This window comes from Lissotriton vulgaris, chromosome 6 (assembly GCF_964263255.1).
Source record: "Lissotriton vulgaris chromosome 6, aLisVul1.2, whole genome shotgun sequence".
NCBI lineage: Eukaryota > Metazoa > Chordata > Amphibia > Caudata > Salamandridae > Lissotriton > Lissotriton vulgaris.
The window spans coordinates 727,362,398-728,381,619 of record NC_141694.1 but is presented as its reverse complement, the minus strand read 5'-3'; the positions used below and the strand labels follow the sequence as shown (position 1 = coordinate 728,381,619).

The 1,019,222-nt window shown below is 45.0% G+C and overlaps 1 protein-coding gene and 1 pseudogene across 2 annotated transcripts; one reads left to right on the top strand and one right to left on the bottom strand.

Annotated features, from left to right (window-relative positions):
* Nucleotides 1-410,077: 410,077 nt before the first annotated feature.
* On the top strand, nt 410,078-947,679 carry PKIB (cAMP-dependent protein kinase inhibitor beta). Of its 2 annotated transcripts, XM_086926717.1 has the most exons (5): nt 410,261-410,296; nt 469,163-469,260; nt 640,523-640,645; nt 850,809-850,983; nt 946,963-947,679. In XM_086926717.1, the coding sequence occupies exons 4-5, from the start codon at nt 850,836-850,838 to the stop codon at nt 947,031-947,033; spliced, it is 219 nt and encodes a 72-aa protein (XP_086782843.1). In that variant the 5' UTR covers nt 410,261-410,296; nt 469,163-469,260; nt 640,523-640,645; nt 850,809-850,835; the 3' UTR covers nt 947,034-947,679. The 2 variants fall into 2 exon arrangements, with proteins under 2 accessions (XP_086782842.1, XP_086782843.1); XM_086926716.1 differs by lacking the exon at nt 469,163-469,260 and having other exon boundaries at nt 410,078-410,296.
* On the bottom strand, nt 468,591-470,353 carry LOC147707914 (nucleolar and spindle-associated protein 1-like; annotated as a pseudogene).
* Nucleotides 947,680-1,019,222: the final 71,543 nt, after the last annotated feature.

Genomic DNA, 1,019,222 nt, shown 5'->3' with positions numbered 1-1,019,222 from the left:
AAACATGTTCTTAGAAATATTTGTGATTCTATTACAGGACCGGAGGATTCAGATTATGCTTCTCAATCTTCACTGCATAAAACACAGCAGCCAATGAAAATGAATATTTTCACAAAAAACAGTAAATGAACTTCATTTCCCATGAACACACATGAATATAGGCACGCCCCCATAGTCCATAAGAACCCCTCGCGTGCTCTCATCATCCTCTTTCTTTGCTGCTCACAAGTCAGAGTTAAGTGCACCTCCCCTCGGGTCCCCTCAACCTGCTTGTGGTTTGGGATACTGTTTGGGGTTTATATTGCTATGATTTGATGTTATTGCGGGACCTTCCGCCTATACTTGGGGCTAATTGTGTTGCCATTTATTATTGCTGTTAATGTATTTTGTTCTTGATTATCGCACTCTCTGACTTTAGCTCATTTATAATCTCGCTTTGGGGCCTTCAGCTTCCGCTGTTATTTTCCGCTGTAGAGCGTTCGCTTCAGGCGCTTATTCCAACGGTCTTTGACCAGCAAGGGGCCGTCGCGCTTTCAGTGGAGCCCGGTACCGGCTGCCCTAGGGCGCGCATGGGCTCCCCTGATACGCCCTGACGTTTAGACCGGGTGGCTCTTGCTCGACGCGCGCGTCCGAATAGCTGACCAAATTGGGCTGCTTTTGGTAGATTTTGGTCGCTTTTTGGGCTGTGCGCCTCAACGCGATACCCTGGCTTACAGGAACGCACGTGCTCACACGTTCCACACACCGACGTGCTCCTTGTTCGATCGCCAGAGACTTGGTTGTAAAATAGTAGAGGCCCAGGGTGTGCACACGCTCAGGAGATTTAAGGGCCGAGGTCACTGACCTACTGGACTACAGCTTTGCTGCTTTGCTGAGGGGGTTTGGGTAACGTTGCCGGATTGTTTCGTATTAGTGTGCTTGGGCTGACCCCCCCCATTACCCTCCCAGTGTGAGACATTCCAGAGTGTTCTCCCGCGTACCGCAAGGTGTTTTTTCCGCACCATGGAAGATTGGGTACAGTATCCGGACGAAGAAAATGCCGGTGGGGAGGAGATGGTTGAAGGACAGCAGGGCGCTGTCTTGGAGGACAATATTGTGGAAGCGTTGGATGCCTCGGTCCAAGCTTCAGTGAATCGAGCTATGGAGGCGGAGGTCCCTCAGACAGTGCAACAGGCACTCGCAGTGGCCCTGCGCCCTCTACGGAAACAGCTAGAGGGCTTCGCGAAATGCCATGGATACGCCAAAAAGAGAAAAGGGAAGCAGGTGGCATCCTATTCCGCCGCCGCGGGTTCAGCCGACCAGCAATGGCCACATTCTCAGTCTTTGGCTTCCCTGCCGGCGAAGGGGACATCGGACCACCCCCAGGCGTGTGGTAAAGCGAGATTCAAAAGATCGGCACCAATGGACACCGATACCACCACCACCAATACCGATACTGATACGGACACCGACACTTCGGTGGAACAACCTCCCCCTCCCAAAAAGGCCAAGGTTGTCCCCAAAACGACGGAGGACAAGGTCGCCAAAACCTTCAACTTTGATCCTTCGGATATCGTACATCCGCGGTCCTCAGACTGGGTCCCGCCGCAAGAAGTTTCTGATTATCTCCATGAGAACCTCAGGAAGAGCTTCGATAGGGAAGTCCGTAACAGGTTGCGGTCGGAGTGTCCTCGCCCAGATATCCCGGATGGGGTGGCTGACACTCCAGAGATAGACGCCAGTATGCTAACCTTCTTAAAGAGGTTTTCGAAGGACCCCAAAAGGGGGTTGGATCGGGCTTGGCGGGGATGCCAAGATAAGCTGCTCGATGTTGTAGGGCCTCTGGCAAAAATCTTGGAGATGGCCCTGGTGGCCAAAGAAGGGGCGTCTTCGGTGGATCCGGACATATTGGCAGGCTGGGCTCAGCGCGCTATTTGCTTAATAGACAATGCGAACTGCGCTATCTCTTCTGAGAGGCGCAAGTCCTTACTCCTACGGATGGATAGCAATCTGAATGAACTTGCCGAAGCTGAGCCAGGTCCTCTGGCAGGGGGTTTTCTATTCGGAGACCGCTTCGTCAAGGACGTCACTAAATACGTGGGGACCTTCACTGCCTTAGATAAGGCACAAAGCGGGATAAAGCAAGCCCTAAATCAAGGGGTTTTCAACAGGGCCGGGCGAGGCGGGGGTCGCTCGTCAGGCCGAGGTTTTCAGCAAGGCTCCCAAAGAGGAGACTTTGGCCGCGGTCGTGGAGAGTGGGACTCCACCCGTGGTGGCACCTTTTACCCATCCAGACGAAGGTTCAACAAAGGTCGTTTCCAGTCGGGAAACAACAGAGCGAGCTTCAAGTCAAGCCAGAATACCGGTGAGTGTAACAGATATTTCTCTACTTCCATTGGGGGGGCGCCCGCTGCATTGTCTGCCGCAGTGGCAAGCTTTGACTCAAGATGCTTGGGTGCTGCAGACCATTCAAGGGTTTCAGCTGGAGTTCTACTCTCGCCCAACGCAAGCGTTTTCCCCTCCACCTCTCCATTTTTTCCAACTAGATCACAATTTCATAAACAAAGAGGTGGCGGACCTGCTGAAGAACGACGCGATTGCTCAGTGTCAGACGGGCCATCGCGGTTTCTTCAGCAATGTCTTTCTTGTTCAGAAGAAAGGGGGTGGCAACAGGCTAGTGCTCAACCTCAAAGAGTTCAATCAATACCTGACGTACAACCAATTCAAAATGGAAGGTAGTCATTTGTAAGCAGATTTATTACAAGAAAACGATTGGTTGGTCAGTCTGGACCTCAAAGATGCATATCTTTCTGTACCGATTTTTCCTCCACATCGCAGGTTCCTGCAGTTTCTCTGGAACGGCTGTTGCTACGAATATTTGGCCCTTCCTTTCGGTCTCTCCTCAGCTCCCTGTTGCTTCACCAAGGCGATGAAGCCGGTGGTAGCCTATCTCAGAGAAAGGGGAGTGCGACTGATCATTTATCTGGACGATATTCTGATCATGGCGCAGGATCAGTCCGTCCTTCAGCAGCAGTTGCTCATGACTACTACGCTGCTACAGGCCTTAGGGTTCGTGGTAAATCTGAAGAAGTTGGTGATGGTACCGACATAGGTGATAGAATTCCTTGGATTCACAATCAATTCTCAGACAGCGCAACTATGTCTGCCCCAAGCGAAATTGAGGGATTTGAAGAAGGAGATTGTGAGACTACTGGACAAACGAATGGTCACGCTAAGAGCGCTGGCCAGAGTAGTGGGGATATTGGCATCGTCTATTCAAGCGATATTCCCGGGGCCTCTGCATTACAGGGCCCTTCAACGCCTAAAGATCAGGCACCTTCAGAGGGGACTCTCATATACGGACTCGGTCCCTCTTTCGGAGGAAGTCCGAACCGAGCTCCAGTGGGGGCTAGGCCACGTGGACACCTGGAACGGCAGGGCGATCTTCGGATCACAATCAGAGGTAGTAATAGAGTCAGACGCCAGCAGGTAGGGCTGGGGCGCGCGCTGTGGGGAGGTTTCCACAGGCGGCAGATGGTCGACGCAAGAGCTAGACCTTCACATAAATTGTTTGGAACTACTAGCGGGGTCGTTTGCGATTTGCACGTTGTCCCCGAAGAAGACATCTTGTTGCATTCTCCTACGCCTGGACAATGTGTCCGCGGTGAGGTATATCAACAAGTTGGGCGGCACAAGGTTGTCTCTTCTTGTCCAAATAGCCAAGGACTTCTGGCACTATTGCCTCCAGAATCAGATTTAGTAATAGCAGAATACATCCCAGGTCAGGCCAATCAGGTGGCGGACTGTAATTCCAGACATTTGAGGGATTACAGCGACTGGAAGCTGCTTCCCCAGGTTTTTCACTGGCTACAAGCGGTTTGGGGTCCTTTTCAGACGGACCTATTTGCCTCCATATAGACTTATCAACTTCCCCGGTTCTTCAGCTGGAGACCGGACCCGATGGCGGCGGCGACCGATGCCTTTCTGCAGGATTGGTCTCAAGGAATTCAATATGCCTTTCCCCCATTTTTGTTGATTCCCAGAGTGATGACTCAAGTGATCAGACAACGGGCGGAAATAGTCATGGTGACTCCGTGGTGGACGTCACAAGCGTGGTTTCCCACACTGTTACAGTGGAGTCGCGATCGTCCACGGTTACTACCGGACTCGAAGTGGTTGCTGCAGGGCCCTCGTCAGGAGCAACATCCGTTGCTGTTGGAGGGCAGGCTGTCGCTGATGGCATGGAGGCTTTCCGGGAATAGTGGCATTTGCCGGGAGTTTCGAGCAAAACTGCTGAATTCATCAGGCAGGCATGGGCACCTTCCACCAGAAAACGTTACTCCGCAGCCTGGAAGAACTGGGTGGATTGGTGCGTGGGACGACACGTGGATCCTTTCGGGGCAGAATTGCCCCACGTTTTAAACTTTCTGTCGGAGAAAGCTGCAGACGATCTAGCATACCGTTCGGTCAATAATTTTCGTTCCGCTATCTCGGCGAGGCATGCTCAGGTAGACGGGAAACCGGTAGGCATGCACCTGGTGGTTTGCAAGTTATTGAAGGGAATCAGGGTGGCTAACCCTCCTAAACCCAAGTATACTGGTTTATGGGACGTTTCTTTAGTGGTCTCGTTATTTAACAAATGGCCGAGCAATGCGCTTCTGTCTAGGAAGCAATTGTCAGCGAAGTTGGCCATGTTACTTTGCTTATCGTCTTGCAGAAGATCTTCGGACGTGAGAGCAATTGACGTAACAGGTAGAGTGTTTACCCCGGAAGGGGTTTCTTTCCATATTACAGGTCGCACTAAAACATTGTCTCGACATATTACTTACAATTCTTTCCCTGATAATGAAAAATTATGTGTGGTCCAATGTTTGAAGGCTTACGAAGAATGTACCAAGGCCTTGCTGCCGCAGGGCTGTACTCAGTTATTGATTGCGATTCAAAAGCCCTTTAAGCCAGTGGTAGCTGCCACTATTGCCAGATGGCTTCGCTTCGTTATGAAAGAAGCCGGTGTTGATATACAGATCTTTGGGGCTCATTCAGTAAGAGGCGCTATGGCGTCGAAATCGTATGGTTTGGGTTCTACCATCCAAGATATAATGCGTTGTGCAGATTGGTCTTCTGAATCAACGTTTAAAACGTTTTATTATAAGCCGGTGGGAGATTTTACTTCAGTGGTATTTAATCAGCGTTAAACTAGCATAATCTGAAGCCTCCAGTCCTGTAATAGAATCAAAAATTTGCTAGCATTCGCGACAAGAATTTTCAATTCTATTAAGGACACGGAGGCGAGGATTATCCCACCCGGCTTAATGTACAGTATGTAATAAGCTTGCCCACCCTATTATCCAGTGATTACGGTGGTGTTATTTATTTCTTTCAGGATCTGATAAGAAGTCGAATTGAACGACCTCCGATGTCAGGATGCTAATCTACAGATGTTCTTCCACGTTGGAGGAGTTGTGGTTGTTCAAGTTCGTTGGACTTGTTTCACCTCAAAGAAAGAGGATGGTGAGAGCACGCGAGGGGTTCTTATGGACTATGGGGGCGTGCCTATATTCATGTGTGTTCATGGGAAATTAAGTTTATTTACTGTTTTTTGTGAAAATATTCATTTTCATTGGCTGCTGTGTTTTATGCAGTAAAGATTGAGAAGCATAATCCTCGCCTCCGTGTCCTTAATAGAATTGAAAATTCTTGTCGCGAATGCGAGCAAATGTTTGATCCCCCGTCCTGTCAAGTTTCCAAGGTCCATGCGTAATGTGCATACATGCCAACATTTTAGAATAGTAAATGGGGAGAAATTAAAACAAGCATTAAAAATGCAATAGGTCTCGCCTTTGATTAAGTTAAAGCCATTTGCTTTGCTAATTGTTGTGATGTACACGATAATTAAATGAAGGAAAACTGAAATGTGTTTCAAGTATTTTCAGACTAACGAGCTTGTGGGAGAAGGGGAGGGGCAGCTGTCAAGAGGAGATGCAGAAGGAAGAGTGAACGTCAGCTGGGTGTTGACGTCAAATAAATAGGGTTACAACATTCCAATGCCCATCATGTGAATAAACCAATAATAATGAAGCAAGGTATGACAATAGGAAAAACTAGACCTGCTACATCTCCCGTTTAAAAAAAAAAATAGATATAAGGTTAATGCAATTCATAATCCCTAAATACCTCAGGTAACTTGGATATTCTGCCATATCTGGTGCAGGTCCCTTCCCAACCTCCATGACACTCTGTGACATTACTACTTTCTGTATTTGGTATGGAGATATTTTGTCTAAATTCAATATCAGCGTTCTCTTGTTCACCATCTACATTGTCATTACAAAACTCTCTCTCTGTGTCAGTTAAAGTATCTCTGCCTGACCTTTTTGTCTCACTGTCAGTGCTACATTCAAATGGAGGGTCACATACATTTTCATTATGTACAGTTAATTCAAGATCTCCTTCACCTGAATATGTATCTAGCCATGAAAATTCATTTTCAACTTGACTTCTCTTCAATTTTATGGCATCACTCTTGTTGCGCCACCCAAGATATCTAAGACAAATGGCTCTATCAGAAACTTCAACAATTTCTTCTTGGTTAAAATATTTAGACTCTCCTTTTAACTGACCATTAGATTTTTTGATAAGACCCCACTCTCCCCTGCAGAATTCTTTGTTAACAGCCCTACGTACCTTGTTATGATATCTTTTTGCTTTTAAATGGGAATCAACTATATTCTTCCTGACCTGAAGTTGATCATCATTAATAGTCACCGTAGTAGGTAAGCATTTCTCAAAACAAGTAATCTTTGGAACAATCTCATTATCACATTGATAGAGCGCGCAGGTCACCCGACCAACCTTGTTACCAAATATGCACACCAGGGCCCATAAAAATATTTTTCGTAATACTTTAATCCGGTAACCCACACTCTACTATCAGCAGTTCGGTTCCTTTCTATTTATTTCCGTGTACCTGTTTTACCAATCCTCGTTTCAGGTACCTGAGATCACAATGGATCGAGGAGCTAGCTGTGGAGAAAGTAGACAATACATATACCATATACCATTTCAATTTCCTTGTTCTCTTTATATAACCACAAACGCAGGAAGTTTCAAAAACCTTTATCTAGTTATCGTTTTCTTCAGTTTCCATGAGCCACAGGTTAATACAAACCAAACTATCTATCACTAAGATTAAGAAAATTGTATAACAATGAATTAAAGTAAGAAACATTTAGAATTTGGAAATAAAGGGAAGGGGAAAAATAAGGAACACACTAGATTTAGATCAACAGACTTTCATAACTTCACTAAAGGCGGGGAAAAAAGGGAACATACTAGTCAGAGCCAACTTTCAGTTATCACCAATGGTCTATAAGAAACGAAACGTATGCAATTTGACTTATCCAGATGTGCTTATTCTCTAAAGGGAGAGTAAGAATGGGACAAACTATATATGCATATGATTCTGTATTCGACTAAGGGTACGGAGAGAATGGAACATGCTGATACACCAGTTTATGCGAGAAACTTATTTGTAGAGAAAACAGGGTAAAGGACAAATAGGTAATTTGCTTTATTCGGAAAAGGGAAGAGAAGCTTAGATAGACAAACACCCACGCAACTTCTATTTACCTAGGACAGAATGAAGAACAACCCTGGCCACGGGTCGGTTTGAAAAGGCGGGAAAGGTCCCTCAAGGACTCAGGCTGCCAGTAGGCGAGCAGGTACAGCTCATGGACAGTCAGGACAGGATAACCTCAGGATTAGGATCAGGACTGGGCTCATCAAAGGGTACGACCAACACCTGCAGCTTCGGATGCAATGCCTGCGCTACCCCCTCTCTGCAAGGAATCTGCCAATAACCCCGATTGGGTTCTCGAATCTCCTAGCAAAGTGCTTCGCCAGCACTTAAGGTTTCCCAAACTCCGACTGAGTCTGAGCAAATTACGGACAGAGTGCTCCGCAGCTCTCTGTATCAATCACCTATAGAGTTCTTTGGGTCAGTGACAGGTCAGCTATTCGGACAAGTCGGACAAATTCTCTAGCTAAACCTAGGCAAATTATACTGTTTTCGGGACAATGTACCACCCACAAATGTTGCAAGTGAAAGGTTCCCTAATTTCTGATTGGGCAAGAGAGGAGGTTAGGTCATGGTACCTCCTAAAATTTAGACTTTCTCAGACTTAATATTCATTTTCGAACCCACCCCTTACATTCCAGTTCCCATGACAAGAGAGGTTTCAGCAGACAATGGGGTATACAAAATCTAATACATTTGTTGCCACTGCAGGTACAAATCGGCTTCTTTAGCTGGGCTAGAGAGCAGGTTCCCAGGAGCATCTTGGCTTCTGCTGCCAGCTGACTGGGTTCCACTGTTGCATGACTTTCTTTTCCCCCGTCACATGACTGGTCCCATTCAGGCTTCAAGATGGAGTAGCGGTGCTTCCCAGACCCCCCCCCCCGAGGATGGTACATGAAAAGTAAGCGAAAACAATTTAGAAACACAGAAAAAAATGAATACACTGTATACCGTGAATGGCTATACTACATCCCTTACTTTATAATAACTATGGCATTAGGAGTTAAGCAGAATAAACGGCTTCGCCAAAGCAGCAGTGCAAGCACGGAGCATGTGAAAAACAAAGCGGCCATATTCAGCAATACTGCGCATGAGCGACAAGTTCCCTCCAGAACTGCGAGTGCGTCACATCACATGGGTATGACCGACGCATGCGCAGATTAGATTCCTACAAAGCAGCAACCATATTATTAGCAAGCTTCATTATTATGAGTAGACACATAGGCAAGCGTCACTGGGACACCCCCGTGTAGTGTAAAAATGCAATATTAGAAAGACAAAACATATTGAATTAGTTTTATTAATGTTATTCGAGGTTCATGATACAAGCAAGTCGGGTCACATGCGAATACTTGCTCCATCAATCCCCTCTTTGATGATATTTACTATCATCACTATAAATGGAACCAGATGCCAACTTGTCACATGTCTTGCATCTCAATCTCCTCAATCATTCGATTCATTTTCTCTTTCGTTTCTTTATTAGGGTGAGAATTTTTCATCTTTTTATAAATGTGGTTATTCAGTTCCTCCAGTTCCAATTCATCCACATTCCTCTTCACTCATCTCTTATTCACAGTGTACTTTTTCTGATGTTTGCAACATTTACAACAAATGAATATAAGAAACACTACTATACTAATGCCCATGATTGGCAATAATATTTTACTCAACAAACTTTTCCCTAGGTTAGTAAACCAATGACCTACAGAGGAAAGCCCATCTGTTAGTCTCTTCCAGGCACTGTCAACTTCCAGTGGTTTGAGCTCTTTTTCCAAATTTGTAATATTCCTCACATACCTTTTGATCTCCACACTTTTATCAGGCATGTAGGTGCAACAATGTTGCACTTTCAACATTCTACAGACTCCGCCCTCTTTTGCTAATAAGGTGTCAAGAGCAAGCCTGTTTTGTAAAACCATAGATCTGATCGCAACCATTTCGGTATTGACCATCAAGAAACCTCCAGCAGTGTCAGTAGATAACCGATCCACTACTGTTGACAATTTGCAAATTCTGTGTGTATTCAGAGTCACTCCCACTGCAGGTATCAATGCACTAAAAATATCTCCCACTATTTCTCCAGCACTCTCTCTCTTTGTGCGCGCTAATTTGTTGGTCTTTTCAATGCTTCCAGTGTTTTTCCCCACATGGTATATCTTCGGAAAGACAATACCAAAGTAACAACTTCCGTACCAATGGTCCGGTAATTTGAAGGAAGCCTTGTTTCCGCATATAAAATAAATTCCAGGAAACACGGGCTCTGATCCATCTATGAATCCCCAACCCCCAATTACCTTGTAATTATGTTCGCACTCACTGGAACCAATGAACATGTTATTATAATAACTAGTCATTTCTCAATGAAGACAAAGCTTCCCCTTCTTTTCGAAATCCAGCAACAAGGCAGCATTTTCTCTACCATTTGAGGTACTTTCTATATTTTCTGCCCATTTAGGAACTTTCTGCGTTTTATCTTTGGCCTTCCTTTGGAAGCTTTCTCTTCTTTTTTCTACCATATCTAAAAATTCTTTCTCCTTTTCATGTAGAGAACAAGTCAGGTTATTCTTGTGTGTGTCATCTATGTTAATTTTTCCTACAGTTAGAAAATAATCACCCATATATTTAGCTACATCTCTAGTCGTATGTACAGGATTCAGAGTCCTTCTAACAGGAAGTTCAGAAAAAGTCACGTCAAAGTTTGAGTAGTAATACTGTAACGGTCCTCGTCTGTAAAATAGGCTAGTCAATATACTACAGGAAATTCCATAGGTCAAGGGTAAGTGGTGATAAGTCACACCTTCAGCTACTGAAGTAGGTAGCTTCACACAGACATAACAGTCATCTATCTCCATTGTCTCTACATAATGTACTAATAGATTGGCAAAAACATTTGAATGGGTTTTGTTCCGGATTTTATTGAAGTGTAAGTCTTCCTCATCTGATGCTTCTAAGTCTAGTTGTGTCTGTTTCAAGCTAAGTGGTCTGTCTAATGCATCTATACTTTGTGGAGTCTTTCTATTATGTGATTGTACAGTGTCGTCCGGTAAATTATTATTGGGGTACAGACTTGGGTTTTCGCTCATCATAGAGGGAATGGTTATGGTCAGTCCTATCCAAAGTATTATAATTAGTGCTACACTACATACACATATTTGACAACACGTTTTACGCCAATTTCGCCTAGGTCTTCCATTTACACTGGAATCAGACATCTTGGGCTTAAGAGAAGTTTTTCAACCCCTCTTTGTAACTTTATACAGAATTTCTTACACCGAGCAACTTCAGGTTGGTTCTTCTTCTTCTGTGCTCTGAAGAGCAATTACCTCTTTGTCACTTTCGTCACTTATATCAAGATCTTCGAACTCCTCCAATACCAGAAAAGTCCATTCAGGATCCTGATATTTACTGTTTTGTCTCCTTAGTTGGGCACTTTTTCTCTTAGGCTTAGTTCCAGATTTCTCCTTTTCTCTAGCAGCCTGTTTCCTTTCCTCAAGCTTTTCCTCTACAGTTTTTAGTCTTAGTCCCAGTCTTTTGATGAACCTTGGTTCACTTTTCTTTTTCTTGAATCTTTTAACTGGCACTGTTACTGGGCTTTCATCTAGTGATCTTTTATTTTCATTCAGTTGTGGTACATCTGCTTCGATTGTTTCTTGTTCCCTACCTATCTGACTAGTTCCAGGTCTTTGGTCAACTTCTTCTGCCTGGTCACTAAGCTGGCCTTGTTCAGGTGTATGCCGATTTCGGCTTTGTTTTGTTTCAATTTTTTCTTCCTGAACACTTTTATCTATTTCTATCTGATCCTGTTCAAGCACTTCGAACCCTTGATTTTCTTCCGCTTGAACTTTTGCTCTATTCCCTAATTGTCCCTTTTCAATCTCAGTAGTTCTTGGAGGTGTGTCGATAGCCTGTTCTGTCCCTGTCTGTTCTTCTTCGTTGTCTGATCTGACATGGATCTCGATAATCTGGTTATCCTTTTCTATTCCTGTCTCATCCTCACTATTCCACTCTCTATCTAAATAGGTGTATCTTCTGGTTCTTATGGGATCAAATGTCAGGTCGATTACTGGGACCCACTCATCTTGACTGGTGCTCGGTTGCTCGTCATCAGCTACTTCAGGACCAACGTCAGGAGACCCCTCAGCTGCACAACCTTCAGCCTCAGTTTCTTCGTTTTCAGTCACTCTTTTTGTATGACTGGCGTGGATCCACTTTGCCACACCTGCACACTTCACCGCTGTCGTGGTAACAAGAATCACTTGTCTTGGTTTTCCCCACTTCGGTGCAAGACAACTTGATCTGGTGTGTTTCTTTAGCACAACCCAATCCCCTGGGTTCAGATTATGGGCTGGAGTTGTTGGCCTGGCGACGGCGTCTTCCCCAATCTGGTGAGAGATAGAACGCACTTGGTCACCCAGTTGCTTGCAGTACTCTAGCACCAAATCATCAGAAATGCTTAGCAGTTTGTGTTCTGGCACCCATGCTTGTCGCATTACTCTTCCCATCAGTATCTCATGGGGGCTCAGGCCTGTCTTCCGATCTGGAATACTTCTGATTCCCATCAGGACAAGGGGCAAGGCGTCTATCCAATTAATTCCAGTAGAATCACACATTTTTCCTAATCTTGACTTGATAGTGCCATTCAGTTGTTCTACCACTCCAGAAGCCTCTGGGCGATATGCACAGTGCAATTTATGGGTAATTTTGAATGTTTCACAAAGCTGTTCTATTATCTCATTGTGAAAATGCCCACCTCTGTCTGATTCAATTGTAACTGGAAAACCGAACCTAGGTATCAGCTCCCTCAGTAACAACTTGGCTACAGTGATGCCATCATTTCTCTTGGCCGGATAAGCTTCTACCCATTTTGAAAATAAGCAGACAATGACAAGGACGTACTTCATTCCTTTACAGAGGGGCAATTGTATAAAGTCAATTTGTAATCTGACAAAGGGACCTTCAGCTTTCCCGATCGTACCTGCTGTAACTACTGTTTTCTTTCCCGGATTAAACTGCTGACAAGTTAAGCACCTCTGGCAAAGTGCCTCTGCAATGTTCCTGAATTTCGAATTGTACCATGTCTGTTTAAAGACACGAACCATAGCATCCCTGCCTATATGTCCATCTCCATTTATTAGCCGGGCCATAGGAGCAAGCAAGCTGTCAGGCAATACAGGCATACCATCAGTGTAAACCATAACACCATCCTCACTCCTTTCCTGACAACCAGTCTTTCTCCACCTTTTCTTTTCTCTTGGTCCTGCTGCGCTTTGCAAATCTTTCAGTTCTTCCCATGATTGCACATCTTCAAACACCATAAGTTGGCAGCTGTTTCCATGTCCCCCCAACTTGATGTTGACTGACATTCGATAACGTGCACAATGTTGGGCTAGTTGGTCAGCATATCGATTACCTGCTGTCACATCGTCATTTCCAGATTTGTGAGCAGCACACTTGACCACTGCCAGTTCTTTTGGTAACTGGATTGCCTCCAGTAACTCTTTTACAACCTTCCCATTCCTGATAGGAGTACCTGAAGAGGTCAGGAACTCTCTTTGCAGCCACAATTGGCCAAAATCATGCACAACCCCATAGCCGTACTGGCTGTCCGTATATATGGTTGTTCTCTTATTTTTCCCAGCTTTACAGGCTCTGGTTAATGCAATTAATTCGGCCACTTGTGCAGACTTGACTCCAAACAAATAGGATGCTTCTACTGCATGTTCTAATGTGCACACTGCATAAGCAGCACTTAAGCCTCCATCTTCATGTCTTAGACACGAGCCATCCTGTGGCTGTTCCCATGAGCTTCTCCCCCTCTCTTTCCATCAGTACCTGTTCAGCGCTGGGACGCTTATGGGCAGCTATGCGCTCTAGAAATCCGATAACATTAACATTAACATCCACAAACAGTTCGTAATCTTCAACAGGCAAAGGCATTTCCTTAATGTCTGGGCGTGGTTTTGTACTGATCTCAGTTAGGTCTATGCAATCATGCTCAACCTCTCCCTTCGCTTCTGCAATGAGGGAATCAGGTAATAGGGTAGCTGGATTCAATAAGTTACATCGAGTAATGGTTACATTTGCTGCACCCACCAGAATTCTTTCATACTTAGTCATCCGACTAGGCGTGAGATACTGGGTTTTAGTTCGGGTCAGTAAGATTACAACTGCATGTGGAACATAGTTACAGGATGTCCCATGACGATGGATTCACTCTGCTCAAGACTCATTCAAGTTGCAGCTACTGCTTTCAGACATCCAGGTAATCCAGCAGCCACTGGATCCAAAGTGGCAGAAAAATATGCCACAGGACGTCTAGTCAAACCATGCGCTTGGGTCAGAACTGACAATGCACAATTGTCACGTGTGTCACAAAACAGTGCAAACTCTTTCGAGTAATCAGGCATTCCCAATGCAGGAGCAGTACACAGACAGTCTCGCAATTTTGTAAAAGCTGACATGCTCTCTTCATCCCACTCCACTAGGTCCTTTGCTCCTTTCTTGGTCATTTTTATCAATAGTTTTGCTAGAACTGCAAATCCCACAATCCACTGTCTACAGTATCCTACCACCCCAAGGAACATTCTGATCTCTTTCTGAGTACGGGGTAGATGCATGTTTTTAATTATCCTGATTCTTTCTGTTGTTACTTTCCTGATACCTTTCTCTATCTGGTGCCCCAGATATTTTACTGAAGAGGTACAGAACTGTAATTTGTCTGGTGATACTTTATGCCCTCCTTCCCCTAAATGGTTCAGCAAGGCAATGGTGTCAACAACACAGTCATTCCGACTTCTAGACGCCACCAAGAGGTCATCTATGTATTGCACCAGCACCGATTCTCTAGGTAGGACCAGAGATTCAAGACACTTTTTCAAAATCTGATTAAAGATTGAAGGACTCTCTGTGTACCCCTGAGGGACACAATTCCAGACATAGACATGACTGTCGAATTCAAATGAGAAAAGGAATTTGCTGTCTGGGTGCAATGGGATGGAAAAGAATGCATGGCATAAGTCAATGACAGTGAACCATTCAGCATTCCATGGAATTTGGTACAAGATCACGGCAGGATTTGGTACAATAGGACAGCAAGGGACCACAATTTTGTTTACCTTGCGCAGGTCCTGCACTACCCTGTACTTACCACTCGGTTTCTTGATTCCAATTATAGGTGAATTACAAGGACTGCTCATTACCTTCTGTATGATGTTTGCTTCCAATAATAATTTTAATTCGATGGCAACCCCTGCCTTTACTTCTGCACTCATTTTGTAAGGTTTGGTATTCGGGTAGACTGCATCTTCTCTTATGGCTATTTTAATTGGGTCAACATTTGCCATTAATCCTACATCATTTCCAGTAAAATCCCACACCTCGGGTTTCACTGGTTGTTGGAGTTCTTCAGGTAAGTCTTGTATCGTCAGTCTTTTAATTTCTGAGTCAGGCCTGATTAACATTAGTTTGTAAATTCCATCTTCATCTGGGGTCTGAATTTCAACGCCTTTTGGTGTGCAAAAGATGGTGCAATTCATTTTGCACAGCAAATCACGTCCTAACAGGTTCACAGGACTGGAGTCACAGACGACAAATCTGTGCATCTCTTTGAAGTTCCCTATTGTGATTTCCATGGGCTCAGTTACTGGGGTACTAATTAACTGATTAGAAACACACACTACTTGGATTGCTTCTCCCGAGAGGGGTAGGTTTGGGACATCTGCCGTTCTTTTTTTTTTTTTTTTTTTTTGGAAAACCTTTATTTTCAAATTAGTGCACACAGCTATTTAGCCTTACATCCCGGAGGCTAGGCAGCGTATCATCAGTCAATCGGCTGGTGTACAAGGAGCATATTACCAAATGGTACAAAGGTTTTTTTTTTTTAAAACTTTTTGAAAAAATAACTAAGATGAAAAAAGGGGGGAAAGCACCAAACTAGTGCTAAGGAACAAGGCAATTAAACATTTGTGTAACTGAGCCCGATCATAGTAAAGGCTAGGCCCAATAGCATAAAAACAATGTGATCAGCACCAGTTGCAAAACCAAGGAGGGGGGGAGGAAACAGGAGACATCAGCTAATAGGACGTATGTTGGAGCCATAGGCTATGGGGACATTCGTTCCTCCATGGGGCGGTGTCAGGCGGCAGGCAAATATCGCCCCTATACTCGTTCCAGGCCCCCCATATCTTCTGCCACTTTTTGGGTTTACCCCTGGCCATGTACACCGTCTTTTCTCGGAACATGCACCAATCCATGTTGGCCTTCCACTGTACCACCTTTGGGGCTGTAGCAGCACCCCACATTTGAGCAATGTCTCGTTTCGCGACCATGTTCCCCAAGGTGACCCATTGTGTTTGTGCATTATTATAATCAGTAGGACCCCACACATTTAGGAGACAGCGCCGGGCCTCTGCCGTCACGTCAACCCCAGTCACCTCACTCATGATCATATGTACACGCCTCCAGTAGGTGGCAACAAAGTGACACTCCCAGATAATATGCATAAAGGTGGCCAATGCACCACATCCTCGCCTGCAGAGGCCGTCCACTGAATGACCCATGTGTCTCAGCCTGGGACCCGTCACATACACTCTATGGAGAATTTTTAATTGAACCAGCCGCAACCTGGCCGGGATCGCCACCTCCTTGGGGGAGGACACTGCATATTGCCAGTCTTCATCGTCCAGCTAAATCCCATCCCGCACCCACTGGTCTCTCACCCCAAGGAGGAGGTCAGTACGGACATTGATGAGTTTTTTGTATATTAAGGAAATGGCACTGTCCGGCATGTGGCCGTCAGGCACCCTGTCCTCCAACGGAGAAGACTCAGGGATCTTCTCGCCCGCCGGCATCACTGCCAGAATAGCATGACGCAATTGGGCGTACCGGAAATATTCCGTATCACCCAACTGGAACTCTGTCTGTAGAAGAGTAAAGGACTTTATCTCCCCTTTCACAATCATGTCTTCCATCTTGGATATGCCTATCATGTCCCATCTGTCGAATCCCTTTGTGTGCCATAATTTGCCCAGTATTTCAGATTCAAAAAGAGGAGTTGCCATCGTAAGCCTACCCTTCCACACTTGTGATTTTGTGATTGCCCGCCATATGTGTACAGCCGTCTTCGTCGGCCCTGACATCCTACCATCCAGAGATCTCGAGTATAACGCTCTATAATACTTCCCGTCGTCCAGGAGCCACCGATCCATGGCATAACCTGGGCTTACTGCTGGACCATAGAGGCCGTGATTAAGGGCCGCCAGCTGAGAGGCCCAGTAGTATCTCCGGATGTCAGGCAACGCTATGCCTCCGTCATACCATGGGAGCGTAAGTTTTGTAATAGCGATGCGTGGCCTGCCATCCCAGAGAAGGGCCCGCTGTAAACCCTCGACCTCCCTAAAGTAGCTGGATGGGACCGGATCCTGGGTATTTTGGAGAGCATACAGGAATCTGGGCAGGGACATCATTTTAAATAGCGCCGCACGCCCAGGCAGGGAAAGCGGAAGCTTCCGCCATCCCTCTACGTCACGTCGGAGACGTGCGAGAGGGGGGAGCAAGTTATTTGTGTAGCGTACTTTGGGATCCGTTGAAATATAGATCCCCAAGTATTTGAATCCCTGCCGCGCGACCTGTATGTTACATTCCCTCGGAAGCCAAGGCGTCCCACCTCTCAGCACGTATAGGTGTGACTTTGACCAATTAATAACCAGGCCAGAGTGCCGACCAAAAGACGTAGCACATCACACACAACGATGAGTGACTTACAAGGAGAGGTGAGATATAGCAGGATGTCGTCTGCATACAGCGACACACGGTCCTCAAATCCAGGGGACCAGCGTATTCCGTTTATATCCGGGTGGAATCGCAGCCACGCCGCCAGCGGTTCAAGTGCCAATGCAAACAACAGGGGCGACAGGGGGCAGCCCTGCCTAGTACCTCTGCGGAGAGCAAAGGACGCAGATACGCGACCATTAACCGTTACGTTGGCAAGGGGGCTAGCGTAAAGGAGCTTGACCCACCCTATGAATTCCGGACCAAATCCGAACTTCGCCAACACTGCCCACAGATAGTTCCACTCAAGGGAGTCAAACGCCATCGTAGCATCCAAAGACGCCAAAACGGCAGGTTCCCTGAGCGTGTGAACCCTCGCGAGGGCCCCATGTAGTCTCCTAAGGTTAAGGGCAGTGTTGCGGTGTGGAATAAAGCCCGACTGGTCTGGATGAACCAAGTTGCTAATCGCACCAACCAAACGGTTGGCAAGCAATTCAAGCCAAAATCTTGGGTTCAGCATTCAGCATTCAAGAGAGAGATGGGACGATACGATCGACACAGGCCTCTGGGTTTCCCTTCCTTATGAATGACCACAATGGTGGCCAGTCTCTGGTCCAAGGGAAGCATGCCCGTCTCTCGTGCCTCCAAGAACATGTTCCACAAGTGCGGAGAGATGACATCAGGCTTAATCTTATAAAGCTCCACTGGTATTCCGTTAGGGCCGGGCGCTTTGCCGGACCTCAGGGAACGTATTGCGAGGGCAATCTCATCTGCGGTAATATCTCTATCCATATCCACCCGCTCCGCCTCCGACAGGCACGGGAGCTCCGCTTCTGCCAGGAGTTCTTCAGAGTCAGTCTCGGACATGTCGGAGACCGAGGAGTAAACGGTCTCGAAATAGTCTGCAAATGCCATGACTATGGCACTCGGGTCGGTGACTGTCACGCCATCCTCCCCAAGCATCTCCGGGACCACCCGGCTTGCTCTCTCTTTCTTATCCAGCCAAGCGATGAGTTTGCCCGCCTTGTCCCCGACATCATAGATCTTACCCTGTTGCTCTCTTCCCATGACCTTAGCAGCATCGGTAACAGTAGCCCGGTATTCTGACTGTTTAAGTGAGAGAACATGGAGTAGGTCCGGTGTCGGGTCGATTTCCAATTGGGAGTCCAGGTCTTCAATTTCAGATTCAATCCGCACCACGTCTGCATCTCTACGTCTCCGAGCCTCAGCTATAAGGGAGAACGCCTCACCCCTCAAGACCGTCTTGAAGGCCTCCCATAGGGAGATAGCCGATATAACTGACCCCGAGTTTTCAGAGAAGTAAAGCTCAATAGCCTTAGCCATGAGTCCACGAGTCTTGGGGTTGCGGAAGTACCACGGATTAACTGATACCACCCTCTTGGTCGCCACGATGTCAAAGTCAAAGGACACCCAGACCGGGGAATGGTCTGAGATGCCCCTCGCCAGTAGTCGGGCCTCAGAGACTGCCGACGCGTGGGCCGCTAGAGCCAGATCATAATCAATTCTGGAGAGGCTTCCGTGTGCCCCTGAGTGGAAAGAGTATTGACGCTGGGTAGGGTGTCTAAGCCGCCAGCAGTCAACGAGTCCCATGGTGTCCAGGAAGTCGGGAAGCCAGGACTGCAAACCTCGGAGATCTCTGGAAGGATGTCTGTCTAGGGTCCCCGAACAAACTGCGTTGAAATCCCTGCCTATAATAAGCAGACCCTCGGGGAGACCCAAGATGGCGCCCCCAATGTCCTGAAACGTGTTGTTTTGCAACCCAGGGGGAACATAAACCGAAACCAAAACCAGGGACCGTCCCTCCCATCTCCCTGAGACGGCGACGTACCGCCCCCTCTCATCGGCAACACTGGAGTCAATCTCAAATGGGAGAGACGCGCGCACCATAATTCCCACCCCCCTGGATCCCGAAGAGAACCCCGAGTGCGCCACCATCTTAAAACCTTTCCTGTTAAGAGCTTGGCACGTGTTCCCCACCAAGTGTGTCTCTTGTAGCAAAATAACGTCGGGCATACATCTTTTAAACAGTTGCAAAACCACGCCTCTCTTTATGCGATCCCCCAGCCCATTGACATTCCAACACAATACTTTTAGGTTCCTACCCCCCATCGTCGAATTGTGGGCCTTCGCCAGTCCCGTCCGGCATCATAGTTACAGAACCAGAAGAATTACAGTTTTTACATTGCCTTAGAGGAGAAAAAGGGGAAAAGAGAAAAAACATACAACCAACAACCAAACCACCCCCCACCCTGCACCCCTGCATCAGACTAAGTAGCCCCCCCAACTAGCAGTGTGCCTGTCGCCCCAGAAAACTACGCTACAGAAAGACCCTAGAGGAGAATGGAGATGACGCAGACCCCCCCGCCACCCTCCATAACCAAGTAAAGGCTATTCATTATAAAGTGCAAGAAAGTGATACCGGTCGTCACCAGCAGTCCCATTGTCTGACAATGTTCCAAAGAGAAAGTCTACTCCTGTTGCTCAGGGCCTCCCGAGGCGCCCTCCGAATGTTCCTCACGTTCCTCATGTCTCTGTGGCAACGTGTCCAACCACTCGCTCACCACTTCAGGCAAATCAAAGAATATGGCACGGCCATCATGTTCAATTCGCAGTTTCGCGGGGAACATCATCGAGTACCTCATCCCCAGTTCTCTGAGTCGCATCTTCACCCCCGTGAAGCTTTGCCGCCGTCGCTGTACCGACCGGGTGAAGTCCGGATAGAAGTTTATGTCCGCATTTTGGAACTTGAGCGGCCCGTGTCTTCTTGAAGCCTACAGGATAGCATCCCGATCCCTGAAATTAAACAGCCGTGCTATAATGGGCCTCTGCGGGGCACCCAGCTTCGGGCGTCCCCCCGGCAGTCTATGAGCTCGTTCAACTGAGAAGAAACGGCTGAGGCCAGCAGGGGCCAGATGAGTTTGTATCAGGTCTTCCACGAAAAGATCGGTGGCTGAGTCCTCGGCCCCTTCTGGCACGCCGATGATTCCGACGTTCTGTCGCCTGGCACGTCCTTCAAAATCATCCAGCTGTCTCGCGAAAAAATCGTTGGCCGATCTCAAGTCTCGGACCTCTGTTTGTAGGTCCGATACATCGGTTGTGAGGCTCGCGGTTTTAATGTCCAACGATTTGACCCTATCGTTGGTCTTGCCCAGATCGGCTCTAATCAAGTTGATCTCAATCGCCAGGGTGTCGACTTTATGTGTCAGGACCTCATGTTGTTTATGCATCTCCGTTTTGATGCCAGGATGGCGCCCATGACGTCCCGGAGTGTCGGGTCCGAAGTGTCTGGCGACCCGTCCCGATTTGAGTCTTTAGGCTGGGTGGCTGAACCTGGCGAGCTCTTCTGCTGGGCATAGCGATCCATATTGTTCGATTGGGAATACGTAGTCTTCCTACTCCCACGAACCCTCGTCTTGTCCGGCTCGCCTCTGGCCGCCATGATGGTTTTGGGGACAGCACAATGGATTACACCCCGGGGTCACTCCGGCTCTTTGATGCGACTATCGGGCTCTGCGAACACCACTTGCTGATCAGTGCCGTCCCACTCCGCAACTCCGCGTGCTTCGTTGTGCCAGCGGAGTAGACACTCTCACACCACACCGTTTCCGTGCGGCAATGTCGTCGTCGTCACCCACAGCGCGGACAGCAGCCCGTCCCTGGCACGGATCTTCTACACGGTGTAGCTCCACCTAGGAGTGTCGGATTTTGAATCGGACAACGAGTCCTGCCTCAGCAACCGTTCACCCACAATATTCCACTATCGTGGATCAGGATTCTCGTCAGGATTTATGTGGAGGGTCGGAGGGTCTCCGGAGCTCCGAGCTTATGCGGCCATCTTGCTTGCCCGCGAAGCTCCTCCCCCGACATCTGCTGTTCTTACAGTAGAACGGGTAGCACCAGTGTCCAACAGAGAGGTGACGTCATTTCCTTCAACCTTTCCTTCAATGTATGGCCCTGACTGGTCTACCGGCAAGGAGGCGCCAAGCACGCACTCCTCGTCCTCCCCCCTCAGGCACCGTCAGTAAGGTTCACCACAGAGGAATGTATCATTCAACAGGAATTGCGAAGTTGCTGCATTTCTATCCTCCCTTCCTTCCCAAACCTCTGCTTCCTCACTCTGTTGTGCTCTATTCCTATAGTTTGGCCTAGGTGCGCGAGGCAGCTGTGGCTGCTTTACCTGTTGCTGAGTCTTTTGTGGCCCCTCTTTCTGCACCTGTGGATTCAAATCATTATTGGGCATGTTACCATTCTGTATCGCTGGACACTGGTCTCTCCAGTGCCCTATCTGTCCGCACCCGTGACAGGGGAACTTCTTGGCTTCCTCTCGGCTCATTTTAACTCTGGGCTTCACTCCACCCCCAGGGCTTTGATTCTGGGTATTATTATTCATTTTACTTAACTACTTTTCTTGTTGCTCTGCCAGTTTCACTTGTGCCCACATGACTTTCTCTTTCAATGCTTTCCTTTTATTTTCCATCTCATCTTCGCAATACTTGGCGTATTTCAAGACCTCATCTATAGGCTTAGCTTGCCAACAGATTTTATTGTCTTTAATCCACTGTGAAATTTCAGGTCTTAACCCTACCAATAATCGATAAATGAAATGGGTCATGTCCTTCGTCTCAATGTTATCTAGTCCACTGTACGTTTTGAACACCTGTAACAGTCGTTCATAATATGAATGTACAGTTTCATCACGATTTTGGGTAGTTCTATCTATACGGGTCCAATCAGTTTCTTTAGCGGGCACCTTTCCTTTTAAGTACAGTATTACTTGGTCATACTTTCTCATCACCTCTGCTGAGGGGGCTCCTGTCCTAGTGTCTCTGGCATACTCCTCACTGGGCGAATCAACAGCAATTTTGCATTCTGTCCACAAATCTACGGGAACTACAATGTCAAAGAACCCATCTAGATCTTTCAGGAGGCATTTTTGAACCTTAATAAACCTCTCAACCTGCCTGTACCATTCTACAGGTTTTTCTCGTAATTTTGGGAAATCATTTGTGAATGACACAATATCCTGTCGGGACCATGGAACATGTACATATTTCCCACCTGGCACTTCTCTCATGGGATACAATGGTTCAGCTTTATCTGTTTCTTTTAGGACATATTCAGTGGACACGTGTCGGGACCTACTGTCTTCCTTTTTCTTTGCCCACCTCGCTTTCCATTTTTCTAGGTCTCCCCATTTCTGTAACAGGTGTAACAATTCTCTTATCTGCACCTTTTTTCCCGACACATTCATGTTTTCCAAATATTTGTCAGAAAATTCTGCTCTGTATGGTTTCTGCAATACTTTAGATCTGCTGACATCTATTCCCATATTAGCTGCGGTGTCCATTAGTTTCTCATGGAACACTGGTATTTCTGGTAATGCTTTTACATATGAACAGTAGCTCTTCCTCATTAAGAGTGTTAGCCTGTCTAGTCCCATGTTCCCAGCCATCAGTTCTTCCAAATCTATTCTTAATTTGTAAATATCTAATGGTTTTGGCTGAGGAGTTACCTTTTCTAATTCTCGAGTCCATCGATCTATTTCTTCCGGAGTCACTACCGTGGCACTTCGAGTACCTGAAGCTGTTTCTATCAGGACTTCTCGTGTACTAGTCTGAGTGTTCTTTCTTGGTGCGCTAACTTCTGGTTCTCTTATGGGCAAGTCCATTAAGGAAATGATAGACTCACATTCACTTGTCTGGTCATCAACTATTAAGGGCTCTTTTCTTGGCGGCGCTACAACTGGAGAAATAACTGGAGTTTTCGGATTAGCCAGGGCCGGACTGGGAACCACAACCGGCCCGGCAAAGTGCTCGGCCGGCCCCCCTTCCCCACTCGGGGGGTGTTGGAGGGGCCGTAGAGGACTTTGCCGGGGCCGGTTTTCGGCCGATTTTGGTACAGGGCCTATTTTGCAGCTATGCTGCAAAAGCGGCCCTGTAACAAAAACGGCCGCTAAGGCCCCAAAACCGGCCCCCACCCATGCGGCGCACCGGGGGATTGCCCGGTACCCGCTATGGCCAGTCCGGCCCTGGGATTAGCCTGTCGATCCCCGTAAAGAGGAACAACTGGTCCAATAGTTACTGGGATTGTCAAAGCTTCGGGACTTGAATTCAACTGGGATATTTTCTGTATCAATTCAGTTCTCTGTTTAATTAAGGCCTCTCTCTCTCTGTCCTGTAGGACCTTTTCTGTGGAGGTGTCATGTACTATTTGTGGAATTAATGGAGGGTAAAGATTCGGGGCAGTTGGAATGGTCGTACTTGGTCCCTCACCACAGGACGGTCTATAACATGGTACAGTTGTATCGGGCATGCTAAATCCTTCTTTACTACTAGGCCTATAACCTGAACCTGCTGTATCAGTTGCACAGGCCCTCCTATTACTGGGTGGCCTAATGAGTGGATTCTTTGAGCTCAAGGACCTAGACTCCTCATCATATGGAGGCGGATTTTTCATTAATAAATCCTCCAAATATTCGTCTTCCGAATCCCCTGCAGTCATTAAGTGTCAGGTTTTCTCTGTCCTTTTCCCTCCCATGGGTTCATCTACGCCTCGTACTGGGAATAGTCCTTCTACCATCATATTCTGTCTCCATTGCTTCAATTTTTTCTCTCGGGTCTCTCTCTGATTTTTCGGATAAAATTGTGCTAACCCTTTACCCATTCTTGGTTTGTCTCTCTCAAAGGCCTCAATATCCCATTCCTCTAGGGCCTCATATTGCGTCAGTCTTGGTCTGGGATGTAAATCATTCATTCGGGTTCTCAAATTAAACAAAATTCTACCATTAAAGGTACCATCTAAAGGAAAAGCTAAAACTCCATCCTCCTTAGTATATTCCACCCAATTTTCCAACCATACACAGGTATGATACCCTTTGTCAAACATCATAAACGATGCAGGAGTATTAGGTGGTGGAATGATTACACCTTCTCTAGTTTTTATGGGCTTATCCTTCTTGAAATAATTCTTGACCTTGTCTGCGAAAGTCATTTTCCTCTTACTCCCGTACATTCCGTTAATTTTACGACCCTTCCACTGATCTTTCGCAAACCCTAAGAACCTAGGATCAGGTCGAGTCTCGGGATTAAACGAATACCACATATACCTCGTAAACCTAACTCAGGCTTAAAGTACGTACTTTTGTTTACAAATTTTCCTCCAATGCTAGCGCGTCTTGTAAATTTCAACAACCAATCAACACTGTGATTGCAAACAACTTCAACCAATGGGTGCGCGGCCTTTTCGTGAGACGCGGTCTCACGCTCTGGCACTCGCCCCTCCTTTACAATTCCAGCTCCGCTACACACCCGCGGTTTCGACCAATACCAGCGCGGCACAGAGTGACGTTAGCGCAGTCCCGCAACTGACTCCCTCCTTCACAAGGTAACGGAAACTTGATTTCTTTCTTAAAGTGCAAGTGCTCTATTTAGTTTACAATGTATAACATTCGCCACTGTACTCGAGTGTTTAGACAGAAAGATTAGTTTCACTGCAAGTAAACTTCTTCTGTCTACTTTTCATACACTACGGATAGACCCTCCTACCTACCCTTCACACAAACATTAGAGAACCTGCTACTTCTTTGACTCATCCACTCTTTCCGGGATATATACTAAGTCCAACGTTTCACTAGCGAACTCCTTTGCTCTCACTCAAGCTCCGATGAACCTACTACTCCTTACTCGTGTGACCCTTACTAGGTAATATCACAACTGAAGTTTCAATAGCGAACTCGTTGCTATCATTTATTCAACTACTCATTCAGAAAACCCTAATTAGCGCTTCCAGTTCTACCTAACCATGCATTAATTTTCCTCGAGCCACTGACCTCACTGCAAGGTGGATTCTCCTCACCACCCTCTATTCTGCCCCCGGGGATTCCAGACAACATATAACAATCACTAACAATTTGTTAATACTTTAAATCATATAGCAACATTTTATCACATCCTAAAAAGAAACATTTCATAGCATTTCAAACAATATTTTTACAGTCGATCGATCGATTCTCAAAAAAAAATATTTTTAGCAGCACATTTAAATTTTTTCACGGTTTATCAACAAATAACCTATCTACCTGTCTCAACTAGTCCAAACCATCCTACTGCTTACCAGAAAAACTACTGATAGAGCGCGCAGGTCACCCGACCAACCTTGTTACCAAATATGCACACCAGGGCCCATAAAAATATTTTTCGTAATACTTTAATCAGGTAACCCACACTCTACTATCAGCAGTTCGGTTCCTTTCTATTTATTTCCGTGTACCTGACATACCAATCCTCGTTTCAGGTACCTAAGATCACAATGGATCGAGGAGCTAGCTGTGGAGAAAGTAGACAATACATATACCATATACCATTTCAATTTCTTTGTTCACTTTATAATAACCACAAACGCAGGAAGTTTCAAAAACCTTTATCTAGTTATCGTTTTCTTCAGTGTCCATGAGCCACAGGTTAATACAAACCAAACTATCTATCACTAAGATTAAGAAAATTTTATAACAATGAATTAAAGTAAGAAACATTTAGAATTTGGAAATAAAGGGAAGGGGAAAAATAAGGAACACACTAGATTTAGATCAACAGACTTTCATAACTTCACTAAAGGCGGGGAAAAAAGGGAACATACTAGTCAGAGCCAACTTTCAGTTATCACCAACGGTCTATAAGAAACGAAACTTATGCCATTTGACTTATCCAGATGTGCTTATTCTCTAAAGGGAGAGTAAGAATGGGACAAACTATATATGCATATGATTCTGTATTCGACTAAGGGTAGGGAGAGAATGAAACATGCTAATACACCAGTTTATGCGAGAAACTTATTTGTAGAGAAAACAGGGTAAAGGACAAATAGGTAATTTGCTTTATTCGGAAAAGGGAAGAGAAGCTTAGATAGACAAACACCTACGCAACTTATATTTACCTAGGACAGAATGAAGACCAACCCTGGCCACGGGTCGGTTGGAAAAGGCGGGAAAGGACCCTCAAGGACTTAGGCTGCCAGTAGGTGAGCAGGTACAGCTCATGGACAGTCAGGACAGGATAACCTCAGGATTAGGATCAGGACTGGGCTCATCAAAGGGTATGACCAACACCTGCAGCTTCGGATGCAACGCCTGCGCTACCCCCTCTCTGCAAGGAATCTGCCAATAACCCCGATTGGGTTCTCGAATCTCCTAGCAAAGTGCTTCGCCAGCACTTAAGGTTTCCGAAACTCCGACTGAGTCTGAGGAAATTACGGACAGAGTGCTCCTCAGCTCTCTGTATCAATCACCTATAGAGTTCGTTGGGTCAGTGACAGGTCAGGCCAGCTATTCGCACAAGTCGGACAAATTCTCTAGCTAAACCTAGGCAAATTATACTGTTTTCGGGACAATGTACCACCCACAAATGTTGCAAGTGAAAGGTTCCCTAATTTCTGATTGAGCACGAGAGGAGGTTAGGTCATGGTACCTCCTAAAATTTAGACTTTCTCAGACTTAATATTCATGTTCGAACCCACCCCTTACATTCCAGTTCCCATGACAAGAGAGGTTTCAGCAGACAATGGGGTACACAAAATCTAATACATTTGTTGCCACTGCAGGTACAAATCGGCTTCTTTAGCTGGGTTAGAGAGCAGGTTCCCAGGAGCATCTTGGCTTCTGCTGCCAGCTGGCTGGGTTCCACTGTTGCATGACTTTCTTTTCCCCCGTCACATGACTGGTCCCATTCAGGCTTCAAGATGGAGTAGCGGTGCTTCCCAGACCCCCCCGAGGATGGTACATGAAAAGTAAGCGAAAACAATTTAGAAACACAGAAAAAATGAATACACTGTATACCGTGAATGGCTATACTACATCCCTTACTTTATAATAACTATGGCATTAGGAGTTAAGCAGAATAAACGGCTTCGCCAAAGCAGCAGTGCAAGCACGGAGCATGTGAAAAACAAAGCGGCCATATTTAGCAGTACTGCGCATGATCGACAAGTTCCCTCCAGAACTACGAGTGCGTCACATCAAATGGGTATGACCGACGCATGCGCAGACTAGATTCCCGCAAAGCAGCAACCATATTATTAGCAAGCTTCATTATTATGAGTAGACACATAGGCAAGCGTCACTGGGACACCCCCGTGTAGTGTAAAAATGCAATATTAGAAAGACAAAACATATTGAATTAGTTTTATTCATGTTATTCGGGGTTCTTGATACAAGCAAGTCGCGTCACATGCAAATACTTGCTCCATCAACATCTTCTCCCTCTCATTAAGAAAAAAGGAGAAAAACCAGTAAAACTGTTGGGAGTTGTGTTGTACGCAAATACTCTTTCTTGAATTAATTTATTCACTGGAAGTCTTGAAGCCAAAGCTAACTGGACACCGTCCTTAAGGAAGCGATTTACTCTTTCAATTTGACCATTTGACTTAGGCGAGTACAATGGAGTCTTCTCCTGACGAATGCCATGTCGGTTTAAAAAGTCAGTCATTTTGTTAGAAGTTAGTTGCATTATCAGATGCAAGGAGTTAAGTCAAGTCAAGTTTATGGTATTTGATTTGGTTCTCCACTGAGAACCACAAATATTTTATACACAATATTCCAATTTAAACTATTTTGTTAAAAAGTTTCATTCTAGTACAAAGTTAAAAATGGTCTTGAAAATGTATAAAAATTGTAGCAAACAAGTTCGTTGGGCGGCGCTTTACATATAATAATCAATTCCTGTACTGTATTAATTCCACATTTGGTATAAACTGGTCGTAAAAACCTTTTTCTTGCCTTTACCACTGTCGCATTTGGGCAGGTAAACAACAAATGCTCCAAGTCCTGCTCTCCACCATTACAAAGGTTACAAATAGTACTTTCTTTTGGGTGCCACCTAGATGTAACGGTTTTAACAGGAAGAATCCCAAATCGGAGCAGGACAATCGATCTCCTGACCCCATGCTTAGGATTAAAATTGATATACTGTTGGGGTTTCTTAAAAGCAATAGATTCTGTAACATTTTTATATAAAGGCAATTTAAGACAGTGCTGAGAGTCAAGGTCAAAACTAAGTCTTGGAGTAAAGTGCTTTAAAAAGAGTTTCAGCTGTGCAGGTGTCCAAGATAGTAGCATGTTGATGTTAACCTCTAATAACTTGAAAGCAATTAAAGCATTCCTTGAAAATGCATGTTTCGATGATTCATATTTAAATGTTTCTATTTTAAGCAGAGATCGGAGCTTTCCTTCTTTCGCATGGAGGAGATTATATGCCCACCTGATGATATTGCCAATTCCTCGGGCATAGGAGCTGGTTAATGAGCACTCAAGGCGAAGAGCTTGTACTGGTACCGCCTGGGACAACTTTGTTAATTTCAGTAGGATCTTTCCTTCTTTTAGGTCTAAAAAGCTCCATTGGCTTATTGGTATGTATTCGAGTGCGTATGACAATACTGGTGGAATCTTGGCACTGTATACCTTAAGCAGAGAGGAAAAATGCCTTTGTCCAGATGCAGCGTATAGCCGTGACAGTGTTCCCACATGCACATCAGATTTCCGGGTCAAGTTCAGAGTATGGGGCCTATTTTGTAAAGACTTGGTGAAGATTCGTCCCAAATATGTATATTCATTTACTACTTCCACCATTTTTCCCCCTAGGGACCAGTTGAATTTGGTGCTCTTTTTCCTTCCTGAGAATGGAACTATTTTTGTTTTCGCAATGTTTGGTATCAAATAATTTTCCTCCGTATAGTTGTGAAGTGCCTAGAGGCTTCTTTGCAGACCAAATGGAGTTAGATCTAGTATAATTACGTCGTCTGCATACAGCAGGGTATGTATTCTGTGGTTGGCAATTTTTGGTGGAAAGTTACATATATGCTGAAAACATTCGGGCATATCACTGAGATAAAGGGAAAAAAGTAGGGGAGCAAGAAGGCATCCTTGCCTGAGGCCATTTAAAGTCGGAATAGGACTAGTTAGACCCTTTTCCCTCCCCATTTAAACCTGACACCAGGTATCTGTATGTTGTGATGTTAATATATGGAGGGGTTTGTCCGGGATACCCATTTTCTTGAGTTTTCTCCAGAGTGTTCCTCTGTCCACTCTATCGAATGCGGTGGTAAAATTGATAAAAGCAGCATACACAACCTGGGTTTTTACTGTCACGTATTTATCTAAGATGGTTTGTAACACAGCAATATTGTCAGTGACCGAATGCTTTGGCCTAAATACGGTCTGATATAAAGGAATTAGTCCAGAAGAGAAGGCCCAGTCTTTAAGATGGTCTAAAACTGTTGCTGTAAAGATCTTTCCTGTTGCATCCAAAAGGGCTATCTGCCTATAGTTACCAGGATGCAGCCTTGAACCCTTTTTGTGTAAGGGTATTACAATGCTCCCCTTCCAAGATTTGGGGATTTTCCCCGTAGTGAAAATATGGTTGAAAAGGAGATAACATCTTACTTCATTCTTTAGGGTTGCATTGTAGGACCTTAATCGGAATTTGGTCAGGACCCGTTGCTCCTGTCGTTCTCGCCTTTTTTATATGTAGCTCAATTGAAAAAGGACTAGTTGCTCCGGTATTTAAGGGTTTTAATTCTAGGCTCCTAACAAAATTATAGCTCATTTCTGAGTTAGTATTTCGTTTATATAAATTGGCAAGGTAGAGTTCCCATTCTGTTGGAGGCACCGGGATAGCTTATAATGCTTTTTTTGTACCTGTTTCTTTAGCGATTATGTTCCAATAGGCACGTTGATTATTTTGTTTTGCTGCTAGCTGCAAGTCTACCCAGTTTTTTTTATCTTGGGTTATTCTCTTGTTTTTTTCCTTTTCTCTCCTACATTGCTTTTTCAGTTTATTGATTTCTAACTGTTTGGATGCATTTTTCTCTGGAAACTGTGCTCTTATCAGTTTATTTAGTTGTTTTGTATCAATAGTTAGCTTTGATGTTTTGTTTTGATTCTTTGTTGTTCTCGATTGCATCAGCTTTTCCTGTAATTGTTGTGTTAGCTTTTTGATAATCATTTCAAAATTTGTTATCGGATTTGTAGAATGAATTACTTGCAAGAGTAGCGTGGAATCAATTATGGTAACTATTTTATTGAGTGTAGCTGAATTTCAATGAATCCGTCTTTGGACTGGCTTTACAGGACTGTGCTTTGGCTATACATAATTTGATTTGAGAAGGAAGGTTGTATTTTCCATTCTGTACTTGCTCGCAATATAGCATGATCACTACCATGAACAAAATCAATTTTCAGTTGTGAGACTGTTCCAAAAAGATCGTAACTACTGATCATGTAGTCCAAGAGTGAGGAACTACAATTTCCTTGTCTTGTATTTGAGGCGGGAATATCTCCTTCTACATTGCCATTTAATATTATTCCATTTAACATGGGGAGTGATGCTATTAGGATCTTTCCTCTTTTATCCGCCTTATTTTCTTTAGGATTCCCAGGACCTCTTCTTTGTGCCAGTTTGCCTACTTCAGTAATACGTCATTAGATATTTTCCCATTGAAATCACCCATAATGAAAAGCGATGGATAGCCTTGCTTTTCTAATGTTTGTTCGATGTCTTCTAAGATTTCAATAGCGAGTTTATCCATTTTTTCTCCAGGGGGGATATAGAAATTGTAGATTAGTAGATCTGTTAAGGTATCTAGAGGATTTATCCCGAACTTGATCTTAATACATTGGTGATTCTTTGAGTTGGTTGGAATTATTTCTTGGGCCCATTTGTAGTCTTCATTTAACAAAATGGCTATTCCACCTTTCGCATGTCCCCGATCAACCTGCTCTGCAGGAATATCAAATACAAAATATTTCTCTTGATTAAAATTTTGTGTGGACCATGTTTCTTGAAGGGCCACCATAGCTGGAGAATTTTTTGTTATTTCATCCATTTTTTCTTTAGTTTTCCCTGCAATGTTCCAAGAGGAGATTGTCAAACCTTTGCTAAACAGACAAATTGTTGTCTTTAATTTGTTTATTGCTGTTCAGGGTCTCCGAGATCCAGGCCCATGAATTATCCGTCTTTGTTGTTTCCTTACTAAGGGTATTTTTGCTCCAGATTTCTCTTTCGCCATTCTTTATGGAAACAATTATATTTTTCTGCAATGTAGTCTAGGGGATTTTTCATATTGTTACAAGAATGCTTCGATCGCTGCGTTTTAAGGTCTTCTTCTATGATTTGTTTCTTTTGAACATCGTGCTTTAGTACTGGGGCCAGATCATAACCATATTTGTGGAGAACATCACTCTCTTTCAATATAATTCCTGAAATTACTGGAGACCAGAATTCTACAATCGCTATTGTTGTTTTATTTTTTTCCGGGAACCTGACTAATTTTATTTTGTTTCGCGCTTGGGACTGTAACGGCTGAATCTTTCGTAGCAGACTGATAATGCGATCGCGATTAAGTGGAGCTTCACCTGAAGGGAATAATTCTGTGATTTCCAGATAATTAGGCCTGATGTCCTCTACTTGTAAATCCTTTTTCTGAGTAGAGAAAGTTCTTTTTGGGATCTCTCTTGCTAAAGGGCTTTTGAGTCGGTATCCTACTGGTAAGAAATGTGTTGCCTGTGGGTTTAGTTTGCTAAGTTGGTTAGAGTTATCTCTTTGGATTTTCACCGGCGATTTTTGCTCCCTTATCTTCGGGGTCTTGGGCCTTTCTGCTCTTTCTTCTTTATCTAGTATTCCCATTGGTAAAAGGGGATTGTTCTGGAATCTTATTTTTCGGGCATTCTTTTTCTCGCTTCTTCTTAATACCTTTCTCCTTTTCAGTTTAGTCATCTTTTGTTTTCTTTTGCTTTTTGTACTTTCTGTACCCTGTGTATCATCTTTCGATAGCTCGGTCTCAGCAGTTGTTTTGAGATGAGATAATACAGGACTGTTTAAAATGGATGTGGATTTACTTTTTGTATAAATCGGATAATAGGCTACAGACTGATGGTGCGTCTCTAATTTGGTTTCCTCCTTAAAACGTTTTTAAAGAGAATATATCTGGTTATAATCCTGCTTACCCTTAGATTCCTTAGATAATTTCCTACCAGTTTGGGTTGCAATTTCTTTTGTTGGGGGGGAAAGGCGTTTTTATTATTTCATCTTTTGAATTTTGAGGGTTTTCCCCTTTACATTTACCACCGACTCCCGTTGTCAGTGTTGGGTTTGTTTGCTCTTTCTTCCATTTTTCCTCTACTAGATAATTTAGCATTCCAAGTTGGGTATCAAGCATTGGTCAGAATTTTCCAATATGTTCCCTAGATGAGTAAGAACCGATTCCAGGATATTTTGTAGAGTAAACAGAGATTTGGATACCGGGTTGTAATTGTTAGAGAGGCCTGTATTTTTGAGAAGAGAGAGATCTGGTGATTTTTCAAGGAATCCCTCTAGGTCTGATGGTTTTTGTGGAGTACTCTTCTGGATGTTTCTGGTCTCCTTTAGGGGTTCCATGTGAAATATCAGGTCTTTGATGTTAATATCTGGACAGGTAATGTTATATTCTTGAGATAATTGTATTTTAGATCATTCCTGTATTATTGATCCTGTTACAATAGAATTCAGTATTAACTCCTCCAGATCAATTAAGATGCTTTTTTTTGTGGAACCTCTGGTATACTTTGATTTTGATTTTGAGTTTGATGTATTTCGTCCTTTCCAACCTCTTTATTCCCTTTTTCTACCTGGATTATCTCATGATATTTTGGTGATTGCCCCTGATCATCTAGGTTTAATTTGACAAAATACTTTTTAATCCCGGGATTTACTACAGACTTTCCAGGTCTTATCGTCTTGCTAGTACTCTTTCGAATTGCCTCTTCCGTTCCCGTCCTCTTCATGAAGATGGTTCTTGATCTTATTTTTTTTATAAGCCATTACGATATAGAAGATCTACTAGCCCCTGCTGTCTCCTATTTTTGATCCAATGTTAGTGCAGATACTCTTGCCTACTTCCAGTATACACAGTCAGAGAGGTTAGGCTCCAAAGTGCCTGAAAACCGGTGCGCCGCTCATGCAACACCGAAACTGGCACCCTGTTCCTGCTCCCTAACTCTGTTTCTTATGTAGTTACAGATTTACCGCGGGCTTCAGACATTAGTTACAGATCATTCGTTACTTGGTAATTAGTGCTGCTGGTTACTCCTACTGCTAGGCGACCCTGTTAACTTAAGGCCAGCTTTACACTGAAGTTTTTAATACATAACCTGAGCCTTAGTAAGCAGTATAGTGAGTACGAGTGGTTACTTAGGTGAAATTGTGTAGTGAGTACACGTAGTCGCTTAAAGGAGATTAAAAGGTTGCTCCTTACAATATTTGCACAGAGTCCTTGCTCAACTGCATTCAAAGGAGGGAATTGCAGCTCCACAAGGACAATAACAATCAGATTTGCTTAATAACATCTTACAGAGTAAGTACTGTCTCTTATAGCCCTTCCCGTAGACAGGATCTCATGCCGCAATTTGGGGTCCCATGCTGGTTCACCAGGCTTCACCCAGGCCTATTCTCAGCCCGCTTTATGTACGTGTAATCCTCACAGCTTCAGTCACGTACCTGGCACCTCTTGTGGGTCCTGCTGCGTTCTAGGGACCTTTGCAGCTTCGGCCGTACCTGGCCGCACCCGAGATACAGCTCGCAGCTACTGCTGCACCCAGGGAGCCCTCGCGGCTTTGCCGCACCCGGAACACCACTCGTGGCTCCTACCGCGTCCAGGGGGCTCTCGCAGCTCCGGCCGCACTAGGTGCACAGCTCGTGGCTCCTACCGCGACTGGGGGGGACTCTCGAGTTTCGGCCGCACCTGGGGCACCCAGATATTACACGCAGCTATTATACGCAGCTCCTGCTGTGCCCGGGGAGCCCTCGCTGCTTTTAGCCGGACCCGGGTCTGCACTCGTGGCTTCTACCGCGTCTGAGGGGCTCTCGCAGGGGCTCTCACGGTTCCAGCCTCTCGCGGCTCTCGCCGCTCTCATGGTTTCCGGCCACACCCGGGACAGAGCTCGCGGCTCCTACCTCGTCCAGGGAGGGGGGCCCTCGTGGCTTTGGTCACACCCGGGGCACCACTCGCGGTTCCTGCCGAGTGCTAGTCGGTGACTTCTTCGATCCTTACTCGATCTTCGTTTGCTCGTTTGAGCCTCTTGCAGCCTCTCGCAGTCTGGGCGGGTCCGGCGGTTCTAGCTCCACCTCGGCACCCCCTCAGTGCTTCCCACCTTGCCCCCTGGCCGTGACTCCGCCTTGGTGCATCTCGCCGCGGGGCCGCGCGGTACGGTGACTCAGCGGTGAATCGGCATGAAAGGCTTGGAAGGTCTCGTAGTCTCCGATCTCTGGTCGCAGCGTGCAGCTCTTGGCTTTCCCCCACGGTCTTCCTGGGCTCCCGTGCACCGACCGCAGTCTGCCGTCACCCTCGCGTCAGAGGGGGCAAGGGGAAGAGAGGAAAGTCTTCGCGTGGGGCGGAGAGAGCTGCGTGCGTGGCTCCTACGCGGCGCTGCTCTCACTGAGTCACAAACTCAAACTCAAGGACAAAAGAGAAACAAGCCAGTAGGAGAAAGGACCCAAGCCAGTAGGAGAAAGGATGCAAGGATGCGTGGGCTTCCTTCAATGGTAAAGAACATGTCCAAAAAGTCAATGACAGAGTCTGAGTCAATTGTATGTACACATTTATGATATATCCACTTGCTGTAGTAGTCACTGACAACAATTAAGAATTTAGCATCCTGCTCCAAAATCTGAAAAGGGCCGGCCATGTCAATGGCAATCTTGAACCAGGACGAATTGGGAATGGATACCAATTGCATCTCCTGCACCCTCGGTTTCCAGTGTTTATCTGATCTAATACAGATTTCACATTTGTCAACATACAAATTTACATCAAGATTCATTTGGGGCCACCAATATTGTTCCTTCAATCTTTTCTTTGTCATGGTGGACCCTAAATGAGAATTGTTTACAGTAGCAATTAACTGATTCCTTAGCTTAGATGGGGGAACAAGTAAATCTCCTCTCATAAGGAACCCTTTAACAATGCTTAATTCATCAGACACTTGTAAAAATACTTTAAGGTCAGAAGATAGGTTGCAAACAGGAGGCCAATTAGTAGACATATTTCTTTTAACCTTAGTCAAAACAGGATCTGTTTCCATGGCCTTCATCCAATCGTTTTCTAAAGTTAAATTGCATGAACCCTGCAAATTTTCTATAACGGACACCACACATTCTGTTTCATCCTCACTCAGAGATTCTGAATTTTCAGTGGGCAACCTGGAAAGAAAATCGGCTCTGATATTGTCCTTACCTGAAATATGTCTGATAGAGAAATTGTATTCTTGCAACTTAGCAAGTAACCTCACTAACCTGGCTGAAGCTTTCCCATTTCCTCTACCATACCCATCAAACATGAACGTGAGAGGTTTATGATCGGTAATTAGTTCGAAATTCTTTCCCCATAAATACATCTTAAGTTTATCCACTGCCCAAACACATGCGAGGGCTTCCCTCTCGATAGTGCTGTAATTTTTTTCAGCGTTGGTCAACCTACGTGAAATGAAAGCCACAGTATGCATATACTTATCGACCTATGCCCACCGAGCTGGCATCAACCAGAATTATGTTGGAACCTTTAGTGTCAAAAGGCTTTAAAGTGGGCGCATTCAAAATAGACTTTTTGATTTCTGAAAAAGAATGGTCATGTTGAACATCCCATACAAACTGTTGTCCTTTGTGTAATAGTGCTCTTAAAGGTTCAAACAAATTGGAATAGTTTTCTATAAATCTAGAGTAATACTCGCTGAGTCCTAAAAACAATCTCAAAGAATCTTTTTCGTCTGGTTTAGGAGCATCAGAGATTGCCTTCACTAAATTCAACTTAGGTTTGATACCCTCATGACTAAAAACATGACCCAAATATTCTAATTCGGTTTTAAGAAATTCACACTTGTCCTTAGAAACAGTCATGACTTTCTTCTGCAACTTACCAAGTACAGAATCCAAAATAGCATTGTGTTCAACAATAGTATTTGTATGAATGAGGATGTCATCCTGAAATTTCAGGACACCGACCATACCACCAAACATGTTTTCCATAAGCTTTTGGAAAACACTAGCAGAAGATGCTAGGCCAAAAGGTAAACGTATGTACCTGAAAGCACCTATAGGAGTGATAAAAGTGGTTAATTCCTTTGATTCATCATCCAGCTTGACCTGGTGGTACGCTGACTTGAGATCGATGAGAGAAAAATATTTAGAACCTGCTGTGGCAGCCAAAATTTCTTGAATCTTGGGCAGTGGGAAACAATCCACTAATATATTTTTGTTCAACGATCTCAGGTCAGCACACAAGGGGAATTCACCATTTTTCTTTTTAATTAATACAATACCCGAAATCCATTCAGCAGAATCAGCTGGTTCTATTACCTCTTCCTTGGCAAGTTTGTCCAATAGTATTTTCAATTCATGTTTGACAGATAAAGGTAGGGATCTGACTTTATGTCTAACTGGCACGGCATCTTTTTTGAGTATTATTTTATGGACGAAGCCCTTGACACATCCTATAGATCCTCAAATAGAGACTCGAACTTACTTAAAATAGAAGAAATTTCTTCATTGTCGGATGTAATCGAAGAAATATAAATACTTGATACAAAACCTTCATCAAGTATAATAGGGTCGTCTGCCCCAGGCTTTAATATTATTTTTAACTTGGCTAGATCTCTCCACCCAACAATGTCCCTACCACGTTCAGCTACATACATTTTGGTCTTCACACATCTTCCCTTGATGTTTAAAATATCTTCAAAGAACCCAAACATGTTGATGTCAAATTCCCCGAAAGCCTTGGGTTTAATATCAGATGATAATAAATCAACATGTGGCCAATGTTGTAAATATTTTTTGTCAGAAATTATAGTTATTGGCGAACCAGAGTCAGCCATTATGTGAATTTGAACCTCACCAACGTAAGCCATCCCTAAAGGACCTATGACATTCTTATATTCATCTTCAATAGTTAACACTATGTTCGAACACATGTTCTCATCAAATTCTTCAACATTACTCACTTTGGTAGGTATGAAATGTTTCTGGCCAAAAGTACCGCAAACACCCGCAAAATGCCCTGCCTTCTGGCATCTTGTGCATCTCTTTCCAATTGCTGGACAACTCAAAGAATCAGCCTTGTGATTACGAGAACCACATCTAAAACATACAAATTGAGATGTATTAACATTTAAATTTGCTTTAAACTTGTTGCTGGAAAAAGTTTCTTTTTTCTTTTTATCATTTACTAAACACACATTGGAACTTGAACCCGAAGCCTTTGATAATTCTTTGGAACCCTCTAATGACCGCTCTATACCTTTGGCGATATCAATTGCTTCAGAAAGAGTAGGTCTTTTGCACACTAACAAACGTTCTTGAATTTTACGTTCATAACAGTGGAAGACAAATTTATCACGTATATACTCATCAACCCTATCTTGGTAATCACATTTAGTAGCCAATACTCTTAAACTGGCTATGTACTCCTCAACATTCTCATTTTCGGTTTGCTTCCTCATAACAAACCGGTGTCTGCCAACCATAATATTTTCCTCCTCATCGAATTCCTTCTCTAGTCTTTTGACCGCTTCTTGAAACTCATCTAGACAAATAAATTGGCCGGGGGTCGGTTCATATTCAGGCAAACTGTTGAAAATTTCCTGGCCAGCATCACCTAAAAGTCCAAATAGAATAGCTTTTTTTCGCTCGGGTTCAAATTTCTTACCATTTATAGCAACTAAGTAATTTTCAAATGCTCTGTACCAATTACGCTACTTCATGACTGGTTTACCAGGTTCATTGAGGAATGCAGCTGGTGCATTGAAATTGGATTCACTGGCCATCACTTCTTGTTTGAAATCTGAAGTCTATTTCTTAATATAATACTCAATGATGAATCACCTGAATAAACTGTGCTTATTTTGAATTTGAAGTACATAAACTGCAATATATCTCAATACTTGCAATTATTTGCAAATAAGTGTGTACTTTTGCTGTGTTGTTCTTACCAATGTACTAAAATTCCCAAATGACAAAAATATAATGTTGAATAATATTAATACAATGTTACAATGTTCCTAGTAACAAAACTTGACAAAATCATTAGAGTTTGTAATTACCAAGCTAATACGTGTATGTTAGCCAGTAATAGAAATATTTGTTTGCCAATACAAAACTTTACATGAATTCGTTTGAAGGTAATTAAAATTGTCAATTTCCCTTAAAAGCAAAACGGAACGAAGAGCTCCGTAAATTCCACTTATGCGATTTAATGTTTTACGATTTCCGATTGAAAAACAAATCAGATTTGGAAATACCTTGTCGCTTTTAAACACAAACTAGTACGGCTGAGCTGTTCCCATACTTTACCACTGAAACAAAAAAACAAAATGGCGTCGCGTAACCTACGTCGACGACGCTATGACGTATGTGCGACCAATCACTGGTTGCTGCACAGCTGAGAAGAGTGAAGAATGACAGTTAAACTGGTGTAACTGGCAACGGCAACTGTAGAACTGTAACTGCTCTCCCTCACTGAAATCCAGTCACGCACTGTGAAAATATACGTATATGAAAACTTTACGATGGTGTCAGACTCTGCCAAGATTGAAAAGTATTCATAACTTGCCTGTAAACTCTCTTGACTGAATTTGACACGTAAGCTCGCTGCTCTCAGTACACTTCATCCGTATACCAAAGCACGGCGTAAGAAGAAAATTTTCGGACAAAAATTCATCAGCTCCCAGAAATAATGGAGAATTAAATTAATAATAGGCAATATTACTTATAGAAAAATGAAATATAAGCACTTGCCTTGAAGACTTGAATAAGCTGCTCCAATTTCTATCTCTTCCACAAGCCTGTCACAGAAAAGTCGAATCCCGAACTCGTCGCCAAGTTTGTTGTGATGTACACAATAATTAAATGAAGGAAAACAGAAATGTGTTTCAAGTATTTATTTCAGACTAACGAGCTTGTGGGAGAAGGGGAGGGGCAGCTGTCAAGAGGAGATACAGAAGGAAGAGTATATAAATAGGGTTAGAACATTCCAATGTGCATCATGTGAATAAACCAATAATAATGAAGCAAGGTATGACAATAGGAAAAACTAGACCTGCAACACTAATGGTATTGTAAAGCAAAGCAAATGGCTTTAACTTAATATAAGGCGAGACCTATTGCATTTTTAATGCTTGTTTTACTCTGTATAGGACTGTGGTAAAAAATGACTGGGGTAAAAAATTAAATGGCTGACAGTTCCTCGGAAAGTGCACCTCTGCTCAGGGCTCCCAACTCCCCTATGGGTGACCCTATATGCTGCATGATAGGGGTCTACGGTTGACCTACAACCTTAATAAGATAAGTGTTGCATCACCTGACCACGCCACCGCGGGTATAAGAGTCCTCACATTATTCTACTATACCGTGATTGTGATGTGATGTGATGTGATTTACGGCATTTCCAGTCGCCACATGGCTTATACTTCCAGTGGGGGTGTTGATACACACAGCTCTCTAGTGTCACTGCCTTTCGTGATTGTATTTCAGCGCACCTTGAATCTTTTGTGTGTGTGTGTGTGTGTGTGTAGGGGGGATATGCATAGTGGTGAGCACAAACTGGAAGACAAATACACAAAGCTGTATTTAGCAAGGCTTAAGGCGGTAACATTTTGTGTACTGGTGAATGTTTACCTCTCAGAGCATGCATCAGCAGTATCTGTGCATGCCTGGGCGTTAATGGCTGCAAACCGCATTCAAACCGTTCAGTGTCCTCTTCTTATTGCACAAGGATAGCAATGAATTCATTCCTAAGCGTAAACGCTTCACATCTGCACTGCCCTCGGGGTGCCCCTCCCCCAATCATGCCCACCCCTCGTTCAAACAAGAACCGTCCACAATCCCATAAAAGGCAGACACCGGGGTTCTTGTTGACTGCAGTTAGTTTATATTTCATGAGTTGATCTATCTGGGAGGTCCCAAATTAAGAGTCATTCTCTGGACTCTAGCAAGTTCCAACGCCAGGCCAACTGTCATTCATTTGTATTGATAGGTACCCTCCACGGTGATGAATGTGTAATTATGTTTATTATGTTTATTAAAACTTTTATAGCGCGCTCTATTACCACGGGGTATCCTGGCGCGGTGAGTAATTAGACATCAAGAGTGCTGGATCAGAACCTAAAAGAACTATTAAAGAGGAGCATTGAACAGATAAATCTTGAGTTCCTTCTTAAAAACAGTAATGGTCGGCGAGGCTCTAAGGAACAGGGGGAGAGCATTCCAAGCAGAAGCTGCCTTAACTGAAATAGATTGGCCTCCCAGACGGGCGTATTTGTATTTGGGGGTGGCCAGTAGGCATTGATTGGCCGATCTTAGGGCACGGTTAGGAGTATAGAATGAAAACCGTTTCTGCAAATACGTCGGTCCCTGGCCATGGACTGCTCTGAATGCCAACACAAGAATTTTAAACATGATTCGATGTGGAACTGGTAACCAGTGCAAACTTCGTAGGTGACTCCGCACGCTCGACCTCCTAGGGAGAGAGAAAAGCAAACGTACTGCGGCGTTTTGTATCACCTGTAGGCGATGAACCATATACGCAGGAAGGCAGCTAAATAAAGCATTGGCGTAATCGAGCCGAGATAAAATCAGGGCTCGAAGAACAGACTCCTTGGCTACCCTGGGCAAAAGAGGGAAAAATTTCCTCAAGGCTCGCAAGGTGCCAAAGCAGATGCCGGTCAGTTTTTTTATGTGATCCGCAAACTTCAGATCCTGACCGAACCAGACCCCCAAGTTCTTAGCTGGGCCTCCCGTCGCACTGGGACAGGGCAGGTCCGGGGGCCAAATCTAAACCTTGAAGTTGTCAGGAAAAGAGCTGAAGAATAGAACCTCGGACTTGTCTTCGTTGCACTTAAGTTGAACTTCTGCAAGCCACCTGAATACTTCCGACAGACAATGCTGGACTGCTGATGGATCAGACACACCCTTAGGCCAGGTGAATAACAGCTGTGTGTCGTCTGCATAAGCTATTATCTTGGCTCCCAGCTGTTCCGCCAGATATAGTAAAGGGGTCATATAGACGTTAAACAATAAAGGGCTTAACGTAGAACCCTGCGGAACTCCAGTTGACAGTCTCTTCGGGGCCGAAGAGTAGGGGGGCATCCAGACCTGCTGAGTTCTATCGCTCAAAAACGATGACAGCCAGTCAAGGGCCAACCCTGAGATGCCAACGGCTCGCAGTCTAGCAATAAGCAAGGCATGAGGCACCGTATCGAAGGCGGCAGAGAGGTCCAATAGAATCAGGACCGCTCTGCCACCCCCGTCCAAGCAGTCTCGAACTGTCTCCGAGACCTCGACTAGTGCTGTCTCGGTACTATAGGCCGCTCTGAACCCTGACTGAGCAGGGTGTAGGGCGTGGGAGGACTCAATGAAGCTATCCAGCTGTTTGAAAGCCACCTTCTCACACACCTTCGCCAGAGCTGGCAACAGTGAGATGGGCCGATAACTCGATGGCATTGCTGGGTCTAGACCAGCCTTTTTAACAGAGGGAGCAGCTTTGCCTCCTTCCAACTTCTCGGAATCAAGGTCTTGGAAAGGGAAAGGTTAATGATATGCGTCACCTCTTGATTAATAGTATCCGCTATCCCTCCCAAAACCCTGGCTGGGCAGGGGTCTGCAGGAGATCCAGACTTTAACACTGCCAGGATTTGCCGTATGTCCGATTCCGAGGCCGGGAGGAAGGCAACAAACTGATCCTTTGGACATTGTCTATCCGATACTAAAAGGGCAGGTGGGGTCATAGAGGACTTTTGTGCCACTTCTAAGTCCAATTGAATTTTTGCAATTTTGTCAGTGAAATAACAAGACAGTTCTTCACACCATTGAGCGGAAGAAGGGAGCCGGGGTTGGGCCGCACATGGAGATAAAAAATTTTGGACGATTGAGAAGATCTCTTTACTGTTGTTTTCCGCCTTCTCGATTCTGTCCGAATAGTACCTGCTTTTAGCTGTCTTAATCGCAGCGTAATAGTCCTTTTTGGCTGCACGTAAGGATTTCTTTTCGGCTGGCAGGTAAGCTTGTCTCCAGGCTCGCTCTAGTTTCTTACAGACCAGCTTCTGTTCGCGCAGAGCATGCGTGAACCATGGTTGGGAGGGTCTCGATCGCATCCGATGAACGCCCCCCACATTAGTGGAGGTAGCGACACCATTACCTATCCAAAGATTGAATGCGTCAACAGTCGCTTCCAGCTCCATCTTTGGAGCCGGACGGGTGTCGGAAAGGGACTCAGATAGGGACATCAAATTAATCCTGCAATTAATGCTGCGAGACTATTGATATAGTTCAATTTGATAGTCGCTGCAGACATATCCAAAGAAGTAAAAATTGACTCTCCCTTTAATGTATCTAACGTTTCAGAAATGTTTGGAAGTAGTCACAAATCAACCCAGAAGTTTTGGTTGAAGTTGCATTTGTAGGCTGACACACAATCTCAACAAATCTTTGGGCATGGCGATGGGCACCAAGCACTCTGAGCCTTCAATTTATGCGATTATTCCAATCTTCCTCAATTTCTTCAGCTCATTTTTTCAGCTGCACAAACCTAAAAGTACTATGTCAATCTTGTGCACACAGGGTTTGGTGTCATCCTTCAAGGTAAGCTTGTAGAACTCTATCGACTTCCTAATTTCACCCTACACACTCTTCAGAATTTCCTCAACCATTTCACTTTAGCATCCTTCCCTTCATTGACACTCAAACTTTGTCTTAACAACTTAGATTTCAACAAATCTTCATATGGTTGATTGGGATCAAGTATCATGTTCAGTTCACCTCTCCCTTCATAGTCTATGGCCCTTTTTGTGCCAATGAGCACCTCATTTATCATAACATTTTAGATGACAAAGGTGAATGAGTTAACAAATATTCCACCATGTTAATTGCACTCCTCAAATCTCTCATCTAACTTTTCCAAGGCTTCCTTTACTGTCTCATTTATAATGGATACAGAATCAGGGGCACCAAATTGTCCCAGTTATGATTTAAATAGGCACACTCACTTGGAAGAGCATACATTAAAAAGTTGGGCAAATGCATGTACCTCACATAAAAGTATACACTTTGGAATTATCAAACAGAATGATGGTGTGATTATATGGCCAAACCTCAAGGAGATGTATTATTCAATTTCTATCTGCTCTCTCTGCTCCTTTCCTGCTGTGTATTGTCCTTTCTTGTACTAGACAGCATCACTAGCAATGATAATTTAAATCATGGCTTGGCTATGTGTGTCTCCATAATTAGTCAGATACAATACTACTACAACTGGCTCTTGGGGTAGCACTATGAGTGTTAGTATTCTCCTACACAGCTCATCTCACAGTGCCCCTATGTAGTGGTATTTGGCATGAACTTTAATTTAGCCTTTGCTAACTCCATGAATTTGCCTTCTGACATTGTATGTATGTGCTGAGCTTTTATTAGTTGGAGAATTAGGGTTTCTGGGTACAAAGTAAGACAACAGAAGTCAGCACCACCGTGTTGCTATTTGAATTATTAAAGAACAGAAAATAAGCAAATTGTTATGCAGGTAAGTCAAATTACACTGAAGCCCTAACCATACTTGTGACTTCCCAGGTCCATGCATGACTAGCTGCTCTAGTCTCAATAAATGAATCCCTTGCTCAACCATTGGTAGCTAGCAACAAGCAGGGAGGCTTAGCTTAGAAGACAGGTATGTAAAACATTTAAAAACACCAATACACAAAATAAGTAAGACACAACACACAATAAAAATCAAAAACCAATTTATAAAAATAGATTATACTTTTATCTTTATAATGACACCAAAAGGACAAAACTCCAATGTAGGAAACCGGAGATATTACATTTTAAAGATTAAATACTTTCTAGTGCTGAAAAACCTACAGCGGCACTTTGGGACATCTAATCGTCGTGCTTGATCTGGACAAAGTCAAAGTTTGAGGCTGACTGCAATGGAGCCCTGGTCGGATATACTAAGCGGATGGCCACAGTCAAAAATGTACCTTCACACTTAATTGTTTTTCTGGAGCTTTTTCTCTCGTCGTCAAATGAGGCTCCCCTTCAGGCTGGGATTGGATCGACATTTGCCAGCATGACTTTCAGCGAGGCCCGGTCAAATCCTCGAAATCTGGAGCTCCGAGCTTTCAGCGGTACGAACCGGAAATCCAGGCTGGGTCGCGGTTGAGGATCGTTGGCTTGACTCTCGATATCGAGTCGATCATCTTATGGAGTTTTCCAAAGGTTGCCACAAACCTCTCCAAACCTGTGGAACCTCTCCCTGAAGTTTCTCTTCAGGGTTCAAATTGTCCGAAAAACAAATACAAGGGTCTAGAAGCTCTGACATAGTCCTTGGAAGTTTGGAACTACAATTACCACAATACACCTAGCCAAATTCTTAACATTCTACTGGGTGGACTCCAGGATGGGGACTTCTTGGTGGAGATGATGCAGGTGGGCTTGTAGGAAGCTGGCTCTGCGTATACTATACCAAAGTGAGGTATAGTGTGCACAGAGTCTAATGGAACTCAAAAGGTAGGAAGAGGTAAAGTAGATTGGACCTCACTCTATTTGTGGTAGTGTGGTCGAGCAGTAAGGCTTTATCAGAGGACAGTGTTAAGCATTTGTTGTACATAGTCAGCAAATGAATTCGCACACTCAAAGCCTGAACTTCAGACCAATTGTTTTTGTATTAAAATATTCTTTTAGTTATTTTATTTTCTAGAACTAAGCAAACCTGGCACAGGTAAGTGATAAATACTTTGCAGTAAATATACAGTTTGTGAACAGTTTGAAATGCAATTGTAAATGTACTTTGATTTGATTTACAGTATTGTTACTGAGAAATGCAATGCTTTGTGTATACAGTACATCTACTTTGAATGGGCTTTTTAGTAAAATGACCAGTACATTACTTTCAGATTACTTTTCTTACACAGTGTAGTATACCTGGATACTACACTGGGACATTTCTTGTAAACAGATAAGTAACAGCGTTTTTGTTAGTTAGTACAATTTTAAAGAATTTCTTTAGGTTTTCCAACTCCACACTTAAAAACTTTTCATAGAAAAACAGTAAATGTTATCCTATGGAGGAAAATAGTGTTATCTGTTTAAAGGTAAGTACTTTGTTGTGTTAGTGGGTGTGCTGGGGTTAGACCCAGGGTTCCTGCAGGGTCAAGGGTGCACTCTTGTTGCACCCTCAGTGGCACTAGTACGGCCGGGTGCAGAGTGCTGAGGTCCAATGTTATCCAATGGGGGATAGGGGGCCTCCGGTTGGTGGCTGCTAACAAGCAGGCCACTGGGTTGTGGGAGCAAAGCTCCTGGACTCAAGCTCAGGGCCAATGGGGGTTTAGGCTAGCACAAAAAATGCACCTTCAGCAGCACTGGGGTGGCCGGGTACAGAGTTCTGTTTTAGCGTTGGAACCCCTGTAGCTTTCAATGGGTAGTCTCCAGTTTGCAAAAGCACTGCAGGCTCAGTGACGAAGGTCTTCTGGGTGCGACCACTACTTGGAGACGGTGCCTAACCAACCCCCAAGTTAGGATCTTGGGGGTTGGTTAGGCACCGTCGGTTGGGCCACCCAAGGCTGTGGGGCATTCGGTGGATGGGTGCCTTTTAGGGTCAGATCTTCTTACCAGCTCCTGGTCGCGGTTGTGGGGACCTTCCAGTTTGAGGCTGTAAACATTGGCTGGAGGCTTGAGGCAGGTCAGGGGTCATGGGTCTTGGGTCTGTATCACCAGGGGGACATCCTCTTGGTGTTGGGCCACCCGAACTCGGCCATGGGCATCGGGTACACAGTCGTGTCCTGACCCGCGGATCCTTGCGGAACTGGAGTCTGTTGTTTGAATAAATCCGGTGTTCAGTTGAAACAGAGTTTTTGGGATTGAAGGCAGGCAGGTCCTCCGGGTTTGTTGAGGTTGCTGGCTGCAGGACACATCAGGATTTTGCTGGAGCAGGTTCGAGGTGGGCATAGGCCGGTAGGGCTGGGGCCAAGTCAGTGGGCGTCCTCCTCTTGTTAGCTTAGGCACGGCTGTTCAGTCCTTCTTCTTTTCTTCTTGCAGGTTTTGTCCGAGGAAGCAAGTTTCAGGGGTGCCCCTAAATACTAGATTATGGGGAGTTAGAGGTAGGTAAAAAGGTTGGGACCAATGGGTTCCTTTCCTGGGGTGGGTACACCCCTATTATGCCACCCTCCAGTAGGAGGGGGCATACGCCTTTCTCTGGTTGGCTGAGTCCCCCATCTGCAAGATGAGGGGACTGAGAGTTGTGCTTCACCTCGCCTCGCCCACCTGAGGGGTGGAGTTGGCAGAGGTGGGCACACCACGCTTCCTCACTTGTTTTTCCCGCCAGTTCTCCCACCCAAAGTGGAGGTCAGAGCCAGTGGGGACCAGTTGCTGAAAACAGCAGGTGGCCTGGGGAAGCTCTCATATGCGGCAAGCCTTTGAAGCTCCCCCTTCGTGGACCCTTCCCATCCTGGGGGAGGAGGCTTGGCACCTTGTCCTAGGATGTGCATTGTTTCAGGCACCCAAGAGCAGCAGGCTCTCGACCCAGAGGTCCAGAAACATGTCTGGTGGTGGCAGCTGAAAGCAGCCACTCTGCCTGGACACTAGTGGTAGGTCGTTTTCCAGGGGGCATCTCTAAGATGCCCTCAGTGTGCATTTTTCATTAAGTTCCACACTGGCGCCGCTGGTTGCACGTATTCGTCAACACCATACTGATAAAGGGATTGCTTTAGCGCTCGTAGTCTGTTGATCTCGCTCTATGCGGATGACAAAACATTATACATTGTTAACCCTGGGCGCAATCTGTATGTCGTGTTGCTTGAGTTCATCAAATTTGGCGGGTTATCGGGGGTAAATATAAATTGAGCAAAATCAGTGATATTCCCCTTAACTGACAATACCAAGGCGTTGGCTTCGGAATTCCTGTTGAAATGGGAACAGGACCAAGTGCAGTACTTGGGCGTCTGGATTAGCCGAAACATACAGGAACTTTGGGCTTTGAACTATGGGAGGGCTGTGTCCTGGCTGGAGGACAAGGTCGCTCTATGGTCTAAACTCCCATTGTCGCTTGCAGGTAAAATTGCACTTGTTAAAATGATTATCTTTCCTAATTTTTTTAATCTTTTTGTGAACCTGCCACTAATACTCACTGGCCACTTTTTTAAGTCATTACAATCCCAATTAGTCTCTCTGGTCTGGGTGAATGGCCAAGCTCGGGAGTCCTGGGCCCTTTTGTCGCTACCGACTGCTCAGGGTGGGCTGGGTGCGCCCGATATGAAATTGTACGCATTGTGTGCGCAGGCGCAGTTCCTGCATTATTGGGTGCACCCAGCCTCATGTAGCTGTTGAGGCGGAGGCAGTGGCGCCTGTTCCTCTTCGGGTTGCGCTATACCAATCATATAGGAGGCCTGGGAAGGACATTGACACATCTGAAACCCTGCGGTGGGTATGGGATGGATTGCGGAGAAGGGCTGGAGCGAGGGTGCCATATGCCCCTTCTATTCCTCTTGCACATAATCCTATGTTGCCCAATGTTACAGATGAACTGGGTGGTAAGATGGCACAGAAACTGTCTTTGCACACCTTTGCTGGCTTATATCCTGAGGGGCAGTTTCGAGACCCCCCTGTTGCAGAAGCCGGTCAAACAGTGCCTTTTAGTGAGGTTTTTTATATCACAAGCTTCGAGCTGCATGTAAGGCACTGCATAGTGAATTCCCCTCCCAGCCAACCCCGCTAAGCGCCTTGGGAAACCTCTTGCGGACTCCGTCCTTGCGGCGGCTCATTACCAGACTGTATACGTCAATAAAGAAAGAGGCCCCTGTGAATGCCTCTCATGCTCGCCACAAATGGTCTGCCGAGTTGCCCTCCCTTTTTTCTGACGACCAGTAGTTGTACTGCTGTGCTCAGATGTCCGACCTGTCACCCAACCATAAACTTAGATTAATTCATTTCAAATTTCTACACCATTACTACAGGACACCTATTAGATTACATAGGATGGGATTGAGAGAGGATGACTTTTGCTTGCGCTGTGGGGCAACCACCGCCAATTTTTTACACATGGCGTGGGATTGTCTGCTCATTTTTGACTATTTTTCTGTGACATTTGAGGCTATCAACCAGATATTGGAGATGGCACTGTCCCCATCCCCACTAGTAGCTCTGCTAGGATATGTGAAGGACACACAAGTCAAGAGACGCAAATTGCACGCACTACTGCTACTCTTTGCCAAGCGCCAAATAGCCCGGCTGTGGGGTAGGAAGAGGAAGCCCACAATTGAGAATTGGATACAAGATGTCACATATGGCCAGACACAATTGGCCACTTTCTGGGCACTCATGCCGCCTGCTTCTAGGCCTAAAGAAATATGGGGGCCCTTTGTAGACCGGGCTCGGGAGCGGACTGGGTATTCTGCAGGGGCTCATGATGCTGGCTCAAACTGAAAATGCCACATTTGCGGGATTTAATGTAAATGATATTGTGCCATGTACTGATATTCTGTAAATGCTTTGTGCTGGCTCTTGCCTGCTGATTTGATTTGATTTGTAGTTTTTTAAGCGCATATGCCCGTGGGCGTCTTAGCGCTAATCAGAGGACACGGGAGCAGTGCTAATGGAAGCATGGATTATTGTAAGTTAAAAAGCCAGGTTTTTGTCAGTTTTCTAAAAGACAGCAAGGAGGTACAACTTTTAATGATCTGGGGGAGTCGATTCAAGTTCTTAGCAGCATGCAGTAAAAAGCTTCTGCCACCCCACCTCACTTGTTTGAAGCGGGGGACCTGAATTAATTTGGCTTGGGATGAGTGCAATTCTCTTGTTGGAACATACGGTTTCAGGTGTGTTCTGAGAAAGAGAGATCCAGAGCCTTGTAGCGCCTTATATGTTAGGCACAATGATTTAAATTTTATCCTTTTCGCTATGGGGAGCCAGTGTAAAGATTTCAGATGATGAGACATGCGTTCAGATCTAGGGATGTTTAGTAGCAGCCTAGCTGCTGAATTTTGCAGGCGTTGCAGTTTCGCTAAATGCTGGGTCTGCATACCGGCAAACAAGGCATTCCCATAGTCAAGTCTCGATAAGGCTAATGTGGTAACCACTGTTTTCCTTGAATCCAATGGGATATAGGGTATTAGTTTCCTAATCATTTTCAGTGTAAACCACAACGTTGATGATAATTTATTGACTTGGGCTTCGAAAGTAAGTTTATTGTCTATCAACATCCCCAGATTTTTTACTTTCTCGACATTCGAGGGGCAATTACTAAGGTTGGAGGGCCACCAATTCGGAGACCAAATTTCAGTGTTACTCCCTAGTATCATGACTTCACTTTTGTCTCCGTTAAGTTTTAGACAGTTTCTTTCCATCCAGAAGCTAACCTGCTTCATACAGTTTCTGAACCTATCAGCCGTGCCTAAAGTGTCTTTGGAAATTGTGACCACGATTTGCCTGTCATTAGCATATGATACTGGAAGGAAACCACATTCCCTAATAACTTCAGCTAGTGGTGAGACATATAAGTTAAATAATGTCAGGCTCAGTGAGGACCCCTGCGGGACCCCACACGGGGAGTTGAAAGGTTTGGATTTAGCGTTCCCAGTCTCCACCGTGAAGGACCGGTCTCTAAGAAATGACGCCAACAAAGTTCTTGCATCTCTATGGACCCCCACTGCTGTCAGCCGGTCCAGGAGTGTGCCATGGTTTACCGTATCGAAGGCCGCCGAAAGATCCAACAGGATCAAGGCGGCCTTCCTGCCGGCATCCAGCACACTCCTGAGTTCTTCCACCGCCATCACCAGTGCGGTCTCTGTGCCATGTCCCTCTCGGAACCCCTACTGAGATGGGTCCAGGATGTCTGCCTCCTTAACAAACTGCGCCAGTTGTTTATTCAGTAGTTTTTCAAGAACCTTTGCGCCACACAGGATCCTGGCTATAGGTCTATAGCTTCCCGGATCTAGTGGATCTAAACTGGTTTTTTTTAGTAGTGGAAGGACCTGATCCAGCGGGCCAAGAGAAATTCGGTCTCATATGAACAACTCTACAGTCTACACCATGATACTCACCATATTTCATAAATCTAATACTAGGCCCATTAATGACAAAAACATGAATTGACCAACTGAATCATATAGGCAATGGACTAACTAATGGTAACTCAAAGAAACAAACAAGACCAGCTTGTCATTTCAAAATCTATTTTATTAACTTTATTTGTCAAATAATGAGCATTAAGAATGTTATTTCTTTAATAGCCTTTATTAAGTAGCATTATTTAATTAGAAAGGCACATTAGATTGTCAGCTCAAATCAAAATCAGCATCAGAAGTGCTCAAACATTAAGGAAGATTCCTAAACCCTATTTCCCTAACTTAAACTAAGAAGGCTTAAAGGGATAAAGTAAAGTTTCAATTGGATCTTACGTGAAACGAAAGTCCGACAGCATCTCTGGAGCACAGGAACGAGCCAAGAGTGCTCTTTCAAAGGGGGCACTTTTTATACCTTTTTCTTATCTAAAACGAACTAAAAGAATACAAGTATTCGAGCAACACGAAGTATGATTGGACGAAAAATGTCATCCGATGAAGTCATTTGCCTTTCGCATAGCAAAAACCACGTTTTTTCATGAGCGGCATTGTTCATTGACTGAGAGTGTCACAGGCTTATTTGTGACTTGCAACATTAGGTAAAGTCAACCATTTGCTTTCTCCGTCCAAGCTTTTCCGCCACTGCACATCCTGTTCTTGACCATGAAAGCTGAATCAAATGTTTATCAAACGCTTCCACACAGCCTTGCTTTTCACGAGCGACTTTCAAAGCATTATTGTAGAAAATATTTTTCCTTTTCCAAACGCTGCTGTGCAAGGCCCAACTTTGACAGGACTTCGGACATCCATTTTCGAAATAGGCCACAGGCCTCTTTTAACATGACTCTAGTATACAAGGAAACACAAGACAATAATTAATTCAGGAAATGATAATTATTCTGTTACCCACCCCCTTTGCTAATGTTAACCCATTAGTCTAAGCCACCTAGCTTTGCATCCAAAAGACAAACATAACATAGTCACATGAGAAGACACAACATAAACAAGAGCACATTTAAAAGAATGCACATGCTATTATTTAAATCAGGCGCAAATTAATATTTGACAAAACGAAAGACAAAGTAAATGTATTATTTAAAACAGAATGACAAACATGACAAGAGCACATATAATTAAACCCGCGTGTTCGTGTAGGTGCACATTATTCTAGGTTGAATCAGTATACAAAAACATGCAACACTCATTAGTAGATTAAGATTATGGGAGTTTTAATTTAGCGTGCTTTATTTCTAAACTAATTCTGAAAGTCCGCTTCATCAGACCGAAGTAGATTTCCATGGGGTTGGGTAGACCCCAGAGGTAATTATATGCTCTGTGAGTTTAGTCAACTGCTCACTGAGCAGCTCAGGAAAAAGATGCAGGATTTTCGGTGGACAGGAATACCCGAGGGCCCCCGATTTTGTAGGCAGGACTGCCTGAAAGACCTGTTCTAGTCCTAGGGGGTGGAACTTGAACCCTGATTCTGGTGATTCATCAGCAGGAGATGTGTTCCTAGGAGGGATATTCTCTGAAGTCGCTAATTGGAAAATGTTTGAAGTGAACGACTCGTATACAGATGTCACTTTGTCGGTAAAGAATTGACCAAGGGAAATACAGAAATCCGTACTACTGGTTATATTGTTGTTAGTAGTTATCTTGGATAACTTTTTTACTGTCAAGAAGAGCTCTCTACTACAATTTTTTGACTCCTCTATCCTCTCGATAAAGAATTGTCTCTTAGCCGAAAAAAAATAATTTTTTATAGGAGTTTAGGGCTTTTTTGTATTCCCTTTTACTGTCAAAGTCATAGCTGACCCTCCACAGCCTTTCAAGCTTCCTACAAATTCTCTTTGTCTCCCTAAGACACTCGGAGAACCACGGTTGTGACGCCTGTTTTTTTCTGAGACTAGATCTTTTCCTCAGTGGTGCAGTAGTTCTTATAGCCCCTGCTATCCAATTGCAGATTTGGTCGGTGGCCGTATTGCTGTCCGGCACTAACCTAGGTATCGTCAATGCCAAATGATCTTTTAATTTTTGTAGGTCTAATCTAGACCAGTCAACAAAAGATGTAGAAGTATCCGCAATATGAGATAATGCTGCCCCTTCAACATTATCTGATGTAATTGAGAAGATTACGGCCATATGGTCTGACCAGGTAAAAGGAAGGCAGTCCAACATTCCAATGTGTTTATTGGACGTGAAAATGCCGTCCAGTGTGTGCCCTGCTTTATGGGTGTCTGTAAGCACAATCTGTTCCATGGACAGGTTCATAAAGGTATCTATCAATACTGCCGTATCTGCCTTATCTCTTTTCTCCAGATGGACATTGAAATCACCCAGAATGGTGAAATCCGGGTGTTTCACACTGGCCTCTAGGAAGGGATCAAGTGACAGCGTCAGCAGGGTTTTTGCTTTTGGTGGCCTGTATAACAGGAGCCCATTGAAGGTGTAGTTATCAGTCAACTTAATGTTAAATGATAAGGTTTCACAATCTGGGGTACTACCCAGACTACATCCCTTCACCTTTAGTTTGTTGCTGATGATAATAGCTAGGCCCCCTCTGTAGGTTCCTTGATGGTGTTGGCCTTGCTTCTATCTGTCAATGCATGTATTTTTTTTTTACAGTGATTTAAGTTGTGCTTTGGTGGGATTATTGCTGGATCCTGCAAGCGCACTGTTTCTTTTTTTGTATCATTGGGGATATGGACAATGCAAAGATTTTTTTTTCTTTTCCTTTTTCTTTCCTTTCCATGTCTTCTTCCTTTGGGTATCTCGTTTTGTGTTCTGTTGTATTATTTTGAAAATTAATAAATAAATAAAAAAGTCCCACACTGGCATCAGTGTGGGTTCAATGTGCTGAGAAGTTTGATACCAAACTTCTCAGTTTTCAGTGTAGTCATTATGATGCTGTGGAGTTCGTGATGACAAACTCCCAGCACCATTTACTCCTAATGGCAGCACTGCACTTACAATGTCTGAGAATTGACTTAGACACTGTAGGGGTACAGGGCTCATGAACCAGTACCCTCTCCACTGGTATAGTGCACCCAGCTAGAGGGGTGACAGATCTATGCCAGGGCAGTGGGCTGTAGGCATGGCAAGCAGGGATGTGTGTCATGTCGACTCTTAACTTTGTTCTGCACCAAAACACTCAGCCTGCAAAGGTAGTGTGTGAGTTTAGTGGTACAGGCCCTCTAAGGGTGCCACAATAAGTGCTGCAGCCCTTATGGGTCTTCTCTGGTCAGAGTGACCTGGGTACAGGTGGTACCATTTACCACAGACTGACCTGTGGCCAGAAATGCCAATTGGGTTTTGTTTTCAATGCAGTTTTAGGGAAAGAACAAAGGCCCTGGGTACCTGATTGGTAGGAGCCCAGGGCACACTCAGTCAAAGCACAGCAGCAGTTTAGCAAAAAGTGGGGGCTACCGTGCAGAAAGAGTGCGCTTTCTCACAGGGCTTAGTTAACATATAGCTTCAGGGAATTCACTCCGTAATCCTTTGTGAAGCAAGGCAAAGTCCTTAGGCCTGTAGTCTCAGAATGTGCAGCAGGTGCAGTCTTTCTGAGTGCAGACCTTTGGGGTGAAGATCAGGTTTCCAGCAGGGCAGTTCTTCTTCCCCTTGTAGTTTCAGGCAGCAGATCTGAGGAGCTATGCAGCTCTTCCATATTTATACAGTGTTCCTGAGCGTCAAGCAGGGGGGCACCCCTGATGAGTGGAATGTTGGGTGCCACTCAGGTGTATGATCACTTTCTCCAAAGTGTGCATATTCTTCTCCCAGAAAGCACTATTCTCTCAAAATCCAAAATGGAGAAAGTCTCTCTTTTGAATTTAGATCAGGCTAAGATAGCCCACTTGTATGGCTAAAATTCAATATCACTCCCCTTCAAACTGCCTGACTAATCTAATTACTGAGACTCCAATGTGGCTGGGGTGGTAGGATGCGGGGTGAGTCTGTGCTGTCCTAAACTGTCATTCTCCCTTTGAAAACCACTTTGGCTACCTCTAACCCTCATCCTGTCATCTTCTCCTGCAGCTGCAATCCTCCACTCACAGGAAATCATTAGCTCTCTGACAGGACCTTTCACACCTCATTCAGAGCAGATCTGGTTCAGCCTGGGAAGTCTGGCCAATCCGGAGAGTACAGTGGGAATGCTGGATTTTGGCACACTGAAAAGAAAGTTTAATAACTTATTTTCTGTAATAGTTATTATAAATCTGACAGTGGCAAGTTGTTGGATGTATCATAAATATTCATTTGATACCTTGAAGTATATTTTGATTTTGCTCTTGTCAATATTTATATTTAAATAAAATATTTCAATGTTTGCCTGTGGAGCCATTTGCTAAAATGGGGAAAACAAAATTGGCAAGTTTTCCCTCACCATGGCTTATAAACCATCCTCTATAATAACACTACTTATAGTTACAAGATACCATACCCATAAGCCACAGAGGGGAGACATTAGGGTTGACTTATATGTAAAAATAAGGTACATTAATACTTTGGAAGTACCTTTAATTCCAAAGTCGAATTCCATATAAAATGTAACTTTAAAGACTGTCTGCAAAACAGGGCTGGCTTTAAAATGACAGCAGGCAAAACAGCAGCGCACACTCCATTGCAGGACCTCTACTGGGCCTCTAAAGCTCCCAACACTATTATTTACTAGGGGCTTATAGGTAGGTTGCATCCCCTACGCTTTATTTTTTATTAGGGATTTACAGGGGTGTATCATTGCCAATTGTAATTATACCATGCACCTTTAGAGCAGATCACTGGCCCTGGGTCTGATAAGGAGAGCCGAATGCACAGTCAAAGTAAGTTACACGAGTACCAAGCAAAAAATGGGGGTGATCAGGGCAAAAACGATGAATTTCGCACACTTAGTAGAGTGTGTTGGTTTATGTGACTAGGCAAAATAAAGCAGTGAATCCCTATACCAAGAAGACATCCCTTTAGCCACTCAAATTCCCTTTACTTGGTAGAGATCAATATATCGTATTGAATTGGTATTTATATACCATAAACCTAGCTAGGAAGTAACAGAGCACTTATAAGTATATAACATACATTAAACGAGTGGTTGGGAGACCATCTACAAATAAAGAGGGAATTACACAAATACATTTCACATATTACATTTTTTAGGCATAGGGATGTTAAGTTATTTGCTCAGAATCACACATGATTGAACAAAGCTGTCCAGAGGCTGGGATTCGAAAGGGTCACCAGGTTACAAAGTCGGCAACTCTAGCCACCATGCCACATCTCCTTTCAAAGTACCTCAAAAATTCACCTAGACCATATTTCAGAGTCAAATTTCACATGCCGAATTGGACCCTGTCCATATTGACTCTAGTGCTCTAGTGCAGCCATGGCATTACATTGCAATCCGTTATATTATACTTACTGTACATATTTATTAAAAAGCTAATATATATCTGATCTGACTATATGCATTGTGAGTGATGCTTGTCTGTGACACTGTTAAAAGCAAATAAACAAATCTTGGATAAAAAAGCTAATATAAGTGACTGACGCAAGCCCAGATTTCACACCTTCCACTACACCTCTCTTGGTGCCAAGTCTTGTGGAGATAGCCTGTGAGCTTGCAGGGCAAAGAGAACAGAAAGGCAACTCAATCAGCTATTTATTAGGATGGGTCAGTAGGGAGACTGCACAGAACTGCCAGAATTTCTAGCAGGATTATTTTAAATGGGCTCCCACTGTGCTTCTGAGAAGTCAAAGAGCACAAGAACGCGGTATCAACAAATCTTTTTATTTACCACTCCAGAGTAGCAAACATTGCTAACAATAATTTCAATAGTAAGAGCATTAGCAACGGTGAATAACAAAGAAAACTCAAAGAATATCTAACATTTTATAAAAAGTGACCGACAGATTCCTGTCTTAGTTTCTTCTTATGTTTTACAATCTCCCACACACACCTTTCCAGTGGTGTCTGCTGTGAGCACAGCTTCGCCTTGGCAGAGGTCTCTACCTCACTCTCAATCTTCTCAATATCCCCCCTAAAACAGCGATTCTCCTATATGACCCGCAGATACAACGTGGGCTTTTTGTTTCTCAAGATGTGTGAGAATTGTACACATCTGAGGCACAATGTCATACGCAATGGAAGTTTGATTTCCCCTTGCAAAATGGCCATCAGATGTTCCTGATAAATGTAGACTTTTCCACTAATGTGAAGGCAATTATATGCTTGGTGCGATTGGCCCACCTATCATACATATAGAGAGATAATATAGAATTCTACGACAAGACAAAAATTAAAGAAGCGTGCAAGTTCGCTGACTTTACCTGCACAGGTGCAACTCAATACAAGTTAACGCTGTGCATGCCGGTCTTTATGATAGGTAGTAAAGTTGAGTTTTTTTGGGTCCCATTGTGTCACGCTAGTATTTGCACAAATATTTAATCAACAGGGCCCATCCTAAAACACAAATCACTTGACCTAACTTTTATGAGACCAGATAGAATGAAAAAATGATTTATTTGTTTCTTTTTCAAAACATTTACTTTTGATTTTACAGTAGTATAACCATATCATCTAAACTAAAGATCTGCAGAAATGAGAATGTAGGTAAAACCCAATAAATCACTTCCAAGAACAACAGTTGATATCATCTTAAGTTGCACAGAAAAGATCCATATAAAATGCACTTCACAGCCAAGTCTAAGAGATCAATCCAAGACGTTTAATATTTCTCGGTTAACCCTGGACCAGGACTCGCACTTCTTGTCGGCTAGTGTCGTTGAACAGTTTCAATAATTCAGACTACTGGGTGGTACTTTTAGTCAACAGTTATTTATGTAGAGTACCCAATATATCTTGTGATCTAGATGCTGGAGGCTACCATATTTCAGCCTTTCCATTACAATAGATATGATCCAGAAGATAATCTTAAGTCCTTGGAGTCTAATAGATCCTTCAGCTATATTGACCTGGGTGGGGAAGAAGTGTATAATTTATAATTCTCATCAAATCATCCCATCACCGTAAAAGGTATATTCACTGGTGTCGGATGCAGGATGGAGGGAGAAGGCAATGGGGCCAGTCAAAATTAGAATTGTCCAACAATGTGACAGTGGTTGACAAGGCTATCGCTAAATGCAGAGGCAACATAAAAATGGGATAGTAAGTGGTAAATGAACCCCTTGTGGTAGGCTGGGGTTTGCGTGGCAGGCACAGATGCCGCATAGGGGGTGTACCTCACCCGCCCCAAGGAGACATCAATGGCTGCTACTGCCTGTGGCTCCTTTTTTCCAGGAAACAGCTTTTACCACAAGGTATTTACCACATTGTGCATTTACTTCGCATTTTTTAACAAACAAGTTTTCACAATGTTTATGTCTTTACAACGCATGCCTTTACCATGCATTTAAGGTAAGTTCCAGGGTGTGGGCGTCCCCCCCACAAATATATTGTTTATGTATATAAATATATATATGAACAATGCGTGGTAAAGACATACGTTGTAAAAGCTTATGCATTCTAAAATAATGCTGGTTTGGAAATGAGATGTAAAGGCATCCATGCGTTGTTCCATCATACAACCGTTTTTTCTGATTTTTTTCTCTCGCCTTATGGATTCGCTCCTGGGTCTTTTTGAGCTGTGGGGCTCCGTGCACAGGGTGGCAAGGTCGGTGGAACCAGCTGGTTTCCATAAGCTGAGATCGAATCCTGGAGAATTGACGAGGAGCGCTGATGCTGAAGATCCTGGTGTATGGAGCCATATTCAATATAGTGGAAGCCTCTCTGATAATGTACCTGTGAGTCAGATGTATATCAGGAGCAGAATTCACTCCTACTGGCTCGGCACATAAGGGTTGCAACCAATCCAAGGAGGTTGGAGTGTCCAAACAGTAGAACACATTGGATCTCACATAACCAAATGCCAATGTGCAAATATGAACCTTATGTAGCTCGGTGGTGTGAAGAAAGTGTGGACTTTGGATTTACCTCCAGGATGGAGCGGTTTATTTAATCAATCTTAGTTGATTTTGTTGACAGGGGCATAAGCAAACAGATAAAATCATCTATATTGCTGCCTGTCTAATTTTCCTCCAAAGGGTCCTTGACAAGTGCAGATGCTTGCGGCTGTCAATAGAGTTTGAAAAAGGAAATCCATATATTCACCTTTATGACTTTAATACAATCAGGAATGTCCTTAATGATCACTAGGGTTATGTGGTGGCATCTTTTTTGTGACACAGTAACCAAGTCAGGCATGATTACCACTCGATTCTGCTGGTCAAACACAAAAAGTGGACATGTGTGTCTCTATCTACTCAAGATTATTACTTAAATGGTTTATGAAAGTGAAACATTTGATCGTTACATTTTTGAAATGTCAACTTACCGGAGAATTTAGACCTGTTTTGTGTCGAGGAGTGAGCAAGGAACTCGAACCACTAAATTATTTCTTTTCTCATTAACGACAAATAAAACAAGAATTGGAAATGAAAGCGAGAGAACAGCCAGGAGCCCTCTTTCATCCCTGACCTCGCTGTGTATCCCGGGAAGCAATCAATACTACTTTAGAAGGGGAAAGAAAACACAGGCTTTTAAGCAGCATCCCTGCTTCCTCTACGGATGCAACGATAGGTCAGAAGGGTGGCCTAGGCCCTCTTGCAGGATTTGGCGGGAAAGTGATCCTGTTTGGGCATAGGACTTGTGGAGGGCACGGGGTATAGTATCCCCCACAGATTTTGGAGTGAGGGTGACATGGAGGGCAAAATCAGAGCTTAATTTGTTTTAAAATAAAAAAAAGAAAAAAGTTCCAGGGACCTTGTTAGCAGATCACTGCAACGTGCACTACCCATTGCCCCTGCCAGCGATGCCAACGTCATACCACCCCAACTACTGACCATCACACTCCTCACTCATCACACTGAGGCAATTTATACTAGTCCTTCCCCCAAAACTGTAAGCAGGGTTTGAGGAGCAGGTATTAGACATTTTAATGCATATTTATTAAATAAACTATTATTGTTGGGCTCATCTCTAACGTACACAGACAAAACCACCTTGTGGCAGACTTTCAAAAGGGCCGGTGCCGAGCACTGGAAGCCACCAGCTCAAATTAAGCACTGGGGCAAATTGAGGAGGGGGTAAAAAAATATCTTACGCACCGCCATGGGTAACAAAGCCATTTCTTTTGTCTCTTTCCTGATATTTCACTGCAGGGACTGAAGGCAATTGTTTTACAGTTGTTTCATAGACTCCCCTGCTGTGCTTCAGTGTATCAGTAAAGCACAAAGAGGCAAATCAGCATCTGGTAAGGAAGACCCTCAGCTGATGCCCAAGCACACGAGAGTTCCCCTTAGATTCAAAACTAACCTTTGAGAAGAAGGATAGGGACTATTTAATGAAAACACGTTTGCACTCTTCTCATTTGAGTTGTAACAGAATTTGGCAAAATGTTGATGCTAAATAAGGTTAAAAAAATATGAATGTTTCCTTTTTCGCTCCATATAGTAGAAAAGCCATTTTTTATGGATCCTTGTGCCTCTCTCCAACACCTTCTGTTGTCTCAGATGTATTGGTTTCACATTCCCTTCTGTCTTGTAGGCACATATATACACTTATTATGTTCTAGTTTTATCATTTGCTTTCAGCAGCTTTCATTTTTGTTTTTCCTTTTTGTAACTGAAAAACTCCCACAGTGCAACCAAACTGTATGTAAAGTTGGGCGTGCCACTGAAAGCTGGAACCAGATGCTTGGCTCTTCGCTTAACTTGGGGCCCTCTTGGAACCTCGATCCCAAAATTATTCAAACGATCACAGGAGACCACGTGGCCTCATGGCTACTGCTGCCAACAATTCAACATGGGGAACCGGGTTCGAATTCTGGCCTGCGCCCTGCATCCAGTTAAACCTGGCAAATCTCACTGTGCCGAAATCTTTTTTTTTTGCAGTCTGTCTCCTTTGCCTATGTATCTATGTCCTTGGATAAATTCATGCTATATAAAACTGTCAAAAATAAAATGGGCGTTCTTCTGGTCACTGGCGCTCTCACCTCATCCTCTAAGAATTACGGACAAAGCATTAACCATTGATGTTAGAAAGAGACATCTATATAGTGGCTGAATTGCACGGGGAACAGCGTTTACAGCGCAACTTTTACCACGCACTACCTTTACCGCGCAACTTTTACAACGCAAGTCGTTACAACGACTTGCGCTGGGTGGTGCTGTAGGATAGGGAATGGTTTAATTTACTATCCAAAACCTTCCCTACTATCCTCGGGGACTGGAGTTGGAATAGTAAATTAAACTATTCACTATCCAGCGCCCCCCAACGCAAGTCGTTGTAACGACTTGCGTTGTAAAAGTTGCCTGGTAAAGGCATGCGTTGTAAAAGCATGCGTAGTAACGACATACATCCGAATTGCACAGTGTTAAATTGAAAAATCTGGAATCAAAACCAGCTTCCCTGATTGACCTAGCTGTCAGATACTAGGCACATACTTTAGTTCACCACAACTTCTTTCTGTTCATTATGCCCCTTAGTTGATGCAAAATTGTAGTCCTATGTCTTTGTGTGTTAAGTGCTCCAGCTTTTAGTTTTCAAAATGTGGTCACCCTAACCTCTGATGGCCCTATTTTTGACCTCCTGACCTGCCCTTAGCTCTTGTTACCAATCTGTGTGTCACACATTGAGGCAACCGTCACAAACGTCACCCACACCTTAAGCCCTCTGCTCTTATATTTAGGCTCTGTGTCTTTGCCCATTCTTTATGTGTTCACCCTCTTGCACGCCCATAGCTTCAAAGTGTGCTGTGCCACTGAAGAGAAAATAAAAGGAGAAAGCTGTTTGCCGCCTGCTGTTTACTGCCAGCAGCCTGCCCCAGAGGAGAACATGTCCCTCCACACACCACCCACTGGCTGGCAGGCCCAAGCTCAGAGTCATCTAGTGCCCCAGCCGTCCTCAGAAACAGCCCTGCTATGTTTGCCAGGTCCATGATTTATGTGCTTCTCCAGCCCAGGTTTTTATCTTTAACACCTTAACGCGGAGCGGGGCATTCCATTGAGTGGGCGGGGCCGCGTCAGCCAACGGACGTGCACGTGCGCAGCACTACGGAGGCAGTGCTCACGACGGCCGTTGGCCTACAGAAGCAGCAAAGGGGTTAAATTGTGAACTTGTAGTCTTTTCATTCCATTATAAAACCAAGACTACAAGCAGCTGCAGCCCGTACAGCTAAGAGCAGTGGGGCTGGGTTGGGGGGGATTCGACAGACGACCACAAGGGAAAATTACATAAATAATTAATTTTCCCTCATCGTCGTCACTCCCACCCACCCAGCCCCACCGCCCCACAGCTCATACCAGCAGTGGCTGCGGCTGACTACAAAGGCCCAGAATTCAGAGAAGAAAAAAAACCTCTACTGAAGCAGCTGATCATGCATAGACCTGGGAGCATCCCTACTCCGCTTGCTGTATAACAGCCAAGCTTCATGCTGAAAAAAATACGGTCAAAGTGCTGCCCAGTTCAACACCTGCAAGTATATTCTGATTCAAATATCATGGAGCTCAAGCCAAAAAAACATAAAACTGAAATCCTTAAATTAATCATGTTCATTCCTGATCAGTATTCAGCATTGCTCTTTTCAAGAAGCTGCTACGAGAGCCTCCTAAGCAAAATCCTTGATATTAGTGTGATTTAATCATGTGCCAGAACCACACTGCCAGAGGTGGAGTGGGTTGTGTAAATGTATCCTCTCCCTGAAACACAACACGTTTGAATGCCAGGGCTTCTGTCTTGAAGCTTTACCATTATGTTACCTTTTGCCAGCTGTTTTTCCTGTTTTACATGTTTTACATTTACTGTTCAAAGATGTCATTTGCTGCTTTAGTAATTCATAATGTGTGATAAATAAAATATTACCCTGTCGGAATTTCTATTCTTGAACAATGGGTCATGCATATAATGAGAGGCAGAGTCCGTGGTGTCCGATTCAAAAGGGCTTTAATTCAGTAACTCGAGTTAAAGGAGAATCGGGTTCCATCACCACTCAGGTTCAGGAAGGGTCTTCTGAACTTTATTCACAGAGTACAATATTTATACATGGAATATACATTACATTGCATAGAGAAGGAGGAGCGCTCCAGGCAGAGCAAGAGAAAGAGAGAGATAAGAGCATATGGGCGTGCAAGAGGCGTGTAAGAAGGCGTACATGTGGGCGTTCACTTGAGGAGTCATAGGTGGGTGGATACATGGAGGGGGTCTGCATGGTCAGCTGGAACCTTTACCCTACTTGTGTGCGCAACTTGGTCATGACGTACAATTAACGTGTAACTGAGGGAAGCCAGGGGGAGCTGACTTTCGATCTAGTAGAGAAGCCTTCAGTGTCCGGACGACCTGTACGTCTGGTATTATCTGATATCTTTAAGTTTGGAGGATGTATTATCTGAAGTAAAGGTCGCTCGAGCAAAGGTTGCTCATCACCAAGAGCTAGTGTGTGCATATATTTCTTCGTGCACTGCGTGGGGGCCATGGGCTTTCTATGGATGCGAGCTGTGCAAATCACTTAAACGGAGACAGAAAAGCTAGGCCCTATCTCTGCAGTCGGGTTCTGTTTACCTTCTTCACTAGGCAGGAATGTGTGTCGTTGGAGCAAGCAGATAACTGTGTGCAAAATACTGTCTTGGCAGGCCGGGCTGGGCCCCTCTCGGCTGAGCAGGAAGTATGTGAGAGGTCAGGGATACGTAGCTAAGCTGCAGTTTTCAGAGTGTCTGGAGGCATGGAGCCTGAATTCGGGTCCTGGCTCAGGCTGAGCCACAAACGGGTTCATCTCGACTTTTAAACGTGTACCATGCAATTACATTGGCAACATAGGCCTCAGTGCAGAATTAACGTTTCTTTCATGGAAGACTTGGTAACTGACATTCTAATGTGGGACGGAAATACAGAGGCATTATTATTACAGGCATGAGAGGGAAAATGCATGGATGACATGCACATACACTAAACGTGGGGTACACGCAGGGGACACATTTGCCACGTAAAATTTCTATTTCCTCATTCCCTCCTTGTCCCCTACTGTGCCCTTCAGGACACATCTATATTCATGAGACCGTATATCTGATCATACAGCATCATTTGTTCATCTTTTTTCTTTTGTATACGTGGATGAGGAATACAGGCAGTGGCACACAAGCCGCAAATCGCCGGGCCACATTGCAGACAGAGACAGCAGCTGAATATCATTAGCAGTATCATTCCTAGGAACGACAACACTTTCCATCCCCATGCTGATATTACACCCCAGAGCCAACTGGACCAAGTCCATGTGCCTGGGTCTTGATGTATCTCATGAACAATCTTGTGGAGTCTTGTTATTGCTGCGTACACGGATGGCGCGTTATTAGGAATAAACGCAACAACTGGAGCCGATCACTCTACAAGCCCCGCCCCTATCTGCCAGGATGACGTCAAGAACAAGGCGGTTCTGAAGAACAACAAGTCGCATGGCAGACTGCTCCTGGGTCAAGTTCGCCAGGGCAGCTGTAGTCTCATTCACTACTGCTTCTAGAGTTCTTGTTAACCTGCGTATGAGTTTACTGTTTTGGACAGGACCTATGAAGAAAAAGAATCCTCTATTGAAATCTGTATACTGCTCCCAAGCTGTCTCAGTCTGATCAACTACTGGGGAATCGGTCTCCCTCCTGTGTCTAACATGCACTAGTCGTGAATCTCAATGATAATGGGATGGGGCTAGAAAGACAGGGGGCAGAAGGAACGATATATAGCATGTTCCACCCCAGTCTAAGGGCAGATGTGTATAGGCTGTCTGTCCGCAAATAAAATAGGAATGGCGAGATGTGTTGAAGGAAGACTTTCCTTGATCATTGAACTCGACTACAGTATTGCATTCACTGTGTCCCAAATGTACCGATCCTTTCTTTCTGACGCACAAATCACCTTTTACTGGTAGGACTCTATTAAACGGTGGACCTATATTTTGCTTGGGCTGAACATTTAAGATCATAAAGTTAAGGGAAGCATTTCCTTCCTCATACTCTTCAGTTTCTAGATCGGTCCCCTTCCTTTGGGGAAGTCCGTCTTCATCTGGAAAACATGCCTCATTCATTACTTTATTCAAATCTCCCCATATCCAATCATCCTTGGAAACTGTGGACTTTATGTCTAGTGATGTCATTAAAGCAAACCATGCTCTGCACGAACCATTGTGGGAGAACGGAAAAGGGAAGAAGGGCAGTACTCCCTTCGTCTTTTGAAAAGGTGGAAGTTGGCCACATACCCAGCAATCTGTCGCATTGCTGGTCTGATGAGAACGGTGCAACATCCGAATAAAAGTGTTGTTGCGCAGTGCTAGTCGATATGACAATTCATGGAGCGGCAGATCACTAAATGTATGCTCTGCAGTGTTGTTAATGGAGAAGTGTATACGTGAAGAAAGAGGAGGAAAAAAAACATGTAGCGCCAAGCTGATACATATGATAGTGATGCACAGAAAAGACATAAAAATCAGAGTTACTATACATCTACTGCGTAATATCTTGCAGTATTTCTCTCTCATCTTGCTCTTTTTACTATTCTGGTCTACGATCTTATACATGTCAGGAACCTGTCTAACCGATTCACCACCTAGTGGACTTAAACAATTAAACGCTGTCTGACTTACTAGATCGTAACTTGGACCTATATTCTTGTTGCGGAGTCTTTTCTAGCAAAGGGGGCTTAGAGTCTGTACTATCGGTACTTTCCGTACTGTCCTTTGTCTCTATCAAAGTTCCAGGATCTCCAAAGAATTTCTTGCAGTGTTGAGCGTGAAGCCAGCCTTTACGTCCCTCGACCTTGACGGCAATCCTCGTGGTGAGCAGTACTAATTTCGGTGTCTTCCAGCGTGGCTCAAGGGGGCTTTATCGATCAAAGTTCCGTATATAGACATAATTGCCAGGGACGATGGCGTGTTCCTTGACTTGAGTGTTGTCAGGGAAGGCGGCGGCAACCTGTGAACGACAAGAGAGTAGTGCAGACATCAAGGAAGCCAGGTAATCTGTCAGCATGTTACTGTCAACATCAGTTATTTTCTTAGGCATAGGCGTACCCCACATATTCGGTGGTCTACCAAAAACCACTTCATAAGGAGATAGGCCTGTTCTGGAATGAGCTACCATACGCATGTAAAAGAGGGCAACCGGCAAGGCTACCATCCAATCCACGCCTTTTTCTGCACAGACTTTTGCTAATTTCGTCTTAAGTGTCTGATTATGGCGCTCGACAAGTCCAGCTGCTTCAGGGTGTCGTACACAATGAAACTTCCATTGATATCCTAACAGAAGGGACACTTGTTTCATTAATTCAGAAGAAAAGGGCTGTCCATTATCTGAGTTCACGACACGGAGCAATCCATATCTAGGAAAAAACTCACGCACCAATTGCCTGGCGGTGGTCACAGCAGTATAATCTGGGACTGGGTACGCTTCTGTCCATCTAGATAGTGCACACACAACTACCAGGACATACTTGTAACCTCTACATCTGTCCATTTGGATATAATCCATCTGGAGGACTTCAAAAGGATGGTCAGGAGGATGAAATCCGCCTTGTTCCACCGGAATGCCTTTGCCTGGATTGAACTGGCAACAGATCATACAGGTACGTACTTTCTGTTTCGCTGCTGCACGCAGGTGCTTGTTAAACCAGATATTCTGTAAGCTGTCTAGCATTGCCTTTTCTCCTAAGTGTGCTGGACTATGTGCTGTGTTTATGATCACTTGTACCATGGAGTCTGGGAGAAACCATGTAGCTTTGCCTTTAGTCATCCAACCTTGGTCAGTCTGGACCCCTCCTTGTCCAGTCCATTTCTTTATTTCGTCTGGAGTAGCATGTGTCTGTATGTCGAGTACATCTTGTGAAGGATCCCTTACTGTCATATGTTTTGTCAGTATTGCTACCTCTGTCTTTGTCGTGTCTACCGGTGTCTGGGCTGTAAGTTTAGCTGTTCGATCTGCCAGGTCATTACCCTGGGAAATGGTGTCTGTAACTTTGGTGTGTGCTTTGCATTTCAGGATAGCTATGGCTGTAGGCAAATGTATTGCTTCTAACAGAGCCTGAATGAGCGGGCTGTGCTGAATTTTAGCCCCATGAGAAGTTAAGAAACCTCTCTCCCTCCATAACACTCCGAAATCATGAACAACACCGAATGCATACTGTGAATCTGTATATATGTTCACTTTCAAGTTCTTGGCTCTTATGCAGGCTTGTGTCAGAGCGATGAGCTCTGCTGCTTGTGCTGACAGTGTGTCTATTCTCTGTGTCTCTATGACTTCAGTATCAGTGGTCACGGCATATGCGGCCACTAACTCTCCTGTGCTTGTTCTCATGCATGAACCATCAACATAAAGTGTCAGGTCAGGGTCTGGCAGTGCAATGTCTGTCAGGTCTTGTCTTGGTTTCGTCACTGTATTCATTACTTCCACACAGTCATGTGGTGCAGTGTCTACTGTGCTTGAGGGCAAAAGTGTAGCAGGGTTGAGAATATTACATTGTCTGATCTCTATGTGTGGCTGAAATAACGTCAGTTCATATCCTGTCAGTCTCGCTACAGTCAAGTGCTGTGTCTGTGTCCTGTTCAAGAGAACTTCCACTGCATGTGGTACTTGTACTGTCAGGGGGTGTCCCAGCACTATCAAGTCACTCTGTCTTATGGCTCGAGCTGTTGCTGCAACTGATTTCAGGCACGCAGGCAGAGCCTGGGCCACTGGATCCAGTGTACTAGAAAAATAAGCATAAGGCTTGTGTTTTCCTGCCTGATCCTGTGTAAGAACAGATAAGGCTGTTCCATCTAGCTCAGTGACAAAAAGCATAAAAGGTTTGCTGTAACAAGGAGTCGCTAAAACTGGTGCTTGACATAAGGCTCTTTTTAATTCTTCAAATGCCAAAGTATGTTCTTGTGTCCAAGGGAGGACAGTCGAAGACGCTGCCTCCTGTGTTGTCAACTGTATGAGTGGTTTGGCTAGATAGGCATATTGGGGAATCCATTGTCTACAGTATGAAGTGAGGCCAATGAAGGCCTGAACTTCCTTTTGTGTCCTGGGCTGTGAAAGGTTAGCAATTAACTGAATGCGTTCTTGTGTCAGCTGTCTACCCCTCTTGGACAGCAAGTGTCCAAGGTATACCACTTGCTGTGCATAGAATTGTAACTTTGAAGGGGACACTTTGTGCCCCTTGTCTGCCAGAAAGTGTAGAACTGTCAGTGATGCCTTTTCGCAGTCTGGTTCAGATCGTGCTGTAATTAGGATGTCGTCTACATACTGGAGCAGTGCAGTGTTGGTAGGCATATGAATACTGTCCAGCTGTCTTTTTAAGGCTTGGCTGTAAATACTAGGACTCTCTGTAAAACCTTGAGGAGCTCTCGAAAATTTAAAGCTGCGTCCATTTAAACTGAATCCGAAGAGATACTGACTATCTGGATGAATTGGAACACTAAAGAAGGCGTTCTTCAAGTCAATGACAGTAAAGAACATTGCCTCAGAATCAATAGCAGTCAGTAATGAAGAAATGTCTGGGACCACTGGGTATTGAGGGACTATACATTTGTTCAATTCTCGAAGGTCAATAACTAGTCTGTAAACAGGTGGTGCATTAAGGTCTGTTCGTTTAAGAATAGGGATGACAGGTGAATTACATACATTCGAGTCAGTCTCTACTACCACCCCTTGTGCAATGAGTTCATCAACAATTTTCAGTAAGGCTACTACGGCATCAGGTGGTAACTTGTATTGCCGGATACGTGGTAGTACTACTCCTGTTTTGAGAGTGACACGGTGTGGTGTAATGTGCATGTATCCTACGTCAGTCGGACCTTGTGCCCATAGGTGCTGTGGTACATTCTGGAGTCTGTGGTCAAAATCCTTCAACACATAATGTCCCTTAAAATCACGTAAGAACAGTCGTACTCCTTCCGGAGAACAACATATAACTGCTCCTAGTTCTTTTAATGTCTTTATACCAAGCAAGTTTTCTGGACATGACTTAGTAAGTAGCAAGTCTGTGGTACGTGACAATGGACCTACTCTTAGGGAAACTGGTTTCGATACTTCGTTAACAATAGGCTTTCCTGAAAATCCCAGGGAAACATTCTGTGAGCCTGAAAGGGGTGCCCCTGGAACCTCGTCATGACTGATGGTAGTTCTGCTCGCCCCTGTGTCAATCAGAAATTTTCTGTCCTTTCCCAATACACGACTATGTACATAGGGACCCTCTTGATCTACAGGAACCTCAATAAGGGGCAAGCCAACTTCCCTCTCTAGGCTGTTTCATGAGAACTGTTGGTATTCTGGATAGTCCGACTGTGTGTACTGGTACATTTGTTGTGTGGCATGTTGTGTGGCAGGTGGTGGTGGGGGTGGAAAATTCGCTACTGTCTGTTGTGTGTTCTGTGGGGTGCTATTCTGCCTAGGAGGATGCGGTCGTTCTTTTGTCTTGCCTGTAGCTATATTGTGTTTCAGGACAGCACAATCTTTTACAAAGTGACCTGGCTGTTTGCAATAATTACAGTTCCCATTAACAGGTGTCGTGCCCTTTTTGTTCGCATTGGCTGGTACCGTTTGGGCAACCAGCACTTTCATTTTCGTATCTTTCATGCGTCTCTTTTCATGATCCTGTTCCTCTCTAATTCTGTTCTGGTGATATTGTAACATTTGCAACATTTGGGAAGGGCTATTAGCTTGCCAAGTACTCTCAACCTTCAGTACTCTATTCTTGATCTGGGGTAAGGAATTCACTACTAATTTGCTCACGAAAAGATGAGGATATGACTCGCTACTGGTCTTAAGGCCACTATTAATAGTAAAACATTTCTCGAATCTGGAATAGAAATCGCTTGTGTCCTCGTCTTGTTTCTGTTTACAGGCTGAAATAGCATCCCAGTCTTCCTTTTTAGTAATCAATAGTCTCGGCAAAACCTGTATCAGGAGTTCAGGTAGTGCTTTAGCTTTGTCCCCAAGACCAACACCAGGGTGCCGGTCTTTATCCTCTGCTTCCAATTCTGCCCAACTTAACTTTTTCTCTCCCACCTCCCAGTCTTTTTCCTTAAGCTTTTCATAAATACCAGTAGGCAACAGTACTTTCAATAATTTTATAATGTCAGCGTACGTGTAATCCCCTATGCGGAGAATGTCCTTTAATTCACGGTGAAACCCCCCCGGGTCTTTATCATGGCAGGGCAGCATCTTTTTCATTTCCAGTATTTCTAATTTCGTCAAGGGTGTGTAAACATACACTCGCTGAAGCTCACCTGCTGCATTTTTGACGGGATGTACCTCTCGCAGGGGGTTCTGTCTGTCTATGTATATGTTCTTTCTGTCGTGGTGTGGGGCGGGAAGCATGCATGTGGTCAGAGAAGTTAAGTACTTATGTCGTTGATCCAGAATGACATTAATTAAATCAGTACCTAAGCCTGTCCATCTTTCTAGAACTATGTCGTCCAGTAATTTATACAATGGACCGGGATCGGAATATTGACTCTCATACAACGTTATCAAATGTTGAACCATGTAAATACCGGCCAAACGCTGTTCGTTTGGCGGAAGGCTCAAGAAAGTCTGAGCCACTATATCATTACTATATATGTTAGAATTGGACACCCATTGGACAGCTGACCGGACCAATTCCTTTTCGTGTCGGGTGTGGGATCGCTCGTTCTCTACCCGTCGTTTCAGGGCTTTTTCAGTGGCTTGGAATAAATTCTCAAGGGAATATCTTTCTTTTATAGCCTGTCCCTGTTTGCGGTAGTCGAGGCACTTGGGCCTGTCAAACTGTCGTGCTTTGCCTACGTAATTCATTTTGTCCTTTTCCTCGGTTTCTGGCTCAAGATCTTCCGATGATGACTCATACTTTCCGTCAGACTCTTCACGGTGTATTTCTAAGATCTCCTTTCGTATTTTCTTGTACATACTTTCTGTCTGTCCCTGTCTATCATGCCGACCGGCAGCTATGTTGTCACTCCAATCCTTCAGACCTTTCTTTACTTCTTTGTCTGGTTGGTCTTGTTCCCTGATCAGACAGTTAATCATAAATCGTAGAATGATGTTCTTAACCTCCACCTTTCTGTGTTCCATGGCCTTTTCTATACTCTCGGGTCCCTCCCCCGTTCTAATGAAACGGTATATGTTATCTAGGTGTTCCTTCATGTCTGGTAATGTGATCAAATAGTCGACGGCATGTCTTAATCTAAGTGAAAACACGAGCATTGAACCCTCTCCTGGTACTGGATCGTATATACAACGTGGGATCGTTACACCTACAGAATACTTAAAAGGTGTTGATGTCAATTGTGGCGTTCGTGGTGGCCCTAGTCCTAGCGGTGTTCGTGTCGCTGGTGGTGTTCGTGGCGTTGGCGGTGGCCCTAGCCCTCCCACTGCCCCGGGCCCTACGTCGTCTTTCACGACCTGCTAGAGCGGAAGCTGTATGAGCTGATCCTGTGGTGGGGGCGGAGGGAAATCTGCGTTCACATAGTCCGGTGCGGGCTCCTCTAGATAGGAGGAAATAAAAGCCTCAGATGCTGTCGGCTTCGTTCTACGTACTCTAAAGGGTACTGGTGGTGGTGACGACCTACGGGGTATTTCTGAGGGGGTCACTCTGGCTAGTTCTTCTGAGAGGACGGGATAAATACCAGCAACGAGGGCATTTCTTTCCCTTTCAGCCTGTTCTGCCTTGACCCGTTCCCCTTCCTCCCGCAGTTCTTTTTCTCTGGCTTTTTCCGCTGCTTGTTTACTTCTCTCTGCTTGGTGGAATTCTTTCTCTGCTCTCCTATGCGCTTCTTTACGCCATAACTCAATGGCATCTTTCTGAGACGGTCTTACTTTCCTTTTCCACAGCGCTTCCTCTACTTTCATAATGCATTCTGAATCCCATGTTCCTGAGGCAGGCCATCTGTACTTCTCCTCTAAATCCTTCGTGTAATCTACCCATAAGTCTAAAAACAATATGGCATCTAGCCAGTGCTTGTTGTACATGAAATGACCAGGTGTGTCTCTAGGCGGAACGGGAACTGACTCTTCGAGTATTCCTTTCCTGGTCCCTATCTGACGTAGTTTCGAAAACAGTGGCATGTTGAAACTACCTTAACGAAAACACAATATACGCCAAAATAGACTGACTGAAACAATCATTCACACTACAACACTAAAACAGATACATTCTAACTAATACATGGGAAAAAACATGAACTTGAAAACAGTTAACTTTATGCACTGGAATACAGTACAGTCATACCGGTCTCGTAAAGAGACACGTCTTTACCGCGCCCGTATGAACGGACACGTCTTTACCGAGCTCAAATAAATGAACCCGTCTTGAACTTTATGCATTCCCTATAACGGTACTCACCGGGAAGCAGAACTTGAAGGCCTCGGAAACTCGATACTGCGTGAACTCGATACTGCGCATGCGCCTCGGAACAGGTGGGCCTCTGGAAACCTCGGACCTTGCTCTCTCACGGCTTGGGCTCTGGTCGGGATGATCCGCAATCCTCACCGCCTCGTGTGGATGCCTGGTCGCAGTCCGTCCTCCTCGTGGGCCTGAGGGAGTAAGCAGGAAGTCCCGCTGGCGTGTGCACTTTGAAGTCCGTCACGGCTGTAGAAGGGGGCAAGGGCTGGACCTACATCACCGGTGCGTGGGGAAGGGGACTAGTCCCTATTCGGGCGCCAGATTATGTGGTAAATAAAATATTACCCTGTCGGAATTTCTATTCTTGAACAATGGGTCATGCATATAATGAGAGGCAGAGTCCGTGGTGTCCGATTCAAAAGGGCTTTAATTCAGTAACTCGAGTTAAAGGAGAATCGGGTTCCATCACCACTCAGGTTCAGGAAGGGTCTTCTGAACTTTATTCACAGAGTACAATATTTATACATGGAATATAAATTACATTGCATAGAGAAGGAGGAGCGCTCCAGGCAGAGCAAGAGAAAGAGAGAGATAAGAGCATATGGGCGTGCAAGAGGCGTGTAAGAAGGCGTACATGTGGGCGTTCACTTGAGGAGTCATAGGTGGGTGGATACATGGAGGGGGTCTGCATGGTCAGCTGGAACCTTTACCCTACTTGTGTGCGCAACTTGGTCATGACGTACAATTAACGTGTAACTGGGGGAAGCCAGGGGGAGCTGACTTTCGATCTAGTAGAGAAACCTTCAGTGTCAGGACGACCTGTACGTCTGGTATTATCTGATATCTTTAAGTTTGGAGGATGTATTATCTGAAGTAAAGGTCGCTCGAGCAAAGGTTGCTCATCACCAAGAGCTAGTGTGTGCATATATTTCTTCGTGCGTTGCGTGGGGGCCATGGGCTTTCTATGGATGCGAGCTCTGCAAATCACTTAAACAGAGACAGAAAAGCTAGGCCCTATCTCTGCAGTCGGGTTCTGTTTACCTTCTTCACTAGGCAGGAATGTGTGTCGTTGGAGCAAGCAGATAACTGTGTGCAAAATACTGTCTTGGCAGGCCGGGCTGGGCCCCTCTCGGCTGAGCAGGAAGTATGTGAGAGGTCAGGGATACGTAGCTAAGCTGCAGTTTTCAGAGTGTCTGGAGGCATGGAGCCTGAATTCGGGTCCTGGCTCAGGCTGAGCCACAAACGGGTTCATCTCGACTTTTAAACGTGTACCATGCAATTACATAGGCAACATAGGCCTCAGTGCAGAATTAACGTTTCTTTCATGGAAGACTTGGTAACTGACATTCTAATGTGGGACGGAAATACAGAGGCATTATTATTACAGGTATGAGAGGGAAAATGCATGCATGACATGCACATACACTAAACGTGGGGTACACGCAGGGGCAGTGGCGGTGCGTCCATTGGGGGCGTTGGGGCGTTGCCCCACTAGCCATGGACGACCGCACTGGCAGTGGCAATGAAGAATGACTTTTAAAAAGTAAATATGTGATTTAAAGAAATTTAATCTGACCCGAGCGCACTGCGCGCTACCTGTCCCAGGAAAAGCCCGACCGAATCGGGCATCTATAATGAAGTGGGCGGTGGGGGGCGGGGCTGCGGCAGAGTGGCAGGCAGGCAGCGCACACAGACAGGCAGCGGGGTGCTGACTGCGCTTGCTAAATCCCGGAGTACTACATTTTTTGACTGGCTCGCGCATGCTTATAAGTGTAGACCTTCCCTCCCCCCTCCCCCCTAGCACTCCGATACATAGACAGGGACCCGGGGCCCCGGTCACATCTAGGGCAGATAGGAGCCTGCTCGTGGGCCAATCCTGGCGCAGTGGCAGTGTTCACGCTGCGCCAGGATTGGCTGCTGCAGCAGGATGGTGCCGTGATTGGGTGTTGGCTGCTCGCACAGTAATGGCCAATCACATATGGCTATATCCAGCCATGTAGTCGGTGATTGGCCATTTCCCTACGCTCTTGGACAGTCAGGACGTCACAGCACGCACGTAGCACACCAGTGCTGCCAGTGCCACCGTCAACACCAAGAGACTGAGTAGTAAGTGTGAAACTGAAAGTAGAACAAACTTTCTAGAAGTATAGTGAAGTCGAGGTCCGAGCCGAGATTGAGTTCTAGTGTGTGGGAGAGTAGAGAGAGAGTCAGTCTTAAGGTAGAACATTCATGTTCTTAACACCCCTCATGAATCTGATCCCAACAAGGCAGACTCGAGTCGACATCATTCTGAGGTGGGAAAACTGCGCAGCATGAATTGCCCGGCAGTGACTATCATCTGTTATGTATAGCAGCACTTAGAAACAGCAGAAGCACAATATTTAGCACTATATAAAAAGGTTTTCTCTTAGGTTATTCAGTAAGCATTATATAACACTGCAAGAGTTCAGTTTGGCGTTTCATGTTCGAGGTTTGAGTCTATTTATAAAACTATCATAATTTTACTGATGGTGCCGTTGAGACAACGCAATATTGTATGTTAAAAATAATGAATGATGTTATAAAGATGGTATGGCTTTGGCGGAACTTACGGTGAACATACTACTTTAATTGGTGCATTTCCTGTCATTTGTTGATTTGTGTTCTGTGTACTATTAACCTCCCATCAACGTTAATTTATAATCTCAAATGTTTTCCTACGAATTCCTCTATATTACTTTTAAAAACTACACTTTCAGTGTCTTAGTTATAGCTACAATGTAAAGTCTAAAACTCGCTGGCAATCCCTAGTTATGGTAAGCTGACCACAACATAATTCATGCCCCGGCGCTGCTCATGAACTCACAGACACAGTATTGATGATATCTCAATGACATCGTGCTTGGGTTGGAAGCCACAGTCTGGGATTTAGCCATTTGGACTCTCAAATGGACATCACTGACGTTCGTTAATGGATTGAGATCCAAATGCTGGCTCTCGACTAGGCGCTTTGCCAAGCCTACATACCCACAGTGCTCACAGTGCACAGCTGTTAGCTAGAACCACCAGTCACAGTGCGCGTGACACTGGTGCCTACTCATCTTCTCCGACCTCGTTGTGACCAGTGTTTGAATCGTGTTGTATGTGCAGCCTAGGACCGCCTGCTTGGACCTGCTTTGTTTGCTGGACTGACATACAAGTTACTGCGTAAGTGTTGACCAATCCAACACTGCTGTAATAATATACTAGTGCAGCATTGGCATTGCGCGCCCCCCCTTCAAAGTGAATTATTTCCACCCACTGTGAATGTGTTGAACGTCACGTCAGCATTGCAATTTCCTATGCTCTGAATCTGTCTGTGCTGTCTCGCACGCACTCACCCTCATCATTGATGAGAGCGTCACTTTATTATCAGATTCATCTTGCATTTGCAAATTAATGTAAGTAACCGTTCTCATGTATTTTTTTATATATTACTTGTTGTATTTCATATCAGGATGCAGAGCTCAGAGGCTATTATACTGTACACACACAGCTAACACTGTCTTCGCGTGGAGTATGTCGTATTTCCTGTTTTGGGCCATCTGACCTTTGGCTGTGTGGGCTGGATAGAGCAGGGCTACTCCGACTTGACGGCTCCTCTCTTACGGCAGACCCAATATATTCTGGGCGATTTATTTTCAGGTTATTGCCTTTGAAAAGCATCCAGAGCTCGGACAGCCCCTGAAAGGCTGGTCGGGCTGGGAAAGCGCCATTTCCAACATGGCTGTGACAGTGGGACATTTTGGGGTCAGTGCTTGCAGTGATTATTGTAAAGGGCACATGGGGGCGAAGGATGGATTAGTGCTGCACCAGTGGCGGTGCGTCCATTGGGGGCGTTGGGGCGTTGCCCCACTAGCCATGGACGACCGCACTGGCAGTGGCAATGAAGAATGACTTTTAAAAAGTAAATATGTGATTTAAAGAAATTTAATCTGACCCGAGCGCACTGCGCGCTACCTGTCCCAGGAAAAGCCCGACCGAATCGGGCATCTATAATGAAGTGGGCGGTGGGGGGCGGGGCTGCGGCAGAGTGGCAGGCAGGCAGCGCACACAGACAGGCAGCGGGGTGCTGACTGCGCTTGCTAAATCCCGGAGTACTACATTTTTTGACTGGCTCGCGCATGCTTATAAGTGTAGACCTTCCCTCCCCCCTCCCCCCTAGCACTCCGATACATAGACAGGGACCCGGGGCCCCGGTCACATCTAGGGCAGATAGGAGCCTGCTCGTGGGCCAATCCTGGCGCAGTGGCAGTGTTCACGCTGCGCCAGGATTGGCTGCTGCAGCAGGATGGTGCCGTGATTGGGTGTTGGCTGCTCGCACAGTAATGGCCAATCACATATGGCTATATCCAGCCATGTAGTCGGTGATTGGCCATTTCCCTACGCTCTTGGACAGTCAGGACGTCACAGCACGCACGTAGCACACCAGTGCTGCCAGTGCCACCGTCAACACCAAGAGACTGAGTAGTAAGTGTGAAACTGAAAGTAGAACAAACTTTCTAGAAGTATAGTGAAGTCGAGGTCCGAGCCGAGATTGAGTTCTAGTGTGTGGGAGAGTAGAGAGAGAGTCAGTCTTAAGGTAGAACATTCATGTTCTTAACACCCCTCATGAATCTGATCCCAACAAGGCAGACTCGAGTCGACATCATTCTGAGGTGGGAAAACTGCGCAGCATGAATTGCCCGGCAGTGACTATCATCTGTTATGTATAGCAGCACTTAGAAACAGCAGAAGCACAATATTTAGCACTATATAAAAAGGTTTTCTCTTAGGTTATTCAGTAAGCATTATATAACACTGCAAGAGTTCAGTTTGGCGTTTCATGTTCGAGGTTTGAGTCTATTTATAAAACTATCATAATTTTACTGATGGTGCCGTTGAGACAACGCAATATTGTATGTTAAAAATAATGAATGATGTTATAAAGATGGTATGGCTTTGGCGGAACTTACGGTGAACATACTACTTTAATTGGTGCATTTCCTGTCATTTGTTGATTTGTGTTCTGTGTACTATTAACCTCCCATCAACGTTAATTTATAATCTCAAATGTTTTCCTACGAATTCCTCTATATTACTTTTAAAAACTACACTTTCAGTGTCTTAGTTATAGCTACAATGTAAAGTCTAAAACTCGCTGGCAATCCCTAGTTATGGTAAGCTGACCACAACATAATTCATGCCCCGGCGCTGCTCATGAACTCACAGACACAGTATTGATGATATCTCAATGACATCGTGCTTGGGTTGGAAGCCACAGTCTGGGATTTAGCCATTTGGACTCTCAAATGGACATCACTGACGTTCGTTAATGGATTGAGATCCAAATGCTGGCTCTCGACTAGGCGCTTTGCCAAGCCTACATACCCACAGTGCTCACAGTGCACAGCTGTTAGCTAGAACCACCAGTCACAGTGCGCGTGACACTGGTGCCTACTCATCTTCTCCGACCTCGTTGTGACCAGTGTTTGAATCGTGTTGTATGTGCAGCCTAGGACCGCCTGCTTGGACCTGCTTTGTTTGCTGGACTGACATACTAGTTACTGCGTAAGTGTTGACCAATCCAACACTGCTGTAATAATATACTAGTGCAGCATTGGCATTGCGCGCCCCCCCTTCAAAGTGAATTATTTCCACCCACTGTGAATGTGTTGAACGTCACGTCAGCATTGCAATTTCCTATGCTCTGAATCTGTCTGTGCTGTCTCGCACGCACTCACCCTCATCATTGATGAGAGCGTCACTTTATTATCAGATTCATCTTGCATTTGCAAATTAATGTAAGTAACCGTTCTCATGTATTTTTTTATATATTACTTGTTGTATTTCATATCAGGATGCAGAGCTCAGAGGCTATTATACTGTACACACACAGCTAACACTGTCTTCGCGTGGAGTATGTCGTATTTCCTGTTTTGGGCCATCTGACCTTTGGCTGTGTGGGCTGGATAGAGCAGGGCTACTCCGACTTGACGGCTCCTCTCTTACGGCAGACCCAATATATTCTGGGCGATTTATTTTCAGGTTATTGCCTTTGAAAAGCATCCAGAGCTCGGACAGCCCCTGAAAGGCTGGTCGGGCTGGGAAAGCGCCATTTCCAACATGGCTGTGACAGTGGGACATTTTGGGGTCAGTGCTTGCAGTGATTATTGTAAAGGGCACATGGGGGCGAAGGATGGATTAGTGCTGCACTAAGGCCAAGAAATAACCTGTTCTGTAAACTGCCACTGCTTCCTCAACAATACCTGTTTTCGCCACTTTTTCATTTACATCCAATATTGACACTAGTCCTCCTTACAGTAAATGCGAAGTTTTGTAGTGGTGAAAAGTCAACTCATGTCAGTAGACCATCATGTGTGTCGGGGACTCCTCAGGCTGTGGTTATAATCCTGCGCCAGGGTTCCCTCGGGAAGGGTTTGTAACATTCCTAAGCCAGTGCTCCCGCAGGACATTTTTTATAATACTCCCATGCCAGGTCTCCATCAGGACACCTTCAAAACATTCCCACGCCAAGGCACCCTCGAGAGGGGTTTGCAATATTCCCATGCCTGGGTCCCCGAGGATATGTTTATAATATTCCCATGCCAGAGCTCCCTCAAGAAGGGTTTATAACATTCCCATGCCAGGGCTCCCTCGGTATACGTTCATAATCTTCCTGTGCGCAGACAGGCTGACGTGGTGCTTCTGTTGGGTTTCATGACTTCCATGTATGTGACTCGCTGCTTCCTTTGTAAAGCTCTCTAACGCTTTCGTGCAGTGCAGGCGCTTTATAAAATTGCATCAATAATAGAGAACATGTACAATAAAAGCACGCCATTCGTATCGCCACGGGAGACAGCTGCTACTCATCCCTAACTTGCTCTTTGATCCCCTGCCCGGCCCTTGGCATTCCTGGGCTGTCGTTTTATTAGACACATGGTGACCTCAGAATAGCACCTGGAAGCTTTGAGAACTTGTTTGCACACTCACTGTGTGATAATAGCTCCTACTCCTCACCCTGTGAAGGGACCTTTTATCCTGTGGTACACGTACACGTAAGGTCTGAAGGGGCGGAGGGAGAAGGCACCAAGGATATTGTTAATGTTTTTCCTAGAGAGAGATCAGAGTTTTGTCTAATGGAAGTTTTGACTCATGGAAATGTAGCACAGAAGGTTAATGTGCCTGCTGCAAAGAACATGTACCTGATGAAGTCTGTTATGAAGCTCTGTGGTTATACTGAATAAGCGGCTACCAAGGTTATATGACAGCTCTTTATTAATGTAATACCTGCACTTTCACAATTGCTTTATTAACCTTCCTGCTTTCTCAAATTTGCTTGAAAATGCACAATTTTTCCACTATTTTTTCAAAATTTTGGAAAAAAACCCTCCCTAGGGGGTTCGGGCTCGCACACTACGCTCGCTCGCTACGGTGCAGTTTGATTATCAGTTTCCGCCCCACCACTTTCAAATGTCACCAGCCGCCACTGCGCAGGGGACACATTTGCCACGTAAAATTTCTATTTTCTCATTATATATTTATATATAAATATCATGGAGCTCAAGCCAAAAAAACATAAAACTGAAATCCTTAAATTAATCATGTTCATTCCTGATCAGTATTCAGCATTGCTCTTTTCAAGAAGCTGCTACGAGAGCCTCCTAAGCAAAATCCTTGATATTAGTGTGATTTAATCATGTGCCAGAACCACACTGCCAGAGGTGGAGTGGGTTGTGTAAATGTATCCTCTCCCTGAAACACAACACGTTTGAATGCCAGGGCTTCTGTCTTGAAGCTTTACCATTATGTTACCTTTTGCCAGCTGTTTTTCCTGTTTTACATGTTTTACATTTACTGTTCAAAGATGTCATTTGCTGCTTTAGGAATTCATAATGGATCCGCTGATGTGACTGCATTTCACATCAGACTGCTGAGCCCAGGCAGTCTTGAAAAGTGCTATCATACTGTGTTGTGCTAATCTTTTGTACACGTGTGCTTGGGCCACCTTGTGACTGTTACTAATACCCCATCAAGCAATTCACCATTAGCAGCGCCTCTTGAATAATGCAATTTTGCGGCTGCTGCATTTTCTGCATTATTATGGCTTTGCCGCATTTTTCACATAAACCATATTCTGCTACATAATCGTCATAATTTAAAAAAAATTAGCTTCTAGCTCAAATGGATCAAAAGTTACTTAAACTGCAGAGGCAAGAGACACTGCACAGTGGAAAGCCATTTGCAAGGTGGCCTGTCAACTTTTCAATTGCTTATATCTGAATTTGGCTGTTAAACTGGTACAAATTGTGAGAAGTTGGCCTGGCATATGATGCCCACTATTCTAGTGGGCACCTTGCACTAGTTCAAATGACCCTTATTGATGGTAGGTTTAGACAACCTTTATAGAAAGCTATCCTAGTGGTAGCCGTGGAGAGCAGCCTTCGGGCTAAGTCTTGAAGGAATGTAAAGCAGCTTGTTTTACCAGTCTTTAATCTCTTGAATGACCAAATGAAAGTACACCACACAAGGTATATATCAAATATATATGTATGTATTCTAAACACAACCCCCCTAGTCTCTTTATGAGGCTAGATGCAAAAGTACAATACAAGGACTTTAATTAGAAAACAGTAAATAGCACAGTATGTGTTATGCTCTAGGGGCCTCACAAACCATATACTAAAATAGTGGTATAAGAACCACATGAGAGATAGAAGCTAGGCCTAAGGCCTGTAGAACCACTGGGGCACCCAGGAACCACCCAAGGTAGGGACGCAGGAGGCCCACGGAGGACGCCTGCAGTGTCTAAACACAGCCTCGGGTTTCCTATTGACTTCTATGGAGGAAATACAAATCATGTTTTTAAAGATTAAGGACACTTAGGGACGAATTACAATGGAACCCTTTTAGACTTAGACACTTTGAGAGTCAAGACCCACGGGAGCATAGGTGTCTTTTGGTGTCTGGTTTCGTCGTCGATTCCAATGGAGAGCTGCGAAGAAGTGCTGCAGGCGACCAGAGGAAAAGTGTCCAGGTGGATCCAAGGGTGGATCGGAGATCTGAAGAACCTGAAAGAAGAGGGGACAGAGTCTGGGCCAATAGCCAGTGACCAGGATGGGGACAGGAAGATGCCAGCCAATGTCGGGTGTTTTCAGGTGAAGTAGGTGAAGCTTGACTCTTCAGCCACGAGGACCAGGAGGTGTAGACAATGACCAGGAGCTGGATTCAAGCTGTCCCATAAAGGATGTCGAGTGCTGCAGCGCCAGAATCCGGATTGGACCCAACAAGCCTTGGCAACAGTAACCCACGCAAGATTACAAGATTGGCTTTGGTGCAGACCAGCAAGGTCTGAGGGACTCTACCTTTGGAGGGGAGTCAGGGCACGTCTGGAGCAACCAGGAAAGCCCAAGAAACAAAGGATTGTCCTTCGTGGGGACCCACTAGCCAACGGACTAGAGATCGCTAAGGAGCCTCAAGCTTTGGTGAAGAAAGGGGACTCACAGGACACTCGTGGAGTGCTGGGCTCTCAGCTTCGTTGCAAAAGGTGCTCGGGGCAAGGGCAACAAATAGCCCAATGCACAACTTCGGGAAACTTCGGGAAGTAGGTGCAGGTGCAAAATTGCAGGGTGTTCAGGAGTTCCGGACCCACGTCTCTCGTGTCGGCTGCGGGTCTCAGGTTTGCTGGGATCTCGTGTTGGCCTCAGAGATGTCTGGAAGTCCATGTCCTGTGTCCCAGATTCTTCGGGATCCGGTGGGATCCTCGAAAATGCAGACCGGCAAGATGCTTTAGGTGCCTGTTTGAACAGGGCGGTCCCTCCTTGACCCCAAGGGAGATTTTTTCTGTCTTCCAGTCGATATGGAATGTCCAAGATCCAAGATATTTGTTGCAGAATTTCGTCCAGGGTAATCTAAAGTCCTAGGGACTGGGTTCCTATACTTATACTAAGTTTAGGGGATGGACTAACTCTGAGGTCCCATCTATGGGAGGACCTGAGGAGGGGGTGGTTACACCCCTTCCCCTTTGTCCAGTTTCATGCCAGAGCTGGGGCTGAGTGCCCCAGCAACCGGTTTGAACTGAGAAATGCCCCAGGCAGTGTCTGAAAAGCATTCACAGAATGCAACCCACCCTGCCCCAATACACTAAAGCCTGTCTGAGGAGGTGTTGGAACCTCCCTGGACAGGAAACCTATTGTCCAGGCCTCCCCTGCCAGAGTTTCATCCAGCAGCAGGAGGTCAGACTCGTGTCTGTGGCAGAAACATCCATTTTGTGATGCTGAGGCTCTGTTTAACTTTAACCGGGTATACCAGTGTGTACATGCCTTCTCCCTATAGAAGGGTGGAATGCTACCCCCACCACCAGAACTGGTGGGGGGGGGGGGCTAGTATTCCAAAGTGTTTGACACCAAGCATGACATGTTTTGATAAAGCCAAACCAAAGATAGCATTAACCGCTAGGATTATAATGCACTTAAGAGTATATGGTATGGCTGTTTCATAGAACAGCTATAATGAAGGATTTACGAAAGCTGCAGAGGGGCTCAGCTCATGCTAGGGCACCATCTCACACAAAACCAAGCACTCTGCCTTCAGGATTGTCAAGGCCTGCCATAGGAGTGACTTATAGGTTAATATGTGTCTATATGTATAGGTAGATATAGGTATACTATACCTAAGTAAGGAGGGCTTACACCACCTTACCCAAGCTGCAAGTGCAGACCTGTGGTGCCATTTTGGAAGGCTTCCCAGGGGTGGCATAATACATGCTTCAGCCCCTGGTAGGCCTCTGGAGTACCTATGCCCTTGGCACCTAAGGTACCATATACTAGGGGCTCACAAGGTAACTCAGTAACCAATTTAGTATGTACCTAAAGCACATGGTATCAATTTAGAGAGAGAAGAGCTAGGCTGTAGTCCTGAGTAGCAGGTCCACAGCCAGACTAAAGTCGAAAAACCAGTGAAACACAGCAAAAAGTGGGGGTAACCATAGGAAGCAGACCCTACTCTCCTACACAAATGAGGTGAAACCTTTGCCCGGTGCTAAGATTTGTAAACATGTCAAAATAATGAGGTAATACCATCACAAAATGTCCCAGATTATGTGGCATATTTTGCTTATTACTGATGCATAATTTAGTCAAGCCCCTGTGTTTGAGGGAGTGCCCCCCTTCCAAACTAGAAGTAGGGAGCCTTGGAGTCATTCTAGATAAAGGCCAGGGTTTCCCAGGCAAAGATAGTTGCAGTCACCTGCTTTCGCCTCCTGAGGTCTCTTAGGAAGACACTTAAATGGTTTAAATGTCAGAGGACGGTAGTTCAAGGTCTGATACTCTCCTGTCTCGACTAAAGCAATTCTATCTATCTGGGCAGCACTTCATATGTCATCAGAAAGCTTCAGGTTACTCAGAGTGCTGCAGCCAGAGCACTGTTGGGCCTGACCAAAATGCAATATTCACAGTAAGTACTTCCTCAGCTTCATTGGTTACCTATAAATAAAAGAATAGAATACAAGGCTCTATGCATCGCCCAGAGGATAAACATTCCCCTGACCCACATATCCTTCAGCATCTCATCACTCCATACAGTGCCCCCAGAGAACCGAGATCAAACAACCTCTTCCTTCTGCCTGTTCCTAGAGTCAAGAGAGCAAGAGGTGGGGTCGTTCTGCTATCTGGTCCCCATTGTCATGCTTCGGTTACCGGCAATCACTGTCTGCCGTCGGAGTACGGGAACGGGCTGAACTACGTTTCCCAGACTCCTTGTGGAGCACGCAGCACGTGAGCAGCGTCATCTCCGCGGCCGCAATATCATGGCGGCAACCGAGGAGAAGAGTGCCGATAATTATCTGAAACCGGTGTTGCTGGCGGACTCTGGCCAGCGGCTCTACCATAGAAGCACGGTGAAGCGGTAAGGGTGCACCTGCACCAACCCTGTTGATCGCTTCCTATCGGGTGACAACACTCGGTATTTCCTGGACCGCTCGGTGTAGTCCGAGTGCGGTGTTATTCAACTTTGGCTATTTCCGAGCCCAGACCTCTTCCTCTGTTGGAGGAGACCGTGATTTTCAACGGTCTCATGCAGAGATGAACTGGGTCTGGGACTCTGTTCATGAAGCAGACTCCTCTGTTGGATGAGACCCGAAACTCGGTCTCGTGCAGAGAAGTCGATTTAAATAGCAAAGAGGTATTTGCTACAAAGGCTTTTCTGGTGAAATCGTTACTGGAATAAAGCCATAACTTTTGGTTTTCCTTTTCTTTGATTACGAACTGTGTCAACACAAGAACACGGTTATGCTTGTCTATGTGATTGCAACTGGATGTGCACTTGTGATGGAACTTCTTTCTTCGTGTTGACTTTTGAGTTCTTGGAATACAGGACAACAACAGTTTTTCTTGTTTATATATTACAGGAGAGAGTAAGGGGGGGCCAGTGCTCGTGAGCGATAAGATTAAGCATCACACCACTGTTGCTATGGTATGCGCACCCTCCTTATGATAATCGTGAAGCATGATGCATGTAAAAGTTAGCTGAGAGTAACATTGTTCCTTGTCTTTTGTGTTGCCTCCTTAGTGCGTGTAGCGGCCTTATACTGCCCTCTTCTCTCTTCTATGGTTAAAGCACAACGTATTTTGCTTTTCAGGTGAGGGGAAGGAATTGTTTTATTCTTTTGTCTCCCACAAGATCTCCCTCCCCTCTGTCCCCTTCCCTCCCCGCGCCCCTCGCTTGATTCCCTCTAAGTCTGTGTTGGTTCACGAGCCAGATTTGGGGCAATCTAGAGGTGGGCTTCTAAAACTACATCTGCACCCTCCTGAGGATCGAACGGTGGAGCCTGACAGAATTATCGGCCCACGAAACGTATTTCCTCCCGGTGGTGGTGATAGTTGAAGATGGCTACCCTAGATGATGTGTTAGCAGCTTTAGTATTGGTACAGACTGAGTTAGCAGCCTCCCGCCAGGAAACCGCAGTTCTGCAGACAAGAGTAGATTTGATGCAACGCAACCCTTTTGATGCGGGTCCTCCCCCTCCCCCGGCATCAGTGGTTGTGGAAATGCCTGTCCAAGTGCCTCTAGCCCCTCCAGAACGGTTTTACGGGGATAAGAAGAAAGTTCAGGTGTTTATGACTCAAGTCATGCTTCACTTTGCGTGTAAACCCAAACTCTTTCTAACCAACCAGGCCCGAGTGGCCTTCCTTATTTCCTATCTGGGTGGTGAGGCAGCGCAATGGGCAGTTCCTATTGTTCGGGGAGAGGACGCCATGCTCTTTGACTGGGATACCTTTCGTGCTGCCTTTGAGAAGACTTTTGATCGTTGGGCCGAAACCTTCTCCGCTAAAAAGGTCTGTTAAAACTCAGACAGGGTTCTAATGACTTGGTAACCTACCTGAACCATTTCCGGAGGTTAGTTACCGAAACAGATTGGCCTGAAGCTAAACAATCAGTGATGTTTTATCAGGGTCTTACGGAAGACATGAAAGATGTCCTGGCGCAAGGAGACCCTCAGCCACAGACATGTGCGGCCCTTATTGACCTCGCTCTCTGTCTGGATCATCGCCTCAGGGAAAGGAAAGGTGATCATAAAAGAAACTAGCCCTCCTCTATTGATAAGGGACATGTAACAGAGAAATCGGATGGGAGATCCGAACCCATGGAGGTAGGAACGGTCGGGCTTCTCTCACGTTAAGCGAAAGAGACCACCGAAGAAAACAGGGGTTATGCTTATACTGTGGAAAAAAGGGCCATTTTCTCAGGGAATGCCCAGTGAACCCCAAAACTGGACGATTCCGTCCCGGCCAGATGGCGGTAGTCGAGAAGGGGCGGAAAACTCCAACGCTTGAGTGGGACTGAAGGGATCAGCTCAAGCACTTGCATCATCCCTTCTGTAGACACCAAAGACTTCCAGGACCCTGATCATTTCTTCATCACTATGGAGATCTGTATCAACCATGAAACTAAGACTCTCCGAGCCATGGTGGATTCAGGGGCTACGGGCTGTTTTATGGACAATAAAGAAGCTTTACGTTTGGTGGTACGTTTGCTGAGTAAAGTAACACCTGAACAGGTGTTTGCTGTCGATGGGCATGAGTTAGAATCTGGTCCCATCCGTCAACATACCCAAGAGTGCGAGCTGACTTATGAAGGATACCACCGAGAAATGCTCTCGTTTAACATCATCCAAGCCCCTCTATATGGAGTCATATTAGGACTGCCTTGGCTGAAACCGGAGACCAACTGGACTGATCACTCTCTGCAATTACAGTTGAGCTATTGCCAGTCACATTGTAATACGGAAACCATACAACCATTGGTAGTGTTAGCTACGAGATTGCACATAGCCAAGGCCGCAGAAAAGGAGGTAGAACTTCCGGCTCACTACCACAGCTTCGAGAATGTGTTCAACGAAACCCAGGCTGAGGTGCTTCCGCCTCATAGAGAAAATGACTGCCGCATTGACCTGGTCCCGGGAGCTGTGGTACCCTGCGGAAGGATCTACGTTTTGACCCAACCAGAGAATCAACATCTCCGTATCTACTTAGACAAGCTCCTGGAGTTGGGGTTCATACGCCCGTCAAGGTCTCCCGCAGCATCGCCCCTCTTTTTCATCCCAAAGGCTAACGGTGAATTAAGGTGTTGCATCGACTTTAGAGCGTTGAACACAATAACGATCAAGAACCAATACCCGCTCCCCTTAATTCCTGTGTTACTGGAACAAGTACGGCACTCATGCATATACACCAAACTTGACCTCCGAGGGGCCTACCACCTCGTCCACATGCGAAAGGGGGATGAATGGAAGACGGCCTTCAAGACGCGGTACGGGCTGTTTGAATATCTAGTGATGCCTTTTGGGCTGTGTAACGCCCCGGCCGCTTTTCAATTCTTTCTTAATGAAGTGCTGCGTGACTTCCTGGACATCTTCGTAGTCGTATATATAGACGACATTCTTATCTACTCGAACCCCTTAGAAGACCATATTCCGCATGTACGAAGAGTTCTGCAGGCCTTGCAAGAACACCACCTATTCTGCAAGCTCACAAAGTGTGAGTTCCATGTCCAAACGATAGAGATCTTAGGAGTGATGCTCACCCCCACAGGTCAAGTCATGGCCGAGAGGAAGGTGCAAGCTATCTTGGACTGGCCTCGTCCCACCACGGTTAAGGACATCCAAAGCCTGTTGGGCTTTGCCAATTTCTACCGACGGTTTATAGGACATTTCTCCAACCTAGTAGCTCCTCTCACTCGGTTGACCAGAAAAAACACTCCTTTTGTATGGACATCGGAAGTGCAGGATGCTTTTGAACAGCTAAAAGAAGCCTTCACCACGGCACCTGTCCTGGTACATGTCAATCCTGAGTTGCCATTCATTGTGGAAGCGGATGCCTCCGACATCGCAATAGGGGCGGTACTTTCCCAACGTCATGCTACCACAGGATATCTACATCCTATCGCTTTTATGTCCCGGAAGTTGAACACATCAGAACAATTATACCATAGCTGAAAAGGAGCTATTGGCGATCAGGGATTCCTTCCTGGAATGGAGACATTGGCTGATGGGGGCATCGCACCCAGTCACAGTTTATACGGACCACCGTAATCTTCAATATATGAGAGCAGCTCGACACCTAACCCCAAGGCAGCTACGCTGGATGTTGTTCTTCGCGGAATGCCGCTTTGTTATTACCTTTCGTCCGGGAACGGATAACAAAAAAGAGGACGCACTTACGCGCCAAGAGCAGGGGGCTTCTGGCGGACTACCTACAGAGAGAGCCATCATTGAAGCCAGCAAAGTGCTAGGAGTGGTCCAAACCGATGACTTTCTTTGGAAAGTACAGAAAGGGATACAAACCTTCCAGTGGAGACAATGGTTCAAGAGACATCCAGAGTGGCGCATACATCGGGGCATTCCCACGAAAGGCAAACAGGTGCTTCTTGCCAATAACGCCTTAAGGAAACAAGCTTTCACCTGGTGTCATGCACTTCCGTGTGCAGGTCATATGGGAACTGCAAAGACACTGGAAACCATGCTGAGACAGTTCTGGTGGCCATCTATACGTTTGGACATTTCCACTTGGGTAAAAGACTGCAACACCTGCATGCAGATGAAAACAGACCATAGACTGCCACAAGGACTGCTACAAACCATGCCTACACCTGATTTGCCGTGGATTTTGTTGTAGGACTTCCTAAGGATCATTGAAAGACCGCTATCGTAGTGGTCATAGACTATCTGATTAAGATGGGCCATTTCATTGCGTGTAAACAGGCCCCTTCCTCTGTCCAGTTAGCACACATACTACTGACCCATGTTGTTTGGCTCCATGGCCTCCCTAAAGTCATCGTTTCAGATAGGGGCCTCAGTTTACTGCAGGGTTTTGGAGGGCTTGGTGCACTAAACTGCAGATCACTTCTTCCCTCTCTACAAGCTTCCATCCGCAAACTGATGGTCAGACCGAGAGGTTGAACCAAACTCTCAAACAATACTTGAGATGTTTTGTGGACACCACCACTGATGCCTGGGTTGATTGGTTATGGACAGTTGAGATAGCCTACAACAACGCAATCCATACATCTACTAAACTCACGGCCTTTTTTTGCACTTATGGTTTCCACCCGCGTTTTCTTCCTTTCCTTCTATCTTCCTCAGTGTCCAGGCTTCCAGAATTGCGCAACAGGTTGCTGTTGATGCACAAAACCTTTACTGAGGCTCGCAAGAATCTGGAAAAGGCGAAGGCAGGTTACAAGGCACAGGCCAACAAACATCGTAGGCCTGGGGAAGGATACCAACAGGGGGATTGGGTATGGTTGTCCACGAGAAACATTAAGTTTAAGAAACACAGTGTGTTCAACCCCAAATACATTGGCCCCTACAGAGTGTTAAAACAGGTTAACCCCGTCTCAGGCAAATTACGATTGCCTGCCCATTTCCGTATACATCCTGTGTTCCAAGTTTCGCTGCTGAAACCTTCTACTCGTCCTGTGAAGAAGGTCCCTGTCCCTATCTGGGTGCAGCAGGAAAGGGAATACGAGGTGAAGGGGATCCTGGATTCCAAACGGATGAGAGGGAAGGTTTGGTACCTGGTGTCTTGGAAGGGCTACGGCCCGGAGGAGGACTCATGGGAGCCCCGGGCTGCTATTTACGCTCCCCGTTTTCTGGCTAGATTCCATCGCTTGCACCTTGACAAGCCTTCTGGCAGACAGTGAATATCGGAAGAGGGATGTTCTGTCATGCTTCGGTTACCGGCAATCACTGTCTGCCGTCGGAGTACGGGAACGGGCTGAACTACGTTTCCCAGACTCCTTGTGGAGCACGCAGCACGTGAGCAGCGTCATCTCCGTGACCGCAATATCATGGCGGCGACCGAGGAGAAGAGTGCCGATAATTCTCTGAAACCGGTGTTGCTGGCGGACTCTGGCCAGCAGCTCTACCATAGAACCACGGTGAAGCGGTAAGGGTGCACCTGCACCAACCCTGTTGATCGCTTCTTATCGGGTAACAACACTCGGTATTTTCTGGACCGCTCGGTGTAGTCCGAGTGCGGTGTTATTCAACTTTGGCTATTTCCGAGTCCAGACCTCTTCCTCTGTTGGAGGAGACAGTGATTTCCAACGGTCTCATGCAGAGATGAACTGGGTCTGGGACTGTTCATGAAGCAGACTCCTCTGTTGGATGAGACCCGAAACTCGGTCTCGTGCAGAGAAGTCGATTTAAAGAGCAAAGAGGTATTTGCTACAAAGGCTTTTCCGATGAAATCGTTACTGGAATAAAGCCATAACTTTTGGTTTTCCTTTTCTTTGATTACGAACTGTGTCAACACAAGAACACGGTTATGCTTGTCTATGTGATTGCAACTGGATGTGCACTTGTGATGGAACTTCTTTCTTCGGGTTGACTTTTGAGTTCTTGGAATACAGGACAACAACAGTTTTTCTTATTTATATATTACAGGAGAGAGTAAGGGGGGGCCAGTGCTCGTAAGCGATAAGGTTAAGCATCACACCACTGTTGCTATGGTATGCGCACCCTCCTTATGACAATCGTGAAGCATGATGCATGTACAAGTTAGCTGAGGGCAACATTGTTCCTTGTCTTTTGTGTTGCCTTCTTAGTGCGTGTAGCGGCCTTATACTGCCCTCTTCTCTCTTCTATGGTTAAAGCACAATGTATTTTGCTTTTCAGGTGAGGGGAAGGAATAATCGTAGGAACGCTGTCACTGTTTATGTTGTGCATAATAGAGTGATATTTATGATTGTTTTATTCTTTTGTCTCCCACAAGATCTCCCTCCCCGCTGTCCCCTTCCCTCCCCGCGCCCCTCGCTTGATTCCCTCTAAGTCTGTGTTGGTTCACAAGCCAGATTTGGGGCAATCTAGAGGTGGGCTTCTTAAACTACATCTGCACCATCCTGAGGATCGAACGGTGGAGCCTGACACCCATACTCTGGAATCCCTTCCTACCCATTTTAGATCAAACAAACATTTACTTAGTTTTAGGAGACCGCCATCAACCAGGTAATACATTTAGAAGTTTCACAACCGATTCTTTGCACCTTCATAAAGTTTAAAGCTAAAGACTGATACTGTATAAGAAACGTTATGGTCCTGATGAGAACCCGATAAACGGCTGGGTTTGAAACGCGTCGACCTTGTCTGTTTTTCAACTTGTCAAAACAAATTATGCAATGCAATTGACTAAACATTGGATTGACTTACGTGTCTGATGTAGGAAATAGTGATGTCTTAGAATCATTCCTACATTTTGATAGGATTTATTTCGCCTGACGTTGGGATTGAGATTTTTTTGTTCACCAGTTTTTTATTAGCACTGGTATGTTTTTGGATGCTGTGAGTGATTGCGAGTTGTGTTTGGTGAAATCCGTGTGATGTGTGTACGAATGTGAGTATTGATTGCATGTTGGTGTCGCACTTGAGTGTAATCTGTTGTACAAAGTGTTTTTTTCCCCAAATTTTTCCTTTTGTTTTGTATTCAATTTTTGATACACATGCAAAAAAAGCTTTTTTGATAAAATGATTTCTATGTGAAAGATCAAATAAATGAACTGATGTTGCAATTTCTAAGTGGATGTATATGTTTTATTCATATAGTCAGATAAAATAAATCTTTAGGAGTGTTGCTCAGTACTGGCAGGATTTAATTTGCAACAGAAATCGGATTTTGCATTTGAAAGGTGCCTAATGTAACGCAAAACAGAGCTACGTGCTACTTTGCGTCAAGGGGTGTTCAATGGGTTCCCATGCAACCACCCACGATTTTCGATGCAAAGCACTATTGGCTATAAAAAAGTAGACAGGACTTTGTGCCAAAAAGGTATGCTTGCTTGCGGCAGCCGTATAGTTTGAGAAAGCTTTTCTGTTCTCTCAGCTTTTCAAACTTTGCATGCGTCCTGCATTTTACAGCATACACATAAAGAGGCAAACGTGTTAAAGGGTACCCTTCCTCAACAAAACCTATGCTTGACATCACATGTCCACTTTTGCATTATTGCAGAATTTGAATAACATTAAAGCATTTTTGCAAACTGTGACTACATGCATGCCCTTCTATTTCACTTCAGAACTATGTGACTGTTTACGTTCATTGGAGTCTGTGGCTCGCAGACGACGAGCACTTTCTATAGGGTCATTGGAAAGTCCCTAAGCCTGTCCCTGTCCACTCTAGAAATTTAGTGTCTCCTATGGTTCTGTGAAAACAATGGGAATAGGACAAGCATGTTTTCGGAAATGTGTTGTTGCAGCCTTGAAACAGTTACAGTGTGGAGAAATGAATGTTCATTTCTAGAACATTGTCGCTTATGGCCCATTCAATAGTAACTGGTGACAGAACTGAAGCCCCTGATATCAGAAACAGAAAAGGCCCATCCTTGAAGAAGAGAAGGATAACATGCATTGATTAGGCCAATAGGTCTCACTTTTTGTAAGATAATACATTTCTTTATTTATGGATGAATATAGATGAATGTGTGTGGGCATGAATGAAAGATGGTGTCAGAATGGATGGTTGTATGATTGCAAGTGAGGATGGATGCATGGATAAGAGAGCAGGAAAGGATGGGTGAAAATGTGAACAAGTTACAGAGATGGATAAATGAGAGCATGAGGATGGCAGGAAGGATGAGTGGATGAAAGAGAATAGATGCACGAATTAATGAGTGAATGACTGAGCATATGATTAGATGTGAATATATGAATGAGGGTGTGAGGATGGATGGCATGATTGAGAGTACAAAAATGGATAGGTGAATATGAAAGAGTGAACATGAACGTGTGGAAGGATGATGATTTAGTGTTGGAGTAGACAGATGAATGCATTAATGTACATAGATTAATGGGTGTTTGTCAATGGAATTGTTAGAAATGGGATATCTAGTTGGCAGTAGAGTCCACCCTGTCCAGGTAGAGACCCTCACTCTAGTCAGGATGAGTAAGTTACACACTTAAGATAACCCTGCTCACTCCCTTGGTAGCTTGGCACAGAGCAGTTAGGCTTATCTCAGAGGCAATGTGTAAAGTATTTGTGCACATACAGTAACACAGTGAAAACACCACAAAAGGATTCCACACCAGTTTAGAATACCCAATATGTATCTGAATAGAACAAGACCAAAATAACAAAAATCCAACATACACAAGTCAAGATATGAATTTTCAAAGATTAAATCCAAGGATAGCTCTTAGAAACCACAAGTGCGCTTGATCACGACAAAGTATCTTAGATGTGTCAAAAATCAAAGAAGATCTGTGGTGCAGGGGAGGTGAGGCATTGAAAAAGCAGGTGATGCATTGGTTCCTTACGCCTACGCAGAGGTGGTGATGCATCGTTATAGACAGTGATCCATCAGTTCCATAAGGCGGTGCAGAGTCGTTGAGTCGCTAACACCTGGTTATGATGTGTGGCGCAGGGGAGGTGATGCGTCGTTTGTGGGCACGACACCTCTGTTCCTTACTGTGGTGCGGGGTGAATGAAGAAAATGGTCCCAGGGCTGATCCGTCGATGATGCGTCGAAAGTCAAGTCAAGCTGCTTCGATTCCACAGCGCTGAAGCAGGCCTGCATTGGAGTCGGAGTGGTGCGTCACACACTACAGTGATGCGTTGCTCAATCCTCATGCAGTGGCAGTTCTTCAGAAGCACTGCGTCGAAAAGCTGGAGCCTGCATTGTAAGTTGTGGTTGTTGAATCGGGGGGGAATCATGCTTCGGTGCAGGCAGCAGCGATGTGTTGAGTTTTGCAGAGATGCGCTGGTTACGATTGACGCTTATAGTCGATGCATGGATTTTCTTCTTTTTTACAGCAAAACTCACTTCCAAGGGCCCAGGAACTGGATTTGGCACCACTTGGCAGAGTAGAACTCACAGCAGCAGTGACATCTTTGATGGCCCTGAGACTTACAACAGGAGACAAGTTCAACTCCAGGCCTTGGAGAACCTTGGAAAGCAGTAGGTAGAAAGCAAAGTCCAGCCATTTCACTCCCAGGACAGAAGCAGCAAGCAGCAGGCCAGCACAGCAGAGCAACAGGAAAAGTGGCAGTCCCTCCTGGCAGCAACACAGCTCTTCTTTCTGGCAGAATGTCCTCAGTCCAGAAGTGTTCTGGGTATATGGTGTCAGAGGTCCAGTACTTATTCCCAATCCTGCTTTTGAAGTAGGCAAACTTCAAAGGAAAGTCTTGGTGGTGCGCAAGACCCTGCCCTGACTCCAGACACACTACAGGGGGTGTTGAATTATTTGTGTGGGGATAGGCACTGCTCTATTCAGGAGTAAGTGTCAAATCCTCTCACCGCTCTATCTCAGGAAGGCCCATTAGCATTAGTGATGGGCCTTCAGGATATGTGGGGCTCCCTTTGTGTGACTGTCTAGAGTGAATGGACAAGAGCCCAGTTGTCACGCTGACCTGGATGTGTATTCAGAGACAGGTAGAGGCACAGAATAGTTAAAGTAAGAACATGCAAACTTTCTAATAGTAGCATTTTTAGACTTACAATCTAAAAAACAACTTTATCAAAGATGTATTTTTAAATTGTGAGTCCAGAGACACCAAACTCAACATTTCTGCCTGCTCCCAATTGGAAATTACACTTAAAAGATATTTCGAGGCAATCCCCATGTTAATCTATGGTGAGATGGGCCTTGAAATTGCGAAAAAACTATTTTGCAGATTTTCACTATCATGTAAAACACAACAATGCGTGTCTTACCTTTGAAATACACGGCACCCTGCCCACGGGGCTGCCTTAGGCCTACCTTGGGGTGAATTATATGTAATAAAAGGGAAGGTTTGGGCCTGGCAAGTGGGTACATTTGCCAGGTTGAAATGGCAGTTTAAAAACTGCAAACATAGACACTGCACTGGCATGTTTTAGAGGCTACTGAGTGAGTAGCACAATCAGTGCTGCAGAGCCGCTAGTATTTAATTTACAGGCCCTCAGCTCATATAATGCAGTTTACTAGGGACCTACAGGTAATTATATATTTGAATCATGGAGAACAAATTACCTTTACAAGTTTAGACAGGGAGCACTTGCACTGTAGCACTGGTAAGCAGGGGTAAACTACCCAGAGACCTAACACCAGCAAAAAAGATGTCCAGCATAGAGTCAAAAGCAGGAGGCCAGAAGCAAAAAAGACAGTGGAAACTATATCAAGAGCTGCCAGGTCTAAAAGGATGGATAATAAATAGAGTAAGGATGGGTGTGCAAATATATGACTAAATAAATAGCAGTGCGAATGGAAGGATGAGTGCATCTGACGTGAGGGTGGGTGACTAAATCTGCGGTATGGGAGAATGTATGCATCAATGAGAGTGAGATGATGGATGGATCAAATGCGTTGATGGGTGAATGAGCGTCATAGGATAGGTGAATGAATGATTTTGATAATGGGTTTCTAGTTGAAGGGATACATGTGAGGAAGGATGAACAAAAGAATGAAGGACTAAGAGTCAAAATGGAAATTACCTGTGAAAGGATGAATGAACGAGAGTGTAAGGATGGATGGATCAATAAAAGAATAATAGAGTCAGGTTATGTCAAGACCCACTGCACAGTCAGATCGAGTAGGTATCTGGTGGAGCTTCCACACTGTGTGAATGGGTGATGGAGGTGATGATGATGATGGAGCATGGCAGTATTACTAATGGGAGAGAGTGACACCTGTGGATGCTGGGTAGGGCATGGCGTATGGGCTCACTTTGGTTTGGTGAGCCTTCTACCCTCCAAGATGGAAGTTGTCCTCTTCTGCCTTCTCCCTTGCTATGAACTGTTTTGCTCTTCAGGTAGACAACTTGGCTACAGAGAACTGTGCTGGTGGGTTGTTTCCAATTCACCGAGCTGGGATCGAAAAATACCTTTGTGAGCACTGTATTTACCCCTGCTTTCCCAGGGTGTCCGTTTGTAAACACTGGTCAGAAGTATTGGGAATGCATTATGACTAATGGTTAGTTTTCTGACATTTTGCCAGGCCACCACATTGTCCTTGCCATTAGTCCTTTTGCAGTCCCGACCCAGGTGGTGAAATCTTTATAGGAAAGATAAAGATGACACAGGCAGAAACGGCCAACCTGCATATTCACACTAAGCAGAATAAAAGCAGCCCTCTGCTTAGCACTTCACAGAGCAATCCTTTTGATCTTGTTATTTCAAGTCGACAACCAGAATAGTCTATACCGATGCTGCAAATGTCTTTCGTGGGGTTTAAAAATAAATCACTCCACACAAAAAGAAAATATGGAGTTGCTGACCCTACACACAGGAATCAAGAGTCCGGGCCTGATTTGGAATTTGGCGCATGGGTACTCTGTCACAAACATGATGGTTCGCTAGTCCACCTTGCAAATTGTGTAGACCAGCGAGGGGCATATTCTCAAGGAGCTATTGCCGAGTTAACAGCACTTTATCGCAGCCAAAGTCACAATAAAGTTATCACCCCATTCACAAGCTGGTGCCAACAGCTCATAGCACCAGTTTACTTGAGATAGCAGCCGCAAAAAACATCGCCAGAGATGACCCCCGCAACTATCACTAATGAGATGCAAAGCAGCCGTTCCCGTGCCAAAAGCCGCAACAACACCACTCCGCAACATTCTCAACAGCCAGATAGGCGAAAAGACCACCAAACATGCGATAAGGCGCGTTAGCAGCAGGAAACTAACACCTGCTCTAACCTGGTGTACAGTCGGACCACAGCCTGCACCAGAAAAGGGAGCTAAGGCCAGAGCCACACCTGAAGGGCAACAGATGCCATGGAGTCACTGATCATGCAGCTCGATGCCCCAACAGGGCCACAACACCTACCGCCACCCCCACCCCCCAGCAGCCCCCGACCCCCCACCCCGGACCAACATTGAGGCAGCGTAGACAAAGACAGCGACCCCAGAAAATGCACCAACATCACAGAAACAACAACTGAGAATGTCATTGCCCACTACAGGCTCAAAGGGACAACCCACCTCCACATCCTGACCACCATTGGCCACCGGCTGACGGTACCAACACAGCGGACAACCAACATCCCACCTCAGACAAAGCTGCTGGCCGTGTTGCATCTGTTGGCCTCTGGTACCCACCAACCAACAACCGACCAAGTCGGCGGAGTCACACAGCCAAGTCAATCCAAGTCCCTCACAACGGACAAGGATGACACCATCAGCTTGGCACACCACTATCAATACTTCCCACGCACTGCGCAGGAACAGCCAGAGACCAAGCAAGGCTTCAACACAACAGCTGGCTTCCCGCACGTGTCAGGGGGCAATTGACTGCACATGCATCTCACTTGTGCCCCCTGGCAATACTGCACACAATAGTGAAACAGAAAGCGCACGTATCCCACCAATGTGCAGGCACTAGAGGACCACTGGGGAATCTCCGCCAACGTCGCCGCCAACCACCCAGACAGTGTACATGATTCCTACACCTCTGACTGTCCATCATCAACCTGCACTACCAGGATGGCACCCATGGAAATGCACTGCTCGTTGGCCAATACCAAATGCACACACCACACACCTCAACTCCACAATCGTGCAACTCACAACACAGGAAATGCACACCTCACTAGCTCAGGTACAACATGCACACCCACCAGACACGACAGCACAACTTGCTGTTGGAACCTGGGCCACCCATGTACATTAGTCATCAACGTCATGGCACCTCAGCCACATAATAGAAGAATGTCAAAAGAGGAGGGAACCAGGCCTGTGCGAAGGAGGCAAGTGATCCATGAGTGAGAATGTACACAATGCCAAGTGTGGCATGGATGTGATGGCCAGACTGCGGTATGCAAACCACAGATATATCCATGTTGACACACACTGCTGGTGTTTGGAGTGTAGTGGACAGTGGACGCAACCATGTCACCCCAGCCAGTGAGGAAGATCGCGGAACTGTAGCTTGTTATTTCCCCCCTGTAAGCGTGAGCGGAGTGGACTGGCCCATCGTATGCCAGGCCAGGGTAGGGGTTGAATAAAATGCACATAACTCTGGGCGTGGTCCTCTTCCGGAATGCCCAATGTCTCTGCCAGGGCGGCGCCTCTCACCCCGCCATGAGGCCATCGCCGTCGCTGTGAGCGGAGTTGCCTGCGATCCTGTGCACCTGCTGCACCCCGGGACACTGGTCCCCGAACCTGTCTCACCCGCCGCTGTGCACCCAGGCCTCAATGCCCACCTGTCGACACCGGCGTGTGTTGAAGAGAGCCCACTATGTGCTGGTGCTTGCTCCAAGCCCGATGCCCCCGACCCTGGCAACCTGCTATGACCATCACGGCCTCTGCGAGCAAGGCGCGCAGAACTCCATTCACGGGAACGAACTCCACCGGCATACACAGCGCACTAGTAGGTCACACATTTGGAACTGAGTCTTGATTACACCATGGCAGAGCACATTAATTATGGCTGAGTGTATGTCTCTATACACCCTTCGACGTGGTGCCACCAGGACTTAGTCGAACAATACAACCGGAAGATTCTGTGGGCCCACGCGGACTACTGCCCACGGCCTACGCTGCGCTCGAGTAGGTCACAGAATTGGAACTGGACATCGATTATTCAAAGGAAGAGTACATATCAGTGCACGCAAGGAGAGGCGGACGAGGATGATGCGTTGCATATGGGAGGAAAAAAGGATCATCGTTATGAGGTGATCGAACACTACCGACAACTGCCCTGGTGTCACTAACTCTGTGTATCGCAAGCTGACGACACGTGGCTCTGGGCCACTGCTGACAGCTGCCTCTGGCCTACAGTGGAGAAGTGTGGCTCAATGGTTAGAGCGGCAGACCCTGATGCAGAGATCTGGTCGGGACCAGGGTTCAATTCCCGCCTCGGCGGGTCTTGGGCTCAATTTCCCCGGACCTGACAATTCTCGCCTCAGTGCCTATTCTAATCATAGGTCCCACTCTGCAACTCTGGGCACTAGCTTGCTTAATCTCCACAATGGCCCCAACAGTGCTAGGATGGCTGGCTTCACCTTGGGGGTGCCCAGGAGTGTTTTTCTGGGATTTTTGCCTCTGTGCTGTGAAATCTGCTCCCTGCCCATCTCTGCTTTGGGGCACACAGGCAGCGTGAGGAGTTTGGGGCACACAGGCACTGTGAGGAGTTTGGGCACATGGACAGTTAGCGTGAGGAGCTTGGGGCACACAGGCAGCGTCAGGAGTTTGGGGAACGCAGGCACTGTGAGGAGTTTGGGGTACACAGGCACTGTGCGGAGTTCGGGACACATAGGCACTGTTAGGAGTTTAGGACACACAGCCAGCGTGAGGAGTTTGGGACACACAGGCACTGTGAGGAGTTTGGGCACATGGACAGTCAGCTTGAGGAGCTTGGGGCACACAGGCACTGTGAGGAGTTTGGGTGTCGAAGCTCAATGTTTAACTGCAAGAATAAAAGATCAATGACAACAGTAAAATAAACAATTCGCTCTCAGCATGTTTGAGTATGCAAGATTTATTGGGAACCCAATTAGAAAGAAATCACAATGTTATATACGTGCACATGGAGACCTCAGCAAAGCTCACTGAGTGCCCAATTGGTATGACAGTGCAGAGACATTGTATAGGTATAAGCCCCCACAGGATGGGCATCATAGCATACGTAATCTGGATCAGGCTATGACCTGCTAGACCAATCAGTGAAGTGCACATATGGTGTGATACCCTTTTAAGGCTCGAAGTGTGCCTACATTACCCACGTGTCATCTACGAGAGCAGAATTGGGTTTTTCCATAAAGGTGAAATCTGCGTTTCTAGTGTACATGGGTTTTGCACGTATTTGACCAGCTAGGGCAGGTCATGTCGACATCTTTTACTGGAGATATGAGGTTTGGCAATAGCAAGCTAAAAGCTGAAAGCTGGCATGTCATTTCTCGGAAGCCTTGCGTTTGCTCTGCACGTTGCAGCTGACTGGGACTGGCTTGACACACAGAATGGAGCGTGCGACCATTCTGTGGATTTCTGCTGGTGTCTTTCTTTAGTAGTTCAAAGAAGACTATAGGCCTGAAAACATATGTATTTGGTATCATATAAATGTCTGCTTCGTCATGGGCACATGGACAGTAAGCGTGAGGAGCTTGGGGCACACAGGTAGCATGAGGAGTTTGGGGCACACAGGCACTGTGAGGAGTCTGGGACACACAGGCACTGTGAGGAGTTTGGGGCACACAGGCACTGTGAGGAGTTTGGGACACACAGGCACTGTGAAGAGTTTGGGACACACAGGCAATGTGAGGAGTTTGGGACACACAGGCACTGTGAGGAGTTCGGGCACATGGACAGTCAGCTTGAGGAGCTTGGGGCACAGGCACTGTGAGGAGTTTGGGCACATGGACAGTTAGTGTGAGCAGCTTGGGGCACACAGGCAGCGTGAGGAGTTTGGGGCACACAGGCACTGTGAGGAGTTTGGGGCACACAGGCACTGTGAGGAGTTTGGGATACACAGGCACTGTGACGAGTTTGGACACTCAGGCACTGCAAGGAGTTTGGGACACACAGGCACTGTGAGGAGTTTGGGACACACAGGCACTGAGAGGAGTTTGGGACACACAGGCACTGTGAGGAGTTTGGGACACACAGGCACTATGAGGAGTTTGGGACACACAGGCACTGAGAGGAGTTTGGGACACACAGGCACTGAGAGGAGTTTGGGACACACAGGCACTGTGAAGAGTTTGGGACACATAGGCACTGAGAGGAGTTTGGGACACACAGGCACTGTGAGGAGTTTGGGACACACAGGCACTGTGAGGAGGTTGGGACACACAGGCACTGTGAGGAGTTTGGGACACACAGGCACCGAGATGAGTTTGGGACACACAGGCACTGTGAGGAGTTTGTGACACACAGGTACTGTGATGAGTTTGGGCACATGGACAGTCAGCGTGAGGAGCTTGGGGCACACAGGCACTGTGAGGAGTTTGGGACACACAGGCAGCGTGAGGAGTTTGGGGCACAAAGGCAGCATGAGGTCAGGCTTACATCCCGCGCACCAGTAAAAAATGCCAATTAGGTCAAGGGAGCCATGGGCCAAAATAGTTTGGGAACCACTGGCCTAGGGGGTAGTTTTCATACTCATGTAGCTGATACCGAATTGGTGGTGGCAATGAGGCTGCCGCTTTCCACTCCCCCATTTGCTATTTCCGGATAAGATCAGACCTCTGCATCATGCCCTGGAGGACACCTTCCACTGTCCCCCGCAACCCTCCGCCACATTCCCCTTGGACCTCAACGAGGACCCACTCAGTCCATGTGGCTCAGTGGACCGCAAGTCACAGTCCCATGGCGGGGTGCCTGTGCCGGCCGTTGTGCATACGGGGCCACTAACTCTGTGCTGGTCAGGTCCGGGACCCCTCTTCTGAGATATTAGATGGCCTCCGAGGCCGTGGTCCAGGGGTCATCAACGCCATCTGTTTGAGGTGCCGCGCTGTCCTTGCCTCCAGCCACAAATGCGGCCCACCAGGGTTCACACATCAAATTGAGTCCAGACCGGCCCGGACGTCGCATCACCGCAGGAGGCACACACCACCATCGCCAGGACCACCTCCAACCGCCATCTGCCAGTCGAAACAGTGGTACTGGCAGACTGACGGAGTAGCTCACACCTGTCGTGGATGCCATCATCTGCCTGATCCCCTGCTCAGCACTCCAGGTGCCACTGACTCAGTGCACCGCAACCCATGAACTGTTGCTGATTGAGTTTTGTGCTGTGGAGAGGTTGCACATTATTACACAAGACAGTGGTCCCTAGGCTAGTGGAGAATATGTTAACAATAAATGTAGCCTCAGTTAGTACTATATTGTAGCCGATATCCAGCCGGACAAAGGCAATTTTAATATGCAAAATAGTTTAATAAAATGAGAATGCGAGTTACATAACAGTGGGATACAAGCCTGTATCCGTGAACCCACATATCAAACAAACAAACAAACAAAGTAAAAGGCTCAGGCAGTTTGCATTTGTTTCCATAAGGTAATACGCAATAGAGAAAACAACAATTATGTAAGGGTCACCTTTACACAAATTACATTTAAGAATCTCTGTGTATAAGGTTGCCAACTATGTCGACGGTGTTTCGATCCTTAACTAAAATATAGGATCATCATCGGGACTTTTAGATACAGTGCCTGTAAACAATTGCTTGTAATTTACTGTATATTAACATGGAAAATACAGAAGAAAAAAGGGGGGGGAGAAACATATAAATAAAGAGGTCAGTCAGGGTTTAATTGTTGGTTGCGCGGCAATGTCACCTCAGGCAGTGTGGGAGACCCGGGACTTTGATGAGGAAGATGATGCTGGTCTACCGTCTAACACACCCCACTGCATCAGCATCAGGGATCTCCCGAATGGACACAATCCTAGTCATTTTCATCACAGGAGCGCACTCAGCTCTAGTGCCCCAACTTCAGTGCACTGCAATTCACTGACACTTCTGTTTGCATGTTGGGTGCCCTCTGTACTTGCTCCGGCTCCCTCCATGTTGCTCAGCAGTTGCCTCTGTTATGCTGGTGTTTTCAGTTTCCATTTTAATGGTGTTCACTGTTCAAGTTGTTGCCAGCACCATGCACTCCGTGCGGGCTGGCTTACACTCTCCCCACACACATCCAACACAGGCGTCATTGTGCATGTGGCCCTGCCAATAAAGGGGCCGGGCACACATTCCGTAGCCCATTCAACATGATATCTGCGTGTGTCGGGCGTGGCTTGGGAGCCGATGGTGGAAGCCATTAGACCGATGAGCTCCGTGCATAAACCCGCAGTTATCCTGAATTCCTGAGGGATCGCCCCCCCCCGGCGCCGCCAAAGCCTGGGGGAACATAGTGGGCCTGCCCGGGTGAGAGGGGGGCTCCGAGGATGGCACCGTAATTCTGCTTTTTCGCTTGAAGGCTCGGAGAGGACAATGACCGAGGGCGGGCGCAAGATGGCGGCTGCTGCCCCGAATCGAAACTCAGGAGAGCGGAGCTTGCGGTGAGAGCCGCCTTTGATCCCGGCGCAGGAGCGGAGGAAGCTGGTGAGACTGTCGGCGGTAATTGGGGCCCCCCGGCGGTCTGAGGAAGTCGGTAGAGAGGAGCTGAGTGACCCCCTGAGTCGAGCACACTGGGCCTGGGCCGGGAGCTACTTGCACTGCGATTGAGAGAGGGGGCGGAGCTGCGGCGGAGGAGCCTGAGGTGCAGCCGGGAGAGTGGAGCTCTTCCCGTTGACAAAGGTGAACGGAATCGGCTCCCCGGGTTGAAGGGAGGGGCCTGGACTGATACCGGTGGGCAGGGAGCGGCGAAGCCGGGATCAGTGAGCTGGAGAAGAGGATATGGAAAACCAGGACCGTCGCAGTTAGTGTTGCAGTGCCTGCGGAGACGAGGAGCACTGGTAGTGGCTCGGTGAGCCCAGGAGGAGGTCCAGAAGTGGCGATTGGGAGGTGAATAGGGAGCTTATGCCTGGAGGCTCTTCCTGTTTCCCGAGCCTCATCTTTGCCGCTTGAGCTGCCGGTGCATCCCGGAGACAGAGATATTTGGCCGACGAGCCCGAGTGCGTGCTGGCTCTGGCAGGGGCTCGTGAATCCCGGGAGGTGAGAGACGGTGCGGTGTAGTGGCAGAATATACAGCCCACATTGAAGAACCGGGTTTAGGACCCAGCGGCGCCAGGGGCACTCCCAAAGTCTTCTGGTTCACCTGTCTTAGAATACAGAGACACAAGATACTTCTCGGTGGCGTCAAAGATCAAATTTATTTGCTATAACCAGGAACAGAAGTCTAAAAAGTACGACACAAGTAGGTTCGTCAGAATCTGCTCAATTTTCGTATTGCGAGACATCATCTTTTATGCCAAAAATCCCATTCCTGACAAACACCCATTATTTACGAATTGTCCAATAAAAAGCAACTTTGCAAAAGGTATCGCATATCGGTAAACCCACTTTTCAGTTGTCCAGCCCACCATCAATTATACAAGAAAGCCCAACATTCTTGCTCGAACAGGCCGGACAAACCCATAATAAAAGACCACAACCCATATCATAAATAGACCATAAAAGAGGGAACAGAAACAGATGAGAAGCAAGATAGAAGGGTGTGTGCGTGTGCAATAAACTCAACAATGTCCTGTTCTTTGATCTTAATCTCGATCAACTACCGGATGAGAAACTAGCTTAGCAAGGTTAGCTTCAGGCAACAGGGTCAGTTCGCTCAGGTCACCTAGGAGTCAGCTAACGTGTACTTGTATCAAAAGACTCTTTCGGCCATAGTCATCTGCCTATGTGAGGGCAACCACAAAATGGCTGCCGTACACAAAATGGAACCCACGGGTTCAGAACAGAATCCTCAAATACACAGTGAAGCCATCGGTTTAACATGGCGAAATCACTCGTACATGCCGCACTTACTAGTTACGGTTCGCTACTATCAAATTTGTAACGAAACCATGACCTTTATAACACAGGTTCAGAATTCACGGAACCTCAGACCCTCCTTTTGCCCTTACATAGGCAATAACCTAAACTCACGTCAATCTGAATCCAGGTCTATATTCATCAGATAATCAAGATGTTGCTCGAGCATGATCCTAGTACTTAGTACCTCTCTTGATACAGGTCTCCTTACACACGTGGTAGCACAACAGCCACATATAGCAGGAGCACACTGTACACAAAGACAGAACAGGAAAAGAATCGCTAGAACCATCCCAATGATCATCAGAATCTTCCATCCCCAGGAGGATAACAATTCCCAAAACCATCCCATCAACGGCCAATCTCCTTCGTCCACATTTACAGACTGGGAGATCTTATGTAGCTTAGAAATGGCATGCTACACTGTCGGAGCATTGTCTAGAATGAAAATGCAGCAACTCGATTGGATCAATTTACATACCCCTCCTCTATCTGCAAGTATGACATCTAACGCAACACGATTCTGCAACGTCATAAGACGATTCGCTTGAAGCTCAGCAGTCACATTACTAAGGGCACCAGCAGTTTCATTTATGGTGGACTCAACCACTCTCGTCAATTGCCGTATGTTCCTACTATTAGCCATAGGTCCCCAAAACGGTAGGAAACCCTTGAGAAAATCTCCCAATTCTTGTCCTACAGTATCTTCCTTACTGAAGACACCTCTAACAACTCTCGTTCTATTGTAATCTGCGGCTGCAGTATACGTAGGGGGCAACAAAAACGAAACATAACATGTTCCTGAAAAATCAGGGGGCAACCATGTATATGCTCTATCATAGCAGACAAAATACGTACCCTTAGCTGCTAAAAACGGTGGGGAAGTCTGGGACGCAAAAACATACGTCTCAGTGCAAACACTCTTCCCTAACTGAGCTCTCGGATTCTTGCCATTACCTTGCAGACAAAAATGACCATGATGGGGTATGATCCAAATCGGGGATGACCTTTTCCCTCGCTGCTTTTCACTCAGACTAACACCATATCCAGTCATGTTCCATCCAATATATGCTTGCGTCTCATCTCCAGGAATAGTCTCATAGGAATTAATTCCTCTAATCATATCTACTATTCCCTTCACTAGAGCACTAATACCTGGATTATCTTTCATGGAACGCAGAGGATAAACTTCATGGGCATAAATTAACATCGTCCTATACGCCCACACAGATCCATCATAGCTGAATGGCAGAACCAGATAGGGAATACCTTTATCTGTAGTATGAGGCATAAGCCCACACACCCAACAATTAGTGGTGTTCACTACTAACTGATGCTGATGCAAAAGTTGTACAAAGGAGTTATTAGCGAATTCCAATCTTCTAATGGACTCATGTTCAGGCAAAGGATGAAAAGAATGCGAAGAAATAGTAGGAAAAGACATAGGTTGTGTAGTGGGTGCAAACGTCACTTGAAAAGAGAAAACAACATATCCCACCAAAAACATCGTCATACTAAGTAGCATTAAAAGACACGTTATCAAAAAACATTTCCTATTCATTAAGTTACACAGTTTTCTCTTAAAGTTAATTTCCTCAACAACTCTCTCAGACTCAACAAACTCCATCCTCTAACCGTGCTGTTCGCGGCAGCTGATTCTCTTCTGCTCAGATGTATGTCTGAATGTCCCAGGGAACGCCCTGGTACAAACCAGAACCGCCGACCTTATGTCTACCGGCTGTACACTCCAAGTCTTTATACCGCGACCCTACAGCTGAACCCGGATGGCGGTTCGAAAAAGAAAAATAGGTCAAAACAGCTTTTTGGATGAGAGAGCGTAGTTTCAAAAGCAAAAAGAAAATTATTTGTTTATTTGTCCATCGACTCTTGGTCGTAAATTATAACAGCCTTTACCAGGCAATGTCTGATCACAAAACAACAACTCAGGCTCAGAAGTATCCAGTCTCAAAGGAGGAGACACAGCTGCTTGTAAAATATCGTCGTCCTCTCGCTCAGAGCTTGTCCCAACTAAACGCGCATCACTGAATGGAGCAAAACGTGGCACAGTCTCAGTCTCTGAATCACCAACACCCTCCTGGACCCACTGGTCATACGGCAGAGGCAGAGAAACCCTCTTACAATGTACGCCGTGGATCCAGTTCTTCTTCCCGTGGACTCTCACTGCAGTACGCGTCGACAACAAAACTTGATAGGGGCCAATCCAGCAGGGCTGATCGTTCTTTGTCCGCTGAAAATTTCGTATCAATACCCATGAACCAGGATCATTAGCGTGTCCTGGATCTTCAGATGCTTGTGGAACTATATCATGAACCTGTTGGTGTAAGACACGCAATTTAGCCGTCAAATCATACAAATAGTCAATCAGCACAGGATGTTCAATTTCACTAAACTTTGTCGGCCTCGGCACTCCCCATAACACTTGCCACAACCAAACACAATCTCATAGGGGCTAAGGCCCACTCGAGAATGCACTGTAGTTCTGGTTGACAAAAGTGCCAATGGCAAGGCATCGGGCCATTGGAGACCAGAGCTCGCCTGAATCTTGGCTAACTTCAGTTTTAATGTGCCATGATAGCATTCAACTAAACCATCTGATTGGGGATGATTTGCAGCGTGAAACTTCTGTCGTATTCCTAAACCCTCGCACACTCTCTTCATGACTTGACCCACAAATTCACTTCCATTATCACTCCACACCATTCTTGGCAAACCATACCTAGGGAAGAATTCCTTGAGTAGGACTTTAGCTGTGGACAAGGCAGTATTATCTTTCAGGGGGTATGCTTCTACCCATCTCGAAAAGGCACAAACAACCACAAGGACGTACTTTAAGTTATTGCATCTCTCCATATGGATAAAATCCAATTGCAACACCTCCAACGGGTACGTGGGAGGCGCAAAATGACCTGCTGGAGTTGGAGTTCCCTTACCAGGATTATACATCAGACAAACCATACAATTCTTAACCAAATTCTCCGCACATTTCGGAATTCCAGCATTCTGCCATACTGGAGCCAACAACTTACAAATCCCTTTCGCACTAATGTGAGCCATTCCATGCGCCATTGTAACCACTGCAAGCACATACGCATCAGGTAACAACCATCGCTGATGTTCCGACAACTCAATCCAACAACCAGTCGAATCCAATTTTCCCGTACTCTCTCTCCATACGCTCAATTCTCTCTCAGTAGCTTCAGCCTGAATTGATTTCACACTCTCTATCGTATCTTCACACATTCCTCTATCCGGAACCCATCTTGCTGGACCCGCAACATACATTCGACTCATCACATCTTTCGCCGTCTCTTTCGCAACTTCATCCGCAAACGCATTACCACGACCAACGTCATCGGTAACCTTCTTATGTGCACTGCATTTCACGATCGTAACTTGCATCAGTAACGTAAGTGACTCAAGAAGTTCACTCACCAACTGCCCATGCTGAATCTTAATACCATGCGATGTTAAGAACCCACGTTCTTTCCACAAACGCCCAAATCTATGGGCAACTCCAAACGCATACTGGCTATCAGTATACACAGTCACTCTCTTTTCTTTCGACAACACACACGCTCTCGTAAGTGCAATCAACTCTGCTGTTTGAGCTGAATTTTGTGGAATACGTACAGCTTCAACAATCATATGCAAAGTCGTAACCGCATATGCTGCAGTCGTATCACCATTCGGAAGCTTAAAACATGAACCATCTACCCATAAGGTACCATCAGACTTCACAAGAGGAGTATCTTTTAAGTCGATTCTACCCTTTGTTTCTTCCTCTGTCCTAAGGAAACAATCATGCTGTTCCTGAACATCCATCTCTACAGAAATCGGCAACAGCGTAGCTGGATTCAACGTGGTGCATCGCTTTATATGCACATGACTCGCCAAAAGCGTCAACTCGTAACCTGACAATCGAGCACTAGTCAAGTGCTGTGTCTTAGTCCTGTTTAACAAAGTATCCACTGCATGTGGAACCATCACAATCAGCATATTATTCATTACCAAACCAGCAGACTGTCGAATAGCAACAGCTGCTGCCGCTGTAGCTCTCAAACAACTCGGCAACGCTCTAGCTACCGGATCTAACGTCGACGAGAAATACGCACATGGACGCTGTTTATCGCCAAACTGCTGAGTCAAAACTGACAATGCACATCCCTCTCTCTCGTGGACATAGAGTGTAAAAGGCTTACTGTAGTCGGGAGTACCTAACACAGGAACCGAACACAATGCATCACGCAATTCAGAAAAACTCTTCTGACATTCGGCAGACCAAGGAAGAGGATTCGGAGTATCCTTAAGACTAAGTGCTAACAAAGGCTTCGCAAGCAACGAAAAATTCGGAATCCACTGTCTACAGTACGAATTAATACCCAAGAAAGCACGCACTTCTCTCTGTGTATTTGGCACATTCATTTTCGCAATTGCTTGAATTCGTTCTGGGGTCAACCTTCTTCCTTCCTTCGATAAGAGATGACCTAAGTATGTCACTTCTTGTCGGTAATAGTGCAACTTCGAAAGTGACACTTTATGATGGAAGTCAGACAAATGTCGCAACAAAGAAAGAGTACCTTCTTTACAAGTTTCCTCATCATCAGCAGAAACTAACAAATCGTCGACATACTGAATAAGAGCAGCACCCTCAGGCAAGACAATCGTATCAAGCTGTGTTTTCAAAGCCTGACTATAGATAGAGGGACTTTCACAATAACCTTGAGGCGCGCGCTTGAACCGGAAACTTCGACCTCCTAAAGAGAAGCCAAAAATATCTCTACTCTCCTCGGCTATCGGGATGCTGAAGAAAGCATTCTTCAGATCAATCACCGAAAACCAGGTAGCTGAAGCAGGAATCATAGTCAGTAAAGCAGTGATATCCGGAACAACAGGAAATTGTGGAACAACAATCTTGTTTACTTCGCGAAGATCGATCACAAACCTGTACACAGGCGGTTGTGAAGAATCAGTACATTTCAGGACAGGCAAAACCGGACTATTACACACATTACCTCTCGTTTCTTCAATCACACCTTTCTCAATCAAATCATAGATAATCGCTAAAAGCGCTCTTTCACCATCACTAGAAATCCTGTATTGGGGAATACGTGGCAATTGAACATTAAGCGTCACAACATAAGGTGGAATTTTCAGAAGACCTACATCATTATGACCAGTAGCCCAAAGAGTATCAGGGAGAGAACACAATTCCGGTGGAAGCCGATCTTTAGACAAATACATCGGAGAAATCACTTTCTTACCCAACGTAAGCTATACTACCGAAGGAGAACAATGCAATGTTGCATGTAACCTCTTCAACAAATCCAAACCCAGCAAACTCTCACCACAACCTGTCGTCAAAATGAGGGGTGCTTCTAATTCACAAGGTCCAACCGAAAGAGACAAAGGACTAGAAACTGGATTACGAACTGGGGCGCCAGAAAAACCTACCGAAACATTCATCAAGCCAGACAAAGGTGCGCCAGGGAGTTTAGAGTGCATGATAGAACTCTTTGCAGCACCAGTATCCAACAGAAAAGGCTCTGACACACCTGATGTAATCATTTCAACATAAGGTCCACTCTGATCTACTGGAACTGAAACAACTCCCTCTCTTTGTCTATGGCTGTCCTAGCAATCATTGCCATCGACATTGTCACTCTCAACATAATAGTCATCTGCATAGTACTGAGTCGATCTACCAGACGCAACATTTTGCTGATCAAAGCAATTCATCCTATTCTGTGGAGGAAAGGAACATGCATTCTGGGGGAACACACCACGTCTTCTACCTCTAGGAGCTTGCTGAACACCTCGACCTCTCACACCAGAAGCACCATTCGTACGCTGTAACAGAACCGGACAACTACTCTTAAAGTGACCTTCTTCTCTACAATACGCACACTGATTAGGGCCTACAGGAATACGCTGCTGAAAAGACTCAGATCTTTGAGATCCTCTCTGAAACTGCTGAGGTTGCTGAAACTCACGCTGATTATAACGAGGCGGATACGCCTGTTGAAAAAGAACCTTCGTCTTTAAATCTTTAGTCTTTCTCTCTACCTTCTCTTTCTCATCCTTATCCCTATTCTCATAATATTGTGCAGTAGCCAATATCTGTGCAGATGAAGAAACAGCCCATGAGCTCTCAGAATCCTTCAGCTTATTACACAACTCTGGAAGCAAGTTATTAACAAACTTATCTACGAGCAACCGTTGGCCACCTTCCATACTCATGACTATGATCTATAAACGTCTCTTCAAACCTAGTGAAGAAATCAGACACACTTTCATCTTTCTTCTGCTTACATGCAGACAATTTATCCCAATTCACTCGCATAGCAGGCATCATATTTTTCATCAAATTAATAATTCTACCAGGTAATTCTGCAACTAAAGGTTCAGGTTTGGCACCTCCTACCTGCCGACCATCTGCAGCAACAACATTAGCCCACGTGTCTCCTAATTCTTGCGCATAATTCTCATGACGAATCTTCGCCCATAAGGGTTGAGGAACTACATTACCAAACAACATGTCTATATCGGCTAAATTCATAATGCACGCATCAGCGGTCTGTGACAACTCTTTATAATACCCTGCAGGATTCTTTCGAGGATCAGGTAGAGTTTGCTTAAGAGCCAAAACTTTAGCTCTCTTCCACGGACAATGTACCCAAACAAGCTGAAAATAATGTAAAACAGGTGGAATAACGTTTGCGTCCCCTTCTCTCCAAACTGGTGGAACCTCTCTCATTGGATACTGTCGCGCTTTCCTCCTAACAGAAGAATCAGGCTCATATAACGACTGATAAGGACGCTCACTCCTAAAGGAAAGCAACGTCGCAACTGCTCTCTCAACGTTGAAACCCACTATCGTTCCCTTTGCAAACTCAGACTGTACACGAAACAACTCTGATGGAGTCTGACCCAACTCACCATCTTCCCATTCCTCGCGGAGGAAAGAACACATGATGTCGAAGACATACCTCTGCTTTGATGCTGGCCATTGACGGAAGACATCCATAACTGATTCTAAATCATATCTCGAAGAATTAGTAACCCATTTACGAGCCAAATGGTCCAACACTGCCCGCTCTTCGGGACCTGGCAACTGGCTACGCAACTGTTTACGCGCAAAAACAGGGATCACACTCAATGACCCAAAGAAAGGAGACAAAAGACCAGTAACAGTATCAGTCATTATCTGTCGAACAGAAGGAGAAGTTGACATAAGGACAGGAGACACAACAGGCTGAGACAAAGCATATGTAGGAGAAGTAACAGAAGAAGTAGCAAGTACAGGAGAAAAAGTCGTAGGAGTTTGAGGCGGAACTGTTAGCAAAATCGGCGGCCCTAGAGAAGGCTGCGCCGTAGGAGAAGGAACCAGCTGAAGAGGAGCTGGCAGCTGTACAACAACAGGAGGCACAACAACTGGAGGTTGCGCAACTAAAGGTTGCGGAGGTGCCGTAGCACTCTGCACATAAGGGGTTGGCGATCTCAACAAATGTGACATCAAAGGATCCTTTTCAGGGTCCTCCGTTGCACCTTGCAAAAGAGGTGACAAAGCTGGATAACATTTATCGATAGCCATTTTATGTTGCCTATGCAACTGCTCACTCGCTTGTTCTTCTTCATTATCTTTAAACTGCATAGCAGCCTGCATTATCGATATACCCTTCTCTCTTTTATTCCTCTTCGCTTCTTTAATCGCTTTCTGTTTGGCTTCCTTACTCCAGAGGCAGAAAGAGTCAAACATCGCCGGCCGGGCTTTCTTCTTAAATAGTTTAACTTCTAAATTATCTAAAATCTCTGTGTCATAACTACCATGCTGGGGCCATTTTAGAACACCGTCTTTCCTAGTGTATCGGACCCATACTTCATTAAACATAATAGGACCCACACCATGTTTAGAATAGAGCTCATAAGTCGGAGTTCCAACCAGAGGTATCGGACACGAATCCTCCAATCGGGAATCCCTGTTACAACTACAACAACAAAATATCTTTCCAAATCTGCTAAAACCAGGCATCTTCGCTCACTAGTCTAGCTTCAAACTTCAAGGGATTATCAAACACGATAGTCTCATAAATATACGAGTCCCTCGGCTTTGGTACTTGCAAGTATCAAATCAAAGATCCCGAAGGAAACCAAAAACTAAGGACTGAGAGCGACCCACTTATACTTAACTGAGGTATCAGTCACGTCACCAGAAGACCCGTCTATCGTCTCGCTCTACAAAGCATCACAAAAGGGTCCAAGACAGGGCGACAGTCAGGGCAGCAGTCCTTCGTAGCCGTCGGAAAGTGGGAAGCCTCGCAGCTAAAACCTTCGGACCACTTCGACATACAGGGGTCGATGAAGTGGTTGGCCTTCCTCCAGAATTTCTCACAAAGCTCCTCACAATCTTCAGGCTTGGACCGGTACCACTGAAGTCGCCCCACGCTGGGCGCCAACTGAAGAACCGGGTTTTAGAACCCAGCGGCGCCAGGGGCACGCCCAAAGTCTTCGGGTTCACCTGTCTTAGAATACAGAGACACGGGATACTTCTCGGTGGCTCCAAAGATCAAATTTATTGGCTGCAACCAGGAACAGAAGTCTACGAAGTACGACGCAAGTAGGCTCGTCAGAATCTGCTCAATTTTCGTATTGCGAGATATCGTCTTTTATGCCAAAAATCACATTCCTGACAAACACCCATTATTTACGAATTGTCCAATCAAAAGCAACTTTGCAAAAGGTATCGCATATCGGCAAACCCACTTTTCAGTTGTCCAGCCCACCATCAATTATACAAGAAAGCCCAACATTCTTGCTCGAACAGGCCGCACTAACCCATAATAAAAGACCACAACCCATATCATAAATAGACCATAAAAGAGGGAACAGAAACAGATGAGAAGCAAGATAGAAGGGTGTGTGCGTGTGCAATAAACTCAACAATGTCCTGTTCTTTGATCTTAATCTCGATCAACTACCGGACGAGAAACTAGCTTAGCAAGGTTAGCATCAGGCAACGGGGTTAGTTCGCTCAGGTCACCTAGGAGTCAGCTAACGTGTACGTGTACCAAAAGACTTGTTCGGCCATAGTCATCGGTCTATGTGAGGGCAACCCCAAAATGGCTGCCGTACACAAAATGGAACCCACGGGTTCAGAACAGAATCCTCAAATACACAGTGAAGCCATCGGTTTAACATGGCGAAATCACTCGTACATGCCGCACTCACTAGTTACGATTCGCTACTATCAAATTCGTAACGAAACCATGACCTTTATAACACAGGTTCAGAATTCACGGAACCTCAACATGCTGGAACTGGCGTTGGTGCAGCGAAAGGACGCTCACTGTCGACGAGAAGTAGGAGAGAGCGCTGGGAAGTGGCCTGCTTGATTTGGGAGAGCTGCGTGGGGGTAGCTGAAACTGTCGCTGAAGCGCCTACCCCCCACCATGGTGAAGCCGAAAGGCAGGAAGGATGGAGCCCAACAGTCATCCGATAACGAGTCCCCTGGTCGGACGGCCCACGACAGGCCTGGTGCGCAGAGGGACCTGGGCCTACAGCAACAGCTCGACAAAATCCTATCAGCGATTGCGGACACCCACTCCGCGCTCCAACATGACATAGTGCAGGTCGCCACGGGGTTTGGACTACTTTGGGCGGACCACGCCAAATTGGCGGACAGAGTGAAATCGGTGGAGGGGGCGGGGGCGGTCATCGAGCCGGTGCAGAAGGACCTGAAGGCTGAGGTGGCTCATGCTTTGGATCGTATTGGTCTGCTGGAGAAGCGGGCTGAGGATGCCGAAGGGAGGAACCGCCGGAACAACGTCCGCATCGTAGGCCTTCCGGAAAAAGTGGAGGGACCGGACATTGTACGATATCTTGAGTCCTGGCTGACGACGGAGGTGGCGCCAGAGGGTTTATCCTCTTTTTACACTCTTAAACGAGCGCACAGGGTACCGGCCAGACCGCCACCACAGGGACGCCCCCCCCCAGGCCGGTGGTTGGCAGACTGCTGCATTTTCGGGACAGGGATCTGCTGCTCCAGAAGGCCCGAACGGAGGGTCCTTATCATGTCGGGAATAGTAAGGTCAATCTATTTCCGGACTATACCTTTGAGACCCAGCGACGCCGGTCATCATTCCTGGCCATTAAGCAGGAACTGAGGGAAGAGGGACTTCAATACTCTCTGTTTTTCCCCGGCCCGGCTAAGAATAATAGTGGATGGCAAGACATGTTTCCATGACACTCCGGATGAGGCCTGTGCTTGGTTAGAATCCTACAGAGCTGGGAAGGATGGCCAAGACCAAGGATTGCGAACTGTCCCTGAGGGCTTGCCGCAGCGTAAATCGCAGAGACTCCGACAGAGACGACGAGGCCTGCAGAGACTGTCGGTTCAGCAAGCGGAGGCGGAGCGGCAAGGGGTGCTGGAGGAGATATCGGCGTTGTCGGGAGAGCGGGAGACAAGATCCCCAGAAGGGACTGACTCGGAGAAGGACAAGGAACAGTCAGACACCGAAACCTATGAAGCAGATGATGTGCGTCTGCCGCAGGTCACTCCAGCGACAGCAGATGGAATACTGGATGAAGGGTAAGGCTTCGGGAGAGGAGAGCGAGTTGTGGCTGAGAAGGACTGAGGATTCTGCGGACCGTGGGTCGGACAGCCCAGGGAAACTGAAGGGGCAATGGGGGGCGGGGGTGGCGGGACTTTTATCCTTGCAAGGAGCTGTATTTTGGGTGTGTTGGTTCCTACGATGCTCTTGAGAGGGGTTTGGTGACGCTTGGGGAGTAGTTCATTGAAGTTTTTAGTTATTTGGGGCTGTATTAGGGTGGACGAAAGACAGAGGTTGGGTAGCAGCCCATCGGCACAGGGTCCACCTCATTGCCCATGAGGCATTCCCTCAGCGACTGCTGGAGGGTTTAGGTGTGTGTTGGTTCTGTCATTGGTTTGGATGGGGACTAGCTGTTTGGCTCTAGAACCTGTTCTTGGGGGGAGGGTAATGATGCTTTGTTGGGGAGGGGTTTGGGGTTTGGGATACACCGGTGCGATCTCTGGGGAACGAAATGTGAGACTGGAGCTGCCTGTTGACAATGGGGGATACATTGATTTAAGATGCATCACCTGGAATGTGAGGGGGCTTCACACGATGGTAAGGCGCCACAAGATTCACGCATACCTAGTTCACAGAGGGGTTCACATAGCATTTCTCCAGGAAACTCATCTCACAAAGGCAGAAGCTCTAGCTCTGCAAAGGTGGTAGAGAGGGCAAGTATTTAACACTACATACTCAGCTTTTGCGTGAGGGGTCCTAATTTGGATTAGAGCTGGAGTTCCTTTTCAGGTCACAAAACAGACAATAGACCCAGAAGGCAGGTTTGTGGCTATAGAGGGTAGGCTATGTGGCAGGGAAATAGCGCTCTGTAGCATCAACACGCCTAATGTTGAGCAACCGCGTTTCTTGGAACGATTGTCGGGGTCGCTAGCTCATTGCTTGGCGGGTCCGGTGGTGATGGGGGGGATTTTAATTCTGTGACGGATGTATTGTTGGACAGATCGCATCCCCCCCTGGCAGAATCCTCGGTACACAGGTTGACTAAAAGCAGGCTGGAATGGCAGATCAGATGGGACCTGGTGGATGTGTGGCGCATGCACCACCCGCTAGACAGGGACTACTCATATTTTTTGGGGATGCATGGCCTGCATGTCCATTTGGACGCGGTGTTGTGCTCGCCGTTGGTGGTGCCTGAGGTGGTACACACGGAGTACCTAGCGAGAACGATCTCGGATCATAATCCGGCAATTTTCACTATGCATTGGATGACCGGGGTATCGTCCATCCCCACTTGGAGGTTAGCGCCTGAGACATTGGAGGACCCGATCTTCCAGAGGGAGGTGGGGGACGAGATAACCCACTATTTTACGGAGAATGCGGGATCGGCCTCCACGAGAGTGCCTTTAAGGTGGTAACCATGGGGTTCTGCATAGGGAAACATGTAGGGGTGCGGAAGATGCTGCTGCAGGAGGTAAACCGAGCTGAAGGCAAATTGCGCGAGGTTGAATTAGCGCGACCTGGCCATCCTGAAATTTAAGCGGAGGTAGGGACGGCGAAGGAAGAGGTAGCAGCGGCGGTGGAGAAATTGCACTGTTTTGACCACAAAAATTATACTGCGAAGACACATGCAGAGGGGGATAGGCCCGGAACGCTGCTGGCTTGGCTGGCTAATCCTGCGACGAGAGGCTCTTCCATTCCCGCCCTGGAAGATAGAGAGGGAGTGGAGGTGTACACCCAGAACGAGATTTTGCACTATTTTTTACAGTATTACGAAGACCTATACGAAAGCTCGTTGGTGGCGGCAGACTCCGACATTGATACCTTCCTAGATGGGATTACACTTCCTCATCTGGAGGACGACCATGCAAAATGCCTGGGTCGAAACATAGAGGTGGGGGAGGTCAGATGCGCCAGGAGTAGATGGCCTGCCGATAGAGTTCTATGGGAAGTATGTGGACGCACTGGCGCCGAGGCTAGTAGAGGTATACAGGGAAGCAAAAGAGTTAGGTTGACTGCCTTCTTCTATGCACGAGGCTTTGGTGATCCCACTCCAGAAGCGTGGCCGGGATGGGAAGAGCACGGCCTCCTACTGACCATTATCAATGTTAACCACCGACTATAAGATATTGAGCAGAATTCTGGCGACCCGCCTTCTAGAGCATATGACGATGCTAATACACGTTGATCAAGCTAGGTTCATCCCAACTAGGAACACATCCATAAGTGTTAGGAGACTGGTGCAGATAATGGAGGAGGAGGAGCAGCCGAGAGCGCACCATCCAATGGTGCTGTCTGTAGATATTGAGAAAGCTTTTGATAGCCTGGAATGGATGTATTTATATAAGACGATGGAACGCTTCGGCCTAGGGTTTGACTTTGTGCTGTGGACGAAGGTGTTGTATGCATTGGCTGTGGTCAGGGTGCAGGTGGGCTCGCTGTTCTCGCCTCAGTATCAGGTAGCGCGAGGAACGCGGCAGGGGTGTTCGCTATTCCCCTTGTTGTTTGCATTGGCTGTGGAGCTGCTAGCGGCGAGGGCTAGAGCGGGCGAGTACTATGACGGATTGTGGTGCAGGGGAGACCAGCAATATATTTCATTATATGCTGATGACTTCTTGTTGTTTCTCGAGAATGCAGGGGGAGCGTTGGAGGGCGCTGCGGAGTTCGGCGACATATCAGGGCTGAGAGTTAACTGGACGAAAACATGCCTTTTCCCAATGCGGGCTGGGGAGATCCAGCCAATTACGAGTAGGGAGGTAAGGTGGGAACCAAATTGTTTGGTGTACCTAGGGGTGCAGATCTACCATGGAGCCGCTGATATGCTGGAGGGCAATGTGGGACGATGCATCAGAGCATTGAAGGGCAGCATGTCATTCTGAGTGGCCCTCCCGCTGTCGGTAACGGGCCGCATAGCCCTTCTGAAAATGAAAGCGCTCCCTCGGCTGCTCTACTTTTTTAGAACGTTGCCGCTATGGATCCCGTGCTCGGTGTTTAAGACACTAAGGTCTCTAGTGGTGGGGTTCATTTGGGGCTCTGATAGGCGGAGAGTGGCACAGACAACATTAATTAGGCCCAAGGTAGAGGGGGACTGGCGGTCCCGATTTCGAGCTGTACTATTTAGCGGCCCAATTACAAGTACTGACGCAGGCTGTGACTAGGGAGTTTAGGGGACCAGAGCCACGGAATGGTACTGGAATCCCACGCCACATTTTGTCTTTCATAGCTATGCAGCAAAAGCTAGACCTTAAAGAGGTTTCTATGGAAGAGAAAACGCTGAGACTGTGCTGGAATAGGTCACAACGCAGAGCAGAGCAGGAGTCTTGCACCATTATGCACCTGAGATTCCACTGGGAATGGTGACGGCGAAGCCTCACGGCGGCGACTGGGCATCCTTGGAAGAATGGGAGACTGCAGGACTCCAAGTGATTGGGGATCTGTATGAAGATGGAGTATTGTTGCCCTATCAGACCCTGCAGGACCGATATGACCTTCCTAGGGGAGGATTTCTGGTACATTCGGCACTAATACAGGCCTTACAGGCGCACTGGCGAAGCGGTCTGGCGGAACCTAGGACAACATCGGTGTGTCAGTATGCCATGATGGCAGCGGGGACCTTTAAGGCGGTCACCTGCCTCTATGCTAGGATGCTATCTGAGGGCCTGGCTCCACTAGATACCCTGAGAGAAAGTGGGAGGTGGACATAGGGAAACCTATTCTCGAGGCTGCATGGGCACAAATAGTGCGCAGAGCATGGAAGAGCACGAAGAATGCGAGATTCCAACTGGTGCATTTCTATATCCTTCACAGGGTGTATCTGACACCAGAGAGAATTAGGAAGTACTTTGGGGTAGAAGAGGCGGCGTGCCCCAGATGCGCGCAGGTGGGAGTAGAATTGGAGCACATGCTATGGTCCTGCCCAGAGATCGGAAGTTATTAGGAGGAGGTGGGTGCTATTCTGAATGCCACCACGGAGCGGCAGCTGCATTTTGATATGGCCACAAGTGTTTTGCACTGGTTTCCTCACACATCTAAAACCAAGGTTACTAGCAAGTTTGTGGATATGGGATTGATACAAGCAAAAAGAGAGATAACAAGGCATTGGAAGGAGAGAGAGAGCCCTAGTAGCAGGCGGTGAAAGGCGGAGTTTTTAAAGTGGGCCAGTGGCGAGAGTACAGTTAGGTATCGGCAGGCAAGACGGCTTGGTAATGAAAAGGCACTGGAGGCAGCAGCAGCGTGGGAGGCTTTACTGCAGGCGTTACAGGACTACCAGACAGATGGGGTGCGAGAGGTGGATTAGCGTAGTAATGTGGGGGTGCCCGAGCGAGTACAGGTGCTTAGGATGGTGGGTGTTGGCTGTCACAGACATTTAGCATATGGCGACCATTGTGATACAGGGATACGTACCGGTGAGGGGGGGGGTCGCTAGTAGGGAATGATATGCATCATGTATGACTGGTAGTTTTATGTCATTGTTCTTTAGTTACCAGATTTTGCAATTAAGAGCGAGGTAGTCGGCGATGATAGCGGGGATACGGGGAAGACTGTTGCAGAGATTAACCTACATTGCTGGTTGTCTTTACTGTGATTGTGTATTATGACTGTATAAAACCAATAAAATTTGTTTAAAAAAAAATGATATCTGCGTGTGTCCCTGTGGTCTTGTTGTATGCATGAGGGCCCTGGGCGCTACGACATTAGATTGAGCTGTGTACAGCGGGTGCAGACATGTCTCCGCAGGCAGCAGTTATGACCTTGGACATGTAGTTTTGTCATCACCCACTCAATTCGTAAGGGGAGTGGCCTGGGCCATCGTACATGGAGCCAACGCGGTGTGTGACTGATATTTGCGTGCCCCTGGGCATGGTTCTGTACTGGAAATGTGCATCTGCCTGTGTCTCTATGGCAGTGTGGGTCTCCTTTGTGGGGTGTAGGTGGTCCCTGAAGGGTATTAGACACCCATGTATGTGATCTAATTCGCCTTCCATGGGTTCGGACCCCACCCGCACCTGTTTGGCCACCTCCTTTTGGCATTCTGACACCTGCCATTGGGGTGCCATGTGTGGGTCGGTGAAGTGTTGTGAGCCAGCTGTGCTTGCGGGTCCTTCCTGCTATGTGGTCTGTTGCAGGGTCTGTGTCCACCTTTAAGTAGCTTGGTGGTGGGTTGCGTGGGATGTCCATGGGCTGTTGTAGGGCGTTGGTGTCGAAGGTGTGGTAGACCTCTCCAGTATCAATGATGTGTGGTCTTCTGTGCTCTGCTGGGGGTGTTGTGTGTCCCTCTGCAATGGGAAGGGGAGATGCATGTTGACATTGTGTTGACATGTATATTGGCGCATTGTTCTTGTTTACATGCAGACTGTATGCCAAAGTACAATTGACTGTTTGGGTGGTGCAGGATTTGGATGCTGGACCGTGTACATTTGGCCTACATGACGGATCTGAGGTTGTATGCATACATTTCCATTTCATAGGTTACAGATCTGTCAGATGTAGTGGGCCTGTTTCTGCGCATTTGCGGAGCCTGTTGTGTCCTCTGTTCTGCAGTGTCGAGTTTGCGCATTGTACCAAATTGTCATCAATGAGTGTGCGCTGTTCTTGCAATGTGTGTGTGCTGGAGTGTGCCAAGGGGATCAGGGACATGATCCAGGGTCATTGTGGGTGTGCAGTGTGCTACATATCGTTGTGCATGTGTGCCATTGTGCACATCCCCCCTCGTCCCCCCAGTCCCTGGTCGTTACTCACTCTGTTGATGTTGTGTCAGGTCCTCTCGAGCTGTGTCTGTACTACCTACTCCTTGCACTGTCTCCACACTGTTGACTGTGGCCACCATTTCTTCCAGCTCCTCCGGTGACGCAGGACTCCCACCTCCTGTTGCCGGTGCTGCCTTCCTGTTGGCAGCGGGTTTGTGCCAGGCTTAGTTTCTCACTTCATGCCAGTGCCTCTTGGCCTCTTACATTGGCCTCCTCGACTCTTCTACTGCATTCCCGGTGGTCTACTTGTGGGTCAGTTGATGGGGGTGTTCTATCACCTCCATTACGCAGATCTGGTTTTGGTGCAGACTGCACCCCGTCTTCCGCTCCCTCTTTTCCCTGGCCTTCCCCGACCCCGTTGTTCCTTGCTGGTGGTCTGTGGGGTTGTGAGGTTCACGTTGGCGTCTGTGCTCGGTCAGGGTGCATCCATGTTGCTACGCGCTTTGGATTGTTTCTGGTGTGTTGTTTCTTTAGCTTTTATAGTGCACTTTCTCAGAAGACGTGTGGGATTTGCAGGCCTGTCACTGGTTTTCGCTGCTTTTTTTTACCGCGATTGGCCTCATCGCAAGATTTCTTGCGTTCACATTTTTGCAGCGTGGAGTTGGTTTTAACGCTGACATTTGATGCATTATCTGGAGACTATTGCATGGTACCACCGTGTTGAGAATGCTTGGTTAACACAGCGTAATTGTCCCACGATAGACTGCGATGTTGGAAGTTGAGTTAAGTTACTTTTGCGATGGTTATCACACATTCTTGAGAATATGCCCTTTAGTGTAATATTCTGCTGCACTTGTAGTAAGGCCAATGGGCTATCCACCCTGTTTGTGATGCTGTGCCAGTACGCCTAACTCTAATTCAGGCCTTTGGTTTCCTATTGTTGTGGGAAAGACTAGATGACGCCAGATAGTATATGTTAAGCTTATTTATTATATGAATAGTAAGGGCCCACAGGGAGCCAGAAGATAACAAAGCACTCTCGGAAAGAGCTAACAGGATCTAACAGATAGAACCCAGTGACGTCACATATGTAATCACCGAACATTCGGAGATGACGATAATGTGACGTGCTAATGATGAACATATGAAACGTATTCAGCATGCATTTATGGAAATACTATTACATTCCCAACATCTCCCTTTTCCCCAACAAAACACATGAAAGCAACATTGCCATTTGAAACAAATCATTCAATTACATATTCCTCAAAACGTTTAGGCATTCTGATTTCTCTCCCTGATCTAGTTTTGACAAACAGGGTATCAGTGTGGCTGCTTCTGAGATGCTGACCACTCATGGATTCTTCCACCTCACTAGGACCCGCAGGGATAACAACGCAAAAGTCTTTCTCTATATCGGATTCCTCCATTACACCTCTTTTAGACCCAACGCCCTTGCCTGTGGACATGCTGTGGCTATCATCTAAGACTGGATGACTTTGATTTTCAGGTACATTTTCCCATTCCAGTATGCTATTGTGAAGACTTCTCTCTTGCTCATCCTTTCCTCTCATTATAATCTTTTCTTGACCCATTTTCAATTTGATTACATCGTCCTTGCTCCTCCATCCTTTTCCTTCCATACATACAGCTCCCCTGGGTGCTCCACACACCCTAACTGGGTTGCTATATACTGACTCTCCCTTTGATACCCTAAAAGGTTTCTTGACCAGTACCCAGTCTCCTTGTTCTATTTCTTTTGCTTTTACCTTGTTGGACATGTCAGAATATCTCTTTGTTCTTTCTTGCTTGTCAACAATACGCTCTTTGACCCTGAGTACATTGTCATTTATCACATTTTGCGTGACCTCATCTTTAAACCAATTATTAAATTTAGGAGTAAGCATGCTGTTACACTTCCTTCCCCTCATAAGGAAAAATGGTGTATGTTTTGTTATTTCAGTTGGTGTGTTGTTGTATGTGTCTATTTTCTCAAGAATAACATCTTTTACATTTAGCTTTGATGCTAAAGCTAACTAAATGCCTTCTTTTATGAACTTGTTCACCCTCTGCACCTGTCCATTACTCTTAGGACTGTATAAAGGAGTCTTTTCTTGTCTTACCCCAACACGTTGCAAAAATTCACTCATTTGTCTGGACACTAATTGGGTTCCATTGTCAGAGACAATGATTTTTGGCTGTCCTTCCACAGCAAACATTTTTTTCAAGAATTTTATCACAACATCAGTTGTCACAGTATTTACAAACTTATATTGTACCCACTTTGAATAGTAATCGGTTAGTACAATTATATTTCTACATCCATCCTATTATACATTAAATGCCCCTGCAAAGTCTATTGCAATTTTAGTAAAAGGTCCATTTGGAATCTCTACCATTTGTAGCTCTCCCTTGCAAATTTTCCGATGTTTATCCGCTTTTAAACATTGTTTGCATCTGTCAATATAATTCTTCACCTCAGAGTCCATTGCTGGCCACCAGTAGTGTGTTCTCAAAATGTTCCTTGTTGCACTACTACCTGGGTGTCCCTTGTGAGCCAGCTGTATTATTTTCCTTCTCAACCCGTCAGGTGGAATGAATAGTTCACCTCTTTTTAAAAATCCACTTTCTGTGGTCAGTTCATCGTCTAACTGTTGGTAACTCTTTAGCTCACTCTCCAAATTTCTTATGGGAGGCCATTTTGTTCTTACATGGTTCATTACTTTTCCCATCACTTTGTCATCCTCCTGGTTTTTTAACCATTCTTCTTCCGGTATTGACCCGCTACACATTATAGTGGCGTCAACCCAAGGAACTACACATTCCGTGTCATCAAGCGTGCACTGAGGCTGTTTGTTCACAGGCAGGCGAGATAGACAGTCAGCCCTGCATTTTTTACCACCTTTTATGTGTTGTATGCTAAATGTATACTCCTGCCGTTTTGAAAGCAGTCTTATCAATCGGGAGATGGCCTTGCCATTTCCTCGCCCTTCAGCATCCATCATATAGACTAATGGTTTGTGATCTGTAATTATAGTGAATTTTTTGCCCCACAAGTAATCCTTCAACTTTTGCACCGCCCAAACACATGCGAGCATTTCGCGTTCAATTGTGCTATAGTTTTTCTCAGTTTCACTTAGCCTCCTGGATATGAACGCAATGGTATTTTCTTCTTTGCCCTGAACTTGGCAGAATACTGCACCGATCATTTTGGCGTTAGCATCTACTGTGATGATGTTTTCTAGTTCTGGGTTATAAGGCTTCAATGCAGGTGCGTTGGCGATTTCATTTTTTATCACTTCAAAGGCTTGCTCTTGTTTGCTAGTCCACTTGTAACTTACATTTTTCCTTAGCAATTTCCTTAAAGGCTCAATATTGCCTGCATACCCCTGTATGAATTTGGAATAATACTCACTTAGACCTAGGAACGATTTTAAGGTCTCTTTATCCTTGGGTTCAGGAGCTTCCCTTATGGCTTCTACCAGATCGTCTTTTGGTGTTATTCCATCAGGGGTTAATACTTGTCCTAGATATTCAATTTTGCTCTTCATGAATTTGCACTTTTCTTTTGATACAGTCATCCCTCTACACTCTAGTATACTTAATACTTTGTCAAGGATTTCCAGATGTTCCTGTTCTGTTTTCGAATGTATGAGAATGTCGTCCTGGAATGCCTCAACTCCCTTTAATTCTCTGAATAAGATGTCCATTAGTTTTTGGAATATACCAGATGATGAGGCCAGACTAAAAGGTAATCTGATGTACCTGTACGCTCCATAAGGTGTTATAAATGTTGCCAACTTTTTTGACTTCTCTGTTGACCACACCTGGTGGTAGGCAGCTTTTAGATCTATGAGGGTGAAATACCTTGAACCCGTGACAGACTGTAGGATCTGTTGAATCCTTGGGAGTGGGTGACAATTTATCAGTATGTTTTTATTCAGCGACCTGAGGTCCACACACAATCTTATCTCTCCTGACCTCTTCTTCTTGGAAACTACAATAGCCGACACCCATTCAGACGCATCGGTTTCCTCAATTACCCCTTTTTTGCTCAACTTATCAAGGATTTTATTTTAAATCTCCTTTGATAGACAATGGTACACTTCTTACCTTATGTTTCGTGGGCATTGCTCCTTCCTTTAACTTTATTTTGTGCATAAAACCTTTTACGCATCCAATTTCATTTCTGAATACTATTTCGTACTTTTCCAACATTTGCTCCATACTTTTATTACTGTCCTCCATACATATACTGCTTATTAGATCCTCTTTTAGGATTATGGGATCCTTTGCTCCTGGTTGCAAAATTACTCCTAATTTGGCCAGATCTTTCCATCCTATTAATATTCTACCTCTCTTTGCAACGTAAATTTTAGTTGTTATCATTCTCCCTTTGAATGTAACAGTGTCTTAAAAATATCCGACCATGTCTGTATCCTGTTCCCCATAAGCCTTTGGGTTTATGTCTGTCTCATTTAGATCCACATTCTGCCATTTCTCATCAAATAGTTTGTCAGATATAATAGTGATTGGGGATCCTGAATCTGCTGTGAATTGCAATTCTACATCACCTATTTTCACTTCACCTACCGGACCTTTTACTTTACCATTCTCCATTTCTACATACAATATTATGTTTGCACACATCTCTTCGTCATATTCGCCAACAGCATTTATTTTTACATTTTCAGGCATTCTCTTTGTTTTGCATAGAGCAGTGTAGTGGCCCAATTTTTTGCACCCTAAGCACTTCTTACTGAGGGCTGGGCATGTTCTACAATCCGCCAGATGTTCCAGTGATCCACATCTGAAACAGTTTAAATTTCTTATTCTTACCTTTTTGTCGCTCCAATTCTTCTCACGACCTTTATTATCTCCTTTTCTCTTTTCCTGTAAATAAAATACGTTTTCATTACTACTTGTGCTGGATAACTCTTTTGTCGACATTAAAGATCTTTCTATCCTTTTCGCGATATCCACAACTTCCTGCAGTGTGGGCGTCCTACATGCTAGTAATCTTTCCTGCACCTTTTTAGAGTAACAGTAAAATACTACTTGATCCCTGATGTAGGTGTCGGTCATATCCTCAAATTCCCACTCCTTAGCTAGTACTCTTAAGCATGCTATATATTCCTCCGCAGTCTCTCCCTCTTCTTGCTTTCTCAACGCAAATTTATGCCTACCCACCATTATGTTGCTTTCTTCCGCGAACTGCTTTTCGAGCCTTTTTATTGCCTCTTAGTATTCATTTAACGGTATGAAAACCCCTGGTGGGCTTTCATACTCTGGCAAACTGTCAAACACTTCTTGTCCAGCTTTTCCTAGTAGACCAAACAAAAGTGAAGTTTTCCTTTCCACGTTATATCCTTTGCCATCTATGGACACTAAATAATTTTCGAATGCTCTTAACCAATTCTTCCACTTCATGACAGGCTTTCCTGGCTCCTCTAGAAAAAGTGGTTGCACACATATATTATTATTATTATTATTATTTCTGTGCCATGTTTCAGTTGTTTATTACACTGTAATGCACCTGTTCACTGTTGCATTAATCAAAGGCATGTTTATGTCCCTTTTTAATCCTTGCCTATTTTCACAGCCTTTATTATTCTTCATGCGCCGATGTATGTCACTGTCTGCTTGCTCTGCCCTTTCAATCTCTTCAAACTCTTTTAGCGCTGTTTATATTCCTTTTCTACTCAATTTTCCTATGCATTTCCTCCGTGCATGTGCGTAGCGTGGTGCATGCGCTCATGTCTTACTTCAATTTCACCAGCGCAGCTGTCAGTCCACTCGCGTTAATGCTTTATTTTATTTACAGCTGTTTAGTCAGGATATGTTTTCCTTTTCAATATGGTCGCGCGTTCACTGTGCCTGATGACGTATGTTGCTCTGCACCAATAGCTATTCTTTTCCTGAGCCTACGTCATCACCCAGCATGCCTCACTCGTTTTAGCTGACAGGAATCCCTCACGCAGCTATGCAGCTGATATACGGCACATATTGTAAGTATTTTAACTTACTTCGCTTCAACTAAATCTCCTGCAATCGCCGGTGTGTCCGCAGCGCCTTCCTTTGGAACTTCTGCTTCTTATTTTCTGATACTTTTATACAAGCCTGTGAGCCCTCGTAGTCCTTGATCCTCGTCGCCAATTGTTGTGGGAAAGACTAGATGACGCCAGATAGTCTATGTTAAGCTTATTTATTATATGAATAGTAAGGGCCCACAGGGAGCCAGAAGATAACAAAGCACTCTCTGAAAGAGATAACAGGATCTAACAGATAGAACCCAGTGACGTCACATATGTAATCACCGAACATTCGGAGATGACAATAATGTGACGTGCTAATGATGAACATAGAAAACGTATTCAGCATGCATTTATGGAAATACTATTACATTCTCAACACCTATGTAACTAATTTTCAATGTTTGACTTTGGAAGCTGCTTTGACTGATGAATCAGAATTCGCCACGTTTTACCAGAGTCTTAGGGGAGCCCTAAAAGATGATGCTTCTTTGGTAGTCAACACAACTATTAATACATAGGGAAAAAAGCTAGGGGCAGTATCTGCTTTGAAGTAGGTAATCTCACAATCACAGGCCAAATACACTACAGCTAGACAAATCCTGCGGTATCAAAAAACAATTCTACTGCTTAGTTATATAAACCTTTGTAGATCAGAAATGTTTCATCTCATCCCTTGCTCAATCCTCTGACAATAATCGTTTTAATATCACAGAAAACTTTATTAGTATAGATGATGAAATGGCTCCATGTCACAAAACCATAAAATAAGTGCCACAGAGGTAAACATATGTTGCTCAAATGTGAATTTTCCTTGAAAAAACAAAATACAGAGCTTTGGTAAAACATGAACAGTGGGTTTAATAAACGCTAAGGCCGGGAGACATTTGCAGAGTTGGGGTCTGAGGACTGCCTCAAAGTACATTGGTGCTGAGCATCATTATATACACTCCACGGCGCATCATAAAACAATTTAGATTATTTTTAGGGAAAGGAATTTGGGTCTAGTCTTGGAGTTGTAAAAGTAGCCACCTGATAAATGCAGGTGGGTCTCGACTGTGCGTGGACACAATGTGGGCCAGTGGATAAAGTGTCCAGATGTCCGGCATGTGGAGCGTGTGATCAATGCGTGTACTGTGTGTGCTGTGTTCTGATTGGCTGAGTGTTCCTTACTTCATGTGGCATCTTACTTTATTATGTTTTGGGAACACGGACACCCCTCAGGCCATACGTTTTTTTATTGGGGCCAATCTCCCTTGGTGTCAGGGCTCTGAAATCAAGAACCCGTAGGCCATTCTGCACCACTGTAACTCCAGGTAGGCAGACTCCAAAAAGCTTACCGATTATGCAAGAGATTTAAGGTGCTAGTCATGCGAAGCAGAGTGTTCGGAAGAGCACGTCTAAATGGCGGAACGTCAACCAAGTTGTTGGTCTAGTCTAGTTTGCGTGTTATACTTGGAATGACCGCGCCACGAGGGAGACTTTATATTACAGGGGCATATCATAGCCCTAGTTTCTGTGACTACTAAAACTATAAAACAACCAGTGGATTTATACAAAAATACGTGACGTGGTCTTCTGTTCTGACAAAGAGCTATAATATATTTAGGAACAGACGATTCCCCAATTCAAGAATTGGACATTTCTATACAACTTTTTGTTGCCTACTTTATCAATGATCGAAGCCTCGAAAAAGTTTCTATGAAATGAAACACACGTCGGCTGCCGGTTCAACGCTTAAAAGGAGAATTGTTACATCAATGTCTACTCCTGGATTATAACGTCATTTTTTTTAATTTGTGATTCAAGACTCTGTTATATATTCATATTAAATTGATACGGCAAGATCTAAATGTATGTCCTGCTGGTACTTTAAATTGACTTGTTTAAACAACTTGGTAATTAATATTAAATTGAACAAGAGTGCCGAGGTTTATATATCTGTTTAACGTTTTTACTGGGTCCAATTGGGGCTCGGTGATTTGGCACCTTGGGTAGTGGGGTGCAGTCTTCTTAACCTCGAGGGGCACCAATACTTGGATACTTACATTTAATGCACAAAGAGAATAGATGTGCTACCAATTAGACCACCACTGCCATCTGTTAATATTGTCTTCTACCTCAAACGCAGGCTCAACTACAAGTCTGGGGTCCACCACTCAAGTAGTGCACTCTTTAGCTCCCGATCCCATCATACCATTAGCCCCCCCAGAGAGATTCGGTGGGGATCCTCAGAAGACCCAAAACGTTTAACAAAATGCTCATTACATTTCATGTGTCGTCCTACCGTTCTTCTCGAATAGCATTTATCCTTTTGTATCTGAATGGAGACGCCGCCTCCTGGTCTATGCCCTTGGTCTCACAAGACTCACCAATTTTGTATGATTTTGAGGAATTTAAAAAGGAGTTCTTGTGCATATTCGACCAAATGAGGGTAACACAAGCAATAGATAATGAACTACTAGAACTAAGACAAGGGAATTGGGAATTAGTAACTTATCTTGCACAATTCAACAACTTGTAGTGGAAACTGAATGGCCTTAGAGCAAGAGATTCGCCCTGTTTTATCGAGGGTTGAAAGATGACCTGCAAGATGCTTTAGCGCGAATCCCTAATCGTTCAACCGAGGTGTCAGCTCTAATTGATCTGACCGTAGAAATTGATTACAGACAAACTGAGAGAATAGGCAAGAAAAGTAGGGAATTTCGACCCAGTGTTTCTAGATTCGCTCGAGTGAGAACAGATATTGCAAAATCAGCAGAGAAAGAACAAGACATAGAACCTATGCAAATTGGTACTATATGAGGACCACTCACTAAGGAAGAAAAAGATAAACGAATATTAAATAATCTCTGACTCTACTGTGGAACCAATGGACATTTCGTGAGAGGGTGTCCCAAAAAATGCAAGTCCTTCAAAAAGGAAAACTTGCAGCACCACCAGTAGGAGGAGTTGGACTGGTGGATGCTAATGTTGAAACAACTCCAACAAGTCACCAAGTAGCAAACACGTTACAATCTTTGGCTCCGGATCTTATCATGGTCATGGCTCTAGAATTCCGTGAACACACTCACCAAAGACTAGCAGTAATGTTGAACTCAGGTGCCACAGGGAATTTTTGTGACTTAAAGTTTGCCTCCAAGGTGGGTTACAGGCAATTCCCAAGGCCAAATGTGAAGCTGTAAGGACAGTGGATGGAACAAACCTATCCTCTGGCCCCATCGTAAGTCATACAGAAGTAGTGGAGCTAATTTCTACAGAAGGGCAGAAGATTAAGTTTAATCTTATCAATGCTCCTCAATTCCAGATAATATTGGGACTTCCGTGGCTAACGGAGTATAACCCAACCATAAATTGGAGTGAAAGAACCGTGGAGTTAAATTCCAGCTACTGTTTGGAACATTGGTTTCATGAGAATTTGGAAGTTGAACAAAGAGGACCAGCGACCTTGCTATCTGAGAACAAGTTGATGGTGTGTGCAGTGCGAACCGAGATTCTTCCAAAAGAATACCAAGTGTTTTCAGAAGTATTCAGTGAGTCGGAATCTAAGAAACTCCCTCCCCATCGATCTTACAATTGCAAACTAGATCTGGAGCCGGGGGCAAACCTTCCCTGCAGTCGAATTTATGTGCTAACCAAAGCTGAAAATCAACATCTCAAGGATTATCTTCAAAAGTACTTGGATAGCGGGTTCATACGAACCTCTCAATCTCTGGTCTCATCACCACTCTTTTTGGTCCCTAAACGAGATGGTGATTTGAGAGAATGTGTATTGATTACCGCGCACTGAATAAGATAACTATTAAGAACTGTTATCCATTGCCATTGATCTCCGTTTGCTTGACCAGTTAAAAGGTGCCAGGATCTTCACAAAGTTGGATTTGCAGGGTGCGTAGCATCCCATCAGGGTACGAAAAGTAGATGAGTGGAAGAAGGCCTTCAGAACAAAGTATGTATTATACAAATATCAAGTTATGCCATACGAACTTAGCTACGTCCCTGCAGCATTCCAATATTTTATTAATGATTTGTTGAAGGAATTCATTGACCAGTGTGCAATTGTGTACATTGATGATATTTTGATCTACTCATCCAATGAGGAAGATCACCAGCAACAGGTTAAAAGAGTTCTGCAATGTTTGAAAGAAAATAGCCTGTATGTTAAATTAAAGAAATGCGCCTTCGGAGTCAAGTCCGTAGATTTTTTAGGGTTCATCATCGCTCCTGAGGGTCTCACTATGGACGTGAAGAAAATCGAAGCAGTACTAAATTGACCCCCTCCAACTTGAGTTAAGGAGATACAGAGCTTCATTGGGTTTGCACATTTTTATTGTAGATTCATCAAGGATTTCTCTCAGAAAGTCGTGCCCATTACCAGACTTTTGAGGAAGGGAGTACCGTTCCAATGGACTACAGAAGCCAAGGAGGCATTTCAATTTTTAAAAAAGTTTTACCTCTGCACCCATTTTGCTTCTCGCAGACCCTACACACCCTTTTACTTAGAAATCGATGCTTCAGAACAAGCCATTGGAGGTGTGCTTTCGCAGGGACACAAAGAAACTGGGCAGCTGCATCCAGTTGCTAACCACTCAAGAAAATTGCAACCAGCAGAGATACATTACACCATTTCGGATAAGGATCTATTGTAGGAGAGTAGGGTCTGCTTCCTATGGTTACCCCCACTTTTTGTTGTGATTCACTGGTTTTTCGACTTTAGTATGGCTGAGGTCCTGCTAATCAGACCCACAGCCAAAGGTTGCCCTCGTGGAGTCGCCGCACATGGAAGGTTGACAACACAAAACGCCACATGCCACATGCATGCTACAAGGACCTTTTCCCCAAACGGGATGAACATTTTAAGATGGTGAAATGTGCAGCGCACTTGCCTTTACGAACTATTGAGTCCTCAGACATATCAGGACTACATCTACCAGCATGCCTGTGGGAATGCTCACATGGGCGGGACTCCTTAATTAAATAAATCAGTTGTTAATAATGTACCGGCTCACTTCTCATCATTCTGCCAGTGATCAAGAGCTCTTCAGCTCGAAAGGCGTATGGCTATTGTAAAGGGATGTGACATGCTATCTGTCGACTACCTGTGGCGTCGTGTGCGGTAACCCTTCCTTGAGTGGCGGCTCCACAAGGGCAACCCTTCGTGGATGGAATATATAGTCCCTTTTCAATGTTTAAAGCTACGTTTACCTTTAAATACTAAAACGAACCCATCCCCTGCAATGCTGCATATGATTAAGCCTCGTGGAGGCGAAACGCGTAATGCTTTGCTCTGCTGTCACCATTAAAAGAAACTGAAACAGCACGCTTGAAGTGGCCGTTCGTGAGTTACTTACTGTAGCTTATGGTGGGTGAATTTTGTAAGGTGTCTGACACACCTTGGTTGAACGGCTCTGACTCGTTTGGTGGAGGCGCTTTGTTGTCAGGATATGAAACGTTGGAGAGTATCCAGTTTAAAAAGCGCCCGCCGGCTGTGAAGAAGTGAAAATCTACTACAGGGGAATGGAAGTGGCCTCACTGAGGGGCCCACCTCGACTGGAGAGACGGACACGGTCACAGCCAGGGTTGGCAAAGGAGACTGTCTCCGAGCCCATCGTGCTGAGCAATGCTCTTTGGATGACGAAAATGAAAACAACTAAATATGGATGGTAGCGAAATGAACTTTGGTAAACGCCGCCGCCGGGAAATACAAGCCACACATGGAATCTTTCCTATTAAAGGCATGATGTACAAGGCTGTCGGCTGATCTGAAGTGTTAATTTTGCCAAGGACTACATTAAAGGACTACACCGACAAAGAGTCACAGCAAGGGTGTATTCTGGATACTGTGGTTCAATCAACACAGAGTAAATCATTATTAGAGATTTGCACAATGTCGGAACACAGGTATTATGGAAATACTTTATTTTCATGGAACTGTCCTGATGTAACTACTACTACTACTGGTACTTACTGACATTGTGATGCACAACGAATCATGAAAACCTTGTTGTCCCCTTAAAATTCGAACTGTTGGACACTAGTCCCTTTTCAATGTTTAAAGCTACGTTTACCTTTAAATACTAAAACGAACCCATCCCCTGCAATGCTGCATATGATTAAGCCTCGTGGAGGCGAAACGCGTAATGCTTTGCTCTGCTGTCACCATTAAAAGAAACTGAAACAGCACGCTTGAAGTGGCCGTTCGTGAGTTACTTACTGTAGCTTATGGTGGGTGAATATATATATATATATATATATATACATATTAGCCTATAAGTCACTCCTATGGCAGGCCGTGACAATCCTGGAGGCAGAGTGCTTGGTTTTTTGTGAGAGAGTGCCCTAGCATGAGCTGAGCCCCTCTACAGCTTTCAGAACCATCTCCTTATAGCTGTTCTATGATATAATCATACCATATACTCTTAAATGCATTATAATCCTCGCGGTTAATGCTAAGTTTGGTTTGGCTTTATCAAAACATGTTGTGTAAGATGTCAAACACTTTGGAATACTCCCCCCCCCCCAACCAGGGGAGGTAGCATTCTAGAGGAAGAAGACATGTAGCTACTGTTAAACCCGGTTAAAGTTAAACAGAGCCCCAGCATCACATAATGGATGCTGCTGCCACAGACACTAGTCTAGCACCTCCTCAGACAGGCTTTAGTGTATTGGGACAGGGTGGGCTGCATTCAGTGAATGCTTTTCAGACACTTCCTGGGGCACACAAGGTGCTCCATGCATTTCCCAGTCCAAACCGGTTGCTGGGACATTCAGCCCCAGCTCTGGCGTGAAACTGGACAAAGGGGAAGAGGTGTAAGCACCCCGACCCAGGTTCACCCATAGGAGGGACCTTAGAGTTAGCCCAACCCCTAATCTTGCTATAAGAATAGGATACCAGGCCCTAGGACTTTAGATTACCCTGGACGAAACTCTGCAACATATATCTTCGACATTCCATAGCGACTAGAAGATGGAAGAAATCTCCCTTGTGGTCAAGGAGTGACCACCCTGTTCAAACAGGCACCAACTGCATCTTTGCCGGTCTGCATTTTCGAGGCTCCCGCCGGATTCCGAAGAATCTGCGACACAGGACATGGACTTGTAGACAACTCTGACACTGACCTGCACTCCCAGCAAGCTGAGACCTGTAGCGGACACGAGAGACGTGGGACTGGAACTCCTGGACATCCTGCATTTTGCAAACTGCACCTACTTCCCAAGGTATCCAGAAGTTGTGCATTGGGGTGCTTTAAGCCCAAGCCCCGAGCACCTTTTGCACAGAAGCTCAGAGACCCACACTACATGAGTGTCCCGTGGGCCCGCTTTGTGCATTTCAGCTCAATGCGTCTTCGTGGTTCCTAGTCTGTTGGCTAGTGGGCCCCCACGAAGACCAATCCTTGATTTACTTTGCTTTCCTGATTACTCCAGGCTTGCTCCTACTCCTCTCCATATAGTTGTATCTATTCTTATGCTATCCTTTTAAATTACAGAAACTCTGAGAGCTTCAATAAATTGGCTCCCTAAAAACATTGAATATCAATTGGCCTCAATATTGAAGGGAAGGACCAATAGACAACTAACTAAAGTAAGCCTGTTAGTTTTCAAAATGACCATTCCTTTAAATTTAGACACGACCTGAACACAACCCGCTTTACTACACGTTTTCAATAGTCAGTGTAAACTAATTATTTGCATTCATTTTGTAGAAAGAAGACCATACCTGTTTTTAACTCGTCCGTCCTGAGGAAGGTGTCATAATACTACAAAAGCACCGAAACGCGTCGACAAAGGACTTTTTTATGTATCACGTTTTTAATTTATTTAATTTATTATTGTTTAGCTATTTGTGGTCAACGTTGAGTCTTATTTAAATCATTAAGATCAGTGTTCTCTGAGATAGCAACCGTAATTGGAATTGTTAGATAGATTGATTTTGTATGTACCAGAGCACATGATCTTGATCACTATACATAATGAATGCTTAACCAGTCTATGTTTTTAATTGAAAATAAATTGATGTTTTTAAAGGCAAATAAAACTTGAGAAGTAAATAGAAATTACTAGTGTCGTGTAGTATTAATTGTCTAGGGTTGTGCAGAATCTATTACCTGTGTCACAATTTGGATATTAAGTAAATCATGGTTCATGAGTAGGCCTTTTGGTCACCAATCAGAAGTCTAACAACACAGAAAGGAAATTTTCTTGCCTATAGAATTTTCAACTACATCATTCCCCCATATGTGGGAAACCACACAAAAACAATACAAGAGAATGAGAACTGGTAGCAATGACTGGTAGCAATGACATACACAATCTAGTCACCCACTTGGGGAGCAAGGTGAACCAACTAATATACCAGGCCTGCTATGGGAAACCTCCCTCCTTCTTCATGTCAGCTTGTAAACGAAACAGTGCTTGGATGGCAAGAGTCAGCGTCCCATTAGCCATATCATTGCTCGGGATAAATGTACAGCAGGATGCACCGATCTTGGCACACACCCCACCCTCTATCAGGGTTATCAAGTCCAACACATATCGATGTTGCACCACCAAGAGGTGGATGGCTCTTAGTTCTTCCTTGATAGCATTTAGGCAGAGCTCAGTATTGTTAATCATTTTTAACATTTCCCACCTAGTTATCTGCAACCAGTGGGTGCTTGCTTTCATCTGCACGGGGAAGAAGGGTATGGACCCTCCTGCTTTTCAAACAGTCTAAATTCTTCCTAAATGCCCTTGTACCGAGCCAAGCCAAAATGATCAGCAGTTCTTTTTTTCCGAGCCTGATGCAATAGAGTTGTCTTCTTCTTTAGAGGATGTTGGAATGACGCATACAGACCTTATCCACGAATGACTGGGGTCGGGTGTGTATGGTCACAAGGGTGCAGAGGCCCTGCCATCTGCATAGGCAAATTCATCACACTGGGAGTAGATATTCATCAGCGCGGAGGTGCCCCATTGCATGTCTGATATGTGCAGTATTGCTCCACAATTTTCATTTGTACTGGATGGAATCATTTCTATGTATCTGTAACACAGGAGATACAGTGTAAATTTCTGTACAATTAGGGTTTGGCCCTTCCCTTCTAACCATGTGTACCAATCTATCTCCGTATCCCACATTTCCTGACATAGGGTATCAATGTTGGTATTCAACCTTCCCCTACGAGACTCATTTGCCTGTGTATCATTGAGGTGGATGACCCTTATCTGGAACTCCATGTCTGGGTCCATTTGTTATTAAACAAGACTGGACCAGACAGGTTAAGGACCACTCTGGGCCCACAAACTGAGGCGTCAGTGGACGTGGTGTGCACTTGTGCTGTGGTTTTGCAACCTACAAGAACATCTTTTCTGGAAATCTCAGGGCCAAACAGTATCCCCCCTACAGTGCCCTGCCTTCGCATCCTGTCTAGCTCGGTTTGAATATCTTCAGGCTGGGTGAAGAGGTACAGTCTTGTCGGATTGGTCTCATATCAGGTTATGTTTGCTACTACTACTCTATGGGGTTCTACTCTGTTAAGTTGTATCTTGGCCCTAACCCTACATAGGTACAGGTGGATAAGACATTTTGCTCTTTTGGGGCTATCTATTCAGATAAATAAAGCTGTGTTCACCTACTGGATGTGGGTTTCAGTGAACAGATGTAACATCACCTAGCTGATGTCGGGGCACCCACAGCAGTCATGTACTGATACTAAGGGTTGTGTAAGAGTCCGCTGTGTAATATGTGTGGAATACTTTTGTGGGGTTCAGTGTAATTATAAGAAATGTGAGAGAGGTCCCTGCGCAAGCGCTGTAGAACTGTCGAGGTGGGCTCCATTTGACTAGGCAGATTTTTGTTTATGAATGGATGTGACCACACCCATAGTAAACAGAGGGCAATCAATGGTACAATAATACATAATTTTTGAAACATTGCAGGTCCTGGGATGACTTCCAGTCTGTAATATTTTTATGATCAGGGGTTTCTTTACTTTGGTAAAGTGTGAAAGAGTTTATTTGCAAAGCTCGTAAAAACAGTCTGTGGTCTTTGACTTGCACACTTGGGCCTTGTTGGAGATATGGCAGTTGTCACTGAAGAGATGGTGGGCATTCTGTAATGGTGGAGCACTGGTCTCTCTATTGCAGACTTCTTGGTTAAGAGGTTGGTTTGTTGGTTAATTCAGAAAAACGTGTCATCGTTATTCACTCTTGTGAGATTCCTGTGCCTTTCTTTTAGGGATGTGTTCTGTACATTTGTTGCCCGACTTTTTGTGGGGTACCGGAAGGTGGTCCCAATCAATGTGGATACTTAAAAGACCGGTGGGTGCCCAGTTGCAGTCAGAGAAGAGCACAGGACGGATGTGGACAACAGGCCTGAAGGTGCCTCAAGCTGAATGGGAAGGGAGGGGGTCTTCTGTACAGTGAAGACAACGGAGAGGCAGAAACAAGCCTTCCCGCTCAGGGCGGGTGCCGCTCGTAGTTGCGAGGCAGCTGGACTTTGGATTGACTTGTCCCCCATTTGTGGAAGGAGGCAGCGGGGTTTGAAAGGGCGGAGATATCACCACCGGCGCAGCAGCGGGACTGCGAGTCCCAGGATCCGAAGCGGCTGCTGACACGCCGCACCTGGAGACTCTTCCCGGCTGGCCGCGCCTCCCCGCCCTGAGCGGCTAAAACCGCGACTCGCGGCCCCCGCTTTGCGGGAGCCGCTCGTAGTTGCGAGGCAGCTGGACTTTGGATTGACTTGTCTCCCATTTGTGGAAGGAGGCAGCGGGGTTTGAAAGGGAGGAGATATCACCACCGGCGCAGCAGCGGGACTGCGAGTCCCAGGATCCGAAGCGGCTGCTGACACGCCGCACCTGGAGACTCTTCCGGGCTGGCCGCGCCTCCCCGCTCTGAGCGGCTATAAAACTACGCCCTTAGATGCGCATCGCGGGACGCGCGCGGGCGGCCGCTGGGCTAAGCCTGGGCAAAGGGCGGGTCGTTTGAGGCCGTTAGAGGACGGTAGAGACCGGACCGGGCCACCCCTCTGACGCCTCGCCCTTTCCGTCTTCTATTACTGTTTGGTTGCTGTCCTGAAGGCGGTTGTTACATAATGGCCAGTAGAGAATCTAGAAGCAAGGCTGCTCATGTGGTCTCAGGTACTATGGACAAATTTCTCTCTAAGGCAAATTCTGTGGTCAATAAGGGTCTTAATGTATTAGAAAAACAAACTGAGGAGGGTGTAGATAACTTGTCCTTGGCTTCTCCGGGCTTATCAATTAACGCCAGCACACCTCTATTGATTGATGCTACCCATCTGTCACTTATGGATAGCATCGACCAGACCATAGAGTCAGTCCTACAACAACTAAGGACACCATCGACTTCGCACAGGGACAGAGACTCAACACGCTTGTCTGGGGATGCAGAGCTCTCTCCCGACGCTGAGTTGGTACAGTCTGAGGCCCAGGAGGAGGGTCCCGTAGTAGTAATAACAGAACATAAGAGTAGTAGAGGGGATCTTGCGTCCAAAAGGAAGAGGTCAAGGATGCCCAAAGGCGCTAAAAGGGCTAAAGTTGATCCCATAATGCCCACTCATGTAGATAATGTAGACAATGTGGGCTCTCCTGGTGTATCACTCACGAGAAATGAGATGGAAACCTTACCTGTGCATACTGGGCCTTTCATCTTTGGCGGGGTCCCCTCTAACACCGCAGAGCTCCTTATCAGCTCACTCACAGATATCTTTAAAAGTTTCTTGAATCCCCTGTCCATCAAACTGGACTCAATAGAGGCCAGATTGATAGCCATAGAAAAACTGAGTATTAATAATGGTGTTGAATCTGGGTCAGGAGTAAATCTACAAGGGGCTCATGGGTCTAGAGCTGGGATCATTCATTCATCTACTGCCATAACCACTCTGGCTCCAAATCCACCACTAGCCCAGTCAGGGGAACTTACCAACAATAGCGCAGTACCTGTCCCCCAATCTGCACCATTAGCATCCCAAATGATGAGGCCCCCGGTACCAGCTCCTAGGAGGTCAAAACAATCTGCTCCACCAAATCTACCTAGTCAGGAGAGATCAACCAATGGGGCATCTAACGGTCCTAACCAGCCGATTAGCCCTAACACCAGGCGTAAGGCAGTAAATTTGCCCCCTGAGGTGGCAGCCTATACCGTGATCCTAATGGGGGTACCAGAGCTTTCCGGTGGCGTAATGGAACCGCAGGATTCCTTACGTAACAAGGTAATCAGCTGGCTAAATATTCATAGGCCACTCCCACTTAACCTAAAAGGAGATGTTCTTATGGTTAGAAGGGTCCCATGGGTTGGGTTCACCTCTAAGAAATGTGTGGGGGACTGTATAATTGTTAGCTTCAAGAGCCCACAGGTTGCCCCCTACATTTGTAACTGGCTTGGCAGCTCAGGCAATACCTCTATCGAATTGGTCCCTCTCTCATACTTTTATCCAAATGCACGTAATTCAACTTCGAGGAGGGACGATGGCTGGACTAGAGTGGGCTTTGCAGTGGATGGGTCACGATACAGGCCCAAGCATAATGTTTTCCCTGCTTATGGTAACTATATGCATCCAAACAGATTTTCCTGCCTCGATCATGTTGATTGACCACAAAAGGGTGCGTCCCCACAGGTAAATCAAAATATTGATAGTGAATGTGTAAGCCAGGGGACGGTGAGAGGTGTTTGTGAGATTACCACCCGAAAACTGGAACCCCTTCTAAGGAGTAGTCCAATTCCTGATAGCCTCAGGGGCCAAGTAGCTACTTTACCCCAGAGTACACCGGGTACTAATTTAATATCTGTAGCAGTGTGTGCTCCGATTCCAACATTAGCTGCCCTAACTGTCCTGGAAACTGCTGATCCACCCATGGACAGTGCATCAGAAACATCTGATGGGGCAGGATTAAGGGCTCGTATTCAATGTTTGAAGGTTCTCTCATGGAACGTGGCAGGGATTGTAAATAAGGTACATACAACTGACTGGGATCTCCTAGTAGGTAGCAGTGATGTCTGTCTCTTCCAGGAGACGTGGGCTAGGGAACCCCTGAGTAGAACGGGTTATGACATTTTTGAAATCCCGGCCAGGTGGAGTGGCAAGGGGAGGCCTTTGGGTGGTTTGGCGATTTGGGTAGCTAGTCACATTGGATGCTATGCGGAAAATATACCTACGTTTTCACAGGACATCCAGTGTGTGCTGCTCAGGTGACCAGGTCCATCAACTCTGGCAATTATTCATGTATATTCTCGCCCAGTTAGTGTGGCCATGGAATCATCCACTCTTGAAGACCTATCATCCTTCTTGGGCCAATTGTCAGGTGATTATAAGATAGTGATGGGAGGAGATTTTAACTGCCACTTCGAACCCCTAGAAGGATTAAAGGAGGGCGCCCTCACTACTGAGGATGACTTTTGGGGAGTTCCACCATGCTCATCCCCTCACCTTAAATCCTGGTCCCCGCTCGCAGTGCAAATCATGTCCCTTACTTTAAATTTCGCAATAAGGGCCTGTAATGGACGCACTCCGTCCGACAGCCCCTCATTGTGTACCTTCAATAGGAAGGACCATGAGTCGAGGCTGGATTATATTTTTATAGATATTGGCCTGTGGTCCAAAGTCCAGGACTTCAGGGTGGTACCTAGAACGGATAGTGACCACAATGCGCTCCTATTGGAGATGCAACATCCTGCACCTGTCGCCGGGTCATCAGCTTCTAACTCTAGTGATGACCCCGGGAACTTGGTTCTCACCTCAAATAGGCGCAGAGTAAAATGGGGGAAGCTGTTAAATGCAGAAGGTAGCATAAACAAAATCTATGAAATAGCACTCCCCAGGTTTAAAGAAGTGGATGAACTAATCGAACAACCTAGACCCCCAGACTATAACAAGAAATTAGCTCAAATCCATACTGAACTAGTGGGAGGTCTTGCTGAGGTCTTCTATCCAGTGGCAGCAACACGTAGAAAAAAGACTCGAACCCCATCCTGGTACAACTCCTCATGTAAGAAGATTAAGACCGAGCTAATTGCCACAATTAAAGCAGGTTCAAACAAGGTTAAGGTCGCTGGACTTAGGCGGGACTATAAGGCGGCCATGGCAACGGCAAGGTCGGAGTGGTATGGAACCAATGGCACGACCTCTCTAATGCGTTAGAAGTAAAAGACTCTAGAAAATGTTGGTCCCTGGTAAATACTGGTACAGGAGAAGCCAAAGCAGCAGTGGAGCCCAATATTGCCTCCTCTGTTTGGGAGGCCCACTTTGGCAAACTGTATCAAGATACCACCCCATTAGCTAACGATGCGGCCCTTGAGGCCTCACCGACCCCTGTAGCCGGCCTGGAATTTACCCTTGGCGAGGTGGTCAGCGCAATAGACAGATTGGCGATGGGGAAGGCCCCGGGTCTAGACAGACTACCTGGTGATCTTTTTAGGTATCACCCCGAGATCTGGGGCCCGTACCTCCTTATTCTTTTCAATGCCATTATAGGAGGTATGGAGATCCCCTGTACTTGGCTTGGGGCGGAGATCGTGCCCATTTATAAGAAGGGTTCTCCTCTGCTCCCAGCCAACTACAGGCCGATCAGTCTTATAGATGTCCCCCAAAAGTTATTCGCTCGCCTTCTCCTGGACCACCTTTTAGATTGGATAGAGGCTTACGAAATTCTGAGTCGCCTCCAGGCTGGCTTCAGGAAAAACACGTCCACCATGGACCAGATTTTCCGCCTCGTCCTGCTGTACCGGAAAACGGTGAGGATTGAGGGGAGGAGGCTGTACATGGTGTTCGTGGACCTGAAGTCAGCCTTCGACCTGGTCCCACGTAAGAAACTGTGGGAGGTCCTGAAGAAGTTGGGGGTACCCGCCCAATTATTAAATGCCATAATCAGGCTCCACGACAATAATTATGCGCAGGCCAGGTGCGGGAGGGATGGTGCCCTGTCATCAAGGTTCCCTGTTCACAGGGGGGTGAGGCAGGGTTGCGTCTTGGCGCCAACCCTGTTTTGCCTCTTTATCAACAGTGTCATATCCCATCTTGACAATGTTAGGGACAATGACACTCCATGTCTGGCAGGCAGGAGGGTGCCGGCTATCATGTTTGCCGACGACACCCTCCTGCTTTCCAAATCCCCGATGGGGATTCAACGGATTTTATATGGATTTGGTCTTTTCTGTAGACAACATGGTCTAGAGATCAATACAGAAAAGACCAAATTCATGATATTTAATCCATCCACTAAAGCCAGACCTAACCCTACATTGGGTTCAGCCAGCCTTGAGAGGGTAACAACTTTTCTGTACTTGGGGGTAACGCTACATGAAAATTTATCTTGGGACCCCCAGATAGTAAGATCCCGGCTTAAGTTGTCCCAGCTGTCGGGCGCAATTTTGAAGGTTGTAAACACCTCAACCTTTAAGCCCATTAGCCCGGCAGTTGAAACGTATAAAACCCAAGCTAAGGCGGCTGCAACCTATGGGAGCGAACTATGGGGGTACAAAGCAGGGCAAGAACTTGCAAGAATGGAAAATAATTTCCTCAGACGCCTCCTGGCCTTCCCTCGAGGCACACCGCTCCTGCCCTTAAGATTAGACATGGGCCCCCCTCTATTGCTGAGGAGCTTGAGTCAAAGCCATTGAGGTTCTGGCATAGGCTTTGGTCTACCAGTGAACTCGTTCACTACAGGCAAGACCTTATTCATGTCATTAACCTGAACCAACGCGATAGAATCCCCTGGCTTACTTTTGTAAAAAAAGAACGGTACTCCTTGAATTTGTCCGAGTTATGGGAGGATCCTGAACAAGGCTGCCGAAGGGTTTCCCGCAAAAGACTGGTACAAACCCATAAGGAAAAAAGATTAGCACTGCTGATGTCTGCACGAAACAGCGGCACTCTAACTGACCGTTTCCTGGAATCCAAAAATTCCTATGTATTTGAAAGTTTTATGGATTTTATCTTTCCCATTTTAGCGAGAAAATTGTTTATACAATGGAGGTTAGGCACTCTGCCCATCAAAACCTTCACTTGTAAATGGCTAAAGGGTAATGACAAAACTTGTCCATGCTGTAACATTCCTGAGGAAGAGGAAATTCACCTCATGTTTTTCTGCCCTGCTTACAATAGACCCAGAAAATATTGGCTGGTGCCGCTTTGCAGAAATTTGGGATTTAGGAGCCATATGCATGCGTATAGAATACTGAAAACCAGTACTCTGTCCCATATTGTGTTTGCAGTTGCTAAATTCTTAATGGCTATGTGGCAGATAAGAAAAAAAAAATCCTTTAATGTGTGGACAATGCTATGAACTGTTTTTAAACCCCTTTTATGCCTTGATTATTATGGGAAGTAATTGTATGAATTGTATGAAATGTGTTTTATAACAGTTAAGCTTTTTATTGTGTCTTTGTACTACATCTTTTATGGTCTAAATGACCGAAATAAAGAATTTTTGGATTGGATTGGATTGGAAAAGACCGGTGGGTGATTAGTCTTGGGTCATCTGGATTTTTATTTTATGGGTCATTGGTCCGCCCCCTCACCTAGACAGAAGAGGATATTTTATGGGGTGATCTACGTGGGTCTGTGGATGATTCCATTTATCTATTTATTGTTTCATGGGTGTCATCAGTCTTCTAGTACCGTACTTTCCCTAGCTTGTGTGTACGTGGGTACTTTATCGATGCGGGCAGCACCTTTTGATCTACACGGGCGCAGGCGATGTGAAAGAAGGGGAAGTGTCACAATTGGGGGTTGTTAGTGATCTTAACGTGCTCCGAGAAACATGTACATTCCCCTCTAGTTCCGGCATGCAGCGTGCAGTGTGAATCTCCCTAATGGCACCAGATGTCTTTGACCACACCCTTTTCTGGTCCTCGTTTTGGGCTTGTCTTGGGCTTTTTTGCGGATCGTTAGGCGCCTCCTGAGACCGTCATGTGATGCTGTCTCTATAGTTGCATACCGGAGTTGGTCAGAGAGCTGCCTGGCAGACCCGTGTGTATCTAATGTGGCGGTGTGTAATGTTGGACCTATTGTTTTCCCCAGACATTATGCGCATAAAGCCTTGCGATCTAGTTGATAGGTCGTATACGGCACTGAGCATATCTCTGCACCTTGCATGGTGCTGTGATGGACTTTTGCAGACTCTCCCCTATGGCACCCCCCTCTCCCTCAAATACAGGATATTTTAAGCCTGCCATCCTTGGCTGTGGCCAGGGACTGCTAACTGTCAGCATGCTACTCTCGTTGTCGTCGAGAGACATGACCCAGTGAGCAGGCTTTGGAAAACAGAGGGGGCAGAGTATTTTCTACAATAGAGTCCGCTGCAAGGCCAAAATCCATCGAAATGTACCCGATACGGGTAATGAATTTGGACGGCTGATTGCCCTGGTGAATTTCCCTACTGACCTGGTGCTATGCGCAGCTTCAAAAATTTCAGATTTGTGAATGGGGCATGGTGGTTATGGGGTCATCTTTATCCCAAGTGCGCGGGTAACCTGACTCCTGGTACTGGAACATCACCTCATTTTGGAACTGAAAGGGGGGGCCTCCCTTGGCCTGGAGGCTGCTGGCTTTTTGGAGGCTCGGCTATTGGGACCACGTGACATGACAAAATGTGCATCCTGGGTTGAGTGCCCGAGAATGGGGTACTTTTGATCTAATAATCGGGACCAATCCCAATTGGACCTGGGTGCTTGCTTTTAGGTGCTGGTCAAGGGCCACCCTTCCCCCTCATCAGACTGCCCTCCCCCAGGGCATGGCCAGCCAACCCTTCCGGATAAGCAGCAGAGTGGGCTTAGTCCCCGGCAGGCACCCGAATGCCGGACTGTAGCGTGGATTCCTGATCAACAAAGCGTACAACAGCCCTGAGCAAATAATAAGTGTGCATGAAGTGGATGTTTCCTATTAGGAGTATGAACTTACTGTACATTTAGTTTTTGCGGTTGTGTAAAGGCATTGCCTCCCCAGACAGTCACCACTCCCTGCCGAGGTTGTGGCCCCGGTGCTTGTTGGGCAGTGTTCCCTGTCTGCTGCTGCTGTTGCTATGTGTTCGGCCAACCATCTGGTCCCTGTCGTGGTAGTGCAGTTAATGACTAATTTCCCTGTGGCTGAATGTGAGGTGCATTCAGGTTAATCTGGGCTTGGTTGTGTGAATGGGGATTTTGCGGGGTCTGGTCCAGGCTTATCAATCTTTGCTCATGATACACCTTTAAGTGGCATTGGCTGGCCATGTGGCCCATTCTGAGGCAGTAGAAACATTTTCTAGAGTCTGGCGGTGACGGTAGAGGCCGAGCTTGGTAATCTTGGGGGGTCATGTGGGCTGACTGCCACCACCATTGCACCTATGCACCTTGGCCCGGCTCCTCGGGAACTCAGTAGGCATGTGCATTTTGTGGCCCTGGATCTCTTCCTCCTTGCATAACCTACTGACTATCAGGGTTCTCGTCTTTTTGGTGGGATAAACTGAGAGGTGGTGTAAGCAACATCGCCACTGCCAAGGTAATTCACACAGCTCAAAGAAATTCCCTGTATACATTAGCACTGCCTCAGCCAAGGTGGTCTGTTTGGCTGGTGCTACCCTGGCCAGTGTGCATGCTGTGCCGGAGTGTTTTGTTGGTCTGTACTCCAGGGTAGAGCAGGCTATAGTCCCATTGTCGGCAAACTGGATGGACATTTTTAGCTTGGTCATAAGGTCTTGTCTTAATATATTAGTCAGGGATGATGGAAAATTCAGTAACTGTTCCCTCACCCTGTTCTCCCCATCGACAGCTCAAGGGGTTCTGTGAAGGGGATTCCGGCCACCGTACCCGAGACTCCTTGAGGGATTGAAGGTTTTTTAATAAGGGGACTGGTCCTTCCCTTAGACATGACCTTGTTCCTCCCGGGTCTATTAGAAAGTTGTAGAGTGCCTTGTTTACCAGCACCGTGACCACGGGGCCTTCCTCCGTTCGGCCTGGGGTTCGATAGTAGGATGATTTGATATTTTCTGGCATAGGTTCCCTATTTCTCCCTTTGGTTTGTGGGACCCATCCTGTAATCTCACCCTCGCTGTCAGATCCCAGGGGATAGAGCCCTCTTTCTCTCTATTGCTAGTCATATCATTGTCCGGACTCCCTATGAGTCTCCCTGCCTCCCGTATGGGCTCAACCGGATGAGTGGGAGTGCATGTCTGTTTGATGGACTGAACGTGACGGGCAGGGTGGGTCGAGCTTCAGGGCACTCTAGCACCGAACTGGGGTAATGCAGGAATCACGTGGTCGTGCCAGTCTGGTAAACTCCCAGATATGGATCTAGCGACACGCTGCCAGGTGGGGAACCCTCTGGCTCCCATAACAGGCGGACGATGGGATGGCAGGCATCGGGGAGGGCACCTCCATTCCTGCATATGCTGGGGGAGGTGTGGATGCTTTGCTTGCAGGTTCTGGGACAGGATTGGTGGTTTGGGCCACCTCAAAGATGGCCCACAGTTCTAGCAGTGCCACTCTTCTAGCCTTGTTTTGTTTGATGCATTTGGTCCAAATGCGTGTCCTTTTGTGTTCTAAATTGCTTTGACAGCTCGTTAAGACTCTGCTAACCTGAACCCATGAGTCATGACAGGCAAATGCGTTCTAAAAGGACAAGCACAAGTCCCAAGCACCTGAAAGATGGGCATGAACTACATTACAAATCCTAAAATGCATGAATGACACGACAGGAACGTAACTTTGCCGGTATGTGTCAATATAATGGATGGTTTTTAAGACATAGATTACAATTCTTGTAACCATGGTTTAAATAATCTATTTGATCAGATGGATTGGATTCTATATCTATGGTTTTAAGCCACGCACTTCACTTGTTGAAACGGATAGTCCTTGTACATTAGCATTTTCAACATTGGGAGAGCATGGCTTACAAAGGGATTTAATTGAGGTTCATGGAGGAGGGAGACCTGGGAAAAGTGCCTCACTCGGGTGGCTGGAGCTCTCCGAACTGCTGATATTCGGAGCGTTCGTGTTGTGGGCCACTAGTCCCACATGCTAGCAAAGGACTACACAGACACAGTAGTATAGTACCGGAACTGGCCACGAGCACGTGCACCCTGGCCCTTTTATTAACAGAGTCACGTCACTCATGACGTCTGTGATGGATAGGTGTCCAGCCCTCGAGGGAGTGGCTGGAAATACCATTGCCTGCTGAGACACTAGAACGTGTCCAGCAGGACACTACATTCCTCCCAAATTTTAATAAAGACAAAACAAACACTAGTCCAACCTGTAGGGGTAAACAACAATTTACTAGACACAACAGGGTCCATCAGCCTCACGAGTCGGGAAGCAGGAAGACAGCAGACATGAGGCTGGTAACTGACTGCTGCAGGACAATCTTCTCTGGCACTCATAATTTAACCTGCGTGGTTCAGGACACGAATGCTGGCTTGAAAACGTCATCTGCACTCTCGTACCAGGCCAGTGGAAACATGTCTTTTGGTCTGAAGTGGCTCCCCGTCGCTGACGTTGAGGATGGTCTGTGGTGTGTTCTAACAGTTCATCATAAAGGGTGCATCAAGAGCATGGTGGGAGTCCAAGGTGAATGTTCACAAAGGTGTTGCTTGATCGACTGAAGTCTCTGTTAGACTGCTTTGCTGTATCCTGTAACCAGACGGTGGGACAATATCAAGTCCCAATTCTACTGCCTGGAAGGTCCTTTGTTGGGGTTGCTACAGGACTGCTTGTGGGCTGTGCTGCGGCTGTGTGTGTGCCGACTGGGGGAAGCTGCAAGACCACCGAAGAGCCAGTACCTAGTCACTCGCACAACCCTCAGCGGTGGATGAGTCATGGTCAAGATATGCTCTCGCTGCCACAGTTCAGGTGTAAGCCAGGTTAGCAGGTAGCCTCTGGTACTGCGTGTTGGCTGGTTTAGCAATGGTGTAGGACTCCAGTCCAGCAGAACTCTTGAGAAAGTAGTGTTTGACGCATTTGACGAGGACTGGCGTTATGACATTGCCAGCCTTGTGGTTAATCAGGACAACAGTTGGTGATAACTTGCCATGATGGTTCCAGGCCTTCGTTCTTGAGTTGATCACCGAGAGTGGGGGTGGCCAGGCACTTTCATTTCCTTTGGGGAGTCAGTTACATCCGTGCACTTGGACTTCTTGGGCTACTAGAACTTTGGTGACAGTAGTGTGATGGACACGCTGAGAATTGTGAGGCATGAGACTCTGTTTCACGCATGCTTGCAGCTTACTCTCGATCTTCGCTGGGCGGTTGCCAGGTCATTCTCTGGTTGTCACCCCCTTCACTTGCTGTTGATGCCTCGGGATGCGCACCTTTAGCCGCTCGAGTTCTCTTCAACGTCCGGTCCGGCCACTCTCGACTGCCGCTCCTGAACCTGGTTGGTTGTCCGATTCTCAGTGTAGACCCTCCGGTCAAACTTCCACATTTCCTGCTGAGTGCGGTGTTATGCACATGGCAATGATGATGTGGTTAACAGTTGAAAATGTGCATGTGTTTTTCGTGCACGCCAGTCGCACTGCTCAATGCGCGAATTGTTCTTCGCCCTACACTTGTAAATATCCAAAGTGTTTTGAAACTCCACGAAATCAACCAGAGTTTTTACCAATGTTTTCATTTTTCAGTACTTATACCAATTTGAATCCAAAAGATCACAGTCACGACGAAGACAGCTGAATTCCATGATTTGCTTTTATTTCATAATTTTCAAATGTTGCTGTATGCCCATCCGGGCTTCAACATGGACACGTCAAATAAAGCAGTTCATTTAAGCGGCCTCATAAGGTATTTCCCAATGCATTTCGAACTGTTAAGTTCTTCGTCAGGGGTAACTGTAAAAAGACATAATAACAGAAAATCTAGACCTTCTGCTTAATGTAAATAATATTCAATAGTGCCAGTGAAACAACGACTGAACCCTACTGTAGATTGCAAACCCATGCCACTCCACACTCACTACAAACATACCTCAATCTATATGAAAAGCATATCCAGTCATCCACAATTTAAGAACTAGACCATAAACACGATGTGCATAACACCCCACTCATTAATGAACATGAAATTCCTTAACACTCAACCCATCCAAAATCCCTCCCCGTTTCCACTAAGCTATCTATCTCGTGCCTACATCTTTTAAATCCCTTAACAAACTCGTATTTTACCTTCAAAATTGCGGCCAGCAGCCTAAATGCTCCATATTCTTTCCAACGGCCAAAATTACAAGCTCTTTCTTCTGCGCATGCTTATCTAGCCCCTTTCCGCCTGAATATCGTAATGTTTGAACCAATAACAAAGCAACTAAAATGACCTCATTACCCAACGTTCATTAACCCCGAAACCTTAAAGTGATAAAACACTTTACCGTGACAATACACTCTAAATAAAATGCCATTTAACTAAAGAAATACACCCCAACCCATATAACTGCACATTCGTAAGCACTTCACCAACATTTTGCCTCCCGGTTGTCAAACCCCAGCATAGCGCCAACGTCCTATACACTCTTGGTAACTGAATGTGATACATATGCGGTCAAATCAAACATTAAATGAATGTTAAATAAATAATATCAACATCACACAAACACAAAAAGTAAGCACAAGGTTTTGTTTTCCATCAGCATTAATAATCTCATGTCCTTTTACTGCTGTATTCGAAGTAACATTATTTCCGCTCCTGTTCTCCAGACATTACCAGATAAACTACTAGTAATGATGATGTGGTTGCCATTGGACCTGGATGACAGGTGGTGATGATCTTCTAGGAGAGGAGGTTTCTGGAGACACTTTGCAGCCATATGTCTCTGCCTTGCTGAGGCTGTTCCTTCATCTCTGGCATCTGCAGGCAAGAGCAGGGATGTCGTCCGACTTAGACTGCCAACACTCGGGGATGGACGGTCGCACTGGGAAGCGTTGGGAGAGACGCAGTTCGCGATTGCTGCGGCTTACGTTTGGTTCTCCCATGGGGCTGTCTCCAGGGACGTCGGTCCGCCTTGGTGGCTGTCTAGTGTCTCTGAGTGTGCTCTTGGCTTGTGGTGCTACGCGTCCTCATGCTTCTCCTCTTGTTCTACCTAGCTCACCTGTTTTTGTCCGGTTCTAAGGCCAGTCTTTCCTTTGCTGCTGACCTGTCGCAGGTCTGTCCTGTTGTTAGGACATGCTTCTTCTCTTTGAGAACCTCTTGCAGGTCCTTTCTCCTCCTCCGGGGTTTTCGTGGTGCTCTTCTGCCTGGACAGCAGGTTACCTCCCTGTTGAAGGGCGTCGTGCTTGGGCCTAGGCATGCGCCGTCATAGCGCTTGATCCTGCCTCCGTTCGGGCATGCTTGGCAGAGTTGGACACTTCGTGTGACGTGCTCTTTCCTGCAGTGCAAATGTGGAGACTGCCACGTGTCGCCTGTCAGAGCACATGTTGCGGTGACAGCTTGCCTCTTGCCTGTCTGGGGCCACTGGTGGCTCTGTCTTGAGGCAGTGTGAGGGGGGACACTCTGTGCTGTCTTTTGGCCCACTGCAGGACTTCACTGGTGCAGTGGAGATGTAGAGGATCTCCCTGCTGCCTTCAGCGTTGCTTCTCCTCTTTGGAAAGGTCTTTCTCTCCTGGGCATTTGCTCGAGTTGACAATCTTTGGGGAGCCTGCGTTGTGCATCCCGGACTTTGTGCTGTTGGACCTTTAGGGGGCCCTCTCTCATGCTTGGCGTGCTTGCTCTTCTGGCTTGAAGTGGTGGCTACTCACCACTGGTGTTTGCACGTTCAGCGCGTGTATCTCTCGCGTCTTCACAGGGCTTGGCTGCCCTCGGTCATATTGCCTTCTCTGGGCCTTGCTTGATCACTTGATGGTTCTCTTTGCCGGGGCAACTGTGAGTGTCTTGTACTTCCTTGGGGGGTTTACCTGGTCTTCCCCTTCTTGCAGCGAGCAATAGGAAGCCACTATGAGGCATGTGGTGCTCCCTTAACTAAGTTCGATTCCCTTGGTATGGCATCAAGGGATACTGTCCTGGTGCGTGCTGACATTGCAGGCTATGCTGCTCCTTTTCTTATTCTTGGGTGCTGCCTTCACGGGGCACAGGGTGCAGTCCATTCCTGTTTTGGCTATGTCTCAAAGCTTCAGTGTCTCTCTAGAGCTAAGGATGTTTAGAGTTGTAGAATTGCCCGGTTTGTGGCTGGCAAATTTATGTGGGGTAGTGCATTATTTCTGAAGGCATGGTCACGGGGCACTGCTGGCCTTCTTGACGTCGTGTTCGTACATTGATCAAATACTAGTGCTCTGGCAACTGTCCTCCGGGCTGAATGCAGTGCAACCTATCAGCACCAGGTGGCGCCCTAACACTTCACAAGGCCATGACAGCTTTTCATGGTGCTGTGGGCCTCACAATTGTTCGAATGCTTTTTAGTGACGACTTCTGTACAGTATCGCACATGGCCACTAGGTGGCACTGCAGCACTTCTGTTTGGCAGGTCCTGGTAGTCATTCTTTGAACTGTGGGCCTTGCAGCTCTTCCCTGCAATGTGGGGCGGCTACCCCTGCTGCTGCCGGTATTCTGTAGAGCACAGCTTTCCAAACTTTCCACGTCGGTGACTTGTGACACGGTAATGCGAGCGAGCACAGCGAGCGAGCCGAACCTCCTACAGGGGGTCCTGGGGGTTACTCTTGCAAGAAAATTTTGAAAAAATAGTGGGCCAATGGTGCAGTTTCAAGCAAATTTGAGAAAGCAGGAAGGTTCTAACAAAGACAGTGACTAGCAAAACTGGGTGTAAGCAAGGTTAGGTGTGTGCCTGAAACAAGAATATAACCATGCACACATTGACACATGCCCCATTGATTTACAGCACAAAAAGGGGGGGTGCACGCACTGCCAACCCTTCCAAACATGCACAAAGTCCACCTGATGCCTTGCTGAATATGAGTTATACAAAAATCCGTTCAGGACCCATCATGCAACTTATCAGCCGGTCTCTGCGCATTAAACTCAGGTTAAACTGCTTTACTCAGCGCAGCACCCCAAAAAGCACATCATCCTTACTTCACCGTGCCTTGCTATCCATCTCTCTCCCATCTCTTCCTCTCCCATCTCTCTCTCCTCTCCCTCCTCTCCCTTGCCCTCTCTCCCTCCTCTTCCTCTCTCTCCTCTCAGTCTTCCTCTCACTCCTCTTCCTCTCCCTCCTCTTCCTCTGTCTCCTCTCCCTCCTCTCCCTTCTCTACCTCTCTCCCTTCCTCTCCCTTCCTCTCCCTCCTCTCCTTCTCTCTCCTCTCTGTCTCCCTCTCACTCCTCTCCCTCCTCTCCCTCTCTCTCCTCTCTGTCTCCCTCTGACTCCTCTCTGTCTCCCTCTGACTCCTCTCCCTCTCCCTCCTCTCCCTCTCGCTCCCTCCTCCTTCTCTCCCTCCTCCCCCTCCTCTCCCTCTCTCTCTTCCTCTCCCTCTCCCTCCTCTCCCTCTCCCTCCTCTCTGTCTCCCTCCTCTCCGTCTCCCTCCTCTCCCTCTCCCTCCTCTCCCTCCCTCTCTCCCTCCTCTCCCTCTCTCCCCCTCTCACTCGCTCCCCCTCTCCCTCCTCTCCCTTCTCTCCCTCCCTCTCTCCCTCCTCTCCCTCTCTCCCTCCTCTCTGTCTCCCTCCTCTTCCTCTCCCTCCTCTCCTTTTCTCTCCCTCCTCCCTCCTCTCTCCTTTCCTCTCCCTCTCTCTTCCTCTCCCTCTCTCGCCCTCCTCTCCCTCTCCCTCCTCTCCCTCTCCCTCCTCTCCCTCTCCCTCCTCTCCGTCCTCCTCCTCTCCCTCTCCCTCCTCTCCCTCCCTCTCTCCCTCCTCTCCCTCTCTCCCCCTCTCCCTCCTCTCCCTCTCTCTCCCTCTCCCTCCTCTATCCCACCTCTCCCTCTCTCTCCCTCCTCTCCCTCTCGCTCCCTCCTCTCTGTCTCCCTCCTCTTCCTCTCCCTCCTCTCCTTTTCTCTCCCTCTCCCTCCTCTCTCCTTTCCTCTTTCTCTCTCCCTCCTCTCCGTCTCGCTCCTCTCCCTCTCCCTCCTCTCTCTCTCTCCCTCCTCTCCCTCTCTCTCTCCCTCCTCTCCCTCTTTCACTCCCTCCTCTCCCCCTCTCCCTCGTCCCCTCTCCCTCTCCCCCTCTCCCTCTCTCCCCCTCTCCCTCTCTCCCTCCTCTTCCTCTCCCCCCTCTCCCTCTCTCCCCTCTCCCTCTTTCTCCTCTCCTTCCCTCTCCCTCCTCTCCATCTCCCTCTCACTCCTCTCCCTCTCTCCCTCCTCTCCCCCTCTCCCTCCTCTCCCCCTCTCTCCCTCCTCTCCCTCTCCCTGCAGTCTCTCTCCCCCCTCTCTCTCTCTTTCTCTCTCTGGCTCTCTCCCTCAGTATTTCTCTCGCCCTCTCTCTCCATCCTTCAGTATCTCTCTCTCCGCTCTATCCCCCCTCTCTATCCCTCCTCTCTCGTTATCTCTCTCTCTCCATCCTTCAGTATCTCTCTCTCTCTCTCTCTGTCTCTCCCCTCTCTCTCGCTCGCTCTCTCCCTCTCTATCACTCCCTTTATCCCTGCCCCCCCCTATATCTCTGTGGCACCCTTTTGCCATTACCCTTTTCTCAGGAATTCTCGCGTGAGCCGCCCTTGGAAAAGCATTTCCTATGCTGTTTGTGCATTAAAAGGAGCCGTTGGTTCTGATATAATTATTAAATGCAACTACTCGGAAATAAATTCAACAAAATAGACAAATACAATTATGTAATGTTTCGTAAATAAATGCGGAGGTCATAAGATAAAAATGCCATGGACCTGAGGCTGGACAGAGTCCCCACCTCTCTGCTAACGCCTGAGTTTTGTAAGTAATAAGATGCAGCGCCTAGAACCAGTGCGCCAAGCAGAGACTCCTTCCGAAACTGCTCGGAAGCTGCCACTGCCAAGTGTCTGACAAGGTCAAGGAGCAGGAATCATGTTTGCAGCAGCCGGAGCCCCTGGCTAATTTCGGGGGAGGGGGGGAGGGGGCTGAAACATTAAGCAGTAGGAGGTAGAATGACGCTGCAGGGGCTCTTAGAAATGGTGAAACATCAACAAAGCCTCTTTAACATGCACACGGTCTTTTGAAGATCTGTGAAGTGCTGGGGTTCGGCAGTGAGCAGGCCGGGGAGCTGTCTGAGCCCGGGCTGCCACACACGAGGGGGGGTCATTGTCACGCGACACACCCACAGAGTGGAGGCGACACAGTACTGTGTCGCGCCACACACTTTGGAAAGCTCTGCTGTAGAGGTAGTTGGGACGTTCTACTGGCCTGACCGCAGGGCTCTCTTGTCCACTGCCCACAGGTGTCACTTAATTGAAGAAAAAACAGCCGGCACGTGAGGCCTCTCTTTGGACACTTAGGGCCGATTGCGGTGCAAACATGCAACTTCTTGGTGGCAATACAGGCCCGCCCTTCGTTGGCCGCAGGGACAAGTAGCATGAACAGAGGAGGGCCCACGTGTGCAGGTCGGGGGAGAACACTCGGTGTCGCTGAGAACTGAAGTTGCACTGCAGATCGTCCTTTTGTTTTTTTCTTCCTCTGGGGGCAATTTGGTGGCTCCAGGTCTTCACTGCTGGTGCAGGCTCTCGATGCCGCACTGGTGCAGCAGACCAGCTTGCTTGGCGGGGGTGCATGTCCACTGTTGGTGCAGCAGGGAGGACCAACTTCACCTCAGGGCTCATGGGGGTGTGGCTGTGTGATGCGCAGCTCCCTTGCTGGGTAGGTTCAGTCCTACCTCTGGTGACGTATGCACTTTCCAGTGCCAGTGACCCCCCGCATTCTCTGGGGACAGGGCTGCCGAGGCCTGCGCTGTTTTGGGGTCCCCTCTTCATACGCTGGTGCTGCAGGAGATGGACCAGGGAGCATGGTCAGCCGGCGTGGTACCGGGTCGCTTTGCTCAGCTGCTGACACCTCAGGTTCACTAGGTAAGAGAGAGTGAGGCTGGGACTTCACTCAGTAGGCTGCTTAAAGTCCAGCTTAGGTGTAGTAATGTGTTGCTGTGTGCCATACACCGCGTGATGTTTCACGCGGTGTAGGCCCATGCTGTTACTCGTGCTGTTGCACGTGAATAAACATGTTGTATATTGAATGTATTATTTCTCGCGCATGGATGTCTGTTCCGCGGTTGGCCATTGTCACCGTTGGCTTGCCGCTGGTCAGACGCTCCATGATCGGGTGGAGTTACTCTTTTCAATAAACTTCATCTTCTTTATCAACAAAAGTTTACCAACTCATCCATCACATTTTGGCAACAATTGGGGAACATAACTCCACCCCCATACCCACGCAGGAATTTAATTTCAACTTACTTCAGGAATTCTCCATTCGACTCTGCTTATCATTCCGGTATTATCGTCTATGGAAATATTTCTGATTGTCACGAAGCAAGACCTCATTGGTAAGACACAAATTTCCATTGGCTATCTGGGATTTTAGAGGCGTGTCTACTTGTTTACTGGATAAAATTTCGATCTTCGTTAAAAACAGCCTCGCCATTGGTTGGTGTCAATCAGCTGAATGAAACCCTAAATGTCATTGGTTGTGTCTATTTCACCGCACAAAGGGTTGGTCGACGGCTTGAAGATTTTTAAAGACTCGGTGTAATAGACGTTTCACCAAGGAAGTTAAAGGTATCGTAAATTCAAGTGGTTTTCAATCTCGAAGGCTTGTTGTTACAACGATACGCACGTTTGCTGAAAACATTGTTTGACTGAATTAGTTAAAAGAATTTTTAAAGCGTATCATTTCAGCGATACGCACGCTTGTAACCAGAACCAGTGTAATTTTGAAAGCGTATTTCTTCAGCGATACGCACGCTTGTCCTGAACAGTGTAATTTTGAAAGCGTATTTCTTCAGCGATACGCACGCTTGTTCAGAACAATGTAATTTTGAAAGCGTATTACTTCAGCGATACGCACGCTTGTCCAAAACACAGCTTCTACTTAATTTAAAACGTATTGCCTCAACGATATACACACTTGTCCAGAGCACAGTGTATTTGCATTTAAAAAAAAAAAACGTATTGATACAACAATACATATTCTTGTTCATAAAGTGATTCCATTGTTTTATGTATGTTTGTTATAACATTTAAAAAAAAAAACAATTTTACTGCAATTCATATTATAATGTTTAACTTTATGTTGATGTTCACATTTTAATGATTTTTTATTAATACCATTCAACTAGTGTTATTTCTAAAACCTCATTTATTTATTTTGTTGTTTTATCTTACTTTTTAATATGTCAAACAATCAATGGCATCAAATTACGCAACCACCTCCATTTTTGAGTAAACCAGGATCTCCTGACATTATATGGACTGAATGGTTTGGTTTATTCGAAAATCATTTGATTGCTATTGATGCTTCTGAGTATTCCTCTCAACGTAAATTCGCAATTCTTTTTGGATGCTTAGGTCAAGCTGGTCAGTGAATTTTTAAAAGTATTACTCCTACAGCTCCTCCTGTTTCTCAAGATGAAAGTGGAGATAACCCTTGTAATATTTATATTGAAGCCATTGCTAGACTTAAAAAACAGTTCTGTGATGAACCTAATATTATGCTCGAACGCAACAATTTTTATTCCAGGAAACAGAAAGAGGAAGAGAAAGTAGAGGAATACATTTCCGCTCTTAGAGTCCTGGCTATCACATGTAACTTTGAACCTTCACCAGATAATTTTATAGGAGATCAATTTGTATTCATTGCGCTTCTAGGAAAATTAAACAAAGGATCCTTGGATGTAAAAACCCATCATTAAGCGAGGTTATTGACCTAGCTTTAAGTATTGAACAGTCTACTTTGACTAGTAAGGTTGTTATGGAACCAGCCAAACAAGGGATTAACGCAGTGGACTATTCTGATTCTGACCAAGAAGGAGCTGTTTGTGCAATCAGTTCTAAAAACAAAACTCATTTTAGCTATAAACCTTTCCAAAAGAAAAAGGCTATTTTCTGTTATAGATGTGGTTCAAAAGACCACATAGGCAATGCTCCAACCTGTCCTGCACTTAAGAAACGTTGTTCTATTTGCAACAAAATTGGCCATTTTCAAGGAGTTTGCAGGTTTGCTAAGAAACCACCAAATGTAAATTTCATTGAGTATGATGAGGATTCTTGTTCTAATTCCTTAAAGAACATTGTTGTGACTTTGGATTATAATGGCGATGTGGATTCTATCAAAGGTCTTTTATGTTCCGCTATCATAGATAACGTTCCTTTACAGGTTATGGCGGATTCGGGCTTGCCATTTACAATCCTCAGAGACTCAACTTTTTATGAAAAATGGGATAGAAGAGCTGAATTATCTAAATCTGATGTAAATCCCAAGGCATTTAGTGAGAAGGATATTAACATGATTGGTTATTTTGAAGGGTTGGTCCAATGTCTTGGGAGGGAAACAGTAACAAAGATTTATGTTGCCGAAAAAGGTAAGAACATTGTAGGGTGGAAAGATCTTGCTAGAATGGGGCTATATCTGGTCCCTGGAGATGATAACCCTATCAAGGTGGGGGAATTACCTAAGCCTAAATCTGTTTCCAGCGATTTTCCTGTTTCCATTGGTAAATGTACGTATACAAATGTTCAAGATATTATTTCTGAATTCAAACCCGTGTTTAAGGAAGTGGTTGGGAGTGTGAAAGGTTTCGAACGCAAGATCAGATTGATACCTGGGGCTCAGCCTGTTGCACATAAAGTTAGAGCGTTTCCATTAAGCGTGAGATCAGAATTGAAGAAAATGTTGAATGATTTATGTGATCAAGGAATTATAACACCTATTAATTCTTCGCAATGGGTGGCCCCGATTGTGGTTGCCCGCAATAAGACAGGAGAAATTAGGCTATGTGCGGATTTACGCTCCTTGAATAAGAATATTGTCGTAGACTGTCATCCTCTTCCTAGGATTCATGAGTTTCTGGCGAACATTGGGGAGGCCAGGTGGTTTTCGCTGATCGATCTTAGATCAGCGTACCATCAAGTTTCATTATCTAAGGAATCTCAAGAACTTACATCGTTTATCACCCCCTTTGGGGCTTTTAAATTTCTACGTCTCCCTTTTGGATTAGCGTCAGCCGGTAGCGTTTTTCAGAAGTTCATGGATTTGTTATTTCAGGGAGTTGCAGGAGTACAGGCATATCTTGATGATATTTTGATTTTTGCTAAAACTCTAGATGAGCATAATAGGATTCTAAGACATGTACTTACAATTTTAATGTCCAGAAACATGACAGTCCGTAGCGATAAGTGTAAATTTGCTGTGAACAAAATTGATTATTTGGGTCATACTGTCTCTGACCAAGGCATAACTCCTAAGTTCTCAGTTATCAGGGCTATTGAGGATGCAAAACCCCCTTCAGATAAGGATGCTTTACGATCTTTCCTCGGCTTAGCTGAGTATTATGCTAGGTTTGTGCAATCTTATTCTCAATTGGTCGAGCCCTTAAGACATCTACTTCGGAAGGGCTCCAGTTTTGTATGGACTGATGAGTTAAACAGAGTTTTCAGTAAAGTTAAGAAGATGATTGTTTCAGCTAAGGCCATACACGCTTTCAGGGAGGATGCTGTTTGTGTTATCACAGTAGACGCAAGTATCTCTGGTCTGGGTGCGGTCCTCACTCAGAAAGTTAACGGTCAGGAGCAGACTGTCGCATTTGCTTCTAGAGCTCTTAAAGGTTTTGAACAAAGATACAGTACGATAGAGAGAGAAGCTCTAGCTTGTGCCTGGGCGGTCCACAAACTTAAGATGTATATTTGGGGGAGAAAATTCGAGTTAGTTACTGACCACAAACCTCTAATTTATATATTCAATAAGTCTAACTCTGCTTCCATGTCAGCAAGACTTATGAGATTAGTTTCGAAATTAAAAGAGTTTAATTTTACAGTTAAACATATCTTGGGGGGCAAGAATTTTCGTGCTGATTGCTTATCCAGGATGGAGATGACCAAGGATGATGAAGAAGACTTTCTGGTGGAAGATGTAGAGTGTGTTACTCTGGTGGACGCTGTAAATGAAATGAGTGATGTTATTTCTGAGAGCGATTGGAAGGAGGCTGCCGCAGTTGACAATGTTTTGTTGAAAGTTATTGACTTTGCTACCCATTGTTGGCCAGAGCCTAGGGGTTTGAGCGGTGATATACGTAAATTTGCTCAAGTTGCGGAGGAACTCTCAGTGGAGAATGGTATCATTCGGAGAGGAGAGAAATTTGTTCCTCCTTTCAGACTTCGTGAATCCATCATCAATAAGGCACACCAAGGTCATTTAGGGGTGACTAAGACAGCTATGCGTATTAAACAACATTATTGGTGGCCTTCAATGGATGTTCAAGTCAGGAATTTGATTGACTCTTGTCCTGAGTGTTTGTTGTCTGACAAACATTGGCGCACTTTAAAGGTACCTTTACATCCTACTGAGTTTCCTGACTCACCTTGGGAAAAAGTTGATATCGATTTTTCAGGGCCGTATTCCATTTTGCAGCAAGAAGATAAGTATGTAATTTTATTAGTCGATTATTTTTCAAAATGGATGTATTTTGATTTTGTAAAATCTCCAGATTCGGATTCTACCATAGCTTTTCTCAAAAAGATTTTTGATTTGGAAGGGTCCCCTAAGTCGATTGTCACGACAATGGGACACATTTTATTTCAGATAAAATGTGTACATTTTTGAAAGAGTTGGATATCAAGCAGTTGAAGGTGGCATTATATTCTCCAGCTTCCAACGGTCTAGTTGAGAGGGGGAATAAGGTAATTAAGGAGGGTATTCAGACCGCAGTGTCATGTGGCTACAAGGTGGGGGAGTTTGTCAAACAAAAAGTCTGGCATTATAATACGTCCCCTCATTGTGTTACGGGAGTGTCTCCTTTTTCTCTTCTAAGAGGGAGAGAGAATCGTTCTATTTTGTTTCCTTCATGGTTGTGCCAAAGTGCTGTTGTGAAGGCAAATGATTTAGATTCGGTTAGGAAGGCAGTGAGAGATAAACAAAATCAAATGAAATTGCATTTTGATGGTGGATCGGATGGTAAAGTTGTGGATGTACTGGCAGGTGACTAGGTGTTGATTAAGAATCCTGGGAGAGTTATCAAAGGTCGTTCGAAGTTTTTTGCACCAGTTCAGGTTTTGAAAGTTAGCAGGGGAGCTGCATTCCTTGGTAAAAAAGGTTGGTGGAATAAGCACCAGTTAGTAAAAGTGACAGATCAACAAGCTGAGATCATTAAAGGTAAACTTAAAGAAAATAGTTCAGATAATTTGGATTGGAGTTTTTGGCTGAGTGGGCCTAATGTTTCAAATGGACCCACTGATTCTGATATTTCGCCTAGCCAATCTAGTAACCAGCCTTCTGGTTCTGTCAGGAATGTTGCAAATTCACGTAATGTTGCAAATAATCAAACTTTTTCTTCATTTGGCAGACCCATCAGGGTACCAGAGAGGTATAATGAATTTATTAGATTCTGAGTGTTTATTTAGTTGTTTATTGTTCGCTGTTGTAAGGGGGAAGGTGGTGTAATGTAATGTGTTGCTGTGTGTCATACACCGCGTGATGTTTCACACGGTGTAGGACCATGCTGTTACTCGTGCTGTTGCACGTGAATAAACATGTTGTGTATTGAATGTATTATTACTCGCGCACAGTGCTTAATTTGTAAAAAATGAAGTCCAGGTGCTCAAATGTTTGTCGGAGGCCACACCCACTCACCCTTGGCTCCGCCCACTTCCTCCACTGGCTCCACCCACTAATTATTGTCCCCACCCACATCCTCAACTGGCACTGCTGAAAGTCAGATGTAATACCCGATCTGAATTTCAGTAAGGTTTTGATAGGAGGTTCCCCTGCCATGTGAACATTTTGAAAAGATTAAATGAAAAGTGCATTTAAAGCACAATTTTGAAATAAATTAGCTACAATGACTAATGCATTGAAAAGGGACCTGTGAAAAAATCTAGTGCTCCGTGCCGATTGAGGTAAAGGACAATACTGGGGTATGCCATTTTTAACAGAGTATAATTGTGTGTCATGAGTTCTACGAAACAACTTTTACATATCTTATGTGACAAAATACACCAAAACATTCCAAAAACACTCTAAACTGAAAAATTTAATAAAATCATGCAAACAGGGCCAGACTGGGAACCCATAATAGCCCTGGCAAGTTTTGTTAGACCAGCCCCCATACGGTGCGGAGCGAGAACAGCAAGCCTAACGACTGCTAAAGGGGTTTGGGTTGGATTCTCCCCTCAAGAAAAATGTATAAAAAGAAAGACCAAAATGGTGCACAACACATTTTTCATTACATATTTAACTGTATTAACTTTCAGAGCATAGTAAATCTTAAATAATGACCTGACATAAGCACCCAGGCCAGAAAGCATGGATATGTCACATATAATCAATCACACATGCTATAATCTGTGGAAATGTCACACTTAAGCACCTACACCAGAAAGCATGGAAATGTCCCACATATGCATCCAGGCCATAAATTGTGGAAATGTCACACATAGGCATCCAGGCCATAAACCGTGGAAATGTCACACAGGCATCCAGGGCATAAACTGTGGAAATGTCACATATAGGCACCCAGGCCATAAACTGTGGAAATGTCACCTATTGGCACCCAGGCCATAAACAGTGGAAATGCAGTGGAAATGTCACACAAGGCCTCAGGCCAAAAAGCATGGAAATTTCACATATAAGCGCACATGCCATAATCCATGGAAATGTCGCACATAAGCACCTAGCCCAGAAAACATGGGAATGTCACACATAAGCACCCATGCCACAAACCATGGAATGTCACACAGGCATCCAGGCCATAAACAGTGGAAAAGGCTTTGGAAATGTCACACTTAAGGCTTAAGGCCAAAAAGCATGGAAATGTCACAGATAAGCACCTGTGCCATAAACCATGGTAATATCACACATAGGCATGCAGACCATATAGCATGGGCTGAGATGAATCGTGACAAAAAGAGACCAGGAGGACAGATATGTACAGGATTTTATTAAGTCTTTGACCACTCTCGCTATTGTATAGAGGTATTGTTTTATTTGTGAGAAGTATAAAGTGGTTTTGCGCCTGTGTGAGGGAACGCAACTATAATTACTAAAGGAAGCATGTAAACACTGCTTAAAAAAGTAAGACGTGAGGACGATAGGCTAAGAGGGCATGTTTAAAAATTCTAAAGTATTTATTAAAAATTTTAGGCTGGGGTTCATGGATGAAAAATCTGAAATTAAACAAGAGGGCCACCAAACACCAGCATTACGCAGCCTAGTCTAGAATGAGAGCTGTTTCCTACAACAATAGCAAAGAAATGGGACATTTTGTATAAGGACTCTAGAAGGATCAAACATAAAATCTCGAAAATGTCCTCCACTGGGGATGAGAATTGCAGGTGCTGCAGGCGAGGGATTGGTTAACTCTTATGAACTGTAGAGTTTTTTCGCACACACTGCCTAAATCAAGGTTTGATGGCAACTGAAATGCTCCCTGTAAGACAGATTGTTCTTGATTTAAGAGAGCAGGAAAGGGAAGCGCAGGAGGAAATAACGTCCTTGATGAATAAAAATCCGTACGCAAGGTAATGCCTCAATGGCATCAAAGTAGGGAGTGTTGATGGAAAATGACAGAGTAAGTTACAGAAGGGTAGATAGAGCGGGTCAGACGGGGGTGCTACGTGCATTAAATGGGTAAGTGAAAAGAGACAGCCCAGATGAGGACAGGACAGCGTTTGCATTCATGCCACCTGCGGGAAGCTGAACAAACAAATGCAATTGTTGCCTGACAGTAGTTAGTACTCAGAAAACAAACCATGAAAACAGTGGTCAGGTGGAAACGTATTCCTTAGAGACTTACTGAAGCTCTGATGGTGACACATCCAGGGTGCTTCATTTGACAATAAACTTGATGCCTTATTTGGTAACCTATATTACCAACAAGATTGCCTCATATCATTTGGCTTATTGCTGTCCATGGTGTGTGTGATCAATGCCTGCTCCTTTCGTGATGCAAGGGTGCAGACTTCAATAAATTGTTGCCGTGGACTGCCGCTATTGGCTGTGTATTAGTCACGTGGAGTCTGATATTGTATACATAGGCAAAGTGTTTGGTCATCAGAGGAGGATCTCACATTTTTTCTGGGAATCCCCTTGCAGAGCTCCTTAAGCAACTGCTGTTTGCTCTGTAGAACAAACTCTTTATGCAGGTACCGGAGGCTCCTGAAATCTGTTCAGAATGAGCCTGGCTTTGTTTATCGACAGTGCTCCTTCAGATTGATTATAGCCCACTTTCTCAAGCCATTTCAGACCATTTTCTGAAGTGAACTGTATGCAAAGGCACCCTCTGACTACTAAAAGTATGGTGATGCCATGCAGACTTCCTGCCAGTCATTATTCACAGTTTGCAGCAAGGTGGTGGGACAGTTCAACTCACCCGGGTAATCACGGCTGCCTGCCCGTGGATATTTTGCTGCTCCACGAGGCTTGCTGGTTTTCTCCAGGATGAAGGTACCTCTTCTCTTTGGTCCTCCACCCTCGCCGAGGCACCAGCTCATCGAATGTACTCCAACCTTTCACACAACTAGGTCACTGCCTCTGTGATGGGGGGGGGGCAGTTTCCCACACCCGGTGTGGTTTTCATGTTCAGTCAGTGCAGTGCGAGACTGGCAGAGATGTTCAATCTGGCTTTTACTGTGTTACGTAGTTCTCTTCAGCCCTTTTTCCATATCCCTGTAGGTCTTCCCCGTTAACGATCTTGCCTCACACCTGTTGTGTTTCAGGCAGTAGGTCATCCCAAGTACCCTTCCCCCTGCAGGGCTTTTCTGTGGTTAACCCCCACTATCCCCCCCCTAAAAAGTCCCGCCCCCCGAAAGTCCCGACCCGTGATATAGGGACACGGGTAGATAATAAACAGGCTCGAAGGCGTGTGTCTGATTGAGCAGCAACAAAGAATGTGTGTGGTGTATTATTTGGTACGGCACGAGATCGTACAAGGCCAGCAGCCAGATTACACACACACACAACACTGACGACGAGCGTGGCTCTTACCCACCTACTGCCTCAGCGGCCTGCTGTTTTCCGACGCTGTGCTGGGCAGTGCAGTATACACTTCTCCTTGGGCACACGCCTTCTTTCCCTTCAGAATAGCGCTGGGATGCACTCTACCGCCCTGTCCACTTAAATCAGATTATGACGGCAATCGAGAGGGCATTTACATAAAGACATCGCGCACTCCCGCAGTAAATGAGGTACCCTTTTCCGGGCACGTACGTCCTCAGCCAATAAAGAAACATACTTGCTTCAACTCACTCATACTACAGTACTACTAGCGCATGCTAAAATGAAAAAATTACTTACTTTACCTTTTGGATTTAATGAGAGGCCTGCTGCTGCTCGAGTCATCGGGACACACTCTGTTTGCTTTTTGAAATGGCTCAAACCCATTCGACTGACTAGCGCCGCTGCAGCTGCGCAGTACGGTATGGCGGGCAAAAAGTGGAAACACTGTTCAAATCTGCATTTGTCCGGCTGGAGAGGAAACTGATGATTCAGCGGCGCCAAGGAGGAACAGACGCGGCTGGGTTAATCCTGTAATTGATACCGCACTTACACTTCTAATATTGCTGTTTGTTAGACTTGAGGCAGGGACCTCACCCGGCAGTTAAAGGCAGGTTGTTGCGGCTCTGAATTGAAATATTTTACAAGCAAATCCAAATCTGTGTAGACCCGGCCCTAAGAAATAAGTGCCGGTGCTAAGCACCGGAAAGCACCGGCACAAATTAAGCACTGCTCGCGCATGGACGTCTGTTCCGCGGTTGGCCATTGTCACCGTTGGCTTGCCGCTGGTCAGACGCACCGTGATCGGGTGGAGTTACTCTTTTCAATAAACTTCATCTTCTTTATCAACAAAAGTTTACCGACTCATCCATCACATCAGGGGAGGCGGGACAACTTCACCTGTCGCCTCACAGTGAGGGTCACAGGGCCTTATGATTGCGGAAGTGACCACCTGAGCGCCGCAGTGGGCTCATTGCTGGCACAGCAGGGGGAACGTCTAGCTCTTCGCGGAATGAGATTATTGCTGCGTCATGGTTGATACCTCACGGGGAGTGCTTTTCCCTCCTATTTCTGCCAGATTTGAAGGTTTAGGAGTTGGCCAGTCTCCGTTCTTCCCTTTTTGAAGGCAGAGGGCCACGTCGGGTGCATAGTCTGGTCTTCTCAGCAACTGCGGGTGTCCGGAGGCAGCAAGGTGGGGGATGTCGCATCCTCTAGCTAACTCGAACAAATGACTCTGTATCGCCCCTCCAATTGATTCTACTGGCTCAAATCGAGCGATTGTTAAACTCTGCATTATCACCTCTGGTCGCAAAAATCAACGATCTGGGGGACAGGTTGACCAGTATTGAAAAAACAGTAAAAAGGATTTATCCATTAGCTGAAAATACTGCTATACCCATATGTTCTACTCTCACTACCAACCATGAAAAGCATAAGTCCATTGCACCCAGGAAAGTTCAAACTTTTGATTCCCCTCTTACCACACCCATTCCTAGTGGCCGCAATGTTACTTTTAATCACATGTCGCTCACATAGCTCCTAGGATTTTTCAAGAAAGAAGGCATCGAATTAATCTACCCCCTGAAGCCGCCCCATACGTCACCGTTCTCTCTGGGGTCCCTGCACTTAGTCAGGGCAAACTTGAATCACCCCAGGACCTGCTGAATAAAGCCATCTTTTGGCTCAAAAACAACAGACCGTTACCACCCGCTCTAGATGGCGGAATCCTGAGCGGCAGGAGGGTGGGGTGGCTAGGTATGTTGCCCAAAGACATTCCGGGGGACTTGATATTAATTAAATTTAAACACAGGAACACTGTCCCCTATCTACGATCTACCCAGCCCAAAGTTGGAGATGGTCCCATTTGTATCTGGGACCTGTATGACTTTTATCCTGGCCCCCGAGCACCAAATTATAATACCTGGTGAAAAGGGGACTCTGTGTACGTTGTGTTATTACTTTGATTAGTTGATTTGCTAAATTGATTTTAGTTTGTTTTAAATAGTTGGTTTTCTTTTAACCTTGCAATGAATTGTCGAGTTATTTATGCATGTATGTATTTCTTTCTGTTGCTTTTATGGTTTTAAACTTAAAAACCGAATAAAGCTTATTTTGATTTGATTTGATTTTGAACACCAACCACATGAACCGCATTGAAAGTCAAGCGGCAACCTGACGATTTCGGAGATGGAGCCAAAAGCCTTTAGAAGTACGGAGTGTCAACTTAAACGAAGATCAGTTCCGTATGCTCTTCGTGGGCCCTGCAATCGCCTGTCAATCGTTGTCATACAAAGTTAGAGAAAAAGTCGAAGGAGACGAGCGGATGAATTGTCAGGTAAGCTTTATTCCAGACAGGGACTGCGCAGCAGCCGGCACCGGGGAACCACAAGACACAACTGCCAAACATGCAATCCCCAAATTTCTAAGTTCTATTGTGGAATGCCCACACAAAGTATCTACGTGGGGTGAGCATTCCATACAGAGGGAAGCACAAGGAGAGACTACTACAAACTCCTTATGATTTTTATCTGTTTTCTCCTTCTCTTCCTGGTCATGATGCTCATAGTATTGAGCCATTTTCAAAATAACAGAGGCGGAAGAGGTGGACCAGGCACTCTCAGACGCCTGTAAATGAGTCACAATTTCAGGAAGCAGGTTAGAAATGAATCTGTCAACATACAACCGAACTCCTCCCTTGATAGACTTAACCTGCCCAATATAATCCAAAAACGTATCGTCAAACCGAGTAAAGAAATCAGACACACTTTCATACTTCTTCTGTCGACAAGCCACCAACTTATCCCAGCTGACCTTCTTGGGCATAATAAGAGAGTACAAACATGTGATAATGTGGCCTGGCAAAGCAAGTATCTCAGCTCGGGGCTTATCGCCTGGCTTCCTTTCCTGATCCCATCCCTTAATCTGCTCCCATGTGCCATCCAACTCCGCTACATGATCTTGAGTATGAACCTGCCATTACAGTGGAAGAAGCATCCTCGGTCAACTCTTTATAATAGGCAGTGGATTTTTTTTAGGATCAGGTAAATGAGTCTTAAGGGATAGAACCTCACTTCTTTTCCATGGAGTATAAACCCATTGTTCCTGAAAACGGGTAGCTAGAGTCCTTCTAGTAACTTTACAGCGCTGGTTTATCTCAGGTAATTCTGGTTGATGTATGGGATGGACCTCCTGCCTCAGAAACTGGGATACCTGAGTAGGGCTCCTCTCATGCAATCTACCCCTGTAAGCAACTAATGTTATAACATTCCCAAAGACTTGGTCTGGCTCCAAGTCACTAGCGTACACACGATCTCTCATATCAAATAAAATTTGAGGTGCATATGTCCCTATTTGTTCTTTCCAAAGACTAATCAATGTAGCAGACATATGCTTAAGGGCATGTTGTTGTATAAAAGGCTCAAAATCCTGCATAACTTCTCAGACATCCTCCCACTATAAGTGGCATTACAAGTCCATTGTGCATTCTGGTCAGCTATTACCTTTTTCTCTTCATCCCCCACCCCAGATTGTACTAACAGGCCCATGCGCTCCTTAAATTTCGTCCAATCCCTATCCTCAAATCCATGTGCTGGTGTCTCCACACTCAAAGATGTTGGGGGATGAAAAACCATGGAAGGAGAAGCAACAGAAGTAACAGGTACAATCGTCGCTCGTGCTTGTACCGGAGGAGAAAGAACCGAGGATACAGGAGTCGAGACAGTAGGTGTGATAATAGTCACAGTTGCCAAAGATCGCAAAGACAAAGAAGGAGCAGGGGGTGCCATGGCCAAAGCCATTGAAACAACAGTTGTAGATACGGTAATAGTTGGAACAGATGCAACAGGCTGTTGTGAGAGTAAGGGAATAACAGGATATATTCTCTAAGGAGCATATGGGGGTGGGGTTCAAGTATCTAGCAATTTCACCACAAAAGTATCATTTTCCTCTAGGGCCAAATAATATTTGTCCATATGAAACCAAACCCTCCTATCTTCACATTCAACTCCTGTCTCCTGCTTTTCTCTATCATAGGCTATATCTTTCTGGGTCAATGTTTGCATTCTTCCCATGCATGCATCTTTTTCCATCTTCAATCGTCTCCGTCTAGCCGCATTCTGCCACGTTAGAAGAGAATCAAACATTGACTGCTTACTTTGTTTTTTAAACAACTGTTCCTGTAAAAACCCAATCTTTTGTTCATCAAAAGTGCCCATCAATGGCCACTGTAACTCGGCATTGTCCCTCGTATATTTGTGCCATAATGTACTAAACATATAGGGCCAAGACCATGTTTCACATACATATCAAAATTAGGGGTGCCTTTTGGAGGCGCCATCTGAGCTACTTCCAATCGAGCAGCTGCAGAACAACAACGACAACAGAATGACAAGAACTTATTAAAACCAGGCATTTTCAAAAGAAAACAAATTTGTTATGTTTGCCTGGCAAAGCAATTGCAAATGCTTTTATCAAAAACGGTCCTCGGACCGCACCAAACTCACACCACGCTGGTACCATATCCACAAAGGACCAAAACAAACTCACCTGAAATTAGTAGCACAAATGAACCAATTCTCCACTGCCGACACTTCAGACCAAACGTTCAGATCCAAGGAATTCGCCGTTTAGGACTCCAGTCGGGATGACCACTGGGAGAGGCACCATCAGGCAGGACTGAAGGGGCAGCTGTGAGCAATTGATACTTCTTGTGCAGGGATCCCTGAACCGTCCGTCAGACCCGATGACGACCTCGACCTCCCCCGTACGTGGAATGGGATGGATCAATCACCCAAAGGAGTCCTGTTCAGGCACCAACTGAAGGAAGTTGACCGATTTGGATCAGTGTCAAAAAGAAATTCCCTTTTGGGTGCAAACTCAATTCACAGAGACAATCTCTTATCACAACTATTCATTCAAACTGGAGCGAACAAGGAACATTTAGTTAAAAAAACTTTTGACAATTTATTCAATTTGTTAAAAACATTATAAGACATCAAACATAATAAAAAGCTGCACAGGTTATACAGATAAAATTCTCATTACATAGACAATCACATTTTCATAAGTGGGAAACAGGACCAAAGAAAATGATGAATTCTATTGGTTTGAGGTCAGTATAGTAGCCAAAAAAGGTAATCACACTTCGATACACAGTTGATTCTTTCACTCAAAGATATTGTCACCAAGGCTTTATATACTTCTACTCAAAAAGGGGCATCGACACGTTTTGGTGGGCACAGTATTTAGAAGCCAACACCATCTTCAGGATAATTTTGATAGAGTCCCACACAAATATAAAAAATCTTTATTTCGAAGCTGCTCGCATTCTCACGTTGCTCAGGCTTAAAATGTTAACGCCATCAACATGGCTGTCTTTAAAATTGATGCAGTCTGAATCTCTTATTCTTAAAAACTGCTCTTATATCCAACGGTGCTGTGATCAGATCTTCCTGATTTTAAGTCACGGATCCGCTATGTTTATTCAATTTGGCATAGATACGGGTGAGTGGTCACACCGCGTGGTTTCGAGATGCCGTGTAATAACAATCTCGGCTTGCAGCGATCTGATACTAGTTATGGGTTACGCTCCGCCATGGTACATGTCGGGTGAAAAATCACTCCGCGTGATGTCAAGGTTGCTGTGTACTCCCAATTTCAACTGCCAGCAGTCTGAAAAATAGTCTGGACTCTACTTTGTTAAGGCACACGTCTTGTTGGTCCCCTGGTCACCCTGGTCACTAATGACCACCTCTCGGCCTTCCATACCAAATGAAGAGTCAGTCAGACAGAAGAGACTACAAACCAATAACGGTTTATTGTATACACTCAGAGCAGAGCCCAGTCTGCCCAGTTGCTAGGAGTGCTGCAGGGGGATTGAAATCAACAAGCATAAAGATATATTATGTGTGTTTCTTTACTGGGCTAAAACACACCCATAGTAGAATTTTCCAGGCAGGTGCCGCTAAGCAATGAAATGCAAAAAAAACTATCTCAGCACTCATATCTTACACAAAGTTGCAAAGTCCAAGGTTGTTCCAGTCGGGCCCGTCACCAGTCTAGTGGGAGAGGGCCTCTATCTAGTAAGAAAGGTATGCACTAATAAGGACGGTCTATTCATTAGTGAAGCAAAATCCAACACTGTGAAAACGAAACATAACTGAGGCCTTTTCTCTGAAACAGCAAAGGATTCGTTTCGATAATGATTCAAAATGACGCCTGAATAGAAAATGGTGCAGCAAATGCTAACTTACATAGAGCAATGTGCGAACATAAATATTTCTATTCTAAAACCCACTGGACCACACTGGTCAGTCAGTAGCCTACCAAATGGTCCCTTTATCATGGTCATCCTTTTTATGTGCAATGGAAGGCGCAAGCAATGCCACCAGGGCCTGTATGTTGCTTATAGTTACTACTGCAATGATGTAGACCGCTGAGTAGCTGTAGCTCAATGGTAAGGAGTCAGAGCAATTAAAACAGGAATATCATCTCCAGAATGAAATAATGCCTCTAGATCCGTATGAATACCTAATTTACACTGATGGATCTCCTCAGCCGGCCATTGGAATTAAGCAACAATACAGTGCTGCATGTGCAATTGTAAAACGTTGTATGTAGGATGGAAAGTTCCATCCAAGCTGTACCAAAACACAGTCTCTAGGAGACTGCATGGCCCAGCTGGCAGAAATAAAAGCTTTCTTACTAGTACTAATAAATACGGATCAAGAATTCCCCACACTAATTGTGTGTGATTCCTTATACTGCGTACAGTCATACAATGAAGATCTACATTGCTGGGGTCAGACTGAGTTTAAGGACTCAAAAGGTGACACATGTAAGCACGAAATGTTATGGGAACAGGTAGCTGAGTTGAAAAACGAACTACCAAGAGCTCACATGATATACCTGGTGTCATCGTGGGTAGAACTTTGGATTATCACCAGTATATTGTTCTTTCTTTTCTGGATAGGCTTAGTAACTGTTTTCTGCTTACTTATTAACTGAACTTATCTGTGCCAAAGTTCTGCAGCATCAAAAGTGAACTTGATCCTGAAACCTCATGTTTCATCACATTGTGAACAAAGAGGCTTGTCATCAGTGAACATTACAGCAGTTCCTATACCTGATAGTATAGTATAGGACAAGGTTGATTATGATTAAGGCTCCCTGTTTTCCCTTTTTACTGCTTTTTGCAGATAAATACAGACAGAAAACATTAATTTCCTTGTCTATATTTAATTTTAAATGTGGATAAAAACTGAAATGAAGTCGCTTTTTGAGTAATTCTAAATACTGTCTGCCATGAATGTCAGGCCAATAGATGCGTGGTTTGGTAGAAAAGGGGCTTATAAAAGAAGGAATTTTAGTAAAGAGGCTTTAACAGCAGTAGATACGCACAAGGTTGATACTGAAATTTGCATAATTTCATATAAGTGCACTGATTTATCTTCTGCAGGTGTTCACAGCACTGAAATCTGGCAGACATTGAAGCATGAGTGCCTATTTATCAGTTACATAAATGTGGAAATATCCTAATTTCAGCTTTATTTTTCCACGGATCCCAAAATAAAATATGGATAAATACAGATAAAATTAGCAAAAAATAAATATCGATAAATACAGACGGAATTGGCAAAAAAATAAATACCATAAAACCGGGAGCCCTAATAATGATATATTTGGTCCGACCGAACTTTTAAAAATACCTAATTTATCTAAAATGTCCTTAAATAAAATCATTACCTCCAGTACATTTTACGATGATTGGGATTTTGAAACTGTAAATATTATGTTGTCTGATTTAGAACAATCAGCCGCATTTTCTAGCGATGAAATGTTAGAAGACACATCAGCTTGTAACACCATGTATTGTTATCAACATGATGGTCATCACTTCCTACACAAATCCAGTAACCCCAGGAATGTTTTCACATATCACCAACGGGAACATTGCCCTACACCATCGAAAAATAGTTCGAAAACGTTTGCACAAAAACGTTCATATTTTTCAGGGTTTAACATTTCAAACCCGATCTCATATTACTATCGGGTTCCACTAATATCCTCACAGAAAAATATACTGGCTAACACCAAAGAAATTTACTCGACTTATGGCAAGACACTATAGACTTAAAATCAGTCTGGGGTTCTAGGGACTGGTAAGTCCAGGGAACAGAAGCGCTATTTAGAGCATGCCTCATTCCTCAGCAGATCATATTTTGAAACAATACTGAGCAACAGACTTACTGTCTTGGAATAGCCCAGAATAAGGATTTGAACTCACCTCGGATTCCAACACCATCACATACCGAGGGAAACTTTACATCACGAGAAAGGATTACTTTAGATGACATTTTTCAATACAATAGATCAGACCCTAATTGAAAGGGATGGTTGGTTTGGTCCACAGACACTAATAGATGTCAGGAAAGAATCAGGGGTACCACCAAAGGGTTCAGTATCCAGTAGGCCAGACCCACTCTATATACAAAGAGAACATCCAGGGGTGGTGACATCATACAGTGTTGGGAGGTTATGCCTTGATTGGCTAAAAACCTCAACACTACAACAGGTGAAACAACTCTTACTTACTTACAGTGGATGTGGACCTACAGGATTTTCTACTAGATCACAGAAAGCCATGTCAAAAATGTTTCTATTATCGCTGTCTATAACAAAATTTGGAAAATCTCCCAACAAGAAGCAGCGGAGACACTATGAGAAATAGATAGTATCAATTTAGAAAAGGTGGTAGCCATAGTTGACAATGGCATGACTACGTTAGCTTCCAGGATTTATTCACTGGGTAACATTGTATCTTCTGCTATTGATGTACTAGAACAAGATTTATCTATACTACAGCATGGGCAATCACAATCACGTTCTATTATGTTATTGAGCTGGATGTTGCAATCATTGCGCGCAGGTTGCATTTTATCAACAGTACATCATTGTTTTCTGCATACAATCTAACAGAAAAACAGATGAAAATGGCACAGAGGGGAGCAAAATATACAATGCTGTGCATTGAAAAACTGGACAAACTACTTTTTCCTGTGGCAGAATCACCGTCCACAGAATGGTTGATCCATGGCCATAGAACATTACCAGTCACAGTGTTCCAGTTTCAGTATTGCCTAGAGCAACAACAGGCAGGCAGATATGAAGAAATGGGTAGGGAATTCATCAAGGAATCTTGGGAATTACTGTACAGATTTTGATGCAGGAGTGGGGAACTGGAAGTGTTTCTAAGTGGTACAAACTGCAAGAACGCTTTGAGTGGATCTTGCATATACCATTATATTATGCTGCACGGAGCCTGCAATGGTTCAGTAGTGTACCTATCCTGTCACTTGAGGGGTAACTCGGCAGACGTGATTACCCCGATAATTAAGCCACTTTCAAATGGGAGTTACTTGATTCTGAACAATCAAGGTTGTTGCGGGATGATTCCGGGCCTCACATATCCAGTCACCGTGAGCTCCAGGGTTACTTGCTATATGCAAGTATTGTTTCCACCGACCCACACAGTCAGGGAGGCACCGATATGGCCTTCGTTGAATGTTTCCTTTATACAGTTTGATACTCTGAGCAGAATGAAAGTCACGCTTCCACAGAAAACCGTTCCCTTAACCTCTGCCTGAGAGACTTTTGATCTCCAGATCGCAAGGTCCTCAGCTGAGACACAGGCACTCATACTAACGAACTGCCCTTTCTATTTCACAGAAATGGTCAATCATATCTTTAACATGTCTTATACAACGGGTATAGTCTACCTATTTCAGTCCATAGGTTTGGGACTGTTAAGCACCTTTCAGATGGTCCTCCGAGTTATTCCAAACTTTATACACTCCATATTCGGAAGCATTTTTGGAAGACTTGCGCTTATCCTGCTTATAATAGCAGGTATCCTGATTGTAGTTTTTCAATTACGCAATAGATGTCCCAGTCACCAAGGAGATGGAAAAAGCACCCCTGGAGTGTAAATACCGTGACCGCATGGTACAACATCTGGGCACACCTCGCCTACCGGAACTAAGCGCCTCTTGGTTCCTGTCATTTGACGCTGAGGTTCCTGCATGCAGATACTCCAGCTCGCAGTGGTCTAACATCCTTTGCGGGGTGTTCAACTCGAGACCAAGTCCAGGTCCCACAGTCTCTTACTTCAGGTTATGAGATTGACTTTATCCTAGAGCTACATATATGCTAGGTACACTTAGGTACATCTAGTTAGGATAGCATCGTAGGAGTACAGATTTTTATTGTCATGTATTTTATATACTTGCCTGTATTCATGGTTATAGCAAAATGGTAGAAATCTACCATACTTTTACTTTCTTTGTGCTTCTTATCATTTATATCTGTTACTGTCTAATGGTTGTTTCAGCACACCTATTTTACACCAGAATAACAACTGTTCAATAAATGCTTATTGAAAAAGGTCCATACCATTTATTCTGGGTATCTCTCTGAGACTAAGGGAGCATGAGTGACTGAGATAAAAGAATTACACTGTTTCCATGGTCCTCAGGGATCAGGGTTGTCATGTTTGATAGTTGCCAAGAACTATTCTCTCTCTGATGAGGAGTTTCTAGTGGCACTGTGAGCTAGCTGGTACACAGGCCAACATAACCAGTGGGGGTGTTTAGAATCAGTCTGACACCAATCCTACAGTGTAAGCTGTCTAAACGCGCAGATACTATATAGTTTTTATAGGAACTACACGACACGGCGACGCCAACTTTGGTTGGGCTTATTTAACAGTAAAATCCGAGTAGTTCAGTTGTGCTATTCTCAGAGACCCCTACTCACATTATACCAGAGACGTCTGAAGTGGGAGGGTACAAACTCCGCCACAGCTGAGTAGGAAAAAATCCTATTTATTGGCTGTTGGTTAATCAAGCTTGAAAGGCACATTGTTCCTATTTGTGCATAACACCTTATCTTGGTTCCCTTGGAAAACACTTCTTACTTAAACAATGACTGAGCAAGTGGCTAATGCTGTACATGAGCTGAATCTCTCAACCAAAGAAGAAGATGCAGATGCAATACAAATTACAGAAAATGTTAGAAATGCCATCACCCTAAAACTAGCTGCATATGGGTTAACAGCTAGGGGTGGGCCAGTTACTTTTGTGATAGAGGCACTCGAATCATTCAGAACAGAGGTATTCTATTCATGGGTTACATTCTCACAGACAAATGCACTAACAAAGACATTTCATTACTACACAGAAGATGACATACCGAGTGAGTATTGTTGGTACGAGGACATTGAAGTTCCGCTCACTTGCCAGGAGCATTTATACTGGTTTAAAGGCGCCTCACCCCATACAAGAAATAAAGTAAGACTTTGTCCACTCGGAAGAGATGGAGCAACATGGCCAGTACTAGCGGCCTATACACCACATCCTGACATTGAAACGATGCCAGCAGGACACCTACTTAAACTTCATAAACAACTAATAAAACTTTACAGAACATGACACAGTTCGTGATAAGGACACTCACAGTTCAACCAGCAACGGCTCCACCAACAGGTCCGACTCAAACATCTAGAACTAAAATCACACCACAAACATTACACGCAGTAATGGGTAAAATGGCCACTAAACATGTAAAAAATGCCATTCTGGGTGGCTAAAAAAAATAACATAGCTCGAGGTGGTATTTCCAAACACCAGCCCACATGAAAACACAGAATGTTAACAATTTGCTTGCCAATGGGGATAACACCCCAGATAGAGGATTGTACCACTTGGGGTACAGTTTTGACTGCCATATATACCAGGCCTCATGGTATGCCATCATTAGCAGTAATACCAGATGTATTAAGACAAATACAGAACGAGTATGGAGTAGAACCTACTCTGAACTTAGGGATGAAGTTACCAGGTATCAGCTATAATATCAGCGAATATTAAAGGGGAGGCAGCAGCGGTGGTAATACGCCAACAACAAAGAGAGTTCCCTCCTCTACAACAGGAACATGAATTACCTAAAATAATTGAAACTGCTTATGCAGAATTAGGTAGAGACAGTTTGGGAGCTAGAGCAGTGAAACCACAATAGATGGGTAGTCCCGAAAAGGATACCTTTAAGCAAGCACCTGCTTCTTCAAAGAAGAAATGGTATAATAACAAACAACAAAAGAATAAAGACAATAGATCTCAATCCAGAGGTAGAGCTCCTCAACTGGAACCCTCCAAACAGAGGTATAAGCTTAGGAATAGTGACAACATTAGAAAACCTGACAGGTATCAGAACACTGATACACGTTCTTCTCGATCCTTTCAGGGTTCATTGAAAAAATGCAGGATGGAAGGACAGTCAGAACTCAGACAAGAAGAGCATACAAAGTCTAGAGATGCACAACGCACCTCAGACTACACTTCCAGAAAACAAGAAAAGCCTAAATCAAAACCTCAATTCAAAAATAATAAAGTAGCAGGTCTTAAGATCAGACATGCCCAGAATTCTGAGGACTCAACTACTGAATGGGAAATGGGCTCTGACGATGCTAGACAGTGCAGCAGAAGTAACAATGCTCACCAGAACCTGATGGAATTTCTGGTGGCAGCAGGGTAAACGCCCAAAATATCGAATTCGAAATATCGACAGGGCAGAATATCGAATACAAAATATAGAGCGGACAGAATATCGAATTTAAAATATCGTTTTCCATGATATCGATTTTTTTTAGTGTTATGTATGGTAGTATATGTGTTAAAATTATATATTATTTTTGTAATGTATGTTTAATTTTTTTAAAGTAATGAATGTTATGTAATTACATTTTTGCGTAATTTAATTTCGTAGCGGGTTGTGGGTTTATAGGGGAATAGGGTGGGGAGTAATTTAATTATAGTAAATTAAATATCAATTTGAATGAATTATTAAAAAAATTTAATGTAATTTTGCGTTTTAGTTCTGTACCGGGTTGTGGGTTTATAGGGGAAAGGGTGGGAAGTAATTTAATTGCAATAAAGTAAATATTTTTATTTATTTATATGTATTGATAATTAATTGATTGATAATTAATTATTAATTGGTAATTACTTTTTATTAATTGATAATTATGTTAATTGTATTAATGTATTATTTGGAGCGGGTTGTGGGTTTATAGGGGAATAGGGTGGGAAGTAATTTAATTGTAATTAAGTAAATATTTATTTTTATTTCTATTTATTGATAATTAATTTATTGCTAATTAAATATTAATTGGTAATTAATTTGTATTAATTGGTTAAACATTTTAATTAATTTTTTATTGATATTGATAATTAATGTATTATTATTTTAATATTAAATCATTACTTTCCCTACTGTTGCACTCTCTGGAGTGGGAATAGTAATTTTTACCCCTATGCTATCCAACGCATTCCCTACTGTTGCACTCTCTGGAGTGGGAATAGTAATTTTTACCCGTACGCTATCCAACGCTTTCCCTAATGTTGCACTCACTGGAGTGGGAATAGTAATTTTTACCCCTATGCTATCCAACACTTTCCCTACTGTTGCACTCACTGGAGAGGGAATAGTCATTTTTACCCCTATGCTATCCAACGCTTTCCCTACTGTTACACTCATTGAAGTGGGAATAGTAATGTTTACTCTCCCACTATCCAACACTTTCCCTACTGTTGCACTCACTAGAGTGGGAATAGTAATTTTTACCCACCCGCTATCCAACGCTTTCCCTACTGTTGCACTGACTGGAGTGGGAATAGTAATTTTTACCCTCCAACTACCCCACGCTTTCCCTACTGTTGCACTCACTGGAGTGGGAATAGTATTTGTTAGCCACTCGCTATCCAACGCTTTCCCTACTGTTGCACTCACTGGAGTGGGAATAGTAATTTTTACCCTCCCGCTATCCAACGCTTTCCCTACTGTTGCACTCACTGGAGTGGGAATAGGAATTTTTACCCAACCGCTATCCAATGCTTTCCCTACTGTTGCACTCTTTGGAGTGGGAATAGTAATTTTTACCCCTGCGCTATCCAACGCTTTCCCTACTGTTGCACTCACTGGAGTGGGAACAGTAATTTTTACCCTCTCACTATCCAACAAATTCTCTATTTTTGCATTTGTTGGAGTGGATATACTAATGTTATTTCCTTAGCTATGTAATGTTTTTTATTTTGTTATATTTAATGTAGTGTGAATTATTACTTAATATAAAAAGTATTACTTTAATTATTTAAATTATTATATATTATTTATTTTTATATACATATAATAGGTTTAGTTATATATATATATGTAAATATATTTTTACAAATGTTTTAAATAATTTATAATTAAGATTAATAATTATTGTATAATATTATTAAGTAAATATATATGTTTAACAAAATTATGTTTTTTTTTACATTACATTTATTATGTTTACATTTTAAGCTGTTTTACATTATTTTAAGTGTGTTTTATTTAATTGTGTTTAATATTTATTCACCTTTATATTATTTTTAATACATTTAAAAAAAGGTGGTATTTTAGTTAACTATATTTTAACTATCGATATTTTGTACTCGATATTTTAGTACTTACCTGTTTGTAGATAGGGATTCTATATTCTGTACATTGATATTTTGGAGTCGATATTTTGGGCATTCTATATTATGTCCCTCGATATTTAGTCACTGAACCGACAGCAGAGCTGAGTGAACATATCACGGTGGATACGCCTGATACTAGGGTAAGTGTCCCACATAGGTTATATAAAATAACACTCCAAATGGAGGGGGACAAGTCCAGAAAATTAAAGGTCTCTTTTGGGAAAACCTGACTTTTGGCTGTGCAATTCTTTTAGCTGAAAAAGAATGCCCGCCCGCTAATGTTATGAATTGCACAAAGGGAGAAAGGGTCATCTTTCCAGCTTTTTCAGACCTTGTTCCTAACAACTTAAAACACACATACGCGCAGGAGTGGGCGGTAGCCCTTGCTCCTGCTTTATACCACAACCATGTTGGATGGGATGGGGATTCAACTCACCCCCATCATACCATTAAAATCTACTCCGACTCCACAGAAGCACTATCCAATTAAGCAAGATGCTAAAAAAACAGGTCAGGGAGATCTTGGATCAACTTCATACCAGGGGGTGATTGAAACTTGCACCTCTTCAATGAATAATCCTTTATTTCCTGTAATGAAACCTGACAACTCATATCGTCTAGTTTCAGATTACAGACATCTAAACTCGTGCACAAAAACATTTGCAGTACAAAACGCACACAGTGCCGCATTAAGGAACAACATTGCGTGGAAAAAATACAAAACAACATTAGATATCTCAAATGGATTCTTCTGCCAGAATATAGTGCTGTGATGGAGGTGTCCCTCTTCCAAGACAGGTAGAATGATATTGCTTATCGGCTGTTAAACTATCACCTAAGCTATCAAACCTTTACGGGGCGAACAATCCTCCCTTGCTGCAACAGCTCAGAGCAGATCTGGCCAGGTGAAGAACTTCCTATACTTTCTGGATAATGGATTAATGCCATTAAAATGAACGTGCTTCCCAGGTTACTTTACCTCTTTCAGGGTCTGCCGATACCGGTGGAAAGGGCACTCTTTGTAGACCTATTTGGCAGGGGCAGAAGGCACGTCTATCCTATTGCCTGCTAATGAGGGCAAGAGGGGAGGGGGGATTGACACTCCCAGTCTTCTTGGGCTAATATAGGGCGGCACAACTTTGGGTGGTTACATATTGGTCCCTACGTGAATCTTAAAAACTCTGCTACATATGGACCGACAAATAGTGGGTAGGACGATCTGGGATCTCCTCTGGAAACCAAAACAGAATTGGCCACTAAATGCATACATTAGCACCCGCAAGGCCACCATTCTACAGGTGTGGGGTGACCTTAACAGATCACTGCCACTGACTACCTTCTCTTCTCCCTAGACCCCCATTCACTTCAATCGCGAGTTTCCACCGGCACACCAAGAGAGGCCATTTGAAGCCGGGAGGGAGGGGGGTTGCCTAATGATTTCAAATCTTTTTAAAAAGGGGAGGTTGTTGACCTTTGAGGAATGTACCAAAGCATATAAGCTCCATTCTTCTGAAAAATTCCATGTATTCAACTCAAACACTGGGTACAACAACCTCGGATCCGGTAAGCCGCAACCAGTAACTTTCTCCCAATTGAAAAATAGGCTCAATCGGGTCATCCTCAAGGGGGAACAACTCTTTCCTTTACTCACACATAAGATCTCTGAATCCTCGCTCTATCCCAAGACACCAAAGATTTTGGGATACTCTACTTGCCGAGCCGCTGGGGGAAAAACAATGGGGTTCCTTGTATAGGGACGTCTCCAAATATAATCGCTCAATGTTCTTAAGAGAGGCTCACTATAAAATAATTTATGAGTGGTACTTGCACCCCCAGAAGTTGAGCAAAATATTCCCTAACACCTACGATCGATGTTGGAGGGGTTACGGGGATTTGGGGGATTTCAAGCATATCTGGTGGGATTGCCCCTCAATACAGCTCTTTTGGAAAGAAATCCTATTCCAAATTAAAAAGATCCTAGGCTATCCAATTCCCACTACAGTGTAACAAACTCTCTTGGGGATTCAGGACCCTAGCTTGAAACGCCAAACCCAGGGGAACTGCTCTGTAATGTGGTTGTGCTTAAGGGCTGCCAAAATGGCAATAGCTGCAGCGTGGAAGGAGGAAGAGGCCCCCTCCCTTACACAATGGCATGCCAGGCTATGGTGAGCACTGGCTTTGGAAAGATTGGTGGACATAGTAGAAAACTCAAGAACAGGGTTTGACTACAGCTGGGCCCCCTTGGTTGAATTTTTGTCCGCAGGTTTGCCCCTATTCGCTTGCGGCCCCAGGTTGAGGGCTCTCCATCTCTTTCATATCTAATTATCTGGATGACTGTGATGCTTGAGCTGAGAGGGTCCTGCCGGCGGTGGCCTACTCGCCCATGACCAACTGTGACCATATGCTGCGATGATACTATAGTTTGTATTGTATTGTTTTTAAGTTCTGTGAGAAAAAGTGGATATTAGTGGAAATCGCTTTTTTCCAAAACAAAAAGAGAAAACAAAATATGATGCCTTATTTGTCAATTCCAGCTACATCCAGTTGAAATACATAAAAATTGCTGTTGTCACAGGTCGAGTCCTAGTACACAAGATGAAAATGTAATTTAAGCTTCCTGTATATCTTGATCTGTAAGACATGATATGGCCTCCCACCGCTGTTTGTTTTTGTATGTGTTAATTTTCAAAAAATTAAAACCAATAAAAACATTTTGAAATAAATAAATTAAAAAAACTCTTACCTGCTGCTGCGCTGCCGGCCGCCGTCTCGAGATTCTTCTTCCCCTCGGCCCTGCACACTGCGCAGGCTCCTAAATGCCAATCAAATGCGGTGATTGGCCTGAGTGGGCTTGTTTAACGCTTGCTCAGGGCCTAGGAGCCTGTGCCTCTACTCCACCCAGCTATGTAACACAGCTCGGGTGGAGAGAGATCGAAGTGCGCATGACGGTTTGGACGCCATTAAACAGTCGGACACACCCTCATGCGCACTTTACAGTGTGCACTACTCCCCCTGAACTCTTCATGGCCCGTGCCCAGGCTTGGCTGCCTGCAGTAGAAAGAAAGTTGTAACAATAATAGAATGGTTTTATTATCATTTTATTTTTCCCGTTTCTGTCTGCTGCCTGGCACTCAAGCGGGATGGGGTGGGTGCGACGCCCCTCTACCATAGCGGAGGAGCCGTCGCTGCTTGGGAATGATGCTCCTACGAGTATCTCAACTTCAAACGTGTCTTCTCAGCCTCAGGCGTCCTTTGCCTGCTGTGAAGCGAGGAATATCCCAGTCTTACTGAAGCTTTCTCAGAGACAAAAAAATTAATAAAAAATGAATGTGTTAAACTTAGGAACAAAAAGAGACAATTTAGGAGTTCCTTCTCCGATGTCTTCACCAGCGACGGCCCGTGGAGGGAGTTACGGTGGGGCAGGAGGGCGGGGAGGGGGAGGGGCAGGGCGGAGGTTGCTAAAAACCGGCATATGGATAATTGCAGGTAAGTAAACAATTTAATTAATAAAACGAATTTCGTAGCTCGCACTGCATTGCATTTTGCGATGCAAGGCGCACTACGAAATTCGTTTTATTAATTAAATTGTTTACTTACCTGCAATTATCCATATGCCGGTTTTTAGCAACCTCCACCCTGCCCCTCCCCCTCCCCACCCTCCTGCCCCACCGTAACTCCCTCCACGAGCCGTCGCTGGTCTTCACTCAGCTTTACTAACATTTCCTCCACATTTCTCAAGCTCCAAATTTCAGGCTTTAAAAATCTCATAATTCTCATTTTTAAGAGCTTCGTGTCTTTCCTACTCCTGGTGATCCATTGATCCAGCAGAGGTGATTGTGGCTTCCTTTGTGACCTCTTCTCGAATTTCTCTCAAATGCGTGAACTGAAGAGTGTGGGTTAGTACAAGATTTCCTGCCACAAGTTCTTTCAGTGGAGGCAGAATTCCACAGAGAGCTTTATCCAGCTAAACTCAGAGGGGCAGATTTACAAGCACCTTGCGCCACATTGGCGCCACTTTTCCCATGTGTAAATTGCTTTCCACTGCTTTCAATCTCTCTATACAGTCAATTCCTTTTCTATAGATTGCTGACATAATTATGGTAATATATAATATACACTAAATGTTTGTTGCTGCTAAAATAGGCAGATATTAAAGGGCTCAACACACAGATCATGAGTAAAAAGAGTTTTAATAATACTTAATCGCCTAAAGATTTTACAGCTGTTACCATAATGGAGGTTACACCCTCATTAGATGACTCAGTTACTGCGGCGCTGTCGCCTTTTCTTAAGGTTGGCAGAGCAGGACCGAGGGATAGATTGCGTCTAATGAAGCGTTGCCTTCCTCCGCACGGCTCCCCTCATCCCGGGAGCTTTGGTACGTAGAATTGCGCAGCGAAGCATGGAGGGAGGCTTCCACGTGACACGCCTTAGGACGTCACACAAAGCGGCGTTATGCCTCTGTCTAATCTATTTTCTGCTCAGTCTATTTTTAGTGTGCTGACTCGAGGCCGCTGGGCGCTGTGCTATGCAGAATCACAATATGTTAGCACAAAGGCAAGTCGCAGGCGGCCATTGACAGAGCGCGGGGCGGCCAGCAGCATGGCGCAGCTTGAATTAATGGATTGGAAATTATTTTTTCCAGTTGTAAACATTCCATTTTTTCCTGTAAACCATTTTCTAATAATGAAAGCCGGGCTACTTTTATACTCTGCGCATATTGCTTTAGCTGTAGGTTGGCTTTATCCACCACTCTGACCCCCTTCCTCCCAAAATTATGCTGCCTCTTGACAGGGCATGCAATATTGTCTCTTGTGACACCTGAAGTTGTGTGTAGTCTTCCATACCTCTATTTTCCATCACATTCAGTGTGAATATATTACGTGTCACGTTGAGCTAATTGGCCACTTTTCCTCTATGCGCCATCCAACAAACCGCCATTTTGTGTCTGACAGGGTTGGGAATAAGACAGACAATTGTGCAATTGTTTGCTTTTCCCTTATCGCTGTCTGTTGCAGTCTAACAACTGGAGTCTGTGTGCATGCCAGCACATCCCTTCTATTGTAGACACATTACATAATTCCCTGAATCTGTGGTTAATATTTGCAGCCGTTTGCATTGCATGTCCTGTTCGTTGGCAGCACCAGGAGGAGCAGGGATTTGTAATTTGTGTATTTTAGAAATTCTCTATGGAATTCTACCTATTGGCATGGAATGGAGAAAGAGGAGTGAACTCGTCAAACACAATGGAGCAAAGCTTGCTCAACGTAGCTAGTTTGGCATTTTTTCAGCGGAGATTATTGGTTGAAGTTCCATTTAAGGGCATATTTACGAGCCTCTTGCACTGCGGGAGCTTCACTTTTTGTGATGCTCCGGAGGCGCAAATTACAAAATCATATCTCTGAGGCCACTCAAAGCCACTATGCGTGACTTTATAGATATGGAGTAAGTCAAGGCAGTGCAAATTGCTGCATTGCCTTACTCTGCGCTCAGGATGCATTCCATGGGCGTTGCAGTGCGTTTTCCAATGCAAAACCCATGAATTTTGACATTTCCCCAGATTTACAAGAGCATGTTAACCTGGGGAAAATGGCAAAACATTATGCCTCCCAAGGTGAGGCGCAATGAGGAGAAAAAACTTTATTTCTCCTTGTTTTTTCATCTTTCTATTTGTGCTGCATTATTAACAGATACCCCTTCCTGCATAAAAACAATCCTGCCGACAACACCGGCCCCCTTGCGCTAGGCTGTCGAAGCGGCACCAGCGCCGGAGCAAAGGACAAGGATGCACTGTATTGCATAAATATGGTTCATTCCTGCTCTTTCACTTTGGCGTAGGGCAGCGCAGTGGTGCTGGCTTGCAGACAATTCCACTGGTGTTGCTGGACCTTGAGCTCAGTTGGTTTTGAAATAATTACAAAGGCATTACAAGGGTAATGTCCACGCAAAGGAGGTAATGTCTGATTGTTTATTCCAGCAAAATCAGGTCCACTTACAAGTGAGTCCCATATAAGGAACCCACCAAAACCAATGTTCACGCAAGCTCAGCCGCAGCCCAACCTCATCTGAGCTTGGGTATTTTTTAGGATTTTCTTTCCTAGATTTCTATTGAAACTGTAACCATTGAGGACAGAAGTGAGCTACTACTGTCTCCATAACTGGTGTTTACTCTATTGTGGGGTCTTTATGTTTAAATCTTTTTAGGTCGAGACTATTATATCCCGCAATGGGATAAATAGACGAGAGTATAGTGGGCAAACCAAGGTCTTAAACCATTGCAGATTTCGAACAGTTCGTGTGGTGCACTCGTGCGGAAAGCGCGTCCACATCAAAGCCATCAGCCTCCCTCCCACAGGCATCTGTTGCTTCCCCAGCGTGCGCAGTGCGCGCTTGGCCTCACTTCTCCTCCCCCCTAATTACATCCCGCTTTCACTTTCACAGCCGCAAGGCCGTGAGCTTCACTTCAGAGGGGCCGCCAATGCTTTCAGCACTCCGCTTCCCAGCAACCAGCATTCAACCCCCCACCTTTTAGTAAAAAAAAACAATTGCAGCTTAGACCAGCTCTCTACTATTTCCAATGTTCCAGGTTTTACAAGTTTTGCCTCTTTTCACTTGCCGCTTTTCTCTGGATCACACATTGGTTTACTGGTTTCCCTGGCCTCCTTAGTGCCGGTCCGCCAGCTCCCACGTCTGCCTCTACCTCATCCTGCGCCGCCCCGGAATATTCTGCTTCCCCTTCCACGTCCAGAGCCTGCTCCGCCACTGTGTTCCGCTCCAACTCTCTGCTTTGCCCTGCCGTTTCACCGTACTGCACTGCCGTGTCACCGCTTCACCATCCCCCGGTAGGTTCGTTTCACTATACTTCAGTTTTATTCTTCTACTGCTTTGTGCAGCTTTTAGGAAAAAAAGCCTCTCTTTTGCTTTTGGAACTTCCTGCTGTCTGCGACTTAAATGTGCACCATGCTAATTTTTTGACAGTGTGCGATGCTTTGCACAATAGTGTTTCATTTTATTTAGAGGCTATTTGCGGGACAGAGCAGTACAAGTTTTGAAAAAGAGGAAGAAAAGGATTTACTATTTAAACATTTACGTTAAAATCTGTGCTTAGCATAGTGTGCTGCAGACTGGTATTTTGCTGCTTATGTCTTTACATCCAGATATACAATACAACAACTAACATCACACCTATTTATTTTATTTTATTTAATGCGATTTTATATAGCGCGAACATTACCCGAGAATGAACAAGGACTCTTGGCTTTGTCAATGGTTGTTAGTTGCGCCGTGCACTACTCTCGGGCTCACCTCCTGCTCCCACTTTCACAATGCGCGTGCACAATCACCCCTCCCATTTGTTCTCTATTCGCCTCCCGCACCCATGCGGTCTCTTGGGCTGCTGCGGGCACAGCCATGTTTTTCAGTAATTGAAAAGAACACTTTTTGTAGCCACAGTAGGTATAGCCGTGGCACAGAGCAGCATACTGTGTCGCGGGATTAAGACATTGCAGACATAACTTAACGTTTGCTTTTGTAATTTCTTCACTTGTAATTTTCTCCTCATGTATTAGTTATGTTCCTATTGTGAAACGCTCTGACACCTTCGCGTAAAGTCCGCGCTATATAAAACGCATAAAATAAATAAATAAATAAAATCAGTAAAGAGCCACTGTTTTATGTTTCTTTTAAAAACATCACACATCTCCACTAGAAGTGCTTCAACAGTCAGGCACTTACGGCACAATCACTCAGCACCACCACAGCATGACTCAGCACCACCACAGCACCACTCAGCACCACCACGGCACCCCTCAGGACCACCACAGCACCACTCAGCACCACCACAGCATCACTCAGCACCACCACAGCACCACTCAGCACCACCACAGCATCACTCAGCACCACCACAGCACCACTCAGCACCACCACAGCATCACTCAGCACCACCACAGCACCACTCAGCAACATCACAGCATCACTCAGCACCACCACGGCATCACTCAGCACCACCACAGCACCACTCAGCACCACCACAGCACCACTCAGCACCACAACAGCACCACTCAGCACCAGCACTCTGCACCACCACAGCACCACTCAGCACCACCACAGCACCACTCAGCACCACCACAGCATCACTCAGCACCACCACAGCATCACTAAGCACCACCACAGCACCACTCAGCACCACCACAGCATCACTCAGCACAGCATCACTCAGTACCACCACAGCATCACTCAGCACCACCACAGCACCACTCAGCACCACCACAGCACCACTCAGCACCACCACAGCATCACTCAGCACCACAACAGCACCACTCAGCACCACCACAGCATCACTCAGCACACCACAGCACCACTCAGCACCACAACAGCACCACTCAGCACCACCACATTATCACTCAGCACCATCACAGCACCAATCAGCACCACCACAGCATCACTCAGCACCACCACAGCATCACTCAGCACCACCACAGCATCACTCAGCACCACCACAGCACCCCTCAGCACCACCACAGCACCACTCAGCACCACCACATTATCACTCAGCACTACCACATTATCGCTCAGCACCATCACATTATCACTCAGCACCACCACAGCACCACTCAGCACCACCACAGCATCACTTAGCACCACCGCAGCATCACTCAGCACCCCCACAGCATCACTCAGCACCACCCCAGCGCCACTCAGCATCCCCACATCATTACTCAGCGCTACTCCAGCATCACTCAGCACCACCGCATTATCAATCAGCACCACCACATTATCACTCAGCACCACCACAGCACCACTCAGCACCACCACAGCATCACTCAGCACCACCACAGCATCACTCAGCACCACCACAGCACCACTCAGTGCCACCACAGCACCCCTCAGCACCACCACATTATCACTCAGCACCACCACATTATCACTCAGCACCACCACAGCATGCATCACTCAGCACCACCACAGCATCACTCAGTACCACCACAGCATCATTCAGCACCACCACAGCACCACTCCTCACCACCACAGCATCACTCAGCACCACCACATCATCACTCAGCACCACCACAGCACCACTCAGCACCACCACAGCACCACTCAGCACATTATCACTCAGCACCACCACAGCACCACTCAGCACCACCACAGCATGCATCACTCAGCACCACCACAGCATCACTCAGTACCACCACAGCATCATTCAGCACCACCACAGCACCACTCCTCACCACCACAGCATCACTCAGCACCACCACATCATCACTCAGCACCACCACAGCACCACTCAGCACCACCACAGCATCACTCAGCACAACCCCAGCATCACTCAGCACCACCACAGCATCACTCAGCGCCACCACAACATCACTCCGCGCCATCACAGCATCAATCTGTGCAACCATTCAACAACAACTGGTTCAAATATGTTCTCTCAATGTTTCAAGCTTTATTACAAATGTCACAAAAAGATGTTAATATTTCACTTCTGTTCTTGCATTTTCATCACAATAAAATACACTGAACATAATCTTCACAAAAGTTATTTACAAAAGTTTAAGCTATTGCCATTATAAATTACAATCACTTTTATTTAAGTATTAATTATTTAAAAAAATTAAAAGCCATTGTTATTTGCAATATCAATACATCTAAGTCACGTAAATACAAAACATGTTGCATTACAAATGCTATAGGTGTCACATTTGCGAAAGTTATAACTATTTGCGTTGTAAATGACAAAGCTATTAATTTAGCTATTTTCAAAACGAACACATAAATAAAAAAATTGTCATTTAGAAGACCAATAGCTCAAACTTTCATAAAGCGAGACCTATTGCATTGCAAATGCTTGTTTATTATTATCATCAATGGTAGTGTGATACATCAATTTTCTTCAATAAAGTCTAAATTGCTTTACATACAACGTATTTCTCGAAAGATGCAATGTTCAAGTTACATTCTCAATACAGTTTTCATACATTTGATCCTTTCTCAATATATATCTTTTCGCTAGTGCTAATGCAGAGGAATACGAGTTTCAGGATGAGGAATAGGTTGAAAGAACTTTGTATTTCTCTTTGGATAATCCTAAACCTATTCAAAAGGCATTGTATTAGAAAGTGAAATCTGTGGTTTCGTATTTTGGTACCTCTATAGTCAGAGTGATATCTCTGAGATGTACCCCTCCTGCTGGTAGTAGCAGGTCATGCATGTTTCACAAGATTGCACACTCCTCTTGTCAAACAAATATCTGTTATTAAGGAGTTGCAAACCTCTAAAATAGGTAAATGTTCATCTAAATTAAAAATGTGGTTCCTTTTCAATCTTCTGCAATGGATTTTTGTAACATTTATAATAGTGACTGACCGTTTAGAACCGCATAAAGAGATTGACTCAGTTAAATTTAGACCCCTCCAGCCTTGAGTTAGAAAATAAGGCAAAAAACATTCTAATAAGGATCTAAAGAGGCCACAAACAATGATGGCGATTATGTTTATGGTGATACCACTGATTCATAAAATGACTTGATGAATGATTCCAATTAAGTGGTAACTGACAGCACTGGGCAAATATATAGTTGTGGTTGGGCTACTGACAAAGATACTAGGCATGACAGAAAAAAGCCAAAGAGACAGGTAATCTGATTGACCCTTATGTTTTATTTAATGGGCTAACATGGCATTTTTCTTTCTCTGTAGAACCAGTATGACTATCTCTATATTATAAGGAACCTTTAGTTCCTCTGGATCTTGGTCTCCCCACATTGCACAAAATAGGATAAAGTTCCCAAGAGCATTTTACTCACTTCTTAGTCTACCGTAATTTAAGGGGAGCGGGGGAGCCTTACACCACTGCTACAGATATATTCTGCCGAGTGTGCACCTATAGCGTCTTATGGGGAGGAAATATGGAGCTCAGCAGACCAGACAAACCTTCAGAGGGAAGAAAATCGTTTTAGCAGGAGATTATTGGAAGCTCCTGCATCAACCTTTAATTTCATCTGTCACTATGAGCTGGGCCTAGATTTCTTGAGAGACCACATTTGTAGTTGATGTATTTTATTGTGGTTTTAAAAATTTTTGTTCTATGTAACGCTTTTAAAGATATCTTTTATCGAAATAAAGCCGATTGACTAACTGACTGGTACATTTGTAGTGACCCTTTTCTTTTATGGCTTTTCTATCTTGAGTTCGGAAGAAGCTAAATTAACAAAGGATATCATTTTTGACTTCTTGGCATGGGACGCAGGCCTTTCCATTCCCTGGATAGCCTATGTTAAAAAAATCTCTGGAATCAATTGGTTTAGCTGATATCTTTACAGATGGAGTGCCGCGGGCAGCTCCTGGCAGGAAGCAAGTACAAGCTCTTTTGATAGATCATGCTAAAGAAGAAAGACTGTGGGTGAAAGATCAAAAAGAAAGTTTTATTAATTATATGCACCTCAACTCTGGGCACATTACCACACATTACCTGTGGAAACCTAGTAAGAGCTGGGACAGATTTTTACTGTTCAGCTTTCAGGCTGGTAAAGTGAAATATTCCCTTTGTGTTCTGCATAGACATCAGTATAAGCTTGAGTCCAGGTTTTACTGATGCAAATCAAAATGCGATACATTTCCTCCTTTTCTGCAAATATTATATAAAATGTACACAAAAGAATACTTGTACCCTTTTTGAAGCTTAGAAATGTGGAGCTCTGCCTACAGGCCCGGTGGCGTAGCTAGCTCATGTGCCGCCAGTGGCGGTCACTGCTTTTGTCGCCTACAGCGGCCACGTGAAAGAGTGGGGGGTGGAGGTCGCCGCCCCCAAAACCTGTGACGCCCGGCATTATCTGATGATGAAACGTGTGGTTGTGTATTCCTATTTCTTCAAGCAGCAGTCAGCTCTATAAGGTTGATACTTTCAGACTAATTTATTCGTTGTTTTTAGTGGATTGACAATTTAGTATATGGCTTCCTGCATTATTTTGATCGATATCCATTTTTTGTTAATTTTTTAAAAATTATTTTTATATACTGTATACAATCACAAATAATGTTGCAGGATGAGCCACAGCTGGCATATAGCGATTAGTACATTGTCGTATACGTGGTTACCCTCTTGCTGGTTAGATTTTGATTGAGAAGGAGATGTAAGGAGGAAAGAACAGAAAAGTTAGGAATGAGAGAGAGAAAGGGGACAGATCAGGCAAGTAGAAAGGTATACATTCTTGGCTTAACATTAGCAACTGGTATATCAACTGCATTTCGTTTATATCAACTCGAGGTTATTGAGTTCCACTTCGAGAAACCCCAGAATCATAGTTGTGCTGTGGCTTGTGCCTTTGGTCGGTACAGTCGAAGTTAGGGTCTGTTGGCTATGGAGGCTCATAGGGGTCTAGGGACCTGTCCAGGGCTTCCCACAGCCCTCTTGATGACGCTTTCTAGGGCAAGTATTGCTGCGCCATGCGGTTTGCTCCTCTGAGGTGGGTGACCCAGTTGATCCATCCTTTATAGCTAGTTTTGCTTGTGTTTTTCCAGTTGGTTAGCACTAGTTTAACCGCCGCTGTCAGAACAAAATGATGATCTTATGTATTTTTAAGTTGTATGGTACGACATGTATTTGAAACTGCCAACTTTGCACATAATTTGTATACTTTTATGTCTATTCGCAGCCGAAAAATATGATTCTGATTATCTCTTTGTAGAGACGTAAAGGGTTTGTAGAGACATAAAGGGTCATTAACCCAAATTTACCCTAAATTAGATGAGCTGGCAAGCTCAGACACTGGCCCAGCTATGCAAGGTTTTCTCTAGTGAACACATTATTAGAAAGATGGGAAAGTATGTCTACACCTTTTCTTCACTGAGTAGAGCACGGTACAGTTATTTGGCGGAGATGTTTTTGCCAAAGTCTTTGGGCTCAGGAACTCATCTATTGGCTGATATATCAGTGACAACAGGTTCCTGCGGAATGGCTAATTCCTTATAACCCAACCCCCCACATTTTTCTCACAGATATGGAAAGGAGATTGATTTCCAATTAATAGAAGGCAAAGAAAAAATGTTATCAACCAAGGTGAGTGATTTCCCTTTTTGCACTCTTGTAAATCATGACTGAATAGCTTCTTTTCTTTACAAATGGCATGGGATTTCAGAGGATTCCTGGGTTCTTCAAACCGTGAAGGGGGTTCAAATATAATTTTTCCTTCTCTGATTCAGCCATCTATGCAGAACCCAATTGATTTACAGTATTGGAGTCGGACTTCATAATACAAAGTTGACATAATTTCTATTCAAAGGTGATATTGGGAAGTGTGCACTGTGGATCTGTCAGCAATATATTTTTTGATCAAAAAAAAATCAAGAAGTATGGTACTGGTATAATTTGAAAGGATTTCAAATGAATTTGTTATTTACCATCATTTCAAAATGGAAATGATTATACATCTCAGGAATGTCTTTCTACTGGGAGAATGGATGATGACACGGACATGAAATTTGCTTATCTCTCAGTTCTAATTTTTCATGATTATAGGAATTGCTTCAATTCCTTCTGCAGAATCAGGTATAGTTCTCTTTGCCTTTGCTTGGTCTAGCAATCAAAGGTGCTTATCCAAACTTTTGAAGCTGTTGGTAGCAGGTCTTTGTGCACAAGGTATTGACATGTTGATTTATCTAGATGCCATGCAGTTTCTTATCCAGATTGCATATTGATAGGGAAAGAACTTTAGTTTGCTACCCAATTTATTAAGAATTTGGGGCTTGTGGTCCTCTCAACAGACGAAGTTTATGGGTTTCTTTGTGGATTCCAATTTTTACAACTTCTAGAATTCAAGATAAACTGCTTCAAGAAGATATTGAGGCAGGAGAGGCTTCTGTCAATCATATCTCTCTGTCAGTTGACCAGATTAGTAGGTCTATTGGTTTCTTCCATCCAGGCAATATTTTCAGGTCCTCATTATTATCCTGTGCTCCATCTTAAAAAATCATGCCTCTGAGGGAGTATCCCTCTTAAGCATACCTAATTCCTTAGATGATGATACTTAAGGAGAGATTCACATGGTGTTAGATCATCTGGACACATTTATGTATTAATATTGTTTTACAGCACTCCTGCAACCAGATTGTATTAGGGTGCTTTACAAAGAATCAACTGATACATATGCAGGCGTAATTAAACAGAATACAGAAGGATGGGGAAAAGGTGTATGACAGGAGGAAGGACATCTGCAGCTTGGAGGAGGGAAGAGGTGTAAGGGTAGGGGAAAGTAAGGGAAGACAGGTAATGATTACATTCAAATCATAAAAATTAATACACAATGCAGCAGGCACTGCGCATACATGCATTTTTAGCATTGTGGCGGGCAGTGCTGAGAGCACCGCCCACCACAATGTTAAAAATGCATGTATGCGCCCGCCACTGTGGCGGGCGCACCCTAATACCCCCCACGGGACCCCCGCCCTTATGGCTCGGGTTTCCAGATGACTTACGACTGGCTCGGAGAGCCCGTCTGCCGTCTGGAAATCCTTCAGTACTCCCCCGGTCGCCTCTTTACGACCAAGGGAGTACGATGGCAGTTTTTCACTGCCTTTTCGTGCCGGTTTTTCCGGGACTAAAAGGCAGTCGGAAACTGTCTCTGGGGGCACCCAGCAGGGCAACCATGGGTGTGAGGCCGCCGAATGGCACCTATGGTTGATCCATGCACCCGGTGGCAGGCACCTTGGGGTGCCAGCCACAGGGTGCAGGGATGAACTGCACCCCTGCATTTCACAATGGAGGCATGCATTCCGCTCGGAATGCATGCTCCCATTGTGAAGGATACGAGTGCGACCGAACAGGGTTCGGTCGCATCGTACTTGCAGGGCTGTAACCATCCACAGAAGGTTGGTTGGTTACAGCTCATGACAGACATCGGAATTGGCCCCCTTGTGATACAAAAATATTGTGTTGAGAATATTGCAAAATCATAAATATTGTCAACAGGAATATCAAAGGAAAAAACGTTGTTTTTCGTGTTGGTTTCAATATTGTTGTAAAAAATTGTAATCTACCAAATATCATTGTATGCAATATTGTTTAAAAGTGTTAATTAGTTTGTAATTTATTGTAGTGTGTTTGAATGTATATGTATGCATATTTCTTTTGTTTGTCTTTAATTAGATCATTTTTTAGTCATAAAGCTTTTGAAATGTGGCTTTTTAGTTGTATTAATGTATAAAATCCATTGTTGAATACTTTTTTTAGTAGCAGGATATTGAGTTTTTAGGAGATAAGGGTGGGGCAACTAAAAAAATTTAAATTTCAAACAAATACTTTTTAAGATATGCAACTGAATGAGTTAGAATTTTTAATTTTATTTTGTGTTACTAATATTTTTTATTTATTTTATTTTGATGTTAATTAAAATGCATATTAATTGTAATAAATATATATTTTTTGTTAAGATTATACATTTAAAAAACATACATTTTAAAAATAAAGTAGACTATTTAGAAAATATTTATGCTAAAATTTGAAATTATATTTTTTTAAATTATTAAAATGGTAAACAAGTTTTTAAAAATTAGATTTTAAAATGTTATTTTAATTAAAACATTTTTTAACATTTTTTTAATTATTGAATTTATTTAAATATATTTAAATATTTGATTGGTAATTTTGTATTATGATTTTATATTTGGTTTATTCTTTGTAGTTTATGAATGATGGTAAATATTTTCAACAACATATTAATTTTTAATAGTCTTCAAAATATAAATGCCGCCCTTTTAGTGTTCGACGCCTTTCCCAAATTGGTCTTGATTGGAGTGGGAACAGTAAATGTCACCCCTTTAGTGTCCAATGCCTTCCAAAAATTGGTTTAGATTGGAGTGGGAATAGTAAATGTCACCCGTTTAGTATTCAACACCTTTCACCAATATGGTTTGATTGGAGATGGAATAGTAAATGTCACCTCTTTAATGTCTTTGAATTTTTAAAAAAGATTTACGTTAGAGTGTGCTAAATTAATTTTATTCCAAAAACATTTATTTTACTTTTGTTTGTCTGTAGTCGCAATGCTTTTTGGCATTTTATTAATATTGTTGGTGATTAGCAATATAAGAAATAGTTGTATGTTTGTAACCAATAATATTAATTACATTTTACTGTAAAAAAAGATGTTAAACAATTTTTTAGTATTATTTATGTTTTCAATTTTCATTTATTGCATATTTTTAAATGTGTATTCATTTATACTTCAAGTAAAAAACAATTATATAAAGTTAAGCAAATTAAACGTTTGTTCATTATTTTAATCAATACCAAAAGAAAACATGTAAATCATGTTTATATGCATTTGAATGTTGCACATTGTCTACCTTTATTTTCCATTGTTTAACACTTGTTTTGCATTTTGTAACTTTTTATATACATATTTTCAACATTATTTTTGATATTTTATTAATAGAAATTAAATACATTTGTATGTATTTGATAGCATTATTTAATTTATAATTTACAATTTCTTCATTTTTTTTTATACCTTTGTTTGACAGGTTTTACTATTGAAAGATTACGGATTTTTTAAAGAAGGCATCTCACCGTTCAGGGTTTCATTAGGCGGGGTTTACCTCCCACTAAAGAGCAGCCCATTACAGTGACAGTGGTATTTTCACCCAAGTATTCTATTGCTGCTATTGCGTGTTATGAATTGCGATCAATTATGGCATATTTAACCTGTGGTTATGATTATATAAAACCAATATTCCTAAAATGCTAATTTTTTCGGCATTGAGAAAATGTATTATTGTCAAGATTAAATAATATAAATACATCCTTAAATGATGTAATGATAGCAAACCTCTACGGGGGGGAAGGCTTCATATTCCAATGTATAACCTTAAAATCACTGGACATTACTTTGCATTCCTTTCCCCACAAGTGGCAGTTGTTTGACTGAAACCATACTAAGAGAACTGAAACAAACAAAAAATACATGCCAGTAATGGAATCCTTTGATCAACCTACAGCTGTGAAAGGTGGTTTGTAGTAACTTGCATCCACTGCACTATGTTAGCAGATTAACTCCTGCACTCACCATCGCTTGGTCTTGTCTATCTAACTTCTCTTTGGAATCATGGCAACAGTTGCTAAATATCCACATCAATTATGACACTTTCACACAGTTAATTCTTTCAAGCATGCTGAGAATTCTAGGCCTAAAGTTTCGATGTTGAAGTAAAACATGCCCAGCATGCACAGTGCATGCATAGTGCTCTTGGCTAAGACGTTATGGCTTGCAGACAGCCCCACACATGACAGGAGGACAGCTACTGCTATTTGCATTTGCTGCAGCACATAGATGAAGCAGTAGTGCTTTTGCAGCATGTACACTTATTGGTAAGAAATAAGCACACTCAGGAAGGGGATTCACAGTGATATTTATATGGTTTGTCAAATTCAGCACCATAGAAATATCTGCTTTTGGTCCTGCATATCTCATTACAGGAAGGGATCTGAAGCTAGATAAATGATTTAGCTGATCTTAACCCTGTTGCTGCTAGGCCTTTAACCCCCCCCCCCCCCCCCCACACCCCATTCTAAGTCCTTTTTTGGCTATTTGGGGTAGTTCGAGCTTAGGCCCCGGTAACTTTTTGATCACATAAGGTATCCATGCCAAATGTGCGTCCTTTTTTTCCAACATCATGGGGATTTGACAGGTACCCAGGGTTGAGGAGACCCAGAAATTAGCCAAAATACTGCAACATTTTGTTTTTGGGGGGAAAAAGGGCTACAGATTAAAGCGTCTGTTTTTTTTCTCTGCAAATGGTATCAAAAAAGGGATTGTGGTGCTGAAATGACCATTGTTGCAGCTTTCAGGGACAAGCAGACTTTTGTCAGAAAACCAACATTTTTTGCACAATTTTGACATTTTTCTGGGACATAGCCTATTTTTGCTATTTTTTGTGCTGTGCTTTCAACCTCCTTCCAGTTAATGGCAGAAATGGGTATAAAAGCAATAATAGATCCTGGAAAGCTATATATTTTAAAAAAGTAAATACAATTCTGAATTCAGAAAAAGGTCATTTGTGTAGATATTGCAAGGTTTCTTTATAGGAACTGACAGTTAAATATAGGAAAAACTGAAATTTAGTTGAAAAAAACAGCCATTTGTGTCAACATTTTCACCTGTAACTACTTCTAACTATGACAGCTGTTTGAAAGCAATATACCGTTACATACACTTGACGTTTCTAGTTGTGGGGATATATAGGACTTGTAAGTTCACCAAAAACCCGACGAACCCAGAGGCAATAACTGAGCAGCATCTTGCATTGGTTTTTTATTATGTACCGGGTATATAGCAATTATTCTGTGAAAAAGTATATATGGAAAAATCGGTATGAAAGACACCTATGTATTTCTGAAATGGGAACAAAATATAGAGTTTAGAAACAGAAGATATTTGCACGTTTCTGAAATTGGGAATACCCATACTAGCATGAGAATTATAGGTCATTTTTCAAAATGACTTCTTTATTACACATTGTCTTTCATTTGGAAGGCAGAAATGCAGTGTTTTAGGTTTGCAAGGGATTCTGGATAACAGACCCTGGTGAAAGCAGTCAAGTCACCCCATCCTGGAATACCCTGGGTGTCTAGTTTAAAAAAATGTATAGGTTTGCTAGGCGCCCTAGGTGCCGGCAGAGCTAGGGTTAAAAAACTACAGCTAGGCACTTTGCCAAAAAGGGTAATTTTTCACTGTGAGAATGTGGGGTGTCCATTTTGTGTTTCGCGCTGCTTCCTGGTCTCCCGGTAAAAATATACCTCACTCATGTGGGTGGGTCAAGTACCCGTGACAGGCAAGGGCCCAAAACATTTTCACAATACAACCTGGTTTTGCAAGGGGGGTCACCTGGGTTTTGGGCAGCGCGCTCGGTGGCCATCTTGGAAAACTACCAAACCCACACATTTTTGAAAACTAGTCACCTGGGGGAGTCAAAGGAGGTATGACTTGCGTGGATCCCCCAACGTTTTCCTACCCATAATGCCCTGCAAACCTCAAATGTAGATGAAAAAAACACATTTTCCTCATTTTTTTCGGCGGAATCACCGTGCTGGCACAAATGTCCTACCCCACAGCATTCCCCTCAGTCTCCTGAGTAAAATGATACCTCACTTGCGTCGGTGGGGCACGGGCATGTGACTGGGAAGAGCCCAAAACATAGGGAATAAGGGAATAGCACTGAGAATTCTAAGCACTACATTGTTTTAAAAATTAGTTTTTAGCCAATTCTGCATTGGACACCCACACAAGTGAGGTATCATTTTAATCGGGACACTAAGGAGAACGCTGTGGGGTAGGACATTTGTGCCGCCATGGTTATTCCACACAACAATATGTGGATAATGTGTTATTTTCAGCTAAGTTTGAGGTTTGCAGGGGATTCTGGGTAGGGAAACATTGGGGGAGCCACGTAAGCCAAACCTCATTGAACTCCCCAGGGTGTCTAGTTTTCAGGAATGTGTGGGTTTGGTAGGCTTTCCTAGATGGCGGCGAGCCCGGGGGGCCAAAGCCCCTGATGCCCCCCCCCCCAATCCAGGTAGTCTTGTTATAGGTAATTTTGAAGTCTCCACAGTACGATTTGGGCCATTTCCTGTTGCAGCCACTATGCCTACCCACACAAGTGAGGTATCATTTTTTTCGGAAGACTTGGGCAATGTAGGCTAGGTGGAATTTTGTGGATACACACAGATTCCAGAACTTTCCACCATAGAAATGTGAGGAAAATGTGTTTTTGTTTTACAAATGTTGAGGTTTGCAAGGGATTTGGGGTAACAGAACTTGGTGAGAGCCAAGTTACCCCATTCTTGATTCCCTGGGTGTCTAGTTTTAAAACATTAATAGATTTGCTAGGTTTCCCTAGGTGCCGGCAGAGCTAGGGTTCAAAATCTACTAGGCCTACTCACACAAGTGAGGTACCATTTTTCTCGGAAGACTTTAGGGAAAGTGGGGTGCGTGGAATTTTGTGGATCCAGGCAGATTCCTGAACTTTCCACAACAGAAATGTGAAGAAAATTTGGTTTTTGGACAAATTTTGAGGTTTGCAAGGGATGCTGGGTAACAGAACCCAGTGCGAGCCAGTCAAGTCACCCCATCCTGGATTTCCCTGGATGTCTAATTTTCAAAAATGTATAGGTTTGCTAGGTTTCCCTAGGTGCAGGCAGAGTTAGGGTTCAAAATCTACAGCTAGGCACTTTGGAAAAAAAGGGTCAGTTTTCACTTGGAAAATGTGGTGTGTCCACATTGTGTTTGGGGCCATTTCCTGTCCCAGGCACTAGGCCTACCCACACAAGTGAGGTACCATTTTTTTTGGAAGACTTTGGGTGATGCAGGGTGGGTAGAATTTTGTGAATCCACGCAGATTCCAGAACTTTCCATCCCAGAAATGTGAGGAAAATTTGGTTTTTGAGACACATTTTTAGGTTTGCAAGGAATTCTGGGTAACAGAACCTGGTGAGAGCCAGTCAAGTCACCCCAGCCTGGATTGTCCTTTGTGTCTACTTTTCAAAAATGTATAGGTTTGCTAGGTTTCCCTAGGTACTGGCAGAGTTAGGGTTCAAAATCTAGAGCTAGGCACATTGCTAAACAAAGTTGGTGCCTAGTGGGCTTTCTGCCGCCCTGGGGTGGAATCGGGGGAGGGGGTGGGGGGTTGCCCCATTATGCCCTCAAGTGGGGCAGAAAGACTGTGGCTATTTTTTGGGGGGGCATTGGTATACCCATTCTGGCAGCCCCCACCCCCACGCATAATACAAGCTAGCATAATCTCTGGCGCCTTGTGGGCTTTCTGCCGCCCCCCCCCCAGGGGCACTGCCCCATCTGCCCTCGGGGGAAAGAAAGACTGGAATTTCTCTGGGGGGGTGGGTCGGGGTATTTTCATGCCCATTTTTGGCAGCCCCCACTCCGACACGAATAAAAAAAAATCCCTGGCTTCTAGTGGCTTTCTGACCCCCGGGGGCAGATTGGGGGCAACCACCCCCATCTGCTCCCCAGGGGGGCAGAAGGACTGTAATTGTTGCTGGCAAAAAAAAATCCCTGGCATCTCGTAGGCCCCCAGAAAGGCTGTAATTGTGGTGGGGGGAGGGGGCATTGGGATGCCCGTTCTGGCAGCCACCACCCTAATTAAATTGCCCCAAAAAAATCCCTAGCATCTCGTGGGCTTTTTGCATCGGGGGGGGGGGGGCGATTGGGAGCTACTGACCCCATCTGCCCCAGAAAGGCTGTAATTGTGGGGGGGGGGGCATTGGGATGCCCATTCAGGGCAGCCCCCAATCTAATTAAATTGTCCCAAAAAAATCCCTGGCATCTAGTGGGGTGGCAGAAAGACTGAATATGGCCAAAATATATGGGGCAGCAAAGGCACTTGCCCAAGGGGCCGATCCCCCCTCCCTGGTGTCTAGTGGGTGGATCCTTGCTTGGGGATCGCCCTCTTGGGGTGATCCCCAAACAGCAATCCACTGGCGAGGGGTACCATTGGAAAGCGGTGATTCTCCCCTTTCCAATGATACCTCTTCCGTCTTTCTACATGCTCAGGGGGCTGAGATAGCCCCTGAGCACGTAGAAAGTGAAACTGAAATGAGCCTAAAGGGTCATTTCAGTTTCGGTTTCTATGAAATGACATCAGCGCAATGTGCGCACTGATCGTCATTTCATAGAAACCGGGTGGGGGGCCTCAGGAGCTGTGGAAGCGCTTCCCCAGCTCCCGAGGCTTTGGGGAAGTAAAAGAAATCGGTCTTGTGCCCGCACCAGAGGGATTTCTTCTGCAATGGCGTCGGACGCGTGAGAGCCGTCCGACGAACAGGAGAACTTATGCGTCGGACGGCTCCCGTGCATCCGACGCATGGAAGGGGTTAAAGAAAAACATCTCTGCTGTAGAATCTTTGAATCTGCCAAGTGACAGTTTTTGTTTCAGTGCACATGTCCGAATGTTCCTACATATAGGGGCTCATTACAATGTCGGGCGGAATTGACTCTGAGCGACAGCGTCTCTGACTCAGAACCGACCAACACGTACTTGGTGGATCTAACCGCTGGATTACAATGCGACCGAACACTGTTCGGTCGGAGTCCCATTGTTCTCTATGAGAGCTTGTGTTCCACCTGACAACCGGCCATAACACAGGCTTCTATGGGAAAATGGGGTGTGTGCAGAAAACCTTCCACCCTGTCGCAGGCACCCCTCATGCCTGCCGCACAGTGCAGGGTTTTACAGGGGTGTCCTTTAGATACCCCCTCAGCCATCAACTGTAGGCTGCTTGGGCTTTAAGGCCCTGCCAGAAGCCCCCAAAGTCACTTTCCGACAGTCTTTCCATGTTGGACAGGCCAACGGGGAAAGGCTGTTGGAAATCGGCATTGTAGTCTATTGGGGTGTATGATGTGGTTCTGACTGAGACATATACTCCGCAAGTTGGTCGGAACGGAGTCGGAATGACTGGTCGGTTTACTTTCCCACCTCGAACATCGTAATCGGGCAGTCGGACTGTAAACTGACTGAGTCGGTAGGAAGGGCACCGACGTGGTCGGAAAGCTTCCAAATGTTAGGGGGAGGCTTTCCGCCTAACATCGTAATGAGCCCCATGGTGTTTATCTGTGTAAAATGTGGTAAACATTGGATTAAAATTTAAAACTGGAGCATTTCTCTATCCTTCTTGATTCTTATTACACATCTTAACATGGCATGTGGGCCAGTGCAGAAATTGCAGATTCACCTAGATAATTATAAAGGAGACTCCTGATATTATTAAAGACAAAGAAGGCAAATATTATGCAGCCACTCTTCTTGCTTTATTTTGTACAGCACTTACAAACACTCCCAAAATCCTGCTTTTCTGGGCAAACAGTTATTAGGACAAGCAAAGAACATCCCTACCTATAAATAGCAGTAGCTCGTCCACCATTTCCTATTTATTTGATGAGTCAGCATGCAGTCAATAAAAATAAATTATACATTTCAAACAGTAACTGAAAACCAAGAAGCAGCCAAATAACTTCTTTCCATTGATCACCCTCTTCCCAGGAAAAATGATGAACTTGTGTTGCATGATATTGTTCAGCCAGAATATAGCTGAATGTTTAACCTTGTTGATGCAGCCAGGGCTGTGTATCTCTAGACACTTGTTTCAGGATAGTTGTCCTTCTTCAGCAGAGAACAACACAAACTATCCTGAAACACGTGTCTAGAGATACACAGCACTGGCTGCACCAACAAGGTTAAATAAAGAGGCCATATCCAGTCTCTTGGGAAAAGGATTTCCCATAAATATATAATAGTCTCTCTTTTGAAATGATGCTACAGAATGAATTGTTTGAGCTCCCTTAAATGTATTTATGGACGGCATTTTTTGTTCTTCTTCTGCATTATGAAGGTGTTGCTGTCAAACCTCTTGGGGTGTGAGCAACAAAGTCTTACATAGACCCCTCTGCAACAACTCCTGTACCTCTATGGTGTCCAGATCCCAAATTTCCTGAGAAAAATGTATTGATGTAGGCCACCATGTCTTTATTGGTGTTGCACATAATTATATTTGAAACCATATCACTGTCTTTAAGACCCATAGGTCTTTTGATAATAAATCCCACTGCTGGACAAAAAGGGCCAACTTGCCTTTGACTGTCACAAGATGAGAGGACCCTGCACTTACTTTGAATTGCTCTTCCCTTTGCTTGGCTTCTGCTGAAGACAAAACAAACTCCCCTTCCTTGTGGGGAGAATACTGGCCTTGAGTATCCATAATGCTGGTGGTAAAAATGTGTACAGAAGGTTCCCCAGTTGTTGAAACAACCCAAATATACACCAGCCCTGCCAGAAATCTGTACAAAACATTGGCCAAATATGATTGTGCCTTGTCCAGAGAGGCAAAAGTTTGAACATATGGGCCAGCTAAATGTAATACATTTGTGCCAGTCAGCCAAATGGTGGCAATGTTCGTCTAATTTAGAGATGAGCACAACAACAGTTGTTTATTAATTCAATTTACATAACAATGAATAATACCTACCACCTAAGTTATTCTTATATCTTCGGTGCAGGGAATAGCCTGAATTGTCACTCTTGTAGATGAGTGATGGTTATTAGTTGTGTTGGTACTGTCACTGGTGCCACTGGCAAATAGCAATAGGTGGTGCAAGCTGCAGTGGTCTTCTGGTGAGGGCCCTGGCACTTAATTTCTTTCCTACTAACTACACACTGCCAATCCCAGAGTTATGGCTGCTTTTGCAGACATTATTGCCTATGGGCACTTTGCCCTCGTTCTAGACCTAACACTCCTGTCCTCTAAACTTTTTACTTTAGACCTAATGTATTCATCAATAAACGACAGAGAAGCCCACTTCGCTGAATTTTAATGGGAGTACTTCCCGCTTCCAAACTAACAATATGCAGTTTATCCCGCTTTTCATCTTCTTCAGGACATTAGTACAGTAATCATGATTATGGTATTTGTCATTGTCATAGCATTCATCGAAATTTGGTGAACCTAAATAAACATAGTGTCTTTTAATGGGGTCTGCCATATTACCCACAATAGAGTTTTGACAAATTGACATCAAGTCATTATTTCCCTGCAGAATTAAATGACTACCTCCAAGTTTATCTTCCATGAGGGAGATCTAATTTTTTCTTTCATTGTTCTTTTACCGCCAAGCCTATATAATTCTCCTTGCCCTGAATGTAACGTGCCATATGCTCGTAATAGCATCTGTCACGGACTATCCTATACCAGTGGCCACATTTCTAAGCGATGAAGTGACTGTTTTATGAATAGAATTATAAACTGAGCTGTCCTAAACTTTACAACTTAAAAACCTTATCTTCCTCATTATTAACACTATAGTCAACCATTTTAGTCAACAACCAAAAGGGAATTGAACACCCACAACATTTTCTTTCAACAAGTTGTATTAAAATAAAACACACAGAAAAAGGTTGTGCCTCTAAATGGCATTCACAAAAATCAAGGCAGCTGCTTGAATAAACACTTCCCCAGGAAAGCGTCTGCCTCGCAATAAATAATACAATGTATCTGACCATGTACGAAATTTAAGCAAAAACTCTACAGCATCCTTGCACTGCTACAATGTAATTTTCATATTTGAGCCTTGAAAATAGGCTAAATTGGCCTTAAATAAACAAACCAGCCACAGCACTCTGAAAAAAAGTAACAGTTTCACACACCAACCTTAACAATAATCCCCTGTGTGACTTTGAATCAAAACAAAAGGGCTGATTACGACTTTGGCAGTCAGTGGATCATGGCAGCGGTAACACCGCCGCTGAGTTGGCGTTGGGACTGCCCAATTACGATGTATACGGTACCATAGAAGAAAGATCACCGCCGCACCACCAGGAATTTCCGTCCGCAAATGGCAGTTTAGTAGGCCAAGGCGGCTGTTGGAGAGCAGACATCCAGTTTACCATCCTGGCAGAAAGGGAAGAATATAAGACATAAGCTCACCTGTACTGACCTCTGCACACTCAACACGACCCGTAGCGCCCTCTTAATGTCCTCCCGCTGATGATCCTGATTGAAGCCCACCGACACCGTCATCGCCACAACTGGCGGTATGCCATATGCCTACCGTCACCATTGACTCCACAACAAATAAACGGCCCGGCATGGATTTGTCAAGGTATTTTTTAGCCCGGGTCCAAACATGTCATGTGTGCTCTTGCCCTCAATGAATAGGGAAGTATGTGCCAAGCACTGCTCCATCATGCCCCCTATGGCCAGGTCATGTACACTGCACAGGCACATCTCACTATATTTAACATGTGTACAAAACTCAGAATCATGGATCATGTAGTGTGCATTGATTGATGGAACAGAAAAGCAACACCCCACCAGTACCCTACATATTATTTTCTGTTACATCCTCACAGGGAAGATAGTAAACAGTCGAGTGCCCTGGCTTTATTAGATCTGTCAGCGGCATTCGACACGGTCAGCCATAACATACTGCTGAACCATCTTTCGAACCTGGGTATAAAGGGGAAAGTATATCAATGGCTAAGATCTTTTCGGTCGGATCGTACTCAGAGAGTTCATTTGGGTGAGCAGCTGTCGGATCTGGGCTCCCTGACCTGCGGAGTACCTCAGGGCTCTGCATTATCTCCGCTCCTTTTTAACATTTATTTGCAACCCTTGGTGGAGGCCTTGACCCTTATGGATTGTCAGGTCTGTAATTATGCCGATGACACTCAACTACTTGTCCGGCTTAATAACTCCTGTCAGGCTCAGGAGTCAGTAAAAAATCTGCTCAGGTTAACTGTAAATTGGATGGCAGCCAATTCTTTGTAAATAAACCCGGATAAAACTGAGGTGCCTATTATTCCAACAAATAATAGCCCTTGGTGGGACCTCTTCTGGCCCTCAGAATTGGGAGTGGTCCCAGTGCCAGTCCCAGTGGTAAAAAGCTTAGGGCTGAAAATTGATTCGGAATTGTCTATGTCTTGTCAGGTCTCCTCTGTTGTGGAGATCTGTACGTGTGTACTCAGGAAGCTACGGAAACTTGTTCCTCTCCTCTCCACATCTGCGCTGCGATCAATTGTGTTCACCATTGTCATCTCGCGGCTGGACTATGGGAATGCCCTCTACCTCGGCCTTCCTCAGGAGCCCCTCGGGAGACTGCAAGTTGTACAAAATGATGCGGCTAAGCTCATTTTTGGTCTCCCTTGGAGGACACAAGCCACCCCTTTACTACATAAATTGCACTGGTTGCCCATTAAACAGCGAGTGCAGTTTAAGGGTCTTTGCATCGCCCACAAGGCAATTTATGGTGAGGCACATAAATATATAAAAGATCTCCTGATGAAGTATGTTCCCGGCCGGGCTCTACGATCATCTATGGCTTGTAGGCTAGTTTCACCTAGGAATAGCTTTAATTCCAAAGAGGGTAGAGCATTCTCTGTCCTCCTCCCACAGGTCTGGAATGATCTGCCGGAGTACTTGCGAAAGGAACCGGTTTTGCTCATCTTTAGGAGCTCTTAAAGACCTACCTTTTCAGAGAGGCAGTAACAACTGCGTAATTTCTGCATCCACTGCTGCCAGTTATTTCTGCTTTAAGTGACTTGCTCACTTTCTCTAGAAGCGCTTAGAGACCGGTTGGTGATTTGTGCTATATAAAAATAATATAACATAACATAACATTTCACACTTGCTAGGTCGTGTTGTCACATCAAAGAGAATGTTGAAGGTATGTGTCATAAAACTGAAATGAACCCTCCTGCAAAATATATGTAATAGACCCCACACATCACCCACAGTAAAAGGTCATGGCAGCTACATGGGTTAGCTATCAATCAATGTGAGAACCGTACAAAGGTCAAATTGTAAACTCTCCCTGCTGAAAAGGCTTGACTCAACAAAGGGGAGGGGTGCTGAAAGGCTGTGTCCCTGGCCCACATAACACCTTGCACATGCCTCAAAACCTATATGTGTCCTGTACCTGGGGCATTACGTATATCAGGAACAACCAATACCATCACCAAGTGCCATGCATTTGTTGTCAATGTGGAAGTGCAAGTCTGAAAGGCAAACACATCAGCAACAGGATTTGCCTCACATATATATCAAGTATGCATAAGCTAATCACACTAAAAAGGACACATCTCCATAAAACGTGTACAAACACCCTCCATGAGTGAATTTAACAAATAACTACCTTGCACATATCAAACACACATCCAACCTACATCATAGGGAGAAGAGCAATCTAAATGATGGACCGATTACCCAAAACAAGTTGCAATACTTACCATATGATAACCACATGCCCTCTTTGAATGCATCCCACATATGCATCCATTGAACAGTTACCCTTATCCTGTGTAATTTCAGCTCTGGTTCCCAGCTCAGATTACACAAAACCCTTCAAATGGATCACCAATCAGGATGAAACAGACAGAACTGCTGTCACATCTCCCAAAGTATACAATGACATATATAATAGAAAAGTAATGACAGGGCCATTGTGTACAAAACCATACAAAGGATTGTATTCATCCAAGAAAGGAATATTCTAACAAAGCCCAATGGCCAGTCCAAAGACTCCTGGTTGTGGTCCAGCTAAATGCTGAGCCAACAAACCTGCCCTTATGACACTGTTCCTCCTCATAAAGGGGTATCTATAGGACCTGCTAGGCGCCTCGATCTTAAGATTTGGAAGGGGAATGGTTGGGTTTGGTAAGGGGGTACTTCTTGTGGGGGTTTTGGGCGAGAAAGAGGATGGCCTACATTTAGGATGGGTGGTTTGGGAGGTGGAAGGGGTGGAGCAATGCTTGGAAGCGGTAGGCTTGAAAGTGGAAGGGGTGAATGGGCCAGGAATAGGGGTGGATTCTGAGGTGGCAAGGGTGAACTTGGCTGTGCAAGGGGGAGGAACTGTCTTGGAAGGTATAGCATCAGGTTGGAGAGGGACGATGGCAACGACAAAGGAAGGGTCTTCTGCAGGGAACTCTGGAGGGGGTGTGGGAAGGAGTGGGGACTGGGAGGTAGAGGGACTATGGGTGGCTGTTGACTCTGGGAATGCTGTGGGTGGAGGTGCATGGGGTTAGGTGTATGTGGTGCAAGTGTGGGGGTGTCTTGTGACACTGATGGCTGTTAGGTGCCTAGTTGGTTATGAGTTTCTTAGGAGCGTAGGCACTTGCAGGTAGTTCTGGGGATGTTGCTGCAATGGAATGCTGGGTATGGGTGTGGTGATTGCTGATGTGATGGTGACTGTGGGTGTGTCTATGGATGTGGTGGTGCATGTGGGTTTGGGTGTCTCTGTTGTCTGGAGTTGAGATGGTGGGTGTCTGTTGTGTGCATGTGAGTGGGCTCCCCTGCGCTATGTGGGGATGTGACGAGTGAGTGGTGGGTGTGAGGGTCTCACTAGTTGGTGCAATGGGACTGGGCGTGGATGTGAGTGTGGTGGTGTCTGTGGTGCCTGCACGTTTGGATGTGTGATTGCCCTTTTTGTGGTCATAGGACTTGTGTGTGGATGTGCTGCATGGGTCTGTATGAGCTTGTGTGTGCAAATGGGTGTATGTGTATGGGACAGTTTTGGAGATAGGAACACAAGGTGGTCAATTGGAGCCTGCGGTTTGTGAAGAGGCCAGAGCCTGAAAAGATCTCTGTAAGCCGCATGGCACGTGAATACGCTTCAGATAAGCCACCATTTGCACAGATTGGCAGGCTTGCCCCTGGATGGAATTCAATAGAGCATTCTGACTCACAGAGATCTGTCTCAGGAGGTCAATAGCCTCCCCACTGAACGCAGCGGGGAAGACAGGGGCAGGGGCTGAAATGTCTGGAGCGAAGGAGACAGGCCGCCTCATAGGAGACCTGGCCAGCCAACTAGGTGGGGAGCAACAGAGGGAGAGAAGCTGGAACTTTGGGCTGTGCCGCCACCACTCTGGAGTGTCCACTGGATGCTGACTCTTATGATGATGGAGAACAAGAGCTTGCCTCCTCTGTGACACTCCTGCCACCCTCTTGGCCGCTGGGTTCCTCTGTGTGGTAGTGTCGTGCCCAGAACCACTGTGGCCAGCTCTGTCCCCAATGATGTTGGACTCTCCTCCTCTGCTTGCCTGAGATGATGCTGCAGTTAGAAATGAAATCAGATTGTTGCATATGCGGCAATAAACCTTACCATGTGATATACACAATATACATATCAAAGGTGCATTGAGTGCACCAGTCCTATGTCAAATACAATTGGCTTCAACGTGAGCCTGAACACATCAATGGATGGTACATAACCTGTCACCAGTTGCTCACAGTGATGTCATCACTGGAGTTCTGGACTTTTTGGTTCCGTCCAGAGGTGTCAGGGAACAACACCCAAAGACCCCGGAGTTCCACCTGCCTTGGTGCACAAATGAACAGAAACACGGGCTTCTCGATGGTGGCGTCAAAGACCAAAGGTTTATTACTGCAGGGACACAGAAGTCACAGAAACTACGCATGGGCAGTAACTAGGAGCCTGTTCGAATTGTACAAAGAGGGTTGCTCCTTATATACTAAATTTTGGCCTTCAGGCGAATTCTTTACATGCTGGTACATTCCCAAACCTTTGTGTCATAAACAATAAATATTTATCGTACACAGGAATCGTCGACAAAATCTGATGTCAAAACATTACGAACGATGGGTTCCCACTTTTCCATCATAATCCCATGTCAACTTTTCATTCAAGACCCGGACCGCCTCATCGTAAATTTCGTTACCTCCCCCTAATAAAGGCCCAGAAGGAAAGGAGCAGAGCCAGGTGCAGAAGATAGAAAAGCAGGATAAGGGATGTTTGTGGGTTGTAAATGGGCAAGGCTACCGGCTTCGGCCGCCTAATCGTGATCAGGACAATGGACACGAAGACCAGTTTAGCTGGACTGGCCTCGGGCAGAGGAGGCAGCCTTTGTCGAGTCATGCAGCTACAGCGTGATCTGGTTTAAGGTGCACGTGTCATGAAAGAGGTGAATCTCCGGCTAAGGCTACGTGTCCTTAATCGAAATGAAGTGATCAGAGGCTATTGCGTATGTGAGGGCAAGAAACACAAAATGGCGGCCATGATCTAAGATGGATGCCGTGGGTAGATCAGAAATGTGTTTATAAAAGGAGTGCTCTTGTTCGTAGCGTAGCGAAAACACCAGGATATACTAAATGAATCATTTGCGGTTCGCTGATACCGATATTATGTATTTCCGACAATATTGAAAACACGGGTTCAAATCGTCACGGAACCTCAGACCCTCCTTTTGCCCTTACATAGGCAATTACTCAGTCTATGTCAGAGTCTAATTCTATGCTCATCAGGTCAGTGACATGCTGTTGTATCATCATCCTTTCTCGTGCCTTTTCTCCAAACGCAGGTGGTTTTCTAAAACAGGTTGTAGCACAAAGACTACACAGAGCAGGACCACACTGGATAATCAGGCAACATGAGAACAGGAATACTAAGATGACACCAATGACCATTAGAACCTTCCATCCCCACGCTGAGATCAGAGTCCAAAACCACTCCATGAAGGACCAGTTTCCCTTGTCTACATGAATAGAGTCGGAAATCTTGTGTAGCTTAGAGATCGCCTCATAGACTGTTGGAGCATTATTAGGGATAAAGACACAGCAGCTCGATTGGATCATTCTACATACCCCACCTCGATCTGCAAGTATAACGTCTAGAACCATACGGTTCTGCAACGTCATGAGTCTATCCGCCTGAAGCTCAGCTGTCAAATTGCTAAGGGCACCAGCAGTTTCGGTAATAGTAGATTCAACTACCCGTGTTAGCTGACGTATGTTTCTACTATTGGCCATAGGCCCCCAGAACGGAAGGAAGCCTTTGAAAAAGTCTCCAGCTTCCTGACCAGCAGTATCTTCCTTGCTGAAGACACCTCTCGCTACTCTGGTTCTGTGGTAATCAGATGAAGCAGTGTATGTCGGAGGCAACAATCGAGCAATATAGCATGATCCTGAGAAGTCGGCAGGCAACCATGTATAAGCTCTATCTCGACAGATGAAGTAGGTACCCCTAGCAGTAAGAAAGGCAGGGGAAGAGTTAGCCGGAAACACATAAGTCTCTACGCACTCACTCCTCCCTAGCTGAGCTCTCGGATTCCTCCCATTCCCTTGCAAACAGACCTGACCTCGGTGAGGTACGACCCAGATTGGAGTTGAGCTTTTACGCTTGCTCTCTTCTAAACTAAGGCGATACTCGGAAGTATTCCAACTTAAATATACTCGCAATTCGTCTCTAGGGTATGATGGAGTATTATTGACGTCCTTGATCATGTCAATAATTCCCTGGACTAAAGCTTTGTTGGCAGAGTTATATTTAGTGGAACGTGGTGGACGTGGAGGATAGGTCTCAAGGGCATAAGCAAAGATGGTTTGAAGGGCCTGAAATGATCCATTGTAGCTGAAAGGCAAAACCAGATAAGGAATACCTTTATCCATAGTGTGGGGTATCAAGCCACACACCCAGCAGTCTGTAGTGTTAACTACCAGTTGGTGTTGGTGCAAGAGCTGTACAAAAGTGTTGTTAATGAACTCTGAGCGTCGGGCTTGCTCATGTTCGGGAAACGAATGAAAAGAGTGTATAGAAGAAACAGTAGAAGTAGCAGGATCAAGGGGAGGTACTGTAGTTACTGGCACAAAAATCAAATTTATACTGAAGACGATTCCACCCACCAACGTTATCAAAATAATCAAGAATGTAATGGCACATTGCATCAAAAAGCATTTGCTATGAAGAATTCTATAAAGTCTGTTTCTGCGAACATAAATCACATTTTCTCGTTGCAGCGCAGGAAGCTCCATCTTCTACAATCCGCTCGCGACCACTGATGATGTGTACGTAGATGAAAATGCCTCTATCAGCCCCAGGAGTTCCCAGAACCAACAGAAAGATCGACCTTGTGTCAGACCCCTGCAGATTCAACTAGGCACACAGCCACGACCCTACGGCTACCCAGACGGCAAGGCAATTTAAAAAAAAAAAACAACAAAACAATAGCAAACTTCCTGGCTGAAGGCAAAAGTTCAAAATTTCAATATATTGCAATAGGCAGTTGCCTGCTTTATTTGTCCATTTTACGGTTTCGTAAGTTATATTTCTGCTTCGCAGGTACTGTCTGATCAGCAAATAACGTTTCACTGGTAGCTGTTGCAGTGTTCAAGTTCGCAGATGACAGAGTTCTTTCTGATGCAGGGGACAAATGTTCAGTGTTCGAAAGAGTCTTTTCTGGAGGAGAGTCAGAGCTTGGAGTGTCAGTGATCAATTCGGCATCGCTGAAAGGGATGAATTTTGGCGTGCTTTCAAATTCGGAGGAACCAATTCCCTTCTTCACCCAGTCGTCGTAAGGAAGTGGCAAAGGCACACGCTTTACATGGGATGCATGCACCCAGTGCTTGCGTCCAGCCACACGAACCGCTGTCCTCGTTGCCAGTAGGATTTGGAAGGGGCCGACAAATCTCGGCTGAAGGTTCTTCGTCCTCGCAAAGTTTCTGATGACAACAAACTCGCCTGGTTTCAGCTGATGCCCTGGACTCTCCGGAGGCTTTGGCAAAGCATCGAAAACCTGTTGGTGAATAAGACTCAATTTAGCAGTCAAGTCGTAAAGGTAGTCTATCAACATAGGATATTCTAGGGAACAAAACTTTTTAGGCCTCGGCACACCCCAAACATTCGCCGGGCGGCCAAACACGATTTCGTAAGGGCTAAGCCCCACTCTAGAATGTACAGTTGCTCTCGTGGATAACAAAGCCAAAGGAAGTGCGTCTGGCCAGGGTAAACCTGTGGATGCTTGTATTTTAGCTAATTTTAGCTTGAGGGTGCCATTATAACCCTCCACTAAACCAGCAGACTGGGGATGGTTCGCACTATGGAATTTTTGTTTCAGCCCTAGACCAGCACACACACTCTGCATAACTTTCCCTATAAACTCACTTCCGTTATCTGACCATACAATCCGTGGCATTCCATATCTAGGGAAATATTCTTTGAGAAGAATCTTGGCAGTTGATAGGGCAGTATTGTCCTTTAGTGGATATGCTTCTATCCACCTGGAGAAAGCACAAACTACCACTAGGACATATTTTAAATTATTACAGCGCTCCATGTGAATGAAGTCTAACTGAATCACTTCAAAGGGGCAGGAAGGAGGAGCGAAATGACCAGCTGGAGTTGGAGTTCCCTTGCCAGGATTATGCATCAGGCATACCATACAATTTTTCACCACTCTCTCTGCACACTTACTGATCCCATCATTCTTCCAGACTGGAGCCAACATCTTACAAATTCCTTTAGAACTTATGTGCGCTACTCCATGCGCCATTGTCACCACTGCAAGCACATACGCGTCAGGCAACATCCAACGCTGCTGTTCTGTCAAATCAATCCAACATCCATTCGAATCCAACTTGCCCATACTTTCTCTCCATACACGTTTTTCTTCCTCAGTTGCTTCTTTCTGAATCTCTTTCACACTTTCCATAGTATCCTCACACATTCCAGAGTCAGCAATCCATTTTGCAGACGTAGCAACATACATTCTGCTCATCGTGTCTCTAGCTGTCTGTTTAGCAATTTCATCAGCAAAAGCATTCCCACGACCAACATCATCCGTGATTGCTTTATGAGCACTGTACTTTACAATCGCAACTTCAGTCGGCAAGGTTAGAGATTCCAACAAGTCGTTAACTAGCTGACCATGTTGGATCTTAGTCCCATGGGACGTAATGAAACCTCTTTCTCTCCACAAGCGGCCAAAACTATGGGCCACGCCAAATGCGTACTGACTATCTGTAAAGACATTCACTCTCTTTCCCTTAGCTAAAACACACGCTCTTGTTAGAGCTATTAATTCTGCAGCTTGGGCAGAATTCTGACTCACTCTTGCAGTCTCCACAATCGTCTTCAAAGTCGTTACTGCATAAGCAGCAGTCACATCACCATTCTCCAATTTAAAACATGACCCGTCCACATACAGCGTACCATCTGGATCGGATAACGGAGTATCCTTTAAGTCGATGCGTCCTTTTGTCTCTTCCTCCGTTTTAAAACAACAATCATGTGGCTCGGAATCACTCAACTCTTGATCAGTCGGCAACAGCGTTGCTGGATTCAATACATTACATCTTTTGATCTGAATATGACTCGCTAGTAATGTCAGCTCGTAACCAGATAGTCTCGCACTGGTAAGGTGTTGTGTCTTCGTTCGATTCATGAGTGTATCCACTGCATGAGGAACCATGACCACTAGCATGTTGTTCATCACCAAACCAGCAGATTGTCGAATGGAAGCCGCAGCTGCCGCTGTAGCTCTCAAACAACTAGGCAACGCTCTAGCTACCGGATCTAATGTTGATGAAAAATACGCACAAGGGCGTTGTTTATCACCAAACTTCTGTGTCAAAACACTCAACGCGCAACCTTCCCTCTCATGAACATAGAGCGTGAATGGCTTGCTGTAATCGGGTGTACCCAATACAGGAGCTGAACACAAGGCTTTTCGTAATTCAGTAAAACTTTCTTGACATTCATCAGACCATGGCACCGGACTCGGAACATTTTTCCCAGTCAAAGCTACCAACGGTTTTCCTAAAAGAGAAAAATTTGGGATCCACTGTCTACAGTAAGAGGTAATACCTAGGAAGGCACGTACTTCTCTCTGTGTGCGAGGAACACTCATCTGCGTAATTGCTTTTATTCTCTCTGGGGTCAACTTCCTTCCCTCCTTTGACAAGAGATGACCTAGGTAGGTCACTTCTTGGCAGCAGTATTGCATTTTCGAAGGTGACACCTTGTGATTCAAATTAGACAAATGATGCAATAACAAAATCGTAGCTGCTTTGCAAGTTTCCTTGTCATCGGCAGCCACTAGAAGATCGTCTACATACTGTACTAGAGCAGAACCTGGAGGAAGGACAAAGGAATCTAACTGGCTTTTTAATGCTTGACTGTAAATGGATGGGCTCTCACAATAGCCTTGTGGAGCGTGTTTAAATCTGAAACTGCGACCTCCTAGACAGAAGCCGAAAATATCTCTGCTTTCTTCGGCTATCGGAATGCTGAAAAAGGCATTCTTCAAGTCGATGACTGAGAACCAAGTAGCTGTAGCAGGAATCAGTGTTAACAAGGCAGTAATGTCTGGGACTACAGGAAACTGCGGGACTACAATCTTATTAACCTCTCTAAGGTCGATAACAAACCTATAAACTGGAGGCTTTGCAGGATCAGTTTGTTTCAAAATCGGTAGTACAGGACTGTTACAGACATTTCCTCTCGTTTCTTCAACCACACCTTTTTTAATCAAATCTTGCACAATCAATAAAAGTGCACGCTCACCTTCACTAGATATTTTATATTGAGGAATTCTTGGAAATTTTACATTCGCTTTTAAAGTTACTACATATGGTGGTATTTCTAAAAGGCCTACATCATTAGGACCAGTCGCCCAAAGAGAATCAGGGAGTGAGCGTAGCTCTGGCGGGAGTGCATCCATTGACAAGTACATCGGAGAAGTGATATTTTTACCCAACGTAAGCTGTACTCCCTCCGGAGAACAGTACAACGTCGCATATAGTCGTTTTAACAAATCTAAACCAAGCAGATTTTCATTACAACCTGTTGTCAAAATCAGAGGTGCTTTCAAGTGACATGGTCCAACAGAAATAGACAAAGGACCAGATATCGGGTTGTAAACAGGGGCGCCTGAAAAACCTACAGAAACATTTGTTGAGCCGGACAAAGGTGCGCCAGGGAGTTTCGCATAAATGATAGAACTTTTTGCGGCACCAGTATCCAACAGAAACGGTTCGACTACACCTGATGTTGCTACTGCGACATAAGGCCCACTCTGATCCACTGGAACTGATACTACTCCCTCTCTTTGTCTATGGCTGTCCTAGTACCCATTTTGCTGAAATCCCTCATCCACTTCACAATAGTCTTCAACAAGATATTGTTGAGATCTATTTTGCTGAGTAGACTGTCCATTTCGTTGATCAAAGTGATTTGAAGGACGATCATTCGTTTGTGGAGGCATAGCACCTCGCCCTCGACCTCTAGAATTTTGCACAAAACCACCACGACCTCTCTGAGCTGCTGCTGCATTATTTTGCGCTAAGATCGGACATTCATTTTTGTAGTGACCCTCTTTCTTACAGTACGCACATTGGTTCCACTGATATTGAGGTCTCGATGTACTATAATCTGTTCTTTGATACGAACCCTGTTGTATATTAGTCTGATTCGTGCGAGGCGGATACGCCTGCTGTAAAAGAACTTTAGTCTTTAAATCCTTCGTTTTCTTCTCTGATTTCTCCTTTTCCTCTTTATCCCTGTTTTCGTAGTACTGTGCAGTCGCAAGTATTTGCGCTGTTGTGGACACAGCCCACGCACTCTCTGAATCTTTCAGTTTATTGCATAATTCAGGTAACAAATTATGCACAAATTTATCGACAAACAGTCTTTGCCCTCCTTCTGTGCTCATGTCCTGACCACTATGATCTACAAAAGTCTCTTCAAACCTCGTGAAGAAGTCGGAGACACTTTCGTCTTTCTTCTGCCTGCATGCTGATAACTTGTCCCAATTAACACGCAATGCGGGCATCAGAGTCTTCATTAGATCAATTATTCTACCTGGAAGATTAGCAATTAGGGGTTCGGGTTTTGCACCACCTACTTGCTGACCATCCGCTGCAGTGATAGCTGCCCAGTCACCGCCTAAGGCAACTTGATGATCCTCTCTACGAATTTTAGCCCACACTGGTTGCGGAACTACGTTGCCAAATAACATATCGATGTCTGCTAAGTTCATTATACAAGCCTCAACTGTCTGTGTTAATTCCTTATAATATCCAGCAGGATTCTTACGCGGATCTGGCAAGGCCTGCTTCACTGCTAGCACTTCAGCTCGCTTCCACGGAATGTGTATCCACACTCTTTGGAATTGGGCCGGAGCGGCTGCAATACCACGGACTGCATCAGCTTGCACAGCATCGCGCCAAATTGGAGGAACCTCCCTCATTGGATATTGGCGACTTAGCTTCGTCTTGCTTTTCTCTAAATCTCTTGGTGAACGAAGTGATGGATCATTCCTATAACTTAAAATCAGTTCCATCGCTTCTTCTATATTATCACCCACTATCATTCCTGCAGCAAACTCTTTCTGAACCTTAATCAAATCTTCTAGATTTGATTCAACATCATCTTCTTCTATCTCCTCACGTAACAATGAGCACATCTCGTCAAAGACATACCGTTGCGTTGGTTCTTTCCACTGCATAAACGTATCTAGCACATCTCTCGTACTATATCTCCTACTCTTCGAAATCCATCTGAGAGCCGTGGAATCTAAAATTCCCCGTTCCTCAGTACTCGGAAGCTGACTATGTCTCTGAACAGAGTCGGAAGTAGGAGTCTTGATTAAAGTTTTATAGAAAGGAGACAGCATATTAGACACAGAATCAGTGATTCTCCGACGAACAGAAAGTGGAGTCAACACACTCGCAGATGCAGAAAACACAGTAGAGGTAGGAACAGATAACGGATTAGTAGAAGTATCAAGGAAGATAGTTTGCGGAACAGTAGGTGTAAGCGAGACAGATACAGGTATAGAAGTCGGCAATCCAGGAGGAGGAGGAGGAGCCGTAGGAACATTTACATTGACCACAGGAGGTACAGGGACCTGATTCTGAGGGACAGGAGCAGGAACACCAGGTTGTCCAGCAACTGGCAATTGAACATTCGGTAAAGGTGGAGCCGTAGCACCTTGTGCATACGGTGGAGGTGACCGTAACAAATAAGATAGCAGAGGGTCGTTTTCGGAATCCTCCAGTATCTTAGCTGTTTTCGATGGCAAGGCAGGATAGCACTTGTCAATCGCTAAATTGTGCTCTCTAATGGCCACCTCAATGGCTTTCTCACACTCGTTAGCCTGCAACTGCTTAGTTGCTTGCTCCAGAGTTAACTCTTCTTGCTCTTTTTGTTCTTTCTTTAACCTTTTCATTTCTCTCTGTTTGGATTCTTTTCGCCAGTAACGGAAAGAATCAAACATTGCCGGCCGGGCTTTCTTCCTAAACAATTTCGCTTCTAAATTGTCGAGAATTTCGGGTTCAAAACTACCATGTAGTGGTCAACTAAGGACACCATCCTTTTTAGTGTAACGGACCCACACCTCATTATAAGATATAGGACCCACACCAAATTTACAATACAAGTCATACAGGGGAGTCCCAATCGGAGGAACCAGACATGAGTCCTCCAATCGTGAGTCACTGTTGCAACCAAAACAGGACAACATACAGTTTTTCCGACTTACCATTTTCAGTCCGGAACACAAAACAAACAAAACACGAAACAAATATGTGCACTCGAACCAAGAACTTAGGCCTACCAAAACGAACTGATGTATTGATACCCAAACTAAACCAAATAGATTATCGTAACTAGAACAACCAGTGATAATCTTACAAAACTAAACCAAACCAAGAACCGATCGAGGATTTTAGCAACCCTCACAAAGTAACCAGCTAGCTATCACTAAATACTTAACTGAGGCACTGAAGACGTCACCAAGGAGAAACCCGTCACGTTTCGCTGTACTAAGGACTGCACCTCGGGTCCAAGACAGGGCGACGGTCAAGGCAACGGCCCACTGCAGCCGTCCTGAACGGGAACCCTCGTGGAAGAGAACGTCGGGCCACTTTTGCGATATGCCGGGATCGATGAAGTGGGGCGCCTCCCTCAGGAATCTTCACACGAAGCTTCTCGAGCTCTTCAGGCTTTTGGACCGGTACCGAATGACGTCGCCCCACGTTGGGCGCCAATTGGAGTTCTGGACTTTTTGGTTCCGTCCAGAGGTGTCAGGGAACAACACCCAAAGACCCCGGAGTTCCACCTGCCTTGGTGCACAAATGAACAGAAACACGGGCTTCTCGATGGTGGCGTCAAAGACCAAAGGTTTATTACTGCAGGGACACAGAAGTCACAGAAACTACGCATGGGCAGTAACTAGGAGCCTGTTCGAATTGTACAAAGAGGGTTGCTCCTTATATACTAAATTTTGGCCTTCAGGCGAATTCTTTACATGCTGGTACATTCCCAAACCTTTGTGTCATAAACAATAAATATTTATCGTACACAGGAATCGTCGACAAAATCTGATGTCAAAACATTACGAACGAGGGGTTCCCACTTTTCCATCATAATCCCATGTCAACTTTTCATTCAAGACCCGGACCGCCTCATCGTAAATTTCGTTACCTCCCCCTAATAAAGGCCCAGAAGGAAAGGAGCAGAGCCAGGTGCAGAAGATAGAAAAGCAGGATAAGGGATGTTTGTGGGTTGTAAATGGGCAAGGCTACCGGCTTCGGCCGCCTAATCGTGATCAGGACAATGGACACGAAGTCCAGTTTAGCTGGACTGGCCTCGGGCAGAGGAGGCAGCCTTTGTCGAGTCATGCAGCTACAGCGTGATCTGGTTTAAGGTGCACGTGTCATGAAAGAGGTGAATCTCCGGCTAAGGCTACGTGTCCTTAATCGAAATGAAGTGATCAGAGGCTATTGCGTATGTGAGGGCAAGAAACACAAAATGGCGGCCATGATCTAAGATGGATGCCGTGGGTAGATCAGAAATGTGTTTATAAAAGGAGTGCTCTTGTTCGTAGCATAGCGAAAACACCAGGATATACTAAATGAATCATTTGCGGTTCGCTGATACCGATATTATGTATTTCCGACAATATTGAAAACACGGGTTCAAATCGTCACGGAACCTCATCACCCAATACAGCCACAAGACCATGAGCGAAGCATACTTCATGTCATCCAGATGTATCTACTGCCACTGGTCATTTGCCATTTAGCCCACCAGAGATGACATCTCTCCACAAATGGTAAGTGGCCACAACATACTTATGGCCAGTGTACACACAAGAACCTAAAAACACCAAATGTGCCTATCAAATGACACATCATCATGTACTGCATGTCAAGTTGGGCAGCTATGCTGCATCACTTTCTGCAGTTGTAGAAACATAGCCACTTTCTACTTAGTAATTCACACTGCTGGGACAACACATACCTAGAGTCATTGTGTATACACTGTCACATTAGTCCAATCAAAGGTGATATGCATTAGCTTTGCAAGGTTTCCCATGTTTCATTGGCCTAATATGTGGGTGATCAGTGTACAATAGTACAAAGCAGATGATGTCACATTGCCTTAAAGACATTCCCAGTCCCACTCTGCACAGACTGACCACCCCATACATACTTACCCTTCCCTAACATCTAGTGACTATTCGAGGCTCATGTGTCACTGTGGCTATCAGTGACATTAACTGTTTCTTGAAGTTTGTTCCTAGGGTGTTTGTCTATCACAGTTTCAGTGCTTAATTTGAGCTGGTGGCTTCCGGTGCTCAGCACCGAAACTAAATTGCGGGCTCTGACAATTAATTGCCAGAACCTGCACTTATGACAGCTGCCACATGGTGGCACTGTTTGTGTAATTTAAATGAGCAAAAAAACGTTGTTTGTTAATTCAATGTACATTAAAAACAACGAATACCTGCCACCGAGCCATTCTTAAAGCTATGGTGGCTTCAAACAGTCAATTGTTACACTTGTGGCAGTCTGATGGTTATTAGTTGTGTAAGTGCAGTGGCAATGTGTGGTGCAAAGTGCAGTGGTGCAAAGTGCAGTGGTCCCCTGACGAAGGCCGGTACTTATTTTTTTACATATTAATCACTGATTAAGTGATGTTGTCCAAAAAAAAAATGGTTGAAGGTGTCACACGCAACACCAGTTGGCAGCTATGAAAGGAATTCAAAAACAGAACAAGATGAAATCCTAATTGAATTAACAAGATCATTAATTCAAGTGAAAGCCTGTAAAATGGCTGTCCCCGTTTAGTCTGCTGTATGCAGTTCTGCAGGTGTTCTTTGCACCTAAGGCATCCAGTTTGCAGTTGAGTGATTCTGCGTGAAAAAAGCTTCACATGCGTGCACGTGCACAGAGAACAGTAAAACCCTCTTCACTTGCTCTACGCCCCTCCATTCCGCCCCAGTCATTACTTTTGAAGTGGTCTCCCCACAGAAAAAAGAAACAAGAAGTGAGATAGGTCCCACCCACCCCTGGTTGCTACAAGGTTTACTTACCCTTACATTTTCCCCTGCGCTGTGGCCCTTGTGTCCGCTTCAAAAGCGATGACGTGAGATAGAAACTCCTCTTTCCACGTTTTGATGGAATAGATAGATCACCTTTGCATTGTAGAAATTTAGGAAGTGGGTCAAATTAAAAGGTGAATGACCGACTGCAAGTAATATGTAAAAACAATTGAGAATTGCAACAGATGTAAAAGGTGCGGAAATAAATCCGAATAGTAATAATAATAATAACAGTATTATATAACCACCACAAATGTGTAACAGGAATAAGTTCTAGAACATAAATACTGCTTATAAGTCTGAGGTATCGTATCCCTGAGGCATATTGCGACATTGGCATTGACAATATCACAATATGTGCGCCCATCACGGCAGATTGATTAGAATGAAAATGCACATCAGAGAGTGCACATTTTAAATGGTTGTTGCTGAATAATAACTCTGTGCAAGTACTATTGATGTTGCACGTTAACATGAGGTACAAAGGAGTTACCGTTCACAATTCATACGTGTACATCTTGCTCATCTGAACTGAGTGTGTGCACAATGTTATTGTTTTATTTAAGCAACTATCTAAGTCTAGTGTAACCAATGGCTGAATCCACCACGAAATAGCTTCGAGAAACATATCAATACAATAGCCTGACAGCAGGTGGCGCTGTAGGTGTGGCACAGTTGCTAAGGCGAAGAGTAATATGGGATAATAACTGCACAATAATATGTAAGGAGTCAAACGAGACGTCTAGTGAGGATTCCGAGCTACTTTAATAATGTTTCCTGTTTTGGAAAGCAGTCATAGTGATGGTGGTCCACTTTTTCTAGTCGACCATCATCCCTGTGATTTTAGCCATTCACAGGCATTCTCAAATTCAGATTGCATTTGCAAAAAGTCGATGCGCAATTTGCAACCACTTTTTGAGAATGTAACCTTTGAACATCAGGGGCGTTGCAATAGCGACTCGCAATTTGCGAATCACAAATTGCTATGTACAACAGTGTCTGCGAAACTGATTGCCTCATGCATATTAATGAAGCACTCACAATTTGCGACCCCATTGTGAATGGCTGGCCCTTCCAGGTATGGTGGCCTGCTGGGCTCAGCAGACCTCCATGTCTGGGACTGCTTTTAAATAAAGCAGTGGTTTTTTTTTACATACAGCCCGTTTTCCTTAAAGAAAAACGGGATGCATTTAAAAAAACGTTTTAGTTTTATTTTCTAAGGGCAGGTAGTGATCCCTGGGACCACTGCCTGCCCCTAAAAAATATTTTCCCCTGCATTTGCAAAGGGGAAGGGGTCTGTGACTGCATTACCATCCTCTTGAAGAGGGCATTTGTGATTGCATTACCATTCTCTTGAAGAGGGCAGTAAATTGCAGGTGTTTTGCAACCACAATTTCTGTTGCAAAACATTCATACATAGGGCAGCGAGTCGCAATTAGGAAGGGACGCCCTAGGAACGCCCCTCCAAAATTGCAAGTCGCTAAACATTATTTTGCGAGTCGCAATTGTTCGCACTCGCAAAATAATGTTAGTACATGGCCTATCAGATTTTGCATGCGTGAACGGGTCGCAAACCAGTTTACGCATGAGTTACCTGATCAGTTAACCTGTGCATTGATCCCCTGCCATCTACTCGGACAAGTACACATTTTAGAATGTTCAGACTCATAGTTGGCACATACCAGTGTCTAATGAGAGAAGGGTAAGAACGGTAGTGACCATAACAAAGCAAAATAAACAGTTGTAAACAGTAATTATAATGTATTTATATAGCGTTTACTACCCCTGACAAGGCGTCGAAGGTCTTTGCATCGAGTATCACAATACTCCAAAATGCAAAATTATTATTATTATTAGATTTTATTATTATTAGATTTTATAAAGCGCGTAGTTACCCGTAAGTATCCCAGCGCTAAGATCCAAACATCTGAGGGTAACCGGGGGGGGGGGGGGGGGGGGGGGGGGCGAAGGGGAAAGGCAGATCAGGGGAAAAGGTGCGTTTTCAGCCGCTTCCTGAATCGGAGATAGTCTGGTTCCGTCCTAAGGTCACAGGGGAGGGAATTCCAAAGGCGGGCTGTGTTAACAGAAAAGCGCCGTCCACCCATGCGCACCTTCTTCCCTCTGGGGATGGTGATAAGGTATTCCTGATCAGATCAGAGGGATCTTGAGGCTTTGTAGGGCCTGATGAATTTTCTTAAAATGGGGGGGCCTTTATCCTGTAGGAGTCTGTGAGACAGACAGAGAGCTTTGAACTTCACTCGCTCTCTCACTGGAAGCCAGTGGAGGAGTTTCAGGGCTGGTTTGGCCGAAGATCTGGCCGGGGTATTGGTAAGGATCCGAGCCGCAGCGTTCTGGATCCTTTGTAATTTGTTAAGGGTTGCCTCGGGAGCGCCTAGGTAGATGGTGTTGCTGTAATCCAGCCTTGATAAGATAAGGCCTTGGATTAACAGTTTCTGGGAGGCAGGAGGAAGTAGGGGCAGAATCTTCCTGATCGATTTGAGGAGCCCAAAACAAGTCCCCGCGATTTTTTTGGCTTGCGTCTTGAAAGACAGGTCTTTTTCAAACCAAATTCCCAGGCTCTTGATCTCAGACAGCAGGCAAATGACCTGAGAGAAAAGTTGAAACAGCGAGAGTACCCCATCAGAATCATTGATAAAGCAATGAAGAGGGCTAAGAACAATAACAGAGAGGCACTACTGGAGGAGCGAAGCACAGAACCAAAGGAGAGCAAACGACCTATATGTGTGACGACATTCAACACAATGTCCAACGAGGTATCCAAAATCGTTAATAAACATTGGAGGATACTAACTTGTGGCAAACTGAACTTTGAAAAACCTTTATTTGCTCACCGCAGAGGACGGAATCTCAGAGATATGCTGGTACACACCAGACCAAGATCAACAACCATTGCCTCACAACCATCTATAGGCATCCAGGGTCACTTCCCATGCGGGAATTGCAGCAGCTGCCACTTGACAGAAAAAAGCACTCAACTCACCTTCCGCAATGGGATCAAAGAAGATTTACCAATTGCAACTCAAAAAATGTGGTCTACCTCATAAGGTGCCCCTACAACCTTGAGTATGTAGGCATGACTACACGTGCAATGAAAACGAGGATGAATGAGCACAAGAGCAATGTGCGCTGCAAAAAAAGCACAACAAAAATGGCCACACATTTTCTGACTGCACAACATTGCGTTAATGACCTCAAGTGGACCATTATAGAACAACTACCCACAGATGCTGGTCTTTTTCAAAAGGAACAAAGATGGGTGTTCAGACTTGGGACCCACTTAACAGGGCTTAATGATGATGTACCCTGGAGCCAACTGTCCAACTAAAAGGTGATCATTACAAATACAAGACACACTGTTGTAATGTCTTCATGGACTTCAGGACCGTTTAGGGTTTGCCCGCTAAAAAACCAACTTCTGTTGTTGTGCCCAGATGAAACTAACACGCGTGCGCTACACTCATACATTAGCGTCACGCAACAAGCACCTTGGCCTACAACGCATGCGCGGAAGAAAAGACAGATATCCACGCGCATGCGCAACATTCGTCTAGCTAAACGCTGATCCCGTGAGAACCCACGTTTGACATACGAGGATTATGTATGGTGGAAGAGCGGATACTCCATACATGGGCACATACTTAAACACCGGAACATCCCTATATGGTCACTTAGATGCTTCCGCCCAGTGGTCCCTCAGGGTATAAATAGTATTAACTAGACTACCTCCTCATATCAGCGGAGCAGCGCTAGGGGTAAGACGGTGATCAAAGCGTCCCGATCATGTGAGTATCATGCAGAAAAACAACTGAAAAACCACCATCAGATTTCTCCCGCCTAAGTAAGTGAGAATGATTTATTAAAACCTGCATCATTCCTCACTACAGATTGCATATCAAGCAACACCCCTGACGTCCTTTTTCTGCTCATGAAGCCCACAAGCAAGCTTCACAAGTATGACTACAACCAAGTATAACTCCTAGTATCTTTTGTGTTTTATGTTGTTTGTGTTGTGAGTACTTTTCCTTTTTAACAGGCTTAATACAAGCATATGGTGAGGTTCCAGGTGACTGCACCTGCTTGAACTACCCGCTACATGGGTAACCATTAGTTGTTCTTTTTGTCTTTCTGCAGGTCATTGTACTTGTAGCAGACCGCTGTAGGCACACTTAGCCTAAAAATTGTCACTTTTTTGTAAATACACTATTTTTTATTAAAACAAGACGTGAGTAAGGTGGGGAGGTTGTGCCCCCGTCCTGAAGAAGGAGCCTGTCTCCGAAACATGTCGACAACGCACACCAGAGGTCCTGTTCCTTAATTCAACAGGTTCGACCTCATACTGCACTTCTTTTAATAGTACCAGCCAGAGTTCAGAATAAAACATTTTTCTTTAACACTCATGTGCCAGGTACTTTTTAATCTTTCACCACATCCCACCACTCACTTATGACAACATACCCCACACACCGCACACCACACATAGTCATTCCTATAAGTGCTCCCGCGTAGCCGCAGGTCGTAGCACGCCGCATCCCGATAGAGGGGTGCGAGGACCCCGATGATGAAGCATGACACCAAGGGGCCTTTTGGTGTGTGAGGGGTATTCTACAGAACACTGAGTGCTTCAACATTTGCTGATCACTCCCCCCCCCTTCCTTCGAGTTGGATTCTTTATGTTTATTTAAGTATTATTGTGGAGCAAGAATCCAACCCTTCGCTCTACCTCCCTCTTGTGTTTTTTGACGTAAACTGTATGAATGTCTGTAACAGTCTGCCTGATGTTGTATAAGCTGCTGCATGGGTTGGTCAGCAGTTACATGAGTGTCTATATGGTTTATTGATTGGTTGCCAGAGTACTTGTATGGGTGCCTGAGTGTGTGTGTGTGTGGGTGCGTGGAATGTGTGTGACTCTGTATATAGATGTTTGTGTGGTTGATTCACTGGGTGTGTGGGTTCAAGAGTGCATGTGGAAACAGCTGTGAGCTGTGTGGGTGGGAGAGTGAGTGTGTGTATGGGTGTGTAGGTGAGTGAATGGATGTCTCAGTGGTACATGTCCAAGTAACTACATATGTAAATGGCAGTGTATGTGAGAGTTGGAGTATACAAATGACTATATGTGAGAGTAAGTGATTGTGAGAGTGGCTGTATGGATGAGTGTGTACTTGTATAAGTGAAGTGTTGTGTGTATAACTGTATAGGTCAGCAAATGGAAGTGTGATTGATTCTTTGCATGACTGACTAGGTATGTGAGTAACTCTGGATGAGTGCTGGTGTGTGAGTGTCTGTGTAGGTGTATGAGTGCATATGATAGTGTTGTATTTATGAGTGACTGCATGTATGAGTGATTGTATGGGTGAGTGAGTGGATGTGTGTAGACCTAAGAACCAGTGAGTGGCTATGTAGTAACTGGTATTGGTGTGTCTATGGTTTCGAAAATGGTATTCTGTATTTTGGAGTGGAAGTATCAAAGGTTATATTAGGGTGTGAGGAGGTGCATCAGATTTTCACGTGGATGTTGTCATCAGTGATGTTATCAGTGATGTCATTTGAGATGTCATCAGTGATGTCATCAGTGATGTCACTAACCATGTCATGAATGATGTCATACCTGACGTCATGAGCAGTGCAATGCGGGTGCGTGAGTTATAGTTAGCTGAACTAACTATAACGGTGGAATTTCTAGAGTTTGATAAGAGTGAAATGTCCTACTAACTATAACGTCCCTAAAACCTCTGTTTTTTTCAGTGAATTTCAATGGTTTGCTTTAATGCTAATTTCGAACTATGACATTCCTATTAAGTCCCCTTGAATCCTGAAGGTCCCAGGTGGCCAAGTAGCCCACCAGGTACATACAGTAAGCACCCCAGAGAGGTGTTTTGAGGCCACGTCCCTTTTTACACCACGCTGCAAACGCACATTCTGGCGCACTGCTGCTCAGAGGATGACATCCACTTGTGTCTTGAGGGCCTCAGGACACAAGAGGACCTCATCGCCCTAAAAGCAGTGCACCAGAAGCTGCGTTTGCGGAGTGGTGTAAAAAAGGGCGTGGCCTCTAGCACCTCTCTGCAAAGCAGCCCTGTGGCGTTTACAAGAGGTACCTGGTGGATTAGTTGGCCCCCAGCGACCCTCATGATTAAAGGGGAATTAATCCTCCAACTTAAAACCCGCCACAGGGCGCATATGCACTGTGGTGCAGGGAGGGGGTGGGGCCTGATGTGACAAGTGTGCAAATGCACCCTGTGGAGCATTTTAAGTTCGAGGATTAAGTCCCCTTCAATCCTAAGGGTCTGTGGGGGCCAACTAGCCCACCAGCTACCTCCAATGAGGGCCACAGACCTGCGTTGCAGAGTGGTATAAAAATGGGGCGTGGCCTTGGACCACCACTCTGCAATGCAGCTCCCTGTCGTGTATTGGAGGTAGCTGGTGGGCTATTTGGCCCCCAAGGGCCCCTAGGATTAAAGGGGACTAAATTCTCCCACTTAAAATGCACCACAGGGCGCATTTGCACACTTGTCAAATCAGGCCCGCCCCCTCCCTGCACCACTGTGCAAACGTGCCCCCTGGTGCGTTGTAAATTGGGAGATTAAATTCCCTTGAGTCCTGAGTGTCCCTGGGGTCCAACTAGCCCACCAGGTACATCCAGTATTCGCCACAGAGCTGCACTGCAGAGAGGTGTAAAAAGGGGTGTGGCCTCGGACCACCTCTCTGCAAGGCAGCCCTGTGGCGCATCCCTGCTCTTGCTTCCAAAATCCCAAGCAAGTTTGTTATGACAGGGTGGGAACCGCACGGCTCCCATTATGCCATAGCAAACAGCAGTGTCCCGGGGGTGGGCACACCGGGACACTGCAGGAACCGGCCCTGGGGGGGGGGGGGGTGGTCCCCAGGGCCATGGAGGGCTCCAGGAGGGGGGCCGCGTGGCCCACCTCCCAATGTGTTTGAAGCCCCGGGGAGGTGGTGGTGACCCCCGTATTAGCATTATTAGTGCCCCTGGGAGGTGGCGGTCCCCTGGGCCTCGAGCCCCCCACACCATTTTGTTTTTTTAAGCCCCGGGGGTGGATGTACCTAGGGCAGCAGGGTGGGCCTTGTGCCCCAACAAATAAATAATAAAAGCCCCGGGCATGGTGGTCCCCTGGGCGTTGGGGGCCTTGGAGGCCCCCACATATTAAAAAAGAAGTCCCGAGGGGCTGGTGGTCCCCGTTGCTGCGCGAGGGCTGAGTGCCCTCCCGCACATAATTTTAAGCAAGCCCAGGGGGGTGGCGGTCCCCCTTCCGCATATTTGAAACATAGCTCCGGGGAGGTGGCGGTCCCCGGGGCATATATTTGTTGGTAATGCCCCCGGGACCTGGCCCACCCGGGGGCCTCAATTAAATGAAGCTTTGGTGCCTGTGCTTCATTAAAAAAAAAAAATCAGGATTCACGACCCAGCGCAAATTTTGCCGAAATTTAAAAAAATGCTTTTTTTGGTCCTGGGGGTCCATGTGGAACCCCCTGAGCAGGCCTAGGGGGTCAAGTGTTTCTACCCTGCCCCCTTTTCTGTTTTTACACCTTTGTTTTACTGTTTTCTTGTGACTCGGTTGCTGATACAATAATCTGTCAGTCATAATGCAATCTTCTACTCTAGACGTATTTGTCTGTGTTCCTTATGGTGTTCATTGACCAATCCGTTCTAATGCATGATGAAGGAGATTGCGGAAAATATTTCTACAAAAAAAGAGAACAGAAAGAAGGGTAACTAGGTGCCAACTTATTCCGTAATTTATACCTATCATATGAGAGGTTAAACATAATGGCAATATTAAAAGCAAACACTATAAGGAATACGTTGAATAGTTGGGAACCTCTGAAAGAACCCACTTGACCCCTGACAAACAATGGAACGGAGGGTAAAAGACCTTACCTCCCGTACCCCGACAGAACTCTAATATCCGATCTCCTCTACTTTGTCTCCGACTCTAAGCGACCAACTTCAACATGAGAAGGGATCATCACAGGGCTGGTTGTCAACCGACAGACTAAGGGAGTACTATTAAAGTAATTTGGATTATGCTCCACTGTCATCTCTGCAAAAGGTTATTACAAAATACCACACCCCCAAAAGACAGTCCACCCATCATCATAGATGCCGCTACCTCAGCGACACCGGAAGAAAAGCGGTGTGGTCCGGACGAGACCGGGTTGTGCTCTGGAAAATATAGCCCAGCCGTATGGGAGCTGGTGCTAAAGGTTAAGTGTTAGCGCCAAAGCTGTCGGTTTGAGCGGTGACCATCTAATGACGACTTTGGGAAGTTCATATGCTGGGTAATTCAGACACTGTACCACACCAATTTCTTTTCGCCTACCACAGTTAGGTCCTCCTGTCTCTGATTCAAGTTATGGACACCGAGTCACAGAAGTAAAAGTAGTGGAACCGGTGTAGTGAGTGAGTGGTGCAAACCATATTGGGACAAGGGCTGGGCGCCTTCTTCAGTTGGCAGTGCGTGAAAGCTTGTTGTGCTGAATTGTCGCAAGCCATGCGAGCCCTACACGTGCACATCGCCTGTCCAGGCGCGTGCACATCTCCTATCCCCCTTCGCCTTCGGAAGCTAAATCGACAACAATAGATCTCACCAAAGCGAGCAGCGCATGCGCTGCATTGCTAGACGAGACCTAAAAACCAGCCTTGTTGTCATCAGCCCTCAGGCGAGGTGTCAGATGGAATAAATCAGCAGCCGGCCCTGCTCCCTTCATTAAAGAGCCCAACACCATTGACCAATAGCAATAGCGTGGCTTCAGTAACATGGTTAGAGGTAGAATGGGTTTTTACATTCTATGTTTTTAGGATTCGCCTGGGGCACGGAGCTCCTAGCTCCGCCCCCAGGAGAAATCTTATGTCTCTACAGTGTACTGCTTAGTCCAGCCCTCTGTTCCATTGGCTAGCTCCATAAATGGAGGCTAGCCATTGGAACAGAGATCTGTCCGTCATGGCCGGACCAGATTTGAGGGTGTTCCTGCATTTTTTTCCCTCTCCACCCTTTTCGCATCGTCATCAAGGCCGTGGGCGGGGTTTATTTTTTTTTGTCCGTTTCGTTTGGTCATTCTGCGGCCGACCTCCGCTAGAGGAAGTCCAGGTCCAGGTGAGTGCTGGCCGTTCCCGTCCCCCCTCCCACTGTCAGTGTGCCTCCCCACCCCCCTCCCGCTGCCCGTGTGCTTCCCCCCCGCTGTCCGTGTCTTCCCCGCCCCCCTCCCGCTGTCCGTGTCTTCCCCGCCCCCCTCCCGCTGTCCGTGTGCTTTCCCGCCCCCCCTCCCGCTGTCCGTGCCTTTCCTTGTTGTTTCTCTGGTGTGAAAGTCACCAATGACCAGGTGGGAAAGCGGAGAGGGGCGTTACTGAGCTTCAAGAGAATTCGGAGAGGAATTCAAGGGGCTGAGCAACAATACAGGTGAGAAAACACCGGAGGAGGGTCGTTTTGACAGGCGGCAGCCGAGGTTGTGGGCGAGCTTGAGAGGTAAGAGACAGCGCAAGAAGGGCTGTAAAATGGCGTAGGATGGGCAGGTATGCAGGCGTATGTAAAACGGATAGTGAATCCTGTTTCATGGAGGGATACAAGACAGGGGAGAAGAAAACGGGGTGATGCTGACACAGGGATGTAAGAAGGGTGTGGTAGTGAAGGGAAGTGAGGGGAATTTAGGGGATGACGTATTGATGTGCGGTGGAAGGAAGTGAAACAAGCGGGTGTCCAGAGGGTAACCATTTGATAGGCGAATACTTGGCCAAAGGGGGTTTACCTAATTTTTCTAATTCGCATTTCGTGAACCCCAAATATCTGGACGTCATTTGGAGTTATTACTGTATTAGGCAGAAAGCCATGGAGTTCAATGTGCAATGTTTGTTTGTGCTAAGCTTTGCTTCCTGATTTGCGGGTTTGAGGAGTACAGGTGGTAAACTATTTTTCGTACATATTTTGTGCTAACATTTTGTTCGCTGCCAACCTATAGCTTTTGATACATTTAAATCCAGATGAAAAATTGAGCGCTGTGTGCTCTTTATTCTCTGGAAGTGCACGTGTAAAAAGAATGCAGAAAATGTGGTTACTTTCCTTGTACTTTAAATGAGTCGCTGGAGGGCGAGGTTGCAAGGAGTAAAAAGGCTGTTCTTTGACATGGTCTAAAGGTGTATTTTAGAACACGTCTGTCAATTTTTTTAAGGTGCGTAACAAATCGCCTTCATAGAGCTGATTTTGTGAAGATGTTAGACTTTTAAAATTTTCATATTTCTAACAGCATCCTGTATTGGCCCATAGACTGAACCGGGTAGGATGTGACTGTCGCCAGAGATGTCATGTTGAATGTGTTGGAAGATCTGTTGTAACCGTGAGGAGGGGTTTTGATGTAGCCTTGGCCTCTTTGGTGGTGGCTGTTCTGATAACAAATACTGTTATTCGTAGTACTTAAGGTATATTTAAGGTATGATCTTGACTAATTCGCCTGAAGCAAGGATGGTTACGGTACAAAGGGGAACTATTTGTTGGTAAATCGATTATATTAAACTGTTTAAAAAGAAGTATCAAGCCTTTACAAACCTAAACATTGTAGTTTGTGATTCAGCCCCTTTGCATGTGCTTTGTCTTGAAGAATAACGAAGTGGATTCATTTTTAAATTCATAACGTAAATGAATGTGAATAAAGTGGGGGAGGGTGTCCTATTGACGGAGTAACAAAATTCCTGGTCTAAATTCGCACTCCCGAATTGTGTTGTCCTGGACAAATGTTAGCAATGTGTCCTATGCAGGAACACGGAGTGAATAATCTCTTAAACAAGCAGAAGATTCACATACTGGTGCAAGAACGGGGCCTACCGACGTATATCAGTAGTGGTTGGTGTGCGATTGTCCAGCTGCAATAATTTCTAGTTCTCAAGTCAAGACTTGACTTGACTAGTTCTGAAATACCTAGTGTCTGTTTTGTGTTCTTTTTTTATGTTTAATGTTAGTAATGAGATGATTTATAATTATGCTTGCGGTGGGGCTACAATAAAAATGAAGGCATAATGTTCTTACCTGTTAGTAATAGTTACTGTGGATTAATTGTTCTGAGAACATTTACTAGTAAGTGTTTGTTGTTTATGTTCGACTGAGACATATAGTTGCAAAATCTTTCATATGAACATGTGGCGTCTCAAGAGGGAAGACCGTATCATGCTGCAGTTGTTATTTTAATCCAAATCACAAGCATTAGTAGAGGTGATAAACCCATCCACAGTATTTATTGGCAGATTTGAGTAGTCCATTTGTGCCCTGCTGCTTAGATTCGGCTGGTATTTTACTTTACATGTCACTTTAATATATTCTGGCCAATGTGCTTAATATTAAGTATTGACTGGTCTCTCTCTAACCAAAAAAGTTTTTTTTTTAAAACACTGTTAACTGGTGTTTTGATTTCAGAGTGTGCACTTTAGAGAGTCCAGGGGTTCAAATGTCCCTTTAACATCTTGTTTTTAGTACGTAAGCATAAAATCACGTTTTAAGTCTCTGCACATTGTAAAGTGTTTTTTAAACTGACGGCGGAAATATAGGATCGTGTTATGCTTTTATCAGTAAAGCATTTGGATGAGACATTTTCCTTCCCTCTCATTAATTCTGCTTTCTTGTTATCTCTTACTTGCCTTCTTATCTCTTCACTGTCTTCAAGTCTCTCTCTCTCTCTCTCTCCCTCCCGTGCAGGAATGACTTTCTAAATAGTTCCAGACCAAAGTCTGATTTGGCTTATCAGGATATGAAATTAGTAGTGGGAGTTGGTATGTTCCTGTTAGGAGAATATGCAAATGCGTTAATATTTTGTGAATTAAAATTAATCTTCTTTGACGGTTGTGACAAGGGATCTGTACTGTATACGTGTGTGTTCCAGGATGGTAGGTGTGCCTATTGCCAAGCACAAAGTAAATGCTGGTGGTATGAAGTATTGTTGAATTTGACTATATCGAGTTGGGGCTGGTTGAATAGTGCATGGCGTGTCCTGTACAGTGCAGATTCAAATAAACTCAGTAATTCACACCTTTATGTCTTATCTGAACTGTGCTGGGTTTATGACCTGTGTTCCGGCTTGTGTGTCTTATGTATAGTTTTGAAACACAACAAGATGATGGGCGGAGTGCTGCAACTTTTCAACCTCTCCTCCCCAGGGCTGTGAGAGCTGTGTGGGCTGTGAGAGCTGTGAGAGCTGTGAGAGCTGTGTGGGCTGTGAGAGCTGTGTGGGCTGTGAGAGCTGTGTGGGCTGAGAGAGCTGTTGGCAATGTAAATAACAATGCCATTTATTTATAAGTAAAAAAAAAGAAATGTCATGAGCAATGCTAATAGCTCTAACTTTTCCAAAGGCGAAACCATTGCATTGTAAATGCTTGTTGTGTTAAGTCAACATAAACACAAACAAGCATATCTGTTTTATTTACGCTTAGATTATTATAATTTTTTTGTGTGCAGATTTATATAGTGCAAACTAGATCCGAAGCTATTGGAGCTCTTTACATGAGCACCAGTTACTTTACACTAGGACACATTAATTTTTTTTATTCACCCTAGTGAATGAAGGCTTGCATGTTAAATAGCTAACAGTGGTTGCCATCTTCCTTTGTGACATGAAAATGTTATTTCTAGGTGAATGCTGAAGCCATAATTAACAAATGCGATGTTCTTTTGCTTTATTTCCCATGAGAATAATGTTTTCTTTCCACTGTGATAATCACAGAATGTTATGATCAGCAGCCTACTCATGCAAACACCTGCAGAGTACAGGCCAGTCCCTGTATCTCATCTTGCTACAGATAGTGTAATTTTGAAGAACAGAAATAAGCTGTATTGCGTGAGATCCTGAGAAACTAACAAGCATACAATTGCATCACCTCGCTTTAATATGAAAAGATCTAGTGCAGGGTAGATTGGAGACAGTATCAGTTAGAATGCAGAATGAATGCTTACTGATACAGATTCAAAGGAGTGCACAGTAGGAGATTAAGGGCCAGATGTAGGTCACCAAATGCCGGTCTGTAACAGCCGATTTCGGCCGTTACTGACCGGTATTTGGTGTCTGAGATGTAGGGGGCCTTAAAATTACCGATTCTGTAAATTTACCGATTCGGTACCGAATTGGTAAATATACAGAATCGGTAAATCTAGATGTAGGTGGCACTGAAAACAGTGCCACAGGCCCTTAAGAATTCGTTATTTACCATCAAATACTATTTCATGGTAAATAACGAATTCCTGTGTACATGCACATCTGTGCATGTTCACCTGTGCCATGTGGCACACATACATGCCCTAAGGGCATGTATGTGTGTCACATGGCACACAAGCCTGAATCAGGGGTGCAACAGGGTGTCAAAGTGACACCCTGTCCCCCTTGTCAATTCTGTAATTTTACCAAATCGCATTGGTTCCTATGGGCCTCAAGGCCCATAGGAATCAATGGCAATTACCAATTCGGTAAATACTGATTCGGTAATTACTGAATTTTAAAGATTCGGTAAATAATTCGGTAAAAATACCTACATTGCATTTACCGATTTGTAAATACTGAATCGGTAAAATTTGGTATTTATGAATCGGTAAATGCCATTTACCTACATCTAGCCCTTTGAGTCCTTTTTAGGTCTCGCACCTGCGAACGGATGGCGAAGCGATCGTCGCTGCAAGACTCTATTGCAATCATTTCTGCTTACAAGGAGTCAAGGGAGACAGGAGACAAGTGATGTGCACGCGCAACCTTGCGGAATCGGAGCAGGTCGCGCGCGTGTTCACCATCTCCTGTGTCCCATGGCTCCTTGTAAAACAGACACACATGCACGCACACACACACACATAGAAAACCCCCCCTCCCCCTCCCAGCCGTCGCTGCGCGCACACACACACACGCTCACATACGCACACACATACACATACATAGAGAAACCCCCCCGCCGCTGCCACTGCAGCTGCGCGCACACACATCCCCTCCCTCTACCCCCCCACTCTCCCCTCACTCACCGGACTCTTCTCGCATGTCCCTCTCCCTCGGCAGCAGGTCACTCTCGGCGGCAGCAGGCTTCTCTGCGATCCACAGCTTGCGCTGGGACAGCCAACGTGCACGTGCACGGCGACGGCGTCTCGTGCGCTCCCACTGCGGTTTCGGTTTTGGGCCCAAGCAGTGCTTGTTCTGTTCTGAGTCATCAGCCGTGTGGGATTGGTTACCTCATATCTGGGTGATAAACCCTTTGAATACTTGTTTCTCTGTGGTGTGATTTCATCAGCGTGCATTTTGCTTGGACTGGCTAAGACTTCCATGTATATCTTTCGCAAATGTGCGACATTCTTTAGCTGTGTGCATTTCATATCTGAGTGAGCATCAACGTCTGCAAACCAGATGCACCAGGATTTAGAAGGTTTGAGTATTTTTACTCAAAGAGATGCTCTTTGATATGCTCATCCGCATTTGGTTGACGCCAGAAGAAGGAGACCCCGTCCTGTCTGGACAGCTTTTGGAGGAGTTGCGCTTTGTGGCTCTGCGTTAGCGAAGGGTCCCCACCTTCATCGGATTTACCCACTTGTGGCGAACATGGCCGGAGTGGAGGGGCACGTGGCCCCAGGACCCACGAGAACGCAGGCCTGGGGAGGTGAAAGGTCATCCGTGGACCATGGGAGCTGAGCAGGTGAAATGGTGAGTGGACCCGAGCATGGAGGGCACGCTGAGCTAGTCCGGGGTGTGCCTAGGATCCAAAGCACCCTGGTCTGTTTCTGGTAAAAGCACTGTAGGAATTATGTCATCTGATGCGTTGTATTACTGTGTTATCTGTCATGTGTTGCATGTTGTGTGCTATTATGTTTCGTTATTTGTGGCTTTGTTGTGATATTCTATGCTATGTCCTTTATGTTGATACTGATATAGCATTCATGAAGCCTCACAGTTGCTTCAAGGGTCTTGCTGCTGTGGCAGTGTCTGAAAAAGTGTAATCCGAAGGCCCTCATAGACCAGACCCGGAAGAAGAAGAGCAAATACAATAATCAACCAAGATGGTGCACTGGTTTATACTATTTAAACTGATTTATGTGTAGCATTTGTTTATTAACTGTAAGCTGGGGCCAAAACGCAGCTACTTCAACAGCTAGAGAAGACAGTGAATCATCATGAAATACTAAATCTTGTGTGAAGTTATGTATCAATTAGTGGGAACAATCTCTGCCGAACCCACTAAGCTATCTCAGCCACTTAAACTTGTTAATATTATTAAGCGAGGTATAAATTCAAGTGAAGTGCCAAAAACCTGAATTTCGCAGGTTTGATTTTAATGAGGACTGACTCTGTGTTTCATCCTTCTAGTGTCTATGGAATCAGCGTTATTGATTCACAGACAATACTTTCTGTCGGTAATATGGGATTATTATCATTATTAACAACAGAGTAATAATGCCTCTTTATACAGTTCCTAATACAGCCGAGTTGCTGTCTCTGAGCGCCGCAAATAACAGTCTGTGCTATCTATTGTAGACGATAATAATTACTGTGACGTAGGAACAGGCCAAGGGTCAGCCAAGTGGAGGGTCAGTGGTCTGAATATAGCACGTGGGCAGCCCTTCAATACCGAATGTAGCATGCAGGTGTAGGAATAGTGCAGCTGGTGACACCCGAAAACTACGTGTGATCCTCGCCACCAAGTGCCAAACTCTACAGCTGTGTACAAGGGCTGGTGATCAGTGGAAGAGATGTTGATCTCTCACTGGCAGCGTTTTCATGATAAAAACAGAAGCCCGGCTTTGCTTTAAACGGGTTTGCTTTTTAAATGGCAAGTGGGCCGTGTCTGCTCTCCGTCTGTGAGTAATGCGGCCACGTAACCCGATCAGCTGCTTCATATGCATTTCAAAGAGCTTGCAGATAATTGTGTCTATGTGCGTTGGTGAGCAGGGTTGCGTCTGTCTTGTTGCGTGGGTGACTGATTTTATATATCTGGCTACGTTCCTCAGTGTCTGTGTGTTGTTGAGCAGGCTTGTCTGTGTGGTCATTTACACTATTTGCACAGCGTCCTTTGCACTATTTGCACATCATCATTTACACTATTTGTACAGCATCATTTGCACTATTTGTACAGCGTTCTTAGCACTATTTACAAAGCCTCATTTACATCGCATTATTTACATTATTTACACAGCATCCTTTACACTAATTGGAAACTTTACCCGCAGGTATCACAGCGCTTTAAATCAGCATGCTTCTAACAAGCAAGACTAGCACTCTATATTACTGCCAACTTTGCTTAGCATAAGCAACAGCTAACAATTCACAAATAATGTTTATATACCAATTGCAAATAGAGAAAATTAATGCAAAGCAGTGTCATTTACAATGCCAGTAACTCAAACTTTAATGCTGCAAGACCTATTGCATTGTAAATGCTTGTTTACCCTTACCTTTGAGGCGGCTCCATGTTAGTTCATCCTCTTATATGACTTTGATTTCATGTGCATATGAATTTATACATTCATATATTGATGAATGATTGATACTAACTCAATGGTGTTGCCTTCTAGAAACTTTAGCCTTTAATAAGTCATTATGATTTAAAAATATACCCATTCTCTGTCATTCTTGTGGACCCTAATGTGATTCGCATTTAGTAAATGGATGAATTTGTTGACCAGCCTCATTCTCGAACTTCGCTTAATCTGATAGCCCTTTATGGGGCCACAAAATTTTCACAATAAAAATGCTAACAGGGAGGCCACGAACCCCTCATTTTCTCTTCTTGAGCAGGTATTAAGTTGCCACTGGGTAGCTCTATGTCACATATACCATCTGAATTGTTGTTTATGGCACCTATGACTTTGATTGGAGACACTGGTCTCCAAACAGAAGCTCATAAATACCAATGATGGGGGATATTATGGTCTAGCAGTTTGGTGGAAGGGTGCACATGGAACAACAGAACACGATTTACACAATTTCATGAAGGCTGGTACAAACCTATTTAGAATGTCACTATTTTTAAACAAATTCTTTAAGAATTGTGTATAGTCAAAATATCGAGTTTTTATTATCGACTAGACATAATATCGAGTAAAAAATACAGAATAGACATAATATCGACTAGACAGAATATAGACTACCAAAATATCGACTAGAAAATTTTAATATCTAATTTAAGGTAAGTTAATATTTATGTTTTATTTTTGTGTAATATAATTCTGTAGCGGGTTGTGGGTTTATAGGGTAATAGGGTGGGAAGTAATTTAATTATAATTAATTAAATATGTTATTTTATTTATTGGTATTTTTTGGAAATAATTGTGAATTAATTATTACTTTGTAAATAATTAAAATATAATTGGTAATTAATTTTTATTGATTAATTGATAAATATGTTAATTTTAGTATTTTATTTTGTGTAGCGGGTTGTGGGTTTATAGGGGAATAGGGTGGGAAATAATTTAATTATAATTAATTAAATATGTTTTTTATTTATTGTTATTTATTTAGAATTAATCGTTAATTAATTATTAATTGGTAATTAATTAAAATATAATTTGTAATTTATTGTAATTGTATAATTGATAAATATGTTACTTTTATTACATTATTTTCTGTAATGGGTTGTGTGTTTATAGGGGAATAGTTGGGAAGTAATTTAATTGTAAGTAATTACATTTTTTAAATATTATTTTGTGTCTAATTTTTAATTATTTTTATATTGTAAATTAATTTATTGGTAATTGGTAAATAACTAGTATTAGTAGGTAATTTTGATTATTAGTTAATTTTTATTTGTAATTGAAATTGATTAAATAATATATTTTATAAAATTGGAAAATATTTTCATTATTTTGTAATTGGTATTAACATTTATGTTATTTATATTTATATATGAAGTATTTACTTTCCCTACTATTGCACTCACTGGAGTGGGAATAGTATTTTTTAACCCTACGCTATCCAACGCTTTCCCTACTGTTGCACTCTCTGGGGTAGGAATAGTAATTTTTACCCCTACGCTATCCAACGCTTTCCCTAATGTTGCACTCACTGGAGTAGGAATAGTAATTTTTACCCCTACGCTATCCAACGCTTTCCCTACTGTTGCACTCTCTGGAGTTGGAATAGCAATTTTTACCCCTACGCTATCCAACGCTTTCCCTACTGTTGCACTCACTGGAGTGGGAATAGTCATTTTTATCCCTACGCTATCCAACACTTTCCCTACTGTTGCACTCTCTGGAGTAGGAATAGTAATTGTTATCCCTACGCTACCCAACGCTTTCCCTACTGTTGCACTCACTGGAGTGGGAATAGTAATTTTTACCCTTACGCTATCCAACACTTTCACTACTGTTGCACTCACTGGAGTGGGAATAGTAATTTTTACCCCTACACTATCCAACGCTTTCCCTACTGATGCACTCTCTGGAGTTGGAATAGTAATTTTTACCCCTACGCTATCCAACGCTTTCCCTACTGTTGCACTCTCTGGAGTAGGAATAGTAATTTTTATCCCTACGCTATCCAATGCTTTCCCTACTGTTGCGCTCTCTGGAGTGGGAATAGTAATTTTTATCCCTAAGCTATCCAACGATTTCCCTACTGTTGCTCTCTCTGAAGTGGTAATAGTAATTTTTACCCTCTCACTAACCAACGCTTGCCCTACTGTTGCACTCTCTGGAGTTGGAATAGTAATTTTTACCCCTACGCTATCCAACGCTTTCCCTACTGTTGCGCTCACTGGAGTGGGAATAGTAATTTTTACCCCTATGCTATCCAACGCTTTCCCTACTGTTGCACTCTCTGGAGTAGGAATAGTAATTTTTATCCCTACGCTATCCAATGCTTTCCCTACTGTTGCACTCTCTGGAGTGGGAATAGTAATTTTTACCCCTAAGCTATCCAACGATTTCCCTACTGTTGCTCTCTCTGAAGTGGTAATAGTAATTTTTACCCTCTCACTAACCAACGCTTGCCCTACTGTTGCACTCTCTGGAGTTGGAATAGTAATTTTTACCCCTACGCTATCCAACGCTTTCCCTACTGTTGCGCTCTCTGGAGTGGGAATAGTAATTTTTACCCCTAAGCTATCCAACGATTTCCCTACTGTTGCTCTCTCTGAAGTGGTAATAGTAATTTTTACCCTCTCACTAACCAACGCTTGCCCTACTGTTGCACTCTCTGGAGTTGGAATAGTAATTTTTACCCCTACGCTATCCAACGCTTTCCCTAATGTTGCACTCACTGGAGTAGGAATAGTAATTTTTACCCCTACGCTATCCAACGCTTTCCCTACTGTTGCACTCTCTGGAGTTGGAATAGCAATTTTTACCCCTACGCTATCCAACGCTTTCCCTACTGTTGCACTCACTGGAGTGGGAATAGTCATTTTTATCCCTACGCTATCCAACACTTTCCCTACTGTTGCACTCTCTGGAGTAGGAATAGTAATTGTTATCCCTACGCTACCCAACGCTTTCCCTACTGTTGCACTCACTGGAGTGGGAATAGTAATTTTTACCCTTACGCTATCCAACACTTTCACTACTGTTGCACTCACTGGAGTGGGAATAGTAATTTTTACCCCTACACTATCCAACGCTTTCCCTACTGATGCACTCTCTGGAGTTGGAATAGTAATTTTTACCCCTACGCTATCCAACGCTTTCCCTACTGTTGCACTCTCTGGAGTAGGAATAGTAATTTTTATCCCTACGCTATCCAATGCTTTCCCTACTGTTGCGCTCTCTGGAGTGGGAATAGTAATTTTTACCCCTAAGCTATCCAACGATTTCCCTACTGTTGCTCTCTCTGAAGTGGTAATAGTAATTTTTACCCTCTCACTAACCAACGCTTGCCGTACTGTTGCACTCTCTGGAGTTGGAATAGTAATTTTTACCCCTACGCTATCCAACGCTTTCCCTACTGTTGCACTCACTGGAGTGGGAATAGTAATTTTTACCCCTACGCTATCCAACGCTTTCCCTACTGTTGCGCTCACTGGAGTGGGAATAGTAATTTTTACCCCTATGCTATCCAACGCTTTCCCTACTGTTGCGCTCTCTGGAGTGGGAATAGTAATTTTTACCCCTACGCTATCCAACGCTTTTCCTACTGTTGCACTCTCTGGAGTGGGAATAGTAAATTTAGCCCTCTCGCTATCCTACGGAAAAAATATTGTATATGTTTTGTTAATAATATGTATGTATATATATATATATATATATATATATATATGTTTTAAAATTATTATTATTTTTTTAAAGTTACATTAATTATTTATTAATTTTAAGTTTATTTCAGTATTTTAAGTATGTTTAAGATAATTATATGTATTATTATATAGTTTTAAATTACTTTTAAGATATTTGAAAAATTCGATATTTTGACTGTCTATATTTTTTCCTATCGATATTTTGGAGTCGATATTTTTGTACTTACCTGTTTGTAGATAGGAAGTCGATATTCTGGCATTCGATATTTTTACCTCGATATTTTGGCAAACCAACATTTTGACTGTCGATATTTTGTCAGTGATCCAAGAACTGAGGTGTAGAATGCACCATTTGGCTACATTGTTTGCAGAACAACCTTCAAATGAAAGCCAGGCTCCATTCCTTCCTGCCTCGTTCTGTGGTTTGCAGGATATAGTTCAGCCAGGGTTATTTAAATGTTCTCGCAACTCTCCTGAACATGGCTGCATTGCTGTGTTACCACTGTGTTAAGGCAGCGATACCCTTGTCAGTGGCAGACACACTACTTTCCCATTACTAGTTTAGGTACACACCTGGACAGGAAACCAAAACCAGCCCTGGCAAAAATGTTTAAACCAGCCCCACTGGTCGGAGCCTGCGACTAGAATGGCATAATGACACTTGAACAAAATCGGTTAACTCAATATTCTCTCAGGCAATGGGTAAATAATGAGAACAAGAAACTCTTGAAATAATTATTTTGAATACATTTTTGTTACAACTTTTAGATTGGTTACTCAGGATCCATTCAAGCAACTCAATTGATGAATATCATTTATGTTGAAAGAATCTTTTGAGGCCACTGAAAAAAGATAGGTAAGAATTCTGTGCTACCATATGTTTATAAAGGAACTCCTGGATGCTAAATACGTATAAGCACTAAAGAAATCTTGGGAGAAAGTATACATGCACACACACACAAAAAGAAAGGTTTCTTGAGTGATGTAATATGTGGAGTAAATAGCAGTGCATCGCTATGGCAGGAGTTATAGGTACCTTAGGGCAGGAGTTATAGTTACTTGAGATAACTATAACTAGTTAATTTCTGTGTTATTTTTTAGATTTAAACGCTACATTGTTACTGAACATTTCACTTAACTATAATATTACTTTAATCTTTGTTTTTTCAGTGAATTTCCAGGGTTTTTAACGTAAAGTAATTTTTTTATGCCATATGTAAAGCCAACCCCCTGTTGAGTATGGACAAAGACAAGTGCCCCCCCCTCCCTGAGCCTCCTTAGTCCAAAAGACCCCGTTCCATGGGGCACAGTTGGGTGCCATGGTACCCACCTGGGGCACCCACAAACAACATGCTGGGGGCATCAGGGGAGCACCAGGGTACCCGCGGCCACAGTCGGCTACCCACATAGTGCAGGAGCCCGCATTGCTCCCACCCAGAGGGATCGCCTACCTATGCTTGCTCCCACCGGGCGGGAGCAATATGTGTTCTGTTTCTCTGCCCATAGGAGTGCGGGAAGGGAAGCAGAACAGAAGTCTGTTTCAGCCATGTTTAAATCTCCAGCTGGGTGGAACCAGACTTGCATGTTTGCTCCCTTCTGGCGGGAGATTGAAAAATGCTCCCATTGACAGGAGCAAGCATATGTTTCAGGAAACTACTATGTCCCAATAACACTTTTGAGTTAATTATGGCCCTGAAGGGGAGCTCCCGGGAGCCATTGTAAGGCTCAGGAAGGGGAGGGGGGCATGGCTTGCTCCCCTTTATTGATTTCAGCCCCAGGGGTTAGGGTCTCTGGGGCCAATTCAGGCTCAGGGAAGGAAAACCACGAGGCTCCCCCTCCCTTTAAAAAAAAAGAAATCAACCTTTGGGGGGTTGGGGTCCCTGGGGCTTAAAATGGGTTCAGGGAGGGAAGCACTATGCACACCCCCTCCCTATATATGTTTAGTAAAAAATGGCAGCCACCATTTTCTGTTTTGCCTTTATCCAGTAGGAATACTGCTGGATCATTGCAAAAATTACATATTTTTTTATTTTGGCCCCACGGGTGGTCACGCTGGGTCCCTCCCACAAGGCCTAGGACACAGGATATCCTTACCCATCCCCGTTATATTATTTCTTTTCTAAACTTCAGGACAAGGAACTAAATACCCGATCAGTAATGGCTGCCATCAAAATCTTTCTCATGTTGCTGGCAGCTAATCAGAGCACTCACTCCCACGAGAGTCCAACTTCCATAGAAGCAAATTGGCCAAAGGGACAAAAAGCTCCCCTGGCCAATAAGAACACTTTATATTTGAATTGACGCTCCCCACAAGAGTCTCAAGACTGTCGCAGACCCAACCGTCCAGATATATAATATTATTTTTTAACCTCAATTTATCAAAAACTACTGAAATGATTTACATCAAATCATTAAAATCATATTCTGCAGGCCAAGATCTAGCTTCCGCCAAATTTGGTGTCAATCTTGGCAGTAGTTTTTGCAGTAGCGCTACCTAAAGAAGTATATGGAAAATACATAGGCAAATTTGCTTTTAGGACCCCCATTTTTCTTTGCCCCCACTATCTTTCCAGGAAGGAGCAGAGGTACATTTGCTTTTTTTGGGAAAACTTTGTGAAGGTGAAATGAAATGAAATGAAATGAAAGGAGTCTTGTCGTGCGCAAACTTAGCCCAGTGGGCGTCAAGGCGCCTAATTCAAAAAACCAGCTCATAACAAAGACCAAGCAGTTCATCCTGAATAGGCTCTTGAAAAGCACCACGTTTTTAAGGCCTTTTTGAACAAGTCTAGAGAAGGTAGAGTTTTAATCTGCATAGGCACGGTGTTCAAGAGCTGAGGGGCAGCGACGGAAAAGGCCCTGGCTCCCCATCTGGTAAGCCTGAAGCGAGGGACAGCAAGCTGGAGTAGTCCCGCAGAGCGAAGGCACCTTGTGGGATGGTAGCGGGTAAGTAGGGAGCTGATAGCGCCTTTAGATCCATCCTCGAGAGCTCTGTACGTCAAGCACAGAATTTTAAAATAGATTCTGTGCTAGACAGGCAACCAGTGGAGGTCTCTCCTCGCGGTGGTGGCAGATGATGTCTTAGGAAGGTCTAGGACAAAACGTGCAGCAGCATTCTGCACGGTTTGCAGCCGATGTATGAGGCCCTTGTTGGACTCCATGTATAGAGAGTTGCAGTAATCTAAACTGGAGCCAACAAGGGCGACTGCAATCTGCTTACGTGCATGAAGGGACAGATATCTACGAATTCTGTTGAGTATCCTGATCATGACCCAACCGGTTGCTACAGTCCGATTCACCTGAAGAGACATAGAGAGTGAAGTATCAAACACCACACCGAGATTTCTGGCCGATTGAGAGGGAGTGGGGCAGGTGACGAGAGATGAAGGCCACCACTCACTCGACCAGACATCTTGGTCCTTCCCAAAGACCGACACCTCTGTCTTGTCGCCGTTCAGCTTCAGGGAGTTGATGACCATCCAGTCTGCTACATGTTGCATACATGACCTGAAGCTGAAGGCAGATATAGTGACAGAGGAATGAGTGAATGACACCATGATCTGGGTGTCATCGGCGTATGATACCACCTCCATCCCCTGCGATCTTACCAGCCTAGCAAGGGGGGCCACATAGATGTTGAACAGGGTCAGACTTAGTGCCGACCCCTGTGGCACCCCACATTGCAAAGACTTGTCTGGGGAGAGGTGGTTTCCGAGCATCACTCTCTGTTCCCTATCAAGGAGAAAGGAACTGAGGAGGCTCAGGGCCGACCCAGTGACACCTGCCTCCCTAAGCCGAGATGTTAAGATGGCGGGAGACAGGGTATCAAATGCGGCCGTGAGGTCCAGTAGCACTAGAATAGTAGTTTGACCAGCGTCAACTTTGCGTCGGATGTTGTCCACTACAAAACTGAGAGCAGATTCTGTGCTGTGATGTTTTCGAAATCCATGTTGGGTGCTGTCAAGATACTCGGAGGCATGGAGAAAGGAAGACAAATGGAAATTCAAATGTGCCTCTAGTATTTTTGCAGGTGCAGGGAGGAGGGAAATGGGCCTAAAATTTTTAAGGAGGCCGGGGTCAAGTGAAGGTTTCTTTAGAAGAGGCTTCACAATTGCCTTCTTCCATACTGATGGAAAAGAACCTTGGGCAATCGCCTTATTCATCACCTCCAACAAGGAGGGAAGAAGACTGCTTCTACACTCTTTCAGCTTTTTAAGAGGTAGTGGGTCCAATGGGGAGGAGGATTTCGTCCTGTCAAGTAGAAGATTCAATCCTTCTAGAGACAGGGATGGAAATTCCGTAAGATAGCTAGAAGGGGCGGTATCCAAATACTCAAAAGAGCTTATGCCAGGAGGAATATTCTCATCCAGAGAATGACGTTGTGCTTCTAATGATGTATGGATATCGAGGATTTTGTTGTGAAAGAAGTCTGCAATGTCATTACATAGATCTTGAGAGCTGACTACGGGATCAGGGAGTTGAAGGGAGCATAGCGAGTCAGCGATTTTGAAAAGCTCCCTAGAGGAAGTGAGTGAGCTAGTAAGATTGGAAAAGTATTCCTGCTTCTCCATTATCACTTTCTGCTTGTACTCCCGCAGAGCAGACTTATAGGCCTCCCGGTCCTTAGGATCCCAGGATTTCCTCCATCTCCTCTCACTGCTTCTGCAGCCCTGTCTTAATGATCTAAGGTGGTCAGAAAACCATGGAGCTGATGGCTTACGTCGGGCTACATATCGCAGGGATGCTGGGGCGAGCTTTTCCACGGCATTAATGATGGAATCCTTCAGATCTTGGGCTGCCTCATCCACGTCTTTAGAGGAGAGAACCTCAGGAGAAGGAACTAGAGAGGCGAGAGCCTCATCCGTGAGGTTTCTAAGATTTCTTCTGAGAACGAGAGAAGTAGTCACCTTCTTAGTGGGATAGGAAGTAGGAAGAGCAAGATGTAAAGGTACTGCAAGATGGTCAGTGCAGACCAACGGCAAAGGTGAGCCGCTGGAAAGTCTCGAATCATTGGAGAATACCCCGTCGAGGATGTGACCTGCCTTGTGAGTGGGACTGGTAACAAGCTGAACAAGGTCACAGGCTCCGAGAGACTCAACCAATGATAGGGTGTCCTTAGAATCGGCCTCATCGAGATGGAAATTGAGGTCGCCCAGGATGGTGAGACAGGGCTTTCCAAAGTAGGGTTCGAGAATTCTCAGTATATCAGAGTCAAAGTTAGCTCTGTAGCCAGGCGGCCTGTAGATCAGTATCCCCGTGAAAGAGACCGATGGAGCACATGTAATACAAAAGTATAGAGCTTCAAAACGATCTTGAGGCGAGGATAGCGGTTTAACCGTACAGGAAAGGGAGGATTTAAAAAGAATGGCGATTCCTCCTCCTCTACGTATAGGTCTATCCAGCCTATGTAGGGAGTAGCCCCCTGGGATGGCTAAAAGAAGGTCATGGCCGGAGGAGTCAGTAGCCCAGGTCTCCGTAATGAAGACCCAGTCTGGCTGTCTTTCATCCACGAAGTCATGGAAGGCTAAGTTATGTTTAATTAGCGAGCGCGCATTGATAAGAAAACCAGTTCTGAGAGAGGTGGTAGACATTGAGGAGGGAGGGCAAGAACTAGTAGGGCAGAAAACGGGAGGATGAAATGAGGATGAGCAAGTCATACAGCGGCGGGACTGTAGTATCCCTAATGGAGTGAAGCGATGTAGACAAGGGCGTGCCGGAGGCCTAAGAGCCAATAGCACCGATGGAGCATATCGCCTAATTACCTTTACTGATGAAGGAGGTGTAGGATCTAGGTCCAGCCCGACCTGCAGCCCGTCCTCAGCGCGGACGGGTGCAGACGGGCTGAACTCTGGCGTAACTCCGGCGGAAGTCCGGCGATCCCGCTGCGCGATGACGCTGCGCGTATGCATGACTGGAATTTATGTAGGTCGAGCCTCCTAAATGAGGACTAGACCGCGGAATGGATCACTCCTCACTTAAGATGGCCGCCACCGAGACAAGGGCGAGGGACCCGCGAAATGCGGTGAAATATTCCAATTAATGTGCAAGTTAGGAGGACAGCAGTGCAGGTAAGCGTGGCCAACTATCTAAAAACAGGGGAGAATGTCAGAACTAAAATAAACCAATAGACAAAAAACGGGGCTTTAAAAGCATCAATAGCTGCATAATGGTCGAGCGCTGCACGGAAATGCGCCGAGGCTGGTGTAGGGGCGCGCCTTGTATTTACCTGGAATTTATGCAGGTCGAGCCTCCTAAATGAGGACTAGACCGCGGGATGGATCACTCCTCACTTAAGATGGCCGCCACCGAGACAAGGGCGAGGGACCCGCGAAATGCTGTGAGATATTCCAATTAATGTGCAAGTTAGGAGGACAGCAGTGCAGGTAAGCGTGGCCAACTATCTAAAAACAGGGGAGAATGTCAGAACTAAAATAAACCAATAGACAAAAAACGGGGCTTTAAAAGCATCAATAGCTGCACAATGGTCGAGCGCTGCACGGAAATGCGCCGAGGCTGGTGTAGGTCTGTCAAACAGCGTCAAAGTTATTAGCAAACCAAAAACCGTCTTGTCGATGGAAAAGCAATCCTTACTATAACTATATATACACACATAAGGCCTGGGCATGGAGCGTAACGAAGTAACAAAGTGTGTATTTACTATTCGAAACCCCACAATCTCCTTGATACTGGGTTAGGACCAACGCAATTTAACTTTGCTTTTAGGTTTTTTGATTCGCTCACTCAAAAGTACATAAAAATGGTCCTCACAGAGATGGTTCTTGTCTGGAGTGGGACAGAGCAGTGGACAAATACGTGCCCCTTGAAATGAGTTTGACTATAGGGACGTGCTCCCACTTGTCTTAGTAGGGTATTTTCCAATACTATTAAGGGCATTAATATTTGCCCACCATAAGAAATAGGCAAGTAGACCTATGTTTGTATTTAATATTATATTATCATCCTACCAAAATTCTGACATAAATGGACATAACTATAAGAAAACATAACTAACCTTACAAGCACTGGGGGGAGGAGCTACGTCAGCAAGCAAGATGGCTGCTTAGGCTCCCGGCTCCGCCGACCTCCAGAACCCGCCACGATATCCTGTACGTTATCCTGACTTTACGCCTAGTCTCTGTGTGCATGAACTGTTCCGCACTCCGATGGTGAAATCCGGAAACTTTTATCGGCTTGTTTGACGAAGTTCCATTGAGTTGAAGTTTGCGGCCTACTCCAGCGGTGAAGCCGGGGCCTGGAGTACTTTCACAGCCGGGCTGTAGTGCAACAACATTGGCCAGTTCGGAAGGGCCAAGGCTAAGATCAACTGGGTCGGGAAGGGTTGGCGTGGCTTTCATAAGTGTTGGACCAGCAACTGTTTGCTCTAAGAGGCTGGGCGGTGTCTCACGGTACCCTCTATTTCTTCTATATTGTTGTCTTAAACTTGTCTTTTAGTGATAGGGGGTGGCTGTTTCAGGCGGGGGGTCTAAAGGGGGTGGGAGCCCACATGGATATGTCCTCCTCCGTTCTTTCTCCTACCTTTGGGGTTTTAGTTATTAGGGGCGACAGGCACGCTGCTAGTGGGGTTAGGCTGTAGCCATTTACAGGGGTGCAGGGTGGGGGGCTGGAGGTCTTTTTTTTATTTTGTCTTTTTTATTTTCTATGGCCTTTCTTTCTTTCTCTCTCTTTCTTAAAGGATCAGTATAGCTACCAATCATTCGGATTCTTATCGTGTGCTTGTATTTCGTGCTTATGCTCTTATGATATCCTGATTCCTGGGGGGGCAGGCTCCGAGTACTGGCGCAACATGGAATGTATATTGTGTGTTCTTTTGTACCGATCTATATGCTCTGGCGCCAATTCTCCACTATAGTGGTTATTACATGCATATCCTGGTCTTACCCTGTCCTCCGCATTCTGTTTGATTGTATGGCACCTGATCCTCTCTCATAAAATATAAAATGAAACCTCTGTCTCATCCTGGAACCCAGTTGTGCATTCTAATACAAGTTTTATCCTGAATCGCTGCCGGACCTCTGGGTTGTCGGCTGATGAGCTGTGTCATACTGTGATATTGGAGATTTTACTTTGTCTAGCGGCCGGCCCCCGCGGTTGTAGGCCCATACTTGTATTTTTATTGAATGCTACAATAAAGGTTTTTAAAAAAAAACAAAAAAAAACCTTACAAGCCCTGAACCCTTAGTTGCCTAACCTTGAGGGCTGAAACTTATTGACTAAAACTAGAATGTAAGGACACTTTATTCTCTGCAAGCATCCACAGACGAAGATTTTAACCATACCAAAGGTACGAAAACAAAAAGGATACTGGGGTAGCCTTTAGGTACATTTATTTTTATTCTTTCCCCAGAACACCCCATTTGAAATAAATATCCAAATTGCCCCCGACCCAACGATGAAGCATAAAATCAATAGGGTGTGTGAGGGACAAAGAAAAACACTTCAGGATTGTTGGCTGATACTGGAATTCAGCCAGTTGGTAACTAGAGAAATCTGGTTACAGGATACCCTTTGGGACACGTTTGTCTGGTTTTGTCAAAGCTTGCCCACACTGGCTGGACCGATGCAGTACCCACAGTGGGGGTTAAACATGTCCCCCAAAGGCATGAGTGTGCACACACATACACACACTCTCTTTATTTCTCTTGTTCTCTCTCTGTTGAGGTGGGAGCATTTCAACCACAGAGGGAACAGAATGCATTGAACAAATCATAAGGTAATTGTAAAATGGAAAAGGAGCTTATATTATTTTCCTGCAGATAGGCAGCAAAAACTACAAACATTTTGCAAAAGTTGCTTTTTAGCTCACACCTCTGTACATGCTGACACTTTTAAATCTTGATTTAAAATGAGAAACATAACCAGCAATAAACAGAAAATAATGAAATGTGAGCTAAATGGATAGAGCTGGTTAAACTCCTCAGGTCTGACATGGTTTCACTTGAGAACCATAATTATGATTGCTGCATGAGGAAAGAGGTGTACCACACATGGTGCGAAAGTATGCAAAAAAGTGATAGAAGGAGTGCTTGAAATAATCTCAATCATTGTTACTTACTTGGGTTGTAGCCCAATCCATTGTTATTTTGCACACCAGTTTGGACCCAGCCATATGCAAATCTGTCCTGACCCTGCTCCAATGGGAACAGTCCAGTCCATACTGCAAGGCCAGGTGCTCCCTCAACCGGAGCACAGGCAACCCAAGACCAGTTTTGCCATAGTTAGGGCTCATCACGCAGGTATAGCTTGGCTCTAGTGACATAGTACACATGAGATTAATGTATTAAACTTTCCTAGGCAATCTACAATATGTAAAAGTATATAGACAACCAAGCTATAGGTCAGACAGCATTAAAACATATTATCTATAACGAATAACAATTAATGAAAAATGAAAAGTAGAATGTCAGAATGAATTGTTTTATTATTATAAAAAATTGATTAAAAAATCCTCACTTCAGGATTAAAAACAAGACATACATAAACTCAATATATATATCCTAATACTGAACAAAATAATACTTCGGGTTATAAAATCAATTTGTGGCAGAAATTATTCTTTTCGACGCGCGTTTCGGCGTAGTGGAGACGCCTTCTTCAGGAAGCCACGATTTTAAAATCTTTTTATTTTAAGCAATGATGTATATTTCTTATATAGTTATACTCTGTTCATAGTATCAATATACGATCCTTCTTGATAGGAGAGTACTTGAAAACTGTTGTGATTCACCTTTTGTACAGATATTAATATCCTCCTCCTCGTCTGTCTCTATGTAGTTAGGACGGAAAGATTTTCATTTGGGGATAAAATTGTCCTGCATAAGTCTTCGTCGGCCAAACAAGGACTGTTAGTTAATGAGAATGTTTGAGGGAAAGTATCGGCGGAGATAAGAACCCGTAAATATACTTTTACATATTGTAGATTGCCTAGGAAAGTTTAATACATTAATTAAATTTTCCCTGTCCTAGGAATCAACCTATAAGTGGTTCAGGGGGTCCTTGTTACTTTCTAAATAGTACACATGAGACCCACGTCTGGCTTGGCAGGTCGGGCAGAACTGTTCCCACTGGAACAGGGTGAAGACTGATTTGCATATAGCTGAGTTCAAACTGAGGTGGCCTGGTGTGTAAAAGAATGATGGATTGAGATGTGGCCCTGAGTAATTACCAATGGCAGAGATTAATTTAAACATTTCATCCATCACTTTTTTGTGTACTTTAGTGTGCTGCCCTAAGTGAACAGGTATTTTCAGACGTGTAGCTCCACATGCAGCTTGTTTGATAGCACCGAAATATCATAATTGCACACATTACGGAGACCCACCGACATCTGACATTGTGGTCCGCCTGCCACATTATGATGTGGCGGGAAGAGGCTTCTGGCCGAGGGAGCATCCGTGGCGCTTCTGATGGGCTCAAGGTGCCTACCTGTGCGTCAGAAATACCATAATCCCTTGAATGATGGAGGAGCCAGGCCCGGCTCCACTGTTGGGAATATGATGGCACGTTCCGACAGCCTCTTCAAGTTGGACTTTCTGATTTGAAATGGCTGTTGAAAGTGCCTTTGGGGGCCCCTAGCAGGGCCCCCTTCAGTCTAGCCCTCTGCTATGGGGCGGGAGGGTAGCTATGGTGCCCCTCTAAACATCCCTGCACCATGATATGCCTGCCACACGGTGCAGGTATGTTTACATACCTCCATTTGTCAATGGAAACTTGTGCTGCTGGCCTTTTCTGCCCACCGCACAAGCTTCCATTGACAAATGCATGTTGTAATCCTATAGTCGAAACAAGCGACCTCTGGTCAGGTCAAACTGCAACGGTGTCAGAAGGAAGTAAGTCCATCCGACATCGTAATTAGGCCCATAGTTATAGGAGGGTCAGATGTGTGCCTGATTTTAGCATAGCTGTTGACTACACAACTGCAAATTGTTCCACACAACTGCAAATTGATTTTATGTGAAATCTGTCATAAATCCAGCCCTCCTGGGCCTACTTAAGACACTTCTGGATTACAAAGATGTGTTTATGCTATACAAATAGTTCATAGTTTTGAAGAGTGTAAATGCTATCCAAAGGGTGTCCTGTCTCTGAGTGGATGTGAGAAAGCAACATGTCCACCCACAAAAATGCCTTTATTGAAAGAGCAGGCCTTCAGTGCCTTCCTGAAACATAGGTGATTGGAGATTAGTCTAAGGTGAAGAGGCAAGGCACACTACATTCCTTACCTGCGTTTATGGGTAAAAGTGCCCTCCGCCAGCTAATTCTATTTTACAAGGAGGAATAATCAATCTGGCAGAGGAAGCAGAATAAAGTAGCCTAGTGGTGTGGTAGTGTTTAAATTTGGCATTGGGATAACTCGAACCAAGCTGAACACACAGATGATTAAGAAAGAACATTGACTAGAACACATCTTTCTATGGGAAGCTGGATTCTGAATGGAGAAATGTGTGCACATCTCTGAACGTGTAAAACAATGAGAGCAGCATAATTCTCAGGCAGCTGATATCTAGTTATCAAATACTGTCAACATTCTAAAGGTAAGAATGACATATTTTCTTCAGTATTTTAAGAAAAGGAAACAGGAAGACTAAACACTGTTGACCTGAGATCTGAGTGATAAAGAATTGTCAAGACATTAAGCCAGGTACCTCACTTTAGCACGCAGACTGGGCCATGGATCAAGATCTACGGGTCACCAGGAATCAGGCCAGGTTTCTATCCTCAGAGCCACCAAAGATAAGGACCTCAGCTGTATCAGTGCAACCTTTTAATGCACTGCCTCTCATCTATAAGGCTAAAGTTGAGAGACAGCTTTTACATGTTCTCTGTTCTGACCCAACGGATCCAAATTGTACATATAATGGACACACTGGATCCAAGTAGATGATCAGCTGTGTGTTGTACAGGTTGAAAAAGGTCTATAGCCAAGTATTCAAATCTCATAAAAGCAATATGATATTTCTTATGGTAAATTTCCAGTGTTTAAGTGAAAGAGTCACCCAACAGAACCAATTTGGAAACAGATATTTCATTTATTTATTGTTGAAATTAGTTTCAGAAATATATATATCTTTATTTGTAATGTTTTTGTTATTTATATAAAAAAAAATTCCTTATATTTGTATAACAGTTAATTATATCATTGATAAATCATATACATTCATTCTTCAAATAGTTATAAGCAGACAGTGAATGGAAAGAGACAAAAGATGTTAGCAATACGGCAAGGTGGATCACGACACGCGTTTCGGCCAATATAGCCTTCCTCAGGTGGCCGTGTATTGCTCTGAAATTTTAGAAAAATATTACACGTAAGACTCCGACACTATAATACACTGGACAATATAATACATACAACTATTTACATTATCTCATTAATACCACACAATTTATGTACAATTTTTTAAAAACAGATACAAATATACAGTTATATATTATCCACAATAAGTGCATTTCATCATTACATCATAACATCGTATGTACAAGTAAAGTTATTGTATTCATATTCAGGGGCATATATTCGACAGTACCATCCCAGATAACATTGCAGAATATTTTTATATAACTTCATTTTGGCATAACAATTCTATGTGTCACTACATTATCCTCTATGTCGAGATGTGTTAATTTGACATGGGTTTTCTCTTTACCATCTTTCACGCTTTATAGTAAGACAGATACAGTGGTTGGTCTTTTTAATGGTGGAGGTGATTGTGTTTACTTAACCAAAGTGATCCAGATCTGGGTACTTACACTGTGATGGATTGTAAATGTATACAGGAATCACTTACTTGGAGGCTATTTTTAGAGATCTTCAAATAGCCACACTTTGCTAATAGTCGCGTTTTCTAGGTTTCTGTCTTAGATTATATACCTATTAATGAGAGAATAAAAAGTTGCCATGTAATAACTGGATGTTGAACAATGTCAATTACAAAGGAGATGAACCGCTGGCCGTAAGGGATCTACCTATGATGTCACGAATCTGCCAGATTATATGAAAATTAGCCGTCCCGAAAGTGAGTGTCCGGATGGAGTGCTGTGAATAAATATAAAGAAAGGGTATTTAAAATGTAAATCTGATGAGGATTACTTCACATAATTGAATAATATTGGTCACTAGTTTATACCTGTTTTATATTGTGTACGCTTTCTGGAGTATCTTTTATTGTGGATGGCTTCTCTTTGTGGATAATTTTTTCGCTGAGATAACTTTCTTTGACAGCATGAAGATAGTTTGTTCGTTGAGATTACTTTCTTTAACAACGGTACTCTAGATGTAATACCAGATAGGAAGCGTTAGGAGTTCACTGGGTAATTTGTAATACAATATAGATACGACATGGCCAGACTAACCTAGTTTGTTGTTGTTACCTAAAAACCATGGATATTCTCTAGGTTTCTAGATAGAGTCAGAGCGAGAATTCTAAAGGTAATATACGATCTATTACCTAGTTCTATGATAGGTATTTCACAGTATAGCGTTATCAAATGTTTAACGTAGTGAAAGGAGAAAAAAAGCAAACGGTGCGGTCCTACCGGCTATCCGGTTCTATTTAAAAATCGGCAACACTAAGCGCTATATGGCGTGCGACCAGATGGAAGGTCGAGGCTTATTATATTTACCTAGACAGTCAGTAGTTCGGTCGGACAAGAGGCTCGGTTCTATCATAAAGGGTCCGTTTCTTAGACTACGAAGAAAAAATAATATATGAAGGGGTGCGTTAATAATAGGTCAACAATTATTTAACAAACACACGCGATCGCGGAGTGACGGTCTTACCGTTTCGTAGTGTTGGTAAATGACGGGAGCTTCTTGAATTTAAAGCCGCATCTCGGCGGGTCCGGCGTGATGTGTGGCTGCTCGCTGGATGTAAACAATTGTCTTTCCAGCGGCGCCTAGTATATATAGGCCGTTCTGATTGGGTCATGCATAGGTGTAGCGCCAGACATAAAGAATGGACTAGAGTCGCGTCTGTGTGACGTGGCTTAGAAGTGCTCACTTCGGTGATAGATAACGGACTACCAAATGGTCTATTAGGTCAAAACTTGACGCGCCTGATCTATGGAAATAGAAGGCGGGCTAAAAAACTGTTTTTATTACAAGATAAAGACCCTGAGGCTCTTTCTTTGTAACTTGGGCTTAAAGTCTTTAAATGACAGATAGTATATATAAGATGTAAATTTTAGTTGTACATAATTGAAATTAGTAACGCTGAAAGCTAAGCGTCTTGTATTTCATTTTAAATCAAAACTATTTCTTTTTGGGTCAAAAAGCCAAATCGATCATGGGACATTACGATTGAAGAAGTACCATTTACTTTAAATTGTGTAGCATAAATACCCGACTAATAAGATGGGGTAAAGGTCAGGGCGCATAATTGCTTTAATGCTATATCTGTGTTACTATTTGCATAAAACGTGAAAGAGTGGTATTTACATGGGTAGTATACATGAGCTCAATTAAATATGTCATCATTAATGTGCATCTGTGTGTTGCACAGCTGTGTGTTGTATACATAGATCATGAAGTAAAGCTATGTGACCTGATCAAAAGAGCTGAGGTATTGAATAAGGTATAGCTAAATGCAGTGCTTAATTTGAACCGGTGGTTGCAGGTGGGGCCCATCAGTACTTATTTGTGGGGATCAGCACTTATTTTTCCTCATCAAAAATTTACAGAGAGCAAGAGAGAGAATAACACAAAAAGGGGAAAGACAGAAGAAGAGAAAAAAGGAAACCCGTAACAAAGGGAGAAAACAGTATCCTGGCAGAGTGAAGAAAAGGAATAGGGAGTGTCTGGTAGTGGGTTAAAGAGGCATGAGGTGTATTCAACACTAGACAGCCTTAGTATTTGGCTCACTGACATTTAGTGGCACCAGCCACTTACTTCAGAGCAGATCTTTTGGCACCAGCACTCATTCTTTTTAATAACAAATTTGTATTTGTTTTGAAACCACTAAACAAAGTACAGTTACAGTAGCATTTCACTTTCACAATGTAACAAGCTATGAACTAATCACACCCCCTGTCCATAATATGCCACCCACATCCCCCATAACTTGTCATGCTTCATTCTTCTGACAAATTAAGCACTAGATAAATGATTAACCTTTTGATACTGTGTGCGACAATAATTTGAGAGAAAATTTAAGCAAAGATCTTCAGTACTTGAGTTGTGTCCTGGAAATAGGGAACACTGCAGTCAAGGGCGGAGTCAGAAATTCCAATCTCATGAAGATGAACTAGTGGAATGGCATGGGAGATGGTGTCAAAGATGGCAGAGAGGCCTAGATTTATCAAGGCTGCTCTGCCCCCCCTCGTCAAGCAGCCAGCACCGGTCAACTTCAACAGCCTTCACAGCTTATTATGAAGAATGCAGTGATCTAAAAATAGATTGGTTATTGTGGTCTGGCTTTGCTTCGCACCCCTATGCTAAAGATTGACATCCTTTGATATTGACCCTATTCAGAGATATCGAAGCAAATCAAGTGAAAATAAGTTCACATTCACCTGCTGATCCTGCCTTGATTATGGGGTGAAAGACCATGACAGGCAGCTGGAAGCGAACAGGATACCAACAAAACACATGCAAGATAATAAAATCTTTAATTGTTTTGCATTCCCTTGTTAGGTTTCTTGTTCTATGCTTGTGAAATCTCTTGTATTATAATACACTTCTTAAAAGGGGTTTAGAACCCACCTATCACTTACCTTTAATTACCACTGACTGGTTCCCACATGGCTCCCACGTCACTTTACTTACCATTGGCTGGCTCCCATGCGGCTCCTATTCAACTTTGCTTATCATTGGCTGGCTCCCACTAGGCTCTCATGTCACTCTTGTTTCCTTGCTGGTCAGCCCCAACTCACCTCCATAGTCATGCTGTAGAGACTGGACCAAGTACTGCTTACAGTAGCCTGTGTCCTTCCACCGGCTGCATGCTACTGGAGGTACTTTTTATTAATTATAGACAACGGGAGCGCTCCCTTCCATCAAGTGTAGCTCTTGTTGAGTGACATCAAATGTCTCGAGTGTTGTGTCTGTTGGTACGCTTAAGTAAACCTTTGGTGAACGATCTTGGTTGGGCTTTCTCTTTTGATTGCTGCTCTCAGCAAGATAACTGCTCTCACTCCGGTATCTTACCAATGCCCAACAAGCCTCCTCATTAACTCTCTGAGTCTCTTCTTCAGTGAATTCTTAATACTCTCTTTCTCTTGATATTCAGTTGTTTATCTGCGCATTTGTATATTCTCAGTTTGACAATGTCCTTTTTCTTCATGCGTATTTACTTTCGTAAAAATTCTATCTCATTGCCCCACTCTTTTCAATTCTCAAAAGTTCTGCATTTGGGTCTAATTAATTTCACAATTTCCTTTTTCTCAGTGCAGGTTTACTTTTACTTTTAAATGCACGTATACTAGCTTGCACTTTGCCCCCTTTGCTTACGGGCTATCATGGCGTCCTACAGCTCAACTATGCATCTCCTCTCACCTGGCTTGTCCCCTGGCCAGTTAACACCTTGGGAGAGAGGGGTGCAGCACAGACATTGATCTCTTACTTTGTGTGAAGAAGGTGGATCTATTGAAACAGGTTCACATCACAAGAAATTAACCTGGCAACTGCCTTACAAAATTAAAACCTCACTATACATCCATTAAACTACCACTTGACCCCACCTCTATGAACCCACTAAGATGCCCATCCAGCAAGCAACACACTACAAACATTACAATGTATTGCATTCCGGCATTTCCAACTTCTATTATCCTTACTTCGTATGACTGCAAGTATGAAATTGTAAATAACCAAACGTCCTAACCTGAACATTCAACTACCTGCCTAACCTTTTCTTGCACATGGTTCACTAACTGTTAATGCCAACCAAACGTCTGCCAACTCCTGGCAAACTTTGCCTGCCCCATTACACACCTGTACCAAGCGACAACTTACAGCTTAGCTCTGCGCACCTGTCTCAACGAAAACACTCCCATAAGATAAGCTTTGATAACAAACTAACACCCCCCCTGTAACCAACTAACACTCCCCCCCAAAAAGCGAAATTAAAATGACGAGAGGGCGGGAACAAATTTGCTAAACTCTCCCTGCCACCAGCCACCAAACCTAAAATGGTGGCAGGGAGCCTAACCTCAATTTGTTAAGTAGCCCTTGGGCTATATTGGACTGCCCCTTTGAAGCCCAAACACATTCCAAAATGGCAGTCCACTGGACTGCACCACCCCCCAATCCTCTCTATGGTTGGCTGCCCCGAAAGCCCTTCTGGAAGAGAGGGGTGTAGCCAGGACACTGACCATTTACTTTGTGTGAAAAAGGCTGCTTTATTGAAACAGGTGCGCATCATAACAAATTAACCTGGCAACTGACTTACAAAACTAAAACCTCGCTATACATCCATTAAAACTACCATTTGACCCCCTCCCACCTCTACAATCCCCCGCACCATGCCCACCCTGCAATTAACACATTACATTGTATTGCATGCCGACAATTCCAACTTCTATTAACCCTACATCCTATGACTTCAAGTATGAAACTGTAAATAACCAAACAAACGTCCTAAACTGAACCTTGAACTACCTGCCTACCCTTTCCTTGCACATGGTTCACTAACTGTCAACGCCAAACAAACTTCTGCCAACTCCTGGCAAACTTGGCATGCAACCACCACCCAGAATAAGGGGTTGGCCAAACAATCTCTTTCTTCCCCCTCAACCCTCTAGGCTGGTTCCTTTTCCACCATTGACTTACTGTTGTACATTTAACATCCTGGCCAACACCTCTCTAATCTCCAACAAATAGAGCCCAGATAAGTGCACCCAGTCACCCCGAATAAATTCAGCTGTATCAAACCTTATGTACAAATGGCAAATGCTGCAGAAACCAATCCCCCTGCAAAAACAAGCCATCTCGCTGTTCACTTTCATCCAAGCTCTATCTATTGCCTCAGGTTTAAACACTCCTCTCTAAGTTCTCCTAGGCTCCAACTCCGTCCACAAGACAAAACACCCTGACCACCGCTCTTTTACAAGCGTTAAGTCGCTCTTCATACTACGCATCAAAACAACCCCTTTTCCCTAACCAGATTGTTCTCCCCCGTATGCCGAATCAGTAAGTCTGGGCACCTGCCGTCCACCATCATACCATTCGAACCATGAAGCAGTTCTCTCCAGCACATGCTCCCTTTTCCCTTCAAAGTGATTTTAAACAGGCATTCATTAAACCCAGATTCTGACCAAAATTACTTTACCTCGCCTGAAACTGCTCCCATTTCATTAACGAGTGGCCCACCACCCATATGGCCAACTCCTCTGCCTCTGGGCCTGCCACTGAACCGGAAAGAAACAAACAAGCAGTACATTTTTACATAGGCGCCTCCACCGCATGATGATCTCCCAAGTCCCACATGTAGGGCCTATAACACTGCAAAGACTAAAGGCTCAGCCGCATGATTTTGTCTTGCGCTCAGCCCCTGCATCCTGCTTCTGATGCTGCGCCAATATGAAAAGAGTGTGTAGTATAACCCTCCGCCGATACCCCCAAGCACCATAGAGCTTTCCTCAAGAGCGCTAATAGCTGATGCACTGTAACAGGTTCGCCTAATCCGTGATGAAAAAACGCCCCAACTGCGATGCCCACCAAACCATACAGTGGCCTGGCCCTGCACTGCCTGTAATATGACATGTCTGCCCTTACCCAGCTGATCTGTTTTTGATCGACTAAGCCATATTTCCAGCCTACCCTCCCACCTGACTACAACCTCCATGCATACCCCCTAATTCCCAGCAATTCTGACACCCAAAATGCCCCGAAAAACATCCACAACATCAACGTGGAATAAAGTCATGCTTCTCCTTCGTCCCTGCACACCTCTGGCAACTTTGCACATTTGATGCCATGATAGTGGCTTCCATGTCCGCCCCAACGGATCCTGTTCCGGCGCCCAACCTTCCAGGATCCTATGTCCTAATTCACCCACCGATGGTGCATAACCCATAAAGATTTGCCCATGAAAGCAATTCCAGCCAATTTCCCAGCTTTGGTCACCCTCGAAAGTCCTCTCTCAATCATGCCTAAAATATATTGTATGACATTCTCTGTCCGCAACCACATTTCATCCCAACGCTGAGCCCCAGAGTGCAAAAACTCTTGCCAGGAAAGAAAATACGTGACCCGTGTGGATTCAGTAATGGAGCCTACCGCCAGTTGTATCATCCGGCATTGCCTACGCACCATAAATGCTGAGGCACAGGTGTCGGGTCCTGTCAGCATCTTTGGTCAACCCACCAAATCTCCCCCACTGCGAACGAGACAAAGCATCTGCAATGTCATTGTCCACGCCCGGCACATGTAGTCATAGCGCAAGCATCCCACCACAAATACTCTCATCAGTTTTAATACCTGCGCATCCTTGGCTGACTGTCAATTCACTATCACCACAATGGCCAAATTTTCCACCACAAGTGTCACCGCCATCACAAGGGGAAACCGTTCCGGAAAAGCTATGCTCCTGCCACCTTTTAGCCATTCTATGGGCCACTGCTCCTCATATAACCTGCCTTGCCAATAGATTCCAAACCCAGGCTACCCACCGCATCAGAAAAAATTTGCACGTCCCCCTCCATGTCCTCTTGGTGCACCAGCGGGATACCATTGAAGGACTGCAGAAATACACCCCACATCCGCAAGTATTCTTTGACCCCGGCTGATAGCTGTATGTGATAATGGGGCAAGTGTTTACCCATCAAAACTCGCCCAACCTCCTGCGGAAAGTCCTTCCTGCACAGACTACTCTACAAGCAAAATTAAGATGCCCTAACAGGATCTGGACTTCTTTGAATTTCACCTTCTCTCAAGACAGCATGTCATCCAATACAGCCAACATCTTGTCTTTTTTGTCTTTTTTGTCCCTTGGTCGGCACGCCTCAATTGTTACTGAATTAATTTCAATTTACAGAAATGACAGCTCCCTGCTGGGGCCCACCGTCTTTTAATGCGCCAATGGTACCCCCTGATCCTCCATCAGCTCTTGGAAACCTGCAGCACAACCTGGCAGCCCTCAGAGCTGGGTAGACCCACAAAAAAGAAGTCACGTCAGTTGTGTGTGACCAACTGCTGCCCTGTGTGCCATTTGAATATCAACTGCAAAAAGGAGCTGAAGCATTCAAACAACACGCAATACATAGAGCAACCCATTTGGAAAGGCTTTGTTCACGTACCTCTGTCCCTCGAAGTGGATGCCCAAGAGTTGAAAGTCCTCTTGATGGTCTGGGAGCACCCGAAAAGTTTATTTCACTTCACACTTTTTTTATCAGTGACCCTTGGCCCGCCGTTACTACCAGTGACATGGCCATATTAACCGAGGAGTATGACACTTGACCCACTTTCAGGCCAGGGCAAATGCTGGATCAGTCTAATTGCCCCTTCACTTTTTTGGGGACTACTCCAATTCGAGACACAATTAAGTGCTCCATGGGCCAATCGGAAAAGGGGCTCGCCATCCTACCCTTCCGCACCTCCATCTCCAATTTTTCATACCCTGCCTGTTTGAGTTATTTGGCTGAGTGCATATTATCCACACACCTCCTGACCTTGAGGCCCGTGTACCCCAACCGAAACCCCTCCAGAAACCCTTCCAACAAGACCCCTGCTTCCTCTTGACGCTTCTAGCACCCCAGCTAGTACTCCAACCTGTCCAGTTTAACCAGATTACAAGCCCTGTGGAAAGACCCCTGTGATCCCCTGCTGCCCCATGTGCCTGTGAACTGCTGCTGTTGATTCCCTGAATTCCCTCCGGGCTGCTGACAATGGTTTCCTCCCTGGTTGTGATAGCCACCACCGCCCCAAAACAGCTGACCGGGAGGGTGCCGCCCCCCACATTTGGAACACTCACGACAGAACTTGCAGTATTTGCGTGTGCAAAGTCCTTTATTGAAATCCCAGTGAGTTCCCCAGCCCCCAGTTGGCCCTTAACTGTGTTACCGACCCCTTCCCGGGTGGGATGCCCCTGAAAGGGACAATAACCTATGGGCAATCCACCAGCAGTGAATATCGTCTTACCCCCTTTTGCTGCCCCCAACGTATTCTGCCATAGGTCACTGTCCAATTCCCCCCATTTTGCCTCTGGATCCCACGCCAAGCATGACCTGAATACCTCATCATACTGGGCGATGCATACCCTCCCCCTGTTATTTGTGCCTTACAGATGACGCCCATGTATTTAAACATGGCAACCCAAAGCACTAGGTACTTTTCGTAATAGACACTTGCATAAATGAGGAAGGCCGCCATCCAATTCTCAATAGTAAGTGAAATCTTTGGCCGCTTGCCCAGCTCGTACTCTTCTACTTTAGACTCTTCTTTGGACTTCACCTCCCTATGCAAGAATTTGAGCATCTCCACATACTCCCCTTTCCATGTGTGTTCTTTCGTGGCCAGCATAATAAGATGTGCCCCCAACGGCTTTGTCAACCCCATGTAACGCAACCTCTTAATCTTTAGTTCCTTGCTCTCAATCCCCTCCTTCTGATCCCCTTTTCCAACCACCTCTTCTTTCTCCTTCCCCATTACTGTACTACTCTCCTCTTTACTTACCAGAGGATCTCTGACTCAGTGGTACCTGCCCCTACATCCATCACATATTTTCCCTTCTGCAAGCACCGCATACGCAGCTCCTGCGCGTCCGCACCAATGGAATCCCTAGCAAGCTTCCCCGTCATGCACATAGCCTTATCTGGCTCCAAGGACGGTGCCTGTGTAGTTGCAGTTCGCCTCGCATGGGGCCTTAATTCCTCTGATGCTCCAGCTGGCCTTGCCACAGGCCACAATGCCTTTGCCGACCTCTCTGCAAATCCCTGCAACATACTGGACACAACATTAGTGCTCGCCCTTGCTCCCACCTAGTGTCTTCTTCCCCCCTCAGTTCGCATTCTTCCAGGCTATCCTCATCATAATCTAATACCTCAGAGTCATGTGAATACCCCACTTACGACCATCTCAATAGCTCTTCCAGCCTCTTCCTACCCCTCTTCCTTCTCCCCACCTACCTACCCCCTCTTCCACTACCTCAATAACCTGCCCTGCTTCCTTCTCCCCGCCATCCTCCTCCCCGCTCCAATTCCACATTGCTATGATAAATGCAGAAGCGGGCCCTTGAATCAATGCTTACGGTTCACTTACCAGCCTGTCCTGACTTTGACCAATGTGACCCACCCCTTTCCTCCTATCCGGGGCAGAGGCCCTCGTGTCCAACTGCAGGGACCCCCCTTTTCGCCAGGTAGGTGTCCAACTGGGCTATCCTGTCCCCACCTCAGACCTCCTCCCCCAGGAGCTGAATATGTCCAGACCCTCTCATGCCCCGGGATCCCAGCCCAGTCCCTGGTCTTCAGGCTCCTCCTCCTCTTCTCCTGTGCACTCCCCCCACCCTTGCCCCTCTACATCTCCATAACCTGCTCCCAACTGCAAATCAACCATCACCCCCAAGCCTCCAGTCTCCTGATCCCCACATGCCTCCTTTTCCATCTCCAGATACCCTTCTTTGCCCAACACCCAACTCTCCCACTCACCTAACTGCCCTTCCGCCTTGCCTGCCAACTCCTCAAGCAGCCCGGACACCACTCTCATTCCATATTCACCCCCACCGCCCCCTTCTCAGCGTACTCTCTATACACACTTTCTTCGGCCCTGGCAAGCTGCTCACACGATGCAGCCCATCGAGCTTGGACCTACCCAGAGTGGATCAGCGCTACAGCCGACGCCGGTCTGGACAAACCTCGCCTCCCTCGTGTGGCCCCTATACGTGGATGCCGCGTGCTGGGGCAAAGCTCTTTACTCCCATCTGTGAGGCCACAAGGGGCTGCACATGCTTCCTTACATGCTGCAACCATGCCCCCAGCTCCCACACCCGGGGCTGGAGCCGCAGAGAGCGACTCTGCACCCGCCAATCACAGCGTGTTACATGCGAAATAAGAACAAGCATTGGCTAAGACAATAGGTTTGACGCAAGCTGTAGTGGAGCATGACAAACATTTTTTTTTTACTTTAAGCGCTGCTGCAAACATGTCCAAAACACATTGACAAAACCAATAGATTTCTCAGAGGCGAAACAATTGGCTTTGCCAATGCATGTTTTTTAAATCACCTGCAAGTAGGTAAATATGCTGACATATCATTCAGCTCACCCAGAAAACTGAATAGTCAGTAAGTGGTCAATGAATAAGTGTCAAGTTTGCTCAGCAGTATACTTGTCGACTTCAGAAAGATGAAAAACTGCGAGGAGTTGAACACGCGGCATGCAGCCCCCTAACTTATTTCACTAAAACCAACGCCTTTACTCTATTACACTGCTACCATCAAGATGTGAAGCGCATGGAACCTTTGTCTAAATTAGTTCTGATAAAATACTTCTTACTTTGGAGAAATCCGTACAGCATGGCCTGCAAATTAGTACATTTTGTGACACACAGAGTTGTCAACATGATTACTATGAATCAGTGAGTAATTATGTGAGATTCAGTAGTCTACTTACAGTTAATTGACGCTCTTTGTTGGAGCCTGCTCTGTTGAGCAATGGAAAAACTGACATGCTCGATTGTTTCCATCAATTTTCTCTCACTTTAAAAGACTTACAGCAACTAGGCTTCAGCTATTTAAAGTAAAGTGCAATGGGAATAAATTTGGGGAATGCATTTTTGCCACTCTGAAACTCTCGTACTGCCCATTATTTGTAACTGCGGGATCATGAAATATAAAAAAGGCTTTTAAACTGGCAAAGGTGAAAAAATGAATGCAAAAATGCTGTACGAAATGAATACAAAGATAAAGCCATTAAAAAGATGACTGCATTTCTCAGACAGATTGCTTATTTTCCATAACCTGATTCCACTAGTTTCTTTTTTTAATGTACTCCCCAAAGGAGAAGAACCTTAATCCTAATTTGTAGCTTTCCCCCTACATTCCAGAAGCAGTCATTGTGTACATCTAAGGGGTCAAAGTGGTTTTCGTACTGTCAGGTAGGAGACCAGAAACTCAGAACAGCATCAGTTCCTGAAAGGGTCATGATATTTTTTGGTATAGAGCCATTATCTTTCATGCCTCATAGAGGACAGCGAAACATCCATGGTTCAAGGTTCAAAAACGTTATTGCGTAGTTAAAAGCACCCCAAAAGTCTAGTAGCATGAGGGAAAGTAACACATTGGTAAAGCCATTGGTTCTGATGATTGCTGTCAGCCTTTTGGCTCGTGTTTTGTCATGTTTTGTCTTGAGGGAGCTGTTGGGTCCTGAACAATATAAATAAATGTGTCTAAAAGCATAAAAGGTTTTTGGTTCTCAAAAAGCACGCATTAGTCGCTTGCACTGAACATAAATACTTTCTGTGCTGATAGAGTCCTTGTGAAAAAGCAGAATGCTATCACTCACAGTGCAGTTTGCCAATGGCTTAGGTGGGCTGATTTACCCTCCCATGCGCTATACTGTACTGGGTGGAAATGTTTTTGAATGACACAATAACAGACCAATGGATGACAAGGATTGGCTGAAAGCCCCTATATTTAAGGATATTGTATAACAAATTAAATGAAAAAAACATATATCGCACTCTAAACCCAGAGGTATCAAGGTGCTGAGAATAAAGTACTCCAAACCACCATCAGGAAAGGCCCATCCTTTGAAAAAAGAGCAGCATCACAGCCAAGAGAAAGGGAAGACAGAGGAGGGCCTCTCATCAGAAGGACCTGGAGATAACTGATCTAAGAAGTAAAGAGCCGAGGATTTTAGTGTTTCTGGAAGAGGCGAAGGAGTTGATCTCTGCGATGTGGATTGGCAATGTGTTCCATAGCTTAATTTATGCAAGGTTCTAGACATTCCAAATTTCAGAACAGTGACTTTCCTACTTGAAGCTGATCTTAAGTACTTGGCTGGTCTGTACCAATGATAGGATGACCTAATGGCTAGTGAGTTCTTATGGTGTAGAGCTAGATGGACTGTGCTAAGTGCCTTAAACTGCATCTCTTTCCTGAATGGAAACCAGTGAAGATTACCAAGGCCTTCTCTCACTGAAAGAAATTTCAGGATTTTCAGTATGAACCGCGCAGCTGCGTTTTGAACATCTGTAATTTGTTCAGGGAAGTGTACACATCATTTTTGTAAAATCAAAAGGTCTCGAGTGAGGTCAGAATAAAAAAGAAGGTATATAAGATAATAAGATGTGGGGTGCTGATTTTATGTTTGTTTGACAGAGTCTACTGTACTCCCCCTTAACTAACAAAGTAACACAATAACATCTGGACTCTCACGAAATTATGAAAAAGAGTATGCGAATAATTCTCTGACTTAAAGCCCTGTTCAGAGACTCTTTGAAGTAACCTTCTTACCCTAGGATTTCCAAATGATGACAACAGATAGTAAGCAACCTTCATTTCTTCAAAGGACGATCCACTAATGTGGATATGATTATTAACTGGTTTGGAAGAATAGTTTGTTAACTGTATGCTTGCATGTTCCCGGATTCTTTCTGCATGCTTTTGGAACCTCTAAATGATCTGATGCTGACTTAAGATATTTACCTTTTAAGAACTGAAACTGCTGAATCACCTTTCACCCCTACAACCTACCAACACTACCAAATATCAATGCTTTGGAAAAACTAATCAACAACTGGACCTCATGAGAGTTAGCCTTGTTACCGTCTGTCCTCATGTCAGTGTCTGGGTCTCCACCATCCAACCACAAGGATGCAGTCAATGGACATCTGTCTAGGTAAGCTGCATCCACCCTCTATCTTGTGCCATGAAAAACTATGGCCATCTAAAATGGATCTCACTGGTCCCAGTACTCAGACTCACATCACACACAAAGTCCCTCTGTCCTACACATTCTACAGATTCACTGCACGTACATGCACTCAACACATATGGAATGCAAGTGCAAAGTTCTGGGATTCACATGCCATCAGAACTGCGCATAAAATAGGTAGACTTTCTTCTCCCTGACACAAAGCAAAAGGTCTGAACACATTACCGATTCAGCAAAGCATGGTACCATGCCACCACCATATTATATGATTAACCCAGGGAATAGACTGTAGTTCTACACCCTTTATGAGGGAACCAGTGTGTATCTCTCCGGGCCACAAAACAGGTTCTGGACCTTGCATTACCAGGGGCAGGTCTGGGCCTCTCTGCACATGCTAGATTAGTGTGTTGCCAGGGCCAGCCCTAAGTCAGGATACCAGTTTCACATACAAGAGTAGACATCTGTTAATCATGCAGGGGACACTCCCATCCCAACACCAACCCACTGTCACCCATTACAAGTGTTCCTGGAATCAGTTTCTGGAATATGTACAGATATGGACATATACTCACATGTGTCTGATGTGGTGAAGGGGAGCATTGAAGGGAAGGTCACCCTCTCCATATGACGTTCTACTGTTTCCCCATCTTCTTTAATCATTGCACATTGGCTAAATTCTCACCATGTCCAGGTTGAGCCATTCAGTGTGTTCTAAACTTCCCACCACATTATATCTGGCAATACCACATGCACCTATACAGTCAAATGGTAATAAACTGTGTTGCACCACTGTGAGCAATAGTGTGTACATGTGTTACATGTATGTACTGACGTTTACATGTGTGTGAACTGTTTGTGAAATGGGTGTTTGCAAGTGTTGTTTAAATGCATATGTGTGCAACTGTTTTCAACTGTGAAGGTAAATGTGTTCACAGGTGAGTGTAATTTTATCAGAATGTGTTTGTGGAAATGTTCATGAAAGCATGCATGTATGTGTGAAAAAGTGTGTGCAAGTGGTTCTGCAAAGGTGTGTGCACATGTATGAATAGCTGTGCTTACAGGTGTTTACAACTGTGTGAGTGTGTTTGTGAAAGTGCTTAAACATGCATTTGAGCACATGCGTGTTTGTATGCGTTTTTGTTAACCTTTTTAATAGTCTATCGTTTGTCCCAATCCCGCAACTTGGTCCACGAGCAAAATAGTGCCTATTTATAAAAAGGGCGAAAGATCTGATCCCGTAAATTATAGGCCTATTTCGCTCCTGGACAATACTTTAAAGATCTTGGGCAGGGTACTCTATAATAGAGTTAACGACTGGGCTGAGGAAGTTGGGGTACTTGACCGTTGTCAAATGGGCTTTAGACGCAAGGTTGGAACCATCGAACAATGCCTAAATTTAAATCTTTTAATTAGCAAATATAATATTGCCAAGGCATCACCCATTTACCTCGCGTTCATGGATTTATCGTCCGCATTTGACCTGGTAAACAGGTCAAAATTGTGGTCGATTCTTCTGTCGTACGGCTTGGATCCCCCCCTGGTACATTTCCTCGCCTATTTGTACAAAGACACAAAGGCACAAGTACGGATTGACATGGAGGGTACAGTTTCTGGGCCAATTAATGTAGAAAGAGGGGTGAGACAGGGGTGCGTTTTAGCACCCCTGTTATTCATTATCTACATAAATGGCCTGAGCAACTCCCTCAAAAAGGCCACCCTAGATGTTCCTAAGATCAAAAGATGCCAACTGCCGTGTCTTCTGTACGCGGATGACGCTGTGCTTATGGGATTAACACCTAATGCCCTACGTGCACTAGTCAGGGATTTCTCATTGTACATGGGGAATTTGGATCTAAAAGTAAATTTAAAAAAATCATTCATTATGTCCTGTGGGGCGGGTGCTAAGCAATTAAATTCCATTATGATTGGAACTGATAAGTTGCTCTCAACTAAAACTTTCCCATATTTAGGTATAGTCTTTGCTGCGAACGGCCTGTGGAGTGGGCATATTGCCCACGCCACAGGCAAGTTCTCAAAGGCTATAAACTCAATCTTATCTCTTCCTAGACCGAGGAAAGTCGGAGCAACTAAAGCAATTCTAAAGATATATAGACTCCAATGCATTCCAGTGGCAACCTACGGTGCCGAAATTTGGGGGACAGTAAAAACCCCCTTAATACAAAGAGAAGAGAATCGGCTCTATAGGAAACTACTGGGGGCTCCCATTTCATCATCAGGGTTTATTTGCCACTCGGAGCTGAATGCACCTCATATTAGTGATTTTATAGCTGCCAGGCCTGCATTATTTTGGTTGGCTATCTGGGTAAATGAATATGCTAGCCTAACACATGATATTTTGAGGGAATGTTTAGCTTGAGACAAATGGATTAAGATCCCATGGCTTCGTGGTATACAAGAGAGTCTGTCTAGTATAGATAGGGGCAACCTCTTTGAAAATCCATCTCAGATAAAGAGGACTGACAAAAAAGAAGTCCAACTTGAACTGTATGCCACTTACAGGGAAAAAAGACTGTCAGAAGAGATGAGGAAACAAACTGTTGTGTCCTATATTAACAATGGTTTATTAACTCAGCAACTTCCGCTGTATTTGATATTACCAATGTGTTACTGGGAAAGATCCCTATTATTCAGAATGAGAGCAGGAACGATAAAGTTTTTACTTTGTTTTCCTCTGGGACACAGCTTAGATGATAAGATTCCTTGTCCTTGTGACGGAACCAGCAAACAAAATGATTTACATTTCTTCTTCATGTGTAAGTTTTATATGAAATATATTAAATGGTTTCTGGCACCATATTTTAAAAAACATAGACCCCTCTCCTTGAACCAGTCTTATTTGATGCTCTTAAAATTAGAGGATGACGAACTCATATTTCGCACAAGCTGTTTTTTAAAAGTTATTTTTAATGTACGTAGAAGTATGGAATGCCCTTGATTTATTTGCACTATCAATGACTATTGAACCCCTTTGCACTTTAGAAACGTGTGACTTAGTAGATGTACTGATAATGTATTTTATAGTGTCTACTGCACCTATTGTAATTGTAATTGTAAATGTTGAATTGTATTTTAAACTGTGCTTTTATGGATTTTTTGTAATCCGAATAAAGATTTTTGAATTGAATTGAATGTGGGTTTGTGTGAAGAAATGTGTACATCTAAACTTACTTTGGAGTTTGTAGGACATGCAGGTAAATATGTGGGGATGGACTATTTAGATATTGGTGTCAGGTTCATCAATGTGAACAAGAAGCTTGTAATGGGCATCTTCATGATGGGTGGAGGGATTCTGTCAAAAGAGTGTACCAATAGGATCTACAAGTTCCATGTACTGTTTGGAACATGTTAGCCATGGTTTTAGATATGCATTCATTGGGTATACCCTTGTTCTGGATGTAGAACACTTGGGGATATCGGGCTGGATATGTCAAGATTGGGCCAACAGAGCTGTGGCCCCAAAGCTCATATTCTATATTCTGGTGTTCATCTATGTGAAAATGGCACTGTTTATTCAGAGTGGATACCTACATGAGTGAGCAGCAGAGAGATTTTTTATGACGTGTATAGAGGTCGAAGTGATGCGGTGTAGATGTATGAGTGCTTACAAAGTACAGTAACCTGTGGAAATAGACATGTACAAACAACTATTACAATTGTTATATCAATCAACCACAAACCATTGGCTTCATCTAGACATTACAAATTCTTACCACGGAACACTCTCTAAAATTGCTAAAATTGCTCTGATCCTCAATACCCTGTCTCAAAAGACCCCACTGGATTTCCCATAATCCACTGCATAGTTGGGCCAGAATTCAGTCTTTACCTACACATTGTTTAAAGGCCAAACCATTAAAGCTACACCATATTGGTGCAGCCCCCAGTAAGAAGTATAAACATTCACTGTGGTTCACCCATCTCAGGTCATATCACTCCAGCCACAAATTGATGTTTCACACTGCTGCAGATCTTAGATGTGGGCGCTTCAATCACTACTATAAGAGATTGTAGTGCCTCATTCACACCACTACACAAGTTGTACGTGGAAACGCTTATTAACATCTTATCTTAAACAGCACCAGGAGGCAACTGCCGTCCTGGCAAGGTTACATTTTATGACAAAACATGGAACACAGAACATCATGTATTCCACCTCTGCCTTACATCACATTATAGATTACCACAACATCTCCCTTTTTCCCACAATAAATAACAAAAGTCAAACTATAACTTTAGGAATATAAAATAATATGACTAATCAAAATACACAAAAAACCGATGACTGATTTAGATAACAGAAACATATACACATAAGGCTTTTCGTGTAAATACATTGACATGCAAATGCAGAGCTAATCCAAAATATTCTTAACAATACCTTAACGGATTTCTGATGACTCTGTTGTGTCGCACACCTTTCTCTGGAGACAGAAGATTATTTTGATCCAAACCCTGCTCTTCTCGTGCCTCCACAACATCTCTGTCTCTTACCTTCACAACCCTTGAACAATTCCACCACTGATTTCTTTTCACCATGACAGAATAGCCACTAATGTATTCAACTTGTACAGTTCCGGTTCCTGAACATAGACTGACATTTCAACATATGGGATGGTTATTTTATACGGACCCAATCTCCTTTCATGAGGACATTTCCATGTTTGTTCCAACCATGCTTTACATCAAAACTCTGTTTTGTTTTTCTCTGTGCCTCTTCCATGAAAGCATGGATAAATGTATCTATATCACAAACATGAGAAGAACCAGACCTGCTCGGTTTCAGCCATGCTGGGAAAAATATTACAGGTAACTGTGAAGGAGCAAGGTTTCGCGCATAAAGCGCCTTGCATGGGCTCAGCCCTCTCGAAATAAACTGTAATACACTAATAAACATGTTTTGTCTTATTAACAAAGTAAAACACAACATTTCTAGTATCTAGGGGAAGCTTTTCTATGTGGTTTTACTAACCGTAACTCAAATGTATTAAAACGGCCGCCGCAACGCAGGATTTTTTCTGTGCATGCGTCTGTCACACTCATGTGACATGACATATTCTCTCTGCTTGGTGGGAAATTCTTGCTTCTGCGCACTAGAACTAAGATGGCTACTCTGTGTGTTAACGTGCTAAAGCTTGCAATGCTGCTTTTACTAAGTTGTTCGTTCTGCTTAATCCTTAATGCTATAGTTAAAATAAAATAATGGGAATAGAGTAGCGATAAGTGGTGTACAGTGCATTCATTTATTCTATGTTCTAAAACTGTTTTTCTTTCACTTTGTTATTAGCTCATGTTTGTCCATTCAAAATACATTGTTTCTCCATTTTGGGTCCCGCAACTGCACATGCTCTACATTTCCAAGAGTCCACAAGCCATGGCATTGAATAAGTGCCAGTGACAGCCTGACAGGAAGATGCGCCTGGGAAAATGAACTTTTACCCTCTGAGGAAGACAACTTACCAATATTCGTATACATTGTATTTGTTATTGAAACAACCATTGTTGGGTGGAATAAAAGGGCATGGGGAAATAAAAATCATGGGAGGTAACATCAATTTTAATAATTTAACGAAATGACCTCATAACTGGTATGATGTGATGACCTCTCCTCGTCTTTTGACCAATCAAATTCAGGTAATACACACATTTGCAACATTGGGGGGTGGTACACTGCCCTGGAAAATGGTATAACTAAGGTAGGTTTAGCTAGTTAGATTGTCCGACTTGTCCGAATAGCTGACCTGTCACTGACCCAACGCACTCAATAGGCGATCAAGAGCAGAGGTGCTGGCGGAGCACTCTGTCAGAAGATTCAGGAGCAAAGGTGCTGGCGGAGCACTCTGTCAGAAGATTCGATAACCCAATCGGGGTTCCTGAGGGAGAAGATTCACTAACCCAATCGGCATCCAACTGTTAGCTGTAGGGAGGGGTGTGACTGGTGTTGCACTTTAGCTGTGGGTGCCGGTCCTGGCCTGCAGTGGCCGTATCCTGATCCAATTTGGTCCGTACTTATCCTGATTTTGGTCTGCACAATTACAATTTCCCAATTATCATTCTGCCAAACCTGCCCTTAAATCACTATACTGGCTGCCAGTTCAAGAGAGAGTTAAGTTCAAAGCATTGTGTATCGTTCATAAGTCTTTGCTTAAAACTGGGCTCTCCATTCTTCAGGATATCATCCAGCCTTACAAGCCCAATAGATCCCTTCGCTCCAAAACTAAGAACCTGGCCTCTATCCCTAGGATTAGGAAGGCCAGAAGCGGAGGCCGATCTTTTTCATTTAACGCTGCCAGACTCTGGAATTCCCTTCCTCCCCACCTTCGTACAGAATCCAACCACCTTTCCTTTCGTAGATCCCTGAAAACATTTCTCTTTCCAAACTGAGTAACACTGCCCCGCTGCTACTGTAAGGGCTGGGATGGCTCCGGGTAGCCATGCACTATATAATTTTTTTTACAATTACAATTACCTGTCCTATCCTGTTGGCACCTGCACTATAGGGGGGTCCTGTCCATTATCCCAACCCGTGGCCAGGGTTGGTCTTCACACCATTCTAGGTAAATATAAATATAAGTCATTGTGCTGTTATTGTGCTGTTTCCCTCTTAACGCTTAACGAAAGTCACATAATATTTTTGCATCATCTTGCTTTGACTTTATTCTTTCTAATTGATCAAGATCTTATTAATTTAGTATGGACATTGACATTTTAAGAAAATATTTAAATAACGCGTTTAAATCTTTCCCAAGTCTGTGGTTATTTTATGAGTGCAAATGTCTATTTACTACCAATTTTCTTGCTAACTTCCTTGATCCCTTAGGACTCTAGGTACCGGTGACAAGGATTGGTAAGTCAAAGGTATAGGTCCTAAAAAAGGTTAAAATTAAATCACTGGTATAGCGTAGGCTTACCTGTTCAAAGTGTATATGTTTTTAGGCCCAGGTGAGTATGGTAAAATTCTGGGCAGGTGAACCCATGCTCTATCAACCGTCCTCTCATAATTTCGAAAAGGTGTTTTACTCGAGACTGCATTGTGACCAGTGCAATGGGCAAATAGCATATTCTCCACCACCATGCTCACATCAACACCATTCTGAACAGTCCACTAGATACAGTCTACTAAAGTTCTGATCATTTTTTTCCACCAAAACATTTGCTTGTGGATGATACAAAGCCACTCTTTTATGTTTGATTCCTGATTTGCTCAGAAACTCTGTCATCTCTCTTGATACAAACTGTACACCATTGTCAGAGACCAGAAATTTGGATAAACCTTCTCTCCCAAAAATCATGTTGAAAAATGAAATGACCACACTGGTGTTCGGCTCTTGGACACATTCCACCTCCCACCACTTGCTGTAACAGTCCACCAAAATAATGGCATCATTGCACGTGATTGGAAAAATGCTGAAAGGTCCTATGAAATCCACAGCCAGTTGAGACCATGCTCTTCCTGGATGTTCAACAGGGTGTAACAGTCTAATGACAGTCTTCAGTACCTTATCACTAGTAGAACAAATAACACAATCCCTGACTGTTTCAGCAATTTATCTGTCCCTACCTGGCCACCACTACACAGCATGTATCCTTCTCTGGGTGACAGTTTGCCCCATTTGACCTTTGTGACCAGCCTGAATTATTCACCTACGGAGTGATATTGGTGGAATAAACTTGTCACCCCTCATGATAAGATCTTCATCCTCTAACGTTAGCTCTCCTGAGATCTTAAAATATACGTGGACACTGGGATGTAAACAAGACTCTTTTGGCCAACCACTGACCACACACTCCCTAACTTTTCTCAAAACTTCATCTTTGTCCATTCCCTCCATCCAATCATCTCTGCCAAAAGAGCTCTCCAAGCATACATCAATTGCTGCTATAAGGATTTTTTGATCCTCCTCCTCCTCAGGTCCTTCTTCACGAACACTTAATAGGCAATCTGCCGTTATATTCTTCTCTCAAGGGATGTGCTTTACCTCTAAGGTGAATTGTAGAGGTTTAGCACTCAGTCCTGCGATTCAAGGAGTCAAATCTCTATGACATCCGCACTCAAAAAATTTCAACAAGGGACTTGTGATCTGTAAACATTTTGAACAATCTTCCCTACATAAAACACTTGAATCGGTCCACTGCCTTTCTTTTTCTATCACAGAATGTTTTTTTCATTCTCACGCAGAGCTCTCAAGGCAAAACCAACTGTGCGTTCATTTGAACCCACAATTAGAGAAAGGGTAGTCCCCAGACCCCAGACCATGGTTGCTGGCATCAGCCATGAGGATGCACTGATTGCCGGTGCCAAGTTTTTCGCAGATCCTACCACAGCCTTCAACTGCTCGAACTCTTTCTGACAGCCATCATCCCACTTGAAAGTAGTAATTATTTTGTGCAGATTCCTGTCTTGCTGGCGAAATTCTTTATGAACTTCATTTAAAAATCATAGACCCTCCAAGAATGATGACACCTGATCCTTATTGTTGGCTGCAGGACCTTTTACAATAGCCTTCACTAACCCAGGACGAGGTTCTACACTATGGCATGAATGTACATGATGCAGATATTCAATTCATGACTTGGCAAACTCATATTTCTTTACATTTGCCACAACGCTTTTGTTCCGGCCTTTCCAACATACTGTGCATTATTTTTTCATATTTCTGGTTATCCCGATTAGGAACCAGAATATCATCTTGAAACACAACTAAATTGTTGATGCCCTTAAGTATAGATTCCATGATATTTTGGAAAACTGAAGCAGCAGATGTCAACCTGAACTGCATCCTCTTGAACTGGGATCAAAGCAGTCAGATGCCTGTATGATTTATCCAGTTCCACTTGATGGTAAGCAGATGCTAAATCAATCTTGCTAAACACTGATGCACCTGTGGTGCAGCTCTAATCTAGCTTTCTTGCACCTGCAAAACTATAAACTATGTCATCAATTTGTGGTAGTGGATGAGAGTCGACCCATATAACCTTGTTCAAGCTGCGCAAGTCAATGCAAACTTTTAGATCCCCCTTTTGTTTCCTTGAAATAACCAACAGGGAAAGCAATAAAGAAGATTCTATGGGTACAATCACACCTTGGATGCACATCCTTTCCAGAATGTTAGCTAACTCTTCTCTGATGCTAAAAGGCACCATCTTAAATGTGTGTTTACCAGGTACCACATTGTCCTGGACCCTTATCTTATGTCTAAGTCCATAAATCTTTCTCAAATTTTCGTCTAACTTTAGAGAACTTTCCCATCCATGAATTGCCTGGGTCCACAAAGCCCTCCTTGACCAAAGACATCTGTACTCCATTTCCCGGTCTCTAAGTTAAACCAGACAATCCTTGGTAATACCAACCGAAGATGTTAAGTCCCTTTTTTGTAATGTACACCTTTCCTCGAATGACTCTCCCTTCGAATTAAAGAGTGATTTCAAAATAGCCAACCAATTCAAATATTTTTCATTCCATTTTTTCCAACATATGTGACCAGACACCTATCTAGAGACAACAACCGCTTGTTGTCCCATGTGCTCCTGAATAACTCTTCCTTTATTATGGTCATTTTTGCCCCAGAATCCACTAATAGTCCCAACATCTTGCCATCCACACAGAAATTGGAATATGGGTCTCTACACTCATGTTCACTCTCATCATGTAAAACTAAAACTAGATCTCTTGTACCATCCATCTAATCAGTAATTTCATCTCATGAATCACCTTCCAACAACAAATTCACTTTGTTTCTTTTTGACTGGTACACCTTAGAAAAATGACCAAATCTCCCACAGTTTTTGCATGTAGCATTTTTGGCAGAGCATAAGCGCCTGAGGGGAGATGTTGAGGGTATCCACATCAGAAAAATACATGTTATTGCTCAGAAAATTGATTCTTGTCACCCCTATTGGTTTCAAATTTCTTCACTTGGAAATAAAACTTACTAGTCATATCCTTAACAGAACCATGTTCTTACTTTGCCCAGACAATATCCTTATTGATCAAATCTCTCAAACTTGTTTGAGATATTTCAATACTTTTGATGATATTAACGGTCTCATTTAGAGAAGGATTTGTGTATGTAAGACGTTTTTGCTGTACCTTTTTGTCATGGCACCTGGCCACTATTTGGTCCCTGATTAAATGGTTCATGAAATCTTCAAATTCACAATCAGCGGTTGCCAAATATGAAACTATTGACTCCTCCTGGTGCTGTTCTCTTGTGAGGAATTTATGCCTGTTTGCAATTTGACTTAGCATTTCATCAGATTGCTTCTCTAGCTTCTGAACTGCTTCCTGAATTTCATCCAATTCATCTTCATCATCTGATGCCTGTTGTATCAGAGAAAGATGGTCAAATATAGTTTGTCCCTCAAACCCTAAATTTTGCTCAAGGAGAAACCTTTTTCTCCCTGGGCAGTATCAATTTCCCCCAATGGCTCTTAAATACTTTGTAAATGCCAGAAACCAGATCCTCCATTTAATTGGTGGTTCACCTAGTGAGTGTAATAAAAATGGGGGTGATGGGTTTACAGACTGCATTTCTCCAAACAATTACCAAAATAAAATATAAATCACTATCACCAATGTAAATACAAAATCTAATGTTGATTCCTGTCCTCCCAGTGCAAATTGGCGAAAATGTAACTTTATAGTTTCGTGACATTCCGCATTTGAGCGTGTCACTGTTTAGCTAGCCAAAAATGTATGTTTTTGCCAGAAATGACCAAGAACCAACTAAAATTCTTAAGATGTGATTTAACAGTGTGCGTGTCACTGGTGAATGAATTATGCCCTTGACACGCTGTACTCTTTAATTTCATAAAGATCATACAGTGTACGTGTCACTAACGAACAACAAGCTCCCAGAACAAAACTCGTCTCAATGCCGGCTGATTCTAAAGGCTGGGACACAACGTAATCAAATGAGTGTGTCACTGCTGGCTTTTTCTGTACCCAGGACACTACATAAGCCAAGTGTGCGTGTCACTGCCGACTACAAAAACGCAATTTTGAACTCTTCACCAATCACAGCGGTGAACTTGAGTGTGCATGTCACTGCCGGCTGTTTCTGCAGCGTGGACACGCTGGCTAATACAATATCGCGCTGTAAAGCCTCTTCTAATCACAGCGACGTACTTGATATGACGTCAAAAAAGGGGTCTTCCTCAAAGAGGTGAATCCAGTAACTAATCCTCAGTGATGTGTAACAAGCATGCTAGTGACAATTATGAAGCTCATAAGCGGTGAGTGAGCTTGTGCTGTGCAACTCACTACTGTCATGCTATTTTTAAAGTTGGCCACTCAAACTTTCCCAATTTAATAAGTCAATGATCCACACTAATCTGGCCTTTCGATATCTGTTAGCTGCTTCAAAAGCAATGCCGGGCTGTGCTGTCACCTCGAAAACATCTCCAGTTGGTGCATGTACAGTAGTACCTGGACAGCCTTACCCACAAACCTCACTGGTGATCCTGGCAGACTACCAAAGGTGTTCTTTCCGTTTGTCGCCAAATTGCAGTGCCTTATTCACACCACTACACGCTTTGTATGTGGAAATGTTTATGAACATCTCATCTCAAACAGCACCAGGAGGCAACTGCAGTCTTAGCAAGGCTACATTCTACGGCAAATCATGGAGCACAGAATATCATGTGTTCCAACTCTGCTTTAACCTCACATAATAGGAAACCACAGAGCCCAATACTAAAACAACTGTTAGAAATTGTCAGCTGGTTAGAGGGTCTGCACACACCAGCCTAGAAAGAAGTTGGTAAAAAGATACGCGTTTGTCTACGAATCTCCTTCCGCAGATTGCAGTTAAGGTTGAATGAGTTAGGTGTGTAGATAGAAACATGTGGTTCCTGATCCCTACCATTTGATATGGGTTTGAGAGAGTACATGCAAACTAGCCAGGAACACACCATTTTAGGTTCATGTACAGTTCTAAAATGCTGGAAAGTCTTTCATGATTTACCACATCAAAAGCTGCTGATAAGTCCAACAGAGATGCAGCCAAAATTAAAAACATTTACTATCACGATCATCAACCTCCTCAGAAAATGCTTTAAAACAGAATGTCCATACATTTTTTTCACTAAATGCTAATAAGACAGAGTTTCTACTTGCTCTCCTTCACAAAAAAGCAGGTGAGAGAACAATCTTCATGAATAGCTAAAACTTGATGGCTTCCCTCCCACACTTAAGCCAAACATGAAATCTCTTGCTCTGACAACAAATTCTTCATTGCCTTTTATTCCCCACATCAATAATATGGCCAAAAGCATCGAATTCTTCCATTGCACCATCAAAAATGTAAGACACATCATACCTAAAGATAATTTGAAAACTGTAGTCCATGCTTTAGGGAGCTCTTGTCTCACTTTGGCAACTCTACTCTAACTGAGGCTCTCCAATAGAACCTACCTCTCCTAAAAGTCATACTGTACAGCCAGGCTATTGTCTTCGTCAAGGAAATTTGGCCAAATTTTCCCATCCTGTGCAAATTACATTGACTATCGCTAAGGTTATTAGAATGTTCAAACTGTGCTTGTGACATGCTAGACCTTACATACCAACATTGCCCAACTCTGGAAGTCAAAGAAATATTTGAAGTTGTGTTAATATTGATAAATACGATGTTTATGTACACCATGATATATGTACGTATATAATGAACTCTCATCTCTGCTGTTGAATTTACCCAATATGACCTCCCCCTCAACCCTGAGTCAGAAATAAGTGGTCAGGCAGGCCCTGTGACCTAGGCCTGGAGCAACTGACTGACAGATCACAGGTGACCCTTAGACAAACGCATGAACAAGAAACCCAGATCAATCCCACAGATAGGCAGCGACATCACAATGGTCTCAGGAGATTGGCCCAAATAAAACACGTTTGGGCGGAGGGGCGCATGTTCCCAAAAACACCATAAAGTTAGATGCTTCACTAAGTTACGAACACACAGCCAATCAAAACACAGCATGGTCACTACACACAGTGATAACATGCTCCCCATGCAGGACATCTGCATACATACCCACTAGCCCACATTGTGTCCACGCGAGGTCAAGGCCCACCTGCATTTTTTTTCAAAAGACCAGATTTATGGCCCCTTGACTAGGCCTGGATTTCTGTCTCCAATGGAATGTACAACATTTTTATGACACCTCATATAATGTATAAAATGACGGCCGAAACCAATGTGCTTTGGGGCAGTCTTCAGATCCTAACTCAGTTGCTTGTTCTCCTGAGCGCTGCATTTAATTAAACCAGTGTTCTTTTTGTTGTCAAAAGCCTCTTGTCTTTAATTTTTTCAAGGTAAATTCATATTCAAACAACATTTTGGAGAGCCTGATAGGAGAGATAGGTTCTTTGAGCCCGACTGCAGCCAATGGAAATTGACCCGGCCCATACGGGTTCACATATATGCAACAAGAACGGTGAGCAGAGGCCACAATTGATTGAAAGTTCTGCTGAATCCGCAGGGCGGAAGTCCATCCTGAGGCCGCCATCAGAGACTACATCTGACCCTTAGTCTCAGCATTTGGAGTATGGCAAATAAGGAACCTCTAGGGACCGCTGGGCAAAACACAGAGGGTATGCTTTATTCCTAGGTGTGGTACAGGGGTGGGGCCGCACCGATTGAACAGCAGGGCATAACATAGTGGTTACACTTGTCTCTGGGTTTGATACAGGGGACCGCTGTGCGAGACATAGAGGGTATGCATATGCTCTGGGTATGATATAGAGCCAGCAGCTCAATCTTACTTTTTGGTCTTTTGGGGTTTTCTCAGTATCACTGGTCTCTTAAACACTGGTGGTGTCTGAAAGAAGTGAGATGTGTTATTTGTTTGGACCACTGGCCGTGACACAGAAGATATGCTAAGCTCCTGGGGGTGAAACAGGGTGCAAATAGGAGTTAGGGAAAAATTTGGACCTTGAAGAGTAAGGTGCGGCTTGTGATTGCCAAGGAGGGCCTATAGTTGTCAAATTGCTTGTTCTTTTCTGTGTAAATTGTTGCCATCTTTGTCCCTGAGCTGATAATGACAGACTATTGGGTCACTTAGTTCTGTGTACTGCTCAGAGCTTACCCTCGTCATTGAGCGGCGTGCGTTAGGAGTGGGATTAGGTTTTTTGGACAGTCATCATTTTTTTTTCTCTGTCACTTTTTCTCCTCTATTTTCATTGTTGGTTTCAATTAGTGCCTTTTTTCTTGATGTTGTGGTGCTGATAAAATTATTCCAGCTGTGTTCCATACTAAATGTTATGTTCTTTAACGATCCTACATGCGTATGAAAAAGTCATAATTTGTTTACATTTTGCTTTTCTGCTGCTAAAAGTACAGTTCATAATATTTTTGATTTAACCAATGCACTTTCTTACAGGCTGTTATTTTGCATATGTGTTGTTTTATGTATTGTGAAAGTTTGCTTGCTGCACCTCTGCCCTAAGTTGAGCTCATAGTAAAAGTAGTTATTGCCAATACAATCCCTTGTATTTTCCCCACGATCAGAGTAGTATTTAAGTTTGTTTAAAAGACTTGTTACGTTAGAAGGGTACAAGCCTTTAAAAATGCCCCAACCCATCATGGAGTCGCCGTTAAACCATATGCAAACTAGGTTACCCACGCGCGCTAAAAAGCTACATAAAGTTTGCCATGAATGGCATGGACACACTAAGACGCATGCGTTCCGCTGGCCAGAGGGGGGAACCTTTGGCACCAGCATAATAGAACACACAAGGATACACATTCAGACCAAAAATGTAGGGCTGAAAAAGGCTAAAAGAGAGGCACTGTTCGAACTGTGGGCCATCTTCGAGGTGGCCCCGACCTACAATTCTGCCCCAGAATCCGCAAGCAAGCATCCTCACCTCCCCCACCATCCACAGTCACAGAGGAGCTCTCACTGATGCTTGCCATTCCTGCCGCTCCTTCACTGGGTTACACCACTCTGCCAGTTGAGGGGGCCCAAGGGTCTCCCAGCAGGGATCAAACCATCCACTAGATCTAGGGGTTAGGAGATTGCCAGATCAGCAATCCCAGACAAATGCAGCCTAATCCCAGTTCAGTGCAGTGATTCTACAAAGTTCGACCCCCCCCCATCCATCGTATGCAACCCACCAACTCTCAGCGGTGTGGGGCGCCTGCACTGCAACCCATCTGGTAGAGCGCTTTAAGGTAACTGGGAGGTTTGTAGCTATACTGGATAGTGATACTACTAGTGGGGAGGAGGAAAGAGGTCCTAGCCCACCAGGGTCCGACACTGAGGGAGTGCCACAGGATATACTCCCCCAGGGTACGCACAGGCAACAGAAGAGATGACAGGAAGTGAGCAGGAGGACAAGTTCCTACCAAGGAGAACAGTGCGCAGCCTCAAGCAAATGAGGCAACCTAGGTGGGAGTTAGCGGAGAGGCACAGGTTGAGAATTGAGAAAGAGATAGCTCCTACCTTGGAGGTTCAAAGGGAGAACAGAAATACGCACCCTCCCCCAGAGGACAGCGGCGCTAGGCTCTAGGCCCCACATGGAGAGGAGCCTGAGATGAACAACCCTGAAGGGAGGCCCCCTATTGGAATATGAACGCCATCAGATTGGTAGCATAGGAGAAGAAATAAGAGATTAGGGTAGCCTAGCACAAACTCAATTAAGACAGAGGAGAAGCAGAATGGCACCTCTGTGCAGGTGACAGGAGAGCAGTGATGAGGACATCTGTCACTCCCCCGAACACGCCGGTCAAACAAGCTGACCCCTAGAAAGACAGTGTCGCGAGAAGAAGCCGAGGAGCAAAAAGGAGGGCCAGTACGATAGACCCTGGCTGGAGGAGGGATCCTTCGTACTGGAGGACATGGCCATCGTGGAATACTACATCCAGGGTACATCCCAGAAGGAACTTCCCCTACATGCAGAAATGCCTGAGAATATGGCAGTGTGATTTTGGAAAAAAGCCAGCGGAGTGGCTCCAAGACTAACCCTGGGCATAGCAGGCATAGTGCCTCTATGCGTGTTTCAACGAAGTTTGAAACAACTCAGTGGAAATACGCTACGCTCCCTCCCCCTTCCAAATTCTTTACAAGTTAAAAAAGAAGCCACTTACCTGTGTGTCTGCCCCCTCCCCTGCCTGGCAATTCTCCTTCCTGCTCCCCGCGTCCTTCTAGAATTAAATACTACGTTGTAAGTCTTCCGCGTGCGCATGCGCAAGACGTACAACGTAGTGTTTTTTTTATTACAGAAGAACGCGAGAAGCAGACACACAGGTAAGTGGCTTTTTTTTTAATTTTTAAAGAATTTGGGAGGAGGAGGGAGCGACTAACTCCGCTCCGCTTTGGAGGCAGAGTTTGCCTACCTCAGCGTTCTCAACGGAGCGCGGAGTAGGCAAATCTCCGCAAACTCCGCTGACAGAGCGGAGTTACCCGCCCAGGGTTATCCAAGATAAAATATGCTGGTTGTTACATATAGGCACGTCAGAGATCATGTATGTGCCACGGGCCAAGATGGACAAAGAAGGGCTCAGGACCAAATTGCACCCTATGATGGATGGGGTGGAAAAATGGATCTCCTGTTTAGAGAAAAAAACTGTGGGGATAAACCTAGCAATAGGCTATGTCAAGAGTCTGCTCAGCAGCTTCATTGGAGAACAGGCCAACAAGGAATTTTCCAGAGCCCACTTCCCGGCTGACCAACATCGAGCATGACGGGCCGCAGTCAATTCATACAGACACCATATATGGACGGCCCTGAGGGAAATGTTCTCTGACAGCCCAGACGTATTGATGGCAGAAAGCATGAAACCTGGGGAAACTGTGACCGACTTCTTAGACAGAATGAGGGAACAATGGGACCAGGAGACAGGACAGCCATAGATGACACAGGCCCCAGGTTGCATCCTTATACAACATCCTCAAAAAGGGACTGCCCACTGTAATGCAAAGTGGGCTGGACAGTGTGGTAGGATTAGACACCAAACCGTGGCGGGAAATACAGGCCCACATATTAAATTACTTCACGAAGAAACAGATTAAGGACAGGGAAAAACAGGAGCAAGCCCAAAGAGACACCACTAAGCTGGTCCATCAGAAGTTAAAAAAGACCGCCCTTGAAGAGGCCACGTTGGGCCCCAAACGGGCAAATAGCACCAGTCTTGAAGGGAGCATTGCGGCCAAACCCCAGAGAATTTCTACCCAGTCCAAGAAGCAGAGTTCAGGGAGGCTGGCAGCAGCCAGAACTCTGAGGGTGCTACTACTGTCACCGAATGGGCCACATGGCCATGGATGCTGCCAGAAATCTTATCATGAGCAAAGATCGATAGGTCTGCAAAATCCCGATCCACAAAACCAAGCCCAGATCAACCCAAGCATAGAGCACATTAAGTCACAAGTAAATCAGTCTCGTTTCCCCGAGCAGCATGGGTTATACCTGGGAGAGGTACTACGGAACATACTAGAAGAGCAATAGTGCTATTTGATGCCCATGATGCCACGGGGGGAGATGGCCATGATCCTCCTCGACGCTGAGAAAGCCTTCGACCGAGTGGTATGGGACTTTCTCTGGGGCATTTTGGTCGGTAGAGGCTTTGGTAATAACTTTCTGAGGGCAATTAAGGCTATGTACCTTGACCCGGTGGCTCGTGTTATGGTCATGGGGGAAAGGTCGGATAAAATAGTGATTAAGAGAGGGACACGCCAGGGTTGCCCTTGCTCCCCGATCCAATTTTCCCTATATATAGATCCTTTTATACAAAAAAATTTAGTCTCTCGCCAAATTAGTCTGTAGTGTTTAATGGCTTCACTACAAAATTGCTTGCCTATGCTGAGGACCTGGCGATAACTACGTCTGACCCACACCAAGCAATGCCAGCATTGGTACAACTGGCCAACGAATTTGGGCTTCATTCAGGCTATCGGTTAAATGAGGGGAAAACGCAGATTATATGTACTAAAAATATTGTGAAGACTGATTATAGATTTGTAAACTCAGCCGTATATCTTGGGGTCAGAATTAATGCAGCAGTTGAGAAGATGGTTGGAGAGAATTATCTTCCCCTTATTAATGCAATCGAAAAAGATTTGAAAAGAATTGACGTGTTACACTTATCTTTGATTGGTAGAGTGAATGTCTTAAAAATGACGATGTTCCCCAAAGTTTTATATCTGTTTAGGGCTATCCCTCTGTTGCTAGAGGAAAGTGCGTTGAGGAAAATCGAATCCACATTTGTTAGGTTTATTTGGCAGTATGGTAAAGTTAGACGCTCAATTAATTACATGTCACTACCTTGGGACAGGGGAGGCCTGGCTATGCTGAACCTTAGATTATATCATCTGGTATGCCTCCTTACACAGCTGAACATACGGATTCAACCAGACCCCCTACCATCTGAAGATCAAACTGAGAGTCAGGACCCTCCCTCTATCTTCGAGCTGTTATTGGGGAGGAAGGCCTATGGGAGGCCTATGGGTTACTGCAGTGCGAGTTAGATCGAAGATATTATAGGAAGGCAAGGTATAAGATCATCAAAGGGGTCTGGGGAACATGGAAAGCTATCAGCAAAATTATGAAGATCCCCAAAATAAACACCAATATAAATCTCTGGAAATCTAACCTATTTCCACATTTGGGCCAAAGCCCGTATTGTACTGTATGGAGAGAGCATGGGATAAGATCTCTGGGTGATATCATAAAGGTGGTGCTATCCTTAGCTTTGACGAGATACAGAAGAAGTATGGGATCCCCGGTAGCCACTGGATTTTATATGAACACATTGCTCAAACATTATCAGCATACTGACCAAAGATTCTGTTACCCCCAGATAGCCAATATCTAAAAAAAGGGCAAATAAGATAGGTACATCCTACAATCTCTCGCTGCCTGGCCTCACAGATGATCTGGAAAAAACAGAAGCCACATGGGCACAAAAATTGGGGGATCCGGATGGTGATATAGACCTAGCCCTAATTTTAAGTAAGAAAGTATTTCGAGCATCAAATTTAAAGTCTCAACATTATAAGACGTTGTTTAACCTCTACTATACCCCTGCGAAATTGTATGGGTGGGGACTTCAAGAAGATGATAAATGCCCCAAATGCAATTCAGGTCCGGCAGACCTACTGCACATGTTTTATTACTGTCCCAATCTGGTTTTAATACGCAGTGAGATAACTCTGTTTTTGGAGGGGCTGCTAGGCATTAACATCAACCTATCCCCTACCCTGGTTCTCACATGGACAGACAATAAACATAATGTTGGGAGAAATACCCAAGCGTTATTGTTCATCGCAGTAGCGGTATTACGAATTCTTATCTCGGCTGGGTGGGAGGATACCGTCGCTCCTACATTTCAAATGTGGCTGTCCAGATTGTCAGGTATGCATAATTTAGAGGCATGTCTATACGAATTTAAGGGGAGGACAGCGCGAGAATTTCGTAGAAATATTTGGGAGCCTCTGAAGAAATGGAGGAATTAACAGAAGACAAATTTTATGAATGCATTATTTATGAATGTTTTAAGCTGATTAATGTGTTTATAATAGAAATATGAGTTCTCCATGAGTTATGAATGTATTTATACTATTTTCGAATTATGCTGACTAATTTATTGCACACTCTGAATTTTATATCTGTATAATGTATCAATTGAATATGTATTGGATCTTAACGGAATTACACCTTATTTCTAAAAAAAAACAAAAAAAAAACACTACAGCAACAAGGACCAGGTGGTTAGCCAAACACACGGCAAATGCAGCAGGTAGGGAACCCAGCCCAGAAAGCACTGGGGCCACATCCACAGCCGGGAGGGGTGACCACCTGGGGAGGCAAAGCCTTCATGCAATCGCCCAATCCAAATACACAGTAAATGCGAACCCCCAAAATGATGCACCCACTTCAGAAAACTTACCACAGCAATAAAGACTAGTGACACAACATTAGGAGAAAAATCAAGCCTTTACTTACATTCAGGAAAAACTCAGGGCTGCACTATGTTTGGTTGTTCATAAATCCACGCTAAATCCACCCTCTTGGGTGCCTGCAGGGACCTAGACCCCACTCTGCTGCGAGGGTTGGTGAGGTTGGCTGGCCACACCCCAAGGGGAAGGCAGTCTGATGAGGGGACAGGTCAGCCCGACCAGTTCATAAGAGCAGGCACCTAGGTCCCTTCACCCCAAGCCATAAGGTGTGCCCCAGATCAAAAGGATCCCATTCTCCAACATTTGTAGGCCTTCAGCTAGTGGAGGCCCCCCTTAAATTCCAATACAAAGAGGCACTCCAGTTCAGCACATGTGGGATAACGGTATCCCCCATAGAACTCCATAGTCCATGCACCATTTTGGCACCAAGTAATTAGGGAAATCCACAATGGCAGTCAGTCATCTCAGTTCTCTGCTCGCAGTACGACAAGTCCAAGCCGCGCATCTGATTCCCGTCGCAAGCAGGACATTGTGCTTCCTCCTCTCCCCTAATGCATCCAAACATCCATAGTCCGCCCATCGGATCATGTCCCTCCAAAACAGCAGGAGTAGCGTGTCATAGGGTAGGAAGTTCCTGATTTCGTCTGAGGGTAGTAGACCCAAAGCATCCTGGATCCGAGGTCAAGGGGGAGCCCGCACAAGGTGCACGGATATGCTCACTATCACACCCAGAATGTTGAATAAGATACACAGGGCCTTACAAACATCATCCAAGCAAGCTCCAGGCCTGATCCCAGTCATTGCCACATTCAAATCACACAGGGGCCACGGAGTAGCCTCTCAACCCCCACCAGTATGCCACAATTTAACCCACACTACATAAGACTTCAGGAAGGCACCCAATGGCCTACAAAAAGCAGCCCATAAGCAGCCGTAAGCAAACCTTCCAGAAAAAGGGAATAGTCAAATTCCCAACTCCATTAGAGAAAACCTCATTGCACACCACTTTCAGGGGCCTGAGGGGCATACACGTGTCATCAGGATATGCTGAAATTACCCACAACCTCCAAATTGCTACAAACCCCCTTCCTTTCACTGCGCATTGCTCGTGTAGGTCACAAGGTACCATCTGCATTGTTAAAGATACACACACACACACGTTAGGAAAAGTAGGGTATTGAAAGGCCGACAAAGCCCATAAAACAATAGTTAGATAAAAAGAGTCATCCACACACTCACAAAGCTCACCCTGCTAAAACGCTGACCTCTGTCCCGATGAGGGGGGAAGACCTAACGATCCACAAAACAAACGTCAGGAAACTCATTACCAAAACACTCCTATTCAAAAAAAATTACACCCAAACTGGGACCCTCATCCAGTACTTTGCTAAAGATTGCGCAAAATGGATGCCCAGAAATGCCAAAGGGGACGGCACAGAAATTTCCGAGAACGAATAATGATGCATGTTGTTATAAAAGCTAACCTACAGTCCACAGCTCATATCCAACAAGGTCTGCAATCAAGCCTTACGTGCATCACCTTTACTGTGGCCTGCCACCTCTGCAGTAGCAACCTCCAAAGCTCCAATGAAGCCCAAGGGTTTAATCCAAAAAGACTATTTTTTACAGAAAAGTTTTGGACAATAGACTCATAACACTGTGCCAAGCAAAGACTCCCCCCGGACGCCAGAAATCAGCAGACGACCCCTCCAGACACCACATAAAGACCTGCAATATTCCAAAAGTTATGTATTATTGCACCCTTGTAGTTCTTCTGCTTAGCATGGGTGTGTCTGCAATCTGCCTAGCCACATGGAGCCTACCTCAACATTTCTAACGCGCTTGCGTGAGATCTCTCCCACCTCACTTACACTTACACTGAACCAAACGCTAATATTCTACATGCAGTACACAGTGCACTCTTGCACAACACATGCTATCAACACATGACTAGCGTGGGCGCCCAGACATCAGCTAGGTAATGCTATGTCTGCTCTCTGATACCCCACGCCTTGGGAACAGACAGACTTTACCTATCACGAGAAATAGCCCCAGATAAAGCAAAATGTCTCATCTACCTGTACCTATTTAAGATTAGTGCCAAGATACAACCCAGTATAGTAGTACACCACCGAGTAGTGGTAAACATCACCCGGTATGAAACCAACCCCACAACGTTACATCTTTTACATCTTTTCCCTGAGTTTGGCGATATTCAAACTGAGCTGGAATGCGCAGGTGCGGCAACATAGGGGAAGACACTGTTTGGCCCCGAGATCTTCCAGAGAAGAGGTTCTTGGAGGTAGCAAGACCACTGCATCAGAGCACAAACATATTCTCTTTCGCCTCTGTCTGTGGTTCTAGGGTGGCCCTTAGCGTATCTGGGTCAGTATTCTTTAATAGCAAGTGGACCTCAGACATGGAGTTCCAGGATAGGGCCATTCACCTCGATGAAACAAGGGGAAATGAATCTAGAAGGGAAGGGTTGAATGCCAGCATTGATATCCCATGACAGGAATTCTGGGACACTGAGCTAGATATGTACAAGAGGCTAGATGGGAAGGGGCAACCCCTAATTGTACAGAAACTTACACTCTATTCTTTGCGTTTCAGAGGCAAAGGAATGATCCACTGCGGTACATACAAGAATTGTGAAGCAATACTGCACGTACCAGATATGCAATGGGGTACTTCCGTTTTGATCTACACTTACAGTCAGTGTGGCGAGTTTGTCTTCACCCAGCTCATCCCCAGATGGCGGGGCCACTGCAACCTCATACCCATACACACCCTGAACCTGGTCATCCCTGGAGAAGATCTGTCCGAGTTGCTCCAGCATCCGCTACAGATGAAAACACCTCTCTTGCATCAGGCTTGAGAATAACGAACCGTTGATTACTTTGGCTGGGCTCAGTACAGGGAAATTCCAGAAGCATGAGGACTGTTTTACTGACACTGAAGTAAACGTAGGAGGATCATACCATTCTTCAGCTTGCAAACAAAGGCAAACGCCCAGGGGAAAAATGCTGAAGCTGATCAATGATACTGAGCTTGGCCTAAACGATATCAAGGAAGAACTAAGAGCCATCCGACTTATGGTGATACAACATTGGTATGTATTGAACTTGATGCCCACAATGCAAGGTGGGGTGTGTGCCAAGATTGGTGTGTCTTGTGTACTTTTATCCCTTGAAACGACATGGATAAAGGGATATTGGATCTTACCAATTAAGCATTGCATCGTCTACAAGCTGACATAACGAAGGAGGGAGGTACCCCTGAGCAGAACTAATTAATAGACTTATTTTCCTGTTTCCCCCATTGGGTGACCAACCAGTGCCTGTCATTGCTTCCCATTTCTCTTTGTCTGCTGTTTTTATGTGGTTTCCTACAAGTGGGGGTTTCCTGCTGTAAAAAAGCAGTCCTCAGGTTACGTAGAATGCAAGTAACTAGAGAATTAGAAATAGACACAACAGATACACAGCAAACCTTGAATAATGTGACTGTCATGAAGTATGGGGTCAATTAAGTAGTTGAAAATTCAACTTGGGGAATGTTAATATTGATAAATATGATGTTGATATACAGCATGATATATTTATATATAATACCGAACGTGCATCTGCGTTGTTGAATTCACCCGATAAGATCTCCCTCTTAACCCCGAGTCAGAAATATGTGGTAAGACATGCCCTGCGACCTAGGCTGAAGCAACGGATTGACATATCCCAGTTGGGGGGACACGTAACTCTTAGACAAACTTGGGACCAAGAAACCCAGATCGATCACACAGATAGACAGCGACATTACAAGGGTCTCAGGAGATTGGCTCCAATAAAACACGTATTGCCAGAGGTGCTTGTGTTCACAGAAACACCATAAAGTCAGATGCGACACTAAGGTGCTCATTAGGATGGCGGACGGACCTGCATCCGTCCTCCACCCCAGAGGAGGAGGGACCGTCCGCAGGGGCAGCAGCGGTCCCTCCAGTGCAATTAGGATGTGACCGCCAACCTGGCGGTCACATCCTCAATATTTAACATTGCGGCGGGTGCTGCTTGAAGCAGCACCTGCCGCAAGACTAAATATGCATGCTTCGCATTTGAATGCACAAAGCGGCAGGTACCGCGCGGTGCCTGCCGCTTCATGCACGCAAATTCAGGGGGGTACCATGGGTACCCCCCATGTGCACCCCCCACCCCCGTCACCCTGGGGGCCCGCAATGGGCCCCCAAAGAAATCACCGTATGCCTTTCCACAGCGGAGAAGCCGCCATGGAAAGGCATCTGTTTACCCCCATCCTAATATACCCATCCTAATATGGCTGGCGGTGTCTGTTAGACACCGCCTCCATATCAGAGCTTTTCCGCCGCGGTCGTAAGTCTCCCTGACCCCCCAGCCATCCTAATCTGGCGGGGGGTCTTTGAAGCCTCCGCAGCGGTTTTTCCGCATCCTCCGGGTTGGCGGACACTTCCGCCGGCCCAGAGGATGCGAGAAAACAGCAATCCTAATGACCCCCTAAGTTAGGAACACACAGCCAATCAGAACACAGCATGCACATTACACAGAGTGCTCACACACTCCCCATGCCGGATATGTGAAGACGTTCCCACTGACCCTGCATTATGTCAGCGCAAGGTTGAGGCCCACCTGCGCTTCTATTCAAAAGACCAGATTTAGGCCCACTGAATAGGCCCGGATTTATGTCTCCAAAGGAATGTACAACTTTTTTATGACACCTCATGTAGAGCCAGATGCACGAAGGTGCCTTTTTGCATTTCCTAAATAGCCATTTTCAAGAAATCGCTATTTAGGAAATGCAAATTGGCATGTACATACCTTGCGATTCCCTAATAGCAATTCCTACAGAGTAGGAATCACTATTAGGAAATCTTCATTAAGAAATCTTAAGCCATTCATTTCTATGGGCCTGAAGGCCCTTAGGTATGAATGGTTTTGCATTTTTCTAAATTGCGATTTCCAAATAGGAAACAACAATTTAGGAATCCGACCCCCAGAGTGCCTCTGGCCTTAAGGCCCTGTAGAGGCACCCTGAAATTTGTAGTGCACATGTAAGTGCACATATGCCCTGCCGGCATATGTGAGCTTCATGTCACATTACAAAATGCATTTTTTAATGCATTTTTTTATTTTGCATATGGGTACCATTAACCTTGAGAGGAAGATAATAGCATTTCTTAAATGACCAATTCGCATTTTGAAAATGCTTTGCACATGTGCTTTAAGAATTGCAAATAGGTAATCCCTATTTGTGATTCCTAAATTGCAGTCATTATTTGGGATTTCTAACAGGTAGAAATCACAAATTGAGAACGATTTCGGGGCTTTGCACATATGAAAAGGCCATTTAGCATTTCGTAACGGGACGAAATTCATATTCAAGCAATAGCTGAAATGAACTCAGAATTGACGTTCCAAAATTCAAGTTCTCCTTTTTGTAGAATGGACTCTTCTTTAGCGTTGCAACATCTTCTTGGAACTCACTTCCAAAAAACATCAGAACTCAACCTACCCTCCTTGCATTCATGAAACATCTAAAAACACATATATTTCCACTCTTTCTTGATTGAGTCTGTAGTTTAATGAAACCCATGCTGCACTTTAGAATAAGTTTAACTGCATCTGCTGAAACGGCTTGTTGCACAAGGCACTTTATTTGGCGTTTTCTATTTTTATTAGCTGCATCTGTGAAAACCGGTCCCAGGATGCTTGTTTCCGGTACAGGGAGGACCTGGCTTGGAATGTATGACGTTACAATACATACATTTACAATGCATGCCTTTACAACGCAGTTTTTACATTGCAACATCCTTTACAACACATACATTTACATTGCACACCACTACAATAATTTTTTTTAAACCACTTACAACGCATCCCATAACATCCCATTATACCTTTACAACGCATACCATTACAACGCATACCATTAAATTGCATTTAAGGTAAGTGTTGGATAGTCTGGGGTAAAAATTACTATTCTATCTCCAGGGGGTGCAACAGTAGGGTAAGTGTTGGATAGTGTAGGGGTAAAAATTACTATTCTAACTCCTGGGGGTGTAACATTAGGGTAAGTGTTGGATAGTGTAGGGGTACTATGCATTGTAATGGTATGCGTTGTAATGACATGTGATGTAATGCCTGCGTTGTAGTGACATGCAATGTAGTGTCATGCGTTGTAGTGACAAGCAATGTAATGGATGCGTTGTAGTAACATGCGTTGTAAAGGATGTTGCGATGTAATGCCTGCTTTGTAAATGTAGTGCGATTTAATGGTTGCGTTGTAAAGGTTTCTTCCCCCTGGCTTGGCAGTTCGGGCTGGACTGTTCTCATGAGGCACAGGGTCAAGACTGATTTGCATATAGCCTGGTCTGAACTGGGGTGACGAAGTGAGTTAAAGAACGATGATGGATTTCACCGAGATCTGTGACTGGGGTGAGTGTCTGAAAAGTTTCAGCACTCCGTCCATCATCTTGTGTTTGCTTTGTTCGCCCTAAGGTGGCACGGTATGCTCAAGTGTGGGTCCCTTGCTCACTTTGCCACTGGATTCAAGCAAGCCTAGCTGGTGAGGGCTGTTACCCCAAAATAGGTCCCGGGATGCATGTTTCCATTCCAGGGAGGACCTGGTTTGGCATTTCTGGCTGGACTATTCCGATGAGGCACAGGGTCAAGACTGATTTGCATATAGTTGGGTCTGATCTAGGGTGGCAAAGTGAGCTAAGGAACTATGATGGATTTAACCCAGATCAGTGACTGGGGGTGAGTGTCTGAAACATTTGAGCACTCTGTCCATCATCTTCTTGTGTTTGCTTTGTTCGCCCTAAGTTGGCAGGGTATGCCCAGACGTGGGTCCCTTGCTCACTTTGCCATTGGATTCAAGCTAGCCTGACTGATGACTGGTGTTACCCCAAAACCGGTCCCAGGATGCTTGTTTCCGGTCAAGGGAGGACCTAGCTTGGCAATTCGGACTGGACTGTTCCCATGAGGCACAGGGTCAAGCCTGATTTGCATATAGCTGGGTCTGCACTGGGGTGGCGAAGTACACTAAAGAACGATGATGGATTCAACCCAGAGCTGTGACTGGGGTTAGTGTTTGAAAAGTTTCAGCGCTCCGTCCGTCATCTCCTTGTGTTTGTTCCCTACTTTCTGAGGCCTACAGACACTTTCTGATTGGCTGGGAGAGCCAATCAGAAATTAGGTGGGCATAGCCTGTTAGAGCTCATAGCCCTTATATGTGGGGAGCAGAGCAAACACGTGCAGCAAACGCACTACCGAAATGTCGAAGGCATGCCACAGGCAAGGCCATCTGCACCCGGCCGTGTCCATATCACACCTTGTGTCAGCCCCCCTGTCCGTGGTACCCCAGGTAAAGCCCATTCATTTACTGTGGCCACCTTTGGGCCTTTCTCGCATTGAGGGCCCACTATCTTGCATTATGTGCAAAGGCGAAGTTTGGTCTGTTAGTAGAGCCATCCTTTGCCACTACGAATGCCCACATCCACAATACTAAGTTGTTAGTAGGTGGGCTCTTTAATGCCTGCTCTTTGAGCAAACATGCACTGGAGGTGCACGACTTGATCGAAGACCTCTGCTTAGATTTTCTTTTTATTATAAAATCATAGCTCAAAGAATAGTGTAGCCCGGATTTTGCTTAAACTCTTCCCTGAGGATATATTATACAATAGAGAGGAACTTCACAGCTGTGAGCTTGCCATCATTTTCAGCGACCCGCTAAAATGCTGCATTTTTTAGTTAAAATTCCTTGAAAGCAGCACAAAACCTAGGCCTCTTTTTTAAGGTTATCTCCAACCAATAGTTTGCAGGTGCCCTCATTTACTGTCCGCCAGCCACAAGATCTACTTTTTTGGCTTCCTTGGGAGAAGCACTGGCGCCCTTTCTACTTCAATAGGTTTAATATTATTTGTATCCAAGAAACTTGGGAGTTAGATCCCACTAATTTTAATTTGGTCCGGTACAAGTCCTTTGGTATCCCAGCAGTTAGCTCCCCGGCTGGAAGAGCCAGTGGCGGCCTCCTAATTTGGGTCCAGTTAAGTCTTGATGGAGTCTGGACAGATCTGAAATGGAATTCAGACTGCATGATGGCGGTACATTTTAAGAGTAAGGAATTTAGCTTAATATTGGTAAACTTTTACAATGCAGGAGGACGTAAAGCAGGCGAGTTGGAGGAAAAACTCGGGTCACAAAGAGTAGCAAAAAAGGACGCAATAACCCCACGGTTTTTAATAGTAGGGGATTCTAGTTGCCACCTATGTCCAAAACTGTTACTGTTGACAGAAGAAGGGACAACATGTAACTTGTAACTTGGAAGAAGGGGCTCATTTTGAACACACCCAGAAGGGAGGGGTTTAAGCAGGGTGATGAAGGGCCATAGCATTGAGCACTCAATGGATCTGCTAAATATTAAACAAAATGAGCAGGCTAACCCAACATATTAAGGAAGAGGATGTAGTTCCTTCATTGATTTTATACTCCTATCAGATTTGTTAAAACAAAGAATAGTGAACTTCTCGATTGATTGTAGTGGGTTTAGTGATCACAATCCACTAGTACTTCAGTGGCTGTCTGAAAGACCAGAAAGGCTAAAAGGAGGGGGGCGGTGGATGTTAGGGAGACAGTTATAGCTCAAGGACGGCGACTTAAATGGGTTAAACTAAATGGCGAGAGCTTCTATAAATCTTTGTTGAAAAAGGGGAAAGATCAGATAGAGACATGTTTGGATCTCTTGGTAACTGGCCCTCCATTGATGAAGGCCTTTGAAGAGGTAGGAAGATTAGTAGATGCTCTAATGCGCCACACAGGAAAGGGTAGGATACAAACAGGCCCACAGATCGCGTCTGATGTACTCCGGAGCAGTGGGTGGAACATTTTAGAGTTCTGTATAACAGAGGAACCACTGCTGCCGAAGAGCACATGGCATACGGGGGGGCGACAGAGAGGCCCTAGTATTCACACTGAAGGAGATAGTAGAGGGTATAAAGGGTTTGACTCGCAATAAGGTGCCAGGGCCAGACGGGATTCCGCCGGATCTCTTCCTAAGTGAGGTAGATCTGTGCGGTCCTATCCTAACAAGAGTAATAAACGAGGCCATAGTCACAGGGTTACCACGCTCCTAGTCGACGGCCATAATAGTGCCAATTTTAAAAAGGGGAGCAGGTATAACCCCCAGTGCTACCGCCCCATTTCCCTCATAGATGTATCAGGGAAGGTCTTGGGAAGAGTCATCCTGAACCGCCTGATGAGGTGGGAAGAGGAAAATCATATTCTCTCGGATGTGCAGTATGGATTTCGGGCATGTAGATCCACCACTGACCAATGCCTGAATTTATATTTGTTGGTAACAAAATATACAGTGGCCAGTAAGGGAAAGGTCTATTTAGCATTTATGGACCTAGCTGCCGCTTTCGATTGCGTAAATAGGGGGAAGTTATGGATCATAATGTCAAAATTGGGGGTAGATAATGACCTGATTAATATACTGAGATCCCTACATCACAATACATCTGCAAGAGTGAGGTACAATTTAGAGGGAAAAAACACCGAACCCTTCAATTGTTCCAGTGGGGTCAGACAGGGATGTATCCTTGACCCTTTTTTATTTTCGTTGTACATTAATGGTCTTGAACAATCCCTCATGGAATTAAAAGTGGATTCACCAAGAATAGAAAAAAGTTTTTTGCAGACGATGCAGTCCTTCTAGCACGTACACCACTAGGACTGCAGCGATTGATAGATCTAAACCTTTCATGAAGTTCACAAACCTGTCTAACTGAAAATTTGTCTAAATCGTATGTCATGTAGGTGGGCCCAAGAAGTGTGGGGAAAAAGTTCAATTATAAAATAGGTACTTTTAGCTTGACAATGGTTCAGTCCTTTTCGTACCTGGGAATTTTAATTCATCAGGGTCTCAATTTTAAACCTTTAATTGCGGAACGCTGCAACAAATTATTAGCCAGCTCAGGGGCCATAATGAATTTTGGCCGCAGACTTGGGCGAAGGTCTCCTGAGCAGATGATGGTCTTTTACAATTCTATTTGTTACACAAAAGTGGCATATGGGGCGGAACTATGGGGAATGGTGGTTGCAACTAAATTGCAAATTGAGGAGAATAAATATCTCAGAAGGCTCCTCAAAATCCCCCAGGGAGTTCCCTCCCACATTATACATGAAGAATTGGGCTGTGACTTCTTAGTTGATAGGGTGAGGTGCAGGCCACTGATTGCATGGCTAAAGATTTGGATCAACCCAGAAGCAAGTCTATCAAGACAGATTATTATGGACTACCTGGGGAGGGAGAAGGGAACTGTTATTCCCTGGCTTAAGTATGTCAAGGGCGAATTGGAAAGCATTGGGTGTGAAAGCCTCTTCCTGACACCCTCCGGTATTACAAAAGAGGACCAGGCAAGAGTTAAAAAGATGTTTTTTGAACATAAGGCCAAGACACAAGAAGCCAAGGATAGCCTTAAACAATCAGTTAAGGCATACACCCAGATAAGGTCATGTGTAGGAATGGAGCCCTATCTAGCACTAATACACAATGCCCATGATAGATTATTAATAATGTTTAAGGCTCAACCTTTTACACCACCTGCTTGCTGAGCCAGCAGGTTTTACAAATTCTGTTGAGTCAAAGGGTGCCTGTGGCTGTGATCAACGATCTCCACAGGATACCCTACATTTTGTATTTTTATACCCTTTTTATTCAATGCCCAGGCGTCTTTTTTAAATAAGTTTGTTAAAAAAGGCTAATTTTATACATGTGTCTGAAGCCCCCATACACTTACAAATAGCCCAAGACCATCTCACCATATTTGCGATTACAATTTTTTTATGATCAGCTGTCAAACTTAGGGATACTAGAGGTACCAGTTAAATATGTGTTGATGGGAGAAGGTTTTTTTCAAATGAAATATGTTATTATGAATAGTACTTTGTTCCCGATGTGTCCTCTAATATGACCCTTTTCTTTTTTTGTTTCGTATAAATTTAAAAGTTTTTTATTGTACTTTTATGGCTTTTAATGAAAATTCCGAAAAAATATATTATCTATCTATCTATCTACTTCAATATGCTTGTTTTACCATTCTTGGATACTTTAATTAGCATCCAGAGATCAGCAATAGTGCTGATTAATCCAATTTTCTTGATACCTAAGTATCATTGGTCTCAGCCAGCTTGTAACTTCCCCTATGGCTATCGCAGGACACACCCTGAATGGGGTTTGTTCAAACAACCCCAATCTGGTAGTAGAAGCGCCTATTCACCAGGCCAGGTCAGACTACAATTTAATTCCCCTCAGTATCTTATCCAACTCATACGTTCCTCCCCAACCCACCACAACCTCGCGCCCTAACAACCTACGTAAATGGGGTAAGATGATTACTAACCCCAACTTAACCCCACGTCTGTCTTCCTCCACTCTGACCCTTACGGGGATCTTAATAACTGGATTATTCATACAGCTAATGAAGGACTGGAGTTATCTCCTGTTACCTCTAGTAAGAAACATAGACATTCAACAGGGCTTTCCAACCTTCACTCCTCTCTCAGACTGCAATCTACTAGATGTCCCCTCAAAGGTAGAGACGGCAACTTTGACAGGCTTTCAAAAGATCTCATTTCACAGTCACGTCTGGCCATCCTTTCATGTAAATCGCGTTCTCCCAATGACCCCTTTACTTTTGCCATTCTTCATAAGGTCATAGATATTCTAAACCTGTTTATCAATAACATTCTCAATTCCTCCTTATCCACGGCTGATGTCCCCTCAGATTGGAAATTGGCTGTGGTGAAACCCTATAAAAAAGAATCTTTTGGCCATCCTGCCACACTGTCTAATCTCCATCCCATCTCACTGCTCTCGGCACCAACGAAAATACAGGAAAAATGAATCAACAACCAACTAACTTCATTTTTGGAGAATGCTAATGTACTCCATCCCCAACAATTTGGTTTCCACCCGAACCATTCAATAAAATTTGCTCTGTTGGAAGTTTCTGACAATATAAAACTTACCCTGGACATGGAAAACAATGCGGTTTTGATCCTTTTGCATCTCTCCGCCGCGTTCCATACCATCTCACACTACATAGTCATCTAAAAAATCAAGGAATGTGGAATCTTCCATAATGCACTAGCCTTGATTAAATCCTTTACAACAGATAGGAGACAAGCAGGGCTCATCCATCAGCCTAGCGTTATTCAAACTATATATGGCCCCCCTAATCTCACTGATAGCGTCTTTTGGAATTGCTACAACATCATATGTAGATGACATGCAGCTGATTCTCTCAATGGACAGAGGGTCCTTTTGTAGAGAACTTGATTTCTGAAACTGTCTGGCTGAAGTGTCTTGTGAATGCAATGAAACGACTTAAAATGCAACACAGACAAAACAAAGATCTTGCTATTCGGCAAGTCCAATGGCTTCTCTCTACTTCAATGGTCGCCAAACTCGGTACACCCCCCCCCCCCCGCCACAGTGGAAGTAGCTAGAAATCTAGGAGTAAAATTTGACACTTCTCTCTCTTACCGCTCCCAAGCTCTTGCCATGCCTGGGACATGTTTAAACTTAATCAAATCCCTAAGAATATTTTGGGATTTTCTACCATTAGCCACCAGAAAACAGTTGCTCTTGCTCTTATTACATCCAGACTCAGTTACTGTAAGTCACTACACAGGATCCTCCAACTTTATACTCCACAAACTGCAGATGGTGCAACATGCGGCAGCCACACTCGTGCTAAAATTCACCAGACGAAGTTCAGCTTCCACTGCTCTAAAGACTTTGCATTGGCTACCGGTACATAAAAGAATATTCTTTAAGATCCTTTTACTGGTCTTTAGAGCATTCTAAGCCCTGGTCCTAAATACTTGACAACCAGATTCACACACTATGCAACTCAAAGAACCTTGAGATCCTCAAACATGAATCTACTTACGCCCCGCTCATTCAGACTTAAAACCTGAGGTGGCAAATCCTTCTCGCTACTAGGACCCAAGGCATGGAATCAGCTCCCCAACCCTTTGTGGCCCATTCAATCGGAAGCCCTCTTTGAAAAGCATTTAAAAGCCTGGCTTTCTCTTGCTCCGGATGCACTCTGTCCCTCCCTCGTCTAGTTAGCCTCATCTTCTCTCTTTTCTTCATCCCTTCTTCTGGCTTTTGTCAGAATTGTGCAGCGGCAGGATGCTCCCTGTGAGTGGCAGTGCGCTCTATAAGTGCATAATTAGTTCATTCATTCAGAACCTCTGACCTGCCTCTCCGGAGCTGAAACAGCAGTATGAATCCCTAATTTGGAGATGCAATGACAGACCGAATTCCTACCTTCTTTTGTAACAAACTAATTTCCTTCCTGATCCTCTCATTTCTTCTCTTTTGAATGTATTACTTTTGGAAGGGCTTTTCACTTCTTTTTACTCTACTCCCCTCACAGTTTAAATGTTACCTTTGTTGACTTGCCATTAATCGGTCTTTTTCTCTCTTCTGCGATTTTAGTTCGTCATTGTGCTGCCATGTTCATTGCACCCCATTGAATGTAAAGTACCTAATTGCCCTCAGGTGCTACTGCGCTCTATAAGTAAACTAAATAAATGTATAAGCAGCACAGTACTCCTCATGGGAAATAGAAAAATATGAACATCCGGCCAAAATCACACCAACAGCAATCTAAAACACATAAATAACCCTGCTATCTTCCCTTTTACCTCCTGCAATTTTGTCCCAGGAAGCATGTAGATCACTTGGCATGAAGACCCTCCAGCTCAACTAATCTGAGGAGAAGTCAGACATCTTGGTAAACTATGTTGATCACTGTGGAGAATCATATGGCCGGACTTCACAGCACTGAGTGGAGTAGAGAATCAGGCAGGCCTGTGGCCTGAAGTCACCAGTAGGGTGAATGCCACAGAGGTGGAGGGATGCTGCATGAGGAGATTAAAAAGACATATATGGATGAGAGGAGATGTGTGAAAGGTAGGTTTGCCAGGATACAGAAAGCAGATACCATCTCTGGTTGTGGACCCAAAGTTACACCACAGACTTTCCCACATTTAATAAGCTATCTTTGGCACCAGCTGCAGGACCTGCCAGTCCCAGAAATAACAATCCTGAGGTCACCCAGGGTTACCTCATTTGTCCATCTGCAAACATACCTCATCCTCTGAAGCATTCACAGTGGCCACAAACAGCATTCACGCCAATCAAACACCCAGGTCAATATGCAGCACATAAAACAAAACAGACACACCGAAACAAAAATAACTTGTAATGCCATATGTGCACTTAGCGGTACCAATTGATAATTTTCACCAATCATCTTTATTCAATTTCCCAGACCCAATTTGAGCACCGCATGAAGGACCAACACCAGCAAAAGGCTTTGATGTGGCAAGGGCTCACCAGGACTGGCACCACTGCACATCGCCATCGTACAGTCAAGTTACTGTACAAGTAGTGTTAATCCTGAAACACACACTGATGATACATGTCAAAAAATATATTTCCAGGCCAACAGCACCTGTACATATATGCCCTGTAACTGCTCTGACTTACTAATGCCCCTGTTTACTGCTCACAGCATATGGTGTCTTAAATGGCAAAGAGTTTGCAAATGCATGCCTGGTTACCTTAACATTGTAGGGCCTGTTTTGCCATTCTCTCTGCCATCTACCACTAGCTCCACTGATGTGGCCCAGGGGTGTAGGAGACACTAAAATTCTGGGGGGGACAGGGACAACCTTGTGGACTTTCCAGTGACCCTATACAAATCACCGCCCGTTAAACAAATACAATCGCATACTTTCGAAATGAAATATTGAGAAAAGCAGGCATGTTGTCACAGTTTTCATGTATGCTTTATTGATATTTACATTCATATAGTAATCAGACCAAATGTTAAAGAACCACGTATATGAATCTTGCTGCACCAAGCAAACATAGGTCGCTGACTTAGGGTGGGGGCGTCGTGTTTGCAAGTGCATTATGATTTGAAAAGTACCTGCTGCTGCATTCCTGATCTCCAGCAATTTTCAGGCAACAATAAAAATGTGAAGATAACTATGGTGATTAATGTTCTTTATTGAGAGAGATCAGAGGTTTGTCTAGTGGAAGTTTTGACTCTGGGTAAGGTAGACACAGTGGGTTAATATGCCTGCTGCAAAGAATGTGTAGCACACAGATCAGAAAATGCATATCATGTAAATTGGTCAGTGAGTTACTGCTTTTGTCTGAGAGATTATTTTGGTATTTGCAGTTTATAAGTTAAAATCCTAACATTGAACAGTGAGCTATTAACCATCATCAAAGAGCTGCATGAAAACTTCAAGGTATAGATTAGAACATTATGATTTTTCCCCAGTGTTTCCTTATCCTAAAGTTGGAAAATGGGTTAATTATGATAGAAATCAATTCTGATTATTAAAGAGAGCCCTCCAACCATGGTGTTATGTTTTAAATTCTGAGTTTGTGCTTCTTTAGTGTTGCAAAGCCATCCTCTGCCCTGGGCACTCCCCAACGTTTTGCTGACTGGTACTGGTGGTATTTGACTCTGACTGACCCTGGCCTCTGAACAGGCACAGGCCAGTGCTATTCTGAAAGAGACACTTAAAGATACTGTGAAACACCTACATACACTAGGGTGCACTATGGATTAGGGTACCCCTATGATTGGCATGACCTCTCCTATAAGGCCCTAGTTCATAATAGGGCAGGGAGATTAGAACTACCTTTAAGTCCCTAGAATATAATAGGGCATGGCAGTTTAGAGGCCAGCAGCCCTTCCTGCGTTTGCATGTGTGCACTGCTGAAGCCTGAGGTCAGTTTAAAAGTACCCCTGTGTTGTAGGACTGCTGTTAAAATGCAAATTGTGCCCAAACTCGACTTTTGGGTTCATGGAACTTATAAATTGATCAACTACAATGCTGGGGAAAAATTAAGTTAAGTGCAAAAATGTTTTCCACTTAACTATGGCTGTATCATATGTGCAATAATATACACGAAGCGTACAAGCAGTGACACAGTTGTGTATTATGAAAAACTGCCCTCACTCACACACTAAGGGGCCGATTATGATCGCGGACGGGATCATTGAGGAGGAGGGGACGTCCGCATGGGCTGCGGAGTCCCCTCCTGTGCGATTAGGATGTGACCGCCAGGGTGGCGGTCACATCCTCTATTTTTAACATTGCGGCGGGTGCGGCTTCAAGCTGCACCTGCGGCAATGTTAAAAATGCACGCATTGCATTTGCATGCAGAAAGAGGCAGGCACCGCGCGGTGCCTGCCGCTTTCTGCATACAAATGCAGGGGGGTACCATAGGTACCCCAAATGTGCACCCCCCACCCCCCCTTCACCTAGGGGGCCCGCAACGGGCCCCCGCAGTGAAGTTACACATGCTTTTCCACGGCAGAAAAGCCGCCGCGGAAAAGCATGTTTGCAGGCACATACTAATCTGGCGGACGGTGTCTGAGAGACACCGTCACCAGATTAGTGCTTTTCCTCCGCGGTTGTAAGCCAACCGCGGAGGAAAAGCTGCGGACGGAAACCAGGACCCACCAGCCATCCTAATGTGGCGGTGGGTCTTTGGTGGGTCCGCTGCGGATTTTCTGCATCCTCCGGGCCGGCAGTGGCTTCCGCCGGCCCGGAGGATGCGGAAAATCCGCAATCATAATGAGCCCCAATGTGTGTGACATGCTTCATCATCGGGTCTGCTGCAACCCCCAGGCGTAGCCACGCTCAGGGCGAAGCATAGGGAGGGGAAACATAAAATACTAGGACAAAGTGCAACACAAAACTGAAAGTGACAACAATGTTCACAACAGGAAAAGACAATCCAGGACGGGGTACTGTGACAGAACAAAAAGTGCAGTCAAAAATAGTGAAGTTAAAACTGGCTCCTGGATACCCAATTTAACTTTATTGGTAGGTTCCAAGGAAAGGATTAAAACTGATTTACCGGTGGTGGTGTTAAAGTAGGAAATTAGGAACCCCTAACACCCCTCCTTTACTGCTAATGTCAACATGTTTCAACCTAAGCGTGCCCTCAAAGTGCCCTCAAATGGTCGGTCACATCGGTCTTCTTCAGGACGTCTGGCTGTCCCAGTTTCATATAGTAACCCCCTTACCTTAGTCTGGTGCTATAGAGGTACTAGTAGATTTCTCAATCAATTAGGTCCATGTGGAGGGAATTCTGCCAACACGGATGACATGTACTGCATGGAAATAAATAGCATTCACAACTGTCAACAAGGCCAAATGTTGCCTATACTGCAGTGTTTCAAAACAACGTATTCCCTCGTCTTGCATAATGCCCCTCCATCTTAAATATATTTCTTTATTTCAAACACACAGGCAACTGCTAGCCAGTCAGTTGACCCTACCTTAAACCAATTGTTACAAAAATTGATAAAAAAGAGTGTCCCACTAATCTTTTAAAATACCAAACATATTGTAAATGGCTCTCACAGGAAGATTATAATCTCCACTGGGTGACTTCATGATCTTTTCGTAATCCATGATATGTGCCCATATATATGTGTATGGATGTATCCTCCTCGTTCATTAAAAATAGTACCAACTCACCGAGTTTATTAGGAGATTAAACTCGACCTGACGTCTGGGGGGAGGAGTTCCAAAGAACACAACCTATGTCATAAAACAAACGGAGATTCACAAATGCAGAAATGCCAGAATCACGACATGTATCCATGTCTACATAGCTATGCGCCCCTCTAGACAGGTATAAATAGGTTGTTTTGAAACACTGCCGTATAGGCAACATTTGGCCTTGTTGACAGTTGTGAATGCTATTTAGTTCCATGATGAAGCATGTCACACACATTGTGTGTGAGTGAGGGCAGTTTTTCATAATACACAACCGTGTCACTACTTGTACGCTTTGTTATATGTTTTTCTTTCCTCTCCACCCCTCTTTGTGTATATTATATTTACTTTAGGGGGTTCGGGTGGTAGAGTTGTGTGTAGACCCTCTCCCCTCCCATGTGTGAGAGAATGTATCATATTTGCCACATAATACATCATCTCCTGCATAATCTAACAATTTGACCTAAAACAATTTTGTAGCTCAAACGGATCAAAAATTACTAAAATATATGTGACTTATGTTCTGTGAAGTGAAGGGCCCTTTGCAAAGGTTGACTGGTCACCCTTTCCTCTGCTGCATTTGTATGTTACACAGGTACTAATGAGGCAAAAGCTTTTCAGAGGCTGTTAGTATATATATATATATATTAAAATAATACAGTATCATAAAATGCACTACATCACACTGCAGCCTTTTTATTGTTGCATCATTTAGTCAATACTGCAACATAATTTTGACCTCCATTGCTGCATAACTCCAGTGGCCCGAAAGAAGGCTGCACATGTTAAAAGTGTTTGTGCATGAAGCAGAGACCATGAAGTTTGCAAACTTAGGGGCTGATTACGAAGGCAGGCGGACTTCAGTCCGTCCTCCATCGAATTGGGCAATGGGACCACTGGCCTTCAAGGTGGCAGCCCCACGATAGGCATTACAATGCGACCGCCACTATGGCGTTCGCCGTGCCTATCTTTTACATTGCAGCAGGTGCTGCTGGCTGCATCATCTGCCGCAATGTAAAAACTTTGTGTAAAGAAGGGGTTTGGCCCAAAAGAGTGAGGGAGGGCAGGTAGGGCCTATTAACAAAATAACTAAATATTTACCTTAACCTCCAATTATTTGAAAGTGTAACTAATGTAGAACAATAAACGAAAATGAATGCGTTTATCCTGGCCATCAATGTTGCCTGGTTGAATTTAATTATTCTTCATGCTACATTAAATTCAAAAAAGAACACATAATCTACTAAACAGAAAGTCTCATTATATCCAATCTCATTAACAATACATACAATGATACATTTAAACTCAACAAGAAATTATCAAAAAATATATACACGTTAATGACAAATACACAAATATAATGACATGTAAAAACTGACATGTTACATATATCACTGCACTACGTGGCAGGCACAATGCGGTGCCTGCCACATGGTGCAATGATATGTAGGGGGGCTTATTAGATGCCCCCCAGGTCCCATGTCTGGGGCCGGGGGAAAAGGGGCCTGCTATGGCCATCCAATGTCCCTTTCCATCAAAATGTCATGGTGGGTGAACTGCCATGGATAGGCTGGCGGGTAAGGGGTATCGTAATCCTTACTGTGGTGCCTGGAAGGTACCACCAGCATTGTAGGAACGACGAACCCCTCCGCCGCACTGGCAGGCTCAAGGAGCCAGTCAGGTGCGTGGCGGTTGGTCTTTCCAACCACCAGGGAACCACCTGCCATTGTAATATGGTTGGCGTAGATGCAGTCACAGATGGCGGTGGGACCGCCACTGACGGGGTGATGTGGCGATTCCACCTCCATTATAAACACCCCCTAAGTTTGGTGTGCATGCAAATCCTACATTGCCAACCCCTGGTAAGTTGCACCTCTACTGCTGAAAAAGGCCAATGGAGATACTAATGGATGCGGTGGACTGGCCTCAAGGATCTTGTGACCTCAGTGACAGTCACTGTCAATCTAGGGTGTGCTTCTTCGTATGCCTGCTCGCAAGACTGGAGGTGAACTGCAGTATGGATTGTGGTGGACAAGCCTTCAAGGTTAACTCACACTTGCCACCGTTAGGGTCCACCTGCGGGTGCTAAGACACCAGGGCTTCTAAGGTCTAACGGTCCTCCTAAGGTGTAGCATCGGAATGAGCTCGGTCAGGAGTGCGGTCTGGTGGACTGGTCATGAAGGCTGAATATGGTGCGCCAGTTCCAAATTCAGCAGCTCTGGCCAGAGTGCCACATCCTCTCCCACACTGAACACCATAGTGCCCCACTGAGAGAAACTTGCACTGCCTTCAGCTACAACTCAATTGTGCTGCAACGAAATTCAAATTATGCACTAGACAACAGTAAAATACTGCCTGAAAAAAATGAAGAACACCCTGAAAAAAGCAAACACTCATAAGGAATGCAAGAATAAGCAAATCATGTGAAATGTATTCAGGAACAACATGGTTACCTTAACAGTTTTAAACTCATTAATCAGAAATCAGTAAGTGATTTTTCCTGAAAAATTCAGGACATGGCTACAGTACCAGGAAGGGACCCGTTTCAATGTCCATTGCTTATATCCTTTCAAAATGTAAGCAGTTTAGTTTTAAAAAAAAATCACATCCCCGAACACAGAGCCGCTGTACACATTTTATAAGCTAAAATAATTAAAACAGTTGAAAACGATTGTATTAAACATTTCCACTTCACCCATCAACCAGGTATTGCAGTCCCTTTAGGAATAGTGCACTTCCCCACCCTGGGAAAACAATGTTGTTCAAAGAAAGAAGAAAAAAAGAAAGTGCTTTCACTGGCAAACTCTGTACAGTGGTTTTAATATGTGTGGATGTAAATACCAATCTGGCCTGTCTGCTGATCACTCTGTATTGCCTAATTTAGGTATTTTATTTTTTTTCTCTCTGTCCCGAGGTTTTTCTTTGGGATTATAAAACGGTCAGTAAATGAGGAAATATCTAGCCAAAGTGTCCGCCTATTTTGGATCCATTTCGCAGAGAAACAAATTAAGAACAGGAGATGCAAGCGAGAGTACATGAGAGCTCTTGAAATCAGAACTTAAGGAGGAGCGAGACAGAGACAGAAATGGGTATGAAGGAAAAGAGACAGTTTTTTCCCCTTCTCTGCCCTTCCCAGGACAAGCCTTCCTGCAGCATAACAAAGGGCAGAGGGCGGGGGGCCTCTTTGACTCCAGGCAGGTCAAGTGCAGGGCCATTAGGTAGCGCTTTCACGCGCTAATGGCACTGCCACAGACAGGAGAGAGAGGGGAAATTCTTTTGTCCCCTCGTCTCCCCCACCCTTGTCCCCCGTGTCCCCCCCACTCCAAAATCTGGGGGGGGGTATATCCCCCGCATCCCCCACACTTCCTACGCCCATGATGTGGCCCTTTCTGCAACGCCATCTGAATTTTCCACTCACAATGAATGGATGACGGAGCCTAGTATGAATTGGGTACACAGTGTTTAACCCCATGATCTTTACCCCTCAGGCCATTACTACGTTTGCCTTTAACATGAGGGTAAGTAGCATGCAGGCCTTTTTTTGGTTCTTTACCAGGTTGTACTTTACCATTCAGGTATGTTTTGTAAATGACACCATTATTACGTCATTTTAAAAAGGAGGATTTACCATCTTTTTTAACGCTCTCCAAGTTGGAGCTCTGTGCTTTTCAGCTGGAGTGCAGGGATCCCATGTGGTTGGTTCTATGGTTGCACATTGTGGACTGAATAGTGTTAAAGAAAGATGTTCATGGTTGTTTTGATAAAAATGAATGGATTGAATATATTTTACAGCAGTTATTATGTATTGCTGTGTGTGTATTTATAAGGAATGCATTGGAATATGGTTATTGATAAATAAATAATTGTGGTCAATTTTCCCAAAGGCGATAAGTATGCTTTTATATATGTTTATGTGCTGATCCCCTCATACAACCAGTAGCCCTGCCTTTTATAGTTTGTACTACTGACCCTTTGACTTATTACTAAACGTTACAAAAACCTCAGAAATTCACAGTAAAAAACAAATTTTAAAGTGCCTCTATAGCCTGGTCTGGTAATAAGATTTTTCTTTACATTTCTAAAAACACTCAGGAATTCACTGAAAAAAACAAAGGTTAAAGGGATTTTATATTAGGTGAAATGTAAGCTTGTAAACTCAAACAACAACGGAAATGTACCAGTTACAGTTAACTGAAGTAACTATAACTCGCACCCTAGCAATGCTCTGCTTATGACCTCACATATTTCATCACTGATGACATGTCCTACGACATCATTGATAACATTACTGATGACATCTAAATGACATTTATGAAAACACTGTGCATGACTGGGTGCAAGTTATAGTTACTTCAGTTAACTAACTGGTAAATTTCAGTGGTTTGTAGAGCTTAAAACATTATGTTTCACCTAACTATACCATCACTTTAACCACTGGTTTTGTCACATGGCCCGTGGGGATATTGTTGTCTTCCCTATGTTAGCATGAGCATGCTGCAGACTGTCCACTGCCTTGCGCACGTTAGTACATGAGTTTATTTTGCATGTGCCATTCTGTCACTTTCACATAGAACCTACAGTTGTTTTCACGCATTGCAGGTTCCTGGGATTTAGTCTGAGCATTGTGAACAAGGTTGAACAATAATGTCCCTTGTTACTCTGCTCTGGTCAGGTCCTAGCACCTAGACAAAACATGCAGATGCAGCTGGTGTTTGGGAACATATACTTCGGTCTCACTGGAATACATGGATAGGTAGCAAACACTTGGAGAGGGACCTTTCCAGGGAGAAGAGAGTGACAGCACTTATGATGTAGATCTACCATCTATAGACTGAGGTACGGGGTCTGCTGATAACTCCCAGAGATCTTCTAATATATAATCATCTTGCTTCTATACAAGAGAAGGGAGGTTATGTTATGATGTCATTCACCATAACAGCTCCTTTTATGATTCAGGGACTACTTGCTATGCTGAAAGCATTATGTTATGCATTTTTCTGCTGATTGTGGCACCTACAAGAGTGTGAGCGAAGGGGTCTGTCATTTAATCGTGTTCTGGGGTGTCTAATGACTTGTTCCTCTGTGAGTGAGTAGGAGGGCAAGTGAGACACTATAGCTAGTCGGTCCCGGTCTCATCGGTTCAAAGGTGGTAGGATAACTCTGTCCCTAAATACTAAGGTCCCATAATCCCACGCATAGGTCTGTGTTGGCACAGAATATCTGCAACAGTTTCTTCCAGTGAGATGTGTATATATATATATATATACTAGCAGCCCGTCCCGACCTTGTCCGGGAGCAATCAGGCTTTCCCGCCCCCCGCCCGCCCCGACATTGTCCAGAAGCCCGGGCCACCGCCCGGCCCGTCCCCCGCCTGCCCCAACCCCCGCCTTTTCCGACAGTGTCTGTGGGTCCCCTTACCTCAGCCGGTGCTTCTCCCCCGCGCGCGTCAGTTTGTCGCGCTGCCGCTCCTCGCTCCTCACCGCCGCTGGTCACACCTCCGCCCGCCTGTCCGCTGGTCATCACCTCACCGCTCCTCCCGCCTGTCCGCTGCTTGTCACCTCACCGCCGCTGGTCACCGCTCCTCCGGCCTGTCCGCTGCTCCTCACATCACCGCTCCTCCCCCATGCCATGTCCGCCGCTCCTCCTCGCGCTCCTGGACGCCGCTCCTCCCCGCGCTCCTGACGTGAGCACGCACGTCGTGGCCGGCGCTACTTCGGAGGGACTACATTTTTTTAATGTACATTTTTTAAATACCGTTTTAATTTTTTTTTTATATAGCCTATAACCATCTGCACACCCTGACGATTACAACGGTGTATCGGATGTGTGGATTAGCGCTGTGGTTCCCGAGTTTACCCGCCTCAAAGCCTCAAAGTTCTTCCTTTATTATAGTAGTATAGATATGTGTGTGTGTGTGTGTATATATATATATATATATTCACAGAAAAAACCATAGGTTATAGTGGATATATAGTTAGGAATTTGCATTTACAAAACCTTGAAAATTCAATGAAAAAACCATTAGTTTTAGGCCATATATAGTTAGGGATTTGCATTTACAAAACCTTATTTTACTCGCATAAAACCATTGAAATTCCATATATAGTTATAAGCGCTAACTATATATCGCGCACCCGCAATCCACTGCTGATGATGTCACATATTACATCATTCATGACATGGTTAGTGACATCACTGATGACATCACTGATGACATCTCAAATGACATCACTGATGACATCACTGATGACAACATCCAGTGACTGTATGTTTCTGTAAAGTTAAAATATCTCTTACATATTGAAGAATGAGTGGATATATAAGTGTCTGGATGAAGGATTTAGTAGGTGCATGACTGACTGTATGAGTGAGTGATTAAATGTGTCTCACTGAGTGCATGGGTTAGTGACTAAACTGTCTTAATTTGTGCATCATTATGTCTGTTGTTCTGTAAACTGTTGCATGTGTTGATAAGTAGCTATATGAAAACTATATGGGTTATTGATTGGTTGCCCAAGTATTTGTATGGGATACTGAGTGTGTGTGTGGGTGGCTGGGAGGTGTGTGACTCTGTGCATAGATGTGTGAGCAGTTGATTCACTAGATGTATGGTTTCAAAAGTGCATGTGGAAACAGCTGTATGGGCGATTGACTGTGTGCATGAGTGTATTGGTGAGTGAATGGATATCTCAGTGCTACATGTCAAAGTAAGTACATATGTAAAACACAGTACATGTGAGAGTTGACATATATAAATAACTGTGCATAAGAGCCAGTGAATGTGTGAGTGGCTGTATGGATCATTGTGAACTTGTATCAGGGATTGTATAATAGAGTAAATATGTGTTAGTATATGTTTGAATAAGTAAAGTTTGTATAACTGTATAGTTGAGGAAATGGAGGTGTGATTGATTCTTTGCATGACTGACTAGGTGTGTGAGTAACTCCATGGATGAGTGACAGTCTGTGAGTGTCTGTTTACACTGATTGTATCTAAGGTTATATTAGAGTCTGAAGAGGTTCATCGTATTATCACATGAATGATATCATCAGTGATGTTATCAGTCATGTCAAATGAGATGTTTTCAGTGATGTCATCAGTGATGTCATTTGAGATGTCATCAGTGATGTCATCAGTGATGTCACTAACCATGTCATGAATGATGTAATATGTGACATCATCAGCAGTGGATTGCGGGTGCGCGATATATAGTTAGCGCTTATAACTATATATGGAATTTCAATGGTTTTATGCGAGTAAAATAAGGTTTTGTAAATGCAAATCCCTAACTATATATGGCCTAAAACTAATGGTTTTTTCATTGAATTTTCAAGGTTTTGTAAATGCAAATTCCTAACTATATATCCACTATAACCTATGGTTTTTTCTGTGAATTTCATTGGTTTTTTAATAGCAAATATGAAAAGCTTTAAAATGTCAAGTACGTGATAGATAAAAACATTTTCGTATTTATGCACGCTGATGTGCTTTGAACGCTGGACCCCCCCCCCTCCCCTCTTTTGTCTTAGTAGTACTCTCTCTTTGCAGATACTGAAGGGTAGTTAACACAGGCCTTTACCCCCGTTGTAATCCGTCGTGCCTGCTTGTCTCTCCATTTGATTGATTGTTTTCCAAGCATTTACTGTTTTAGAATTGGTTCTCTTTGGATCATTCTCTATTTACAAACAAGCACAAAGTCGCAATACTCTGTTTAGTCTTTGCAGATAGTGAAAAATCGTGTAAAAAAATAAAAGTAATCGAGCAAAATCAGTAGGCCACTAATTGGATCTCTTTTTGACCTCGCTAAAATAGAAATATTAGGAACAACCCTTCATGAGAAATACGAAAATAGTGAGATGAACTGAGCTCCACACCATGAGGGCTGCAAGACAGCTCGGCTCCATCACCCATCCCGCACAAAATAACGACAAACCCTATGCAAATATTAAAAATATAGACAACACACCAGCAAAGAAACAGGGTAAAACATTTCATTAAAAAACTATTTACATAACGTTGGTTTATAAGATGATGTCAGTAGTGGACCGATGTGTGAATAGGTCGAAAGCAGCACAAGGCTCCAAGATCCGGATGGCAACCTCCTGGATGTTGGGTGCCATAGTTCAGAGTTCTGAGTTTGAGCCTTTTTCAATGCCTGTGCTTTGTTGAATCAAAATGGCGGCTTGACACAAAGCTGACTCAAGCGTTGCTACTGATGCTATGCAGACCAAAACTGGTTTTCAGTTTGTACATTTTTCTAGATTTTTCAATCCAAGTTTGGTTGACTTTGTAGAACGATGGCTTCAAATTTTCAACATACGGTGTGGTGGCGCTGACTGGGAGGGGGCGCTTCGCTCCTGCCCCCTCCCCAAGTAAGATTTTCATACGTGAAAGTACGTTAATGGTTTTGGTCCCTGAGTTGCTTCGATGTCCCTGCCATTCTCAAATGGCATAAGTTCTGGATGTTGGGTGCCATAGTTAAGAGTTCTGAGCAGTGCTTGTAACACTGTCTGAAGCTTATTTCCACCTACTGCAGCTTCACTATTCTCAAAGTAAGTGAGTGTCGTTTGTGGACCTGACTGCATTAGAAAACAATGTGATATGTTACCTTCCTAAACAGCTTGATGGAGGCCCCTGAGGGGCGGTGTGATGGCCATGGACTCGGAGAAGACGCTTGGCTCCGACACCCTCCCCAAGTCTTATAGCACTGGTGTAGCCTGAGATCGCCCCCGACATAGGCGGCCGGCTCCCGGGGTCCGGCAGAACTTTTTGCCTTTTGATGACTCTTCAATTCTGAACCTTGTCCCACAATCCGTTTGACCTGAAGACACGCTGTAGTGGGGCGCCCCTTTACCGTTTCAGTTGCCATTCCGCCCGCTTTTGCTACACTGTGCCTCTTCCGCCATTCAGCTGTTTACCGCCCGCTCTTGCGACTACAGCGTCTCACTCATCATGTAGTTGAGTTGCTCCCGCTCTTGCGGTGCAGCGATAGGCGGCTGCCACAGGACTCTCAAAATGGCGGCCGGCTCTTCGGTTTTGGGCCTGGTCCACTAAAATGGCCCTGGGACACCTTTGAACTCGGACGCTTCCCTGATAGGGCTTGGGTCCCATTCTCGAAAAGCGTCCCCTCAGCCGTGAAGATTCTACAAAAGTCTTGGGGGCCTCCGACTCCCGCAGGCTTCTGGTGGGGAGCGGCTGCCATGATTGCTCGCGGAATGGCCACGACGGAGCTACGAGATGGTAGTGGTCTCATGCTGACGCCAGCTTTAGTCTGAAACATCCAGAAACACTGTAGACTACCAATTCGATCAGTTCCGGTAGCGCCCCAACATGACCCGGAAGAGAAGAACTTGCCCTCCCCTCTTTGACTGATGGTTCTTGTTGCCTGTCCCCTCTGTTGTCATTTAACAGAACTTTTTGGACTGCTGAAAGGGGTTGTGTTCCGAACGCTGGTTGGTGGAGACATTTTGACTATATTCTTGACCTACGTTGTCGCGTAATGCGTTATATGACACGCCGTGTTAGCGCACCCGGAAGTGATCCGAGGCGCGGCGCGCAGCGCGTAAGGTAAGCATAACAGGTCATGTGACTTGTTAATAAAACTTTTCATTGGTTCATTTTACTTTTGTTAATTTAATGATGAAAAGCTTGATCATATGACCTAAAAATTACGCTTTTTATTGTTTTCGAACAATATTTTTTTTTCAAACATATGTTATAATATTCCAGGCTAATGTACTTTCCCGGAAAATTTACAACTGTCTTGCAAGTAAAATATATTCCTTTTTCGAGAAAAAGGGCGTTTCTTCCTACCATGACGGAGCCGTTGAGTAAAAGAGATTCGGCCTGCTGTCTTAGTCGCCGATACGCCTGATTATCAGATTCTTATCGATCACTTTATGTTGCAGACATGAAAAACACAACTGCCCTTGACCATTTATCTTTACTGCGTTCCTACATATTATACCTTTTATCCGTCATGTAATTGGACTGCTTTATTTCACTTGCCTTTTACTGATTCGAAAACAGTGACTAAAAGTAAAAACTTTACCAATGTAAATACTACTACCGTGTTTTGTTTTAAAAACCTTTATTGTGAAAATGTCAGTATACAAATACGGGCCTATAACCACGTGGGCCGGCCACGGAGCAAACTGAAATCGTATATGATGAGGAGACATTTACACTGTAGAAGAACGTAACGAGCGGGCCATTAGGTTGCAAGAACAAAGGTGTCTAACAGTTGCGGAATCGGTGGACGTACATTTTGTAATTAAAATACGACAGGGCCACTTACAATAACATTTTCTGGATATACATTTGCGGGCAAGGAGTTACGAGTCCCATTTATACCGGCGCCATTTTGGGCGAGGCCGGGCAGGTCCAAGATATAGTCAAAATGTCTCCACCAACCATCGGCCAGACCAGAACCCCTTTCGGCCCTTTATGCTACAAGATGGTGTCTTCCATTCAGAAAATATTGTTGGCAGCATTTTGAAAGGAAACAGAAACAGCCGTTCTCCTAGTGAGTTTCACATTGTTACATTTAGGAAGAATGTTGAAGAGTAGTATGTGGAAAATCTGAAGCCATTTTTCTACAAACTCTCAATCAGACTTGGATGGAAAAAAAAAACCTGAAGAATGTACAAACTGAAAACCAATTTTTGTCTGTATAGCATCAACAGTAACGCTTGAGTCAGCTTTGTGTCAAGCCGCCATTTTCATTCAATCAATAGCGTCCCCCTGCACACATTCAGGGACCTGGTCGTGTCTTCAGATGAAACGGATTGTAGGAAAAGAAGCAGAAAGGAAAAGGAAAAAAGTTCCGCCGGACCTCGGGAGCCGGCCACCTATGTCATGTGCGACCTTTGGCCACACCAGGGCAATAGTGAAGCTGCAGCAGGTGCAAATAAGCTTCAGACAGTCTTACAAGCACTGCTCAGAACTCTCAACTGAGGCACTCAACATCCAGGACTTGCCATTCGGATCTTGGCGCCTTGTGCTGGTTCCGACCTATTCACACATCGGTCCACTACTGACATCACCTCATAAGCCAACGGGGCACCCCACGCCGACTTTCGGCGCAGCATTGTAGGATGGCCACACCAGTGCGGCAACTTGCTGGACACAACATCGGGGCCATCCAGATCTCGGCGCGTTCGACTCACTGTACCGCAAGAGTGACCGCAACTCAGCTGGACACGCCATCTTTCGGCGCAGCATTGTAGGATGGCCACACCAGTGCGGCAATTTGCTGGACACCACCTCGGTGCCATCCGGATCTCGGCGCGTTCGAGTCACTGTACCGCAACAGTGACCGCAACTCAGCTGGACACGCCGTCTTTCGGCGCAGCATTGTAGGATGGCCACACCAGTGCGGCAATTTGCTGGACACCACCTCGGTGCCATCCGGATCTCGGCGCGTTCGAGTCACTGTACCGCAACAGTGACCGCAACTCAGCTGGACACGCCGTCTTTCGGCGCAGCATTGTAGGATGGCCACACCAGTGCGGCAATTTGCTGGACACCACCTCGGTGCCATCCGGATCTCGGCGCGTTGTGCTGCCTTCGGCCTATTCGCACATCGGTCCGCTACTGACGCCGCCTCACGTGCCAACGGATTTTCTACGCTTTTTGTAGCCCTATGCCGCATAACAGGTCATGTGACTTGTTTATAAAACTTTTCATTGGTTCATTTTACTTTTGGTTTCCTAAAGATGGAAGTCTTGGTCATATGACCTAAAAATAACACTTTTCATTGGTTTAGAACATTTTTTTTTCCCAAACGATGAAAGCCCCACCTTGTTTCTGGATCATTCAGACTGAAGCTGGCGTCAGCATGAGAGCACCACCATCTCGTGGCTCCGTCGTGGTCATTCCGCGAGCAATCATGGCAGCCGCTCCCCACCGGAAGCCTGCGGGAGTCGGGGGCCCCCAAGACTTTTGTAGAATCTTCACGGCTGAGGGGACGCTTTTCGAGAATGGAGCCCAAGCCCTAGCAGGCAAGCGTCCGAGTTCCAATGTGTCCCAGGGCCATTTCAGTGGACCAGGCCCAAAACCGAGGAGCCGTCCGCCATTTTAAGAGCCATGTGGCAGCCGCCTATCGCTGCACTGCAAGAGTGGGAGCAACTCAACAACATGGTGAGCGAGACGCTGTAGCCGCAAGAGCGGGCGCAACTCAGCTAGATGGCCGCCACCTGGGGAGGCCCGTTCACGCCGCCACCCCCACGCCCCCCCGGGCCGCCGCACGCCAATTTTCGGAGCAGCATTGTAGGATACCAAAACCAGTGCGGCAGTTTATTGGACATCACCTGGGTGCCTGTCGTACATGTTGTGTCAGCCATGGGACACTGGACACAGTCCCATCAACATCTCAACGCGTTCTGCTGCCTTGGGACTATTCGCACAACAGACCGCTACTGACGAGGCCTCCCCCCGCACCACCCGGGACGCCCCACGCTGTTTTTCTGTGCTGCATTGTAGGATCCCAAAACCAGTGCGGCACCCAGGCGACATCACCTGGGTGCCGTCCAGAACTCTGCACGTTGTGCTGCCTTGGGACTATTCGCACAAAAGACAGCTTCTAACCATTGTTGCTTTTTGAGTTGAAAAATGATTAAATGTTTTTAGTTTTTGTTCCGTTCATTATAGTTAAAAGTTAATAAAGTTTTATAATCTTACTTTGTTGGAGTGTTATCTATTTTTTTTAAAACGGGTGAATAGGGCCTTGAATCGGGTTATTGTCATGTGTGGGCTTTGGAAGTGTGCTGCTGCAGGATCGGACATTTCAAACTCAAATGCACGTTCTTTTTCTTACCTTTCCGAAGCATGGAGCGCAATAGCAGGCAGAGAAAGGGTGATGCACGTGTTGAACACTACCTGACCTGGCAAGTTGCTGGCAGTGCCCCCCCGCCCGCTCCTGAAAGAGGGCACACACACACCGCCGCCCCGAGTACTTCACAAATCTTTAAAAGACCATGCGCTTGTTCATGAGGCTTAAATGGTTTATCACCTCTTCTAGAACCCCTGCATCGACCCTCTGACGTTTCCTGGAAAAATTACCATGTAACACAATACCAAGCCCTGTCAGCTGAAACCCCCAAGGAATCGTGGGGCATATTATCAAGGGGGTTTATCTCCGCTTTTTTGGCTTTAAAAGCCATGAAAGCGGAGATAAAATTATCTCCCTATTACCAAGCTGTCGCTAACACCAGTTAGTGACAGCTAAAAGGAGATAGCGACCATCTTGGGCCCCGCTTTGCATGTCAGTGATACTTATCACTAATAACATGCAAAGTGGCGTGCCAAGATGTTAGCGACTGGAAACAGTCCCTAACATCGCTTTCTCCTATTACCAACTTTTGGAGATATTCGCGCTAAGCGCGAATATCTCCAAAATCTAACACCTGCCCTGAGCAGTTCTTAGCCATGTTATCCAATGGGAGGTGGATAACATGGCTAAGAGCATTTGCTCGATAATACATGAATATCGCGGACTTTTCTGCGATAATAGCAAGGTTTATCTGCGATAAAAATCGCCGATGTGCGGCGATAATTTTTGTCTCTAAACAAGTTAGAGACAAAAATTATCGCTAGTTGTTCGTAATATGCCCCCGGGTTTTTGCTTGCAGAAATCGGGAGGCGGGAGACTAGCACTGAAATCAGTAGTCACACGCCTGAATCGGGAGGGTTGGCATGTCTGAATTCTCTACAGCTGGGGCCATAAACTACATCCGCAGGGGTAGGTGATAGCCTGGGACCAGCCTGGCATCTAAAATGGCTGCCGTGCACGACAAAATTGTGGCATTGGAAAAAAGGCAAGATGGCGCAGCCGCTGGAAGAGATGTATCAACATATATCAGCCTCCTCAGCCACCCTCAGGAAACATAGGGGATTAGGATACGTCTCCCGCACCCCCTTATACCTAGTAATTTAATTAACGAAGCACAAAATGGCGAATTCCCGTTTCGCTACCAGTTTGCGGCCCAGTTCGCGGCCCGTGAAGCGCTTCTACCGTGAAAAATCATTTTTTTTTTCTTTTCCCCACGGGACCCTTTAATAACCCCAACAACATTCCTAGGGGGTCAAGAGGGGGATACCTTGCCCCCTTTCATTAAATTCCCCCTTCGTTTTTCACCTCTTCTTCTCTCTCGATCCTACCGAGAGACAAGATGGCGGCCGCTCCGGACTGTCACGCAGCAAAAAAAAAAAAAGCTCACGCACAGCCGCTGGAAGAGATGTATCAACATATATCAGCCTCCTCAGCCACCCTCAGGAAACATAGGGGATTAGGATACGTCTCCCGCACCCCCTTATACCTAGTAATTTAATTAACGAAGCACAAAATGGCGAATTCCCGTTTCGCTACCAGTTTGCGGCCCAGTTCGCGGCCCGTGAAGCGCTTCTACCGTGAAAAATCATTTTTTTTTTTTTTTCCCCACGGGACCCTTTAATAACCCCAACAACATTCCTAGGGGGTCAAGAGGGGGATACCTTGCCCCCTTTCATTAAATTCCCCCTTCGTTTTTCACCTCTTCTTCTCTCTCGATCCTACCGAGAGACAAGATGGCGGCCGCTCCGGACTGTTTAGAATGTTGACAGACACCGGAGAGCCAATCAGCTTTCTGCGCGCAAAGTTCCGAAACGCGAAAAGTACGCGGACCGGATCGCTGCCCGGAGCGCTGTTACAGATATATATCTTGATTTAAACGTTAATTTCTCAAAATCCACTGAAGCACATATATTGAGACCTAGCAAAGGCACATCGGGCTAACAGTCCCTACAATTTTGCCAAGTTTCGTGCAAATCCATTCAGCCGTTCGAGCTAAAAGTGAGTCCAACCGCCCTATGGAAAACTCAATGTAAAAAACGCGTTTTGGGACCCCCCTTTTTTCTCAGCCCCCCCTTGACGAAACCCCACCAAATTTTCAGGGGCTGCTCAGAAACAAAATGTGCCATTTTCCTGAAAATTTCAGCCGATTTCGTACACAAACGCCAAAGTTATTAGACATAGAATTTTCAAAAATCCCATAGGGAAAAAATCCTAACTATATATACCTACTGGCGATAGCCAGTAGGTAATATATATATATATATATACATATATATACATATACATACACACATACAAAAATATATTATATATATACAAACATACATATTTATATATTTTATATATATAGTTATACGTACACACACTGTAGCAGACATGTTGTGCATTATGTTTTGACATCAGAGACAATGCATGAATATCAGTTTGATAGCATACATGCTTTTACCACACATGCCTTTACCCCATGGCCTGTTAAAATGAATTTTACCACCCAATTGCAATGATAGTGACTTATATCCGTCATCCATTGTAATACCAAAGTGGGAGTTTGTTTCTAAAAATAAAACTGATGACCCTTACACCATGGGAGTTTTTGCACAGGGTGTGGGGTCATTATTTTTTTCCTGTTCCTCATCACCAGGTTTTTTCTGATTATTACAGACATTTGAAAAAAATACATTACATTGTCAACCCTAAATAGGCCGGGCGGTGTAATGTCCTTCCTCTGATGAAGCCTACTAAATTTGACTGTCAGAGGAAGAAAACTCCAAATGAGGCAGGTGAACCAAGGGTTTGGGCAGGTAGGGCACTAGAATAGAGTTTGCAACGAGTGCCCTGACACCAAACTCTAAATCAAGCCCTAATTTTTTTACTTCAATCATGTACCCAACTATTCTCCATAATAATCTTTGTATTAAACCTAAAGGTTTTTCCCCTTCTCATGCGCGAAGGTTTCTTTCCTACATGTAAAGGTTTCCTTTCAGCTTGCAGAGGTTTTTCTCCCACATGCGGAGTCTCTCCCGCATATGTTGGGACAAGATTTCTGCCTGCAGGTGGAGGTTCAGAAGTCAGAGAGCATTGCATCAAACACGGAATTATCACAACAACATCCTCCTCCATCCTGTTGCTCCTTTACAAATTCAGATCCCCAGCATAGTGAAGGATCAGATGAGAGGGCTCTCAGCTTCACTGATGAAGAACTGAAAGTCATTTGTGATGAGGTCCTCCATAATTACCCTTATATTTATGGGGACCAGAATGTCAGCTGAGCAATGCACCGCAGGTCCAAATTTGAAGGGAGTTGTCACACCCTGAGTGAGAAGGTGTGCCTCAAGTGCTGGGAGGACCTCCCTCATTGGGCCAGGATTACGACCCAGGACATGCTTTTAGTATGTGCTCCTGGCCACCTACTGGCACAGGATGGTCCTGAGAGCAGCCTGGCTGACCCTGCAAACTCAACTGGAAGAGTTTGAGCACAAGAGCAAATAAGTTGTGAAGTTTTGTCCAGTTATGTGTCCAGGCTGATGCTTACTCTAACAATCCATAAGACTTATTTAGAGTTTGGCCCCATGTCGCCTCAGCTTCTTTCATTTATGTGTGTGAATGACATGAATAGTTTTTTTTACCAATATGTTTGTAACTTTAGATTTTTTTGTATTAATTATTCATCTAAAAATGACATTACAGAAAAGCTTTTCTAAAATCAATTTTAATTTCAGCACATTTCAGCATATTTCTGTCACAAATTTAACATTTGGTGTTTGTGACATTATCATTTTGTCGATGTATGTTAAAGTATGCCTGACATTGGGTAAAATTAAATTTCCTTAAACAAATATGTGCCAGTTTGTATGTGATAGTCCAAAAACGCAGTTTTGAACAGTGGGGCAAAGGTTTGATTATTATCATATTAACCATTGTCCTCTTTACCCGATGTTCGATTTTCCCTTTAGATGAATGCCACTGCTGGATGGCAGGAGACGACTAGTTTAAGTACAGGAGAGGGTGGGGGGGCGATGGGAGGGCGTAGGGCTGTTTGATTGGTAATATGGTATTTCCTTACGATGTAGATATTGAGAAACTATGCGACAACATTTGGGTAACATTATACTGTACTCCACGGATGACAATGTTGTACGATAAGGAGGTACGCATAGGGGTGAAAATACAAAAACCGGCTGTCGCATTGTCAATTTTATTGTAATGGTTACCTGCAGAACTACAGCTGAGAATAAAGTTCTTTAAAAAAAAAGAATTGTCCTCTTTAAGAATGATTATAAAACAAAATCACTCCTTTACTAGAAATTCAGATTGGTAAAGATTGCTTTAATATTTATTTGTTTGTTTACATTTTTGAACATCAATTCATGCTTCTTTGAAAACAAATTGTCCTGCATTGAAAATCTGATGTGATCTAATAATAATAATTTTAGACTAGTTTGAAAGATTGCTTTTTAGTACATTTGGTATGAACAAATTAGCATTTTTAAAGATAGCTAAAGTATACACAAAGTCGATTTCTTGCATTTAGGGATAAAATATCCCTTTAAAATAGAATTTTGAGTAGATTTGAAATAAGGGACATATGTACTTTTAATTTTATTTGTACACATTTATTTTCAGCGAACAGAGCTGACCAAGAAGCATTGTAGCAGAACCTTGGGCGCACATCAAGATCATTGGCTGCAAGGCAAATATGAGAGCTATCCACCACCAGTGAGAAGGATGTACTTAATACCAGCAGGGAAGTGTGCCGGCCTAGAGACAAACACACTCCTTGACCAAAAGACTCCAGACAGAGGCTGCAGAACGAACTGTGGAAGCGGAAGATTTGGAAACTATCAGTCAGGAGGAGGCAGATATCGGGGCCCCTCCAGGCTTTGAGGAAGAACAGCCAGTTGTGTCCAAAGTGCACACCCTACTGCTATGTGGGCCTGTCTCTGCCCCTCCTTAACTCCAGAGGCTTCCATACCATTTGTACCCCCTGCTCCACATCCCTCTTCACCTACAAATGCTACCCAGACCAAGACCAGTAGCCGAGGAACACTTTTGCCCTTGACATCCCGGAGCCCTTAATTGTGGGCCACTCCCTCCCCCTAGATTATTTCTCATGGGCTGCTCTTAAGGAAGTCTTGAGGCCAATTGGAGGGGCTCTAGAATCTATCTTGTAGATATCCAGGAATTAGTAGGAGAGGTTAAGACACTTCAAAAGTCAGTAACTGAACAGCTTTGAACTTTATGTACCCTCCTGACCTCCTTGACCAACATAGCAATAACATCTTGCCTGCCTCCCCAACTCACACCACCTATTGCTGTACCATATCCCACATCATCTGTATTCCCCCCCCCCCTTATTCCTATGAATAGAATTTTCCATGGGATGTCTGGTCCTCATAAGAGGAGGACACAAGCATTGTTGTAGTGAAAAGTGAGCCAAATGATACCCTGGAATGTCCTCTCCCAAGCCAGGAACATGATTCCGCCACTGCGTCTGACTTAGGAAAATTGTTTTATTATTATTTAGGACATTGGGCTTCTGTTGCAGAGTTTGACTATTATTTGGACCTTTTACTATAATTTATGGATTTCTTATCCTGAACATTGTTTTATTGTTCATAATTTTTTTATGTATTCCCCTTTGTATATAGACTTGGTCCCTAACATTTTCCAACAATATTTTGTATTTGCTCACCCCTTTTCTATTTCCCTCTGAACGAAGACTTTGAATTTTTCCTTTTGCCCAATCCCAAGAAGTTGTTTAACCTTTAGATAAGCTTCAAAACAATATAGATTCCAAATAATGATGTTTCAAATTTTATTGAAAAATCATATTAATTATTTTTCTGCCATGAAAATGACAAGTTTAAGTATGTAGGTGATGGATAAAATTGCATTAACAAATCTTTCAACCATAATACTTAGAATGTCAACAATGAATAGATAATAATTACACTTTACTGTGTACTTAGGTTAAAGTACAAAAAAGGTCGTAGATGACATTTACACAAAGGTATTTTTAAAATCGGTACAGACATTATTGAACAAATATGTAGTTTTCAAACAGTGAGTTGGGGCAATAGTACTGAATATTTTCATACATTCTTTTAGTTTGGGGGTTTTGCCCTGCGACTCCACCCATCCAATGGTGGTGAAGGGTGTTGTAGCGAGTCTGATTGCCTTGGTGGTGGTTGAGTTGGTGCTAGAAGAGGTGTGGTTAAGTAAGTGAGGTGGAGCAGTTGCCTTTTTTTTGGGGCGCTGTTGGTTGATTTACGGGTGTTGCAAGAGTACTGACAACTGAGTTAGTAGGGGGTGTGTTCCTCATAGGTTGACATGCTTCATTCACGATTCTAAGGAAAATAATTTGTAATCCGAGATACCAGCCCTAAATCCGAGAAACTCATAATCATTCCACAGGACCAGCTACCCAAAGAAGATTCATCAAACAAATAAGTCAAATAAGTCAAGATAAACAAACATTACATTTTTGGTCATTTGGGGGCTACTACCTCTTACGATGGATGTCGGTGTATCTAATGCTGCATTGTTTAAGAAATTCTAGTGGTTCACTCTTGAAAACTAATTCTGGGGTGTATCCGACCTTGGTGACTTCTTCCACGCCATTTATTTCTAATTAATTTTGACTGGATGTGTGTGTATATTGCTGAATATATTTCAGCAAGGTTCTCATAAATGTTTCATTATTGCTGATTAGCAGATTAGGAAATTAAAACAGCACCAGTGCCAATGTGCTTGTGAAATGGGGATTTTGCCTGCTCTTCTTCTCTGAACTCTCGTCTAATCCTATTGATGCTTACTTCTCCTCTTATGTCCTAGCAGCTAACCTTGGACATTACACTTCAGAGGCAGAAGGCATACTGGTTTGCTCTTAGTACAAAGGCCACTTATCACAGGAAGCCTATAGTGATGCAACACAATGCACAGGTTGCTTACAAGCCAATTAATTTTAGATTTACACTTTACACCACAGGAGGTCAATTAAGAATTAGAACAGCCTTGGTAGGGGTTATTCTGTTTTCACGTAATCAATATTGCCATTGCTGTTTGCACTCAGAAAATTCATGTGAATCTGAAAGAAATTGCAGATGACAGCGTATTGCAACCTGGGTCGAGTTAGACTAGGCATTTTACTTGTCTTTATTTGCTTAGAGTTTGATTGTGTTCTTAGATATCTTCTAGCTATTCATGAATGCAAATACTTGCACTCCTTACAAAATAATAATGATATTTGATATGTCCCCTGTTCTTCCATGTGGCTCCACTGTGTTCTACATGAAGTCCCATTGTTAAATGCATTTGCTCTGTACACTACATGTGTAACAAGCATAAGCATGAGCAATTGGCTTTGCCAATTTCTTTTAGTCACACTTTACAGCAGTGTGGCCACTTTTCAGCATTGCTAAAAGGTAATGGTGTGGAGTAGAGTAGCATAGAGCAGAGTGGCACAGCCGAGAGTAGAGTTGCATTGAGTGGAATGGAGTAGCGTAGAGAGGAGTGGAGTAGAGTAGACTGTATAAAGTGGAGCGGCATAGAGTGGCATCGAGTGCAGTGGAGTAGCATAGAGAACTATAGAGTAGAGTGGTATAGAGTAAAGTGGTGTAGAGTTGAGTGGTGTAGAGTAGATTGGGGTGGCTGAGAGTGGAGTGGTGTTGTGTGGACTGAAGTGGCGTTGAGTGGAGTGGTGTGGCGTACAGTGGAGTAGTGTAGAGTAGAGTGGCGCAGAGTGGCACTGTGTGGAATGAAGTGGCATAGAGTGCTGTAGAGTGGCATAGAGTACAGTGGAGTGGCATGGAGTAGAGTGGTGTACAGTGGAGTGGCATTGAGTAGAGTGGTGTACAGTGGAGTGGCATAGAGTAGAGTGATGTGGAGTGGCATAGAGTGGCGTGGAGTGGGATAGCGTGACCTAGCACAGAGTGGAGTGGCGTAGAGTGAAGTGGCATGAAGTGGAGTAGCGTAGTGTGGCATAGAGTAGGGCAGTTGTGGGTGGAAGTAACTTAAACAAGGAACCAAACTTAAAATCAATGCAAAGGTATGGGGCATAAAGGGGATTAATGTCTGAAAGGCAATGACATTTGGCATGTGGTGGTAAGCATTGCAAAGGTGTAAATGTGTGGTTAATGTGACATTTATACATTATAACTGCCTAATCAAACACACGTAAAGTGTCATTTCATTTTAGTTGCATGAGTAAGACAAAAGATGTTGGGGTAGATAAACATAGTCCAAAAGGCCATTTGAAAACAGAACTAATGAAGAAAGCAGCACAAGAACTGGAAACATAGCAAGTGTCCAGAAACACGTACCTCAATCACAGCGTGGTCAGCAGACAGACACTAATTAAGTTGAATTAGTCTGTGTTTAGTCCATGCTCCACAGTAAGAAACGGAAGTGGCGCCCGGCATGCACCTGCCACACAAATTTACAGTTTTCATCAATACCATCCAAATAAATCAAGTATTATTCTTGGTCAAAAAAACTCTCTTACAGAGAATTTCTGGTGACCCCACACACAAAATGGAGCCATGGCTCAATATAGCAAAAGAGGCATCAGTTTCCATACCAGATTATAGCAAAGAAAACATGTGTATGTATAGCGCCTACAGACCGGAAAAAAAATAGTCTCCATTTTAATAAGTGAAATGTTATCACTGATGCTCTCAAGCACAAACTGTTAATATGTGACAAAACACGAAACTGGAACATGCCCACTGACGACGAATTCTTCATCCCGCACTACATTTTTAAGCAACCATATCTATAAAAAAAGGAAAACAACACAAAATATGAAAATTTATTAACAGTATCAGTGAGTGAATCTACATTTTGAATATGAGATTTAGTGTTTTCATTTGGTTGTTTTTTCAAAACATTGACAGAGGAATCACAAGAGCATGTAAATTCAAAGGAAGCGAGGAAGGTCCTTGTGTTTTTCAGATTAAAGTAATCAAACTGTTCTCACACCATCAATCAATGGATGAGTTAGGGAGTTCATTTAGAGAAAATGGCGGGAGGTAGACATCTCATGTAAGGCAAACAGTACATCAAATAATGGAAGAGACTATCCCGCCTGAATAGGAGAGGTGCGTGCTGGGGTTCCGGAATTACCAAGTCAATTACACCCTAGTACAGTGCAATTATCAGCTTGAGTCCCCAGAACGGGGAGTGACAACGATGATCTCGATTTATCCGGTCCTTTTCTGGATGGCTGTCCCCGATTACAGAAATCTTTTTGCTCTGATTTACTATCTGCTCTAAACAGGTGATAAAAGTGAGCAGAGGAGTCTTTGCTGGTCACCGGGCAGAAGGTGGGAATCTGGAGATTATTAGGGGGCTGGGAAGGGTCCACCGAAGGGACTGCTCCATGTCCCCCCCCACAGCGATGGTGGGGGTCGAGTGGGGGGTCAGGTTTTGCCTAGGCTAGTAACCCCTTAACCCAGACTTACATGCAAGTTTCTCAGCTGTGTTTCTGCCTTTTAGAATTCCACCTGGTATTATTCCGCTCCAGCTAGTCCTGGTTGCTGACAATATTTGAACATTCTGCTCGCCTATTCCAGATATTGCACAGTTTTTGAGGGTAGGTTAACGTTATTTTACTCAGTATTACTTCCCCTATAGTGTGAAATCAACCTCTGACCTGAAGAAGGGTCCCCGTGCCCTGTCCTTGATAAGAAAGAACCACCAGAACTTGTGCAACAGGGTCAAGGAAGTGCTCCTGCTTGATAAGTGGTAGTTCGGGCCAATCAGTATCCATGCTAGAATTGATCAATCTCTAAAGTGTACCCCTACCTCACTCCAGGGAAGCCAGAATAAGCAATTTCAGTACTTGTCTATCAATTAAAGGACATACCCAACACCATGGGTTTCCATATATGTTATTTAAAAGAAGCACCAACCTCACTCAGTCTGGGAAAGGTAAGAAGTATTGCAATACTTATCTCCGCACAGATATAAGTATTACTGTTTCAAGGCAGAACTAGCCAGACAGAAACCCATGAAGAGTAGTCAATAGTCTTAACGTTCACGTGTGGGTATGTAATGTCTAGAGTGTTGCAAGAACAGAGGAAAGCAAGATTCTCTCTAACTGGTAGAACCAGACAAAAATGGATCATGTCACAGCAGGACAATACAATAGCGATCAGCTTTCGGGAAGAAAAGTCACTCCTTCTCACTCAGTCAGAACTTCAAGTGCGAGACTTCCTTCCATTTCCATCTTCGGAGAAAGCCTGCCCTACTCTCCCTTCCGCCTCAGGAGAGGGTCAAGCTCCCTCTCTCGCACTGAGCACAGATCCAAATCCTTCCAGCCAGGAATGGCAGGCACGCTGACCAGTCACTCATCAAATCACCTCGAGCACCCACAGAATCTTCAGTAACTCACACGAGCAGTAAGGATGAAAAACACTTCTGGCTTATAACCACTCCTTTGACATTTAAACCACACTTGACACCACTTTCCATGAAACGAGGTAATCTTCCCCGAGAGACAATATGCATGGATAAGCAGGAGTAATGTTAGTTGCTCAAGTAAAAAATCACATGGGTTTAGGGACCATGCTCTTTGATACTTTATCGAAAACATTTCAACCGTGGAAATCTAACAAACTCTTACAGGTAGAAGGTACAAGACTCATAGTACCTCAAAGGAAAAAAATACCAAGTATTAGCAAAGCTAATCTGTCTTGCTGAGCCACTGCTTGTTGGTTGACACTTTTTGCTTTGTCGATGCTCAAGATTTGCTCTGGCATTTTACAAAGCCAATAGAAGTGGAATGATATTTTGTACAAATTTCAAGATGGCTGTTGTCTGCATATAGTCGTATAGTGCATGCATAGGTAATGTAGCAGCTATTTTGGAAGTATGGAAAAGAATGTTTTTTTAGCTTGGAATATTATTTTCTACAGTTTTAAGACGGCCACCACATTGACTCACGACACATAAGTTACAGTGTTCTCTTTGAACGGAAGAAAGTATAAGTAATGCCCTTCTTTCATATCTTGCATTTATGGATGTGAGTACGCCGGATTCTTATCTCCTTTTTATCCGATCTTACCATTTATAAGAATCCTCGGCCGACTGGATCTTTTTATCTGCTGAGAAGTGTAAAGGGGAGAAAATCAAAACGTTCACCACCATCAGTAGATACTAATCAATTTAGACTCGGAAAGGATTACTGACTCCGACTTATAATTTAGGTTTTTTATTACAAAGCCAGAAATAACTGAACAAACAAAGTTACCTCATAACGAGGTTGAAAAAAATACATGGGCACTAATACAAAATTTATTCTACGGACTAACCTAATTAGGTGCAACGTGAAAAGAATAAGTAATTCTATGAAAATGTAACAAGCAACAATTGCTCCAATATCCAAATTAGTCTTCATCAGTTTTACAGAAAAGAAAAATAATTGGTTAATTCTGTCCCTACTCTAGCACTAAGATGACATCCCTACATAACATCCCCCAGGCAAGATCGAGAAAAGGTGTCAGCTCATGAAGAATTCCTAAGAAGTACACTCACGTTGGAAAGGGTCAGAAGCCAAAGCTAAGTCTTCATTCTAAGAATCGATCCCTTCTCTTACCCTCCTAATGGCTCTCTGCCCTCGTCTGCTCTCATCTGCCCTTCCCTCCCCGGGGTACTGTCCCTAATACAAAATGATCAACTCAAAGAACACGCCCTGAAACACCTCCTTTGGCTGAATATCTTACGCAGGTAATTTTCCGCAAACTTGAACTTCTTACAAGAACGATTGAGTTGTCCTTGAGTCTCAGGCTTCTCCAGTGAGTTCCCAATTATCAGCATTCCAATGAAACACTGTAACAGGTCTCCTCCATACCTAACTCCTTAAACAAAGCATCAGTCTTACTAACAAGAGAAGTGTCCTTGCACCTGCAACGGAAAGCATGTGAACAAATTAGCTTTGCATGTACAAATCTGCTGACTGCCTTCTACTGAGAGCCTTCCCAAGGAAAATAGATTTCAGGCCTACTCGATTTAGCTAACATAAGAAACCACGAACAGGCCTCTCATAGCAAAATGTGAACATTCATTTAGGCCTTTACACCTAAACTACACGCATTAATAACATTACTCTTATAAGCATTACATTTCTTCACCTTAGGGCACATCAGGGGCCAGATGTAGGTAAATCTCATTTACCGATTCTTAAATACCGAATTTTACCGATTCGGTATTAATGAATCGGTAAATGAAATGTAGATAAAAAAATCGGTATTTTGTAACGAATCGGTAAAATTTCGGAATCTGACTTTCGGAATTTACTGAATCGGTATTTACCGATTCGGTAAATACCGATTCGGTAAATACCGAATCGGTAAATTCCGAAACGGAAAGCAAGCAAAAGTGAAACTTAAGTAAACAGACAATCAGGTGCTACCACCCTCCCCCTCCCTACCAGGAAGTGGCTACCCAGGCAGCTGCAACTAATTAGAAGGTTCTGGAGAGGCAGTCAGAGCTGAGCAGAGTCACAGAGCAGCAGGGAGAGTTTTTTGAAACTTTATCAACTGAAGAATGGCAAGCAGCAGTGAAAGCCAGAAGGCAGAAAGAAAGAGGAAAATAAAGTTCAGCAGCATGGAGCTGCAGGTACTTGTGGAGGAGGTAGTGAGGGTGCACAACAAACTTTTTGGCAGGCACTCCCTCACTGTTCCAGAGTCTGCACAAATAAAATTTCTGGCTGGCAATTGCTGAAAAAGTGAATGCAATGGGAGTCACAACCAGGAATACAGAGGATCGCAAAAAAAGATTCTATGACCTCAGGAGCCTCACCAAGAAAAAAATGGCTGATATCCACAAGCAGGCAGGCCTAACCGGTGGAGGTAGGAACACAGCGCCCCCCCTGACTGACCTGGAGGATTTGGTGGCCTCAACCATTGAGGGAGACAGCGTCTGCGGACTGGGAGATGTGGACAGCTCAGCCAGAGCTGCAACAAAAAAAGGTAAGACGCATGCGCTGCATAACACCCCATACCAACCTGCTTCCCTATACCCTTTGTGGACAAGCAAACCCCAGTCCAGTACTGCTATCACTATACAGGAGCAATGCATTATGGGAAATGTAGTCAGCAAATGTAAGACCATGTGCAACAGCTTAGACATCAGCAAGTTAGTGAACTGAATGCAGATAAAAGAAAGTGAAATGTGTAAAGCATTTATTATAGTGACGGTGACACAGTAGGACTCAGTTGATATACGCTTATTTATACCTAGGGGCCAAATCAGGCAGTCGACCCACTGACACAGAAGGGACTGCACCAGCGAGGGAGGAGAGTGAGGAAGCAGGTCCAAGCCAAGTGCAAGCCTCGCAGGAGGAAGGTGACACGACTGGCATCTCCCATTAAGATGAGACTGTACAGACCCCAGAGTTGCTGCACTCCCCACAGCTTTCCCAATCCCCTCCCTTGGTATTTTCTCCTGAAAATTCTCCATCACATCTCCAGTCCACTCCTGCAAGCCCACCAGCCAGGAGGCATGTCGTGACCCCACTACCATTAATGGGGCCAGCAGAGGGTGAGGGTGAGGCTCAAGTCACCGTAGATGTGAGGTCAGCAGCACTGCAGTCCATAAATGAGACAGTCACTGCTCGCAGAAGACAACGCAGACCCAGCAGTGCAGGTGGACGTGGTGAGGGCACTGTGTTCCGTGGGCTGGAGGGGAGCATGGTGCGCATTCAACGGATGCAGGGCCAATCCATCCAAGCCTGCCAACGCCAACTCCTAGCCCTGAATGTGCAAATAGGAGACATGGGGAAGGGCATGAGAGACATTGTGGAGAGAAATAAAGAGGTTGCAAAAACAAATACGGACATTGCAGCAGGGATGCAGCAGATGAGCAACTCAATTACGCAGCTATGCACCAAACTTGAAAGTCTGTCACACACAATGCGCAGGGATGCCCGTGCCCACAATTCGGCCATCAATAGCTTGGCCACTGCCACATCCCTGCTATGCAGGAGGGGCATAAATATGCAGGAGGCTTTGACACAGAATACAGTTGAGGTCACCAGGGGCATGGTCAGAATGACGAGTGCACTAGAGGCAATGTTGATTTCCCAAACAGCACAGAATCCTGCCCTGGACGTGGCAGAGGCTGAAGACACTAGTAGCCGGAGCAGCATGGCTAGCACTATTGTGGAGACACGGAGGAGTACCAGGCACCAGGCTGAGGCTGCACCAAGCGAAAAACACCCTAGTGGCTCAGGAAGTGCAGGCGCAAGTGACATTACCGGTCATGGGTGAAGTAACCGGGACATACAGTCCCCACGTGTATGATGTTTATTTTGTTGCACTGAAGTGCTTGAACGTTGTGGCAACATTAAAATACGTTGGTCCCATACGCAACCTGTCTGTGTCTCATTACATACTCAGAAATAGTTGCGTGTAATCTCCTCATGTCTGTATCTGCTATGACTTGGTGTTGACACTCCAGCAGGTTGTGTTTCAGGCACAGCAGTCTCGTCGTCATGATCCTCAAAGTATGACAACTCCACCTCTGTGCCCTTCTTCACAGCAAGGTTGTGCAACATAGCACAGGCAGCAATGATTTTGCAGCAGGTCAGGGGGGTATACTGCCGGGCACCTCCACTCTTGTGCAGGCACCTGAACCTGCTTTTCCAAATGCCAAAGGTACGCTCCACAACATTTCTTGTGCTCTTGTGGACCCTGTTATATCTCCTTTGGCTGGGTGTTGAGGGGTTGAGGTAGGGGGTGAGGATGAAGGAGCGTAGGGCATATGCACTGTCCCCTAAAAGGAAATGGGAATACATTAGTCACATGCATACATGTACTTCTTACTGCAATAGGTGTTAATGGGGTCGGACAATGTGTCTTACCTAGGAGGTATCCTTTACCAAATTCCCCTGCTGTCAGCCGTGCATAGATGCCGCTGTTTTGGAATATGAAGGAGTCATGGGTACTCCCAGGAAATTTTGCCACAAGGTCAGTGATGACGCACTTGGCATTGCAGATCACCTGCACATTGATGGTGTGGGTGGACTTACGATTCCGATATATCTATTCGGTGGCAGCAGGGGGACAAATGGGAATGTGGGTGCCATCAATGCAGCCAATGATATTGGGGAAATGCGCCATCTGGTAAAAGTCAATTTTTGTTTGGAGCAGTTCGCCATGGGTTGCAGGGAAAGATATATAATGGTCCATCCTCTGCAACATGGCGTCAAGGAATTTGTGGAAAAAGCGGGACAGGCTGCTCTGGGTCACCCCACCTACCGCAGCAAGCACACTCTGGTAGCTCCCTGATGCAAGCAGGCGTAGGCTGCACAGCACCTGCAGGTGAGGTGGATTGGCATGTGCCGTTGGGGTAGTGTGCTCCAACAGTGGTTGGAGGTCCCTGATGAGGTCCAAGATGGTGTCTGGCTCCAACCTGTACCTCTGGAGAATCTCTGCCTCTGTGAGCATGATCAAGGTGATCCTCTGCCTGTAGACCTGCTCCTGTCTCTGTCATTCCCTCTCTCCTTCCTCCTGTAGCTGTAGCCGTCTCGCAATGACATAGAATGCCGCCATTGTGCAAACAGTATTGCTTTTTTATAGTCTGCACCTGGTTACCACCTGATTTCAATCCATGGTAAATACCGACTCCTAAATACCGAATTTCAAGCAAATTCGGTATTTAAGAGCTTACCTACATCTCAATTTTCAATTTTGCCACTTCTTATTTACCGATTCGGTATTTTACCGAATCAGTAAATTTACCGATTTGGTAAATTTACTGATTCAGTAATTTTACCGAATCGCAAACCGTTGCAATTCGGTAAACTTACCGATTCGGTAAATATACCGATTCGGAATGTTTACCGATTCGGTAACTTTACCGATTCGGTATATTTACCGATTTGGACGATTTTCTGTCCCCTACATCTCAAATACCGGTCGGTAACGGCCAAAAATACCGATTTTCGGCCGTTACCGACCGGTATTTGGTTACCTACATCTGACCCTTAGTCTTCTCTACACGTGCAGACTTTTATAGTGCATGTTAAAGTCTAATGCATTATATTACACATGAACTAATCCATTAAGCATTTGCAGCAAGCAGTTACATTTAAATGTGTTTTTTTCTTTCAATTAACACAAGCCAAATTCCTAACACTACACATACATTGTTCATTATTACATCCACAATTTCTAATAATTAATACCTAATTCAACACAGGATTATATGTGGGTGAGGACTACCGGTGATTATGATGCATCCCTACAATTTCCAAAATACTTTGACGCTTTATCAGTTCCCCCCTTTGATGACTAGTGTTATCACCAAAATCACAATTCCCTGGAGAAAGAACCGACCTAAACAGAGCTTCTAGCCACTCTTCCCTGTCGGAACTTCTATAGGTTCTATATATTCTGATAGTGACTGTCCTGCAGTCTAGCCAGCCTCATCTCTTGCTCTCTAAGGGATCTTTCAACTTGGTTCGCACTGTACCACTGGTAAGCTCTAGCAGATCCCCACAAACAAACCACAATGATAATGATAGGCTTCAGAATATATCCAATGATACTCTTCCCTAGATCGCAAACCAGCTTCCCACCTTTCCAAACCCTTTTCCCAAACTCCCTCCTCAGTCAGATCCTTAATCTCATGATGGATCACAGTGATGTTACTTATATATTTCTCCAGCTCCTTGCTGTTATCTGGTATATAACTACAGCACTCTTGAACCTTCATTTTACAGACACTGCCTTCTTTTGCCAATAAGACATCTAAAGCAAGACGGTTCTGCATCACCATCATCCTTATCGATAACATCTCTCCATCAACGAGTATCAATGACTTAGCTGTATTCATCAACAATTGATCCACAAGTCGCCAACTTTCTTATCTTCACATCATTCAAAATCACTCCTAACCCTGTTATTACCGCTCCAAAAATGTCTCCAATCACGGCTCCTGCACTTCCATCTCTCCTTGCTGCAGAATGCTTTTCATCTTCCAGCAGTTCCAAATCATCTGCGTGGTAGATTTAAGAAAAATCATACCCAACTAGCATGCACAATACCAATTAACAGGCAATCTTACATAAGCATCCTTCCACACACATAATATACTGTTGGCACCACTTGCACCAAACCTTGCAGAAAGTCCTTTGCGGACGCTTACATAGTGAAAACATGATCACACAAACTTTGTCCTACATAGACCTTATTATAATAGGTCTGCACAAGTTTCAAACACAACTTCCCCTTTTGCACTAGATCCAATTGTAGCGATTACCCATAGCTATAGAGGAAGAGTAGGCTGCAGCACTACATCTCCCAGAAAGCTTAGGGGCATGACAAAACGGAACACGACCACTAGGCGGCTATAAATCACTCCCTTCCCATTTTCCCGGTGCTTGTCAATCCTTCCTGGTAATCACCGCGTTGGACCCGAGCTGCATTTTGTATTTGTCCCTGAGGAGCTGCGAGACGTTGTTGGGCGGACGCTTTCTTTCCCGCTGGAGGAGCCGCGAGACGCTGTTGGGCGGACGCTTTCTTTCCCGCTGGAGGAGCCGCTGATTCCCGTTTTCTGCTTCCTCGAGTTCGAGGTAGGACCGCTAGTTTAGAGCACGGCCGTGCTGCCATATTATTTAGTACTTTGTAGTACGCGTGATATTGACTTGGCCACACGTTGTACTAACTGTGCAGTGAGATTTGCCGCTAGCAGTGTTGATAACTGCTTTGGGCGAGACTATTGTGGCCAGAACTATTGCGGATCCAGGCTGTGAGGCAACAGCCTCTAGAACCCTTCTCAACTGTTACCGAGTTTTTCTCCGAATTCCCGCTTCCCCAAGAGAAGGCTTTCAGTACGTATACACTGTATTCAGTGTTTATGAGACATACCTCCTCCCGCATATCCTTATCCTAATAGAGTGTTATTGTGTTTCTAGAGTTACTTCCGTATTGAAGACATCCCAATCCTCTGACCAGACCACGAAGGGTGTCTACACTACCTCCCCGATCCAAACCTCCTTTCCCCTGCCCAAAGGGCTACCTGTCCCTTGTGTGTGTATCATGCGGGGAGGGTCAGCGCTATAGGGTATAGGGAAGATTACCTTCAAGCTGTGGTCCCTGCTGGCTAGATACCTCAGGTTAGTGGCATTACAACTGTTATTCTTGTTTGGGTTCTTTGTCTGCCGCTGCCGTGACAGATTGACAAGCCCAAGGAAGAAGACCAGCCTGGACCATGGATACGAATGCGTCTTTGGCTTCGTTGCTTGAAGGGTTTAGCTTACTGCAGCAAGAAGTGCAGGCTTCCCGAGTGGAAAACCAAGAACTCAGGAAAGAGATGAATACCATGCGGAGAGAAGTAGCTGGCATGTCAAGAAGGTCTCCAGGGGCAGGTTCTTACATAAGAGAAGCCACACTTCCCCCTCCATCACAGGTCTTATCCCAGCCTCCTACTCCTATGGCAAGCGGGGGTGGGTTCTTCTCGCCTACCGCCATACCTTCGTCCTCCACAGATCATTCCCCGACGGTGCACGTAATACAGAGCACTGGTCTCCCTCTGGCTCCCCCTGAGAGGTTCTATGGGGACCCCAAGAAGTTTGAGACATTCCTGAACCAGTGTCGACTTCACTTTTTGTGTAAACCATCTGTGTTCCAGGACGACGCGTCAAAAACCGCGTTCATGATGTCGTACATGGGTGGCAACGCGGCAAGCTGGACAATTCCTTTAATGGAGAAGAATGACCCCGTTCTGCACCAGTTCTCCGGATTCTGCTCCGCTTTACGAAAACTGTTTGACAGAAAAACCCATATGTTGTCTCTGGACAAGGAGCTCCTGACGCTACGCCAAGGGTCACAGGATCTTTTGTCATACATCACGTCCTTCAACCGACTCATAGCTGAAACCGACTGGCCGCCAGAAAAAAGAACATCTCTGTTCTATCAAGGTTTAAGAAGCGAGCTGAAGGACGTCTTGTCACAGGTAGTTCAAATGCCTGCGACTTGTGAGGAACTCATCGACCTCACAGTACAATTAGATCATCGGCTGTTGGAGAGAAGAGGTGATCGGAGCAGGAGTGACGGACGTGGATGGTACCCAAAACCAAAATACCCTCCGGAAGAGAGCGCCAAAACTACGGATGGTGCCGAGCCCATGCAGATTGGGGGTATCCGAGGTCCCCTGTCCACGGAGGAACGTGAGCGACGGCGAAAAATGAAATTATGTTTGTACTGTGGCAAAGGAGGGCACTTCATCAGAGAGTGCAGGGCAAGAGCTCAACAACCAGAGAGGAATCTGGTTCCCCGAAAATCTACAAGTAGCGGAACAAGAGAGACGTCGGAAAACTAGAACGTCCAAACCAGGTTGAGATCACTGGAATGGACATGAGACAAACTACGATCTCCTCACTCCTCGCAAACACTATGATGCCCGCTGTGGCACATATGAATTTACCAGTGTCCCTTTGGACCATGGGGGACCAAGTCACGCAAATGGATGCTCTTTTAGACTCCGGCGCCACCGGTAATTACATGGACATTGACTTCGCAACCTCCCTTGGAATAGACTGGGAGAACAAAGAAAAACCTGAACACGTGAAGGCCGTGGATGGGTCCGTATTGTCTTCTGGGCCGGTGACAAAACACACGCTCCCTCTGCTTATGCAGCACGGTAAACACACAGAACTTATATAGTTTGACTTAATTGCTGCACCACAGTTTCGCCTTATCTTAGGCATGCCTTGGCTCACGCTACATGATCCAGTGGTGAGTTGGTCTGCACGAACCATCAAATTAAACTCCTCCTATTGTATGGAACATTGTCATAGCCATTCTCCCTTGCTAACCGGAGAGGAAGATCGTCCTAGTATACGTCATCTGGCCGTGGCTTGTGCAGACAAACACATATGCGGTGTTTCCAGTTTACCTGACATCTATGAGGAATTCCGTTCCTTGTTTGATAAACAGAAGGCTACCAGTTTACCCCCGCATAGGGTTTACGACTGCTGCATTGAACTCCTCCCAGGAGCGGCTATTCCTTGTAGTCGTGTGTATGCCTTAACAGAACACGAAAACGCATATTTACAGAATTACATAGAGGAAAACCTAGCTACAGGATTCATTAGTCATTCTACATCGCCTGCTTCTTCTCCCCTGTTTTTCATCCCGAAGAAGGACTGTGCAGAACTAAGACCGTGCATCGACTACAGGGCATTGAACAACATTACGGTCAAGAACAGATACCCCCTGCCCTTGATACCTGTGCTGATGGACCAGATAAAGGGAGCTCGCTACTTCACTAAGTTAGATCTGCGAGGGGCCTATCATCTGGTTCGGGTGAAGCAAGGCGACGAGTGGAAAACGGCATTCCGAACTAAATTCGGCTTATTTGAGTACAACGTAATGCCGTTTGGACTATGCAATGCCCCTGCGGCATTCCAATTTTTCATGGATGAAGTGCTCAGGGGCCTTTTAGATTCCATATGTATGGTATACATTGATGACATCCTTGTTTATTCCAGTACTCTTCCCGAGCATGAACAGCATGTCAAGGCAGTCCTCCGTCGTCTTCAGCAACACAATCTGTTTGCCAAATTAGAGAAGTGCCTATTTCACGCCACTGAAGTCTCCTTTCTGGGGTATGTGATAAACGCCAATGGGTTCCAGATGGAAAGTGGGAAGGTTGAGGCCATCACGAATTGGAAAACACCTCAAGACGTCAAATCTGTACAGAGTTTTCTCGGTTTCGCTAACTATTACCGACGCTTCATCAAGGACTTCTCCAAGATCATTCACCCCATATCCTCTCTGTTAAGGAAAAACGTTACGTTTGAATGGGGAGAGGAGGCTGAAAGGGCCTTTCGGATACTGAAAGAGAAATTCACGCAAGCCCCAATCCTGAGACATCCGGATACTCAACTTCCGTTTATTCTGGAAACCGATGCCTCTCAGTTCGCATTAGGCGGGGTGCTTTCGCAACGCCACCCTACCACAGGACAAATCCATCCAGTGGCGTTTTACTCTAAAAAACTCAGTCCCTGTGAAATCAATTACTCTATCACCGACAAGGAGTTGCTGGCCATAAAACGAGGGTGTGAGGAATGGAGACACTACCTGCTAGGAGCACGTCATACCATAGAAATCTTCACAGACCATCGGAACTTGTTGTTCTTAAAAACAGCCAAAGCTCTCACACCACGACAATTGAGATGGACTCTTTTCTTCTCAGACTATGATTTTGTTATTAAGTACCGTCCAGGCCCTCAGAACGGAAAGGCTGATGCCCTATCCCGGAATCAAGACACCCAAAACACCACGTCGATAGTTCCGGAGGAACCCACGTCTATCCTGCCTGCCAAATCCTTTCCAGAAAGCACCATAGCCTTACTCACCTCCAGTGATTTTATCGAGGACATCCGAGTGGCTTTAACGGAGGTTGATGCACAGTCTTGGCTGCAGGAAGAACCCCATTGGCGGTCGCAAACGGATGATCTCCTGTACTATCGACACGCCTTGTACGTGCCTGACCCTGGGTTGCAAATGCAGGTGCTCTCCTGGGCACATGATTCGGTGTTAGGAGGACATTGGGGGGTGTACAAAACAATAGCCACCATCGAACGATCGTTTTGGTGGCCTAATTTAAGGAACGACGTCAAGAAATACGTAAGAAACTGTTCTGTGTGCACCCAGAGCAAAGCCAAACACACCCGACCTACGGGGCTGTTACGTCAGATTCCTATTCCCCCTGCACCGTGGCATACCGTCTCTATGGACTTCATAGTGGAGATGCCCTTATGTCAAGGAAAGACTACTATACTGGTGCTTATAGATCATTTGACCAAAATGGGTCATTTTGTGCCTTTGGAGGGCCTACCCACATCCGCTGAACTGGCCATGGTGATTTTGCAGCATCTTATCAGAGCCCATGGCATTCCGAGGGTCTTCATCACAGACAGGGGTACTCAGTTCACATCCCGCTTTTGGAGAGCCTTGTGTGAGTCGTTAGCTATCGACGTCAGGCTCTCTACGAGCTATCACCCACAGACGGATGGCAAAACGGAGAGGCTCAACCAGACCATAGAACAGTATCTGCGGTGCTTCACCCTGCAGAATTCAACGGATTGGGTCACCCTCTTATGGTTGGCGGAATTCACGTATAACAACACCGAACACTCCACATTGGGTTGTTCCCCTTTCTTTTGTCTTCTTGGGTATCACCCGAACATCCTCCCCTTTGACTGGCCATTGTCATCCAACCTTCCCAGCATTCAGGAACATCACGCTCATCTCCAGGCGGTTCGAATAGATGCGAAACACCACTTGGCAGACGCTCAAGCATCGCAGAAACGCAACGCTGACAAGAAACGCTCTCCTGAACCGTGCTATAAAGTGGGGGACAAGGTATGGCTTTCTTCAAAAAACATTCACCTTCGGGGTATTAACAAACTAAAACCGAGGTATATTGGTCCTTATAGTGTCGAGGAAGTTATCAACCCTGTGGCGATGAAACTGTCTATTCCCCGTACCTGGCGGATCCATCCTGTTTTTCATGTGTCCCTCCTTCTTCCTTGCCCTGTGGACACTAGGTTACCCCTGCATCCTTCCCCTGTGTTGGTGGACGGGTTGGAGGAATATGAGGTAGAGGAGTTGTTGGATTCCAGGCTCCACCGAGGTAGAGTGCAATACCTGGTTAGTTGGAAGGGTTTTGGGGCAGAAGAAAGGACATGGGAACCTGTGCAGAATCTCCACTGCCCTGACCTAGTGGTGCAGTTTCATAGGCAGCATCCTGGAAAGCCTGGTCGACCGCCGGGTCGGCGTTCCTCGAGAGGGGGTTCTGTAGCGATTACCCATAGCTATAGAGGAAGAGTAGGCTGCAGCACTACATCTCCCAGAAAGCTTAGGGGCATGACAAAACGGAACACGACCACTAGGCGGCTATAAATCACTCCCTTCCCATTTTCCCGGTGCTTGTCAATCCTTCCTGGTAATCACCGCGTTGGACCCGAGCTGCATTTTGTATTTGTCCCTGAGGAGCTGCGAGACGTTGTTGGGCGGACGCTTTCTTTCCCGCTGGAGGAGCCGCGAGACGCTGTTGGGCGGAAGCTTTCTTTCCCGCTGGAGGAGCCGCTGATTCCCGTTTTCTGCTTCCTCGAGTTCGAGGTAGGACCGCTAGTTTAGAGCACGGCCGTGCTGCCATATTATTTAGTACTTTGTAGTACGCGTGATATTGACTTGGCCACACGTTGTACTAACTGTGCAGTGAGATTTGCCGCTAGCAGTGTTGATAACTGCTTTGGGCGAGACTATTGTGGCCAGAACTATTGCGGATCCAGGCTGTGAGGCAACAGCCTCTAGAACCCTTCTCAACTGTTACCGAGTTTTTCTCCGAATTCCCGCTTCCCCAAGAGAAGGCTTTCAGTACGTATACACTGTATTCAGTGTTTATGAGACATACCTCCTCCCGCATATCCTTATCCTAATAGAGTGTTATTGTGTTTCTAGAGTTACTTCCGTATTGAAGACATCCCAATCCTCTGACCAGACCACGAAGGGTGTCTACACTACCTCCCCGATCCAAACCTCCTTTCCCCTGCCCAAAGGGCTACCTGTCCCTTGTGTGTGTATCATGCGGGGAGGGTCAGCGCTATAGGGTATAGGGAAGATTACCTTCAAGCTGTGGTCCCTGCTGGCTAGATACCTCAGGTTAGTGGCATTACAACTGTTATTCTTGTTTGGGTTCTTTGTCTGCCGCTGCCGTGACACCAATGCTATAGGGCCATAGCTTCCCTTCACTCTGTGAGCTCTCTCCACATCTGTCCAATCTACTGGACTATCTCCAGTGTGACGTGTTTGTGTTAGCTATCTATATCTATCTTCTATTTGATCTACAAATTTCTTTTCTACATCTGTTAGTGTACAAGTCAGATTATGTCTATGGCATAAGAGGTATCCAGCATTGTAGCTGATATGAAGTACTTCCCAACCCCATCTTCCTGCATATAATAATCGTACTTATTCAGATGCTTATAAGCTGGTACCTCCGAAAGCACTGCATCATAATTCGAAAAGAAATACTCATAATGGCCTCTCCCATAGAATATGCTAAGGAACAAACTACATGTGATTCCATAAGTCAGTGGAAGATGGTGATACTTAATACCCTCATTCCATGAGGCAGGCAACTGCATACATACATAACAATCTTTCGCATCCATCCCCTCAACATACTCATATAGAAGCTTGGCATTCACATCAAGCTTAAAATAACCTTCAGACAAATTTACATGCAACCTATGACTATTTTGATCTAGCAAAGCCTTTTCAACTCCTATGATGCCCTCTTTCTTGGTTGAAGTGCTAGGTGTAGGCGTTCCCTTCCCTCTCCTTCTTCTACCTCATGAGAAATAACAACTGAGACTATGATAACTACGATTATTGAAATTATCACTCCTACTATGAGTGTGCCTATCATGCATTTGGACCTACGGTTCGGATGTCCAGCCTCCATTCTCGTTGTCAGATTTGATTTTTACCAATGAACACTTTGAAATTCTGTCTCCATTACAAGTTGCGGCTTAACCAGTCCAAATGTTGCTTCTTGATGAGCTGGGAATCCCCTTTACAGCACTTTTGTTCCTTATTTACACAGTTCATAGAAAACTTCCTTAACCCTCTTTCTTCTTCTACGGAAAGTCCCTAAGTTTATTCTTCTTCCACTCGGCCCTAGGTTATCTTCTTTGAAACACCTATTTACATAACACAGTTCATTAACAATCTACAATGAGTGCAGATCCTATTGCAGCTAAAACATGTTGTAAAATTTCAAGACAAACATTTAACAGTTCATGAGTCGATGCTTCAAACCCTAAATCGGGAAAACTTTCGGGACATTGACTCTTCCTCAGAGTCAATGTCCAGGCTATGGATAGCGTAACCCTCCTCAGCTTGGCCTGTTGAACAGCTAGCTTTGTCAGCAACCCTCACAGCTTGGCTTGTCCTCTCTCAAGGCCCTGCCGCCACAGTTGGATTTTCATTCGTGAGAGGAGCTGTTTCTTCCAATGGTGCTGAAACTCTGCGGGTGTGAGAAGCCTGCACCGTTTGGCAATCCTCCACACTTCACTGCTGTGTTTGTTACCAGTATCACCTGATAAGGGCCTCACCACCGAGCGTCTAGGCAACTCTTCCTCACGTACTTGCATACAAGCAACCAATCCCATGAGCACAAGTTGTGGCAAAGGTCACTTGAAGCCGGACAGTGGCAGCCTGCACCTACCGAAATACAGAACAGACCACATCAGCTAGTCCTTTGCAGTAGTCAAGAATTAAGTCATCAGTGATGTTTATCAACGCTGTGGCTGGCACCGCTGGCAACCGCATTGACGTCCCCATTAAGATCTCATGCAGGGAAAGGCCAGTCCTCTTATCTGGATCGCTGTGAACACTCATCAACACTAAGGGCAACGCATCAGGACACTTCAGGGATGTAGACGAACACACTTTTGCCATATGTGCCTTCAAAGTTCCATTAATCTGCTCCACTATCCCAGAAGCCTCTGGTTGATAGCTACAATGAAGTCTCTGATCAACGTTTAACGCAGTGCAAACCAACTTCATGATCTCACTGTGGAAGTTTGTTCCTCTATACGACGCCAAAGAAGTTGGAAAACTGAACCTAGAAATCAGCTCTCTAAATAACAGTTTTGCTACGGTGAGGGTGTCACATCTTCGTGTTGGATAAGCCTCCACCCACCGTGAAAACACACACACCACCACTAAAATGTACCTCAATCTGTTACACTTAGCCATCTCAATGAAATCCAACTGCATCCTATTGAAGAGTCCTCCTGACCTCCCAATGTGACTCAAGGTAACTAGTCTTCTTTCTAGCATTCATTTGTTGACAAGTAACATATCTCTGACACACCGCTTCAGGAACAGCATGAAATCATGGATTGTACCACGTTTGTCTGACCACTCGCACCATCGCATCTCTTCCAAATTGTACAGAACCTTGAATCTGCCTTGCCATCGGGCTCAAAAGGTCATCTGGTAACACTGCTCGACCATCATTTTAAACCCAAATGTCAACATCCCCTTTCTCACATCCTGACTTGATCCACACATCCTTTTCCTGCTCTGAGACCTCGTCCTGCAGGCGCTTGAGCTCATCCCAAGTGTCTGCCATGGCTAACATCATGTTGAGTTTGGTTTTTTCTTGGCTCTCTCCTGTGTAATCTCCAGTGAATATACACCCTTGCTCAGCACAAAAGCGTGCAACCTCATCGGCGTACTTATTGCAGAGAGAAACAAAATCTGTTCCCCTCCCATGTGCTGCACATTTCACAACCGCAATTTCTTTGGGACATTGCAAAGCCTCCAACAGTTGCCTAACATATTCTCCATTCCTGATGGGAGAACCAGATGATGTCCTATAACTCCTTTGAGGCCGTTGCTGTCCGAAATCATGAACCACATCGAACCCGTACTTGCTGTCGATGTAGACGGTGATTCGGATCTGTTCAGCTGCCTGACAGGAGCGAGTCAAGGCAATGATTTCAGCCACCTGTGCGGAGTATACTCCTTCCAAACAAGCAGCTTCAACCATTCCTGTGATGGTACATACATCAAACGCTGCTCTCAGCTGGCCAACATTGTCTCTTAAGCATGAACGATCGACAAAGAAAATTTCATCAGGGTCTGGCAGAGGTTCATCAACAATGTCAGGTCTCGGTTTGGTGCAGAGTTCAGTCACATCGAGACAGTCATGGTCTTCACAATCTTCATCTTCAGCATTTGGCAAGGGCATCAGTGTAGCGGGATTTTAAACAGAACACCTTCTCAGAGTCACATTCTCCGCAACATGTATGACCTGCTCGTACTGTGTGAATCTGTTGTTGATCAGGTGCTGCGTTTTAGTCCTCGTCATCAACAGTTCAACAGAATGCGGAACATACACAATCAAAGGGTGGCCCTTAAAAATGCTTTCACATCTCTCAATGCTGACACCGGTTGCAGCAACGGATTTGAGACATCCGGGCAACGCTGAAGCTGCTGGATCTAAAGTATCTGTGAAGTAGGCAAATGGTCTACGGACACCTCCATAATTCTGAGTTAGAACTGACAATGCGCAACCTTCTCGTTCACAGCAGAACAGTGAAAAAAACTTGTTGTAGTCAGGCATTCCCAGCGCCGGAGCACGACACAGACCCTCTCTCAGGTCTAAGAATGCCATTAAACAGTTGTTGTCTCGTGGCACCGGATCAATCACATCCTTGTGCGTCAGCCTCTGCAAAGGCTTCACCTTCAGGGAGAAATTAGGAATCCATTGGGGACAGTAGCTAACCATCCCTAGGAACATTCTTACTTGCGTCTGAGTGATAGGTACAACCATATTCATGACTGCCTCAATTCGATCTGGTGACACCTTTCCCTTGCCTTCCTCTATTCCACGACCCAAGTATTGTACCTCACTCAAACAGCACTGCAACTTATTTGAGGACACCTTGTGTCCTTTTTCTGCCAAATGATTCAATAAAGCAATGGTATTGATCCTGCAAGTATCCTCCATTTTTGATGCAACCATGAGATTGTCAATGTATTGCACAAGAACAGAGTTCTGCAGCAACACTAGACTATCGAGGTTCTTTTTCAAGATCTGATTAAAGATCAATGGGCTCTGTATACCCTTGAGGGATACGACACCATGTTAACACACAGTCTTCCAGCTGGAAAGCAAATAAAAATTGGCTCTCTTTATGGAGGGGTATCGAAAAGAATGCTTGACACAGATCAATCACTATAAACTACTCTGCTTTGCATGGAATCTGAAATAGCATCACTGATAGATTCAATACCACTGGACAACATGGGACCACAATCGTGTTGACCTTTCACAGGTTTTGCATAATTCTGAATTTCCCACTCGGTTTCTGTAATCCCCTAATGGGTGAGTTACATGAACTGCCCATTATCTCCTTCAGGATTTCCTGCCTAATCATGGAATCGATTACAGGTTTGATCCCTGCGATCGTCTCTTGTCACAAATTGTACTGGGGTGTTCTCAACGTTTGGCTTAATCTGGATCTTAACTGGCTCAACATCCTTGATCAGTCCAATCTCTTCTCCTGTAAAATCCCACAAATCAAAAGAGACAGAGTCTGTCAAGTCAAGTGGAAGCTCTCCCACAGTCAACACAGGATACATCTCTATGCACAAATGCTGATTTGCAACCTTAAAGGTGGCATCATCATCGTTGTTCTGCAATTCCACTCCCCAGGGGATGCAATATATGGTGCAATTGAGCTTACATAAGAGATCTTGTTCTAACAGGCAGACTGGACTTGAGTCGCACACCACAAACTGGTGTCGATCTCGGAAAGTCCCTATTCTCACAGGAAACGGCTCGGTGAATGGATTAGTCATTTTCCTATTTGCTACTCCTACGACTTGGATTGATAGCCCCTAGAGGGGTAGGTTGGGAACTACTGCAGAACGGGTAGCAATCAATCAATCAATCAAGAACATTTATAGAGCACGCTACGCACCCGTGAGGGTCTGAAGGCGCGGAGGGGTGCTGCTACTGCTCGAATAACGATTCAGAAAAGGGGGTGGTGATGAACAGAGTGTCTGAATTAAGCAGACCACTCTTACCCAGTCCAAAGATCAGGGCTTGATCCATCACCGTTATTTATCTCACTGCCCCATCCCAGCTCAGAACCTGGCTATATGCAAATCAGTCTGTCCCTGGCCCAGTGCATCATGGGAACAGGGCAGACTAAACTACCAAGCCAATTCTTCACCAGAAAGGAGACAAGCTACCGGGGACCGGTTTCTGGCATTTCAGCCGTCCTCGGCCCGGCCTGCTTGAATCCTGATGGAGCAGTGAGAAAGGGACTCATGTCTGAGCATACCCTGCCACACCTATAGTGGCCAAAAACGATTCAGAAAAGGGGGTGGTGATGAACAGAGTGTCTGAATTAAGCAGACCACTCTTACCCAGTCCAAAGATCAGGGCTTGATCCATCACCGTTATTTATCTCACTGCCCCATCCCAGCTCAGAACCTGGCTATATGCAAATCAGTCTGTCCCTGGCCCAGTGCATCATGGGAACAGGGCAGACTAAACTACCAAGCCAATTCTTCACCAGAAAGGAGACAAGCTACCGGGGGACCGGTTTCTGGCATTTCAGCCGTCCTCGGCCCGGCCTGCTTGAATCCTGATGGAGCAGTGAGAAAGGGACTCATGTCTGAGCATACCCTGCCACACCTATAGTGGCCAAAAACGATTCAGAAAAGGGGGTGGTGATGAACAGAGTGTCTGAATTAAGCAGACCACTCTTACCCAGTCCAAAGATCAGGGCTTGATCCATCACCGTTATTTATCTCACTGCCCCATCCCAGCTCAGAACCTGGCTATATGCAAATCAGTCTGTCCCTGGCCCAGTGCATCATGGGAACAGGGCAGACTAAACTACCAAGCCAATTCTTCACCAGAAAGGAGACAAGCTACCGGGGACCGGTTTCTGGCATTTCAGCCGTCCTCGGCCCGGCCTGCTTGAATCCTGATGGAGCAGTGAGAAAGGGACTCATGTCTGAGCATACCCTGCCACACCTATAGTGGCCAAAAACGATTCAGAAAAGGGGGTGGTGATGAACAGAGTGTCTGAATTAAGCAGACCACTCTTACCCAGTCCAAAGATCAGGGCTTGATCCATCACCGTTATTTATCTCACTGCCCCATCCCAGCTCAGAACCTGGCTATATGCAAATCAGTCTGTCCCTGGCCCAGTGCATCATGGGAACAGGGCAGACTAAACTACCAAGCCAATTCTTCACCAGAAAGGAGACAAGCTACCGGGGACCGGTTTCTGGCATTTCAGCCGTCCTCGGCCCGGCCTGCTTGAATCCTGATGGAGCAGTGAGAAAGGGACTCATGTCGGAGCATACCCTGCCACACCTATAGTGGCCAAAAACGATTCAGAAAAGGGGGTGGTGATGAACAGAGTGTCTGAATTAAGCAGACCACTCTTACCCAGTCCAAAGATCAGGGCTTGATCCATCACCGTTATTTATCTCACTGCCCCATCCCAGCTCAGAACCTGGCTATATGCAAATCAGTCTGTCCCTGGCCCAGTGCATCATGGGAACAGGGCAGACTAAACTACCAAGCCAATTCTTCACCAGAAAGGAGACAAGCTACCGGGGACCGGTTTCTGGCATTTCAGCCGTCCTCGGCCCGGCCTGCTTGAATCCTGATGGAGCAGTGAGAAAGGGACTCATGTCTGAGCATACCCTGCCACACCTATAGTGGCCAAAAACGATTCAGAAAAGGGGGTGGTGATGAACAGAGTGTCTGAATTAAGCAGACCACTCTTACCCAGTCCAAAGATCAGGGCTTGATCCATCACCGTTATTTATCTCACTGCCCCATCCCAGCTCAGAACCTGGCTATATGCAAATCAGTCTGTCCCTGGCCCAGTGCATCATGGGAACAGGACAGACTAAACTACCAAGCCAATTCTTCACCAGAAAGGAGACAAGCTACCGGGGACCGGTTTCTGGCATTTCAGCCGTCCTCGGCCCGGCCTGCTTGAATCCTGATGGAGCAGTGAGAAAGGGACTCATGTCTGAGCATACCCTGGCACACCTATAGTGGCCAAAAACGATTCAGAAAAGGGGGTGGTGATGAACAGAGTGTCTGAATTAAGCAGACCACTCTTACCCAGTCCAAAGATCAGGGCTTGATCCATCACCGTTATTTATCTCACTGCCCCACCCCAGCTCAGAACCTGGCTATATGCAAATCAGTCTGTCCCTGGCCCAGTGCATCATGGGAACAGGGCAGACTAAACTACCAAGCCAAGCTACTGCTCGAATAGCCAGGTCTTGAGTTGTTTCCTGAAGGAGAGATGGTCCTGGGTCAGACGTAGGTGGGTGGGGAGGGAGTTCCACGTCTTGGCAGCCAGGTAGGAGAAGGATCTTCCTCCGGTGGTGGTTCTGCGGATCCGCAGGACGGTGGCGAGGGCGAGGCTGGCGGAGCGGAGCTGGCGGGTGGGTGTGTAGAACTTGAGGCGGTTGTTGAGGTATTCGGGGCCCATGTTGTGGAGAGCTTTGTGTGCGTGGGTCAGGAGCCTGAACTTGAACTTGATCCTCTTGTTGACGGGGAGCCAGTGTAGGTCTGTCAGGTGGGTGGAGATGTGGCTATGTCAGGGGATGTCCAGGATGAGTCGTGCTGATGCGTTCTGTATGCGCTGAAGTCTTTTCTTTAGTTTGGCTGTGGTACCAGCGTAGAGGGCGTTCCCGTAGTCCAGACGGCTGGTGACGAGGGCCTGGGTGACCGCCTTCCTGGTTCTGGTGGGGATCTAGCGGAAGATCTTATAGAGCATGCGAAGGGTGTTGAAGCAGGAAGAAGTAACGGCGTTGACTTGCTTGGTCATCGTGAGGGAGGAGTCTAGGATGAATCCCAGGTTGCGTGCGTGGTCTGTGGGCTTGGGGGCGGTGCCCAGAGCCGGGGGCCACCAGGAGTCGTCCCAGGCGGAGGGGGATTGCCAGAGGATGAGGACCTCTGTCTTGTCTGAGTTCAGTTTCAGACGGCTGAGCTTCATCCATTCCGCGACGTCCTTCATTCCTTCCTAGAGGCTGGCTGTGGCGGGGTCGTTGGTGAGGGAGAGGATAAGCTGGGTGTCGTCTGCGTAGGAGATGATGTTGAAGCCGTGTTTGCGTGCGATGGCCGCGAGGGGACTCATGTAGACATTGAAGAGGGTAGGGCTGAGCGAGGAGCCTTGGGGTACGCCGCAGATGATCTTGGTGGCCGCGGCGCAAAAGGGCGGGAGGCGGACTCTCTGAGTTCTGTCGGAGAGGATGGAGGTGATCCAGTCCAGGGCCTTTTCTTGGATCCCGGCGTGGTGGAGGCGGGTCGTTAGGGTGCGGTGGCAGACTGTATCGAATGCGACCGATAGGTCGAGGAGGATGAGGGCAGCAGTTTCCCCGTTGTCAAGCATGGTCCTGATGTCATCGGTTGCTGCGATGAGGGCAGTTTCGGTGCTGTGGTTCGCTCGGAAGCTGGACTGCGATGAGTAGAGGGAGCCGTTCTTTTTGAGGAAAGTGGTCAGCTGTATGTTGACGGTCTTCTCGATGACTTTTGCGGGGAAGGGGAGGAGCGAGATGGGGTGGAAGTTCTTGAGGTCCGTGGGGTCGGCGGTGGGTTTCTTCAGGAGAGTGCTGATCTCTGCATCCTTCCAGCTCTCCGGAAAGGTGGCGGACGCGAGGGAGTTGTTAATGATGTTCCAAAGGTGGGGTGCGATGATGGAGTCGGCCTTGTTGAAGATGTGGTGTGGGCAGGGGTCGACTGGGGAGCCGGAGTGGATGGTGTTCATCACGTGGGTGGTGTCTTCGGTGCTGACGGGGGTCCAGGTGCGTAGGGTGGTGGTGGGGGGCATTGGTTCGATGTTTGGGTGCGTGGTCTGGGCGCCGAAGCTGTCGTGTATGTCGACGATCTTGCGGTGGAAGAACGTGGCGAGTAAGTCGCAGAGGTCTTGCGAAGGCGTGATGTTGTTGTTGCTGTCGCTGGGGCTGGAGCGCTCTTTGACGATGCTGAAGAGTTCCTTGCTGTTGTGGGTGTGGTTGTCCAGTCGTTCTCTGAAAGATGTTCTTTTGGTGGTGCGGATCAGCTGGTGGTGTTTCCGGGTGGCGTTCTTGAGGGCGTTCATTGCACCAGTATCAACCAAAAAGGTGGTAGCATAACCGTCAACATCCGCCTCCACAAATGATCCCCTCTGGTCTACCTCTAAGACTGCCCCAAGAGTGCAGTCTTCCTCCCCTCTCAGACACAGTCATTGTAACAGGTCTGAGTTGTACTCATCGAAATCCTCAAAAAGGAGCATTTGCTGGAACGTTCTAACTCCATGTGGAATTCTCTGAGGTTGTGGAACTTGCACCTGCGGTGCCAATGCCCCCCCTTGCATAGGCCTTAATCTTGTCACAGTATTCAAAACCTCAGGTACCTGCACCGTCTCCTCCTCCTGTTGGACCTGATTGGCTGAATTCAACCTACACTTGCATTTCGAATGCATGATTTTGTGACAAAGATGACACGCATTAGTCTTTTTCAGCATCACCACATCCATCCCTGTCTTGGGGCCTACAGGCTTTCCCTTTCCCTGGCCTTGAGCAGTCTGAGTTCCTCACTGATTGTTTCCCTGTCTTCTTCCTAATGTCCCTCCACTTGGCTATGTCTGGAGCTCCCTATCAGGGGTTTGCATTTGGACTAGCATTTGCTTTTCTTTAAGCTTTCTGTGTTTCGAGTCCACCTCATCACTGCAGTATCTAGCATATCGCAGTATTTCGTCACTGACTTGTTCTGCCAGCAGATCAAATGCTGCTGAATTATGAAGCTAATTTCTGGACTCAGACCCAAGACGAACTTGGAAACAAACTGTCCCATATCTTTGGGGTCTAAGGTGTCTAGCTCACTGTACTGCTTAAAGGCTTGTAAGAGCCTCTCGTAATATTCATGTACAGATTCCTTCGGTTCCTGAATGGTTCGATCTATCTAAACTCAATCAATATCCTATGGTGATATCTTGGATTTCAGCCATGTGATTACCTGCTCAAACCTTTTCATGACAATAGGTGACCACCTACTGCTGTACCATCTCCCACATAATCTGTATTGTCCCCCCCCTTTATTCCTATGTATAGAATTTTCCATGGGGGGGGGTCTGGTCCTCATCAGAGGAGGACACAAGCATTGTTGTGGTGAAAAGTGAGTCAAAGGATGCCCTGGAACTTCCTCCCCCAAGCCAGGAACCTGATTCCGCCACCCCGTCTGACTTGGGAAAATGGTTTTATTACTATTTAGGACACTGGGCTTCTGTTGCAGATTTGACTATTATTTGGACCTTTGACTATGATTCATGGATTGCTTATCTTGGACATTCTTTTATTGTACATCATTTTTTAATTTATTCCCCTTTGTATATAGACTTGGTCCCTAAAATTTTCCAACATTATTTCGTATTTGCTCACCCCTTTTCTATTTCCCTCTGAAAAGAAGACTTTGAATGTTTTTCTTTTGCCCAATCCCAAGAAGTTTTTAATTTTTTAGATAAGGTTCCAAACATTATAGATTCCAAAAAATGTTGTTTCGTATTTTATTGAAAAATCATATTAATTATTTTTCTGCCATGAAAATTAAAAGTTTAAGTATGTAGGTAATGGATAAAATTGCATTACCAAATCTTTCAACCATAATACTTAGAATGTCAACAATGAACAGAGCATAAATTACACTTTACTGTGTACTTAGGTTGAAGTACAATAAAGGTCGTAGATGACATTTACACACAGGTATTTTCAAAATTGGTACAAACATTATTTAACAAATATGTAGTTTTCCAAGAGTGAGTTGGGGTAATAGTACTGAATATTTTCATATATTTATTTAGTTTGGGGTGTTTGCCCTGCGACTCCGCCTATGCAATGCTGGTGAAGAGTGTTGTTGTGAGTCTGATTGTCTTGGTGGTCAGTGATTTGGTGGTGGTTGAGTTGGTGCTAGTAGAGGTGTGGTTAAGTTAGTGGAGGTGGAGCACTTGCCTTTTTTCGGGGCGCTGTTTGTTGATTTGCGGGAATTGCAAGAGTACTGACAACTGAGTTTGTAGGGGCTGTGTTCCCCATAGGTTGACATGCTTCTGAAGAATCTGGTACATGTCTAGGCCATGAAAATTGACTTTAGTATTTGTTTTTTATTGCCTCTATCATCCTCATGGTCATGGAATGTTGCCTTGCACCCTCTTCCCTCAAAGTATGAAGATGTTCCTCTTTCCCTTGTTTTAGTAACCATTTCACATAGTTATGCAAGGCAAAGTCTGCTTCTCAATGATCTAAGGGAGTCATTTATCTCACAGAGAGTTGCCCCATTGCATGATTAGCCCTATGCACAGTGACCCTCCTGTTTAAAAAAAATGATCCTCCAGGGTAAAGGACTACACCATACTGTGCCACACTTATGCATGGGAATCTGTCAAGGCGCACAGATTTACCATCACAAACATAGTTAACATCTGGGAGGTTTTATGGAGGAGAATGATGAAATGAGAGAGCTGAACCTCACCATGGATGTCCTCTCCATAAGATGATTGAGAGAGGACTGGAGATATACCTGCATGGGAGTACTTTGTCTGGAGACTTTAAAGAGGATCTGTAAGATGAGGGTGTGTGGAAGGGAGTCTTCCGTAGGCAGACCAATCATCTGTGGCTGCTTAGCAAGTGTCTGGCACTGGCAATCCTCAGAAGTGGTCTTAGAGGAAGACTTCTACCTAGGCATGATGAGGTTTTGTTTGTTAATATCTCTGTGAGAGGTAACATGTCCTCCTCAGCCTCTTCCTCTTCCTTGACCACCTCTTTCTCCTACTTTTCTTCTTGGGCAGAATTGCGGTTTGGGGGAGGATTGAATTTTCTCTTTGAATTGCCCGCTATTCTTCTCTTTGAGATGGTTCAACATTATTGTCTGGTGCAATGTCTCCTGTACCTACAAACAGAAGACATAAGAAGCTGAAATACATCAAATATATTTTCGTGACAATACTCCTAAAACGTTGGTCATACATTTTTATAAAAAATTACTTCATAAAGTTAGTATGATGTAAACTACAATAAACATATCAGGGTAAAGGTCGTTCCATGCATGGAATTATTACATCTCTACAATGTCAGCTCACCAGCTCAGCCACGGATATTCCCTTTCTGAATCACTCTCTTGATGTCAGCTGCTGAGCCAGTTTCCTCGTAATTAATGCTGAAACAGTATCTCCTCATCCAGAAACTAGGGAAAGAATAATATTGAAAATGATCAGTAAATTATTAATGTTAAATTATATAAAGTATCTTTACCACAAATGCTGACAAATTATAGGTAAATGCATGGAAGGAACACAATAAAAGACAACAAAAACACTTTGAATGTGTTTAATTCTAAATGGGTTAATGATGTGATATAGAAGTTAAGATCAAATGTTCTAAGACTTACTTGACCGACAGATGGTAGAGGGCCTTGATGCTGCTGCCAGGTTGTCCTATGTGTAATATATTTGGAAAGAGAAGGGGCCCCTGTATATATGGATAAAACCCTCACAGGGAAAACACTGTATTAGAAAAGAAGGTTTGCACCGGATTCAGTTCACTTATAAAACATGTGTAATAAACAGATTTTTTCATTCAGATTGCTTTTCCATCATCTTTATTCATAAAGTGCTCAAATATTACGAAAAAACAAGATGACGTGTCCAAGATGAAAACAGCCTACACGTTTCGTCCCTATTCACATGGGGCTTCTTCAGGGCTGTTGAACATAAAAACATACATACAGACAATACATTAGGAAAACAATCAAACAAAAACCACTTAACATAAACATAATTCAACCTGAAAGGAGTTGTTACTCCATTCCATAATTTGTATTCCATTGGTTAAATAATGGTCACTCCTTCAGATAATACATAGAAAAACTGACATACATACACTATGTACAACAAGCAATTTAATTTTTAATAAATACAAAACTTATTTGCAATGCACAATTAACCTTACAAAAATACAAACTATATATGCATATGAATTTTGATTGCTCTAGAGCTCACATTTTCCTTACACCCCATGCCACAGTACACAGGTGCAGCTGAAATGTCCCTTTACCTTCAACATTACCCATAGTCATGATCCTCCTTTCATTCCTGTTCTTACGCTAGACATCTCCCTTAGCTTTAGCTTCATTCCTTTTTGACCTGATCCATTGTTTTGCTGTCATTTGGTCCAATAATCACAAGGAGTAGTGACATCATGGCATTATTTCATGTCTCACCATGAGTGATTCTTTAAATCACACCTTTGCTCTATAGGCTTGATCCTGGTAGTACCAAAATGTAAACTCGAATTTTTATAGTAGTACCTTCGTCAAGATTTGAACAGATAACAACTTACCGAAGCTCAATATTGCGGAAAGTATTATCTTCAAACACCAGATGTATATGCAGCACCCTTTGTCAGCTGGTATATCCTGAGAGTGAAACCAAAAGAAGTATTCTCATATTCTGTTAAAAAATCCAGTCAAGTATAACTATAGTCTTATACACCATATATCGCCACCATGAAAACTCTTACCTCATATATTCCCTCTATAAGTTCAATGCCTATTTAACCTTCCAGCAACGAACTAAATTTCATTCGCGGTGTCCAGTTCCCTCCCGCGCTGTCAACAAAACACAACCATATTAGCCTCATATCTCTCACATACATGTTGACATGACCTTATTTTACCCAAAGATGAACAATGTCTAATTGCTCACCTCTCTTTATACTCCAATAGTCAGGAATTTCAGAAAAAGTGTTTTGATATATAGAAGTCCTCTTTCATCAGGGCTTAATTCGATCTGCCCTTCCTGCGCATATCTTTGCCCAGAGAAGCATGTAGTGCCTCCTTAGGAACAACAAAGTCTTGTACCACTTACCTAATTGATCTAAGTGGACACACTTTTCATTTAGTATTTTTTACTCATTTTTTTCTTTTTTCACAGAATTCATTCATATATGTCTAGAGAACGATACTATTTCAGTAGCAAAAATTCACATAAAATTACACTTTTCACAACATAAATTTGACAATCACTGTAAATGAAACATATTTACATTTACACAATATATACAAAAAACACAGACAAAAATGTCTATTATCAATCAATGTTTGAGGCACCAGTCCTGATATGCAACCGACAGACAAACAAGAGGCACTGAGTAGTTTTGCTAGCCTGCTTGCTTGTTTATACTGGAACTTTGGCAAGTACTAGGGTAAAAAAACAGGTAGAATTGTATCCACAGTTAAAGTCCTGACATCCGCATCCTGAATCTTGTTCCAGTAACGTGTCAACGCGTTTCGAACCCACGTGTTAGTGAGGGGTTCTCCTCAGGACCTGGACTGGAGACTGTCCTGTACTGTAAAGTGTAATAGAAAAAGTAAGAAATGGTGTAAGAGCAGCTGATCCTTTCTATACTTTAAATTAACTCAATCCGATCTGGGGATACCTGAAAGGTCGCTTTTGCAGGGCAACAATGTTCTTTTCCGAGGGCACTGTGATACTGTATATCTGCGGGTGTACAAAATAGTGTATCAGAACCACCTAAATTCGCTACAATCTTTTCTAGTGAATTACTGCTCGTGTTTGGCATTCCTACCTCAAGGTGGGATTCTTTACAAATGGTTCCTTGCTTGTAATAGAGGTGCCCGGCACTGTTTGCTGTGGGAGGAGTAAAACGTAGTTTGAGTTGTCTGTTTGCAGTGTCTGGCTCATGCACACCTTAACTCGGACAACCTTTGCACGTACCTCATGGACGGGGGGAAGGGACGCGATTATTTCACACTTGGCAGTGTTGCGTTCTAATCTAGGACGCTGATCTATACTGTGACCTTATGCCCCTATACGGCTATAATCCCCTTGTACCCCTATATTGGCATAACCGATCAAATGCAATATTCAGAAACTCGTCTCTGGCCTCACACGAACAGAGCCACATTTCAGAATCGCTTCCTCTGCAACTTCCTTTGCAGCTCATTAGTGCAAATGACACAGCAGAGACACTATCTAAGATTCCTAGATTAACACTCCGAGTTCTTCAACAAGATAAAAACTCAGCAATCTGGGAAAGCCCCGCTTGCTATGTTTTGATTAGTAATAGAACTCTAATGAGCACTGATAGACGATCACTTCCTAGTGACATCTTTATTGACGCCTTATGTCCAAAATCGTACGTCAAACAAGGCACCATTCAGGTATAAATATTACCAACGATGCCTTAAGCAAAAGCTGAAACTGCTGCTGATGATTCCATCGCTGATGCTACTATCCCTACTGCTATCGCTGCTAACGAGCGAACGATGGTGTGGTGAACTTAGGAGCTGAACAGCTGTCCCCCTGCAAGAGCCCAGCAGATGCAAGCTGCCCGCGGACGCAGCCCCTCCTCTTCCTCGACGCGCTGAGAGAGACGCTGTCTTTTCTCCTGCCGAGAAATCCAGCTACGGCGTTTCCAGCCTACTCTTGCGAGTGACTGGGATATCGAGTCCCTGGAAGGAGATACCAGAACTCCAACATTCTATTTCAGAGGTATGGTGTTGACTAAACCCTTAGAGAGAATTCTTGAAGCAAACCTTGGCAAAACCAACTTAACTTAAAGCTACTTACTTACTCCCCTTCCAAGTATTAGGCTTAGGTCAGGTACACTGGGGTAGGCGTAGTTAGAAGCACCAGTTGAGTACGTTAGTCAAATGTATATATGAATGTATATATGTTTTATTCATTTTAAACCATTATATGGCTAAGAAACCATATCAATGCTGTTACAGTATTATTTCGCAATACTCATTTTACTGTATGTACTCTTTAAAATAACAAGTCTTGCAATTGTGGCAATTCATTTCTCTTGTATGAGAAGAAAGACTGTTCAATAAATGTTACCTTTTATTGAAAACGCCCTTCTCTCTATTCTCTACATATTGTGAAAGTAATCTGCACAACAACTGACTGAGTAAAATAACTGTCTATTGTTTCACACGACCCTAGAGATTGACTCTTATCTGAGGAGCAAACTTGTCATGTTGCACGGTTGTTGGAAAACTGAATCCCTTCTTGGCTGTGCCAGGGAAGCTGATCACTTCCTATTCAGTCAAGAAAGTTTCCAGTGACCTCTGAGCTAGTTGGTAACACACCCAATTAAGTTTAGCATAGTCAGTAGAGGCCTGGAAGATCCGCACTTCTACGTTGATACTACTGTTTATGTTATTCCAATGCGCAGGGCCTATTCGGAAAATAGGAACTACACTACATGGCGCCCAAACGTTTGGTAAGGCGATAAACTAACGCAAGACGTTAGAGTAACTCAGTCGTGCATTTTTCACACAGACCCCTTTCTCCCGTAAATACTCCAATAGACGTCTGGAGTGGGTGAAAGGTTAAAATCCGCCCGACCTTAGTAGGAAGAGATTCCTATGTAAAGCTCTGGTTTATTTAACGTTGAAGCATACAGTGTTCCAAAATATTGTGCACCTAATCTTTGTCTCCTTGGAGACCTGCTCTGCAAAACCTGCATTTATAAAATGTCAGTGTTAGAAAACGGGACAGTTGAAACCGCAGTTAATGCAAATCAACGGGACGCCGGTACTACTGAACCGGGTGCGATAATCATCCCGGCACATTTAAGAAAATCTATAATGTCAAAACTTATAGACAATGGACTGACCACCCAAGGTGGCACAGTCGTCTTCGTGATAGAGGCACACGAATATCGGCAGACAGAGGTATTCTATTCATGGATAAAATTTCCAGCAGCAAACGCTGCAACACACGAGTTCCACTATTATAAAATAGAGGATCCACCGGGAGAGTACGCTCCTTTTGAGGAGATTGAAATCCCATTAAAATTCCAAGAGCACCTGCTCTGGTTTAATGGCGCCCTAAAACACAATGATCATATTACCAGGCTCGGTCCACTAGGTAGACCAGGAGCAACGTGGCCGGGTCTAGCCAGCTACACACCACATCCGGACATTGATAAAATGTCAAAAGAAGAGCTGTTAGTACAGCTAAAAACATTAATTAAAATACATAGGCAATTAGTCCAATATGTAATGCGGACTACTACAGTCCAAACAGCTGTTAATGTACCACAGCTGACCCCTCATCAGGGGAACACTAATAAAATTACACCACAGAACATACAGTTGTGTCTTGGTAAAACACCCATAAAACGGGAACAAATTCCTTTCTGGTTAGCTCAGAAAATCACTCAAATAGAGGCAGTATTTCTGAATACTACCCCTATTGAGAAACACAGGATCTTGACCATCTGCCTTCCAATGGGGGTCGCACCACACGTGGAGGACTTTGACACTTGGGGTACAGTCTTTGCTTCCATTTACACAAAAACACATGGTGTTCCGTCTATGGCGGTAATACCAGAAGTGCTAAAACAGATTCAGAATGAATACGGTCCAGAACCTGCTTTAACTCTTGGTATGAAATTACTGAAAGACTTCAAGCAGGTCTCGGCTATATTATTAGCCAACATAAAAGGAGAAGCAGCATCTGTGGCGATCCGCCAGAAGTTGAAGGAAACAGATATAACAGATCAACCAATTGAGCTTGCCAGAATCATAGAGAAATGCTATGAAGAACTAGGTAGAGACAGCTTGGGTGGAAAACCAGTAAAGCCCCAACTGCTCGAAAATCCTGAAAAATTATTTATTAAAAATAATTCAAACACTCCTAAAAAGAGTTGGGATGGAAATAAACAATCCACTCCCAAAGAAAAAGTTTTCCAGTCCAGAGGAAGGTCTCCTCGACGGAGGGAAAGAACTCCGACTCGAGGACACCAGTCTCCCCAGAGGGAGCCATCTGAGAAAAGAAATAACCTTAGAAATAGGGATAATTTGAAGAAGCCTGATAGATATCAAAGTATTGATACACGTCCCTCTCGATCTTTTTCGCAGAAATCAGAAAGAAGAGGACGGTCAGACCCAGGAGAGCACACCAAGTCCAAAGACAAGGAACCTGCTCAGAGTAAAAAATCTCAATTTCCAAAAAAGAAGGTAGCCAGTATTAGAGTAATCAACCATGCAGAGAATACTGAGGACACAGTTGAAAAACGGGGAGTGGGCACAGACAATGCTAGACAGTGCAGCAGAAATCAGTATAGCCCGCAAGATCTTAATGAGTCATCTGGAGACAGTGGACACAAATGAATACATTCAGGTTGAAGCTGCCGACACCAGACTTAGCGAGCCCCAAAAGATATACGAAATAACACTGCGTATAGAGTGTGATAAGACTAGGAAAATAAGGGGTCTAGTTTGGGATAAACTCTCAAAAGGCTACGATATTCTGTTAGCTGAAAAGGATTGGCCCCCAGAGTTTGTCAGGGAGTGCCCTCGTGGCAAAGAAATTATTTTGTCTGCCTTCTCGAATCACATTCCGATTCACAAAAAATATACTTATGCAAGGAAATGGGCAGTAGCCCAGGCACCAGCATTATATAAAAATCATGTAGGATGGGATGAGGACTCTCCTCCTCACAAAATCCAGTTAAAAAGTCATTATTGGAAAAATAACATTGAAACAAAAACCATCTGGGGTACAAAAGAGTGGCAGGTACAAGGCCTAGAAGCATTATTCAGAACCTGCATGATACCAGAACAAATGATGTTTTTAAATGACACAATTCACCAAACATCCTGTCTTGGCCTAGCTAAGATTAAAGACCTTAACAAATCGTCTATTCCAAAGCCAATACCTGAGAATACAACAACAGATATTGAGATAGACGTAACTAAAATTTTACATTTAAACAGAACACATCCTGATAGGAAAAAGTGGTTAATCTGACCTACTGACACAAACAACTGTCAAGATAGATTCCTGAACAAAACACAGGGGTTAAAAATGTCCAGACAAGACCCTAGATACTCCCAGAGACAACATCTAGGGATAGTAACAACATACAGTGTAGGGAAGCTGTGCCTTGAATGGATAGGATCATCCATACTGGCTGAAATTAAGCAACACTTGTCTTTACTTAAAGATGGTGCTGATTTGCGCGATTTTATTATGGGACCACGCAAACAGCGTCAAAAGCGTTTCATAGCGACCAGTATCTATGCAGTATACAACGAGGCTTGGAAAGTCACACAAATTGAAACAGCAGAAAAAATACGAGAAATTGATCGTATTAATTTGGAAAAATCACTTTCTGTAGTGGACAATGGGTTAATGACTCTGTCCTCCAGAATATATTCGTTGGACAATATTGTGTCATCTGCCTTTGATATAATAGACAGAGACTTGCTAATGTTACAGCATGGCCAGTCGCAATTGCATTCTATTGTACAATTAGGCTGGACGCTGCAAAATCTTCGTTCAGGCTATGTGCCTTGGCGTTTAATCAACACAACGTCATTGTTTTCCATCTTTAACCTTACTGATAAACAAATCAGCTTGGCACAGAAAGGAGCAGACTATACAATCCTGAGCATCGAAAAACTTGAGAGATTACCTTTGACAATGTCAGAAAGTCCTGTCATTGAATGGATAATACACGGGATTATCACAATTCCGATAACAACTTTCCGATTTAAAAATTGCCTTGAATACATACCTACTGGCCAGTATGGACGATTGGGTAAAGGATATGTTAAGTCGACATGGAAATTACCATACACACATTCATGCTATAGTGACAGCAACAAAAATGTATTTCTTAGTGGTGAAAACTGTAAACGTTCACTAAGCGGTATACTTTTGTGCCAGGGTATTAATTTACACTGAGCCTGTGAAGGTAATTCTAACAACCTTTCATGCCACCAGCATGTCACACCTGCAACGCAGATAGAGCCTTTCTTTATGCAACTCGCGAATGGGAGTTACATTCTAAGAACGGATCACAGATGTTGTGGCCTTTTGCCAGGGAAAGCCTATCTCGTAAGCGTAACTTCCATGGTCAAATGCTGTATGCAAGCATTTGAGCGGCCCATCACGTAGAGACTCCCATCTGGCCTCGTCTGAATTTCTCTTCTATATGAATTGATACTTTAAGCAAAATGAAGTCTGTGCTTCTGCAGACAACAGTGCCCATCACGTCATCAAAAGAGACGTATGATCTCCTAGTTGCAAGGACAGCTACGGAGTTTCATGACCTTTTATCAACAAATTGCCCCGTGCATTTCGTAGAAATGCTTAGCCAAATTCTTAACATGTCTAGTGCCATAGGCATCCCATGCATATTTAAGACGATTTTTACGGGACTGCTAACACCATTCAAAGCAATTCTGGGAATCATTCCTAATTTTGTCCATTCAGTCTTTGGCGGCATTCCCCTATTTTTGGGACTTGTAGCAGGCATTTTATTTTTGACCCTCCTGCTCCGATATGGCAAGCCAAAGCTCAGACATGACTCCTACGAGGATGGAAGAAACAATCCTAGCAATCCGCTACCGGGACAGAATAACTAGAGTCCTTGGATTGGCCAGGCTGAGAGTTCTAAACATGACCTGCTTCCTTTCATTCAGACCGATATGGTAATCTTGCATCCTACCTGTGCTATGATGTATGCTATGCGGAGATGAGTGCGTGTTGGACATCTGTCTTGCACTTCCATCAGCAGTACCAATGGATATCGATACTTTGCTCAGTCCGATAACGGCTCACGCATTGTGTTGTCCCCAGCGGCTACCAATCCTGATGACGGCATTCGTTGAGACTCCTGTACTACGACTAGGTGGTAACAGTGGAGCGAGTGACAAAAGCAACATCACCCGGGTACGACCTTCTGTGAGCATTGCTGATCCAGACTTTGATGACAGCTATCATTCTCACACCTGCCAAGTTACAGCACTATCGAATTTGGTCGAACTGTCACCTGACCTTGTGAAAAAACACCCTCGCACCCCCCATTTATATTTCCTACCCAAAGTCCATAAGGATGCCACGACACCACCTGGCCGACCAATCGTTTCTGGTTGTGATTCGATTCTCGAACCAGTATCCAAATTTGTGGATGTTTTCTTAAAACCATGTATATCGGAGGTCCCAGCACATCTACGGGACACAATGGAATTTCTAAACCTGGTGGAAGGGTTTCCATTTGATCCAACAACGCAAATCCTAGCAACAATGGATGTTTCGTCCCTGTATACACAGATTCCGCAACAAGACGGATTAGATGCCATGGAGGTGTACCTCGAGAGGAGACCACGTCCACATCGAGTTCCAACCGATTTGATTCTACGCTTTGCCGCCTTGGCACTAAAAAGAAATTTTTTTCAATTTGAGGACGATATGTTTTTACAGATCAAAGGAAATGTGATGGGGTGACCTTTTGAGCCAGAAATGGCGATTCTGTATATGGCGCAATATGAGGACAAGTTTGTATATAACAACAACCCTTACCAGCAACATATAAAACAATGGCTGCGATATATCGACGACGTATGGTGTGTCTGGGAAGGCACACCTACGTCATTGGAAAACTTTCACCAGTGGCTTAGTGATCGAAGCCCTGACATTAAATTCAGCCTCACTTATGACTGTAAATCCCTACCATTTCTGGATGTTGAAATCAAGTACACCCCGGAAGGACTCATGTCCTCTCTGTATCTGAAAAAAACAGACAAGAACAACGCTTTGCATTTCCGCAGCTACCACCCAAGAAATCTTAAAAACAACCTTCCCTATGGATAATTCCTTAGGGTGAGACGGAATTGTTCTAGGGTGGAAGAATTTGAATTACACGGCTAAGCGTTGTGCCAGAAACTTCAAGAAAGAGGGTACCCGCGGAAATTGGTCAAACACTCGATGAAGAGGGCCCGTTGGACACCTAGGGACCATCTACTCCAAAAGAGAAACAAACCGCCTACAGAACGTATGGTTTGTGTGTCAACTTTTGGGCCGCACACACAATCTGTCCAGAAAATTATTCGAAACCATTGGCACTTGGTGGAGGATGTCATCCCCCAAGTGGGAAAACCGCTTTTTGCGCTGAAGAAAAATCGCAGCATTGGACAACAAATAGTGTCAACCCGCCCATTGGTAAAAAAGACAGTCCAGAGTACAATCCCAGGGGCAAGTCCAGTCAAGGGACATCACAAGTGTGGCACCTGTTCGGTATGTGACACCACCGAAGAGGGTACACTGTTCTGTATTGGCAAAACATTTTGGCGACACTGGGGCAGCCGTGCGCTATACAAGAAAGTATAACACATAACATGTGTTTACAAACTGCAAATCCAAATATGTTATATATGTCATTAAATTTCCGTGCCAGTTAATTTATATCAGCAAAACCACACAGGAAGTGCGACAAAGGATCATCCAACATCGATCCAGAATAAAGAATAAGATTCTATCTGCCCCTCCTGTACCACACTTTTTGGAACAGAAGCATGGCCCCAATTAATTTAAATGGACTGTTCTGTCATCCATCAAAATCGCCCCTGGATTAGGAGGGGACCCAGACCTTCAACTATCACGCAGGGAGGCGTTTCTAATTCTGAAATTTAACACGACCAATGTTGGCCTAAATGAACTGTCTGAGCTGAGCAATCTTAGCTAATAACGGTGCCCACAACACGCTATACACATCCGTAAACTAGATTGATAAAGACGTTGCGTTTTCTAGAACCTAACAGACTACAATGAACAGTACATTAACCAGATGCCCCGGAAAGAGAAAAAAACGCTACAAGATTCACTCGCGTTGTTGCTTTAAACTCCGCCGAGCCCGGCCTCCAGTGCTGACGTCAGACGCCGAAGTCGGGAGTGGAGAGAGAGACGGAGTGCCGGAATCAAAGCGGATGTAAGTGCCAGACGCACACGAGCAAAAAGTGGGGAGTCGAGATGCTTTATAGCGAGATAGCACTAATGCGCGGTCTATTTCTTACCAACAGCCTCGCAGAAAATCTTTTGCTGCCAAGTGTGAAATAATGGCGTCCCTTCCCCCCCCGTCCATGAGGTACGTGCAAAGGTTGTCCGAGTTAAGGTGTGCATGAGCCAGACACTGCAAACAGACAACTCAAACTACGTTTTACTCCTCCCACAGCAAACAGTGCCGGGCACCTTTATTACAAGCAAGGAACCATTTGTAAAGAATCTCACCTTGAGGTAGGAATGCCAAACACGCGCAGTAATTTACTAGAAAACATTGTAGCGAATTTAGGTGGTTCTGATACACTATTTTGTACACCCGCAGATATACAGTATCACAGTGCCCTCGGAAAAGAACATTGTTGCCGTGCAAAAGCGACATTTCAGGTATCCCCAGATCGGATTGAGTTAATTTAAAGTAAAGAAGGGATCAGCTGCTCTTACACCATTTCTTACTTTTTCTATTACACTTTACAGTACAGGACAGTCTCCAGTCAAGGCCCTGAGGAGAACCCCTCACTAACATGTGGGTTCGAAACGCGTTGACACGTTACTGGAACAAGATTCAGGAAGGGCATGTCAGGACTTTAACTGTGGATACAATTCTACCTGTTTTTTGACCCTAGTACTTGCCAAAGTTCCAGTATAAACAAGCAAGCAGGCTAGCAAAACTACTCAGTGCCTCTTGTTTGTCTGTAGGTTGCATATCAGGACTGGCGCCTCAAACATTGATTGATATTAGACATTTTTGTCTGTGTTTTTTGTATATATTGTGTAAATGTAAATATGTTTCATTCACAGTGATTGTCCAATTTATGTTGTAAAAAGTGTCATTTTATGTGAATTTTTGCTACTGAAATAGTATCGTTCTCTAGACATATATGAATGAATTCTGTGAAAAAAGAAAAAAATTAGTAAAAAATACTAAATGAAAAGTGTGTCCGATTAGATCAATTGGGTAAGTGGTACAAGACTTTGTTGTTATAATCAATCTACCTGCACAATATTTTTGTTGTTTCAATTTGAGTGGTCTAGGCCAGATAGTATACAGACCCAAGCCTTCTTTGTTTTCCTCCTTAGACTTGGACTTGAGCTATCATGTAGATAATCATGACTTCGGCATGCTTTCTTCCTTAGGAGGCCCTACACGCTTCTCTGTGCGCAGATATGCGAAGGAAGGGCCGATCGAATTGAGGCCTGATGAAAGAAGACTTCTATATATAAAAAACTTTATCTGAATTACCTGACTATTGGAGAATAAAGAGAGGTGGGCAATTACAAATTGTTCATCTTTGGTTAAAATAAGCTAATGTCAACATGTATGTGAGAGATATGAGGCTAATATGGTTGTGTTTTGTTGACAGCACAGGATGGAACAGGAAACTGCAAATGAAATTTATTGCGTTGCTGGCAGGTTAAATAGGCATTGAATTTATAGAGGAAATATATGAGGTAAGTGTTTTCACGGTGGCGATATATGGTGTGTATAAGACTGTAGTTATGGTTGACTGGATTTTTGAATAGAATATGAGAATACTTCCTTTGTTTTCACTCTCAGGATATAACAGCAGACAAAGAGTGTTGAATAAACATCTGGTGTTTGAAGATAACACTTCCCGCAATATTGAGCGTTGGTAAGTTGTTATCTGTTCCAATCTTGAGGAAGGTACTACTATAAAAATTCGAGTTTACATTTTGGTACTACCAGCATCAAGCTTATAGAGCAAAGTAGTGATGTATAGAATCACTCATGATGAGACATGAAATAATGTCATGATGTCACTACTCCTTGTGATTATTGGACCAAATGACAGCAAAACAATGGTTCAGGTCAAATAAGAATGAATTTAAAGCTACGATAGATGTCAAATGTAAGAATAGGGATGAAAGGAAGATCATGACTTTTGGTAATGCTGAAGGTACAGGATAATTTAATCTGTACCTGTGTACTATGGCAAGGGGTGTAGGGAAAATGTGAGCTCTAGTGCAATCAGAATTCATATACATATGTAGTTTGGATTTTTTGAACGGTAATTGTGCAATGCAAATAAGTTTTGGATTTATTAAAAATTAAATAGTTTGTTGTACATAGAGAATTTATGTCAGACTTTTTATGTATTATCTGAAGGTGTGACCATTATTTAACCAATGGAATACAAATGATGGGATGTAATAACAACTCCTTTCAGGTTGAATTATGTTTATGTTAAGTGGTTTTTGTTTGATTGTTTTTCTAATCTATTGTCTTTATGTATGTTTTTATGTTCAACAGCCCTGAAGAAATTCCATGTGAATAGGGACGAAACGAGTAGGCTGTTTTTACCTTGGACATGTCATCTTGTTTTATCGTAATATTTGAGCACTATATGAATAAAGATGATGGAAAAACAATCTGAATGGAAAAATCTGTTTATTACACGATTGATAGAATTTGTTTGCTGTTATATGTTCTATTACAAATAATATATAAACTTTGTGAGTTTTGAAAAAAAAAGCCTTAGACTTTCTCAATTGTTGTGCTCCTCAATTTGTGTATTTGATTGTATAGACTTGTTTTTTGTGATTGATGCACAATTAAAACATTTGGGACAGACGGTGTGCAGGTGAAATTTAGGCCATAACCGTTATTCTGTTGTTATAACATACAATAATGTACTGCTGTAGGATAATCTTAGGGGACGTCAAGTAACCTTTGACTCAGTACTCCCCAGCTAAAGTTCCCAGTATTCTGGAGACCTGATCGGAATTAGGGGCAGTTAACTATCCCAGCTGGCCGATGACAGTGTGAGCTGGCACCACATGTTTTTATAACTCCTGATCTTCGGACTGAGCATAGTACACAGGCCAATTCCAGCCACTGCCATTGTCCTAGGTTCTCCTACAAACCAGCTCCTGGGGCTCGAGCTACTTTTGGTTTGTGGAGTTTGTTTTATGCCAGTCTGGGATGCACTGTGTTCTTCTCAACTTAAGACAGTGCAATCAAGAAAGAAGGGAGTCAGTCAATTATGGTTTGCACTGGGTCTGGAAATACTGAGTGTAACACTGCATATATTGCTATAGTCAGTACAAACATGCCTCGCAAGCACAACTCTTAAAATGACAAACGTGAACTGGACGCACTAGAGTCAAAAGTGTTCGAACAAGGACATAAGAGTATGATTTTAGTCTAGTGCCATGCAGACATATTTTTGTCAAGAATTAATTGGATTGGCAATGAAGATAGAGGCATAAAAATGGCAGATATGCGCTGATGTCAGCTATCCAGAGATTCAGATTGGAGATAAACAGCATGTCTAATGGCGGTGGCATTTGGTGCAAAGCATCATGATGGTTATATTTCTAGGCATGTTGCAAGATACTGAGTTCCAAAATAGCTACACACTGGCTCATGTTTAGGTTTGCCTTGATAGAGTAACTATCTTCCATAGATTTTGTCACTACTTTTGTCATTAAAAATATCATTCTGTCTCCAAGGCAGACCTTCTTTTGAAATGTAAGCTGTGCATTGTTCTCAGCCTGTGGCAGGAACTTTTTGGTACCCCAGAATCTATCCTGAAAACAAGACTCGCACTGTAAGATTAAAATGGTTGACCTTTTAAGGCAATGCTTACTTGAAGAACGATAAACATAATTAAATATGAACATTCTGAAAATCTTTTTAGCATGGAAAAAATATGGAAAACATACATATAAATAAATACTTTAAAACAAATAACACCTAAGAAATATTTTCCTGCAATTCTATGCTTTTCATACTGAGGTGTGCCACGTGCTTCATTCCTGAGGCTCAGTGAGCGAGTTTCCTTTCATTTTGAGCTTTCATCTCACTAAGACCATGGGCTAGGATGCTCAATCTTTTGCTGCTGTTGCTGCTTGTATGTGCCACAGCAGTACTGCTTCTATGTTGCGGGTTGCATTTATTATCGTGCACCTTCTACAATGTCACTGTTTTGTGCGTTACTGTAGCAGTTCTTCTATGTTACTTGTTCCATTGTGATCCTTCTTATATATAGCACTTTTAGAGAAACTATTGATTCTGTGCAACTGCCTCATAAATTATGCATTTTCGAGATTATATCAGTTACTCCGCACTGCAAGTGTAATAACTGCAGCTATTCTCTTTAGGTCAAGCCCACCAGGCAGAGCAGCTGTCTGGTTGGAAAAGACCTATTGTCAGCTTACCAGGGATTCACAATGGGCTTAAAGCCTGACCATTGTTTACTATTGGTTGACTCTGTCATTCTTATTTGCCTGCTTCTTTTTGATGGCTTGCCTTGTTCATCATTTGTTTGTCCAGTCCATGGAGCATAGCATCTGTACTTAGGTCCTTCCACTGCTCATTTTTAAGGAACTACTTTTTCCTTTTTGCTTAAGCCCTCCATGCTGACTTTTAGTGAACAATTGTTTTCTTTTTGCCTAAGCACTCCATGAGTGCATATTTTCAGTTGTCTTCCTCATGTGCTTCTCTCTCTGCGCTCTGTGTTGTACTCTCTCATCTGAGTGCTGCTCTCCTTCCCCAGCACTCTGTGTTGCTGTCTGTCACTTGTGTGCTTCTCCCCTGCCGCCCTTGTTCTTCCCTCTTATGTTCTGTTTTTCCATCTCACCAACTCCCCATTTCTTTCTGCACCCACCCACTCCTCCATTACCCAATCCTTCCAAATATAAACTTTTAATTCATTTTTTAAAATCATTCAAAAGGGAATGTTTGTGATACTTCTTTTTCATTTATTTACTGATTCAATTTAGCTGAGTAAATAAAATAATTTAAAAAGAGGCATCCGTGTCATTTGGAAAGAGTGTATGTCTGCACATACATCATCACACAGGCACATGCATACTGAATGATGCAGCCATGTCTTTGTGGCTTTTGTTCTACTGTTCATGCTGTACAACGTTAAGCATAAACAAAAGGCATTGGCAGAGCCACTCTGACTCAAAGAAGAGACCCACTGGCTTTGCCAATGCTTATTTAATCCTGGATCACCTGGAAATAGAATGTGGTACTGTTTGTGCTGCCCACTCAGGACATGCAGTAACAGCCTGTGGTACACCTGTCATTAACCTGTACTACTACAGTTGTGTGCTGCTCACTCAGCTTTTGCAAAGCCATTAGGGGCTTCAAAGCGCTAGTACGTGCAAACATAGCACTTGTACACTCCTTTGCCTGCTTTCATTAGCACATTAAAACCAGACCTAGTGGTTTTGCCAATGTTTGTAGTTTCTTGTGAGATCAGATAGGGCCTGGTAGGAAGTGTTGAAAGGCAAGGCACCAATTAGGTGGTAAAAGAGCTCAGATCTGAGCATGCTATTATCCCCCAATAGGGAAGAAACGTGAATTTGGATGTGGTATTCCCGGGTCTGTGTGTTATTCCCCATTCTGGGAGAAATAATTTGTAATCCGAGATACCAGCCCTATATTCATGGAACTCATAATGATTCCACAGGAAAAGCTACCCACATTTTTGGTCATTTGGGGGCTACTACCTCTCACGATGGATGTTGGTTTATCTAATGCTGCATTATTTAAGTAATTATAACGCTTCACTTTTGATACAATGTGAATAATGTACGAAAACTAATTCTGGAGTGTATCGAACCTTGGTGACTTCTTCCACGCCATTTATTTCTAATTATTTTGACTGGATGTGTGTGCATTTTGCTGATTATTTTCTGCAAGGTTTTCATAAATGTTTCATTATTGCTCATTAGCAGATTAGGAAATTAAAAACAGCACCAGTGTCAATGTCCTTGTGAAATGGGGATTTTGCCTGTTCTTCTCCTCTGAACTCTCGTCAAATCCTATTCATGCTTACTACTCCTCTTATTTCCTAGCAGCTAACCTTGGACAGTACACTTCAGAGGCAGAAGGCATACTGGTTTGCTCTTAGTACACAGGCCACTTATCACAGGAACCCCACAGTGATATAGCACAATGCACAAGTTGCTTACAAGCCAATTAATTTTAGATTTGCACTTTACACCACCGGAGGCCAATTTAGAATTAGAACAGCCTTGGTAGGGGTTATTCTGTTTCCACGTAATCAATATTGCCATTGTTTGCACTCAGCAAATTCATGTGAATCTGAAAGAAATTGCAGATGACAGAGTATTGCAACCTAGGTCGAGTTAGACTAGGCATTTTCCTTGTCTTTATTTGTCTAGGGTTTGAGTTTGTCCTTAGATATATTCTAGCTATACATGAATGCAAAAGCTTTCACTCTTTACAAATTAATTTATCCCAAAATGATATTTGATATGTCCCCTGTTCTTCCATGGTGTTCCCCTGGTCCACATGAAGCTCCATTGTTAGATATATTTTTTTCTTTGTACACTACATTTTTAACAAGCATATGCAGGAGCTATTGGCTTTGCTAATGTCTTTTAGTCACACTGTATAACAGTGTGGCTACTTTTCAGCGTTGCTAAAAGTGAATGGTGTGGAGTAGAGTGGCATAGAGCAGAGTGGCATAGACGGGAGTAGAGTTGCATAGAGTGGAATGGAGTAGCATAGAGAGGAGTGGAGTAGAGTGTATAAAGTGGAGCGCGGAGAGTGGTATCGAGTGCAGTGGAGTAGCATAGAGAATTGTAGAGTAGAGTGGTATAGATTAAAGTGGTGTACAGTTGCGTGGTGTAGCGTAGTGGGGAGTGGCAGAGAGTGGAATGGTGGTGCGTGGAGTGGCGTAGAGTAAAGTGACATAGGGTGGAGTGGTGTGGAGCAGAGTGGAGTGACAGAGAGTGGAGTGTTGCAGCCTGGAGTGGCGTAAAGTAAAGTGACGTAAGGTGGAGTGGTGTGGCGTGGAGTGGTGTAGGGCAGAGTGGGGTGTCATAGAGTGGAGTGGCGTAGAGTAGAGAAGAGTGATGTGGAGTGACGCAGAGTGGATTGGCGAGGAGAGACATAGAGTGGTGTGGAAGGGCATAGAGTGGAGTGGCATAGAGTGGCGTGGAGTGAGATAGCGTGACCTGGCATAGAGTGGAGTGGCGTAGAGTGGAGTGGCATGAAGTGGAGTAGCATAGAGTAGCGTAGAGTAGTGTAGCGTGGCATAGAGTAGACAGTTGTGGGTGTAAGTAACTTAAACACGGTACCAAACTTAAATTCACCGCAGAGGTATGGGGCATAAAGGGGATTAATGTCTGAAAGGCAACAACATTTGGCATGTGGTGGTAAGCATTGAGAAGGTGTAAATGTGCTGTTAAAGTGACATTTATACATTTTAACTGTTTAATCAGGGGGCGTGGCTTGTCCGGCAATGGAGTTGGACGTGTAGCCTCGGAGCTCCGTCTGTGGCTCCCCTTCCTGGCCGCAATACAACATCAGCAACTGAGCTGCTGAGGCCGCTGCCAGCCGCGGCTTCTCTTGAAGTGATTCCAATGCCCCGCTGAGCGCATTGTCCAGCGGAGGTACCTCAAGTATTTTGTTTGCTCACAATTATCACTATTACCTTTACTACCTCATGTATTTTTGGTTGCTCACAATTTTTACTACCTCAAGTATTTTGTTTGCTCACAATTGTCACCTTTACCTTTACTACCTCATGTATTTTTGGTTGCTCACAATTTTGACTACCTCATGTATTTTGTTTGCTCACAATTGTCACTATTACCTTATGTAAGTAATGTATGCTTTTGTAATCTGCTCTTTTGTAATGTTTCTCATTATGTTTCATTTCTGTTCCTAATGTGAAGCGCTCTGACGCCTTCGGGTAAAGTCCGCGCTATATAAAAATGCATAAATAAAAATAAAAATAAAATAAAATAAAGTACTGGGCCCCCTGCCCTCTCTATGGCTGTGAGCAGCTCCAGGGTGCGGGCCGGGGACTGACCCCGCCCCCCCCCCCTACGCCCTGAACGGCGCGGCGGCCGGACTTGATTCCGTGGACCTTCCGCTGCTGCGGCAACCCTGGTAACACTTTGTATGACACCGAGTGGAAGCGCAGTGTGCCCCTCTATAACTTTTTGGACTGTTTTCTTGTTTCTGGGCCCCCCATGCGCTGAGTGCTGCAGCCGGTGAGGACCGTGAGGTTTCCTCACGAGAGACCGAGGATTAACCAGGCCCATCAGGCCTCCTCAGGTGAAGCAGTGCCGCGCTGGGTGGAGAAACACCCTGCTGTGCAGACCATGTGCTCGGAGTTACAGCGGAAGTGTGCACAAGCGATGGGGCGGCCCGACTTGATTCCTGGACTTTCCGCTGCTGCGGCAACCCTGGTAGCACTTTGTATGACACCGAGTGGAAGCGCAGGGTGCCCCTGCATAACATTTTGGACTGTTTTCTTGTTTCTGGGCCCCCCAGACCATGTGCTCGGAGTTGCAGCGGATGTGTGCACAAGCGGTGGGGAGGCTGCTACACGGTCCCTGAACTACCCCCCTTCAAGGTTGCTGCGTGGGGTTCAACAGCACTGCAAACTTCGCAGTGTGTGCGTGCTTGGTGACTGCCCCACCCTCTGAGTCTGGGCGAGGGCATTGGAGCTTCCTTTGTCCTGGTCCTCCTCAGGCCTGCAAAACACCACTTTATAAAAGAAAAAAAAATCTGTGTGGAACTGGTGCGCCATCGGCCCAAGGTGGCACCTGTGACATGAGCAGTTGGGCGACATCTCTGCGGCCTACTGGGATTCCTCCCTCCCTGGCCTGCCGGCGCCACGAAGAGACATCATAAGAGCCCCTGGAGGTATTGAGTAGGGCGCCCCTCCCTCCTGTATGGTCTGTTTGAGGGGGGAAACATTTGTGGTGTTGGGTGCCTGGCCCGCCTCCACCATACTGAGCTGGATTGGCATATCTGCTGCTGCAGATTTGAACGGAGGCATGGTGGCACGCCCCTTCTAATCACATCAGTCACGTCTCACCCTCCAGGATACTGCTGCTAGAACCAGAGGTGGGGTGACTCGCCTGGCCGCCTTCAGGTAACTGGCCAGCTGCACAGCCACTAGCAATACAGGTGAGGCGCGCCTGTCCCTCTGCCCTGACGGCGTGCTTCACTAGTGGTGGATATCGGATGGGGCACTCGAGCACTGCTGAGGAGTGATACGCTCAAAGTGCATGTCCCCTGCAGCTTCATGTCGCGAGGAAGTAGAACAAAGACGTGCACTGGGGGCGGGTGGTGCCTTCATCCACAGACCCGGGTGCAGGCGGACAAAATGGCGGAGGCGGAGACGACTGACCCTATGATGCATAAGCTAGATGCGGTGCTGGCAGCAGTTGAAAAACTCAGAGAGACAATGAGTCAAATTTGCAACTCCTTAGAAGGTAAAATAGACAAGGTGGCGACTGATCTAACGCTGTCACATACAGACCATCGGGAGCTCACAGATCGTACCGCTGCTACGGAAGTGGACATCACGGAGGTCTCATCACGAGTATCAGCAGCTGAAACGAACATCCGTGATTTGCTCAACCGTGTTGAATTCTTTGAAGACAGGGTGGAAGATGCAGAAGGAAGGGCCTACCGCAATAACGTGCGCGTCGTCAGACTTCTGCAGGGAGTGGAAGGGAAGAACGCAGTAACCTAAGCAGAGGATTGGATCTGTTCGCTGTTACCTGAAGAGGCCCTATCCCCGCACTTTGTTGTTGAGAGGGAACACAGAGTTCCTGCCAAACCCCCACCTCCAGGCTCGAAGACCGTTCTTAATCCGTCTATAAAACTACAGAGACAGGAATGCTGTTCTTCAAGAAACCAGGAAGTTGGAGGATAAACAGGTGAACAATCACAAAGTAATGATCTTCCTGGACTACACCTTTCAAGTTCAGAAGCAGCGACACTCTTACTTAGCGGTGAAGAGACGTCTGCAGCAAAGCGTTCTTAAATATTTGTTGCTGTTTCCTGCAAAACTGGGAGTTGTGGCGAATGGGAAAACTCATTTCTTCACCACTTCGGAAGGCGCAGAGGAATGGCTGGACTCTTTCAATTCATCACAAGCCGGGCGAAGGGAGCAACCACCAGAAACTACAATGCGGCGCTGCAGACGGAGGCGGAGAAGGTCGCAGTCTTCTGCCCACCAGGCAACTTGCCTGACGCCGGAGCTGATATTAAGTGGACAACTTGAGGCGGTGCAGGCAGTGGCAACCATCAACAGGTCTCCGGAGAGGGAATCTGATTCAGACTCTGATCACTGTGGGCCAAACAGTGATGAGGAAGTTTCTGATGTTTTCCCCATTTCTCAGGACTCCTGCAGGCTGCCACATGTCACTCCACAGACCTCCGACAACATTGCCTGAGTGTGGTAATATTCATTGTTTAAATTCACTCTTCTCTGTACCTTGGATAATGCCCGAATCTTCTGGTTACCCAAGTATAAGAAGCGCCCAGTCTGTTGTATTTACTCTGTAAAGATTGTGTTTAATGCTGATGTACCGGTCAGCATTGCGGGGTGGGTCCTGGAATTGATGACATACTCTCTTCAATGGCGTAGTATAAAATGGGAATTTTAGACATAGTAAGCTGGCAGGAGTCCCGCGCAGACAAGAGTCTGGCCGGGAAGGGTTCAGCTATACATGACGGTCCCTCCTCTGTTTTCTTTTATTCCTAGGTTGCTGTGCACAATAGCCTCTCCTGGGCATTAGCTGTGTGCTGTTGCGTTACAAGTTTAGGCAATTGAAAAATTGCTCTCATGGTATTTTTGATAATATGTTGTTTTTATGTTTCCTCAGCCATTCTTTTTAGACGAGAACATAATTGTGGTACAATTGGATTCTGCAATGTCGCGCACATTACGCTGGTCTGTACTTGCCCGCTGCCACCCTCCCCTGTCACTTGGCTGGGTAAACTTGGGTACATCCTAGACATTCACTGGTTATGGCTCCCATTAAAATAGGCACATGGAACGTGTGGGCATTCATAGCCCGGAACACCGTTTCCTCGTATATTCTTATCTGAAACGCCATCACGTCCAAATAGCACTTCTCCAGGAGACACATCTAGTTCAAACAGAAATCGCAAAGCTCCATAGACGATGGAGGGGGCAATTATATGCGACAGGATATTCTGCATATGCGCAGGGAGTCCTAGTGTGGGTGAGGCCGGGGACTCCATTTAAAGTAATGGACGCTCTGATAGACGGGTAGGGCAGATATGTTATAGTAAAAGAGGTACTCGAAGGAAAACCAGTAGTAGTGGCATCCCTCTATGCGCCCAATACTGAGCAAGCAGCCTTCTTAAATCATGTAGCGCAAAAGCTGTCCGTATGGCAAAATCTTCCGGTGATTCTGGGGGGAGATCATAATTGTGTACTGCATGTCTCCCTGGACCGGTCCTTCATACCCTTGGGTGACACAGCCACACACACAGCTGCAAAAGCGCTAGAACATTGGATGCTAAAGTGGCGCTCCTCTGATGTATGGCGCCACAGAAACCCACTGGACAGGGTATATTCCTACTACTCTGGGGCGCACAGGTTACACGTACGGCTGGATCGTTTCATGGTGTCTAACGATCGCCTACCATGTATCTCAGAATCCTCATATATGGGGGGTACACACTCTGACCACAATCCACATTTCATGGAGCTTCAGTGGGAGGATGACTTGCCACCAATCCCTATCTGGCGCCTTCAGCCAGATGCTCTTCTGGATGTGCCCTTTCGGGATTTGCTTGCCACCACTGTGGCACAGTATTTTGAAGAAAATGCGGGTACAGCCACGTCGCCATTGGTGGAGTGGGATGCCCTTAAGGTAGTTGTTAGGGGACATTGTTTGGGGGCACAAGCAGGTATGCGCAAACAGCAGGAGAAGGAACTCATGGTTTTAGAGTGCAGGCTGGCCGACGCAGAGCAGGTGAGTACAGACGACATGAGGAATCAATGGGAGAGCAAGGGTATGAGGGGCGCGTCCTGTTCCCCAGTTGCGTAAAATGTTTAAACAATGTGGACTAGCCCACTATGTGTATGTAATTATTTTAGTCACGGTTTTTGTGCTCTGAGTTAGGACCCATTAGGTGCTATTAAAAGACCCCTCACACACCAACCTGGTTGGTGTCATGCTTCATCATCGGGGTCCCAACCAGGCGGCCAAGTGCCACCTGGCTGTGCTACGACACCTGATTACAGTGGAGCGGGTGTGGGTGCAACAATCTGATGTGATGTGAATATAATACAGTTAAAAATACCTCTGGGAATCCTTACCTTTGTATTTTAATGTTGACGGCCCAGGGTATCGTTTAAAAATATGTGTGGTGCAACTACTAAAGGAGTAATTTTCCTATGAGTTGACTTATGTGTGGCGTCGTAGCACAACCAGGTGGCACTCGGCCGCCTGCTTGGGACCGCGATGATGAAGCATGACACCAACCAGGTTGGTGTGTGAGGGGTTTTTAATAGCACCTAATGGGTCCTAACTCAGGCCACAAAAACAGTGACTAAAATAATTACATACACATAGTGGGCCAGTCCACATTGTTTAAACAGAGTACAGACGATACCCAGGGACAACTAGGCCCCCTTCAGGAGGAACACGCACACCTGATAGATCAACTGAGATGCCTCAAATACGCTGCACACTCGTCGAGGACCCACCATATAGGCGACAAAGCGGGAAAGCTGCTCTCATGGCTCATCTGTCAGAATGAGTCGTCGACACCCATAGTGTCGGTAAGGCAGGAGACAGGGGAAATTGCATTTACGCAGTGAGACTTTCACAGCGCGTTTGTGACACATTATCGGGACCTGTGTAAATTGCGCATACAAGTCACGCCCCTAGAGATACAGACATACCAGGACGGACTAGACTTGCTGCGGTTGACACGTGCACAAAGTGAAGAACTAAATACCCCTCTACATTCTGAGGAGATCTGAAATAGTGTTTTTTCCTTGTCCAATGGGAAGCCGCCAGGGCCAGACGGACTGCTGACTGAATTCTACAAGGCATATACACACATCTTAGTACCACAACTGTTAAAAGTGTATGAAACAGCGCTTGACGACACTACTTTTACTCATACGCAAAACAAGGCTTTGCTGGTTTCTATTCTCAAACCTGACAAGGATCCTGACCTCTTGGGATCCTATCGTCCACTTGCGCTCCTTAACACGGATTATAAAAATGTTGCTTCGCTCTTAGCTAACCAGATTTTGCCCCTTGTTAAAACATTGGTGCACCCTGATCAGAATGGCTTTGTGCCAGCGAGCTGTACTTCCCTAACATACAGAGATTTTTTAGAGTGCAACAGTACGCCACGCATGCCTGGCCCCGGTCGGGCTGTCTTGTACTAGATTTAGAGATGGCCTTCGATTCCTTGGCATGGCCCTATCTTGCGTCTGTACTGGGAAAATACGAACTGGGGGAATATTATTTAGACATGGTTCGTCTTTTATACCAGCGGAAGGCTGCGTATCGCGCTATGGAAAATGTATGCTCCCATTAGCCAGGGCGGACTGTCGGTCCTTAATATGGAACTGTACTATCTGGCTGCCCAGCTTCAATGGGCAACAAAGTGGCTGAATGATGAGTGCCTGGAAAACACAGCAACCATGCACCAGCCCTGGACCCATTCTCAAATTTGCCACCTGTTCCACCCCATCGCTAAACTCACTCGGCCACCACAGTTATACTTGGGTTTAGCCTATAAATTCTACAAAAGGAGCTTATATCTCACCCGTACAATATCACCTTTATGCTCCGATTCTGCCATTGCTGAGGACGCTAAGGGGCAGGTTGGGTACCCCAGAGGCGGCCCTGACGACCTCAAACGCAGTAGAGCTTGACACATTAGGTGACCTAAACAGGGACGGTGCGCTAATACCATTCGAGACGCTAGTCAAGGAAAGTGATTTGCCAGCGGGTCAATTCCTGCTATTCAATTCCCTTCTGAAGGCTTTGTCAGCTGCATGATGAGATCTGACAGTTGAACAGCCGACACATTTGTTAATACAATACTCACATGTAATGGGCGCAGGGTCACATGTGGTACATTGACTGGTGAAGGCGCTTCTCACACACACGCTGAGGCTGATGCAACAACTTAGAATCAGGTGGGATGAAGGCAGAAGCCAGCCTTGCACAGACACGGAATGGGATGCCATATTAGCAGGGGCTGGGCATATACCCAGGAACTCGAGATTTAAACTCATTCAAACATATATCACACAAAGGGCATATCTCTCACCAGACAAGATAAATAGATACTTCCAGATTGTTACCTCTGCATGTCCACGCTGTCAGCACCATGACGCAGACCTGTTGCACATGTTGTGCAACTGTGTATCCCTTCAGAGTTATTGGCGAGAAGTAGTCACAACACTATCTACATGCACAAATACGGAGATGCCAGTGTCATGGGAGGTCTGCCTGCTAGGGCTTTACACCAGATCCAAGAAGTCTAGGGTCACCTCTAGGTTCCGAGACCTGGGCCTCATTACAGCAAAATGTCTCATAACTAAAAAATGGAAGAATGCTGCCCCACCGGAGATACTTAGTTGAAAGCGCTCATTCGCAATATGGGCACAGGCGGAAAGTAAGGCACTAAACAGGGAGGAGACAGCAGGGCTACATAAATTCTCCATTGCACAAAGCTGGGATACGTTGTTGGTTACCTTGCAGGCTGGCTACCCAAAAGTGGCCGACGCTGCCTTACCAGTAAATTAGTGATGTGTCAACCGGCCACACGTCTCTTGGCCAGGGAGAGCTGACACGTCCCTATAATTGTGACTGGGCAATTGTGGTTCCCCCTACCCTGATATAGATAGCCACTTGCACCTCACCCGCTCCCCGCCATGATAATCCTAGATGTTGACAAACTAATATACCCTGCTTGCTGCATTATTTCACTCACTCACGAGACTTGAGGCTAAGCGGACATGTACCAATATTATTGCTAATTGTAATGTACTGATGCGTTAGAAATATTGTTTGAATTTAATGGATGGCAGGTATTCTTTATAAGTTCTAAGTTTCAGTTTATATTGAATGTTTTTGGAAAATTAGATTTGTTGGTATCCATAGGAGATCATTATTTGTATCGTCACATAAATCCTCTCTCCCATCAAGCAGGGAATAGACGTTACGATCCGACTGTCACAGTTTTGTAAGCATACAGTGCAAATGCGTGAAATCCTGTCAGGACTGCTCAGACGAGCAGTACCTAGCGTAAGAAGTGAACAACAACGACACTACTTTATAACAACATGTTGCAGCTACGCTGTGAGCAACTGCATGCAGAAACATTAACGCATATTCACGTGAAAGATGTAACTGTTTGCACTGGTGTACAGCTTACTGTGTTGATCATATATTACTGTGCGGCATAATGCTATTCTGACCATGTGTCTGTATCTCCGAAGTCAGTTTTCAAACATATCTGTGCGAATCAATGATGACAGTCATGTTAAATGTAAAATACCAATAAAGATATTTAAACAAAAAAATAACTGTTTAATCAAACCCACGTAAAGTGTCACCTCATTTTAGTTGTACGAGGAAGACAAAAGATTTAGGCATAGTTAAGCAGTGTCCAAAAAGCAGTTTGAAAACAGAACGACTGAAAAAAGGAGCACATGAATTAGAAACATAGGAAGTGTCCGGTAACACGTATCTCAATCACTGTGTGGTCATCGGACAGACACTAATTAAGTTTCATTAGTCTGTGTTTAGTCCATGCTCCACAGAAAGAAAAGGAAGTGGGGCCCGGCATGCACCGGCCAAACAAATTTACAGTTTTCATTAAAACCATCAATAGAAATCAGGTATTTTCATCTACGAAACTCCCCCGATCGCGGCTGTTTCGCCAAAGGACTAAAGACTTGGCTCTTTGCAAATTAACTGCGTCCCTTTAAGTCAGAGACTGCTGCAAACGCCATGAGACTGCTTAGGATGTGATTTGCGCGCTATGCAAATATCCTTGACTTGACTTAAGTTGAGGTATTAAACTTGGTAAAAAAAAAACTCTTACGGGCAATTTCTAGTGACCCCACTCACAAAGATGGCCCCATGGTTCAACATAGCAGACGAGGCATCAGTTTCCATATCAGAATATAGCTAAAAAAAGTGTATGTGCAGAGCCTTACAGAACGGAAACAAAAACTGTTTCCATTTTAAAAAGTAAAATGTAAACACTGAAGTTCTCAAGGACCAACTGGTAATTTGTGACAAAACACGAAACTGGAACATGCACACTGACGAGTTTTTCCATTCCCCAATACATTTTTTTAAGCAACCATATCTATAAGAAAGTGAAGCGAAACAAAGCATGGATATTTAATAATAGTATCAGTAAGTGAATCTAAATTTTGAATACAGGACAGATTTTGTGTTTTCATTTGGTTGTTTTCTCAAAAACATTGACAGAGGAATCACAAGAGAATGTAAATAAATTCGAAGGAAGTGAGGAAGGTCCTTCGTGTTTTTCAGAGCAAAGTTATAAAACTGTTCTCACGCCATCAATAAATGGATGAATTAGCTGTAATGAGGTTAGTTTACCCCCCAGAGAAGGAGAACAATGTAGGATTGGTTATTAGGTTGTATTGTCTTTCTCTGCAGGAGAGGACCGGGAACGTCCGTAGCTCTCAGGATCTGGCGCTCGAGTGGCGCCCAAAATGATGGCGGCCCCGCTCTACGTCATCACGCGGTTGCGTGAAGACTAGAGCGCGACACTACATATCTCCTTTCTTTATATACATCAACAAAAATATACTAAGTCTCTGAGTCCTTGTGGAGGCAGGTTACTTCACCTCTCCCAGTTCATAGTCTCTGTATTTGGCAGGCCTTACCACTGTTCTCCCCGCTCGCGTACGCCTTACCGGAGTAGAGGTGGACGTCTCCATTTACTTCTCTTGGGGCTCTCTCTGGCAAGAGTCTCCTCATTACTACCCGGATTTTCCACTGCACTTGGAAGGTCTTCTCCTTCATTCTCTACTCCTCTTCCATCTGATCCCGAGTCCATTTCTTCTTCACGTGATGCGCCGCTACTCGTGTTTGAACTCTGATCCTCTTGTGTCCTCGATTCTTCCTCTCTAACCTATCGCAGTATCTTATTGCACTTGGACATGGGATCTTGCGACCAGATGTTTCCGTCGCTAAGCAAGGCTGCTCTATCATACACTTCTTTCACTTGCAGGGATGCACTCATTTACACTCTCAATCAGGAACTGTGACAATTTACTGGGCTTTAGAAGGGCCTTGAAAACATGGCTCTTCGGGCAACCCTGTTAACCTGGCTCCCCGCATTAGCATTTATACGATTAGCGCCATGAAGTCTTTGGTGACCGTGCGCTTGACAAATTCCTATTAACATAACATAACACTGTATTTACTGTCCCCTTTCCTTCTTAGTTGAGCAAGTTTGACTCTGACCCATTCCCCTCTTTCCAACAGTGTCTCCTTCACGTTGTGTCTCTTGTTGTAGTGCTCAGTATATATTTTCTGTGCTTTCTCTAAGTTGTGGTGCACTATAGCTGGAGACCACTTACTTGTGACAGTTCTCTCCTTCCGTGCCAAATTGTCCTTGGTGAATGGGTCACGACCTCTCAAGATTTGGAATGGGCTGTATCCTGTGCCTGTGGGTGTGATTCGGTAGGCCCACAGCGTACTCAGTACTTCTCTTTCCCAGTCTTTCCCCACTCCGATGGTTGATTGTATGGAGCCCTTGATAACTCTGTTAAACCTCTCGGCTAGCCCACTGCCGGCCAAGTGGTATACAGAAGTGTGTTTGACTTTGATGCTGTTTCGCTCCATATATTTGTTCCATTTTTCTGAGATAAATTGAGTTCCGTTGACCCTCAGAATGGAGCGAGGAATCCCTTCTCTAAGGAACGTGACCGTGAGGAATTTGAGAACTGTGTCCGTGTCTCCTTCTGTATGTCTATTTCGGGCTATTTCAAATATCGATCTATGAGAACTACCACGTATTTCTGGGTTCCCTGTGAATCTAGCACTGGACCAAGGATGTCGATCGACACTTCGTCCCACGGGTTGGCAGGGTTGGCGAATTTTCCTAATGACGGGCGTAGTAAGGATTGTGATTTGTCTGCTCTTTGGCACTGGTCCATTCCCGCACATGTCTCTCAATTTGGCTATCCATCGCCGGCCATCAGTACATCTGCTTGGCTCTCATCTTTGTCTTCACTATACCCAAGTGCCCTTCATGCAGCACAGATAGTAAGTGAGGTGTTAACCACGCTGGGGGGACAACTTTATCCCCTCTGAATTGGAATGTCCCTTGGTTTCCTACGGAAAATTCTTCGTGCACTTCGAAGAACCTTCGGAGCTCTGCTTTCAGGAGTCTTTTCTCCGGCCACCCTTGCAATGCGCAGCACTTGACTTCTTTATTCACAGGGTCCTCATCATATGCTTGTTTCCACTCTTGACTGCTTATCACTCTCTCATGATCTTCGGTGAATGCCACCTGGACTTCATCTTCATCCGCCTGTGTCGGGGCTTCGTCCATAACTGAAGCTCGGCTGAGATAATCCACTATCTTATTCTTGGCTCCCAGAATATACTCAACGTCATAACGGTATTCTATCAATTTAAGAGTAATTTTTGCAATGCGTGGGGTAGCGCTCGCATGGCCACAGGACGTGAGCACTTTGACTAGCGGTTTGTGGTCAGTCTTTAGCTGAAACCTCATGCCCCATAAGAATTGTCGGAATTTCCCCATGAGCCATACTACAGCCAGCATCTCTTTTTCTATCACACTAAATTTCTGTTCCGTGGGTGATAAAGACCTGGACGCAAAGCTGATTGTTGCCATCTCTTCATTCCTCCTTTCCTGCATAAGGACTGCTCCTAGTCCTTTCTCGCTCGCATCTGTTGTCAAAATGGATTTTACCTGTGGATCGTAACCTTGCAGGGGAACTGCTTCACTTATGTCCTCTTTGATTTTTCTGAAATTCCTTTTGTGCTTTTTCTGTCCACTCGAAGACTGACTTGTCTCTTACTTGTAATCGCAGATGATGGGTCTTAGTGGCGAAATGTTGCACAAACTTGCAGTAATATTCAGCCATCCCTAAGAAGGATCTCACTTCCACCTTGCTCTTCGGTGCAGGTGCCTCGAATATCGTTTTCGCATTGGCATGTTTGGGCGTGATGCCTTGATCACTAATCTCATGGCCTAAGTAGGTGACTGATGTCATGCCGAATCTGCATTTCTCCCATTCAGCTGTCAGACCATTCCTTTCTAGCACATGTAAGACGGTGGCTATCTTTCTGTCGTGCTTGGCCCGGTCCTTGCCCATCACCAAGATGTCGTCCTGGAAGTATTGTACTCCTTCTACATCCTTGAACAGTTTGTACATCAGCTTTTGGAATACCGCTGCTGCTGATGCTAGTCCAAATGGCATCCGGCTGAACTGATAGCATCCGAAGAGTGTTATGAAGGATGTCAGCTTGCGGCTTTTGTGATGCAGGGCTATCTGATGGTAGGCTGAGGCGAGATCAATGGTGGAAAACCATTTTAGTCCCTTGCTGATGCTAGTCCAAATGGCATCCGGCGGAACAGATAGCATCCGAAGGGTGTTATGAAGGATGTCAGCTTGTGTGATGCAGGGCTATCTGATGATAGGCCGAGGCGAGATCAATGGTGGAAAACCATTTTATTCCCTTGGTTTTTGCTAGCATCTCGTCTATCCTCTGCAATGGGAATTTCTCCGCTATTATGCATTTATTCAGTTCCCTCAGGTCCACACACAAACGAACCTTGCCGTTGGGTTTCTTCGCCACCACCAATGGGGCTAGCCACTCTGAGCTGTTTATCGGTTCTATTATCCCATTGTCCTGTAATCTCTGCAGCTCTTGCTGTACTGCTTCTCTGATCTTAGTCAAAAAAAGGATTCCCTTTGGACACCTTCTACTTGAAATAACAATTCTCTCACTCACATAAAACAAATATTAAAAAACATATACTAAATTATAGAAGCAATGCAACCAATATAACTGCGTCTCTGATCGCCAGTGGTATGTTTCTCACTTTGTGGGACACCGGCCTGCCATCGTCCTTAAGGTCAATCCTGTGTGTGAACTTTGTGAGCTTTCCCACTCTTCCCCCAAACACTAGGGAGAATTCTTCTTTCATTCTGGCAAAGTCTGGCTGACGTTCTGTGCTGGTCATCAGGACTTGTGTGTCTCCACCTGGGTTCAGTTGTATGCCCAAGTCGCCTTGGTCCATCCATCCTAGGACAGAGGGCCCCTTTTCTGCTACATACAGTTTGCACACCGCACTGCGATCTTTGAATTCGAATTTCAAGACACGGAATCCTACCATTGGAATGGGGTCTCCCGTGAATGTGACTGGGCGTATGTCTGGAGGTTCCAGGTGTGATCCCTGGCTAGGTCTGGAGCATTCATGCCAGACTGAACGCTGTATGATGGTGTACGGGGATCCAGAGTCAGCAACCATCTTGATCGGTACTCCTCCTACTACCATGTCGCATTGTGGTTTCTTGGAGCGTTTGCAGTCAATGCCTAGCACCTGTTCTTCGATACACAGAACGTTGTATTCCTCTCCTCCGTCACCTTCTTCTTCCCCTCCTATCTCTTGTGCTATGTACTTGACCGTTGGCTTCTTCAGTTTGCGACGGCACACTTTTTCGAAGTGTCCCACAATCCCGCAGTACATATATTTGGCTCAGAAAGCTGGGCAACGTTTGTAATACGCTGCGTGATACGGGCTGCCGCACCTGTAGCACATATTTGTGCCTTCCTTGTTCGATTTCTTTGCCTGTGCCGGTCGTGGTACCCATTTGTTTTGCACCTTCCCTTCCGTTGCCGTTGTTTTGCCCCTCTCTGGCGGTTCCGCTTTGGAGACTCTGTTAACCATGGGCCTTGCTGTAGCTTCTCTCTTCGCCACGTATGCACATCTCTTGTATAGTTCTGCCTTTTTTACCATGGCTATAACTTCTTTCATGGTAGCCTCCCCATTTACCCATAGTTTGGCCTGGATCGCTGTGTTGGTAGTATACATGACTATTTGTTCTTTAATGAATTCATCATGCAAGGCGCCAAATTTGCATGTGATCGCCAATTTCTTCAATGCCGCGACATAGTCGTCTATGGACTCGCCCGCTGCTTGCTGGAAGTTGTACGTGTCTATGGACGTGCACACCACTGGTCTATAATGGTTGTTTAAGTCCTCTATCGCAAGTCGGAACACGTCGTCATCGGCGGCTGGGCGTTGCGCGGGAACCAAGTTTTGGAAGACCCTAATTCCTTCAGGACCTAAGTTGTGCAGTAATATTCTCTTCCTCCTCTTGCTGGGGAACTCTTCCCCGCTTTCATCCTCCAGAGCTTCCAAGTAATTCATGAAATATTCTCTCCAATCCTCCCATTTCATCAAAGACTCACCCAGTTTGGGCAGGAATGGATTTGGTGTCGTGAGCGACGACGCCTGCGCACTCATTTCAGCGCGTCTTTCCTCTATTGCTTCTGTGTCTCTGAGACTGCCTGGTTCACTTGCGCCTCTGTGGAGCGTTTGGTCTTGTTGAGACTCCAAGGCGTCTCCTACGCTGTGCCACGCCTGTTCTGCCAGGGCCCTGGCTGCCCTGTGGAATGCCTCTAGTTGGGTAATGTCCACTAGGGAGACGTTAGATCCCTCAGCCTTTCTTCCCCTTTCTGTGGCTGTAGGTTCTCACCTTGGGTTGTCGCCTCTCTTGGGTTGTTCTCTCTGCCCTGGGACGTGCCTGTTTTCCGTCTCTCGCCTGAAGTTTGCTTGCCTCGCTATCTGCCGCTTTTCTCAGCTGTTTGCGCCCCCTTTGTATGGCTGCTGACCTCTGTGGGTGCTCGCCTGGTCTAGCGCTGTCCTCTGCCATGCGCTCCGGCAGCCTTAGAACACAGTGGTTTAGCACTCCCATACAGTACACAGTAACAATCAAAAAATTATGATTTAAGAGATCAGTTCAGTAGGACTCAAAATTTTCTTTTTCTTTTAATCAAAATCTTCATACAAAACGTAGCGCTCCTGCAGCCTGTCTGATTTGGGCCTGTGTTTGTTATGGCCCCTTGCCTGCTCTCCTGTCGGTGGGTCCACGTGTTGTACTTTTTTTTCCCCGGGTCCCAGCCTCGTCGCCACTGTAATGAGGTTAGTTTACCCCCCAGAGAAGGAGAACAATGTAGGATTGGTTGTTAGGTTTTATTGTCTTTCTCTGCAGAAGAGAGCTGGGAACGTCCGTAGCTCTCAGGATCTGGCGCTCGAGTGGCGCCCAAAATGGCGGCCACGCTCTACGTCATCACGCGGTTGCATGAAGACTAGAGCGCAACACTACATTAGCGAGTTCATTTAGAGAAAAATGGAGGGAGGAAGACATCTTCTCATTTAAGGCAAGCAGTACATCCAATAATTGCTGAGACTACTCCCCCTGAATAGGAGAGGTGCGTGCAGGGGTTCCCAAGGCGATTACACCCTAGGCCTAGTACAGTGCAATTATCAGCTTGAGTCCCCAGAATGGGGAATAACAATAAGGATCTCAATTTATCCTATCCTTTTCTGCATGGCTGTCCCTGATTACAGAGATGTTTCTGCTCCGATTTACTGTCTGCTCTGAGCAGATGATAAAAGTGGGTTGAGGAGTCTATGCTGGTCACCGAGCAAAAAGTGGGGATCTGGAAATGATTAGGGGGCTGGGAAGGGTCTACTGAAGGGACTGTTCTATGCCCCCCTCCACCCCCTAACAGCGACGTTGGGGGTTATGCGGGGGGTTGGTTTTGACTTGGCTAGTGGGCCTTAACCCAGACTCACATGCAAGTTTATCAGGTGAGTTTCTGCCTTTTAGAATTGCACCTGGTATTATTCCTGCTCCAGCTAGTCCTGGTTGTTGTCAATAATTGAACATTCTGCGTGCCTGTTCCAGATATTACACAGTTTTTGAGGATAGGTTAACGTTATTTTACTAAGTATTATTCCCTTTATAGTGTGAAATCAACCTCTGACCTGAAGAAGGGTCCCTGTGTCCTGTCCTTCATAAGGAAGAACCACCAGAACATTTGCAACAGGGTCAAGGAAGCGCTCCTGCTTGTCAAGTGGTACTTCCGGCCAATCAGTACCCATACTAGAATTTATCAAACTCTAAAGTGCCTCTAGCTCACTCCAGGGAAACCAGAATAAGCCATTTTAGTAACGGAGTATTAATTAAAGGACATACACAACACAATGAGTTCCCATATATGTTATTTAAAAGAAGCATCAACCTCACTCTGTCTGGGAAAGGCAAGTACTATTGCAATACTTATCTCAGCACAGATGTTAAAGTGCTATCCCTTCTATTAGACCTGTTTCAAGGCAGCACTAGCCAGACGGAAACACATGAAGAGCAGTTAACAGTCTTAGCGTTCAGGCGTGGGTAGATAATGCCTGGAGTGTTGCAAGAACAGAGGAAAGCAAGATTCTCTCAAACTGGTAGAACCAGACAAAAATGGATCATGTCACAGCAGGACAATGCAATAGTGATCAAATTTCGGGAAAAGACTCTTCTTCTCACTCAGTCAGAACTTCAAGTGCGAGATCGCCTTCCATTTCCATCTAGCAATAAATTCTGCCCTAGCTTCCCTTCCACCTCAGGAGAGGGTCAAGTTCTATCTCTGGCACTGAGCACTGATACAAATCCTACAAGCTAGGAATGGCAGGCACACGGACCAGTCACTCATCAAATCACCTCAAACACTCACAGAATCCTCAGCAACTCACATGAACAGTAAGGTTGAAACACACTTCCGGCTTATAACCACTCCTTTGACATTCAAACCACACTTGACACCACTTTCCATGAAACCAGGTCATCTTCCCTGAGAGACAATATGCATGGATAAGCAGGAGTAATGTTTGTTGCTCAAGTGAAGAATCCCATGGGTTTAGGGACCATGCTCTTTGATACTTTATCAAAATCATTTCGACCGTGGAATTCTAAGAAAGCCTTACAGGTAGATGGCACAACACTGATAGCACCTCAAAGGAAAAAAAATTCCAAGCATTAGCAAAACTAATCAGTCTTGCTGTGCCACTGCTTGTTGGTTGCCGCTTTTTGCTTTGTCGATGCTTATGAAATTGCACTGGCATTTTACAAGTAACATACAACAGTGTCTCATACCAGGGTATTATTCAACGTACAAGTACATGTGGGACAGTTAATTGCCATGGATTAAATCCGAAGGAGGAGAAAACCAGGGAGACATTTTTCTTATGACAGTGATTTGTATTTCAATCACAGAACATGACTGATGCCGGCTACAGCGCCCCGCCCCTGACTGCCAATTCATTGAGCAGCACTTTGGAGCTCTTTGTCTATCCGATTGACTCATCTCTGCTTACCTGACTCGCCCAGCCGTTCGCTTGGGGCATCGGGTGCCCACCGTATTGAGCCTAACCTTGAATGTTTACACTGCATATCGAATACCACGTAACCTGGTCCTGATGATGGTCTAACACATCTACAGGTCGAAACGCCGTCAACTCCCGCAGCGTAAAACTTGGCGCTTCCAAACAAACGAATACCCTATCCAAATCAGTATAACTTTGTAACATTTATTGTCTTGGGTATTCTATATGTAAAGAAATTGTTTTAACTCAACATGCCTTGTTGCGTCCACCGCAATCGCTGTATATACCACATCACGTGTCACTTGCGTTGTCACTCAAACCTCACAAGCACTTGTGCACAGTATCTTTATGGTTATTAATAATAATAATAATAATAATAATAATAAAGGGATTTATAAAGCGCCTGGTGACGCCCTCACGGCGTGTCCCCACGCTGCGGAGAGAGAGAGAAACAGAAAGGTGGGCAGGGGTCCAACGATCAGCAGGAGGATTAGTTATTATACAGGTGGGTCTTAAGGAGTTTTCTGAATTTCATTTCAGATCCCTCTAGTCTTAGGCTGATTGCGAGTTTGTTCCAGTTGCTGGCTGCCAGCAGTCTGAAAGAACGTCCACCCATTTTCGCTTTTTTGACAAGGGGAATTTTTAATAGCCCAGCTCCGACTGAGCGTAATGCTCTAGTAGGTTCATAGGTCTGAACCAGGTCAGAGAGATAGGATGGGGCTTTATTCCAAACTATCCTGTGGCAGATTAAGAGTGCTTTAAACAGCACTCTCTTCCTAACTGGAAGCCAGTGTAGGGATGCCAGGGCCGGTCTGGAAGCTGCTCTTTTGGGGAGTCTCAACACTAACCGGGCCGCAGTATTCTGGAGGACTTGCATACGTCTTAGGTTTTTTTCTGTGGTACCTAAGAGCAGCACATTGCCGTAATCCATGCGGGACGTCACTAGGGCTTGGGCCATGGTTCGCCGGGCCTCCAGTGGGAGCAAATCCTGAGTGCGGTTGAGGGTTTTCAGTATCCCAAAACATTTTCCCACTAAGCGATTCACATGGCTCTCATAGGACAGATTGGGATCAACCCATATTCCCAAGTTCTTTGCCTCTCTGCTGGGATTGGGCGTGGGGCCCAAGCATGTTGGCCACCAGTCCCCTGTCCATCTGGAGTTGCTGCCACCAATCACCACGACCTCCGTTTTAGAGCCATTGAGCTTTAAACAGTGTGAGTTCATCCAACCTGCTAACGCCTGCATACAGGCTTTGAAATTGGATGCAGCTGTGTCGGGGGCTTGGGACAGAGAGATCAGCAGTTGGGGGTCGTCAGCGTAAGAAACTAACTCCACTCCAAACGCTTGCACCACTTCTGCCAAGGGGGCCATATAAAGATTGAACAAGCTAGGGCTCATTTAATGTAAGGCAGTGCTATCTCCACATGTGCCTGTGCATATGAATATCAATATGTCCAACATGTTCTGTGATTGAAATACAAAGCACCTTCATATGAAAAATGTCTCCCTGGTTTTCTCCTCCTTCGGATTTAATCTAATGCAATTAACTGTTCCACATGTACTTAGACGTTTAATGTGACTCTGGTTCGAGACACTGTTGTATGTTACTAATGATTGCCCCAGTCTCCCCGTGGTTTACGGGCTACCTCCTGTAGTCTGATACTGCTGGCATTTTACAAAGCCAATAGATGTCGCTGGCCGGATTGGAATGGTATTTTGTACAAATTTCAATATGGCTGTTGTCTGCATATAGTCGTATAGCGCATGCAGAGGTAATGTGGCAGCTATTTTGTAAGTAATGAAAATAATGTATTTTATTTTTTGAAAACAGATTTTATTCATCAAATGACACATATAGAGCAGGGCCCTGTAACCCAGAGACATCTGCACAATTAGTACAAAGCATCATGACTTTGACTTTTCAATTAAGAATCAAGGATACAGAAAGATCGATACAGATTAAAAAAAACCTTAGAAAAACCCCACCCAACTACCCCCCTCCCCCCAGTCGCACTAACAGCCTCCTTGACACAGCTTAGACATGGCCTTGCTCCACAACCACACGCACCGATACACATATATAAGCAATAGATTACCATTGGCACCAGCAGGGTTACATTATTTTGGATTAAGGGGCCCCCTACAGCAACCGGCTCCAGGGTATGCAACGCTTACAACGCGCGCGTTACCGCGACCTACCATTACAACGCGGTCGTAACAACGAAAGATGTTACCACGCATTGCGCTGGGGGGCGCTCAAGGATAGGAAATGATTTAATTTACTATCCCAACACCTTCCCTACTATCCACGGGGACTGGTGTTGGAATAGTAAATTAAATTATTTAATTTTGCGCCCCCCCAGCGCAATGCGTGGTAACAACTTTCGTTGTTACGACCGCGTTGTAATGGTAGGTCGTGGTAACGCGCGCGTTCTAACGTCATACATTCGGCTCCAGCAGCAACCCTCGATAATCTGCCCACTGCTTCCAAATTTTAAAATGCTTCTGCGGGCACCCTCTTGCCGTGAAAATAGGAAGCTCCAAGCCTATACAGAAGTCCAGGCCCCTCTTCCATACTGACACCAAGGGTGGCGTGTGCGCCTTCAATGCCTTGGTAATGCCTCTCTTCGCCAACATGAACCCCAACAACATTAGATGGCGTTTATAAATATTGCCTCCAAACTCTTCCATGACATGTAGTAGCACTAACTTCGGGGACTGGGGCAGATCCCAGCCCGGCACTTCTGAGAAGCATGACACCACCCATCTCCAGAACCGTGCCAAGGAAGGACAGTGCCAGACCGTGTGTATCAGGATCCCTTCCTCCTGTTCACATCTAAGGCATGCCAGGGAAGCCACCAGACCTGCTCTCCACAACCGGACTCGCGTAAAACAAACCCAATGAACATGGCCATCCCCCCCCACCCCACCCCCCCCCCACCCCCCCCACAGGTAGGCCAGAGCCTCCGTCCAGTCCTCCTCATCAAGTGAGCCAACATCCCCCTCCCATACCTCTCTAAGCTTCTGCAATGTGGGGGAGCTGTGAGTTACCAGGGACTGATAAATCTTAGATATTTTGTGATCCTGAAGATCCCCCATAAATACCTTGCCTTCCACAGGGCTGAACTCTGCCAGTGACTCTAGGCCCACCAGACATGGGGAGAGGGCATGTTGAAACTGGAGGTATTTGCAGAATTGGGATTTAGGCATTTGAAATTTGTTTTGTAGGTCTTTAAAAGATTTCAGGATTAGCCCCCTCATGAAATCCCCAAGGGTAGAGACAACAACATTGTCCCTGCTGCGAAATCCTGATAGAGCAGCTAGTTGTGGCAAGCAGCCATTATTCCACAGGGGGGTTTCCCGGGTTAGCATGTTCCACCACCCCATCCGCCCGAAGGCCTGTCGCCAAATTTGGAAGACCACCTGAGTCGCTGAAAGCAGGGATCTACGTACCGGTGCCAAGTATAGAATCATGTGAAGGCGCCACTCAACAGCATAGACGGAGTCTTCTCTACCCCCATACCACCACTCATTAAGACAAGGAGATGTGAGGCCATGTGGTAGGATAAAATATCGGAAGTCGCCAAGCCCCTGCAATACGTATAGAGGAAGCATGTCTGTGAAGCGACTCTTACTACACCTCCCATCCATAAAAATTGGCCCAAGGCTGCATTAACCTGCCTATACCATCTAGGAGGAATCGGGTAGGGATGATTCTGCAACTGGTACTGTAAGCGGGGGAGCGCGACCATCTTGAAGATGGCCGATCGGCCATAAATAGACAACAGCATGCAAAACCATATTTTTAGATCCTCCCGAACATGTTCCCAGACCGGAGCCAGATTCCTTCCCTAAGCCACCGCCGATGAGTCCGATAGGAATACGCCAAGCTACTTCATTCCACCAGTAACAACCGGAACCTACGCAGCCCAAGCGCCCACACCCGATGTGCCCCCCAGAAGCCACAACGTAGATTTGCTTGGATTCAGATAGAGGCCAGATGATTCCCCAAAGATCTGCATAATACGAAGCAGCCGCTGGCCAGTCCTATCAACGTCTGTGAGAAAAAACAACACATCGTCGGCATATAATGCAATACGATCTGACAATCCGTGCACCCACTCGAAGCCTGTCACCTGGGCATCTATGTGCACCCAGGCAGACAATGGTTCAACCACCAATGGAAACAAGTATGGAGGCAGCGGGCAGCCCTGCCGGGTACCCCGCCCAAGGGAGAAGGTGGAGGAAGTACAGCCAGCGACCCATACCGACGCAGTGAGATCAGTGTAAAGCAGGGACAGGTAGGACAAAAAGCGCAGTCTGAGATTCAATCTACGTAGCAGTGCGAAGAGATACACCCAACTAAGGGAATCAAATGCCCAGTCCATATCCACCAGTATAAGCGCCGTCCGGTCACTACCCCCCCCCGAATGGCCGCGATAGCCACTTGTGTGCGGCGTATATTATGCTGGGTCGCCCTCTGGGGCATGAACACAGATTGATCGGAGTGCACCAGGGTGGTAATGTGGGCCTGCAAGCGGTTGGCCAGGGCCTTGGCCAATATTTTGGCTTCTACATTTAGAAGCGAGATGGGATGGTACGAAGCATGCCGATCCAGGAGTCTGCCCGGTTAATGGAATACCACACCCTTCGCATGTCTCCAATCCCGAGGGAGACAACCCTGCTCATGGGACTCCTCCACTACGTTAAGGTAATTGGGTCCTAGTTGCAGAAAGAATTTCTTAAAGAACTCACAAGGGAAAACATTGGGCCCGGCGCCGTACCCGAGTTGAGGTCTCCCAGGGCAGAACCCAATTCCTTCTCTGTGAGCTGGAGGTCTAGCTCTGCACTCGCCTCATCAGACAGAGCCCAAAGAGGGAGGTTGTCCAGGAACCGGCATATCTCATCTTCACGAAGACATTCTTTGGGGGCGTATAACTCCGCAAAATATGTAGAAAAACTTTCAGCAATATCTAAGGAGTCTGTGAGAGGCCGTCCATCCGGGCCCACTATCCCGGGGAGGGACTGGGATGAAACAACCCCTGGCAGAGCCTGTGAAGCATCTTACCAAAATCATTACCGGCTTCAGAAGGGGTCACGCTGCTCTGTGACCAGAGGCCGTGCAGCACCAACTCACCGCGCCGCTGGGTCCCTGACGTTGTGGTCGCCCCCGCTGCCGTGCAGCACCATCACACGGCCGCGGAGAGGAGCGGACCACAACTCCCAGCTTGCCCGGTGCACTTCACCGCCCACTTCCTGCTGACAGCGCCAGGAGGCGCACAAAAGGAGACGGCTTCCTCCGCGCTGCGGACGCGCGCATGCGGCGCCGGGCGGAGCCCGGGCAGAGGGCGGGCCGTCTAAGGCCGTCCAAGGACGACCAGGGACGGGACGGGCCACATCCCTTTCATCATGGGTAAGCGCAAACTTGCTACATCGGCGGCAGGCGAAGCTAAAGCTAAAGTTCCAAAGTACACGACTAGCATTATCACGTACTTAACAACAAAGGTGGGTGAGCTATCAACGCAGATTGCAGAGTCAGAGCGTGAGTTGGGCCTTGCAACCAGCCCTGGGGCTGTTAACACATCCAATGCTTCTGCTATAAACTGTATCCCGCTGGAACCTAGGGTCATCATTGAGTCTTGTAGACCCATCCTGCCACAATCCACAGTTCTTCCATTCCCGGTTTTGCCTGAAACAGTGATACCATCATTCCCTATGACCCCGGGGGATGCAGGAAGGTCTGCATTTAACCAGCCTGGGTCTCAACGGCCAATTTACGTAACTGAGGAGGGCATCTCGTCTTTACTGGAAAAACTGTTTACAGAAAGACTGGAAACCGCATTAATCCAGATTGCTTCCGACATTACTGAGACTCTGAAGGATTGTGTCAAGAGCCTTGTGGCAAAATGTGAGCGCATCAATGATGCCCTTAATACCTGGGCCCCCTCTTCTTTTACACCTATGGCGCCATGTCCGACAGTTGTGCAGGTTTCTGCCCCTAAGGTTGGTGGTCCTTCTACAAATAGATCGACTGTCACTTCTAAAGTGGCCACCGATAACCCTGTCCAAAAAAAAGGGAAAGTGGATAAGGGGATATATATTCCCACGACGGAGGCTGCTCCCAGTGTAAATACCTCAGTAAGGCCTAGAGGCCCGCAGGGGGTTGTGGCAAGAAGGGCACCCCCAGTAAATCTACCTCCGGATGCAACACCTTTTGTAGCAATTTTGGTTAACGTGCCTAAACTTGCAGATGGGGTGGTGGAACATCATGACACTCTTCTTAAACATGTTAAAAAATGGTGTAATGCTAACTGCACGGGAGAAAGTAACATCGCAGACAATATTGTAACAAGTAGAAGGGTCAACTGGGTGGGCACTAGCAAGAAAGAGGTAGCTGGAGATTGTGTAATTGTTAATTTTAAATCTAGAAATGTCGCCAGCCGCCTCTTCTGGGATGGCTCCCCTTTGGACCCTGTAGGAAAAGGTGTTCAAGCGATGCCCCTTGGCTTTTTTTACCCTCAAGCCTATAGGCCAGGTGATGGTGAGAACAACAAGTCACAATTTATCGAAAATGCTTGGGCTAAGGACAAACTTATTTCGCCTATGTTTGTTAATGATTGGGTGACAAAGCCACCTAAGGGCAGTGGCCTAGCTAATTCTGTAAGGAACATTCCTTCAAATGATTTATTATTGTCAAATAGGTTCACGGCTCTAGCCGATCGTATAGATATTGAATGACTAGAGCCTGAGCATGATAACCTGACTGTCCCATGCCTAGATAATGCAGTGGTTACCACATTAGACGACACTGTTAATACTGCTATAAATGATCCTTTAGAACTGGGCAGGGGGCATATCAGGGTATTATCATGGAACATCGCGGGCTTACGGGCTAAACAGGAGGACCCAATTTGGCTACAACAATTGAAGGAACACGATATAGTTGCCTTACAAGAAACCTGGTCAAAAGAAAAGGGATTCTGGGTAGATGGCTATATTTCATTCTTTGTCAATGCGCAGAGTTCCACGGCTGGAAGGGATAGAGGGGGTCTGCTACTTCTAGTTTCAGTTAAAATAGCAGGGACTGTCAAAGAAATCCCCAGTTCCTCACACTTTTTCCAGCTGGTGGAAATTCTTTTGGCAGACAAGAACAAGATTGTGTTTATAAATTGTTACAACTCCATGCAGGGGGGGCCCCCTAATTTTGTTCTAGAAGGTTTATCCTCTTTTTTAATTAATTACATGTCAAAACAAACCACTTTTGTTCAGTTAATTATGATGGGAGATTTTAATGTTCATTTGTGTGAGTTACACTGCCAGATTGTAGATGATACCGGTCCAGATCACACTTCGTTGCCACATTTTGAACATAGCCCTAAGGGTGTGGCAATGGAAAATCTGTTATCATCTAATGATTTATATGAACCAGGGTTCTTAGACTCAACAAACCGTGTGGTCACGTATAATGCAAGGGGAAGCGAATCGATTATCGATGACTTTTTTATGTCCCCGGGGCTCTTACGCCATGTATTGTTCTATAATGCAATTGTAAGCGGGTTCAGTGACCACAACCCGGTGCTGCTAGTTTTGGACGCTCTTTCCGGCTTGAGCAAAGGGGATTTGAGGGCCACCTCTGCAAAGGATGTAAGGAGTAGAGACCAGGGAAGGCGCCTTAAATGGTGTAAAGTTTGCCCTGAGGACTTTCATGGTCTTATTGAGCAAAACATGGCAGTAGAAATTGAGAAATGTAGGGACGGAGAGAGGAGGGGGAAGGAGGTAGTTAGTGCCTTTGAAGCTATTTGTGCCAGAGTAGAAAAAGAGCTTACAGCTAAACCAAGGTGGGGTCCTGCTCCAGCCTTTGGGTGGTTCGATCGCACCTGCTCCAAGGCACACTCGGCTTTGCTGAAAGCCCTTAAACAATCCCCTAGAGATAGGTCATTGGTGGCACAGTTGAGAAAAGAATATGCTTTGGCGGTTAAGTCGCGAAAAAAGGCCATCAAAGATAAAGCATGGGATTCTTTAACGGATTCTACAATCCTCAAACAAAGTTCCAAATTCTGGTCCATAATTAATAATCCTTTATTTGCTCAAACAAATAACATGGATCTTGAAATTAACATCCCTGAAGCAGAATGGATTAAACATTTTTCTAATATATACGGCTCAAATGAAATAGTTGAGGCATTTGTAATGCCCTGCTCCCCAACTTCTCCTATCAAGTTAAACTTTAGTAAATCTGAAGTAGAGCTGGCAATTTTAGGCTCTGCTGCTAATAAAGCTCCCGGCCCAGACGGGGTCCCTTTGGATCTCTATAAACTTAACCCTGAGATGTGGGCTGAGATCTTAGCTAATGTTTTCAACTGTGTGTATGAGGGGGGTTTGCCAAAAACTTGGGCTTGTTCAATCATAGTACCCATTTTTAAAAAGGGCCAAAGAAACGACCCCAAGTGCTTTCGACCAATTTCTTTATTGGATTGTTCTATGAAGATCCTGGGCAAAGTTTTGCTAGCAAGAATTAACAGTTGGTCTCTAGACAATGATATTTTAACAGATGCCCAGTATGGGTTTCGTTCAGGCAGAGGAACAGAGGACCAATGCTTAAATCTTCATTTGATAATTTCGAAATACACTACTGCAAAAAAGGGGTCAATTTTTGTTGCATTTATGGACCTGTCCACGGCCTTTGATTTGGTTAATAGAGCCCGGCTGTGGACCATGTTGTTAAAATTGGGACTTGATCCTCCCCTTGTATACTTTTTGGCAGAACTTCACAAGGATTTAAAAGCTTCTATTAGAATGGACCAAGAAGGAAATCGTACAGCTTGGTTCAAATCAAGTAGGGGCGTGCGGCAGGGCTGCATTCTTGCTCCCATGCTGTTCACTCTTTATATAAATTCATTAGAGAAGACTCTTTTAACTGCTACCTTGGACACTCCGCGTGCAGGGGATACTCGCATCCCTGTTCTCCTGTACGCAGATGACGCAGCTCTGATAGCTCGGACTCATTTAGGTTTGCAAAGACTCTTAAATGCTTTTAATGATTTTATGTCTTCACTTGACTTAGTGATAAACAATTCCAAATCTCACGTCATGGCTTTTGGGGCTGTTAAAAATAATACCAAACAGTTCTATTGCAATGGTGACGTGATCACTAATGTCAAAATTTTTACTTACCTGGGTGTAATCTTTGATACCAAGGGAAGCTGGGCTCCCCAAATTACAGCTAAAACTAAAGCAGTTAGGAGCTCGGCCAATGCTGTTTTAAGTTTTTCTAGGAGACTGGGTGGGAAGCCAACTGGTGCTTTATTAAACCTATATAGGGCAAAATCTGTGGCAATAGCCAGGTATGGCTCAGGTCTGTGGGGCTATGTGAATGGAGAATCTATTAAAAGGGAAGAAAACAAGTTCCTTCGATCCATATTAGGGCTCCCCCAATCAACAGCCACGTTTTCAGTTCACCAGGAACTTGGTTTAGGGTATATCACTGACACCCTTTTAATGGCACCTATTTTGTTATGGATTAGGACCTGGACCAATAACAATCTAGGTTTGAATCATAAAATACTGGCGGACTGTTTAAAATTGGATAATTCTAAAAATATTGCTTGGCTATCATACATTTATAAGTGTTCTTTGGACCTTGGTCGTCCTGAGATTTTTTCTGCCCCTCAAGGTCTAAAGAAATATGATTTAGATTGGGTCAAGCTCAACCTTCCCAAATTGAAAATTGTGGAGAGGGAGGAACGCCAACTTACTAAACCCACGGTCAGAGCCCATTTTCTGACCATTTCCTGCCTTACTATACAACCGTATCTGGCCATTGTTAACATCCCTTTTCACAGGTGGCTTCTGGTTAAATTTCGGTTTAACCAGATTTACACGGTCCTCTGTGATAGCCAAGGTTGGTATAAGGAGGAGGATGCTCCAGTCTGTAACTGCGACAACTTCTCAACGCAAGATAATATGCACCTTATGCTGTTCTGTCATTTCTTTATTGTGCCCAGACAGAAATACCTGGTACCTTTATTGAAGGACAAAGCCTTCCATCAGGCAAAACCTGCCCTCCTGTATCTCCAATTGTTGGATTCAGCTTTGGTTATGTTTAGCGTGGCCAATTATCGTGTTGCTGCTGTTAGGATCAGAAGGAAACGACTTAAAATGTAACATAAGGGTTTTGCACAGAAGGATGAAACGGAAAATGCTTTTGTACCTGTAATTTTTTTGCTAAATATTTATTCCTTTTTTAGCTGTTTTTAAATTGTGAATATATAAATTACTATTGATGTATGTAATTTCTCATGAATTTGTATTGTCCTTTTTCCTTCGATTGTAGAATGCTTTTATGATTTTTAACTAAATCGAATAAAGTGGTTTTTGACTTGACTTGACTAGATTTATCCCCCCACTAATAGACCATGCTGCGTGTTGCCAGCCAGGCAAGGTGGGCCTCATCAATAAGGAGGGCTGCATAGTTCTGTTGCTCCAGCCGCAAATGCAACTGTATTTGATGCCCCCCACGCCATGACTACGATGCTCGGGGTACACAATATTAGTCTCTGCCTGGAGAAGAGCCTCACTCCGAGTCCTACGGGCTGCCGCGCAAAAGGAAATGTCTACACCCCGCAGGGTGGGCTTCATTGCAAAATAATGTTTTTTTAGCTTGGAACATTATCTTCTGTAGTTAAGAATAGCCACCACATTGACTCGTGACACATAAGTTACATTCTTCTCTTTGAATGGAATGAAGTATCAGTAATGACCTTCTCTAATATCTTGCACTTATGGATGTTCTGTGTCACCTGTGTTCTACTCAATTATTGACAAAACAGCAGCAAAAGCTTTTTGGCAAAAATTATTGTCAAAGACAACAGGATTGTGGTACATAGCTCAAAAATAAACTATTACTGGTGTAACAAATCTGTCATTACATTTGGAATGATTGGTCTGAATCCCGAAACTGTAGCTGGGTCTCTGCTCTGGTTCATATTGTGGGTCTAGGAAAGAGTTTACTATCTCGTCTGCCTAGGTGCCATAAGAGGCCATTATCGGTGAGACACTCTGTTGCACTGCGAAGAGCAATTGATTTGATTTTACTTGCACCAGATGAACCCTCCTCCAGTTCTTACTGGGGCAGAATACATACAGACATTTTTTGGGCAGTTTATCTGTCTTAAAAGGTAAGTATGCCCTTCCTACTCAAATATATTTTGTGGTAGCCAAGAAAAAAGTCTGTGTATGCGAAGCAAGGGTTTGGGCCTGTTTTAGATGTTACTTGCAAAAAAATGTAAGTGCAGGAGTCCAGATCTGACGTATTACATGGTGCCAAATACAAAAGTTCACTAATCTTATCTCTTTCACCACCCTGCACTTCTTGTCTCTTTATTTTAGTCTTGCAAATCCCTTTTAATCCTTGCTTCTTCTGTTTGCCAGTGTTTTCCTATCTTTCTCTTCTTCCTTTATTAACCCTTTTCTACTGCTATTTATCTTCCTCCAGGTTAAAGTCAATAATGGAAATCAATCCCCGGTCCCCAAAAATGAGTGACAGTGCCCACCACAAGAAGCTACTAGCAGAGGTTAAGAGCTTGTTAGGCCCACCTCTTTTGCTACCCAACATTTTATTTGTGTATACTCCACCAGGATGAGTGGAGCAACGGGTTGGGCATAGACATCTGAAGGAAAAAGTGACAAGTTTTTGGACATTAGGCGCTACTTTGGAGGAAATTAAAGACAATTAGGAACGGTTAGGGGCATGTTTGGGAAAGAGGAAAGATTCAGTGGAAAGACATTGGCTGGCCTCTCTCGGTCATCGATCTCAGCGGTGGACCCACAGAAGATGATGATGATTTTTTCATATTTAAATGTTTTATATTCATGTCGACATTAACATGTAACACGCAAATGTACTGAGTGTGTATTTTCACGTTTAGATTGACCAAAGCTAATGTACGCAGGCCCTGAATTTAAAATGGTTAGTGTCTGTTTGCCATCTTGTTCTATGTCATGTATCTTTCTTAATTCTAGGAGAAGCTGACCCAGCAATCTCAAATGATGTATCTTTGGTTTCTGTTCCCATGTAAAATGTTTTCTTTTATGCAATGCTTGTAGAGTGTACTAATGAGCCTTTGCGGAGCACCTGCAGAATACAGCATGGACCAATATCAATAGTTTTGATGCCGATAACTGCAAGTTTGAAAGATGTTTTTTCAGTTGGCTCATTGTATAGTCGCTTGAAAAAATAACGAGTTTACATTATAACCTGATTGGTGAGAACCTTGTGTAGGTGTATCAAATGTTACATTTATGTGATTTATAGTAATACAAAATAAGCAAGAGTTCAGATGCCTTTTTCTGATGTTTTTTAGAACTCTTTCCTGACTTGATTGTGAACCCTTTTCCTGATTTAACAGAATAGGGTACTCTCTTTATTGGTGAACTGATCTTACTTAACCTTTCAGTTAGATTTGACATCCTCACTGTGGTTTCCTCTGGCTTTTTGCCTCTTCGTCGTTTTTGACTGTGTGCTGGACTTTGTTTTTTGCTGGTTTATGTACTCTGGGCACTTTATCACAACTACCAAACACCAGACTTTTATAAGTGCGACCATTCAGTGTATTTTGGGCCCCCAAAAGCTATAAGACTGCCTTAGGTGGCAGGTATTAGTCAATAATAATATATATTACATTAATAAACATGTGTTGTTGTGGGGGGGCGTGGCCACGGCGGCGAACGAAATGGCCGCACTGCCGTGAAGCTCCTCCGGGCGGGCTCCCAGCGACGGCGAAAAAGATATGACTCGCGACTGATTTCCCCACCGGCAGCGCGGAGCCGTCCCCTGATGACCTCAGGAACACCTGGGCGAGGTTTCCATGCCGCGGGAGCAACCGGACACTAAGCACACGGCGGAGGGGAACTGAGGCCTCCGGACCTCGGCGCCATCTTCCCTTCTGCGCTGGAGCGCCGGGTGAGTGCTGCTCGGCCCTAGCGGTTGTGCGTCCCCTATTCCTGCTGTCTCCCCTGCCGGGCTCGAGTGGGCAGCGCCCTCCCTGCGCGGCTCCCGTTTTTCTGGGCTACCTGGTTCCCGGCGCGGGGCAGAGGCCTTAGGCCCGGGTGAGCGCCGGGACCTGGATTGCGGGCCCGTGCGGGCTTGCGGGTGGTGGCTGTGGGGCCTGGCGGGTGGCGGTGGGGGTGGGGTGCACGGCTGCGGGGGGTCCCGGCGGCGGTCTCAGGTGCCATACAGCGGCCCCGCCGTGCTATATCCGACACAGAGTCTGTGCCTATCCGCTTCCATACAGCCCTGACTCCTCTAAGGGGTTGCTCCCCAGCCATTAACGTCTGCAGGGGCGAGGGCCCATACACGTGAAGGGCCTGCCCTGGGATCACTGTACTGGCTGTGCCTGATCGCTATCTACCGGACTTTGCTCATGGGGCCTGGGTCCTGCTTGCAGTGCTAGTACCCCGCCAAGTCTGCACACGCTTTGGTGGCTTCGGAGGTGGGCCTCACGTCTGGTCATTTGCTTACTGTCGCTAGCTATTGGCGCTGTTTCTGCGACTGCTTCCCGCGATCTCGACGATGGGAAAAAGGGAACCCTCTCAGAGGAAGCTCAGCTTCGATAAAACATCTCTCCTCACCACTGATCCCCCGCCTGGTGCGGCCTCTGGCGCTTCTGGGATACCGGACGGTGGCGATGCAGCATCCATGATGGCCGCCATGATGGGGGAAATGCGTGCTGGTTTCAAGGCGCTTGACACGCGCTTCGACAGCTTGGAGAAGAAGCTGTTTGATATTGGCTCCACAGTGCAGGCCCACGACCGTCGCCTCGACTTAGCTGAGTCCAGAATATCAGATGTGGAGGACGGGTCCTCTAAGGCGCTGAAGCGACTGGAATGCGTTGAGAGAATCCTTAAGGACGTTGCCATCAAGAATGAGGATTTGGAAGCGCGGAGCCGGAGAAATAACATTTGCATTCTTGGTGTTGCGGAGACAACTGCCACAGGCCGGTTTGACACTTTTGTAGAACGTCTCCTCATTGAACTGTTCGGTAAAGACACCTTTACGGCCGGCTTTGTGGTGGAGAGGGCCCACAGGTCATTGGGGCCTAAACCGCGCATGGGGCAATTGCCTCGACCAATTATTGCCAGGATTATGAACTTTCGTGACCGTGACGCCGCACTCCGAGCTCCATGTGAGATGGGAGAAGTGCAGTGGCAGGGAAGCAAATTGTCCTTCTTTCCGGACTATACTCTTATGGTACAAGAGGCACGACGGAAATTCACTAGCGTCAAGGCGGCTCTTCGAAATCTTGGCCTAAAATTCAGTATGCTCTACCCGGCGCGGCTGAAAGTGGATGTGAATGGCCGATTCCGCATCTTTGAATCCCCGGCCGAGGCCCAAGACTTCTGTCATGCCTACAAAAAGGGTCCGGGCTCGGCTGCCGGCTCCAGGCCTAACTCTCCACCTCAATCTGACTCGCAGGCCAGTGCTGACTTGTTCGCTGCAACTGGACTAGGCTGATCATCCGATGATGCTTGGGGCATGGCTCCTTCTCTATGTTGGGTGACGGTCCGACTCTGCTGGACTGCTTTACATACCAATATCTTGTATGTCGCGCAGCTGGGTTGCCCGCCTCGGGGGTAGCGTTGCTTCCCCCTATGGCGTATGCCTGTTTATTTCGTTCTTCCTGGGGTTTGTTATTTTTAAGTTTGCAGATATGTTCTATTTGTATGTGTAATCGGCTGTTGGTATTCTGCACTGCTGTTCAGAGATTGTCTGGGATCTGCCTCTCCTGGGGTGCTGGGAGGCTGGGTGGTGGGTGGGGGATGGGGTGTGCGCTTTTTCTGTGGCTCTTTTTCTTTTTTTTGTTTGATTGCAAGACTTGTGGTATCGGCTTGCTGGATGACCACCCATTGCTTACGTTCCTTGATCTGACATTATGGCCGGATTAGGTCTGCAGTCTGGGCCTTCCAGGCTAACATTGATGAAATGGAATGTTCGTGGCTTGAACACCACTCGCAAGCGTAAACAAGTTTTACAGTATGCCGACCGGCATAAAGTAGATGTCCTCTTCCTGCAGGAGACACACCTGATGCAGGCTGACACGGCTTCCGTGGCGAAGCTTTGGGGTACCCATAGGGTGTTTGCTAACTACAGTAGGTACGCCCGTGGGGTTGCGATTTTGATACATAAAAGGATACCCTTTGTGTTCGCTGAGAGTAAGGTGGATGTCGATGGCAGGTATGCGATACTCTCTGGTGTGCTGTATGGTTACAAGATAGCCTTTGTGGGGGTCTATGGTCCCAATACTGACTCCCCGGCCTGTTTTCACGACCTATACCTATCACTGCTCTGCACAAACATTGAGCTGCTGGCGATGGGGGGCGATTTCAATCTATTGATGGACCCGTGCAGGAATAGCACGTCTCCCTCCCCAGATCGCAAACCACTTGCCCGTGCGGCCGTTGCGGCTATTTGTTCACACTTTTCATTGCTGGACGTAGAGGCTAGACGGCACGCTGATACCCCAGCTTTTACTCACCACTCCAGCTATCACAACACGAGCACCAGACTTGACTACTGGCTACTCTCACCGGGCTTAGCGGGTTGGATGACTGATCTACGCACGCTTCCGTGCACTCTTTCTGACCACTCCCCTGTGGTATTGACACTATAGATCCGTAGGCTGGGTGGCTATGAACGACAATGGCGTTTCCCAGGGAGAGCCTTAGCAGACCCGATCTTTACTGAGGAGGTCCGTACTGCCATTGAGGACTATTTTGACATCAACACTGGCTCTGTGACCACTTGGGCCACGTTGTGGGAGGGGTTTAAGGCCACAATAAGGGGGGTTTGCATCACCAAACATGTTGGAGCGCTGCAAGAGATCCGTGCTACTCTGAACCGCCTTGAGGCTGAGCTGTTAACGGCTGAAAGTGAGGTCCTCGCGGACCCTTCGCCGAACCCCGAGACTCGACGTCTCGAGTTGCTACTGGAGTTCAGGGACACCGTGGACAGGGAGATGGGGTTTAAAGGCAAATACCACACGTCGCGCCGATATGGTGAGGGAGATCGGCCTGGCAGACTACTGGCTCAACTGCTACGCCCGCCACAGCAGGCCACATACATCACTGACATTACAGACGCACACGACAGGCACCACTTTTCTACCCCTGATATTTGCAATACCTTTTTAACCTACTACCGACATCTTTACACATCTGCCCTTCCGGACGATTGCCGCGACCCCGGGTTGTATATTAATGAAATTGCCATGGTTTACTTGGAGAAGTATATGCAAGAATTTCTGGCTCATCCCATCACACCGGAATTGATCGCTGAGGCAATTGACTCCTTGAGGGAGTCCGCGGCGCCAGGTCTGGATGGTTTCACGGCCGATTTTTCCCAGGAATACAAAGAGGAGCTCGTTCCCAGGCTTGTTGAAGTATATGCAGAGGCTCTGGAGTCTGGAGTTCTTCCCCCCACGCTCCGGGAAGCGGTCATCGTTTTGCTGCCCAAGCCGGGACGCGACCCCACGGTCTGCAGCTCCTACCGTCCGCTGTCGCTCCTTAATCTTGATTACAAGATTTTGGCCAAGGTCCTGGCGATGCGGCTAGCACTGCTGGTGGATTCCATTGTTTCGCCGGCACAGTCTGGCTTCATCCCCCAGAGATCAACCTCCTTGAATCTTCGTACACTTTTCTCGGTCCTCCATAGGATCGAACCCTCCACTCCGGCGGCAGCGGTATTTTTAGATGCCGAAAAGGCGTTCGACACTTTAGAGTGGCCTTTTTTCCTGGAAGTGATGCGGAGGATGGGCATGCCCGAAATGTTTGTAGCGACAGTGGAATTGCTGTACACTGCACCCTCGGCTCGCATTCGCCTCAATGGCACCATCACTGACAGGTTCACCCTCTCCAGGGGCACCCGACAAGGATGCCCCTTATCCCCTCTCCTTTTCATTTTGGAGATGGACCCTCTGGTTTGGCACTTCCAGGAGAAGCACCTCCACAGGGGGCTCCAATTCCGCACTGGCCATCTATTGGTCTCGCTTTATGCAGACGATATGGTCTTATATGTCCGCACCCCGGAGGCAAACCTGCAGCCACTACTGTCGAAGATTGCCCGATTTGGTGAGTACTCCGGCCTCAAGGTTAATTGGCACAAATCACAGCTGTTTCCGCTCACCCCCGCCACCACACGGTGGCCGTGCTCCCTCCCATTGGAGTGGTGCGAGGACTCTATCAAATACCTTGGGATCCACGTACATCTTGACACTGTGTCCATCATTCGCCTGAACTATGGACAAGCCTTGGATTTCTTGGAAGATAACACGGACAGATGGCTTCGGCTCCCGCTGTCAATGGCTGGCAGGATCGCCATTGTTAAAATGGTAATTCTCCCCCGTTTTTTGTACCTTTTCAATAACATCCCAATCCCTCTAACCAAGGTCTTTTTCACACAGCTACGCTCTGCCCTGCTGCGGTTGGTGTGGGGGGGTAGACACCCCCGCGTAGCCTGGCGCACACTGACACTGCCATACGAAAGGGGTGGCTTTGGGGTCCCGGACTTTTACCTCTACTACCTGGTAGCCCAATGTTCATACGCCCACACTTGGTACCATCCAGATGCCAGAACTCCACATTTGAAACCGGAGGCTGATGCGGCGCTCCCGCGGTCACTTAATGCAGTCCTCCCCAAGGGTCTCCCTCGAGACCTGCACGATATACACCCACTCACCACGACGGCCTGGGCTTGGGACAAGATCAGGCGCTTACTCCACATAGACACAATGTACTCCCCTGCCCTTCCTTTACCCAACCCACACTGGCTCCCCATTACGGGCGAATCTACGGTTCGTCGCACGCTATCCAAATCCCAGCTCCGCACGATTGGTGACTTGTTCCCCGACGGCCACGCTTTCTCTTTGACAGAAGACCCCCGCTTCACCGACCGAACATTTATGGATGCTTTCATCCTCACGAGACTGCGTGCGATGTTACGGGCTGCATTTCCCACATTCCCCCTTCCGCCTGATGACAATCCTGCGCTTACATTCATTATACAAAACGACCCAGGGGCTCACGTGGTGTCCAAACTCTATAAGTTGTGCTTGTCCTCTCTTCCATCGTCAGATGGGGTGGTACGCGCTGCATGGGAACATGATCTGGGCATGCAAATTTCTGACGACCAGTGGGAAGCATGTTGTGCTATGACCAGGGAGGTCTCCATGAACAGTAGACACAAACTCATACACTTTAAATTCCTGCGAAGGATGTATCACACACCAGTGCTTGCTCACAGGATAGATGCCAATAGACCCCATGTATGCCCCAAGTGTAATGCCCCGCAGGCGGACTTCGCACACCTCTCCTGGACTTGCCTGAGACTCCACACTTACTGGGTAGAGGTACACAAGATTTTGGGTGCCATATTGGGTTTGCCGTTAACTGTCACACCGGAAATCGCACTCCTAGGCTATGTGACAAATTTCCCCCGCAAACTTCGTAAATTGGCGTCCATTTGCTTCCTACTGGCCAAGAGGGAAGTTGCTCTGCTCTGGTGTTCAAGACGCGCCCCGACGATCGCCTCTTGGCTTCGGAGTGTGGCATACTGCAATGTGAATTGTGTGGAATATTCGGAACAACTCCCAACTTCTTCCCGCCCAAAGGACATCTGGGGTCCATACCGCGACTACATTGCGAGACTGACCCAGGAAACACCATCTCAGCCACTTCATCCCAACACGCCAACAGGGGTGGGCTAGTGCACTGGGAAACCCTCCGCTGTACCCCGGACAAGTATAGACGCCAATGTGAATCCCAAGTGCCCTATGCACAGTTCTAATAGTCTGGTGACATGTTGCCCTCGTGGTCCCTAGGTAGTCATGCCTGATATGCATGGAGACTGTATTGTGCTGGGTCGGTCCTCCGGCCCTGATTGTTACCCCCCAGGTGTGTGGGCTGCACCATGCCGCCCGGGACCGGATTGAGTGGTATGGGATGTGGGCTGCTGTGTCTGGGTTGGGGGTGCTGTTTGATGGGATGGTTGACGCATCGCGAGCTGACTTGCTATATTGGTCTTGCAATCTTGTAGATATGATTTTTGTTTCTTTTATCTTGCTTTCCTTTGTTGTGTTATCCATTATGTTCTTGGTAAATTTCTGTTGCCTTATTAGAAAATACACGCCTTGTATCATTATCTGTGGTCAAATACGCAATCCTACTGAGTACACCACTGTTTTTCCTTGCAATATTCTGTATGGTACACAATGTCATTTCGTACTTGATATGTGATTGGTTCATACAAATGTGGATTGCCTCAGTTGCTTAATAAAGTGTTAAAAAAAAACATGTGTTGTTGTGCTCATTTATAAATTAGACAGACAGTGCCAACATGAGGCAGACTGTCATAAGTGCCAGTGTTGACTATTAAGTACCGGTGCTGAGCACCCAAAACCACCTGCTCAAATTAAGCACTGACGGATCTTCCTGAGCTGGAGTGGTAGGAGGAGTTGTCACTGACACCTAAATAGGGCTGTGTCTGCCTTTCACAATGCTGTCTCTACCCCCTGTAGTGTGCCTTGGCCAGGTAGGACAAAACTGGTTCTAGTAAGCAAGAGAGACTTTCTTTGAAACCTGCACATTTCAAACACTGAAAGTAGTATAAGTAGTTGGACCGTGACCGCAGAACTTTAGAAAACTCATGGACCAAGAAAAACCTCTGCCAAGGAGAAGAGCTGGGAGGAAAAGTACTGCCCCTTTGCTGTGTGTCGCTTTGCTGGGTTGGCCTGCAGTTGCTGCTTCTGCTTAGGAGGGCTTGATGTAGAGCTTGCCTTCTATTAAGAAGTCTCAGAGACTCAAAGACTTCACTTGCAGCATCCCTGAATTTCAGTGCTGGGAGTTCTGACATGCCTTGTGGTGCCAACTCCAGTTTTGGGTCAGCGGAGGTTGTTTTGCTACTCTTGTTGCAGAAAATCCATGCATCTCCCTTTCAGTGCCGGTTTTCTTGCCGCAAGCTGCTGTGCGTATGAAAAACACATGCACCGTGCGCCGAAAATAGTGCATATCGGCAGTTGAAGAAACTGCCACAGCCCGAGCACCGAGTCTCCGAAGTGCGAAACTCCTGATCCGACTGCAATACAAGCCCTGTGGTGTACCTGAAAAAATAGACACATCACCTGTCTATGGCTGCAGAAATCATCGCATCACCTGGATCACCGCTGCATCGACCTGTAGCACCTGAATTTTCTCACGCATCACCTGTGTGCCAAATTCTCATCGACGCTGGGCTTTCAGTAGGAAACCGACGCATCACCTGCCCTCGCACTAAGAAACAGACGCATCATCTTCTCTCCAGTAGGGAACCAGAGCACCACCTCCCCCATGTGACAATAAGGAACCGATGCATCACCTTCCCTACGCCTATTTTCGGCTGTAATCTTGGCACATCCAAAGTACTTTGTGCTAAAAGTGACACATCCATAGTTTTCTACGGATAGAACTGTTTTTACCTTTTAAAAGTCATATTTTGTGTTGTGTAGGTTGGATTTTGTCGTTTTGGTCTTGTTTGGTTTAAATAAAGATAATTTCACTTTCTAAACTGGTGTGGTGTCCATTTGTAGTGTTTTCACTGTGTTATTGTGTTTGCTATGTACAAATACTTTACAGATAGCCTCTGAGACAGACCTAACTGCTCGTGTCAAGCTATCAAGGGGGTGAGCAGGGGTTATCTTGGTTGGGTAATCCCCTTATCCTGACTAAAAAGAAAGGTCCCTACTTGGACAGGGTGTATACCACTGCCAACTAAAGACCCCCATTTCTAACACATTCCTTTGAGACAGCTTTATAATAGTTCGCCTTTGCTTATATGACTTCTGAATTCCCTTAAATAATTGACAAACACATTGATGTGTTGGTTAATGATTATGACTAAAGTGATGATTTGAGTTTATAAGGTTCATAATCCTTTAATAAAACTTCACAGTTTTGAAATCCAACCACTCCTTGTATTCCTTGTGGAGCCTAATATTCTTCACATTACTGAAATGTATTGAATTTTGTAGTTAGTCTCAGTCAGAACTAAGGACACATCGGGTAAGTGTTTTAGATGAAGCAAAGAGTTCTATCACAGACAGACCAGACCGTAAGCAGTGGTCATAGGCCCCAGGGACCCCTTAAAATATGCCTGTGTACAGGGCCGGCTTTAGCGCTGGTGGCGCCCAGTGGGACAATGTTTTTCGGCTCCCCCCATGACCACCTCCACCACGGATTCCCTCCCCACCACTGTTTAACGATCTCCATAAGCACTCTCTCTCAAATGCATTTTATTAATTTTATAGCGTCACTCATAAAGGTGTAGGGTGTCAGAGCACTTTACAAAACACACACATTACACAGAGACTATTAATCATAGGTGTGTAGATCAATGTATAGGACTTGTTACATAAGACAGAGTACAACAAGGGGTGGATTCATATAATATCCATACATGTAGACTGTGTAGCTGAAGAGTACTTGGTCTGGAGAAGCACAAACTCTGAATTTAAAATGTAACACAATGGATTGGGGCTTTCTTTAATAACAAGAACTGATTTGGACCCAAATGAACTCTTTTTGCAACAATAGATTGATTAAAGTCTGGAGAAAAAATCCATACACTATAATCTATACCTTGAAGTCTGCACCCAGTTCTTTGACAGTTAATAGCTCACTGTAAACTGCAATTGACAAAAGGAAGTCACTGACAAAAGCAGTAAAATAGTGACCTGTTAACATTACATTCAGTTTGTGATCTGCATGGTACATGTTCTTTGCAGCAGACATAGTACCTCTCTGTGCAACCTTACCATTAATCAAAACTTCCACGAGACAAAACTTCTACAAGACAAAACTCTGATCTTGCCTGAGAGAACATTAGGTAGGCTGCAGCAGGTGCTTTTAGGCACAATATAAACAAGCAAAAAGGCGCTTCCATGCGAAGCCAGCACACGGTGCGGTGGCACCGATCGCACCGCCCTAAAGCCAACCCTGCCTGTGTACATTTTCGGATTTCACATTACCGTAATTACATGAAATTCCTGAAACTACTCTATTACCCCATTGCATAAATATGCAGTTATTTGCAGTAAAAAGATAGCACAGGAACCAGGGGAGTAACCAGAAATGTTAAATACCCCCCATTTGAACCTCAGCTCTGATGGCACCAAGCAAGTGAAGCATGTGATCCCAAACCTCCCAAGAAGAGCTCCTGTGCCTCTTCCATTCAAGCACCTAGTCATTCATTCTTCCACCCTTCAATTTACTGATGTCCACCATTTCACCTTTACATTTGTCATCCATTAATTCTTTCATCCAACATTCAATTCATCCATCCCTTGGTCATTCTATCCATCTATACATCCATCCAGTCATCATCTAGTCATGCATCCATCAGCCTATACATCCATCGTTTGAGTTTCTTGTTTACCAATAAAGCCTATCATGCATCAATTGATAATGTTGTCCATCTATTCATCCATCATCTATCATCCTCTCAGAGTTCCATTCACTTTTCTATCCATCCTTCCTCTGATATATCCACTTACTATGCCATTCATTTATCCTATAAGATTTTCTATTTACTCTGCTGCCCTTTCACCCACCCACCCTTCCATCCTCTCCGATTTCCATTTACTCTGCTATCCTTTCACCCACATCTTTATCCATCCTCAGATTTCCATTTACTCTGAGACCTTTTCACTCACCCATCCCGTCTTCCATCCATCCTCTCACATTTCCTTTACTCTGCCATTCTTTCACCCACACATCCATCCTCTCCAATTTCCATAACATCTGCCATCCATTTTTCTACTCGTACTCTCACCCACCCACTCATCCCTATCCCTTTACCTACTCATCCTGCCACCCTCTTTTTTTACCCACCCACTCATCTATTCAGGCTTTCACTCATCCACTACATCCTTTCACCTACTCATGCATCCACTTGCCCATTTTTCTGTCCACTCCCTTTCCTATCAATCCATTATTCTTTCTTCCCTTAAGCGTTAATTATTATCAGCTTTTAGCAGCCAAGTCGCAGATAAAAAAAAAGGCCCATAAAGAACCTCACTCTCCCTGTAGCTGCTAAAGCAAGGAGTTCCCGACGTCCCTGCCCAGAACAAGGCAAACAACCAAAACACTAAAACTTTTGTTCACAGCGATTGTGTTTTTCACTGTATTTTTTATGTATCCTTGTTTCGAACATTGACAGGTTGCATTTGTGCTAAAATATAGTGCCAAATGACAGACTTTCATTTCGTGTAATTTCACATAATTTTGAATAGTTTTTCTAAAATTTCACAGAAATACTCAAAATAAAATTATGTGAATCTAGCACATCACCTTCCTCTAGAACCGTATACAAATGGCATACAGCACCTAGAGAGGATGTGACTGACACTACGGCTGGGGAACCAGGTTGGAGTCTTGGCATTGGCTCAACATTCTGCGAACATTCTGTGTCCTTGTGTAATGTAACTGGTGCTCATATGAAGCGATAAAACTGCAAACAATACAATGGTGTATTTTCCTGCTCTGGAGCCCAGAGACACGTTAGCCTGTCTGTAAAGGGTCGTCCCAGACCAACGAGAACGCGAGGCAGAGTAGCATTATTAATCCAATGGAGCGGAGCCAGTGAGAAACAAGCTTAAGGCATTTCCCTGAGAATCCCTCGCTCGCCTGTCACAGCCACTGTCCGTGGTGTGACAGACGAAGTCCCGCCTCCTCCCGCCCCCTTTCCGTGTATCCCTCCGCCCCTCCGCCAGGAATCAGCGCACGCCGCGGGTGATGTCATGGGAGCTCTCCAAAAGCAGCCGGGCTGTACAGAGAGCAGGCTGCTCGCCGGCCGCTGCTGCTGCACACGGCGCTCGGCTAACATGACCCACGCGTCTCTCTGCGACAGCTTGGATTTTAAAGGTTGAAAAGGGAGCTTGAAGGCGTCCAGAGGCAAAAAAGGCGGACATCAGCTTTTTTCCAGGCACTCCTGAGGGGTGAGTACACTGCCGGCGGCAGGGACGGGAGTTAAAAGCAGCTGTGCTGTGACACATGCAGGGTTTGACGGAGCAGTCTGTTCAGGATGCAGTCCAGTACAGATGTTAATGGACAACCCAGGGCAGATATTTGTATAATGCATTAATATAAGTGTGGACAAAACAAGTGAAACGCACCGTGTGTGTGGGCAACAACTTAAACACGCATTATTAACTCTCGCAGAAATGCAGCGGGATTCAGGGTCATTTCGAAGGAGACTGGTCGCTTTTAATGAGATTTTACAATAGTGAGGGGGAGACTCGTTCAAATTCAGGAAGACCTGGGCTGTCTCTCCTAACTGTTACCCGAATTGGCACCCCTCATCCCGAGGCGAGCAATCCCGGCAAACGAGGTGTATTTGAACTTCTGCCAAGTGGGTTGACATGTTTCTCCTCTTCTTTCCTCAAAGCTGTGAACGTGCGTTTTTCCCTTCCATTTCGTTCTTTTGTGTCATCTGTTAAAGCCTGCCCGTTGGCATCTCTGCGTTGCATGCGCCGTTGGCTTGCTGGCTGCTGTTTCAGAAGCAGCCCGCGCACCCTGGGGTTCAGAATACTTAAATGGAGCAGTCTCCCCGCACAGTGCATTTTCACAGCGATGTTGGTATGTTTTGCCTCACATAATTATGCGGTACGGAAGAGTAGCGACGCGGGCACGGCGGTTTAGTAAAGGGAGCTTGAATAGGTTTCTAATTGGAGAAAGGGGTAAAAGCTTTTCCTGCTGGGTATAATTGGAGATGTGTGTGCCTGTGACTCCCGGCTAGGGAGTGGATTGAATGAAAGGTGAGAGAAAACTCAGTGACTGACTGTGATTTGTGACAGCTTGAGCCATTTTCATCGTTGCTGTGGAGGTGTCGCATTTGAGGGAAAAAACAACTGTCGGGAGACTGCGGAAAAGGTGTTTGAAGTAGGTCTTGGGCTGCGGATCTGGTAGGCACTTCCTGGCAGAAATGCATAGATCTAGTTTTAATATAGTGCGCTACATTCACCCTCGAGCCGTTTCTAAGCACTGCCAGTTTTGGCGGCTAAAGGGATTTAGACACAGGAAGATTAAGCGATGGCACTAATCGATGAAGTGGGTAATCCAAGATTAGAACTCAGGATTCCTGGTTTTAATGTGGAAAATGCATTTATTAGCCCTGGCGCTGAAAGTGAACCAGTAAGTTAAGGATGTAGGAACCAACACGCACATAAATGTTCCACCATGATAGTCATTGAAATATGTTGCCTAGAAGTTTTTCTCTTTTTCAGTATTGTCGCGTATTACTGTCGTATCTGTCCCTGGGAGTGCCATAATGAGGTGAACGAACTGTGTACACGTGTTCTTTATTTCATGATGCCAAGTTGGGGGGGGATGTCTATTGGGGAGTTGGGGGGAAATAATTGGGGGAGAAAAGTCAAAAGCAGATCAGGACATCCTGCCGTACAGAAGCCTGAAGATATCCTTCCTCAGATTGGATACGATGCCACCTTCTGCCGCCCGGCCTTCGGGATGTGGGCTGATGGGCTGTGTAAAGAATGCTTATAGAACTATTGAGTATAAGGGTCAATAATGGAACTGTCGGCACAATTGAATGTTTACTATATGAATCTGCGACAAAAATAAAGTTAAAAAAAAAAAAGGATGTAGGAACCAGCGCGCCCCATCGATTCGACCCAAGACCTACTGAGAGTTACTTTCCATTAGAAATTGGGGAAAAGTGAGGGGCTGGTAATGCCCATCCATTTACCAGGGACTGCTCAGAAAGAATCACACACATCGGATAGACGAGGAAGCCAGAATTAGAACCCTAGCCCTCTTGTTTTTTCTGCATCAACGCCACGCAGGGCCGGCTTTAGGGCAGTGCAACCGGTGGGGCCGCAGTGGGCGCTGACCAGAGGAAGCCAGAATTAGAACCCTAGCCCTCTTGTTTTTTCTGCATCAACGCCACGCAGGGCCGGCTTTAGGGCAGTGCAACCGGTGGGGCCGCTGTGGGCGCTGACCTGGGGAGGCGGGCACTGACCTACGGGAGGGGCGAGGACGCTGTGCTTAGCAATACCTTATAATTTAAACCTTGTGTGTCCAGTTTTCAGGCATCATTACCATTGCCAAGATAACTCTTGTGATTAATGTTCCTGCTGGGGGGAGAGATCAGAGTTTTTTCGAGTGGCAGTTTTCACTTGCCATAAAGTAGCACAGAGGGTTCATATGCCTACTGCAAAGAACTCGTGCAGATCGTAGATTCTCATTTCGTGTGGATAGCCAAGTGGATTACAGCTTTTGTCACAGATATCCTTGTCACCACAGTTCATAAGAAACAACCCTAATACATAGCAGTGAATGTTACGAACTGTAATCAAAGAGCTGCATGCAAACTATGCCTAATGATGCTAATAGGGTTTGTTCGGGTAGAAATACATTCTCACAAGTAAAGTCAGCCTTTATCAGTGCTTTAAAACAAATTAAATGTATGTGAGAGAGTGTCTATGGAGAGATGGGGGCAGTACGCATAAATACATGCAATTATAATACAATACTAGAGTAAAACTACTTAGGGGGCCTAACCACTAATAGTGCAGCATGTAAGTGGCACCAGGGCAGAGGGATACATTTAGATCAGAATTTCTCTACCAAACTACCAAAGAAGATGGCACCTTTGCTACGCCACTGCATACCTTTTTTTTGTTGTTGCATTTTTTTGTGTAGCGCGAACCCAAAGGTATTGGACGCTTTGCATGAGCACCATTTACAGTACCCACGGTCAAGTCACGTTACATTTTTTTCCTGCATGGGGATATTAAGTGATTTGCCCAGAATCACAGGATGGTGAGTCGGCGCAGAGACTCGAACCTGGTCCCCCAGTACTAAAGTTGACAGCTCTGGCGTAAGGCAATGTTCCACCCTCAGGGTATGTGCCAAGAACTTGTGTCTTCAGCTAGAAAGCTCAGTACTAACAGTGATCTGTCAGCAGATTGGAGGGGTGAGCAGTGAGGGGTCCAGAGCCTACAATGCATTGTTTTCTTTAAATGAGACTCGGTTGTATCTGCTGGCTTGGTTCTCCCGTCTGCCAGCCCTGTGCAGCTGTCTTGTGTGGATTGCTGTGTGATCCAAATGCTCTTGGCAGTGATCAGTGACTAAGCACGTGCAGCCGCGCTGACATAAACCCCTTTAATAATAACACGACTGATTACTGTGCGTGATAGGTCAGAGTGAAGTGGTGCGGATGTTTGCAGTCTAACGCGGCATTGTGGGGTTTACAGGATGAACTGCACTTTAGATATCATGTTTTTAATTTCCTTTTTGTATCTCCTCCTGCCTCAGTCCACCTGCTCTAAAACTCTTCTGCATGTCTAATGAAAAGCACGTTCAATTAAATATGTATCTGGCCTGAACTAAGAAGAAATGTGGGAGGAAAGGAAAATACTGCCAAGAAGACACAATAAAGCACAACATGTGCTGTGATATTCTGTAACTGATGGAGGAGACATTTAACCAAAAATGGGCGTGCATTTTCAGAAGTTTAATGAAAAACTCCAATTTAGGAAAGGAATTAATTTTGCAACGCCTGGCGTATGTGCAAAAAAGCTGCTTTATGTAGGGGAAAGTTAGGATCACGTGTACAGCCGTCTGCTATACTGCACAATCTAATATGCCCTAATAATGAAACACCAGCAATCAATAATTGTCCCTCACATCCTGTAACTAATTCCACCTCTACTTCTACTACCCTTTCTCCTTATTAGCAATATAACTTTTAACCTGCTTTGTTTCACTCTCATCTTATACCCTAACTCCCGCCTCCTGATGCTTCATTTTGTTTGGATAGATCGCCTCCCCAGGCCAAAATGTTGGCTCACCTTTCTTCATCTTTCTTTCTTCCCCTCCTTTCTTCATCTTTATTGCTTCCCCTTCTTCTCCTGCTTCTTCTTTAACTGGTCAGGTCTACTGGTCTCTAAACACTGGTCTTGTCCTTCTCTAGCCCTCTTCCTGACCCCTCCAGATTCTTTCAATGCCAATCGCTACACCTTTCTAATTGACGCAGCTAAAGATTTCTTGGCCAACTGCAGTGCTCGTATATTGAGATTTTCTATGTATCTCATGGCACCGAGGCCTTTGGGTTCAAACCCTGGAACCTCACCCACTGTGAACAAGATAACATGTCAACTTCATCATCAAGTATATGCCTCACCAGAAACAAAATATTCCATTGCAAACACAGCGAAAACATTTCTTTCGAGAAGTGCAGGGGTGTGCGCCCTGTTGCTGCTGCTCTCATGCTCTTACCACATCGAAGTGGGGCCCGACCAGTTCCACCATCCCCAGGTGCCCCCTCAAGTCATTTCCTGACTGACTGACAGAAGTCCTCCGGGTAGTAGGAGGTGTATTCTCTATCATTGATGTCCCAGTGCCTGTCTGGCATCAATGGGGGGCAGTTACCGTATGCCAGTGCAGCCACTGGGACCTATTGGCCCATCTGGACCTACCAGCAGTACTTGCATTGTAGGGGGTGGGTCACTAGCCCTCTAGTATAAGCCTGCCTTGCACCGCTCCTCTCTTTGCAGCAGGAAAATGGTCTGGCAGCACTGTTGTGCATGAAAATACAACAATCTGCACAGCTGCCACGTCATTGTTCCACACCTTTCTTTATTCTCCTCTTCCTCTGGATGGAGAAGGCAATTCGCTCACCTTCAGTGCTCTCAGTTTTGCCGAGAAGTGTGATAGCCCCCTGCAAAGCTATCAGTTTTGTGAATGTGTTCTTTAGCCTGTTCTAATTTTCAGCAAGAACACTATGCAGGTTGTGCCCTGCAGTTTTAATTTTATTCCCACTATACTGTGGGTCTAGAAGTGTTGCTGGATGGAACCCCCTACTAGAAGAATGAAAAACTTTCTTAAGTAAGGAAAGGGGCCAAGTGACAGCTGTGGCCCTTTCTGGAGGCTCTGTCCAGCCTTGTGCTCTATAAGCTTGTGTTCCATGTGTGGAGGTGGGATTTTGAAGTTATTTGAAAAACTTTTTAAGATCAAAAACTGGTTCAGATGGTCAAGGAAAAGAGACTAGAAACCAAATGTATCAGAAGCCTCAGTCACCAATTGTTTTGTAGTTTTGTAGTACATAAATAACTACACAGTGTTGTGTGACTTAGCATGCCTTCACTCTATCTGAAACTCGTATTTATGATCTGCCCTACACCCAGCTAGAGTCCCTTTTGGCTGTCTAATTGGAAAATTAGTATGTGAAACGTATGATAAATTTTGTGGACTTTTTTATTGGACTGGCTTTCCTATATGGGTTTACCGACAATGTTATTTGAAAGACATCGAAGTAAATCTAAGATTTAAAAAAAACTGGAGTAATCCAGAACTTGCCATGTTTCTCAACAAACTGGTTTATGGTTAACGGTTGTGAAACCATAATTTTGTCACTAGTGCCAAAGGGTATCGCCTACCTCCTTACCAAAATCTTTTCTATGCCTTTGACATGGAAGATGTTATATGCTCATTAGGTTGATGTACCTGTATCAGCTTGAGGACGTGGGTCTATGGCTCGTCCTCCTAAGCTTATACTATTGTTTCACCTTTGTGGGTGTAAAATGGACAAACTGGAACACGTACTATTAGCCTGGGTATCTTTGAGTAATCTTTATTTAACTCCCATAGCAGCAGATTATACAGTTGGACATAATTTTCAATGAATACCTACACTTCTAGGATCTTTTGGTCTGTAGTCATTTTTGCAGGTTTTTAAAGTGATATGTTTGCAAGCATAGTTTAGCTCTTGACATGTATAACATGTATATGTGTGTGCATGTATGTGTGTATAAATATATTACCCACTGGCGGTCACCAGTAGGTAGTTATAGTTAGGACCGAGTTTACATAGGAAACTCAGTTTTTGTTTTGCTAATAACTATAGTGCCGTTTGATGATTTTTCCTGAAATGTACAAAATTAGTGTGCAGTCACCTCAACTACTCTCTGGAAAGCTTTGGGGTGATTTGTCAAGCGGGGGAGAGAAAAAAAGAGGGGGGGTGTAACAAAACACGGTTTTCCCCATGCAATTTACCATAGGGATTTTAGGGACAACTACTGCCGAATTGCTGAATGGAATTACACCAAATTTGGCAGAAAGCTATATCTTGGTCCAGAAAGAGTGCTTTTTGTAATTTGGTGTAATTCTGTTCACAAATTTTGGAGTTATTAATGAAAATGTATATATATATATATTTATATCTAGAGACACGGATCCACCTCCGATCTTCTGCGGTGGCTGACCACAACCTGAAAGAAAAGTTGCGTCTGCTATTTTGTGCCGCTCCAAGGGGGGAGGGGGAGAAATCCATACTATCTATACTACTATTATAAAGAGAGAACTGTGTCCTTTGAGCCAGGTAAACTCGAAAAGTACACCACTAATCACAACACCCAATACAGCGTTGGAAAGGGGAGGTCCAGGAGATGGACATAGGCTATAGAAAACCACACCATATACATTAAGGGGAGGGGACGTTAGGGGAAAAGTAGTCCGTATGGGCGTATGGATACAGTGATTGCGTGCGGCGTTCGGTGTCGTCACAACGCTTGCGAGAGGCGCAATGGCGTGTGGGCGTGACGTCACGTCAACGCGACGTTCGCTGTCCGGACCGGAGCGCAGGAAGGAGCAAGGGAACAAAGCACGACATGCGGGGAGGAGCGGTGGCGCAGGACCGACACACAACATTGGAGTGCCCAGCGCGGGGAGGAGCGGCGATGCTGGTGGGAGCGCAGGAAGGAGCAAGGGACACACACCCGACATGCGGGGAGGAGCGGCGGTGCGGGAGCTGGTATGTACGCTCTGCTGCTCCTGCTGATGGCCGCTCTGCTGCACGTCTCCTGCAGCGGTGCGGCCCCCAGCCCCTTCTGCCCCGGACAACGTCGGGGTGGGCTGCTAGTAATATAATAAAGAGAGAGCCCAAACCTTTGGTGCGGGTAATCTCAGGAACCACAGCACCAATCACAACACCCAATACAGCGTTGGAAAGGGCAGTTGCAGCAGAAGGACATAGGCTATGCAGACGCCCACCATATACATTTAAAAGGTAAAAGAACCGTGCCAGCAAAGTAGTCCCTTGAGGGCGTGTCTGCGTTGTGCTGTGGGCGTGTGCTGGGGGCGTGACAAACGCTGGGGGCATGTGGTACGTTCCGCCCTTCATGCCATGTCTCATATCGTGTGCTAATCCCACCCTGCTCCCTTTAAATACCCCTGCACCCCATAATCACAACCCACACTTACTCCTTAAAATACCCCAACACCCTTAAACACTAACACATCTTAACCCTATAAATATACCCTGTACCCCAAAACCCAAACCTATCCCTAAACCCTAAAAATACCCCTGTACCCAAAACCCAAACCTAGCCCTGAACCCTATAAATACCTCTGTACCTCACAACCCAAACCTACCCCTGAACCATAAAAATACCCCTGTACCCCAAAACCCAAACCTAGCCCTGAACCCTAAAAATACCACTGTACCCCAAAACCCAAACCTACCCCTGAACCCTAAAATACCCCTGTACCCCAAAACCCAAACCTAGCCCTGAACCCTTAAAATAACCCTGTACCCCAAAACCCAAACCTACCCCTGAACCCTAAAAATACCCCTGTACCCAAAAACCCAAATCTAGCCCTGAACCCTACAAATAACCCTGTACCTCAAAACCCAAACCTACCCCTGAACCCTAAAATACCCCTGTACCCCAAAACCCAAACCTAGCCCTGAAACCTAAAAATACCCCTGTACCCCAAAACCCAAACCTAGCCCTGAACCCTTAAAATACCCCTCTACCCCAAAACCCAAACCTACCCCTGAACCCTAAAAATACCCCTATACCACAAAACCCAAACCTAGCCCTGAACCCTAAAAATACCCCGTACCCCAAAACCCATACCTATCCCTAAACTCTAAAACTACCCCTGTACCCCATAACCCAAAACTATATCTGAACCCTTAAAATACCCAAACACCCCAAAACATATATCTCAGTACCCCAAAACATGTACCCCTATACCCATACTTACCTTATCCAAACATTAAAAAAAACATGCTTTTACCATTCATGCATTTACAACAAATTTCGTTGTAAATGTATGCGTGGTGAAAGCATATAAAATGTAATGCCATGCATTATAATGGCACTGCAGAGTCATGGTACTTTCGTAATGAAAGTATGCAGAGTGATGGTATGCGGAAAGAAAGTTGCGGAATAATGGGTTTTTACCCTCCCCCGGTAAGTACATTGGTGGCACGGCGGCCCACATCTCCAGCAACATACTCATATTCTTTTATCACCCATTTGAAAAATGGACAGGTCTCTCTCATTGATGGCCAGCACCGACATACACTTTTAGACACACCTCCCGCCACAAGTTCTAGAATTGCGAACTTTAGAGCTGGGGAGCTACGTTCGAATCTCGGCATCAGCTCAACATCCTGTGATTCCAGGCAAATCGCTTTGTCTCCCCATGCCTACCACAAATGAATGTGTTCTTCTGTAATGTAAATTGTGCTCATGCCATGTTGTCGAGTTCGCGCTATATAATATTGCAAGGAAAAATAAAGTAGGGAAACTCAAGTTCACACACTACTGAACCCGCACTCTTAAGTGCATCAGCAGTGCACTGTGAATCGGAGCGTTTCACAGGCCTGTCACACATAAGAAATGCTATCAAAACGAAATCCTACAAAACAATATACTACTGGCCGGCAGCAATTTATACCCGGACAACGTCGGGACGGGCTGCTAGTAAAGTATAAATAGGACATAAGGGGTAAGGGTAAAGGTATCCTGAGCCCAATTGACTGATTCAGGGGCCTATGAGGGTCCACTCATGGGCAAGTATTCGGCATGGAGGATTGCAGATCCACTGTGGTGCTCAGCGATGTCCCCCATGTGAATCTGTGACAGATTTGTGGATCCAGATCCCATTTAAAAAGAAAATACACTCATTGACCCACTCACACACTCACTCACACACCCACTTACATACCCACACAACCACTCACAAACCCACTCAGAGACCAAGAATGCCACTCACACCCCCATACAGCCACTGACACACCAACTCAGAAACCCAGAGAACCACTCAAACATCCACTCACAGGCCCACATAGGCACTCACACACCCATGCACACATGCACACAACCACTCACACACCTACAATACCACTCCCACACAAAGACCCACACAGTCAGGCAAACACAATATCACACACCCACTCACAGACCCACTTACACACCCACACAACCATTCACACACCTATATAGCCACTCACACACCCACTCAGAGAACAAGAAAACCTCTCAGACACCTAGACACTCACACACCCACAGAAGACCCGGAAAACCACTCACACACCCACTTACACACTCATACAGCCACTCACACACCCAGAGAACCACTTACACACCCATTCACAGACCCACTGAGGCACTCACACACCCACATACACGTGCATACTGCCACTCACACAACCACTCAGACCCACACAGCCATTCACAGACTCAGGTTACAGGGATGTTGTAGTTAGGAAATAGCTTTAAAAAGCAAAAGAAATGCACTGAAAAAACCCAAAGGTAACAGGGATGTTATAGTTAGGAAATTGAATTTAAAAACCTTGGAAATTCACTAAAAACAAAAGGTTACAGGGATGTTATAGGTATGTTCAGATTTTACACACACAAAACCATAGAAATTCAGCAGTTATAGTTATCTCAAGTAACTATAACTCGTTCCATAAGGTAACTATAACTTGCACCCAAGCCGCGCACTACTAATTACCCAAAATAATACATCACTCATAACATCTTCTATGACATCATTGATAATATCACTGCAATGAAATTATATATGAGAAAACTGTGCATGGCAGGGGAGCGAGTTACAGTAACCTTAGGGCACAAGTTATAATTACTGAACAAACTGTAACTGCTAAATTTCTAGTGTTTTATGTGTTTAAAATCTGAACCTAACTATAATGTCCTCCATGTTTTATTTTTTCGGTAAATGTATATACATATATATATACATATATCTCCTAACAAAAATGACCCTGAGGCAAGGATACGCCAACTGCAAGCTGGTAACAACCATTTATTTGTGGAAAAACAGACCTCCATAGTCCAATCTCAAATTGCTTCCAAACGTGTTTCAGAGCCATCACAGCTCCTTCTTCAGTGGAAAAGAACTTGCAGCGTACTGGCAACAGCTCCCAGGCACCAATTACTGAATGCGCCCTGCCCACCAATCAGTCCCGCATGGGTTCACAGGTGAGTAAATAATCAGCATGCTTGAAAAGGGGGGGTCCCAAAATGTGTTTTCCCAATGCAACATTCCATACGAAACTTTAGACACAGCTGCAGCCTGAACTGCTGAACAGAATTACACCAAATTTGGCAAAAAGGTAGCCCTTGGTTCAGAAAGCAACCTTTTTGTTAAATGGTGTACATCCGTTCAGTAGTTGCTGAGAAATCCAATGTAAAAATATTGATATCTATGGCCGCGGAGAATCCCCGGACCCTCCCGGCCACGAGCTGTATTCTAATTGGCTGTCAACACGCTAAACCAGGAAGTGTTGGCAGCCATCTTGTACCTCGGTAGAACGGAGGCACAAGAAATCAGGAAAACAAACGCAAAAAAAAGAAAGGGGGGCAGGGTAGAAACACCCTGACCCCCTAGGCCTGTTCAGGGGGTCCCACAAGGACCCCCCCGGGCCCAAAAATATATATATATTTTTTTAAATCTTGGGATGCGCGTAGGATCCACAGATCCAGCTGCGGAAAAAAAAATGCAGCGCGGGCTCCCGCGCAACGTTAATATTTAGCACCCGGGGGTAATATTTGTACTGTAATGGGGGGCCCAAAGGGGCTTTTAAAACATATTTTCGGGGAGGCTCACAGCCCCCCCCCCAGCCCCGGGGACTGCCAACCCCGGGCTTATGAATTGATTGAATGTGTGGGGGGGCTCAAAGACCCCCCCAAGCCCCGGGGACCACCACCCCCGGGGCTTATCTTAAATATTTGCGGGGGCTCACCCAACGGTGGCTGCAAACGCCCCCTGGCGCGTTTGCAGATGGGGAACTAATTCGCTCCACGCCCCTTTTTACACCTCTCTGCAACGCAGCTCTGTGGCGCTTAATGGAGGTACCTGGTGGGCTAGTTGCACCCCCAGGGACCCTCAGGATTCAAGGGGAGTAAATCCCCCAACTTTAAACGCGCCACTGGGCGCGTTTACACAGTGGTGAAGTGAGGGGGCAGGGCCTGAGGTGACATGTGTGCAAACACGCCCCGTGGCGCGTTTTAAGCGGTGAAATTATTACTTCTTCTTCAATCCTGAGGGTTCCCGGGGGGCCAACTAGCCCATTAGGTACCTCCAGTAAGCGTCACGGAGCTGCATTGCAGAGTGTTGTAAAAAGGTGCATGGACTCTGAAACACAGGGTGATTTGCACACGTCACCCCAGGCCCCGTCCCTTCCCTTCACCACTGTGTAAACACGCCCTATGGCTGTTTAAAGTTGGGAGATTAAGTCTCCTTGAATCATGAGGGTCCCTAGGGTCAAACTAGCCCACTAGGTACCTCTAGTAAGCGCCGTTGCAGAGAGGTGTAAAAAGGGGCACGGCCTGGACCACCTCTCTGCAACGCAGCGCAGTGTTGCTTACTGGAAGCACCTGGTGGGCTAGTTGGCACCAGGGGCCCTCAGGATTAAAGGGGAATTAATTCCCCAACTTAAAACACGCCTCAGGGCATGTGTGCACACATCACCTCAGGCCTCATCCTCTCCCTTCACCACTGTGTAAACGCGCCATGTGGTCGTTTTTAGTTGGGCGATTAAGTCCCCTTGAACCCTAAGGGTCCCTAGGGTCAAACTAGCCGATTAGGTACCTCCAGTAAGCACCACAGAGCTGCGTGCAGAGAGGTGTAAAAAGGGCTGAGGCTGGGGTCTCTGAACGCCTGTCTGCAACGCAGCTCTCTGGCGCATACTGGAGACACCTAGTGGGCTAGTTGGCCCTCAGGGACCCTCAGTATTGAAGGAGAATTAGGGGCACATATTTGAGGTCCTGTATCAACCTAGAGTAACCAAAAGTACTGAGGAAATGTTACAGCATTGCTGGTCCACCACAATGGCGGAGAAGAAAGCAGCTGATCAGAATGTGGAATGTGCAAGGCTGGGTAAAACCAAAAGCACTGATGCTTGAAGAAACCATCAAGTCTATTACTCAAGATGGCTGCAAAAAATGGTGGGAAATCAATTGTAGCTCAAGTCACTCATAGAGACAATTAGATAAATGGCTCTTATAGGGTATCTAGGAGTCGTGAAAATTAGAGAGCGTATCAATGATAATCACCTGTTTCGTGACTGAGAACACTGGTTGAGGAGGACATTTCCAGAGGTTGGCTTGCTGTCTAACTTGGCAAGAAGCAGACTACTGCCCCTCCTCACTGAAGAACACAGCTCAAAGCCATGGAAAAAAATTGGTTGAAACTGTTTAACTTCAGATCCCAGTGGTGAGGAAGAAGGCCTCTGGAGATACAGAGGTGTGAATAGTGTATTCAACATCTGGAGAAGCAGTAACTCTAAAACTAGTGAAAATATCATCTACCCACGATCTGCCAAAGTGAAAAAAAGAGAAGGGGTCATTTTTCCACAGGTGTAAAGTCAGCAATACTATACTTTGTCTCAGCTGTACAAAGGTGGGGTCACAGAGCAGTCAGGATTTTCTGCACATCTAGAGCTAGAGCGCCTTTCATTTTATGCTGTGTTGATGTACATTAGTGTCCATTTGGTGGGATTTTCAGAATCCTGCTTCATTAACAATGAGGCATGATTCTATATTACGCTTCCTACTGAATGGCTGAGAATGCAGGGCCGGAGGCCTGAAAAGGAGAGCAGACCTCCGTACGGACATTCACAGTCACAAAAATGCATTTTTTTTGCCGAGTGCAGTCCTTGCTACTTAAAGGAAGGTCCTTAACAGGAGACCTTTAAAGGGACAGCAACATCATTCACAAAAAAAATCAGAACATTTATAGTGACTGTTGGGGGGGAGGCATGCAATAGTCCCTTTGCTCCCTGATGCCTCCTGTTCTACTTCTCGAAGTGGACGCTGCTTGTTATTGACAGCCCCCTCTTTGCAAACATATACTACCCAGGGCTTTAAGTGGCATGAAAAAACTGGAGGGTCTCTCAAAAGAGAGTGGCCAATGTAATTTAGGGCCTGGCTTAAAAACATGTAAACTAAAAATCTGTGCTTAGCATAGTGTGCCGCCCGTCTGGATTTTTGCTATTTCTGTCATTGCATTCAGATAAATAATACAACAAATAACATCATACCTTCAACAAGTCAGGACTATTGGTTTTGTCAATGGTTATTAGCTGCATAAGATAAATAATCGCCAACTATGCCTTCGAAAACGTTGCTGCTCCTGAGTTTCAAAAAGAGAAAGGAAATCCAGAAAGAATGTGACTCTCTTTAAAGGATTTCCCATCCCCTACAACACTCACCTGGCATGACGTCATACTGTAACTTCTCCACTAGTGAGAAGTGAGCAGTGTGAGCACATGCACATCGATGCAGGCGCTGTCACTGCAGCCTGGAAAAGAACAGACCATCTGTGCAAGGGCACAAAACAGAGCTCGAAAGAGACCCGTTTTGCGGCCTATTTTTAAAAACTGCCGGTTCTCAGCACCGGTGAGACCCGGCCCACTTCAAGCCCTGATACTACCTGCTTTAACAGATCAGTATCTTATCAGTGTTGAATCAGTGATACCTGGCATTGCGAATCGGAATGAGGTTGCTGATGCCCCTTTCATGCCACCTCCACATTCTCAACCACAGCGAGTCACAAAGTTTCCTTTGTAAGTCACATAGAAATGTTGACTTGCAATATAGCTTTTATACGTTGCGGCTTCGGATTTTGCAGCTGCAAAGCCTGTGCTTCTACAAATCATAGGCTTTACCACTGCAACATCCTTTTGTACCTCTGGCCCACTTGTTAGATATTTGCCTTCACATGATAATGCAGCGTGGACCTCAAGCCAATGAAGATGTAGAAAGGTCTATGAACTGCTTTTAATACAAAAATCAGAATTAGCCTAGCACAAGACACGTATCTAGAGACAGATCCATTTTAAAGGAACACAGAAAACACACCACATTCCTTGACAACGTGCACTATCCAATGTGCTATGTCCATTCTCTTTACAAAAGTTGGTGCGTTTCTGTGAATTCTTAGTACAGGTAGAAGGAATAAAATAGGTAGATTAATGTTAACATGGGAACAACATCAAGGGGATAACAAAAAGTCTGACTGCTAGTCCTGCAATCTGGTGCTCATGAAGAATCGCCACTGAGAGGTAAGTTCCACCAATTGTATGAGTCTTCCGTCCCCCATCAGGTTGGTGCAAAATCAAGGCGAGATGGTAACTGCTACCTAGAACATAATCTATTGGAAAGTATATATGTTTAAGGAATTCTAATGTACACTCCCAGCTCCGAATTATCAAAACCCTCTCTTTGAACCTTGTGATAGCGATAGGGCCGATTTAGAAGAAAGATTTAGAAGAGCCCAGAAGAGTGTACTCATGAACCCAACTCTAGATTACCTCCCAGTGGGTGGATAGCCAGTCTCTGAGAATATACAGGCAATGAGCCACCAGACCTTGGGATCGCAGTGCCCTCTGCCTTCTCATACTAGTCTCTCAGTAAACTAAGGGGTTACCTTAGTGAGCATGTTTATTTAGTTTTGAAACTGTTACATCTATAGCATATGTTAATAGTTACATCTTTTAAAGGTGGTACAGGACACAAACGTGCGCCCCCCCCCCCCCCCCCCCCCCATGCATCTAGAGCACCATACCATTCAGGCTTGCAAGTTCACATGCTTAACTCCATGCCTGGTTAGTGAGCCCAGTGAATATGAGTGAGCATGCTATACTTATGCTAAACTGCCAAGTCAATCATTGTGCAGAACTCACTGGGTCGCATTGCCTTCGGAATATCAATAAGCAGCAGAGGAGACTGCTCTCCATGAACATAACAATGGTCTGCATCCCTCTTCCGCCTTAATTACCACAGAAAATCTCTTGTTCCGCTTTACGTTGCCACTACGTTTGATTCAGCGCGAGGCTTCTGCTTTGTTGTCCGTGTTTCCCGCGAGAGCGTAAACAGGCGCAGCTGCGTGAGCGTGCCTCCAGTCTGTGCGTGGGAGCGGAAGCAAGAAGAGCAGGGAGCAGGGGAGAGAAACCGAGAGCCCACTCCTCGAGTGCAGAGCCGCCATGTAGGAGCGAGCGTTGCGGAGTGCACGGGTTTTAGAAGCGTGAAGGAGCTGATAATGACATTTGGTTTTTTACCGGCTCCATGCACCAAGGCAGATATAGCCATGGACAAGAGACAGGTTATCAGGGAGCATTTAATAGACGTGCAGATATAATCTGATGTAGATCAAATCTCGAAACACTTGTCGAGTTTTATCTGTCACGTTGGCACGCTTCTGTGCCTTGCTTCCAGCTTGATCCTCGCACAAAAAGAAAACGTCAGGTAAACCTAGCATGATGGCTGTGGTAAGGGAAGGTGGGCCACAGTTGCCAGATTGCAGCTGCAAGTGGGGGTGTCCTCCATGTTATCTAAAAGCAGTACTTAATTTGTAAAAACATAAAGTGCTAGCGTCCTTGTCATAGGGCCACTGCTACTCCCAAACGCCATTGCCCCCACAAGAGCTTCCAATGACAGCCCCATCACAACTAACCATTACACTCATACAAGTGTGACTATTCGAACTTTAAAAATACATTAAAAAAAATACTTACACATGTCAAAGATATTCTTTTGGCTGTGGGCGGCAGGTATTAGTGATTTTAATGTATATTTAATTATTAAACAACTGTTGTTATGCTCCTCACAAAATCCGATAAACAGTGCCACAAAAGTCGGTGTTGACAATAAAGTTCTGGTACAGGGCATCGGAAACCACTGGCTCAAATTAAGCACTGGTTAAAAGTAGTCTGTTCCTGCTGCAGTGGTAACGAAAGGCTTATTGAGATTGACTGTAGGTACCAATGGAAGCATTAGTTGTGATGTGGAGAGCGAGTTGGTAGGATGCAACTGAAGTAAAAAAATGTTGGAATTTATGCCCCCAAATCTAAATGGTCAGCAGTTAATAATGCAATATTGAATTCTGGTGTCAGACGAAGCAAGTAGGTGTTAGTGGCTGAGCGAACAGTTATTCCAGAATTAAGTATCGGTGAGTGCGATGTGAAAAAAAAAGCTGTACAAAGAGAAAATGAGCTAAGCATCGGGTAAGACGAGGATGATTCTGAGGATGGTCTGTTGACTGAAAAGAATGATTGCTACTCATCTCTTTCAGCTTCACTGCCAATCTCCGGCAAAGGCAATGGCATTAAACTGCTTCAAAAAATGTAATGATTGTAGACTTGGTAAATGCCGTCTTCTTGAGTTCATGGAACCTAGAGATGGTGCCCGGTGATGATGAACACAACAAACTATTGGTGCATAGCTCCACGGAGCAGGATCTGCACTAGTTGTGTTGCCTCCTTTGTAGAGGGGTGGGAGAGGCCTGTGGCTCCCACAATTGCAGCCCAGTAGCATGTAACTAGTCTGGATCTTGCAGTCCCAAGCGATGGTGCTAGAGAAATCAGTGCTGTCCCCAGTGATGGTGCTAGAGAAATCAGCACAGCTAAGTCTTTCCACATTGTGAGAGATGATCCATGTGCACTGACGCTTCTGGTCAACTTGGACCCCAGCACACTCTCAAAAGTGCTGCAACGCTTTGCCCTCATTAGGTTTCGCTACAGTTCTCAATGAAAACTGTTGCCCCCATTTTAAGTTTGGGAGTTATATTGTTTTTGTGCTACTTTCCTTCCTTGCCTCCTGCTTGCACACTGCCTTTGGGAACAACTTGAGGCAAAATACCACCATAGTCGACGATGCCAGCTCACTGCAAAATAATAATTTTTTTCATGAGGGAAGCAGAGCTTCCCAGCAATGCCCAATTGTAATAGGGTAGATCGTTATATTGCAACTCGTTGGAAGCTCAATAACTTGGATAAAACGATGACTGATTTGTTTTATGCAGGTTGTGGAAGCTAATAAGTAAGCAGACAGCACTTTTCTGGGTGATTTGCCAAGACAAAACTAGACATCTGCCTTTTACATTTTAAATCATTATATGATCTTCCTTTATAAAATCTAAAATATTAACCCTGACTTTCTCCCAGACAAGTCAAATCCTAGCTTCTTTGGGTGGAACCAGGGCTGCTCTCCTGCTCTCCTATCTTGCGAGGCTTCTACAATGACAGAGACTTGCGATTATGTGGAGACCTAGTTACTAGATACGCTTTGACTTGACCAGATACGGGATATAGGTTGAGTCAGGCGATTCTCTGTGCAGACAGGCCCCCTGCACGCTTAGCCCTTCAGTGTCTCTCTTTCTCAATAACGTGCCAATGCATGCCACATCTAACAGGGTGTTTTTACATGTTCCTGTACTGGATTGTGACTACGCACAGAGAAATGATATTTGCCAGATCTTAAAATAATCATTTTATGGTGACATTTCACTGCTCTATGTTAAGCATACGTGGTACAACAGTCACTGCTTCAAGAAGGTCATGCTGTCTGGTTAGAACTATCTATGGACATATATATATTCACCCTCTTATCTCTTCCCTTCTTGAGCTGGGGGTCTCTGTGTATAACTACGCTGACGACCTCCAGCTCGTCTTTGATCTTTCCTCTTCTTCTCACTCTCTATCCTTTTTTCACTCTACCATGGTCTTCATTTCTGGGTGGATGAGCGCCAACCACCTCAAGCTCAACCCAGATAAGACTGAGCTTGTCCTGATTGGCGGCTCATCCAGTCCCTGGTCCCCTGCTTTCTGGCCTCCCATTCTTGGCCCCCCTCCCACCCCCGTTCCCTCTGTTAAAACTCTGGGCATCAAGGTCAGACAGGACCTGTCCATGCATGGCCAGGTCAGTGCCGTGGTGTCCTCCTGTTTCCTTTCCCTCCGAATGATCCGGAAAATTTCTCGTTTCTTTTCTCTTGATTCCCTTAAAATCATTATTTCTGCCCTTATCACTTCCCGCCTTGATTATGGCAATAGTTTGTTCGCTGGCATCCCTGCCTATGAAACCCGCCGCTTACAGGCTATCCAGAATCAGGCCGCCCGTCTTATCTTTCACTTGCCTAAAACCCATCACATCACTCCCGTCCTCAAATCCCTTCACTGGCTGCCCATTTTGCAGAGATCTCTGTTTAAACTAGGGTGCCTTGTTTATCGGGCCCTTGATCACTCTGCACCGGCTTTCATCAGTTCTTTGATTTCCCGTCACACCCCTGCCCGCACTCTCCGTTCTTCTTCTTCTGCCCTCCTCACTGTTCCCCGCTTTCACAAATCTCGCACTGGTGGAACCCGTTTTTCTGTCCTTGCTCCCCGGTTCTGGAACTCTCTTCCTCTTTCTATGCGTTCGATCCCTATTTTTTCTCATTTCCGTAAAGCGCTGAAAACTTTTCTGTTTGCCCTGGCCTACCCCTGCTAAACCTCCTGGCCCTGTCTGTTCGGTTCTTTAGAGCTCCCAGCGCCAGGAAGCCGTTTGGCCATCGTGCGCTCTACAAATATTTTTCATTCATTCATTCATTCATTCATTCATTCATTCATTCATTCATTCATTCATGCAGATCAATGTCATACATTCACCCCAGTAGAGAGACCTGGGCCTAAATCCATCGTTTTTTTTGCTCACCATGCCATTCCAGTTTGGACCCAGCCATATACAAATCAGTCTTGACCCTGCGCCGAATGGAAACAGTCCAGCCCGAACTGCCGGGCTAGGTCCTCCCTGTACTGGGAACAAGCATCCTAGGACCGGTTTCAGGCTTTCAGCCCTCATCAGCCAGGATAGCTTGACTCCAGTGGCATGGAAAGCAAGGGACCCACGTCTGGCATACCTGTCCCACTCAGGATGATAAATGCAAAAAGAACAATTGATGGACAGAATGCAGATCAATGTCATACATTTACCCCAGTACAGAGATCTGGGCCTAAATCCATCGTTTCTTTTGCTCACCATGCCATTCCAGTTTGGACCCAGCCATATACAAATCAGTCTTGACCCTGTGCCGAATGGAAACAGTCCAGCCCGAACTGCCAGGCTAGGTCCTCCCTGGACTGGGACCAAGCATCCTAGGACCGGTTTCAGGCTTTCAGCCCTCATCAGCCAGGATAGCTTGACTCCAGTGGCATGGAAAGCAAGGGACCCACGTCTGGCATACCCGTCCCACTCAGGATGACAAATGCAAAAAGAACAATTGATGGACAGAATGCAGATCAATGTCATACATTTACCCCAGTACAGAGATCTGAGCCTAAATCCATATTTTTTTTGCTAACCATGCCATTCCAATTTGGACCCAGCCAAATGCAAATCAGTCTTGACTCTGCGCCGAATGGGAACAGTCCAGCCCAAACTGCCAGGCTAGGTCCTCCCTGGACCGGGAACAAGCATCCTAGGACCGGTTTCAGGCTTTCAGCCCTCATCAGCCAGGATAGCTTGACTCCAGTGGCATGGAAAGCAAGGGATCCACGTCTGGCATACCCGTCCCACTCAGGATGACAAATGCAAAAAGAACAATTGATGGACAGAATGCAGATCAATGTCATACATTCACCCCAGTATAGAGATCTGGGCCTAAATCCATAGTTTTTTTGCTCACCACGCCATTCCAGTTTGGACCCAGCCATATGCAAACCAGACTTGACCCGGCGCCCAATGGGAACAGTCCAGCCCGAACTGCCATGCCAGGTCCTCCCTGGACTGGAAACAAGCATCCTAGGACTGGTTTCGGGCTTTCAGCCCTCATCAGCCAGGATAGCTTGACTCCAGTGGCATGGAGAGCATGGGACCCACGTCTGGGCATACCCGTCCCACTCGGGGTGACAAATGCAAAAAGAACAATTGATGGACAGAATGCACATCAATGCCATACATTCACCCCAGTACAGAGATCTGGCCCTAAATCCATTGTTTTTTTGCTCACCATGCCATTCCAGTTTGGACCCAGCCATATGCAAATCAGTCTTGACCCTGCGCCCAATGGGAACAGTCCAGCCCGAACTGCCAGGCCAGGTCCTCCCTGGGCTGGAAATAAGCATCCTAGGATCGGTTTTGGGCTTTCAGCCAGGATAACTTGACTCCAGTGGCATGGAGAGCACGGGACCCACGTCTGGGCATACCTGTCCCACTCGGGGTGACAAATGCAAAAAGAACAATTGATGGACAGAATGCACATCAATGCCATACATTCACCCCAGTAAAGAGATCTGGCCCTAAATCCATCGTTTTTTTTGCTCACCATGCCATTCCAGTTTGGACTCATATATATGCAAATTATTCTTGACCCTGCGCCCAATGGGAACAGTCCAGCCCGAACTGCCAGGCCAGGTCCTCCCTGGACTGGAAATAAGCATCCTAGGATCGTTTTGGGCTTTCAGTCTGGATAACTTGACTCCAGTGACATGTAGAGCACGGGACCCACGTCTGGGCATACCTGTCCCACTTGGGGTGACAAATGCAAAAAGGACAATTGATGGACAGAATGCAGATCAATGTAATACATTCACCCCAGTACAGAGATCTGGCCCTAAATCCATCGTTGTTTTTGCTCACCATGCCATTCCAGATTGGACCCAGCCATATACAAATCAGTCTTGACCCTGCGCCGAATGGAAACAGTCCAGCCCGAACTGCCAGGCTAGGTCCTCCCTGGACTGGGAACAAGCATCCTAGGACCGGTTTCAGGCTTTCAGCCCTCATCAGCCAGGATAGCTTGACTCCAGTGGCATGGAGAGCCCGGGACCCACGTCTGGGCATAACCATCCCACTCGGGTGACAAATGCTAAAAGAACAATTGATGGACAGAATGCAGATCAATGTCATACATTCACCCCAGTACAGAGATCTGACCCTAAATCCTTTGTTTTTTTGCTCACCATGCCATTTCAGTTTAGACCCAGCCATATGCAAAGCAGTCTTGACCCTGCGCCCAATGGGAACAGTCCAGCCCGAACTGCCAGGCCAGGTCCTCCCTGGACTGGAAATAAGCATCCTAGGATCGGTTTTGGGCTTTCAGCCAGGATAACTTGACTCGAGTGGCATGGAGAGAACGAGACCCACGTCTGGGCATACCTGTCCCACTCGGGGTGACAAATGCAAAAAGAACAATTGATGGACAGAATGCAGATCAATGTCATACATTCACCCCAGTACAGAGATCTGACCCTAAATCCATGGTTTGTTTGCTCACCATGCCATTCCAGTTTGGACCCAGCCATATGCAAATCAGTCTTGACCCTGCGCCCAATGGGAACAGTCCAGCCCGAACTGCCAGGCCAAGTCCTCCCTGGACTGGAAACAAGCATCCTAGGACCGGTTTATTATAGTTTTGCTATAGATATAAATTGGACAACAACTAATTATGTGAGTTTACTTTCCTGTGAATACATTTCTGTAAAATAGACATGCTGTGGCATATACATGTCTCTGTGCTCCAAATGGAACTATCTCATTTTATCACAGTTCATTAGAGTTGGGAATTAGGTAAATCGGAAATAGTTAATTTTTGTATGATACTACAGTAGTCAGAAAAAGTAATGTAAAATAGTAAAAATACCTTAACAAATTAGTGCTACAGCAAACTTTTCAGTATTACTGGGAACACCTTGCTACCCTAACAAGTTGGCATACAGTGAAATATATTATACAAGCAAATACCCATATTTGAAATCTAACGTTAACATTTTGACTCATGCCACCTTTGTTTTATTGCAGTAATCATTTAAGAGTTATTTTTGCCTGAGCCTCGAATGTGCTATCTTTCTGCTGTCTGTTAGATGCATATGCTTCAAGGAAGAAGTAGAAATCTCCAATTTGTAGTTTCTATCTTGTAGATGAATTTGCTTGTTTTTATTTATAGAACAAGATGTTTGTCATTTATCGTTTCAACATTTGTGTAGATTGTCTTTTCTGTGGTAATGGTATGGTAAACATTGCAGTCAAATTTAGAAACCATATTTAATCTTACTTTTCACAAAATACCACAATGATTTTTGTTTATTTTTATACATTCCTTGATGGATTAACAAATAGAATTATAATCTGTGAGAAATGAATAGTTTATGGTCCATGTTTGAAATATTTTGGAAGCGTCAGTGAGCAAAATGTTCTCACCAATAATAATGTCTCAGTTTTTTCTATTGAAGCTTACATATAAATATGTTCTAATATTAACAATTGTTCTTTTTAAAAGGGAACAAAGTTTTTTCCTGTTATGTGCATGAACTTCCAAGTTATATGTAAATTACTAGGCATATTCCCTGTCAAAAGAAGTAAAGTAGTACTGAATCCTTCATGGGTTGGACTTCTCTCATGAAGGGTATATGAATGAATGAATGAATACAGCCTTATATAAGCGCAACTTAACCCCGAAGGGCATCAAGGCGCCCAGAGGATGGTATAGTTTGAGGTATGAGCCGATGCCAGATTACAGATAAGCCTTTGCAAAGAGCCAGGTTTTTAAAGATTTCCGGAAGAGCGTGGCAGATGGTTGCCCTTTTAATTCCGGAGGAAGAGTGTTCCACAGTATCGGGGCGAGAGAGGAGAAAGCCCTCCCTCCCCACCTGGCTCTGAAAACCCGGGGGACAGACAGAAGATTTTTGTTGGAGGAGCGAAGGGCTCTGCTAGGGGAACAGGGAGCTAGCAGAGATCTTATGCCTTCAGAGCTTGCTCCATACAGGGCCCCATGAACAAGGCAGAGGATCATAAAAGAGATCCTAGCCTTGATGGGTATCCAGTGCAAGCTCTTCCTGGCTAATGTGGCAGAGGAAAGTCTAGGGCCATCCAAAACAAATCTGGCCGCCGCGTTCTGTTCAATCTGTAGGCGTTGGATGAGCTTTTTGTTTATGCCTGAGTAGAGCGCGTTACAATAATCTAGTCTCGAAGAGACAAGGGCCACCACGATCTGCTTTCGAGCTTCTAGAAAAAGATAATGTGCTATCCTTCTCAGGATCCTGATGACACCACAGCAAGTGGAAACCGTCCTATTGACCTGATGGTCCAGAGAAAGCGTAGTGTCTATCATCATCCCCCAAATTCCGGGCGGATTGAGACGGCAGGGGGCACACTCCGAGGGATGGAGGCCACCAGTCGCTAGACCAAATCTCCTGATCTCCAACGAAGATCAGGACCTCGGTTTTCTCTCCATTCAACTTTAGTGGGTTCAGAATCATCCACTGTGAGACTGCCTCCATGCAGTTCCTAAAATTGAGGGCGGAGGAACTCACAGAGTGGGAGAAGGAAACCATGATTTGGGTGTCGTCAGCGTATGACAACACCTCCAACCCGAAAGATCTTACTAACCGGGCAAGAGGGGCCACATAGATGTTAAAAAAGTGTGGGGCTCAGAGCCGATCCCTGGGGGACCCCACACTGCACAGGTTTGGCATGGGACAGAAACTCTCCCAGCTTGACCCTCTGTTCTCTCTGATTGAGAAAGGAGGTCAGGAGGCCGAGCGCTGGGCCCTCCACCCCCATCTCCCTAAGGCTTGTTACCAGGACTGAGGGAGACAGGGTATCGAAGGCAGCTGTCAGGTCGAGCAGGACCAGAAGGGCGCGGCACATTGTGGGTAAAAAACTCCTGTAAGCGAAAGTTATACCGAAAAATCACACTTATCACATGGGATTCGCTTCTCTCTCAAAAAAATGTGTATCCCCAAATTTTTTTGCAAAAGAATTTGCTTTGTTTTCAAAAGTTGAGAGCTACTTTCTTTGCTTTCAAAAGTTGAGAAACTACTGTCTTTGTAAATTATGAAGTTTGTGAAAACCTCAAAAGTTTGTGGCACACGTAAAGGGACCTAGGGCAGGGCTGACCAACGTTGGCCCAAGAGCATCTGAGCCAGGCTAGGTTTTCTGGGTAACAATTTATGATGTAAATTATTTTCATTTAGATTAACTGTCTTGAAATTATAGCATGGATCTGGCCCTCCTGGACCTATAGTGAACTTTCTTGGTCTATGCTAATATGGAGATTTCAAGCAAAGTTAATGTACTGTAGCCTTCATATCCTTATCTGACGTAGACTGTTGATCTACAGTGTTGGATCAGTATATGGGTGTAGAGTATAATTACCCCTGATTTTATTTGGATTAAGGTACTCTCTGATTTTCTATTTTCAAAGGGCTAATTTTCTTATTGGTTATTTTTAAGACTTGAACGTTAATCGTTTGAATATTTAATTGAAACCCATCTCTAGTTACAAAGTCGTCACTCCATCTGGCTTGTCTTAGAAAACGTCTGCCCCGTATCATTTTTGTAAGTATCTAAGCTCATCTTTATTCTTGGTTGAGTTTCCTTCAGTGATTTACAGTATAATAGGTACAGTATTCAAGGAAAATGATGTAATCTAACACAGCATAGAACTAATGCAATGTTATAGTTCTATACATGTTAAAATAGACTGCCCCTTTCTCTCACATGGTGCATCTCTGTGTTCGATAACACAAGCCCGGTTGGGCTCGCTGTCTGAGTTTGATTGTGTCTCGATTGTGAAACCTGTCTTGTGGCGTGGAAGCGCAGATTGTCTCAAGGGTGTTTATTGCAAGAGATAGACATTGATTGTATTGGATACTAGTAGAATGCAGGCATCTTGTACTTTGACCATAGGACCAAAGAATACAAGCAGTCTCTGATAAAGAAGTCTACAGCCTATATTGCTTTGTTGGTTGAATGCTCCAAATTCAGAAAGCCAGGTGCTTCGTTAGGTTGGGGAGAGGAGTTGGCCTAACGGGTAGGGCGGTCGACCTAGAATCAGGGGAACTGGGTTCGAGTCTCGGTAATGATTCTAAACATCCTGTGATTCTGGGCAAATCACTTAGTCTCCCTGTGCCTAAAAAAGATGAATGTGTCCTCATGTAATGCAAATGGTGCTATGTAAAGCGCTCTGATACCCGATTCGGGTCAAGTTTGCGCCATATAAAACTCTGTAAAAAAAAAGATGCGGCCCTAAATAAATAGTACTTATGAGCCATTAAAAGGTAGTCCACCAGTCTTTCAGTGGATTCTTTTCTGGTCCTGCAGCAAGTGTGAAGACAAACAGAACTTCACCAGGAAGCTGAAGTATCTGGGCTTAAGACTGATGTCATATTACAAATCAAAAATACAATGAAGAAAGTTTCCCTATAAAGACCTCATTCTAAAGATGCTTTGTAAAAATGAGGGTTTCTTAACTGCTTATGCGCAGTGTGCGTTCAATGGTACTGCACAAGAGCTTACTCGAAATACCATTGTTTTGTACACAGTTTAGTGACTATTCAGTAATCTAAGTGGTACACTTATATCACCTCATGTTATAGGATCCTCAAGTACATCTGCACAATGAATTCCAGCTCTGCTAGGCTCCTAGATCACTTCTTTTACCACATGGATACATCTCAGGCTCTGTCTGCTTGTCTGGCGTGTTTGGTCGTCTACTGACATGCACGTCTCCACGTCTCCAGTCAGGCGGTGCTTATTATGTGCTGGTGGTTGCGGGTATCAGCACCATCACTCATTTTTCATCGTCGGACTTTGATCCAAAGCGAAAGAAAGACAGGAAAAAATGAGATAGAGAAGGAGGAACAGAACTATAGGAAAACAGGGACATAGGGAAAAGGCAGGGATGAACCAGCATTGGTAAAACAAATCAATCTCATCTTTTTGCTTTGCCAATGCAGACTGATACATTTATCCAATAGTTTTTACAGATGCTCTTCAGTATCGCCAAACAAGGTGGAAACAAGTCGTTGCTGCTGATGTTGAACACCATCATCAAAAAAATAAGGGTGCTGTGGTCTATAGATATACACATATGCGTAATCAAGCCACTGGTTCACCGATTGATGATGTATATATGTGTATTCAAGCTCATACGTCATGAAGTGTTGGCCATTTTTTTTCTTTTATCCTTCCGAAATTGCAGACACAGGAACAGCAGGGTGGGGATGGGCAGAGGAGAAATTTAAAGCTGAGGAGGGTTATAACAATTTTTAAAAAGCCTGATGAAGAGAGGCAGTGGAAACTATAGAATACTTTTGAGGGAAGATGGAGATGCAAAACAGTGATGAGTACTTGAGGGAGAAAGCAGCACATGAGAGAGAGAGCAAAATAACTCATGCACTCCCAAAGAGTGCTAAAAAGAAAAAACAAAGAAGCATTGGCAAAGGCAATGGGTCTCACATTTGATATCTATTGACTTTGCAAATGATTTTAGCCATGCTGCACAACATCCCTGTTGCTGTGCCTCAACTCTAAAGCATTAAAAATAACTGTTGGCATAGTTTAATGTGTCATTTGGTAGTTACACATACCACGCATGTGCATGCGCATGCCTACAAAATGAAACAAGCATTTTGTTCTCTTTAGTTGAGAGGCAGAAGCAACACGGAGAACGAGGAGAGGAAACAACGTGGGATACGTGGGTGGGGAGGCAAAGCAGGGGTGGGTAGGTGGAAGCAACACATGGGATGTGGGTGGGGGAATCAAGTGAAGGACTGCAAAGGGGAGTTACCTGGGAGAAAACAGATGGGCAGAAAGGCAATGTTGTGAGATTAGAGGAGAGAGGAATATGGAGTGGGGTGAAGAGGGAGAGAAGTACATGAAGGAGACAGCTGTAAATCATATACACTCTCGTAGAGTGTTGAAACTTAAAGAAAAACAAAACACATGAAAATGCAAGCAATAAAAAGGCACAGTTATGCATCCATGCTCCAGGGGATCGACAAACACAGAAAGAGGAAGGAAGGAATATATATATATATATATATATATATATATATATATATATATATATTACAATCCAGCCGGTAACCGTGCCATATATATATATGAAACACAATTGCCAAGAAGTAAATAGAAGTGACTCGGATACAATACCAAGGAACATTGAATTAAATAGGATCAAGCTGTTTCATTAAGAAGCACATAAGCAACCCTGAAGAAGCACAGAACACATTGTTGGCTGTTTAAGAAATGTAATTCCGCGCGTGAATAAAAGAAGCAGTCATACAAGATTCAGCTGTCGGACACTGTTATTTCTTCTCAGTAGTTTGTGTGTGTATTACTGCACTCATGTATCTATTTAACAAATTAAGCACAGCATGCTAGAGTCAATCGTCTAATAGCTGGATGGATTGTACACACCTGCTGTAACATCACTCTGATTTTCATAGACCTTAGACACATGCATAACCTTTGTGTTGGATGTTGCATCAGTAATCCCGACTTGGTTTGGTGAAGCTTGTTACGCTGGGATTTGTAGCCTGTGGCACAGAGAAATGAGGTTAAGGGCATGTCAGGCTTTCCTAGTACTGCCTGAACAATAAAAACAACTGTGCATAATAGCTGTGTGTGTCATTAAAAAGGCCTAGCTTGTTTTCTCAGAAACTGCATTAAAACCAGGATACAAGGAAGCTGCCGCGTTCACTTTAACTCTGTCAATTTGCTCTGATGGGCTTCGAGGACCGATTTAATGAAAGTCTTTCATGAAATGGGGAATTCGAAACTGCCTTGGAAAGCATTACAAAAGATGAACTGCTCCGTGCAGAGCTGTTCTGCGGTGCCATTCCAGATGTACCCACGTGTAATGCATCGGGCACAAACAAGCAGATAGATTACTGTGTAACAGCATCAAAATACCTGTAAATGTTTATAGCTTTAACAAATATGTAAAATAAACATGCAAGGGGGCATTAACCTATCACTGCGTACTAACATTATTTATTTATTTCATTGCACCCTTTTATATAGCAGCACGTGGGGTTTGGAGAGCTTTACCATCCAAATCGGATTTCAAGAACTAATTATAGAGCGCATAATCGCAGCATAAAAACGTACACCATGCTAAAGTTATACAGGTCATGCTCTCAGTTTTGTAGGGCGATCTTAATGTCAGCATTCTTCTGCTGTAAATTCATGGTATGTGTTCTTTTAATTGTTTATGTGGGACTTGTCAGCCGGGTATACACTTAAATGATATTAAATGGAAATTATGAAACCAACAAAACCTAAAATTGAACCAAAAATAAACAAGCCAGAAAGTCATTTGAGTTCAGATGAAATATTAGTAGTCGGGTTTATAGTGAGTTTATTTACCACTACTGAAAAAGCGGACAGGCTTGATACACAGTAAATCCTTTTTTGTCTCTATGGTAACATAGTACATGATGAACAGACTGAATATATGCAGTAATCTTAGCACGCCATTACACCTACACCTGCCCAGCTATTTGCAGAAAGCTGCAAAATGTCCATAATATCAGTGTTTCTTACTAATAGCAAGGCTAGTTTGTATTCACCCTTGAAGTCTTTGAATATACACATATCTGCGTCTGCAGGTGCACTGCAGTAGAAATGGCCATTTTATATGGTTCTGAGCAGTCGTACCATAGTGCTGATTCTATAGGACACAGTATCCCAGTATATTTTTTGACATGAAGTATTCTGAAAATAAAGTAAGATTTTTTTTTTTAAAAGAGAAGCAAGCTTAACTGCAACTCGGAGCTATAATTCCATTCAGTGAACTTCTTCACTCCTAATTCATCCATGAATGAAGACAGGAAAATTGATGACTGAAGATACATTTCTAATCTGGGTGTTGTATCATTTTAAAATACATGCCTTCACCAAATATCTATCTGTTTATCTATTAATTAATATATATATTAATATATATATATATATATATATATATATATATATATATATATATACACACACACACACACATATATAGATAGATAGATAATTTATTATTAAATATAAATATTGGGAACCCCCAAATCCCGATTTATTACATTTCTCCTAACCTCCCTTCACCATTACCTACCACAAGCCCTAAAGTTAACCTTACCACCATTTTCCTTTTCCACTACCCACTCCTAATCCTCAAAGTTACCCTTACCACACTTTACCACTATCCATTCTCAACCCTAAATTACCTTCACGGCTCCAAACCCTAAAATTACACTTACTACACTTTACCACTACCCACCCCTAAACCCTAAAATTACTCTTAACGTCCTTTGCTGCTACCCACCGTAAATCCTATTTATTACCCTTACCACCCTTCACCACACCCTATCCTAAACTATCAAATTACCCTTACCACCCTTTACCACTACCCACCCATAAACCCCCATATTAACCGTACCTCACCTGAACTCTAAATTGCCATTTCCATTACCCACTCCTCAACCCTAAAATTGCCCTTCCCACTCTTTACCACTACCCACCCATAAACCCCCATATTAACCGTACCTCACCTGAACTCTAAATTGCCATTTCCATTACCCACTCCTCAACCCTAAAATTGCCCTTCCCACTCTTTACCACTACCCACCCATAAACCCCCATATTAACCGTACCTCACCTGAACTCTAAATTGCCATTTCCATTACCCACTCCTCAACCCTAAAATTGACCTTCCCACTCTTTACCACTACCCAGCCATAAACTTAAAATTACCCTTTACCACTGCTTCCTTCTAAACCCTGAAGTCACCCGTTCCACACTTTACCACTACCCAGTCGTATAACCTAAAATTACCCTTACAACCCTTCAGCGCTACTCATGCCTAAACCCTAAAATTACCCTAACCACTCTTTAACATCACTCACCTCAAACCCCTTAATTAAGCCTATGTATATGCATTGACACACACATACACATACACACACATTTAAATGTTAAAGGCATCTGCTTGTTAAAGGCTGTTTCCCTGATCTCGATCATTACAGTTCACCCACAGGGCTGCAGGCAATGAGCTAATCCTTTCAAACCATGATATGCCTTATTCAATGTTCACATGCCTAGGCTCCATTAAATACAACAATAAACAAAAATGATATGGAACTGATCTGCGGATAATGCAAAAAATGGTGTGGGACTATATATCAGTTATTACAAAAGTGATTAACTCAATATATTTTCCATAATCACACTGTACATACATTTTTACATATGAATGAGTGTAGCATGAATGAGAATGTGTATTTTAAGAAATATTTTGTTTTTCTATATGTAAAAATGTATATACAGTGTGATTGTGAAAAATATATTGAATTGTCCTGTGTTGGGGGACATGTTCGCACACCATGATACAGACTCACTGTCCAGAACTGTTACGCATGCTCATGAAGCTCTTAACCACACATAGGTAGTGACACATAACAAATGAGACACTCAGTGCCTGACGGGTATTGGAGTATAGACACCTTTGCTGGTGTGAACAGCATTTCTCTTCTCTTCTCTGTCGGCTCGTGCATTAGAGTCAGTGGATGATATGGGCAGGATGAGGACGTGGCTGTGGCCCGGGGGGGTCGCCTTCTCTTACCTGGGGTTTTTAAACTGTTGGTCGTGGAGGGGACAGGTCACAATGTCAAATGTTGTACTCCAGAGCTTGGGGTGCCGTTTTTAACAGGGTCCAATTCCCTGTCCACATAGTAGGGAGGAGTCACCTAATAAAGGAGGTGGGGCAGTCCACCATCTCTTTTTCCTACAGGCTCTCTTGGAAAGGTAAACCTATACATGGAGCTTGATGACTCAATGTGAAGCTGCTTTGTAGATCTGGTGCTTGTCTTTCCAGTGTTCCGATAATGCCTCTTTTAATAGCGCCAAGAGGCATTCCAGAGAGGTGTTTGCTGCTCTTTGAAAGTAGTTTTGCATTGGTTAGAGAGCAGTTGAGAACACATGCCCATTGCTCCTTGTTATTTTTGCATTCTATGGAAAAAAGAAGCATTAGAGGAGCCTGATTCACATAGGTGTTAAAAAAAATCATAACTTATTCAAACCCATGGGCCGCTCCTCCACTATAGCGGAGGAGCATCGCCCCACTGTTTTCAAGCAGTGCAGAAGCAAAAACATAAAATGATAATAACTTTCAGTTATTATCATTTTATGTTTGGCTGCTTTGTGGGCGTGCGGGTGGGTCTGCTCTGCTAGCAGGGCAGTGGAGGAGTAGTCCGCCCACTCCTAAAAGTTCGCAGTGACTGTTTGGTCGGCTCTCTCCGGCCTCTCAAACCAGTCATGCGCACTTTCCCACTTCTCCATGTAGGCTGCATTACAGCCTGCATGGAGCACAGGGCCGCCCCTACAGCCCCTGGCTGAGCGCCGTGACCTGTCACAACTCTGCAACTGCACCGTTGTGATTGGATTAGGGAGGGAGCCTGGCTGCCTGCTTCCTGTTCCTGAAATCGGGAGCAGTGGCGCGGTACCGGTCGGCAGCAAGGTAAGTGATAAAAAAATATCCCTCCCTCTCTCAATCACGACCCCTCTGCGACCCTCCCCCTCGTGACCCAACTACCCACCTACCCGCAAGTCATGCCGGCCTCTGCTACTCAAACTGCTTATACATGTAAATTGACCTTTTTCTACTTCACGCTCATTTTAACTGCCACCCCTTGTAATCAGGAATAACCTGCTCAAGACAAAAATACACAAAGGAAATGTTTGGTATTCAGAAAAAAAAATATATTTGGGGATTGCATCTTTTTCTGTAATTTTAATCAAGTATAATTTATTCTATGTATATTGGCAGGAAGAAGGAGGAACAAAGTACTTGTATTTCTGTTTCATTTTTCTTTCTTCACTAGTATAATTTTTCTTAATGTGCCATGTCTACCTACACACATCTTGAGAATTTCCAATTGGCTGGTGAGCCTCTGCCCATATTTCATCCTACTTACTTGCGCCTGGTCCTTTTAGTTATAAGTTGGGACAGTTGCGGCTGGCATGACTCATGGGTGGGGTAGGGTGGGGAGTCGTGCTGGGAGAGGGGGGTTAATTTAATTTAAAAAAAAGAAATTAAAAAAAGTACCGTCACTTCCGGTCCAGGACTCCCCCATTGCGTCTCATGCTCAGTGCTCACCGGAAGCTGAAGCAGGCAGCCTCCCTCTGCTCCCCTCTAGCCAATCACAACGCTGCAATGGCAGCGTTGTGATTGGCTAGGATGACGTCCGTACAGGCGTCTATGGGGAGCCGTTTTCTCCATGCAGGCTGCACAGCAGCCTTCATGGGGAAAACGGAGAGTGCTATGACTGGTTTAGTCAGCCCTGGGGCCAACCAAACAGTCCGCGTCCATAGCATTGGACTAGCCAGTCCTCCCTGACCCGAACACCCGCCCACCCGCTACTAGGCATACCCTTTTTCTGCTTTCTCGCAGTGCGACGAAGCTCCAATGCTCACATGGAAGAGCCGCCCCTGAGTTGGTAGTTCCCAGAAATATAGCAAGCATGTATCTGTGCTTTTGTTTCTACTTCTTGAACACATACCTAACAATTGCACTGCATGATCTTAACAACTCTCCTTTTGTCATGGTTACTCCCCTTGGAACTTCCACTCCTTGACACTTACATCCTACTCGAGAGTAAGACAGATATCAGTAAGTTAGACTTTTTGAGGTTCGTCAGGTTAACTTAGACATTCCTGGTTTTATGAATTGCGTCTAAGATATTTTCGTGGTGTAAGTGACCCTATGTAAAACGTTTTGTATGTAAGCCTGTGGCTTGCTATGATCCTGGTATGTGAGCAGCACATGCACTGCCATTGTTAGGTTCTCATAGCTTTCTGCTATCTCGCAAATTTTTACATGGGTCTGGCGATTCTTCTCACTGCAGATTGCAGTACCTTTAATACAAGAAATAAAGCACAGCCCTTAACCTCTGTTCCCCACTCACGCCCCAACAACCCCCCTGTTTCTCTTACAGACAAGCTGGTAGGGGCGGAGAGCAACAATGTGCACGGGTGCAATTTTATTTGAGGTATTAAACAGAACATGAGGGAGAGAGCTAGAAAGCACATGCATTCTCTTGAACTGCTCAATAAATAATAAAAAAGTAGTTCCTTACATCAGTGGGAGGATACAAGTCAGCCAATCAATAAGAATGTAAAGAGGATATGCTCCATGGGAGAGACAAATAAAAGAAGAATCCAAGGCATCAAATAGGAAGCAAGAAAAATAGTGACAATAAAGTCAGCTAGTGGTAAGAAATGGATGGATTGTAAGTCCACTGTAAACTCACAATAGGTCTTTCACTACCTGACAACTTGCTCTCTTGGTATGCTTGACCTAAACCCACTCGAAATGGAGCTCTTAGAATCAGACAGTAAAGTAGATGAGCCTGAGGTGTGTTCTCACTTCAAAATTGTAAATAGTTATAGAGGTAGAAATAAGTGTTGGATGGGCTGTAAATGCTGTAGTTGTTTATTTTGTTAAGCAGAAGTACAAGTTGTCTGAACCAATTCTAAGCAAACACAAGGAGATGATGGATGGAGCACTGACACTTTTCAGACACTCCCCCCAGTCACAGCTCTGGGTTGATTCCATCATCGTTCTTTAGCTCACTTCGCCACCCCAGGTCATACATAGCTACATGCAAATCATTCTTGACCCTGTGCCTCACGGGAACAGTCCAGCCCGAACTGCCAAGCCATGTCTTCCCTGGACCGGAAACAAGCATCCCGGGACCGGTTTGGGCTCTGAACCAATTCTAAGCCTATAAGTCCCTAGTGAGAGTATTTCTTTACGAAAACTCTCATAGATAGCCTGCTTTGTTATATTAAACCGCGAAGAGAGCGACCACATACCAGTTTTAAGCCTGGACCTAAACCACCAGATAGCAGACAATGGCCTGGGGCTAGGCTTTCCTATGGGTGCCGAAATAAAGATAATAGTTAGAAGAATGAAGTGGCGACCTTTTCACATGCCTCAGGTGGTCAAATAGCTCGGCGACGGAAGGACCCGCTATAAGAACCAACCTGGGGAACTACTTTTGATAAACTGGGATCCCATGACTAGAGACCTGTTAGAATAAATTAAGGGGTGCAGAGGTCCCCCAACGCACATTCAGCCATCGTAAAGGCATCCAAAGAAACGTCTGTTAAAACGGAAAATTAATATTTCGCGGAAGAAGTTTAGCAGGATAATCCGCTTGTGGGAATGTAATCCAACAATCAGAAATCTAAAGGCTGTAAAAGACACACGGAAAGCCCACAAAAAGCTATCTGGACCCTGAAACTAGTACAAGAGGAGGAGTGGAAAAAAATTATTCGAGATGCCTAAGGAAACATCCCTAGCCCGTTTCAGGAATCATGTGAACAATCTAAAATCCAGCAGGGGAAAAACAGTTCCAGCATCGAAATGGGAGAAATACGTTATGGCCAGTTTCTTGCAAACAAACATCAAGGTGCTCAGCCCGCAGCAAGTGGAGGAACATTAAGAATTAACCTCATCATCTGAAATAGCAAAAATAATAAAGGCCATGAAAGGCGGCGGAGCCCCTGGCCCAAACGGTCTTCCGGCCGGGATCTTTCACTGTGCTTCAGACGATTGGGCACCTCTTCCAACACCGCTTTTCAGTACTCCCTACATATATGGCCAAACTCCCAAACCCTGGTGAGGATCAATATTATGCCCGATTTTCAAAAAAAGCGACCCCTCTATAACCAAGCAATTACCTCCTAATAGCCCTGTTAGACCTGGATGCAAAAGCATACGTCCAAATTCTACTTAAAAATCTGCGAAAGTTGGGTAGAAGAAAATGAGCTGCTTTCTTTTTTTCAAACAGGCTTTCGTGGTGGAGCTGCCACTATTGATAACATCATATCATTATCCGTTCTCTGTTATCAAGCCACTCAGCAGAATGAACCTCCATTTTTCTGCTGTTTCATCGATTTCACTACAGCTTTTGATAAGGTTGACAGACCGATCCTCTGGAAGAAATGAGCAAGCTGGGACATTCCATCTCTCTACCCTGAAACTTGGGTACGAGTGAAAAGAGGCCCAACATCTTTATCGGCTAAAATTCGCATCACTGAGGGTCTGAAAGAAGGCTGCGTGTTGGCACCTCTACTTTTCAGTTTGCACACAGCTGATCTGGGTACAGCCCTGAACACAAGTTGTCTGGTCCTTTCCCGTTTAGGCCATTGTCCCCTTCACATACTGCAATATGCAGACTTTATAGTAATTATGGACCACACCAAAGTGGGACTCCAATGAGCCTTGACAAACTTACATAAATACAGAGTATTGAATTCCTTCACCATCAATCCAGACAAGACCGAAATGTGGCAGTCAGAAGAACAAAAAACAAATCTCATGCACTATGTCCATAACGTCGGCCCCAAAAGATAATTATGGGGGTCTGGTTCACAGAATGCACCCAACTATCTCGATCTGATAAAGAAATCAACTGCAATCACATATGGCTTAATAAAGCTTAACAATAATCTTAAAAAGTACCTCATCAGAGGGAATAAGGAAAGTTATGCAAGCAACCCTTCTTCCAGCACTTTCCTATGGACATCAAGCTTTTTCTGGAGCCTGCTTAGAAATTCTAGAGTGGGCACAGTGTGTGGGCTATAAAAAAATCTTCTGATTACCAAAATACCTTTGAGGGCAAGACTCCGACTGGAATTTAGACTTGAACAAGCCCTATCCCTCGAGGCCAACTTTCTCAAATATATCATCTGCATTTTGAAATCACTGTAAAAATCCTTAAAGGGTTGCCTCAGAAGCACATTTTAAAAAACAGGCTCCCTGTGGAACAACCATCTTAAGAGAGCCTTAGGCACCACAGAAATAAATCAATCAACAATCGCACTGACTACTATCTCTTACACAATCTGGAAAAATACCATTACTAGACACGTGCAATTAGCCTAATTCCAGCAAGACCATGCCTCATTAAAATCAACATCCTTTTGGGTCCCGTTAAACGATTCGTATGTGGTAGCCGAACCCCAGCCTTATCTTTCAGCTTTCCTCAATTCTAAACCTCAGAAAGAGATCATGTGTATGCAACTGCTCGCCTTACCAATAGCGGATTTTAAGCGAGCTTGGGCCAAACAGAAAATTGGAGGATCCTGCCGATTATGGATGTATGCTGTTACAACGCATGCTTTTACAATGCATGCCTTTACGACGCAACTTTTACAACGCAAGTCGTTACAACGACTTGCGTTGGGGGGCGCTGGATAGTGAATAGTTTAATTTACTATTCCAACTCCAGTCCCCGTGGATATTAGGGAAGGTGTTGGATAGTAAATTAAAACTATTCCCTATCCTAGAGCACCCCCTGCGCAAGTCGTTGTAATGACTTGCGTTGTAAAAGTTGCGTTGTAAAGGTACTGCGTTGTAAAAGTTGCGTTGTAAACGCTGTTCCCCGCAGATTATGCAGTTACAACCATGAATAATGCCTGCACCTTTTATGTTGTTGTCCAGCCATAGCCCATGAAAGGAGAGCCTTTCTCATGGAACTTTTTCTGAGGCAAAGAGCAATCACCTGCTTAGAGGCATCGGAGATTTGTCTTTCTCAAACAGAGGCCTCCACCATGGTGCGTTGTGGAAGATTTATACAAATACGCAAGGACGTTCTCCAGCCCGTCCCGATCCCCTTCAACGCCATACAAAGTTCAGAAGTTGATATTGGATTATCTCATACAGAAGCGGGCGATAAACAATCTTCCCCACAGCACTTAAATCTTTAGGTTATGTTTCCTCATCTTTAAAGGCAACCTAGCGGAAGGAGCCTACAACTACCCTATAAGATTAATAATCCTCTTCGAAACAGGAACACCAGCAATTGGATCCTTCAATCATGTTTTATCCATCTCTAAACCTTAAAAACAATAAATTGGCACCAGCACTTCAGTCTACTATGCCTGTTTTGGACTTCATGACTGCACAAAGCATACACAATTTATCAGAGAGTCATGATTGCACAAAGCATACGTACTTTATCATGTAGTCAGGACTTTGGCCCAAATACTCGATGCTAAAGGACAAGGGATGAAGAATGGAGATTTCACAGGACATAAAAGCATAAAGCATATGCACTTTAACAGAGAGTCAGGACCATTGGCCAAATACAAGCTGCCAAAAGGACAGGAATGAAGCATTGAGAATTCACGGGACATAAACTGGTGACATATTCACTGGGTTCGAACTGAAAACAATGGGCAATTTCTTGCATAAAATTTAAGTTGCATCACCACTTATAAACTAATCTAAATGCAAGGATCAATTGTAATATTTTATACAAAAATTTTCTTTTAAATGGTCCCTAAAGCAATTGGTTTATCTGTAATGTAATTGAAGATTTGAGCAAGGGTTTACATTTGTGATTGTTATGCAATGGTTTTAATTAATTTATGAAAATAAACTTCAATTGAATTCGTCATTAGTTAAGTATAGAGTCAGATGTGGGCAACTGAATAAGGGTGGAGAAAAATAGAAGAAAGACTGGCAGTTGTTTGCAGTTCCCAGTTTGAGTAAACAAAAGACACACAATTCATGGACGGAATGCAGAACTAATCAAAACATACACCACCCCAGTCAAGAGATCTGGGTTAAAATCATCATTCTTATGCTCACCATACCACCCAGTTCATACCTGGTCACATGCAAACTGTGTCAAAGGCAAGAACTTGTTAGCCAGTTAGGCAGCTTTCTACAAATATCTATTGTAACCAGCGGTTCATAGGGATGGGTCCCAGCAGGTGCCCCTGTTATATTCACCCCTCTGACGCTCATACACTGGGTACAATTTCGCTCGGCAATAACATGTATTATCGGAGTGGCATTTAAGCTCCTTTAATTTCTGGGTACATGCTACTGGAAATGGGAAACATTGTTTACAACGCAGGGATTACATCGCCATGCTATTACATCGCGGTTTACACAACGCAAGTCGTTACAACGACTTGCGCTGGATCGCGCTCTAGGACAAGGAATAGTATAATTTACTATCCAACACCTTCCCTACTGTACGTAGACTGGAGTTGAAATAGTAAATTATACTATTCCTAAGTCCAGCGCCCTTCAAAGCAAGTCGTTGTAAAGACTTGCGTTGTAAAAAAACGCGATGTAATGTACCGCGATGTAAATGTATGCGTTGTAACGTCATACTTCCACTGGAAACTACAATACGTCTGTGTTGTGCATGCATATGTTGGGTGGGACCTGAAAAAAAATATGTTGAAACAGATGACAGAAAGGCGAGAGAGGTGTACAACCTCCCTTCCTGCATAGTGGCGTCCCCAGTGAGTCTGGTCAGAAAAAGTATTTTGCATATATTACACGGTTACTGAGATCAGATTTTTAAAGTGAGTATGTGTATGATATCTGGTTTTATATCGCATACATTTTTTTACAAACTTTTATTGTGTTTAAGGGGTAGGTTTTATGAACTGAATTGTAATAACTATATTTGTAATGTGCGGAAGACGAAGTTTTGTATTGCTTTTTATGGTTTTTATTAACCGAAATAAAGAACTTTGACTGACTGACTGAGTATGTGTATGTATATACGCAGTGGATGTATTAATACGCACCCAGAAAATGAGGGAACATATTTTGTTTCATGTTGATGTATTGTAATGTGTGGGCAAATATTTTAATTACTTTAAATCAGTACCTAACAGGTGAGCATTCAGTCTTGGCAAAGCATCCGCCACTGCTCAGCACCACATGTGGTGCTTCTGTTCTGGTAACTTGTGATCCAGTCGGTGGAAAACAACATTTCCAAACTGAGCGGCACATGAAGGATTATGTAGCAAGTTCGGTAAATCTATAATTGATCTGGAGGATGGCACACCCATGAAGTCACATAATTCCAGTGTCCCGGCCCTAAATAATACTGTGTGCATAACATCCACTGATTTGTGTTATGTGTTCACATGACTGTGTATAGTGTATTCGACAGTGGTGTCTCTGGATGTTTAGTGTGAACAGAGATAAAATCCACCTTTTATCATTGACTCAACACTGTCCTTTCACTGTGAGTGAGTCATCACCCAGAGAACTGGCTTAGCTGAGGTGGTAAATCACAAGTTGATCGTGCACATGCAGACCTTGACCTTTCTGCAGTTTGCAGGCTTGTGGGGCTGTGTGGGCGGTGTAGTGCCATGTATTGTGTTACTCTTTGGCCTGTTGCAGGCTGAAACTGTGCAATATGCAACAGGAGAGGCAAGTAAAGTGCAATCTACTCCCAATGCAACCAGACATTTAAACCATGACTTGAGGATGCCACATGCCTTCTCCAGGATGCCCTGTGTCAGGGCTCTTTCATACTTTTGTTGAGACACAGTGTTTGGATGCCTGTAGGAGATGAAGAGATGGAGTACACACAATGGAAAAAAGTTAAGGATTCATGGAGTACCATCACAGCTCTTCACATCTCACTCATGTATGCATTGACCACATCCCTCAGGGGTCATTTGGGAAAGTTGTAACGCTAATTGCTGTGAAGTCATGCCCCTCATGCACATGCAGTCCCTGTGTATGATTACCAGACACTATTGTAACAAGCGCTCCTGGTGATCATAGCAAACAGTTGATGAGGCAACTGGTGGAAAATGATGCTGTTATGTGTTGCACTAGGAATGCCAGAGCCTGTGTTAATGAAGCAGCCTCCGGCACCGCCGGCTTGCATATTGAGTGCCAGTAATAATGGTGAGCTGTCTGTCCGTGTAGCTGGAGTGCGACCTGCAGCAAATGGTCCCCCAAATAGGTGAAATGAGCTGTGCCATGGAAGTCCCCATTGTGTGTACTGAATTGACTCTGGAAAGGTGATTGTCTGCTGCACTTAGCTGGTAATGTGATACAAGCTCTGGGATTGGGTTGCCTTTGAGATTATAGCCCTGACCTGCTTGTCTTTTTCAGAATCCAGAGTACAAGAATGAGGGAACAGCCAGCAATTTGATGTTGGAAGGGGTGGTCTGAAGCAGGCTGGTGCTTGCAGAATAGGTGCTTCTACTTCCCTCCAGGATCACACCTGGAGGGAAGTAGCATCTTTCTACTGTCTCTTCCTCATATACACCATGTCCTTTTTGTCTCCTACTTCAACTAGTTATTCCTCAGGATAAGGGGCAGCACAATAAACACTGTCAACAACATTGTGGAAAAAGTTTATATCTGTAGTTGGCTTTCTTATTGTGCTGACTTGCATATGACTGGTGTTTTGAAGAGATACAACAAGTGAGGAGTGTGGGCCAGGTGCTGCCAATCAGCCCTCATGCTTACGAAGTTGTGAAGGTGAATAGACTAATTAAGTTTTACATGTAATGACACTTGCACTATTCAGGTCGAACCTATTACATTCTACGCCTACCCTAAACGGCTTTGGTTCGACCTCATTGAGCCATTGGCTTTTTTGGCTCTGGAGTCTTAAACCGTTGGGTTGACACATAGGTGGTCAAATGTGGATCAGCAAACAGGAATATTTAAATCTTATCTTCTTTCTATTATATTCTGAGTTTATCCTTCTGCCTTCATTGGAGTGCACAAGGGACTATATTACTCCTGAAAGGTATACTCTTTCACCACACATTACATTTTTTTTCTCACCCATGCATTATATAGACAAGTCAATCTGTTTTGTATTAATTGTTTTGCACTGCAGTAAGCATTCTTTATGGCTTTTGACAATGCTTGAGTGCAAGTGTGAAATTTTGTAGCTTGTTTTTGTGTGCATGTGACCAGCTAAGGGGCCGATTCACAAAGGTAAAATGAGACGGAAGTCTGCCTTTATGATCTTTAGTATTCACGTAGGGCATTTACGAGTAGTAAATGCTCTTTGTGAATACCAAAAGTTGGACTTTACGACTTTCGGTATTCACAAAGGGCATTTACGAGTAGTAAATGCTCTTTTTGGATACCCAAAGTCGTAAAGTTAGACTTTCGTCTCACTTTACCTTTGGGAATCGGGCCCTATATGTTTATTTTTAATTGATGATTCTGTGTCACATATTTCCAGTGGCAGTATTTTACAATTTGGGGATTTTGTATCTATTATTTGTTTGATCATCTTGTGTTTGTGGGTGTTATAATGATTGCTGACTGTGCATGTGTGTAAACTGATTTCATTTTTTCCCTCTGTTGTGGTACTGTTATTACTCACTTCCATTATTTCTATGCTATGATGTTGCAATTCCTATGATGGGAATTGATTAAGTGACTTGGTTTGGTGTGTAACGTATTTCAAGGCTAGGTTGGAGTACATTTGAGCCTCAATGGTCTTAAGTACTCTGGGTAGTTCTGTTTTTTTATAATTTGGAATAACATGTACTTTTGTGTGTGTGTTGTGGATTTACATGGCCTTTCTAGGGCTACTCCTTGATTTTTCACCTTGCCCCTCCCATTGTGGAGGATATATTCCCATGCTTGGGTCGCTCTGTTCAACCCCACATTTACATGTACTTTTTGTGTGTGGAGTTTTCCGCCCTTGTGGTAGATTTATCCTTGCACACTATAACACACAAAATAAAGGGGAAAGAGATACCTCTCCTAAACCATCCTCCTAATCATTCAACCTTACACACACAAAAAGGAATAGGAGGAAAAAAAAGCCTTTATGAATTAATGCGGCTCACACAAAACTACAAAATGTGTTAAACGTGTCGTCACCCACTAGTAGTGGCATGCTTCATCATTGGGCTTGCTAACAACATCTCTGGCAGACCAAAGCCTGGATGGACCATAAGGCAAGGGGAGGCAGTACAAACATAAAAGTCTAAGGGATCTTAATGTGCAGAACCTAAACTAAATGTGTTTAAAACTGGCTCAGTAATATCCCCAACAACTTTTATTCATGAATTTCCTGGTCAGGATTAAAAATACTGTACAGCCGGTGATGATAGAGAACATTATTATCCCTGCATCCCTCCTATCCTCAAATTGTCTGCAGTAGTTCCAATTTGAATTTATTGATTCTCTAGAATTGGTGTGCGAGCAGGAGCATCTCCCTGTAATCACACTTTTGTCAATGTTGAGGCGTCGCCTCTGTCAGCCTCTCTATACACCGTGAATCCTCACATGGAAGTCAGGATTCGACTGCTTGTAAGTATCGAAAGGGAATTTGTGAATTCTCATTACATCTACACTGTAGATGTATACTTGGCTTTACTATCCCACTTGTACGCAAATGGCATTTCAAATCAGGCCCATAGAGTAGTGAGTAACCTTACGACTTAGGTATTTGGACTATCTCCTACAATGAGCTGTTTAAAAAAAAGTTGTGTATTATCTTCATACTATGCTATGACATAATCTGGGAAATTTTAAATGAATCGATTGTGGTCGAGAATTCTGCTTGAATCAAGTGAAGCTTAAAGCCAATGCAAGTAGATTATGCTTAAAGTCTGAGGGGGGTTTTTATGAGAGCCGTGCATTACTTTTGCACCATGTCACGTGATACATGCATGACGCAAGCCTGTGAAACTATTTATGAAGCATGAAGCCATGCAAAGCCACCCTGCATGACTTTGAGTGGCCTCAAATCTTGAGTAAGGTGACGCACAGCAAATCACTGTGTCGCCTTACTGCGCTCTCGGGAGGCGTTGCATGGGTGTTTCCACGCAACACCCATGGATTTTGACGCTGCCCTAGATTTACAAAATCATGTAAACCTTGGAAAGCGCTAACTCCTTACGCCTCTGAGGTGAAGCATAACGAGGAGAAATATCTTCATTTTTCCTCATTTCTGCAGTGCACATAGAAAGAGGAAAACACCTCAGAGGATTGTTTCTGTGCAGGAAGGTGTCCCTTCCTGCACAAAAACAATACTGCATGCGACAGAGGCACCCTTGCACTATGGAGCAAGGGTGCCTGTGTTGGCGCAAGACTGCCAAATTGGCACCAGAGCAGGGAGTAAGGACAGGAATGCACCATAATGCATAAATACGGTGCATTCCTGCCCTTTACATTTTGGCGTAGACCAGCACAGCTAGGTGATTTGCTGCACTGCCCTACAACAAAATCCCGTAAATGAGGGCCTAACTGCTGAAAAGAGATATATGGGAAGAAACTGATGCACCTGTCCCTCGTAGATTTTTCGTTACATTGTACTATTAGGTTTACAGTTCTGGATGCAAATTTAACATGCTTGGTTTACCAAGGGTGGATTTTTAAAGCATTGCTTTGAAATTTATAAAATTGTATCCACTGCATTGCATTTGATATATTCAGTTCTAACGTTTTTTTAGTGTTTAGTTTTCTTGTTGTTGTAATTGATGAGTAGGTTTTATGACGGTGATTTTGGCTTAATAAACATTTTTCAAGCATTATGAGTATTAGCTAATAAATCTAGCGACACAGGGTCTGGAAAGGCACCAAGTTGCATCAATGTTCAAAGGTTGCATAATACAGTGTGCCAGCAGGGTATTCAAATCTTCAGGTCGAATATCTCAACCCTTAATTGAATAAGATTTGAAACCGGTATGTTCATGTCAAAGAGGTGTAAACAAGAGTGCATAGTACATTTAGCATGTGCCACTGACCTATTAAAAAGTTTCATGGGGAAACAAGCCCAATTATCTTTCTAAATAACTTGCTTGTGCTTCAGAAGATCGAACTGCGTCCGCCATCATAGAGGCACCTGTAGTGACCTTTCCAGTGTCATTCTTTTTGGAAATGTTGAAGTCCCCATGTTAGACTAACGTTCTGATTTGTTACCTTTGCCTCAAATTGTAAAGCACTCTGATGTCCTTCGGGATCAAGTTTGCGCTATATAAAACTGTATAAATAAAATAAATAAATAAAATAAAAATTAATGTGGCCGCGAGTCAAACTCCAAGCCGTGCCTCTTGGGCAGCAGAAAAGGTTTCTGGGTGAGATTAGTCTCAGTGAGTGATGATTTCCACTTGACCTGGTTGAAACATTGGTAAATTCTTTGAAGATGGTTCTAAGACGGCCGGGCACTCCTGCCTCTCTGTACAGCTATGCTGTGCCTTAGATATCAGTAATTGCTCAGGATTCCTCTGCTGCAATGACTGGATTTGAGTTTCTAGATTTTAAATCTGCAATATACTCTCTACGCTGCCGCCACCCGATGGCTTTTCTTTTGCCTGTTTTGAACATTTTGAAGTGCTATTTTGTTTACAGTACGCGTAAAGCCTGTTTTGGTCTGTTTGGTAAAATAAACATAATTAATGCGAGGGCAATTTACTCCTTCTTAGCACCCTTTTCCCTCGTGCTAATGTATGTACTCAATACTTCTGAATCGTCACATTTAAAAAAAAACATTGGCAAAGCCAATTGATCTTGCTTATGGAATCTATTGACTTTAACAATGAGGTTTGTGGGGGAGAATGAGCTGCAGTTATGACAGAAGAGGCAGCATTTATGCCCTCAAATCAAAATACAGTGAGAGCAAGTGCTCCTGTGTGGGGAAACCCAGAGGGAATCCATCTAAACAGGTGCAGGGAAGTGAAATAGACAAGGAAGACATCCAGTCATGAGTATAGCACTGACCCACAGTCCAGGCGGTGTAGTATATTGGGTTGATACAAGATCTTGACATTGGAGGCGAGACCTAAAGAGGACATAATACTTTATGTGGGTATTTTGTTTACCACTGACAGCCCAGGGCTGTAGCCAAAATTACACGCCAGTTGAATAATCGAGGTAGTCCCTTAGCACACCTAACTCTTCAAATGTCACCAGGTTAAGCAGTCACCGCTTACTCAGAAAGCGGTAGGTGGTTTCTACCAGACACAGTGTGACACAGTAATTACACGCAATATATTTGAAAAATAATGACTTATTCATTCGTTTTCATTCAAGAAAACTTTATTGCGGCTATTATAGCCATAAAAGCACATTAAATTTACATCACTTCCAAATCCATGCTAGATTAAAGTTACAAGATCATAGGATACATTAAAATCTTGGCATAAGTAAAAAAATAGTGCCACTAATTAAAACTATAACATCATCATTATGGGAATTTCATTAATTAAAACCTGCAATGAGAATATAATTTAAATACAAATGTTGATTAAAAAATGCCTGTGATCACATTCCAGCCCAGTAATGTATACTCTTTTGGGTTTGCCTCCGTCAACCTTCTACTGGCAATAAAAATTCCAGGATTTATTCAAAATGGTGGGTGTGGGAAAGGATAAAATGCTACAAATTACTTGTGGTCTGGTCCAATTTTAACAAGTTCCTTCGTGTTGACCACATAGAAAACATACATTTCGAAATTGCGACCACATAAACCGGGTCGGTATCTGATTTTAGGATCCTAAAAAATTCATGATAGTTCCTAATGCCCAGGTTCCTACAAAGTTGGATAATCCATTTCCGCCTAGCCTGTTTATATGCCCCGCAGAAGAGCATTACATGAACTATTGTTTCTTCCTCCACGTGACAACCAGGACAGAGGCAATGGGATACTCCTGCCCACTTATTTGTAATCGCAATTAGCGTTAGTGTTCCATACCTAAATTGCAAAAACAGCTTCTTGGCTAGCATCGGTTGTATAGAATCCAACATCTGCTCAAATTCATAATAACACTTAAAATCCAGAAGCCCATGCATTAAACTCATAGGATTAACTGACTGCAAAATTTTAGTCATTTTGTACGCTTTCAATGCAGTTGCCAGGGTTTTCTTAGAAATGGCTGGGCAGGACACTTCTGGATTAATGCATACGTTCTCCCTACCAATTGCATGGAAAGAGTGCCTTACAAATGATAGTTAGGATATACTACCAGCCCCTAATGATGTAATTACCGCTTTTAGTTCCTCCCTATAGCAGCCCAACTCGGGAGTACCCACAGCCGCCGCCAATAAAGCAATGGTCGTGTCGAGATTAGATCCGCAATTGGGAGGATATTCAAATCCATCCTTAGTGGTACTAATGGTGTATGTTTAGGTAGGGTCAGAATTTGTCTAATAAAATTATTTTAAGTCAATGTGAGGGCATTGGATGGTCTGTGCCCCCAAAGTTCTACCCATATAGGGATGCTGACCTGGCTTGAACTTTATATATTTCAAGTGGTGGACTTATAGTCTTTAAAACACAACTCTTCTGGACTTTTAAAATTCCCCCAGCAGCCTGGGTTAGCTTTAAATTAGCCTTATTTATTTGGGGACCCCACCCCATTTCGTCGTTCAAAGATAAGCATAAATAATAAAATATAGGGACCCTCTCGAGGGGTCTGTCCTCCATCAACGGGTGCTGGCAGTTATTGGAGTTAGCATTAAAGACCATCAGCCTGATTCATGAAGCAAAATTGTGCCCGCAATAGCTGCGAAAATGCTATCGCGGGCGCAATTCCCATAATCGGAATTCACCATCAAAAATGCGAATTCGCAAACACAGATTTGCGAAATCGCAAAAATAATCGCAGAATGCCGGCAGGATACCAATTGCGAATGGGAAATAGCGAGAAAGCACGGATTCTGCGAAAATAATTGTGAAATCGCACATTACTCGCAATCGGTATTCATGAAAAATCGCTATTAGCGAAAAAGCCAAAAATCGCATTTTGCGAGGCGCAATTTAAGGAGAACCCAAAGCAGGTGGTAAACATCAAACCCATAGGAATTTTTTTTGTTGAAAAACCGTTGGCCAATCAGTAACTGGTGCAGGCCTGACCAAACACACTTAAGGGGAAGCAGCAACAGCAGAAGGAGTCTCACAATGCCAGGAATGTACATGGTGGTCAGGCGGCGAAGGCTACAGCGAGCAGCAAGGAAGAGACGCAGAATCCAGGAAAGGATATTCCGCCAGCGGGTCACCCTGCTGGGCCAGACCAGAGAGCAAATATACGCAAAGTACAGGCTGAATGGGGCTATGATCATCAAGCTTATACAGGACCTTGACCCCCTGATGCAGCACCCAACAAGGCGGACCAATGCCGTCCCAACACATGTCCAGGTATTGTGTAGCCTGCACCTCCTGGCCTCTGGGAGCTTCCAGGGGATAGTTGCGGTAGCTGGGGGGATATCCCAGCCCACCATGTCCCGCTGCCTACGTAGTTTCCTTGACGCAATGCTGACCCAGCTACACCACCACATCAAATCTCCCACCAGCCAACAGGAATTGGATGAGACCAAGCTACAATTCTACAATGTTGCCCGTTTCCCACACTTGATAGGATGCATTGACTGTACCCACGTCCACATTTGCCCACCTGCTGGAACGGAGTACATGTACCGCAATCGCAAGTCCTACCACTCCCTCAACATCCAGATGGTCTGCAATGCAAAGACATACATCACGGACAAAGTGGCACAGTACCCGGGGAGTACACATGACTCATTCATATTCCGCCACAGCGGCCTCCACACATGACTGGTCAGGGGAGACTTCGGGGAAGGACACCTACTTGGTAAGTACACTTTGCCCACAATGTCACATTGCGAATGACTAGCTGCGCTGCACAGGCACTCACCCTCTGCTCCTCTCATTCAGGTGACAGTGGCTACGCCCTGCGTGAATACCTCCTTACCCCATACCTCAACCCTGCTACACTACAGCAACGGCGTTACAACGTATCACACATACGCACAAGGAATTGCATAGAGAGAACTTCTGGCCTACTGAAGAGCAGATTCTGCATACTTCAGAAGACAGGTGGGGCCATGTACTACAGTCCTAAAGTGTGCTGCCGCATTGGGGCTGTGTGTGCTATCCTACACAACATTGCTACCAAGCGCCGGATACCTGTAGACATCTCTGGCAGTGAATCGGAAGGGGACGACTGGCCACCTGCACATGCGCGCCATGCACACGGGGAGAACCCAGCTGAAGGTCACAGACGTCGCAACCACATCACACTGAACAGTTTCTAGTGCACCCTCTACCCTCACCCCACAAATCACAAATGCATGCAAAATGTAATAATGACATAACGCCAATGTGTGCTGCAAAATTAAATATTATTGTTTCATTCACAATAATGGTACCACTTTAAATGTTGTCATTGCTAACAGTATTTCAGCATACTGCTGTGTGAAAGGACAGGGCAGGCTTATACTCAGCCTGAGCCTGAAATAGTCCTATGAAGTCAAGTGCGCCTCCTGCGCGTACCACCCAAGGCCTCTGCGGCTCATCCTCATCCAAGGCACGTGTACCTGCAGTGGGCCTGGTGCTGCGCTTGAGTGCCCCTACTTGTGAGGCAGAGTGGCTGCTCACGCTCGATGTCCCCTCACTGACATCATCACCCCCAACAGTGGCAGGTAGAGCAGGGTGTAGTGCTGTCACGGCAGTGGTCAGGTGCTCAAGGACCCTGGCCACATCCTCGCAGCACTGGATGAGCTGCTGCTGCTGCGCAAGGGACCGCCGCGATAACTGTGAGGTCGCATTGCCTATTACATAATTTGACCTGGTGTAGGCCGTCAGCCGGGTCAATAGCTGCCGGTGGCGGCGGCGTGCTGTGTTGCGCTGCGATGTAATTGCAGCAGTGTTGGCCTCCATGGCTGCAGTCATGCGGGCCATTCCCTCCCCCACACCTGCCATGGCTGCCGTCATGCGGTCCATCCGGTCCCCCATTCCGGCCACATTGCGCCCAATGTTGTACAGCTGTAGCTGTATGGCACCTTGGCGGCGTGCCTGCAGCTGATGTATACGGAGCATGCGTCGCTCCACGCTCATTCTCGCCAGCTGCTGTCCATTCCCCCTCCTGCTGATAGGTGCATTGGTCTGATGGCGAGACCTGCCACGCCTGCTCTGCTGCCCTGACACAGTGGGTGGCCGCTGTGTTGCTGCTGTTGTGGGCCCAGATGTTGAAGCACCAGCTGCTGGTGGTGTCACGGTAGGTGTTGCTGGTGCGGCAGGGGCTGGAGGCACACTGGTAGAGGGCCTGGCGGCGGGAGTAGTAGCAGCGGCAGAGGCTGGGGGCACACTAGTAGTGGGCCTGGCTGCGGGAGTAGTAGCAGCGGCAGAGGCAGGGGGCACACTAGTAGTGGGCCTGGCTGCGGGAGTAGTTGCTGCACCAGACGCAGGAGGCACACTGGTGGTAGACCTGGCTGCAGGAGTGGTTGCTGCGGCAGGGGCTGGTGGCTGTGTATGTGGCGGCACCTCATCCTGTGCCTCCTCATCTATTTGCAGCCTCTCGCTGTCGCTGCTGTCTGCGCCACCTGTGAGGGGAAGTGGACGTTCATTAGTTGCATGTATCTGTCGCACATGCAGTTGCTACATGCATGCTGGGTGACATTCCCTGACTGGCTATGGCTTTGCGTACTTTGGAACCTGTCTGGCTGCATTGTGGTACTTCTACATTGTGGCCACACTACATGTCCCACAATGCTTCAGGGCATTACCTGATGTGCAACAATGGCATGACTATGGAACATTATGGGAGGCTATATGGTCATGGACATTCATAGGGGACAGGGTCGCAGTCGCATGCCACTTACCTTGGATGTCTTGGGTGGGGCGGGATGAGTCCAGACGAGTCACTCCAATGCAAGCCTCCCTCTCCAGCGTGTCTTCTACTTGGTCCTCCAAGGCTGTGTTTGGAGGGACTGTAGGTCCTCCCTCTCCAGTGCCCGATGCCTCTCCAAGCCGCTCAGCCACCTTCTCTTTGGCACGACCTCGGAGGTCGTACCAGCGTTTTTTGAGTTCGTCCAGTGACCTATCAGCCACACCCACAGAGTTCACCGTGGACGCTATACCCTGCCAGATCCTGCGTTTTTCCTGCTCCGGCACCCTCCTAGAGTCCTTCCCAAACAGTTTGAAGTGGTTGGCCACCACCCCTTCTATTAAATGCTCCAGCTCCTGCTCGGAGAATTTTAACTTTCTCTTCCGCCCTGTGGTGTTGCTGGGCCCAGGAACTGCATCCTCAGACATTGCAGCACTGTAGTTTCAAAGTAGAAATCCAAACAAAATTGCAGGAGCTCTCCCAGTTGCTGACTCGAGGTCTGCCTCACTGTGGTGAATGGGGGTGGGAACTGGCTGCTTCCTGGTTGTGATGTCATCACTGTGCTCGAAATGCGACTTCCCGTTTTCCCGATCTCGCGATTTTGCAATCTTGCAATTAGCGATATCGCTATTTGCGATATCGCAATCCCGACGGATGTAGCCGGAAATAGCGATTTTTCTGCGATTATCGATAATCGCAAACAGCTTTTGCGGCCACGTGCAATTCGCTTTTTTTTATCGCAAAACATCATGAATTCCGTTCTGCGATTTCTCAATAGCGATTCGCAATTTTTCGCTAATTGAGAATCGCAGATTCCGGTTTTCATGAATCAGGCTGCATGTATTTAGTTTTGTTAATATTGACCGCAAGGTTTCTCTTTTTGCAGAACTGGCTAAATTTGTTTAGCACACGCTGCATTCCCATAGGTGCCTTTGAGAGCAGCAGGGTATCATCCGCAAACATTAATGCAGGAAATCTACGGAGTGCCAATTTTGGGGAGTCTATGTCCTTGATGGCAAGTAAATCTTCGATTAACCCGTTAAGGAAGAGGGAGAAGAGGGTCGGCTCGAGCACGTAACCCTGCCTCACCCCCTTGCCCACAGGAAACAGAGCCGTCAATTGCCCGTTCTTGCAATACCTTACTCTAGCAAAGGTGCCTTCGTGGAGACATTTAGGCTGAAAACAGAGAAATGGTGGAACTCCCATAGCCAGCAGAATACTCCACAGCTGGTTACGATCCACCATATCGAATGCTGATTTCAAGTCCACGAAGGTTAGATATAGACTCCCACCTTCCAGACCTACGTGCTTCCAGTAAATTAACTGGAACCTGAATAACTGATCTATAGTGGAAGTTTTGGCCCTAAAACCTGCTTGCAACGGGGTCAGAATATCATGGTCTCGAATCCATTCCTGTAATCTTTCCAATAACACCCTAGCAAAGATTTTTTGCGATACGTCAATGAGGCTAATTGGCCTGTAGTTGGCTGGTTCGATGGGGGGCCCCGTTTTGTAGATAGGGATAATCTCTGCCCCCGCCCACGTGGGAGGGGCTGGGAGACCATGGAGAATTGCGTTAAAAAGTGATTGAAGATAAGGAGCCCACGCTACCTGTTCGTTTCTGTACAGCTCCCCGGTAATTCTATCTAATCCTGGCGCTTTATTCAGTTGGAGCTTGGCTAAGGCTAATTGAACCTCGGCCAAGGTGCAAGATGGATGGATCGGAGGTTAAACAACAAACTGGAAGCACACTTGGTTCAGTTGGCAGAGTTAAATATAACTCTTTAAAATATAGACGCCAGGCTTCCTCACCAATATTTGGTTCAATAGTGGTTCAATAGTGGTCTTGCCCTCTGTTTTCCCATTGTGGACCAAATTCCAAAAAGCTCTCACGTCTTTTGAGTCTAAGGCAATCTTGATAGCCTGCCATCTATCTGCTTCCCATTCTGATTTTGCTTTAAAAAGGATTTTTTTAAAACAGCCTAGCATCCCTAATACGTAGGCTGTCACCCCCTTAAGGGATAATAAGAGAGTTTGCTTTGCCACCCTACACCCCCTGCTAAACCAGGTGTTTTTATCCCCACAGTGTTTACACTTGGAAGGCTTACTACTATAAAAGAAGTCTCCCAAGGTTGCAACTATTTCCAGTTGGATTTTCCCCAGATCATCATCGTGTCCTGGGTTGGCAGGATTTCCTAGAGCGGAGCTTGCCTTTTCTAGGAGGGGAATAATACTGTTGTACATTCTTGACATTAGTTCTGGGGATTGAATTATTGTGGCCCAGCGAATACGTCTACCTCCATCAACTGCTCTGAGATCGTTTCTAGGGTGGTTTACAGTACCTTGATCTGTTTCAATCATACAAAAATCTAGCAAGATGACAAAAGGATTATCGTCACTTTCAGTGCGCTGATCAATGCTAAAATCTGCCACTTTATGCCAGATTTCAAAATAGTCAATTACTGATGCCTGGCCTAGTCTCTCGAAGGTTGGATGCCCTGGGTTGTCTCTCGGGAATCACCCATTGCAGGCCCTCAGAGAGAAGGTGAGTGTGAGGCAAGTCATTTGAAGGACTAGTGGGGTCCACCCTTTTATTGGATATGTGTCAGGTGATAGGATTGACCAAATTGCCTCCTCATCGCTAGTAATAGGTTTCATAAACCCATTAAGAGGTTCATAGTGGCAATTAAAATCCCCACCAATCAAAAAGGACACATTACCCGAGAGGGAATTAAGAAGGCTTACCAGAGAATCTAAAGTCGAGGATGTCCCACCTAAGCATGGGCGGAAAATCCGTTTCGCTCGCGGATTTTGCGGATTTTCGGTAAATTCGCAATCCGCGAGATTTGCGAATTTCCCGTGAAATCCGCAAATCCGCGAGCAGCGGATTTTATGGCTTGCTCGCACTGTTCGCGTGAGTTCGCGGCTTGCCAGTACAACTTCGCACCCCGCGAGTAAGTGCTAAATTGCAGAAATACGATCTTAGCAAAACTGAAACTACTTACCAGGTTCAAAAGTTCAGGCTCATCATTAGTAGCCATTTCCTGTAGTGCTTCCTGAGGGGCCTCTCCAGAGTTCAGTTGCCAGTTGCAACTATTATGTGACCCTGCTCTGAACCTCAGAATAGTTACACATATGCCACAAAGGTCCTGAATTACAGCTAAGGGAGACAAGCAGGAGCCAGGCTGGAAGTTAAAATCCATTAATCAGCCCCTAATTCATTATTGTCAGTTGGGGCAGGGCAGGTGTTGTAACTAATTTTGCAACAATGAAAGCACTTAGCAAGTGCAAAAGATCACTAATCAGGAAGCACTAAGGAAGCAGGTGCCAGCTAAAAAAATATTCTGTGACACATTAATCAGCCCCAAATTAATTCAGGTCACTTGAGGCAGGGAAGGTGTGCTTTGCTTTGCCGAAAATAATGTACACTGGACAACCAGAGGGTGTGGTGATGAAACAGAGGGTGGCATGGGTGGGCCAGAGGGTGGCATGAGTAGTCAGAGAGTGGCAGTGGTGACAGAGAGTGGCAGTGATGAAGAAGAGTGTCCCAAACAGGCTGGACATGTAGAAACAACAAGTTCGCAAAACTTGCGACCCGACAGGTAAGTTCGCAAATTGCGAAATTGTAAAAACCCTCGCGAACTGGCAGAAACACGCGCGAACACAAAAAAAAAAAAATCCGCAAATTCGCGGGAATTCGCGGATTTTGCGGATTGCGAGTTCGCAAATCCGCAAAATTCGCGAACGCGAGATTCGCAAAATTCGCCCATGCTTAGTCCCACCTTGCTGAACTGGCCGAGAATAAACATTAATAATGGCCAGTTTTGGTAAATTTATGTGGGTCAAAAGGATGCAGGTAATGTCTGGAGAGTGAGTGTCAACTCTTTTCACCAGGCATCCGAGATGAGTTCCTACCCATATACATAAGCCCCCTATGGTCTACCTGTGGGGCCCTTGACAGCTGGCTCACAATATGCCACAAACCCTACTTTATAAATGGGACTTAGGGCCCCGGTTTCTTGAAAGAGGCAGATCCTGTGAGAGTCAATATAATCACTCCAATTTGGCAAGATAAGTTTGGCAGCAAGGCCCACGATTTTCCATGACAACATTCTAAGGCCCCCAGAAGGTCCTTCCGGGCCACTCACTGCGTTTACCTCTGACCCTGCGATGTCCAACAAATCAGGGTGATTAAAACAGGAAAAGGGAGGGACTACTACTTCGGGGGATGATCTGACTTCGCTGCGTGGGATATATGTATCCGTTGGTAGGACAAAGTTCACATCCTCTACATCAGAATCAACTTTAGATGTACTTTCACTATCTGTAAGCCCTGTTACTTCCCTGCTCGAGGGGTCTTGGTTCTTCCCCCCAAGCTTCCTTCCACTGTTTATGTCCCTCTGCCTCTTAAGTATTATTGCTGTGGGGGGGGGAATAGATGGTAGTCAATCCACAAGATCCAATACACTAAATCTATTACATACAGGTACACCTAATAAGTGCAGATTGCTACCCGCCTCTTCTCTAAGACTCTGCCTAACATGTTGACCTTGCCATCCCCCGTTTCTACCATAATAGCCTGAATTCACACCATGGTTGGGGGAGAATAGAAATAATTTGGGTCCAAAGTCTGAATTATGGAATGGAAGTTTTGAGGGGAACCCACACAAACATGCTCCACTGCCCTACTGTCCTTAAAATTAATGACAGTACAAACCCCCTCCATATCTTTGGGTCTGCGTCCCACCCATCCCACTCTTCTGACAAATAAAATTTGACATTGAACATATCTAGGAAGAGGTCTATTATTGTTCAGCCAGTGAAAAGATTAGTTTTTTAGTCCATTATAGGATTCAATTCCACCGTTGCCCAGTTCGGGAACCGCAGCCAAAACAACAACATAGGGTGAGCTTTCAGGGGGTAGGTCGATATGTGGAGGGGTATTCTTCGAATCTTCAGCGTTGGGTTTCCTTTTTGAGATGCCATCTACAATTTTCAACTGGCCCTCTCCCGGCTGTTGTAGGGCTTTGCTTGCTATCGTTTTGAAAGCCATGGTTGAACAATCCTCTGTGTCAACAGTAGTAGTTGGATCGGAAGAAATTACCCTAGTCACAGTGGAATCCAGAGGGTTGAGAGGACGGCCACAAGCCGATGAAGGGTTGGGGGCCAAAGACCCTTCAGACACGTGCTTAACTTGTGTTTGGCCATGGTTCGCCGGTTTATCCTTAATGAATTCCAAGCTAGACCTATAGAGTTCTTCAATTTTTGTTAATCTTTTCTCTATTAACAATAGTCTTCCCTCAAGGGGCTGCAATGATGATAATACAAGAGCACCCACTTTCAACAAAAAAAGACTCTTCTGCCATGGATGGTATATGCGCAGTATTAGCCGCGTGAAGAGCGTTTAATGAAGGTGGGGTCTCCTGCGGGCCTTCGATTACTTTTGGACCCACAGTGGCAGAGTCCTTGATGTTATTAAGCTTTGGTATCTTTGGCTTTCTTCCCCGCTGAACTGCTCCTCCCCGCTTCCCTTTAGGGATAGCCCCCTCGGAGTGCCCCTGTAGCTGTAAAGAAGTACTAGGGGCTTCAGAATTACATATTACTGTACTATCGTTGGAATTTGTCAGTAAATTGTCAGACCTTGCCGCCAGCTGTGGCAACTCTCCTGTCAGAGAAATATTGTCCGAATCTTGGGGTGACTGGGCATCAATCGGACTCGGGGACCCAGCAACAGTGGCCCTTTGCTGACGCCGCTCAGGTGTACGAGCGTTCGACAGAGCACCTAGCGAGGATCTTTTGGTAAAGACTGGGTCCTGAGAGAGCTGACACTCTGTTAAGGCTATCTCATGAGCCAAGACAGACGTGACCCTCGTAATAAATTGATCTAGTGTCCCAGCTACGTAGCCGCCCATCGTCACTTTCTTCCCCCTTCCTTCACGCCCAGCCATTATGTAGACCAAATGCAAATATTTCTATAAGTACTTACAGGACAGTGGACCAGCCTTCAAAATGGTAAATATTAGAGGGAGGGCCCAGTCCGGGCTCGAACGGGCTTATACAGGCCCGCACTTGGCCCGGACTTTGCCCGGTGCGCGTCCGCGCAGCGGAGCTTGGGGGGGCGTTTTATAGTATCTACGTTAGCGCCGATCAAGCAGGCAAAGCAGGCTCAGGTGAGGGCTCTGGCACACGCTTCCTTGGACTTGTAGTCTCACTCCAATTCAGGTCCCGAAATCGGAAAGACGTTATATAGGCGCCGATCAAGCAGGCAAAGCAGGCTCAGGTGAGGGCTCTGGCTCACTCCCCCTGGGACTTGTAGTCTCACTCCAATTCAGGTCCCGAAATCGGCGAAGCGGCTCCCGCGCCAGCGTGAGCGGCGAGGCGTTATATAGGCGCCGATCAAGCAGGCAAAGCAGGCTCGGTGAGGGCTCTGGCACACGCCCCCTGGGACTTGTAGTCTCATTCCAATTCAGGTCCAGAAATCGGCGAATTAATTACTTATTTAAATACGAGAAATGTACTGGAGTTAGAGAGAAGAACTTCAAAGCAAACCAGGAGGTTTCTGTCATCTTCTAAGAGTGAGAAGCAATACAAAATATTTCTAGCGCTTGTATCCAGTTGGACACTATACTCAATGTAACATAAGTGCCAGTGGGCAATACTGTCCTAGAAAGAAAGCATAACGATATATTAGCTCTCTATTCTAAAATCCTTTGGTCCTCAGTCAAAGTAATAAACAGTGCCAGAGATTATTCTACAATTGAGGCTCCTAGTTTTCTATTCCTACTGATTTTTAGACATACACAGATGGAAACATTTTACATTTAAAAATTGGTAAAAAAATACAGAAAGAAGATTTTCTTTTGAGTGTCTTAGGTCACAGTCAGTCAGGGCCACCAAGCCGATAGATAGGTGTTGTGACAACATGGAACATTAATAAAAGAGATATGATTTAATAAGGAAACGTAATATGTTTACAGATGTGCATATATGCTGTGCTAAAATGCTGATGTTTACAGGGTAGTGTTTTGCTTTATTGGGTAGGGGTACAGAAATACACTGAAACCCTAGGCACATCAAAATGTGAGTGTATATTTATAAGTTAAATAAATGTAAACATTTAGCAGTTGTAACCTCATTTTTTTCACTGACAGGGTAGTGTATTGCTTTATTGGTTACGAGTACAGAAGTACACTGAAACTCTAGGCACATCAAAATGTGAGTGTATATGTATACGTTAAATACATGTAAACATATAGCACTTGTAACCTCATTTATTTCACTGATAACAAAATAAATGGGTGTACAGACAGAAATGACCAGAAATAAAATGAAACAGGGAACCCTATGTATAATGCATATCGTATGGTAGCTCTGATTTTCGTCCAATGGTTTCTAAATAGTCTGGGGTGCAAGTGGACAGGGCTCAAGGGGGTTGAGTCTAACCAGGTCTTGGACTTCCATGGTATGAAAAATGGGGTTACTGTCACAGTTCATCAAGATACCTGTTATTGCTTCGACTTGTCTCTAAAGTCAGAGCTGAAATGGAAACTACAGGCACTGTAATGGGTTTGTGCCACACTTTTCTCTTGTGAGTACCAATTTTTAGAGGATTGCATGTCATGAACAGCACAGTCGTAGGGGCATAGGACTCTCAATCTATCTCCTGATTGTAATTTGCAGGTAGAGAACGGTAATGGGGGCAGATTGTCCCATCACTGATTTAACTGTGATATATCAAGGATAGTATGGGCCAGAGGTTGGTTTTATAATCAAAGTGGCCATCCTCTTCCCAGCATGACTTTACTACTACCTGGAGTAAAAGGGAGAAAATGTGCCTATTTCTTTTGGGCTTTAAATCAGGCGTCATACATTCCCACAAATTAATGGATTGAATGGGGAAGGTGTGAATGAAACAAGCTAGCCACACTCGCATTCCCAGAATTTCTCTTATGAGTCCTCAACACTCGTGTTACGCAAATGTCTTCAGTTTGTATCTTTCTAGCTGTACTGCTAGGTCCTCGTGGCCATTGGGTGGCTCACTTCCATGAGTCAATCTTAATTCATGCTGTAGTTTAATGTGCCCTGCTGGTTGTCCTCCTGGACAAGGGTCAGATCCGATCCATACACGGGTCAGTACAAATTCCAAATATTGAGTGTGTCAGAATTCTTTGTATGCCTTACTGCTAATGCGACTTTTTTCTTAACCCCTTAAGCGCTGCGCCCGTCCAGCGGCAGACGGCACCACTACCTCGGGAGTGCTGCCGTCGGCCGTTGGACGTTCCAACTGCACCTGCGCAATGGAACGTTCAGCACTGGAGCTGGATGTTCCAAAGCAGCTAAGGTGTTAAATGCCTTTGGTGTGGCTTGTTACATTGATTTGAAAAGAATCCAAACAGTAAGTATCTTTGAGACAAGGAAATAGGATATGGTTGCAGACTAGGAAAACTGAACTCATCCAATGTATCTGTTTCGCTGTCTACTGAACCTAATGGTCTTTGGTTTCACTTTTGCTTTCGACCTCTGTGTCCTTCTGAGCACATCTTCAGATCAGCTGAGTGCTCTACCACTTCTGCCCAGAGGTCCTTCTAAGCATCTACACACCTAGAGAACAAATGAGCAAAACAGCAGCTTGCATTTATCTATTGGCGATGGTGATGTTTACTGAATTAAGTAGTAGCCACAAGGAGTAGGTTTTATGATTTAAATACGAAAAACTGTTTATTAACAGTATTACAAAACTATAAGATTTCATCTGGTGGGTGACATTACACGCAGGCTCTAGGTAAAAACGACCTGTTGATCCAAGGACGACGTTGTTTTACACTCCAAACTATTTATGGGCAAAAAGTTGTATTCTGTAAATGTTAAGGCTGTAAGGGTTCTTAAAACACATCACTTGTTTAAAATCTACCTGTTTATTCTATGTAGCCGTCAGGTTTAGATATGTATTGTATTAAATGACACAGAGATAATACTCAAAACAAAATATTTACAAGCAATAACAATTAAGGACACAATGTACAAATGATTGGATCACAACAAGATCAAAGTGAAAATGCAGCACAAAACGTTTGGTCATGTTTATCGCTTTACGCGTACCAATCGCTTTATCCTTTTTATCTTTCCTTCCCTTCACATGCTCATTGCACCTTGCCCTCTGGTTTGAAGGCGTGGCTGTTTATAATCCTTTTTAAGTGAGCTGAAGTTGCAGATCATGGATTTAGTCACAGATCTTGAGTTTTCATTGCTATCATTCCCTAGTTTCAATTTCCCTTTGTGTGGTTCATAACTGAGTGGTCGTGCAAGACTTGCTTTAATGTCAAAGACATTTATTCGTACTTGGTGTCTCCGCTTTCTCACCCATGAATTTGAACGGTGTAAAGTCTCCAACTTTACGTTTTTCTAGTACTGGCTCAAGAGTTAAATGCTTCCCAAAACTCTTCCTTATAGGATTGCCCTTCATCTGTTTGTTATTTGGAGTGTCAGTTTCAATATGAACATAAGGAGAGCGCCGTGCCGGTGTCTTAATTAAAGACTGTTTGTGTGCATTGTCTTTTGTAGTCTCTGAGAACTGGACATTCATTTTGGATGATGACAGGACAGAAGATTTGAAAGTGGCTTTCTCAGTTAAGAGGCTCAAATTTGCAAGATTAACTGAGGTGAGTGTAGAGCGTCTTTGGCTGGCTGGTGTCCCAATAATAGAATGTCTTTCCTTGGAGGCACTGTGCTAAAAAGTGTCACACTGTTTCCACTTTTATTTAAATTGCTGACAGATGATTTCTTGCCACCTTGTTTAAGAACAATTTTCTTATCTGCCAACATCTTGACGTCTTGGATGGGAGTTGGTAATGGTTTTAAGACGTTCCTTCTTACGGTCCAAGTACTCATCTATCATGGACATCTTCTCAAAATGATATGCTTCCAATTTCTTTAGATTGATTTCATGTTTTGGCTTCCAATTGAGAATCAGCAGGTTTCGATAGATGCCTCTCATAACGTGGAACATTTTTACTAGGAGACAATTTTACCAAGTTACCGTCTGTTGGCTTTTCGTTTACTGATTGAGTGACTGTGTCTTCAGTGCCTTAGCCAGCTTTAAAATCTTCTGTGCATTTTGGTATTTCAGGTTTGCCAGAATTCTTAATCTTAGCCTCTGGGTTTTTCCTTTCTAGCAGCATGGGTTGACTTTATAACTTGATTTGAATTGCTAAGAGCCTTGAGATGCTTCTTGTTTCTCTCTACAAATGTGTCAATTGATTCCATTGTCTTAAAATGTGCTTCATGCAATTTCTTAAAGTTTGGTGTTGTGGGTTTTGTCCCAGAACTCCCCAATTTCAGGTGACGTCCAACGAGTTTACCTTGTCTTCACAAAAAGCTTTTTGTTGCTCTGCAGAGGGTTTAACTTCATTGGTAATCATTGTGTTAACATTCACTTTCACCTTCAGATGCCTATCGATTTCTTCTGCCTTTCGTCCTCTACGACGTTTTGTGACAGGGGCCACGGTGACATGCTCCTTTACTTGGCTGCTGTTCAACTTGTCCTCATCCATAAGCATAATAGAAGACTGGCTGCTTTCAGCATCCTGCTCAAGCTGTTCTTCCTTTGGTTCATGTAAAAAAATGTTGTTTGAGAGACTTCAGCAGTTTATTAGCCTTGAGATTCGCCTTCAGCCCGACCGTCTTCGCCAGTCTCAGCAAATCCGAATACTTGAGAGAGTCCAGCTCTTGCACCGAGGGTACCTCCATCTCCATATCTTTCGGCAGTTGCAAACCAAATCAGAACAGTGGCGCACAGCCGATATGGCCATATGTATTATTTATTTATTTTTAAAGTTTTGTATAGCGCGAACATGACCCAAGCGGGTATCACAGCGCTTTACATACGGGTTGCGGAAGACATAGGTAGATAGCTGTGAGAGAAAAGTAGAGCAATATACGTCAGGTATAAAATGACATATTAGCTGGTGACACTGAGGCTGTATCAAATGTCTGGTGGCAGATTAGTCGGCTAAACAAGGAAGGGGACTAAAGGAGAAAAGCATCTAGTTCAGTGCAGTGTTCATCAGTAGAGCTTTCATTTCCTTCTTGAAGGCAAATGTTGAGGGGATCAATCTTGTTTCCACAGGTAGAGAGTTCCAGATTCTCAGGGCAATACCAGAGAATGTACGCTTGTAAGTTTTTTTTTTATTTTAGGAGCACCAGCAATGTGCTGGTGCTCCTAGAAGGCCTTGGAGCCACCCAATAGTTTGAGCTTATTTGTTAAGTAAAAAGGAGTGTTGAAGTGCAGTGCACTATGGGTCATACATGCAATTTTTAACTGGATCCTTGATTCAAATGGAAACCAGTTAAGTGATTTGAGGTCCGGAGAGATGTGGTTGGTTTTCTTGTAGCCAGTGATGAGTTCAGAGATGCTCTGAGGGGGGCTAAGCTGAGTTTCGGAAGTCCACATAGCGTAGCACTGCCGTATTCTAGTCTTGAGATGACTAGTGCTTGCACCTAAGATTTAACACCTTGGCTGCTAATGGTTTTCCCCTCCTGTGCTGATATTCTTTGAATACCATTGTTCATGACGAGCTCAGCTCGTCATAAGCACAGCTCAACCGTCCCTCATGACGAGCTCAGCTCGTCATGAGCAGCAAAGGGGTTAAAGTCATCTTGGGGATTGTGATGGATTGTGTGAGGTGCGGCCGCTGTGATGATCGGCGCGGGGCAGCTGCCCCTGTAGAGTTGGACCACCGCCGCGCGTGGAGAGCCTGGCCTGGATGGCGCCTGCTGCGGCATGAGATGCAGGGATCAGAATACTGGCCATAGAATGCCCGGGCCTACCTGAAAAACATACCGGAGGTGGATGGGGATCCAGCGCAGCCACGGGGAGAGGACTTGACCCTCTGATGGTGCCCGGGACCGACTCGGACTAGAGTTTCGTGGGGCCTTAGCCTGGTTGCGAAAGCTTGAGAGGCATATTCCTCCTCTGGAGAGGCTGGGCCACGACTTAGGTTCTGAAGTCTGCCCCCCCTACCCCGTCGGCCGGGAAACTGAAAATTATCCCCGGCACATTGCTATACGGCCCGCGGGGGCCGCGCCCGTGCCCCCCACCCTGCTGTAACAAGCTGGTGCTGGACTCTGGCCCTGCGGAGAAGATGTGGTACACGGGAGCAGCTCAGCGGAAGGGTGGTGGTGAGTGTGGACGATCCCTGGGACCTTTGATCCATTGACTCTTTGCAAACCCTGCCGCCCCCTCCCTCGGTCCCCCCTCCACTGGCGGGACACCATTGTTGTTGAAAGGGGGGCTTGGCCTGTTCGGGGGAGCTGGATTGAGAATGGCCCTGTGGCCTACCCCACCCCCCCTCCATGGTCTGCCTCTACCTTTGAGTGCTCGGGACGGACTATTTACCTGAGCTGACTCAGCTCTTTATTGGACCGATACTACACCTAGCCGAGTACTTGTCCTCATTCTGTGATCTACCCTCCTGGCCGTGGACGAACACTGCTGTGCCCTGCTGTGCTCTGACGCCTCTGTGCGACTTTGGGACCAGGAGGACCGGAACGTCCCTGTCTCATAGCAGACCAGAGGGGCGGCCCTCGGTCGAACCTGAACGATATTACATACCATGGGCAAAAACCGGGCCAAGGGGCAGGAGAGGCAGGCGTAGTGATACCTCTCGAACTGTGCTGGAGGTGCTGGTGTGAGCCCCTTGCCTGAGACCGCCCTGACCGGGCAAGTTGATGACTACCCCCCAGATAAACTAGATCTAATCCTTAAGGAGATACAAGACTCTAGGGCGGCGATGGAACAACAACTGGGTACTCTTACAACGGGCCTGACTCTCCTGAGGGCTGACCACGGCAAATTGACAGACCAAGCCAGAGACCATGGTACAACCTTGACGGATCTCACACCGGCGGTGGCGGAGCATTCCTCCTCCTTGAAGCAGCTCCAGCAGCTGGTGGACACGCTCCTGGACCATGTCGAGGTTGCGGAAGGGAGAAATAGACGCAACAACATCCGCGTCATTGGCCTTCCGGAACGCTGTGAGGGAAATCGGGCGGTGGACTTCATGGAACAATGGTTTAGGGACCATGTAGCGCCCGAAGGACTCTCGCCGTATTTCTGTGTGGAACGGGCACACAGGATCCCGACGGGACAACCTAAGCCCGGTCTGCCGCCTCGCCCACTGATTGTGAAGATTCTTAACTATAGGGACTGGGATACCCTGCTACAGAAGGCTAGGGAGAAAACGCTCATCCAATACGAAAACCACCGGGTCTCCTTGTATTCAGATTACACCATGATGGTCCAAAGACAGCGTTCCTCCTACCAAGCAGTAAAAAAGAAACTGCAGAAAGCCCAACTCAAATATACCCTGCTTGGCTGAAGGTTATTCACGAGAAGAAAACACATTTATTTGAGAGCCCGGCGGACGTTGAGGAATGGATGGAAGTGATGTGCATAGGGTCCAGCCAGGCCAGTGCGGCGGAGGGATCTGCACAGAACTCGATGGGGAAAATGGAGAGAACGGCCCGCCGCTCACCGAGACCCGGCCGAGGAAGCAGAGGAACTGGACCCTCAAAGGAACAACAAAGGAAGGATCAGGAGGGAGCGCTGGAACAAAATTGCGACGGACTCAGATGACAGTACCCTACAGTCAGACTCTGACCACAGTGTTATCCTGTTCCCCACCTTCACGCCCAGAACAGCTGATGTTTTAATCGACAATTGACTGTAGAGCCCAAACTTTTACTCTACAATCTATAATCAGGTGTTTTTCTATTGCTGTTGTTGTATTATTTTAAACTATATCTGTTATCCGAGCTGATATCTGGGCTCTACAGTTTGAATGGGTTCCCTCCATTTTTCCCCTATTGAAGGCTGGACCTCCTGATTAGGGCTTTAGTTCAACTGCAGTATAATCTGAAAGTAACAGAGCCTGTATTGAGATTCGAGAGCTCCCGCTTGCCTGGTATTTGCTGGGGGCTAGGTCCAGTCCACCACTCCCTCTGCTACTACAACATGCACTTTCCCCCGGGATGGCGTTCCGTAGAGCTGCGGGGTAACAAAGACTGGCTGCAGTACGGCCAGGTTTACAACTGGCCACCTCCCTTCTAGTGTATGCACCTTTATTACCGTTATTTGCTTGTTGCAGTATTGTTGGGCTCCGCGTAGTTTTAGCGCTGTGCCGGGTTTAGTTAAAGCTATGGGGGATAGGGATTTCTGGTCACACCTACCCAAACACTTACCACGAGGGGAGATCCTATTTTGTCACTGGGGATATGGCAAGGTTAGTAGAACCTCAGGGGTTCTATAATTTGCTTACCTGGAATGAAAAAGGGTTAGGCTCAATCCAGAAACGCCACCGCATTCCTCAGTCGACACCAAATACATATCGCGTTGCTCCAGGAATCCCACCTTACAGACGCTGAAACTGAAAAAATGCGGAAAAAAATGGAGGGGATGTATTTATTCAACAAATTATTCAGCTTTCGCTAGAGGGGCTGCTATTTGGATACGATGTGGGATCTCATTTGTGGATTATCAAGGGAGATATGTCTTAGTGAAAGGAACTTTAGATGGCTCCCTGCTGGTTTTGGGGAGCATTTATGCCCCAAATTTCGATCAAGACAAATTCCAACAGAGGCTGAGTGTGGCTCTGGCGGACTGGGATGGGATCCCTTGGGTTTTAGGAGGGGATTGTAATGCGATACTGGATATGGGATTGGGTAGATCACACCCCCACTTCAGGCCTCTATCGCGACCAGATTAACCAAGCAGTTTGCCACCTGGACGGATAGCTGGTCTTTATCTGATGCCTGGCGGACACTCCACCACACACATATGGAATACTCCTATTCTTCTATGCACAACCTCCATACCAGGATCGACCGCTTTTTGTGCTCTAGGGCCATTATCACGAACGTAGGTGGGTCGGAATACCTTCTCTGACCATAGGCCCCTAACACTACAGCTACTCTGGGGTAGGGTGCCGACCCGGGTACCCACCTGGACACTGAATCCACGGTTGCTGGAGGACGCTCCCTTCCGCACTTCCTTGTCTACCGCTATTTCTGACTACCTTAGGGAGAATTGGAACACAGCCTCCTCAAATTTGATAGATGGGACGCCTTAAAAGTAGTGATCAGGGGGGCAGCGATAGGACAACTAGTAGGGGCTAGGCAGGAGATACACCAGAAACTGAGGGACATAGAGAACAGACTTCAAATACTGGAGAGGGAAGCGGCCCTCGACCCGAAGAAGAACGGAGAGTTACAAATGGCTCACATTGTCCATGCTGAAACGCTGGAAAGACTCAGGGTAATAGATTATAGGGAATACACGCAACGGAAACAGACTGAGGTGGATAGACCCAGCACACTGCTTGCCCGACTGGTAAGGGACCAGCCTGATCCACCACACACCACTTGCATACGTAATCAGATGGGGGTCATAGTTCACACACAAACAGAAATTAACACTGCATTTCTAAACCATCTTCAAACACTCTATACACTCCCCGAGCCAATAGACGGTGCAAGAATTAGTGCATATCTACAAGACCTGCCATTCCCGACACTGTCAGAAGCTACTAATAAAGATAATTATGGCCCCAATACCCAACCAGAGATCCGCGCAGCGATTAAGAGCCTGAACCACAATAAGACGCCCGGCATGGATGATCTCCCTGTGGAGTTTTACCTAACGTACTCGGACCTTCTAGTCCCGGTACTGGAAACTGTCTTTAAGACAGCATTAAATACAGGTCACTAACCCGAGTCCACCATGCAGCCCTTAATGGCATCAATACCAAAACCTGGGAGGGATGTGTTGGACATGACCAATTATAGACTCCTCTCTTTGCTCTCAACCAAATACAAGATTTTGAGTAAGGCCCTTGCAAACCGGATACAATCGCACCTCCCCACACTTCTTCATCAGAACCAGTGCGGATTCCTTCCGAATTGTAGCACCTCCCTGAACACTCCCCGATTACATTCGATCATGTTGGCTACTACTTGTAAATTTCCTCATGCGGGATGTATAGTGCTGGACCTCAAACAAGCATTTGACTCCCTGTCCTGGGAGTTCATGTTCGAGTCCTTAAAATGTTTTGGGTTTCCAGATAATTTCCTGAAATGGGTCCTCCTACTATATACACATCCCACGGTTAGGGCTCGCACTGGCAGATATATCTCAGATCGTTATGAGGTCCACAGAGGCACGAGACAGGGTTGCCCCTTGTCCCCGTTGTTATTTGTCCTTGCCCTTGAACCCTTGGCACTATCTCTTCGTGGTGCTGCTGATCACATGGGCATCCCTGTCAATGGCATGCACCATCTTATATCCATAAACGCGGATGACATATTGTTATATTTCCGAGACCTCACAGCTAATCATGATCCGATACCTGACATATTCGACACGTTTGAACAATTATCGGGCCTGGCGATAAACCCTGTAAAATCGATAGGTTTTTTCTTCCAAGAGACACAGCACCTCACTCACATACAATTTGGCACCCATAATATGCCGGTAGCCCCTGACCCTTTTAAGTGCCTGGGAATACAGTTGTTGTAGTGCTCAGTGAGGTCGTGAACGTCTGGCATGTTTGCAGGGTGGGCTAGGGCGATACTGCAGTGAGATATGAGTGGTTTTGCTCTTTTGGAGCTCCAGCTTTCTAGGATATGAAAGATTATATGGTGATTGTCTGACCAGTCACAGGGGAGAATAGATTTGAGCCGAATGGAGTTGGGATTGGAGATGATTAGATCAAGGGTTGAGCCAAGGTTGTGAGCAGGACTGTTGCAGAATTGAGTTAGACCGAGGTCCGTTAGGACGTTTTTGAGACTGTTAACCGCCTGGTCATGCGGGTCATTCCAATGGAGATTGAAATCACCAAGGAAGATTTGGGGGCAGTGTCGACCCTGGTTGGAAGAGATAGTTTCCATAGTTTGTTCAGTTAGGGGAAGGTTGTCTCCTGGCGGGTGGTAGAAGATGTGTAGGTTGCATAAGGGTCTATGTTTGCTAGTGATGTCAATGTATAAGTATTCACAAGCAGAGAGATTTGCTGAGGGGACTGTTTAGCTGAGAAAGAATTGAGGTAGATACAGGCTATGCCACCTCCCGTTCTCTTGACTCGATTGAGTCTGATAATGTAGCTTGGAAGGACTAGAATGTCAAGGATGAGACCTGAGGAGTCGGTGAGCCAAGTTTCGGTGAGGATAAGGAGGTCAAGTTCCTGAGCAAGGATGAGGTTGGCCAGGTCCGTGGCATGTTTCACAGCTGCTCTACAGTTGAGTAACATGCATTTCAGGTGTGGTTTGTGGTTGGTGAGAGAGGGTTGTGTAACGGGGATCTGCATGAGGTTATTAGTGTTTACGTCATTGGTGTAGAGTCTGGGAGCTCTATGATCCATGGATTTATCTCCCATCTATAGTTTGGTGATTGCAGATGCCCTGGACTTCAAATACTCAATTTCAGCTTGGTTTGGCTCCTTTAGGAGGACCAGTGGTGGTTAATAAAACGTTCAGAATCGTGGGATGTACTCTGCTGCCACAAACAAAATAGAGCATGCAAGTGAAGCAAGCAAGCTTGGCTTCTCCCTATAGCAACATTTGGAAATATTGGTGAAAATAATGTAGAAAAGCTTAAATGTTCTTACAGATATTTCTGAAGGGCTTCTCAAACATTTTCAGCACTCTTATGGAGCCAAGCAAGCCTGAGCCTCTTAACAAGTGGTTGCAATTGTGCACCTTGTAGCGAACTTTGAAGAAAAAGGGGGCAAACAGTGCAATTTTAATGTCATTTACCCATATATTTGTCTGTTTGGTGGCTGAATAACAGATGTACAATCAGGCAGTGCCGTCTTCACAGATAGGCACGCTGGGCAGTTGCCCAGGGGCCCCACGAGCATAGGGGCCCAATGCAGACCAGTATCTAACACTAAGTTTCCTTTAAACATTTTTATTGCTGCGAGTGGTTGTGTAGGCAGGGCCCAGTGCACTGCTTTGCCCTGGAGCATATGATGCTGTTAAGACGGCCCTGCAATCAGGTGCCTCTACACCTATATAAGGAACAAGTGCTCACCAATATAAATCAGAGTTGGCAATAGTAGGTTGCTCCCTTCCCTTGAACTCGTGGTAGGAAAGCAGGTAGCAGTGACACCAGAAGAGCTGCAGCAAGAGTAGGACAATAATGAGTAAGAAGTCCTTATCGTGTGAGATTAAAACCTGTGAGGAAGTATAAATACGTCATAAAGTGCTTGGAAATGCATAGAAATCCTAGCAGTGAAAGCATAATATGCCTATAAACACACACATGCCCACTACCATCCACATGTCCATACCCAACTTTTTGAGCCAAATCGTGAATACAAAAAAAAACACTAGCATGCACTTTTTGGAAACTGCTCTCTCTTGCCTGAGCCACCCTAAAAATCCTGGGGGCCCTTGGCATCACATGTTTGTAACGACTTTGAATGTATTACCCATGTTCAGCTGTTTCAAACTCACAAGATGCCAACCAATACTAAATTATGTCAACGATTCAGAAATAAGGCCACACAAACAGCTGAAACCTCAATCTGTTCAGTGTACACCAGATAAATAGTGTCAAATAAAGCTTAAACAAGCACTACCAAGGACCCTTTGTATCTAGATTATTTAGACAAAATAAAGCTAACTTAGTGGATGTTCCATGGACTAGTGCATAGTAGTAAAATAAGACTTATGCACATACAGCTTGAAATGAAATTGCAGCTTCAATAAAAAGATAAGCGTAAACATGAAATAAAACCAGATTCACAACTGGCATTCTCTGTTCTGCAGCTGAGCTGTGATTTAGTGGTTGGATATTATGTGATAAAACAAGATGAGATAGGGATGTTGAGATAAAGCTGATTTACATGGAGGTGAGCTACAGAGTGCAGAGGTAGAAAGAGGCAAGGTAGACAGAGAGAGGTGGGAGTATCTTCGAGGGGAAAGGTAGTAGACATAGATATAAGGAGGAATAGGCAAAGTAGAGAGTCAGAATTTATAGGGCAAGAGATAGGTGAGATAGGACAAACATTGGCAAAGCCAATAGATTTCCCCTGTTTGTCTTATCAGCTTTGCCAATGTCTTTTATGGTTTTTCGTGGTGCTGGACAGTTTAAGGGTGGAAGTAAAATGCATTTTCCCTTTGCTGTGCAGCATTAGCAAAATAAAAATAGGTAAAAGGTGGGTACAAATGCGTGTGTGAGGGGAATGACGAAGTCACCTGTTTCTTAAGGACTTCAGGACGTGGAGGTGCCAAGGAAAAGTAGATGGGGAGGGCAGCAGAGAAGGGTAAAAACAGCATGCAAGGAAAAGAAAAACACAGGGGGTGGGGAGGGAGAAATGTGAGGGGGAAAAGAAGTACATGATGAAGAGGGGCTAAGGCAGAAGGACACAGAGTGCAGGGGGAAAACGCGGAAGAGAACATGCATCACACAAGAGTAAAAGTAGTGCAGAAAGCCAATGGAGAAGCACAGGAGGAAGGGAACAACACATAGTGCAGGGGATAGGGGAGAAGTATACAAGAAACACAGAGCACAAGGATGCAGTTAGGGGAGGACACAGGAAAGAGGGAGAGAGCTGAAAAATACATTTACTCTAATGGAGTGCTTAAACAAAAAGAAAAAAATAGTACCTTTAATATGAGCAGTGGAAGAACGCAAGTCAGCCAAATCAAGTGTATTGTTAAGAGGGTATGCTCCAAGGGAGGAAAAAACACAAGATGGAAGAAGATAGAAAATACAAGCGGTTGAATAAGAAGCAAGCAAATGAAAACAACATTAAAGCCATCCAATGCTGAGCAAGGGGTGTCCTTTAAGCCCCTGTAAGTTTTTGGTAAGCTGACAATAGGTCTTTTTCTACCGGACAGGTTGCTCTGACTGGTAGGCTCATCCTAAAAGAACAAGTAGAGAGTTGGGGAGTATAGATGGGTAGAGATAAACAGGTGTGGCGCCAGATGACTGGAGTGAAGTTGAGGGAGAGAATTGGTGGGGGAGCGGGGGGGGGGGGGGGAGATGGGGCCCCTGGGCAGTTTTCTTCCTTGTTCATGCTTGAAAATGTTTCCTGCTCTCTCCCTCCTCTTCGCTTAGGTAAAAATCCCAGACATTGCACTGGAGCCATATGCCACTGTCTTATGGCGAGAAGGAGCATTACAAAACGTACACATTTCCAATATTGACCAGTCTTATCAAGGTGACATTTTTTAACCATGGTGTTGACATCAGTGCAACCGGCTGCCATGATTTATTTTTATACACGTGTTGGCCAGGAGTAGTTTGTGCTGTCTCTATATAACAATCGTACACTGAATTGTGATGTGATTAGAATTCGGTCTAATGAACGAATCACTGGGTAGACTTTATTCATGCATAAAGGTGTGGTATCGAATCAAGCAAAGTGCCAGTGAAAATAATCTCAATAAATTCCTATGGCAGGAACTAGAAACGCAAAAAAAATCGGAGGCCAACAAATTCCTGACCAGTGCACTGGAGTTAACATGCTCTTCCAACCTATGGAATAAAAATTTGTCATTTATTTCATTCAAGCAGGCACTAAATAGAGCCGCCAAACTTCATTCGTTGCTCACAGATAAAGAAATGTTTTCTCATCGCTCCCACTCTTGGACTGTGATCAATAATTATAAAACGCTTATACCGGCGCCCTACTTGGACACAACGTATTCCATTTACATTAAAAAACGATTAATGGCCTTGCGTTTTGGCAAATTTTCAACTTTAGCTGATGAACCATCTTGGAAGCACATTGAATCAACAGATTGCTGTCTCTGCGGAAATACAAAGGAAGACTTAATCCATATAACATGCCATTGTAAGAAGCTGCTCAGGGAGCAAGTATTTTTTTTTGAAGAATGCCTTTCTGGTAAAGAGAATACGTACGTGCAGGACAGCTATTATTGGTGACCTGGATCCAACTGATCCCCAAATGAACTGCGCACTGCGGACTAAGCCTGAAGGAAGTCTCTTATTTTTAAAGTTTTAGGAAAGATATCGTTTGAAAGCAATTTTATTGAAATTTATATTTACTGTTTGCGTTGTTTTTATTCAGGTTGTTTTAATCTAACATTGGTCAAACGCTGTAAAGAAAATTTGTTATGGTTTTAATTAATTAACAATAAAGCAAATTACATATACACTGAATTGTGATGTGGAGACTTAAAAATATTGATTTCAATTCATGTAGGAAGGACCACCTGTTTTCTCTGGACATGCTTTGGCAGACTGCTAATAATATGTAACGTTAAGGATCCCAGTGATAAGAGAAGGAAAAGTACTGCCCGTTGATGGGTTTTATGCTCGTAAAGCCATAAACCCCTCCCACGTTGTCATCAGGTCAGCAGTAAATCTCCCACGGTATTTACTCAATCATTTTTCAAATCGTTATGAACACAAGTACTTGCTAATCTGCAGCAGGAAATCCCTGGAGAAAGCAGTTGTGATTACATCATAAGTGTTAGCTTAAGTGAGACTTCAAGGCAAACATGAATTTAAAGAAGAAAGCTTTGAGACCACCCAACTCACAGAGTTACCCTGACAATGTTTGTGGTTGATTTTCTTGAATGGTCCTTTCTTAGGGAAGGAGGTCATGGCTAGTGCACTTTAGCTCTCTGGGACTATTTTTTTTCTTCAAATGCAGAAAAAAACCAATTCAATATTGTTTATCATTCTCTTTGTGTGGCTGCTCGCGGCTTCCCAAGAGGTCTCTTTGCATTGCTCACTAACAGGTCTCTTGAGGAGGAAGGCCTCTGCTTACCAGTTTTTACCTGTGGGTCAAATAGCTGTTTGTGCCAATTCTGTTTTACTTGTTCAAATATGCATGAAAATGTAGGCTTTCTGTAACAAAGAGCGACTGTAATGAAAATTAAGATTGTATTTTTAACAAAAGGTTCTCCAATATCGGTTATGGATCCATGCCATATTTTCATGATAGCTAAATTTATCTAAATGTGGTTATCCTCCAGGACTGATTTTGGAGAACCCTGTTGTAGCACATCGTTAGGCTGAGAGTGAAATGATGCAGCACAGTGGCGTAACATAAAGTGATGGGGCCCTACTGCAGAATGTGATGAGAGGTCTCCCGGCAGAATGCATGAGGGGCCCTAGATCACAGAGATTTTAATTGGTTTTGGGTTCATTGGGGGCCCCCGGAAGGGTTGGGGGCCCTGTATGCCGAAGGGACTACAGGGGCCTGCGTTATGCCCCTGCCATGGACATTCAGAGCCATGGGATACCCTTCCAACCTCTGAGGCACAGTAGGGGGATGAACCTGCTGGGGGACCCTGGATGAGAAGGACTCCCCTGGGCCTTTGGGGGACTGGGCCTGCAGAGAGTAAACATCATTAGTGGGCAGTTCTCTGATTTCTGCCACCATACAAGTGTCATGCTGGTGGCAAAGGAGGCTGTGGGACCTGAAGATTTAAGACAGGTAGCGGATTCCGCTTTGAGGACTGTGGGGTACTGCTGGAATTGACCCCAGATTAAGGAGAACCCAGGCATGAGGAAGAGGATCTATCCTGAGCATGGAAGAAAAGGGCAGGAGACAAGAGCTGAGCTCTCCTTCTTTGGAGGGGTAAAAGTTAAGAAATAAAGCTCCAGGAAATGTAAAAGTTTTACAGGCATGTCAAAATGAGGAGCAAAAAGAGCCAAAGATCATTACACCAAGCCCAACAGGGCTACAGAAAACAAAGAGCTAAGATTTGCTTCCCCCTGGGGGGTGGACCTGATCAGTGATGTCATTTGAGATGTCATCAGTGATGTCACTGATCAGGTCCATCCCCAGGGATGTCATCAGTGATGAAATATGTGAGGTCATTAAGAGTGCATTGTAGGGGGGGCGCAAGTTATAGTTAGCTCAGCTAACTAAAACCGCTGAATTTCTACGGTTTTGATAGGTGATCTACATAAGGTTATTAATTCTCCAAAGTCGCTAACTCATTTCTTTTCCACTAGTAACTCTGTGCCTCTCGACCCGCCATCACTATCAAAACACAACGGAATCTTTACATGCACTCAGCAGAGCCCAAGGGGGGCCGTTAACGAATGGAAAGCATGCCGAGCACAAACGTACAAGTGGAAAGCCTCCGTGTGACCCATGAACAGCCTATGAATAAGAGGCAAGTCCGCCTGAAGCGCGTCGGGCACCATAAATGAAAGAGGAAAAACAAAAAGCAATTTGTCTCTTACCAAGTCGGATGGCAGTCCAAACGCCGAGTGCACCTTTGAAGCTCAAAGAAAAAATACATATATATATATGTGAACAGGAGATCACTTCAAGGAAGAGACCAGAGGACACAGCGCGTAATTTTGCGACGACCCTTTATTCACTGTTGCAAGGCATAATGCATTTCGGCCTGTGCCTTCCTCAAAAGCCTTTCACACTGGGTAACACTTGCTCCCTCCTTTGAATCTTCAAAGGCCCTCCCAATGGCTGGAGTATAGCTGATTCCGCCCATTATTGAATGCTGCTGCAGCCTGCTGGTAGTGACTGCATGTCCTAGCATACATCTTTTAGGTGAGTGGGGAAAGCATAACCACGTTGTGCTACTGTGAGCGCTGCTGGGCCTGGCAAAGGGGGGGGAGAAGGCTTTAGGACTGCCGAGTGAGTCCCATAATACAATTGTCCATGATCCCCTCAAGTCCCCAACGTCTCAACCCCAAATCCTGGTGACAAACTGGGCCGTGACGCGTAGATGCAGTGATCACGAGTCCCCGTGCAGTCACGGACTGCTGGAGGCAGCGGCCGCATGCTTGGCCTGTATCTGAGGTGGGATTGCAAAATCCAACACCTTGGAGAAATATGCCACAATGCCAATAATTTTTGCAAGCCTCTTTGTAAGACAGGTCCTCTGACACGTGTTACTGGCCAATGCGTGAAAACATGAACAGTAGATCACCTCAAGGAAGAGACCAGAGGACACAGCGAGGGAATTTTGCAGCGACCTTTTATTCTCTGTTGTAAGGCATAATACATTTCGGCGTGTGACTTCCTCAGATGCCTTTCACACTGGGTAACACTCGCTCCCACCTTTGAATCTTCAAAGGCCCTCCCATTGGCTGGAGTATAGCTGATTCCGCCCATTATTGAATGCTGCTGCAGCCTGCTGGTAGTGACTGCATGTCCCAGCATGCATCTTTCCGGTGAGTGGGAAAAGCGGAACCACGTTGTGCTACTGTGAACGCTGTTGTGCCTGGCAAAGGGGGAGAAGGCTTTATGACTGCTGAGTGAGTCCCATAATACAAGTGTCCATGATCGCCTCAAGTCCCCAACGTCTCAACCCCAAATCCAGGTGACAAACTGGGCCGTGACACATAGATGCAGTGATCACGAGTCCCCGTGCAGTCACGGACTGCTGGTAGCAGCGGCCGCATGCTTGGCCTATATCTGAGGTGGTCTTGCAAAATCCATTCCCTTGGAGAAATATGCCACAATGCCAATATTTATCGCAAGCCTCTTTGTAAGACAGGTCCTCTGACACGCGTAACTGGCCAACACGTGAAAACATGAACAGGAGATCACTTCAAGGAATAGACCAGAGGACACAGCGGGGAATTTTGCAGCGACCCTTTATTCACTCTTGCAAGGCATAATGCATTTCGGCGTGTGCCTTCCTCAGATGCCTTTCACACTGGGTAACACTTGCTCCCTCCTTTGAATCTTCAAAGGCCCTCCCATTGGCTGGAGTATAGCTGATTCCGCCCATTATTGAATGCTGCTGCAGCCTGCTGGTAGTGACTGCATGTCCCAGCATACATCTTTCCAGTGTGTGGGGAGAGCAGAACCATGTTGAGCTACAGTGAGCGCTGTTGTGCCTGGCAAAGGGGGAGAAGGCTTTATGACTGCTGAGTGAGTCCCATAATACAAGTGTACATGATCGCCTCAAGTCCCCAACGTCTCAACCCCAAATCCAGGTGACATATATATATATATATACTTTATGTGATCAAGGCGGCTTGACCATTAAAACGCGTCAAGGTCTCTCTGAAGAATACATTTGGTGTTCAAAGCCCAAGGTGTCAGCGCCTGTTTGGATTGAAGGACACAGGATTGGAAGATATATATATATACATATATATAAAATTGATTTTTACGGAGGTTTTCATCCAGCCCTTTTCATATATTGTTCTGTTCTTGAGTCGTTCTCTTTTCTACTTTGCCCACTGCAAAGTGCGGCTCACTGGTTAGACGAGGCAGACCTTGAAGCAGAGGTCAGCCCGGGACCATGGTTCAATTCCCGGCTCAGCGGCTCAGCGGGGTCTTGAGTCCTAAAATGTCCATGGACTCGACAATTCTCGTTCCGGTGCCTACTCGATTCACGGGTTCACACTCTGCGACTCTGGGCAATAGCTTGCTTAATCTCCACAACGGCCCCTCGCAGCGGGATGCCTAGCTTTCACCTTGCGGATACCCTGCCGGGGTTATCTCACAGGGGAATACCAGGACGGGTTCCCTAAGCAAGCACTTAGAAACCGGTTGGTGATTTGCGCTATATAAATTCCTGCACATTTACATTTTACATTTACTGCAGTACGGGGCAGTGGTTCAACCTATCTACACCCAAAGTGGACCTTTTCAGTGCCAGGGCTACTATGACTATGGCAATGTGTGCACTTTGAGATCAAAAAATATTCGATTTTTGCAATTTTTTTTATTTTTATTCTGGCGAGGGCTATCAACAATAACCATTACAAAACAAGCACAGACAAAGCCAAATAACTGACAGACAACACAAGTCCTACCGGCTCCAATTTGCTTGTGTATGTGTATCTCAATTAGTTTTCAACGTACCTTGTTGACTTTGAACACTTAGGGGCCCATTACGATGTCAGGCGGATTGCCTCCGCCAGGCTGGCAGTGGCCACCGCCGGCCTGGCGGAGGCAATCCGCCCGACACCGTATCCCGAATTCCCCCCGCCATATTAGTATGGCGGGGGGGACCGCGGTGGACGGATAGACCATCCGTCGATTTTCCGCCCCGGTCGCCTTGCGACCGCGGCGGAAAGGGGTGGCAGTGTCCAATGGACACCGCCAGCCATATTATGATGTGTGGGCATAGGTGCCTTTCTGCGGCGGCGATGCCGCCACGGAAAGGCAGGCGGTCTTTGCTTTGGGGGCCCCCTGCGGGCCCCCCTGGTGAAGGCCGAGGTGGTGGGTGCAAAAGGGGGGTAGCAGTTGCATACACCAAGCAGCAGGCACTGCGCGGTGCCTGCCGCTTCGTGTATGCAAATGCGTGCATTCATTTTTAAGATTGTGGCGGGCGGTGCAGTGAGCACCGCCCGCCACAATGTTAAATATGAGCAATGCGCCCGACACTGTGGCGGGCGCATCCTAATGCACACATCGGAGACCCCCGCCCTTTAGGCGGGCGGTCCCGTTTACCGCAAGGGTGGCGGGCGGGCTTTGACCCCCCTTAGAGTTTGTGTTATTAGCACAAATACATTTATTGATTTTATATGCCAGCAAGAATTCAACCAACTCCTTCAAGTCCCACAGCCATGACCGATACTTGTTGACTCTCAAAGGCTATCCCTAAGTGCCGGGCTCATCTATGGAATCTCTTGCATATTCCACTGACTCTGTTGATGTTGCAAGAATTCCCACTCCCCTTTAAATGTACAGTATCCATACTTGCCAAATTCTGTAAACAAAAGGAGACAGGAGCTTTCAGGTATGAAAACCACTAATTACATTACAAATGCTATTGCTTAAAATGCCATCACAAGACTTTTCACTCGATTATGAGATCACATTAAATCACATTACATGGCATTGGACCCAGATAAGAAGTTAATGATACTGGTTTTAGAGCCAGATAAGACCATGGAAAAATAATATGTCATAAGCAAGGGCCTTTTGTGCACAGTGCCAGCCATATCATTACAAATACATGTTCACCAGTAAGCATATCAAAACAGTGACATGTAATCAAGTCAGTAACTGCAGTGGCCGCTGGAGGAAAGAGTTTCAATTAGCTAGGCAACTTTTACATAGTTGTTGGTAATTTTCTTCTTGCACTAGGAGATGGCTTTGATCACTTAATAAGAAATGGCTTCAATCTTTTAATAGGAGATTGCTTCGATCTTTTAATAGGAGATGGCTTCGATCTCTTAATAGGAGGTGGCCTTGATTATTTAATAGGAGATGGCTTCGATCATTTAATAGGAGATGGCTTCGATCTCCTAATAGGAGGTGGCCTTGATTATTTAATAGGAGATGGCTTCGATCTCCTAATAGGAGGTGGCCTTGATTATTTAATAGGAGATGGCTTCGATCTTTTAATAGGAGATTGCCTCGATCTTTTATTAGTAGATGGCTTCGATCTCCTAATAGGAGGTGACCTTGTTTATTTAATAGGAGATGGCTTCAATCTTTTAATAGGAGATTGCTTCTATCTTTAAATAGGAGATGTCGTTGATCTTTTAATAGGAGATGGTTTCGATCTCCTAATAGGAGGTGGCCTTGATTATTTAATAGGAGATGGCTTCGATCTTTTAATAGGAGATGGTTTTGATCTCCTAATAGGAGGTGGCCTTGATTATTTAATAGGAGATGGCTTCGGTCTCCTAATAGGAGGTGGCCTTGATTATTTAATAGGAGATGGCTTCGATCTTTTAATAGGAGATTGCCTCGATCTTTTAATAGGAGGTGGCTTCGATCTCCTAATAGGAGGTGACCTTGTTTATTTAATAGGAGATGGCTTTAATCTCCTAATAGGAGATGGCTCCCATCTTTTGACAGGTACAATGTGCAGCTTTTTCTAAAGCACATGGATGTCCCTCTGTATAGGAGGAAGATTAGCTGAAAAAGACTCCTAAATCTATAGGCTTGGCAAGTACGCATTACCTAAAAACATCTCTCAATCCCCACTCAAATGTTATCCCTCTGTTGCTGCTTTTAGCTTTGCCAGTGTAAATAGCAACACTTGTACACAAACATACACAGTGTTGGCTTCATTGTAATTTTTTTGTGCTTCCTCCAAAGAGCTAAGAAGGCTAAAGTGGAGAGAGTGGGCGTTAAAGATAAAGAGCTTCTCTCGCTACTGGAGGAAATACTTCTGGGATGTCACTCAGGTGATACACTGCTCTGAACAGGCTTTCTTAACGCAGTAAAGAAGAAGTGGCAGATGAGAGCCCACGCTTAAGTGTTAGCTTGAGATGACTATTTATTTTCTGGTCGATTTGATGTTAATGATGGCACAAGCTCCAACACAGTTCTTTTAACTGTCCTTAAAAAGCATTTGTAATGCATATGTCTTGTATTTGAGAGAGTTTACGCTATTGGCATTGTAAATGACAATGTCTTTCATTTATGTTTTGATAATTAACACATAAATAAAAGGCATTGTCATTTACAATGCCAATAGCTCAAGCTCTTGCAAATGCGAGACCTATTTCACTTCAAAGAAGCGGCCGCCTCTGTCCCGGGCTCTTCGGAATGTGAAAGTGCGCATTGTGCGCTGAATGTTGCCGGAAAGCATGTCGTGGCTGCAGTAGGTGAAACTCTTTAAAGAAAATAGTGCTTACAGACTATATAAAACATACCGTGTAACATCAGAAGTAAAAAGGCCTGTCCTCATGGGAGGTTACAATGTGAAGACAAGGCGGTACTAAGGAGGGACTAACAAGCCTATTAATGAATCAGAAGCCAGCATTTACAAAGGACAATGACACAAGCCAAGGAAAAATATGAGCGGAGAATGGGCGAAGCTTCATGACCATACTCGAATACATCATGCCTCGTAGAGCAGCGCATGCGCTGCCCAGGCTCGACCTAAACATTTTTATAGCAAGCATCTTCTTGACGTACATGCCAGAGCTACAGGAATTGTAGTGTGTAGCCCTTCTTTTTCAGCACTTGCACATACATTTGCTTGCTTATAGCAGCTTGTCAGCAAGCAGGGTATGGGCAAGTAGGGTTTGGTGTTGGACATAATGACATTTTTAGGGATCTCAGCAATTATTATATATTGAGATCAGTTGAACGTCAGTGAGTACAGTGATTTCTAATGTTTAGGCTACTGGGAAGTCATTAATTGTTAGTTAACAGGCTCTTGAAAGCTTCTGAAGTCGGCCTTTCCATTGTACTCCCTGTGGCCAGACCTGCTTTCTCATTAAGAACCACCAATCCCACCACAGGTTTGGAAGAGCTGGTCATTCATTGGTATAAGCATGGTGTATGCTTGGTTTCATTGAGCTTACTAGTACAGACCAAAGTGCAAAGCGCTACAGCCAACTTTTCAAGGTATTATATACTTCTTGTCTAAGAGTTGGAAAGTATGGGTTTTCCCACATATCAAGAGTAAAACAATTTTAAGAGAAATTTCAAGGATTCATGCAGATTAGTTTGGAAACTTGAAGACTTCTTCTGGCCCCTATAATGCAGTGGCTATTTGTGAAGTGGGTGCACAGTGTTACGGTTTTAGTATATTCCAAATGAACTGAAAGTTAAGAAGAAATGAAAACATAACATTCAAACATAACATGTGACACGCCTCACTAGGCGTACAAGAAGACTGAATTAAGGTTGAAGGATGACACTAAAAGAGGAGAGAATAAAGGCAGTTTCATAGCAGATTGAACATAGAAAAATTAGTAATATGTTTTGAGGAGTTTGTAGGTTGTGAGATGATCAGTGCTACACAGTTATAAGTTGCAGAAAGGATAAAACTCGTGGGAAGGAATTAGTTTAATAAATAACTGAGGAGCATTGTGCTGCATAGATTGTGAGTAGAGTAAGAAGCTAAAGCCTTATGATAAGCAATTATCAAAAAGTGCATTCGTCTTTTAGTGCATATAGTGACATGGGGCCAGATGTACAACCCTTTCCTGCAGCTGCAAACTGGAGATCGGCCTGTTTGCGACTGCAAAAAAGGTTCCAGGCATGTACAGAGGCTATTTTGCGAGTCTCTGACTCGCAAAATAGCATTTGCAACTCTCCCTATTAGGAAGGGGTGTCCCTTCCTAATAGAGAATCACCATTTCTTTTTTTAAACAAACTTTATTGATGTTTGCAGGCCTGAACACATATAGTCTACGAAAGTTTCATAGTAAGATACAGACAGTGGGGTGAGCAACGTCGCCATTGTGAAAGACACAATTATATTAACTAGCCATACAGAATAGTGCCCACCCACACCCATCACCCAAAAACAATCCCATGTTGTGTAAGAATCGTTGGCACTTATTTCAGTCATTTATCTTAAATCAATTCTAGTCCATCGTAACTACCCCTCCACCTAATAGCGAGTTTCCATGCCATGTACTGTTGTTTTGCAACCACATTACCAGTCGCAAAACACTTGCAGTTTACTACCTACTTCAAGTAGGTGGTAAACCACTCGCAAACGGGACCCTTTCCCCTTTGTGAGTGTATGCGTAAATATTTTTTAAGAGGAGGCAGTGGTCCCAGGGACCTGTAAAGTTTCATTTTTGTTTTTTAAATGCATCCCGTTTTCCTATAAGGAAAACGGGCTGCATTTAAAAAGAAAAACTGTTTTATTAAAAAAGCAGTCATATGCATGGCGGTCTGCTGACCCCAGCAGGCCACCATCTTTGAGAGTGCTAGCTATTCCCAATAGGGTCGCAAATTGCGACAGTCTTATTAATATTCATGAGGCATGCAATTTGCGACCCCATTGGGAATCTCAAACAGGGTCTGAGACACTGTTGTACATTAAGTTTAGCAAGTTGCAAATTGCGATTCGCAATTTTGCACAATTTGCGACTTGCTAAACTTAATGGTTGTATATCTGGCCCGTAGTCAGCTAAGTAAAAACAAACGTTAGCAAGACAAATAGGTCCCCTAGGTTGAAAACTTAGGAGACCTGTAGAGGGGCAGGGGGTTTGTTTGCCACTGAAATATAAAAGCTAGTATTGAACAAAGAGCTGGTTGAGAAGAGGACTATTTCTTTTTTTTTTTTGCCTCAGGTGCTGAAATATATGTAGGGCTTTTTGTCTCTGCACTGTTGTGCACCTTTAATAGGGTGCACCAATCGCAGACTAGAACAGTGCACCTTATTACAGTTAATTAATACCCTGTGTTCACAGCAAGGGAACTCGTGCCTGCCCTGGGGTCAGCTTGCTATTGAAATGCTTATCGGCTGTGTGAAGCTGACGGTTTACCTTTCACAGTGCATGTAGTGACCTGAGCTGCTTTTCAAAAGGGGTGGGATAAAGATCCCCTTGCCGGCATGTGCAATGAGTGACTGCACTTGCTTGGAGGGGGATGTCTGGGGTATCTATTGGATGCCCTCCCCCTTTCTAGTGCTGCCTTCAAACACACATTGACAGTGGGCCACCCCTTTGTGGCGCAATGTGTCTAAGTCTCTTGACAGCTTTTTGCCTCTGCGCCCATGTTTGTAATATGGCATAAAGTATTTCATTATTTACTTGTATAACACCCCATGCAAATGGGGTAGCACCTCTTGAACACCCCTTGAATTCATGCTTGTGCACATGTAGAGCTGCCAAGATATGCATTACAGTAGGGGCCGTGCAATCATCTGCTGCCATTGTAAAATACCAACGTATCCTTGGGCACAGAAAGCCGACTCACACATCATTGTGGCCCAGGGAAAGTAGTGTAATACACCCCCAGGCGGGGACAAGTCACTCGGGCATGAAAGATACAGAATCAGCCAGTGATTTGATTTTGGAGAAGGTGGGGGAGGTTGAATTTGTTCTTGTCTTTAAAGAAGTGGTGACTGAAAATAAATTAGTAATTTAGGTTTGAAAGAAGGGCATGTACTGAGCTGCGATGGACTTGATACTAAGAGATGAAGTAGAGAAATGAGGTGCGATTAATGCTGTGAAAGGATGATTAACTGTAACGGTAATAAAAGAATCAAGGAAAAGCATTCAAATAAATACAAAATATTACGAATTTTGAGGAGAATGAGGTGATTTACTGGCAAGTTCTGTGGATATGTTGAACTAAACAAGACAAAATGGTCAATCATTATGTTTTTCTGCAAAGCAATCATTAAAAAGGTTGGCCAAAGCAAAGACCATTTTGGATAGGTTCAAGAGAGTAAGTGCTGTAATTATGTCATTTCAGTTGCTTATGTGCATTGATCAAAGAGGTTTGTGACAGTAGTTGGAGAGAAGAGGCACTGAGTGGTACTTGTCATCTGTTCCTATTAAAGTAAAATTGAGATAGTTTCAAGGGAGAAATTTAGTTAATTTCTCATTAATGTTGTCATCGTTGAAAGCAGAAAGCAAGATGGCATAAGATTAAATTCACAGAGCATATGTTTGATAGAACAATAGTGTTGCAATTTCAAGTTCAGATATGGGTAGTAGAAACTCATCAGAGAGTGCAACATTGGTTGACTGACATTTGGTTATGCATTTTAAAGGGGGATCTCATGAGGTTGAAAATATTTGAGGGCCTTCGTGAGTTAGATATTTTAATACTGGTCACATCTCTCCTTTATTAAAAAAAAACACATGCTGACCCAAACCTTCTCACTCTACAGAACAGTAACAAATCTTCCATGGCTTGGGAAAATCAATTAACTACATGAAACCGCTCAACACAGAATGTCCATATAATATGAAAACCTTTTGTCTACCTGTCAATCTACTACCATCAAAATTGTTCTCATCGTTCACCACATATTGGACCACTGCAAGGCATTCCTTCTTATTTATTTATTTATTTTGAAAGTTTTATATAGCGCGAACAAGATCTTCGCAGATATCAGAGCGCTTTACAGAGGGGGGGAGCATGTATACGCAGATACATCAATCAAGTTAACAGTACATTGAAGTGATATCATAAAACAATCAAGTAAGTCAATTTCAAAGTCAACATAAAGATACAAGGGTTCGAACAAGTAGTACAGATGAGTATCGAGTCCTTGTAGTTTATCGCCAGTAGTGGTTCAAGTGTATTTAGCCATAAGGATTGCTTTTACTTCTCTCTTGAAGAGTATGGTAGAGGTGATGAGCCTTGTTTCAGGGGGGAGCGAGTTCCAAATCCTGGGGGCCATTCCTGAGAAAGAGCGTTTATAGGTTTTTTCCTTGCGGAATCTTTTAGGCTTTAGCAAAAGATTGTCTGTGCCTCTAGTGTTTCTGGAGCCTCCAGAAATCGTCAGCTTCTGAGCGAGGTATCTAGGTGAGCTCAGGTGGACAGCCTTGTGGGTCAAACAAGCGATTTTCAGGTGTATTCTGGCTTCAAACGGCAGCCAGTTCAGTGATTTGAAGTCAGGGGAAATGTGTGAGTGTTTTTTTGATCCAGTGATAAGTCTCGCTGCGGCGTTTAGAGAGGCTCTTATGGGTGCCGTAGTAGCTAGGGGGAGACCGCAGAGGGCGGTGCTGCCGTATTCTATTCGAGGTATGACTAGTGATTGTACCGCAGTTTGGAAGTCTTTGGCTGGAAGGAAAGGTTTAAGTTTCCTAAGGGTGTTGATTTGGTAGTTTGCTCCCTTAGTTGCTTTGTTGATGTGTTCCTGCATGCTGAGATTGGTGTCAAGTGTTATGCCCAAAGATTTCGCTGAGTCCACGATGGTGGGTTGAACATTGAGTGCCGTTAGGTCTTTAAGCCACATTTGTGCGGTAGTGATCTTCGCGGGAGGTGCGATCAGGAGGAACTCTGTTTTAAGGGCATTGAGTTTGAGATGATTAGCGGCCAACCAAGATTGGGTGCTTCTGATCGTTGAGTTCAAGAGCGTGATGTCTTTGGGTGATTGTAGTTTGAGATAGAGTTGGGTGTCATCAGCATACATGTGGAAGTGTACATTGGATTCTTGCAGCAAGGTGGTGAGAGGTTCCATAACTAGGTTGAACAAAGTTGGGGATAGGGAGGATCCTTGTGGTACGCCTAGCGATACAGGTCTTGGTGCGGACATCAAGTTGTTGCTCTTGAATTTCTGCGACCTGTTGTGCAGAAAAGAAGTGAACCATTTGAGCACAGTTCCAGATAGGCCCATTCTTGTGTTTAATAGTTCGAGTAAGTTCTCATGTTTGACGGTGTCAAATGCGGAGGAGAGATCAAGGAGGATGAGGAGGCAGGTATCGTTATGATCTAGGATTTGGAGGGCGTCGTTGATTATGTGAATCATGGCAGTTTCCGTACTGTGATTGGCTCGGAAGCCTGATTGATGAGAGTTGAGGAGATCAAATTGATTAATATGTTTAGTCAATTGTATTTGTGCGCATTTTTCCAGCAGTTTGGCAAGAGTCGGAATGTTGGTAATGGGACGGTAGTTGTTTAGGTCAGAGGGGTCGGCTGTAGGTTTCTTTAGCAAAGGTGTTACTTGTCCAACTTTGAGGGAGTCTGGAATGATCCCTTGTTGAAGTGAGCTGTTAATAATTTTGGTCCAGAGTGGAAGGAGCGACGGGGTAAGGACTTTAACAGCGTTAGCAGGAAGGGGGTCCGTGAGGTGATTGGATGGTTTCAGAGTGTTGAGCAGTTTGCCAATTTCTTCTTCCGTGTAGGTGACAAAGGTTGACCAGGTTGCATTGTTTTTTGGTTTAGTGGGTGTTATGCAGTGGGGTTTGGGATAGAGGCTTGCGTCCATGAGGAGATCATTCTTTATGTTGTCAGTTTTTTGGTTAAAGAAGGAGGCGAAGTCTTCGCAGGAGGGAGCTTTGCACCTAGTGTTGAGAGGTTGGGGTTGTTCTTTGGTTTGTGTTCGGATAAGCTCAAACAGCTTTCTCGGACGATTTTTGGCTTGGTCTAGCTGACGGCTGAAGAAGTCTGATTTTGATCGTTTTATTTTCCTGAAGTAGGCATTTCTCTTTTTCTTCAGGTTTTTTAGGTTCAGTGCAGAGGGAGCTGATCTCCAGGAACGCTCTGCCAATCTCATGGCGCGTCTATCGTCATTGAGACTCCCGTCATACCAGGCACAGTCACATGTGGAGTTCCAATGTATTCTATTTTAGCCCCACACTTAACCCCACCTTGTTCTAGTTATATATGGACCCACTGAGAGCTATGATGAACAAGCCAGGCATGTCCCTTCACCAACATGCCTGGGACATGCCAGGGACATAAATATCAATACTGCCTCCGTTGCTGACATTGTCACCCTCAAATATTCTACCTACCCTTAAAAAATGGGTGTCCTCAAATGTCTTCTAATTAAGACTAGAAAAGACTGAATCCTTTCTTATTACCCATGAAAAACAAAAAAGAAATGGATACTAACTGGCTGAAGGGACTTGAAATAGATGTTGCTAAAGAAGTCAATTCTTTTGATTAATTTAGCAACTCAAAGCTTTCCATGGACACATTGAGCACACAGTGATTTCTGCCCTAAAATGCCTAAAGTGGCTACTTAAACAAACATATTTCGGTGCTGCAAAATCGCCTAGGCAAATGAATGCCTTTCTCATCTGAGAACCCAGAAAACTCAGGCTCATTTACAAGCCCAGTGCGCCGCAGGTGTGTGACTTTTTTTGACTCACCGGCAGCGCAGAGTGCAGACCCATATCTACCAGGCCACGCAAAGCCACTTTGCATGGCTTTTCATCGCCTCATATATATGGAGTCAGGCAAAGCAGTGCAAATCACTGTGTTGCCTTACTCTGCATCAAAGAGACCTTTCATGGGCGTTGCAGTGGTTGTTCCGACGCAACACCCATGGATTTTAAAGCGTTCTCAGATTTACAAGGAAGGGGTCAAAAGCCTACTCATCCCCAGGGGAAGCGTAATGAGGGGAATTCTTTATTTCTCCTTGTTTTTTCCTCCTGCCAAGTGTGCAGCACACATAGAAGGAGGGAGACACCTCCATTGATTGTTTTGTGCCCCTGTGCCCCTTCCTGCAGAAACAGCAATCATTCCTACAACGCAGACTACCATGGTGCAAGGGTGCCTGCATTGGCGCAAGGCAGCCAAAACGGTGCCAGCACAGTGGGATAGTACGGGAATGCACCGTATATCATCAATACAACACATTCCTGCCATTTCTTTTGATTCAGGGCAGGGCCGGACTGGCCATAGCGGCACCGGGCAATCCCCCGGTGCGCCGCACGGGTGGGGGCCGGTTTTGGGCCCCTGGGGGCCGTTTTTGTTACAGGGCCGTTTTTGCAGCATAGCTGCAAAATCGGCCCTGTAGCAAAATCGGGCGAAAACCGGCCCCGGCAAAGAGCTCGGCGGCACCTCCAACACCCCGAGTGGGGAGGGAGGGGCTGGACGATCACTTTGCCAGGGCCGGTTGTGGTTCCCAGTCCGGCCCTGATTCAGGGCAACGCAGCAGAGTGACTTACTGCCCTGCCCTGCATCAAAAACTTGTAATGAGGCTCTCACTTTTTATATAGACATCTACATATAAAGTCACATCTAGTCTAGGACCGGACTGGGGAACAGGGAACACAGGACATTTCCCTTTAGGCTGTTCTGACGTGTTCCCTTTGTGCTTCTGCAGTTGTGTGGTGTCATTGGCCAGCCTTGACAGCGTCAGACTTGCTTGCTCTGTTTGCCTCTTGCAATATGTTGCTGATATTACACACTTGTCAGTGCTGTCCGCATTCCAGTTCTTCCCACCATCTCCCAGTAGACTGTGTCAGATACTTATTATCCAGGATCAATACCTTTCAGCGTTTAATTATGAATGATTTGAAGGCAGGTTCGAAGTTTTAATTACATTGTAATCCGATCTTAATTCATTTAATTTATTCTGAATTGGCGCGTTAACTATTTCCCTCCATTGAATGGCATGCCAAAATGTGCAATCCCTCCCCCTCCCTGCCTGACATGAAACAGCTATAACATTCATTTTGAGTGATATGAAACACTGATTTCTCGTTTACCTCAGTTTCTCTAAATATAGTCAGTCCGATTGCATGACCGCACACAGCACTGCATATAATGTAACCATTCCTCTTATCTCAGTAAGTTCTTGTCATTTGGTGAGGCATATGAAAGCAAAATATTCAGGTGCCATCTGATTTCAGCTGTGTGTGTTGCATTGGTAAAAATAAATTCCTCTTTCTGCAGCCCATAGTTAGCCCGATTTGGATGCAAATTTTAGTTTGCACCTGAATTGTTATTGCAAGTAGTGTAAACATACAGTATTTTTCTCTGCACACATTTAACCAGCTAAAGCCTATCAGAATTTGTGCTCCGGAACAGTGCTGTTCTCTTAAGTTTTCCATCTTGGAATGGGTGTGGGTGAGTGAGGCTGGGGGTGGAGTGCTACAAGGCTGGCTATCCCCTTTCCGAAGTGCAAAACATGGAATTGGGGGGGGGGGGGGGGGGGAGAGAGATATAACACGCAGTAAATACCAGGGCCTATGCTATCAGTATTATTATTGATCGGGACTCGCTCCCCAAATAATAGCCTAGCTGTAATGAGACGCTTACAGTGTTTTTACTCAGGGGTGGCCCCTCCATTGGAACAAAGAATCGTGGCCCTCTTAAAATTCCCCCAAAAATCCTGAAAAATAAAATGGTAATTTATTACAATTTTATTTTTCATCCCTGTCCTGAGCTAAGCATCAGGATGGGGAGGGGCCACTGCTAAGTGACAGCAAGAGGGAGGAGGGTGAGATGTTTAATACACTTGTTTAAAGTGCCCATGTCTTTCTAGCCGGCCGTCTTGCAGCAGCCAGTAACACATGCACACTTTAAACATCTCTAACCTAGCTGTTTTAAGACAGCTGAGTTAGAGCAAGTGCAAGACTCCAGGGCACTGTGGAGTGCCTAAAGAGGCCGATCCCTCCATTCAGGGGACTGATCTCATTCTGCATGAGAGCACTGCCATGATTGGTCAAGCCAGGAGTTGCTGAATCCAGTTCCATTCGTGAGAAGAGGACCGGAGCGGAGGACACCTTGTTTAGGTACATTTTTTATACATTTTTATTTTATTTTGCATGCTCCTGCCTGTCCGCCCCCATAGATGCCAGTCACCTCTGTTTTTACTTGTCTAATGTTCTGTGACATTCGTGATCTATGTATTGAATGTAAAGAAAATCATGTGCTTTGGTTGTTACGATTTTAGCATGTGTTGTGCTTGCCAATATTTCTGATGCTGATTTCATTTGGTCAGCTGTGTATTTAAGGTTTGTGCTTGCATATGCTTTTGAGCATGTGGAGTTTAGCATTATATTAGTGCAACTAATTTGTCACCGAAATTGACAATTCTATTAGAATCGTGTCTATGTTTAGATTCCTGATGGTGCGCTTATTTACCACTTCTTTAATTGCCAGAGTTTATTTGGGGATTTATAGTGTTTTTACTAGACTTCACTTTTATTGATTTTTCAATTTATTTTATTTTGGATGGTGTTGTATACTTTGTGTGTGAAATCCTTGTAAGAACTGGCCTGCCTGCATTTGTAAAGGTCGCACCTTCTATTTTCATCTTGATTTCTATGCGCTAGTCAGTGGGATTTTGCTCAGAATTTAGTTATTATAATTTCCTCGGGGATAAGCCACAATCCTCCCTCACCTTCAGAGTCCTGATTTAAAGACTCAAATCTGATCAGGAGCTTTGCTGTGAGTTTTGAGACTTCATTAGTCTGGTGGGGCTTAATTGCTATTTTTTCGTTTAGGATAGGGCTTGTCTTTTGTCATTCTTCTAGATAGAGACTTTTGCCTGATTCTCAAAACATTTGGCACATCAGGTTCAAAACAGGTATGCAAAAAAAGACATTTGCCAGAGTAAATACCTAATCTTGATTCATAGAACCAGAATTGCAATTTGGTTCCTTTAAAGTGCATTTCCAAACATTGGAAGTTTACAGTAATAGGAGAATTTCTGTAATAATAATTTTAGAGATGGCGGCAGATGTGTGGATGTTCAGGAGTGTAGGAGTGCCTTCAAAGGTAGGTAACCACCAACCTCTAAGTATATGAGTATCCACACACCCCTTGAACATAATTTCCCAGCTTGAAACACAGGCAGTTTACTCTGATCAAAGACTGAATGAGTGGGGTTCTAATGTGGAAATGTAAAAGAAATGGTCTGATATTCAAGCGTTGCCTAGGGAAAGAGAGGCCACAAATAAATTTGCAAATGCACAGTCCCATTAAATGTACACACATGGAATTTTCACCTGAAAGAAATTCCTCATGAGTACCATTGTATATGTGAACATTTTGGGGAATCTAGTGTAGACTCACACCTTCACGTGGTTCTTCATTTTTTTAAGGTCTACCATCTGTTTTGATCAGTGTCCTGGGTAATGAGTCTCTGTATAAAAACTACTTACTTTTAAAGCCTTTTGGTAACTTGGTCTAAAACACCCCACTTATCCCCAAAACCTCTGAAGAAACTCTTTCAATTTCAGGCACAGATCCATTGACTAGGCCACACACATATGAATTCCTTTGTATACAGTTTCAATAATGTAAACCGGGTCTCAACCCCTGGTAACTATAGCACAAAGCAGACAGCCTAATTTAGCAAACGTGTGTTAAGTATTTAGCATTACCAAAACAATTAAAAAGTCAGACTCTCACAACCACTTTCTAAAAATAAATAAAGGAAAATGACACAGAAATTATTAAAACCAATTAAGGGAACCATGAATGTGAATGAAAAGTTTGAAGGCAAAAAGTGTCAAGAAAATGCAAAACGTCAATCAGATGTTTGTAGACCGTATCTTATCAAGTGCTCCCGAAGTCAGATAGCCATTGGATGAAGTCTCACTGAAGCCATTGGTTTTAATGGGAAAAGCTTCATGAGGGAAAATTCAAATTTTGCATCCGTCAACATTCTTTTGTTGGCCGCTTCCTTTTTGAGCCTTCACCTGGCAAAAATTTCAGTGTTGAAATTTAGGGCCTAATTTTGAGTTTGACAGATGGAGTAGTGCCTGTTGGGATGGCGGATGACATTACCTATGCCATTTCAACAGTACTCAGCCCACCAGATTTAGAGATGACCACCAGCCCAGAGGTCAACTGTGTACATTAAAGGGAACTGCCGTTATGGTGATTACTCTGAATGTACCAAATGTTTGGTTAATGGTTGCTGTTGGTTTTGAAGGCCATTCAAAAGAATGTTCCTGAACCATTGCCATTTGCCCTTCCCAACACAGGATGAGTGTCATACCTCACACTGAGGTCTTCTTGGCAAAGGGTCTAAACCATTATCTATGCCCTACGGGCAGTTTTCACACTTCTTCAAGGTAAAGCACTGACGCAGGACTGCTGCAGGCAGGTTAATGCTAATTAGCTTATTGGCAAACAAAACAGGTGATGGACCGAATGTGGATCAATGTCACACATTCATCCCAGTCCAAAGATCTGGGCCCAAATCCATCGTTTTTTTGCACTCCACACCACCCTGGGTTAGACAATGGCGATATGCAAATCAGCTCTGACCCTGTGCCCCATGGGAACAGTCCAGTCCGAACTACAAAAGCCATGTCCTTCCCAGACGGAATCAAGCATCCGAGGACCGGACCGGTTTCGAGGTAACACCTCTCATCAGCCCGGCTAGCTTGACTCCAGTGGTGTGGAGCGCCTGGGACCCACGTCTGAGCATCCTCAGCGCACTTATGGCGGAATTTGCAAACAAAACAGGTGATGGACCGAATGTGGATCAATGTCACACATTCATCCCAGTTCAAAGATCTGGGCCCAAATCCATCGTTTTTTTGCACTCCACACCACCCTGGGTTAGACAATGGCGATATGCAAATCAGCTCTGACCCTGTGCCCCATGGGAACAGTCCAGTCCGAACTACAAAAGCCATGTCCTTCCCAGACGGAATCAAGCATCCGAGGACCGGACCGGTTTCGAGGTAACACCTCTCATCAGCCCGGCTAGCTTGACTCCAGTGGTGTGGAGTGCCTGGGACCCACGTCTGAGCATCCCCAGCGCACTTATGGCGGAATTTGCAAACAAAACAGGTGATGGACCGAATGTGGATCAATGTCACACATTCATCCCAGTCCAAAGATCTGGGCCCAAATCCATCGTTTTTTTGCACTCCACACCACCCTGGGTTAGACAATGGCGATATGCAAATCAGCTCTGACCCTGTGCCCCATGGGAACAGTCCAGTCCGAACTACAAAAGCCATGTCCTTCCCAGACGGAATCTAGCATCCGAGGACCGGACCGGTTTCGAGGTAACACCTCTCATCAGCCCGGCTAGCTTGACTCCAGTGGTGTGGAGTGCCTGGGACCCACGTCTGAGCATCCCCAGCGCACTTATGGCGGAATTTGCAAACAAAACAGGTGATGGACCGAATGTGGATCAATGTCACACATTCATCCCAGTCCAAAGATCTGGGCCCAAATCCATCGTTTTTTTGCACTCCACACCACCCTGGGTTAGACAATGGCGATATGCAAATCAGCTCTGACCCTGTGCCCCATGGGAACAGTCCAGTCCGAACTACAAAAGCCATGTCCTTCCCAGACGGAATCAAGCATCCGAGGACCGGACTGGTTTCGAGGTAACACCTCTCATCAGCCCGGCTAGCTTGACTCCAGTGGTGTGGAGTGCCTGGGACCCACGTCTGAGCATCCCCAGCGCACTTATGGCGGAATTTGCAAACAAAACAGGTGATGGACCGAATGTGGATCAATGTCACAAATTCATCCCAGTCCAAAGATCTGGGCCCAAATCCATCGTTTTTTTGCACTCCACACCACCCTGGGTTAGACAATGGCGATATGCAAATCAGCTCTGACCCTGTGCCCCATGGGAACAGTCCAGTCCGAACTACAAAAGCCATGTCCTTCCCAGACGGAATCAAGCATCCGAGGACAGATCTTTGGACTGGGTTGAGTGTGTGACATTGATCCACATTCGGTCCATCACCTGTTGTGTTTGCATATTCCGCCCTAAGTGCGCTGGGGATGCCCAGACGTGGGTCCCAGGCACTCCACACCACTGGAGTCAAGCTAGCCGGGCTGATGAGAGGTGTTACCTCGAAACCGGTCCGGTCCTCGGATGCTTGATTCCGTTCTGGGAAGGACATGGCTTTTGTAGTTCGGACTGGACTGTTCCCATGGGGCACAGGGTCAGAGTTGATTTGCATATCGCCATTGTCTAACCCAGGGTGGTGTGGAGTGCAAAAAAACGATGGATTTGGGCCCAGATCTTTGGACCTGGTTGAGTGTGTGACATTGATCCACATTCGGTCCATCACCTGTTGTGTTTGCATATTCCGCCCTAAGTGCGCTGGGGATGCCCAGACGTGGGTCCCAGGCACTCCACACCACTGGAGTCAAGCTAGCCGGGCTGATGAGAGGTGTTACCTCGAAACCGGTCCGGTCCTCGGATGCTTGATTCCGTTCTGGGAAGGACATGGCTTTTGTAGTTCGGACTGGACTGTTCCCATGGGGCACAGGGTCAGAGCTGATTTGCATATCGCCATTGTCTAACCCAGGGTGGTGTGGAGTGCAAAAAAACGATGGATTTGGGCCCAGATCTTTGGACTGGGTTGAGTGTGTGACATTGATCCACATTCGGTCCATCACCTGTTGTGTTTGCATAATTAGCTTATTGGGGCACCAGGTAGGAATAGTAGGTGTTCATCATAATATGCTTTATTCAATTTAGTTTAAAATCATAAAAGCAGACTACAATTCAATGTGTATATATATTAAATCCACAGTACAAGTGTATAAACAATACATGCTATAGTACTTCAATGCAAATTTTACATGCAACAACTTCAGCCTTTTGAAGTGTGTGCTTGCCCAGTGACTTGCACTGTGTGCGGCATCAACTTTGGAAGGGAATGTTCTAGCCAGGCTTTGGGAAGGACCCACAGCTGCTGATTGCAATCAGTCATATAGAAAGAAGTGAGAACAGGTCTTTAAGTGGAATGAAAAATGCGGGGGCTCTCTAAAAGGGATCATGTAAAATAAACGTCAGTGATCCCCATCGTGTTCTACCCGAACCTGTATTTTGGTTTCTCTCTGAGATGTAATTGCATCCAGATATATAACACAACAACTGACCTACACCTAAAACCTGTCAGTACGATTGGCATTGTCAGTGGTTGTCAGCTGTTTAAGATAAATGAATGACAACAAGGATTTGTTATAAATAATTAACCTTGAAATAGTTTTAGTTCTGAAATTTCAATAGTATTTAGGCCAGTGGTAGGAGTTTTGGCCTTCAGTTATGTGCTCTTTATGTTAGATTTGTATGTCCTTTTTCTCTGTACATCTCGTCCATCTTCACATCCTCAACCACCTCTCTTTCCTCTTCAGCATCCTCTTTTCGCTCTTCCCCAAATGCACTTCCTCGCATCTCCCTTATTTCACCACTTCCAAACATACACACACTCACTCACATTTAAGCACTTTATTTCCTTTTGCTGTTTGCAATATAAATATTTTGCCATCTGTGCACCTCTTCACACACATTTCCAAAGAATTGCAATTACATGACTATTGTTCAGTGTGCTCTGCAGAGAGGCCAACCCACAGTCAGGCACTTTGCTTTGGCTTCAGTGTCAGAGCTCTCAATCAAAGGCCCTCTAAACACTTGGCATGGCTCAAAGTATGCACGGGGAAAAATATATGGAAACACAACATGATTAAATAGCCAACTCTTGAGGGAGGCAAGGTTAAATAAAACTTGAAATAAGAGAGGAACTATATCGCTGACATGCATTGCCTTAATGTTTTTAACACTCATTGTTCGTGAATCAATCCATGTTTTTGGCATTAATCTTGTTAAGGGCATGAAGATAGGGCCAGTTTTAATGTTTTAAATCAGATAACTGTCTACTGTAAGCACGTATTTCTCGCTTTGCGCTAGACTCGATATTTGGATCCATTTCACAAGGGAACAAGAAACCTGGACTGCTCGTCTTTTGGATCAAGTTCACAGGGGAACAAATACAGCAGCTCCACTTCTAACGGAACCAGCAACCAGCAGCCAGAGCCTAGGGGTGTCATAGTGGGGGAGGTTGGACTGGCGAGGGGTCTCTGCACTATATGCATAACAGAAGATTAGCATTCTAACACTTACCATTACCGAGAACAAGGCTCCAAAAACACACTTGCTTGTATCCACTCCTATGTGTGACTAATCAGAAAGGGTTTGATTTATGCCTGCGAATGATGGGCGGCTGCTCTCATGCAGAGACTAAGACTCCAACACCCACAAACATGACGCTGAAAGCGTCACTGACCTATAGTGGATACTGCTATAGACTACAATGGTAAAGAAGGGCTTTAGAACAAAGTAAGCCATGAGTGTGCATCACAGTTCAGAAAGTTGATTTACTGGCTGACTTCCGTTTCCTGCTTCAGAGTGAGGTGGGACAGGCAGCCTGAGACTGACTGCCCAGACTCAAATACATCAATTTGTTTAGCGATAATATAGTATCTCAGAATAAATTGATCTATTTAATTTTTGTACAGGAATGCATAGGAATTTCAAGTTGGCTCAGCACCAGAGCCCAAATTGAGAAACCGCCCCTACGTTGGTGTACTTTTTAAAGTTACAACAAATATTTTTTTTTACTAAACCCATTTTTATTCTTTGACAAAATTGTTATTGCTCATAAATTTAAACAGTTTAAATTAAATTGTTGGAATTTTTATTGGTCAGTATTTATCAGCCTCATTAACACATGCCATTTGTTCATCATCTCAGATTGAGCAGTCACTTTACATGGACACCAATTCTACAGACCAGTTATTAGCACTTTCCTTGCGTCACCTTACAGTCAAGCAGATTGGAATTTTGAAACCAATCAAATATTTTTCAGAATCGTCCTTATCATTGGTCACAGTAGTTATAGCGCATTCATTCACTTTTTGCTATTCGTTTTTATCCAGCCTGCTCCATGACCACTTGCATTTTCCTATGTAGTCGGTAATTGGGTGACCCAAGTGATGCAAGTCTTATCTCTCACTGCAAGTGGTTATCTGGTTTGTTAGTGAATGCCAACAGTTAGGCACATTTGACACTGTCTTGTTCTCCTAAGTGGTGAAGGAGCTGTTTGTGTCTGCCCGCTTCTTTCATTAAAGCAATATATTCTAGCTTAAAGACCAAACAACTTTTCCAGATAGAAACAACAATGCTTTCCAATTTTTCTTGTCATTTTTAACTAAGACCTATCCTTTATGGTCAAAATCCTGGTGCCTGCATATAAGTTTACTCAAAGAAGTTAAACAGTAAAAGACTATTCATGAAGGTAAAATCGGCTCGCAAAAGGCCAGATTCTGCGAATCTGCCCATTGCAAGCGCTTTTATTGCATTTGGGATTCATCATCCCAAATACAATATTCGCAAAATCTGAAGCCGCTAAATTGCGAAGAATTGCATTTAAGGAATCTCTATTTGAGATTCCTTAATTGCAATTCATGAACCATTTTAGAATTGCGAATTCGCAATTTTTGGCCGCTATTTACCGCAAAGTCTGACTTCGTGGTAAATAGCGAAAACTTAGAAAAATGCACTTTAGTGCATTTTTCTAAGTTGGATGTTACACACACACATGTCCTTTGGACATGTGTGTGCGCAACACCAGTGTAAATCACCATTTCAGGGGTGCTACAGGGTGTCCTTTGGACACCCTGGCACCCTTGAAATCGCTTCCTTATTTGCGATTCGCTAATTGCTAATCGCAAATAAGGATTGACTTACCATTCATTCCTATGGGCCTGCCCATAGGAATGAATGGGGAATCAATCCTTATTTGCGATTAGCAATTAGCAAATCGCAAATAAAGAAGATGTAGAAATCGCTATAAATTTTGCGATTTCTACACGCATCCCGTTTTGCGAGTCTTTAATAGCGATTCCTTAATAATCGCTATTAAGGACTCGCAAAAGAGGAGCATGATGAATCTGGGGGTATGTTAACAAGACAATTTTCAGACTTTAAAGCAGTATCTCGATATTGGCTAGGTGGCTTCTCATTGTCAAAGTGAAATTCCCAGAAAATCTGTAGTATTCAGAACCTGTGTATATACCACATGTTTCCCTTGTGACATTGTGGCAGGCTTCTCCAATGAGTAGCACATGAGCTACTGATAGCTCTTTAGGTACCTGTAAGTAGCTCACCTGTGTTCAGCTCAGACTACCAAATTAGACTCTTTTACTTGGTTGAATTATTATATGTATATTTACAGAACTCCTAAGCTAATATATGGAGTTTCCAAAATATATTTCAGGCTGATATTTGAGTGATAAATCATGTGGCATTGGGAAAACGTTTTACAAACATTATTACCTTGGTGCTTGAAGCATTGCAGCTAAGGCTGTTATGTATTACCCATGTAGAGGTATTCCATATTGACTAAGGTTTTCTAAATTACGGCTTGCAACCATGCCTGATGAGCTGAGGAGATCGCTGGTAGCAACCTCACATAGGGTGCCTAGTAATGTAACCTTGTCTGATGTGGTCAGTATTACAACGCTCTTGATGGGTTTTATTAAACATAAGTACAGACAAGGTTTGAGACACCTGCTTTGTAGCCATCCAAATAATTTAACGAAAATTGCAAACCTCATACTACTCCAAGAATATTTGAAAGTTTGGGTGCAACCCCTGTGGGGAACTATTTAATCCAAATACCCGCTACAATTGTTTCAGGAATGCTGCCAGACTGAAAAGGCTTCAGATTCCCACCCTCCTATGCAAATTTTGCACTTAATCTAAACGGTTGGCCCAGTACATAAAGCAGTGGTTGTCCACTTGGAGGGAGAACTCGAGTGTGCCTGCTCACTGTGTTGACCAGCACATGGAATAGATATAGGTTAAGTGCTTCAAAACAAAATAAGAAAGAAAACAAAAAGCAACCAAAAAAATTGCCAAAAACAACCATGCTAGTGCAACAACAGTAGGTGTTAACCGGGAAAAAATAATTTGTTTCCAAATTTGTGCCATCTAGACTGTGTACAACACTTTTGTGGTGTGTCAGGTGCTTTGCAGTGTTTACAAATTCTACTTTCTGCTAACCTAAACCAGCGTTTTGAGAACAATAATAAGTTCTGTAATTAATAGATACATAAATCATTCTGAAATGGCACAATGCACCTTTTTCGTTGCAAATGAAGACATAGTTGCAAGCCAACAACCACGTAGTCATTTTTATGGAGCTAAGAACTGAAGCCATAATAAGGTTCCCAGTGATGAGTTGAAAATGTAAGCCCTGATTTAGAGCTGAGTGGACCTTCAGTATGTCAGCAGTAGACATTGACCCATCCATTTCCATTTGTCCACCCACAGGAGAAAAAATGGCAAGATTTTACTTTAGCTTACTGCCATCCAAAACGTGGCAGTAAGTGAATGTAAAAACATTTCACTGACCCCATACCCTGGGAGAAAATGCCCATGGTGTCGGGGGTCATTGTTTTTTTTTTTTCAAAAAGAAAATCCCCTTGTTGGGTTATCTTTTTGGAAATGAAAAAAAGAAATTTAAAGTGAGGCATTCAGCTTCATCATGTTGACGATGCCATAAGGCTCACTTTCAAAGCTTTGATAGGAACCACTATGATGGTAGATCCTGCAAATATAAGAGATGTCTGGTGGAGCTGCGGACATGTCCTAAATTTGGATTATGGTTATTCAGTCAGGGCGACAGAGAAGGAGCAACTCAGTAGGGTGACTTGGCAGCCTTGATGAATAACCACACACTAAATCAGGCTCTTAATCAACTCCATTCTTCTAAGTTGTTTTCAGTTCCTCCGTGGAAAGGTTTTGATTAGGCCTGGGTGGTGAACTGCGCTCTTTTCACTTAGTTTGCGGAGTTTCTTGTCCTCCGTACAGCACACAGAGTTGCGATCTCGGAGTGGAGTTTTTTCCTTGCTAAGGAAACATTAAATTGGCAAGCACAATCAAGGAAAATCCCATGCTAGACCACATCCCAGCGAACTTTTTCTACGTGGACGGTCACAGATGGTCGAGGTTGCTCGTTTCGAGAAGCCATCAGCTCGCGTGGAGGAAGCTGCCGCTCGAGTAGACAATCTACTTGAGCGACAGAAAAAAGTAGTGCCTTCTTGCGCATGGTGCAGTCTGCACTGATTTTCCAGCATGGAACAAACACCTGCCGCTAAAAATCTACACAAATTACTCAACCTAACGCACTCCACCGATTGTGGAACTCTGTGTAGCACGGCAGAGATTTTTGGTCACTTCGCGTAGTTCCAAGGTATAGTTTTGAGAACTTGAGTCAAAGACTTTTCAAGATTCATCAGGTACGAAACCACTCAACACTGCGTGATCAATGCATATATTTTACTGACCATACATGCAAACTGTGCATTAAATAGATTTCAACAAGGAGCTAACGTTCCCCCCTGAGCAAAAAAACAACATTGTGTGTATAGGTGACTAATTGGATTGTGCTGTGGTGGGGTGTAAGTCATGAGCTTCTGAGCCGGGCATTTTCACTCTGAGACATATGGTTCTCAAGTCAGGAAGACCAGCCCTGTAGTGTTTAATAGGCCATAGATACACATTGTGAGGAGGGGGTTGTTTGAAAATAGAGACACAATACCCGTTATTTTGAGTGTTTTTCAAAAACATAGCATGACAGGTAGCATGTTTATGATAGATATGTCCTTTGTTGGTACATTAGCAACAGGATTTTATCTGCAGGGTGTGGAGGCAGCAGGACCACTTTACGGTGGTGCGACTGGTGCAGCCGCAACTGGCCCTGACCTGGGTGGGTGGGGGCTGTGTTTAGAAATAACTTATGAGTTTACTAGCACCTGTTGCAGTTTTTCCTGTGTGCCCAGCAGATTTCAGGCAACAATAAAATTGTTCAGATAACTCTGGTAATTAATGTTCCTGCTGGAGAGAGATTGATTTTAGTCTAGTGGCAGTTTGACAAAGTACCAGAGAAAGAGGGTGTACTATGCAGATCACAGACCTGTATTTTATGTGGATAGCTCGTGGGCTACTGCTTGTGCTGCAGATAAACCTTTGTTAGTTGCAGTTCATAAGTTACAATCCCAAGTGACTTATGAGCTGTCATCAAAAGCTGCATAGTATAGGCTAGAACATTATTTTGTTCCTCTGTCTCTTTATTACCTATTCCTAATGTTTGCTGAAAATGTTTTTTTGCGGTAAAAATATATTCTTATTGGTAAAGCCAACCCCAAACAGAGCTTTAAAAAAATGACATGTATGTGGCAACGGTGGAGGGTGGTAACGAGAGAATCTGTGGAGATGGAGGGCATTGAAGGAGCGCTAAAAAAAGTGTAGCACTGGACGCCACCTGCCCTTAAGCGGGCCCTGCGTATGCACTGCATCCAGCAGGATGCAGCACCAGTTCCCTGGCTAGACAACAGTTGCACTGGAGTAGAAGGGGTGGGGGAAGATACGTGGATTTGCCCTCTCCCTTCACTGCCACACCCATGTACATGGGTGTAGAGCACAACACTAAATCACCCCAGAACACTTACAAGCCTTGTACAAATCTGGCAGATAGTTTACGTAGCAGGATGGCGATGTTAAGTCATACACAGCGGTGAAGGTTAACTACGTCATATGTGAAAATATTCAAGCCCTACTTTTTGTGATCTCAGTCTTATTGACGTTACTCACTTATGAAGCTGGTAAGGGCTAATTTGGGAGTGAAGAATCTATTTTGGATTCAGGCACCCTAGGGAGGCTGATAAGTCATTTAGAGTCAATACTGAACTGGCCATATGGGACATAGGGAGAGCCCAGGAGAGGCTGAGCATAAAGGTGGTGGGGTATCTGGCTTTAGGGGTGGGCATATCAAGGGGTTATCAGCTAACTCAATACAATGTGGGGCTGGAATGTACCAGTTTTCCATGGCTGCTTTTAGGTGCTAGTCCAAACTGTTTACACAGCTATTTTGGCCTATGCCCCACACACAGTAATGAGTTTTGCAACAAGTATTAAATTCTAATTTGTTTTTGTTTGCGGTCAATGAAGAACTCTAAAACTGAAAGCAGCCTGATGGGCACATTTATGTCCTTGAAGAGGCAGTGTGACAGATTCTGTGAACAATCCTAGCTTTTTAAAGGATTTCACAGTGTAAGGTCCACAGAGCCCAAGATATATCTAGGACTTTGGCCTCTCTCCCAGATGTTGTGGTCTTTTTGTATATTTCTCAGGGTATTAAAAAAACAAAACGACCACAAACATTTGAAGATCAAGGGATGTCAATGAACTGAGCAGCTCTTCATGGCACACGTTTTGAGCTATTCATAACAAGGGTGGTTATAGCATTGTCCCGGAGGATCATCTATCATTATAACAATTGGTTATAACACTTTATAAATTTAAATGAACAGTAAATTACATAATTTGATTTACAGATATAAATCAACAGCTGTGTTGTTTCATGAAACATGAACTCAAGTAACCCTCTTCACAACCCAAGAGCCCCCATCCAGAACTGTCTGGGATAATGAACATGTAGCTAAAATAATTTCAGATGGGAGTATATTTCTGTATTTATTTGCGAGAATATCTGCCTACCTAATTAATCTGAGACATAACAAGGCCTCTAGTCTTGAAGACCACCTGAAGCCGGAATACAAGCTGCAACTTAAATACATCTACATTCATCCCCTTTTAGAGAAGATCCATACCGTGTGGTACTAAAGAGGCCTGAATGGATTGCTTGGGATCTGTGGAACTGCCCTTTGATTGGCTGTTTGTAACTGTCATATGATCTTCTGGATACATTGACTCCTCCCCCGTGTTGTGCAGCGGGTAATTTACTGTAGAGATTTAGTTTGTACTGAAATAAATTTAGTTTTTGCATCTTGAACACCACAGCGTGACAGGGAGAGTGTTTTGGAGATGTACATTGAGGTGGCATCAAAGTGTTGTTTACACAGGCTATTAGAACTCTTGTTTGACATGATCTGCAGAAACTTTAGAGTTGTGCTTGAGCCTCAGAGAGTTCATTGTGTGGAACATTCTTGAATTTGCACTACCATGTTCTATTGTGCTCAGTCTAGGTACATTAAGGTGTATTGGCTGTGTCTATCAGAGCAGAGAGTATACACGCACCTGGGTCAGTGTTCATGGCCTGTGGAGTACCAGTTGCAATTAACCCGTTCAGTGCGGCGCAAATTCCTGCGCTGTGCTGAACGTTCCATTGGGCCTATGGAACCATGACGGAACGGTTCCGTCATGAGCACAGGCCAACCGACGCTCATGACGGAACCGTTCCGTCATGAGCATGGAAGGGGTTAAGAAAGGAGCCCTAGGAGGCTTAGGAGACCAGTTTTGAGAGCGAGGGTTGAGCCTATAACCTTGCACACAGATGCGCTTACCTGGTGTGGCATAAAATAAGGGGGCAAAATCCTTTCATCCAAGAAGCCCATTTGATCTTATTTTAATTGATTTATTGCTAGAGTGTCTATTTCTCAAAGAACATGTATAAGGAATGATCACATTCAAGGCTTATAAGATGCATAAATGGATAAATGCTTCTTACTAGCAGCCGCGCACTGTCACTGAGTAAATAAAATCTGCTGCTTTATTTATTAAAATGGTAATGGATATGTATGCCACCCTATATTCTTTAACACACAAAACTATTATTTAAAAAAAATATAAATGCAAGCACAATCTTGTGTTTATTCTGTCACAACGATAGGTGCACATTTTAAATGTAATAGTTAAGGTAAGATGCGGATCATTAAGGTCAGGCTGACAGCGCAGCTGTCACCACACAATTATGTGAGAATCGCCAGTAGAGGGACTTTGGCGCCGTCTACATATTGGCAGCAAGGAGTACATGTTTTGATTTGACAGACATTGTGCGTCTACAAAAAAGCTCTTGCGCTGCACACAGCTGTGATCATTTTGTTTATATAACCAGATGCCTGAAGTTGAACTTACACAGGCACACATGTTACAATGTAATGCTATGAAAGCGTCTTAGATAACTAGATACTTTATGGTGGTTTTTTTCTGGCAGCAGCACAGGTCGGAGGAGGACAGTCATTAACATACAAGGATTTTTAGGTCTGGCATCTGACCTTTTAACTTACACCAATATTATTCTACTGTTCTTTGCTTCCACACAAATACATATCCATTCCCATACTATCTACTTGTAATGCTTCACAATACCATACAAAAGTTTTTTAAAGCCCTGCTTGTTGACATTGCCAATGCTTGTTTTGAAATGTTTTTACTTTCAGTGAGTGTTAAGTTCACTTCTTACATGTTAAAGAGATTACACGATTTAGAGTTGCTAAAAATATTATTTGATTTGCTTTAGTATGTGTGTGTTTACGTTTCAGGAAGGGGGATGGGTGATGGGACACATTTCGTTATTTTTGCCTAGAACATCAAAATCTCTAGGGGGTGGTGCTGACTAGAATAATGCATGTAACGCCAACCTCTGGGGTGTAGTTAATAACCAATCTCCAGGAGGGGGTGGATATTACCAAATCAGCAAGTCTGAGGAGGTGGGAGGGGAAAGGCAATCTTCTAGTTAAGTCTCCTTGTTAAGTGTGTTTTTTCTAGTATTAATATGCAGAGGCCTCTGTGAGCTCTCAACCCTCCCTCTACAGTTTATTCACTATCTGCACATTTCCAAAACAAAAACAGGACAATGGTAGGCAGCACCTTCTTTGTTGCAGCAGTCACAGGTGGGCTTAATGAGTGAGGTAAGAGCATGGTAGAAGAAACCATATAAAGACTCAAAGATCCAAGAAGACCTCAACCTGAGCCAGGCATCAGTCTCAAGCCTGGTTTAATGTGGCCCTGTAAGAGGATTTGAGGGTGCCCATAGAGAGGCGGGCGAGCCACTATAGGCTATATAGTGGCGCGCCCGCCTCCTATGAGAACCCACAAATTCTCTTACAGTGGGTTCAAATTATGCCCAGGTTTTGAACATTTGGCAGCCTATTTACGAGGAAGTGACTGAGCAGGGCACTATCCACTGGAGTCAAGCTATCCTGGCTGATGAGGGCTGAAAACCCGAAACCGGTCCTAGGATGCTTGTTTCCAGTCCAGGGAGGACCTGGCCTGGCAGTTCGGGCTGGACTGTTCCCATTGGGCTCAGGGTGAAGACTGATTTTCATATGGCTGGGTCCAAACTGGAATAGAATGGTGAACAAAAAAAACTATGGATTTAGGCCCAGATCTCTGTACTGGGATGAATGTATTACATTGTTCTGCATTCTGTCCATCAATTGTTCTTTTTGCATTTGTCACCCCGAGTGGGACAGGTATGCTCAGATGTGAGTCCTGTGCTCTCCATGACACTGGAGTCAAGCTATCCTGGCTGATTAGGCCTGAACGCCCGAAACCTGTCCTAGGATGCTTATTTCCAGTCCAGGGAGGACCTGGCCTGGCAGTTCGGGCTGGACTGTCCCCATTGGGCACAGGGTCAAGACTGATTTCCATATGGCTGGGTCCAAACTGAAATGGCATGCTGAGCAAAAAAAAACATTGATTTAGGCCCAGATCTCTGTACTGGTGTGAATGTATGACATTGTTCTGCATTCTGTCCATCAATTGTTCTTTTTGTATTTGTCACCCCGAGTGGCACGGGTATGCTCAGACGTGAGTCCTGTGCTCTCTATGCCACTGGAGTCAAGCTATCCTGGCTGATGAGGGCTGAAAGACCAAAACCGGTCCAAGGATGCTTGTTTCCAGCCTTGGGAGGACCTGGCCTGGCAGTTCGGGCTGGACTGTTCCCATTGGCCACAGGGCCAAGACTGATTTGCATATGGCTGGGTCCAAACTGGAATAGCATGGTGAGCAAAAAATCGATGGATTTAGGCCCATATCTCTGTACTGAGGTAAATGTATGACATTGTTATGCATTCTGTATATCAATTGTTCTTTTTGCATTAGCCACCTTGGCTTAAGGCAGCCCTCTGCCACTTCTAAAACGAAGAGCTGCACCGTATTTACAAGGATGTGGTGCAGACCTGCTTTTCCCCCTGCACTGGTGCTAATTTTATCTGCCTAGCGCCAAGACAGACACCCTTGCACCATTGTGCATGGGTGCCTGCGTTGTAGGGGAAGATTGTTTTATGTGCAGGGGGGGTGTCCCTTTCTGCACATAAACAATCTGAAATGGCATTTTGAAACTTCTATAAGTGCTGCTTAATACAGCGCACATAAACAGTCAATGCACTTTTGCTGTTACTATGTGTGCTGCACAACGCAGCACGCATAGAAACAGCAAAAATTAGGAGAAATGAAACATTTCTCCTTGTTGCGCCGGTTTAAAAATCACATTTCGCCAGGGCTTAATCTTGGTGCTGCTCCATATTTACTCTGCCCTTGTAAATATGGGGCAGTGTAAAAATTATTGGTTGTTGCAGGGGAAAGCCCACCGCAACACCCATTGTCCACCCCTTTCACGCTAAGTATTGCGTGAAAGGGGGCCTTATTCACAAGGCTTCAGGTCTAGATAATTGTAGCAGTCTATATGCAGGAACCTCTAAACAAACGCTCAACAAACTACAAGTTGTCCAACACGCAGGAGCCAGACTAGTACTTAAACAATCACATCGATCTTCAGCCTCAGCAGCCATAAAAGCCTTCAACTGGCTGCCTATTCACAAGAGAGTCCTTTTTAAAATCATCCTATTTACCTTTAGAGCCTACAGAGCCGTGAGTCCTAAATATCTCACAGCTAGATTCACCCATTATACGCCTTCTCGGCCCTGAGATCTTCAGCCGTGAATCTCCTTAAACCTATTGAATTCAGGAGCAAGACTAGAGGATGCAGAGTGTAGTAAGGAGGACTACACGATGAGTAGGTTCAAGCAGGTTTATTAGAAGGAAGAACAGCTTAACAACCACAGCAGGAAACAGGTATCCTCATCATCGGTTCAGCAGACCAGTACATCTTCAAGGAGAAACATTCCAAGAAGCAAACACTCTACTGAGTGACATAGGAAAGTTCCAGATGACATAATGTAATGGAATACCACACACCTCCCCCCCCCTTTAAAAAAAAACAAAAAAAAGAAGAAAAAAAAACAACAAAATAAAAAAAAACAAGATAGTGCAAAAAGAATTCAAGTTCTAATAAAATCTTTAAACTTTGAAGGAGCAAACTTAACACGCTCACTACGTCTTAATGAGATATCTTCACACACTACATCTGATTGGTTGTCTATAGCAACATACGGAACAGGTCGAACATCAGAATTGATCACAACATCAGAATTACTTACAATCTCCTTTTCTAAATTGTCATAAACTTCATGCATACCAGAGAAACCATCTGAGCTATGATCTGAGACAGGTTTCTCATGCATACCGGAGGAACCATCTGAAACAAGTTTCTCTGGAAGAGTAGTCTTTTGAGAAGGGGTAACAAAGGGTTTGCATAAGGAAATCCTTCTCAAATTCCATATTTTCCCCCCTTCAACTCTGACAGCTTTGCTAAAAATTTCAATTACTTTGATGGGATCAGACCATCTAGAGACATTCTTGTGAAACAAACCACCCATTTTTACACGAACTCGATCACCCACCTTTACACTGCAAGTGTTATACTTCTTTTTGGCAGAGTGCTGGGTGATACTTTCTTGGTATTTCCCAATTTTATTCCTTAGTGTCTTAAAGTCTACCTCGTAGGGAGTATCACTTTTTAACCACCAGGGAAAGAGCCGAGAACCTGGTTTCCTCCCTCGCAATAATTCAAAAGGGGATAGGCCAGTGACTGAATTGGGAGACAATCGATAAGTTAATAAGGTAGCCTGAAGTGCTTTCTTCCACTTCAAACCACTTTTAATGGCCAATTGGCAAGATTCTTTGATGACTCTGTTGAACCTCTCAACTTGGCCGTTGGCTTGTGGAAAATAATTAGAGGTCCTTTTGTGAATAATACCACAATTTCTGAGAAAACACTCAAACTCGTTGCTGATGAACTGTGGGCCATTGTCTGAAATAAGTTCCTCTGGCAAACCTTCTCTAGCAAAAATCTTGTCAAGGAAATCAATTACATGCTCTGAGGAGATCTTCTCAACAATTTTTAATTCAGGCCACTTAGAGAAGTAGTCAATTAAAACTAATGCAAACATTTCCTTACCGGACTGGTAACTAAAAGGTCCAATAATGTCAATTGCTAACCTTCGCCAAGGACCATTAGCATACTCAATGGGAGTAGTGTCAACAGCCAAACTCTTCACAGATTTGTCACTCAAAGAGCAAGGGGAACAATTCCTGACCCAACTATCTACCATGGCATCAATACCAGGCCACCAGTAGTGTTCCCTGATCCTTCTTTTGGTGGTGGACATTCCCATGTGCCCTTCATGAGCCAATTTGCAAATCTTTTCTCTCAAACTTGTGGGAGGTATAATTTTATCTGATCTGAGGATGATGTCTTGACATAACATTAAATCATCCTTAACTTTGTAAAACGATCCTAACTCACCAGAAAGCTTCCTTTCTTCAGGCCAACCTTTAATCAAATACTGCTTAACTAGATTCAAGACAACGTCATTCTCCATAGCTTCTGACCAATTCTTCTCTGAAAGAATTAAAGAATTTTCTTGATCTGAAATTATATTGACATCCGCAAAAGAGTACGCAACATCACAATCTATGCTGTCACCAACTTCTACACTGGCTGGAAAACGCGACATGCAGTCCGCGTGAACATTTAAACGACCTGGAATATATACAACCTCACAACTGTATTCCTGTAATTTGGCCGCTAGTCTCGCTAAGCGAGCAGTAAGAACTCTTCCACCACCAGCGGCTAACATGGTGATCAGAGGCTTATGATCAGTTCTTAAAGAAAATTTTGTCCCCCACAAAAACTGTCTGAAATGCTGAGAAGCCCAAGTACAAGCAAGTAATTCTCTCTCTATAGTTGAGTAATTCTTCTCGGCAAACATTCCAAGAAGCAAACACTCTACTGAGTGACATAGGAAAGTTCCAGATGACATAATGTAATGGAATACCACACAGAGCTTTCACGTTTCTGGGTGCCAAGGAATGAAACCATCTCCCCACGGAGCTGAGATATATTGTATCAGAACCCCTTTTCCGGAAACAGGCAAAGACATGGCTTTTTACGGCCTCTGATACAGTCTGTCATTCTCTCATCCGAAGAACTCTAAAGGCCTCCTCTCGGATCCAGATTCTTAGACCCCGCCTTATTTGCTAGTATTTCCTCTGACTTTTATACCTCGGAGTGTCAGGATGCTCCCTTGGGAGTAACAGTAGCGCTTTACAAATCCCAAATTCAAATTCAAGTGGCTTAACGCTGCCTTGTGAATAAAGCGAAGCCCCTACCACCACCACAACATCAGAAAAAGTGACGTTGTGGGGCGATAGGGGCTTGTAAATATGCCCCCTGGTCTTTATTACAAACCTAATTGATAGTCAAATGCACTATTTTGCCAAATTCTTTTTAGACTTTTCTGACATGAAGGCCCCATGAACCCTTCTGAAAGGGAGATCACTCGCTTGGCTTTCTCACTTGGCTTGCTTTTTGAAGTTCAACTTTCAGCTTTGTACAGACAGGTAGTGAGTTACAACAGTGTTGTAAGTGGGCAGAGTCAGCATTGTAAGTAGGCAGCACCAGTAGGAGAACTGGGTGTCACTATTGAGGAAGTGAGTGATGGCCTCCTAACAGAAAATTTAGGACACCTGAACCTATTTTCTGAGCATCTTCTCAGGCTTAAGGCACCTCCTCTCAACCATAGTGAGAAAGGCTCCAGTTTCTCTCAGGACAGACACTTTCCTCCCATTAATACTAAGTTTCTTTACAAACAATATTGTGTTTTGAGGAATGTGCTACAGAGCAACTGGGTCTCTCTTTCAGATTTCCCTTGCTACTAGGTTGAGCACAAATGGCCTCTCTGGCGTCCCTCCACTCACGTGTAACATGCTTGCTATCATGGGTGCTGCAGGGTTAAGGTCTTTCACCTGACAATCCCTTTAGAAGTGCCCCCTGGTGGCACTTAAAGCATGTCACCACCTTGGACTTGGAAAAAGATCCCTCTCCTCCCTTCTTATAATGCTCCTTCCCGAACACATCATTACCTTTGTAATTTTGCCTGAGCCCTCCTCGAGTCTCATGGAAATTACCTTGGCTCTTACCTTCCGGTTTGGAACCAGTCTGTGGCGAGTTCCTTCCTCTCCTTTGGCTGAGAGACATGTCGTCCCAGCCCCTTGTGAACCCTGTTAGCTAACCACTTGCCAGCTAACACTAAAGCTTCTTTGGAATCCTCTCTGTCAGATCAAACAGAGATTGCCCAAGGTGAGTAGAGCACTCTTCCATGAGTTACTCTGTAACCATCAACTGGTCAAGGGACTGAAAGTCCTTGGCCTTCATCCCTCTCACCCACTCATTCCAATTATATAATACTCCATGAAGCCAAGTATCAAACGGGTCACCCTCCACACCTTGGCAGTCCCAGAACCTCTGAAGTTAAGATGCTGGCTTCACACCCAGACTGCAAGAGCCTCCTTCATCTGCTCGTACACCATCTAATCTGCCACAGGCATCCTTCCTTTGACGGCTGCCTCTTTCAATGGCATACGTCCCATTAAGGCAGCCACTTTACACAAATCATTCAAGGCCTGTGCTTTACAAGCGACTTCAAAGCTGATAAGCCATTCCAAGATGTCTTGACATCCACATACAGAAGATCTCTTAGAAACTTGGCTACAATCTAGCAGATGTAGTCATGTAGTAAGTACTTTACTCGGTTTAGGTATACGTACTTTATTGACAAGGTACAAGGCAGACTGGATGCGGTCTGTACAGCTACCATCACTGCCATCACTGCCTCTCCACATAACACTCTAGAACCAGAACGCAATACAAATAATAATACAACATAGTGGCACAAGCACAACAGGAGCCACAACACATTTACCTTCCTTAAAACAAAAAAAAACTATCAATTTGATATAACAATGCATTAACATCACTAGACCACCCCCTCTTTAAAATAAAGAGAGATGGCCTGTTAGTATCATATGAAAATAGTAAATTGAATAGTGCTAGTGAAAAAAACGAACTGATAAAAAACAGCTTACAAAAAACGAATTCCTACCCTCATGAATATAATCCTCAAAACAAAGGGGTGGTTTCTTTAACCTACCACGTTCATTCACATCAACACAAAGGGATGCATCCTCCTCACAACCAGATGTAACATCCTCAGGTATTTCCTTGTTATACGTCAAAACATCCTCAGGAGACTCAACCAAGAATTGAATTCCCCCTGACTTGCAAGCTTGAGTACTCATTTCACCCAAGGTGTCATCCTCATCCAAACTTTCAAATGCCTTACTTTTCTGTACTTTTCCAAGTCCTTCCATTCCTTAATGTTACTCAAAGCCACCCTCTTAAGGTTCCAAACTTTGCCATTACTTAACTGTACAGCATTATGCACTACCTCTACCACTGCCTTAGGTTCATAGAATTTACTTTCCCTTTTAGTTACAACACCCGGCTTCCTTATTCAAACCCAGTCCCCCACATGAATAGACACAGCTTTGACACTGTTCTTAGAATCATAGTAAATTGTATTTTTCAAATGGCCATTGTGTCTCCGACATCCTCAACAGACCATGGCTTAACACATGAGTCAAGCAACCAACCAGGGTTGTACTTGGTTCTGGAATCTCTCCCTCTAATTTTAAAAAAAGTGACAACCCAGTAGTTTCATTTTTGGTAACCCTGTAGACCCACACTGCTTTCGTCACTTGTACCTCCCAGGTGTTGTTGTTTACACAAGCTGCCTGAATCACCCCCTTAATGACACAGTTGAATCTCTCAACCATTCCGTTGCTACTCAACAGACCATGGCTTAACACATGAGTCAAGCAACCAACCTGGGTTGTACTTGGTTCTGGAATTTCTCCCTCTAATTTTCAAAAAAGGCGACAACCCAGTAGTTTCATTTTTGGTAACCCTGTAGACCCACACTGCTTTCGTCACTTGTACCTCCCAGGTGTTGTTGTTTACACAAGCTGCCTGAATCACCCCCTTAATGACACAGTTGAATCTCTCAACCATTCCGTTGCTACTCAACAGACCATGGCTTAACACATGAGTCAAGCAACCAACCTGGGTTGTACTTGGTTCTGGAATTTCTCCCTCTAATTATCAAAAAAGTGACAACCCAGTAGTTTCATTTTTGGTAACCCTGTAGACCCATTTAACATAAATTGAAGCACTCCAACTTGTAATAGCCCAAATTTAGCTTAGTCCATACAAAAAGACATCCAAAAAGTTTCCATGAAGATTTTCTTTCTTTATTTCTTTTTTTGTTCAGATCCAATCCCAACCAACGCGTTTCGCCGAGGTCATTAAATACCTCTCGGCTTCGTCAGGGCTGGCAATAAAACAAAATAATATGCTTTTACCATTATGTACATTTCCATAGATTTGAAAGAGGATAGAGCCCCACATGGCCCATTAGAAAACCTGTGTCCATATTTACAACAGGAGTGAGTGCATGCAACTTCAAAATTCAATTTAACAACACATTAATCAACACAAAAACAAATTCCAGTGTGTAAAAATAACACCTGCCTTCACCCTTCTGGTGAACACTGTTCATGCATATTGCAAGTGACAAAGACATCGTGTGAACTTGCTCCCACATTTCCTTATAATTCATTAACTGTCAAATTTATGTACCAATGTTTTACCTTATCTTCAAATTGAACCCGCCTAAAAGGGGAGACAGACCCTTACTCTCAAGTTTTGGCAAGAGGACAGACTTAGATCCATTACAATCCTAATCAATGTATTGTTCATATAGATATATCATATTGCATACCTCCAGTTTTTTCACGCGGGTGCTTTTATGTATTATCTGTTGCAATTTAGCTTGGCGGAGGGAATAATATCCTTATACTCGCAAGTCCTAAAAGAAAATACGTATCCATGTGTAAAAGCAACTCTTAACATCTCTACTGGCTTTTTTACCTCTAAGTCCTGACATCACTAAAAGTTTACAAAGTTTAAAGTCTCACCTGCACTTCTATCTAAAGTCTCCAAATTGATTTCACTTGTATATATGCATGAACAGTGTTCACCAGAAGGGTGAAGGCAGGTGTTATTTTTACACACTGGAATTTGTTTTTGTGTTGATGAATGTGTTGTTAAATTGAATTTTGAAGTTGCATGCACTCACTCCTGTTGTAAATATGGACACAGGTTTTCTAATGGGCCATGTGGGGCTCTATCCTCTTTCAAATCTATGGAAATGTACATAATGGTAAAAGCATATTATTTTGTTTTATTGCCAGCCCTGACGAAGCCGAGAGGTATTTAATGACCTCGGCGAAACGCGTTGGTTGGGATTGGATCTGAACAAAAAAAGAAATAAAGGAAGAAAATCTTCATGGAAACTTTTTGGATGTCTTTTTGTATGGACTAAGCTAAATTTGGGCTATTACAAGTTGGAGTGCTTCAATTTATGTTAAATTTGAATGTGTTTAATCGTCAGATTACACAGTGAGGAGTTGGGTGTTTTCCTCCCCTGAACTTTGAAGCACCCAGTGTTTGCATTTGCGGTCGAGTATTAAAATAGAAGGTGAAATACTTCTAGAGCGCTGGTAATCTCCAACTGCACCCAAAGTTTAATTCATTTGTATTGGAGGGCTGCTCAGAGGGCACCACATAATCAGTAACAACATGAGTGATAACAGTGATAGGGATAAAGTAGCCGCAGAACTGTTTGAAAACCTGTGCATGGGTAGTTCAGTGACTCAAGCAATTAGAAGTGTGACACAACCAAAAGATATAGGGCTACGGGCCAAGTTCATCAAATTAGAAAGATTGAAAAAATCAGAAATGTCTAAATGGTGGGACGGGGCGACCCTCAAGCAATATGCAAAGTTGAATAGAATACCAAGAGGTCTCCGTTCTCAGATTATGCCAACCTTTGATGATCTTGATGACGATCTGTTAGGAGCATGGGAGAAAGAGCTTGTTTCAAGCTCAATGAGACTAATGGATATATTAATTGAGAATTCTGTTAGGAAAGTGGCAAAGCTTCAGGCTGAAATTGCTCAATTAGAGGCAGAAATAATTGATCTCAATCTTCCTGACCCAACCGCCAAAAATTATGAGATTCTTAAAGATGTCTTAAATAACCATCAGAATGATATCAAGCAGAGGAAAGTGCGTAAGCTTAAACGAGATTAGGTAGATTATAATAGTGGAAGAATATTCACATTCTCCAAGAAATATGATCATTTAATGCAGAGTGATAGGAATAAGCAACAACAACAAACTGCATCTTTAAGCTCAAGCAGTACCTCTCTGAGCAGTATCCCTACTAGTGGCAGTGAATATGAGGGAGCCTCGGGATCAGCGGCAGGGCAAGCTCACCCTTTAGGGAACTCGTCCTTCTCTTTAGAAGTAAACAGAATGAAGAGAGGGAATCGAGAACAGATGAGGCGCCCAGGTCCCCAAAAACCAGAAGAGGAGGGAAAGCAGGCAGACGCAGGAGGGCGGGCAGGAATGAAGCTGAGGTCTTGGGACAAGAAAGCACAATAGTGGAAAATAATAATGAGATAGAAGTGGTGAATCTATCTAAGACTCCTTTAACTAAACATATGACTGATTTGCTTACTAAGGGTTTAAGCTTTTGCCCTGTTGAGAAAGGTGATGTTTGTAATGTAAAAATAGATCTATTCAAATACATTAGGAGACTAAAACTGAAAAAGCACTTTGCTATGAATCCAAAGACCAATAAAAATGTGACTATGCAAGCATCTGGCGGTGTGTCTGAATTTTGTACAATTGGGAATATTCAAGACACAGTGTCTCTTTTATCAATCACAGAACTAGAGGAAGATCCTATAACAATGGCTAAGGTTCTTGAGGACCTAGAGATTGGGCCGGATTTATCCATATCAAGTGGCCTTAAGAGCAAATCCAAATGGTCACCTAACCTGGCAAGTGGTAACTGTATTGAGGTATTTCATAAGCTGGTGACCTTAGATTTAGATAAACAAACGAAAAGATCTCTCCCAGGAGGTCATTTGAAAGATAATCTGACAAGATTAGAAAGAGACGCCCCAAATACTCTAATGAATGATACAGAACTAATTATCAGGAAAGCTGATAAAGGAGGAAATATAGTGATTATGAACAAGGAAGATTATGAGTGTGAAATCTTTTCACAGTTAAGTGACAACGTATGTTATGAGAAAGTAGTTCATAACCCTATGTTTTCCCTTACTAGCAAGATAAATAATCATCTGAAACAGTGGCGTGATATGGGTTTATTAGATGAGGATGAATATTTTTTTCTGCAGGTGAATCGTCCTCGATACCCATGTTTGTATACTTTACCAAAAATTCACAAAGGCCTACCCTTTCCACCAGGGAGGCCAATAGTATCAGGCATAGGAGGGCCAACGGAACGACTCTCACAGTTTGTGGATGTCTTCCTTCAACCGATCATGATGAACTTGCCCTCCTTTATTAAGGATACACAGCATATTTTGAATATCCTGGGAGACATCAAATGGGAACCAGGGATGATATTGGTAACTCTAGACGTGATCTCGTTATATACGAGTATTAGAAATGAGTTAGGACTCAAGGCCCTAGACCATTTTTTCTCTAAAAAACCAGCCACTCATTGGCACCATACACAGATGATTTTGGCCATGACGGAATTAATATTGGATAACAATTGCTTTCTGTTTAAAAATGAGTGGTACAAGCAGAAACAAGGGGTGGCTATGGGCTCCAAATTTTCCCCAGCCTATGCCAATATATTCATGGGTTGGTTAGAAGAAAAGGTTGTTTGGGGCCCTGGAGCAAGTAAATGGATTGAATCTATCCTATTTTGGGGTAGGTTCATTGACGATTGTATAATGGTATGGACTGGATCAAAACAGTCCTTGACTGAATTTTATGAGTATTTGAACAATAATGACATGAACATTAGATTCACCACTAATGATAGTGATACTAGTATTGTATTTTTGGATCTGGAACTGTATGTTAAGAATGATTGCATAGAGAGTAGACTGTATCGCAAGCCAACCTCATGCAATGCAATTCTGCATGCGAAGAGTGCTCACCCGCCTCACCAAATAAAAGGAATTCCATTTGGTGAAATGTTAAGAGCTAGGCGGAACTGTAGCGAAAATCAAAATTTTGTTGAATGTATAAGCGATATGGAAAAAAGATTTTTGACAAGAGGTTATGGTAAGAGAAATGTTATAGCAGCTACACGGAGAGTGAAGAATGTAGAAAGAAGTGAGACATTGAAACCCAAATTGAGAGTGAACAAGGAAGACCAACCAGTAAGATTAATTACCAGTTATACTCCATTGAGTAAGGTATTATTGGAGAGCATGATAAGACATTGGAATGTCTTGAGAATGGACAGGATGCTCTGTGATTTCGTGGGAGGGAGACCTCAGATCACCTACAGAAAAGGGAAGACCCTAGGGACAGTATTAAGCCCCAGTTACCCGATAGAAAAGCAACAAGCTACTTGGTTGGATGAGCATTCAAAGGGTTTCTATAAATGCGGACATTGTAGGATGTGCAGACATGCTAAGGACAAGACAAAGGTTTTTCAAGTGCCGAATAGTAAAGACTATGAAATAAGAACCAACATAACCTGTAGCACGAAATTTGTGATTTATGTTATAGAGTGCAAATGTTCAAAAATATATGTGGGCAGCACAATTCGCATGCTAAAAGATAGAGTGAGTGAACACTTGAGAGCGGTGAAAAACAATGACATGAGGTATCCAATAGCAGAACATGTACACACATGTAAAAAGCAGGATCAGAGTAAAAACTTTAAGTTTTATGGAATTGATCATGTGAATGTGGACCCTAGAGGAGGTAACAGAGAACTGAAATTGAGGAGGCAAGAGGCAAGATGGATTATGAAATTGCGGGCCGTGGAGGACGGCTTGAATTATGATCGGGAGCTGGAATTCTTTTTAGGGGATTAGCAGACTTTAGGAACTTAGATGGTTGATATCAATCGTAATCAATTCATCATATTATGGTCACTATGAATAATGAGAGCTGATAATAACACCATTGCTATGTGGCTAATATTAGATTCTTGACATAGAATGTATTTGAAGTATTCTAATGTGGAAGATATTTTGGTTCCGAATTAGAGTGGGATTGTATGAATGGTAATAATAATTGAAGATAGACAGATGCATTGGAGTAATTATTACCACATTTTAAATGTTTGGGCTGAATATGAAAATATGGGGCAGATAAATTTGCAAACTGACTCATGGATTGCATCTTCATAGACACTAAAGAGCATGAATGAGGTTTTAGATCTGTTAACATAACAGAGAAGATACGCTGAGTCGAGTTTATCCCCACTCTAAAAAGGCGCTCAGGTTTTTTACGGAGGTAGTCCTTTCTTGATTTCTAGGGACACCACACAAACGAGCATGAGCCAAGCTGGTGGCGTTACCGGTACATGGGACGCCGGTTCGAGTAGTGAGGTAAGGGCGCTAACGGTTATATTATTTGGTAACCGAATAGAAAATAGACGCCGAGGATAATCTATTCCCACTCTAAGATGGCGCATAGACTTTACAGGGTAGTCCCTCTTTGTTGTCTAGGGACGCCACTTAACGGGCGTGAGATGAGATGATGGCGCTGCCTGTACACGGGACGCCAGTTCGAGGAGAGAGGTAAGGGCGCTAAAGCTGTAATATTTGGACCATGATAGCAAGCGGTCGTAATTTCGGAATACTAATGACGCGCCTTTTGCTTAACAGAGAATGGGTGCAGATTTATGAAGGGCAGCGGAGTGGAAATGTGTTTATATCAGCGCTAAGCAGATAAACGACAGGTATGAGTTTTAATGAACTGACATAAATAGGTTTGCAGCTAATGTAATCAGGTTGTAAGAGTTGGTTATCTGATGATGGCTCTTTACTTTTAGGAAGAGTGGATTGCAGTAATTGAGATAAAAGGCGACATATACAAGTGAAATCAATTTGGAGACTTTAGATAGAAGTGCAGGTGAGACTTTAAACTTTGTAAACTTTTAGTGATGTCAGGACTTAGAGGTAAAAAAGCCAGTAGAGATGTTAAGAGTTGCTTTTACACATGGATACGTATTTTCTTTTAGGACTTGCGAGTATAAGGATATTATTCCCTCCGCCAAGCTAAATTGCAACAGATAATACATAAAAGCACCCGCGTGAAAAAACTGGAGGTATGCAATATGATATATCTATATGAACAATACATTGATTAGGATTGTAATGGATCTAAGTCTGTCCTCTTGCCAAAACTTGAGAGTAAGGGTCTGTCTCCCCTTTTAGGCGGGTTCAATTTGAAGATAAGGTAAAACATTGGTACATAAATTTGACAGTTAATGAATTATAAGGAAATGTGGGAGCAAGTTCACACGATGTCTTTGTCACTTGCAATATGCATGAACAGTGTTCACCAGAAGGGTGAAGGCAGGTGTTATTTTTACACACTGGAATTTGTTTTTGTGTTGATTAATGTGTTGTTAAATTGAATTTTGAAGTTGCATGCACTCACTCCTGTAGTAAATATGGACACAGGTTTTCTAATGGGCCATGTGGGGCTCTATCCTCTTTCAAATCTATGGAAATGTACATAATGGTAAAAGCATATTATTTTGTTTTATTGCCAGCCCTGACGAAGCCGAGAGGTATTTAATGATCTCGGCGAAACGCGTTGGTTGGGATTGGATCTGAACAAAAAAAGAAATAAAGGAAGAAAATCTTCATGGAAACTTTTTGGATGTCTTTTTGTATGGACTAAGCTAAATTTGGGCTGGAGTGCTTCAATTTATGTTAAATTTGAATGTGTTTAATCGTCAGATTACACAGTGAGGAGTTGGGTGTTTTCCTCCCCTGAACTTTATAGCACCCAGTGTTTGCATTTGCGGTCGAGTATTAAAATAGAAGGTGAAATACTTCTAGAGCGCTGGTAATCTCCAACTGCACCCAAAGTTTAACCCTGTAGACCCACACTGCTTTCATCACTTGTACCTCCCAGGCGTTGTTGTTTACACAAGCTGCCTGAATCACCCCCTTAATGACACAGTTGAATCTCTCAACCATTCCATTGCTACTGGGATTATATAGTGAGGTAGTCTTCAGCCTCACTCCACTTTTCTCACAGTACTGTGTAAATGCATGAGATTTAAATTGCCACCATTATCTCTCAACACAGTAAGTGAAATCTCTTCTGAAGAGAAAATTTAATCCATGAAGGTTAAAACTGCACTGTTGTCTGCATTCTGTACCACTTTGACTACTGGCCACCTGGAAAACGAGTCCATAATTTCAATAACATACTTTTACGATGGGCCCACTGGTCACCTAATATCAATAGCAATGGACTCGCATGGATTTTTTGGACCAAAGTGATCGCTCATCTGAAGTTTGAGATTCTGGAAACACTTTTCCGCTCTAGAACATTCCATGCATTCTCTGACCACACTCTCTGTGGAAGTATTAATTCCAGACCACCAGAACAATTACTTCACTGCAGCTTTGGTCTGATTAGTGCCAAAATGCCCCTCTTGACACAAAAGAAGAATTTTCGAGCGAAGGCTATGTGGCTGGGCTATTTTATCCCCCCTCAAAATCAGTCTACTATTCAAGGACAATTCAGACTATACTTCCCAAAAGGGACTAATCACATCGGGTAAATCTCTTTTATTAGGCCACACTCCACTCATAAACTTATCAATCTCATGTAACACCACATCATCCCTGTACTCACACTCCCATTCCTCTATTCTTACTGCTGAAAGACGATTATAGAGCTGAAGAGCCACATGAAACCCATTCCACTTTTTGTCTTCCCATTTCTCTTGCTGCATTGGCATTCTGGGTAAAAAATCTGCCACCACATTGTCTGTTCCTGACATGTATTACATATTACATGGGAATGGAAATTCTAACTGATACACCAACAGTACACTCCATTGTTAGTAATTTCACCCAGGGTTTGTGGTCGCAATGGATAGTAATCGGTCAGCCCCACACAAAGGCCCTGAAACAATTAGAAGAATACCCAAAGATCTGTTACGATTTTGGTCACCTTAGGGAAATATTACATATGAATTTCCTGTCCCATGACAATGGGACCATTGTTTATGCTCCAGCGGCAGTCTTGCACCCCCTGTTTGCACCTAAGGAGCTGCCAAGAACTACCATGTCATAAATAGCTCTAGGCCTGATAAACAACCATCTGCCTGCAGGAAGGAAAAAGATTCCATGCTAATCCAAGCACAGCAAAAACTCCCTGAAACTTTTTATCGACGAGTGTCACCAATGCACATTTTCATTGAGGGAGCCTCTACATTTTATCTTCATCTGCTGCTACCAAAATGTAAACATAACGAGTAGCTCGTGTACTGGTAGCTCTCCAGCTACCTCTAAGTAGCTCTCCAGTGTGCAGCCTACTAAATTAGAAGCTTTTGTTTGGTTGAATTTATATAGCTTTAGCGAAATTAAGAGTGTATATTTAAGATGAATATGTGTTTTTCCAGAACTCATAAGCTGATATATGGAGAACAATGGCTGACTTCTAAAATATAATTGAAGCTGATATATGAGTGGTACATCGTGTAGCATTGGGGAGACATTTTACAAATGTTACTACCTTGGTGCCAGAGGCAGTGCAGCTATGGCTGTTACCTGTCACCCATGTAGAGACATTCCAAATTGACAAAGCTTTTTTTACTTTACTCCAGGCAACAAGATGTATTGTGGATGTCACTGATAATAGTTCTACTGGTAGTAATCTAGCATATGGAAGTCACTAATGTGAAAGTACCGGATGTGCAAATTCTATTACAACACTTACAATATCAGTAGCTCTCAATTAGATTCAGTGAAAATAAGCAACCGAAGTTACAGAAAAGGTTGGAGACCCTTGTTCTACTCACATAACCACCATAAGCCTGTCTGTCATCAAACGAGAGACATATGTGAACACAAGAAAACAGTGAAAGAACATAATTAGTTGAGGGCAGAGATTGTAGTAGTTGGAAATGAGTGAGAGGGCCGTAGTGAGTCCCAAAAAAGAAATAGGAGAGACGACGTGATGAAAAAAACAAGTCAGGAAAGGTTTTTAAACAGAGAAAATAGGCTGCAAGGGGCGAAAAATGGGGAGAGCTTAATTAGGGTCAACATAGAGACAAGTCAGTACAATGATGATAAACAGAATGAGGAGAAAAAAAAGGAATGGAAGAGAAGAAAGCTGAACAGAGAAAGAAATGAAAGACAGCCTTGGATTTAAATGAGAAAGTGCAACCCAAATGTTGTCAGGGACAACGTACTCTGCAGACATGAACACAAAGCACCTTGTAGTTAACATTCAAGGAGAGCTTGCATCTGTCTCTGCTTTTTAAATGCATTAATATTAATTTATAGTTTAGCAAAAACAGTGATGAAAGCCCGACAAGTGTGTTCACGGAAGTTATGCATTTGATGTTTCATCTTCTTGGATTTGTTTGTCGGTTTCTGCTTGCAAATGTGTTATGCAATGAATACAAGTGTGTACTCCCTGTTCCTCTAATGCATGTGCACTGTGTCTTCCCTGTCAGCCTTAAGTAGATATCTTGACATTGGCAGAAAAGGAGTATGCACTCTACATGTTAAGGGCTGCTATTTCTGCATAATGGATCACGAGGCAGTGTTTGAAGTACACTCGCATAAAATAGCACGTTTAAAAGGGATTATGAACATAGAAAGCACACTTGCCCACTCCGTGTCAAATTTATACACAATATACATAGTTTTCTTAGTCAAAGAGTTTAAAGCAATTTAGAAATTAGAGCTGCAATCATATTTGCTAATTCGGGTCGTAAGTAAGCAATTTATTGTTTAGTTAATTAAAACGCACAATATAAAACATAATCGACACATTCAAAATCCGTCCTTTCAATTTGTAAAGCAAGTTATAAATTATACCAGAGTATACAGTCTTTTATGTTGAGTTTGTTGATAATTCAATGTGAGTGAAAGACCTTACCCAGCTCTCAGGTCTGATCTCAAGTTGGAGATTAAAAGTCATTTCAGATTTAACCCCTCCCCTGCTGATGACGGAACCGCTCCGTCATCAGCTACGGTTGGGCTGTGCTGATGACGGAGCGGTTTCGTCATGGCCCGGCCACCGCGCCTGCGCGTCGCTGATTTTGCGCCTGCGCGGCCGTTGTATTGAGAGGGGCGGGTCATGACGGAACCGCTCCGTCACCAGCACAGCTCAACCGGCTGGTGACGGAGCGGTTCTGTCACCAGCATGCGGCCGCCGCGCGGCCGCCCCACCCCTTTAGCTCTGCGGCGGAATAGCCGCCGCAGCGAAAGGGTTAAAGTGCCTGTGCCTCATGATGTAAACGTGGACTGCACTGTTTAGCCAACCAACGCATGACCGTATCGAAAGTGCCAATTAAAGTGACCCAACATTTGAGTTTACGTGATAAATACTGTTTGTTGTTCACTGTTTGCTTTGTGGCTTGCGTTTGAGTTTTTCTTCCACTGTATCAAAGAACTTCGTAAGTTGGCAGTTTAACTGAGTTTTGGCAGGGTTGAAGCATAGCTTTACTGCCTGTCTACAGTCCTGGTGCTGCTCTGTTTGAATATTGCAAAAAACACAGTTGATGGACAGAATGAAGAACAATGTCTTACATTCACCCCAGTACAAAGATCTGGGCCTAAATCCATCGTTTTTTTGCACTCCACACCACCCTAGTTCAGACAATGGCTAAATGCAAATCAGCCTCGACCCTGTGCCTCATGGGAACAGCCCAGCCCGAACTACCAAGCCATGTCTTTCCTAGACCGGAATCAAGCATCCAAGGACCGGTTTCTGGCTATCAGCCTTCTTCAGCCTGGATAGGTTGACTCCAGTGATGTGGAGAGCCTGGGACTCACATCTGAGCATACCCAGCCCACTCAGGGTGAAAATTGGAAAAAACACAGTTGATGGACAGAATGCAGAACAATGTCTTACATTTACCCCAGTACAAAGATCTGGGCCTAAATCCATCGTTTTATTGCACTCCACACCACCGTAGGTCAGACAATGGCTATATGCAAATCAGCCTCGACCCTGTGCCTCATGGGAACAGTCCAGCCCGAACTACCAAGCAATGTCTTTCCCAGACCGGAATCAAGCATCCAAGGACCGGTTTCTGGCTATCAGCCTTCTTCAGCCTGGATAGGTTGACTCCAGTGATGTGGAGAGCCTGGGACTCACATCTGAGCATACCCAGCCCACTCGGGGTGAAAATTGCAAAAAACACAGTTGATGGACAGAATGCAGAACAGTGTCTTATATTCACCCCAGTACAAAGATCTGGGCCTAAATCCATCGTTTTTTTGCACTCCACACCACCCTAGTTCAGACAATGGCTAAATGCAAATCAGCCTCGACCCTGTGCCTCATGGGAACAGTCCAGCCCGAACTACCAAGCCATGTCTTTCCTAGACCGGAATCAAGCATCCAAGGACCGGTTTCTGGCTATCAGCCTTCTTCAGCCTGGATAGGTTGACTCCAGTGATGTGGAGAGCCTGGGACTCACATCTGAGCATACCCAGCCCACTCGGGGTGAAAATTGCAAAAAACACAGTTGATGGACAGAATGCAGAACAATGTCTTACATTCACCCCAGTACAAAGATCTGGGCCTAAATCCATCGTTTTTTTGCACTCCACACCACCGTAGGTCAGACAATGGCTATATGCAAATCAGCCTCGACCCTGTGCCTCATGGGAACAGTCCAGCCCGAACTACCAAGCAATGTCTTTCCCAGACCGGAATCAAGCATCCAAGGACCGGTTTCTGGCTATCAGCCTTCTTCAGCCTGGATAGCTTGACTCCAGTGATGTGGAGAGCCTGGGACTCACGTCTGAGCATACCCAGCCCACTCGGGGTGAAAATTGCCAAAAACACAGTTGATGGACAGAATGCAGAACAATGTCTTACATTCACCCCAGTACAAAGATCTGGGCCTAAATCCATCGTTTTTTGCACTCCACACCACCCTAGGTCAGTCAATGGCTATTTGCAAATCAGCCTCGACCCTGTCCCTCATGGGAACAGTCCAGCCCGAACTACCAACCCATGTCTTTTACCAGACCGGAATCACGCATCCAAGGACTGGTTTCTGGCTATCAGCCTTCTTCAGCCTGGATAGCTTGACTCCAGTGATGTGGAGAGCCTGGGACTCATGTCTGAGCATACCCAGCCCAGGGTGATGGATTAAACCCAGATCTTTTGACTGTGTGTGAGTGTTTGATTGATTCAGATGCTCCGTCCATCACCACCCCCTTTTGTACCCCTTTTGGCCACCATAAGTGTGGCAGGGTATGCTCAGACGTGAGTCCCTTGCTCACTTTGCTACTGGATTCAAGCAAGCCGGGCTGAAGGCGGCTGGAATGCCAGAAACCGGTCCTCGGAAGCTTGTTTCCGGTCCAGGGAAGACATGCCTTGGCAGTTCGGGCCTGGACTGTTCCCATTAGGCACAGGGTCAGACTGATTTGCATATAGCCATGTCTGAACTGGGGTGGCAGAGTGGGCTAAAGAACGTGATGGATTAAACCCAGATCTTTTGACTGTGTTTGAGTGTTTGATTAATTCAGATGCTCCGTCCAGCACCACCCCCTTTTGTACCGCTGTTTGAATATTGGGCAGAGTAAAGTGCACGTTTGTCCTTTAGACTAGGGCAGATACAGATGACGTACACTAGGTCCTCATTTCCTGTTCCACAGAGGCGGGAAGCCTGCTATCCTGGGGTCCTTTTCCAAGGCGGCAGGTTCGGGAGGATTGATAAAATGCCAAGACGTAACCTTAAAAATTTTTCTTTTGTCTTTGTTTTCACTCCTGTTTTTACATAAATTTAAGGTTTGAAAGCTGTGTAGTCATCATGCACTGTCCAGCCATGATAGATGTCATTCTTGTTACTTTTGTTACAACCTTTTTGAAATTCTGGTGAGCCTTAGGGGCAAAACTTAGGTTGGTTAGTCCCAATCTTGGTAGGGAATCGAGGAGATACTCTCTGGCAGGTGATTTTTCGTGACATGACAGTTCTCTCCAAATGAGCGAGTTAAGAGTTTCTGGTTCAGCGCCTCTGATCTTATGACAGCTTTTTATATATGCCCCCCACCTTTCCACTGATTGTTTCTGTAGACCAAATTCTAAGCGTATTTGGGCAAGGGACACGTAGGTCGGTAGAGGAAAAATTGCTCTAAGTGCTGCTGATTGTTTTATCCAGGGCCATCGCATCTCTCCCTCACATTGATTAACTCCCATATGTTAGCATTGGTTGTAGTTTTGCTTGAATGACCTGTGGGAAAGGGTCGAGGGTTAGGTCTGGCAAATTCGGGTCAGAAATTAAAACATTCTCTGCAATTGATTTAACCATTTTTTTAACTTTTAGACCTTGTAGGTTTTGACCACTTCTGTGGCCTCTGGTCTATTAAAAGGTCAAATTCACTGCATGCTGTGTCTGAAGTGGCACCTCCCAGTAAGCACAGTGTAACCACAGCTCCTATTGGACTGACATGCTGTGTCTTAAAAACTACTAAGTTGACATTGGGAGGAATCAGATATTCAGGACTGATATATTGTAAGGTAAATGTAGAAGCACAGGTTGCCCTCTCCAGTTACACCTATATTGTTTTGACATTGTGAAGTATATTTATGACAGGCCAGGAATATGTCTCCATGATCTAGTGTCACATTGCAGACTCTCACCTGCTACTCTCACCCGGCAACACTCATGTAGACATGTTTACATTAAACTCTTAAATAATGACCAGGATTTGCTAACAACAATTAAAATAAAGTTTGAAAGTTGAAGTAATTGTGCTTGAAACTCAAAAAGTACCCGTTATGAGAATAGCCTTGTTTAAAAGTAAATCCTGCAAGACTGTACTGACGTCATCCCACTGGATATGCGTGTAGCTAAAAACCAGTGCCGGCTCCTCTGCTAAGGCGGAGGAGCATAGCCCAACTGCTTTTCGCAGTGTAAAAAAAGGAAAAATAAAATGATAATAACTGGACACATTTTATTTGTTCCTGCTGCAGGGTCTTGACGGGTGGATCTGCTCTGCTGACAGATCAGGAGTGGAGTGGTTTGCACTCCCTAAAGTGTGCATGAATGTTTGGCCGCCGACTCAGGACGGCCAAACATTCATGCGCACTTAGCATGTTCTCCACCCGATCTGCGTGACAGCTTGGGTGGAGAACATGCCCAGGTTCCCATTCCCTGGCTGAGCGCTGAACCGCTGCACTCCGACCAATAAACAACACAGCATTGCAGGGTTGTGATTAGCTCTGGGGAGCCTGAGAGCCAGGGTGCTTTCTGCTTCCTGTTTGCACAGGAGAAGCCAGGAAGAGGACGGAAGGGATGTAGCCGTCCGGCAGGTTAGTGGATTATTATTTTTAAACCGCTCCCCTTCTTCCACCTTTTCCCCCCTCCCCACTCTACTGCTGCTTCCCGGGAGCAGCCGCCAATGCTAGAATACAATATTAGTCCTTCATCAACTTTTACATATATTTTGGATGAATTGCTTTTTTTGGAGAACCGCACAAATAATCAGTATTAAAAGATGTCCTTCCCCATTTATAAAGCTGTCTGTGGTTAGACCATATCAGGCATCTTGGGTGTGTCGACAGTGTTGCTGTCACACTAAGGGCATAGAAGACACCTAACGTTTGATGGGGGGGGGGGTACATGGACAGCTTTTGAGGCAGCCGAGCCAGGGGTGTATCCTGGCTTCTAGAGCCAAATCACGAGCCGAGCCTTCAAAAGATGTAGATCAGGTAAAAATGTCAAGAGAAAATATAAGATAAAGATTTTCATACAAAAGATAAGCATATCAATATTTTTCAGTGTTTCATTTAAGTATATAATGATCTCACTGAATTAGGTAACATTTAGTTACTGATTTTTTTTTTAAAATCAAAGATGCTCTTACGCTGCCAAGAGTTACACAGTTTTTCATATTCTCCATTTGTTTAGCACATATTGTGATTACATTTGAAGCAATATTATTTTATACAAGCCATATATGTTATTTATTTTGTATGACGCTATACTGAATCATTTCAGTGTGCTCTCAAACTGCATGGTTAAAATGGTACATGTTGAAGTAAAGCAATGGGACGTGGATCACTCAATTTGGTTAAGTGGGGAAGCTGGGATTTGAGCCCAGGACTTTATTTTCTGCAGTTCAAAGACTGTAGGGTTACACCCTTCCCTCTTGTGATTAACATCAAAGGTCAGTGGGTTGTGATCAGATATTTTGTTATTGTTATTCAATATGTGTTAGGGTATAAAGTTCAATAAATGCACTTACCACACCTTACATCAAACTAAAACAATAAACAAGCATATACATGTGCATAGTCATTAGATTGCACTTTTCTGTTTGGAATGTGCCCACAGATACTGAAGATCAAACACAGTGACAGAACATGCCAGTCTGAAATCATAGTACACTTCCCCAGCGTCGCTTCGAAGAGCTGTAACCCAAGGAGGACACTCACTGGGGGTTCCGAGACCGCTTCGTTCTTGATCATTATTTAATTGTGGTCCTTGAAGTGGTGAGCCTCTCTTAAAATAATTGTTTTTCTTAATGTCAGCCTTAATATTAACATAAAATAGCATCTCCTGCCTTCCCTTACACTACTGCTTCACATGGCTTGACATATAGGACAATTTTAGAAAAGATTCCTCACCTCAGTGACCACAATTAAATAATTAACAAAGCCTGGAGGTTTTGGAGCCCTCACATCGATTGGATCTTGGGTTACAGCCCTTCAAGGAGATTTAGGCGATGTGCAGCATGCCTTCAGATAGACATGCTCTGTCTGCCACTGTTTAATCTTCAGTTTTCACTTAAAAAAAATCTATTATCACCCCCACCCCAAAATACAGAAGGGATAAATGCCCAGCCGCGGCCCGTGCAGAAAAGAGCAGTGGATTTAGACGGATGAGGAGGGAAAATTAAATGAATATTCAATTTTCCCTTGTCGTCGTCTGTCGAAATCACCCCCACCCATCCCATTCTCTTACCTGCACGGGCCGTGGCTGTAAATGCCCCTTGTTTTCCACGGGTCTTACGTCAATGCACTGTAGTAAATGTTCGAAACACCTCAGTCTGGTTGACTTTATAATACTCATTGGACACTATGTTATGTGAATTTGTAGAGCGTGACTAATTACCCGTGTGGGTATCCAGGCGCTGAGGTTGTGACCCCCAACTAAAGCTGAGGCACAAAATATTAAGGTGTGAAGGGCGTTCAAAACGAGGAAGAGTTTGCCAAATGTATATTTGTATTATAAACTCACATCTTTTCCCATAATGCCCCCTGAAATGTTGTTGAAAAATAATTGTCAGCATGCTACGTTGTCAACGTAACATAAACTCATTCCTTTGCGAACAAATGAAGTGCAAATCTTGATTTACAATTATTTTTGTACTCATTCAAGTGTTTTGTGAAGTGTTGCGTCGTCTGGCTGCTATCTCAGAAGGTTGGGTTACACTTATTTACGCCGCGTGGGTGTACATCGTTTCAAAGCGTTCAATATCAAAGGCCGATCGAGCTCGTATTACAATTGGCCGAGCATTTTTGCCCCACCATTTTCCCTGACTAATTCCCTGATCAATGTAAGAACAACATTGCTGTGACTGAAAACATGCTGAGCCATAGGTGGAATACATGTATTCCAGCCTCTCGTAAAGAGAAGGCCTTGTGTGATATAAAATAATATAATATCAGATTAGCTAAGAACCACTGGAGAAAAGATGTCTTGTACTTTATCACAATTCCTTTCGCATGTTATTCTTTAGGTATTGATAGTATACTTGTAGATAGATTTGAAGGGAAGCGCCGCTTACAGCGGATAAATCGCATCGCGGTGACAGTGCATCGCTGCTGTTACATCGTGCGCGACATCACATCGCATGCCGTCAGGACGCATGCAAGTACATCGCATTTCCTTCTACATCGTTAAACATTACATCGGAAGACACTTTCTTTGTTGAAGACACTTGTTTATAAGACACTTTTCTTTATTTAAGAACAGATCCGCCCATTAAACATTACATCGGAAAACACTTTTGCGAGCAGAATACCACTTTTGCGAGCAGAATACCACTTTTGTTTATTTAAGAACAGATCCGGCCTTTTACATTACATCGGAAGACACTTTTGCGAGCAGAATACCACTTTTGTTTATTTAAGAGACACTTTTGCGAGCAGAATACCACTTTTGTTTATTTAAGAACAGATCCGGCCTTTTACATTACATCGGAAGACACTTTTGCGAGCAGAATACCACTTTTGTTTATTTAAGAGACACTTTTGCGAGCAGAATACCACTTTTGTTTATTTAAGAACAGATCCGGCCTTTTACATTACATCGGAAGACACTTTTGCGAGCAGAATACCACTTTTGTTTATTTAAGAGACACTTTTGCGAGCAGAATACCACTTTTGTTTATTTAAGAACAGATCCGGCCTTTTACATTACATCGGAAGACACTTTTGCGAGCAGAATACATCGGAAGACACTTTTGCCATATACGACCAGTGGTATTGTGCGCATATGCGCAATTGTGTTTATCAACACAAGAGACTTTGGTGCTCTTCTTAAATAAAGCAATTGATTTGGAAAACAAAGAAATGCAACGCAAATCCGGTCATTTCTTTCAAGATACTAACATATGATTCAAGCCGGCACTTAGAATACGTCAATAAATAAAAAAAATAAAATAAAAAAAATATGTGGTCTGACGGATCGGTTGCCAGACTTTGGTGCTGGCAGACAAGGTTCGAGCCTCCACTCATACCAAAATGATATACGACCAGCGGAATTGTGTTTATAAAATGGAAATTGTCTTTATTAAATTACATTTATTTGGAAACAAAGAAATGCATCTTATTTATTCAGGCATCATATTTAATAAACACCTGATGAGTGGATGCATCATATTTAATAAACATCTGATGGGTGTATGGATGTGTGCAGGTGGATTAATGGTTGGATGGGTGGGTGCTGGAGGATGGATGGGCGGGTGGGTTGGATGGGTCCTGGTGGATTGATGTGTGTGGGTGCAATGGGTGGATGGATGTGGGTGGTTGGGATGGGTGATGGTGGATTAATGGATGAGTGGGTGGGTGGGTGGGATGGATGGATGTGGGTGGTTGGGATGGGTGGATGGGTGATGGTGGATTAATGGATGAGTGGGTGAGATGGGTGGATGGATGTGGGTGGGTGGGATGGGTGGATGGATGTGGGTGGGATGGGTGGATGGATGGGTGATGGTGGATTAATGGATGGATGGGTGTGGGATGGGATGGGTGGATGGATGTGGGTGGGTGCAATGGGTGGATGGATGTGGGTGGGTGGGATGGGTGTATGGGTGATGGTGGATTAATGGATGAGTGGGTGGGTGGGTGGGATGGGTGGATGGATGTGGGTGGGTGGGATGGGTGGATGAATGGGTGATGGTGGATTAATGGATGGATGGGTGGTGGGATGGCCAGGAGGTCACACAAAAACGAGGGACACAGGCCAGAAGGCCTCACGAAAACGAGGGAAAACAGTGCTAGAACGGCTGTAACAAACGGGAAACACACGTTACATCGGATAGATCACCATCGTCCAGTTACTACCTCAGCTGCCCCTTACAGATGGCCACCTATATTACTGACCCCCATTTCTTAAATTTCTACTACAAATATATGAATGACCCTTCACCCCCATATAAAGCACTTGGCTTTAAAACCACATTGGATATCTAAAGCAGTGCACGCAAAAACGAGGGGAACGTAGGGCTGGGATGCACGGAAAACGAGGGAAACACGGGAAACACACGTTACATCGGATAGATCACCATCGTCCAGTTACTACCTCAGCTGCCCCTTACAGATGGCCACCTATATTACTGACCCCCATTTCTTAAATTTCTACTACAAATAGATGAATGACCCTTCACCCCCATATAAAGCACTTGGCTTTAAAACCACATTGGATATCTAAAGCAGTGCACGCAAAAACGAGGGGAACGTATGGCTGGGATGCACGGAAAACGAGGGAAACGTATGGCAGGAGGGCACACAAAAACGAGGGACACATAGGCCAGGAGGGCACACAAAAACGAGGGACACATAGGCCAGGATGGCACACAAAAACGAGGGAAACCAGTGCTAGAACGGCTGTAACAAACGGGAAACACACGTTACATCGGATAGATCACCATCGTACAGTTACTACCTCAGCTGCCCCTTACAGATGGCCACCTATATTACTGACCCCCATTTCTTGCACTTCTACTACAAATAGATGAATGCCCCTTCACCCCCATATAAAGCACTTGGCTTTCTTGCAATGCGATTGTTTAAAAACAGGAAAACATAGGTCAGAAGTGCACGCTCAAATGATTGCTTCTGATCAGCTTCTCACAAAGATGCTTTTTGGGGAATATTATTTATAGGCAGGTATGGCACGATGAAAACATAGGGCACAAGGGCACTAAAAAACGAAACGAAGTAGAACGAAATAAAACACAAGCCTACTGGACACTTACCGATTTAAAATGCTGTCCACAGGGTAACGGCACAGCCACAAATGGGTGCAGATACGGTGTGCAACACTATATATACAATCTATACTCCCCACCCCTCCAATGACCCATTGGCTGTGTGAAACATCGCGTTGTCATGTCGCGCGATGTCATGTCGCCGATGTGACAAGCGATCCCAGTCTGAGGCCGCATTTGCGTCGCAACGACGTGCGATGCAAAAATGGCCGATGTAAATGCTTTTGCGATGTATTGGCTGCGATGCGAACGCCCGCGAGGACTTTGCATGCGATGGATTGTCATACAACCAGATTTGAACACTATGAAATCACTTTTCTGTGAAACAGATCCTTATTTGGCATTGCTTAGAAAAGTACAAGCTTCCCACTATAGCTAAACTCTCAACACCAATGAATTGTACAAAAACAAATTACCACAGGGCGCATGCATAGTTGGCAGTTAGGCCCGATTCACAAATAAATGTGTATATCTACACTCACAGGTCTGCACATATAATTGGATGTAGATTTAAATATTTTCTGAATTCTTAATACAGTAATGTCCTGGTGAAGCTCTAGCAATGCCAGCTTTCCAGGAAGTACTCACAAACATAAACCTTCGGCTATTGTATCAAAGTTGATGTTGCCTGTACAGGCAAGAGGCATAATTTATGGGGAACCAAGTCCTTTATATATTTCTTTACACGGTGTGTACATTCTTTCCAGAAGTGCATTCCCATATGTCATGGGGAAACGCCTTCCTCTGTACCACACGTATTTAGGGAAAGTTCCCTCCTCCCTTGCAAAATATATAGGAATTTACTCATGCTCATATCAAGACTATAAAAATTTCAACCATATCCCGGCTCGGAATGGCCAATGGAAATGCGTTTGGATACCCACAAATGTTCACAGAATTTCGAAGAACACCCCTTCTCCGTTCCTTTTAGCGGATTTACCCCACGTGATATTACGTAGGAATAAACAGACTTATTGTCGCAAGTTCATATTTTTGTAAATTTGAGAAGTACCCTGGCACTCATAAATCATTTGTTTTGCACAGGCACGCTAGTGGCTTTCCGAATCGAGCCATGTGGTACTTTAAGGTTAGGCTGATGTCGCCAGCAGACAGACCCATCTTTCTCCTATTCATTCACCATCTTGTAAACTGTCTTATGGTCCCCGAGAAAGATGAAGAGTTTAGTTGCTGCGGAAAGGGTTTCTTTAATTTATACATATACGAGTCAGACATCAGTGTTTTTTTCACCCTAGCAAGATATACTTAGCTAGTAACTGGTCTTGAATGTGCACTGGAGTGATGCAACAAAAACCTCTGAAGCATCACCATGAAATTTGGTGAATTAAGTCTCTAAAACAGTACTTTATCTGATCATAGTGCCTTGTGCCTAGTGGGCGGTCCTAAATATGTTCGACTTGAAGGCTGTAGAGACTATGAGCGATAACATTGATGCTATAAGCAGAGCATCTTACATGAAGGCAACAGTCTGAAAATCAAGGTAGTTCCTGAAAAGGCTACAGACGGATATTCAATAAAACAGCAGTGTCACAACTTTTATTAGAGAAGAACAGAAATGTGTACTAGTACCCATTTCATGTTTGAGCGGTGTTGCCTTTGTCAGTTTAGGATTAGAAGGTAGGTTTCTGCTTTGATCGGCATAGTGTTAGTTAGTATTGAAGATAGGAAGGATATCAGATGATCATGGGATTAAGATATCAAGATCATGTGATATAATTGAGAAATAGTGCCTTCGTCAATTGAAAGTCTGTGGCCTAGATTCTATTGTTTCTGTGTGCAATGATTAGTCCTTTGAGAGAACTGAATTATGTCAGCAATTTGTTTTTTTTTTTGCAAAAGAAACAATTGATGGACGGAATGCTGAACAATGCAAACATTCACCTCCAGTCACAAGGATCTGGGTTTAATCCACCATTCTTTTGCTCACCACACCACCCGGTTTGGGACCCAGCCATATGCAAATCAGTCTTGAACCTGTTCCTTGTGGGAACAGTCCAGCTGAACTGCCAAGCCAGGTCCTCCCTGGACCGTAAACAAGCATCCTTGGACCAGTTTCAGGGCATCACCCTTCATCAGCCAGGCTAGCTTGAATCCAGTGGTGTAGTGAGCATCTACTATTTCAGAAGCCTTCATCCTTGCAGGTCAACCACATTCCGACAGCAGGCCACCTAAAAGATTCACATATCTGGCACCCTGTGCTGCCAGAAGGCTGAAAAAATCCAAGCTGTTCTTACCCAGTGGCTTTGGCAAAACCAGCAGATATGACTTCTACCTGTAAATTCAAGATATAGTGCTTCTTGAATATAACAAACACAACTTAGCCACTTGAGATATGTGAGGGTATGTTTTTAAGGATGGAAAACGTATTCATTTAAAATATTACGTCAGTTATTCAGGGAAGAATGTCTTCAAGCTTGAATGGTAGTGACTTATTCGTGTCAGACTGCCTCCATAGCTTATACACTGTTTGAGTTCCCAAAATTGCTCCAAGTTAAAAAAAACACCGTCTCATTTTTCGATTCCCGTTCCAAATTATTAAACAAAGGCCACTGGGGTAAGTTTCCATGTTTCCTGTTCCTGAACAGAGGTATGTTTTGCTTTGTTTAGTAAATCACGCCAACTCATGCGGCAAGGTTGACTGCTAAGTACTAAGCACATTCAAGACTGGGGGAAACCCTGAAATTGGACAAAGCCCGACTCAGATAAACTTGTGAGGTATTGCTCACGCTTGAGACAAACAACGATTCACAAAATGAACTGCAACTCTCTAGATCAAAGTAGTTTGAATGAGTCATTTAGCGGTAAATGGAACAGCTTTGGGCTGCTTTGCAGCCCCTAGGGCTTTGCTGTTTGTGTTGTTTTACTATAAATCTAGCTAATTATAGCACCTTTTAGGTTTTGCCACTATCTTTTAGCATTCTGAGAGCTGAGGATTGTAATAAAATTCTTTCAAATTGCACACTGACTGGTCTTGGAGGTCAAAGGTCGTGTGATGTCACCTTCTATAATAGTGGTGGTGGTCAAAGTACTTGTGACGTCTTGTGCGCTCCAGCTATGAGAATCCTGTACTATTTATTGACACGAGGTTCTGGGTGACAGACAGAAGCTTGCAGCTGGACTGAGTCTGTTTATAATGGCAGGTGGAGACAGGCAGTGGTGACGCCAGAAACAGGCCTTGCTCATCTGTTCTGCAAGTTTGACTGGTCTACTGTGTATACGGTCAGTCAGCTACCCACTCCCTGTACCTGCCTCAAAGTCAACAAACCTCAGAAAAGGAACGCATTGGGGTCAGCAGAGTGATGTTAAGTATAACATAAGGGCTTCTTGTTTTGAATAAATCAGCGCTATTAAGTCAAACTCCTTTATTGGTGAGGCCTGTGGCTTCCAGGCTCAGGCTTCTCCTTATGAAATGAAGGCTGGCCCTGCTCCCCAGTGGAACTGTGTAAAAGCAGCAAGGAATAGCCCTGGCACTCAGCCCTGGATGCTTCATGTGAAGGATCTATATAGCACCTTGAGATCGGATGTGTGCTACATTACGCCAACACTACTCATCCGCCTATACCGCCACAAAAAGATGGAAGCAGGAGATTGGCCTATGCAGCATATGTTTGCATTGAATATCACTTTCATTCTATGTAGCACTTCATACCCGTTGTGAGGCGCTGGGGCACTTTCATTGACGAGTAGCATACTGATCCGGACATTTTGGTCCATGTGTGAGTGTTTATTAGGATGGATATGGACTTTTATTCTCTACATCAAATCACATTTTTTAAAATGGCATCGTTGCCTCGGGAGAGGCTTCGCAAAAGGCCATTTTGCTTAAAGTGGCATAAATCCTAGAACCCGCTCAGCCAGAATTTGTTGCCCAGGCGGCAAGCGGTAACCTCTCATTGTGATGAGAAAAGCCACATCCACTTTATCGTGTTGTGCATCTTTTTCTGGTAATCACCAGAAAGTGATTGTGCCCTGGTGGTAATGCTGAAAGCCTCCCCGTTAATAGCACACACCTTCCATTGTACATCACAAACATCTGTGGCAGCCTTTTGATGACGTAGGAGATTGGCAACAATGGCATTCAAAAACAATGTGAATGTCATTTAGTCCCCAACATCTACACACAAGCTTCAGATACTGTAGACATGGCCTCCAGTAATACTAATTCACGCATCTCTACAAAATATAAGGCCCTGTCCTAGATTGGCGCTCAAATATGAAAAAAATGACTGCTCCTGAACCCACAAAAAATCTACGCTCCAACCTACCAATTACTATTGCCGCAAAAAAAAAAAGAAAAGTGACACTGTAGACGAAAAATAATGAATATGTTTTCCATGTGTTAGTGCAGCCAAGAAGGAAAGTGGCAGCTCTGTTCTGAGGTGTCACATAATCTTTGGACTCGAGGGAGAAACATGGAAGCGATGTTAATGGAGACAGGGCTTCTATGCTCTCCAGGGGATTAAGAATGCCTTCAGCAAGCGAGTAGATCGGCTGTTGACAGGCTTGCAAGTTACTCTGGCAACCAGGCTTGCAAAAGCATGCTTGATGATAAGCAGTGCTTGCCCCTTGTGGCTTCAGAGCCGTGTGTGGGGACGGCTGGAGGCTCACAATAGCCTTTTCCTGACAGTAGTAATAAAACAAGCATTTGCAATGCAATAGGTCTCGCATTAAAGAGAGCTTGAGCTATTGGCATTGTAAATGGCAACACCTTTTATTTATGTGTTGTTTTTAAAACAGATAAATAAAAGGCATTGTCGTTTACAATGGCAATAGATTAAACTCTCTCAAATGCAAGACCTATTGCATTGCAAATGTGTGCTATAAATTTGTTTAAAAAGCATTAGGAGAGAGCGTGTCCTGCCTGCAATAGCAAGCAGGACAACGCTATTTGAGAAAATAGTGCTTGTGGGCTGTAATTAAAGCCTACTGAGCAACAATGCAAGTAATAGGGGGTGTCGTCATGGGAGGTTACAAAATGAAACAAGGCGGAACTAAGAAGGGATTACTAAGCCTTTTGACCAATGAACAGCCACAGTTTACAGTAGACAATGACGCAAGCCAATGAAAAATGTGGGCAGAGAGTAGGCGTTTTGAAATATTGCAGTGATTGACAGCTTGCCATGGAACAAATCATTTATTTGCTGTTTAAAACTAACGTTTTAGCTGAATTGTTGTAAACTTGCCTATCAACTTGCCATCAAATGTCAATTTGAAATGTGCACCCGCTATTATATTTGACTGTTAATGTGATTACCCGACACTAGTACGCTTTCTCAAAGGGTTTGGCATCCTACGGTGAATATCGGTTTTGAAGTATGCTATCTGTCATTTCTTCTATAGTTGTCATTTCTTTTTAGAAGACACTGGTCTTGCCATTTTACACTGATTAAGTTATTCTCTTTAAATAATAATACTCTGTACCTGTAACTAACCAATGGTTGTAGGCAAGGCTGTATAACCATTGCTGCATCACATTATTCATTCTGTCTTGCATTCCAACATGTACTTAGCATGTAATGGCTCAGTTCACTGGTTGTTTTCTGCCCCCACTCATCCCTGTTGTCTTTGCATGATGACTTGAGACCCACTTTCAAGAGTCTGATCTGCAAATGTATTGTCCAATTTACCAAAGGATGACCAGAACGGCAGCTAATCTTAGCCACATTTAAATGGTTAGTTCTGAAGACTGAAACATAGATTTTCCCTTACTGAATCCAAAGCTCCTATACATAGGGTGACAAATACATGGATAAAGAAACGTGGAAGGAACATGGAAATCACATAATCTCCGCGTCCCCACAGACAGCGCCTGGATACCCTCATGGGTGATAAGCTGCGGTATATAAAGTTGCAAACCAAACCAAACCAAAGTGGAAGGAAATATTAAGTGATTGACTGAGGGGATAGTCAGTTGTTAAGAACACTCGACCATGTGTCACTTAAAGACCGTGATTCTGAGAGAAACAAAAACAAGGGGGACCCTATAAGTGGCTGTGGACCAAGGTTTTGAATCAGTTTCAAAAGGACAATGGTCCAGAGCAATTTCAAAAATATACAGTAAAGATAATAAGACAAGCCGTGATGAGCTGCTTATATTTTTATCCAAGTCCAGCCGGACATGGATTTTATTTTGATAACAATAGTGGAATTATATAATGCATAAAAGACATTTAGAGAGCACAATCCTGTGCTTTTACCACAGAGCAGAGAAGGTGAAAAATAAAGAATAGTTATAAGGAGAGAAAGATAACGCAGGCAAGAGAGGAGTGAGCAATCTGGACACTTTTAGGTTGAAGTTACAAGTGTTTTGCCAGAGTAGTACATACAGGAATTTGATACACAATGGTTTTACTGTGTAACTACTGTAAAAGGTCGACGTTTCGATCCCGCGCTCAAGGGTACAAGGGGTTCATCATCAGGACTGTACAATTTAAGTATGCCTGGTAAAAACAATAATGCGCCTCCTAGATGGGGGGCGGCGTGAGCCGAAGTGGCCGCTGAGTGCTCTAAGCCCCGTCAGCAGTAGGTAAAGCTGGGGTACAGTCAGGATATTTCTGAAGGGGAAAGAAGCATAATAAACATTGGTGTCCGATTAGTGCTAAACGGCGGTGGCGGTCAGTGACGAAGCACGTCGTTACCTTGCAGGGGGTACAAAGTCCGTCCAAGGTGGACGCCGGAGGTTATTTGGCCGTCAATTAATTCGGCATTTCTCGGAGGGAAAATGACCACGGCGATTGTGAGATAAGCAACCCGTGGGGTGGAGCCAGCGGTCCTAGGCGAGGCTCGGATCCGCGACGTGAGGGAGCTTGGTCCTCGTTAACACGGCTGGCTGGTGCGATGACCCGGGTGCAGAAACAAAGCAGACAGCAGCAGTCCCATGGTTAATGAGAAAATCGTAATAACTGACCATGAAGAAAAAAGGGGAAAGGAACCAACAAAGCATTGGTGATGAACTCACCGCTACTCGTGTGAGTTGCAGCCTGCATGGAGAATTATTGAGTGCGCATGACTGGTTTGGGCGGCCCCAGCGGGCCGACCAAACAGTCAGCGCCCTCAGCGGTGGGCACACCACTTCTCGCCTGCCCTAGAGCACACCCGCCCCCAACCAAACCCTTCTGCTTTCTCGCAGTGCGAGAAGCAGAAACATAAAATGGTAGTTATTACCATTTTATGTTTCTGCTTCTCTCACTGTGAGAAAGCGGTGGGGTGACGCTTCTCGGCCCTGGTGGAGGAGCCAACCCTGGTATCAATAGGTTGCATTGCAAATTGTTTGCTTGCAGGAGGTTGCAATATGACCTGCCTAACAAGTTGTAATTAGGCAGGTCGCACCAGTGGCATAATGAAACTTGAGGGCCCCCCCCCTGCAAAATACATAGAGGGGTCCCCCCATGATCTGGGAACAGTCAGGAGCTCTCAGCCCCCAGCTATACACAGTGTGGGAGGAGGCCCCGGGGAGCTCGGGCCCCTCGCACTGCAGGGACTGCGGGGGCTATTGTTACACCACTGGATCGCACCTTACAAAACTCTGTGAATATCAGCCAGTGTCCAGTGATCGGATGGAGGACTGCAAGGGACAGCAGTCCTTGGTCCCTGCATTTCCTTTATTTCAAAATGGGACACCATTTTTTTTTCAAAGCAGTATCTGTAATTTAAAGAAACATGCTGCTTTTGCTGCTTATTAAAAATGTTTCTGGTTTGGGAATGCATCTGAGGTAAAAAGCAGTGGTCTTCTTAACCACAACCTCATTCCTCCCCCACCCGAGGATACTGACATGATTCACAAGTGGAAAGATGTCTTTAGGGTACACTTTCCCCTTTAAGAATCAGTTACCATTTCAACTGAACATTAGTTTGTAACTGCAGTTGCAGTCACAAATCATTGATACATTTCTTTGAAGATCAGAAAATGTGGGGGAGGTGGAGGGGGAACACCTCTTTTACACCTCCTCCTATTTGCAATCCAGAAAGGGTCTCAAAAGACCTTTAACTACTAGTTGTAAAGAATTTTCAGGCTTGCAAAAATACTTTTGTGCTTTAAGAAAAGTCATTTTTTCAGTCTCAAACCCTGAGATTTTTGCAAACTGCTGGGTTTGTGATCCCAAAGGGGCTTTGTATATCTGGCCGTAAATTCTGTTGAAGCCTTCCTACAACAAACATCTCAGCACATAAAAGTAATGTTCTGGGCATTTTCTTGATAGTTTAAAATCCGTTTTAAAAAAAATCTCTAGTTGGATTCCGAGGGCGGACTTGCCCACACTGAATGACCTCTTTAATTCGGGAAAATAAACATTCTGATGTGTTCGTTCGATTTTGTACGGACTGGGTAAACTTGAATTGTGTTTAAAAAAACATACCAGTAACATTTTTAAAAACCTGTACTTATTGCTCATATCTCAGTATCTGTCCAGCCTTCAGTTCAGTTACTGTATTTTTGGGGATAAACAGAGAAGTGTGAAAAACGTTTTGCCAAATTTCGAAATTGTGGTACGCCCACAATTCATAAACATGGAAGAGTCTTACCACTTTCATGAGTCACCAAATGTGCTGTATTGTTTTATTAACTCAATAATTATTAATAAGTCATGACTAGTTACCCACTGTTCACGCTAATGATGTGATGATGTATCTTACATGGTGCTGTATATGCATTTATAGTTAATCCTATTATAAACTAAACTGGGAGAGCATTTTCTAATCCTCTCTCTTCTTTGGTTTATGTAGATTACATTTTGTTGCTTGTGGGGTTGTTTTTCCACAATCATATAGGTGTGTTTCACATTTATATTTAGCTGTGTCTCAGATTCTTGTGAACTTCAGATAAGGAGAACACAACACAATGAAAATCAGTATCCAAATGGCAGTCTGGCGATTTATAATAATAAACTCTCATTAGAGTGTCACACCCCCTACTAAATGAATTCTCAGGTTTGTGGTTGAACCAACTGTCTCCCAAGTAAGGGCGAGACAGTGTCTGTTTCGGGTTTCACTCAGAGTGCAGCGCTCACTGGAACGGTGCAATGTCAATGGTTCCCTGTTCAGTGCTCTTCTGTTTTTTTTTTAAGTATGTGTAATGTAACAATTAACTTTACTTTGTATATTCTAGTAATGTTGCAATACCAAGTTGTTACTCCTCACCTCCTCATCAAATTCTGTTTTATACAAATAGATTTCTATAGGACTTCACTCAAAAAGCGTTTTCTATGTAACTCAAGATAGTCTGACTAACAGAAAACACTCTCTACATCATGCTTTGGTGCTCTTTGCAAATCGTGGGATGCGAAATACGTAATATCAAATCAAATTAAACTTGAGAAGAGAAGAGAGAAAAGTGTACATGTAGGAAATTGGGTTACTTATAGAGGCGGGTGAAACCCTACTCAAGCAGCAACTGATGAAGTCACAAGCAACCCCAGATACACTTATGCTTAACCTCCTGGTAGCTTGGCACACAAAAAGTCAGGCTTCACTGATAGGCAATATGTAAAGTATTCATGCAGCACTTCAAACCGTAAGAAAGTGAAAACAAACCACAAGAAAAATCCTAGAGCAATTTAGCAAAATGGAGTACAATTTAATAAATTATTTGACACCAAAAGAACAAAAATCCAATTAGTAAAACCTGAGATATGCAGTTTTAAAGATTTAGGTAAAAGTAGTGCTTCAAAGCCCAAAGCTCCAACTGTGGGTATATGGTCGCTCCAGACTGCGACAAAGCCACAAGTCTAGGCTGACCGTGATGGAGCATGGGCCGGACACAAGGACCAAGTTAGGTCCACTGAACAAAGTACCTTAAATCCTGGTTGTGGAGCGTTGTGAGGTCCTAAATCAAGGACCCGTTGTGTTGTGACAGTTCCGAAGAGCTGCGTTGTGTGATGCGGAGTCCTTAGTTGAGGATGCATCACGCAGCGGGGGTTCCGAGGAGCTGTGGGTAGCAATGTGAGGCCCTTTATCGAGGATGCAACACGCAATGTGGCTCCAATGAGCTGCAGAGCCCTGCATCGGGGGTGCATCACATTTCGGAGGTTCCGATGAGAGGCGATGCATCACACTGCGTCAGTTCTATTGGGCCACAACTGAGCTGGCAGAGCACCTTCACGCCCACTTGCAAGGGTCCAGGGCAGGGTGGCACCACTTGGGGGGCAACACTCATAGCAGGCAGAGTCCAAGTGCTGAGTTCAAGATGGTTGGATCCTTTTCTGTCCCTGAGGCTCTGATCAGGAGGCCAGCTTACTAGCCCTTGGAGTCAATCATATGGTCATGGGTTCCAGATGCACGTCAAGTCCTTTTCACACAGGCAGCAGGGCAGTAGAGTAGCAGTCCTTCTAGCAGCAGAGCAACATAGCAGTCCTAAGTCTTCCACAGGTCCACGTGTGTACTGAAGAGTTGAGTCTGAGGGTTCAATATTTATACATGAAGCCAGCTTTGAAGTAGAAGGTGCTGAAGGTTTTCACCCCTAGAGGTGTTTGGAATTTCCTGCCTCCCTGCCCAGGTCTCAGTTTGTCTGGGGGCACAAAACACTAGTTTGAAACCATTTGTGAGTGTGCTGAGGCAGAGTCTTTATGATGTGGAAGCATGGTAGGTGACAACTCCACCCCTATCAAAGCAGAGATGGCCCATCTTGCCTACACCTATTCCATGGTTGTCTCACTGGCTGGGAGTAATACACAAAGCCCAACTGTCAGCTGCACCTAGTCATGTGACCCAGAGTACAGGCTTCAGACACCAAAAGGCTCGGACAAGAAAATGACAACGTTCTAAAAGTAAAGAAATGCAGCTGTGATGCACTCAGGAATCTAGTTTAAACAATGTCATCAATTAAACAAATTTAGAAACATAAATTAAAACAAATATGTGTGTGCACCAGGTGAGAGACCCTGCAAGCCATCTGTATCACAATGAAGTCTCTCAATCAAACCAATGTTATTCAAAATGAACAGGAAATTTATGGATAAGTGGCACGCTATTCTGAACAAGTGTTCCTTAGACCTTATCCTTTTAATAGTTGAAGAACTTTCCCAGGTCTTGGTGGGGTTAGAATCTGAAATTTAGGACCTTCAAGCAAATTTAGTGCAACGTATGGAAGCCGACTATTGGACTTCCACTTTAAATGACATTAACACTCGTCTAGACTCATATGCCAAGGATATCCATAAGCGTAAAGTGAGGAAATGTCGTCGAGATACAATAGATTCTAAATTAGATGAGGTGTATTCTTGGGCTGAGGTTTATGCTCAAAAGCGCAGTTGGCAAAAGCAGGGCACCACTTCATCTGAAGAGAGTGTGGCATCAGTCACTGACACACAATTGTCTCGCCCTCCCGTGCCTTCCACTATTTCACCACCTAGCAGTGAAGCAGCCACAGGCAGCTCAAGCACTACTAAGGTTTCTTTTTTGGCGACCAGTCCGGCCACCAATCAGCCTCCCACGCAGCCAGTGGTAGAAGCAGTCAAACACGTAGAGGCCACCGATTCGGGAAAACCCTGCCGCACAAAGAAACACTAGTAGTAAACATCTCATCCAAGACATTAACTGACAATCAGATGTCTGTTTTAAGCAAGGGATGCTTATTTGTACCTACTAATCAACCCAAGAGCCTAGATTCACATATTGACCTTTTCAGATTTACAAGAAAACTCAGGTTGCGGTACGTTTTCTCTACTCTAGTCACTGAACCTGCATCCTCAGATGTTGACGAGTACCTTGAATTTAGACCGAAGAGCACTTTTGTTTCCCCCATTTCCCACAAGACCATTGACCTTTTTGAGACTCTGGTCAAACAAGACATAGCCAAGCTTCCTTCATCACCATCTGCTTCCTCGAACCTTTCTAGAAGAGAAATATTTGCATTGAAATCTTTACAATCTAACACCTCCTTACATTTCACTAAGGCAAACATCTGCTCCTTGGTTTTCTCAGGAGCTCAGATTGCAAAAATCAGACTGCAAAAGGCTGGAGCGACTCTGGAGGCAAAACTATGAACCTTTAAAGAAGACTTGCTACAAGGAAGCATTCTAAAATTGCATAAAGCTATTAGAAAAGCAAAAAAGCAGTTCTATGCAAACTCTATTCAGCAAGCTGAACACTCAAGTAAAGAAACCTTCAAAATAGTACAGTCTTTCTTCAAACCTATGTGTGTCGAGAGGGAAGTTCTCCCGTCGATCTCATTTTGCAACAGCATTTCTGACTTTTTTGACTCAAAAATTAAGAAAGTCTACGAGTCCTTTGTTCCAGAGAAGATCACGGTAAAAACTGATCTAGCTGGTAAAACAGCGAACCGTGCTATCTTGACACAATTTGATCCAATAGACCTAAATACGGTTAAGTTAGAACTCAGTTGATGCAAATCGGGCTCGCCAGACGACCCGTGCCCTTCTAAACTTTTGAGTCGCATAGCTGACTTTGTGGCCCCCACTATTCAGCATATATGGAATCTGTCCATTTCTTCTGGGATGTTTCCGAATATCTGGAAGCATGCTACTCTCCTCCCCTTAAAGAAAAAATCTAACGGGGACCCCATGGACCTCAATAATCTCCGCCCGATCTCTCTCTTGGCAGCACCAGGCAAAATGCTTGAGAAAGTTATCCAGCGCCAATAAAATCAATTTATCGAGCACAACAAAATATTACACGAGACGCAATCAGGCTTTAGACCCGGCTTTAGCACTGAAACAGCACTAATTGAGGTGGCCGAGTCAGTGAGGTGGTCGATGGATTCGGGAGACTCAGCTATGCTGGTGCTCCTGGATCTGTCGGCCGCTTTTGATACGGTCGACCGCGATATACTGCTGTTACGATTGGCGGAGATAGGCATCCAGGGCCAGGCCTTGGAGTGGCTACAATCGTACCTGACCCAAAGGACTCAGAAGGTGGCGCTAAGGGATGTCTCTTCTTCACCTAAAGCCCCTAGCTGTGGTGTCCCCCAGGGCTCGGCCCTGAGCCCACTCTTATTTAATGTTTACCTTGCTCCACTCTTCACGTTGATTGCCAACTGGGGGATCAAGGCAATCTCATACGCCGATGACACCCAGTTGGTGTTCCCATATTCAGAAGTGTCAGAGGCATCCTTTCTGAGCTTTAAGGGGTGCCTACAAGATGTGGCCTGCTGGATGAACACCAATAAACTAAAACTTAATGCTAGCAAGACAGAGGTGATCTTTTTCGGCAAAGGCTCCACCATCTGATCTGTGGTGGCCGGCAGAGATGGGACAAGCCCCCTCGCCCAGCCATTCAGCAAGAAATCTAGGGGTACGGTGGGACGACAAGCTGTCCTTTGTATCACACATTCAGCAAGTGGCTGGTTGTTGCATGAGTAAGTTGAGGAATCTTCATAAGATTCTACAACTTTTACCAGCTAGCTGCCGTAAAACTGTAATCCACGCCACAGTTACATCTAGGCTGGATTACGCTAACGGTTTGTATTTGGGCTTACCAAAGTATCTTATACAACAACTGCAACTGGTCCAAAATGCGGCTGCGAGACTCTTAATGAGGATTCCCTTCAAGCACTCAGTCTCTCCGCACCTCCTCTCCCTTCACTGGTTACCAGTTGCAAGCAGAATAAAATTTAAAGCACTCACCTTGGCCTTTAGATCTCTATTCGGTAACTGTCCAAATTACCTGAAAGCCTGACTACCAAGGTACGCTCAAGCCCGCTCCCTTAGATCCAACAACTGCGTCTGTATTGCAGCCCCCAGAGCGAAAAGAGCCAGGTTAGGTGGACGAACTTTCTCGGCCAATGTGGCGACATTATGGAACTCGCTGCCCCCTGCTATCCAACAGGCCCCATCCGAAGCCTGTTTCAAGCGTTTGCTGAAAACCTGGCTGTTTGCCCAGCCACGCTAGATGTCACCCTCTCCAGCTTTCTCCCCACGGTCACACGGTCACAACATTGTTCCTACAGCCCCGGGACACATCCTCGTGAGGTAGCTGATCGCGCTTTATAAAACGCCGTATTATTATTATTATTATTATTACGGGTGGGGCCCTAGTTGTGATGGATTTAGAAAAATACGAGCACAAGATTGACACCATGTTGCAGGATTCTTCTACATATTTGCCTTTGTCTCAGGATCCCACTAATTAATTTTCTGTCTTACTTGAAAACATTTTGTCACATGCCCTTGAGATGAAATGGATAAACGTTAAAACCAAAGAATTCTTGTTCAGTCTCTTTCCTCGCAGGCCAGGGCTTTACATGTTGCCCAAAATTCATAAAAGTCTAATAGATCCCCCGTTGAGACCAATCGTCTCCGGCTGTGGATCTATTCATGATCCTTTAGGGCACTATTTAGATACCTTTCTTCAACCCATCGTACAAGCTTGTTCTTCTTATGTACAAGACACCACGCACTTTTGAACATTCTCCGGGATATTCGCATCCCTGAGGGTGGTGAAATTTGGTTATGTACAGTTGACGTAGTGTCTTTGTACACTTCAATTCCCCATCTCGAAGGTATCGAAGCGATTGAATGGGCTCTGCTCAGACAAGACACCATTAGAGCCAATTCAGTGTTTCTTTTGGAAATTCTCCATTTCTGTTTATTCCATAGCTATTTTTCATGGAAGGGACAATTCTTGTTGCAATCCAATGGCACATCGATGGGCTTTTCTGGAGCCCCCAGCTATGCCAATATCTATATGCAGAAATGTGAAACTGAGCACATTCTATCGAATCCTCAACTTTGTACCAACCTCATTGCATACCGCCGATATATTGACGATATTTTGATTATCTGGCATGGGTCACGTCGTGACCTTGAGTCTTTAGTTCATGGGCTTAATGATATTAATCCCAGGATTCAATTTACCCACCAACTTGAATCTAAGAGTACTGCTTTTTTGGACATCAGGCTCACTCTATCACAGAACACCATCGAAACTTCAATTTTTAACAAACCCACCGATCGCAACAATGCTCTTCTATATCAAAGCTTCCACCCTTGGCCATTGAAACGTCACTTGCCATTTTCTCAATTCTTGAGAATTAAGCACATTTCTTCTGACCCAGTGGTCGGCATGCAGACGATTGAAAAATCCAAAGAAAAGTTTCTCTGTAGAGTCTATCCTCAGTCGGTTGTCAACCAGGCAGCTTTAAGGTCATTGGCATTACGCCATGACGACTTACTAAAACAGAAAGTCAAACAAACCAACTCGACCAGGGAAGTATTTGTATCCACATATTCTACGCATTCAAACCTAGTGAAAACCAGTATACTTGATAGATGGGCTCTACTCCAATCTGAGCCCGATTTCAAAGGCATGTTCGCTGATCCTCCACTTTTTGCATATAAAAGGTCATGCAATCTTAAAGAAATGTTGAATAAATCCAGGGACAACCCTGATGTTTCCTTTAAAGGGATGTTGAGATGTATGAATTGTTCCCATTGCAACAATGTCATCACAGGCAACTCGCTATCACATCCTCAATCGGGCAAAAAGATTGTTTTACATTTCAATGCCAACTGTAATAGTCACCTTGTCATTTATTTAATTAAATGTCCATGCGATTTGTATTATGTAGGCAAGACGGAGAGAATTCTCCGGACTCGTATTACTGAGCACAAGAGTCGCATCAGAACCAACACTGCTAGTTCGCCTATTGCACAACATTGGCATGTGCCGCAAAACACAGTATAGCGCAGTTAAGATTTGGGGTTCTTGAGCTGTTACAAAATCGACCAGAGACATGTCGAAATTTTTATCACAACGTGAAGCTTATTGGATTTGGTTCATGCAAACTTTGTCTCCCACTGGGCTAAATGATAAATTTAAACTTTCTTGCTTTCTATAATGATTTGACCGTTACTGTGATTGTTGTCATTTTATTGTACGATGTAAACCACTTATTTTAGTTTTCTCTTTAACACTGTTTCATGCAATACATGTTATCATCACAGTTGGATACAGTTTTTTGCTATGCTGTTTGCTATACATGCTGGTATATTTTTTGACTGTTTTTACTGTTATGCCTGGTGGAATCGATTATGTACTACATGCTGATGCAATTGTTATATATCATTCTAATCAAATGTTTTCATTCCAAGTTGTAAAATTTGTCATGCCCATTTCATCTTTATCCTGCGTGCTTGGGTAGTCACTTTTTCCTTTTGATGCCTATTGTCGTTCTCATTGACATTCTTTTTGTTTTTCCTTTTTTTCCTTTGCAATATCGGAGTGATACACTGCACTTTCATTTCACTTAAATGTATTATTGGTGTAAGAGGCTCGTATCTGATAATCTTTTGATTATGTTTTGATTTACTTCACTTTTCGTCTGGGCTTTTTTGCCGATTGAGTAATTTGGCCATTACATGATGGCCGCCGCACTTCTTTACATCTTGTTCCATTTCGATTTCCATGAGGTAGAGTTTTAATAGTACTCATGCCGCGGCGGCTCCTGCTGCTACCAGCGTTCCTCGTTTATGAAGTTGAAGCGCAGATGTATGTCTCCCGGTTAGTGGATTTTTCATTGGTCACACCCTTTCGAGTACGTTTTAACACTTTTTATAATAATTTTTTGTACATTGAGCCTTACCGCAGTTGTTGCCTTGTAGGTTACGTTATTACTTGGATGCTACTGATGTCTCCTGCTTATGACTTTTAAGCGGTTAGACTCACGTCTTTCGGAGAGTTGATCCAGTAGAGTTTGTACACTTTCCGTTGTATGTGTTTACTTTTTGCACACTCAGCCTTATTGCAGCCTCTGTTTCTCAAGTTACACAGTTGCTTTGACGCTTGTTGATCTTGTAACCATCATTTTTGGTCGAGGTAAGAATGGTTGAATCCTCTTGTTTTTTTATGCCGGGTTGCATTTTGTCCGATCAGTCCACATTACGTGTCTTCTTTTTTAGACATTCATTTTGAAGTCGGTTGGTGCTTTGGCCTCTCAGGCGCTTGTAAACCACGTTTGTTGGTATGTTGACAGAAACCATGTTATTTTATTTCATTGACACTCGTGGTGGTGATGGTTATCAACACCCTGACGCGCACCTGGGCTCTCGTATTTTTTATTCCACTTTGTTGGTGCCTTTCACTGGTGTTCTCGAACTCTTCACGTTTTCTCAACCTCCACGCATCCATGTGGCATGACAACCATGAACGTTCGTTCTCGCCTATGTTTTGATTAAGCCTGCTGTACTGTATATAGAGAATTCACTCTTATTATGTTTCAATGCTTTGCAGATTCCCCTGATGAAGGGCTTCTCTTTACAGCCCGAAATGCATTAGGATTTTTAATGACCACTTATGCTGACGTAAAGCATCTTCATTTTGATTTTGTGAAATTCTTTTGCAAAGATCGTGAATAAACCAATTTGCAACATTTTCTTCTCTTGAAGTTTGGAATATTGGATTCATTGGATTCACTGAATAACGAAGAGGACTATGGTTAATAGTTTATATTTTGTGATTTGTAACATCTGGCAAGCTATTGAACAATTCTGTTAAAACGCCTTGAGCGACACCCTTGTAGTGCACTGGGTATCCCGAGATAGTTATCTGGGTTTTTTCTTCAACTTTCTAAAAGTGGCATTTTCAGAAATTCCTATCTGCTCCGAATTGAGGGTTAGCATGTATCAAATGTAATAAGGTAACCCAATGTTATCCTATGGGATAGGTAAGCCTACCAGTAGTGAAAAATTAATGTAAGAGCTTTTCACTACCAGTCATGTAACACTAAAAAATACAGATCTAGCTTTTTAAATACACTGCCCCTGCAGGCTGTTCAGGACCCACACTATGGGTCACTTTTATGTATTAAAAAGGAAGGTTTAGACCTGGCATTTTGCCAAGTAAAAATGGCAGTTTAAAACTGCACACATAGGCTGCAATGACATGCTTGAGATATGTCTGACAGGCTACTGAAGAGGGTGGTACAATTAGTTCTACAGGCCCACTAGCAGCATTTACTTTCCAGGCCCTGGGTACATGTAGCACCACCTTGCTAAGGACTTATATGTGAATTAAATGTGCCAATTAGGTGTAGGCCAATGTTACCGTGTTTTAAGGAGTGAGCACGCACTTTAGCACTGGTTTGCAGTGGTAAGGTGCAAGGGAATCCTAAGATCAACAGCAATGAGATCAGCAAAATCGAGGATTAAGCCAAAATATTTGGGGGAAGACCACCCGAAGGCTGGCAGGTCTAAAGGCACTCAAATGCACGTATTTGTGCTGCACCCAGATTAACCCACCAAACTACCTTACCTACAGTGGAACATGTGACTTGCAGGTTATATTCAGAACACTGTACCAGATACGCAACCGCCTCTCGTTACGACTGGAGTTTCCGATCTGGAGGTGATACATTCCATAGATGTAACACTCCTCCCTTAGTTGGGTCCACTGCGGTAGTGTTAGGAAATGTTAGCCTCATACCCCTGAATCTCACTGACTGAGGTATGCACGTGCCTCTAATTCTTTTTGTTTTCTGTTATCAAGCTGAAATGCTTTACAAATAAGTTGCCAGAAGTTGAGGTGACTGAAATGTTCTTATATTAAGGGAGTGTTTAAGAATGGAAAAAAACTGAAAATCACTGTGGCTCGGCTATGTGGAATCAGTCCTGAAGGAACTTGGCCTCCATCTTCTATTCAAGGAACCCTTAACGTGCAGAAGAGTTTCAAAGAAAAAGATTTCCCGTATTTTTATTGCACAGGCGGACTATAAGAGGAAGGAGCAATACAAAGGAAAAGATGCAGTCGTCACCTAACACCTGAACCCGTCACTGTCAGAGAGAGGGTTTTACTATCTAGTAGATGTCACCATTCCTCAGCACAGATTCATAGTGCTGAGGTTCGGTATAAATGCAATTCCTTTAATGTTAGGATACCCGTAGAAAAAGTATAACCATGCGTAGCTCAGCTTATGTCCATGTGACTCCCTCTCAAGACAAACTGAACTGCATCTGGTATTATTTTGTAGGCTATATAAGAAAGAGAGGGATCACCTTCTTAAGCCCCTTTTAAAGCAGAAGAACTTCAGGCAGTGTCGAGTTGCACTTTTCTTTTTAAAATCATTACCCGACTTTTTAAAATTTTTTTCACTAGCCTCTTTTCTTTGGGCCTGTATGAGAAAAAAGGAAGAGGGGGACGGCTTGTATCTAAGGGCCATGGAAAATGTATCCACTACTGCATCTGAAAGAGTGACTCAGATAAGGTTGATGTTAAATGGGTATCTAAATTATATTATCATCTTTTTATCTTTATTTTATTTTTTATTCTTATACAAGGGACATGAAGTATTTTATTGAAAAGAAATTGTTACTTTGTATTTATTCTGTGCTTTTATGATCTTTTTTAAACTGATCGAATAAAGAAATGAATGAATGAATGGACTGAAATGTTCTCAAAGTAAACTGAACCTAGGTCATGTAAAGTTTAGAAAGATTTAGGGTACCGTACATCGTGGCTGGTAAGCTACAGTTAGGGCAAACAATTCTCTGTTTGGAAACATCTCTTCTTGTGTTAAACAACCTACTCAAATATTTACTTTTTATTTGAGTAACAAATATGTATTAGATGTGCGAGGTAAACGTTCATTTTTTCTGCTTCTCTGGAGATTCTTTATGGAAACTCCTGCTGTTATAGATCCTGGGGACAGTTCATCCCAACCACATTCCTTAAACGCACTGATGTTACCCTTAATACTGTCCGGTTCAGTCTGTCAGGTACCGGATAGGAATCTAAAACCGTACGGCTTCCTGAATGCCATATTTATATGTAAAAGTTGCATTTCCAGCCATTTCAAGAGCCACAGTGTTTGGCCCACGCTGTGGACATGATTCTGGGTCCTCCATCTCTGAGAAGGGAATTGCTCTGCATAGTGAGTCTATTATTTTTTCTATTACTTACCGGTAATTGCATTACTCTGTGTCCTACTCTCGCTTAAGCGAGAGGGAGGACGAGGTAATGATTTATTAATTGATCTCAAATTCAGCTCTTAGAATTTTCTCTCAGCTGCAGTTCAGTTCTCAGAACCAAATCGTTGTGTGGGTATTCAGAAGAGAAAATGATTTTGTTAGCATAAAAAAAGGTATTTGTGAGTTATTTCTAGTAAATCCATACTTAACTTCTCAGTATTTGTTACTTTATATTTTGGCTACGATATTCTGGTAAATCGATATTTCACACTCAATATTCCAGGCTACAACATTCAGGGGCAATACAGGTTGCAGATAGAAGCTACTCTGAATTGGGAAGAAATCGCTTACTTGTGTATAGACAATTAACCATTTTTGACAGCTTGCACAGGATTCAACTCATACCAAGCAAAAGCTTTTTGCCCAAGGGTGGTCAGCTGGAAGAAAGATTATAAACATCTCTGTTTGACATGTACTATTTATAGTTTTAACCACAAAGTATGTCTGAGCTAATTCCAAAGCTGGTTTAACTTAATGATGAAAAGGCATACAAGAACGACAGAGGAAATATCTGTGTTGGAATACAGAGGGACGCTTGTACAAAGGTAGATCACAATTTGCATTTACATTCATAAATACAATCTCATACTTGCCAACGTCCCGAATGAAGAGAGGTAGGATAGTTCAGCTTTCAAAAAGGGTTATTAGCATAATGATGGCCACAGAAACTGCTATCATATGATCTTTCACCTGAGAGTGGTCACAGGAAATCAGTATGTATTTCCCTCAGAATATCGCTGTGGTGGGGAATAAGTTGATGCCCCAAACTTATCCTGCTATCTTAATGTTTATTTATTTATTTAACCGCTTAACCGCGGCACAAATTCTGCCGCGGCGGTTTGATTAAGTGGGCGGAGCCGCGTCGGCCAACGGATGTGCACAGCACTACGGAGGTAGTGCTTGTGATGGCCGTCGGCCGACAGGCGCAACAAAGGGGTTAAGAGTTCATATAGTGCTGGCAAGACCCAAGGGTATCAGAGCGCTTTACATCAGTATTTTTTTGCGTCAAGATAGTGAGTATAGTCATATCAAGTAAGTCAGACCAAGTCAAGTCAGCGGTTGAGCACAGAGTAGGAGAGATAGAGGGGGGGTCCAGGGAGAGCTGGGGGTGGAGATGCTGTCTTGTTGGGCGATTGATGATCCGCTAGTTGGGATGCAGGTTGAGGAGATCCTGTAACTGTCTCTTGAAGCCTAAGAAGGAAGGGTTAGTGATATGTATTGGTATGGAGTTCCAGATGTGCCATAGAAACTTAAATACTGAGGGTAACAATTGAGGGATGCAAGAGAGAGAGGGGAACAAGAAAATAGAGATGGGGAGGGAGAGGGGGAAAGAAAGAACGAGCTAGTAGTACCATCTCCAGTCTCTCCTCCTTGTCTGCCTGTTCCCTCGGTCTCTGCTCTCTCAGAGGTGGTCTGGGAAATGTACAGGCCCCATTCTGAAGCACGCCTGAATAGCCAGGAGTCTATTGTCTATCGTCCTGGATGAGGTAATTGTTTATATTTTTGAATGCACATGTGCCGGATCAGTGACAGAAGAACAAATGAGCAGACTCTCCCTGCTAAAAAAAATCATGTCTCAAATCTAAAATGAGTTGGCTGAGAAGCAGTAGCTTACTTTCTGGCATAACGTAAAATATTGCCCCACCCCACACAGTTTATTTTGCTGGGGAGCCCCGTAACTGTCGTATCTTCCAGATTTTTTATGATTTAGGCTGAGTGGAGGCCATCTGAAGGTTGGGCACAACAGGGGGTGCAACAGTGGAGAAGTGTGGCTCAATGGTTAGAGCGGCAAACCCTGATGCAGAGGTTTAGCCCGGGACCAGGGTTCAATTCCCCGCCTCGGCGGGTCTTGGGCTCAAAATTCCACGCACCTGATAATTCTCGCCTCGGTGCCTATTCCAATCATGGAGTCCCACTCTGCAACTCTGGGCAATAGCTTGCTTAATCTCCACAACGACCCCCACAACGCTAAGGATGCCTGGCCTCCACCTTGGGGGTGCCCAGGAGTGGACGCCTCACAGGGAAAGCCAGGATGGGTTCCACAGCGGTATTCATACAAGCGCCTTGAGACCCTTGCTGGTGAGTGGTGCGCTATACAAGAATCAATTTACATTTACAGCCTGTTGTGTGGCCCTGAGCTTACTAGCTAAATCGGTAAGGATGGCAAGTTGGCAATTCTAAGACAGAGTGATGGACATTTGTAATTTGTAATTGTATTTATATAGCGCGTTATCACCGTAAGAGAGACAATTCTGCATTAGGTCATTGCTCAGCCGCATACAAAAATTTCAATGAGGCTTAAGCCTTCGGAGTCACAGAATAATATTACACGAGGAATGATGCAGTAAAGACACAGTAATGATCATAAGTGTGTAATAGGAGCAGATACCTTAGACATGATGCTAAAAGTGTTCCTTCAGTTTTGTTCTAAGGAACTGAAGAGAAGGGACTAAGGGCCCGATGTAGGTAGGGCTTTACCGATCGGTATTGGCCGAAAATACCGATTTTTGGCCCTTACCGATCGGTAAACAGCCATCGAGATGTAGGGAACCAAAAACAGAACGAATCGGATAGAAAACCGATTCGGAATGAGTACCGAATGGGAAAGAATCCGATACGTACATACCGAAAATCGGATATGTAACGAATCGGAAAAACACCGAATCGGTTACAAAGACCGAATCGGTCCTTGTACCGATTCGTTAGTGACACCGAATCGGAAAATCACCGAATCGGTCCTTGTACCGATTCGTTAGTGACACCGATTCGGAAAATCACCGATTCGGTCCAAGAACCGAATCGTAAGTGACACCGAATCGGAAAATCACCGATTCGGTCCAAGAACCGATTCGTAAGTGACACCGAATCGGAAAATCACCGATTCGGTCCATGTACCGAATCGGAAAAAATACCGATTCGGACATGATCCGAATCGGAAAACATGCCGATTCGTATGAATCTCCGATCGGGAAATTCCCCGATTCCGACAGTTGGGGAGATGTAGGGAGGCACAGAAACACCGAAATCGGCTCAAAATCGGTAGAATTCACTCGGTATTTACCATGGATTGCAATCAGGTGGTAACCAACTCCAACCCATATAAACAGTCCCAAAATGCATTGCAACTTGCAGGATGGCAGCTTTCTATGTCATTGCGAGGCGGCTACGGCTACAGCAGGAAGAACAGAGGGAATGGCTACGAAATGAACAGGTCTACAGACAGAGGATAACCCTGTTCATGCTCACTGAGGCTGAGATCCTACAGAGATACAGGCTGGACTCTGACACCATACTTGAGCTCATCAGGGACCTTAAGCCATACTTGGACCACCACACCCCAAGGGCACACGCCATCCCTGCGCACGTCCAGGTGCTATGCAGCCTACACCTGGTAGCGTCTGGTAGCTATCAAAGTGGAGCAGCAGCAGCAGGAGGGGTGAGCCAGAGCAGCCTGTCAAGGTTCTTCCACATATTCCTTGACGCCATGATAGACAGGATGGAGCAATACATCTCATTCCCTGCAACCCACGCAGAACTGCTACAAACCAAAGCAGACTTCTACCAGATGGCGCAGTTTCCCCAAATCATCGGTTGCATAGATGGCACGCATATTCCGATTTGCCCACCAGCGGACACCGAATACATATACCGCAATCGGAAATCGACACACACCATCAACGTGCAGGTGATCTGCAATGCCAAGTGCACCATCACAGACCTGGTAGCAAAATTTCCAGGGAGTACCCATGACTCCTATATATTCCAACAGAGCGGCATATATGCACGGCTGATGGCTGGCGAATTTGGAGAAGGATACCTCCTAGGTGAGCCACATCATCAGACCCCCATAACACATAGTAGGTAGGTGTAATACATGTATGCATGTGTCTAATGTGACCCCTTTCTCTTCCAGGCGACAGTGCATATGCCCTCCGCTCATTCATACTCACCCCCTACCTCAACCCCTCCACACCCAGCCAAAGGAGGTATAACCGGGCCCACATACGCACCAGGAATGTTGTTGAACGGACCTTTGGCATCTGGAAAAGTAGATTCAGATGCCTGCACAAGAGTGGAGGTGCAAGGCAGTATACCCCCATCACCTGCTGCAAGATCATAGCTGTATGTGCAATGTTACACAACCTTGCGGTCAAGAAGGGCACTGAGGTGGAGTTGTCTGACTACGAGGACTATGACGACGACGAAGCTGTGCCACTGACACAGCCAGCTGGGGTGTGTACGCCATGTGATGGCAGATACAGACGTGAGGAGATCACTGAGAACTATTTCTGACTGAGTACAGATGCAAAGACAGCTAAATGTTGCTTGGAAAATAAAATTTTTAATAGTGATGCACCACAGTTACATCACTGAAGTGCATCAAAAAATGGAGTCTGTAAAAACAAATAAAGTCCAGGGTTCTGGTCTGCTCATCCCCCCTTGCCAGCCTATTTTTTGGCCCGCTTTCCAGACCCACTGGGGTGTCCCTCGGCCCCCTCCGAATGGCCTGCAGCATCAGCGGATCGCCTGGTGCTCCTCCTTGGCTCGGATGCAGCGCTGGCCGGGCTGCTGCGGCTGCTGCTGTCTCCAGCATCACCCAGGTCCAGGGCAGGATTGGAGGCGGCGTTTGATATTAACATGGCCTCCATGGCCGTGGTGATCCTGGCCATCCCCCTGGTCAGCTCAGCCGTATGCTGACTGAGCACCGACTCCTGATTTGAGCTTCGATGGCACAGCTGTGCGGTCGCCGCTGCAAGGCGGGCCATGGCCCGGTTGAGCACCCGGGCATCCCTCCTGCGCGCAACCTCATGCTCCTCCTGCCTGGCAGAGGAGTGGGTGATGGCAGTGGTCAGCCTGCCCAACCCTGCTGCCACCTCCTTGTTGCTGTCCACAACAGCCTGGAAACCCTTCACCAACTCCCCCATCTGCAGGTTGTGCTGCAGGAGCTGGCGTTGGCAGGCCATGGTGGATCTGGCCTGTTGGCGCTGGATTTTGACCATCTGGCCCTCCAGGCCCAGGAACACACTGCCCTCCCGTGCTGGTGCAGCAGTGGTGGTGGTGGTGGTGGTGGTGGCACGGCGTCTGGCACTGCTGCCTCCGGCCTGCTGAGTGGGCAGGGGTGCCACTGGTGGGGGTGTGGTGCTGGCCGGTCCCGGAGCCCCTGCTCCCAGGACAGGTAGGACGGGTGGCAAGGCCACGGTTGTGGCAGGTGCTGTTGTCGGCGGAATGGTCTGCCTTGTAGGGGAGTTATCAGGTGAAAATTGCAAGGGGGGTGTGCTGGCCAGTACAGGGGAGTGCACTGCTTGGTAATCAATCACCAGGACTCCCTCCATTCCAAGCCCTGGGGTGTCTCCTTCCTCATCCTCATCCTCCTCCTCCTGGCCAGGCTGGCTGGTGCTCGGCCCTGCCACTGCAGTATTTGATGTTGAAGCTCCCTCTGCTGCCACAGTGGTGCCGCCTGATGGTGCCCCTAGGTACAAAGAAGCATTTGTAAACTGAGTGCCGATGTATTACAGTCAGTACAATTATGGCATTCCACATGTCCTTGCATCTCCTTACACCGTGTCACACTGTTTCCTGTCTTGTGATTCTGCACTGACATATTTGGCTAACTTCTGCTGACTACATGTACCATGATGCTTGTCTCTTGTATGTTGGTGACAGTACAGTGCTGGTGTTTGCCTATGCATTGTGTCTAATGGGGAGGTGTCTGGTAGGGTGTGTCATGATGCGCATGCTTCTTACCTGTAGCTGTGGCCATCGCAGTGCTGTCCAGGGTCCCGATCCCTACGATGCTCTCCCTCTCGATGGTGCTGGAGACAATTTCCTCCAGCTCGGTGAGGGGTGGCGCCGGGTTCTTGCCTCCTCCGGTGTGTCCAGCCTGCCTTTGGAGGTCGGCCAGCTTCCTCTTGGTGAGGCTGCGGAGGTCGTAAAACCTTTTCTTAAGTTCCTCAATGGACCTGGGGGTGACTCCAGCAGCATTGACCTTCTGGGCGATGTCGGCCCACAATCTCCTCTTGGTGCTGTCTGGCACGTTGAGGGACAGCTTGCCAAAGAGCTGGCGGTGCACCCTCACCACCTCCTCAACCAGCACCTGAAGTTCTGTGGTGGTGAATTTGGGCTTCCTCTTTTGGGAGGACTTCTGGCTTCCTGCCTGATCTGCCATTTTCTCCTGCTCCTGCTCAGTCTGCAACCTCCTTCTCCCACTGCTGCTAACTGTGTGTTGGGCTCAGGCAGGCTTTCCAGAAACTTCTAGAAACTTCTTAATTGGCTGCACCTGCCAGGGTTGCCACTCCCTGTTTGGGTGGGGGAGGGGGAGCCACCTCATTGGCTGAATCGCCTATTGCCGAGTCGGCTTTTACCGAATCGGTAAAATCCGATTCGGTAAAATCCGAATCGGTATTATCCGATTCGGTAAAAGCCGAATCGGTTCATGCAATGCATTCCTATGGGCTTTTTCGCCATGGGTCTATGATTGCCGATTCGGTTTTTACCGAATCGGCTTTTACCGAATCGGTATTCGCCGAATCGGAAATATCCGATTCGGTGGTAGCCGATTCGGTAATTTCCGATTCGGACCGAGCTGAATCGGAACGTACCGAATCTCATTACCGATGCCGACCGATTCGGTTTTCATTCGGTATTTTTTTCCTACATCTCGTTTTCCGATTTCAGAATACCGATTCGGCCCGCCTCGGTATTTTGAAATCGGAAAATCCCGTTTACCTACATCGGGCCCTTGATCATGACAAAGAGAATTCCATATTTTAGGGATGTTGCCTGAGGAGGATTGTATTGTTCCTGTTTCCAGGGTGCAATAATTCGACAACAACATGTCTCTGAAGGTGTGTTTCCTATTAAGTAAAAAGACAAAGGTGACTTTGTGACAGTCAATGGAGAGTAGAGTAGTGACAGCGGAGTGACAGATTTGGCCCACCCATAAGATGGATTTGGAGGTAGTTTTTTAGAAACAGCCAATGGCAGGCATGTGGCAGTATCAGTGGCGCAAAGTAGAGTTGCATTGCTATTAAGGGTGTAATTCGATGGGGAGTGAGCTACACTCTAACGTGAGAAGAAGAATGGGGCAGAAGTAATTACAGACTGGGATATAATAATAATAAGAGGTTCTTTGGAGAACCAAGGCATAGACATTACTGCAAAATGTAGCGTGTCTATCAACTGCATTGTGATACAGTAATGACAGATTTAATTGTAGGGTGTTTAAATAAATTGTTACATTTGTGACTGATGTATTTGCCATAAAGATTACAGGTTTGAAATCCGGTGTTGTGTACAGTGCTTATTAGAATAAGCGCTTAGAGCGGCTAGTGCTTAATTTGTAAAATATAAGTGCCAGGGCTCTGTCTGACGGCCAATTCCGCTTGCACTGCCCATTTCCACTGTCAATTACAGTAATAGCATAACTCATAAGTCACACTCCTACAAGTGTGACAATTCTAACAATTTCTGGACTCCAAAGTTTAGAAGAATGACTTTGGCAGCAGGTATTAGTCATTCTTAATGTATATTCAATTAATAAACAACAGTTGTTGTGCTCATCACTGAAATAAAAAAACAGCACCACCATGTGGCAGACTGTCATAGGTAACGGTGCTGACAATTAAGTTCCGGTGCCGAGCACCGGAAACCACCGACTTAAATTAAGCACTGGTAGAGCCCAATAGGTCTTTCAATATGGGTATCTATATGTGTGTGTATATGTGTGCATAAACGTGTGCATGTATTCTGTGTGCGGATACTATACAAACGCCAAATCTATCAGCTTTGTCAATGCTTTTTTGGAAAAGGAATACAATTGGTGAGGAACTCTAGTTTGCTTTTGGTGCCTGACTTGTGCACGCCTTAGGACGAGTGAGTGTGGAAGACTTTGTGCAATACGCCTCTGGGCCTGATAAAATAAGGCGTGTCATCGGGGAGTAGCAAAAACTGTCCTGTGAAACTCCTTTGCGCTGGCCACCTGTTTTCTCCTGATTAAACAAATCAGTAGCATTGGAGCCTGGTAGTTAGTCCTTGTCAATGTAAACCAGATGCAAAACCTATTTATCTAGGTGTTTGTCATAGCCCTATGAATGCTCGCTATTCTTCCAAACCAGGGGATGACGAGCCACATCTTTATTAGCCTATTGTAATCGCTTGCGTGAAGCCGGTAAGAGCAACTTTCTTTTGGGTCAACTTTCAGGCTGTAGAAAGGCTACACAACTTCAAGTGCAATCTAGATGCTTAAATGTATGTCACTCGTAGTTGTAAAATGGTATTTTGAATGTCCAACAAAGTGTAGGTTGGGCATTTAACATAGGTCTTTGTGTTTGTTGGTGGAAATATTTGCGTAAAGCGACTGGTTGTTATATAAAGAGTGGTATTATATACACGCACACACAGACACACATATGTATCATGTAAAATGCTATTTACTACTATTGTTGAGTGTGGGAAGGGGCGATAACTCACGAGAGGCAAACCCTTGCGTGGGTCATGATGCCATTCACCTTCCATAACAATGTTAACAAATAGCATATTATACTGCATATATGGTTATCCCATCACTTTTTTTCATGCGTATTTGTTTTAACAAATGGTGTTTAACCGAAACAGGATACAAGCAGTTTAATTCGTGCAGCAAAATACAATCAAAGAGATATTGTGACTATTGGTAACTATAACTCGTGCCCTAAATTGATACAACTCGCGCCCCCATGTCATCAACAATGTCACTTCAAATGTTGTAATTATGTTATCAGTGATGTCATAGAACATGTCACAAGTGATGTAATATGTGGGATCATTAGCGGTGCATGATGAGGGTGTAGAGATAACTATAACAGGCGAATTTCTGTGGTTTTTTTTTGTTAAAAATATTACGTTGTCACATAGATTTTCACCTGACTATAATGTCAACTTTAACCTTAGTTTTTTTCAGTGAATTTCTTGGCTTTTGTAATGTGAAACAATATTTTATTACCGTACATAAAGCCACACCCCACCACAGACCTCACAGTACCTCGCTATACTCCGGCAGACTTACAGACTTTGTAAAAGAGTCACACCAACAAAATATAAAAAGTGAGCCTATTATATATATTAAAGATCTATCACCTTTCTCCAAAAATCACCAATATGTCTAATCAACAGGGGCGCTAGAGGGCGCTAGGCAAGATGGCCGCACTTTAGTGCAGCTCTGCCGAGTGGAGTGACCATCCTTTCAATATCCTGCGGATTCAGCCCGCACTCACTACTGAAACACACGGATCTTGCCTGCGCCATCGCATTCACCGTAAATTACCAGTATTTGGGCAGACGCTGACGCTGCAGATTGCGCATCTCTCCGTGGGCCCTGCCTCGCAAGATGGCGGCATAGATATCACTCCGGATCCCTGGACATTCTGTGCGGAGGAGCTGAGTGCTGCGGTCTCTGTGTGGTGCCAGAGGCTGAACACCTGGCCGGTGGACCTCAGTGACTGCGGCGTGCTGGTTAGTGGGAGCTGCATGGGTGTGTGTGGACTGCCTGCTGCTCAGTCTCCCTGCTGCCGCACACGGCTGGCCTCTGCGGCTGCTGGGAGCCCGTAGGCCGCGGGGCGCGCAGCCTTTCTCGGCTCCCCCTGGAGACAGGGCACAGCATCTCCGTGCCCGACAAACTCGCTGCACTGCCCTGCGGCGGCGCCTGAGACCTGGTGCGAGTGCGGACTGCAGACGCGGATGACCATCGGACGGGCCTACGTCTGGGCCCACATTGATCTCCGAGACTGGCCCCTTGAGCGTGTGGCATGAACCAGGGCCTTGGATGTCGCCGGAGCCAGCATGGTGCTGCTTCACTGAATAGCCCGCTCAGCCTGGAGGCTTCTGAATAACCCCTGCATGCGGGGGAAGGTCCGCGACCCCCTGCTAAGAACATAACTCGTGCCTGCATGTTGTGAGGCCTGCCCACTCCTCACTGCCCACTGCAGCATTTTCCATCACTGGGCGTTAGTGGATACTTGATCCCCCCTCCCTGGCCCTGCGGTGAGCCCCCGGTCCAATAGACTGTGTCATCGATATGGGGGTGTACTATCCTGCTGTGAGGCTTGTGTGCTGGTGTACGGCACTACAACTACCCCTGACCTCTGGTAGAACATTGCTGTGGCGCTGCAGTCCCTGATTAGATACCTGGACGTGCCTATATGAACTCGGCCGCATCAGAGCCCTGCTGTTGGTGCGCTTCTGCCTCGGCTACTCCTTTGCTGGGGGACGAGTGGCACAATAACGTTGCAGGTCATGCCCGCTTTTCATTGCTATTGCCCCTCGTGAACACGTTGCATCCCTCCTCCCTCCATATTTGTGCCCAAAGTATATGGACTCCCGGTACACGATGGGCAGGACGGAGCGTGGGCAACCCCGTCTCATGTTTGAACCTCGTCAATCCAGTAAATCTCAGCAACGTGCTACATCTGACTCGGTAATAGACAACCCCATGGACAGCCTATCTGCAATTGAAAAAATGCTGGCTGCAGTCCAGAGCAATCTGCAGAGCATAGATAGCAGAATCGACAATCTCAACCTGAGAATGGACCATATGTCCACTAGATTGGACAAACACGCCCTGCTTCTCGGCGAGGCAGAAACACGCATATTGGACACCGAGGGCGGCTTGCAGCAAGTGGCGGCGAGGGCAGCGACTATGGAGAAGGTGCTTGAGGTTACAGGACTACCGGAATCCACGAACACGGTCGCCTCGAGACGTACATAGAATCCTTTGAGACATACATAGAATCCTTCTTGCAGCCGATTTTTGGCGTGGCGAACCTGTCTCCTGTGTTAATAGCAGAACGCACTCACCGATACCTGGCTGCCAATATGCCACCTGGGGCTCCACCACTCCCCATAGTCGCGCGTCCCCTCAATTATAGAGACCGGGATTCAGTCCTCCGCATGGCCAGCGAGAATGGGAACATTGTTCATGAAGGCAACTCTCTCGCTTTCTATCTGGACTTCACCGCAGCGATGCAAGTCGCACAAAAAGAATTCCAACCGGCAAAGAAAATACTACTGGCAGAAAAAATACCTTATGCAATGCTCTATCCAGCCAAACTACACATTGATCTGAACGGCAAGTCTAGAATATTCACCACGCCGGAATCCGGAATGGATTATGCAAAAACACTAAAGCGCAAAACTAGGGCCTCTTCGCCCCAAGACGACGATGATACTGCTCCAGGCTCGCAGGGCACCACGAACTGACACCTATGCCGGAAGACCATAGCTCTAACTCAGGACGTTGGTGCAGTCCTGCTGCCTGGTGCTTGCTGGGAAGCACACCTGGCCGCGAACGGCGTTCACGGTTCCATTCACTTGTCGGCTTGGGACAGGACCTGGCAGATAAGACTATGTTCTTTATCATAACTGTTCTGAACCTCTTGGTTATTATCTTTGTCATGTAGTGACTCCCAGGTCATTCAGGGCTGTGAAGTGTGAAATATGACTCCGTCACCTCCGCTACATCGGGGAGGGACGTTGCGCTCCTGCGCTTCCCCAGTGGGTGTTCCCCATAGTTGACATGTCCACCATTTTTCTTTTTGGGAAACTGTTTGGGTGGGTTTGGGATGGCTTTGGCAGGTTGGGGTTGCTGAAGTGGGTGGGGGACAGGGGGAACGGGATGTTGTGACAATTTTGTGCATGTTGTGAAATGAGACAATAACTTTGGAATGCGGTGCATATCACCTGTTATGTGTGCATAAATCGGATGTGTGCATAAATCGGATGGCCCATGAGAAAATTGGTTGTTTAACATGGAATGTGAGAGGGCTCAACTCTCCTAAAAAAATTAGACAGACATTAGCCTACCTTGATCGTCACAACAATCCAAATTGCATTTCTACAAGAAACTCAACTCACATGCCACACCACAACACAGATAGGAGCTAAATGGGCTGGCTATCGGCAGGCCTCCTCATACTCGTCACACGCCAGAGGGGTCCTCACCCTCATAAAGAGAAACGTACCTTTCACCATGATCCAAAGCTGCACAGATGTGGTGGGCAGATACGCAATAACTCACTGCAAACTAGCAGGGTTCCTTAATACCTTGCTCAACGTGTATGGTCCCAACCTAGATGACCCTGACATCTATGAGAGCATAATCTCCATACTGCGGGATGGCTGGAGGCCACCATACTGTGGGGCGGAGATCTGAACACTCATTTAGACCCGAGTAAAGACAAGTCAAGTGGGATAGCAGGTCACTCTTCCAAATACACAGGAGTTATTAATGAAGGAATGGCGGAACTAGCACTTTCTGATGTATGGTGCCTGCGCAACCCGATCAGCCTCACAAGTACACATGTGTCCACTGCCCACGCTAGCTGGTCCCGCCTGGATTACTGGCTCATGAGCAACGCCAGTACCACCTGGGTTTCGGATGTGGAAGTGCTTCCCATAACGCAGTCCGACCACAATCCGGTAAGACTTGAACTAAACATTTCCCAAAACTTTGCCTGGCAGTTCACGTGGTAGTTTCGCAGCGACGCACTACTAGACCCTCTCTACACGCATACTATACATGAGGCGATCAATCAATACTTTGCACTCAACATGGGATCAGTATACAGTGCCGCTACTCTGGGAGGCCTTTAAGGCCACGATGCGTGGGGTGAGCATTAGCACAACCGTAGATATTCGTGGCCAATTGACTCAGACTGAATGCACCCTGCAGTGCCTTGAGCGTTTCTGTGATCAATCCCCTTACCTGGCACTTCTTGCCCAAATCCAGGAATCCAGGAATCCATCAGTGAATACAATGAACTAGCCGGTGACGAAATTCGCTATCTTTCCAAGCGCCATGTCACCCGCGCATACAGTGAGGGGGGCAGGCTGGGCCACACACTGGCGATTAAAATCAAAACCAGGGAAAACACACATACCATCACAAGGATTACTGACGACTCTGGGAAAGATCATTATTCTACAAGAGACATAGCCCGACAATTCCAAACAGCATACACTGACATGTATACATCAAAAACTGGGGCACAGTGTGCAGAACTTGACAACTATCTCTCTGACCTTGCACTAGCGTGGCTCTCGGACGGTCACAGAGACTACCTCTGCCAACCTATTACTGAGGACGATATCAAGACTGCGATAAAACCCCTTCCAAATAAAGAAGCCCCGGGCCCCGACGGACTCACTAGTGAGTTCTATAAGGAGTTCGCGGAGGAACTGACACCTTATCTCCTTGAAATGTATGCTGAGGCGTACGAAGTAGGCTCGCTCCCTGCGACGCTCCATGAGGCCCTCATCATCACATTACTTAAAAAGGACAAACCGCCTAATCGATGTGAACACTGGAATAAGAAGCTAGATCCGCCACTTACACTCAACGATTGGGAATGTTGCTGCCAATTAACCAAAGCACTCACATCCAGCAGCAGTCTACATATAATCCATTTCAAGTACTTACCTCAAGTCTACCACACACCATATAAGCTACATAAATATGGTCTCTGAGACCACGACAGATGCAAATGATGTATTGTCCCGGGTGTGGACTTTTGTCACCTAGCGTGGGAATGTAGCACGGTTGCGGACTTCTGGACAGCTGTGATCACCATTTAACATGATATGACTAACCTTACTTTAGAATGCTCCCCACAGGTGTGTTTGCTGGGTCTGGTCCCATCCCTGCGAGGGGTGACGTGCAGATTTATCAAAACAGCGGTATTGCTGGCAAAGCGCAAGGTGCCCATTTAGTGTGAGAGTCGTGTTCGCCCGTCAGCCACACTATGGGTAAAGGTCTCAGTGTATTGTCGCAAGACCTTGGCCTTATACACTGCCGCAGCACCTGCCTCTACGATTTAAATTGGTTGCCTTACAACACCTTACCAACTCATGTAACCGCATTTCACTGTATATTGATTATTCTGCATATGTATGTTACTGCACATTTCTCTGAATGCCACATGTGCGTATGTTTACTTTTTTGTTTCAAGAGATTCATAATGCTATTTATCTACATTGCTCAAATATCAATAAAAAATGTTTTTTAAAAAACGAAAATGTTTCTAATGAACTCTATATTTCAGTAATTCAAATGATGCAATGTGTATTAATATGGCTTATTATAAAAATGCTAAATAAAGTTTAATTCAAAATCATGTCTGTGACTCTTTCTTTTTACATAGTTTTTATTATTACATATTGTGGCTGAAACGTTTAAGCACATTTAGCTTATACTGCATATATGCCGTATATTTAAATTAAGGGAGGAGTGTGCCCTCCCCCTCTCAGAGCCAAGATGTGCCATGGGGATCCATCCCCCTGGCCCTTTAAAAAAAATTGGGGAGGGAGCGCTCAGACCCCCTCATGACTATTGACAGCCCTGAAGACCCCATCCTCCAAGGCCATACATGGGTGGCCTTCATTCCCACATGGAGCATCCACAGCACACTATGCTCAGGGCTGTGAGGGGAGCGCCAAGGCCCACACGGTCCTGCAGGCTCCCTTCATGCACCCATCCTGGTGCCTCTCGGCAGGAGCAGCTGTTTTAGTTCCTCCTGCCGGGAGGAATATGAATTTCCCTCCCCAAAAGTGCGCTGGCAGGGAAACAAAAATATGCTCCTACCTCGTGGGAGCATTTTTAAAGCTCCCGCCAGGTGGAAGTAGACATGACTTCCCTACTTGCGCTCTTGCGGGCAGGGAAACTAGTGTGAATCAGGGTGAGATCCCAGGACACAGTGTTTGAGCCAGCATCGGTGGATGGTGTCAATGGGGTCTTTACCGGTTTGGGGAGGGAAGCATGCCCCCTCCTCTAAAATGTGTAACTGGTCCCGGGAGGTGGGGACCCTGAGGTCATAATCAGCCCATAGGGAGGTGGGCAGTCTGTCCCCTCCCAAACTATTCTATTTTGACCTTATGGAATGGGGTCCCCTGGGCCTCGATGAGGCTCATGGAGAGGGGTCGCCCCCTTTGGTATTCACGGCCTCCATTTAACTTTTCTATATGCCACAATCATGGCTTTTTTTTCTTTTGTGCGGGGGTGGGGGGGTCCCTACAGGACCCTCCCATAAGGCCTTGGGGGGCAGGTAATCCTTGCCCTGCCACCTTACATTTTTTTAATTAATTTAATTCAGGACAGGGGACTAAGTCGCTGAGTCCTGTAATGGTTTCCTGCATCATTTTTCCTCTTGTTGAAGGTCGTCAAACAAAGTGCTCACTCCTGGGGGAGCCTGACTCCCATGAGAGTGAGGTGACCCAAAGAACAAGGCTCCCTGGAAAAAATCAGAAAGCTCTATTTTTTTTATTGAGTTCAAGGAACCCTCGTGAGAGTCCCAGAACCTCTCAAACCCAACCATCCATACATACAAATATTTTTCAACCTTAATATCTCAAAAACTACTGGATAGATTTACGCCAAATCACAAAAAGCACACTTTCAGGATCAGGATCTAGCATCTCTGCCAAATTTGGTGTAATTCCGTTCAGCAGTTTTTGTGGTAGCGCTGTTTAAGTAAGTCTATGGAAAATTCATAGGGATTTTGCATTTTGGGATTCCCCCTCTTTTTCTCAGCCCCTGCTTGACAGATCATCACCCTGAAACTTTCCACGAAAGAACTAGTCAAATGAGAGAAAAAAAATTGAACTTTTCGTGAAAATTTGTCAAATGACACCAAAGCCTACACCATAACAGACACAGGGAGAAAGAAGAAAATATCTAAATTCATTACATGTAGTACGCCCTACGTAGTGTACTTCCTTGTATGCCCATGTAGGCTTCGATGTATAGGCAGCACGGTACATCAGCTAAAAATAAGAATTCTGGAGCATCTGAGGGCAATTGACAAGAACGATCAGGCTTACCCGGTGGCGCGACATTTCGCTGAGAAGCATCGGAGTGATCGAAATAAACTACAATGTTTTGGCTTGGATCATGTTCCCCAAAATCCCAGGGGGGGTGATAGATTGAAGAATTTATGCAGACTTGAATCTTGCTATATAATAGATCTTCTCACAAAATCACCAGGGGGAATGAACAGTGGTGAAGAGTTGGTGGTACACATAGGAACATAAACTTTGAAATTTTGAAATCTTGAAAGTCTGAAATTTTAACCTCTGAAGTATGCTGTAGTATCAAGAAAAGAGTTTTTCATTAGTATATCTCAATCATATTTGTATATGTTTTCCTGCAAAAGTGTTGAAATTGATTTTTCATAGGATAAATGGATGCCTCTTAGATTCTTAAATTATATGTAATGCAATTTGAATTTGGAATTGGGGAGTACTAGTCCTGGAATCTGTATTAATATCTAGGCAGTTTTCTAGGTAAAGATATGAGTATGTTGATTCACGAGCGAATTAAATAACCAGAATACAAAAAAATGAGAGAAAAAAAGAAAAAACAATGAAGAGAAAGTAATTTGACTTAACGTTGGTTATTTTAAACAGGGAGAGGACACAAGCCAATCCACGGCAATATTTAGTGACGAGTGGGAAGTGGACAGGCCGATACACGGCAGTAACATGTGCAATGCAATATAATGTGAAAATTGTTGAAGTCAGGTATACTCTTGATTGGCAAACCATTTCCCATGAAAGGTGCATTTATGCAGATAAGCCTTTATGATGGCTTTGTATAGAATTAGATGTTTATGCATATACGATGCAGAAGAATTTGTACACTCCAAAATGGAGCATTTTATGATGTGTTTGTCCTTCCCTAACCTATTGCTCCACCCCAGGCGTTGGCTGCGCCGGGGTGTATTGTAAGCAGCCCTATGATGAAGCCTTTCACACACCTGTGTGAGTATTAAAATACACAGCACGTGCCTACACTAGCTCACGACACCACGTCTTCTCACCTCCTACTCCTTTTGGTGTGTACTAACATTTCTTAAAACCATAATGCTATATCCCTCACACACCAATCCACCAGTTGTACATCTCTTCTTAAAGTAGTTTTGAACTGTACTTCATTGACTAGCAACCAGTCCTGCTATTGAATGTTGCTGGTTCATAAATAATCATTTAACCAGAGGCTTCCCTGTCTTGACTACAACTCTTGTTTCTTTTTTCCACTACCCTATGTTTTTTGTCTCTTTAACTCACTCGTGTACGTTTTCTCATCCCTTCTTTCTCCCATTATCACTGTTTTCCTGTCTTTCTCTTCTTCATTCTCCCTTTCTCTCTCTTCTTCTTTATCAAAGCCTAAAGACGAAAAATAAGACAGTCACCAGCGTCTGCAAACCCTGGCACAAATTAAGCACCGCATTGAGCTCACACGTGCACAATGGTAGGTCCAATTGTTACATTTCGTGGCGGTTTTATTTTGTCTGTTTAGTTCCTGCATAAACGGGTTGTCGAGTCTATTTCAGTGGCTACCGGATGTACTCTGAGCACCAGCGCGTGAAAGGAACAACGGGTCGCATTGTTAGAAGGAGGACACTTGTGCCTCTGGCAGACTAATAATACAAGGCCAACCCTATTTTTCTATCGAGAAGAATCCAGGTCCCCTGATCTTTCAAGGCTGTGACGTTTCTGCTGCGTGTATTTGTATTTCTCCGGCGTATTTTACAGCATGACAAATTGTCTGTCAAGGGTGTGACATAAGAAGGCAGCGCTACGCTGAAGAAGACATATAAATAAAACACACAAAAAACAAACTGCATGGACCACATTTATATTCATGGCTGTTTGCAGCTAGTTGGAAGTGTGCCTTTTAAAGCGCTTTTGCTTCGTGGCGCATGAAAAAAAAGAGGTCTCACCAGATTTTGGGAGGAATGATGTCAAGATGGGAAAAGTCAAGTCTAGTGAAATACAAGGTAGCTACTTCCATCTAATTTCCTTTAATGCCATATTTAGCGCTGTTTTACATACTGCGGTGGTATGCTCTACTATGCACCCTAATTGTAATTTTAAAAAATCCCGTGCAGGGGCAAGCTCTGAGTTTTGTGCCTATGCTAGATAATTTACATCACCGAATGACTGAGCTCTGTCACATTAGTGTGCATTTGGAAGAGGGGTAGGGGACCACTAAATAGAAGTGCTGTGTCTAACTCCATCGTCCTGCAGGGAGAGTACCTGTGCAGGTCACTTAAACTTTGTTCCCCTTTGCAAAAGGGGGCTTCGGATGCATAAACTTGCACCCTAAATTAGTGCTTCCATTTTGCACGGGGCCAAAACCTCCATGCAAATGAGAGAATGCCCCCTTGATGTACCACAGGCACAGTACCGTGCAAGTATCTGTGTCCCCTTCTGTAATACACAGTTGCCCTGGAGGTGTAAAAGGCAAGCACATATCCGTGCTCGTTGCCCGGAGCTCTTACATAACCTCACTGCAGGTAGACAGAGTGCTGGATGGATAGCAACTCAGCAAAGAGTCACCACTCAGCTGCCTGTACACCAGAGACTTGAGAGAGGATTGGTACTAAGGCTTAAGCAGAACAATGTAATTTGCCATTTTTACGAGGTGCTATTTCGCCAATGCCTAATTGTACGCAGGGCATTAGTATGAATTTGCAAAAGTAGCCCTGATGGGCAATGGCACATTTGTTTTCACGTATTGTTTAATTTTCTATCTATGTTTCCCGCCCGCCCCCCAGTTTAGAAACTCTCTCCGCTGTACCTCTCAATGTTTGAAGTTGTTCTGTTCCCATTTTCACCTTGGAAGGAGATTTATTCTAGTCCTTTGCTCTTGCAAATCGCCAACTATTTCCATGGTGTGAAAACGTGGCAGAGGAGTTTGTGAATATCCACAATCTCACAAGTGTGTAAGCTTTGGCTAACCTTCAAAGAGAACTATGCCTTTATTTGCAACATTCCACCTCTTAAGTGTGGCTGCCAGTGTATAATTGTACGCAGTACTGTTGTTCGAATATGCAATAGTAGTTAATTGAGCGGAATTCAACATGTTCAGCCAGGGTCAAAAAACTTCACCAACCCACAAATTACCGAATTGTCCTGCCTGATAATTAGTTTTCAATCGATGTTGCACTACATTTTGAAGGAGGCATGCACATTTGTCCCAATTTCTACGTGGTGAAGATGGGATTCAGTCTTTCGTTACACCCATTTGTTATGTAAGAAACTGTCACTGGACAACAGTGCTCTTGTGGGCCAAAATCGCAACCATCGTCCCAGGCTCAGCTTTTACTCAGTTGTACAATTCATCTCCAAATGCAGAACAATGCTTTTGCCTTGTGACATTCATACATAAGGATACATTTCAATATCCTAATCAAGATGTAATAATTTATCCTGCATCTTGATTTTTATCAAGGGGTTGCAGAACTTCATGCTCTTTGCAGAACTCTAGCTTTGTAGGCCATGTGGGACCCCTGTCCAACCAGCAATTCCTATTTTGAGGTCATTGGAAGGCTGGGTAGAACTAACAAAAGGGGTGCGAATTTTCAATTGACCAATCCTGGCCTATGCTTCTGAAACACTTAAGAGCACAAGCATCTGGCAGGCTCTGCTTTTTGTATAGTGCATGTGCATTGATACTTACCCAGGATTGCACAATGTGGTCAGGAGTGGCCGAATGTTTGAATCCAGTGGTAAGAGATGAGGGAGGGAAGGCTCATGAGAGTGATATACATACTCCAATCGTTTCCAACACTTGTTTGTTTGCGCCACTATTCCAAAACCTTGTATTCATTTGCTTCCAGCTACTTTACTGTTTGCTTTAAGGTCCTGATCCATAAGTGGTAAACATTGAAAGGATGAGAAATACAGAAATCTGAGGAAGACCATTCTGCATATTTGGACTGTCTCTGGACATAACCTCCAGGGATAACATTCTATAAAACGAATATATAAAGTCAGGTTATTACTAAAATAGGTTGATCTACTCAGCATAAGGAATGGATTTCTCACAACTTTGGAGCAAAACTCTATGAACGGGGTTTAGCTTGTTGGCCACCACAACGTGTTAAAGGAATTCGTACAGGTCATACATGGAGAAACCATGCGGGCAGACTCGCAGTAAGTAGCCTTTATGAGCACGGGTAGTAGTGATGCAGGAGTAATCTTTAAAATACTCTTACATGCCTTTGTGAATCGTCATGAAACGTCCAACTCCTGATTAGTAAAAGGGCAAAGAGAACATTCTGTTTCTACCAGTTGTACATGGATATTCCTTGAATATCCTCATTTTATTCACTTTGTGATGTCTTACAGCCAATTCACAAAGACATATAAGAGTATGTAAAAGAGTACGCCTTTACATTCCCCAAAATGATGTAATGTAAATAAGATTTGTAAAGCGCAAATAATGCCTGAAGACGTCTTGGTGCTGTTAGAGTGGAGGCAAGTATGACAGAGGAGACACTAAAAGATGGACTGAAAGTAGAGGAATAGTTTATAGTTTTTTAATTATTAATTTTGTGTAAATAGCCAGGTTTTTAAGCTTTTTCTAAAACTCAGCAGGGAGGGGTCTGTTTTTAAGGAAATAGATAATTCATTCTAAAGTCGTGCTGTTGATCTAAAGAAACTCTTCCCTCCCCAAGAAGCCTTCTTAAAGGGGGTGACCGCTAGGTTCTTGGCCAAACCTGACCATAGTGTTCCTGTGGAACATACCACTTTAGTTTATTCCTGAATTGTGCTGGCCCCATCCCCTGTAGAGATTTAAAGGCCAGATGGAGTGCCTTAAACTTACATCTCTGTCTTACCGGCAACCAATGCAGATTTTTTATTGCTTCTCTTGCTGAATTGTATTTCGGAATTTTAAAAATGAGGCGAGCAGCCGCATTCTGCAGGGTCTGGAGATTGTTGACCAGCCCTGAGTTGAGGGTGAGGTAAAGACTATTACAATAGTCAATTCGCATTAGGTCCAACGCCATGGTTACTATTTTCAAAAGATCAACAGATATATATTTTTTAATTTTGTTGATTAGTTTTAAGGAACAAAAAGAAGCTGAGGTTATTTTGCTGATTTGATCTTTGAATTTAAGGTCCCTGTCTGGGGTGATACCAAGATCCTTTACTTTGGCGGAAGGTGTGGGTAATGTATCTAGTTCTTGCGGCCACCAATCGGGCATCCAGAGGGAGTTTTTTTTCCCCAAAGATTAAAACCTCAGTTGTAGATGCATTCATTTTCAAGCAGTTTCCGTTCATCCAGTCACTCACCTTCATACAGGCACCAAAGGCCTCACCGGGGTTCGTATCTCTATTAGTTAGGGACACCACGATTTGGGTGTCATCCGCCTGTGATGCTGGGGAGAAGCCAGATTCTTTTATAATAGATGCTAGGGGCGCTACGTATAAGTTAAAAAGCATGTGGCTCAGGGCCGAGCCCAGAGGGACTCCACATGGTAGAGAGAACTGTTTAGACACGGCTGTCCCCATTGCGACATTTTGTTGAAGGTCAGTTAAAAATGATTTTAAAAGCTCAAGCGCTGTGCCTTTTATCCCTGCAGCGAGAAGGCAGTCAGCCAGAATCTCATGGCTGACCGTATAAAAGGCTGCCAAGAGGTCGAGCAGCACCAGAGCTGCCGAACCTCCTCCATCGAGAATTTCATGGATATCTTCCGTTGCAATAATCAGGGCAGATTCCGTGCTGAAATTTTTCCTAAAACCATGTTGTGTTTCATCCAATAGTGAATTTGTTTCAATATGTCCAGTGATTTTTTTATTCATTATTTTCTCTATACATTTGGCAGCAAAAGGAAGTCTTGCAATGGGACGATAGTTGCTGGGTTCGGTACTGTCCAAATTATCTTTTTTCAAGAGTGGAATGATTGAAGTACGTTTCCACTGGACAGGAAAAGTTCCACAGCTAAACACTTTATTAATAATTTGCCCCAGGATTGCCGCTAATTGGTTGGGTATCAAATGCATTATGTTAGGTGGGCATGGATCGCACGGAGCACCTGATTTAATTGACAAATTTAGCTCTTTTAATTGATCCTCCGCGGGGCTCAGAAAGGTGGAGAAGAAGATATTTGGAGCCTTATCTTCTGGTACATGCTTAACCTGGAGATGATTCATGTGTTTAACTGCCAGTCTATCATGAATGCTAGTGACCTTCTCTTGAAAGAAGCCTTCCAATATGTTGCAGAAATCTTGGCTTAGTTCACTATGACTAGCCTTGTTAGGTTTTGCCAACTTATAAATGACCCAAAAAAGGGTTTGTTGGCGTCCCATGCATTTTTAATATGCTCTGTGAAATATGCAGTTTTTGCTTCAGTAATATCTTTCTTATGTTTAGCAAGTTTAGCTTTGTATATGATCTTCTCGTCCTTCTCATAATTTTTCCTCTATTTTTGTTGCTGTCTACGACATTCCTGTCTAGATAATCTCAACTTCTTGCTATACCAGGGTTGGGACATTTTTCTTTTTCCTGTTTTTGTAGAGATGGGTATTACTTTGTCCAGTGGACATTAAGCCAGTGAGAAAAGTTCTCAACATTTTGTTCCACATTATCCCACAATTGACAGGGGGTAGCAGTGACCGCCTCAAGAGGTCATCGGCTAGGACTTTGTGCCAGGTTCTGCCTTTGGTTTGTTGTGAAACTGGTCTTTGCCAAGGGACTATGTCAGTCTTCATTAACCAGTTGACCACCCAGTGATCTGACCAGGTCACTGGGAAGGATGGTTACAGCATGATGTCCTTGCAGTTGGATACTATACCATCCAGCATATGGCCAGCTTTATGTGTTGGACCCTTGGAAACCAGGGGGAGTCCAAAGGCGTCCATAGCATTAATTAATTTTAGTGAGTCTGTGTCGATTGTATTTTCCAAGTGAAAATTAAAATCATCCATCACCGTAAAGTTTTCATTAACTATCAAAGATTCCATCCAAGTACTGAGATTATCAATAAAATGACTGCTGACTCCAGGAGGACGATGAACTAGCACTCCTTTTAAAGCTAATGAGCCTGGAGGCTGGATTGAAAAAGACGTTCAGTAAGTGGTTCAAATATGGTTTGAAAGTTATCGCGATAAAAGATTGCCAGACCCCCTCTTCTTTTTTTTTGCCTGTGTAATCTAAAAGTGGCGTAGCCAGGAGGAGTAGAGGCTCCTATATCAGGACCGGAGCTATCATCCGTCCAAGTTTCTGTTATGAATGCTACGTCTGTATTCAACGTTTGGACAAGATCATAAAACTCTAGCTGGTGTCTCACCAGGGACCTAGCATTTAAAAGTATACAGTGAATATTGTTATTTGTTTTTAGGGTTAGACTCCTAGGATCCGAAAGCTCAGGCGAACCACTATGTACCCGTACATGCTTGTTAAAAAAACAGCTACTTTGGTCATTAAAGTTACCCAGATCAAAAGGTGGTGGGACATGAGTAAGCTTACTTTGTCATAATGTAAGCAGCGTTTCCCGCGAATACCTGATGGGTTCTATTGGCTTTTGTGTCGCTGATGACTTTGTGAATAGACCTCGTGACTCTAAAAATACCCCTTCCCATTGCAACATGATGAATAAAAATCAAATCTATTTTATTATTTGTACTTCAGGTCTTCAGGTGGAGAAGTGTGGCTCACTGGTTAGAAGCGGCAGACCCTGAAGCAGAGGTTGGCCCGTGACCAGAGTTCAATTCCCGACGCGGCAGGGTCTTGGGTCAATGTCCGCGGACTTGATAATTCTCGCCTAGTTGCCTATGCTAACCTTGGGTCCCACTCTGCAACTCTGGGCAATAGCTTGCTTAATCTCCACAACAGCCCTAGCAGCGCCGGGGATGCTTCACCTTAGGGGTGCCCTCTCACAGGAAAAGCCAGGACGGGTTCCCCAGCGGTATACAGCACCAGGATCCCCCGAGTGATGGGGTAACAGTGCGCTTTACAAGTATACATACATTTACATTCACAGAAATTTAGAATCTGACAACAAATAAGAATCACCAGTCACATATGTATCTACCGTGGAAACTCACTCACCAAGGTCTTCACATTTATGCTTGATCTCTCAGTGCTACTGTTCCACTGTACTTTTCATTGACCATTGGCTGCTTTTAATTTCACCACTCCTGTTTTGCATCTTTATAATATTTGAGAAAATAATTGTTTTACTTTTTATATAACTATAATGATATGGGTCCTTCAAGCTAATTAAGTTGAAGAGAAAAAGGGGTATTAACAAAAATCTCAAGTGGTAATTCGAAAATAATTCCACCTGATCGCCAACATTTGAGGATTTTCAGATTAAGCATTGTGGCAAGGAGAAGGGTGATTACAAAGTACACTCCAACATTAACGTGATTGCGATTTTTGTGACCACCAGTTCATTTTCAGAAGTTCTCTGATTGGGCAACAACATCCCACTTGCACACAAACACCCTATTAGCATTAGCATGCGAACAGCCTAATTTGAGTGCTGCATTAATGTGCTCTATATCAATATTTTACTTATTAACATACATTTAGAGCAATGCAGGAACACTGCATGGAATTTTGGATAACAAATACAATTCTGCTCGATTAGACAATTTCCAAACGTGGCTAACTATGTCTGTGTATTTGTGTCTAGGTTTTGTCAGTGCTTTTGGATATCATTAATAAAAATTAAGATCAAGAAATATTGTGATGGAACATTTAAGACTAAACGTGTTTATTTTGGAAGAGTAATGATTATACAAGATATCTGTTAACCCATCCAGCAATGGCCCTTTTCCTTCTAAAGGTGCCTTTAAAATGGGTAAATTAGGGTATTGTTCTCAAAGCCTATGGAATGCTGTATCTATGCAAACTGCCATGTATTAGATGTTTTTGTGGTTTTTTGATGACGTCTGAAAAACAACCCTTTTCCTGTTGGGGTTTGCATAGGGATAGGAAATCCCAAATGCATCTTACAATGCCTCTCTTCTCTTAGTTACTCATTACTCCAGAAAGAGCTTTGAGTCAGGTCAGCACCAGACACGACAACGGTCTGAAATTCGTTAGCACGTTATTTATCAAACATTCTGGATTACCTCATCTTTATGGAGGCGCTGATCAGTGTTTTCCGTTTGACACTCTGCACACTCTACTGCCCACCCAAGGGAGTAGCCCCCCAAAAGAAATACCCCCCCCCACACTTAAACCAGATCCAAAATAGCAATGTGATTGAGGTTAACAAACTCAACAGGTTTTCAAGGACTGCTCCCCCTTGCCTAGCGGTAACACTGAAATATTCCTGCCCCATCCCTCTCCAGTCCATTTTCTCATTTTCTCATTTCCTCACCCCCTCCCTCAATGCTTATTTCTTTTTCCATTTCCTTCTGCCCCCCTTTCACTATCTTTCTTGGTCATTTTTCTATCCATCCATCCCTTATTCTTGCTTCCTTTTGTGCAAACATTGTTCATTCTCTCCATCTCTCTTTATTCTTCATTTCTCCACCCTGCCAGTCTTGCTTCTGCCATAGCTTCTCTCCATCCAACAGCATTCCTTCCTTCTTCAAATCCTTCCACCTCTCAGGCTCTTTATCAATTCATCCTTTTCTACATCCATCCACTCTTTTCTGTTTCCATCTGCTGAGCACCATTCATTATTTTGATCCCTCATCCACCCTTCTTTCCATTCAACCATCTAAGTCTCCATGCATTTACTTCCTTCCTGTTCTGTCCTCCACTGCACAACGCCTTCGTTCTGCTCTCCTACAGTGACATTTATGAGCTTCAGTTAAATGACTAGCAGTTTCTGATCAAGTTAAAATGAGCTAAAAACATAAAAGTTAAACAATTCATGTTAATCAGTACTGCTCAGTGGCACACCCACCCCCGCTCAAGCTGTTAAAGTGGGGGGTTGATGAAGCCCAGCCTATCTCTCTGCATTGGACCCCTTGAATGAGGACTATGCCTGAGCCAAGTAGCTGCACCCCATGTTTCCACTGGTGGTTCAGCACTACCCTTTGAATTATACCTTGGCGGAGAGATTGATCGATGGGTCTCACTCACACTGTTGTGTTTGCCCCTTCCATAGAATTGCATCCATAGAGGCTCCACCTCCCGCCGCATCTTGTTTAATCCACTGTCAGGCAGGGGATAGGCAGCCAGAAATCAGATCCTTTTTTGCTGTTGGTGGAATCAACAGGTCTCTTGAAGTTACAATTTGGTGTATAGGAGCGGGGAAAAGGAAGTAGGAGGGGCGATCCTCCATACACCAGAGGGCGAGGAGACACAAACAACCAGAACATGGTTCCTCACAGCTTTCAGCTGATAGGCAGCTCTGAGCACCATTCATACCAAATGGAGTTGGCTACAAAATATCCTGGACAAATCAAAATATCTGTAATAAGAGATTGGAGTAGAGAATCCCAACAATTGCCTGGAGTTCTGCCTAAAATACTTTCCTGTACTTTTGACTAATCATTTACTAATACTTGCTTAACCTCTGTCTGCCTCCCTTCCCCGGTTTCCAAAAAATCTACTTCAAAAACCTTGGGTTATAGTTATTTGAACCAACTTTTTTTATTGCTTCGACGCATCTTATTTTTGCCTTTGTAATATGATGTTTTATAAAATGGTGGCCCTTTGAGAATCAGCCAATTATATCACTTAATCTGCTGAACCAAAAAGTATTGTGGTCTGTAAGTGGCACATTTAATGTGTAGAGCCTATAACAGCTGAAGATTTCACTTCCTCACTTCCCATGAAACAGATGGTTTCTTCCAGTATCAGAAGTGCAGGCGCTGCTCTTGCAGGTAAGAGCGGTGGCCGGGGTGGGGGGAGGGAATTCAACAGACAACAAAGAGGTAAACGTAATTTAAAAAACAAAGGGGCATATTATCAAGGACCGGTGTTAAAATTATCGCTGTTTTATCGGCAGGAAACTGCCGATAAAATGGTGATAATGGGCTTGATAATACGCCCTTGTTAATTCCTATAGAAGCCCATGTTCTTGTGTTAACGTGGGCTTCTATGGGAATTAACAAGGACGTATTATCAAGCCCATTATCGCCGTTTTATCAGCAGTTTCCTGCAGATAAAACGGCGATAATTTTAACACTGGTCCTTGATAATATGCCCCTAAAACCCCTTAGCTTGTGCTCACCGCATCTCCGACAATGCGGCGAGCGCACGGTAAGTGGTTTTCATTTTTTTAAATTACGTTTACCTCGTCATTGTCTGTTGACTCCCCCACTCCTCCCCCCCAACAACCATCCCACCGCTCTTACCTGCACGGGCCACGCCAGGAGAAGTGCCTTGAAAGCTTCTCAGACTGGTGGCCATATCCCATTAAGTGAGCCATGAACGTGCTCATTTCTCATTTATAACAGTCTATACTCCAGTTTTGGCCTGACTGTTGCCTTAAATATGCTGATAAACTGGAGCTGCACTTTTATTTTACCACTTTAGACAATAGAACATGTTTGCTTGTCACACGATCTTTAATAGAATCTGCTTTCATTAGCTGGAAATGTAGCTGCATTTGTGACACATTAAAAGTAAACAACAGAAGTTAACACAGTAGCATACACAAAGCAACATAACGACATAGTTACACTGGGCACAACAACAGCAAAAACAACTTCAAACCAAAAACCACAGTGCAACACCATGACTTTGCAATAATGCAGCTCAAAACACAGTAGCACACAAAACAACAGACCACATCACAACTTCCACAAAATTTCTCAAACAAATACCAATATACAGTGGTGGAGTGTGGCTCAATGGTTAGAGCGGCAGACCCTGATGCAGAGTTCTGGCCAGGGACCAGGGTTCGATTCCCGCCTCGGTGGGGTCTCTGGCTCAATTTCCTCTGACCTGTTCATTCTCGCCTCGGTGCCTATTCTAATCATGGGCCCCATGCTGCAACTCTGGGCAATAGCTTGCTTAGCCTCCACACCGGCCCCAACAGCGCTAAGGATGCCTGGCTTCACCATGGGGGTGCCCAGGAGTGGACACTTCACAGGGAAAGCCAGGAAGGGTTCCACAGCGGTATGAGTATCAGCGCCAGGAAGCCGAAAAGGTGACCGTCTGGTGACAGTGCGCTCTATAAGTACCATGACCTTTACATACATACTTATCACACATTACCTCCTGTGCTAATATGGTGTAAAAGATGTCACCATGCGCTGTTTCAATTTCCCACCAAGGAGATAAAATAGCACCAGTTAAAATGTCTTATGATTCAGCACTATGGAGTACCTTTAATTACCATCAAGGACATAAAAAGAGCCACTTAGGGCCCGATGTAGGTAGCCCTTTACCGATCCGAATCGGCCGAAAATACCGATTTTCGGCCGTTTCCGATCGGTAAAGGGCTACCGAGATGTAGGGGCACATTTTCGGTAATTTTACCGAATCGGTATCATTACCGAATCGGTATATTTACCGATTCGGTAATATGTACCGAATCGGTAAAATAATTACCGATTCGGTAATATTTACCGATTCGTTAAAATTACCGAAAAAGCAATGTAGGTAGAAAATTTACCTTTGGCACATGGCTTACAGAATCGGTATTTTACCATGGAATACAAATCCATGGTAAAATACCGATTTCTGTGTACATGCACATCTGTGCATGTACACATGTGCCATGTGACAGACAGACGTGCCCTTAGGGCATGTCTGTGTGCCACATTGCACACATGCCCGTTTTGGGGGTGCTAGAGGGTGTCAAAGTGACACCCCCTGCACCCTTGTGAATTCTTTAATTACCGATTCGGTAAATACCGAATCGATAATGCCTAATTATTCCTATGGGCTTCAAAGCCCATAGGAATGAATGGGCATTACCGATTCGGTATTTACCGAATCGGTAATTAAAGAATTGTTAAGGATTCGGTAATGAATCCAGATGTTGGGACCTACATCCCATTTACCGATTTTGAAATACCGAATCGGTAAGATTCGGTATTTCTAAATCGGTAAATGGGATTTACCTACATCGGGCCCCTAAACATTTGTGATCTGACCCCCTCAAGTTTTATCCAACATTGGTAGTGGTTAAAATTGACAAAACATTTTCTCCTTGACTCAGTAGAATATTAAGTGTTTGGAATGGTTGCCTCCATTATCAACGAATGTTTGTATCCCCCTATGGTGGCCTTTCTCTGCCCCCACTGCTTATACTTGGAATATTCTGTAAGCAGCTTTCATCTCCTTAATCACTCTGAATCTCCTTACTCGTCGACATAGGGCTTATTCCTAGCCTATTTAATGCTGACCTATGTGCTCTACCTGGGCGCGGAAACTGTTTTTTTGCGCCCATTTTTCGCAATTGCTTCCTCACGCTAAGTAACGTGAACACTTGCCTTTGCATAATTTTACAGCGGCCAACTCTATGGCTCCGCCTGGCAGCTGGCACAAAGGCCGAGGCCCACACCCATTTTCATTTTCCTGCTCCTTCACATCAACCCAGAGCTTTACAGGCCTAGTAACTGGTTTACCACATCTTATATATTTGATAGTTTTCAATGACTGTTTTTCAGTGTGTCTATTATTCATTTGTCTTCTCACCCACAATTGATGTGGTTCTAAGTTTCTTACAAGGAGTTTTGTGTTGAAGGTTGTCTCAATGACAGTAGCCTTAGACAACATAGCTCAGTTTGTTTCACAAAGAATGGAGATTTTTTGGAATCAAATAATGTTAAATATTACAAATGATGGTAGTCTAAAGCTTTATTTAAAGATTTGAACCAGAAGACTTTCAAACAGCAGTTACATGTGGTAAGGATGTTGTGTATTTTTCTGAGAGATGAAATGTGGAGTCATAACACTCCACATGCCTCCTCTGACAAGAGATTCCATTGGGAAGAGGTGTGGCGTAGCGGCCAGTGCTGCTTGCTCCTGAACATGGGGGCTCACGGATCGATCCCTGGTGCCAGCGGCAGGTCAGCCCAGCACCATGCGACTCTGGGCAATAGCTCACTTAATTTTCCCAATGGCCCTTGACACCTTCGGGTAATTGCTCGCGCTTTACAAATACTGGAGCTAGGGTGCTGTGATAAGGGGAATGTAAGTTGGTTTCTATATGGTTGTTTAAAGTCATATGCAGTGAATATTGAGAGGTTGGAGAAAGCTTTTGGTTTAATCGGTGCAAAACTAAGAAGAATTATGATGGAAAATGTTGGACTATAGATATCAAGGTGAAGATCGAATTCCTACTTAGCAAAAGAGGTTGTAGTAGGCTAAAGATAGGTTTTGTTTAAATAAACCTGTTTTGCTAGTCAAAGTTTCAAGAGGTGCTGTCTTATTGAAAGATGACAGATGGTGGTCAAAACGTAATTTAATTGTGAATAATGAAATCCGACTTGTTTATTTTAGAGATCTGGAGTGTGGTGCTATGCAAATCTTGCAACAAGGTTCCTAGTGGTGTGTTTTGTGGTACATCTGATCAAGCCAGTTGGGCAAGCCAGTTGTTCATTTTGATGTGAGATCAGAATTTGCAGAGCCATTGTAAGGCATGGACAAAGTGGGAAAGTTCCATGGCCCCCACCTTCTAAGGTCCACCGCCAGAGTGATAATAATGTGTGTGAAGAAAGATTCTTTTGGCAGCTGGGCATGCCCGGCCTGTAGAGACTTAAGCCTTATGCTCTGAGGTAGCTGGCTGTAATTGCATTTTACAATAATGAGTCTTTCTCTCTCCACACTTCACTTCAGCTCTTCAATTGCTCGCTGTTTGTTTATCTCTTTCTCTAAATCAGCCTACCCCCCTACATGTCTACGTGTCCATCCCTCACTGTGGCTCAAGTTGTTCTACCTCACCTATGTTTACCTCACTCCTCTCTCAATTTCTAACCCACCTCTCTCGTAAGCCCTCACCTCTCTTTTTACCATCATCCATGCCTCCTTCTACATCTCTTCCTCAACTCTCCCTCCACCTCATGCCTCTCTCTCCACCTCACTGCTGTTTCCTTTTCACCTCTATATATCTCTTCACAATTTACTTCACTTCTCTCAGCCCTCTCTACCTCACCAACCTCTACCTCACCTATTACACTACCTCTTTTCCTCTCAGCCTCACATCCCTCTTGCTACTCGAACTGACATAAAAAGCAACCAGGCAGTGCTCAAAGGGCTGGCCTGACAGGTCAGTGTGTGTGCCGTTTTTTTGGCCATTTGCGGGCCTGTTTTATCCTTTGCTGGACGGGTTTTTACTGGGGATTTCTCTCATATTAAAACAAACATTGCTTGCAGCAAACTCAAATCCATGCAGTCTTCCATATCATGTGAAACACTTATATAGCTTGTCACAACAATTTCCAATCTGTTCCTATGTTCAAAAAAGGGACAGTTCTTGTGCTCTCTGATTTGCTACTGGGTGCCACTTTCATTTAGGTGCCCCTGCCTATTTTATATCCCAGTCTGAACCTGCTTGCTACCTCATCTGTCCCTATCGATGCCCTCTGTCACTCCCTTGACTCTTATTGTACCTGACAAATCCTTTCCTGTCTTACCTCTCCACCTACAATCATTCCCTTTCGACTTCTATACACTCTATGTCAAAACTCTCTCTTTACTAAACTCTCTCTATCTCTGTATCAAACTCACCTCTAAAGGAATATATACAATCAATTTACATTAATATCTAACATAAAATTAGTTATACTTTAAAGCTTAATAAACATTTATAAATGTCTCTCTATTTTACCGTAAGGAGTACTCTGCCCTTGTTTCGGAGCTCAGCATCAAGTGCGCGCGCGCGCACACACACACACACACACACACGCACGCACACACACACACACACACACACACCTGCACCTAATATATATTAGGTCATAACACAGAGTCATAGAACACAGGTACAGCTTAGCAAAGGAAAGTCAAAGAGATGCCTTTGGTTACCGGACGAATACATTATGTACCACTGTGTTTACGTATTCACTTCACATTATCAGGGAGAAAATTGTTCTCTGCAGAATTTCTCATTAAAAAAGACATGTTAAAAGTGTGCAATGGTAGCAAACCACTGCTAGGCAACTGAAGGTAGCAGCTGTGACAAGATTACAAGTGCTCTATTAGTAATTTGCTGGGCGACTTGTTATTCGAATTTCAGCACCATTTTAAGTACAATACTGGGTGACTGTTTTCTTTTCTGTACAATTCTAGTTAGTATTAGCAGAAGTAGAAATAATAATAATAGTAATTGTATGTAGCTTTAATGGGAAGCCTTATCCTGAACAACCAAATCGGAATTTGTGGGCATATTACCAAGCATAAGCGATAATTATCGCTATGCTTGGTTAGCGGCAATAATTTTATCGCTGTGCTTTGCCTATTTTTATCGCTTAGGAGGCTTGCTATTATCAAGGTTTATCTCCTAAGCGATAAAAATCGGCCGAAATGCATGAATATCGCTGAAAAGTTAGCAATATTCATGCATTACCGAGCTAATGCCCTTAGCCATGTTATCCACCTACCATTGGATAACATGGCTAAGAACTGCTCTGGGTAGGCGTTAGCTTTTGGAGATATTCGCGCTTGTCTGGCACTGTCTCCGTAGAGACAGTGCCTGTCTCTACGGACACGCGCAGACAAGAGAAATCAACAGGCACTGACTTGCGCCTCTGACAGAGTCAATGTCAGCACTGTGCTGGCTGTCTGATCCCCATGTGGGAGCACAGAGTGAAGATTTGCTCAGGGAGCAGGTGGGATGCCGCAGGTGGCAGGTTTTTTTCCAGCTTGAGAAAAAGGGAGAGGATGGGGGTATAAGCAGAGGATGGAGCGAGTGTGTGTCAGGAGTCCAGGTATTATTATTTTTTTATTTGGAGATATGGTAAGGGGTTTTCATCACGTGGTGGGAGTGGTTGGCAGGAGTCCACAAATTATTTTTTTTTTTGTTTGTTGCAAGTTGTGGTGGTGTATGTGTCAGGAGACCAGATTTAAAAAAACATTTTTTACATGTTTATATATGACTTTTTGTCGCTGTGTATGTGTTGGAAGCAGAGGTAGATTATTTTGTTAGACCATATACAGTATACAATTATAGATGGGTAAAAATTTAGTAAAGTATTTTTCATTTTAGGGTTCTGAATGACATCATAGACAACTCGAGCTTGGCTGTCGCCGATCTGAAGTCGCTCAGAAGCCCTTGATGAAATACACCCCCATCATTTACAGTTGCCCATCTATATTTCTATATGTTGTGTATAGCTCTCACTGACAGCCTCTATTGTGAATACCAGATTCTAAATCTGGGTACTCACTGCTATGACATAGCAACACTAGTAAAAAAAAAGTTGTTTCCCACTGTTGCTACATCATAAAGAAATTGCAGGCTGGTCTGACAGTGCTGTTCAAGAGCATTTCAGTGCAGCAATGGCACTAACACACCTTTGGGAATGGTTCAGAAGGCACAGAGGGCGTTAGGGGTGGGTGCCAGGTTACCAGGTATGTTTTTACATATATTTTGGAAAGGAAGAAGAGACAATTTTGTTTATAGCCCTTCATTACTTCTGTTCTCCTGCATAGCAGTTAAATGCTGATTAATCTGAAGGCCATACATATCATGAAATTATAGACGGGCAAATATTGAATAATGGGGATGTTTTTCGCCTCAGGGTTTCGAGTGGCATCTTAGAGAGCTCAAGCTTCACTCTTGTTGTCTATTTGATTTCACTCAGACAATTCCGGGAATAATGTCCCTGTTATTGTTACCCATCTATAATTTGATACGTTATATTTGGCTTCTATTGAAACCCTTTAGCATGAATAACTGGTTCAAAATCAGGTTATTCACGTCTGTCACAACAGTGGTAAACCAAACTTGGTAAACCTGTTGTGATATCACTTATGGGAACTGCTTGGGAGAATGCGGTCATTGATCGGTACCGCAACAAACCACCTTCTTCCGTGTCAGAGTGGATCTCTGCAAACCTGTACTGAATGGGTAAATTAAGTTGCACTGACTAGTGGACATCGTAGAGGCACAGTCAGCGTGATGCCAGCTACCCACTGAGAGCGGGGAGTGCAGGTTTTGGCTGGTAAGTGGCGAGAGTCCCCAAAGGGTGGTCGGGTGGCTGGCAGGAGGCCAGGTCTTTTTTTCAGTTTTGGCGCTTGTGCAGAGGGTAGTGGCGGTGGGTGGCAAGAGGCCAGGTATTCAAATTTTACATAGGTGAAAGTATCTCAAGAGTGGAGAGGATGTGGCTTTTCTGAACGCTTTCAATATTTGCAATAGGGGTCACGCTCTGAGGCGCCATATACTCAATTACCAGAGTTGACTCCTTTAGAGGACCGGCTCCTTCTCGATCCCATGTTAGACAAGGCAGTATCATTAACCTACACGAAAGTGCTGAACAATTCTCCTGACCCCCTGCAGAAACTACAGGAAGCATGTCAGGGAGACATCTGACTTATAGAGGAGGAAGGTTGGGCGGAGGCCATACAGAGCCCCAGGGAATTGGCCCTATGGGCCCAGTTCCGACGAATCCAATTGCGATTACTCCATAGATCATACTATTCCAGGACGCTTCTCCATCGCTTCGGGAAGTGTGACACCACCGTATGTACCAGAGGATGTTGTGAGACGGGGTCCTTTTTAGGTCGAGCCTGTAGCAGCACGCATGTGCTGCTTGCTAGACTTCATGTAGGGGCTTCTGAAAGCTGACCACACGCTCGTGCATGTGCTTTTGTTTTTGTCGGCTGCAATTGGATTTTGCGTGTGTCTTTTTTAAAAAGACAGCACGCAATTGGTGAAAGGCAGGTGCATGTCCCAGCTTCCTTTAGAAATGTAACCGCCCATGGACTATTGCTGTCTGTTATGCGCAAGCAGCAGCATCTGGTTTTTATTATAAACATGTGTTTATAATTAGTGTGCGTTCGCTTTGCTGACGCGCTCCCTCGCCCTGCTCCCCTGTGGTGTGCGCGCACCACTGGTTTCAATTCCCGCCCCCGCTCCTCTGTGGTGCGCTCACACCACTGGTTTCAATTCCGTGCTTGTTTCTTCTTGGTGTCCATGGCCGTGCTGCCCATGCATTAGAAATAATATCTGCTCTCCCGGCCGCTTATGAACCTGCGGGTCTGGGGAGGGGAGAAGGATTTTACTCTCCGCTGGCTCCTTGCCCTTGTAGGGAACAGGGAAGGAGGGGGCGCGCGATAAACTTTCCTGTGCACTCCGGCCAGCGCAGACGAGCTCCTGTTGCAGATCCGCGCAGTTAATAAAGGCTGTGGCAGGTGTAGGTCATCAATCCAAGCTCCATTCCTGCTACGTGCACGGGACGCTACGGCAGTTCCTGCAGAATCGTGCCACACAGTTTCCAAATAAATATGGCTGGGGATGCTGCAGACGGCCCTTCAGCTTTGAGGCATGCAGTGCTCAGGTAGGGGTGAGGTGGGCGCTCGCGAGACCACAGCAGCCCCTGCTCGGTCCAGGAAAAGGCTTCAAACCACAGCAGCTGATGCAGTGTCAAGGCAGGCAGGATGGGAAATGCCACAACAGGCAGAGAGTAATGTCAAAGCAGATGCCCCCTGGCACAGCCGTCCCTGCAGCTCTGGCGCATGCAGGGTCCAGGTGGGGGCATGGGGGGCACAGTGTCAAAATGGTTCCTGCTCTGTCGCTCAGGGGGTCACAATTCAGTGGTGGGTACCAGCCCCTGCAGCCTCGGCACATGTGTTGCGCAGTTAAAACACGGGGGACGCGGTACTAAAATAGTTACTGCAGAGTCTAAGCTGGGTGGGGTGGGGGGCGAGGGGGTCACAGTGCAGTGCCCAGGTAGAAGGCATGGCGGTGCTCCAGTACCTGCAGGCTGTGCGTGGCTGTCACTCCGCCCGCTCTCCCACACTCTGGCGACTTGTTGTTTTTAAAGTTCTCCAGGAGGAACTCAGCCCGAGAGTCGTTCCCTTCCCTTCATAACACAGCAGTGGCTCATAACAGGAGGGATCATACATCGCCCTCATCACACCCAGACAGACAGACTGTCTGCCCGGGAAGCGCCACCCCATTGCAACTTATGTGTAACCTCGGTACCACTGGCGTAATGAAAAGTGAGGGAGCCTCCCTGCACGGTACTTAGGGGGGCCCCCTCCGGGCTCAATCAAGAGCTCTTCCGGCCAGAGTTCAGTGCCGAGGGGGCCCCTTGGAGCTAGGGGTCCCCCCGCACCGCATGGGCTGCGGGGGCCTGTGTTACGCCCCTGCTCGGTACGGGAAACACAGGGGACCCCTCACATGCAAAGGGGCGCCCCTTATGTGATTCTGCATTTTTTTACGGGCAGAATTCCCTCAGCAGTGCCAAGAATGGTATGAGGCTTCTGGAAAATCAACGAAGAGCTTTCACGGAGGGCACTGCAGGCATGCTTGAACCTCTCTAGCTCACTATGCATGTCGCTTCCGGATAGGACTTCGCTATTTAACCGGCTGCCGATTAGATGCGTACTGCTGTGAGGAATTACTTTAGGGATCCCCGTGGCTTTGTAGAAAACAGAATCCCCCTTATCCACCCACGCCCCTGTGGCCCGAGGACCCGCGCCCCTCCCAGGTTTTCATTCAGCACCGTCAACAGTTGCGCAATCTGCCCTCCGAATTGTTCCCCCCTCCTCTGGGAAATGCAGATGTGAGTTGGCGCGGCCGAGGGTGTCAGCAGTGTTGGCACGTCCCTTGGCAGCACAGGCACTGCTGGGGCACGGCGCCCCCTCCACACCTCAGGCTGTCAGCCATACTCAGAGATACGCACGAAGCAGAGCTCGCGGGGAGCTGAGCCTCCCTGACACAAAAACTCGAGGGTGGCACACACCCACTCCTGTGTAACGCCAAACTAACTGCGTTGTATTCGTTTTGTTATTTGTCATGTCACCTGCAATTTTTGCCAAAGGTGGCGCGAAGGGGTCGCATCTGCGTGAGTCAAGGATGCTCTCAAGTTTAAGGGGCTGGTGTTGTGCGTCTCACTTCTCAATGTCAAAACGATGTGGCAGAACAAAAGGGAAAGACCAATTTACAGATTGCGCCTAGCTAAACAAGCATTTGCAATGCAATAGGTCTCGCATTTGTGAAAGTTCAAGCTATTGGCATTGTTCATGACAATACCTTTTTTATCTGTTTTGAAAACCAACACATAAATAAATGGAATTATCATTTACAATGCTAATAGCTCAAACTCTTGCAAATGCAAGACCTGTTGCATTGCAAATGCTTGTTCCACATGCTCTGGGAATGTCAAGAAATACAACGCTGCTGGAGGGGTGTGGTACAAATTATGACCAGAGTCACTGACAGCCAAATGCCACCTCTTATGTATAACCGGCGAAGAGCAATGGCCCAATAACTTGAGCCTGGGAGCAAGTGGGTTACCACGAATTGGAGATTGGGAATTCGATTTAGACTGGTGCCAAAGGACTGAGCATGTATTATATCAGAGGTGGGCTGCCCAAAGAAATGGGAGAAAGTCTGGGACAACTGGCGCAGATTCAGGGAATAGTTAGCTCCATCAGCAAAAGGGCGAATAGTACCTTGGGTGCAGAACTTGGGTTACTGACAAGATTATGTACTAATGTATTGATTACTACTGTATGCAAAATTCTTATCCCAATGTATCCTAGTGGTCATGCTAATAGTACTGTAATTTGTTCTTTTACGATGTCTATTCTGCACATGATAAACCATTTATGCTTTATGTACATTGAGGAACTGTTCAATAAAAATAATTTTTTTAAAAGGAGTGGAGAGGATGGGTGGTAGGAGTCCAGGTGTTTCCGACCTTTACTTCTCTGCCCCTACATTCATGTCGGAAGCAGGGGCAGATGGTTTGGCAGGCCAGATACAACAAAACAAAAACAGATGAGCAAAATGAGAATAATCTGGATATTATTTACTTAGGGTACTGGGTGACACCATAGGCTACTTGAGCTTCACTCTTGTTAAATATTTGGTGTCACTAAGAGCATCATAGTGAATACCATCCCCGTTATTCACAGTTACCCATCTATATTTCTATAATACATGGAAGCCTGCAATCCCAGTTGCCTGTCTTTAATTTCTTTATTACAGTTGAGGTGTGATATCTCCAGTTATCTGTAATAACAAAATAATGTAGCTGTTAAACTGTAATAAGTTATTACAGTTGTGTTACATCATCACTTTAGTGCCAGAGCAAGCAGTCGAGGTGAGCAGCAGGTCACAGAGCATAATTACAAAAGTGAGAACTGGCCTCTCATTCTTTAGTATTTTTTTATTCAAAGTGATCAAGGGTCTAGAGGCAAGCTAAATATGTCAATTAGAAGTGTACAAATTCATCATGTTGAAAGGAGCAGCACATGCTCTTTACTACTGGTTAGCAGGAGTAAAGAACACAGAGTTATACAACCAGCAAAATATGGGTAAGGCAAAAATTGGGGGGGGGGGGGGTACTCCACACACAACATGGTAATTTCCTACCCTGCCCCTCTTGGAGGAAATCTTCTCAATTGCTTAAGGGCATTTCTGATGAGTGATCTGTGGGTCTCAAATATTGTTAGACTGGCACTGTTTCCAAAATGACGTGTTGAGATGTGTTGAGAATATGAGGCTTCTCTAACTTGCACTTCACTGACATTTTACTAACTTTATAGACACATTTATATGATTTAAGCCTTGAAGAAGTTGATGGTACTGTATGTCAAGTGAAACGGGTTGCCACGAATTTCTATTTAACATTATGAAAAAAAAACATGAATGTCCTGTATGACTTCTTGTTTTTGAAATATGCTCAATGAAAGACATACAAATATCGAGAGGTATAAAACTTCTTTTTCAACAAGTTGATCACTAATTACTGGTGGGAATGTCACTCCCAGTAAGGTGCCGAGAATTCAAGGCCACTGCCGATACTAATAAGGTGAGCAGTTCTAGAAACATGCCTGAATAAAGACCCACTTCTACCTATCAGTCAGCAAATGTGTGTAGCCTCCTTACATGAAGTAGTGTGCAAGAGGGGAAGTGGTCCAAGAGGCTTCTGGTGAGATCCAGATTCTTGTAAGAACATTATCTCAAGAGGCCCTTAATGGATGCCATGGGGCTAGGACTCCATTTCCCCACAAAGACCCCCCATTAGCTTATTTCATTTCAAACATCAGGCGGGAAACAGATAAAAGAGATAATGGCTCAAACCAGGTGTCAGTAAGCAATCAGAAAGAAAGAAATACTAAATCCAACGCAGAAATGTTTTTTTAGCTTGGCCTTTTAGCTTGGCGCCAAGCTCATTTAGTCATCCTCACGTGTAGTTGGATATCAACTGGTACATTATGCATACCCTCAGGGTAAAGGAAGCCAGGAAGACTGTTAAACTGCAGGGTCCCAGTGAGAAATGTCCCAAGACATATAGCACCTAAAAAAGTTTAAAACTTGACTTCACATATGATTTGTTTGTAATTGATCATAGCTTTCATTTACAAAACTAGGTCTTTTCTCACCAAATCATATCCCGTTGAAACATTAGTTAAATACATCCACCCTTACAGGCTCAGAACCCAAAAGTTGAATACTACCACTCTGTTGCCCGGATATAAGACCACTTCATCCGTGGGGTCTTCAGATACCAATTTGCTGGGAAAGAGCTGGCAATGTAGTCTGGTTTTCTATTAACAATGTTGTTATGCCAAGTGGTCACAAGCCAGTGCTATAAAAAAACTTAGACATAAGGAGAAGTACACTTAAGACCTTAGCTTAAACAAACATTGAGAAAGCCAATAAATCTGGAATTGGCTGCCAGCCTTTTATCTTGTTTTGTTTTGTCATAGGTTTTCAACATTTCAATGTTGGATAAGCTGGCAGGGTCTCTATGAATATAAACAAATGTCTAAAAGCAAAACAATTTTTTGTTCTCAAAAAGAACACTGTGTGTAGATGTGCTCCTTGTGAAAGAGCAGAATATTGTTGCTCATAGTGAATTTAAAGGGGTATGAGTGCCTTCAAGGGAATTCGTTTGAATAGTGTTTGATGATTTTAAATTAATTTGAAGGGAAAGATTAATAATCCCTCTATGTAACTAATACATCACACAACAGAGACTGAAATTTTTGAAAATGACTTAAACAAGGTATTAGCACATAGATAACATATAAACAATAAGCACAAAGGTGTATTTATAAAAATAGACTTTATCAAAACAAATCAAGTGGTAAAAAGTGTCATATACAGATGAAAACCATTTGAATAATTAGGGCTGCAGGTACAAGGAAAAATAAATTTGAGAAGTAACACAGCAGGGCCTAAAAACCAACTATCCCAGGTCAGAAATAATAAGACAAAACAGGGATAAGGTGAATGTCGACGTTTCGGTCTCCTAGAAAACACTTTTCGAGACCATCCTCAGGACTGATGTCAATTACGTACTGTATAGGACCAACTGTAATCTCAATTGGAACGCTGCAAGTTTAAAGATGGAGGGGGCTCAGCCGAACGGTTTTGTGACACAGAGTAATGGAGAAGCTCCTATTTATTGTTCAAAACGTCACTTCAATGTGATGTGGATAGAGGGTTTGTTTTCTGTTATAGCTTGGATCCGATCAAGTTGTGCTATAAATGAAGATGGATTTGCCACTCGTTAGAAAAGGGGGCAATTTAATCACCGAACAGAGATGAAGGTGAGGTCTTCATCCGTTATGAAGCTGGTTTAAGATCGTAATCTCAAGGAACCACCAAATCAATGCAGAGATTTCTGTGTCACTGCAGACAGTCAGAGCGAGTTCTCTAGTGTCTTGGCGTAGAGCGAGATGAAGGCAACGGGCATCACAGCAGACATCAAAAGCCCTCAAGGGTATTTTGGGTCGCTCACTTCCTTCTTATCATAGTGAATTTAGCCAATGGATGCAGTGGGCTTATCATTTGCCCCAAGCTATATGCTGTAATGAGTGGAAAACAAATGTAAATGACACAAAAACAGACCAGTGGATGAAAAGGGCTGGCTAAAATTTCTGGTAATTATATGCAATTTTAATAAATTCAAAAACGTCTTAGCTAATGCCTGAACATTGAATATATGTGTGTGGTGGAGAGAAATAGTGTGGGAAAATTGTGCTCAGGAAGTTTTCATTTATTAGAGCACTAGCAGCCCGTCCCGACGTTGTCCGGGTATGAATTGCTGCCGGCCAGTAGTATATTGTTTTGTAGGATTTCGTTTTGATAGCATTTCTTATCTGTGACAGGCCTGTGAAACGCTCCGATTCACAGTGCACTGCTGATGCACTTAAGAGTGCGCGTTCAGTAGTGTGTGAACTCGAGTTTCCCTACTTTATTTTTCCTTGCAATATTATATAGCGCGAACTCGACAACATGGCATGAGCACAATTTAAATTACAGAAGAACACATTCATTTGTGGTAGGCACGGGGAGACAAAGCGATTTGCCTGGAATCAGTGGATGTTGAGCTGATGCCGAGATTCGAACGTAACTCCCCAGCTCTAAAGTTCGCAATTCTAGAACTTGTGGCGGGAGGTGTGTCTAAAAGTGTATGTCGGTGCTGGCCATCAATGTGAGAGACCTGTGCATTTTTCAAATGGGTGGTGAAAAAATATGAGTATGTTGCTGGAGATGTGGGCCGCCGTGCCAGCAATGTACTTACCGGGGAGGGTAAACACCCATTATTCCGCAACTTTCTTTCCGCATACCATCACTCTGCATACTTTCATTACGAAAGTACCATGACTCCGCAATGCCATTATAACACATGGCATTACATTTTATATGCTTTTACCATGCATACATTTACAACGAAATTCGTTGTATATGCATGAATGGTAAAAGCATGTTTTTTTTTATGTTTGGATAAGGTAAGTGTGGGTATAGAGGTATATGTTTTGAGGTACTGAGGTATATGTTTTGGGGTGTTTGGGTATTTTAAGGGTTCAGATATAGTTTTGGGTTATGGGGTACAGGTGTAGTTTTAGGGTTTAGGGATAGGTATGGGTTTTGGGGTAGAGGGGTATTTTTAGGGTTCAGGGCTAGGTTTGGGTGTTGGGGTATAGGGGTATTTTTAGGGTTCAGGGGTAGGTTTGGGTTTTGAGATACAGGGGTATTTTTAGGGTTCAGGGGTAGGTTTGGGCTTTGGGTACAGTGGTATTTTTAGGGTTCAGGGCTAGGTTTGGGTTTTGGGGTACAGGGGAATTTTTAGGGTTCAGGGGTAGGTTTGGGTTTTGAGGTACAGGGGTATTTATAGGGTTCAGGGCTAGGTTTGGGTTTTGGGTTACAGGGGTATTTTTAGGCTTTAGGGATAGGTTTGGATTTAGGGGTACAGTGTATATTTATAGGGTTAGTGTTTAAGGGTGTTGGGGTATTTTAAGGAGTAAGGGTGGGTTATGATTATGGGGTGCAGGGGTATTTAAAGGGAGCAGGGTGGGATTAGCACACGATATAAGACATGGCATGAAGGGCGGAACGTACCACACGCCCCCAGCGTTTGTCACGCCCACAGCACACGCCCACAGCACAAAGCAGACACGCCTACAAGGGACTACTTTGCTGGCACTGTTCTTTTACCTTTTAAATGTATATGGTGGGCGTCTGCATAGCCTATGTCCTTCTGCTGCAACTGCCCTTTCCAACGCTGTATTGGGTGTTGTGATTGGTGCTATGGTTCCTGAGATTACCCGCCTCAAAGGTTTGGGCTCTCTCTTTATTATATTAGTATGGATATGTGAAGTTTGATCTGAACAGCGTTTGCATAAATCAGTACCTCCTATGCAAAACAGCAGGTGCTTGAGGAACCTTATTTGAGAATGGGCTGCGGATTCCAGAATCGCTCTTGGAAAAGAGATGCTGTGTAATAAACTGAGGGTGCAATCAATCAATCAATCAACTCAGATCTGTAGCACGCAGCTACTCATCTGCGAGAGTATCCAAGCGCTTGGTACATGCTGGAATCATTCGAATAGCCAGGTCTTGAGTCCCTTTCTGAATTCCGGGAGCGAGGATGATATTTGGAGGTGGAGGAGAATTTTGCTCCCCTTAAGTCATTATGCTCCATGGTCTAGCACATTCTTCGTTCACCCAGGTGTATAAATGATCTGTTGGATGTTCAACATTTGATTCAATACCTTTTAGACTCCCCAATTGACTCGTTTCGATTATTGTTTTGGGTAGTGGTTATTATTCCTGTATATGATTATGCCAGCCTTGGACAAAGATGCTTTATTTTAGAGACCTTCATTTATTTGCACCAATGTTGTTGTTAGGCTAGTGTGCTCCCCTTAAGTCATTATGCTCCATCGTCTAGCACATTCTTTGTTCACCCAGGTGCATAAATGATCTGTTAGATGTTCAACATTTGATTCAATGCCTTTTAGACTCCCCATTTGACTCTTGTTCCGATTGTTTTGGGTACTGGTTATTATTCCTGTATATGATTATGGTACGTACTCCCCTTATCTCTCTATGCTCCATCGCATAGCCCATTCCTACTTGTGCACTCAGGTTATATTGAGCTGTTATGTTCGTTCGAGTTCATTCAATGCCCATTAGATTCCCAATGGTAGACTAATGTTCTGATTTGTTACCTTTGTCTCAAATTGTAAAGCGCTCTGATATCCTTCGGGATCAAGTTCGCGCTATATAAAACTTTATAAATAAATAAATAAATAAATAAGGTCGTTCCAGGACTTGGCGACGATGTAGGATTGATTGATAGCTTTATTTCGATATGCGTATATCATAAAAGCATTACACAAAAATATATAAAAAACGACATATCAAGACTCATAGGCTGTACAAACATCATAGTAAAAACAGAATATATAGATAACTTAGTTAAGAAAAGCATTAAATCGATAAGGACAGTCTTTTGAGACGTATCAACCAAGCCCATTTAAAAAATTTAGACACAGCACAAACAATAGGGGGGGCAGTATTAGTCAATAAAATGCGTAGGGCCTCAGAATGCTTGCGAATGCCCATCTCGTTGCAGAGAGGTTTAAGCCAAACAGATCTCGGGCGCGCATAGTCTGGACAATCAAGAAGAAAGTGCGCCACAGTTTCGCAACAGTCAGAGCAAAGCGCACAAAAGCGTGATACCTGATTTTGCAAGTTCCATCTGGAAAGGAGGTCAGCTAAAGGTAGAATTCCTAGTCTGAACTTGATATACAAAGCCCGATCCATTGGGATGGTAATAATGTCCAAAAAGGGTTCAAAGGCAGTGACATCTTTAATCCTTAAATATGCTGCGGTAGAATTGCAGTGGTGATGGTTGCTCATAAGCTTAGTGGACACCCAACCCCAGTATATTTTCTTCAGGATCTCCTTTGGGGGGGCTGACTGAGTAAGCCAACAATTGCCCAGACCTAGTTCCCCAAGCAGGTATTTAATGTCCCTGAGCCACTTGATCTTTGACCACCCAACCGAATGCATTATCTCTGCCAGCCCATCTGCATAGGATTTGAGTTCCGGGACTCTCCAAAGTCGCGCCCACAGTAGAAGGGGCCGCAGACGGGCCAGATCTTTCATTGGTTTACAACCCACATCCATAAGCATCGGTACAGTCGGGGTGCTCATCGGGAGTGCCATCAAATCTTTAATAAATTTGTTCTCTGCTTTGGACAAGGACTCCACGCAGCCCAAACCCCATAGCTCTGCTCCATATAGCGATGCAGGTACCGCTCTAGCCTTGTATATATCAATGATTGGTGATACACAATGTTTCGATGATGTGCTATACTCCTTGAGCAGGGCTCCCCCCACCCTTTTGTGGACCAGTGTCATTTTAGTGATATGGGGTACCCAACTCATACGGTCGCTCAGCCGAATTCCCAAATAGTCAAATTCGGCGACTTTTTCCAGCGGGATCGAATTTAAGATAGGGGGACACCCCAATTTCCTGGGAGGGTTCATTACTAAGTATTTAGTTTTTTGTACATTAATAACGAGACCTCTCATTGAACAGAAGACCTGGAACCGGTTCAGGAGTTTTTGGAGGCCCTGGGGAGTTTTCGATATGAGGAGGGTGTCGTCAGCAAACAACAAAGTTGGAATTTTAACATTACAGAGTGTGGGGGCGTCTGCTGGATCTTCAAGCAAGTAGTCAACCACCCCATTCACATAAAGCGAAAAAAGGGTGGGTGCTAGGACGCAACCCTGCCGTACACCCCTCTCTACCTTGATCTTGTCAGTCTTCTCCCCATTCAAGCCCCATCTGACCTGAGCATAGGTGGCTTTATGCAATTTCATTAGGATGTCCACGATGTATGGGGGCATCCCAAGGCCGTACAGCACCCTCCAGAGTTCCTCCCGGGGGACGAGGTCAAAGGCAGTCTTCAGATCTATAAAGGCCAAATAAAGACTGCCCTTGCCCAGTACCACCACCTTCCAGTACAGTAACAGGAGTCTGAAAACTTGTTCAATGGTTCCTGTGCCAGTACGGAACCCAGCCTGCATCTCGGATAGTATATGGTTTTCGTCTACCCATGAGAGTATCCTACCCAAAATTGCTTTTCCCGCCACCTTCTGGGTTGAGTCAATCAGGCTTATGGGCCTATAGTTTCCAGGTAGATCCCGATTTCCTTTTTTAAATATTGGGACTACCTCGGCCCCTTTCCAAGACTCTGGAACCAACCCTCCCCCCATGATGGCATTGAGGAGAGCGGAGATCAACACCCCCCAGTCACCTGGATGTGCACGAAGAAGATCCCCAGGTAGCCCATCCGGGCCTGCTGCTTTAAGTGGAGTAAGGGTTTTAATTATATTCGTAACCTCTTGGGCTGAGAAAAGAACCATATCTCTATCCATAAGATAGGAGGGGAGAATGAATTGGTCGTTAAGTGGGCCTTCAATAGCACAGTAAAGACCCAAAAAGTGATCAAACCATACCTTGGCAGTAATAGTACACGTCCTCATAGTGTCATCAGGACTCTTCCTACTACCCACCAAATTCCAGAAACTTCTCGCATTTCTCCCGCGGCTGGCCGTCAGGAGTTCCTGCCAGAAGTTGTCTTCCCACTCCTTCTTTGCGGCATTTTGACATAGTAAATATGACCTTCTGGCCTCCCTGGTCCTTTCTTGGGATTTGGATTTAACTGCAGCAACCAGCAGAGTCTTCGCCTCTCTGCAGGCGCGGTTAAACCACCCCTGTCTGGCCCAAGAACCTGGTCTCTTTCCCTTGGTGCTACTTGGGACAGTAAAGAGATCACTAAGCGCCAGGGTTAGGGTACAAAATCTTGCAAGGACATCCCCCACCCCACACCCCCGAGGATCAAGGTTACCCACTGCTGCCGCTAGGCTTTGAGATATAAAAAGTAATTTCTCAGGTGAAAGGGACAACTTGGCCCATTTAAGCCGACGACCACAGTTCGAAACAACTGACATATCTGGGACTGAGGAGCACAGATTGTTCCTACCAGAATCGTCTAGACACCAGTTGGACAAGGTAAGTGAAAGCAGGTTATGGTCACTATCTACAGTAGATATAATGACCATATCCTTAACAAACGTCCACAAATGAACGTGCAGGAGAAGATAATCTATCCTGGAGGAGTGCGCAGGCCTATTGAAGGTATGAGCTCCCTCTTTATCGGAGTTGGTCCTGCCATTAAGTGCCCTCAGGTCAAACTCAGATGTTATAGCAATGACCTGGAGCGCCACTTCCGACCATTTCTTGATTGGACTGAGCTCTAAGGCCGGAATGCCCCACCTATTGTCGACAACCTCTTGATCCTCTAAGACTTCAAGGCCAAGAGGCTCAAAGGTACAATTAAAATCCCCTCCCACCAGGGTACAATGCTTGTATGGCGATGCTCGTAGCAGGGCTTCCAGCCGTGCTATAATGGGGGATTCTCTGCCTCCCTTTACACCTCGGGCATAGATGTTAAATATATTAAGAATGACCTGGCCCTTAGAATTTTTTAGTGTGATATTGAGAAGGTCGGGACATTGGGTATCATGCTCAACCACCCTACAATTGATTGCGGTAGCTACCCATACAAGGAGGCCTCCCGAAGGACGGCCACGACCGCACTCTGTTTGTACCGCCGGTATGTGGTGGGATGAATATCCCGCCTTATGAGAAGGCTCCCTGCACCAGGTTTCCTGGAACAGACATATAGAATAGTCCTCCACCAGGGCGTTCCAGTCAGGCAATGGAAGTTTCCTATCCAGCCCGGCCACATTCCAACTGAGAATCCTAAAAAGTGGATCCGTCACAGTCGGGATGCTACCGGCCTCGATGGTATTATTCAGATCTGTAACTTCCACCAAGGGACAGGTGTTCATAGACTCTGTCGGAATCTGCACTATCTCTAGTTCCCTTGCGCCACCAAGTCCCTTATGCTCCCTAGAAGCGGGCGACGAGATAGATTCAGCAAAAGAATTTAAATTCCCGCAATAAGGGGTACCAATCATTCTATTGGGTGTTGGAGTCCTATTATTAACCTGGCAGTCAAGGGATTGTCACTGCCCCCTCCCTAAATCATTCCACACATCCACAACGGGGGTGGACGGGATGGTAGGGTAAGTAGGGTTCTGTATGGGTTGGCCTGCAATCCCTGGCCACCGGCAATTTCCAGGGTCGTTCGCTTCAGCGATCAGGGAGGTCAAAACACAAGAGGGGCGCGGGTAGAAAAATGTAAGGTCGACTATGCCAATGCCTCCCTTGCCCGTGCACCAGCCCTGTCTCGTAATCCACCCCACCACCCTTGAATCTTGAAAATTGATCAAAATACAGTCCCCCCCCAGGTTTTTAGTGGTAGAGCCTATCCAATCTATTCGCCTCACTCCCAGAATGAGACCATCTACGTCCCCAGGCAGCGGCCGATTCACCCTTAACCAGTACATGGCTTTGTTCTTAAGCGTCTGGAAGGATTCTCTCTGGCCAGATGTCAGTGGTGGGACATTAATCAGGACCGCTGCATAGGGGAAGGAGTCAGGAGTGAGGTTCATAGGGGGTGTCTTATGTGGGGGCTTTTTCAAGGGTGGTGGGGGCGGTCTGGGAACAGGCGGGACAGGGCGGGGTAACGATTTGGTCGTTGTTAACTGATTTACAGTTCCTGGGGCAAATGATACAGCAATACCCTTATTGGTACCCTCCGATCCTCCTCCCTCTACAGTACCCAGCTGAATACTACTAGGCATTGGCTGTTGCAAAACAGACTGGCCCGTTGATGCAATGATGGGTGCATTTGCGACAGTGCCTAGTGGTGCTTGATTAAGCGACTTCGAGGGTCTCTTTGCCAATCCACCACTAGTTATTACAGACAGGGCAGAGTTTGAAGGTTCCCTTTGGCCCTTAGCATGTGATGGGGCTTCAGCAATGATCTTACGCTGTTGTTGCCCTCCTGCCTTAATTGTGTTTTTAATAGTGCCTTAGTCGAAAAGAAATTGTCAAGAGTAGCCTGCTCGAAGTGGTTTAAACGGTCAGCAAGCTTTGTGATGCGTTCTTCTAGTGGAAGCAATAGGGACCGTAATAGCCGTTCTACTTCAGGAAGCAAGCTAGTCAACCACGGCTGTGTGTCAGCTGTTACCATCTCTGTGTCTGTAGAGGTGGGTAGACTAGGATCTATGTTTCCAGAAAGTGTGGTTACCCCCTCTAGCGCGGGTTCCCCCCCGCGACTCTCTACAGTAGCTGTCTTGCTAAGATACATACTTTTGTTAACTTTCCTGAGTTTATAGGGTGGTTTAGGGGGGAAGGCTTTTCCTAGGTGTATGGTTACTTTTCCTTTTAAGACCCGGTTTTAAGTTGGTCAGTGGAACACCTACCACAGATAGGGGGACTGGGGTTGTGATAGGACTTCCACTTGCACGGGAGACGGACGAATCACCCACACTACCCTGGTTGTCCCCATTCGTACTTGCGTCTTGACCCAGATTACAAAAATCAGGTAGTTGGAGTGAGGACAATGGTGTTACTAAAGCGGGATAAATTTGGCCAGAGCGCTTGTCCCCCGAGTTCTTTAACAATTCAATTGATAGTCTGCGCTCTGCGCGCCTCTCAGCCAGCGATAGCTCTTTGTCAATAGGATTGGCGGGGCGATTGAAAAACTTGTCCAAGGGACCAACCACAGATGGGCCAACATCAGCCGTTGGGGACCTCGGGACTGGACCATTGGAGTGGTCCGGCATATTGGGACGTTGAGAGCCCGCTTTACTGTTCACTAGTAGATTTATGCAAAGGTCAGCGGAGTGGCCCAGCCCGGCCTCCAGCGGCCCCGGACGGCCACAGACGGTCCCGCCCTTGTCCCGGGCTTCACCCGGGCACGCTCCCGCGCGCTCCCGCGCAGCGGCCCGTTGATCTCCTTTTAAGGTAGAGAGGGATAGATTATGGGCGGGGGGCGGGGCCAGCAGGGAGAGCAGCCCAGGTGTGGCGAGTGCTCGCAGGGACTCCTGGAAGGTTGAGTCCCTGCTCCCTAGCTCGCAGCCCTGCCGTCAGCTCCACACGCCCCGGGGTCAGAGCTCCTCTCCTGGTGTTACACGCACTTGAAATGCGGCGCTGCGGGACCCGCGAAGCGGGTCCGGCGAGGTTAGTTTCACAGCAGAGTCAGCAGAGTCCCAAGCACAAGGTGAGAGGTCTTTAGGGATTGAAGCAAAAACCGGAGTAAAGGGTCCCACCAGAGCAGGCAGCACACCCGCTTTTCACTCCGAGGGCGGGGGGCGGGGCCAGCAGGGAGAGCAGCCCAGGTGTGGCGAGTGCTCGCAGGGACTCCTGGAAGGTTGAGTCCCTGCTCCCTAGCTCGCAGCCCTGCCGTCAGCTCCACACGCCCCGGGGTCAGAGCTCCTCTCCTGGTGTTACACGCACTTGAAATGCGGCGCTGCGGGACCCGCGAAGCGGGTCCGGCGAGGTTAGTTCCACAGCAGAGTCAGCAGAGTCCCAAGCACAAGGTGAGAGGTCTTTAGGGATTGAAGCAAAAACCGGAGTAAAGGGTCCCACCAGAGCAGGCAGCACACCCGCTTTTCACTCCGAGGGCGGGGGGCGGGGCCAGCAGGGAGAGCAGCCCAGGTGTGGCGAGTGCTCGCAGGGACTCCTGGAAGGTTGAGTCCCTGCTCCCTAGCTCGCAGCCCTGCCGTCAGCTCCACACGCCCCGGGGTCAGAGCTCCTCTCCTGGTGTTACACGCACTTGAAATGCGGCGCTGCGGGACCCGCGAAGCGGGTCCGGCGAGGTTAGTTCCACAGCAGAGTCAGCAGAGTCCCAAGCACAAGGTGAGAGGTCTTTAGGGATTGAAGCAAAAACCGGAGTAAAGGGTCGACGATGTAGGAGAAGGAACGTCCTCCACTGTGGTTTTGTCGGATGCAAGAAGTATGTGCGAGGGCAAGGGAGGCAGAGCGCAGGTGTCTGAGGGTTGGTGGAAATTCAGGCGGTGGTTGATGTATGCTGGTCCTTGGATGTAGAGGGCCTTGTAGGCGTGTGTCAGCATCTTGAATTGGCATCTTTTCTGGATGGGGAGCCAGTGGAGGTTCCTGAGTTGGGGGCTGATGTGAGTCCATTTAGGTAGGTTGAGGATGAGTCTGGCAGCTGAATTCTGTATAGTCAGGAGCAGGGTGGTGATTTATGTGTAATGTGCATTGCAGTAGTCCAGTCTACTGGTGACTAGGGCTTGAGTGACAGTTTTCCTGGTGTTGATGGGGAGCCCTCTGAAGATCTTTAGGAGCATGCACAGAATGTGGAAGCAGGCTGCGGAGACTGCGTTGATTTGGCACTTCATGGCGAGTTTGATGTTCAAGATGATGCTGAGATTTTGGGCATGGTCTGTGGGTCCGAGTTCGGAGGGCCACCAGATGTCGTTCCATGGGGAGGTGTTCCCAAAAATCCGCACTTCCGTCTTGTCCGTGTTTAGTTTCAGGCAGTTGGTCCTTAACCAGTCAGTGACGCTCGTCATGCAGTTGTGGAAGTTGATCTGGCGGTGGTGGGGTCTTCTGAGAGCGAGAGGAGGAGCTGGGTGTCGTCTGCGTAGGATATGACTTTGAGGTCGTGGGTTCTGACGTTGTTGGCCTTGAGTGTCATGTAAGTGTTGAACAGAATGCGGCTGAGGGAGGAACTTTGAGGTATACCACAGGTGATGCTCTTGGCTTCCGAGGTGAATGGTGGTAGGCCGATTCTCTGGGAACATCCTGAGAGGAAGGGGATGATCTATTTGAGGGTGTCTCTCTGGTGAAATCTCTTGATAGGTGTGTAGTGGGAGACGGTGTCGAACTCTGCTGAGCGGTCGAGGAGGATCAGGGACGCTGTTTCCTCCTGGTCGAGGAGGGTTCTAATGTCATTGGTGTCAGCAATCAGTTCAGTCTTGGTGCTGTGGTTGGCCCGGAACTCAGATTGGGATGTGTCCCACAGATTGTTTCTCACCAGGTGTTCAGTGAGTTAGCGGTTGATTGTCTTCTCGAAGACCTTGACTGGTGGGTGAGGTGCGGTGGCGGGGTTGCGAGGCCCAGCAGTTACAGGGATAATAAGAGTTGTTTGCTGGGATTCTTAAAATTATCAACATGTGGTATAATGACATATAGAAAGTGAGAACATCTTTAAATTACCCTTATGGTTTATTAGTCTCTAAGGAGTGTACTTTGGATATTTCTGGTGCTTCATTTATGGACCATAAACCTGCTATATGGGATGCCATGTGAAGAAGTATAATACGGTTTTCTAACACTAGATCAGGGTCATTAATATTGACTTACAGTAATATCACATCCACTTTATGGACCTAAACCTACAGTGTAAGGTAAAGTATACATTTACTATTTTAACACAACTCGTACTTACCTTGGCCATACATGCCAATCCTCCTGATTAAGGTGAGAAACTACCGATTTCAAGTCTTGTCTTCTGCCTCCCGATTCCTCCATGCAAAAATCTGATTCCTCTGGCTTCAGTGGACAGGGACTGGTTTGTGTGACTCAAAGTATGCACTGCCAGTAACCTTCTCTAGCTCCCCAGTGCACAACATTTTTGTCATACTCTCGCCTCCTGTCATAGTGCTTTTTCCATGCTTGTGATAGGTAAGAAAAAAACGTATTTTTGATATCCAATCCTGCAGCAGCACACTTGCAAGTCCCATATATGTCAATAGCCCTGATGCAGGCCTCAATAGAAGTCAATGGGAGAAATACATTCTCTCGATAATCTTTTAAAAATCTCCTGCTTCTCTCTGTTAAAATGTTGGCATGTATTCTTGGCAGCTAAGTGTAAATGGAATTAAAAATAGTGATTATATGCTTGTCTTACAAAGTAGTAGTTGATCGATGAAGTGGATACTATATTATTGTCAGTGCATACATAACCTGATATATATAATGATCTTCTCAGCCTACATCTGCTCGGCAGGCATAGGCGCCAAAAAAGTTACTGTAACACCACACTGCAGTGTTAAATAAGCACGTGTCGGACCTGCTGTGAAGGTGTGTAGACAAACGTGGCGGCCATTTTCTCAAAGATGTCCGACTCATTTATTTATGTCCAGTGTCGTTTGAAATCCAATTTCTCCCTTTCCTCGGGTCCAAGATCGAAGCTGTATAGTTCAGTGATGCGTCTGTTGTCATCTCCGAGTCTTTCACATTTATTTAATATCTAAAACAAATTGCTGCTGGTTCTGTCATACAGACAAATTGGGTCATGTCCCCGTTCTCAAACAGACAGTATTACATCAGCTGTTATACACGGTTTCATTCCTGGCCCGATGCTGCCTTTAATCCCCCGATTCAGGCACGAATGTATCTGACAATTACAGCATCAAAGCCGACTGAATTATTTTTTTATAGGATTTTCTTGAGGATCAGAGGAGCTTGCTGGCACAAGCAAAGGATTTGTAGATGAAATACCTGCTGGGGTGGTAAATATTTTTTTCTAATAGTTTTTTATTTTTGTCACAGCTGATGCCTTGGGGAGACTGCAGCAAATTGCATTTTCAGATTGGGTAAAAGTGTTGCATCTGCGCCGTGGGGACTCGAAGTGTGCGCCGCCCTCTCCTAGACTCATTGTGCAACGGGCTTCCTTTGATGCAGTGCGTAAAAGAAATGATACACTGACTCCTTTCGGAAAGAGATACATCTGCAAGGGACACATCATGGGGGCGCACACAATGGATTTTCTTCGATTGTGCCTTCAGAGGCGAGATTTGTGGAAGTGTACCTCCTTCTAGGGCTAAGAAATTGTAAGGTTTTCTTCCAAAGCTGAGAAGGCTGAAAAACCTATAGACGAGAAGAGAAATCGATAGGCGATGTGGCCTAAAGGGTCAGAGAAGTCGAGGTTGTATCACCGGGAACTAGGTTCGAGTTCGTATCTGGTCAACATCCTACAATTCTGGGCAAGTCAACTAATTCTTGTGCAAAGTTCGTGCTATGCAAAACTGGAAAATAAAAAAAGATGAACTAAAAACTGAAGGGTGGGAAACTGTAATTAGGACTTCGATCAACTTCTTTAAAAAAACCAGCAACCTAGACACTGGTCCAGATCTTGGGCCAGATTTATCAATGCGCCTTACTTAGCAATATATGGTGCATTCCTGCTCTCTGCCTGCGCTGGCTCACAATCTGTTGCCTAATGCCCCTGCAGGCATCCTTGCGTCATGGTGCAAGGCTGCCTGCGTTGCAGGCAGGATTGTTTTTGTCAACGAAGGGACACCTTCCTACACAGACAGACAATGACGAGGGAACATTAATTATTTATTTAATTTTTCCACGTCATCGCCCATTCGAAATCCCCCCCCCCCCTTCCAGCCCCACCGCTCTTACCTGCACAGGCCGCGGCTGCTTTTACAAGAAATGCCGATCCGGCACCTCACATCTAAAATGGACGTCAAGAGGTATTTCACATAAAAATTAGCAGTAAATTACACGTGAAGCAAACAAAAGCCACTCATGTGCGATTTATGCACTTTGTTCGCGTGCTCCAAAATAGAATTTCTACCTAAATGAAATTGGCCTTATGAGACTCCTAATCGAACAGCCAAGTCTTTAGCTTCCTCTGAAAGTCAAGAAAGGATGGGGACGTCCTTATGTGTTGAGGAGGTCGTTCCTGGACTTAGCTGCGATGTAGAAGAAAGACCGTCCACCAGAACAACTTTTGTGGTTGCGGGAAACTCGTGCAAGGGAGAGAGATGCTGAGTCTAGTGGTCTGAAAGGCTGGTAGAAGTGAAGATGGTTGTTGAAGTATGGAGGTTCGGTATCTTTTAGGACCTTGTAGGCATGGACGGCCAGCTTGAAATAGCATTGTTTCTGTGTGGGTAGCCGGTGGAGCTGTCTGGGGTGTGGGGTGATGTGAGCACTGTGGACGATGTCCAGGATGAGTCTGGCAGTGGCTTTCTGTTTTTTTTTTAATGAGTTGGTTGAAGATGCTGGTGTAGCGTGAGTTGCCGTAGTCTGCTGGTTATGAGGGATGGGGTGACTGTTTATCTTGTGTGCATGGTGAGCCACTTGAAGATCTTGCGAAGCATTCTTAGTATGAGGAAATAGGTTGAGGACACAACATTCACCTGGTTGGTCATTTCAAGGTGGTTGTCTAGGATGATTCCACAGTTTTTAGTCTTCAGATGTTGGTCCTAGTTCTGCAGGCCACCAGGAGGAATCCCATGGGGAGCTCTTGTTTCTGCATATTAGAATTTCTGTCTTGTCCATGGCGAGTTTCAGGCAGGTCTCCTTCCTCCTGTTGGCCACGTTGATCTCACCGGTTGTTGAAATTGGTCCTGGTGGTGTGTTGTTTTTGGTGGTGAGGGAGAGGATAGGCTGAGTGTTGTCAGTGTAGGAGACCATGCTCATCTTGTGGGCTCTGATGATGTGTGCCAAAGGCATCATCTAGATGATGAAGAGGCTTGGGCTGAGGGAAGACCCTTGGGGATGAGCTGCTTGGTTTCGGAGGTGTATGGGGGAGTCTGACCCATTGGGTAATGTTGGAGAGGAAGGAAGCGATCAGTCTGAGTGCAGGGGTCTTGGATTCCAGAGTCATGGAGTCTTGAGATGAAGGTGGCATCAGTAATGGTGTTGAGGATCACTGAAATAATATCGAGTACAAAAATGTAGACATACAAAAATATCGAGTATAAAATATCAGCTACAAAAATATCGAATTCCTATCTACAAGCAGGTAAGTACAAAAATATCGAATCAAAAATATCGTTTAGAAATAATATAGTTAGTCAAAATATCGAATTTTTGTAAATGTCTTAAAAGTGATTTAAAATAAATGAAATATTAAAAATAATTAAGTTAAAAATACTTAAATAACCTTAAAATGATTAAATAATGAATTTAAGCTAAAAAAAATACGACTTTATTTTTTAAAACATATATATATATATTCACATGATATTAATAAAAAACATACAATATTTTTACCATAGGATGGCGGGAGGGTAAAATTTACTATTACCACTCCAGGGAGTGAAACAGTAGGGAAAGCATTGGATAGCATAGGGGTAAAAATTACTATTACCACTCCAGTGAGTGCAACAGTAGGGAAAGCGTTGGATAGCGTAGGGGTAAAAATTACTATTCCCACTCCAGTGAGTGCAACAGTAGGGAAAGCGTTGGATAGTCTAGGGGTAAAAATTACTATTCCCACTCCAGTGAGTGCAACAGTAGGGAAAGCGTTGAATAGCGTAGGGGTAAAAATTACTATTCCCACTCCAGAGAGTGCAACAGTAGGGAAAGCGTTGGATAGCGTAGGGGTAAAAATTACTATTCCCACTCCAGAGAATGCAACGGTAGGGAAAGCATTGGATAGCGTAGGGTTAAAAATTACCATTCCCACTCATGTGAGCTCAACCATAGGGAAAGTAAATATTTAATATATTAATAAAAATAAATTAAATACCAATACCAATAAAAAATTCATTAAAAGTAAATACCAATTTAATATAATATAATAATTAATCAATTAAAAAAGCTTTGGATAGCGTAGGGCTAAAAAGTGCTATTCCCACTCCAGTGAGTGCAACAGAAGGGAAAGCGTTGGATAGCGTAGGGGTAACATTTACTATTCCCACTCCAGAGAGTGCAACAGTAGGGAAAGCGTTGGATAGCGTAGGAGTAAAAATTCCTATTCCCACTCCAGTGAGTGCAACAGTAGGGAAAGCGTTGGATAGCGTAGGGGTAAAAATTACTATTCCCACTCCAGTGAGTGCAACAGTAGGGAAAGCGTTGGATAGCGTAGAGGTCAAAATTACTATTCCCACTCCAGAGAGTGCAACAGTAGGGAAAGCGTTGGATAGCGTAGGGGTAAAAATTACTATTCCCACTCCAGAGAATGCAACAGTAGGGAAAGCGTTGGATAGCGTAGGGTTAAAAATTACCATTCCCACTCTAGTGAGCTTAACAGTAGGGAAAGTAAATATTTAATATATTAATACAAATAAATTAAATACCATTACCAATAAAAAATTAATTAAAAGTAAATACCAATTTAATATAATATAATAATTAATCAATTAAAAAAGCGCTGGATAGCGTAGGGCTAAAAATTACTATTCCCACTCCAGTGAGTGCAACAGTAGGGAAAGCGTTGGATAGCGTAGGGGTAACATTTACTATTCCCACTCCAGAGAGTGCAACAGTAGGGAAAGCGTTGGATAGCCTAGGAGTAAAAATTACTATTCCCACCAACAGTAGGGAAAGCGTTGGATAGCGCAGGGGTAAAAATTACTATTCCCACTCCAGTGAGTGCAACAGTAGGGAAAGCGTTGGATAGCGTAGGGGTAAAAATTACTATTCCCTCTCCAGAGAATGCAACAGTAGGGAAAGCGTTGGATAGATTAGGGTTAAAAATTACCATTCCCACTCTAGTGAGCTTAACAGTAGGGAAAGTAAATATTTAATATATTAATAAAAATAAATTAAATACCAATACCAATAAAAAATTAATTAAAAGTAAACTCCAATTTAATATAATATAATAATTAATCAATTCAAAAAATATTAATTATTAAAATTCATTAACTATTAATACAAATTAATTACCAATTTACAATGAATTAACAAATCAAATTTAATTACCAATTAATTCAAAATAAATACCAATAAATAAATAAAAACATTTAATTAATTACAATTAAGTAACTTCCCAACCTATTCCCCTATAAACCCACAACCTGCTACGGAAAATAAGTTAATAAAATTCACATGATTATCAATAAATCAATTTATAAAAATGAATTACCAATTAAAAATTAATTATTTACCAATTAAAAATTAACAATTTATTCAAAATAAATGCCAATATATAAATTAAAATATTTAATTAATTATAATTAAATGACTTCCCACCCTATTCCCCTATAAACCCACAACCCGCTACAGAAAACAAATGAATAAAATTCACATAATTATCAATTAATCAATTAATAAAAATTAATTACCAATTCAAAATTAATTACTTACCAATTTAAAATTAATTAACAATGTATTCACTCGGAGCCCCTGGCCCAAGTCACAGTGAACAACAAAATCTCTGAGGTCTTCCGCTTGGAAAGGGGGACGAGGCAGGGGTGTCCCCTCTCGCCTCTGCTTTTTGCCCTATCTTTGGAACCGCTAGCTGCCTGGATCAGACAAGACCTTTCCCTAAAGGGGCTCAGATGGACAGAAGGATGGGAGGACAGGATATCGCTCTACGCGGATGACATCCTCCTGTACCTCACTAGACCTCGCAAGTCACTTATAGTGGCTATGGACATTTTTGCCAGCTTTGGGAGAAACTCGGTATATAGTATAAACTGGGGTAAATCTGTCATGTATGTCCTCAACGGCGACTCGCCGGTGATCCCCCGATGCTGCCCAATTGAAGTGGCCACAGATGGGTTTAAGTACCTTGGTATTTTTGTTTCTAAAGACGCTGCTACCCGATGCGAGAGGAATCTCGTGCCCCCGTTGCAACGGTTTAAATAGGACTCGGCATTGTGGCAGAAGCTCCCACTGTCCCTGCTAGGCCGGGCGTCGCTCTTTAAAATGATGGCGCTGCCGAGATTCTTGTATGCCCTACAGAACTACCCCGACTTGGTGCCGCAGCCGTACTTTAAATCTCTCTAAACCGCGCTTCGGGAGCTCCTGTGGGCCGGAATGCCTCGCATCTCCCTCCAGAAGCTTACACTAGGCTGGTTCGATGGGGGTATAGCACTCCCGGACATCCGTAAATACTATTGGGCTGCACACCTTGCAGCGATCAATCATGGCACCTACGGTGACGGTAATGACCCGGGGTATGGAATGGACAGGTGGCTTCTGCCGGGAGGGAGCTTCGAGGCGGCGTTATATTCAAGGCCGGAAAGATACCCGCTCACCGGGCCCACCAAACACTCAGTACAAATTTGGCACATAGTGCAACGTAAATTGGACTGGGCGGACACCCTAACTCTCGCGACCCCGCTATGGGCCTCTGAAAAACTGGGTACCTTGGGACGCACCAAGGGGTTCCGCAACTGGGACCTGATAGGGATTTCTCACATTAGAGATCTATGGGGTTCCGGAGGCGTGGTGTCCTTTGCTTCACTCCAGCAGACGTATGAGCTTGCACAAACACTTACGGTACATGCAGGTCCAACACTCCCTCGAATCGAACATCCTGGCAGGGACCTTCCCCCAACCTCATCCCCCTTAGAGGACAGACTACTGGATGGTCACCTTCCCGAACACGCCATCTCCCTCACTTACAAAAAAATCATTAACAACTCCCCAGATCTCCTCCAAACCCTGAAAATTAAGTAGGAGGCTGACAGGCTGGAAATAGATGAGGAGGAGTGGAACAGTGCGCTAATGAGGTGGCCATCTCGGCTCGACTCCGCCTGATCCAACTTAAGATTCTCCACCAGGTCTATATTTCAGGGACTAGATTGCAATTAATGGGCCACAGTGCAGACGGGCTATGTCGGAGGGGGTGTGAAGAGGCAGGGACATTCTTCCACATCATATGGGAGTGCCCAATGCTCCAGGGCTATTGGTGACGGATACACCAATGTATGCAGAAGGTATGGGAGGTTGAGCTCTGGGTTGAGGCAAAAAGATGTCTATTGAATATATGGGAGCCAACGGGTCTGTCACCCCGTGGGAGGATCTGGGCCACACTTGGCTTTGCCATCGCAAAAAGGAATATTGCTAGGCTGTGGGGGGCTGCTGGGCCTCCAAAACTTGGTCTCTGGAAGTCGGACAAGAACTGGTGCATGCTACAGGAGAAGACAGTGTATGTAGCTAGGGGGTGCCCGAAAAAATGGATTGATATCTGGTCTAATTGGAACGAATATAGGGGTCACATCTGCGAACCCCCCCTGATTGCCCGGGCTGACGAACCACTCGCACTTCTAAATGTACATTAAAGAATTGTAAGGAACAATGTTGAAGGTACCAAACCCCTTACCCATAATTGTTTTCCAGGTACGATTATATATCCTGCACTGTATAACTGTGATGTACACCACTGTTTGCTGAAAAGTTAATAAAAATATTTTTTTCAAACAATGTATTCACAATAAATACCAATAAATAAATTAAAATATTTAATTAATTACAATTAAATTACTTCCCACCCTATTCCCCTATAAACCCAGAACCCGCTACATAACTAAAACGCAAAATTAAATTAAAAATAATTAATAATTTCTAAAAATTTATATTTGATTTAATATAATTAAATTACTTCCCACTCTATTCCCCTATAAACTCACAACCCGCTACAGAATTAAATTACGCAAAAGTTAAATAACAAAATTCATTACTTAAAATAAATTACAAAAAAAAATACACTTTTCACACATATACTAACATACAAAACACTTTAAAAAAATTGATATTATAAAAAATTCAATATATTTTAATAACCTATATTGTATACTTCGATATTTTGACTTTCTATATTTATAAAAATCGATATTACATTACTTACCTTAAATTCGATATTTTTGCTGACTATATTCTGTCCATTCGATATTTTGTCCAGTCTATATTTTGAAGTCGATATTTATGTAACTTGATATTTTTTACTCGATATTTTGTCTGTATACTAGTGTTGAATGGTGTTAAGAGGTCGAGGAGGATGAGGGCAGCTGTTTCCCCTCTGCCCATGTTAGTCCTGATGCCGTCAGTAGTAGCAACTATTGAGGTGTAGTATGTTGGATTCTAGTTGTAAGGTAGTAGGATGCTAGATGAGCAGAACTAGGATTCTGTAAGTGTAATAAAGTCAGGGTCAAAATCTTGAATGAGGAAAGATATGGAAGTTGCCTTAGAGACCCTAGGCCTACAGTTAAGGAGGTGTTTCTTATGAAGTTGTTGGACAGATTGATCGTTGTTTGTGTTTCCTTAATCTAGCTCTGGAGATTGTGCTAAAGAGATGTCTTCTGGGATCTGTGACCACAATAATCAGTGTGTGGGGGCTTTAGAGGAACATGCTCCCGAGTAGTGTTGTTGTGCATGTTGGACTCATCAGGAGTAGGAGTGTCAAGTAAACTGTATTGGGGCAGTGGATTAATTAGGAGAGCAGTCCCTGTTAAGAGAATGATTGTGGCAAATTGATGGACAGTGTGATTTGTGGATTCATATCATCTCATACAAGAGATCCAGTTCAGTTTGATGCCAAAACAGGGTTGGGGCAATGTGATCCACTTGTCCCTTTGCCTCTCATAAGTTATGATCCCACTCCACACTCAGCTGTGGCAGCAAATATCATAGAAATAGGCCGAGAAAAAGGGGGCTCACAAAACACCTTTCCCCCATGCAATTTTCCATAGGAAAATTAGGCACAGCTACAGCCAAAACCACTGACCGAAATACCCCAAAATTTTGCTGAGAGCTAAATCTTGGTCCAGAAAGCGTTCTTTTTGTAATTTGTTGTAAATCTGTTCAGTACGTTTTGAGATATTAAGGGTCAAAATTTATAGCTGTATAACGATGTGGAGGATCCACAGAGCCAACAGACCTTGCGATAAAATTAGAATAGCTGCCACCACATCAACGAAGATGTGGGGGCCCCCATTTTAGGACTTGAGAACTAAGTCCTCTAGTTTAGATTTTTTTTTTTAAAAAGCATATAAAGGGGAAGGATAAGGCAAACCGCACCCCCTAAACCTGGGTTTAAATCTGTGGCACCAATAAAGTTAAAAGAAACAGCAGCATCCCACTTTTATCAAAGAAATCCCAGGGTAGGCCAGGCGTGGAGGGCGTGGTGGTGGTGGGGGGGATTTGGACGGGGGGGGGTCAAACAGCTCCGGCTTACAGAAAGCTGGGTTTTCATCTGCTTCCCTGCATGCAAATGTGTGTGCAATGAAACAGATTAAAACATTGCTCTGACAGACAGGGGAGCTGCCTTTCAGCAGCCCCTGTCTGTCAGAGCAGTGCCAGCTCCCACAGGAGGCAGGGAGCCGGCTGGGACTGTGGGGCCTTGAGGCTCCCCCGCCGTCCCAATTGCACACTGGGTGCCCTAGAGGTACCTGGTTGACATGGCAGGGCCCCGGGTGATGGGGTCTCCGTGGCCCAAATCTGCCCAGGGTGGGTGGTGCACAGTCCCCCTCCCCATAATATAATGACCAGGACCCAGGGGATTTTGTCCATGGGGCCGAAACTGGCACAGGGATTCAAGCCATGCGGCCCCCAGAAACATGCAGAAAGTGGCAAAATAAAGGCTAGCTGGGCAGAAAGAGTTTAAAAAAAGGCCAGGAGAAAGAGGCAAAATCAGCAGCGAGCAGAAAGAGACAAAATAGAGATCAGAAATTAGCAGAAACTGGAAAAAAAAGGTCAGGTATGAGCAGAAAGAGGCAAAATAAAGGTGAAAAATGACCATAAGAGGCAAAATAGAGATCCATAACGAGCAGAAAGAGGCAAAATAAATATCAGAAGTGAGCAGAAAGAGGCAAAATAGAGATCAGAAACTAGCACCAAGAGGCAAAATAAAGACCAATCGCAAGTAGAAAGAGGCAAAATAGATATCAGAAATGAGCAGAAACACTAAATAAAAGTCAGCAACAAGCAGAAAGAAGCAAAATAAAAGTCAGAAACGAGCAGAAAGAGACAAAATAAAGATCAAAAGTGAGCAGAAAATGAGCAGCACCCACTCAGCCACTCATGCACCCACTCACAGTCCAATTTGCTCGTGCACGCATTCACAGACAAACTCAGACATACACCTACTCACAGACCCTCATTCACCCACTTACAGAATCACTCAGAGACTTACACACCCACTCACAGTCCCACTCAGGCACTCATATACCCACTTGCAGCCCCACTCATACTCTCTCACACCCACTTACAAACCAACTCAGACACTCATGCACTCACTGAGACACTCATGCACTCACTCACATACTTGATGTCAAAGGTTAGTGGTTACAGCTAGGAAATAAAGTTACAAAAACTTACAAATTCACTTAAAAAACAAAGATTAGGAAATAGAACTAAAAAAAACACAGAAATGTATTGAACAAACCAAAGGTTAAAGGGATGTTATAGTTATAAATAAATAAAAACTTAGAAATGCACTGAAAAATACAAAGGTTACAGGGACGTTATAGTTAGGCTCAGATTTCAATAATACAAAACAAGTGAAGTTAAGCAGTTATAGTTGACTGAGGTAACTATAACTTATGCCACTGCAATGCACTGCCTATGACATGGTCAGTGACATCACTGATGACATCCCAAATGACATCAACGATTACATCATCCATAGAACCACTCACACACCCTCTCATACTTCATACAACCTCTCATACACCCACTCACATACCCATTAACAGACACATACAAGTACTTACACAACCACTCACTTATCCATAGAGTCACTCAGACACCCACTCACTCACTCACTCATAGAGCCTGATCATACAACCAGTCACTCACCCATACAGCCACTCACTCTGCCACACATTCTGCCATACAGCTACTGACACACCCAGTTATTCACCAATACAGCAACTCACACACCCACTCACTCACCCATACAGCCTCTCAATAAAGGCACTCACTCACCCATACAACCACTCACACACAACTACTTACATACCCATTCATGCATTCATACAACCATTCACACAGCCACTCACTCACCCATACAGTTAATCCCACAGACACTCACTCTTCCATACAGCCACTCACACACCAACTCATTTAATGGAACACTCACTCAAACAGCCACTCACTCTCCCATAGAACCACTTACACACCTAGTCACTTACTCATACAGCCATTCAGACACCCACGCACTCACCCATACAGTCACTGATACACCCACTCACCAACCCATACAGCCACTCGCCCACCCACCCATACAACCACTGACACACCCACTCACTCACCAATACAGCCACTCAAACAGCCACTAAGACACCCACACAGCTACTCAGATACCCACTTATACACCCATACAGTCACTCAGACACCCACTCAACACAGATACACACAGTCACACAGCGACTCACATAATCAATGTTAAAAAAAGGAATCACTCAGTAGTACACAAAGTATACAAATTTAACTTTTATGGTACCTTAGTATATACGTTTAACACACAAAACCTTTAGAAAAAACTCAGACCTGCCTCCCAACCGCCGCACCCCCTAGGTTCAGGCCTCTCTGCCTACTGTTCAAGGCTTGGGGTCAGGGCAACCACGGCACGTGTGCCTGACTAGTAGAGCGATTTCTCAGTGGCAGCTCACTATCACCTAGTGAGGGGCCTGCGGGTGCAAAGCTGTGAGGAGGTGGGCCCGCTTCAGTCCCAAACCCGCCAATCCCACCTCAGGACCAGGCCGGAGAATTTACTTGAGCGGGCTTCACTGGGCCGGGGGAGCATAGGCCCACACCAGCCTCAGGCAATTACTTCAGCTCTGGGCCCTGACTCACGGCCTCTCAAAGCCAGGGACGCACTACTTGCTCCACACATTGCCGGGGGAACGGGCCAATCAACACCCGCCCCTAGATGCAATATTCGGCACCATTGCTGCTCCTTCGTCCCGTGGCGTCTCCCAGTCCAGGGAGCTGCAATCCACCTCAACACCAGACCCAGAGTGGCAGCTTCAGGCCCCCACCCTCATCCGGGGTATCAGGCACTCATGGTTCATTGCAGGGAGAGAGGGACACACCACTGCCTCTCCCGGGTCTCAAGTCACGGTGCCCCCAGCCCCGGGGCACAACTCTCAGCCGTGGCCACTCTGAAGGCCGGCACTGCAGTCGCTTCAGATCGCTCTGTAGAGGACTGCTGCTATTTCCATTGCTCCTGCCTGGGACCAGCTCTCCGCCGACCTCGGGCAGCTAGGCAGACGTGCCTCCAGTGCCTCTCGCGCCACTTCTGGACTCCTTGCCTGCACACCCGGCGAAGCTCCGATGGCTGCATCCTACTCCGCCACCATCTTGGACACGCCCCCCGCATGCTGCTTTTTTTGTTCGAACAAGACCCTTCGAGACTGCCAGGCCCTTCGACTCGAGATGTCACTCAGGACCGGCTAAGATACTCCAGACCTCTTCAGTACCCAGGACCTCAAGGGAGAACATCATCCTGGGGCTTCGACCTCTACGTAGGATGCTTTCTCGCCACACGAGAGTTCCAGCTCTGACCTAGAGATCGACAACCTCCCACCAGCTCAACTGGTAGTGAGTACAACTCACCCACCCCCTCGACCCCGCTCTGAGCTTCTATTCCACACGGGGCATTCCGCCTCTGTAGAGTCACAGACACAGGCTTCTGGGCCACCACGGCATTCGGGACATGGCCGGTACGACTATCAACTTCAGACACCATGCCCAGCTTAGGCACGACTCTGAAGAAAGTTCTTAAACCAACATCCTCTGCGCCGACCGCTCCTGAATCAGCACCAATTTGCCCTTTGGGTCCAAATCCGTTGGCCTCAAAGCAAAAGTCGCTGCTGGTGCTACAACATTTGGTTCCGTCTGGAAGACAAGCCCACAAACCAATACCAATACAATTTTATTTGCAGAGTTACTTAAAACCATTGCAATACGCACAAGATAAAACCATATATAAAATATTTGTCCACTGTCATAAAAATGTCATGTTATCAAAAGTATAAAAGGCTTCTGTACCTTTACAGTGTTAAAATACTGGTTTAGCCATGTGGTGGCAATCTTGAAAGTAACGCGTCAGCTGTATCATTTAGTGTCCCCCCTTTTTAGATTAATAGTCCGAATGCCACATTGCCCAACAGTTTTAGTGTCAGTTTTTAATTTTTGCCCTTGCTGCTTCGAGGAATTGGACCAATCTAGTGTTCAGTTGTGGTAATGCGGGGTCGAAGCAGGCCAAAACTGCCTGCCTCCTTGTCCGAATCCCTCTTTGATTAAAGGGAATTTTTATCAGGTGCCTTCTTTCTTGGAGCATCTCCGTGCAGGAGCAGATGGTGTGCATGATATCCCCCTGGCCATTTTTGCATAGTGAGAGTATTCATCCTTTTCCATGGAGGAAGGTGCTGCGTGCATGGTATCACTCCGAGACATAACTTTAAGAATTTTAGTTTCAGTGTTTTTGAGTAGCCCAAGTTAAAATATTGTTGTGGGACTAGGGTCTTATACGAGTTCAGAGTCATCCAAGCGTGCGCTCTGGTGGAAAAAGCAGCTTTATCCTCCACCAGTGACTGTGTTTTCAACGACTTCCACACTGATTTTTTGAAAATTGAGTGGTGGCATGTGTGTCCCATAAGGGCAGCAGGCCTGTGTTTGTCAATGCCTCCTGGAGGTACAGTCTTGCGGGCGAATTCTTCTTCTGTTGTAGATCTTGCCACAGGAGGTGGTTTAGTGTGTTAGGGTTTGATGTACTGATCTTATGCCAGCAATTAATGTATGCTCCATAACTGGCCCAGGTTTGCTTTATTAGACCAAACTCCAGTCGAATTTGCGCCGGTGAAGTATAAGTCGGGAGACTGAACATGGTTCTACATGCTTTTACGAGCGTTTTGTCCAGAAGATTGGTATCTCTCCCGCGCTGTGCTTCGCTTCCATAAGTAATTGAGTGTAGAATTTTGGCCGGTGCTACCGCTAAGAGAGGACTCAGCGTTGGGCCCAGTAGTTTAGCTGATAGACCTTTCATGGTTAAGGCAAGGATCATCCCTTTCCTTTTGATTTCTTCTTTTTGTCGGGTAAATGATCCTTCTTTTTTCTAGGTAGACTCCTAGATACTTGTAAGCTTCCGCTGATTCAATGTGCTTGTCGCCCAGATACCATAGGCAGCTCTTATTTAGTCTGCTGTTAATTGTCATGGTCCTGTTTTTTTTAAAGTTTATTGAAAGGCTATTTTCTTCTGCGTAGACCCGCAGACCGTTAAGAAGATGTTGCAAGCCAACTGCCGTGTGGCTGAGTAGCACTACGTCGTCCGCATATAGTAGATTGGACAGTGAGGTGCCCCCCCCCCCCGTCTGGGCACGTGCGAATTGCAGGTGTTAAGTGACTGTGTTAAGTCTGCCATAAATAGGTTGAATAACATGGGGGCCAATACGCAGCCCTGTTTGAGTCCTTTGGTTGTTGAAACTTTTCTCGATAGATCGGACCCTGAACCTAGTTTTACTTGTACCCAGGTGTCAGTATGTAAAAGCATTATCATCGATAAAAGGTTGTTTGGGATTCCCCAACTGGCTAACTTGGACCACAGTTTAGACCATTATCAATGAAATTGCCATGATGTTAGATATCGTACTGGAGTTTTTTCGGAATCCTGTCTGATTTAGCGGGATTATTTTGTTATTTTCTGCCCAGATTGACAATTGCTCCAGCAGTGTTCCCACAAAATATTTGGCCTCGTTATCGATCAGAGCTACTAACCGGTAATTTCCTGGAGAGACCTTGTTGCCACTTTTATGCATAGGAATGATCGTTGAACTTTTCCATGATTCTGGAATTATACACAGTTGTCTTACTTCCAGAAAGAGTGGATGGGGTATTTCTGCCCAGTCTTCCTGCTTTTCTTTAACCCCTTCGATGCTCATGACGAGCTCAGCTCGTCATGAGGCATGGTTGAGCTGTGCTGATGACGAGCTGAGCTCATCATGAATAGGGGCATCTCTGCAATTCCAGCACTGGGGGGGAAACACCTAGCAGCCAAGGTGTTAAACACTGTTGGTGGGATTCCATTCGGACCCAGCGCTCCCTCCTTTCTTCCCTTCCTAATCTGTCTCCTGATCGTCAAGTGTTTAGTGGCAAGTAAGCTTTCCTCCTTGTGATAGATTGAGCAGGAGGAGATGAGTGTATCAGTTGCTCTTGTGCGGGTTCGGCGGCGGAGCTTTCAGAGAGATGGTTGTTGCCACTTTCCCTTCTCCCTTTGATGGTAGTGTGCCCATCCTTGGCTGCACTGCTGTGTTCCGGTATGTGCTGGATGTTTCTTTGGCTGTTGAAATGGGAGTTTAAGTAGCTTGCCCAGCTTTCCTCTAATATAAATGAAGTCAGTCCCCCGCGATGTGGGTGTATGATGGTGTTTACTGTTTTCCAGAAACGATCACTGGCATTGTGCTTAATGTTGTGCGAGAGTTTTACCCAGAGGTCCTGTTCGTTGTTATTGTTGATGTGCCATTTCAGCCTCTTCAGTTGAGTTCTATGTTGCCGCAGGGATAAAAGGAGTGATGTGTTCCCTGGTGCATGGCGTAGAGATCTTATTGAGCTGTTTATCGATCTCTTAAGAGTTTTTATTTGTGCTCTTTGAACCTTTGTTAACTTTTTATCTTGTGTTTGTGCCGAAGAACTCCTTGTTTTTATGTCTGTTGCCTTTAGGTTGCTGAGGTTGGTTGTGAAACGTTCCCAAGTTTGTATCATGTTCTTTCCGAGCGGTTGAGCGACTAGAAGGTCGATTGCTGTGTCTGTTAGGAACTTTATACTTTCTACAGTAAACTTGATCCTCCTGTAATTCGATGTAAAGCTTGAGCCTAGGTTTAGAGCAGGCTGAATGCTGGTCGAAGCCGCTAGCATGGTCTCTTGTGGACGGTGGCCGCTATCCCCTATGTCGCCCATTCTGAACCCTATTACATATTGAAAGAGCGGAAGGCTGACAAACGTGTAATCTAAAAGCGAGCTGGTATGTTCCGTGTGATAACTTGCCACTGGGGGAGTATCTCCTTCTGTTCTTCCATTGAGGGTCCTCAGGTTTAGATGTTTTAATTCTTCCAGTAGGAGTCTGTTTGCCTTGTTTGGCCTCCCGTGCATAAAGGATCCTTGTGTTGGTAAATTGTAATATAACGATTGGAGGCAGACTTCCTCTGCTTTGGATGATCCCATTAGGTATAAATTCATGTCCACCGAAAGTATGAGATTTGGTACTTCGGTGCAGCCTACGTGAGAAGTTATTTGATCTGTTAATTTTAGAGAATCAATTGCAGTCTATTTTGGGTGGATGTATACGTTGAACAGGGTTACTTCGTTTTGTGCCTCTGCCCAGGAAAGAGTGAGTTTGACTGCTGCAGCTACATCGGTTTCCGGTCCAGTTTTCCCAGCTGTTGATGTGGATGTTGTTGAGATATAGGTTGCCAGCCCTCCTGAGGCATGGCCCGTTTTGCTACCCTTAACGGCCGGGCGAGCAAAGCAGAGGAACCCATGTATGTTTAGTGGTTCCATGACCCATGTTTCCTGTAGCATGAGGATATCAAAGTTATTAAGATATTGCAGAAAGTCTGGGTCTTGAGATTTTGACGCTAAGCCATTTACATTCCACGAGCAGAGACGTATCAGTGGTTCTTTTTGTCTACGGTTGCCATGGTCTGTGTGATTATTATGTCATTGGGTTGCTGTCACAATGGTTATTGTTCTTGTACATTGGTCGGCGAACGAGGAGTTGCGTCTGCATGACAGTTCAGCCCTTAGAGGTCAGTGTTGTGTGGTTTGATTAAAAGCCCTTCTCGGCTCTGAGTGGCCGAGAGCCCCTATTAATACTGAGGTGGAGGGTCTTAAACATTCTTTGGTGCCTGGCCTTGGGCTTGGGTTTTATAGCAGTGCTGGATAAGCTGGAGGTTGGTAGGGGCTGATTTGGATGCACCAATCTTTAAAGGTGAGATGCTCCTTTAATACTCTTTGCGCTGTTGCATCTGATTTCCACAGTGCCCTTGTTATCTCTGGTTTTGCTGGGTTGTCTGACGTGAGAAAATCAATTGCTAGTAAATCTGTAGTGTTGAGGTCTGCCAGGGTGGGTATGGCCCGAAGCTATTTTAAAACGTTACCTCGGTTCAACACATCCTTGTGTCCTTTTGTGATATACTCTGGTTTGAGCAGAATGTATTTCGGGGTCAGTATCGGGTCATTTGGGGGATAGGCTGTGCTTTCGAGTGGCCCAGTCCATTTAGCAGCGGGGTTTTGTTGGGTTAACCGCCGAGGCACATTCTGGTCTTGTTGCACAAATGCACCCGAGGTATTGGAATCTTTTTCCATATTTATTGTTGAAGTTGAGATTCCTAATTGGTTCTGTTTTTTCCAAGGAAGAGAGTCCTGAGATGGTTGGTCCAGGGCTGTCCTCGCTTGGTTCTCCACTATAGGGGATGACACTGTCTGAGTTGTACAGGTCATTCTTTTTGCCGGTTCGACGTTTCCGGCTTGATAGTCTATGTGAGATTGCCCGGTTTCCTGACGGGTATGCTCCTGGTTTGGTTCCTTTATTAGGGCCGTGATTTTATGCTAACCCAACATGGCTGATTAAGTTAGAACTGGTGGTTTGAAGAAGGGGATCCAGACCAGTACTGTCGAAGGCTTTATCTCTTTCCGATCCTGGAACTGTCTCAGCTTGCTTCGATGACCATTCCTCTGTTCCTGATAGAGGTCCTCCAGGGATGTAGAATGCTGCTATGTCTTGAGCCAATTTTTTTTGCGTATCGCCCCCTTTTAAAGCTATTATTGGGTTCGAGCTCTGTTTAGTGAAAATGTAATAAGTCTCTGCTTGTTTAAGAGGGAGTAATTTCTGATTATGGCCTTTTCTTTTTAGCTGGCGCCGCTGCATTCGTTTTTATCACTACTGGTGTATCCAAAGCTGTCTTTGGAAGGTCCCCAGTGTTGCCCACGATGTGCACGCTTTGATGTATATTGGTTTTAATGATGTCGCAGAACTGCTTTGAGCTGTTGTTGGAAGTGCGGAGAAGTCGACGGTGGGACAGCTATCACTAGCGGCGCTGGTTGTTTTTTTCTTCAGCTCGTTGAGCACAGTGGAAAGCATTGTCGGAAGGGTTGCCAGCTTATCCACGATCTGGCTGCACCCTCATTGAAGGTATTTCTCTGTTTGCGCCCTTCTTATTAGTGAGTTAAGTTCCCCCAGTTTTTCATCGATCCCTGAAGTAAACACGGCTAGAGTGTTTAGTAGTGAGAGCTGTATGTCCATCTTATCCGATTGATATTGTAGCGCCTCTACTGACAAATGCATGGTCTTTAAGAGGGAAGCCCAGGCACTTCCATCTTGCGGGTTTGGGTCCCCTCATTCCTTTGATCCCACTTCCCTCTTTCACCACGAGGACTGAGTGTCAGGAGAGAGTGGGTGCGGGTGATTCATCTTCTCCGTGAGAGGACCCAGCTGTTGGTCTGGGGAGTATGCTTTCAGCATGTCCTCCCATTCCTGTGTTCCTAAATAGGATAATACAGCCCTGCCTTCCTCCTGCTTTGGAGATTTTAAATTGGCTTACAGGGGTGTCGACTTGAGGCTCGCTCGGCTGCTGGAACTCAACTCACACCTAGGAGTTTCTGTCATTTCACCTTTGGATATATTTGAATCCTGGGAACCGGTGACAGAACCTTCGGGAACCTGAGGAGAGTTCTGTTTGGTCAGCTTATTTTCTGGGCTGAGTGTAGCTGAACCGGGCTGCTTTCTCCAGTTGGCCTGTTGTTCTTTTTCCTTTGCCGATGATTGGCCTCCTCCTTTTTAGTGCCTGCGCATTGAAAGGGGTTCCTGGTGTTGTGATTGGAGTTATTGCCCTTATTGAGCTAGTTGCTGTTATTGATTTCTTTGCTTCTGCATTTGGAGGTTTCTGAGTTTTCTGAGATCCTAACGACCCTGTTGTTGCAGTAGGGTGAAATTGGGTTGGTCCAGAGGATATCAAATCTCCTGTGAGCTGCGTGTCCTGTGCCTTATGCAGCACCGTGGGGCTAGCTGTTGGACTGGTTGTAGGGGATTCCGTTGTTATGTTGTACTGGGGATTTCTCTGTATTGTTAAGTTTTGTAAGCCTTCGTTTATGCATTCTGTTTTTGGTGATATAGTTATGCATGTAGGTGAAGATGTTGTTAAAGAAATTGTAGAAATCTCCAAGTTTTTTGTCGTGGCTTGATTATGAACTTGTGCTGTAAATTGCTGTTTCCGCTGGGTTTGAGGGATTGACTGGATTGTCTGCCCTAGTGGTGGTGCCAATACTGGTACTTGGTTTGGTAGTAGGGGGGACTGAAGACCTTTCACAGTGGCGTTACTAGAGTACAAGGCGGCTCCAATATCTTTTAAAAAGTTGAATTTTGTGACATTTTTTGGTTGAACTAGAGGTACTTTAAGTTGCTCTCTCGGCGGCCCCCCTACAATTGGGTCGCCGCCTGTCGAAATCAGAGCCAGTTCCTCTCTGTTCTGGGGATTGGAGGGGCATACTTTGCCCTTTCTTCTCCGCCCTAAGGTCTTAGGGTGGCTGAACTCCCGTACTCGTCCTGACCTCATATCATGCAACGGCGGGTAGGGTTGGAAGTGCAGTGGTTACAGACCGTAGCACTGAACTGGTGGGGTTGGTGGACGCTGAGCCCAGCTCCTGGCGCTCCGGGCGTTGTTATGCTGTTGTGAAGCCCCCTCTGCTGTGACTATTGCTTGCTAGGACAGTTTTTGCCCCAATGTTTGCTCCTTGTGTCCAGCCACGGCTGGCAATGGGAGTACCTGCAGGGCGGTGACGTGGGGAGGGGAAGGGCAGGGTGGGGGGTAGTAATGTATGGATTACAGAGTTTTACAGTTAAGTAAACATTTAAATAAATAAAACGAATTTCGTTGCGCGCACTGCATCGCACTTGGGGATGCAGTGCACTCAACGGAATTCGTTTTATTTATTTAAATGTTTACTTACCTGGGAAGCTCCGTAATCCATACATTACTACCCCCCATCCTACCCCTCCCCCTCCCCACATCACCGCCCTGCAGGTACTCCCACTGCCGGCCGTGGCTGCTTGTGTCCTCTGCGCAGAGGCCTTCCCAGCCAGACCAAACACGGCAGCCTGGGCTTGGCTGTCACGGCCCTCGCGCAGGCAAGTTGCCAAATGCGACTCTGTACCCCCCAGGGACTCGCAACTGTGCTGCTCCCCAGTGCCAGGCAGATAACACGGTTCCTGCTGCCATGAGGTGTAGCTTTGTCTAGGCTTTATCTGGCTTTGCGCTTCTGCTTTTGTGCTGGTTCCCCCCGCTGGGGAGGTTACCAGGCTCTAGTTACTTTTTCCTTATTGTTTACGTTGTTGTTTATGCCGGGCTGCTTCTTTGTCCCAGCTTTATTTATTTATTTGGTTGAGTTTTGCTGTTAGCTGTGCTGATATCGTTTGGAGGGCGCAGTGAGTAGTGACAGATAGTAGTGACAGTAGGTAGGCGGAGGTGAGCTGCCGACTCACTGCACTCAGCACTCGGCTCACTGCTGAGCTTCTCTCGCTCACTGCTCGCCTCCGCCTCCTCTCTGGCCGCAAGAGTGCAGTATGGACGGTGCACAGACCAGCGGACCATTAAAGCCGCTAAAGCCTATTGAGCCACACAGGGCAGTCAGCGCAGCTCGGCTCGGCGGTCCACGCTGCGGCTGCGCTCACATGCACTCACTTGCAGGTTTGCGGGTTACAGATGCCGGGGTGAGTTCTCGCTTCTCCACGCTCAGCTCTCTGTTCCCCTGCTTTCCAGCTCACTGGCTGCCAGCTATGGATGTCTGCAGTGTAAGGCGGGCCGTGGGCGTAGCGCTGCGAGCAGGCGAGCCGCTCTCTCCACACACGCCTGCCCGACTCCTCTTCCTTCAACCACTGCTGCCGCACTAGATGCTGGGTCCCGAGTGCCGGGTACCTGGGCGCCGCTACTACTGCTTCACCTAAGCTCCGCACAGGCACAGGCTTCAAGCTCCTTGGGCTCCTCAGGCTGCTCTCTGCTTCACCTCTCCTGCCTTTCCTGACACTCCCCTCACCAATACCGACTGGACAACAAAGCCCACAAACCAGTCAAACCGACCCTTCAGAAGCTGCAGGAGCAGCTTGATTCCCCTCAGAAATAAATTGTCATTTACCCCCAAGTAGATTGGATGCCAACACAGCCTCCTGTGCTAGATCCTCGGCTTCCCACGTGGCAGCTCAGCTTTGAAGAAGCTCTGGAGTCCCCTCTTCATCCAAAGCATTAAAAAAAGCATCCCTCTCATTGAACCCACTACTGCCTTTACCCCCTTCCACTCCAGTCAGACCCCCACCATCACTTTAACCACCTCCCTCTTTGCCTGACCTACTATCTTGCATTCCACAGTGGTCACCACATTTTGCTTCGGGTGAACACCCTAGGGGGAACACTTATGATGTACCACCAGAGGGAGACCCTTGTGACTCATAGGGTGTAGATCCTCCTGCAGATACTGAACCCGACCTCTACCCTGCCCGACCTTCCCCGCCAGATGACACTTCTTCTTATCATGTCAAGGAGGTGTGCGGTGGAATCCTCTATTCCTCTTTCCATCCTGTAAAGAGTCGGATCTTTATTCCAGCCAAGGAGTGGTGGGGAATGGATCACCCCCAGATGTGGTGTGGGGGTCGTGGACGGCTTTCTCCAAAGGAAAACACCTCTTTGGTTCTAGAAAAAATATGTATGTATGTTCAGTGGATACTCCCTCCAACTCAATAACCCCCCCCACCAGTTTGTGGAGTTCTCAGCTGTTTCCTGCAGGAAATGTCACATGACCTTCCCAGGGGGTATACATGCAAACCTGTGCCTGATGCACCTTTCCTTACATTATTACTTGATATGTTGTGAATTCCATAAAGTAGTAAAGCTACACTGTCACTCAAGTGTAAGTCTAGGAGTGCTAATTTACTACTTTTTCTGTGAATCAGGGCTGCATATGCTTATGCTAAGACCACTGTGCTTCCTGCCAGAACCACCACACTCACACCTCATCACAAAGTCCATGTTTGTACTCTGTGCATTGATTTTTTCCTTAACATGGACAGGAAATGCAGACGAGGGCGCACTCCTGCTCCCTGCCTATGTGTCCCAACACCAGCCTCAACACTCCAGGCCTTAAAAGGCGCTGCTTCAAATAAGAGTTGTGTGGGCAGAATACAGGCGACAGGCGGTCTGTGGCCTGGGGGTCAGTAAAGAAACGGCCTTTTAAAGAACAGGTTACCTTTAAACATTGCTTTTCTAACTTTCATATCCGAGTACGGCTTAGCCCTGAATGTCTACAAACTACCACTCAAATGTACCTCGGGTTCTCAGACGAAAAATGTGGCAGTCCTAATATAGACGTCTCCAAAGTCACATTCCGTCTTAGTCTAACCTGAATCCCTCTAAAAGGACATCGAGAGAAGGGAGAAACCCAGCTCTGACTACTCAGCACTGCATCTGTAACAGCCACCAATAGGCCTGCAGGAATCCTGCTTTACTTGATGACTTCGGCTTAGGTTTTGACGTGTATTGTGACGTCAGTCACTCTATGGCCCCTTTTGGCAAGTGTTCAAGCCGCACTTTTTCTTACTCCAGTTTGTCACAAACACCTGGCGCCACTACTAGACAGGTGTGCTTACTCAGGCATTGCACACCACAAAACGTGTCACCTTGATGAGTTTGTTGCTGCTTGAACAGGTGCAGAGCAAAGTCCACGGCATCATGGCGCTGGGTGGTGGGTGGTGGGTGAGACCTGTCGGGATGCCATGGGACATGCTTGGAAGGTTGTGGCACATGGTGATACCACAGTTGTGTCCTAGAGTGCCCATTTTTTCCCTCTTCTATTCCGCCACTATCCTTATCAATCCAAATAACTGACTAATATCCACCACTCAAATTACTTTATGATACTAATTCAACACTAATCCTTTATGGGTTCCGAAGTAGCGTGCTACTTGCCAAAAAACCACTTTAATGCCTCGTCAGGGATAGTAAGTGCTATATAAATGCAATTACAATACAATACAATATTAAAGGTGTGGACATGTAAGTGCAAGCTTATATTTCCCTATAGTGGTTCTTGCCATTAAAGGCTACTATAAGTGATAGCTGGACAATAGGATAATATGGACTGGGACCCAGGCAAACCCGAGGTTGGCAGCTCCATTATGGTACAGCTGAAATATGTCATATTTGGTATCAAACAACATGCCTCCTCATCACTCACACAAATCGTGTGTCGAAGATGATGTTCATGCACCCAGGCGGCTCCCTTACAGTTGCCCACCTGGTTTCCCCAGCCTTTTCTGTGCTCTGGCTGCCAGCATGCAGCGGCTGCCACCAAGACAAGAATCTAACCCCCTGCCAGGAGCTGTGAACTCTCACAGGTGTCAGAAACAAAGGACTGGGCAGGAAGGCGGTCACACCTCCCTCCCTGTCAGGAGGGCTAGTGAAGTGGCACATAATGTGGTGAGCTTCAAAGGATTCACTGCCTGTGATATGCAACAAAGCTGTTTCCCAAAGGATGAAACCGCCTTCCCTCTGTCCCCAGTGGGTGGGTATTCAGGATGTGTACACCCCCAGAAGGCTAGCCACACCTCTGGGGTGAGGGGTACCTGGTCTGCACAGCCAAGGAAGAATTTTTCCATTTTTAAATGTGGTAGAATAGACGGTTTTGTGTAGAAAAGGTGACCCGGACCTTGGCCACTTGCACCCATACCCGAATTGAGGATTTAACCTAAGTTCTGGTCTGACTTGCAACAAAGGAAGAAGAGGTGACCCGTGTCTGCGACAAAAGGATCTGCACAAAGCAAAAGCGTGAGACTCTGCACCTGTGGCAACTCTTCTGGAACTGCACACCTGCAACTCATCCTGGACCAAAGCTCAGTTCCCCAGATAGAGGGACCCCTTTTGAGAGGCAACTCCAGACTCCCCTGGACTATTGGCACTGGTCCCATGCACACCACAGCTTACAACAATGTACCAGAGCAAAGAATAGCTGGCCATAGAGCCATCCGATGGATCAACCAAAAGTAGATGGTCCAATGCATTGTGGTAAACATAGTCCTGACCTGCAACAAGTTTCTGATAGCTACCGTTTTCCCTTGGCCCTCTGGATGTCGAAATAACTTTCTGCTGACCTTACCGCTGCCAAGGTTTGTGGGTCGCAGGTCCAGCAACCACCACCTTTACTCAACGATGCACCTCAAGAGAACTAGGCAAAACCTTCATCTGAGGTAAGCAGTGACTTGGTTGTCAACTTTTTGCATCCAGTTCCCCACCAGCACTGTGTATTCGGTAAAAGCATCTCTCCCGCGGCTCCCACTTCTGCACCAAAGACAGCCAGGACAACTCTGCACACGAGCTTCTTGAGCCAGGTACAATCTAACTGACTGCTGTGGCTTGGTCCTGGGACCCGCATCACCTTTACGCTCCTTGGGTTGCACGTAACTCGACCTGCAAGTGACCTACTGTCACTAGTGCCTTTTTACCATTGCCCACAGCGATAAAGTTTTGCAGTACTGTTTTGCACCGATTTGATATTTCTTCTAAAATCCATAACTCCGGTTATGTTTATCTGATTTACTTTGTTTTGGTGTTTAAATTTATGTAAAAATCTGCTTTATTTTGATAAATTGTTGTCTGATTTTTTTTAAGTTGTGTCAATTACTTATCGTCCATGTTGGTACTCTGAAATGCTTAACAAGTTCCTCTAGTAAATATTTCTTTAGTAAAGCCCGACTGCTCTTTGCCACTCTACCAGGAATGAGCTATGGATTTATTATTGTGAATCCAACGACCATCTTTGGGGAATTTTGAGAGTATTGCATTGTGAAGCCTATCCAACATCACCACATTAAACTCCCTCTTCACACACACACATGTGTGTGTTTGTGTGTGTGGTTGTGTGTGTCTGTGTGGGCATATGAAGGTGTGATTGCCTGCTACGTTTTTGCAGCCATGCTATAAAGCATTGGTAAACAGTGGCTCTTTGGGTGGATTATAGTTGTTGTGTTGGTGTATGATAGGATGCGAGTTGTAATATTATGGTTGTTGTAAATCTACTATTTTGTCTGTTTGAATGTATAAAGTTAGGTCTCTTGGAATATAATGGGCGTGTGTGTGTAATAGTTGGTGGCAAATTGTGTAGATCCACATACTTCATCTCACTAAGCTATCAGGAATCCTTCTCTGCATGCACTCCTTGATTCATAGAAGCACTTTAAGTTCTTATAGAGGAGATACCATAATTTGCTCATTTAAGATGAAGTATCCAATGAAACCCTTGGATATTTGAAAATGTTAAAACAGGTAATGATAATATAATATTAGAAATAGAACTGAATTTGAAGGCATATATGCAACTACAAACTTTCCTATCACACACTGGACTCAAGCTTTGAGCCCTGAAGAAGCAGTTGTAAACCACGAAACACCTGTTGGCTCCTTGTATTCGTTTAGAACTGATCCGTAGCAACAAGCACGCCACTGCGTATTTTGATGGAGCTGAACGGACAAAGATTTATCTTATCTGAATTTTCAAACAGAAAATGCAAAAAGTGTATATGATATAGGAACAATATGGCTTTAAACCTATGAATTCCAATTAAAATTAGTATATATTTAGTCATTCTTTTGATATTCGTCCTCTGCAGCCCTCTGTGTCCCTTGTTGTACTTTGATGCTCTCCCCATCCTCCTCTATGTGCCACAGGCCCCCCACATCCACTCTGTATCCCTGCCACTCACACCAGAAGGGGAGTTATATTAGATGCCCGTCCCACATTACAAACTTTTTTAATCTCTCCTGAAGTTCAGGCACATGGGGAGAGGTTTAAAAAGAAAGCAAGGTGAGTGGAGGAGGGTTTACATTAAATCCTCCAGAGGGGCACTGAAGGTATTTAACCCTCTGGCCTTGCTCAAGTGGGGTGGGTTATGCTTAAAATTCTACCTGAGCTTTTCCACGGGTGGGCTATTATTGCCAACCTTCTAATCTTGCCCATGGCTGAGGGGGACTTTAAAAAGTATAAGACTGGCTTGAGCTGTCCTCTAACTCTGTGCCCTTTTCACGCTTGAGGAACAGGTCAAGTGGGTGCATACAGGTGCCCTGCTCATCTGTAGCCTGCAGAATGCAGCGCGCCACAGAGCAGTGGGCCTCCTGTTACGCAGGAGACAGTGGCAGGTGATGTTTTTCTCCCTGGCCCACAAAATGCAGTAGATGAAATTACACCTGCTCCTTCTTACTTTGGAATTAGGCGCCGGAACTGATACTCCCTCCTCGTTTTTTTGTTTGTCTCGCTTGACCTTGGGCAAGGCATAAAGGAGAGGCAAATTTCCCAACTCATACTTGAGCAAGGTGGGGGGGGGTGAAAATACAGCCCGGCACTAAATCAGTGACAGACAGATGAGGGGCCTTGAGCAAGATGAGGGTGGAGGAAGCAGGTGTCCCTTCTGCCCTAAGCCATTGTCTGGAGGGGGAGGCAATTTTTTGCCTTTGCCCTGGATCAAGATTTACTCTTCTCACACTTCAGCGGTGCTGGAGAGTGGTGACAGGACACACACTAATGTACCTGATTTAATTTTGCATTGCCCTCCTGCTTGTGAGCAAGGTGAGAGGGCATGGGCGTCATCCTATTCCCCGGTCTTAAGGCAAGGCCATGGATGGAGTAAATTTGCTCCCTGTGCAAATGGGCAAGGCATGAGTGGGAAGTGGGTAATGTACCCTCCAGGTCCTGACCTGAATATGGGGATTGTAAGCACAGTCCTTCTTTTTGTCACCTCCTCGCCTGTCAAACAGGACAGGGGGAGCGAATGATGAGTGGGTGGCTTTACCTGCCCAGTTATGCATATGTCAGCATTGGTTCTTCCACTTTTTTCGCTTTTTTACATGTTTTCCTCCTATTGTTTGTAAACAGTATGAGGAAAGCACTCTTGAAGGTCTAGTGTGCACGCACAGAGTTTGGGGCATGCACACTATTTGTGATCACTGAGCCCGCAGACAATTGTTAAAATATTCATACTTTGGCAATGGGTCTAAACAGTCACATTTTGCTTTGTCTCCAAAAGCAGCTGCTTGGATTTTCACCTAACCAAGAAAAGTCAGCAAGTGACTGAAATGCTACCGTGATATAACATTTGGTGGCCATTCCTTCAGAGGTTTCTAAGTTGTGCAAGGAAAAATTTCTCCTATGGAAAGTTTCTTTTTGATGAGTGAAAATGATTCTGGGACCTCCTTAGACATTTTAAACCACTTCCCCCTTGTCTGCTAAAATATTCACACTGTAAGATAGCCTCCTAAGCATGTTGTTCGCAAAGTGTGGTGCATGTTAGTCTTTGGGGGAAAAGCTTGTCAGATCATAAAAATCAGATTTTGCATAGAGTGAGCCGCCAACCTTAACCAGGTAAGCGCAACTGTTCCTTTGCGCATATGTGTCAATGCAGTTTTTTAACATTGTTGAGTGTGGTATGAAGTTTAGTACCGTGGTTGAGGGGGCATGATTCAAAACGCCCCTCCCTCCCCTCAGCCATTTTAATAAATAGCATATTACACTCACTGGATCTGCATGTATGGTTTATGCCATGTTTTTTTAATGTGAAATAGTTATAAATAAATGTGTTTAATGATAACCCGAGCAGCTAGCAAGGCCATACAAAATAATTACACTGTTTGTTGCTAAATCATTGCCACATGGTAACTATGCTTCGTGAGAAAAACATTCCCACTTAAAGGGGTTGGAATCTTAAAGGAGTTGGAAACAATGAGTGAAAAAGTCTGTTTAATTTGGACTTGTGAAAATCTTGGTGATTTGGCCACTGAGACCTGAGGTCGGAAATTCGCTGCTTCCCTTTGACTCCATCCAACGTCCCTTTCGTTTATTTTCAGAGTAGGCAGTTAAATCAAAATGCATGTTAAGTACTCTTCATTTTAAATGGATTGGTAACCAATCAGAGCAATATAAGAAGGCAGACCTGACATCTTATAAATGTATTTCACCGTGTGAGGAGGGGGCGGGGTGTCAGAGAGGGTGGGGCCTCATGCAAAGAGTTACCTAAGGGGCATGCTGCCACTCACCTAACCGCCAAAAAACAAAGGCTCACCGATGATGCTGCTGCCAATGTCTGCATTGTTCTCACACCACTTAACCCCTTCGCTGCGGCGGCTATTCCGCTGCAGCGCTAAAGGGGAGGCGGGGCCGCGCGGCGCTCCCGTGCTCGTGACAGAACCGCTCCGTCGCGGCCCGCGGGTGAGCTGTGCTTGTGACGGAACAGTTCCGTCACGGCCCCGCCCGCTCTTTAGAACATCAGCGCAGGCGCGGAATTCGCGCCGCGCAGGTGCGGAATTCGCACCGCGCAGGCGCGGCGATCGGGCCGTGACGGAACCGTTCCATCACCAGCACAGCCCACCCGAGGCTCGTGACGGAACGGTTCCGTCACGAGCATGGGAGGGGTTAATGGACAACGGCTGCTCAGAGCTTCCAAAGATGAGCTGGAAAGCCATTTGTGTAGTGGTTTCTAACATGTTTTCTCTGCCACCGTGTTACTTTGGCTCCTCACCGGGTGACCGTATGAAGGGACCCAAAATTGTGTGGCACACCGTGGGGCCGTTTGAGGTGGCAGGTCTGTTAGGGCCTGGTTCTGGTGGTAGCTGTAGAAAGAAGCCTTTGGACAGGTTCAGCAATAGCGACAGATCTACCCTGCTGTTTTCTTCCTCTAGCTCCTTTAGTGTAAGTCTGAAACGGCATATGCTGCAATCTGTCGCCATATTGTGTGTGGAAATAAACACTGCCCTAAGCACAAAGTTAAAATTGTAATCACAGCAGCGGCTCCTCCGTCATGGCGAGGAGCGTCGACTCTCCACCAGCACAGATGCAAAACTTGTAAAATAAAATGATAACACAGATTTATTATCATTTCACTTTACTTGATAGGACCGAGTCTAGGAGGTGGGGACATCATTATGACGGCATTGGAGGTGTGGTGGGCACTGCTGCTCAGTGCACATGTGAGTTTGGGTGGCCTTCCTGGGACGGCCGAACCGTCATGCGCACCAAGATGTCTCCAACCCGAGCTGCGTTGCCGGTTTGGAGACAGCAGACACAGGCTACCAGTTCCCGTGGGAGCTCAAATACAGAGCTCTCGGGCAAATCCCGGCACTTCTCTCATGCTACCAGCAACATGAGAGCAATGTCTGGATCGGCCATAGGGGTTTCTGGGAGCTTCAGCCTGTGCTGCAGAGGATCAAAAGAGTAGCGATGCAGCAAGCACGTGCGCTGTTGGTGTCGTCCATACCCACCGCCCGTGCTACTCCACCCTGCCACTTTTCCCTGCCACCAGCCGCTTCTGTGTAATCACTGTGCCAGGCAGAACATATCATCACACTGTTTATTTTTTCTTAAACTTTTGTTTTCCCAAATCCTTCTGTAAAGGGAATAGGAAAGGAAGGCTGTTTGACAATGCCTAACTTGCTTATCCACTCATTTATTTATTTTTACATTTTGATAAAGTCTACTTAACTCTAAGGTATCTGTGTGCTGTATTTAAAAACAATGGGAAATATCAAGCATCACTTACAGTGAACTAACAGTGTACATAGAAAAGAAATTGTGTGTGTGTGTGTGTGTGTACACGTGTGTGCGCAGTTGCAGGTCTAAGGTTGCATCTAGTCACCTATGCCAGGTGTGGGGGTAAAAGTATTCTGCTCCTTTCTTAATACATTGATTAGAGAACTGTATTTGTTAGTCTCGATTTAACATTGCCCAACGTCAGTGTATGTCACAATTCATGCGCAAACAGATGTTCTCTTTTTACAATAATTTGTGATTTTGTGTCTAGGTGTGATTTTACCTACGGATTCTTGAGGCTCTTTACTGAAAATCGTACAGAGGCGCTGGTTGGGAAGCTCCAGGTGACAGCTGTGCCAGCCCAAAAAGAGCTTGAAGTCAACTGCTGCCCCAGGTAAAATTATTTTCACGGCACAATATCCCAATTTGTGTCGCTGACACCTTTGATTCTACTATAACTAAAATTCTCCTATACCCTAAAAGTCTGTTACCAAATACTTGACTATTTATCTTTCTAGTAGGATCACTAAACATGTCTAAGAAAAGGCTAAGACTACACAATCATGAAGGTAGTTCACAGTATTACAAGTTTCTTGCTATCAACAAAAATTATACCCATGGCCTCCACTAGCATGTTTGCATGTACGCATTTCCCTATTAGGAATACAGGTAAGGAAAAAGCAGAGCGAATAAAAAACGTTCAAAATGAGTAGGTATTAACTGGGTGAAGAAAAGTGATTACATTAACTGTTTTCTACTGAAACCTGAATAAAAATTGAGAAAAAAAAACAGAAATTGTGCCAAAGTCTATGAACCAGGACAGATCCTTGGGCATGAAAACAAAACATAGACAACAGATGAAAAAGCTGAGTGAAGAACGCTAAAGAATGAAAAAGAGTGATTTTTTTCTGAAGGAATTTACTGAATTGGACCCTACAAAGTCTAGTAGGCCATGTAAAAAACGTTTTTATTGAATTTGCTTCTGCATGCTTAAAGCTAAATGTATTCCATGTGTCTCCTTTCCGTGAAAGAAATGGCTTTGAAGAAATGTATTAATGTACCCGGCACTCATTTACATGTCGGCATCAGTTAGGTGACACATATATAGCCATATTGGCTTAGGCAAGAGGGTCCAATAAGGCTCCAGTAAACCCTAATATTTTGGCTAGCGGATCTGATAAAAGTCTCCCTAACTATATCTCACTTTTATCTCAGGGTAGCAAACATACCTAATCCAAGGAATGCATTGTATGGCTGTAAGCATAACTATGTCACACTCAAAGAGAAAATACTGTAATAATGACATGTTCCAATGGCATTACAGCAAATCTTTTTGAGAGTTTTCGTATAGCAAAAAGGTTGCCAGTCTCTACAGCAGGGAAATGGAGATCTGCAGGGCCAATAATTCTACAGAGCTCATCATCTGTTTGGTACAGAATAGGTCCATTGGAAAAATTGGAAAAGAATAAGTCAACTTTCTATATGACCAGCTCTTGACTACTCAGGTAGACATGATAGCAGGGTAATTGAGGGTTCATACATTAAAACCCCAACATTTGAGCATTTTTAATTTCTCAGATTGCAACTTTCAACTGCTCTCTCATGTATTATGGTTTACTTAGAATTTCTTTCCAAATTCAGCCTAGGTCTCATTGCAAGTGGGCTATTAAAATGGCCAGGTATTACTGATATAAACTCTAGGAAGCAGAGCTTGGTGAGTACCTTGAGATCTGAGTTATGGCCTGAGCGTACACTTAGAACTGGGGAATTACCAAGGGGCTCAGGATCTTGAACCTGATTTTCCCTGGCAGAGTGAACATTCTAGATCAGTACCCTTTTTCCAGTTTTGCTGCTGACAAGATTGAATAAACCTAGTGAAACATTCTTAATCAGACAATGTACCTCTCCCCTCTTTTTAGGACATTTTAAATTTTAACCAGTGTCAGATGTTCGCTGATTATTTGGTAGCTAAATTAAAACAAACAAAAGATATATATATATATATATATATATATATACAAAGTGTCCCCGTTCTTTGCGGATGAACACCACAGCAGGTAAGTTTCACAACCATTTATTTACAGGAAGGCAGCATTTTCAACACAGTTTTTTTACTCCTGTGCCTAACGCGTTTCAAAGCTTCTTGCTTCTTTATCAAAGGCAGCGTGAGAAATCCCCAGAATGTTTGCTCAACCAAAGTCCTCTGCGCATTTATTAATTAATTGGCCTCCGGTGTGCCCTCTCAGTAGCACGCTGGGACTTGTGGTTCAAATTCTGCATAATTTACCCCTCCAGTGGGTTTGGGTATTCACGCCATTTTCAGGACACTTTAAACAGCTCTCTAGTGTGCCTCGAAATGAAAATCTCACTTCCCTTAATGTTCACTGCTGTGCCTGCACATGATTAGGAATTGTTCCTTCGCTGCGGTCCCATTTTCATTTCCTGGGCAGTGCAATCACTCCACGGCCGGAACTGCAGTGATTACATATTTCCAAAGTTGCCCCATTCTTTGCGGATGCACACCACACCAGGTAAGTTTACCAACCATTTATTTACAGGAAGGCAGCATTTTCAACACGATTTCTTTACTCCTGTGCCTAACGCGTTTCAAAGCTTCTTGCTTCTTTATCAAAGGCAGCGCAAGAAATCCCCAGAATGTTTGCTCAACCAAAGTCCTCTGTGCATTTATTAATTAATAGGCCTCCGGTATGCCCTCTCAGTAGATTACAGTCACAAAGCACGCTGGGACTTGTGGTTCAAATTCTGCATAATTTACCCCTCCAGTGGGTTTAGGTATTGTAGTGTCGCGCTCTAGTCTCCGACGCGCCAGCGTGATGATGTGGTGCGCCGGAGCGAGAGCGGAACACTCACGCATGCGCAAGCGACTCCAGTAAATGCGCGCGAAGGAACATTGGCGGGCAGAAGCGACCGGAGCAGGTCATTGTTAGATGCTTGGCGCTCTCTTGTTATAGCGATTCACAGGACCATTAAAGGAACCTATTCAAGCAACCACAAGCTCTCTGTCCTCTGTGGGGGGTGAACAAAGATCATTACAGTGGCGACGAGGGTTGGGATCACCCCACCAACTCCACCCCGGCAACGCAACGATCGGACCTGCGGCAAAGCGACACCGGCGAGACAAGAAGGTCAGAAATCGTAGAAAGGGGGCACTATACAGAGGGCACGCTTAGTGCAATAGCGCTATTCACAAGAGAGCGTGGCAGCAGCGCACGACCTCAGCAGCCTACAGCCACGTGGCCCCAAGCCTAACAATCACAGCCCACGGCTAGTGGAAACGCGGAGGGGAGCACGCAGCTGAGACCCTGGCAGAGAAAAGGGATAGTGATACGGGGCACAAAAAGGAACGCCTCCCCAGCAAATCACGAGGTGGAAGCACCGGTGCACCCGGCAGCCCTAAAAGTCAGGGAGACAACACAGACCGAGAAGAAAACCTCAGTACACCAGGCAGCCCAGGGAACCGAGGTGGAGAACCAGGAATAGTGCCCAGGATGAGTAACCAAATGACATCTCTCACAGCACCCATTCCCTTCCTACCCAGACCAGGAGAGCCCCTGATGAAGTGGGAGGACTTGAGGGAATATTTCAAGAACTATGTGGAGGCCTTGGAGGATGAAAATGGGGAACCATTTCCTAGTGCTCGGAAGAAATGGTTACTGCTGCATAACCTAGGCCCGGAAGGCGTACGAGTATTTGCAAACATCGTGCCGGCAACGAGACAAGCTGCAGACGACGACGTCTTCAAACATGCCCTAGAAGACCTAGATAATCACTATCGCCCGGCGGTATGTGTCTCTATTGACCGGTACAATTTCCAACAAAGGAAGCAAGAAGAAGGAGAATCCATAAACGATTATGTAGCAGCATTGAGACGACTACCGATCATGTGTAAATATGGACAACTGCAGGATGAATACATCAAGGACCAAATAGTCATGCACACCACAAACAAGTCAGTCCAGGACAAGTTGTGGGCGCAAGGTGAAGCAACGCTAAAGGGCGTGATCACAATGGTAAAGAAGGCTGAACTTTCAAAACGCTGCGCAGAAGCAGCGAAAAAGGAGAATCCTCAAAGACAAATGGTCAACAAAATAGACGAAGCTCAATCTTCCAACAGGCAAAGGAGAACCACTGGAGAAGGGAGACACAAGCCCAGGTGGGCAGGGAAACCGGCTCTACCAGGGAAGCAGTCCGCGGACAGCAGGTTCTCATGCTACAGGTGTGGGAGTACAGCACACTCGGCACAGGACAAACGGTGCCCAGCATTTCGCGCCAGATGCTCGTTCTGCAGGCTGGTTGGCCATTATGAGAAAGTGTGCCGCAAGAAAGGGAAGAAGTCCATGGTGAAATGCATTGAGCAGCCCCAGTCAGAGGACCAGGCTGAAGATGACCTGGAAGAAGACGACATGGTCTTATGTGTCGAGGAACAGGTGCTGGAGGTAACGGACAAACGCTCGGACAAACCGCGAACAGACATGCTGATAGGAGGAGTGAAAATTCACATAGCAATTGACTCTGGGTCGCCATACTCCATCGTACAAAGATCAGTATGGGAGGAAGAGTTTGTGCCCATCCTGGGCCCGCAGTTAAACCCACCAGACATACGACCGATTTCGTACACCAACAACGCAATCCCTATAGTAGGGTTCCGCGCCCTGAAATTCGAATTCAGAGGAAGATCAGCAATATGCAAGCTATATGGAGCGGAGCAAGGGCCCTCGGTGCTAGGCTGGAGAGACCAGGGTGACCTAGGGATAAAATTAGACTCAGGAGGCAAGGAACAAATCCTTCTGACGGAAGATAGCCGTTGGCCAGATCTGGAGAAGCTGAAGCAAGCCTTCCCCAAGGTGTTCGGAGGCACGGTCGGAAAATTAGACAAATTTGTGCACAAAATACTTCTCAGAGAGGATGCTCACCCGGTGTCCTACAAGGTCAGGAACATTCCCATTGCCATTAAGGATGCGGTCCAGCAAGAACTCCAAAGATTGGAGGAGCAAGGTATAATAGAACCAATTGACAGCTCGGAATGGTTGGCTCCCTTGGTCGTGGCCAGGAAACCCAATGGAAAAGTGCGCCTATGTGTGGACCTGCGCAAACTCAACAAATGCCTGATAGTTGAAAAGTTTCTCTTACCAAGGATTGAGGAAATGTTTGCAAAAACGAGAGGGGTGACCTGGTTTTCTATCATCAAATTGACTTGCACCCTGCGAGCAGAAAACTCACCTCTTTCATCACACCCTTTGGGTGTTAACAGTTCCGCCGAATGCCGTTCGGATTGGCATCTGCAGCTGCAGTGTTCCAGAAGCTAATGCACAGCCTGTTCAAGGACCTACAAGGCGTTCAGTACTTTCAGGACGACATCCTGATAATGGGGACAAACCAGGAAGACCACGATAAGAAACTGACCAAGGTGTTGACAGTGCAACAAGAGAGGGGCCTCACCGCTGAGTGGAGTAAGTGTAAGCTGGGCATGTCAGCAGTCACCTATCTTGGACATGAGATAGGGAGTCAAGGAATCACTCCCAAAAGACAAAACGTGAAAGCCATTTGTGACGCCAGAGCCCCAGTCAACAAGGAAGAAGTGAGGTCATTCCTGGGAATGGCGGAGTAATATAGCAAATTTGTTAGACACTTCGCCACCAAGACTCATAGGCTCAGACAACTGATCAGAGACAAGACAATGTTCCAGTGGGACAGGGAAGCACAGAGTGAATTTGAGGAACTGAAAAGCGGCATAAGCGGGGCAATACCCTTGCATGGATATGATCTGGCGGGACGCACAGTCTTAACCACTGACGCCAGTGAAAAGGGCCTAGGAGCAGTACTAGCACAGGAAAGAGATGAAGGCACAGTGGAAACACTGAGTTTCGCCTCCCGGGCATTGTCTCCCACTGAACAGAAATTTAGTGTCATTGAGAAGGAGATGCTGGCGGTCACATGGGCCATGGGAAAATTCAGACAGTTCCTATGGGGCACCCGTTTCAAACTGCAAACGGACCACAAGCCACTGGTCAAGGTGCTAACCTCCAGCGGGCACGATTCAGCAACGCCGCGCATTGCAAAAATGACACTCAAATTGCTAGACTACACCTACGATGTGGAGTACTTGCCAGGGACGCGTAATAAAGTAGCGGACTATCTGAGCAGGGCCTCAGCCATGGAAGATGCACCAGTAGTCCCACCTGGCACAGATGAAATGGTGGCTGAAATGGCTGACTCGGAAAGAACAATCAGCAGACAAGAATGGGCCCAGGCCTATGAAAAAGACTGTGACACGAAAGAAGTCAAACAATTTCCGATCTCCGGGTGGCCAGAAAAAAGACATCTTAAAGAAAACCTGAGGAAATTCTACGAGCTGCGTGAGGAGCTATCGATGAGTGATTCAGGAATATTCATGTACCGGGGAGATAAGGTAGTCCCTCCAGCGACATTAATCCCTCTGCTGTTGAAACAGCTTCATGAAGGGCACCTCGGCATTGTAAAGACGAAGATGCGGGTGAAACAAACTTACTGGTGGCCGGGAATGGACAATCAGATAGAGAGACAAGTGAGAGAATGTGTCCAGTGCCAGGGAGCGGATAAAATCCTGAGACCATTGAGGCCTGCTTTAGGTACATTTGAGCAACCCCACAATCCATGGGAAGACATAGCAGTGGACATATTGGGTACCGTGCTAGACTCCAGAGGAACAGCCAAATACCTATGTGTGGTCGTAGACAAATACTCCAAATGGCCAGAGGTAGATGTACAAGAAGTCATGGACTCGGACACAGTGCTGAAATTTCTCACCTCAGTGTTTTTACGTGAAGGAATACCGAGGACGATCTTAAGTGATAATGGGCCTCAATTTACCTCAGAGAAATGGACCAAGTACATGGAGAGAAACGGGATAAAGTCCAAACACACAGCGGTGTACCATCCCGCATGCAACGGACAAGTGGAACGGTTCAACCGTGTTCTGATGGGGTCCATACAGGCCGCAATAATGCAAGGAAAAGATTGGGAAACAGAGGTTCAGAGCATGCTATGGGCCTACAGAATCACCCTGACAGCGCTAGGCTACAGCCCCATCCAAATCTTGAGAGGCAGACTCCCCTTTACGAGAGACAATGTTGTCTGGAGAGAGAAGACAGTGACGAGCAACTGGTCACCTGCGGTGGTACAGCACAACCTGGAAAGGGCCCAAAAGGTGTACACCGATCATTACAACAGGAGGCACAATACTAAAGACACTGATCTGGAAAGAGGGGAATGGGTTAGAGTCAAACTTGCTACACTCAAAAGGAAAGGTGAAAGCAAGTACAGCGAACCCCTGCAGGTGAAGGAAGTGTATGGAAGAACGGCTTTACTCAGTGATGGTAGAGTGTGGTCCCAAGACCGCACGGCGAAAGTCAACCGTATCATGCTGTGGCCTGCCAGCAAGGAGGAGGAGACTGAGGATCAGAGACAAGATAGTGGGGCAGAAGAGATGACCGTGAGAAGAGAGAGTCAGGACGAAGGACAAGTTCAAGTAGATAACGAGGAGTACGAGGAAGTACGTGCGGAAGAAGGGGCAGCAGAAAACATAACCTCAGCTGCCGAGAAGGAAGCTGGAACACCGAGAAGAGCGAGGAGTCCCGCACGTGAAGGTACAAGAGAAGAGTTCACCCCGGTAAGACGCACCCATGCTGGGAGGGCAGTGAACCGGCCTTCTCGATTCAAAGACTATGAAATGAATGACTGTTGAATGGTGGACTAAAGTTGTTGTTTAAATTGTTGGAAAAAGAGGAGATATGTAGTGTCCCGCTCTAGTCTCCGACGCACCAGCGTGATGACGTGGTGTGCCGGAGCGAGAGCGGAACACTCACGCATGCGCAAGCGACTCCAGTAAATGCGCGCAAAGGAACATTGGCGGGCAGAAGCGACCAAAGCAGGTCATTGTTAGACGCTCGGCGCTCTCTTGTTATAGCGATTCACAGGACCATTAAAGGAACCTATTCAAGCAACCACAAGCTCTCTGTCCTCTGTGGGGGGTGAACAAAGAACATTACAGGTATTCCCGCCATTTTCAGGACACTTTAAACAGCTCTCTAGTGTGCCTCGAAATGAAAAACTCACTTCCCTTAATGTTAACTGCTGTGCCTGCACATGATTAGGAATTGTTCCTTCTCTGCAGTCACTGCTGGGCCTGCACATGATTAGGATAGGATAATAATAATATTCCACAATTGTAAAGCGCAAACAATCACCTGTAAGGGTCTCTAGGCGCTGGGGGACGTCGGGAAGATTAAGCAAGCTATTGCCCAGAGTCACATGGTGGTGGGCTAATCTACCACCGGCGCCAGGGATCGAACCATGATCCCCAGATTCCAGCGTCAGTCGCCCTGGCCGCAGCGCCACACATATATATAAATTAACATTTTCTTTTTGAACACACCCTGTTGAATTAAGTGCATCTGCTGTGGGCGTTAGCTTGGCCTACCTTGGCTGATTTTCAGCCGTTCGGGGCGGTTTGGCGGGACCTCATGCTGCCCTGTTGTTCGTCATTTGACCATTTAAAAAAAATGCCTGTGTCACTGGGGAACAGAAAGAGTAACTCCTGTTTCCACCCATACCGGGATTAGCACGGGAATTCGCCTCAAGTGCTTTTCATGTAGCCGAGTGGTCATTTTGGGAAGAGTAACACTTTAAATGCCGGTTTAGCTCCCATTACGACTTCCTGCTTGTTAAATGGCGGCAGAATGCACGTTTTTCCATGCCTCGTGCACGGATGCGCAGTCATTTTCTTCAGTCTGCAAGAGCAGCAGACTGAGCTTCAGAGAGGCGTTTCAGTCTGGCTATGGGTATTTAGGGCCAATGAACTGTAATAACCTGGCGAGAAGCGGGCAGTCAATGTAGGGAAGTTAAAGGAAAATAGGGAAGCAGGTGAACGAGCACAGAGGTCAAAGGTCAACATTTGCATTACCATTTTAGGCACACTGTTGAGATCAGAGCTTAAGAGAAACTATGTATGCCCTTTTGTTTTTTTATTCAGAAAGTAATCACGTGTTTTTGGTCACTGTATAAATGCTCTAGCAAAAAAAACACTCTGTGCTCTTTGGTGGCTTCACTGACACCATGAATGCTAACGAGTTCTGCTTGAACCCTAGACAATTGAACAGATTGTTCTGTCTAGTCTTGGCGCCCAAAGAGCTTTGGCATGCCTCGCTAAATTCCTCGCCACATCAAGACCCACTCTCTGTAACAACCACATCGTAGGCGGTTTTGTTGTTTGTTATGCTTAAAGTTTTTTGTGACATTTTTAAACTTGGACATTCAGAATCAGCTGCTATGGGAAAGCCTTATGAGGCAAAAATTGTTTATATGGCAAGTCATGCCTTTTGATTGGTTATGCAAGTGTATAGATCATGTTTTTGGGTCTATATATATTCAGTCAATGCTGGTGCAGGTAATAGTGGTGAGGCAGGGGAGGAGAAAGTCGACAGACGACAACTCTGGAAAATTTAAAAAAGAGAAAATCCCTTATGCTGGGTGATGCGGCATGCACAAGGTAAGTGATTTCCTTTTTATTTTTCTTTATTTTCCCTCGTCTTTGTCTGTTGTCTCCCAGACCTCGCCTCACAGCTCCTACCTTATCCAGCCGCCACTGTATTTAGTCTATGCCTGATGAGAGACCTGGTTAGATCGAATGGGTGTGGCCATGAGATCGCTGATTGGATAGCATGGGCATAGTGAATGTATCAATGTGTTATAGAATTTTAAAGATTTATACTATTTTTATGGAATATGTGTAAGATGGATGAGAATATAATGTTCTTTTTAACTGTTTATTGATGTTGTTATGCAAGGGTTTTCCACAAGGAAGGCATGCTGCAGCTTGTTCACAGTTTTCCGTGAGTAAATATTTCCTACTCACAGAAACTACTGACAGAAAAGGCCATGTGCATCAGGCCTGGATATATTCAGTGTAACTTAAATCTAAAACAGGAGCAAGGCACACCTACTCTTAGAAAAATCTTAGCGAACCAGGAGCTAAGTGTTTTATGAAGATGTGCTGTGTAGGATGAGTTTAAGGGCAGTGCTAAATTTATGGAGCCTGGTAAGAAGAAGATTGTTTAGCTATGTGAACATTTTTAACCGTGTTTGTGTGACAGAGTGTATCTATCATTTTAAGGGTGGCTGCTACCTACCGAGAGTGGTGGGCCGGCAAATGGGTGGTGGGACCATACACGTGGCAAAAAATTACGTTAAATTGCTGACATGCATTACATTTTCATTTTACATTTAACACTTTATCTTTAAAACAGTAATGTAATGCATGTCGCAGTGATTTAATGCATATTACAAATAAAATGCTCATTTTAAAAAGAAAATGGACGTACTTTGATTCATGTCCTCACTCTAGCACGTCCTAACTCTGGTGTCCTTTTCCCCTGCAAGCGAGCCCCAGCCAGCTCCCTTATCCAATCCTGGTGCTGCTCTCATGCTGTGACCCAGCATGAGAAAAGCAGCAGGATTGGATAGAGTGGGCTCTCTCTGAGCTCCTAAGAGCACTGGAGGCCTCCTCTTGCTCTCAACCTAGCTGTCTAGGACAGCTGGGTGGAGAGGTTTAAAATTGCGTGTCTGGTTGGCCGTCGCATAGACATGTGCATTTTAAAATGACCCAGTCAGCCCACCACTCCTCCCTGCTGCTGCCTCTCAGCTCGGGATTTGTTTATTGAAAAATAAAATGGTAATAATTTAACTTTATCATTTTAGTTTTCAATTGTGTGCCATGGGGGCATTTGAACCAGTGCGGTGATGCTACTTAGCTCAAACGGAGGAGCCGCCGCTGTATCATTTGCTGCATTCATGCTAACATTTTCGAGAAGAAGTGCCTGGATCTGACACTGAAGCGTACTGCATATTTACACTCGAGCCAAGAAACTGCCAAAAGCTGTTTTAGTTTTTCTAACTCCTGAGGGCCAACTCCCATGCGCTCAGCTAGGCATCTGGTTGTATTCATTATGAGAATTATATCAAGTAACAAAAACTAAAAACCTGTGTGTGTAGTAAACTATACATTGGGGCCCATCGGGAGACGTGGGGGGGGAAGACTGACCGGAGACAATATAAGGTGTGTGATAAAGGCCGCTTTATTGGGAAACAGGTGCATCTTACCACAGTACCAAATCCTTGGCCTTTGCCGTACAAAACTAGGCCTAACTAATATATACATACCTGCCACAACCCCCGCCCCCACCCCTAAAATGTTCCCCCACAAACAGCATATACATCTTTACCAACTACCCAAACGCCTGCCTCAACTGTTTAAACACTTGCCATATGTACACTCCCTCCCCCTCTGTCCAGAAAACCTCATTCCTCCTATCCTACCCCCCCCCTTAAACTAGGAAAAAGCGCCATCCCAACAACATCTCACCAGCACCTGTCCCCAGCTACATCAAACCCCAGCAATCCTGACAAAGAAAGCACCTGATCCCAACAAAACTCCTTCCGGAACAACCCCCCCCCCCCCCCCCATGGCCACAGACCCCACAAACCCCCTACATACCCTGCCACCATAGGGCGGGAGGGCGGGACAAAAACTTACCTGCCTGCAACTCGACTGCTGGGTCACTGTCCCCAAACTGGTGGACAGTTAGCCAACATGGCCAGTAATATACTAAACCAACCCAAAGGAAGCCCAAACCTACCACCAGCCCAAACTAGCCCAACTAGCCCAAATCCTCCCCAAGAAGCCCAAACCAGCCCAAAGACTGCTTCCTGTCTCCTGCCTGTCTCGTCCCCCTCCCCTCCCCAAAATTCCCCGGGGGGGGCAAGCCTCCCTCCGGTCGGCCGCCCCCTGCAAAGCCACATTTGTATCTGGCTGTACTTGACAAGCTTGCCTCCCCTTATGTTTTTCAGGGGAACCCCTGGTTGGTCGATCCTGTGATCAGTGGCTGCTGACACAGGTAAATGCTGTGGGGCAGTGGTGCGAGCGGGGGCAGGGCAGGAGTCAGGGCGTAGCTAGAGCCTGTGGCGCCCGGGGCCATTCCACAGACTGCAGCCCATGGCATCCGCAGCCCCATGACCGTGCGAGGCCAAGTCTCGACTCGAATATCGAATCTCACCCCACTGTCAAACCTCGGGCACAAATAATTCTTACATGTATCACCCATAGCTGCCAAGGTTTCAGATTGTTTATTTGTGACATTTTCATAATTTCAGTTTAATTATGAGTGACATTTCAAAGACAATGAGTGACACTTTCGCACAAGCAAAATCAAGCAATGAAGACGAGGGAAACATATAAATATAGGAAATTGTACCCACTTGAGCAACGAGAAACTCTAAGAAGATCTTAAAACAGCTGCAATTGCCCTATGGCTTTGCTTTTATTCAATATTTGTGACTGCTGTACTTTCTACTGTAATGCTCTTTGTTTATCATATATGGCCCAACACCATTGTATAGTATCATTGAGATGCCTTATATCTTCTATTTCATTTGTAAAGCACTCTAACATCTTTCGGTCCCTCTCTCACAAATAGTTCATTTGTTCAATAGTGCTGCTCATAGCAGAGCAGGTTGTCAGAGCACTTTACATCAGACACACGTCATTACACCAACATAATGACAATTTCTTGGGTACTCCAGTCTAGCAAATGCTATTCCTAGCACATATCCCCTTACAACAGCTGAAGTGTTTTCATGAGTAGTACATCCATCCAGCAATAGTTTGGGATGGAACTAAAGTTGCAGTGTTTACAAGCATTCTGCCTGGTGTACTGATAGACATCGAGGGTTCCCACCCAGAGCACAGACGCAAAGCCGGGTCCTGTCATGAATGTGTTGACACACATGAAGTTCAATGTAATAAATCTGGAACCAAAAGATATGCAACTTTTCTAACCTCGTGACCCGTGAAGTGTTGTGATGGCAGCACGGACATTACAATGTTAGTGTGGTGAGATCAAAAGATATGCAAAGAGCGCTTGAGGCAGACACACATACCATGTGCTTGAAAACGCATCAGGGACATTGTCAGTAAGAGTTTTGTTTGTACTGTGCCCCCGGGGTCGAGAGGTGCCACTATGTGGGAATAAATGAAGGTGGTAAGGAGGCAGTGGCGAGCTCTTAGTACTAACAACACTGCCAGGCACTGACTCACTGTACAGGTTGCAGCTGCCTAACGGAGCGCTGCCATTCATTGCGTAAATTACACAGAGGCTGTTGGCACTTACTGGGGCAGTGACTGCAGAGTCCGGAGGAGTGTGGCGCCAGGAGGTGACAGTGACGCTCCGCTTCAAGAATTCCTTGGCACACTATCTTTCTTCAAGGCACAGTGGTTGCAGGCTCATTTAGGCCGCGATCCACCGCACGCCGCGGTAATTCGGGTTTGCCGGCCTGGGCTGCCTCAGTTAATAGACACCCTGCAGGCCAGTGAGTCCCGGGGTGGACAGTCCAGTGACACTCAGACTGTCCTGCCGGCCGCTGCAACCCGGGTCACTGACTCTTCTCAGATTTCCTTCAGTCCTGCATTGTTGAATTGGGGGGCGAGGGGGTATTAAGCAAATCAGCTGATAGCGCACTGCAAGCAACAGGCAGGTGCGAGCTGTGTGCAGCAGGCAGCGACGCTGCTAGTGCCATATTTGAATACTTATTTGCGGAGCCGCGCATACCACTAACCGGCTTCGCTTTTCTTAACAATCTTCCCGGGCCCGCTCTGGCAGCAGGATGTGACGTCCCCCGGGGCCGGCCTGAAGCACACAACCTGATTGGTCGGCCGTTCCGCTGGGGTTCAAGGTGACACATTGTAGTAGTGTGAACCTTCACCCTGCCAGGAGCCTCAACTGCAAGCCTGTGAGAGCTGTGGGGAATGGTACACCTGTTCGCTGCCATACTTAACAGTCAATCAGCACTTGATTCAGAAAACTTGCACCAAGCTTGTGCCTAAAGCGAAATGCTGGGAAGGAAGCGAGAAGCCATGCTTCCGAATGCCGTTTCTGCCGCCCTTTACAGTCAGTGAGAAGAAACTACAAAGGCCGCCGCCCTCAAAATAGTGCCGCCTGGGGCGAACCGCCCCCCCCCCCACCCCCCTCCCCCTAGCTACGCCAGTGGAGGGAGTGGGGGGAAGCCGACAGACGACGGAATAGGTATAAACAAATAAATGAATAATACCTATTCTGTTGTTTGTCGGCTTCCCAGGCCCCGCCCACCGTGCTTACATGTGCCGACCGCCGCTGTCTCTGATTCATAGACTATACATTTTGTTACAGCCAATAAACACTTTTAGACTTTAACCTGCACTTAAGGTGAATATTTCCTTGACAGCTGTGTCACTGGTTAAACAGATTGCTCACCTATTCTCGGACTTACAGCACATTGTCAGATGTCGGATATTAAATAACTGTTTGTAACACCACAATACTGACTACTAAAATATTTATGTACACAAATATAAACTATCACTCTTGCAGCATGGTAAGTGAATGTAGTGAAGTGTAGCCTTACGATTCTAATTCCACATCTCGTACCTTGACGATATAGTACATCAATAATGTGGAATCCAGAGTTGTTTTCAAGGTGTGCTGAATGAGGGTCTTAGTTGTCAGCTTGACAGATATTCAGGAATTCTCCGGAACTTCTTTTGGCTTTCTGCTGGAGTTATTGATGGAACTTTATCTTTTTCGTGAAACTATTAGAGGAGCTTCAGTCTTCTGGAAAATTTCCATTTGATCAAAAAATGCTTTTAAACTGTTGCACATGGACGCGCTAGGTTTTTAATACATGCACAACGTCTTGTCTAGATCCCAATTTATGACATATCCATTGTTCAAGGAGTTTTTCACTTTTATCACACCTGTTGTCTGGCATTGTTTTTCCCTGCACACTAACAGTTTATCCTCATGAGTGCCAGTTTAAACAGAAAACTGTTCTGCCCTTTTCTTGTGAGTTAACTTTAAAGTCCTTTATTGTGTGACTATAAAACTAGATGGATCTTGCCAATTTTTTTTAAACAATCTAAAAGAGATGCAATAGTCCTGATTGTAAAAGAAAACCTGCATGCACACAAAATTGCCAATTACAGGTAGTAACAAACAGTAATTTTTATTTGGGAAGAAAATGTCCTTCGCTTGGTAATGGACGTGCACCTCTGTCCTCAGTGTCCCAACTGTAATGATATCTGGATCGCTGATTTTTTTTTGTCATAGGGAAACACGGACCATGCGTGTGCACCATGACATAAGCCTGTCTCACTGATTACGGTCGTGTTGGACCAGGTTGGGCGCCCAAAGCACTACACTCTTTTTGGTGGAAGGCTACAGCCTTCCCTAGGAGTGGTGGCTGCAAACCATGAGTTATCAGTAGGAGTGAACAGGTCCTTTTTAACCTGTGTCACTGGTGTGAGGCCTACAGGCTCATTCTTTTAAATTTACACTGCTGTGTGCTTACCTCACTGTTGGTCCACATTGGTTTGGTGTGTGGTGCTGTGTAGCGCATGAGTGGTGTCTCTGCACTGGCAGACTGTGTGCCTGCGAAGGGTATACTTCAAGGATCATGCAGTAATATGCAGTGTGTGCATGCTTAGTGCCTGTCCTGGATGTTTATCTGCCTATGAATGGTATAATACATGAAGGATCTAGTGCTATGCAGTGTGTGGCATGTGCTGAATGTGTTTGTTCACTTATGAGTGGTACAGTGCTGTGCAGTGCATGCATATTAAATGCATGTGCTAGATATCAAGTATGTATTGCATATGAGTGGTACAGTGCAGGAAGGATAAAGTACTGTGCAGTGTGTGTATGCTGTATACATGTATTGTGTGTACGGTGACAGTGAATGGTACAATACATGGCAGACTCTGGACTCCATTTTGGGAGACTAAGGCCTGCTTGATGAAACATGGGGAGAGAATTTAGAGTGATCCTGCCAGACATATTTGTGTATTTCTGTGTTCCTGTAAACTGGACCCAGGCTTCCTTCGTGCACGTCAAAAAGTGTGCCCTTTGATTCAGTGGAAGGTCACAAGGAAGGGCACATCTCAGAAAGGGAAGGTAACAGAATAGTAATGAATAGGACTGGGGCCATAGGTTTACCTTTTCATGCACATATCATTGTGGCTAACATCCAGGTTTGAACTCTGGTCACTCCCATGCACTGTGTTGTGGGTCTCTTAGCTTTCTAGTGTCTCCTGCTTTGACAGGATGGATTCAAGAGGGCAGATAAGAGAGCACTTCAAAAGAATTAGACCCCCAACATACATGTCAAGGATTCAGACTCTAAATCAAATTTGGTGTCTGGAAATGGACTATAAGAAGGGGAGTTTGAGACTCCAATATAGGGTCATCTGCCAAGCAGCCAGGCGGACTGTGTGTGGAACGGAAGCTCTGCAAGACTTCTGCCTGTTACCAGGACTGAGGGCCAAGATCAGCTTTTCTCCCTTTTGGGTGAGGGGATATTATTACCCAGGGAATTCAAGATCACCTGTCATGGAGACTGAGGCACCAACGGCTGCCTGCTTGCCAGGATGAGTGTACCCTGTGAGGAAGAGGAGAGCTTTGGAAGGAGCAAGGTCCAATGGGGAGCCCAGTTGAGTAGGTGTGAGATGATGGTTATTTCTAGTATGACGAAGCTGGCTGCCCTTGTATGCTAGAAGTGGGCCACAGTGAATTAAGCTGGGTAAATGGCTGTGCAGCGACCCCATATGACAGGAGGGGTCGCTGTGAGAAGACTACGGTGCAATGAGGGCCAAAACCCATGTGCAGTAGTGGGTGTGACCCTGTATGCCAGGAGGGACTGTGGCAGAGGACTTCACTGTTGCAATGGGGCCAGAGTGCATGTACTGTAAAGCATAGGGTCACCCCGTATGCCAGTGGGGTCACTGAGATCAGCAAGACATGTAACCTGATTGAAGTCATCGCCGGAGCAGTGAGGCCACTGTAGGACCTTGTGCACCTGCCTGGGACAGAGGATTTGCCCCAGGATCTTTGCACCCTCCATTCCCTCTGTTTGCTGCCTAGGCACGACCACTTGGGAGGACTCTGTGACCATTGAGTGCAATCCGTTTGGGCTGTGTGCAGCGAACTCACCTGAATCAGCTATTGCCCCTCAAGTGCCCATGGCGTGGGTGCACTCTGATCCTGCAAGGTGTGGGTAAAACTGATTTTGGGTAATCCGGCCCATAGGGAAACTTGCTGCTTGTTAGCTCTGCGGCGCTGGAGCACTGTTGACTTTAAAATAAAGTCATAGTGGACTCTTGAGACTCTGGTTTCTAGCGTGCCTTACCCTGGATGTTGCCTGTAGTGAATGGGGAATAACCACTTCTGCTAGAAGAGAGGAGGGATTGGGAACGGTGAACAGCCGAACGAAACATTAGAACTCTGTCGGACCTCAGGGGGGCTGTGTAGTTGTTTGTTAGTGGCATATTTTTTTCTTGGTGTTGGTAGCAGTAGAAATAAAATATCTCTCTTTTTTCATAAGTATTTGGCTAGACAATGATTTATTTTGAATATGCCTCTTGACCCCGTACCCCGTTACCCTGCATGTTCTTACAACGCGGTTGTTACAACGACCGCATTGTAACAACTTATACCATTACCCCGCAAGTCATAACAACGAATTGCGGAGGGGTGCGCTGGATGTTGGGATAGTATAATTTACTATTTCAACTCCAGTCTGTGCGGACAGTAGGGAAGGTGTTGGATTTTAAATCGAACACCTTCTCCCCTCCTCCGCAAGTCGTTATTACCACTTGCGGGGTAATGGTATGCGCTGTTACAACGTGGTCGTTGTAACAGCCGCGTTGTAACAACATGCAGGGTGATGGATACGGGGTCAAGGTTATTTACCATTTATTTCTGCTGCTGTGCCCCTGCACCCACACCTCTCCCCTCCCAGCCTTGGAATGCTCGGACCATGCAAACCCTGAAAGTCAAGTGCTGATGGTGTACTTGGTCCAGATGCTCAGAATCCATGGAGGGTTGGTTCCAGAACATCAGGAGTAAAAGGCCTCAATCCCCATAACTGGGCCCCATAACTCCTGCTTACTCCATTGTCCTCTGAAAGGGGTTCCGACAATGTTCATGAGAGTTAAACTTTGCAGTTGTGCACATGTCAGGCTTATTTTGTTTAAATAGTCCTGTTCACGAACCTTTACCAGAATAGATGTCATTCCTACAAGTGAAAATCACAAGCATTGGCAAGGCCAGACATTCTGGCTTGGCCACTAGCCTTTTAGCATTGCCAAGTGCTTGTTTATTTTGTCATTATTTCTGTGGAGCCCTCATCAATTCGAAGGAAAAATTGTCCAAAGGTAAAAATATTTTTTGGTCTCAAAAAACACATATTGCCATAGCAGTCCCTGCCACTGAAGGGAACTACTTCGCGAGTGGATATCCTCCTTGTGAACGAACAAAATGCTGACTATGAGTGACAGCACTCTGTATGTTTAATAAAATCAATAGGCCTTGGCTAATGCAAAAAACATACAAATGTGACGTCTGTAGGGAGCGTTCAGAGTTTATTGGTCGGTGTTTGAACATCTCAATGAACATGCCCGTGGAGCCTAATCAGATGGCTAATAAAAGTTAAGTGTGAAATTGCCTTCACTGAGGCATGCTCTCTTGACTGTTCCTTTAAGGTGATTAACTGGAGAGCTTTCGCTACTCCATCATACACTGCGACACAGGCGGCGTTCACGCCATCAGTCTTTGCTTCAAACTCGTTTTCTTGTACTGCCCATTAAAAGCATTCAGAGGAGAAGCCAGGGCAGAGATGGCAGTCGTAAACAAATTATGGGGATTCAGTTTGCCTCATTAATCTCTCGCTATGCCTCAAGGTCACTCTGGGCGTGCTTATCATGACGCATCTGAACATTAACCCCGTGACACAGACACTAATGCTGAGCGTTCCACAGGCGCGCTTGGCCAGGTTTTCATCAGAGAGACAGGAAGATACGCTCGGGCAGACGAGGCCACTGGGCAGGAAGTCGTTCCAACGTTCCGTGTTTGCTGAAAATAATGGCTTGCCGCATATTTTGATGTTCTAATCATTGTTTCAGGCGTGTCTACACGTAGCAACGTCGAAGGAACGCGGGAACATATCTGGCGCTGCTGACTGAGCTCAAAGTGCAGAGAGAGGGTCCTTTGCAGAAATGAATCCTAGGATTTGGTTGTAATCACCGATCCCACGTAGCTACGCCTCATCAGGGGGAGTAAGCGCTATCTAAATAATATTATTATAGCTATTTATCTGCTTTCCTTTTGTTCTACAGCAATTTTTCGCATGTGCAGCATTTCATCGACTTTCTTTCGCACTCTCTGTCACTCATTCTGTTAATGGTTCTTCAAACCCCCACCTGTAGATGCTACAATTTAATGCGTCATTGAAGCCCACAACATATTTTGTGGTTATTGGTATTATTTTAGCCCAATAAATATTTGGAAAATACGTAAAAAATGGAGCATGTTTAAGGATTGTTGGAACTGCACAGATTTGTATACGGAATGGAATTATCTGCTGTTGGACATGGCCCTTCTTAGGGGATTTCCTTAAAACTGTATGGGTTTTTTCCTCCTTAGGACTCTAGGCGCTTTCCCACTGTAATGCAGTGTGAAAACGTGCATGCCCTTCCTACACATGCTAGGAACTGGTGCTTACTTGATTGGTTTAGGTGTTGTGCCTGTGAGTGCCTTGTAAAAAGGTATGCCACTTACCCAAGGCAGGAACTGCGCTGGCTAATAGTTAGACACAGCACTGATTGTGCCACCTTCTGGAATAGCCTTTCAAACATGTATCAAGTCTGTTATGGCAGGCCTGTGGGGGCGCGGTTGCGCATATGCTCAGGTTGGCTTTTCTAATTCATTAGTCAAACCTGAGTGGACCTTCCACTACCACTAGAGCACCCCTAGGATAAGCCCTGAGGGGCAGAGCGAGTGGTGGGCGAAAGGCAGAGCAGGTACACATGGAGGTTCCCCAACCAGGTAGTAAAGAAACTCCATGTGGGTTTTCCTTACCTAGGAGGTCGGCTCCTCCCATGTGTCAACACTGGCGTTTAGCTGATTCTCTTGTAGTGGCCTTAGGACTCTGGGCACTTTCACACTGTAAATGCAGTGTATAAGTGCGCATATCATTCTTACACACATTAGGAAGTGATGCTTACCTGATGATTTTAAACATGTGTCATTGCATGCCTTTGTGTGCGCACTTGCACTCAGGTTGGCCTCTCTAAACCACTGACCAATCCTGAAGGGACCTTTCACTACTCCTAGAGTGCCCCAAGGATAAGTTTTGAAGGGTGAAGAAAGTGGTCGGTGAAAGGAAGGACAGGAGTACACGTGTGATCCCTGCCCAGGTAGTGAAGAATACCCATGTGTGTTGTCACTACCTATGCGGTTTACTCTTCCCATACGTTAACATTGGGTAATGGTTGAAATTACTTTAAGCTGCAATAGTGGCTTGCAGTGGAGCCGCCTCATAATATTTCCTATAATTTGATTAACAATGGTAAACCCTCTCGTGGAGTAAAGGTGGATTTGTCATTAATAGCTTAGAAATGCCACTTCTAGAAAGTGGACATTTCTCAGCTCTAAAACTCTTTGTGTGCCTTTTAGTTTGACTGCAGTCCACACTGGAGGCTGGGGGAGCACATCCGTGCATTCCCCAGTGATAGCTATAAATATTGGGAATGCAAGTGGAACAACAGACTTCTGCCATTTGAGGGCGTGGATGGATAGATTGGAGGGAGAAGTTTTGACACTTGGTCTTTGGGAAGCCAGATCACAGCCGCACTAAAGATTAAGATCTGCATTCCACTGCCTCATGGCAGGCAAGAGTGAAATTTAGGGGAAACATCCCTGGTTCAAAGGAAAACTCTCTGAACCACCCCCAACTTCAAAGGCATATTACTGTGAACCTACTGGTGCCATACTTTAGCATGGTAGTGATACACTTGCGGGGACTTGGGACCAGACATCCTGGAACTGCGTGGTGCATGCTGCCAGAGGAATCTGTTGTGCTCAAGGAAGAGTACTACCATTGGAAGGGAACCTGCCCCCTTCCTGAATTGTCTGGCTTGGGCTGACTACCTGATGCTGTCTGGCACCCTGAAGTGTGCTCACCAAGGGTTTGTTGGCTTGCCCCCTGTTCTCTTGTGAAGGTCTACGGAACATCAAGGACCTTCCGCTTGGGACCGAAACCATCTACTTGTGAAACCTGTAGAGCAGTGCCCTCTTAATTGCCCACATTGTCTGCTGGATCCAATCTGGTAGCGTGGCATGAGGGTGGAACTAAGTATTGTACCTGGACACCGGATTGCTTTGTGCAGAGCCCCAAAAGTACTGCCCACATCTTGGGAGTGTGGCTCTGCATTGTTGGGGCTTAACAAGCCTAAGCGTCTTGTTGATGGTGAGTGGATTTACTAGTTGCGGGACCCTGCCTGGCCCGTTTCGTCAATCATGCTGCATCTCTTTCCTGTGACACAGCGACTGCATGCTCGTTGCGTGCAGTGTCCAATTCACAAGTTGCGACCCTCGGAGGGAGGGCGTGCCCATAGTAGTGCCTCATTCTACCTCATGCAACACTGCTATACTTGCACCGGTGTGTGGGACCGGAATTGTCTGGTGCGACCTGTTTCAACACTCATTGGGCATTGTGCCTCATTTCCAGGGAGGTACGGAATTTGCTGCTCTTCGGTGTGTGATGGAAATTGTCTGGTGTGACCTGTAGCAGTGCGCACCAGACGTGGTGCCTCATTTCCAGGAAGGTATGGAACTTGCAACTCTTCGTTGTGTGTGATCGGTATTGTCTGGAACAACACATATCAGCGCACACCTGATGTTGTGCTTCATTTCCAGGGAGGTACGGAATTTGCAACTCATCGTTGTGTGTGACCAGAACTGCCTGATGTGACTCTGATCAACGCACACCAGACATTGTGCATCATTTCCATGGAGGTACTGAGTTTGCGACTCTTCATTGTGTGTAACCGGAACTGTCTGGTGTGATTCGTATCAACACGCACCAGATGTTGTACCTCATTTTCAGGGAGGCGCGGAGGAGCGGATTTGTTTTTCGTTGTCTTCTGATTGCCTGGGTGCTACTTTTATCGATGTGTGCCTGACAGGGTGCCTCCTTCTTCCGAGAGGCTCCCCTGCTTCACCCCCCCATTCATAAATTGTTTCTTTTGTACCCTTAATATGGTGAATCAACTGCCCTCTCCTCACCCAGCACCAACAACTTTGTGTTGCCAGGTAGTATCACTTGGACCTGGGTAGTGAGAGTAATTGGGCTATGGAATGCTTCCAAGAGTGATCAGAAGTGATTCAAGACTGCTGATCCCCCTCCCTGCTTCGCAGAACTGGGCTGGTGCCGAAATGAACATTGAACTATCACTCTCAGTCCGCTTCTGCTCCGCATTCTGTAAGTGAATTTCCCGAGTGGTTGCAAAACCCCCATTTGTTAACTGCCTCCTAATTAGCCCTGCTACCTATCCCCACGTCCTTCCCTGGGACCCTGACTAAGTGTGACTCTGGCCGCAATCAGCCTTGTATCAGAGGGAGGGTTGTTTTTCTCCAACTTGTGGGCTTAGGGTAGTCGGAGATAGCTGAAAGGGGGAGGAGGTCTTTGGCCACGGGGTCTGCATTGATATTATCAACTTACCTGCAGGATATAAGTGGCACCGCATTACAGGGCTGTGTGTGTGTGTGTGTGTGTGCGTGCGAGTGCGCTCCATACGGAACAGGCTGATATAGGTGGCACCGCGTATCGGTCCTGAGTTAGTGTGTGGAAGTGACTTCATGAAGACCGCCTGTTATTAATTATACTGCACAGTGGTGTTGCTTTACACATTAACTCCTTGACAAAATAATTCTACATTTGACATAGGTTTTTACACATGCAGCCTCGGCCCACGGTGTTGTTTAAATGTGTTGTAATTATCTGTGTGTACACATTTTTATATCGTTGTGATCTGGGGTACACCCTATAACTGTGTAGTACTGAATTGTAATAATTGCCAGGGTGGGCCTAGTTCTGACAACGTTTCGCACCACATAAGGGTGCTGGGGGGTTAAGTAGGATTTTTCCTAAGTGTGCACACTACTGATGTCATTTTAACACGATTGGGCCAAGTACTGCTAGTGATATTTCCATTATGAATTAGGCCCAGAAATACATGATGTTCATGTTGTGTTCATTAATGTGTGTGTTGAATATAAACTGTATTTACATATACCACATGTGAAGTCTCTTTTGTGATGCTCAATATGTTTATTATTCAAGACTATTGTGCCAGTAATTTACACATTGCCTCTGCGATAAGCCTGAATGCTCAGTGCCAAGTTACCCATGGTGAGTGCATGTTATACAGTGAGTGTAATCACCCACCCCTGATGGGAGTGGTAGGTTCTGCCTGGTTAGGGCAAAGCCTCAGCCAACCAGAAAGTGGCAGTTCTAACATTTGCCTATCAATATTTCAGAGAATGTAACTAACAGGTCTTATATGGCTCACTGGGTAAAATGTGAATGGAATTTAAAGGCGTCTTTAGAGAGTGTTGGGCAATATTACAGTGTTCTATTCCTAGGAACCGTTAGCAAAACAAGCAGTGACAAAGCCAATTCAGCTGCCTTAGCAAGTTTGAATACATTTTTGTTTTTGTTTTGCATAAAATGCAATTAAACACAGCAAGCATATAAAAAGTATAAAAACAAAGGCATGGCCCAGCAGCCCGGCTCATATCAGACATGTCACTGAAGAGCTCTTCTTTTCAGGCGGAAGTGCACATGTGAGCAGACAAAATGCTGTCTGTCATTCACAGTGCAAGACAGCCAGTGGATGAAGTGGGCTGTCCTATTTCCACCATGCCCTGTGATGATGTACAGGGCAAAACCAACATGTGATTGAAATTTGAACAGACCAATTGATGAACAGAGCTGACCCAAAACCCTTAATTCTGTTTGTATTTGGCTAAATCTGTCTCTTGGCCACACCTACAAAGAGTTCAAGAATGAAATATGCATTTATACTGAGTGGCATGCCATATTTTTGGAAGTTATCTTGGGAATTTAAAGTAAAACTAGAACAAAAGACAATAGGTCTCTATTTTGTTTTTTTATTATTGGGGAATCAATGAACCCATTAACCCCAAAGCAACAATATATAATAAAAGCTACTTTCCTAGATTCCCCTTGACTCTCTGGTACCCAAATGATTTGCCAGCCTCCTCGAGGTATCTTTTATGTCTTCATTACTAATTAACTGGTTGGTGCTCTTTACAATATGGGGAACTCCAAATGTGATTTATCCACAGAAAGCATAAGCAAAAAAGTAAGTGCTAACACTAAGTTTATAAAAAAGACCTATCTTCTGTAATGGGCGCAATTGATTCTGAAATGTGGTGGGTGGAGGCCAGGTTTGATCCTACTTTGAGAGACTCAATGCCGACTTTGACGATGCAGCTGAATGTAACGTCTGTTCCCAATCAGCATCTTAATTGGGAGTCCTCTGCAAGCTTGTATTGCCCCCTTCTAGCCCAAAATGGAACACAGTTACGGGACAAGGTATCTCTCTTCAACTTGGTGCCACAAATCCATAAGTGATATGAGATCCAATGACTGATATATTCTCAATCCTGTGTACTCCCCCAAGTAATCCATTCATGGAACAAATAAGGGAAAAGTTAGAGTCTAACGGGATAATGGTAACATGGAGACTATGTACTGAATCCCTAATGTCTGCCTCCAAATCTCTACATAAGAAGCCAGGTAATAGAAAATCCCCTCCAGATACGACTGACCTGGAAGACAGTCTTAAGGATCACTGTGGCAAATGCCTTAAAAAATTGGATAAGTTGGACGATCTGTTTAATACTTTCTGCTCCCAAATATTAATCCAAATAAAAGACCTAGACGATAGGTTAATCTTTTTTGTAGTGCCTTTGGTAATAACTTCACTTTGGTACCTAGTGGACAGCCTGGGAATGCTGGGAACGCTCTTGCTCAGTCATTGAAAGCAGAGAGTGCAGCCCAAATAATGCTCTGACTGATAAAGAGAAACAAGAGGGTAATAGGATAAAGGGGATTTAGCCAGACTTTATACAACATGGCACCCAGAGAGAGACTTCACAACTTGATTGCTGTGTGACTACTTGTCCTGAAAACCTACAATGCACAGTGTCCAAGGATGTATGCCCTCAGGTCCATCAGGATTGTACACTGTATATTACAGCGCTTGAGAATGTTCCCAAATTATTCTTTTCTCCCCATGAATTTGAACAAGGTACTCCCTGGCCTGAATTTCCGATGTAAAAAATCTAACAGTCCCTTTAACAACCGTTTTAAGCTTTGACGGAGGCAGTAGGTATGCCTCAAACCCTGCATCCGTAAACAGTTTAATTAGTTGCCACAAGCACCACCTCCGCTCCACGGTTATATGGCAGAAATCAGGGCATACAAAAACCTGCCTTCTAGCCTCAGGCAAGCTTTTTCAAACATGCGCAAAATTTCCACAAAAAAAACAGAATAACCCTTGGCTGACTTGTATCCCTGTTTGACACCTTCTGACGAACAAAGGGGAATCTGTGGACCCTCTGGATTTCTCACTCCCAATCCTACCCATTGAGCTCAGGAAAGGACTCCTTAAAAAGACCAAGCATAAAGCCCTGAATTTAATCTCCTTCTATGCCTTCCTTAATTCCCAGGACTCAGAGATGATTTCCTTGTTGGCGATTTTCTATGTCCTCCAATTTCCACATTACATCCTATAGTTGGACTTCATGAGTCTTTGTTTGCTCCTACACCACATCCAGATATTTCTCCACTGCCCCAGTTCTGACTTTCATAGCATTCAATCTTTCACAGATTCCCCCACAGGTGCGACCTACTTTCTGAATAGCTCCTTCCAGTTTTTTTGTGCCCTGTCTTGTCTTTTTTCCATTAGCTTTAGTTTCTGTGTGATGTTCCTTAATAGTCTCCAGGATAAGACTCGCCAGTGATTTTTCATTTGCGGGAGAATCGCCGAGACGTTCCGGCAAGGAAGGATCCACAAAAACTGATGCTGATTCCAAAGGGGCGATAATTCAAGTATCAGAGTTGTCCCACTTCAGGCCAGAAGCCCCACTATTTATCTTCCTCCGTGTCTCTTTAAGCCCTTTAGAGCCTTTGGAGGTCCTCCGAGACTTTTTGTGTTGCCTTCGAGCCGTTTCGGGGGTTTCCAATGTGCTAGACCCCGAAGTAGTGTCGATGTGGTCGGAGTCGCTATATTCAAGGTTGGAGTCCGAAGTCCCTGAGTGAGAGTCTTCTGTCAGAGAATACAATTTCTCTGGCACATATGAGATATCCTCTGACAAGATCTCTATAGAAGTTAGTTTATCTACATCCCTATCTCTTCCCTGATCTGGAGCTAAGCATGGTGCCTCAAGTGGAAGGATAGTCGATTTATTAGTTTGGGGCAGGGCAGCCGGTTTCGCAGCCTGTAGTGGTGATTGCGCTGCAATCGCAAGATGTAACCATATTAACTTCATTAACCACATGCATTCCTTGTATATCCTGTAAAGCCTGGGTCTCCTTATTAGCTTGAGGAATACCCTCTAAACCAGCATTAGCGACAATATCCACAATCCTGTCCGTTTCCTTAGATGGTAGATTAGCCACCTCAAACTCCACATTCGCAGGTCCATCTCTGGTTTTAAAAAATGCAGTTATAGCCAGCTGGGGTGGTGTAGATGTGGTAACTGAATTATTGTCTTCATGAGCTGCCCCTGTTTCTTCCAAAGCTTTTGATACGCGATCCTTTTTGCTGGCTGCTTGTTTTTTTCCTGCAGCAACCTCCGTTTAACTGTCCCTGTATTTTTTTCTGGGTGGGGCTCTCTTGGGGTTTGCCCAAACCAGTCTCCATATTTGAAGGTGATAGCTTTAGTCTACAATGAGCAGCATTAGACCCTGCTGTCTCTTTCTGCTTCGTCTTCTTCCTCTGCAGTCTTGTAGATTTAGGTGGCATTTTCCTGACGGTGAATAATCAGCTGCTGAGCACACTTCATACTTTTTGAACAACTCCTCCCCTGGCGGCAGAAACTAAGCCAGTCCGCAAGCGTAGAGAGCAGTGCAAAAATTAGATCTGTTCCTTGGGCGGTGAAGCCCTTGCGACCGTCTTGTATTGTGCTGTCCCTGCTTCCTGAGAACCGCTGTGTCTCCCTACCGCTGCTGTGCAGATCCGCGACTCCTAAACCAGCTAGCGGGTGCGGGCGTCTCCGGAGCACTAATCACCTGGAAGGACACCAGCGCTGCGCAGTGCCCAAATCGGCTCACCCCCCCACCCCGAAGTCGTCAGGCTTCATCTGATTTCAGGCCATCAGAAACTTTCCAAGGCCCCCCAGCTACACTCTGTGTGGGGCTCGGGAGAAGCTATCGCCATCTTGCTTTCCCTCTGAGTCATTTCTCAGATCCCAACAGATTTTAGATGTTTCCCTGTTCAGTAACATGTCCCAGCACGGCGGTAATGGCAACACAGACTGACTGACCCTGTATTAAGTTAATCACATGGAATATCAGGGGACTTTGTAACCTTCGTAAACGGAGGCAAATACTAGCATATTTAGACAGGCACCACATTCATATTGCCTGTTCCAAGAAACACACATGGACCCTCGACGCCCCCCCCTGCTTTGGTAGTAAATGAACGCTATAAGGGTTTTCTCCTCCTATTCGACATACTCCCGTGGCACGCTTATACTGATTAAAAGAAATACACCGTTCATATTAGGCGGCATGTACAGTGACTCTTCAGGCCGCAGCTGCATACTATGGGGTACATTGAACACACAATCGATCACTTTAGCCTGATGCTATGGCCCTAACATAGACAACCCTGATTATTTTACTGTAATTTGGGGAAGCATTTTTAAAATAGGCTCTGCACATGTCATTTGGGGTGGGGATTTTAACATTGCCATCGGCCCTTCAATGGACCGCTCCGACCCCCTTTCTCACCATTATACTAATAGACGGGAAGCCCTGTTGGGACTGCTTACGGAGCATGGTCTTGTAGATGCATGGCGATTTGTGCACCCTGCTGCCAAGGAAGGTACTTATTTTACAGCGGGCCACTCCACCTGGTCACTACTAGATTAGTGGATCTGCTCCCGTGGAGTGACCCCATGGATTCAAATTGCCAAACACCTGGCCCGTACATATTCAGATCATGCACCAGTGTACCTGGAGCTGGCTCCCCTAACACCATTGCCAGCCCTCGCTGCTGGAGACTGGTGCCGAAGGCATTACTCGACTGTCTTTCAGGCTGAACTTGGGGAAGAAATCACAGATTTTTTTACCCAAAATACAGGCTCTGTTGATCATGTGAGCATACTTTGGGAGGCGTCTAAAGTCACTGTCAGGGGTATATGCATGTCCAAAAGCATGGGGGTACTCAGCGATATTCGGAGAAACTTGAGTCTGCTGGAGATTGAAATTAAACTCCTTGAAAAAGTTATGTGGAATACCAACTCTGGGGCCCAAAGAGCCACGCTCTGGGACAAGCTTACAGACTACACCACAACTATGGAACGGGAGGTGAAATTCATGGGTAGATATTACACCGCTCGTCGATATGGGGAAGGCAAGAGGCTCGGTTGGGCACTAGCAAATACTATTCGACAACCGCATTTCTCAAGCTATGTCCTAGATGTGATAGATAAAGACGGGATACGCCACAGAGACAGTACTGACATACTGAACACATTCATTGCATACTATGCAGACCTCTACAGTTCCCAACGCACTTCTCCACCTGACTTTGCTCCCTACCTGGAAGACACAGCCCTGGGGCGGTTAGGCGATGTTCAGCGCAAATTTTTAGCGGCACCATTTGAAGATGATGAGCTGCGGGCAGCCATCATGCAAATGAAGTCAGTGAAGGCGCCGGGATCTGACGGTATTCCCATCGATTTTTACAAAACCTATATCGACCAGTTGCTTCCAGTATTAAAAGCAATCTTTTTAGAGGCTCAGGAGATGCAGATCCTGCCTAACTCGATGAGAGATGCACTCATTACATCACTCTTAAAATCGGGCAAGCCGTCGGACCCGTGCGACTCTTATAGACCACTCTCTCTCATAAATTTGGTTACAAAAATCCTTGCTAAAGTATTGACGAACCGTCTAAGCTTGCTGATGGACAAACTGGTGCTCCCAGACCAGGCAGGTTTCATCCCCGGACATGCCACCTCCAACAACCGTAGGAGGTTTTTTTCTATACTGCAGACTGTGGACCCACAGCTAGCGCTTGTGGCTGTGTTCCTAGATGCCTCTAAGGCTTTTGATTCAGTGGAGTGGGACTATCTTCACTATCCTGCGGTGTATGGGTCTCCCCGTGGGCTTCCTAACATGGGTTCGGCTACTGTACACCTCACCCACAGCGAAAGTCTTGACCAATGGTCACATTTCATCTTCCATAACTCTCTCTCGGGGCACTTTACAGGGGTGTCCACTGTCCCCTTACTTTTTGCTTTAGTTATGGAACCCCTGGCAGCCAAAATCAGGCAACATTATAATCATGTGGTTCTTCGATGTTTCCTTCGCCCAATACTTATTTCGCTCTACGCGGATGATGTCACCCTATACAGTAAAGAATCTCAAAACAATGTTAGTCCGCTACTGCGCGAATTCGTTTGATTCGGGGGCCTATCGGGCATTCATATTAAATGGTCCAAATCGAAGATTTTCCCATTGTCAAGTTCCGTCACTCCTTTTGAAACAGACTATCCCTTTACATGGTGTGATGGCGATGCTAAATATCTGGGAATCTGAGTTGCGACTGATCGTAATGAACTAATGAGACCTAATTATGGGTGTGCAATGGAACATGTCACAGGCTGTTTTAATCGATGGATTACTCTCCCCTTAACCATGGCTGGCTGTATATCCCTTATTAAAATGATAATTCTTCCCAAGTTTTTATATTTGTTACTCAATATTCCCTATGACCCTGGGTGACATTTTTTCCCTACCATTTTTTCCCTACCAGAGAAAGGCAGTAACCCTTCCCTGGTAGGTCCTCTCACGGGCTATCCACATCTTAACGATATGCCCTGTACACTGTTGTTCCAAACTTGTTGTATTTTACGTTGTTGCCTGAATATCTTTTTGCTCCATTGCTGCTACAGTGACCTGTATAAGTGTTCTCATTCCCCAGCTATACTGGACTGTGCTGATGTGTATGTGATTAGAGATATGATGATTACTGCTGACTCGTGCTATTGCTGTACGCCCGCCAGATAAGATGAAACTCTGATTGTATGCTTTTGATGAAACTTTCAATAAATAAAGTAAAAAACAAAATAAAATGGCAGAAGGCCTAATGAAGTTACACAAATAAAATGAACATTAATAATGAGCACATCTAAGTTAACACGTTACATAAGCACATCAATGATGTGAATACTTGTCAGCGACATGTACGAATTTTGCATGCTAATGTTTTTGACTAACCACACATAGTTGCAACGCTAATTTCTTCGCGTTTACATTTAAAATATTCCTAACACATCACTTTTCATGTCATTACAGTTCAGGTTCTAATGGCCTAAGTTAATATAATAAAGGATTATGTGTAGGTGCAGACTACCCATGATTATAATGCACCCCTACAAATGAAAGAGCAAAATTTGCACTCTAACGGCTTCTTCTGGGCTGAAAATCACCCTTACTAAATCTTTTGTAAATGAATTGCTGGGCAAAGTATTCCAAATCCAAGATATGTATTTTATTGGGAGAAAAGGTGGCCAAGATCCATAATTTCCCATTTTTGAGTGTTTTGTTTTGCTAAAGGCCAGGTCACAAGTCAGTTAAGGAATTAGTTCATATTTTTAAGAGTAAGTGCCTTTCAATTAGTACATATAGCGCTTGAGTGTCTTGGAATATAGATGTTGATTGTATACAGAAGGTCCCAAAAAACTTTAAGCAGACTCCTGGTATTGCCACAATATACACCTACCAATTTCTGTTGACTTGGATTTTGTGGAAGACTGCATCAAATTGCAACCTCTGTTGTTGTGGCTAAGAGTGTGGAAAAGGCCAGAAGCTCATTTTACTATAGCTGTATTATCTGAGTGTCTTGTATGGATCGTGGAAATAATATTCCATGGCTGGCATATATTAAGAAAATCTCTAAGGATTTGGGGGGCCCTGAACTATACACAAATCCAGATAATGCTCTGTATCACTCATTGGACCCGATAAAAGGTCTTTTAGGTTGAGTCTGGGCAGCGCATGCGCTGTTCTGGTAGGCATGCTGTTTTCAGGGAGGGAATTGAAGCGCCATCCACTCTCCGCTCATATTTTTAATTGACTTGTGTCATTGTCCACTGTAAACTGTGGCTGTTCATTGGTTCATCGGCTTAGTTGACCCTCCTTAGTACTGCCTTGTGTCATTTTGTAACCCCCTTGGCGACACCCCCTGTTACGTGTGTTGTTACTCAATAGGCTTTAATTACAGCCTCCAAGCACTATTTTCTCACTTAGCGTTGTCCTGCTTGCTGTTTCAGGCAGGACAAGTACTCTCTTAACGCTTTATTTTTATAGCACAGACGCTGAACACATTTGGAATGCAATAGGTCTCGCATTTGCAAGAGTTTAAGCTATTAGCATTGTAAATGACAATGCCTTTTATTTATTTGTTTTTTAAAAGCAATACGTACATAAAATTCATTGTCATTTACAATGCCAATAGCTCAAACTCTCGTAAATGCGAGACCTATTACGTTGCAAATGCTTGTTTTAGTTGGTGTCATATGGAGGAAATATATATTTCAAATAGTGCAATGAGACTCAGTCTTGTAGCCTACTTATCATTTATTTCAAATGTATGGTATAGATTTTTGCTTACAAGTCTACGTTTTAATCTTGTTCATTTTTTGCTGGCCTTTCCCACCCAATGTTCTTAGTTTACAAATCTTCCCATGTGTCCTTGTGATGGCCGTTCTATTCAAAGCACATCATACTTTATGTTATTTTGTACCCTTTGTACTACTTATCGGAAGCTTTTTCTGATTCCAGTGTTGCAAAGGGCAAATATCAGAGAGTATAAGAATGCTTTTTAGGTCGAGAGTAGGCAGCGCATGAGCTGTCTTGAGAGACCTGGAGTATCTGCTCTGGCGGCTTTCAGCATGCCCATCACTTCTCATTGGTTCGTTACTGTGCCTTTCAAAATGCCTTCTTTTTCAGAGGTCAATCCTTTCCATTTGTGCCTCCTTCTTCTCAGTTGTTCCCTTCCATGCTACAGGCCCTCTTACATATCTAATTTCACATCTGGACATTTACTTCAGTTTCAGGCACTATTTTTTGGATTGGTTTCTGGGCTTAGCACCAGCGCATGTGCCTTCTCTCGCTCTGTTCCTATGTACCAACACTTTTGCATGCTTAGGAGTGTCTTCGTTTTTTTTTCTGATTGCTCACAAATCTTTCGTAAGACCTGCAAGTCTGACACAAGAATTCCATCACGCTAAAACGCAATTTAAAAAAATCTGTAGTCTATGGAGGAAGTGACAAATTTTTACCTAGTGCAGAGTGTGACAGCTCGTTGATAGTTATGAGGTTAATCCAGACGACAGGCAGTTCCTGAAATCGAAGCTTCTTCCACGATGCCTAGAGGTATTTCCTGATTGTGGTGATTTGAAGAATAATTTTTTTCTTCATGTTGGAGTGATGTCTTCATTTGCACCACCAGGAAGTTTCATACAGAAGCTATTCAGAACATTCTGGAAACTCAGACTCTCACCAAAAAGAAAACAAGCATTTGCAATGCAAAGGGTCTTTCATTACTGAACGTTTATTGACGCTGCAAATAATAATGGAACGCCAATTGCTCAAACTTTCAGTAATGCAAGACCTATTGCCTTGCAGATGCTTGTTCCATTTTGCAATGTCTTGAGAGCAATGAGATCTGTTAGACAGTGATTAATTTTATAATCTTCTCATTGATGTTAAGGAAAATATATTAATCACTGGTTTGGTATAGTGCATTTTTGTCGTATGATTATTGTTTTTAATGTATTCTTCTACAACTGAGGCTTACTCTGGTTTTAAGAAATAGTATACAATTTGCATTATTTTGTGTGTGTTTTTAAACAGTGTTTTTAACTTTTTTTAACTGGCCTTTTAAGTATGTCTTTATATATGCATTGTTCATGCTGTGTACTTTTATCGCCATGTTACACTAGCTGAATAAAGTTATTTGATTGATCGATTGATACATAAAATAGAGAACTGACCTAAAAACGATAGCACTCTTGCAGCAAGAACAAAGGGCTGCAGTGTAGCATGTTGTACAATACCTGAGCCACCGCACATCTACGAACTCCCACCCTACTACGATTACCATTACCGTTTGCAATAGGGCATCCTGAGCACACAGCCACAGGTATATAGTAATATGAGCACAAAAAAGCATCTCACCTATCATTTATTTGAAGGACACGATACAGCACCACATGATAACTCCAGACATGTTCTGGAATGACAAACATTGAAACAAAAGAAAGATTATAACTACAGGTTGGGTAGAGAACCATGGCAGGCGTGTAGGAGTCTGATATCTGTCTTGGAACACTTTTAGTAATACGTTGTAATTATGTAATGGAAGATGCAGACTTAAATTCAGGTGACACTGAGCTTTTAAACAGTTTTGATTATAGTAATGGTTGTTTTAGATTTGTGCACAATTGTTAAGTAAAATTCGATTTTCACTTAGAATTGCAATAAAACTGTGAATAAAGATGTTATCATTGGCCTAACTGGTACATGGTTACATATCTCAGAAAATGAATCAACCCTAGGGTAGAAGCTGTTTCCAACCTTCAGCTTCATAATTACTATGGAGGTGTGTGCCTGGCAGTGTGAATGTTTTGTGAATGGTTTCCATTGGTGTTTACTCCCAGAACAGTTGCCATGGGACCCTTTACTATGCAGAAACATATTAAACACGCCGGGGGGAGGGGGTTGACTGCTTATACTGCATTGCACTTTTAATGTGGAATGCTAAAATATGATAGAATACAAAGCTCTGAAACCATGTTGTGTTACAGGCAGCCATGTGCCTGCGCAAAACAAGCTTTTGCTTCTCACACAACAGGGCTCTACACCCTGTCACTTTGGTATTTGTTTGTAGTCTCTGTTTACACCCAGCAAGGAGGGATGGCAAAACATTGGCAAATGCAAAAAATAAATGATTTAAATATAAGAGTGGACCACCAGCCCTGGCTTTTAAGGAGTCTGTGAAGCAAACAAAAAATGCCATTACTCACCGTGAGTGGTGCCATGTTTCTACTGAGATGACCCACTGCCCTATGCTGTATGCTGTGGTGGGCGGGAACAAAGAATGAATGACCATTGATCAGACCAATGGCTGAAGAGGGCTGACAAAAACCCCTCTATGTATGTGTAATACAGTTTTTATTTCTAAAAGCAATCATCTGGTGGGACAGCTAAAGCTTTCTCATAGGCCAGGCCTATTAAATGACAAACGGTGTACTTTAAAGTGTGTTAGACCACTAACATTACTGAAAACTAATTATAATTTAAATATTGTTTAACAGGGAGATTGTGGGTCTCCTCCAAGGATTGTTTGGTAAAGTTCACAGAACCAAAACTGTAATCGTAATGTGTTAGGGCTTGATCTTTAGGGCTGTGAGGAGAGAGGTAACGATCCGGATGTAAGCTGTGACTGTGATGTCACTCTTTTCAAACCACAAAGGTAAACCAGTTTCATTATCTGTACCCTACGCTGAGCCTTGTAGCAATGGCCAAAAGAGAAGGCAAGTCCCAGCGAAAATATGCAATGTGTGTGTGACCAAGAAAACCACACATCAGTTGAGTTAACAAAATATATCACTTAAAGTTGAAAAGCTAGCAACCTAAGTGGTAAAAAGAAACAAACAATTAAACAAATTATATCAAACATTAAAGAGGAAATTTAAAAAGTTCAATGCAAACCATGGTAAAGTCAAACTCCATGCCAGTCTAAACGACGCCGCAGAAAGGATATAGAGGCCATTTGACGATAACCAACGAGGGCAGTCAGTTAATTCGGGCTATGTGCTTTGGCCTAGTTAAACTTTTCTGGAGGAAGATGTAACTTTAGCAGTGCAAACATGACTACTGAGTCTTTTGATGGCACGAGGAGGTCAGATATGCTGATCCATCAGCCTTATGGTAGCCTGAAATTTGGCTTAAAAGTGCTCCAAACAGGATAGTGTTCCAGTTGCCGGGTCTCAATGTGTGATCATCTGTTTGGTGCTGATCTCATAGTTGGTTTGCAGGAGATTCAGGCCTCTGGAGCTATTCCAAGTTCTGTGCGGCAAGCCACAAATTAGAATGCACCAACAACCATGATTTGTTTTCCCAATTTGTTGAAATAGAGGTCATTAGACCAGTTCAGAAAATATTTTATGCACACAAGTCTGGTTTACACAAAGAAAAGTAGACAAATGCACACAAAATCCAATGTTAAATTTCAAAAGCAGAACCAGCGTATTTTTGGATCCGGAGATGAAGTTTATGAGTGCTGATGTTGTGCCAACTGTGCAGATTTTTCTGCACTTGTAAATGATTGCTTAGTGGGTGTTCCCAGAAGAGTGTAATGCAAATGAGGTGAACACAGAGAATCCCAAGACAATTCTAAACCATCTGCAATGCTTTTCTCATGCTTAAATGGCGTAGAACAGATGGAAATGCTTGAATCAATCTCAGCCACTGGTATTTACTCTAGCAGCATTATAATTTAATTCTTGTTTAGTTGGTCTGTGGCATTTCAGACAGGAACAAAACATATGTGAGTTAGTTGTAGCCCCACCCCATAAGGAATAGTACAGCATTAACTGTTAGGACAGACCCCCCTCTGAACAGGGACACCAGCAACCACAAGCATGTTTAGGACCTTGTTGAGCTTCATCTGAGGTGTGGCTTGAGTCGATGTCCATTCTTGCAATTATACATTCCGTTTCCTCTGTGTTACGGTGTTTAAACTTAATCTGACATATATTACCCATCTTTCTTATACTACGCAAGCATGACCTCAATCATTCTGCCGGCAGCCTGTAGTAATTTATAAATTCTTACAAATTATATTGTCAATATGTTTTCTTCATTTGACGGTCTATATCTTCACTTATAAGGCCAAAGAAGTTAGTATCCTTGAAGGAGGAGCAATACTCGTGGACCTCTAGGATTTCCATGAGTACCTTGTGAGATTTCTGTTAGTCCCAAAATGGCATACACTGGTTTCATTTCTGGTTTTTCCCCCAACAGATTTGGATGGTTTTTCAATGATAAATAATATAGGCATTACATTGGTCATGCATCTAGTGTTTCCAGCAAATATTGGTGTAATGGCCACTCTGGTCCATAATCAATCAGAATGCAATCCCCACCTCCCTCCCAACCGGTTTCATTTCTATGCATATAGTGATGATGAGCATGTTTCAGGCTTTTGAAAATATCTGTGCGGATCAGCCTCGAGCTGCATATGTTGTATAATTAATTGCCAGTTGATTTACATTTTTCAACTGCAATTCTGGGAGTGCATCCTAGAAGTATTACATATTCTTTTTGTTTCAGCAGCAAAATATTTCTCTATTTTTCTATATTGTACATGGCACAATCTGGTTAAGTTGTTCTACAACCGCGCAGGTCTAGGGATTTCTTTGACTTTGGTGGGTTGTGGATCATAACTTTGCTAAGCAGTGTAATTTAGTACAGTATTTGTTACAAACAGCCTCTCCCCTCTTCCCCTTTCACCAATATTGCCATTTCCATGTCATTTGCTGGCTTAATGATGATACGTGACAACAGTAATCAAAATTGAAAGATCCACTATGAAGATAATGTTTTAATCTTGTGTAAATTAGATAATCTATGTAATAGATCTACCTTTTCTCTTCTAAAACTTCAGACGCAAGCACTTCTTTCCTGAGCACCCCTTCACGTATCTCTTTGAGGCAACCATATATGTATATACTGTACCTATAACTGGTGTTTCTAAAAATACAGAAACATTTATACATTCCAATGTGTTTCCTTTGTGTGTGATGTTATAAATTGACAATAATATAAGCAAACTCTCCCTTACGGTTAGAAAAAGTACCTCCCCTCATCCTTGAGTTATATTGGTTGGGGCTACTGAGAAATAGTTAGGAAAAGTTTATTCATTAAAACTTTATTAGCATAGTGGATCTTTCTGTTTGGGCCACTGTTTTTATGTATCATTAACTACCCATGTCCTTCGGATAATTTTTGGGTCACCCCATTGTTATGTAGTGGCTTAATGATGTGGCCGCCTGTGCTTCTGTGCAGTGCACTCAGGGCTAACATAATTTGAAAGCCCTACTAGCTTTTAATTTATATATTACGAGGTTGGAATACCTAAAGATTGACCTACAATTGTTCAACTATTTCTAGGATATTGAGATATCCAAATACGAAGAAATATACTTTGGTCTGTGCCTTTTACTTCAACAGTATATGCCTCATTATGCTTTTCCAAGACATGGCTAAAGGCATAGTGGTAGCACAAAGACAAAAGACAGTGACGTCTGTAACTCAGTCATAGGGGCAGATTTATGAGGCCCTTGCGCCTCTTTGCGCCGCAATTGCGTCACTTTATTTGACGCAACGGTGGCGCAAACAATGCGCCCTATTTACAACGTGACGCATCTAGGAGATGCATCACGTTGTAAAGCCCTGCGCCATAAGGAGGCGTTCCTGCGCAGGGGGGGGCGTTCCTGCGCAGGAACGCCTCCTGAAAGTGGCTGAGTGAAATATATGAGATTTCACTCAGTCACTTTCAGGCCAATGCTGCGTCAAAACCCTGCGCCTGCTTGAAGCAGGCGTAGGTCTTGACGCAGCATTGTGAAGATGGGGCACCCCCGAGCCTTGCTGGAGCAACTCCAGCTATGCGCCACCTTTCCGGCACAGATGTGTCACGCATCTGTGCTGTTTTTGCCCCATGGTGCGCCGCATTGTAAATGCGGCGCACCATGGGTGGTGGAGCTGTGGCGCACATTAACTGGCGCATCCCTGGGGATGCGCCAGTTAACATAAATCTGCCCCATAGTCTTTAGCATAGATAAGGTAATGATAAGAAACATTTGGATCGAATTTTTAGGTGAACTTAACGGTGTAAATAAAAGTGAGCTCTCCCAGAGAGAGGTAAATAGCATTGTATTTATTAACTAGGATAGCTACTTGCAAATACTTGCACCTTCTTTGTGATTTTATAGGCAGGTTATGCAAACTTTGCTGCTTCATCCTTGCAAATTACATTTTGAACCACTAAATTTACTTTTAAGTAATCCCACGTAATCCCACAGTTCAGTAATTTGAAGGGGAACTGTTGTATCCTGATTATGTAAAGAATGCCTTTATGGGTTTTTCTTCAACTTTAGAATGCATAACTTTGAATATAGAGAGATTTGTTTGTAGAGAGCTGGCAGGATGCTTTTATGAGTTCAGAAAAACACCTGAGAAATAATTATTTATGTTATCAGTTGATTATGAACATATGGTAAATATTTAGTGCCTCTGTGGTTTCTTGCTTTTAAGTCAATTAACTTCCTTCCCCAGATCCCCGAACAATATACTAATTAGGAAAAAAATGTTAGATTATCGGTGGGACTCCGGTTTCATAGAATTATTTTATTTATTTATGTAATTAATATTCAGAAAGATCAAACCACTCACAACACAAACGAGTTAAATCACCTTGCCTAGAAAAAGGAAAATGTAACTACAAATATGTAGCGCTAAAAGTAAATTCCCGCTCTGAGTCCCATGATTTCGAAGGCAAACTTTTACTTACCTTATCCCGCACACAAGTATTTTACCGAAAATGCACGTTGTCCACTCCAGAGATTTGAACATCATCTAAAACATTTAACTTTCATCTAATCGATCTATAAACATTATAAATCATTTACATGGCCCATCATTCATCAGGAACTCTCGGTCTCCTCAGATTCAATACTTTCATCTGATTCCATTGCTCAAGATAGCGTGGTAATCATTTTCCGGCCATCGAGTGATAGATGTCCTCAGATGGTTTTTCATCAAATCTGACCTCCTTTAACCTCTTTCCTTCTGCGAGCGCCCAGTCATTATTTTCTTCAGCCATGCAGTGACCGTAGGAACTCTTGAGGAGATCCAGTGTATTGCTATATTCCATTTTCCAAGTATCAACCCCAACATAGTGCTTCACTGTGGTGTCTATGTTTATCAACATCACTTTTTTCATGATCTTCCTCACAGCTCATGGAATTATTTGGGAATATTTCAATCTATATAAATCAAACTTTACTTGTTTGCTCATCTCTTTATTTGTCCATATTTTTTGTCTTCTGTTTGTATATTTCCATATCCAGTTTTGACCAATGATATTGATCAGGTTTTAAAATCTATGAGCAGCCATATATAATAAAACAATATCACCTGGCACTGCATTGTAGCATAAATGTGCAAGGAAGGGGGGAGGAGCCAAGATGGCGTCCAGGTCGGACGCGTAGTCCCTCGGCTCCGAGGACCGTCACCCTATTCATACCTATCCTGCCGGTGATCCTGACCCGAAATGGCACACCGTGGAAGCAGGCGGTCTCCGACGGGGTGTGTCGAAATCCCGAGGCTCGCGCTGCACTGCAAGTGGGTGAACCGTCCGACGGCAGTTCGCGGCCTGTTACAGCTATGAGACCGGGACCTCGAGTGGATACCGAGGCCGGCTGCCAGGTGAACAACAACGGCCTTCAGCGACTGATGTGGTCCGGTCGGAACTTTTCTTGCTCAATGGCTGCGCCTTCATTCATTGCCCCGCTGGACTGCAGGTACAGAGATGTGTGTGCCCGTCGACTCGATCGTTTATGCCGTTTGTCTGTGTGAGCCTGGCCTTTCGGCTGCCCAGTGACTGCTTGTGTATTTACCCGCTGACTGCGTACGGCTCCCGGACTCTTTGCCCCCTTATCATCGGATGGGGCGGCATCTCTACGAGACAACGTCTGTGGCCCACCCAGGTTCTGCCTGCCGCCCTCAGCCTCCTGGGGGGCTTCTGCTTATTGTGAGTAGCCTGGCCTAATTTGTAGCGTCCCTACTGAAGACTATGGTGGACGTACTCGAGTGCAGCATTGAAATGTTTGTGCCGCAGTATGATCGCGGATGTATGGAGCAGCGGGCCATGTCTGGAAGGGAAAATGGAGATGCTCTGCGCTACAGTGACTTATTGGCAGCTGTTGTTTCCCTTCACCGTGATGTGGTGTATTCTGCTCGAGCCCTGGCCAGTAAGGTGGACGGCATAGTGTGTGCACTGGGATGCTCCAAAATGGCTGACTCGCAGGTCCGCAGTGACTCTCCTTTCTCCATGCCTGCCGGCGACAAGATGGCTGCCTCTTGCGCCCCAAGCCTCGGGATGCCTCACGCTGTGGCTGGTGTTCGCCCGGGACAGCGTGCAATTAGCGATTCGCGTCCGCGACAGGAATGTTCTCCCCATTTCATGCCCCCTGTTTCCTGGGGCTCGCATCGGAAGGGACCGAACATTGAGACTTTCTTCCCAGGCCCGGCCACGTCTTCTAACAAGAGAACTGTGTATCTTGTGCCCTCCATGGGATCGCTCGCTCTGCTTGTACCTGGACCTATTCTGTGCTTGTACCAGACTGGCTCCTTTGATTTGTTGTCCACGTCCCTTTGGGGTTTCATGGTTCGCAGTGGTGGAAAAGAGAGAACGGGCCAGGGGTGAACGCTTATTCTTATGGTTTGGTGGTTTCCTGTTGCTGACCTGGGCATGTGGGTGGTGGGTTGCTACCTTTGACTACGCTGTGTGTCGATTTTGTGCCTCCAACTTACTCTGATTGTAATGCTTAACATCACCGGACTTTCTACTTTGTGCTATTACTGACCCTGCGGGATGGTGTAGCCGGGGGACGGGTGGTGGGCTCCTCCCCGCCTTTCTTTATTTACTGAGAGTTATAGATTGGGATTCTTTTCTTACTCTCTATATTTCGGGACTCCTTTTACTGGGCGACAGGCACACTGCTAGGGGGTGGTAGGCCGTAGCCAGCTGCAGGGGTGCAGGGTGGGGGGTGGACGGGGTTTTTTTGTTTTATTCTTTTTGGTTCTATGGGCCTTCTATTCTTTTTCTTTTTCTTTCTTTTCTGGGTTTAGACGTTTCTTTCTGTGTGGTAAGCAGCGATTCTGGCATTTTATTACGTTGTGTATTTGTCTATCCTGTTCCTACGAGGCCGGAACCAACTCGTTGTTCTGCGATATCCTGCTCCTGTCTATCCTTCGGAAAAAACTTATAAAATTAGACCTCAGTATTCTGTAACAGATCCTTTGCGCTTTTCTATGTTGAAATGTACTGTATCTGCAAGCCCTCGGGCTCTTTGCTGGACTGTATGTGCGATTTTCTATCAATAAAGGTCTTCCAAAAATTTAAAAAAAAAAAAAAAATGTGCAAGGAAATGCCTTTTTATGTTTATCTCCCAAAGCTGTACAGAAGTTAGTCTGGCAATGATGACTGCACAGTAATTTAGGAGCAGACCGGTTTTAAAGACACATGCAGCAAAAGACACTGTTTTCACTCTGTAAATATGTTTAAAGATTGGTAAAAACGGAACAGCTGTAAGCCTTAACCCCTAAACATCCAGTGTCATTCACTTTGTGTTCACCTTGGCTGCTCTCCAGTCCATCCCCCACACACACCTTCAAGGATTCCTCAGTTGTAATGAAGAATCATACAAATGTAAATCATTCGCGGTAATCTTTTGATCTTCGGTGTATTTGCTAAAAAAAAGTTCCATTGAATCATTGACAAGATAAGAGGATCAGAGGGAACGTAGTGGAGCTTATCTATTCCTTTTGAAGGAATGACCTTGTGAATGAATTGGTCACTGACAAATTCATAAGCATTTGAAAAGAATTAATTTGGCAACTTAGAGCCAATGCAATTGTGCTGGATGCTGAGAGACAGGGTCTTATCTTCAGGGACTAATCAAGCGATTCTTGTAAGATAGAGGGTGAGACATATGTAGAGCGAACTGCTGTAGACCAAGCACAAAGGGATTGTAGCCTGGACCTGGGCTTTGCGGCACTCTGTTGGTTCTCCTGGGAGAGGTTTTTGGGAGTGATCTTAGAGGAAGAGATCATGTACAAGAGAATTCATTGATTTGTGATTTTATTGTCCGATTACAGCAATAAAAATGTAACTAAGATGAAACCATGGTCTTAACTGAGTCTATTGTGTAGGTGAGATGCCCATGAAAGGTGGCCTCTAAAACATCAAACAGCTATTGAAGAGACCACCAACACTTCTGTTAGCAAATTGAAGAGCGTTCTTTTTCATTCATTGAGCCACTGCTATTATGCAGGATTGACACTGCCATTGGATGGACTCAGTATTGTCCACCAGCCAAATGATGAACAGGGAAAAGTCTGCATACCTGTAAAGTATAAACCTATATGAATGGATGAGTGAGGGCTAAAGGTTTTACACATAGACTGAAAATGTTGGATTAAGTGATGAGCCCTGGGGTTCTAAGCAATCAAGTTGTTTAGGCTGTGATCTAATTGGTCCTAAGATGATCGACTGGCTGCGTCCATGCAGGAAGGACACAAACCACTCCTGAGCTCTGCCCCACACCGCCTACCCGAGATGTTGAATATAGATGGGTAGAATACATTAGGTGTCTGAAGGGTCCAAAATAACCATTGCTGCCTCTTCTGCCTCCAGTGTGGTTCAGAGACCGCCTAAAGCTGCAGTCTGTTTGGACTGCATATCATGTTTAGGTCTAAATCGAAAGTTGGACCTCCTACCATTTTCTTTTGATGTACATGACTTGGTCTATTTGGCATAGTTGTGCATGGTCCAGTACACCTCTCCTTGTTGCTGGTATCTCCTGCTTACTTCCATTTGTAGAGTACCCCTTCCCTCCAAGGTCTCGCACAGCGACGGACTGGGAGAAGAGATTGGGCCAATTCATGCGGGGATGGGCGGAGCCTGGAGGTGCAGCCAGACCTATGTACCATTTTTGGGTAGCTTTCAAGCTGTGAACACATTTTTATCATGTTTAACATTGAAGAAGGATGGTAAATGGGAATGAGTAATTTACTTGTGTGATTAGTTGGTGGTCCTTTCAGATCATTGTGTTTATAGGGAGACACCCCTGCTTCATTCATACTATCCTCGAAATTCAAAACTGGCCTCCGTCACCTTCAGTTTTGGAGAGATAAAAGATTGTGCTTCTGTTATAAAGAGGCATAATCAACACAGCTCTGGGTGTGCACTGCAATGCTAGAAGTGTGCACCACCACAGATTTGACAGAGGATCCATAGTAAGTGAAATGGTGCAGTGTGTTCGGGTTGTATGCACCCTGTTATGTTTCCGTACAGTCTCATTGGCTCCATTAGCATAACAAACTATATTATTTCCTAGTAGCTCATTTAGCAATAGTGTTGAATTGACCAGTCATCTTTAAGAATGTGTATCTACAAGATACTGATATCAAAATGTATTTCACATGAGAGTAGAGCTCTCTGGACTTTGCAGCCAATATTAACTAAGTGCCTGGTCTCTTGCTGTTAAGAAATGTTTATGATCCGCCACTTTTTTGACAGTATGGCCAATGGTGGAGCAAGCGTGTCATGTGTCCTAGTGCAAGTAAGAAAAATTGACTCCCCGGCTCTTGGTTGTGCCATACAGATGTTCTGAGTCCAGAGTGTGGCACATTTGTCACACATATCCCATACTCCTATTCTTTATTACCAACAAATCAGGTAAGACATCCCTTCCTGGGCCATTCATTGCCTGCAGGATGCCCACCTGTTACCATGTCAGGCGTCAGAATCCTAGTTTAATGGTATGCAACTCTGGTGCACTATTGGAGACATATGGTTTGAATCATGGATCAGGTTCTCATGTAGTCTGTGCACTGCAGGGAGTGTCGCAAGTTGTGTCATTAGAAATTAGTTCCGGTATCAATAAGGTCACTTATTTTTTAGTAATTTCTCTTCTGTAGCAACGTTTGTGCCAACGAGTTGGGATCTGTAAAAGATAACTTCATGTCACTACTTTATTTATTTTCCTGTAATTGACTACCCAACTACTCAACAAGGTACCTTTCTGGCACCCATTTTCTCTGCGGCCAAAGAGATGCAACAGATGCCGGATATAACAGATACAATGCAACAGACCAGGAGCTCAATGGTATGGTATGGGAAAGGAGATTGGGCTGGGACTGTGAGCCTGGACCAGTCTTAGGCTGAGGGGATCAGCCAAGAGGGAGTGGTGAAACTGAAAGCAAGCAAAGGTAGAAGGATGGGGAGCAGCTGTGGCTCTTATCTGGTGTGGGGGTTGACTGATACTGCAGGCTAAGGGTGTGGTGCAATTGGGGGACGAATTTACAGCTCAAGAGGAACTTGGTGGCCCTGCACTGAGCCCCACTGGCCTTCATAACAGCCTCTGAGAAGAAAGGTGGGGCGGTCAACTGTGGCCAGACATGCTGTTTTTAAGGGCGTCTGAAGACGTGATGTAGATCAACATCAGGGCCCGTTTGGCCTGCATAACAATAGTGCTCTGGCGGGATTGGTATCGGAGGGGAAAGCGTTCTGAAGCTACAGCTGGTGTGTGAGATGGGAGCAGTCCGTGGAGGAGCCAGAGAAGTTGAGGAAAGTGACGTGAGGTTGTAGGTTGGTGTAGGAGGAGGGACTAGGATGAGGCTATTGTGCTGCAGGACCACAGACTAAGGCTGCAGTGAGCAGCACTTCTGGAGTGCAATGAAGTTCAGGCAAAACAAACTTTTTTACTTTGAATGTCACTACTGAAAATTATGAGGAAAAACAAACATGATCAGATGCTGCTGCGTCATCACGCTGGTCACAGCAATCATTGTGGATGGGGGGAAATCCCTTGTTGGGAAGCTCTTTTCACCAATACTTCTACCAGTTATACTGCTGCTTGCTCACAGAGTACTATTATTACCCAATTCTATCACATCATTATGGAGGGGTCTTCTTGCACATTGTCATTGCTTTTGAATGGGGTAGCCCTGTTAGGTGAGGGAACACCCCTCAGAAGTCAATAGAAGTGCAACAAGCACTACACTGTTTCTCAGCAGCACCACACAAGTGCTGCCCAATCAAATCCTGTGATAAAGGTAAACGTGCGAGGAGCCAATGTTTCTGATCGTTGTGTATCTTAAAAGCTTTTTCCTGCTGATCACATCAGGTATGATGATAGCCAGACCCAAAAGTACATCTTAGAAGTATTGAAACACAATCAATAAGGTGCTTAAAAACCCACATCACAGCACTGTACATTAACGTAAGTTCTTTAATGCTTCAAGAATAACAGAAGGAGTTATGTTATATGTTGTGGTGATGATCCAAAAGTTGTTAAGTGGTTTTTAAGGCAGTTAATCGTTTTATTGAAAAAAGTATTTGTTTTCATTATTTTTCTTCAATGTCTTTTTGCCTCTTACACCATTCCTACCTGAACCCGTTGTGCCCTTGACTCCAATTGAAGACGTAGTATTAAGTGAGTAACACTGATTGTTTAGATATAGGTGGCATACACTGTATAGCTGGTGAATCTGAGTACATATAATTTCTGAGGGCATATGTCGGATCCAGTTCAGGGGGCTTGGGGCAATCAGGAGCTACTGGGCCTCAGCTGGGGGGGAAAGGGGTGGTTTACTGCGGATGTTCCAGAGTTCGACCTAGTTTAGCATCACAAACCGGGCCATGTGAAACCCCTTCAGCATTTGACTCTCATTGGTAGCACTTTGGAGCATCCACACACTTCTCAGGGATGTATTGTAGGGGTATGGAAACTCAGAACTCAGATCCCCTAGCAGAGCAATAATGTCTGTTTGTCCAACCCTGTGCTTTATTTAGAAAAGAAACGTACTTTGTTAGAGGCCCTTACAACTGTGTGCTGCCCCAGGTACAATAATATGCAAGCCAATTAGGCTACTGCACCATGGGCTACTGTCTTCCTCTTCTCTCTTTCACATCAGTCCCACCTCTTGTGAGTCTAAGCAGGGCCCCATTAGGTTACTTTTGTGAGACATTAATCAACGCTCAGGTGCAGGTGCCCCAGTTAAATTATGGTTGTGCTCATTTCAGTACAGGCTCCTAGATAAAGCCTCACCACAATGCAGGTCTCTTTGCATTTCAAAATCACGTGTCTCCGATCTCGGCCACCTCTAGGTTGAGATGGCATTGTTGCAGGAGTGGTCCTTGGTCTGGGTTGGCCACAGGAGGATGGTGCAGCCAGAGCTGCAGCCGTGAATCTTTCGGAGAATGCAGGTAATGGAAGTCAGTGAGGGCTCATAGCAGGCATCAGACCTACTTCTGGGTCACTGGGCAGTAGATGGGCCACCTCTTACACTGGTGTCACAACAGCAAGCTAGCAGCCTCGGGATTCGTTTTGTAAATAATGCAGTGGTGACTGTCATGTGCACAAGTCTTGGCTATGACAGTGGTGTCCACCATGTACATAGTTTGTGACTTCTATGACAACATCAGCCACAGAAACAGCTCTGGGTTTCAGTGGCTACATTCACCATGGGCACAGCTCTTGATTTAAGCAGCACATGATTGTTCCTATTACAAGGTCGGCCGCTAGGTTCCAGGGCCTGGCATTTATTCTGGCGAAACGAGAAATTACCAGTAGTTGGAAGAAACCGGGGGTCCCAGTATCCTCAGATGGAAATGTGAGCTGGTGAAGTGGGTGGGTTGGGAGGGCAGGGTCCTACTTCGGAATGCACAACGGGGAGTGGGAAAGCTGGAACAAGCCCAGGCATGGGAGGGGCTGATGGTGGACTGAACAAGAATTGTCAGGGACTCAGAGGCTTCCACCCCAGGGAGGCTTCCGCATGTAGACAACCCCCAGGGACCAGATTAGAGCAGAATATCTCAAAGGAGACAGGAGAATGGGAGCATTCCACGGCATCGACACATATGGGAGAGGAAGGGAGTCGCAAAGGGAGATCCCATCACAGCACCACTATCCACGCCTAGCGTGTCAGACAGCCTACTAGCCGGGCTGAACAATAATCAAGGGGAGACAGCAGTTAGGGGGTGGGGGAAGTTTTGGTTTGTTGCCTTATTGTTTGGGGAAGGGGAGGGGGGTATCTCTTTTATATATTGTGCACTGCTAGGACACAGTAATGTGATCATCATAGTCACTGTGTACGAAAGGGACCAAGCTAGGGTAACGACGAATGCAGTGCTTCAGTTTTGTCTATTTTTTGTTCTGTCTACTGTATACTGACACCCCAAAGGGGTATGTTACATGAGGTATAAAAGGCAATAAAAATTTGTTTAAAAGAAAATACAAGGTCGGCCGTCTGCCCATGATTCTCTCTTGGAACCGCACTTCTGAAGAGAATGCACCAATCCTCTTCGAACTCACAGATTGCTTTCTGCAGTCTTCTTTCTCCTACTAACCCCTTCGATGCTCATGATGGAACGGTTCCGTCATGAGCGTCGGTTGGCCTGTGCTCATGACGGAACCGTTCCGTCATGAGTCCATAAGCCCAATGGAACATTCAGCACAGCACAAGAATTTGCGCCGCGCTGATGAGGTTAAACCCTCCACACTGGAGTCTGCCAGATTCTGGCACTACCTGGACAGTCACTCCACCTGCACCTTAAGAGGCCCTTTCACTTTCTCAGCAGGCAGGCTGTCTTCCAGGCACTTCACATCAGGGGTACAGCTCTTTCGGCAAGTAAAGACTCCAGCTAATGTAACCTCTCATTTTGGAAGCTGGCTGTCACACATACACTAATTCTGGTTGTTGTCCAGCAGTCCTCAAAGTATGCTGCAGAATATTCCCTTCCTTGGTGAAAGGACTTGGAACTGGAGCAACAAAGATGTAAGTAGCTCCCATTTGTTATGTAGTTAAAGCAGATAATCAATGTGCATACTCAATTTGCAATCCCAAAATAGGTTTGCAGTGGTTTTTCTGTCAAGTGTCGTCTCTAGGCCATTTTCAATACACAGCATTTGTGTAGAGTGATGCTGTTCACAGCAGGGTAGTCTCCCACCTAGAATACTCACAACATAGGCCCAAAGAGGCTTGAAGTTTCTGCAACTTGCTTTTCACCAACCACACTGAACAGTGATCAGGATGAAGACAAAAGGCTGGCTTCGCCTAAAAGATCTCTCTCACTCTGAACAACGAAGATGAGACTCCCACCCCAAACACCTACCAAATGACAGTACTACAGGAAAACTAAACAGCTCCCCTCAGCGGGAGCTGCTTAAATGAATTTTATAGGAGTTTTCTCGCCTCCCTCTATTTCAGGAATGACTGCAATACTCTTCTACTGTCTGTGAAAACAATCTCACCTACATCTTGTGCACAGGAGCAGGCTAGGGGCTTCCAAAATGGGGCCTGTATGCCTCCTTTACTCTGGCTTACTCATGCACTTGCACATACTGCATGTACTGTACAAGTCACAAACACACAAAATCCACTTGGATGTTAGTGTTAGGATCTAGGTTACACATTGATGAAGAACATTAGACAAGTGGGGCCGTCTACACAGATAGAAGGTCTGATTACGAATGTTGGTTCATAAAACATAGTACGTTTCCACCACCACTGCACATGCTAAACCCATGACAGAGGCGGTAGTCCGCTGTCAGAAAAATTAGAGCATAATTGGTGCACATTTCCAGGTCACAAGAGAGGACTTCATTTGTGTAAGGGACAGAGGTAGGCCTCTGCACATGCTGCATTAGCGTGAGCCTAGAGCCAAAATCAAAAACTGGGATATAAGTGAGTCACAGACAAGCAATTAGAACATGACAACATGACTGCACACCCTGCAGGAAACATCCTCAATCCAACAGGCAATATTACTTTTTTCCTAAATTAATATGGCTTATCTTACGGTCTTTTCACTACACCAGTTTACTTGGCTCCTATAAATATGCCTATTTGTGTATACTAAACAAGTGCATATTTGTGGATCAATGTATAATCAGTGACCTTATTTCTAATCATTGTCCATCCCTACAAAATGCAAAGATGTAGGTATAGCCATTCATCACCCTCTAAATGGTGAGTAGCTTGGTTGTTTTATTTTGTTTTCTTCACAAGAACTATGAGTTGATAGCAAAGAAAGCCGAAAGGAGCCAGTAAATATAACATTCCTTGTGGCCTGATGGCTGCCTTGCTCAAGGGAGACCTGCCCTCTATCCTGGAGAACTTACCTACAGCCTGCAGAGCTGAGAGTAGCCTGGAGTCCATGACATGGGCCAGAAGATTTGAATAGTGAGAGCTGTCGAGGGGCCTTCAGACCTAATGAGAGCCCTCAAGGTCATAAACAACAGCTTCCCCACAAGATATTTTAGGAAAAAGGGTCACTCAGCCATAATACGTGGTAGTACCTTAGAACATCCTGATTAATTAGCAGTTTAGCTGAAATCCTTCTCACCACTGGCCCTTGCTGTTTGAAGGGCAAACCTGCATTACTTCTCACCCACCAATTTCACTCTTCTCTCATTTCTTCCCCCTTTTGAACCACAATTCCAGAAACTTAATACAGTTTACAAGGTAACAAAACTGAAAAAACATCTGCAGTCACTCACCTTTAATCTCATCAAGGCTTTATCAATATTGCAAATGCCTGTGGACCAGCAGACTTGCCTGCAGGCCCATGTCAATGACCAGCTCTGCAGCCAATACAGTCCGAACAGTCAACAACTCATTGAATATAAATAGTTTCTCCAAGTCAATGCCTTAGATAAACCCCTTGCTAAACCAAACAGGCCTTCAGCCAAGAGATCTTCCTAACTGCAGGACAATAACAGACAGTTTTTAGTCAAAAAGATAGAATAAATAGAAAATCTGCCTCAAAACATTTACCTACATTCAAAGAAAAAAACCTGCTTCCAGGTTTCCAAAACAGATTCTAGTATGGCTGAGGCACCGAAGCAGCAGTGAGTTCCACATGGAATGATTTTAAAACAGTAGATTAAAACTGGAGTACCACCACACCTATTACTTGAACTCGCCCTTGCCTCTGATACTGTTCTCCATGCCAAGCTTCTACATAGATTTGACAACATCAGAGTGCAGGGTGCATAACTGAAGCAGAGTGTAACTTTTCTCTCATACAGATCATCAACTCACCTCTCCCTTCATGTCAGCTCCATTAATTCACAACTAATGTACCAAAAATCTTTACCGCATCTTTAACATTTACCTTAGCTCAATATTGCACTCAATCTGCTCTTCCCATTTCAAGTGTTACTTTTACGCAGATAATAAATCATACTTACATATGAAAACTAATCTAACTTTGACTCAAACTCAATCAGACATTATCTCGAAGTCAGATAATGGATGATAACTAACTACAGCAAATCAAACACATGACAAATCGAAATATGCATATGCAGTAACTGGATCAAACACCACCCATCAACAATATGGCCTCAGCAAGTAGGCACCGACCAACAACCGAGCCTTAGTGAGGAATCCAAGGATAAACGCGGACTCCATTTTGTCACTCATAATAAGCTTGTGTTTGTCTAATACGTTTAAATTGCAGTTTGGTACTTCTTTCCCTCATATTATTTAAAAAGATATCTCTGATTATGTTGCTTGAAATGCTTGTCCCGCCCAACTGACTGAGGAGATGGCCTCTCACCCCAGAAAGTTGCCTCTTTTTGCGCACCACGACAGACCATTGGTTGGGCTTCAAGGCCACTTGAAATCTAATGCTATCTGTCCCCAATTTCTCAACTGTCACACCTTGCACCTGGTCCAGGGCTAAAGGCACCATGACCCAGGTAGATTGTGTGCTGATGCAGAATTCCCTATTACTCCTCGCGTCAAGCACGTGATCTGTAACAAAATGGCGTCTTATCAGTACATGGCAGATGCTACGATTTTCACGTAGAAACCAATGTATTTATTAACGACCCCTAGATCAATCATTTTATAAAAAAGGTTAGTGGTTTAACTGACGAGCAATGATGAGTTTTAAAGGTGTCTGTTGCCGTCTGTGCTGTGAATTCAAGAAAACCCAGATGTGTGTGATTTTTGTTCGGAGTAACAGAGTAGGCATATTTCAGTACATGTTTCTTTGCAGGAGCATAGAGGCATTTCTATAACAGAAAAAAACACATAGTGTATAGTAAGATGTGATTCTCTGAAAAAGATGGAAGGTATTTTCAAAGCCCTGGATGCTTTACATAAGCAATACGAATGGCACATCAGGAGCCATGCAGGCTGAGAACAAAAGAGAATCGTGGAGGCTAATGAGATGCATCATCAAAGAATGGAATATTACAAGAGAGGTGGAAATGGAAGACATAATGGAACGACAAATGGGGACATTCTTGGCTATTTCAGAAGCAAATGAAAGAGCTGCTTGTAGCAAAGTAAATATCAGGAGGCTTTAACAGCTGCTGCAGCTGTCAATGACAATGGGATTTCAAGAAAGCACAAAAGGTGAGAACCTGACAAAAATAAATCTATCCTGAAGAGCCAGAGAAAGAAAGCTAGAAAACAGGGCATTGTATTTACTAGCCTTGAAAAATGGCTGCTGGGTGCATGTTTAGGAGAGCATATGGCATGCTCTCCTTTCTTGAAAAAGGAGGTGCCTTTTGTTTGCCTCGCATCATGTTTCTAGTCTTTTTTGTGTCAAAACTGGTACTGACAGACAGTACTTAGGGGCCGATTAGGATGGCGGACGGACATTGTCCGTCCGCCATCCTGTCTGAGGCAGGGACCGTCCGCCACAAGGGCGGAGGTTCTGTGCCCCGAATTAGGATACATCCGCCACAGTGGCGGGTGCATCCCGCATTTTTAACATTGCGGGGGACGGTGCTTGACAATGGCCGCCGCAATGCTAAAAAGGCATGTTGTGCGTTTCCAAGCACAACATGACAAGCACCTCGCCTACCATGTTGTACTTGGAAACACAGGGGGAACCATAGGTACCCCCCATTTGCACCCCCCACTCCCCCTTCACCCTGGGGGCCCGCAACGGGCCCCCAAAGCAAAGACCATATGCCTTTCCGTGGCGGCATTGCCGCCACAGAAAGGCATATCCCATAGCCCATCCTAATATGGCTGGCGGTGTCTGATAGACACCGGCACCATAGTAGAGCTTTTCCGCCACGGTCGCAAGCCGACCGCGGCGGAAAAGCGGCGGACGGTGTTTCTGTCCGCCGCGGTCCTCCCCGCCATTGTAATATGGCAGGGGGGAAATTGGTTGCAGATGGGCACGGATGGCGGACGGATCGCCACCGCCTACTCGACCCCTAAATCTGACCAGGAGGCTACTGCAGCTTGCACCACACATCACCCCAGTCATTGCTGCCAAAACAACTATTAACCATCTCTCTCGCATGTAAATTCGACAGTTCCGGTTATTCCAGGTACCCAAAGCTAAAGGAATGACTGGGGCTGCAGGTATTAGCACTATTTTAATGTAGATTGTATTCCTAAACAACTTTGTTCTGTTCTGTTCATCTCTAAATTAGATGAGCAGTGCCACCATGTGATAGACTGTCAGCACCATACTTAGAACAGCTAGGTGCCGGTGCGGAGCACCGGAAAGCATCGGCTCAAATTAAGCACTGCAGACAGGCAGTGTAGATTTACTTACGATTATCTACCTCTTGTGATTTTTTTGAGGCTCTTACTACTCATTGCAACATTATGTACACGAGTGGGTCTTAACCTTTTGACTTCTGTGGACCCCCCATTACTGGAACCCACTGACTCACTACTGATATCCAGGGACCCCCAATGAGACATTATTGAAAGGTGGTGACCCCGGCTAAGCATTTTTATTAACTGAACCACAAAAGAATACTCAAAAAATACAAAAACAAGCATTCATCATACAAATACACAAATGATGAAATTTTGTATTTAATTTACAAACAAATAATAAAGAAATCCTTTTTTCACTGTAAGGTGGTAGCTTTTCTAAGTTCAATCAAGGCCACTCATTGTCCATATTCTAACCTGTTTGGTGTATTTGCTTTGCTCGCCAAATCATTCTAAGGATACAAACAATTTTAGCCCCTGATTTCAAACTTTTTTACATTTACAGAACGTGTAAAAATTTCACATTTTGCTTCTTTATTTATATACACTTTATTAATCTGTTAATATTACTTACTTTTCTAAGCAGTCATGGATCCTCTGAGCAGAATCTGCAGACCCTTCGGTCCCTGGACCACAATTTAAGAACCACTGGCCTACACCAAAGCTTTAGTATTGTCAAGCCCTGATAGTGAGTATACTCCAGAGCTTCTAGTTTTTCTACAGGTCAGCCAGCTGGTACCCCGGCTGTCTATGTCTTCAGACATGTTCCTGAAAGTGGGACTGCATTGTGGTGCTGAGGAATTTAGGTAGATGATGATCAGAACGTAGGCGGCAGAGCCAATCATTCTTGGGAGTGAAGAGATATGAGAAATGTAAAGCTGTAGGCGTTTAGTCATCTCAGATTGGTGAAATCTGCTGCATGTGCCTGGGATGGACCACCCCCACCCATTTATTCCCCCTTCCCCATTTATACCCACCCACCAGTTAAATTAATTGGTTCAGTGTAATTCTGTCTGAGGTGTACCTTGCTGTCAGAGTCTTCCCAAGCAACTCTCTGTTACTTTTGGATGGTAAGATATGCAGTGCTTTAAATGGGCCGGTACTGAGTACCGGCACTTCCAAATTTTCTAGCCGTCAGTACCGGCACATTTTTTTAGTCAGGGAGAGTATTGGTACCCTGATTGATGGCACTGCAGGCTCAGGTTGGGTATCTCCTCCAACGCAAGACAGATGCAGATCTGCTTCCAGATGTCGCAAATCCTCCTGAGCCCCTGAAGTAGCCTTTTTTCAAAGTGGCTGCTGGATTTGAATTTCCCCTCACTGCAGGTGTTGGAGAGGGCTTGTGTCACGCAGTGATTAACAGGACGGGGTCTAGGCAGACCCTGCACTGTTGATTAGGTGTTCAGTGACCATTCAGCTGAAAAGTACTTTGGCCCCCCTAAACCCCGCTGTCAGGTGTGTGAAATGGGCTGGGGCTGCCGGTCTGTAATCCAGTCCCATTTAGGGGATTGCATTGGCCGTACTAAAGCGAGTGGTGGTGCAACACAACCCTAAACTGTCGCCAAAGCTGGTTTTCTTGTCATGTTTTTTTTCAGCACAGGAGCTGCTTCCCTTTGTGTGCCCCTTTAACACTAAGGCTGCATTTACATGATAACAGCAAGGGATCCATGGGTGAGAAGACAGCCCTGCCCAAACAGCAATCAATAGCAGGGAACGCTGCCGCACCCCAGGAGTGAGCTCCTGTGACAACTGGCAATAGATCTGGTTGGGGAAAACGAGATAAACACGGAAGGGGGGGATGTAAAAAAAGTGCGGTGAGCTGAAGTTAGGATTGCCACTTTTTTTCTGATAAAAATACCAGATATTCGTTCAATTCTGAAATAGTTGCTTGGAAATGGTATTTTAACATAAATTTGTGTAAAGTGAAATATCTGATGTATTTCTTGAAGTAACTGGTTTAACTATTGATGAACCGCATGCGATTTCAATCATCCAATTGCCTCTTTTAATGCCGGGAAGCAGTCTGATCAAGAGAAATGAAATAACCTTTAGTTGAAATTTAGTTTAAAACATTGCCTTGCAGATATTACAGGGCCGCGATATTGCGCCTGCGCTCGTGCATGCACAAACTCTTTCACAGCTTGCAAATACTTTTGAAGTGAATAAACGATTTATGCTTTTACTTACTGGAAAAACTATCAATCCTGATTTAACAAGGTTTTTTTGCGAGCCTTTATTTAAAAATACAGACCTCAACAGTAAGCGTGCACTATCAACACAAATAATGAAATATAGCACAACAAAATACTGGCCAGGTGGTAAATTCAGGGTATGGGTACGTGATGGAGTGGAGAAGAGTGGGCAGGTGGGTAAAAAACAGTGACAAAATGTAAGAGAGTTGTGGAGAGAGTAAGCAAGAGGTGGGGGGCAAGAGGGGCAGAACTACGGAGAGAAGGTTCGGGGCTGGGTAGAAAGGAGAGGCGAATCGAGAACGGAAAGGGGATGTGGATTTAAAGACACTGAACCAACAAGAGACGGGAAGTGCCTCACCATAGTGAAAAGGGCAGAGACAGTGCTTTAAATGGGACGATACTCACAGGTACTGAGTACAGGCACTTCTTATTTTTATCACTGTTAGTACTATTGGTGCAGTAGTGCAGTAGTGTGGCTCACTGGTTAGAGGCGGCAGACCCGAGAGCAGAGGACGGCCTGGGACCAGGGTTCGATTCCCGATGCGGCAGGTTTCTGGACCAGGGTCAGCGGACTCGATAATTCTCTCGCCTCGGTGCCCACTCTGATCAGCGATCACACTCGGCAACTCTGGGCATAAGCTTGCCTCATCTGCACTAACGGCCCCACCAGACCGCCGGGGATGCCTGGTCTCACCCTGGAGATACCCATTAAGGGACCATCTCTCAGGGAAGCCAGGAAGGGTTTCGCAGCGGTCGAAGCGCGGAGATACTCCTCCGGGAGTCGATCCTAGCGCTATATAAACTTGCAATTAATTAATTAATTAATTGGTAGGCTCATTGGCTGATATTGCTGGTGAGCACTAGGCTGTCCGAGAAGAAGCTGACAGCCAAGGCTCTTCTGTAGTCCTGAGCTCAGACGCTGCTGACTATTCAGCATGTTCCTTTCCATTGTGGGATACTTTTGTGTCTGTCTGCTTGTTTGTTTCTGTGTGTGTGTGTGTGTGTGCATCCTTGAGAATATCTAGCATTGTTCCAAACAACAACAAATAACGGTATCACACTAGGAAGTTGCATTATTACAAACCAAGCAAATGTTAACAAATCCTGTTTGGCTTTAATTTTGTGTAATGATTTCACCTATTTTGTTTACATAAATGCATTTCTGTTGTGTTTGATATGTGCTGCAACTGGTATCGAAGTCATTAAGTATCATTATGGCTTACGCTTAGCCCCGCTCAGAGCCCCGTCCACTTGCCGCACCTCTAGCTCATTTTAATGAGTACCTGCACCTACTTTTTCCCATTTAAAGCACTTAAGATATGGGTCTTAAATTTTAAAAGTGTAAGTACATCATGTTGTATATGATGCCGCCAAATGGATGTGGGAACTGTTGCTTTCACTAACTCCCATTTCAGCCACTTATGTAGGATTGATTCTTTGATCAGTAACTATCACACAATTTCCAGGGAAAAAAAGGTTTGAATAGCTGTTTGGGAATGCCCACAAATATACCAGTTTGTGAGGGTTCCCAAACTTATGGGGCTAATTATACCTTGTAACTTTCACTTCAGACCTCTTCCCACCCTTTGCAGGGGATTTAGTACTGCAGATTCTCCACAATTGTGGTAGAGAAATCCACATAGTAAACCCATTTGTCAAAATTCCCTCTGTGAACTCCTAACAAGCATAGATACAGACATTTTCAGTCTTAAACATTCATTTGCATCCTTAAATCCCTTTGTGAATTGCTTTGAGTATCCTTCTAGTTGTAGTTGACTTGCAATGGATTACATGATGGTAAACTCTAAATTTGATTAACAAAACTCCAATATCCTTACCTGAATTTGTAATAACTTCAAGAACGATTCGTGGTAGAATAGGCAATCAGTGATCGTGGGAATGTAGGCCATCTTTGTGGCATTTTGTTGCACTGTTCTCGCCAGATGCGACATTCTGGAACACCGCATGCTGAGTTATCAAGGCATGTGTTCCAGGTTTTTGTTCTATAACTTTAAGATTATTTTCTTTTTAGGTCACGTGTCCAGGGTTTTATAAGAATTTTCAGGTTGTGCTTAGTACCCTTCATTGATCATTATATTTTTATGTGTATTCAAATTGAGAGCAGTTTCTCCAGCCAACTTCCCAAGCTTTTTTACTTACTAACAATCATGGGTCTGGAACTTTTTCTTGCTTCTCTCAATGGCTTACTAGTTTTTAGTATGGTGTATTTTTTCTTGTGTTTGTGTTGATGCTTGTAATGCTGAAATTCCCATTGGGAGGCAACCTTACTGAACCATCAAAAGTGACCTCCTCATTGATTCCAAAGGGTTATTCTACAACTGTGCGTTGCTGTCCGGCTCATACAAGAAAGAAAGTGAGGAATCAGTGCGTTTGCATACTTTTGATCCCTAAATGCATTTAACATGGCTGTGTTTTTGACCTTCTACAATTCTGTAATATAGTTGAACACCCATATTATAAAGAATGCAGGAAGTAGAGTAGCGTACACGTTATTTAGACCTGGATTTCCTGAAGTGAATAAAGGGAAAGAAAGACTTTATAGGAAATTGGTTGCTGGTTGTTGTGGCTAGGTAGAATCAGACCAACGCAGATGATCCCACATTTGATTCTCAGTTGTTTCTTTTTCACAGTTAGATCTCTTTGCTTGGTTTGCCTTTCATCAAGCCTCCCACAGTCATGAAAATACAAGTGTACAGATTTACTAAAAGGAAAGAAGTGCTCATTTCTTTTCTACACTTTCTGCTTTGTTAGGTGTCCTATACCTACACAACGGGTGTATGACCAGTGGAGTTTGTTTAGCACACTCTCTGTTTAGAAAGCTCTTGTTATCTCACATCCATTTGGCTGTGTGTGCTTTGTCTTGTGATTTCTGGTTCATTAATATCTCACTTACTGTTCCTCATTGGCTGTCTGACCTTCATCTCCTCACATTGACTGTCTTAATGTCCCATTCAAATGTTTCTAAACCTTCAGGTGGTACACGGTCACCCTCACAGTACTGTTCTTTGCAATCAGCCAGCAGCAATTCATAATGCTGGTTATTTTTTCTCCTCTGCCCTCTCGTCCATTGTTCACTTAACTGTTCTATTTCCTGGTCTTTCTGTAATACGTGAGAAAACCATTGTCAATCCCCTGGAACTAACTAGGCAGGTAATAGGCGGAAGAGATCGACACATTCATAGTTGGCACGTTGGAGGACTTCAATGTAGTCTGGCCCTGGAGGCCCAGACCATTATAATGCCTTCACTCAATACCATGTTGTGAAAGATAACAGGAGTATAGACCCATCAACCATGTTGGGATTGGGGTAGAGAATTATATACAAGGACTGTCACTTGTGTCCCCGTAGTGTCACTCACCTTTGCACTCGTGCACCTTGTACAACCTTGGGCTATCACTTTTTATTCAATAATTGCAGTGTTGATATTAACTGTTAATTACAATTGTCCTATACTTTTCATAATGTTTATAAAAATGATGCCCTGAGCGCATATGAAAACCATACGGAGTCTCCTTTTTCTGTCTGGATAATACTGTATAGATATCCTTAATAATTGTCTGCAAACAATACCGGTTGGGATATTGTTCACTCAATACCAGTCATCTAATAAGACTGATCCCCGTAAAGCATGACTATAATGCAGTCCATACTGTAGATGTCTTTCCTTCTCTTTTCTCTCTCCTTCTCCCGTCTCTGCTTGCTCCTTCCCCTATTCCCAGGGTGCACAGCATCGTCAACCTAACTACTACAGATGGTACTAAAAGAGGATTGTCACACCTGAGCAAAACCCTAACCCCATTTGGGACCTGCTAAGTGAACTCCATTTGCCTGTCAATTACAACTATGGTTTGCACATCTGCCTCTTATATTTCCTCCTCCATCACTCTGCCTAGGGTCACAAAATCCACAACCCTCATCCAACCACACATGTCCCTGCGGTGTAGTGTGTTGCCTGTTCAAGACTGCGATTCGGTACCCTATCCTGGTGTTTGAGCGTCATATAAAGGAATCAGTGCAACACAAAAGGCAGCAGGCATGACTGTTTACTGTTTGATTTTCTGTGAAAGAATGCTTTATGCAAATAAGACAAAGGCACCTGCTGTTCTCCCTCGAAACGTATACAGCCATTTAATGAGGCGCACACAGCCTCACGCCTGATCCGCCCACTGCTTATTTCCAAGCCATAACAAGGTAGCAACAAAGAGTCTGATGAGCCCCATTGATATGTGCATATGTAATAATACAGGCTTTCTTTTTCTATGGTATTTCTTATAAACCTCTGCTTGTCAACGTAGGGTCAAAAAATACATTTTGTTTTTCAGAGAGGAAACTCCCACGCATAATTTTCTCTTGCCTGAGAGCACAGACAATTTGAAATCACATAAATAACCTGTTTTTCTCGGAAAAACCGAATATTCAGCTCTCTATACTTTTAACTTCTGTGCAATAAGCTAAATTAATCATACTTGTGGGAGGAATGCAATGAATAGTTAATAATATTGTGATTTTTTAAAATGACGAAAACCGTCCTTTTGTATTGATAGGCCAAATGTGTGAGCAGATGTGGAGGGGATCATGCATACTTACCAAATATAAGTATTAATATATTAGCTCAGTCTATGAGAATACCATAATAAAAGCTGTTGTCTAACTACCCCTTATTCAATAAGCCAAAATCAGGATGTTTTTCAAAATACTCTTTTCCTCTTAATTCCTTGCCGATTTAGCATCATCGGCCGATCCCTCATTGTCTGGATATTTGTACCAGGGGTTTGTGTGAAGGTGAGAAGGTTGCATTCATGGCCTCTCCCCCCTGCAGCCCTGCTGAGTTCTTGCAACACATATCTGCATAGGTACATGTAAGAAAAAAAACACATAATGCAACACTTACCTGCATAGGTACATGCAAGAAAAAAACCATAATGCAACACTTACCTGCACAGGTACATGCAGGAAAAAACACACAAAACAGCACTTACCTACATAGGTACATGCAAGAAAAAAACACACAATACAACGCTTACCTGCATAGGTACATGCAAGAAAAGAACACATAGTACAACCCTTACCTGCATAGGTACATGCAAGAAAAAAACACATAATGCAACACTTACCTACATAGGTACAATCAAGAAAAAAAACACATAATGCAACACTTACCTGCACAGGTACATGCAGGAAAAAACACACAAAACAACACTTACCTACATAGGTACATGCAAGAAAAAAACACACAATACAACGCTTACCTGCATAGGTACATGCAAGAAAAGAACACATAGTACAACCCTTACCTGCATAGGTACATGCAAGAAAAAAACACATAATGCAACACTTACCTGCATAGGTACATGCAAGAAAAAAAACACGTAATGCAACACCTACCTACATAGGTACATGCAAGAAAAAATCACATAATGCAATACTTAACTAAATAGGTACATGCAAGAAAAAAATCATAATGCAACACTTACCTACATAGGTACATGCAAGAAAAATAAGCTTAATGCCACACTTACCTACCAAGGTACATGCAAGAAAAAAACACATAATGCAACACTTACCTACAAAGGTACATGCATGAAAAAACATAATGCAACACTTACCTGCATAGGTACATGCAAGAAAAAAACACATAATGCAACACTTACCTACATATGCACATACAAGAAAAAAACACATAATGCAACACTTACCTACATAGATACATGCAAGGAAAACACATGATGCAACACGTACCTACATAGTTACATGCAAGAAAAAACACATAATACAACCCATACCTGCATAGGTACATGCAAGAAAAAAACACATAATGCAACACTTACCTGCATAGGTACATGCAAGAAAAAAAACACATAATACAACCCTTACCTGCATAGGTACATACAAGAAAAAAACACATAATGCAACACTTACCTACATAGGTACATGCAAGAAAAAAACCACATAATACAACCCTTACCTGCATAGGTACATGCAAGAAAAAAACACATAATGCAACACTTACCTACATAGGTACAATCAAGAACAAAAACACATAATGCAACACTTACCTGCACAGGTACATGCAGGAAAAAAACACACAAAACAACGTTTACCTACATAGGTACATGCAAGAAAAAAACACACAATACAACGCTTACCTGCATAGGTACATGCAAGAAAAGAACACATAATACAACCCTTACCTGCATAGGTACATGCAAGAAAAAAACACATAATGCAACACTTACCTGCATAGGTACATGCAAGAAAAAAAACGTAATGCAACACCTACCTACATAGGTACATGCAAGAAACAATCACATAATGCAACACTTAACTAAATAGGTACATGCAAGAAAAAAATCATAATGCAACACTTACCTACATAGGTACATGCAAGAAAAATAAACTTAATGCCACACTTACCTACCAAGGTACATGCAAGAAAAAAACACATAATGCAACACTTACCTACAAAGGTACATGCATGAAAAAAACATAATGCAACACTTACCTGCATAGGTACATGCAAGAAAAAACACACAATGCAACACTTACCTACATATGTACATGCAAGAAAAAAACACATAATGCAACACTTACCTACATAGATACATGCAAGGAAAACACATAATGCAACACGTACCTACATAGTTACATGCAAGAAAAAACACATAATACAACCCATACCTGCATAGGTACATGCAAGAAAAAAACCACATAATGCAACACCTACCTGCATAGGTACATGCAAGAAAAAAAACATAATGCAACACTTACCTACATAGGTACATGCAAGAAAAACACATAACCCAACCCTTACCTGCATTGGTCATGCAAGAAAAAAACACATAATGCAACACTTACCTACCTAGGTGCATGCAAGAAAAAAACACATACATAGTTAAAAACGGACTCAACAATACAGATCAAAAGGTGAAAGTAAAACGGCCACCCTCACCTCGATTATTGAAAATTATTTTGAATGGTCATCCTGGAGGTGAAACATCACGGTTAGGCACCTCGTTACCTGCTGCGAACTCACAGACCCCGATGCTTATGAAATGCAGAGGTCAGGGATACTGGTGATGTTAGACTCAGGATGCATTTATCTCACTGTGAGAAGAATTTTCTCTAATTAGTTAACTTTTCAACATGTAAAGATTTTTTGTTCTTAAAACTTATGCCACAAGGATTCTGCATTGCCTTTTACCGTTAAGCCAACATTCAGGTCAGTGACGTAATCCTCATTGTATTGACCTTCCTTTCAGATGAAAAATTATTGGCTCACCCTAAGTGGGCAGTTTCTCTAGCATCCAATTAAATGTCTCCAAACAAATCTCCGGCCTCTTCCAGTAATGTATGCCTGTGTCTTAGCTCTAACTTGAAGGCTTAACTGTCTGCAAGCCCTACCGTTAAAACATTCTTTAAAATATGACTAAAATGGACTTCAGTTCCAAAAGGAAGGATATTGCGCTCTCACCACATCCTAGCTTCTTTTTCGTGTACCGTTCCACCACTTAGAGAGTGCTTACATTGCAATGCATGGGGGACTATTTTACAGCTCAAAAGTACACTGAATCATCACATCTTAAATTTGTTATCACATGTTTAATATTTTAGTCTGAGCTCAAAATGCAAGCCAGGCCTATTTACTTTGCCAATGCTTGTTTCACCTACATTCCGCTACCTTCATTACCACAATGGGACACGTCTTCATTTAGACTCTCTCCAAGCAGTAATTGTTTTCCTATTGACTGTGATGCACGTTGCAGCATGTACAGCTTGGGAACCACATTTTCTTTGATTTTCTTACACCAGTGCCTCAGTGGCACGTTCCAGCATCCTTCCTCATTAGCATCCCAAACAGGTTTATGTCTGGTTCAACTTCCTTCTGAACTCAGTCACGTTCTAATGAGGTTTTTGATCAGGCACAGCCTCATGCTAATCCCAACTACCATATTCTCATCTGTTACATTGCAGTTGGCAGGGCTCTGCAACATATTTACTCTGGCGATGCCACTATATTCAATTGTAGCATTTATGTCTTATTTTACAGGCATTTTGATTCCCATGTTTCGGGTATCTGGTTTATTTCACGTAAAAACCTATAAACGTTAGAAAATGTCATGTTTTGATTCGTGCAGAATGTTACCAAAATCAGCCACCCTAAAAAACAAGGTGGCCTCACATTCTAAAGATTTGAAGCTTGCAGGAGAAAGCTGACCTTGTTAATAATTGCTTCTCAACTTTACACTGGTCACTATGAAGGTAGCACTCAACAAATATGAGAGAGGTACCCTTCTATCAAAAAGGGACAGGGTTCAATATACATGAAAGATAATGGACCCCTCTTGTGAAACAACACGTATCAGTTCATTCCTTATTATATATTGGAAAAACACTCATCAATCATCCACATCACTATCTACACACTGAGTGCTATTTGAGGCAAAAATGCCTCTTTTATTGCCCTAAATAAATCCTCAATTACATAAAAACATATATATATACTTGATATAATAATCTAAAATCTCATAAAACCAAGTATTTAAAAAAAACATTCACAATTTACATATTGTCACATCTACTGTAAAACACAGCCCTCTAAAATTATGCCAAAGCACAATTGACCGTCTCAACATGTGTATGCTATGCTAAAATTGTAATTAACCCAAAGAGAAACATTCCCATGTTGCTTCTCCCCTAATAGTATAAGGCAAATAAACTCACAATTAATCGATACAAACAATTATAATGTATCATAAAATATCAAATTATATATCACACAAATAGCACTCAGTGTGCAGATAGGGTTGTGGATGATTCGTGGATGAGTGAGTGTTTTCCTAATATATCAAAGTTATAACAATGAACTGATATGTGTTGTTTCTCAAGAGGGATACATTATTTTCCATGCACTATGAATGTAGCACCAGGTAAAGTGTAACTGTGTAAGGATTATCAGTGCTACAAGCAAAAACGGTATTAATGGCTATTACTCCCCTTCTCCAACCCATGGACATATTTGTTGCTCCCATCAGCAACACAGTGCTCTTCGGTGGTTCTGTATGACAGTTCTAGCTCTGGTAACTTCAAGTCAGTATGGAAATTGGGAAATGGGAAGAGAGACCCTGGCTGTGATATGTTGGGGTACCCATCTTTGACTAACGTAGGTTTTGCCTCGGCATGAGACACAGCCATTGCTCACCTCTCAGGAGTGGTGGTGGAGTGGAAGTTGACCTGTCTTTAATGGCCTCTCGAAGAAGAATATGCATATACAAGTTCTGTCTATGCTCTGCCTGCTCCTGACATCACTTCCCAGACTAGCCGCTATGTATTGGCAGCCGGCAGTTTAGTCATGCGCAGATTGAATGAGTCGAACTCCAAATAATCTCTCAGTAGTACATTTATAAACCTCCCCTATGCACTCCTAATTGGATTTCACGAAGTTCACCAAAGTTACGTCCCTAAAAACGTAGATCCAGAGTCACAAACCTAAAAAAAGAAGAAAAGTGAATCTTGGCCAGAAAGAAGTCACAAACAGTGGTTCCCGCTTTTTTTCTTAAAACAACGTCTTATTGTTTCCATATGACACAACGTAAAAGAGTAAAGGCAGCTCATTTCAGGTTTAAACATTTTTTCAGAGTTAATATCCTTCGTTCAAAAATGCTCCCCCTTGCGGTGGTCTACCTCATATAGGAGGTGGCAGCTACTGACAGGACTGAACATGCCTCTGCATCCCCAGTAAATTAGGAAAGGATAAAAGCTAATCTTGACTTGTCTGCGAGGCGGGTCATGGGATGGCACAAAAAGTGGAGAATTATTTGAGGCTGAAAGATATGTAATTTTTGGGTTCTCCAGCATAACATCTAGGAGATCTAGGGTGATAGTCAAAGGCCACCATTGGGTTTACAAAATCACCGGCTGCTGCTCTGGTTGTAGTGTACCATGGTAAGATAGGCAAAAAAATCACCGTAGGAATGTCACTAAAAAAACATCAGTTCGTAGCGTACCGTATGTAGAACAAACTCCATGGGTTTCCATCTGTTATTGCCAAGTTCCATTGGGGTATCGTGGTTCCATGAAGATCCAATATTAAGTCTCTCACCAGCATGTGAACTCTGCCAGTAAGAACTAGGACAGGGACCGGTATCAGCTGGGAAACGGGGCATTGGAAGAGATATGGTGGCTCAATTATCAGTCTACAAAGACTGTAAAAGTGTCACTGTGTTTCTTTCTACACCTCCACAATTGTGGGTTTAGGGGACATTTTGCATTATGCTGGGAGCGCCGGCAGGTCGCAAGGGATCACCAGTGCATAGAGAGACTGAAGTCCCAGTCCATGTTCATTGCAGAAGGGATGTCTGGATCAGGGCTGGATTGGGAACCGAAACCGGCCCTGGCAAATTTCTTGGCCTGGCCCCCCTAGGGTGGGAGGGGGGTGCAGCTGAGCTGTTTGCTACGGCCTGTTTTGGCCGATTTTGTTAGAGGGGGGCGATACTGCTGGCCCCGGGTAACAAAACAGACCCCCAGGGGCCTGAAACCAGCCTCCTCCCTGGCCGCCCACCGGGGAAACGTCCGTTGCCGCTACAGCCAGTCCGGCCCTGGTCTAGATGAGGAAAGTGAAGGAAAACAACACTGGCAGACGTAATTCACACAAAAGTCCTGAACATACACTGCATGACTTGCTCCTATCCAAAACTGCCTCATTGTGCCAGACCTCTTTATCTTCTCATAGAGAGGTTGGAGCAGAGGCAGGAGGCCCCTATTTCTGGTGTTTATGGAGATATGGTGGGGTTTGCCGGAGGGGAATACAGCGTTGGCGGAGCTAACTTTGAATGCCGCCAGTTCCAGTAAGGAACTATATAAAATTTTAAAAGAGTTTACCTCCCCAGAAGCCATTCAACCCTCTGTTGTTCCTACACAGGATTGGGTCGACAAAATATCTTCCTTCTTTGATGACAAAGTTAAAGCCATTTATAGATCTATTTATTTATGTTCTTGTATAGCGCTGGAAGTCAATCCTCGAAAGGGTATCTCCGCGCTTACGTATTACCAAAAGAGCCAGAAACCAGTAATTAGACAATGAGATGAGGGGGAACAAACCTAACAGGCGACAAATAAAAACGTTTTCAGGGACTTCTTGAAGGATTGAAAGTTGGTTGTATTTTTGAGAACAGAGGGCAGTGAGTTCCAAAGAATGGGGCCTTTGTAGGACAGGGCTCACCCTCCCTGCCTAGCTTTTTTTATCCTAGGAACCTGGAGTTGTTGCTGGCTACTGGATCGCAGAGTTCGACTGGGTATGTAGGGTTTGAATATTTCTTTTAGATATTTGGGTCCATTGCCAAACAGACATCTATGAATTGTGCAGCAGATTTTGAATTGTACACGCTGTCTAATTGGCAACCAGTGGAGTTTTGTCAGAAGGGGGAGTGAGGCAGACCTTGGCTGGGCTTTGAGGACTAATCTCGCGGCAATGTTCTGGATCACCTGTAGTCTCTGAAGTTGTTCCTCATTTGCAGAGATCAACAGGCCATTGCAGTAGTCCATCCTACTAATAACCAAGGCCTGGACGAGAGTCTTCCTATAAGAGTCTGATAAAAATGGGAAGACTCGTCGTAGCAGACCAATGACCTGGAAGCAGGAACTTGCTACTTGATTTGTGTGTTCTTTGAGCAGAATTGTTCTGTCCAAGCGCACGCCCAGATTTTTGACAATCTGTTTGGGGCTTGGAGTTGGTCCTAAATCCAGAGGCCACCAATCCGGGGACCACAGAAGTGTGGCCTCCCCGAACAGCATTACCTCAGTCTTGCCTACATTGCACTGGAGGCGAATAATGGCCATCCAGTGGGATATTGCCCTCATTCCGTCCGCAAAAGATTTTTTTTATCGCGGGCGTTAAGGTTTTAAAGGGGAACAAAAGCTGGGTGTCATCAGCGTACGACACAGGGGTGAACCCATAAGATCTTACAATATCCGCCAAGGGAGCCGCATACACGTTGAAAAGTGTGGGGCTTAGGCAGGAGCCCTGTGGTACTCCCTTGGTGAGCTCCCTTGAGATAGAATGGTGGGAGCCCAATCTCACCTCTTGTTGGCGATCCGAAAGAAAGCTCTCCAGCCAAGAGAGAGCCACCCCTTCCACTCCCCTCTCCTTCAGACGACCGAGAAGTATCTCATGGGACACAGTGTCGAAGGCAGCGGATAAATCCAACAGCACTAGAATCATTGAATTTCCTCCATCCAGTGACATCTTGATGTTGTCAGTCACTGAAAGGAGGGCAGTTTCTGTGCTGTGGTTGGGCCTAAATCCAGATAGAGAGAGGTCTAGGCCCTCCGCTGCCTCGATGTGTTTGGACAATGAGTGTTTACGTGTCTCTCGGTCATCTTACTGAGAAGGGGTAGGAGGGAGATGGGTCGGAGGTTGGAGAGGTCAGTCCATGGAATTGCTGCGTTCTTTCGGATTGGGTTCACCACTGCTTTTTTCCATTCTGTAGGCACAGATCCTTCCCTAAGAGAATGATTGATCAATGTTAGAATGTGGGGCCTAAGCAGGTTTTGCAGAGAGGCAGTTATTTTAGCTGATAAAAGATCATCCGGAGATCCAGATTTTATATGACTCATTAGGGAGGTGAGAACTGATTCATTGACTGCTGGGAATGCCGTAAGTGTGGTTTTACTCCATGTGGACGAGATGGAAGGGGAGAATGAGTTGTTACTATTTTGATTGGAGACCAGTACAATTTTATCGTAAATCAAGTTGATTTTATTTTCGAAGAACAGGGAGATTTCGTCGCATAATTGTTGGGAAAAGTCATCAGGACTTTTACATGCTGTAGGTTTTACAAAGTCCTGAAGGATTTTAAATAATTCCTTAGAGCGATTTCCCGCTTCTGCGAGTTGTTGAGAAAGGCTATTCCTCCGAGCAAGTTTGATATTTTTGTAATATCTAGCCTGGGTCTCATGATGTGCCTTCTTGTTTTCTTCGGTACGGGTTTTTCTCCACTTCTTTTCCAACCTCCTACAGTTTTGTTTTTCTGTTCTAAGCTGCTTGGTGTACCATGCTTCTTCTTTGGTCGCAGGGTGTTGTTTGTGTAATTTTAGAGGAGCTATTTGGTCAATTGCTTCTTTGAGGGACGTGTTGAATTTGGTTAAAACGGTCTCTATACTATCTGTCTCTGTGGGAGTGGGCTGCTTCCATACCTTTTGCAGTTCCTCTGCGGTGACTTTATGCCATTGTCGACGCCAGACAGAGGTAGGGAGTTTTTATTGGAAGGCTTGGCCGCCTTGGATATAGAGAATTCCACGATAAGGTGGTCGGACCAAATTATTTGAGTCGGGGAAAGGCAGTGTACTTTGGGGAAGTTGGTGAAAACCAGGTGGAGAAGGTGTCCACCTGTGTGGGTGGGCACATGATTTTGTAAAGTCAGACTGAGGGAAGATAATTCAGAGATCAGGGACATTGTTTCAGGGAGTGAGGGATTATCAGCGTGGACATTGAAATCTCCAAGAAGGAGGAAATCTTCTTTAGCTTTAAAATGTGGGGCCAGGAGTTCCAATAGTGCAAGGTTTAAAATACAGGATAAATGCTGAAATATTCAAGGTGAACACACACAGAAATTGCCCCCTTCTCACACTACGTACAATATGATTTAGAACAACGACCAAATAAAAGAGTTCATTGAATCTGGTCTGGTACATTTATTTATACCTTTTACTCATATTTTGATAGAAACTAATATACTCCTAGAATTTTTAAAGGTCAGAACCAGGAATACACACTGCAATCTTATTCAATTAGTAAAAAACATTTCAAATTCACAAAAAACATCATAACAACACTTAAAGAAAAAACATAAACAACTAAATCAAATTACATCCAAACAAACATATACAAGAATATATTTCAGAAGTTCAACAAACACACTAGGTTGTTCCATTAATCACATTCCTATAAAGACAAAATTTCTAACAAGAGCAACAACGCTTTTGTCCCCTAATCAAAGTCACTAGATGAAATGATTGGCTCCTACTGGCCCACACCCAATATGGCCGCCACAAACCGGGATCCCAGCCCTCGGCGTCAATACTCGGCCGAGGGCGGTCCGGAGGCAGGAGAGGGGGGAAGGCACACAGAGCGCTTAGGATCGCTGACGAAGTCTCTAAAGTCTCGAAATCTCTAGTGCTTATTATTCAAGCGCTACAAATCACACAATGTTTAAAATACAGGGTATATGCTAAAATATTCAAGGTGACAGAGAGAGGCCTCCCGGCTTCCGCCTCAGGAGGGAAAAGGTAGCTTCTGATGGTTATCACGAAGCTGGCTCACTATTTCGTTTTTATAGCGCTGCTAGAGCGCGTCACCCGCCTGGCCCACACCCAATATGGCCGCCACAAACCGGGATCCCAGCCCTCGGCGTCAATACTCGGCCGAGGGCGGTCTGGAGGCAGGAGAGGGGGGAAGGCACACAGAGCGCTTAGGAGCGCTGACGAAGTCTCTAAAGTCTCGAAATCTCTAGTGCTTATTAGTCAAGCGCTACAAATCACACAATGTTTAAAATACAGAATATAGGCTAAAATATTCAAGGTGACAGAGAGAGACCTCCCGGCTTCCGCCTCAGGAGGGAAAAAGTAGCTTCTGATGGTTATCACGAAGCTGGCTCACTATTTCGTTTTTATAGTGCTGCTAGAGCGCGTCACCCGCCTAGCCCACACCCAATATGGCCGCCACAAACCGGGATCCCAGCCCTCTGCGTCAATACTCGGACGAGGGCGGTCCGGAGGCAGGAGAGGGGGGAAGGCACACAGAGCGCTTAGGAGCGCTGACGAAGTCTCTAAAGTCTCGAAATCTCTAGTGCTTATTATTCAAGCGCTACAAATCACACAATGTTTAAAATACAGGATAAATGCTGAAATATTCAAGGTGACAGAGAGAGACCTCCCGGCTTCCGCCTCAGGAGGGAAAAGGTAGCTTCTGATGGTTATCACGAAGCTGGCTCACTATTTCGTTTTTATAGCGCTGCTAGAGCGCGTCACCCGCCTGGCCCACACCCAATATGGCCGCCACAAACCGGGATCCCAGCCCTCGGCGTCAATACTCGGCCGAGGGCGGTCCGGAGGCAGGAGAGGGGGGAAGGCACACAGAGCGCTTAGCAGACCCTCCAGGATTTCGCGATTTCGCGATTTGCAAAAAAATCGCGAAATCGGCAGTTTTGTAAAAATGCCGCGATTTTTACAAAACTGCCCGCGAAATTTGGACGGTTGGTCTGCGCTGGGAAGGAGGCCCCTTTTAGATGTCTGTGATGACAGGACAGCTGTCTGCAATGTCAAAATGTGGGGCATATTTGTTAGGCCTTTGCAGGCATCAGTTGCAATAATGTCCGTCTATGATTTCAGGAGCTGGGGGGAAGTGTCTTTTTAGCAGATCTCGCCCGACCTGCTGGTATGCCGGCCCCACGTGTGTATTCCTACACATCGCCCTCGTTGGGAACAGGGCGCGGCTTTACTCCTAGAAGTAACCCTGCCCCCCTCCCACCCATGGTGAATCTCTAGGACAAGTGAGATTTCGGACAGCCTGTGCATCGTGTGGTGGAGCAGAGCAGAGAGGCAGGCGCAGCGGCGTCAGGAAGTGACCGGAGCAGGCAGGCTGCAGACAGAGCCACAGAGGCGGGATACAGGCCGGAGACCCCTCTAACAGCGGCCGGGCCCCCCTGCTGCCCCCCTCCCTCGGACCCGGAAAAAAAAAAAGAAAGTGTGGTGGAGCAGGCTAAGGAGGTGTGGGGGGAGGTGGGCTGATATGACCAGCGGCAACTGCGGGCATTTAAACGAAGAGCAAATTGCAAGGAACGGAAAGATGTGCAGCGTGGAGAGGGGGGAGCTGTGAATGAGACGTGAGGGGGCCCGAACGGGGGAGGGCTGGATGATGTAGAGGCAAGGGGAAGAGAGATTGGAGGAGGGGGAAAGGTGAAGGGACAATAGGGGAGAGAAGTGTGAGATGTGAAGGAAGAGTGAAGGAGCTAGAAAGGGAAAGGTTGGAAAGAAATGGAAGGTGTGAGTTGCTGAGGGTGGGAGGAAGATAGAGATGGCAAAGGAGAGATGGGATAGAAGAATTAGGTGTGTGAAAGGAGGCCAAGGCTAAAGAGGGGAGGGAAGGGAGAGGCCTTGAGGGGGCAGAACGAAGTTGAGATGGGGAAAAGAGGAACAGAAGAGATGTGAATAGAAGGGAGAAAGAGTACAAGATGTAGAGAACGGTGGGACAGGAGAATAGAGTTGCGAGGAGAATGAGTAAAAGGTTCCCAGAGAGGAAATGGAGGGGGCGATGAGTTCTTGAGAGCTGAAGTGGGGGAGGGGGGCAAAGAGGAGGGAAGAGAAGAGGAGGAGAGGTGGGGAGTTTAATATAAACGAGAGACAAAGATAGAAGACATTGGCAGGCAAAGGAGAAGTGCTGGAAGTGAATGCACGAGAGAGGCAGGAAGGACAAACTGAAAGCAGGAGGGAAAGGCATGAAAGGAAGAGCTATGCACTGAAAAGAACCGAGGCAGAAAATTGGAGTGAAAAAGAGAGAAAAAACAATGAAGAGAACTGAGGGAGTAAGGAGGAAAGACAATTTGAAAGAGAATGATAAGAAGCACTGGAGGGGGAATTATAGGGATGAGAAGTGATGGAATCAAGAACAAAACTGAAAATGAGAAAAGAGAAAGGGGAGGAAGGGAATAAAGAGAAGAGAAAGGGAAGGAGCAATGAAAACAGAGTAAAGGAAGAGGAGCAACAAGGATTGAGAAAAATAACAGAAAAGCAAGAAAACGAAGAGAGAGAAGGAACGAGTCAATGACTGAAATGGAAATAAAAGAATTATTTTAGGTCTGTGTTGATAGTACAGCTGTCTGCAATGTCAGTATGTGTTCCTTATTGGATAGGCCTTTGCAGGCATCAGGGTGTCAATACTCATGCTCACAAAATTCCAAGGAAAGGAAAGACGGGCAGTGGCCATTGAACCTTGTTGCTGCATGATGAATGGTTTCCTGTCTGTGCAGAATGCACTGTTCAACGTAACCAACAAGAAAACTACAATTATCAGGCTACATGAATTATCAATTTCTTTGGAGATGGCAACCAGTGCAGGAAAGTAGGGGGAATCCACCTGATCTCACTATCGGCAGATGTCCCAGAGAAAAATGCTGAATTTGTCCTGGTGTCTGATAACTCAGCAGCGCCTGCAAGCGGTTTGTATTCGGCTGGGTGCCGCAACGTGCAGGCAGTAGGAGGGCTTTCTTATTTCAATATTCAGCTGGGAGCAAAAGTTATCTTACCTCTATTAAAATCCCATCGAAATTGCAGGGCACACAATGGTCTCTACAACAGGTATCTTAACCCTGTAAGATATTTTAAAATGCAGCCTCTATGTAACCAATTGAGTAACCTAGAACAGATTTACTGTCACATTTGTCATCTGTTAGCAATATCTTTGCAGCAAATTTAAAAAAAGAAATATTATGCTGCTACCAATGTTGCAGGGCATCAGTGGCACCCGCAATTGGCAAAAGAGGGTGCCTGAGGAAGAGGTGTCCTGCCTCTCGGATCCGTAGGCAGCAGTGCCCCAAAAGGGGTGCATACATGCCACTAGAACATGTCAGGGATAAATACAGCTCCCTCCCACGAGGTTAGGACTGGTGCTGTGCTTACGTAGAGCTGCAGACACTTTAAACATGTCTATTTCAAAGTGGAAGAGACTGCTAAAACACCTACCATTGATTTCAGGCTGAAAATGAAGGATTATGAGTAAAATAAAGTGCCGCAAAAATGCCGCTAAATTTCCATATTTGTGCCGCTAAATTTCCAAATTTGTGCCGCTAAATTTGCTAATCCATGCCGCAATATCCTGGGGGGTCTGGCTTAGGAGCGCTGACGAAGTCTCTAAAGTCTCGAAATCTCTAGTGCTTATTATTCAAGCGCTAAAAATCACACAATGTTTAAAATACAGGGTATATGCTAAAATATTCAAGGTGACAGAGAGAGACCTCCCGGCTTCCGCCTCAGGAGGGAAAAGGTAGCTTCTGAAGGTTATCACGAAGCTGGCTCACTATTTCGTTTTTATAGCGCTGCTAGAGCACGTCACCTGCCTGGCCCACACCCAATATGGCCGCCACAAGCCACAAACCGGGATCCCAGCCCTCGGCGTCAATACTCGGCCGAGGGCGGTCTGGAGGCAGGAGAGGGGGGAAGGCACACAGAGCGCTTAGGAGCGCTGACGAAGTCTCTAAAGTCTCGAAATCTCTAGTGCTTATTATTCAAGCGCTACAAATCACACAATGTTTAAAATATAGGGTATATGCTAAAATATTCAAGGTGACAGAGAGAGACCTCCCGGCTTCCGCCTCAGGAGGGAAAAGGTAGCTTCTGATGGTTATCCTTCCCTCAAGAAAGCAAAGTCCCCACGCCATTAGTTATGAAGAATCACTCACCCGTACCTCTGCTGATGAAATTTAAACCAGTAACTTGTGAACAGGTGTCAGAAGTTATGGTCAAAATTAAATCTGGCTCTCCTGCCGACCCTCTTCCCCCCCGGATCTACAGTAAAATAGCCTCCCAGCTGACACCGTGGTTAACAGAGATTTTTAATATGTCTCTGGAACAAGCCATTGTACCAAGAAACTTGAAAGTAGCGCAAGTCAGACCTATTCTAAAGAAGCCTACATTGGACATAAACGATCCTGGAAGCTACCGTCCTATTTCACTGCTGCCTTATTTCGGCAAAGCGCTTGAGGCCCTGGTAAACAAACAGCTAACTAATCATTTAGAAAGCCACAAGCTTCTTGATCTATCTCAATCAGGGTTTCGAGTGGCACACAGCACCAAAACTGCCGTACTTGAAATAGTAGACATCATCAGGCTGGCCTTGGACAATAAGGAATCAGCTCTGCTGGTTCTTTTAGATCTGTCGGCTGCGTTCAACACCATCTCCCATGACATTTTGTTACGGCGACTGTGGGAGATGGGGGTCCAAGGGAAGGCCTACGCTTGGTTTAACAACTATCTAAAGGATCGTTTTACCACCGTGCACTTGGGCTCGCAGGCTGCAGGTAGCATACCTGTATGTATTGGGGTTCCCCATGGATCTATCTTGAGCCCTATGCTCTTCAATATGTATGTTACACCGCTGGCCAAGATTATTAGATCCTATGGATTTGAGGCCGTCTCTTATGCAGACGATACTCAGCTGCTGATCACCTTTGGCCCAGACCCAATTGATACCATGATCCGGTTTAAAAACTGCATGACCCACATTGAGAACTGGATGGGCCAAAATAAATTGCAGTTAAATAACAGCAAAACCGAGATCATTCTTTTGGCAAGGCCGAAGATTATTGGTCAAGCAGCTGGTGGCCCCAGACACTCGGCCCCTGTCCATCCCCAAAACAAACTGTCTGCAACTTGGGAATTACCATCGATAACAAACTTTCCATGAAAGCACATGTGAATCGCATACTAGGTACCTGTTATGCCATTTTACAGAAATTACGAAAAATCTTTGAATGGCTACCTATAGAAACCCGGAAGCCGCTGGTGCAGGGCCTTATTGTCAGCCGCATGGATTATGGAGACGCCTTATTGGCCTCTATAAACGAAGATCTCTTTTCCAAGTTACAGATTCTGCAGAATATGGCAGCTCGACTAATTCTGGATCTGCCTGCCAGGTCGCCATCCGCCCCCAATTTGAAGACTCTCCATTGGCTTCCAGTTAGGAAGAGAGGGCAGTATAAAATTCTAAGCCTCACACATAGAAGCTTTTATGGCACCGGTCCTGGGTATCTTGAGAAAAAATTAAAAAGACATCAACCAGTGAGAACTCTTAGGTCCAGCTCTAAGCTCCTTTTACTTTCCCCGCGTGTTTGCTCTGTACGCAACGGTGGTCGATCTTTCTCCCATCTCGCCCCGTATTTTTGGAATCAGCTTCCGTTCCATCTTGCGTCCATCCCAGATAATCGACGGTTCTGTAGTGAACTAAAAACATTGCTGTTCTCTAAGTGAAATGAGCTATGACCCAGCCAGTCTAAGGATCTGCAAGCGCCTTGAGACCTAGCGGTGATATGTGCGCTATACAAGATTTTTTGACTTTGACTTTGAAAGGGTTGATTGCCCAAGACAACTCTCCTCTAAAGCCTGATACACCGTCCCCCTCCCTTGTTGTCACGATCATGTATGTGCGCAAAACTAGGCCTCTAAGTCCACAGCCACCACACAGTTCTATCCAGTTATGGTCTACACACCCTCTTCAGCAATGTTGTTTTCTCTGCTTGTAGTGTCAGTAATGCATGTCAGGGCCTGGGAGCCTCCGTACCTGCCGACACCTCATGAGAGTCGAAATCATCCTCTGACCTACATTCTAATCTAGGCCAGTCAAAGCATGAGAATTTCATAACCCGACTAGGTGGCCAAGTGTTCCCATGTTTAGCAGGTTTGTCCCTCATTTGCGAGGTCTGTTCCATTGCCCGCCCGCAGCTGGTGTGAGATCCCACGCGTCCCACTTTTATCTACTCACAGCTGGCTTGAGTGGCCTGTCAGATATCCTCCTCTCGCTATTTCATCTCTATGTGAACTGTGAAAGAGGTGTCTGGCTTTCTGGAAGAAAAGAGCTGAAGCACGGTAGGCACCTGCTCAATGTAGCCTCATGGACAAAGTTGTCTAAAGAGATGGTAAGGGGGAATGTGGAGACCTCTGATTAAACAACCCTGAATGTGTTGATGAAAATCATGGTGAGGGTCTATGTTGGGAATGTGCCTTTGGTGTTTACTTCTCCCTTTTACTCCCCAAACATATTGTCCCATCAGGGGAATGTGCCACAGAGAAAGTTTGATTTGCAAATAATCAAACAGTTTGGTAAGTTAGAGACGTGTGACTGCAGTGCTGTAGTGCCTGTTCTAAAGGCTATTACTGTACCACCATATTACGTTTTGGTGAATTGCCAATGAGAGTGGGAACCAACCCTTTCAAGATGCTTCCTAAAAGCTTTTAAGTTGATTCTGAATGCTCCCAATCTTGGACAAAGGTGAGTAGAAGAATAAGTACAAAAGGGGTTTAGCATAACAAAGCGTGTATCTGTAAAGCTCACGTTCACCTAAAGGCATCTTGGCGCTGAATAGCAGATGTTTATTGTTACCCAACTCAGTAATACTCCTTTTATTGACCTCAGAAGGATGAAAGGCTGAGTGACCCCGCCGGGATTTGAATCTGTGACCATGTGATCGAACACAGGTCCCTAAAGTGAACACATTATTTCCTAAGACCGTATCATTTGGCCAAATAGGGAGTCATAAAGAGGTAATGGGTAACCCAATTGACCCATGTAGGTATATGCAATGAACAATTAAAGGTAAGGGAAAGCTACAAGGGATTTAGTTTGTTTACTTAGTTGAATTGATTTACTGGCATCAGTCAATGAAGTTAGTTCTCAGGCATCTAACTAGAATGTATCTATAGGATAACGACACAATTTCTTTCAATAAGGGAAACATTCAATGACAAAAGCAAAAGGATAAAAGAAACACACAGAAGAATAATTATATCTAAAAAGGTATTTATATTGAGTTAATCAAAAAATTTGTTTCACGGAGAAATCAAAGACAGATAAATGTGAGCAAAACAAGTTATGGACAGATGTATGCATAAATGAACAGATCAGTACATAACAGTTCATCAACTCCTTTCTTTAGTACAATGTAACCGAGCCCATTCATGAACAAAGGTATACTCTTGAAGCGATGTTTAACTTTGGAGATGATGATTTGGTCGACGTTTCGGTCTTGAGTGCTGTTGTCTATAAGACCATCATCAGGACTAATATTTTTGCACAAAAGTTGCCCCTTAGCAATGAAGCCAATATTGATCGGGCCGAAAGAACAATAAGGAGACTTGGATACCGCAAGTATGTTTGCTGATATGGGTATCTTCTATTAGAGCGTCTAGATTGTGAATCGTAGGTCCAATATATGGAAAGCAAAGTTCACGAAATGGTTGCTTATATCTACATTTCTGCACTCAGCGTATTTGCTAAATAAATAGTCCGCTTCAGCAAACGCCATATCCCAGCGTTTGCTGATGCTGATGCAACTCCCAGGCTGCGGTACAGTGAACCCCCGGGCACTGCCTATTCACCTAAACCAGGTGGGCCTGCAAAAGGGAGTTTATCCCCTTTTGTGTGTTGGTGGTTGTACCGTCCGGGGATTGAAGCATCAAGATGAGGGATTGGGCGCTCCCGTCGCAGGAGCCACGCCTGTAGCCTGTTCAATTTGGCACCCTCCTTGTGTAGCAGCTGTCGGTAATCATGTCTAGTAAAACAGTCCAGTCTGTCCCACACACTACGCTGTACGTGGAGGAGAGCCACGCTTTTTGACTCTGGTCCGTGACTTTCGTGCTGTAGTCTGGCTAGTACGTCTTCTGCTTCAGTGAGTACCCTCTCCCGTCGTCTCCGGGTTCCCCCTATTTTGGACAGACTTTCTCCGCGTGTGACCACTTTGAGAGCATCCCATTCTACCCCTCTGGTAGCTGCGGATAGCCAGTTGGTGGTAAAGAATCCCCATATGGCCTCTCTGATTTCTTCTCTAAATACCGCATACCTGTGAGCCTCCTTACACAGCCGCCACATTGGTACTTCGGATCTGTAGCGCTCTGCCCTAATTTTGAAGGGCATCTGTCTAGGGTGCCATCCAACACGCATTTGAAGGCTCCCACCCATATTGTGAGTGTACCTGTATAGGGCATTAGTAAACCCTCCAGTTCCAAGTAGAAATTGCCATCGTCCAGCTTTGAGGCGTAGATGTTCAACAGGCACACTTCTACACCATCCAGTACGTCATGCACCACCATGTATCTCCCCTCTATGTCTGCTTTATAACCTCTGACTTGGAAAGGGATATGCGGGCTATCCATATCACCACTCCTCTTGCATATGTGGATCAGGTAGAGTAGAACAACTGCCCCCTCCCTTTCCTATGGAGCCTCTGAGATTCAACGTCTGATAAGTGTGTCTCTTGTAGTAATACTATTTGGGCCCCTGTCATCGCAGATATGTCTGCACCCTGTAACGTTTTACCAATGAGTTTAGCCCCCGCAAATTACACGTCAGTAATTTAAATCGCCCCATCTTATTGCCACAGGTGTCTCACCCGCTTCTGCTGTCTGTGCTTGAGCCACCACTCCCGATATTAAAACATGCAAAATCAACATTTCGAACATCCCAGCCCCCAGGTAGACACTTCGAAAATAATTTTTGCATATCCATGTGTATTCAGCTCCCCTGTACTCGCCCCCTCCCCATCTCTGCGAGAATGTCAAGATTAAATCTATGAATTGAACATCAACAATATAAAAAATATGTAAGCTAATACTATCCCTTAGTCTCTTCCACCGGAGCCCTCGCTGCCTCACATTCAGCCAGCTGCAGCTGTGGATCTACTCTGGGGGACCCCTTGTCCTCCACACCTGACTCTGAGTGTTCCGTGTCCAAGGATCCATCTCGCCGCACCACTATCCTTTGGGTTGAACATGCGGTGCGTCCAGGCTGTCTGCTCCGCTGACTTCTCCCATCCTTTGTACCTGGCACCGGGAACTTTGGCGCCAGTAACTCACGCCGCAGGGTACTCTCTTCCCCACGTATCTCAAGCCAGTCCCATGCGTCTTCCCGCATTGTGAAGAAGTGTGCACGGTCGCTATGGAGAACTTTCAGCTTGCCTGGGTAGAGGAGCACGTACTGTAAATTCATTGCCCTTAATTTCTGTTTCACCCCTCTGAAGGACGCTCTTCATTGCTGCATTTGGCAGGTGTAATCAGGAAAAATGCGTACTGTATGGTTCTCGAACTCTGGGTCCCCGTCATGGCGGGCTGCTTTTAAAATGTCAAGATCTCTGTAATTTAGGACTTTCGCAATGATAGTCCGTGGTGCCGCGCCCGCCCTTGGTCACTGGGCCAGCGCCCTGTGTGAGCACTCTATCACAAAGAGCGCCGACAGGTCCACATCAAGGAGCATTCTGTTACGCCATGACTCCAGGAAGTTCTCTGGTGTTTTTCCTTCCACACCTTCCGGAAAGCCCACAAATCGAAGATTGCACCTGCGGGATCGTACTTCTGCATCCTCTGCACGCCTTTCCAGGTCAACCGTTTATACAGCCAGTTCCCCCCAGCAGTCCAGGTCTTGATCCAGAGATCTCGTGTCTAAGGAGGGAGGGTAGCGTGGCCCACACCGCGCGCCAGGCAGTCAAGTGATCAGTGGGCCCAAAGCTTTGGGCAGAGGCCTGGCCTACCTTCCAGCCACACTATCTGCCGACGTAGGACTCACCACTGTGTTCCCATATCGTCCGCAGTCGGCCTCACCAGCAGGGCCTTTCAGAGATCTGGTGCTCTCCTGGAGCCCCCCAGCTGTGCCATCCACGGCCACAAGTCTCAACTCTGCGTTCCCGAGGCGTCCGCAGTCTACTTCACCAGCAGGGCCCTTCAGCAATTTGGCTCTCTCTTTGGACCGCAGGGATGGCACCCTGACCGCATCGCTCCGGGCTCCCGACGGACCGGGGTTAGCCGCAAGCACCTCTCCACGGCCGTCCGCCGCCACCTGCGGCTGCGTGGCCTGCACTTCACGGGATCTCACTCGTGGCCCAACCTGACATCACAGAATGTGGATCCTTCATCCTCTCACCTTCAGGACACCTCTGGGAATTTCTTGCGGTCCCCACTGACTCCCCGGGGGTGGACCTCTGTCGTCACCGGGTCCAGCCACTCCACAGTCCCAGCAAAGCTCTCCGGCACCACTCTTCATGAGCACTGCTCTTGCTTGCGGTGCACATGGCCATCCATCGCTAGGGAGCTCATGTGGCTCCAAACCAACCTCTAAAGGTGGGGGCACCTTTGCTTGCCCAACATGACTGCGTGGAATAGAGCATTTAAGGATAATTAGGTGCGCGGGCTACGGAGTACCTCAGACTGCTACTGCTCCGGTCGCCATATGCAGCTTCTAGCTGAGTTATAGTTTTTAAAGGACCTGATTTAGTTGAGTTACTATCAAATAAACCCCCAAAATAAGCTCCCTCTCATAATCCCCCCTGCTGCCCAATAAAAGTCTTCTAATGTGTCTGCCCAAGCAACGTGCCTGCACGCCACGTGCCATGTATCTGCGTGTGTGCAAACTGGCCTCCAAAGTGATATTGGAAAGCTAGCCTCCCTAGAACCAACTCTGTACCCGTCCACTGGCCCAGCTATTATTAGTCCGCCTGTGCAGTGGTGTTGGGGTGCGGTCGGCCCCTCAAATGTGAGAGGCCCTCCACACCCCAATTTTGATAGTATTTTGCTACAAGTGGGGTGGTTCAGGAAGGTTCCTGTTTTAAGGTCAATGATGCCCTGGCTACACCCCTGTACCCAACACTGTCTATGTCACTGCATCCTTGTCTCATGGATTACACCCGCAAGACCCCTTGACTATCGGAATCGGCATGGTGCAACCACAGTTCCCCATCTCTGACCCAGGAGTGAGGAGACGAAGAAACAGCATGCATATACAGCCGGTTTCAAGGTTGTTTGCACAGTATCCCTCTTCTTGTGAGCGCACCTCAGAAAATGAAACCCAAAAATAAACTGCGTGCATTATGCGCGTACAAATCAGAAGTTAGACGTAATATCTGATTGCTACTGTACCCCAGCAAACACTAAATAGTGAACAGTAATATTCAGTGTCTAAATTCAGTTAGGACGCACGTGATCTTAAAAGAACGTAGGTAGGAGATAATAAGTAATTAAACTTGATGATAGGATAATGTTCTCTTTACAGACCTTTGTACCCATGATTGAGAAATGCGATGGTAGTGCACGCCTTTCGCATATAATATGGCTTGTGCTTGTTTTGTAGGTAAGGTTGAATAACTGAGTAAACATTAAAAAGTAATAAACGTCTATTCACCAGAGTATTGCTCAATCAGGGCTAAGCTTCAAAGTAAACACTGTAAAGAGTTGGTGTCAAATAAAGGACAGCGGTCAATACAGCATGGGGATCGTTTATTCATTTATTGCGTTAAAGACCCCATTAAGTAGCCTTATGCTTACAAACACTTGCGTGGTGAGTACCAGCAAGTCCTTTGGTAGGTTTGGTTTGGAGCAGCAGTCCCAGCCTATAATTCCAGTGATGTTGAAAAATGCAAAGAACTTCAGACAGTGACATGTTGACATACTTTACGATTCTACACACCAGTCAGGTAAAATATTGCAGTTATTAGGTAGACCACCCAAACCTGCTAAAAGGTCATGTTTTTTCGAAAGGTAGTGCCCACAGCCTTGTGGTTGAAGTGAAAAAAACATGGTTAATACCATGGAATTCCCACTCTGATCTATTTATTGTAGGATAATTCAAAACTAATACTAAAGTCAGTGTTTCAAGTGGTATGAAAGGGTGAGTTGAAAATGGGTCTCTGAAAGGGATGTGGCCTAAGAATTGCATCCACGAAACCACCACAAGTGGTGAGGCCATTTTTATAACTAAGTTTAAGACTAACCAGAATCAACAGGCAATAGGCTATTTAATGTGTATGTGTATATATATATATATATATATATATATATATATATATATATATATATATATATATATATACACACAAACATAACACTTTTGTTAAGAAACCAAGTCATATATATATCTATATATATGTGTGTGTGGGTGTGTATATATATTATATCACTATTATCCTTGGCCATAAGCAATAAAACACATGACAATGTCAATTTAAAGTAAGCAGCACCTTGACTCCTTTCTATCACTACTCTTGTACAAGTCTACATAGTGGATCTCATTGGTCTAAAATCAGAATTAAATAGTGTCTTAGGCCCTGAGAAAACCAGTGGTAAATGAAAGTACCCACGGTGTCACTTTGTTCCTGTGTCAATGGGGGGCACTTCCTGTAATGCGCTGTTGCAGCTTCCTTGTGCCACAGGTAGGTAGTAAGTTGTATTTCTTCTGCTGCTGAAGGACAGAAACACAGGGCCAGCAAGGGCCTGGCTCAATTTCTGTTTTGTTTTCCTTTGTAAGGGCCTAACCATGGCAAGCCTTTGACCGCTTACAGCACTAACTAAAATGTGCTAGTTTTGCCTGGTCTTGGTGACTGGAGAAAGCTATTGTTCTTTTGCATCATCTAATTCAACAGAATCAATGTATTTCTTTTAGAAATCTTCAAAGTTCATATTTTCTACCTGGGTTTGAGATGTGGAAATGTTTTATCCTCCACCTTCTCTCTTTGTCGCCCTAAACAAAAGACTTGATTTCTTAACAAAAGTGTTATTTGTGTCATTGTTTAACTAGAAACATGCATTATAATTCATTACCACAGCAGAGGTTGTCTAAAGGCAGTTTGCTGTGTGTCCTTGGATTCACTTTACTCCTTTCTTTTTAGGTTGAGCTTTCGAGACCTGTTGTATATAGTTTGTAGGCTTAAAGCCTACCGTTTGCTTTTCATTTGTTTGTTTCAGTGTCCTTTAAAATCCTTGCTTGCTAATGTTCAATCCTTCCTGTTTGCCTCTCCTTTTTGTCTTTTTGTTTCCTCCCACGGAGCAAGGACCAAGTACTGTATCTTTACGCTTTGGTTGGTTATCTGTTCGTTTGGGGGACAATTTTTTTGTTTCCTGCTTGTGTGAATGCTTGCCTGTGTTCAGCTTTGGTGCCCATACTGCTTGTTTCTTTTGTTTCTGCACAGCGGCATGGGAAGGCTCTCCTTCGTACAGCTGCTCCCCGTTCCGTTGGAAATCCAGCATGATTGAAAACAGGCCTGTAAATCTTGTGCCTTTCTTTTATTAGCATGACGCCCCCTTTCATGTTTGGCCATTGTGCACATTTGATTTTATCAGCACGGCGTCCCACAGCTGGTCATTGGCACTACAGGAAAATCTTTGTGGACTTTTTATGTTTACACAAGTGAATGGGAGCTTGCCGATTCCAGTAACAGGGCACAGGCAATTCAGTTTGCACGGGCAGCCCACACTTGTCCTTGTTGCCCTTAGAATGTTTAGTGTCTCCCACGTCCCTGCTAGTACCTTCCCCACCCTTCGCAATATGTGTACTACACTGCAATAAAGATCTCTCTTTAACAACAACAGGGATTTCCTGGAAGTCCGAGTCACATCACTGAACATACTCACTCTCCCATTGGGCGTCCTCCAAATCATGTGACATTCTCAAGACCTATCGTTCGGACTTTGCCCTTTTTTATGCAGATAGTTGAAATCAGCTGGGACTGCTCCAGGTTGACAGAGAAGCCTGGGTGGCGCTGAGACCACTGCCCAGCATGAAGACTTTGCTTCCCCCACCCAACTGAGAGCAGCCCCTTTCCCTCACCACCCACTCCGACACCGCTGTGAGTACTGACTGCAAGAGAAGAGGTATTATCCCACTCAGGCAATGAGGGCAGTAGTATGACTCTAGTTCCATTGGAACTTTTGGAGTGGAAATTAGAGGCACTGGGGGCTGTAGTGTGTGTATACGGGCATGTTCTTCTACGTATCCTGGCCTTTACTGAGGAAGGCGCTGCTAGTGGTTTTAGGTCGGTGTTTGGCTTAAATGTGGTACCACCTGCCATTTCAAATGCTGATGCAGGGTTGACAGAGCTTAGTTACTTGGACAGCTCATCTGCAAGTCTTTCAGTTCTGGGGCTGATTAAGTCTGCTTGTAACCATAACAGCAAATTGACAACTATATTATACATTTGCCACATCGTCATTGGTTTTAAGCGGGTGCGACGAGGCTTCCCCAAATTAGGCAGTCTTGTTAGTTTGTTTTTTTGGAAACAATGGAACATTCAAAACAAAGTGAGTTTTACATATTTGTCATCCACCGTTACAGTTGTTTAGGTGGTCCTAACAGCCTGGGGAAGGGCCAGTGGAAATCTCACTTTAAGCAGTTCCGTTGGCTTCTCTTCCCACAACAGATTCCAAGAGATGTGATCACCACTTACCTTCACAACCAAGGTGTGGCCACTTGTGACCCTGGCAAAGTCTGAGGGTCGTGCATAGGTGCATCCTGTGATGTATTTATGTTGGTTAATAAAAAGGCTTGTGTGCACATGCTGGGAACTTTGTGCACCAAAACAAAACCAGCATCACATTAACCTTTTGCTTTGTGACACATGCCTGTAATCAGTAGCACAGCAAGGGGGGCGAGGTACAGGCACTGAAAGCTCCTGTTGTACCATTCTGACCACTAATGTGTGTCATTTAGCACAGTCCATGAACTACTGTTGTTATTCCTTTTCTTTTCCCTCTTGAAATTCTTAGTGCACAATCATTCCAAGCTCCAAAATAGCTTGTTTTTCTTTTCAATGGAGTAGCACCGCCTGGCACCTGTGGAGGAATGATACATGGTATTTTGCAGTTTAATCAATATATGTTTCCTGCATAGCTGTCAATGTCAGACAATCCAACAAACAGCACAAAATGTACCAAACATTTTGTTTTGAAATAAACACATTTGGATACTTTAACCTCAGCTCAGCACACATGGTTAGCAAACATATTCAGGCTGCAGGCATTAAAGAAAACTGTGCAAATGTTTTGCTTCTGAGTCTTTGTCTTTCTGTTTTTAGACCTGGCCTTGGAGACAGATTTAGATATCTCACCAGACAATTGTTGTCACAAGCAGTTAATGCATAATGTACCTACAGAGGTGCTTTTGGTTAGCCAGCTTCATCCATTGGTCAGTTAAATTTTCCGTCATATTTTGCTTCTACCTATTACACCATACAGTGGGTAATCCACATTTCCCATTGGCTTTTTTTCACTTTGAGAGACTGTACAAAACCTATACACTCTATTCACATCCACCAAAAAAAGGCCTCTCCAGTAGCAAACGAGGTTCAAAGTATGCCTTTTTATTTTATTTATTTGTTATACTAATTTTAAACACCATGCATTGATTTTGCTGCAGTTCAGGTGACCAGTTAATGGTGATTTATTTTTTTGTCAACTTTTTTTATTTGTTGTTATAAAGTCTTTAGGCGGGTTTTAAGCGGGTGCAACGAGGCTTCCCCAAATTAGGCAGTCTTGTTAGTTTGTTTTTTTGGAAACAATGGAACATTCAAAACAAAGTGAGTTTTACATATTTGTCATCCACCGTTACAGTTGTTTAGGTGGTCCTAACAGCCTGGGGAAGGGCCAGTGGAAATCTCACTTTAAGCAGTTCCGTTGGCTTCTCTTTCCACAGCAGATTCCAAGAGATGTGATCACCACTTCCCTTCACAACCAAGGTGTGCCCACTTATGACCCTGGTAAATTCTGAGGGTCGTGCATAGGTGCATCCTGTGATGTATTTATGTTGGTTAATAAAAAGGCTTGTGTGCACACGCTGGGCACTTTGTGCACCAAAACACAACCAGCATCACATTCACCTTTTGCGTTGTGACATATGCCTGTAATCAGTAGCACAGCAAGGGAGGCGAGGTACGGGCACTAAAAGCTCCTGTTGTACCATTAGGACAACTAATGTGCATCATTTAGCACAGTCCATGAACTACTGCTGGTATTCCTTTCCTTTTCCCACTTGAAATTCTTAGTGCACAATCATTCCAAGATCCAAAATAGCTTGTTTTTCTTTTCAATGGAGTAGCACCGCCTGGCACCTGTGGAGGAATGATACATGATACATGGTATTTTGCAGTTTAATCAATATATGTTTCCTGCATAGCTGTCAATGTCAGAGAATCCAACAAACAGCACAAAATGTACTAAACATTTTGTTTTGAAATAAACACATTTGGATACTTTAACCTCAGCGCAGCGCACATGGTTAGCAAACATATTCAGGCTGCAGGCATTAAAGAAAACTGTGCAAATGTTTTGCTTCTGAGTCTTTGTCTTTCTGTTTTTAGACCTGGCCTTGGAGACAGATTTAGATATCTCACCAGACAATTGTTGTCACAAGCAGTTAATGCATAATGTACCTACAGAGGTGCTTTTGGTTAGCCAGCTTCATCCATTGGTCAGTTAAATTTTCCGTCATATTTTGCTTCTACCTATTACACCATACAGTGGGTAATCCACATTTCCCATTGGCTTTTTTTCACTTTGAGAGACTGTACAAAACCTATACACTCTATTCACATCCACCAAAAAAAGGCCTCTCCAGTAGCAAACGAGGTTCAAAGTATGCCTTTTTATTTTATTTATTTGTTATACTAATTTTAAACACCATGCATTGATTTTGCTGCAGTTCAGGTGACCAGTTAATGGTGATTTATTTTTTTGTCAACTTTTTTTATTTGTTGTTATAAAGTCTTTAGGCGGGTTTTAAGCGGGTGCAACGAGGCTTCCCCAAATTAGGCAGTCTTGTTAGTTTGTATTTTTGGAAACAATGGAACATTCAAAAACAAAGTGAGTTTTACGTATTTGTCATCCACCGTTACAGGCGTTTGGGTGGTCCCAAAAGCCTGGGGAAGGGCTCGTGGAAATCTCACTTTAAGCAGTTCCGTTGGCTTCTCTTTCCACAGCAGATTCCAAGAGATGTGATCACCACTTACCTTCACAACCAAGGTGTGGCCACTTGTGACCCTGGCAAAGTCTGAGGGTCGTGCATAGGTGCATCCTGTGATGTATTTATGTTGGTTAATAAAAAGGCTTGTGTGCACATGCTGGGAACTTTGTGCACCAAAACAAAACCAGCATCACATTAACCTTTTGCTTTGTGACACATGCCTGTAATCAGTAGCACAGCAAGGGGGGCGAGGTACAGGCACTGAAAGCTCCTGTTGTACCATTCTGACCACTAATGTGTGTCATTTAGCACAGTCCATGAACTACTGTTGTTATTCCTTTTCTTTTCCCTCTTGAAATTCTTAGTGCACAATCATTCCAAGCTCCAAAATAGCTTGTTTTTCTTTTCAATGGAGTAGCACCGCCTGGCACCTGTGGAGGAATGATACATGATACATGGTATTTTGCAGTTTAATCAATATATGTTTCCTGCATAGCTGTCAATGTCAGAGAATCCAACAAACAGCACAAAATGTACCAAACATTTTGTTTTGAAATAAACACATTTGGATACTTTAACCTCAGCGCAGCGCACATGGTTAGCAAACATATTCAGGCTGCAGGCATTAAAGAAAACTGTGCAAATGTTTTGCTTCTGAGTCTTTGTCTTTCTGTTTTTAGATCTAGCCTTGGAGACAGATTTAGATATCTCACCAGACTATTGTTGTCACAAATAATTAATGCATAATGTACCTACAGAGGGGCTTTTGGTTAGCCAGCTTCATCCATTGGTCAGTTAAATTTTCCGTCATATTTTGCTTCTACCCATTACACCATACAGTGGGTAATCCACATTTCCCATTGGTTTTTTTCACTTTGAGAGACTGTACAAAACCTATACACTCTATTCACATCCACCAAAAAAAGGCCTCTCCAGTAGCAAACGAGGTTCAAAGTATGCCTTTTTATTTTATTTATTTGGTATACTAATTTTAAACACCATGCATTGATTTTGCCTGCAGTTCAGGTGACCAGTTAATGGTGATTTATTTTTTGTCAACTTTTTTTATTTGTTGTCATAAAGTTTTTAAGCGGGTTTCAAGCGGGTGCGACGAGGCTTCCCCAAATTAGGCAGTCTTGTTAGTTTGTATTTTTGGAAACAATGGAACATTCAAAAACAAAGTGAGTTTTACGTATTTGTCATCCACCGTTACAGGCGCTTGGGTGGTCCAAACAGCCTGGGGAAGGGCCCGTGGAAATCTCACTTTAAGCAGTTCCGTTGGCTTCTCTTTCCACAACAGATTCCAAGAGATGTGATCACCACTTCCCTTCACAACCAAGGTGTGCCCACTTGTGACCCTGGAAAAGTCCGAGGGTCGTGCATAGGTGCATCCTGTGATGTATTTATGTTGGTTAATAAAAAGGCTTGTGTGCACATGCTGGGTACTTTGTGCACCAAAACAAAACCAGCATCTCATTCACCTTTTGCTTTGTGACACATGCCTATGATCAGTAACACAGCAAGGGAGGCGAGGTACAGGCACTAAAAGCTCCTGTTGTAACCATTCTGACCACTAATGTGTGTCATTTAGCACAGTCCATGAACTACTGCTGGTATTCCTTTTCTTTTCCCACTTGAAATTCTTAGTGCACAATCATTCCAAGCTCCAAAATAGCTTGTTTTTCTTTTCAATGGAGCAGCACCGCCTGGCACCTGTGGAGGAATTATTCATGGTATTTTGCAGTTTAATCAATATATGTTTCCTGCATAGCTGTCAATGTCAGACAATGCAACACACAGCACAAAATGTACCAAACATTTTGTTATGAAATAAACACATTTGGATACTTTAATCTCAGCTCAGCGCACATGGTTAGCAAACATATTCAGGTTGCAGGCATAAAAAAAAACTGTGCAAATGTTTTGCTTCTGAGTCTTTGTCTTTCTGTTTTTAGATCTGGCCTTGGAGACAGATTTAGATATCTCACCAGACTATTGTTGTCACAAACAATGAATGCATAATGTACCTACAGAGGGTCTTTTGGTTAGCCAGCTTCATCCATTGGTCAGTTAAATTTTCCGTCATATTTTGCTTCTACCCATTACACCATACAGTGGTTAATCCAACTTTTCCTTTTGGCTTTTTTCACTTTGAGAGACTGTACAAAACCTATACACTCTGTTCAAATCCACCAAAAAAAAGGCCTCTCCAGTTGCAAACGAGGTTCAAAGTATGCCTTTTTATTTTATTTATTTTTTATGCTAACTTTAAATATCATTCATTGATTTTGCCTGCAGTTCAGGTGACCAGTTAATGGTGATTTATTTTTATTTTTTTAAAACAGATTTTATTGATTGCATAGTAAGCATATATTCTGCAATGCTCTGTCACCCAGAGACAATTACCATCATCATTGGACAAATCACAAATGCAGTCATTTTTTTTTTTAAAGGAAATAAAGTGTACAAACAAATAGTGCATCAAACTGGTCCCCCCCCCCCCCCCCACCAACCCCAACTCCCACCCCCCCTGTGCGCTGCTGCCTGCTCCATTCAAGTAATACACCTCCAGTGCACAATACATATCATGCCCCGATAAGTACACGGTTGGCCATGATTGTCCGGCTATATCCGAGGCTGGTCTGTAGTGTCCTCGGGTGGCGGGTCTAGTTCCAGTCCACGATAGTCCACCCATCTCTTCCAGATCTTAAAATGTTTACGCGGGCAGCCCCTAGCCACAAAGATGGGCTGCTCCTGCCCCATGCTGAAGTCCATACCATTTTTCCATGCTGCTAGCGATGGAGCCTTAGGCGCCTTCCATGAGCGTGCTATATCCCTTTTTGCTAATGTTAAGCCCAGTAGAAGTAAGTGGCGCTTGTACCTATTGCCTCCCACCCCAGCCATGACGTGTAGCAGTGTCAGTTTAGGGTCTCTCTGAAGTACCCAGGCTAGGACTTCGTCTAAGCACCGAAGCACCCCCGTCCAGAATCTCTGCAGCGCCCTGCATTCCCACACTGTATGTAGTAACGTTCCAACCTCTGACCCACACCTAAGGCAATCCGGGGACGCAATCAAACCCGCCCTTCACAAGCGCTGCCTAGTGTAATATGTGCGGTGTAGGTACCTAAATTGAATGAGTCGCAAGCGCGTGGAGATTGCCGCTCCTCTAGGGCTCTCCAGTGCCTCCACCCAATCCTCCTCATCCAATTCCCCAACATCTTGTTCCCATATTGTTTTAAGGTGTTGCAGATCGGTGGAGCAGTGCCGTACAATGGTTTGGTAGATTCGGGACAGTTTCTTGTCGGGTAGCTCCCCCATGAAAACTTTGGCCTCTAGCGGGCTAAACTCTGGGAGGTCTAATAGTGATTTATTTTTTGTCAACTTTTTAAAAATTTTTATTAGAAAGTCTTTAAGCAACATTCTAACAGTCTAGCTACCTGTTATTAGAGTGCTTGGTAGGGTAGTGATGTATTTTTGTCTTATACACAAATAATAATACAATGTAGCTGAAAAGCTAGTTATTTAAAAACATCACTACTGGTACAGCTTTTTATCTACACTTTCTATTGCAAGCATATGTTGACTATGTATAGGTGGTAAATGCAAAAAGAATAATTGATGGACAGAATGCAGAAGAATGTCATACATTCACCCCAGTACATAGATCTGGGCCTAAATCCATCGGTTTTTTGCTCACCATGCCATTCCAGTTTGGACCCAGCCATAAGCAAATCAGTCTTAACCCTGCACCCAATGGGAACAGTTCAGCCCGAACTGCCAGGCCAGGTCCTGCCTGGACTGAAAACAAGCATCCTAGGACCGGTTTCGGAGTTTCACCCCTCATAAGACAGGATAGCTTGACTCCAGTGGCATGAAGAGCATGGGACCCACGCCTGGGATTACCCGTCCGACTTGGGGTGGTGACAAATGCAAATGATGATGAGGGGTGTTACTCTGAAACCCGTCACAGGATGCATGTTTCCTGTTCAGGAAAGATCTGGCTTGGCAGTTCGGGCTGAACTGTTCCCATGAGGCAGAGGGTCAAGATGGATTTGCATATAGCCGGGTCTGAACTGAGGTGGCGAAGTGAGCTAAAGAACAATGATGGATTCAACACAGATTTGTGACTGGGGTGAGTGTCTGAAAAGTTTCAGCGCTCCGTCCATCATCTCCTTGTGTTTGCTTTGTTAGCACTAAGTTGGCAGGGTATGCCCAGACGTGGGTCCCTTGCTCACTTTGCCACTGGATTCAAGCTAGCCTGGCTGATGAGGGGTTTTACACCAAAATCGGTCCCAGGATCAGGGGGACTGAGAACCAAAACCGGCCCTGGCAAAGTGCTCGGCCGGCCCACTGGGGGTGCCACTGAGATCTTTGTCGGGCCGGTTTTCGGACGATTTTGTTACAGGGCCGCTTTTGCAGCTATGCTGCAAAAACGGCCCTGTAACAAAAACGGCCCACTAGGCCCAAAACCGGCCCCACCCTTGCGGCGCACCGGGGATTGCCCGGTGCCCGCAACGGCCAGTCCGGGCCTGCCCAGGATGCTTGTTTCCGGGTCAGGAAAGACCTGGCTTGGCAGTTTGGGCTGGACTGTTCCTATGAAGCACAGGGTCGAGACTGATTGGCATGTAGCTGGGTCTGAACTGTGGTGGCGAAGTGAGCTTAAGAATGATGATGGATTCAACCCAGATCTGTGACTGGGGGTGAGTTTTTGAAAAGTTTCAACGCTCCGTCCATCATCTCCTTGTATTTGCTATGGTTAGATGGTGGCACATTTTATTTTCGTGACGCTTGCAATAAAAAAATAATAAAGAAAAATGTGACATTCGTACCAGCTTGCTAAGACCAGACCTATTGAGCTTGCCAAAGCTTCTTTTCTGTTGTGTTGCTCTAAGGAAAAATTCAAGTGATACTTTAATCAGACTCTGCTTACATTAAATAATTTGTTAAATAACTTGCACTTGTATATACATTTTTTATTAAAATTGATGCAACCTTTGACCGATTAGTATGCATCACTTATTTTTAACAAAACACTTGTAGGCAGCGTACACAAATCTGAGCAGTGACCCCAATCTATGTAGCTTTTCATTTCATGTTATAGTCATAAGTATATCATTCACTGCGGCCTGCTGTTAATAAGAACAAAGATGGATGAAATCTCTAAAGCCTGATGATAACTATATGTGTAGCATCCTCAAGCCAATCATGAAGCCCTGAAAACATGGCGTAGTCCACCAGATCAGTAACAGCTGAGGTGGATAACAGCAGTGCGAGGAGAGATTCAGGAGGGGTGGAAAGGAAACCTCGAAGTCCGATAATCTTTCATAATGATGGAAAGGTGCCCTTTTCCAATTTCTGAAGCAGTGCGTCTCTACCTTTTACAGGGCTTTCATCCCGTGGCAGCCCTCTAGGTCTGTGGGAAGTCTTTCATGTGGCAGGAGCCACCCACATCTCGTTTCTGTTTTTCTTCTGTGGGAGACCTTTTCGCCTTGTGGTGGCGGCGGTGCTTCGGTTCTGTGGTGTCCTCCTGAGGCAGATCTTTCATTCCCCCGTTAAGGATGCCAGCAGTCAGACCTTTCTCGCTCAGGCAGGCTTTTATGTTCGTTTCTACTGCAGTGGGTCTGTCAGTTCTAAAACGCGCTCCTATTTTGAAGGTCCCTCGTTGCTTCTGAGGTGGCTTTTTGCGGTTTTCTTGAGGAACCGTCGTACTGTACAGCTAGCTTTAGTCACTGACACGTCGTCTGTTCTGAACACACAACTAATCACCTCATGGCAATTGGTCCATACAGTTTGATTGTCTATTATTAAATAGTTATTAAATTCTAAAGAAACAAGCGGTGACAAAGCAACTGTAGGATTTTGCACAGTGGATAGATTTTCTCGGTCTTCAGTAAGATGCACAGAACGGGTAACACGAGGGCAGCAGCGGTGGAACATCCACTTAGTGACAGAACAGGTACTTGGTAGACAGTGGAAGCTGAACACACATGCATGCGCACACACTCAAAGAGAACAGGTGTCCTTTCCTGCACATAAACAGTCGCCACGGCAGCACAGGCACCCATGCAACATGGCGGCAGCCTTTTCAGCTCTAAGAAAAACATAGGGGTGCCCTTTATTTTTGTAAATACGGCACATCCCTGCGTTTTAAAAATGGCAAAGGGCAGCGCTGCTAAATTTGGCGTAACACCACGCACCAGCATTTTCTTGTACATATGCCCCCTATTGTTCCAGCATGACTGATGTGTCAGGTTGTGCAAGGAACACACAAAGAAAGATATATACAGGGACAAATAGCAGACCTGGGGGCATGGCCATGAAGGCTCAGCTGGCATGAGCAAGGAAGCACAGGGGGCATTGGCAAGGTGGGGTAGGTGCAAGGAATCACACGCATTAGGTCTAAGAAGGCACGGGAGCAGAGATGATCAGGGAAAGGGTACTCAAATATGGGGCTGACAGGGACACACTGGGCCTCATTTATGAAGTTCCTTGCGCCATCGGAACTTCACTTTTTGTGAAGTTCCGTGGTGAGGAAGCCTGCGTGATATTTATCAGGCAGCACTAAGCCACTTTTTTAGGCGTACTGCTGCCTGATAAATATCAGTCTCTTTAACGCAGTGTTCTGCATTAAAGGGGCGTGCAGTGGGTGTTGCTGAGGGCGTTCCCAGCAACATCCATGGCCTTTTGACACTGCCCCAGATTTACGAGAAATCGTAAATGGAAGGCAGTGCCAAAAGCTTTCGCCTCCCCAGGGGAGGCGCAACAGGGAGAAATAACTTTATTTCTCCTTGTTTTTCCTTTTTCTATGTGTGCTGCATTCTGCATTATTTTTGTACAGAGAGGTTTCCCTTCATGTAGAAAAATAATCATTCCTGCAAGGCTGGAACCCTTGCACCATTGTGCAAAGGTACCTGCGCTAGCGCAGACAGCACATTGTGCGCCGGCGCAGGGGAAACGGACAGGAATGCGTTGTATCTTATAGTTACAACGCATTCCTGCCCTTTTTTTTGCCGTAGGGAAGCACAGCAGGGAGGCCTGCTGCGCTTCCATACGGCAGAACCTCATAAATGAGGCCCACAAGAAGTAAGATGGCAGGGATCAGGGAGGCATATGGGGAATAAGTTACAGGGTTATAGGCAAGCTAGCCTAGCAGGGAAGGGAAGGGAACGGGGAGGAGTTGGGAGGAAAAGAATGTCTGGGGCCATGGGAGTGCATGAGATGAGAGGGCAGAGATGGTTTCAGTAACTGGGGGACATACGTACAAGGGGATTACGCCACCGGAACATCATTTTTTTTGTCGTTCCAGTGACACAATGCCCTGCACCATATTTACAAAGCAGTGTTAAGCCACTTTGCATGGGTTAATGCCGTTTTGTAAATATGGTACCCTTTCACGCAGGTATCTCCATTGAGGTAAGTAAGGCTGGTTCGCGTCAGCCCACCCTGCTCTGAAAGCAGCCCCCTGGTCTGCCATTCAAAGGGACAATACAATGCTAGGGTGCAGAATGACCTGTCCAGCCCAGGAGGTCATCGGATAATGACCGGCCTACCTTTTCATTAGTAGCTAAATAGTCTTTTCACATCTACACCTCGGTGGCTGAGCAGAACCTTGTGGAAAAACATGCCTCCCTTGCACTTGGACACTAGAGGCTGGGAAGTAAACTGAGGTCGGTTTTACTCCTTTTGGATATGTTGCTTTTGTATAAATGTCACCCTAAATATTTCCTGCTGATAAGTCTCTGCATTGTAAATATTAGACTGGAATGGCTCATTACAGGAGTTCTCGGGTTTCCCAGTGCTGTGTGCGAGTGGTTGCATTCTGGGATATGCAGTTCAGCTGATTCCATTCTAAAACCAGGACCACAAGTACCAGAAAGCAAAGAAAAAACCTGGACAAGATGAGCTTTTCATTCATGGCACTAAGAAATTATAGAGCTGTGCATTACTCTGAGTATTACTTTCCCTCAAGGTAAGCGTCAATTCAGCTGCCTTACATTATTTGAAAAAAACCTTCTTGGCACCAATATTCATGCTGTGCCTCTTAGGCCTGTATGTCTACAAATCTTTATTTTTTTCAGTTCAAGACAATAGTTTTCAATTACAGGGTGCGATATTAGACGTAAAGACAGCCCAGAGTGCCGCAGCGGCAACAAGGCAACGACCACTGATGGCAACTTGGCAGCCTGTAAGTGTCTTTTCTTCAGCCTTCCGTTAATTAACTATCGATTTATTGAGTGATGTGTTCCTGTGGGCTGACTGCTTGACAGAGCAGCCAGGGATGGCATCCGGCGACTCTACAGGACAATAGACTTCGTCTGACTAAACTCTGATCACAAGGAGTCACACGAGCTAGGGGCTATCGTCAGTTGCATACTTTCCCGCCATCTTATGGAATTCCATTAAGCCTCAGGTGTGCTCCCTAGAATATTGCTGCCTTCCCAGTGTTTCTGTGTATATCGTATAATAAATGCAAAGGGTTCCACCGCAGGGCCATGGCCACAATAGCACTCTACACCAGAGCACAAGTCATAAAAAAAGAAGTGGGGGGACTAACTGAGTTAATCAGAATTCAAGTGGCATCATCTGTGATAAGTGACAAAGAGTTCCTTTTGACCAGGGACTCTTTGTCACTTATCACAGATAAGATATCAGTTGTCTTGTAAATAAGACAACTGATATCTTATCTGTGATAAGTGACAAAGAGTCCCTGGTCAAAAGGAAACATGCTTGGTCTATAATAAACGGTTACAAAAAAAAGAGTCCGCAACAATATTTGAATACAGCTTGGACTTGGAAATATAAAATATATTCATGAAAGCTCGAATAGGAATCCTGCCTGGAGAATCTAATGCACTGCCATGGAAAAAGCTGGAAAATAATATATCAAATCGGCTGTTTAACACAGGAGAGGAAAATATTATACATCTATTGTGCCTCTGCCCAGAACTAAAAAATGAAAGATTAACACTTTTAAAAAGGCACTTCAATAAAAGATCAATAAGGACATGTAGACAAGCACTAATCCAGTGTCTTTGCCTGGAAGATATACATATTAACTCTGCCCTCTCAAAATTCCTAATAAGTGCATGGAAAAAACTTGAATTTTTATAACATTAACTATTATACTGTTTACATTTTCAAATTTTTAATCTTATGAAATTATCGCTTATTTTTTTTTTTTTAAAGTCCTCGCCCTTTTACTATATTATTATAATTGAATTGTTATATTGTGTATTCTCTTTTGGTAAAGATTTTAAATAATCAATCAATAAACATTATCTAAGTGGCGTCACGGCGTGTGACATCACGGTGTGTGACATTGCGGCGCGTGGTATTACAGCGTGTGACATCACAGGAAGTGTCATCATAAGAAGTGACATCAGATCTTGAGCCCTCACATGTATGTTTAGCAGGTCTTTCATGAGTACATTGGAGCATATTTTGAGTACAGAGGGAAACCCTCCTGATTTAGGCAGAAGATTCACACTTTTGAAAGCTATACATTCAACAATGGTGCCTTTTGTCAGCGTAAACTTCATCTACCTACAGTGCTTTACAAGAAAAATAGTTACATTATTTAAACGCCTCCTCCGGGTAGTAAGCACTATATAAATTACATTTATTTTGCGTAAATACTGGGAAAAACCAGTGCATCTGACATTCTTACAGTGCCTACATATCTCCAAAACAGGGACTGAACAAAGTCAAAAGCTGCCTCTCTTGAGTAAAAGTGAAGTGCTAACAAGGTGTGAGCCTTTGTTTCCCCTCTGCTTCATTGCATCAGGTGTAAGGCTCCTGACTGCTCCCAGCCAGGAGACTCAAAATAAAGGAGGCCTGATGACCTCTCAAATTGGGCCTTTGTTATGGGCCCAGCAGGAGTCTGAACTAAGAAAGCCCCCTCCCCTCCTGCACGTTGGTGCGATCGAAAGCAGATAACAACGTGCAGGCGCTGCTGAATGTGTCCTGGTGTTTGCAAATCACACCGGGACGAATTCCACATAATTTTCAGTGGGGCCCAACTTCTTGGCAGGGTGGACGACGTCCACCCTGTGAAACTAGTGGGCGGGCGCCGTCCACCCGCGTATACACCCGACTCGTGCCCTGCTCAACACCAAGACACACTACACTTAGGGAGGCCGACTTTGCATTAACACTTTGCAGGGTACTTTGTGCATGTGTAGATACCTTGCGTGTGAGCATAAGCTAGAAGACAATTTCTTGGTTTGCAAGGGTGACCGAACAGTAGACTCATTATAGGGGTTTCATGACATAACCACCTCCTCTAACCGAGGCTCTTTTAACAGACACAGCTAAGTTCTTATCACCCGCGTAGCTAGGGGGGCGGGGGGCGGTCGGCCCCAGGCGGCACCTTTTTTGAGGCGGCCACGGCCGCACGGGCGGGCCGGCACTCTCACTGACTGAATGGAGGAGGGCCGGCCGAGGCCCGTTGCGGCCGCGGAAGCCTGTGTGAGCTGTGACTAGGGCGGCGCGGTTTACACATAATCAGAGTTTTGACCCGCCGGTGACTCCCGTCGGACGGGACACTGACAGTAAATCAGGCCATCTGTCTCCCATTCTGATTTAAGCACAGTCACAGAAGTAGCACACCATGCATTTAATTATAAATGTATGTACACCTGTCGGCAATGGTTCCACTTCCGATTAGCATGAATCACGTCACGACGTCATCAACTCAGGGCCCCCACCTCCCAGCCTCGCTCACAGGGCCGTCAATCAGGTAGCGTGCGCGGTGCGCACAGCGCAACCAATGACAGCCCTGTAACATTTTGGGCCAGCCCTCTCGCCGGCGCACTGTAGCCAGCCAGCTGAGCAAGTGTGACTTGTGACTCGTTACGCGCTGCGGCTGCGCGCTCACCGCCTCAGCCCCTCCCGTTGTGTCGAGGACTCCGGAGTGGACTGTGGAGACCACCACCACCATTCTTCTTGCCTGGCCTGGCCGGGGAACTGCCACTGCTGCCCTCAGCCCTGCCCTGTTCAGCGCTAAGCCTTTACAGTACTCACTGTACTGTCTCTCTGTGCTGTGGGCTGTCACTGTGGCTGCAGGCGGGCGGCACTCTGCGCGACACACACCAAAATAATCGAGGTGAGACATAGGTAGCTGTCAAGGTTCCAGATTGCTATGTGTGTGACATTTTCATAATTTGAGATTTTTAGTGTAATTATGAGTGACATTTCAAAGACTAGGAGTGACACTTTCTCGTGTGCAAAATTATTCAATAAAGCGGTGCTTGGCAAACATATACATATCAGAAATTAATCCCATTTACCACCACAGTCTACACGGTGGGTAGGATAAAGCATACATACTTTCGATTCAGCCCTTTGCACGGATCCTGCCTGGTCACCAGCCCCTGGTGCAATTCACTTACACTTTCCGTACATGGAACAATAAAATGAAAGTGAAAGCCTGCCGTTCATCTAAATTGAACACACTGCTGACCTATCGGCGTTAGGGAATTGGGCATGCTTTATTCTGTTCACTCCTTTGGTGTAGCGACCCGGACAACACACAGCCTGGCAGACACAAAGCCACTGCCCAACACACCGCCTACACAACATGTAACATCGGCCTGTGTCTGGAAGAGGCCCGCCGTCTGAGGGGAGGGACACGTGCCTCATATTGACAAAAGCTACTACTTAGCTGAATTTATTTTGTGCAAATAATCTTTACATTATTTCCCGAAAACTTTTCTGTTTTATTTTGCAGTATGTTGATGCATATTAACATGTTTTTAAGTGAAACGCTGTAGTAGCTTCTAAATGCCACCATTATTACGCAAATGATAGTTACATGTGACTTTCAGATAGATGCGCTGTTTTCGGGCAAGGCAACACGTTCAAACAGTATTCTTTACATGCTGCACATTGCACTATGAGTTGTTTATGAAATGGAGGGGTAGCTGATTTCTGGGTCCGATAAACAAATTAATGATGGGAAAGGCATTTGAACAATGAGAAACTCTAGCTTACAACTGCTGCTGCAAAGCACCAGGAATGTAAGGGCACTAACCAGAGGGAGACTGTGCGACACTTTAACAAGAGTACAAACCAAGCAATGACTTTCATGTAGAGAAACACATCTCAAACGTACCTCTTTGCTGAAAAACGTATGAAAAAAATGGTCACTAACCACCTAATTTATTATTAAGGAAACTTCTGATTCTGCAACACGACTAGACCGGATCTAGTGGCAATTGGCACCAGCTCCTTTATCAAAGATTATTCCAAGATGGCTTGCGTCGTTAAAGCTCTCCTACCTGAAACCGTTTGCATAGTCTATGGCACATAGAGCAACCAGCATGGAGCAGCTCAATATCATAGCTCATTGGGTGGGAAATCTGTGCACTTCTCCCAATGGTAAATACTGGAAAAATAACAGGAAGGGCGCCGGATCCACGAGGGGCTCTGCGGGCACGCACTGTCTGCTGGATCGAAATTAAATTGTATGACAACAGAACACTGTGACACATGTCACATGGAAGGCTCTTTATCTTTGGGGGGGGGGGGGGCAGAGTTCTGAATTTACCAATCAGGCACCGGAGCAGGGAGTTCATTTAATCAGTCTGGGCTGACTGCAGCAGGCAGACTAAGGCCGTGAGCCACCGCGGGCCGCGGAAATTCACAGGTTTTCCGCCCAGCCCGCCTCTGCTGATATTTGTCGAGGCAAGGGCTGTCTTGACTCCTGTGAGTCCCAGGGGAGGGGGTGGGCTCCAATGACAGACAATCATTTATGGATACACCACTGACCTCGATGACATCCGGCTGACACAGCCGTGTCCCGGGGAATCGCAAAAATTTATTGTGCTACATTGTAGAAGTTGGGGTGAGTAAGCGCCAGCCAGCAGCCTGAGGCTCCCTTCTCTTCTGGGATAAGCCTAGCTGCTCGTGCTACGTTACCACAGGGTTGAGCGGGGGTTATCAAAGGGTGTAGCCCCCTTACTCTGACTTAGGAAGAAGGGTCCCCACTTGGACAGTGGCCAGTCATTGCCAACTAAAGACCCCCATTTCTAACAAACAACCATTGCGATTTTGAGAGGAGTAAACATCTCAATGCCCATTAGATTCCCCATGTTTGACTAATGTTCTGATTTGTTACCTTTGCCTCAAATTGTAAAGCGCTCTGATATACTTTGGGTTCAAGTTCTCGCTAAATAAAACTATATATAACTAAATGTAACTTTCATAATCGAGGTAACTGTTAGCAGAAATACTACGTGTCTCTCCTCGGAGACTCTGACATCTTTGAAGTGCTCACCGTCCTTTTTACCCAGCACCCCCCACCCCCCAAGGGGCGGCAATCTGAGGGGTAGCCCCGGGCGCCACAAGCTCTAGCTACGACAGCTTATCGAGTCTGATTACAGCTTTGTACTATATGTAAGTTCCAACCCCATTACCACCTCCCGGAGTTGTCCATCACTGCTTGATATTTATGTGTTTGTTGAGAGGAAATTACAGAATGAATAACTCTAATGCAACTGGAATGAAATAGTCTTCAGTGAAACACCAACAGATAACTTTATCCACCACTGATACTGTCCAGTAACCAGCTTGTGCCCTCGGACTCGAAGAAAATGGCTCTAATCTACCTTGGCTTTTTACCCTATTGTATGAAAATATTGGGGGAGTTTACAAGGAGTGAGAGCTGTAAAAAACACCTTAACCAGACCCTGACAAACGGGACAAATTCACTGGGCAGACACCGCCACTACATGCGGTCCAGTGGGTACGTTTTAGAAGTGGAGCTTGGAGATTTGACATCTAATTGCAGCTTAACCACTTTACCTAACTATGCTGGAAATAAACACTGTATTAAATATCTGGCAGGGCCCACAACACCGTTTGTTGGCAATCCTATCAAAATCGCTGCCACCCCAGTTGCCTAGATGAAAATTGTGGAATGAGGAGATATAGATAGGGGCTTATTTATGAAAACACTGCATCACTTTTGCACTGCGTAAAGTGGTACATGCCTGACACAGGACTAAAGATTTATGAAGCAAACCCACCCTCGTGGCTTTGAGTGGCCTGATAAATCTTGAGTATGGCGAAGCAGCCCAAATTGCTGCATTGCCTTACTCTGCACCCAGGAGGCGTTCCATGGGCGTTGCAGTGGGTTTTCCCACGCAACACCCATGGAATTTTACGCTGTCCCAGATTTAGAGAGTGATGTAAACATGGGGAAGAAACCGTACGCCTCCCGAGGTGAGGTGTAACGAGGGAGGTATATGTTAATTTCTCCTATTGTATTTATTCTGCAGCACATATAGAAAGAGAAAACCGAGTCGTAGGATTGTTTTTGTGCAGGAAGGTGCCCTTTCCTGCACATAACAATTTTGCCTGCCACAGACGCACCCTTGAACCATGGTGCAAGGGTGCCTACGTTCGTGCTAGGCTGCCAAAATGGCGCCAGCGCAGGGAGAAAGGACAGGAATGCACTGTATTGCTTAAATACCATTCCTGCCCTTTCAAAATGCCATAAATGAGGCCCATAATTTTTAGTCCCAACCTCCCAATCTGGTCAAATTGTAGGCTGCTTGGCAATTACTTTTTGAGCATGTTCCCCTGTTCTCCTTTTTGCTAACCTTGGAAATCTTTAGAATTATTCGAAAAGTCTTATGACAAAAAAAGAGTGGACTTTATATTACCTTGGGGTGGTTGGGGGTGCAAGGGGCTAGATGGCATCCACTTTCATGGTCCCGTCACCGAAATTCCCCAAAATGTAATATGGAAGTCACACCCTTACCTGCAAATAGTACTGTGTTGCATTCTCAGGGCTCCTTCTTTACCAAAATGTTTGATCTGGGGCATATCCTGCTTGCTGTGCCTCTGTGCCCTGATTTTATATATGTGAGCATTTTGAATTAGGCTGAAGGGAAGAGGTATTCCGAGCACAAGCCCCCAGCGTGGTTTTCATTCACACATTGAGGGCTGTTAACTGGCGGTGTCCACTTTCTTTAGTAGCGTCAACAAAGGCTAATGTGTTCCTAAAGCTGGGTTGTGCAGTATTCCATGTATGCTGCAGCTTCTACCCCAGACATACAGGAAGAAAATGATTGCTACAGGCAGACAGCGCTTAAAAGCTGGCATAGGGTTGAAAGAAGCGAAAGAGACACCCTGGCAGGAAGCTTATGGCATCCCGTCAGATAGTTCAAATCCCCCTGGTGAACTTTTATCTTGCATGTTCCGTAAGCGGCAAAATGGAGGACACTTGGCGCCCAGCACCAACTCACTGTGGGCACCACTAAGGAAAAATTCTCATCAACTACTCAAAGGTGCCACAAAGTACCGAGCGGCACTTGTTACCAATTGTCTTACACACAGCCACTACTGTCGAGCAGTTAGTTTGTGTATATCCTAGAAATGTAAGCGATTTGGTACAGCCCCCGGTCTCACCCATCCACTACCCGAGACATTCACCCACAAAGCTTTCAAGCTGACACTTGCATCTCCCATAAAAACACTTCTATTTGCACTACTACATCGTGACAAGCTGAACCAGACCTCAGTCTGAGATCGAAGGCTCAGTGCCATTTGGAGTTATCCCCAGACTACTGAAAGCGCTGCAATGAAATACTAATGGCAGATTGTGAGCTATAAAAGTAGCATAACGTTCAACTGGCGGATACCGTGAATCATTTGTGGCCATAGATCAATGCTTAATTTGAGCTGGTGGTTTCCTGTATTCGACCCTGGTGCTTAACTGTTAACACCGGCGCTTGTTCAGTCTGCCACAAAGTGGTGCTGTCTGGCTAATGTACAGATGACCACAACAACAGACAATTATTAATTTAAAATAAATTAAAAGTGACTATTACCTGCCGCCCAAGCCATTCTTATAGCTTTGGGGCCTGAAATAGTCCCAAATGTCACACTTGTGGGAGTGTGAGGCTAGTAGTGTTCTGTTACTATCATTGGCAGCTGGCAGAGGCAATATGTGGTTCAAGCTGCAGTGGCCTCCTGCCGACGAGAGCCTTGACACTTATCTTTTTAAAACTAAGCGCTGCCATAGATGTAATTATTTATGAATCAATGTTCTCACGTAAAAGGTTTTAAGAATAACTACCCCTGCCTCAGTCCCATAGTGCATTGGTATAACCTGAGGTTTTTCTTGCTGTTTACCTTTTGATATGAGGGTTTCTCTATTATTCTCTTTGATTCTAGAGTTGTAATGCTCATTTTTGAAAAGAGCCTGAGCACTGCAGTCCCTTTTGAACAGCTAAAGACGCGAAACACCTTAATTCACCATTAACTCGTGGGAATCTCCCCTGTCAAATGTAAATGTTAATGTATTAGCAGCCCGATTCATGAAGCTAAATTGCGCTCGCAAAGGGCCAGATTCTGAGAATCTGGCCCTTTGCGAGTGCAATTTTTGCATTTGGGATTCATCATCCCAAATGCAAAAATCGCTATTTGCGAAATCGCATATTTGCGAGGAATTGGATTTAAGGAATCTCTATTAGAGATTCCTTAAATGTAATTCATTAACCAATTGGAAATTGCAAATTCGCAATATTTGGTCGCTATTTACCACAAAGTCTGACTTCGCGGTAAATAGCGAAAAAATAGTAAAAAGCACTTTAGTGCATTTTTTTCTGTTGCATGTTACACACACACATGTCCTTTGGACATGTGTGTGCGCAGCACCTGTTTAAATTTGCATTTCAGGGGTGCTACAGGGTGTCCTTTGGACACCCCTGGCACCCTTGAAATCGCTATCTTATTTGCGATTAGCTAATTGCTAATCGCAAATAAGGAATGTGTAGGAATCGCAATGTATTTTGCGATTCCTACATAAATCCCGTTTTGCGAGTCTGTAATAGCGATTCCTTATGAATCGCTATAAAAAGCCTCGCAAAACGGGTCTTTGATGAATCTAGCATTTAATGCTTTACTCCAAATTTGCGAAAACAAACATAATGAAAGCAAAACTAACATCACCCTAAATTTTCCTGAAATGTTATGCATGCGTGATTCATCAGAAACTTTCTATAACTAAAACGTAATCTTTTGGGAATATGAGACTAAGGGCTTGATTTAGAGTTTGGCATAAGCATACTTTGTCACAAACGTGATAGACAACCCGTCTGCCGTATAACCAGCGGCATTTGTTTTTAATGCACTTGTAATAAGGTGGACGCGATATCCGTCACATGGGTGATTGTGTAAGATGTCCGTCACGTGTGATGAAGTAAGATGTCCCTCGCATGTATGATGGTGTAAAATATCCGTCATATGTGTGATGGTGTAATCCGTCCATCGCACTCTAAATAAAACCAAAATATTTCCTCAATTCACTTGTGCCTCACCTGGAATGCAGGTATATCTGGGAATACTTTCTGTTTGCTCGATTCACTTAAGAAATTGGAATAGTACGTGGCCTTCCCTAACAAGACACATCTGAAAGGGCCTGGCTGGTACCCGTTGTATGAATTATTGGGAAAATGGAAAAACTGCACCGTTACGAAAACTTGTTTGAGCATTTTATTATTCAGATGTTACTGAATAGACGTTCTTGCTGTTTCGCATGCCTTTACTGCACTTATGGCTACACATAAACACGTTTTCCCCATGTACGCCAATCGCTTTGGGGCGCTTTATTTTCCTGTGTAGTGCATGTATTTGTTTTCATTCCGCGTCAGGTCCTCAACCAGAGGGTGCCGAGGTCACTTCCGGTCCCGCACATCCTGTCCCTGGAAGCCAGGTGTTCTGGAAAGGCCTGTTCAGGACGGGAAGGTGATGTTGGTTCCGGAGTATGATTTAACACCCCCCCCCCCCCCCCTCCGCCCCCCTGCTGGGTGACATGCCAGGACACACATTCCCTGTGCCTCTCTCCCACACGCTGCACGGTGGTCACTGTCGCGTTTTATCATTGGCTGATGGGCAGCATCCATGAGCCCTCTCTTTTCCTATTGAAACAAGCAAATCACACAGTGAAGGAGACTCCCATTAATATTTGGTGGGAGATGAAATAGGGGCTAGTAAGTGGGAGCAGGATAGGGTGGTAGCCGCATATGTCTGCGCTTATGCCACCATCTGGGCGAGTCTGGTATTGCGGCCTCTGAACTCAGCTCAGGCGTATCGCAAGTTAGCAATATTCATGCAGCAGCAACGCAACTGTACATAACTAAACATAATTAGAACACTATCTCGATCTTTCATTATGTGTATGTTGGTACCCTGCTATTTTTTATGAATGACAAGCTTGCCCTTCATTGTGCACCCTACCACCAAACTAACAACTATTGGCACTCTGGGAAAGACTGCTCTTTGCCCACCCACTACTATGCCGGTCGGGAAATATTCCCCATATTGCAAAATTGAAACACTGCTTATGTTCTGCACCTTAAATTCTAGTGTAAGTGCAATGAGCAGGCCGAGATCACACTTAGAGAAAATTGCAATTTGCCTGCTGGCAATTGCCCAAATAGAAACTGCCCGACTGAGTGGTGTGAACAAAGTGACCTATTTTGAGCCAACAGATTATCCTTAAAAAGTACACTATTCATTCTTGGCAGTTGTATAAACCAGAGTATGCACACCAGACGGTGGAAATTGCTCACATGCTTTCTGGAGTTACCTGCTGCAACCTCTGATCTCTGCACCGTGCTCTTTGCTGCATTTGTTGAGTCTGTTGATATCAGTTTGACGAATGTGATCTGGTTGATAAGCATGATACAACCAACCCGAAAGCGGCAGACATGCCTGGAGGCAGGGCCACATACCAAGGGCTTGGCAACCACTGGTACAGTAGGTGCAGCAGAACTGTGGTCCAGATCCCGGAAAATCTCTTATAATTAGGGCTCCCGGTTTGATGGTATTTATTTTTTAAACATGTGTCTATATTTATCCACGTTTTTGGGCCTTATTGGTATTTATGCATATTTATTTTTTGTTTTATGGACAGATGAGGTGATAACTTGTATATTTCCGCATTTATTTAATGGCTAAATGTGCACTCCTACTTCAATGCCTGTCAGGTTTTAGCACATTATACAGCCAAAAATAATAATATAATAAGCTCACATAATTATTTTAGCATATTACCACAAATACATGTATCAATCAATCAAGCATTTCTAAAGCGCACACTGTAACCCCTGGGGGTATCTGGGCGCAGTGCCTGTGTCGAAGAGCCAGGTCGAGTCTCCTTCTGAAGTCCGCCAGGCAGGGGGCTGCATGGAGCTGGAGGGGAAGTTTTTTGCAGGTCTTGGCAGCAATGTGGGAAAAGGAAGGACCACCGCTGCTGCTGCCGTTAATGCCGGGGATGTGCAAGGGCAAGTGAGGAGCGCAGGTATCCGGAGGGTTGGTGGAAGCTCAGTCGATGATTGATGTGGGCAGGTTCTAGGTTGTGGAGTGCTTTGTAGGCGTGTGTGAGGATCTTGAACTGACATTTCTTCTGGATGGGGAGCCAGTGGAGGTTTCTTAGGTGGGGGGGTGATGTGGGTTCCTTTGGGGAGGTCCAGGATGAGTCTGGTTGTGTGGCGTTCTGTATGGTCTGTAGTTTTCTGAGGAGCCGGGTGGGGATAACAGTGCAGAGGGCGTTGCCGTAGTCAAGAGGGCATTGCTGTAGTCCTGGTGGCTTGTGACGAGGGCCTGAGTGACAGTCTTTCTGGTGTTGGTTGAAATCCACCTGAAGATTATGCAGAGCATGTGAAGTGTGTGGAAGCAGGTGGAGACGATTGTGTTGACTTGTCATTTCATGGTCAGTTGGCTGTTGAGGATGATGCTGAGGTTGAGTGCATGATATTGTACTGAAAGTTATTAACCTCAGCTTGGAGAGTCACTCACAAGAAGCCAAATTATCTGCAAATTTCAGCTTTTAAAAATAAATACAGACAGGAAACACAATGTTTTGTGTCTTTAATTATCTGTAAAAATCAGTAAAAATGAAAAACAGGCAGCCCAACTTATAATTGCTATATTTTGCTACGGCAAATGCAATCGTAGTAACCCCTTTCCTTGCTTGCAGTAGGACCCAATGGCATCCTTGGTACGATACTGCCACATACATAGGCGGTCTTATGATCTGTGTCCTCGCGACTGATTCTTTACCAGAGGAGCAACGGAAGTTCAAGGTATCATTAAATGAGCTTTAGGTCCTTATGGAAGAGAATGCCAAGAGGGAATCAGGCTGTTGACTTATGTTGCCGTGCTGCTGTCTCCTCCTGTCGCGAGCTACGTTCCTTTGGGAGCACTGCTTGCCTCAGGTGCAGGCTGCTGCTATCTGCATCTTGCTGTGTGTCCATATTAAGGCACCATCTGTTTCATAATGGTTCACAGGTGCACAGCAACAGGTTTTAGTTGGTTATAGATGTTTTGGCTATTTGATATCTTTCACATATAACTTGATGATATTAAGTTATGGTATAGTTGCTCGTGAGATCAGATATTGCCTACTGCAGTGGTAGGCCATGCATAATTTAGTATGCATTATTAGCAGCAACTGTAGTGTGTGCTATGCTCTTTTAATGCACGTATGCATTATTTTCATTGTAGATTTGCAATATTTATTTATAAATGAATACATTCAGCTCTTTTGATGTGGCTGTAGTATTTAACCCCAAAAGTCATGACTTCTGCTTAGTTTGCACAGAACTGGGTATACTAGACCATCATGTAGTCAAAGCAAATTCCTGCGAAAATATCTTTGAGTAAATGCAAATTGAAACACTTCTAAATTGATGAAGTTCAGAGTATGCAACCGACATGCCATCATAGACTAAATTTGACATTTGCAACTAAGTGGCTGACCCTTCAAAACGGGTCGATTATTAACAAGCTCTAGGAATTTTGGAAAAAAATAATCTTCCACAGCAATGATACGACTCAGCCTTTGTCTCCTTCCCTGAGAACATACCGTATCCAGCTATATGCGTATTCCTGGATGGAACCAGTGCTGACCGAGAGCCTGATGCTGGCGTGTTGATTCTGACCGCTGGTTTAGTTCACACGAGAAACCATTAACTAATCAGCAAGATGGGCCTTAAGCATGTGCGAGATGGGCCCCAACCCGGTGCTTCACCCTCCAGAGGGGTGCTGGAGCTCCTTGCAGCAATCTTCCTACAACTTAGGTCCAAAGAAAAGTGCATCTGTCCACTTCTGTTGTTGGGTATCTTTTCATTCTGATTGTTTTCCCAGAGCCCACTTCCATTCTTCTACGTCCTTGAGGAATCCTGGATCTTGTGAGCAAAATGATTTGGAAACTATCAAATTCTTTCATGGGCTACGGTCAGTTTATATGCTTCATGGAGGTCCCAACTCTGCACAGCTCCAAAAAAGACCAGAGAGGCAGTCTTATAATCTTTTTAGTATTATATGCCTTTAATAATACGTTGAGTAAAATTGTGCCCCTGTGGACATTCCTCAGTCTACAGTTTGAAAACATAACCTTTTGGTATCTTCCATTCGCTCAAGCCTTAGAAAGCGGGTACTATAGCCTGTCGCTATTTCTACCAGTCTCTGACACTCCTGTTATCTTCAGTAGCGTTATTTTGGTGGATTACCCTTCTCTTTCCATGCACCCGAAACCTTTTTTGCCAAATCACTTGGCTGACATTCATATATGGTTGCACCGGGCGGCAACACCGTCACGACCATCTTGCTTGACAGAGAATTTTTTTTTTTAATTGATCTACCTTCAGCTTTAGTTGCCTCTAAATACTCAGTTTACAGTTAGGTAATGTCTCAACAACTCTGTTTTGTTTAAACACACATTATATGTTCATATACATGCTCAGTGAAACCTACCTGGCAACCCTTACTATGCAGTATTACACAACTTGCTCTGTATGATTACATGCCATGGAATGCATGCCTGCCTACCATGGAATGCATGACTTAAAATTAGAATGTACCACTGAAGGCTTTGGAGTATATTAGTGCATTCCTTTGATTGTACGACTGCATACCCTGGAATGTTTCTGTATATCTCAGAAGGACTTACTGCATGTGAACCAATGAATAAATGTATTTGTTTCAATTAATACATTTTTTTACAAAAAGACTGTGAACAGTATGTCCTTCCCCAAGCCTTATTAGTTCATTGGTAAAAACAACATTGTATCATTTCATTTAGTACATTTCAAACTATTACACTAGGGTATAAAAAATAAAGAGACCGTACAATTTGATATGTGACATCATATTTAGGCCTTTGGACTACCTCTAGACAAGGGCTTGGTCTTTGCTTATGAGTTCTTTAAGTTGTCAATTTTTCGCTTGCCTAGCCAGTATCATGGGGGTCTCCAGATTAAAAAGAAGTTTCATTGCATCTGGGTAAGAACGGATGCCATATTTTAAAAACAAAGGTTTTAATAAAGTGCAGCGTGCATGACTCAGATGTGGACAGATAGAGACTAAGTGAGCCAGAGGTTCCTTATACCGGTGACACAATCTGCAGGAGGTGACCATCCCAAGTGATTTCCAGCAAGCGTTTATGTTTTTTATTGGCATGACCATAAGTCTGACTGACAAGATTTGATTTAAAATTGATTTGTTCAGTGCCAAGTCAAAATATGGCTGGCTCACTCTGTCCTTGTAGGAGCTGGCTAAGATCCAGTATTACTGCTGGAGGACTCTATAAGCCCCAGGTCATCTCACTTAGATAAATGTCTTACTTGTTTCCTTAAAATCGTTTTTAAGATTCCTGGTTGATAGATAAAATATCCCCAGTTGAACAAGTCAAGGTGCAGATTAGTACAGGCGGTAGATAGGAAATCTGCCCAAGGATTTTTACCTATCGTGAAAAATTCTTTTAGGGTTGCTTTCGTTGTCTTTGGGGGAGCTGCACATATTCCTCGATAGTTGCTGATGATCGACGCCCAGTGTTCGTAGGATTGTTTGCTTAGGTCAAATTCCAACTGTACTAAAGCATTCCGTGCGTGGGCAGGTATCTGGAAAAAAATCGGTTTAACCGCATGGCAGTTAGCAGACTCCATGATGTTGATCAGTGCCCAAGGGAAGACACATTGCCCGTAGGAGATTGAACAAAGTAGCTTAGCTTGTATAACCTTTGTATAACCTTTCGGATTGGCTTGGTTCATGAGCTACGCAATTTGGAGTTGAGTTTGCAGAGGGCATACGTCGCCTCCTTAACTTTTGATTTTATGGATGAAATATGTGCATTGTTCCAAACCCCCAGATAGTTATACTCAGATGTTGTGGTTATTTTCAGCTTACCCATTTTCCATTAATATTTAAGTTTGTTTGCATATTTTCCAAAGATCACTACCTTCGTTTTACTGGTGTTGACTGTTAGTTCATTGTCTTCCAATGCTCTTTGCATTAAGACCATATTGTCTGCATAGTGCATTAAAAAAATCTGATCAGGCCTATTTTGGGCACTACAAATTGGCTTTTATTGATTTCCCAAGGTCTGCAGTATATAGATTAAAAAGTAGAGGTGACAATACGCAGGTTTGTTTCAGCCCTTGGTCCTTGTACACTTTCTTTGTTGCTGCATTCAGGGTTAGTTTAACACTTACCCAGGTTCTGGTGTAGAGGGCTATAATAACGTTCAGAACCATAGTTAGAATCCCCCAGTTTTGTAGTTTTTGCTAGAGTAAATTTCTATTAACATAGTCGAATGCCGCAGAATAGTCTATGAAGAACGCAAAAGAGGGCCCTGTTTTTCCTGGGTGGACTGTTCAACCAGGTAAGCTAGGGCTAGAATGTTGTCCAATGTTGAGGGTCCGTCCCTAAAGCCTGATTAATATGCTGGTAATATTCCATTCTCATTAGCCCAGTTTTATAGTTCATGTAAAAGGAGACTTGTGTATGCCTTTGCCTCGATATCCAAAAGGGCTATCATCCTGTAGTTGTTTGGGTGTGCAGTAGTGCCTTTTTTGTGAATCGGTTGTAGTAGAGAACCTTTCCAGTCTTCTGAGATTGTTGTGTTGGTGAAGCAAAACTGGTATAACGGGGTGAGTATAGTTGCCCAGAAATTATAGTCCTCTTAGAATAGGTGCCCAGGTAGGCTTTTAGGCCCGGGACTCTGTTACTTCTGATGTTATTTAATATTGTTAGCACATGTTATAGCATGTATTATTGCATGATGTAGGATGTAATACTGCGCATCACTGTATGTTTGGCTGTAAACCATCTAATGTGTGGCTTATTACAAGTCTAGGAATGTATTACTTGCTTCATGCCTTTGATAGCATGGCTGCACATCTGTAATGTGTTATTGCATTTCCTAGGAAGCATCACCCCTTGCCTTGGAATGTATCACTGCATAACTTTATTTATTTTTAAATGTAATTACTGTATTTCTTAAGCTTGGACCTAGCCATAGGGGCAGCAGACCACTGTGCAAGGTTTAGCAAACCCAAACTTGATAGGAGGCTAACCAAGCAGAACAACGTTACAGTTTTTGATAATCACCATAAGAGAAATACATTTTTACAAGCAGAATAATTTTATGAGAATCGTGCTTTAAAGGAGAACGTTGTGAAGATGTTCTTGTGAGACCACAGAGAGGGATGCATGCGGGAGATCAAGGTGAGGGGTAGATTTATTTCCTTTTTAACTATCCAGCCTTACAAGTAGATTTTAGTTTTTCGCATAAGTATTAAGTTTATTGGAGGTGGCACCTGGTTGTGGAAGGGGACATGTATTTATTATTATGCTGCTTCCCAGAAGTGACAAACAACGGGTTGAGGCAAGGAAGAGGTGTGGCCAGGGCCTGCTTTAGGGCAGTGCGACTGGTGCAGCCGCACTGGGTGCTGACCTGTGGAGGGGGTGCCAAACTCGGGGGGGGGGGGGGGTGAGGGGGGGCTCCGTGTTTAGCAATAACTTATGATTGAAAAGATGAGGGGAACTTATGCCCGGTGGTAGTGAGAGAATCCGAGGAGGCTGTCATGGGGTGTGAGTGCGGTAAAAATGATTCTCTCACCAGGCACCACCAGCGCTAAAGCCGGCCCTGGGTGTGGTCTCATGATCTGCACCTGAGTAAACTGAATAGCCAAATGCAGATTGTTCCATAGACTTATTTACATAATTTACCAGTGAAAACCTGGCAGACCAAATGTGAGGTAAAGTGCCTGCAACATGGGTGTTCTGCGGTGATTCCCCAGCAGTGGCGGCTGGTGACATTTGAAATTAGTGGGGCGTAAAAGTTCAGGATGAGTGACACCAATTTTGTATTGTGTCTCTATCAATAAGCTGGTGTCTGATGCACACTGGAGTAGCTTTACGCTTGCCCGACCTGCTATCCCACTCATAACTGCCCCCGTGGTCACGCTGCTTGAGGCTTGGACCACAACAGGCACGGGTCTCTGGGGGGAGGGAGGCTGGCGCAAAGCTGAAAACCCCCAACCTTCCCGTGCCCAGTCCACCTGGCATCTCCCCTTACAGATGGCGAGGGTGGAGCTAATGAAGACGTGGTTGGGGGCCACCCCAGGACAAGGTTCTTCTCGAGGGAGAAAGAAGATGAGGCCGAGCCCCCCACGTCCCTCCCCGTGCCACGGCCCCCGGGCATTTAGACAATCCCCACTTCAATGTTGACGTTTTGACCCACAGGTTAATTTGCCTGGGTTTGCTCAGGACAAAGTCTGTCTGACAAAGGTACCTCAGTGGTGTATATTCTGCACCTATAGAGGTCTCTAAACTGCCTCAACAACGGCTACTTCACCCTCGAGCCACCAACTTTCATCATGGACGCCAGTAAATATGAGCTCGGTACCAGAGTTCTCCGGCGCTCGCACTGCACTTTTCTATGTCATATACTAATAAAACACCCGTGGAGGGGGCACGTGACTGGCCAAGGCAAGAGGATGAACTTTGTACACGCCATGCGACGTCGACGATAAATAATAATAAAATATAATAAAACTTACCTTGGCTTCAGTTCCCGCTTTTCCCCCGAAACTGCAGACTCCCGCCGTCCTGGATTTTGAATTCCTCTGATGTCTGGTCTGGGCTCTCCTCTCGTCAACAGGATCAGGCAGGCTGCAGGCAGCCTCCCTCCCCTCTCACTGGTTAGAGGCGGCAGACCCGAGAGCAGAGGACGGCCCGGGACCAGGGTTCGATTCCCGGCGCGGCAGGTTTCTGGACCAGGGTCAGCGGACTCGATAATTCTCTCGCCTCGGTGCCCACTCTGATCAGCGATCACACTCGGCAACTCTGGGCATTAGCTTGCCTCATCTTCACTAACGGCCCCACCAGACTGCCGGGGATGCCTGGTCTCACCCTGGAGATACCCATTAAGGGACCATCTCTCAGGGAAGCCAGGAAGGGTTTCGCAGCGGTCGAAGCGCCTTGGGACCCTACGGGTAAGTAGTGCGCTATATAAATGCCTGTACATTTACATTTACATTTACACAGGCAGCCAGCGCTGGGATTGGTTCGGCCGGCTGCCCCAACCACGTCATTTCTCTCTGTATGCTGCAGCATACAGAGAGACAGGGGAGAGTGGGAGGTGTCTAGAGGGCAGGGGGAGCGGCTTTCCCATTGTTCTTAATACTGTCTGTTTGGCAGCCTCATTTGTTTCTGCCTTCTCGCGCGGCGAGAAAGCAGTAGTGCGGTGCCCAAACACCCCCATGGACAAGCCGCCACTGTTCCCCAGTCCATAGGTGGAAATTCAAATGTGTTTTAATACCGCACTGGGTAATTATTTGACCTGGCAGTATCTGTTATTCTGCTATCGATTCCATGTCTTGAAAGAATTCCTTGATTTACAGCTGACATTTGACTTTGAGCCCACTGAATGTTTTAGCGCTGTCCATGTCAGGCATGCCCCTGCCAGTCAATTTATAGAGTGTAATAAAGTTCCTGACCATATGCCAATAGAGACCAGGGTCCCCATGGAAGAGTTTGTAGTGAGGGCCATGAACAAAATATACACTGCAGTCTTATTGAATGTGTTAAAAGGGTTGAAAAGTTGAAAGAGACATGGACCAAGAATCTGGGCTACATGGATGATGGTGACTGGAAGACAGGTGGAAGCCTCTCGTGGGAAGTCACCATTCAAGCCAGTCTAAGGTTAGTCCAGTTGAAAACCCTACGTAGGATTTATCACGAAATAATCAAAAGTTCTATTGTTATCCGCAGAATGAAGAACCACCTTAACGTATGATACGGGGATATAGGAAAGTCCTCTTTTTCTAGAATAATATTCATATGGAATTCATCTTTATTTTGGAGGTCCAGATGGACGTAGACCTGAGTCTAGGAGTGCTTGAGATTTTCTGAGAGGGGGTACCCTAAATACAAGAAAATTGTGTTCAGTTTGGCATCCATGTTGGCAAAACAGAGACACTGCTAAGAATTTGGAGAAAGTACATAGGATACGATTGAAAACTTGGTTGTGGTTGAATCCTGCTTGTTCTGTGATACAATGATTTAAGCTTTGGAATAAAAGTCATTCTTTTAACTGCATACATGTTACCGTTTGTGAAATGAGAATGAACAAAAGGAGTTCCATATTACTGGACTATATTGTATTGGCATGTGGTGCCATGGTGCCCCACCTAACATGTTCTGTGTTGCGCCTTTTTAAAGACGAAAACAAATAAAACATTGTTAAAACAAACTAAACAGAGGCTCAGATTATGATTTTGGGGTGCTAAATGTAAATCTTGCAAGGAGCATCGGCGAGACAAGTGAGGACAAAAACAATCGAGACCTGTTGCATGGGTATCATCATTTTCTCTTGTTTTAAATGTGTACTAATGCACTGGCCTCAACTCAGTGTTATTCACCCGGGTGCCAGGCTGCTTTCTGGTTTGCACCGCAGTCCCTTCCCAAGTTACTAATTGCAAACTGACCACTAAGTGTTTTATATAGGAGGGAGTGTGCAACTTGTCTGTGCACCAAAATGTAAGATGTGCCATACAGAAAGGATGCAACATTATGAATAGGATGTGTGATGGGCATATAAAGGCCTACATGGGAGTTTAAAACCCCAAGACTTGTGTACGAAATTGGGTTACTGGTTGAGGGTGATGAAACCCTTCTCAAGCACCAACCACAATTCTTCTCAGGGTGAAGTCACAAGCAAATCCTAAATCAATGCGCGCTCACCTTCAGATAGCTTGGCATAAAGCAGTCCGGCTTAACTTAGAGACATTATGTAAAGTATTTGTGCAACACTTCAAAAATTAACATAGTGAAAACATATCACAAAGGAGCCCACAATAGAGTTAGAAAATTAAAGTAGATTTTAAATAATAAAACAAAACAAAAATTCAATTAGTAGAACCAAAGATATGAATTTTTAAAGTTTAGGAAAAATAGCGCCAAGAGGCTAAGCGCTTACTACAGATTTCTGGTCACGCCTGACCGGGACAAAGTCACAAGTTCAGGCTGACCACGTTGGAGCATGGGTCTACTACAGGGACCCAATTAGGCTTGCTCAACAAAAGTTCCTTAAATCCGGGTTTGCGCAACGTTGTGTGGATCAGAGTTGGAGATGCGCTGCGCAGCTGAAGCGATTCATCTGTTCCAAGATGCAGCGAGGCTGCAGTGCGAGGGGCTGTTGTGTTGAAGATTCCACCAGCAAGGCCTGCTGTGAAAAGTCCAGCATTGAGGATGCAGAGCTTTGGGGCTGCGATTCGGAATTTGGCATCATAATTATGGCTGCCGTAGATGAGGGATGCGAGGGCCTGTGCTTGGGATGCATTGCGCAGCAGCAGTTCTGAAGGCGATGCAGCCTGTGGCAGTTATGCGGGTCTTTGCGACGGGTCCAGTTCATTCAGTAGCGGAGATGTGTTAGTTCTGCCTGAGGTTTCGCCGCCCAGCTGAGGCGATGCATCTTTTTTGCTGGATCCACTGAGGATGGCAAAGCACCTTAAACCCAATTCCAAGGGTCTAGGACTGGGGTGGCAGCACTTGGCAGGGTAGACTCCAGATGATAGATGCAAGGTCGTTGGAAGCCTGTTATTTCCCTGAGACTTCAGATCAGGACGCCAGCCAACTAGCCCTTGGAGTCACTCTGGATTCTGGATTAAAGAGATACATTTCCAGTCCTTTTCACCCAAGCAGGAAGGCAGCAGGTCATCTCATTAAAGCAGGAGTCCAGCAGAATGGCAGTCCTTCAGCAGATTACCAGCAGTCATTTTTTCTGGCAGAGTATCCACAAGCCCAGAAGTGTACTGAAGTGGTGGTGTCTGAGGTCCTTCTTTAATATCCTGGTGCCATGGTTCTAGAAGGTGGGGAAGTTTCTAGACCGTGTCTTTGAAGTTCATGGAATTCCCTACTTTTCCTGACCTGTTTCTGAACTGGCTGAAGTGACAATGCAGGGTTGTTAGGCCGTTTGAATAGAGACAGGGCACAGCCTATTCAACTGTAAGTGGGGCTGTGCCCAGCTTCTCCCCTCCATTGTGCCAGTGATGGTCCATCCAGTTACACCTAAGCTCCCATTCTGTGTGGCTATCCAGGAGAAATACACAAAACCCAACTGTCAGCTACACCCAGTTATGTAACCCAGGCAAGCTTCTGGCACCAAATGGCTAAGGCAAGAAAAAGCCAACTTTCTAAAAGTGTCATTTTTAGAATTAAAATTTTAAATCCGACTTTACCATGAATTAGGATTTTTAATTAGGATTCCAGGGAAACACAAATCAGTTATGTCTTTCCATTTGGAAATTAAACAATAAGGCAGCTCCAATGTTATGCTATGGGAGAGAAAGGCCTTTCAGTAATGAAAAACGAATGTAAGGTTTTTAACTACTTGAACATGTAAAACCTAAAAGCACATGTCCTACCTTTTAAATAGATGGCACACTGCACTCTGGGCTATCCAGAGCCTACCCTTGAGGTGACTTTCATGCATTAATAAAGAAGGTTGGGCCTTGCAAAATAGGTAATTTGCAGGTTGAAATGGCAGTTTAAAACTGCACACACAGCCTTTGCAATGGCAGGCCTTAAACATGTTTAAAGGGCTACTTAAGTGAGTGGCAAAATTAGTGCTGCAGGCACACTAGTAGCATTTTATTTACAGGCCCTGAGTACACGTAGTACCACTTTACTAGGGACTTACAAGTCAATTAGATATTCCAATTGGGTATAAGCCAATAATACCAAGTTTAGAAGAGAGACCACAAGCACTTTACCATTGGTTATGAGTGGCAAAGTGCGCATAGTCCTAATGCATGCAAAAATGAGATCAGAAAAAATGGAGGAAGACGACAAAAAGTCAGGGGGAAGACCACCATATGTCTGACAGGTCTAACAACTTGCATTTTACACATACCCAAAGTGGCTTCTTTATAGTTATATAAATGATACATTGTAATGTAATAACGCGTCATGAAGTATTTTTAGAACAAAGGTCACATCCTTACTAATTATCGCTAAAAGGATTTGGATTTTGTCACATCGGGTCATATTTCAACACAATATACATACAATTATGCCTGTAATCTCCTAGATGCTGATAAATATAGTATTTTGACAGAAATGTAATATAGTTACTTATGGTAGAACTTACTAAGGTTTATTGGAGAGAATGGCCCACAAGAGATGTGGGGTGCACAGATATTTTCCTTTTAGTTGAAACACTTTTAGAACTGCATTTTACATGCCGCCTTTTGAAATTGCCTTACTATTTATCAGCAGAGGACAGAGTTGACTTTAATGCGTGGCATTTTTTTTTTAAGTTTGAGATGTGTGGTACTTGCCCCTTCATGGCAACATATGTTATTCTATACTTTACTTCAAGGGGCGTTGGGTCAGCCTCATTCAGGCATTGTGTTTTTTGATTTCTAAAAATGGATTCAGAGAAGCACTCCCGTTATCTCTATTAAACCTAAATAACCTTGTAACCTGGCTTGCTGCAGAGGCTTGCACGCTGTCCCAGTGTGCCAATTGACTAACTACGCACTGTTGCCTGTTCCCAGTGGTTCAAATCATAAATTCAAAATATGTACAGTAATCCTGATAATCACAATGGTAGTAAATATAATTTCCACAATGCTACTTTCTTGTTATCAAAGCAAGCTTTCTTTTTTAATTCCTTAGGCATCAAAAAACATGATCATTTCAATTCTTCAATGACATATACAATGCATTTCAATCATTCTTGGTGAAGCTGCTCAATGCATTTCGGGCCACATTGACCCTTCTTCCCTGGCTTGATCTGTAAGCAAAATAAATAGAGCATACTCTCATTTACAAAGAACCCATGTTAAATGAAGCAGTCAATGTAAACATGCCAATTACATCATTTAGAAGTCATGTGTGAAAAAAAATGCCCATTGAATTGAATTAGGTGCGGAGAGAGTTTTCTCTGAGGTTAGTAGTAAGAAGTGAGTAATAAAAACCACAGCGTCAACGATTCAAACAATGAACGCCACTACCCTGTGTCCTTAGATGGCAAAAAAAGACAAAAATCAATAAATAAATAAACTGACAGAAATACCCCGTTATCGTGACTAAAACCGTGCTTGAATCAAAATATGACCTTACTCTTCCACTGTTTCCAATAGTGTATACTCATAATAATCACGAAATCTAGAAGAACAAAATAATACCCGGTTGTACACCTGCACAATATAAAAATTAAATAGTGCTAATGCTCAACAACTGTCTGTTCACTGACCTTGCAAAGCGTTATCCCGTGATCAGACCTGCTCCATATGATTCATATCCAACGGGGTATTTCTGTCAATTTATTTATTTATTTATTTTTGTCTTTTTTTTGCCATCTAAGGACACAGGGTAGTGGCGTTCATTGTTTGAATCGTTGACGCGGTGGTTTTTATTACTCACTTCTTACTACTAACCTCAGAGAAACTCTCTCCGTACCTAATTCAATTCACTCGGCATTTTTCCCACATGACATCTAAATGATGTAATTGGCATGTTTACATTGACTGCTTCATTTAACATGGGTTCTATGTAAATTGAGAGTATGCTCTATTTATTTTGCTTACAGATCAAGCCCCCCGAAGAAGAGCCAATGTGGCCCGAAATGCATTGGGCAGCTTCACCAAGAATGATTGAAATGCATTGAATATGTCATTGAAGAATTGAAATGATCATATTTTTTGATGCATAATGAATTAAAAAAGAAAGCTTGCTTTGATAACAAGAAAGTAGCATTGTGGAAATTATATTTACTACCAATGTGATTATCAGGATTACTGTATATATTTTGAATTTAGGATTTGAACCACTGGGAACACTCAACATTGTGTTTTTTGAACCAACACTACCAGCCCACAGGCTTGAAATATTATTAGTCACATTTTGGATCAGTCCCCAGGAGTATTTTGATTTCATCATTTCCTCTTGGTTTTTGGCATTTTTTCCACCTCAATTGAAATGCATGAGGGACTCTTTTATATCTGAATTCACTCTGAGAGCCGTGCAGTAGCAGTGGGGAGCAAGCACTAACAAAAGCTTACAAAAATTGATGTCACACGGAAGAAAGTGACCCTGTTTTCGGCAGTTTTTAGTTTTGAGGTGCTTTTGTCTGTGCCTGCTCCACGGTGTTGCTGAGCAAACACGCACTGGCAAAGCCAATAGATTTGATGTTTGTATGGCTTGTGCACCCCTGATCTGCAGGCCACATATATGTGAAACTTAGTGGCTTTACAAATGCTTATTATTAGTACAGCATTATCACTTTATTAAGTCATATTTTACACAAAGTATCATACCGGTTTAGTTATTATTAGCACACAGTCCTGTTTGTATGCATTTGAACACTTCTGGTTAGTTGTGTGGCAAGTTATTTTTTTTCCATTAACATCATGTCTTTTAGAGAAAAGTGTGGAAGCTCAGAGCAGGACACTTTTGCTGTGATGGAAGTTAAAGTGAGAGTCATGAAATGTCCTTTAACATCTTGACTTTCACTCTAGCTAAGACAATATATATTCTACTTCATTTAAATGTGTGAAGCCAGAAGGTAGGCTCTGTTCAATGCATGTTAACCTGCACTGCTTACTGTGTCAGACGTTGGGGTATGTTGGCTTGTGCTACCTAGATCTGACACGATTTGTCGAGTGTGTAGAATCAAACAAGATTCTGGCCTACATTTAATTTCTTCTGCCAAAGTACAGGAAACAGTACCGTATCTCATTGATGCAACTTTAACTTAGTAGAATTCATTAGAATTATTTAAAATCCATCCTGTGTTTGTTATTTACCGCCATTTTATATTAGTATACGCTTTAATGGTTTTCTAAACTGGAATTAAACAATTGAAATCATATTTTGAGTAGGCTCCTACTAACCCATATTTTACCAGCATAACTATTATTTTTTATGTCAAGGCTTGCAGGAAAATAGGAAAATTAATTAAATTCGTTTTTTTCCTTTTTTTCCCCTTTTTTCATTTTAATACATTTTATAGAATTTTTGTAAGTGTATATTTAATGAATTAAACAACTTTTATCAGTATGTACATTCAACATATAATACCTACAGTAAATGTATTATAAGGATGTATACATAATAACTTATTGTATGTGCTCAAATTAAAACTTTGTATAATTATAAACATCTGACGAAGCACTCAAAATATGGGATTACAATGAATTCCAATAAATAATAAAAAAATAACCAAAATGACAACTAGAAGAAGAAATTACATACAATTATTTTAGAGTTGTATTCACATTCCTAAATATTTGTTAAACACAGCAGAACCGATCGGTTTACAAAATACAGCATTTTCATGCAAAACCACATTCACGTACCAGCGCTTAGACCTTTGAAAATCTCAAAACTTTAATAAATAGCTAGTATTTTTTTCTGAGGTAGGTGACAACCCTTGTTTTTAGATGCACTCTCACCTACCCATGTCACTGCATTTCAGCTCCTCTCCAGGCCCAATCTGTCTGCAGCATAGCTCCTGAAGCAGTGTCTTTGTTATATCAGCTTGAAACATATTCCTCAATTCACCCTCATTTTGAAGGTGCCACCCTCCTTGGATTGCCCTTAGCCTTCCAAATGAACAAAATACCTCCCCTTAGGCATGAACAGGGTCACCTGCTTTGAAAACCTCTTTTACCCTTCAAAAAGGCCATCTCTATTGACTTCACTGAAGTCGCCCTCCAAAACCACACAATCTAAGCCCGTTAGGGAAAGAAATGGTTGAGAAATATTCCAGAAATCACAAATTAAGATATGTGCTGCCTCTCCTCACCAAGCACCACTACAGCATGCGTGAGAATTTTCATTTGTTTACAAAATATCGCATCCAGTCAAAGCATGGTTTCAGATGCTCTCTAATCTATATTTTATAGCTCATGTAACTCTAAAGATATATTTGCATTAGTGAGACATGTTTTTTAAATATTTTATGGGTCTCGCTGACAGATTTATGTTGAGTGCTAGGCACCACGCTGAGCATTGCAGATTTACAAATCAAAGGAGGGCTGAAACTCAGATCAGGATTCTGGTGCTGTGGAATTATTTAACAGCTATAATAGATAGGACACTCGCATTTACCATCATCTGCAGAACAACATTTCACTGTATCTTTCAGTGTTTTGAGCGGCTTTCAGAGTCACTATCACTATCGGAAACATCAGACTTGAATCCACGTTTTCACTGCTCCGACGTAAATACAGTGAAAAAGGAGTTTTGCTTTCACTGAACTGCTACCATCTTTTAAGTGTGGATAGGGTGGGTGTTGATGTTGTCTTCACCTAGGGCCAGATTTTCCAGTTTCTCATGCAGTGCAGTGCGTGAGGAGGAGAGAGCAGGTGAGTGCCCTATTTACAGAAATATGGCCCTCTCCTCCCCTCTCCGTAGCACCGGTGCAGAAATGTGCTGTCACGCATCACACCTTTGCACCATAGTGCAAGGGTGTCTCCGTGAGTCTTGCGTAGGTTTGGTGCTAGAAGGATACCCTTCCAGTACAAAATACTATGCTTAGACTAACTGTTAAACTTTCCCCATTTTGTAATGTGCTGCACAGTACAGCACACATGCAAAGTAGGAAAAGAAAGGAGAAATAAAAGCATTTCTCCATGATTTCGCCTATCTGAAATGGGCGCTGTCTTTTGCCGCAAAACTATTTTAACTTTTTTGAGTAAGTAGGGTTTTGTGTAAAACATCTTGGGTGGTTGCATGGGAACGCCCATGCACCACCCACGGTATGCCCCCTTGGTGCTAAGTAATGCAAAGCTACTTTAGAGTGATTTTCCAGCGCTAAACAAGTTTAGGGCTGGAAAGTAAATTAAATTATGTTTTTAATCTTGTTGTGACGCAAATACAGCGCTAAAACTTACTAAATATACCCCTGGGTCTCTAGACATCTAGCACAGGTGGTGAAATTGTGGATGACAATTTCCTTTCCTGTCCTAGGTGTCGGCAGAGAGAGTCAGCGATTTGCGGGTGATTGTCTTGCTCTGCCTGCTGCTGCCATTTGCCTGTGGTGGGTCTGTGCAGACCTGTATCTGACAGATTTCTCTTTGTGTGGGCTGGGATGCTGACAGGGACACTGCCAGCATAGTGCCACCTGTCTGCTCCGCGCTTCTTGGGGTTGAAAGACTTAGAGGGCAGTGTGGCAGCATGCTAGACATTTTGATTATGCCACACACACGCATACAAAGAGCCACTCACACACAGAGCCACACACACACACACAGACACACACACACACAGAGCCACACACACACACACAGAGACACACACACACCAAGCCAGACACACAGCCACACACACAGGCAGAAGCGGGGACAGCGCTTTAGGACACGCCGCACGTCCTTTGCTGGTCCAGTTTCTTGGTAGATTTGTTTTGTTGCAGCGAATGCTGCGGACATCGCCACCTGCCTTAATATATGCGCCCTTTACTGGGTATCGTGACACTGGAGATGTGGGCAGAGGGGGCACTGGGGCAGAGAGGGAGCTCACTGTGATCTGTCTACACGTGCAGCTGTTTGGGAGGGAAGCAGTCATTTCGCCTGCTCAGTGGTGGGTTGGCGGGAATAGGAATGGGTTGCAGTGTGGGGCACCCCTAGGCCTGGGGCTGTCACTGAGTGCGTACTGACAAGGAAGAGGAGCGGCCGTGGCTCTCAGGGTGACCGCCAGAGCCCTGATCCCGCTGCTTTTGAAGCACGTCCAGCAGCTTGTTGTCGGATGGCCATTTTGGAATCTGCAGCAGCCCTTCACTGCTGGCGTTTTATACACATGCTTCCCCCGCTCTGGGCTCTCACCCGGGGGAGGCGAGCAGAGGGGGGCAGAGTGGCGCAGGGGTCGTCGGGGACTTCAGGGGTATTCTTCTTTGATCGCTTCGTAGGACATTTTATGTTAGGAAGCAAGGCTGTTCACAGATGGAGCTGCTGTGCAGAGGTTTATAGGGAGAGGATGACCGTGCTCTGAAATGACACCCGGCATTGCTAACCCATGTGAAAGGTAGCACAGGGAGCATGCCCTGCCGCGCCGTTTAGAGGGGCGAGGGGTGTAGTGTGTTCTGCTACCGGGGTAGGATTCTCGAGGGCGGACAGGGGTAGTAACAAGTAGAGCGTCTTCACGATTGTTTTGGAACTGCACATACCAGCGTCGCTCTGAACCCCACACGAGGACACCCAAGGGAGCACTTTTCCACACACTACAGCCGTTTGACACTGTTGTATCATGCCCAGCAATGCGGATTAGCCTGTTGCCTGTGGTTGAGGGTCAGAGGTCTGCGAGGCATTTTAGGAAGAGTGAGAGTCAGGGACGTTTTAAGGCATTGGGCTCACCGAGCCTAGCCGATGTGGCACAGAGGGGCGCGTGTTGCAAACCAGGTGAGAAATGCCTATCCGCCCATTCAACCAAAATGAAAGAAATAGGAAAACATCTATTTCTTTCATTTTGGTATAATCGCGGCACCCGCACTTTACTTTTAAAATGTTACAAGTAAAGTGTGGGTGCCGCGATTATACCAAAATGAAAGAAATAGAAAAAACATCTATTTCTTTCATTTTGGTATAATCGCGGCACCGCTTTACTTGTAACATTTTAAAAGTAAAGCGCGGGTGCCGCGATTATACCCAAATGAAAGAAATAGATGTTTTTTCTATTTCTTTCATTTTGGTATAATTGCAGCATCCGCGCTTTACTTGTAACATTTTAAAAGTAAAGCGTGGGTGCCACGATTATACTAAAATGAAAGAAATTTCTCTTTTAGAGCCGTCCCACTTGGACGGGCTCGGCATGACTTCCTGCTGGAGTAAAAGGTTTCTTATCTTCTTTATGGGGCCATCTGTTTGGACCCATAAAGAAGATAAGAAGCCTTTTACCACAGCAGCAAGTCAAGGAAGCCAGTCTGAAAGGGACGTCTCTAAAAGAGTATGTCACAGGACGCTCTTTTCCAATGGCTGGCCACAGTTTAGCATGAACGGTGATGCAGCCAATGGAAAAGAGGGGCGGGGCTTAACCTCGCTAGTGAAACATACTCTAACTCATTAAATCTCGCCAGCGATACTATGCATGTGCGCAGCCTACGCTAGCCGATACCTAAAAATGTTCAGTGAGTTAAATGTTCACCACTGGCATCTGTGTATGACTTAAATGTCACATTCCAGTGTAAGATGTGTTCTAAATTACAAATAATGTATGCCTAGTGTCCTGAACATTTTGCATCAAAAAGGGAAAATTTGATCTGCATTCCATGTTGACTTAGTGAAAATGCAGAAAGAAATTAATCCATTAGTCATCGTAACCAAGAGAGATTGACAGTCATGGCCAAAAATTTCCGGAAGATTGGTATGTGACAATGCGGCTAGCCGTTCATGGTGAGGAGTACGGGTTCCAGATGGGTAGGTAGTGATTTTACAATTTTCTATATAATTCTGTTGAAGTGTTTTAGGGTTTCTGTTTGGTTTGTTAGTCATGATGTGATTTCAATAATGTGAGATTGTGTCATGTGTACCTTTCTTGTAGTCCTGTTTTGTATGCTGTAGATTAGATGTAAGTAGGAACTGTGCTGTATCTATTCTTGGAATTGGGGTGACTGTGCATATGTTACACATTTACATGGGTATTGAAGATTTGTGAAAGTATGTCTGGGGTATAGAAAGACAGAAGATAGTTGTAGACACAACATACTATAGGTGAGAGTGTGTGCTGTAGTTTAGGCACAATGCACTAAGGGTGTGTGTGTGTGTATAGTGTGTTATTCACCTTATACGATAAGAGAGGTTGTGATTGTACTTTGACTTATGCATTCAGTTGAATTGCTAGAAGCTCTAAGTGAGGGTGTGTACAGTTAGGAGTTAGCACAAAGCCCTCTGTTGGTTGGGGTGATCCGGCGCACTTTTCTCTACTGGTAAGTTCTGGTGTAATTGTCAAATAAGTTGTGCCACTGATCATATGGGCCTTTGGTTATTGACTGGAAGTGTATTGTGGAGCTAACATCAGCACAAGTCAAATTACAGTGAAACCAATTTGGTTCCACAAGAACGACAGAAGATTTTATTAGAAGACTTGTCACATCTACAAGCTATAATAATTTGATAAATCAGTTTATGAAATAAGCATATATATCAAAATATATAATATTTACTTGTTTTTATTCGCAACATTGCATTACATACTTGACATGTAGCATATACAATTTACATGGAAACTGTCCTATTTTTGTGTTAATAATGTCCATGCTAACCGTCATATATATCAAAATAGTTATTCAGTCTGAGTTTATATATCAGGTAAAGGACAATGCAAATCAATACAAAATACAAGTCGCAGCTCAGGGGTAATATTGGTTCTATAAAGGAATGCTCCAAGTCTAAATAAAGTCTCCAAGAAAGTCAAGGGGAAACTCTAAGCGGAAGGTGTCAGCCTCAAGTGAACCAATTTAATGTTCAGGGGAAAATAAGCATAAGCATTCAAGGAGCGAGCCCAAGAACCAAGAATAGAGGAAAACAACAGTCATGGAAAGATCTTTCCTCACAAAGTCAGGATAAGATCTGATAAAACTATCCTAAAAGCACATAGTTAAAGTACATTGGATTGTTCCGGAAATTCTTCCCACCAACCTCCAGTCAGTTAGGGCCAATCAGGTTGCACGGTCTTCTTGGAGCAGTAACCTCCCCTTGTTCTCACCTTCGGACAAAGGTGCGCACAGCTACAGGGCCTTGAATGTATCCCCACTCCGGTATGTCTGGTTCAGGAGGAACTCTCCCATCCACCATGCATGGTATAAATCACAACAAACTGCCAATTATCTCTTTATGTTCTAGCATTTCTAAAAGCAAAACAATGAGTTACTCCTTTAACTAATGAAGATTTTCAGACACCTACAGCTAAAAGAGAAATGTAAAAGCACATTGAAACCAACATTGTTTTACAGTGAATATGGAGCACTAAAGCTTTGCAGCTCCAGGAACGTCAGTTGTTTTGTGCATTTGGTTCTAGGTGAGGGTTATTTGTGGGCTTGATAGTTATTCTCTCTTCAGGCACTACTTTCTATTTTGTTTAGGCATTAGTAACTATTTTGAAGGTTGTCCTTAGGTAATGATCCCTATTGTTGGCATTTGATGTCCTAAGCATAGATTTGGTCATACGTTTTTGGTTCTGGTTAGAAGCGGCAGACTCTGAAGCAGAGATCAGGCCCGGGACCAGGGTTCAATTCCCGACGCGGCAGGGTCTTGGGCTCAATGTCCGCGGACTCAATAATTCTCGCCTCGGCGCCTACTCTAATCATGGGTCCCACGCTGCAACTCTGGGCAATAGCTTGCTTAATCTCCACAACGGCCCCAACAACACTGGGATGCCTGGCTTCACCTTGAGGGTGCCCAGGAGTCACATCTCACAGGGAGAGCCAGGAAGGGTTCCACAGCGTTATACAGCGCCGGGACGCCCCATTGCTGGGGCAGCTGTGCACTTTACAAGTATACTACATTTACATATATCATGACAGAATATCTCTAGTTGTTTATTTTAAGTGTGCTATGTTGTCTTCACCTGCCTTTACTGTGGCCGTCATTTATGTTGCATTCAGAGCAGTGCTTTTTTGGTGCTTTGTGGGTTACATGTCTGTGATAAAGGAGATATTTTATATATTATATTTTTGGTTCATTGCTTTTATGTAACTTTTTCTCCTTATCTGTTCTCTTTGTCATCTGTATTGTGTGACCTTTGACTGAGTCTTACCGTATTTGTTTCCAAAACTAGTAGTATACTGTTGTGCGTGAGGGTAGAAGTGTTGTTCTCTACTTTCTTTGTTCCCTTGTTCCTCCTAGTTACTGCTCTGTTGTCTTGTACTACACTCTTATAATGTGTTAGCATGTCAAAGCTATGTGTGTATGTCATTGGTAGGGACACAGGCATTTGAGCCAGCAGTATAAGTCAACCATGACTTTGTCAGGCTCCTGATGAGGTCTTTTCATATCTGATGAACTGTACATGCAACCTCTGCCTAAAAAATCTTATCACTTGGCTCTGAGAGACCTGCACATTCCTGCATACCTGACACAATGATGAGGATCCTTTTAGGAGGAGGAGTCGCAGGATCAATGGTTTAGTATTGACCTCGAACATTATTGATTCCAAAACATCATCTTGCACCATTGCATCAATTTACATACATGTGGATCTTGAATACTAAATTTACATTTCCCTACATATACTTTCCTTGACAATATGGTGGCATCCCACACAGTGCTGTGCACATACTTTTACTTTGCATGAAAGGCCTATGGTACTGTAATATTGAGTTTTACGTATCGCTCTACAAAAATATGAACGATTAGACAAGTTAAAAAGGTAAGTATAGATTTACTGTACTCATCAACACGTATCTGAACATTGACTATATCGATATCTTCGAGGTACGTAGATGTGGAGTTAATGATAGCAAATCTATACTTCCCATATATAACTTCCTCTACAATATATAGGTCATTCGTGTAGCACAACAGTTTTGTAATCGATATGGAGCACAGAGAATGATTAATGTATGCAATTTAACTATAGCACCAGGTCTAAGGCTAGCATCATTGATGGGAGAATTAATCTTATTTACAGCTCACCTCACCGCATAATGGGCCAGGTACGTAGCTGGTATAACAAAACGTGTGGTTAGAAGCGCTCTATAAAGGCAGATACCAGATAGCCTATGTAAACAAAACCACAAAGAACGGGCTCTTAACAATCTGTAAGCCTAAACATGTTTTCTGTCGCTCGAAGGCAGCTGTCGCCATTCCAAAGGACCCTGTCAGCGCCAAGGGTATATTTTTTTCGTGCAGCCTGGGGAATGCTGCCGAGTAAACAAGGTTTCCATGGCAGCAATAATGCAATTACTGTATGTGCTAAAGACCTGTTTGATTACAAGGTAATTAAGTGAACACCTCGCTACTGCAGTGCATTAGAAATGATTGCGTTGTGCAAATTGAGGGCGACAGTTTGCTCAGAAATGTGTGTTCCCAGAGCTGTCAAACAAGGGGAACTCTGGCCGCAGGTGACCTTTCGGAGTGGTGCCTCATGGGAAGTACATTGATACCCCGGATGCACAAATGCACAAAAAATGATAAATTCATGGCACAAAGCATCGATCACAATAGACAATACGGTGGGAAGGCAGGGACCCAGTTTAAAATACCAGAATCCTTTTCCGTAGCTTGCAGCCAAACCTGGGTAAATGCCCAATGGCAAGTCAACGAGAAAAGGAGAAGTCCTCGTGGCTTTGCCGTGCTAAAGGGGTAGCCAGGAAAAAAAAGCCAACCCCATCTTTTCAACTAAAACTCCAATGATGCCCAGTGAGCAAACAGAGACCGATCCTAAAAGGGTTTCCTTCACCCTGTCATCCATTCGCCAATGGATTCATCCTCTTACCTTTTCTAGTCATCCTCCAATTCATCCATACTGTCTGGTTTCTGTCCTTCCAAATATTTTACTCAGGCATCATCCATCCATCAATTCCTTCCCCATTCATTCCGTTCATTGCCTATTCTAACCTCCATCGGCTCACATCCATCCATCCTTTCCCCCACCCATCCACTCCTTTACTTTCCCATCTTTCCATTCTGTCACCCAAACATAATCAATTGTTTCATCAATCCATTTTTCCTCATTCCATACATGCATTGACTATTCCAACCCTGCATTCATTCACACATCAATCCATTATTTTATCCACCCATTCTTGCTCTTGCATCCATTCATACTTTGTTTTCCATCCATCCACACTTTTACTAGGGGTGGGCTTTGAACCCCGCTCCGCCAGCAGAGTTCGCAGAGTTTTGCCCACTCCGCGTAGAGAGTGGAGTTCCAAAAAACTCAGTGAAGCAGAGCAAAGCTTATTCTCTTGCACGGCTCACCAGCGTTAAGTTGGCGAGCGCAAGTAAGGAAAATCATATGCTAGCCCACCTCCCAGTGAGACAGTAAATAACAAGAAAATATAAGCCTACGTCATTTTCTAGGTGCGTGCATGCACGTACCTACAAAATAACAGCATGGCCCAAAACGAATGGCAAAGCCAATAAGTCCCAAAGGCGAGACTTAATGGCTTTGCCAATACTTGCTTAAAGTTGTTTCATGAACACTGTAAGTGGTATTGTAACATTGCAGCTACCTGAGATTTGAATCATTGGCTAGATGGTGATTTTTTTCTTGTCCTCATCACAAATGATCAACAAAACACACGTTACAACTGAAATGCTTAAGATTCCAATAACCTAACTACAAAAATTCAATTTCAAGGTCATTGCAGCCACACTTAGGAGGTGGCATGTTCCTTTGTCTTTTTAATCTTGTTTCAAATGGATGCAATTACAAAATAAAACATTGTACCAGCTTGCCAAGGCCAGGTCTGCTGGCTTTGATGATGCTTGTTTTGCCTGGAAACCTACAAACAGAAAAGGCTCTTAAAGAACTTAGTTTCAGTGGGACTCAGTTTGCTAGCTCATTGGGTTTTTAGTACAACCTCTCCTGCCCCTGGCTGTGGCGAGGGGATGGGAGGGTGACTACTTTCAGCTAATTTTTGCATTATTTCAGGAGTTGCATTTTAATCTTTACACTGTTGGTTTTCGGCATATATTGATGGTTGATCTCTGCTGTTTAAAGGGATATACACAGGACAAAATCCACGAGGCAGGATGGCTGAGAGCTTTGCAAACATTTCAACAAATCCTTCCTGTGCACTTGTGCCAGGGGAATTCTAAATGCAGGTGCCGCTGTGCTGCCGTGCCTGCAAAGATACGTGTGAAATACAAATGGAGACGGGGAGGGGGGGGGGGGGGGGGGGCAGAGCTTTGTACTCTACCGGAGTAAACAATACTGAGTTCACTTGGTGCCAGAGGATCCTGGGAAGGGACGGCAGGCCCCGAGGCCGGCAGACACAAAGGGAACTGACAAAGAGGTACTGATTGAAGCGGCCATTGTTCACCAAGTGACGCCACAGACTCGCAGTGCCTAGCACGTCCTGCTATCGAATTACTCGTATCACTTCCCACCAGTCCAGTAAACAACTGAAAAGCAGTCTAGGGTGTTTTTTTACAATAATTCTTTGAAAATGTATTCTCAGAATTTATTTATGAAAATGCATTGGAATTATGCGCCAGGGGATGTCCAAATTATGCAGCAGAGTTGAGTAAATTATGCGGGGAAAAAAAGGCAAATTATGAGGCATGATATACATTTTCCTTATAGTTTTACTTCATTATTTTGTCATTTTTACACCGAGTATTGGTGGCACCTCAGCAGAAACAGTGTAGCATTCAAATATAGGAATAAGTAACAGTAAGGTGACCAGTTAGCCTTTGCAATGGGCGTTTCACTGCGCGGCAATACGTCACTTTGTTTTTAGTAAATTTTGAACCGTTTGAGCTAGAAAGACATTTTATTTGGTACATTCTGCAGATTATGCAGCAAATGATGGATTCTGTTGTAAATGTGGAAAACCTATAATTTATGTGAAAAAACACTGGCAGCATAAAAGCGTAACTCTAGTGCACCTGCCTATAGTATGTCGGGGACAGCATCTTGTCATGGTATCTCCACTCCATATGCAATGGGTCCTCAATCGTGCAACAAATTATCTCCATGGTTTAGGCAGTGTTAATATTCCAGATTTCCACAAGAACACCCCACAGGAAAAACAACATTCCCCAGGCACAGATTCTCATGTATGTCTTGCCCGCAGTTCCCAGTTCTAGGAACCAGATCGCACCCTGTCCTCTTTCACCCGACCCTCCTGACTCCACAAAGCCTCAAAACGTGTCTCAACATTCTCTACAAGGGTCCCAAATTTTTCACATTTTTTAAGGCACCCAGAAGCCGTGCAATCAGATAATTAAGCTTGCATGCACCAGTCTATGTTAATTACCCATTGAATCAAGAAGAGTAACCCTTACACCCCAATAGCCGTCCAATTTCTTGCTTTGACCATCAAGTTTACATTAGCGAAAGCAGGGTATATTTTAGTTGCATCTGATCCCTCCCATATTCCCAGAACGATCAATTGATGGTTAAGCGTCGGGACCTTTTCTCTAATTGCTGAGGTACAATGGCCACCAGGATCCAGTATGGCCTAAATTTAGGGTAATCCCACAAAGTATGTAGCTGTGTCCCATCCTGCCAGTCCAAATCCCCTCAGGCATTTATCACTGTCAAGTCTCAACATTCAGAAAAGGCTGGTTCTTGTACAGTATGCCCAGTACAGTATTTTGAGTAGCACTAGCCGGAACTCAGCCTTAATGGCAACCTCCCTTAGGGAGTTGCATGTTTCTCCCCAGTTGTTGTCCTCGAGTCCCGCAGATCTCCTTCCTATTTCGTACTTAGTTAGTCTAGTGGGGAAAGACTATTGTTCACTAGCTTCCTATAAATCTGAGAGATGGCATGTTTATGTAGCTGAGTGGATAGCAGATGACGCTCAAGTAGAGTCTCGTCTGCCACCTCCTGTATTTTCTTCCCATATCCCACAAGGACATGTTCACTTGTGCATATTGATTTAGAAAAGCCCTCGTGGTCCCGAGATATGGCCAAATTTAGATATACCTATTTGATCCCTCTGTTCTCCTTCATCCAGTGACTTCAGGTCTGTATGGACATCTGATTCCCACCAAGGGATCTCTAGCATCCTCCATCTCGCCCATCCCAGATTCAAAGTGGCTTTCTTCCAAATCTTGATTACTGTTGGGACCAAGTTTGGGCTGTCCTTCCCTTCCCATAGAGCGTGCTTAGATATCCCCTCAGAGCCATCAAGCTTCTGTCTTAGATTGACTACTGTTCCAGTAGGTCGGCAAAGACCCACCTGTTGATCACCAGTGGTTGCATCAGCCTGCAATAAAGATGCAGATTGGAGAGGGCGATCCCACCTTCATAAGATTTCCCAGTCAGCGTCTGCAGGGCAAATCTTGGTGCTTCACATCCCAGAGCAGCGCCTGGTTCACCAAATTTATTGCCACCCCCACAAAAACTAGCTGAGTAGTCTGCAGCATATAGAGGAGCTTGAGGAGTGTCACCATCTTGAAAAGGGCTGCTCTGCCCATTGGCAACAAAGGCAGTTTCCTCCAATGTGTCACGTCCTGCTTGTACTCTTCAAGTATCCAACCCACATTTTGCCAGTGGAATTCATTGGGAGTACAGGGTCACACAGATGCCGTAATCCCTGAATCCCTCTGGAGATCATTGTATAGGACATGGCCAGTCAGTCGGCAACTGAGTGAAATATGCAGTTGTTCCCCCAGGCCCTCGAATAACTTGAAGGGAAATCTACTGGGCTAGTGAAACTTTCAAGCTTCAAAGCTGTTGTATTGCTTACCTGATATCTTCCAATCTGATGTCCCAATCAAACTTTTTGGAATCTCCCCTATTGAGTTTGGTGATTGGGGGGTCTCAGACAAACTCTTGAATTTCATCTTTCGACCAGTGCCATGTATTCCTTAAATGTCCCCCTGTGCCTTCGTACCAGAAAGTAGTCCAGTCCAGACATGGAGCCTAAGGTACTGTGGTCATACGAATACTTCCTTTCTGAGGGGTGGCTGTCCTCCAATTATCAGTAAGCGATTTTAGGACTCGGGAACTTAGCCATCGTGTCCTTAAAAAAAAACTCATCTAGTGGGGCAAATTAAGGAAACTCAAAAATATCAAAAAAGGGAGTGAAGAGGTGGTGCAACAAGGCACCGCGGTGGGCTAATCCTCCTCTTATGAACGCTTAAATAATCAACAGAGACCACCTGAAACAAATATACAATACATATTCCGATGTTGTTGGAATACACTCAGTGTGTTAAAATACCCCTCACACACCAAAAGGGCCCTTGGTGTCATGCTTCATCATCGGGGTCTTCCCGCCCCCGCTGCGGGACGGGGCAGTGCTGCGACAAGCGGCTACGCCGGAGCACCTTTTAATTGTGAGTACTATGTGAGTGATGATGGAGTGAGTGTCAGTGAGGTCAGGAGTGATAGACAGTGAAATTAAAAGATACCTGGCCTGGTGTTTAGAAAAAATTATTTAATAGGCACTGGCTGGTATCGTTAAAAGGGTGAGGCGGAGGGCAAGATCGGGTTACTAGTCTTGCTCTCCTGTGTGGGTCAACATGTTTCGGGGCGGCATGCCCCTTCGTCAGGACCGGGTTGTATAGATCCCCCTGTCACTCACTAATGCGCTCCCACAGATAGAGAGTGTTGTGTTTGATCAATGTGTATAAATAATTTAAATACACGTGAAAAAAGCTCGATCAGTAATACTGATGATGTAAGCTTATTGAATGAGGAGACAATGCCCCATGAGCCAAGCTGGGCGAAGGGTATAGAGGGTCCAATCAACCCCCACGCCTCAGTGCTTCCTCCTTCGTCAGTGGCTTCCGTGGTACCACGGAAGCCACTGACGAAGGAGGAAGCACTGAGGCGTGGGGGTTGATTGGACCCTCTATACCCTTCGCCCAGCTTGGCTCATGGGGCATTGTCTCCTCATTCAATAAGCTTACATCATCAGTATTACTGATCGAGCTTTTTTCACGTGTATTTAAATTATTTATACACATTGATCAAACACAACACTCTCTATCTGTGGGAGCGCATTAGTGAGTGACAGGGGGATCTATACAACCCGGTCCTGACGAAGGGGCATGCCGCCCCGAAACATGTTGACCCACACAGGAGAGCAAGACTAGTAACCCGATCTTGCCCTCCGCCTCACCCTTTTAACGATACCAGCCAGTGCCTATTAAATAATTTTTTCTAAACACCAGGCCAGGTATCTTTTAATTTCACTGTCTATCACTCCTGACCTCACTGACACTCACTCCATCATCACTCACATAGTACTCACAATTAAAAGGTGCTCCGGCGTAGCCGCTTGTCGCAGCACTGCCCCGTCCCGCAGCGGGGGCGGGAAGACCCCGATGATGAAGCATGACACCAAGGGCCCTTTTGGTGTGTGAGGGGTATTTTAACACACTGAGTGTATTCCAACAACATCGGAATATGTATTGTATATTTGTTTCAGGTGGTCTCTGTTGATTATTTAAGCAAATTAAGGAAACCCTGACACCCTAGGCCCTGTAGGGGGTGTCACAGAGAGACCCTCCCCCTCTGGGCCAAGATATGTATTTTGTTTAAGCAGTACCGCAATAGTACCGCAGTAACATTCAAAGAAACATTTTTTAAAGGGTGGACCCCACCCATTACAGAAGGAATTCGCACCCTTATCATGAAAAGTGTTGTTATCAATAAAACATCATTGCATATGTCATCAGTGATGTTATCAATGATGTCATCGAACATGGCATGAATGATAACATATATGAGGTTATGAGCATGGCATGGCGATGGCGTGAGTTATAGTTCCTTCAGTTAACTATAACCAGTGAATTTCAGAGTTTATTTTATTTTAAATTGTTATCTTTTTACTGACATTCCCACCTAACTGTAATGTCACTTTAACCTTTGGTTATGTACTGTTTCTCAGTAAAAAATAAAATAAAATAAAAAAAAAAAATATATATATATATAACAGGTTGTGGGAGCACAGAAGCAGAAAATTGAAATAACTGAATCACAGCAACTGGAGTTCATGTGTCCCTCCATCGCCGTTTGGAGGTTGGGGAGTCTCTGGATTTCAATTATATATATATATATATATATATATATATATATATATATATATATATATATATATATATATATATATATATATATATATATATATATATATATATATTCTGACATGCAGAGTGACTCTGCATGTCAGAATATTTAATTGAAAAGGATAAGTAAGATATTTGATATTTGAGAACGCATAGAAAAAAGGTATCCTCATTTTAGCTTCTAGTGCACCCTTTATTTTGTTAATTTACTGCCGTATCTTCGGGATGATTTTTTTTCCAGTTTTTCAGCTATGGTACTATCAACATGGTGTTCTGGTGATCCATATTTTTGTCCTGAATACAGAATGTTAGCGCTCTGGTTGCTCATTAGAACTTGTGTGAAACTGCAGTATGACACGGGGGAATCAACTGACAGGCTACTGCAACTGTTGGAAGTCTTCTTGTACTCAGAATATCACACGTTATTCTCACATGGATGAGGAAGACAGTGTGAAGTTACACAAAATTGCCCTCATTTTAGATTTTGAAGCACCTTCTATAACCTATATAAGAAAATTATAGGAGTAAACAGTTTTCTATCAAACATGGTTCATCAAATCGCAATAGAGGGTCAGCATTTTTCACAGGGTAATATCATCTGACGCCTCACAACAATTCTGAAAAAGACTATGACATTGCCAGCAAATTACCTATATTATATTGTGACTAAAATCTTTTTGCACCATCTATATGTGTTTCTTTTTTTGACCTTCAAAACTTGGAATTCACTACAATCAGTTTCAAAGAGGATAATGTTCTTGTAATGAGTGCCACAACATTTTGTCAATGCTATGGTCACCCAATCAAAGGGGTAGGGGTCCCTCTGTGACCCCCCCACTATGCCCCTGGATGTCATGGTGTTCTCACGCTGCCTCATAATATATATTTTTAATTCATATTCTGGTTGAAAGAACCATGTCCCTAAGTTCTCTAATAGCTGATGCAACTTATTGTTCATGTTGTGCCAGCCAATCAGGATTGATTAGTCCCCTTTAAAAAGGCCAGTGCAAGCATATCTGAACACCAACAATTAACCCCTTTCAGGACCTACTCAAGCCACTCTTTAAACGCTAATTTCACAAAAACAGCTCACCAAATTCACACCAAATAACAACAAGCATTGGAAATGCAATAGGTCTCAGGTTTATTTGAGTTAGAGCTTATGGCATTGTAAATGGCAATGTCTTTTAGCCATGTGTCATGAAGTGTATGCATGTGGTGTGTAGTGGAATTATGTGGGTTGGATTGGAATTGTAGCAATGGTGGCATGCTGCGCTTTAGATTAATATGTTTAAAAGTAAAGTGCACCATACTGCGATTGCTACATTAGGTAATTGTGGATGCGTTAACAATTGATGTGTGCACTGATGGTTGGTGGTATGTGTGCCTGTAGAAATTGTGCACTGATGGCTGATGGTGTGTGTGCTTGGTGGAAGCATGCACTGCCGGCTGGAGGTGTGTGTGCCTGGTGGAAGCGTGCACTGATGGCTGGTGGTGTGTGTGCCTGGTAAAAGAGTGCACAGACGGCTGGAGGTGTGTGTGCCTGGTGAAAGCATGCACTGACGTCTGGTGTTGTGTGCCTGGTGGAAGCCTGCACTGACGGCTGATGGTGTTTGTGCCGGGTGAAAGCGCGCACTGACGGCTGGTGGTGTTTGTGCCCGGTAAAAGTGTGCAGTGACCGCTGGTGGTGTGTGTGTGCGGTTATGGGTGTGGTTGCGTGTGTGGTTGTGAGTGTGTGGTGGTGTGTGTGGTGGTGAGAGTGGTGTGTGTGTGTGGTGTGTGTGGGCTTATGTGTGTGGTCTTATGTGTGTGGTCCTATGTGTGTGGTTTTATGTGTGTGGTTTTATGTGTGTGGTCTTATGTGTGTGTGGTGGACTTAGTTTGAATGTTCGTACCCTGCGCACTCACTCTCACTCTGCAGTCATTCTGCACTCACTCTCACTCTGCACTCATTCTGCACTCATTCTGCACTCACTCTGCACTCACTCACACTCTGCACTCACTCTCACTCTCACTCTGCACTCATTCTGCACTCACTCTCACTCTGCACTCACTCTCACGCTGCACTCATTCTGCACTCACTCTGCACTCTGCACTCACTCTCACTCTGCACTCACTCTCACTCTGCACTCACTCTGCACTCACTCTGCACTCACTCTCTGAACTCACTCTCACTCTGCACTCATTCTGCACTCACTCTGCACTGCACTCACACTCCGCACTCACTCTCACTCTGCACTCATTTTGAACTCATTGCACTCACTCTCACTCTGCACTCACTTACACTCTGCACTCACGCACACTCTGCACTCACTCACACTGCACTCACTCACACTCTGCACTCACTCTCACTCTGCTCTCACTCTCACTCTGCTCTCACTCTCACTCTGCTCTCTGCACTCACTCTCACTCTGCACTCACTCTCACTCTGCACTCACGCTGCACTCACTCTGCACTCACTCTGCACTCACACTCTGCACTCACTCTCACACTCACTCTGCACTCACTCTGCACTCACACTCACTCTGCACTCTCACTCACTCTGCACTCGCACTCACTCTGCACTCACACTCACTTTGCACTCGCACTCACTCTGCACTCACACTCACTCTGCACTCACTCTGCACTCACTCTGCACTCACACTCACTCTGCACTCACACTCACTCTGCACTCACTCTGCACTATGGTTAACTAGTGCATGATCACCCATTCATTAGTGTTGTGTTGAAACACCGTTTAGTATTCCAGGGCATGACTGCAGGCTGGCCCCTTATTCCTAATTGTGGAGGTGTCGGATCAGTTGGTGAATATGATCAAATTTGGGAGTGAGATTAGAAAGCTGGTCTAAATTGCTTATACATCTCCTAAATTGGTACAGTTGCTCAATACCCATCAAATAGATCAGTGTTATAGGTAGCTGTAGAGACAAAGTAACGCTGGGTACCTTAATAAGCTAGCAAGCTAATTGTATATTGATTTTGTGTTTTAGTTAGATTCCGAGTTATCATGATGTCTGCTGCTGTAATTGTAATTGAGAGTTTGGGCTTTTCTTGACGCTATGGTATCGATTTAGCTTGGCTGTCTGTGGAGTGTTGGGTGGAAGCTATGTTTTTGTGTAAAAGTGACGCAGTGTGCACGTTTGTGGTTTTGTGTCTCCCGTGCCTTTGTAGATGTATATATATCCTTTCTTAATCTAACAGGGTATTTTATTGTGCACTATAACTTCGCTGCGATAATTGACGGAAAAAAAAGCCTGCAGTGGTGCGCGCACGCGAGCATATGTTTTGAATTATTTCGGGTGTCAAGCCGCGATAATTCAAAACATATGGCCTTCTGGTGCGCGTAACAGACACCAATAGGCCATGGGCGGAGCTACGCGACCGTCTATGGCCTATTGCGTGCTCTGTTTAAAACAGCACGCACCGTAAGGCCAATCAAATTGCACCTTGGATTCCACAAGGGCACAAGCCTTGTGGAATGCAAGGTCCAATTTCAAATCGCCCAGAAAAGGAATTTGGGCCACGCCCACACTGCTTACGCAGTGTGTAGACTAGGTCCCGAAACCTAAAAAGCACCCTTTCTGACAAAAGTTCTAACTTTTTGCCAAATATGGTATAAATCCGTTGAGTCATTTATTTGTAGAGAGAGCAAATTCTCCTATGGGAATTAAAATGATAAATTGCACTTTTCTGACCCCCTCTCCCTTCTTTTTTGTGCCCCCTTGACTTGTCAGTGCAAATTTTCTAAGAAGGACCTGAGGTGAATGAACTTTTTTGGGAAATGTTTGTGTAGATTCATCAAATGGCATCAAAGTTCTTATTGGAAATAATGCTCTTTCTAAGGAAACTGTGTTTTAACTATGTAACATATATAAAAGTGACATTATAGTTTGGCAAAACATAATGATTTGAACTTTAAAAAACACTGAAATATCAGCCTCGTTTACTCCTGTCCGGCTGGGACCAACTTTTCTTTCTGCTCCCTCTGGGCAGGAGCAAACTTAAGTGCCTTGCCTTCAAGACCATGAGCAGGAAGTTGGAGTGCTCCCTGCCTGTACTTTTGCAGGCAGGGAACAGTAGTGTCCCAGGGAGATGAGGTCACAGGGAAAACTGTTTGTCGTTGGGTTCCAGGGCTATAGGATAGCTCTGGAAGGGAGGACCCACGCCCCCTCCCCCCAAAAATGCTTCTGCCCCGCAGATGGTGTCCCTCCCCTTGAGGAGGGGGACCACCTGTCCCTTCACATAAAACATTTTTCAGCCCTGGGGATGGGGTCCACTGGCTCCTATGGAGCATCAGGGGTTGCCTCCACCCCATTGTCGTTGGGCCCTAGGCCACCGGATGGCTTGGGGAGGGAGGCCCCTACCCCAAAAAAAATCAGCTGCATGCCCTCCTCCTCTTTCCTTATCATTACACTGGGCCCAAAGAATGGGGTCCCCTAGGCTGAAATTGGCCCGGGGGCCGCGTGCTCCCTGCCCCTAAACAGCTGTGTTTCCCCTACCTCTCACAATTGCACAGGGCCCCGGGAGATGGGGTCCACGGTGCTGAAATCGGCCCAGGGAGTAGGGTCTGCGTGCCCCCTCCCCTAAACAATAACGCTGGGCCCTCAGAGCTGAACTCTACCTGGGGAGCTATGCGGAACCACCTCCCCTTTATTCAAAAGTGTAGACCTGGCGATGGGGTCCCCAGGGCCTAACAAGGCTTGGTGAGGGGGCACACCCCTTAAAAAAATACACAGCCCTAGGAGATGAGGTCCCCAGGGCCTAAAGAGGCTTGGGATGGAAGGCCACGCACACCCCCCTCTCCTTTTAGATATATGCATGGCCCTAGGGGATGGGGTCCCGAGGGCGTGAAGAGGCTTGTCGAGGGAGGCTGAACACCCTCTCTCCTTTACTTAAATCATTGGCCTCAGGGATGGGATCTTCGAGGCCAATAACGGCTCATGGAAGGGGGCCCCCCGTGTCAGGCCCTTTGGTCAACCCCCCACTGTGCATGACCATAGGTAGGGTTGGCTGTATCGGGGGTTGCATTTACGTATGGTAATTACGTATTACTTTACGTTAAAGAAAAACAGGAACTTCACTGAAAAAATTAAAGGTTAAAGTAATGTTATGGTTAGGTGTGATAAAAAGATATGTTTAAAAAAAAATCAACCCTTGAAGTGCACTGAAAAAACCAAAGGTTAAAGTAACGTTATAGTGCGATAAAAAGATATGTTGGTTTTTTAACCTTAGAAATTCACTGTAAAAAACAAAGGTTAAAGTAACGTTATAGTTAGGTAAATTTGTCTGTGACAGCGTTAATGTTTTGAACTAAAAAAAACACAGAAATTCACCAGTTGCAGTTAGCAGCACTAAGTTTTACTAGCACCCCACCATGCACTGCTTATTACCTCACATATGACATCACTAATGACATGTTCTATGACATAATCTAGAACATCACTGATGACATCTCAGTTGACACCATTGATGGCATCCCTGATGATATCATTCAAACTTCTTTAATGCACATTCTTCTGTAACGGGTATACAATAGCTCAGAATAATATGAACTGTCTTTTACTGCTATCATAAATACAACTCCCATAGGAAAAGCAAGCTTGTTTTGTTTTCAACATTGGCCCTATACCATACACTTCATTGGTAGCTGAATTCATGTTGACTAGGAACCACAAATGAAAGGATGACCTATCCTGCACACTGTGTTCAATCTGTTTACAACTGAAAACCAAGTTCCTCAGTATACTCAAGCCCTATTACATAACTTTTTTTGTAAGTTCAAGAAAAGTTTTATTGAAAATATTAATATGATCATAAAAACAATACTTTGTATATGCAGTTATTTGTTAATACATAAATACAGGAAGCTGTAATAAAGAATAATAATGATATATAATATCCATTAAAATAGTAAAAAGGATAATATAGAAGATGATATGAATACAATCAAATGTTCACAGAAGTCGTAAGTAACAGTACATGTCAAAAATACACAATTTTAAAAAATATTATAGAAAATGATAAATTATACATAATTATAAATAAACAATAGGAGGTCAAGAAGGCTTGGTAACTTCTTGTTCTGAGGGAGCTAGTGAAGAAGTTTTCTTCTCGTTATTGTCTAGAAATTGTGTGAAGGGGCCCCAAAGGTGAGAATGTTTAGTAGCAGCAAGAGAGATAGGATGAACGAGTGCTGTATCGAGGCAATAATTATGACATACAGCTTACCACCAAGCTAAATAGGACAATTTACAGGAATCTTTCTAGTTTTTTATAGTTGCTGAAAAGCTACAGCTATTAACAAATCAATAAGTGGTAAATGGGATTGACTAGTTTTCCAGCCTATTACATTACTAATGCCCTACTACGGACACTCTTTACCTGTAACAAACCCCTGACAGTCATTGAAGCTACATTAATACATGAAATTGATATATACGTAGAAAAGTAGATACTGTTAACACTGTTTACTCTATTGTGAGGATGTACTCTTTACCACACTGTTTGCAGACAGTGAAACTCTCATGAGAAATACACCACAGAGTATTACAAATTATCTACTAAGGACAATATACACTCTATGCAAAACTTGGCCAAAGAAACACTATTTGCCTAAAATAACCAAGGTCTGAAGGTGGTAAAGATCATACTACCTGCAGCATTCAAACTGAGGTCAAAACTTTACAGATACCCATCTTTTGAAGCAAAACAAGCACATCCACATAGCTTAATACCTGGTGCATGCAGTCTTCTATGTTACGTAGAAATTGTCATGCTGCTATAATTCTGTCTAATAACTAAACCATAAACCTTTGAAATTTTCAGTGGATTTCTACGTTTTTTTTATGTTTGTTGCATTTTTAAAACAGATCTTTTTTATCACACCTAACTATAAAGTTACTCTAACCTTTGGCTTTTTCAGTGAATGTGTGTGTGTGTTTGTGTGTGTGTGTGTGTGTGTGTGTGTGGTTGCGTGTGTGTGTGTGTGTATATATATATATATATATATATATATATATATATATATATATATATATATATATATATATGAATTTGTATTGTGAAGGTGTTGGAAATACGAGGCTAGTGAGACAGCTAAATATAGATCTAACTATGATTATGTGAGTTAAATAAAGATACCTCATTCGTTGCATGTTATATTTCTTGGTATGCATAATCATGTGAGGAGGGTGGGGGGCAGAAGGAGTAATCATCTTTTCTGTAATTGAAAAATCTCTTCTTCCTCAGACCTTCAGTGAAAGAACCGTCTGTTCTTTGCTTATTTTTCACATCCTTCGAGACCAGAAACAAATTTAAATCTGTTGCCACATTCACCTCCCGTGGGTACAAGCTAAGGAAAGAATCGTTGAATTTTTTCATGAATGCTGCTTTGGTCTTGAGGCTTCAATCATTATTATGTTGCCCTTATTTCCTTGTTACACAGATTCTCTCTTTGTAGTACTGAATATTAAGATGGGGTCTGCGCTTTACTCTCCCTACAACAGCTAATTTCGTAAAGACTGCAGATAAAAAAAAATGCAAGCAAATACATTTTAAAATTGAATAGGTTTTTTTAAGCATGTTGCTGAAAGTCGAAATTCTATTAACATTAGAAATGTAACTTGAAAACAACTTGGAAAGAAGAGGGCAATGCAGCATTCTAAGAGTTCTTGCTTTTATTAGGAGTGGCCTCTTCTTTCCGATGGGGCCTGTAACAGCAGTAATGAGTGCCCAAAGGGCCAATGTCGGACTGATGACTTGTAGAGGATGTCAGATAATGAATTCATAAGTCCACTTTCCATAACTGTATAGTTAAAGACAGAGTCGGGAATTGATACAAACCAATGTCGCCTTCCACCCTGGAAAGGGGAACAGTTACCCATGGAAGTAGATCCAGTCTCGGCAACACAACAAGTTGATGCATGATCAGACAGCGTGCTAGGTGAAGACTCATTCCATACTTTCTCATCAAACCAGTCACTTCTGTTCACTTGTTTTTTGCAGGTGGGGCCAGACAGGTTAACATTTGTTTTTACCCCTTGGTGAGAGACCTACGATTTTTTTATTCAATGTACATTATTTACCCAATTTCAGATTTCCGCAGAAGGGTGAAGCTTTCTAAGGCACTCATAAGGAGGATTTCCAGATGTCAAGCTTGGTGCATAGACATGGGCGAGTCTGAGTTTATTGAATATATGTGTGGAGTGGAATGTGGAGTATAATGGAGGGGGTCACACCCGACACAGATTGGAGGGCGGAGCATGTAAAGACTATTTCCTCAAGTATTCTTCTTCTTTTGAGGCACAGTCTATAGACACCTGACTATGTAAGGACTCTTCAGTGCAGTTTTTCGACTGTGCAGAGGTCACAAGGACCATGACCTTATAGCAGAAGGAGTTTCTTAAAATGTGTTAATCTAGTATGAAATGGATAAAGTTATTGGTGTGATGTGGCTTACAAATGAGGAGTTTATATAGCATTAATTGTAGCTTTGTCATAATTTTTACCTTTCGAATCTGGGGTGAAAGAGGGGATCTGTATGGGGAATGTATAAGATTGTTATTTCACATGATTTGATTAACTATATGAATGCCTTTATTTAGCCAAACAGATCATCTTACCTTATAAGTTAAATTTAAAAATATTGTTTTTCCATATGGCTTCTTGGTGCCATTCTGCTGCAGGCTTGGTGGGCCTTTCCTCCTAATCAAATCAAGCTATAATAAACGTTCTGTGCTTTATAGTGCCTGGGTAACCAAATCCTTTATAATTGTTACAGAATTTCTGAGTAGATGCCAAACAGTTGTAAGGCTTTGGATCACATTTTGATATTTGATATTTATTGGCAGGGCTTCGTTTCATTAAAAGGCAAAAGCCTTTTTGTTCAGTTTTACTTGAACAGAAAACGACAATGTTTTTAGCATTCATAAATTAAAACTTAAACCTTATTGAAAAGTCACAAGAATCAGACAGAGTGTGGGTTAGAGAGAAAACCAGACTCTGGGGCCTATTACGATGTTGGGCAGACGTGCGTCCGCCCAACACCATCTCGGAAATGGGACCGGCTGAAATACGGCCCAGACCTCCTGATTAGGATGCGACCGAACAATGTTGTGACATTTCCCTATGGGAGCATGTATTAGAATATTGTTATTTATCAGGGACAATAAAATAACATCTTAGCTTGTAATCAGGCCATTAGGGCCTGATTACGAGTATGGCGATCCACAGGACAGCTGTACTCCCGGTGGTAGTCCGACCACCGCTACCACTGCGGGTCAGCCCGCAGTATTCAGAGTGTGGCGGTCGGACCGCCACCGGATCAATGCATCCACCGGGGATCCAGGATCCCACGGTAGTCGCACAGCGGAAGGGGGCAGCAATATGCTTGTGGTGCCAATGATGCACCGCCATACATACTATGGGTTGCCTGTACACTGCCCCTTTCATGGCAGTGAGCCTGCCATGAAAAGGGTGGCGGAGAGGCAGCTAAGTGGGCCCTAACAGGGCCCTAACAGGGCCCCCTGCCGCTCATGGGACTGGGGGTGCATGTGGGTGGCACAAATTGTGCCCCCCTGAAATTGCACCCCAGTTCCTGCACATTGTAGCATGCATGCCACACCATGCAGGAACGTGCTGCAGGCACTGTCACAGCAGCGGCTGCAGTTAAAACTCACCTAAAAGCCTTATACAGCTGCAGATGTGAGACTGCCGCAGCACCGCCTGCCTGCCATGGATTACAGTTGTAATCCGGCGGGCGGGCACTCGACGGGCTTGGTGGTCCTCCTGTCGGCACAGCGGTGGCGGGCAGACAGGAGGACTGCCTAACTCATTATAAGGCCCTAGGGCCAAATGTAGGTAAGCCCAGATTACCGATTCTTAAATACCGAATCATACCGATTCGGTATTTAAGAACTGGCAATCGGGATTTATGTAATTTTACAGATTTCATTACCGAATCGGTAATTGCCATTCATTCCTATGGGCCTGGAGGCCCATAGGAATGAATGTCAATTACTGAATCGGTAAATACTGATTCGGTAATTGGGAGAAACATTGAAGGGTGGCAGGGTGTCATTTTGACACCCTGTTGCACCCCTCAATTATGCATGGGTGCACCTGTTGCAAACATACATGCCCTTAGGCTTTTTAAAGGGTTTTCATTATTTACCACCAACTTCTAGTTGGTGGAAAATAACGAATTCTTAAACCCCTGCAGCACTGATTGCTGTGCTACCTACCTGTCAAAATACAGAATCGGTAATTTTACTGATTCAGTATTTTACAGAATCTGTAAAATTACTGATTCGGTAAAATTACCGAATCTGTATTTTAACATGCCCCTACATCTCCATCTTCAGATACTGGTCTTCTAACGGCCGAAATCGGCCGTTACCGACCGGTATTTGCATTCCTACATCTGGCCCTAGTCTCTAATTTAGGAGGTTGTTTTGGTTCTATATCTAACTCATGTGAGCCAAGAAATGTGGCCCTCACAATAGATTTATCTTGCCCCATAGACCTGTGTAGATAGTCTGTGGGCCCACGGAATGAACAAACAGTGTCCCACCATTAGGCTATTTCAGAGGGACAGGCCAGTATGGAGGCTTTGATACACAAAAAAGGGGACAGAGGTATCTCTCCTTTTTTATCCTCCATTTTGAATAACCAAATTCTCACACAGCAAAGGGAAAAGGAGGTAGTAAAAATAGAAAAACACCCACACAAAATAAAATTAAAAAAACAAGGTTTTGATAAAATGCTCTCACCCACTAATAGTAGCATGCTTCATCATTGGCCGTGCTTCAACAACGTGTGCAGACCAACGTTTAGGATGAAGCAAAGGGTAAGGGGGAAGACAAAGCACACATTTAGAGGGATCCACTGTGCAGGGTCATCCCTGGTTCCTCTTTAATGTTGAGCCCCCCAGGTAGAATTAAAAATTAAAACCAATGATGAAATGGGGATGTTAGTATCCCTTCATCCAAACCATCTGCTATCTTGTCAACATGTTTCGCCTGGGTGTGATCGCCACTATGGGTTTTCCTGCCTTCCTCAGGGCTAAGACCCCGCACTTGAACCTGCCCACCCCTTTTATTTGTCCAGTGTCTAAGTATGTGGCAGTATATTTTTATATGCTGTTACCTAACTTGTCTCTCTTATGTAACCACACTCAGAGTTACCCTGGAACCATTTGGTTCCAGGTGAACGAGTTCACGCACACTTGTGCAAAGAGCATATTGTGCCTCACTGATATGTGAGTACAGAGTTCCTGCGCAAGGTCCTCTTTCATTAACAGTGCCTGCATGCAAGAGGGATGGCCAAACTGCTGCATAGATGCTGCATAGCGGGATTGAACAAATCTCCCCTTATGCAGAAGGTGTCTACAGGCTGTGTTAATTGTCATTGGATGCAAGGAACCACGTGAGTAGAGGGACTGGGCCTGTTCATATCGATAGGCCCATGATGGTCCACGCACACAAAGAGGGGGTGAATTCTCTACGTGCGCCTTAAACGAAATGTGAAGCAGCACAAAGCACACAACAAACGTTATGTGTCTTCGCTTTGTCCTCAGTATGAAGTGTTAAACAGCGTCCACGTTAACTGAATAGCCTCACTGCACTGTGGATAGCAAATGTGTTTGTGAAAGAGACTGTATAACATTGGACATCGTGCGTTTGGTGTGTGTAGAGACAACAAGTGCTGCGTTAACACTTCTTTACATCACTTCAAGGACTACATGTCCCATATTGCAAAGGAAAACTGCATCTCTTGAGTCTCTGCTCACAACTGATCGGGAGGAGTTTTAGATCTTTGTAAAAAGTTTCCAGGCAGCTTAAGTTCCTATGCCAGGGCTGAGTATCTGACCAGCTCTGTGTTTTAACTTTGCATTCTGGATCTTGTAGTTCGGAATGTTGTGAGGCACCAAAAAGAGTACAAATAATAGAAAGACATTGTCATTTACAGGACCATTACTTGTTTCTGTTATGGTCAGCCGACGAATGAAAGTCCATGAAACTTTTTTGCTAGAACAAACAATCATGAGCAAAAGGTATGCAGTAGCATAAGCGTGATGAAAGCAGGAAATTATGTGAGTTACAAGTAGCCCAGGAGATGGTATCTATACAAGATTACAATCACACAATAAAAATTCTGCATGGTCTAGTTTCATGTCCTCCTAATATTTAGTTCTGTGGCTGACAAAAAGGAATATGTGGTGGAGAAAGATCAGTGTCAATGCATATTCAGTGCTTGTTTACCTCAATGACGCCCCCTTTGGCTTTTGCTTCCACAACGCTATGCTTTGATTTAATAGAACAGGTTTAATTTATTGGTATTCATGGAACGCGAGGAAGGACTTAGTCTCCTCAGAACACTTTAGAAAAGATTGGTTCTGACATACTGACAAATTCACTAGCAGTTTTAGAACAAGCATTTGCAATGCAATAGGTCTAGCATTACTGAATGTTTGAGCTATTGGTGTTGGATTATTATTAGCAATGCCAATAGCTCAAACTTTAATAATGCAAGACCTATTGCATTGCAAATGCTTGTTCCATCTAGAAAGAGGAACAACAAAGTAGTCAGTAAAACAAATCCTTGCGCTGGGACATGGAGATCAAATTCCACTCACTGAAGTTAGTTTCATTATATTGATATAGCAACTCTAAATGAGTACCTTTTCAACCTGCACAACCAGTAGGGAAGGTTCTGAAGGTCACAAGCACAGCTGCTAGAGAGACAAAATACTAGAATTGTTCTGTGGTTTTTGAATGACAGTGCACATTAGCACCGGTGTGGAACAGTTGCGCAGCTCTTCATTTTGTAATTTCTACTTGTGTCTTCAAAGGTGGAGTGACACATCTAAGCATATGCATTATTTCTTTTTTGAGTGCCTGCCCGAATAAAGAGTACATGCATGTTATAAAGTACACATGTCTGTGTGTCTACGGTAGTGTACACTGAAGACTTTGGGTCATGGGAAACAACATTCAGGGAGGGGCACCCACTTCCTGTTCGCCATGACGTATGTCGTGCCACGCCTTGATGCTGAACTACTCTTTTTGAGCCCCACTGACGAAGCCATTGGGTCATAAAGAAGATTTACAAGCTCAAATTGTTGGTTTTACGACAGCAAGAAATTTGAAAAAGGTCGCCTTTCAATCATAGATACTTTTACTCCCATGTCATATTATTCCATGTTCAATGTTGGATTGGCCTTGTCTGCCAGATCAGTGTGTGGGCTGGTTTTTTAGGTTTTGCCTAGGCAGCTCTTGGGCTGTCTCTTCGAGACATGCTGTATTCAGGATATGGTTACGAAGCTCCGTCCACTTTGCCCTCATCTTTTTAATTAGCTACTGTCACTGTCCTATGTAAATGGCGGCTTTTCATTAGTCAATAGGCTTAGTAGTCCCTCCTTAGTACCGCCTTTTCTCTTCTTGTAACTTCCCATGAGGACACCCCTGTTACATGTGTTGTTACTCAGTACGTTTTATTTACAGTTTGTGAGCACTACTTTCTAAAATTACTTTCTCATATAGCAGGCGCGACATGCTGTCCTGCAACCGTTTGCTTTTTAAGCAGCACTGCACCCACGTTTTATCTTATCTTTTTTGCTTTAACAATGGCGGCTGCGCCATTAACTTTATGGTTTCTTTTTTAACCGCAATTTGATCTTTTTTTAACAGCACAGCATGCTTTACATTAAAAATTGGCAGCCCTGCATTTTTTTGGGGATGCACGGCTTGCCCACTGGCAACACACAGTGAACGGAGTTATACGGATACACCAAAGGCGTCAGAGCGCTTTACAATAGCACTGTAACATTAATCAAGCATTTGCAGTGCAGTTGGTCTTTCATTACTGAAAGTTTGAGCTAATTTTGGGGTTGCTTGTATTCTCATAAAGATTGCAAATGCTGTAACAATTTTGGCTCAACTACCCCTCTGCATACTGGACCCATCTAATTTCGATTTCGATCACATCTAACGTGCATTTCATTGGTTTCCCTCTTTTACTGCTCATCAATAAAACGATGGAATGAAATCTTACCTACAGGGATTCTCATTGGCTAAAAGGTGCAGACTCAGTTTCTGTCAATCATTTTATTGCAGTTAACGTACACAATACAGTAACTCTATGTTAGGGTATTTTGGACCCCTGTGCTTAAGTGTGTGCACATTCCTCGAGAATGATGGCCGATATAGACTGGACTGGCAGATGCATCCAGAATTCCCGTTTCTCTGGCTGTAGCACTACATAGCCTATGCTACTGCACTAATATAACTTCTTTGGGTTTGTCCTGGATATTTCTTAAGAGATTTTCCTTTATCAGACCCTAGACCTATCTACCATCCATGATCTACACCTGATAGCAGCCAAGCATAAGGCAGCTACATTATGAATGAAACACAATAGAGTTTATCAATTTGCTTCAGATCTTCCAAATATTTTTCTGTCTGTATCGCTAATTTGTAAAATGTGTAATTTGTAAACAACGTGTGAGCTGCCTGCCATTCTATTTCTGTACTCCTGGCACTCAGGAATATTTCTGGGAGCAATCACAACCAATAGTGGTATGTTATCAGCATGTGCATAGCCTTTCAGTCATTGTATGACCAGTGACATATTTCATGTGTGAGCAGATTTGTTATCATAGATTTGGTTTATGTGCAATATATTGATCTATTTTTTCTGGTATTTCAATACCAGTAAGTGTGTAATGACCAGTAACGGAGGGAATTAACCTAGTGGGAACACTTGAGTAGTATTAGCTATTCAGATGTGAGCAGTTATAAAGCATGTGCAGCTATGACTCCTGTCTTTCCTCGTGCCTTGCATCTACCACCTAGAATTTATTTGTACAAAAAGGACCATGGTTGGGTCATGGGTCCTAAAACTCAGAAACCTTAGGCACAGTGACAGTGTCTTTGTAATATATATATGTATATGTGTATATATATATATATATATATATATATATATATATATATATATATATATATATATATATATATATATATATATATATATATATATATATATATATATATATATATATATATATATATATATCCTACTGGCGGTCGCCAGTAGATAGATATAGTTAGGACCTAGTTTCCATAGAAAAATCGTTTTTTTTTGTCAATATCTTTGGCGTTGTATGAAAAATCTTTGCGAAATTTCCAAAACTAATGGGGCGTTAATTGATAAAAAAGATGTGCTATAAAAATAACTAAAGGAGTCCAAAAGGTTATTTAATCAAGGATCGAGAATTTCTTTACATACACTAACTAGAGCTGATGTGGACCATTATATCTACCTCTCGCCTGAAGTCACGTTTTTAACCAGAACAAAGGAACCCAGTGATTAAATACCCTTTTGGACTCCTTTAGTTATGTTTATAGCACCCTTTTTTCCAATCTACTCACATCTAGCCACACATCCCCCATCACACCTCACTCTTCACGTCGGCAAAAGAAAAGAACTCCAACAAAGAACCTCCCTTTGGGGTCCGTTGGGCACTGCAGCGCCGCCCCAACGAGGAAGCATGACACCATTTGGGGTGTGTGAGGGCCATTGTTGATGTGTTGTCAGATCTTCTGTATTTCCTCACTAAATTAAAGCTTGATGGCATAACGCTTGATGGTGTTTGGTTAGTTCTTTGCTTTGGCTGAATTGATGAGCTGTCTAATTGTTTCACAGAAGACCTCGGTATCATGAGGTAATCAGGAGATATGTTTTTCTTTCATGTTCTTTCCTGTTGGAAGATAAAGTATTTGTGGTCAGTGAGATCATTATAGTACAAGGGTACTGAAGGTTTGGCTTGCACGTACATTTTCAGATGGAGCATGGCTGCTCATGTAATTTTCCCCAAAAAAGTGTTGAGAAGTGTTGGCAGCAGACATGGAGTTGGCAGAGTGAGAGATGAGTTGAAGTATTTGGTTGTTAATGGAGAAGTATTTGAAGGATCTGAAGGTTTGGTCTTCTCTTTCGGGTTGACCTGAGTTTATTGGCCAGATATGGAGCTAGGAGACAGAGATGGTGAGGTGGTCAGTCCAGTCCAGGTGTATGGATGGTTTACATTAGATTGTTGGTGATGTTGAGAAGACAATGTACTGGATGTGGCCTTTGGAGTGTGGTTTTTGGGTGATGTGCTGTATCACGCTGTGTGAAGATGAGGTTGAGGAGGGTGAAACATTTTTTTTGAGCTGGTGCAGTTTAGGAAGTTGAAGTCACCCAAGAGGGTGATTTTGAGTATGTCAGATGGATGAGGTGGTTAGGAGAGCAAATAATGTATCAAGAGGCCTGAAGATGATATGGCAGGTGGTGATCTGAGTTGAAGGGAGTGGGGAGTGGCATTTTGCGAGCTTCATGGACATTAATGCCACTAGCTTGCCTCAATTGCAGGACCAGAAGGACTTATGGATGACGCAATGCCTCCTCCTTTGTTATGTGCACTATCACCCCAATAAATGCTGTAGCCTATGGGAAGAAGGATGTCTAGATGTACAAGGATGTGTGGTGAGCCATACTGCTGTGATGAAGAGGACTGTTATTGACCAAGAGATCTGCAATGGCTGATGCATGGAGTACTGCAAAGCGAGCATTAATGAGAATGATTGGAAATATTTGTTCTTTAGTTTGATATCTTTTGGTAGGTAGTGGGATGTGTATGGGATTGGGTCTATATGTTTATGAGGATGCTTTAGGAGTGTTTGTGTGGTTTAACCCCTTGCATGCTGATGACGGCTGGGAGCCGTCATGGCATACAGTGCTCGTGTGCTGATGACGGCTTCCGGCCGTCATGACCGCACCCGCGATCGGAATGTGCCGCACAGGCGCAGAATCGCGGCAGCATGCAAGGGGTTAAGTCTGAGTGTGATTGTGGGGACAGGCAATATGGGTTGCTACATGAGGCACATATTTAGGTCATACCTTGTAGGTTTCAGTGGAGCAGGGATTCTGGCCTAGGGCTCTTCCTGGCTTTAACAGGCGCAAACAGGAAATGCCCTTGTTAGTGGCTGCCCTTAACAGGCCCAAGCTGGCAATGCCCTTGTTTATGTCTGCCCTTTCCTGGATACACCTGGGCACTGGGACGCCCGAAATAGTTACTTGAAGTATAGAGATGGCAGGAAGTGATGTAATTTCCTGTGCAGATAAATGCTGGGAAATGTAGTGATGTCATTTCTTGTCACAATTGACGATTGGGAATTATGTACCCATGCCTGGCTTCTACTTTTAAATGTGATCTTGACATGTCACCAGTGATGTTACTTCGTATGGTGATGGATGCTGGCAAATGCAGTGATGTCACTTCCTGTGGAAATAAATGATGGGGAACAACACTACACAGAACTGTAATAAAGGTTTAAAGGTGTTTTTCATAAACCAATTTTTATAGATTTCTTGAGTTAAAACAGCAAACATTGCAGTGAAAGCGTTCAGGTGCAGTGCCATTAATAAGCATACATTGCTTGAAATCACACTAATGATTCCAACCTGTAATAGTCCCACCGTTTGCCTCAGATCTTCTTCTGTTTGTGGGGGCATCCATGTGCCACATAATTGGGTTCCTCACGTTTTGTACAATAACCCATCACCCTACGCCAAGCCATCAGCGAGGGTGGGTTAGCAGAGTTCCAGGCACGTCAATGTCACTTTTGCCAATTAAAGTGCTCAGCCCCATGAAGGATCTCTCCCAACTCACACACCCCCAAATCCTCCTGGGGTCCTAAAAAGACAATGCACAGTGAAGAGTCAATAGATCTCTCCAGAATATGCAAGAGGGAACGAAAGATAGCAGAACAATACTTCTCAATCACTGGACATTTCCAAAGTACATGGACAGCGTGTGTACTCTCCTAGGCACATCTGGAGTAAGCAGGGTAAGAGCGCCGTTGTGCCCTCCACAGCTCTGGTGGTGTCAAATAGGTACTATGCAAGAATTTCAGTTGGATCAGCCGGAGTCTTAAGGATATTGCTAACTTCTGCTGCGCCATCAGTGCCTCCCTACACTCGCAGTCCTCCAGGGGGCCTACCCATGATTCCCATCTGACTTTCAAAAGGGTAAGTAGGCCCTGTGAATTAATGACTAACGATTCGTAAATGCAAGAAATGCCTCCCTTCCCCAGTGCTCCCATGAATCATTTGGCCTCCAAAAGGTTTGTACTCAGGTGTCCCCTTGAGGGAGTCTACATGGGACATAAGAGCATGGCAGAGTTGTAGGATCTTATAGATCTGAGAATGCTTAAGATTGACTTCTAAGTGCAGCTCCTGAAATGACCTCATATGAGACCCCTGCCACACGTCCCCTAACTTGGAAGTGCCTATTAAATTCCATTTACCAAATGCCTCTCAACGGGCAACCTGCCAGAAGCCATCAGCGACCTCATAGGGGAGTCACTAGGGGAATCATTCTGTTCAACCCAATCCAGTGCAGCGCCGACCTCCAGACCATAAACATCAATCTGGAGAGCTTCGGAAGGGAGCGAGAACTGGCGCCCCATATACCATGCCCATTATAACAGTTTCGCTATGTTCATTGTTATGAATTTGCAGAACCGTCCATTGCATTTATTCGCATTTTTGATGTTTGTGTCCAATGAAAATCATTTGAAAGTAGGTATTTTGAAAATTAAGTTTGATTTGTTTTGCTGTGCAGGTAAGATCTTAGTACCACCTTTTTCGTTATGTCATGGCATGAGTTTGTGTGCTTTCGTGTCCGAAACATTAAAAAAGATTTGCTATTTAGGGAGTAAACATGATAGTTATTGTTGTTATTGCTATTCAGAAAGAAGAAGTTTCTAGACATTTTTGTTTTAGACATTTTTGCATTGCATATTTAAAAGCACTGCTTGTTATTGTAGAGGCATTGCTCGTTTTGATTGTGTTTTGGGATAGCCTTTATGTTTGATTTGTCTTGTGCCCGTACATGTTGTCCTTTTGCATTAGGAGTTCTTGTTATTCATTTATTATTTGCTAATGTGCAGTGGCTTATTATTTTCTTAATGGCGTTTGTCATTTTGCACATGTTATGAATTTGCTGATTCTAATTAACATTTGCTTTCTGTAATGTTAACTTTGATATTTGAATAAATCTAAAAAATTCTGAACTGGAGAAGTCTAGTACTGCAGATTTATATTTTGTGTCCCTGACCAAGTAACTAATTATAATTAGAGACAGTTATGGTAAATTCTCCATGTCCCACAATTTGACCCTCCATAATGTTAATTGGATTGGAGCATCAACACTTTTGTATGTTACAGAATTGTACACATCTTTAAAAGCTGAATGATGTGGCCTGGCATTTGCTTAAGCAAGTTGTTGCAATGGGTCACAAATGCATGTTGTGACATTTGCTCAGACTTCCTTTCTATCCATCCTTTGAAAGAGAGAGAAGAAGGAAGGTGCGTGCGAGCGCATATGTGGCCGCCAGATCATTATCTTGTTTCACATTTGTCTTATGGTCACAGAAACATCTGAATATAACAGAAACACAACAGTTCTAATAACATGAACACAAGAGGATATCTGATTGTATTTGCTCTTTCCGGGTGATTCAACAACCCGGCACCCGAAAATACTTACCATCACACTCCTGTTTAGGGTGACCAACCGTCCGTAAATTTCACGGACAGTCCGTAAATTGGACCTCACGTCCGTTGTCCCTGATTTTGGACCTTTCAGGGAACAGAGCTACAAAATGCCTCAGCTCCCTGATGGGGCCGCCTCGGACTCTTCTGAAGCACAAGAGCAGCCCTACCCCGCCCATTATCATTCTGTCTGGGGCTGATTCCCATGTAAAGAATGACAATGTGTCAGTCTGGGCTGGCACAGCATGTGGTGGCCTCCTCCAGCCTCTGTCTAGCAGGGGCGTAACACAGGCCCCTGCAGCCCCCGCGGTGCGGGGGGCCCTCACCCTCCAGGGGGCCTCGTCAGCACCGCACTTCTGCTGGGGAGCTCGAGATTGAGTCCGGAGGGGGCCCCTTCATGTACACTGCAAGGGGGCCCCCTTTAAGGTTCGTTACACCACTGCTGTATAGGGCAGGGCTTTCTATCACCTGGAAGTGCAAAAACGCCCATGCTGCTGCTAGGTGAGAATCCTGTTAATCGAAAGAAGGCAGTGAATAAAGTTCAAAGGAAAGGATTCTAGTACTTTCAGATTCTCATCATTTTAGAACTGATGCCTTTTCAATATTGTATTCAAGGAAGCCATAGTTGCTGCTTTTTTTTATTTTTTACGCAACTAACAACCATTGACAAAGCCAATAGGTCTGGCTAGTTGTAGGTGTAACGTTACTTTTTGATTATATATCTGGATGCAATGACAGAAGGAACAAAAATACAAGTCGGGCAGCACATTATACTAAGCACAGATTTTTAGCTTATGTGTTTTAAGCCACGCCCTAATTACATCGAGCACCCTTTTGGAGACACCCCCCTAGTTTTTTCATTACAATTAAAGCTCTGGAAACAACACCATGTCACAGTCGCCTCACATCCAGGCACTGTGCATCATCCATGACTCTTGCCTTCCACTTTTTCAGATTGCCTATGTGCAGGGTCATAGTGAACCCTGCCCCACCCCACCCCACCCCTTGCTTTAGGAACTACAGCAAGGGTGGAGTTCTTGATGGGGCTCATAATTAATGTGAAAAGGTGAGTGACTAAGTGAAGGGATGGGTGGATGGATAGCTGGACAGATGAGTGAAATGGTGGATGGATGGATGGATGAATGAAAGGGTGGATGATGGGAGATTGAATGGGTGAATGGATAAGTGAAATGATGGATGGACTTATGAATTGATAAGTGAAAGGGTGAATTGTTGGACGGATGAGTGAAAGGGTGGATGTAAGGCTGGATGAGTGAATGAAAGGGCGGGTAGATGACAAAAGGATGGATAGATGAGTGAAGGAGTGAAAGGGTGGATGGATGAGTGAAAGGATGGATGGATGAGTGAAAGGATGGATGGATGAGTGAAAGGATGGATGAATGATAGGTTCAATGGTTGGATTCATGAATGGATGAGTAGATGGATGGGTGGGTGGATGGAAGGATGGATGGCTAACTGAAAGGGGGAATTGAAAGAGAAAGGAGGATGTGTAAATGGATGCCTGAATGGGTGGAAGGATGAGTGACTGGATGGATGAATAAGTGAAAGGATGGCTGGATAGTTAAATGGCTGGATGGATGGGTGGAAGAGTGGATAGATGAGTGTACGGTTGGATAGGGTGAAAGGGTGGATGGATGGATAATGGATGAGTAAAAGGGTGATTGAGGGATGGGTGAGTTAAATGATGGGTGGAAGGATATGTGATGGATAGGTTAGTAAATGGCTGAATATGGACATGGATGGCCACACAGATGGAAGGACAGAATGAATGGTCAGAGACTGAATGATGGCTGAAAGTATGATTACACATTGTAAGTCCCATTATCTTAAGCAACATTTCCCATATATTGGCTTGCACATTTATATGAGTGATTGTCACTGTATAATATGTGTGTGTTGTAACGCACTCCAACCCTCTGCCCCACATACTTGGGATGAGTAGCACTATGGAAGAAATTAAATACACATGAGAGAGGGTCTATGTGAAGATGAGGGGTGCCATTGGAGGGTAGTAGCAAGGCCAGAGTGGCCAGACCGGGCATCAGGTGTTTTCTCTTGGAGCTGGAAAGGTGGGGGTAGTTATGTTACCACAAAAAGACCTGCACATTTGCTTAAAGCTGCGCGCATACTGACAAACCATAAGGTGCACAATTGTCTCAACCTAATATAAACTTATTTTCACTTGTACATTAGTGGTTGTCCATTTACTTACTTATATACTACTGCACAACCTCCTCTGGTGGGTCTGTAAAACGTAACTTTTGTCCTGAATTTTGACCTCCTGTCTTGAATTATGTCCTGAATTTTGACCTTTTGTCCTGAATTTTTACACTCACTGTCCTAACTTTGCACCCATGCCAGTTGGTTACCCTACTCCTGTTTGACTAGTACATGTATTTAGGAAGAGCATCTATAACATTTCGATCATAAATAATGTATTACCAAATTAGTATACTTCACATAGAATAGTAGTAGAGTTAGGGTTAGACAGTAGAGGCAGAAGCAATTAATGGTACTGGTTGTTAGCATTGCTCCTAAGAGAAAGTTTGAGAATGGTACTCCAAATTCCATTAGTATTATAGACAAATACAAACATGCATGTGTTCTAGAAGTGCTCTTGGTGACACAAATGTGATATATATACATACACATACACATACACACACACACGCACACACTCACACTGGTGTCTGCAATGCTAAGGTTTGACATTAGGCAATCTTAGGTTCTCGGTTGGTGTCTCAAGAGATATCTTATCGGAGAGGGGTATTTAGGAGTTCTTCTGTTCACTGCTTTAAATCCAAGTATCAGTAGCATGTAAATAACTCAACCGAAAGTCAGATTGGGGACCACAGATAGAGTTAAAAATGAATTTGGCGAGATTGTACCAGGTTTTTATAGTTAGGGTAGTGACCGAAGGCTAATATACACTTTTGACGTTACTGGTTGCAAGGTTCAGGCGGAAGTGACATCAGTGGACCCCAGTTTGTCAGCAAAGAGATTAACATTCCAGCGTTCCTATCAATCCGCAATAATTTCAGAAACTACCTCGACATACACAAAGTCCAACTCTATGAAAATGTTTGTGCTGGCTAGAAATGAAACCCAGCAGAATGCAGACAGAATCTTCACAAAGCTAATTTCTAATTTACAAACGAGACAAATTCGCCCTTTATGATTTCCTAGAAACCTTAGTCATCAGCGGCAGCAAACACATGTATGTGCCAAAGAGCTATGTCTTGCGCCCAGCTGTCACACTGCCTTCAGTGGAAGAGTGTTTGTTTCAGAGAAACAGTTCTCCTCCAGAAAACTGTTCAGGGAGAGGAATAGCATTTATAATAAATCCTGCTCGAAGGGAAACGATCGTTGGATAGCTAATAATGCACGTTGCCTTCGACCTTGCTAATTAAACTTCCTCTCCAATAGAGAATTACCATCAAAGGTTTGGTGGCATGGTCACGCGTATAATACATACCAGAATGGACACAATCATGTGCCCCAGAGGATATGGCAGAATTTTCGTACCTGGTGAATGACATCACACTTTTACTACCACCTTTATGAGTGGAGGGAGAGGTGAGGGAGGGCGTAGAGGGGGAGAAAAAATACCATTTACGTCTCAAGTCCTCTGCCCTGATTGCCGCCTATATCACACTGCCGCAATGCTCAGCGTTTCATCATTGCACCCAATGCCAACCTTTTTATTCCACCAAATATTTATTTCAGGGTTGGAGTGAGCTAAGGGGAGAGGAATGAATATGTACTCAACCCGCACCAATAAACTTTCCTGACAGGACTTTGTGGTGGGAAGCGAAGAAAAGATTATTGGCACAAAAGGCAACTTTGTTCTCTCTCTCCTCTCTCTCTTCCTCCACTCATGTATACTCCATGCTCCATGTAAATATATATTTTTTATACAATAAAAAACTACAGAAATAAAAAAAAAATGCAGCATTCCACAAAAGAGAAATGTTTTCGTCTCTCAGCTGCAATTTGGCGCCCTTTACTGCCCCCTACTGGTGTTATCGTAAAGCAGCTTCGTTGCCTCGCTTTATGCACGTGCCTGACCTGGGCAGCAGTATTCCGAAATCATGCCCATAACATGAAACCAAGGAGACGGGGAAGATACGTTTCAGACCTACGTCTCTCCTTACACCAAGACGGACCTGGCTCAGGCAGACCCTTCAGTGCCTTCTGCATCCACCTACCACATGCATCCAAGTCGAATGAAGTACTTGGTTGACTTACGGCTGTCAGTGTTCGCATGTGTTTGCGTCTTAGTACTCTTCCACTGGTCCGCCCACGCGGGAAAGTCAACTTTAGGTCAGAAGCTATAAACAGCCCGGCCGGGCCTTCTTTTCAGCGCGCGCCGCCCGTCACCTGTTTTCTTATCTCTCAAATGCACACACGTGTTCTGTGCTGTTCCGCGCTTTGATTAACGAGCTCTGCAGGGCGCCTCGCGCCCCACTTTGCAACTGTTGCCTGGGAGCCTTTGATTCCTGTGGGGAGCCTTCGGTAAGGCAAACGTTTCCAAAGCCTCTCCGTCCCACTGATGTATATTATATACGTTTACAGTTGTGGAACATGACATCGTGTGACATGTGTTTCTGTGTTCCTGGTTTAACATTCGTGCTCGTCACACAGACTGTAATGTGAAAGGATTCCAACTTGGCAATTTAGCCGTGATATGAAAACTAATAAAGAAAATAGGATTTCTTGCCAAAACGGATGTTCTGTGGGGCGGGAGCGTGCCAGGAGGACATGTGGCCGGCAGCTGATCTGCCCAGTGCTGACATTCACAGGCACTGGCCATGGCAACCCAGGTATCAGACTACCTTCTGGGAGTGTGAAACAGGCTATCTGTTCAAGTGTTCTTGCGATAAATGCTGGACACTGTTCACTATTCCATACCTTAACCTTCATATACCAACCTGACATCCGCCTCTTCCTATTTTCTGCCCAGTGCAAATATTTCCACCCATTTAACGTCTCGATCATCCCTTATTCTTAGTAACACTCTTATGTCTATCTTTCACCCCTCAGACCCTCCCCACATTCATTTCAGTAACACTGTCCTCGACATTCCTACTCTGGTTACCATATGCTTCGCCTATTGTGCCCCTCTTCCTCTCCATTGCCCTGTTCACCCTGTCTTCTCCTGTCTCCTGCTCTTTATCTCTCGTCTTTCATGCCTCGTGCTGCTACCCTTTTCTCTCCTACCCTTTTCTCTCCTACCCCCTTATGTAAATTGCAAATTGATACTTGTATAGCGCACTACTCACCCGCAAGGGTCTCAAGGCGCTTGTACGAATACCGCTGTGGAACCCATCCTGGCTTTTCCCTGTGAGGCGTCCACTCCTGGGCACCCCCAAGGTGGAGGCCAGGCATCCTTAGGGTTGTGGGGGCCGTTGTGGAGATTAAGCAAGCTATTGCCCAGAGTTGCAGAGTGGGACTCCATGATTGGAATAGGCACCGAGGCGAGAATTATCAGGTCCGTGGAATTTTGAGCCCAAGACCCGCCGAGGTGGGGAATTAAACACTGGTCCCGGGCTAGACCTCTGCATCAGGGTCTGCCGCTCTAACCATTGAGCCACACTTCTCCACTCCGCCTTATTCCTCTGTATCGCCCCTGGAGACCACGACAGAGAGGAATGAGGGTGAGCGACATTGGTATGCTTTTGCAACAAAACTTCCTTATGGAACTCTACCTGGGGCGACATTAAAGACAAGGCGCATTTTCATTGTTTGCGTGGGGCGCACCTTTCAAAAGGTGCTCCCAGGGCAAACAATGAAAATGCATCCTATTATGAGGAATGCGCTGCACCCAGGGCAGCCGCGAGCTTGCGCTGCCGGGGGGGGGTGGGGGTGAGGGGGGGCAGAGCATTCAGTGAAAAAATACCTCCCTTTTATCAACGGCAGAGGTGTCACTCCCTTTCTTTAGCTGAGTGAAAGTGGCCTCATTTGTTTTCAGGTGTGTTTCACCAGTGTAAACAAATCCGTGCTTTTTTATTAACGTTCTCCCCCCCCCCCCCGTTTTTTTAAAAATAAAATTTAGCTGAAGCTGTGTTTTGCGGAAAGGCAATATGCAAATGGGGCCACTTTTTGTTAGCGTGCATGGGCCAATTTTTAATCTCAATCCAACCCTGGCACTCTCAGGTGGTGCACTGTGAGTGCGCCCGCTGAGAGCTTTTTTGCCTCTGCACCCACGTCTGAAATACTGTACGGACGCAGGGGCAAAGGGATTCCATCATTTGCATGAGGCACAGCCCCATGCAAATGATGGTACGCCCCCTGACGATCACGCTGGCGCTTTATGTGCGACGGAGCTCTCTGTATTACAGAAGGGGCTGCACAAGCATCTGTAATACCAAGGTGCCCAGGAGGTGCAGAAAGCGGGGGCAAATGCCTGTTGTGCTCCGGGTCACTTTCTGTAATACAGCACCTGGTGGGCAACATATTTCGCACCAATTCCCTGCCCAGTCAGTCAGGCCAAGAACCTGGGCATAGTGTTGTTCACTTTTTGGGAGATGCCTGCACTCACAAACTTAAACTGCACAAGCACTAGCGCCACCACACTGGGAGCGGCTACATTGTAGTACATAGTTTATGTTGGAGGCTGCCGTCTCCCAGCACCCCGTGCCTCTGGTTCCCTCACCCCAGATTTGGTCTGGACTTTGTGGTTTCATATAGTGTTGGACAGCCAACTCTCGATAACTCTTGATAACCTGCCAATTCAAAGCGGTCGTCTCCTCCTGTTTCTACACCCTAAAGATCCTCAAAAAAACCTTCAAATGGTTCCCAAACAACACACGCAGAATCGTCAAAGTGGTCCTTATCACCAGCAACCTGGACTACGGCAACGCACTCTATGTTCGCATACAAAACTCAATGGCTAGACTCACACTCAAGCCACTACCCAACAACTACTTTGCTTCACACCCTAAAGAGCTCCACTGGCTCCCCATCCACAAACACACACTCTTCAAACTCCTCACTCACATGTAGAAAGCCTTACAAAAACTAGATCCCTCTAACCTCAACAGTTGCATCAATATCCACACCCAGCACAGAAACGGTTTTTTAACAAGACGATGAGAGAAATAAAAATGTTTATGTACCAGCAGTATGTATGGACGTATGGAGACCATAATGTGTTAAATGAGCAGTGCAGTAGAAATGCATGTGTACAGAGATGAAGAGGGCTAGAAGTGTTTGTGGGGGTTAACAAGGTGGGTAGTTACATATACAGGAATCATTTGGGAGCAGGGGCATAACGCAAGGGCTGTATCACCTGTGGTACAGGACCTCAAGGCTCTTGGTCCTAGGGTGGCCCCTCCGCCACCAGTAATCTTCACCCCAAAAGTCTGCTCAGGTGCAAGGGAGGGCCCTCCAAGTACTTCACAGTGGCACCCCTCTGGTTTTGTTATGCACCTGTTTGGGGCTAGTGCTTGAGAGATATGTGTTTATGAAGGCAGTGATTCTGGACAGATGTGTAACATCTCAGCCTAGTATCAGCGTGACTCCTCCCACAGCGCTGATGTAAGAGCCTGTAGCCGTGAAAGAGAGGTGGAGATGTAAGGGGTCTTTGCCCTCATTATATAGGAAGATGCATGGAAGGTGGTCCTTCTTGTTGGTTTAGCTGTGTTTTGTTCGTGTGCATAAGCTTCTAGATCCTAATATTGGCGCCGACCCTTCTTGCAACATATGTCATGGACATATAACGGATGGAGAGGCCATAAGCCTGAAACACATCGTCAGTCTACACAACGTTTAAGAACTGAGTGGCATGCCATTACTCGGAAACTGGAAGGCACTGCATAATTCTGAAGCTGAGAGGAATGCCAAGATTCTGAAAGTGAAAGGCATGGATACATTTGGAAAGCCAGAGGCAAGCAGTAAATTGTAAGTGATTTTGACAAAAAACAAACCTGATGAATAAATGACTGTATTCATTTATCAATTTGTTTTTTTTTAAAAAAGGTCAACAGTGTTGTACTGGAGTTGGGATTTGCACCGTGCAGATCGTAGGTGCAAACTCAAGTACAAGCTGCACTTGAACAGATGGACTTTTAGTCCTCTGTCGAGGTTTAACATCAACAATCCATCAATAACGGTAAAGGACATTAGGCCCCACAAGGATGACAGATTAGTAGATTTGCAGACCATGAAAGTTTATTAGCAGATTAGTAAAGTTGCAAAATATTGATAATGGCCCTTTTTGCAGGCTTACTCCAAACGTGTTGTCCTCCTCCTCTTTTCCAGACCTTCTTTTCTTTTTCTTTTTTTTTTCTTTTTTTTTTGGCTTTAGGACTTTGGGCACTTTACCACTACTAACCAGTGTTAACGTGCATGTGCTCTCTCTCTTCTAAACATGGTATAGTTGGTTTACACCTATTTGGCATATTTAGTTTACTTGTAAGTTGCTTGTACAGTGGTATACCATATACCCAGGGCCGGAAAATTAAATGCTAATAGTGGGCCTGTAGCACTGTAACCTTACAGACCTGTCTCAGGCCTGCCGTTGCAGTGCCTGTGTGTGCACTTTACTGCCACTTTCATTTGTCCTTTAAAACTACATTATAAAAAAAACTCTTGTTACGCATTACACATCATGTCAATATGTCATGGACCTCCCTGCTTCTAATCTATGGGGAAGAGTCTAATGTCTACTTATAAACCCTCCCATCTGTGTATGTAAAAACAAATGCAGGTCCAATGCTCAAGAGGTGTGTCTCACATTTGTTGAAAGATAAGTAAAAGAATATGTGATTAGGAAGTGCCTCACATAAGCAACCCCCAAGGAGCGATTGTCAGGTTCTCACCAACTTGCTCACTCTCTCATCATCGTCAATTCCCTATAAAGGAACAAAAGCCAATGCCCATAAGTGAAAAAGGAATGTGTGTGTACCCTAAAAAAAATTAATTGCACATCTAAACATATATGTTCCTTATAGAACCCTGTCTGAAGAGAAGTCTTTCTCATCAACATATTTAAAATGAGTTACAGAAAAGCACACTGCTCGTCTTTAATTTGTAGTGCCCGTACTTATAATAAAAACACCATACCATGTTTAGACCATTTTAAACTGAACAGCTGGCATGTCTCATTGGCACTTCACTTTTGGCAAATTCATCAGGGCCCAGGGACCCCTTACCACCTGTGAGATGCAATGGATGTGTAGACTAAAAAAGAAATAAAGGCGGCAGCATATAGCATAGAGAATGCACGCATAAAGCCATCAATGAGTTTGTATTAGCAGATATGGTATCATATCTCCCAGCAAATAGATCCATTTAGCACATAGTGTAGTTACTATCTGGCGTCCGTTGTTTGGAAAACGGCGACCGGGAAATATAGGAGGAGGGATGCCACGGAGCTGAAAACACCAAGATTCAAGCAATACACGCAGAATCAGAAACGGAAGGTGGATCCCCTCCCGGTACTTTCTTAATACCTACACGTTACCTACACGTATTCTTCCGGACCTACATGCGTGTAGGTCGTGCCACAAGCCCTGAAGAGTCGTTGTGAATTATTCCGACATGACGAAACACGTGTCGGCTGGTTGTGGACTCATTAAACCACCGACCTTAAGAATATACCCAAGAAACTGCATCTGTCTACTTGGCTACATGTTTATTGCGTTTACTGTTACATGACTACCAGTGTAATACCTTGTTTATTGTGTGCGAGAGCATCGCTGTTTCTAATTGTTGTGAAGGTCTTTGCAGATTTTCTAATTGAACGGTTAAGGGGTCTTTTCCGTTCGCTCTTACGCACCATACTTTTACCTAGCCATTAAGACACTCTCAACGTACACACCAGGTAGAGCGCCCTCCTTTTCTGAGCTTTCTTAAAAACCCCATCAGCTGTATTTACTATCTGGCTCCCTCCACACTCCTACAAGCAGACCACACGCAGAAGACTATGAAGAGGTTTCCACTCAATCGCCTATAAAAATGAATGTTAAGGACATGTTTAAATCTTAGTGGTCGATGTTCAGCATTAGGAGATTAAGTCAAAATGTGATAGCGGAGAAACAAAGGTATTTTGTATGCATATAAATACATTTCTTGGCATAGTGTGCCCATCCGTCCTATATTTAGTAGCTGGGGCATAGAGCACGCTCAATATCTCAGCCAAGTGTATGCAGCCAACCACTATTCACATCCATCAAATTATAATCACAGCTCTCATACAAATTGGTTGTTGTAATGGACCATCTTTTTGGAAAGAACGTATCTGTTCATCTATGACGATACACATACTCCAGCTGCCTGACATAGCCTACTGATTGCTGCTGGAATGGCTTGCGGGGGAAGAAGAGAAACCCAAGTACCACTTTCCGGTGCATTATTTTTAGAAATCACGACTCGACACACCACATAGTCAGAGGACATCGTAATAGACCCACTCAACCACAACATTCACTGCCGTGTTCGTGTATTTCGCATAAGGACACCCGTCATAGTCCGGCTACACCTGTCAGTTTAAAAGTTCAGGCATTGCAATAATTGAAGATGTTTATGATGATGATGTGCTGTGCTATGCTGCATGTTTATGCTCAGGATTGTTTTATTGTGTTATCGGAATGAAAACGAATAAAAAGTTAAAAAAAAATAAAAAATAAGGAGAAAAAAAAAAGTTCAGGCATGCGGATCTGCACTATGTTTACAGATCATAACTCACACCATCTTAGAATGTATATCTCGACCCAGGGTACAGTGAATTTAATACTGCATCCAGTGTCGATTTTTTAAATACCAAACAACTCCAACCTTATACCTTGTGTTGTTTAGTTCAGTGGAATCTTTATGTAAATAAGCTCCAGTGGTAGCATCTTTTGGTTGTACATATTTAAGAGGCCCATCCATTCCACTTGTAAATGGAACAACATTGTAAAGAGTATACAGACCCCTTAGATTTTGATAATACAAATTGTTTACCCCATTCCATGTACCAGTGATTATAGTTAATCACTGAACTATAAACTATTACCCAGTATTATACAGCCTACAGCATCCACACGGGGCACAACCCATCAGAGTGAACGCCATCTTGAAATGTAGTTGTATACATGTAATGCACTATGTATGATCTTGGCCCTCTGTGTCAATTTGATTTAAAAAGGCCGTTAACATAATTTATTTTGCTACTTTACTTAGTTAAACATTCCTGTCATTCAGCCCTGGAGGTTAGATCTTTGGGTCTGATTAGATTATGAGGCCACCTAATCCAGAGAAAGGTTAGGTACCGGAGTGTAAAATCTGCAGTGTCCTCAAAATCATAGGACGTCTTACGAGGTATGAGGAAGTGGATATCTCATGCCTCTTTCTATATTCCGAATATCCCTCCTGGCACCTGTGAATGGTTGCAGAGTATGGCATTACCCATCAGGTGTAGTAGTCTTGGTGATCATCAGTGCATTTGGGAGGACTTAACTTCAACTTGTTTACTTTTAGTCAGGAACTCCTTACTTATTTATTTTATTTATTTATTTATTTTATTTTATTTTATTTAAGGGCTTGTATAGCGCTAGAATCGACTCCTGAAGGAGTATCTCTGCGCTCAAAAGCGGATGGAGGAGGAAAGGAGATGGTATTAACGATTCACTGAGTTTGAAACGGAAAAGTTTTTAACAATTTCCTAAAAGTGAGATTTTCTGTGCATGATCTAAGGGTGGCGGGAAGCTCGTTCCAGAGACGAGGCCCAAGGTACGAAAGAGCTTTACCTCCCAGTCTTGCCCTTCTAATGGAGGGAACTTGGAGAAGAAGTTTGTTACTGGAACGGAGAGCACGTGCTGGAGCATAAGGAATAAACTTCTCCGCCAGATAGGGGGGGGCCTATGTTTTGGAGAGCTTTATGAATGACGCAGCAAGTTTTAAATTTAATCGGTTGGCGGACAGGCAGCCAGTGGAGACTTTCCAAAAGAGGGCACAATGGTGACCTAGGAGGTACATTCAGAACCAGCCTTGCTGCTGTATTTTGGACTACCTGAAGTCTACCAAGTAAAGTGTCATTAGCAGAGATCAGTAGCCCATTGCAGTAATGCAGGCGGCTGAGCACCAAAGCCTGGACCAATGTTTTCCGAGTTGAATCAGGGAGTAGTGGGAATACTCTTCGGAGCAATCCGATCACATGAAAACAAGAGCCAGCTGTCTGGTTTACTTGCTCTTTTAACGATAGTCCTTGATCTAATCTGATGCCCAAGTTCTTCACCACCTGCTTTGGAAGAGGATCGGGGCCCAGATCTGATGGCCACCAGTCCGGCATCCATAGCAACGCCGCCTCCACAAAAAGCATCACCTCCGTTTTACCTACATTACACTACAGGAAGTTGGTAGCCATCCACTGTGATACAGCCCACATTCCTTCAGAGAAGGCCTTTTGGACCGCCATGGTTAACTCGTTGAATGGAAAGAGGAGCTGCGTGTCGTCAGCATATGACACAGGAATAAACCCGTATAACCTCATGAGACTGGCGAGGGGGGCAACATAAATGTTGAAAAGAGTGGAGCTCAGGCAGGAGCCCCGAGGAACACCCTTGGTCAGTTCCAGAGGTGCAGACCGAAACGAGCCGATGTTCACACTCTGCGTGGGGCCAGATAGAAAACTTCTCATCCAGGACAGGGCCGCGCCCCCAAGCCCCACCTCTTCCAAACGTCTGAGTGTTAGACGGACCGGGAGGGTCGGCCGAGGATAAAGGGAGAGGTCTCCGGGGAGAGCCGTCTCCAGCGATCGTACAGACAAGTAACTTCCCCCCCACAGACGTACACCACACAAGGATAAGGTTCACGTTACTTTATAAGCGATTCTTTAAGTACGGTGAAATGGTACAAGGAGGTCTGGACTCAGGGGTCCCCTCTATTCTAGTCTCTTGGTTGGGTAAGGGGGTAGCGGGACAGTCTCGTTACCAATCTGCTAGTAGATGAAATAGCTCACAATCCTCGAGCTCGGCGTTCTAGATGGTCGGGCCGCGGCGGAGCCAGCAGGTCCTGATGAAGGTGGTGGTTACAAACGGTCCGCGGCCACGCCAGCAGGTCCCGACGACGATGAAGGTTTCAGAAGGTTGCGGCAGCGCCAGCAGGCAGGTCGATAGTTCGCAAGGCAGGGCTACGGCCGCGCCAGTAGTCCGTCAAGGATGAGTTCTTCACTGCGTCTCTCGACTCCAGGATACAACTGTCTTCCTGCTCTGGAGCTGCCTCAGTTATAGGTCTGGCGCCCTTTGATGTCCGGACCCTCGCACTTGGAGGTCGGGAGGTCCGGGATGAGGGAGTCCAGACACCCAGCAGGGGGGTGGAGCCAGCGCCTGGGGGAGCTGGGGGCGATCGGCACCTGGCGGGGGAGAGCCATCGACACCTCTTTCTCCCATTGACCTGCCAAGTAGTCCGCTCGCCTCCTGGGTGGATAGTGGTGCCGGGATGTCGGGGCCTGGCCAGGCCCAGGGTTAGGGTCGATCGGAGGCCACGCGGCCTCGTGGTGCTGTGTCCAAGATGGCGCCCAGGCCGGGCGAGAGGGCCGGTAGGGAATCGGGCCCAGGATGTGGAGATGTCCAGGGGCAGGGGTCCCATATGAGACGGGAAACGGGTGGTTGTTGCGTGTCACACCTGGAGAGCCGGGCTCGGGCCTGGTCGTGCGGGGAGGGAGCAAGCCTTTCACGTGGCCTGTCCAACATGCGTCCCCCCCAGCTGAAGGCGGGGAGAGTCACCCATCCTCTTGGGGACTCTCTTCGTCGAGGCGGAAAAAGCGTGACAGGCCATCTGCGTTGGCGTGGTCTTGCCCGGGTCGATGTTCCACAGTGAAGTCCATCCCCTGCAGGGAGATGGACCAACGTAGTAGTTTCGGGTTTTCCCCCCGCATCTGCATTAGCCACTGCAAGGGCCGATGATCGGTCTGTACCCGGAAGTGGGTGCCGAAGAGATAAGGCCGGAGCTTTTTGAGGGCCCACACCACGGCGAAGGCCTCCCTCTCGATGGTGCTCCAGCGTTGTTCTCGGGCCAGGAGCCGTCTGCTGATGAAAGCCACTGGCTGGTCAAGTCCTTCGGGGTTCAGCTGGGAAAGGACTGCCCCAATGCCATGGTCGGAGGCATCCGTTTGGACGATAAATTCCCGACTGTAGTCGGGGGCCTGGAGCACAGGGGCGGAGCACATGGCGGCCTTCAGCTTCTCGAAGGCCGCTTGACAGTCTGGGGTCCAGTTGACCTTCTTGGGTTGGTTTTTGGATGTGAGTTCCGTGAGGGGCCCCACAATGCTGCCATAGTCCCTCACGAACCGCCGGTAGTAGCCTGTGAGTCCCAAGAAGGCGCGGACCTCGGTCTGGGTGATGGGGGGCTGCCAAGACTGGATGGCAGCGATCTTGAGTTGTAGAGGGGCCACCAGACCGCTTCCCACCTGGTGCCCGAGATAGGTCACGGACCCCTGGCCAATTTGGCATTTGCTGGCCTTGATCGTGAGGCCAGCTCGTTGGAGGGCCTGTAGCACCTCTCGGAGGTGGTGGAGGTGGTCAGACCAGTGGCAGCTGTACACAGCGATATCGTCCAGGTAGGCGGCGCTGAATTCTTCGAGTCCCGCCAGGACCTGGTTTACTAGCCGCTGAAATGTTGCTGGGGCATTCTTCATGCCGAATGGCATGACCTTGAAGTGATAGTGGCCATCAGGGGTGGAGAATGCAGATCGTTCTTGGGCCCGGGGTGTGAGACCGATCTGCCAGTAGCCTGCTGTCAGGTCGAAGATGCTGAGGTAGCGGGCAGCTCCCATGCGGTCGATTAGTTCATCTGCTCGGGGGATGGGGTGTGCGTCTGTTCTGGTGACCGCATTCAAGCCCCGGTAGTCGACGCAGAACCGGAGCTCCGGCGTGGTGCCGGGGGCGGCCGCTTTGGGGACCAGTACCACTGGGCTGGCCCAGGGGCTGTCTGAGGGCTCGATGACCCCGAGCGTGAGCATCTTGGCCACCTCCTCTTGGATGCAGGCCCGTACCCGATCTGGTACGCGGTAGGCCCGATGGCGGATAGGGGGACTGTCTCCAGTGTCCACGTCGTGTAAGCACCAGGGGGTGACCCCTGGGGTGAGGGAGAACAGGGTGGCGAACTGCAGCAGGAGGTCTCGGCAGCCTTGGCGCTGTTCCAGGGTGAGGGCCTCCGAGAGTCGGACCCCGTCCACGGAGCCGTCCTTCTCCCGAGTCCGTAGGAGGTCAGGGAGGGGCTCGGAGTCCTCCTCGGCTCCATTGTCTGTTGCCATCAGGAGGCTGAGCTCTGAGCGCACAAAGTGGGGTTTCAGTCTATTAGCGTGGAGGACCCGGAGAGGGTTCCGTGACGATTCCATATTGATGAGGTAGGTGACAGGGCTCTTGCGCTCGATTACTTTGAAGGGCCCCGTCCATTTGTCTTGCAGGGCGCATGGTTCGGTGGGAGACATTACCCACACTTGTTGGCCGGGTTCAAATTCGATGGAGGAGGCATTTTGATCGTACCACCTTTTCATGTCCTCCTGACTGGCCTCCAGGTTTGATTTTGCCATCTCTCTGAACCGTCTGGTCTGGTTGCGGAGGGTTAGGAGGTACTTGAAAACATCTGGAGGGTTCTTTAGAGGGGGCATTTCCCAGCCTTCTTTGACTAGGCTGAGCGGCCCTCGCACCGGGTGTCCATACAAGAGTTCGAACGGGCTGAAGCCGAGGGACTTCTGGGGGACTTCTCGGTAGGCAAAGAGAAGGCACGGCAGTAGCACATCCCACTGGCGACGGAGGGGCTCTTCCAACCCCCCAATCATCCCTTTGAGCGTGCGGTTGAACCGCTCAACTAGTCCGTTTCCTTGAGGGTGATAGGGGGTCGTGAATCGGTAGGTGACCCCACACTGTTGCCAGAGGGACTTCATGTATTTTGAAATAAAGTTTGTGCCCCGGTCGCTGACGACTTCTCGGGGGAAGCCCACCCGGGAGAAGATCCCCATCAAGGCCCGGCCGACTACCGGGGCTGTCACAGTTTGCAGGGGAACAGCCTCGGGGTAGCGGGTGGCGTGGTCCACCAGTACTAGGATGAACCGATGTCCTTGTGCTGTACGGGGGTCCAGGGGCCCCACAATGTCTATCCCCACCCTCTCGAACGGGGTGGTGACCACTGGAAAAGGTTGCAGAGGTGCTTTAAGCTTGCGGCCGCTCTTCCCGCTGGCCTGGCACGTGGGGCAAGATCGGCAGTGCTGGAGTACGTCGTTCCTCATCTTGGGCCAGAAAAAGTGGGTCACCAGGCGACTGTAGGTTTTATCCTGACCCAGGTGGCCAGCCAGGGGGACATCGTGGGCCAGGTTTAGCAAGAAGTCTCTAAAGCGGAGGGGCACCACTAGCACTCGACTGGCCCCTAACTCCGCTATTCTCTGTTCGCTGTACAACAGGTCATTGTCCCAATAGACCCAATGGGTTCCGGAGGTATCCCCTGCACTCTGGGCGAGGGCTTGTTGGCGGAGTCCCTCGAGAGAGGGACAGGTCTTCTGCTCGTGGCGAAACTGTTCCTGGGTGGGCCCCCCCTCCTGACGCCACTGATCCAGGCCGGGAAGGTCCTGAGGCTGAACGAGCCCCTCGGGAGTTTGTTCTGGGGGGACGGCACGGTCGGTGTCTTCTACTGGAGCGACCGGGGGAGGAGGTGCCGGCCATTCAGGTTCTTCGGGTCGGGGGATGGCACGGGCAGCCATGGACCGGGTGGTTACGCACGCCCAGTCCGGGATGCCCAACATCCCCAGGTGCTCTCTCCTCTCTACGGCGGCCCACGGGGAACTCTCAAGATCATTTCCCAGGAGACAGTCTACGGGGGCATCATCTCGGACCGTCACTTTCAACATGCCGGAGACTCCTCCCCACTCGAAGGGGACGCAAGCCATCCGACACAGACTCTCCGAATTGTCGGCTGAACGGACAGGGCAGAGAACGTTCGGCAGGATCTGTTCTGGGGTCACCAGGTGACATCGGACGGCCGTTACACTGGCCCCGGTGTCACGTAGGGCTTCGGCCCGGCGTCCATTAATGTTCACCCATTGACTGTACTTCCGGGTGTTGGCGGGTAGGGGGACCCGCGGGACCATGTCTCTTCCCCCTAGGCACGCTAGAACCATGGCGGCTGGTTTCCATTCTTGGTGTTCTTGCTCACATTCCTCGTGTTCTTCGGAGATTTGTTCTTCCCCCAGGGCGGCGGCAGCCATCTGGCGGGGTCTCGGAGTCTGGCTCTGTGGACAATTCGGGTCGTTTGCGTAGTGGCCGACTCGCTGGCATCGGTGACACGTGACATTGGCTCTGTATCCCGGCCGTGCCGGGGTGTTGCCCCGGTTGGCCGGGGGTGGGGTGCTGGTAGCGGGAGCGGCCGGGGCGTTGTCTCTTCCTCGTCCCTGGCCCCCTCCTCCTCCTCGGGGACGGTGCTGACCGTGGTTGTTCCGGTTCTGTTCATGGGACCCATTTCGGCCTACTCGGGTAATTTCCCACCGGTCAGCCTCGGCGGCGAGCTGCCGTGGATCAGTCAATTTACTGTCGAGGAGGTGCTGCCTGAGCTCGACGAAGCAGTTGTTTGATAGATGCTCCCATACCATGAGATTGAAGAGTTGCTCGTAAGTCGTTACGTTGCTTCCCTTGATCCAACCCTCGAAGGCCCGGCTGAAATAGTTCACGTATTCCACCCGGGATCCGGGTGCAGTCTCGGAACCTCTGGCGGTACATTTCGGGTGTGAGCCCATAGCGGGTGAGGAGGGTAGCTTTCATGTGGTCATAGGAGGTCATCAGATGGTCTGGGAGCTGTAGCAGGGCATCGCGGCCCTCATTGACGAACCTCCCCCATAGACCGGCTCCCCAGTCACTTCGATCGATTCGGTGGGAGGTCATAGCGATCTCGTAGGCCTTGAACCATTGCTGTATGTCGTCATCTCGGAAATATTCTCGAACGACATCCTTGGGGATGTGTACCTTCTTTCCTGTTGCCCCCGGGGTGCGCGGTTGCTCGGGCACCCCTAATTCTTTGTTCTGCTTGCGTAAGTCTATCTCAGCTAGTTTGCGCTCGTGTTCATACGCCAGTCTCTTCTCTTCGAGCTCTCTTTGTCTCTGTTTCTCTTCCCGTTCTTCTCGGAGCCGCAGATGTTCCAGATTCAGTTTTTGTTCGGCTAATTTGAGTTCGCCATCCATTTTGAGCCGGGCCATTTCTAGTTCATGTAGTCGGTTTCTTTCTCGTTCTTGGATCTCATCTTGCGAGAGACCCGTTCTTCGCTCCTCGGGGGCCGTGGTGTCTTTCTCTGCTGCTGCGACATTTTGGTCCGGGGGTCTGACGGCCCCGGTTTCTGCCCATGACTCAATGGCGTGCTTGAAATCGTCTTTAGTACTCAGACCGGTGGTAGCGATACCTAGTTCAATGCAGAATTGTTTCAACTCACGATGGCTGTATTCTTCCAATTTCTCCATCTGGAATTTTTCGGTGGATCCGCTTTCTTTGGTTGACATTGTGGTTTTGTCGTGGGGTGAGCTACTCTCTGTACGATTACGCGTTGATTCGGATCGCGCCGCTGGCCACCAATGTTAGACGGACCGGGAGGGTCGGCCGAGGATAAAGGGAGAGGTCTCCGGGGAGAGCCGTCTCCAGCGATCGTACAGACAAGTAACTTCCCCCCCACAGACGTACACCACACAAGGATAAGGTTCACGTTACTTTATAAGCGATTCTTTAAGTACGGTGAAATGGTACAAGGAGGTCTGGACTCAGGGGTCCCCTCTATTCTAGTCTCTTGGTTGGGTAAGGGGGTAGCGGGACAGTCTCGTTACCAATCTGGTAGTAGATGAAATAGCTCACAATCCTCGAGCTCGGCGTTCTAGATGGTCGGGCCGCGGCGGAGCCAGCAGGTCCTGATGAAGGTGGTGGTTACAAACGGTCCGCGGCCACGCCAGCAGGTCCCGACGACGATGAAGGTTTCAGAAGGTTGCGGCAGCGCCAGCAGGCAGGTCGATAGTTCGCAAGGCAGGGCTACGGCCGCGCCAGTAGTCCGTCAAGGATGAGTTCTTCACTGCGTCTCTCGACTCCAGGATACAACTGCCTTCCTGCTCTGGAGCTGCCTCAGTTATAGGTCTGGCGCCCTTTGATGTCCGGACCCTCGCACTTGGAGGTCGGGAGGTCCGGGATGAGGGAGTCCAGACACCCAGCAGGGGGGTGGAGCCAGCGCCTGGGGGAGCTGGGGGCGATTGGCACCTGGCGGGGGAGAGCCATCGACACCTCTTTCTCCCATTGACCTGCCAAGTAGTCCGCTCGCCTCCTGGGTGGATAGTGGTGCCGGGATGTCGGGGCCTGGCCAGGCCCAGGGTTAGGGTCGATCGGAGGCCACGTGGCCTCGTGGTGCTGTGTCCAAGATGGCGCCCAGGCCGGGCGAGAGGGCCGGTAGGGAATCGGGCCCAGGATGTGGAGATGTCCAGGGGCAGGGGTCCCATATGAGACGGGAAACGGGTGGTTGTTGCGTGTCACACCTGGAGAGCCGGGCTCGGGCCTGGTCGTGCGGGGAGGGAGCAAGCCTTTCACGTGGCCTGTCCAACACTGAGCATGATGTCATGGGAGATCGTGTCGACTTACGTTTACCTATCAGCATGTATAGCAAGGTAAGTACTAATGTGTTCAACAAGGATCCACAAAAAGCTTTGTAGAACTGAGAAATGTATCACTTTGTTAAAATGATGTGAAAGAAGTCTGTCATGACCACCCTTTTTGTACAGAACAGAAAAGAACAAATGTTAGGATTCAAAGAACCGAACAGAAAAGTTTGAATTTGAAAATTACATCTGAATGAGTAGTGATGAGGAAAAGGAGTGGTAGCTAATAAGTTCTGAGAGATATTGATAGGTGAGGTGGCTTACAAAGAGGTAATGAGAAAAAAATGAGAAGGAAAGTTACGTAGTTTTGTTATTTTTGATCTCAGAAGGAGGCAAGGGATTATGCTTTTGCTGTTTGATGAAAGATCATAGGGGTTACCACTGAATGTGTGTATGGATTATCTCAAACAGTGCTCAGCCTTTCTTCAGTTACATCTGTTAGAACATTGAGACTCCTAGGAAATTACATATCAGTAGCGGAAACTAGATGTTTTCAGAAAAGTTGCATCAGTTTTTGTTTTTTTGTGAAGAAGGCAATTATTTTAAACTTGATAGAATCGGTGGATTTCAGTTGCAAGCAAGCATGACTAATAGGCCATATGGTACCTGTAAGAAATATTGTGATTAGCTGCGGGAGTTAATTACCCACCTCAAGTAATAATCACAGTACTTGTCGGGGTGAACCACTAAAGCTTCTAAATAAACCTGAGCACAGCCCCCAGTAGCTATGGCACAGAGCTGACAGGCTTAACCTAGAGGCAATGTGTAAAGTATTTATTAAGTACCAAAACACTAAGGGGGTCATTAGGATGGAGGATTTTCCGCATCCTCCGGGCCGGCGGAAGCCACCGCCGGCCCGGAGGATGCGGAAAATCCTCTGCGGACCCACCAGGACCCACCGCCACATTAGGATGGCTGGTGGGTCATGGTTTAGGTCCGCAGCTTTTCCGCCGCGGCTGGCTTACAACCGCGGCGGAAAAGCACTAAAATGGTGAAGGTGTCTCTTAGACACCTTCAGCCAGATTAGGATGTGCATGGAAACATGCTTTTCCGCGGCGGCTTTTCCGCCGTGGAAAAGCATGTGTAACTGCACTGCAGGGGCCCATTGCGGGCCCCCTAGGTGTAGTGGGGGGTGGGGGGTGCACATGGGGGGTACCTATGGTACCCCCCTGCATTTGCGTGCACAATGCAGCAGGCACCGCGCGGTGCCTGCCGCTTTGTGCACGCAAATGCTGTGCATGCATTTTTAACATTGCTGCGGGTGCAGCTTGAAGCTCCACCCGCAGCAATGTTAAAAATAGAGGATGTGACCGCCACCCTGGCGGTCACATCCTAATCTGCACAGAGGGAACGCCGCAGCCCATGCGGACGTTCCCTCATGCTCTGGGGTCGCGGACGGACTCAAGTCCGTCCGCGATCCTAATGACCCCCTAATAATGTTGATATGCAAAACAATAAAAATCCCAAACGAAATTCAAAAAATAGAGTAAAAATCAGTAAACAAAATGACACCAGAATGGCAAAAAATGAATAAGGAGAACCGGAGATATTAATTTTAAAAGTTTTATGTGTGAATAGCTCTTTGAAGCAGAACGTGCCAATGATAATCAACCATTGAGGTAGACCTAAGTACAATTTGACTTTGACTGCGATTGAGCGTGTGTCAGTTACACCTACCAGGTTTGTTTTGGTCTAGGATTTTACCGTCTGAGTTTTTTCTTCAAAGTCCCAATTCAATTTACCACAGGAGTGCACTTCAAAAGCCCCCAGGACCTCAACTGAAGCACATACAGACTCACAGGATGTAAAGCCAACGTAGAGCCCAGTCCAGGTCCAGTTGCCACTGGTCAGCTGAGCAGTTGCAGGAAAGGCCTCTTGTAGCTTATATTATACACATATCTTTACTGGAGGAGAGGCCTTTGACCATTGAAGTTCATTTCTTTGACCTGGGTACAAGAGGGGCAGGTCTAGTACTTCAGGGCTCCTCTCAGGATGTAAACAGCAGGTCCAGTTCTCTTCTGTTTTATCTCCCGTCCAGCAGTGGTCTCAAGTAGGTGCCTGAAGATGCGCCATTTAAGCGTAGCCTGAGCTAAAGACTAGAAATTACTCTTGGACACACCCTAACCAGAGGGGTAAAAGTTCCCTGGTCCACAAATATCCACTTTGGAAATCTTTATAATGGTTGAAGTCTTTGGTCCCACCAGACATAGGCTCTGAGGACTGAGGGTGTGTGTTTGGAGTGTACGATGGTAACCCTAGTGTCCTCCCACAATACTAATATCCAGTTCAGGGCAGCATCAATAAACTCAGAGACAGAAACCTGGTAGAACAAAGTAGGGGTGTCAAGCAACCAAACAGTGGATACACAAGAATGATCTTGGCATCCTGTTCCCTGCCTTTTAAGTGCACCTCAAAGTGTTATATATAAATCAAGTGAGACAGAAGTCTGGTAGGGCAAAAAGGAGGGTCCTTCGGCAACCAAACAGTGGATACACAAGAGTTGTGTTAGCCTCCTGTTTTCTGCCTTGCGAGTGTGCCCCAAACTGTGATATGTAAAAACAGCACATCTGTCAAGTAGGCTTCAGCGCTCCAGCAGGATTTGACATTGTGTAATGTCCAAAAAGGACGCTAACACCACACACCCTACATATTCTGAGAGGTTTAGAGGAGTCGTCTCTGCCCATTCTGGCCGTCCTGTTCACAGCTATTCTATTCAGTGGCTAGGAGAAGTTTAAGAGCAAATGCAAAGTATCTTCAGGAAGTTTAGGCAGTTTAGGCAGTGAAAAGGTAACTTTCTGAAAGTTACTTTTACTTCATATTTATTCAAATCCGACTTTTCACCATTGAATTGCACTTTTAATAGCAGTTAAAATAGTTGTTAAATTCTTTTTCTAGCTAGTCCCATTCCCGTGATACAGTATTGAGATTTTTAATCTGTACTCTGTATTTCTACATAGGACAGTTAGGCTGGCCACAGGGGAAAATAGCTTTTGTGTGGACGTCAATCTAGGGGCATGTTACCATTACATTTCAATGTGTCCTACTTTTAAATACCATGCACCCTCTCACTTAGGTGACAAGGCCTACATTGGGGTGACTTTTTAATATTTGAAATGGAGGTTTTGACCCGTGAAAAGGATTTATTTTGACAGGTTGAATTGTAGTGTTTAAAAGGCCACAGCTGGCTACTAAGTTAGACCAAAAGGCTTGTTTTACACTGTCACCATAGTGGATGGCTTAATAGATACTATACACATTTCACTTATAGGCTCTGGGTACACGTTGTACCTTATACTAGGGACCTATATGTATTTTATGTTTAAAGGTTGAGCACAGGGAATTTACCACTGGTTAGCAGGGTTAAATGCACAGAGGTCTAACATCAGCAAAAATATAGGGTCCAGCAAATGGCAAAAGTAACTGGATGACCACACAGAAAAGGAAGACTTCCGCCAGTACCTAGTGCTCAATTTCTCTGACTCAACTGGAAACAAAAACAAAACTATTTTAGGGAAGCCAGCGGTTTTTGCTCTATGATGATGGCTTGGGGTGTACCCCCAAATTACTGGCATGCATAGCCAAACCCTGAGAACAACATACTCATGTGTTAGCACTGATAGCCCCCATACCAACCATTAAAAAAAATAAATTGTTAGACATTATTGTATGCTGGCATTCACTTTGAATATCAAAGATCATATAGTTAGAATTCTCAGCAATATACCATTAAAAGCCACTTTAAAAAACATCCTTTTATGGCCTTCTGTCGATAGTAGGTCATGTCAAATGGGAGAATTGTACTGGATATGATTGTATGTTAAACACCATAATTTTTGGGTTTTGCTAAGTCAAATGGGTCCTGAACAAACACTAACTGTATCAATAAAACATAGCTTACAGTATCAACTGCTCATGCAAGCCTATTTAAATTAATAAACAACAAAAACAGGATCAAGTCAATATTGAAGTAGGAATAGCTGCAAGAGCAAGAACCTCTCATTAGTAGGCTGGTTTAAGTAGAAAAGAAATATTGTGAATGCACTGGTCGACAGGGCATAGACAGTACTTAATTTGTAAAAAATAATTAGTGCCAGGGCCCTTGTTAGAAGGCCACTGCAGCTTGACACCACCTATTGCCCCCACTAGTGCTGCCAGTGACAGTACCATCACAACTAACCATCACACTCATACAAGTGTGACAATTCAGACTCTAAGGGGCCCATTAGGATGACGGGCGGACTTTGTCCCCCTGTCATCCTGTCGTGTCTAGGGACCGCCCGCCATAAGGGCGTGGGTCCCGTTGGGGGCGTTAGGATGCGCCTGCCACAGTGGCGGGCGCATCCTGTATCTTCAGCATTGCATTACAAAGCACAACGTGACAGGCGCCTGCCACGTTGTACTTTGTAATGCTGGGGGGTACCATAGGTACCCCCCCATGTGCACCCCCCACCCCCGGAGTTCCTGGGGGCCCGCAACGGGCCCCCGCAAGGTGTCTCCGCATGCCTGATGCCACGGAAAGGCATCTAACTAAGCCCATGTTAATATGGCTGTCGGTGTCTCATAGACACTGCCACCATATTAAACCTTTTCCGCCCCAGCCGCAAGGCGACCGGGGCAGAAAAGCGGCGGACGGTCTTTCAGTCCACCCCGGTCCCTCCCGCCATCCTAATATGGCGGGGGAATTTAGGTGCGGATGGATTGCCCCCGCCAGGCTGGCGGTGGCTACCGCCAGTCTAATGGGCCCTTAAATGTATATAAAAAAATACTAACACATGTCGCCCAAGCTATTCTTATAGCTTTAGCTGTCAGGTATTGGTGATTTTAATGTATATTTAATTATTAAACAACTGTTGTTGTGCTCCTCTCAAAACCAGATAAACAGCACCACCATGTTGCAGGCTGTTATAAGAGCCAGTGTTAACAATAAAGTGCCGGTGCTGAGCAACGGAAACTACTGACTCACATTAAGTGCTAGTCATAGAACAACTATATAACCAGGGAGATATCTGTCAGCCCTATGAACTGTGCAAGAGTGCAAGTGGATTGGCCAACTTAACTCAGACACCAGAGGACTAAACAAGATAAAAGAATGGCAAAACATAGTTGCTGAGCACCTTTGAGTATTAGTTCTAATTAGATTCCACTATTTAGTTGATTATTGTTAACTGTACCTTCAAAATCAACAAAACTGATTTCATCCACAGATATTGGGATATTATTTTGGCACTGCATGTCACATTGTTAATATGTACTTTAATTTAGTCCACCATACCATATATCTAACATATACCCTTCTAGTTTTTCAATATCATCAAATCTCTGATTACAATTATCTGTTTCTCCTGTTCAAAAGTAATTTAAACTACTATTGTAGGGTTCTTCATCTGTCAGAATGTCTGTACATATAGCTTAATACTATTCTTCTTTTCACCTCAATGTATGTACAATATTTCAAGTCACCAATATCCCTACAGGTGTTTTTTAAATTTTTTACTAGATTGTTTATATTAGTTGAATAATTTCCCTGCATTGCAGTCATTGCCACATTTGACACACAGTGTTCCTTCTGGGCAGTACAACAGAATTGTTTTTATTATTGGATTTCTTGTAACCTGAGTGGCACGTCTGCATTCTCCACCCACCGCTTTTTCTAGCTCCAAAGTAAGATGATTTTTCTGTACTTTTTTTCTAGAATCTTTCTTATGCCTAAATGTATTTAATGTTTGTGTTTTTTATCATACATAGGATAGAGACACAACAATATATGGTCCTCTTTGTCTGCGTTATTTGGCATACACTCTGTTTAGCCACAATGTGCTCTTGTTCCCACCATTTTTATAAATAGCATCTTCCAACTTGCACATGCTATCTCACACAGGTCATGAGGGCTTGCCCTGTTGTTACAAGTCTGTTGGGGTGACTCACATTCTAGCTGGTCCTTACCACACCCATACTTAATTTTTCTGAACTCACAACACTATACGGTCTCTCTAAATATATTCTTTGCCCATTCATTGACTCATTTGAGGAAAGAACGTTGTTCTATACCTCCTAGTTTTGCACACCTGCACTTTGTTTATGGTTACCCAGAGTTATTTCGCACTTTTCTGTTCAGTTTCCTTGCTCGTCCTACTGAGCATGGCGAGGGGCATTAGATATGGTATGCACTGTGCATTGCACACCATAACTAGTCAGTGTCATGGCTTTTTTCGGGTTTGTGTTTGCTGAACCATATCTACCCTTTACCTGTGTTTTCAGTAAAGTTCAATTTTTTTTAATGACACACTATATTCACTTGGCATGTACCCATTCCGTGCTGCCATAACGAGGTGTCGCTCCCAACCCCTGCAGCAGACAAACCCCCCAGTGAGCATGGCTTTTGGCCGTGGCGGTTTGGCCAGAGGGTCTCGTCTACAGTCAAATCCTATGCCGAATCACTGCAATTCGACATTGCGATTTTATCTAAAAAAATGTGCACAAAATTGTTGACACTTTCAAGCCAATCTAGCACCGTAAAGTTCTACATTCATGTCACATTTGGTGCAAATCCATTCACCCATGTTTGTTGTAGTGATAAGCAGAGGTGCAACTAGAGTGAAATACTCAGGTGCGGCTCTGTGTGTGCCCCGGAAGCTGTGTCAGTCCGGGCTGACACACATGACCGGGGTTGGGGGGGGGGTGGTTGGCTGATGCCCTTTGAGCCCAATGGTATTTGCGTGCCTGGTGATAAGCAATATTTCCTGTGGATGCTACGAGACATATTAGATTTATTCTGACCCTCTCTTTAAGTTTTTTCCCTGGATGGAACTGCAAGAACATTTGCATGCTGGAACTTGACTGCTTACAGGAAGTGAGTGACAAATTTGGTGCAAATCTCTCTATATATGTGTAGGTGTGTATGTATAAATATATAAATATATAGATATATACAGAAAAAGAGAAGGTTAAGAACATAAACTATATTTATATATTTTAATTTTAGCGCTTACACATACATGCCTGTGATATAATGAGTCTGCCCACGTAGTGACACCCGATGTAACTGTATTACTCCCAAGGAAGCGCGTGCGATATACTGACCCCCACTTTTGTGCCTACGATGTAGTGGAGGTACACCCCAAACCTACTTGAAACCTGCATGGTTCTGTTCCAACTTGTGAGCTGATGACCAGCAATTCCACCAGCGCATTTAATATAAGAACAAGCCTGGTACTCCTGCGTCAGTGCAGCACAAGTGTTGGCACCAGCATTGTAAGGTGCTATTATTTGAATGCTTGGATTGGAATCTTCCTCCATCTGTCAGTAGGACCTAAAGATCAAACACAGCCTAGGGGTGTAAGAAAATGAACGTCTCACTCCATCACAGCAAACACTCATGATGATAAGACCTATTTCATCATAATTTGGCCTCCTGTTTTAATTTAACAAAACAATAATCAATGCTTAATATTCCTAGCCAAAATAATTGAAGGGGCAAAAGAAATAATCAAAAAAGTTCTTTTCAGCACCTTCTGGGCTATTAGAAAAGTACAATGCATATTCCCTGACTGTTCCCATAGAAAAGGAAGTGCCCATGGCTCGCCAACACAAACTAACATTTTTCTTCCTATCTCTTAAAAGTGACTGGCTAAGATTTGTAATCTCTTTTACGGCCTCAGGGTTCCTTCTTGATTTATGTAGTTAGTTTAATAAGGACTTGTATCATCTCCCTGCTAGTACTGTTGTGAAAGTTGGTTAGTCAATCATTAGTATAAGGTGAGTTTCCTAGATAACTCAGACAATAGCAATGCTATTGGTAAAAATGTGGGAGCTGGTGTGGATGTCCTAAAAATCTATCAGTTTATGTTGATTTTTCCATGTGGTGTAAAGATATTGTAGCTAAAAGTCAGTTATCAGGTTAGGTGCTTTGGGGGTCTAACAAACTCTTGGTAGAGTGTCAGTCACACTTTCAGACTCTGACAGGGATGAGACTATACTATTGGACATGACAGAACAAATCTAGTCATTAAGGAACAACCATCATGATGTAGTTGCTGTCCTTTTGGACATGTCTGTTGAATCAGACATTGGGGGCAAGGACATTTTGTTGAACTTATATCAACAGTCATTCTGGGAGGCACAGGAACAGATTGCATTTTGTTAGATAAGCAGCTGGTAAGATTGAGAGGTTCTTTCTCAGAGAAGGTTGAGATTGATTGTGAGATCTGTAGAAACCTTCCTTCTCTTTGTGCTCCATTGGCCATGCTCTGCAGTGACAAATTCTAATGAGTCTGCTTGAGAGCACTGGGATGCATTCAAGGTTACTTCAAGAGTTCCCGAGATAGACAATGCACGCATGACTGTGCCTCAGTGATAATAAAACTGAGACTTACATTTCGGTCTGATAACAAAGGTGTCCATTGTATGGCTCAGTCGCTGGGCTACCATGCCAGTTAAGAAAATGCACAAATTTGGACGAATTTTGACTCGAAGATCTGCCACATTCATATTAAGAATGTTGTTTTTACAATCCATTGCTACTTGAACAATGTGGCTAGTGTAATACCTATTTTGTAGTTGTGCCTCAGTGTAGCTCGTGAACATATGATTTTAAACGTTAGGTTCTTTTATTGTGACTCTGCGTACCTTGGCGAACCATGTGAGGCGGACACGATCGAGGACCTCTACTGCGGGACCGGAATTACTGCATCCGGGACACTGCTCCCTATCAAAGATTCTTTACCTGCCAAATACTATGTTCAATACATGAGGAAGTGCATCAAACTAAGATTCAAAAATTACCTGTTGCGGACATATGAAAGATTATCAAATTGAACATTCTGTATTAACTTTTCGAGCCCTGAAGAAGTCCCTGGATGGGACGAAACGCGTTGGTGGTTTCAAAAGTGGTGCTTTCAAAAGTTTTTTAAAGAATTAAAAACAAAGAATGAACTGAAATCGAACATTGACTCGTCTATGAAACAAAATCCTTTGAACTGTTTTCTGAATCTGCTACAAGTGCGTATAAAGTGTGCCGGGCTATCATGTATTTGTCTATCTGTTAAACTGTCTGGGAAAGTGAAACTGCAATATGTGCCTTTTGGAAAATGGCCTGATTACACGAGCAAAGAAAACACTGAGTTCACAGCCTTTTCAGCCATTATACTACAATGGCCCTGATATAAGACTATGATTAGGATTGCTCCACCGTTAAAAAAAAAATTGCCAAGATTCTACCCAGCAGGACATATCATTTTTCATATTAAAAAAACAAAAACAAAGGATAAAGCTTACCTTTACCCTGGAAATTAAGACGAGAACTTTACACGCCGGAACCAGGAGCTTAGATCGCCTTTTGGTACGGACTTACACGTCAGTTCGCTCGTGTCTCTTTAACTATTGAGACACTCGGAAGGACCACCTGTACTTTCCCGACTTTACTTTCCCTTTCGAGGAACCCGTGTCGCTACTGGGTCGGAATTATCATAGGTACTGCGATTTCATGACATTTTGCCACAATAGAGCCCTGAAGAGTCACAATTGTACCACGTTGTGACGAAACACGTGTCGGCTGGTTTCTTTCTGTATTGATCTGGATTGATATAAAAATCCCCATTAAGATACTCCTGAAGTCGACCTTCATAATTTCTGCAAGAAAAATTCTTTAATTTTGGTTTTCACACTAAAACCATCTCCCTTATACGTGTGCACAGGACTTGGTTCTATATTCACTGTGTAGGTCTTGACTTACACACTTGCAGGGGTTGTTTTGTTTGGGTTTGTTCCCCCTGACCGGTCAGCACCGTGCTCACTCGTCTGCATCCTTGACTCCTTGCGTACTTGCTAGAGCACCATTTCTTCCTGTCCTTAATCTAAACCCTCCACAGATACAGTAAAAGGTTAAAGCTTAGTTATAGTTAGGAAAACTTATTTTCCCTTTACAATCCAAGTTTAAACTACCCAAACATTACAAATTCTAAAGTTATAGTTACAACTGTCATTTACAATTTATCCACCACCTTTAAATTGTTATAAGTAGCGGACTTTGTTACAAACTCTTTTATGCTCGCTAACCAACAAAAAACCATAACTCGTCACTCTACCTGGACTTATGTACAGTGAAATTGTGTACATTGTAATAGTGTAGAGAGGAGTGGCCTAGAGTGTAATAGTGTATAGTGGACTTGTGTACAGTGGAGTGGCATTTAAAGGAGTGGCGTACGCTGGAATGAGAGAGAGTTTAATAGCGTATAGTGGAGTTGTGTACAGTGATGTGGCATCCAATGGAATAGTGTAGAATGGAGTGGGGTAGAGTGAAGTGGCATACACTGCAGTGGAGTAGAGTGGAATAGCATATACTGGATTAGCGGATAGCGGAGTGGCTTACAGTGAAGAAGCCTGCACTGAAGCGGCATGGAGTGGAGTTGCATACAGTGTAATCACATAGAATGGACTGGCGTATAGGGGAGTTGTGTACAGTGTAATAACGTAGAGTGGATTGGGGTAGAGAAGAGTGTTGTACAATGGAGTGGCATAGTGTAATAGTGTACTGTAGAGTAGCATACAGTGGACTGGCATATAATGGAGTGGTGTACATGGAGTGCCATACTTTGGAGTGGGGTCCAACCGAAAAGCACAGAAGAAGTGGCATAGAGGGGACTGTTAGAAACGGGAGTGGCGTGGGGTGGAGTATCGTACAGTAGAGTGGCAGAAAGTTGTATAGCGTACAGTGCAGCATTGTAGATTGGAGTGAAATACAGTGGAGTAGAGTAGAGTGAATGAAGTGGATACAGTAGAATGGCGTAAAGTAAAATAGTGTATAGTGGAGTAATGTCCAGTAGAATTGCATACCGGCGAGTGACGTAGATTCGAGTGGCATACAGTGGTGTTGCATACAGTGTAATAGCATAGAGTGGAGTGACGTATAGTGTATTCACGTACAGTGGAGAGGTGTAGAGTGAAGTGGCATATAATGGAGTGTTTACAGTGTTGTGGCATAAGGATGTAATTCAAAATGTTGTAGGTAATGGTGTCTAGAGTGGAACACAACGGCGAATTGTGCTTCCTTGTGTTTCTTCAGATTTACCAATCAATGCTGAGCCACGCATGGTGACCTTGTGTTCCTTTTATAAACCATTGCTCATGCGACACCATGAGTGATGCAAGGATACCTCAATCCAATAATACAGCTAGGCCTTATATATTAGACCATGGTATACCGTGATAACTTTGCTGTATGCCGTGGTACATGGCGATACCAAATCCAGTATATAATTGGATAATGGCTGTGTTTCATAAATGAAAATGCAGCCATATTGTTTTACTACACTTTGGCTGCAGTCAGTGTTGGGTCCTTAGCTATTGGTAAGTAGTAGGTCACTACCAATTACCATTTTATTAAAGTGGTAATAGGTAGGGATTTAAAAAAAGTATATTTTTAATTAAGTTTACGGCAATGTACCATGGTAGTTCCACAACATTTTGTGAAATTCTGTGAAAATACCACGGTTACAGATATCACTAAGTTTAAATGCCTTATAACTTAAAAAGTACTTACCCTACTTAACTGCAGTAACGAAAAACCCTAGTCTCTGCCCCATAATGTAAAATCCATTCAGCCGTTTTTGCGCTACATAAAGTTTAATAGGCTATGGAAAATTAATTGGTGGAAAATGAACTTTGAGGACCCTTTTATCTCCCCCCCCCCCCCCTTAACAATTCACCAGAAAAATTGGCATCATCTCAAAAAGCAGAAAATGCTATAGGTCTGGAAAGTTTTGTGGTGATTCTTCAAACAGATATTAGTGAAGTAATATCCGAGGAATTCCTATCTTTGGGAATATTACCTATAATTACAGAGAGACAATCCAATTTAATGTGATTGCTTTCTTTTGATCTATTGTATTTGTTATGTATTTGTCACGTCCTCCAAATAGTAGTTTGTGTGGCTCACTGCTAGATCAATTTTTCATTTTGTTGCACCGGGGTGCATAAGAAAGATTTTCTTTGTTTGGCTTGTTGGGCCAGTTTTATTTTGTGAGCCACAGAGCATGCAAAGCAAATGTATGTAGATTTTGAAGTATTCTATGAGTTATGTGTTTGTTTATAGGTTTCCATTAGCATGTGATCATAAATGGGTCTTTCATTGTTCATGTAGTAATTCTGAAACTTTTACATATGCAGTCTAGTTTACATTTTAGGCTTCCTTGCTCCTTTTAGTAGTATTGTGCTATGATATATCATCAAGTTGAAAAACCTGATAACTTAACATATACTTACCTGCAGGACCCTACAGAATCATCTGCACCTCCTAATATGTAATACTGCCAAATGTCATTAAAATACAGCTGATGTTTTTCACACTGTGGGAAATACAAAAGTCTATGGAAAATGCATTGGATATGAAGTCTGTTTTTGGATCCCCTTTTTTCTTTGCACCCCTTGACCAAATGAACAAAACTTTTAGTCTGTCCAAAATTAAACTGGGACAGCAGGTCTGCAAAGTTTAAGGCACATTCGTCAAATGTGTGCAAAGTTATAAAGGGACAAAAATCTGAAAAATCCATATTCTGGTCACCCTCACTATAACTACAGAGTGGCTGCTGCCACTCTGTAATTCATAAATATTTTGACAGTGACGAGGACGTATGTAAAGGCTATAGTTGTGAATGAAAAGAAAAAATGAATCATCTCTACAAACTAGGTACTCACAATATCATTTATAACATAAAAGCATCAAAGCTTACCCTATGGTCTTTTTTCCTTCATTTGTTTTTACAAGGTAAACTCGTATAAATAATGTAAATAGAGTTCATGTATGTATAATACCAGAGGAATTTAGAAAACTAAAATTACCAAAAGAAAACATGAGCAATTGAGATTGAGAAAGAGAACAAGAGTAAAAAATAGGTCTGTTCCTCAAACTGTGCTAAATAGAATAAGGTGTCCTTGAGTATGAAACATACACCTAGGGGCCCATTAGGATGTCGGCGGATTGCCTCCGCCAGAGTAGCGGTGGCCACCGCCACCCTGGCGGAGGCAATCCGCCCGACATCCTTCCCTGCATTCCCCCCGCCATATTACGATGGCGGAGGGGACCGCAGCGGTGCGAAACACCGCCCGCCTGTTTTCCGCCCCGGTCGCCTTGCGGCCGGGGCGGAAAAGGGATAACATGGTGGCGGTGTCTATCAGACACCGCCAGCCATATTAGAATAGGCATTTTTCAGGCATGCGGTGTTCACTCTGGGGGGCCCCTGTGGGCCCCCAGAGTGACGGCCAAAGGGGGGTGGCACACGGGGGTACCTGTGGTACCCCCCTGCATTTGCATAATCGCAGCGGCAGGCACCGCGCGGGGCCTGCCGCTTCGATTATGCAAATGCGTGCATTTGTTTGTAACATTGTGGCTGGCGGTGCAGTGAGCACCGCCCGCCACAATGTTAATTTGAGGAATGAGCCCGCCACTGTGGTGGGCGCATCCTAATGCCAATGTCTGGACCCCCGCCCTTTAGGGTGGCGGTCCCGATCTCCTTTAGGGTGGCGGGCGGACTTTTTCCGCCCGCCATCCTAATGGACCCCCTAATATAGAAAACATGATTTCAGAAAGGCAGAATATTGCCCTAATGAATTCATGCTTAGCCCCAGTACATAAAAACAATTTTAGCAGAGGAAAATAAAGACAAGCTGCCAATCACTTAAACGTGACAATAGGAAGCTTCTAGTGTTCATAGTTTCCTACCCATTCCTCCAAAGTGCAATACGCAAAATTGAATTCATCCTAATGAGGAAAGGGAAAGATGTACAATTGTGGAGAATCCACATTCAAAGGTATGTCAACCTCCCACTCCGGATCTCATAAACTTTGATTTGTTATTTGTAAAACATTATCAGTCGTAATACAGTCTTATTTAACAATTCAAGTCTCCACCTGGAAAGATCAAAATGTGTGGGCATGGACAGGATTCCTATGTGGTAGATCCTTAGAATCAACACTGCAGGAGTGGTGCCCCAAACAGGGGGTTCCTAATCTGAGTCCTTGAAGAAAGGAGGCAGAGAGACTTGGTGCATAATACAGCAGTAACTCTGAGGCGTTCTGGATGCACAACCAAATGGTGGCAACTGTGGAAAAGTAGCAGACAGTGTTGATTACCCATAGGGTAGGGCTATGTGAGACACAGCAGCTGTAATCACATGTGAACTAGGCTTCCTGGTGGCTGTGCAGAAAAGAAGGTCGAATAGTTAAAGGAGGCACCTCAGATGTCAAGATGAATACTTCCTGAGCCCACAAGGAAGATAGGCTACTGGTCACCAGAGGCACTTATATCAAATCTAGAACAGTTCTGCCGGACTGTAATTTGAGTAGAAGTGGAGTGACAATATAGCAGCACAACCCAAAAATTTTGAAATGTGTGACTTAGTACCCCTAGTGTCACACAGCACAATTTCCCACAACGTGCACCGCTTTCATGTGATCAAGAAGAAAAATGGCAAATAGAATGTACTACAGGAATATTTTCTCCCCATGTCTGCTAATTCCACAAAAATGGACACAATACCTTCAATAATAACTTTGAGCAAAACCGTGAGCAACATGTCACAATCTGAGGAGACTGGTCTGATGAAGGCTAAACTTTTCAACTTCCTTTTAGAAGGCCTGGCACAGTTTCACACAGATCTGGGCAGGGGCACTGTAGGTCTTAGGCAAGGCATCCAAAGAATGCATGAGGGACCCTTGGCAAGACCTTTTTGGAGATATATAAGGGAGCAACCAGACTTTCAAATCGGTACTGATTGGACACAGAGGGAGGAGTGAAGGAACGAAGGACAATGTACCAGAGGTACTAAGGGTTTTAGGGATTATGTGATTGCAAACCCTGCAATTTGCAAAATCACAGGATTTGCAATCTCTTTTTCTAATGTACTAACCCCATAATTCTATTTGGAAGAGTTTTACAATTGTAGTTACAATTAGACAATGGAATTTGGGGACATTCCCAATAAAGAGCCAGTATGGTATGTTTCAATAATTTGCAAACGTAATTCCTTTTTGCTAACCATTGAACAGTTACTGACTGCTAAATTGGGGTGGTAACTATTTTGCGGGGTGGCAGGCATCTCCTTTGGAACCCTCCTCTAGACCCTTCCCGTTTGTGAATCAGAGTGACAGCCTGGAGGGGGGTAATGACATTAACAATGCAGTCCATGGGGGGAGGAGCTACACTACCAAACAAGATGGCTGCCTAGGCTCCCGGTTCCGCCGACCTCCGTCTCCTGCCAGATGATCCTGTAATTTATCCTGTGTTTGCGCCCTACCTCCGTGTGTATGAACCAGACGGCAGCTCGATGGTGCGATCCCGAGATTTCTACCGGTCGGATGGACCGAGTTACGTCGTGGTAAAGTTTGCGGCCTATCTCCGCTTAGGAGCCGGGGTCTTGAATAATGGCCCTGCCGGGCTCCAGCTGAACAACATCAGCCGTGGGTGTGTGGCAGGGTCCGGTCTATGGCTGTTTTCTTGGCCCGATTTTGATGGCGGTCTGCCGAGTCTGCGAACATTGAAGGAGGGGTGACGAAGCTCGACTGAGGCTTTGGGCGGAGGTCCCGGATCCGGTGGCCCGGTTGCCCCCTTGCCGGCGTTCGCCGGGTTGGGATCTTCGCTTGCGGTGACGGAACGCAGACCGAAACAACGGTGAACGTTGAGTCCCCCTCTGCTATTGTCTGTTCCACTATTGACTGTCCCCCCGGGAAGACCGAGCTTTCTGGGGGAAGTGAATATGGTCGATATCGAGCTAGGAGCTGTGGAGCGGACTGAGAGTGGACCGTCGCTACGAACAGTGCTGGCTGCCATTGGGGCTCTCCATACTCATGTGGATGCCCTTATTCACAAAATGACACCCCGTTCGTTTGCAAATGGGCGTATTGAACCGGGCCCTGCTCCATTACAAGAGGTACCCACGATAGCCATTTCGAGAGAGGAAGAAGGCCCCGTGCAACGAGAGGTGTCAGAGCCGCTGGCTGATGTGATGGCCGGTAAGAGCGAGATCGGCGCTTTAAATGGAAGGTCAAGCTTACTATCATCGCTGACTGTGGGAGGTCTAATTGATGCCCCCTTTCCGGAGACTTTTGCTGAGAACTGTTTTGGGCTTGAAACCACGTCCGTCCCCTATCCGCCAGTTCCACTAAGATGGTGGAGGAAACAACGTTGGGAGTTCATGGTGGTGGGGAGAGTCTTTGGACCTGCTGGAGTTCTCAGTGATTTTACATCTTGGCTTTGCCTCAGTTTGAACTTTGCTGCACTTTTCTCGTACTTTGACTATCCTGTGGAGGCGGCGGTGCACATGTCCGATCGGAAGGGACAAGTATAAGACTTGTTGCCTGGATTTGACATTGTGGTATTGATGGATGTGGGATTGGCTACCGTGATTCTTGTGGGATATTGGGCGCTGTTTACAGTTTCCCCTGTTGAGTAATACATTTGCTTTTTAATAGATTTGTAGTTTTACTCCTGGGGATTCTTAGATCTGGCGGGGGAGGGGGGACCGGTGGCATGTACGAATGTGCCCTCCTCCATTTTCTATTTTTTAGTATTTAGTTAGATGGGGCGACAGGCACACTGCTATTTGGGGTTCGGCGAAAGCCATATGCAGGGGTGCAGGATGGGGGGATGGGTGTTAGTATAGTTAGTGTAGGCCGTGGCGAGTATATTATTGTCGATTATCCTGACTGTACTTTTTCGTATCTAGGGACAATATGCCTTTCTTTATCCTGTCCTGGTGGGTGGTGGGGACTGAGCACCGTAGCGCATCTAACGCAGCCTAATTGTATGCAGTCAGCCAATATTGAATGATCTACGCGTCGGTGTCTCGTTGGCCCCACACATTGTTTACAGATATCCTGATATCCAAAAATGTTTGCTGATCATTGTAACCGAGTGTGATGTCCCAGATACGTCTTTGTTTTATTTTGTTTTATATATGAAAATAAAAAGAAATATAAAAAAAACAAAAAACAATGCAGTCCGTACCATGCATGCCATTACAATGCAGGCGTTACCACGCTTGCCTTTACCACACATATGCCTCTACCATGCATGCCTTTACAACAATTTCAATTGTAAAGGCAGTAAAGGCAGATGTGTGGTAAAGGCAGTTAGCGTTCGAGACAAAAGAGGAATGAGCGAGGTGGGAGGTGTTGAAGAGGGACTTCCTTCCCGGATGAGATTAGGAGGAATGGGAAGGATCGGGATGCGACTTGGTGAGTAGTTTCCGCATTTAGGGCTGGGGTCGGGATAGTTTCCAGGGCTGGGGCCAGGTTTATGTTTCAGGACGGGAGCCTGGGTTGTTTTTAGGGCTGGGGGCGGGTTTTAGGGCTCAGGGCCTGGCAAAGGGGTGTTTTATGGGGTGGTTTTGTGGTAATTTTTAGAACTGGGGCTGGTTTAGGGCTAAGGGCAGGGGGCTAAGTTGTTCTTAGGGCTGGGGTCGTTTCATGGGTTTTAGGACTCGGGCGGGGGGGCTTGGGTGCAACCTTTACCATGCATATTCCTTTACTAATCATCCCATTACAATGAAATTCCTTGTAAAGGCATGAATGATAAAGACTGAGTCGTGGTAAAGACCATGTTGGTAAGGCTTGCAATGTGATCGCATGCACTGTTCCATCATACAACTACCTCGAGGAGCTGGCAGTGGCGCTTTCTCCTCTCTATGAAGTCTTCCAAATCATATTTTTTTAAAAGCTTAACCATTTACTTTAAAATCTCAATCTGGTTTAAAAAAATAAGAGTTTTCCGTTTTGGAATACTATCAGAGGAATGGTGATTTCTTGCAGGCCACAAACCCTGTGATTGTAGCCAACCACAGGGGTTTACAAATTGTGACATGCTAAATGAAAATTACTTATGCAGGTTGTTCTTTGACTCCCTACTAGTCCTTATTTTGAGAACTAATACATAGGTTGGTTCACCAAATAAAATACCCCTCACAAAAGATGGGTGTGCAATTTGTCACAACTGTTTGCATCCAGGAGTTTAGTACTGCTGGCACCAAGTTAGACCCAAAGATGATATGTCAAAGATACCAAACATGGACTAAACCCAAAATATCAACCATAAAACTTCCTTACGTTTTGAACTGTTTTAGATTCCTAGAGTCAACTGTTCTCCCTTTCCACATAATGTCACAATGGGTTAATCTACTTTTCCAAATGCATTCCTGGCATATTTGGCGTTTGGGCTCCTCCAGTGATCACATGTTTCAGGTGTTCACTTAGGGCCTAATTTGGCCGTTGCGTTACTCTGCCCTGGAAAGGCGTTCCATGAGTTGTGCATGGGTTTTCCCATGTAACTCTCATGGATTTTGACGCAGTCACAGATTTACAATGACTGGTAGTCCTGGGAATGCTGCAAAAACATAAGCCATCTCAAGAGAGGCATAACGAGGAGAAATATCTTCATTTATCCTCGTTATTTCCTCTTTCTATGTGTGCCGCATTCTGTAGCACTCAGAGTTAGAAGAATATGCCTTTGAGGATTGTTTTTGTGCACAAAGGTGACCCAAAATCAGTCCTCCTTGAAATGCAGGCACCCCTTGAACCATGGTGCAACGGTGCCTGCGTTGGTACTAGGCAGTCAAAACAGCACCAGTACAGGGACCAGGTCGGGAATGCAACATACTCTTTTAAACACGGCACAATCGTGCCCCTTCCCTGTTATGCAGCACAGCAAGGTGACTCGCTGCGCTGTGTGACTTTTGTTGTAACTAGATTTATCTCCTTTTAGGTTGCTCAGCCAGAATGAGTGAGATGTCTGCGTGGAATGTTGGTGTGCGTGATGTCAGAGTGAATAGAATGTGTGTGTGCCTGGTGTGTGTGGAGAATGTCAGTTGGTGAGTGAGGGCTGAGCAACATCCATCAAGCTCCTGGTGGGACCTAATACTTATCATATTGAAACCAACTAATAAACACCTGACTTGGATTAATTACCTGGCTACCTCTACATTTTATCCTCTTTTACCACAACAACTTTCTTATAAATCTGTCCCTTAATCTATAGCGTTTGTTCCCAGACTTTTGGTGGAGATGCATTTCATATACTGCAGACTGTAAGGCTCAGATGGTTAAACATATGCTGCTGATATTTGCTGTGATCTACAAGCCACAATTAAAAACCCAGCAGGGCTTACTCAGACTTCCATCAATGCATTAAAAAACGAATTAACAAATATATAAAAAAAACATACATTAAAAAGTGATGCCGACGTTCCATTCTGCATTAAGAAGGATTTAAAGCCCGTTTTATCCAAGATGGCGAAGTGTAAATTGGTCAGATCTATCTCAAAGCAACTATCTTTTAATCCTGTCTTTAACTTTGAACTGGAAATTTTTAGCAGCCTATCGGAAAATTTAAAGTCCATACTCACAGAGAGCCCTTGAATGCAATATTAAAAGAATAGAAGTCAGCGGTATCATTCTGTAATTCAACAAGAATACTTTATTTTTATTTTATCTGTCGCATCGTTAATTGGTTGCCATGTTCGGGGCAGTGGAGCCCACCTCTTATAAGATAATTCCACCATTCCATCGCCAGTTATTATTGTATCTTTCTCAGGTTAGTAAAGTGGGTACTACATAACCTGGATGGACTATATAACTGAGAATTATACATGGGGTGAGCCAATAAAAAGGAGTGGGGGAGGGATAGTTTAGATGTCCTAAAATTACACAAGCTAGTATGTATAGCCTTTTCTCCTAGGTATCAATGAGAGACTGCACAAATACATCACACTGTACAAGTTATGTAATATCTCATAACAGCTACAGATTAACTGCAAGAAGTTACACAAGGTGCAATATTATTCCAAATGTACTGTAACATTGAATGCGAATACATTTTCCTATGCACCGTTGCTACTTTACCTTGTTTCTATTGTTTAAACCATTTGCTCATCTTTGCACAAAATGACTTGCTTAATTATTACTCCTTTGTCTTTTTACCCTATTTGTGTGTAAAGTGCTCTGATATCCGTAAGGATCTTGTTTGCGCTCTATAAAACTTTCAAAATAAATAAAATAAATCAAGTAATTGGGGAGAAAAAAAAGGATACAATCAATAAAGTGTGTTTTTAAAAAAATAAGCTGGTACTACATAATCAGGTTATACTCATGTTATTTACGGCACTTAGCAATGGTAGATCTATCCATTTTAGTTCCATGTAAATGCTTTGTGCACTGCTGAGTGGCCTGCAGCAAATGGCCGCTGCCTCGGCCTTAAAAAATAAGCCATCAGGGGATCGGGGCGCAACAGAGGAGCACTTGGGGGAGCGGGTGGAGACACAGTGGGGTGGTAAACAATGGGAGGTGGGTAATGGAGGTGCTTTAGCCTGGGCCCAGGAGATACATATATAATTTAAAAGAAAAAGGATAGTTGGGGAAATCGACGAAGGAGCTTGGAGGGAGCGATGAGAGAGCTAGAAATATGTGCACTTTCATGGAGTACTGAAAGAAAAAGAAAAAAGTACTTCAATGAATGTGTGCGGTGACATAATAGTTCCCATACTTTTTTAGAGCACTTCGACCACCGCGATTTTGTTGTTTAAGTGGCACCATGCATTGCTCTCTTCTTTTGCCTTTCCACACAACCCGTCCTGTCGCTAATATTTTTGCAGTGAGCACAGCAATCTAATAAATGTGTTTCCCACAAGCTCTTTTACTCTGGATTCAGAGCAGCAAGGTGCGTTAGCGAGGTGTTCACAATTAACTGTAAAATTGTGTAATGAAAATATGTGCAGCACTATGTACATAGCAATATGTACATTGCTTCTTTCTCAATAAAATATATGGGAACAATAACTTATAGTCTGATATCCCCAGCGTGGATGATTACCATCCTCGACTGACTGGTTGGGATACAGATGCAGTTGATGTGTGGCGACCATCGCTTACCTTTGCAATATCATTGGTACCCACAATGACGTCACAGCTTTGGTCTAACGCACGCATTGACCTGCGTGGCTGCGACATATTGGCCTCAGCCTTCATTGGGGCACGCCGGCTATTCGAGAGATAAACGCGGATAATTTTCGCTGTCTTAAGGTAACCCTGACACCATTCTGGTGGAATTTAGATTTGACATTGCCGCCCACCTTCCACTAGTTTTTGAACTCTGTTGCTTAGCGACAGGCACGTCACGTTCGGTGTATTAATACATCTGCCAAGGTGACATTTGACTCTGTGTTTGTAGGATGAAAAACCACTGTGATGCTCTCCTGATAGACGAAGGTCTTTTAACAGTGAATGCGGTGATCGGTATCTCCATAGTGACCCCTGTTTCCCATGTTCGTCAGTTCACCAAAATGCCAGGGGTAGCGGAAGTGACGTCACAACCCCTTTGACCTTCACTTTCTCTCGTACAAACATGCTTTCCTATACACACACATTCACACTAACACACACACTTTCTCACATAAATACACTGTCACCCGCAAGCACGCACACAACATACATTTAAAAGCTTTTTTTATATACCTCACCTGCCACAGAGGTAATATGTCAGCAATTAAACTCGGTTTTTACAACTCTAATAGTGAAAAATATATATATTCGTTTTAAGGAGTTTAGGATAGCTTATTGTGTAGGTGAAGAGGCTGTGTTTTGAGATTCAACGTCCAATGTGAAGCTGTCCTTTGTAAATGCCACGGTTCAGCAGTGACAGCCTTCAGGTGTATTCCATGAAAAAGAGAGAATAGGGAATCAGTTGTGAGACAATAGAAGCTGCAGTGTCCAGGTCCCTGGGACCAATGTGCAGCAGAAGCCAAGCCAAAGAGATTATTTTTTGGGTTCTCTATAATCATGTGTCCAAAGCTGAGGCATTAAAGGGTGTGAAAGACCCGGTGAAACCGTTTTGTTTGAAGTCCTAGTAAGGCAGATGTTTATTTATGCATTTGTTATGATTATTTGATATTGAAGCAACATCTTTGGAGTGAGTAAAAGAATGGGCAGCAGGGGGGCAATAGAAGGCCATAACCTCTTTGGTCTGGATGCAGTAGTTCTGCTGTGGGTACATCTGTTCTGATCAAGGGTTGAAATAAGGCGAATATTCTAGCCCTGATGGTTGTAGGCCAGCAAGATGGCCAGCTCCAGAGCTGCCCCCCTTGGTGCTTAACCTCTATGGCCTGGTAGCAGCAGTCCTGCCAATCGGACTGCCCGTTGTGAACATGAGTAGAAGAAGGGTAACCAGTTAGTCTTCTTGTTGAGGTCAACAAGATGGCTTCATCGTGTGTGAGCCCAAGCTGTGTTTAACAATGAAGAGCTCAAAGCTAAAGCCTAGAGGAGTTTAGTTTTCATGGATGATCAAAATGCTGGTCAAATCGTGAGCCACTGGGTGGCAGCAGAGGGGGTATGGGGCATCATGCCTCTTAGGGTGGGTGGGCTCTCCGCCTCCAGTCCCTCTCCTACCAAGCGATATGGCAGCCGAGGAAGTGGGTATGGGACATTGTGCATCATACAGTGAGTGAGTGCCCAGCTGCAAGTCCCACTCCGACTAATGAGGTAACCGTACCCCTCATACACCCCATTGTAGTTCTCTGGTGCTGGGTGTCGCTCCCAATAGGATGCTGAGTTGGGCACTAGGAAGAAATGCTGGAGGCAGGTTGTTCAGAACGTCGTATCTTCTTATTAAATTAAATATCATATCTTCGCCATCCCTGGACACGTGTTTCGTAGTATTTGCCACTCGTCAGCAGGGAGCAGGTCAGTTTCAGGGGTTGCCGATGGCTGCCGCATATCACCAGGTATAATACCAAAAGGCGTGCGGGTGCAGAGTCCCATGCTCGTCAGCCAGGAACAAAATATCACACAGGTTGGGCTCGCACACCGCTCACTCATCAGCGGGATCGCCCCACAGGATCATGGTAATTGTAGTTACCTTTGTTCAGAACGTCGTATCTTCTTATTAAATTAAATATCATATCTTCGCCATCCCTGGACACGTGTTTCGTGGTATTTGCCACTCGTCAGCAGGGAGCAGGTCAGTTTCAGGGGTTGCCGATGGCTGCCGCATATCACCAGGTATAATACCAAAAGGCGTGCGGGTGCAGAGTCCCATGCTCGTCAGCCAGGAACAAAATATCACACAGGTTGGGCTCGCACACCGCTCACTCATCAGCGGGATCGCCCCACAGGATCATGGTAATTGTAGTTACCTTTGTTCAGAACGTCGTATCTTCTTATTAAATTAAATATCATATCTTCGCCATCCCTGGACACGTGTTTCGTGGTATTTGCCACTCGTCAGCAGGGAGCAGGTCAGTTTCAGGGGCTGCCGATGGCTGCCGCATATCACCAGGTATAATACCAAAAGGCGTGCGGGTGCAGAGTCCCATGCTCGTCAGCCAGGAACAAAATATCACACAGGTTGGGCTCGCACACCGCTCACTCATCAGCGGGATCGCCCCACAGGATCATGGTAATTGTAGTTACCTTTGTTCAGAACGTCGTATCTTCTTATTAAATTAAATATCATATCTTCGCCATCCCTGGACACGTGTTTCGTGGTATTTGCCACTCGTCAGCAGGGAGCAGGTCAATCACTCAGTGCTGGTAAGGTTTATGGATGGTGGGTGTATGGCAAGATTTTGAGCTGAAGTATACTGGGGGCGCTGATGGGGTCTAGTGTGACTCTTCTGTCCCATCCACCATCTTAGCTTACATTTTTGGTGTACTCTAGGAGAGCCTTCAGCACCAGCTCGTGATGGGTCAACAGGTGAACAGGGAGCCCACTGTCAGCAAACGGATAGAAGCACAGAGAAAAGATGGGGCTGTTCAGAGTCTCTACCCAAGCCCAGCAATTGGCCAACATGTAAGAGAAGCGGAAACACTGACAAGAAAGGAGAACCTCTATGCAGCTTGCTCGAAGTTCATAATGACAGAGTGAAAATAAATCCGACATTTAAAACCCGAGCGATAGTGATAGAATCAGAAATCTAGGAAGACACTGAAGACTGTGAGGAGAGTAACTCCGACTGCGATGGAGAATCACCCCTTAGCAAGATGTGCCTGACCGAGCATTCACTCAAAGGGCTTCACTCAGCGAAAAATAGGTAAACTGCCTAGGAGAGTAGATTTAATAAATTCTGAAACACATACCCATTCCAGGTTGAACCTGGAAACCTGTGATATTCACAGGTATCGAGGCATTCTCCTAGAAGCATTTTGAGAATTCTGGCTTCTCTTTAAAAAAGTGTATTTTCCCTGGAAACAATAAATCTTTCCTGTAGAGAAACTCTTCTGTATCCCTTGCCTGCCTGGAATAAAATGTACTTCTTCACTTGTTAGATTAAATATCTTACCTTTTCCTGTTTGTGATATTTGGCTGGTTTTGAAACTACCCAACCACGGGCCCTAGGCTCATTAAAAGGAGGGAAAGGAAATGGTAGGAAGAAGTTAAGTCCCAGGAATCCTAATACACCAATAACACAAGAATACACAGAACATGGTTAGCATGCCAGATACAGGGGTGGTCGCTGTTTGTTGGCTGTTGGTGGAGTCATCTGGAATATAATAACTGAATTGAGGGAGTAACGAGAGGCAGTCATACAGACAGAGCAACTATATTCTCTTTGATATATCTAAAAAAGCATGTATTTTTGTGAGTGTGACTCTTTCCAGCATACAGTAGCAGTGGAAGAGTGTGGACCAGGTGGGGCAGGAGAGGGCTAGAATTAGCAGAGAGGATGTTTATTCATTCATCTCATCTGTTTTTTCATTCATCTCATCTTGTTTATTCATTCATCTCATCTCTTTTACAGATCCGGACGGATGTTTACTTTCTTGTTTTCAATATGCTTTATTTTCCTTTACTGTATGTATGTATGTATTGTTTTATATGTACTGATCCATGTTTGATTACAGCGTCACTCCAATACGATTGTAACTCTACTGATGCCTTATGGCCGTTATCATTTTTGTTACTGCTCAATAAAAAAGATTTGAACTAAAAAAAAAGAATTAGCAGAGAGGAGTGTACCTCTAGCATTCAGAATCAAAGCACAGTTAATCAGAGGATTTATACATGACTGTAAGGTTTCCACAAGTTATAGTTGCCCTAGCCTACCGATATGCCAAAAATATACGGCCACAGAACAAATTTTCAAAAAATATGAAGAATCTAAATTCTGCTATTTATAAAGATGGTAGTGAATGTCCTTCACAGTTTTAGGACACATGGACTGCACTGTAAGGTATATTTCTTCTAGGGCCGTCCATTGACGGTCACATACTAGTGACAAGCGAAATTGTCCCATTCCTTGGCTCGCTCTCTTTCCTCATCCTATTTGAGGCATAGGTCTTCCATTTACTAGAGAGTGGTCTGGGTGCCAAATGCCATATCCATGTCGGCCAAAGCTGCCAGATCACAAACTATGGAATGAGGTGTTACACCTGAGATTGAGGATTAATACAATTTGGGCTATTCCAGTTTTGTTATCACCGATTAATGCTAATATTGATCTTTGTACTTTTTGGTTATATGTAAAACACTTTTGGTCACTGTTCAATAAGGAAAACATGTATTTTATATTTTGGTTTAAAAGGTTTTTTTTCTTCTATTTTCTTAAAAGTCGATTGTTCTAAATATTATACCAATGTATGATAATTTTAGAATGATCTGACTAACCATGGAAGAACAACCACATCATTGGTCCTTTCTACTAAAAATTGATGACAATTTTAGTGATGTTGACTCTACCTCACATGGATTCCATTTCTACACAACATCCATTTGTGGCAGATTGTGACCGTTTTCACTTACAAGAGGACCAGGACCGTGCCATGATCTCGTTTTCTGTGATCAACTAGCACAGAAGGGATCTTTGCATTTCATTTTGGTGTCTTTTTCACGTACCTTAACTTAAAACACCTCTGAGTCAGTGTATGTTTTTGCTGGTAATTAAGCTCAGAGACACAGGACAGGAATTGACTCTCTGTGTCCCGAGCTCTGCTGTCTGCAAAAAATGCTCTAATACAGAGACTTTTCAAGTTAATGCATGAGCTCAAGATGCCCAAAAAAATGGCCAGACTCCTTCTGCACCATTTCCTGGCAGAAAACTGGACAGTGACATGGCTCATGAAGTCAGATCAGCAATTGGCCCTTTACAAAATCTCTGCGCTATCCACTGTCCCGCCTTGTGAACAGTTCATAATGCCTTAGGGCAGTGGTCTTCAAACCTTTTTAACAATGTGCCCCCCAGTGTAAAAAAATAATAATCGGGCCCCCCTCATAATTTTTCACAATTATTCTATTAAATTGTCAATGTTGACATATGTCTAGACATATTTAAACATAAACAGTGTGATTATTAGCAATGGGGGTGGGGGTTTTGAAGAATATTTGGAGTCCCTTCTCTTTTGACACCTCCTCCCGGCCAGAGTATAAATTACAAAAGATGTTAGTGGTGGCCCATTACAAAGTGGCTTTCTGCTGCTCATATTTTACACTTAAAACAAAGCCCTGTTATCAGCATATTGGCATATTTTGGCCTGAGCCTAACCCCCCTCCCCCCTTCCCGGTCACTTGAGCCCCCCCAGGGGGCCCACCCCCAGCGGCGGCTGCTACATGTTAGCAGCAGTGGGGAAGGGTGGGGGGGGGAAGGGACGAGGGGGAATAGGTTTAAAAGAAATCACTTACCGACTGGCCTGCCACCGCCGCCTCTCCTACGACCTCTCCCTGGCTTTTTGGGGGAGGGAGGCAGTAAGCAGGAAGCACCAGGGCTCCCAGGCTCTCTGCAGCCAATCACAACGCTGGCGCTCAGCCAGGGGCTGGAGGGGTGGGCATGTGTTCCACGCAGGCTGTAATGCAACTTGCATGGAGAACGCGGTACGTGTGCATGCCTGTTTTGGGCGGCCCGATAGGGCCGACCAAGCACTCATGCTCAAATAGGGAGTGTAAACCACTCCTCCCCCTGGTCTGCAAGCAACCCCACCCCACAAAGATGCCGCAACAGGGACAACTAAAAATATAATAACCTCAGGTTATTATGATTTTATTTTTACTTTTTTTACACTGCAAAAAGCAGTGGGGCGACGCTCCTCTGCCTTAGCAGAGGAGCCGCCACTGCCCAGCCCCCAGTTTGAAGACCCCTTGCCGTAGGCTGTATTATGAACCTATGTATTAATTCGGACTTTGTCTGAGTTAGTGCAAGAGTTGCAGACAGCACAACTCGGATACAAGGAGAGGCAGCCACTGCTCCCTGTGTCTGAGCTGTGCTGTCTGCAGCTCATGCACTGATTCGGTCAGATTCTGACCTAGATACATGGGTTTAGACTGTGCAATCACAGAAAAACAGGCGCATACCTCAGTCTGAGTTAGCACCCCTGTACTTTTATGCAGAATCGGGATAAAGAACATGCTGGTATTTATCTGAAGGCGAAATTCCTCTATTTTCGTTGTCTATTTTGTAGTTCGGTAAAGAAGAAACCTATTTTTCTACGTGCCAGCGCACATCGGTGCTTTCTGTCCAATCCTGTCAAACTGCTGGATGTGTAATCAAGATGGTATTGATCAGTCTGTGTAGGAGAACATTGAAACACAAGTCTTTTCCTGGATATGGCTTTTTAAGTCAGTACAAAAAGCCGATGCTCTTTGCTAGTAAAGACCCTTCTCTTGTGCACTATATCATTGTTCAAGCTCAGTAGTATTCAAACCTATTTATGTCCAGCCCCAGGGAAACTGATTTGGTTGGAGGGGGGTGGAGATGAGGGGAGTCCAAGTATGTTTTCTCTAGATTTTTATGTGCAATTGTTAATATTGAAACACAGCTAAAACTTCCTACTGGTATGTAAAGGCATATTCTCCAAGAAATGGACACAAGTCTGATATGGGGAAGTGTTTATCGAATAATCATGACAAAATATGGACTGGAAAAGTCCAAACAATATGTTCTGGGTCTTTTGTCTTATTACAATGAATCCAGAACGTGAAAGTAAAAATGTATTGCAAGAGATGGTGACTCAATGAATGCACTTTGAAAGGAGTGGGATTGGGGGGTGGGGGGGTGGGCGGGGGGTTTAAATACAATTCTAATACAAAAGAAATTGTCATCTAAGCTAGATGCTTTACATTTTCAGCACTGCTGTGATATTTAGTGATCCATTTTAAATGCCTAAGTCCAATGGAGAAATGTTTTGACAGAGCTGCCAACAGTGGAACATGTGCACAGTGGGATCCATTTTCAGATGTGCATCAAAAGGGAGCGAGCCAAAGGCTCAGGGGAGGGAGGGCAGTTATTTGGAGGGCTAGTCTCCAAAAATGTGTCAATAACATGGACCTAATAGTTTAAGTGGCACTATCTTCTAAATATATAGGCTAAATATTAATGTTTTAGAGACAGTTCTGAATAGGAACTCTTCAATATTCTTCCAGCTTATGCTCTGTTACTGTTACTGTGTACAGTCGAGTTTTCTTAGGAGCACAGAATGTACCCCAAAAAAATAAGCACCCAATCAAAACACCGACTAGCTGAACTGAGCATGTCGTATGGCTCAAAAGCAGCGTCTTCTTTGCGTTATTATTGTAAGAATAAACTGTGACACAAACAGATGTTTTTTTTACTCTAGACAGGGCTTTAAGTGGGATGAAAAAACTGGGAGGGGGGTCTCCCAAAGGGGCTTGCCCAATGTAATTAAGGGTGTGGCTTAAAAACACCAAAGCTAAAAATCTGTTCTTAGCATAGTGTACCGCCCGACTTGTATTTTGCTGTTTCTGTCATTGAACCCAGGTATATGATACAAGTAACATCATACCTACATCAAGACAAAATACATCATACCTACAACAAGTGAGGACTATTTGCTTTGTCAAAGGTTGTTAGATGCATAAGATAAATACGCAGCAACTGTGGCTTGTATATAATGTTGAAAACGTTTCCAGTTAAAGCCCTGGTGACATCACGACAATGCTGCTGCTCCTGAGTAAAAAAAAAAAAGGAAAATCGAGAGAGAAAATTCATCTCTTTAAACTAAAGGATCTCCCTTCCCCTCTTCCCCAACAGCGCTCACATGGCATGACGTCATGCCGTAACTTCTCCACTAGTGAGAAGTGAGCAGTGTGAGCAGCGCACATCCACATCCATGTGCCTCCAGTCGCTGCAGTCCAGAAAAAAAACGGACCACCTGTGCCAGGGCACAAAACAGAGCCCGATAAGAGACCTGTTTCGAGGCCCCCTTTAAAAAACTGCTGGTGCTCAGCACTGGTGAGACCCTGCCCACTTAAAGCCCTGACTCTAGACCAATGCTACATGTGGAGAAAAGGGTGACAGTGCCCAGCTATGTCCTCTTCTGACTCCTATTCCAGCCAGGAAACAACTTGACACACAATCGTCTACTGTCCTTTCAATACACAGACAAGCTGGGGCTCACCAGGTGAGTCAGATGCAGATGCCTTTGTGGAGCCTGGGTCACAAACTGCATGAGAGGCCCCTCTCTGATTTTCTGGCAGCAGGAGCATGTCTTTCAAAATAGAAACAATTTACTTAGGAATGTTTAGACTTTAGAGGAAGGTCCAGTAAACGGTGCCACCTAGTGGAGGCTGCCATGACTTGACTGAAAGTGAATATATCAAAAAAGCAGGGAAAGCCTTCTTTCTGAGACATAGAAATACATTTTCCAGTAGCTGCATGGGCCCTGAAAGAACAGGGCCAGGGGTACCTCCTTCTGAAACGCCCTTGTGGTGGCCTAAGGATGTGTTTCCTTTCACTCATCAAGGATCTTGTTTATTTATTTATTTAGTGTTTTATAGAGCGCAAACGTAACCTGTTAGGGTATTAGAGCGCTTTACAGGGATAACACATTGTATACAAGTATGAAATAGTTAAAGAAAAAAAGAAAATAACATAAGTAGTAGTAGAACGAGGTGCAATATTTGGGGAATAACAGGGTATTTACAATGTTCAGATCATAATGCAGAGAAATCCAGCAAATACATTTGTGGGAGTACAAGATCAGTACAAGATATCCATCTCTGGTCTGCAGTCCTCACAGAGCATGTAAAGGTGCACTAAAACCCGACAAGTGAAGAGGAAGCTTCACTCCTACTCTGGGGCGAGTCTTGCATCCGCCCTGAAATTTGTTCACACCCTACATGGAGTGGGGAATGGTCAGGGCTGTGCCCTCTGTTTTAGAAGCTATGACCTAACTGGTCATTGTCTGCTATTTCTATATAAGAATATTTTTATTTATTGGTCCTTATAAAATGTCCCCCAAAATATTTTAAAAATACATTACAGCCGCTTAATTTGTTCCACCTGACCAGAGACTTAGTGTCCTAGTTGCAAAATATGGCCGGGCTATCAGTTATAGCCTTTTCCCTTTAGAAAGTATGGTAAAATTGCATAAGGTAGTCCTACTGAACCACATCTTAGTACTCCTTTTAGATCAGATATGAATCTCAATTTCAATTTGTACACCTCATCCCTCTCCTATAATTAAATGGTCTAATAAAAGTAAATACAGACAAAGCACCTAGGGAATGGAAGTGTAGCCTTATTGATGTGCAGTCAGAGGTGGCTTAATAGCTAGAGCGGCTGATATTGACACTGGGGAACCGGGGTCAAGTCTGACGGGAGGATCAAGCATTATGTGATTCTAGCCAAATCACTTAGGGCCTCAATCAAGGGGTTTTGGCACAGGGCCGCGCCGCAAATAATCTTGCGGTGCTGCGCTATGTCAAAACAAAAGGGCAGTGATTTGCGGTATCTATCAGATACCACACATTCCTGTACTTATCCCCTAGGCGGGCGCACAATGGGCTGCAATGCGCCAATGCAGGGATCCTTGCACGGGCGACTGCGTTGCAGGGCTGATTGATTTTGTGCAGGAAGGAACGTTGCCAGGGCTGCTTTGAGTTCCCAGTCCGGCCCTGTATAAAGGTGTTAGGTGGGCTGATTAGAATGTCTAAAGACAACTATTGAGAAGCATGTATGTCTCGGCATCAACGCTCAACATCCTGTGATTCTGGGCAATTCACTTATTCTCCCCCAGCCTAACAAAAGTTAATATGTCTATCTGTAATGAAACTGGTGCTCATGTAAAGCAATCTGATACCTGATATCTTCGGGTCTAGTTTGCGCTATATAAAACCCTACATTTTATTTTAAAAAGCATGGCGGTGATGCATAGCTGTTCTTCACTCTGACCTGAGCATTAACACCAAACCATTACTTTTTTTTAAACTACATGCATGCCCTCAAAAATGAAACAGATGTATCCCAATTCCCTTTGTTTATGTTGAGGAAATTGTGGAATGGAAGGAAATGAGGTACATATATGGAGGGCATGACTGCGACTGACTGTGTTCTGGAAAGAGAGTTTGAGCCACATAAATGGGTATTGGCCTACTCAATCAGGACAGATCCGATCGTAACTATACTTGGGATTTAACCCCCGAGATTAAAGGCATGCCACTTAACTGGCTGGGGAATAGCTATGATTCTTGCAGCTAAACAGGTTTTGGCCTTCCATGATAAACAGCGAACATTCCAATCGATGAAGGATTGGGCCACCAAATTGTGGTCCATGTTGGCAATGGAAACGTTGACCTGATACTTGGATGATTTGAGCGCTTAATTTGAAGCCAACTGGAAGCACCTAGTGGACTATTTGTTGGGGTGGGTTGTTCTGATGCCCTAAATCTCTGCATACATTAAAACTGAATGCTACTGAAACTGCAGCTGACTATACGTTAAGCACTTCAATCATAGTGTCCACAGAGTAATAATAAAGCCCTGTGCAATTCGCCTACAAGACCCTGCAGTTAGGCCTCACTGGAAATCCAGAGACACAGATTGAAGAAAAAATGGAGGCAGCACCAGGGATGAAGTCACACTTTTGCCAGTATGATCTTTTCAAATGTCTTTATCCTTGTTTCAATAAATATGACAGGACAACAGCCAACGCGTTTCTTTCCTTATATCACGAGTCTGCGATAGAGAGGAGCAGCCTCGGGCGGAATCACTGCCACCGGAATATAATGCCTACCGGATCTTAACAACTAAGGTCTATCATAACTTCTTTCGTTCTGGGGGTTGATCGCCATCTACAGATTACTTATAATCGGAATTTACTTTGTCCGTCTTGTTGGACTCATTATCGCTTTGATCTACTGAATGGAACATGGTCCATACCAAAAATGTCTTTGCCCTGATCAAGTTCCTATATAAGGAACGAAACGTGTTGGCTGTTGTCCTGTCATTTTTATTGAAAGAAGAATAAAGAAATTTTAAAAGATCGTACTGGCAAAAGTGTGACTTCATCCCTGGTGCTGCCTCCATTTTTTCTTGTACATTAAACTGACACAAAAAGTCTACTAGGGTGTGTTATCTTCCAAACTGTGCCTCCTGTATGTTCTGCCTTTCATTATTAAGCGTAAGAAAGTTGTACCTGTTGCTTGGTACTCTGAATGCTCACATACCTCTAAGTGAGGGGGAATGAGTGGATTGGGGGGGTTGTTAGGGGTTAAAATCGGGGTTGTGAATTTTCAGTCCGAAAAATCAATAAATTACAGTGAAAAGAAAAACTATATACAGCATATTGTATTTACTTACTGTCAGTGAAAAAAACTTCCCATTTCTCAGAAAATGTACTTCAACTGATTTCTAAACTCAATTACACCTTCAGACATGAAGCGAACTGTGATTCATAAAATGTTAGTGACATCTAAATATTCTTTATTTATTTGTGTAATACTTATTTATTTACTAGTTGCTTTTATAAAGCTTTAGGGGTTGCTTCATGGTGCAAAGAAAGACATAACATGCTTACAAATCCCAGATAACATTTCACACATATTTTTTAATGAATGACTGGCATCAAGTTGACAAGTTTGAATTACAAATGATAACGTCGTAATTGTGCATAGTGTGTTTAACCCCTTCTGTGCTGATGACGAGCCCAGGCTCGTCATGCAGCACGGTGCTCGTGTGCTGGTGACAAGCCTGGGCTCGTCATGAGCCGTGGAACGCTCACACGTGGGGATAATTCCCCCGCTGTGCTGAGCGTTCCATTGCGCGGGCGGGCTCATGACGAGCCCAGGCTCGTCACCAGCACCCGAGCACCGTGCTGCATGACGAGCCTGGGCTCCGTGCGCGGCCCCACCTCCCCCCGCACCGCAGGGGAATTAGCCCCGCGGCGAAGGGGTTAAGCAGTATCTTGATTTGTTAATTTGTGTTGCAGTGGACTCATGGCATAGGGTGGTAGTTGCCCTGCCTGCTTAGAGATGTTTACTTGTAAAGAGCTATGAAGCCATTATGTTCCCCGCCAAATGTATTAGTCCTAAATGTCCTGGCTAAGGTTGCAATAGTTATTTTTAATAGCTAAATTGTTGCTTTTCTTGTGTGTGTGTGCACAAGTGCTTAGTGAAGAGGGAAATGTGATGGGTCAGGATTGAACATTTTCATTTAGGGCAACAAACATGTAGGGCAGCACTGGTAACTGAGGTGAAAACATGTGTAAACTAAAGGGAGAGGATGTAGCCTTACAGCTAGAGCAGTCGACCTCGAAGCTGGGGGACCGGGTTAGAGTCTCGACAACGACGCTCAACATCCTGTGATTCTAGGCAAATTACTTAATCTCCCCGTGCCTCACAAAAATGAAAATGTCCTTCTGTAACAAAACTGGTGCTCATGTAAAGTGCTCTGATACCCGATGTCTTGGGTCTAGTTTGCGCTATATATCACTCTAAAAAAAACAAAAAAACGACTCTGGATATTTATGCACGCATTGTGAAATATGTGAATAGGAGTGAAGGATTGTGAATTGTAAATGATGTAGCCATGGAAACTATGGAATGCCAGAGGAGTGATTATGGATGTACAATGCAAATGTAGTGACCACCCTCAAAGTAGTAGATTTGAAATGAGTGTACCTTGGAATAGCAAGCATGTGAATAGTGTGAGGTCAGAATGTTGTAGACAGAATTTCGAGGGACAAAATATTGAAAGGTAAGTGCACATGGAGGAAGTGTAGATTTACTATTCTTAACTCCATATCTATGCACCTTGAAGATATATATTTCATCATCAAGGTACATATATGTGGAGTTCCGGGGCAGAACGTAGGTCTCTGCAAGCCTTGCTGCTCGGGGAAGCCCCAACCATCCAGGGGGTCCCCAGCGCTTGCAGGGGTCCCCACTCGGCCATACTTGTGAATTATGGAGGACTCAGGGTCCCCGTTATTTTGCTCCATACCACTGATGGAGTTAGGTGTTAAAACTCCTCTACTGACTTACTTTTCAATATTTCATCTTCAATATTCTGGTCACGATATTTCATGCAACAATGGCAGTGAGCATCGGGAGTAGGTCAGAAGAAAGGAGAGCAATTAGAAGAGAGACCATGGAACGACACATGCTGCCAAGGAGGATTCTATGACAAGCTCAGTATGCTGTGGAAGGAGTTGGGGAGAGGAGTTGGCCTTAAGGCTAGGGCGGTCGACCTAGAATCTAGGGAAGCGGGTTCGAGTCTCGGCAATGACGCTGAACATCCTATGTTTCTGGGCAAATCACTTAATCTCACCATGCCTAACAAAAATGAATGTGTCCTCATGTAACGCAACTGGAGCTTTTGTAAAGTGCTCTGATACCCGATACCTTTGGGTCAAGTTTGCGCTATATAAAACTCTATAAAAAAAGATACAACTCTTCCAGTCGGAACCCTGTGAGACTGAAATGCTCCTTTGCAGGACAAATACAAGAACAGAGAGGAAAGCCACTAAAAAAAGAGCAGACAGTAGAGATAGACAACAACACCATCCAATCATGAGCAAGGTGCAGGCCCAAAGTTCATTCTAAGTGTATGCTTTGCAATGGAAACAATAGGTCTGCCTACAGATAGAGAGCTAAATCTGTCTGTACCTCAGACCTAAAAAAAGGTTACATGTGCGTATGTACATTTCTGACAATAATACTCATGTAGCTTGTATGCCTGCAGATAATCCTTGGGAGTGAGCGCAGAGCAATGGGAGTATGCATAGAAATCTATCCTTTGCTTGGAATTAACTTATTAAACTGCAGGTTTGACCACAGTTTACCTGAATGAAAACATTTGACTTCAGCTGTTAATGTTCAGAGGGGCAATATTTTGCTCATCCAGTAGGAACCGAGGTCACGATGGTGTGTGTGGTGTGTACTAGAGACAGATCTCAATTGGAAATAGACACTGAGTGACTGTGCATTAGTCATAATGAAATACCTACCTGACAGATACTGAGTTGAATGTGATTTCATATATAACGATTTCATGGAATATCATTACCGAGAAACCATTCTACCTAAACTGTGTAATGGACATTTGCAGAATGAATGGCATTCACCATTTCATAGAATATCTTTTTTTGTAAATTGGCTTTTGTGTGTTTATTTTAAGATGGTAATGCAATGCTTTCACGCCTTACTTTCAGAAACATGTTTAAGATTGAAAATTATTTCAGTGCTTTCCTTCATTGGATATTTTTGGGATTGATCTTTTACACTGTCAAACAAATACTTTGGATTACATTCTTTTAATTCTTTGACCCCTCACCGTCACCCATCCCTGCCCCCTAAAAAATCATCACTATGCCTAAACTGCACCCATTTGTGACCCATAAACTTCACCCTCTCTTGAACCCTAAAATCCCATCTTACCTCAACTCCACCCATCCCTGAATCCTAAAATCCCTCGCTACCCATAAACTTTACCAATTCCTGAACCATAAAATCCCTTTTTACCCAAAACCCTACCCATGCCTAACCTCTAAAAAGCCCTCACCACCCCTAAACTCCTGCTAACACTGAACTCTTAATAACCCTAAATGCCACCTATTCTTGTAACTTAAAACTCTGTCGCTCCTGCAACCCTGACCCCTAGAACCCCTGACCGCCCCTAAACTTCACCCATTCCTGAACCCTAGGCACCCTTCACCACCCCTAAACTTTACCCGTCACTAAACCCTAAAAAAATCTCATCATCCACAAACTCCACCCATCCATGAACACTAAATAACCCTGACCATCCTATACTCCACATAGCTCTGAACCCAAAAACCCCATAGCACTGCTAAGTTCCACCCACCCGTGAACCCTAAAAAACCCTCTCCACCTCTCAACTCCACTCATTCCTAGTCTCTAACAAATACTTGCCACCCCTAAAGTTTACCCATTCCTCAACCCTAACACCCATTTCACCCATTTCTACCCCTAAACTCCACTCATCCCTAACCCGTAAAAAGCCTCATCACCACTAAACATTACCCATCTCTGAAGCCAAAAATCACTCACTACACCTAAATTCCATCTACATTTAATTTGATTTTGGATATGTCCTTAAAATTATGTTTTATTCAAAATCTTCCTTTAACTTTCAATTTCTTTGTATTTCCTTAAAAATGACTTTCCTAAAAATTGGTTTCCATGATTTGGTTTCCTCCACTGCTATTTCTCTGTTTCATAAACACTTAAGCAAAAGACAAATATGGATAAGTGAGAAACATTCCTCAAATTTCCTATGAAAGAAAAACAGTTCCTTCCAAAAGGTAGAAAACATTTGTATATTAGTCATGTTTTTTTTCTTAACTTTAGAAGGTAGTTCATGCAAATAATGGGAGAGCAGCATTTGCGAGATAACACTTACCCGTGAGCACATTTATAAGTACATTAGAAAACATATTAGTTCACAAATGTATTTTATGCTAATAAAACCTTTTTGAAAAAATAAATAAATTATGGCTCCATTTTTTGTGTGAAAGTATATTTTTAATTTTTCATGAAAGTATTTAATGGGTGCTTTAGGTCAGCCATTACCTTGACTTTACAATCATAAGTGTTTCAATAATCACCCCAAAAACAACCTGCAACTGAATGAAAAAACATTCCCATAGGTTCATAGATGAACTAGGAAATCATGTGGACAAACCGATACAAAATTCGGCCTGCAGCCATTTCTAACTTCATTCACGTGCAGACAGTCTATGGAGGCATCCCAGTTACCCGCTTCATCAGTTAAATACATTTACTAATCTCATTGTGTGCGTAGTAGGATACCTTGCGGCTTTCACACAGCCCTTCTTATTTTCATGTCTCCCTCTTACAGATGTTGCTATGAAGACAGAGGTCAGAAATGACTGATGTGGAGCCAGTGGTCACAGATTTTGCAGCATCGGGGAGGGCAGGCCGCCGAAATGCCTTACCAGATATACTGGGCTCACCAGCGGGTTCAGAGACCTCAGATCTGCCTCAAAAACTAGCAGAACTCTCGGTGTCGGAAGGTAAGGCCTGCTATGTCTTGTGCACCATTGTGCACCATTATCTTAATCGGTGCCCTTCATATTTTCAATTACTACCTACTAAAATGATTGGTTATTTCTCACATTTGTAGGTACATGTGATGGTACAGACTGGTGATGAAATCTAAATATAAACAAAAGGGCAGTGGTCACACATTGTCCTGTAATCTGTTAGTATTTATTAATGCTCCCCCCCCTTTTGAGGTCCAAAGCGCTTTGTGGGTGGTCCGACAGTGTTATGTATATAGGTCTTCCTAGAACTTCCAAGGTCTTCAAACCCTCCAATTTGCATTGGGTTCCTGGCCGCCCTCCGAGGAGCATGGTTGTAAGGGTGTCAATAGTTTGACATGTTGAGTGCCGTGTGTGAGGTTTGATGATGGTGCATGCATGATTGTCACTGCTCTTAAGTATGGGATGTAGTTGGCAGTCTGACAATGGATGCATTCATGCGTGCATGCAGGTACTTATTCTCTTGAAGGCAGGACGATATCAAAGTTATTAACCACCACTCTGTATGTGGGATCTCCCAGAGTTGTGGGGAGGTTAAAAGAGAGAGTCAATTTGGGTCAAAAACATCAGTGATTATTTGTATAAGACAAGGGGTGCTTAACCTGTTGACTACTGAGGAGCCCCACAGAATCACTAGTGAAAGCTGGGGACCACAGCCTAATTTTTTTCTTACTATTTAACATCAAAACAATGCACAACATTACAGAAACAAGTATAGAATAAACAAACACACTGATTATGAATTATTTCATTGAATTCACAAACAAAAAATATATCAAAATCAAAAATTCAATGGGAAAGTTGGAGCTTTACAAAATGTTATATTTCTAAAAGATTAAGCGATATGCTAGTCTCTAGCATATCACTTATTTGTTGCACTTAATGCATGCTGTGTTTTTGTCCACATATACCAGTGCTTCAGTTGAGACAGCCAATTGTTCATACTAGATTCTGTTTACTGCACTTGCATTGCTAAAACAAATCATGTGAAGAAAACAGTCTAAACTTTTAGCCTCCAATTTCAAAATGTTTCCAATTAGGTTTTTGATATATTCAATTGTACATTTTACTTTTTATGTATATATACTGCATTAGACATCTATTATTTAATCTTGTAAGCAGTTGCAGACCCCCTGCGAAAGCTTCATGGACCACCAGTGGTCGACAGACCACAAGTTAAGAAACACTGCTTTAGACGATTTTCAGATTTGTAGCAAATATCAGTTGTACGAGTCACTGCAGATGCATCGTAACTAGCGGTGGGCGAAGATTTTCGGCATAGTCTGAAGAGTTTTGCCCACTTTGTGCTCCATGCGGAGTTCCACAAAACTCCGAAACGTGATGCGGATCAGAGTTTTTTCTCTTGAGCAGCTCGCCAGCGGTAAGTTAGTAAGCGCTTGCGAGACAAAAATCGCGCTGGACCGCCTCTTGTCGAGATTCCTCAATGTGGGCGACCGCTCACGTTGAGAAATCTGCAGCCCATGTTGAGGACGCTGCAGCTCGAGTGGAATTGTGTACTTGAGCGGCTGAAAACAGCACCCTTCGGCAGGGCTTTAAGTGGGCCGGGTCTGTCCGGGTCTGAGCACCGGCAGTTATTTTTATGGGGCCTCGAAACGGGTCTCTTTCGGGCTCTATTTTCGGTCCGTTTTCTTTTCTTTTTTTTTTTTTCTTGGACTTCAATGAAAGCATGCACATCGATGTGCACAGCTCAATGCTGGCATCCTCGGGGAGCAGAATATAAAACAGATCCCGTTTCACTACAATATCTGTTTGTGGTTTCCGAGAGGATCAAACCCGAGTGTGTCCTTCTCAAATAATGCACGGCCGTCAAAGGTAACTGCCGGATTTCTGCCTACATGACAAGCCTTCTGCTTCGCAAAAATCAAATGGGGTGCTGAAACAATACGGCAGGAACATATTGTGACGGGAATGGAGGAGGATTGCACTACCAACGGTGCCCCGTGACGGGTCACGTGACCCTAGGGTTCGCGGCCTTGTATTCAGGGTGACAATAAGTCACGGAGTAGAATGGCGCAGGCAGTGTTTTCGGGTGAAGAAAGCACTGCTTTCAGCATAGCGCAGAGCCATCACGCAGGCAAACCAGAAGAGAACATCTATAGCGCCCACACGTTTACGCCTTGCTCATGACTGCATGAGCACTTTTTAGCGTGCTAGACTGTGAAATCTACCCCCAGGAGAGCAGCCAGACCAGGTTATTTAAATAACAGCTGTGACTGCTAGCCAAATCAAATCATCAAACGTGGAAAGATAAAGGGCTGAGTCGCTGTGCAGAGATTCGACCATGTGACCTGGAGGTTAACCCCAGATCTCTCCACAGTATTTTCACCCCACTGCATTATCTTGTAGTCTACATTTTATGTCTTATGTGCTGGTGTTATGTTGCTGCTTGCGGTATATGGCCTAACTACTACTAAACTCAGGGCCTTTAGTGGGCCGGGTCTGTCTGGGACTGAGCACGGGCAGTTATTTTTAGGGGGCCTCCAAACGAGTCTCTATCGGGCTCTATTTTCGGGCCTCGCAGAGATAGTCCGTTTTCTTTTTTGTTTCTCGGACTTCAGTGAGAGCATGCACATCGATGTGCGCATGCTCATTTTGCTCACTACTGAGTAGTGGAGGTCAAGGAATGAAATCATGCCAGGTTAACCGCGTTGTAAGAGAACTCTGTGGCATGTTTTGAAGGGGGTGGTGGCTTCGTTAAAACTCACCCTTGTGAAGTCGCGTTGCCTTCTGGGAGCAGTGCTTCTAGTACACTCAGCCTCACGTGAAGCCACCCTATACAGGAGGTGTCTGCTTGGGCATTTCCCAGGATGACGACACCCGTCTTGGGGAGGGTGTATGGCGTTATCCATACATAGCCTTGCTGTAATAGGAGGGGAGAGAGCGAGCCTGAGTGGGGAATTCCAAATCTGATGACCCTCTGAGGAGTCCTAGAGCTGACGGCTTGTCAGAGCAGGGGGTACAGCTACACTAGTTACCTTTATTTAGACCACGCCCCTACTTGGATAGGCCACACCCCTTTAAGAGGTTTGCTCCACCCCTTTTAGAGCACCCCCAGTTTTTTTTCCCCACTTAAAGCCCTGCCCTTCGGTGTGACCCGGAGTGTCATTCAGGCTGATTTTACAGCGCAGAACAAACTCCTGTTGCTTAGAATCCGTGCGAGCAGTGCGATCTAACGTACTCTGCCGCTTGCTGAACTTCACAGAGCGTGGCGGTGTTTTTCTGTCACTTCGCAGAGTTCCATGGAGTAAAACTCTGCAAACTCTGCCAAGGCCTAATTGTAACTATTGTTTTTACCTTCAATAAAAACTAAATAAAAAAATGTGCTTCAGTGACATATCCCATCAGGCAGTGGATAGGACCAACAGGCACTAGGACAAAATAGATGTCTGTGCGCTGTGTAGAGTAACGGGCGTGCCTATCATTAGTGCTGGAGGCACTGTGGCATTGAGGACCAGGGCATGAGGGCCTATAGACCCCATTACTGGCTCTCTCCTAGTGCCCTAAAAAGGGCAGAAGGCCTGTCTCCTACGCGTAAGAGAGTGCTTATGATGCACCCCACTAACACAGAGTAACGCGTATGAAACCATCCTGAAGGCACTTAGAGGGCTCAAAAGAACATGACTCTGGTAGGAAAAATGGACACAGTAACCCAAAACCCAAAAGGGTTTGGTACTAAAAAAAATGGAGACTGTTTGGAACACTGCAAAGGAGAGCGGCGTAAAATAAACCAGCCATCAAATCCCCAAATCTTTCAAGGAGAAAACGAAGCTCAGGTAACAGCAAAAAGGGGCACCAGCAGACCGGAATGCTGAGGCATAGGAACTTATGTTACAAAAAATAGTGCATTTAAAACACAACACCAAAGCCATTGCCATCCAGTGATCCAACTCAGGAAGGATGGGAGGCTGAGTCAACCACACAGGGAGCGATCGGATCGTGTACCCTGAGAGCATGAGACCTAAATAGTCGTTCTTAAAGATGTGGGCAATGTTTAAGTTGCCCTTACTAGACCGCTGTTCAAAACCGCGTATGAGTGACCAGACTGAAGGTATCACAGAACCAACATTGCAGCGGAGCTGGAGTCTGCAGCTGCTGGAGTAAGGGCCAGGAACTCGAACCATGCAGCCTCGAGTGATTCTTGAGTAGCTGCTCAATGCATAGCTGGCACCTTGTCAGGTGCTCATACTTAACATTCCAGTGTTTTCAGTGTGCTTATGTTTGACTTTTAATGTTCATACAAGTGACACTTGGGGATGCACTTTATTGTAAGTAGATCCAAGCATTTAGGTTCATGGAATAAGACACATTTCAGAAATGACCCCTTTTTGTGCAACATAAGGCTAAAAAAATCTCTGTAAAACAGCTGCAACACTGCCTGCTGGCCTCCACCTGCTTAAACATCCGATCAGAGTCACAGCACTCAAACTCAGGGTATCCAAAGTCAACAAGAAATTTCATAATAACCTATTTGGGCTAAGAACCGACAGAATTGGTAACTGAGGAATGGGATTGAGAGCTAGGTAATGGCCACCATTTGCAATTTGTACTTCATGTGTAACAAGCTGATCCATGTCATGTGTGACTAAGTGGAGTCTCAAGCCAGTGCTCAATTTAGGCTAGCCCTGGCCTGGGATACCAAAAGCACCCCGGGAAACTGCTCAAACCAGCCCCTCCCTTTGTCTGCTTGCAGAGTCTCTCTCTTTCCAGCCATCCTTTCTCTCCTCTCGTTATTCTCCCTCTCTAATCGCTTGCTCTCTACCTTCCTTCTCCCGCTCTTTCTTTCTGTGTCACTCTCGACTCTTTCCTGTGTCTGCTGCAATTGGCATTAGGAACGGCCCTAGGCTTTCAAAACAGTGCTCCAGGGTCGCCAGCCCACTGGGGAAAAGCATTGTGGAATATAAGGCCTGTCCGGCCCTGACTCTGAGACTTTCAAGCCCATACATGTTTTAGATTGAGCCTGGGAAGTGCATGCGCTGCTCTGCGAGGCATGTTGTATTCAGGTCGGGACTTGAAGCTCCACTCACTCTCCGTCCATATTTTTCATTGGCTTGTGTCATTGTCCACTGTAAACTGTGGCTGTTAATTGGTCAATAGGCTTAGTAGTCCCTCCTAAGTACTGCCTTGTCTCATTTTGTAACCTCCTATGGCGACACCCCCTATTACGTGTGTTGTTACTCGGTAGGCTTTAATTTCAGCTTCCGAGCACTAGTTTCACAAATAGCTTTGACGCTCTCTTCTAATGCTTTTTAAATAATATTTATAGCACAGGCGCCGGCATTTATAATGCAATACGTCTCAAATTTGCGCGAGTTTAAGCTATTGGCATTGTAAATGACAATGGCTTTTATTTATCTGTTTTAAAACAACACTTAGTCTCCCTAGTCGGGAGTACTAGGGCTGCGAGCAATCTAGTGTTTAATCAGTGTATTCCTGTCGTTTTTATTCAACTGGAAGCAGCATTTTTAAGCATCTAAAATTGTATGTTCTAAATTATCTTGGGGGCTTTTAATCATAGATATTTAACTGGGAATTAGACCAGGCACACTGACATTTACTCACGCTCTACCATTCTTCTTTTAGACTCGCCTTGCCGCTTTTGTTTGTGTGGAAGGCGGCGGCGGGCGCCATCTTGGGTGAGGGCTGGGGCTGCGCTCTAGTCGCGCTGGCCTCCCGCCCTCCCCTGACTATTTAGCTGTGCTTTTCTTCGCCGCTCGCTGCCTTCAGAGCTCTCCCTAGTCGGGAGTACTAGGGCTGCGAGCAATCTAGTGTTTAATCAGTGTATTCCTGTCGTTTTTATTCAACTGGAAGCAGCGTTTTTAAGCATCTAAAATTGTATGTTCTAAATTATCTTGGGGGCTTTTAATCATAGATATTTAACTGGGAATTAGACCAGGCACACTGACATTTACTCACGCTCTACCATTCTTCTTTTAGACTCGCCTTGCCGCTTTTGTTTGTGTGGAAGGCGGCGGCGGGCGCCATCTTGGGTGAGGGCTGGGGCTGCGCTCTAGTCGCGCTGGCCTCCCGCCCTCCCCTGACTATTTAGCTGTGCTTTTCTTCGCCGCTCGCTGCCTTCAGAGCTCTCCCTAGTCGGGAGTACTAGGGCTGCGAGCAATCTAGTGTTTAATCAGTGTATTCCTGTCGTTTTTATTCAACTGGAAGCAGCGTTTTTAAGCATCTAAAATTGTATGTTCTAAATTATCTTGGGGGCTTTTAATCATAGATATTTAACTGGGAATTAGACCAGGCACACTGACATTTACTCACGCTCTACCATTCTTCTTTTAGACTCGCCTTGCCGCTTTTGTTTGTGTGGAAGGCGGCGGCGGGCGCCATCTTGGGTGAGGGCTGGGGCTGCGCTCTAGTCGCGCTGGCCTCCCACCCTCCTCACGTTCTATATAATGAGTACCATGTTCAGACGGCGCAGCGGGCTGGCGCAGCGGGCGCGCGCCGAAGCCGCGCCAAAGCCAAGCCCGTCTGCGCCCGTCCACGGCCGGACACGGCCCAGGGCCATAACCCCTGTGCCCCGACTGATGTACTTTTCCCAGTACTTAATAGAGCTGAATGCTGGTAAGATCTGTTCGACTTGTACTATTGCCCCACTGAAAGCTGCGACGGTCACTCGACTATTTGTGTGTCCGGCATGTGGATATCAGCTTCCCCAACCTAGTATTCCAGTCCATCGTGGACTACAGGATGGTGGGCCATATGCTGTAGTGAACAGAGCTTTGCATGGATGTAGAGCTGCGCTCATCAATACGCGCTCACTCCCATGTCATAGCTTTTATATTAATGAATTTATCGTCACCCATGATTTGGATCTACTGTTTGTCACGGAGACCTGGGCAGATGCCGGGTCGGGTCCGGATTTCTGTAATGCTACCCCGGAGGGATACAGTGTCGTTAGACATGATAGGCCTGTAGGGAGAGGTGGCGGTCTTGCCATTATCTTTAAGGATAAATATCGTACCACACTTGATCCTATAAACTCGGCTAACTGTGAATCAGCCGCCTTTGCTATTAGCATCTCCCCTAAGCAGGCACTAAAGGGTGTCATACTTTATCGTCCCCCTGGCCCCCGTAATTCTTTTCTTTCCTCCCTTTCTGACCTAAGTGACTATGTTATATGTTCTGATACATACACCATACTGGGAGATTTTAATTTCCATTTAGAAGAGCAGGACAACTCCGACACTGCTCAACTTATAGCTGACTTTTCTAATTTAGGGTTGCACCAACTTGTCAAGGGCATTACGCATCAAGCTGGACATTCCCTCGATGGTCTGTTCACAAATGATCCTGTCATATCTGTATTAGACATCATCCCAATCACTTGGTCCGACCACAGGGCTATCATCTTTCAAATAGACATACGATCCGTTGCCCCTTCAGCTTCCAGGCCTCGAATTAGAATGGGCACTCGTGCCTGGAAAACTGCAGATCTGCCTCAGATGCTACACTCTCTGGTTTCCTCCCGTCCTCAGGGTGATAATACTTCGGCACTATCGGCCTCAGCTTTTCAGGACTGGATCCGAAGTGCCGCTGACCTTGTGGCCCCAGAGAAAATCACGAAGCCCAACAGAGTATCCCCTTCGGCCCCCTGGTACAATGAAGATCTTCGACTACACCGCCAACACTGCAGAAATCTAGAAAGGCGCTGGAGGAAGGTCTACTGCCCCATAGCTAGACAAACTTATAAGGATGCCCTTCAGATCTATAAAAAGGCAATCTTGGCCCGGAAAATTGAATTTTTCTCGGCACAAATCAAGACCGCTGCTAATTCGGCCAGAGAACTGTTCTCTGTTGTCAACACCTTGTCTTCCCCCCCCGTTGGGCCTGAAGTGGAGCCCTCACAGGTTTTTTGTGACGAATTAGCTGCCTTTTTTATCACGAAGGTTGCAGATATATATGCTTCTTTTGAAGATAATTCCAGAACTGAATGTAGAGGTGGTAGCGGGGAAGAACCATTGTCTCTCCACAACCATGACCATTTTTCCTGTTTTCTACCCGCCCCACATGAGGATGTGATCAAAATCATCTCTACTATCAAATCGGGCTCCCCACTAGAGCCTTGTCCCCCATCTGTGATGTCAAAACTCACAGAAGTGATTTCTCGCCCTCTCATGGAGATCTGCAACATTGCATTTTCGACAGGTCAATTTCCAAGTATATGGAAGAACGCTGTCATAAAACCCCTTCTGAAAAAACCTTCCTTAGATCCCACAGCTGTTGCAAGCTACAGACCGATCGCGTGCCTGCCATTTCCCGCCAAAGTATGCGAATACCTGATGAACAGATAGCTCTCAGAGTTCGTCGAGACTCACCATCTTCTCGACGACACGCAGTTTGGCTTTAGGAAAGGGCATGGAACAGAGACTGCCTTGATAAAGGCCTCTGACGAGATCAGGGTGATCATGGACCAGGGAGGGGCGGCTGTCCTTATCCTTCTGGATCTGTCAGCAGCTTTTGACACGGTCGACCATGCCACCTTAGTCGACCGTGTCACTGCTTTGGGGATTAACGGTCGTGCCAAGGATCTCATTTCATCTTTCCTGGCAAACCGTACCCAGACAGTAAAGCTGGGAGATTTCTATTCCCCTATCTCTGCACTCCCTTGTGGAGTCCCACAAGGCTCCTCGCTAAGCCCTATGCTTTTCAATATCTATGTAGCGGACTTGGCGAGGATAATAAAGGCCTATGGGATACAGCTTACATCGTATGCAGATGATACCCAGCTGGTGCTGGGTATCCACAAGGATGGTCACACTGTAGCAGCCAACTTCCAGAAAGCTATGCTTGAGGTCAGTAGCTGGATGGCCCTGAACTGCCTTCGCCTCAACTCGGATAAGACCGAGATTATGACCTTCGGAAGACTCTCCCCTGAATGGTCTCATGGTTGGTGGCCAGAAAAGCTTGGCCCCCCACCTGTTCCAGTGAAAAAAAAACGAAATTTGGGAGTGATCTTTGACACTAAGTTGGTTTTCGATCTTCATACCAACAAGGTTGTGTCATCATCTTTTTTCATTCTGAAAAAAATAAAGAAGTTGCTGCCTTACCTCCCGCCGTCAGCTGGGAAGACTCTGGTTTCTACCCTAGTCTTCTCCAGGATAGACTATGGGAATGCACTCTTCCTTCATACCCAGAAGCGTGTCACAACGAAGCTGCAATCTATTCAGAATGCGGCTGCTAGGATTCTTCTCAACATCCCTCGTCGCAAATCCACCACTTTCGGTATTCGTCAGCTTCATTGGCTGAGAGTCGAGAGCCGTGTTAAGTTTAAGGCCCTCTGTATTGCTTATAAGGCTATACATGGCACGGGACCTAAGTTCTTGGTTGAAGCCTTTCAACTGTATACTCCCAGCAGGCAATTAAGATCGGCCAATATCAGTCTCCTCCCTGTGCCACGCACAAGATCGGTCACCTGGGGAGACAGGCGCTTTCTTGTGGCCACTCCAAAACTTTGGAACCTCTTGCCACTAGCCATCAAAACCGCCCCGAATCTGATGAGCTTTCGCAGGCTCTTGAAAACATGGCTGTTTAATCAGTAAGAGGATGGCTTGATGATAGACTCCAGTTTGCTCCACAGCGCCGAGACACCTTCGGGTATTTGTCGCGCTATAAAAGTTGCGTAAATAAATAAATAAATAAACATAAATAAAAGGTGTTGCCATTTACAATGCCAATAGCTCAAACTCTCATAAAAGCGAGACCTATTGCATTGCTAATGCTTGTTTTTTTAATGGAGATCGCCAGGCCAAGGCGGAGGTAGTTCGAGCAACCGCAGCCAGCAGAATGTCTCTTACACCATTCTGCACACGCCCTGTGAGCATGAGCTGTGCATAAGTACATGTAAGTGGTCAGCACTTGTTTAATTGGAAGACTGGCAAATATGAGCTTTAGCTTTGGAGGCTTAATGCATAATGAAGCTTTAGAAATGTATGATAATAAGTAATGCAATAATAACATCCTTAACTTGCCGGTTACCTGCTTCAAAGTTTGCCAATGTGCACTCGTTTGTTAAGGTTAACTGATAATCTGCCATTGAGAAATGTGCAACTTCAAGTCCCAGAATGCAAAGCAATCATGGCGAAAAAGCCAGGACCGGCTGAAGCCGTCAGTCATGCAAGAAACTGCCCCAAAACATATACATACTTCAATAACAACACAGATCTCTAATTAATAATGTTCTCATCCTCAGACAGAAAGAATTTCAGATATGCACTTTAAAAAAAAATTGAAAACCTTGTAGACAACCAACCATCAACATCAGTGTATTACACGTCTGCTGTGAAATTCATTTTTTGTGTTGAGATTGTAGCTTTATCTGACCACTAGACATGACATATTCGAGTCACCTCTTGCACTGCATCATAAGCATTTAAACTGGCTGTTTCATGTGCCCTGGCATTGTCATGGCAAGACTGGGCTGAGAAAAGCTTCTGTCCTGCAGAGCTGCAAAGGGAAACACCATCCCACATCATAATGTGTATTAACTCCCAAGAGCATTGTGTATTATTTTGAACCAACAGTACACTGCATTCTGGGAATTATAGAATTGGCCTTCATATAGTGCATATAATTCATAGTAAATATCTAAACAGATGATACTGTCACATATAGGTACAATCTGTGGATGTCAGCCTAAGCATGAATCCCACTGAACAGCTGTGCTGCAACAGCATCCACGGCACAGTCCAGCGTGTGCACCACTGATGCACAGCCCAGGAGCTGTGTGCACCTGATGAAGGTGTACTCAATGAAGTGACCACTTCCTTTGAGGTGATGCTAACTTGCACATCTGGTATCAGTGCTGAGTTGCTTGTAAATAATATAACAGGAGTTACCAGACCCATTGGAATTACGCGTAATGCAGCAAACTTGCAGGCCTAGCAATTTTCCTTAAGAGGATTGTGGCTGCTCAAAGTAGCTTCGGTCAAAATGTGGCCAAGCAATTCAGTGGTTAATTTGTAAAGAAATAAGTGCTGGGGCTCTCTTCAGGAGGCAGCTTGCACCAGCCCATTTTTCCTGTTAGCGCTGCCTAAAACAGAACCAACTGCTAACCATGAAAGTGGGGCGAGGATGTGGCGTAATGGCCAGAGCTGCCGACTTCGGAGCTGGGGAACCAGGTTCGAGTCTCGGCGTCGGCTGAACATCCTGTGCAAATCAATTGATTTCCCCCCAAATGAATGTGTCCTTAACTGGTGCTCATGAAAGCGCCGGTGTTGATGATTAAGTGTTGGTGCTGAGCACCGGAAACCACCAGCTCAAATTAAGCACTGACAAGCATGGGGGATTAACCAGGGGAAGCGGTACAATAACCATCGCACTCATAATAGTGTTGTTTTTCTGAACCGTGAAATTAGTGTACTGGCTAAGAACGGTAACTGCAGAGGCTGGAATTACCAGTCTCACAAACAGGCTGCTCCTAATGAAGGCCTTAATTTGAAGTAAAGTCCGCCTTAAATAATTCCATTCTATCTGCGTTCAGTATTACCACTAGCCTGGCCATTGCTAGATTTGTAGCCGCGTCACTGCTCATTCTATTGTTTTTTAATCCGTTTTAAGACGTTTCCATTTATTTTTTGGAACCACCAATCGTCTTTGAAGCAACATCTTGCACTCGTTTAATGTGAGCTGAGAAAAGCTTTGGGAGAGCTTTGCGCTTCCTGCTGTCTGGGGAGTGCAGGGTCAAGATTCACTTGAGCCTGCACAGCTTGAACACCAGCTCTTTCTTGCTGCACTTATTAGAGGTGCGAGGCTGATCCTGGAGTCCATTAGCACGCCTAGATATTTTTATCTTCTCAGAGGCACTGATAGTTTCCAGGAACAACAGAGAAGGTGCCAGAACTCTCACGGCCGTTCAGCCCTGGAGCACACATAATGCTGGTGCAGCCTTTTATCTGCAAGGACCTGAAATGCGTGCACCTTTTTACCCCAGTTGAATCATTCTTGCAATAATGTATATCAGTATTTTCTTATTTGAGGAGCACAGTTGGCATCGTTCAAGTGACTACTAGGTGCTAGTGGAGAAGTGTGGCTCAATGATTAGAGCGGCAGACCCTGATGCAGAGGTCTAGCCCGGGACCAGGGTTCAATTCCCCGCCTCGGCGGGTCTTGGGCTCAAAATTCCACGGACCTGATAATTCTCGCCTCGGTGCCTATTCCAATCATGGAGTCCCACTCTGCAACTCTGGGCAATAGCTTGCTTAATCTCCATAACGGCCCTCACAACGCTATGGATGCCTGGTCTCCACCTTGGGGGTGCCCAGGAGTGGACGCCTCACAGGGAAAGCCAGGATGGGTTCCACAGCGGTATTTGTACAAGCGCCTTGTGGGTGAGTAGTGCGCTATACAAGTATCAATTTACATTTTACTAGTGTGAAACAAGCATTGGCAATGCCAATAGATCTGGTTTGAGAATGAAAGTCGTGTGCACTCAATAAGTCACCATAGATGCACTCTGGCGCTCATCTTTGCACTTATGCATCCTTATCACATCAACTGACTCATTCTTGGATTCACTCTGTGACCAGTCGCAGCTGGCATGACTAACGGGTAGTGGGGCGGGGGGACGCATGGGGAGAGAGGGGTAATAAAAAAATATTAAACTTACCTTTCGCCTCCGGTCAGCGTCTCCTCTCTCTACTCCTCACAGGAAGCATATTTTAAATAACAAGAGCAACCCATACGTCCTTGTGAGCTGGCTAAGTACAGAAGTACAAAACAATGTTCACAAAGAACTCATTTATATTGAACAATATACAATCTGCAACTAAAGTCGTTGCTCTGATTCAATCATAGTCAAGGTTGTCTTGATTCATTAATGAACCTCTATGAGTCACAGTATTAATCATATGTATTCACAATCCTTAAAAAGCCCACAAAATCTTGTCATTAAAGGTATACCTAACTTCAGCCGAAGTTGGTAATTTTATTTTGCAGTTGTGGTCTGTACCACAGACGTGTTTCTTAAACATGAATCATTAGAGATAATTGTGTATCTTTGCACATTTGAAGTGGTATCGTGAACCCCAGTGAAGTGACCATAACCTATTTTAGTGAGTATTGTGTGACATGGTGAGAAAACTGAGAAGGTTATTGGTGAGTTTAAAAAAGGACAAGCTTTATACAATATACAATAATTTAATCGAAGCTCTCTCTTTTGTATGTTGTCGACGGCATTTCGACCCTCTCTAGAGGTCTCTTCAGGACTGTGTTTCTGGGGACTAAGCAGGGGAAAGGGGTATAACCATGATTGGTAAAATTACATGATAACAAGATAAGGGCTTATTAAGGTGCGTGCTGTGGCTTACCGGTACAGCACAGACACGTATCCATGTAGGATCCAATATGTTAGTTGACAATGATCCAGGGATGATATCCGGACCTGTAATAGGGGAAATAGACTATTATAATATCTCATCATGGATAAGGTGCACACCAAGGTGATATAAGGGGAGGCAGACTCACATTGTTCAGTTCCGCCAAGAATAATAGGGAGGCTTCAGAATGTACCATTGCTGATATCAACGGTATGCATTTCGAGTTGCCCCTGGTTACTCATGACATAAAAATGGTGGATTGGCGTCAGCTCCCCCAGACAGTGGCAGTGTATTGCAGCATTCCTGGAGCTGAAGGAAGAAGCAGCAGACACTGACTCATGGGATGCTGCAGATATAGCTGCCCACAGATATTCTATGAGGACCTGATATCAAGGGATTGCTGAATCTTGCTAAGCCATTTGGTTGATGATAGTATGATGATAGTAGGACATGGGGATGAGCCAGCTGGTTTCTGTTTTTGGGAATAAGAAGGTTTGTAGGCAGGGCCTGTTCTTTTGTCTTTCTATGAGTGATACTCCAGAAGGGCTGGTGACAGCCGGGTGCAGAGTATCTTCACACTTCATTGTGCTCATGTTTTGGAAACTTCTGCCTGGAGCCAGCATCAACACTACCTGCTATGAGAACTGTTGTCTTGCACAAAGACTGTATGTACACTGCAGGCAGAAAATATGAACTTTCAAAAGGAACGACCCCAAACCCTTCCTGGACTTTTGGCAGTGGATCAGAGTCACCTGCCTAGACATCAGTATAACTGAGTGACTTAAAATGTTCCTCTTGATCCCAATTCCGAGTTCTTGTTGACCAAGAAAGCGAGTGCTCTGCAGTGCACTCAATGGGCTGTTGTCATCTAGGGTTGCTGTCTGCCTGACAGCCAGTCTCCCAGAAGTGAGGGGACATCATCTGGTGACTGCACAACTTGCTGGAAACCTGTGGGGCGCCTAGAAGCATGTCTGCTCAGATTGAGGAGTGTGCCTGGCAATGTAGGAGAAGACACTGGCCAGGGAGAGAAGCACATCCAGGATTGTGGAGCACCCAGAGGAACAGACGTGTGACCGTGACTGTGACTGGCACTGCCCTGAGGTGTAGAGGTCCCTGCATGGTTCATGTGGCAAACTGCATGAAGAATCGACAACCACCCAAGACTCAGCATGCTATCTGGCACCATAGAGACATTGTGATAAGAGAGACCTGCAATGCCAAAGCTCAATCAGCTGCGAATCTTGCAACAGGGCTGTAGCGTACAACCTCCATACCGGGCTGGAGGCTACAACTGCCAAAGAAGAGTGGTCTCTTACGAGGCGTGATGTGATGTTCTTCCTCGGTGGTGAGATGCACGCGGTGGGGCCGCTGCCTTCAATTCCCCGCCCTTTAGCTGAGGTGGTGGCTTTGTGACCACTCAGGGTACACCATTATTTCCCATGGTGGATGATGACGGGCAAGTAACACAGGCCTGTAATGAAAAACTGAGAGACTGTGCTCTGAACGCAAAGATAAACCTGCATGTTAGATGGATTAATGATTACCAGAGTGAACTCTTGTTCAAGATATGAATTGAACTGACATATTGGTTACCTAGTATTTGTTCGCACAAGCCTGATAGTGAACCCACACCTGTTCCGGACTCCTGCCCCTGGTGTTTTCACTGCTGCTATACACTGTGATGGTGTGAGAACTGTAGCAACTGTGTGAGAAGGCACTGTAGTTGGGCAGGGAAATATTGCATCTGGGTTAGAACACTATAGTTGGTGTGGGAAGGATAGATATTGACAAGATCTCTGCAGTCACTTAAAACCCTGTACCTCAATCCCAATTGCTATGTGTAGTATCCTGTTTTGTGGTGATATTACAGTACTTCTCTGTTATTAAGGGGAGTGCTCGGATGGACAGTATGCTATTGTGTCTGTTGCTGGATTGTTTGAGCTCTGAATCTCTACCTCACAATACCTCTCTGAGTAGAGGTTGACTGCTTTCCTTTGCAACTCTCAGAGTCAAGTGCGGATAAAGTGTACTACTTCCAGTTTGCAGGGTCATAGCAGGATGGTCCCCTACACTAGAGGCAAATAACCCCACACAGCAGTGTGAAGATCAGTAGTCCCTTCTTGCCCCTTGACCCCCTGAATAGGGTCGTACACTAGATGCTGGATACCAGGTAGCCAGAAAATGCATTTCCTATTATGTACTGTTCATCTATAATAGAGATTAGGAACCTAGATCTATGATAGTTAATGTTCTTGATGTTATGTCATTTTCTACCAGATACTACAGCGGTTTCCAAACTGTGGTTTGCAGACCCTTAGGGGTCCGTGACACATTCCCAGAGGTTACACAGCCAGCAGTTTGAAAAGCATTGCAAAGCTCCTTGTATCATCAGCAGTTTTTAGACAGCAATAAAGGTGTCAAGATAACTCCGGTGATTAATGTGCCTGCTGGAGGAAGAGGGGATTTTTTGTCCAGTGGCAGCTTTGAGTCATCTTAGTGAGTGCAGATGGGTAATATGCCTGCTGATAAGAATGTGTACCATGCATTACAAAAAGACATACTTTATGTGCATAGCTTAGTGGCTACTACTTTTGTCACAGAGATTCTTTTGTTACTGTGCAGCTCATAAGTTACAATCATAATCTAGCACAGTAAGCTGTCAACTGCCATCAAAGAGCTGCATGCAACCTGCATTGTACAAGTTAGTGAGTTATGGTTTTTTCCAAGTCTTTCATTATCCCAATGTTGCTAATAATTGTTTATTTGGGGGGAAATAAATTCTTAATATTTAAGTCCATGCTAACCACTGTGTTATGTTCTGAATCCTGAGTTTGTGCTTCTCCAGACCAAGCACTCTTAAATAAAAAATGCCTTCTAGTTTGGATGACATGTGAACCCTACAACTTGTAGTCCCCTTTGCCTTATGTAACATTATCTGTACGCATGTTTGATTAATTTTCTCTGTATGTGTGTGATGTAAAGTGCTCTGACACCCTACACTGGTATTTGAGGTGCTATAAAACAAATAAAATACATGTGACAGAGGGGCTATGGAGAGATGAGAGGCACTGTTGGAGGGTTATAGGGAGGGAATCATTGAAGAGCCCCAACAAATATTGTGATATCTTAATGCACAGTAAGGCCATTATTTACTATGCTTTAATAGCTAATACAATTCAATATATAGCGACAATTGTGTTGTAGAATGTACCAATTATTCCCCAAATATTATTGGGGTAGAGCCCCCCCCCCCAAAGCCTCCTTTGTAGTAGTCAGGCCTGACAACATTTGCCAGGGCTGCTTTGGGTTTCCAGTCCAGTCCTGGCTGGAGCAAGAGTCTTGTACTGTGAAATAAAACCAACCATTGAAAATTTAGTTGCCGAGATGCAGCACCAACCTTCCCAAAGTTTAAAATTTTCGCAAATGTTTACAATATATAATACTAAAATCTTTAGTCGTTTGAGTATTTGTTTGGTGTGTACACGTCTTTGTTTCGAATTACTGTCTTAACGTTTGAAATTTAAATCGTACAAATTGCTTGGGGGTCCCCAGCTTCCAGTAGTGACTCAATCGGGGTCTCCAGGAGTCTAAATTTGGGAACCACTGAAATACTACATCTTTCAAGATGGTTACTGCAGAAGTACATGACCAGGCAGAGAGTAAAGTTGTTACAAAACTAAAGCTTGTAAACATTTGTTACCGGAACTTCACTATCCCATAGATGAGACCCTCGTCAGCCTTAGTTGTAATGAGGTAAAGCAAACATGTGAGTATATTTAACCCCTTAACTGTGGCACAAATTCTGCAGCGATGCTGGGGAATTATGAGTGGGCGTGTTTTGGACGGCCCCCGGCTGTCCTCCGCACACGCCCGCTGTGACGTCGTTCGTAACGAGTTAAGCATGCCGGATTTTGATTTGCCCATGTAACTGTAACAAACGATTTCCATTCTCGAAAAAGGCAACACAGACACCAAGTTTTCATCGTCTTAAAAGCTCCAAGTGGCTGCAGATTAGTAAGAAACTACAGAACCTACCTACCTAACTAGGAATTATCTGCAGTTGGGCATAAAAACAAACTTCTTCTTTGTAGAACACAAATAAAACTACACTTTATAGATTTTAAACAGTGAAATGTCAATTATCAATACTGCCTCGGTCTTAAGCGAATATGGCAAATGTGTTTTTCACTGAATATGGCCCTTCATTCATTTCTGTCTTTAAAGAACCCGTGTACTTTTGGTCTTATTATAGGTTTAGTAATGTGAGTGCAATTCAGGGGCCCTTCAGATCCTATGGGTAATACGTCAAACAAAGCTGGAAAATGGCTGTTAGCTGAATTAGTGGACATTTTTCACTCTCAAGGAATTAAGCCAATTACAACACTAGCAGATAGAGTGTTACTGATAACACACATTTGCCTTTAGCTTTTTCAATGACTCCAGCAGCTTATGGGGCCAGAACTAGAATGCAGAAATGACCAATGCTAACACTGTTAATGTCACTAATTCCTCTGCTTCTGAAATGCTATTAATGGCCAATGCAGATAAGAGCGGTGAGGCGGGGGGCCGGGTGTGGGAGGATTTCGACAGATTACTACAAGGGAAACTTTAATTTTCCATCGTCATTGTTTATCTAAATCCCCCCACCCAGCCCCTCCACCCCATCATGCTCTGGTAATGACTACTCCTGCCGCCATTGCCCCTGTCCCTGCCCCAAGAGCAACATGTCAACTTTAGCATTATGTGCTACATAAAAAACCCAATTAATATTAATATAATCAAATGTATTATCTATGGTATTGCAAATTATATTGATAAACTGACTAGAACAGTAGTTCTAAGCTATCATAAAGAAATATTTGTTGCCAGGTCTTTATATTCATTACTTAAGAAGCAGCAGTAGTTGAGCTAGCAGAGTTTATAATTTTTATTCTACTGTTGAATTCAACACATTCAGCCTTACTTGTAACATTACGCAAAAAAAACAAAGTAATGAAACCCAATAACAAACAATCATTTACAAAGCCAATACATACTTGAATGTATACAGTATGTATGTATATGGTATTTCTATAGCGTGAACCTACCAAATGACACCTGAGCAATATACAAGGTCAGAGACAAGCATAAAGTTTTGACATTTTGACTAGTGCATGTATCCGTAGGCACTGAACATACATGGAGAACTACTGTTCTATGCATTTTATGCATACAACTGTCATAAAATCCAATGATGCACAGAGAACATCAGTTCTGTGCAGCAGGAGGCCCCATGTGATGCACGTTTCTGAGAGCACAAGGTGTTGTGCAGGAGGGGAGCAGGGAGTGGTATGTTCAATGGGAGCATGGAGTGATGTGCACCAGGGTAGTTAGCATCTTCTCAGCTGTGGTACCCACCAATAACTGCCACAAACGGAACTTAGGAATACACGTCTTTATTTGTCTGCGTGTAACTTCGAACTCAGCATTCTAAAGCAGCTTCCCTGCAATATACTCTATTCATTATGTCATAGCTCTACGAAGTTCATCAGAATGCAAAATGGGTTCTGTCACTGTTAATTCGTAAGACACTACAGGTAGCACAGGGTAATGCACCTCAGGAGAGCACCCTGTGACACCCCTCAGGGAAGCACAGAGCTATGTGTCTCACAGAAACTCTATGGGGGTGATGTAAGGAGAGTATGAATATTGTGCATTGATGACCACTAGATGTTGTGCATAAGGGAGCTCCACATGATGCACAGGATAATGTACAATGAGAACGCAATGCTATGTTCAATAGAGGACTTTGAGAAGCTGAAAGCATTGAACACTGACACAGGGAGGTGGTTAGTCATCTGAAGATGACACGGATGAAAGATCTATAGACATCTGTTTCCTCATGTAAATACCCTAAAGTAGATTGACTCCCGTAGGTGAAGAGATTGATTTCTGGAGCATTTGTGAGTCAGTCTTCTTGTCTAAAGAGAAGACGGCCTTACCTGTTAGTAAGATCATATCAGGTCCCAGGGAGTACAGACCAAATACTGGCTTTGCCATTCTTTGGGCAGTGCACACCTCCCAGGGGGTAGGAGGAAGAACCTGTTAAATGTGTGGGGACCTCTAAAGAGGGCGTTGAACCAAGAGAAAGGTCCAGTTATAAGAAGGAGGCAGAAATAGAGTTTTACGTACAGTATCCCAAGGGGAAAAAAGAGAGACTATTTTAGTACCAAAAGGGTATAAAAAGAGTAAAATCCTGTCAGTTCTCAAGATGATGCGGAGCAGGTAAACCCCTTTTCTGTCTTTACAAGCCAGGCCAGACTGGCTGCAGTGGGCACCAGGCATTTCCCAGGTGGGCCACCTGGTTGGGGGATGGCTTTGGGCCCCGGGGCAGCTTTTTGTTACTGAGGGAAGTTTTTGTTACCGGGGCTGGCGATATCGGCCCCCTGCAACAAAATCAGCCGAAACCAGCGGTAGCAAACAGCTCGGCCCCCTTCCTCTAGGGTCCAGCCGAGCAGTTTGCCAGCGCCGGTTTTGGTTCTCAGTCCAGCCCTGTTTAAAAGGAGAAAGTGAAGTATACTCCAATGATACCCGAGAAGGAAACAGACACTATAAATATCCCTTATTGCTGAGAGAGAATCCTACCAAGAAAATAGAGACTTTAACACTTTCCTGATTGTTGGCAATGATGCTACCAAGAACATAGACTGTAACATATTCCAGATTGCTGGCAGCGGTCCTACCAATAAAACAGACTTTAATATATTCCAGATTGCTGGGAGAGACTCCTACCAAGAAAATAGACACATAAATATATTCCTGATTTCTAGCAAAGAATCCTGTCAAAGGAAACAGAGATTATAAAAACATCCATGACCATGTCAATGATTCTTATTTGCTTTTCCGTAATTATGTGAAATTTCATAAAAAATTGAAATTATGCATAATTATGTGAAATACAAACTTAACATTTAGACCTGTATTTTAGAGTAAAATATTTCCTCATGTGAATTTTGGATGCAAGGATGCATTTGATGGTAAAACAATAGCGCAAAAACAGAAGCACCTCAGACAGCAGCCACTCGGATTTTGGTGACTGGAGTTGCTCCCATCACTCGCGCTAACTTTTCACACAAATGGCACCTAATTACATGAAGTAGCATAGTAGCGTAATTTCAGGAGATTACACCAGTGTACTAAAAATTCTCCTGGGACTAATATACATAAGTAGGGAAATTGCTTCATTAAATCCAAACCTTCGTTTTTAGGTCTTGACTAGGCAGCACTTGCACTGTCTCTTCGAGACATGCTGACATGCTGTATTCACTCTGTGGGCTTACATTTGCTGGCTCCAGCATCACTGTAATATTCTTTCTCCCCATTTGTCCATGGCATGCATTTGCCATGCGTCTTCCTGTGTTTAGCCATCCCAGAGAGCAGGGAGCAAGTACTAGTATACATCTGCACCTCCCATCTAATTCCATTCCAGGACCTTTTTTTTCCTCTCTGAAAGAGCCGTCCTCACAAGCGCTTGTGTTTTCACTGGCTCCTAGGCTCCGAGTGCCATTTTAGTAAAAATAGCTGTAAAGCATGTTATCTCATCACATTGCTGAGCATTCAAAGATCAAGTGTCAGACGCTGAGCACCTGTATACTTTTCTTTGACTTCAAAGTGAGCCACGGAGAAGGGAATCTCGCGTCACATGCTCACCAGCCACAAGCACAGGCCTCCGCTTCTCCATGGTCACTGGCAGTTGATCAAGTGAACCTCTCTGATTCAATAAATTTTAGCTGCAGGCATTCTCACAGGCTCTCCGTGTTAGAGCAAAGGGAAGCCCTGCTTCACCTATGTTTGTGCTCCCCAGTGCTCATGGCTGACACTCAGTATGTTCAAATCCATGCAAAGGACTGAGTCTGTCACTAATCCCAGCAGAGTCATTCAGGCGAACCAGCACCTCCCTGCCGCATGCTGCTGAATATACAAACTTACTCACTGGACTTTCGTGTAACACCACCATGCCCCTTCTGGGTCTGCTGTATCTACATATGGTCTGGGACTACCGACTACCCCCTCCCTATTCTGGGTACCACCACATCAACCCCTAAAGTAATTTAGTCACACAACCAATCGGTGGTGGGGCACCCCCGCCGCATCATCAAGACGCGGCGGCAAAGGCGCCGCGTCTTGATGATGAGTAAGAGAGTAAGAGACTCAAACTATCTCTATCTGTCAGATTGTTGAGATCGAACAGCCTACGTCTCCTGGTGGTTCCCAGATTTCACCGTGCCAGGAGCGGGGGCAGAGCGTTCAGAGTAGTTACTGCTAGACTTTGGAACAGCCTTCCACTGGGTCTTAGGTTCATTGAGTCGGAGCTTGTGTTCCGACGCAAACTCAAAACTTGGCTGTTCACCACCTCATAAAGCAGCTATCTCTTCTTTTCTAGCGTGTAATCTGTAGCGCCGGGGCACCCCCTCCTGGGGGTAGCTGTGCGCTTTATAAGCTTCTTAAATAAATAAATAAATAAAGGCAGGGGGACGCCCCACCACCGAGGACACAGGGGAAGTGGCAGCCGGCGCTCCGCCATACGTGCGTGGGGACCGAGCGGCCCCCCCTTTCCTTATGGTCTGGGACTACCGACTACCCCCTCCCTGTTCTGTGTACCACCACATCAACCCCTAAAGTAATTTAGCCATGCGAGAAGTTTTCTTTGGAAGGCGGGGGATCTTGCGACCCCCCGGCCGTATTTATTAAAACATGAAAACAAAGTAAAATTGTTAAATAAAACATTATTTACAAAAGCATTAATATGCAAAATTCTGACATTAGATTTACAGCAATGTATATGAAAGGACTAACCCTAACAAATGTCTAAAACAGCGTGTTTCCTGACCGAATCTAACATCCTACGTATGAATTTTCCATCCTAGCATTTATGAGCCTACGGCAAGATCGCTAACCGGTGTCAAATCCTTATTATCCAGCTACGCCCTCACGTATGAGTGCACATGAGCGACAGGGCCCGGTTACCGGGAGAGTACGTCCCTCTCCCGATTACCCTGTACGCTCCGTGAACTCCATTAAACCAAAAGGAGGGCCCTTTCATTCTGCGCCGTTTAATGACGTCATAGTGTACGTGCAGGGTGGCTAACAGCCCAAGGAAAGCGTGACTCCCACACCTGCACCCTTCCGACCAAGCGGATATCCTGCCCCTGAAGTTCTAGGAGAGACCATTGGCCCCTCCCCCTGGGCGACCCCATTCGAGAATGGTGACGCCCCCTAAGGACCTTAAATTGCTGCTCACCGATCATGACCTTACCGCAACGGGCCAGCATAGTTGACCGACAATCTGGCCCCTCCCCAAACTCCTACTCCGAAAGGTCATACCTACCTCGCAAAAGCCTCCAACCATGCTAAAATATTCTTCGTCAGTAACTCGTTACCTGTCTCAGTCAGGTGGACCCCATCCTGTAAGTAGAAATGGTCCCCCCAGATGCACCCATGTTGAATACTCTGCAATTAAGGTTTACAAAATAATCTCTCTATCTTGTTGTTGATCCTCTTTACCGAGTGATTTAATGCCCTAACTGAGTCCCCCCCTCCACTGCAGCCTAGGTATCAACTGGGACCACACTATGGTGCAGCCTGGGCATGTCTTCGCCAGCCAACCCGCTACTGAGATAATCTCTTCCATCAGGACCCGTCTGCCCAGTTTTACCAAATTGTTTCCCCTCATGTGTAGGACAACCACTGAGGGCGGCGGGGTGTATGTGTCGAGTAAGTCTGCAAAGAACCCCCTAAACTGGCTGAGGCAGAGCCCTCCCTTACCATGAAAGGAAACCTTGAAACCCCTCTGTTCCGCCCTCCGTCTACATTCGCCTGAAAGGAAAACGGGTTTAGCACGTTTAACATACGAGTGACCAACAATCCATACTACATGTGTCCTGCTTCTGTCTTCTTGCGCTTGCCGTGATTATGACGGATGCCGTTGATGACCCGGTACTAGTGTCCGCCCTGTATCACAGGCTCGAGAAACTGAAACATAAACAGAACAAGGCAGGTTTCAGGGTGTTTTAGTTGTACCTCACAACATGTGCAGCCGCACATACCGCTTATAACAGTCCGAAGACCATCTCCCAATCCTCTTTACACTGCTGGCATGCAACCCTCTCGCTGTGGCTTCAGTGGCCGCACCTATTCTGAATGAGTGCGTTCCAAAAACCTTCGGGTTCAAACCTGCCTTGCTGATTGTCTTTGCCAAAACTCTCTTGAACTGAAACCTGGTCAATGGGGTGCCATCTGCATGTATGAACAATGCCCCCTCCGCTGTGCCTACCGGTTGCCTGATGAATGCTTCTACATGGGCCACGGTGCAGCAAGGATTAGTCTATGCCCGGTGGAGTACCAAACTATCATCCCGTGCCTCCTGGTCTGTTTTTGATTTCAGTATGGTTAACAACAGTGTATCGCCCATTATTTTTGTGTTGTCAAGCCGTAAAACACCTTGCGTGTCCAATTTGCTGCTTGCCACCAGCTCGCTTACTCGTAACGCGCCATAAAAGGCCAATGAAAACGCAGCTTTAAATAGGAGTATCTCCCCCGGGGAGCTACACGTGTCAGACAAGGCAGCCGCTCGAAACCTATTGGTTGCCTGGTGTCAGCGGTATTAGCCTGTAGGCGCCGCCACCCCCTCAATGCCTTTCGCACTATGAAACTGTTAGTGGGATCTCTGGCCTTCCTAAGCTGCGCAAAGAACGAGACAGCCACCTTATGTCTGCTAGCCGTCGCTGCTGAACGCCCCTCTCTGTGTAATGTGTCCATGTACAAGGTACAATTCTGCTCTTGATCCCACTTATCTTCCCACACCTGCCGCAAAAAACAGCAATAAGACATAAACGCCCCTTCGTACGCCGTCCTGGTCCTGGGAGCTAGGCTGGCTGCCACGAGGTTCTGTAGCCGGGGGCACCAATTTGCCAAAGTGTTGTTGGGAAGTGTGCTGGTGTAGCCTCTGCAGATGGAAGATGTTCCCTGAATACCTGCATCTTAAAGCGAGAGAGTGCATCAGCTGCGTTATTCAATATGCCCAGGACAGTTTTTGCCCTAAACTGTACATTCAAATTCAAGCATCTCAGCACAATCTCCTTTATGAGGCGGAGTATAAACTTACACCGCGCTGCCTGTTGATTGATACATTCCACTACAGTCATGTTGGCTGACCAGAAGATCACAGATTGATTGTGCAAGTACTCGGGCCAGACCGTTAGGGCAACCCATATTGGAAACAACTCCAAAAAGCCGATGTTTGCTGTCAAACCATCTTCTTTCCACCAATCCGACCACCGTTGCGCCACCCACTTGTTTCCCAAGTATGGCACCAAACCCCACACTGCCTGCAGCGTCGGTCCATAGACCTAACTCCGCCGACGTAGTGGGGGGGGGGGCACACCACACTACTCTGCCATTGAAATCCTCAAGAAATGCCATCCACATACGCATGTCCTGGCGAACCTCGACTGATAACCTAGTGTGATGATGTTTTTCACGCAGGCCCTTCATGGCCTGTGCAATTGAGCGGGAGAAGGGGCGCGCCATAGGTATTACCCTCAGTGCGAAATTCAGCTGACCCACGGTCTTCTGCAGCTGCTGTAGTGTCACTTTTTCTTTAACTAAACATTGCTGTAGGGCTGCTCTGAATTTCATGATCTTTTCTTTTGGTAATCTGAAACAACCTTCAACTGAGTCCAATTCAATGCCTAAAAATTCCAAGCATGTTGCTGGCCCAACCGTTTCCCCGGGTGCCAGCGGGACCCCGAAGGCCCGCATGAGCACGCAAAATTCCTGCAATGCCCATGCGCACTCCTGTAAGCCCGCTGTGCCCAGTAAAAGAAAGTCATCGGGGTAGTGCATGACGTGGTGGTGCCCCGTCGTCTGCCTCAAAACCCACTCCAAGAAGGAACTGAATGTCTCAAAGTAGGCGCATGAAACAGAGAAACCCATGGGCATACACTTATCCATGTAGAATTTGCCTTGAAAGGAAAAACCTAGCAAATGCTGATCTTGAGGATGCACGGGCAGTAACCGGAAAGCAGATTCTATGTCTGATTTAGCCATCAAAGCCCCGGGTCCAAGGATCCTCAACATAACTACTGCCTGGTCAAACGGCGCATACTTGGCACTACAAATGTCGTCATCAATGGCGTCATTTAAAGACGCGCCCCTAGGAGCTGAGAGGTTGTGGATGAGTCTGTACTCGCCCTTTTCTTTCTTTGGGACCACCCCGAAAGGCGAGCAAAGACAATTAGGTACAGGGATGTCATCAAAAGGACCCGCTATCCTCCCTAGCGCAATTCTCTGTCAATTTTCTTTGCCACCACTGCCAGATTGTGCCTAACCGACAGTTGGTTCCTACACTCTGGATTCCCAGTATATCCCACCGCTGGGATCCTGAAGCCCTGTGAAAAACCTTCGTGCAGCAACCTCGCAGATGCATGGTCTGGGTACCTGTTCAGCCAAGGGATCATAGCCATTACATCAATGGGCGAATGAGGGACCGCAGGTCTCTCCCTCTACTCCTGTTTTTCTTCCCCTATTGCTTGAGGTGTTACCTTTGGAGCGGCATGCTGTTTCTGGGTGGGAAGAGTGGCCACATATGTAACATGCGTGTTTGAGCTTACAAGTGCCCGCTGCTCTGGTGCATTTACGTCTATTAAAATCCCAACACACGCCTCTGCGATCACCACTGCCTCTGTCTCTACCAGCCACGTCACCCCTTTGCGCCGGTCAAAAGGGCTGTTGAGGTTTGGAGGAATAGCTTTTATCCCAGCTTGTGCCCGCACTGGCTGTTTGCCCACCAGTAAACCGGGCATTCCATGCTACAGAAGCAACTCTATCCCAGGAAAGTGGTTTATCAAACTCCTTTGCTTTCCTGAAGGCTATGTCGTACTCTTTCCACGCATCCCCTCCATACTGGTCACTGAATGTAGTAATCCTACTCTGACAACATGCCATCTCCGCCTGCAAGTTGGGGGAACGCTTGGCCGTGACTGCCACAAAGACAGAGAAAGCTCTAATCCAATTAATCAGTGTCTCCTCCACCCTGAACTTTGCCAACTGGGTCCCCCATTCACTAGGAAACATCCACTCTTTCTGTGTCTTGGCATACTCCATTTCCCTGTTATCAATTAACAGTGAAAAGATATTGATATACTTGTCTGTCCAAATCAACTCTTTCACCCCCTGTGTAACATGCTGTGCCAAGTTCTCTCTCCTAGATGGTATTGTACCCACCCCTAGCACCAGGAGAGCAACCTCCTTACCACTTTCAATGACTCGCGATGGTGCCACACTCTTATCTTCTCCCGCGACGCTGCCCGAACCTGAGGCCTGCCGAGAAATCGGTGCACTTGGCACGCCCCCGCCACCCCTAGCCATGATGATCTTTGCAACCAATTTTTGCGCCTCTGCGGAGGGATCGTCGGCGACAGGTAACACTCCCCCAATTTCGGGCACTGTGGCAGGTGATGGGTTCACTACTGGTGCCGGGACCCCTATGGGTGCTAATATCAAGGGGGTTGCTGGCGTGGCTGGAGCCGTTGGTGCCGGTAAACTTATCGCGGTCAGTGGAGGAGGCATGGGTGCCAATGGAGGTGTGGGCACCCCGACGGGGACCCTAACCGGTGACCCCCCTACTAACTGTGACTTAGGTACCCAACCATTATTCCTCTTAGCTCTGACCCATTTAGGCAAATCCTCCAGTTCCCCCCTGGGCTGCGGGGGTTCTATCACTCGCTTGGGTCTCCGCGATGGCCCAGCCTGATCATCTAACCTCTGACTCAGCTCTGCCACACTCCTCCCCAACTGGTCCACTGTCCCTATTCTCTTGTCCATGGCTGACATTCTGCGCATCATGCCCTGAAGCATGAGTTCCATGCGGGTACACTTAGCGCCGCGACCCCTCGACATTCCTATACCCCAGTAAGCGATGTACAACCTACACTAAATACCACCAATGGGCACAATGTGCCTTGTACCTGCACCAGAGTTGGAGGCTCACAAGCTGGCCGTAACTGTGACCGCAACACACCAGCTAGCCTAAGTGCTTGGGCGAGCGCACTCTAGCCCGGTGGCCCAACAGAAGCAGTGAAATGCAGGCCTGCCTGTGTCCACGGATAGCGTTGTCCACCGTGTAACTCTATAGCAGCTCCGTCCGCAGCACCCCCCGGAATGAAGGCCTACAATGAGAGGAAAGTTACAACACAGAAATGGCTCCAAAACAATGTGCCTTTGTTCTGAAATAAACCCCTAGCTGAGTAGCACTCTGTAAATCACACACACAGGGAGCGTTCCACGCTGGTCTCCTAACCGTGCACTAACAGCTTTCAAATGCACAACCTACAACTATCACAAGCTACTTATGTGCCCCACAAGTCACACTAATTTGCCAGCACCTATTGCCCCAGGGCACACTCTGCTCCGCCTGCATCAACAATATCAGCCATTGACTACAGATAGCACCATATGCTCTCTCCTCATTTTATTCGGGATCCAAACACTCTTAAAACGAGCGTTTTATAATGGGCATTTGTGTAGCAAAGACCTAAGGATGCCCCGCTTTATGTTACCGCCTTCGGCTCTACCACACGAGCTCTTGAAGGCACGATGGTGAAATTAGCAGCGTTAGACAATAATATTCTTCCGCTCTGGGGGCGCACTGAGGAAACAATGAAATCAGCAGTGTGATACAATAATATTCTTCTGCTCTACTAAATTGGAACGCGTGTCAGAGTGTGTCCGCTGCCGAGTCTCCAAAGTCTTGCGCTGCTCCTCCAGACGCTCTTAACAGTCCCGCGACACCCATCGACCCACTGCAGAGTCTCCACAGTCCAGGATTCAACTACAAAACCCGAGCCGAGGAACCGTCCTGCGCCGCTCGTTACGCAGAAATGTCATGCGCCGCTCGAAACTCCAAGACCTGGAAAACAAAGAAAAAATTATTTGGGCACAGGCACTGTAGGAAAGGGATGGAGGAACCACAGGTCTTCCTCCCTTGCCAATACGTGGTCACCTCCGCAGGTAGAATCAAGGCGGTTACGTGTTTGTACCGGAGGCTGACGCAGGGCGTAAGGGCTACTTTGGAGGAACTGCGCATTAAATGGGAGACTGACTTGGAAACACCTATAGAGGCAAGGCCCTGGGAGATGCTACAAGAACGGGCATGGAAATGCTCTCGAAATGCAAGGTTCAAACTCAAACATCAATCACCTGCCTCACACATTGAAACGGTACCCCTGCCCGCACCCAGTAGGCCGAGTAGGTGGTGTGAAAGACCTGTCCGCTCTAGCGACGTTGTAACGCCAGTCCCTCTGCCTTCGTCAAGTGTGTTTCTTGGAGCAGTGCAATTTGCACTCCCCGCCATATCAAGTATGCATGTATTTTGTGGCGCCGGCAAATAGTATGCATCCCCCGAATATTCCAATACATAACTTTAAGGCCTACGGAGGTGCCCATGGATCCAACTCATGTACGCGCTCCTCTGAAGCCCCCCAAGCGACATGTCTGACCCTCCCCCATCCCACCCAACCTTCAAACTTCACCCAACTCCCACACCCCAGGACAGGCACGCAAGAACAGGTTCCCATCCAAACCAAACTGCTCATACAAAGAACCATAACTGGAAGGTAGTGTGTGACTCACGCACAATGCCCCCAAACCCCCCCGGCCCTCCCTCCTCTCGTAGTAAGAATTGGCATTGCCAGTTAGGTCCCGGCATTTCTGGAGAGTCGTCTTTCATTGTGCTGCACATAATTAACCGGTCTCCAGGCCCATGAAGCGCAACAGACATTCTACCACAGGCCCCTCATACTCCCTGTAGTCTCATCACCCAAACATCCCATCAGCAGTCTGCGGGGTAACGGCCATCAACTCCATATCTGAAAGTCCCTGCGCACTACCAGACCGTGGGCTCTCTGTTCCGCTCTTCTCATTATCTGTGTCGTTACTCGCTGGGCTGATCCCTCCCCGATTGATGGCCGCCACGGCCCGCACCACTCTGTCTCGCTTTTGCTGTTGATCACAAAGAGAAGTAGGCCTCCCCCTCGGTGGTGTAGTCGCCTGTCGTTCTTGTGGCGATGGCGCCCATGAAGTTCGCTCAGCCGCGCCGTCGCAACCTTCCAGCCAGTCCCATGCTGCCTGCGGCGTAAGGAAGAAGTGGGTCTTCTCGTCTGCTGTCACCCGCAGGCGTGCTGGAAAGAGCATGGCGTAGGGGAGATGAAGCTGGCGCAGCTTTCTCTTAACAGCCTGAAAGGATGACCGTTGGCGTTGAACCTCCCTGGTGTAGTCTGGGAATATCATCACCTTGCTGTTCCCTATATGCAAGTTCTGTTGTTCTCTAGCCCTCTGCAGAAGAAAGTCCCGCTCACGATAATGTAACAGTCTCACCACCATTGGCCGCGGTGGAGCTTAAGGTTTAGGCGGGCGAGCCGGGACCCTGTGTGCCCTCTCCAGGGCGTAGAATGGAGATACGCCTACCGGTGCTACCTCCGCCCGTAGCCAGGTTTCCAGGAATTGGACCGCATCTTTCCCCTCTTCGCGCTACGGAGCACCCACAATGCGGAGATTTTTGCGCCGGGAGCGCCCCTCACAGTCCTCCGCCCTTACCTCCAGGACTTTGACTCTGTGCGACACCTCATTCAATAAGTGGCGGAGGGCAGCCACTGTGCCTGGGATATCCTTTATAGCAATTTCGTGGGTCGCCACCTTCTCCTTGAGCTTCCGATGGTCATCTTTCAGTTAGGTGAGATCCGAGCCAAAGGCGTCCATTCTTTTCTCAATTGCTTCTCGTGAGGCCACAATGGCATGCATGATTTCTCCCAGAGTAGGGTCCCCAGGCCTTCCCGGCCTCCGTCTTCTAACGTAGCCGCCCTCATCCTCTGTGTGTTGCTCCGGCTCATCTAAGTGCAGGACCACAAAGCCCTTTTTCTTCGAGACCCTACCCATTGTGGTATACACTCCCGGCTGGCACCAGCAGCGCCTCAGAGCTCAAGGACCCACTCCACACCAGCAAGGGACCGCCTTCCCTTGGCAGCGCCTTCGGAAATCGCCACCCCAAGCGTGCACGGGACCAGTCTGTCCGTCGCCAGCCCACCTCAGCCAGAGCTAACTGTTCTTCGCAGATTTGTGCTACGTCCCTTTCCAGCAATGCAGGGCTCTCCGGCCCGGCTCTGGTCCTCTCCGCCGTCATGATTAATGGGATCAGATTGGTCAATATTTGCCGTCCAATCACCCTCCGTTCATTGTACGTTAATACCCCCAGAGAAGGTTCACCGTGTGGGCCTGCCAGGTATCCAGCAGGAAGTCTCTATGCAGCATCTATTTTTATCATAAATGCAAAACTGCAAGTACCAGAATTCAAAGAAAAAATATCTATACTGGATCAGCTGCTCATGCTTAAAACTTTGGAAGACAAGGAAAGAGATATATGGCTTTTCTTTCTAATGCATTTGAGGTTTATTTACATTTACAGTAAGCTCCTTGTTGATGTACACTAGATCTAACATGGTGGTTTTGGAAACACAGACAACACAAAGGGCCACTCATACAGAAATGCTTAACTCGCATACAGGCACCCATGCCAACATATGTAACTGTAAGAGGACACGTGTCATGAGTGGCATCTACAGCCAGATCTGAGTTTTTTTCTTGCGGCATTTGGAATGCTTGGAATTCTAAGCCTATTTTTAGAATGTCAAAAGGAATCTGAAGACACCAGAATGTGGAATTCTGTTGTTAAAAGCTGGAACTGTCTGTGGGGGTCACACAGGCCTTGGTCCACTTGACTTTTATGCACATGGATTGAAATGAAATAAGTACATTTGCCCTTTAACATTTGACATCTTTTTGGTTTGCTGTTTTAATGTTTTCTTTTTCCCCAATTCTTAGCAAAAATAACAATTTGCATTGATTATGTTCCTATTGAACATTTTCATAGCCAGCCGTGTTTACGGCAGTACAGACACAAAGCACCCACATGAGTGTGCTAAAGATAAGAAATGATTGCTTCTTGGCCAGGCAATTAACTGCATGACTCGAATTTTATTTATGTTGTTTATTTAGCAGAATGTATAAAGCGCGACCAATCCTCCCTAAGGGATATCACAGTGCTATCGGAAGCTACATATTCAATTACTATTTTACCGAAAAAGTGAGCAGAGAGAAAAAAAAGTATTCATGAAAAAGCCAAGGGGCATATTTACAAGGACAGAGTTAAAATTATCGCTGCTTTAGTGGCAGAAAACTGCAGCTAAAGCGGTGATAATGGGCTTGATAAGAGGCTCTTGAGAATTCCAATAGAAGCCCATGTTCTGCTGTAAACTTGGGCTTCGGTTGGAATTCTCAAGAGCCTAATATCAAGCCCATTATCGCCGCTTTAGTGGCAGTTTTCTGCCCCTAAAGTGGCGATAATTTAAACTCTGTCCTTGTAAATATGCCGCCAAGTTTTGAGCTTCTTTCTGAAACTTAGATAATCGTCTGTGAGGCGAAGGTCGAAGGGTAGCAAATTCCAGTGGGCTGCCGCTAAGTGTGTGAAAGAGCAGCCCCCGGTTCTGACTTTTCTGATCCGAGTGGTCTTTGCCAAAGATAAATTGATGGATCTCAGATTTCAAGGCGTGTAGAAATCCAGTTTTAGCTTGAAGATTCATAGGGCCAGTAATAAGTAAAGCCCTGTGAGCATGGCACAGGAGTTTAAATTTGCCCTTTTTAGGTTTCGCCTGGCCGTAGCACTGCACAGCAGTGCTCGCTCAGGCGAAATCTTTTGATCTACAGTATGGGTCTTTGTCCCGCCTCTCTCTTCCATTGGCTAGCTCCATAAATGGAGGCTAGCCATTGGAAGAGTTGGTTGTCAATTACTCTTTCCCCGTCATGACGCGATTCAGGGGCGTTTCCGTGTCTTTTTTTAAGTCCCGCCCCCACACCCTCCCTCTCGCCGAGGAGTATTTGTTCCCGCCTCCTCCCTGTTGTCCATGTTCTCTATCCTCCCCTTCCCGTTGTTGTGCCTTGTTTATCCCCCGCCCTCCCTCCCTCCCATTGTCCGTGCCTTCTAACTGTCCGTGCCTCCTCCCTCCCTCCCGCCCGCCCACTGTCCGTGGCATTGTTTATTCCCCTCCCTCCCTCCAGTTGTCCGTGCCTTCTCTCTCCCGCCCGCCCACTGTCCGTGCCTCCTCCCTCCCGCCCGCCCACTGTCCCCGCTTCCTCCCCCCAACGCCACCCACTGTCCGTGCCATGTCGGGGAGGCTGGGCACTTTGTTTTGTCACGTCAGCCCTCAGTTTTCTTTTGAGCTTAGGATCATAGAAGTATAGGATTTTTTAAAAAGTCAACTGTGAACCCATGTTATAAAGAAGTTGAACACAAAACATTCAACTGAACCCTGAACGCCACACAAATAATAGATAGGATACGGCTTTTGACTTTTTCTCTGAATTAAACAAAACCATGTTGTAAACTCGATCAGGGCTATATTGCTGCCCTTGACGAGCAAACACGTCCGTGAATGGAGGGTCTGGGAATGGGAGCCCAGGGGCACCACCAAGCCAATTTTAACCACCCAAAACTGCAACGCGCAGCAATTCCAGTCTGGAAGCAATTTGAATGGTCAAAGCAATTGCCGTCACCCTCAGGTACGAAGAACGCGGCGGAGGCCTTTGTACACAATTTAAAAATAAAAGCACACATTTTGTCAAAGTGATAGTGCAGACTTAACATATTGGCCCCCCTGGTGTCGCTTGAAGAGAATTAATGTGCAGGGCCGAGGAGACGGAGCCCGCCCTGAGGGAGGCTGGGGGCCGGCTCGTGGAGCGCGCGGAGAGATGGGCTGAGCGGGGGAGCTCCGCAGGGAGGCGCGTGAGGCACGCACATAAGTGAGATTAATCAGCCCCACCGCCTACATAATGACTCACTCCTGACATCATCAAAGTGCTGCAGCACGAGGCCGCGCTTGTCAAGCGTGGTCTTGAAGGAAGAGTGGCTCAGGAGGGATGGCGATATATCCTGCTGCAAGCGGAAGTATACGAGGACAGTGAGTGACCTGCACTTGCGGGGGAGCGTAGGTGAACCCCCACTGGTGCTGAACCAGGGGCCGCCCAGGGGCAGCTGGTAACGCCTGGCCATTATGGGGGTAAATAATGATCCTTCCTGGGAGTAATTCACCGGGCCCCTAGGGAGGCCTGCTTTCCTCTATTAAATCATAACGCAGAATTCAGAAAATTAAGAAAAATTAGCACTCAGGGAAGTCTCGAGGGAGTCTTTATTTTCACCTCAGACTGAAATCACCCGCAGGAGGAAGAAAAAGCAGAATAAGCTGAAAAAAGAGCAAATTCTTCAGAAAAGTAGCCACAACATTCTGGACGGGAATGTGTTCCATTGCATGCGTTGTAGTCAAGAAAAACCTGCAACCAAAACCAGTGCGTGCTGGTAATGGTATTTGAAAAAATTGTGCTGTACCTCTAGTAAAACATGTTTTAACTCGTCCATAATACACCTTTACATAACAATTAAAAATGAAATTAGGCCAGCACAGGGTCCTCTGGTCAATGAACGTGGAGGGACACTGAAAAAATACTCTACCCCGCTATCAACTTATAATTAGATTAATTGGGCATACTCTGGCTTGTGTCCAACAATGGTAGTCTCTGGATGACCATCTGCAAAGAAGCCTCTAATTAGAAATAAACAATTGTTTAAAACTAATGAACACTGCCCGCTAGTCACAGAACACCGGAATGAGACAAAAAAAACGAAGTGCATACATAAATAATAGCACACCCCCTCCTAAACACTCCAGAAGAGAATGCACATCTGCTGAGAACTAATTCAAATGAATATCTTCCAAATTGTTGTCAACTTTCTCTTATTTTCCCTTTGGAATTCCAACAACCTTGCTGCAGAAAAGCAGGCTTGGTGAGTAAAAGGGACACTTTCTTTTTGGATCCCCGGTGTCCTGTATGTTGAAGTTTTCTGTCTTTCAATTGCCAAATCCATATTTAGGTTTCGCCTGGTGTCCACTGCGCAGCAGTGTTCGTGCAGGCGAAATCTTTTGAGCTTCAGTAGGGGGCTTTAACCCACCTCTCTTTTCCATTGGCTAGCTCCATAAATGGAGGCTATCCATTGGAAGAGATGGTTGTCAATCACTCTTTCCCCCGTCACAAAGCGATTCGTGGGCGTTTCTGTCTCTTTTTTTAAGTTCCGCCCCCCACACCCTCCCTCTCGCCGAGGAGTTACACCCCTCATTGTCTGCGTTTTCCATCCTCCCGCCCTCCTCCCGTTGTCAGCGATCCATTTTTTCCCGCCTCCTCCCTGTTGTCCATGTTCTCTATCCTCCCCTTCCCGTGCCTTGTTTATCCCCCGCCCTCCCTCCCGTTGTCCGTGCCTTCTTCCTCCCGCCCGCCCACTGTCTGTACCTCCTCCCTCCCGCCCGCCCACTGTCCGTGCCTCCTCCCTCCCGCCCGCCCACTGTCCGTGGCATTGTTTATCCCCCGCCCTCCCTCCCGTTGTCCGTGCCTTCTCCCTCCCGCCCGCCCACTGTCCGTGCCTCCTCCCTCCCGCCTGCCCACTGTCCGTGCCTCCTCCCTCCCGCCGGCCCGCCCACTGTCCGTGCCTCCTCCCTCCCGCCGGCCAGCCCACTGTCCGTGCCATGTTGGGGAGGCTGGGAGGTGGCCGTAGTATCAACAGGAGCGTGTGCTCGAGCTGCGGGGCAGTGCACGAGCCTGGTCGCGTGCCGGCGGTGGAGGTCGAGCGCGCGGACACCTGTGGGAACGGCACACAGAGGCCGGCAGTGATGGCCGCAGTGAGAGGGAGGCGGCACCGCCATGAGGGACTGAATCAGGGCCCGTATTGCAACCCCTGCACCGGAGACCCGCTCAGGGTCCACCGCAAACATGACGTCTCCTAGGACTCCGCTGGCCACCGTGAGCGAGAAGGATACCCCCGAGCAGGTGAGCTGGGAGCGAGATTGACTTCCGGGCAGGAAAGGGTGCACCTTCCGGCCTGCCCCCTCCCCCTTGTGCTCTCTGCCTCTTTCTGTACCTCAGTCCTGATGAACCTTATGGTTGTTAGTCCCCCTTCAAATCCCGGGCTTTGACCAGTTGTGTACCTACCTGCCTCTTCAGACCTCCACCCTTGACAGTGGTGTCACTATTTGCGGATTTTAGGATGGTACGAACTGAATCACAGATAAACAGTGTGTGTGTGGGGGGGGGGCTCTGCGTGTGGGGGGCTCTGTGTGTGGGGGGGTTCTGTGTGTGGGGGGGCTCTGTGTGTGTGGGGGGCTCTGTGTGTGTGGGGGGCTCTCTGTGTGTGTGGGGGGGCTCTGTGTGTGTGTGGGGGGCTCTCTGTGTGTGGGGGGCTCTCTGTGTGTGTGGGGGGGCTCTGTGTGTGTGTGGGGGGGCTCTCTGTGTGTGTGGGGGGGGCTCTGTGTGTGGGGGGGGCTCTGTGTGTATGGGGGGCTCTGTGTGTGTGGGTGGGCTCTGTGTGTGGGGGGGGGCTCTGTGTGTGTGGGGGGGCTCTGTGTGGGTGGACTCTGTGTTTGGGGTGCTCTGAGTGTGTCGGGGGCTCTGTGTGTGTGGGGGGGCTCTGTGTGTGGGGGGCTCTGTGTGTGTGGGGGGCTCTGTGTGTGTGGGGGGTCTCTGTGTGTGTGGGGGGCTCTGTGTGGGGGGGGGCTCTGTGTGTGTGGCTCTCTGTATGTGGCTCTGTGTGTGTGTGTGGGTGCAAATGCAATAGGTCTCGCATTTGCGAGAGATTAAGCTATTGACATTGTAAATGACAATGCCATTTATTTATCTGTTTTCAAAACCAACACATAAATAAAAATGTTGTCATTTACAATGCCAATAGCTCTAACTTTGGCAAAGGAGAGACCATCGCATTGTAAATGCTTGTTTTTATGGGAAGCCAGTGAAGAACTTTTAAACAGGCAGAGGCAGAGGCTGAGCTGAATTTGTCTTTATTGCATATAAGCTTAGCCACCATATTCTGCATCACCTGAAGTCGGGTAAAGAGACACTCGGCCATTCCCATTAAAAGGAAATTTCCATAGTCCAGTCTGGCTCATATCCAGCACGTACACTCTCTTTCACACCCATTCACACCATGTATGCATACACAAATACACAAACATTCATATATACTTACAAGCATGCACACGCTCAACATTAAAAAAAGCTTACCGACTCGTGGTGGTGATCTCAGGTGGTGAAAAGAAAGCCTCGGTCGTTTGCTGGAGCCTCTGTGATTTCGGAAGGAAGATCACACCACATCTTCTCATTGTCTGACCTTTGCAAACGTCACCCAATGAGTGGTGGACCTTTCTTACCTCATTAAAGAGTGGGATGGGTTCAGGGCCAGAATGAGAACCAAAACTGGCCCTGGCAAAGAGCTCGGCCAGCCCCCCTGGGAGCGGCCGAGCTTTTTGCCATTGCCGTTTTCGGCCGATTTTGCAGCTCTGCTGAAAACGGCCTTGTAACAAAAACGCCCCCACCCTAGCGGCCCACCTGGGAAACGCCCGGTGGCCGCTCCGGCCAGTCCGGCCCTGGATTTGTTCAGTGATAGTTACTAACCCCATGCTGTGACAAACTTCACTAATGGACACTCGGCCATGGGCCTTTCCTGACTAAAACTGAAGCGCCCAGGTCCGAGTCTATCAGTGACGCCCCCGTCATCATGAAGGGGTGGCTCACAGAAGACTTTGCCAGGTTGAGAAGATCACGCCCACTGGGCTGTGAACTCTTCAGCCTGGCACATTTAGGCTCAGTGAGCCAGGCACCTGTGCATGTAGCACATGTACAGCATCTGGTTGCCTGACCAGACCATGAAGAATGTCTGTCAAGCTGACCTTTGCTCAGCCAGACATTCTGTCTTCCTGCACGGGAAAAGGGTAGGGCCCTCCATCTTAACGACGGGCCATGGCTGATAGTAACCCATTCCAATGTTCTTACCCTTAGTCTCTTTCTGCTTCTTCTGGGTCAGCATTTCCTTCAAGTCTCCTGAGATGTATACCGGGCAGAATCAGTACTAATGAGGTCAATGCTTCAGGCAGTAATCATTAGTTAATGACTAAAAAATGAGTATCCATGTAGAAGGCCTTGAATGGGAAAAGGATTTCATGTGAAATAGGACATATGACCTGAAACCCGTAAACAAAGACCCTTACCCTGATGACATAACAAAAGCAACCCAGCCTTAACATAGATAATCCTAATAAGGGTACATTTAGTGCACATACTTAATAAATAGGTCTGGCCAGTGTGCCAAGGGCTGCTCACTGAGCCAGCAGCCTGCTGAAATGTCATAGCTGCTCATCATTGTCCCTGAATGTTGTTGTAACATGCCATTTTTCTTCTGAACGTGCGAAGATGCTGTCAGTCATTGTCAATGGTGCTACTCGATGCATCCTACTGTTGATATGAGCACAGAAGTGCTGCTATCTTTGTCTACAGCGAATATTCAGCTTGTGAAGGTGCTGCCCCATGTGGTTGTGGTACAGCTCAGTCTACCCCAGTACAGTCACAGGTCAGATCTTACAGCTCTCATGTGCTACCCAATGCACCCTCTATGTCCCAGGCTAGGCACACCAACTATTCAGCCGGTATTAGTATCTCGCAACAGCTTCTATCAGACATTTACTTTGTATTGTTTAGCCCAATGCGATGATGGCCATTCTGCTTAGGAGCCCCGGGTTGTATGCCAGAAATACAAAAATTCTAGATATGCGTCCATCAACATCAGTTCACCTTACTCGACTGAAACGCTGCCAAGCCAGTAAGACCCCACCTTATGGCCTAAAGCAAGAAAAAAGAAGATACTCATGAACATTTATTTCCTAGTTTGCCACTCAGCCTAAAGTCATACAAATACAGGGCTCTGACCACTCGTGGAATCACACTGTGGCGTAGAAGAGGCAGTGGTGAAAATGGATAGCTCGACCAGGAAAGATAACACATCCCATAATAAGCTGAAAAACATGAGTGTGTGAGTCAGTGAAGTGGCAGAAAGAATGAACCAGTGTGCCTAACAAATTATAGAGGAGTAGGACGACCTCATGTTGGCAATAATTAAGATATTGAAGGAGGGTATTTAATATACAGCATATATATACTGCTAATAATGGCGCTAGACACTGTTGGTATTTACGAGCTCTTTATTTTACTTCTTTACTGTTCCCCATCCCTACTCTATCTACACTTTCCTGTAGCTGCTCCTCCTCTTCCTCTGTCCCCCTAGCTCCACCCACCAACAACTAGACTGCACACAGTATTACAGCTCGCACGTACGCCAGGGAGGCGACGGCGAGAGAGACGAGAAGAGCAAACCAGGCTCGGCCTCAGCGTCCTTTATTACGAGCACTAAGTGTAGGCCCCTGTGCCCCTAATTGTCCCTCACCTCATCGTTGTGCAGTCCCGCACAACACAACAGGTAACAACATTTTGAGTCCTTGCTCAGTGTGTATTCTTGCTTTGAGTACACAAGTTTACCTGGCTAAAATGCTCCTGTTTCTAAAGAATCCCTTTGTTAGGCAGAGAGTTGTGTGCTATTTGAGGCAGGAGCTGCTGGCGTGACAACATCACAGAACCGCTCCCTGGGAAGTGGTGTCTGCTAAGAGCTGGTGTCAGGATAAAGGCACAATGTCATGAGAAACTAACAAACGCTGTAAGTTACCAGTTTTGTATTGCCCCCCTGGGCCAGCTGCATGTGGATAAAACGAGAAAAGGAGGAAAAGCTTCAGATTCATGACCCCTGCACGTGCTGCAAATCCGGAAGTTTAGTTTGCAAATCCCAATCAAATGAAGGGGGCGGCTTCCACATGCGCCTATCACAGAGGGAGAGCTAAGCTCCTCTCTGTCTCTCTGTTGTTGGTTACTGGTTAGGTAGCACGTTGAAAAATGCTCTTCTTAGACATTGGACTTTCTTTGATTTTACATAGGCTAGAATTAGTCGCAACAGTTATTTCTACAGAATTTATTTATTTTGGAATTTTATAAAGCGCTTAGTTACGCTCACCGGCGTGTCCCTGCGCTAAAATTGCTTTCGTAAGGGAGAAAGATAGGGGAAAAAGAGCTAGGGCAGTGCTAGGCGGAACAGATGTGTTTTGAGGGCTCTGCGGAATTTGGGCTCAGAGGGTTCCAGGCGTAGTTCAATCGGCAGTGCGTTCCAGTTCTTGGCAGCAAGAAAACGGAACGAAGGTTCCTAATAAATGGAAAATGGCGTTTTACCTTGTAGGTCTATCGTGACTCCAGTATAGCTATTTTCTAAAGGCACTGTGACCACGATAACTTTAGGACTCTTCGTAATGGCCTTCGTATGACAAGGTTTCAATGCATGATAATATACCTGGGGTGGTTCATCCTGAAGGGATGTACGTTGTTCAAATGCATGCTTTTAGCACGCATGCTGTAACAGCGCGGTTTTTATAACGCATTCTTTTACAACGCATAATACAAAGGGGTGTTGGATAGTGAATATTTTAATTTACTATTCCAACACCAGTCCCCGTTCACACTAGGGAAGGTGTTGGATAGTAAATTTAAAGTATTCCCTATCCTTGAGCGCCCCCCAGAGTCATGCGTTGTAATAGAATGCGATTTAAAAACCGCGTTGTAATAGCATTGCGTGTTAAAAGTTGCGTCGTAAACGACGTTCCCCATCCTGAAGCAATGTGTAATATGTAAAAAAATATACAGAGGGAAATTCATCCTAAAGATAAGTGTAGGACAAACCCAGCATGAAAAAAAGAAAAATTGAATCTGCAGGAGGAACTTATGCAGAGGCTCATAGTGAAACTCAGCCATTCAAGTCAGTTGGCTTTTACTTTTAGCTTACACCTAATTTTAAGTATTTTAGGCCCTACGTTTTAGTAAATAAATATATTTTCTAAATAGCTGGAGGGTTGCCTGCTTGATCTGTGCAGCAGTGAGGCTTTTATAACATAATAATATGAAATACCAGCATTTGTAAAGCACACAACTTCCTCCGGAGAGGTGAGCCGGCGTTGGGGGTCATCGGGAAGATTAAGCGAGCTATTGCCCAGAGTCACAAGATGCTGGGCTAACCAGCCACCTGCGCCGAGGATCAAACTGTGAGCCCCGTGTTCCGGAGTCAGCTGCTCTGGCCGCTGCACCACACCTCTTCCCTCTTTTTTATAATACATGATCCAGTTGTTCTTCCTCCTGCTATCTGTTTATGTCTGCGTTGAGTGGATTTTTGGCAGGTGTTTCATAAAACATACTCATCGATTTAAGAATCTTCCATGTCCGACTATTCTAAGGGCTTGATTACAAGTTTGGCGGTCCTACCGCGGAACGCCCCACCAGGGCTCTGCAGGAGGACCATCAAACATGTAGGGAGACCACCTGCCGGATTCTGACTGGATTCCAGGTCGGGCGGACAGTGGTGCAGTGGTCCCACAGCGGTGCATTTCTAAGGCTCAAAGGAGAGCCTTAGAAAGGCACCACCATGGGCCTGCCCCAACACGTTTCTGCACTGGAAGAAATACACTATTTGTGCATTTCTTCCCTTGCAGGAACTTGGAGGCAGCAGGGGGGTGTGTAAGTGCCCCCTGAGTTGCCTCCCCGCCACCCTTTCCGTGGCGGGCTCCCTGCTATGGAACGACTGGCTGGCAAAAAGGCAACTCGTAATATGCTTGGCCGTGCAGCAGCGGCACCATCAGCATATTACTCAGCCTGACCGCTGCGCCGGTTGCAGTGGTCCTGTGGCTTCCGTGCGCCACACTCATAATGCGGCGCACAGTGCTGCAGTGTGGGGGTGGCAGGATCGATGGACCGACAAACTCGTAATCTGGCCGTAGGTCTGACCCACACTATTGGTGTAAGATTAAATCATCTCCTAAGAAACATTTTATATAGCAGAAAGGAAACATCCAATGAGCGTATTTACCTAGAGGGCTCACCCTGTGCTGCCTGTGGAACCTGAGTAATATACATACATGAAGAAAATATTTTCCTAAGAGTCAACAATGACTGAATAATTAAATTATTCTTCACTTTTCTTGTGTTAGGTAAACCAGCGCTGAGCTGCTGATGAATCAAGACAGACTCATGTTATGATATCAGCACACATTCAACCATTAATACAATTACAGCCACCTATCAATCAACCAATGGATGCAAATGGAGTTACTCAGATATAAAGTTATTTATTCAGACATTAGTTTCTAGAAATAGCGATTATAACACAAGTGAAAAACTTCATCCAAGTGGCTAGTTACTTTATAATAAATACCAAATACATATAAAATAGCCTGCATCTTTCATATAGCCACGCAATGCAAGGGGAAAACGGCCTGCTTTTGGTCATTCCGGAAGCAAGACAAACAAGCATTTGCAATGCTATAGGTCTCACATTTATGTTATCAGTCAGTCAGTCAATAAGTCTTTATTGCGAATTTTCATCATAAAAGACATACTATACAATATAAAAGTTCATACAAATCATCCATGTTATACAGAGTAAAATAGATTATTCCAAGTATGTAAGTACATAAAATATATAAATAGATAAAAAATGCTAAAATGGATGTAAAAAAGTATTAAATGTGCAAATGGTAAAATACTTTGACAGCTAGATGTTGACTGGTAAAAGCTCCAATCAAGACCTATAACCCGTGGGGGGTGCCTGCTTCCACTGGGAACAACCAGTAATGTCATATGCACCACATAATTAGGAACTGATCTTTCGGATCCGGAGTACCCAGGCCCAACTTACAAATTTAGCTACACCTAAAACCACTGGGGTAGAGGTGTCATATATCAAGATTCTACTTGCAGCCTGTGTGGATCTGGTTCCCATTAACCGGCAGACAGGTCTTAGCCACAATCGTCTGGGTTGTTGATACTCCGGGCAGACAAAAAGGAAGTGATCAACCGTTTCGACCTGATCCAAACAAAATGGACATTTATCACTTCCTGAGGTGTTCCATCTGCTCGTTAGCCAGCGTAGTGGTAGGGTATCTAATCTAAGCTGGTGGTATACTTTACAGTCTTGTGGCTTTGTTATGGTGTCCCAATATTCTTCCAGGCATGAATCATCCTTAATAACAAGAAATGTTGCAGTCAGGGAGCTACCTATCATGGATGCGTGTCTCTTGGCTTTGATCCTATCCCAATACACATCCCTAAAAAGCTTTTTGGGAGGACAAAAGGCTGTATCTGGGTTGGCTCATAGTTCCCCCATCCCCATATCGGTCAGTATTGATTTTATTTCAACCAACCAAGGGATCCTGTGGGAACCACCTAACCCTTTAACTTCCAATAAAGCCTTGGCGTATAGGGATAGTTCCGGTGTAGTCCACAGACGTCACCAAAACACCAGTGGTCTATACCGTGCAACATCCTCAACGGGCTGGCAGCCTAGGTCATATAATAAGGGTATATGTGGGGTGGATTGGGGTAGCCCTACAGCAGACCTAAGGAATTTGTTCTGTACGACCCTTAATGGGGACAGGTTGCTGAAACCCCACAGTTCTGCGCCGTACATGACGGCAGGTAGGATTTTAGAAACATAAATTGTAACTAGGGGGCCATCGGTTTAGTTAGGGAGTGCCTATGTTTTTTGAGCAGGGCTCCACCTAATTGGGTGTGTTTTAAGGCGAGCAAGTCTATCTGGGGTTTCCAACTCAGTTTATCGCTGAAGGTAACCCACAAATATGTAAAGACAGATGTCTGTTCCAGAGTGGCTCCTCGTATGTGTACCCTTGCACTAACTGGTCTTGACCCATGGAGAACCATGAACTTGGTCTTCCCCATGTTTACTTCCAGCCCATGTTCGCAGCAGAACAACTCAAAGCGAGACAGTGCCAGTTGTAATCCCTGTCTCGTCTTGGAAATTAGGAGGGTGTCGTCCGCGAACATGAGGAGGGGGACTTTCATGCCAGCTAGAGTTGGTGCATCTGTCGGGTGGTTGGAAAAATACTTAACCACCCCGTTAATAAACAAGGAAAACAGGGTGGGGGCCAACACACACCCTTGTCTAACACCTTTAGACACCTCAAATCTTGCAGTTACATCGCCTGGTTTACCCCAGCGAACCTGAGCATAGGTGTGTTCATGGAGGTTGACCAGAAACGCCACCATCTCCTTAGGCATATCCATCTCCAAAAGAACTTCCCATAATTTAGCCCTAGGCACAAGATCAAATGCGGATCTTAGGTCCACAAAGGCCGCAAAGAGCATGCCTACCCCAAGAAGTACTTCCTTCCAATACAGAAGCACAAATCTAAAAGCTTGGTCCAGGGTCCCTATATGTGACCGAAAACCCGCCTGAAAGGGCGTTAAAATGTCGGTTTCGGACATCCAGGTCTGAATACGACCCAGTACTAGACGTGCTATGATTTTTTGTACTGCGTCAATAAGACTTATCGGCCGATAATTGGCTGGGGCAGAGCGATCGCCTTTCTTGTAGATCGGCAATATCTCTGCCCCGAACCAAGAATCAGGAACCGGTGCTCCACTAGCAATAGCATTGGCTAGGAATGTGAAATAAGGGGCCCACAGGGCTTGTTCTTGCTTAAATAAGTCTGCAGGGATACATTCAGTCCCAGGGGCTTTACCACACGGAATCATTTTCAAAACTAGCTCCACCTCACTGGGGATGAATATCAGGGGCGCTTCATAACTAAGGGGCGGTGTAACTGCTACATTCCTATCCCTGATCTTGAACTGGTTTTCGAAATAACTTACCCACTGTTGTGGCTCAACATGAGTAGTGGGAGTCATAGGTTGCGTGCACTTTCCCCATTTAAGTAGGTGCCAGAATTGGGTCATGTTCCAACCTTCACATGCCTGAAGTAACTCCCTCCAGCGATCCTCATCCCAATATTTCTTGGCTTTAGTCTGTGCAGCTTTATATATGGCCCTGCAACTTTTGATGGCGTCGGGTAATCTAGATTTAATAGCTATTACCAGGGCTCGTTGGGCCTATCTACAACTATTGTCATACCAAAAACATGGTCTCTGCACTTTATTTTTATTGGTATTTGGAAGGTTTTTAATAAAAAGCGTTTTAAGCCCCTGAAATAATTCACTGTGGATGCCCAACATTCTATCATTGAGGTCCTCCTGGGACTCACAGCTGATTAATTTCTCCATGGTGCATCTAACCATATCTCTTATGGCGGCCCGTGATCTAACATTTGTGGCAATCTTTGGCCACCGAACCCTTTTTTGGTCGTTGGTAAGGATTACTTTCTCCTGTATAAGGGCATCTTCACCTATAGTGGAGCTGGTGAAGCTGTTATCGGTTATTGTCCAGATCAGGGGAATATGGTCACTTTCCGGTCTATTCACCACCACCATATCTATGATGGCCGACCACATTTCCACATTAGCTAGAATATAATCAATTCGACTCTCAGCTCTGCCATTGTGAAAGGTCATTTCACCTAGCCTGTCAGACATCGATCTGCCATTAACTGCCCTCATACCCTTATCTAGGCACAGCCCCTTCAATTGCAGGGCCGCCTGGGTCGATTTCCTTATGGGTTATAACTCCAACTGCGGGACACCCCACAATGCGTCCTCAACTTCGGTAAGCTTACCATCATCCTCGTCCAGGGGCTCAAAACAAGTATTAAAGTCTCCCGCCACTACCCGATAGCCAACATTCTCCACTGTGCTGAGAAGGCCCTCCAGAAGTGAGGTTATTGGAGAGCACCTCCCTCCCGGAAGACCCCTCGCATAGATGTTAACAATAAGGATATTGAGGCCCTTCAGGGAACTGCCCCTAATAGCCATAATATCGGGGAAGTCAATAGGAACCCCTACCACAGAGACTCCCTCGCACTGACGTACCCAGATGGTCAAGCCACAAACTGGTATTCCCCTATGGCCCTTAACTGCAGGTTTGGAGAAATTCAAGGAACCCGAGCGAAATATGCCTTCCACCGCCCATGTTTCTTGAAAGGTCCATATGTCTGTTTGGTCAATGAAACTAGCCCAGTCTGGTAGATGTAGCTTTGACTCTAACCCCGCTATATTCCACGAGGAGACCATAGTGGAGGAGCTGTTCGTACGTGGACTTGCCGCCAGACAAGCCACGTTACTGGCAGTGTTAGGATACTGAACTGGGGGCAGTCCGGAGGAGCCTACATTGATGGGGGCAATTACCTGTATGGGATTATCTCCTAGGCCCAGCATTACAACAAGGTCCGGGTACTCCCGACCTAATATTGCCGAAACCCCGGATAACTCTAATCGAGAGAAATCATTGCCATCCCTCAGTCAGTCATTGTCCTCTAAAGTGGATAGGAGGTCAAATCGGTTACTAGTCATAATGGGCTGGTCGACCAGGGTAAAGGCTCTAGGCTGGACCCAGTGCTCCTTAAAGTGCATAACCCTCCCTGGTTTATAAAAGAACCCAGGGGTAAGATTTTAACCTCATCGGATGCTGGGGCCTGGTAGTAAGCCAACTCTAAAATATGTTCAACAAAGGACAGAGATCTAAAACTCAACACCACACAGTCCCCCGTCAGGGACTTGTGGGAGTGACCTATCCAGTTGATGCGCCTCAAACAGTACCTTACTGTTACCAATTCTTTTCCCAAGGCAATGCAGAGCTTTATTTTTGAGATTGGACCAGTGCTCTTGGGACCCATTGAGAAGTGGGGGAACATTTGCTAGAATCGCAGTGTAAGGTGTGGCTTCCGGGGGAAGGTGTAAACTAGGTAACATATCATGGCACCCATCTACCCCCTCCTCTGGCCTTAACCTATTGCCCAATACTTCCCTCTGCTGCTGTGGGGGTACCCTATTGGCTATGTTAGGGGCCGAGCTCACTATTGGGACAGTGCTCGTTACTGCAGGGGCATAGGTAATACCTACTATTGCCCGTGGTAGTACATTCTGTCGGGCATTGACGTCCACTGTAGTTTGGTTACATAACGAGCCCCTGTAATCTGAGCTATAAAAGCATCTGGAGTTTGCTTGCTACCTTTAAGATTTGCTTCAATACGGTTGAGCCTCTCTACAACTAGGTCAAGCCTTTTCAAGACAGGATCAATAAGGGCTACTAACTGGTCCTTAAGGGTTGCGCACAGATTTTCAAGATTGGGCTGGACTGCGGTGCGCATTGGGGGTTTACCCTTAGGGGCATTGACATTCCCTAAAACATGGGCCCCTTTGGAACCTATTGCAGCCGTGGAGGCGGTTTGCTTGCTGGGACCACGCTCTTTCCTTTTCTTGCTGGGTGATTCCATCACTGTCCCCTCTAGGGCCTTTCTCCCCCTGGTGATTACTCTAGCTGGGCTCTGTGTGCTACCTAAAAGCAGGGAGGCATCAGGGCTACCAAACATGGCTGAAGTGCACAATTGATCGGGCACAATACTATCTCCTGTGCGATTCCCATTGTTACTAGCTTGTGCTACAGGGAGCTGGGCGCAGGGCCGCGACGAGACAGGCTCCAATGAAAGCCTACGCTCAGCGGCCTGGATCTCATGGATCAGGACCATCTCGGCCCGGTTCAAAAAAGCATCAAGCGTGCCCACCACCCTCTCCCCAACCTTCCTCTAACTCATCGTTATTGGGTTGAGTGCAGAGGGATAGCTTCAAGGTCAGGGTCTCCTTTAGACCCCTGTGCCCTTAAAGTCCTGAAGGAGTGCAGAGACACCCTAGTGCCCCCGTTCTTAGACATCATGAACAGAGCAATGAGGGACGGTATCTTTCCTGATCAATGGAAGAGTGCTGTAGTTAAGCCCCTCCTTAAGAAGCCCACCTTAGACCCAGATGTGCTCAAGAACGTCCGCCCTATTTCCTTGCTCCCTGCCCCTGCCAAGATGCTGGAGTCCCATCTAAATAAGCATCTGGCGGCGTTCTTGGACCACTCGGGACAGTTAGATCAATCCCAACATGGCTTTAGGAGGGCCCACAGCACGGAGACGGCCCTGACGACTGTGCTTGACGACATCCGCACTGAGGTCGATCAGGGCCATACCGCCCTGCTGATTCTCTTAGATCTGACGGCCGCCTTTGATACCCTGTCTCCCTCTGTTTTAACATCTCGTCTGAAGGAGATAGGGGTAGATGGTTCGGCCTTGAGCCTTTTGGCTTCATTTCTGAATCAGAGGGAGCAAAAGGTCAAGCTAGGAGACTTTTTATCTCCTCCCACTCCTGTGCAATGTGGGGTCCCCCAAGGGTCGGCATTAAGTCCGACCCTGTTTAACATCTATGTGGCCCCACTTGCCAGGTTGGTGAGATCATATGAGATGGAGATAGTCTCCTATGCGGATGATACACAGATCTTAGTGTCCCTCCCCCGTTCGGTGCCCGCCCCCATACATCACTTTAGAAGTTGTATGGAGGCGGTTGCTGGGTGGATGATTAACAACTCACTCAAACTTAACGGGGAGAAGACAAAAGTTCTGGTGTTTGGTGGCAATGTTAATATCTGGACCGCCGAATGGTGGCCTCCTTCGCTGGGAACCTGTCCCACTCCTACAGAGTCTGCTAAGAACCTGGGAGTTATTATGGACCGGGATCTCTCAATGGCACAGCAGATAAATAGAACAGTAGCTACCTGTTGGGGCATTATTAAAGTACTCCGTAAAATCAAGCATTACCTGTCTCCGCAGGCTCGTAAGCAGGTCGTTGTTGCATTGGTGGCCTCACGGCTTGATTATTGTAATGCTCTTTACGCAGGAGCCAACAAGGGTCTTTTGCAGCGTCTTCAGACAGTACAGAATGCGGCGGCTAAATTTGTGCTGGACGCTCCTAGACTATCTTCCGCCACGGCGGCCAGGAAAACTCTACACTGGCTCCCTAATGAGTCTAGGATTGCCTTCAAGACTCTGTGCCTGACCTACGGGGCGCTCACTGGTAAGAGGGCTGAGGGCGTGAGGAAGTTGCTCCAGCCTTACGCTCCGGAGAGAACCCTCCGATCCTCATCAAAGAATTTGCTGGTAGTCCCCCGTGTTCGCCGAACCAAATGGGGTGGGAGGGCTTTTTCTGTTGTAGCCCCTAAACTGTGGAATAGTCTGCCGCATGGAATTAAAACACAGCCTTCAGTCCAGAACTTTCGGAAGGCCTTGAAAACGTGGCTTTTCTCCAAGGCCTACCCGTAGTGCTTGTTATCTGACCATTTTATGATGTTGTTTTTAGGCGCCTTGATGCCTCTGGGATTAGTTGCACGTTATAAGATTTTTACCATTACCATTACCCATTACCATTACCAAGGTCGTCTTAGCTAGGAACCACACAAAGTCCACTAACAATAGTCCCAACAAATAAAATTCAACAGTCTTTTAGTCTTGGCTGGATTACAGGAAAGGTTAGAGATATGGCCTGACCCGGTCTCTTCTGGGCTCTGACGTGCGCGTATGGGCCCGCCCTTGGCCTGGGCTTCGCCCCCCGTGCGCGTCCCACGCTGCGGTAGAGCCGCTGTGCTTTTGTGCGCCTCCCTGCGCTGCAGGTGATGACATGGTCCAAGCACGCCCCGGGGACTCTGGGAGTTGTGGTCCCAGCGTGCTCGGTATGCTGCTGTCCCTCACGGCTCAGTTTCAGTTTCAGTTTCAAAAACTTTATTCGATTCATAAAATGGATTATAAAAGTATTGAGCATACAATTCATCATACCTCATAGGATAAGAAAAAGTTTAGTTTAAAAAACAAATTTTCCAAAGTTTATAAAAAACATAGTAATGACCATTATTAAAAATATATATAAAACATGATTTTCACCAGAGGATATTCTATACAATGTGATACTACCCATAGGCCTTCCTGATCTTTAGCGAAACTCTGATAAAATTTAGCATAGCACAGCAAGTTTCTACGGAGGATAGTGCAAACAGATGATCATACCCTTCCTTGTAGGTACAAGGTTGCCTCCCCTTCAAGATTGGTTTAATAAACCGGAGTCTTGGCTCTTGATATAAGGAGCAGAAAAGGACCGCATGTATAGTGCTTTGGCTATCCCTATTGTTACATGGACAAGGGGGCAGCCTCTCACACCAACCCCCCTTGTTTCGGGAAGGCAAGCAAAAAGTGCAAAATGTCCAGTCTAAACCTTGTCAGTAGGAATCGCCATTGAACATTAAGGGTAAATGTTAAGTAATACTGAGGTTGGGGTTTACAAGCGTGAACATTAGCATTGTCCAAAGATGGTGGATTCAATAATTTCCAATACTTTGCCTTTATGTCCGCCTTATAGTTTCCCTCTATTTTCCCAGGATTGTCATAATAGGGACCCAGTCCAATCTTGTTTAACATGTTACAAACATAAGACAACCAGGGGATCTGTTTTGAATTTTCTAAAGCCATGCAATCAGTGATGATGTCTTTAGTGAGTTTCAGATTGCCAAACTTTACCCCATAACAATAAAGGGGACAGACGAATAGTATCAGAAACACTGACCATACCAATTTCTTTGTGGCAGAAGATGTTTAAGCTGCCTTTGGGAACTGATAAAACCCTTTTTATAAAATTATTTTCCACCACCTGTATCACAGATGGTGTTTCAGTCCCCCAAACCCCTGCCCCATAGGTGGCCACCGATAGACATTTTGAAGTGTAGAGGGTTTTGAGGTGCATAACATGTTTTTGCCCCAGTTTACTACAGAAACGGAAGATGCCCTCTATGGCCCGTGTCGCATTCTGGGCTCGAATCTTCATGACGGTGCTATTAAACAAGTTACCAAGGTAGTTACAATTTTCCACTTTCCCAATTATGCGGTTATTTACCACGAACTTCTTAATGTTTGACCCTTTAGGGCCACAAGACATTACAAAAGATTTGTCAAAGTTCACCTTTAAGTCAAGGTCAAGCATGAATGTATTGAAGGCGTCTAGACATACTTGCATGCTATTTCCTGTTAATGTCATTAGGACAGTATCGTCTGCATAAGAGAGCATGGGAATGCTTTTGCCTTTAATTTTTGGAAAGTCACAACCCTGGTTTAGTAGATACTTTTCTAGCCCATTTGTATAGACCAGAAAAAGAAAAGGCGCCAAAATGCATCCTTGGCGCACACCCTCAGTAGAAGGAATTGGTTTTGTCCCTTCACCTCCAGAGCCAAATCTGATTGATACAGTTGTTGCTGCGTGTAGCCTGCGAAGCAATGTGACCAGAGGTTCCTCAAAGCCCATTTCATCCATCATCCGCCACAACTTATGTCTACAGACAGTGTTGAATGCACTTGTCAAGTCCATAAAGGCAAGATGTACAGAGGTGTTTTTTTTTCCCTTCATCTACTTGCCTAGAATTAGGGCCAGGTTGAGGCACTGCTCGTTAGTCCCCTTTCCGCGCCTAAAACCGTATTGGGAGTCAACTATGAGTCCTGTAGAGTCTGCCCAACTTTCTAATCTCGCTAGAATTACCCTGCCCAGGATTTTACATGAGGCATCTACTAAGGAAATCGGGCGATAGCAGCGTGGGTCGCACCTATCACCCTTCTTAAAGATCGGCACTACAATTGCCTCCTCCCATGTACCAGGGATGTGCCCAACCACAACAGCCTTAAAGACATTCAATAATATGGGTGCCCACAAACTAACATTAGATTTAAAAAGGTCCAAGGGGACAGCATCTGGGCCTGGAGCTTTTAGTGATAATCCCTTCCCTAAGGCTTCCTCAATCTCTATCAGTGTAAGTGAAGAGCTGAGGGTCAAAGCCGAGGGACGTGCCGCCAAATCCCCTGTCCTTTCCGTACTTGCCATAATTGAACTGGAATTGGGATTAAAAATCTTAGTAAAGTGTTGAACCCATTGTTCAGCGGTGACCTGCATAACTATAGATTCTTTATTATCGCTTTTAAAAAGGGGTCGATTTAGGACCTCCCAAAAGAGTCTACTATCTTTTAGTTCTGCAGCATTTTCAAGGTCTTCCCAGGCAGTGTTTTTTAGGTCCTGCTTTCTTTTTACAATAGCATCCCTATAGGCCTTTCTGCTAGTTCTTACAAGCTCTTTATTTCTTGGCTTTTGGCGCAGAGCAAGTTTTAGCGATCGGTGTGTGGCAGAACACACGGAATCAAACCATCTAAAGGCCTTTTGGACTCCCTTCCCCTTTGGTTTCCTAAGGTGCTTTGCTGCATGACCACACAGTTTCTCAAAGCTTTCAATAACCTGATGGGGGTCGGATACTGGGACTAGACATGATTCTATTTCCATTTTACAATTTTCAACAATATCTTCCTCCAATTTCATCGCGTTTACCTTCCCCCATTTCAATGTAACACCCTGATTCTTACTATACTTAATTGACTGTTCCCAGATCTTTGGTGATTCTTGTACTGGCACACACAATGACAACATTAGGGGATTATGGTCGCTTGCGGGATTGGCCACCACCTCCAACTTATCAACATATTTGAAAAAGCTGCTAGATACCAGGACAAAATCAATTGTGCTCATCTCCCCCATTGTACCCTGAAAGGTTGGTATATGCGGTATGTCGGGGGCAGACCAAGGATCTACCACACACAAGTCATTCATGATGATAATATTGTTCAGAGCATCCCCCTGGGGTGTATGTTTAAAGTGGGTCAAGGGCTGAGCGTTCGAGTCCTCCAGTCCACACACGTTCGAGCCTCCAAAACTGCACAACGTGCAATTAAAGTCGCCAACCCAAATAACAAACGATGAGGGGTGCCTGCTACGTGCTTTACCCACTGCGTCTTCCAAACTTTGAATTATCGAAATGTCATATCCATTAAAGATGTTATAATACCAGTTAATTAACAACACCGGTTCTGGGAAAAGATGTTCTAATAACAGCAGTTGATACCAGTTTGTGTCCACCAGTTTCAAAGTTTTCATCTTCTGTAGTTTTATAGACAACGCTGTCGTTATACCACCCTTTGCCCTCCCAGATGTTGATGGAACAGCCAACACAGTGAATGATTGAAAACCCTCAATGTCACAGATGGTCCTAGACCAAGTCTCCTGAAAACACAGGATTCCCTGGGCTCCCACAAAATCCAGCCATGCCTCATCTTCCAGTCTACCTGTTAATCCGGAAATGTTCCAAGATATTAAGGATATTAAAGATGGCCCCTGTATCCCATGGTTGCTTTCCAAAGCATCTCTTATACTTGAAGGGTCTTGTTCAGGCGGTAATAATGTGTGTTTCTCACAACCCAAGGAGGTATTTCCCCCGAACGTGACAACACTCTCTACGTGAGGGGGGCCAATACCCACGGTATCACAATCAACAGTCACCAACGCTGAGTCATCATTGCAAGGTATCCCCGAGTTTTCCTTCTTTCCCAGATCTAGAATGGTAGGCGCGTTGCCCTCAGACCCAGTTGGTGGTCAGTCTACCCCATCCATACCCATTAATGGGTCAAAGCGGTTCATCAATGGGATATTATTGTTATTTGTGATCCATCCTGGGTATTCTACACCTTGAAACCTTGGTCTTCGTGGATTAAAAGGAACTTGTGAAAAAGTGCCCATACTTGGTGGTCCCATAAAAGGACCATTTGGCTCATGCCAAGGGGCGTGATAATTTTGTGGGCCTTGATTCATGTTCAGGTTATGTGTCCAACCCAGGTGATTTTTACCGTTTGTTCTATACCCACAGTGGTTGGGGTTTGAGGCAGTGTGATAAAGTTTGGGATAGAAATATTCAAGTCCCACACACTGAATATCCCCTATCCTACCAAACCTCGCTTTGCTGCAAATGATATCCTTAACCCAAATATCTCTAAAGTTAATCAGGATGCAATCTCCCTCCAGATCTTTTTTGCTTGGGCCGACCCAGGGGACCCTACGCACACTTAGGATTCTTGTAGCAGTGTCTTCGGATAGGGGCCTGTTATTATTTAGCCAAAATTTTGTTTTATTTGAAAGGTCCTCCATTTTCTCATATTTGTTCTCTGCAATTAGTGGGACACCTGTCAAAATTGCCATATACGGGGCGGCCTCAGGGGGTATGTTTACATAGATCTGTTTACCAGGCAAAGGGGTTTTGCTAGGGACTAGAGGTTTGCTAACTGGGGTTTCTTTCCCTTCAGTATTTGGCAGGATTGGGGCAGCTGTGTTTACTGGTGTAGCCACCACCATAGAGTTGTTTAACTTAGGGCCTGCAGTAGTCACCGGCTTGGTTTTAGATAAAGTAGCTGGTGCTATACAAGGGGTAATACCGTTAGGATCTGCAGACACTGCATTTTTAGGTTGCTGAGGTTGAGGTTGTGTCTGGTGATTCTTGGCACCCTTTTTTGCTAAGCTAATATTGTTACCACCAGTAGCAGCGAGTTGTTTGCTATTACCTACAAGACCCTCCAGTAAGGCAGTGTTTTTAGATGTTAGAAACTCTAGTTGATCTAGTTTTAAATTAATGATTTGGGTTTTTTCCATCAGGGGATTCAGCAGGCTTGTTATCAGCTTCTCAAGTCTGGCCATAAGGTCCTTATCTTGTCTATGGGTTGATTTTTTATCTAAGTTCGAAATACTTTTTTCCATGTTCAAGAGCTGGCATCCTATCTGTGAAAGTCTCTCTTCGAAGGGATTTAGGAGCTTTTTGAGTGTTTCCCATACCACAGTCAAAAATTCTACGTCTTTCCCTTTTATGACGCAGAATGGTACACCACTAGTTTCACTCTCTATTACGAGGTTATTATTTTCATGAGTTACCACCAGCGAATCTGTATCGATTTCTGGTGTTAAATCAGAAGGCTGTATGTTACTCATTGGGGGTGGATCTAGGGGTAGCGGAGATGGTACCTTGGTGGTTAATTGTGCCTTCGCAATCTTAGCCTTTTTCCTAGCGTATGCTGTTAAGTTGTTACGCTTCCTTTTATTATTTGACCCTTATTGTTTGATAGAAGAATTTCTCTTATCCGGTTCTATGAGTTTGGATCTTAGCGCTATTTCCGGGGGACCGCCCTCACCCTCCTTCTCTTCCCCATCTATCCTGACCATAGAGGATTTTTGGGAATTAGAGGATGATAATGGTAATAATGAGCCCCCCTTCTGTATGGATGTGGCGGGTACTAATGGCTGGTGAATATCTGCCTTAGTTTCAATCAAGGAAAGAGGTGGGCCAGTTAAACGATCAGGGGTTTTAGCGAAGGCTATGGGCCCTAGTGAAGATTTTTTGGCCGCTGCTAACTCCTGTGACAGTCTCCTTGCAGCGTCTAGTTCAATAGAAACTCTGTGCTGCATTTTGGCTATCTCTGTGTCAATGGCTGTGTAGGTCCTGGTAATAAAGTCATCTAGGGTACCATTTTTCAATTTGGACTTGGCTGCCCTCTCTTTGTACTCACGAGATGACATAATGAGTAGTAAGAGAAACAGACAAACAACCTAGCAGTGCAGATGGTACTGAGGATTAGGGTCAAAGAGAGTGGCCCAGTCCAGTCTCACCCAGCCTCTAATGGCCTCAAACGGCCCGCTCTTTGCCCGGTCTTCGCCCCGTGCTGCGTCCCGCGCCGCGGGAGGTTAGTGCTGATTTGTAGGGGGCGTAGAGGGCAGTGGGCGTGCCAGCGGGGAGAGCGGACCGGAAGCTGGGTGTCGGTCACGCAGGGACTCCTGGTTGTTGGAGTCCCTGCTATGCTCGCAGCCCCGCTGGTCTTTCTTACCCGGTTCGGCCTTCCTCCTCTTCCTTGAAGCAGCACCCTGCACAGCAAGGCGACGCGGCACCCGCAAAGCGGGTGCGGCGAGGTGTTGATCCGGCTGTCAGGGAATCCGCAAATACACGCTCCCAGCAAGTCTCCCAAGTGGCAAGTCTTTCCTTTCCTTATCAGAGTTCCACAGAGTGAGGCGGGGGAGATGGTTTTTAATTTCCTCAGGTGGGCGGTGGGCGTGCCAGCGGGGAGAGCGGACCGGAAGCTGGGTGTCGGTCACGCAGGAACTCCTGGTTGTTGGAGTCCCTGCTACGCTCGCAGCCCCGCTGGTCTTTCTTACCCGGTTCCGCCTTCCTCCTCTTCCTTGAAGCAGCACCCTGCACAGCAAGGCGACGCGGCACCCGCGAAGCGGGTGCGGCGAGGTGTTGATCCGGCTGTCAGGGAATCCGCAAATACACGCTCCCAGCAAGTCTCCCAAGTGGCAAGTCTTTCCTTTCCTTATCAGAGTTCCACAGAGTGAGGCGGGGGAGATGGTTTTTAATTTCCTCAGGTGGGCGGTGGGCGTGCCAGCGGGGAGAGCGGACCGGAAGCTGGGTGTCGGTCACGCAGGAACTCCTGGTTGTTGGAGTCCCTGCTACGCTCGCAGCCCCGCTGGTCTTTCTTACCCGGTTCCGCCTTCCTCCTCTTCCTTGAAGCAGCACCCTGCACAGCAAGGCGACGCGGCACCCGCGAAGCGGGTGCGGCGAGGTGTTGATCCGGCTGTCAGGGAATCCCCAAATACACGCTCCCAGTAAGTCTCCCAAGTGGCAAGTCTTTCCTTTCCTTATCAGAGTTCCACAGAGTGAGGCGGGGGAGATGGTTTTTAATTTCCTCAGGTGGGCGGTGGGCGTGCCAGCGGGGAGAGCGGACCGGAAGCTGGGTGTCGGTCACGCAGGGACTCCTGGTTGTTGGAGTCCCTGCTACGCTCGCAGCCCCGCTGGTCTTTCTTACCCGGTTCCGCCTTCCTCCTCTTCCTTGAAGCAGCGCCCTGCACAACAAGGCGACGCGGCACCCGCGAAGCGGGTGCGGCGAGGTGTTGATCCGGCTGTCAGGGAATCCGCAAATACACGCTCCCAGCAAGTCTCCCAAGTGGCAAGTCTTTCCTTTCCTTATCAGAGTTCCACAGAGTGAGGCGGGGGAGATGGTTTTTAATTTCCTCAGGTGGGCGGTGGGCGTGCCAGCGGGGAGAGCGGACCGGAAGCTGGGTGTCGGTCACGCAGGGACTCCTGGTTGTTGGAGTCCCTGCTACGCTCGCAGCCCCGCTGGTCTTTCTTACCCGGTTCCGCCTTCCTCCTCTTTCTTGAAGCAGCACCCTGCACAGCAAGGCGACGCGGCACCCGCGAAGCGGGTGCGGCGAGGTGTTGATCCGGCTGTCAGGGAATCCGCAAATACACGCTCCCAGCAAGTCTCCCAAGTGGCAAGTCTTTCCTTTCCTTATCAGAGTTCCACAGAGTGAGGCGGGGGAGATGGTTTTTAATTTCCTCAGGTGGGCGGTGGGCGTGCCAGCGGGGAGAGCGGACCGGAAGCTGGGTGTCGGTCACGCAGGGACTCCTGGTTGTTGGAGTCCCTGCTACGCTCGCAGCCCCGCTGGTCTTTCTTACCCGGTTCCGCCTTCCTCCTCTTTCTTGAAGCAGCACCCTGCACAGCAAGGCGACGCGGCACCCGCGAAGCGGGTGCGGCGAGGTGTTGATCCGGCTGTCAGGGAATCCGCAAATACACGCTCCCAGCAAGTCTCCCAAGTGGCAAGTCTTTCCTTTCCTTATCAGAGCTCAAGTGCGGAGCTCCAGTGCTCCTGGAGAGTAGCGGACAAGTGGCAGCAGCAAGGCGGTAAGAACCAGGTGGGCTAGCGAGGTGTCCCACGCTGAGGGAGAGCCGCTGTGCTTTTGTTCGCCTTCCGGCGCTGCAGGTGATGACGTGGTCCGAGCACGCCCCGGGGACTCTGGGAGCTGTGTGCTTGGTATGCTGCTGTACCTCACGGCTCAAGTGCGGGGCTCCAGTGCTCCTGGAGAGTAGCGGACAAGTGGCGGCAACAAGGCGGTAAGAACCAGGTGGGCTAGCGAGGTGTCCCGCGCTGCGGGAGAGCCGCTGTGCTTTTGTGTGCCTCCCGGCGCTGCAGGTGATGACGTGGTCCGAGCACGCCCTGGGCACTCTGGGAGCAGGGGTCCCGGCGTGCTCAGTATGCTGCTGTCCCTCACGGCTCAAGTGCGGAGCTCCAGTGCTCCTGGAGAGTAGCGGACAAGTGGCGGCAACAAGGCGGTAAGAACCAGGTAGACTAGCGAGGTGTCCCTATTTATGTTAGTTTAAGCTATAGAAATTGGAAATGACAATGCCTTTTATTTATGTTTTAAAAACCAAAACATAAAATAAAAGGCATTGTCATTTACAATGCCAATAGATCAAACTTGTGTAAATGCTAGACCCATTGCACTGCAAATGCTTGTTTGTTTTCCCCTCAAATCAGCAGATTGATTTGAATGCACATTGAACCTGACAGGCAGTATAAAAGAGGATGATGGCTTCCAACTATGATCAGCAAGCAGTGGGTGCAACCGAGGGAATCAACGTCTCAAAATGAGGATAGCCGTGACGTGGGGGCCTCGGTGCTGCTTCACTGTGAAGCTGGTTTCAGCAGAATATACAAGGGAACACTTATTTTTTTAAAGGCACAGTGTCATTAAGTGATTTGCCAGAACCACAGGATATTGAGACAACGCCGAGAATGAAACCTGGTTCCCCAGTCCCTTAATCGCCAGCTCTGGCCACTATGCCACATCCTCTCCCACAAAGGATGCCTTCGGACCAAACATGCCCATCTGCAGCAGCAGCTGTCCATGCCTCGAGGGCAAAAGTAACAGCCCTTTGATTGTGAAAATACTGTCTGGATGTTGGTGTGGGGAACTCGGAGGTGGGAGGAGGCAATTAAAAGCTGCAATATACAACCGGTTTTAACTGCTTAACAGAAATAGTAGAATATATTCCTGTAAGGAAAGGAGGTAAGCCTGCACACAGGGATTGGGGCAGGCTACCTAAGGTAGATGCGTTCCCCAATATTGAATGGGTGGCATGTTAACGTGCAGCAACACAGAGAGGTACACAGACATCTATCAAAAACATTGAAGATGTGTAATGAACGCCCTTCTGCAGGATACCAACATCAATTATAGGCTCAGCCGGACTAATATAATTTTTAGAAGATGCGGATGCAGGTAACAAAATCACTCTAAAGTCGACTACCTAACCTAATATAGAAAAGCATTTCATCTCCCCGAGTTTACAAAATAAATATTACCTTTTGTAATGCAACTGACGTTCATGTAAAGTGCTCTGATACCTACTTTGCACTTTACCAATGTACATTTAAACAAGCGGTGCATAAACATGCACATTTCCTACTAGTCCTTGGTTACAAGCAGCAATGCTGGCAGTAAAAGAGACGCAGTTACTGCCAGCTTAGCTTCTCGTAAGCAAGGACCATAAGTAGAAAGTGTGTGTTTACGCAGCGCTTGCAGGTTTTCAAACACATCATTAATAAGCATTGCCATTTAAAATGCCAATAGCTCACAATCTAGCAAATGCGAGACCTATTGCATTGCAAATGCTTGTTTTGTGTTTTTCTTCGGGTTCGGGGGTGCTCGCGCATTGGGAAGGGCCGGAGGGGGCCGTCATTACTGGTAACAAGAAGTTAAGGAATGGACCCAGGAGAAACCCCCATGACTACCCTATACACCCCCTGTGGATTCCAGGGAGAGGCCCCGCACACAGCTCCATAGGACCCCACGCCTACCCTATACACCCCCTATGGATTCCAGGGAGAGGCCCCGCGCACAGCTCCATAGGACCCCACGCCTACCCTATACACCCCCTATGGATTCCAGGGAGAGGCCCCGCGCACAGCTCCATAGGACCCCACGCCTACCCTATACACCCCCTATGGATTCCAGGGATAGGCCCCGCGCACAACTCCATAGGACCCCACAACTAGCCTTTTAAGCCCCCCTCCCCACTAATCACGGCCAGGGAGTGACTACGCGCATAGTGGCTTTCAGTGCCGGTCCGACCCTGGAAGTCGCCCCTCGGGGCCCATACCTTGTGGCTCTCAGTGCCCGTCCGTCCCTGGCAGTCGCCCCTCCGGCCACCTGGCAGTGCCCTCTGGTGCTCAGACCTAGCAGTACCCCAATGCCATTCACCCGAGGCTGTATTCAGTCATTCGACCGAGGCTGCACTCAGCCATTCATTCCAAGACAGCACTCAACCATTCACCCCGAGGAGGTGCTCAATCATTCACCCCGAGGATGCACTTAGCCAATGAACAGCCCGGAGGTGTCACTCGGACGGTGCGCCCTGAGTCCCCGGGAGCAGGCGCAGCAGAGCCGTCGTGTCTGCATTTTCGCGCACTGGAGCAGGTACCAGTGGCAGTGAGCACCCTGTGCGTGTGCATGGCCGGGTGTGCAGTGCGGCAGGTGTGAGTGTGCACAGACAAGATGCGTGCTGGATATGGGTGTGCGTGGCTTAGGTGCGCGCCCCTCACCAGCCCTAGCCCTGCTCCTGTGTCTGGGCGAAGGGTGCTAGAGGGCCCAGCGGAGGCTCAGCGGAGGGCTCCTGCGCAGGGACATGTCTGAGGGTCACCGGGGAGACCCAAAGTAGTTGGCGCTGGGAACCGTGAGTAGCGGCGGATTGGGATAACAGCCTTTATTGTATATCGGGGCAGGATCCAAGCACAGCGGGGCAGCTCCACCTTTTATCCTTCCAAGGGTAATATCCAGTGCTTTAAATGGGAAAAAATAAGTGCAGGTACTCATTAAAATGAGCTAGAATTGTAGTGAGTGGACGGGGCTGGGCGGAGCTAGGGGCGGGGCTAAGGGCAAGACATAAATATAATTAACAACTTCTATAATAGTTGCAGCACACACCAAAGCATATGATAAATGTGTTTATATAAACAAAGCAGGTTAACTCATTATACAAAATGAAAGAGAAATGCGATAATATGTTAACTTTTCCTTTTTTTGCAATAGTTGCACCTTCTTAATGCCATACTGTTAATTGATGATGTTTGGCACAATACTATATATTTTTGAGCATGTGAGTAGGAAGAAACTGAAAATAACCCCACATCAAATCAAACTCTTACACAACTAGCAAATGAAGCAAATCATCATGACCCTACCCAGAAGATATCTCTTGTCTCTTCCATCGATCTATACAGTCATCCTTTCATCCTACCATTTACCTGCTGATGTCCACCATTTACCCTTTACATTCTGTCATCTATTCGGTTTTTCATCCGTCATTCAGTTTTTAGGTCTCGCCTGTCGATGCGCATGCTCATCGAGCAAGGCGAGAGTATTGCGAGTTATCCACTCTTTATCTACACTGCAAGGAATCGTGGCGATTCCTTGCAGTGCCCGTGACTTTTAAGGTCAATGCGCATGCGCATTAAGCTTATGCGCATGCGCATTGACCTTAAAAGTCACGGGCGCGTGCATGTCCGTCTTTGTTTACCCGCTCCGCCCCCTTCCCGCCGTCTCGCATTTCCCCCTGCCGCATCAAAGGCTTTCACGGCCGGCCGGCCATGCTTTCAGTTTCACGACCGGCCGGCCGTGTCAATTACATTTCTCTCCCCGCTCCGCCCCCTGCTGCGGCCGTGTCGCACTTCTCCTCCCCCCCCTCCCCACAGCAATGCCCTCCGTCTTGTTTGTTGCAGTCTGTCTTCCTTTTGTCTCTCCCTATCCCTCTTACTTCACCTCATTCTCTCCCCTTCCCTCTGCCTCGCCATCTCTTCTTTCCCTCTCGATTCCCCGTGTTTCCTCCTTTCCCCCGCCTCACTCTCTTCACTATATGTCTCACTCCTAATGTTATTAGGTTGAAGATATTTCAGTGACATATATATTTTAAACAGAACGCGGTATTCCACAACATCGTTATCTTTCCTGAAATGGTATTTTTTTTTATAAAATAGAAGCTTGTTTTATTTGTTACCATTCTGTATGTATTGCTTCTTTTCTGTTGAAACTCCCAATACAAATTTGTGAAATCGAAAAAAAAACACTGGCCAAATGTAGAAGAATATTACGGTCTCAAATAGCATGCGTTGCCATAGTAGTCGCTGGCACTTTAGGCTAGCACTGTGTGCCTGGAGGTGCTTCTGGGGGAGGGCACGATGCTGTCGCTCAAAATGAAGTTAAGTCAATGGCTTAAGTGGGCTGCCCCATGCTGTGTGCTGCAGTGGGCGGATGAATAATGCGGATTACGCGCGTGGTAGTTCATTTCATGCACATTTATGCATTGGTAAGTTGAATGGAAAGTCAGTACTCGGAGTCAGGAAGGTGGAACCAGTTTTGCAGCCAAAGATCACTTGGGTGGGTGGCTCTTTGTTGCTATTTGATTGATTTAGGGACTTCGTTTATCCCAATTTACTGCTCCTCGAGACTGGATGAAAGCGAGGGCGGCCTGTGACGTGGAATGTGGCGCAGCCTTTCAACATACCTCTTCTACCATAATCACTGCAATCGGAAGTGTGCAGAGTGTGTCATGGGTGCAGGCATACTTAGCTACCACCCTGCACTCTGCATGCATTTCCTCTAATGGTTTACTCTCACCCATGGTTCAGACTGTGCAGCAGAAGGCTATGTTAGCTCCCTGTAACAGCAACGGAGCCACTAGCTGGTACCTCAATTCTTCATCCTGAGACTCTGTCAGACAGCAAATGTCTTCAGAATAAGCCTGTCCGTCTTCTGTTTCCTCACCCCCTGCTCGAGCGGAGAAGCGGCTCTGATTGGATGCTGGGAGCATCTCCTGCACTGGAAGAGAAAGGAAATGCCTGACTGCAGAGTCTGCTCCAGGCCATTAGGATGGAAATATGCTGGACAGCCACTCTAACAATGCTTGCAGTATTCTGCCAAACTGGCAACCACCCTAAAACTTCGTCTTCCCAGAATTGTATTCAATTTTTTACAAACCCAGTAGAACTCATAAAAAAAATAAACCATCTTCTTTCTTGCTCATAAAAAGGCCTCTGAGAGTTGCTGGTGCTGTTTTCTAAATTTTCAAATGTGGTTCAACTACAATATCTTCTTAAACAGCATGTGCATTTATAAAGATCTAACTACAAAAACAGATGCTCACAATATTGGCCAGTCAAGCATGTTATTTGACTGCAAGCTCTAGTCTTAGAATCTTCAAAAAAAAAGTTGGTTGTCAAAAAATGCTGAAGCCCATCAGCTACCACAGGAGTGTTTTAGCGAGAATGAAGGCACCACAACCATATAGCACACCCCCGCTCCGCCCCCTCACTCTCTCTGCCCACCCTCAACGCCTCACCCTCACTCACCCTCACCCTCACCCTCACTCTCACTCACCCTCACTCTCACTCTCACACACCCTCACTCTCACCCTCACCCTCACTCTCACTCACCCTCAACACCTCACCCTCAACGCCTCACCCTCAACGCCTCACCCTCAACGCCTCACCCTCACTCACCCTCACCCTCACTCACCCTCACCCTCACTCTCACTCACCCTCACTCTCACTCACCCTCACTCACCCTCACTCTCACTCACCCTCAACACCTCACCCTCAACACCTCACCCTCAACGCCTCACCCTCACTAACCCTCACCCTCACCCTCACTCTCACTCACCCTCACCCTCACTCACCCTCACCCTCACTCACCCTCACCCACCCTCACTCACCCTCACTCTCACTCTCACTCTCACTCTCACTCTCACTCTCACTCACCCTCACTCTCACTCACCCTCAACCCCTCACTCACCCTCACTCTCACTCATCCTCACTCACCCTCAACCCCTCACCCTCACTCACCCTCACTCACCCTCACTCACCCTCACCTTTACTCACCCTCAACCCCTCACCCTCACCCTCAATCACCCTCAACCCCTCACCCTCACCCACCTTCACTCACCCTCACTCACCCTCACCCTCACCCTCACTCACCCTCACTCACACTCACCCTCACTCACCCTCACCCACCCTCAACCCCTCATCCTCACTCACCCTCAACCCCTCACCCTCACTCACCCTCAACCCCTCACCCTCACTCACCCCCACTCACCCTCAACCCCTCACCCTCAACCCCTCACCCTCAACCCCTCACCCTCAATCCCTCACCCTCACCCACACTCACCCACACTCACCCTCACTCACCCTCACTCACACTCACACTCACCCACCCTCACTCACCCTCACCCTCACTCACCCTCACTCACTCACCCTCACCCTCACTCACCCTCAACCCCTCACTCACCCTCAACCCCTCACTCACCCTCAACCCCTCACCCACCCTCAACCCCTCACCCTCACTCACCCTCAACCCCTCACCCTCAACCCCTCACTCACCCTCACTCACCCTCACCCTCAACCCCTCAGCCTCACCCTCACTCACCCTCAACCCCTCACCCTCACTCACCCTCACTCACCCTCAACCTCATGCTAAAGATTTACAAAAAAACCCATAAACAATTCTAAAAGCACTAACTCTAATGCTGCGAGACCTATTGCATTTCTAATGCTTGTTCACCATTCCGTCTGTCCACCCTTCATATCCAAACCTATCCATCCATCCTTAAACATATCCATTCATCCTTTCACTCATCCATCTCTTTATCCACCTTTTCACTCATCCATCAATCCTTTTGCTCATCTATCCATCAACCCTTTCACTCCTTTATACCATCCACTCAATACCTCCTTTCACTCATCCATCATCCACCCTTTCATCTATTCTCCCTCACTTCCATTCATCCATCCAATCTTTCACTTACACATCCATCATCCGCCCTTTTATCCAATCATCCATTCTCTTTCACCCATACATCCATTCACTCATCCATCCATTCACTCATCCATCCATCAATACATCCACCCTAGCTCACTCATCCATCCACTCACTCACCCACCCACTCAATCACCCACCAACATTCCCTACTACGTTATTCATGAACCTTTGTCACCACAGACATGTACACACAACGTGTGTACATGTCTTAAAATGCCTCCTGAGCATGCCTTGATTCTCTCTCTCTCGCGCGTTTTCCTTACAAAACCAGTCATACAAATGCAGGCACCCTGGGTAATTGAGACATTTTTTTTAGGAAGGTGGGTTTCTCAGTGCAGAACGCTGTTAGATTAGCGCTCAAAGAGCCTCTTCCATCGCATTATCTGGGCATTAACTCTCTGATCCAGAAAGTACAGGAAGTGTGAGAATCCGCCGCCCTTGCCACGGCTAAAATGTATATGTTTAAAGTACTTTTCACTTTCTGAAGTTCTGCGCTTTGAAAATCACACGCGCACACTAGCAGGTAAAATGAATCTCCACCCTGCTTTGTCTAGCACAGCGTGACCGTGAGCACCTCACATTATTCAAGTGAGCCCTGCCGATTAGCTCAGCAGGGGCTCAGATGGGGGCTACAGAAGTGGCGCCTTGGCTGACAGAAACGTCCCCACCTTCTCATTCGCACTCTCAGCCAGTGACCTCCTTTGTCATGAGTACCGGTACTCTCCTCTGGCAGAAGAGAAGTGCCGGTACTCAGAGTGACAAATCTAAGAAGTGCCGGTACTCCGTACCGGTGAGTACCGGCCCATTTAAAGCACTGGTAATATCCTAGTTTGGGGTTTTACTGCCCGTAACTGCCGTTCATTATTAGCCTGAATGCGCATCCATCTGTGATGTGTTCTGTGCACGGGGTCTCAGTCTCAGCATAGAGAGAGTGGGACAGGCCTGCTGGGACAGAGGCCAGTCCGCCTCTGGGCTGCGTGGACACCTAAGAGGCTGTACAATTAAAGGTGTTCTTTCTACAGGGTAGCAGCATGATGGGGTGTGAGTGCACAGGCCTACTTTGTTGTGTAATCAGCACTTCTATAGCACCTCGCACCATTAGGTGGACTCCGAAGCGTTTTCTTTGTTTAGGCCCTCTTTTCGTTCCACTCTGGATTTCCGTCCTCCAGTTGTTTGGTGGTAGAAGGCAGGATGATTAGACCAGAGTTGCTAAAATAGGACATATTCGCTTTACAAATGTCCACAAAAACACAATATAATCAGTACTCTCCTAAAAGGGGTGTGGGAACTGTATTTTTGTCCCAAATGTGTTCAACCAGGTGAATGCCATGAATCCCCAGGACACATCTTTTTCAGTACGCGGTGCTAGTTGAATCGCTTCACTTAAACCGGAAGTAGACTGCAAGTCCCAGAATGCACCTTGCTGCTGGGCGAGTGTCCAGGGCTGGCGATGGTGTTCCGAGGCATGGATCGCTCTCTGAACCCTATCACGGGCCGCCTCTCTTGAGGGGGGTAAGGCAGGACCCTGAAGCCCTGCGACCTAGGAGAGGGAGGGTAGTGGGGGATGGTCACAGCTTGAGGTAGGTACGCAGGGGCTGCACAATCCTTAGAAATGCACCAAGCGTGAGGGCGCAGCGGGGTGTGATGCAATATGACGAACCCTAAGGGGTGAGGGGAGAACAGGCCGGGAGAGTTTTATGGCTTCTTTCCTTGTGAGAGGGTGACCGGAAATACCGTCCAGAGTGAGGCCCCTGGGACAGGCCTCAGAGGAGCGCCCTTTATTGCTGAGGCCTCCCCCAGCAGGAGTTACCGCCCCTTGCATTGCAAGTTCTGGGGTTATCCCACCCAGACTCCAGCTGAGGAAAGAGAGTTCAGTCTAAGGGTGTAATACTGGGGAAATGAGAACTGACCAGGGGCTCGAGATCAGGGAATTCACAATGTTATGTTATGTTATGTTATGTTACAGAAATTTTAATACCGCGCTCGTACACCAATTGGTTTCTTGGCGCTCAAAGACAACAGGAGTGTGGCACAGGGGGTATGAGCGGCTAACCGTGAGCAAGGCGGAACAAATAAGTTTTTAGAGATTTGCGAAAAGTGGGGTAGTCAGGAGTGAGCCGAATAGGGAGGGGGAGGGAATTCCAAGTGAAAGGGGCAAGGAAAGAAAAACGAGCACCGCCGTGCTTCCTACGACGAAACCTTGGAATAACCAGCAGATTGTGGGCAGAGGATCTGAGGTGTCGGGAGGGAGTGTAAGAGTGGAGACAGGAAGAAATAAAAACAGGAGCGGAAAGGAAAAGAGATTTAAAGACGGTGCAACCAAGCTTGAAAATGCATCGTTGCGCCACCGGAAGCCAGTGCAAGGTTTTTAACAGTGGGGTGACATGATGATGTTTTGGTTGCTGGAAGATTAATCTAGCAGCCTGATTTTGCACCAGTTGAAGGCGTTGAAGGTGGTAAGCTGGAATCCCCACGTAAAGACAATTGGCGTAGTCTAAACGTGAGGTAACCAGGGCCAAGATGACAAGTGTAAGAGCCTCTGGAGACAGGTACCTTCGGATCTTCCCGATCCTGCGGAGATGAAAGAAGCAGGCCGAGGTGACAGCATTAATATGCGGTCGCATCGAGAGATCACTGGAGATGACCACACCTAAACTCTTCACGGAGTCGACTGGGCAAGGGGAAGGGCCGAGGACAGGCGGCCAGAAGTTGGGGGTCCAGGGATGAGGAGGCCCACCGATCAGGACCAGCTCTGTCTTACTAGGGTTGAGCTTCAGCTGACTGAAGTTCATCCACTCGTAGATGGAAAGCATGGTGGATTGGAAATTAGAGCAGGAAAGAGGGGAAGAGTCAATGGGAAAGATAAGTTGCAGATCATCTGCATAATTAAAAGTGGTAACAGAAGAGTGACGGAGGGAAACCAAGAGAGGCTGCATGTAAAGATTGAAAAGAAGAGGGGATAACGCAGAACCCTGGGGAACACCACAGGAAAGTGAGGTGGAAGGAGCAGAAAAGGAGGATAGGTGAACAGATTGAGACCGGAGTTGGAGGAAGGACACAATCCAAGACAGGGCCAGGCCCGAGATCCCAGCATTTCTGACACGGTCGACCAGAATGTCGTGGTCGACCGTGTCGAAAGCGGCCGAGAGATCAAGTAAAACCAGGGCCTGGGCCGAGTTCTTATCAGCCCCCTGTCTCAGCGTGTCCATGACCGCTGTCACCACTGCCTCCGTAGAGTGGGAAGGTCTGAAACCTGCCTGCTGATCAATGAATCCTCTTTGTGAATACAAAACGAATTTACACCTACGCCAAAGTGTCTGTTAACCTCTGTGAATCCGGCCCTTGGGGTCCAACTTGTAATGGGCCCTGGCGGTACCAGTACCCTGTTAACTCAGGCCAATTGTTTGGGTCAATCATAATGATAATGTTGCACTACATGCAAAACATTTCAGAACCCCAAGTGTGCAGCGGGGCTAGAATCACAGAGGTGTAACACAAGTGCTGATGGAATAATAGTTGTTATAAAAGTACCAGTGAAACTTTGAAGGTGTTTAGTGCTAGACTCGAAGTTGTATCAGAGGTGCTCCTGAAACAATGGCGCGTAGCGCTAGACCCGTAGCTGTAATAGAAGTGCTTATTAATAAGTGAAGGCGCTGTAGCGCTAGACCTGTAGTATTAATAGAAGGGCGTGTAGCGCTAGGCCTGTGGTGTAATAGAAGTGCTAATTAAACAATGAAGGTATGCCGTGCTAGACTCTTAGCTGTAATACAAGTGCTGATTAAACAGTGAAGGTGCGTAGCGCTAGACTCACACCCTGAGATTTGTAGGATGCCCTACGTCTCTGTATCAGCTTCAGCTTGTTTCTTCTGAAAATGTTAGGAATAGCTGAGTGTTTGGCTCGGTTTCACTCGAGCCATAAATCTTCGACACAGGCCCGAACTGGCCATTGCGGGCACCGGGCAATCCCCCGGTGCGCCGCAAGGGTTGGGGCCGGTTTTGGGCCCTGGGGGCCGTTTTTCTTACAGGGCGTTTTTGCAGCATAGCTGCAAAAGAGGCCCTGTAACAAAATCGGTCGAAAACCGTCCCCGCCAAAGAGCTCGGCCGCACCCTCAGGGGGCTGGCCGAGCACTTTGCCAGGGCTGGTTTTGATTCTCAGTCCGGCCCTGCTTCGACAACGCCCCGGGCCTCTGTGGGTGGACAGGAGGAGGAAGGCATTCCCTCAGAAAACAAGCGTGCCATGGGAGGCAGAGAGGAGACAAATCATACGCGTGCCCATGGCCAGTCCGCGCGTGCCACCTCCTGTCTCCCTTCGCGCACCAAAGTCACAGCAATAGTCTCGGAAGCGATGCAGCTGTGTTGCATTCACTACGCGAGACCAAAAAAAACTAAACTCTGAAGCAAGCATTCTGCTGTCGCGGTTCACGTCCATTAAATAAAATACCTGAAAATGTAAGACTCTACCCCAAGCTAGTCACTTTCTGGAAAGATCTAAAACCTCACCTGTTCAAACCCCCCATGAAAACAAACACCTGTATACTTTCAACAGTTCGTGTAATGCTGTTCCACCTGTGCATTCCTACTTTAGCCCCTCGCTGGGCTCTCCTTATCTCTGTGGGTGATTTACGGATGCTTCATCTGTAATATTACACTGCTGTTAACTTGAAAAGCACTGTATTGCATTCGAGACCAGTTCTGCCCCACACAAGTACCTCTAATAATAATTAATACATGAATACACATGCACACTCATACTTTCATTATTTAGAGAAAACTCACAAATTAGAAGTTAAACACCAACATTTAACATATTTGACAAAAAAATACAGCTAATTCATTTGTGGGCATTCAACAAATCTGGTCTGATCCCATTCTGAAAAATATAATGTTGCTGCATCATCTGAGCACGCCCTTTTAGAAGGCCACAGCAGTATCACCATGGAAGATCATATTGGCGCCGCGTCATCAGAGATCAAATTAATGAAACCACTCAATGGCTGGCATTTTGAAATGTGTTCTCAAATAGCAGGCACCACTCTGTTGTGAAGAAATTACCCAACAGATCTGTATCTATGAGAAATGGATTAGCCACACCTGCCTAATCATCCGGGTTGTTATGGGAGGGCAATCAAGCGTCCGCGTTCAAAGTTTCATTGTTAACCACAGCAAGATCTTAATCTTCTGATCTGTTGTGTACTTTTAAGCACTTAAGATCTAACACAAATATTGATGTCTCTAGGACACAATTCTGCTCATTGATGCAAGGAGCCATCCCTAGTTTCAGACTTCAAGTAGGGTGATTGCTAATCCAGTGAATAGTGTTGCTGAAAGGGTTACCAAAAATCCTTAAGCTTAATAGAATTATGTTAGCTATACATTTTGGAAGGAGTTAGGCTATAATAGTGGTTTAAGAGTGGTTTTGTTAGCATTTGTGAAAGGAAACCCTAATTGCCTGCAATGTAATGTGGGCAAGACGGAGGTCATGCTCTTCGGAGGGGCCCCGCTCCTATGGTCTCCTGAATGGTGGCCTCCCGACCTTGGCTCTGCCCCTTGCCCCAAAGAGGTAGTAAAAAAACCTCGGGGTCCGACTTGATCAACCTCTGATACTTAAAGATCATGTCATTCAAACAACTGGATCCTGTCTCAGGGTCATCGGACTCTTGAGAAGGGTGTTTCCCTACCTAGCGGATAGCTATAGGAAGACCCTAGTCCAGGCACTGGTTATCAGCAGATTAGATTATTGCAATGGGCTGCTTATTTCTGCCAATGAGGAGCAACTTGGCAGACTACAGGTAGCCCAGAATACTGCGACCAGATTGATCCTAAATGCTCTATCCAAATCCCCTTCTCGCCCTTTGCTGGCTAGGCTACATTGGCTACCTATTCGCCAGAGGATGAAATTTAAGATCTGTTGCACAATTCACAAATGCCTATTTGGCACTGGTCCAAAGTACCTATCAGAAAAATTTAGACTTTATGAGCCAGCTCGCTCGCTGCGCTCGCAGAATCAATCTCTGCTCCAAGTACCACGTATCAAAAAGGAAAGGCAAGGAGGACGAGCTCTATCTTACAAAGGTCCCACCCTCTGGAACTCCCTGCCCTTCGCCCTTAGACAAAATTCTAATCTGGCCACTTTTAGGAGATGTTTAAAGACGCATCTGTTCCTGACTAAGTAGACAATCCCTTTTTGACATGACTGTCCTCTATTTTGATGTAGCTTCAGTAATGAACACAAGCACGGAGATACCCCTTCGGGGGTCAAATTCCAGCGCTATACAAGCGTTTAAATAAATAAATAAATAAATAAATAAGTGATGGAACAACACTATGTTTGAGTTTTGTGAATAGAAATAGGAGCATGAAATGAGGGCATTATAAAAAAAAGTCCACAGCATGCCCCCTATAAGTGGATGGGCACTAGGTGAATACAGTGTAGGAAACTCTAGTTTAATTTTCTCTGCCATTGAGGTATTACGATTTATGTATAGAGGGGCTACAGATCAGAATATCTCCTCCTAATCACTCTCCACTAATACACCAAATGTTGGTCACAAGAGAAAAGTGAAGATGACTAGGAGCTTACAACAAAAAGAGAGCTAGAGTAGTTCCTTCATGTGGTCAAGAAAAAAAAGATCATATTTTAAAGTGATCACTACTAACCTCATCACAGATATCACTATAATATCCTCACAACTGAAGTATGACTGAAGGGCCTGGAACCATCCATGACACCCCATGTCCGTGGCCTGCTGAGCTATATACAAAGGTTCAGGAATTGGAAACACACCAAAAGATCTAAGATAATGGACTGGGGTCTCAAATAATGGATTGAGGGGTTTGATAGGTCCAAAAGGAGAAACTTGAAAAAAGCTGAGGTTAGACCCAGAGAACTTGAAGATATTAGAGCATCAATTAAAGAGTAGTTGCAATGTCCTGGTGCTTCTGACTCAATGCCAGGCAAAACAGATGTAATATTTTCCGCATATGAAAAGAAATTAGTCTGAGACTAGATAGGTTATCCAGTGTAGGGAGGGAATATTGGACACAGTATGTCAGTGCCATGATTAAACATTTTAAGGTGGCTGTTGAGCTATTTTTCGGGCTGTATCACAGAGGACCTGGGCCAAGTGAAGAGGCATGTATGATATTACTACATCAAGGAAATATCCAATTTTGATTGGGCCTTTCTTATTGACTAATTTCAAAACACTTTTTTTGTCCTCATACGCCAAAAAAGATATTCTCAGTGTAACCGATTCCTGCCACCCCCTGCACCGCAGCAGAGGGGCCCCTTCTTAAACTCTGAAGATCTTTATGGATGCTCTTTCTGCAGATACCCAATGCGTACCGCACGGTACTACAAAGTATAAATTCAATTTAGTTCTTCCATCTTTCCAAGCCCTTGAACTGATCTTAGGGTATGCGAATCTGCAAAAAGGCATAATCATTGGACAAAATTGTTCACATCCTATCCAACCAGTTAATACATGGGATCCAAAAATGCTTTTTCTCTTCCAGGCTACCTTATCCAATTTAAGTGTATGCTTAATTGTCCTTGATCCAATCTAGGTATGAAGGTGCAGTGTCACTAACCCAAAGTTTGCATATCTCTCTACGAGCGAGACTAATTAAATAAAGAGATCATTTATTAATGTTTTGAGGAAATTCCTCATAATTAGAAAAAATTCCAAAAAAAACAAATGATATACTAACCTGTATATCAAAATTGAAGAGCGTTTTCATACCTTCTTCAACCTCAAGCCAAAATTTCTTTAGAGCAGGGCAAGTTAAAAACATGTGAAGGTCGTCTGCCTTTTCCTGGTTACACTTTGGGCAACTGGGAATAGGACCCTTAGAAAATTTGGCCAGCCTGGCCGGAGACCAATACACTCAATGGAGAGAAAAGAGATGATTGCGCTTTAAATTGGCGGGTGACACTGTAACGTGAAGTAAATCAAGGGATACTTGCCATAAATTCTGCAAGTCGACATCCGGAACTTGGTCCCTCCAAAGTTGTACCGGGAGACAGAAATCCCCATCCTCTGCTTCCAGGATTGTCCAATAAAGAACTGATGTTTTTATTCTCCTTGCTTTCTTCAATAAAAGTTCCTCCAGAACTAAATTAACGCCAATTTCCACTGCCATGGCCTGAGCCCAACTCTTGATTTGTAAATATTTAAACTTAGATAAGTTATTATCCGTAAGAGTAGAAAACTCCTCCCAACTCAAGAGGACCCTTTCCGGCATTAACTGGCCCCAAGATTTTACATTTGCTACCCGAAGTGGGATAATCAATAAATCTTTGGTCCACTCTGGAGAACCTGGTGAATCCCAAATTGGAGCCATCGCAGAATAGTATAAGATATTTAGCGACCTTCTTACTCTGGCCCAAAACATATGCCATATCTCTAAGAACCTTTAAACGAACCTTCTTAAAGAAGACGGCAGAATGATCTGAAATATGAGCTCCTAAATGTTTAACCTCTTTTACAAGCTGACATAACTGTTCTGCAATTAGAAAAAAATCTAGTCTAGATTTAGGGCGCAACTTCTTATTATGAAAAGTGAATTCTCTTTTTCTGCCCGATTTCTTCCTCCATATATCCTTCCAGCCGAACTGGCTGATTGCATTTAATAATAGAGATCTAGTTTTGGGATTATGGGAAGCCTTAAATTTATAAGATTTATCAATTTGTGGGTCAAGAACTAAATTAAAATCGCCTGCAAGAATTAAGGGATCATCAAAATCTAGGAGTTCAACCAGGAGTTCTCTAAGAGGGAGTGTATCATCTAAATTCGGACCATAATATCCTGCAACTGTAAATTTATATGAATAGTATTTTATGTTTGCTATAGCCCATCTCCCTTTTTTATCGGTTCTTGACTCAAGTAACGTAATCTCAGGATTGGATTTAATCATTATAGCCACTCCTTTATTTGAAGTTTGCTGCGAAGTTGTTATTACATGCTGAATCCATTTTTTTTTTACTGCACATGTCTCTTAACTCTTGTTCAGTAGAATGCGTCTCTTGTAAAATGAAAACATGTTCAGGCTCATCCTTTAAATATTGGAATATCCTCTCTCTTCTATTTTTAACCCTTAAACCATTTAAATTCCTTTTTTTTATTTTATTTTTATTGACAACACGACAATAAAAAACAGATACAAAACATTTCCGGGACGAGGACAGAAAATAACAACATAACTGCAGAATGGATAGGTCAAAAATGAATCTGGATAATGTAAAACAGTCATCGAGGAACAGGAGGAACAATACAAGGATGAAACAGTAAGAAAACAAAAAATGCAATCAAATGGTACGCTCTTAAATACACCTTAGATACATAACCATTTAAAAGAAATTAACCCAGATTTTTTCAAATTTCCTAAGGGACCGGACCCCTTTTAGCTTTGTCAGAGCTGCCTCCATGGAATATATTTCATTAACCAATGACCACCACTCCATAATATGAGGTGGTTGCGGGGCGATCGAAGCACAGGCAATGGTTAATTTGGCACATGAAAGCAATATAGTAACTAGGGCCTGCTGAGGGAGAGATACGGAATGTATATCTAACAGTACCGATATAGCTGACAGAGGTGGTGATTTACCTAGTTTTATTTTCATAGCCTTATCAAAAGCAGCCCAAAACTCCTTTAGAGCCGGACAAGAAAAGAACATATGTTGTAAATAGGCCCCATCTAAATCACATTTCGAACATTTGGTACGATCACTATACGAGGCATTTGTGAACCATTTAGATATTACTTCAGGTGTAAAATAGAGGAGACAGGTGGTTTTAAATTGCTGTAGCCTTAAGCCTGATGATTGAACGAGATTATTCAGGTTGGAAAGAGAAAAAGCAATCTGTTTAGATGTAATATTACATCCAATCCTCAAGCTCCATTTCTCAGCTAGTCTCGTGCAATCGCCTGCCTTGTGAGCGTTGAGGCGCTTATAGCATTCGCTAATTAGAGATTTTGTTTTTGATGAATAAAAACAGTCCCAGATGTCCGAATCTACAACTTCTATAATGTTCATTTTGTGGATCAGAAAATCATGAATTTGTATATACTGAAACCTCATTGTGTCGGTCAATTTATATACATTTTTAAGTGCCCCAAAATCTAGAAAACCCTGTGAGCCATAAAGGTCCCCCAGTGTTGTAATACCATGAGCAGACCATATACTTGCTCTGCCATCATTAGAGATCCCGGGAAGACCCGGATTTCCCCATAGCCGTAATTTAGCATGAAAAAAAGAAGTGTTACAAAAGGTTAGGATATTGAACCAAATTTTAGCCGTATCTCGAGCAGTCTTAAATTTGACCCTTTTGTAGTAGTTTGGGTCGTTTAGCCTTAGAAGGAACATTCTGGAGTCTGAATTTAGCATCAAGGTATGAAAAAAAAGTTGAGTATCCGAATTCACCAAAGAACATAAACGGCTTATAAAGGTAGCCCAGTAATATATTTTAAAATCCGGGAAATTAAGTCCCCCTGTATCTAGTGAGCCCTTTAGTAACGTCAATGATCTGCGCACTTTCTTGTACCCCCAAAAAAAGCTACTAAATATCCCGTCTAGTTTCTTTAAAAAAAGATTGTTGAGCGCTAGAGGTATAGAACGAAATAAATAAAGAAACTTAGGGAGTACATTCATTTTAATCAAATTAATTCTACTGGTGATGTTTAGAGGGAGTTTATGCCATTTCTTAAGTAGCCCAATAGTTGCTTTTAATAAAACATCATAATTTATTGAAATAACGTCCCTGATTTTAGATGAAATTTTGACCCCTAAATAATTAGCGACCTTACAAATTCCAATGATGGTAACCTGTGGTTTGTAGTTTACTACAATTTGTGTTTTATTGATATTTAATTTATATCCAGAGACGGCTCCGAATCTGCTAGCCTCCATTGTAATACCCTCTAATGCCTCTACTATATCCGTAGAATAAATAGCGATGTCGTCTGCATACGTGGTGATTTTAAGGGAGTGCAGACCAGAACTAAATGGTAAGATTCGAGATTGTAGCTGAAGAGCAGATAAGAAAGGTTCCATTGATAAGGAAAACAGCAGGGGTGATAATGGACACCCCTGCCGGGTGCCCCGGGAAATAGCGAAAGTGGAAGAAGTCAGCCCTGCATAACTAACACTTGCTACAGGCCTATCATATAAGGATCTTAGCCAAGTTATGAACTGACCTCTGAGTCCAAAAAAAAGGACAGGACAGACCAGAGATAGTCCCACCCCACTCGGTCGAAAGCCTTCTCGGCATCCAGTAAGATCATACCGAGTGGGGTGGATCTGGTCTCCGCTATGTCAAAAGCAGTTATTGCAGTGTTTATGTGGGCAGTAGTGTCCCTAAGCATTACAAAGCCATGTTGTTGGGTATTAACAATTTTTGGAATAAATGGAGCAAAGCGGCTAGCTAAAATTTTTGCAAAGATTTTGGCATCGGTGTTGATCAGTGAGATGGGTCTATATGACCCACACTCATCTGCCGGTTTGCCTTTTTTTAAAAAGAAAACCATTTTCGCGATATTCCAGGAGCTAGGTGCCTTTTCATTTGCACCTACATATTGAATAACCTGAGAGAAGAGAGAAATAAGTTCCTCTATACACAATTTGTAGAGCTCGCCTGGAATGGTATCTTCCCCTGCTGCTTTCCCCGTTGGTAGCGAAAGGATAGCTTGTCTAATTTCTAACAAAGTAATCTCTTCAGATAGTTGATCTAGCCCAGGTATGTTGAATTTGTCTTTGATGTTACTGTCCAGATAATCTAAAATCTTCTCTATATTAGGTTGATTTTCCGGCGTATATAGCAAGTTATAAAATTCCGCAAATTGGGCAAGAATCTGTGCTGGCTGATTATATATAATATTATTGGAGCCCTTGATATTTTTAATCAAGGTATGTGCCCTATCATCAGCTACTTTATAAGCCAGCAATTTCCCGATCTTATCTCCACCCTCGTAATAAGAAATTTTCAATTTATGTAGTTTGGCACTACTTCTCTCAAAAAAGGTTGTTTTTAAATTTGATTTTAGACGCCCAAGTGTTAATCCGATTTCAACATTATTAGATGAACCAGCTTTTAGAGCATCAGCCAAAAGTAGTTCATGTGCCAAGATGTTAGAGATTAGTTTTGTATTAGCATTACGACGTTCGGAATTTTGCCTAAAAACATATTGTTGAGTGAACCCTCTAATGCTGGCCTTGCACGCGTCCCATATAATTATACAAGAAGTCGAGTCGAGATTAAAATTGATAAATTCACAGAGGTGCAATTTAAGCTGTGTTATGTAATCTTCGTCCAATAATAAGTGACGTGGGAAGGAAAATATTCTGGGTGTTGCATGAGCTGGTAGATTATTAAACATAAGTACAATTGGATTATGATCTGAAGTAACCCGGGGGCAAATCTCAATGGAGCTAGTAGATAATATGTTGTCAGAAGCCCAAGCCATATCGATACGGGAGCAAAGTTTGTGTGGTGCTGAGTAATAAGTATAAAATGAACAAAGAAATTGCCAGTACTGTGCAATAATTTATGCTTTTAACAAGATGTTGAGCGGAGAAATTACTCAACCCAAAGACCACTATTTCAGTCTAGAATCTTATGAAAGATAGTTTATTTAATTGATTTTTTGTTTTCTTTTTCTTATTACTTTCTTTTAAAACAAAATAAACCAGTCAAATTGAACAAGAAGTTAATTTCGGAGGAGTGTTTACAGTAAACTCATCTAATGTTCAACATGTACAACAAACTTGTTTTAAAGGTTCGTTTCAATACACAAAAACTGAAAAACCAAAGACAATAGGGGTATCAATACCCAAACCACAATTCACCAATACAACATAAAATGACACTATTAGACAACGATTAGACAATAGACAACATATAGAAGTAATGAGGCTAATAAAGAACCTCTGTTTAAATTCAAATTATTTCAGATAAGGCCTATTGCAGAAGCTCTGCTCTAATCTAGGATGGGCCTATACATCTAAATGGAAACGTGCCAAATTAGACATATCTTTTTGCATATACGACCACACGCTATGTTTATATTTTCAGTTTTTCAAAAGAAAGGCGGTTGGTCGTAGAAACAGAATAAATCAGAATTAATGAGGAGAAGGGGGGGTCAAACAGAATAAATCAGAATTAATGAGGAGAAGGGGGGGTCGACGCGTTTCGAATATCTGCTTAAGTTCAGAGATTCTCTTCAGGACCAACAGACATGATCTGAAAAACATAAATAAACAGACACTCAGTCGAAACCACACATGAGGGACCTTCAACTCACATACTGATCAGCGCAATTTTGTATCATACCTGTATTGTCATGTAACAGTGTTCAAGTCTTAAAGTCTGAAACAGAAAGAATGGACCATTCTAAGTATGTTGCAGTCATTTTTAAGAAGGTTCAGACATTATGGGCACAACAAATTCAGAGGGAAAGCGACTTACATGATTGGTGTTGAAATAGTCCAAAAGTCAATTTGAAGGGCAAAAGGGGAATTTAACCCGACTTCTCAATCGATTTGTAGGCAAATCCTGAAAGTGACAAACGAGTGTGTGATTAACGAGGCGTGTTAAATTCCCCTTTTGCCCTTCAAATTGACTTTTGGACTATTTCAACACCAATCATGTAAGTCGCTTTCCCTCTGAATTTGTTGTGCCCATAATGTCTGAACCTTCTTAAAAATGACTGCAACATACTTAGAATGGTCCATTCTTTCTGTTTCAGACTTTAAGACTTGAACACTGTTACATGACAATACAGGTATGATACAAAATTGCGCTGATCAGTATGTGAGTTGAAGGTCCCTCATGTGTGGTTTCGACTGAGTGTCTGTTTATTTATGTTTTTCAGATCATGTCTGTTGGTCCTGAAGAGAATCTCTGAACTTAAGCAGATATTCGAAACGCGTCGACCCCCCCTTCTCCTCATTAATTCTGATTTATTCTGTTTGACCCCCCCTTCTCCTCATTAATTCTGATTTATTCTGTTTCTACGACCAACCTCCTTTCTTTTGAAAAACTGAAAATATAAACATAGCGTGTGGTCGTATATGCAAAAAGATATGTCTAATTTGGCACGTTTTCATTTAGATGTATAGGCCCATCCTAGATTAGAGCAGAGCTTCTGCAATAGGCCTTATCTGAAATAATTTGAATTTAAACAGAGGTTCTTTATTAGCCTCATTACTTCTATATGTTGTCTATTGTCTAATCGTTGTCTAATAGTGTCATTTTATGTTGTATTGGTGAATTGTGGTTTGGGTATTGATACCCCTATTGTCTTTGGTTTTTCTGTTTTTGTGTATTGAAACGAACCTTTAAAACAAGTTTGTTGTACATGTTGAACATTAGATGAGTTTACTGTAAACACTCATCCGAAATTAACTTCTTGTTCAATTTGACTGGTTTATTTTGTTTTAAAAGAAAGTAAAAAGAAAAAGAAAACAAAAAAATCAATTAAATAAACTATCTTTCATAAGATTCTAGACTGAAATAGTGGTCTTTGGGTTGAGTAATTTCTCCGCTCAACATCTTGTTAAAAGCATAAATTATTGCACAGTACTGGCAATTTCTTTGTTCATTTTGTATCTGGCACAGCCTTACTGTGCTTTTGCCAAAACCCTCTTTGTTACAGAGTAATAAGTATAGCCGGGCACCTTCGGGTAGATGGCGCATCAAATATCCCTAATGTTGTGTAACCTACCCATTTCCAAAATAGCGTCCCGGACTTTACGCATAAGCTGGAAGGCGCCCTGTCTAGTGGTGTCTAACTGATAGTCCATAATACAATTAAAATCCCCCATAAGAATTAATTCCCCCTCCCATCCCAACAGTTCTGTGTTTACTTGGTCAAATACTAGGAATTCATCAGCGTTAGGCCATAAATCGCACATAGTACATATGTATGATTGCCCATAGATAGTTGTGCTATGGCCCATCGGCCATTTTTGTCCGAAGTCGTTTAAGTATTTCCGCCCTAAGTCTCTTATCTTTAAGAATGGCCACTCCTCTAATTGAAGCCTGTAATGTGGAGCTAATTATGACATCATAACCAAGTTGGTTGAGTAACTTCCTATCCTTAAAGGCTATATGTGTCTCTGAAAGAAAAAGAAAATGTGGATCATACAGTTTGAGCTCTTCAGAGACAAGTCGTCTTTTATTCTTGTTGTTCAGACCTGCGACGTTCCAGGCCAAACATTTTAGCTTATACATTTCAAAACATAAAGTGTACCAGTTCTACCACTCTTCACCCCACTAAAACAGAAATAGCCTCTTCCCGTCATATTCCAAACTATATCATGTTGTGTTGTTATTTCTAAAGTTTTCTCCCTGGGACCACCCCCCCCGGAAAGCCACGTCCCCACCCCCCTCCCCCCTATCCCTCTCCCCGCTAGGAGAAGGAACCCCCCCTGAAACCTGCTGCCGCTGAAGAGGCAGCTGCAGAGAGAAGCAGCCAAGAGCTACCCAACGTCCCTCAATTTTTCCAAAAATAAGAGGGAAAAAGAACAAAGAAAAAGAAAAACAAAGAAATAACGGAGGAAGAGAAGGAAGTAGACAGAAAAAGATAAATGAAGTAAGATTCCAGCACGAACTCCCTAGTTCCCCTAAATCCAGTGTCCGAGTCTATGCATAAGCCCTCAATTGTTAAGGGAATAAGAGAAAAAAGTTAACGTAAAACATCAACCATATTTGGATAGTGAAATCTCTGCCTCCTTCTCATCTGTGAAAAAATAAGTATGATTCCCTTTAATAACCTTGAGGCGAGCCGGCTCTTGTAGAAACACTTGCCCCCCTATGGATTTGAAAGGATCAATACGTTTCTTTAACTTCCACCTCCTATCCATGGTTGCTTTGCTCATGTCTGATCGTACAAAGAAGGACAAATTATCAATGGTTACTGGGGAGTTTGGGCGTGCTTTTAGGGAAACTGCCTGCCTTAAGAGGAAGTTGCCAAAATGGATAAGGATAGGCCTGGGGAATTTACTTTCCCTATTCCTTAACACGAGAGGAAGGCGATGGCCCTCTGGACGTGTGAGTCCCAGTCCCAGTCCACTAAGTCCGGAAAGGCCTTGGGCAATAGGTTCACAAGGTAAGCCCGTGGGTCTGATCCTTCGACTCCTTCCGGAATACCGAAAAGTCTCAAGTTCGAACTTCGTTGGCGATTTTCTAAATCTTCCACTTTCAGCTGTAAGGCTGTGATCTGGGCATCATGTTGACTCAAGGTGGATTCCGTACAGGCCGAGTCCTCCTCTATATGTACCACCCTCTGTTGGAGATCATCGATGTCCTGTGATATCCTCCCTAATTTGAAATTCATCTCTGATAAAGAGTTCTGCAATTTTTTATTATCCTCCCGCAGCTGCAAAAAGTGATCTTGAGCTTCCAGACGTTGATTAGTTAAGGTTTGCAGGATAATATCAAGAGAAAAGGAAACAGGAGTAGATTCAGATTCTCCGGAGATAGCCCGCAGTTAAATTATAGTAGCTATATCAGAGACTGCACTTGATGTTGGAGAGAGTAAGTGGGATGAGCCCGGTTGGATTGGAAGAGCTGTGGAGGTATTAAATCCTGAGGTAGGGTCTGCTGAAGTAGATTCTACAACACCTGAAGAAGGGTGGCTGGAGTCAAGCTCCAGAACTGTAGGAGGAAAAAGCGGATTAACCATCAGGGGCGAAGGAATAATATTTGAGGAATGTCAAAGATTAGTGCTATCATTCCCCCCGTCCCTGGGAGGAGGAGGATCCATAGGTGCAGTAGAATTATTTTTCAAAGAGTCAGATATAGGTGGGCTTGTACCTGACAGTTGAAGAGTCATATTTTTTACTAACCCCTTAGCCTGTATCCATTTCCTGAGGGGGCTTTTTTCTGTGAGGTGAGCCTTCTTCGGTGCAGAAACTGAAATTATACTTGGAAGCCCCTCAGTAGGGCCAGTTCTTCCTTTTTTACTCTTCAACTTGGCTTTAGATTTTGCTTTCTCCCTTCGAGCGGCCAAATACTTGGCCGTATCTGAGGAGGAACCGGCGGTGGAATTGACATTTTCCTCATCGTCTTCCACTTCTTCATAGTTTTCATTAGAGCCCTCTCCGCCCCCTTCTTCTACCCCCTCGGGGAGAGAAACAGATACGTCAGTACCGACTCGCATGTCTCCTGTGTCTATTGACCCCCCTATTTCTACTTCCAAAATCATGCCAGGTTCAGTATTAGTGTCCTTCTCGAGCTCGCCAGGATTAGTCTCTCGTAAGCCCCCAGATACATTGATCTCAGCTTCTACTAGCATCTGAGTACTGGGAGGGCTGGAAGTTAAAGTAGTTATAGTAGAAGAAAGTGTCGTGTCTACTGAGGCAACATTGTTAATACCGATGTGAACGAAAGGTACTTTGTTGCCATCATTGCCTGAGCTGGAGCCGGCACTCTTCCCACTATTACAGTCATTATCCGCCGCAGTTAAGGCGCTCCCTGAACTGCCCACATGAGAGCCAGAGAGACCTCCCCTGCTTTCCCCATTCAACGGCGTAACATCAGAAATAACCAGAACGGGAGGGCGCAAAAGTGGCTTACTGGTTCCAGGTGGCGTCGCGGGTAGGCTCGTTGTAATCTTTATGGCAATGGGTGAAGAAACCGCCGGAGCAACCAGGGAAGCAGGAATGGTCGTTGCTGAGATGAGTGCTGGTAAAGCCGGGGGGACTGCTGCAGATTCCACGGCAGCAGCTTTAGCGACGCGAGTGGCTCTGGGCACATTTTTCTGAGCCATATTCTCTAGTAAGTCCTGACCCGTAACTCCTGCGGTCACAAACACACCGTTGATGGCAGCGGGAGCCAGAGACACCCGTCCGCGCCGCACCTGCAGCCCCGACGTGCCGAGCACCGATACGCGGGCCAGTAGCAGGATCGTATGCCTCACAAGCTGTGAGGAAGTGCACACCAGGCAAAGCCGCAGCATTTGGCTCCGTTCCAAGTTGCAACAACTCCGCCAGGACTACCAGGACCAGTGGTCAGGAGCGCCCCTGAAGCCATGGCGCACCGCAACACTGCAACAGCAAGGTCAGGCGGATCACCGATCCCGATTCAAGCAGGTTTGTCCGGTTCAATATTTTCTCCTTTAAAATCCTTTAAGATCGCCAAACTGCGTGAAACATATTCGATCCTCAGGTTATTTTCTCCCCCTTCTTAGAGTCACTAAGTGAGGTGAGACGGTGGAAGCTCCTAGCAGGCTGCTGCTCTACGACGCCCTCACTCCGCCATCTTGGGCCGTCGTTACAAAAGCTCCAGCCCCTTTCTACCACTGCACTGCTGACCTAAACCATTTAAATTCCATGACAAGATCTTGATATATGCCAACGGGGCTACCCTGTCCTGCGACATTTTATCTTTACTATTAAGTATCATATTTGGCGATTTGGACATTTTTTTTGGTTTTTCTCCCAAATGCTCCCCACCCCATGCCCTTCCCACCCCCCCTCAAGCCTAACCCCCCTGCGCTCCCCTGGAGAACCCCCCTCCTTTCTCTTGGCCTACCTCAGGCCATTAAGGCTCCATCCCCGGATGGTATATATGTTAATATAGCTATTATAGAAAAGAAAAACAAAAAGGATAATCTATTTACACGATCAGACCAATGAGGATGTTAGTTATTGTGTCTACTATTAGAGCTTTGAGTCGCTTGTTATTACTCGCCCTGATCACTTTTACTGTCAGCTGTGACTAGTTGGAGATACTCTTCTGCCTCATCCACCCTTTTAAAGACTCTCATTTTGTTTTTGTACATTACTTTTAGAGATGCAGGGAATTTCAATTGGGCAGTGGCACCGAGTTGCTTAAAAGGATGAAGTAGTTTATCAAGCTCCCACTGCCTAGATGCTGTGATCGAAGATACATTCGATCTAATCTGAAAAGTAATCCCTTCAACTGATAAAGAGCTACTTTTTAGTTCCCTATTGAGTATCTCATCTGTTAGACTATACGTCAAAAAGTGAACTAATATCTTTCTGGGTCTGCTTTTATTAGGGTTTTGTCTAAATGGATGCCTATGGACTCGTTGAATGTCTCTCATTATCTCTGCTTCTGGAAGTTCGACCTGAATTGCTTGTTTTATCAGTTTCTCATAAACTCTTTTATGTTGCCCCCTTCTGCCCTTCCGGAACTTTCAGGAAGCGCAAATTATTCCTCCTTTGCGCATTTTCTAGTGACTCCATTTTGTCTTGGTATCCCTGTTCACGCTGTCTGAGATCTTCAATTTTACTAGAATGTTGGACTGCGAGTAATTTCAGATCTGAAACAGTGGACTCCAGTTCAGTGGTTCTAGCTGCCAGTGCATCAAACTTGTCTTCCAGCGCCTCGCAGTACAGTTTTATTTCTCTGTGAGGCTAGGAACCCGCTTTTAACCTCATGGCTTAAAGCCTGTAACATTAACATGACAGACTGATCAGAAGTGTCCATAGCCAATATGGCTGGGGGTGAAGATGTTGAATCATCCCCGCTGTTACTTGTTGAAGTACAGATCAGCCCTTTAGGCTCATTATGCGCCATTTCAGAACTCTGCATCCTAATGAGCTCTAAAGCCTCTGCTTGCTCCAGACCTTGATCTGTTTCTAAGTTTCCCAGAAGATGATATTTATTAAATGTTAGGAGACCCCTTGAAGGCTGAAATGTTGGAATCCCGTCGGAATGTTTAATTTCCAATACAGCAGGCACTGACTTAAAGTAAGCCTTCAATGAGGGTGGTGGTTTGACCTTCGTAAACGCTTCTGTGCTTTGGATGTACTTTTTTTCTCGGTCCTCTTGGAAAATGTTGCATTGGATTTGGCCACCGCCGATGGCGAAATGTCTGTAAATGCGTTTACAGCAGCCTGCTTCCCACCTTTGCTTCTAAGCGTGTACCCGGAATCCTGGCTTCCTTGAGATTCGCTGCCTGACATATGCGGTGAGGGGACTATAGGCACTATCCTTCCATTAACAGTATGACCGGTATTATTCAATTTTCTATTGAAGGAGTTTTGGAGCCCAGTGCATTGTGGGTTAGGTAGTTTTTCCTGCGTAGTGCTAAAATCTCTCCCAAAGTAGGAAATTCTAAATCCAGCCCTTCTTCCTCTCCTGACTTCAGAGGCCGCCTTAACCCAACGGATAAGCCCCCCTCCAGGAATATTGTGCTATCTCACCTTTAAGTTGGTGCCAGGAATCTGTTTTATGGAAGTAGTAGCGGCTTTCGCCGCGTCTGAGCCTTGTGCTTTCTCCAGGCTGAATCGACCTGCAGGGCTCACGATGAAGAAAAAATCCTACCACCAAACAAAATTGCGGGCAACATTAAACGTTATCACTGGAAATCCGATCTGCGTCTGACCTCCACTGCCGAGCTCTCCGACAGCCGTTGTATACTCAAAGCTGCCCAGCCCCGCCTTCCGCCTCGCGTATGCTGCCGCGGCTCCAGCCGCGTTTCCCCGTTGGTTGCCGACTGGTGAATGAAGATTGAAAACCCACTGAAAGCAATATATTTTACGCAAATACTGTCCTCAAATGCTGCAAAAAGTCAAAAATAGCTAATTTTGAAAGACTGCCGTTGTAATAAGCCGCCCGGACACCCGAGCCTCTGGAGCCTCCCAACTAGCCGCGTCTGTTAGCCGCCATGTTCTCCTCCTTACAGCATGCTCAAAACACTTTTGTGCAGCGTGTCAAAGATTAACCTCTGAAAACCCTCATTTTGAAGAAGGCTTTCAAGTGACAGCCATGCAAGAGCGTAAAAGCAAACTAAAAGGGAAGAGTAAGAACAAATCCATAAGCTTACTCAGTCAACCATTAATCGTAACAAGACTGATAGGCTTGTAGTCGATAGGATTATGATAAAAGGGAACAAAATACATTCCACACTTCAAAAATTCCCATAAACCAGTTACAAAGAAGAACAAAGTGGAATGCATAGTGTAGCAGATTAATATTTACTTCTGTTCTGTGTGGGAGTACCATCACATTCTTGACTGCAAAATATATGACCACAGACATATCATGGGACTAAAATTCCCAAGGACAAAGATCATGAGTCCAAATATCATCCATACATTTATTGCCAAAAGAGTATTTGGTTAGTTAGGGCTGGGGTTAGTTTCAGGACTAGGGTTGTGCTCTGAGCTAGAGATAGTGTTCGACTAACAGCTAAGGTTAGCGTCTTAGCGGTTCCAGGCCTTCTGGAAGTCTTTACAATTTTAAGTAGCACTACTTTGTTGTTGGCTGCGCCCTGTGCAAGTCTCATGACATCAGGGAGAATTAATGCTAATCTATTTGTGCTCTGCCCTGGAAGGTGTTCTGTTCATTTTTATCGTGCCTTATCACCCATGAGGGTATCATGGTACATTGAAGGCTGTTGGACTTGCCTCGAAGGGCCTACTTTTACGTATGTGTGATGTGTGAACTACTGAAAGTCTGGCTGATCTCAGATACCCGGAAGGTTGGTGGAACTGCACACAGCTGTACAGGTAGTCTGGGACTATGTTGTGTAGTGCTTTGTGTAGTGCTTTGTATGCATGGGTGGGGAGCTTGAATTGTGCATGCTGATGTTTCGGGATCCAGTGTAATTTCCTTAGATGAAGCGTGATTGGAAACCATTGTGAAAGTTTGAGTACCAATTTGGCTGCTTCGTTTTAGATGGGCTGGAATCTGCAGATTTGTTCAATAATTGTTCATTCTTCTGCATACATGAAGCTGTGGTGCCATGGAGAAACCAGCATGGCTTCCATTCCAGAGCCAGACTGGGCAAATGATTAATTCATACAAAGCAATTTTGTAAAATAAACTAAAAATTGATTAATGCTTTGCTTATCTCATGTAAGACGATCATGCTTTATCCAACAAGAAAATAGTCAATCAGAACCTTGAGTTTGAAAAAAAAAAGTCTAAAAAGTTGTTGGTGTTTAAAGAAAATATGTCAACATTTTTGTACAGAAGCATTTTTAGATGCCTATCCTTGCTTTCGTACTCACCCGGCTGCAGAAATCGAACACTTTACATAAGCCTACACAGTGTGTTCTATGGATTGATAGTTCCAACCCTTTTTCAGCATCTGACTCCATACTGGAGCATCCTGTTCGGAGTGAGTGTCAATAAGCTCTTACCTTTAAAGGGAGAAGCTGCCAATTTAGCTGGTCATGTTAAACATGCCTGGTAATGCTCTGGGAGGGAAAAATGTGTGGCAACGAGGATGCAAAAAAGTACTGGAATGTGGGCTGGTAAATCTTTCACCTTCAGGCTATGGTGCCATGGCAGTTTTGTGACAAAGACCAGAAGAGGCAATGTTTTTACGAGATATTCCCCACAAATCACCAGAGAATTTGCAAAGATTGCTTAAATGACCTCTGGTGATGTTATCACCCGGCCGTCACTTTTCACCATTTTTCCCCACTCGATTAACTTCAGTGTCTAATCACAAGCTCTTGAACACATTGCCACTCTTTAGACTTTCTAACATAGCAGTTCCTGTCGCAGGAAGCTCTATAAACACCACTTCACTATTATCATCACAAATTTCTAAACTAATGGAAATGTGAATCAATTTTCTAGGATATTGTTTTTCGAAGCTGTGCATATTAGCTATACAATTTGTGATGGGTTTGTTACAAGAGAACAACATGCACTTTGGAACAACATGGTGCTGAGGAAAGAACATGCCACACAAAGTGGGCAGCCCCTCTCTCCGAGCTTCCTTTTGTTCTGTTTCTGCGGCTGCAGATGGTGGCTCAGCCCTGCCAAGAGTCTTTGTGCTCAAAAGCACACCCAGTCATGGTTTAAAAAATCTATGATTTCATCTCAGGAATAAACAGCTCGGATGTGAATGTTCACGGTTTGCCTCCTTTACCAGGGTGGCTGGAACAACCCATTGAGCTATCGTCAATGAATCTAGACAAGAACAATTTCCGCCTCAGGACAACATCACAGGGCATTCTGGTAGGAGTTGTGCTGCCAAAGCTCTAACCTCCTGTTCACTATGAATGGAAGGTATGTAGATTTGAGCCGAAATCTCTTCCTTTACACGTGAACCCAAAAGAAGGTGATGATTGTAATCTAAATTTTATTTATTTAGCAATTACTGCCCCTGAAGAGGCGTCGAAGCACTTTTTCGGTGAATAGCACTCTACTCCGGAACCCAAAGGATTAGTGGTGAATTAGTATAGTTAGATATGAAATTAATTTGAGCGGTGGACATGGTCGTCTGTTATTTTGACTAAAAAGGATAGTGGAGGGATAGATGAGGGAAAGGTTTGCATTTATATAGCACTTCCTACCCCTGATGAGGTGCTGAAGCGCTTTTCAACTAGTAGCATGCTACTCCAGAATCCAAAAAGGATTAGTGGTAAATTAGTATATGGAAATATGAAATTCATTTGAGTGGTGGACATGTTTGTCTGCTTTTGGATTAAAAGGGATAGAAGAGGAAAGGGATTGCATTTCTATAGCGCTTACTACCCCATATGAGGTGCTGAAACGCTTTTCGGTGAGTGGCATGCTTTTCCAGGAACCCAAAAGGGATTAGTGGTGAATTGTGCCACTGGAACCAAGCTGTACCATACTGAAGAGGCCCAATAGGCTAAAACGTGTTTCGGTTTGCTTGTGTTCTGGTTCAGAGATGACCTGGCTTGGCAGGTCAGGCTAGACTGTCTCTATTGGAGCAGGAGGTTGATTTGCATATGGTTAGGTTTAATTTGAGGATGCATGGTGGGTGAACAAACGATGGACTAGGATGGAGCCCAGAGTAATTACAAGCGGCTAAGATCAGTTTAAGCATTCCAGTCATCACTTTTTGTATTCTTCAAACAGATTGAGTGGCACGACCCAAAATGCAGAAAGGAAGGATAGTTGTTTCTAAATATCTGTAACTCTACAGTGTACATGATGTGCATGGAGTGACAGTTGCAGATGGACTGATTTTCAGGACTTTTGGGCAAAACAGGACTAAAGGCCTCCCAGTAGGTTGATATCTGTCCCAGCATCCCAATAGCCTTCCAAGCCTACAAACCTTACAAAAATTCCCACGGTTTTGTCACACAGCAAAGGAGGCGCTTAGTGCATTGGAGGGGGCAGGCTATGGAAAGGGGATAAGGATTTGAATCCCCTTACTGCCTGAACAGTCACATCTACCCTGCCCCACAGCAATGACGAAGTCCGCTAGAGCTACCTCCCTTGCGTTGTGGAGGTTTTACAACCCAAAATGGATTCCAGCCGCACTGGCCCTGAACACATGAGATGGAAACCTTTTCTGTTCATTGTAGTAATGTCTCTGCACTGGACTGCTGTGTGGTGAGTGGCAAAACTGTGTGTAACATATCAGCACTCTGTGAATTGGCAGGTGCCTTCCAAACCTCTGCACCATATCGAGCTTCTTCTGGAAATTACATCTCCTGAAATATTCTCATTTTGAGGACCAGCGAGCTTTAGTCTTAGTGGACTGCAGCCCTGCAGTCAGTGGGCTTGCTGTTGCTGTTTGGACGTGCCAACCTGCCAGGGCCATGGTCTGCCCAATGTACTGCTCATCCCCTGGTCTCAGCGGGCAGAGAGCTCAGCAGAGCTCTGCATGACCAGGGCACTTTCTAAGGTCCTGCCTGTGAGCTCCCAAAGGAGCAAGAATGACAGAAGGTGATCAGAACAAGCACAGAGCTACCAAAGAAATATGGAGAAGAGAGGTATTTCCAGTTACTGCATTTGATGACACGAGAACCTGGAGGCATTGAATTACCTGTGCACAATTCAGACTTCCCATGCAATGCTTTGCCCAACTGATGTGTTCCAGATGTTTTTGGAAAAACCCTATTTCAAAAGCAACCAAAAACTCCAGGTAAAAGTATTTCCCAAAATGAGGATTTACCGGGGGAATCAGACCTGGGAATTACTGATTGGCCAAGTAATTTCAGTGGACTTTCAGGGCCCAACTAGCACTGGGCTAGATTTTCTTTATCCCAGGAGTAACCAGTACAACAGTGTCGGTAACTTGGTGAGTGGGAAAAATCTTCCCCATTTCCTGAGCCTTTTGGAACAAGGACCTAGAAGCATTTTTGAAATTGTAAATAAACTCTGTGATAAGAAAACTGCTCTGCACCCTAAAACAGGGATCATCCCAGTATTCCCTAACTGAGGTTTTGCAAAATGAGTGAGGAACTGTAATCTTGCTATAAATATATTTATGTGTACATAACTGAATTTTTTTAATGTCGAATGACAAAGTAGAAAGTGTCAGACAATGAGTCTTTGTCTATTTCTTAATAGTTTAAGGCAAATTACCTGGCTTTATAATTATGTCCAACTCAAAATTCATTAACACACTTTTATCAAAGTTGGGTTAAGGCTAAATGTAGAACTTGATATGGTTACATTTACCCTTTAGAATTTTAATACAAATGACAATAAATTCACTGATTAAAACATTTAATTATTAATGTTTTAGGAAGGACAAATATCGTAATACACAAACAGTAAAATGATCAGATGGAAGGCGAATTTAATTTGAAGGTAAAGACTCTCATTTCGAGTGGCCTGGTGATTGGTGTGATCGTTATTGCACCTGATAAAATGTGAATCCTCCGAGTAAGAATTTAAAGAGTTTGATCAATTCCATCTAATTAAAAGTTTTTGAAGAAGAACATACGGGCATTTTTCCCCGCTAAACTGTAGATATTAATTTAAAAGATCTCATAATTGCCATTTGTGCATTAACAGCAGTTACCACACATCACCCTTAACCAGGGCCTATATATTGAATAAAGAGAAGCGTTATAGATTTGCCAGATTCTACCGATTATCAACTATTTGAGAAATAGCTTAAAAGGGATAGTGAGGTGTTATAATTCATGGCAATCGAGCAATGAATAAGAGACCTTCTATACCGCTAATAATCCAGTAAATGGCCCCTAATCACTGCAACAATCTAAAGAAGGACTGGAAAAGTCAGTAGTCTCCCCGCAGGGACCTATTGGTTTTGGGAATGCCTTTTAGCCATGCTGTGCAGCATGGCCAAAAGCAAAAAAAAGGTGCAGTGATGTGGCTGTATCGTTTTGTATGTGGGCGCATACGTGGTGACGTGTGCACGCCTACAAAATAACACGGGTGCCATTTTGTTATTCACCATCCGAAATGGGATGGTAAATCAAAAAAATAAACAGAAGTAGCACAAAAGTGCTTTTTTAAGGCAGAAGGGTCAGCAGCAATTTGCTGCCCGGTCCTTCCCCCAAAAATAAATGAAGCAACAGAGGAGAGATGGGTGAGAGGAGCAATGAGCAAAGCTGCCAAGTTTGCAGAGCATTTATGTATTTCATTGGTCTTAGTCTGCTTAGGTTTGACATTTGATTGAATTATGTGTGACACTTTGAGTGACACTTTATGGCTAGCAAAACCAAGCAGTGAAATCCATGAAAAAAAGAAATATCAAAAAGCACCATCTTTTGCTCAAAGAGAAGTGCCTGCATTTGCATTTCACCACCCCTTTAGTGCTTATTGATGGCCATCAGCACATCCTGTTTAAAACACAATTGAATTGTGGGCCAGGCAAGGCTGTGCGACGGAGAAATAAAGTGGACAAGGCAAACTGGCACAAGGTGGGTTAAACTGTGCTTCATACAATCTGCATTCTGCCTTGCACTATAGGACTGCCTTGATGATGCAGAAGGTCAAGTGCTGCAAAAGAGGCCGACTTTGAAGCTGGGGAACCAGGTTTGAGTCTCAGCAGGTGGCTCGAGCATCCTGTGATTCTGGGCAAATCACTTAATCTCCCTATGCAGGTATATCCATCTGAGAAGCAACTGGTGCTCATGTGAGGCGCTCTGATACCTTCGGGTCGAGTTCGCGCTTTATAACACTGTAATGAAAAAAAAAATTGTTATATCTGTCAAAATTCCCTGTAACGCCCCCCCCCCCCAACCCCCCCCCCACCATGGGGGAGCGACTGGTATGCTGTTACAGACTTGCACATAACAATACTTGTTGTATTTTCATTGAATGGGGACCTTTTCGAGCCATAGAACTTGGGACGAAGATGCCACTCCTACTAGCCCTCTGTAACTCCTGGCTCTGCCCCTATGTTTGCTCTGTTTGTATGTATTCTGCATGATGCTCGTCTATGGTCATATTAAAATCAAATAAACAGATTTTGACAAAAAAAAAAAAAAAGAAACCTAATCAATGAGGACAATTTTGAAAATAAGAATAGGGATATGAATTGGGCAGTGCATATATGTAGCAAACGGAGGGGAATATTTACGAGGAAGTGGCAGAGCGCGACATTAGCCACCTTGGCTTAACGCCGAGCTCTGCCACTTTCAAAACGCAGTGCTGCACCTTATTTATAAGGATAAGGATAAGGTGCAGCCCTGCATTTCCCCCTGCACTGGCTCTAATTTTAGCTGCCTAGCTCAAACACAGACACTATTGCACTATGGCACAAGGGTGCCCATTCCTGCACATATACAATCTGAAATGGCATTTTGAAACTTCTATGCAGCACACAAATAGCTAAATACTATATCATTCATAGGTTACCCCGGTATGCAGCCAGTGCGTCCCCCTGTATCCAACTTGAGCCTTTGTTCTCAGTCATCACCGTGGCGCAGGCGATGAGCTGGACCTCTACTGCCACCTACTGGCCCGAACTAAATTGTTGCCTCTGTGAAATCGATGTGTAGAAAGATTATCTATGGCTTTTAGTAATTGAATATGACGATTGAACCTCTCCAGGAAGTCTGTTTTTTTTTGCCTGTAGCGTTGGGTTACGCGACATATGGCTTCACTTTAAAATATAGTTGCTTGGGGTTTCTGTAGTCGTCTATTAATCACGTAAGAGAGCTAGGAAGAGCTCTCAGAATTGCGTGACAATGGGGCCACTGCGGGAATGCCAGAAAGACTAACAAATTGTGTTGCTCTAACCCATGATGCGTGGCACTTGGCAAGGCTGATCAGGAATGGGTGGTGGGGGGCAAAAGCATCACTCGAGGGAGAGCAACACACGGTGGTGGGGGAGAAGCACAGGATTGAGAAAGGAACATGGACCGCAGGGGAGGCTGGAAGTTTGGTGGGGAGAGCAAAGCACCTGAGAGACTGCTCACGAAACAAGATAGACAGCAACAAAAAGAGCTGGCATATTTGGTGAATGTGGGAGAAGCACACGAGGGAGAGAGATGGAAAACACAAGCTGAAGTTGATTGCTATTTATCCAATCGCGGTTGAATAGCATTGTATTTTGGAAGATAAAGACTGAGTCCGGGCTGTTATTGATTGTGAAAAGAAGTTGCATATCATCAGCCTAGTTGAAAATGTGCTAGTTCATTTTCCTCAGAGAATGTACCAAAGGGTAGATTTATAAGAGAAAGTTAAAAAGACGGGGGGACTGGAGAGATCCCTGAGGTACACCGTAGGCCAGTTTTCACTGGCTTCTGCTTTCAGCTTCAAAACAAATGGCCCATTATTGAACAAAAACCTTCTAGAGACATAGCTGTCTGATATACAGAATAAAGGTTCTAAATACCAGGGACTAGTATGCCCATACTCGTTGGGGTGTCTTCACCTGATGCTTTCATTCTATACAGGCCATACAGTCTAATCTGTGATGATGACTATCACTTCATACCCAGTACTGGCATATTAATATATCACATAGAAATGAATCAAGATTTGTTAGACTCGCAAAACGGAATGTGTAAATTTGAGTTCTACAGACGTCCACTCTATGATCTGTCATGATCAAAAGCATAGTTGAGTACTTGGCTCCACCTGCAACAAAATGGAGAAGTACAGGAGGGTTCTCTCTTTTCAAAATCTCTGGTATACTGAGATTGAGTATTGAGTGGGTGTGTTCATTTAAACTGTGGACACCAATATGACGCCCAGTAATGATCTAAGGCAGTGGTTCTTAACATTTTGGACTTCTGTGGAACCCCACTTAATCATCACTGGAACTCAGGGACCACCACTGAATCATTATTGGAATCTGGGGACCCCCCACTGAGTCATTACTAGAAGCTGGAGACCCCCGGCCTAAGCATTTTTGATCATTTTAACCGCACAACAATACACAAAAAATACAGAAATAAAAATGTGTTTAACAAATACACAAATGCTGAAATACTTTATTTCATTCGCAAATATGAAAAAAATCTAAATTTACATTTTAATGGGAAGGTTGGAGCTTTTTTAAATTCAGTTGAGGTCATTCATTGTCCATGCTACAGTCTGTTTAATGCACTTACACTGCTCCCACAAAGCAGTCACAGACCCCCTGAGTGGGCTTTGCAGACCCCCAGGGTTCCCCCGACCACAGGTTAAGAACCAGTGGTCTGAGGTACAGCAGCTTGGTACAGTATCTATCTTGTGATTGAAGGAAGAGGGGTGTTAGTTACACGAGGGTTGCCTATGGGATCTACAGTATCAGAATAAGGTTCTACAAGCTGGTTCAGAAATACACAAGAGCAATTAAGCCTAATGAGGCATAGGGGTCTGTCTCGGCCTCCCACCGTAGCTCATCACTGCTGTTCTGGTCGTTGACTGATTTTTATTGGCTTACTCTTTCAGCAAATGGAGAATGTCAAAAGATGGATGACTGCAAATAGAGTGGAGTGACATGGCAAACGTTTACAGTGCTCTGCTTTGTTAGTTTTAAATAGAGTCCACTATGGTACGTCTACTATATACAGCCTGTGTAGTCAATGGGCTATTGGGAGATTGCAGTGGGGACGAGGGGTGTACCTGGAATGATAATGGGGACCAGAAGCTTACAAGACACACTTGAGGGTCCAGCTATGGACCCAACTGGTTTTAAGTTAGTCCAGGGTGCCAAGGGGACCCTGGAAATTAGATGAGATCTTCTTTTAGGCACCCAAGGATGGTCTAAGAATGTATGGACTTTTATCTCAAAAATAGCTATGCACAGGCAAGATTTCCAGTGTTCAGGGCACCTGTGGGACTTAGAGCATTAGCTGGACATGATGACATCTACTGGGACCACCACAGGTAAGGTGACTGCAAATCTTGTAACCATTTTAACTCTTAAACTGAAAGTCACTAAAGGATGGTTCCAGTTCAGTGCCACCAGCCTGCACAATAAAGCACTTATCATGGATCCTTTGTGAAAGGTCAAACTTATACTGGTGCTTTACAGATTGAATATGATAAATAGAAGTCCTACGTATGTTTAACATAACATAACATAACATGAGTATTTGTAAAGCGCACGTTCACCACTACGGGCCTCTTGGCGCTGAAAAATAACAGATGTTTGTTGTTACCCAACTCAATGGTACTCATTTTATCGACCCCAAATGGATGAAAGGCTGAGTGGACCCGCCGGGATTTGAACCTGTGACCATGAGGTCGAACACAGGCCCCTGCAGTAGACGCATTAGTCCACTGAGCCACCAGACCCGGCTTTACAGGTTTAAAGGGGCATATAGCTATTTCCTTAGGGCACATTTCATGAAAGGATCTTGAGAGGGACGTACATCCTCGCCTGCAGGCTTGCCTCTTAGGTTCAGACTGGGTAAGCTGTGCTGTAAATCGTTTTGGTGTCTTGGCAGACTTTCTGTTGGTGTTGGTCCACCGTACTAGCCTCAATTAGGTGGGTTTTGGCTCTGCCACCTTTTATTGGGCAGGTCCTCACCAAATCTGCTAGTCCAGCAGCTCATCGTCCACAGTAGGATGGTAGCTTCGCACTTGTCTTTCGCTCTTAGTTTAGGCTCAGTATTTTGGGAGAGGAAACTGAATGCCCTGCTCCTGTAACATGGTTCTCAGAACTGACGCTGCAGAGGTTCCTTCCAAAATGATTGCAAGGTACCGTAACGAGACGTACACCACTTAAGAGAAACTAGAGGCAGGGCCCTAGAGGAAGGTGTAGCAGATTGAAATTCTAGCTCCCAAGGCAATTAGAAAAGGAGAAGTTTCCAAGGTTTCCCACACTGGAAGGAGGAATGAGAAGCGATACAAGGTATGAAGCTCTTTCCATAAGTTTTAGGAATCAAGCCATGTGGAAATCATAGTGCTGAACATCATGGTTGGACACTGAAGGGATTTGAATGACATAAAACAACACCATGAAAAATACAAAAATGAATGATAAAGCCATCTACTTGGTTGCACCTGATGATCTGCCTATAGTTGTGCTTCAACGATTCATGGTTCCGTGTTGTTGCATTAATGGGTCTCCACCGTCAGCCAGATGGCTGCCTGAGAAATTAAGCAGTTTTTAAAAAACATCAACAGTTTGCAGTGTGATGTATGCACCAGTGCAACCAAGTTCCCCAAACACCATTAAACTACATATTGAATATGTTTCATGCATGCAAAACATTAGATGTACCGAACATATGCGTATGTGGTTCCAAAGACACGTTCATGATGCTTCTTCTTGGGTAACTCACTTAAGATTTGGAATCTTTATTATGTCCACATCCGAAGGATCTTCTCAATCTCTCTATTCAAGATGGACCTTTAACAACCCATTCTCAGAAACCTACACTTCCTATTTGAGACCCACCACCTGTGCGACTGTATATACCTGTGTTCGTTCACTTATATATCACTTCTATAACCCGGCCACTTGAGGCTGGTCCAGAGCCCTTCTTTACTTAAATGCTCTCGCGCCCACTGTCCTCTACCATGTCTTGACCTTCCTAAACCATCAACTTCCTGTAATTGAGGTGTATCTCTTAAACCATTTGCGTTGTGTTATGAACTTACATCTGTGTTTAACTCATGGACTCCATCTTTCTGAACCGTCTATGAAGTTTAAAGTGTGCTGTTCTCTGGTGCTTTCTCCTCTATGCTCTAAGATAACACCACCTTTGAAGAATGTGATGTTTCTTTTGAACCATATACAAATGATCCCTTGGTCAAATCCCTTAGTCAAATTTTCTGACACCTGAGAGCATAATTTTGGCCATGCTCTAAAAATAAATATATAAATATAGATGCGCAGAAACAACAACCATACAAAAATAGGGTTTGGTAAATGTCACATGTCCTTGCTGGATGAGGTAATTTTTGCTGCGTCATCATGGACAGCCTGGTACATTCTACCTTGACCAGTTTTCATGTCTGACTTTTGCATGTGGGGAAATGGTGGCTGAACCATCTCCGGCTGTTCTGGTCGCACCTGTAGTTTGGACTTTGAATACCAAATAGTCTTCCAGTTGGAGGGCAGACAGGCAGACATTTCAATGCGATCCCGGTTGGATATTTGCCTTACCATGTAAATCTTTGTTTTTTCCCTAGATGGAGGAGCCGAAGGTGGGGAAGCGTCGCCAACGGAAGCCCCCGTGGAAAATCAAGAGGAGGAAAAGTGACAAGACCTAAGCTCTTGCAGGCGACTGGATTTACGTGGATGGACATGAAATTGTGCTGCGTTTGCTCCAAATCCTGAGACCTAGTAGTCACTGTAGTGCTCTATGCCGGACTATGCAACGCATTCCTATCTGGCTAAAATGACTCGCCGAACTACTGTTCTTAATTTCGCTTTAAGACCAATTTTCTACCTTACCGACGGATAGGCCACAAACGATCTCTCATGCTCCTACACGAAAGAGCTCAAGATGAATGTACGTCATATTTCTTACAAAAGTAATTTTTTTGTGAGGCAAAATGTTACTATCACACAAGCTCTAATTCATATTTTAAGAAATTAAATAGAAAGCCCAGTGAGCAGGATAGTGGAAAAAGGAAATTCTTTATAAGGGATGGGGGGAATATTTTTTAAATTTAAATTGTTTTTGGTGATAGCTAATGGTGGTGGATGATCGTGAAGAGATTGTTCCCACAGTTGCTCGAATTTAGTGGGCTGCAGTTTAAAAAAAGATTTTTGCTCGTCTTCTGGATCAAAACACTTATTCTGTTCTTTGCAAAGAAGCCGCTGTCCCATTTGTCTGTGTTTGTTGTATCTGGAAACAGGAAGCGATTTCGGTTGTTTGATATAAACGTGAACATTAAAAAGAACAGACCTCTGGTGTCTACTTTTCCTTATGTTGCTGCTTCTCTTGCCAGGCAGAGACTGCATTAAGAGTGCATTTTAATTTCTTTATGTGCGCTTAAGAGTTTTTTTCTTTTTCAAAAGCTGCTGCACTATTAACAAATTTTTTGCGGACAAAACAGTGCATTTCGTAAAAACAGGAGAAAAAAGAGAAGGAATAAATAGTAAATGTGTAAGAATCATACTAAGTGGAAGATTTCATCAATTATGTAGTTTTGGCTAAGATGCAGAGGGTTATTGGTGCTGTCCTGAAATATTCATAGGGCCAGGAAATACAATTGCAACACAGTGTTCAGCGGCACAGAATCTCCCAGCACACACATTATCCAGTTGATAAGTTGCCCATTCTATAAGAAGAGCTCTTATACATCCGTTAATGGACCAGATGTACAATGTGGCTTGCTCTCAACGCTGGGAGTAACTGCATAGAACAGCACAGCAAAATGGCCTAACTTTTCTGATGCACCCAATGCAGCGGTTAAGGGACAGTGTGCATCGAGGCATGCACATATGAGGTGGTATTCAGTTGTTTACCTATTGCACACATCGAAATCAGTGAGGGATTGAGACCATCTTTCATTTTCACGAAGAACTGACAGTGCAGCCCTTTACTTCAGAGGAGACAGGAGCAGTGCTTAATTTGTAAAATAATACGTGTCAGGGCCCTCATCAGGAGGCGGCTAAAGCTGCACCAACCATTGCCCCTGACACCACTGCCAATGATACTACTTCAGACTATTCCAGGCCCACAAAGCTATAAGAATGGCTTGGACGACAAGTGTTAGTCATTTTAACTTGTATTGAAATAATAAACCAACTGCTGAAATAGACAAATACCGCCACCATGTGGTTCACTGCCATAAGTGCCTGTGTTGACAATTAGGTGCCGGTGCAGAGCACTGGAAACCACTGGCTCAAATTAAGCACTTGACAGGAGGCACACTGTGACAAAGAATGGCACAGTTATAAAACAACACACAATCAAACAGTGATGCCCAGTTGACCAAATACAATAAATAGGTTTTTTTTAACCAAAAATAATAAAAATTTTGCCAGATCTAAATTGATTACATTTCATTCACAATAAATCAGTATAAATCTCTCAACCCTACTGCCTAATTCCACTTAAATGAAAAGTAATTTGACATCCTAAATTTGGCATCACAGCAACACGTTACACCCAATTTTACCACTCATGAGAGAACTTTGTATTTCAAAGCTCATGCAATGAATTTCAGTAATCATGTGGTAGATAGCCACCTGGATATAGCCTTAGCTCCATTAGAGGAAGGACTTGAATCTAATTTAGAAATCCCTACAAGCGAGGCAGGGAGTGGAATTGCCTGTCCAAGGTTCCACTCAGGGCGCTGAAGTTAGCCAGAGTAGGCCTGCTCAGAAAAGCTTTTATGTTTTCAAGAAACAAACTCCCTAAGTGGTAGTTTGTTTCTCGAAAGCAAAATAAATAATGGCCCTGTCTTGCAGGGAGTTTTCTTGCTGCATGTCTGGATCAGTTTGAGTTCCCTGCCCAGGGCCACCATGGCTAACATGGCGGTCCCGGGCAGGGAAATTTTGCGATGGTTGCTGTATCCTAAAGAGGAACGACAGACTGCCAATGTGGCCTGGCGGAAAAGTTGCAGACAAACCACTAGGTTAGAAGTTTACAATTGCAAAGCCAGCAAGGGATCTGCCAATGTACACTTTGTGTTTCCATGACTCTAAAGGAGGTCAACAATTGCAAGGTAGGTGGAGCCAGGGCCGGACTGGCCGTAGCAGGCATCAGGCATTTTCCAGGGAGGCTGGAAGGGTGGTGGCAAGTTTTGCAGCAGTGGGGGATTTTTTTGTATCTGGGGTCTGGTTATGCAGCAATATCGGCCCCCAGTAACAAAAACAGTAGTGCTTTAGACTTGCAGCTCCCTACCCCCGCCTTTCGGTAGGGGAAGGGGCTTTTCCTACGAAATTGCCAGGGCTTTGGTTTTCCAGTCTGGCCCTGGGTGGAGCCGGAGCGTGGTCGATCTACTGCGGGGAAACCATTCCACCAAACTTTAAATTATGCCCTCTGTCCAATGATGTTCTTTTTTATAGTCCACCCAGGTCAGTTGCAACTATTCTTTTTCTTCATGAGCAACTATTGCTTTGTATCATAGCTAACAGCATTAGCTGAGGGCTTTTAGGCTGGCGATCTTATAAGGACACCCATGGCGATGCGGATGTAGGGTCTCGCTACAGAAGATCACTGGCCATATTTACCAATCTGGCTAATATTCTTTGGTAGCGGCACACAGTGCTACAGGTAGAGATCACGATTGAAGAGGATAGACACTTTACTCAAGCGGCCTGAGTGGAAGCAGGCAGCAGCCGACGGGGCTGCTGTCTACTGCCTCCGATGCGGCAGCTGCTAGGCACTTAGTGGAACCTGTCCAGCAGGGGCATACATCGGTAACCATTCAGGTTTAATAACATTAGTAACTTTGATTGAAGACCCTGTTGGTCATTGTTTGATTTGACTTTCTATCTACACTGTGTTGTGTGAGCTCAAACTACACATGTGAGCCCAAATGCTGTCCTTTTTTCTGGAGATGTTCTTACTTTTGGAGCAGGATGGTCACAGTCTTATAGAAAAGTATTTCTTCCCTTGCAGAAGTTGTATTTTTTTCGCTTAAAACACCTTCTCCTAATGTTTCAACCCTTCACTGAAATCGTACCAAGCAGGAAAGAAGATGGTGAACGTGAGTCTTCTTGACGGTACACATCATGGGTTTGTACCTTAAGGGACAGACTAAATTCTCCACCCAAGTATCAAGCCATGCAGCTAGGAACTGTCCTGATGGAAAAGTGAGTACCAGTATTCATTTGGCACTACGATAAAGTCCAGACACATTGAACGCTGGCATTCTGATGTTTACCTAGACCATTTGAGAACTACACACTGGAAAAAGCGCCATCCCTAATCGGACGAGAGCGCAGCTCCATCTATATCTCCAAAATCCATGTTGTCTCTAATATCACAGCTCATCAGTGAATGGCTATTGCAAAAAGCTGTTTTTCATATTGTAAGTGGTTTGTCGTCTCCAGTTCCCTATATGGCAAGAACTTTCTGTTGGGAAGTGCGGAATGTTAAGCTGTATTGTTTTGACAGACAAATACTCAGAAACTTGCTACACTTAAGTTTTTTTTAAACTTTAGTCCCAGACAGAGCCACACATTTTAAGGTCTGTCTAGAGACACCGTTGGCTGACTTCCAATGCGTTTACCATAAATACTCAAAATACAGTGAGAGGGAGAACAGGTCCACGCCACTCAGCCACAGTGCAGCTCATATGTTGATAAACCCCCAGAGCAGCCCTTGGTTGTTGTAACTGCCAATCATGATTTTTGGAGTGTTTACTTTTTTTCAACATCCCGCCATTTCCTTGATGTGATAACTGTTATAATGACTGGATCCGTTTCAGAGGTTGAAGGTACGTTTATTTCTTACAGCCGCAGACACGTCTTGTTCCCTCACTATCTCCTGACATTCACCCGTTAAACTGTCACCAGTAGAATCTAGTGTGGGATGACGCATAGTGCCAATGATGTTTTTAGAACCTGTTTGCATCACAATGCCCGAACTATCAAATTGTAAATCAAACTACATTACATAATTACAAAACATCTTCCTCTCATAAATTTGAAACACAAAAACAATTAAATGGCATGCGTGTCCTACAACAAACTAAATTAAGGTGTACTTAAATGTTTAAGCATTCAGGGGCAAATTTATGTTAACTGGCGCATCCCCAGGGATGCGCCAGTTAACGTGCGCCACACATAATGCGGCGTACCATGGTGCAAAAACGGCACAGATGCGTGACGCATCTGTGCCGGAAATGTGGCGCATTGCTGGAGTTGCAGGCACAGGGTTTTGACGCAGCATTGCCCTGAAAGTGACTGAGTGAAATCTCATAGATTTCACTCAGCCACTTTCAGGAGGCGTTCCTGCGCAGGAACGCCCCCACCCCCTGCACAGGAACGCCTCCTTATGGCGCAGTGCTTTACAACGTGACGCATCTCCTAGATGCGTCACGTTGTAAATAAGGCGCATTGTTTGCGCCGCAGTTGCGTCAAATAAAGTGACGCAATTGCGGCGCAAAGAGGCGCAACGGCCTCATAAATCTGCCCCTCAGAGTATAAGGCACTAAGGGCCAGATGTAGGTCGGTCGGTAACGGCCGAAAATCGGTATTTTCGGCCGTTACCGACCGGTATACAAGATTTGGCATGTAGGGGGCATTATTTTACCGAATCGGTAAAATTACTGATTCGGTAATGTTACCGATTCGGTAAAATAAAAAATCGGTAAATTTACCGATTCGGAGCCACCCATATGTAGGTGGGACTCTTCAGAGTCCCAGGAGCCTTAACGAATCGGTATTTTACCATCAAATCCAATTTGATGGTAAAATACCGATTCCGGTGTGCATGCACATGTGTGCATGCACACCTATGCCATGTGACAGGCAGACCTGCCCTTAGGGCAGGTATGCCTGCCACATGGCACCCGTGCCTGTTTTGGGGGTGCCAGAGGGTGTCAAAGTGACACCCCTTGCACCCTTGTGAAAATCGGTATTTACCGATTCGGTAAATACCGAATCGGTAATGCCCATTCATTCCTATGGGCTTCAAAGCCCATAGGAATGAATGGGCATTACCGATTCGGTATTTACCGAATCGGTAAATACCGAATTCATCCGATTCGGTATTCCAGCACATCTGGAATACCTACATGTCGGACCCATTGATTTACCGATTTTAAATTACCGAATGGGTAAAATTCGGTAATTTAAAATCGGTAAATCTTTCCTACCTACATCTAGCCCTAAGTGTGGCATTGCTAATTAAAATTCCTAGCAGATACCCTGTGCAAGAAAAAAATGAATTAGGTTCATATGACAAAATGTTTAAAAAACATGTAATCTCAATGGACTAAACATTTGTAATATAATCATCATATTCCCTCGGTCTGATAATGAGTCTAACCTTTTTGCTTTGGCAGCTAACAGGTTTATCCAACCCTTTAGATCATGGGTACTCACAAACTTTCTCTCAGGGGGCCAAATTTACAGTGTGGTTTGTGTCCCAGGGCCGCACCGGTGGGGGCGGGATCAGTGGGGGAGGGGGCGGGGCTAGAGCAACAAGAAAAAACTGTGACCATGAGGTTGATCACAGGTCCCTGCAGCGGACGCCTTCGTCCACTGAGCCACCAGACCCGGCACACACACATCTCTCTCGCTCTCTCTCGTTCTTTCTCTTTCTGTCTCTCTCTCTTTCTCTCTCTCTCTCTCTCTCTCTCTCTCTCTCTCTCTCTCTCTCTCTCCCACTCCCTCTCCCTCCCTCTCTCTACCTCTCTCTCCCTCTGTCTCTCTGTTTCCCTCTGTCTCACTCACTCTGACTGTCTCACTCCCTCTGTGTCACTCACTCTGACTGTCTCACCCTCTGTCCCCCTCTCTCTCTCTGTCTCCCTCTCTCTCCCTCACTCTGTTTCCTTCTCCCTCACTCTATTTCCCTCTCCCTCGCTCTCCTTCCCTCTCCCTCTCTCTCTTTCCCTCTCCCTCCTTCCCTCTGTCTCCCTCTCTCTCCTTCCCTCTCCCTCCTTCCCTCTGTCTCCCTCTCTCTCCTTACTCCTCTCTCTCCTTCCCCTCCCTCACTCTGAGGTCTCCCTCCCTCGCTCTGTCTCCCTCCCTCGCTCTCCCTCTGTCTGCCTCTGTCTCCCTCCCTCGCTCTCCCTCTGTCTGCCTCTGACTCCCTCCCTCGCTCTCCCTCTGTCTGCCTATGTCTCCCTCCCTCGCTCTCCCTCCTCGCTATCCTTTGCTCTCCCTCCCTCGCTCTCCCTCTGTCTGCCTCTGTCTCCCTCCCTCTCTCTCCCTTGCTCTACCTCTGTCTCCCTCCCTCGCTCTCCCTCTGTCTGCCTCCCTCGCTCTCCCTCATCCTCCCTCCCTCGCTCTCCCTTCCTCACTCTCCCTCGCTCTGCCTCTGTCTCCCTCCCTCGCTCTCCCTCGCTCTGCCTGTCTCCCTCTCTCGCTCTCCCTGCCTCTGTCTCCCTCCCTCACTCTCCCTCCCTCGCTCTCCCTCACTCTGCCTCGCTCCCTCGCTCTGCCTCTGTCTCCCTCCCTCGCTCTTCCTCTCTCTGCCTCTGTCTCCCTCCCTCGCTCTCCCTCGCTCGGCCTCGTCTCCCTTCCTCGCTCTCCCTCGCTCTGCCTCTGTCTCCCTTGCTCTCCCTCGCTCTGCCTCTGTTTCCCTCCTTCCCTCGCTCTCCTCGCTCTGCCTCTGTCTCGCTCCCTCCCTCGCTCTCCCTCTCTCTGCCTCTGTCTCCATCCCTTGCTCTGCTTCTGTCTCCCTCCCTCGCTCTCCCTCGCTCTGTCTCCCTCCCTCGCTCGGACTCTGTCTCCCTCCCTCGCTCTCCCTCGCTCTGCCTCTGTCTCCCTCTCTCACTCTCCCTCGCTCTGCCTCTGTCTCCCTCCCTCGCTCTCCCTGGCTCTGCCTCTGTCTCCCTGGCTCTGCCTCTGTCTCCTTCCCTCGCTCTGCCTCTGGCTGCCTCCCTCGCTCTCCCTCCCTCGCTCTTCCTCTGTCTGCCCCTGTCTTCCTCCCTCGCTCTCCCTTGCTCTGCCTCTGTCTCCCTCCCTCGCTCTCCCTCGCTCTGCCTCGCTCTCCCTCGCTCTGCCTCTGTCTCCCTCCCTCACTCTTCCTCGCTCTGACTCTGTCTCCCTCCCTCGCTCTCCCTCTCTCTGCCTCTGTCTCCCTCCCTTGCTCTCCCTCGCTCTGCCTCGCTCTCCCGTGCTCTGCCTCTGTCTCCCCCACTCTCCCTCGCTCTGCCTCTGTCTCCCTCCCTCCCTCGCTCTCCCTCGCTCTGCCTCTGTCTCCCTCCCTTGCTCTGCCTTTGTCCCCCTCCCTCGCTCTCCCTCGCTCTGCCTCTGTCTCCCTCCCTCGCTCTGCCTCTGTCTCCCTCCCTCGCTCTCCCTCGCTCTGCCTCTGTCTCCCTCCCTCGCTCTCCCTCGCTCTGCCTCTGTCTCCCTCCCTCGCTCTCCCTTGCTCTGCCTCTGTCTCCCTACCTCGCTCTCCCTCGCTCTGCCTCTGTCTCCCTCCCTCGCTCTCCCTTGCTATGCCTCTGTCTCCCTCCCTTGCTCTGCCTCGCTCTCCCTCTGTCTGACTCGGCCTTCCTCCCTTTCCTTCCCTCTACCTCCCTCCCTCTTCCTCTGTCACCCTCTTCATCTCACTCTGCCTGTGTGTGCCCGGGCTGAGACAGTTTGCGGGCACACACACACACAGCCGCACCCCAGCACTTCACAGGTCTTTAAAAGACTATTCACATGTTAATGAGGTTTTGTTCAACTCTTAGCGTCCCTGCAGCCCAACTCTGACTATGGCAGGAATCGCCCGGCCCCCACAGAGCAGCAGAGTCTCAGAGTCGCGCTGCCGGGGTGTTTGCTGACACTCTTCAAAACAAAATAATGTAAAACACGGTTACGATGTCTGCACGGTCCGCGGGCCGCCAGGGAAGGTTTGCCGGGCCGCTGGAGGCCCGCGGGTTGTTCTATGAGTACCCGTGCTTTAGATGCACCAAGTTCATTTTCTTGTTCACAACCACCATTAGTCTTGACCCAATAGAAACAGGCAATCACATGAATCAACATCCACTTCACACGAATCATCATCCAATTTGCCATTCAAATCCCTGGGATTATTCCTTGCATCATAAAAATCAATACAAAATCATCACTGTTAGGTGTGTTGTTAATTAAACTATCACTGGAAAGGCATTTTGCTACTCTGCTCATGTGCCAAACCTTACCATCGCTTAACAGAACTACAAAATATTCAACAGGTGCACAAGGGTTGAGAAAATCTGCTTTCTCCTTTCCTGACTTTCTTATCCATTCTCACTTTAGTCCCATCACCACACTTGAATATCAAATTTTGTGATCAATGCCTTTTGTCATAATGTTCCTCGTAGGATTTTTGGGGTAATGCGATTATTTTTCTCACAAGTTCTGGAGACCATTCAATTTGTTTGGAAGAAGTCATCAAACTCATATCTTTGCTTAAAGCCTGCCTTCCCCTCAACATTGTAAATGGACTGTTGCCAGCAATCAAGCTGGGAGTGATCCTGTAGTCCCAGATTAATTTGCAAATCTCCCCTTGCCAGTTTAATTTACTGCCTTTAGACAATTGATTACTACCTTTGAGCACCCTGTTAAAGCGCTCAACCAAACCGTTTCCTTCAGAATGATAAACGAATGTGGTTTAGTGCTCAATACAGTTACGTTCCAAAACGATCTTAAAATAAGTAGACAGAAATTGTGGGCCGTTGTCTGTGACGATACATTTCGGAAGATCTTCCCTCATGAAGATTTTGACCAAAAACGTAATAATGGTTTTGCAATTGCATACAATTTAAATTTTTGGCCATTTAAACAAAATGATTCACAAGTACTAAAATGTACCTAAACTCACTATCAGCACAATCTACGGGTCCTACCAAATCCACACCAATTTTCTCCCATGACATGTTTGGACTCTTAATGGGACTTAAAGGTGGTTTAAAGGTCTTGAGACACTTATCTGAATTGGTACATGCGACACATTGACAAATTAAGATCTCAATTTACTTGTCAAGACCTGGCCACCAGTAGTTGTTTTTTACTCTTTATTTGGTTTTGGATACAAGAAGGTGACCCACATGGCATCATTTTAGTATTTTGTTTCTTAAGTGATAGGTGGAACCCCCCTTCCAGACCTAAATAACAAGTTAGCCTCAATGCACAGCTCATTCCCTACTTCCCAAAACATTCTTTCTTCTGATTTAAGATTACCTTTATTTGACTAGCCTTTAGTTGAATAACTCATAATGATCTTCAAAATATCATCATTAATCAAATGGTCCTTCCACTCAGTAAGTGAGATACCTTCTAGACCAACTTCAAATAGCAACACTACTTTGTCATCTTCTCGTATCATTTCATCTCCCTTTGCGATGGGTTATGGTAATCTACTTAAAAAATCAGCTATCCTGTTATGGCTCCCAGCCAGTACTCAACATCATAAGTATAATCGAGTAATTTTACTGACATTCTACTTAATCTTGGGGATGCATTTTGTAACACAAAACAGGGAGAGAAGGGTCATAGGGAAAAAGGATTAAAGACCTACTGCAGGTTCATTTCCCCAGCTCCACAGTATGAATAACACAAAAGAACCTGTGAGGTCTATCAGCCAATCCTATCGTCCAAAACTGACATGTGGTACGCAATGTCAGTGGGTGCTACAGTCACCACAAAACAAACTTATGTAAGAAAAAAGAGAGAGATGCATTTTGTAAGCCAGTGGTAGTCAATATTTTTGTAAGGGGCTTATGATCAGAAAATAGCAAACCAAGGAAACCCCATACATACAGGAGGAAGTGATTCAGAGCCCACATATGTGCTAACGTCTCCTGCTCTATCACAGAATATCTCTCTTCAGCAGTTGTAAGACAACGTGATGTGAGCACAACCACCCATTCATTGCGATCATTGTCTCATTGTGAAAAAGCAGCGCTTAGTTCTTTATGGCTTGCATATGTGGTTACTATAATTTGGCACGTAGGGTCAAAACCTTTTAGAAAAGAGGCATTGCACATTTTTCTTTAAATTCTCAAAGGATTCTTTGCCCACTTTTGTCCAAGCAAATTTCAAGTTACATTTGAGTAATTGCTGTATGTGGTAAGTTTTCTCAGAAATTATTTTAATAGATTTTGAATAATATAGTGTAAACCCAGGGATAGCTCTGAGATCCTCTTTTCCTGTAGGACCGGGTGCAATCATAATAGCGTTAATAAAACCCTGTTTGGATCTAAGACCTCCTTACCAAATATTGTGGCCCAAATAAACAACTTCCTTCTGTGCAAATATACCTTCCCTAAATTCCATGGTTAACTCCTTTGAACTTAGAATTTCCAGGACCTGTTTCAGTCTAGCATCGTGTTCCATATTGTTTCTGCCCATAATCAGGCTATTATCCTGGATAAAACATTACACCTACTACACCCTTAAAAATATCTGTCATTAGTCTTTGAAATAGGGCAGCAGCGGATGCTAAACCAAAGAGTACCCTGGTAAATTGAAAGCATCCGAAAGGTGTGATGAACGTTGTGAGTTTCTCACTGGGTGCATGTAAAGGCACTTGATGATATGCACACTTTGAATCTATGGTCGAGAACCAACTCATTCCTTTCATAACTACAAACATCTCATTGATGTGTGGTAATGGAAACTGATCCACTAGAATATTTTTATTGAGTTCCCTAAGATCAATGCATAATTCTACTTTTCCATTGGGGCATTTTACTACCGCCAATTGAGAAACCCATTCTGCAGATTCCACCTGTGCAGTTCTGCCAGAAACAACTCATTTCTGTAAATCCATGTGTACCTCTTCATTGATGGATATAGGTAAGTGTCTAACCTTGGGAAAGCAAGGTACTGCAGTAGATTGCAATTCAATCTTGCTTCAAAATCATTCCGTAATCCAACTTCACCAGAATGATTTTAGGATATTCCTATACAATATCTGCACAATTCTTATCAGTATCATTGACCCATAAAACTGGATCCATACAACTGGGATTTAAAATGATGCCCAACTCCCCCTGGTCACTCCAACCTAACACAGAGGGCCCTTTCTATGCCACAAGCAACTTACAATTTGCTTTTCTGTTCTTGAATTGAAATTCTAAAATCCTGCAAACCACTAAATCTATTTCGTTCCCTGTGTAACTCTTGGCACTTACCTCTGACTTATCCAAATGTGAACCCAGTTTGCTTGCAGATGATTTTTCCAAACATCTTCACTGACAATAGTAAAGGGTGAGCCAGAGTCAGCTATCCCATAGAACATTACTCCACCCATGTTAACTTCACACATTGGTTTCCTTATTTTGACTAGATTGACATCCGATATGTCATAATCTATTCAGAACACATGGATAACATTAGTGGTGTTGGAATCATCTGGTTCATCTGAATTTTCCTCACAATCCTCATTCACACAGTTTACATAATTTTTTGTATTACCCACTTTTCTTCTGCAAACTTTAGCATAATGACCAATAATGCCACATGAAGAGCATTTTTGATACCCAGCGGAACATTTCTTGAAATACACAAGATGATCCGCTGAGCCGCAACAATAGCATTTCCTAGAACCGGGTTTATCACCAGTATTTTTCCTTGTACTCCTTTTTTCATCAGCAATACTCAACTTTTCCTGTTGAGTATTGGAGCTGCCTTTGCTTCTATCCTCAACTTTCTTGTTTTTAGAGGTAGTAATTTTATTCACCTCCTTGACCTCTTGTGTCTCCTCTAGAGCTGAGGTGGCACACCGCCTAGTTAATTCATGTTGTTTAACTAAAGCTACTACTTCTTTCAAGGGTGACTCACCATTGACCCATAATTTATCCTGAATATTAGGATTGCTAGCATGCATAATTATTTGGTCCCGGATGAGTTCCTCTTCTAGAGCACCAAACCTGCATGTTAAAGCTTAGGCCTGCAACCTTGACACATAATCATCTGTAGTCTTTGATTTCCATTGCTTAAGTTGAAAGAATTTATATCTGTCTACAGCTGCACACAAAATTGGTGAAAAATGTGCATCTAAATCATCGAATGCATGCGTAAAAACATTACCGCCTTCACATGTTGTTTTTTCAATTTATTACATGTTGGAAGACCCTCTGGACACAAGCAGTGCAGTAAAACCTTTTTAGGTCTCGCCTGAGTTAGAGATTTAGTAAGTGGCTTTTAAAAGTGCCACAAGAGGCTTTTGCTGGCCTACAGATTGCGTTCACGAGCTCGTGCACGTGCACAGCTGCCATCTGTGTTTTTATTGCTGTAATCAGGCTCCTGTGCTTGCACTACCCCCCTCTCTTTCCCCCCTTCCTCCTGGTCAGCTTCATTTGTGTCTTCTCGCTGTGACTCATGCTCCTCTGCTTGCACTCCCCCTCCCTTCTCCCCCTCCTCTTAATCAGTTTCATTTGTGTCTTCTATCACTGTGAATGCTGCTGCTTCCACCAGGCACACACACTGTCTTTTAGCTGTGAATCATGCTCCTCTGCTCGCACTCCCCCTCCGTTCTCCCCCTCCTCTTCCTCAGTTTCATTTGTGTCTTCTATCACTGTGAATGCTCCTGCTTCCACCAGGCGCACACACCACCAGCCGTCAGTGCACACTTCCACCAGGCATACACAGCACCAGTTGTCAGTGCATGCTTTCACCAGGCACACACCATCAGTCGTCAGTGCACGCTTTCACCAGGCACACACATCACCAGCCGTCAGTGCACGCTTCCACCAGGCACACACCACCAGCCATCAGTGCATGCTTCCACCAGGCACACACACCACCAGCCGTCAGTGCACACTTTCACCAGGCACACACACCACCAGCCATAAGGGCACGCTTCCACCAGGCACACACACCACCAGCCTTTAGTGCACTCTTCCACCGGCACACACACCACCAGCCGTCAGTGCACACTTTCACCCGGCACACACACTACCAGCCGGCACACACTAATAGCCATCGGTGCAAGCTTCCACCAGGCACCCACCACCAGCCATTCGTGCACGCTTTCACCAGGCACACACATACCACCAGCCATCGGTGCACGCTTTCACCGGGCACATGCACCACTAGCCATCAGTGCACACATTCACCAGGCACACACACCACCAGCCATCAGTGCACGCTTCCACCAGGCACACACACCACCAGCCGTCAGTCCACGCTTCCACCGGGCACAGTCACCACCAGCCATCAGTGCATGCTTCCACCAGGCAAACACACCACCAGCCGCCAGTGCACGCTTCCGCCAGGCGAACACACCACCAGCCGCCAGTGCACACTTCCACCAGGCGCACACACCACCAACCATCAGTGCATGCTTCCACCAGGCACACACACCACCAGCTCAGTGCACGCTTCCACCAGGCACACAGACCACCATCCGCCAGTGCACACTTTCACCTGGCACACACACTACCAGCCGTCACACACTACCAGCCATCGGTGCACGCTTTCACCGGGCACACACACTACCAGTAGTCAGTGCACGCTTTCACTGGGCACACACACACCACCAGCCGTCAGTGCATGCTTCCACAAGGCACACACACCGCCAGCCATCAATGCACGCTTCCACCAGTCACACACACCACCAGCCGTCAGTGCACACTTCCACCAGGCACACACACCACCAGCCGTCAGTGCACACTTTCACCAGGCACACACACTACCAGCCGTCACACGCTACCAGCCGTCGGTGCATGCTTCCACCAGGCACACACCACGAGCCGTCAGTGCACGCTTCCACCAGGCGCACACAGCACCAGCAGTCAGTGCACACTTCCACCAGGCATACACAGCACCAGTTGTCAGTGCATGCTTTTACCAGGCACACACCATCAGTCGTCAGTGCACGCTTTCACCAGGCACACACATCACCAGCCGTCAGTGCACGCTTCCACCAGGCACACATACCACCAGCCATCAGTGCATGCTTCCACCAGGCACACACACAACCAGCCGTCAGTGCACACTTTCACCAGGCACACACACCACCAGCCATCAGTGCACGTGTCCACCAGGCACACACACCACCAGCCTTCAGTGCACTCTTCCACCGGCACACACACCACCAGCCGTCAGTGCACACTTTCACCTGGCACACACACTACCAGCCGGCACACACTAATAGCCATCGGTGCACGCTTCCACCAGGAACACACCACCAGCCATTGGTGCACACTTTCACCGGGCACATGCACCACTAGCCATTAGTGCACGTTTTCACCAGGCACACACACCATCAGCCGTCAGTGCACGCTTCCACCAGGCACACACACAACCAGCTGTCAGTCCACGCTTCCACCGGGCACAGTCACCACCAGCCATCAGTGCATGCTTCCACCAGGCACACACACCACCAGCCGCCAGTGCACACTTCCACCAGGCGTACACACCACCAGCCAATCGTGCACGCTTCCACCAGGCGCACACACCACCAACCGTCAGTGCATGCTTCCACCAGGCACACACACCACCAGCTCAGTACACGCTTTCACCAGGCCCACACACCACCAGCCGTCAGTGCACGCTTCCACCAGGCACACACACCACCAGCCGTCAGTCCATGCTTCCACCGGGCACAGTCACCACCAGCCATCAGTGCATGCTTCCACCAGGCACACACACCACCAGCCGCCAGTGCACGCTTCCACCAGGCGTACACACCACCAGCCGCCAGTGCACGCTTCCACCAGGCACGCACACCACCAATCGTCAGTGCATGCTTCCACCAGGCACACACACCACCAGCTCAGTGCACGCTTCCACCCGGCACACACACTACCAGCCGTCACACACTACCAGCCATCGGTGCACGCTTTCACCGGGCCCACACACCACCAGCAGTCAGTGCACGCTTTCACCAGGCACACACACACCACCAGCCATCAGTGCACGCTTCCACAAGGCACACACACCACCAGCCGTCAATGCACGCTTCCACCAGTCACACACACCACCAGCCATCAGTGCACGCTTCCACCAAGCACACACACCACCAGCCGTCAGTGCACACTTTCACCAGGCACACACACTACCAGCCGTCACACGCTACCTGCCGTCGGTGCATGCTTCCACCAGGCACACACCACCAGCCGTCAGGGCAAACTTTTACCAGGCACACAAACACCACCAGCCGTCAGTGCACGCTTCCACCAGGCACACACACCACCAGCCGACAGTGCACACTTTCACCAGGCACACACACCACCAGCCATCAGTGCACGCTTCCACCAGGCACACACACCACCAGCCTTCAGTGCACTCTTCCACCGGCACACACACCACCAGCCGTCAGTGCACACTTTCACCTGGCACACACACTACCAGCCGGCACACACTAATAGCCATCGGTGCACGCTTCCACCAGGAACACACCACCAGCCATTGGTGCACACTTTCACCGGGCACATGCACCACTAGCCATTAGTGCACGTTTTCACCAGGAACACACACCATCAGCCGTCAGTGCACGCTTCCACAAGGCACACACACAACCAGCCGTCAGTCCACGCTTCCACCGGGCACAGTCACCACCAGCCATCAGTGCATGCTTCCACCAGGCACACACACCACCAGCCGCCAGTGCACACTTCCACCAGGCGTACACACCACCAGCCAATCGTGCACGCTTCCACCAGGCACACACACCACCAGCTCAGTGCACGCTTTCACCAGGCCCACACACCACCAGCCGTCAGTGCATGCTTCCACCAGGCACACACACCACCAGCTCAGTGCACGCTTTCACCAGGCCCACACACCACCAGCCATCAGTGCACGCTTCCACCAGGCACACACACCACCAGCCGTCAGTCCATGCTTCCACGGGCACAGTCACCACCAGCCATCAGTGCATGCTTCCACCAGGCACACACACCACCAGCCGCCAGTGCACGCTTCCACCAGGCGTACACACCACCAGCCGCCAGTGCACGCTTCCACCAGGCACGCACACCACCAATCGTCAGTGCATGCTTCCACCAGGCATACACACCACCAGCTCAGTGCACGCTTCCACCCGGCACACACACTACCAGCCGTCACACACTACCAGCCATCGGTGCACGCTTTCACCGGGCCCACACACCACCAGCAGTCAGTGCACGCTTTCACCAGGCACACACACACCACCAGCTGTCAGTGCACGCTTCCACAAGGCACACACACCACCAGCCGTCAATGCACGCTTCCACCAGTCACACACACCACCAGCCATCAGTGCACGCTTCCACCAAGCACACACACCACCAGCCATCAGTGCACACTTTCACCAGGCACACACACTACCAGCCGTCACACGCTACCTGCCGTCGGTGCATGCTTCCACCAGGCACACACCACCAGCCGTCAGGGCAAACTTTCACCAGGCACACAAACACCACCAGCCGTCAGTGCACGCTTCCACCAGGCACACACACCACCAGCCGACAGTGCACACTTCCACCAGGCACACACACCACTAGCCGTTCGTGCACGGTTCCACCGAGCACACTCACCACCAGCCGTCAGTGCTCACTTTCACCGGGGCACACACACCACCAGCCGTCAGTGCACGCTTTCACCAGGCACACACATCACCAGCCGTCAGTGCATGCTTTTACCAGGCACAGATACCACCAGCCGTCAGTGGAGCAGGCAGGCTCTTCTTAGAGTTTCTTAGTAAATATGTGTTTGATGCCTGGGAGGAAGTGGGTCGAGTTTCCTTAAACCATGCTGAGTATGCAGGTGCAGTGCATGAACTCCTGTGTGAGTGAGTCAGGCTGCCTGGGGCTCACTCACTCCACACTTGTAAATTGCGCCTGCACCAGGCTTTTCCTCATTTGCAAAGTTCGGCACAGCTAGGCAGCCCCCACACCCCCGGGAGAGACTGCTTCCTACAACCAGAATGGAAACAAAATTCAGAGCAATGAAAACAAGTTCATTTGATGCAAAGAACTGTTAACAAAAACCATGTCCAGCTATTTTAGATCTGGCAAATTAAACAAAACAGCAATTAAAAAAACAAGCATTGGCATAGCCAATAGGTATCACTTTTTGGACCCTATAAGTATTTGGTAATGCTGCAGAATATCCTTAGTGCAACAACACCAACTGTTGCATGGCTAAACACTTAAAAGGTCCCAAATGTGAGAACTATTGGCTATGCCAATGCTTGTTTTTCTTTTCTGGGGTGAAATACTCATCCTTAAAAGTGTCAATGTAATTGCAACAGTATTCCTTCCACTCCCTCCAAGGTATAGAAGGTTCACCATTGGAAGAAAGAAACGGTTGAGGATTGGTCAACTTCAAATAAATCAATGCACAATTATGGTTCACTGTGTACTTACAAATCCCCAAATGTAGCAGTAAACAGTGATAAAAGCAAGTTATTCAATGATTACAAATATGTGGTGCAACAGGCTCCTTAAAAAAACTTGTTGTAGGTCCAAACAAAGGGTAGTATCCCCAACAGCAACTGTAGAGCGTAAGGTACGAAGTACAGTAGAGGCTGCAGAGTCAAAAACTTTTCTGAAAAATGTCACTTAGAAGAAAAGAAATGAAAAAAACTAACTTTTTCACTTTTTTTTAATTATATAAGAATATATAGACTATCGCCGTACGATTGATGAATACTCCCTCGCCAATTCCTCACATAGCGATCGTCCAGTTTGACTCCTCACACAGCGAGAGTCCGGCGCAAGTACAGTCATCACGTTGCTGATTTTCACCACCCAAAATTGCCCTGAACTTCCCACAGCTTAAGTTTCTAGTTAAGTTGGGCTTGTACAGCCAACGTGAGTTTGCAGCATTTGTACGTCACTTATAGAGCGCCCATAACCTAAATTGTTCAGCATACAAAGATGGTGACGCGTCAAGGGCTGAATCTGCTCATCGCCACTTCTGTAATAATGACTGGATCCGTTTCATAGGTTCAGGGTAAGTTTATTTCTTACAGCCTCAGACATGTTTGGTTCCTTGACATTTACCTGTTCAACTGTCACCAGTAGAATTCTAGTGTGGGATGACGCATAGTGCCAATGACATTGCTAGAACCTGTTTGCATCACAGTGCCTGAACCCTCACATTGTAAATTAAACGGAATTAAAACATTGGAATGTTGGGAGATCCATTGAAAACAATTGAGTGCTCTGGGCTTATAATGGCTGGTATAAGCCTGGAGCTCCAACATTCCAATGTTTCTTTGTTCACAGCTCTGGCTGTGAACAAAGGCTTCAGGGAACCTGAGGGGATTCCAATCCCCTCACGCTCCCATAACGCTTTGTTTTTGTTTTTTGTTAGAACATTCTGCCCTCTAGTGGCAGAAAATTCTAATAGCCTTATAGCCCTTCGTAGCTGGGCTATATGGGCTATTAAAGTCCCTCTCCCTAACGCTGGAGAGGGCCGTTAATAGCCGGTATAGCCGTCTACGGCGGGCTATAAGGCTATATTACATTATTATAACTATAATGAAATGAGTCCACATAGGGATGAGTGATATCTTTTTATGTACATGGAGCAGCTGAAGACGTGCACTGCAAAGCTCATTGGCTACCCCAGAGAGTGCAGGTTGTTGTGGCAACTGCTGCTTTTTTTCAGGCTGCTATGCACCAGAGATACTGAGCACACAGGCAAGGTTCCTGCTCTGCAAGTGGTGCCACAGGGAAAGCCACATGATGCGAGAGTCTACTGGTATGGTATTACTGTTGTCTTCCTCTCATGCTCCTGCCATCCTCAGACAATGGTGTAGCTGTTTGTCAGGTGCTGCACTCTCAGGCCTGCAGTCGCACCAGGGATGTTTATTGGTGCCTCCCGAACTACCCGCACTATGCACCTATGCAGTGCTGCATGTAGTGTGCCCTAGTCAGCACAAGGTGTGAACACTGCAGCTGCAAGGGCATGTGCAAGAGCATAGCTTGGTCAGTAAGTTTGGACGGGCGTGAGCACCAGATTTTCCGACAATCAGGCTGGCATATAATGTTATAATATTATTATAGGACAAGCAGAGTGCATGAGAGGGGCCTAGGGGCAGTGGAAATGGAGAGGCATGTGGATTGGTAGAAATACTAAGAGAGAAAATACAATCTTTTGTAGAATAACCAATATTTTGAGGACTTTCAAAGCAGAGAGGAAGAGAGTGCCTGTGTGTATGTAACCATCCCTGGTGAAATCTGACTGATCTCACAATACCCGACTGAAGGCACCTGTACCCAACTATTTATCAGAAAATACATTTATTAGGGGGGGTAAAACACCCCAAACACTTCCCCTGAAGCTACTCTCCTAGACATGTGGAGTACCAGCAGCAGCTATCAGTGTCCCGCTCCTAATTAAGTTGTGGTAGCTCAGAGCCTGGCACTCAGGGGCACCAATCTAAGCTGTGCGATCATACACAACCTGCACCACAGTCCCACCAAGATGCTGCAGAAGCAAGGAGGAGCTGCAGTCGATCTGCAGCAAGACCATCTTCCCTGGCCTTGCGGCACTGCAATAGGACCGAAATGTGAAACCACAGTAATCCACCCAACAGATAACTGAGGAAGTGGGGTTCACTCAGGGCTGGAATGAAAGCTTATTGGCAAAGAATGGTATATGGCCCTGTGTTTTTGAAGTACAATTCTTGGAAAACTCTAGTTTCCTATCTTATGTATTTTAAAAACACCTACAGATTTCAAATTCACAGCATATTGATAGTTAAGCTTATCAAAATCAATGCACACATTAGATGTTAATTATCTACTCTTCTTGCCTATGTTTCTTTAGCTGGGTTCCCTGTGGCTCACACCTAAGTGTACTATATCACGTCTGATCACCAGGATCAAACTGGGACAGAAAACAGGCCTGGGCACCGAAATAAAGAAAGCCCCATTAGTAAAATACAAAGCTAAAAAAGTGGCCCAAGTTTGCATACTGGGTCAGATTTGAACTTGTAAAGACACACCGTTTAGGTGGTTTGCAAGGTATGGAAGATTGAAAGGATCTGAGCTTTCTGCAAGCAATGTTTGCTTTAATATCAGGGAAATTATCAGTAAAAACCCACCAACCTGAACATAAAACAAGCCCACAAACAGCCAGAAAAAAAGGCCAGCCCATCAGGAAGTGCCTTGTTGCCCTACAGGCCAGTCCGACCCTGCCGATTGTCCAATGAGCTACAATGAGCAATGGCCTGGCTTCATGGACTGCTTCAACAAAGAGTTAGAGTAGGAGCATAGCTTGGCCACTAAGATTGGGGGGATGTGAGCTTCAGATTTTCCAAAAACTACCCTGGATAGAATGTTAAAATACATTATTGACTAGCAGGGTGCATGAGAGGGGCTGGTGGAGGTACTAGGTGGGAGAAAACACAATTTTCTTTTAAATAACCAATATTTTTGAAGACTTTCAAAACCGAGAGGGAGAGAGTATGTGTGTGTTTTTGTATGTTCGTATTTAAAAAATTCTTGTGAAAATTCGACACCTCACCATATCCGGCTGAAAGCACCCATACCCAACTATATACCATAAAATACATTTATCAGGGGTGTATTATACACCAAACATCCCCACTGAACCAACGCCACTGGGCTAGAGGAAGATAAGGTAATCTGCTTATCCCCACTTTGGTCAGTTTTCCAGGTGAAAGGAAGCTACACAGTTTGTAGCCTTTGTGCAGAGGGAGGGGGTGTTTGTCAGTCATAGTAGAGCCCTTCATAAAAATATTTTCTTTGCAAAAACTCTGTATTTACTTTTTCACAATTGCTAAAAAAAAGTAGTCAGACCTATACATTTTTTTATTTTAATCCATTTTATTCGTGACACATCAGATTTTAATTTGTCACTGCCCATGTAATTACTACCCAAAAAGTAACTGCACATCTAATCATCCACATGCCATTTATGTACTTTTGCAGAATTCCCTATCAACACATTTGTTTGTGATACACTCTTTTTTTGTTTGTGATACACTCTTTTACACGACCATTTATGTTATGTTATGTTATGTTATGTTATTTATTCTTTTGTATAGCGCAACGGTTACTCAAAAAGAGTGTCCCGGCGCTTTTAGGTAAGGAGAACAGATTTCGGAATAACACAACACAGCTAAAAGAGATTACAAAGAAAAACAAAAGAAAACAAAACTACTGGCAGACCTATTGGGAGAACAGCCAGGTTTTGAGACCTCTTCTAAAATCAAGGAGAGTAGACGCCCCCCGCAAAGGGAGCGGTAGTGCATTCCACATCTGTGGGGCCAACAGACTGAAAGAGCGGCCCCCGAGACGAGCCCTCTTCACGCGTGGAACAGCCGCCAGAAGTAGAGATTCTGACCTCAACAAGCGAGTCGGATGGTAAAAGGTCAGTCTCTTTTGGAGATGTTTAGCTCCCACAGCATGGAGCGCTTTGTAGGCCAAGGTCAGAGCCTTAAAGGCGATCCGTTTGCGAATGGGTAGCCAGTGTAACGTCACCAACAACCCAGCGGCGCTGGCGCGTCTACTTAGGCCAAAGATGGCCCTGGCCGCCGCGTTCTGTGCAACTTGAAGCCTTTGTAGCAGATACTCTGGCAGGCCCAGGTAAAGAATGTTGGCATAATCCAACCTGGAGCCTATCAAAGCCTGCACCGTCAGCCTCCTGTGCTCCTCGGACAAGAGAGGCAAAAACCTCCGCAGCATTTTTAACAGGCCGAAGCAAGTGCCGGTAACCCCCAAGATCTGGGCTTTCATCGTCAGCCCCTTGTCCATCTTAACCCCCAAGTTTTTAGCCATGGGAGAAGAGCCGGACGGAGGGAACATGTCGATGGGCCACCAGGCCTGCCAGCTAGGCTCCGTATCGCACCCGAAGAAGAGTACCTCCGATTTGTCGGAATTGAAAAGTATCCAATATTACTAACTTTTACTAACTTTTATTTCATCCGTTTCCTACAGAAGAGTGCTAGGGGCAGGAGTTCTTGAACCTCATCTATCACCATGTACTAAAAACACTCTGAGACATATTTATCAACATTTCATGTAAGCCATCTTGCTGCACTGTGCTGTGTGAAAGGGAAAGGGCATGAATACTCTGTATTTACCATTATGTTGCTCGTTCCTGTCCTTTCCTAGCACTGGCACACATTTGACTGCCTAGCACCAACGCAGGCCCCACGCGTCATGTTGCATGGGTGCCTGCATTGCACGCAGAATTGTTCCTGTGCAGGAAGGGACACCTTCCTGCACAAACACAATCTGCAGAGACATTTTCCTCTTTCTTATTAGAAATAGGTAACAACGAGGAGAAATAAAGATACTGGTGGGGAGGCGTACAATCATGACGCATTCCCAGGTCTACCAATGTTGGTAAATCGGGAAATGTGTCAGAATTTATGAGTGGATGCGTGGGAACACCCACTCTCCACCCATGGCATGCCTTTCTGCCCCAGAGTAATGCAAGGCAGCTGTTTGCGTTGCCTTGTGTTACTCTAGATTCATCAAGTCACTCAGGGCCACACAAGGTGGCCTTGTGTGGCACGATAAATCCAATTTACTTTTCCATCTCCCTTGTGTCCCCTTGCATGTTGCAAGGGTGATGTAAAATCTTGGTAAATATTTTCCACGCAGTATACATGGCCTTGCACATATTGGCCATATTTGTTATTGTTTCGCCCAACGAAGCAAGCCACCTTGCTGCTCTGCGCTTTGTGAAAGGTAAAGGGCAGAAATGCTCCGTATTTAACAATATAAGTCGCATCCCTGTCCATTCCTAGTGCTGCCGCACTTTTGGCTACCTAGCTCTAACGTAGGCACACTTGCGTCATGGTCAAGGGCACTTGCATTGTAGGCAGGATTGTGCAGGAAGTGATACATTCCTGCAAAAAACAATCCTCAGAAGCATTCTGCAGCACACATAGAAAGAGGAAAAAAATAAGGAGAAATAAACATATTTCTCCTCATTATGCTTCCCCTGGAAAGGCGTAGCATTTTGACACATTATACAGGTCTACTACTAATGGTAAATCTGTGAATGCGCCTCAAGCCACGGAATGCCTCCCTGGGGCAAAGTAATGCAAAGGACTGATTTGTGCTGTGTTACTCCAGATTTATCAAGCCATGCAGGGCCATGCACAGTGATAAATCTGACTTAGGTTTTGTGTCGCACTGGCACCCCCTTGCGTGGTGCGAGGACGATGCAAGGATGATGCAAACCTTGATAAATCTGACCCAGAGTCTGCAGTACTACACTAGCATTGCTGTCAGATGCGAATAGTCAGTGGGGACCAGCTCTGGTCCAAGCTCCATCATCCTATTCATAGTATTTAATTACCATACTATTTCATTCACTGTTTTTGGGTACCAAATTTTTACCATATACATTCATTAACAATACAATTCAATTGCTGGAACGCATTATCTCAGGTGGGGAACGCATTGGACGGCAGATCAAACAAGATACTCTTCTATGCTATGCTATAATTTGGTCTGTCACCTTTTAATTTCATCACTTACAATGCAACTATCATCATCATCATCTTCCCTCATTTTTTAGAGTACAGCTTAATGCTGCTCATGCATTCTGTATAACAAAGGAGTCCTACTTCCAGCTTATATTTTGTAATATCCCATGGTGAATTTCTTTCTAGTCAAGGGGCGGGGCAAAGCACACAGTTGCTCAACTATAACCAAACACTTCCCCTAACCAAAAAACAGACCTATTGGCTTTATTAATTCTTGTGTCAATAGGCATTGCAATTTGTTTTTGCTATAACTAGAGACCCCTACGTCAGATTCCCTTAATTTTAGGACATTTTGATAATTAATGTCTAAGGGCCATATGTATGAAGCTGTTTTTGAATCGCAAAGGCCGAAATTCGCAGAATTTCGGCCTTTGCGATTCGCAAATGGCCTGTTTGCATTATTTCCAATGTATCATGCAATCGCAATTTAAGGAATCGCAATAATTTGCGATTCCTTATTTTGCCATAGCATTTAAGGAATCGCAAATTTTGCGATTCCTTAAATGATATGTATGATACATTTTTGATGTGCGAATTTGTGTTAAGGAATCGCAATTTACTACTAACTTGTAGTTGGTGGTAATTTGCTATTTCTCATAATAATGCCCTATTTGGCATTCGTCAGGGTGGTATGTGACACACATACATGCCCATAGGTCATGTATGTGTGCCACATGCACACACATGTAGATTCGAGGGGTGCAGCAGGGTGTCTTTGAGACACCCCTGCACCCTTGTAATAATTCTAAAATTGCGATTAGCAAATTGTGAATTCGCAATTTGAGAATTATTGCACCATCATTCTTATGGGCCTCCTGGCCCATAGGAATGCAATGGAAATCATTCTTTATTTGCGATTTCGCAAATTGCGAAATCGCAAATAAAGAATGATAAGAAATCGCTAAAAAATAGCGATTTTGTACATACATACCGTTTTGCGATTTCTAAATAGCGATTCGCAAAAAATCGCTATTCGGAAATCGCAAAACGATATCTTGATACATACGGCCCTCACTGTGCTCAAATGACTCGAGGGCAAATTTATCAAGAAATCACTCCTTGCTGCGCTGTGCTTCGGGATATGGAAAGGGCAGGAATGTGCCATATTTAACATTATATGGTGCATATCTGTCTTTTCCTTGTGCTGATGTACCATCCGCTGCCTAGGACCAAAGCAGGCACCCTTGCACCATAGAGCAAGGATGCCTCTGTTGTTAGCAGGACATTTTTTGTGCAGCAAGGGACGTCTTCCTGCACAAAAACAATCCCCTGAGGCATTTTCTTCTTTCTACGTTTGCTGCAAAATGCTGTGAGACATCAGTGGCAAAACAGTTGAGGTCCCATGGTCCCATGGTCTCCCGAACAGGGTCTGATACTTATATATAGAATTATATAGAATTAATGAAGCATATTTGAAAAAAAAATGAATATATATATATATATATATATATATATATATATATATATATATATATATATATATATATATATATATACATATCAATTTTCTGCTTTCCTATCAGTTTGCCCGCTAACACAGATACTTTTTATTAATATTTTCGTGGGGGATTCTTGGTAGCTTTTCACAGTTTAATAGAATTGAACATCTCAATATGTATGCTAAATATATCATCACGATTGAGGAAGCTGGCATTTTGTCCTGATTGCCAGTCAGTGAGGGGCTGTGGTACCAGTCGTTTGAGAGTTAGTGGTTTCTTTTGTGCACCTCTATGCATGCTTAGATTGCATATAGCATGCATGGGACATAACCATAGACATCTAAGGATTATGAACTACAGTCTGTCAAAAATTAGAAGCGCTTGAGGGATGCCCTCTCTTTATAACTATACCTCATGTTGCTCTTTTTGTCAGCTGTCAGTATCTCAGCGCTAACTGGCAAGGTCCATTTTCTGCCTCACTGCTCTCAAATGCTGATGTATTAAACCCTCTTATTTTTAATGTAACTTATAGCCGGCGGTATTGGAACCATGTTGGCATTCTCAGTCTGCTCTGATCTTTGCACTTATCTCCCACCAGCGCTAGTGTCGTACATACCCAATAATATGGGGGAAACAAATATCATATTTATCAGTCTCTTTGGCTACAAGCAAAAGGCAAATTTCAGTCTGGCCATAGCGGTCTGCCTCATTCTCACCATCACTCACTTCCTCTCTCAATGTGCGTAAGGCTAACCATAAGGCTCCAAATCACCAAGCATTGAGCCCTAGGCTTTTTGGGTGTTCCCATTAATCCACCTATAGTTTTGGATGGAATTCCACACCTACTAAGATCTGTAAACTTGGGATTGCACCAAAACGGTGTGCCTCTCAGACCCAGGCGTTACATGGAGGAAAACCTTTATTTCTCCTTTATTTCTCCTTGTTTCTTACTTTTTCTATGTGAAATGCATTCCACATTACACATATCAAAGGGTAAATGCGGGGGCGTGGTCAACATGGCGGTGATGTGAGATGTATTTTCCTGTCTCTCCCCTGCCGTGGTGCCCTGGGCCTCCCTGCGAACCCCCACAAAGCAGATAATAGCCTCCCAGGGGGCCATCACTGAGCGGGGGCAACGAGGGGGAGTATTGATATGGCCGGAAATCCTCACCAGGCTGCGGTGATCTGCTGGCCCCTTGCTCCTGAAGATACGTGTACAGGTCATCCGCTCAAGTCGCCTGGCAAACCCGTCTGCGGAGGAGGTGCCCCAGAGCCTCGCTGTATCGAAGAGGCTGAGGGATAGAGTGTCAGCAGGGGGGTCATGGAGTGGCTGTCGTTTGAGGGGACATCTCCCGCCATGCACACTGTGCAAAAGAGAAGGTCTCACAGGTTGTTTGGGCTCCCGGGGTCCTCATCGGCTCAAGGGTCCCATCAGCACCCAGCCCTATCCAACGCCCAACGAGATTGCACACATCTGGGGCAGGAGGCCAGACCGGGCTCGCATTCCAAGCTGAGAGGTAAAGAAAGCCGCTATTCTGGGAGACGCCTCTCCTGCGTGCCTGCTTTTAATTGGCTTGATCGTCTGGCATACAATGTTCCCAATTTCAATGTAGGTCCGGAGTTGATTAGGCTAGCAAGGACTATCACTTCGCCCATGGCAGCAGGAGAGAGTGGGCCCAGCTAAAGGAGCATTGTGTGTTAAGGGGGACTTATAGCTCCCTAACTGAGAGGATTCCCTCCTGCAATGCTTTAACCATAACTAGTGGCCTTAGAGGGATACGCCTCTCTTGCAACTCTGCAATCCCCAGGGCCTCGCTTGGCTTAGAGACTGGCCTCCCCTATCAGCTGCAGATAATCACGGTCCTGGGCTCCTCAAGCTGTCCTTTATTTCTACTTTGAGATGCTGAACCACAGGGTGCATCTAGTAGATATCCTTGGAGCCAGGCACTTTGACTAATAAATACCTTCGACATTGCTTGAAATGAGGAACAGTAGAGCCTTGTGAGGCAGGAGTGTTGAAGGGGATCATCGCTTCTAGGCTGGCTGGTGAGAAATAGCAGAGCCTATACTTTCTACTATCGCCTTCACGGTTACCAGAACATGCATCAGCCGTGCCACCTTCCGGAGACAGTAAAACGGAACATGACTCAGCATATTGGCGCCTGGCAATACATTTATTTGTAGCGGTTGGGGTACCGGAGGGTAATGCGGTACAGATGTTTGAGTGAAGAGGTGGCCCACATAGCTATTCATGAGGGACACAAGAATTACAGGCTTTCGCTTCCACCTACATCTGAAAGGCACTGGGACCCACATAGCACATAGTGTCTTGGCCAACATAACTGGCATTGGTGCAGAGACCAGCGCAAAGCCACCACCTTTCCCGCTCTTAATACGCCCGAAGACTAGTACAATGGCATCTGGAACAACAAAGAGAGGGTGTTCAATCAAAGACATGCTGACACGCATCCCTGAAGGGGATAGTAAAGTGCTTACAAGCAGCGCTACATCACCTTCGGTAGAAGATACCGAGGTCCCGGTTATGCGCACTTACTTGGAAGCCCTGCTTTCCAACTTAAGAGATGATCTCATGTCAGTAAAGAAAGACCTCACTACCGAACTCCGTAAGGAAGTAAATGATATTGAAGATAGAGTGGACGAACTGGAATGCCGAGAGTCCTCAAGAGATGAGGAAATAGAGCAGCTGCAACAAGAGATTATCCGCCTCTCGGAGCAGCACCTGGATCTTCAGGCCCATGCAGAAGACCTTGAAAACCGCTCTAGGTGTAACAATATTAAATTTCCAGGAGCCCCCCAGGACGCAGAGGGAAGAGACATTGAAACTTACGTCCATGAACATTTTCGCAAAAATACTAGGGGATACCCGAGCAGCAGACATTCACTTAGAACGCACACATAGAGTGGGTAGATGATCTTCGCGTGCTCCCAGCTCTTTGGACTTCTTGACCTGTCTGAACAGTTTCCCTTTCAAAGAAAATATTTTAAGGGTGGAGGTCTTTTCATGGCAAAACCTCCACCTATATCAGGATCTGGTGGTCCCTACCCTGCAGAAACATCGGGAATTCCGCCCAGTCGCAAACCATCTAAGAGACAAGAAAATCACCTATTCTTGGGGCCACCCCTTCAGGTAAATTTTTCATTGGCAAGAACGGCTCTACCAAATACATTTGCTGTTCACTAAAGGAAGCCTGTGACCTGCTACAAATAGAGCCACAAAATGATGACTAGGCAACATCACAGCCTCACATACACAGGATGGAGAACCGTCTCCGATGGCGGCAGGTGCCGACAGGATGCAGATCTACCGGCCCTTATCCGGCCACAATAGCTTCAGAGAGTAAGGCACTTCTGGGCACATGTGTGGAGGGTACCCCATCCAATGAGCCATCCTGAGAGATAACTGAAATGCTTTGGGGGTGCGGGGGGAGGGGGGTCCGGGTCGGGCGGGAGACTGACATTTTAAGGTTTCCCACTGCCCTGGTCAAAGACTTCACCACTGGTAAGGGATTGGACTCTTGTCTTTCTCCCATTCCAGGGACTTTGATGTTGTTCAGTTATGTTTTGGGTTTGTTAGGGGGTGCCAACCGTGCCAGCCATTTCAGCAACATCTAGGTTTGACAACAAAAAGTGTTCAGATGTAAAGTTCATCACTATGCTTGGGGGAAGTGCGAGATGAGGACAAGCATGATGGGTGAGGGAGGGTGGACATTTCGACAAGAATGGAGCCCCTGGGAGTAATAACCATAACGTGAAGGGCTTGAATAATCCTGTAAAGAGGAAGCCAATTTTGTCATATTAAGAACATTCTCAGGCTGACATATGCTTATTGCAAGAAACACATCTACTGCATAAAGACTGGCTTATAACGCACTCACAAGCGTTTCCATAGCAATTCTACTCATCTCCTTCACACAAATCAGATGGAGTGGTGCTTTTATTCTCACGCACATTTCAAGGAAAAGTAGGATCTAAGGTAGCCGAGATCAAGGGCCACCTCTTAGGGTACCATATTCATAAAGGTTCCCTCTCTATCATCGTAGGGTCAGTATTCACCCCTAATGATGCCCAGGAACAATTTCTAAGGGGAGCGGTGGCAGAAATGATGTCCACTCAGGACCGATGTTTGGTAATGGGCAGGGATCTCAATTTAGTATTCCACAATGATCTTAAAAAGGTTGACTCATAGACATGGGACAGCAGGATCACTTAGATCAGGAGGGACCCGATACTTACAAGAGTTGGGTTTAAAGGACCTATGGCGCGCCTCTCATCCCACAGCTTGGGGATATACCTTTTACTCACATGGCCACAAGTCCTATGCAAGACTGGACTACAATTTAGGTTCTCGGGAAGTCGAAATGGCAACTAAGACTATAGAGATAGAGCCTGTTCTCTTTCGGATCACTCGGCAGTCCGATTGGAACTCGATATTCCTCCCGGAGTCCGAGTTTCCTGCTCGTGGCGGCTGAGAGAGTCTTTGCTTCGTAGGCCTGCAGGCATCTTACAGATAGATAAGGCAATTAGAAATTACCTAGAAGCTAACGATAATGCTGAGACACCAATAGCTATAATTTGGGATGCCCTGAAGGCAGGGATAAGGGGAGAGTTTTTGGCTTACTCAGCAGCAGATATTGAGTTGAGGATGGAAAAACGCTCTCAACTCAAGCAACAAGTTGGAGAACTTGAACAAATACACCATCGCACAAGGGCCCCTAGAGTGTGGCGACAATTGGAAACTCCTAGAAAAGAGTTAGCTGGGTTGGCCTGGATAACGTGAAGTATTCTATACTCCCACTTAAGCATGCCTTCTATGTTGGTAGCAATAAATGTGGAAGAATGCACGCTAACAAACTCAAAGGCTAGCGTCAAGCTAACACCGAAGAGACTCACGTATCTGACAAGGGAGCTTTGATCCAGGGGGACGAAGAGATAGCATATTGCTTTGCAGCGTTCTACAGTAAGCTTTATGCCGCTCAAGACCTCCCCTCTCAGGGTCTCGAGTCGTATTCGCAAGGGGCGAGGGTCACTCGCCTAACAGATGATCAAGCAACGACTCTGGATGCACCCATTAGAATAGATGAGGTAATCTCCGTGCTAGCCAGACTGAAACTATACAAATCTCCTGGCCCCAATGGATACACTGCATCTTTTTATAAAACATTCTGCACCAAGTTAGCGCCAATCCTCACTCAACTGTTTAATTCAATCTCCAACCCGTCAACATTTTCCCCTTCCATGACGGAGGCATCTGTTGTGGTTATATCCAAACCAGGAAAAGATAAGAAACAGTGGGGTCTTCTGGACCTATATCGCTTTTAAACATAGCTTTAACTGGGATTCTCGCAGTGCGACTTGCCCCACACATGCATAGCTTAGTGGATCCAGATAAATCTGGCTTTATCCCCAATAGACAGTGTCTAGATATCACCAAAAGGATACTACATCTCATGGATAAGGCTCCCAGCTCCCCACGGGAATCCATGCTTTACTTCATAGATGTGGACAAAGCATTTGACTGCGTCTATTGGCCCAATTTATCTGCTGTCCTTAAACACTTCAGCTTAGGAGAACAGTTCTAAGCAGCTATGGCAGGCTGTGTGCATGGATTTCCGTTAACGGCAGAACAGCTCCTTATGTCCCCATCAGACGGGGCACTCGCCAGGGATTTCCTTTGTCACCCCTGCTGTTTGCACTCTATATGGAGCCATTCACCGAAATGATTCGGGATAACCCCGGGATTAAGGGTATTCGATTTGGGGGCGAAGAACATCTAATAACGCTGTATGTGGATGATGTAATTGCCTCGCTTGATAGTCCCAGAGAGACCCTCCCCTGGTTTTTAGCAGAAGTGAGACTATTTGGGTCTGTGTCAGGGTTTCAGATTCATCTCTCTAAATCACAGGCGCTAAGCCTTACTGTTTCCCAGGACAAGCAAGACCACCCAAACAGCCTACTCGCCATCCAATGGGGGAGAGATACTGTCCCTTAACTGGGTATTCAGTTAGCGTCGACCATAGAAGAGGTGATCTCCCTCAACTACTGCAACCTCGTCACATGTGTGAAATCAGACCTTTTGCAATGGCAGCAGTACCCACTCTCATGGATGGGTCGAATAGCCACCCTTAAGATGACGGTCCTCCCACATATACTGTATATCTTCCAGACACTACCCTTGTGGCCCCCCAACTGGGACACTCCAGACTCTTCAGAGCTTATTTCAGAGCTTCCTCTGGGCAGGCCGACGCCGCCGAATGAAGAGGGACCGAAGTTGCCGCTCGCCATGGAGGGTGGCTTGGGTGCCCCATGCATTCTCTGCTACTTCAAAGCCGCTCAACTCCGATATATGGCGGAGTGGAGCCGCCCTGAGTCTGAAAAGGGTTGGCTGTCATGGACAGGGACCTTGCCAAAACGTCCTTGTGGAAAATTCTCTTCCTGGATAAGCCTCAGTGCACTGCTAACCTCTATCTGTCGGCAGTCACCTCGCCCATCCTGAGGGTATGGGACACAATGGTGAATCGTAAGGGACTTTCTACGTTCCCCTCTCCTCTCACTCCAAAGGTGGAGAACCGGGATTTCACACCGGAGTTGGATATCGCTGCTTAAATAGAGTGGCAAAGAGATGGACAACAGTCAATAGGCCACTTCTTTGATGAGAAAGGACCTATTTCATTTGACGTTCTATGCGCTGAGAAGGGCGTCCCAGATACGGAACGATTTGAGTATACACAAATAAGTCATTGGGTGATGCAACCTACAACGAGGGAGGCAGCGCAGGAACACCTCACTAAGTTTGAGAAATAGCTCCTGACTAAAGAGACAGATAGGCGCCTTGTCTCAGAACTATACACCATGCTCTCACAGACCCTTCCTGACCTAGATAATCCAGCACAAAAGAGATGGGCAGGCAACTACCAAGGAGTGGGAAGATATATACTATCAAGCAAGGCACACAGCCTCTGACGTGGCCAGCGTGGAAACAGCACCAAATATTTCCAAATACTGGTATCTAACACCCATGCGCCTCCATGGAGAGAACTCTGAGAAAACAGAAAGCTGCTGGAGAGGTTACAACAACCCTGGGACACTGCTTGATATCCTTTGGGATTGCATTAAATTAGCACAATTTAGAACTGACACCCTGACAGACATATATACACATTTTGACACCCAACTGCCTAGGTTCCCTGCATATGTTGTGTTTGGCCTTCCTTATCCACAAACATTTGTGTTCAAATCTAGAAGAGGCCGGCTCATAGCATTAGCTTTAGGGGCAGCACATCAATCCATGATGGCACACTGGGGCACGGACAGAATCCCTATAAGGCTGAATTGGTAGCACCGCATATGGCACCTTTTGGGTATTGAAAGGCTATCTCTCACACTTACACAACAAGGGAACTCTTATTGCGAAAACCGGAAGAAATTCATTGCACTCTTGTCACAAGAGTTCACAGAACTAACTTGTCCAAGATATCTAAGACTCTCAAGATTTACCACATCGACTCAGCACAACACTGCCTCCCAGCAACTTGAGACATAAAAGTTTGGACCCTACTGGACTACTCCTTTTGTTAACTGTGGCACACTCGGGAAGGGGTTGGGTGGTAAAGGGAGTAGGGCTTTTCCTATTCCTACATCACACTGCTTGGTTTCCTTTCTATTATCTCCTTTTGATTATAAATGTTGGGCTGGAAAGGTCCGAATGTTGATGCTCCTACAGCCGCTTTGATGACTACCTGAACCCAGACAATAACAATAAAACACATTTAAACATAAAAGGGAAATGCCTTTGAGGATTGTTTATGCGCAGGAAGGCACTCTTTCCTGCACATAAACAATTCCGATGGTGTCACACACTTTTGCAGCAAGGCGCAAGGGAGCCTGCGTTGGCGCTAGGCAGCCTCAAAGGTGCCAGCGCAAGGAGGGAGCAGAAGTGCACCACATGTTAGGAGATAGGGTGCATTATCTGCTCCACTAAATTTGTGATATGCTAGTCACTTGCTAACTTCTACCATCACAATCTCACCCTCACTCACCATGATCTGATCATAGTTCACCACGTTCCCAACATCTCTCTATGGGCCCGATTCACAGAATGAACGCAAAACTCAATCCTAAACTTACTACTATTTTAGTATTCACAGAATGCACTTACTACTTTTGGCATTCACAGAATGAACTTACTACTTTTGGTATTCACAGAATTAACTTACTACTTTTGGTATTCACAGAATAGACTTACGACTACTAACTTTACGTCCGAACCCGGGCCGGAAATCCCGCTTCTGGGTTGAAAATTATGGCACTGCGGCAGATATTGCGATTCCGGCCCGCAATTTCCAGCTCTGCGGTGGAATTTCCGATTCCGGGCCGGAATTTCCGATTTTGGGCCGGAAGATACGAATTATGGCAGTTGATCATGTTAGCCAAGGGTAAACACCTGTCCAAGTGCCTACCATCCGCCACCATGGCTCAGCTGACACACTGCAGTTAATCCTAGCCCTGCAGCATGTATAAATGCAGAGCAGACAAACACAAACCCTTTCAACATGTCACTGAATGTGTTTGTTGCACTACCCCTTGCCATGCGGCAAAACTACTTGAGGAGGAGGAGGAGGAGAGCAGAGAGGATCTTCAGACATAGGATGTAAGGGCCAGGTACCGTTTCCCTCCAGAAGTCATCTTGGATATGGTATGTGAGTGGGAGCAGGAACTTGACTCTGTGACCTGCTGCTCACATGCAATACCAGCATATCTCAATATCCTTTCTGCTCTCCATTTCTTTGCCACTGGGTCTTTCCAAAGGGTCTCCAGTGACCATGTAGGCATTTCCCAGGCGAGCCAGTTGCGGTGCCTGCATCAGGTACTGAGATGTATCACTGCTAGAGCGCACAACCACATACAAAAGCCACATACACTGGCCATGAGACAAAGGGCAGCAAGAGATTTCTATCTCCTTGCACAATTCCCACATGTGCTGGGTGCAATTGATTGTACCCATGTGGCCCTTCAGCCACCCTGCCACATTGCACACATCTTCTGCAACAGACACAGATGGTATTCCATCAATGTGCAAGCTGTCTGTGATGCCAGTGGGAGGTTCATTAATGTGCATGCAGTGTTCCCAGGCAGTACACATGACAGCTTCATATTCCGCATGTCACCTCTTGCCGGCGGATGGCTGCTGGAGAATTTGGCAACATGTGGCTACTGGGTAAGTACCAAGCACTAACAAGCATTTGCAATGCAATAGGTCTCGCAATAGAAGTTTGAGCTTTTGGTGTGTAAAATGTAAAAAAAAAAAATGTTGTTTATATTATAAAAGTATTAATTTTGTTATTAGAAATGCCAATAGTTATAAAGTTAGCAAATGTTACAGCTATAGCATTAGTAAAGGTACATGTTTAGTTTCCCCCTGTCTTACATGTATTGATCTGACAAATCACAATGTTTTAACAAGAACAGAAGTGAAAACATTTAACATCTTTTTTATGACATTTGTGATAAAGCTTTAAACATTGACAGCAAATATTTGAAACAGTTGTTGTTGAATGGTTGCACAGATTGATGTTGTGGTGGCGCTGAGTGATGTTGTTTTGGGGACAAGTGATGCTGTGGCATTCATTGATGGTGTTGTAGCGCATAGTGATGTTGTGGTGCCTGTGAGTGATGGTGTAGTGGTGCTGAGTGGTGCTGTGGTGGTGCTGAGTGGTGCTGGTGTGGAAGTGTGCACTGCCGGCTGGTGGTGTGTGTGCCTGGTGGAAGCATGCACTGACTACTGGTGGTGTGTGTGCCTGGTGAAAGCGTGCACTGACGCGCCTGGTGGAAGCGTGCACTGACGGCTGGTGGTGTGTGTGCCTGGTGAAAGCGTGTACTGACGCTGGTGGTGTGTGCCTGGTGAAAGCGTGCACCGACGGCTGGTGGTGTGTGTGTGACTGGTGAAAGCGTGCACTGATGGCTGGTGGTGTGTGTGTGCCTGGTGAAAGCGTGTACTGACGTCTGGTGGTGTATGCCTGGTGGAAGTTTGCACTGACAGCTGGTGGTGTTTGTGCCCGGCGAAAGCGTGCACTGATGGCTGGTGGTGTGTGTGTGGCTGGTGAAAGCGTGCACTGATGGCTGGGGGTGTGTGTGTGTGACTGGTGGAAACGTGCACTGATGGCTGTGCACTGACGGCTGGTGGTGTGTGCCTGGTGGAAGCGTGCACTGACGGCTGGTGGTGTTTGTGCCCGGTGAAAGTGTGCACTGACAGCTAGTGGTGTTTGTGCCCGGTGAAACTGTGCACTGACGGTGTGGGTGTGCGTGTGGTTGTGTGTGTGGTTGTATGTGTGATTGTATGTTGTATGGCGGGCGTGAAACTTAAAGTACGGCCGGCCGGCCGTAAAAAAATTAATTATGGGAGGAGAAGCCCTTTGATGTGGTGTGGCGGCCATGAAAAAATGCAATTAGGAGAGGGGAGAGTGGTGAGGAGAGTGGTGTTGAGAGGGGATAGTGGTGGTGAGAGGGGAGAGTGGTGAGAGGGGAGGAGAGAGTCAGGCCTGGAGAGAGTGAGGAGAGGGGTGAGTGAGGAGAGGGAAGAGAGGCAAAGGGAGAGAGGGAGAGGGAATTGAGTGAAAGGGAGAGAGGGAAAGGGGGAGAGGGTAGAGGGAGAGAGGGAGGGTAAGAAGAGAGGGGGGGACGAGAGCAAAGGACGGAGGGGAGAAAGAGGGGAGGGAGAGAGGGAGAGAGAGAGGAGAGCAGGCAGAGGGGGAGATGGGGAGAGGGAGAAAAAGGAGAGCAGGGGGGAAGGTAAAGAGATGGAGAGAGGAGAGAGGGGGAGAGGAGAGAGGAGAGAGAGGCAGAGGGTGAGAGAGGAGAGAGGGGAGAGGGAGAGGGAAGTGAGGGAAAGGGAGAGAGGTAGACGGAGAGAGGGAAGGTGAGAGAGTGAGGGGAGGGAGGGAGAGTGAGAGAGTGAGGGGATGGAGAGAGAGGGAGGACAAGAGGGAAGGAGGGAGAGGAGAGGGAGTGGAGTGAGAGCGGGAGAGAGAGAGAGGAGAGCATAGAGAGGGATAGAGGAGGATAGAGTGAGAACCATGTTATAGACTCCAGCAGATGTAAAGGTACTCAAAATAATACAGGAAAAAAAGGCATCAGCTAACTCCATCTTAAAAGGCTAGTACGGGTCAAGAGCAATCAATAAACAAAAGCGGAGGACATGTGTGCCCTCTGCTTAAGGATTGGGATGCCTTAAGCAGCTGAATGGGAACACCCTTCCATGTAGCAGCTCATTAGCTCATGGTGGTGGTGAGTGTTTCTGCTGAGTCGTACTGTGGATGTCTTTGAACCACTAAGTGTGACTGACTGGAAAATGTGCACTAAACTAAGACGACTTCACATTGAGCGATGCCAGGCGTGGGTGTATTCTAGTGGCCAAACTGTGTAGTAAACACGCATGGAGGACAAATAAATAGAGAAAGGAATGACAAATAAATGTATTTGCATAAATAACCGAAATGCCAAATAACAGTAGCTTCGCACACTGCAAGATTTTCGAATACATAAACCTCACAGGGAAGCGAGGAACAACATTTATAATGGGGCCAGTAATATCTAGTTACATGGGCAAAGTACTCAACCTCACGTTTACATACAGAAAAGGCTATCCTAGAAAGAGTACACACAAGTAAGGGGAAATGGCCACGAGAGATAAAGGTTCACACTCATCCACTGAATTACCAGTCTTTCCAGCTTATAAACATTGCCAAACGACCACATATGGTTAAACACGGGCACATACAAATATAGTACCCACATGCATGTTTGTCAGCGGCTGGAAGAAGCTGGCGAGCGCAGGCCTGATTCATCTCTGGAGCTCGGTCTTTTCCGACTGTCAGCTGTATTTGTATTTATTGGGTCAGCATCTCCGACAGAAATTCTGCACAGGGTGCGCAATAAATGTAGATCACTTGCAGGACGGCAGATGAAACAATACAGTGGCATAGCCAGAGATGTTCCAGTGGCATCACATTTGGTTAAAGTGACACCCGTATTTCCCAATGCTTAGAAATCGCAAAGATGCACTATATAACAAGCAGCTGAAAAGGAACACTTAGATAAGGAGTCACGGTCTAGCATCTGGCGGAGAGCGAGGGATAGTGAGGAGGCAGGGCGGGGAGCAGAGCCGGGGAAGTACATGCGAGTCACGGCCTGCGGCCGTGAATAAGTGACGGCGGGGGCGGGGCAGCGGAACCCTTTGATGTGGCAAATGCTGCTGGCAGGGGGAAGGCATCCATTCTCAGAAGCTTCTAGCATCAGGTCACATTGTTAAAGTTTTCAATATTCTAAATGGTAGGCGCAGGAATGAGGTCATGAGATGCAGTGAGGCTGGGAGGAAGTGTCCTTCATAGGCATCTAAATAAAGTCTTGATGCTTCACTACTTTACACACAAAGCAATTTGTTAACTTGACATTGCAGGTCACCCGCACAAACCCTGTCTCAGTGCTAAGCAGGGGCTTCGGGTTAATGTATCAGTCTGGCATCATTAAACGAAGCCTGCTGCAGGTCACATTGTTACCTGTTAGCTAAACAGAATTTCAACACTATGTTGCTGACCTTCGAATCACGGCCTTCCCACTGGACCAAAATATTGTGTAATTCTGGGCAGATGCTCCATGTTTTTTTAAAAAGTGTAAAAACGTGCACAGCAAAAAACAAAGTATTCTGTTAGGTTGTCTCATTTTCATGTCCACTCCTCAAGTCCCCTCCCCACCCAAAACCCTGTTGCAACTTGGCCCCTCACTGGTATAATGCACCCTTTCCTGCTTGAGATGTCACCGCGCCAATAAAAATTTCCGCCGTGAAGTGCCACTGTCGTGAGCAATGTCAATTACCAGAATTAGATGTTTGTCAGCGGCTGGAAGAAGGTGGCACGCACAGGCCTGATTCATCTCTGGAGCTCTGTCTTTCCCGACTGTCAGCTGTATTTGTATTTATTGGGTCAGCATCTCCGACAGAAATTCTGCACAGGGTGCGCAATAAATGTAGATCACTTGCAGGACGGCAGATGAAACAATACATGCTTAGAAATCGCAAAGATGCACTATATAACAAGCAGCTGAAAAGGAAGCCTAGCATTTGGCGGAGAGCGAGGGATAGAGAGGAGGCGGGGTGGGGAGCAGAGCCGGAGAAGTACATGCGAGTCACGGCCTGCAGCCGTGAATAAGTGACGGCGGGGGCGGGGCAGGGGAAGCCTTTGATGTGGCAAATGCTGCTGGCAGGGGGAAGGCTCGGGCAAGCTCGTGCACGAGGAGCTTGTCACATGATTCGCTTCTCGTGAACTGTTGGAAATCCGCATCGTAAAAAGTCAGCTTTGTGGATGGGCGGCAATAGGTCTCTCTACGAGACCTAAAAATGAGTGATATGTGTCATTGAAATGTCTGAAGGCCACCAATATTAACCATTGTAATATAAGAATCATGGCCCAACAAACACTGCATGTACTAACCTATAGATCATGTTCTGTGCAAGTCAAAGAAGGAAATGTAAACAACAGCCCTTTCTTCCCTCCTCAGGTGACGCTGGGTATGCACTCTCCCCACGTCTCCTCACCCCTTACAGGCGTGCAAACACTGTACCTCAGCGTAGGTACAATAGGGCACGCATATGGACTCGAGCCATCATAGAGCGCACCTTTGGTCTGTTGTAGTCGCGATTCAGATGTCGCGACTGTACAGGGGGTGTGCTGCTGCACTCCCCAGAAGTCGTGTGCAAGATCATATTGGCCTGTTGTGTTTTGCACAACATTGCTTTAACACATGGCTTACACGTTCCTCTGGAACCTTGACTAGCTCTGAATCTGGGAAACCGAGCCATTGAACATAACTGACGTCAGGGCATGCAAGTTCGTGATCAGCTCGTTGCCACGTTTTTCACATGAGCAACCTGTAGTGTCATGGACAAAATGTGGTTTACTGTCTGTTGTCAATGATGAAACTTGGATAGACACGACTGTGTCAATAAATTCCACCCTGAGACGACTTTGCAAGCCACACTAACTGCATGTAAATCACATTTGCTGACAGTAGGCAAAAGGTGGAGTGTGCCTCAGGTCGTGTGCCCATGTCAGCGATCAGTGTAGTGGATGTCCCTAAAAACAAATATTCAGGCTGATGACAAACAATACATGTCCTGAGAGACCTACCTGGACCTCATGAGGATGGGTTACTTAATCATAAAAGGCCATAACCCTTGCATACTCAGGCCTGTTACCTCAACAGATTTGACTCCCCCACAAATGATGATCCCAGAACGTGAGTGATGATCTCATGGATGAATCAGGCACCATGGGGTAGATTTACAATAACTGGTGCAACCCTGCATATCAGCAGAGATGCGCCAGTTATTGTGCGTCACGGAAGACACCCCTTGCGCCACCATGGATGCGCCGCATTTACAATGCGGCGCACCATGGCGCAAGAATAGACAGATGCGTGATGCATCAACTGCCGTAAAGGTGACGCATTGCTGGAGTCGCGTTGCAAGCGCGACGCAGCTCCAGCAAGGCTCGGGGTTACCCTATGCCTAACATGCTGCGTCAATCCTTACGCCTGCTTCAAGCAGGTGCAGGGTTTTAACACAGCATGGCCATAAAAGTGACTAAGTGAAATCTAGTAGATTTCCCTCAGCCACTTTTAGAAGGCGTTCCTGCGCCGGAACGCCCCCCCCCCAGCGCCGGAACGCCCAACTGTGGCGCAGGGCTTTACAAAGTGACACATCTCCCAGATGCATCACGTTGAAAATACCCCGCAGCATGGCACTGGCTTTTCGCTGCCTCTGCGTCACAAAAGTGACGCAACTGTGACGCAAATGTGGCATACGGGGCTTGTAAATCTGCCCCCATGTGTCTGTGATATATCCACACTGCTCCACCCCAATGTTACTTAACACATCACACAAATCTGATAATGAGCACTCAATATGGACTACATGTACCATAATGCAAAGTAGGAGACAATGAAACTGGGGATTGATGTTGTGTCAGCCCCCCCTGTCTGTGCAGAAATATCATTAAATGGTCTGTTCCCCTTTTTGTTACATATTCATGATTCTCACCTGCACTGTAATTTCAGTTTTTTCTACAACAGAACAGCAGGATGGAAGTGGATGTGATTACTGAATGTGGATGGATCAGGATGAATACAAAATGGCTGCCAACTACTTTCTGTGATGTATTTCCTGTCTCCCACTTCCTGTATAACATTTCCTCTGTGAAATTATGTGTTCCGGGTCATTTTCGGAGATTACGGCCCAAAAACGTAATTTCCGGTGTTGCGGCGTAATGCGCGTGCGCGGACCCGACGCTCCGAATCCGGAAACTACGTTTTCGGGCCGTAATTTCCGGAAATAAACTGGAACACATCATTTCATACAGGCAATGTTATACAGGAAGTGGGAGAGAGGTAATACATCACAGGAAGTAGTTGGCAGCCACTTTGTTTTCATTCTGAGTCATCCTCTATCACTGATCAGATCCTCAGACATCCTGCTGCTCTCATCACACTTATTTCCCCCAAAATGGCTGAGGAGTCTGAAGAGAGAGCACCCCCTTCACAGACAGGGACTTGGACATCTTGGTAGAGGGGGTGCTGGACAAATATCCTCAGCTATATGGGCCAACATCGGTGAGCACTGCAGTGCAGTGGGAGTCTACACCAGGAGTGCGAGGGCATGCCGCAAGCGCTGGGAGGACCTAAAGCGCTGGTCCCGCCAAAAGCCTACGGAGCTTGTGGGCCTGTCTTCCCAGCACCATGTGCATCATCCTTGCCTCTCCCCACTGTACAGAAGGGTCCTGCGAGCAGCTTGGCCGACCCTCCATGCTCAGCTGGAGGAGCGTGAGCAGCAGCGACCTAGTAAGTGCATCATATGCAATATGTGTCTGGGAGTATGATGTGAGTGAAACAGTGCTGTACCATGCCTCCATTCACCAATTCCGTGTCCATGCAGTCACCAAGATTAAAAAGGCAGACTGTGGCATATGGACTGTACAGGGCAGAGTGCATTTTGGGAGTTGTAGTTTCTTCATGACAACTGGGTAAATGAGCCACACTTGTGCATTCATATTTAATTCTGCTCTGCCAGCACCACTACCATTGAACCAAGGAAATCATAACTGATGTGGGCATTGGATGAGCAATGGTACAGACACTGTCCAGTGTATGCATGGCAGGCCAAAGGGTATTGGATGCTGTGACTTGCATTGCATTTGTAGAGTTTGGGTTCCAATAGAGACAGATCATCATGTGCCATGGAGTTAAGACAGATCCTTGCATCACTCTTAAGTGTTCCTAAATTTGCAAGGTGTGTCTACTGACAGACGTCTCACCCTCAGTGGCCTGTATGACATTTCACATGTACAGGTAGCTGTCACAACCACCCACCACTGTTCACCTGTCTACTGCACTACCTTTTAATTCAACAAAGCCAATATGTGGCACTGGATTGTCCGATGATGTGTGGGGCCGGGAAAAGGCTAGACTCACAATGTAGCTAGAGAAGTAGCCCAGACCCTATGTGGATGTGTGACCCACATTCGGCATTCGTCTTGTCCCATACAATGCTACAAAGCAGATGACACTTGTCCAGACGTTAAATAGCTGCAACTCCATATCAATGGCCAAATTCAATTAAATCTGGACTCTTCATGTTCTCCTTTGGTGGACTGGTTTTGGAGCTGGCATATGTAGCAGTGACAGGACACAAAGATCACAAGATTGCCAAGGTTGAGGGTTGGCCAATACAGTTGCGTAAGCCACAAAAATACACATGAGATGTCCATGTCATACTCAATCCAGTAAATGACAGTGAATATACATGTAATGTAAGTTCATCAATACTGACGGGCAGATTTACAAGCCCCCTGTGTCTCTTTTACACCGCCTTTGGGTCACTTTTGTGACGCAGCGGCGGCGCAAAGCCAGCACCATGCTGCGGGGTAATTACAACGTGACGTATCTGGAAGATGCGTCACGTTGTAAAGGCCTGTGCCACATGTAGGTGTTCTGGTGCAGGGGGGGGGCGTTCCGGCGCAGGAACGCCTCTTAAGAGTGGCTAAGTGAAATCTACAAGATTTCACTCAGTCACTTTTAGGGCCATGCTGCGTCAAAACCCTGCGCCTGCTTGAAGCAGGCGTAAGGATTGACGCAGCATGTTAGAGATAGGGCACCCCCGAGCCTTGCTGGAGCTGCATTGCGCTTGCGACGCAGCTCCAGCAATGTACCGCATTTCCACCGGGGAAGCGTCACGCATCTACCCATCCGAGCACTATGGTGCCTCAATATCAGGAGGCAAGGGGATTCCGGAATGAGGAAGAACAGCACTCTGGTGCTACGTCCCGGGTGGAGGCTGTGGATATTGAAGGTGGGGTGGGGAGGACCCAGCACCTCTGACCATGATGTGGTGGAGAGTTACTCTCCCCCACACTCTTCACCAGTGGCTCTTGACGAGGTGTCCCCGAGTCAGGCCAACATTCAATCTGGGCCTGTCATCGGACCCTCCCTACCTACATGCCATCGGGGGCTCCAGCTGCATCCCCTGCAACCTGTCCCCCTCCTCGTAGCCCCCAAGCCAAACGCAACATCTTCTCCGGAGCTGAGGCACCACATCCCTCCTGTCCCCCCAGGCCCTTCCCGGTGTTGTTCCTCCTGTGGCTGTGCCAGGGGACTTGACTTGGATGTGTGAGGGTCAACCCGACATGTCCGCTCACATCATGCTACAAGTGTGTCTAGAGATACGCACGATGCGAGCAGACATTGTTTGATCTCTGGACAACCTCACCACCAGTGTAAATTCCATGGCCACAGCCATGTCGTCTTTTGTCTCCCAAATCCCTTCCCATACCACCGTCAATGTCTCTCCCTGTCCTTTGCCCCACGCTGTTTCCCCCCGTACTCCTCGTGTGTCACGAGCCCATGTGGTGCCTGTTCCTGCACCAGTCAGCCGTGTGCCTGCATCGGACTAAGTATGGGCGGAAAATCCGTTACGCTCGCGGATTTTGTAGATTTTCGGTAAATTCGCAATCCGCGAGATTTGCGAATTGTCCGCAAAATCCGCAAATTCGCACGCAGCGGATTTTTTTTTTCTTGGTGATACAATTTTGCGGCGCGCGGCATTTATCATTGTTTGCCGAGTTGTTTTTCTCGATATTTTGCGAGTGCTGCGCCATTTTGGATCTTGCTGCGGGATCCCGCGGGAATTTGGCGAGCGCGATTACGTCATCGCGGCTTGCCAACTTGCACAGCGAGAGTTTGTCAACGCGAGTACGGCGAGATCACGTCTCGCGGTACTTCGCAATTGCGAGATTTGAGATGCGGCGAGCAGCAACAATCTCGCACAAGCGAAAATATAAAATTTGCAATTCTGCACAAGAAATCCACCAGCAAGCAGCATAAACCTTCTTGAAATGATGATTTTTATCTGAATAACTCCTTAGGTTGACATTTGCCTGCACTTTTTTAGCGAGGAGTCCATTTTGGGGAGGGGGGGGGTGGGAGGAAGGAAGTGCCCCACAGTCTTCAACTTCCTGTTCCTGTCCAGCAGGCTCCTCCCAGTGCTTTGTCCATCTCCTGGTCACTTTTCATTTGGATCTGGAGCTGGAAGGATTACTTTTTGTGGATGCTGCTGGATATTTGGATTTGAGGCCTTTTTGACTTTCTTTGGATCACTGTTGGATTAGAAATTTTACAAGTAAGTTTGTTTGGGGCATTACAGTTGCTGCAACTACAATTTTGGAATTTTCGATTGTTGGGCTGTTTTGGGGCCTTTTGCCCAGGGGTACTCAGTGATGGGTGGACTGAGTCTTTCTGTGGGGTGTCTTGAACTTAAACATCATGGAGGGCATGGATGGATTGGGATTGGGCTGATTTTTCAGTGATATTCGTTTTTTGGGGCTGTACTTGTGGCCTTTTCACCAGGGGTATTTGAGTCTAGCATGGGCCTAGTCTTTCTGTGGGGTGTCTTGAACTTAAACATCATGGAGGGCATGGATGGAATGGGATTGTGCAGATTTTTCAGTTATTTACGTTTTTTGGGGCTGTACTTGTGGCCTTTTCACCAGGGGTATTGAGTCTAGCATGGGCCTAGTCTTTTTGTGGGGTGTCTTGAACTTAAACATCATGGAGGGCATGGATGGAATGGGATTGTGCTGATTTTTCAGTGATTTTCGATTTTTGGGGGTGTTTATGGGGAGGGACAGGCCATGTGGCTGGGGGCCATTTTGAGTGCTGCTACAGGCCCTGGCCATGTGCTGGGAGGCAAGTGGCCATTTTGAATGCAGGCATTGTTGTTAGGCCTGCAACCATTTTGCCTACTTTTCAACCTTTATGCCCAGGGGTAGTGAGTCTTGCATGGGCCTAGTCTTTCTGTGGGGGGTCTTGAATTTAAACATCATGGAGGGCATGGATGGAATGGGATTGTGCAGATTTTTCAGTGATTTTCGTTTTTGGGGGCTGTACTTGTGGCCTTTTCACTAGGGGTATTTGAGTCTAGCATGGGCCTAGTCTTTCTGTGGGGTGTCTTGAACTTAAACATCATGGAGGGCATGGATGGAATGGGATTGTGCTGATTTTTCAGTGATTATCGTTTTTTGGGGCTGTACTTGTGGCCTTTTCACCAGGGGTATTGAGTCTTGCATGGGCCTAGTCTTTCTGTGGGGTGTCTTGAACTTAAACATCATGGAGGGCATGGATGGAATGGGATTGTGCTGATTTTTCAGTGGGGTGTTCATGGGGAGGGACAGGCCATGTGGCTGGGGGCCATTGTGAGTGCTGCTACAGGCCCTGGCCATGTGCAGGGAGGCAAGTGGCCATTTTGAATGTAGGCATTGTTGTTAGGCCTGCAACCATTTTGCCTACTTTTCAACCTTTATGCCCAGGGGTAGTGAGTCTTGCATGGGCCTAGTCTTTCTGTGGGTTGTCTTGAATTTAAACATCATGGAGGGCGTGGATGGAATGGGATTGTGCTGATTTTTCAGTGATTTTCGTTTTTGGGGGCTGTACTTGTGGCCTTTTCACCAGGGGTATTGAGTCTTGCATGGGCCTAGTCTTTCTGTGGGGTGTCTTGAACTTAAACATCATGGAGGGCATGGATGGAATGGGATTGTGCTGATTTTTCAGTGATTTTCGATTTTTGAGGGTGTTCATGGGGAGGGACAGGCCATGTGGCTGGGGGCCATTTTGAGTGCTGCTACAGGCCCTGGCCATGTGCTGGGAGGCAAGTGGCCATTTTGAATGTAGGCATTGTTGTTAGGCCTGCAACCATTTTGCCTACTTTCCAACCTTTATGCCCAGGGGTAGTGAGTCTTGCATGGGCCCAGTCTTTCTGTGGGTTGTCTTGAATTTAAACATCATGGAGGGCATTAATGGAATGGGATTGTGCTGATTTTTCAGTGATTTTCGTTTTTTGGGGCTGTACTTGTGGCCTTTTAACCAGTGGAATTGAGTCTTGCATGGGCCTAGTCTTTCTGTGGGGTGTCTTGAACTTAAACATCATGGAGGGCATGGATGGAATGGGATTGTGCTGATTTTGCAGTGTTTTTCGATTTTTGGGGGTGTTCATGGGGAGGGATAGGCCATGTGGCTGGGGGCCATTTTGAGTGCTGCTACAGGCCCTGGCCATGTGCTGGGAGGCAAGTGGCCATTTTGAATGTAGACATTGTTGTTAGGCCTGCAACCATTTTGCCTACTTTTCAACCTTTTATGCCCAGGGGTAGTGAGTCTTGCATGGGCCTAGTCTTTCTGTGGGTTGTCTTGAATTTAAACATCATGGAGGGCATGGATGGAATGGGATTGTGCAGATTTTTCAGTGATTTTCGTTTTTGGGGGCTGTACTTGTGGCCTTTTCACCAGGGGTATTTGAGTCTAGCATGGGCCTAGTCTTTCTGTGGGGTGTCTTGAACTTAAACATCATGGAGGGCATGGATGGAATGGGATTGTGCTGATTTTTCAGTGATTTTCGTTTTTTGGGGCTGTACTTGTGGCCTTTTCACCAGGGGTATTGAGTCTTGCATGGGCCTAGTCTTTCTGTGGGGTGTCTTGAACTTAAACATCATGGAGGGCATGGATGGAATGGGATTGTGCTGATTTTGCAGTGTTTTTCGATTTTTGGGGGTGTTCATGGGGAGGGACAGGCCATGTGACTGGGGGCCATTTTGAGTGCTGCTACAGGCCCTGGCCATGTGCTGGGAGGCAAGTGGCCATTTTGAATGTAGGCATTGTTGTTAGGCCTGCAACCGTTTTTGCCTACTTTTCAACCTTTATGCCCAGGGGTAGTGAGTCTTGCATGGGCCTAGTCTTGCTGTGGGTTGTCTTGAATTTAAACATCATGGAGGGCATGGATGGAATGGGATTGTGCTGATTTTTCAGTGATTTTCGTTTTTTGGGGCTGTACTTGTGGCCTTTTCATCAGGGGTATTGAGTCTTGCATGGGCCTAGTCTTTCTGTGGGGTGTCTTGAACTTAAACATCATGGAGGGCATGGATGGAATGGGATTGTGCTGATTTTGCAGTGTTTTTCGATTTTTGGGGGTGTTCATGGGGAGGGACAGGCCATGTGGCTGGGGGCCATTTTGAGTGCTGCTACAGGCCCTGGCCATGTGCTGGGAGGCAAGTGGCCATTTTGAATGTAGGCATTGTTGTTAGGCCTGCAACCATTTTGCCTACTTTTCAACCTTTATGCCCAGGGGTAGTGAGTCTTGCATGGGCCTAGTCTTTCTGTGGGTTGTCTTGAATTTAAACATCATGGAGGGCATGGATGGAATGGGATTGTGCTGATTTTTCAGTGATTTTCGTTTTTGGGGGCTGTACTTGTGGCCTTTTCACCAGGGGTATTTGAGTCTTGCATGGGCCTAGTCTTTCTGTGGGTTGTCTTGAATTTAAACATCATGGAGGGCATGGATGGAATGGGATTGTGCTGATTTTTCAGTGATTTTCGTTTTTGGGGGCTGTACTTGTGGCCTTTTCACCAGGGGTATTTGAGTCTAGCATGGGCCTAGTCTTTCTGTGGGGTGTCTTGAACTTAAACATCATGGAGGGCATGGATGGAATGGGATTGTGCTGATTTTTCTGGTTTATTTTTTTATTTTTTGGGGGTGTATAACTGAACTGATGTTCCTCTGTCTTCCATTGTTTTTAGGTGCACAAGACTCAAGAGAACCACCAGTGCCAGGAAGAAGTCCTGCAGCGGTGTGTGTGTGCAGCATAACGTCACGCGACGTCACGTCTGGCCTCAGACAACTCTACAATTCGTGCAACTGCGGCCTGCTGTCTGACCTGCTCTGAAGAAGATGGCCCCAAAAAAAGGTCTCCGTAGCTCCTCTAGCAAGAAAGTTGCTAGTAAGGAGCAGAAGAAGCAAGTTACCAAGGAGGCTGGTGTGCCAACTGCCACGTTTTTTGGGAGCAAAAAAAAAGTACGCCTGCAGCAGCAGGATCTGCTGGGGACCAAGCTGGGAGCAGCACCCCGGCTCCATTGGGTTCAGTGCCTCCACCACCACGCCAACTTAAGTCAAAGCCCTTGAGTGCTTCAGAGGCAGTCAGTGTACTTCTCCAATCACCATCGACCAGTGATGTTGGCTCATCGCAAGAAAGTAGCAGCAATGTCCCTGAATCAACACAGGTTGTTGTAACTCATCTGACAAGTGTTGAACAACCACAGCCGCAACAACAACATGTGCAAGTAGTACAAGCCCAAGTACATGTGGAAGGAGAGGCAGCGCAAGGAGATGCGCAAGCAGAGGTGCATGGAGGGTCACAAGTGCCCACAAAAGTTGTTCCTCCCGAAGTAGGGGCATATCAGGAAATTGACAATCAGACCGAGGTATCATTTGAGGAAGCCACTCCTTCTGATGATCATTCCTTGTCTTCCACATCCCTAGCAAGGAAAAGATCAAGGGGGGTGTCTACATCTTCTTCAAGCTCACCTCCTACTGATGATCTGGATGACGAATGGGTACCACCACGGCAGCCTGAGAGTGAGGCACACCATGATCTGACAAAGATACCTAAGCGTAAAAGGAAGGTCGTCGAAAAACTCATAGCTATGGAGTGTGATGAGGCTCAACAAGAAGTGACGCATACTGCTGCTGATGAAGCCCTTCACGATGACGATCCAGTCATCATAATGGTCACTGCAGCCCCAGCGGGCATGCAGCAAAGAGACATTTTGACCCTATCCCGAGAAGCTGCTGAGCGTGATGATGATGTCGACGAGGAGTCAATGGAAACACAACAATCATTGGATTTGGAGTTAACTAGTACACCAACACCTACCGCTTCCATATTTCTTCCTCGCAAGAAGGGACTTCCATCCACCTCGACCTCAATTAGTGGTGGTGAAAGTGCAAAACGTACTGAAGTTCGGAAATCCACATCCTCCACTTCATCTGGCATTAGCAGGAGGACCACCACCACCACCAGTATCGCCGCCTCCTCCGGCCCCCAAAGACATTTCAAGTCTCCAGTTTGGGACTTCTTTAGTGTTTGCCCAAGAATGGAAAACGTAGCCATTTGTAGCATGTGTAAGCTTTGAGTTAGTCGTGGTAAGTTTGGTACCAACTATGGTACCGGAGGCCAGAGAGGTCATCTTAGGAGAGCGCACCCTGTCCAATGGTTTGCGCACCTAGAGGCGGTCAAGGAAGCCCGAATTGCACGTAATGAAAACGTTGATTTTTCATCTGATGATGACGAGGAGGAAGAAGACGATTCAAACACTTCACTTACACCCAGTACCCCTGTCAGCAGCACACCCCATGTGAGCCACACTAAGAGTGTGGGAGAGAGTGAGACATCAATGCGGAAAAGTTCATCAGCGAGCGTAACTGGGTCGAAGATATCATCATCATCCCGTAAATCCTTGGTCCAGGGCAACATTAAAAAGATGTTGTTTACAGACGCGCAATATGATCGCAACCACCCACTGACGCGTCTGTATAACACTAAGCTGGCTAAAATGCTAGCTCTAAACCTTCTCCCTTTTTCTTTTGTAGAAGGGGTTGGTTTTCTAGAATTAGTGGCAGCGCTCTGCCCTAAATGGAAGGTTCCTAGCCGGTTCTATTTTGCCCGAGTTGCGGTTCCAGCACTACATGAAGATGTTCTGGAGGTGATTGGGGCAGCTTTGCAGAAGAGTGCTGTTCACACTATACACCTGACAACAGACATGTGGACCAGTGGCGCAGGCGCTGATTACATGTGCATCACTGCACACTGGGTCTCTTTTTCAGGGGCTAAAGCAAAGCTAAACGCAGGTGTTGACCCGGACATTGTTTTTAAAGCTGCTCGGAAACATGCAACACTAGCCATGTTTGGTTTGGAGAAATGTCACACAGCAGAAAACATTTTGGATGTCTTTAACACAAAGGTCCTTAACTGGCTGTCCCCAAAAAAACGCCAGGTTGGTTATGTTTCCACGGACAATGGCGCCAATATAGTTAAGGCCATGAGGCTGGGTTACTATTTCAGAGTGCCGTGTTTGGCGCACTGTATAAACCTGGTTGTCCAAAAATTCTTAGGTAATAAAGGCAGTGCAGCGTACAGAGTATTGGACACCTGCCGAAAAATGTGCAACCATTTCAGCCATTCTTTTAAGGCCCGGAAGCAGCTGAGGAGCCTGCTATATCAACGTCAAATGCCAGTGAAAGCACTCATCCAGGAGGTGGTAACACGTTGTAACTCAACCTTCTACATGCTTGAGCGTCTGTATGAGCAGTATACGGTACTCGATCAATATTTCTTTACAGAGGGTACAGCTCAGGAGGACCTGAGGATGGGTGCGGCGCAATGGAACATAGTTCAAAGCCTGACACGCATGGTTCGTCCTTTTGAGTTCTTCACGCGTGCAGTCAGCAAGGAGGACTGTAATTTGGGAAAAGCTATCCCATTGTTGTACATGCTGGAGCACCAACTGAAGGAGGTGTGTTCTGTGTTTGAAAAAGATGTAAAAAACCAAGACTCTTTTGTTCTGGCTGAGAAATTATTAGAGCTCCTACAAGGTGATGAACGTCTTAAAATGATCCACTCAGAAGAGCATTGCATTTGTGCTACTATTCTGGATCCACGCTACAAAAAGGCGCTGGCAGGCCAAGCATTCTTTCCTTTTGATGATGAACATGTTCCAAAGTACAAACGTTGGCTAGCCTTGTCAGCCAAGAGGTTTGAAAGAGAACGGCAGAAAATTGAAGGAAATGGCAGAACATCAGCAGGCCATCCCCAGTCAAAACAATCCACTTCTGCACCTGTGGCTGTGGCACAAGTGACCTCTCAGCCATTAAAGACACCGGCAACCGGATCATCTGCACCAGACACAACAGAAACATTGGAGGCTGAAGAGGATTGGCTAGCTCGGCTTGGGTATGGTTCTCAAAAGGGCAGAGGCACAGCAACAGCTAAGCAAAGTGGAGGAACCTTGGATGAGGACCTTGAGTCGATGGTGAAGGACTATCTGAATGACTCAACAGAGGTCTATGTTAATGCTGACCCATTGGCGTATTGGCATGGGAAAAAAGAATTGTGGCCAGAGCTCACCAACCTGGCTTTAAACTACTTGTCTTGCCCACTCGCAAGTGTGTCTTCTGAACGTGTTTTCAGTGCTGCTGGTGGCATTGTAACTTCCAAACGGAGCCGCCTCTCGCCCAAAAATGTGGAGAGGTTAACAATGATCAAGATGAATCAGCACCTCATACCACCAGATTTCAGAGTACGAGAAAGCGCGCCGGATGAAGACGAGGTGGCCAGCAAAATAGATGAGGGAATTTCTACTCTGTCAGGTGACACTGAGCTCACCCTGCCTGAATTCGCAGAGTATGATGACGAAGCCTTATTCTTATTCCTGGACCGTGATACCGAGCCCTGAAAATGAGACAACGAATCAATAACTTTCTTTTTCGTCCTTATTACTTTTATTCCTGTGTGTCTGTCTTTCTTTGTTGTGCACAGTTAATATATTTCAAACTTTAATCAGATAATCACAAAAACAAGCCCATCAGCAGAACTGTCTTCACTGGTTTGCTAATTGATTTGAAGGTGCCGCAGTCTGCATTCCTCAGGTTCACAAGTTCAGAAGAACATGCTCCTCTATCCTCCTCCTCCAGACTCCTATTTCCATCAAAGCAGAGGGCTGGTTTACGCCCAATGAAGAAAGACTCAGCACTTGTGGGGGTGTTGTTCTACCTCTTTGCAGGTGAGTTGACGGCTCTGGGACCATTGTTGGGAAGCTCTAATACCGGATAAAAGTGGTTTGGACCAAATCCGAGGCGCAAATTTTTTAGTGTTTTTGCTGACTTGCTTGCCTTTGAGGTGCTCTTAGGGGGGGTTCCGTCTGTTTGTGGGTGAGTTTCGGGGTCTGTCAGCACTGCTGGGACACTCTAATCTTGATTGCATTTGCTTTTCAGGAAATCCGTGGTGGCAACCCCGACTTATGGCCTAGCTACGCAGCGCGTTTGGACCGAAGGCCGAGAAATATTGTAAGTAGGAGATGTTGGTTTTGGCCTGTTTGGGGGTGTTATGCTTTTTGGCGGGTGGGTTGGCGGGTCTTGGGGCATTCCTGGGAAGGTCTAATACCGGGTAGAAGTGGTTGGGACAAAATCCACGCCGATTTATTTTTTGTGCTATTACTGACATTTTGCTCAATGTAGCCTTTTCGGGGGCCTGTTTGGGGGGCTTCCTGGTGTTTGTGGGTGGGTTTGGGGGTCTGGGCGCACTGCTGGCTATATATACTTTACTTTGCAAGAGGTTTGAAGCAAATCCATGGTGGCAGAGCGGAGTTAGGGTCTAGCTGCAGAGCGCGCGCGGAGTGATTTGGGAAATTTGGAAAAAAATGACAAAGTCCCCATTTTTGTACTTTTGCTCTTTGGCTGTTTGGGGGTCTTTTACTCGTTTTCTCCTGGGTTGACGGCTCTGGGGCCATTGCTGGGAAGCTCTAATACCGGATAAAAGTGGTTTGGACAAAATCCACGCCGATTTTTTTTTTGCTGTTTCTGACATTTTGCTCAATGTAGCCTTTTCGGGGGCCTGTTTGGGGGGCTTCCTGGTGTTTGTGGGTGGGTTTCGGGGTCTGGGTGACACTGCTGGCTATATATACTTTACTTTGCAAGAGGTTTGAAGCAAATCCATGGTGGCAGAGGGGAGTTAGGGCCTAGCTGCAGAGCGCGCGCGGAGTGATTTGGTAAATTTGGAAAAAAATGACAAAGTCCCCATTTTTGTACTTTTGCTCTTTGGCTGTTTGGGGGTCTTCTACTCGTTTTCTCCTGGGTTGACGGCTCTGGGGCCATTGCTGGGAAGGTCTAATACCGGGTAGAAGTGGTTGGGACAAAATCCACGCCGATTTTTTTTGTTGCTATTTCTGACATTTTGCTCAATGTAGCCTTTTCGGGGGCCTGTTTGGGGGGCTTCCTGGTGTTTTTGGGTGGGTTTCGGGGTCTGGGCGCACTGCTGGCTATATATACTTTACTTTGCAAGAGGTTTGAAGCAAATCCATGGTGGCAGAGGGGAGTTAGGGCCTAGCTGCAGAGCGCGCGCGGAGTGATTTGGGAAATTTGGAAAAAAATGACAAAGTCCCCATTTTTGTACTTTTGCTCTTTGGCTGTTTGGGGGTCTTCTACTCGTTTTCTCCTGGGTTGACGGCTCTGGGGCCATTGCTGGGAAGCTCTAATACCGGATAAAAGTGGTTTGGACAAAATCCACGCCAATTTTTTTTTGCTATTTCTGACATTTTGCTTAATGTAGCGTTGTCGGGGGCCTGTTTGGGGGGCTTCCTGGTGTTTGTGGGTGAGTTTCGGGGTCTGGGAGCACTGCTGGGACACTCTAATCTTGATTGCATTTGCTTTTCAGGAAATCCGTGGTGGCAAACCGGACCTATGGCCTAGCTACGCAGCGCGTTTGGACCGAAGGCCGAGAAATATTGTAAGTAGGAGATGTTGCTTTTGGCCTGTTTGGGGCTGTTATGCTTTTTGGCGGGTGGGTTGGCGGGTCTTGGGGCATTCCTGGGAAGGTCTAATACCGGGTAGAAGTGGTTGGGACAAAATCCACGCCGATTTTTTTTGTTGCTATTTCTGACATTTTGCTCAATGTAGCGTTTTCGGGGGCCTGTTTGGGGGGCTTCCTGGTGTTTGTGGGTGAGTTTCGGGGTCTGGGAGCACTGCTGGGACACTCTAATCTTGATTACATTTGCTTTTCAGGAAATCCGTGGTGGCAAACTGGACCTATGGCCTAGCTACGCAGCGCGTTTGGACCGAAGGCCGAGAAATATTGCAAGTATGTGATGTTGCTTTTGGCCTGTTTGGGGGGGTTATGCTTCTTGGCGGGTGGGTTGGCGGGTCTTGGGGCATTCCTGGGAAGGTCTAATACCGGGTAGAAGTGGTTGGGACAAAATCCTCGCGGAAAAGGCTTTTGGCACTTTTTGTAACTTAGGGTTCGTTAGGGTTATGTTATGTTATGTTATGTTACGGTGATTTATTGTGCGCACAGATACTCCAGCCAAGGAGCGTCCCGGCGCAGAGACAAGGTAGAACATAACACAACAGGAAAATGAAAACAAAACAGCTAAAACAAAAAGGTTTTTATAGCCCTCCGGAAGGTCAAGAGGTCCTCCATCAGACGGATTTCAAGAGGCAGGGAGTTCCATGCTGACGCGGCCATTACCCTAAACGAGCGGCCTCCCATGCGACTGAGCCTGAATCTGGGGACCACCGCAAGGGCCAAACCCTGGGAACGGAGGCTACGGGTGGGAACATAGAAGGAAAGACAGCTCAACAGGATTTCCGGGCCAATACCTCTCAAGATCTTAAAGGCAAGACACAGAACCTTAAAGAGGATGCGCTTCCTAACCGGAAGCCAATGTAGGGAGCGAAGGACACCTGCCACCGAGCTGAATCTGGGCAGGCCAACAATCGCCCTCGCCGCAGCATTCTGAACCCGTTGCAAGCGGGTTAGCTCGGCCTGGTTAGCCCCAGCCAGGAGAGAGCTGGCATAGTCCAGGCGAGAGATGATAGTAGCCTGGATCACCAGCTGCCTGGTTGGGTCGTCAAAGAACTTGAGAACAGGTCTCAAGCCCCTCAGGAGTCCAAAACAGCAGGCCGCAGTTTTTTTAGTGTGCCCTACAAAGGAGAGGCCCGCATCCAGCCATACCCCCAGGTTTTTCACCTCCGATACCGGGATCGGAGTAGGTCCCAACTCTGAAGGGCCACCAGTGGTCGCCCCACAGCTCCACTCCCTTACCGACGACCATCACCTCCGTTTTTGTGGCATTTAGCTGAAGGCAGTTGCCTGTCAGCCAGCTAGCCACCGCCTTCAGTCCAGACTGAAACCTGGGGGCCTCAATTTCCGCTTCCCCGCTGAGAGTAACCGCCAGCTGTGTGTCGTCGGCATATGAGACCAAAGTTAGGCCCCACTGCCTAGCGGTTAGCCCTAGCAGCAGGATTGCATGTGTTTCGGGGTGTTCTAGATTTTTTCAACTGAGTTCTGGGGTCTTAGAGCACTCGTGAGAATGTGTAATTTTGGTTGCAAGTCATTTGAAGAAAATCCATGGTGGGAAAGGGGGGATTTGGCATAGTTAAAGAAAGCCTTTGCCACTATTCTTAACTTAGGGTTCGTTAGGGTTAGCAGTATTTCTATTGCATGTGTTTGGGTGGGGGGGTTTTCGAGTCTTGGAGCGATGCTGGCTATGGATACTTTTGCTTGGTTGCTTGCAAGTGGTTTGAATGCAATCCACGGTGGGTAAGGGGGTACTTGGGCCTACTTTTACAATGGAGACACAGTCGCCCTCATCCTCCTCGACCTCTCTGCAGCATTCGACACAGTCTGCCACAGCACCCTTTTACAACGCCTCAATAACATCGGAATCCAAGGAAAAGCACTTGAATGGATCACCTCATTCCTTGCCGGAAGAACCCAGAGAGTCCGCCTCCCACCATTCAAGTCCGAGGCCACTGAAGTCATCTGTGGCGTACCACAAGGATCCTCACTCAGCCCCACCCTCTTCAACGTATACATGAGCCCCCTCGCGGCCATCGCCCGCCAACACAACCTCAACATCATCTCTTACGCGGATGACACTCAACTAATCCTTTCTCTCACCAACGACCCCAGCACCGCCATAACTAACCTACACGAAGGAATGAAAGAAGTTGCCGAATGGATGAAACAAAGCCGTCTGAAACTGAACTCAGACAAAACAGAAGTCCTCATCTTAGGGACATCCCCCTCTGCATGGGACGACTCCTGGTGGCCGGAAGCCCTCGGAAAAGCACCCATCCCGACAGACCACGCACGGAACCTAGGCGTCATCCTGGATTCCTCACTCTCAATGAACAGACAAGTCAGCGCCGTATCCTCTTCCTGCTTCAACATTCTTCGCATGCTCAGAAAAACATTTTGCTGGATCCCCACCAAAACAAGGAAAACAGTCACCCACGCTCTGGTCACGAGCCGACTGGACTACGGAAACACCCTCTACGCAGGCACTACCGCTAAACTCCAGAAGAAACTCCAACGAATCCAAAACGCCTCAGCCAGGATCATATTAGACATCCCACGCAACAAACACATCTCTGGTCACCTTAAAGACCTCCACTGGCTACCCGTCAATAAGAGGATCACTTTCCGACTGCTAACCCACGCACACAAATCACTCTACGACATCGGACCAGAATGCCTCAACTCACGACTGTCCTTCTACACCCCCTCCCGCCAACTACGTTCTTCCAGCCAAGCCCTCGCCACTGTACCTCGCATCAACAAGACCACCATGGGAGGCAGATCCTTCTCATACCTGGCTGCTAAAACATGGAACTCACTCCCCGCTTACCTTCGCCTTACCCAGAACCACCTAGCATTCAGAAAGCAACTTAAAACGTGGATATTTGACAAGTAATCCTCCTCCCCTGTCTTAGCGCCTTGAGACCCTCTGGGTATGTAGTGCGCTATACAAATTCTCTGACTTGACTTGACTTGACTTTTACTTTCAAAGTACGTTTTGTCACCAGTTTTCTGCTAGGCCTCGTTTTTTGAGATTTGATTGGGGGTCTTCTACATTTTTGCGACTGGCTTTAGTAAGGGTCTGGGTGGGAGCACTGCTGGGAAGATCTAATTTTGTTCTAAAACACAGTTTACAGGACACCTAGCTTGAGGGGAAAGATCCGCTACATTAATTTGCCCATACTTATTTATCCTTCAAAAGGTGACTCAGACAGAGTACGCACTTTCAAAAATATTGTACTGTCTACTAGGAAAATCAAAGTGTGACTTTTTGCACTCCACAGCCTACATACCTTATATTTATTTATCAGTGGTGTTGTAATAATATATCACTTCCTGTTTTTCGTTGAATAATTACAGGCCGGGTTTCAGTCTGTGCAATGGGGAAAAAAGGATGGAGTCAGGCTTCACATTAGCGAGCCACAATTCAGCATCAGGCAGGCAGTGGACAGGGTGTCTTCTGGTCACCAACATTGATGGACGAAGCGTCAGCTGCAATGGAGGAGTGCCGCTAATAAGAGGATTTTTTTTCTGCAGGCAACTTACTTACCAAATTCAACAGGACAACTACAACAACATATAGATACAGTATCCTTTGTCTTTTTCTCTGACTGTGACTGCATTTCTTGGATCTCTCTCTGCTTCTAAATTGATCCCTTAACACATCACTTAGTCTACTCCACTATCACATCTGCACCACACATAGTCATTTGTAAGTGCTCCTACGTAATTCGCTAGTCGCAGCACGCCCCAGCCCGTAGAGGACTGGGATGGCCCCGATGATGAAGCATGTCACCAAGGGGCAACCCTGGTGAGTGAGGGGACACCTAGAAAAAGAGCAATTTCTCCTTTTCTATCTAATATACCTTCCAGACCAGCCCCATTGAGTGTTGTGAATGGATTTATAGTGACCAGCAAGGCTCTCAGGTATCTGGCAACAGAGACCTTATGTTGAATATAGTTATCAATAATCCCACACACGCCCTGTACTGTCGCATTCTTTCTTCCACAGTTGTCGAAAGTACTACTTACTTTTCACTGACATGCATGCAGTAGTGCATGCACTTTCAAAGATTGATGGATAGGCTTGTACCCAAAGATTTGTTTATGTTCACAATTGTTTGTCCATGCTGTGCTATTTTTTCTTGTCTCCCAAAACCTTTCCCGAAAACCCCCGTACCCATCCATTTTTCAAACCCTAACCCTCTTCCCCCGGGCTGTGTGGTTTTGATTGATGTGTGACTAAATTACAGCAATAAATCCACACACTTGCTGGGGAGGATAAGGTGATAGCAACAGGCTGGTGAAGAAATCCGAGGATATATTCTTACTCTGCTTGACAAAGACCAATGGCTAATGTCAAAGAACTTCAACCGAATTAGTTATACTTTACCATTTGTTAAGCTACAATGTGGCACTGTTCTAGTGTACTTCTGTCACCTGCTATATTCTCTATTGTACCGTTGTATTGCTCAGGAGGACAAACCAGATTTCATTTTCTTTTTTTTCATAGGCATGCAACTGCCACTGTGTCACACCACTAGTACCACCGCTATGAGGAAATTTTATCCGCCCAGGATTGCCAACCTTATTCGCTGTTTCCCGTGGAGCCAGCCCTGGGCCTAGCCCTACTTGCAAACAGAAATTACAGGTAAGATAGGCGTTTGGTTGGAGGTAGTATAATGGAGTATTAGGAGAGACGAGAGATTGGATTGACGGTAGTACTACTAAAGTCCTAGGACTATTCAGGAAAACAAACTTACTGTTAGACCCCCACCCACCAGACTCAAAAGCAGTAAAAAACAGGTATGGTCAGATAAAGTTTCAAAAAGTATATTTTTATAGCCCTAACAAAAGAATCTCCCGCAAGACCCTCCCTAACGCCAACGATTGTCCTTCAAAAGTCCCCCAAAAACCCAACTCCCAATTCCCACCCCCCAAAAGTCTCTAACAAAGGGGCAAGGGACACTATGGCAGGGTGCTGTTGGATTTAGCAGCCAGGGCATCATGCTCCTTGCGGAGGGTGGCAAGTTCGAAGCGGAGGCCTTCCACCAAGTTCTTATAGTTATGGACCTCCTGCTCCAGGTAGGACAGTCTGAGGGATAAGCGGCGCCGGTGTGCCTTGCAAATCCTGTGAGGGGCAGCTGCTTTCTTTGCTGCTCGGCGGTGGCGTTTGGCTTTGGTAGCCCGGCTCCGTACCACTGGAGCACTGCGCTGGCTGGCAGCCCGCACGGAGGAGGATGCAGCTGTCCCAGTGGACGTTGTTGTTGTAACAGACTGCGTCTCCTCCTCCTCCAGGGCCACCAGCTGCCGATATTCAGCGACAGTGGCATCCAGCCTCCGTTGCCGGGCCATTCGAGCCAGCTCCTTCCTCCTTGATGGTGTCTTGGATTTGGAAGGAGGAACTACATGAAAAAAGAAAGACATAGTCTGTAACCAATGCTCCTTAAGATTACCACAAAATGATTGAGCAGAAAGTTGTCACAGTACAAGTAGCAAATTGAAAGCACAGTACATAACTATTGAGGACAGTATCTATGTAACCTCCGACTTCTTCATCCTTGCTCTAAAATTAGTGGGAGTTTAAGGAACAAATTCTACGAGCACTATGGACTTCCATTACAGTCGACTATGACAGTACACCACTCTTATTCTTCTTCTTCTCTCTTGTTTAGGAAAATTGGTACGTTATCTTATGCAAGCCGGCATAATGCCAGCGCAGTGAACTTGCACCCGAGAAAAACAGACGCACACCATGGTGAGTGAGACAGACTTGCGTTACTGTACCGGTCCAGTACATGCAGGTGGTGAAGCTCCTACTTTTCTATTACGGGTGGCACTGAGAATACTCTGTTAAAAGGGCTACTGCTTAATTAATTTAGCTTTCACCCTACAGTGCAAATGAGTATTAGAAAAGGAAAATGAAGAAGCTACATTATCTGATTATCTATCACTTCACATGGGATGTATTTGATGACATATGGGATGACTTTAGGTGCTTTGCTTATTATTGAGTGAACAGTGATACCCCCACACATGAATGATGTACTACTACTAAACTAAAGTTATTAAGAGAGGTAGGGAGTGTCCACCGTAATGACCGGATATATGCTGTGCTTGCAGTTGCAATACAAACTACTGCTACTATTCATGGTAGTATTTGGACAACGTTACAACTTATTTTCCTTGCCTTTCCTACACTGGAACGGACGTGCGGGTGCGGTGTTACATGCTCTTCAAAGTAACACTTAGTTCATCCAGTGACCGTCTACTCTCTCTAGATACACATATGCTATCTAAGAGTCAGATAGTACCATGAATGATCCAGGCATCCATCCATTCAAAGTATATGCACACATACAGTTTCTGTCTCACCCACCCAGGCTGTTCTCCTTCCACCCATCCTTGCTTCATCATTCACCCAGCCATGCACCATACCATATTCTTTCCTTCCCAGCCACCTCGGGGACCAAGCAAACACATATCATTCTTCTTTGCCAGTCATCATTACATTTCTCGTCCTTCCACACTTACTTACACCCTTCTTTCGCTTTTCGTTCATCCCATCCATCAAGTTCACCTCAGATCTGATTGGGATTCTTCTCGCCAAAAACTTCACAGCTAAGTCGAAGTACATTTAGAGGAGGCTACTACCTGGTTTATTTATAATACACCCGTGCAGAAAGCACACTCTGCAGTCTTCAATCTCAATGACTAAGGAATGTATAGCTTACCTCTGCCCGCCACCACCGTGTGAACCCTCACAGGCATGTCCTTGTCCGGCACTTGCACCGCCTCCTCCCCAGAGTTGTCCTCCTCGTCCAATGCCACCACCTCCGCGCTGGCCCCATCTCCAGATGTTCCACCTACAAAGTACATTTAATAATGTTAGAATACACCACTCACTACTATATAATTAGGCTTTCCTGTTTTCAGTTTCTATTTTTAGTAAATTCTGGTGGTGTTTTTTCAGTGCTTTCCAGTGATTTCCATACCTCAAAAAAACAGTGCTTTTCAGTGTTTACTCATTTTCGCGTCATAAAAAACAACTGAAACGGTGTTTTGCCAGTGTTTATGGAACGCTTTGCTTTTATGTTTGTTTTTTCAATTTTTCTTCAGCATATTGTATGGTAGTGTAAGTGGCCATGAGCCACTCATGAGGAAAAGCTAAGCAAGGGATGTACACAAGAGTATGAAATACAGGTATATTGCTGGCGCTGTTAGAGTACTCCTTAGAAAAATCTAAGGATGGTACTGCATAAGTTCAACCTACTCACAAGTAATACTGGTGCAACAGTTTCACAGTACTCACGATAAAACGCTACGCAAGGCATGCAGTTGCAAACAAAACACCTGTGAGTTAGTAGCACCTTATAAGAAGCATAGGAGCAAGCAATATATAAGTGTGTAGACCAGTGCTTCATTTGTGAAAGAGAGTGTCAGGGCCTGAAACTCTGCTCAGAAGCCAGCGGCCGGTGCAGTAAAACATAGGCGCGAGGAATACCAAGGCTGGTAGTTTTAATGCCACCTCATACCTCTTTAATCCACTACTAGACAATCCCCTCCCCTTTATCTCACTCCTTGAGGTTCCTGAATTTTCATTTTGTGACAGTTTTGCCGTCTTCCACCGTCTTTCTGCTATGTGTAATAGGTACATAAATGATGTGGAAAAATAAGTGTGGGTTCCCCAAGAGTAAGTGTCCCCACTGGCAACCACCAGCTATTTCTCCCTCTGTCTCACTCCCTCTCACTCCCTCTCTCTCCCTCTATCTCCCTCTATCGCACTCTCTCCCTGACTCCCTCTGTCTCACTCACTCTGACTGTCTCTCTCCCTCTCTGTCTCCCTCTCTCTCCGTCTCCCTCTCTCTCCTTCCCTCTCCCTCTGTCTCCCTCCTCACTCTCCCTCCCTCCTCACTCTGTCACCCTCCTCCCTCTGTCACCCTTCTCCCTACCTCCTCCCTCACCCTGTCACCCTCCTCCCTCCCTCTGTCTGTCACCTCCTCCCTCCCTCCTCCCTCTGTCTGTCACCCTCCCTCGCTCTCCCTCTGTCTGCCTCCCTTTCCCTCCCTCGCTCTCCCTCCCTCTCCCTCCCTTCCTCGCTCTCCCTCTGTCTGCCTCCCTTTCTCTCCCTCCCTCTCCCTCCCCCTCCCTCCCTGTCTCATACCCTCAACCTCCCTACCTCGCTCTCCCTCCCTCTCCCTCCCTTCCTCGCTCTCCCTCTGTCTGCCTCCCTTTCTCTCCATCCCTCTCCCTCCCCCTCCCTCCCTGTCTCATACCCTCAACCTCCCTACCTCGCTCTCCCACTGCCTCCCTTTCCCTCCCTCCCTACCTCTCTCTCCCTATCCCTCCCTCCCTCTGTCTGCCTCCCTTTCCCTCCCTCGCTCTCATTCTGTCTGTTGTTCTATCCATCTCTGTAATACATGTGGACAGACAGAAGGGCAACACCTAGCCATGCAGTGAGAACTCCCACAGAAGGTAAACACCTTGCCATGTAGTGAGAACTCAACAAGAAGATGACCACACACACTGCCTCAGGAATATTAAAAAGCAAGACAGAAACTGATGTACGTTTTAGATTCCACACAGACCTTCTCTTCCTACAGCAAAGACCATTCACAGACAGAATAATACAATAACAATATCAGGAAGAAACAGGTCTAAGAGAGGCTTCAGAAACGACATTCCACTGTAGGGCAGCTTCGGACAGAGGAAGCACTTGTGAGTTGTATCTCTGGTTGGAAATCTCTGACGCCAGAACACCCCCACGTGAGCCAGGCAGGGGGCCTGGTGTTGCTCTGGCCCTTTGGCCTTTCACACCTCGGCACCCCATTCTCTTGTCTGTCTTCTCCCCATGCACTCTGGCGCTCATGTAAAGCGCTCTGATACCTCCGGTAAACAGCACACTCAGTCCCAAGGTGTGCAACACTGCTCTCTGTCACCAGAGCACACGACGAACACCTCCTACATGTGCACTTTCACTCTCTGCCACCTATAAACAGTACACTCGCCTCAGGAGTGCAATCGTCTCGCTGCAGCACACAGATTACTGTTTGCTTCTAAATTTAAAGAGCTCTCTCTCTCAGAAAATTACTTCCTGCAGATCTTTAAATTATTGTCGATCATTGATGAATCTCTCCACATTTTTCCCTCAATCATCTAGTTTAAGTATCTGTCAAAACCTATTACTTTCGAGTGCAAAGAGAGGCGAATGGTAAGAGGTCTTGGCTCTGAAGCCTTGCAGGTAATTTTCAGCCCAGAGGGAAGAACGAATTGACTCGGCGATGGGATTTCATAATACACTACCCATTTTAACAATGAAGTCGGTTATGCATCAATGTATGCATGGTGTAAGTAAAGAAATACAGAAAAATAAAAAATAAATCCCACTTGAATCACTATTTTCCTACACGTGGTTCAAATTCATGGAACTAGAATGTGCAAAGCAGTTTTTAACTAGGACTGCTTGATAAAAGGGGGAGGCTGTGTCGTGCACGCTGGCCCCAGGCTAAAAACAATCACGCTATCCTGTGAACAGGGGCAACCGTAATGATGATGTAATCAATCAGTGACACTTATAAAGCGCGCTACATACCCATAGGGTCTCAAGGCGCTGGGGGGGGGGGTGCCGCTACTGCTCGAACAGCCAGGTCTTCAGCTTCTTCCTGAAGGAGAGGTGGTCTTGGGTCAGGCGCAGGTCGGTTGGGAGGGAGTTCCAGGTCTTGGCGGCCAAGTAGGAGAAGGACCTTCCTCCTGTAGTCGCTCTTCGGATGCGGGGGACGGCGGCGAGGGCGTGGTTGGCTGATCGGAGGTGGCGTTTGGGAGCGTAGAAGTTGACTCGGCTGTTGAGGTAGCTCGGGCCTTGGTCGTGTAGGGCTTTGTGTGCGTGGGTGAGGAGGCGGAAGGTGATTCTTTTGTTGACGGGGAGCCAGTGAAGGTCTCTCAGATGTCCGGAGATGTGGCTGGTTTGTGGGATGTCGAGGATGAGTCTGGCTGAGGCGTTCTGGATCCGCTGGAGTCTCTTCTGGAGCTTGGCGGTGGTACCGGCGTAGAGGGCGTTGCCGTAGTCCAGTCGGCTGGTGACGAGAGCCTGGGTGACGGTCTTCCTGGTCTCGGTGGGGATCCACCAGAAGATCTTCCGTAGCATGCGTAGGATGTTGAAGCACGCCGAGGAGACGTTGTTGACTTGCCTGGTCATGGAGAGGGAGGAGTCCAGGATGAAGCCCAGGTTGCGTGCATGGTCTGTCGGTTTGGGTGCGGTGCCCAGGGTGGGAGGCCACCAGGAGTCGTCCCAGGCGGAGGGTGAGGAGCCCAAGATGAGGACCTCCGTCTTGTCCGAGTTCAGTTTCAGGCGGCTGGTCGTCATCCACTCGGCTACCTCTTTCATCCCTTCGTGCAGGTTGGCTCTGGCGGCGGCGGGGTCGTTGGTCAGGGAGAGGATCAGCTGGGTGTCGTCGGCGTAGGAGATTATGCTGAGGTTGTGTTTGCGTACGATGGCCGCGAGGGGGCTCATGTAGACGTTGAAGAGGGTGGGGCTCAGAGATGATCCTTGGGGGACGCCGCAGATGACTTCGGAGGCCTCTGACTTGTACGGTGGTAGGCGGACTCTCTGTGTTCTTCCGTCGAGGAAGGAGATGATCCATTCCAGCGCCTTGTCCTGGATTCCGATGTTGCTGAGGCGCCGTACTAGGGTGCGGTGGCAGACCGTGTCGAATGCCGCGGAGAGGTCTAGGAGGATGAGGGCCGCTGTTTCTCCCTTGTCCATCAGGGCTCGGATGTCATCGGTGGCGGCGATGAGGGCGGTCTCGGTGCTGTGGTTGGCTCGGAATCCGGACTGTGAGGGGTCGAGGGATCCGTTCGTCTCGAGGAAGGCGGCCATCTGCTTGTTGACGGTCTTCTCGATGACTTTGGCTGGAAACGGGAGGAGCGAGATGGGGTAATTCTTGAGGTCGGTGGGGTCCGCTGTTGGTTTCTTGAGTAGAGCGCTGAGTTCGGCGTGTTTCCAGCTCTCAGGTAAGAGACGTAGCACCACTTTTTTGATAGTGTGAAAACAAGCATTTGCAATGCAATAGTTCTCGCATTTATGCGAGTTTGAGCTATTGACATTGCAATTAACAATGAGTTTTATTTTTGTTTTTGTTATTAAAACATAAATCAAAGGCATTGTCATTTACAATGCCAATAGCTTAAACTCGCATAAATGCGAGGTTTAATGCATTGCAAAAGCTTGTTAAGTGTGAGGTTCCTAGCCGCCGCCAGTCAGGATATTCAGACAAAAGGAGGCCTGATTGCCCCTTAACTTGCACATAATGTTGCGTTCCTCTAATTTCGCTCTGTTGTTGGTGTAACTGCATGAATCCTGATTTCCGTAAATAGACGGAGCCCGAGTGATTAACTGAACCTTTCATCTCTATTGTTAAATTTGAGGACTGTGCTCCCAGCAGAGAATGGACCCCCCTGTGGGCCAAGGGAGCCTCTCATAAAAGAAACCGGGCACATGGGAGGTGGAGAGTCAACTGCACAGCTGGAAACACTCTAACCTACCAGATAGCAGAGATGAATTGGGATCACAGAGCCTACTGCAGTGATCTGTGTGCAGCTGGCAGGTCCGATTTTGTTTAGGTGAAATAATAGAGTTTAGTTTTCCTAATGTCATCAATCACGTTGAAAAGAGAGCAGGACGAGCACGCAAAGCCACGGATTGCAGGATGAAGGAGGAAGGGAGCGAACACTACCATGAACAGCGGAAGGAGGGTGAAATGTTTAATTGAAATTACTGATGCCTAGGTCAGATGCAGATTTGTCATGCTATGGCTCCCTCAAGTGGCCAAAAGCTGCAAGTGGCCAAGTGGTGAATCACAGTTGAAAAAATCAGCCATACTCGGTTTAAACAAGGGTCAGCTGATTTGAAGTCGGTAGGGTAATCTCAATTACATTCGGTTTTAACCGAATTCCGGACAGCCTATATATAATATTTGGTCTAGGAGGAAGAAAGAAATGTGAAAAAAACAGTATACAATTTAATAATTTATGACTGTGTACTCTAAAGTAAAAATGTCCCTTTTTCCAGGGAAGGCTGTTGTCTTGCTGCACTTTTTGGCACAACTGATGAATGTTTGCTTTTTACTTTTTAACACGCAACACTTTTTCTCCTAACAGACAGAAGCTTGACTTCTAAGAACACGAGCAGGATCAAGTTCAAACCAGGTGAGAGCTCGGCTCGACCACAAGAAATGTGTCCAATTAATCGTCAGCACTAAGCACTTTTCCATTTTCAGTTACACGTTCACTTTTATGACAAACTTGATTTTAATAAATGTGTTTACTTTTAATAAAGCTTTTAAACTTAAATGGACTCTGTGGTTTTTGGTCCTCCAGACTAGAGTGGATGAGCTAAAGGTTTTGGAATTTTTGCAAGCATGAGTCCGTGCCTCTGCCATCGGTGACTTTGGGAGCTAAATGACTCTGCCACACTATCTAGTCAGTAAGGAGATTGGGGGTTCAACTACAAAGTCTGTTACCACTGAGGTATGTGGAAAGTGTGGAAAGTCTAACAGCACCTATTATAATTGATAAGCTAAGCAATGCATTATTTAGTGTCCATAGTTCTGTTTGTGCAGATTTGTCCCTGCAACAGTAGTAGAATGGATTGTCCTCCTATCCAAACCAAAAGTAAAGTAGTATCTTATTCTTTCTTGGTGGTCATTCACCTTTTTATTGTTGGCAATGGTCAAAGCATAAACATTTAGAATACTTGAAAAGACATTATGGACAATCCCAGAGGACTGCACTCAGTGCATAGAGCTATTGCTGACTAGAATGGGAGTCCAATGGAAATGCCAAATGTGCAATCTTAGTTAGCTACACAGACAGACTAATAAGAATAATCTAGTAATACCACACGGAGTCATAGTCGAGGCAGGATAAGAATTTAGATCCTGTCTACAAGAAGATCAAAGACGATTTAGAAAAAATCGAATGAGGAACGCTAGGAAAAAATAAGTACTCTATATTAAAATTAAAACTTACTGGGGCCAGCAAAGGAGCCCTCGCCTGCCCGGTCCTGGCCTGCATCGTCAACAGCACCCTCCTCCTCCTCCTCCTGTGTCCTCCTCTTGCCCCTGGGGGAAGCTGATGTACAACATGAAAGAAAGAAAAACAGAAAACATGGATGATATTTCTCAACCAAATCAAACATTTCAAAAGAACTAACAAAATATTTTTGCGAAATAGCAAACAGGGAACGACTCCACGGGATATATTATTGACCAATCTCATGTGGTCGACTACGTTATTACTTTAGTATTGCTTGATTTGCGGACCGTCGAATTGGAAACTACCCTATGTAACTCACTAAACAAAGTACTAAAAGGGTTTGCCTAGGATTGGCAGGCAGCAGTCCGCAGCACGCAAAGTCACAGCCAAAGTCCATCGTGATTGAAGATCAGCGACAACACTAAAGTTTCCTACTACATTAACCAGTCATTAAAATACTCAAACTATTAATCCACCACCACTATTTCTTCTTATCGCCATGTGTACAAAGGAAGGACTGGACTTGAGTCTGTAGGGGCTGATTTAGAAGCCCCTTGCGGCTCTTTTGCTCCATTGTTGCGTGACTTTTGTGACGCAGCGACAGCACAAAAGAGGCGCAATGGTGCGGCGTATATTAACAACGTGACGCATATGGGAGATGCATCACGTTGTAAAGCCCTGCGTCAATAGGGGGCGTTCCGGCGCAAGGGAGGGCGTTCCTGCGCAGGAACGCATCCTAAAAGTGGCTGAGGGAAATCTACAAGATTTCAATCAGTCACTTTGAGGACAATGATGCGTGACTCAAACCCTGCGCCTGCTTGAAGCAGACGTACGGCTTGACGCAGCATTGGGGAGATAGGGCACCCCAGAGCATTGATGGAGCTGCACCATCGTTGCGACGCAACTCCAGCAATGCGCCGCCTTTACGGCACAGATGCGTAACGCTTTGGTGACGTTTTGGGCCCATGGTGCGCCGCATTGTAAATACGGCGCACCATGGGTGATGGTGGCGTGACGCACAATTACTGGCGCATCCCTGCTACTTTGCAGGGATGCGCCGGTAATTAAAAATCAGAACCTTAGTGTGTAGCATTACGCAGTTCTTTAAACTACACTCATACATAATTTCACAGGCCAATAAAATGAACACAAAATCTAAAACAAATAGGCATAGTAGCAACACTACTGAGAAGAAGGAGAGCAGTGTACCTGAAATGCACAGAAGATTTTGAAATATAATTTACCTACAATGTAATGAGCAGCATTATTGCTCTTGGTAAAAAACAAAAATTTGCAATAGAATAACACAGCAGGAGAAAACATAGTAGTAAAGAAATAGCTACTACTACTCACCAAGCCCGGGGATCTCAAGGCCAAGGAGGTCGAGCAGATCTCGCTCACGGGTCAGGACATCCGTCCAGCGGTGGGTGGCCTGGTTGTAGGTGCGCCAGACCCGAGAGTGGTGGTAAATGGCCTGGCACACCTTCTCCCACCGTTTCCGGCGCTCCTAGACCCCGTACCCGGCACTGATCTTGCCGCCTCCCATGATGGTCCTGGGGAGGCGGCGCTGAACATAAAAAATGAGTTGGCCCACCTCCTCCGGGGTAAAGATCTCCCTGGGTACGACCTCCTCCCCCCTCAAACGCCTGCACGGGAGCCGGACACGGGGTGCGGGACCCTTCCCCTTCTCGGGATGCTTCCCGGCTCCCTTCACCATGGTCTGGGCGGAAAGGAATAAAGAAAATAGAATAGGGAAGAGAAGAAAAGAAAAGAGTTTAAAAAGTAGTTTAAAATTAACCAAAAGTAGCAGTAAACACAAAAATATAGGGCTAGAAAATTAGAGGGATAGATAATAAGTAAAATAGATCAAAAAAAACTTCAAACAAGCAAAGGATGGCAGAGATTGACAGAGGATACAAAGACCATGCCCAGAACCATAGCAATGAATGAGAAACATGGTGGCCGCGCCCGTTCACGACCGCGCGGGTAAGTTCGCGCGAGATTTTCCTTGTGAACACGCGCAAAACTGTACTGGCAAGCCGCAGACTTTGCGAGATTACACTTCGCGCCCCGGAAACGGAAATATGTCAGGCAAACAAGATGGCCGCGCCCTTGAACGACCGCGAGGGTAACTTCGCGCCTTGCGCTACGAGCGGCTCGCAAAAACGCACAAAACCTTGCCAACTAACACGCCACAAAAAAAACAAATTGCATATTCGCACGAATTTGCGGCTTACGAATCCGATCTCGCGAGTGTTCGCGCCCCGCGAATCCCGCGAAATTGCAGAATAACGAGTTTTTCAAAACTGAAAGCACTCGGCAGGGGCAGGAGTTCAAACTCATCATTAGTAACAATTCCCTGTAGTGCTTCCTGACTGGGGCCCCTCCAGAATTCAGTTGCTAGTTGCAACAATTGTATGACCCTGCTCTGACCCTCACAGCAGGCTCATAGAATAGCTACAAGTAGGCCACAAAGGTCCTGGGGAAAAAAATGCACTGCAACAGAAAGCAAAATTACAGATAAGGAAGCAGGTGCCAGACTGGAATTTTAAAACAGTGACACATTAATAAACTAACCCCAAATTAATTCATGTCAGTTGAAGCAGGGCTGGTGTGCTTGCTTTTCCCCCCCATAATCTACAGTAATGATGAACCAGAGGGTGGCATTGATGTAACAGAGGGTTGCAGTGGTGAAACAGAGGGTGCTGGGAACCTGTGATGATGAACCAGACGTAGAAACAACATAATCGCGACCGTTGCGTGCCAAAATGTAAGTTCGCAATTGCGAACTGGTACGAAACCCTCGCGAACTGGCAGAAATCTTTGCGAACACAAAAAAAAAAAAATCCGCAAATTCGCAAGAATTCGCGGATTTTGCGGATTGCGAGTTCGCAAATCCGCAAAATCCGCGAACGCGAGATTCGCAAAATTCGCCCATGCTTACATCGGACACTGAGGATCTGGACATTGTGGTCCTGAAGGATGACCAGAAGGACACGTGACTTTTTGACTGAGACGTTGTTGTGGACAAAGATTTCATTTTCTCCTTGTAAATAGGCTGGTTTCCCTGACGCTCTCTGACGTATTATATATTTTTTGCCCCACCCCAATCCAAGTTCCCTTCTCCTTCTGCATTAAGATCATCATTTGTTTTCCTTTCTCCCTTCCAAATGGACAGCTATTTTCTGTTACTACATAAATATCTTTGAGGAATTCTACTTAGTTTAACTTGTTTGACTTCATTTTGAATGTCTGTTTCCGAATATGGACACATATTTTGTGAGTCATATGCTATGCACATAATAGCTTGTTGCAATTATGGGTTACACTTGTAACTGTGTCTCACACACACACATACCTACATCGTTAGACAGGACATGATACACAACAGATTCTTACTTTAGTAGATCTTTATTTTTACTATACAAATAGGAACCCCAAGACAAATTGACCACATGAATGTCACTGGCGATCGTGCTTGCGACTCCGCAATTTTGGAGGTGATGATCGCTGTGAGGGATCAGGTTGAGCTTGTCACCTACATGTATGTGGGTGTTGTACAGGGTGATCTACACGTGCAGGTGCAGATGGTGTCTGCACATTTGGTGTCTGTGCCTAGACAAGGGCTGAGTGTGCAGGTGGTGGGCGTTACTGTACAGAGGTTGGTGGTGGTTGTGCAGGTGGTGGGAGTGAATGTACAGAGGTTGGTGGTGGTTGTGCAGGTGGTGGGAGTGATGGTACAGGGTTTGCTGGTGATTGTGCAGGTGGTGGGGTTGCCTGTTCAGGGTGCTGGTGTGTTTGTGTACTTTTGCTGTGGTGCTGTACAGTTGGTGGTACAGGTGTGTGGATGTGCTTTCCTGCTGGCAGATATGATGGCTCCCCTCCCTTGTGTTGGCTGTGAAGGGAGACTTTGGATCACTTTCAGCATGCCCTCCATCATCTTCATGACCAAGGCATAGTGTCTTGCACTCTCTTCCCTTTGGATGGATATCAGGTCTCTCATATTCCTGGAAATGTCCTGCCAAGTTCTATCCATCCTATCCAAAGCTTGGCTCACCCTTTTCACCACCTGAGGGAATAGGACCATGTCCTGCAGGGACTCAGACATGTCTGACAGGGTAGCCCCTATGGCACAAATGTCCTGCCTCACATCTACCTGCTATTGGAAGAAGTCCTGCTCCCTCTGGCCACCATAGCCAGGTGCAGGCCCCTCTGCAGGTGTCTGCCATGTAAGGGATGAGCAGGTCCAACACCAGGGGAGGTGGCAGGTGGAAGCCTGTGGGCAGGAGAATGGTGCACAGGGGATACCTGCACCACAACAGGGCTGGTACTTCCCACAGATGGTGGAGAGGATGGCAGGGATACACTGTGTGGGGAAGAGCGGGTAGGGGAACCACCATGTCGGGCCTGGACATGAGAGCTGTGAAGGAGTGATGTCTGTGTTGGGATGTGTGGGAGCGGTGGCTGGTTTGATGTATGCTGAGGACAGGGAATAGTTTGTTTGGGAGGAGGCTGACGAACGTTGTTTGGCGGAGGATGTGATGCCGTGACATCAGAATCATCAACCACTGAGTGGATGGATGTGTAGTCATTATCATCCACAAAGACAACCTCCTCATGATCTTCCTCCTCCTCTTGAGCATGACTTGCTGCCGACATAACTGCCTGGAGGATCAGGGGATTCTCCCCTCTGATTCTCCGTCGGCCAGCACTGGTTGTAGGTCTGTCATCATCTCCCTCAGCATTATCTGGAACACAGAGGTTGCAACCGTATTAGTGATTGACCTGGTTTTACATGTGGTGCAATACCAGGGTTGTATTCAGGCCTCGGACTGGCCGTTGAGGGCACAGGGCAATCCCCCGGTGGGCCGCATGGTTGGGGGCCGGTTTGGGCCCCTGGGGCCGTTTTTGTTACAGGGCCGTTGTGCTGCAAAACGGCCCTGTAACAAAAACGGACGAAAACCGGCCCTATCACAGAGCGCGGTCGCACCTCTCCCCCCTCCCCTCTCCTCCGGAGGGGGGAAGGGGGGCCGGCCGAGCACTTTGCCAGGGCCGGTTCTGGTTCCCAGTCCGGCCCTGGTTGTATTAACTGTACTTTGCAGGTTAAAATAGGAGAGGTACCCCTTAACGAGAGTCAAGGGAAATAGGGTTCACCAACCAGTATAAAAAAGCAATTCCCTTGAACAAAGTCATATACATAAACACTATAAACGAGAAAAAAATTTTAAGGAACTATGACAATTAGATCTGGAGTAAAAAATTTAGCAAAATTTATTGTATACAGTAAAGTTAAAAAAGCAGAAAATATAATAAACTGCTTAACACAGGTTAAAATAGGAATTATAAAAAAACAGTACATAAACAATATTGACCCGCAATATTGCTAGAAACAGACAGAAAGACAGTAAGACATATGATTTGTACAATACAAGGCGTGTGTTCTGATGCTCTTTTGGGACAACGTAATGTACATATGTGGTAATACTGTATCAACAACGATGTTTGAGCCACGAATCACACTGTATTAAGGCGTCGACGCGTTTCGGTGGTCTTTTGGAATTCTATCCACCTTTATCAAGACAAAAAATCAATTTCTGTTGTGGTGTACATATGGTCCTCTTTGGTATGAGAGACCGATCTGTATGGTTAGAATGATCTTCCTCTATGGTGGCGTGGTTGATTGGGCCGAGAGTGTCTTAGAGCAACGTTCGGGCTTTGTCTTTGTAATTGTCCCTTATCCGTAACGTGTTGAAAGTTTATGGTAAGGTGATTCAGGTCTGGACACAAAAATGATTCCTTGTATAATAGCTTTTATTCTGGCCTTGTGGTTCAGAGTACCTGCGATCTGTTAGGTTGGATGGCAGTGTACCGTCAAATTAATTTTGTTGCACAGCGTTTTAATTTTCAAATGCGCTGCGTTAGACCAGAGGCGCATAAGTCTTGCCCCA

Bases quoted from the DNA above. Each gene is read 5' to 3' on its own strand.
- PKIB (XM_086926716.1), top strand. From the start codon at position 850,836: ATGACTGATGTGGAGCCAGTGGTCACAGATTTTGCAGCATCGGGGAGG. The intron at 850,984-946,962 runs GTAAGGCCTGCT...TTTTTTCCCTAG, and splicing joins AGAACTCTCGGTGTCGGAAG to ATGGAGGAGCCGAAGGTGGG.